Source organism: Budorcas taxicolor, chromosome 23 (genome assembly GCF_023091745.1).
Source record: "Budorcas taxicolor isolate Tak-1 chromosome 23, Takin1.1, whole genome shotgun sequence".
NCBI classification, from domain to species: domain Eukaryota; kingdom Metazoa; phylum Chordata; class Mammalia; order Artiodactyla; family Bovidae; genus Budorcas; species Budorcas taxicolor.
The window spans coordinates 45,565,890-46,705,971 of record NC_068932.1 but is presented as its reverse complement, the minus strand read 5'-3'; the positions used below and the strand labels follow the sequence as shown (position 1 = coordinate 46,705,971).

The window sequence follows — 1,140,082 nt, the reverse complement described above, 5'->3', positions numbered from 1 at the left end:
TCTGGACTGCCGCCGACGGTAACTTGCCGAACACGTAGGAGCAGTTCGCAGCCCGCCGGCACACGGCGGAGCGTTCCTGTGCTGCCTCATGGCAGCATCACTGCCCTCAGGAAGGATCGCGGGCTCAGGGAGGAGCGGGTTGATCAGCCTGTGGTCACAGGACCGGGGGGTCGGGGGATCGGCCACCTGCACAGGACCCACCTCTGCTGTCCCCGTGATCACGACCACAGCCACAGCCTGGCCTTATGCCCAGGTGCTGGCCTAGATTGCCTCCCACCCGAGCTACAGGAAAAGGTTCCCGAATACTTCCAGCCCCCGGTCATCCACTGGTCCTCACTCCAGAGCCTCACTAACTGTCATAAAGCCCAGCTCTGCCCCCTCACTGGTGAGGCGGGAGCGGTGACATGGGGAGGAGGTTCTGGCGTCCTGTCGCTGCTCCTCTCAGCCAAGCACTTGGCCTGCAGTGTTCATGCATCATCTCATCTAAGCTGCTCAACTCCTGGCTGACAGCCTTGTGTCTGGCTCTGCTCGGGTCTGAGCTCTCAGGGGAAGCAGAGGGAAGCCCCCGCCTGGGGCAGGGGGCGATCAGCTCATCTGGCAGAGCCACTTGGGCACTTTGGGGCAGAGGAAAGTATCTATTGGGTGGATGGATGGATGCACTGGGCAAGCCTGGACTGTGACGTGGCTCAACAGAGGAAAAGGCTCTTTCACCCATGAGACCTGCAGGATGTCACCTGTGACTCCCACTCGGCGCTGCAGTTTGCCAAGACACCACAGGCCCTTGGGCATCCTGACATGACTTCTGAGTGGTGGAGAAAGCCCTCCTAAACCCCGCCTGCGCCCTGCAGGTGAAGGCAGGCAGTGGCACCTGCCAAGCGGCGCATCCCCTCTCCTGGACAGCCTCCTCCGTTTCATCCATAAACCCACCCATGGTCAGCCTGGGTGCCCAGGCCCACCGGCAGCACTTTCCAGCAAGAAGCCTCTCTCAGAAATATGAATGGGCCGAAGCCAAGAAACATGGGTTCCTCGTAATCTGAGAGAGCCTCTGAGCGAGCACAAAAAAAAGCACCAATCATCTCTCAGCAATCACCGCTATTAGAACGAGACCATTCTGAGCGCATCTACGGCAATTATCCCCGAGCAACTACCATCGTCCCCATCAACACTTCCAGTCCCTTCCTCTTTTTTTTTTTTTTTCCAAAATTTCAGATTTAGAAAGGAAGCCATACGCACAAAATAGCTCTCATTCTGTGAGCGCCTACTGTGTGCTAGACCTTTTCTATGGGTACCGGACCCTCAATTATGCCTCCAGGACTGAGAAACTGAGGCCCCGTGGGGGAACCGGCCCAAACTCTGTTCAGAGGAAATGCAAGAGCCCCGAACAGAACCCAGAACAATTGGACGCAAAAGCTCTCGACCCCTGACAGGCAGCTCTGCATAGAGTGCATTAAATAAATTGTTACTGAGTACTGTCATGATACTCTTAATATATGGAAAAAGAAGTGGCACAGATGTACAATGAAACGGTACTCATCCCTTTTACAGTGAAATAAGGCCATTTACAGCAACATGGATGAGCCTAGAGATTATTATACTAAATGAAATAAGTCAGAGAGAGACAAATGTCATGATATCACTTATGTGGAATCTAAAAAATGATACAAATGAACTTATTTACCAAACAGAAATAGACTCACAGACACAGAAATCAAACCTATGGCTACCAAAAGGGAACAAGGGGCAAAAGAGAAGTAAATGAGATGTTTGGGATTAACATATACACACTATTATACCTAAAATAGTAGACAACAGGGGCCTACTATAGAGCACAGGCAACTACATTCAATATCTAGTAATAAACTATAATGGAAACGAATCTGAAAAAGAAGACCCTGATGCCGGGAAAGATTGAAGGCAGGAGGAGAAGGGGACGACAGAGGATGAGACGGTTGGATGGCATCACCGACTCCATGGACACGAGTTTGAGCAAGCTCTGGGAGCTGGTGATGGACAGGGAGGCCTGGTGGGCTGCAGTCCGTGGGGTTGCAAAGAGTCGGACACAACTGAGTGACTGAACTGAACTCAACTGAATCTTTTATATATATAAGAGTATATACAAAACTGAATCACTGTGCTGTGCACTTGAAACTAACAGTATTTTAAATTAATGATACTTCAATAAAGAAATAAAAAAAATGCAATCACTAAAAATACTTGAGCAAACTGTAGAGTAATTAATTAGAAAGTCTTAACTGGTGTAATATAACACAGAGAGGCAGAACTCCTAGGTAGAACATTCTTCTCACCAATAGGTCCGTTTAAAACCCCTCTCTTCCAAATGCTCAGCGGTCCACGGGGAGGCCAGACAAGACCATCCCATCGGGTATCAACCCCCGTGAGGTCTGCAGGTGTCTCCGGGAGCAGCAGGTGCTTTTCCCAGTAGGACCAGCAGAGGGCACTAAACACTCAGCTCAGCTCTTCATTTCAGTCACTCAGCGGTGTCCGACTCTGAGACTCCATGGACTGCAGCACGCCAGGCTTCCCTGTCCATCACCAACTCCCGGAGTTTACTCAGACTCATGTCCATCGCGTCGGTGATGCCATCCAACCATCTCATCCTCTGTCGTCCCCTTCTCCTCCCAATTTTAATCTTTCCCAGCATTAGGGTCTTTTCCAGTGAGTCAGCTCTTCGCATCAGGTGGCCAAAGTACTAGAGTTTCAGCTTCAGCATCAGTCCATCCAGAGTTCAAATCGACCCCACCACCTAGAGTCCGGGAACCGCAGCACTTACACCGTGTGGCCAATGACGCCCTGCCAGTGCCCGGCTGTTCACCCCAAACGGTTTACACAAGCTACCTGATAAACACGAATCAGTGCAAAAATAATGCTTCAAATAGTCATTAAACCCACACTGAACTTAAGCGATTTGCACTTAATCCGTACTTGTGTGCCCACCAAATGTTAAGTGCTGCGGGGCGTGGGGCACGCTGCTCTGTGGAACTGAGATCATCGAAACAGCTTATTTCCAACAAAGCAGACTTTGTTTCTACATCCATCAAAGTCAGCCAGGTATACCCTGGATTAAAATCGCCCCCTTTAACTCCATCTGATGCCTTTGTAATACTCTTGGGTGGGAAATGACTCTGGGGAAGGTAGATGCTGGTCCTGGAAGTGGGGAGATGAATACGGTCCATCCCTGCCCTAGAGCCGTTCCAGGGAAGGCTGAGCAGGAAACAAGGCCCCCCTCCCAGACCCCACCCCCAGCTCTGGATGTATGGCCGCAGCCCCAAGGAAGGGAGGTGAGGGCTGTGCTGTGCCTGGGAGGTAGCAGAGGCCAGGCGCAGAGGGGTCCAACCAGGACACAGCGGGGAGGGACAGAGGCTTGAGGGAGGCGGACGCTGACCTACAGTCCAGAGAGGGGACGGCTTGCTCTGCTGGAGCCCCAGTATGGGAAGGAAGCAGAGAAGAGCAAAGGCAGAAAGACGGGGCTGCATTGAGAAGGCCCTAGAGTGCCAGGTTAAAGGGGCTGGCTTGGTGCTTGTTTTCCGTCAGCAGCCTACATTACTAGAGTTCCCTGGTGGTGCAGTGACTAGGACTCAGCACTTTCACTGTCGGGGCCCAGGTTCAATCCCTGGTTGGGGAATTAAGATCCCCCGCCTTCAAGCAGTGTGGTGCAGCCGAAACAAAACAACTCCCCTCCCCAAACCTATATTAACAGAACCACTGGGGGCACTGAACAAAGATGCCAGCTCCTGGGGCCTAAGTCCAGGTTCCAGATGTTTGAAACCTAAATACATGCGGAGTGATGGGTCTCACACAGACTGAAGCGGATAGGCTTGACTCTGAGCAAGGAGCTACCAGGAAGGTTCCCAGAGTGAGCACTAGAAGCCTTCATGAGCCACCCAAGATGGGGCTAGGGGCTGTGGGGGTGTGGGGGGTAAGCCTCTGCTGCCCTAGCGTGGCCTGGGAGCCTGTTAGGAACTCGAGGCCTCTTACCCTTCAGGAGATCCCTGGGTGGTTTCTATGCCAGGTGGCGCTGGTGCAGTGCAGGAGGCCCAAGAGACCTGGGTTCCATCCCTGGGTCGGGAAGATCCCCTGGAGAAGGAAACGGCAACCCGCTCCAGTATTCCTGCCTGGGGAATCCTCATGGACAGAGGAGCCTGGCGGGCTACAGTCCACAGGGTGGCAAAGGGTCGGACACGATGGAAGTGACTTAGCACGGCACGCACATTACGACTAGAGATGTGCTGGTCTAGGAAGCACCGAGTAGGTCTGGATTAAACCAGGACGCGGGAAGGGAGGGGAGGCGAGCCGTGAGGTGGGATCCGGGGGGTGGCAATCAGAGCGGGTGTCAGAGGGACCGGGAGGTGGATGGGAGAGGACTTCGTTCATTAACTGAGACAGGGAGAGGGGGTCCCAGGCTGAGGACAGAGGTCATTTTAGCTTGGAGCATGAAACAGGAACACGGGCTACCAATTCCTGAGCTCCCGTGACGTGTGATGGGCTAGCTGAGGTTCTGAGATAAAGCACCCCACAGACGCTCACCGAAATCCCCCGGAGAGTGTCCTGCTTTCCTGCGGGGAGTGACAAGTTGGTTTGCAAGGGGCTGTGGGCCATTCCAGTGGAGACCACCAACAGGAGTGGGACCTGGGGCTTCGCTGGAAGGGAGGGGGCTTGCGTTCTTTCTGGGGGGCATGGAGGAGGGGCAGAGGTGAGGTTGGAGTACTCGGCTTAGGAATGGGGAGGGGAGCTGGGGGGAGACCAGGGCATTTAGGGCTGGAGTCCTTGATGAGCTGGTGTCTTTGGGGAGGCGCTGCCTGGCTGACCCCTCTTGCCCAGCGGGGCCTGGAAGGAAGTGTCCTTCCCAGCTGGCCCTTGGTGTCCTGACAGACTGAATCAGACTGCCCCCTGCAGTCCCAAGAGGGTAGTGCTTTCTTCCTTCTGCTCCAGCCTCTCACACATGGTGAAAACACCAGGTTCTACTGTTCTCAAGTATGAAAACAGATGAGGTTCCTTCAGAAAGGAGCAGATGAGGATTTAGGAGCTATCATGCTGGGGATTCAAAGGCACTGCACTCAGAGCCCTCAGGACACACGTCCTGTAATTTCTCATCTAAACCAGGACTCTTTGGAGAGTGAAGGAGGGGCTAAAGCAACCACAGCTATGTGCTTTCTATGCAAATTTGGGAAACTCAGCAGTGGCCACGGGACTGGAAAAGGTCAGTTTTCATTCCAATCCCAAAGAAGGGCAAGACCAAAAAAGGTTCAAACTACCACACAATTGCACTCATTTCACAAGCTAGCAAAGTAATGCTCAAAATTCTCCAAGCCAGGTTTCAACAGTACATGAATTGAGAACTTCCAGATGTTCAAGCTGGATTTAGAAAAGGCAGAGAAACCAGAGATCCAATTGCCAATATCCGCAGGATCATCGAAAAAAGCAAGAAAATTTAAAAAAAAAATCTACTTCTGCTTCATTGACTATGCCAAAGCCTTTGACTATGTGGATCACAACAAACTGTGGAAAATTCTTAAAGAAATGGAAATACCAGACCACTTGACCTGCCTCCTGAGAAACCTGTATGCAGGTCAGGAAGCAACAGTTAGAACGGGACATGAAACAATGGAGTGGTTCCAAATTGGGAAAGGAGTACATCAAGGCTGTATATTGTCACCCTGCTTATTTAACTTACATGTAGAGTACATCATATGACATGCCAGACTGGATGAAGTACAAGCTGAAATCAAGATTGCCAGGAGAAATATCAACAACCTCAGATATGCAGATGACATCACCCTTATGGTAAAAAGTGAAGAGAAACTAAAGAGCCTCTTGGTGAAGGTGAAAGAGGAGAGTGAAAGACCTGGTTTAAAGCTCAACATTCAGAAAGCTAAGATCATGGCATCCAGTTCCATTACTTCATGGTAAATAGATGAGAAAACAATGGAAACAGTGACAGACTTCATTTTCTTGGGCTCCAAAATCAATGCAGATGGTGACTGCAGCCACAAAATTAAAAGACACTTGCTTCTTGGAAGAAAAGCTATGACAAACCTAGACAGTATATTAAAAAGCATAGCCATTACTTTGCCAACAAAAGTCCATCCAGTCAAAGCTATGGTTTTTCCAGTAGTCATATATGGATGTGAGAGTTGGACTATAAAGAAAGCTGAGTGCCCAAGAATTGATGCTTTTAAGCTGAGGTGTTGGAGAAGACTCTTGAGAGTCCCTTGGGCTGCAAGGAGATCCAACCAGTCCATCCTAAAGGAAATCAGTCCTGAATATTCACTGGAAGCACTGATGCTGAAGCTGACGCTCCAATACTTTGGCCACCTGAAGTGAGAGATGACTCATTAGAAAAGACCCTGACGCTGGGAAAGAGTGAAGGAAGGAGGAGAATCAGATGACAGAGGACGAGATGGTTGATTGGCATCACTGACTCAGTGGACATGAGTTTGAGCAAGCTCCAGAGATGGTAAAGGACAGGGAAGCCTGGTGCGCTGCAGTCCGTGGGGTCACACAGAGTTGATCAGTCCTGACTGAGCGAGTGAACAACAACAATGTGGTTTCTAAAATATTTAATTATTGAAGAGCATTTTGGTCATTTTACAATGGAAATCTATTATTAATAGTTATGTTCAAAACTAATTTTTTCTTAAATTTTGAAAAATTCTAGAAAGCAAAATTAACATATCTAAACACAGGTTCAGACGGTAAAGAATCTGCCTTCAGTGCAGGAGACCTGGGTTTGATCCCTGGGTCAGGAAGATTCCCTGGAGAAGGGAATGGCTACGCACTCCGGTATTCTTGCTTGGAAAATTCAAAGGACAGAGGAGCCTGGTGAGCTGAAGTCTATGGGGGCGCAACGAGTTGGACATGACTGAGTGACTGACACGTTCACTTTCACACTTCTCACACATTACAGCAATATTTTTGGAGAAAAAATAACCTTTTTATACTGACTATGTGAAGATAAAATGAGAATATGAACGTTTATTCTCAGCACATATTCACCAGCTCTAGTCAATTTCTTAGCTTTGTCTGTTCTTAATATGTTTCACTTTGAATATGTTTTTTAATATCCTTAATGTGTACATTTCTTCATAAAATTGTAATTTTTTTCAAATTAGCATCTTGTGGGCTGTCATCCTTAAAGTGTTTTCTTCCTTCCTTGCTTTTGTAGGGATAGATTTTAATGCTTTCCTGTTCATAACCTATGTTTCCAATAACTGCAATTCTACAAAAGTTTCCAAAGCTGAGAGCTTCTGGTTTTGCTTTGTGGTTGTGTTTTTTGGTGTTCTATTTGTTGACTACGTCTATTAAATTCTAATAAACTACTTCTATTTCCAAATCATTTAGAACAGAATAAAACCAAGAGGGGCTTGTTTAGGAAAAAAGTTTACCATCTTTGGATACTTAGATTGATTAACAAATCATTCTTTGAATGAAATCTGATGATGAGTAGAGAAGAGAAAATGTATGTTACAAGCCGAAGTATTTTTTAAAAATTCAACATTAGCTTCAATTACTCTTGCAGCTATCAGCATTTATAAACTCTAACATCTACAGCTTCTATTTTAACTGATGGGACAGTTGGTTTGGACATAATTATAAATTTTTGTATACTGCAATCAGTTCCGTGGGTGATACATTTACCACAAACACTAAGATTCATCAATATTGATATGATCCCACAACGCAAATAGCTGTATGATAGAGGTTGAACTCTCATCGAATTTGCACCCATCACGTCAGGCGCTTCCCTTTGATGGAGTGAATTTTCAAGTTGTGGCTGGATTCCATGAAATGGAAAAACAGCAGAATCACCATTGAAATTAACTGACTTTCTGTTTGAAAATGATTCTGATCTCCAACTGGCCTCATCTGACGGTTTGTGAAGTTCGTCTTCTATGAGAGCATTAACACCTATCGCCTCACGTTTGGTGTGCACACAGTGAAACTTGCAGCTGAAAACAAGTGAAATTAACGGAGAAGAAGAGCTGTTTGATCTAAATGAAAAGGTCAGCGCTTCCTGCATCTCCCATCCATCGTCCTTGGGCACAGAGTTCCTAAGACAGCCAGTCACTGAATGCTAATACAGAAGTGCCCTGGGACTCAGCAAAATGGCAGTGACTAACGGTGGCGACCACACGGTCCTCCCAGCATCTCTCCCGAAGGAGAAGACACCCCGTGCTGAGGCCCGCCAGCCTCCGTTGACCTCCACTCAGGAGTATGGACGACAGAGAAGAAGGTAGCCAACTTCAAGGGCTGGGTGACCCCCGCTGGGTGAACCCTGGACCACACTGCATCCACCCCCCTGGGGTGGGCCATGGAGACGCCCGAAGATGAGGCGGGGTGGACTGGACCTCAGCGGCCAGGTTTACACACACGTTTGATTTCCCAGACCTGAGTTCACCGGCTGCCTAAGTGAGCGCTGCAGACCTGCAGCTCTCTGTTCGTTTGACTACTTGTTCATTCATTCTCTCCTCTTTCAGCGATGTCTACCAAGTTGACTGTTCGCCAAAGTCTGGAGAGACAGCTGGAGGAAACGACCACCTCCCTGCCTCCTTCAGAGCTTGTGTTTCAGTGGGAGAAATGAAATAATGGAACAATTACCATGCAGAGTGGCTCTGACATGCCCGGAGGGGTGGGCACATGAGCTGGCAGCACCCGGCGGGGATGCCTGCCCCCCACTCCAGGGAGGGCTGAAAGGCTGCCTGGGGAGAGGGGTGTCTTCTCAGTGAGGAGTCGACCGGTCCAGGCTGGGGGGTGGGACGAGGAGCCGAGGGTATCAAGAGGCAAGGGGGGCTGCGTGCAGAGAATGTGGTCACTGGGAAGCCTGGGGATCTGCCCGGGATAAGGAGAACCAAGGGTCTCCCCTGGTAAAAGTGTGGACGGTTCCCTTAAAGACATCCAGCAAAAGCTTCCCAGCAGGACTACGGTAAAGTTCGTTCTGCTGGACAGAATGACCCCTGCCCCGGGGGCTTCCTGAGCGGGGAGCAGCTCTCACGTGTATGCCCATCTGGCACACGGGGCGATGCTCAGTGAACGAGGTGGAAGGAAATAAAACCCTTAGACAATTCAGAGCAGCTTCCGTCTTCCCCGAGACTGAAAGCCTGACTGTGTTTAGAGTCTCTCTTTCTCTCTCTGTTTCTCTCATCCCTTCTCTTTCTCTCCAGGGATGAAGGCCTTTGCCAGAACACTTCGCCTTTCTGATCTTCCTTCCCAATTAGTAAATTAGGAGGATCCAACGAGATAACAAATGTGATTGAGTTTTGTCAACTGTAACCATCAGCCTGAGCCGGTTGTTAGAACTACTGACTGCCAGGGCACCACCACACGTGTGGCCTGGAACCTTAAACTCAGCCAAGTGACCACTGGTATTTTGCAAAGACCTGTTCCCCATCACCTGCCTTCCGCCCCTGCCCCCAGAAGCAGCCAGAACTGTGGACACAGCCCGTGGTGGGGGGAGGGGGAGAAGCTGCTACTGTTTCCGCAACTGAGCCCATGGCCTGCAGCCTGGACCCCCACTCCCTCTGTGGTCCTCGTGGAAAATGTCTACGCCTTGTCTGCTCTGTCTGTGTCCGTGTGGACGCTGTGCCCTCCTGGGATGGTCCTTGTCAGGGGACGATAAGCTCCCTGTTGCCCTACCAGAGAACAATTTCTCTGCACACAAGCTTGGGGAACAGCTTGGACCGGTCTGGCTGTTCCCATGCTGATGCCCTGGAGCCACTGATGGATCAGGTGGGGCCAGGATGCCAGCAGCCCCCAAGCCCCAGGTGTGTGCGCCCAGAGGGGTGGGGCAGGGAGCTTAGGCCAGCCCATAATCAGAGCCCCAGTCAGCTCAAACCTGACACATGTCTTCTCCCTTGTTCCCCTCTGCTTTAATGACGGGGCACTCAGCTGTGCTGGGAGCTGGTGTCCAGGAGCAGAACTAGGCTCAGCTTCCTCCAAGCTCTTGCCCTCTGACACCTCCCCCAAGGAGCCGAGCCAGGGTCAAGTGCACTGTGTCCCCTGCTCCCCAATCTTTCTGGAGGAACAGGGGTCACAGTGACCTTCAGAGGCAGCTGGAGGAAGAGAAGGTGGAAGAGCTTGGGGGTGGGAACTCAGCCTGGGCAGGCGGCGGGCTCAGGGCGCGGGGTGGCTGTGCAGGTGCCTCCCAGGGAGAGGCCTCGGGGCTCCGCAGAAACTTCTGGCCTGGAGGCACAGAGCCATGCAGAGCCCTGTTCAACTGCAGAGAAGGACAGCTCCTTGCTTCCTCTGAGCCTGAACACCAAGGCTTAGAACGTCCGCCCGCCCGCCCCTCCTTCTGGAAGGTTCTGGAATGAGGATGAGACAGGCTGGGGAAGCGCTGTGTTTTCTAGGATCCCAGTCCATCCTCCTCTGGTTTGAAGAGCTGAGGGAAGCTCCTGGGCCCCCAGCTGAAGTCGGAACCACCCCGAGGCCACCAGCCATCGCCCTTTCTCAGTGACCGTGGACAGCTTTAGGGACATTTCAAGGCCCACCTGTGCACAAGGCGTGGCGTGAGTGCACAGGTGGAGACCAACACCACTCCGAGAGCTGCGGCCCCATGTTCCTGGGCCAGGGAGCATAGTGAGGATCCCAAAAAGCAGCCTCCTGCCTGCTGACAGACCCCAAGGGCAGAAAGGCAGCTTCAATCCCAGAAAACCAGCACGCTCCACTGTTCACCTACAGTCGGGGACCCCCACGCCACCCCTGGGGATGAACCCGGGGTGCCGTCTTACCCCCATCCCACGGGCTGCCAAGAGAGGATGTTGCTGGGGAAAGCAACGGCCACCGGAGCACAGCCAGCCAGGGAGCGTCCTCAGCCACCTGCCCGGGAAACACCCTGGGCAGCGTAGCACTGACTTTCTGAAATCACCCCTTAGAAGACAAGTCAAGCCCTTCCTGCCTGCCGGGCACGGGGCTGCACCCCCGGCCTCCCCACTCACCCTCTGGGAAGCCAGGACAATGGCGAGCCTCGGGTCCTTGACTATCCAGCCTGATCCCAACCAGGCCTGTGTTCCAGAAAATCAAGAAAATAACCAGGGCCGAGATTATTATTATTATTTTATGCATTGAGGAATAACAAAATGAAAAAGAAAGAAATATTTTCACAGTAAAAGAGAAACAAACCCAGACCTTTCCCAAGCTTCAGGTGTGAGTATACTTACATGGATGAGAGGTTTCAGTAACAATCGTAAAAACCCCTTAGGCAGGATAATGTGCAGACTTAGCAAGTTCCTCCTGTATCCAGAGTGATCCTGCCTTTCGGAGGAGGTGTCGCTTGTCAAAAAGGAAAAGACGCAAAAGGGGGTGCTTTTTATCTGAGCTGGTGAAGGTTGGAACTTAATTGCTTTCATACAGAAGCGATAGGACGCGTCTAAGTGCAAAACCAGGGAAACACCATTAAAAGGAGCCCAGCAAAGCAATCCATGGACACTAACGTGAGCAAACTCCGGGAGATCGTGGAGGACAGGGGAGCCTGGCACGCGGCAGTCCATGCGGCTGCAAAAGTCAGACACAACTTAGTGGCTGAACAACAACAGCAAAGATGTCCACACGTCAGGAGGGGAAAGGGGAGAGATGAGGTGGGGGGAGAAGGAGCAGGCAAGGCTGAGCAGGGTGGCCGGTCTGAGTTCCCCCACCCGACAGCCACCCAGGGAGGCGGGGGCTGCTTCTGCCTGTTCAGACAAGGACAAAGAGGGTGGGGGTGAGCTGCTGGGCCCCACCCAGGCAGTCCCGGCAGAGAGAGCCAGGGGAATGAGGGTGCCCTGCAGCCGGAGGCCCGTCCTGGGCACTGGAGGTTCGGGCTTCATGCTGCCCATGGTGTGCACACACCCTCCACACACGCCGAGCCCAGTCGGGGTTCCTGGGAGACACGGAAGTCTGGGAGATCAGGAGGGTGAATTCTGAACACGCCCTGGGCAGGTGGAGGTACCAAGGCATGGGGAGGCCGTGGAAGGCAGCTAGGGGGGAATGGTGGTGGGTGCCTCCACCTCCAGACCCATGCCCACCTGCCCTCCAGCCCCTGGACACACAGGCCAGGTGTGTGCACAGACGTCTGGGGTCCCTGGGGGATGCACAGAACACCAGGGAGGGGCCGGCCTGCCCTCAGCTCTGCAGATGGAGATGCCCTTGGACTCAGCTGGGCAGAGCGGAGCTCGGTGGACCCGCCTGTAGGGTGGACCCTGCTGTGACTGGCATGTCAGCTTTGGCTGTGTGGCTCCTCAGGCAGCAGCCCGCCCGTAGCAAGGAAGGCATCTCGGCTTGGGTGGGAGGCGAGGGGCTCAGGAGAGCCATCCAGGACCCGTGGAGGTGAGAAGCAAGGGTGGCTCCTCGAGGCAGCTCCCACCTCCCGAGGCCTCAGTGGCCAGTCGGTAGCATGGCTTACGACATCCGCACAAGGCCAGTTCTAACACACCAACAGCGGAGTCGTGAAGATGCTCGGAGCGTGGCCAACAGCGGGGCCAGAGCTCAAAAGGATGTCCCCTCCCCCTGTGAACACCAAGAGGACAGGACTGAGCCAGCCGCCCAGCTCCTGGCAGCTGGCCCTCTGCACGGCCTCAGCTCCTCCCACCGGGCACACGTTAGGTGTACACCCGGGGTGCGTGGCTCAGCTTTCCAGTGCGCAGGCCTCCTCCTCCCCGTTCTCTGTCTCCTGAAGGGCCGTGTGAAGATGCCCCGCAAGGCTGAGGACAGCCGGGCAGGTGAGAGGCTTGGAGCAGGTGAAGGGAGGCAGCATCCAGGATGCTGATGGGCAAAAGGCGCGTGCAGAGCTGCAGGGCTCCCCCCTTGGGGTGGCAGGCGGGGTGCTCCCTGTCACTGCCGGCTCTGAAAGGGAGTCAGCCATCCTTTCCACCCTCGGGAGTTTTGCCGGGATCCCCCAATCCGCAGCCCTCTGTAAACACACAGCCACCTACAGCCCATTCACACACAGCCCAGGGTTCACCATGTGCCACCTCTTCTGACTTTCTATCCATCCTTCTATGCACAGTTTGCACAGAGCAGGTGTTAGGATGACTCCTCATTTTACAAATGGGGGCACGCTCAGAAAATTTAGGGACGCACAGCAGTTAAGAGGGGCCCCCTGCAGCCCACACACCCCAAATTCTTTGCTTCTTTCTGAAGACTGGCCTCCATGACCAGTTTGCCCAGGTGCACGGTGGGGTGACCAGCTTGTCCCAGGGTGTCCAGGGGTGTCCAGCTTTCAATCCAAAAACCCCTGGGGACCTCGAGCTCAGATGTCTCCCCAGCACAGAGTCCGCTGGGTGGGAGTTGCTGGAGGAGGGCGTGAGGCAGCTGCGACTCCTGCTTTTGGAGCAGGGCTGCTTCACCGAGCTCAATCGGGGCTGACTCACCCTCTCCCCAAAAAAGAGTCCAGGGCTGACAGGGTGGGGATTCCAAAGCGCCACACAGAGTGAGACTATCTCCGTGAATAAGACCCTCCCGCCGTGATCAAGACCTTCCTGCGTGATCGAGAGAGGCTTCTGCCATGATTGAGACCCTCCCACGGTGACTGAGACCCTCTCATGGTGACTGAGACCCTCCCGGCGTGATGGAGACCCTCCTGGCGTGATCGAGACCCTCCTGCTGTGAAGGAGACAGTCCATAGCAGAGGGGCAGCAGGCTGGCCGCAGCGCAGCTACTTACTGATAGGTATTTTATCAGCGAGGCACTCTGGCTAAATCCCGGCCAGTATGATGAGTCATTCAGGGCCACTGCAACAGGAAGTAATAGGGCCAGGCTGGGTGGTCTCCAGGTTTAAAAGCCAGACCAGGCAGGGGATAGAGTTCTGATGTCTCTCTGGAGCTCTGTGTATCTCCAAGAGCACGGCATCCAGGCAAGAAAGAGGAAGGGTGGGAAGGCACCTACAGACTGGAGACATGCTCGGGAAGCAGGAATCCATACAAAACACAGCACCCAAATATCAGTATGTCCCCAGTACTCACTGGGGTGCTTACACTAAGACTTACCTACTGTTTGCCGGGAACTCAAATGTCACCCGGCTTCCTTGGCCGGGTTTTAATTTGCTATATCTGGCTGTCTATGGGCTTCCCAGATGGCGCTAGTGGTAAAGAACCCACCCGCGAATGCAGGAGACACAGGTTCGATCCCTGGTTCGGGAAGATCCCCAGGAGTAGGAAATGGCAACCCACTCCAGTGTTCCGGTCTGGAAAATTCCAAGGACAGAGGAGCCTGGTGGGCTGCAGTCCATGGGGCTGCAAAGAGTCAGACTCGACTGAAGGCGACTGAGAACATGCACACGCTGTCCTGTTAGATGGTACCAGGGTCATGGTCTGTGACTCGCTGGAAGGAGGGGAGCACAGCCCAGAGGAAAGAGCAGGTGACCTTGGGGAGGAGCTGGTTTGGGGGAGAGGTGAAACCGTGCCTTCAAGGTCAAGTGTGCAGCCCTGTGGGCCGCCGAGCTGGTGATGTCCCTCATACACGTGTGGAACTCCAAGGGAGCTCTGGTTGGAGGCGGAGTTTGGGGGCTGCCAGCAGGCAAGCGACCTTGGCAATGGACGAAGGACCTGAGAGAAGCAAAAGGGAAAGCAGAAACGGGGCATGGAGTAAACGCTGGGACCATGGACGCCTGGAGGCTCCTGGAGAGAAGGGGGCCGAGGAAGGGTCAGGCAGGCGAGGAGAACCAGGGGCGAGCAGAAGAGGGGCCGGCCCCCGTGGGGCCTGGGGACCAGCAGGGCTGGACTCAGGACCCCCAGACCTGCAAGTCCTTCCTGCGCGGTGGCTGTGACCTGCAGGGCGGCGAAAGCCTTTCTCCTGCAGTGACCACAGCATTAGTGACCGCCGCAACCAGCCTGGAGTCAGCTCGCCATGACACTGACGTTCTCTCCCCTTCAGAAGACTACAGCATGAGCTCAGGTCATCCACCTGATGGGTCAGACTGTCCAGAATCTGGGCTCTCCTGACATTCCGACCCTTCCAAACGTGACGCCCTGTCTGCAAAGTGCAGGCAGGAAGCTCCGCTACACAAACACTAGGGATGACCACGGTCACTAGTAAGTGGACCTCGGCCGGTCCTTGGTCCCGATCTCCCACGGCCCAGCCCAGGCAGACGCAGACACAGGCCATCCTGACCCTCAGCTGAGATTCCCTGGGAAGCTGGGATTGCTCTTAGCAGATCTGGGAGTTTTATTCCAAACATCACAGACTTGGTTTGAGGGTTGCCTAAAGTCAAGTCTCATCGTAAAATTCTTTGTGTTTAATAAAGTCAATAGAGTTTGATATCATGATTGGACATACATCTTTAGCCACTCAACTTTTGTTCCCTGCAAAGTAGATAATTTATGGTCCATGACGGGCAGAGGGTACCTGACGATTCTCTCTTGCTGTATTCATGAGGCTAGGGGCTCAAAGGAAACCGGGTGTTTGGGAGCCACCTGTAAATGGGCACGGGTCGCTCAGGTACCCAGGGCGCGGCTGTGTGGAGGGGCTCGGGTCTGCAGAGCACATGTAGAAACAGGGCTTCCACACCCAGGGCAGCTCTTACAAACTGAGCTTTACATGATTCAAGAACAAGATTTGATCTGTTGGATGAATGGCTACATTCTGGGAGAAAGGGCATAAGATACAAGCCCTGGAAGTTCAACCTCTACCCATATTTGACTGGTCTCTTGGAGACGGCAGTTATTAGATTCAGGGAAAATGCAGGTGGCTGTGGACAGATGTCTCAGCTTACTCATCTACAGCGTGGGGCAAAGCCTTACTGTTACTCATTGCTCCGCTGGCCGTGTGCTGAGCTCACCTCTTAGTGCAAGGCTTAGAATCTGGAGAAGGTGTTTCCCTGAGCAAAGCAGGGACACCATCAAAGGAGAGGACATAGAATGCCAAGCAGAGCGTCCTTGCTGGGAGCTCCTGACCCTACTACCCCTGACGCTGACACAGCAATAGAGATCGGCAGGTGCTCTTCAAAGAACTCGGGAAATCCATTATGTCCGAGAGTAAAATGTCCTTTATGATCCATCTTGGTGCTTTGTTGCAGACTCACTGCTGAAGACCTATGTGCGCGCTTGTGGATGATACACAGAAGCTGATTTCATCAAAGAATTCTGAAACATCACAAGGGCAGTGCGAAGTTCCCGTGTATTGGAACATCTGATGTGCCGGTCCACACTGAGCCCCCTGCTGGCATGATACTGGGGGCAGGTCAGCCCCAGCAAGGGGCAGAGGGCATGGCAGCTTTCCGCCCAAACCACAAGGAAAGATCTGTAAGAACGCTAGCCTGACAGCAAGTCTCTTAGGGGATAATTTTACTTTTCTATGGACCGTGTACTAATTTGCATAATTCCAATTACTCATCTTACCCTCTTCAAGATGAAGAAAAAGGGAAGAGCTTATTCTTTAAGAATTAAGTTTTTCTCCATTGGAACAGAGACAACCGAACCACAGAGAATTAAAGATCCGAGGACCGTTTTCTCCAAAGCACATTTTTACTGACCCCCAAAGCCATACTTTAATGTGTTTAGATACCAATGAAGCCCCTGACCTATCACCTATTAGAGAACATGAAACTTACCATGTTTCCATGTTGCTGTTGATTAGTCAGTAAGTCATGTTTGACTCTTTTAAGACCCCCACGGACAACTTAGTAACTAAACCACAACAACATTTCCATAGCGAAGGCCAACAGAAATGAACTACAGCTGGACTGTTACTGGATAAATTTCTCCCTATTGAAAAGAAAATGATCCTTTTTATTATCATAAAAGAACAAAGGGGAAAACCCGTGAAAACCTGTAAGCGTGACTTTTCACTCCTGAGCGGGAGTTACATAAAACCAAAGATGACAGAGGAAGGCTCTGTTGCCTCCTCTCAAATACTGCAAACAATGTCTCACAATCAATTGTCTGTAAGCATCACAAATCACTAATAATTACTTTTCCTACACTGGCAGTAACTGTCATTTTACAGAAGATGTAACAATCCTTGAATCCTTTATTCATTAAAAATTACCACCTTGGCCGTGACAAGACAGTTCTGCTGGGCCCCTGCTTGTGTGTGCTCAGTTGCGTCTGGCTCCTTGCGACTCTATAGACTGTAGCCACCAGGCTCCTCAGCCCATGGGATTTTCCAGGAAAGAATACTGGAGTAGGTTGCCATTTCCTACTCCAAGGGAATCTTCCTGACCCAGGGATCGAACCTGAATCTCTTTCACCTCTTGCCTTTGCAGGTGGATTCTTTACCACAGTGCCACCTGAGAAGCCCCTGAACGGTCTTTAGATCTTACCAAAACCAAGTTATTATTGCAGAGTAATTATTTACGATCCAGGGGAAAATGCCCAGAAAGTTAATCTCTATTGATTGTTGTAAGTAAACTACAATTGGACACCAAGGCTCCTGTCCCAGAACTTTCTCAGCTCTCTGGCTTTTTCCATCAGAAGTCACCGTGGCCCTAGGGGAGGGCGCTGTCAATTTACATGTGGCAAATCTGAATGGTGATCCTCTCTCCCTGGGAAAGACACTCAGACTAGTTTTCCTTCCCATCATATTGTACGTGGATATTCATGGAGACGCGCCAGGGCTGCGGCCCAAAGCACTGCAATCTCACTGAAGGTGACGTGAGTGGCGGCGGATTCTTTCTGTCTGAGCCATCATCTCGGGCCCTGGACCACGCGGGCAGCTCACGCACCTCCAGGGCCCTGTCCCCACCCTGGGAAGCTCTGCTGTCTCCACCTCAGCCCCCCGCTCCGGGGGTGTCTCCGCCAGCACCTACAGCCGGTGGGCTTTGATCCATCTGCTCCTCCTTCTGAACTTGGACGTGCGCTCCTGGGAGTCAGGCTATCTCACGGTCTTGCACTTCTGCAGTGGGGGGCTGTTGGGGGGAGTCTGCAACAGCAGCCAGGAACACTGGAGGGGTGTTCTCAGGAGAGACGAGGGGAGCCTGGGCCTCTGCCTGGGGAGGCAGCCTGGGGGAAGGACAGGCCCCCTCCACTCTGAACCAGCTGTAACTTGGCCTCACTGAAAGCCCGGGGATCACCTATCAGGGCCACGGGGCTCCACCTGCTGGTGCGGGAAGGTTGTCAGAGGCACAGACGCAATTTTCAAAAACCCTGGGAGCCCTGCCCTGCCCTGCGGTCTCACTCGGGCCCCATCGGGGGCCCTGCTGGGAAGCACACCTGTTGCAGCAGGTGTACCGGGCGCCCCCAGGGAGCCAGGTGCTCCTGATGGAGGAGGGGCTTGTGCTTTAAGTGAGGCGTGTGGGCAGCGCTCCAGGGCTTCAGAACGCCATCAGGACATCTTCAGGGGGGCATCAGGTAGAGACCACTTCCTCCACCTTGTGACTTTCATCTGACTTTTATCCAGGCTGCATCAGTAAATCAATTTGTGACATCCTTCAAACAGCGTCCATAAATAAACCAACACTTCCCTCCCTCCCCGCCTCCAGGGACCATAAACCAACATCCTCCTTCTAATTGCTTACGTACCCCTGCTGCAGCCTTGGGTTAATTTAACTCAGCGAATATGCCAATCGCCTGGGCACAGAGCACTGCCCATGGTCAATAATAAATGCATATGCTAGAATCATTCCTGAAAATTGAGGTTGATTCCACTGGAAATCAAAGACCGTGGTGGGGGGGAATGTAGACTCGACAAAAAAGTCAGATCAAGGTGGGGAACCTTCACCTGAAACATCCCCAGAAGAGGCACAAGGGAAAGGACCCAGCGAGAAACTTGGAATTCCACCGTGTTTCCCTTTCTTTGTTTCTCCCCAAGAGTGTTTTTAAAGAGTCTTGGGAACTTTCTCTTCCTGCTACATAAACTGCAGCAGGCAATTCAGGTCCTGTAATGAGTGATGGGAATACTCCCGGGCACAGTGTGACCAGAGATCTCGGTGGGACCCTGGGTACTGACGGGAGCAGGCGATGGAGCCTCGAACGAGGGACGCTCGGCCTGGAGGACGCTGCATGCCTGCAGAGGGGGACAGCGGGAGTTGTACTTTCTTCCGAGGGCTTTGTTGTGTTACTTCTGGAAACTGTGTGCATTCTGGGGCATCTGCTCCCGGGGGAAGGGTGGAGAAGGCGCCCTGAGGCTGCACATGTCCACAGAACGAGGCGCCAGTCCCGCCCCAGGAGGCCACAGTCTCTTCCACGCCCGCGCAGCACGTGGGGATGGACCTGGGATGGACACTGTGTACACCGGAGCCTCGTGCAGCACGTGGGGATGGACCTGGGATGGACACTGTATATACCGGAGCCTCGTGCAGCACGTGGGGGTGGACACGGGATGGACACCGTGTATACTGGAGCCATGGGGTCCCAGCGCCGGCGTCAATGGCACTCGTGTGCACAACTGCTCTCCTTGAGTCGAGCAGGGCTGAGATACGGTTTAATCATGCCTCTTTAACCACATGACTCCCAACAAAGTCCATCCGTCTGGGTGGGCTCCAGGCTGGACAATGCCCACCACCCCTCCCGCCACCCCACGGCGCCTTGGGATGGCCCAGCAGCCTCAGCGCTGTGAGCTTGTCCAGGGCTGTGCTCTTGGTTATTCGACCCATGTGAAACTTGAGGGAAAAGCACTGCTGGGTGGTCCCAGGGGAGGACAGGTTGGGTGTGGGAGGGCAGGGAGACAGGGCTTTCCAGGGGTGGGCCAATGGTCTGTGTATCGGCAGAAGCAACTGACCATTTCATCACTCCAAAACCAAGAGTGTCGTTTTGCTGTTCCCATATAAACTGAAGCGAGGATAGATCCAGATTTACCTAGTTATCCCAGCTCTAAAACCCAAATAGCGGCCTACGGTCTGACTAAGGCAGTTTTCTTTTAGTCCATTTGAACTGACCTTAAGTAGGTTTCTGCTGTTGGCAACCAAATGGCAGAAATTGAGTGGAAAACAATTGCTTATACTTGTGGCCTGATTATATATCTGAACTTGGGGTCAAGAGATCCATCAGCAAAATCAAAGTCGAGTAAAATCTGTGCGTAAATCCTGACACTTTGAGAAGGTCCACCATCAACTACCAACCATCAGTCACCTTGACGGTGAGCATAAAGTCTCCACCTCTCAACCCCACAGTGGCCCCTGCAAAGCCCACATGTGTGCACATGTGTGTGAGTGTGCACGCGCACACACACACACACACACACACACACAGCCTCCACTTCCCACTAAAGCCTTTTGGGAGCCAGGGAGAGAATCCTGATCTCCCTTCAGAGACTCCTGACGCTTCCTTATAAGAAAAGTGTGTGCTCAGGGACCATCACTCCTAACTCTGGGCAAAGCCAGACAGTCCATCCTCACAGCTACATGCCGAGGGGCAGGGGTCCTCGGGGGGCACAGTGGGTGCTGTTACCCTGCACCTCCCAAAGGACGCTAGTCTGGCACCCCTTCCCACATCCTCTCCATTCACACCTGGCTTTGATCTGAGACCCCGACCCAAGGAGGACCTCGGGTACAACCCCAGGGCAGGATGCTCCGGGATGTTTGCCAAGCAACGGCTAGATAATGAGTGAATGAGTGGACAGGCTTAATCAGGACACACCATCAAAGAGCCACAGAGCGGCCGACCCGTGCTGCAGGCTGACATTCTGGCTATGGAAGGCAGACCCCACAGAGGCCCTAGACGTACGGCATTTATAGAAGCAAGAACAACCTGGAGTGGAGTCTTGCCTCACTGCTTGCTCCTGGAACTTTGGGACTACCAAAGGCCTGGGACAAGCCTGGGGGGACGGGGAAGCTGGAAACACATTTCCTGCACTGTTGTCAGGGGCTCAGCAACTCCGCCCTGCCCCACTCAGCTTCTGGGAACAGACGAAACGTGTGCATCGCCACGGCCACACAAGTATAGATGGGGCTGTGTGAATGAGACCCGTTTTGATTGGACCACGAGATGGGAGGTTTAAGAGGCAGGACACAGGGAGCTGGAAGATGAAGATTCTACGTCCAATGTGCGGCCGGGTGGATCTGTTTGCCTGGTCCGTCTCCCCGGCCTCTGAGTCCCCTCGGCACTGCAGTCTGATGGCGCACAGTAGGTGCTCAGTGCACGAGCCTGAACGTCTGCCTTCTGTTTTCTTGGCTGCGTGCCCTCCCTGCCCACACCCCCCGCACCCCAGCAGAGTCAGAGAGGAACAGGAGGGGCTCCACCACCTGTCTGGCTGCCTGGTCCGGGGTCGAGGTGGGCTTTGCACCCTCTGTCCCTGTGCCCCCAGACCCCGGCCAGCACAGGTCCCAGCAGCAGGACGACAGGGATGGGCCACCGTCACTACTCTGAACAAGGTGGACACGCTCCTCTAAAGTGCGTTCGAAGGAAAGTGAAAGTCACAGCGATGCATTCAAGATGAAATGGCAGCAGTTTGGTGAGAGGGCCCTCCTGCATGTCCTGCCACGCCCCACACCTGCTTGGGGGCGGGGGATGTGCTTCTCCTCCTGGAGGCCGACTGAGAGGCTAAAATTCACTGTAGCACAGAAGTCATAAACCCAAGCCTGTTGGTGCAAGGTGACCCACAGACAGTCCAGGTTTGATGTGTGTTGTGTTTCAAAAAAAAAAAAAGTTTTAAGCTATAATTCTGTGCAGTCAAGGGCATAGACTTTAGCCGATGGTTTGATGGGTCTCAATAGTTGCATACCCCCATGTGATCAACACGAAGAGCCTTTGCCATTTTTCTGGAAACTTCCCTCTTGCCCACTCTTTCCCCACCCCAAGAAGCACATGCTTTTTTGGTTTCTGTTTACGGAGATGATTAGCTCTGTTCTTGAACTTCCAATAAACGGAACCATAACACTCTTTTGTGTCCAGCTTCTTCAGCTCAACAGGTTTCTGAGACTCATCTGCATTGCTGTAGGCATCGGAAGGCCGCCCCGTTCCGCTGAAGAGCTTCCCGCTGCACCACTACCCATTCTCCTCTTGATACACATTTGGGTTGTTTCCCAGTCTTTTTGATATTATGAGCAGAGCTGCTACGGACTTCAGTACAAGTCTTTTTTGCAGATAAGTGTTTTTCAGTCATTTGAAGTGAATGCCTACAAGTGGAATTGCTGTGTTCAAGGACGAGGTGTACGCTGATGACTTAAAAGGATTTAAATTAGCTTGAAATATGTAAAAAGGGGGAAGAATCTACATAACGTCTGGGGACCTGGCTTCTCCTGGGAAAACCAGGTGTGGCCTGAATTCCTGTGAGGCTGTGTTGGTCCCTCCCCGGAATCTGGACGGGCCCCGACTCCTCCTTCCTCACACAGCCTGCGGCTGCCACTCCACAAAGGGACACTCGATCCCCGTGTCATGTCCGGATTTAAAGTGTGTCTCTGTCCCCAGCACTTTTGCTCAGAACACCAACGACTGATGCTGTAATCGGGGGCGGGGGAGGGGGCGGGGGTGAGCCTGAATTTCCTCCTGACTCAAAGCAAGAAGTTTTAGGAATTCCAAATGAAATGCTTCCTTTTTAGACCATGACTCTCCACCGCTGTGGGAGGATTTTCACTTGGTTCCATCTTCTTTAATATGCCGCAGTTGCACAGTTTTTTAATCTTCTTTTATTAAAAGTAAATCCACCCTCCTTGCCCAGGTCTCCTGTGTAACTGTCTAATTAGGGCAGAAGGCTGGCCCAGCCCAACAGGGTGGGTCGCTGTCCCTTAAGAGGGAAAGACTTCAAAGAAGTGCCGACATCTTCTGGAAAATGTTAATTGGGAAACAATGTGCATGAATTATTTATAACCGCACCTCTGGTTATTTGGAAGAAAAATTTGCCCGCAAATTGCAACTCAGGAAAGAACTCTCCATCTCTCATAACCCCAAAAACCTCTGTTTCGGAGCCTCCCTAGACACCCCACCCATGGTGGACACACAGCGCTGTTGTGCCCAGTGGGGCTGTGGGGACCAGGGTCCCTCCTGAAGGCCTGGCCCACTTCCTGCCTGAAGCAAGGTTGTTTGGGTCTCATCTCAGTAAGTCCACTGTTTATTTATGCATTCACCCCTTCATTCATTCAGTTACTTACTGGCACCTACTGTGCAACAATGAATGAAATTAACAAGACCTCCATCAGGGACCTCTCTTCAAACACCTCCTCTTTCTACTGCGGGGCTGTTTTGTTTATAGAATTGCTTTTCTCCACAGGCCCTACTCCTGAAAGTTGACTTCTACCAAGATATTTTCCACCACCAGCCCCAGGGGCACTCAGGAATAAGACTCTCCTTCCATTTCTAAATTATCCCAACAGTTTTCTAATAGATCCTACCTGGTATCTGTCTAGACCACACAGGCTTAGATCCACAGGACAACTCTATGTTTCCTCTCCCCATAGTTTTTGGGGGAGTCTATTCTCTCTGCCACCCTCCACTCCGCTAATTGATTCTTTTCCCTCTGCTAAGGCTAAACACTTTAAGGCTAAAATAGTTCCAGGGTTCCATTTTTCGTTATCGATGCTCTGTTGGTAAACTACAATCAACACCATATAATTATGGAAAATTATAACAGCAACACAGCAGTAAACCAAAAAAAGGTACCCTTCGGGAATATTAATAAATAGATACTCTTCTCTTTAATAGAAACTTCATGCCTATTTCATGAAATGGTTTGCTCCCACACTGGGGAACATCATGGCACTCATGAATTTTTAAAGGAACACCAATCTGAGTATGGCCAGCAGCCAGTAATAGAGATTTGTTTATGTGTTCATTCATTCAACAAATACTTACCGAGTGTCTCCTGGACACAGAGCATAGAAGGAGGCCTTATGTAATCAACAAGAGCAGATAGCGATGTTTCCTTCAGGGATTTCTACTCTGACCAGGGACCAGCCTTACTCTGAAAAGAACGTCTGTGGGTCAGGATGGGGTGTGGGGTGTGACGGTACCTGCCCTCTCGGAAGCCTGATCCCCTCTTGCATTCGACGTCCTGGGTGAGGCAGATGCCTTGGGGAGCAGCCGCGCATTCCTCCTTTTGGGAAGCTGCTATGGGTGGGGAACTCTGCCTCTCCCACACCCAACACAGAGTCTGTGCACCCTCACGACCCCGGAACTGAGCAGAAACCCAGGCGGTCAGCGGCAGGGCTGCTGGGAGAAGCTGACGTGCAGGCTCCCTTCTGAGGCTGGGGCCGCTTGCTGTTCCCACCTTGGCCAGGAGCTTCACCGGGGTCTTCAGCAAAGCCAGGGTAGAAGGTAGCAGTGGGTATTTCAGCCGTTGGGTCCTGGGGATACTGCGTCTGTTCTCATGGGCAGAGGGCAAGGGGAAGTTGGGAATCTGCTGGACTCCAGAGTGACTGGACAACAGCTATCCTCAGAGTCATCTTGCTGTCCCCAAATAGCCCTTGACGTTTGCTGGGAGGCTCCATCAGGCAGCCAGCCTGGGAGATGGGTTCACACCTGGGATCGTCTCCCCGGCACCCTGGCCTCCTCTCTCACCCCTGGAAACTTTCTTTGCTTCTGTGATCGGGGGCACAGTGCCTGCCTGTTAGGATCCGGGGGGTCCTGCTCTGAGCAGGGGGGCACAGCCACACCCCTCGTGTTCAGGGTGCCGCCTCTGTGCTAGCACATTCCGCGCACTCACAGTTGGGTGGTACCCTTCGCGGGTACAGAGCGCCCCTAAGATGCTCACAGCCTAATGGGAACAGACACCCAGTAATGAGCGTGGAGTTCGAAAGCGGAAGCCTAGAGGGATAGGAATGTCCAAGAACAAGCTTTCGAGCGATTCAGGTATTATAATTTTATATTTTTATTTTACGGACTCAGCTGTCACTGGAATTTGGAGGCATCAAGAACGCAGGCGGGGCGGGCCCCTGAGTCCACGCACACGCGGTCCCTGGAACCCGAAGGCAATGGCTGAGATGACCAGCAGATGGCGCAGGCGGGGAGGCCAAGGACGGTCCGCCTGCACCTGCTGGGCGTCGCGGACCTCGACTCAGAAGGTCCCCACCTCCTTAAGGTCAGCATCCTTCCAGGATCACCCCGGAAACGAGGTTTCCGGTCCCTGCGCTGTCCCGCAGGGCAACCCCAACGCCAGTGAGATTATTTGTTCTCTAATCAGCTCTCCCGCCATGCGTTACTGAGTAACTAGCGCTGTGGGATGCGTCTGAGTTCCCCGCAGCGGGTCCCTCACGCTTATTTCCCAGCCTGGAATTCTATTTTACAATCTGTGGATACTCTCTCTTCATGTCGGTGAAGAAATGTAACACTAGAACGGACTTTCCTCGCCTGGAGTGCGAGAAGCTATAAATCAGACAGCGTGCCACGCTCAGGAAATGGGCTTTGCGCCCGCCATAGTGATTCTTCCATACACGTTAAAACTAATTACCCTGGGAGCCACAACTCAAAGTACATGCAAGCAAAGTGGTGGACAGGGGCAGAAGCGGCCGCCAATTCAGACTTTCGGGACATGCTGGCCCCTCCCCTGCCTTCCACTGACTGGGATCAGTTATCAGTTATTTAAAAAACTGATTGAGGACAACTGCTATGACATTTGTATTTGAGGGAAAGAGAGACGGAGAGAGAAAGAGGCTGGGAGGGCAGGGAGGAGAGGAGAGGGGGTCTGTGTGAGGGGGGAAGGCTGGACAGGGTCGGGGCGGCCTGTCTGCCTGTCCCCAGTGGGGTGACATACCTGTGCCCCCCGGGGGGCAGCTTTTTATTCCTCAAAGGGAAACGTCGGTTCTGGAACCAAGCTGCTCTGCTCTCTCCCGCCTCCCGGGCTGGCTTCAGGGGCCCCCGGCCCTGCCACTTTCCAGAAGAGATCACCCGTCCAGTGTGGAGTCATCTCTGTGTGAGGCTCCGGCCAGGCCACGAGTGAAGAAAATGAGTGAACAAGGGCTCTGAAGCCACTGGGTCTCTAGGCTGGGACATGGACCCGGCTCACGACCATCACAGAACCTGGGCCCCGGGGGGCTGCCCAGGAGGCCTGGCCAAATGAATGCCCCTCCTCACCGTGAGCGGAGGGGCCACACGCCCTGCTTGCCCTGGACGATCTCAGTTATGCCTGTCTGCAGCCTAATTATCAAGTATCCTCTTTCTCTCCCAAAGCATCAGAGCTTGGACGATCCCCTGTGTGTCCACTTGACTAGGAGGGATGGATAGAGGTGAGGTCACCAGGGTGGCACAAGAGAGAAATTTGAGTCTTCGTTTGAGAATTGACTCAGCAGATACAGGCTAAATAAACCCCCCTGAATCTAATTAATGGCATTGCACAATTAGGGAGATGGAGAATCCCCAATTTTAAAATCCCCAATTATTTCATTTCTTCCAGCATCCTTTCAACCACAGCTGCTCTCCCAGCAGCATAGAAGTCAGTGGAAGCAGCCTGGACCACCAGTTGGCAACCTGAGCTCTGGGCCACTGGCTGTGTGCCCCTGGGCCAGCTTGTGCCTTCTCTGAGTTTGTAAAATGACAAATAATGACCTCAGGAGACCAGGGGGAGAGTCTGTAAGATAAGAGAGCCTTTCCACCCTTTCTGGAATGCGGATAAACACTTAAAAAATATGTTCCGCTCAAAGGCAGCCAAACAGAAGCAACAGAATCCATTTCATTTAGAGTCCTTCCATTTAGACTTAAGCTCTGAGTAGGGGAAGGAAACCTATGAGAGGCCTCAGTTTTCAGTCCCAGAGGCATAAAGCCCCAGGTGGGCCCTGCCGGTCTGGGACAGTGAGCCACCTGGGGTTCATCCACCCACCAGCAGGGTCTGGCAAGCATGGACCGACCCAGACAGCTCGCGTCCTGGACACCAGGGGTCTTCACGCATCCCTGTTGTGCCGTGTCCCAGGCAGGCGCACACGGCACAGAGCCGGCCGTGGTGTCCCCAGCGTGGGGGTGAGGGCAGCCTTCTTTCCCAGAGGGGAACTGTCTGCCGCACCCCACATTGCCAGCCCTGTGAACAGTGAGGAGTTCCCCGAGCTCTGAGTTCCACCCCAAGTCAGCACCAGGAGTAGGAACTTCAGCCATGCAGCGCGTGGGTACCCGAGAAAGAACATGAGCCCATATTTCAGAGACAGGCATTTCCGGAAGCAAAGTGCGCCATGCAGGTGAGGGTCAGGTAAGGATGCTGAGGCTGACCGTGGTGCTGACGTCACAGAACACCTTCTCTGGCTCAAGACATGGGTCCAAGCACTTTACACGTAAACACACACGATGCTCACGGCAGCTCTCTGAGATGGTACGGGCTCTCACATGCTAGTCCTGCAGCAGAGGACTTTGAGGACCAGAGAGGTTAAATAACCTGCCCAAGGCCACACAGCCATAGAATGGCAGAGCCTGAATTCAAGTCCAGTTACTCTCCAACAACCAGACTTTGGAAAACCACATCTCTGAGGTCAAAATGAGCTCACCAGATCTGGGAAGCATTCCGAAACACCGTAAGATTTTATCAGGACAGGCATAGGGAACAGACGACTCCATCTAAACTGACAAGCATTTCCTTTCAAGATAAATGGACACACATTCTGTAAATTTAAAAAATTCCCTGAAAATATTTACTTTAACTCTCCTACCTCCAATATGACCAAAAATAAAGAAAAAAAAAAAACCATGAATTGGTTTGGCACTAACAGATGTTAACATGTTGTGGGTTTGAGATCCCAAACAGATCAACTCAGATACTTCCTCTTATCTACTATACCTGGGAAATGATCCTGCATCATAAAATAAGTACTTAATAAATATTTGCTCATTGAGGGAATGAAACGGGCCAAAGGTTTACCCGAAAAAAGCCCGAGTTGAGTTTTCTTCAGTCGGTTATCTCTATAAACACCAGCTTGTTGTTGCTCAGCTGTTCAGTTGTGCCCGAATCTTTGTGACCCCACCGACTGCAGTACACCAGGCCTCCCAGATGCATCTCCTCAAATATTTATCTACTTAGAATCACAGGATTTTATGTCCTTTGAGAAAGATTCCTTCTTCTGTTACCCCCCAGAAAGGGAGAAAAGAAACCTCAAAGGAAATGAATGTCACAATCTGCTAGGCAGACAGGTAACAGGAAAATAGGAAACAGACCCTGAGAGTTGAGTTTACTCAACAGTGTTTAGAAACGCTGAGGTCAAGCAAAGGCTGACCGCCTCACGCATGATGACGCTGGTCGTGGCTGTCTCAGACTGAGTCTCGTTTAAGCAAGGAGCATGGAATTGATGCTTTTGAACTGCTGTGTTGGAGAAAACTCTTGAGAGTCCCTTGGACAGCAAGGAGATCCAACCAGTCCACCCTCAAGGAAATCAGTCCTGAATATTCATTGGAAGGACTGATGCTGAAGCTGAAACTCCAATCCTTTGGCCACCTGATGCAAAGAATTGACTCATTGGAAAAGACCCTGATGCTGGGAAAGATTGAGGGCATGAGGAGAAGGGGATGACAGAGAATGAGATGGTTGGATGACATCACTGACTCAATGGACATGAATTTGGGTGGACTCCGGGAGTTGGCGATGGACAGGGTGGCCTGGCGTGCTGCAGCCCATGGGGTTGCAAAGAGTTGGACACGACTAAGCGACTGAACTGAACTGAACTGATGAGGAGATGGAGGGAAGGAGCAGAGAGGAGAATGCTTTAAGGCAGAGCTATCACAGAAAGAAGAGTCTTTTCTGGTGAAAGAGCCTTTCATGGGACTTGGCACAGTCTTGGGGGGCTGGGGGCTTCATTTTCCTGGCGGAGGGTTCCTCCATTGTTCCATCCACTCAAAGGCCTGCTGATTGCTGTCCTGCTCTATCCCAGGTCTGGCAAAGTCACCCAAACAGAAAGAGAGGACAGGGGCCCTGATCAGGTGTCTCCCCACTCCATGCAGGGAAGCTTTCAATAAAGATGGCGGTCCTGTATCGACATAGCAACAATATTGCTCCATCGCATCTGTATCTAAAAGCTACATAAAATTTAGCAAGCTTGAAGGACTATGAAACTCCTGATTTCTTCTTGGCTCAGACAGGAGGAAGCAGACTTAAATTTAGTAGTGATTTTTCAAGTCAAAGTTAGTTAAGTACCTAAGGAGCACGTAGAAGTTGATTGTGTGTAAAATTCTTGTGCTTGGATTTACCCTTGCCTGTGAGTGTCTGCTTTTCCTCGGTCTGTGAAATTGTGCTCAGGGACTCCCAGGTGCCAATCCCCACTGAGGCCGGAGCTCCAGAGAGAAGGGTCAGGGACTCACTCTGGTCTTGCTGTTCAGTTGCTCAGTCGTGTCCAACTCTTTCTAACCCCAAGGACTGCAGCACTCCAGGCTCTTCTCTCCTCCACTGTCTCCCGGAGTCTGCTCAGATTCATGTCCATTGAGTCGGTGATGCCATCCAACCTTCTCATCCTCTGTCATCCCCTTATAATCTTACCCTCAGTCTTTCCCAGTATCAGAGTCTTTTCCAGGGAGTCAGTTCGCATCAGGTGGCCAAAGTATTGGAGCTTCAACTTCGGCATCAGTCCTTCCAATGAGTACTCAGGGTTGATTTCTTTTAAGATTGACTGGTTGGATCTCCTTGCAGTCCAGTGGACTCTCTAGAGTCTTCTGCAACACCACAATTCAAAAGCATCAATTCTTCGGCGCTCCGCTTTCTTTATGGTCCAAGTCTCACATCCGTACATGACTACTGGAAAAACATGAAGTGGCTTGGCACTAACAGATGTTAACATTAGTTTTGACTATAGGGACATTTGTCAGCAAAGTGATGTCTCTGCTTCTTAATACACTGTCAAGGTTTGCCATAGATTACTTTGGTCTTAGGAAACCCAGTAATTTCATTATTGTCCCCTAGATGCAGTGGAAAAGGACAGACAGCCCACCTGCAACAGATGCCATACTGGGCTGAACTGTGTTCCCCCCAAATTCCTGTCTGCCCGGAACCTCAGAATGTAGCCTCTTGGGAAATACAGTCTTTGCAGATGAAAACAGATCTTTTCATTTTAAGATGAGACCATAATGGACGAGGGTGGGCCCTAACCTAATGGGTGGTGGCCTTAGAAGCAGAGGAGAGGTGCACAGAGAGAAGAACATGTATGATTCATAACACATGATACATATTTGATCTTCATCCCGGCTCCTGGCATAAGTGTGTTAGTCAGTCAGTCGTGTCTGACTCTTTGTGACCCTCAAACTGTAGCCCTCCAGGCTTCTCTGTCAAGCAAGAATACTGGAGTGGGTTGCCATTCCCTTCTCCAGAGGATCTTCCTGACCTAGGGATTGAACCTGGGTCTCCTGCATTGCAAGCAGTCTTTAATGTTTGAGCTACAGGGAAGTCCTATAATTTCCCTTAAAGCCCTTGGAATGTCTTGAGTGATAAGAACACTAGAAGCATCTTTGATTCTATTATTTAATCTCTGACCCTGGTTTCTAACACAGGGCTCCTAAAACCCTTTCAAAGGCCTGGCTGATGGGCGTATCTTTTGCTCTAATGAGGCAACTCTGCGTGGGCTCCTGAATGGGACCAGTCACTAGAAAGACCAGCCTGTGATTAGAAGCTTGATGTTTTTACCCTCGCTCCCCCCATTCTCTTGAGAAGGGACAGAGTGCTGGGAACAGAGGTAAAGACCCTGATGCTGGGAAAGACTGAAGGCAAAAGAAGAAGAGGGAGGCAGAGGATGAGATGGTTGGATGGCATCAGTGACTCAGTGGACATGAATTCAAGCAAACTCCAGAAGATGGTGAAGGACAAGGAAGCCTCATGTGCTGAGTCCATGGGGTCACAAAGAGTCGAACACGACTGTGATCGAACCGGTCAATAAGAAAGGAAACAAACCCTGAATATTCATTGGAAGGACTGATGCTGAAGCTCCAATACTTTGGCTACCTGATGCAAAGAGCTGGAAAAGACCCTGAAGCTGGGAAAGATTGAAGGCAGAAGGAGGAGACGACAGAGGATCAGATGGTTGGATGGCATTACTGACTCAATCGATATGAGTTTGAACAAGCTCTGGAAGATAGTGGAGGACAGGGAGGACTGGTGTGCTGCAGTCCATGGGGTCGTAAGAGTCGGACATGACTTGGCAACTGAACAACAACAATGCCTGGTGATGAAGCCTCCATAAAAAAATCCCAACAGTGTAGGCTTTGGAGAGCTCCCAGGTGGGGTGAACACATCGGTACATGAGTTGGGTGACACCCCCCAGCTCCCCGGGGACAGAAGCTCCTACCCTCGGAACTGGCCGTGCGCCTCTCCCCCAGGCCTGGCCCTGTGCCTCTGTCCATCTGGCCATTCATCTGTATCCTTTATCACATCCTCTAATAAGCTGGGAAATGTGCTGAGTTCTGTGAGCTGACCTGGCAAATTAATCAAGCCCAAGAGAGGCTTGCGGGAGCCTTTGCTTTCGAGCCGATCAGTCTGAAGCCCAGACGACAACCTGGACGTGCGACTGGCATCTGATGGGGGGGTGGGGGGCGGTCTCCGGGGACGGAGCCCTTCACCCGGGGAATGTGAAGCCACTTCTGGATGATGTCAGAATCCAGGTCCACTGCAGGAGGCCCAGCTGGTGTCACGGAGAACTGCTGGGGTGGGGAACCGCCAGCCGTCTGAGACCCTCCACACATTCTGGGGCCAGGAGTGTCAGGAGAGACGAGTCCTGTGCAGACATGAAGGAGACGTACCGGAGGAAAGAAAGGCGGGATTTTTCTTTTTCTAAAACACCTGTGAAGACGAAGGCAGAGACTGAGGCAACTCAGCCACAAGCCAAGAATTGCCAGGGGCCATACGAGCTGGAGGAGGCCAGAGGGACCCTCCTCTGGAGCTTTCAGAGGAAGCTGGGCCCTACTGACAGCTTGATTTCAGAGGTTCAGCCTCCAGATCCATGAGAGAAGCATTTCTGCCGTTAGTGACTGAGTCTGTGTTCATGTCCTACAGCAGCCCTGGGAAATGGATACAGACGCCGAGCTGAGATAGTTGTGACAGTGTTTCTAAAATGCCTCTAGCTCCCCGTCGGCTGGTCTCCCCCTTCACTGGCTGTGGGATCCTTCCCGGTCCTTCCAGACCTGCTCCTTCCTCCTCTCCCACGCCCATCGGTCATCAACCTTTCACACTCTCCTTGCAGTTAACTTCCCACCTTTCACTCGCTCCGTCTGCTCACCCTGAAGGTCAAGGCCTCCTTCACCTCGCGGGGCAATCATGAGAATTCGGTGAGGAGCCATGAGAAGCAGTGTTGGGTGTGGCCCCTGGGGCACATGGGGAGGCAGTGGGGGCAGCCAGGTTGCTCTCCCAGGGCTGGTGCCAGCCGTCCACCCTGCGCCCCTTCCCGAGGTGGGCCAGCCCACATGCCCCGCTCTCTGCCCAGGGGCCTTCAGCAGCAGTTCCCACGCGCCTGTGTCCTCCCAGCAGCATCACAAGATCCGCCTCGCCATCCACCCATTACTGTCAGTCGCTCAGTCGTGCCTGACTCTTTGCAAACCCATGGACTGCAGCCCACCAGGCTCCTATGTCCGTGAGGTTTTCCAGGCAAGGTTACTGGCGTGGGTTGCCATTTCCTTCTCCAGGGGAGAAGGGACCCAGGGATCCTGACCCCGGGATCGAACCCAGGGATTGAACCTTCCTGACCCAGGGGTCGGGGAGAAGGGACCCAGGGATCCCGACCCAGGGATCGATGCCAGGTCTCCTGCCCTGCAGGCAGATTCTTTATCGACTGAGCTACAAGGGAAGCCCAAAAGAAACCAAATACATGTATCGAAAAGGAAATCCTTTCATTAGCATAAATAAGAAAACCAGTCTTGTTAGCATATATAGAGATGATCTTAACAATCAGTTCAGTGGGGAAGGGGAAGACATTCACACTAAACACTGGCCCCGAGGAAGGCTCTTGGGCCAAAGCCTGTTCAACAGGCTTTGAAGACATAGTGACATCAAACCGGGCCTCTCCCTTTGAGCAAGAGGAAGCCTGGAAGGGAACAAAGAAGGAAAGGGCTTTCTCCCTTCCTCATTCAGAGTTGTTCGCTGCTGTGTTCTGTTGCTACCAAACACCATCTCAGGACTTGTATGCATCAAAGGGCCCCAGCAAGAATGTGAAAAGACACCTTGCAGAATGGGAAGATGTATTTCCAAATTACAGATCTGATAAGCAACTAGCATCCAGAATATACGCAGAGCTCTCAACACTCAACAACAGGAAAACAAATAACCCAGTTAAAAAATAGATAAAGGACTTGAACAGGCATTTCTCCAAAGAAGATACACAAATGACCACCAAGCACATGAAAAGATGCTCAGCATCACTAACTGTTAGGGAAATTTAAACCAAAAGTGTCAGTCTGTCAGTCACGGCTGACTCTTTGAAACCCTAGGGACTGTAGCCTGCCAGGCTCCTCTGTCCATGGGATTTCCCAGGCAGGAATACTGGAGTGGGTTGCTGTTTCCTTCTCCAGGGGATCTTCCTGATTTGGGGGTGGAACCTGTGTCCCCTGCCTTGTAAGCAGATTCTTGACTGTGTGAGCCACCAGGGAAGAGAAATGTAAACCAAAACAAAACCACGATAACATACCACTCACACCCACTAAAATGGCTGGACTTCAAAAATTATCAGAAAACAACAAGTGTTGGTGAGAATATGGAGGCACAGGAATCCTTATGCTGGTGGAAATGCAAAATGGTGCAGCTGCTGTGGAAACAGTCAGGAGGATTCCTCCAACAGTGAAACCGCTCTGTCCCCAGTAACTCCACTCTTAGGTATACATCCAAGAGAACTTAGAGCAGGAGCACAAGAGCCTGTACACCGATATCCACAGCAACGCTCTCTGCAACAGTCCAAAGGCAAAAGACCATCCAAACGTCCATCAGCCGATGAATGGATAAGCTAAATGGAACTGTGGCAAGTGTGTACAATGAGCTATTAGGCAGCCACGCAAAGGAATGAGGCACGAACACCTGCTACAGTGTGGGTGACCCCCCAAAACACAAAGGGAAGTGAAACAGACCAGACGAGAAGCTCACCTAATGTCTGATTTCATTCCTAGGAAATAGCAGAATCCACCAATCTACAGCAATCAAGAGAGACAGAAGTCGGATACACGATCGCCAGGGGCTTGGGCGAGGGGGAAATGGGATTACCTGCTTAATGAGTACAGAGGTTCCCTTGGGGTGATGAAAATGTGCTGAACTAGGCAGACACAACAGCTTTACAACATTACGAAGGTAATAAATGCCGTTGAACTGTACTCTTTAAAGTGGCTAGCTTTTGGTTATGTGAATTCTACCTCAATAAAGACAGAGCATCCCAGGAGTGCCACGTACTGTACTTCGGGATAACGGGCACCTTCGCCAGGCTGGCTTCCAAGACCCCCAAGAATAAAAACATTAGTAGAGACCCTGATGCTGGGAAAGCCTAAAGGCGGGAGGAGAAGGGGACGATGGAGGATGAGATGGCTGGATAGCATCACCGACTCAATGGACATGAGTTTGAGTAAACTCCAGGAGACAGTGCAGGACAGGGGAGCCTGGCGTGCTGCAGTCCATGGGGTCATAAAGAGATACGACTGAGTGACCGAACAGCAACGACGGAGAACATTGAGAGAAGGGAGTGTGCCTGACACTGGTTGAGTGCTGTGTACCCAGGGCTTTCCCTGCTCTCTCATTTGATCCTTACAGCAACAGTAAGGGGTCAGGAACCCCGCCGTCCCCACTTCACAGGTGAGGAAACTGAGGCACGAGAATACTGAGTAATACAGACCAGGAGCTGACACCGTGTCCTCTGGGTCGGGACGTGAGGGGTGTTGGAAATGGGGCTGTAGACGGAATATCCCAGTGGGCACGCGGGGCTTCTATACAGGATCCCAGTCTCCACACTCCACCCATTTCTGCATTAATCATTTCTCTTGATTAAATACTACTCCTACATTCTGCGGGTCCCATTGTGCTAAATTACATGGTGAGCATGCATTGCAAATTACACTCATGATTAGAAGTTACACGGCAACATTTATACTAATTAAGCTAGGCCTCATTCCTTTTGCTTTAATTTTCAAACCCGGCAGAACCCCAGCGCCTTATGTCCACGTGTGAACAGCCACAAACGGATTGAATAAAACACACTTTCAATTCTCGGCTCTGCAAGATGATTTTAGACTTAAAACTGCTTACAGTACTGTGCTGCCTCCTTTAAAAAAATTTTTTTAAACCCTATTAACAGGATGAATGTGACCGAGTACAGTTCTGAAATGGAAACCACACAGGCTGCTCTTAAAATCGACGGTGCTACTGTTTGTTTTTAATGCCTTAGAAAACATTTTTAAGAGTCTGTTTTCCCTGAGCACGACTGACTTTTTAAATGTATTTCCCCAAGAAATACAAATGACTGCTACCCAGTGCAATTAGGAGAACATGAAGAAAGAAAGAAAAATAGGGACGTTCTACGGAGTCCACTTAGGGCCAGGAGGCTTGCTGAGCACTTTGTAAGAATCTTCTCATCTTGCTCCCTTGGCCACTAAAGAGGGAACTACGCCCTTAGAGGGGTCAAGTCACCCCCGGAGTCTCAAAGCAAGGAAGTGATGGCTCAGGATTTGGACTCTGCATCTGATTCAAAGCCTGCAGCGCTTCCCCGTGCTTCAAACGAGGAGCTACGCATGCGTGTTTGAAAGAAGACAAAATGTGAGCCGTGATCGCCCCCAAACATCTCAGAGCCAACGGATGTTGCTTCGTTCTCCAGCTCGTGTTCATTTACGCGGAGATGGCTGCGTGAACACCTGCTGGGTGCTGGGCAGGGTGTCGGGAGCGGGGAAGACGAGGATGACCGAGGGCAGCCTCATCGCCGCCTTCCCGGGCTCTGAGACTGCAGGCTTTTCCGGCCAACCTGCCCGTAGTCACGTCTTCCCTCCCGGGACCCCGTTTCCAATCACTGGGACCTAGAGGGAGTGAGCCCACTGCCACGTGCCCCTGGAAATCACCGTCTCCCTGACCTGGTCGCCTCCGGGGCCCTCCTGCACCGCCACCTTTCCACACACTTCCGGCGACACCCTCCTCACTTGTCCGCGGCGTGGGCTCCAGCACAGGTAAGCAAGCGGGGGTGCGATCCGCTAAGCGGGGCGTTCATAGTCTGCTGCGGCTCAGCTCTCTGCTCTGCAGGCCCTGGGCCCTGGATCTGGGAGGGGAGGAGGGCTGGCGGGGGCGCTGCCCAGGGGCACAGCCTGGAAATGAAGTCCAAAGGCGGAGGCTGGCCCGGCAGCCTGCAGACGTCAGACAGGAGGGCCAAAGGGGTAAGGGAGTTTGTTACTGGGAAGCCAGGTGAGACCATAAGCTCTTCGGCCCCGACACCCCTTATTACAGGTGAACATCAAGCCGCCACAGGTCTGCCCTGCCCACCGGGGGCTGACTGGTACAGGTTCCCTGGTCCCTCGTGCTGAGGACATTCCCATTCACATCTCCGAAGAGCCCGGGAGCCCCCGGAGAGCCCAGGAGCCCCCAGGAGGTCCCCGGGGCAGGAAATGGAAGACACAGGTCTCTGCCTGTGTTGTGAAGACTGTTCCTCAGGGGGAGTGGGGGTCCCAAGCCGGCCCAGGATCTGGGGGACAGAACGGGAGCACCCCCGGGCCACCTTACTGGCTCCAAAACCACACTGAGGGAGGTGGGATTTAAATCGCATCCAAAGGAGTAAAATCGTATAAAATCTCACTGTGTGCCTGATTGGGACAAAGTACTGTGGGAAAGGGCTTCCCTGGTGGTATCCAGCGGTACGATCCTCCTCGCAACGCAAGGGACACAGGTTCAATCCCTGGGCCAGGAAAGACCCCACGTGCTGGAAGACAACTAACCCACCGGCCACAGCTACTGAGCCTGAGCTCTGGAGCCTGGGAGCCGCGACGACGGAGCCCGCGCACCCGAGAACCTGCGCGCACAGGAGCGGAGCCTCTGCCGCGAGAAGCCCGGGCTGGAACTAGAGAGCGGCCCCCTCGCCGCAACCGGAGAAAAAACCCGCGCAGCAAGAAGACCAGCACAGCCAAGAAAAACAAATCAGTGATTCTTTAAAAAGTACTATGCGAGAAACGAGGCAGGTCTTCCTTATTCAGAGCCTTTTTCCAGGACATCAACCACCACTTCGTGTGAAAGAACAGGAATTTATAACTGGATGCTCTTTGCTGCAACCTCCCCTAGAAGTGGTCCCTCACTCTTCTCTGTGTGCGGTCCCATACACAACACACACACACACACACACACACACACACACACACACTCCTCTGAAACAAAGCACAGCCCGGCAGCACCAACGTTGTTTGGAAGGTGACAGATGGCTTTTCGTATAAGAGGTAAAGGACTGTGAAGTTTCTCACTCTAGCCTTTCTGACGTGAACTAGCCCAATGTGCTGTCATAGTGCAAACAGCAATGAAAAGGCCAAATTTAAGGTGAGCTGTAGATCCCATTCATGACGTTGCTGGGGTGCCCTTCTAACAGGCGGGGAGGGGGTGCTCCCAGGGAGGAGGTCAGCCCTGACCCAGCAGCTTCCTGCCTCTGTGCGTGACCCCGAGTGAGCAGGTTGAGTCATTAACCGTAACACTGAGAGGACCTGAGGTCCCTAGAGGAGCGTGCAGGAGCCTGGAGGGGTTCCCTGTACTTTGCTGGGAAAGACTGACATCCCGGGAGAAACTGATTTAAATGAAACACTTCAGAGGATGCAGCCTCGTATTTGTCCCTCTCATCAGTAAGCCTGTCCTCACCATATGTACCCAAATCATTCAAGGGCACGTAGCACAAGCCGTTGAAAAGTAATCTGAATATCCATCAAAGATACAGTCTCTGTGAGAACAGATGCAATTAGAAAATGATGCAGTCTCAATAGAAGCCGCAGGAGAAAGAAAAGGAAAGAGAGAGAATAAAAGAAGCAAGGAAAGAAGGAAAGGAGGAAAAAAAGAACAGTGGGAATAGGGAGGAAGAGAAGGAAGGAAAAAAACAGAAAAGAAAAGCTTTCTCCCATTTTTTTAATTGGTTAGTCAGTTTTCATGTCAAATATTTCCTAAAATATCTTTACAGTTTCCACATTAGCTGAAAGATACATATCCAAAATTTTAAGCATGTTCTCTTTGCTTAAAGAACATTTAGATATTACATTTTAAGCGAGGAGAAAGGACTTTTATATTAAACAGCAATTTAACGCACAGGAAGACATAAAATCTGCACAAATCCTTTGGACAAAACTGTTCACTCACCACCTACACGGATGTTACATTTTACAAACTGGTAGCATAAGCTCACAGACAAACTTAACTGGGAATAGAATTGCTATGACATTCCTAAATTAACAGTGAGAGGCAACATTCGATATTACATTTTAAAAGCTGTTGGAAAATGCATTTTTCTCCCAACCTAAGCCAGAGACATAAAGAAGCTTCCGGAAATCCCTTTTCCCATCTGTGTGCCTCATCCCCTGATACTTACAGAGCAAGGCTTTCTGAACAGCCCCGAGGTGATCAACTCATTCAAACCCATGTCCTCGGCACTGGAGTCTCACTGGCTGACAATCGGAACGTTTCCAGGCAGGCTACTGATGTGAAAGGCGATACATAATTTACGTGGGTATTCCCTCTGTAGTTCTGTGAAGCTAGCAGCTGCCAGTGCCCAGACTATGTCATCAGAAATCAGAGCCCAAAATCCAGCAGGGGGAAAAAAGTGTCAGGAGAGATTGCTCATCTCTAGTGGAAATCAACACTCACAAATAAAATTATAATTTGCACTGGTGTCATTTCTTTTTCTTTTTTTGGTAAGTTTAAAATAAATCAGGAAGAAAGGTGGTAGAGAAGCAGTCCGGCTGAAAGAAAGGCATCTTGATTGCTGGCTGCTGCAGTCAGCGGTCCCAGCTGGGTCATCAAAGCCCGCCGGTGCACTGTGCTTGGAAGGGCAGGAGCAGAGAAGGCAGCGGGCGTCCAGAAGCAGCAGGGTTCACAGCCCGCAGAGAGCAAGAAAGGGCATGGCAAGACCCATCTAAGTCCCCCACGCTTCAGATTTCCTTTCCAAATAAAAGTTGCCACCAGCGTTCTCTTCCCCCCTGAATTCCTTCAAAGGGAAACAAAACTGAAATTCAACAGAAAGCAAAGAGAACCTGAAGGAAAACTATAGCACATGTGTGTTGCGTGCCTTTCCCCAGACAGGCTTCCAAGGTAGAAATCTTTTATTCTAGAGTTTCCCACTCAGCTTGGAGGAAATTCTATTTCAGGCACGATGCTGCTTTGAAGAGAGGATTTATAACAGAAAGATCTGCTTTCTCTCTACAGCACTTCTCAAAAGAAAAGGGGAAATGGACCCCCAGTTTTCACTCTCCAGTCTGTTATCTGAAATTCTGAAGCTCCTGAAGCAGCTGCCTGTTCTGACCAAGTTCTTCTTTTGCATTAAAGTGGAAGTGTTTTTTTTGTTTGTTTGTTTGTTTTAAACAGAGCTTCTTTCTTTCACATTCTATGGGTTGAGCTGTATGCCCGGAAATGTGGCCCCTTCATAAAGGAACTGCCTTCCCCATGGACGGGTTTATTAGAGGCAGGAGGCACGAAGCTGTGCAGACAGGTCTAACCAGTTACACACCTTTCAGAAGGAACCTGGACACAACCAAGGCGCCAAAGCAGCACACAGTGTCTAGAGGATGGCTCGATACAATGTCTGGCTCCGTCATCACTGTGGTCAATACTGTTACACTTCTACCGCCAGCCCCAAGCACTGACTTCCTTGTCCTGAGAATTTGATCTGAAGTTCTGTTCACTGAGTACTTCCTGTATGTCAAGGACTGTGGTAGGTAGTTATATACTCTTTCATTGAACCCCAGTTATTTCTGCCTCCAATAAAGCAAAAATCCAGAGGTGGGAAGGCCAGGAAAGACGGCAGCACAGGTTGACAACAGTCCTGTCCTGTGTGTCCAGGCTTCCAGCAGCTCCCGGAAGAACAGCGTGCACTGAACGCCCTTGGCACCTCCTCATCGGCTAGTCACAGCATCACCCTGCCTTCCCAGGCATCTTAGATGATCACGTTACTTGTCTGTAAATCCATTCATTTTCTGAAAACACCACTTCTCGTTCATTTTCTGTTGATAAGGAATGTCTGAAACAATCATCGGAAACCATCTCTACTGCAGACAACCAATGCTACTTGCCTGCAACAGGATTTGAGATCTCTTTTATTCCCGAAGGGGGCCATTATTTCCACCGGTTGCCATGGTGATGTGATGCTGCAGTGTCGCTGCCGCGGTTTTGCTGCTTCCCGATGCAATCACACCACACACTTAAGTCGAACCATTGGTCTCACCTCTCCCAGGCTTTTTGGAAAACACACACCTGACTGCAAAACTTAGACAAATGCTCGTCTCACGCGATGACGAACGGGGACAGCTGAGAGGTCCCTGCGTGCCCACACCCAGGTCGGCAACAAGATTTCAAACAAGGAGAGGGAGCGTCCAAAAATGCCTTAGTTTTTTTCCTTTGATAATTTAAGGAGAGGTTTCTTACTATGTCCAGTGACTTGAGAAATGTTTTTCAAAACCCCAAAGTAAGGAGTTTGGGATGAACAGATATATACTAGTTCATACAAAATAAACAACAAGGCCCCACTATATTGCACACGGGGTTGTGTTCAATATCTTGTAATAACCTATTATGGAAAAATATGTATATACATATATATATACATCTTAATCACCTTTCTGTATGCCTGAAACTAACACAACATTGTAAATAAACTTTACTTCAATTAAAAAAATGGGGAGCAATAAGTTGCCTGAATCTATTTGCTTTGTAATACAACAAACGTTTATTGAACGCCAGGGGAAAAAAAAATAAAAGGAAAAGCAACACAACTGGAAACGAGGAACTGTCCATTTTTATTTTGGGGAGTTCACGCTAGCTGAGCCTCCGCCATATTCTCTTTTAAAGCAGCAACTTCATACTCCTATTTGTACCTCTGCTCTCTTGCTTTTATTTGTAACTAGTGGACACGTGGGACTTCCCAGCTGGTGCAGCTGCTGCTGCTGCTAAGTCACTTCAGTCATGTCCGACTCTGTGTAACCCCATAGACGGCAGCCCACCAGGCTCCCCCGTCCCTGGGATTCTCCAGGCAAGAACACTGGAGTGGGTTGCCATTTCTTTCTCCAATGCATGAAAGTGAAAAGTGAAAGTGAAGTCACTCAGTCATGTCCGACCCTCAGCCACCCCATGGACTGCAGCCTTCCAGGCTCCTCCGTCCATGGGATTTTCCAGGCAAGAGTACTGGAGTGGGGTGCCATTGCCTTCTCTGCCCAGGTGGTGCTAGTGGAAAGAATCTGCTTAGGAGATTGGAGATCTCCAGTGCAGAAGATGAAGGAGATGAAGGTTCAGTCCCTGGATCAGGGAGATCCCCTGGAGAAGGAAATGGCAGCCCACTCCAGCATTCTTGCCTGGAGAATCCCAGGGACAGAGGAGCCCGGTGGGCTACAGTCCACAGGGCTACAGTCCATAGGGTCACAAAGAGTCGCACACGACTGAAGCGACTTAGCACACACGCAGTAGACACACACGTTCACACACAAATACATATTCATGTACTTATTTATGAATTCCTGAGGTCTCTAACCTGTGAAGTTTGGCTTAAATAAGAAAGGTGAATATGAGCTTCCCTGGTGGCACAGTGGTAAAGAATCCACCTGCCAATGCAGGAGACACAGGTTGGATCCCTGGTCTGGGAAGATTCCACATGCCTAGAAGCAACTAAGCCCGTGAGCCACAACTATTGAGTCTGTGGTCTAGAGTCGGGGAGTCACAACTGCTGCGCACACGTGCCCAGAGCCCATGCTCTGCACCAAGAGAAGCCCGTCCGTTGCAACTGGAGAGGAGCTTCCACTCCCTGCAACTAGAGAGAAGCCTGCGCAGCAACAAAGACCAGCACGGGCAAAATAAATGAATAAAATAACATAGATTTTTAAAGAAAGGTGAATATTACTGGTGGGACTTGCTCATCTGTAAGCCCTGATTTCCAAAAGGCTGAACCGTTCAAGCTGGGAACTCACTTTGAACTCAGGATGCTGGTTCTCGGCAGCTCTGGCCCTGAATCCAGGTTGTGGGAGGGTGTCTCCCCACCCTCCAGGACAAGGAGAGGAGAGGGGTGGGGGTTCGCCAGGAACATGGCAGGTGGCAGCCTTCCTCTGGAGCACACGGACTCCCCAGGCTTCTTTCTGAAAAGCAGGATGGGTCTGGATTCAGGGCAAGCAGTACTGTGAACAGTAGGACTGTTCTCCTGCTGTGAATGGTCTTGAGCGCCAGCTTGGACTCCTGACAAGACAGCGTTAATCGAAAGGGGCGACATCAAATCACCTGGATTAGGTTTCAGAGGCCATGTCTTAGAAAAGGCCGGTGATTTACTAAAGCCCAACTTCCAAGAAAATGCCAAATCTAAGTCTGGCCCCAATTCATTAAGTTAATCTGAGCTGAACTCAGGTTACCTGTGTACCCTGGTCTTTTTTTCTTCTGCCGCTAGATTTGCTTGTTTGGTATTTGCTTTGTTTTGCCTTTTTCAATTTTTTTTTTTTTTTTTTTTTTTTTGCCACGACACTAATATTGGCCAGGCTTGAAGCTGAGAAGCCTTGTTGTGTTGGGAACAGAAAGAAAACTCTCTCCACATAGGAAGGAATGCTGTGGGGGCCTCAGAAACCAGGCTTTGACAAAGAATAGACACACTTCTCACAACGCCCACTTTACCGAGCAACGAGGGGGCGTGGGAGGTTGGGGTTAGCAGATGTAAGCTATTATCTGTAAAAAGGATAAAAACAAGGTCCTACTGTGTAGCACAGGGAACTGTATTCAATATCCGTATCCTTAACCATAATGGGGAAGAGTATTATAAAAGATTGTGTGTGTCTGTGTATATATATATATATATATATATACACATGCATGTATACATATGTATGTATGCCTGAAACTGCATGGCAGAAATTAGTACACTGTAAATCAACTATAAAAAAATTAATAAAAAAATAGTAAATAACCCCACAGCAAGCTGAGACAGACCATGGAAGAAAGGGACACGTTGTTTATTTTGGGATCCTTAGCACTTTTTTCCTGCTTTGCGTGCCTTTTCACTGTGAACTATAGGTCCAAAACAAAAAAAGATGGGGGGGAGAAATGAGGATTGCAACACTTACAGGGACTCCCAGCAGCCAGGAGGGCTACCCAGGTGGCTCAGTGGTAAAGAAGCCGCCTGCCAACGCAGGAAACACAGGAGATGTGGGTTCAGTCTCTGGCTTGGAAGATCCCCTGGAGGAGGAAACGGCAACCCACTCCAGTGTTCTTGCCTAGAGAATCCCACGGACAGAGGAGCCTGGAGGCTACAGTCCACAGGGTCGCACACGACTGAGCAACGTCTGAGCACACGTGCCAACAGCCAGGATGCGTCAGCTGGGGTTGCATGAGTTCACGGCCTGAGTGTGTGTGGTCGGAGCCATCCCTGCCCCTCTCTGCCTCCTCTTTTCAGGGAAAGAAGAGTCTTCCTGAACTCAGCTCCGACAGGAAATGAGGCGGAGGGCAGCCGCTGAGTGCTGGGAGGTGCGCTGGATGGGTGAGGATCCATCCATCTGGCTTCCGGACTGAGGCAGCTCAGTTAGAAAACCCGGGGAATGACTTGAGAAGAAAGTGTATTTTTCTGCTTTCGGATGGAATGTCCAACAAATGTCAATCAAGTCTATCTGGTGTAATGTGTCATTTAAGGCCTGTGTTTTTGCATTGATTTTGTGTGGATGAGCTTCACTGGTATAAGCAGGGTATTGGAGACCCCAGTGTTACCCTGCTACTGTCGATTTCCCCTTTTATGGGGGCAGGAACAAGCAAGAGGGAGGTGATACTTGTTTACAAATAGCTGATTCATCTTGTCGTACGGCAGAAACTATCACAACATTGTAAAGCAATTCAGTTCAGTTCAGTTCAGCCGCTCAGTCATGTCCGACTCTTTGCAACCCCATGAATCACAGCATGCCAGGCCTCCCTGTCCATCACCAACTCCTGGAGTTCACTCAGACTCACGTCCATCGAGTCAGTGATGCCATCCAGCCATCTCATCCTCTGTTGTCCCCTTCTCCTCCTGCCCCCATTCCCTCCCAGCATCAGGGTCTTTTCCAATGAGTCAACTCTTTGCATGAGGTGGCCAAAGTATTGGAGTTTCAGCCTCAGCATCAGTCCTTCCAAAGAACACCCAGGGTTGATCTCCTTTAGGATGGACTGGTTGGATCTCCTTGCAGTCCAAGGGACTCTCAAGAGTCTTCTTCAGCACCACAGTTCAAAAGCATCAATTCTTCGGTGCTCAGCTTTCTTCACAGTCCTACTCTCACATCCATACATGACCACTGGAAAAACCATAGCCTTGACTAGACAGACCTTTGTTGGCAAAGTAATATCTCTGCTTTTTAATACGCTATCTAGGTTGGTCATAACTTTCCTTCTAAGGGGTAAGCGTCTTTTAATTTCATGGCTGCAATCACCATCTGCAGTGATTTTGGAGCCCCCCAAAAATAAAATCTGACACTGTTTCCACTGTTTCCCCATCTATTTCCCATGAAGTGAAGGGGCCAGATGCCATGATAGTAGTTGTCTGAATGTTGAGCTTTAAGCGAACTTTTTTACTCTCCTCTTTCACTTTCATTAAGAGGCTTTTAGTTCCTCTTCACTTTCTGCCATAAGGGTGGTGTCATCTGCATATCTGAGGTTATTGATATTTCTCCCGGCAATCTTCATTCCGGCTTGTGCTTTGTCTAGCTCAGCGTTTCTCTTGATGTGCTCTGCATATAACTTAAATAAGCAGGGTGACAATATACAGTCTTGACATACTCCTTTTCCTATTTAGAACCAGTGTGTTGTTCCATGTCCAGTTCTAACTGTTGCTTCCTGACCTGCATATAGGTTTCTCAAGAGGCAGGTCAAGTGGTCTGGTATTCCCATCTCTTTCAGAATTTTCCACAGTTTCTTGTGATCCACACAGTCAAAGGCTTTAGCATAGTCAATAAAGCAGAAATAGATGTTTTTCTGGAACTCTCTTGCTTTTTTGATGATCCAGCAGATGTTGGCAACTTGATCTCTGGTTCCTCTGCCTTTTCTAAAACCAGCTTGAACATCAGGGAGTTCACGGTTCACGTATTGCTGAAGCCTGGCTTGGAGAATTTTGAGCATTACTTTACTAGCATGTGAGATGAGTGCAATTGTGCGATAGTTTGAGCATTCTTTGGCATTGCCTTTCTTTGGGATTGGAATGAAAACTGACCTTTTCCAGTCCTGTGGCCACTGCTGAGTTTTCCAAACTTGCTGGCATATTGAGTGCAGCACTTTCACAGCATCATCTTTCAGGATTTGAAACAGCTCAACTGGAATTCCATCACCTCCACTAGCTTTGTTCATAGTGATGCTTTCTAAGGCCCACTTGACTTCACATTCCAAGATGTCTGGCTCTAGATTAGTGATCACATCATCATGATTATCTGGGTCGTGAAGTTTGTACAGTTCTTCCACGTATTCTTGCCACCTCTTCTTAATATCTTCTGCTTCTGTTAGGTCCATACCATTTCTGTCCTTTATCGAGCCCATCTTTGCATGAAATGTTCCCTTGGAATCTCTGATTTTCTTGAAGAGATCTCTAGTCTTTCCCATTCTGTTCTTTTCCTCTATTTCCTTGCATTGATCACTGAGGAAGGCTTTCTTATCTCTTCTTGCTATTCTTTGGAACTCTGCATTCAGATGCTTATATCTTTCCTTTTTTCCTTTGCTTTTCACTTCTCTTCTTTTCACAGCTATTTGTAAGGCCTCCCCAGACAGCCATTTTGCTTTTTTGCATTTCTTTTCCATGGGGATGATCTTGATCCCTGTCTCCTGTGCAATGTCACGAACCTCCATCCATAGTTCATCAGGCACTCTGTCTATCAGATCTGGTCCCTTAAGTCTATTTCCCACTTCCACTGTATAATCATAAGGGATTTGATTTAGGTCATACCTGAATGGTCCAGTGGTTTTCCCCACTTTCTTCATTTTAAGTCTGAATTTGGCAATAAGGAGCTCATGATCTGAGCCACAGTCAGCTCCCGGTCTTGTTTTTGCTGACTGTATATAGCTTCTCCATATTTGGCTACAAAGAATATAATCAATCTGATTTTGGTCCATGTGTAGAGTCTTCTCTTGTGTTGTTGGAAGAGGGTATTTGCTATGACCAGTGTGTTCTCTTGGGAAAACTCTATTAGCCTTTGCCCTGCTCCATTCTGTACTCCAAGGCCAAATTTGCCAGTTACTCCAGGTGTTTCTTGACTTCCTACTTTTGCATTCCATTCCCCCATAATGTAAAGGACATCTTTTTTGGGTGTTAGTGCTAAAAGGTCTTGTAGGTCTTCATAGAATTATACTTCAATAAAAACACTTCTCTGGTGGCTCAGATGGTAAAGAATCTGCCTGCAATGCAGGAGACCCAGGTCTGATCCCTGGGTCAGGAATATCCCCTGGAGAAAGGAGTGGCTATCCACTCCTGTATTCTTGCCTGTTGAATTCCATGTATGGAAGAGCCTGGTGGACTGCAGTCCATAGGATTGCAAAGAGTCAGACAGGACTGGGCGACTAACACTTTCACCTTTCAAAAATAAAGTACACAGATAAAATTGTAAAATTCAATACAAAACAAAAAACCTGGGGAAGCCTCCAGGGCTGATCTTCTGAAAAAAAAAAAAATCCTTTAAGGCAGTTTGTATGGTTAGAATCCTGAGCGATTTGAATAGACTTTGTCTGAAGTTAGCATCAGAAACGGGAGCACCGCTGTCTCTCTCCACACGGCCCCCTGATATGTGACATGCAGCCCCCGACCCCCCAGTCCTCTCCTCGGGGTTTATTTTCTACTGTGGAAGCAATGATTTTAGCAGAGCGGGCTGGAAACATCCTGCCTTCTCTAGTATCACACGCATGAGTGTCTTCAGCGCATTTAACCGCCTTTGGTAAAACAGAAGTGAAGGTGTCCGTTTCAGAGCGATGGAAGCATCGACAGTGCGGGTCCTTCTTGGAGGCGCGCTCTCCCTTCCAGATAATTAGACGTCATTTGCTCGCTGCTCCACATCCATCCTAGGAATAACACAGCTTTTTGAGGCTTCCCTTGTAGCTCAGTCAGTAAAGAATCTGCCTGCAATACAGGAGACTCAGGTTCGATCCCTGGGTCAGGAAGATCCCCTGGAGAAGGAAACGACAACCCACGACAGTATTTTTGCCTAGAGAATCCCATGGACAGAGGAGCCCTGGCAGGATATTGTCCATGGGGTCCGCAAGAATCGGACATTACTGAGCAACTAAACCACCACTTTCCATCATCTTGAAACAAGAGGTGAAGGGTGCCATGCCTGGCAACATGTCCCTGATGTGAATTTTCTGAGAAACCCGACTCTCTGACACCAAGGCTGGCGGCTTGCGGAACTCTCAGAGAAAGCTCCCTATTTCACGCTAATGCACATTTAAAAAATAGAGGTCAAAACCATTTCATTCAAGGTAGCCCAGGATTTTTTTTTTTCCAGTGCATGTGCAAGCGTAGCCTGAGTCTCCACATGGACAGAATGCCAAATGAGCCACGTTAAGAATGATCAGGTTCCTGACCTGACAATTTTCCTCTGACGCTCAGCAAATTCGCCACAATGCCAAGAGGGCTTGCTGTAGTCATTCTGTGATGCCATCCAGAAGCATTAATCAAACACTGCAGCATCACTGGAAAACAGCCTTTCCACGTAGGTGTTTGTAACAATCTATTGCATGGAGCTATTTCTGAAACCACAGAAGCCTTGGGTACCATCCAGTTCCAAACCCCGCCTTCGGGCTCTGGGCCATCAGCAAAGCACCAGCTGGTAATTCTGTGGTGCTACTCTGGATCCATAGGCCCCGAGAATTTAGGAGCCTCTGAGATCCAAGTCCCTTGCACGGAGGCCCCACGAAGCCTGGGACTCACTAGCTGTTGGGCAGACCCTTGAGGGCGGAGCTGGGGGCTGAACCTGGCCTCTTGGATGTGACAGTCATATTCTGGCAAAACGCTGGTCTCCACCCTCTCTTCCTGGAGGAGGGGAACACCATGGATTAACCTCTGCTTCAGAAGGCAAAACAATGGCTCCATCCAGCAGAGACGATCTCTGAGAGCTAAGGGATATGCCCACCAAGCAAAGCCACCTACCAACCTTAAATTTCTGTGTCTTGAAATGGGATTTGTTTGCAGTCTTTTATTTTTTCTTGTTTTTCTTTCTTTCTTCTTTTTTTTTACTGTACCATGCAGCATTTGAGATCTTAGTTCCCCAAGTAGGGCTCAAAACTGTTTCCCTCGAAGTGAAAGCTCAGAGCCCTAACTACTGGACCACCAGGGAAATCTGGAAAAGGCGTGTGTCTTCTATCAAGCAACTGAGGATGCATTCTAAGAGGACTTATTTTCAGCCACAGGCTTTACACACCAGGAAGAATGAACCTGTCCTCAGGACCAATCCCGTGCTGCCTGCCGTCTCCCATCAGAGCAGAGTGACACCGTCCCCCTCCCCAGGAGTCAGCATGGCCCCGGTATTCAGCCCCCAGCCACACAGATCTGAAGCCTTTCTTCTCAGGGAGGAGAATGCCAAGCATGGCTCCTGGCTGAAGGTGCTCTGAAGTTCTGAGCATAAGGAGATTGTGAGAGGCACCGAGTCCATTCATGAGATAGACCGACGCCCCGGCTACAGCCAGGCTCGCTGGTTTTCGTTTTCCGGGGTCTGCTCCATCCACCCCCTAGCAGAGACGGCGTGCTTGGCCTTTTACTCAATGTGTCTGAAACTCAGCCAGCGAGGAGGCGGCTTCTGCAGCCGGAGCTTCCAGGATGTGACAGAGCCGGGTCAGACGTCCGAGCTGCAGGGCTCACCAGGGCTGTGAGTCATGAGGCTATGCTGCTCTCTCGCTTGTGAAAATAACAGTGTAGTGGTGAGACCCAGCTTCCAAATGGAGCTCCTTCCACGAGAATAGGCTGCAAAAATGCCAACAGCTTGAAACTGGCTCACCTGCTTGAAATTCAGGGGGTTTGGACCAAACTGAGGGATAACACAACACCCCCTGTTAATTCTGAGATCCTATCCTCCACCACGCTGCAGGGTCAGTTTGGGCTGGTATGATTTATTTTGCACATTCAGGTCTTTGTCATCTCATTTCCTTGCGTTTTCTTCAGTCACCCAATCACCCATTCCATTTCCCCGGGACTGGGAGGGTAAGGCAGGGATACCAGCACTTGGTGCAGGAAGGTCATAATCAGGGCTCCTGGGCACTGAGAGCTCTTGGTGTTCAGGTGCCCAGCCCTGCCTGCCTCTCTTCCTGGGCCCTGGGGCTACCCTGAGAGCTGGTCTGGCCATCTCTCCCCACTCTCCATCCTGCACGGTGCCCGAGGGACCCAGCTCCTGGGGGGACTTGAACCCTGATCACTCTTCTCAGTGGGTAAACCCATGGTTGATAACAGGGCCTCATCTTGGCATGCCTGCTCAGTTGCTCGGTCATACCCAACTCTTCTGAGACCCCATGGCCTGTAGCCCACCAGGCTCCTCTGTCCATGGCAACAATACAGGAGTGGGTTGCCATGACCTCCTCCAGGGGATCTTCCCTGGCCCAGGAATCGAACCCTCATCTCCTGAGTCTCCTGCATTGTCAAGCAGATTCTTTACCGCTTGAGCCACTGGGGAAGCCCCTTCATCTATGACTACAGACCTCTAATTGACTGACCTAAAATGCACCCCTTTCAAGGCAGGGAACTTCAAGGCTTGTAGGTGGCTTTGACTGGACAGCCTACTCCTTCGTTCTTTGGAATCCACATGAAATGAATGGGAGGACTGGGAAGAAAATTGCCATTAAAAACCCAGATGGGGCTGAAATGTGTAGTTCTGGCCCAATTTGGGGACCATGGCAGACCCAAACACAGCTCTCCCCTGAGTTCAGGGAGAATGGGGCCAGAAGTACCAGCAGGCCCACCTGAGATCTGCCGCACAGCCACAAAATCAGACAAAGCCAGCTCGGCCTCATATGTGACAGAACCTTACTGGGACGCTTGGGGGTGTTGTGTGTGTGCTCAGTGGTGTCCGACTCTTTGCGACCCCGTGGACTGTAGCCCATCAGGCTCCTCTATCCATGAAATTTTCCAGGCAAGAGTACTGGAGTGGCTTGCCGTTTCCTCCTCCAGGGGGTCTTCCTGACCCAGGGATCGAGCCCGCATCTCCTGTGTCTCCTGCATCGGCAGGCGGGTTCTTGATCACTGAGCCACATTAGTTGCCTTCAATCATTTATTTATATGTCTCTTGCTCCAAAAAGGAGGCAAAGCAGCATAGGGAGTATTAAGTCACACTCACTCAGACACCAGCACTTGTGTGCGGGCCCAGAGAGACAGGGTCCCTGCTAGAAGGCCTCCACGCTAGAAGGGCAGGGAGTGGATGAATATGGCTTTTCCAAAGAGTAGTGAGCGGCAGAAAGTCCCCGAGGACGGGAAGTCTCATAGGGAGGACTGGCAGCCCTAGGGGTGATGGGGAGACCGTCCCAGAAACTGATGATGAAAGTGGGAGAATTATAAAGATCTAGCTGGAAGTATCAGAGAAGGCAATGGCACCCCACTTCAGTACTCTTGCCTGGAGAATCCCATGGGTGGAGGAGCCTGGCAGGCTGCAGTCCATGGGGTCACTGAGAGTCAGACACGACTGAGCGACTTCACTTTCACTTTTCACTTTCATGCATTGGAGAAGGAAGTGGCAACCCACTCCAGTGTTCTTGCTTGGAGAATCCCAGGGACGGGGAAGCCTGGTGGGCTGCCATCTATGGGGTCGCACAGAGTCGAACACGACTGAAATAACTTAGCAGCAGCAGCTGGAAGTATATCATGTTCCCAGAAGGAAAAAAAAGTCCTTTATTGCAAAACATCCCGGGGGAACATTCCAGTGCCCTGACCATCACTGCTCACACCAGAGCTGGCTTCAGAGATTGAGAAGAGACACTCAGAAGGGGCTCAGGGCTTGGGGCTTACCACCGCAGGCCCTGTCCTGAAATTTGAAAGAATTTTGGCTCTGAATCTGTGTTTGACAAAGAGAAGTCAGACGGGACAGCTCTGCACTGTGCCGGGGGCTTGGGGGTATCGACTCACACCTTCTGCTGCCTTCCCTGGGCGGGATCCTGCAGGTCCATTTCTGGCCCCCGATACACACACGCCTCCTGCTGAGTTCCAGAGCAGGCGCTGGGCATCCCTGAGGGTCTTTGCGCCCTGAAAGAATCACCCTGCCCCAGGGAGCGTGGCATTAAATGGGAGGTATGAACCACTCTGGCAGGTCTGCAGAGAGGCCACAGAAGAAAAAGCTCTTTTCCTGCTTTTTGAACAAGCAACCGGGCATCTTGTGTAGCAGACCCTGGTCTTGCTAAGTGCCGCCCCAGGCACTGCGGAGAACGCAGAATGCGGTTTTCTTTCTGCTACCTGGTTGTCTCCCCAGTCTCCCTCAGACAGTCATTCACTTGTGCGTTCATCCATGGTACACAGAGGCCCGCCAGGCTGCCACGGGAGATTCGGATTGGGACATTCTGGGTCCTCCAGAAGGTGACACGCCCCCACGTGGCCTGGTCAGCCCTGGGGCAGACCCACTGTTTTCTGTGCCTCTTCAAGGGCCCAGTCAAGCGTTAGCTTCCTGTTTTGTGTCCCGCATTACATAAATCACGGGGAAAAGTAGAAAACAGGCATCTTTAAAAAATGTGCATTTTCTCTAGATGAAGAGACAGCTCTATACCATCAGACCATTCTCTGAATTTGTTTTTCATTCCTCAAGGTTAGCATTTCACTCTCTTTAGACCCTGCCCCTGAAAGAAAAACCCTTTCCTATGGATTTTTGGAGGCACCGGCCAGGACTGCTGAGGCACCGCTGACACGGTTCTCCATCTGTCCCAGAATCTGGTGGAGAAATTTCAGGGAATCATTGTCTCAGTCGTCTGCTCGCCCTCGGTCAAGCCCACTGGGTTCTGTGATTCGACGCAATTTCAACTTTTTTTTTTCAAATTCCCCAGGGATACTGTGATATACACAACAGCCACATTTTTATGAGTTACAACCCAGCTGAAGTAAAAGTTATTATTGTTTCTTTAACCTTTAAAGCTCAGATGGTCAAGAATCTGCCCACAAGGCAGGAGAATTGGGTTCAATCCCTGGGTCAGGAAGATCCCCTGGAGAAAAGCATGGCAACCCACTCCAGTCTTCTTGCCTGGAGAACCCCATGGACAGAGGAGCCTGGTGGGCTGCAGTCCAAGGGGTCGCAAAGAGTCAGACACGACCGAGTGACTAACATGTTCACTTTGAAACTGAGTTTCAGAAAGGGTTCAACCACAGCCACAGTCTGATGAAGAATGAAGACTCCCACCTGTTTTCAAATGCCCAGATGTGGTGCTTGATATCCTGGCGAGGTTCTGGACTTCCGACATGATATCTGGGTTTCCAGCATGGAATGGGGATGTCTGGAGCACCACCTAGATATCTGACAGCGGTGCATCTGCTTATGGAGAGAGAGGGAGGCGCCCGCTCCAGGCCTGCAGTTTGGCCCTCAGGGCAGCTGGTTCTTCCTGAGCTTTACCAGGCCTGGGAGCAGCCACCCTGATGGAGATGTATCTCCTGTGCAGGGAAACAGCTGGGGGAAGCCCTGAACCTGGGCCTAGGATGCTGGTTAGAAGCAGATCGTCCCCATAGAAAAGCAACGGCCTCGTGCACTTTCCAGCATCCTCACTAGGAACACAGATGACTTTTTGGCTATTCATGTTGTACTAGAACTTTTCTAGGATATTCCCTGGTGGCTCAGTGGTAAAGAATCCGCCTGCCAATGCAGGAGCCGCGGGTTCGATCCCGGGGTTGGGAAGATCCCCTGGAGAAGGAAATGGCAACCAACTCCAGTATTCTTGCCTGGGAAATCCCATGGACAGAGGAGCCTGGCGGGCTGTAGTCTATGGGGCTCACAAAAGTCACGACTTAGCGACTAAACAACAGCAAGAGAACTATTCTATTGCTTCCACAGTCCCATCTCGGATGGACAGAATCCTGGAGCCTTGCAGAGGTGGGTGCTTAAGGAGGTGGGCCACTTGACTAAAGCCACCCAGCCAGTTGGGAGAAAATAGGGAGCCTCCTGACCCCCTAGGTGGGCCCCTCCTCTGCTCCTTTGCAGGTAGTGTTATTTGATCGGACCCACTTCACAGGGCTGCCCAGCTGCCCTCCCACGGCACACCATCTCCCTTTGTTGCTCTTCTCTGATTGGTACCATCTCCTGCTGCCTCCAGACCTCCCTGGTCCTGGCATGTGCCATCCCGGTGCTCACCCATCTTCTCAGGCAGTGCCATGGAAATTGATGCCGGGTGCCCTGGGTGCAGGGCAGGTGCCTGGACTGCTTCCCTGGAGGCTCCCTGCTCTCTGCTTGGCCCTGGCAGGAGTGCGTCAAGGTGAAGACAGATGGTCTTCACTCCCCATTCATCTCAAGGAGCCGGGCTGAGCTGCCTCTGAGCGGAAGCAGTCTGGCAGTGAGCCTGAGATGGGAACAGAACAGCTCTGTCCCCAAGTCGATCCTGGAGCTCCTGTCACTTAAGGTGATGGACACCAGGGGTCACCAGACCCCAGCTGGGCGGACGGAGGCCACTTGGGGAGGCCGTGTGAACCTGCACGGACACTGACTCTCTTACTGGGCTTTCTGTTAGGGAAACCTGAAGTGAAGTGAAAGTCGCTCAGTCATGTCTGACTCTTTGTGACCTCAAGGACTGTAGCCTGCCAGGCTCCTCTGTCCATGAGATTCTCCAGGCAAGAATACTGGAGCGGGTTGCCATTCCCTTCTCCAGGGGATCTTCCTGACCCAGGGTTCGAACCCAGGTATCTCGCATTGTAAGTGGATTCTTTACCGGCTGAGCCCAGGGGCGCCCTACCACGTGGCATTGCAGGAGTGGATTTGCTGCAACATGGGAAAGAAAAGCTTAAAAAATTACACAGCTTACAAAAGCACTGCGACAGAAAGAGATGCTTTTGGCTGTTTGACAAAGCAGCGCTGTCCCCTCCAGAGGAGAGCGTCACAGTCGCAGGTGACATCACTGCCATTTAACACGAGCCGCGGAGGCTGAGTGCTTCGTCTCAGTGATGCTCCTGTGTCCTCTAGCTCCAAACCCACATTACTCAGGTTCTATCAAAAATAATTTTTAAAAGGAAACATGACTTAATCCTCAGCTGCACAGGAGGAAAACACACAGCCACGGGTAGTGAATCACTCATGAAAAATTAAATAAATCCACCCACGGCGGGAAACAGCACCACAGAATGTCGGTGTTGGCTTCACGTTGGAAGGAAGCCAAAAGCAGGTTCTGGAAATCATGACGCCTCTGAATCTTATCTTGCTCACGTTGTGTGCACTTGAGATCTCCAACTTCATCTCAGCAGCACACGGTTCCAGCCTGGTTTTATTTATTTCTTTGGAGAGCCATCACAAGAGGGGAGCAGAGGGGCACTGGCGTTTCCATGGCATCCGAGGAGGCTGAGCAACTCGCCCTCCTTGCCCATCACTTCTCATGAAAGAGACCCCATCGCACACCCCCAGAACTCTTTGCTGGGATGGACTGCAAAGCAGTGGAAAAGGGACCCTTGTTTTATTAACTCATGCTTCTGCTTAAGTTTTGAAATCAAAACCCACAGTTTCCAACTTTTCTTTCCTGTATGTATGTGAGCAATATCACAGAAAGAAGATTGCTTTTCCAAAATTGTTTTCCGGGAGCCAAATGCTCTTTTATAGGTTCCCACTTCTTCTGGGGGACAGTGGGAGAGCTAATACAAATAAGAGGGCAGGGGCAAGAAAGCACCAAAATAGACGCTTGCTTTCCAAAGGGAAGATTATAAAACACTGACAAATTTCATCTTGGAATGGAAGGTGATGGGCCCCGGATACGAAGGACACACAGCAGTGGTTACCTGAGGGGCATTTCTGCTGTTAATGCAAAATCCAGAGAGAAACCACCCCTGAGCACAGACCTTTCTGTCATGAAGGGGCCTTTAAAAAAATCCTCACCAGGCTCTCTACTTTTTAGACAAAGAAGGTGTGACTCAGACATGAAGGGACACGTCTAATTCATTCAGCTTTCTCCAGCTAAACTCTATTTCTGTCCACTCCTTGTCTGGGCTACTGCGCAGAACACACACTCAGAATTGCTAAAGAAAGGACTCTAATAGAGACCTTACAGGCAGTATTTCCTGAAATCAGAATGAGGATCTACCACTGTGTTTTTCCAAGGTCTGGCACAGTCATGAGCCTGCAGGAGACACCTGATAAACGCCGGGCGGGTGAATGGACAGGCTATTGGCCACAGAGAAAGGAAGCCTGGCAAGAGTGTTGGAAGAGATTAGAAAACTGGATTCAGTCAGAAGATAACATGTGGAAACATTTTGGAACCCTGGCCAAGATCAACTTAGGCGATCATAAAACTGTTCCCAAATAGAATTATCTACCAGAAAACTGTTTGCAGAATCCACGGGATACGCTCCTAGTTACTAATGAACTCTATTACTTTCATAACAGTCAAGTCACATTTTCCATAAAAGCGTGATTTCCATTTTCGACAGGTCTGACTCTCACCTTTGGAGAAGATGTTGAGAGCTGATTGGTTTCCAGGTGTGAAAGGAGCCTGGGCTCCATGCAGGGGACACGGGAACCTGTGAGCCCCCTCCCCACCCACCTCTCCACAGCCCCCCAAGTGTGCTTCCTCATCTTTCTTGCAGAAGGGAGAATGCACCCCTAGCCTGACTCCAGGTGTCGCGAGTCTCAAGGAGCTTGCTTTGCAAGCTGTTCCCTGCCCCGTGTGTGCGTGAGCTGTCAGTGCCGCTCTGCTCTCAGGATAAGCCATTTACATTATCTGGCAAAACAGGAAAGAGATCAAGTCCTGTTTCAGGGAATGATAATTTCCACCAACACGACGTTTAACAAAAAATTCACTTCTCAACAGCAACACAGTAGCTTTAAAAATATGTATACATATCTAACACCTGAACACAAAATCAGCACCATTTCTGAGAGCAGATCTATGGGGAGAGTCATCTGAAATCAGTTAAATACCATCAACATGTATTTTAAAATGTTGTTAGAATGCCATTGGCCCCCATCACGAAATAACACAAATCCAAGTTCTGGCTTTGGTTTATGTTCATTGCAGTTCGAAACAAGGAGAAAAGCTACTCAGAGAATCTATTATGTGACGCATTTTGGTTCAGCAATTCCATGGGGATCTTTCCTTTTCCAACATTTTAAATAGTTGATAGCAAACTCTGCATCGTAAGAAGCAGTCTGTTAAAAAGTCACTTCCAATAGGCAATTTTGGAAAGAATGCACAGACTCTCACGGTGCCTGCATGACCCAGTTCACACAAGGCCACCCCCCGCCACACGCCGCCCCTGCCGCCCAGGATGGGGCTGTAGCTGGGGGTGAGGCCCTGCGTCCAGTGGGGACTCGTCCACGGTCCTTCCATGGGACCCCAGGTCTCCTTCCTGACTCTGCGGCTTAATGGGTCTGAGAACGTTCTCTGTAAGTCACGCCCCCCAATGGTTTTATAAATGTCTTATCTTCCTTCCCCACAGCATCAACGCTGCCTCTCGCCAGGCAGTGGGCACAGATCTGCAGCTGACTATGCCATCTGTCCCCGCAACGTCTGCCACACGGACAGGACAAGCTTGTCCCCAGACGGTCAGCCCAGCCTCGTGAGCCCACAACACCAGCTCCCAGGAGACCTGCTTGCTGCTCAACCACCCGGGCATGGCCCGCTTTCTCAGCATGCCGCTGGTAACTAAAATGCCACTTCACAAATCTAGTTGTTAAGGGAAATGAAAAGGGTGGTTTTGACTATAAAAATAGAAAATGTCTGACTTAAAACGGATAGGATTTTGATGTGTCATCCAGGCAGCCCAGGGCCCCAGTGATGGCTGGGGATTGTTTTCCTACAAACTGAGCCTCACGTGACTTCCTCCCAGCCCCCAAGCAGACCGCTCTCTGGACCATCCCCACGCACCACTTGGCCCGGCCGTGGCCAAGAATCCAACAGGGCGCCGTTAAAATGGTTTCCTGAAGCATCGGTTCCAGATTTCCTGCCCAGGGCGGCACAGAGTTAACCCAAGGGCTTGCTAATGTTTCATTTAATGGATGCTTCCTGATAAAATTCTTTAAGCCAGTTTTTAAATACCTTAGGAATGATTAGGGTGGCCAAAAACTTCACTTGGGTTTTTCCATCAGATGTTACAGAAAAATATCACATAAATATAAAATATCACATAAATATAAAACACAGCATGATTCCCCAAGGATAAGGCTGCCCTTTGGCTTCCCTTTACCTCGTGTCCCACGGGGACGATGCTGGGCACCCATCCTGGCCCGACAGAATCCATGTCTTCCTGCCAGCTGGAAAGGATTTCTAGAAGAATTCCAGCTCTGAGCTGGGTCTGCTGGAAGCTCAGAGATGAGAAGCGCATTTATATAGGAGGTCTGTGTTCCTATTGCCCCTAAGCGGAAACTCTGACAGCTCACTACCCCTGCCTTTGCTATATGACAAACGAATACCTAGCAGACGCTTTCAGGAGGCACTTCTCGGAAGAATGTTGAAACTTTCCTGGGGGTGGGAAATGGAAATGGAAATAAGCGAGGGATTAATGCGTTTGTCACTGTCAGATCCGAAGGCATTGTTCCAACTGGCTGTCAGCTTCTACTCTCGTCTGCGGGAAAGGAACAGCTTCGTTGTTGGGAGAAACACATTTTGCCTGGACAGGAGAGTCCACGCGTGTTAATAAAACCCCCAGGACATGGCAAATGAAGGAAATAGGAATTGGATCTCTTGGGAAGTTTTCAAATCTCCTGTGCCCTGCACATGATGCTTCACTCGTCTTCCTATAGACTCGGAAAGCGGCACAGGCCACACGGCACCCATTCTGCCAGTGGAACTGCAACCCGAGATGGGCAGAAGGCATGCTTCGGGTGGTCCCCCTGCCCCGGGAGAGCAAGCCCCTGCCCGTGATTTGAAAACCTTCAGACTCTTCATTCCTTCCCTTTCTACCATGGTGGCTATTTAAACCAACAGCCAGGGAGAAAAAATGACTTGGCAGAGGACAGTCGTGTGTATTGAAACTGATAAGAGTTGGAAGCACAGAGCCTTACGGAGGACAAGGCTAGTGAACGGATATTCTAAGTGAATTTTAAAATTAAATTCACCGTTACTTATAATTAACACTTCAAGTTTTCTTCTATTCCTGGGGTATTTCCATGAACCACAGTGAAATCACCAAGCTGCAGTGTCGTTAGTTTTACTTACTGGTGGACACCGTTTGGTATAATAATGTATTTTACAAGACCTCAAAGAGCTGGAGAAAATATTTAAACCTTGATTGTGTATCTTCTGTATGTTCTTAATTCTGAAATTCCACTACGTTTTTTTAAAACACTAAGCAACTGAGATCCTCAGAGTTGCAAGTATTCTCCAATTGAGGGAACTTTGGTCATTTTTGATCGATATGAACTACAGTTATTATTTCCCAAATCTATTTTTAAATATTGAAAAAAGAAGAAAATATGAGAATGGGTGGTTGTACTAGAAAGACTCCTCTTAATCCAGTTTAAAATTGACCTTTTTTTTAAAAAAAAAAAAAGTCAAACATTAAGCCGGTGTCTTTTTTTAAATGAAAAAATCATGTTATTGCTAGACAAGGAAATGATTTTCGATATCCATTATAGTACAGCAAATATATCACTATCTTGTTGCATGCCTTCATTATTTTTTTAAATAGTTTGATTTATTTATTGGTTTCTTTACCTCTGAGCCACCAGGAACAAAAACAGTTTTATTAAACGCTTATTCTTGGAGTCATTTCACTTAAAGTCACAAGAATCCTGGGAATTGCTTCCAGATAAAAATGAGGTTGGCAAGTTCACTCCTCTGGGGCCACTGGCCTGGGACGGCCTCCAACCTCAAGTGGCCTTGGCCTCCAACCAAGGTGACCTATTTATTTAGCTCTAAATGACTCAAAAAAGCAAGTGTCCAACCTCACGAATTAAAAATAAATTCCTTTCTATTAATTGAAACCCTGAAGCTCTGGAAGAGAAGCTCTCAATAGTTTAGCAATGAATTTGCCACAGGCTAAGAGACCTATGATCCTAAACAAAGGCAGCAATAAGGTAGCTGTGGTAGGCAGGCGAGTTCACGCTTCCAACAGACTTCCCTCACACCGAAGAGGAAGATTCTAGAAATCAGAAGCAGTCTTAGTCTAGGGACTCAGCGCCCTGAGCACAACTCTACCTTCCTGCTGAAAAGGAGGCTGGGACCAGGGGGAGGAGATGCTGCCCGAAGCTTTGGCTGCCAAGTGCCCCTGGCAGAGACCAAGATCAGAAGTCAGACTCCTACACAGACACTCAGCAGCTTTCGGGGGAGGAACTTCCAAATCTGCAACTGGTTTGAGACGGTGGGAACTAGGGGCTCCCAAGTCATGGGCTCACTCAACTGAGAGCCAGGCTGACCCAGGCCCGGCCCGGCAGCAGGTAGACCAGCTCGGGCGAGCGTCTGTGGCAACTAGCATAGAGGGGCTGATGCTGAGCCAAGAGCCGAGGGAGGCAAAGGTTGGCCACGTCTAATACATCACAATCCGCACCTAGTTTCAGAAGGAGATGAGTCTGGGGGCCCGTCCTCCCGCATTTCATCCCAGCATGGTCGGGACCCGCAGCTTTTCATCGGCAGCAGGTTTAACATCCTTGCCAGCCCATTTGAATGAACAGTACCTCTCACTTGGGATCCTAAGACAAGAAGGAATGGCAGACTTCCAATAATTAAGTCTCCATCCCACTAATATCGTTCCAGTAATGACCCTTCTCTTTGATTCCCCCATGGACATTTGCCCGAGGAAAGCGTGCCACTCAGAACCATCCACATCCAATAATTACAGGACAAAGAACATGGGAAACAGAATGAGTTGAGTAAGTAGGAAATTTATCTTTGTCTTGATAAATCATTGACTATATTTAGCATTTTTCGAGATAGGCAGAAACAGTCCACACGACCAGAATGTCCTTGATCTTACCAGGAATAACCACAAGCATGGATGCCCAGATGAAAGGCACAGCCTTGAAAAAAGGGGGCAAAGAATTGACCCATCGGCCTTAGAACAATTCTGAACAGAGTCAAGGGTTTTCAAACAAGGTGATACATTTGAGAAAGGCAACTGCCCCATCCCGGTTCACTCACGAAAGGCACGCACACAGGAGGGCCGAACAAATGTTACCTGCCCATAAGCTGCAGCCACTTCAAAAGCTCTTAGATGGTCTTCCCTCAATTTCCTTAGGAAACCTGACCGCAGTAAGTGGATGAAGTGAACACAGAAAAAGTGATGGTATTTCTTTTCCTAAGTACCAGGACCTGGAGGCTGTAGCATATTGCCTCAAAAGGCAAAAACTGACGGAATGCCAACACTGTTTTTTATTTTTTTTTTAATTTTTTACTAAAAGCGCAATCCAGAAAAGCTCCTTTTCAGCACTTTTCCCCACAGCAGATCAATTTAAGAAGCAATTAGCATCAAAGCCATTACGTACCCTGTGCTCCCAACAGTCCCCAAATGTGTGTCACTGAGATAAGATGAGGCCCTTTTCACTGAGGACAAGTCAGTGAGGGAAAGCATGTGGGCACTGTGTTCTCAACAATGCATCTCAGGGCTCTGAGCCGCTGAGCCAGATTCGAAAAACCAAAAAAAAAAAAAAAAGAGAAATTATATAACCAAAAGTGTGATATGGGCCTGCTCAAGCCAGTTAAGGCATAAAATTCAAATACAACATGCTGACCACATGGCCTTCTTTCTCTAGAAGATAATGCTTCTCCAACAATGAAAGCCAACACATTTTTTTTTCCCACTAGTTAACTACACACCAGAGAGAATCTTTGAAAAGTTTTGTACTCACCAAGGGAAAACGAGGGCTATAGTCTGAAAAAGAAAGAGAAAAAAAGAGAGGGTCAGTTTTCTGGTTAAAAACAGTGCTCTTTTTTGCCACTGCTTTCTCCACAGCACTCGTGGAATGTGCTCATGTTCCCCTCATGATCTGGGAGCTTCAGGAGACCCGGGTTCAATTCCTGGGTCAAGAAGGTCCTCTGGAGAAGAGGATGGCTACCCAGTCCAGTATTCTTGCCTGGAGAATCCCATGGACAGAGGAGCCTGGTGGGCTACAGTCCATGGGGTCGCAAAGAGTCGGACACGACTGAGTGATTAACACACACACACTGACTCGTTTTAATCTCAACAATAATAACACCTTTTCCCCACAAATATCAGCTTTCAAAAGCATCCTGCCCTGAGCGCTCCTGTAGTCTCTGCTTGTCCTCTGATGGCTGACCAGGGAGGGAGCACCCTGGATCTGAAGTGTTGGCCTCTGGCCCCTGAGGGCTCCATCTGTCAGGGGCTCCTTCTGTGATCAACAGTGTCCCTTCCTCCCAAGCCACCCCATCAGCCCATCTCTCCAGAGACAGCCTCTTCAAGCCTGCTGGGGACACCTCCCTGCACCCCACTTTTCCAGCTCAGTCAGTATCCAGCTCACTCACCATTCATCTAGCGCTCATGCTCTGTTGGTATTCAACAACTCTACTGAGCTATCATTTACATCCCATAAAGCCCACCCGATTAAAATATACAATTCAGCAGCATTTAGCACAATCACAGGCTTCCCAGGTGGCGCAGTGGTAAAGAATCCACCTGCCAATGCAGGGGACACAGAAGATGGGGGTTTGATCCCGGGAAGATCCCCTGGAGGAGAAAATGGCAACCCACTCCAGTGTTATTGCCTAGAGAATCCCATGGACAGAGGAGCCTGGCGAGCTACCGTCCATGGGGTTGCAAAGAGTCGGACACGACTGAGCAACTGAGCACGGACACAATCCCTGAATAGTCCTGGTGAATCCTCGCATGCACCCACGCAGCACAGCCACAGTTTCACCATCTTCCTCGCCACCTACCTGGAGCACACTTCATCATCCCAAAGGAAGTCCCCTACCCATTAGCTCCTAATACCCCCGCCCACCCTCTCCCCACCTATTGGCTCCAGGCAACCACTAAGCTATTTTCCGATATGGATCTGCCAATTCTGGAAAATTCATATAAACAGGGTCCAACAGCAACTGGCTGCTTTCACGGAGTACGCTTTTGAGGTCCATCCATGCCATGGCCTGTACTAGTTCTGACTCCGCTCTATGGAAGGCTACCATTCCATTATGTGGACGGACCACCTTCTGTTTATCCATTCTGCTCAGCCGAACCACATGACCGTGTTCTAGGATCTTGTGTGAGTGGCCAGTGAGGCAGCCTCGTGCCCGGGCTGGGAGCGGGCATCTCCCAATGGCTGGAGACCTCACCCTGTTGTCATCATCTTTCTGCCCTGATGGACGGTGGGATCATGCTTTGATGTCACTATTGTTTAACCAGCAAACGCAGTACATGGCATTTTCCACCAAAATAGACTACTTATCTTAGCCATGGCCAGGCTAGATGTGTTAAACCAATTACACTGATAACAAGTTGTTGCGCTAATTGAAAAGTTGACCTGGGAAGGAGGTTTGAAGCCAAAGCAGCAGAAGAAATAATTCTAATATTGAGGAATCTTGCGTCTGTGTCTGCAGATGTGTGTGTGTGCTTAGTTGCTCGGTTGAGTCCAACTCTTCTGTGACCCCAAGGACCGTGCCCCATCAGGCCCCTCTGTTCATGGAATTTTCCTGGCAAGAATACTGGAGCGGACTGGGACTGCCATTTCCTACTCCAGGGGATCTCTAACCCAAGGATCGAACCTGTGTCTCTTGCATCTCCTGCATTGGCAGGCAGATTCTTCACCACCGCGCCACCTGGGAAGCCCAATCTTGCATCTACTTATCGGTAATGATGGAAGACTGAACGCTCCCCCCTAAAACTGAGACAGAGGCAAGGGTGTCCACTCTTTCACTCACATTTAACATTGTCTCGGAAGTCCCAATCAGTGTGATAAGGCAAGGAAGAAAAATACATAGAAGTTGGAAAGGAATAATACGACTTCATGCTCAGATGACAAGATCATGTACATAGAAAATTCTACAAATCTACAAAGAAGCAATGGAAACCCAGTCTGTTAGTGTGTAACCCAACCTGTTTAAAGTCACAGAGTTCCCAGAGTGCAAAGGAGCCCAGAAGCACACAAAGTACACCGGGGGGAAGATAAGTGGGCATTAAGTGTTGGGTGAGAGGGAATCATCGGGGGCACAGAAACCACTTCTTTATGGAAATAACTCATTACAAGAGCCCACTTCTTCCAATCCCGCAAAAGATCTTGGAAAGATGCTAGAAAGAGTAACTTCTGGTCTTTGTCTGGGGCCAAGCATGGGGAGAGGCCAGGGGTCCCAGGTACCCTTAATATATCAGGAGGATTCGTAGAAATCCTCACAACTCTCTTCCAAAACAACGCCGAATCATCTTAATGTAAAAAAAAACCCCAAGATGTGCAGAAGCAGGCCTGCAGCCTTGAATCAAGCTGAAATAACAACCACAAGACCAAAAGGCCAGCTGGGTGTAGAACCCAGTGGGCAGGGTGTCAGCGGATGGTTAAGGAAATGAGAAAGTACGACGGACTACATCCTAAACGAGCCCACTTATTAATCATTTTAAATTAAACTTTGAAGCGAATCTTTTCTAAACAAAGCCAAAATACACGAAACAGTGGACACTACAAAGAGATCACACATTATGCTGGCTCGGGGCTCACACATGCTCGCTTGAAACCACAACTACCAGCTTCTCTGAAGGACAGAATTAGAGCAAAACCCCAGCAACCAGAATATCCTCTGAAGTCAGCTTTCATCACACAAACACTTCCTTTAGCCCAAGACCCTTCTGCAGATGCCCACTGTCACAGTGGCCCAAGATCTGAAAAGGTGAAATAAGCACATTATAAAGTGAGGGTAGGGGAAGATGGTCCCGTGGACAAACCCACTCCTCTTGGAAGGGGGTTGTCCCTGGGGAGCTTACAGGGCACAGTGCCACAGCTGGATGGCCTCCTGGTCCTCCTGGAACAGCACAATTCTCCAAAAGAGGAGAGGAGAGAAGCTGCCACTTCACTGAGCCTGTCGAGTGCTTCGGTGCCTGTTTGCAGCACCCACAGCCAACAGCCAATCGCAAGAGACAAGAGGAGTCCCATTTTAAGGATGAGAAGACTGAGGCTCGGTGAGCTCTCTGACCTGTGTCACCTAGAACAGGGAAGCAGGGGTGCTAACCCAGAGATGCTGGGACCACTCTTGGCTGGCCGCCCAGGGGAAGGCAGCCTACACTGTGGCTTCCCCTGGTTGGTTTGTGTTTTCCTTTCTCATCTCCATCCCCCCATCCCCACCAGAAGTCGTCACTTCTCCAGGGACCACCTTTCCTTTCTTTACATCCCTAGTGTCTGGGGTGCTGCCTGCCAGGAGAAGGACCCACAGAAGACTTTTTGTCCAGGGTGACAGGGATACTGGAGGATTCCTTAAAGCCTCTTCTAACTCTAGAAGGAGCTCCACTGCGGTCTATGGGCCGGAAAGATCTAGAAACGCCCAGGCTGGCCACACACTTCCTGTGGGGAAAAGCAGTTCTATGGGAGAGGCTGGGCTCACAGAAGCCTGGGCTTCTGACCACACATGTGTGGAAGTTTGTCCCCAGGATGGACAGGGCCAGCCGCTCAGCTTCAGAGAGCAGAGGCAGGGGGATGTGGCTAGCTAGAAGCCCAGGAAAGAGGCTGCACTGAGCAAGGCTGTGGAACAGGGGAAGTCCACCAAGGTGGGGGGGGGGGGGGGTAGGGAGGGCAGCCAAGGTCAGGCGGGCGGGCACTCCTCCAGGAAGTGACCCAGCCACAGGGCTGGTCCCGATTGCTCACAAGATATGGAAAGACCCAGTGATGTCACTGTGCATCCAGACCTCACTCAGAAGAAAGGAAAACAGCACCATCGGGGCTGCTCCATTCAAGGCAAACATGAAGATTATTCTGATTTGTCAAGCTCTGAGCTGGGCAGCCTTTCCAAGCTCAGACGGAAGTGAAAGGTCCTTTCCCTGGGCCTGAAGCATCGTACACATTCCAGTGGTTAGACTGTATGTTGCCGAGGGTGTATCGACAACTTTTCCTTTTAAATTGGCAGTATTGACATGCTTTTCTTTTAAATCAGTGGTGGCATTTTTAAAAATTGGATGTACATTTAAAAACTTGGATGTACATTCACATTTTATTTTTAAATTTGTATACATGTATTTCTACATGTATAGTGTATCTAAAATGTGAGCTTTTAGTGATGGGTTAAAATGTTATAAAACAAGGGCACACACATAAAAATCTAACACAGGCAATTTGATACTGTAAACTCTGGCCTTGAGGTCACCTTCCAGGAATGATCAGACCCTAGAGTGAAGGGCCTCCATCCTGGTGGTGTTCTCTTGGGCTCTGTGTCCCCCAAACCATCACCTGGTCCCGAAGTGTTGGTCACAGCCCTTGGAAGAGCACCAAGTGTCATTTTCTCTCAGTCACGGTGACACTCCAGCACCACGACCAGGATTGTTAATGTGGATAGGGTCCCCCGGGAAGATCCCTACACCTGGGAAAGCAACTGAGACCCCATGGCATCCACCAAAGGCAGTGGAAATGGAGAAACCCCCCCAAATGACCCATCGCTGCTTTAGCATCGTGTCCAGGGCAGAGCTCACCCTGCTTCCTGGTGCTGATTCGAAGGAGAGTAGGGAGACGCCTCTGAATCATCCGCCGCAGATCCTGGCTGATCTCATAACTCTGCCGAGTCTCACAGCTTCCTTGTTTACCTTCCTGGCATCAGCGAAGCTGTGAGTTTCTTTATTTTCTAAGGCATGAAAGGAAGGCCGGAAGTTGCTGCTGAACAGGGGAAGTAGCCTCCCTGAACGATGAGCAGTTTGGTAGACTCTTCTGCCCACCCTGCAGAAGGGGGAGGAAGGTCCCTAAACCGACGTTGCCAAGGCTGAAAAAAAATCCATTTTCTCAGGCTCCCGTCCTGTCACTCTATGACGGACAAGCTGGCCTTCTAAATATTTGGCAACTTCTAACAATTATCCATGGGCAGCTGCTCAGAAGAAGATCCATGCCTGCGTTCCAAGAGTGTTTTCTGAGGCACAATCCCCTGCCCCCCAAACACACATATCTCTAATTACCCCACAGTTGGGCGTTTCCTCTTTGGATGAGGAAACTATACACATTGGTAAGCCCAAGACTCCACTTTCGGAAGTACAAACAGCTTCCAGTTTCCGCTCTCCACGTCTATCTAGGCCATGATCAAACATGTTTTTCTTGGTCTAATGAACGTTCAGCAAAGCTCAGAGAAAATGATGTCTCTCTAATATTTAAATACTGAATCAGTGTTTGGAGGTGTTATTTCTTGGAGAGTCAGTTTGAAACGCCCTCACTTCTCACCAGGTGGCTCGAGGCCTGTGAGCAGGCCGCCGACTGTGTGTGATCACCCTAGCCTCCACCATAAAAGGCAGCAAGGCACAGATGCCCGGGGCAAAGCCGTGCTCTCCAAGGGGTGGGCCACCACATTAACTCATTCTTCAGGAGGATCATTCTTCCTGTGGACCCAGGATGAAAGGAAACTACCATGTGCTTCTTAATTTAAAAATATCAATTGTTGCTGTTATTTAAAATGTCAGTTACCAGCAATGATATACAATTGGCAAAGGGACGAGGAATATGTGCCACCTGGTTCGTATTAAGAGATGTGTTTGGGGGAGAAGGGATCCAGGTATGTGTGTGGCTGAGTCCCTTCACTGTTCACCTGAAACTATCACATCATTATTAACTGCCTCTATCCCAAAACAAAAGAAAAAGTTTTTTGGTTTTAAAAAAAGGAAAGAAATATATCAGCGGAACATAATGGACTCTGAAAATAGATCCCAATAAATATAGTGGTTTATAACAAAAAAAGAGATGCAATTTTATTATTACATAGTAGTAAGTATTGCTAATGATAAAGGCAACAGGCTTCTGCCCATCAGACTGGCATCAGTAAGAAGAGCCAAAGGTGTTGGGAATCACTGGCCCTGGATTGCTTCCCAGAGCCTGAAGTTCCCGGGGAAGAATCTCAGGACGTGGAGAGGCCACAGAAGTGGTACCCGGACGCTCTCCAACTTAGAGGTCTACATCCTACTTCTAAGGCCTTCTACTTCTAATGCCAAGCTCCCCTTTCGGCAACCCCCTCCAAAAGCCACAATGTACTTCTCTCAACATTGTCCAGGGTGGAAATTTCTAGAGGCCTTTTCCCCAGAGAAAGTGTGTTTTACTGCCCTCCAGACACACCAAGATCTCCCCACACCATCGCTTTCCTCACGCTGCTCCCCGACCCAAAAAGCTCCCATCTCCCCCAGACTTGCCAGGGGGTGCTCAAGCCCTGCCCTCTCATCAAAGGCCTCTCATCGAAGCCATTAGGCTACCTTGGTCTTCTTTCTCCTGCCCCAGGGACACACAGCTGTTCTCTGCTTCACCCTCTGTCTGCATCTTCTTCCTCCAGCCCCATCATTACATCAACATGATGCACGAGACAGTGGATGGAGATATGGCCACCCTGGCTGCCGTCTCGGCTGCCCTGTGATGTGGGCGGGTACAGTCTACAGTTCACAGCTGACAAAAGCAGGATGCAGACACTCACCCCAAATCCACAGTCTGTGGCGAGTTCACTACTTTCTGAACAGAAAACCTTTATCTCTAACTCGAACTTCTTTGTTACATACACAGTTCTGTGCACATACTAGAAATTCAGAAAATACTGGTTGGAAAAATGAATAAGTGCTATAAACCAGACGTGACTGTTCATTAAGCATTTACTTATATGCTAAGGTCATGCCAAGCACAGAGTATTTAGAGATTTTTAAAAAGTACGTGGATGGAAGCTCCAGGTGTTTACTCTAAAGGAGTCCAGAGACAGGTTGATCAACAGGTCACTGAAACACTGGGGCGAGCAGGGTCTGATCTGGTGGGTCCAGGGGCTTATGAGACATGACATAGCAGCCCTAAGTCACGTGGGCTGAAGTCAGGTATCTTTCTTTGAGGATCAGATTCCCAGGCAGACGACACAAACAGAGGCTAGGAAGCTGGGTAGCTTGTGGAGCATTCTAAAAGTAGCAAATAATGTGAATCCTGGCTTTGACCTCAGAACAAGTTGCTTCCCCTTTTGAAGCCTTAGTTTCCTCCCCTGCAAAATAAGGACACACATCCCTACCATGCTGGGCTGATAACTGAGAGACGGACCCCATCCAGGACCCCGGACTGAACTCCGTAGTACCGAGTCACTGAGAAGGATCTGGATCTGTGAGGCAGGCGGGCCATGGGAAGCCGCAGAGGCATTGGTTTGGATTTAGGCTGAAGCTACGGGTGGACTGCAGAAGTCTGCCAGCCTGGAGTCCCTTTCTGCTCTCTTCCAAGGTCACTGTGGTAGGTGCAGGGAGTTACAAAGGTGGGGTTGAGCTGAGTGTGGACGGCGGGTCCCTGATGGTCCAGGTGAGGGGTGGAGGGGTACTCCTGATGTCAGTGGCACTGGGGAGGAGCTGCGGGGAGGCGACTACTTAAAGACTCAGGGGGCAGAGCCCACCAGCCTTGGGGAATGTATGTGAAGAGGAAAGCAAGGGAGGAAGAAATCAAGGTGACCTTGGACTTGGGCGCCCGTGTAGACGTTCGCCACTCCTGGAGGTGGGGTGCTTGTCTCAGAGTCGCCAGGGAGTGGTGTGTGCAAATCCCACAGACACACAATGTCCCCAAGATTCTGAAAGCAGACATCCACGTCCAAAGAAAGAGAGAGCACCTTTTGGAAATGGTACAATCATTTTTCAGGAACATGGTAAAAAGAGCAGAGAAGTTTGTTAGATATTTCCAAAAAAGACTTTGAAAATCTGTAAACCAGACAACCAAAAGGTCTACGAATCAACCAGTTATTTTGCCCCAGACCCCTCAAACACTTCGTGGTTTCCCCTCTCTTTAACTGGCTGATCTGAACCATCTAAACTAACTATATTATTAAGAATTTGTGGACAATGCACAGAGAAGAGGCTGGCTTTAAAACAACATGGGGAAAGGGAAGATCCCCCATATTCACTGTGTTGCCTTAAAGAGAAAAAGCTCAATGTCTTCATCTGACAGCGAGCTCGTGATGAAAGGTGAGCTTTGGGGGAATTCACCCATTGCTGAGCTTCTAACAAAAACGTCTCCAGGCTTGACATGCGTTGTCGCTGAGGACAAGCCCCGATTTCCACCCCCCGGCCTGCACAGAAGAAGTCCTGTGAACTTGTGATGAATCCCTCCTCCACACGTTAAGAACACTGCGGCATTCATCTGCAAACAAAAATGGCATTATGACACAAATATGTAGCCTCGCATCCGGCAACAATATACTGCCACAGACGTGTCGTGTTTGACTGGCATTCTGTTTTGTCTACCTAGAAAGGTCAGCCCTCCTCTTCCTCGGGGAGGCAGCGCACCCATCATCCTCAAGGAAAATGGTTTTCTTTCTTTACGACTCAGGGAATCATCCTCCGATGAATGGATCTGAGCTGCTTCTACAGGCAAGCTGTCCGTTCCCGAGCACTGGGGCACTGGGGCAAACGTCGTGATGTCAGAAGCAGGAAGTGGAATGTGGACCCCAAGGCCCTCCCTGCCTCCCACGTGGCCGGTGGTCTGCCCTGAGGTCCAAGTCCGAGGGAGGGAGAGAGAAGCAGCGCCTTTGCGCCCCAAGTCAGGCCCTGCCCCCTGGCAACATGAGAGGCGGGGTGACCTTCCCAGCTAGGCAACCTCGGGCAGGCCTCTCACCCTCCCTGTACTTCCACAGTCTCCGGGCAGGAGATCCCGGACGACCTCAGAGGAAGACCTGACGTCTATAGCATTGTGAGAAGGACCTTGTATGTGCAAGTGAGGGGGGAGGTCCAGGTAAGGGGCAGCGCAGGACGGGGTCGGGGGGTTCCTGCTGCCCCCCTGGGGGTGGCGGTGGGCTGGGGCCATGTGCACAGGGGTCAGAGGGGCCCTGATATCCTGTCAGCCTCAAGGCTGTACATGCTCACTGCAGCGGCCCCTCTAATCTGCACAATGACCTGGAAGGCAGCTGCGTGGGGTTACAAGGTCAGAAAGAAGTCAAGCCTGAGACCAACCCAGCTGGATTCATGCTCCCCAGCCCGGGGCAGGAAGACCCCCGAATGTTCGGGAATCCTGGTGCTTCAATTTCCCAGGGCCAGGAATCACTTCCTGGGAGACGGGCTGCATGCAAGGAGCGGCCCCCTGGACCACAGCTGACAAAGGGATCCTGGCCCAGCCGGCCAGAGATGCCTCCTCAGCCATGGCCCCCTCACTTCCTTAAAAACCACCATCAACCTGATGCACTGCAGCCAAGGACACCACAGAGCCCTCTGCCCGCCTAACCTCAGGTTAGGAACTCAGGTCAGTGATTCGGGAGCAAATTCAGCTCCACTTGATCAACACAGAGCTGGTCTCTGCAAAGGTAAAGCTCTGGGAGTTGATTTGCAGAAGCTGTGCAGAGCCCAAGGCCAGGCCTGAACGTGGCAGGACCTCAGGGAGTCAAGCAAACCCTCTCTCCGTCCCCTGGCCACCCCAGGAGGGGCCCCTGACTGGCCTGAGCAAGTGCCCACCCTGCTGCCCACATCTTTGGCCAACAGAGAGCTGGGGGTCTCACTCCAGGGCTGCCAAGTTTGTCACAAACCTCCTTCCATTTTTAAACAGGAAACCACAGGTTCCCAGGAGCCTCTGAGAACCACCTCGTGAGACAGACGCACTCAGGGCAGGACTGGACAGGACCCTCCTTCCCAAGGGGTCTTTTCCATCCAAGAGAACTGAAATCACCGTGACCGTGAGCACAGTAAGGCTGGGGCCGCCACGCATGGGCCAGTGTACACGCGGCTCCGCTGTGTATCCAGCCCCAGGCAGGCAGCTTCTCCCTGAAGCCTCCCCCTAGAGTGAAGACCGAGGCCAACCCTCCCCGTGACCGAGGAGGAAACAGAAGCCCTGAGACTGGGTGACAGCCCTCCGTTTCAGAACAAACCTCACTCTCCACCCGAGTCTGTTACTGTAAGAGCCGTGTTCCCAAAGCTGCCTCACCCCTCGCCTGGGGCCTGATCCCACCTGAGCAGTGGACTCAGCAGCCTGTGCACATGTGGGCGACCCTCTGTGCAAACGTGCCAGCCTCTGCGACCGCCATGGGCATCGGGGTGCGGTGCTCATGAGGAACGAAGCCCCCATCACAGGTTATGTTAAGACCCTCCCTAACACTTCAGTTCCGTGTGACACAGAGGCGGGGCCTCTGCGTGCGGCACAGGACACGGGGGCTGTGCTGCTGTGGGTTAGGACAGGACATACGATTCAGGATAATGACCCCAGGTGACTTTGCTGTGTCACCTGCTTTTATTTTATGTACATTAAACAATTATTTATTTGGCTGCTCTGGGTCTTGGTTGCAGCATGTGGGATTTAGTTCCCTGACCAGGGATTGAACCCTCCACCCCCCTGCATTGGAAGTGTGGACTCTTAGCCCCTGGACTACCAGGGAAGTCCCCGTGTCAACTAACTTTAATGGCATAGAAACCAATCTATCCAACTACTGGCCCTAGGTAAATTTCACCTGGGGAATGGGCTACTTTTAAGTGACTAACCATTCATAACTAAAATGAAATGATCTTTTTCCCATGGGGCTTCCCAGGTTAGCTCAAATGGTAAAGAATCTGCCTGCAATGCCAGAGACATGGGTTTGATCCCTGGGTCAGGAAGATCCCCTGGAGGAGGGTATGGCAACCCACTGCAGTATTTCTGCCTGGAGAATCCCATGGACAGAGGAGCCGGGCTGGCTACAGTCCACGGGGTCACAAAGAGTCGGATACGACTGGCAAATGACTTGAGCAGGAATACTATCCACCTAAACTCTCTCAATCTTGATGTTGAGGGAAACATCAAGTTATTTCATTTGTGAATGCAGCTGTAATGGAAAATTTAGAATACGTTAGTGAACTTTGTATGCTGTTGGATTACTGAAAAAAATTGTCTACGTTTTCAAGCTTCAGAGTTTAGAATAATAATTAAAAAAAAAATAGGAGTCTGTAGGCTCTTTCCATCTGTGACTGCAACATGTAATCGGTTGACCAGCCGATTGTTTCTTGAATGCCTACTATGTTGTCCTGGAGCAGGAAATGGCAACCCACTCCAGTATTCTTGCCTAGAAAATCCTGCGGACAGAGGAGCCTGGCGGGCTATAGTCCACGGGGTCACAAAGAGTCAGACATGACTGAGCACGCACGCACGCAAGCACTCCACTCTGCTGAAGCGTTTGACGAGGTGCTTTGGGCTACATAGAACAGTGCCACTGATGAGCTGTCAACAGTGGTGAGGAAGGATCCTCCCATCCTTCCCCCCACCCCCGACTCCAGGCAGCAGCCAGGGAGAACAGGCAGCTGCCTCTCAGGACAGGAATCTGAACTCTGGTCCTGGGCGGGTGGAGGGCAGGAGGAGGGCAGTCCAGTCCCGTAGCTCTGATTCCAGCCAGTTCTGCGAATGCAGACCTTTCACCTGCAAAGCTGCAGTTACAGTGAGAGGACCCACCCGCCCCCTCCCACCGCTGCCTTTCCCTGGCTTGGCGGGCTTTGAGGGCTGCGGTGCTCTCTGATCCCTGAAGGCCCTGGGAGGACAGTCCCCAGGATCCGCACAGTGCAATGGCCTCTGCCTTTCCCAGCCCCTCACCTCTGATTCTCCAGGTCCAAAGTGTATGGCGGGCTCCACTGTGGGCCAGGGAAACCCCTTGGTTACCCACCATTCTGTGTGTGTACGTAAGTTCCTCTAGGGAAAAGAAAGAAAACAACTCAACTGCTATGATGCGGGCAAATGAATTCTCATGTTTCCAGGCAGGGGAGGGGAGACACCCATGCTTCCTTCTGCAAGGCTCCTGACCCTGGATCTGGGGCCCTTGAGCCTGGGCAGTGGAGCCCACTGTAGGCATCAGCAAGTCCATGAACGTTGAGGACCATGGCAGCCGCTCACTCTGGTCCTGACCAACCAGATTCTACAGATCCCAGTGCAATCGCTTCTCTACAGATGCCGAAGCCACGGGACCACTGGCTGTGGGTGTGCATGTCACCTCCTCACCCACACAGCGACCCTGGAAGGCTCAAGAGCACTGGGTGAACCCAGGGCTCCTCTTGTTCCTCCAGACTATATAACCTTTCATTTACGCTATCCTTAGAAGATTCCACTAGAAAGAGAAGGTGAAAGAAATGAAAAAAAACACCCAGAATTTACTGAATCCGATGCCAAGGTATTAGCTTTCCATCCTTAATTCAGTACAGCATCCTCAGGTCTGTAATTTTTTAAGTTAAGGGATTAATCCATGCTGCGGAGATAGGAAAGGGATTTCTCCACCTTCCGGGAGGGGGAGGGGTAGGCAGGGGAAATCACTGTTGCAAACGTTCAACTGAATGACTCAGGCTTTCAAAATAAAGTCCTCACAGAATCCAGCACCAGGAAAGTGTTGACGTTTCCTGAAAAACCAGGACGTTCTTTTAATCGTGCTGGAACAATCAATACAAGCCATTGTGTTGCCGTTTTCTGCCAGGTCAGCCAGGAAGCTTAGGACTGGATTTAAGGCACAATTACAATCACGTCTTATCTCCAGGGAAAGGGAGCTGGCATCTGTGGAATGCCTTACTTGTACAGGGCGCTTCCAACCAAATATTTTTAATTGAACGCTCGCAATCGCCCGGTTATTATTCCAGCTCACGGAGTAGAACAGCGGAGTTAACTCACCAGACCCAGACCCGCCCAAATCATGAACCACCCTGACACTGTGCAGCCTCTTGTCCCTCTGGCGTCCCGGAAACTTCTCGGCGGTAAAGAGCACAGGTTATCAAGACGTCACTATGATAACTCCATCCCCAGGATGGGAATGACGGGTGCTTCCGGCCCCGGGCTCTGACTCACAGTTCCCTGGTTCTGAGCTGGCCTTGAGGTGGCCGGGATGAGTGAGCACTTTATTGGGTAGACCCCAGGCTAGGCAGGGTCCGTCCAGATAGCTGTGCCATTGCGGGATGTCAGGCCGTGGGTGGCAGCCCCGTAAGACGATGCCCCTCCGCTTCCCCCTCCATCTCTCACTAGCGGCTGCCACTCTCCGCCATCCCCACTGGCCTTCTCCAGCCCAGAGCACAGATGACTTCAGCATCCTGGAGATCTCCCAGCAACACAGAACCCAAAGCACTCTGCTGCACTCGTAGTTATGCTGAACGGTAAAGGGTCGATTCCCATAGCAGTGACGCCTTCCCTGAACACACACAGTGTGTCACTGGTCATCTAGTGAGAACTGGCCACTAAGATGACGACTCTGTGACCTACACAGGGACACCAGCACCCGTAAGGACCAACTGGGATGCAGCTGAAGCCAAGCCGCAGAGATTCACTGAAAGTCTGCACAATGCCTTGCGCATCGTGGGTGCTCATAACACACGGGGTAAAAGGCGGCACACACTCTCTGACTCCGTTTATGTAAAGTTCAAAAGCAGGTTGAACGAAGGCAAGGAGCAGAAGAGGGGAGACGGGTTTCCCTGGAAGGTGAGGTGGGAAAAAGCAGCAGGAGGCTTGCGTGGGGGCAGGGCCTGTCCTGTCCCCTGGACAGGCTGGTTACCCAGGGGCTCACTCTATGAAAATCCAAGGTTCCTTGCGTTCCTCCCAACTTGTGTGTTCAGTTCGTAGGTATGATTTAATTTGATCTGCTATTTCAGATCACTGCTAGTATTACTTTTTGCCCTGTATAAACAAACAAATCCATTAACAAGTGTGGCTCAAAACATCAATTTGCAAATACAGTCAACTGAAAAACGTTCTCACTCTATCTGCTCCTCGCTCAACAGGGGGACAGATGACCCACAGCACTGACAGACTTAAAGCGTCGAAGGGCACAGGACCCCTGGCCTGACTGTGCCCCAGGCGTTTGTTTGTTTGACATCAGAAGCCTGATTTCTTAGACAGCAAGCTTATTTACCTTTAGTCATGAACTTTATTTGAAATGACTTTGGATTCTTACCGTATTTGTGTTTACTTTGTTTTTATCTCTTTCTAACTTTAACCTTTTTACTTTGCACTGGGGATGTTCAGTCTCCCAGTCGTGTCTGACTCTTTGCAGCTCCATGCACTGTGGCACACCAGGCCTCCCTGTCTCTCACCATCTCCCAGAGTTTGCCCAAGCTCACGTCCCTTGCATCAATGATGCCATCCAGCCATCTCATCCTCTGATGCCCTCTTCTCCTTGTGACCTCAATCTTTCCCAGCATCAGGGGCTTCTCCAGTGAGTCGCTCTTCGCATCAGATAACCAAAATACTGGAGCTTCAGCTTCAGCATCAGTCCCTCCAACAAATATTCAGGGTTGATTACCCTCACGATTGACTGGTTTGATCTCCTTGATGTCCAAGGGACTCTCGAGAGCCTTCTCCAGCACCACAGTGTGCAGGCATCAATTCTTTGGCTTTCTGCCTTCTTTACAGTCCAGCTCTCACAGTCTTACATGACCACTGGCAAGACCACAGCCTTGACTATACAGACCTTTGTTGGCAGAGTAATATCTCTGCTTTTCAACACACTGTCTAGGTTTGTCATAGCTTTCTTGCCAAGAAGCAAACGTCTTCTGATTTCACGGCTGCAGTCACCATCCGCAGTGAGCTTAGAGCCCAAGGAGAGGAACTCTGTCCCTACTTCCACCTTTCCCCCTTCTATTTGCCATGAAGTGATGGGACCAGATGCCATGATCTTAGTTTTTTAATATATAGTTTTAAGCCAGTCCTTTATTTGAAATGACTTTTTGACTTTTATTGCATCTGTTTTTATCTTGTTTTAATTTTTTTCTAACTTTAAACTTTTTATTTTGCATTGGGGTACAGCCCATTAACAATGTTGTAATAGCTACAGATGAACAGTGAAGGGACTACGCCATACATATACACGTATCTGTTCTCCTCCAAACTCCCTTCCCATCCCGGCTGCCACACACGACTGAGCAGAAGTCCATGTGCTCTACAGTAATTCCTTGTTGGTGATCCATTTTGAATATAGCCGTGTAGTGTGTACATGACCTTCCCAAACTCCCTGACTATGCCTTCTCCCCGGCAACCGTACATTTGTTTTCTTAGTCTGTGAGTTCCTTTCTGTTTGGTAAGTAAGTTCACTCGTAGGAATAGGAATCTCCAACTTGAATGCAAATCTTTATGATGTTGATCTTGACCTTGACCTTGACCCTTCAGTGGTGGGAGAGATTGCCTCTTAGGGGCTGCCTGGGTGCTCTGGTCAAAGCACCTGGATTCGGATGCCTCCTCCTGCCAGGGGAGGAGCCGGGACAGCTAGCCTCCACTTTCTGACCTGTGGGGTTTCCATTTACAAAATGAGGGGAGTTCCCTTTGTCCTGGGGAGGTGGGTGGGGGGACCGACTAGCCCAGCTTTGCCTGGCACTTTCTGGTTCTACATTCAAAATCCTGTGTGCTTAGTTGCTCAGTCGTGTCTGACTTTTTGCAACCCCAAGGACTGTAGCCCACCAGCTTCCTTTGTCCATGGGATTTCTCAGACAAGACTGCTGGAATGGGTTGCCATTTCCTTCTGTAGGGGATCTTCTTGCCCCAGGGATTGAACCCACGTCTCTTATGTCTCCTGCAACGCAGGCAGATTCTTTACCACCAGAGCCACCTGGGAAGTCCACACTGAAAATCCTAGGGGCCTGTAAACCCCTCAGTTCAGTTCAGTTCAGTTCATTCAGTCGTGTCTGACTCTTTTCAACCCCATGGACTGCAGCACACCAGGCCTCCCTGTCCATCACCAACTCCCAGAGTTTACTCAAACCCATGTCCATCGAGTCGGTGACGCCATCCAACCATCTCATCCTCTGTTGCTCCCTTCTCCTCCTGCCCTCAATCTTTCCCCGCATCAGGGTCTTTTCTGATGAGCCAGCTCTTTGCATCAGGTGGCCAAAGTATTGGAGTTTCAGCTTCAGCATCAGTCCTTCCAATGAATATTCAGGACTGATTTCCTTTAGCATTGACTGGTTGGATCTCCCTGCAGTCCAAGGGACTCTCAAGAATCTTCTCCAACACCACAGTTCAAAAGCATCAATTCTTTGGCACTCAGCTTTCTTTATAGACCAACTCTCGCATCTATACATGTCTACTGGAAAAACCCCTCACTCGCCGGCAAACTGAGTGGCTGGTCACCGGGTGGGAACGTGGGATGTGCCAGGGAACGTTTGTATTGGACCTTCTGTGTATGGGGTCTGGCATAGGCCGTGAGCTCAATAAACACAGACTCTTTATCATTACCAGGACCACAGCCTTTACCCGAAAGCCTCCCTCTCTGTGTGCTTCGACTGTCGCGTCTGTTGATGCATCATACCCAAGACGTCTCCCCTAGACTTCCCTCCCCTTCAGTTTCCTGACCCTCTTTAAAACAGAAACACACACACCCCTTCGCGAGAACTAGAAGGTTCATTATAGTGCGTTCACTTAGAACGTGCGTGTCCAGAGGGGAGCGGATGCTGGCCAGAGATAGTGAACCCCACTGACCAGGAGGCAGCGCCTGGCCCGCTGAGCTCCTCGTGTTAAAATGAGGATGAAAGCCCGTCCACATCCTCAAGCGGCTGGATGCCGTGTGAAGATCTGGCGTGCCTGCTTAGTGCCCCGTTCAGTGAGTGTGAGAGCTGGTACTGCACGCAGCGTGGAGACCGGCGACCATCAGAGGCAGCTGGGGGCTGGGGAACCTCGGCACTAAGTCAGGATCAGGGTCAGGAGGGCAGCGCAGGCAAAGGCACCGGTGAGACACAGAGCAGACCTCAGTGCTCAGGGCTGTGGTCCACGGCCCGTGAGCAAGGTCAGACACAGTCCTGACCCTGAGCTGGCCGAGGTCTGAACAGCAGGAACCAGACAGAGATAAGGTTTCTGGGCTCAGACCCTCACTGTATCCGATGAAGATTTCCCCTGCTCAGCTCAAATTATGCTAGTTTTTTCATCTAATGTCTGGCCACTAAAATACACGGATATTCGTGTTTTAATATGAACTGCAAGAGGAATACAAAAGGAAACTGGTTATGTGTTTACGTTTACAAAGAGCAAAAGAAAAGAAATCATGGCTTCTTCCTAATGTACGGAAATGGAGACATTTTTGATCAGGGTCTGTCTCTTACCTTCTACCGCAAATACCTGGGGAAGAAAGGAAAGGAGATGGTTTATAACAGAAAAACTCCTGGCGGAGTGGACGAACTCAATCTATGCTTTTTTTTTTTTTTTTTTTCACATTTCCACGGGGATGCAAATCAATTTAAGTACTTAAAATAGCCACAGAAAGGGGGGGGAAAGACCGACCTCTATTAGTTACCATGGGAATTACTAATAGAAGCACTTCGTTTGTCTTTTCAAGATCCTTGCCATTCCTGTGACATTTAGAATGATAAAATTAAGGGAACCAGCATCTATTTCCTGCCGTTTGATGATTATAAAAATATCATTATGGAAGTTCCAATTGAAGAAGCTTCTTCGGAAGTAAGACTCACTTATTGCAGTGACATACTTATTAAGGAAATCCACCTTGGACAGAATTTTGCAAGTAGAGTCTAGAATCTTCAGAGGGTTATGAGATTTGGGAAAAGAGTCATTTAGAGCCCAAATGCTTCCAGGGCATTTCAGTGGGAGAATACATGAAAGGCCGGCTGGCTGGACCCTGTCACTCACCCAGATCACAGCTTCCTGCCAGAGAACCCCTCCGAAAAATGCCAATATCTACAAGAATGCTGCTGAGCCTGGGGTTCTGAAAATCAGACATCTGACCACGAGTGCTTCTCGAAAATGAAACTCTTGATGGCATTCATTAGGACAGTGCCTTTGGGGTTTGTTTTTTAAATCATTACTTGCACAGGGTCTGCAGTCCCCAAAATAATACTCCCGAACGTTACCAACCTGCGTCTTCATGGGACGGACAGCCCTGTAACACCAACACCCTTGGAATATGAGATTGGTTGCTGAGGCACTTGGGTTTAGGAATAAAAATGTAAATCTGTCCCTTAAAATTGAGAACTGTTTACTATTAGACTCAGGCTGAAAAAATGGAATGAAAAACTTTGCTAATCCTTGTAGGTGGCTAGACTTACCATCTATGAAAATAGATTCTTAAAAGTTTAAATTTAATAAACAGAAAGGATATCCCGGCAGCCAGGAGTATGCAATGAACTGCAATTACCCTGGGTTCAACTTCAAATGCAATTAGCTTTGCAAGGAGTGGTCTGGACAGGAAAGAGGTTGGATACATAAGAAGGAAGGCTTAAAACCTGGGCCCGGTACTAACCCTGATCCTTGCTTTAAGAAAATAAGACTGATCCCCTGAAACAAAGGATGAGCAGTGAGAGAGATGGTTTCCAAGAGAGAGAAACCACCTTTCCATCTTGGCACAGAGGGCAAGGCAGCTTGGGCATGGGGGTCAGAGGCCCTCGGCTGGGAGCAGATGCCCCTTCCTTCCTCTTGCAGAGAAGCCAGGGCCCAGGATCCGGGCTTTCCCAGAAGGTGAGCATGCCCTGTGGTCTCAGACTGCTGGAGAGCACCCCAGCCCAGCAGCTTCTGCACACACTCACTCTCACATGCACACACAGAAAGACACACACACAGAAACACAGACACACACAGACACACAGTTACACACATACACAGACCCCTCCCCACACATACACACAGACACACACATACACACATATATAGACACGCAGACACAAACATACACAGACCCACATACACAGAGACACACACACATACACACAAATACATAGACATACACATACACACACACAGACATGCACATATACACACAGGCACATATACACAGATACACACAAACAGACAAACCCACAGACACACACACAAACACACAGACATACATATACACACAGACACACAGACCCACGGACACACACATACACACATACACACACAGACACACACAGAGACACACACAGACCCACAGACACACACATACACACCTGCACAGACACAGAGACACATACAGACAGATGCACACACAGATACACACATTCACACACACACACAGACACAAGCACACATACAAACACAGACACACACAGACACAGACACACACACAGTCACACACATACACACACACAGACACACACATACACAGACCTCGCCACACAGACACACACATGCACACATACACACACAGACAGACACACACAGAGACACACACATACACAAAGACACACAAATACACACCTGCACAGACACAGAGACACATACAGACAGACACACATACAGATACACACATTCACACACACAAACACACAGACACACAGACACACACATACACATATACAGACACACAGACACACCCACACAGACACAAGCACATGTACAAACACAAACACACACACAAACACACAGACACACACACACACACAGTCACACACATACACAGACCTCCCCACACACAGACACACACATATACAGACACACACAGGCAGATACACTGCGCTTCTAGGAGAGGCAGGAGGAGACCTCTCCAGGGTTGGAAATGCTTCCCTCGCCCACTTTGGACTTGTCAACTCCACTGTCACACAAGTGACGCAAAGAAGACCCTTCCTTAGTTATCAAACACTAAGTACACTCACGTATGGAACCTCTTCTACGTGCTGGGCCCTTTGCCAACAACAGTCCATATAGCCAAAGGTATGGCCTCTCCAGTAGTCATGCACACGCGTGAGAGCTGGACCGAAAAGAAGGCTGAATGCCGAGGAACTGATGCTTTCCAACTGTGGTGCTGGAGAAGACTCTTGAGAGTCCCTTGGATGGCAAGGAGATCCAACCAGTTAATCCTAAAGGAAATCAGTCCTGAATATTCATTGGAAGGGCTGAAGCTGAAGCTCCAATACTTTGCCACCTGATGCAAAGAGCCGACTCTTCTGAAAAGACCCCGATGCTGGGAAAGATTGAGGGCAGGAGGAGAAGGGAGCAACAGAGGATGAGGTGGTTGGATGGCATCACCGACTCGATGGCCATGAGTCTGAATAAACTCCGGGAGATAGTGAGGGACAGGGGAGCCTGGCCTGCTGCAGGCCATGGGGTCGCAAAGAGTCGGGCACGACTGAGCAACTGAGCAACAACTGAAGATGCCAGCCCAGTATCGCTGGGCCCACACAGAGGCACCCCTGGCTCTCAGGCAGCTCCCAGGGCGGGGAAGACAGGCAGCAATCATGAGTTCACACCAGCAAACAGCTCTTTGAGAGGATGCAACCTGACCCAGACTAGTAGTCAGCGAAGCCTCCTGTAGGAAGCGACTCTGGCTGAGAGCTGAAAGGAGGCATGGAGGTTAAGTAGATGGGAGCGTGGTGGGAGAGAGCACTCCAGACAGCTCACACAACCAGCGTGTGGGGAAAGGGCCCACACCTCCGGCCTCGGCTGCATCTGCTGGTCACAGCCCTCCTGGGGGAGGAGGCGGACCCGGGTATCTGGGTTATTTGCACTTCGACATGCCTGGGGCGGGGTGGGGCCTAACTGCCATCTCAGTGGCTGTCTGCCACGGACCCCTTTCCTCCAGTGCACGCCTCCTCCAGCCTCAGCCAAGCTTTCTCGGCCCACGCCTGCCCAGTCAAGGTCTCTGGACCCACACTTCTACTTCCACAGAGGAATCTGCAGGTGCCCTGGCTAGGCAGCACAAAGATCCCAGCCCTGGCTCCTGTGGAGGGCACATCCCTTCCTGTCCACCTGGCTGCTACCTTAGCCTGCAGGTTCTCCGCTTTGGCAAGATGACGTCTTGGACCAGACAACCCTGTGTCCTGGCGTCACCGGATGTTTGGTAGTGTCCCTGCCCCCTACCCACTAAACACCAGCAACGTCCCTCCCCTCACCTTCCCCGTCAGGACAATCAAACGCGTCTCCAGCCAATGATGGCAGGGGAGGGTGCAAAATCCCCCACAGTGAGAACCACCGCCATGGGCCACTCTCCTGACCCCACAGGGCATCCTCGGCCTCACGCCCCGCCCGTGAGGATGCTGAAAGCCACCTGATCTCCACCACCTCCGGTCTCAGTTCAGCTCTGGCTGCCCTGGTATGCATTTCACATTTAACACACGTCTGTCTGTGTGATGAATGGACTCCTGTAATAGAGTCCCAAACACTCTCACAAGTCTCATCTCCTCTTGCCCATCTGCTGTCTTCTAAAGTGCAGAGCTGACCACACCGTGACCTTGCTCTAAAACATTCTCAGCTCCCCACAGATGTTACGAGTTATCAGACTGGTTGATGACTTTTCCAAACCATCTCTGACTCATCTCCACATTGACCTTGTTGCTGCAACCCCATGGACTGCAGCACGGACTCCAGGCTTCCCTGTCCTTCACTGTCTCCTGGAGTTTGCTCAAACTCATGTCCATTGAGTTGGTGACGCCATCCAACCATCTCATTCTCTGCCACACCCTTCTCCTTTGGCCTTCAATCTTTCCTAGCATCAGGGTGTTTTTCAATGAGTCAGCTCTTTGCATCAGGTGGCCAACCTGGAGAAGAGAATGGCAAACCTCTCCAGGGTTCTTGCTATGAGAACCCCATGAACAGTATGTTTGCCTTGAAATGACCTTAAACCAAATGATTGCTTTTTCACAAATGCCCTTTGCGTCATTTTCAATGGTATATGCTTGAGATCCCAGAGAGCTTGGGCATTGCCCTGGAACACACCGATGGGAGAATGGGACAAGGTGTGGAGACTCTCCAGGGTAAAGCTTTGATGTCCTTTTGAGGCCAAGAAGATAAGCCTTCATCTGTGGCACTGATCACAGTGATGAAAGTGTCACCCATCCTAATCAGCCAGGGAAGGGAAACACTAGCCGAGAACTCTCTCTGTCTGGACCTATTTATTAAAGTGGTCTAGGATCCCAGAGGCTTGACCCAGAGAGCAGACTGCAGGCAAAAAAATCAACCTTCTTGACAGCAAGCATCATCAGCTCTCGGGGCCAGTGGGATGAGCCGTCAGAGGGCTTCTTGGGATGAGGTTCATTCCTCCTCCCCCCACCCCCCCCTTAGAGTGGGCGGGGTCCTAACCCCGAGCACATACCCTCCTGGGCGCTGCAGATGGGTGGGGATCCCAGAGACTGCCTGCTGCGTCTGCTTCAGGGCACCCAGTTTACCCCATAAACACTGAACTGGCATTTGACTGCGGCTGATTAAAGACGCAGGGGTCTCGTCCCGACAGTGAGCTGACTGGGCAGGGGACGTGGCGGTGCCCGGGAGAACCTGGAGGGGCGTCTGCAGGCCGGGCCGGTCCCCAGCCCTGCACGCGTTGAGCATCAGGGCACCGCCCCTGCCCTCCGCATCAGAGTAGCCTCTGTTCCCCGGGGCAGAGCAGCTGCGGAGGGGGGTGGGGACCCGCTCTGGCCTGGACTCACTGTCGGGTGAGCAGGGCTGAGCCAACTGACCCTTGGGCCCGGGCTCCCTGGCTGGCCTCTCGGCACCCTGAGAGTTCTGAGAAAGAAACCAGGACCAGGCTCCACCTTCCTGTGGGCACAGGGGTCGTACCCGGGGCATCCCTCCCCTGGTGGGGGCCAGAGCCTTGTGTCCCATGTGGCCAGACTTCCCTCGACCCCGGGGCTGGGCGAGGAGGATGGACAGCTTGTTTACTGCGCTTCCCTGTCGTTACCCTAAACTTACAGGAAAGGAAGATGGTGAAGGCTTATTGTCCAATGAGATTAAACAACCCAGGAGTACATGAAGGACAGTTCGGGTCCCTCTCCCAGCCCCCAGTGCAAGTGTCTCCTGGGTGGTCACTGTATGCTGGGCAGCGCGCAGGGCGTGTTTCCTGCTTTCTTTCACTCACCCATTCATTCATTCCGCAGTCACCTGCCAAGTACATGCACTCAACGATCGACCTGCCCTGCCCAGGGACAGCGTGGGAGCAAGAGGGTCCCGGTCCTGCTCAGTGTGGTTCACCATCACGTGTGTCTGTGTGTGGACAGGGACGAATGATGATGTTAACACACAATGGCATACGTGACAGTGATGAAGGGATGAAGCTGGTAGGGGCAGTCACACGGCTGTAAAGGGCAGCCTCCTGATGAAGGGGCTCCCGCCATAGTCAAGAGGCCTCCACCCTGGGCGCCCCCTCTGTGCACTCTCAGGTGCCAGGCCCCGTGCCCCGCAGCCTCCTGGGAGAGCCCCCATCTCTGTTGGGTCAGTGTCCTGTCGCACTGTCCCCAGTCCTGGGCAGAAAAAAAGGAGGCATCTTCCCGCAGGGAAGTGCCAAGGCTGCCATTGGCCTTTACCAAGACCTCCTTCCAAACACCGCCTCCTGGCACCCCGGCCCCGAAAAGAGGGCTCTAAGGAAGCATTTTCAATTCTCCACCACCGGGCGCCTTACGGACGGCTCCCCAACAAGCCCACACTGTTCTTGCTCCCCTCCTGCTAACCCAGCTCCCAAAAGAGGAGGCTGTCACCACTCATGGTATGAAATAATTAGGCTGCAGCTGGGATATCTTGCTGAATGTCTACTCGTTTTCATTTGTGGGAGCTTGAAAACGAGCACTTATATGCCCCGGAGAAGGCCATATGCATGTGGGACACGTGGGGAAGAGCAAAGGCTGCCTGAGACCCAGGGCTCAGCCTGGACTGGGGCGTCTCTGGCATCGTGTGAATGAACACTCACAGCCAACGGGAGGCGGTGGGGACCACCTGCTTCCGGGTAAGAAAAAGCCTCACATTTGGGGGTTCATAAATTCTACGAAGGCCTGGGTGATGGCAGATTCACACTGAGTCAGTTAGGGGTCCCAGCAGGACTCGGGTCCACTCTTGGCTCCAGGGACACAGCTATGTGGTGAAAAGGTGTGTGTGTGTGTGTATGTCTGTGTGTGTGTCTGTGTGTGTGTCTGTGTCTGTGTGTCTGTGTGTCCCCAGGAGATCAAGGTCAGAGGAGATCAGATGAGACCAGACCCCAGGGAGACTGGAACTGGATGCAAATGAGCAAGAAGGGATCCTGAGAGGCCTAAGTCACAGCAGAGATGTCATCCTAGGGCCCAAGACCAGCAGAAGGTAGTATCACTGACTCCATGCACATGAGTCTGAGCAAACTCCGGGAGACAGTGAAGGACAGGGAAGGCTGCAGGCCACGAGGTCGCGAAGAGTCAGACACGACTTAGTGGCTGAACAACAACAATGAAGAAGTCTTGGCTTAGGAAATAGAAGAGGCTTTCCTCTCTGTGGTCCTTCTTGAACTGTTCTGTCTCTCTGAAATCCAGCCCAGCACCCGTCTACTCCGTGTCTGCTCGACGCAGAGGCCAGTGTAGACGCTGCAGGTGGGGAAGGTCCACTCTCCCGTGGACATCCCACGTCGCCCTTCTGAGGTCACTTCAGATGCCACCACCCGACCACTGAGGACCAGGCACCCTGAGTCCACCAGGCACGGGGCAGGCCAGGAAGCCTGGCCGCACCGGGGAAGGGGGTCTCCATTCTGACCAGCTCTGCCATGCACTCACGCCCCTTGAACTCTGACCACTTCCCATCTTCTAGAGTAACACTCTGCACGCCATTCTAGCTTCCCAGGCGACTGCATTCTCCGTGAGGACAGGCGCGGTGCACCCGCTGCAGCTCTGAGGAGAACCCCAATACAGCTCCACTCACATGACTTCAGAAGTACAAGGGCTTCACCGGCGGTCTGCCAAGGCTTGTGCTAGGAGCTTTGTAACACCGTCCCATGTATCCTCACAAGCGGCCTGCACAGTTGGTATTGTTTGCATTTTGCAAGTGGGTAGGGCTTCCCAGGTGCCGCTGGTGGTAAAGAGCCCACCTATCTATGCAGGCAGACTTGAGAGACATGGGTTCAGTCCCTGGATTGGGAAGACCCCCTGGAGGAGGGCATGGCAGCCCACCTGGTATTCTTGCCTAGAGAATCCTACGCACAGAGGAGCCTGGTGGGCTACAGTCCATGGGGCCGCAGAGTCGGACACGACTGAAGCAACTTAGCATGCACACAGAAGTGAGATAAGGAGGACTAAGGGCTTCCCAAGAGCCGACTCATTGGAAAAGACCCTGATGCTGGGGAAGATTGAGGGCAGGAGGAGAAGGGGACAACAGAGGGTGAGATGGCTGGGTGGCATTGCCGACTCAGTGGACAGGAGTTTGAGCAAGCTCCAGGAGACAGTGAAGGACAGGGAGGCCTGGCGTGCTGCAGTCCATGGGGTCACAAAGAGTCAGATATGACTTAGTGACCTAACACCACCACCAACAAGGTGGCACTAGCGGTAAGGAATCCGCCTGCCGATGCAGGAGACATGAGACTTGGGTTTGCTCCCTGGGTCGGGAAGATCCCCTGGAGCAGGAAATTGCAATCCACTCCGATATTCTTGCCGGGAGAATCCCATGGACAGAGGAGCCTGGCAGGCTACAGTCCATGGGACTGCCAACAGTCAGACCCGACTGAGTGCCTGAGCAGGCAGGACATTAGGCTGACTGAGCAAGACAAGAGTGAGCAGACAGGACAAGACACTGGAGAGGCGAGGAGGCCACCCGAAGTCTCCCTGCCGGCAAGTGGCTGAGTCAGCGTCAGCCCCGGCGGGTCTGGCTCCAGCCATGTCCCGAGCACTTCAGAGTCCCAAGCACTTCAGAGTCCCAAGCACTATGAAGGATGTGCTTAAAGTGATTTGAATGGCCTGCTGTTTCCCAACAAAGGACTTACACTTCTGACTTGCCTGGTGATCCTTTCCTTTGCCTTCAGGAAGACTGCCTTCTATCAAGCTAATTTCAGTGGTTATTACAAAGTGTAGCCTAATTAAATCTAAATTATTGAAGATGTGCACTTACAATTTAGAAACACAAAAAGGTAAGGAATTCAAGAAAAAGCACAGGAGGACCCAAGAAATGCAGACGCTGGCATCTTGACGCCAGGTCATCGCTGTTAAAACCAGCTCAATGGGTGACTGTGGAGTGAATGAATGTGAACACGAGTGGTGAATGAGTGAGGAATGAGTGAGCCGGGTGCACATGCGTTGTACTTCTCCACTTCCCTCAAGCCCTACCCTGCAATTCACCTGGATTGTTCTTTTTTCAAAAAAATTAAGAAAAAAGACAAGTTGAATAGAACTGTACCTATTTAAAGAAATTTGAAGCAATAATTAATAACCTCCAAAATCAGAAAGCACCAGGCACAGACAGGTACATTCTATTAATACCAAACGTTTAAGGAATAAGTTATATTATACCACCTGTCTATAATCTCTTCTAGAAAGAAGCAAAGGAAGTACTTCCTAACCCATTCTATGAAGCCTGCATTACCCTAATATCAGAATCAGGCATAGACATTACAAGAAAAGAAACCACAGACAAATATCCCTCATGAACATAGACGCAAAACCTTCAACAGAATATCAGCAAGCAGAATCCAACAATGTGTAAAACAGACTGTGTGCCACAACTAGGTAGGATTTACCCTAGCTATGTAAGGCTGGTTTAGCATTTGAAAATCAATGAATGTAACCCATCACATTAATAGTCTAAAAAAGAAACATCCCATGACCTTATCAATACAAACGGAAAAACCATGGGACAAAACGTAGCATGCATAAATGATAAAAACTCTCAGCAAACTAAGAATAGAAGGGAACTTCCTTAACTTGATAGAGAACAGCTACTAAAAAAAAGCCCACAGCTTGCAATACTTGATGGTGAGAAACTTGGAGTTTTCCCATAAAATCAGGAACAAGGCAAGCATGTCCCCTCTCATCACTCCCTTTCAACACCATAGTGGAAGCCCCAGCTAACGCAATAGGACCAAAAAAAAAAAAAAGGAAATAAGAAGTATAGTTAATGGTAAGTAAGAAATAAAAATATTTTGTTCACAGATGACAGTAATACTTTATGGAAAAAGTCTGAAAGAAATGGCAGGGGGAAAAGCAACTCCTGGAACTGGCAAGCAATTACAGCAAAGTTGCAAGACACAAAGTTAAGAGCAAAAGTCACTGCTCTTCCATATACCGGCAATGAACAAATGAAATTTGAAATAAAAAACACAATACCATTTATACCAGCACGCCCCCAAGATGAAATACTTAGGTATAAATTGAACAAGATAAATTTCAAAATCTATGTGAGGAAAACTACAAAACTATAATGAGTGAACTAAAAGAATAACTAAATAAATATATATTTCATGTTCGTGGGTAGGAAAACATAATATTGTGAACAGGTTAGTTCTTCCCAACTTGAGCTGTTGATTCAGTGCAGTCCCAACCAAGATACCAGCAAATTATTTGTGGATATTGACAAACTGATACTACATTTATATAGAGAAGCAAAGGCCCCACAATACTAAAAGAGAAGAAAGCTGGAAGACTGACATTACCTGGATTTTATGATTTACCATAAAACTATGGCAATCAAGACAGTGTGATATTAGCAGAAGGACAGAAAAATGGAAGAGATCAGAGAGCCTACAAAGAAATCCCCATCACTGCCGTCAACTGATCTCTGACGGAGGAACAAAGCAATACAGTGGAGTAAAGACAGCCACATTCAACACATGGTGCTTGAAAAGCTGGACATCCACAGGCAAATAAATGAATGCAGACACAGAGCTTACTCCTTTCACAAGAAGTCCCTTCAAATGGATCAGTCTTGCAAAACTTAAAACTATAAAACTTCTAGAAGACAACACAGGAGAAAGTCTAGACGATCTTAGATACGATGGTGACTTTTCCGATGTAATACCAGAGGCATGACACATAAGAGGAAGAACTAATAATCTGGACTTCATTGAAATTAAAAACTTCTGCTTTGTGAAAGACAGTGTTAAGAGAAGAGGTGACAAGCCACACAGTGGGGAACAGTATTTGCAAAAGCCATATCTGATAAAGGACTTTTCAAGAATATACAAAGAATTCTCAAAACTCAACAATAAGAAAACAATGGGCAAAATGATTTTTTAAAAAATGGGCAAAATGCCAAACAGATGCCTCAGGGAAGAAACACACAGATGACGAGCATATGAAAAAATAACATGTTTCTACATACATGCCATCAAGGAAATACAAACGAAAGAAACAAGAGATTTACTATACACCTATTGGAATGGCCAAAATCCAAAACACTGACAGTACCAAAGGCTGGCAAGGACATGAAGAACAGAAACTCATTCACTGCTGGGAATGCAAAATGGCACAGCCACTCTGAAAGACAGTTTGGTGTTTTCTTACAAAACTATAAACATATTTTTATCATGTGATCCAGCAAGCATGCTTCTTGGTATTTACCCAAATGAGTGGAAAACTTATGTTCACACAAACACCTGCATACAGATGTTTACTCACAACTGCCAAAACTTAAAAGCAACTGAAATGTCCTTCCATAGGTGAATGGATAAATAAACTGCGATCCATTCAATGAAACACTGTTTGGTGTTAAAAAGAAGTGAGCTGTCAAGCCAGGAAAACACATGGAGGAATCTTAAATGCACATCATTAAGTGAAAGAGGCCAATATGAAATGGCTACATGTAGGTGTGATTCCAACCATGTGACATTCTAGAAAAGGCGAAATGATGGAGACAGTGAATAAAGATTAGTGGTTGCCAGGGGTTAGGAAGGAAGGAGGGATGAAGAGACAGAGCCAAGAGGGCTTTTAGGGCAAAGAAACAATTATATGGGATGCTGTAACTGTGGGCACATGTCATATGCATTTGTCAAAACCCATAGGGTATAACATCCAGAGGAAAGCCTAATGTAAACACGGACTTTGGATGACAACATGTCAACTCAAGTTCAATGACTGTAATACATGCACAGCCGTGAAAGTAAGAGACACTTGCTCCTTGGAAGGAAAGCTATGACCAACCGAGACAGCATATTACTACAGAGCCTCCTGATGAAAGGGAAGGAGGAGAGTGAAGAAGTTGGCTTAAAGCTCAACATTCAGAAAACTAAGATCATGGCATCCGGTCCCATCGCTTCATGACAAATAGACAGGAAAACAGTGGAAACAGTGTCAGACTTTATTTGCGGGGGGCTCCAAAATCACTGCAGATGGTGACTTCAGCCATGAAATTAAAAGACGCTTACTCCTTGGAAGGAAAGTTATGACCAACCTAGACAGCATATTAAAAAGCAGAGACATTACTTTGTCAACAAAGTCTGTCTAGTCAAGGCTATGGTTTTTCCAGTGGTCATGTATGGATGTGAGAGTTGGACTATAAAGAAAGCTGAGTGCTGAAGAATTGATGCTTTTGAACTGTGGTGTTGGAGAAGACTCTTGAAAGTCCCTTGGACTGCAAGGAGATCCAACCAGTCCATCCTAGAGGAGATTAGTCCTGGATGTTCACTGGAGGGACTGATGTTGCAGCTGAAACTCCAATCCTTTGGCCACCTGATGTGAAGATCTGACTCATTTGAAAAGACCCTGATGCTGGGAAAGATTGAGAGCAGGAGGAGATGGGGACGACAGAGGATGAGATGGTTGGATGGCATCACAAACTCGATGGACACTGGTTTGGGTGGACTCCGGGAGTTGGTGATGGACAGGGAGGCCTGGCGTGCTGCAGTCTGAGGTCTCAAAGAGTTGGACACGACTGAGTGACTGAACTGAACTGAACACATGTTCTACTCTGGTGGGGGACAACGTGTGGAGGCAAACGCCAAATAAGTCATCTCTTCACTTTCCACTCAGTTTTGCTGTGACCCTGAAATTGTTCTAAAAAATGAAGTTTAGGACGACCCAGAGGGATGGTACGGGAAGGGAGGAGGGAGGGGATGGGGAACACGTGTATACCTGTGGCAGATACATGTTGATGTATGGCAAAACCAATACAATATTAAAGTAATTAACCTCCAATTAAAATAAATAAATATTTTAAAAAATAAAATAATAAAAAAACAAAAACAAGAGGCCATGGGGTGGGCATGGCTCCAGCTCAGGCTCTGGGCTGGTCTCCGGAGCCCAGGCCTGCCATCCTCAACCTGCTTGCTCTTCCCCAGAGCTCTCCATGCCTTCCCAGCAGAAAGCCTAAACACTTGGCCTGAGAACCCCTTCACCATGAGGTCCCCACTCACCTGAGGACTCCACCTTCCCCCCGACATCATTCCCCTGAACTCCAAGAACACTGAGCTTCAGCGATCCACCGCCAACTGTGCTCTTCCCTCTCCTGGTTCCAGGGTAATGCCACTTTAGTTCCTATACTAAATTTTAAAGCACTTGCGATCCAGTACAGACACGTTATAACCCGCAGTGTGTGCCTGAATATCTTTGTCCTTGCCCACAAGTACAGAAGGACAAGTGCTCATGGGTGCAGGCTTTGAGATGACGATGCATTTGTGTATTTTGTTCTTCTCAGTTATGAAGCATTGCAGCCTCTAGAGATCTGACAGATGCCTCCAAAGGGCTGCATAGTGGTCCATGATGCTGCAGGGGAGACAGGCTTTTATCACCTTTCCCTATTGATGGACCTTCACATTTTTAAAATATTTTTTATCTTTCGCCACAGTAAACATCTTTGTGCACCTGTTCCCACTTGTTGTCACTGTTCAGTAGCTCAGTTGTGTCCTCTCTTTACAATCCCATGGACTGCAGCACACCAGCCTCCCCTGTCCACCACCATCTCCCAGAGTTTGTTCAAATTCATGTCCATTTCGTCAGTGATGCTATCTAACCATCTCATCCTCTGTCACCTGCTTCTCCTTCTGTCCTCAATCTTTGCCAACATGAGAGTCTTTCCCAATGAGTTAGTTCTTCGCATCAGGTGGCCAAAGTATTGGAGCTTCAGCTTCAGCACCAGTCCTTCCAATGAATATGCAGGGTTAATTTCTTTTAGGATTGGCTGGTTTGATCTCCTTGCCATTCAAGGGACTTAGCCCTGAAATGAAGGCAGAGAGTCTGACTTCTCATCTCTTTCTTCTATAGCCTTGAGCAGGACTGGCCACTGGGAAGGTGGTCAATACTCCTTTGTAATGGCACAAATGGCCATCACCCTCTCACTGGCCACATGTTTCAGTGTAGTTCTTGCTCTGTGTTTAGGCCCTGTGGCAGAATCTCCCACCAAATACCTAAGTTATTTAATTTGTTACTGAAGCTAAATTGGCACACATTTATTTCTAATCATTTGAGGCTTCCAAAACATTCTGTGTGTTTATCCTTCAACATAAACATGGAAACTTTTAGAACCATCATTTCATTCACACCACTACAATTTGTCCCAAGGACGCTTTTCCCAACATTAAGCACCAACAATGTTAGATAGCATCACTGACTCACTGCATATGAATCTGACAAACTCTGGGAGATAGTGAAGGACCGAGGAGCCTGGCATGCTATAGTCCAAGGAGTTGCAAAGAATCAGACACGACTTAGCAACTGAACAACATTACCACATTTCTGGGACAGTAAATAGAGAAAATTGAAATTCCTTTGAAGCAAGATAAGGGAAGTTCAAGAACTAAAGTTTGATGGTGGGGTTTTTCTCAGAACGCACTGAGCTTATGGGATCTTTCCTTTTTAACTTTTTATTTTATATTGGAGTATAACTGATTTATAACATTGTGTTAACTTCAGGTATATAGCAAAGTGATTCAGTTACAGGTATACATATATTGACACTTTTTCAGGTTCTTTTTCCATATAGGTTATTATAGAATATTGGGTACAGAGTTCTCTGTGCTATACATAAACAAGTCCTTGTTGCTTATCTGTCTTATGTATAGTAGTGTCTGTCTGCTGATCCCAAACTTCCAATTTATCCCTCCCCTAATCCTTTCCGCTTTGGAAACCGTACGTTTGTTTTCTGTATCTGTGATTTGTTTTACAAATACGTTCACTTGTGCTGTTTCTTTCCGATTGCACATATGAGAGGTGGCATCTTTATCTTCACCTTTCTCTGACTGACTTTACTCAGTTTGATAATTACCGGTCCATCCATGTTGCTGCAAACGGCACGATTTCACTCTTTTTCGTGACTCGGGAATATCCCACGGCATGTATGTACCACACCTTCTCCATCCATTCACCCACCCATGGACGTTTAGGTTGCTTTCCCATGTCCTGGCTAATCTTTCCGACTGGACCCTGACAAGAGGGGCCCACTGAGTGCAGCTCAACCGCTTTGTTGGGAGGATCGCGGGGACCCTGTGAGTCACCCCTGACGGTCTCAGAAGCGCTGAGGGCAGCAAGTGTATTTCTGGAATCGCCGTGAGAAACAAGGAGGCCCCTCTTTCTTCTGTCACAGCAGCGGATTATCAGCTTGACCCAGGCGGCTGGAGGAGCCCCACCGCCTCCTGACGCGCCTGGCCTGTCAGCCCTCACCTTCCCACGGGACCGACGGGGAGTCCTTCTCCTGACCCTGACCCTGACCCACGCCGTCCCTCTGGGGCTGCCCTCAAGCCGCAGAGCTCACGGGGTCGCTCAGATCCAAGGCCAGTGGCCCCCAGAGGTGACCCCCACCCTCTCCTCAGCTACCGCACAGGAGCAGAAGCAGGCCCAGGGTCAGGAGGGATGGGGACGGATAAACGGCTCACGCCTGGCGTCCGTCCACCTCAGAGCCAGCGGGCAGGGAGCGGGCGCCACGTCGGGGAAGGAAGCGTGTCACCAACAGGAAAACAGAACGGCTCCGGCCCCCACCGTCGGGACCCCAAGAGGGAGCCTCGCTCGGCCCCTCGTCGCCCGCCGGCCTGGCCCTGGGACGGGCCTGGGGACACCTGACCCACCTCCCCGAGGCCGTGGCACGGCGGTGGCTCGGCTCAGAGGCGGAAGGCTGCTGGGGGCCGGGGGAGACCCGTGAGTCCATCTTCAGACTCCCTGAGCTGAGCTCGGGGGACTCAGGGACATGAGCGAGGGCAGGGCGGGCCCTCAGGGCCCAGGAGAGGAGGCGCTGGCCGCACCGCGCTGCAGGTGCCGTGAGCCTCCCCACGACCCCTCCGTCTTCCCAACCTGACCCCCTCCCTCCCGCGGCCCCCGAGCAAGGTGGTGCTATCCCCGCCAGCTGTCTAGTCGACTGGGGGCTGTCCTGGTGCCTCCCGCTTTTACCCCAGTCATCTGACTAGTCATCTGACTAACTTAGTCATCTAACTAAGACACTGCGTCCTGAGAGCTCTGCTTCCTGAATTAATTCATGGACCTGGCCCACTGGCAGCATGCTCATGTCCCTCAACCTGACTGCAGGGCACCCACGTGGCCTCTCCCCACAGCTTCTCTTCCAACTGCTCTTGGCTTCCACCAGCCTTTGGCCCACACGGAGCCAGAAGGGCCGCTCAGACACAGAGATCTTCCGCTTAAACTCCGCACGTGGCTTTCCACACCGTCCCCAGGCTCCTCACCAGCCCTTCATGATCTGATCTTGGCTGCTTTTCTAGCTTCATCAACCTTCGCATCCAGGGGTAATTCACGCACCTACCTATCCACCCACCTCTCCACCCTCCTGCATCCAACCACCCATCCAATCAGCGTCTGCGTCCCAGAGCTGCTCACCTGGGCCTCACGGCACTCTCATGACGACAGCCGCTAAGGTCTTCCTCTTAGTCCTAAGTCCTGCTTTATCCCCAGGCTGCTTTTCTAGATCCCCAGGGCAACCTCTGCGCACGCGGATCTCAGCCCTGCCATCAGTGGGGCCCTGATCTGCGGCCTCCCTCTGCCCCATCCACTGGCTGATGTGTGTCCCTGATGGGGACCCCTTCGTCTTCTTTTGAGCTCCCCCAAACCCCAACTTCCTGGGACAGCCCCAGCGCTCCTCACCAGGCTACCCAGGCCCAGTACCCCACGAGCACCCTTCCTCCTCCTTCCCCAAAGTCTGCAGCCCGAGCGGCAGACTCCTCCACGTGCCTTCCCCACCCCGGCCCGCACTGCCCACCCCAGCAGGCAGGCCCAGCTCCGGGCAGGGCCACTGCCAGCCCAGTCTGCCTGTCCAGCTGCCCAAGAGCAGGGCCTCCCCAGCTCTGTTGGAGTCAAAGGAGGACAGAAAAACCCCCGTGGGAAGTGTCAGCCACAGCAAAGAGCCATCTGCCTCAGAAATGAGATCGGCGGCGCCTCTCCAGCTGGGAGACCTCCAGACCTCTCCAGGCAGCAAGACTCCCGGGGGGCTTGGTAGGGGTGGGGGTCCTCAGGTGTCTGCAGCCTGGCCTGGGTGGGGCAGGACCTGCACCGTGCTGCCTCCCAACAAGGACTCTGAGTGAGGTGCTCCCACCCCTCCTTCCCCGCCCTTCCTTCCAAGTGTGGGAGGACACAGGGCAGGGAACTCCAGGAGTCAACAGAACTGGAACCAGAACTGGAGGGACCCCGGGGCCCCTGTGGGAGGATCCCGGGTTGAGTGGGAGGCAGCAGCTAGGTGGGGACCAGCTGGGCGCTGTTCCTCCACACAGATGTCACAGATGCGCCAAGACTGGCCGGGAGAAGAATGAGAGCCTCTTGATACGGTCCTAATTTTTACAGATGAACATCCATTTATCCAAAGCTGATGCAGACAGGACCACATTCTGCTTGGAACCACAAACGCAGAGAGGGTTTCCTTAAAAGGCCTTTTATCAAGTTTAAAGAATCTTACTGCTTTCGTTAGGACAGGATGTGGTGGTACCTGGCTGAGCAACAAGAGACGGACAACAGAGAAAACAGATCACTGAGGTTTCTGCTAGACTGAAGAGGGAAGAGAATTCTCAAGAACCCTGGTCTGTGTGACAGAAAAGTTTGGAGTCTCCCAGATGTTGTCCTGAGATTCTGGCGCCAGTAGGAATTTTTAAAATGTGGTGGAGACTGCTTCCCTTGTGGCTCAGCTGGTAAAGAATCCACCTGTAATGCAGGAGACCTGGGTTCGATCCCTGTGTTGGGAAGATTCCCTAGAGAAAGGAAAGGCTACCCACTCTAGTATTCTGGCCTGGAGAATTCCATGGACTGTAGGGTCCATGGGGTCACAAAGAGTCAGACATGACTGAGCAACTTTCACTTTCAACCTAGACTGAACATAAAATTTACCATTTTAAGCCTTTCTGAGTGTACAGTTTAGTGGCATTAAGTCCCTTCACAGGGCAACCTTCACCACCGGCATCTCCAGAACTTTTTCATCTTCCCAAACGGGAAGCCCACACCCACTGAACATTTCCCATCCCCTCCTCCAGCCTCCAGGAACCTCTTCTCTGCTTTCTGTCTCTGTGACTTTGACGATCCTAGGGACCTCCCCTGAGTGGAATCACACAGAGTTCATCCTTTGTGTCCAGCTAATCTCACTGAGCCCTCAAGGTTCAGCCATTACTATAGCTGTGGCAGCATTCCCTTTTCAAGGCTGAATAATACTCCACTGCGTGGACGGACCCCGTGTCATCTATCCACTCTTTGTTGATGGACTCTGCATGGCTCGGCTTTCAGATCTAAAGACAAAGGGTCGAACTGAATTTGATCCAGTTGACCTTTCAAAGGCATGGGCCTGTTAGTCAATTCAATTTTCAAAATCAAGGCTATCATACAATTGAGTGAAAAAATTTTTATTTTATTGAATTTCACTATAGACAGGCCAATACCCAGCACTCACCCCCATGACTCCCTCATATCCTCAGTCCTCTTCCAGTCCTAATCATTTTCACAGCCTCTGATCACAAGCAGAGGGAGCAAGATTCCTGGACTCTCTTTCCTCAAAATGCCTTCCCAGAACGTGAGGGCCTCCGCTCATTACTTCCAGCCGGGCAGCCTCCAGCTCCCTGGCAGGCCAAGCAGGGCGCCTGCACACTGTTGACGGGGCGGCAGGAAACCCAGGCTGCGCCAGGCGATGCTGACCTGCTTTCCCCCTGTGAGACATCATAGGAAGATGCTCAGCTTGGCAGCTAAGTGTCAACATTTTGCTTGTCTCCTTTGCCTTTTTTTCCCTCCTCCTAGTGACACAGTCTCCAGCCTCGCAGCCGCTCTGCGCTTGGCCTGGGGGAGGGCGGGGCTGCCTTGCCACTTTACCTGGTTCCCGCTCTGCAAATCACCTGGCTGCAGGTAAGGGCGCCCAGGGCCTGAGTCCATGAGTCAAAGGAGCCTGGATATAAAGACAGGGCCTTCGAGGATGCCCGTGGGGACTCAGGGAGATGGAGGAGGCAGAGGTGCACTGTGGAAAGGACAGAGGCATGGATTTCCAGAGGTATAGAAATGAGCCAGGAATGCATCAGATATGGGAGAAGGTGACTGCCCAGAGACCACATGCAGCCAGGAGATGCAGCCTGTTTAGCTCACCTGATGTAAAGAATATCCTACTCAGTTGTCTGCATTTTTAAATTATACCATCTACATACACAAAGGAGATGGCCATTTATCTTGAAAAATCAGATGTTCCCCGCCCCCACCCCACCAGGCTTACCCTGAGCAGGACGCCCCCTGTGGTCGGGGCAGGTGCTGCTCTTCCCAGCCCTGCTTTCCTGGTGCCCAAACACACCTGCCTGCCATGCCTGTGCCCTGTGACCTCACCCAGGGCTAGGGGACAAGGCACGGGACAGAATGGGCATGCAGGAAATTGTTCCCATGAGTACTGGCTGTCTAGGAATCCCAGGGCGAGGAAGAAGGCGATTCTAGCTGGAAAGAAAGTTTAATCTGAAGTTCTCGACTTTAACATTTGGAGACATCCAGAATCAGTGCACTTTCTGCAGCCTGGCACAAATCCAGCCTTTTAAATGGTCTTGACCTTGACCTTGACGGCTGTGGATACTGCAGAGCCTCCTGCTTCCACCAGCCCTGCCCCTCCTTCCCATCTGGTCCAGCCCTGTTCCTGGAGCTCCTGCAGACGAATGCCTGCCTCTGCCAGCTCATTGCCTCCCCCCGGCTGATGTCCTGCCCTGCATGGGCCCCTGGGGAAGGCCCTTCATTGTTGGTTCCCAAGCTCATGCTGGGCCCCTTCTGAGTGCCAGGGGCCGCTCACGAGGAGGGTGTGAGCCAGAGTGCCTGCAGACGGTGGCGGGATTGGGGGGTGGTCAGAGGTCAGGAGGGGCCTGGTTGGGACTTGACCCTGGGGCTGAGAAGATAGCATCCTTGCATGAAGATGACAAGGGGCCTCTAGGGTGTTTAATCAAGGAAGAAACCAAGTCAGGGCAGAGTTTTCGGAAAGATGTTCCGGGAATGGACGTACGGAGTGGACCAGAAGTATGGGTTGGCTGCCCCCACCTTCCTCTCCTCTTGACAGGGACAGAGCAAAGGGACAAAGTAGGTGATTAAATAGGGAATCCCACTAGGGGACTATAGATAGAAAAACATGGGAGTGAGTGAGTGAGTGAAGTCGCTCAGTCGTGTCCGACTCTGCGACCCCATGGACTGTAGCCTAACCAGGTTCCTCCATCCATGGGATTTTCCAGGTAAGAATACTGGAGTGGGTTGCCACTTCCTTCTCCAGGAGATCTTCCCGACCCAGGGATTGAACCCAGGTCTCCTGCATTGTAGGCAGACGCTTTACCGTTTGAGCCACCAGGGAAGACCCCTGTAAATTAGTGATTACTCAAGAAAGCAGCTTTGCTTAGCCACAAAACCAAGCAGCCTTGCTCAGCAACAAAACCACGCAAGAGAAATATGAGACAAGCCCCCCAAACAATAAAACCACAGTAGCAAGAGACCCGCAAGCTGCCCAGTCAGCTCTGAAGGTTAATGATCCCTAGGACATGCTCTCTGCACACGTGAAAAACAGCAATCTGTGGACCTAGCTTGACCACACAGAGACAAGAAAATCCCCCTGCTCAGCCTGGAGGAGGAGGTGATGGCGGAAGCATGACCTCTACTCAAGAAAGACAAAGAAGCTCTTCTGCCTCTCCCCACTTCTCTTTTGATTATAAAACCATGGCCCACTAAGTTCTCGGGCGTGGCATTTCTTGCCTCCCCCCCTGTAGGCCTCACAAGTGTCCTATTCTAATAAATCACTTCTCACCTATCACTGCCTCCCCCTGAATCCTCCTCTGCACCGAGGCATAAAGGACTGTGGTACCAGAGCTCTTCAGAGCCCCTGAAATGACAACCAAATGGGCCCACTTTGCTGCCCATCTCTTCCCTCTGCTCCTCCAGGTACTGTCCCCACCCTGCCCATGTGGAAAAGTCTCCGAGGTTGCTTTCCACTTCTCACGTATCTGAACCACCTGCCCACCTGGACTAGAATCCCAGTGAGCGCTGGGCCATGCTTCCTGCCCCTCAAGTCCCCTGAAAGGAGACACAGTGACCTGGGCTGAATGGACCCTTCAAAACGTGTGCTGCACAGTGGAGACGCAGACTCAGAGAACAGATTGTGGACACAGAAGGAGAGGATGGGATGAACTGAGAGGCTAGTATGGAGACACATATATTACCATACGCAAAACAGATACCAGTGGGAATTTGCTGTAACAACCCAGAGGGGTGGGATGGGGTGGGAGATGGGAGACAGGGTCAGGAGGGAGGAAACATATGTATATCTATGTGTGATTCGTGTCAATGTAAGGCAGAAACCAACACAACATTGTAAAGCAATTATCTTCCAATTAAAAATAAATAATTTTTAAAAATGTGTACTGCATGGCTCATGATCACAAACAATCCTGTGCATAGGCCTCTTCTTCTTGGTTTTGGTTTTTCTGGAATAACTAGATCTAAAATGTGAGATTCCTTTTTGGAAAACTGCACACTGCAGTCATCTTCCACGGTTTATCATGTCTTGCCTGTTTTTGCTATAGGAGACTAGAATGTTCGAAAAATAAAGAAGGATGAAAGAATAAAAAAAAAATCCCCTAAGAATTCTACAGTTGAAGGATTGATTCCCTTTCATTTATAGGAGGGAAAAGTTCTAAGTCATTTTACTGAAAAAAGCTGTACTGTGAAGCACAAACAAGTGATTTCACTTGTCGAAATACCTGGAAAAGCATTTCACTGGAATGTTGTGCTATTTAAAAATAATGAACAGTGGGGATTAGTTCATAGCTTTTGTTCGGAAAGGCATTTACAATTTTGTTTGGAGAAGAAAGCAGCTGTCTGGGGTAGCAGGCCTTGCACGTCGGGTTCCTCGACTTTTTCACCAAAGGTCTGATATCAGGACATCCTAACTCACACCAACCTGGAGCACCCTGGGATTTCTAGGTCCGTGTCGGGTTGAAGTACACAGATTTCGGGCCTGAGGGTGGAGATATTACCTTAACAGAGGTGATGGGCTCTGTCTCTGTTTTTCCAATTTGAAATGCAGAAGCAAGGATACTAATTTCATCAATTTACACACTTCCCATCCATAGCAAAAAAAGAATACTAAGAGGTAATATCATGTGAAATGTACCATAATGCTGCTTTTAAAAAAAGTAAAGAGAAAAGTAATATTGATCCAGCAATCTCAGTTCTGGGTAAATATCCAAAGGAAATGAAATCATTATCTCAAAGAGGTATCTGTAGCCCCATGTTCATTGCATTTATATATAAATATATCGAGACAGAGATGATTGAATATTACTCAGCCTTGAAGAAAGAGAGAGATCTTGCTATTTGCAACAACATGGGTAAACCTAGAGGACTTCATTCTGCTGAGTGAAATAAGCCAGACACAGAAAAACAAATACTGTATGATCTCACTTATATGTGGAATCTAAAAAAGTTGAACTCAGAAGCAAAGTGTTGACTGCCAGGTGGTTGCCAGGGGCTGCAGAGGGGGGGATGGAGGGATGTCATTTCTAGACACTTTCAGTTACAAGATAAGTGAGTTCTAGGGATCTAACGCACAGCACGGTGACTATAGTTAATAACACAGTACTGTATACTTGAAATTTGCTAAGAGAGTAGAGCTCAAGTGTTCTCACCACACAAACACTAAAAGGTAATCACTTAAGGTGAAGCGTTAAAGTGTTAATCGCTCAGTCGTGTCCAACACTTTGTGACCCCATGGACTGTAGTCTGCTAGGCTCCTCTGTCCATGGGATTCTCCAGGCAAGAATACTGGAGTGGGTAGCCATGCCCTTCTCTAGGGCATCTTTCCGATTCAGGTGCATATTAATTAGCTGGATTGCGGCAATCCTTGAAGGAAATGGCAACCCACTCCAGTACTCTTGCCTGGAAAATTCCATGGACAGAGGAGCCTGGTAGGCTACAGTCCAAGGGGTCACAAAGAGTCGGACACGACTGAGCCACTTCAGTTTCACAGTGCCTACATATGAAATCATGTCCTACACCTTAAACATATACAAAAAAAAATAATGTCAATTCTAAAAATATTCTGGATCAAAGAAAACATAAGATTACTTTTAAAATGTCCCTTTAACCAACAATTAGTCACGACTGAGCTGTGCTCCGAGATTAGAGCTTAGAGGATCCCAGCTCCAAGCACACGCCCCCTAATTAAGGGGCTGCCAGGCTGGTTCTTTCACAACTATTATTTCATTGAGAAATTTTGTCAACTCCCTTCACAACGAAGAAACTGGGTCCCAACACGAAAGCAATTTTATGCACATCACGGCAAGATTCAACAAGTACACCAGGGCTCTTGATTTTTAACCAGCTTCAAACCTACTAGGCTGCTAGTCTGAGATATAGGAAAATGAAAGCTTTTCTTAAAAAAAATATGAGGACTTCTCTGGTGGTACAGTGGATAAGAACTGCCTGCCAAGACAGAGGGCATGGGTTTGATCCCTGGCCCGGGAAGATCCCACATGTCTCAGAGCAACTAAGCCTGTACACCATAACTACTGAGTCCTTAGTATAGAACCCAGGAACCTCAGCTGGGCCCACGCTCCCCAGAGCCCGTGCTCTGCAAAAGAGAAGGTGCCGGAAGGCGAAGAGCCTGCACCACCTCGCAGAAATCCCCCTGCTCAGCACAGCTAGATAAAGCCCATGTGTGGCAGCGAAGACCCAGCACAGCCAAGGATAAACAGATAAAGAAAAGTAAGCGTTTACAAATATGAGATGGTATTATCAAATTGAATATTAGCTAAACATCTTTATTAATACCTCTAGGTAAGAGCTATGGAGTCTACACACACACAGGCACACACACACACTTACAAGCACATTATTAAAGGCATACAGCAGACTAGTATATGTCGGATGGATAAGCAGCAGGCTCCACTGTCCAGCCTAGGGTATAGCATACTCACTATCCTGGGATAACGGAAAAGAACATGAAAAAGAATATATACATGCATAACCGAGACACCTTGCTGTACAGAAGAAATTAACACACTATAAATTGCCTATACCTCAGTTAAAAAAAAAAAAGATACACTCAAGAAATTCCCTTCCCCCACTGCCCCCCCCCCCCCCACCGCCCCGCCGCCCCGCAACCGCCAGCTGAGATATTGATTCTACTTGGGTGAGAACTAATCCTTGGGATTTCTGTCTCCTTCTGAGCAGTATGTCATCCCTGGTTGGGCAATTGCTAGAACTTCCATTCAGCTCAGAAAGTCTAGGTGTCTATCTACAAATTATGTTCATAGTTTTATCTGGGCAAGTGCAGATTTGCAAATCACCTGATTTTCACCAATTCCAACATGAGTGAACTGTATAGGATGCTGGAAAGGCATTTTAGCCAAATGATTCATGACAAAGTGCCCTTGATTTCTTCCTGAGGTGAGCTTCAGGTTATGCAGGTTTTTTAAAAGAGCATTGTTACCTGAAAAAAATTTAGTTTAAGAGACTTCCTTGGTGGCTCAGTGGGTAAAGAACCCTCCTGCAATGCAGGAGATACAGGAGACTTGGGTATGATCCTAGGTCAGGAAAATCCTCTGGAGAAAGGAATGGCGACCCACTCTGGTATTCTTGCCTAGGAAATCCCATGGACAGAGGAGCCTGGCAGGTTACAGTCCATAGGGTCGAAAGAGAGTCGGACATGAATTTAAATCACACGATGAAGACCTTAATCCCATTCAGAAAAATTCTGCAGCCAGAGCACGGGAATCAGGCCTCCCAGGTGGCGCTGGGGGTAAAGAACCTGCCTGCTAGCGCTGGAGACATAAGAGACACAGGCTCGAGTCCTGGGTCGGGAAGGTCCCTGGAGGAGGGCACAGCAGCCCACTGCAGTATTCAGCCCAGAGCATCCCATGGACAGAGCAGCCTGGTTGGCCTACAGTCCATGGGGTTGCAAAGAGCTGGACACAACTGAAGTGACTTGGCACGCACACCAGAATCAGCACTTTTCTTCTGTGTTGTGTTTGTTTTCCAAGCCTTCTCAGGCATAAAAACATCAGAGCTCTGTCTGCAGGAGGATGGAATTGCCTATGAAAGGAAAAGCATATAGACGTAGGGATTATGAGTCTCAGCTCTCAATACTCCTGTGGGTTCCTACACAGGCCACAGCCACTGTACCAAGAATCATTATTTCTGCTTTTTACTGGACAACAACAAACCCTTGACCATCTTTAAACTGAACTGGAGTTAGAAATTCCCAGCTAACAGCCACTAGAACATCAGAGAATGGTTCTGAACAGTCAGTGAGTCTGGTAAGCAGTTCTGAGAGTAACAACAGCCACCAGCCTTGGAGTCAGAATCAGCTCTCTTTTCAAAAGGGTTGATGATCCAGACAAACCCAGGTACTGTGTGTGATGTACATATAGACACACACACTGGCCACTCTTAATTAAACACCATGAATGTCGAATGAACAGCTCAAATAATGTCAAGTTTCAAATTACATTTTACTTAAAAGACAAACCCCCAATTCACAGGCATTTACAAAACAGTCTTGACATGAACTTCATGCCAGGATCACCTCTACCGTGCTGTGATGGCTCGTAAGACTGTCTTCGAGTATCACATAGTACAGTCACCATATAAAAGGTGACATCAGATCGCCTGGGATGTCGTACAGACAGAGAGTAATTTTCAAATGTATGTAAGAGATAAGAGGTGGGTTGTGTTCAGTGAAACATGATGGGCTGGGCTGCAGTCTGGGGGGCTGAGGAAAGAGCACCCCAACTCCCCCCACTTGCACAATGCTCTGTGGCACCAGGACACTGAGCCCCAGAAGCTGCGTGTCTGAGGCTCAGAGGCCACAGTCACCGGACCATCAGGAGTCTGTATTTACTGCCTCTAAGAAATCGCGTGGTTTCAGGGCTTAAATGACTGACACCAGAGCTCCTTTCAGGAGCTTCTGCCTTGGTGAGGACCCTGAGGGCGGTCCCTGGGGCGGCCCAGCCTCTCAGAAGACCCTGTTTTGGGCACCAGCGGGAGACACCCTTACCCTGATGCTGCCAGTGTGACCCTGCCAGGTGGCTGGACCCTCTCCAAGCCAAGGGCCCTGCAGAATGGGTCAAAGAAAGTACCCCTGGGTGGAGATGGGTTGGGTCCTGAGGGAGAAGGAGGTCCCCTGGGACAGAACTGGGAGCAAAGGATGGAGCTGCAGGGTCCAGACACCGGCTGGCAGGGGGAAGAGCCTGTGTCACAATCCTTTCTGGGGGCGGGTGTCGGGGGGAAAGGGGAGCCCCGCCCCCACAGCACCAGAGGGCTGCTCCGGGGGAGGACCGCATGGACACTCATGTGGCCCCACTGCCAGCCCCTCCAGGAAACCGGAGGAGAGAAGGGCAGACGCATGGGGGCACCCGCTAAGTAGTGGAGGCTGGGGTGGGATGGGGAGGGCAGCGTGGGGGCAGAGTGGGCAGGAAATCCCCTCTCAGGGAGGATGCTCACTGTGCGGGCCCCATCCGCCAGCCCCGCGTTCAGCGCCCCAGTGAAGGACAGAGCAGGAGAAAGAAGGAGGCTGCCCAGCGGGTGCTGTCCGCGGCCACAGCCTCACAGACACCCGGCCCCCTCCCAACCTTGTGTCCCTAGGGGACCAGTGTCCCCTTCCCCATGAAAGGGAACACGGGATAGAGGGAGTCTTATACAAGCTGCATGGAGTCAGCTTCGGAGTTTCCTAAATCAGAGGGCTTCCCTGAGAGCTCGTCAGTAAAGAATCCGTCTGCAATGCAGGAGACCCCGGTTCGATTCCTAGGTCGAGAAGATCCTCTGGAGAAGGGATAGGTTACCCACTCCAGTATTTTTGGGCTTCCCTTGTGGCTTGGCTGGTAAAGAATCTGCCTGGAATGCGGGAGACCTGGGTAAGATCCCCGGGTTGGGAAGATCCTCTGGAGAAGGGAAAGGCTACCCACTCCAGTATTCTGGCCTGGAGAATTCCATGGACTGTATAGGCCATGGGGTGGCAAAGAGTCGAAACCCTAACTTTCAATTTTTCTAAACCAGGGCTGAACTAGGGCGTGAGGAAGGGCCATCCTAAAGATGCTCTTATCCCTGGGAAGGAAGCAGAACTCGGGGAACCAGAGCCACGGAGCAGACGAGGGTTCCCAGTCTGGAGAGACAGCCAGTCTCAGTCTGCAGGCAGCATCGTATATTTCCCGAGGGTGGATTTCACAAAGTCCCAAAGTGCAAATGTGTGTGCCTCTCTCTCCACAGCAAAGAAACAGTCTAATACGGGAAAGGCCAGGAGCATCCTCTTAATATAAGAGCTTCACCCTCAGGCTCTTGACTGGGAAGCACTGACGCAGAGACTGGGGAGCCCACACCCCACCTCAAGGAAGCTGCTCCAGGGCTGAAGAAATGGGAAGGCTAACCCCACCTTTTTTGCTTTTGATTCCAAGATTAGCTCCTGCAGAGAACCTTCATGTGAGAAACCCCATCTCCTCTATACTGGTTCCAGAAGTTGTCAGAACAAGTGTGGATTCTCTCTCTATGGCTGCTTAACTTGTTCAGGTGCTAAGTCATGTCTGACTCTTTGCAACCCCCTGGACTGCAGCACACCAGGCTCTTCTGTCCTCCAGTATCTCCTGGAGTTTGCTCAAACTCATGTCCACTGAATCAAAGATGCCACCTAAACATCTCATCCTTAACTGCATGTGCGCTAAGTCATTTCAGTTGTGTCTGACTCTTTGCGACCCTATGGACTGTAGCCCACCAGGCTCCTCTGTCTGTGGGATTCTCTAGGCAAGAATACTGGAGTGGGCTGCCATTTCCTTCTCCAGGGGACCTTCCCCACCCAGGGATAGAACCCACCACCCTGGGGCTCCTGAATTGGCAGGCAGATTCTTTACCACTGAGCCACCTGGAAAGCCCTTAACTAGCAGGTGTCTACGGAGAAGGCAATGGCACCCTCCTTCAGTACTCTTGCCTGGAAAATCCCATGGACGGAGGAGCCTGGTGGCCTGCCGTCTATGGGATCGCACAGAGTCGGACACGACTGACGTGACTTAGCAGCAGCAGCAGCAGGTGTCTAACTCTTTCTGATTCACAAATTATCTTCTTAGATGCTACTTCATTAAAGCCTAGTCAGAATTATTCCCAGATAGTAAGACTGAGGCTTGAGAACACAGAACTTCCCCACATGGCCCAGCCAGGAGGGGAGGGGGACTGGAGGGAGAAAATAGGATCCATTCCCTCTGGGGACGTCCCTGGCAGTACAGAGGGTAAGAACCCTTGCCAGTGCAGGGGACACAGGTTTGATCTCTGGTCCGGGAAGATTCCACACGCCGCAGGGCAACTAGGCATGTGTGCCAACTCCTAAGCCCTGCACCCTAGAGCTGTGCCCTGCAACAAGAGAAGCCCCCACAATGAGAGGCCCATGCATCTCAACTAGAGAGGAGCCCCTGCTCTCCACAACTAGAGAAGGCTCAGGCACAGCAGTGAAGACCCGGCGCAGCCGAAGAAAAAAAAAGAATCCATAGCCTCTGACCCCAGTGCCAGACCTCCCCCACATGGGGGTGACCCATCTTCCCAGGTGACAGCGGTGGTCCTGGGCAAGCCCACCGAGGAAGGATTCCTTTCTCTGTTAAATGCCAGAGAACCTCAGACACACATTAGGATACTAGATGATCTCATAATTAACTAGTTTTGCAATATTAATTTGCGGTTATACTGACAAGGAAGTTCCTAGGGAACCTAAAATATGCTACACATTCGAGCACATTTCCATCTATCCTACTTCGGAATTCTCCCAGAGTTTGATTTGGTCCCTGATGTAAACAATCCTTCATTTCCATCCAGAATGTGTGGCATGTTGCTGTTTTCAGGAAAGAGACAAATCATCTTAATTTATGTAAAGAGTATTCCTAAAGATATGTATAATGGCGTCGGCAAGGCGTAAACACCAAATGTGTAAATATCACAGAATTATCTCTGCACATATTGTCTCAGAAATGGAAACAAATCCCTTTGCTGCGAACAGTCACTCAAGAGAAGCTTAAATTTTGTCATTTTGATGTTAACGTGGGTGTGGAGGGAGCTGGGAGGCAGAATTTTAAAAATATCCCCCAAGAGTCCCACCCAGGGTGCAGTGATCCCGGTGCTGCTGGGAAGGGGCTTAGCAGGGGAGTTGAGACTCCTAATTTGCCGACTTTAACGTAGGGCAGAGGATCCTGGATTCTCGGGGTGGCTCCAGGGTGGTCACAGGAGGCCTTAAAAGCAGGAAAGGAGCAGAAGAGAGACGTGACGATGGGGTGGGGTCAGGGATACAGATGGTGGAAACAGGAGAGGGACTGCTGACTCTGATGATGGAGGAAGCGGGCCTGGAGCCGGGGAAAGGGGCAGCCTCTAGAACCCGGAGACCACCCTCCACTTTCAGCCACCATGAACATGGACCTCACCTGCGTGACCTGAATGCAGGCTCCTTCCTCCCAGAGTCTGCAGCTCGGGGCACAGCCCTGCCGGCACACTGATCTCATCCTATGAGACACCAGGCAGAGCCCTCCCGAGAGAAGCCGTGGGGTCAGAACAGGCTGTTGCTTCAAGCTGCTAAGCTGGTGGGAACTTAACCACAGCAGCGAGAGGAAACTGATTAAGATGAGTGGGAAGCTGGCCACGGGCACACACGTGTGTGCAAATGAGCAAAAGAGCCTTTCCCTACCCTCCTTTCTCCAAGAAAACCAGAGACGGGACAGCAAGCCCACGATGCCGTGCCCACGCGAGGCCTGCCAGCCCGGCGCTGGGCTCCACGAGGCGCCGCCTCACAGCTGTCTCTGTCACTTCACCTGTGCGGCTTTTCTTCCCCAGAGGGACTGTGCACAGCTGGGAGGTACTTTTTACATCTCTGATTTCCCAAATTATAAGCACTCAACATATATTTGCATATGCTAATGTGCCAAATGTAAAATGTAGGGCATCTATTTATCACTAAAATTCACTCTAAAGCAATAACTAACACATGGAAGAATTCTTCATCATGGCATCATTTCGGGGGTGTGTGTGCCAAGCATTCATTTTCAGTACATACACTGAATGTACTTTTCCAATTTTTTTCTCTCCAGTGGGGAAGAGGAGAATCCTACGTAAGACACCTCATTGTAAAATAATAAAATAGTGTCGCACAAATATCTGTGCCTTATATCTTCTTTATATCCCTTAACAGAAGAACCACAAAACAAGACTAATCTGTTGATCATAAATAAGGATATGATTCCTAAAAACGTCAGCCGCTCAAGATTATATTGAAACTTGACTCATAGATTCAGATATGACTGAGTCAGTATTTAGCTACCCACTTAAAGAGTCTGCAGAGCCTTTAAAAAATAGCTCCAGTAGATTAAAAAAAAATTTGCTGGGAGATGAGTTCTGTTAGGGAGCTGGATGAAAAAGACAGATCAAGGCAGAAAAACGTGTCAGTCCTCCGTGTCCTGGAGAAAATCACAAACAGCGATCAAACACAGAGTCACACTTGTCTCCTGCCTGAAGAAAGAGCTCTTAATTTTGAAGGTGGAACTGGACTATTCTCTTGGAGTACGTTGGTTCACTTTTTCCTACAACTTAGGATTTCTTCCATTTGGGTTAAGAATCAAAGAGGGCCAAGGGATTTCACAAATAAAAACAGAAGAAATGCTTTATGGTTCACCAAAGAGGAGGGAGGCATAAGGGATCCTGCTCACAGCTGAGAGTGATGTTGTGAAATCCTATTTTATGTACACAGAACAGAAAAAAGAATGATGGTATGCTCTATCATGGACAAGCTACCTACCACTTGGGACTCCATGGACTGCAGCAAGCCAGGCTTCCCTGTCATTCACTATCTCCCTGAGTTTGCTCAAACTCATGTCCATTGAGTTGGTGATGCCATCCAATCATCTCATCCTCTGCTGCGCCTTTCTTGAAGGGAGCTAAAAATGTAAATACCAAAGATATTTCGAAGATTGTGTGTCTCCCAAGGGTTCTTAATCTTTTTGGTGATTTGGATCCTTTTGGCTGGTGAAATGTCCTTGGAATGATGTTTTTAATTGCATAAAATAAATTATATAGGACTAACAACTCAATATTTTTAATGGGCAAAATATTTAAACAGACACTATCAAAGAAGATGTACAGTTAGCAAATAAACCCAGGAAAAGATGCTCTAAGACACTGGTCATTATGCAAATTAAAACTGCAACTAGATATTATGACTCACCTAGAAGAATGGCAAAATTAGAAAAGTAAACAACTCTTGAAGAAAATTGGAGACATCAAGGGCACACCTCATCCAAGGACAGAAATGGTATGGGCCTAATAGAAGTGGAAAAGAGTAAGAAGAAGTGGCAAGAATACATAGAAGTATAAAAAAGGTCTTGACCCAGATAACCACAATGGTGGGGTCACTCACTCAGAGCCAGACGCCCTGCAGCGTGAAGTCAAGTGGGCCTTAGGAAGCATCACTACAAACAAAGCTAGTGGAGGTGACAGAACTACAGCTGAACCATTTAAAATCCTAAAAGATGATGCTGTTCAAGTGCTGACTCAATATGCCAGCAACTTTGGAAAACCCAGCAATAGTCACAGGACTAGAAAAGGTCAGTTTTCATTCCAATCCCAAAGAAAGTCAATGCCAAAGAATATTCAAACTACCGCACAACTGTGCTCATTTCACATGCTAGCAAGGTTACGCTCAAAATCCTTCAAGTTAGGCTTCAACAGTATGTAAACCAAGAACTCCCAGATATACAAACTGGGTTTAAAAAGGCAGAGGAACCAGAGATTAAATTGCCAGCATTCACTGGATCATCTAGAAAATGAGGGAATTCCAGAAAAACATCTCCTTCTGCCTTATTGGCTACTCAAAAGCCTAGACTGTGTGGAGCACAACAAACTGTGGAAAATTCTTAAAGAGATGGGAATACCAGACCACCCTACCGGCCTCCTGCGAAACCTGTATGCGGGTCAAGAAGCAACAGTTAGAACTGGACATGAACAACAGACTGGTTCAAAATTGGCAAAGAAGTAAGACAAGACTGTACATTGTCACCAGTTTATTTAACTTCTATGCAGAGTACATCACGTGAAATGTTGCGCTCGATGAATCACCAGTTGGGATCAAGATTGCCGGGAGAATTATCAATAACCTCAGATATGCAAATGACACCACTCTAGTGGCAGAAGTGAAGAACCTCTTGATAAGGGTGAAACAGGAGAGTGAAAAAGCTGGTTGAAACTCAACATTCAAAAAACTAAGATCATGGCATCTGATCCCATCACTTCATGGCAAATAGAAGGGGAAAAAGTGGAAACAGTGACATATTTTCTTTTCTTGGGCTCCAAAATCACTGCAGACGGTGACTGCAGCCATGAAATTAAAAGACGCTTGCTCCATGGAAGGAAAGCTATGACAAACCTAGACAGCATATGAAAAAGCTATGACAAACCTAGACAGTGTATTAAAAAGCAAAGCATCACGGTGCAGACAAAGGTCCATGTAGTCAAAGCCATAGTTTTTCCAGTAGCCATGTACAGATGTGAGAGTTGGACCATAAAGAAGGCTAAGTGCTGAAAAACTGATGCTTTCAAATTATGATGCTGGAGAAGACTCTTGAGAGTCCCTTGGACTGCAAGGAGATCAAACCAGTCAATCCTAAAGGAAATTAATCCTGAATAGTCACAAAGAAGGACTGATGCTGAAGCTGAAGCTCCAATACTGTGGCCACCTGGTGGGAAGAGCTGACTCACTGGAAAAGACTCTGATGCTGGGAAAGATTGAAGGCAAAAGAAGTGGGCGGTGGAGGATGAGATGGTTAGATAGCATCACTGACTCAATGGATATAAATCTGACCAAACTCCAGGACATAGTGAAGGACAGGGATCCTTGGAACACGACTTAGCAACTGAACAACAACAAAACAACAGACAATAGCAAATGTTGGCAAAGACGCAGAGCAACTGAAACCCTCCTCCTACTGCTGGTAGGAAAGCAAATAGTACATTGCTATGGAGAACAACGTGCTTTTTTTTTAAAAAATAATGTTACACACGTGATTCAGCAATCCCATCCTGCTTACTTATCCAAGTGAAACAAAACTAGATTCACAGAGAAACTTATATGCACATGTTATAGCCATATTATTAATGTGTGTGTTAGCCAGTCATGTCTGACTCTTTGCGACCCTATGGACTGTAGCCTGCCAGGCTCCTATGTCCATGGAATCCTCCAGGTAAGAATACTGGAGTGGGTTGCCATTCCTTCTCCAGGGATCTTCTGAACTCAGGGATGAAACCTGGGTCTCCTGCATTGCAGGCAGATTCTTTACTGTCTGAGCCACCAGGGAAGCCTTATTTTATTTATAAGTGCCCTCAACTGGAAACCACCCAAATGCAACCCCATGTGGAGAATGGTTAACCACAAGTGAGTATATCCATACATAGAACACTACCCAGCAATATTGATATACACAACAGCAAGAATGACTCCTAAACCCATATGCTTAGTGAAAGCAGCCAGACCCAAAAGGCTACATATTGTCTGATTCTATTTATAGAACATTCTAGGAAAAGCAAACACTAGGAATGGAGGACAGATCAATGGTTGCCAGGAGCCAGGGGTGGAGTTAGAGAATCTGTAAACATATAGCCCAGGAGAGTGTTTAGTTGGGGAGGCAAAGCTTGTTTCTTGATGGTGGTGGTGGTTACATATCTCTATGCATTTGTGAAAACTCATGCAGCTGTACACCAAAAAGAGTGCCTTTTAAAGTTTGAAAAATATTTTAATTGTTCCTAAGTGAAGTAAGCCAGGCAGAGAAAGACGAGTATCATATGATATCATTTTTGTGTGGAATCTAAAAAAATGATACAAAGGAACTTACATACAATACTGACATAGACTCACAGACGTAACAAATTGACGGTTAGCAAACAGGGAAGTTAGGAGTTTGGGATTAACGTTAACACACTACTATATATAAAATAGATAATCAATGAGGGCATGCTATACAGCACAGGGAACTCTTAGTATCTTGTAATAATCTCTAAGGGAAAAAAAATCCCCCCAAAATATATATGTGTAACTGAATCACTTTACTATACACCTGAAATGAACACAACATTGTAAATCAACTATACTTCAATAACAAATAGAAATTAACCATAAATTTAAAATATACATATACACACATATGTATTCTTCCTACCATGAGAAAAAGTGTTTAAAGATGTGAGGAATGACAAAGGAAGCCAATTATATGAAAATAAAGGTGTAAATTTCCCCCTAATCTAAACTTCCAGACCCTCTGAATTTTATCCATCGACTCCCAGGAGGCTCCAGGTTAAGAATCCCAGCGTGCAGACCAACACGCTCAGGGGTGTTACCAGAACAGTCCCTATGGCCAAAACTGTTTGGAAATGCATGCTGCATCGCTTCAGTCGTGTCCGACTGTTCGCGACCCCATGGCTGTAGTCTGTCCGGCTCCTCTGTCCATGGGAATCCTCGAGGCAAGAATACTGGAGTGGGTTGCCATGCCCTCCTCGAGGGGATCTTCCCGACCCAGGGGTCGAATCCACGTCACTTGTGTCTCCTGCATTGGCAGGCGGGCTCTTTACCGCTAGAGCCGCCTGGGAAACCGCTGGTGTCCCCACACCTCCTCAAGCAGCACCTGCTGCACCGACCGCTCTCAGCGCACCTGACCACACCCAGCAGTGACGCATGGGAAGGGGGCACAGTCACCAGAGGGCCCTTTGGAAACGCCATGCCGGATCCGCACTCTTGGGCGAGTGCCCATGGTTTCCTGCTCTTGCAGTCCCCAGCACCTGGCCCAGGTATAGACTTGATAAACACCTATATTTGTTAAATAAGTGAAATATCCATCTTTGTTGATTTCTTCACAAAAAATCAATTTTACCTGTTTACCATACAACTCATACTTCCAAGTAATTTACTTAAAATACCTTGTTTTAACACCAAGTATTTATATAATGATTTTAACATGAATCATGATTAATAACTGTATTATCTGGGCTTCCATAGCTCAGCTGGTAAAGAATCCATCTGCAATGCAGGAGACCCCAGTTCGATTCCTGGGTTGGGAAGATCCCTTGGAGAAGGGATAGGCTACCTACTCTGGTATTCTTGGGCTTCCCTGGTGACTCAGATGGTAAAGAATCTGAGGACCCAGGTTTGATCCCTGGGCTGGGAAGATACCTTGGAGAAGGAAATGACAACCCATTCCAGCATTGTTGCCTGGAGAATCCCCATGGATAGAGGTGCCTGGTGGGTTACAGTCCATGGGGTCGCAAAGAATCAGATGCAGTGAAGCACAGCACAGCATCTTATGGCTTTAATACTAAGGATTTATATAATTATTTTAACACAAATCAAGATTGGTAACTTTATTATTTACATGACCTATACCATGGAAGTAATTAACCTGAAAAATTACAGTTGACAGAATCTAATTACATAAACCACCATGAATGCAAAGCACCTTCTAATTTTTATTTTACAGTGCATATTCAACTCCTTCCCCACGAATACAATGGCTTACAGCTGTAACTTGAAATGTATACCAATCCAAGGTTTAATTTTGCTTTTAAGATTAAGTTGCGCATGTGTTTGAAATGGCAAACAATGCCATTGGGCTTACAATTAATGAGGTTTTGACAACTGCAAACAAACTGAATGCATAAAGCTATTCACAGCAATCCCTGTATTTAACAGACATGTCACTGTGTGTGACAATACAGTTAATTTTTGTTCTCCAGTGTGAAAGCTGATTTATGGTGACCTTGACCTCATGCGAAGAGTTGACTCACTGGAAAAGACCCTGATGCTGGGAGGGATTGGGGGCAGGAGGAGAAGGGGATGACAGAGGATGAGATGGCTGGATGGCATCACGGACTTGATGGACACAAGTCTGAGTGAATTCCAGTGGACAGGGAGGCCTGGCGTGCTGCAGTCCATGGGGTCGCAAAGAGTCGGACACGACTGAGCGACTGAACTGAGCTGAACTGACCTCTAATACTGCTCTCAGCATTTGGCTCAGTTATGAACGTCAGGCTGGACAAAGGGCATTATGCAATCAAATGCCACGATTTCTTTCTTTCTAACTTTTTTGGCCATGCCACATGGCATGTGGATCCTAATTCCCTGACCAGGAACGGAATCTGGCCCCCTGCTCTGGAAGCAGGAAGTCTTCACCACTGGACCACCAGGGAAGTCCCGTGATTTTCATTTTTTTTCCTGTGACTTCAGTACAGCCCGTATCTACCAAACACTGTGCCTTCCAAACTGTTATTTCAAAGATCGATACATGTTTCCAGTCCACACCTCTGAGTCTGTACTCAGAGTAGGATGTTTCCTATTTACTCAGACTTGTAGATAGACTCAGCATAAACACGTATGTTGAGCTAACCCAGCACACAAATCTGTCACACGCCCAGAACAATCAGTTCTAGGTACACAGAGAAAAACCAGTAAAGACATGAAACAGGGGAATGGATTGGCACTGGAACGCTTCCGAAAGAAGGTCGCGTAGAATCAATACGAACCGCTGATAATATGTGCATTTAAAAACGGTTAAAGAATGGCTGCATCTGCACTAAGGTGTCACCTATTTCCTTCCCACTCAGAAGTTCCAGGCTCTAAGGAAACAAAACGGGCTTGTCAATACCAAACACGATTTACTGAAAGGGAAAGAAGGCCAGGAAGTCGACACACAGATGAGAACTGGATAAACAAAACAGGAGCAGCTGAGAGGCCACTTTTTCTGTGAAATGAAAGGAATTTTAAAGTTTGTTCAGATGGTTGTGTGAGAATGGCTAGAAAATGAGTGAAGAACAGCGATAAAAGTTTTGAAATTTTGCTCTAAGTATAAATCTGCAGGCTACCACTAATGCAATTTGCAAATCTTGGGGGGGGGGGGGAAGCAATTCAGGATTATTGTATTAGGAAGTCAATATTCCCTCTAATAGTTTTTGCACAGTACATTAATTTTCTTGGCCAAAAAAAATGATGGTGCTTTTTCTGTTTTATACCGAAATATATACAAAAGGATGGGGAAATCCATTTAAATAACAATAGCAAAATAATAATCATAATAAATAACACACTAAAAGGCACCCAGATTAATGGAAATTGCTATTCGCTCTTAAAAGTAATCACTTCCCAGGTGGCACTAGTGGTAAAGAACCTGCCTACCAATGCAGGAAATGTAAGACACACAGGTTCGACCCCTGGGTTGGGAAGATCCCTGGAGAGGGAAATGGTAATCCACTCCAGTATTCTTGCCTGGCGGGCTACAGTCCATAGCCTTGCACAGAGTCGGGCACGACTGAAGCGACTTCGCACGCACTTAAACGTAAAATTAAATCAGGAAAGTAATTCACTCTAAGACCCACCACAGAATCAGAATCATTTGTATTCTGAAATACAGACTAAAATAACCCACTGAAAAATGTTATTTACTGTATGTTCTTTAGCCACATATTTTATCCAAAGGGGTGGCCGTCTCAGGATGTTCATCCGGAATTACAGGAGGCTCAACACAAGCGCCCTAGGTTCCCAGGCGCGTCTCCTCCAAGCTGTTCTGCTCATCACAACCCCTCCTGCCGGCATGTCGACAGGCCCTGCTCGGACAGCCGACAGACCTGGGATGGAAGCCCAGCTCTGGCACCTTCTAGGGGACAGGGCCCCGCACAACTCATGTCCCTTGTCCAAGGCTTAGTTTTGCTAACCACAAGATGGGCTGACATCTTACACACATTCAACTTAAGAGAATTCAGCGACACGAAGTGAATCCACTCCATCCTCCTGTCCCTTCTTAGAGGGGGTGTCTTGCCACAAGGAGTATGATTCCAGGGTCTAGTGTTTAGTTGTTGTTGTTGTTGTTGTTTTTTAAAAAACACATTATTTTAAAAGGGAATCTATGCCTTAATAGCAGTCTCTGAAAAGAGAAGTCAGTGCCTCCTCGAGTGTCCACCAATGACACTGATGGGTTCCAACGCTGGAGGAAAAAAGGGGCTGAATCAGCCTTACTGATGTAGTAACACACGTGTCACTTCCCTACAGGAATGAGAGACCCGCCCTGGGGTGGAGGGCGCCCCAGCTTTCCTGTTCCCCTTGCTCTGTGCGGATGAAGACAAGAGCAGATGGACACATGGGGCACGCGGGGGCGCCTGAATGGCAGCTGTCTATCTGCAGCGTCTCTCCCGTCTCCCTGTCTCCCTCGTCTCCCCGTCTCCAGCGTCTCTCCCTTCTCCAGCGTCTCCCCCCGTCTCCCCGTCTCCCCTGTCTCCCCGTCTCCAGCGTCTCTCCCTTCTCCAGCGTTTCCCCGTCTCCAGCGTCTCGCCTCGTCTCCAGCGTCTCCCCTCGTCTCCAGCGTCTCTCCCCTTCTCCAGCGTCTCTCCCTGTCTCTGCCTCTCTCGTCTCTCTGGAAGCTTCTGACACTAGCTGCCTGACTGCCTCCCACCCCGTTCCTTATCCGATGGCTCTCCTCGCTCCTGTTCCACCCGGATCCCTCTGCACACACAGAACCTGTTTGGTCCCCGCAGAGCTGTGCCCATGTCTCTGCCCTGCTCCCCACGCCCCTCCCATTCAGGCTCCTGTACCCAGTTAACCAGGAAACCTGAATACAGCTCTTGGAAATGGAATCACATTTTCCTGCTATGATGTGGAAGCCTCCCACAGAAGGAAGGGGGGAACCTAACATTAAAGGTGAATTTTCCAGATCTAATTTCCCAGGCAGAACAACTAAAAATGCTTGCTTCTTCCCTTGTTCACCACTAAACACGTTCATGTTAAAACAGCCTTGTGGGCAAGAACAAAATAAAAACAAGCTCTTTAAAAATTTTAATAGCCTCTGCTTCCTTCCAGAAAACAATCAATTACAGTCGAGAAGGAAACATGAAGAAAACAAACAAACAAACCCTCAGTGATTTTTTCTTCCGCACAGCATGAGACACTGCAAACAGTTATACATAAAGCTGTCATGGTCTCTCACCATGAGCAAAAGAGGAAACCTGAGAGTCAGATCCTCTGCCTTGAGAAAACACAATACGCAGAGTCTTGACCTTAAAAAAAATCATTACGAAGTGATTATTTGTTCCCTAAAAGGATTAGCTGCTTTACAAAAGGATTATCTACAGACTTCTAGAAGGTATTAAGCTTAGCCAGTGTATATAAACCATGATTCAAATTAACATAACTTTTCAGGAATATATTAATATGTAATACAGGGTGTACTTGGAGACAAAAATAACCCTTGGCTCAGTGCAAGCCTTGCAGCATGAGCGCCAGTGTTTGGGGATGCCCTCGGAGCCTCAACTCTCCTCCTGCTTCTCAGCATCCCGCTTAGGTGCACCATGGGTGGTTCAAAGTGCTCCACCTCCGAGGGCAGGATCCCACCTCCCCGCCCCGCCCTCCAAGCACCTACAGCCCAGTTTTGACAGGGAGGTGGCCCAGGCTGCAAGCATCAATCCTACCAGGACTGACGGACTCTTCAGGGTAAGCCATGGATCCAGGGATGTCCTGAAACGGCGGGCAGAGGGCGCAGCTGCGAGAGTCCAGTAGCAGCAACGCCCAGCAGCCCCACAGGCCACATCCTTGCTGAGAGCTTTCGGTGGCCCTGCCTTGACTGTCGGAGAAGGCAATGGCACCCCACTCCAGTACTCTTGCCTGGAAAATCCCATGGATGGAGGAGCCTGGTAGGCTGCAGTCCATGAGGTCGCTAAGAGTTGGACACAACTGAGCGACTTCACTTTCACTTTTCACTTTCCTGCATTGGAGAAGGAAATGGCAACCCACTCCAGTGTTCTTGCCTGGAGAATCCCAGGGATGGGTGAGCCTGGTAGGAGGCCGTCTATGGGGTCGCACAGAGTCGGACACGACTGAAGCGACTTAGCAGCAGCAGCAGCAGCCTTGACTGTGGTTCAGACTGTGAGCCTGGGCCCTGCCCCTTTTCTGAAAGTTTATCCAGCCTTCCCAGTGATTCCAAGGACCACTCTGTAACCTTCTGCCAGTTCCTTTTCTCAGTTCTGTGCTGTTACAACTAAAAGCCACAACTAACACACCCAGGATAGTAAAAGAATAAAGGTCCCTCACCAACACCTTCCTCGTTGGAAGGACTGATACTAAAGCTTAAGCTCCAATCCTTTGGCCACCTGAAGCAAACAGCCGACTCATTGGGAAAGACCCTGATGATGGGAAAGACTGAAGGCAGGAGGAGAAGGGGACGACAGAGGATGAGATGGTTGGATGGCATCACTGACTCAATGGACACGAGTTTGAGCAAACTCAGGTAGATAGTGAAGGGCAGGGAAGCCTGGTGTGCTTTGGTCCACGGGGGTCGCACACAGTTGGACACGACTTCATGACCGAACAACAAGAACCAATACCTACTCTTTGGAAAGGACTGGTCATTCTTCTCTGCATAAGTGGGGCTAACCTGTATGACCAATGGAATATGGCAGGAAAGACCTTGTGATTTCTGAGGCTAGGTCTTAAAAGATATTTCAACTTCTGCTTCGCTTTCTCTGGGACCACTGTCTTGGGGGAAACCAGCTGCCCCTCATGAGGACGCTCAAGTGGTCCTTTGTATGTCTCCACATGGGAAGGAACTGTGGCCTCCAACCCACAGCCAACACCAGCTTGCCAGCCATGGAAGTGGGTCTTCCAGCTCCAGCCAAGCCCCAGATACGCCAGCTTCAGATGGGTGTGTATGTTCAGTCGCTCAGTCGTGTCCGACTCTCTGTGACCCCATGAACTGTAGCCCACCAGGCTCCTCTGTCCACGGGATTTTCCCACCAAGAATACTGGAGTGATTTGCCATTTCCTCCTCCAGGGGATCTTCTTAACCCAGGGATCGAACCCATGTCTCCTGCATTGCAGGCAGATTCTTTACTGCTGAGCCACTGGAGAAGCCCCTCAGACAGGTGAGAGGAGACAAAATTGCCAACTCTGTTCTGGAGCTTGGAAAACTGAGGTCTATGCCAAAGGCTACATTTGGCACAGACCTTATTTCACAGAACCACCTCGTCAGTGCCGGGGAGTGTGCATTGCAAAGTAGCCCAGGGACTCCTCTGAAGGCCTCTGCTTAAAACAGCAAGGGTGCTGAGAGCGGAGGGTTTCTGGCTTTGCTCATTCATTAGCGCAGCTCCTTTCTAGCAAGCTCAGCTACAGTTGTACCAATGCTCCATTACTTCTGGATGTAAAAATGATACATTGTCAATAGTTTTTAGGGAAGATGAAAGCACCAAGATGACTGGGTCAGAGCCAATGTTTCCATGTTCTGTAACCAAATGGGACCCTACTGAACATCTCACCCAAGCTGTCCTGGTTAATCTTGCAGTTTTTATTACTTAGGTCATGAAATAGCCCCTGAACACAGAAGGGAAGTCGGACAGAGGGGAACAGGCCAGCTGTAGGCTGACAGTGAAATCCTACTGACAATAGCTGTTTAGCCACTCAGTCCTGTCCAACTGTTTGCAACACCATGGACTGTATCTGGCCAGGATCCTCTGCCCATGGGATTTCCCAGGCAAGAATACTGGAGTGGGTTGCCAAATTCTTCTCCAGGAGATCTTCCTGACCTAGGGATCAAACCCATGTCTCCTGCATTGGCAGACAGATTCTTTACCACTGAGCCACCAAACCTATGCTTGTGCCAAATCACACATCTCAAGAACACCTGGTCCCCCTGCCCTGTCCTTCCTGATGAAGAACCAGCTCTGTGACCCTATAAAAGTTAGCCGCACAGTCACGTCTAACTCTTTGCGATACCATGGACTGTAGCCCACCAGGCTCCTCTGTCCATGGAATTCTCCAGGCAAGAATACTGGAGTGGCTTGCCATTTCCTTCTCCAGTGACCCTATCACTCATCCCCATTTCCAGCCCAAACTCTTTCTTGATAAAAACGCTTAGGAGTTCGTTCCCACATGTTCCTTTGATTTGTTCAGACATGCAGTTTCCCAGAGACATGGCCCGCCTCACACCATGGTTAATTATATTTTTTATGCATCTTGACACAGTATTTAAACCTCCACCCAAAGGCTCCTTGTACTCGTCATGGACATTTTCCAGCTTAAGCCTCCTGCAGGGAAACGTTCCCCTCCAGTCAGACCAGACAGCGCCGCATTTACACAGACTTTATCTGGATCTGTGCTGCTCGATTAAGGGGCTGAGCTCCTACTGACCAGAAATCAGGCTGGGTGGGGTGAGGGCAAGGGAGCAGGTGCCCCACCTGAAGGTCAGCTCCAATCCCAGGTTCATCCAGACCCTGCCAGAGGCAACAGGAAGTGAAATGTGTGTTGTTTGAACTTTGCGTTAAAGAAAGACCACAACTCCAACACTAGGGTATCTCAATAGAATTTTTCCCGACGTGGAAACTCTCCATGGAGCTGTTAGGACTAATTCAAAATGATTCTCCAATCAGGAGCAATTGGGCAAATCGTTCTGGTATTCGGTTCTCCCGGGCTTGTACCCTTCAGCCCTGGGTATCTGCAGTCCTGTGGGCAGTGTCTCTCCCATGGCCACTGGTGGGCGGGTGGGGGGGGTGGGGTGGCCTGTTCCCGGAAGTCCCTCCCCCGGCCTCCTCACGTGATGAGGCAATCGGGTCTTTTTTATTTTTTGGAGACTGGACAACAGCAGGCCGGGGACAATGGGCATTTCTTGGATCAGCTTGGCTGTTACTCATTTCAAAGGAATGGCATGCCGGCGGTGAGGTGCCAGGTCCCAGGGCCGCTGGCCCAGGCAGGCGTGCAGCAGGCAGGAAAGCTGCCCAAGGCACGAGGCCACAGCCGCTGCCACCTGTGGGCCCTCATTCCACAGTGTGAGTGTCCCCAACGCAGGAGGGTGAGCTCAGGGGGGCTTGGGGTTCTGGAAAAAAGAAGCGCCTGGGGTGGAAGTGAGGATAGGGAACATGACAGCCCAGTGGGGAGGAGGGGACAAGGCCCCTGGGTGACCCTGCCACCCTCCCCGTCTGGCCTTAAGAGTCCAGCCTCCTTCAGACGTTAAGGTTGGGAACAGAGTCCTAGGAATCTGGGTTCACTGCCAGAGAGACGGGCTCTTGAAAGAGAGCCTGGCAGAACTGCAGTTCTGTGGGGTGAGGGGGGAGGGACAGCGACTCAGCCATTAACACCCAGTGGAAATGGGGACCCCATGAACACAGTGCTCTGGGTCAACGGGAAGGCAGGCAGGTGTGGGAGGCCCTCTTGGTCCCCCAGGGGTGACACCAGGACCCTGGGGGCAGCCCCCTGGCCACTCATGGTCCCCCAAGTGAGGCTGAGCTGTGTGCCACTGGCCTCTGAGGGGAATCCTGGGGGCAGACAGACAGACAGACAGACACGGAAGCCCAGGCCCCAGGTAAAGGCTGCAAGGGCAGGATCTGTACATTCTATTCAGCATTGGAGCCCCAGCACCCAGTAGGTCTCTCCCATTCATGTTTACTGAATGATGAGTGGATGTATGTATGTACATGACTATGAGTCTCCTGGGGCTTACAGATGCAGGGAGGAATGCCCACCCCAACCTCAACCATCACCACCACCATCACCATCATCACCACCACCATCACCATCATCACCATCATCACCACCACCATCACCATCATCACCACCACCATCACCACCACCATCACCATCATCACCATCATCACCACCACCATCACCGTCATCACCACCACCATCACCCTCATCACCACCACCACCACCCTCATCACCACCACCACCACCCTCACACTGCCAGGAACCAACCCTCCAATGTTTACTTGGTTTAGTTCTCCTTGTTCCAAAACTGTCATCTTTTAAAAAGCAACACTTGAAACTGGCCCCCAGGGAGTCCCCAACACCTTGTCATGGGTCAGTCTATCCAAGACCTCTCATTTAGGATGGAAGTGGCTGCAGCAGGACTGAAAGAGGAGCAGAACACAAACAAAGGAGATTCCCGAAGATTCCAGCCACCCTCAGGGCAGCACCCAGGACTGGTGCCCTCCCCATGATGGTTCCATTTTGGTCCTGTGAGCCATGGGGATCAGGTAACACCTCAACCCCACTGTCAGCCCTGCAAGACATTGGTGCTTCTTCTCCACCTGCCGGGGCAGCCACAGTGCCACCCACTGCCCTCTGCCATCACGGAAAGTCCTGACCTCATTCCTGGGCCCCTGAAAAAGCCCTGACTTTTTCCACCCAGCTACAGGTTGGGATTCCCTGGGGAGCTTTGTAAGAAATGCAGCTCCTGACCTCACAATATGCAGTGGGCTCTAGGAGCTGCCCTGTGACTCAGAGGCATGGCCTCACTGGAAAAGACCACCCAGAGACTCTCCTGCCCCCTGCCCACCACTCCCAGTACACATTCATCATCATCGCTCCCCTTCCTCAGAACTCTTTTTTGCCTCCCCCAGCCCAAGACGGAGCCCAAGTCCACCCACTAATTCTAAGACCATTCCTGGGTAGGCCCTAGGGATCCTCCTCTCCTCTCCCTGAATGGTCCACCCTCTTCCCTTCCCCTGAAGGCCCCAGCTGCTCCCCCCTGAAGGGTACAGTGGTTTGAGGGGAGCTCCTCCACCCCCGACCCCTGGCAGTACGCAGGGCCCCAGACTGGACAATCAGAATAGGGTGAACCCTGCCCCTCAAAGTCCAAGCTTTTAGTGCGGCGAGTGACCGAGGCCTGGTGCATCAGAGCCAAGGAGACTCACTCTGGAGTCCACGGCCTCACCTGCTCGGGCAGGGGGTGGGGCTCTCTCCTGCAGGGATGATGGATAGGAGGCTGCTGGAGACACAGGAGGAAGAGCCTGTCCCAAGAAGGAGGAAGTGGTGGGGCCTTGAGGGCGATGCTGAACCACTGGATCCCCAACCTTCAGTCACATAAGTCGGTGAGGCCCCTCGTGAGATGAACTGCGCTCCTGTCTCTGACACCCCAAGATCCCTGATCATACAGAGCCTGCCTCTCCCAGCCTGCGGGGCGACCTCACACCTTCCTCTGCACTGGGGCCCCCGGAAGTCCGGGCGGAGGGTGGGGCTGGGTGGAAGAATGGCAGAGCACCACCCTGAGGTCCAGACTCTCTAGCAGACCCTCCCACAGACGGGAGGCCCCAGCCGCATCAGCCACGGAAGTTGTTTCCTCTGCCCCACCACCAGGAGCCCCCTCCTGGAGAGGGTGGTGGCCGCAGGGCGGTGGCACGCCCACCCACATCCTGGGGACAGGCGCCCTGGCTGGGGGTGGGGGGCTCAGTGGACCCTTAACCAGACTCAGAGTGGAGGCTGCAAGGGGCTCATTGCGGAAGGCACAGCCCGCTCAGGCTGCGCCTTTCCAGGGAGACCCAGGGACTCATCTCACGGGAGCCTAACCAGTGTCCCATATCAGAGGCGACAGGGGCTGAGCCCCAAGTGACCGGACACCAGTCACCCCACAGGCCTCCCTGCACACTGCAGCCATCGATTAGGCAACAGTGACACCCACACAGCCAAGCCATCCCCACTCTGTCGTTCGGGCCATCAGCTCAGAAGTCACCCCGGGAAGCACGGCCACACTCCCCACCTAGGGGGCCTGGAAACAGCACATGGAACCTGGCTGCCCCAGTCTCCAGAATACCAGTCACGAAAGAAAGTGCCATCTCTGTCCAGCACTTACAGATCATCGCCATACTGAAACAAGCAAACAAACGAAAAACAAAAAAAGAAGAAGATCCTTAGTGCAGTAAAGTAACTAGGATTGATGTCATTGATTTCTGCCCAGCACTGCCCATTCATTCAGGATGTGCATTTTAATACGACATATAATAAGTCATTTGCTAAACAAAAGCATGCCAGGCACAAGAAGCACATGTGTGACTGACCGCCTTCTGAAATACCGCCTGGCTGCAGCTGGCCGGACCCAAACCACACCCAGAGGGCCAGGCCGGCGAGACTTAGGCCAGGCCGACAGAAGAGGCAGGCCTGGGAGTGAGGCAGGAGTCTCCCCCACGCCAGGCTCTGCTGGGAGCAGGAACATTCGACTCCTGGCGAAACAGACAGATAGGCTGGGCTTTCAGGTGATGGAAGTAGACGAGGGGCCTCCATTTCCTGAGACCCCAAAGCATGACCAGGGGGTCAGATACGGGAGGGAGGTGAAGGGGTCAGCCTACCCCTTCTCTCATGAGAACATGAGAAGGAGTCTCGGTCTGAGTCGGGACGTGATCCCGGGAATGGGCATCATGACCCCGGCAAGTCTTAGGATGTTCACTGGGGTGCAGGCATCGCCCTTTCGCTCTAAACGGGGAGATCACGTGGGTCCCCAACCTCCTCAAACAGATAAAGCCTAAAACAAAAAGGGCAGAATTGGCGTTGTCTTTTAGTCCTCTCTTTATGGAGTGTTTTTTTCCCATTATGATTTGTCACAGGTTATTGAATACGGTTCTCTGTGCTGTACGGCAGGACTTTGCTGATTATCCATTCTACAAAGAATACTTGGCATCTGCGAACCCCAAACTCCTACTCCGTCTCTCCCTTCACCCCCTTCTCCCTGAGAAAGTGCCAGGCTGTCCTCTCTGCGAGTCACTTTCTGTCTCACGGATCTGTGCACTTGGGGCATAGTTTAGAGTCCACATCAGACACAGCCTGGACGCCGGTAAGAGGCTGGGGAAGGCCAAGCTCTTCCGTCTGTTTGGTTCCAGCCTCCCCACCCCTGGACCCCAGGTCCCCTGAGTCACCCGCCGTTCCCCAGAGAGGTCATGCCACTTCTCACCGCTGGGCAAGCACAGGGAAGTCCCTCTGTCTGGAATGTTCTAGGCCTGTTGGCCGCCAAGAAAACATTCTTGAAAACGATGCCTGCTTGTTGGCGAAGCTCTTCCAGGCCCCACTTCACAAGCCGGTCGCAGCAACTCTGCTCCGCCTCTGCGGCCATGCTTACATTATACACGCCCTGGAAATGACCAAGTTTGCCCTTCTATGGGTGGAGAGCAGGGGACTCCGACCTCCAGGATCTAATGCCTGACGATGTGAGGTGGAGCTGATGCAATAATTACAGAAATAAAGTGCACAGTAAATGCAATGCCCTTGAATCATCCCCAAACCATTCCCCACTTCCCACTTACAGAAAAACTGTCTTCCAGGAAACCTGGTCCCAAAAAGGTTGGGGACCACTGGACTATAGGGTGCCCACAGGACAGGTGTCATGATTACTTTGTAATGCCAGTGTTAAGCCCAATTTGAGTATACCACAGATACTCAATAAATGTTTACATCCCCATTTGTCCCTTCCATACCACCTTACAGACTACTTCCCAATACTACCCACATTTGATGAAAACCAAGAAAGTTCCTTTGAAAGAATATTGTTGGCTGGCTAAGAATAGGCCTAGCTTGGCACAATTCTGTGCAATATTATTAAATTTCTGGCTCTTGCATCTTTATATTATGTTGAGCCAAAATCAGGACTTTGCTCCAAGGAATTTAAATGAGCAGACTGATACCATCTCCAATACATGACTGAGCTTCAGCTGATGTTCGCAACACGGCTGAAAAGTAATTTATTGAATTACTGATGCACTTAATAAAGTGCTGCCAAAAGCTCAGAAGGAGAGGGTGCTGAGCCAACTGCACTTGAACTTGAAGGGGTGACTCTTTCAAAGCATTTTTATGTCCAGGACTTAAATGTTCAGTTGTTTATAAAACTAAGGCCACTTTCAGAGCCAGAAAAACTGCCTACTGAAGAAAAGTGTCCATCACAAGGAATAATTTTACTAGTAACCAGGCAGGTTTTGAGAGGACTTGAAATAACATGGTTGCAAAGGAGAGTTTCTTTTGATTAGCCAACGTCTTAGCGAAACTAAGATGGGTTTATTTGTACATGGTTAAGAAGTTAAAATATTTTACTCTCTTTGGAAGAGCACTCAGGTGTCTAGTAGGCATTAAAGCAAGTGCCCTAAGGCAACAGTTTCAGGGCCCAAACTGAGTTACTGCAAACCCCTGAATGTCATAAAAGGACACACATATTCTGGCTTCTGGTTAATTCACACTGATTCCCCACCCCTGTCCCCCTGGAATTGTGAGAGAGTTTCTCCTTCTGAGATTCGGTGAGCTTGGTCTAACTGGTAGCCCCGTGCTTAAAGGCAGTGACAGGTCACCATTTTGCTCTCTGAAACCACCTGAGATTACACCCTGGAATTTAATTCCTGCCTACAGGTACCTAGATCCAGGCCTCCTATTCTGGATTGAAAGGGAGTTTGGAGGCCTCCTTAGATGACAACTGGAAGATAAAAGCTCAGTACCTGAGTCTCTCTGTCTCTCTGCTTTGTACCAAGTGCATTAGTATAAAATGGCTATGAGCAGGCCAGCCCTGGGAAAATTGTCAGAAAAACTGACCCTTGGTATCCTCAGAGCCCCTCCTGAGCCATATGTCAAACAACAAAAGAAAAGCTTTATTGCATGACAAGCATCCAGACAGACTGGTAAGTGAGGTGGGGCGGAGCGGGGGAGGATGGCCTATGACATCAAGTCACGGAAGTGGGTGCCCCACTTCAAGACCAGCCTTTGGAATGGGAGCAGAAAGCAAGGCTGGAGCTCCCACAGTTTAACAGGGAGCCTGCTGCGCCAGGAGCCTGCACCAACCTGACTCTGCATCCCCCAACTCCCAGGGCCCTCATGCATGTTGGCCAAACAGTCATGGCCAAGTCTGCTGGAAGCCAACTGAACTCAGCCGAGCTGACCCGTGGGAGCCCCAGCCCAGGGACACTGCCTGAAAACACCAAGTCCCTTTGGGGCGAGGGATAAAATAAAAAGGCTGAGTCCAAAGGTCACTCAGGACAACACATTGTAACCAAGTAGCTAGGCGACGGGAATGCTCACAATTCCCGGCCTAGGAGTAAAATGGAACTCGTTGGCTCTCGAGTGCAAATATCAGTGACTAAAGTTACGATCAACCTAGATAGCATATTCAAAAGCAGAGATATTACTTTGCCGACTAAGGTCCGTCTAGTCAAGGCTATGAGTGGTCATGTATGGATGTGAGAGTTGGACTGTGAAGAAGGCTGAGTGCCGAAGAATTGATGCTTTTGAACTGTGGTGTTGGAGAAGACTCTTGAGAGTCCCTTGGACTGCAAGGAGATTGAACCAGTCCATTCTAAAGGAGATCATCCCTGAGTGTTCTTTGGAAGGAATTATGCTAAAGCTGAAACTCCAATACTTTGGCCACCTCATGCGAAGAGTTGACTTATTGGAAAAGACTCTGATGCTGGGAGGGATTGGGGGCAGGAGGAGAAGGGGACGACAGAGGATGAGATGGATGGATGGCATCACCTACTTGATGGACGTGAGTTTGAGTGAACTCCGGGAGATGGTGATGGACAGGGAGGCCTGGCGTGCTGCGATTCATGGGGTTGCAAAGAGTCGGACACGACTGAGCGACTGAACTGAATGTTTGGTTGGAAATGACCAAATAGATCTCAGGACATTAATAACCAAAAATGACGCCTGCGTCTTAGACAGTGGACGTGGCGTGACTTGCTTTGAGGACACAGCAGATGCGTCCGAACAGAGATCAGAGCTCAGGTCATCTTGAGCCTGGCCATGAGGCGGTGCCGTGACCCTCTGGCAAGCTCGCGCAGGTGATGGCAATCCATCCACGACAGCCCTGTTGGGGACGTGTGATCTCGCCCATTGCAAACAGGGAGGATCGCCCTGGGAGGTGTGTTAAGTCACTCGCCCCTAACCGCAGCACCCGGAGCCCCAGCCTTGACCCCGTCCCTCTGGTCCAGTCTGTGCTCTGAGCCCTGGGCTGGGCGCCTCCCAGTGATGAGCAGAGCCCGGGGCTTAGATGCACTGCTGGTTCTCAGACGGAGTGAAATGACTGCGAGCAGGGGAGAGACCTCAGCATGAAGCCTCCTCCCCTGGCGCACTCTGGGGTCTGTCCACTTCCCTCAAAAGCCGGGCTATTCTGGGAGCTCTGGGCACCTGGCGAGCATCCTTCATCCCTGGGGAGGATGACGCAGCCATGCACCTGCCGGGGGAGGGTGGCTGATGCTCAACACTCACTCTGGCACATCACACTTGCTGCTGTTGGACCCCAGCCCCAGGGTCCAGACTAGCTTTCCTATCAATTCCTCATTCCCCACCCAATCAACATAACAGCAAACACTTGCCCAAAACGCTTCTGGTTTTTAACCACACGAAAAGTGAAAGTGAAAGCGTTAGTTGCTCAGTCATGTCCAACTCTTTGCATGACCCCAAGGACTGCAGCCTGCCAGGCTCCTCGGTCCATGGAATTCTTTAACCAAGGATAATTTTTCCCCTTCTGTCCCCAAATTGAGTTTATATTTGTTCCAGGGAGAAAGAAAACATTGGCCCCTTTTTTGGTTCTCTCATCCAGGTTACATCCACTGGCTACACTAACATCACTGACTGGGGGATTTTTGCAGAAGGTAAAGCCTACAGTCAATGATGTGTTAATTGGCATTCTTGATTATACTTGAAACATATTTTAAAACACACATTGAAAAAATAAATTTATTTGGTTCTTATTTTCTGGACATCAATATAAAAGGATATGCTGCTTTTTTGAAAGATAATGTTGAAAAAAAATTTTTTTTTCATAAGCTTCGACAACTCCTTTGAAGTGTCTGAGGAGTTGAAAGAAAGACATCAGGCTCACATTTCTGGCTCTGAGCTGGGAGTTGTGTGAGTTCAAAGAGGCTGCGAACCACATCAAAACTCCTGGGTTCGAACACCTGGGTGGGGCAGCCCTTGATGGACGAGGTTTGGGGAACAGCAGCCAGACCGAGAGAAGCAAAGGAAGCCAGCATGGTAATCCCCAAACGAGGGCTCTCTTAGCCCGAACCCAGCAGACGCTGCCCCCCACAACTGTGCGCCTGCATCTGTGAAATTCACCGAAACCCCTCCACCTCTGGTGCAGCGGATCTAAAACCCCATCCATCCAGAAGGTCATCCAGCACTCGGCTATCAGAGAAAAATGTAAGTGACATGAAAGAGTGAGAAGTTACCTCTCCAGAGAAGCCTTCTGGTGTGTCTGGGGTCAGCACGTAAAATTAACAGCACACTAAATGTGCCCATGAGCCTAATCGTCCTCTGGGTAGGCCTGGCACCCAGAGCGGACAGAGACGTGGCCCCTGTGATGACCCAGCAATGGGAGGCAGCCCAGCTGTGGATGGGGTCGGGGCCGGGGGGCTGCACCACCTGGACCAAGTGAGTAGCATGAAATCGGTCAGTACCCTGGCGTTAGGAGGGGCTCAGAGATGACCCAGTGCCCACACGTCTCTCTCTGGAGAAAAGAAGTGTGAAGTTCTGAGGGTTTGGGGGGCAGTCCGTGGCTTCACAGCCTTTATTTCCTAGAATAAAGAAGCCCTTCTCTTGACTTGGGGCCACCCTAGTTCTAGGCCACACTGCTTCTTGACCCCGGCTTTGGCTGGCTTGCGTCTTACACCGAGCCTGGTTTAATCCAGCCCGTGGACGCAGACTAATGTGCGTAAATGACTGCATCTCCGCCTCCCAGGCCACTCTAACACTCAAGAGTCAATGGTGTGTGTTAAAGAACGGATTGGTTCAAGGTGCACAGTTCATGTTATGAGATTAGAATACTAAATCACACAGATCTTACATCCTTGTTCAAATTATCACACAAAAAAAGTTAACTGGCATTATCTTGCTGCATTGACTTGAAAGAGCACTTTGGATGGCATACAAAAGGTATGCTATGTATCTGTTAGAGTGGATTCTGCAAACACTAATGACCTTAGGTAGAGGGGTTAGGAATGCTTTGTGGAGACCCAGGCATTTGAAGTGGGCCTTGAGGTACGGGTAGGAGTCCCAAAGATGGAGAGAAGGGGGAAGGAGATTCAGATGAGGAGGCTGAGCAGGCTCTACCTTCGAGGATCTGGAAAGCCTGGGGGTGCCTTCAGGGAGCATGGACCCATGGGTTCACTAGAAGGCAGCATGCCAAGGCAAGGAGTGAAGGTGAACTTGGAACACGCAGGTTTTTCCTAGTGATCATCAAATATTAAGAAGGCCAGTCTTTATCTTAATGGATATATTCATTCCTGTTTTGACAGCAGAACCTCTATAATGGCAACTCAAACATTATAAATGGAAAAGACGTGTCAAATAAAGGAATGGAAAGCGACTTCCATGGTGTCCCGACTGCTCTGCAACTTGCCTCCTGGGGAGGTCATCTGAGGTCGCTTTGGTGCAAGTCAGACAGTCAGTTTAGCAAGTACGTTCAGCATCTCTAGAAGCACTGGCTGTTTGGTCCCTAGGCAGGCGTCTCTTCTCTCTCCGTCAATGTTTAAAAAAAAGGGTGGCTGCCTATCAACCACAACAGACATCCCCTAAAAACACACAAACACCTCTACATCCTCAGACCAGTTCCTAAAATGTTTCCATTTGTCCACAGATGAGTTTCCAGAGCCTCCTGTCAGGTGCCTGGCTGGGTGCTGAGAACACAGCATTTTCCTTGGGGAAATAACAATCCAGCCCATCTTCCCACAGCAGGATAGAGGCTGGTGTGATTAGAAGAATAAAGGAAGCATTAGGCAGTGTTGGGCTGGGTGGGAGGTCCCAGGTGTGATTTGACACGTGTTGAGTTTGGGGGCATTTGCCATCCCAGAAGAAATGTCAAGTGGGTGCCTAAGCCTCGGACTCGCAGAGGACGGGCCTAGGATAGGACATGCTTCTGACCTGGAAGGAGGGAGTTTTGTTAAAAGCGGGCAGCTTGGCCTGGGGTGATGCCGCAGGAGAGACAAGCGCAGCGTAGAGGAGATCCATATCCATGTTTCAGCTCCACCACCAACCATCAACTGTGGTCAACTCCTCACACATCTGCCTTCAACACGCCCCCTCTAAGGGACCCTGGGCCCCCACTCCACGGCCACTGCAGCCCCTCTCCGGGTGGACAATTTGCGCGCACGCACACACACACACACAAACATACACGGATGGACGGGAGGGGTAAAGCATGAGGACACGGAGCTCTGGAAGGCATCCGCTGGCTTCCTTGGGGCACCGGCCAGGTCATCTCGGGGCCGGGGGAGGTCCCTCCATAAAGCTGAGAAGTGGCCCCCGCGCAGGGCTGTGGACCTGCCAGCAGCTTCACACCCTCTGAGCCTCCACAAGAGGCCTCCCAGTGACAGTCACAGGACCTCTTCATTCAGTGCCCACCACCCACGTGGCTGGGGGCACTGAGCGGCTACGGTTTTACATCTAAAACCGTCTGGATTCAGCCAAAGACCCAGCCTTCTACACGAGCAAATCTAGATCTTAGCTCTTGCTGACATGCGCAAAGTTTCCGGGATGGGGGTGAGGGGGCAGTGGTTGGTTCACAAGCATGGCTGACACCAGTGAACAAAGGCCAGAGGTCACGGTCAGAGGCAGTGCCACCTCTGGGAAGGGCCTGTCCCACGTCACCACCTGGCTTTTTGCTCCCCAAAGCCTCCGAGCCTATCCTCAGAAAGCCTGGACTCCCAACGCTCTTTGCACACAGAGCACTGCCCCAGGCCACGAAGGCTGAGTGACCGCGTGGTCAGGACACCCACGCCCACCCCTTTGCACCCTCCTTCGGCTGAGAGCTCTGGTTCTGCAAAGGCTCAGCGCTCCCTTCACCCCACCATCCCACCCCACTCACAGTTGAAATAGGCATAGTTCTTCATTTTGCAGAATCAGGATTTCACTGACCTTTGAGACACAAAGACCTCCAGGCACCCCAGGTCAAGGGACACCCAGGGTCAGGAGCTGGCTGGACAGTGGTACAGGGAACTTCTGAAACACCTGACCAGCCTCTGCTGGTTGTTATCCCACCCCATCACCTTTCTCTCTAGAGCACAATTGAGCCACAATCCTCTTTCCTGGAGTTTCCCAGGTAGAAACTCTGGTAGAGTGGTCCTCATCTGAGATCCATGGCAGAATTCTGCGAGTATAATTGTTTCACCTTTCTAGAAAGGCTTGCCGAGCCAGGAAGGAATTTAGGTCAAGTTCAGCGCGATCGCTCCAGGTTTGGCTCTGCCCCTCCATCCGAGGGGCTGTCCAGCCCTTCCCAGATGGTCCCGGGGAGCTGGCAGGCTTGGCTTTGTGCTGCGCTCCGGCCCAGGCGCTCTGACAGGTCACCCCGCGGACACCGTGGGCCAGCCTGGGCCACAGGGGAGGGCCCACTTGCCCCAGCGCTCCCTGCCGCATCTCTGAAGCCCCACAGCGGCATCCCACTCCCCTGCCCTCCCTGGGAAGGCCAGGGGCGCCCGGACAGCAGCCCACGCCGCTCGCGGAGTTGCTGCAACTCAGAGTCCCTTTCTCCGAAGGCTCGGGTCTGACTCCTGCGTGCTGCAGCCCCCAACACGCGCGCAGGCACCCCCTCTGGGTCTAGCCTGCCTTCACACACCTCGCCCTGTCGCCATCGCCACCCGCAGGCACACTCACTCTGCTGGTCCGTTTACCCAGAGGGAGCCCGAGAGAGCTGCCTACCTGCTCGCCAAGTTGGGCTGGGGAGGGACCACCCCGGGGGGGCCCGATGGCCGGGGTCGCGCTCTCCCCCAGACGCCGGCACCGGGCAAGCTCCCGGGCCGGCAGAGACGCGGCTCCGGGACCCGGCACCCGGGCGCGGCCCCTCCTTCCCGCGGCGTCGGCCGAGGCGGTGTGTCCCCGGCCCGCTCGGGCCGCCCCGGGCGCACGGCCACCCGCAGGGGCTCGCGGGGGGGCCCCCGGTCCGCGCACCCTCGCGCGCACTCACCTCCCGGGAGCCGGGGCGCTCGCGCCGCCGCCGCCGCCGCCGCCGCGGCGACTCCGCATCCCCCGGGGCGCCCGCCCGCCGCCCTCCGGGGCGCCCCGCCGTCCCCGCCGTCCCCGCCGGGCGCGCAGGAGGCTCGTGGGGACGCGCGGAGGCCGCGGGGTCCGGGCGCCGCCCGCGCCGCCGCCGCCGAGCAGGGAATTTGTGGGGCCGGGGCCCCGCCGCCGCCGCCGCCTCCGCGCCGCTGGCTCGGGCTCCGCGGCGGGGGCGGGGGCCGGCGCCGCGAGGAGCGGAGGCGACGCCTGGTGCCCGGCGCGGGGAGCGCACCCGGGCCGCCCCGCAGGGACCGACCGGCCGACCCGGACCTTGACCCACGCGGCCGCCGCACGCGCGGGGACCCTGGCCGCGCGGCCCCACTGCCTGGACCCGGGCGAACTGTCGGTATCAGGGTGTGACCCTCTTACAAGCGGGAAAGGCTCTTGCTTCTCAGCCTTGGTCTTGGGCACCAGGGACTGGAGTGCTTGGACACCCGCTCTGGGTCATGCCCTTGTTTCAGGAGGGCAGAGGGCAGGCGCCCAGAACCTAGGAGAGCCCAGAAATCTCTTGAGCTGCTGTCTCCCTCCCTGCAAAGAGGGAGGAAGGGTAGCGCTGGGTGGATGTTGTACTGGGCTCAATTTGCTCGCGATGCAGGAAACAAGGGTTCGATCCCTGGACGGGGACAGTCTCCTTAGAGGGGGCATGACAACCCACTCCAGTATTCTTGGCTGGACAAGAAGGGACAGAGGAGCCTGGCGGGCTACAGTCCATGGGGTCCCACAGAGTCGAACAGGACTTAGCAGGCAGGCATGTGCTTGCCATTAAGGCAGTAACCTGCAGGCACAGGAAGAGAAGGGACTACCAAGAAGGGTCTGAACCAGGCATTCTCAGGGACTGCTTTGCAGAAGACTTCCTGAAAGCTCCTTGGAGGAGTTTCAGAGTGAAGGAACTCCCACGGGGAAGGGCAGAAAGGGCGCCTGTGTCAGCCTGGTTCTGAGCCCTGGTGCTGTGCCCCCCAGGTGAGCCCCAGGCTCCCGCCCTCACGTGGGAAATGCATCCTCCTTGCAGGGACCTCACTCTGGAGGGCTTGTGAATGGCGGGACCAATGGTGAGAAGGTGACACTTAGGGCACGGTACCCTGCCTGCATCAGTAGCCAGCAGACCCCTCCTGGGACCCCTGGCACTTGTTCTGGACAGAGCTGTGGACTCCAAAGGCTGGGGACGGTGGCCACCTATTGGCTGGGACTGTTTGCAATGCTATATATCCCTTCCACATGGCGTAAAGAGAGGTGAAAGAGTGCAGAATTTGAACTCGGCGCTCTGCCCATGCTGTCCCTGGGGATCTTGTCTGGTGCCAGGGCTTTAAATACCATCTGCATGCAGGGAGCTCCAAAACAGCACAGTCTGTGTGGCCCTCTCCTCCACGCTCTGGCTTCCTGGCTGTCTGCCAGGCAGACCCAGCCCTTGCTCTGACTCTGTTTCTCCGCAGGCTTCCTGTCTCCACCTCACATTCCGCCTCTAACACAGCCCCACGTCCAGGTCCTGTCTCGCTCCGTGGTGCCTCTTGATTGTGTCCCCTCCTCTCCGCTCTGCCACCTTCATCTGATGACTGCAGGGTCCTCCAACTCCAGACTCATTCTTTTTTTAGGCAGTCCATTCTAAGCACACCGTCCAGGGAGACTCCCTACAAATGAAACCAGGCCCTGCCAGTTTTCTGCTTAAAAGCTTCCATTTGGAATAAAAGCCATACTGCTGGGCGGCTCTGCCTAACTTCTCAGCAGCTCCTGGGCCCTGGGTTCCAGCCCCCCAGCATCCTCTCTCAGAGTCAGAGTCCAGCTCTTCCCCGCCCGGGACTCCCCGCCTTGGTACCTGGCCTGCACCTTCCTCCTGACCGCCTCTGGGAAATGACCCTGCACCGCTCCCTTCTGCTCTGCATGTGAATACACACACAAGGTGTATCCCCTTGTTGGGAATACACTGATTCCCTTGTTGGGTGTCAGTCTTTCCTCCCTCCCGCCCCTCCCCCTCCTCGGGGCCGTGCCTGTCTCCATCACCTCTCCATCTCCAGCTCCTGACACAACACCATAGCTGGGAGGCTCCCAATAAAAGCCTGTGGACTGACAGATCAGAGGCAGAAGGGCCCCAGCTGCAGTGCCAGGCAGCCCGGTCACCCTGGAGCCCAGCAGGGCAAGTTGGCTGCCTCCAGAGCGTGCCCTGGGGGGAACAGCCCAGGTCAGGTAGGGCCAGGTAGGCCAGTGACTCCGCCCAGCAGTCAATTCCCAGCCTCCGTGGCCTCCGGAGCCAGACTTCCGCACAGGAGGCGATCGTTTCAAACCCAGATGAGCACAGTTTTGCTTGTTAACACTGCAGGGCTGCAGAGGCGGAGACTGTGATGCAAGATGAGAGGACAAGTTGCCTTTGTCAGACATCTGCTACTGGAAAGTCCACAGCCGGGGGAACACGGCGCAGGGCAGATGGCCCCGCTCTCCCAGTAATGTCCTCTCTGCGGGACCCCAAGGATGCTTCCTGGAATTAAGCAATCTCCCTCAACCTCTGAAGTCTAAAGACATTCATCGCTGTCACACGAGAGTGTGTTGTCAGAGGCATGGATCCAGGGTCATATTGATTTCCCTTTGGAAGCCCTTTGACCCTCCATATCCATCTTCCTTCCACCCCTCCTGGCATCAGAGTCAGCTCCCTTATTCCCGAGGCTCTGAGGGCCACCCCCAGCCTCTTGCCATCCTGAACACCTTTGCACTCTCATCTTTATGACTCCAGAACATGGCCCTTCTTACCAACCCAGCTTCCTCTTTAACCCCCAATGCACTTCCTGTTTAAACTGTCTTCCGCCCCACGCAGGCTCTCCTCCTGCCTGTCTCCCCTCCTCCTCCTCTTCCCCAAGCCCTGCAGCCCCTTTCCTTTAAAACACAGCTGGAGGCAGTCTTCTTGAGGCTGGTGATACGAACTGTGGTTGTGTGTCTCCCATTTTGCTGGAGGACAGGGCCTCTGGATTTCTCTGCAGCAACCCAGATAATGCTTGTCATGCTTTCAGGGCTCAACAGATGCCAATTAACGTTAAGATGTTGAGGCCAGAAATAGTCTCTAGAAGAAGCAAAAAAAAAGGCAAACTTGGGTCTGTAGAGAGAAATGAGCTTGCGCTTAAACATCGACCAGAAGCATGAATGTAAAATCACCCGGCGTTCAGAGATAAAAGCAGAAGGCCTTGGTGACTGTTGACTGCAGAGCAGGGGCAGGAAGGAGGGCTGGTTTCAGGACAGAAGCAGTTCAGGTTGGCTAGTCCAGTCTCTAGAATGTGCCAGAATGAGTAGCCCTAGGGGATCCAGAATCTTCCATTTTCACATTGCCCATCTATCCTATTCCTCTTCTTTTCCCAAATTATACCCAAGTGTTAACACTGACTAACCAGTGAACTCACAAGGCCAGGCCCTTTGCTGGAAGTTTCCTCTATTATCCCAGAAAAACCAATAATTCTCTTCTCTAGGTCCTTACAGCATTCTAACCCCATTTTCCCACCTTGGATTACTTTGTGTTGGTGAATAATATATCGTGTATTATAGAGATCACTCAACATTCAGAAAACTAAAATTATGGCATCTGGTCCCATTGTTGTCATTCAGTTGCTAATCCATATCTGACTGTGACCTCATGGACTGCAACACGCCAGGCTTCCCTGTCCTTCACTGTCTCCCGGAGTTTGCTCAAACTTGTGTCCATCAAGTCTGTGATGCCATCCAACCATCTCATCCTCTGTCGTTCCCTCTCTTCCTGCCTTCAATCCTTCCCAGCTTCAGGGTCTTTTCATCTTTGCATCAGGTGGCCAAAGTATCATAGCTTCAATTCAAGGCAAATAGATGGGCGAAAAGTGGAAACGGTGACAAATTTTATTTTTTTGAGTTCCAAAATCACTGTGGATGATGACTACAGCCACAAAATTAAAAGACATTTGCTCCTTGTAAGGAAAGCTATGACAGACCTAGACAGCATATTAAAAAGCATCACTTTTCCAACAAAGGTCTGTAAAGTAACAGCTATGGTTTTTCCAGTAGTCATCTACAGATGTGAGAGTTGGACCATAAAGAAGGCTGAGTGCTGAAGAACTGATGCCTTCAAATTGTGCTGGAGAAGACTCTTGAGAGTCCCTTGGACAGCAGGGAGATCAAACCAGTCAATCCTAAAGGAAATCAACATTTGAATAGTCATTGAAAGGACTGATGCTGAAGCTGAAGCTCCAGTACTTTGGCCACCTGATGCAAGGAGTCGATTCGTTGGAAAAACCCTGATGAACAACAACAACAAACGTACAATTTATTGAATGAAGACAAACTCATCTATCAAGATAATGAACATATCATTCTAGAAATTTCTCTCGTGCCTTTCCCCTGAAAATTCTCCACTTCTGCTAAAGGTAGCTCCTGTTCTGATGTCTGTTACCGTAAATAGCTTAATATGACCTAGATCTTCATATAAATGGAATCATAGAGTATATACGCTTCCATTTCTAGTTTCTTTCACCCAGTAAAATCTCTTCAAAGTTTCATGGTATATTACCTATATTGCCTATAATTCAGGCAATATATATTTTTTTCCTCTCTCTAACGATTTTCTCATTGTGATTTTTTTAGAAATTTTATTAAATTACATCTTAGTGCAGTTTTCTTTGTCTCTTTCACACTTAGGATTAGTCCTGCTTCTTGGTTCATAAAGTATATCTTACAGGTTATAATATCAGTTTACAGTTTTCATCAAATTTGGAAACTTTTCAACCATTATTTCTTCAAAAATGTTTTCTGCATGCCCCCTTTTGGGGGATTTCATTTATGTGTACATAATATCTCCTAACATTGTTCTATAGGTCCCTGAAGCTCTCTAAATTTTAAGACTTTTTTCTTCTGTCTGTTTCAATTTGTCCAGTTTTTACTGCTATGTATTTAAGCCTGACAATCATTTCTTTTACAGTGCTTAATCTTCTCTTAAATCCTTCCGGAGAAATTTTCATTTCAGATATTCTGTCTTTAGGTCTTAGAATTTTTATTTGATTATTTTTCAACTAATTTTTATTTCTTTGCTAAGGTTCTTCATATTGTTTTCAGCTTTTCCTTTAAACCCTTTAATATATTCATTATAGCACTTCTAAATTCTTGGCTAATTTTAGCATCTGTGTATTTGAGTGTGCATCTATTGAGTTTTTTGGTCCTTATTGATTTTCCTGCCTCTTTGCGGGTCTTTTTTTCTTTTTTTTTTTTTAATCATTTGCTGGATGCAACACTGGTTGAATCTTTTGTTAGAATAGGTCTGTAAAATCCTTACTGTAGGGCTAGAATACATGCGTGCATGGTAAGTCACCTAAGTCGTGTCTCTTTGCAACCCTAAGGACTGTAGCTCGCCAGGCTCCTCTGTCCATGGGATTCTCCAGGCAAGAATACTGGAGTGGGTCGCCATTCCCTTCTCCAGGGAATCTTCCTAACCCGGAGATCAAACCTGTATGTCTTACGTCTTTTGCATCGGCATGCAGGTTCTTTACCACTAGCATCACCTGGGAAGCCCAGGGCCCTGGGAAGCCTAGGAAGACTGGCCTTCTTTCCTTTATTTTAAAATTGTGTTGCATTGTTTCGTAATTATCTGTATGGATCCCTTCCCCCAAGGCTGAGTCTAAGTCATTTTTGCATCTTTAACACCCTATCCATCACCATAAATGGTCAGAGTGTCACAGTGAATGCTTTTTGAATGAATGAACAGATGCTGGTGACTAAGATGGTGAAGGATCTGCCTGCAGCAGGAGACTCGGCTCGATCCCTGGGTCAGGAAGAACCTCTGGAGAAGGAAATGGCAACCCACTCCAGTACTCTTGCCTGGGAAATCCCATGGACAGAGGAGCCTGGCAGGCTATAGGGTCCATGGGGTCACAGAAAAGTCAGACAAAGCTTAGCAACAAATGCACACAGATATATGGCAATTCAAATTTTATATTATATGCTGTTCAGAACTGCAGTTAGTTTAGTAAAGTTAAGTAGTTCTGTTATTTGAATAGCAATTGAAAGTGAAAGTGAAGTTGTTCAGTCAGGTCCAATTCTTTGCAACCCCATGGACTGCAGCATGCCAGGCTCCTCCATCCTTGGAATTTTCCAGGCAAGAGGACTGGAGTGGGTTGCCATTTCCTCCTCCAGGGGGTCTTTTTGACCCAGAGATGGAAACTTGGTCTCCTGAACTGCAGACAGACGCTTTACTGTCTGGGCCTCCAGGGAAGCCCTTAAATAGCAGTTAACTTCATACGTAAAACATCAGGAACACACACGCATGACTCAAAATGAAAAAGGGTCAACAAGCATAAAAATGAAGAAGCTAAGTCTCCTTGCTTCCGTATTCCCCAGACAACCAGTTCGCCTTTTTTGAGACAAACTTAGTTACCAGTTCCTCGTCTGTCCTTCCAGAGTAAACATATATGCATATGGATTTTCTGTTACCTAAGTCGCATGATATGGGTATGTTTCCACACGGGAACTTCTAGACTTGCTTTGTTCATTTAGCCACTGGAGCAAGATGTGGTGCCCCAGAATGTGATTAACTCTGCTTCTGTTGTAGACCACACAGGATATTCCCAGTCATTTTCTAATGCACTGTGGCGTATATGTGTTCATATGTCATTTCAGGGTATATGAGAGTAGGTATGAATATACAATTCTTGGTCACCATATAGGTTTTTTTTTTTTTTAATTGGAGTATAGTTGATTTACAATGTTGTGTTAGTTTCTGCTGAACAACCAAGTGACTCAGTTCCATGTAGACATAGACCCCCACCCTCCTGAACCTCCCTCCCACTTCCCCACCCCATCCATTTAGGTTATCACAGAGCGCTATGCAGAGCTTATCTCTCTTGTGCACTACACAGGTTGTTTTTTAAAAACAGATGAGCAGTGTCTCTCTCTCTCTCTCTCTGTGATTCTTTGGAGATAAGTTTTCACATATGTGAGTATGAGTGCAGTGGACAGTCCACCTGTAATGACGAATTGCTTAATTACTTCTTATATGATTTAAAAAAGTTGGAATTAATCCCTTAAGTAAATGGACATCTAGAAATTGGAGTAAATGCCACTGAAAAGCCAAACAATAAAACAATTCAACACCTTCCATGACCCACTTCAAGTGATGCGTGGAACTCCCACCTAGACCTCATTCAAAAAATCATAGAGCTTTATGCTTTGGAAAAAGTGTATTTCCCCCTCTACTTCTTAGAGAAACTTGAAGACCTTCATCAGATTTCTAGCAGAAAGAAATGAGTTAATTTTTTTTTCACCGTGAAGTAAATATCTGTAATCCACAGGAAGTTTTCACTCATGGAATGATTTAGTATTCACCTCAGTTCAGTCACTCAGTCATGTCCGACTCTTTGCGACCCCATGAATCGCAGCACGCCAGGCCTCCCTGTCCATCACCATCTCCTGGAGTTCACTCAGACTCACGTCCATCGAGTCAGTGATGCCATCCAGCCATCTCATCCCCTGTCATCCCCTTCTCCTCCTGCCCCCAATCCCTCCCAGCATCAGGGTCTTTTTCAGTGAGTCAACTCTTCACATGAGGTGGCCAAAGTACTAGAGTTTCAGCTTTAGCATCTTTCCTTCCAAAGAAATCCCAGGGCTGATCTCCTTCAGAATAGACTGGTTGGATCTCCTTGCAGTCCAAAGAACTCTCAACAATGTTCTCCAACACCACAGTTCAAAAGCATCAATTCTTTGGCTCTCAGCCTTCTTCACAGTCCAACTCTCACATCCATACATGACCACAGGAAAAACCATAGCCTTGGCTAGACCAACCTTTGTTGGCAAAGTAACGTCTCTGCTTTTGAATATGCTATCTAGGTTGGTCATAACTTTTCTTCCAAGGAGTAAGCGTCTTTTCATTTCATGGCTGCTGTCACCATCTGCAGTGACTTTGGAGCCCAGAAAAATAAAGTCTGACACTGTTTCCACTGTTTCCCCATCTATTTCCCATGAAGTGATGGGACCAGAGGCCATGATCTTCATTTTCTGAATGTTGAGCTTTAAGCCAACTTTTTCACTGTCCTCTTTCACTTTCATCAAGAGGCTTTTTAGTTTCTCTTCACTTTCTGCCATTAGGGTGGTGTCATCTGCATATCTGAGGTTATTGATATTTCTCCCAGCAATCTTGATTCCAGCTTGTGCTTCCTCCAGCCCAATGTTTCTCATGATGTACTCTGCATATAAGTTAAATAAGCAGGGTGACAATATACAGCCTTGACATACTCCTTTTCCTATTTGGAACCAGTCTGTTGTTCCATGTCCAGTTCTAACTGTTGCTTCCTGACGTGTATACAGGTTTCTCAAGAGGCAGGTCAGGTGGTCTGGTATTCCCATCTCTTTCAGAATTTTCCATAGTTTATTGTGATCCATACAGTCAAAGGCTTTGGCATAGTCAATAAAGAAGAAATCAATGTTTTTCTGGAACTCTCTTGCTTAGTTTTTGCCTTACTTTGGGTTTGCTTCAGGAACCAAGGAAAATGTTGGTAATGTAATATAATACAGAATTGAGATACCAAGTAAAGTTTCTCAAAAAACAGGAGATAGAGGACCATTTCTTATCAGCTATTAAAGCAAGATAGAAATTTGGTTTTTAAATATTTAGTTGTATGAAACATCACAATGTTAAGAAAGACTTTTATGTATTAAAAAATAACTCTTTGAAAAACCAATGGCGTATGATATCACTTACTTGTGGAATCTAAATATGACACAAGTGAACTTATCTAAGAAATAGAAACAGACAGACATGCAGATGAGACCTGCGGTTGCCAAAGGAGGAGGGGAGAGGGTGAAGTGGGAGTTTGGGGTGAGCAGACGCCAAGTATTACACACACACACACACACACACACACACACACACACACATATATATATATAGAGAGAGAGACTGGATAAACAAGGTCCTACTGCAAGACGGGTGAGTCCTGGTGGAGAGGTCTGACAGAATGTGGTCCATTGGAGAAGGGAATGGCAAACCACTTCAGTACTCTTGCCTTGAGAACCCCATGAAGAGTATAAAAAGGCAGAAAGAGAGGACACTGAAAGATGAACTCTGCAGGTCAGTAGGTGCCCAATATGCTACTGGAGATCAGTGGAGAAATAACTCCAGAAAGAATAAAAAGAAGGAGCCAAAGCAAAAACAACATCCAGTTGTGAATGAGACTGGTGATGGAAGCAAGATTCGATGCTATAAAGAGCAATATTGCAAAGGAACCTGGAATGTTAGGTCCATGAATCAAGGCAAATTGGAAGTGGTCAAACAGGAGATGGCAAGAGTGAACATCGACATTCTAGGAATCAGCGAACTAAGATGGACTGGAATGGGTGAATTTAACTCAGATGACCATTATATCTACTACTGTGGGCAGAAATCCCTTAGAAGAAATGGAGTAGCCATCATAGTCAACAAAAGAGTCCGAAATGCAGTACTTGGATGCAATCTCAAAAACGACAGAATGATCTCTGTTCATTTCCAAGGCAAACCATTCAATAATGGTAATCCAAGTCTATGCCCCGACCAGTAATGCTGAAGAAGCTGAAGTTTAACAGTTCTATGAAGACCTACAAGACCTGCTAGAACTAACACCCAAAAAAGATGTCCTTTTCATTATAGGGGACTGGAATGCAAAAGTAGGAAGTCAAGAAACACCCGGAGTAACAGGCAAATTTGGCCTTGGAGTATGGAATGAAGCAGGGCGAAGGCTAATAGAGTTTTGCCAAGAGAACACACTGGTCATAGCAAACATCCTCTTCCAACAACACAGACGAAGACTCTAAACATGGACATCACCAGATGGTCAACACTGAAATCAGATTGATTATATTCTTTGCAGCCAAAGATGGAGAAGCTCTATACAGTCAGCAAACACAAGACCGGGAGCTGACTGTGGCTCAGATCATGAGCTCCTTATTGCCAAATTCAGACTTAAATTGAAGAAAGTGGGGAAAACCACTAGACCATTCAGGTATGACCTAAATCAAATCCCTTATGATTATACAGTGGAAGTGAGAAATAGATTTAAGGCACTAGATCCGATAGACAGAGTGCCTGATGAACTATGGATGGAGGTTCATGACATTGTACAGGAGACAGGAAGCAAGACCATCCCCAAGAAAAAGAAATGCAAAAAAGCAAACTGGCTGTCTGAGGAGGCCTTACAAATAGCTGTGAAAAGAAGAGAAGTGAAAAACAAAGGAGAAAAGGAAAGATATATCCATTTGAATGCAGAGTTCCAAAGAATAGCAAGGAGAGATAAGAAAGCCTTCTTCAGTGATCAGTGCAAAGAAATAGAGGAAAACAATAGAATGGGAAAGACTAGAGATCTCTTCAAGAAAATTAGAGATATCAAGGGACCTTTTCATGCAAAGATGGGCTCAATAAAGGACAGAAATGCTAGGGACCTAACAGAAGCAGAAGATATTAAGAAGAGGTGGCAAGAATACACAGAACTGTACAAAAAAGATCTTCATGACACAGATAATCACGAAGGTGTGATCACTCCTACTCATCTAGAGCTGGACATCCTGGAATGTGAAGTCAAGTGGCCCTTAGGAAGCATCACTACAAACAAAACTAGTGGAGGTGATGGAATTCCAGTTGAGCTATTTCAAATTCTAAAAGATGATGCTGTGAAAGTGCTGCACTCAATATGCCAGCAAATTGGGAAAACTCAGCAGTGGCCACAGGACTGGAAAAGGTCAGTTTTCATTCCAATCCCAAAGAAAGGCAATGCCAAAGAATGCTCAAACTATCTCACAATTGCACTCATCTCACACGTTAGTAAAGTAATGCTCAAAATTCTCCAAGCCAGGCTTCAGTAATATGTCAACCGTGAACTTCCAGATGTTCAAGCTGGTTTTAGGAAAGGCAGAGGACCCAGAGATCAAATTGCCAACATCTGCTGGATCATGGAAAAAGCAAGAGAGTTCCAGAAAAACATCGATTTCTTCTTTATTGACTATGCCAAAGCATTTGACTGTGTGGATCACAAGAAACTGTGGAAAATTCTGAAAGAGATGGGAATACCAGACCACCTGACCTGCCTGTTGAAAAACCTGTATGCAGGTCAGGAAGCAACAGTTAGAACAGGACATGGAACAACAGACTGGTTCCAAATAGGAAAAGGAGTACATCAAGGCTGTATATTGTCACCCTGCTTATTTAACGTATATACAGAGTACATCATGAGAAACGCTGGGCTGAAGGAAGCACAAGCTGGAATCAGGACTGCCAGGAGAAATATCAATAACCTCAGATATGCAGATGACACCACTGTTATGGCAGAAAGTGAAGAACTAAAGAGCCTCTTGATGAAAGTGAAAGAAGAGAGTGAAAAAATTGACTTAAAGCTCAACATTCAGAAAACTAAGATCATGGCATCCAGTTCCATCACTTCATGACAAATAGATGGGGAAATAGTGGCTGACTTTATTTTTCTGGGCTCCAAAATCACTGCAGATGGAGATCGCAGCCATGAAATTAAAAGACGCTTACTCCTTGGAAGGAAAGTTATGACCAACCTAGACAGCATATTAAAAAGCAGAGACATTACTTTGCCAACAAAGTATGGTTTTTCCAGTAGTCATGTATGGATGTGAGAGCTGGATTATAAAGAAAGCTGAGCGCCGAAGAATTGATGCTTTTGAACTGCGGTGTTGGAGAAGATTCTTGAGAGTCCCTTGGACTGCAAGGAGATCCAACCAGTCCATCCTAAAGGAGATCAGTCCTGGGTGTTCACTGGAAAGACTGATGTTGAAGCTGAAACTCCAATACTTTGACCACCTGATGCAAAGATGTGACTCATTTGAAAAGACCCTGATGCTGGGAGGGATTGGGGACAGGAGGAGAAGGGGATGACAGAGGATGAGATGGCTGGATGTCATCACCGACTCAATGGACATGGGTTTGGGTGGACTCCAGGAGTTGGTGATGGACAGGGAGGCCTGGCGCTCTGCAGTCCATGGGGTCACAAAGAGCCGGACACAACTGAGTGACTGAACTGAACTGAACTGAAATTCACAATGAACCTAAAGCAATTCCCTCCCCCCAACTCTAGGATGTAGGTGTGCAACAAAATTAGAGCTAAGAAAATGCAAAGAGACTCCTGGGACAGAGGCATGTATTTTACTTCTGTTTTTGCCATAGTTTAAAGCTGAGAGGATGAAAGTTCTGGACAAGGAGGAAAGTTCATGAACTCAGGAGCAGAGCCAAAAGAAACCTAGCCAGGAAAGAGAACAAGACAGGTGCCCTGGTCTCTGGCCCTGCCACGGATTTGCATGGACTTATCCAAGGTGTGTGTGAACTTATGTCAACTTGATTTACGTATTTTGTGAAAGCTCTGTTCATTCTTTCTTCCTGGATGCATTTACTGAGAACAAAAATGCAAGAAAGTCAATCCAGCCAAAAGCTGAAGCTTTGGGAAGATGAGACAAAGTGACCCCAGATAAGGTAAGGAAAATATCAAGGGAATCATTTGCGACATACTAGAGCACAGCAATGGTTGGACAGAACTGCCCAGGTTAAAAATAAGCAAGATTAAAAAAAAAAAAGTGCCAAGGCAACTCTGCAGATATACAGCAAAAGGAAACAAAGACGAATGAACTGCCTGCTGCTGGAAAAGCACACAATTCACTGAACTGTTCTTTCTGCTTGTCTTATGCTAATATAGGGCTTCCCTGGTGGCTCAGATGGTAAAGAATTCTTTTTGTAGCTCGAACAGTAAGGAATCTGCCTGCAGTGCAGGAGACCCAGGTTCAATCCCTGGGTCTGGAAGATCCCCTGGAGGAGGGCATGGCTCCCCCCTCCAGTCCTCTTGCCTGGAGAATCCATGGACATAGGAGCCTGGTGGGCTACAGTCCATGGGGTCACAACGAGTTGGACACGACTGACTGACTAACAGTACTGGTACGCTATGTAAGGATTTATAATAAGAGTTTATTAAAGTAAGAAATGAATGATGAGGTGGCAAAAGAAGAAAACCCTAATGAAAGGAAACTTTAGAGCGAGGGAGACAAACTGAAACTCCAAACTGCATGATTTGGCATTAAATACATAAACTGGAATAAGACTTGACTGAAAGACGAGCTAGCCTCAGAGAAGAAAGGAACAGCGAGGCAGGGGAAGGAAGACAAAGAGACCAAAGCTATTAGGAGAGATGGTGGATGTGGAGGTCAAAGATAACCCAATGCGTGAGTGACTGGTGTGCCTCAAGGTAGGATTTCAATGAATACAGAAATAGGATACAAAAAAAAAAAACAACCCCACAAAACTGTATCTGCAATGAACCAAATAAGATATTGAAAAGACAATCCCAGAATAAGAAGCAAAAAGAGATACAGAGAAATCTATACAAAATACATTCAGGCCAAGCAACTGCATTTCATGAATAAAGACTTTTGCAACTATGCTATGAGAATAAGAAAGTCATAATCAGAGAGAAGAAACAAAGCTGACCCCAGACTCTTGCGTGGCATCATTCAATGTTAAAAGATAACAGAGTAATACGTACAAAATTTTGAGGGGAAGACAATGGGGCAACCATGCTGACATTCAAGAATAAATGCTGACTGCCTCTTCTGACCCTGATGGAAGAATGGGGAGCAGACTGGCCCTTGGCAATAAAGTGGAAAATTACACATAAAAGGATGGTTTCTAGACACTGGACATCTGGCCACATACAGGCTTTCATTCCTGAGAGAAGAAAGGAATGAGGTGCGGCTGACCCCTGCATCAGGAAGTTTCCAAGGAGGAATCCGCAGGGCATGGTGCAGGAAAGCAAGCCGTTGAGAACCAACAGTCAGCTCGAGGTGCAGAAATCAGAGACTGGGGAAGCAAAACTGGCTAAGATTGGTGTAAGACCCTGGAGAGAGAAAGAATCAAAAGCAAGCTCTCAAGATCTGCAGAGGGCATCCCTCGAATCTTTGGTTGAGGGTTGGTCCATACAGGTGGGAGGAAGGTATCTGGAGTCACAGATAAGAGCCTCTGGAAAGCAGCGTGACCAACAGTGCTTGGAGTTGACACAGAGCTGGGAAGATAGACTTTATAATGGAGAATCCAGAAAGAGACCCAAACAAATGTGGTCATCTGATTTCTAATAAGGACGCCAAGACAATCCACCAGGGAAAGGATACTTTTTGCAAGAAATCAATTGCATACCCACATGTATAAGAATGAATCTCAGCCCTTACTTCATACTATTTTGAAAAAAACTCAAAATAAGAAAATAATCTTAAGTGTAAGAACTGAATTCATGAATATTCTAGAACAAAACAGGGGGAAAACACCTTTGCGATCTTGGGTTAGGCAAAGCCCGCATTGCAGGCGGATTCTTTACCAGCTGAGCCACAGGGGAAGCCCAGACATTTAAAGCACAATCCATAAAATGAAAACAGTCGGTGCTTACTGTGTGTGTTTGTCTGTGTGCTCAGTCACCCAGTCGTGTTCAGCTTTTTGCAACCCCATGGTCTGTAGCCCAGCCGGCTCCTCTGTCCTACTGGTACTCAGACTTCATCCAGATTAGAAAATGTTTCTCTTTGAAAGATACTATAAAGAAAATAAAAATGCAAGCCAGAGATTGGGAGAAAATGTTTGCAAAACATAAACCTAGTAAAGGACTTATATGCAAAATATACATATAAAAAACTCTTAAAACTGAACAAAAAGGAGTCAAACCAATTTAAGAAAAGAGCAAAAGATTCAAACAGATACTTCTCCAAAAGAAGAATACGGGTAAAAAATAAGCTCATAAAAAGATGTCCAACACCATTAATATCTGTGAAACCATCAAAACCGTGGTGAGATACCACTAAGCACTCATTACAATGGCATTTTTTAGAAACACTGGTGATAGCAAATGTTGGTGAGGACACGAAACAGCTGGAAACACCATGCACTGCTTGTGGGAATGCATATGGGAACAGACACCTAGGAAAACACTTCGTCAGTTTCTTCAGCAGTTAAGTACGTTTACTGGATGTCTGGGTCAGGAAGATCCTCTGGAGAAGGAAATGGCACCCCACTCCAGTACTCTTGCCTGGAAAATCCCATGGACAGAGGAGCCTGGTGGGCTGCAGTCCATGGGGTCACAAAGAGTTGGACACGACTGAGCAACTTCACTTTCACTATATGTCCCAGCAATTTTTCTCCTGTACATTTAAGTAAAAGAAAGGAAAGCATATATTCACAGAAAGACTAGTACTTTAATGTTCAGAACAACTTTATTCAAAATAGCCAATAACTTTCAGTTCAGTTCAGTTTAGTAGCTCAGTCATGTCCAACTCTTCGCGACCCTGTGGACTGCAGCACACCAGGCCTCCCTGTCCATCACCAACTCCCAGAGTTTACTCAAACTCATGTCCATTGAGTTGGTGATGCCATCCAACCATCTCATCCTCTGTCATCCCCTTTTCCTCTTTCCTTCAATCTTTCCCAGCATTAGGGTCTTTCCAAATGAGTCAGTTCTTTGCATCAGGTGGCCAAAGTATTGGAGTTTTCAGCCAATAACTTGAGTCTACCCAAATATCCATCAATTGCTGAACAGATAAACAAATTTAGAGGTAATCGGGTGAATCTCAAACTGGGAAAGGAAGACTGCATACTGTAAGGAACCATTTCTATGAAATTCTAGAAAAGGCAAAACTGTAGGGACAGAAAATCATAGAATTCCAACAGAATGCAATAGTCCCTATAAAAATTGCCACAATTTATGAAATTAATAGCCAGCATTTTCTAGTCCTGTAGGAAAGAGCACTCTTTTCCATTGCTGGCGGGCTTATCAGTGAGAGGCCACTTTGGCTTTGGTATTGAAATGTCTGTTTGAACCAACAATTCTTAATCTGTTCTCAAGCAAGTTTATATAAACAAAAAAACTAAGAATACACAAAATAGCCAGAAGAGAACACTGTTAAATGAGTGGTGGCCTGGTTATTCTAGTGAGAGAAACAGAGAGTATCAACTCATTCCACAGACAAGTTAGGTGCTATCCAAGAAAAGCACAGGATGAAAATGTACATGTACAAATGACTCTAACTTTAGAGCCAGAGAAAGTGGTAGTCACTCAGTTGTGGCCGACTCCTTGTGACCTCGTGGACTGCAGCCCGCCAGGCTCTTCTGTCGAAGGGGATTCTCCAGGTAAGAATACTGGAGTGGATTGCCCTTCCCTTCTCCAGGGGATCGTCTGGCCCAGGGACTGAACCTGGGTCTCCTGCACTGCAGACAGATTCTTTAGTCCCTGAGCCACCAGGGAAGTCCAATATAGAGTATAATAAAAAGCAGTATATCTAATATGCTGTGAACATCTATTTATTAACTCAAGAAATGATCTTCTTGACCAATGGAGGACTTCCTCTAAGAAGAGCCAGAAATGATCGTTTACCAACTATTCATCACCCAACAGAGAGAACAGAGTTGCAAAGACAAAGCAGGATTGTTCAGAATCAGTTCCATCAGAGAACTAACGAGAGAGATGAAACCTCTCAAGTTACAATTTAAATAACAGATGAGTGTGATCCAGTTTGAAAGAGGAAATTTGAAAGGTGCACTTCTTTATCAAAGTCTAAAAATAAGGTGTCAGCTTTCCTCTTTCCAATCCCTAGGACTTGTAGCAAGAGCTTCATCTCTTTAGGATTTCCTTTGGAACCTTTGTTAGGGTCACATCATTAACCCTTGGCTGGTGGGACTCTGTGTTGTTGGCTGCTAGAATCAGTAACATTTGAGGAGTACAGGGCGTATTATTTAGGAATTCTAGTTCTGTCCTGATGTGGTAGGCTGATTTTGTTTTCAAGGCACTTGAAAAAAAAAAAGAGTTATAAGTTAGTTGTGTGATTGGTGATGTCTCAGGAAGACTGTGTTTATCCCTTGTTCCTCCCGGTTGGCTATAACCATAGCAACCTGTCACTCCAGACCAAAGTTCAGCTACCATAAATCTTTATGACCCTACTCACAGTCCAATGTTCATCAGTGTAACCCTTCCTCTTGAAGAATGAGGATTTATATTTCACAAGACAGTGTGAGACTTCATTTCTAAACACTGGACTCCGAAAGAGAAGGCCCAAAAATAGTATAAAAAGATCTCTGTTTTTTTACCCGAGGACCCTTCGCGTCCTGAGAAAATGCCCACGGCAAAGAAAACGCTGACGTTCTTACTCAGCTTCGTCACCAGCCTGGGGGCTTTCGTTGTCGTTTGCGTTGTTCTGGTGACCCAACAATGGATCCGCAGTGCGATCGCCATCAGTGACTCTTCTTCGAACGGTAGTGTGATCATCACCTATGGACTCCTTCGTGGGAAGAGTATTCAAGAATTGAATCATGGACTTGCAGAATCAGACAAAAATTTTGAAGGTAATTATAGCTCATTTGAATGTACACAATGAGGCTGAATTAACTGGGTAAAATTGATGTCATCCTGTGTTCTGGTCAAATAGCCTTTCAGAAATAATTTCCTGGTAAATTTTAATTGGGCTGTAGATACGATCTCGTATTTTTAATCTTGAAAATTCACCAAACTTTTTCAGCTTCCTCAGGTCTGGTTGGGCCTATTAGTAAAACAGTCGAAATCCCTCTGGTAGAGTTGCGTTTAAACAGTGTGTGTGTGTGTTAGTGGCTCAGTCATCTCCGACTCTTTGTGACCCCATGGATCTTAGCCCACCAGGCTCCTCCGTTTTTGGGATTTCCCAGACAAAAATACTGGAGTGGGTTGCTGTTCCCTTCTCCAGGAGCATCTTCCGGACTCAAGGATTGAACCTGAGTCTCCTGCATCTCAGGCAGATTCATTACCATCTGAGCCACTAGGGAAGCCTTAAACAGCACCAGAGTTTATTGACAAGAAAAAATGAAGTGGAAAATATGGGCAATTTATTACCCCTGTATCTCAGGCTCATTACTTTCACTGATTTGAATTTACATTCTTACTTCCAAACAATCTCATTGCTGTTGGAAATGATATTAAATTTCCATCACTTATATTAATTGAATATTTTACAGAAATTCCTATTTTTTTCTGATTTCGTACATACTACTGCTCTACTCTCAATGCGCAGAAAACAAAAATTCATTGAGAATAAGCACAATTTAGCTACTTACTTGGCATTCAAAGTTTAAATACATACCACTGCTTTATAAATTTAGAAACATAATTTATAAACTATTTAGCACCTTAAATAGATTTTGTTCTGAATGGTGTTTCATGCAGCTTACTATACAGGCTTTATCAGGTATTATGCAGTCATCACCTTTTTCTTTGTAAACATACGTCATTTTTTTTTAAACTAGTGTTTCCTGAGGCCATAAGATGGTAGGTTTATAACACAGAAAAAGCTCTCAGCTATCTTACAGAAGTCTAATTCTGTTCGAGTGCTGACTTGCCTTTTTTTGTGTTTATTTTCATTCCTTTGTTTATTTTCAGCACCAGATCTTAGCTGTGGGACTAAAGTTGTGGGACTCCCACTTGGTTGTGGGACCTTTTATTTACAGCATGCGGCTGTTTAGTTGCTGCATGTGGGATCCAGTTTCCTGACCAGGGACGGAACTTGGGCCCCCTGCACTGGGAGCTTGGAGTCTTAGCCCCTAGACCACCAGGGAAGCCCTGAACTTACATCAGTTTCTATCTTACACAAATGCAATATTTAGTCCTCATGCCATGCATAATGTTGGGAGTTTGAGCCTTTGACCGTAACTCCAAGTTCTAGCTCTAATTTGTGACTTTATTAATGAAATGACTTCCTGAATTCCAGAGCAGCATAATTATATTTCCAAATTATGAATCTGCCTTTTAGACCTTAGCAAAAGCAAAGTCTCTGCCAGTATTTTAGCAGCATTGCGCATCTTCTCTGGTACTGACCTCAGCTCCTCGGGAAAAGGAGGAGAATTCACTCCATGGGAACAAGAGACGAAGGCTTTCAGAGATTCAGTCCCACTTGCAGTTCTGTGAATACAATTTGCGAAACCAAAACTCCCTCTGGCTCCTGAATTTCCAGATACATGTTCAATTTTTAAAATATGAGTTAACAGTCTGGGAATTTTTACATTTTCATACAGTGTCTGTTTACAATCAATTGGTTCCCATTTGAGGTAAAGGGCTTCAGTGAGCTCCCTGCCTCCCTGCCTCCTGGGGAGCTCAGGAGAGATCTGGGCGGGCCAGCCTGTCTCTAGAGCCCTGAGGGGGTGACGTGAGCACGGTGACTGTCGGAGGGTGGGGACAGCCGTGGGCAAGGATAACCCTGAAGGCGGCGGGGCCCGGTGGACACTGCAGGGCAGTGTGTGCCCACAAAGGAGGCAGAGTATTTGCATTTGCTTTGCCTGGCTCTCTTTTTTTATTCTTGGTCCCCAGAGACCCACATTCCAGCTTCAGGTCCCTGCCTGCAGCCACACAGGTGTTTAGACGGCACTCTACTTCCCAGACACTGAGGTGCTGCACAATTTCAGGGGCTAACAATCTGCTAGGGACCACTCAGAACCGAGGGGGCCTTCAGTGCTGGCATCTTTAGCAGTCATTGAAGTGGGAGCACTTGCCAACTGTCCTTGCAGAGAGGGGAAAAGCCATGTAGCCACAAGGTAGATGGTGCCTTGGCAGGTGTAGGTATGTGGACGCAGTCCCCAGGGAGCAGGATTACAAGCTTGCAGTGAGATGGTTTCCTCAGGACCACACAGGCTCATTTCCAATCAGAAACTGGCCATTGGCAGCCCAGTAAAATCATCGATATGAATGCCACTTCTCTGCCCTGCAGTGACGGATTGCCTTTTCAAATAAGAAGTTAACCAGGTCAGTTTCTTAGCCAGGAAGAGGTCTGACTGAAACCTCCAAAGTGTGATAAATATTGCTAAAACCCTGTTCTGTTCCAGCCTAGGGTTTATCGCATGGTGCCAATCTGGGGCTGTCGATTTCTGAAATGAAAGAGCAGCGTGAAGCGACCGTGGCTGAGCTCAACGTGCAAAAATAATTCAGCCAACAGTGTGTCACCTGGGGAAAATGATCAGTCCAGCCTGGGGAGGAACCTCTCCATGGCATAACTAGGCTGTTTGGGCAGCTCAGGTTCACCGGGAGCTCCACCAGCCTCGTCCCGAGGATCCCAGCTCGTCCAGCACCCAGATGGAAAGGGCCATGTGTCCACGAGCGAGCACGTTGCCTGGCTACTCCAAAAGTCCTAGTTATTTAATTTCAGTTAAAAAAAATCCTCCCTGGACAGCTGTTACATAAGTGAGGGGCTTGGATCCTGAGTGGAACTGCACAGAGCCCCTGCCTGGGAGGATTCACCACTCAGTCTTTCTAGAGAAAGACACCCTTATCGGTTAAATCCAGGAGCCTGCCTCCTTGTAGGTTAAAGGTGTGTGCAGGGCACTATGAGAACACAGGGGTGTTTCACCCCAAATGTGCCTGTCCTCCTCCAAGTCTCTTTCCCATCCCTTTCTGTTCTCAGGGAAGTTAGAGCTGTACTAGTTGCTCACATTTAAAATCATGAAGGAAGTGAATCTGGTGCAAAAAAACCAAGTAACTGCAAGAACGAAGAAAGGAGGTCTGTATCTCCAGAATGTACCAAAAGCCCCTTCTTACCATTCCTACCCGCCCAGTCCTACCCCACATACATCCCACACTTTCCCTCGGGTAGGAGTGACTTCTTATTTGCCACTAGAGACGTGGCCCCGCTGGGAGGTGGAGCATAAAGGGGCAGAAGAGGCTTTCCCCTACTCTTCTCACAGAGATGTGTGTGCATGCCTGCTCTGTTGCTCAGTTCTGTGTGACTCTTTGTGACCCCATGGACTGTAGCCCACCAGGCTCCTCTGTCCATGGACTTTCCCAGGCAAGATAACTCCACTTCAGCCCACTGGACTGGGTTGCCATTTCCTCCTCCAAGGGATCTTCCCGACCCAGGGATCGAACCTTCGTCTCTTGCCTTGGCAGGTGGATTCTAAACCACTGTGTCGAGCCACCTTGGAAGCCACCTGCCGCCTCTCCCCCGACTGAGATAACCTAGGCCAGCAGCTGGGACGTGCCGGGAGAGCTCCCAGGCCACACTCCGGTGTGTGTGGAGTCCTTCCAGGGGTACACTGGGGCCCAGAGATTCAGGAGTTCCCTTGGGTCAGGCCCCCTGGTGCCCAGATGGTTGAGTGGGGCATGGAGGCTGTTTCTCCCCACATAAAAGCCAGCGGCTCTGCCTCAATTTCCCGGGACTTCCTGAAAAGCAGACGAGAAGGGCCAGGTGGCCAGTGAGGCTTGAATATAAATCTTTAGGCCCAGGAAGCCCAGATGTTCAGATGACCCCTCCTTTCTGCACTGCCCACCTCCCAGTGCATTCGGGCCTCTTTGCCGGAGCTGCTAGAATCAACAATTGGTTCCAACTGTGGGATGGCTTTCTCAATTCTGACGCTCAGGCCCCTCAAAACAAGAAAAAAAGAACTGAATGTATTTGCTAATTTTGTAGGCAGAGAGCAGCTGTCAGATGCTGTGGAGGTTGATTGTGATTTCATTCTTGCTCAACTTTCACTGAATTTCTAGCTTTCACTGTCTGAGTTCTAAGCGGGGTTGGGGGGAAGGTTGGGTGGCTGGAAGGTGCAGGAGATACAGCTGTCATACCTGTGGGGCAACTCAGAGGCTGAAATACAATTTTGAAATGTGGCAGTTAAACTTAACCTAAATTGTCACATGAATTCATAGAAAAGCATGAGTCAAATTGACTCCGCTTTGAGAACTGATGTCTGGGTGTCTGCTCAGTCGCTCGGTCATGTCTGACTCTCTGTGGCCCCATGGACTGTAGCTCACCAGGCTTCTCTGTCAGTAGGATTCTCCAGGCAAGAATAGTGGAGTGGGCTTCCTACTCCAGGGGATCCTCCCAACCCAGGGATCGAACCCAGGACTCCTGCGTCTCCTGCATCGGCAAGTGGATTCTTTACCACTGAGCTTCACCAGGTTGCTCCTTTCTAATTTACTCTAAAATGTGGAATATTAACCATTCGCAAATGACCCTCCATTTAAGATTTAATAAGGTTTCCCTAGGGGACTTCAGGCACTTGGACACGTGACATTTGACCCATGCTGAAATTTTTATTTTCTAGTGTGCTAGGTAGCTCAGTGGTATCCGACTCATTGCAACCCCTTGGACTGTTGCCCGCCAGGTGGCTCTGTCCATGGAATCTTCCAGGCAAGGATCCTGGAGTGGGTTGCCAGTTCCTCCTCCAGGGGACCTAGGGATTGGATCTGTGTCTTTTGTGTCTCCTGCGTTGACAGACGGGTTCTTTACCACCAGTGCCATCTGGGGAGCCCTATTTTCTAGTTAAGCATCCAAATTAGGTCTCGTTGGCTAAGGACAGAGTTCCCTTAGTCCCCAGGAAACTTCTGATCTGGTGCTGGAGCTTCCTCCTTGGTGCTCAGGCAGAGCCAGGGGGTCGTGGAACACAGGAGAAGCGGTTCTTCCCGGGGGTGACTAAGTTTGGAAGGATCCACAGCATTTGACCTTGTGCCTTGAAACAGGTGTGTCCTGCTTCTTGTTTTTCACTCTGGCGTCATCCTCCACAAGTCACTAAAGAGTAGTGTGCTGCCTCACAGCCTGGCAAAGCTCCCCACTCGTCTCCGGGGTGAGACAGACCAAGAAGCCAGAGCCTCGGGTTGAGGGTCGGACCTTGGAACAGTCTCAGTGCAGACGGTCCCTCCCCCGAGGAGGGCAGGGCTCCTCGCCTGGGCAACAGCAGGTGACAGAGAGGACCATGTCCTCAGCTAAGCCAAGGCCTGTCAGACTTCTCACTGAGTGCATCACCAAGAGGACATATCCAGAGTGCGTAAACCAGCGAGCTGTGCAGAGCACTTAGCCCCTCCCATGGGTCACCAACAGAAATCCCCGCCCATGGGTCACCAACAGAAATGGTGACAGGGCCAGACAGTACCCGGGAGGAGCGGACCGGCCGTGTGTGCGCTGGACTCTGCCCCTGGGGCCCGGCTCCCTGGGCAGTGAGCTCATGGCCTGCGTGTTGCTGAGCTGGTATTTCCCTCTCCTGTCCTCCCTGGTCTCCTGAGGGGTTGGCAGGGCTGTGGCTGCTCACCGGAGACCACACCTGTGTCTCCCTCCTGGCTGTTTCCTTTCCTGCCTCTGTCCTCTTCTGCAGGCTTTGGCTGCCACACTTGCCTGCCTTCTGCTCAGCCCTGCATGCCTGGCATTGCGTCCCTGCTCCGTCCAGCCAGGGATGGTTCCAGCCCAGGCCGGGCCACGTGACCTGGCCTTCAGGATGAACTCTCTCATGCACGAGGGTCTTTACGACTGTATCCCCACTGCCAGGATGTCTGAAGGCTGACTTGCTGGCTCAAATCTCTCATATCTACCCTCTGTCCGTTGATGACAAATTTAGCTCCTTCACAGAATACTGCTGGTTTAAAATAAAAATGTCTGAGCGACTAACACGTAGGTGTTAGAGATAGACAGAGATGGCACAGGGAGTGCCGCATCTTAACAGGAGTGCTGAGCCCATCTGGCCACCACGAATGGGGAGGACGGTCAGACTAGAGTGTGTGTGCAGTCAGGGCCAGGATGCCAGGAGCCGTGGAATCACGTCTTACGAATAACTCACTGAGTTTACATCCTCTTTTCAAATGTCGGGAGAAGCTCCAGGCAGGAGAGGATGGAGTGGATTCTGCATTGGTCCCAAAGGAGCATTAGGACCCAGGGTTAATATCATAGAAATGCAGGATGAAGAACCTTTGAACGGCTAAGGTACCACAGGGATGGAAAGGGCCACCTTGCAGATGGAGGGCTCCTTGTTCCCAGGACGCGGTCTGGCATGACACTCAGCAGCTCCCGCCTGCACGACATCCGGGGTCCCCTCTGGCTTCCAGGGCCCTGTTCCTTAAAACTCACCACCCACAGCAGAACAAGAAAGCGTCTGTGGCTATTTCGGTTTCTGTTCTTTTAAGCTGCTCTGGGTGAAGATGTGAGAAACTCCGGCTGTCTCCTAGGGGCCCTGAGAAACAGGAATGAAAAGAAGGAAGCTCTGACTCTTTCTCTCCCACCCCCACCCTGGTTCCTCAGTTCAGTTCAGTTACTCAATTGTGTCTGACTCTTTGGGACCCCATGGGCTGCAGGCCTCCCCGTCCATCACCAACTCCCAGAGTTTGCTCAAACTCATGTCCGTTGAGTCGGTGATGCCATCCAACCATCTCATCCTCTGTCGTCCCCTTTTCCTCCCGCCTTCAATCTTTCCCAGCATCAGGGTCTTTTCCAATGAGTCAGTCCTTCACATCAGGTGGCCAAAGTATTGGAGTTTCAGCTTCAGCATCAGTCCTTCCAATGAATATTCAAGGTTGATCTCCTTTAGGATGGACTGATTGGATTTCCTTGCAGTCCAAGGGACTCTCAAGAGTCTTCTCCAACACCACAGTTCAAAAGCATCAATTCTTCAGCTCTCAGCTTTCTTTATAGTCCAACTCTCACATCCATACATGACCACTGGAAAAACCATAGCTTTGACTAGACAGACCTTTGTTGACAAAGTAATGTCTCTGCTTTTTAATATGCTGTCTAAGTTGTCATAGCTTTTCTTCCAAGGAGCAAGCATCCTTTAATTTCATGGCTGCAGTCACCCTCTGCAGTGATTTTGGAGCCCCAGAAAATAAAGTCTCTCACTGTTTCCATTGTTCCCCTATTTGTCATGAAGTGATGGGACCGGATGCCATGATCTTAGTTTTTTGAACATTGAGTTTTAAGCCAGCTTTTTCACTGTCTTCTTTCACTTTCATCAAGAGACTCTTTAGTTCTTCACTTTCTGCCATAAGGGTGGTGTCATCTGCATATCTGAGGTTATTGATACTTCTCCTGGCAACCCTGACTCCAGCTTATGCTTCATCTTGCTTGATATTTCTCATGATATACTCAGCATGTAAGTTAAATAAGCAGGGTGACAGTATACAGCCTTGACGTACTCCTTTCCCAATTTGGAGCCAGTCTGTTGTTCCATGTCTGGTTCTAACTGTTGTTTCTTACCTGCATTCAGATTTCTCAGGAGGCAGGTCAGGTGATCTGGTATTCCCTTTTCTTTCAGAATTTTCCATAGTTTGTTGTGATCCACACCGTCAAAGGCTTTAGCATAGTCATTGATGCATAAGTAGATGTTTGTCTGGAACTCTCTTGTTTTTTCGATGATCCAACGGATGTTGGCAATTGTTTTCCAGTTCCTCTGCCTTTTCTAAATCCAGCATGAACATCTGGAAGTTCTCTGTTCACTTACAATTGAAGGGTTCTGAGCATTACTTTGCTGGCCTGTGAGATGATGATAGTTCTTCTGTATTCTTGCCACCTCTTCTTAATATCTTCCGCTTCTGTTAGATCCCTACCATTTCTGTCCTTTATTGAGCCCATCTTTGCAAGAAATGTTCCCTTGGTATCTCTAATTTTCTTGAAGAGATCTCTAGTCTTTCCCATTCTAGTGTTTTCCTCTATTTCTTTGCACTGATCTCTGAGGAAGGCTTTCCATGTGAACTCTGCATTCAGATGGATATATCTTTCCTTTTCTCCTTTGCCTTTTGCTTCTCTTTTTTTCTCAGCTATTTGTAAGGCCTCACAGACAACCATTTTGCCTTTTCCATTTCTTTTCCTTGGGGCTGGTTGATCACTGAGGAAGGCTTTCTTGTCTCTCCTACCATGGTTCCCACACCTTGCCATTCCAGTGATGTTGTTAGTGTATTCCTGAGGACTCTGAAATCTTACTCCCAGGTTAGTTTTGCCTTCTTTCACTGAACGCCCTGGTAAACACTTTACTGAATGTAGCGGCAGTCTCCTAAGGGGCTTAATGCACAGACAGCTCTTGGAGATGTTCTATAAACACGTGGCTGGGCTCCCAGATGAGTGGGGCCAATGCACCTCTGGTGTCTGACCATCTTGTATTGTAAACAGCGGAGGGAGCAGGGAAAGCAGACGCCAGGGGAGGCTGGCTGGTGGTCAGAGAGAGGAGGGTGACAAAAGCAGGAACTGATGGCAGAGGGCGCAGGGTGTCTGTGTTTCATTTCACACGTGTGGAGGTCCATGTCTGGCGCTCCCCTGCACTCCGGAAATATGGAACTGTTATGGAAAGGCTGAGGGTTTCTACCCCCAGCGCCTAAGCAGGTGGAATGGGAAGGGGCCCCAAGAGGGTGGACCAGCCCTTGGGCCCAAAGCTGGTCTTTGCGTCGGGGGCACCACGTACTTACCAGACCTTGTTTCAGTTTTAGGGACATTGACCAATTCTTCCCCGAAGACTCTGCACTCGGTGGTCATCGTGTTCCTGGCCCTTGGTTTGTTCAGTTCGCTGCTGAGTGCCGGGTTCACCTTCTACAACAGCGTCAGCAACCCCTACCAGACGTTCCTGGGGCCGACGGGCGTGTACACCTGGAGCGGGCTCAGCGGTCAGTATCGGCCAGCCCTGGCCTCTGTCCCCCTGGTTCCCTCTCACACGAGGACACACACGCTCACTGTCGGACCCTGGGCGTTCAGAATGTGCTGAGTCGAGTGTGGGGGGCTGAGGCTTATCTTCGCAAGCCTTCAGCTTTTATTCAGCATCTTCAGGTGTGCTTCGGGTGCCCTGGGGAGGGGCGGACTGTGGGTAAGGAGGGCGTGTTAGGTGTTAAAAATGTATGATATACCCAGTCTTTGCCTTCGAGTATCCAGGGTAAGGCGTTAAACAGGGACATGCACGTCAGTAAAGCATTCCCTGGGCTCCTGCTGCGTGCTTGACTGCAAAGTAGGCTCTATGTGAGGTGGAAAGGCACACACGTGCACACACACATGTGCACACACATACATGCACATTTACTTAGTCCCCTTCTTGCCCCCATAGAACAGCAGTCGACTTGGCCTAACATCTAAACACGAAGGTGGCACAGAGCCACCGAGAACGCCCTTGTGGAGCATCTGGGCCGACGCCCTCCTTGTGGGCGACCTGTGAATCCTGGGTGTCAGCTGGGTGGTGCTGCGAGGTTGTGTTGTCTGTGTGGGGGGAAAGCTGTTGGGGTGGGGAATGGGAAGTGGGTTTCAGTTGGGGTCACAGTGTTTTGAACTCTCTGAGGGTCTCACGGGTTCTGGGGCCACTGTGTTTGCCCAGGGGCTTGGTTCAGTGGGAGCCTTGTTGCCCCTGCCCAACAGTGGGGTTTCTCCTGCTCTGTCCCTCTCTCCACCACGAGAACCTGATCTTGAGAGTGGATCAAAAATAGCCCATCCTACTAATGGGATGCCAGCCTGGATGAGACACAGGCTGAAATCAAGATTGCCAAGAAAAATATCAATAACCTCAGATATGCAGATGACACCACCCTTATGGCAGAAAGCGAAGAGGAACTAAAGAGCCTCTTGATGAAAGTAAAAGAGGAGAGTGAAAAAACTGGCTTAAACCTCAATATTCACAAAACTAAGATCATGGCACCTGGTCCCATCACTTCATGGCAAATAGATGGGGAAACAGTGGAAACAGTGAGAGACTTCATTTTCTGAGGTTCCAAAATCACTGCAGATGGTGACTGCAGCCATGAAATTAAAAGACGCTTGTTCTTTGGAAGAAAAGTTATGTCCAACCTAGACAGCATATTAAAAAGCAGAGACGTTACTTTGCCAACAAAGGTCTGTCTAGTCAAGGCTATGGTTTTTCCAGTAGTCATGTACGGATGTGAGATTTGTACCATAAAGAAAGCTGAGTGCCGAAGAACTGATGCTTTTGAACTGTGGTGCTGGAGAAGACTCTTGAGAGTCCCTTGGACTGCAAGGAGATCCAACCAGTTAATCCTAAAGGAAATCAGTCCTGAATATTCATTGGAAAGACTGATGCTGAAGCTGAAACTCCAATACTTTGGCCACCTGATGTGAAGAACTGACTCATTGGAAAAGACCCTGATGCTGGGAAAGACTGAAGGCAGGAAGAGAAGGGGATGACAGAGGATGAGATGGTTGCATGGCGTCACTGACTCAATGGACATGAGTTTGAGTAAACTCTGGGTGTTGGTGATGGACAGGGAGGCCTGGCATGCAGCAGTCCATGGGGTTGCAAAGAGCTCGATACGCCTGAGTGACTGAACTGAACTGAACTAATGGGCTGGCCCTGGCAGTGGTCGTATGTGTGTTGCATGTGGTATATTTAAACACAGACCAGGAACTTTCAGGGAGAAGATAGGTGCTCTGGATCTAGGGGTATCAAGAAGTCTTGGATGGCGGGCTCTGGGCAGCTTCCTGCCCTTCTGTGAGGCCGTCGTCACACTGGCCAGTGCAGGTGGCTGGAGGCGCCGCTGTGCTGTGGATCCCAGCAGGGCTGTGCTGAGACCACGGACACCTGGCTTTCTGGGGAGGGAAGCCCTGAGCACAGCCCTGAGTGGTGTGAGTGCACACGCGCTTCCACTGTGGCCTCTTTCAAGCTCATATTTAAGAAGCCAGCCCCATTCTGGCATGGATACAAGGGAGAGCCTCTCAACACTCTGACCAAACAAGCTGGGATTCCTAAACATCATGCAGGACCACAGGTGGAAATCCGGTCTGCCGCGGGCAAGCCTGCACACCCACCTCTCAGCTCTGAGCATCTGGGATCAGGCTGGTGTAGCCACATCCACACATGACCAGCCCTTTCCTTTCTTTCTGTGCATTTGTGATCAAAACAAGCAGATGCCCAAACTTAAAGGGCATCAGCTGCCAGCCAGGAATGAGCGTTTGGGCTTCCCATCTCACGGTGGATCTGGAGGGGTTGGTTCAAAACTCAGAGGCCCTCATCCAGACACCAGGGTTCTGTGCCCCAAGCTGCTTCTATGACTGTAGTTCACGTCTGTCAACCAAACCAAAGGCAACACTCATTGGCACTCATTGCCAGGGTGAAAAAAATTGATTCTTTTAATTTTTGCTCATGCGATGAAGAAGCTAAGGGAAGCAGTGGCTTCAGGTACAGCTGGATCCAGGATCTCAGCCTGAGCCATCAGACCTCTCCTCCCTCCTGTGTTCCCTCTGTCAGTAAGTAGCTAGTCTGGTCCTCCTAAAGGCAAGACATCTGCCAGTTCTTTCTGGGCCATCACAGATGCAGCAACCGCAGGAGAAAAGATGATTTTTTTTTTTCCCCCAAAACCTGACTCTTGCCAGAGTTGGCCTCCTCCATTTCTGGAACCGTCTCCATAGCTGGCAGGGTTGAATTCACTGACTGACCCACTTTGGCTGAGGACACTGACCACCTGGAGCTGGGGCTGAGGGGGAGGGATCTGAGAGCAATGTTGATCACTAGGACCAGAGGGATGGGTTGGGTGGGGCCAGCCAGACAAAATTCACCCTCGTTGCTCTGTCTACACCCGCAGGGTCCAGAACCCATCCCCTTGTCTCTGCAGGAGGAAGCCCCTGGCTTCAGTGTCTTCCTCCACTGTTGAGTATGAGCTGGCTTTGCTCAGGGCAGAGGCCTGATGCATGTTTGTGGAGGAAGACATGGGAAGCAAGGCCAGCAGTCTCCCCACCCCCAGTCCACACCTGGTTCTAACAACAAAGAACTGTTTGATGGGCAGCAAGCTCCCGCCACATTCCTCCCCAGGCTCGGGGCAAGTTCTGACACACAGAGCGGCTGTGAGGTGGGCAGAAGCACAATCAGAGACTTTGATGTGTGAGGCAGAGGTGGGCAGCCTCCAACTCTCAAAGGGCAGACTTGGGCCCTGTTTGGTTGAAGAATTGCTGAAAACTCGGGGCCCCCCGAGGCTCAGCCTGCAGCGGGCTTTGTGCACAAATACACCATCTCCAGGTCCCTGCCTTGGGTCACTCTGGCACCGGGGGCGGGGTCAGGCTGCCTTGAGGTGCCCTGTGGCCAAGGGAAGGGCCGCACACGCCTCTCCAGGCTGGGCTTAGACACAGGCTCCTTGGCTACAGGAAGAAGGGGAGCAGTTTTCTGGCTTGTCTCTGAAGCAACAGGAGGAGATGCTGCTTTGAGGACAAAAGCAGGACTTGCAGCCTCCCTCCAGGGCCCATGTGCCCTCTGAGCCCAGCCTGGCATGGTGACCCTGGCCACAGGGGACAGAACTGTCATCTGAGAGGAGCTGGAGATGACAGGGGAGCCAGGGAGAGCACTGCAGATGGTCTGCCCCGACACACTCGGTCCTCAGCCCGGGGACCGAGAGCAGGGAGGAATTTGCGTGCCAAACTGTTTCCTCTGCTTCTTCCTCACACCTTCATCTCATGTCTGTCGGCTGCTCTGCAGGCTGGAGCCCTAGGTCTGGAGGAAGTTCGTAGCAGTACTGTTGAACTTTATGCAAAACTTTGTTTATGTCCTTGTTCCGTTGTTCAAGCTCTAAAACAAATCGTTGCACATCTCCGTTGAAATTCAGTGCCAATGGGCATGGAATATGATTTCACTTGAATGAGGAACTCTATTGGAAAACCACCTAACGTTTCAGTGTCAGAGCCAGGAATTTTAAGGGCTTCCCTGTGGCTCAGATGGTACGTCTGCCTGCAATGCGGGAGACCTGTGTTCGATTCCTGGGTTGGGAAAATCCCCTGGAGAAGGAATTGGCAACCCACTCCAGTACTGTTGCCTGGAAAATTCCATGGGCAGAGGAGCCTGGTAGGCTACAGTCCCTGGGGTTGCAAAGAGTCGGACATGACTGAGCGACTTCACTTTCACTTTCAAGGTGACTGCCCTAATAAGGGATCATTATCTGTAATCGGCAGGTCCCACGCCCACGGGGACAGGCCAGGGGGGTGGAAGACCAGCGCCCTGAGCCCTTGGGGGCTCCTCCGTCTGCCATGGGGCTCCCTCCAGGCCCCGTAAACCTTCTGTCCCAGGAACCACAGAAGCAGGCAGTGAGCGGTGTCCCCTTCTGCTGGGGGCTCAGCTCAGCATCCGTGTCCATTGGCGGGTGCCCTCGTGGTTTAAGTCAAAGTCGTGAGCATCCACTTCAGAGAACAGAGTGTAGCCCATTTCTGGGTTTTGCTCCTTTCTGACTAAAGCTTTTAGAAGAAACTTCCCAAGAGCAGAATGAGGGATAATTACGGGGTGTGAGACACACGGCGCAGAGGGGAGGGGCTTCGTGCACTCCCACTCCTGTTATTATTAAGAAATAAATGCATTAGGTTGAAGATGAAAGACTGTCCTCAAGGGGAATGAAAACGCCTCACCCAGAAGCCCTCTAATTAAGGCCTCTGGAGGGCTGGTCCTGGGTGTGGGTTAGGGGCAGGGCACGTTGGGTGCCGAATGTCCTCCTAGTTTTGGGTAAACGTCAGCAGAGGAAGAGTCAGAGAGTGTGTGTCGGTCTGGACCTCCGTCCTGGGGACTCCTGGATGGCCGCCCGGCACGGTCAGCCTGACTCCACTGGACGGCTCATCACAAATCCAGCACAGCCGCCTTCTGACCCTCCTTCCTCTGCCTTTTTGAACAATCTATTGAGATATGACTCCCATACCGTACAGTCTACCCATTTAAGGGTGCCATTCAGTGATTTCCAGTGTATTCACAGAATACACGGTTGATTTTAGGATATTCTCCTGACCACGAAAGGAAACTCCTCCCCCGGCACCCTCCATAGCCCCATGCAGCCTCGAAGCTCCTCGGGGTTTGCAGCTCCCCACCTTTGGAAGATGAAGATCGAGGTTCAGAGCAGCTGAGCGCATCTCCCAAGACCTGCGGCTGGAGGCCTTGACCCTGCTCTCTCTGACTCCAGAACCACGGTTGAAGCCAAGGGGGCTTTCCAAAGCCAAGACTGAGGAAGGTTCTCTAGTGCAGGACATTGTGAATAATAAAGGATGAGTCTACTAAAGAGGGATTCCTTCATAGCTCAGTTGGTAAAGAATCCGCCTGCAGTGTGGGAGACCCCGATTCCATTCCTGGGTTGGGAAGATCTGCTGGAGAAGGGATCGGCTACCCACTCCAGTATTCTTGGACTTCCCTTGTGGCCCGGCTGGTAAAGAATCCACCTGCAATGTGGGAGACCTGGGTTCGATCCCTGGGTTGGGAAGATCCACTGGAGAAGGGAAAGGCTGCCCACTCCAGGATTCTGGCCTGGAGAATTCCATGGACTGTATAGTCCACGGGGTCGTAAAGAGTCGGACACAACTGAATGACTTTCACTCACTTACTAAAGAGAGCCTTCCTGGTTAAATGCTGCCCCCCGTTACGGGTTGAATGAGACGCCAGTTGCCAGGCTAGTGGGTCCCCAGAGCTTCCCAGGTGGGCTTGGCCTCTGTATCTTGTGCTCAGGACCCTCCAGACCCCTTCACATCAGCTGGACTTGTGTCTCCCAGACCAGGATGCTCACCATGCATCACGATGGATAGATGTTTGGGCTGGCTGTTTTTCTCGTCTTGCCTTGGCCTCCCCACCACACTGGTCCTCTCTAGACCGTTGTCCCGTCGACCCCCGTGATCAATCACTTGTTCCGTCGCTCATGCAGCGTGCAGGCTCAGTTCATCACTCTGGGAAGTGGGCAGGGTTCAACTCGTTCTGAAAGGGCTTGAGCTGAATGTGTGCTCCTGGTCACAGCTGCCCTGTGTTATTGTTAGCTTTTGGGGTCTTGAGTCTAGCGTGCGTCTTTTATTTCTTTTACCTTCTCCCTAATGCGGAGAAGAGAGTAAATCCCAGTGTAGATGTTCAGTGAAAGCCCACAGTGTACATGTTTGATAAAGGGAAAAAAAGTGACCTTAAAAATGTACATTAACGCCTATATGTGGAATCCAGGAAAACAGATGAAAGTATTTCCAAGGCAGAAATAGAGACGCAAACATAGGCAACAGGCTTGGGGACGCAGCGGGGGAAGAGGGGGTTGGGAGGAATGGGGAGACTAGGACAGACACATACACGCCACCGTGTGCAAAACAGACAGCTTGGGGGGAGCCTGCTCTATAGCACAGGAAGTTGGCTCAAGGCCCTGTGGTGACCTAGAGGGTGGAGTTGGGGTAGGGGGGTGGGAGGTCCAAGAGGGAGGGGACATATGTACGCATGGGGTTGACTCACTTCATTGTATAGCAGAAACTAACGCAACGTTGTAAAGCAACTACCCTCCAATAAAAAAAATCTTAAAAATAAAAATATTCATTGAAATATACCACCATGTTATTTACAAACTCTTTCTTCCCTTCAGCATCCTTCACATTCATAACCATGGTGCTCTTTGTGGGGAACACGCAGTCCAATCGTCTCTCAGAAGAGCTGGCCCAGAGGCTGTACCCGCTCTATCCAGCTGCCACTCAACAAGGGACGTCCCACACTTACGGATACTCGTTCTGGCTCACCCTGCTGGTCATCCTCCTAAATGTGGTCACTGCAGTCATCATCATCTTCTACCAGAAGGCTAGATACCAGCGGAAGCAGGAGCAGAGAAAGCCCATGGAGTCTGCGCCGAGGGATGGAATTCTATTCTGAAGTCTGTGTCCTCGTTTGGTGGCTAGGTCTCCTGTTGAACGCCAGCTCTCAGAGCAGTAACTGGCTGGCGTGGCTGAGTCGTCAGCAGGGAAAAGTGTGGCCCTGTCTGACTGTCACTCGGGGACAGTTTTCACATCTCACGACACTATGTTCTTCATAAATGATGCACCCTTGACAAAGGACGCTTCCCGTGAGGGTGGGGAAGGTGAAGAAGAAAGCTCGGCGGTCCGCGTCGTGTTCAAAGCAGGGCCATGATTGTGAGCCTGTCGACCTTCCGACCTGGCCTCACTCTCTTAAGTAATAAAGGCTTGTGTTACACGCCTCGCCTTTGAGTTGCTCAAAGCACTTTGCTACCTGTGACCTCATTCCCCACAGGAGGGACCACGCATTTTGCTTCCACCCTGTGAATGGAGACTTGCAGACAGAGAGGGATCCAGAAATTGTTTTTCCTAGACCGGGTGTTAGAAGGGAAAGGAGAGACTTAGGGGTGTGTGGCCTGGACTTCTGGACCCTCCGCCTCTGATCTAACTTAAACCCAGTGCTGGGTAGAGAGGCTGACATTCAATTTTGAGTTTCCAAGGTGGACTTTTGGCAGGGAAAAGACGAGGAAGGAAGAAGATCAAGGAAAGATGGAAATTATAGCGCCATAGCCTCATGCTAAGGTTAAATATATTTTTGTTTAAAAGACTGTGGTTAGGTCAGACAAAATAGAAATGTCATATTTTGGCGAGTTCTGAAACCCCCGTCAGCCGACGCTCTGCTTGGCTGCTGCAGTGTCCCAGACACGGGTGAGGGAGCATCACCCATCGCAGGCTCCTGGTGGCTGGGGGCTCAGTAAGCAGTGGGGTCTGGCTCTGTGACTTGCAGGCATATCCTGAGTCAGGGCCAGGGCAGGGGCACAGTGCAGTGATGGATTGCCTTCCAAGCACAGGTGGATGGAACTAGTTCATGGCTCACGAGAGGACAGTGGGTGACCTGGAATGGTTTTTAAAAAACACCAGATGGATTTGGCCTACTTTACTTGTAGGATATTCTCTCAGAAAATCACTTTGAGAACCTTTTAGGCTTGAATATCCTACACTTTAGCCGGGTCAATGATGTCAGGATTCTGAAATAATCACCTTTCACATTGTGATAGAACCAGAGCCTAAGGGAACAGAATTCCCGTAGTGTAATTTACAAAGCAGCAGTTCTCTGGACAGAAGGTAAAATCCTTTAGGAAACTAGCAGAGATGAACAATCTGCCCTGGAAATAACATCGTTTTCCTTCGAGAAGCATTGCGTACCTGCAATGTGGTTAACACCTTGCTAAGCCAGGTACCCGCCCCCAGGGAGATCACTGTTGAACAGTCAAGACAGATATTCAAAAAGCAGTCAAAATTCCCTGTGAAATGTGTACTTAGTCACAAAATTATGTTCACTCTTTGAAAAGTCAGTTCTCCATAACCTCCCACCCCCAAGTTCTACAAAGTCAAAATTATAATTCTAATAACTTATTCTAATAATTCTAATAAGTTAACCTATTGTGAAACTGAATGTATTAAAAATATTAACCTCAGTGAAAATGTTCTAAGTTCTTTGAAGCTAAAACATCCATGTTCTTTGGTGGCGTGAACTTTATATCATTTTAATAATGGGGACAAGGAACAAGGAAGCTAAGGGTAATAATTGCTTCTCATTTCATGTATAACATTCGTGCAAAGGACACAGCAAGAGGTGAAGCCTGCATTTACTCATCTCAGCGTTTGAACAGAGTTTGGTGTCTTTAGAGGACAAACTATCTCACTCCTTAGATCATACATGGATTTGCAGAAATAATTTAAGACATAGGAAAATCAGCTAAGTGGACCCACAGCTCACGGTTAGGCAATGAAGAGACAGGCTCCCCTATCACCGCTGAAGGTAGAAGGTAAAGAAGCCGAGTGTGTTTTCCGTGAAAACCTTGGGCTTGCCCTGTGGCTCAGCTGGTACAGAATCCGCCTGCAATGCAGGAGACCTGGGTTCGATCCCTGGGTTGGGAAGATCCCCTGGAGAAGGGAAAGGCTTCCCACTGCAGTATTCTGGCCTGGAGGATTCCATGGGGGTCACAAAGAGTCAGACAGGACTGAGCGACTTTCACTTCACTCGCTTCTTAAGGAACAACCAGGCCAGCTGCGTCTTCACAGTCTCAGCCGCTCTTGTAAGGCCCAACCCTGGCCTCTTGCCCCGGCCTCCTGTCCGCGGAGCAGCGAGGGGCTTTATTTTCAGGGAGAACGTGCCTCTGAGTAATGCTCTGCTGCTCTCCTGTTGATCAGTTGCTCACTCGCGTCTGACTCTTTTGCGACCCCGTGGACTGCACCCCGCCAGGCCCCTCTGCTCAGGGAACTCCCCGCTCCATAAGGGGTGGGTTGCCTTTTCCTTCTCCATCTTCCCGACCTGGGGATCACACCGTCTCCTACACTGCAGGTGGATTCTTTACCCCTGAGCCACCTGGAAAGCCTTGCTGTTCTAAACCTGCTTAACAAACACGCATTCTCCTACTTTTGTGTTAACAGAACCAGCGGAAACATTATTTGGCAGGGGTCCAAGCAGTTCTATGAAACTTGAATGTTTCAGGGATTGTCGTAGGACCTCCAATCAACACACGCGGTCCTGTTATGATGAGCTAGGTTACTATATAGAATACGGTGCTCTTCCATTTTATGAGAACATAGAGGCTATGATAATAATACTAGAGAAAGTTGCTAATGAATGTCAAAGGGATGGGATTTCTCTAATGAGCTGATGCTTACAAAGCATGCTGGGAGAAAACCAGGTAATCCAGGTTAGCTTGACCATCAGCATCACAATTTCTTTTGATCATCTCACCAAAGCCTGTGGATTGGAGTTGTCTCCTTGGATCTGACACTTCTCTGGGTCTAAATAACCATCGTGCAGCCAGCCCCAGGTGCTGTATTGGTCCCCTGTGTGTGGTTCGTAGCCACACAGGTAGACGTCGGCAGCCTCCTGCTTTCTGGTTGGCCTCTTGGAAGCCCTGGAAACTGGCTATTCTGCAAAGTGTAGGCAGACACCTACCAATTTCCAGAACAGGCTCTCCTTCCTGCCCTCATCCACCCTGAGACCATCTTCTTCGTCCCAGAAAGCAGCCACTGAGTGCAGATCTGAAGCCAGGTTCTTAGTGATCTAATCGGATGGCTTTCTACAGCCTGGACCAGCATGCAGGTCTGGCGTGCGTGGGAGAGGACGTGTGGGGGAGGATGTCTAGAGTCAGTTCGGAATCGGAAACTCTAGCTTGGAGAGGAGCCAGGCTCCTTGGTCCCTGAGCCCCTCCAGGCTCTCCCAACCACAGCACGCAGGTCCCCCACCCCAGAGGGCACAGTATGCATAGGTCCCCCGGCCAAGGGTGCCACCTGGAAAGCCTTGCTGTTCTAAACCTGCTTAACAAATGTGCATTCTCTTACTTTCATGTTAACGGAACCAGCTGAAACATTATTTGGCAGGGGTCCAAACGGTTCTATGAAACTTGAATGTTTCAGGGATCGTCGTAGTACCTCCAATCAACACACGTAGTCCTGTTATGATGAGCTAGGTTACCATATAGAATACTGTGCTCTTCCACTTTATAAGAACATAGAGGCTATGATAACAATACTAGAGAAAGTTGCTAATGAATGTGCCGATGCCTCCCTAGCAGCTGGGGCTGCGGTCTGCGGTCTGGTCCTCAACCTCTGTCCTCACCCCAAACCCCTCCTCCCCCAGGACACGGGGACACAATTGGAGACTCCATTTGTAGACTGCTCTGACATCTCATCTTTCCTCTTCTCCTTTGCCTTTTGCTTCTCCTCTTTTCACAGCAATTTGTAAGGCCTCCTCAGACAGCCATTTTGCCTTTCCGTGTTTCTTTTTCTTGGGGATGATCTTGATCCTGGCCTCTTGTACAGTGTCACGAACCTCCGTCCATAGTTCATCAGGTACTCTGTCTATCAGACCTAGTCCCTTAAACCTATTTCTTACTTCCACTGTATAATCATAAGGGATTTGATTTAGGTCATGCCTGAATGTTCTAGTGGTTTTCCCTACTTTCTTCAATTTAAGTCTGCATTTGGCAATAAGGAGTTCATGATCTGAGCCACAGTCAGCTCCTGGTCTTGTTTTTGCTGACTGTATAGAGCTTCTTCATCTTTGGCTGCAAAGAATATAATCAATCTGATTTTGGTATTGACCATCTTGTGATATCCATGTGTAGAATCTTCTCTCGTGTTGTTGGAAGAGGGTGTTTGCTATGACCAGTGCGTTCTCTTGGCAAAACTGTGTTAGACAGGAGGGCCTTGTGTGCTGCAGTCCATGGGGTCACAAAGGGTTGAACACGACTGAACTGAACTGATATCTCATAGCTAGCCACGAGAAGCCAGCAAAGCCATCCACTTCTCTGAGCTTTTGTTTTCTCAGGATGAAAAAACAATAAGTGATTAATAATAGAAATGGCAACCAGTGTGGGATTGAGCACAGGAAGTCTGCAGTCAGGGTGCCTGGACTGGAGAAGTTAATCTCAGCAGGCCTCATTCTAATTATCTGTGAAATGGGATCACAGTAGTAGCAGCTTTGCTCTCAGAGACGTGAGAATGAACTGCGATGAGGGACGTAAAGAGGTCTGATAACTGACAGCCAGGCCCCTCCCCACGGAACCGGGAGCAGGCAGAGAGTGGTGGCGATTGCAAAAGCTAGAGCCTGTTCCCCTTTAGCAACCATGTTAATAATTCTTTCCTTCTGTCAACAAGCAACAAACAACTTAAACCCAGGGAGGTTAGTAAACTTGCCCAGGCATCCGAAGCTGGCAAGTGGCAAAGAGACAAGAAGCACAGGTCTCCAGGGCCTTGTTCTTTTTTTTTTTTCTTAACCAGTATTTGATTCTGTTCCACAAACATGTGTCTGCGTCTGAGTGAGGGTAGAGGCTGAGGGTGGAGGCTGGAGGTGGAGGCTGAGGGTGGAGGCTGGGGGTGGAGTTCAGGGACTAAGGAAGGGGTCCCTGCCCCTGAGCCCTGCCCAGCAGGACACAGGGCCTTTGTGGCGTTGCCCATGGGGCTCAGCCCCTCATTTCCACATCTGTGTGCCTCACAGGGGACCCGGATCTGGTTCATTCAGAACAAAAAGGTGAAACAGATTCAACTTGCTTCAAGTACATCCTCTGCCTGACCGGAGAGGGTGGGGTCCCCTCAACATGACCCTCCCAGGCACGCCCAGACCAAGCAGCAGCCAGCGACCTCAGGACTTTGTGCTTTCTTAAAATAGAAAGTAAGCCCCGGTTAGTCATGCTGACCTGGGTCACTGGATTATTAAAGCTGAACCCAAGGAGGAACCGAGACCTGGGAAGTCTGTGGAGCAGTCCATGCCGTGAAGGCAATTTTGCACGGAAGGAATGTCGGCCCAGCCCAGGCTGCTCCCTGCCCATCCTGCACCGCGGCCTCATGCCACCCACGGACTGATCATCCTTAGAGCATCACTGAGAATTCCAGACCGCGTCCTAGTTACCAAAAAGATAAATGAATTTTGTCCTTGTGACAGGCTTCAGAACATGGAAGTTTCATTTTCAAAGTGCTTAAATGTTTAGCAGAGACATTACTTTGCCAACAAAGGTCTGTATAGTCAAAGCTATGGCTTTTCCAGTAGTCATGTACAGATGTGAGAGTTGGACGTAAAGAAGGCTAAGTAAGTGTCAGTCACTCAGTCGTGTCCGACTCTCTGAGATCCTATGGACTGTAGCCCACCAGGCTTCTCTGTCCATGGGATTCTCCAGGCGAGAATACTGGAGTGGGTTGCCATTCCCTACTCCAGGGGATCTTTCCACCCAAGGAATCGAACCCAGGTCTCCCACATGATGGGAAGATTCTTTACCATCTGAGCTACAGGGAGGAACCAGAAGGTTGAGCACTAAAAAATCGATGCTTTCTAATTATGGTGCTGGAGAGGACTCTTGAGAGTCCCTTGGACAGTAAGGAGAGCAAACCAGTCCATCCTAAAGGAGATCAACCCTGAATATTCACTGGAAGGACTGATGCTGAAGCTGAAGCTCCAATACTTAGGCCACCTGATGTGAAGAACTGACTTCATTAGAAAAGACCCTGATGCTGGGGAGACTGAGGGCAGGAGGAAAGGGGGTGATAGACGATGAGACGGTGGGATGGCATCACCGACTCAATGGGCGTGAGTCTGAGCAAGGATAATGAAGGACAGAGGAGCCTGGCATGCTGCAGTCCCCGCGGTTGCAAAGAGTCAGGCACGATCTAGCAGCTGAACAACAACCACACAGATAAAGATGCAGCTCGGAATACTTGTCTTTCCTGACTGCTCACTTAGAGGAACTACTTTAAAAGCAGGCATCTCTCGCGCCTCCACCTCCCACTGCTCACCACGAGGGGTAGACAGAATTTTTCACCTTGACTCTTTCCTCTGCCCCTCTGGCTGGCCCGAAGCAGGGCACTTCCCCCAAAGGTCAGCTCGGGCATCTCTCTTCTGGAAGGGAGGGTTCTGCCTTTCTAATTCAGCGCACCGATGGTGGGGCTTCCAGAAAAGTGTGGCCCCGCAGACATCACTGCCTGTCCGTGTCTACTTCCCCTGAACACCCTGCAGGAGAGAGTTCCGTGGATCCTGCTGAAACCAGATACCTCAGATTGGGACACTAACCCACGTGGCTGGGACTCGAACCCAGACAAAAGCCAGGGTCTTCCGGGATCACAGACCTGGTTTCAGGATCTAATGAAGCGCAGGTTCTTGATGTCTCATTGCAGAAAGAATTCAGTGAGAAAATGTGACAGGTGAGAAGTGGATTTATTCAGAGGGAAACACACTCCAGAGCAGAGTGTGGGCCATCGCAGAGGGTGAGTGAGGCCTCAAAATGTGGCGTGGCTAGCTTTTACGAGCTGGGTAACTTCATAGGCTAATGAGCAGGAGGATTATTCCAACTATTTTGGAGGGGTGGAGATTTCCAGGAATTGGGCCACAGCCCACTTTTTGGAAACCCAGCAAAATTGGGTACTGGTTTAGAATTAACCCATTTCACAGATGAGGACTGAGGCTTACACTAGTGAAACGTTGTGTCCGCCATCCCAAAGCAAGGGAGAAACTGAGCAGAGACAGATTCCAGCGCAGACATGCAGCCTGGGGCTGATCACCTCCGGGTGGCCTCTTGTGTGTGTATCAAAGCATTGCACGAAGTCCTAGGTGTGCATTCAAGCACTGGGCCCTGGCCACCATCAGGCGTCCTCCTAGTATGTGACCCTTGGGGTCAGCTGAGTGGGCTGGATCCTTGACGTGCTTAATCATCTTCCTGCGACTTAAAAAGCTGACTGTTTTCACCGGTGTTATCTTTATGATCTTTATCTTAAGACAGACAAGCTTCCTGATGGCTCCACCACTGTGCTAAGCAGGGGTTACGTGTTCTGTTGACGGCAGGGGGTGAAGTGCAGAAAGCACACGCTTTTTGTGTTGAGACCTGGGTCTCAGTGAGGACTTGGTGAACAAACAGTTACTGAGCGCTTGGTCAGTTTAGAGCTTCCCAGGTGGCGCAGTGGTAAAGAACCCACCTGCCAGTGCAGAAGACACAAGAGACACAGGTTTGATCCCCAGGTCAGGAAGACCGCTTGAAAAAGGAAATGGCAATCCACTCCAGTGTTCTTGCCAAGGAGGGTCCCACGGACAGAGAAGCCCGGTGAGCTGCAGTCCATAGGGTTGTAAAGAGTCGGACATGACTGAGCGTGCACGCACTTAGTCCATTTAAGACCGGAGACAGAAGCTGGGAACCCAGCTGGATGGACATGGAGCCAGACCTGATGAGGCTTTCAAGCAGAAACTCTGGGAGCATCTTGAAGGAGAACCTGAACTAACTGGGAATGTTCCCCTGAGAAAGACCTGGCCTTCACTCCACCCCGAATTCTGGACCTTAGAGAAGATCTAATCTAATCCGCTGCTCACATCATGGAAAGCCAGGGAAGCTCAGATCTAGGAACTTGAGAGATTCATGTCTCTGTTTCCTCATTTGAAAACAAATAAAAGGGTAGAAGGAGATTTAAGATCCTTTAAGTTTTTTTCTTTTTTCTTAATTTCATTCAGCTCATTGTTTAAAGAAACATTTGCATAAGGAAATGTGAACAGGTCAAGGTTCCAAGTACAGGATGCACGGTAAGTGTTTCTGAGAGGACGTTTCTATCAGTATTTTTTGTGGATTCTGCTGCTGTTATATTCCATGAGGACATGATCAGCCTTTCATGCGGGGGTCTCACTTTGCTGTATGGAGGTGTTGAAACGTTCCCTTCAGCATTTGCCTGAGAAAAGTCAAATAATGCCATCTGTAGCAACATGGATGGGCCCAGAGATTATCCTACGAAGTAAGACAGGCGGAGACAGACAAATATCACATGACATCACTTATATGCGGAATCTAAAATGTGACACAAATCAACCTATCCACGAGACAGAAACAGACTCACAGACGTAGAGAACAGACTTGTGTTTGCCAAGGGGGAGGAGAGCGGGGGAGGGGTGATGAGCGATTGAGGTTAGTTGATGCAGATTAGCATAGACAGGATGGATACACTACAAGGTCCTACTGTAGAGCACAGGGAAATGTATTCAATATCCTGTGATAAACCCTAATGGAAAAGAACATGAAATATAATATAAATATATATAATATATATGAAATATAATATAAATATATAATATATAAATATATATATAGATATCTCTGAATCACTAGCAGCAAAAGTGATACACAGTGCACAGCAGAAATTGACACAGCATTGTAAATCAACTACACTTCAATAAAATACGTTTAAAAAAGGGAAAGCCTGCGCAAGAGCCTCAAAAAAGGGGCAATGAGTGAATGATGATGACAATCATGTATTAAGAGAATATGAAAAAGTTATTCTTTTGAAAAAAATGAGGGTTCTTTGAAACAGATTCCTAATTTCCAGGGTCCTCCATTTTTTACTGAGAAATAAGTGCCCTGGAGCTGGTGGTATACTGTTGCGGCAGTTCCAAGGTCATGTGTCCGGGAGCTCTGGCTTTTTACTGAGTGTCCCAACCCACGTGTGTCTCAGGCCCTGCTGTGAACGCAATGCCTATGGAAGGTTTCTTTGGCTATAATATGACCCAAGTCAGCTAACTGGTCAACTGCTACTCCCAACACTGCCCAATGAATGTAAACATCTAGCTTAATACCTTTAGGAAACTTTGGCTACCCTGGATGTCTTCCGTTAAATAAAATCTTGTAGAGAATTTTGGTAACCAGAGAGATGATGCTTCCCTTTTTCAGAGGACAGTAGAGACCAGTGGCATTCAAGATGCTCGTGGCTGAAGAGCAAACCGTCTGGGCTCAGGAGGACCCCTTTGAAAGTGTCCACAGATTGCTTGAGAACCCTAGAGAGCTTTTCTTCATGTGGGCCGGTGCTGTCGATAGCATATTAGAAATTAAGACTGCTAAGTGTTCGTCTTTTTTTTATTGAAAAATAAATCCATTACATGTTAATATAAACAACACGTTTGAAAGAAAAATAGCTATTTCTAAAAACAAAAAGTAATTTAGAGAGAAGAGTGGCGTTCTTTTGTATTTTTCTGGATCTCTACAACGTCTGACTTAACAGAAAACGGCTAGATCCTTCTGTCTGCTCTGTCTACCATCTGCCATCAGCTGTCATGGTTAAAGAAAATTTAGCCTCGCATGGAGATACGGACAGAGTGGGCTGTTTTATGGGCCTTTATGTGTCTTTGCTTTAAGGTCAGTTGCAATGTGGAATCTAAAACCATGGGAGTGAATTTTCCCTTCTCTGTTACGTTAACACGGTGTGTTCTTTGCACTGGTCTCTTGTCTACGGTGCCTGGATCATTTAACCATGCATGCTTTTCTAACATCACATATTGATGACTTAAAAAATACTGGTTCACTGACTTACACAGATCTTCCAAATGTTGACACGTTCATTATAAATACTGAAAACTCACATTTGTTAATTTTACCATCTATCTCATCAGAAAGGTCTGCAAAGATTGGGAAGCTGGTAAGCTCAGGATGGCAGAAGTTTTCCAGGATTCGAATCTTTGCTTGAAAGCTCAGATTGTATCATTGGCAACAAATACTGTCAGTCGTTTTCCCTAAAGTGACAGACTCACTTTATTCATTTTTGAGAAAATGTTGCCAAATACTCCACAGGTTGTCAGTCATTCTTTCGAATCGAATGGAGTTGCATGAAAAAGGCAATAAGTTTACTTCACAATTCAACTGAGTTCACAAGTGCCTTTCCTGGAGACAATCACCGTGCTTCCATACGTAGCAAACACACTGTGTGCAGATTTCCGTTTTGATCAAAGGTGTTCCTAACTAGAACTGACCCCCCTCAACCTCCCACCATCTGGCAGCTTGATGAGTATGTCTTGATTTGTGCCAAAGTGAAAGTGTTAGTCATTCAGTCATGCCCAGCTCTTTTCTACCCTGTGGACCACAGCCTGGCTCTTCTGTCCATGGAATTTTCCAGGCAGGAATACTGGAATGGGTAGCCATTAGCTTCTCCAGGAGATCTTCCCGACCCAGGGAACGAACCCCGGTCTCCCGCATTGCAGGCAGATTCTTTACCATCTGAGCCACCAGGGAAGCCCCTGATTTGTGACAAGGTGCAAGCAATTTTACCCACCAGTGCAAGTTATTAACCTAGTTCAAAAGGCAGATAACATTTTCCTTTGATGTTGTTCAGTCCCTCAGTCGTGTCTGACTCTTTGCAACCGCATGGACTGCAGCACTCCAGGCTTTCCTGTCGTTCACTATCTCGCAGAGTTTGCTCAAACCCATGTCCACTGAGTAGGTGATGCCATTCAACCATCTCATCCTCTGCCATCCCCTTCTCCTCCTGCCTTCAATCTTTCCTGGCATCAGGGTCTTTTCTAATGAGTCAGTTCTTTGCATCAGGTGGCCAAAGTATTGGGGCTTTAGCTCCAGCATCAGTCCTTCCAATGAATATTCGAAGTTGATTTCCTTTAGGATGGACTGGTTGGATCTCCGTGCTGGCCAAGGGACTCTCAAGAATCTTCTCCAACACCACAGTTCAAAAGCATCAGTTCTTCAGCACTCAGCTTTCTTTAGAGTCCAGCTCTCACATCCATACATGACTACTGGGAAAACCGTAGCTTTGACGAGATGGACCTTTGTCCGCAAAGTAATGTCTCTGTAACATCTTACTACTGTGATAAAAATAGTTTTGACCAGAACCCAGAACTCTATGGGAACAAAATTTGAAAAGGAAGGTTAGACAGTTTCCAAGATGTAAGAGGGAATCTGTCTTTAAAAAGCCTCAGAAATGGATGGCCATGTCTTTCTCTGTTTTTCCAGACACTGACAATTCTGGGGGTTGGAAACATGTAAAGTGTAATTATATCCACATCATGGGATACAATGAAGCCACTGAAAGTGATGATTGAGAAGAAAATATGTACAAATAATGTTGTGTGAAAGAGACAGGAGTTCTCCTATTGATCGGGGTATCTCTCCAGATGGGGGAAAGCACTGGGTTTTATTTTCTCTTACATTCTCCTGTGGTTCCCACAGTCGGCATGCGTTACTTTCATATTTGGAAATGATGACCAACATTCTTTCATTCTTTTTAAAAAGACAGAGGACTCCTCAGGTGATTCAGTGGTTTAGAATCCACCTGCCAAGGCAGGGGACACAGGTTTGAGCCCTGGTCCGGGGAAATTCCGCATGCCACAGGGCAGCTAAGTCTGTGCCCCACGACTTCTGAGCCTGTGTTCCAGAACCTGTGAGCCACAACTACTGACGCCTGAGGGCCTAAAGCCCATGCTCTGAACCAAGGGAAACCATCGCAATGAGAGGCTTGCTTGCTGCAGCGAGAGAAACGTGTGGACAGCAACAAAGATCCAGCGCAGCCAAAAATAAATAAATGTTAAAAAAATGAAATAAATGAATAAAATAAAAAAGGCAGAGAACAGGAAGTGAGGAAAATCAGGTCACTGATCACAGGGTCTATATGTCTAAGTGTCATAACCAGAATCATAGAATAAAAGTAAAATTTGAACTGTGCAGCTTGTTGAGTCTGAGTCCCATGGCAAAGCTGGAAGGACAAAAAGGTGAAGGTCACCCCCACTGTGGAGGGGGTTCACCAGGATGAGAGATAGTCTGGCCTCGTCACTGTTAGCTGGATGCTGGCAGTGGCTGCTCTGGATGTTTATCGGTAGTATTTGTATCTGTAAACAGCCTCCTGTGTTTATCTGCTACAGTCCCCAGTGGCAAGAGATATCTCCCAGGATGGCCTTGAAAGCTTCCCACATTCTTTTGGTAAAGTTCTGTTGGGGGCTAAATGCTTACATCTCTCCAAGTTCTTATGTTGAATTCCTAAACCCAAGAGGATGGTACTTGTGGGTGGGCTTTGAGGCGGAGCAGACTCAATGGATATAAATTTGAGCCAACTCCGGGAGATAGTAGAGGACAGAGGCGCCTGGAGCGCTGCGGTCCACAGGGACACAAAACAGGAGACAATAGCACATGTTGGCAAAGATGGAGGAGAGCAAGTGGAACGCTCCGCCACTGCTTGTGGGAAAGCCAACAGTACATCACTACGGAGAACAAAGTTGCTTTTTAAAAACATTACGCACGTGATTCAGCAATCTCATTCTGCTTACTTATCCTAGTGATTTAGATGAGGTCCCGAGGCCAGGCCCTCCTGATGGATCAGGATCCTTAAGGAAAATGATGAGGACCCAGCTCTGTCTGTCCCTCTGTGAGCATGCACTGAGGAAAGGCCAGGACGTCAGCAAGCTGCTGTCTGGAAACCAGGACGTGAGTCCCCACCAGGAGCTGAGTCTGCAGGGACCTTGACCTTGGACTCCAGCCTCCCGACCTGGGAGAACGACATGTCTGCTGTTTGAGCCCCCAGAATGTGGTACTTTGTTAGCAGCCTAAGCTGATGAACATGGGCTCTTCGGACCCATTCATTGGTGGAGGGCATGGCGAACTTGAGCAGACTGGAGACGCAAAGGTAGCTGTGTTTTCTGAAAAGCCCCGGAAATTGGGGCTTACTAAACAAAATGCCTACCTATGCAGCGGAATAGTATTCATCCATAGAAAGGACTGAAGTACTGACATCTGTTGCAACATGAACAGGCCTTGAAAGTATGATGTTCAGTGAAGACTGCAGACATAAGAATCCACGTGCTGTCGAATTCCATCCATATGTGATGTTCACGCCACAGAGAGATCAGGAAAAACAGAAAGAAGACCAGTGTCCCTTAGAGCTGGGAGTGGGGACAGGAGGATGGAGGAGTGCTCCATCAAGGGTGCAAGGTTTCTTTGTGAGATTGTGAAAATTTTCTAAAATTGCAGTGATAGTTTCACCTCTGTGTGAATATACCAAAAACCATTGAACTGTACATTTTCAGTGGGTGAGTTGTATGGTATGTTAATTATATCTCCATAAAGTACCTCTTCCAACAACACAAAAGAAGACTCTACACGTGGACATCACTAGATGGCCAATACCGAAATCAGATTGATTATATTCTTTGCAACCAAAGATGGAAAAGCTCTATACAGTCAGCAAACACAAGACTGGGAACTGACTGGCTGAGATCATGAACTCAGATCATGAACTTACTGCCAAGTTGACTTAAATTGAAGACAGTAGGGAAAACCACTAGATCATTCAGGTATGACCTAAATCAAATCCCTTATGACTATACAGTGGAAGTGACAAACAGATTCAAGGTTTTAGATCTGATAGAGAGAGTGCCTGAAGAACTATGGACAGAGGTTCGTGACATTGTACAGGAAGGAGGCAGGGATCAAGACCATCCCCAAGAAAAAGAAATGCAAAAAAGGCAAAATGGTTGTCTGAGGAGGTCTTACAAATAGCTGAGCAAAGAAGCAAAAGGCAAAGGAGAAAAGGAAAGATACAGCCATTTGAATGCAGAGTTCCAAAGAAGAGCAAGGAGAGATAAGAAAGCCTTCCTCAGTGATCAATGCAAAGAAATAGAGGAAAACAATAGAATGGGAAAGACTAGACATATCTTCAAGAAGATTAGAGATACCAAGGGAATGTTTCATGCAAAGATGGGCTCGATAAAGGACAGAAATGGTATGGACCTAACAGAAGCAGAAGATATTAAGAAAAGGTTGCAAGAATACACAGAAGAACTGTACAAAAAAGATCTTCACGACCCAGATAACCATGATGGTGTGATTTCTCACCTAGAGCCAGACATCCTGGAATGTGAAGTCAAGTGGGCCTTAGGAAGCATCACTACAGACAAAGCTAGTGGAGGTGATGGAATTCCAGATGAGCTGATTATATCAAATCCTTAAAAAGGATGCTGTGAAAGTGCTGCACTCAATATGCCAGCAAATTTGGAAAACTCAGTGGCCACGGGACTGGAAAAGGTCAGTTTTCATTCCAACCCCAAAGAAAGACAACACCAAAGAATGTTCAAACTACCGCACAATTGTACACATCTCATATGCTAGCAAAGTAATGCTCAAATTCTCCAAGCCAGGCTTCAACAGTACATGAACCATGAACTTTCAGATGTCCAAGCTGGATTTAGAAAATGTAGAGGAACCAGAGATCAAATTTCCATCTGCTGGATCATCGAAAATGCAAGAGAGTTCCAGAAAAACATCTACTTCTGCTTTATTGATTATGCCAAAGCCTTTGACCATGGGGATCACAACAAACTGTGGAAAATTCTTAAAAAGATGGGAATACCAGACCACCTGACCTGCCTTCTGAGAAAGCTGTATGCAGGTCAAGAAGCAGCATTTAGAAATGGACATGGAACAACAGACTGGTTCCAAATAGGGAAAGAAGTATGTCAAGACTGTATATTGTCACCCTGCTTATTTAACTTATATGCAGAGTACATCACGCGACACTCCAGGCTGGATGAAGCACAAGCTGGAGTCAAGATGGCCAGGAGAAATATCAATAACCCCAGATGTGCAGATGAATCCACCCTTATGGCAGAAAGTAAAGAACTAAAGAATCTCCTGATGAAAGTGAAAGAAGAGAGTGAAAAAGTTGGCTTAAAACTCAAAATTCAGAAAACGAAGATCATGGCATCTAGTCCCATCACTTCATGGGAAATAGGTGGGGAAACAATGGAAACAGTGAAAGACTTTATTTTGGGGGGGCTCAAAAATCACTGCAGATGATAACTACAGCCATGAAATTAAAAGACACTTGCTCCTTGGAAGAAAAGCTATGATCAGCCTAGACAGCACATTAAAAAGCAGGGACATTACTTTGCCAACAAAGGTCCGTCTAGTCAAATCTAAGGTTTTTCCAGTGGTCATGTATGGATGTGAGAGTTGGACTATAAAGAAAGCTGAGCACCAAAGAATTGGTGCTTTTGAACTGTGGTGTTGGAGACGACTCTTGAGAGTCCCTTGGACTGCAAGGAGACCCAATCAGTCCACCCTCAAGGAAATCACTCCTAAATATTCATTGGAAGGACTGATGCTAAAGCTGAAACTCCAATACTTTGGCCACCTGATGTGAAGAACTGACTCACTGGAAAAGCCCCTGATGCTGGGAAAGATTGAAGGTGGGAGGAGAAGGGGGCGACAGAGGATGAGATGGTTGGATGGCATCACCGACTGGATGGACATGAGTTTGAGCAAGCTCTGGGAGTTGGTGATGGACAGGGAGGCCTGGTGTGCTGCAGTCCATGGGATGGCGTGGAGCTGGACACGACTGAGCGACTGAACTGACCTGAACTGAAAGTTATTTTAAGTCTCTTACACTCTCTTCTAATATTTTTACATAAAGTGAACAAAAAATTGCCAAGAATGTGGGTAGAAGCCTCCTTTCTTCCCAGTTCCTGGATCTGTTCCCTTCCTTCTTCACCAAGGCAGCCATGGTCACAGATTCTGTCCTGTCTGGGGTTTAGGTCATTGTTCCATAGCTTCAAAGCATCTTGTGTTTCCACTACAAAAGTTCTGGGAGACACAATCATTATTTGCTCATTTCCATTTGACAGATGAGCAAACTGAGGTCCAAAAGGACAAAATTGAGCTGCCCCAGGTCAAAACTCCAAGTCAACTCCCACAAGCCACAATTGTGCTGTGTTACCGACCTGTTTTTTGTTCCCTATTTTTCCAAGCCTCTTTGGCAAAATCTCACAAGTGGTCCCGTTAATCTGTTTCCATGAGAAGAACGTCATGCATAACATTAGCAGTGAATATGTTACATGCAGAAATCTCAAAACATCTCCGGTATTTTTCAGGAAACATTTTTACAGTCTTAAGGTGATTTTACAAATCCTTCTCTAAAAGGTGAAAATTGCTATTCTGAATAGCTCGAGCAGACAATCCAGTTTTCTTAAGTAGAACTCGATTAATTCACACCTGCCGGACCTGCAAATGTCACAAATCTCCCAACAAGCCTTGAACATTTTACAGCTTTTGTCTGCAAAGGGCAAGAAACAGGAGGAGCTGAGAGCCTTTGCATTTCACATATTTCATCACAGAGGCAATGGACGTGCTCTGAGCCATGAAATATGTGCTCGGAAAGGGATGAATAAAATCCATAAATTCTGCTAGAATCCCAATTCGGGCAGCCCCTGACCACTTCCACCCCAGCACCCCTCTGTGACTCACCCTAAAACCAGCCACTGTGCCTTGGACAAGCCACTATGCCCGCTGACTTTCAGAGGGCCCCAAGGATCTGCAAGGCATCCTGGGTAGACACAGAGATGGACAAGACTTGGCCCTTGCCTTCAGCATAGTATTACTCGTTAACTGATGCTGATTTGCTTCTTATTAAACTGTGGCCCATAATAGTGAGAAATAGCATTTTTTAAAGGCGCCCTTTATATCCAGGAATAGAGACGCACACGTTGGCTGGGGCCTCAGTGCATGGTGCCTGGCAGATGAGCCAGAGGCCCCGGAACCCCAGCTCCACATGGACAATCCAGGTGCCTGTGACCTTATATGACCTCGTATGGAAACAAGATCCTTGCAGATGGAATTAGTGAAGAGGAGGTCCTCCTGGATTGGGCCCTTAATCCAGCTTCCCTGGTGGCTCAGTGGGTAAAGCGTCCACCTGCAGTGCGGCAGAGCTGTGTTTGATCCCTGGCTTGAGAAGATCCCCTGGAGAAGGAAACGGCACCCCACTCCAGTATTCTTGCCTGGAGAATCCCCTGGACAGAGGAGCCTGGCGGGCTACCGTCCATGGAGTCAGAAAGAATCGGACACGACTGAGCGACTAACACTTTTACTTTCACACTTAATTCAGCAGAGTGTCCTTATAAGACCTGGGGGATTTGGACAGAGAGGCACACACGGGGGAGACGGAGACGCTGGGATGAGACAGCTACGTGGGAACGAGGCAGAGATGGGAGAGATGCAGCCATAGCCGGGGGATGCCCGGGAAGATTCCACTGGGACCTGGAAGAGGCAGGAAGATGGCCCGGGTCCAGAGGGAACGTGGCCCTCAGTCACCTGGAGTTTGGATCCCTGGCGTGCAGGACTGTGAGGCTAGAGGCCCCGCAGCGTGCGGCACCATGCGTGGCAGCCCCGGCAAAGCAGCACTCATCCGTCTGAAATCGAGGTCCCCTCCCCCGGGCCCGTGCTCCTCACTCTGCTGAGCACAGCGTCCCAGACTTGGTTTTTTCCCTGCTCCCCGCTGTGCTAGGTGGTCACCCTCACTCCTGAACCCTGGACCCTAACCCGCCTGCCTGCCCTCGATGACCGGGGGGTCCTAGCCTGGCCTCCTCCATCCCAGGGCCCCCCAGGAGCCACGGAGCCATGCTTGTGGGTTTCAGGCCCACAGACCTTGCCGTCCCTCCCTGAGAGGCTGTGACAGAGACAGGACACAGAGCTGAACCGGCCGAGCCTCCTGACTAGGCAAAGGTCTCAATCGGGGGTCCAGACAAGCTCCCCCAGGGCTGGAGACGCTGGTCTGCTATTCCCAGGAACCCGGGGGCCCAGGCCTTGCAGGACCATCTCAGGTTTCCAGGCCCCTGCAGCTTCCGGCCTCCCTGCCCCTCCCAGAGGTGTGGCTCTCCTCCGCAACAGGCGCCCATCTGGTAGGAGGCCCCCTAGCCTGGACCTGGGTCTTTGCGCCCCCCAGTGGTGCATCTGCGGCTGTGCTGAGCGCTCCAGCTGGACAGGGGTCCCGGTGACCCAGGGCCACTCCCGAGGGGACATTCCTCACCGGTGTAGCAGCCACCAGTGACAGTGATCGCAGGGACAGGCACAGCCACAGCACTTCAATCAGAGCACCAGGCCCTGGGTTCCAAGGTGCCTCCTGAGAATGAAGATCCCCAGACCTCAGGAGCCCCACCCTGGCCATCCCCGGCAGACTCGGCTGCAGACAGCTTTGCAAAGGAGCCAGAGGGCCCTTTCCAGACTTGGGGCCACAGGCCTTTTGCTCTCTGCCCATCGGGAGGCAAGGAGAGGGACTGATAGCTTAGAAGGTTTAACAGACATGCAGCAAAATGAATTGATGCCCATTTAATTTAATTACACATCTGATAGGAGTTTTTAAAAAACATTTTCCAGCTTTCATATTTAATGATTTTTTTTCAGAAGTATCAGTCCAAGAGCAACTGAACAAAAGAAACAAAACCTATCTGGGATGCACTGGTCTACATCCTGGCCCAGAAGCAAGTAGATCCTGGGTGTGGGGGGAGCCCTGGTGGTGTGGCTGGGGGGGTTGGCCCCACCAGGCTGTATGGCCAGGTCACGATGCTGAGCACCTGCTTCTGGACCAGAAGCCCTGGGAGACGTGGAGGCAAACAGGAAAACCCCAGAGCTGCTGGGGGAGCCGGGGCTGTGGGGCGTCTCTAAGACAATGGCTGTGCCCTGAGGGGGCTGGCTGGCCAGGAGGGCAGGCCTGAAGCGGGAGTGAGCAGGTTCACCAAAGGCCTGAGTGAATGGATGAATGGCTGAGTGTTGGAGTGGGTCAGAGGACAACTGCAGGGACCCCCTGGGGTCGGAGCTGAGCCCACTCCTCATCACCCCTCACCCCCCCGATCCCCACCACACCCAGCTGAGTGACACTGGGGGCTCCAGGAACTTGGCTTTGCTCTCACTGGGTCAGAACCTCACTTCTCAGCCTTGGGCACTCTCTGCCTGCCCGCCCCAGCCTGTACCCAGGGACACCCCCCAACCCCAAGTTTTCCTTACCTGTAACTTGAAGCTCTAGACCAGGGGTCATGGGTCAAATCCAGCCAGGCCCCTGCTTTTGCAGACATTTTACTGGCATACAGCAAAGCTGGGTGGAGGCCCTGCAGGGTGAGGGCTCGTGATGACAACCCACAGACCCGCAAAGCCCTTGTCTACAAGTGAAAGGCGCTCATAGGCATGTCCGACCCTTTGTGACCCTATTGATTATACAGTCCATGGAATTCCCCAGGCCAGAATACTGGAATGGGTAGCTGTTCCCTTCTCCAGGGGAGCTTCCCAACCCAGGGATCGAACCCAGGTCTCCCACATTGCAGGCAGATTCTTTATCGGTTGAGCCACCAGGGAAGCCCAAAAATACTGGAGTGGGTAGCCTATTCTTTCTCCAGGGGATCTTCCTGACCCAGGAATTGAACCGGGGTCCCCTGCATTGCAGGCGGATTCTTAACTGAGCTGTCAGGGAAAGGGAAAGTGAAGTCGCTCAGTCGTCTCTGACTCTTTGCGACCCTGTTGACTGTAGCCCACCAGTCTCCTCCGTCCATGGGATTCTCCAGGCAGGAATACTGGAGTGGGTTGCCATTCCCTTCTCCAGGGGATCTTCCCGATCCAGGGATCGAACCCGGGTCTCGTGCAATGCAGGCAGACGCTTTAACCCCTGAGCCACCAGGGAAGCTCCTCTCAAAATAGTCTGAGGCAAAGTAGTTACGACAAAGCCCTTAACTATTAATATTTGCATATTTACTCAGAGTCTCCGGCGCTAGAGGCACCTTTCTCAGTCGGAGCAGCACTGTCTCCTAGCAGGCAAACTGGAAACTGTTTCTGGTGAGTCACGGAAATACTCTTTCTAGTATATTTAACTTATTTTCCGTTCTGTTCTTGTACCTCCGCTGCCTAGTGGATTCAATAAAATATTTTTATCTTTTTGAAATTCGGCGCATAAGCAGGTGAGAGTCTCTATGCGTTCACGGCGGAGGCCTCAGAGACGATTTTTCACAACAGCGGGACCACCCATTCCGCACAGCCCCTGGCATCCGCATCCCCCTGCCCTTCCGAGGCGCAGCCACGAGAGGGCGGTACAAGCCCGCGAGAGCGCGGCGGGAGCCCGGCCCGCGGCCCCGCGGATGTGCACGCGCCCGGGACTGGCAGGCGGTGCTGAGTTCTCAGAGGGAGTTGCTGAAAAGTCTGCGTCCGAACCACTGAAGGGACCGCTCTAGTATGTGAGACACACGCTGGAGCTCACGCCCCTCTGGATGCTCCCGCCCCCAGTGACTCGAGATGGCTTGTCCTCAGGGAGTCCCTTGGCCTGCAAGGAGGTCCAACCAGTCCATCCTAAAGGAAATCAGTCCTGGGTGTTCATTGGAAGGACTGATGCTGAAGCTGAAACTCCAGTCACTTTGGCCGCCTGATGTGAAGAACTGACTCCTTGGAAAAGACCCTGATGCTGGGAAAGATTGAAGGCAGGAGGAGAAGGGGGCAACAGAGGATGAGATAGTTGGATGCCATCACCGACTCGATGGACATGAGTCTGAGTGAACTCCGGGAGTTGGTGATGGACAGGGAGGCCTGGCGTGCTGCAGTCCATGGGATCGCAGAGTCGGACACAACTGAGCGACTGACCTGCCCTGCCCTATCCTCAGAGATCTCCTGGGAGAGTTCTGTCTGGCCCTCCCCTGTGGAGTCACGTTTACACTCTCACGCTCCCAGAGGTCAGGCAGCGAAGGCATCCACCCCTTCAGCTAAGCTGAGCCTTCCTCTGGTGTATGTGATGTAAGGGTCTTGAGTGTGTGTGTGTGTGTGTGTGTGTGTGTGTGTGTGTGTGTGTGTGAGACACCCACACCATGAAACATACATTGGCAAATGCTAACTGGCCATTTTGGAGACTGCTTGGCTTTGGGTTTTGCTTGTTTTAAGTTGGGTTTCTTGTTCATTTTCCAGCCATCTTTGCCAGTAACCCAGGGCTGGGGGGTGGGCAGTGGAGCCCGCTCATTGCTGGTTGGCAGGGCCTGTCCCAGCAGCACCGGAGGGAGCAGAGCCCAGCTTGCCGGGTGAAGGAGCACATGCCGACAGGGGGAACAGGGCTGGTGGAGTCCACGGGCTCTGGGACCACGTCCGTCACCACTGTGGGTCAGTCCGTCTCTCCGGATTTCTGTGTCTCCCTTCAGCCCCCTCTTGTCTGGGGAAGAGGGGGATGACTGGTAAAAGCAGTGGGTGACTAACAAGAGAAAGTTACGCAGGAAATGAGCAAGGACCGCCCCTCCTGGCATCGTGGTCCCGCTCTTCCCCTCGGCCTGAGGACCGTGAGCCCCTGGATCCCTTCCTCGGACCATGGCTCCTGGGATGGGCGATGGGAGGGCTGGGGGCCGTGTGGTCCTCCTCTCCACCTCCCCAGCCTGGGAACACAGACAGGGCCATGGATGAGGTCACTGGGTGATGCCCAGGGGACATGCAGACCTCTGCATCCCAAGGCTGATGGTCTCAGGCTGGCGGCAGCCCCTGAGCAGCTGGACTAACATCCCTCCTCCAGGAAGTGGAGGGTTGCCTGCCAGACAGCTGCCCGGGGATGTTGCCATCACCCTTAACGGGTGTCTCTGTGTGGCTAATTTTGGCTGAGATCCTTTTGAAATTCCATGCCAGTTACATCCTTGTAGATTGGGAGTGTTGGAAACCCCCCTTCTCCCCCTGACCTCAAGTGCTGACCTCATCACCCCACAGGGGGCCTTCTCAGCCCCACCTCACATGACCATGAGAACCTAAGCTTCTTCCTTCTTCCAGTGTGTTGTTCAAAGCCGTGAGAGTATGCCACTTCCTCCAAGAAGTCCTCCAGGACTTCCTTTGCATTGTGCACCCCCAGTGTTTCATTGGCCTCTCCTGGGCGCCCACTATGACAGACTGGGGTTGGGGGTCCTTCCTGCGTGGAGCATGCTACTTGGATTAAACAAGCAGCAATGAAATAATTTGCTTCTCCTGAAAGTGTCACTTCTGAACAGAGACGTGTTCCTCACAGATGCTCCAATGAGCAGGAATATTGGTCCTTAACAAGAGTGTTGTTAGATGGACCATGAGCAAGCAGGTCTGCAGCTCTATCAGGACTTAGCAGCGAGGCTGTGGGCTCTGTTTGGGGGATTTTGTCCCCTTCCCACTGACCAGCCCCCTGCCGGGCTGGTGTCCCCCCTACTGCATCCAGAGGGGCAGCTCCCTGGCCGCCCCCTCCCTTGGGCCCCCCTGCCCTCTCCTCGCGGCGGGTGCTGCCTTTTCCCAACTTGGGTCCGTCTTCTCCCAGCAGAAGAGAGGGGAGAGTGACCGGGGGGGCGGGGGGGGGGGGGCGGGGTCCTGCCTCCCTCTGGAGGCTCAGTCCTTCCACTGTGGCCTGTCCTGCTGGACGCCACTTCCTCCTGCTCCCAGGATGCTCTCAGACATCCCCACCAAGGTGGGGCCTCCTCACCTCCCGTCCCTCCGGGAAAGCTCTCAGCTTGGAGTGGAGACTACGGAAAGCTCTGCAGAAAGTCGGAGACGTCTTTGCACCCCGGACAGAGCCCTCTCTCTGACCTGCCGCCTCCTTCCTGAACCCCAGCCTCCCCATCTGCAGCTCCACACAGCCCCTGTGAGCATCCTCTGGGCCCTGTGTTCAAGGCAGGCCTCTCAGGGAGCCTCACGCCTGCCCTTGCCTCCCCATCCTTCTTGCAGGGCCCCTGCCACCGCCCAGCTTTCCCCTGCCTGCCCACTGCCCTGCCCCTGCCAGTGGCCCCAGGCAGCCTCATCACCCCATGCTGTGCTCTCCCAGCTCCACCTCCTGTGACCTCAGCCCCTGCTTCCTCCGCGAAATCTGTACTCCCCGGCACCACATCCCGGCCAGGACCCTGTACCCCCAGCCCTCTGCACCCCACTGCTGGCTGCGGCCCGCAGGGTGCTTCTGGGGTTGGGAGGCGCTCTGGAGGTGACGTCTGATCCCTGCTTGCCTTTGACATGGGCTGGTGGGACCTGCCCAGAACTCTGCGCCCCCCTAAAGCCCGGACCTTCACCCCTACACCCAGCCCAGCCGAGGCGCATCCTCTGCCTGACCAAGGCCCCTGGCGCCTGCGGACAGAAGGTGACAGGGGCCGCCCCAGAGCAGTGGTCAGGGGTTGATAGACCCTACTCAGAATTTACCTGAAATCCGCGTGCTCAGACCACTTGATGGCATACGTGTGCTCAGATTTGAGTGTTCACTTCGTCCTTCTCAGAGAGTGACTTTTATGAGAACCTCTTTCTTCTCTGCCTGCGAGATGGATGGTGGCCACCACTGGCCCCTGACCATCTGTCCTCCCGTGAAGAACAGTCACCACCAGCAAAGCCCCAGGAATCCCCGATGCAGAAAGCAAATCCCCACAGCCTGCACCCCTGGGCCCCTGACCACCACCTCCCCACCTCCACGCAGGCCTCCTTTCTTTCTCGCAGAGGGTTCCACTAGCCAGGGCGCTGCTTGGAGAGACCAGCTCTCCAGTGTGGAAATTGAGCTATAAAAGTTAACTGTTTTATTGGGCTTTAAAGAGCAGAAGAAGAACAACCACACAGCAGAAGTGCTTGGGAGTTGTTTTCTAATTTATTTTTGTAATAAATTTTCACTTGTTATTGATTTTCGTGGGCTCGGGGGTGGGGGGGGCGGGGGAACATGTGCCTTGGCCCCTCTGAAGGGCTCATGGAGTGAAAGGGCAACGTGGCTTCTGGTTTATAATTAATTCCTTTCTTTTTTAAGGAAAATAATCAGGAGAGCTCTCATGAAGTTGAGTATTATCCCTGAGTGAAATAGTCTCAGAGGCATCATCCCAGGCTTTCTGGAACAGATCAGAGCAACTCCTGGGGGCCAGCGGAGCAGAACAGCAGCTGGGGGGGGTCAGTGATCAGGAGTTTTGGGTTCCTGTGAGTCTTGCTAATCCTTCCTGGAGTGGAAACCTGCTTGCTTTTGGAGCAAAGGACTTCCTTCCCAGCCTGGGGTGGGGTGACCACACCAGCTCCCCCCCATCCTCTCTCTCCGCTTTGATGGGATTACGCGGCTGGGGAGATTCATTTCAGCTAACAGGCTCTGACTGACGGCCTCTGGCGGGGTCAGCTCCGAAACATCCCCCGGCCCCAGGGAGAAACTCACGTTTCCTCTTCTTGAAAAATTACTCCTCTCAGGCTCCATTTAAATTCTTTCTCAATAGAAATTTCCCATAAATTTACCGCTCTTAGAGAGTCTCATTTTCTCGAACGGAACCCGAGAAAGGAAAATAGATTCTCCTTTTTTGGGGCGGGGGGGAGGGTGCGGGGGAGATGTCTTTCCTTTCAGATGTTAAACGTCCATGTGTGATTTATTTGAATGAACACGGGTGGGTTAATTCTATAAGCATGGACCCCAGAGGGGCCAGCATTGCTGTAAACACAGCGGAACTGTTTTGAGAGACAGGTTGTGGAACCGCGTTGATGGGCTCAGAGGATGTGTAGCCATCGCCTCCACCAGCTGCCAGTCCAGAGGCTACTGAGCAGCACCTGGGAAGGCTGAGGACCCAGTGACCCTCAAGGGCGGCGGCTGGCTCTTCCCTGTGCTGGTCAGTCTTCCACCATCCGTGCTTCTCACCTGCCAGGCCTTTGAGCAGGGGCCACCCCCGCCAACCCCTCTCCTCACCCCCTCACCCCTGACTCACTCTCTGCCTGGTACCCCCTCATCCCATCGCCAGCACTTTATCTTCCACTTGGTTTGATGTTTCGTCTCCACCTTCCAGCTCTAAAACCCAAGTTCCTTGAGGGCAGGCTCAGGGCTGGCTGTGCCAGAAACGGCCCCAGACCACAGTCAAGCCCGGGACGGGGCTGATGGGTGAGCGGAGGACATGGACGACCTGGGTGGGGGGCGTCTGGTTAAGGCAGCCTTGTCTGGCTCTCGGGGTAGCCTTTGGAGTCCAGACATCAGAGCCCCACCTGCGCTCTGTAGCTGCTCGGAGAGGGCTGGAAGGGGGCTCCGGAGCCCACCTCCTGGCCCCGAGGACTGAAGGGAGAAGGGCGGACCTCTTCTCTCCAGGTCCTCATCGTAGGACGGGGCAGGGAGGAACAAGGTGAGCCGAGAAGCCTGAGCACGTTCCCTGATGCGAAGCGTAAGGGGGAGGAAGCGTCCGGGGCGATTGGGTGGAAGACGCAAAGCAGGGGCCAGGCTGGGGGCGGGGTCTCCCGAGGAGCGGCCTCGGGGGATGAGGCGTCGTCTCCTGGGAAGGCTCTCCGTGGATTCCCAGGGCGCCAGGCACCTCTGGGCGCTCTGTCACACAACAGCGGCCTTGTTCAGTTGCCTGTGGGCCCCGCCTCCCGCCCCGACCTGCCAGCTTGTGAGACGGATGCGTCCGGTTGATGTTGGCATCCTTGTGTCCCCCAGAGCGGGTGCCACGCAGGAGGACCCCCTCAGCCAGTGGCTATTCAGTACAGGTCTGAGATGGGCCCCGTGGCGGCAGGGGGGCCTGTGTGTCCCCATGCACCCGGCTTCTGCTGGGTAGGGCGACCGGTGAGGACCGAGCTGGAAAAGGGGCCAAAGGCCGGGGTGGAGCATCCTTTCAAAAACTGCTGAGCGGCCTGGGGCCACTTGCCGAGTTCCGTCTTCTCAGGATCTGCCCTGCCGGGCCGCTGGCTGCCCCAGACCGCCACCGGCTCCAGTTGACAGGCAGCCCGTCCTACACGATTCAGCTTGGACAGGACACCCTGGTTTTCCTCTTCCAGGTAGATTCTAACTGACAACTATTGGAGGAAAGAAAAACAGGCAAGAGTCCCCCTTGTGGAGTAATTCAATCCTACAACTGCTGAGGGATTGCTGTCCAAACACCCGGCACTTCGGGGTTTGAGGAGAGTGCGTGGAAATGTAAAAAGATGAATCCACACAGCATATCGCTGAAGACCACGGGGAGGAGATGCTCGGCAGAGGACACAGGTGTTAGGTTAAGCAAAACAAAGCCAGAGCTTCTGGACCCCTGTCTTACTATGGGCATTATATAACTTCATAGATGTAATATGAATATGAACATAACTTCATAGATCTAAAGTCTTATGTTCTATATGTGTGTGTACATGTAATAAAGATGGGCTATAAAATTTGTTATTTTGTATACATGTAAAGGCGAGAGCAGAAGGGGATGACAGAGGGTGAGATGGTTGGATGGCATCACCAACTCAATGGAGATGAGTTTGAATAAACTCTGGGAGTTGGCGATGGACAGGGAGGCCTGGAGTGCTGTAGTCCATGGGGTCGCAAAGAGTCAAACATGACTGAGCGACTGAACTGAACTGAATACATGTAAATATAATCAAATATATAACAAACATATACACATATACACTACACCAGTGCGCCTGCTGAGTCACGTCAGTCATGCCTGATGCTTTATGACCCTATGGACTGTAGCCTGCCAGGCTCCTCCGTCCATGGGATTCTCCGGGCAAGAATACTGGAGTGGGTTGCCATGCCCTCCTCCAGGGGATCTTCCTGACAAGGAGGCCCTCGTGGCTTCTGGGGGTGGGGCAGGGTGTAGGGGGTGGGCCTTCCCCTCAGGAAGGGTGGCTGAAGGAGGAGCAGGTCCCGGCTGATGGGGCAGACATCATTGTTGGAGATGCTGAATTCAGGTGCACGGGAGACGTGGGAGGGAGGCAGGTTGTCCAGGAGGCAGATAGATGGTCACGCCAGCCGGCAGCGCGAGGATGATCGGCGAATGCTTCTGGAGTCATTGTTCTGGGGACGGTGGTGGAGGAAGACACACGGGAAGACATTCCTCGGCCAGAACACGAGGCTGGGAGCTGAGCCCGGGAGGTGTGAGGTCCTTGCCCCAGAGCACGCTCTCCAAGGCCCCAGGAGGCGGTCCCCCTGATACTGAAGCCCTGAGTGGGGGGCTGAGAGGGGGAGGCCCCTGCCACCCCCCAGGACCCTCTTTCCAGTGCTGGGAGCTGCTCTCAGTCCAGAAGACTATGTCCAAGGAAAAGGTGAACCTGCAGAGGCTCTGATCAGTTTCAGAGCCGTGGGCCACTGCAGAAGGGGCGGCTGACAGCCCACCCTAGAGATCTCTCCCTGTTTACCTGAAAGCAGAAACCTGCTAATCTCTTCCTCTCCTGCCCTTTCATTAAGCAGAAGGTGACGGGGATGAAAAGGTCCCCAGAGAGGGGAGAAGTGTTGGGCTTTGTCCTTTTCTGAGGGAGATGGGGGCCTGGAACCACCCCCCCCCCCAACCCAGTCCAGGGACTTGTTTCCCTTTTCTGTCCACTCAGTCCCAGCCCAGGTTTCATGCCAAGCTGGTTGTGAACAAACTGAGCACATGGACTGGCGAATAATAAAGGGAATGGGAGTCAGGTTTCTGCAGGAAAACTTGCTTTTGAACTGTGTTGCTGGAGAAGCCTCTTGAGAGTCCCTTGGACAGCAAGGAGATCCAACCAGTCCATCCACAAGCAAATCAGTCCTGAATATTCATTGGAAGGACTGATGCTGAAGCTGAAACTCCAATCCTTTGGCCACCTGATGCAAAGAACTGGCTCATTGAAAAAGACCCTGATGCTTGGAGAGATTGAAGGCAGGAAGAGAAGGGGATGATAGAGGATGAGATGGTTGGATGGCATCATTGACACAATGGACATGAGTTTGAGCAAGCTTCAGGAGTTGGTGATGGACAGGGAGGCCTGGCGTGCTGCGGTCCATGGGGATGCAAAGAGTCAGACATGACTGAGCGACTGAACTGACCTGAACTGAGTAGGGTTTCTGCAGGAAAACTGATGAACTTGGAGATGCTACCACTGGGGGCGCTGAGGGGAGGGGGAGCTGATTGCCACAGAAGTTGTTGGCAGAATGCCTTGCAGGGTGTTCTCCGGGTGAAGGGGCTCCCTCTTCTCTGGCAGGGTCTCCCCAGGTTGACCTCTCAGCTCTACCACACAGGATGGCCCTGGAACCCCAGTTCCTTTCTTCGTCTACAGGGAAGAGAAAGCATCTTGTGCAGAGTTTGCAGGAGGGTCTCTGCTGGGCTTCTGCACTTTCTCATTTACCTCTCATTGCTATTGATTGCATTTATTCTTTGGCTAAGATTCTGAAGATGAGACGCAGGAGGAGGGCACGGGGCTGGGGTCTTTTATGGGAAGGCCCCAGAGGGTCCTGCTCAGGTCCAGCTGGAACGTCTCTCATCATCCTTTTTTGTTTGTGTTAATATTTGTTTAGGTACTGGCTGTGTTGGGTCTTCCTTGCTGCACAGGGCTCTTCTCTAGTTTTGGTGACTGGGGGCTCCTCTGCGGGCTTCTCATTGCGGTGGCTGCTCTGCTCGTGGAGCACGGGCTTTTAGGGTGCACATGGGTTCCTTAGCTGCTCTTCCAGGCTCTAGAGTGCAGGCTCAGTAGCTGTGCCCTGTGGGCTAAGTTGCTCCATGGCGTGTGGGGTCTTCCTGGACCAGGGATGGAACACACATCTCCTGCGTTGGCAGGTAGAGTCTTTACCACTGAGCCAGCAGGGAAGCCCCCTTTGCTCGTCTCGTGTTGTCTGGTCTGGCCAGATCGGCTGTGATGTCCGTCAGCGGGAAGCTTCACAGCGATTGCCCAGCACACGAACCTTCATTCACCATTTGTTTACACACCCTTTGCTGAGTGCTGTCTCCTGGGTAACACGGTACTAGGAAGGATGCAAACCAAAGACAGGACTCTGTCCTGCAACCCTGCCGGCGTCTCATAAGTCTGCCTTAAACCCCTGCACACTTGCCTGCTTTCCAGGTTTACGGAGGAAACAGCTGTAGGATAAACCCTTCCCTGAGAAGCACTCTTTCAAAACTAGGCACACACACACACACAGACATACACACACACATACACACATACACACACACACATACACACACACACATACAGGCATACTGTCTCTCTCTGTCACGCAGACACGCATTTTGTTTAGCAAGTCACTTCAGGGTGCCCTAGAAAACCTCAGTCATAAATTCTGCACTTATGTGATGGAAGATTTCCAAATACCACCTTTATTTTAATCTTGGGATATAGGTCTGTGGTTTTCTCCTTCTTTCAAAGCACATATTCATAAAACAGAACACACAAAAAAACCGTCTCTTTCAGAGACAGAAGCATCACTCGAGGGAACAGCTGAAGTCAGGTTCCCACTTCCGGGTGCACCACGCTGCACTAGGGGCTGACCCTGGGGACAACACTGAGCACGCACAGCGTCCTCAAGGGGGACCGCGGCCACCACAGCCCTGCTTCCGAGGCTGGCCTCCCCACATCAGGTCAGTTCTGTTCAGCTCAGTTCAGTCAGTTGTGTCTGACTCTTTGTGACCCCATGGACTGCAGCACGCCAGGCCTCCCTGTCCATCACCAACTCTCTGAGCTTGCTCAAACTCACGTCCATCGAGTTGGTGATGCCATCCAACCATCTCATCCTCTGTCGTTCCCTTCTCCTCGTGCCCTCAATCTTTCCCAGCATCAGGGTCTTTTCCGATGAGCCAGCTCTTTGCATCAGGTGGCCAAAGGATTGGAGTTTCAGCTTCAGCATCAGTCCTTCCAATGAATATTCAGGACTGATTTGCTTGTGGATGGACTGGTTGGATCTCCTTGCAGTCCAAGGGACTCTCAAGAGTCTCCTCCAACACCACAGTTCAAAGACATCAATTCTTCTGCTCTCAGCTTTCTTTATGGCCCAGCTCTCGCATCCATACATGACCACTGGATCAGGTCGCCCAGCTTTCAGAACAGTGACACCTGCTGGCAACCGTGGTGGAGGAGAAGGCCACGCTGGGGGGTCCAGGCCTGTGACTGGCTTGAGTCTGGCCTTGCTTTGCTGCTCATCAGCCCTGGAACCTTGACATGTCGCTCCTGTGGCTCCCGCCTGTTTCTCCCTGGATCTGAAGGGTCAGTTTCCCGCAGTTCAGAGACAAATGACTCCAGGATGCAGAGCCTGGGGACCCATCCTGTTTCCTTACTGACCTGTGCTTTTGGATTCACCTGGCCCCCTGGTGAAAGCCACATCGAGGTCCCGTAAATCACGCTGACAGGGCACCTGCCAAGCCTGTTCCATCTGTCTTCATTCATCTTTCACCAGCTCAGGAAGAGGGCTCAGCCAATGGGGCCTCCAGCCCACCCTGACCTAGTAGGAGGGGATTTTAGAAGCCCCCAAAACAAACAGAATGAGCCTGCTGATGGCGATTCCTCACGGAATCTCTGAGCTTGCCTTCTCTTGCTGGGAAGAAACGTATCTACCTGAACACATTTACCGGGCTTTGTTGACTGAGGGAGATGAACACTCTCCCTCTTGCCCCAGGAACTAAAGGAACAGCCGTTCCTATTACAAATTAAGTGACTAGAGAAATTTTAAAAGCACTGTAATTTATATTTAAGAATATCGTGGCTTATATGCCCCATGAGGAAGGGATGGGCAGCACACGGTGAAAATTCCATTGTCTCCAGGGTAAAGGCTTTGCTCGGATATTGTGTTTAATAAACCTGTTTAGTAAAATGCAGAGACAGCCTTCTCTGTTCAGAACAAGGTTGGGTTTTCAGCTTTATATGAGTGCATGCATGCTTAGCCGCTCCTTCATGTCTGATTCTTTGCGACCCCATGGATTGTAGCCCACAAGGCCCCTCTGTCCATGGGACTTTCCAGGCAAGAATACTGGAGTGGGTTGCCGTTTCCCACTCCAGGGCATCTTCCTGACCCAGGGATCAAACCCAGGTCTCCTGCACTGCAGGCGGGTTCTTTACCATCTGAGCCACCAGGGAAGCCCCTTCAGCATTATGGAAGGGTGATTTTTGGCCACACTTGGTCTTCATTGCAGCAAGTGGGCTTTCTCTAGTTTTGGCCCACTGACTTATTTGCCCTGTGGCATATGGGATCTTAGTTCCTTGACCAGGGAGCGTTCCCATGTCTCCTGCATTGGAAGGTGGATTCTTCATTGCTGGACCACCAGGGAAGTCCCAGCTTTATGAAACTGATGCAAATACCTGGGAGCTAAGGATCTGTGGGATGAGTGATGCTTTGAAACTGAAGCCAGAAGCCAGCATCTGCCAGGAAGGAGGCAGTCTGGGAAGCAGGTGTTGGGAGTGGTCCAGAGGGAGCCCCAGGAGGTGATGGTCTCCTGCAGACCCCCTCTAACTGGACTGAGGGCTTCTTTTCCTACTGAATGTCAACTTTTGGCAAGTCCAGTGGATTCCTTGAGTCCTTGTAGTTGTTCAGTCGCTCAGTCGTGTCTGACTCTTTGGGATCCCATGGACTGCAGCACACTGGGCTTCCCTGTCCCTCACCATCTCCCAGAGTTTGCCCAAGTTCATGTCCACTGAATCATGTCCATTGCACCCTTGAGTCCTATATTTCCCTAGACTGAGGTCTAGGCAGCTCTGTCCCATGGGGCTGCAGTTCTGGGACTGGAGTCTGGGTCTTCCCTAGAGCTGAATCCCTTCCTCTTCTCCCCAGATCCCACTTGTCCCAGTCTTGGCTGCTTCACCTCTTGCCATCACAGAAGGTACCAGAAGAAGCATTTCTGCAGAGCTTGCACCTGTTCTCCAAGAAGAGTATCTAGTGAAGGAGTGCGTTTCTTCCCTAAAGAAACTATTTCAGGCAAGTGTCCAAGGATCTATCTGTTGTATACTTTCAGTAGTAAAAATTCATCAGGATTTCTTAAACCGGTGTTCTGAGAATTTGGAAAGCTTATCAGCACACACACAGAAGAAAAAAGCAAAGAGAAGTGAGAATGTTTGGAGGTTCCTTTTTGCTGCACCCCTTTAAACAGAAAACCAGCTGAAACCTCCCCAGAGAAGTTCAAGGGTTCTGTCCTTTGTGCAGTCAGTTTCCTGCTGCTGCTAAGTCGCTTCAGTTGTGTCCGACTCTGTGCGACCCCATAGACGGCAGCCCACCAGGCTCCCCTGTCCCTGGGATTCTACTTTTAAAGATATGAGCGAGCCTTCTGGCGGCGTCAGGGGTGACTGAGCTGGCAGCTGGCCCTCCGCCTCCTGTTGCTGGCGATGCTTCAGCTCCACCATCTCCCACCTCCTTCCTCCAGTCACTGAGCCTTCCTGCCTGTTCACTCGATGCCAGTCCCTGCATGCCAGCTTTTGTCCTGCATCACTGTACTTTTCAAGGTACTCTACTGTAAGATCAGAAGTGTTTTCTGTATTCTCTGTGCTTGTTTTTATATATCATTTGTGTGAAAAGTATAATAAACCTATTAGAGTACGACACTACTATATAGCCGATTGTGTTAGTTGGGTACCTAGGCTAACTTTGTTGAACTTGAGAACAAACTGGACTTATAAACACGCTCAGGGATGGAATTTATTTGTATGTGGGGGACTGGCAGTGATTCACACCACCAACCAGGAGAAATGAAGGAGAACTGAATTTCTCCTCCAAACTCTTCCAAATTGAATGAAGAGTTTCTAAGATTTTTAAAGCATGAGGGTCACAGCCATGAGAAAACTGGACACTCCCTCCATCTGGCTTTTCCTCAGGCTTTCAGATGAAGATGAGGAAGCAAAGTCCCTGAGAGAAGAAGGCAGAGTGTTTTTCTCTGCATGAAATTTGCTTGGTGGCTTTCATTTGTACTGAAAGCGAGGCGACCCTGTTGAGAATCTCCATGGCAGTGGAGTGTAATTGCAGTGAAAAATGAGTCTAAATTAGTGAAAAGACAAATGCTGCCATCTGTCAAGTGACATTTCAATTGTCTTTATATCATCATCCATCTTTTAAAGTTTGAGCCTTTCAACCCGAAGAAGCTTTTGAACACCAAACAGAGAGAAGATGTACTCTCAATTTGTATTTCCGCTCTGCATATGAGGGGGCGAGGAATTATACCCTCACACGGATTACACCATCCTGAGAATTTTTTCTAACTTCCTTAGTGACTGGCAATTTTTAAGGGCTCTGAGTATGTCTCTGTGATCACTCTCAGCATTGCCAAAGGGACTGGACTCAGGGTTTCCACTAGGAGAAAGAAATAAGCTGTGTGTTCTCAAGGGAATGTGTTTGGTGTATGTGTGTATATGTGTGTGTGTGTGTGCACCTACAGAATCTTACAAAGTGGTTGAGAAAGAGGGCTGAGTTTATCAAAGGCAGACATCTACATAGACTGATGTCAACAGCACAGGTATGTGACTACATACACTGATGCCAACAGCGCATGTATGTGTGACTGGTAGAGCCTTGACATGGTCCCTTCAGGGAAACTGACCAGAAATCCCAAGGTCTTTTTAGCACAAACTCGTAGGCAGCTTCGTCATTTTAGAGCAGGGATTCTCACCCCCAGCACAACTGAAGTGTTGGGCCCGATGATTCTCGGTCTCAAGGACTGTCCGCTGCATAATAGGATGTTTAGCAGCACCCCTGACCGCTACTAACCAGGTGCCCATAGCATCCTTCCCCACCCTAAGCTGTGACAAGCAAAGATGCATCCAGACATGGCTGCGTGTCCCTGGGGGCACAACTACCTGAGTGAGGTCCACCAGTGTACAGACGGGTGTGTGTTGCAGTGGGGGTGGGGTGGGTGTGTGTGTTTCTGGTGATGGGATGTTAAAAGGCCCCACATACTCCAGAAAGCCCTCCACAGGGCTGTCTGTGTACAAGCCATCTGACACGTCTCTAAAGGACAGTGATCTCTTACGTCCTGTTTACCTTACTGGCAGGTGGCTGGCTGGGGTCTTTGGAAAGATCAATCAGATGCCTCTTGGAGAAGCTGCCCTGACTTTGCCTTCAGGCTCTGCCTTCTGCCCCACCAAGCCCCTCTCCTCCACCCCCACCTGGTCCTCGGGATTCTTTGGGACGATGGTGACAGGGAGTGTTGATTTCAGAAGATGCATGAGCTTAGGGAGTGCCTGGCGGTTCCCAGGAGCCGTGTCTCTGGCGTCAGCCCTGCCTTCACCTGCCCAGCCAGTCTCCATGGCCCCTGACACCACTCTCCTGATCGGTGAGGGACAGCTCGCCCCGGGACACGGCTCCTCCTTCACATTCTCGGAGGCCTGTGGACCGTCCTACGTCCCCGCGGACGTGACCGCCTGGCCTGTGCAGCCACGTTCTGCCATCCCGTGGCCCCGGGAACCGCCTGTGCTCTGGCTCCTGGCGGTGATGCTGTTGATTACAAAGCTGTAAAAGTTTAGCACCAAACAGACCATCCTGGAAGACGAGGGAAATCAAGTCAGCTATTGTGGACCGAGCTCCCACTCGGGCTGCCTGGTCTGAGTCTCTCTTGGCCTCCACGAAGCCAGAAAGGGGTGCCATCTACACGTAAGAAAGGCCACACAGAGCAGCTCCATCAGCTGTCCCTTTGGGACGCATCGCCACTCCGAGGACTAGACCCCAGGGATTCAGAGAGGAAGGACCCACCCGCCGGGCCTTGAGGATAGAACGTCATGGTGCACAGATGGGGGTGGGATGAGGGAGGGTGATGAGGGACCCAGATTGATCTCCAAAGACTTTTCTCAGAGATCTGCACCCCAGCCAGCCACCGATCACAGGCCACCTGCTCTGCCAAGCATTGTGTGTGCCCTAAGTCTCTTCAGTCGAGCCCGCCTCTTTGTGACCCCGTAGACTGTAGCCCACCAGCCTCCTCTGCCCACGGCTTCTGCAGGTAAGAATACTGGAGTAGGTTGCCATGCCCTTCTGCTGGAGCTCTTCCCCACCCAGGGCCTGAACCTGCATCTCTAATGTCCCCTGCATTGGTAGGCGGGTCTCTTTACCCGTGGCGCCACCTGGGAAGCACGCCAAGCTTTGTGCTAGGACTCAAAGATGCAAAAGAGATGGCTCCTTCTCTCCAGGGGCTCAAGGTCAAGTGGACCATCAATGCTGCTGTGGTCAGACATGGGGCCCGCAGACGTGGGCAGGCAGCTGGCACCCGCCTCCTCTCCCTAAGGAGGGCCCCCACCCAGTCCCTGGAAGGTGACTCGGGGCCATGACCCCTGAGAGGTCAGCCCCCTGTCCTTACCAGGATAGGCTTGGCAGAGATTTGAGCCTGGTGGGCAGAGACGCGGCCCGTTCTGCACCCCCGGGGGAGCTTCCTTCAGAGGACCTTGGGTGTTGCTGAGGAACCTAAGTGGTTGTTTAGAGAAAGAATTTAATGACCACCTTTGTGTAAGGGGGGCTTCCCTCATAGCTCAGTTGGTAAAGAATCTGCCTGCAATCCAGGAGACCCTGGTTCAATCCCTGGGTAGGGAAGATCCCCTGGAGAAGGGAAAGGCTACCCACCCCAGTATTCTTGGGCTTCCCTGGTGGCTCGGCTGGTAAAGAAGCTGCCTACAATGCAGGGAGACCTGGGTTCGATCCCTGGCTTGGGAAGATCCCCTGGAGAAGGGAACAGCTACCCACTCCAGTATTCTGGCCTGGAGAATTCCATGGACTGTCCATGGGGTTGCAGAGTTGGACACGACTGAGCGACTTTCACTTTTCAATTCTTTTGTTTAAAGACAAATATCATATGACATCACCTATGTGTAGAATTTGTTTTTAATGATATAAATGAACTTACTTACAAAGCAGAAACAGACTCACAGATGTGGAAAATGAACATATGGTTAACAAATGGGAAAGAGGAGGAGGGATACATTGGAAGTTTGGGATTAACATATATACATCGTTATATATAAAACAGATAACCAGTGAGGACCGGCAGCATAGCACAGAGAACTATACTCAATATTCTGCAAGAACCTGTGAGGGAACAGAACATAAAAAAGAACAGATGCATATAAATGTGAAACTGAGTCACTTTGCTGTATTCCTGAAACTAACACAACTTTGTAAATCGACTAAATTTCAGTAGATTTCTTTTTTTTTCTTTAGGAAAGAAAGAATTACTTGGCTGAGGACCAGAGGGAGCGGGCTTGAGGACAGAGGCTATGAATCTTCTTAAGCAGTGTCATGCAGATGCTTGTCCGTGTCTCTGCTCCCTGGGGCCCGATGTCTGGTTCTTGTCTGGCCTCATTCAGGGGACAGAGGATGGTGGAAAGCTGACAACGTAAGCAGCTCCCCTGGGGAGTCATTTGCCCCTGGAGGCCTCGGCTAGCCTGGGGCCCGGGCAGTAGAGTTGCCCCGCTGAGCAAATGAAAATACAGGAAAAACAAATCAAATTTGAATGTTGGATAAATAACAAATGGGACACATTTATACTAAATTATTTGCTGTTTCTCAAAAATTCAAACTTAACCTGGCATTCCCACCTGGTGCTCTGGGTCAGCAGACTCCTAGGAAACCCCCACCCCCCGGGTCTTACCCCAGGGGCGCCCGAGGTGAGTGTCCATCTCAGCTCCAGGCTAACTGCCATCAGGTGACCTGAAGTGAGTCATTCATGTCTCAGCTTCCCCTTTTGGACAAGATAAGCTTACCCAAGCCATCTCCAAATTATCAGTTCACAAATTCATCTCCCTTTGCTTTCAAAGGGTACCATCCGTTACACTGGGCTACCCCAGTGGCTCAGTTGGTAAATAATTTATCTGCAATTCAGGATATATAAGAGATGTGGGTTCAATCCCTGAGTCAGAAAGATCCTCTGGAGAAGGGAATGGTAACCACTCCAGTATTCACGCCTGGAGAATCCCATGGACAGAGGAGCCGAGCTGGCTGTATGGTCCATAGAGTCACAGAGAGTCAGACATGACTGAAGCAACTGAGCAAGGATGCACCCATTACATTAAGCCTATACAAGTTGGTAAAAAAAAAAAAAACAAACACACCCCACCTTCCTCGAAGCTGCCTGGTTTATAGATCCAATGCCAGTGTTTTCCAAACCGTATTCTTTAGGACAGCCACAGTTTAGACAAAAATGAAATATATTTTCTCTACCCAAAAGTACATTAAGAATGGCCAAAAGGAAACTGAAAATATTCTACAACTCTCTTTCCAAAGAAAAGCTACCTGTCAACATGAAGTAAGGCATGCAAATTGCCAAGCCCAGTATTCAATGAAGTTGAAAATACATTCTAAAATGAAATCAGAGTAATCTCTAGCAAGTACTTAATTTATGCAACTTACATGGGCTCAGTGAGAAGACATCCTAAGAGAGAAACAGCATGTGATTAACGTGAATTCCGTTCTTCCCAAGTGCATGCTCCAGAGTGGGTGTGGGCAGCGGCACACCCTGAAGGCCTGCAGGTCTCTGCTGGAGGCAGGGGAGTGGGATTCTAGCCTCTACGGCTGTGAATGCAAAGCTGGCCCACATGGCACCTTGAGATACAAGATGACTATTTCAACGGCCCTCAGAATGGACCAGGCCCCCACCCCCCACCTCTGCACATAGCAATCTCCAGTGAGACCTTGGTAATTCCAGCTGAGTTACCTAAGGGAATGTCATGTTAGTTTCCACTGAGGCATCCCCTTAAAGAATGTTCAAAGGAATGTTCTAGGCTAATTTTGATCAAACTCTCTCTCTCTTTCGAAAATATTTATTCATTAATTTGGCTGTGCCAGGTCTTACTTGAGGCATGCAGAATCTTTGGTGCAAGCACTAGAACTCTTAGTTATCATATGTGGGATCTAGTTCCCTGGCCAGGGATCAAACCTGGGTCCCCTGCAGTAAGAGTGAGGAGTCTTAGCCACTGGACCATCAGGCAAGTCCTGATGGTCTCTTTAAACTTAGCAGTCAATTACTGACCTCCAACTAAGCACCTCAAAACTTCAAAAAATCAGTTTTTACCTCATATTCTCTATTATTATTATGCTCTCATGTTGTCTCACGTTGCTGCTGTGGGTCAGGAATTTGGCCATTGCTTGCTGGATGATTCTATCTTGGGATGTCTTTTGAGGTGGCAGTCAGGATTTCAGGAGGCTGTGCAAGGATTCACAGGGATTTCAGGAACTGGCAGGGGGCTGAAATCAGCTATCTGCAGGCTGGACAGGGGCTGGAGGAACCATGTCCGAGATGATGCCTTCATGTAGCCACTGGCAGGAAGCCTCAGCTCCTGGCCATGTGGAACTCTCCAAAAGACTGCTTGAGCATCCTTACAACATGGCAGCTGGCCTTCCCCATAGCAAAGGAACCAAAACAGAAAACAAAGAATGTTCTAGCCAGGGACCACGCGAACCTTCTCTGTGTTTTTCCCATTCTAGTATATGTACTGCTCTACACCTGAAGCCCTGGTGGCTCAGACGGTGAAGAATCGGCCTGCAAGGCAGGAAACCTGGGTTCTATCCCTGGGTCAGGAAGATCTCCTGCAGAAGGAAATGGCAACCCACTCTAGTATTCTTGCCTGGAGATTTCCATGGACTGAGGAGCCTCGTGGGCTACAGTCCATGGGGTCACAGAGTCGGACACAACTGAGTGACTCATACTGAACTACTGGACACCTGAAATGAATACACTGTTAATCAACTATACTCCAATATAAAAAAAAAAGTTCCTGAAGCCTTTTATAACTTAGTCATACCCACCATGGTCTATTCATTGGCATTGAATGGCAAAATCCAGCCCATGACCACAGGGAAAGGAATTGGGCTCCACATGTTGAAGAGAACAGTGTTGGCAAATGTGTGTAAGTAGTTTAGAGCTACCGAAAGGATGACAAATTCTAAAGCTACATGCCTAAACCTCAGACAGGCGGGGTTTCAGGCTTTAGCTGGAGGGAAGGCAAGGGTTGGATCTGGGCTCCTGGGTCCTCAGCTCCCAGGTGGCTGCCTCTGCCTCTGCTTGGTGACTGAGAGGCTGCCTCTCAGAGTCCCTTGGGGGGCATCCCTGGAAGCCCTGGGCAGGGGGAGTCTCCCCTGTGGCCAGGGAATCTGGAATGTGAATGAATCTCCCCCAGGACAGTCCCCTCGGTACCCACAGGGCTGGGGAAGGACTGATGGGGAAGGACAGGCCACATGGGCTCAGGGGCTCCCCTCTCTTCTAGAATCTGAACAGACAGATTGAGTCTCTGAGTGGGAGCTCCCCAGAACCCTTGGTGAGTCTGGGAAAGGACATTTTGAGACCAGCTAGGGCTTGAGAGAAAGGAAAAAGAAGCAAGAAATGACAACACAGAGGCTGGGCCCGAGGGACCCGTTTCTGGAGAGGCTGTCGTGGGCAGGGACAGATGGAGGCAGGCTCAGCTCTCAGGTCTCAGCGATTCTGTCTCCGGGGGACAGGAGGTCATCTGGCCGATCTACTGTTCAAGACTAGGGCCCACTCTGGGAGCCCAAGAGCCTCTTCTGGGCCATGGAGCCTGGGCCTCTGTGATGCCCAGGGTTTGTATGTTGTACTGAGCAATTCTGGGAGGGTCCCATGAGAGTATGTGACAGCCGTCATAACTGTCCCCCTCAAGTAGCGTCTCAGGATGAGCCCTCGGGTCTGAGGAGCATCACAGCCCCCTGTGCCCCTGCCCCATCTTCTCAGACCCCTTCTTCCCCACCCCCCTGAGGCTGGTGAGCAGGGGTCTCTCTTGGTCCCTGTAGCCCTCAGCTCTCCTCATCACAGGCTGCATCTTCTCTGGGCTTGTTTCCCCCTCAAGCTGGTGTTCTCCGGTCCAGTGAATCACCCTCTTCCAGGTCTCCTGGGGGCTTTTGTTCGTGGGCAGTGCTCCTGAGGACTCCAAACAGTAGCAAAGCCGACAGTTGGTTACCGGTTCTTACTCACACTTGGCGCTAGTGGTTAAGAACGCACCTGCCAATACAGGAGATGTAAGAGCTGTGGGTTTGATCCCTGGGTTGAGAAGATCCCCTGGAGGAGGGCAGGGGAACCCACTCCAGTATTCTGGCCTGGAGAATCCTGTGGATACTTCCTCTGAAGCACAAGCCCTAAAGACCTCCCTCTATGCCTGGACCTTGCAACAACCCCATGAGGAGAAAGCAGGAGGCGGGCGGAGCTTCCAGACCCAGTGGGCGGAGGGCCAGCCCTGGGAGCTCAGGGCCTCTGATCCAGTGTTGCCTCACAAATCTCTCGGCGAGGGTGGAAACGCTCTGTCCAATATGCAGGCATCAGTCACAAGTGGCTGCTGAGCCCTTGAAACATGGCCGGTGCGACTGGAGAGCAGAGCTTTCACTCTTCTTTAATTCTAACTTCTTTAAACAGCCACAGTAACTGTGGTGTGGGAGACTCTTTTGAGAGTCCCTTGGGCTGGAAGGAGATCCTACCAGTCCATCCTAAAGGAAATCAGTCCTGAAGATTCATTGGAAGGACTGATGTTGAAGCTGAAACTCCAATACTTTGGCCACCTGATGGGAAGAGTTGACTCATTGGAAAAGACCCTGATGCTGGGAAAGATTGAGGGCAGGAGGAGAAGGGGACAACAGAGGATTGAGGTGGTTGGATGGCATCACCGACTCGATGGACATGAGCTTTGAGTGTTGATGATGGACAGGGAGGCCTGGCGTGCTGCAGTGCATGGGGTCGCGGAGTCGTACGCAACTGAGTGACCGAACTGAGCTGAACAGCCACATGTGGCTGGCAACCACCATGTTGGACCACACGGGTCTGGCGGTCCTGCACCTTCATTTCATGCCCATGGAGACTGAGATGCAGTGAGAGGAAGCGGATGGCATCAGACTCCTCGGGAGTCCCAGAGATGGGATTCCCTCCGGCTACAGGGTCCTTGTCACCCACAGCAACTTGCTGACAGACGTGGGCATCTGCGGGGCTGAGTGGCTGATGGAGACAGGGCCCAAGTGGGCAGGGAATCCCTGCTTTGTCCAGACAGATGCTCAGCCCTGCTGGGAGCACAGAATCAAGACCCTCGACCCCTAAAAAGCAGGGGAGGGTCAAGTGCTGGGGCCTCACAGCTTGGAGCCCCAGGTGGCCCCCATGAGGTCCGGCCTCCTTTGGGGTCTTCCCTTTTGGGCCTGAGCACTCTGATGACTCTTCCTCCCCAGCTGACTCCCTCAGACACACCGAAACCCTGAATGGATATGCAGCCTACACTCACCCCTCCAAGCAACATAAAGGCCTATGACAGACATGCCAAGCAGTGAGTCCCGGGGGGATTTATTCTTTCCACTTAAGCACACAGACGATGCTCTCTTATTATGCAACCATTTGTGGACCATACAGGCCAGGGGCGTAGGCAACAGGGTCGAGCCTGTTAGCCTCAAGCAGTCAGAAAAACCCAGAGTCACTACTCTTCTTAAATGAAAGGGGGATCAGGGTGAGGAAAAGACTAATTTGAACTAAATTGGTAAATGCTTATAATTTACAAAGTTATGCAAAATCAAAGACTTCAATTTCCTTTCCATCAAGGCATATTCTGTGGGAAAAATCAAATCGCCTCAGAGGTCTGCTTTTGTGTTGTTAGAGGCTAGGACTAATTTGAGGGAATTATTTTGTAGAACTCTGAGCAGTTCACCCCAGGAAGCCTATGAAAACTCTCAGGGGCTGCTCCGGGGTGCTGCAAACACAATGAACTTCTATCAGCAATAATTCGCCCTCATTTCCTGTGGGCTGTTGCCCTGGCAACCCTCCCGTGGTACCTCTCTGCTCCTCCCTAGGTGTTCTAGAATGAAGAGCTTCTCTTCAGAGTTGGGACAGGTCTCAGGTGCCAGATCCTCTGCAGGAAATTGCCTTAGTTTCCTGACAGTAAAATCCCATTCTTACACTGTCCTAACTTGACAAAGACAAAACTTGATTTTGTGGTCCGAGGACCCTAACAGAAGCCAGCAGTGAGCTCCACGGGATGGCTCTTCCCTGCTTGTCACCAGCCCCTCGCCCCAATCCATTTCCAGCCTGTCTGTCCTGCTCTGGGCCCAGGAGACCCACCTCCCCGCTGTGGGAACAGAGGACTGTCTGCCTGCCTCGAGTCCCAACGCTGCCCTGGAGGGGGTGCGTCCCTCGGTGACTCCGTTCCTTTGAAATGGGCCCTGTGCACACAAGGGAATGTCGACGGGCCCCTCATGTCAAACATGCAAACACATCAGTGTACTGTGGGACAAGTGGTCACCTCTGCCACTTGAGAAGGGGACTGGAACACCCACCCAAACTGGGCCTCTCTGTCATGCCAGTTATTTTGAGCTAAAGGCAACAGAGAAAAGGCAGATGTGGGGAAAAGCTCTTTACTTCCTTCACTGCCTAAAAATAGAGTTTAAATTTCTCTGCTATAAAGAGAATTTCCATTTATAAAGATTTCTCCCACCAGGAAGAGAGTGATTCCTGGAGATAAAGTCCGTCCCCTGAGAAAACGTATCTCTGCTGAAGAGGACCCGTATTTAACGCACACTTCCTCCCCTCCCAAGACTCCCCTCCCAACCCAGAGGCCTGATCCTGTTTTCTATTTTTTAAAATATAGTTTGAGCCATTAACGCGCACCTTGTTTATCTGCTTGTGTCTCTTTGGCTGTGCTGGGTCTTCGTAGCTGTGCGGGCTCTTCTCCAGTTGCCGTGAGCGGGCTTCCGGTTGCGGGGGCTGCTCTTCTTGCAGAGCATGGGTTCTAGATGCTCCGGCTGCATGGCTGCACCACGCAGGCTCAGCAGTTGCAGTCCTTGGACTCCAGACCCAGGCTCAATGGTTGTGTCCCCCAGGCTTAGTTGCTCCACAGCAGGCGGGGTCTTCCCGGACCAGGGATTGAACCCGTGTCTCCTGCGTTGGCAGGTGGATTCATTACCACTGAACCACAGGGAAACCTCTGACTGCTTTTTCTCTGTTTAGTCTAAGATGATATATAAGTCTCAATCTCCTGACTACCGCCAAGAGCCACATTTTTTCATTGCAATATCCTTTAGAACTGTGTTCTCTTTCTTGTCTGGATTTGGGGGCTGTACCACCTCCAAGAAAAGTCAGAGGAGAGTCAGATTAATTCCTTATCAAAACCTTTCTCTCAAGGGCAGCTGGGTGGACTCTTGCATGACGGAGCATCAGTCAGTCCTCAGTGGTGCCCGGGAACCACTTCCTGATTTCTCCTCCTGCTCCGATGTTCGGGTCTGGTGGGCCTCACGTGGCAGCCACCGACACATTTGTCACCAGGAGACATGACCTCAGCTTAGCCAAACCCACGCCATTCTTTGGCACCATTCTAAGGTCATATATGCTGTTTTCTGCATCTGGGCACAATGGGACATTTGGGTAAAACACATATCAAATTTGACTTTGCAACCACTTTAGACACACAATGGAATGTCAAAGAAATGCTGTTAAAGCACTTAGGTTCGAGTTAGATGAGATAAGAGACACACTGGAGGATTAGGGAATAAGAACAGAAGATTCTCAGATAAGGATTCTGGTCTGTTGTGAAAAATCAGGTTAATTTTGAATTTGTGATGCCCACAGTTATTTGTTATAAACTGTTGCTTGCTGTTACTCATATGAATAAAGTCAAGCCACCCTCCAAAGTCAAGTAGATTGTAATTGGGTTATTTTCACTTTTTAAAATGTTAAAAATGATTTAAAATGTTTAAACAATTTTTAGGAAAAAAAAGTAAATAGAAAGAAACTACTTGTGAAGTATAAACTAAAGTGACATTCCACAAAGCATATCAGAAAATTAGAACAAAAATGAAAATTTTTGCATGACTATGAAGGAGAAATTTCTACAAAATATTCCTGAAATTAGCACCTGTAAATAGAACTGTTATGTCAAATAAAAAGAGAATTGAGCATGTGTACTATACCATATTACTATTTCAGTTTTCTTTATAGAATTCCAGCACTGAAAAATTTGAAGGAGGAAAGGAAAACTTACACTGAGTACATCTATATGTTGTTTTAAGATACATGAAGTTGCTTAATAAGTAAGAATAATTTACACGATAATCTTAACATGTTGTGAGTGTTTTTCAGTAAGGATAATTTATCATGGGAGATCCCATTATAATGTACTAGTATGATACATAAAATCTGTGGTTTCTTTGTGAATTTAATCATTGCTTAAAATTTGATTGCCTGTTCCAATTGCTATTGCCTCAGCAAGGCAAACATCCCCCAAATTGAACTTAAGAAAATACATAACTAAAAACTACATTAACTCTAAAAATGTTGTCTAACTTAGCATTATTGTCTATATTAAAAAAAAAAAGAGTACAACTTTTGTTTTGTAAAACTTTTCTTTGTGAAACTCTTGAATATTAAACATAATTTGAGATTTTCCTAAAACAGAGCCAAGGAAAATAAATCTTGTGGGTTAAGTATATAAAAATGTATGGATTATATAGGCATTTTGCTGTTCATCTGTATATGGCTAGCCTATCAGAATCCTCAGAAAGGTGTAATAGTAATTAAATTTAGTTAAATTCATTGATATTTTGTTGGCTTCATAGCTTTACGTGTACATTTCTATTTTGTCATCTTGTAGATCCATTTATCACAGTAGGAAGATAAAACAAGCTTTATCTAGCAATTTGTTAGCTCAATACATCACATGAAGATGTTTAGATCTGTGGTGCGCGGGCCTCCATCTCTGTGCTTGCTGGGGCTTTGGGGCTCCCTTTTCCACCCCCAGGCTGTCCATGACCCAGTTCCATCCTCTCCCACCCCTTCAGGCCCAGAAGGTTCTGCCTGCCTCTTGTTACTAGTTGCTGGGACCTCCGCCTCCTTGGGGGGTCTCCAAAGCCAGCCCATACCTCCACAAGGGCCCTTTCCTCCAGCAGTTTTCAGATCATCTTCTTAACCCCTAGCCAGCCTCTCTCCAGAACCCTGACTGATACCCCGGTGTGTTAGAACATTTAACAACACACCCTATTGTCACGCATCTTGCGTCCTTCCAAACTGCTGCGTTTTCTTCACAACACTGATCTCCTCTTGACATTATAGGATGTCCTAGCGGATGCTGGTTGCTTGTCTCTGCCCTAGGCTGGGAGCTGCCCAAGGGCAGGGCTCTGGCTGGTCCTCTGCCAGAGACCCAGAGCTAGAAAGAGTGCCCATCACTTACGTGCTTGATAAAGATTTTCTAAGTGACTTTGATGGAAGAAGAGTGCATATAAGGAAGGTCTGTTAGAACATCCAACATTCTAAACAACGTCTAAAATTCTCCAAGAACTGGCCCAGGGTATGATTTTATATATAAGTCAGGGAAATGTGAGTGAAAGTGGGAAATGTCTCAAAAGGACCTAGACACCCACCAACCACGGAGTGTCTGACCACAGCCATGTCAACAGCAGAATATGGTTGGTGGGTGTCCAGGTCCTTTTGAGACATTTCCCACTTTCACTCACATCTCCCTGACTTATATATAAAATCATACCCTGGGCCAGTTCTGGCTTCTGGTGGGCATTCAGCCTGCAGTTTCCCAAATGTCCTTTCCTTAGTTAAGAAACGGGAAAGGGGACTTCCCTGATGGTCAGTGGTAAAGACCCTGCCTTCCAACACAGGGGTATGAGCTCCATCACTGGCTAAGACCAAAGTGCTTCTTGGCCAAAAAATAAAACAGAAGCAGTATTGTAACTAGTTCAATAAAGACTTTAAAAGTGGTTCACAATAAAACAAACAAAAAAAACTCTTAAAGAAACGGGAGGGATTTCTCAAGGTCGATTCCTACCTCAGTTACTTTCTTGAATCAACTACTTTAAAAGTGGGGTGAAAGTGAAAGTGAAGTCGCTCAGTCGTGTCCGACTCTTTGCGACCCCATGGACTGTAGCCCACCAGGCTCCTCCCTCCACGGGATTCTCCAGGCAAGAGTACTGGAGTGGGTTGCCATTTCCTTCTCCAGGGGATCTTCCCGACTCAGGGATCGAACCCAGGTCTCCTGCAGTCCAGGCAGATGCTTTAACCTCTGAGCCACAGGGAAGCCCTAAAAGTGGGGTACAGGATGCTAAATCAATGAGGCTAAAATTGGCTGAGCAGAAAATTATAATCTTAAGTTGAAACAAAGAGCATGTGGATCAGAAGTGCTCCATGCGTCCATTTAAATGGGACTTTTATTAAAATAAGAGTTGCCTGATGTTTGACTCACCTAGATCTTTTTTTTTTTCCTTTCTCCCATAATGAGCTGCCAAGAACTGTGATGTGTAATCACACAGCAATTATTTAGAACCCGTGACCTGATGAACAGTGTTTATGAGTTGCAGGGATTCCTGCAAAGGAGTGGATGGAACTGTGCCAGAGTTGAGCTGCCTGGTGAGGCCCACCCCGATCCCTGCCACTCACAGGAGAGCGGGTCAACAGCTCCAACTAGTGAAATTGCTACTTGGCAGCGCAGGGTGACAAGCAGGCACAGCAGGACTGTCAGAGCGGCATGGGAAATAAACGGGTGTCATGGCGAGGTGTCAGGAGGTAATTAGTAGCCCCTCCGCTGTCTGTAAACAAACATTTCTGATGCATGCCATGAAGAGCTGGAGCTATTTTGGTGATCAGTTTTGCACTCCCAGGAAGTGGAATTTAATTACTTCTCTGATCTCCAGGGCCCTTCATCAAGCCTGAACTAATGCAGGAAACAGACACCCCACCTGCAGAGGTGGCAGCTCTTTGGGTCTTTATTGCGTCGTTTTTTCACTCATTTACAACAGATCGTCTGTCTCCACCAGTTCTTACTTAAGAATAAATAAGATTTTTCAGTTTTTGTTTCTAAAGTCAATCAAGAAGGCTCAAAGCACCATCGAAAGGCAGCAGGAGATAAATATAAGTTGCACAAACTTTTACTGACCGTCTCCTACGAACTGCATTCCTGGCTCTATGTAGGGGCTGTGAAGACAAGGCAGAGTAAAGATCCAGTGTCCAGGCTCCAGGAGCTTATAGTGAAAGGGGAGAGGTGGCTGCAATAAACACGAAATGTCGAGACACGGTTTAGAATAGTTTCATTTCCCGTCTCGTGTGTCTTAGCCCCAACTAACTCCAATACTTTGGCCACCTGATGCAAAGAACTGATTTATCTGAAAACACCCTGATGCTGGGAAAGATTGAAGGCAGGAGGAGAAGGGGATGATAGAGGATGAGATGGTTGGATGGCATCACCGACTTGATGGACATGAGTTTGAGTAGGCTCTGGGTGTTGGCAGTGGACAGGGAGGCCTGGAGTGCTGCAGTCCATGGGGTTGCAGAGAGTCGGACACGGCTGAGTGACTGAACTGAACTGAACTGAAGTTTATTCATTTATTTTGTATTTTTCTATTTATTTTTGGCTGTGCTGCGTCCCCGTCGCCACGCTGGGTCCCTGTCGCCATGCTGGGTCCCCGTCGCTGGGCTGCGTCCCTGTCACTGGGCTGCATCCTCGTCGCTGCGCTGGGTCCCCGTCGCTGTGCGGGATTTTCGCTCGTGGCGGGTAGGGGCTGCTCTCATTCGTGTGGTGGCTTCTCTTGTTTCGAGAGGGTGAGAGGGTTTCAGGTGCAGCAGCTCCAGGGTTCTAGAGCACAAGCTCAGCAGCTGTGGCATGCACTGGCTTAGCTGCTCTGCAGTGCGTGGGACCTCCCTAGATTAGGGATGGAACCTGTGTCTCTTGAATCGGCACATGGATTCCTTACCACTGAGTCACCAGGGAATCCCAGCATGTTTTTTTGTTGTTGTTGTCTTTTTTAAATCTCTGCTTCTGTCTGGGCCTCTGCTGCACCATTTTGGGTCAAAGAGTGAAAAGTAACCAGGCTGCGCATCACCTTCCAGTTAAGAACTCTCCTCGGACTAAGTCGGTCTCGATATCTTTCAGTTGTCTAGAGTGAACGAATCAGAAAGGTTCAGACCAGCTACTGGCTTCTTTTCTCTGGAGTCAGCTGTGGCCTTTCATCCCATCATTCGGTACAAACAGAGCACCTGAGACAGTGGGAGACAGATTCTCCCAGAAGACTGTGGGCCAGAGAAGGCAACGGCAGGCCTCGTGAGGGCTGGGAGATCTGAAACAGGAAGGCTGGGAGTGCAGATCCGAGGAGAAGAGTCGCCGGGTGAAGGTTTGCATAAGTCCGGGGGATGTGGGCTTACAGGTGAACACCCTCTCATTTTCAAATCATCCTCTCCAACCTTTGAGACGTTTTACCAGGAGAGAGAGTATTTTTTCAGCCATATGGGTTCAACCTTTCTAGTTTAATACCTGTCTGAAAATTAGGGAGCATTAAATCTCTCAGTTAATGACCCTTTCCCCTCCTTTTATCTAAGCAATTAAGTATCTGCTAATAGTGTGTATCTCCCGAAACTAAGAGGACTTCACCTGTAAATGTATTTTTACTCAAGCAGCTGCCACGACTATGTGCCAGCCGCTATTCAAATTGTGCTTTCAATGAGCCACAGTGAGAACGTTCCTCTTTCTTCTTTGCCCACTTTGTCTGTCAAAATGAGGCAATAAGACAACCCCAAACTTGATGTGTGATTCAGAAAGCGAAGAGGGCAGCTGTGCAGACTCCAGAGATCCGGAAGCATGTGGAGTCCGTGGAGGGCCCACAGGGCTTTCTTTTTAAAAGATACACGTGGGCATCTTCCTGTACCTTTGTCTCTGCAGCCAGAGGTGGAGAAAGAACTGAACCTAAGATTCCACGGGCTCCTGACTGGTGAATGCCTGAGATACTCTGACATCTCACTGATCAAGGAAGTGAGATGTATGTCTAAGAATGCAGGTTTTCTGTAATGCATGTGGCCTTTTTATCAACTGGCCACTCTATTAAGTTGGAACACACTCAGGTTCAATCCCTGGTCACAGAACTAAGACTCCACATGCCATGCACCCCCCCACCCCCAAATGATTATATTATTTAAAGCAAAACAACCCCAACTTTCTCCCTGCCCACTACCCTCGGAGATTTGGTAACAAGGAACTTCAAGATGTTGGCACAATTTTTCAGAACAGAAGGGCTACCTGCCCCAACTACATGCCAAGCCTCCAACGTGCAGTAACAGAACACTTTTCTTCAAAATCTTATTTGGAAACAGGTTTGACATTGGTAAGTAGAGAATGGTTAAGATGACCTTACAGGAGCTCTGTGCCCTAGAGGAGATGGAGGGCTGGCTTCACCCTTGAGAGGCACGCACATCCGGGAGCAGCGTGAAAGGAACACAGCGGCAACAAAACCAAACAGCCAGTTAGACAGGCTTTGTCAGCCTGGCCTTCCACAGAAGGAATGGGCTCTGGGTGGGCACCAGGGGCTGGCCTGCCTTCATCTTCTTACAAACTGAGGTTCAGCTGCTCAACACTTGAAAGTCAATACTCAAAAGACAAGTGTCAATAGGAAAGGAAAGTTTGCTTTAGCAACCTGGGGAGAAGACAGACTCACGTCCAAAAGCCAACTCCCAACAACTGGTCAGGGAGCAGGAGCTTCTCATGGAGAATTTCAGGGGTGCTCAGGCGGAGGGGTCTACGTACATGAAAGCACAGTCAGCTCCAAAACCAACTTGAAATTGGTCCTGGTCAGCATCATCTCGGAGAAGGCAATGGAACCCCACTCCAGTACTCTTGCCTGGAAAATCCCATGGACGGAGGAGCCTGGAAGGCTGCAGTCCATGGGGTCGCTGAGGATCGCACACGACTGAGCGACTTCACTTTCACTTTTCACTTTCACGCATTGGAGAAGGAAATGGCAACCCACTCTAGTGTTCTTGCCTGGAGAATCCCAGGGATGGGGGAGCCTGGTGGGCTGCCGTCTATGGGGTCGCACAGAGTCGGACACGACTGAAGCGACTTATCAGCAGCAGCAGCAGCAGCATCTGGACTGTCTTAAGTACAATTAGTCTTCAGCTCCAGGGTTGGATTGTTCCTATTTCCTTAAAACCAGTTCTCAGAATTGTGCAAGATGGAGCAGCTTATGTTGTAGCTACAGTCTGGTCGTCGAGCAGCTAACTTCTTCCACCTGGTGGGAGTCTCAGTATCTGCAAAACATCTCAAAGGTTATGGCTCAGAATATCGTCTACAGCCCTGGAGGAGGAGCTGAAGGTACTTGGCTTTATTTAATGACTAAACCACGGGGTTACAAAGAGTCAGATGCAACTTAGTGACTAAGCACAAGCAAGAATCTGTTAGGATTTTGTCTTACTTGACTGTTTTCATTTGTTTCTGCATTTTATCACTTCTCTTATTAAACCTGTTCTTTGGCTAAAGCTTTTCTACAGACGAAAGGCAGGTGGAAGATCTTGGTGGCTGGGCGGGTGGTGGTGGGTGTGTCCTGAGAAGGCCCCCCAGGGTCCAGCCCTGTTACTTTCTCTCTCTTTCACTCTTTCTTTCCTTCCATCCATTCTTCCCTTTTCCTCCCTTTCTGCCTCATTCCTTTCCTCCTCTTCTTCAGTTCATTTCCTCTTTCCCTTCCTTCCCTCTTCCTTCCTAGTCTTGGTGAATCCTGAACATCTTCCAGCAGAGGTCACACTTTCCTTTGAAATGAAGCAAGACATTTTTCACTTTGAGAGAATAACCTAGCTGCTTACTCTGGGCTGGAAATTTCCACACTACTTGGAGAGACTCCACTGTGACCAGAGGCCACTGTGGAGAGGCAGGGGGCATAGTCTTAGAAATACAAGACCACCGACCAGCTGTGCATCATACATCATGATCAAGATGATAACACCCGTGCTGACCATGCCGGGTGCCCAGCACTGGCCGTTCACGAAAACTTCGTGTTTATCCCCTCTTGATGTGTTGGCTGAGATAGTGATGGAGACCCCTGGACATTAGTCTTTCCTTCAGGGGTGTAAGTATCACTGGGTCTTCCTTACCAAAACTACCTTATCCACAGATGGGAGGGGTCCCATGAATTCCTTAGGACGACTGCTGCGGAGTCTCAGCAGAGTCCTACGGAAGGGTCTGACCTTAGCAGTAGCTGTCCAGGTACTTCTGGTTTGGTGGGTTGTGAATTCATCATTCATGAGTTTAGAGAGGGCTTGATGGTGGAGGTGAGAACAAAGCACAGCTTTAGGAGATGTGTCAAAACTAGACTGGCAGAGGGAAAGAGGTAAGACATGACTCGGGAAAAGTCTGAGCAATTTCCTTGGGAAGTCACACGGGGCATGTTTCTGGGTGATAAGTCCATTTGGCTTCTAGCACTACACGCATTGGAGAAGGAAATGGCTACCCACTCCAGTGTTCTTGCCTGGAGAATTCCAGGGATGGGGAGCCTGATGGGCTGCCGTCTATGGGGTTGCACAGAGTCGGACATGACTGAAATGACTTAGCAGCAGCAGCAGCAAGATTTACTGAGCACTTCCTAAATCCCCTCCTCTGAGCTAAGTACCTTCCATTCATTAGCTCAATTGGGTTTTGGAATTAGGAAAAACAAGGTTAAGTAGCCAGCCTGAGATTGTGCAGCTTCTCAGCAGCAGAGTCTACAGTCAGATCCAGCAACCTAATTGAAGAGACTGAGCTTTTAACCTTTATTCTAAGCTGTCCTCTTATCACAGCTCAGCTCACAACATGATCACTCAGCATTGCTTGGACTGGGGAACTGGCATTTAATGCATTTAAAATATGACAATCTTTTGTCACGGTCAGCTTCCCAATACTACCCAACTCCCTTCAACTTCTTTACACTCAGTTTACAAACAATTCACACACACACACACATACACCTACCTATCAATTTTAATACTTTAAAATGAGCTGTGTATAAGTTTCCTAGAGTTTGGCCCTTGAGTACTTGACTGATGTAAATTTGATGTCATGTATCTACAAAAAGACCCTGATGCTGGGAAAGACGGAAGACAGGAGGAGAAGGGGACGACAGAGGATGAGATGGTTGGATGGCATCAGCGACTCAATGGCCATGACTTTGAGCAGACTCAGGGAGCTGGTGAAGGACAGGGAAGCCTGGCGTACTGTAGTCCATGGGGTTGCATCGAGTGGCAACCCCATGGTGGCGGAACAACAACAAATCTACACACTGAAGGTCCCAGGGCCCCAAAGAGAGATAAGGGCTGGTGATGCCCCGATGCTTCTTCCTCTAGGCTTGCTCGTTCCTTACAAGCTACAGTAGTTCCTGCCAGGATTTATGGCCTCCTTGCACTGCTGGTACATGGATTGCAAAGAAGAAATATTCTTCAGTGGCTGATTTTGGGGACAGGAGGAGAGTGTGATGGTATCACACAGGAGGTACCGTGACCTTACCCAACAGAGGCCCTGGTTTTCACTTGGACCACATACAGATTTCTAAGGGATTTCACCATCTCTGTCCTATCAGCACCACCCACAGAACCCTGCCCATGGCAGGAGATCTGGGACAAGGTTTGCGCTGGAGTGATCACAAGGCAGAGGCCAAGTCTGTCCTGGGAAGTGGTGAATAAAGCCTGGTGTTTCAAGGCTGGTCCCAGCAAGGTGTGAAAACGTTCATCGCTCAGTCGTGTCCGACTCTTTACACCCCCATGGACTGTAGCCCTCCACACTTCTCCACTCAGGGAATTCTCCAGGCAACAATACTGGACTGGGTGGCCATTCCCTTCTACAGGGTACCTTCCCAACCCAGGGACTGAACCGGAATCTCCTGCATGGCAGGCAGATTCTTTACTGTCTGAGCCACCAGGGACCCAAAGGCTAAGACGCACAGATAGAACTCACAGAAGAAACCCCACCCGAGCTGTGCCTGCAGGCCCTGGCAAGGGCCATCACCAGTCCCTCGGGGAGAAGAAACCAAGATTCAACCTCAGGGCCTGCTACGCGTACCCTTCACATGACCTTGCATAAAGACACGCAGAGGAAACACACATAACTGTCATTGAGAACCGCCTAGACCTCGTTGGCTACCAATGTTCCTGGCTCATCTTGGAGTCTTTAAATAAGAACCCCTTGAAATAGTTTTCTATTTTTACCTAAGGAGTCTCTGTGTAACCATAAAAGTATAGATTCTGGAATATTGACTGGGCAAAATGAAGCACCCCAAAAAAACCCTCTCTCCTACCATGAGTTTGTCCTAATCGCGGCCATGTGATCTCACTCCAGGTAGACTCTACGCACACAATCGAGCAGTTATTTCTTTTTTTTTTTTTTTGAAAAAATTATTTATTTATTTTTGGTTGCTCTGGGTCTTTGTTGCTGTGGGCAGGCTTCCTCTTGCAGTGGTGAGCAGGGCCTGCTCTCTAGTTGGGACACGAGGGCATCTCATTGCTACAGCTTCTCTTGTTGCCGAGTACAGGCTCTAGAGCCTGGGCTCAGGAGTTGTGGAGCATGGGCTAGTTGCCCCTGGGCATGTGTAATCCTCCCAGACCAGAAATGGAACCTGTGTCCCGTGCAGGCAGATGGATTCTTATCCACTGGACAGCCAGGGAAGTCCTTGAATGGGTATTTCTAACCTAGGATTTTTATGCCTTGCACACATTTGAAGGTTTCAATTCATTGTCTACCTCAAGGGAAGGAGCACAAATGGGGAAAGTTCTTGTACGGGGTGGGCAGGTAGGCATGCTGGAAAATCAGAATGCTAGCCCATCAAGATCAGAGATCAGATCAAGATCAGAGGGTGATCATCCTCACCCACAATGGCCACTCCACGTGAATGAATAAAAATTACACTTTAATCCCATCTCTGAGGATCCTGGAGTTAACATATACCCTACACTACAGAGCCCATGTGCACAGATCCTATATATATGAGTTCTATGCTTTGTACAGAAGCCCAGAGAAAGTCTGAAATGCTGAGCAGAAGAAAAGGCTGGAACATCAAACAGTCTGAATATAGAGACTCTGAAGGAGCTTCCCAGGTGGTGTTAGTGGTAAAGAATCCACGTGCCAATACAGGAGACTTTAGAGAGAGATGTGGGTTTGATCCCTGGGTCAGGAAGATCCGCTGGAGGAGAACGCGGCAACCCTTTCCAGTATTCCTGCCTGGAGAACCCCATGGACACGAGCAGGCTACAGTCCACGGATGCTACTGAAGCGCCTGAGCGCAAATGCAGAGACTCTAAAGCATTGCCTTGCGTGGACAGCATCCAGTGAACAGAGCATCAGATCCAAAGTGCTCAAACACTTTGGAATTATTCATTAAAATCTCTGTGACACAGAGCTTTCTTCTAGAACAACCCAGGACCCAGGTCCACTTGGAGGAGCCGGAGGAAGCTAAGCCTTCTCTGTCGTCAACTTGGGGACACCAGGTCACTTTTCAGAGAAGAGTTGCTTGCCCTGGGGTCCTGACCAAATCTGTGAATTTTCAGTGAAATCTCACAGAAGCCTCCAACCAACTCTTCTTTAGTTAGTTCGTGGGGACTGTCTTCTGACTTGATGGTTTGTCATCTCCTCTAATGTTTCCCCTTTTATGGGGATTAACGCCTCCAATATTTTCTGGTTAAGTGATGATTTGTTGATTTCCTGTCCTCCCATTCAGTCTCAGGAATGTTGACACGCGGTTAATTTCAGCTCCTGTTAAATCACCAAATCGCCCTTAGGGCTCAGATCCCATGGTCCTGGGGCCTTGCTAAGACATTTGAGAGCCAAGGTCTGGGGCAGGGGCGGTGAAACTGGAGAAGCCTGGGGTTTAAACTTACGTTATCTGTCACACTGCTAGCGGGAGGTCACGGCTGCACCGTTCCGAGATTTTTGGTCTCCACAGCGGGAAGCTTATCACAAGAAAATGTTAAAGGAATTATGCTTTGGGCTTCCAGAGTCACTACATGGATCTCGGGAGAACCAAGAACTGGACTTTTAATCTCCTTTGTTGGCCTTCTCTCATCTGCGCAAACCTGAGATTGACGTGTAGGCGGGTGGAACTCACCCCACAAAGAGCGGAAGCCCCAGGAAGCAGAGGTTCGGCTGTTCTCCAAAGGGTTTGAGTCAGCGTTATCTATCAACTCAAATTGACCACAGCAGCAAAAGATTCCTTTTTCAATTACTTATAATAGTTCAATCACACACTAGCTTGCTCTACACCTTTTTATTTCTCCCTTTCACAGACTCTCCCAGATTTTCCAGGCTATTTAGGAAATAATTGCCGTATAGCACCATTCACTCCATAAGTTAACAACTCCTGAAGCTTTTACCCAGTACCAGGTATCATTGAAGTAAAAAGTATGCTTTTCTTCATCATTTGCTCCTGAGATAATAGATGTTTTTTTCCAAAACAGAGCAGCATTCCTTCATTCAACAAGTTCTTATTAATAACCTACCATGTGCTGGAAACTCAGCTTGGTGCAGACAAGCCCTTTCCACCATCCATCCTATATGATATTATTAGTTAAGCAAACTGACATGATACGTGAGCAAAACACGGTGTGGTGGGAAGTGCTGTGGAGACAGCTAAGCAGAGAAGGGGGCTCGGAGAGCCAGGAGCCTCTCTCTGAGAAGGCGACATGTGAGTTTCAATGCTAGAAGCTCCATTAACAGGTCAAGTCTTCTCTTGGTGGAGTCTGGGCCGCTCAAAGCTTGGATTGTACCTAAAAACAGTAAAAGGCTATGACTGGAAGTGACCCTGCTATGTAGCCCTGTCCATTGCACTTGTAGAGACACCAGCCCCTGAGATGTTAACTGACCAACCATGGCCCCACTCAGCCACAGGCCCTGTACACTGTGCCTCATGTGTGGACACTTAGGTCTAATTACCTTTCCTCTCCCTGAGAATCTGGAGTCTGCTTGCCCTACCCCAACAATTTTGTAGACTGCTTATGGAGCAACCTCTAATCTTTGTCAGGAACCAAAAGGCAAGCAACACCCTGAAACCACGTCCCTTGTCTTGGACCCAGAATTGGCTGCAGCCCCCCATCAGGGTTCATCAGGCCATCTTCTCCCCGGAATGGAATTTTACCTTTACCACTTTACCTTTCAGAGCAGCTATAGCGCATGCTCCCTCATGCACCGGAAATATAAACTGCTACCTGCCTTGATCTCCAAGCAGGAGGTTAATTACACATAGAGGACCATGCACACCTCTGCTATTTTTACACACCAGCACATGTCTTTAGCTAATGTGTTATGATACTAAAAGCACTGGCTCTTCTCTCTATGGTTTTATAATGTATGTCAAGCATCCGTGCCTTCTTTCTACCTGCTTCGGAAAGAGCAGGTGCAGAATTTGACACGTGTAAGCAGTTGGGGCTCTTCTGCGGTCAGCGTGTGCTACAGGGTGGCAGGTCTGCAGTGTTCTATCAGGCAAGCCTATGCAGCCCAGGGGCTGTCATATCTTTGAGAAAAGTGAGAGTGAGGCTTCTGCTCAACCATCCAGACAAATCAGGGGACAAAAGAAGACACTCATACTTTGGATGACCTGCCTCCTGAGAAATCTGTATTCAGGTCAAGAAGCAACAGTTAGAACTGGACGTGGAACAACAGACCGGTTGCAAATAGGAAAAGGAGTACGTCAAGGCTGTATATTGTCACCCTGCTTATTTAACTTTTATGCGGAGTATATCATGTGAAGTGCTGGGCTGGATGAAGCCCAAGCTGGAATCAAGATTGCCGGGAGAAATATTAATAACCTCACATATGCAGATGACACCACACTTATGACAGAAAGTGAAGAACTAAAGAGCCTCTTGATGAAAGTGAAAGAGGAGAGTGAAAAAGTTGGCTTAAAACTCAACATTCAGAAAACTAAGATCATGGCATTTGGTCCCATAACTTCATAGCAAATAGATGGGGAAACAATAGAAACAGTGGCAGACTTTATTTTGGGGGCTCTAAAATCGCTGCAGATGGTGACTGCAGCCATGAAATTAAAAGACACTTGCTTCTTGAAAGAAAAGTTATGAGCAACCTAGACAGCATATTAAAAAGCAGAGATGTTACTTTGCCAACAAAGGTTTGTCTAATCAAAGCTATGGTTTGTCCAGTGGTCATGTATGGATGTGAGATTTTGACTAAGGAAAGCTGAGCACTGAAGAATTGATGCTTTTGAACTGTGGTGTTGGAGAAGACTCTTGAGAGTCCCTTGGACTGCAAGGAGATCGGACCAGTCCATCCTAAAGGAAATCAGTCCTGAATGTTCATCAGAAGGACTGATGTTGAAGCTGAAACTCCAATCCTTTGGCCACCTGATGCAAAGAGCTGACTCATTTGAAAAGGCCCTGATGCTGGGAAAGATTGAAGGCGGGAGGAGAAGGGAATGACAGAGGATGAGATGGTTGGATGGCATCACTGACTCAATGGACATGAATTTGAGTAAACTCCAGGAGTTGGTGATGGACAGGGAGGGCAGGCATGCTGCAGTCCATGGTGTCTCAAAGAATCGAACATGACTGAGCAACTAAGCTGATACCTTGGATGAAAAGCTTGTAAGATGCTAGTATTTGCTGGGATATTAAAGTTAACATATCATCCTGATTCCGTTATCCTTTAATTCCCCAAGTAGGGGGAAAGAAGTCCTGTGAATAAATAGTTCAGCTTGGTAAGTGTTATAAATGTGATAGGATACCAAATCCCATAGGGTTACAGAGAAGAGAAACATAAGCCCTGCTTGGTTGGAGTCAGGAAACGCTTTCTACAGGAGGTGAAATTCAAGCTGGGTCTTGACGGATGGGAACTCATTGTTGGAGGAAAGAAAAGGCACTGGGGGAAGCAGGCACACCACGCGTGAAGGCATGGAATTCTGCAAGAATAGACGTGGGTCTGGGAACAGGAGTCATTCCAGATGGTTGGAGTCTGAAGTGTGGATGGGACAGTGCAGGGAGCGTTGAGGCCACAAGCCAACAGGACCCCGGGAAAAGGGTCTATGTGTCCCCCTGTTCTTTGGTGAGTGGATCGTTACTTATACAAATCCCCATCTTCAAAGGTGAAGACTGTCTCAACCGCGTGCCCATCAGAGTCATGAACCTACACTTCGCACCAGGCTCCTATGGATGTGCAGATGCGCCCACTGATTCCGAGGGTCGTCAACTTTCATGGGTCCATGGCAGAGCAGCAGATTTTCAGCTGTTCTGGAGTTGGTGAGCTTTAGCTCTTTCCCAAAGACTGTCTTTGCATACCAGCTCTTCCCAGCCTCACTGGGCAGCCTGAGCTCTCTCAGTGGCTACGATCGCTATCACCCTAATAATGAGATGGGGCTCCATCATGGAACCAGACCCTGTTACGCAAAGGCTGCTCAGCTTAGCCTGGGGACTCCACATAACCGTCGGATGCGGCACTGGCAGACAGAGCTCACTGGGAGCTGGCAGCTTCGCCAGCCCTGAGACAGGACCGCATCACTGCAGTGATTTCACACGAGAGCGAAGGGCAGCTTTGGGTGGTCTCCATCTTTCTCTGTGAAGCAATAGAGCTGTTTGAATGTATCTCAGGGCAGGAGCAGAGGGTGGGCGAAGCTGCAGCAGATATGACAGACAGACCTCCACGTGGAATCCTTCACGTGCTCCTGATGGCTGCCTGGACTGAAGATGGAGACTGATGGAGGCACATTTTCTTTCTTCCTCTGCCTCTGCGTTCCTCCTTCCCAGCTGCACCTTTTGTGTGAGGAGACAATCAATTAGACCACAGCCAAGAAGCACCCACATGCTAATCCCTTCTTAAGGAAACCAAAGGCACATTTAGAATCCCTTAGAGTAAACCTCAGTGCAAGGAACAAACCTCATTTTTTAAAAAAATGCCTAGTCACAGTCTTCCTAGAGTATAGGTTTCATGGCTGTAATTAAAAAACAAGGATCTTATTAAAAAACTTAGATTCTGTTAAAAAGCACACACAGGATGAACAATCCCACACACACAGGCTCAAAAATAGAGGGCTGTGGATGGTGGAGTTTGCATTTCAAAAGTACAGATGGAGAGAACCAAATGGTCATCGTGGTAGAAGTGCCCCAATCTATCAATCAAGTCTAGAAGATTTACTGAGGGCAGAATAGGGCATTATTGCTTAGGATTAAAATAAACAGAGAAGACAGTATCCCTACCCAGTAGGAGAAAATGCTTTTTTAGAGCAATATTTGCACTAAGTCCCAACAATAGACGTGGTCCAAGTAATGGAGTACACTGTGGAGTGATGCAGTGGACAGCACCCAGAAGGGGGCTCTGACTGTGAACCTGTCCCACCAGACAGGTCAGTTCTGGAGACCCAGCACTCTGTGGTTGCTGGGAGACTGGCAGAGATTGGGAGGCAAAAAGACTCACAGGCTGAGCAGTAAGGTTCCAAGTCCCTGCTTAGGAGTTTGCAGAGGGAAAGGGGAGTCTGGTCAAGGAGGAGGTGGGCCACATGGCCAGTGCTGGGCAGGTAGAGAGGCAGGAAGTCTTCCCCTGAGCCTCAGATGAGCCCTCCTCAGTCCCCCGTGGAGGCCCAGGGCTCTGCCGAGGCTGTTTGCTTTGCACACCTTCCCATCCACTGGCATCCAGACTCAATGGATTCCCAACACCCTCCTCTCTCAGAGTGACCACAGAGCAGCCACAATTATGACCCCGTCTCAGCCACTGTTTCTCTCCCTCCCCCACTCCAGTCCACTTCCGGGTTTATTCCCCCAAATCTTCAGGAAGGAATGCCGTGGGAGTTTCGAGAATGAAAACAAACAAACAAAAAACCCTCTTTTGGACTTTTTCACTAGCCAAGTGGTCAGAGCACCGCCTTTGGAAGCTGCGGTCCTAATGATGCCCACTGGAGGTGACCTTGGGAGGCACCCCTGTGCTTTGCCACTGTATTGACAGTCAACAAGGAAGGAGTTGCTCAGCTGTTTAGAATGTCAGCGAAGGCAGGTGTGGTGGTGTTATTCTCACCAGCATAAAAATAATATTTACTGTAAATCCTTCAAGTTGCTTCCTATCTGCCAAACACAATCGAAAAGGAAATTAGGTTCTCTGCTCGATAACAAATATTATGTCCCAGGTAAGTGACTGGGCTGTCAATTCATTTTCATCCAGGATCTCTGGGCATTGGGGTGGAAAGAGAAAAACTATAGGAGGTTCAGCGTCAACTCCAACGTCATTGAAGGAAAGCTCCGGTGTTGGACAGACTAGTATTTCAGTCCCCAGAGAAACACTCTGATGCAGAAATTAAGCCAGACTGATCTGCCTCACATCAGAGTTCTGAACACAGATTTAGGAATGCTGTTTTGTTTTTTTCACTGGAAATGAGACAACATATCGGTGTTTACCAGGCTGTAGGCTGTGTCAGAAGCTCAATGCTGTTACCGTGGCAACCAGATGCGCTCACACATCTCTGCAGTACAGCCTTGGCTTTGCTAGGGCCATTCCCCAAAGTGTCCAGAGGGTCATTTCCAAGTGGTTATTCTGACATGACATTGCACTTACAAAATCCACCAAAGAACTCACGCAGAGTATTCATCTTCGATTCAGAAAAGCTCAGAAATTTCGCCAAAGGGGGGAAATAAAAAAGATGGTCACTCTAAAGTCCATGTAAAGTCTAGCTTAGCAGTCGGGGCAAGGTAAAATGTCAGCACATTCTGTACTGAAGGGCATGAATTTGGTCCAAGAAAAAACAAAGGAACCATTTGTCGTACATCGTAGATGATGTCAACCTTAAGAGAAAACCAAGACCCAACACAAGATCCCAAAGCCTCTGCCTGAGCTTACAGAAACCTCAGAGAAAAAAAAAGCCGGAGCAGCTAGAAGGAAGAAGAGAGAGATTTTAGGGAAGTAGATACACAGGTGTAATCTTGAGAGACTGCTTAGTTCTGCCTAAAGGCTGTGGTCTTTAGCATGACATGGGCTATGCTTGCTATAGGTTCTACCAAGTATCACTTCTGTAACTTTGAGAAGGTTACTTGACCCTTCTGAGCCTCAATTTCCTTATTGGAAAAGTGTGGTTTATAATTCCAACCTCTGCAGGCTTTTGGGAGACACCAATACCGTATCACAAGCACTGTGTTGTGGTGTCTAACACGCCGTAAGGGCTCAGTGACCCCCCGGCTTTCTCATTCACTGTCTCTTGGGCGTTGTCAGGTGAGGCAGACATGCACATAGACATGTTTCAATTCCTACCATCAAGGAGCTGAAGATTTAACTGGGGTGGGAGGAGGGGGATAGGTATTCATTGAACAGTCATGCACCGTGACCAGTCTGAGAGCAAAGCAAGAGTGGCTAACCATATCAGAGGAGTTGGGAAAGGCCCCAGAAGAAGTGGCCCTTGAACCCTGTCTTGCAAGAAGCACCAGAATTTACCAATAGAGGTGGAGCTGAAAGGGGGTTTGGGGCCAGAAGGGCACTGTTGCTGAGAATGGGACTTCCTGGTGCATGGAGGAGGTTCGAGTGCCCAGATGAGGCTGCCACACTGGGCGGTCACCCAGTGCCCTTCAGCACCAAGGCCTCTTGGACAGTTCCCTGATCCCTGTGTGTGTTTGGGGGTGGGAATGGCTGGGGTCCTGAGGGACCATAGCCCACCTTGTCTAAAAGTAATCAACATACACTAACCACCAACAGGAAGAAAGACTTCTCTTTGGGCCTGACAAGGAATCAGCCAATGAAAAGTCACAGCTTCCTTGTTCACTCCTGACATTGTTGTCCCCTCTATAAAAGTATCTCCTTTCTTTGCTGTTGAGCGACTTGCACGTGGCTCACGATGGTTGCAGACTCCAAATTGTAGTTCTCTGCTGACTCTGAATAAACCCATCTTTGCTGAAGAATATCTGGCAGTCTATTCACTTCAGGTCAACACATCCAAGGTCACACAGTAAATTGTGAAGTGTAATGGATTTGAACCCAGAAGGTACTGGCTCCAATACCTGTTCTTTTTCTACCAAGAATGTATCACACCATCGTCATGCATAAAAAGTCTTGTAGATATTTTTGTTAAAACTCTATTCTACAAAGTGCACTCACAGAGTGTCAAGTGGTTTGGTGGAAACTCAGAGTAAAGGAATCAATGATATTTCCTGAAAGTGTGAGGTTATGAGGTTTTCTTTCTGTTATTTGCAAGTTGAAACTTGACTGGATGCCATGTGGTTAATGACATAAAATTTCACTTACGAATTAAAATCCAGAAAAGAGCATTCTAGAGCAAGAGGGGAAGTCAGCCAAGGTGATGAAGAGGATGTAGGGAGGTTGATGTGAGAATTGTGTAATATCAGAGGTGAAAGCCACCCCACCTCGAGTAAATGACCCTTCCGGCACCTCGTTTTTCAGAAGACCTGGTCGGAGGGGTGGTGGCTTGGTGGAAGCTCCTTGTAGGGCTCCTTTGTCCTTGGCATCAACTTGGTAACGTGGCCTCAAGCAGTTCATCCTGAGAAGCCATTCAGTAGACCCTAGAATCAGAAATCGATTATCTTGATGTGGACCAGACGCCAAGAGCTGACTCACCCAATCTGACCCTGATGCCGGGAAAGATTGAAGGCGGGAGGAGAAGGGGAAAACAGAGGATGAGATGGCTGGATGGCATCACCAACACGATGGACATGAGTGTGAGTAAACTCAGGGAGTTAGTGATAGACAGGGAGGCCTGGCGTGCTGCGGTTAATGGGGTCACAGACTGACGGACTGAACTGAACTGATTTTTAAAGTGTTTACTGAATTTGTTACAATGTTGCTTCTTCTTCTTTTTCTTTTTTGTTTATGCTTTGGGTTTTCCTGGCCTGGAGGCATGTGGACTGTTAGCTCCCCATCCAGGGATTGAACCTGCACTCTCTACATTGGAAGGTGAAGTCTTAACCACTGGCTCACCAGGAAAGTCCCATGAAAGTAATTATTTTGAAGTGCTGGTTAAAACGCACTTTGGCAGGAGTGGAATGCTGCAGGATCGTGAGTTTAACTGATTACAAGAGGTGGTTTTTTCTTGAAATGACAAGCCGCCTCAGTGCATTCCTTTTCTGCTGACACATGTCAGGCAGGCAGGATCTGAGAGTGGGAAGTCTTTGCTCCCTGTGAGTGAGAAGTCTTTGCTCCCTGTGAGTAGGAAAAATATTCATTAAGGTGACCGATTCCCTTGCTGATCCTGGGGCACTTCCTGTCCTGAGTGATACGGAAGTATTTAAGGCCCCAACAGCCCCCTTGAAAAGGCTCTCAGCCAGGACTAAACCAGCGTCCCTCCCCCAGTGCCCTGGGTTCTGGCCTCCCTGCCCCATCACTGTGCAAACCCAGGGTGCCTGTTTGCCCTTCCCGAAGCCAGAGCAGGTACCAGAGTTGGCCCCGGGGCTGCCAGATCACGGGTCACCATCACCCCCTGCTGTTTCCATACCCTGAGGGTGGCGCTGTGCTGGGCTGGGCTCCCCCGTGGACTCAGGCGGAGTGATGCCTGGGGTAAAAGCCCTCGGTCTGAAATGCCTCTCCCCACGGCACCATCTACCTGGCAGGAGGGAACTGCAGAGTTTTGCTTTTCACGTTTAGTTTCCCGTCGAGTTCATAAATGTTTCTATGTTCCTGGGGAAACTGCCAATTCCTCTAGTGGAAAAAAACACCCTTTCAGCAATTTCAAGTGTGATTTGGCCTTTGGAAAAAATCCCTAAGAAGAAAAATTTCCCAAGACTGCCTTTTTTCCTTCTGATGAACAGCACCAGTTTCTGTGCAAAATGAACTTTGGGGAAAACAAAAGGAAACAAAAATAACAACAAAAATCCCCTAACTGTTGCTTTAGACTAAATGAATGCTTATCCCAAGCCTCCAGCTTTCCAAAGATCACATTCAAGGTATCTCTGAAGAACACCGGGTGATTCCCTGGCAGGCTTACACAGCCTTTGGCCTGGAGGGATGCTCATAGGAGGGTCTGGTCCACTGCCAGCTTGCAGGCAAGGAAGCCTCTGATCCTGAGCCCTCCTTCTATCGCAGGGAGGGACGGCAGCTGTGTGGCATCCTTGGACACAATTTCCATGGGAAGTTCTGCTCGGCTCCAGGGAGGTGAGGTTCCCTGGTCCCCAAAGGCTCCCCACCACTTCCCTCCTCCTTCATCTCTTCCCAGTTCTGTTTCTAAAGAAGACCCATCTGGTGCCATAATCCAGAGATGTTTCTTAATCATTGATAATTTATTTTATCCATCAGGTTGCTGCTGCTGCTGCTGCTGCTGCTACTACTAAGTCGCTTCAGTTGTGTCTGACTCTGTGCGACCCCATAGATGGCCTCCTATCAGGCTCCTCTGTCCCTGGATTCTCCAGGCAAGAACACTGGAGTGGGTTGCCGTTTCCTTCTCCAATGGATGAAAGTGAAAAGTGAAAGCGAAGTCGCTCAGTCGTGTCCAACTTTTAGCGACATCAAGGACTGCAGCCTACCAGGCTCCTCCATCCATGGGATTTTCCAGGCAAAAGTGACATCCTTCATAGATGAAGGGAATGTACAGATAACATTACTCAGGCCTCTTAGTTTTATAAATGAGACCCAGAGAAGTCAATTTTCGATTCCAGTCATGGATGGCAGACCTAGAAATAGGCCACGGTCTCCCGACCTCCATCCAGGGCCTGCTTGACGGAGTCTCCATCAGTTCAGTTCAATCGCTCAGTCGTGTCCGACTCTTCGCGACCCCATGAATCGCAGCACGCCAGGCCTCCCTGTCCATCACCAACTCCCGGAGTTCACTCAGACTTGCGTCCATTGAGTCCGTGATGCCATCCAGCCATCTCACCCTGGGTCGTCCCCTTCTCCTCCTGCCCCCAATCCCTCCCAGCATCAGAGTCTTTTCCAGTGAGTCAGCTCTTCGCATGAGGTGGCCAAAGTACTGGAGTTTCAGCTTTAGCATCATTCCTTCCAAAGAAACCCCAGGGTTGATCTCCTTCAGAATGGACTGGTTGGATCTCCTTGCAGTCCAAGGGACTCTCAAGAGTCTTCTCCAACACCACAGTTCAAAAGCATCAATTCTTCGGCACTCAGCTTTCTTCACAGTCCAACTCTCACATCCATACATGACTACTGGAAAAACCATAGCCTTGACTAGATGGACCTTAGTTGGCAAAGTAATGTCTCTGCTTTAAATGGTGGCCAGGATGGGGTTCAGGACTGAGGGGGTTGGAGAGTGGAGGAATAACATGGTTTTGACCAAGTGGAGTAACTGACAAAATGGTGGGAAGTTCAGATCAGCTGGGCCTCTAGTCTTCTCTCCCAGACCAAGAGGTATCTCCAGCTTCAGGCAGGTTTGAAGGGGAAGGCACACAGGAAGGGCTAGCTTATGTTGAAGAGTGGCTTAGCTGACTTTCTTCACGTATCTGATTCTCAAGATCACTAAAATGAGCAAAGCCTAGTGCTGGGCGGGATTTGCAAATTTTAAGTCGCAAAATGAACCTGTGTCTTTAAGATCCTCAAGGAAGTGGGTGCAATGTCATTGTTTCTGCCGTCTTTATCCTGTCTGGACCCAAGCTGTTGTTCGTGTCCAGTTTTCCTCCTGTTCTGGCATTCTCTAACGCAAGGACAGAGACTGGGAATGTCCAAACTTCTGTCACCTTTCACACTACTGACTTGATGTGAAATTTTAAGGAAGGGCAAGCGTCTGATACTAAGGATTGAAATGTGCTTTGAAATGTTCTCACGAACAAGAATGTCCAATATCATTGACTTCCAGACAGACTGGAGAACTGTTTTCATGAAAGAAATCTCTTTGACTTCTGGTGCCTAAAGGTGTCTGGGCCTGAGAAAAAAAGCCAATAAATGTATTTGCAAAATGAAAGCTGGAGCCCTTCAAAGACGAGCCTGCCCCAGCCTTGGCACGCGTTCCTACGGGCATTGGGTTTCAGGTGAAACGTATCAGTCAATAATATTTGCTTTGGAGGTAAATAGTGGGTTAGGAGGCTGAGGAGCAACAGCTAGCTTGCTCTGGTTGGAAGCAAATTGCTAGCTAAGGTGCAAGCCAAGGGCTCTGAGTGGTTAAACTCATACAGCACTGCTGGGCTGAGCCACCCCAGATGGTGTGTGAGCATGCATGCATGCATGTGTGTGTGTGTGTGTGTGTGTGTGTGAGTGAGTGTGTAGTTGGAGTGGGGTGGTGGTGGTAGTGGTTTAGTCGCTAAGTTGTGTCCGACTCTTGTGACCCCATAGACTGTAGCCCGCCAGGCTCCTCTGTCCATGGGATTCTCCAGGCAAGAATACTGGAGTGGACTGCCGTTTCCTTCTCCAGGGGACCTTCCTGACCCAGGAACTGAACCCAGGCCTCCTGCATTACAGGCAGATTCTTTACTGAGTGAGCTATGAGGGAAGCCAGAATTCAAAAGTTATTGTCTCCAGGCAGATGAGTAGAACCTCCCTCCCCAACCCACCCCCGTTGTATATCTCTCCTTTCTTCCTTCCCTCCTCAATGAATCAAGCCTATGAAGTATCTCTCCAACCCAGGCATAAAATGATGTTTTCAGTGTCTTCTCTTTGCCAACACAGGTTGGGCTCCAAGCCCGAGTGGCAGGACAGCAGGGCTGGCATGCCGCTGCTTGTCACTGAATCTCCAGACGCCAGGCACGGCGCTGCATAGGCTGGACACTTGGTGAACACTTGGGGCAGGGCTGGGAGAACTGGCAACCCCACCCTCATCTTCTTGGTGGCTCAATGCAGGTGTGAACTGGCAATTTCCCTTTGGTCCAGTCTGGCAGAGCGAGTGAGGCAGAGCTTGGGTGTGCCTTCATCAGCTGCTCCCACCCCCACAGGCCGCTTCCCAGGCTGCAAGAACTTTTCACATCTCATACATTTATTTTGAATTTTGACCAATTTTTCCTTGGAAAGTCATGTTGAGGATGAGCTGAGAGTTTGCACACTCTAGCCAGACTAAATAGAACTCTTGTTTTGCTTTGATGTAAAAATCATCTGCAAGAGGCCAGTCAGGCCTGGTAAGGTAGTGTTTCCACAAAATCATCCAGGCTTCAGACATCTTCCACCTTCCTTCTTTGCCATTCTCCAGGGATCCCGCTCATTCTTATGCTCTCAAAATGGCTTCTAGAGCTCCAGCCATCATGACTGTATTCCAGGCAGGGCAGAGAGGCAGCACACAACCTGAAAATGCCCCTCCCTCCCCAATTTTAAGATTTTTCCAGACCTTCACCAAACAACTTATTATCATATTTCATTTACCAGAACTTAGTCACAGGGCTACCGTATTTCCACAGGATAATGAGAAATGCAGATTTTTTTTTTTTTTAAACCAGGTATGTCTCCACCTTCCCCAATAGCAATGAGATCTTGTAGATAAAAAAGAGGAGATTAGCTATTAGGTATGATTATTTCTATTTTCAACTGAAGCACTTAATTGATGAACTTTGAGGATGAAGTCCTATCTCCCATATACCTAAAATATATATAAGCCACTAAATTAAAACACGCATTACAATAAAACTTTGGGGATTTTTGTCATGATTCAGTTATATATGCAGTTTAAAAACAATTGGGTGACATTGCTGGGTATTTTTAAAAAGAGACATTGGCTTAGAAAACAAAGTTAGAATTGCAAACGTTCCAACAATGCATTGTGATTCATGTCTAAGATTTATTACATTTCATATGACTCCTTCAGAAACTTTTTAAGGAATGTTGTTAGTTAAAGGGTCATTAAAATGTTAACCTCAGAATTTCTCCCAAAGGTGGAATGACAGGGCGAGGAGAGTTCACGTAACTATTTGAAGAAGGCGGGGAGGCTCTTCATGTTTGTGTGTCGACAGCTCCACTTTTATTTCAAGAGTTACACTTAGTGAAATTCATCCATATACAGCATTTTAAAAGCCCTGGGATATGTTCTCCATTTAGCCATCCTTTATTATTTAGACTTAAATGTACAAAATAGCATGAGGCTCTAGAATGCCGCACTGTGAAGAATTCATGCTTGCTCTTCTCTGTTGTGTATCGCTGTCCTTAGAGTAACCAATGAAAATCATGCCAAGAGCTATCTACAGGAACTTCCTGGTGGTCCAGTGGCTAAGACCCCATGCTCCCAGCGAGGGGGCCCTGGTCAGGCAACTAGATGCCACATGCCACAGGTAAAGACCCTGAGTGCTGCAGTGAAGACCCAGCGCAGCCAAATAAAAACATAGAAGAGAAACCTACAAAACCACCAGATAAATTAAAAATGAAATATAAAAATGTCTGATGAACACCTACGCATATGCATACAGGGGAATAAAGAAGAGATGAAAAGTACACTGACAACAAAGAGCAGAATGACAATCTTAAATCAAATGTCAATAATTAAATTAAAGGCAAATGGACTGAACGCCTGACTAAATGACAGGATAAAATTCAAGAACTAACTATATAATGTTACAAGATATTTACTGTGTATACAAAAACAAATAGACTGAAATAGACGATAAAGACATACTATGAAAATTTGAAACAGAAGTGTCTACATTAGCATCACACAAATACACTTAAATGTATTGGCCACCTGATGCAAAGAACTGACTCATTGGAAAAGACTCTGATGCTGGGAAAGATTGAAGGCAGGAGGAGAAGCGGACGGCAGAGGGTGAGATGGTTGGATGGCATCACCTACTGAATGGACATGAGTTTGAGTAAACTCCGGGAGTTGGCGATGGACAGGGAGGCCTGGTGTGCTGCGGTCCGTGGGGCTGCAGAGTCGGACATGACTGAGCAACAGACCTGAACTGACCTGAACACTTAAGTGAACCTGTTTGCAGGGCAGCAATGGAGACACAGACATAGAGAAGAGGCTCGTGGACACAGAGCGGGAGGAGAGGGAAGGATGAATTGAGGGAGTAGCCCTGAAACTCACACATCCCCACATATGAAAGACCACCAGCGGGAATTTGCTGTATGATGCAGGCAGCTCAAACCCCGTGCTCTGTGACCACCTAGAGGGGTGGGAAGGGGTGGGTGGGAGGCTCAGGAGGGAGGGACATATGTATCCCTATGGCTGATTCATGTGCATGGATGGCAGAAACTAACACAATATTATAAAGCAATTATCCTCCAATTAAAAATGTTAAAAAATTATTTTTAAAAAGCCAAGGAATATTGCTACAAAGGAGAACACTTTTTACATCAAGGCAGTACAAATTTGCTGTTTTTGCAATGCAAAACTCTTCTTGTGAAATCAAATTTATCTTTTTCCTTATGACTGTGGATTTTGAGTTTTCTGCACTTAACCTGTATCAACTTATATAGAGAAATTCATTTAGATTATCATCCAGTATTTAAAAGTTTTTATTCTTAAAATATTTACATCTCTGGTCCATTTTTATAGGGATTTAAACTGTAGAATTGTCACTAGAAATTCTTGCCTCAAAATAAACAGAAGGTCTTAATTCGGTGCAACTGAATTAAGCTGACATTTGTTAGTTAAGAATGATTGTATTTTTACAATTCCATTTTCCTGTGCATTTAATTGATGAATAACCAGCATTTTATTGCATATGAAAGCAAAGTTCTCCAAACACAGTCCCTTTTCACGATCAAAGGGTGGGAAATTTTACAAGCTTGAACTAGCTCAGGTTCCTTACTGCTTTCTGTTAGCTTACTTTAAAGTCAGCTGGAAGTTGCTCAGGTGTGGCTTGGGAAGGATCTTTTCTAGAAAAGACTGGGCTGTGACTTTGGTTTCTCAGCATGATGACAGTCTTTGAGTCCCTCTTTGGAATAAGTCACTTTCAGCATCTCCCATAACTGTCTAGCAGGTGATGCGTGGCTCCATGCTAAGCCCAGCCCTAAAGCATGAAGACGGGTCAGGTTATACAGTAGCAATGAGCCAGGCAGACACCCGTGGAGGAACGGATGAGGCGCTCTTGATTCCAAGGGGTTTCCATGTCTGGCTTTTCACAGCTATAATTTCTTAAAGGCATTAGTGAAGTCCTGGTTAAGTTTCTTGTTTTACAGAGGACTCAGGAAGAGCATATTTTTGTGTTTTTAGAACACTACTTTCAGGATTAGATTACACATATACATGTACACACAGACACAGTCTATCTTCTGTCTCATCTGTCCCTTAGATCAAGATTTAGTGCTCTACTGCTTCTTTTGAAAGCTAAGGAGATTTGGATATCTATAAATATTATCAGATAGCATGTGTAAGTAGTATATGCAATTTGGGTATAAATTATATATGATATTATATATATATATATATGGCTTCTCTGTTGGCTCATTTAGTAAAGAATCTGCCTGCAGTGCAGAAGACCCAGGTTGAATCCCGGGGTCAGGAGAAGGAAATGACAACCCACTTCAGTATTCTTGCCCAGGAAAGCCCATGGACAGAGGAGCCTGGTAGGGTACAATCCATGAGGTTGCAAAAACTCAAATATGACTTAGCAACTAAACCACCACCACCACCATACATATGTGTATATATATATATTGAGTTAGCTAAAAATTTTGTTCAGGTTTTTCAGTAAGATGGTACAGAAAAATGTGAACAAACTTTTTGGCCAACCCAATAAATCGTCAGTATAAATCACACATCCATGCAAATGTTGGAACATGTGAAGACCTCACAGTCAAAGGCACTAACTCAAACACTTTTAATGCCACACAGGCACCAAGACTGGGGTAGGAGAGAAAGTGATGTCCTTTGACTATCCCTCAGTTACTAGATATTTTAAGAGAGTCGAGAACAGATGTGTGTTCCTGCAGTGAAACCGGACTCTGCTTTCCCTTATCTCTGGGAGGTGGGCCTCCCCTAGAACACGGTAGAAAGGACCCAGAAATCAGTCCTCTGGCTGAGTGCTGATGTGGATTCCTCAAGGTTAACTGCTCAGGCAGAGACCAGCCATTTAGACTGTCAGTCTTGACTTCTGCGTGTGGAAGATCGTGATGGAAAGAGCCTCCTTAGGGCTTGTTTGGTAGGCTCATTTATACGTAACAGTCCAGCTGCTCTTGTGGTGGGCTCGAGCCACACCGTACAGGTCCACATCCCAGCCCTGCACTTAGTAGCTGTGTCATTTGGGCGAGTTACTCAGACATGAGCGACAAGTCCTACTTCACCGGGTGGGAGGGTTACACAAATTCATTGACAAAAACCAATTAGAATAAAGTCTGGCACATGGGATGTTGGCTATTATGATTACAAATAAAGACAATTTTAGAAAACTCCTAGAAGCGTAGAGCATTTTTTGGCTCTGCCTTTCTTTGGGATTGGAATGAAAACTGACCGTTTCCAGCCCTGTGGCCACTGCTGAGCTTTCCAAATTTGCTGGCATATTGAGTGCAGCACTTTCACAGCATCATCTTTCAGGATTTGAAATAGCTCAACTGGAATTCCATCACCTCCACTGACTTTGTTTGTAGTCATGCTTCCTAAGGCCCACTTGACTTCACATTCCAGGATGTCTGGCTCTAGGTGAGTGATCACACCATCATGCTTATCTGGGTCATGAAGATCTTTTTTGTACAGTTCTTCTGTGTATTCTTGCCACCTTTTATTAATATCTTCTGCTTCTGTTAGGTCCATACCATTTCTGTCCTTTATTGAGCCCATCTTTACATGAAATGTTCCCTTGGTATCTCTAATTTTCTTGAAGTGATCTCTAGTCTTTCCCATTCTATTGTTTTCCTCTATTTCTTTGCACTCATCACTGAGGCTCAGTTTGGCTTACAGCTCAACATCCAGAAAACAAAGATCATGGCATCCGGTCCCGTCACTTCATGGCAAATAGATGGAGAAACAGTGGAAACATAACATTTTGGGGGGCTCCAAAATCACTGCTGATGGTGATTGCACCGAAGAAATAAGATGCTTACTCCTTGGCAGAGGAGTTATGACCAACCTAGACAGCATATTAAAAAGCAGAGACATTACTTTGCCAACAAAAGTCCATCTAGTCAAGGCTATCGTTTTTCCAGTGGTCTTGTATGGATGTGAGAGTTGGACTATAAAGAAAACTGAGCACCGAAGAATTGATGCTTTTGAACTGTGATGGTGGAGAAGACTCTTGAGAGTCCGTTGTACTGCAGGGAGATCCAACCAGTCCATCCTAAAGGAAATCAGTCCTGGGTGTTCATTAAAAGGACTGATGCTGAAGCTGAAACTCCAATACTTTAGCCACCTTATGCAAAGAGCTGACTCGTTTGAAAAGACCCTCATGCTGGGAAAGACTGAAGCCAGGAGGAGAAGGGGATGACAGAGGTTGAAATGGTTGGATGACATCACCAACTCAACGGACATGAGTTTGAGTAAACTTTGGGAACTGGTGATGGACAGGGAGGCCTGGTGTGCTGCACTCCATGGGGTCGCAAAGAGTCGGACATGCCTGAGGGATTGAGCTGAACTAACCTGAGAAGCATAGAATAAGTAATTAAGAGGTATTGTGCCCCTACCAAGTACCAGGCATATTGCAAGTGCTTTATGTACATTCTCCATTCGATTCTCCCAGAATCGCTGTGAGATGTATTTCACCCTGGGGGAAAGAGAGACCCAGGGGCTTAGGAATTAAATGATTTCCTCCAAATAATCCTCACGGTAAACGTAGAGCCAGTGTGTGAAGCCGATGTCCAGGGACTATGCACTCAACCAAAACTGCTTCTAAAGAGACCCCTATGTCTAATCCCATCTTCGAGAGGCCAGTCCTTCTTGGCACTGTAAGGACCCACCCTTTTCCTCTGGGGGTCGAGTCCTAACTGCTCAGAGGACTCAGCCCATGTTTAGCCTTTCAGCCTCTTCTCTTGTCTACCTATCTATATCTACATTATTTCTCTTTATATGTATATATGTAGACGTGTGTGTGTGTGTGTGTGTGTGTGTGTGTTATTTACTCAGTCGTGTCTGACTCTTTGTAACCCCATGGACTGCAGCCCATCAGGCTCTTGTGTCCAAAGGATTTCCCAGGCAAGAATGCTAGAGTAGGTTGCTATCTCTTTCTCCAGGGGATTTTCCCAATCCAGGGGTCAAACCTGGGTCTCCTACTTTGCAGGCAAATTCTTTACCTTGTGAGCCACCAGAAAAGCCCATGTGTGTGTGTGTGTGTGCGTGCACACACACGCACACGGATTAAGTCACTTCAGAGAGCCCACCAGGCTCCTCTGTCCATGGGATTCTCCTGGCAAGGATAGTGGAGTGGGTTACCATGCCCTCTCCCAAGGGATCTTCCCAACCCAGAGATAGAAACCAAGTCACTTGTGTCTCCTGCTTTGGCAGGGGGATTCTTTACCACTAGCGTCACTGGGAAGCGTGTGTGTGTGCGTGCGTGTGTGTATGCATATATTTGGCCGTGCAGGATGTTTAGTTGCAGTGTGTGGGATCTAGTTCCCTGATTGAACTTGGGCCACTTGCACTGGGAGCTCCGAGTCTTAGCTGCTGCACCAGCAGGGACGTCCCCAGCCTCTTCTGTTGGTGCCCCCATGCTGGGCGCCACCGCACTGATCTTTCACATCCCTGGGACATGCTGGCTACTTTCTTGCTTCCAAGTCTTCATACTGTCCTGCTGTCAGGAATTTTTTTGCATTCTTGTTCAACATTTTATTTATACAAAAGTATAGGTCACCATGAAACACAGGCAAAGGCCTGGAAAGCAACCTCAAGGGCCTGACAAGCCTTCCCTTCGTGAGTGGGCTGTGCTGGAAGTTGTCTTGCTCTGGGAGAGAAAATAGACAAGGACACAGAATATTTATTACTCGCTGAGCTAAACACAGAAAGCTGTTTATCTGACTAATCAGGATGAAGCTGTGGACTTAAGGAAGAATCATCTTGACTGTCCTTTGTTCTCTGTCGTTAATTAGAGATTCTCTTCTGTGTTCCTTGACATTCAATGTACGGAAGGAATGACTCCCTGAAATGTCAACTTATTTTACTACAGAGCCTGTTTTAATTTCTTAGGAATATAACCTTTCAAGGAAAGGCTTATGTGAACTCTGAAGTTGGTAAAATATGTTTTGGAAAAGTAGCATGAAATCATTAAAATGTTGATTCCAGGATAACAGAATATACAGCAGTACTTCATAAAAGACATCCATGATTATTGGATTACACCGGGAGAAAACACACTCTGCTTTTATCTTTTCTTCTTTTGTTCCTCCAAAAATGGAGCTAAATCTTGGGAACTTAATGGTGAGGAAAAAAATACACCCACGTCCAGCTACTTGTGTTTAAAAGGCCTCTGGAAGTTTCTGATGCAAAAGATACCAGAAAGATGTCTTTCTTCCATCCCATAAATCCTGTGTCAGAGACAATTTTCCGATGCGTCCAACTGCCAGTCCCAGAAGGTGCAGCTCTGTCTACGCCGGTTTGCTCATGGGTCCTGAAGAGCACTTCTCCAAGACGGCACAGCCCATGTGCACACAACTATGAGCACTCGGAACACAATAAAATGTTTAGAGTTGTTGTTCAGTTGCTAAGTTGTATCCGACTCTTTGCGACCCTATGGACTGCAGCATGCCACGCCTCCCTGTCTTTCACTATTTCCTGGAGTTTGCTCAAACTCATGTCCATTGAGTTGGTGTGCCATCCAACCATCTCATCCTCTGTTGCTGGCTTCTCCTCCTGCACTCAATCTTTCCCAGCCTCAGGGTCTTTTCTAATGTGTTGGCTCTCGGCATCAGGTGGCCAAAGTGCTGGAGCTTGAGCTTCGGCATCAGGCCTTCCAGTGAATATTCAGGGTTGATTTCCTTTAGGATTGATTAATTTGATCTCCTTGCTGCCCAAGGGACTTTCAAGAGTCTTCTCCAACACCACAGTTCAAAAGCATCAATTCTTCAGCACTCAGCTTTCTTTGTAGTCCAAGTCTCACGTCTGTACATCACTACTGGAAAGACCATAGCTTTGGCTATATGAACATTTGTCAGCAAAGTGATGTCTCTACTTTTTAATATATTGTCTAGGTTCATCGTAGCTTTTCTTCCAAGAAGCAAGCATCTTTTAATTTCATGGCTGCGGTCACCATCCACAAGCATTTCAACAAGGACAAGGAAATGTCTACTGAGCACTTACTAGGGACCAGGCTACTTTCCTACCAGAGCTCCAGGCTTTGCAAGTCACACAGAGTCTTCATTAGATGTTCTTTGTTCTTTCTTTGTTTGACTTTGTTTCTGACCCTCTAGAAACTTAAAAGCCATTCTTAGCTCAAGGCTGTACAAAAACAGGCAGTGGAATGCATTCGGCTCCTGGTGATATTTCAAGGTGTTTTTGGTAATGATAAATCTAAACACAGCCCCACCCTCCAAAGGTGATGGACAGTGATGAGCCATCTGCGAGAGGAAGTAAGGGGTTATGAAAACAAAGACCCAAAGACCAAACCCAGAGAGGCTTTCTGGAGGAGGGACACTGCCTGTGGGGGGTTAACCGGGGTTGTGAGGATGACTGCAGTGGGCACCCTGGCCGGGGGTACTGGGGCGGAAAATGCTGTGTACAAAGTCAGTGAGGCAGGAGAGAAAAAGAGTAAGGCCCTGTATGGCTGCATGCGGTAGACTGGGAGTGTCGTCGTGGCCTGAGGAAAGATAGCCTTTCAATATGGATTTTAAAGGAAGAATGAGTGACTGCAAAGTGGGGAGCCAGGAGGCCAGGAGTCATCAGCCTGGGCTGCAGAGGTGGGCAGGCAGAGGGGGCCACAGGGCCAGATGGTGTCCACAGGGGGGCGGTGGGGGGAGCAGGGGTGAGATGATGGGGTGTGGACTGACCTTGAGGCCTGCCAGCCCCTCTTAGGTCAATAAGAGGCCAGAGAGAATGACTGAGGTGTCAGCCTAAGCCCTCTCCTTGTAGGAGAATTGCTTGGAGAAGGGGAGACGGGCTTTGAGATCAGCCTGGGATTTTTCCCACAGCCCTTTGGACCCTCCAGAGATGAATCAAGCCCCCACGCTTCCCCAGTTGCTTAGTGATGGGAAGCGAGATTCCGCTAACAGACAAAAGTGTGCCCCAATTTTTGTCCTGTGCTTACTGAGTGTGCGCCAAACCTGGGCCTGGGGATCTTGAAGAGTAACTAGCCTACTTTTCCTACACAAAGTTGACAGTCTGGTTAGGGTGACAGGTAGGCCACGTAGCCACAACACAAGAAAGAATGAAATGAGGTTAATCACTAGTTTTAGGAAGGAAGTGCTGTGGGAGGAGGTGGGATGACAGTCTGATGGGAAGACAGCTTTCCAAAGCCTGGTGCCCGAAGCTGGAAGAACTATTACTGCCTCTTCTAACGGAATGCGAATCCAGAAAAAGGTCACTGTTTTCTGGACACCCCGGATATTTCCAGAGGTGAATCAAGTGACCTCTGTTTTGATCTGAATCACTGTTTGGTTGCTAAGCTGTATCTGACTCTTGGTGACCTCATGGACTGTAGCCCACCAGGCTCCTCTGTCCATGAGATTTTCCAGGCAAGGATACTGAAGTGGGTTGCCATTTGCCTCTTCATTGGTGAGGCAGAGGACCTATCTAAATGCTGTTGGTATCTTAGCCACCTTGATGAACTTGGCTACCTGTCCATCAGTTTGGGCCTAAAAAGTAAGCAACAATGTAAATGAATCTTCCCTTTCTTGTGTTATTTCAAGCCAACAGCAGCCCCTGTCCCGAGTTCTGGAAGGAGTTGCTAACAATCTCAGGGCAGAAAGATGGGAGCTGCTTGACATCCATTTTTGAGTGTCAGTGATGATTCAGGGGAGACCAATGACAAATTTTGTTTCCCTCAAAAAAAGAACTTTGTGAAAACTGGTTTTTGATGAGGCTTGAAAGCTACTTTAAAGCTCTTTTCCCAGTTTTGTGTTTCTGGTGCATAAAACTTTTAAAGAATCAGGTAGATTTACAATGGATAAAAACCTGTAGAATTCTCGATCTGGTTTTTTTTTTTTTGGTTATGTATTTGTTGATGAAATGTACAGAAATATGCATGTGATTTAGCCAGACCTCTTATTATGGTTTTCACTAATATATTTTCTCCATAATTATGGGCTCTTCAGTATGATGCTGAACTGGGGCATAGAAGTACAAACTGGATGCCCTTTCATAGTCTACAATGGCTAGAGGACCATTTGTCACCCTCCTGGGAAAACAAAGACCCCAAATAGAGACACATTTTATGGCCCATAGAGACAACCAGATGAAAAGGGGCCCTCTTGTAATTTCACATAGTTCCTGTAGGTGGAGGACTTGGGTTCTTAGAGACTAACTCAAGTTTCATTGTTAGGATGAATTACCCCTATTAATAACCCACTCCAGTGTTCTTGCCTGGAGGATCCCAGGGATGAGGGAGCCTGGTGGGCTGCTGTCTATGGGGTCGCACAGAGGCGGACACGACTGAAGCAACTTAGCAGGAGCAGCAGCATAAACTTAGTGAAAGTGAAAGCATGGGTTTCCCTGGTGGCTCAGAGGATAAAGAATCAGCCTGCAGTGCAGGAGACCCCGGGATCAAACCTGGGTCAGGAAGATCCTCTGGAGAAAGAAATGGCTACCCACTCCAGTATTCTTGCCTGGAGAATTCCATGGACAGAGGAGCCTGGTGGGCTATAGTCCATGGTGTTGCAAAGAATCAGACATGACTGAGCAACTAACACTTCCACTTCCTTTTCATAAACTTGAGGTTGAAAAAATGAGCCTGTGACCAACAGAGCCTTCAGCTAGCAAGAGAAATGAAATACAGACATTCTTTTTTAAAAACTTTTTCTTTTATATTGGAGTACAGTCTATTAACTGACTCATTGGAAGAGATCCTGATGCTGGGAAAGATTGAAGGCAGGAGGAGAAGGGGATGACAGAGGATGAGACGGTTGGATGGCATCACCAACTGGATGGACAGGAGTTGGAGTAATCTTCAGGAGTTGGTGATGGGCAGGGAGACCTGGTGTGCTGCAGTCCATGGGGTCGCAAAGAGTCGGACACAACAGAGTGACTGAACTGAACTGAACTGATAATCTATTAACAAGGTTGTGATAATTTCAGGTGGAGAGCAGAGGGACTCTGCCATACATAAACATATATCCATTCTCCCCCAAGCTCCCCTCCCATCCGTGGTGCCCATGACATTGTGCAGAGTTCCCTGTACCCTGCAGTTGGGCCTTGTTGGTTATCCATTTTAAATACAGCAGCATGTACATGTCCACCCCCAACTCTCTAACTATCCCTCCCCCCTCATTTCTCCCTTGGTAATCCTAAATTCATGAAAGAGAGACATTCTGACACAAGCTTCTTGGAGGCTTGTCTGATGGAGAAAAGTTGGGTTGGAGGAAGGAGGGAAGCAAATGTCAACTGGACACACCCCCCGCCCCCACTCCAACTCATGCCCCGTCACTAGCATGTGACATTGCCATCGGCCTGGGCATCTGGGTGTCTGCACCACTGTTGAGACAAGCAACAAGCCTGGTTTGCAGCCAGTATAGCCAAATCAAGCTATCTTAAGTATTTCATATAAAAGTCATTTAAAAGAGGTTTTCCTAGTTATATTTTCTTAGTTTATTTCCATTTTTTATCGACTTCTCTGTAAGTCTAAGTGGAGAATATTGCTCACAGAAATGACATCAGGAGGAATAGTCTTAAAAGCTATTTTATTGCATTTTATCCCTTCTGATTTCAAGAGAACAATAAAACTTGATCATGTATGTAATCCATGCAGATTTTTCACTGTAAACTCATAGAAGCTGTAAGTTCACTATCGTGATTATTGTCAGTTAAATATCTGAAGTCAATAGGGAGGATTTAGGAAAGAATTTTGCCTATCAGATATCAGCTTCAGAATCTGTGCTGCACCATCAGCTCTGAATTACTTCTGCTGATATTCGATGCTTAAGCTTGACTAAGTCTGGGTCATGGTAATGCCCCCTACGGCCTGAGTGGTGAGATGTCTCACTTGCAAAAAAGAGACAGAGCAAGATTTACCCAGTGTCTGACTGCTGGCTCATCATTCATAAAGAATCTGAGTGTCAGTGTTGGGACAGAGTAAACACACCCGTGAAAATTGCCTAGACTGGCTGAAATTGGAGTAAAATAGAAATATGAATAATAGCAGTTGGAGACCCTCTTCACCTGAAAGATTATCATCTTGCTGGGAACAGTCTTCTTCAGTGGAAGCACCTAGTTCTGGGCCTGGAGTGAACAGATGCTCAATATTGAAGGAAGTCGGAAGAAGTACAGAAGATTCAGTGATGATTAAGTGAAAACAGTTGAACTGAGTTTCACTAAAAAAAAAAAAAATTCTAGTTCCATTAAGCCCCTTCCGTGGGAAGGTCTGAGAGGTTAATATGGATTCATCTCCCAGCCTCAGTGCCCTTGGACTTGATTTCTAGTTCTTCTTCGTATCAGGTCTGTGACCAGAGCCATCTCATGCTTTACTGCCTCAATCCCATATGCAACGATGGAACCTCAGGAATATGGGTCACATGTTCACTCCCACATTCCTTGCACATCTGACTGCTGTTTCAAGACTCTCAAGCCGTAGCTCACCTGGTTGCTGCCACGAGGGGTGCCTGCCCCTCAGCTCACGTGCTGAATCTCCACTTAACCTTCTAGGGCTCACGATGTGAAGTGAAAGTGGCTCAGTCATGTCAGACTCTTTGTGACCCCATGGCCTATACAGTCCATGGAATCCTCCAGGCCTAGAATACTGGAGTGGGTAGCCTTTCCCTTTTCTGGGGGATCTTCCCAACCCAGGCATTGAACCCAGAGCCAAGATTGCCTACATTGCAGGCAGATTCTTTACCAGCTGAGCCACCAGGGAAGCCCAAGAATACTGGAGTGGGTAGCCTATCCCTTCTCCAGCGGATCTTCCTGACCCAGGAATCAAACCAGGGTCTCCTGCATTGCAGGCGGACTCTACCAACTGAGCTATCGGGGAAGGGCTCACCACGAGGCTCCCTCATAACGAGGTCTTTGCTGGGCCAGATGTTGCCATGGAGATGACAACAGCCCCCTTTCCCAGTTTTATTGACCCTGTTGATTTAGTTACTCCCTTTTCTGAGGCTCCTTCAGGCTGTTTTCATAGAGTCCCAAATATATATCAAGCACTCAGTCAAGGATTTTTTTAGTGTTTTTAATTTATTTATTTTTAATTAAAGGGTAATTGCTTTACAGCATTGCATTGGTTTCTACCAAACATCAGCATGAATCAGCCTTAAATTTACCCATGTCCCCTCCCTCTTGGAAAAGGAAATGGCAACCCTCTCCAGTATTCTTGCCTCGAAAATTCCATGGATGGAAGGAGTCTGGTGGGCTACAGTCCATGGGGTCGCGAAGAGTCGGACACAACTGAGCAACTTCACTTCACTTCCTCCCTCTTGAACCTCCCTCCCACCTCCCTCCCCATCCCACCCCTCTAGGTTGCTACAGAGCCCCAGCTTGAGTTCCCTGAACCATACTGCAAATTCCCATTGGCTCTCCATTTTACATATGGTAATGTATGTTTCCATGTTACACTCTCCATACATCCCTCCCTCTCCTTTCTCCTCCCCCGCCAGCTGTGTCCATAAGAGTGTTCTCTAAATCTGAAGCACTCAGTCAAGCTTGCTGAGAAAATGATTACATAGATTTGTTCATAATTTTATCCAAGTCCCTCCAATAGAGCATCAATTCAGTCCCCAAGTAATTAATCTGCCTGGTATTTACCCCCCTCTCAACTATTTAAAATATAGCTTGACTCCTACTTAATTAACCAGAAGCTGCTGTCTATTGTTTTATGAGGCGAGTCTGACCAGATTTTAAAACACATTAATGGAGAGTTTGTTTATCTCTTCTCTTTCTCAGCGAGCACACAGCAGTCCTTCATGTTGGGCCTCCTACATTTATGTCTCGTAATGTCCCCAAGAAATTAAAAACATGCAAAATGAGACAAACAAATGTTTAAAGATGCATGGGATCCTGCTTATTTTTCCCAAGTTGTGATATTGGTTAATGCAAAGTTTGACTGTTTTCTCGGTGTCTTTCTCTGAGACCATGATAATAAGCATTCCGTGGGCAAAGGCAGACCTGGAAATCAGCCAGGTGACCTTCAGGCCAGGAATAAGATGAAGTCATTGGTAAGTGCAGACCCTTCCATTTTAAAATAGCAAGCGTGGTTTCTGTGCGATAAAATCCCATTTTCAATTAAACATTTTAATTTTCACATTGGAGCTTAGTGCGAGAGCTGTTTTTTTTGCTTGTGGTATACTGTCAGCTTCTCAGATAGCAAGAGGTAAATGGTGGATACTTTTTCTCAAAAAAAGTGATTTTTTTTTTTTTTAGCGGAAGAGAAAAATAGGACAAATCATGCCTTAGGTTGTGCTGCGGTCTGAATGTCTGTGTCCCCCATTATTCATATGCTGAAATCCTAATGTCCGAAGCAACGCTGGTAGAGGCAGGACCTTTGGGAGGGGCTTAGGTCACTGAGGGTAGAATCCTCAGTGAATGGGGTCAGCACTCTTGGAAGAGACCCTACAGAGCCCCCTTGCCCACGCCTGTGTAGGGGGTTAAAGAGAAAGACAGCCATCTATCAGGAAACAGGCCCTCCCGAGATACCAAATCTGCTGGCGCTGTGTTCTTGGACTGCAGGCTTCCAGAATGGTGAGAAAGAAATTTCTGTTGTCTATAAGTCACCTTGTGTGTGGTATTTTGGGATAGCAGCTGAAAGGGACTGAGACAGGGTGTCAGGTGTCACAGAAAGTGTGCGTGGGGGGGAGGGGGCGGGGAGACACGGCTAGGGAACTGATCCATCCCGTCTGGGAACTGAGGTAAGACCTTTAAGGATTATTCAGGATGCGGTGGAAGATGATGAAAGAGAACAGACACTCAGCAGAGGGGCTGGCCCTGGGGGGGTGGTGGGGGGAGGTACAGAGGATGGGGACCGAAGCGTGCAAGGTCAGGCGATGAAGGGCCTTGTGGCAAGGAATGATAGGAATTGGGGCTTTATCTGACGCTTGTGGTATTTTAAGGATAGCGGTCAAAAGACTGGAGGCCACTGAAGTCAGGACACCACTGGACACCCTAGTCAGAGATGGTAGAATCCTAAGCCAACCTTGGGGCAGTAAGGATGGAGAGAAAGTCTGCGAGTTAAGAGTTCTCTAAGAATTAGGCTTGTTCCTGTGGCTGATTCATGCTGATGTTCGGTAGAAACCAATGCACCATTGTAAAGCAATTATCCTTCACTTAAAAATAAATAAATATATACAGTTCAGCTGGAAATAAAATAAAAAGCAGACAGAAAAAAGTGGATACATGTATGTATAACTGATTCACTTTCCTGTACATCTGAAACTAACACAGTATTGTAAATCAGCTATCCTCCAATAAAAATGATTTAAAGTTAAAAAAAAATTAAGAATTAGGTTTGTTGACAAAATAGAGGGATGAGGAGGAGGGAGTGGTCCAGAGTGTCGGTGGACCATGGTGAATACAAGGCTAGCAGTCAGCTTGGTGTAGGGCACACCCAGGTCCAGGTGGCAACGCAGAATTTGAAAGGCTGATGTGACATCTCCTAGTAGCTGGAAGGAAGGAAAAGGTCAACCTTTCCCAGGGACTGTTGTCTCTTGTGTTCACTACCTCACGACCAGGCACATCATGGGCATCCGATAAACTCTGAAAAAGATAGGATGAAGGCTTCCAATGTCAGCTCTATATGTAGAGCTTATAGGTCATCACTCGCCTTCTCACCACAAGAAAAAATTGAGCCCACTGAGGACCAATGACCTTTCTGCGAGCCCCCAGAGAGCTGAGGTCACAGAGCAAACCACCACCCTAGGATTTAGAGAAAGGTCTGCTTCCCTGGAGTAGAAGCCCCAGGAGCTATGAACTGTTAGACACCCTTAAAGCGGGGATTTGATGAATTGCTCAAGGCTGAATGCACATGAGAATAAGAGTGAAAAGCCTCCGGGAGGTCACGGTTAAAGAGCTCCTCTAGACTTTCCAGGAACCCCTCCACATTAAAATGTCAAGGAGCCAAGACAATCCCTTGAAAGTCAAAAAGAAAAGGACAATTGCTGAGAAATACACGGAGTGTCCTCCCTAGTGAAGGCCTACTTTCCAGGGAAGATGGACACTGCCAGAGCCTTGCCTCCCTTGTGTGTGTGTGTTAGTCGCTCACCACCAGGCTCCTCTGTCCATGAAATTCTCCAGGCAAGAATACGGGAGGGGTGGTCATTTCCCTTCTCCAGGGGATCTTTCCGACCCATGGATCAGACTGCATGGCAGGCAGATTCTTTGCCTTGTGAGCCACCAGGGAAGCCCCATGGTGGAAAAGCACTTCCCTGACTCTAGCGCCCTCTGGTATCTGCGCCTAAGAAAAGTGAGGTGGGTTAGTAAGCAACACCTGTGAAGTTCACAACACAAGGACACAGACACACTCAGAGAATAAGACGGAAACACAAAGTGACAGAAACGTCTCCCCTCTCACACAGTGGATTAGAGCCTGAACAACCACAAAATGCAGGCTTCTAAGGAAGAGGGCTTCTAAAAACCCAAGGGCAACAGGGAGACAAAAACAGAGAAATTTGAAGCTTCAGGCCCCTCCAGCAAATATTAAATGCATCGCAGCCTCTAGCCAGATTTAACCATACAACCAACCTCACCATGAAGGCCAATTTACCCCATCTATTATGTTTGGCTTTCAGCAAAAAACGACCAGGCCTGCTAAAAGGCAAGAAAAAGCATAGTCCCAGGACACAGAGCAAACATTAGAACAAGTCTCAAATATGACATAGACGTTGGAATTATCAGATAGGTGATTTAAAATAATTATAATTAATATCATTACGTGAAAGACTTTAATCAAAATATAGACAACACGTAAAAACACATGGGCAATGGAAGCAAAGAGATGGAACCTAAGAAAAAATTCAAAGGAAGTGCTGGAAATCAAAGAAATGAAGAATGTCTTTGACTGGCTCGTTAGTAGACTGGCCAAGGAAAGACTCTGTCATCCTCGGAAAAATGTTGGCACTGTTTTTTCTGCAAAAGGTAGATGGTAGACATTTTAAGCTTAGCGGACCAAGGGGCAAAATCAAGGACATTTTGTGATACTTACACAGCAAGAGAGAAAAGAGATTTCCACAAAATTTTACTGATGACATTCGACTTCTAGTACCTAATTACAATAGAACAAAACTGAGGATGAAAGCTAATAGTCTTAAATAAGTTTATATTTTCTAGACATTTTCTGGGCACATTTCTGCAGTTGCTGCTCTCAAACCTGATTTAATGAACTCATCATGAGTAAAAGCAGCTTTTCTTGCCCAGAAACTTGCTTCAATCGCAGGTGCATTTTCATTTTTCGAGTTTTTGTGAAGAAATTCTGCTGTGGTGAGATGGGATACACTTTCTAATTTTTCTGACCATCACCGTGCTGAATGAGGAAATGCTTAGTCTGGTAATGCTGATGTAGAGAGTGTCCTTCCACACGTGTCTGATAAACCTGGTGCCTGACCATAGCAACATCATCCACCCTCTCTTGTGTCTTAACATTGCGACGCATGACGTCCACTTTTCACTTATTTTCCTGTCTTGATATGGGCTTCCCTGATGGCTCAGGGATAAAGAATCCGCCTGCAGTGCAGGAGCAACAGGACACACGGGCTCGATTCCTGGGTTGGGCAGATGCCCTGGAGTAGGAGATGGCAAGCCACTCCAGTTTTCTTACCTGGGAAATCCCATGGACTGAGGAGCCTGGCGGGCTATAGTCCACGGTATCACAAGAGTTGGACTTGACTGAGCTCACATGTGGCTGTTTTGATATAATGGGTATGCATTAGTATCAGGCTTCCCCGATAGCTCAGCTGGTAAAGAATCCGCCTGCAATGCAGGAGACGCCAGCTCGATTCCTGGGTTTGGGAAGATCCCCTGGAGGAGGGATAGGCTACCCACTCCAGTATTCTTGGGCTTCCCTTGTGGCTCATCCAGTAAAGAATCCGCCTGCAATCTGGGAGACCTGGGTTTGATCCCTGGGTTGGGAAGATCCCCTGGAGAAGGGAACGGCTTCCCACTCCAGTGTTCTGGCCTGGAAAATTCCATGGACTGTATAGTCCATGGGTTGCAAAGAGTCAGAAATGACTGGTAGTAAAAAAAAAAAAAAAAAAAGTCTTAGAACATGAACATACACAATCCTTAAGATGCGGGCTACAGCTATTGATTCTGTATCCACCTTTGGGATCTGCAGGGTGGGACCGGGAGAGCCACCAGGGTCTCAGGAGCAGCTCTGGTCTCTGATGCAAGACCAGCACAGCTGTGGACAGGCATGACTGAATGGGCAGGCTGTGTTCAGGAAATCTGTATTTACTGGTGCCAAAAAAAATGTGATTTCATGTAATTTTCACATCATGAAATATTTTTCTCTTATGTTCTTTATAAGTCATTAAACAATGTAAAAGAACTCTTAGTTCATGGGACATACAGAAACAGCTGGTGGGTCAAATGCAGTCATTTGGAATTCCCTGGCTATAATTTTCTGCTCCTTCTCTCCTGTTTGAAACTTACAGATTGTATTTCTACTCATTCAATGACATCCCTTAATTTTTAAAAATTATGCTACTAAGTTCTATTTTATAATAAGAAGAATCATGTTCCTAGTTTTTAAATCATGCCTAAAGAATTATGTTGTTTTATACAATGAAGTCCAAAGATAATGATGTTTCCTTCCTGTGCCTGAGCTTTCTTGGAAATGGGACACAATGGATCAACATCTCTGAAACTGAATTTGAGGACAGAGAAAGTGGCTTTTCTCTGCCGCTCCCTTCCCTGCTCTTTGTTACAAGAAAGGCAGTGTGGATGGTGGGAAAAGCAGTGAGTTTTGGAGTCTGGGTAGTTTAGCTTTAAACCTCGTTCTCCAGCACTCTGCCTCCCTCTGGTGAGTCACTTGACCTCTCTAAGCCTAGCTTTCACATTTGTAAAGCTGAGTTAATACCACCTTCCTTGCTTATCGGCTTTTAGTAGAAGCCATGTCTTTGAGGCCCTTGCTGGCAGTGGGCACTCAGTACCAGGGCACCATCCCTCATGACCCAGGCCTGCCCGGTGCATCTGAGAGGATTTCATTTCCACAGCAGGGGTCTGTGTTCCTACATTCAAAACCCCAGCTCTGCAGCTTTGCTCTCTCTTGAAGCTGGCACCTATTTTGCAGCACGTATGAATGAAGGCTCTAAAGTGAACATCTTGACTTCACAACGTCCGCAGCACCCTGTCTGGATTTACCAAAGCCTTCTCCAGTGGATGGTGCACAGGGCAGGGGTCTCAGCACCAGCTCTTGTCATTCTACACCCAGTTATGCTGAAAGTCTTTTTTTTTTTTTTCAAAGTGTAGATGGCCCAAAGGGAGCCATGGGGTTGCTCTATGAAAGAGCCCAGGTGAAATCTGAGCCAGAGTAGGGTCCCTCCTGAGAGGTCAGAAGAATTCAGAAACATCCATCTTACTAGATACTGGAAAATGTGTGACTTTTTCCTGTTATAAATCTCATTTTAATTTTGTGCCTGCAATGAATGCATAAATATGATATGTGTACCAGCAGACTGACACATTCAAGCCCTGAAAATGAAGAAACATTCCTTCCAGGAATGAAAAAAATTCTTGCTAATGAAGAAATATTCTTGCTGTAGATTCTTATATGTCTTACATTTCTTTACATATCATTCACGTATTATATATCCTAGCCAGACTGAATGAAAAAAAAGGTTAATGATAGTGTATTTCTTAAAATTTGCATTACAAATGATTCTTTAAAAGTTTTCTTCTTTCTTGCCCTTATAATTTCTTTCTTACATTGTATTTTTTAAGTAACATACCAAATTGTTTTTAATTTCACTCAGTTAAAATGCGTGATGAAAAATGTACAATGTGATTTATTCTTCCTGACAAAAATTTTAAAACAGTAAATCAAACAAACCAAAGTAAGTAAAACAACAAGGCCATTCTGTTGTACTCAGGATTCCAAAAAGAGCAGAAAGAATTAAGCTCCAGCTTTCCAAGAATCCTGAAACCGAAACCATTCATTAAAGTATTAATTCTGTTGCCTTGAGAAGTCTAGCTTCCCCTAAACCAACCTGCCCTTAGGCTGCAAGGACTGAAGTGTTCCCAGCCCAGCAGAGTGAGGTCCAGTCAAAGGGCACCCTTTGGTTCAGGTGGAGAAGTTAATGTTCGCCTTAGGCAGAGGCAAACTGCCCGTGCGTGCAGGGATGAGGGCTGGCTGCACCTGATGAGTCGCTGGGACAGATCAGGGCCCTGGGAGCCAGGCAGACACCTGAACATTTCTCGAAGATGCAGTCGAAATTATGAGTCATACACACACTCAGAAATGGTATGGACCTAACAGAAGCAGAAGATATTAAGAAGAGATGGCAAGAACACACAGAACAGAAAAAATCTTCACAATCCAGATAATCACGATGGTGTGATCACTCACCTAGAGCCAGACATCCTGGAATGCGAAGTCAAGTGGGCCTTAAGAAGCATTACCACAAACAAAGCTAGTGGAGGTGATGGAATTCCAGCTGAGCTGTTTCAAATCCTGAAAGATGATGCTATGAAAGTGCAGCACTCAATATGCCAGCAAATTTGGAAAACTCAGCAATGGCCACAGGACTGGAAAGGGTCAGTTTTCATTCCAATCCCAAAGAAAGGCAATGCCAAAGAATGCTCAAACTACTGCACAATTGCACTCATCTCACATGCTAGTAAAGTAATGCTCAAAATTCTCCAAGCCAGGCTTCAACAGTACCTGAACCATGAACTTCCAGATGCTCAAGCTGGATTTAGAAAAGGCAGAGGAACCAGAGATCAAATTGCCAACATCTATTGGATCATCAAAAAAGCAAGAGAGTTCCAGAAAAACATCTACTTCTGCTTTATCAGTTATGCCAAAGCCTTTGACTGTGTGGATCACAATAAACTGTGGAAAATTCTGAAAGAGATGGGAATACCAGACCACCTGACCTGCCTCTTGAGAAATCTGTATGCAGGTCAAGAAGCAACAGTTAGAACTGGACGCGGAACAACAGACTGGTTCCAAATAGGGAAAGGAGTACATCAAGGCGGTATATTTGTCACTCTGCTTATTTAACCTATATGCAGAGTACATAATAAGAAACGCTGGAATGGATGAAGCACAAGCTAGAATCAAGATTGCCGGGAAAAATATCAACAACCCCAGATATGCAGATGACACCACCCTTATGGCAGAAAGTGAAGAAGAACTAAAGAGCCTCTTGATTAAACTGAAAAAGGAGAGCGAAAAAAGTTGGCTTGAAACTCAACATTGAGAAAACTAAGATCATAACATCTGGTCCTATCACTTCATGGGAAATAGATGGGGGGAAACAAGGGAAACAGAGACCGACTTCATTTTTTATGCTCCAGAATCACTGCAGATGGTGACTGCAGCCATGAAATTAAAAGAAGCTTGCTCCTTGGAAGAGAAGTGATGACCAACCTAGACAGCATATTAAAAAGCAGAGACATTACTTTGCCAACAAAGGTCCATCTGGTAAAAGCTATTGTTTTTCCAGTGGTCATGTATGGATGTGAGAGTTGGACTATAAAGAAAGCTGAGCTCTGAAGAATTGATGCTTTTGAACTGTGGTGTTGGAGAAGACTCTTGAGAGTCCATTGAACTGCAAGGAGATCTAACCAGTCCATCCTAATGGAAATCAGTCCTGAATATTCATTGGAAAGACTGATGTTGAAGTTGAAATTCCAATACTTTGGCTACCTGATGCGAAGAACTGACTCATTGGAAAAGACCCTGATGCTGGGAAAGATTGAAGGTGGGAGAAGGGGATTACAGAGGATGAGATGGTTGGATGGCATCACCAACGCAGCGGACACGAGTTTGAGTAGCCTCCGAGAGTTGATGATGGACAGGGAGGCCTGGCGTGCCGCAGTCCATGGGGTCACAAAGAGTCGGACATGACGGAGCGACTGAACTAAACTGAACACACACTCTTTGCCTCTCTCCATCTTTAAGTCTCATTAAGCCCAGACCCTGTGTGAGGAACACAGAGCATGAACCCATTTGTGTCTTTAAATTCTTCCTGCCTTCTTGGAATCTCAGCCTTGTTCTAAGAATGGGATTAAGGTCTGGGAAGAGCAAAGGTGGTAGGAAAAGGTAGCCTGGCAAAGGCCCAGGCATCTTTGGCAAATAAGAACTTGTGTGGCCTTGGAGGTGTCAGCCTGGATTCTCTAGGACATAGTTTGTATTACTACAGTTGCTCTCATGTTCAAAGGGAGAGATTAATCAGCCATTATTGGCCTCAACATCTCCCATCACGTCTCTGGCTTTCCCTATCTGCAGCTCCACACCCCTTGGTGTGCAGCCTGTCTGCACAGGGCACTCTGCGCAACAGTGGTCTCCAGGGCCGTGTCTCCTCCTGTTCTGTATCTGCAGGATCCAGCTGAAGGTCTGGCTCTATGTAAGGAGGAATCAGGCCTGTTACAGGAGACTAGAGGGCCCACGAAGGGAGGGAGAGTGTGCGGAAAGCTTAGGGCACAACTGCCAACTCGCACACTTATTCATTCACTCAACTGCTACCCCCCAGGTATTTGATTAAATAGAGCATGTGACTCCCGCCCACATCGACCCAGGAGAGGACCTAGGCAAGACCAGGGCCTTCTGGAGGTGTGATACAGTCCATCCAGGGGCCACAGGTGCAGAGCAGAGAGACACTTAACTTTGATGCCAGGGAAGGATCCCTGAAAAGTGAGATAGCTCTCAGACCTGAAGGACAGAGTGGGAGGGGTGGGAATGAGGGCAGGTGGTAGGTACGTTCTTGCTGCCACAACTTGACGTAGCTGTGGCCTCTGGGACCACTTAATCTTCCTGAGCCTCAGTTTCTGCATCAGTGAAATGGGGATAATAACACTTGGCTCCCTGGGAAGTCATGAGGGCTTAATGAGATGATGACCAATAAGCAGATAACAGAGTCCTTGTCACCTCGATATTCAGCATTGGAGGGATGCACGGGTGATTCTTGGGAGTAGAGAAAGCCTCCAAGACTCATTAGTTCAATTAGCTCCATATTAAAGAACAGATACAACTCTGATTTTTGTAATGAAAATCTAATTTAATAGTCTATTCATTTACTCTCTGCAAACTGAATGAGATCATTTCACATTCTTGGTGTTCAGTCCCTGATGAGCTTACCAGAGACAGTAGTCAGCTTATGGCAGGTGTCAGGAAATTAGCCTTAAGGAACATTCTTTAGCAAATTTTACATTAGATTAAAAGAGAGAGAGTTCTCCAAGCTTCAACAAATGGATATAGGGATGCACCAAAAGAATCCATACCCAGGGGCCTTGGGGAAAAACCAGCTCTGGCCACATGAGTGGCTGTCTCCTGTGACCCTCAGTTGATTGATCTTCTTCTAAGAGCACAGGATTTGTGTTAAAGTTTCTGAATGACCCTATGGAGAAAGGAGCAGAGCACACTGGCTCCAGCCCAGGGAAGTGCTCAACTCCCAGCCTAAGTCATAAGTAAGTTGAGAACCCGAGAAGGCAAACCAACACTTTCAAGCTTTCAGGGTATAGGAAACACAGCAATGCGGTGATTTGGTATTTGCAGATGAGATGGCTTATGGACTTGATCACAAAGCCTTTGTTTTGGAGCCGAATAGCTGCCATCCAGCCTGTAACTGCTCCCTGTCTTTGCCTTTCCCACAGGGAGGAGGCCTTGGAAAGGGTGTTCACTGCAGGGCTGAATGCAAAGCCAGATGCATAGCTGACACTCAGAAGATTTACTGGACGCATCAAATTTTCCTAGGATGTGTGGCCAGGCCCCTACCGCATTCTGCGATCGTTGCACGTGCTCCTCTCCACCTAAAATCAAACCCAAGTGCAAATGAGATATTCTCACAGTGCTGTTTGAAAATACTGTGCCTCTGAGTATCATGGGTTGGTGCTGTCAAGGCTTTCCCCTTGAGGATCCTGGCCAAAGCCTGGCTCTATGATTTGCGTGGTGTATGTATGTATGTGTGTGTGTGTGTTTGTGTGTGTATGTGTGTGTGTGTGCATGGGCACACTCAGCTATGTACACATGAAGGTGCATTTCTGAGTATGGACCATAAAAAGTTGCGTGTCTATCAAGAGTCCTTTTTAGTTCTGATTAGATGAGTTTCTGAAGGTCATTTAACCTCCCCCCCCCCCTTTTTAAATTGTACAACATTGTGTTGGTTTCTGCCAAACAATAACACAAATCATATCCCCTCTGTCTTGAGCCTCCCTCCCTTCCCCACATCCCACACCTCTGCATCATCACAGAGCACCAGACTGGGCTCCCCGTGCTATACAGAAACTTCTCACCAGCTGCGCACTTTACACACGATGGTGTACCTATGTTGATGCTGCTCTCTCCATCCGTCTCATCCTCTCCTGCTCCCCCGGTGCCCACAAGTCCATCCTCTACGTCTGCCTCTCTGATCCCTTCCTGCAAATAGGCGCATCAGTACCATTTTTCTTGATTCCATATATATGCATTAATACACTGTATGTGTTTTCTCTTTCTGACTTCACTCTGTATGGGGCTTTCTGGGTAGCTTAAGTGGTAAAGAATCTGCCTGCAATGTGGGAAGCCTGTGTTCGATCCCTGGGACAGGACAATCCCCAGCAGAAGGCAGGAATGGCAACCCACTCCACTATTCTTGCCTGGAGAATCCCATGGACAGAGGAGCCTGGCCAGCTACAGTCCTTGGAGTTGCCAAGAGTCGGACACGATTAAGTGAATAACACTTTAACTTTTCTTTGATTCTGTATAACAGGCTCTGGGTTCATCCACCTCACTACCACTGCTTCAAATTCATTCTCTTTGTGGCTGAGTAATATTCCATTGCATATATGTACTACATCTTCTTTACCCACTCATATGTCTATGGACAGCTAGGTCGCCTCCATAATCTGGCTGTTGTAAAGAGTGCTGCAATGAACATTGGTGGTACATGTGTCTTTTTCAATTATGGTTTTCTCGGGGTATAAACCCAGTAGTGGGGTTGCTGGGTCATATGGTAGATTTATTCCTAGTGTTTTAAAGGAATCTCCATGTTGTTCTCCATAATGGCTGTTGGGCAGATGGAGGGACTGTGCCAGGAGAATCCTCTCTCTGGGCCTTGAAGCCCCATGGTGGTACCCAGACCCCATCTACACCTGCTTGTCTCCTTGGTCTTTGAAGTAGTAAAATACTGTGCTTTTGCATCTCGAGGGTAGGTGTTGTAAGCTATGGCTTTTTAAGTTTACATTCTTACAAGTCAGAATGGCCGTCATCAAAAAGCTTCACTTAATCCTTTGACTCAGCTTTTCTATGGACAGAATCACAAAGAACTTCAGACTCTTGTTTCAGTGAAGAGTTACAATAATTAGGTTATTTCATTGAATAAAACAAAGTCACTTGATAACACTGGATGTACTTAGGAAATTAAAGATTAGAAGTTGAAGATGAATATGCCAAGGCAGCATCACCAAAGTGCAAAATTGTATTCATCATAGATGGACACATTCAATATTTAATCCGTATGGGAATCCCTATCTTGAAATCCAGTGCCCACTTCTTAAAATTTCAGCTACTACATTAAAAAATAATACTTTTAACAAATATTTGAGTCTTCATCACATATGCTTCTTTTCTGCCTGAGGGCCTCTTGCCACCCCATTGAAAATTTCCATAGGAGGTAATACCACAATTTACATTATTACTATGCTTTTTGGTTTTCAACCACCTAAAGATTTCCACTACGGTTTGGCAAAATGAAAAGAATTCTTAATAACCCAGTATCTTCCCCCTCTGAAGTTGGAAACATGCCATTTCTTTATTTGAAACTATTCAATGCCACAGAAATGCTGATTCAAATGAAGAACTGAGTGTCTCAATGACACCTGTCGTGTGCCTATACCATCATACCAAGGCACTCTTTTTGGAAAGGTTTGCACTTAGTCTTAAAACAACTTGAAATTTCCTCAAGAGAAAAGCCATAGCTTACAGCGCCTACCCTCGAGATGCAAAAGCGCAATATTTTACTACTTCAAAGACCAAAGAGACAAGCAGGTGTAGATGGGGTCTGGGTACCACCACGGGGCTCCAAGGCCCAGGGAGAGGATTCTCCTGGCACAGTCCCTCCATCTGCCCAACAGCAGCTGGCCCTTTGGCTGTCTACATGCAGCTTGCTCGAGACCTAAAGTCAAATTCCCAAGACCTGGCCCAGAGAAGATATTTAGGTATAAACCGATGACACACTGCTTTGCTTATCTTATTTTGATTTCAGCAGTTTCTTTCCTCTGAGAAAATCTATCTTTGGGATCGTGTGAAGTGGGATCATTTGGGATCGTTCCAAAGTTGACTGCCCTAGGGCCCAGGAACTGCGTTTTGGCTCCCTCCTCCCCCTACGCTGACCCCCTTCATTGTGAAAATACCTCGAGACAAATAAACTGTCCTGGAAATGAGATGGTTTCTGATTCCCAAATACTTTGCATTGCTAGAATTAAACTATGTATTTCTCAGGAAGAATCATCTCTTTGGTTATACCATTACGAATTAATGTATAAAGCAGGAATGGAAGAACTATTTTTCAACATCAAAAATTGATTTTTAGTCAAACAAACTAAAAGTTGAAAGATCTTTGTGAAGTCCTTTTCCGTCTACTTTAACAGAAAAATCATTGTTGGAAGAACAAAAATGGCAGCTTCATACCAGTTTCGAACAGCCATGCAGCTTTGATATGTGATGTTTATATATACATTTATCAGCCAATTTGCTGAAAGCTCCATTAATTGTAACAGTGCGCATTGTACTTTCTCAGTGTTGTCAAGCTTATTTTTAAAAATTCCTTTACTCTGAGTTTCCTGCAAACGCAGAATCTAGACTGAAAATGCTGAAAACACTGGTGAATTCTTCAAATGTACAGAACAGCAGGTACATTCAAGTTTCAGTCTGTTGGTGTTTATTTTTAGCATTTTTGTTAATTAAATAGGCCTGAGAGAAGAAAATTCTTTCCTTTTGTAATGCGAGGATTTTCATTTTCCTTGCCGGGTTTTCTTAAATTGTATTACCTTGCGGGGACCACTTAGGGTTGATTGTCAGTTTGGCAACAAAGTATCACAATAGAGCTCCTACAGGGCTCTCCTTCCCCAGCCTGGCCGCAGAGACAAGATGTGAAGCAGCCACTCTATGTGTCCAGAGAGGCTCAAAGGAACACCACCTGGGGCTCCAAACTCACCTCAACACTTGGCTTGTTCTATTCACACCCAAGTTCCTTCCCTTCCTCTCTTGATCTTTCCTCTCTCTCTCCCCCTCACCCTGCCACCTCCCTTACACACACACACACACACACACACACACACACATCAGGATCACAACTGGCTCAGCCTTAAGAAACCATCAAACCATTGGCATCCTTTCCAGCGGCAGCGGCTGCGCTGGGCCCTGAGGTTAGTCAGTCTTCGGAAAACTGTTGCAGCTGCCTGGATGCAGTGGCGCCACTGGGCCTTGCCAAATCCTCTGCCCTCCCCCAAGTTCACTGGGTCCTCTCCCCGCTTGGCCTCCCCGGGAAGACACCTCTCCTGCTCCCTCAGCGCACAGAGGGTGAGTGTGCCCGCCAAGAGCCCTCTGCTCCAGGACAAACCAATGACCCTGGGGCCGGGGCAACAGAAACTCGAGGAGTTACCGAGGCAAACATGTCTTCTCCCAAAGACTGCTGGCTCCAGAGATGACCTTCTGAGCAAATACAAATGGGGGGAGAGGCTTACATTTGCACGGAAGGCTCAGGGGTGGGGGAGCTGGGGCCCAAACTGGGGGGTGAGGGGTGGGCACGGAGAGGAAAACAGGAGTGGCTTCTCCAGGTGTGAGCTTGGCTGGGGAGGTGTGAGCTTGGCTGGGGAGGCGGGAGGCAGGCAGAGAGGTGGGAGGGGGCAAACCTAAACCCAGCCTGCCACTCCAGGGTGCTAGGCACTGCCCCTGGCTGCCCCCCCACCCAGGTGATGACCTGGCCCTAGGACCCGGTGAGGGAGGTGGGCGCTGAGTGGCAGGGAAGGAGCTGGGGTTCAGGACCGCCTGCTGCCCGCCTCCCACCAGCGCAGCGTCAGCCATCAGGAAGTCCCACTTACTCGCCTTCAGTTCCAGACCACCCTCGATGGCTGATGGCACATGCCGCTGAGGGTGAGGGGACCCGCTTGGCCCCCCGGGGGTGCTCCTGAACCCCGCGGGCTTCCCTGGAGCTCCAAGGAAAGGGCCTGTGTGCCGGGTGGGCCAGGTTGGAAAGGTGGAAAAAAAATCCCACCCAGACGGGCTCGGGGGTCCCCAGGAGCACCTATCTAAGACACCAAAGTATCTTTGAGGGTGGGTCAGGCTTCCCTCGGAAAATCTGCGGTGAGCGCCAGCCTGTCGCCCCTTTCAGATGGAACCCTCTGGGAGCCTGGGAGCGTGGGTTCCAGGGCCAGGCCAACTGGAAGGACAGGGGAGCGCCCACTCGCCCCACCTGGATGGTCGCTGGGTGAGGGGTGCCAGGCAGCGGGGACCCTGGGCCCTGCACCCCCAGCCCCGCCGTGACTCCCGCCGGGGGCGCTCGCGGGGGGCCTTGAGCTCAGCGCCTGTGGTCCCCGCACTCGGGAACACTCCCCGGCCTCCCATCAAACTTCGGTCCCTTCCCGGGTGTAGACGAAGTGACCGACGTGGAAGCCGGTGGCCGCCATCTGCTGGCCAGCGGCGAAGCCGGGCGCGGGGCGGGGGACCTGGGGGCTGTGAGTGGCGATCGTAGTGGGTCTCCCGAAGGAAAAGTCTCCCGCCAGGCCCCCGGCAAAGGGGTTGAAGCCACCAGCCAGGGCGCCCACGGCCGAGGCCAAACTGGAGAAGCAGGTCGCGGCTTCGGGCGCGGGCGGGGACGCCGAGGCCCGCAGGTCCGCGGAGGCGGCGCCCAGGGGCTCCAGATCGGGCGCCCTGGCTCCGGCCTGGCTCCGGGGACCCGAGGGTGAGACTGCGCTCGCCTCCCCCCTCCGCTTCCTTTTCCTTCGGAAGTTCCCGTTGTCAAACATCTTCTCGCAGTTTGGATCCAGGGTCCAGTAATTGCCTTTACCTGCGGAAGAAGAAAGGGACCGGCTCAGAAAAACGGGGTCTGGCTGAGGTGATGGGTGAGAAGGTGAGAAATGGAGGTCAGCTCCAGAGGGATTCCCACCGGCCCCTCCATGAACCCTTACCCCCACCCCAAACCTTGAGGGGACGCTGTGTACCGGATCGGGCGTCCACAGCGAAGGACGATGCCCGAGAAATAGAGCCTCGCCCAGGGCAAGGCCAGAGAGGAGGCCTATGAACTGAGAAAGGAACTCGCTCTCTGGGCATCGCTTCGCCAGTGGGGCGGAGCACACCTCGCCAGGCCTCTCTGCAGCCTCCCAAAGAGGCATCGCTTTTGTCTTAACCTTCGTGGGGGGAGCCGCCGTCATCCCCACTTTAAGCAGAGGGCACGCGCCCCCGAGAGAGGCAATTCCGAAGGCCGCCCCGGCAGGCTAGCTCTCCCGGGCTTCTCCTTCTCGAGAGCGCCCCGAGAATGAGAGACTCAGTTGCCCTGGATGTGAAGTCAGGGCTGCGGTGGCCGGTCGGATTCCTGGAGCCCGTGGGCGGCCCAGGCCGTGTCTCCTCCCCACCCTCCTCCCGCCTCGGCTCCCCTAGCTGGGCAGCCTGGACGGTCCAGGGCCGCCAGGTCCCTCGAGTGCCCGCAGCCCGGAGTCCTGGCCTCGCGAGGGGGCGCGCCTCTGTTACCTGGGTCGTCCTCGTCGCGGGGCACCTTCTTGAAGCAGTCGTTGAGGGACAGGTTGTGGCGGATGGAGTTCTGCCAGCCCGCCTTGCTGCGCTTGTAGAAGGGGAAGTTGCCGGCCACGTACTGGTAGATCTGGCTGAGCGTCAGCTTGCGCCGCGGCGCGCTCTGGATGGCCATGGCGATGAGCGCCGAGTACGAGTAGGGCGGCCGCACCAGCCTCAGCAGCTCCTGCTGGCCGGGCAGGCTCAGCCACGCCAGGTCGGCGCCTGCCAGGGCGCTGGGGGCCGCGAGGAGCGGGCCGGGGGCCCCGTAGGGGGCCGCGGGCACTGGGCCCGGCGCATAAGACGCGGAGCTGAGAGCGGGCGCGTTCAGCCACAGGCGCTGGCCGGCGCCCACTGCGCCCAGATCTCCGCGCGCGTAGCCGGAGGGGCGCGCGGCCGCCCGGGCCTGGCCGTGCGGGGCCGCAGAGGGCCCCGAGGCGTCGCCGTACTCGGCCATGTCCTGCCGCTCCCGGGCCGGGGCGGGTGGCTCGGCGCCCAAGCTCACGGCTGCACCATCCAGTGCGGCCGCCCGCAGCAGCTCCCGGTGTGGCGGCCGGGCCTCGCCCTCCGCCCTTTAAATGCCATCGGGGGCCAGAGCCCCAGGTGAGTGTCGGCGCACCGAGCCCCCGCCCGCGACAGCTTTGGAGGAGTGCTGTCTGCATTCCCGCCCCGGGGTCAGCTTTCCGCCCCGCCCAGGTCCAGAAGCGCTCTGGCCGAGTTACTCTGGTAATTCCCAGACCCCGTGTCTCCTGCGCCGCCTGACCCTGGCACCCCGGGCCCCCGGCGTTACCAGCCCTGTCAGGCCTTTAGGGCCCCGCGGCCCTGGCTGTCCGCACCCTCCAGCAGCCACCGCGTGTCCTCCTTCAGGCCCCAAGGGTGCAGCGTGGGATTCCCCCTTGCTCGCCCGCCAGAGACTCCCTCCCGGCGTCTTGGGGGACACCCGGCAAGGAGCTAAGGCCCGCTTCGTGAGGCACAGAGTAGAGGGGTCGAGGCGGCGCGGCGGCGGAGGGAGGGCGGGAGAGCAGGCCTGGCTGGAAGCGACCGTGGCGCTGGAGTCGTCGGATGTCCCCCGGCGATCTGTTTCGAGGTGGATCAGAGCCCCTGTAAAGGGTGGAGACGCTGGAAGCTCAGGACACCTCGCTCATCTAGGGAGCCCGAGATGCGGCCCGGCTAGTCTGCGCGGTGGCCTTGGGCACAGGCTGCCGTGAGTGGCAAAACCCTCCGCTGGGTTTCCCAGGACGCAGGGAAAACAGGGACGTCCGGGTGGGGCGCCCGACGCCCTCCCGCGTTCCCTGGCTCCCGGCTTCGCTTCCCCTCGCGGAGGCTGATGCGAGGAAGACCAGGAGCCCCTGTACCCCACGTGCCCTCGCTCGGAGGATCGCCGATCAACGTTCAGAGATAATTAGAGGGGCCCCGAAATTCAGCTCCCGCGGTGGTAATACCCACGTTGGAGAAATCGGTCTCCCCTGGAACTTCCCCAGTGTCTCCGCACTTTGGGAGATGAGCAGGGAGCAGGAGGCGGCCCGCGGGTGGGGCTAAAGGTTAGAGTGAAAAGACGGGAGCTCTGCGGGAAAAGGGGGCCACGCTAGAGTTTCCTGTTTCTCTCCGTGTCGTCTTAGGCCGCTCAGGTTGTAATTTAGAATTTAACGTAAAACAACCAGCTTGTGGAACTGTTTCACAAGCAGTGAAAGGGAGGGTCCCTCCATGGGCACACGGGATTCTCCGCTAAGAAGTAACAGCCCGTTGGGAAGTGGTTGGCGAACTACACGCATTTCTGCCTTTGGAGAGAGTAGAGAACAGAAATCCTGGTCTTTTGGCCAAGGACAGGAAAGCAACAGACCCCAGCAGATCACTGAAGTCAGCGCCTCATCCCTCCCTGCGCCCCCTTCTGGAAGATTCCTAATTGATGGCAAAGGCTTAGGAGATGGGAAGGCCTTTCAGAGCACCACCCCCATCCCAGCAGGGATGGTTTAAGAGGGAGGAGGACAGCGGTACCTCCTTCGGGGAAGCGCGCCCCTGATTCTTCCTGTTTCTATGAAGAAACAGCAGCCAGAACCATCGGTCTGCCAGTTAAGAGATCTTCAGAATGTGCTCACAGTGTTACACACACCCTGTCTCGGCAGGCATGACAAGTTTTCTGGGGACTGCCCTGTCTAGGAGTCCTAAATAGGACTGGTCCTCCCCCTCGCGCCTTTAACCCGTCCCCTTTGCCTTTATTCTCAAACGTGGCCCCACCGCCTACTTTGCAGGCAGGTCTTCCCGTCCTTCCTCTGCCAGATTTCCAGGCGCACCTGTTTTCCTTCCTCTGGTCCCCACGGGAGAGGTGTCCCTGCTTCGTCATGCCCTTCTCTCCTTGCTTCTCTTCAGCAGCCCAGCCTCCCAAAGGGTTGTCTCTGTTGGCTGTTGATGTCCCTTCTGTCTGGAGAACACTCTAGTGCGGCCCAGACAGGTGCCCGCCCCCAAGACTCCACTGAAACTGCTCAGACACAGCCTCCAGTGGCCTCTGTCCCCCCGAGTCCAGTGATAGCTTTTCCTCATGTTGCTAAGCTCTCAGCAGCTCCTGACACTTTCTAGAATCAACACCCCCTTCCCACCAGCTTCTAAGCTCTGTCCTCTGGTTTACTTCCTCTTCTCCAGCTCCTTCTCGGACTCAGCTCTATTCCAGGCCCTTTCCTCACTCTTTCTGCTTGGATTACTGGCCCTTAACTCACGGTTTCTCAGCCTCATCACTATTGGCATATTGGGCTGGATAATGCTGTGCCGTCCTGTGCACTGTAGGATGTTTAGAAGCATCTCTGACCTCAACCCACTAGATGTTGGCAATACTGCTCTGCTGAAACAACCAAAGATGTCTTAAAACACTGCCAACTGTTGCTTATGGGGCCAAGTCACTCCTGATTGAAAACGTCTGCATTAACTAATGATTCTGTCATCTTTATCACCCATTTGGATGTCTTCCTCTCCAATACCTTGTGTCGCATGCTAATTTATTATCTTCTACATGAGAGCAGCCTCCAGCAGATGAGAGCTCCTCTCGTCCCCACAGCCACTGAGGAAGCAGGAACTTCGGTCCTACAGCCACAAGGAACTGAATTCTGTCAATAGCAGGAATGACCTCGGAAGAGGACTGAGATCCAGATGCAATAACCAACGCTTTATTTTAGCAGAGCAGAGAAGCTGCCATGCTTTGCTTGATGTTTGACCTAAAGAATGTGAGATAGTGAATGGGGATTGTTTTGAGCTGTTAAGTTTGTGGTAATTTGTCACAGAGCAAAAAATTAAAAATTTAAAAAGCCCTTAAAGATACAACTCCAAAATCAAAAGGGGCATGTCATCCCAGTTCAGTACCCTACCTTTGTGGTCAGAAGGAGGTTCTCACTTCTGATGGGGCTTGTGCCTCCCCTGAGAAAAGCCCTGCTCTGCCCTGACTTCTCACCATCTCCTGTGTAGAACTCCACCCAGCCACTGATGTCCAAGGCTGATTAGTGGGGTCTACATAACTTTTTTAAACATTCAAGATTGGAGAGAACTCGAGGATTTTCTGTCATTGAATAGATCATTTACAACATCAACAAAAGCCGTCCTTGATTTCTGCAATTCTGTCTGCAAAATAATGTCCCAAGCTCCGAAATTAGCTATGGGTTTCCAGTTCCTCCCTCTTGAAGGGGTCGGGTCAGGGGTAACTGTGGCCAAGAGCCTAGACCCAGGTCAAGCAGATTTTGGCTTGAGCCTTACCTCCATCAATGGAACTTAAGTCAATGATTCCATCTCTGAGTTCCATTTTTTTCTACCACCGATGAAGTGCTTTGAGGTATTAGGTTTCTCAATGAATATACATATCCTACTTCCTTACCACCCCATGGTAGTTCATAACCAGAATTTATCTCAAACTCTTATCACTTAGAGAAAAACTGAAGCAACATCCAGACTGTGCAGACTTTCAACCTTTTTCCAACTGACAAATGAAGAAGGTGAGAGCTTTAGCTGCAGATAGACCTGGATTCAAATCCTGGCTCTGGTCCCAAATACCTGAAGGTGTAGGCTGCTTGACTTTTCCAAGTCTTAAGTTTTTCTCTCTGCAGAGTGGGGCTAATACTGCCCAATTAATAGGTTATTAGAAAGACTAAATGAACCATGCGTGCCGAACACTTACACATAAGAAATAAGTGCTTACAGTATAGGGTCTACTGGTATTTTCTCTGTGTCATTCAATCATTTGTTGGTTTGGAGATCATATCCTGAGTTTACAGTTTGTCTCCCTACATGTTAAATACACTTTCATACCAAAAGTGTCATCCACATTCTTAACATGAAACTTCGGAAAGGTTTTATTATAATATCTTTTCTCCAATTTTCCCTAAATAACTTTTTAGCTTTTTTCCTTTCAAATCAGAATCCAATGTGCTCACAAGAGCTGACTTGTACTTGTCAGGTCCCTTCAGTTTCTTGTTCTAGAACAGCCCCTTGGGCGGTGACTGCAGCCATGAAATTAAACGACACTTGCTTCTTGGAAGGAAAGTTATGGCCAAACTAGGCAGTGTGTTAAAAACCAGAGACATTACTTTGTCAACAAAGGTCTGTTGAGTGAAAGCTATGGTTTTTCCAGTAGTCGTGTACAGATGCGAGATTTGGACCACAAAGAAGGCTGAGTGCTGAAGAATTGATGCTTTTGAGCTGTGGTGCTAGAGAAGACTCTTCAGAGTCCCTTGGACTGAAAAGAGATCAAAGCAGTCCATCCTGAAGGAAATTAATCCAGAGTATTCATTAGAAGGACTGATGCTTAAGCTGAAGCTCCAATACTTTGGCCACTTGATGTGAAGAGCCCCTGATTCTGGGAAAGACTGAGGGAATGAGGAGAAGGGGACAACAGAGGATGGGACAGTTGGATGGCATCATTGCCACAGTGGACATGAGTTTGAGCAAACTCCAGGAGATAGTGGAGGACAGGGAAGCCTGTTGTGCTGCAGTCCATGGGATCTCAAAGAATCAGACACGACTGAGCAACTCAACAACAGTAAGAACAGCCTCTACCTCACTGCTCTCAAATTGTTTACTTTTAAACGCCTTCAGGCTTTGACTCTTTGAAAAGATCAGCCCCACCATCTGGATGTGTCTGTTTTCTTATGCTGATATTTAACTTATTACCATATTCCCTCCATTTCCTTTATATAGAAGTTAGGTCTCAAAATCGGTGCAGATTCAGGTTGCATGGATTTTCCGCATCCCCTCAGGAAGCGCACGTGCCGGGTTGGTCCTCTCTCAGTGACTCTGAGCTTGTGTGCATGTTCAGTTGCTCAGTGGTGTCCGATTCTTTGCAGCCCCATGCACTGTAGCCCACCAGGGTCCTCTTGTCTGTGGAATTTTCCAGTCCAGAATACTGGAGAGCGTTACCATTTCCTACTCCAGGAGATCTTCTGGACCCAGCGATCGAATCCATGCCTGCTAAGTCTCCTGCATTGGCAGGTGGATTCTTTACCATTGAGCTAACTCTGAGTTTGATCACTGGGTTAAAGGAGTGACTCTGGAAAGGCAGTTAGGAACTAACCCATGGGGTGATGCTTGGAGATGATAAACGTTCCCTGGTGGTCCAGTGGTTAGCATTCTGTGCTTTCAGCGCTATAGCCTGAGATCAATCCCTGGTGGGAGAACTAAGATCCTACAAACCACGCAACATGCCTCCCCCCACACCAAAAAAACCAAAACACTCAACTCCTTGTGTAAAGTTATCCTTCCCAGGTGAGAATCGCTATTGATTTTATTTTCCATTAATGGCTGCTAGCTAAATCAACTCTGTTGGAAGTTGCAAAATATAAATTTTCTCATTACATCATTCTTTTACATTCACTGTATCATTTTTCTGTAAAACAGAGCTTTCTGTCATCAACTGAATTCATCTGGTTTCCCTGAACTGTATATTTAAAAGACCAGAAAATTGCATGATTTTTTCCGTTTATTGATCTATTTTAAGATTAAGGTGTTGCTAAAACAGTCATCTTAATTGGAAACAGTGTTTTCATTTTGCTTCATTGGATTTCCCTGTGAGTATCATTATGGACTCATAAATGTTTACATATTTAATATTTTAATAAATTTTCATTATTTTTGTGATATTTATATTGTCCACAAGTGAGGCATTGGAAGCCCCTTGGAGCCAGCCTCTGTATCCTTTTGACATGGCCCCAGCAGGCTTTGAACTTTTTTTGCTGTTTGATACAAGCAGGTCTGGGATTATTTTGTACTTTCCTGACCTAGATCTGTAATCAGCTATTTCTCCAGTGGGCCTTGGTTCCTTTTTAGAAGGAATAGTATTAAGAAACTAAAACATATGGCATAGGATGTTTAGGTGGAGAAGGGATAACAGTGCTTATAGAGTTTTCAATGGACAAATATAGGAAATGCATTTTTAAAAATCATGGTTGATATACTTCTTATGAAAGTTTAACCCTTACAAGATTTTTTCTTTTTTAAAATTTTTACTCTATACCTGTGTCTTCTTTCTCTTACAATGGAGATCTGATTCCTAGTAACTTTAGCACAATTAATTCTTGCTTGATCTCACAGCCTACCTCTGTAGTTTCCAATACCATATCTGTATCATTATTAATAGGGAAACTACTGAATGATTTCTCTGAGCTCTTTTTATCCTTAAAATGCATGCAGCCATGAAATTAAAAGATGCTTACTCCTTGGAAGGAAAGTTATAACCAACCTAGATAGCATATTCAAAAGCAGAGATATTACTTTGCCAACAAAGGTCCGTTTAGACAAGGCTATGGTTTTTCCAGTGGTCATGTATAGATGTGAGAGTTGGACTGTGAAGAAAGCTGAGCTCCGAAGAATTGATGCTTTTGAACTGTGGTGTTGGAGACGACTCTTAAGAGTCCCTTGGACTGCAAGGAGATACAACCAGTCCATTCTGAAGGAGATCAGTCCTGGGTGTTCTTTGGAAGGAATGATGCTAAAGCTGAAACTCCAGTACTTTGGCCACCTCATGTGAAGAGTTGACTCGTTGGAAAATACTCTGATGCTGGGAGGGATTGGGGGCAGGAGGAGAAGGGGACGACAGAGGATGAGATGGCTGGATGGCATCACTGACTCGATGGATGTGAGTCTGAGTGACCTCCGGGAGTTGGTGATGGACAGGGAGGCCTGGCATGCTGTGATTCATGGGGTCGCAAAGAGTTGGACACGACTGAGCGACTGAACTGAAGTGAATTGAAGGAAGTATAGTGAAAGGAATATTTTGTAAAGCCCTTTGAACATTTTCTTTTCTCTGTGAGGTCTGTTGCTGTTTTGGCAGATTGTTGAGTTCATTATATTTTATTCCATGTATGTTTAAAGCCTGGAATTTGCTAAGAAGTTGAGAAGCACCTTGGTCATTAAACTACACAATGATTATTTTCTTTCCTGTATGTATTTAGTAAATAGATGTGGTAGAATTCATATGGGGGTTTCTTGAATGTTAAAAGTTATGGAAATACAGTTAGTGGCAATGTGAACTGGTGCAGCCACTATGGAGAACAGTATGGAGGTTATGGACGTTCCTTAAGAAACTGAAAATAGAGCTTGCATATGACTGCAATCCCACTCCTGGCCACATATCTGGAGAAAACCATGGTCTGAAAGGATACAAGCACCCCAGTTTTCACTGAAGCACTGTTTAGCCAAGATGTGGGAGCAACCCGAATGTCCATTGTCAGGGGAATGGGCAAAGAGGATGTAGTACCCATTCACAACAGAATATTCCACAGTCAGGAAAAGAACGAGACGATGCCACTTGCGGCAACGTGAGTGGACCTAGAGAGCATCCTACTGAGTGAAGTAAGGTAGACGAAGAAGGAGAACTATTGCATGGCATCCCTTACATGTGGAATCCAAAAAGAAATGCTACAAATGAACTTAGGTACAAAACAGGAAGAGACTCACAGACTTAGAAAACAAATTTACAGTTGCTGGTGGGGAAGAGATAGTTAGGGAGTTCGGGATGGTCATGTACAATGCTGTATTTAAAACTGATAACCAACAAGGACCTATTGTTTAGCACATGGAACTCTACTTGACGTTATGCGGCAGCCTGGATGGGAAGGGGTTTTGGGGTAGAATGGATGCATGTAAATGTATGGCTGAGTCCCTTAGCTGTTCATCTGAAACTGTCACAACATGGTTAATTGACTATGTTGTTGTTTAGTCACTAAGTTATGTCCAGCTCTTTGCAACCCCATAATTGGCTACACCTCAATATCAAATTCGGAGAAGGCAATGGCTCCCCACTCCAGTACTCTTGCCTGGAAAATCCATGGATGGAGGAGCCTGGTGGGCTGCAGTCCATGGGGTCACTAAGAGTCTAACACGACTGAGCAACTTCACTTTGACTTTTCACTTTCATGCCTTGGAGAAGGAAATGGCAACCCACTCCAGTATTCTTGCCTGGAGAATCCCAGGGACAGGGGAGCCTGGTGGGCTGTCATCTATGGGGTCACACAGAATCGGACACGACTAAAGCGACTTAGCAATATCAAATTAAAAGGTCAAAAGAAAAAGAAAATAATGGCAACCTTTGGGATCACGTAAGGATGTTCTTTGGAAGGAATGATGCTAAAGCTGAAACTCCAGTAGTTTGGCCACCTTATGAGAAGAGTTGACTCACTGGAAAAGACTCTGATGCTGGGAGGGATTGGGGGCAGGAGGAGAAGGGGACGACCGAGGATGAGATGGCTGGATGGCATCACGGACTCGATGGACGTGAGTCTGGGTGAACTCCGGGAGATGGTGGTGAACAGGGAGGCCTGGCGTGCTGCGATTCATGGGGTTGCAAAGAGTCGGACACGACTGAGCGACCGAACTGAACTGAACTGAAGGATGTTCTAATTTTCGTAGTAATATTTATTATCTTGTATCTCTGCAGAGAGGCAGATACTGTCAGACTGAGTGGGACCATGCTAACAGTGGTTGATTTTGATAGCAAGGAACTGTCCGATGGATTCAGGTTTGAATCCTGGTCCCGTCAATTATTAGCTATTTGATTCTGGATGAGTTAACTGGCGCCTTTATTTTCTTCATCAGTAATAGAGTAATAGTAACCATCTCCCAGTCCCTTCCATCCCCACTGGGGCAGAATGATATCAAGCATATAAAGCACTGTGCACGTGTCCTGGCATAAAATCCATGGCAGGGACTGTTACTAGGATATCAAATAATAGTGCTTTTTCTCTCTTCACTAGTTTTTCAAAATTTAAAAAAAATGAATATTCCCTTCCTTCATTGTAGCAAACAAATAGCAAACTCCAATATGCTTGGTGGGACAATGATTTTATTCTCCTTAGAATCACGTAATGACTTTGTTTATTCACCTTCCCTCTTCCCTCTGTAATTATGTGACTGTACTGCCATCTAGTGAAAAGTTGTAGAGTCTATTTCCTCAAGTAGCCCCATTTCATAGAGAAAAATCCCATGTTTATGTTGCAAAATGGCTTCAGTTCCATTGCTTCCTTGTTACAAAGGTAGTGAAATAAACAAGAGAAAATAATATTAATAAGAATCAGAATGCACAGGCATCACTAAAGATGTTTTCAAATGAAAAAAGTAAGGAATAACCTACCCTTCTCAAGGTTTGTCAAACATATTTTTTATGTTTGTATTCATTTTAATGTCAATTTTCATGAGCATTCTCTTGAATATTTTTAACAGATACACATGACTTTTTAACAGGTGAAGACCTTTTATTGACGAGAGAGACCTATTTAAGTACCATGAATATTCCTTTGATTTTTTTTTTTTAATGAATGAGATACTTGGGATGAGTATAACGTCACACCAATCGTGAAGCTAAGCCCGTCCAGTGTAGTGACAGTGGAAGTGTCAGGGAGCCAGAGAAACAGAGCTCCCGTTTGGGTCGTGCATCTCCCATCTTGAGTGACCTTTGGTGGGCAGAGTCCCCCTCTGAGCTTCATCTGTAAATGGCCAGATTGGAAGAGAGTGTCTGTCAGTTTCCATCTGTTGCATCCTGTAATCCTTGGCTATGGGTTTGTGAAAGTGTGGGCTGCTCCTCATGGCTCTGACCAGTGGTGTGAATATCTAAGTCATACGTTTCCTATGAAATGTGTATGGCCACACACAGAGTGAATAGATCAGGTTGGAGACTAAGATGCTCCCAGCTAATGGATGGGACATTTCTGCTCCTTCTTTGCTTCCCACCCAGCTGTAACTCTGAGCTGCATCTCGTAATGACTGAAGGTCAGAAAATCATTTTCTTTTCAGTTTCTCATCTACTTTCTTTCTTCACCTTGATCGGCGTCCCCTGACCCCTGACCACGCTGGTTCAGGACTGAAGTTTCCACGCTAGTCTCCCAGTCGTGTCCAACTCTTGCGACTCCACAGCCCGCCAGGCTCCTCTGTCCCTGGGATTCTCCAGGCGAGAACACTGGAGTGGGTTGCCATGCTCTTCTACAGGGGATCTTCCCGACCTAGAGACTGAACCCTGGTCTCCCACATTGCAGGCAGATTCTTTACGGTCCGAGCTGAATCGGGCCAGCAAATGCAGAAGGACAAAGGGGCTGGGCTTCCAGCTTCTGCCCGAGATGCGGATGGAGATGATGTGAACGTTGAGAGGAAGAGTGCCGTTTGTCCATCACCAGCACTTGGTCTGTCTAGGGGCCACAAAGAGAAGGTCCAGCTCTCATTTCTGGAGACTGCTGCCCCTCGAAGAAGAGAGGTCTCCCAGACCTGGCTGATGCTCAGACTGCTTTTGACTTTTCTCCCATCCTAACCCGGAGTGTAAACCGAGGATGCTTGTGCCGGGAATCAGAAGGACACAAGAGCTCACACCTTGCCTAAGCAGCAGGGAAATCAGCATTTAGGAGCATGGACTCTGAAGCTAGGAAGTCCTGGCTTTGACTCTGGGGCCCTGCTCTGTGCTTAAGATGCTAAGCCTCTCTGAGTTTCATTATACTCGTGTGACACGCATATCACGATACTACCTGCTTCGCTGGGTCATGAGAAGACAAATCAAGTACAGCAAGCACCTGGTTAGTGCTTAACACATTGTGATTAAAGTCACAAATATACATATATATTATCAAATCAAATATATCAATAGGAATAATGCAGTAATCACATCTTTATATTTCATTGCATATTTTGTTATATGTTCTACAATATATACCTATTATATGAACATACTATTAATATATTAATTATTATATGTTATATAAACTTGGGCTTCCCAGGTGGCTCAGTGGGAAAGAATCTGCTTGCCGAGCAGATGACACAGGTTTGATCCCTGGGTTGGGAAGATTCCCCTGGAGGAGGAAATGACAACCCACTCCAGTATTCTTGCCTAGGAAATCCCATGGACAGAGGGGGCTGGTGGGATGCAGTCTGTAGGGTCGCGAAAGAATCGGATACAACTGGGCAACTGGGCACATTATATAAATTATTATACCCTATATTCGGAGAAGGCGATGGCACCCCACTCCAGTACTCTTGCCTGGAAAATCCCATGGATGGAGGAGCCTGGTAGGCTGCGGTCCATGGGGTCACGAACAGTCGGACACGACTGAGTGACTTTCCTTTCACTTTTCACTTTCATGCATTGGAGAAGGAAATGGCAACCCACTCCAGTGTTCTTGCCTGGAGAATCCCAGGGATGGGGGAGCCTGGTGGGCTGCCATCTATGAGGTCACACAGAGTCAGACACGACTGAAGTGACTTAGCAGCAGCAGCAGCATACCCTATATTATTAAGTAATATGTTAAATTACATTAAAATGTTGAATTAACTGTTTATGATAATATACAGTATAATACTAAGATGTGAGAATTTATTGATGATTTATTTATTGGGTCAGTTTCCAGGCATTCCTGGCCGAAGGAGACAATGTTCCTATTTCCACGTAATGATTCCTTGTACCTTAGTCCTAAACTTTTGCCATTTCCATGTGTATGTCAATCAGATCAGTCTGGTTCTGCTCTCTTCTGTTCCCTTTCCAAAACTGCAGCATTTCTCAGGGGTTACACCCATAAAGTTTGCTTGCTCAGTATTTTTTAAACCTTTGAATTTCTACACTTTGGTCAATTTTGCATTCAGACTCCAGAGACATGCTCTGGAATATACTGGTTTTCTCAGCTCATTCCTTCTGACCTCGTGGACTTCATCTGGAGGTACCCTGTGCCCACATCAGCTCAAGCAGCTTATCTGTAAGGATCTGGAATTGAACAAAAACGCTCTGAGTCCAGAGGGTTTCCAACCATAACCCTTTTCCGTGCCAGGCACTGCTTTCGCTCTAGTTAATGACCGAGCATTGCTCTGTGTTCATCAGATTCTCCCAGGGGCCGGTGGGAAAGAAATCATTTTCTTTGGCATTTTAGGAAGTCCCCTGGGTCTCTGGTTACCATTAGCTGCTTCTCACAGAATGGCAACTCTGCAGACATCTGTCCAGTGAGGCTGCACATCTGTACAGAATTGCATTAAAAAAAAAAAGGGAAACTGGTCTAATTACAAGACGATAATTAGCTGTGTGTCTCTCCAGGAGCAGTGTAGAGGGCAGGGCATGGTTTGAGGTTGGCCCATTTACCCTGAGGCATCACTGGATGGGAGGGACCCACCTATCCTACATAGGTTATGAGGAACCGGGCTGGTGGTCCAGCATCCTTTCGCACCCAGCCTGGCCTTTTCTGTTTTACTGGAACTTCTCTTACTTTAGAGATGTTCCTGAGGGACAGAGAGCCTGGTCAGGGAGGAGCATGGGCTGCCCTCAATGCCCAGTTAGGCCACCAACCTTCCCAGTGCCGTGGGCACATCCCTTCAACTTTTCCCAGCCTCGATTTCTCTATCTGTGAAACATGCCTTATTTCAGAGGGGTTTTGCAAAGGACAAAAAAAAAAAAAAAGAAAAAAAACAATTGTGAAAGCACTTGTAATGTGCTGCCCAAGTCTGTGTTTTTCCCCCACCACCAGAGAAAGAAGTCAGTGTTCATCGCTAAGTTGTGTCTGACTCTTTGTGACCCCATGAACTGTAGCCTGTCAGACTTCTGTTTACGAAATTCTCCAGGCAGGGATACTAGAGTGGGTTGCCACTCCCTTCTGCAAAGGATCTTACCAACCCAGGGATCAAACCTGGGTCTCCTGCATTGCAGGCAGATTCTTTACCATCCAAGCTGCCAGGGAAGCCCTGAAAAGTAAACATGCACACCTTTTAAAAAGAAATCATATTCAATGAAGCTTTCACAAAACCAACAGCATTTTAAAGGTCTGCACTTCTTACCACTTATTTATAAAAGAAGAAAATGTAAAACTAACTTCAGCATGATGAGTTTAATTTCTCCTTAGAAATCAATGTGGTTGCAGTGATCAGGGCTGGTTACTTTTAAAAATTAACAAATATTTGCTATTTAGAATGCACGTACTGTCTGTAGTACTCGTTTATACTTCTTCCCCTTTAGGTTTTATGTGTGTTCTTTCCTTCTTCCAGGAGACAAGCCTTCAGGAGCAGCTTTCCCTTTCAAGCAGAGTTTCAGTTGCTTTTCAGTCGCTCAGTCATGTCCGACTCTTTGCGACCCTGTGGACTGCAGCACGCCAGGCTTCCCTTTCCTTCACCATCTCCCAGAGTTTGCTCAAACTCATGTCCATTGAGTCGGTGATGCCATCTGACCATCTCATCCTCTGTCGCCCCCTTCTCCTCCTGCCCTCAATCTTCCCCAGCATCAGGGTCTTTTTCAGTGAGTCGGCTGTTCACATCAGGTGGCCAAAGTATCGGAGCTTCAGCTTCAGTATCAGTCCTTCCAATGAATATTCAGAGTTGATTCAGTGTTTTAGTGAGCTTCTTCTGCAAATGGGAGGTTGAACAGGCAGAGGAAGGTGAGAGCTGCTGTATTTCAGATGGTGCCTCCAGGCAAGACAGGGGGCTGGGGCAGCTGCAAGCCCTGCCAAGAGCGCCTGTGGCCACGGTGGGAGGGCTGAGCTCTTTCCATGGAGTTGGGGGCCAGTAGAACATGACTCTGGGAACCCTGCTCAAGAGAGCAGAGACACTGAACCGTGGGCTCAGAGGAGCACTGGCTCCAGCAGGGGTGTGACGGTTTCCTGCAGCTCCTGACGTATTGCAGCACCACCTTTATGCAATTAGTTTGTTACCTAATTCTCTGTTAATCCTCTCTGTTCATAATACCTGGAGTAGTCTCTGTCTCCTAATTAGACACTGATACTGAAAAAGTTCAGTTCAGTTCAGTCGCTCAGTCGTGTCCGACTCTTTGCGACCCCATGAATCTCAGCACGCCAGGCCTCCCTGTCCATCACCAACTCCCGGAGTTTACTCAAACTCACGTCCATTGCGTCAGTGATGCCATCCAGCCATCTCATCCTCTGTCATCCCCTTCCCCTCCCGCCCGCAATCTTTCCCAGCATCAGGGTCTTTTCCAATGAGTCAGCTCTTCACATCAGGTGGCCAAAGTATTGCAGTTTGAGCTTCAACATCGGTCCTTCCAATGAACACCTAGGACTGATCTCCTTTGGGATGGACTGGTTGGATCTCCTTGCAGTCCAAGGGATTCTCACGAGTCTTCTCCAACACCACAGTTTAATTTGGTGCTAATTGATTATTTTGCTATTGCTGTGTTACCTTTAATGGTATGATTCTGAATCAGTGTGTGTGTGTGCACGCGCATGCTCATTCACTCAATTGTGTCTGACTCTTTGCGACTGCAAGGACTGCAGCCCGCCAGGCTCCTCTGTCCATGGATTCTCCAGGCAAGAATACTGGAGAGGGTTGCCATGTCCTCCTCCAGGGGAATCTTCCCAACCCAGAAATCAAACCTGAGTCTCCTGTGTCTCCTGTACTAGCAGGCATATTCTGAATCAGTGCCACCAGCAAAAATGATCATTCTTCTCATCTGTATGTCCTTTGGAACATACAAAACAACCTTATAGATGTTGTCTCGTTTGAACTTCTCTGGTAGTCCATGAGACAGGAAAAGTGGGTGGTCTTCTCAGCTTTATACAAGTAAGGAAACAGAGACCAGGGGGTGGTTCAGTGAAGTCCCTGAACTGTAACTCTCCTGCTTTAGGGCTGGTTCACCTCTCTGCAGCTGAGGTATGGTACCCAGAGGCTGATGTGCTACTGTGCACGTACGCTCCTCGAGAAAGCAGTCCCAGAGGGAGAAGGTGATTCTCCACTTTAAACTCCACAGCCTCCTCCACCCTTGGTTGCACAATACCCTTGGGACCATTTCTTTTTCTGCAAGGTTTGGCCACGGTCACCACTGTAACGAGGTGGCAGCTGCATGAAATGTGCAAGACTGTGCCAGTTTCTGTGATTCTTTTTCCTTATCCACACGTCCTAGTTCTCATAAATTACCACGAGACCGTGTGTTAATTCTCAGTCACCAGGAGTTTACTCAATACCTACTGTAGGCCAAGATCTGCTAGGTTCTGGAAGGCATGACACTGTTGAGAAGCCTGCAAGCCCGTGAGGAAGATCTCAGGCAAGCGTCTAACTGCAGCGCAGGGCAGCAGAGGATTGGAGGGTGCAAGGGTGTCATAGTGACTCACTGTGGAGACATGGTGTTGGCAGGGTCAAGGGGGCTAGAGAGAGGAAGCAGGGACAGAGAGAGCGCAAATGCTAAGACAGAAAAACCTAGGACAAAAATTTGGGGCGGATGAGGACAGCTCAGCTCGTTATGATAAGATGTATATGCACTAGTGTTCTACTTTTGCCTCGAACCCAGGAATTTATAAGGTCCTCAAGTTGAGCTGGAGGTGGACGTGCCTAAGAAGATATCAAGACTTCTTCTCTGATTCAATTTGTCAGTTTTTTCTTCTTTTTTTGATAAAGATTATTGCTATTTGTACAGAAAAGTCCACAAATCGGGTGTACAGATTGACAAACTTTCAGAGCGAATTCATCTATGCCATCGGCACCCAGGATGTTACAGCATGATACAGAATTCCAGAAGGCCCTCCTGCCCCCAGTCAAGGCTGCCTCTTTTGGGGAGTAACCAAGACTTCTAATTTTGATAAGTGGTACCTGGTTCTGAACGTTACATAAATGCTAACATCAGCATGTGCTGTTTTGTCTAATTCCTTCATTCAACAATTATTTTTTATTGGTGAAATTCAGCTATATTGTTGCAAGGACTTATAGCTCATTCATTCTTCCTTTTTTCTGTAGTGTATTCCACTGTGTGACCATACCAAAATTCATTTACCCGTCTCTCCTCTTGGTGGATAGTCGCGTCGTTTCCAGTATTTTGGCTATTAGATATAGTGCTTCTGTGAACACCGTAGACAAATCTCTGGGTGAAAATGTGTATGAATTTCCAGAGTAAAATTACAGACTCAAGAGGTATGTATATGTTCAGGTTTATTATCTATTGACAGTTTTCCAAAGTGGTTGTGCAAATGTATACCAGCCCCATCTGAAATTTCTAATTGCCCTGGTCCTCACCAACCCTTGATACGTCCAACTTTTCATTGTATTGACTCAATACCCTTGGGTGGATGGTAGATGTAGGGTAGGGTTTGTCTTTAAGATTCATAATGGTTAGGTTCCATAAATGAAGTATCTTGCCCTGAACCCCAGCAATTTAGATTGGCAGTGGACTTTCTTTCTCTGGATTACATCACTGAATTTTGAAACCTCTGACATTTTCTTCCCTGATTGCTCATATTTCTAAAATCAGAGCTTCTTCTTATAGCCTGATGTAGCTAAATACCCTAACACAGACCCCCAAATCCAGGTTCTGGAGGAATATTTTTTTTCCACATACATGCTTTTATGTGAAGAAGTTTAGCAAAAGTGAAATGTAGCAAGTGAAAATCTAGTCAGAAATGTCTTCAGACCATTTTTCATTTCTGCTGCCATTTTGATAGAGAAAGACCATGAATCCTTTTTGTATCTGTCTACCTGTGGAGGAGTAACATGGTGATGATAAGTGGCATCACTTTCTGGCTAGGGATTCAGTTCAGTTCAGTCACTCAGTCGTGTCCAACTCTTTGTGACCCCACAGACTGCAGCATGCCAGGCCTCCCTGTCCATCACCAACTCCCAGAGTTTACTCAAACTCATGTGCATCGAGTTGGTGATGCCATCTAACCATCTCATGCTCTGTAATCCCCTTCTCCCACCTTCAATCTTTCCCAGCATCAGGGTCTTTTCAAATGAGTCAGTTCTTCACATCAGGCAGCCAAAGTATAGGGGTTTCAGCTTCAGCATCAGTCCTTGAAATGAATATTCAGGACTGACTTTCTTCAGGATGGACTGATTGGATCTCCTCGCAGTTCAAGGGACTCTCAAGAGTCTTCTCCAACACCGCAGTTCAAAAGCATCAATTCTTCAGAGCTCAGCTTTCTTTACAGTCCAACTCTCACATCCATACATGACTACTGGAAAAGCCATAGCTTTGACTAGACTGACCTTTGTTGACAAAGTAATGTTTCTGCTTTTTACTATGCTGTCTAGGTTGGTCATAACTTTTCTTCCAAGCAGCAAGTGTTTTTTAATTTCGTGGCTGCAGTCACCATCTGCTGTGATTTTGGATCCCAAAAAGACTGTCACTGTTTCCATCGTTTCCCCATCTATTTGCCATGAAGTGATGGGACCAGATGCCATGATCTTAGTTTTCTGAATGTTGAGTTTTAAGCCAATGTTTTCACTCTCACTTTCATCAAGAAGCTCTTTAGTTCTTCTTTACTTTCTTCCATAAGGGTGATATCATCTGTGTATCTGAGGTTATTGATATTTCTCCTGGCAATCTTGATTTCAGCTTGTGCTTCATCCAGCCCGGCATTTCACATGGTGTACTCTGCATAGAAGTTAAATAAGCAGGGTGACAATATACAGCCTTGACTCCTTTCCCAATTTGGAACCAGTCTGTTATGATTCCTCCTCCCGCATGACTTGTAACTAATCAAGTTGCCTAACCTAAACTTTAACTTCCTTATGAGTTAAATTGGGAATAAGTCAGCAGTGACCACCCGTGGCATTTCATTTAAAATCAAACATGGTAACTCACTTAAGAACATTTAGCATTTAGGACCAATTTCAGTAACTGGCCCTCAGTAAGCATTCAATATTTGTTAGTTTGTGTTCAAACTCACCTTTTGGTGGGTTGCTGGATATTTTGGTATCTATTTTTAAAATTACTACAATAAACTTAAATATATTAATTTTAACCCTGCAGTAATTTTGTTTTTATTTGTTATTAAAGTAATATGTGCATAATGCTAAAGATTTAAAGTGAAACTTTAAAATCTCCTCCCCCTCCAATTTTTTTAAAAGAAAAAAGAAAAAAATTAAAAATAAAAAACAAGAATACAAACAAAATCTCCTTACCTATCACCAATCTTATTCCCAGGGGTAATCACTTTTTTTTAATTAAATGTATCTTTTATTTTTTAAATAAGTTTTTATTTTATTTTATAGTTGATTAACAATGTTGTGTTAGTTTCAGATGAACAACAAAGTGACTCAGTCATACATATACATGTATCCATTCTTTTTCAAATTCTTTTCCCAGTTAGGTTGTTACAGGATATCGAGCAGAGTTCCCTGCGCTATACAGTAGGTCCCTGTTGGTTAGAGGTGAACACTTCTCATTCTCTCTGTGTTAGATGTTCTGAAGTTTCCTCTCTAACTCTGAGTTACGTGCTTGTACCAGTTAGGTCATTACAGGATGTTGAGCAGAGTTCCCTGTGCTCTACAGGAGGTCCTTGTTGGTTAGAGGTGAACACTTTTCATTCTCTCCGTGTTAGATATTCTGAAGTTTCCTCTCTAACTAAATTACATGCTTGTACCAGTTTCCTTTTTAAATTTTTTTAATCAAAGTTATATAATATTATAACAAAACCTTATCTCCTTTCCCACTCACATGCTACATCTGCTTCACAGAAATAATAGCTTTTAAGCACTCTTACCTGATTTTTAAAACACTGACCTCCACATTTCAAATAACATGCAGATATTGTTACTGCCCAGTTCATCAATTTTCAGCTTTACCCACTTTCTTTAAGAGAGATGAAATCCTCCAACTCATTGCCCCAGTGTGGTCTCTTAATTTTTATTTAAATCATTTGCAGTGTTTTAGCTATTTTAATTATGTAAATATTACTCACTCTGACCAAGCAGAATGGTGAGATTATATTTTATTTTATGTACATTTTTATTTTTCCAAGTTAATTATTGCCTCAGTTTTAAAAATTTACCTTGTTTTTCTTGAACAGCTGACTGAGTTTTCTAAACCTCCAGTACTTCCTCCAAGGCTTATTGGTACAATTCTTTACATAGTCTAACTCGTGAGATAATAAATTACCTAGCTTGTAGTCTTTCTGGAATCCTTGTAATTGATTTCTCTAAACCAGGCTGTCGGCTGTTTTCATGGGAAATTTTCTGTCATTATGCTGGGAATTTCTTTCTTCTTTCCTTTTTGAGTCTCCTACTTTCTGTATCTCATATCTTTTTCTTTCTTGGGTTATTCACTTCTTTTAATGTAGAACACTTCTTGTTGCTTCTCAAAAATGGTGGTTGGGATGTACTTGCTTTTCAGAATTTCACCCTTTGAAATTTCTACGTTCATTTTGATTAGTAGTCTATTGGAGTATGGATTTATATGTTGGAAATTATTTTTGCATAGAATTTTGAAGATATTTTCCCATTATAATCCAGCTTCCAAAGCTGCTGAGTTTCTTGATCCTTGGGATGTGGTGTATTTTTCCTCTTCGAAATATACAAGCTCTTCATTCTGTTCTTGGGATTCTGAAGATTCATGATTATGGGCTTCTGTTTCTCTGATTACCTTTCTATCCAGTAGCTCATGTCCTTTGATTATGACAATAATCAAATTGACATTGTTTTTGGATCATTTTTTTCCATTCTTCTCTCCTCACTCTTTCTTTAATGCCTACCAGTCAGATGTTGGACATCTTAGATTGCTCCAGTATTTTCTTGTCTTTTCTGTCCTATTAATTCTTTTTTCTTATCATTATTCTATTTCTTGGGAGAATTCCTTGACTTTATGTTTTAGTTCTTCTATTAATTAAAACATTTTTTTCATGGATATTTTCAATGACATTTTTAACCAGAGTACTTTCTTATTTTTTGACTGTTCCTTTTTCCAGCTTCTTGTTCTTGTTTCATGGATGCAAAATTCTCTCTTACCTCTTTTAGGATGTTAGCTGTAACTGTTCTGAAACTATCTTCTTCATCCTGAGTTGCTTCTACTTCCTTCAAATTCATTTAAACTTTTTAATGTTTTATTCATCTCCGTGTCCATCTTTCATACTGGAACCTGTCATTAAAGGTTTAGTTATCCTTGGCTGACCAATCATATTTGGGAGTAAGATAATAAAAACGTTGGTCGGTAGCTGCATGTGTGTGTATGTGTATGCAGAAATCAGGGCATCTTTTGGGTTGAACTCTGGATGTCAACTCAGAAAAAAATATGTTATGGAGCTGGGGAGGGAAGAGGACTTATGTCTCACTGTTCATTTTGTGGACTCCTACTTAATCTCCAAGGTGTGACATTTTTCTCCCGTCTTTCTGTGTGTCTGATGTCCTTAGTCTGAGACCCTCTGGTTTAGTGTTCTTTCTTTTTTCTCTTACATTACACTTATTTAATTGTCTTTAAAAGAAAATACTAGTGTTATTTCTTCTATGAGTAAATGTGCTCACAAACATTGGATGGTATACTCGGTCTCTCATATGGGCTTTTAAACAAACCCTCCTTTTGTCTGTAGCTGCTTAGCCATCCCTGCCTTTCTCTGTTGTATTTTCTGTTAATATGTGTTAACTTGTTGCCAACAACATGTTGAGTCTTAAGTTTTCTAAGGACTAATACTTGGGGACCGTACTCTCAGCATTTCCTGCATCCCAATCCCTGCCTTTATTAACCACCCTTCTATCCTTGCTTATCTAAATTTCAAAACCTGTGAGAAGTTACAGAATTCCTAAAGCAATGGTTGAAACCGGAGCTTCTGACCTCTTCCCTGTGAAACAGCTACTCTAGGCATTAGATCGAGACATCTCTGAGTCAAGACTCAAAGCTTATTTTACCATATTAAGTAACAGGTGAATAACTATGTGTGGGAACCAAAAGTGTACTGGCTGAGTGTCTGTGATCTTCGGTTAGGGCAAGGTGTAATTTCCCAGACACTTGAGTGTTGTGGAGGAGGAAATGACTGGAAAGACAATCCCCCTTGTGCTTTAGGGAAAGATTCTCCATCTGAGTCTCTGCAGGGCACTGCAGGGGTGCAGGTCAGAGGACACCCTCTGGTTCTAAAGAAGCGGCTGACACTGCCTCCCAATCACTAAACAGACCCGTTGGATACCTCTGGGGGTCACTACAGCGTTTGTCCCTAATGAGCAGCTCCCCTCCTCCCCAGCAGAGAGCCAGCCCCAGGTAACCTAATCCTCAGGACACCTTCACTGATGACACAGAAAACCTGAGAACGAGAGGCTTGAACAGGACACCGTTTAATCGTTCACAGTGAGCGCTGCTCTTGGCTGGTGAGCCGACACCCCAGATGGCAGGACTCCACCTGTCAGCAGCTAATCACTCAGAGGGCAAAAGAACCAGGGCTTCCCATCAAGTCAAAGCAGGATGAATGAACATGCTTTCAAGAAGTTAACCTGGGGCCTAGAATCTGCGTAGAAGGAATCACCGTTTTATTTTCCAAGTCCCTTCCTTTAAGTGCAGAGGTGATCAGGTTACTAATTACAAAGGATAGTTCCAGTTCGGAATGAACAGCCCAAACCACCTTTGTGGTATTAACTTCCTATAATGTGCTTGAGTGTAATTTTGCCAGAAGCTACAGCAGATTGAATCTCCAGGAAGGCTCTCCAGCCCTGTAACAAGCACTGATGATGCTTTAGTTGATACCTGTGTTGTTTCTAAAAGAGAAGGTCATGGGCTTAGTCTTTGCTGAAACAAGGTGGATGTGCATTGTTCGGCCCCTTACAAAGCTGCTGCTTTCAGAAAAAAAAAAAAAGAATGGCTGTATCATGTGTCCTTTACAGTAACTGATGAAACAGCTGTCAAAAAACCAGACTGGACCCTTCTGGTTCTGATTTTATCAGAGGCATAACTGGAAAGCACGCGCGCTCCCAGGTTTAGTGCAGCATCCCTGAAGCCCTGGGCGGTGACCCCAAATGTACGTGAAATTACTGTGAAGGATGATGTTGTCAGAATGCATTTTACAGGTTTAAAGGCAAGTGTTAAAACATGTGTTTTCACACATGAGTCATATCCTTAATGTAAGAGATTGCTGCTATTTTTTTCTTAGACTGAAGTCATTGGAGGGGGATTTGTGTTGGTAGAAATTTACCCTTCCCTTAAACTATGTTTTAAAATGTGTCTCGTACACCTGTGAAGAGCAGACTCTTTGGAAAAGACCCTGATGCTGGGAAAGATTGAGGGCAGAAAGAGAAGGGGGCAACAGAGGACGAGACGTTTGGATGGTATCATCGACTCAATGGACAAGAGTTTGAACAAGCTCCGGGAGATGGTGAAGGACAGGGAAGCCTAGCTTGTTGCAGTTCATGGAGTTGCAAAGAGTCAAACACAACTTAATGACTGAACAATATCACCACCTTATAAAGAGGAGTGGCTTTTCATTGTTGTTTGATTAAAGTGCTGTTAATGATTCTTTCTGAAAACATATTTTTTAAGAAACAAAATGTCCCAAAACGTCAATATACACTTTCATCTCTTCATTGAAATTTCAGAAAAAAAAAGGAAGCAGAGACATCTATATGAGAGTGTACATTCAATATGAACAGGCAAGCCTAATTTTAGGCCTATCAACCTTGACAGCTCCTTTTTAATCATTTGGTTTTGAACAGATATGCAAATAGAGGAGTCAGAAGTAAAGAATTCACAGCTTAGAAGTCACATCAGGGCTGAAATCGCTTGAGAGGTGCGTAGATTTGTAATTCGTTCATTACACTCTGATTCCAGAAATCTATGGTTCTATTAAAAATGGAAAGCAGAAACCATGTGTAATGGTCAAATCCATATGAATGACGTGCTTGTTTGTAAATGTCAAATGTGAGGAGCCACAGACGTGCTCTCCGCAGAAAAGCCTAGCCTTGCCTGTGCGTGGAGGGTCCACCCACCCCTTGGCACTGGGAAATTGAAGACTTAAATAAATGAAACCTTTAGCATCCTCCTACACAAGTCTTTAGGGGATAAGATGGCCTTTTAAAAAACACCATAACAGAGTTTTTCAAACTTGAACTTCTCCCAGTCTTCTTATTCCCAAGTCAGAATTGGTCATGTACTTTATACCGGTTGAGTAATGCTATGGTTTGACCTTAATACAAATGGAGGATGTAAGAATCCAAAAGGTATATCTTCTAGGGATTGAATGAACCTCACGATTCTACAGTTGTGTATAACATGAAAGTAGAAAGCACTTAGCCAGGTGAGCTCTGTGTTTTATCTTCTAGATGGAGCAGGACGCTGTGTGGCTGGCTGTTGTCCAGAGGCACTTTCATTAAATCATGGGTTCTCTGAGCCCTCAATGCTCAAGATATGGTGCCGTGCAAGCCATTCATCTTCCAGGCTAGTAAACCACCATATGATCGATTCCTCTGCAAAGGATGGTCATAAACATTTTTCAGAGGTAACTGCAGAATTCCCATTTCATGAAACATCATGAAGTGATGCATTATGATCAATGTTTAATCAAATACAGGGATTAAAATATACAGCCCAGGCATGTTATGGTCGAGGAGGTGTCTCTGAAATGCTGGTGATAAGCAGACACGAAGCAGGTCCAGTCGAGCTCCCAATGGGCCTGGCCGTCTCCATCATGCAGCTTCTGTGAAATGACTTCAGGCTTTGTCTGGCACGTCCTCCTCCTCACTCCTCCCACCCCACTCCACCCAGCTGGCCCTTGTCCTGTGAAAACTTCACACTCGCACTAACTCATATCTCTGCTGGAATTCTCTGGCCATCAGGCTTGAACTCACCAGGCAGGAGAGCTGAGCCACCCACACAGAAGCAGGATGAAAGGATGCTGGACGCCTCAGAGACAGCGGTCCAAGAGGATGCTCTGGGCTGGCTGCAAGCTCCAGGGCCAAGTAGTGGCATTTCTCTCTCTCTCTTCCTCTCTCTCAAGTCTCTCAGTCTCTCCCAACTCCTCGTGACTCCATGGACTATAGGCCACCAGGCTCTCTGTCCATAGAGTGCCCCTGGCAAGAATACTGGGAGCAGAGAGCCCCTTCTCCAGGGGATCTTCCCAACCCAGAGATGGAACCTGGGTCTCTCGCACTGCACGCTGATTCTTTAAGATCTGAGCCACCAGGAAGAAGCCCATTCCTTTCTCTATGACCTTTGGAAACAGGAGAGGTGTAGAAGTGGACGTTCTAGAAGCCTCTTCAAGTTCCAGAGTGTTGATGTCTCATTGCTACTCAGCTTCATCATAGAGAACCCTGGAGAGAATGTGCTCTCTTCATTCTTCACGTGGCCCCATGTCAGTGGCACTCATATCACTCCGTTGGGTGCCAGTCTCCCTTATGTTTTATGAATAACCCTATAATATGGAGGAAAAGGGCATCCCAGGTGGCTCAGTGGTAAAGAAGCTGCCTGCAATGCAGAAGACTCAGGTTCTATCCCTGGGTTGGGAAGATCCCCTGGAGGAGGGCACAGCAACCCACTCCAGTACTCTTGCCTGGAGAATCGCGTGGATAGAGGAGCCTGGTGGGCTGCAGTCCATGGGGTCACAAAGAGTAGGACACGACTGAGTGACTAAACAGTAACAACAAATGGGGAAAGAAGAAAACAATAGTGCATGGTAAAGCACTCTGATTTCAGAGGGGTTTCCGGGAGGAGGGAGACTCACCTTAACACACAGGACTCGGAGCTGATGAATGTTGCCAATTTCAGGATTCCCAGTTTCTGTGGATTGAACGGCTCTCTCTGCTCCCACTCTCCAAAGTCAGCCAGTGGATGCGATGGTCTTTTGATGGGATCATTTCTGGCAGCCAGGATGCCTTTAACTCACCTCTCACTGTCAGCCAACACTCGTTTTCTCTTTTCCTTTTCCTGTTCTTTCTTCTTCCCTCCAAGTGATACACACAGCTGCCTTTGCGGTGGGCATTTCCTTCTTGTGACATTCCCTTTATGACATGCAATACAAAGGCTTCCGCTAGCATTTCCTCCATGGATAATTCTCAGCATCTTTGGAAACGTATTTTATGCGGGTGAGTAGGTTGTCACTGCTACCTGGCACCCTTCAGGGACATTGATTTCCTTTTTGTGGACTTTTACAGACACTTGTCTAAATTACCATTTATAGGTGACTTGTGACCTATTGTATAAGAAAATGACTCAAACATTTTTCTGTGTTTCAAAGTCTATGACTCAGTAATTTGGCTTCCATTCTTGACATAAGCTTCTTCTTTTTTTTTTTTTTGAAAAACTAAAGAAAATCTAACCTAGCCATCATCTTGTTGTGGTTCAGCCACTAAGTCATGCCCAGCTCTGCAATCCCATGAACTTCAGCGTGCCAGGCTTCTCTGTCCTTCACTTAATCAAACTCATGTCCACTGAGCTGATGATGCCATTGAGTCTCTATTATTGTTAAATATTTTCTATGTTTTTAAGGTGTATTGTGGTAGCATCAGCAGGCTGATAAAATTATGGTAAATGGTATTTTAAGAAGGTAGATAATATACCTTTCAGTGAAAACATAAAGTGTCAAGTGCCATTTTAAAAAGCAGTAGTAGGTCAAACTAAAAATATATGCATAAACACATGTCTTTATAAACACACATGTATATATATAAAAACAGACATATGCATAGACACACATTTGCATATGTATAAATGCATGTGTGCACACATAGTTTCAAAAAATTATGTCTATTGCTTGGCATTTTGGTTCCTTAATTTCACAGAGTCTCAGTTGCATATCTCCTTTGCAAGAGTGGATTGGTTTCTTAATATTTTCCTATGGGTTTATTGCATTTTATTTGCTGCTATTGAAACCCTGCCTCATTTTCTCTTGGGGCTGGGATGGAATGTCAATGAAAAATATTGAATAGCAACAGGAAAAATAACTCACATCCTTCTCAGTTTTCAGTATGTACTTTTATTTATTTTGTTGGATCTCCAATTCCTTTTAACTTTCGTATTTTCACTCATCCTACCAAGATGTAGATTTCACTGAAAAGTAAAATATCTGTGGATTTTAAAACTAATTGAGCTGTGTGTTTCCCACCCTCTCACTCCAGTGCTCTTGCCTGGAAAGTCCCAGGGACGGGGGAGCCTGGTGGGCTGCCGTCTATGGGGTCGCACAGAGTCGGACACAACTGAAGTGACTTAGCAGCAGCAGCAGCAGCAGCAGCAACAGCAGCAGTTATCCTGTGTAGCAGGAATGCTTTTGCATCTGAATAAATAAATGTCAGCAAACAAACATCTTGCATTGGAATGAAATAAAGTTTCCTAAATACATATAAAACTCAGTATTGTTTTTAAGTTTGCAATCTTTAAAAGATATTTTTTCACTCTATGATTCTAATTTCCAGCATACTGTAGTTTGGTTTATAGGCTTGTAAGTCATCTGCGTATTCATTTACTCAGTGAATGAATTTATTATTATCATTTAAAATTATTTTCAATTGAACTTTGGTAAGTATCACTTGTTACAATGGAATAGATCTAATTTTTATAGTATATGAATTTACCTTGATACACTTTTAAAAATGGACTTGGTAAAGGTGATTGATATTATTTCGGTGCTTAGTTGCTCAGTTGTATCCTGCTCTTTGAGGCCCCGTGGACTGTAGCCCACCAGACTCCTCTGTCCGTGGCATTTCCCAGGCAAGAACCGTGGAGTGGGTTTCCATTTCCTCCTCCAGGGGATCTCCGCTGTTGCCATGTGAACACTGTCAGCAGGGACCTGGCACTTGCTGTAGCCAGATCACCGTAATGGCCATAATTAGTAAATAGGTGTAGAAAAATGTTCACAGAAGTGGACTGTTAGAGCAGAATGCATTTAAAGCAATTGCTTCTCAAGACGAGTCCTAATAGATATTAACATGTTAAATCAAGTCCCATTATTGAATCTAATCTGGCCCTGAAGAAAGATGGACAATACAGTGGAACAGAGCAGCAGATGAACAAGAGAAACAAACTCAGAAGGTAATTTATAATATAATATAGGTAAGCACGTCAACTAAATAGGGGAAGAAAAGATGATTCATTCAAAAGTATAACCAAACTATAGAAGGTGATTTATAATATAATATAGGTAAGCACGTCAACTAAGTAGGGGAAGAGAAGATGATTCATTCAAAAGTATAACCAAACTATAGGCTGGCCTGTAGAAAGACAGTAAGAGAGAGAGTTATATTTACTTCTTACATCATGCTGCTGCTGCTGCTGCTGCTGCTAAGTCACTTCAGTCGTGTCCGACTCTGTGCGACCCCATAGACGGCAGCCCACCAGGCTCCCCCATCCCTGGGACTCTCCAGGCAAGAACACTGGAGGGGGTTGCCATTTCCTTCTCCAATGCATGAAAGTGAAAAGTGAAAGTGAAGCCGTTCAGTCGTGTCCGACTCTTAGCAACCCCATGGACTGCAGCCCACCAGGCTCCACTGTCCATGGGATTTTCCAGGCAAGAGTACTGGAGTGGGGTGCCGTTGCCTTCTCCTTATATCATAATCAGGCCTAAATAGATTGGAGAGTAAAGCATAAATACGATAAAATGAAATAAAGTCATAAATGACAAAAACCCTCTACACATGAATTTTTACATAATCTTGCAGTGTGGAAACCCTTCTTAAGCAAGGCATGGAACTCAAAGGCATAAAAGAATATTGAAAAGTTCCATCAATTTCAAAATTAAAATTTCATTGTGATAAGATACGGCAAGTAATGTCAAAAGGCAAATGACAAACTGGGAAGAAATATTTGTGACACATACGGCCAATTTCCTTAATTTACAAAAAGCTCATAAAATAAACGCAAGAAAGATAACCCAATAGGAAAGAAAATACAGGTAGTAAACACAAAGTTTATGGCAAAGAAAGTCTCTGTCTAATTAATCTAAGAAAGTCTTATGCATAATTAAATAAATGTGACATAACATCTAAAAATCTACCTGGGACTTCCCTGGCGGTCTGGTGGTCTCCAGTGGTTAAGAATCTGCCTGCCAAAACGGAGGACGTGGGTTTGATTCCACATGCCGTGTGGTACATAAGCCTGTGCACCACTGGTGCTCAAGCCCAGGAGCCTGAAGCCCGTGTTCTGCAGCGAGAAGCCTCCACAGTGAGAGGCCCACACACAGCAGCTGGGGTAGCCCCACCTCCTGCAACTAGAGAAAGCCTGCACAGAGCAAGGAAGACCCAGCCAAAAATGAACACCTCATTCAGAAAATCTACCTGATGGTTGAAAACCCGACAGTACTCAGTGCTTATTTAAGGGTGAAACCTGGAACCCCAGTAACCACTGCTCAGAATATCTATTATGACAACAGTTTTTCGAGGGCTTTGTTCTAATATTTTGAGGTTTAAGAAAACATGAGCTAAGATTTCTGCTCACACTAATGATGGAGTAGCTTACTTTAGGGGCTTGCCCGGTGGCTCAGATGGTTAAGAATCCGCCTGCAAAGCAGATGTGGGTTCAATCCCTGGGTCAGGAAGATCCCCTGCAGGAGGAATGGCAACCCATTCCAGTATTCTGGCCTGGGAAATCCCATGGACAGAGCAGCCCGGCAGGAGACCGTCCATGGTGCTGCAACGAGTCAGACACGACTGAGCGCCTAGTGCTGCTGCTACTCCCACTAGCTTGGTTTAGACGGATCCACATAAAAGAACCATCAGATATTTTAAAAATAATTTTTCAAGTGTACTAGAAAGTGACCCCAAAGTGCATGAATGCTGAATGTTTACATGAGGGGCATGCATCGGGTGATATTTGCATCTCTGGAGCCTTTCGCTTGAAGGTGCTCACCAGTCTTTACTGGGTAAGGTCACTTAAAATGAAACAGAAACCTTTTACTGCACTGTGAGCAAATGAGACCTGAAACGAGGGAAGAAAGCCCTTTTTCTGCCAGGCACATCAGGGCTTGGTGGGCAGAGTTTGGGAGGGGACTTAGACTTCACTTGATCCCTTGGCTGGGCAAAATCGTCCCCTGTTCAAACTGCCCAACTGTACACACAGCCCTGGAGGAAGCCACCGTACCCTGGAAGATGGGTGTGACTCTAGTCAAGAGCTCCAGCTTTGACCTCGGACAGCTGTGATCTTTGTGTCCAACCGCGGCCCCCCTAACTCCATCACTTGGTGGATAGGAGATTTACAGCGAAATATTTAAAGGCTTCTTAACAAGAGAAGAGACAGTCTAAATATGACTTTTGCTCATTTATCATTTCTGAGTTTCCCATTGTTTTTCTTTTCAAATGAAAATGTCTGGAGGTATTTAGGCCTTAATGTTCTTTTTCAAAAAGTAGCAGCGTTATTGAGATATTATTCACATGGAATCTACTCATTTAAACAATTCGGTTGTTTACTAAAAAGGCAGTTCTGCAACCATTGCCACAATTTTAGAACAGTTTTATCATTCCAAAAAAAGAAAACCCCTACTGTTTGAAGAAAACCCAACTGCACGCCCTGACCTAGACACATATTCTGGACACAATAGAAGTGAAATCATAAGACATGTGAGCTTTTGTGACTGGCTTCTTACACTTAGCATATTATTTTCAAGGTTCACGCATCCTGTAGCCTGAGTCACTATTCTATTCCTTTTTATTGCCAGATAATACTTTCTTATTGGACTTCGCTAGTGGCTCAATGGTAAAGAATCTGCCAAGCTGGGAACACAGGTTTGATCCCTGGGACTGGAAGATCCCCTGGAGGAAAAAAGGCAACCCCTCTGGTATTCTTGCCAGGGAAATCGCATGGACAGAGGAGCCTGGCAGGCTATGGTCCATGGGGACGCAGAAGAGTTGGACACGACTTAGTGACTAAACGACAAGAGTAGCTTATTGTCTGAATATACTGCTTTTTAAATCCATTTGTCAGTTAATGAATCTTAGGTTTGTTTCCATCTTTCAGCTCTTCTGAATATTGTAGCTATCAACATTCATGGACAAGTTTTTGTGTAAACATATGTTTTCATTTCTATTTATACTTAAGATAAAACCACAAACCCATGTTTTTATTGTTTAGTTCACTAAGTCATGTCTGACTGTTTTGAGACCCCATGGACTATAGCCCACGAAACTCCTCTGTCCATGGGATTCCCCAGGCAAGAATACTGAAGTGGGTAGCCGTTCCCTTCTCCACGGGATCTTTCTTACCCAGGGATGGAACTTGAGTCTCCTGCATTGGCAGGCAGAGTCTTTACCACTGCTGCTGCTGCTGCTGCTAGGTCGCTTCAGTTGTGTTCGACTCTGTGCGACCCCATAGACGGCAGCCCACCAGGCTCCCTCGTCCCTGAGACTCTCCAGGCAAGAACACTGGAGTGGGTTGCCATTTCCTTCTCCAATGTGTGAAAGTGAAAAGTGAAAGTGAACTCGCTCAGTCATGCCTGACTCGTAGCGACCCCATGGACCTCAGCCCACCGGGCTGCTCCATCCATGGGATTTTCCAGGCAAAGCCCAAAGTCTCAAACCCATGTCCTGTTCTAAAGGCCCAACCTGGTTGTCTGCAAACATTCTTGCTCCTTTCCTAAGCCCCAGACATTTGACAACTTCCAGCTCCTTGAAGAAACCCAACCAGGTTCTCTGCCTGGGAAGTTTATCTGCCTAGAATGATCCTGCTGCAGGATTTTCCTGCCCAGACCTACTCTTTCTTCAGGTTTCAAGTTCAGAGTCACCCCTCAGAGCAGCCTTCCCTGACCCCCTTCAGAAGCCAGTCCCCTTGGAATCCTCACGGTCCTTGTGCTTTTTCTCGATAATCTTTACTGCAATCTCTAGCTCTGATTTTATCTATGTGATTTTTATTTGTAATGTCAGTCTTCTGAAGGGATAAGCTCTCCTGTAAGCCAGGGGTCAAGTATCCTCTGATTTTCATTGTTTTCCAAGCACTTAATATAAGCCCTGACGTGTGGTTAGAGGGTTGGTAAGTACTGAGGGAATGAGGGAACAAATGAGTGAATGCTGCACGGATGGAGGGATGAACATATGAGGCAGAGGGAGATCTCTTAGAAAAATCTAAAGCCCAGACATCAGGCCTTAGGGATGAACCAAGACTCAGTGTCACAAAAGGGCAGTCTGAGCGTAGACAGAAGTGGGTCTCTTGGCATCAATGTGGATTCCAAACATTCATGCCCATTCGCTTCATCCTCTAAGCAATTTAGTGGTTTCTGGTGCTTGATTCCAACCAAGTTAATGCAAATCACATCACAGCCTTGATGTGTCCTTTCTGAGAGCACTAGCAATCAGTTGCCTTCCTGATTACCTCTACCACCATGAATAATTATTAATGTTATTATTAGACTTAAAATGTGACTAACAAACAGCCCTCTCAAAAGGCCTCTTACATTATATATAAAGATCCTCAAGATGCTATTGACATTTGATCTGTAAGACTGGGAGCTCTCTCTGGACTTTCTTTTAAGGTCGGAGAGAAAAATGGGCTCTTTAAAGGAGGTTTCTAAGACCTTGCTGCTCCAAGGTTAGTTAGTGAAAGACTCTGAAACTCTGCTCACTGCATGCAGAGCACCAGCTCAAGGACTCTGCTTATGATTCCTCATTGAAGCTGCACACTAACCCAGCAGGAGGCGGGTGATATCATTATGGCCATCTGTGGGTGAAGGAACAAGCCAAGTGGTGTGAGATAGTTTGTTCCAGGACACCCAGGGAACCAGTGCCCGAGCTGGTGGGATCAATCATAGCCCACTCTCTCAAGAGCAATCTTACTTGTTGGACTTGAGAGAGAATTCTGCTCCTTGACACCATGAAAAATTCCAGCCATGATCTTAAAAATATTCAGCAAATTCATATCCATAGTCTTTCCTTAATCACTGTTCACAGTGTGGGTTATTGAAGAAGAGTCTGGACCACCCTGGTATTTCCCTCATAAGCACCCTTGTGTTTCCCATGAGATTCACACACAAGATCATTTTGGCCCAAGAGGGTAAACAATTATTGTATCTTTACTATTCTTCACAAGGCTTCCCTAGGGGCTCAGTGGTAAAGAATCTGCCTGCCAATGCAAGAGACGCAGGGGACATGGGTTTGATCCCTGGGTCAGGAAGATGCCCTGGAGTAGGAAATGGCAACCCTTCCAGTATTCTTGCCTGGGAAATCCCATGGACAGAGGAGCCTGGCAGGCCACGCCATGGGGTCAAAAAAGAGTTGGACACGACTTAGCCACTAAACACAAACAAAACCAAATTCTTCACAAAGTGGTTAAAATAAAAATTTAATATCCTATTAAAAATACAGTTCTTCTGGATTTATATAGTTTTATTATCTACTCCTATGAGAAACCATGAAACTTCACACAAAATAGGTCTTTGCCTAAAAGTGAAGAAATGTGAGGATTTCCGTGCTGGTCCAGTGTTACAACTTTGCCTTGCAAGGCAAGGAGTGCAAGGTCAATCCCTGGCTGGGGAGCTTGGATCCCACATGCCTCAAGGCCAAAAAATCAAAACGTAAAACAGAAGCAGTACGTAAAAAGTTCAATAAAGGCTTTAAATGTGGTCCGCATTAAAAAAAAAAAAAAAATTTCATAGAAAAATGAGAGAAATGGGAAAATTGGGGGTATTGAAGATAAGATTTCTTAATTTAGAGAAGCACAACTATTGTTGATGGGAAGATTAGTAAAATACTCAGGAAACTAATTTCAGTAGCAGGGAAGGCGGATTAATTCCTTTCAGATTGTGAGGACATTAGGGAAATAGCCAGAGTGAAGGAGCCTCCAGGCTTGAGGTGACATTAGAGATAATCTCACTTAATATGCTCGTTTCATTGATGAAGATCCGAGTGGGATCACTCCCCACCTGCACACCTGATTATCTCTTTAACGCAGAGCTCGTCTGCTGAGAGAGGACTCTAATTTCTACCGTGTAACAGTGGTATTAAATTGGCAAAACAGGAGAGAATTGTCTTGTCTTGAGTTCATTGTCAGTTGGCTCCTGGCTTGTGTTCAACTCGACTTTCTCTTAAAGCCAAAGGCCCCTGGGATAGTTATTCTTTTCTGATGTGACTCAAATGTCAAGCTAGATGTTTGTACTTTTCTTTTTTGTCCTCTCCAGAAGCAACCACGAAGCCTGACGATCCAGCGATTTGTTGAAGGAAAATGTGTAACAGAGATGCTCAAGCAAGCAGATCTGAAGGCGCAAGAGAAAGAAATCATTTTTAGCCCAAATGTTACTGATAGCTTCAGTAGATAGAATTTATACTGTAAGCATTTTTATTTGCAAGAGAGTCACAAAAGAGCTTATACATTTTTTCCCAAGAAAAAATAACTTGAGAAAAGAAAAAATTTGATCTAATATAGTCCATGAGTTGAAGTCAATATTTGGAAACTTTTTATTTTCTGTACTTGATAGCAATTGCCTCACCCACTCTTATTTAGAGTGATTCCTGGAGACAGAAAGCAAACTGTTTCTGTTTTGTTGTTTCTTTTTACTGTATATTGTAATCATCACTCTACATTACAACACTTAGTATATAGAAATTCAAAAGCTCGATTTCCAACCTTCTCATTAGACTTTATGTGTGTGTGTGTATGTGTTGAAAATCAGCAGGTTCTCATTTCATACCACATTTAATTGGAAGCATTTTGGCTTCATTTTTAATTCCTAGTCAGAACCATGTGTTACAGAGTCATTTAAAACAGACTTGAGCTGGGTGATGATCAAATAAATTCATTCCACAGAAAGGAGATCTATTCTGCTGTGTGTTTGGGAATTATACCTTTTAGCTCGCATTTACCACATTCAGCAAAACTAGCAGCAAGCTGCAGGCTGTGTTGTATCCTTGGGGATTTGGGGAAGGGAAAGAAGTCAAGGACATCTTGCCAGAAAAATGTTTCTACATGAGGCAAAACACACATGTGATATTCCACGGAAACTTCCTTCCCCCTCGCAGCCTCTCTAAAGGTACTGCAAGAAGGGTGACTCGACCTTCTTTCTTTCTTTTTTGTTACTTATTTATGTAACTGTTGGCTGGGCTGGGTCTTCGCTGCTTTCTGTGGGCTTTCTCAGCTGCAGCAAGCCAAGTGATGGCTACTTCTCTCCTTCCAGTGGCTTCCCTTGTGGCAGAACAGACTCCAGGGTGCTCAGGCTTCAGCAGTTGCAGCACACGGGCTCAGAAGCTGTGCACGAGTTTAGTTGCTCTGTGTTCTTATGAAATCTTCCCGGACCAGGAATCAAACCCATATCTCCTGCATGGACAGGGAGATCCTTATCTCCTGGGCCATGAGGGAAATCCAGACATCTTTCTGCCTCCCCCCAGTGCCTTGAATGAGAGCCAGGGCCCTGGGCTCCATGTCAGAGCTCTGGGTGGACTGACTGCCTTAGTGAAGGATGGAAGTTGTTGGAATTCATATGAAAGGGCTTTCAGACTCCATTTCTTCAGGTCAAGCTGCCTCTGACCTGAGCACAGAAAATGAATTTCAAGGAAGAAAAGAAAGCTCAATTTTCAGGCCCATTAGACCCCTGGCCTCTTCATAAGACCCATTGGTCCTGCAGGAGAGCTTCTTGGTAGGTTCAGTTCACTTCAGTTCAATTGCTCAGTCGTGTCCGACTCTTTAAAATCCTATGGACTGCATCATGCCAGGCCTCCCTGTCCATCACCAACTCCCAGAGTTTACCCAAACTCATGTCCATTGTGTCGGTGATGTCATCAGCCATCTCATCCTCTGTTGTCCCCTTCTCCTCCTGCCCTCAATCCCTCCCAGCATCGGGGTCTTTTCAAATGAGTCAGCTCTTTGCATCAGATGGCCAAATGATTGCAGTTTCAGCTTCAACATCAGTCCTTCCAATGAACACCCAGGACTGATCTCCTTTAGGATGGACTGGTTGGATCTCCTTGCAGTCCAAGGGACTCTCAAGAATCTTCTCCAACACTACAGTACAAAAGCATCAATTCTTCAGCGCTCAGCTTTCTTCATAGTCCAACTCTCACATCCATACATGACCACTGGAAAAGCCATAGCCTTGACTAGACAGACCTTAGTTGACAAATTAATGTGTCTGACAGAATGTGGTCCGCTGGAGAAGGGAATGGCAACCACTTCAATATTCTTGCCTTGAGAATCCCATGAACAGTATGAAAAGGCAAGAAGATAGGACACTGAAAGATGAACTCCCCAGGTCAGTAGGTGCCCGATATGCTACTAGAGATCAGTGGAGAAATAACTCCAGAAGGAATGAAGGGATGGAGCCAAAGCAAAAACAACACCCAGTTGGGAATGTGACTGGTGATAGAAGTAAGGTCCAATGCTGTAAAGAGCAATATTGCATAGGAACCTGGAATGTCAGGTCCATGAATCAATGCAAATTAGAAGTGGTCCAACAGGAGATGGTAAGAGTGAACGTCAACATTCCAGGAATCAGCGAACTAAAATCGACTGGATTGGGTGAATTTAACTCGGATGACCATTCTATCTACTACTGTGGGCAGGAATCCCTTAGAAGAAATGAAGTAACCATCATGGTCAACGAAAGAGTTCGAAATGCAGTACTCGGTAGGTTGGGAAATCTTTTTGTGCCTGTGGCAGCCTCCTGTCTGCTGGATGGTGAGAGGGTTCAAGAAGCCTCCTCATTCAAGACGTGTTGCTGGTTGTCTACAAGAGCAGTGTGCTGTCACTGACAATTTGGGCCTCCTTTAAAGTAATGAAAAGATTTCAACTAATGCTGAATACAGGAGAAAGGGGAGGAAATCCAATGTTAATGCTCTTGAATTTTATCAGAGTGGATGGGTAGGAACGGGAGAACTGTGAAGTGGGTAAGTCCATAGAATGCTGGAATGAGGAAGGGCTTCAGAAAATGGTGGTGCTAGTGGTAAAGACCCTGCCTGCCAGTGCAAGAGACACAAGGGACATGGGTTCAAACCCTGGGTGGGGAAGATCCCCTGGAGGAGGCCGTGCCAACCCACACCAGTATTCTTGCCTGGAGAATCCCATGGACAGAGGAGCCTGGTGGGCTACAGTCCTTAGGATTGCAAAGAGCTGGGCACAACTGAAGCGAAACATTCTCATTCCTTCTTCGGAAAATAAATATCTGGGACATCTACTCCATTTCATGGATGAGAAAATTGAGACTCTGGAGAAGAACTTCAAGTTTACGAAGCAAGTTTGCCCTTTCGATCATATACTTTGTTCAACACTGAATATAAAGAATGGACCTTTTCACAAGATGTGGGGACTAGATGCACAAGAAATTCTGGAGACAGAGGAATAGAGAGGTTGCAAACTCCAAGGCTTAATGGAATCTGGCACGTAAAGTAATAGAAAGGCTGTAAAGCCAGTGTTAACCTCAGTGGTGTGGAGGGCGACAGGGAATGGTGGGGTTTCCTATCCAAAGAGGACAGCTCCTATCCAGCTCCAGCTGTTGTTGTCTCTTAGGAGAGAGAACCAGGGTACCCCTTCTTTCTCCTTTCCACAAGAAGCCAGGAAATGAAATGTTACGTGGAATTCTCAATTTTAAAATGCCAATAATCAATCTGATTGTGAACCTTGGTTAAGTTGAACAAAGCACATCTGCATGGGACTTCCCTGGTGGTCCAGTGGCTTAGATTCCAGGCTCCCAATGCAGGGGACTCAGCCTTGATCCCTGGTCAGGGAACTAGATTCCACACGCTGTAATGAAAGATCCTGCATGCCATAACTGAGACCCAGTGCTGAGCTCTGCTGTGTCACTTCAGTCGTGTCTAACTCTTTGTGACCCCACGCACTCTAGTTCACCAGGCTTCTCTGTCCACGGGATTCTCCGGACAAGCATACTGGAGTGAACTGCCACGCCCTCCTCCAGGGGATCTTCCTGACCCAGGGATTGAACCCCGGTCTCTTATGTCTCTTGCACTGGCAGGTGGGGTCTCCACCACTAGTACTGCCTGAAAAGCCCAAGACCCCGTGTAGCCAAATGAACAAATATCGAAACAAACAAACAAAAATACCCACAGGCTATGTTCAGCTAGTGACCTAACGTTTGAGACGTCTGGTTTAGAGGGCGAAGAGAATTTGCAGTCTGGAAGCCCTGTCTCCTAGGGGCCTGCCAGCCTATGGACCAAGAACCTTCACAGGCACAGAGATCTTCGCCTTCTTGGTTCATGGGCAGCTGTGAGTCGAGGCTCAAGAGATGAGGTACAGCCTCGTGGCACAAAGAACTTTGTTCAGCTGTTCCTTTTTCAGTTCCAGCTACAGCACAGGCCTCTAAGGAAACTTCTTCATCTTTTGGCGTTGCTCAGCCCAGAGAGATTTCTATTCATTTATGCTGCTTTTAGGGGCTGTATTTGACACCCAGAGTTGGATACAGAGCATGGATGTAATAGGAGCTATTGTTTGACCAGATGTTGACCAGATGTTTCTTGTAACTCTGGAGTCCTTATAATTTTGCATTAAAATGTTTCTGTATTATGTCGAGGAAACATGTAGTATGTTAACCTACTTCCAAGGAGAGAAGAAATATTCTGTCATTTCCCTTGGACTCCCAAACAAGGACATGGTATAGGGATTTTTAAATAATAAAATATGTTTGCATATTTACAAATTTGCAATTATTTCCCTACCCTCCAGATAAAAAGAAACAAAACAATAAATGCTAAATTAATACATGTAGCTGTTATCAATGCATGAGACTCAATTTTTTTCATTCTTGCTTCTTCTCTTAAATTTTTTTCTTTCCCTTCATGTGTTTTTCCTTGTGAGCCATTTTATTTTCTAGTAATTCCACCCTGCATGACTTGAAATGTGTTCAATAGCCTTTGCCAACAGGAAGTTTCTTTATTTCTAAACTAAGAGCTCCCTGTAATGGGTTAAACCTTTATTTATTTTTCCTATAAGGCTTGAGAATGTGATGAGAACCCTGAGATTTAATTCCACATGTGCCGCTAATGAATTGCATGCCTTTAGGAAATTCCTTAGCATCCCTGGGATCTGCTTTCTTTGTATAAAATCTGGGTGGGTATATATCTGACTGTGCACTGCTAGTAGAATGTAAGCTGGTTAGTGCTGCTGTGAAGGCAAGGAAGAAATTTGCTTTACCCAGTAATACACACTTGCTGGATTAGTGTATGGAACATATATTTACTCATGAATAAATTGGAAAAGCAATTCAATAGGTGCATATGCTGATTGTTGAGAAGCAGTTTTATATATGAAAGGTATAATAGTATATCAAACATTTCATTAATATAACTCTAAAATTAAACTGCAGCCTGGCTCCTCTGCCTCATTGTCCAGTTCATTTAATCATCTTTATGACTTTCTTATGGAGCCTGCCACAAAATCCCTGTATTTCTTATATTTTTTACCAAATTAAGTTCCATCATCTTTAAATGAAACTTCCAGAGGATAAAAATATCACTTACATTTACACAATTCAAAACAAATTATTTTATTTTTCTGTTTACTAATAACAGTTATCCATGTATCAAACTTAGTATAGGTATATAATCATGATAAATACTTTATGTCTTGATGTATTGAATCATTATCTAGCAATCAAAATACATTTTGTGCTTCTTCTTCACTTTTATACATTTTAGTGGCATTAAACTACCTCATGGGGTTCCCAGGTGGCTCAGTGGTAAAGATTCCACCCGCCAAGCAGGAGACGTGGGTTCAGCCCCTTGGCTGGGAAAATGCTCTGGAGAAGTAAATGGCAACCCACTCCAGTGTTCTTGCCTGGGAAATCCCGTGGACAGAGGAGCCTGGAGGGCTGCAGCCCATGGGCTTGCAAAAGAATAGGACACAACTTAGGGACTAAACAGCAACAAACGGCCTCGTCAGTTATTTCAGCAGTGTTAATACACCTTCATCCCTAAAACACTGCTATTGGTGCATGCTTAGGTAGGTATAACCTCTTCTGCCTGACTACAGACTCTGAGATCCTGAAACCAAGTTTTGTTTACCATCTGTAATTGTCAATGTTCCATGCAAGAGACCGAGAGCAAGATATTTCAAGCAGATAGAGATTTAGTACAGGGGAGTAGCGGTTACACAACTCTGTTGTAAAGGCTAAAGGCTAACAAACGAGGAATTAGAGACTGTCGCAGGGACCACTCTTTTAAAGAAAACAACACCTCAAAAAGCCAAGAAGGCTGCTGCTGCTCCACCTCTCAAGATCCATGTCTCCACACCTGGTCTCACTACAGGACTGGCCAGGAAGCAGAATCAACAATGGCCTCCACTCACCTTCTTCCTTTGACTCATGAGTACATTGAACTTCTGGGCCATAACTTGCATCTGGGTTCCCAACTGGCAGAGCATCTATAAAATGTGAGTTCTCACCTTTCCAGCCTCTGCAGTGAAGGCTTTCTGTTTCTTCCCACACTGGAAAGAAATGGGCATGGATGTTGAAAAGCCACTTTCATATCACACACCACCCATCACCATCCACTACGAAGAATGATGCTGGGCATGAGGAGGTGCTCAGTTATTCTGTTCTGAGTGACTGTATTAGTAGCTAGGTCTCCTTTGTGAAGGTGTTTGTGGCCCCTCTGGCAGATGATATGATTCAACCTACAATACAAAGCCAGTCAAATGATTTCTCAAGGAAGGCAGTGACCATTCGCTGATTAGAAAGACAGAGACAAACCTTTATAAAGGATTATTATTAATTATATGTGATACTAAAAGATACTTAAAAGTGAGCTCAAACACCATTCTTGTGTGCGTGGATATCTGGTTTTTTCAGTGGCTTCCCTAGTGGCTCAGTAGTAAAGAACCTGCTTGCGATACATAAGACTCAGTAGGAGATGCGGGTTGGATGCCTGGGTCAGGGAAGATCCCCTGGAGAAGGAAATGGCTACCCACTCCAGTATTCTTGCCTAAAAAATCCCATAGACAGTCCATGGGGGTCACAAAAGAGTCAGACATGACTTAGCAACCAAACAACAATCTGGTTTTTTCAGCATCATATGTTGAGGATATTATCCTTTCCTCATTGTGTAGATTTGGTTCAACAGAATTTTAAAATAAAGATTGCTTGGGAAGGTGTTACTGGTTTCAGTTCAGTTCAGTCGCTCAGTCCCGTCCGACTCTTTGCGACCCCATGAATCGCAGCACGCCAGGCCTCCCTGTCCATCACCAACTCCCAGAGTTCACTCAAACTCACATCCATCGAGTTGGTGATGCCATCCAGCCATCTCATCCTCTGTCGTCCCCTTTTCCTCCTGCCCCCAATCCCTCCCAGCATCAGAGTCTTTTCCAATGAGTCAACTCTTTGTGTGAGGTGGTTTAAGCTCTGTTAATTTCTGTTGTTTAAACTCCCCAGTTGTGGTCTTTATTACAGCAGCCCTAATAAAGTAACACAAGAAAGATGTTGTGGGGAAAGTGGTTGAAAAACGCCATTAGGGGCCACATCAAGGAATTTGGATATTCCATTTACTATTTACTATTACATTTTAAAATCTATTTGTGGTCTGTGCTTTGAGCCATCATTGACTTCCTGGGGTAGCTATTGCTTCTTTAAGGTGAACTAGTCTCTGAATTCATGACTTGATTTCCTTTATTATTATTATTATTATTTGTATAGGAATTACATGAAGAGAGAAGTGAGAGTGTTAGTTTGGAGTAGAAAAGGGAAGCACATGCTTTGTGTATCAAGAAAACATCTAGTGGAGGGCTGGCTGCAGTGGCTGAGATGGGAGGCAGGGAGCTCCAGGACTTGCCTGTGGTCCAGGCAGGAGGAGGAGAGCCTGGTAGAGGCAGGGCTGTGGGACAGGAGGCCTTGTTGCTGACGGATTCAAAGGTACTGCAGGGGAGGTGGCCAACCGGGTGCTGAGGCTGCAGCCTGGTCAGAGCAAGGAGGAAGGGCTGTCAGGGACCCATTTTGGAAAAAATTGGTCTTGTGAAAAAAATCCATCCATATGGAAACTGCTCAGTCCGTCATCAGCTTGGAACTGGACCTGAGGGCAAAGGTAGAGATGTCTATTCCAGACCTGGCAGCTTTGGGGTGAAGCTGAAGCTGCCACCGTGGACAAAAGCAGAAAAAGCATCATAGGGAACAATGGGCAGAGGGAAGAGAGCACAATGTTTGCCTTTAAATGAGTCCCTTAGGTGAGATTCTCAGAAAGTCCATGCACATTTTTATGCCTCTTAAGATGTATTGCTAAACAGCTCTTGAAAAGGACTGTACCAATTTATGACGTCACAGACCAGCATCACACAAGTACACCATTTGCATTTTACAATCTATTTGTGGTCTGTGCTTTGAGCCATCATTGACTTCCTTGCTTCTTTAAGATGAACTGTTCTCTGCATTCATAACTTGATTTCCTTGATTAGAGTTGTACTGTGGTTCACATCCTTTGTTGCTGTTTTCCATGATCACCATCACCGTCGCCAGCAATACCACTACCATGCTGGCAGAAAAGCTTGGGCTCACCCAGTGTTCTAGGGATGGCTGCCCGAGTGGTCCTAAACCCATGGATGCAGTGGTTGCTGCTGTTTAGTTTCGATGTTGTGTCCCCATGAACTCTCTGCGACCCCATGGACTGAGCATGCCAGGCTTCCCTGTCCTTCACCATCTCCTGGAGTTTGCTCAAACTCATGTCCATTGAGTTGGTGATGCCATCCAACCATCTCATCCTCTGTTGCCCCCTTCTGCTCCCGCCCTCAATCTTTCCCAGCATCACTGGCTTTTCCAATGAGACAGCTCTTCACATCAGGTGGCTAAACTATCAGAACATCAGCTTCAACATCAGTCCTTCCAATGAATATTCAGGGTTGATTTCCTTTGTGATTTGGAAATTTTGGTTTGATCTCCTTGCTGTCCAAAGGACTGTCCAGAGTCTTTTCCAGCACCACAATTCAAAGGCATCAATTCTTTGATTCTCAGCCTTCTTAATCGTTCAGCTCTCACATCCATACATGACTACTTGAAAAACAATAGCTTTGACTGTATGGACCTTTGTCAGCAAAGTGAGGTCTCTGCTTTTAATATGCTATCTAGCTTTGTCATAACTTTCCCTCCAAGGAGCAAGCGTCTTTTAATTTCATGGCTGAAGTCACTGTCCACAGTGATTTTGGAGCCCAAGAAAATAAAATCTGTCACTGTTTCCACTTTTTCCCCTTCTATTTACCATGAAGTGATGGGACTGGATATCATGATCTTAGTTTTTTAAATGTTGAGTTCCAAGCCAGCTTTTTCACTCTCCTCTTTACCTTCATAAAGATGCTCTTTAGTTCCTCTTCTCTTTCTGCCATTAGAGTGGTGTCATCTGCATATCTGAGGTTGTTGATATTTCTCCTGGCAATCTTGGTTCCAGCTTGTGATTCATCTAGCCCAGCATTTCACACGGTGCCAAAGAATGTTCAAACTACCACAAAATTACACTGATTTCACACACATTTTCCCTGTGTACAAACTGGGTTTAGAAAAGTTAGAAAAGGCAGAGGAGCCAGAGATCATATTGCCGACATTCGTGGGATCGTAGACAAAGCAATGACCCAATATATGGGCTTGCGTACAGGCTTCCCTGACGGCTCAGATGGTAAAGAATCTGCCTGCAGTGCAGTAGAGCCTGAGTTCAATTACTGAGTTTGGAAGATTCCCTGGAGGAGGTAACAGCACCTCACTCCAGTATTCTTGCGTGGAAAATTCCATGGACAGAAGACCCTGGCGGGCTACAGTTCTTAGGGTTGCGAACAGTCAGACATGACTGACTGGCTAACACTTCCACTTCCACTCTGCATAAAAGTTTAATAACAGGGTGACAATATACAGCCTTGACATACTCTTTTCCCAGTTTTGAACCGTCCATTGTTCCATGTCTGCTTCTAACTGTTGCTTCTTGACCTGCATACAGGTTTCTCAGGAGCCAGGTAAGGTGATCTGGTATTCCCATCTCTTTAAGAATTTTCCACAATTCGTTGCAATACACACAGCCAAAGGCTTTCACGTAGTCACTAAAGCAGAAGTAAATGTTTTTCTGGAATTCCGTTGCTTTGTCTATGATCCAATGATGGTAATATGATCTCTGGCTCCTCTGCCTTTTCTAAACCCAGATTGTACATCTGGAAGTTTTTGGTTCACAAACATCTGAAGCCTAGCTTCAAAGACTTGGGGCATTACCTTGCTAGCATGTGGATGAGCACACTTTTTTGGTAGTTTGAACATTCTTTAGCCACCTGATGCGAAGAACTGACTCAGTGGAAAAGACCCTGATGCTGGGAAAAATTGAAGATGGGAGGAGAAGGGGATGACAGAGGATGAGATGGTTGGATGGCATCACCAACTCAATGGACATGAGTTTGAGTAAACTCCAAGAGTTAGTGATGGACAGGAAAGCCTGGCATGTTGCAGTCCATAGGGTCGCAAAGAGTCAGACACAACTGAGTGACTGAACTGAACTGAACATTCTTTGGCATTGCCCTTGTTTGGGTTTGCAATGAATACTGACCCTTATCAGTCTTGTGGCCACTGCTGAGTTTTCCAACTTTGCTGACATATTGAGTGCAACACTTTGACAGCAGTGGACCTTCGTGTATCTATTCCCTTCTTTTACAATCTCTGCCTTTTCAGACACTGAAAACAAGCAATCTGGCATGAGTCCAGCCATGCCCCGTGCTGGAGTGAGTTCAGTTGGGAACTGAGAAGAGAAGAAATGGAAGTTGAGGCAGCCAAGGAAAGGGAGGCTGGATAGGAAGGAGTATGTTTTACCGGTGATCCAGTAGCCTGATACCATCGTTCTGTTCAACTAGCGGACAAACTGAAGCATGGAAGGATAGATTCCCGCTTACCTAAGTAGACTCGTGTAGAGCATCCTTTGTGGTCACCAACATAAAGCACCATTCTGAAGGTCAGACATTCTGGCTGTTGTCCTTAGAACCTAGCCCACAGCTTCAGGATCCTCTGGGCTCAAGTGCAGTCAAGGGAGGTTGTTTCATGTGCACTTGGCAGCGGAGACTGAGGCTTGGAGAGAGACAGTGAGACAGCCCCTCCCGTGGGAGCATTCTGAGATCTACTGGACTGCCTCATTGCTCTCCTCTACCTCCCGACCTCCCGTGATGTGCTTCCTTTATGACAGTTATGTGCCTAATTCAATGCCCAGTGAACACCTCCACCATTGCAAATGCTGCCTAAAGAACTCATCTCTGCCACAAGACCAATTATGTCCATAGAGAACAATTTGTAGGGTGGACTTTTTCCACTTATGGTCTGTGATTCCTTTACCAAGTGCATTTGTTGTGATGTAAATGCTATGTTTTAATTAGTTTCTATACATCTGTTAATCCAGTTAGCAGTATGTTTTCCATGCCCATGATGAGTGGAGTTTGGCTAATGAAGTGCACATGCGCACAGAGGGTGGGAAGGGATGATCAATGGCCCCACACACGTGGCAAATAAAACATTTGACAAGCAATCTTCTGTTTTTAATAACATGAAACATTTTGAGGGAAGGGAAACCGGGAGGAAAATAAATCTATTTTTATAGAGCAGAAGAAGCAATGAAACACCATAGGAGAAGGCCAAGTATGTGTTCAATAAGATTATCATTATAGGTGATTTCAATTATTCCAGACTAATTGAAAAACCTCTTAAGATATTCTGCACCACAACCCCCCTGTAAGAAAGGGACATGCAGAAGAGAGCTTGGCTATCTTCTGATTCAGAAACTCCCCAGAGCAAAATTCCACATTCCTTGCCCCTGACCAAGATGGTGCCTGCAAATTAGAATTAGCCAAAGACACCAAGGTCAGATTGAGCTGCAGATTTATTACAAAGATGACAGGAGATTTAATTTAAAAACAGTATTTCTCTCCACTCCTTGGAAAGTGCCTTCCATCGTGTGGTGCTTGCTGGATGATTGTAGATGGGATGGAAGCCTTCCAGTCGCCTTCTAGGGTACCCAGGCTCTTCTCGAAGACTTACTTCAGTAAGTAGGGCCATCTTTCCCGTAATACATCATCGGTGTGTCCTGTGCGGATTATTGCACTAATATATCATTAGACCAACAACTTGCTTTGGTGATGGATGGTATAATAGACCCTGGGAGGTGCAATTTGCTCAGTGATGGAATGCCCCCTCATTCTAATATATACTCACAACACTGCCCTTTGGGTCCTCGGCAAAGGCGAGAGGACGGACTTCAGAGTGGGTTTTGTTTAAGGAAGCACAAATGAAGCTCTTTACAGTGGCGTGTTCCTGGTAGATCATCCCAGAACATGATTCATATTCTGATTGTCGGGCGATAAAAGGACAAATGCATATAAATCCAGGCTTCAGCTAGATTCTAAAAAATCCTTTCTTGGGTAAGCTCTAGGGAAAGTTTCAAAGGGAGTGACCTCTTTAGGACTTGTGTGCTGCAACGGTTGGGACAACACTGGATGCTCTTTAATGCTCAATGAATGTGTTACCCTGGGTGTCCTGCAGGTAAGCCTTGAGCGGAGTGCTACAGCAGTCCTATTTTCTGATAGATTAGGTCCACTCTTAGGTAAGGGAGACATTCTTAAAAGTCAAGCTCTATCAGTTATAAGAAGGGTTTGATTTCTGCCTTCTTCAGCTACGGATTATAGGTGGGCCCACCTGAGCACAGGAAGAGGGACACCACATCCACATACGGGTGTCATTCACCCCCAATCTTCTGCTATTCACAGTCCTCAGGGTTGTCATTCAGACAGTCAACTAATAAGATTCCCCAAATGTCTGAATGATTCTTTTAAAAGAAGCTCATAGCACAAGGGCCAACTTTGGGGGCATCGTTTAACCTTGAGGCTTGTTCCAGTTTAAGATTATTTCAGTGAATAGGTACAGTGAAAGATATTAATATAATATACTGACCTATATGTTTTTGGTTTTGTGGAAATGATTAAGAACAAACAGTAATCTCATATTGTGTGACTGCTCTGGTGGCTCAGATGGTAAAGAATCCACCTGCAATGCAAGAAAGCTGAGTTTGATCCCTGGGTTGGGAAGACCTCCTGGAGAAGGGAATGACAACCCACTCCAGCATTCCTGCCTGGAGAAATCCATAGACAGAGGAGACTCGCGAGCTATGGTCCATGAGGCTGGAAAGGGTAGGACACAACTGAGTGACTAACACTTTCTTCTTAGAGGGGCTGTATAAATGGGGATTTCTAAATGAAGACTTCTTGTGTTTCTAGCATTCATGAAAACAGTGCATTGGAATGATTCCAAGAGCATGCTCTTCTTGTGTATAATACAGTTTCTTCAATGGGTTACTTTTTTCTGAGGAGGTGTGCACACTTTGACTTTATTTTTATTTTATTCTGTCTTGCGGAACTTTAAATTTCCCCCTCTTTTTCTATTCATTACCAGTCTCCGAAGTCTCTTCTTTGTTGTTCTTTTTCCTTCAGAAACATAACTTTGCACACTCTCTGTAGGGGTCCCAGGTTCACCTTCACATTTCTCCCTGTCAGTGCTCTTGTCTACAAGGGCCCTTTTGCAGTATTTTTACACTCACAGTGAGACTTCTATTTCTGAGGGTAATGTATCTCAGATCCTTTTGTTCTTTCCTGTGCAGCTTTTCCAGAGTCTTTATCAGCTCTCCTAGCAAAGTTTTGTGGTAGATGCTTGAAAAGAAGTTCTGCTGGATCTTGACATATATGGGTAAGAATCCAGCTGCAGTGCAGGAGAGACAAGAGATGTGGGTTCGATCCCATGGCTGGGAAGATCCCCTGGAGGGGGAAAACGGAAACTCATTTGAGTATTTTTGCCTGAAAAATCTCGTGGACAGAAGAGCCTGTCTGGTTAGCATCCAAAGGGTCGCAAAGAGTCGGGCACAACTGAGCAACTAAGCGCACATCCATACAGGAAGTCCTGTTGCAAGCACAGTGTGCTTGGAGAGAGAGAGAAAAGCGTTTCGTGTTCTCTGGTTTTTATATTTTGCAGAAAGCAGAGGCTTGATGTCGTTTTATTTGTTCTTCTTGTTGATTGGTAAAGTTTGTGGCAGATGTGTGGAAATGATTTGTTAAGCATTCAGTCTCCATTGCTTTGGCTACCAGGAAATTCTTTTGATGCATTTTTAATTTATTCTTTACACAAGACCATTATAGAAGGGAATAAAAGATACCTACAGAATAAATGGAATTACTTCTCTTGAAAATTGATTTTTTGTAAAACAAATACTTAGGAGTAAGACACATTTGTTTAGTAAACCTTCATTAACATAAGATATAAATTTAATTGCTAATAAAGTTGGAATATCATTTAATATTGTGTATCCTATTGAAAACCTCATGATTTCTAGAGACAGGTATCAGTAATGGAACCAAGAAGAATTAAATAGGATTAAACTGTACAATCCACAGGATCTAACCTTGTTGAAAACTTTTCAGTGTTATGTGTTCATAAATAATTTCTTAACAGTGATTAGAAGTTTGTTTATACAGTATAATTGAGTTCTGTAACAAGTCTTTCTGTTACACAGATAATAAAGACAACTGGGATGTACTCTGGAGAAAATGCTGAAGTTTATTAAAGATATAAATTATGGATTCAACAAATACAAAATAATAAGTTCGAACCATATTGTTTACATACTCAAGTAATTATTCTATTTTCTTCTAATATCCTGTTGTTATTAAAAATGTTATACCCTATTAATCTTCCTTGACTTTTTCCCAGAGGTAACATTACTATTAAACACACACACATTTATATATACTCAGATGTTCACAGACAACTAGACACCTCGTGAGTGTAATTACTAACACTGGTAACGAGGAACAGCACCACTGAAATGCAAAAGAGATAACAGACATACCTTCCTAGACTATAACAGACTGCTTTCCAGTTTTATCCTAAAATGTGTGAATTAGGAGAATTTGAACTTGGAGAAAGATAGATGAATAGAAGTTGGAGGGATGTTTCCTGTATGCATCTTTGAGCTTGGCAGGAATTCAGGTTAAAGTGATTTCGAACAACATCTGGCAGCCCCAAGATTTCTGAGGTGTTTCTTTCACAGCCACGGAGAAATCTTGATTAAATGAATCTTCCTTATGGATCTTCGTGATTCCTCGTGAGAGGCATGATCCAAATTAATTTAATGTCACCTGAGGAAAAAGATTAAACTTATTGGCTGTGCATCCCTATCTGTGTGTAACATTTATTCTCTAAATATGAATAATCAAGTGTTGAGTACAGGATCAATTCAGCTTATTATAAATCAAACCTTTTTCGGAAATTTCTACATACTTTTCAGAGTATGTAGAAAAGGGGGGGATGAAAAGGAAATGATTAATTGCAAAAATGTTCTGTGATGCTTTATGTTTTCTAAAGTGTGCGTCTGTGAGCCCCCCTAAAACTTAACCCTGACCCTAACAGATGACAGGATAGGTACTGACAACCCATGTCTGATACCTGGGGAACCCACAGCCGCAGTAAGCTGCAAGAATCGCTTGGCTACACTAACGTAACTGGGGTTGGGGCAGAAGTCTTCTGTCTCCTCCTTCAGTAGTTTCTCAGCCATATTCTTCTGCCTAAGGAAATGGGAACCCACTCCAGGATTCTTGCCTGGAAAATCCCATGGATGTAGGAGCCTGGTGATTTACAGTCCATGGGGTCACAAAGAGTCGGACGTGACTGAGCGACTTGACTTTCACTTCAGTTCAGTTCAGTTCAGTTCAGTTGCTCAGTTGTGTCCGACTCTTTGCGACCCCATGAATTGCAGCACGCCAGGCCTCCCTGTCCATCACCAACTCCCATAGTTTACTCAAACTCATGTCCATCGAGTCGGTGATGCCATCCAGCCATCTCATCCTCTGTTGTCCCCTTTTCCTCCTGCCCCCAATCCCTCCCAGCATCAGAGTCTTTTCCAATGAGTCAACTCTTTGCATGAGGTGGCCAAAGTACTGGAGTTTCAGCTTTAGCATCATTCCTTCCAAAGAACACCCAGGACTGGTCTCCTTTAGAATGAACTAGTTGGATCTCCTTGCAGTCCAAGGGACTCTCAAGAGTCTTCTCCAACACCACACTTCAAAAGCATCAATTCTTCGGCACTCAGCTTTCTTCACAGTCCAACTCTCACATCCATACATGACCACTGGAAAAACCATAGCCTTGACTAGACAGACCTTTGTTGGCAAAGTAATGTCTTTGCTTTTTAATATGCTCTCTAGGTCAGTCATAACTTTTCTTCCAAGGAGTAAGTGTCTTTTAATTTCATGGTTGCAATCACCATCTGCAGTGATTTTAGAGCCCAGAAAAATAAAGTCTGACACTGTTTCCCCATCTATTTCCCATGAAGTAATGGGACCAGATGCCATGATCTTCATTTTCTGAATGTTGAGCTTTAAGCCAACCTCTTTCACTTTCATCCAGAGGCTTTTTAGTTCCTCTTCACTTTCTGCCATAAGGGTGGTGTCATCTGCATATCTGAGGTTATTGATATTTCTCCTGGCAATCTTGATTCCAGCTTGTGCTTCTTCCAGCCCAGCATTTCTCATGATGTATTCTGCATATAAGTTAAATAAGCAGGGTGACAATATACAGCCTTGACGTACTCCTTTTCCTATTTGGAACCAGTCTGTTGTTCCATGTCCAGTTCTCACTGTTGCTTCCTGACCTGCATATAGGTTTCTCAAGAGGCAGGTCAGGTGGTCTGGTATTCCCATTTCTTTTAGAATTTTCCTCAGTTTATTGTGATCCACACATTAAAAGGCTTTGGCATAGTCAATAAAGGAAAAGTAGATGTTTTTCTGGAACTCTCTTGCTTTTTCCATGATCCAGCAGATGTTCAACTGCTTGCAAATTGATCCAGCATTCTCTAGTTAGAGTGCATTTTGGAAGCGGGCACTAAAGCTTTACTCAACAACCAAGGCATCTTCATTGACTTAGCTCTTGAATTGTTTTTTACTTCACAGAGAAGTTTGGAGGATGGATGCAGAGGACACAGGGAGTGAAAGAGTGAAGACACTTATTGATCAGTCAATTATGGATGAGCCATTTGATCCTCACACACACTCAGAATGGCAGGTTAAACTGTCCTGTTTTCTGATGACCTGGATACTCAATCAACAAAACAGAAGTCCCTGATACACCAGGCCTCTAAAACCATGTGTGCCTAACCATTTTTCAGCTGATAGAGGGGACAGCAATTTCTGATGAAGCCTTCAGCTTCTCAAGTCATTGGGTGAACTTCCTTTTAAACTATTTTCTGGGCCAAATTTCACCTCTGCTCATAAGTCTTGATAAGATCAATATGAACCCAATGCCCACACTTTCTGACACATTCATCTAAATCATTTTTTTTTCTTTTCCCACTATGGAAAAATCCATCTTTAAGACAACGGCGAAACACAATTTTTCCATGTCAAACAGCGCACACAGAAAGTCATATTTTTTTTTATCATATGTAATAGACACATTATTTTTACCCAAGGAAGAGTCAGATTTCATTCTTGCAAAGGAAGGGTCAGTAATAAGAACCTGATGAGTTTTCCAAATTTCTAGTCAGACTTCTTTAAGAAAGGTTGGTGCTTAAATATCTGGTCCTGTGGTCGGAAACCCAGTGTGGAAAACACAGACACACATGCAAACACATATTACTAAGGATTCTCAGCACAAGAGAGAAAATTACTCATTGCATTTTTCTATTGGTTTGCACTGTAATTTGGGCTGTAAAGTCAGTATTTGAGGGCAAGTATTCAGGGAGATGAATTCCTTTTGCACTAGAAATTAAGACCCAGTTTTCAGATTCATAGCTTACCCATAGGAATATATCTCAGATAGATATTTGACACACAGTATAGCACTTGATTTATTGGAATTCACTTTGTGCATTTTGGAGGGATAGCAATTTGGTATCTGAAAATTCACAGCCAAACCTGTTATTATAATAACAGGTCATATTATTGCTTGCTATGTTATAATGGCAACTATAATTGCTATTGTAATTGAGCCTCCCCAAGGTGTTTTTAAACACTATTTTGCTCTAAGTCTGTAAGTGTAAAAATCCTGTTTTCCCCTAGTCTAAAAGTGAGGATAATTCAGGAAGGAATGCATCTTGCTTCTGCAGGCAGCACACTCGTCTCACAAAAGATAAACATACTTGAAATGCATTCAGTTTACTTTTCTGGAACAGGATAACTTTCAATTTATACATAGGTCATAAAATAGCTTTGCCAGCATTCTAAGTATTTAGTCAGGCTAAAACCGAAACTCTAAAGGTTTGGAATTCTGGCTGAAATTCTTCTAATCAAGAAAATTCATTTCCTGGGTGTTGAACCTTGGCATTCTGATGTATGTGATATACTGAAAATGGTTAAAAGAAAGTAAGTAGATAGAAATATACCTTTGTGTTTCAGCAGGTTGGAGAATTTAAACATTTTATGATGGCTTTTTCTACAACTTGATGAAGTGTTGTGTGTGTGTGTGTGATTAATTTAGATAAATATGCTACTTTGTTATTTTAATTCTCTTCTTAAATATAAGGTCTAGATATGACTTTCCTTCACCCTCCTTTAAGTACTATTCTAAATTCTGTTGGAATATTTCTAACTTTAAAATTTTATATTTGCTATAACTCAATTTATATCACTGCTCTCTAAGTTAGGAACTTCAAACTTTCATTTTTCTGAAATCATTTTTCATCTTTCCTGAATTCATCATCCAGCTGAATTTAGAGACCTGGACTCCAGGGTAAATCCATCTTCTCAGGACTGAAAGACTTGCCTCCAGGTCTCATGGGCACATTTCACATCTCCCACTTTTATTTCCCATACTCCATCCCTATGTACTCATAGTTATCCTAGCAATTTGAGTTCCACTGGCTGAAAATGCTTGATACGTGAAGGCAGTGGATCACCAGTTAATTTGGTTCGTTCACCCGAAGAGAACTTTGAGAAACAACTTATTCCCTAAAATATTTTAATATTTATATCCAACTGCTTTCATCATATGTGTGAAGTATACAAACAGGCATCATTTCCAGAATATTGTTAGTATTTACATTTAAGAATAAAATAGCCTGTCATTCTTTTTCATGGAACCTGATATCATAGTGATTTAATATCCATTATCACCCATTTGAGAAATACACAAGCTATTATTTAACAGTTAGAAATTATTTATAATGTATACACACATATGTATAAATGTATTTTTTTTCTCTTTGAACTTACATTTTCATGCCACTTTGGAACAGAATTTTCTGAGTCTAGTATATTTTATGATTTAATATCTTCTCTTGATCAGTCTTTGATACTTCTTTATAAAAAATAAATATGACAAATACTTAAATTTAAATTTAAAAAATTATTGTTATCATAAGCTGATGTTAAAAAATTTATTCCTGCTGTAGCTATTATTAAAAGTACTATTAATATTAACATACAATTGATCAACATAGTGCAAATTTTATAAGTAACTATTAAACATATCGGAGATATCAAATGTTTTTGAAAACACATTGTTGGGTAAAATGGAGATTTTTATAGTTGACTTAAAATGCATAATGAATATGGCTATATATGACATTGTTGGAGAGGTGGCAGAGTCTGCCTCTATTTTAAAAATAGATGTAAATGCTGAAGGGACTTGTCGACATCAATGAACAGGTAAATGCTTCATGATAGAAATTCCCTGAAATGCTTCTGAGTTATATGTCAAAAATCTTATTGACCTAAAATTTCAGGAAATTAATTAAGTCAACTGCCAGGTTCTATTAATTCCTCCTCTAGTTTTGCTGAAAGGAAAGACTTGGGAAATACCTGAACTGAAAAGGGGGTTGGTACCTATTTATTAGAGTGATTCCTGTTCTCAAAGTGACCTGGATATTTCCAGTTACCCTTTGTGCAGGGCTGGGCTTCATACCCCAGAGCAATATATCAAGTAAGATAGAGTCTTTTTTTCTTTTTGCTAAAGGGAGAAGGTGATTGTGATAGGAAAGAAAAGAAAGGACAACTTGCATTCTCCGGGCCATTTTTAAGAAAAACTAAATATGGATGGGGAATCCTATCAAACCATGATTGTTGCATGTCCTTGGGAAAGCCCAGGGACCTGCGTGCCCCACCTGAGGGTGGCTGAGCCAAGGCAACACGGTGGGGTATTGTGGTCCAAGAACTTTGGTGTGTGAGCAGAAGTCCTGGATTTGGGGTGAGGAGAGACTGACAAGTCTCATCAGGTCCCCTTTGCCTCTTATTTCTTGCTCCTCATTAAAATTTAGCATGCTTGGAAGGCAGCCCAGGAACATGATTTTAGACCAGACTCCTGAAGCTTTTGTTGCAAGAGTCACAGACAAGTCACCCTTTGAGAAACACTGAATCGCAGGAAAGTGGATGGACTATGACCTTAGCCAAGATTGTTCACTCTCCTGCTACTGCTGCTAAGTCACTTCAGTCGTGTCCGACTCTGTGTGACCTCATAGACAGCAGCCCACCAGGCTCCCCCGTCCCTGGGATTCTCCAGGCAAGAACACTGGAGCGGGTTGCCATTTCCTTCTGCAATGCATGAAAGTGAAAAGTGAAAGGGAAGTCGCTCAGTCATGTCTGACTCTTCGCGACCCCATGGACCGCAGCCCACCAGACTCCACTGTCCATGGGATTTTCCAGGCAAGAGTACTGGAGTGGGGTGCCATTGCCTTCTCCATCACTTTCCAACCTACTAGCTATGCAGATCTTGGGCCAACAGGTGAGCCTCTCAAAGCCTCAGTGGCTCCGGGCAGCTTTTTGAGGGAAGTGATTCCATGAGGCAGGAGTAAGAAGGGAGAGAGAGGGAATAAAGATGCTTCACTGGGTTGGCCACTGTGGATGGCCAGTGTTCCATGCTGCTGGGACTTTCTGAGGAGCCCTATGAAAGCTGTTTCACCACCATCCACCTGAGAAGATGGGTCAAACCAAAGAATCATTCTGTTCTCCTTGACTGCTAATTGTCAACACTTTCAGGGTGCACAGGTGAGAGTACCTGGCAGGTTCTCAGCCATGGGAAAGGATGGAGAAGAAGCCCCAGAGGCAAGAAGTAAGAAGTATAATTGCTCAATAACGGCTCTCCACCCAGCATACTAGTATGCAAATTGTCTGGGTAGGCGATTTGGCACTCTTTTAGAGTACTTTAGTGTTCTCTTTTAAAAAACAATCTCTATTCCCATCTTGACTTTCAGTTCCCCCTGACAGATTCTCATTCTACAATTTTTAACCAGAAGATCTGGCCTCACAAACAAGAGAAGAGTAACTTGGCACCTGAATGGTCCCCCATCACATCACTGGCGCCGATGTCTGGTTACTTCATGTCCTGCTTATCGCTTTGCTTTCTTTGCAACTCTCAAAGCTCTTAGTTGATCCTACTTTGGGATTCGTGTTTCCTTCAATTCTTGCTGCTCCTTCTAGTCTAAGAGATTAAGCATCACCTTCTCATTTTAAACAACACTGGCTGTCCATTTAAAATTACAACCCACAGCCCCCCGTCACTCCTGATCCTTTTTCTCTTCTACTTAAAACACAGCACTTACCACCTTATAACATGCTGAGATTTGCTTCTTATTTATGGTTATATTTAAGTTTCATAGGACAGGGTACTTTAATTTGGGGGTTCACGACGTATCCCCGGCAGTCAGAACACTGCTCACTGACAGTAAGTGCTCAATAAACATGTATTGATTGAATGAATAAATGATGAAGATTTTTGGCACATTACTTAGTAAATAATAGCAGGGTTTGACTTTCAACAAGCATGTAGGAACTTTGTATAGATTGAAGCTTAATGAATGCAGTCACTGTAATCAATGTCAAGGCCTTAGTCGAATTAATAACTTGCCTTGAGAAGTTTAGAGAGATGCACAGCAAATAATATTTTTGACTGTTTACCATCAGGAAGAGATGAAGAGCTAGCGTAGGTGGCTGGCTCCCTTCCCAGCCCAAACCTGAAGGTGCTAAATAGGGGAAAGGAAACTGTGTCTCTTTGGAGAAGAAGAATAAGGCCACAAGGACCCCTGGGGACTCAGATGGGGCTGGCTGGTTTTCGGGGGGAAATAGCAGTGAAGGAGCCAATGGCGGCTGGACTGGGGAAGGAACAGGTAGGGCAGGAGATGTTGTGGCCCTCTCAGCTTGGCTGCACTGCCCTGGGCTGGCCATTGCTCTGCTCATCACCCACGTGGCACGGAACGACAGCAGAAACACCCTGGCACCGTGGGGATGCGCTGGGCACTGACCGTGAACCAGCAGAGAGCCCAAGGGCCAGGCATGGGAATTCCAGCTCAGCCCTTCACCTTCTGCAGGCTGGGTGATTAACGTGCAAGTAGAGGGTGCTCCAAAGAGAGGACTCGTGGGACTTTGGTTTAGACATTGAATAACGGACAAAAGGACCACAGTGAATCGGGCTGAGATGAGATAAACCCAACTGTCCCTGTCTGGTGTGCTCTATGAACTCAGTTAACAATGACTGTCATTTATTGAGCACTTACTCTGTACCCGTATTTACTGTTCACCATTCAACTTCATGCCAACAGTAACTTTGCAAAACAGGAGGCACACTCCCATTTTTCAATGGGCAAGCCTGAGGTTTTGAATGTTTGAAGACATTGTGAGTGCACCCAGCAATACTTAACAAAGGCTAAGAGGATAAATTCTTGTTGTGTATTATTTTACCACAATTAAAAAAAAAATCATGCCTCAGATTAAATTAACCATTTAATTACATTTAAAAAAAATGGCAATATGTGTCAGAAAAAAGGACTTGGCCCCAGGCCAGTGAGAAAGACCCTACTTTTCCCCCTGTAGGTGGGTTGCATTTTTCCCTGCCTGACATAAATTGCCTTGTACTGTGTTTAAAAATATCCTCTCAAAATTCCGGGGCTTATTATCTTTCCATGGAGTTCTGGAGTGGGCCAGTGAATGCTTCTGGCCCAGGGGTCTCTGGTGCGACTCATGTGGGTGTTAGCCAGGGCTGTGGCCGTGACAAGGCTGGGCTGGACTGCAGGGTTTGCCTCCAGGATGGCACGGGCACAGGACCACCAGCGTGGTGTCGGCCATTGGCGGGGGCCTCAGTTCCTCTCCACAGGGACCCCTCACAGAGCTGCAGAGGACTTTTGACTGCGTAGCCTCTGTCCATCAGAACAAGAGGGTTAGGCAGAATTAGCAAGGCTGTCATTTATTGAACACCTCCTCTGTACCCATACTTGCTGTTCACCACTCATTTAGTGCCAACAACAACTTTGCAAAATAGGTGGCATGCTTCCATTTCTCAACGGGCAAGTCTGAAGTTTTGAGTGATTGATTACTCTGTGAGCGTACCCAGTGATACTTAAAGATGGCACTTAAAGATCATTTTCTCTTAATGGTCTACCCTTGGAAATGACATGGCATCACGTTTGCCACGTCACACGCCAGGCACTGAGTCTGGTCCACATTCAAAGGAATGAGCATTAGGCTCCACTGTTAGAAGGTAAGAATGTGAAAGAATTTGTGCATTTTTTTATTCAATGTAGTTTTCCATATTTTTAAAATTGTGGCAAAAAATAAAAGTAGATCCAGCTTCAGACATAAGATGTTATAGGTTATGACTTGAAGTAGAAGATTAGTACTTCATAATAATTTTTGCTGTGTTCTATATATTTGCCCCCAAACAAAATTTAGATTCAAGGCTGCAGTTTAAAACAATAGCTGCATTTTCAGTTGATCACTGCATGAAGCAGAGGTCAGTGCATATAACTAGCATAAAGTGGATATTCTCTCATGTGTGAATATTTCAAGTTAATATTTCATATACATTCTGACTTTGTGATTTGAATTCCTTTCCAGGGTATTATTTGATCATATTTGAGAATAATCCTTATATCTACTGTAAGGTAGATTTATGACTAAAGAATTATAGCATTTTTTTGTAAGGTTCACTTATTAGGCTATATATTGAAAAAGAAAGAGAGAAAAGAGAAAGAGAAAGAAAAAAATTAGAATTTTTTTCAGTTGTTTCCAAAGGATTTACCAAAATTATCTCTCTCTCTTTACATATATATAATATATAATAATATAATATATAATATATAACAATATAATATATTATATAATATATAGTAATACAATATATTATAATTATAATTATATTATATATAATTAATATAATACATATATAGGTATATGTATGCATATGTATATATTATATAATATATAATACATTATATATGTATATATTACATATATGTATATATGTCTATATATTATAATATAATTATGTAATACAGTACATATACATATATTACATATATAATTATATAATATATAATATAATTATAATATAATGTATTATATTATAATTATATTATAATATAATAATAGTATAAGAATTATATTATAATATTAAATATAATTAAATATTATTATATTATAAATTATAATATAATTACAATATAATTATAATATATAATATGTTATATAATTATATATGTAATATATGTATATGAATAATATAATTGTTGTATACATATATACATATTATGTATATGTATTATATATGTAAATATAAACCCAACATAGCTATATAAAATTTATTTAAATTATACTTGCAAATACATATATATATATAGTTAATATTATTTATTATGCCTATTTTGAGTTTATAATTTTAGCTTCATAATTTCATAATCTGCAATGCAGCCGATTCTAGTACTCTTACCTGGAAAATACTATGGACAGAAGAGCCTGGTAGGCTGCAGTCCATGGGGTCACAAAGAGTCAGACCTGACTGAGTGACTTCACTTTCACTTTTCACTTTCATGCATTGGAGAAGGAAATGGCAACCCACTCCAGTGTTCTTGCCTGGAGAATCCCAGGGACAGGGGAGCCTGGTGGGCTGCCGTCTATGGGGTCGCACAGAGTCGGACACGACTGAAGCGACTTAGCAGCAGCAGCAGCAGGTACTTTTTAATTCAATTGGATAGTACAGTTTGTCAAAGTTTAAATTTGCAGTTGAACATAAATTAAGTTTTATTTAGTAAAATTTCAGATCTGCTTAATTTCATATATTTTTAATGGACATAAAGTGTCAGTGAGAATAACTATTTATAACAAAAGTAAGCAGTCCAAACATTCTTTAGATGCACATTTGATTAAATTGTTGGAATCAACTCCAGCATATCCACACAGTCACATACACGGCCACTCACCTCATGAGGAATAAAGCACATTCTCCAGGCCTTAAAGCTTCCAATAAACTGAGCATTTTAGAGCATCTCACCCAGTAGCGCCCAGGAAGTTAACAATCCCAAGGAAACTGGTGGGATTTAGGTTTAATAGGAGCCTGCTGAAGGCTGCTTCTGCTTCTAGAATAAGAGTGACTAAGTGCTATTGTCATAATTTCTTAGGCACAGAGTCCCCGACCTCATATTTCAAACATATTCAAAAAAGGCATTCAAAAGGGAAAGTAAATAAACAAGGGGATTAAGCCTCTTTGAGTGGTACTAAAATATAATCCCTCAAGCATTTAGCACAGCAAGCAATTGGTTTGTAATGAATAGAACATCCTGAACAAGAAATGGGACATCTTTTGACAAGGTGAGCATTCTGAGGCCCCAAAGAGAGGTTAGGAAACAATAGCTTCTAAAAGTGTGAAGTGCAGGCAATTCACTGGGGCCATGCTTTCTCTTACTTGGCCTTGTCCTGTACGTTTCTTAAAAATTAGAGAAAGTGATCGATGTGGATTTGCTCTAGGTCAGCTTTCTCTCCTCTTTCCCTCTCTTGCTTTCTTTCCTCACTATTTTATGTAGATTTGTAATAAATGTATTCTGCATGTAGGTGTGCTAAGTCGCTTCAGTCGTGTCTGACTCTTTGTGACCCTAAGGACTGTAGCCGACCAGGCTCCTCTGTCCATGAGATTCTCCAGGCAAGAGTACTGGGATGGTTTCCATGCCCTCTTCCAACGGATCTTCCTAACACGGGGATTGAACCTGTATCCCTTGTGTCTCCTGCACTGGCAGGCAGTTTCTTTACCACTGCTGCCACCTGGATACCCCAAAATGTATTCTGATCACTCTGAATTAAAAAGTGAAAACACAGAAAACCATATAAAGTCCTGTCACTCTAACAGAATAATTTAATCCCACTTGGAATATTTGTCTCACTTGATTCGGTTGTTGCCTTGATTAAGACACACACAGAGACAATTAACTATAAATTTTTCAGATCACATAAGAGTTTCTTCAACTCTTCCTACATTGTTCAGCATTTCAATTATTTTTAGTTTTTCTAAATTATAAATAATGCTAAATTGTAATACATTCTTATGAATACATTCCTCCACCCATATTTAGAATTGCTACCTTCAAGAAGTAGCATTATTGGATCAAAGAGTATCAGCTTTTCAAAAATGTAATGCCCCTTACAGAATTGCACTCAAAGGAATTGTACCATTTTACACTGTCCACCTCACCTCACCCTTGCTGGCAGATTAAAATTAAGAGTTCGCCTTACTTTGCTGGAGTGAAATGAAGCCCATTCATTGAGCATACTCTAACTAATCACCTGGCGGGGATAGTGATGAAAGACCCACCATCTTGGTCCTTGACAGTCTCCCTGTCTGGTGGTGTGAAGGCTGCAGGTAACTCTTGTCCCCTTCATCCTTGCAAGGACAGCCTACCTGAGCCTCATGACCAGGCAGAAGGCTCTGGCTTGTTGTCTCCCTCAAGACTGCCCATTGCTGAAAATTTGGCTAGTTTGAGGGACGGTTACATTGTTTCCAAAGCTTTGGGGAAGGAACGGGCAAGGGTCACCAAGCCCTGCACTCAAAGGTGGACACGGATTCTCCTGCTTGGGTTGCTTTGCAATGTTTTCACCATAAGCTGCCCAGGTGCACTGAGGCCTTACCTGGAACCCACCTGCGGCCATGAGCAGCCCTCTCCAAACCAGCCGTTCAGGTTTGAGAATAACCCAGTTTGGATTCAAACTGGGAGGAGCTGGTTCCTTTCCACGGTCCCATTGTTCTGCAGAGCGATGCCTGTTTCCTTTCTGCTTCTCCTGGATCCTGTTGCTGCTGCTGTTGTTTGGTCACCGAGTTGTGTCTGCTGTGGACCCCGTGGACTGCAGCACGCCAGGCCTCCCTGTCCATCACCAACTCCTGGAGACTGCTCAAACTCCTGTGCATCGAGTTGGTGATGCCATCCAACCATCTCATCTTCTGTTGTCCCCTTCTCCTCCTGCCTTCAATCTTTCCCAGGATCAGGATCTTTTCCAGTGAGTCGGCTCTTTACATCAGGTGGCCAAAGTATTGCAGCTTCAGCTTCAGCATCAGTCCTTCCACTGAATATTCAGCATCGATCTCCTTTAGGATGGACTGGTTGGATCTCCTTGCAGTCCAAGGGCTCTCAAGAGTCTTCGCCAGCACAATTTAAAAACCGCAGTTCTCTGGTTCTCAGTTTCCTTTATGGTCCAACTCTCACATCCACACAGGACTACTGGAAAACCTGGATTCCACCTGATCGAAAAAGGTGAGGAGTGGGTCATGGGCTTCTCTGGGCCTCGGGTGTTGTATCTGTAAAGTGGGCATAGCCCTCATGGCTCATTCTACCTGGCTAGTGTAGTGTAAGAAATAAGTGAGGTAAGATATGGGTAGTCTGTAGCTCACCATTGTTTCAACTATATTTTTCAGGACTTCCTCTACAGGTTATTTTGAAACAAATCCTAACCATATCATTTTATCTATAAAAGCATCAGTATGTATCACTAAAAGCTGAAATATCTTTGTGAAAAAAATCTTTGTAGTACCATCCTAAAGGAAATCAGTCCTGAATATTCATTGGAAGGACTGATGTTGAAGCTGAAACTCCAATACTTTGGCCACCTGATGTGAAGAACTGACTCACTGCAAAAGGCCCTGATGCTGGGAAAGATTGAAGGCAGGAGGAGAAGGGGGCGACAGAGGATGAGATGGTTGGATGGCATCACTGACTCAAAGGACATGAGTCTGAGTAGTCTCCAGGAGTTGGTGATGGACAAGGAGGCCTGGAGTGCTGCAGTCCTTGGGGTCTCAAAGAGTTGGACACGACTGAGTGACTGAATTGAACTGAGTACCATCATCAGACTTTAAAAATGAGCAATGATTCCTTCATATCAAATATCCAGAGTTTGAATTCTGCATTTTCCCATCCTTGTTTTAAGGTATTTTTGTTTGAAGGTTCATATATGAAGTCAATACACAGCAGCTGATTTATCTCTTAAATCTTTAAAACTTCTGTCTCTCTTCATTGCTATTTATTTGTTGAAGAAATATATTTTGAACACAAGGCCTTTTGACATAAATATAGATGTGCATTATGTAATATAGAACATATTCTTCCATTGTGTGACTTGCCTCATTGTCTTCCGAGTAGTGCTTTCTTTTCTTAACTGGGGGTTTCTCTTTGTCCTTTTTTAATGTTTATTTATTTTTGGCCACATTCGTGCAGCATGTGGGATCTTAGTTCTCCAGACAAGGATCAAACCTGCACCCTCACTGTGGAAGCCTGGAGTCTTAACCGCTGGACCACCAGGGCAGTCCCAGCAGAGCTTTTCAAATAGTAAAAATTTTGAATTTTGATGAAGACCAGTTTATAATATCTGTCTTTATGGTTCATATTTTTTTTGTCATAAATATTTTCCTAAACCAAGGCCATGATATTTCCCCTATGTTTTCTTCTAGAAGTTTCATAGTTTTAAACTTTACATTTAAGTCTATCATTTATGTTAAGTTTTCTGTATGATATAAGTAGAGTGTCAATGCTTGCTGTTTTATATGTGAATATGCAGATGTTTCAGCACCACTTGTTGAAAAGAATGTTTCCCTCCAGAATCGCCTTTGACAAACATCTGCTGATTTTGTATATGAGGGTTTGCTTTTAGATCTAATTTTGTTTATGTCTGTTTTTCTTTCAGTGTTCAATATTATTCTTATCACTGTAGCTCTATAGTAAGTCTTCCATCATGTAACATAAGCTTATTATTTTAAGAATTACTTTCATTACTCTAGCTTACTTGCAATTCTATATAAATTTTATAAATAGCTTTTCAATTTCTATCAAAAAAAACCCTACTGGAATTTTGATTGAAATTAGAATGAATTTATATACTAGGTCCTAGAGAGGTGACATCTTAATAATATAAAATCTACCAATCCTAACTGGGTATATCTCTCCTTTTATTTGGCTCTTTTTAAACTTATTTCGGCAGTGTTCTGTAGTTTTCAGTGAAGAGGTCCTGTGTGTCTTGTGCTGAATTTATTCCTGAGTATGTTATGCGTTTGATTCTATCACAATTGGGAGGATGTCTTAGTTTTCTGTCTCCGGTTCTCTTTTGCATCCTTTTGGCATGCTCTCTCCCCCAAAGTGTGTGAGTCCAATCTTGCTTTCTAAACAGTGAGATGTACTTTCCTTGCCTCAGGCCTAGAATGCAGAAGTTTCTCAGATAATTCTAGTTTCCCCTTTAGTGGAGAATGAGATGTACAATCAATGCATTGAGTCAAAAGACCCTTGAAACACTGTCTTACATTACTTAGTTGGTATACTGCTGGGTTCATTTGATCCCATTTAATTTCAGCTTTAAGTCTGCCTTTTCCTATTGATTCATTTCAGTTTTTGAATATTTATGATACTAACTTGGTTCAAAATCCAGCCTGTATGATATCAAAGAAGTATTACATCTTCATCTCCTCCATTATTTCCCATACAATAACCATCCTTATTATCCTGGGCATTATCCTTCTGAAGGCTTTGCTTTTTGCTACTATGGGTTCTGATTTCCCCCTTTTCTTTTACAAATTTGCCATGATCCATAAACTTAGTTTTTTTCCTCTCTATTATGGTTTATTAAAGAATATTGAATATCGTTCCTTGTGCTGTATAGTAGGACATTGTTGTTTATCCACTTTATATATAATTGCATCTGCTAACCCCAAACTCACAACCCATCCCTCCCCCGGCCCCCTCCATCTTGGCAACCATTCTCTATGTTCGTGAGTCGGCCTCTGCCTACCATGATACTATACTGCTCTGCACCTTGTTTTCATCATTTTGCATATCCTGGAGATTACTTCTCATAGAAGAAGATGACCTGCTCATTCATTTACATTGCTCTATCACATTCCTTTGGGTAGATGTACCATGGTGTTGTCAACCAGCCTCCTGCTGAGGGAAATCTGGGTTGTTCCGCATCTGGAGCTGTTGTAAATAATGCCACTGTTATTAACCCAGGTATGTGCTGTTCATATTTGTGGAGGTGCGTTTTCCAGGCAGGCTTCCAAAGGGATTGCTGGGTCAAAGGTAAAAGCATATGTAATTTTGTTAGATATCGCCTAGGTTAGAGTTTCTACTATTTTGTACCCCATTAACAACAGTTAAGAATAGCCTCCCTAAAAAAATGTTGATTCTCTTAGTTATGACTAGAATAGATTCTGAAACTACCACACTTTCAAAGATGGTGGGATAAAACTCACAGATAAAACCTGTGATGGTAAGAATTTGAGTGTGTTACCCAATAAGGTAGTTAGTGTGTGTGTCAGTCATTCAGTCAAGTCTGACTCTTTGAGGCCCCAGGGATCCATCCAGGCCTCCTGCGTTGCCGTTGGACTCCTTACTGTCTGGGCCACCAGGGAAGCCCCTAAGGCAGTTAAGTTCTATTCAAATCATACAATCAGTATTTGTTATTTTTACGTAACTTCTCACTGCAACCCAAAATATGTCTCATAATTCTTGGCAATCAAAAATATACTAGATTGGCCACAAAGCTTGCTTGGGTTTTCTGAAAGATGGCCTGGAAAATCCAAATGAACTTTTTGGCCAACCCAATAATAATCTAGCTCCTGAACAGACTGAATTTTGGTGGTATAATAATTTTCTTTTTAATTAACCATGTAGGAAAAGCTTAGTTTTGATGTATATTGAAATTAATGACATTATTCTGACTTCATATCCATTTTATTTATTTTCAATAGCCAGACACCAGCGTTTGATACATGAATATACAAACACACTTACTGAAGATTGTCACATAACATTCATTCTTCACTTTAATTTTAGTTACACATTAGTTAACTATTATGTCTAATCACACATAATCTTAGCTCCACAGTAATGTATGAATACTAATTAAGTGATGAGACAAAACTTGTTGATTTATTTCATCTTCAAAATTAATACAGTTCCTTTGCCCATTTTTTAAATCAAGTTATTTGTGTTTTGCTACTGAACTGTGTGAGTTCCTTATATGTTTTGGATATTAACCCCTAATTGGATATATAGTTTGCAAATATTTTCTCCTATTCACAGGTTGCCTTTTCATTCTGTTGGTTGTTTTTCAGATCCATTGTTCATGATGCTGACTTTCCTTCTTACCGTGGGGGTCCCCTGTTGTGCACTGATATTGAGAATGACCGGCTGGAAGATGATGTGGGAACTGCAGGCTTCTTCTGCAGTGTTAGCCAGGAGCTGGGGTTGGGGAGCTTGAAAGCCTAATGAGCAGTTCTGTAAGCTCGGTGTTTCTACTAAAAACTTTGCACTATGTGAGCAGGAGTGGAGCGACCCTAAGACTTAGTGATGTATCTAATGAAGAAACCAAAATTCTTGGAAGACAATTATGATTAGATATAAGCATAATTAGAGAAGCATTTCCTCAGTTTTTTAAAAAAAAAAAGCCTGATTATATGCAGATTGAAAATGACCACCATGTTCCAGACAGAATTAATTAGAAAATAATTACATTTCTGAACAAGATAAGTAAAAGGCAGATCTAGAAACACCTGAGATAGTAGATGAGGTACGGTGTTCATAAGGACAGAAAACTCGGTGGATCTCAGACGTCTTTGAAAAACCAGAGTCCAGAAAACAGAGAATCGTGGCTGACATGCTCCTGGGAAAGAAGTGTTTCGAGGTCCGATTTTATACCCAGCCAAATTTAGATCATGTGCAAAAGTAACGCAATGATATCTCCAACCGTGCAAGGTCTCAGATACAGTCTTTTAAAGCTCATGTTGACATATAGACCCCAGCTAACAGAGAAACATGTTCTCATTAAATGCTCTAGGTTGGGGTACTTATTAAAGCACAGCTTGTGAGAGGTAAGCCAATTAAACAGACAGCTAAATGTGAATACTCACCGCTAAAGTTCTAGAAAGACTGTGAATATAAATAAAACTTTTTGAAACCAGAGAACCACACACCGTAAGAAATGCATACCATGAGGAACGCATGCTACATGACTGAAATGAGATTAAACAATGATAATAATAATTATAGCCTCAAACCAAGAATATGTGGAATTCTTCCTTTTACTTGGGGCAAGATGAAACAAGAAGAAATAAATTAATTCTTGACTTTGTAATTCAAAAAAGGCAGGTTTACCTATTTCTAAGAATGCTTAAAGTTATACTCCATTAGTATTTAAAGAAAAAAAAAAAAACAGAGAAAATAATCAAATATAGTTAAGCCCAAGGAGAAAAAATAAACAAAGAATACAAGCATAAAATGAAACTATATGTAAGATAGGATGAGAGAAATGAAGTGAAAATTACCCTTTGTGGCAAGAAATGAAATGCTTTAATGAAAATTATTAAACATGTTTTATGGCTTGGATGTTTCAGAAAACTGGTTTTCACCATTAAAATGCAGACTCCTGGGGTCTACAGGAGTCAATTTTCTGAAGTAAGTTTACCAGAAGTGAGAACTTGTAGTTAAATTAATTCCTCTGGAAGCTCTGTTTGAGAATCTTGACTTAAATATTTGTAAGAGTTTGGATTAGACTGAAGAATATCCAGCTGTACGTGGCCTAAAGATGCATAACCAAAAACACAACTACAGTTGAATGTCACAGTCAAAGGATAAATAAGCATTGACTAGGCCAATATAAAACTCAACATTAAAAAACTAAGATCATGGCCTCCGTCCCATTACTTCATGGCAAACAGATGGGAAAATAATGGGAATAGTGACAGATTTTATTTTCTTGGGCTCCAAAATCACTGCAGATGGTGACTGCAGCCATGAAATTAGAAAACACTTGCTCCTTGGAAGAAAAGTTATGACCAACCTAGACAGCATGTTGAAAAGCAGAGACATTACTTTGCCAACAAATGTCCATCTAATCAAAGCTATGATTCTTCCAGTAGTTATGTATGAATGTGAGAACTGGACCATAGAGAAGGCTGAGGGCTGAAGAATTGATGCTTTTGAGCTGTGGTGTTGGAAAAGACTCTTGAGGGTCCCTTTTACTGCAAGGAGATCCAACCAGTCCATCCTCAAGGAAATCAGTTCTGAATATTCATTGGAAGGACTGATGCTGAAGCTGAAACTCCAATACTCTGGCCACCATGCAAAGGGCCAACTCATTAGAAAAGACTCTGATGCTGGGAAAGATTGAAAGTGGGAGGAGCAGGGGACGACAGAAGATGAGATGGCTGGATGGCATCACCAACTCGATGGACATGAGTTTGTGCAAGCTCTGGAAGATGGTGAAGGACAGGGAAGTCTGGTGTGCTGCAGTTCACGGGGTTGCAAAGAGTTGGACATGACTGAGCAACTAAATGACAACAAGGCAAATATAATCGTAAAAAGAAATGGCCAAATTGATTTCAAACACAGCAAAATTTAATGTCAAAATCATCAAGTAAGAAACGAGTAATTTGATATTGATGAAAGATGTCATTCACAAGGAATATAATAAATAGCGGACAATGTTGAAATAAACAAACAAACAGTAAAAACCCCACAGTATAAAGAAGTTACAAGAGCACTTAACTTTTCTCTCTTTCTTTCCCTCCCCTCTCTTCGTATCCTGAAACAAGAAACATTCACAAAAATTAAGAGCATCTAATACATAACGTGCTGTGCTGTGCTTAGTCCCTCAGCCATGCCTGACTCTTACGACCCCATGGACTGCAGCCCCTCCTCTGTCCATGGGATTCTCCAGGCAAGAATACTGGAGTGGGTTGTGATGCCCACTCCAGGGGATCTTCCCAACCCAGGGATCAAACCCAGGTCTCCCGCATTGCAGGCGGATTCTTTACCATCTGAGCTACCAGGGAAGCCTGTGAATACTGCAGCAGGTAGCCTATCCCTTCTCCAGGGGATCTTCCTGACCCAGGAATCGAACCACAGTCTCCTGCATTGCAGGTGGATTCTTTACCAGCAGAGCTACCAGGGAAGCCCTATAATACATAATAAAAATGACCAAATGAACAATTCAATAAATTTTGAAAAGCAAAACTTACAGTCCAGATCATCAGACTATGCTGTTAAAAATATGTTTTTAGCTAGCATCTCTGGAAATTCTACGATGTAGCCACATGTTGGGCTATCTGTATTATAGTTATCATTTCCATCCTCACCTTACAGCTTTCAGGAAAGAGTATTATATTTACTCAATGGATTAAGAAACTGTGAATCAGAAATATTACAAAGTTTTCCCAAGGTCACTAAGAGTGAGAACTTAAAGCTGCGTTGGCCTGAACATTTTTTTCTGAGCACCTGTAAGGTGCCAGGCACAGTTCTAGACGCTGGAGTCCAGTGATAAACAAAACTCACATGACCTTACCTAATGCTCTTATAGGATGTAAAACAGATATAAAGACAGATATGCATAATTAAACTTGTGGCACAGGCTAAGGGCACAATCAACTAGAGGGAGGCATGTTTAGACCTGGAGAACAAGGAGACCTCTCTGCGGAGGTGACTTCAAAAAGGAAACTTGAAGGATGAGCAGAAGTCAGCCCTGTAGATAGCTGGGAAGACAACATGCCTCTCGGGGGAACGGTATGTGAAAGGGCTTCAGGGTGAGAGGAGCTCCTGTAGGAGCTAGAAGCCCAGAACAGCAGGTCCCAGTGACTGAGAGGAAGGGCAGTGACAGCTGAGCTGTGAGAGTGGACAGGCTCTTCATCTTGAAAGGACTAAGTTGTCAGGATTTCACTTCAAGCAGTTAGCAAGGTGGGAGGATCTTCAGGTGGGTTGGAAGTCATCCAGTTCGGGCTCTTGCTACTCCCTGGAGAATTGATTGCAAAGGAAGTGGGCAGAATGATTAGAAACCTACCAAAGTAGTCTCACTGAAGTATAATGATTAGATGGGGTTATAGGAGTAGAAATGGAGAAAGAAAAAAATCAATGCATTCGAGATATGTGTTAGGGATGGAATCCACAGGAACAGGTGATGGATGTGAGGAAGGATGAAGATGCTAGAATGGCTCCCAGTTTTCTGGTCTGAACAATTAGATGGATGGCAGTACCATATTTTAAGGTAAGAAGATATTATTTCTCATTTTCCAGAACATGCACATGTATCTGTCCAGAGAAACTAATAAATACTTGAGCTTTAAAAATAGCACAGAGCAATAAAGAGAAATGAGTTGATACACCATAAATAAGCAAGGATGAATCCTAAGTGTATCTTGCTTAGTGAAAGAAGTCAGTCCGAAAAGTCTACATAGTCTATGATGTCAACTATGTGACATTCAGGAAAAGGTAGAATCACTATTTTAAATAAACAAAATTTAGGGCTTCCTGGTGGTCCAGTGGTTAAGGTCCATGGCCTTGATCGGGTGCAGGGATCACCGGTTAGATCCCTGATTCGGGAAGATCCCATGTCTCAAAGCAACTAAGCTTGAGACCACTGAGACTGAGCTCTGGAGCCTGAGAGCTACAATTACAGAAGCCCATGTGCCTAGAGCTTCTGCTCCACAACGAGAAGGGCTGCCACGCACTGTAGCTGGACGTGGCCCCGCTTGCCACAGCTCGAGAGGAGCCCACCTGCAGAGTCAAAGACCCATCACAGCCAGTAAACAGTAAGTAAGCCTTTGAAAAAAGTAAATTTCATTTTTTTTCAAGTAAATTTATTTTATCAAGCTAGTAACTGGCACCCCACTCCAGTACTCTTGCCTGGAAAATCCCATGGACGGAGGAGCCTGGTAGGCTGCAGTCCATGGGGTCGCGAAGAGTCGGACACGACTGAGTGACTTCACTTTCACTTTTCACTTTCAAGCATTGGAGAAGTGTTCTTGCCTGGAGAATCCCAGGGACGGAGGATCCTGGTGGGCTGCCGTCTATGGGGTCACACACAGTCGGACACGACTGAAGCAACTTAGCAGCAGCAGTGTGCAATAGGTGAATTTGTTAATTAGAAGCTATTTTAATTAGTCTATCAATTTTGTATGCAAATGAATTCATGAAAACACTTTGTTCTCTTGAGTAGTTTAAGCATTCCCTCTCTGATCTTATTTACATTCTTAATTTGCTTTGCAAATTCTTCATTACAAAGGTAAAATTCAAGTGGTCACAAATGGAGACTAGAAATCTCTGAATTAATGAGGTTTTGTCATAACTCACTTTTAGACTGTGTTCTTCCCAATTTCTTAAAAGAGAGGAGTTTGGCTCCAATTCCAGTGTCCCCTTGGAGCCTGGCAGACCTCACTGGACTTCCTTCCAGCTCTGAGTGCTGATGTCTTTGCCAGATACATGTCAATGGCTTCACCTGCAGAAAACATCAATTTGACTGTTTTTCCCTTACAGATGAAATTGTACATTATGAAGAGTAAAGAAAAGCAGAAAGCAATATTTTGGAGAGCTTATCACGATTATTTTATGCAAATCAAGAGCTTGAAGATTAAATTGTGTTTAAATGTTTATTACTTTCATCAGAATGTTGACTTCTCTTCAAAAGTATCCATTTGGTTTGTAATCCTGGATTCCTTTCCAAAATCTCCAAGCCATCTGCAGCCCCTTGGCATGGTAGGGGTAGGATTGTCTCATTGGTTTAAAGCACTTCCATTCACTTCCCCTCTGCATCCCTGCCCTGGGTCTTCAGTGTGGACCGTCATGCCTGCCTGCCTTCAGTCTGCTACAATCCCCTCTCCTCCACTGCCAAGAGATTCCATTCCCCTGAGGCTAATTCTGTCTGCAATGCTTTTTAATGTGCTCACTCATCAGGGGCTCCTTGAGAGCAGAGTCTGGGCTTGATAGAAACTATGGACTGAAAAGAAATGCATGACCTAAAAGTGGGAGTTTAGTTTTATTTGGTGGACTTGCTGAGAACTTAAGCCCAGGAGGAAGCCTCCTAGCTCTGAGAGACTGTTCCAAAGAGGCAAGATGAGGGGCCAGGATATATAGAATTTTTGCAACAAAACCAGGTAGTTGGAGCATCAAAAGATCAGGGTTAAAGAAAACCAGGTGTCTCAAGTTAAGGAATTTAGCACTTTGGGGTGTACGGGAAGATGCGAGGATCCAGACTTACTGAAACCATCCCCTTCCTTTGCTCTGCACCTCAGCTCTCTGGGGCTGACATCCTGGGCTTTCTCATCCTGAGTCTCCCCAGGTGCCCCATCTGGGGTGGCTGCAGGGGGCTGACTGCTAGACAGTGGGCTTCCTGTTTCTGTCCTGAATTCCCTCAGGGCTTTCTGCTGGGTCGGCTGTAGTGTGATGGCTTGATGGCTGAAGCATCTCTGTCTACTGATGCAGCAAGTGGCCTTTTTTTTTTAATCGACCTGGGAAGTAGTGGTGAGGGTGGTTTGCCTTCGCAGTAACCTCGACTCACACCGTAGGTCCAAAGTCCTCATGTAAACCTGACATATCCAGCTCCTGCCAGCCATCCTGTATGGTTAGTTTTTCCCCGCAAGTGTGGTAAGCACCTGCTTTGGCTGTAAGAGGTATTCTGGGACCTCAGAGAGACAGTGAGGAGAGCATACTAATCTTCTGATTTCATGGAGCTCCTGCTCTAGGAGGGGGCAAAAAAAAAAGAGGGATGCAAATAATAAACAAAGTGATTTCAGAGGCAAGTGATGGAGGTCCAATTCGATCAGACTAAAACTAAAAGAGAATTGTTCGGGTCACGTTTTTGGAAAATCCAAGCGCTAAACCAGCTTTAGGCGTCTGGTCAACAATGTCATGGAGGTTTTGCCTTTTTCTACTTTCTGTGTCCTGTCCTGCTGGGTTCATTCCCAGTGGTCTCTCTGCTCACAGGGCAGAAGGCTTCTGGCTGGGCCTACCACCCACTTCAGCCTTTTCCTCCAGGAGGACTCTGACTGGCCTGGTTGAGTCTCAGGCCCACCTCCCAACAATCACTGTGGCTCAAAGGGTTTTGGTTTGCCAGCTTGGTTCATGTGCTCACTCTTGGGACCAAGGAGGTGAGTCCAGGCTCTCTCAAATCAAAGGGATTAAATGGGATTACAATGAGGTGGGGAACTTGGCTTCCCAGGGAGGTGTGCCGGCAGACACACATCTGCTCAGCCCATGGTTCTTTCTTTCGCAACACTTGGCATCTTAGCAATGATAATCTGTTATCACATGCCCCCTCAAAGCCCCGAAAGAGGAAAACCATCAGAAGAGGAGGGGGACAGACAGCCTGGCCACAGCTTGCTTGACAGATGAGTTTTTATCTTTGCTCTGGGGGAAGAATGATATCACAGGCTTGGAATTCATTCATTGCTAGATCTTGTAAATGTCCTGTTCACTTGCTAGGCAGGATGGGGGCTCCAGGGTCTCTGTCCCAGGGCAGTTTCACCCAATCAGAGGATGAATGCTAAGGACACATTGTAACTCAAAGAGAATCCTTCTTTCAGGTTGCAGATGTTATGGACTCCATTACTAAGCCCTGTTCAAAAGGGAACAGATTGTTTATATCTTTTTAAAAAACCCCACAGCTGCCCATGTACTGAATGGGGTCATCTCACAGGATTTTGCCAGGGAACGCCAGCAGGCTGGCATTCATTTCTCCGAGTAAGCCGAGAGGCTGTGTTTGCGTGCACGCTGACCCGAAATTCACACGAGGCAGCTGTTCATCAAACAGCTGTCATATCACCATGCTGGGAAAAATGTCCTTGATGCATTTGCTGCCAGCCTTGCCAGGTCTTAGGAGAGCAGATTAGACCCTTCAAAGGGGGCGGAATGCAAAGCTGTAATTTGAGCCAGGATCTTGTCACGCTTACGTGCAGCTGTTGCATTTAGAAATACAATATATATATATATTTTTTCGCCTTCTGAACAGGCTCTGTTCATTTCAACTGCTTCATTGACTACCTTTTCCTACTACTTTGGCAGTTGGGTATAATAACGTTAACTGTTGAACTATCTGCTGTTAACAACTGTTTTCATGGCAGTCTTTGAGTGTTTTAGGCACTTTTGTAGAGAGAAATGTTTCCCTTTCTGTAGTTTTGTCAATCTTGATTTTCTTTTTAGTAGTATTTCATTCTTCCCTGCATGGTTTAAAATCCCCGGCACAAGCAGAGTCAAACTCTCTGCTGATACAAAAAGCCCTAGCTGACTTTATAACATGGCCAGCTCGCTTTGCTATGATGGCATTTGAAAGAAATGAAGGTACTTCTGTCTTGAAGTGCTACTGTCTGAGACACTGAGCCCACTCTAGTGCTGTGGGAGTTTTTCGTATGTGTTTGCAAGTATGCATTGTTAAAAAAATTTTTTTTCTTATAATAAAAAAGGAGAAGATTTCCAGTCTCTGAACTCTGGAGTGATCATGATGTCCCATTTACCTTCAGCTAGCTGATCCATACAATGCAATGTGTTTATTAAGCACCTGCTATGGCTTAAGCCTTTATGTCTCATGCAAGGGGGGAGGGGATTCAGTGATGAATTGTTCACCCTGTGCCCTGGGGGAGCTTGTGTCCCAGTGAGAGGGTCAGACTGAGCAACAGCTCTTAGATAGCAAAGCAGAACCTGGATATATTGTACAATACGGAGAATATAGCCATTGCTTATGGTAAGTTTAAGTGGAGTATAGTCTATAAAAAGATCGTATCACTGTGGTGTTGCGCACATGAAACAAATAGAATATTATGAATCAATTATGCTTTAATATTTGTTGATTTATTTTATTTTTGGCTGTGCCAGGTCTTCATTGTGGCCTGCGGGGTCTTCCCTGCAGCAGCCAAGCTTAGTCACTCCTCAGCATGTGGGACCTGTGTTTCCCGACAAGGTATAAACTTGCGTCCCTTGCATTGGAAGTCTTTACCACTGGATCACCAGGGAACTCCCAATCAACTATACTTGAATAAAAAAATAAATACAGAACACAGAATACTTGGAGGGTTATTGAGCAGAGAGATGCCTACTGCCTCACAGACCATGACACTGGGGGAAGCATTCACTGGGCCTTAGACAGTGAGTGGAATAGATGTCAAGGCATGAAATGGGCAGTCAGAGGCTCAGCAGCATCAGGCTGTTGGTGCTGAGTGTCAGGAACATGCAGCTAGCAGTGGTGGTAAGGAGATGTGACTCCTGGGGTCAGACTTTGGGAGAATCATGCACTGGCTCAGGAAGATGACAAGATTTCCAAAAGAGAGGGATTCCAAAAGAGAGGGCTCATCTGAACTTCAATTTGCTTTTTGGAAGAAGGTAGTCCAGAATATCCTTCTCTTGATGTCCTCATTCTCAGGAGGTGCATGTCAAGGAATCTGAGAGTGCCTTTCACGGTGTTTGCAGTTTATTCTCAAATTTTCCAGCCGAAAAGGTCACACACACCTACACACAGAGAGAGAAAGAAGCAAGACACTCACAAATATCAAGCCTAGAAGAAGAAGGCATGAATGTTCACTGTACTGTGCTTTAAACTTTTCTGAAAATGTGTAAGTTCTCATGACAAAGCTTGTGAATAGAAAAGAAAGGCCCCTGGTAGACCAGTTGGTAACACCTGGGTCTTGGAACCCAGTGGTGCCAGCAACACTCCAATGAACAGTCCCAGCTTTGCCATCCGCAAGCCACGGGGCTATGAGGAAGACACTAAAACCTCTTGAACATTAGCTTTGGCATCCGTCCAAAGAGTGCAGGGACAAGACCTGCAGGCCTCCAGGGCTGTGGGAAGATTAAGGCAAAGAGCTGGTAGTGTGGGGCCTGTCACATCCAGCTGCTCAGGAAATGGAGCTGACCATTGTTATTATTACGACTACTGTTGCTAAGCTTTATGCTGAAATCGTCTAAGTCCTATTTCTGCTCAGCATCCATGATGGGTGTTATAGCTCAGAGCAGCATCCCAATGACTCTGCTGATGCCACATCCTCCAGTAAGTGCTGAGTTATAACATTCACAGCATCTTGCAGTGAAAAGCATGCTCTGTCTGTCCAGCCTGATACATGGAATGGGCCTCCCAAATGACACTGGTGAGCAGCTTGTGAATATTCAGATCAAAAGTCAGTGTCATTTGGTTTACATTTAAAAAATAATCAAATGAGGTGAGAAAATGGCACTGTTCTTTCAACTTCATCAGCAGCCCCACTATCCTTTTTACAATTTACTGTTTCTAAACAAATCAAACATTTTAGCATGACAGTAAATTGTCATAAACGGGACATGATGGATTTGAAGACGGCCAGAAACATCTCAAGGCTCATCTTTTCCCTGGTGCGTTCTGGCCTCTTCCTCATTCCCACTTGTCCCTATAAATGGCTTTACATTGAACCAGGAGGTATTAGGCACAAAGCACAAAAGATTTAAGAGCATTTGCTCAACAAATCAAAAGTAAGCTCAAAAAGTCTGCATTGAAGCCACGTGTGTTTTTGTTTTATGTTTGCAAGTGTGCCTAAACATACATGTGCACAGGTGCCTGAAGTACTAAGCAAGATAAAATGAGTGATTCAGCACAGGTATTAATACCTGCATAGCTGCAATTTCCCAGGCGGCGCTGTTGGTAAAGAACTCGCCTGCCAATGCAGAAGACATAAGAGACACGGGTTCAATCCGTGGGTCAGGAAGATGCCCTGCAGGAGGGCATGGCAACCCACTCCAGTATTCTTTTCTGGAGAATCCCATGGACAGAAGAGCCCGGTGGGCTACAGTCCATAGGGTTGCAAAGAGTCGGACACAACTGAAGAGACTTAGCATGCTCGTATGACTGTACTGCTCCAAGAAAATGGAACTCCAGCTATGAAGGTAGCTAAATACTATAACTAGCTAAGCAAAACCACTTCAGCAGCTCCACAGGAATTCTAGGCCACCGCAACTCCTTTCCCATCATCTCTCTACTTTTAAGCAGATTTATTTTTTAGAACAATTTTAGATTTACAGAAAAATTGGGGAGATGGGACTGACAGTTACCAGATACATCATACCAATTTCCCCTTTTATTGCATCTCACATTATTACGATTTATTTGTTACAAGTCACAAACTAATATTGACGTATTTTTAACTAGTCCATGTTTTACTCAGCTCTCCTTTGCTTTTGTTTTGTTTTAATCGAATGTCTTTTTCTGTTCCAGGATTCCATTCAGCGTTACATGTAGTTATCATGTTCCCTTAGTTTCCTCTTGGCTGTGGCAGTTTCTCAGATATCCCTTGTGTTTGGCGACCTTGACAGTTTTGAGGCCGGCTCATCTTTCTTTGGCTTTACTTCTCAGCCTTATTTCTAATCACTTTCTCTTGTAAGACGATTAGCCTTCAACATTGCTCACGTGCTTTCGATGGTCTCTCATCATCATGTCAGAGCAACCGTGACTGACTCATAGTTATACTTCAAAAGTGTGCTCATGTTTAATAATAGGTTAGGGCATTTGCATTCAAAACTGCTCTCTGGTAATTAGATGTTTTGAGATGCGTTGTAGACCCCCAATTTTCATTTTATTTAAAATTACAGTTTACTGTAATTATAAACATAATCTATTTACATCAGATCATTCTAGTAGCGGTTATGCATTATGGGTGTAATTACAACTATCCTGTACTCATGCTCCCCTCGTGCTGCAAAAATGTAACAATTGTCAGAAAACTAGAGTTGGAGGAAATTGTTAGAGGGAAGAGCTGATGGATGGCTTCCCATCCTTCTATCTCCTTGCTTCTGGGTCATAAACTCTTAAATCAGAAAAGCCTGTGTCAAGAGTGTTTTGCTCTAAACATAGCTGTGAGGCCCTTGACAGTCCACGGGCCTGCTTCCTCCACTTATTTGCAAAGATACCCAAGAGCTCTGTACCAAGCTCCTGGCATGAATAGACAGACACCTGGCCTGTGAGACCCTGGATAGTATTCACGGCAGATTAGACACTGCAGAAGAAAAGAGTGGTTGAAGACGTAGGAACCACAACTGCCCATAATAAAATACAGAGAGAGAAAGGCTGAAAACAATTAGTAGAGAATTAGTGAGCTGTAAGGAAAATTCCTTTGGCCACCTCATGCGAAGAGTTGACTCACTGGAAAAGACTCTGATGCTGGGAGGAATTGGGGGCAGGAGGAGAAGGGGACAACAGAGGATGAGATGGCTGGATGGCACCACTGACTCGACGGACGTGAGTCTGAGTGAACTCCGGGGGTTGGTGATGAACAGGGAGGCCTGGCGTGCTGTGATTCATGGGGTCGCAAAGAGTCGGACACGACTGAGCGACTGAACTGAACTGAACTGACTGAAGGAAAATTCCAGTGGACTACTGTATGTGTAACTGAAGTTTGCAAAGATGAACAGAAGGGGGAAAGACAGAAAAAACATTAAAAAAAAAAAATAGCCTATATTTTCTAAGCCTTCAAACGAAGTAGATTCTAGGGCAAAGAATATTACCAGAGATGAAGTCATTTCATCATGATATATGGGTCAATTCATCTAGAATACACAACAGTCCTAAACAGTTATGTACTTATTAAGAAAGTTTCCAAATATGTGAAGCAAAACCTAATATAATTGAAAAGAGAAATAGACAAGCTCAAAGCTGTCAGAGATTGCACTCTTCTGTTCCAATAACTGCCAGAACAAGTAGACAAAAAATGGAGTCAGGAAATCTGAAATTCACTTTGATATTAATATAGCCAATTCAGCTTTCTTTTGATCAGTGTAATCATGTCTTTTACTGTCTTGTTATTTTTAACCTATTTCTGGCTTTTTGTTTCAAGTGCACATCTCATATGCAGCATAGAGTTGAATAGAACCTCATCATAGTCTGAACAATCATGTTGCCATAATCAACAATTTTAGGGCAGTCCATCAAACATAGCAGAATACACATTGTTTTTCAAGTACACACAGATTGTTTACCCAAATTAACCAAATTCTGAGCTTTAAAATATATCTTAACACATTTAAAAGGATTTGATTTATGCAAAGTATATTATTTAGTCACAGTAGTATTAAATTAGAAATCTATAATAGAGAGAGAACAGGTAATTCCCAATTATTTGGAAGCAAAATAATATATTTAAAAATAATCTGGGGGTTAAAGAAGAAATCAAAAGGGAAACAGAAAGTATTTTAAAAGAGTAGTTTCAAGCAAAAACACAGCATTTTAAAAATATGTTAATATATCTGAAGAACAATATGCCAGAATTTGCATGATGCAATTAATGTAATACTTGAGGGAAATATATAGCACTAAAAATCACAATTTATGAGCTCAGGTTCCTCCTTAAGAAAATTTAAAAAGTAGAGAGTCACTCAAATCCAAAGTAAGCAGAAGAAAATAGATAATAAAGATCAGAGTAGAAAACAGTGAAATGCAAAATAGGAAGTCAGAAAAGAAAAATCAATGAAACCTAAAGCTGTTTATTCAAGAAAATAAAAAAGGTCAAAAAGCTTCTAGCCAGGCTGAAAGAAAAAAGAGGGCAGGCAATAATGATCCGTATCAGGACTGAAATACACAACAACGCAACAGATTTTATACGTATTAAAAATAGAGGAATATTATGAACCACTTTATGCCAATACATTCAATAACTTGGATAAAATGGACAAACACATAGAAAGACATAAAACTACTAAAGTTCACTTAAAAAAGAGATTAAATTTGTAGATTAAAACATGTTCCAGGGAGAAAACTCCAAATAACATCATTGATAATTTCAGGAAGAAATAATACTAATTTTACAAATCCCTCACTTTTCCCTCACCTCCTTTCACCCAGTATCTCATGCCTGCCTTTCAATAAAAGATTGAAAGCTGACTAAACAACAAATAAAAGCAAGAAGTACACGGGGAAAAAACAGACGCACACATCATCAGAACTGCCCATCTTACCGTTTCCACGGCTCTTACCCTGGTCCCTTAGAGAAGGAAATGGCAACCCACTGCAGTACTCTTGCCTGGAAAATCCCATGGTAAAGGAGCCTGGTAGGCTCCTGGTAGGTCCATGGGGTCGCAAAGAGTCGGACACGACTTGAGCGACTTCACTCACTACCCTGGTCCCTGGTCTCTGGGCCCAGCCACCATCAATTCTCTGATTTTGGGTCCTCTTCAATTCTGCTCCCAGCTCTCCTTTACAATTTGGTGTTTCCTCTTTCATCCCCTGGTCCTGGAAGTCAGGACATCCAAACACAACTTTATCTCCTGAACACTTATCCCTAAACCTGACTGTTCTGGTGAGCAACAAAGGCTTGGCTCATACAACTTCCTCTTTGGGGGGAGGCAGACCTGCTGCACCCACTGTTGAAGATTCAGCTTCCTCTCTGACCAGTACATCCTTTTCTGTCCCGCCCCCACCCCCATTCCTAGCCATTCTGGGGGAGGTCGTTTGGGGCACTTTCCCACTCCTCACAAGTGCAGTCCAGCACAAGGCACCCTGAGGGAGGGCATCCCAGCTCCTGTCTGGGATAAAACCCTGGGCAAAAGCTACCAGTGTCTGAGTCCCACTCACTTCAGAACAAAAGGACTATCTCCCCTGTATCATTACCTCCAGGATTGCTGGGTGAGATCTTCTGTGAAGGATTTATGAAATAATTTATTGTTTTCGTCACCAAGTCGTGTCCAGCTCCTTTGCAACACCATGAACTCTAGCTGGCCAGGCTCCTCTGTCCATGGGACTTCCCAGGCGGGAGTACTGGAGTGGGTTGCCATTCCCTTCTCCAGGGGATCTTCCCTACTCAAGCACTGAATCTGCGGCTCCTGCATTGGCAGGTGGATTCCTTACAGCTGAGCCCCAGGGAAGCCCTTATGAACTAATAGAATGGGGTTAGTAAGAAATTGTGCACAACTATATTGTTTTCCACGCATCTGTCTTTTCTCCGTATGAATCTGCAGGCTCTTTCTGGGCAGGATCTCTGCATCCTCCTTGGTATGCGCTGAGCGCTTTGTGCATGTAGCAGCCCCCAGTGAATGCTTTTCTGAACCAGTCACAGGTTTGGTGGTTCAGAGGTGATCTTTCTGCAGCCCGAGACCACTGGCGTGTTATCCCTTCCCTGTCTTTAGCAGCAATATTTGTCATTGCCTGTTTCAGATGGAAATCTCGGCAAACAAAATTCGCCTCTGTAATTGAGTTAACATTTCATTATTGCTTTCGATGGTGCTTTGTTTTACAAGCAAAACAACATGAAGTGGCTTCTCCAATTTTTCAAAGCAAAATATGAAATTAAGAGTCTTTTTGGACCAGTTGTTGCATCACATTTTCCTTATTTATCATTTTGTAGCAGGCGTATTTCTGGTAAAACGGTAGTGATCCTGTGGTCGCTTCTGAGAGCATGAATAAGGCAGATTTCACACAGACTTCTAGCTCTCAGTTAATCAGAATTTCAAAAGGTATGGATATCCACGGGCACCTAAAAGGCTTTTCCTAAAATTACTGTATTTGAGGAAGGTAAATGATACATTTCATACTAACCTGTTAACAAAATATATGAAATTGCTCTGATTGTTCTTTTCCGTCTTTACCTTCATATCCTATGCATCCATGGTCTTACCAGCCCAAATATTATCTCCAGTCCCTCAGCTTGTTGGCATCAAACTGCCCTTTAAGACCCACTTTTAAAAAGAATAAATTAACTGTGGTGTATTAACTGCTATTCAGTAAAAAGCAAGAGTTCTCAAAATAATATGGGTGAATCTCAAAAATATGATGCTGCAAAATAAAAGAAGCAAAGAACAAAATGAAACATATGACTTTTAAATAGGAATTTCAAAAATTGGCAAAACTAATCTGTGGTAGTAAAAGTCAGACTAGTGCTTATCTGAAAGATGATGAATTGGAAACGTTCGGTATCTTGGGTGGGGTGGTGGTCACTGTGGGTGCCTACAAGTATCAAACATTCATTAGCTGCTCATTGGAAATGTGGGGATTTTTCTGCATGTAAACTATATGTCAGTAAGTTGTATTTAAAAGGAATCAAGTGCAGACTTCCTTTTGCTTCTGGATGGATGAAGTAGATGTACTTCCCCTCCTTTTCCAACTAAGTACAACTAAATATCCCTGACATTATGGATGCAAAATAAACACGAGAGAACTCTGAGATACGGGAAGAGGAGGGCAAGCCAGTTCAGGCCCTCAGGACCCAAGGAACAGCAGAGTGAAGGAAAAAGATTTCTTTTTCCCTCATACATCCCAAGCCTGAAGCAAAAGAAGCCACAGCCTGGATCACACATTCATCACTGGTAAGAATACAAAATGGTCCAGTCAGCACGGAAGACAGCCTGGCAGTTAGACTGCAAATACCACTTGACTCAGCAAAATGCACAGAGAAACGAAGCCTACTAGTCACACAAAGATCTGTACACAAACGTGGACAGCAGCTCCACTTACAATAACCAAAACCAGGGAGCCACCCAGCTGCCCTCCAACAACCAAGTGATTAAACAGTTGGGTGCCTCCACACCATGAAAGACTACTCAGCAATAAAAAGGGAATGACTGGCTTATGCAGCAACCTGGATTAACCTCCAGAGGGTGGCAGAGGGTGGGGCTGGCTGGGGCTGGTAAAGAAAGCCAGTCCCAAAACCCTACATACTGCATGATAGTATTTGCAGACTTCTCTCGAGCTGAAAAAAGTTATAAAAATGGAGAACAGATAAATGGCTGCTGGAGGCTAAGAGGGTGTGAGGAGGGGAGAAGTGTGGCTGTAAAGGGGCGACTTGAAGGGTTGCTGTGGAGATGGAGATACCCTGTGTCTTGACTGTGTCAGTGTCAGTATCCGGCTGTGAAGCCATGCTTCAGCTTTAAAAGATGCTTCCCTTGGAGAAAACTGCGGGAAAGGCACACAGGGTCTTTCCATGTTATTTCTTACAGCTGCATGTGAATCTACAATGATCTCAAAATTAAAAGTTTAATGAAAACATTTTGAACGTCATAGCACAGCATGGTTTGACTGGGGAAGGGCAGGAGGGAAATTTATGGAGTTATGATGATGCTTCTTACCTTGTATGGACTCAGAAAAGGATTAGCAACCTAAAAGTTGAGAATTACGTTTTATTAGGTGGGAATTTTAGGACTTCAAGCCCAGGAGGTAGCATCTTAAGTAATCCTGAGAGAACTGCTCTGGGGAGGTGAGGGGGGAGCCAGATTATACAGAAGTTTTGCAACAAGAAGCAGGTAGTTAGAACATCAACAGATGCTTATCAAGGGAAGAAAACCAGATATCCTGAGTTAGGAAATTTAGTACTTTTCTATGTATGGGAAGATGCTGGAGTCTGGGCTCACTGAAATCATTGCTTTGATATGCACCTCAGCTCTCTGGGACCAGCACCCTGTGTTTTCACACCCTGAGTTTCCTCAAGGCTCACCATAGGGAGTGGCTGCAGTCTGATGGCTGATAGATGACACGTCTTCTTTTCCTTCCCGAGTTTCCTCAGGCTCACAGGCACACCATCCATGGTGGCTGCAATCACTGATGACTGTGACAGCCTTGCTTACTGATATGGCGGGAAAAATCCCGTTTCTCACTTGATAGGGATCAGAGTCATATAGATGTATGTGCTTGTCAAAACTTGGCAAATGTGTGAGTTAAGCTGTGTGCATATTATTGTATAGTCATTTTACAGTTTAAAAAAGAATTAAGCAAAAGTGTCTGGAGCACCAAGTCCCTGCTCTAGGAAAGCTGAGAAAGTCCCCAGCCCTTCAAGGATAAACTGGCCAAAACCGATTTGGAAACAGACACCCTGACAGAAAACTCAGCTGGTGGAGAAAGAATGTGCTTGGAGCATCTCACTGGGAGGTGGGGTTTGAGGAGACCACCATCTACAAGTTGGGAATTTATCTCAGGACTTCCATGGAGGTCCAGTGGTGAAGACTCTGTGCTTCCAAAGCAAGGGGCATGAGTTGGACCCCTAGTCAGGGAACTAAGATCTTACAAGCCACGTAGCATGGCCAAAACAATAAATAAAAATTTGAAAATGCATCAGTTCAGTTCAGTCCAGTCACTCAGTCATGTCCGACTCTTTGTGACCCCATGAATAACAGCACACCAGGCCTCCCTGTCCATCACCAACTCTTGGAGTTCACTCAGACTCATGTCCATTGAGTCAGTGATGCCATCCAGCCATCTCATCCTCTGTCATCCCCTTCTCCTCCTGCCCCCAATCCCTCCCAGCATCAGAGTCTTTTCCAATGAGTCAACTCTTCGCATAAGATCCAACCAGTCCATTCTGAAGGAGATCTGGGATTTCCTTGCAAGGAATGATGCTAAAGCTGAAACTCCAGTACTTAATAATGCATATCTCCTTTTAAAAAATGAATTAATCTCATGTGCAGGAGACCCATTCAGGCCATGTGTGTGTGTGTGTGTGTGTGCGCTCAGTCATGTCCAATCTTTGCGATCCCACGAACTGCAGTCTGCCAGGCTCCTCTGCCCATGGGAATTTCCAGGCAAGAATTCTGGAGTGGGTTGTCATTTCCTTCTCCAGGGAATCTTCCTGACCCAGATCGAATCTGTGTCTACCACACTGAAGGTGGATTCTTTAACACTAGTGCCACCTTGGAAGCCTCTCAGCCCAAAGGAAGGCTATCAGAAAGAATGTATTCACAGAGTTGTGAAATTTACCAATATGAAATATTTTAACTCCAGTTGGCTTTGACTACTGCGTGTTTCTACTGCAATTTCTGCTCATTTTGCATGGTGTAGAATGGTCACAAGCATTTGGGGGGTTGGTTCTAGGAATCTGATTGAGGATGCATTTTGTTTGGGTTTCACGGCAGACGTGATTTTCAGTTACCTTTATGTGTAAAGTTAGTACAGCCAGTTTCAAGCCTGCAAAACACAGAGTTGAAGCCATACTCAGGCTTTCAGTTCAGTTCAGTGCAGTTGCTCTGTTATTTTCAACTCTTGGGGACCCCACTGAAGGCAGCATGCCAGGCCTCCCTGTCCATCACCAACCCCCGGAGTTCACGCAAACGCATGACCATTGACTCGGTGATGCCATCCAGCCATCTCATCCTCTATCATCCCTTCTCCTCCAACCTTCAATCATTCCCAGCATCAGGGTCTTTTCCAATGAGTCAGTTCTTCACATCAGGTGGCCAAAATATATCTGGTATACCAAAAACAAAGCTTAGTACATGGAAGGGCTCATAAAAGGCTATAGAAAATGAAGTGACTCTTCTTTAAGGCAGTAAAGAGATTGATTAGCAATAAGTATTGGAGCTTCAGCTTCAGCATCAGTCCTTCCAATGAATATTCAGAACTGATTTCCTTTAGGATGGACTGGTTGGATCTCCTTACAGTCCAAGGGACTCTCAAGAGTCTTCTCCAACACCACACTTCAAAAGCATCAATTCTTCGGCACTCAGCTTTCTTTATAGCCCAACTCTCACATCCAAACATGACTACTGGAAAAAACATAGCCTTGACTAGACAGACCTTTGTTGGCAAAGTAATGTCTTTGCTTTTTAATATGCTATCTAGGTTGGACATAGCTTTTCTTCCAAGGAACAAGCTTTTTAATTTCATGGCCACTGTCACTTCTGCAGTGATTTTGGAGCCCACAAAATTAAGTCTGTCACTGTTTCCACCGTTTCCCGATCTATTTGCCATGAAGTGATGGGGATCAGATGCCATGATCTTAGTTTTCTGAATGTTGAGTTTTAAGCCAACTTTTTCCACTCTCCTCTTTCACTTTCATCAAGAGGCTCTTTAGTTCTTCTTTGCTTTCTGCCATAAGGGTGGTGTCACCTGCATAACTGAGGTTATTGAAATTTTTCTGGAAAATCTTGATTCCAGCTTGTGTTTCTTCCAGTCCAGCATTTCTCATGATGTACTCTGCATATAAGTTACATAAGCAGGGTGACAATATACAGCCTTGATGTACTCTTTTCCCAATTTGGAACCAGTCTGTTGCTCCTTGTCCAGTTCTAACTGTTGCTTCTTGATTTGTATACAGATTTCTCAAGAGGCAGGTCAGGTGGTCTGGTATTCCCATCTCTTTTAGAATTTTCCACAGTTTATTGTGATCCACACAGTCAAAGGCTTTGGCATAGTCAATAAAGGAAAAGTAGATGTTTTTCTGGAACTCTGTTGCTTTTTTGATGACACAGCAGATGTTGGCAATTTGATCTCTGGGTCCTCTGCCTTTTCTAAAACCAGCTTAAACATCTGGAAATTCACGGTTCACATACTGCTGAAGCCTGGCTTGGAGAATTTTGAGCATTACTTTACTAGCATGTGAGATGAGTGCAATTGTGCAGCAGTTTGCACATTCTTTAGCATTGCCTTTCTTTGCAATTAGAATGAAAACTGACCTTTTCCAGCCCTGTGGCCACTGCTGAGTTTTCCAAATTTGCTGGCATATTGAGTGCAACATTTTCACAGCATCATCCTTTAGGATTTGAAATTTCTCAACTGGAATTCCATCACCTCCACTAGCTTTGTTTGTAGTCATGCTTCCTAAGGCCCACTTGACTTCACATCCCAGAATGTCCGGCTCTAGGTGAGTGATCCCATCATAATGATTATCTGGGTCATGAAGATCTTTTTTGTACAGTTCTTCTGTGTATTCTTGCCACCTCTTCTTAATATCTTCTGCTTTTGTTAGGCTCATACCATTTCTGTCCTTTATAGAGCCCATCTTTGCATGAAATGTTCCCTTGGTATCTCTAATTTTCTTGAAGAGATCTCTAGTCTTTCCGATTCTGTTCTTTTCCTCTATTTCTTTGCACTGATCACTGAGGAAGGCTTTCTTATCTCTCCTTGCTATTCTTTGGAACCCTACATTCAAATGGGTATATATTTCCTTTTCTCCTTTGCCATTCACTTCTCTTCTTTTCATAGCTATTTGTAAGGCCTCCTCGGATAGCCATTTTGCCTTTTTGCATTTCTTTTTCTTGGAGATGGTCTTGATCACTGCCTTCTGTACAATGGCACCAACCTCTGTCCATAGTTCTTCAGGCACTCTGTCTATAAGATCTAATCCCTTGAATCTATTGTCACTTTCACGGTATAGTTGTAAGGGATTTGATTTTGGCCATACCTGAATGGTCTAGTGGTTTTCCCTACTTTCTTCAGTTTAAGTCTGAATTTGGCAATAAGGAGCTCATGACCTGAGCCACAGTCAGCTCCCGGTCTTGTTTTTGCTGACTGTATAGAGCTTCTCCATCTCTAGCTGCAAAGATTATGATCAGTTGGATTTTGGTATTGATCATCTGGTGATGTCCAAGTGTAGAGTCTTCTCTTGTGTTGTTGGGAGAGGGTGTTTGCTATGACCAGTGAGTTCTCTTGGCAAAACTCTATTAGCCTTTGCCCTGCTTCATTCTGTACTCCACGGCCAAATTTGCCTTTTACTCCGAGTGTTTCTTGACTTCCTACTTTTGCATTCCAGTCCCCTACAATGTATTTTTTGGCTGTTAGTTCAGAACCTTGTGCACATCAGGACCCAGGAGAATGGAGCAGTGATGCCACAAGAGACTGATCCATACCTGCCCGTGAGTGTCCAGGAGTCTCTGGCTGAGGAGTAGGTCGGCGGGGGCCTGCTGCAGGGTTGGGGGCACTGAGTGCAGCAGTGCATCTTGGGACCTTTGGAAGGAAGTCCCCATTACCTCCACCATAGTTTGGCTTCAGGTCAAATAACAGGGAGGGAACACAGCCCCACCCTTCAACAGAAAATTGGATTAAAGATTTACTGAGCATGGCCCCACCCATCAGAACAAGACCCAGTTTCCCCCTTGGTCAGTCTCTCCCAGGAGGAAGCTTCCATAAGCCTCTTATCCTTCTCCATCAGAGAGCAGACAGACTGAAAGCCACAATCACAGAAAACTAACCAATCTGATCACATGGGACCACAGCTTTGTCTAATGCAATGAAACTATGAGTCATACCATGTAGGGCCACCCAAGATGGACAGGTCATGCAGGAGAGTTCCGACAAAACGTGGTCCACTGGAGAAGGGAATGGCAAACCACTTCAGTATTCTTGCCTTGAAAATCCCATGAACAGTATGAAAAGGCAAGAAGATAGGACACTGAAAGATGAACTCCCCAGGTCGGTAGGTGCCCAATATGATACTGGAGATCAGTGGAGAAATAACAGAAAGAATGACAAGACAGAGCCAAAGCAAAACCAATAGCCAGTTGTGGATGTCATTGGTGATGGAAGTTCAGTCCAATGCTTTAAGGAGCAATATTGCATAGGAACCTGGTATGTTCAGTTCAGTCGCTCAGTCATGTCTGACTCTTTGCAACCCATGAATCGCAGTATGCCAGGCCTCCCTGTCCATCACCATCTCCCAGAGTTCACTCAGACTCATGTCCATCGAGTCCGTGATGCCATCCAGCCATCTCATCCTCGGTCGTCCCCTTCTCCTCCCGCCCCCAGTCCCTCCCAGCATCAGAGTCTTTTCCAATGAGTCAAATCTTCACATGAGGTGGCCAAAGTACTGGAGCTTCAGCTTTAGCATCATTCCTTCCAAAGAAATCCCAGGGTTGATCTCCTCCAGAATGGACTGGTTGGATCTCCTTGCAGTCCAAGGGACTCTCAAGAGTCTTCTCCAACACCACACTTCAAAAGCATCAATTTTTCAGCGCTCAGCCTTCTTCACAGTCCAACTCTCACATCCATACGTGACCACAGGAAAAACCATTGCCTTGACTAGACCGACCTTTGTTGGCAAAGTAATGTCTCTGCTTTTGAATATACTGTCTAGGTTGGTCAAAACTTTTCCTCCAAGGAGTAAGTGTCTTTTAATTTCATGGCTGCAGTCACCATCTGCAGTGATTTTGGAGCCCCCAAAAATAAAGTCTGACACTGTTTCCACTGTTTCCCCATCTATTTTCCATGAAGTGATGGGACCGGATGCCATGATCTTTGTTTTCTGAATGTTGAGCTTTAAGCCAACTTTTTTACTCTCCTCTTTTACTTTCATCAAGAGGCTTTTTAGCTCCTCTTTACTTTCTGCCATAAGGGTGGTGTCATCTGCATATCTGAGGTTATTGGTATTTCTCCCGGCAATCTTGATTCCAGCTTGTGCTTCTTCCAGCCCAGCGTTTCTCATGATGTACTCTGCATATAATTTAAATAAGCAGGGTGACAATATACAGCCTTGATGGACTCCTTTTCCTATTTGGAACCAGTCTGTTGTTCCATGTCCAGTTCTAACTGTTGCTTCCTGATCTGCATACAGATTTCTCAAGAGACAGGTTAGGTGGTCTGGTATTCCCATGTCTTGAAGAATTTTCCACTGTTTATTGTGATCCACACAGTCATAGTCAATAAAGCAGAAATAGATGCTTTTCTGGAACTCTCTTGCTTTTTCCATGATCCAGCAGATGTTGGCAATTCGATCTCTGGTTCCTCTGCCTTTTCTAAAACCAGTTTGAACATCAGGGAGTTCACGGTTCATGTATTGCTGAAGCCTGGCTTGGAGAATTTTGAGCATTACTTTACTAGCATGTGAGATGAGTGCAATTGTGCAGTAGTTTGAGCATTCTTTGGCATTGCCTTTCTTTGGAATTGGAATGAAAACTGACCTTTTCCAGTCCTGTGGCCACTGCTGAGTTTTCCAAATTTGCTGACATATTGAGTGCAGCACTTTCACAGCATCATCCTTTAGGATTTGAAACAGCTCAACTGGAATTCCATCACCTCCGCTAGCTTTGTTCGTAGTGATGCTTTCTAAGGCTCACTTGACTTCACATTCCAAGATGTCTGGCTTTAGATTAGTGATCACATCATCATGATTATCTGGATCGTGAAGATCTTTTTTGTACAGTTCTTCCATGTATTCTTCCCACCTCTTCTTAATATCTTCTGCTTCTGTTAGGTCCATACCATTTCTGTCCTTTATCGAGCCCATCTTTGCATGAAATGTTCCCTTGGTATCTCTAATTTTCTTGAAGAGATCTCTAGTCTTTCCCTTCTGTTGTTTTCCTCTATTTCTTTGCATTGATCACTGAAGAAGGCTTTCTTATCTCTTCTTACTATTCTTTGGAACTCTGCATTCAGATGCTTATATCTTTCCTTTTCTCCTTTGCTTTTCACCTCTCTTCTTTTCACAGCTATTTGTAAGGCCTCCTCAGACAGCCATTTTGCTTTTTTGCATTTCTTTTCCATGAGGATGGTCTTGATCCCTGTCTTCTGTACAATGTCACGAACCTCATTCCATAGTTCATCAGGCACTCTATCTATCAGATCTAGGCCCTTAAATCTATTTCTCACTTCCACTGTAGAATCATAAGGGATTTGATTTAGGTCATACCTGAATGGTCCAGTGGTTTTCCCTACTTTCTTCAATTTAAGTCTGAATTTGGCAATAAGGAGTTCATGATCTGAGCCACAGTCAGCTCCTGGTCTTGTTTTTGTTGACTGTATAGAGCTTCTCCATCTTTGGCTGCAAAGAATATAATCAATCTGATTTCGGTGTTGACCATCTGGTGATGTCCATGTGTAGAGTCTTCTCTTGTGTTGTTGGAAAAGAGTGTTTGCTATGACCAGTGCATTTTCTTGGCAAAACTCTGTTAGTCTTTGCCCTGCTTCATTCTGCATTCCAAGGCCAAATTTGCCTGTTACTCCATATGTTTCCTGACTTCCTACTTTTGCATTCCAGTCCCCTATAATGAAAAGGACATCTTTTTTGGGTGTTAATTCTAAAAGGTCTTGTAGGTTTCATAAAACCGTTCAACTTCAGTTTCTTCAGCGTTACTGGTTGGAGCATAGACTTGGATAACTGTGATATTGAATGGTTTGCCTTGGAGACGAAGAGAGATCATTCTGTCATTTTTGAGATTGCATCCAAGTACTGCATTTCAGACTCTTTTGTTGACCATGATGGCTACTCCATTTCTTCTGAGGGATTCCTGCCCACAGTAGTAGATATAATGGTCATCTGAGTTAAATTCACCCATTCCAGTCCATCTTAGTTTGCTGATTCCTAGAATGTCGACGCTCACCCTTACCATCTCTTGTTTGACCACTTCCAATTTGCCTTGATTCATGGACCTGACATTCCAGGTTCCTATGCAATATTGCTCTTTACAGCATCGGATCTTACTTCTATCACCAGTCACATCCACAGCTGGGTATTGTTTTTGCTTTGGCTCCGTCTCTTCATTCTTTCTGGAGTTATTTCTCCACTGATCTCCTGTAGCATATTGAGCACCTACTGACCTGGGGAGTTCCTCTTTCGGTATCCTATCATTTTGCCTTTTCATACTGTTCATGGGGTTCTCAAGGCAAGAATACTGAAGTGGCTTGCCATTCCCTTCTCCAGTGGACCACATTCTGACCACATCCTGGTATGTTAGGTCCATGAATCAAGGGAAATTGGAAGTGGTCAGACAGGATATGGCAAGAGTGAACATGGACATTTTAGGAATCAGTGAACTAAAATGGACTGGAATGGGTGAATTTAACTCAGATGACCATTATATTTACTACTGTGGGCAAGAATCCCTTAGAATAAATGTTGTAGCCATCATGGTGAACAAAAGGGTCTGAAAGGCAGTACTTAGATGCAGTCCTCCAAAATGACAGAATGATCTCTGTTCACTTCCAAGGCAAGTCATTCAGTATCACAGTAATCCAAGTCTATGCCCTGACCAATAATGTTGAAGAAGCTGAAGCTGAATGGTTCTGTGAAGACCTATAAGACTTTCTAGAACTAACACCCAGGCTTTAGAGGTCTTAAATTCTAATGATCTTAACCTTGCTCTTAAGCCTACAGCCTTTCATATGCTCCCAGTGTGTCAGGAATTACAGAGATCCTAAGATCCTAACCCCCTTGCACGCCAACAAATGAGCCTGCCACTGTTTCATGAGATGCTGGTGGAAGACACAAGAGCCCCAGGTTAGAAACGAGGAATATAGCCCACACATCAGAACTTCAGTTCCACAGGGAGACTTTATTATCCTGTCAGGAAACAAATTGGCCCTTTGCCACAAGGTACTCTCTCTGTTCTTCACATTCTTGGAAACATTCTTGGAAAGCTTGTCGTTCAGTTGCTTAAGTCATATCTGACTTTGTGACCCCATGGACTGCAACACACCAGACTCCCCTCTGCTTCGCTGTCTCCTGGAGTTTGTTCAGACTCACATCCATTGAGTCAATGATGCCATCTAACCACCTCATCCTCTGTTGCCCCTTTCTCCTCCTGCCTTCAATCTTTCCCAGCACCAGGGTCTTTTCTAATCAGTCATATCTTTTCATCAGGTGGCCAAAGTATTGGAGCTTCAGCTTCAACATCAGTCCTTCCAGTAAATATTCAGGGTTGATTTCCTTTAGGATTGACTGGTTAGATCTCCTTGCTGTCCAAGGGACTCTCAATTGTCTTCCCTAGCACCACAGTTCGAAAATATCAATTCTTCTGTGCTCAGCCTTGGAAAGCTAGCCCTGGGAAAAAGCCATCAGTCACTCTACTGAGAAGATGTACAGAAATACTAGTCACCTTGAGGAATTGTTTCTCCAACATAGAGGTTCACATACAGGCCTTGCACCTTGACCTTGAGGCTGAGGGTCTACTCCCAACCTCTCACAAGCAGTAGACAGCTTCTTCTTTCCCTCCTTGGATCTCACCCACTTTTCCCATCTTATCCCCTCATCCTCCATTTAAAGGGTCCTGCCCAGGCACATTTATACAGGTTCTTTTTCAAGTTCATGATTTGACATGAAATTCTGACATAAAAGGTAAAACAATAAGCCACTACGATGTGAGTACTGACAACAAACTGGTTAGTGAGGTGTCATCATTTCAAAGAATAGTCAAGATTAATTCCTACAGAAGAGCCAGGCTTCAGCAATATGTGAACCGTGAACTTCCAGATGTTCAAGCTGGTTTTAGAAAAGGCAGAGGAACCAGAGATCGAATTGCCAACATCTGCTGGATCATACTAAAAGCAAGAGAGTTCCAGAAAAACATCAATTTCTGGTTTATTGACTATGCCAAAGCCTTTGACTGTGTGGATCACAATAAACTGTGGAAAATTCTTCAAGACATGGGAATACCAGACCACCTGACCTGCCTCTTGAGAAATCTGTATGCAGGTCAGGAAGCAACAGTTAGAACTGGACATGGAACAAAAGACTGGTTCCAAATAGGAAAAAGAGTCCGTCAAGGCTGTATATTGTCACCCTGCTTATTTAACTTCTATGCAGAGTATATCATGAGAAACGCTGGGCTGGAAGAAACACAAGCTGGAATCAAGATTGCCAGGAGAAATATCAATAACCTCAGATATGCAGATAACACCACCCTTATGGCAGAAAGTGAAGAGGAGCTAAAAAGCCTCTTGATGAAAGTAAAAGAGGAGAGCGAAAAAGTTGGCTTAAAGCTCAACATTCAGAAAACAAAGATCATGGCATCTGGTCCCATCACTTCATGGAAAATAGATGGGGAAACAGTGGAAACAGTGTCAGACTTTATTTTTTGGGGCTCCAAAATCACTGCAGATGGTGACTGCAGCCATGAAATTAAAAGACACTTACGCCTTGGATGGAAAGTTATGACCAACCTAGATAGCACATTGAAAAGCAGAGACATTACTTTGCCAACAAAGGTCGGTCTAGTCAAGGCAATGGTTTTTCCTGTGGTCATGTATGGATGTGAGAGTTGGACTGTGAAGAAAGCTGAGGGCTGAAGAATTGATGCTTTTGAATTGTGGTGTTGGAGAAGACTCTTGAGAGTCCCTTGGACTGCAAGGAGATCCAACCAGTCCATCCCAAAGAAGATCAGTCCTGGGTGTTCTTTGGAAGGAATGATGCTAAAGCTGAAACTCCAGTATTTTGGCTACCTCATGTGAAGCAAGTTGACTCATTGGGAAAGACTCTGATGCTGGGAGGGATTGGGGGCAGGAGGAAAAGGGGGCGACAGAGGATAAGATGACTGGATGGCATCACGGACTCGATGGACGTGAGTCTGAGTGAACTCCGGGAGTTGGTGATGGACAGGGAGGCCTGGCATGCTGCAATTCATGGGGTTGCAAAGAGTCGGAGACGACTGAGTGACTGAACTGAACTACAGAAGGAAACTTGAAATGCCCTGAAACTTTGCATCTCATATTTCAGAAACCTGATAGAAGTTTTTCTACACATGACACTCACTCTAGTTAGTTCATTACACTACCAAAAATGAGCTTGGGAAAGTTAAAAATAAATGTTTTCAACTCTCAATAACAGAAAATCATGCTCCTTCATGACAGAATAAAGACTAGTTACCTTCCTAGTCTTGATAAAGCCATTCATTTCACACCACAGCCACTAGCCACATGCCTGCAAAGCACTTGAGACACGGCTGGTGTGATTGACAAGTGATGTATGTGTAAAACATGCATCAGATTTTGAAGACTTACTAAGGAAAAAAATGTAAAGTATATCATTAATATTTTATTAATAATATGCCCAAATATTCATTGGAAAGACTGATGCTGAAGCTCCAATACTTTGGCCACCTGATGTGAAGAGCTGAATCATTGGAAAAGACCTTGATGCTGGGAAAGATTGAAGGTAGGAGGAGAAGGGGACAACAGAGGATGAGACGGTTGGAAGGCATCACTGACTCAGTGGACATGGGTTTGGGTGGACTCCGAGAGTTGGTGATGGACAGGGAGGCCTGACATGCTGTAGTCCATGGGGTTGCAAAGAGCCAGACATGACTTAGCTACCGAAGAGCAACAGTGCTGATATCACAGTGTAATCAGAAGTGGGGTCCAGCTTCTTGCTGCTCAAAAGCCATTCAAGAGTCCAAGTTGGTGGAAAGGAAAGTTTGGTTTATTTTGGATGCCAGCAATTAGGGGTGAGGGAAGAGCAGACACCTGTCCAAAGGCTGACTCCCTCACCACCCCACTGACAAGTCAGGTGACAAGAGCTTTTACAGACAGAGGGAAGGGGCTACCTGTGGAAACAGCACAGTCAGCTCTGACAGTCATCTTGTAACTGGTTATCAGTGGTCTGACCAGCGTCACCCTGATTGTTTCAAGCACAGTTAATCTTCAGTTCCGGGGTCAGTTGGTTTCCATTTCTTTGAGGCAGTTCTCAGAGTCATGGCAACTTATGTCACGGCTACTGTCTGGTTATCATACAGTTAACCTCTCCACCCGGTGAGGGTTTCAATATCTGTAAGACAGCTCACAGGATGCGGCTCAGAATATTATCTACAGCCTTGAAAAGGAACTAAAGTTCCTTGACTATGATTAATGACTAACCTATTATTATTTGATCTCCTTTAACTGTTTCCCTTTGTATCTCCATTTTCTCACTTTTCTGATTAAACTTATTTCTTGGCTAAAGTTTTTGCACAGGCTAAAACGCAGGATGGCGACATCGCGGGGTGGGGTTGGGGCAAGGCAAGGGCTACAGAGTTCAGCTCCATTTCAGTAACACTTGGCTATATTGACATAAATGAAACATAGGATTAAAATACTCCCACCTCTTCCTTTCCCCCCGTTTTTCCCCTTTTAAATACGACTACCACAAAATTGAAAACCGTACATGTGACACATTGGAGATTTGCATGATATTTCTAATGGACAACACTGTTTCACAGAAAATGATGGCCAAATTGTTTTGGATGAAAAGATCATCAGAGTATGTGGCCAAATATACAGGAAAATATATTGCTTTTTTTTTTCTGGATTCTGTAATGTTTGTGGACTTTTCTGGCTCTTAAAATTTTTTAATTTGTTGTGCTTTGTCATTTTACATAAACATTGAGTTTCATATCTATTTATGTGTTTATGATTCTGCAGTCTTCTTCTTAAAGAAGTACCCCCAAATTGTATAAGCTTCGTGTCCCATGAAACCTGGGTCTTCCCTGGGATTCAGGCTCCATGCTGTGCAGAGGGGCTGGAGAGAACTAACCAGTCCAAAGGTGGGAGTCCTGTAAGTTGATTCAGAGACCTTTTGCTGTGTTATTTTCAGTTTGTCTCTCACGCGGTTCAAAGCAGCTGTAGGGTGAGAGAAGGGAGGTGGGGCAGACTGATGGATGGATGGAGAGGGGAGGGCAGGCAAGATGAGAGCAGAGAGAGGCGGCGCCCCACGGAGGGAAACACGCTCTCTACTCGCACACTGCAGAAAAGTCCTCCCTTTCCATCAGCACTGATGCCAAAGAACAGGAAGGAATGAGTTAATGGAATTCAGTTTATACAAATAGAGCAAGAACAGAGCACCTCTGGAAGGAAACGAAAATGTAACCATAAAAAACGCCAAACAAATTTGCAGGAGTAGTGATGGGGGAGGTCACCCACAGCTCACGGTAGGAGTCTGCACTTACACTGCAGAAGGACAGGCGTGGGAGTTTTCCAGGAACTGAATTTAAGGACAAAGCAGAAAGGCAGGAATTAAAAGAGCCAGTTTAACACTGAATCAGAAAGTGAAGTCGCTCAGTCGTGTCCGACTCTGCTACCCTGGGGAGTATAGCCCACCAGGCTCCTCTGTCCATGGGATGTTCTAGGCAAGAATACTGGAGTGGGTTGCCATTTCCTTCTCCAGGGGATCTTTCCAACCCAGGGATCGAACCCAGGTCTCCCGCATTGCAGGCAGGTGCTTTAACCTCTGAACCACCAGGGAAGCCCAACACTGAATCAGAGACTTCCTTAAACTCCAAGTTTGAGCCCCCTGGAGGCAGGGCTGTGCTTTAGCCCACTAGAATAATAGGAAGTGAGAAAAGAGCAAAAATAGGTGCAAAAAGGGAGGTCGGGCACAGCTGAGATATCAGTCAATGCAGAGATACAGTGTACAGTGCCCTCCTCTAGTGGTGGGTAGTGTGTTACACATAGCGTGTGTGTGTACACAGCGCAGTAGACAGTACACACATGTATCCAGTACACGCACGGTGTGTATATGCAGCACGTGCACGTACGGCACAGAGCATGCTATGCATACGCACGGTCCAGTGTGCAGTGTGGGCAGCCAGTGGGAGTGGGCACAGCTGCGGGACGAGCAATCATCAGCACTGCTGCTTTACCTTCTTTATACATATATATATTGAGCTCAAAATGGTACAGATGAACTTATTTGCAAGGCAGAAATAGAAGCACAGATGTAAAGAACAAATATGTGGACGCCAAGAGGGGAAAGGGAGGGCGGGGTGAACTGGGAGACTGGAACTGACATATGCATATACTGCTATGTACACAATAGGTGGCTGATGAGAGCCCACGGCACAGCACGGGAATTCCGCGTGATGCTCTGTGGTGGCCTAAATGGGAGGCAATTCAAAATGAGGGGATGTGTGTATCGGGATAGCTGACTCACTCTGCCATGCAGCAGAAACTAATGCAACACTGTAAAGCAACGATACCACAATAAAAATGAATTTTAAAAAATGTGCTCCTTGAATTGAAACTGTTAGCGCATTCGGTAGATTTGATGGTCATAAACAGAGACAAGCCAGCCGGAGCAACTGCTATGATGTGCTGAGTGAAGAACGCCGCTATGATGAAAGCGAAAGTAGCTCAGTGTCCGACTCTTTGTGGCCCCGTGGACTATGCAGTCCATGGAATTCTCTAGGCCAGAATACTGGAGTGAGTAGCCTTTCCCTTCTCCAGGGGGTCTTGCCAACCCAGGGATCCAACCCAGGTCTCCCGCCCTGCAGGTGATTCTTTACCAGCTGAGCCACAAGATGATGAGTCATTAAATCCTCTCAGATCTTCTTCAGAGGGTGCCTAGTATCACTTAATTTAACTTTGGTTTCTTGAGTTCTGATCTACAGAAATGTCTTCATTTTTTTTTTCTCTGGTTCATGCTATGCTATGCTATGCTAAGTGACCTCAGTCGTGTCCGACTCTGTGTGACCCCATAGATGGCAGCCACCAGGCTCCCCCGTCCCTGGGATTCTCCAGGCAAGAACCCTGGAGTGGGTTGCCCTTTCCTTCTCCAAGGCATGAAAGTGAAAAGTGAAAGTGAAGTCGCTCAGTCGTGTCCGACTCTTAGCGACCCCATGGACTGCAGCCCACCAGGCTCACCAAAGCCCTGATCTCGCATCCCTCTCTGCCCGCTCCAGCTCTCAGAATTGCTGCCGCTTTTCCTTTTCAGTAAAAGTGCTTTACTCCGCATCTTCATTGCTTCACGGTGATGCACCCTTCTCTGAGACTGTCTCTTTGAAACTTGAAAGACCTCGAATCCCACAGATTCCCCTCTTTTCAGCTCAAACACAGAAGCTGATGAAGGAATAGAGCAGGTGAGCCTAGATAAAGAAGGCCCTGGGGAGACCTCTGGTCATCCCTTCCAGCTGGAGCAGTTATTGGGTAAACCCTTTCCATGGTGAGATTCACAGAACTCTCTCTCAGTCCAGCTTCACGATGATGTCTTTGCAAAGCCCCACTCTAGGTTTACCAGCTAAGCTTCTTTAAGGAATGATGCTGGTATTTGAAAAATCTCCTTTCTTTGAGTTATTCGAAACTTACTTTGAACCTAAGGGTGGTTTCTCAACGCAGTGTTTTCACAATGAATATCATCACACAACTTAGCAACTGTTGCTGTTTAGTTGCTAAGATGTGTTCAACTCTGGTAACCCTGTGGACTGCCACCCACCAGGCTCCTCCGTCCATGAGATTTTCCAGGCAAGACTGTTGGAGTGGGTTATCATTTCCTTCTCCAGGGGATCTTTCCAACTCAGAGAGCGAACCCAGGACTCCTGGTTTGGCAGGCAGGTTCTTTACCACTGAGCCACCAGGGAAGCCCAACTTAACAATTAACCTCCAGTCTATTTCCCAGCTCCATTGAAATAGGACATGGTGATACAGCTAGATTCTCACTCCTTTGTTTTTTGCATTTTCCCTTGTATAAAAAAAAATGTATCTGAATCACAGAATTTTATCCTTTTGTAAAGAGAGAACTCTCTCACCAACAGGTTAGGGGATTACATGCATCCTTGGGATCACTTAAATTCACATTTAAGTGCATCTCAAGGTTATCCATGGAAAGCACAACAAATTGGCATCTTCAGAATCCATTTATGGTCTTGGCTTACAAGTGAGACGCAGGAAACCTGTTTACAACATTACTTTCTGTAATTTGAACATTCTCTGATTGCTTGAATATTTTTATCAATAGAACTATCATTTATTGAATGCCTGCTATGGGAACGTCTCCATGCTAAACAATTTCATTTAAATATTACTGCGGTGTAATATATCTGGAGAAAAGCATGACCTGCAAAATGCTCTCTCATGTTCATTGTAGCATTGTTTACAATAGCCAAGTTATGGAAGCAACCTAAATGTCCAAGAACAGAGGAATGGATAAAAAACAAAAGTTGTGGTATACATCTTCAGTGGAATATTAGTCATTAAAAAGAATGAAATAATGCCATTTGCAGCAATGTGAATAGACCCAGAAATCCTCATACTGAGAGAAATGTCAGAGAAGGAGGTACATGGTATGACATCCCTTATAATTGAAATCTAAAATGAAATGATACAAACAAACTTACTTGCAAAACAAAAAGAGACTCATTGACTTAGAGAATGAACCTATGGTTCCCGGAGGGGAAAAGATGGGGAGAAAGGACAGTTACGGGGTTTGGGATGAACACGTACACATTGCTATATTTAAAATGGGTAACCAATAAGGACCTATTTATACCGCAGGGAACCCCGCTCAAGGCTATGTGGCAGCCTAGATGGGAGGGGAGTTTGGGGGAGAATGGATACATATATATGTATGGCTAAGTCCCTTTGCTGTTCACCTGAAACCGTCTTAACGTTGTTAATCTGCTGTACCTCAATACAAAGTAAAACGTTTTTAAAAATAAATATTACTGCAGTCTGGGTATAAGCAGAGCCTTATTTAGAAAAGTTTTGTTTTTAATCCTCTTCTATTCATTTCAAAATTATCTTTCGGTCTCCAAAATGTCACTCAATCTTCACTTTACTGATAAATCAGGCTCTTCAACTAGAGGCAAAAAGAGGTCCTTAAAAAGAAAAAGGACCCATGTAAGCATTCTAATTCTGAACTGTAATTGGAACCAAAGCTTCATTTTCTGATACTATAATTCAGCATGATCTACAGGAATGGAAGTCAGCTTGCTTACCCATTGAGGACATGCAGATTTTGCACCGAGTGTGGTGAGAAAGTCCCATGGTTCCTTGAACCAAAGATTTCAGGAGTCTCCAGTCTTGTGGCTGCAAATCACAACCACAGACATATACACATAACAACAATAACTCCTTTTAACTGTTTATGTATGTGTATAAGCAGCTGTGTGACAAATTTTCATTTAGAAAATTCACTTTCAGCAGGGCAGTAAGAGAAAGGAAAACCTTTGATACTTTAAAAATTGTTAATGATGAGTAATAAACAGAATCACAAATGAGGTTATTTTGCAAGTTCTGTATAAACAGGGCTTTATTGCCTCTGAAACGACGCAAGAATAATAAATGGATATTGGACTCATTTGTCACCACTGAGGAGATCCTACACTTGAAGTAGTTTATTAATTTAAGACTGTTTCTCCTCACACAACTGGGAGTGTCACACGACAGGGGTGGGTCATTTTTGTGAACAACAGTCCTGAGGTGGCAGATACCATTATTTTATCAGTTCAGCTCAGCTGTGTCCAACTCTCGGTGACCCATGGATGGCAGCACGCCAGGCTGCCCTGTCCATCGCCAACTCCCAGAGCTTACTCAAACTCATGTCCATTGAGTCATCTGACCATCTGACCATCTGACTAACCATCTCATCCTCTGTCGTCCCCTTCTTCTCCTGCCTTCAATCTTTCCCAGAATCAGGGTCTTTTCAAATGAGTCAGTTCTTCGCATCAGGGGGCCCAAGTATATCTGGTATAATAAACACAAAATTCAGTACATGGGAGGGCTCATAAAAGACTACAGAAAGCGAAGTGACTCTTCTTTAAGTGAGTAAAGAGATTGATGAACAATATGTATTTTTTAACCTAAGGAAGTGAAACTTAGTCATTCAATCTTGTCTGACTCGGCAGCTCGGTAGACTGTAGCCCATCAGGCTCCTCTGTCCATGGAATTCTCCAGTTAAGAATACTGGAGTGGGTAGCCATTCCCTTCTCCAGGGCATCTTTCCAACCCAGGGCTCGAACCCAGGGCTCCCGCACTGCAGGCAGATTCTTCACCAGCTGAGCCACCAGGGAAGCCCCCCTTTTAACTTAGGTTAAAAGGTAAACATTTTATTTCCCCCAAAGTTTTGTTTCCAAAGAGCAGCTACTTTTAAAAATGTCCTGGGTTATAAAGTACCTGATATCTTTAATCACCTGTGGCACATCTGAGTTGAGAGGAGCAGATGGAGGGCAATGGTAGTGGGTGATACTGGAGAGTGGCATGAAGGCTTAGATGAGTCTGGACTGGAGACAGCCTCCATGTGACGTGATGCTCACCCTGGAGCAGCTGCATTCTCACCAGTTTTCACTCACTGATCTCATTCTCAAGAGCATATAATCTCTTGTAAGTTGGAGCAGCCACTACGGAGGGCATGGAGGTTCCTTATGAGAATTAGAGCTACTGTATGGTCCAGAAATCCCACTCCTGGGCCTATATCTGGAGAAAATCAGAGTTCAAAAGACACCTACACCCCAGTGTTCATTGCAGCACTATTGGCAATAGCTAGGACAGGAGAGCAAGCCAAGTGTCTATTGGTAGAGGAGCGGATAGACAAGAGGTGGTGCATAAATGCAAGGGGATATCACTCAGCGGTGAGAAGGGATGAGACTGAGCCACGTGTAGAGATGCGGATGGACCTAGATTCGGTCACACGGAGTGAAGTAAGTCAGAAAGAGAGAAACAACTATCATATGCTGATGAATACGTGTGGAGTCTTTAAAAAACGGTTCAGATGAGCCTGTTTGTAGGGCTGGAACAGAGGTGGAGACATAGAGAATGGGTGTGTGAACAGAGGGGAGGAAAGGGAGGAAGGAGGAAAGCTCAGCTCAGCGCTCTGTGACGACCCACGGGTGGGGCAAAGGGGCAGGGGAGAAGGAGGTCCAGGATGGAGGGGATATAGGTATGCACACAGCGGATTCACTCCGCCATAGAGCAGAAACTAATGTAACATTCTAAAGCGACTATGCTCCAATAAGGAGAGGGAGCAAAAAGAGTATATAATCTCTTGAAACCCCTTAGGGGCTGTGACTCTGCAATGGGCTCTTAGAAGCATATTACTTTCGAAAGGTATTTCATGTGTAGAACATTTCATTCTGATCAGTGTACTGATAATGGTTTTATTCAAATTAATTTTACTGTAATCTAGAATGTTATCTTATAAACACACCTGGCTTTTTCTTCCCATTAAAATGCATCCTTTCAATTAATTTTAAAAGCCAAGGCATAACTTGACAAAGATAAAAATTTAAATGGCATCTAGTATCACCTTTAGGTTAGAGACCAAAAATGTACATTGAAACATGGGCTGATGGTTAAATATACATGGCGGCTGTATTCCTTGGATATGACCAGCTGCTTTGACCTTCCCACCTGGAAGGGGGAGATTGGGAAAAGGAGTCCTCCCTTCATCTTTGGCTACATAAATTCTGCTTCCACCCCCAGCCTTCAGCCTCATGCCCCTACCGGAAAACCTTGACAGTAGATATTTCCAAACTCATCCTACCGACATTTTAGCTTGGATGATCTTCCATTGCGCGCAGCCATCCTGCACTTTACCGGATGTGCTATATTTGGGGGCACCTCTGGTCTGTGCCCCCTAGATGCCAGTATCCCTGCCCACAGCCATGCTGGGACAACCACAGGAGTCTGTAGGCATCGGCAGCTCCCCGTGGGGAACAAGCTCTCCCAGAACTGAAGACAGTGTTTTATACCATCATCTTGCCTGCTCTCCAGGAGGCCCCAAGCTATAGCCCATGTTCATCCCTAGAATGAGGAGAGGAAATTTCATTTTCTAAAGGCACAAACATGCTAAAATTTTGTTTGAAAATGCTTTGTTTAAAAGATCTCCTCCCAGATATGTTCAAATCTAAAAAAGCAAGTGTTTACTTCACGCTCATTTTTGCAAAGCATCGAGTTGGTCCATTCTTCTCTATAATTTGTTTCCCAAGTTCTTTCGTTGTTCAGTCACGAAGTTGCATTCAACTCTTTGTGACCCCATGGACTGCATCACGCCAGGCTTCCCTGTTCTTCACTATTTCCTGCAGAGTGCTCAGATTCATGTCCATTGAGCCAGTGATGCTATCCAAACATCTTATCTTCTGCTGTCCCCTTCTCCTCCTGCCCTCAATCTTTCTCAGCACCAAGGGCTTTTCCAATGAGTCACCTCTTCACATCCGGTGGCCAAAGTGTTGGAGCTTCAACTTCAGCATCAGTCTTTACAATGAATATTCAGGGTTGATTTCTTTTAAGATTGACTGTCCAAGCTCTTTTCATGTTTCTTCATCAAACAAATAATTTCCGAATACAGAAACAGCCTACGTGAAGAATACCTTATTTTGCCTTTAATACTTCAAATTTTCCCTTGCAAAAAATACTCTTTTTGTAAGAGGAGAGGAGGACCTGAAGCTGCCAGTTTATTTAAACTTGTTTCTTTGTATTCACATTAACATTATAAAGATTTGATTCTGCAAAATTTGGTGAGATTTTGCTCTACAATTTTTTTCTGCTGAAAGTGCAGCATTATTAATCTCAGAGAAGTGAGGTGTATACAGAGATCTCATTTTATTTGTTCCCTGCAGTGTCACTGTGGACTGTGAATAAAGGACAAGTGCCTTGTGATGCAGGAAGCATCTCTAAACAGCCCTTACATGGAATTTGCCACATGCAGATAGCACACTGGATACATCATCTAACTAATAAGACCAAGAAAGAAATGTCATTTATTTCTAAATAACCTACGCATTCACTTTGCTTTCCTTTATAAAATCCTAAGAATTAAAAGGCTTTGCTAACATTTTTCTGAAAATAAGTTACAAATCTGGGAGGTCAAAATGGAATCTTTTTGTTTCATCCAGCTATTTTAAAATAAGAAAGTATATCTTCATAATTAAATCTGCAGAGTCAGGAAACAACCAGTTCATAGAAATGCTGCCAATGCAAGGAAAGAAAAAAAATAGCTTGAGCTTTCCAAATAAACAAATGGCTCTGAGGATATCTTCTTTGAACTGGTTGCCTCTCTAGGTCTTTTCCACTAGGACTTGTCCTCTAAGACGTCTTTGTAGTCAGGTTTCTCTTTGGGTTGTTTACAGCCAACTTTGCTGTGTAGAGAAAACTCAGTTTTATTTTTGGTTGGTAAGTTTTTGTCCATCCACCCACCCATCTTATCCAATTATCCATCCCTCTATTCAATTATTTATCAGACATCAGTCCAATGGCTTCTCTTGGCCTCTGTGGGATTTCTTTATGCCAGGGGCCGTAGTAGGTGCAGAGACTGAGAGATCGGCTAGATGCTCTTGTTATCACAGACTGTACAGTCCTAGTTGGGGGCGGTGTCTACATACCGTGGGCTTTTTAAGACTGCCAGAGCCATGTCTCTGATAGAAGATTAGGTATGTATCTAGTAAATGTGGTTTATGTAGAACTGGGTAACTCAGCATCTTTTTGCATTTGGAAATGGGTGTCCGTATGTTACAGGTGTTAGCCAGCCCCCATTCTCTCGTTCAAGTCCACCTGCAATGCGGGAGACCTGTGATCGATCCCTGGGTCATGAAGATCCCTGGAGAAGGGAAAGGGTACCCACTCCAGTTGGAAATACCCACTGGAGAATTTCATGGACAGAGGAGCCTGGAGGGCTAGAGTCCATGGGGTCGCAAAGAGTTGGACGCGACTGAGCGACTTTCACTCACTCATCCTCTTGTTTTAAATGTGCAGCAGTGGCGGCAACAGGAAGCAATTTCTTCCCAACTTAACCTCTTACCTTCATTCGCTTCTGTGCCCAATTGCCAAGCCCTTTTGAACAATTGTGCAAAGTTCACGAATCTGTCACTTCAGGATACGCTAATAAACAATATCAACGCCAGCGCCTTTCTTACCACAGAATGTCTTAGACATTCCAGTGGCTTATTCAGTGGAATCAAATTTGGCAAAGGGAAGAAAATACTAGAGTTTATTTTAAAAATTCAATTCAATTTTCTAGTCTAGAAGTAGTCTTCATCTTACAGAACAATCAACTGAAAGAAAATCTTTTCTTCTCAAAATGTTAGCTCACCAGAATTCAGTAAAACCTGAAATGTCAGGTCAACAAGAAGACAATTTATGCCATGAAATCTTCTAATATTAAGCAGCTTCTAAAGCATTTTACCTGAATATCTACCAATTAAAATTTCCTTGACTATTCCATGAGATTGCCCAATTAACCACATCATCACTAGCACTCTCTCTGCTCATCACTGGCTCTCCCCACTCCTGGGGTCACCCCATAAATACACACACATCAAACACAATGGACTTTCAGTAAGAAACTTCACAAAAAATGCAACGCAAAGAACAGCAGCAACACAACCTTTTCTAGCAGTATCAGACTTATTCTTTGGGCTCTTTAGAAGCCTGCCAGCCCTCAGGATAGGTCCAAGGAGGATAAAAAGAAGGATAAGCCACAGGCCATCTTGAAACCAACATCAGTAGGCGAGGTTAAGTTGCAGAGTTATTAATTGGGAACTGGGCCAAGGGGGAAAGAGACAACCAAGGTTTTGTATCTGTCATAGCTTTAGAAATGGGAGTGTTATTGTCCCCTGGTGGCTCAGAGGTAAAGAACCCGCCTGCCAATGCAGGAGACGTGGGTTTGATCCCTGGGTTGGAAAGATTCCCTGGAAGAGGGCATGGCAATTCTCTCTAGTATTCTTGCCTGGAAAACTCCATGGACAGAAAAGCCTGGCAGGCTACAGTCCACGGGGTCGCAAAGAGTCAGACCCTACTTAGGGACATTTCAGCAACCACAACACATAAAAAGACATCTTCCTAAGAAGGCATAGCTTTCCTTTTAATCTGGATTTGCCCTGAGACACCCAAACTCCAGGTAGACTAGGGTTTGAGTCTCAGCAGCTGGGAAACACACTGACTGCCCCACTGAGCTCCGGGTGAGGACTCTGGGACAGAACCACAGTCTGGAGTGTGAGGAATTCCAAATGTGGAAAATGAAAGGGGATTCTAATGATGGAATTAACTTTAAGGTCCTGATTCATCATTATTCATGTCAAGGGAGTTTTAAGTCCCTGTAAAACAGATGGGTGAGCACAGACTTCTTTTTCAAGAGTCCTTCAGTTTGCTAAAGTGAGCTCTTCACTGACTGGCATGACCCAGTAGCCCTTGGCTGCATATAAATTTGGACAGAGAGCATCTTGGCATGTTGACTGTAGTTAAAAGAATACCTGGCAGATGGCCCAATTGGTTCAAGTCAGAAATAAACGGGGTTTGGAGAAGTTCTCACTGCGCCTGTGCATCTCACCCATCTGAACTCCAGGAGGGCGGAGGTGGCTCCTAGTTGCTAAATCTGCTCCACCAGCTCTGCAGGGCAGAGAAGGCAATGGCATCCCACTCCAATGCTCTTGCCTGGAAAATCCCATGGACGCAGGAGCCTGGTGGGCTGCAGTCCATGGGGTCGCTAAGAGTCGGGCACGACTTAGTGACTTCACTTTCACTCTTCACTTTCATGCATTGGAGAAGGAAATGGCAACCCACCCCAGTGTTCTTGTCTGGAGAATCCCAGGGACGGGGGAGCCTGGTGGGCTGCCGTCTATGGGGTCGGACAGAGTCAGACATGACTGAAGTGACGCAGCAGCAGCAGCAGCAGCAGCTCTGCAGGGAACCCCGGGGGAGGGGGTACCTGGCTGCCCACACAGGGTGAAGCAGGAACTGTCAGAACCAGCTTCTCCTGTCTGCTGGGGCTTGGTATGTGGTTGACACACAGTAGGTGCTCAATAAATGTTTAAAGCCCGACTTAGCCTCTGCTGGTGGCCCAGTCTCATTAAGGTGGAGAGTCTTCGTCTTGCACTCTGGGAGATATTTGCATGGCTCATAAGTGGGGTCAGTGTCATGCATGGAGGGGCTTCAACTAAGCCCCGCACATTTGTACCCCAACTCCTACTCATTCCAGTAATTTCCACCTTTGATCTAGATGCTATCCACTGGGAAATTGTGTAGCTGCTTGATTCCAGTTCCCTGGGTGAGTCTTCTAAGGTAGAAACCCCCCTGGCTTGGGTCATCTAGAGCAAGAGTCCCCAACCTCTGTGATGTAATGACTGATGATCTGAGGTGGAGCTGAGGTAACAACAGAAATAAAGTGCACAATAAATGTAGTGCACTCGAATCATCCCCAAACCTTACCCACTCCCAACCCATCCATGAAAAAACTGTCTTCCGTGAAACCCGTCCCTGATGCCAAGAAGTTTGAGGACTGCTGATCTAGAGTCTAGAGTCTAGGTGGGCGCCAGTCTTTGACCCACTGAATATTTCTGTTGAGTGTAACCCCCTGAAGTCCTTCCCTATGAGCTCAGTGTGTTTCCCACTGGAGGGGGTTTAATGTGTGGCTCAGGGCTCACCTTCAACTGAGGGATGAGATTTTGGGAGCAATGTGATTGTCACCCGATGAACTGGTGTTGAATTCAAAGACTGCCCTTGAATCTTGCCAATCAGTTGAAGAAGTTGTGCTCCATCAACACTTTGTTATAAAAAAAATATGACTTAGCTAAGGGTCAGGCACACAGAGTTCCCTGATAGCACAGACATGCTGAAGAGTAGAGGGTTTTATGAGTCCCTGTCATTCTTCATTTGCCATTTTAAGGTGTAATAATATTTTTTATGAATTGATTCCCTTTTGTGCTTTTTTAAAAGCTGTCATTGGAAGTTTATCTGGAGGAAGTAAAAACTCGTCCTCGGTGCAAAATCTTGAACTGGAAGCCATTTTTCAAGGGAATATGTCACTTCCTGGGCCAGTGTTTGATTACAGAAAATAAAATTGGCCCACACAAGTCAGTTTAACTTCCTGCCATTGTTGTGTTGGCTCAAATGTTCTGTTTATCAAAAAGCAACTTTTGCCTAGTTCCAGCTGCAATGAATTCTTATGACAGAAAGGACTACAAATTTAGCTCTTGCTGAGTTAGTGCCATTCTTCCTTTGACCTGTTAAAGCATTGTAATTTAAAAATTATATTTTAGATTGGGAACTTGAAATGGGTTGCTTTTAAAAGGGAAGTTAGAAGTCTAACCTTGAAACAAATGAAAATGTACCAGATAATGAAGACATTCAGGGCTTCCCTCATAGCTCAGCGGTAAAGAATCCGCCTGCAGTGCAGCAGACCCAGGTTCAATCCCTGGGTTGGGAAGATCCCCTGGAGAAGGAAATGGCAAGCCACTCCAATATCCTTGCTTGGAAAATCCCAAGGACCGAGGAGCCTGGTGGGCTACAGCCTATGGGGTCGCAAAGAGTCAGGCACGACTGAGCGACTATCACTACTGCTCAAGAGGAAAGGTCAAAATCTGACATCGCCTCCTGCTCCTCCTGCCTCTGTAACTCAGCTTGCCCCTCGCACAGTCTAGACCGTGTAGGTCTTGTAGTCTCAGAAAGTGGGGACTTGCAGTACTAGGAACTGGAGTTCAGCTCACTCACCCTTGTCCTGCTCTTTACAACCACCGGGCCCCTGCAAACCTGCCTGATCATGCCTGTCCAGGTCAGGCATCCCCCTCCCCATCCTGACTGCTGTTCCCGTGCGCGAGTGAAACCCCTTAGTTTAAACCAGCCAATTAACAGCTAGCATTGCCCACTACAGTCTGTCTGTAAAAACTCTGTAACTCCCTTGTTTGGGGCTCAGATCTTGGAGTGTTAACTCCTCTGGGCCCACTGGCATAATAAACCTGAGCTCTCCAGCTCTCCAAGTCTGGTGCTTGGTTTCTCGAGTACTGGTTTCTGCAACACTACTACTACTAATGAGGACATTCGGAGCCTTCCGAATGAGGATCAGAGCCTCATTGAGGACTGAGGCAGACTTCCCTTTGACTCCGAAGCTTCAGACGTTGAACTTGCTGTACAAGAACATGCTTTCAGCACAGTCAAGACACCAGAAGCCAGCAGCATCAGCCAATAAAGAAGGCATGGATGTTCTTAGAAAGTTATTTGAAAGATGAATTTTGTCATTGTGGCAAAGCAAATATGCTTAAATCTTTTTGTCTCCTGTTCAACAAAACTGAACAATAAATTATATCAAACCAAGATCATGATGGGATATGTGAAAACAGTCTGTGAGCTATAAAGAAATCTGAGAATATTTTTGTAGCTAGAAAGGGGAGTCTTTTAACTAGAAACAATGAATGGAAAGTACAAGCAGATACAACAAAATAAGTTGCTTGTCTCTTCCATCAAGTTTGGTTTCAGAAATCACTTGAACAGTGAAATTTACATTTTAGGAGAAAAACTGGTGAAGCTCTGCCCTGTCAGTATGATGGATTCTAGTTTGGGATCAAATACAAGCTGCCTTGCTGGAAACAGACCCTTCTCAAACCACATGAGAGGAATGAATTTTATCCTGATTAATACTCACCTGTGCTCAAATAAATGGCTAAAAGACAGAGTTTAACTCAATACTTTCCTTTGCAGTTGGTTGATCCCTTTACACCTATCTACGTTCGCAGCAGTGCTTATGATGATGATGCCTATAAACATTAATTTTGCTGCAAAACACCTGATGGTTAGATGTGGTGCAGGAAATTTCAACAATTGGGGAACATTTTTCTAGTAATTGCAGAACTGACTGAAGAGAAAATGATGTGCATTCAGTTGCACTGATCACCTGTGATAACGGCAGCTGATGTTTCGGTTTGGGTTCCTGAGAGATGCAGATGCCTGTGAAAGTAGTTTATGAAGAAGTGGTCCCAGGAGAACTGATACAGGAATGAGGAGGCAGGACCAGAAAGGCAAGGATGTCAAGTGAGATGAGCATAGGATGAGTCCCCAGAAGTATAACTTGGCTCAGTCCCTGGGGGAAACTGTGGAGATAAGTACAGTTAACCCTTGAAGACGCAGGGGTTAAGGGCGCCCACTCTTGGTGTAGTTGAAAATCTGAGCATAGTATATCTTCTATGCAAGTGATTTCTCTCTATGCCCGGTTTTGCATCCCCAGATTCAACCAACCTGCAGATCCCTTAGTCTTGTAGTATTCACTACTGAAAAAAGTCTGCGTGCAAGTGCAAAAAAAAAATAGCTCAAAATCCTGATGTTCAAGGTCAACTGTAGTTCACATCCCGAGTCATTCCTAGGAGTGTAAAGAGAGCTGAAGTCCTTATGCTGCTGTTTAAGGGCTGACCCTGGGGGATGTGAATTCTCAAGCACTTCCCTTCTTTTTCTGTACAAATAAAGTAGCCGCCACCACAGCCCTCCAACAAAAAAACAAAGACACTACCTAATAGGATAGACAGGGAGGGCTTCCTGATGGCTTAGTGGGTAAAGAATCCACTTGCAATGAAGGAGACACCGGAGTCACAGGTTCAATCCTCGGTCCAGGAAGATCCCCTGGAGAAGGAAATGGCAACCAACTCCAGTGTTCTTGCCTGGGAAATCCCATGGACAGAGGAGCCTGGTGGGCTACAGTCCCTGGGGTCACTAAGAGTCAGACAAGTCTGAGCGGCTAAGAGAGAGAGGTTAGGAGTGAAACAGGTGTGCATGAAAATGCTAAAGAATCAGAGGAAATGGGCATTATTGATCTAAGGCCCATTGCACTATCTAAATCGCACATCTCCCCTCAATTAACTTGTGCTTTGATTCCTGTGTGTTTATGGCAGAATCTCTCCTAGTTGCCTGGTCAGTATCCATTCCCGTCCCCCTCCCTTCCCTGCCCCCTGCTTTTCCTCATTAATGGGGCCTTGATTATGTTTCAGGCACCAGGTCTCCTGCTAAAACAGGCACATTTCCAGACTCCCTTGCAGTTAAAAGTGGCCGAGGTGATGCTTCTTCACCTCCCTTCCTTCTTGTCTTCCTCACTGAGGTCAGCCTGCAGGGACAGTTTGTAGAAGGAGAAGACAAGAGTTCTGATGAGGAGGAGCGCCCCAAAGGCAGTGCAGCGTAAAGACAGAAATAATTGCCTAGATCCTGGAGGCATCTGACCAGCCTTATTTGGTGGCCTCTAAATTTTTATGTTGGGGGTGAAATAAATCGCAAGCTAAGCTATTGCAGGCCATTATTTTCAGAGTGTTATATGAAACTGGAAGTATTCTTAACCAAGGCAGCCCTAAACACAGTGGTAAGAGCGATATATTGAATAAAATAAACAGTGCTTTATGGCTTATTTTTGGTCAAATTTTAATAAAATGGAAAGTGGCCTTGAATTTTTGTCCTGATCCATGAATATTAGCTGATTGTGATGGGGAAAGGCACTGGTCAGGGTTTTCCTCTTCATGGCCAAATTGTTTTTCTTCAAGGAGGAAAAAATAACAGACATCACTTGGATAATGGGAATGAATTCATTGTTCATCCAAATGCTAAAGAGTAGCTCACGGAGATGGTTTATTTTAGCAGATGTTTAACACTCTTAATAAACAATTTCAAGGGAAATTGGAATACATTTATTGCAGATGACAAGACTGTTGAAGATGAGCTTGGGAATTGGATGAAGACAATTGATCATGAAGGGGATTAATCATTGGAGACTGTCGGCTCATTTGCATGTGACGAGGCACTGCATTTGCAGCAAAAAAAGTACAGCATCAGCTGCCTCTCCTCACTCAGAAACAGTTGCAATCGTCTAGTGAAGGACTGACCGTGGTGCACTCCCTGTGCGCAGCCCCCAAGCCCCTCATCGTGTACCTTGCAACGGGTGAAATTGTCAGCTTTTGCCACCAGGCTCCAATCTCCAGAAAAGTGAAGATGTGTCCCTTGTTTTATTCCTTTGACCACACGACAAACTTGCAAATATGGAATGAATAATCACAGAGAGGATCGGAGACCCCTTCAGTCTGCCATTTGTACAAGCAATTGGCCTCCAATCAAAACAAGGTGTTTTTTGAAATCCTCACTGGAGGCAGCCTAGACATTGCACAGTACAATAACCTGGGCAGCTTTGAGGGTGTCTCTCATCAGAATTACTCTAGCTCTATGGGTAGAAAAGTGATTCAAAAAAAAAAAAAAAACCACAGCTGCCATTGATATTCAGGCATTTATGCTCGCCTGGATTCTTGAGATACTGAGCTAACAAGTCAGGAGGTGAAAGGACCTGGATATGGAACCTGATATGCAGAGACAGCTTTTCTGCAGTTCAGTCCAGTTTGGGGAAATTGGCAGAATCACTGCATTAACATTTCATCTGTTAAACAATGAAGCAAAAAGAAAATATTTTGTTCCTTTGTGATATATTTAAGCCATTATTTTTCATGGTAAAGCATGCATAAATCCTGAACTGGGATACAGAATTTACTTGTAATTGAGTGGCAGCAAGAAACTCCCAGGGGAAAAAACAACTGAAAAAATCAAAAGATGCTAAAATTTTTTTCCATCTAATTATTCTTTAGAGTAGAATGAATCACTGGTATGCCCAGGGTTATACAGTGAAAGGCAAAGAGGCCCCGTGGATATAAAATTTTCCTGAAAGTCTAATAGTTCTGAAAAACTAGCATTTTATATATTAAATTTCTTTTAATCTATAAAAACCAGACTAACAGCACAAATATTTTGAAGGAATAAGAGTTATATAAAGCGTTTTACGTTTTTGTTATGCAACACTAAATTCGAGTACTGAAGGATTGGCAGTTACATGCCTTTCATCCTTTTGTTTATAAAAGAGAGCAATTCAAGGGAAAAAGAAAACTATTCAAAAACCTTGCTGAACATCTATACTGGACATCTATACCCAAAGCAATAAACATTGACTTACATTATGCTACATACCAAAATTAATTCAGGTGGATGGTTCTAAATGTAAAACCTAAAATCTTAAAACCACTAGAAGAAAACGTATGAGGAAACCTTTATGATCTTGAGTCAGGGAAGATTTTGGATACAAGCAAAAACAAGAGCCATAAAAAAAAAAAAAGATATTTGAACTGCTCTTTGAAATACATCATTTAAAAAATGAGAAAACAAACCATGGACTGGAAACACATGTTTTCAAAACACAAAATTGATAGAGTACTTGTACCCAGACTATATGAAGAACTCGCAAAACTCAGAAGTATTAAGAAAAGAAACAACACCCGTGGCTGAAAGTTTGGCACTTTACAAGACAGATGGATAGAAAGAACATGAGAAAATGGCCAACATCATCATTCATTAGGAAAATGCCAATTAGCACTACAATAAGATCCACAGCATACCTTGCTTAACAACTTAAAAAATAGAAAACAAACAATATCGGAGCTGGCAGGGATACAGAGGAAGTGAAGCACTTACATACTACAGAGGGGAATTCAACACTCGAAGAGCAGCTTAATAGTCTTTTATAAAATTAAACAGATGCTTAGTTTTAGTTCCAGGAATCCCAAACCTATATATTTACCTAAAAGAAATTAAGTGCACAAAAATCTGCATGCATATGTTCACAGCAGCTTTATTAATCATCCCCTAAAACTGGAAAAAACTTACATGTCCATCCACTGGTAAGTGTATAAATGTACAAACAGATTGTATTCCATTCATGTGACGGAATGCTACTCAGTGATAAAAAGGAACCAACTGCTGATAAATACAAGGACATGGGTGATTTCCAAAAGCAATGCTAATTTTAAGACATTAACTTCAGCAGGCTACTTATTGTATTATTCTGTATTTATATGACATTCTGGAAAAGGCAAAATGTAGAAATACAAATTAGATCAGTAGCTTCCAGGGGTGAGAAGGGGCGAAGGACCAGTTATCCAAGGGCTACAGAGGATTTGCGGTATGATGGGAGCGCCCTGTTTCTTGAAACTGCCACCAACGTAGTTTTCTTATTACATAAGCTTGTCAAATTTATAGAGCCATACACCTAAACAGAGTGTATGTTTTACTCAAACTAAATCCTCCCACAATAAATCTGTGGGGTGAAGAAGGAAAAAGACTTAATAAACAAGGGCAACGTGTGACCTCAATTGGATCCTGAGCCAAAACGAGCAGCGCATAAACAACATTAAGAAAGGAAAAAAAAAAAAAACGGCTATAATGACATTATTGGGACAGTTGGGGGAAAAAATCAGTGAACTGTATGCTGGTTCATATTATTGCACAGCATAAACAGCGAATTTCCTGGACATGATAAAGCTAACATGGTTGTGTAAGAGGGTGTCTTTTTTTTTTTTTTTTTTTTTAAGAGTTGCAGACTGCAATTTGAGGAGTGAGCAAATATCATTGCGGGTGCAGGTTACTTTCCAAAGTTTTAAATTGTTCAGGAAAAAGACTCTGTGTGTGTGTGTATGTGTGTGTGTGTGTGTTTGGGAGGAGGGCAGGGGAGGAAAAGTATATGAGCAAAATATTTACAATTGGTTAAATTTTTTATTTTTTTATTTTTATTTTTTAATATAAATTTATTTATTTTAATTGGAGGCTAATTACTTTACAATATTGTATTGGTTTTGCCATACATCAACATGAATCCGCCACGGGTGTACATGTATTCCCCATCCTGAACCCCCCTCCCATCTCCCTCCCCATACCATCCCTCCGGGTCATCCCAGTGCACCAGTCCCGAGCATCCTGTCTCATGCATTGAACCTGGACTGGCGATTCATTTCACATATGATAATATACATGTTTCAATGCCATTCTCCCAAATCATCCCACCGTCGCCCTCTCCCACAGAGTCCATGCAATTGGTCAAATTAAGTGAAATGTTCATTATGCTATACTTTCTATTCTGGGGGAAGGTTTGATATTTTTTTGAATCAAGACTTGGCAAAAAAAAAATCTGTTAATCCTTTTCCATCCAACCAATACCCTTGAACAAATTTATCCTAAGAGATTAATTAAAGTTACACACAAAGATGTATGAAAAAATATACTTAACACTACAAGATTCATAAAGCTAAAATTTAAAATGTCTGAAATGTCTAACAACACATGGCCCTTGACACAAAGTGGTACTCGATACATTTTATTGAAAAACAAAATGAGCATTGCACTAAAAAAATAATGGATAAATAAATTACAGTATAACATAATGGAATAATATGCAAACATTAACTGTTTTGATAAATATTTAATGAAGTGGCAAATGCTTATGGTATGTTAAATGAAAAAAGAATATCAAAATGCAAAACCTGTATATGTTAAGCTATATTCTCAAAGCACTCTTAAAAAAAAAAAAATACATGGAGTGAAATTAAACTAAAAATTTAAAGAAAGTTGACTCTGGTGATAGGGTTTATCTTTCTTTTATAGTTCATTCTATTTCCAGTTTTCTACACTGAGTATATTCTTTTATTTTCTTAACCTCTGAAAATAAAGTGAATTTAGCAACAAATGTATCCGGAAGAATGTCTTAAAACAAGTGTTATAGGTAATGAGACAACAAGGATGAGCTGATAGCAAGTTTGTGTGAGTTCAATATACGCACGGGGAATTAGCTGATTCACAGTAATCTACCCCATTATAGCAAAACTTCTGGACTTAAACTGAGTTGCTACCTTCACTGAGAAAACATTTTCAAATAGGCTTTAATACAATGATAGCACTAATTGTGTATTACACTTATGATGTAAAAACAGCATGAAATAAAACCTTCCATCAGATGAATCCGGAAGCAATCCAGCTCTGTTTTCCTCGAGTTTTCTTGGGGACCCCCTTGACCCCAGCCACGCTCTGCTCTAACCTGGGTGGCAATGCAGAGGAAGAGCCTCCTTCCAATTTTCTTCCACCTCCAGACTGTTCCTGTGCCAGCTGAGTCACTTCAAAGAGGGGCAAAAAAAAAAATTTTTTTTTTTAAAGAAATATGGCTCAAAGGAGTATGTACAAATTTTCCAAGTGGAGAATGTGTAAAAGTGCAGAGTTGTTTGTCAAAATTTCCCAGCCAGGGACAGTCCTAGCACCTAAATCCTGTCCCCTCAAATCAAGTTCAGGTCACTGAGTGGAAGCCTGAGAGCCCTGGATTTCAGAAAAAAGGTCCTTTTGTGAAGCCAAGGTTGTTGTGTCTCCTGGAAGGGGAGGGCTGTGTCAGGGCCCCAGGTAGCATGGGGGAAGGAACTTGGCAGACCTGAAGCACAGTAAGATGTGCTCAAGATGTGTGTCTGGAAATCACGGTCCCAGGGTGATGAAGTGGAGGCAAGAGCATCTAATTTGGGAAAACTTGTCTTCAGGAAGGACTTTCCTGGTGGTTCAGACAGTAAAGCATCTGCCTACAGTGCGGGAGACCTGGGTTCTATCCCTGGGTCTGGAAGATCCCCTGGAGAAGGAAATGGCCATCCACTCTAGTATTCTTGCCTGGAAAATCCCGTGGACAGAGGAGCTGGTAGGCTACAGTCTTCAGGAAAGTGTTGGGGGTGTGTTTGGTTTGGAGATTTGATCACTACAGTGGAGGAGAAGCTCCAGCCGCCCAGACTCAGGACAAGCAGAGCCACGAGAACCAAGCGCATCCTTCTATGTCTTGGAGAATCTGTTGGGAGGACCAGACGGCGGGGCAGCGAGGACCTGGGATGCCTGAGAAAGAGCTGGAACCATTTAATAATTAATCACCATCTCTTGCTAAAACTAATACCATGAATTCCTTTAGGTCTTGGTATTATTAAAGCATCAGGCTGCTTGGGTGTTAGAGAAAAGGTTGGCAGTACCCCAGCAAAGTTTTCTAAGCAAATTATCCTTTTAAAAAGTTGCAAGACTTTTTTTTTGAGATTAAAATTTTTTGAATAAAAAATGTTTTTTAAATTTTTTCCGGGGGTCACTGTGAAAGTCTGAGAGAAACTCAAATTGTTTGCTTTGCACCTTATTTTAAAATTAATTCTACCATGAAACTCAAGTCCCATCAGTCATTTATAATACCTTGAAATGAACACTTGCCCTTAAATAATGTAATGGTGTTACAAAAGTACTTTTCAAGCCTGTGAGCTCAACTGAGTTAAGTATTAAGTGTAGAGAGTTCTACAAATCCATGCAGTTAATAAATGGTGTTACAGCTTAATGTGGGTGCTTTGGAATCTTTGAGAGTTTTTATCTTCATATTTTAAATTCTTAATGATTCCTCTCTCTTTCTTATTAAAGCCTTTTGCAAAAATGAATCCTTTTATTCCAGGAAATTCTTGATATTTTCCTCTTTAGTTGGAAAGAAAAGGATCTCAATGGATGCCATCTCTCTTCCTTTCTCTCTCTCTGGCTTCTATCTGAGTTCAATTGAAACAACTGAAATTAGGTTTTAAAGTGAAAATTTGGTTGATATGATCGTGGTGTAAGAGTGGGGAATCTACACACTTCTCCCACCCCACGTTACTCTACTGAGTGCCCTGTGGTTTTGGATGGACACACACAGACACACACACACACAATCATGGTTGTGGGAAACCTTGAAACATGAGGAGAGCTAAAGTCTTCAATTGATCATTGGGGTCCAACTCTTTAAGTTTAGACATCAGAAAACAGAGGTTCAGAGAGGCCAAGTAAAGTGTTCAAGCTCCCCAGCAGGTTCCAGAAGCTCCAAGGTCATAGCCCAGTCTCCTTGTCCTTCTGTCTGGCCATGTGGCATGGAAGGGACAGGAGCTTATGAGTCTGAATATCAGTCTTCCACTTGCCCACTAAGTGGGCTTCTCTGAGCCCACTTCCCACCCCTAAAGTGGGGCAGGCGTCATCAACCCCACAGGCTGGGAGGTGGGAAGCGTCATGCATCGCAAAGCTTTCTAATGTGCCTCATGGAAGCGGACTCCTAGAAACGTTGGCCACACTCTGGCCCCTGTTTTCAGTTCCCCTGTGCTGATGCACTCTTGCATGGATATGGAGGAGATGCAGCTGGCATGGCTGGTCTCCCAGTGGGCACTCCCTGGACACAGTCCTGCCCCACACTCTGTACAAAGGGACTTTGTGAAGGGATACATCTGGGGAAGACCATGCATTGTTCAGCTTTGGTTAATTCTGCATTTTCTTGAACGATCGGACCCCACCCACCAGCACCCTATTGAAGTAGCATGGTCAGGAACACTCCAGGCTTTGTGACTCCTGCTGAAGGGAGGCAAAATCAAACCAAACCTCGCAAAAACAAAGCAAAAGCCATTTCCAGGGCTGAGAGCCTCCAACATGGCCAACGCTGTCGTCCCTCCCCACTCTATGGTTGCCGTGACTAAAGAAAGGACCGCTGCCTCTTGTTCACACCTGCCCACCCTGGCCCCATGAATGATCCATAATTGACCCCTGGCCCTCCTTCACTGCTCACATGAATTTGGCTTCACTCCCTTCCCTAGAGCCCAGCATTTCCTACCTGCTGAGGAAGAGCTTAGAATGTGCCTGGTACACGGAGCATATTCAGGGTGTCCTTCATGAAACACGAGCTCCCTCGAAGGCTCTCCACCCTCCTAGTGGGGACATCCTCCTAAAGAAGGACGTTTCTGAACCAAGTGAGCGGCTCCTGCTCCTGGTGTCACGTGTGACCCGGATGAATGCACGCAAGTATTGAGTTGGTGGCTCCAATTTTATAAAGTTGTGTCAGGACATGAGTTCTACTTCATACTTGTCAGATGTAGCTATTTAGGGTTCTCCCCTCCTTTTCTGTTGTTCTGCATCTTAATACCTAAAGAAATCTTAGGTCATTTAAACATATTCTATAGCCGAAACAGCTTCTTTGGGGGTACACCATGCACCAATGCAGAGAGAAAGCCGGACCCCATTTCAGTGGAGGAGGAAGGACCATGCCCAGGACATAAGGCATTGAAAGCTGCCAGAGGACACTTGCTGTGCTGGTCAGGCCCCTAAACCAGGCACCCTTCCTTTTATGGGAGTGAAGATAACTGTCCCATGAACTGGAGGATGGGCCCTGTGTGATTCACAACTGAAATCAAGAAATTCAATGATTCTGGCTATAAGCACCGAAGTGCATCAGTGTCCCTGAACATGTTTATACTTTTGCCGAGGGGTGGCCAGCATAGGCCTTCTCCAGATCACTTTTTTCTCTTCAAAGGACTGAAGAGTAACAGGCATTATGAGATGCAAATAATTTTTATGAAAAGAAGGAAAATACCTAAAACTAGACATTGTGCTCCCTTTTTAAATGAAGGGAAAATGACTCATTCATCTCACCTAAAAAAAAAAGAAAAGTTGTCAAGATCATCTATTAACCAGCTGGTGGCAGTGTTTTCACGAAGAAAAGATAAAGTGAAATTATGCGCACTTTACTTTTGCTCAATTTTATCAAATGTTTAAGAGGAGTGATTTTTAGGTCCGTCTCGCTAAAATGCTCAAAATGCCAACTAAACGATGGAAATCAGAATTCTGGGTAGTTCTTGAATAAGCTTCTACAGCCAGGAAGTAACATAAATTGTATGGGGCAAGGTTATACTATTTGGCATCTTTTCCATTGTTGATCCCTTTGTTAAGTTTTATACAAATGGACAGTAGTACCGAATGACTGGGATTATACGGCCACTGACTGGTTTACCAGTTGACTACAGCTGTATGACTAAGATGCTTCTTTTAAAGTTGAAGTATAGATAATTTACAATGTTGCATTAGTTTCAAGCGTACACCGAAGAGATTCAGTTATACATACATATATATTTTCCTTTTCAGATTCTTTTCCATAACAGGTTATTACAAGATATTGAGTATTTACTTCTCCGTGCTATGCAGTAGCTGAAGATACCTTAAATATTTCTCTTTCCTGTCTTCTAACAAAAAGAAGAGTTGTATCCAGCTTTCTTCTCTAAAATTATCCAATGAATCCTTTTCTCACGCATTTCCTGCAGACAGCACCACTGAGTCATACGTTGCAGACAAGCAGAGCACCCTGTTTTATTTCTGTAAGGCAATCAGGTGACAAGCAAGCTAGCATCCTTGCCAACGTGTAAGTTCCATTATGCCAGAAAGGACTGCCAATCAGGTCTGGGAATAAGGCTGTCCTCCTACTGAAAGGCACCTAAAATATCCACAGTCTTGACCTCTCCATCTGGGAATAGGATTTCACTCCTTCTCCAAGGGGCTGAGTCCTCCCACCTGCATGTGCTACCAGCGCCATCTGCACTGTCTCCATCTGGGAACTGGATCCCAGACCCACACAGACACGCTCAGAGCCGGTGTCTCCACCCAGCAGACCCGCTGACCCCGGGGCTCAGCAGGAAGCACTGAGCGGTACAGAGCAACGTGCCCTTCCATATTATCCCTCCCCAACTGGAATCTGTGTCTTCCTACTCTCCCTGGGATCCGAGTGGGGCTATTTTGTGTTCAGAGTTTTATTTCCATAGGTATGCTGGTGCAATTGGCATTGCACTTAGGATCATCTTTACTAACCATCGTTGTAAAGCTCCCTTGCCCTCCTTGGCTGCCTGTAAGAAGCAAGGCCTCTGTGTGGATGGAAGATTGTGGTCACCTGCCCAGAGATGCACAGAAAATTGCAGAAGGGTGAAACCGGCAGCCTTGAAGTTGCAGTTTTCAGTCCATGAACATAGTGTGTGTGAGTGAAGGGCACTTTGTTGATTTAAATTTGCAGGAATACAAAACCTGCTCCAAGAACAGGAGCAACATAAGCAAGAACAAATGGGCCTTGAACACTTTTCTATCGAGTGGTTACTCCAATCTTCACACTGTTTAATCTCACATAAAGTTGCCTAGATGACTAAGTAAGCATAATACTTGGAACAAAAGCTGTCACAAAGAGCCTATAGCAAGGCCATGTGAGGACCTGGAGAACCCAATATCCCGCAGGATGCATGAAATGGCCATCAGAGAGGAGAAAGCTTCCAAACGCCCTTGAAATACACCTTGGCTGATGGTCCAGGACACTTGTGTGCTTATGGGAGCTGGGGCCTGGAGGACAGGTGGCACTGACCCAGAAATGGTGGTAATTGAGTCTGAGCTTCAGACGGTTGCCTGGGAGCTCAGGAAGGCATGGAGAGTACAGTAGTTACTCCTAAGGGTCATCAGATCAAGAAAGAGTTGACTTCATTAAGTGGCTGATTCCAGCTCAGTGTTCGAAAGGGCTTTCTAACAATACAAACCACCCTTTAGACTCTACACAAGCGAAACCATTCTTGCATGAGGTATTAGAATGATTTGAGAGCCTGGGTTCCACTCTTTACCAGCTGGATGACCAGTTGGATGTTATTTAATTCCTCTGACCCTGGTGGCTCATTGGTTAAGAGACACCTGCAACACAGGAGCCACAGAAGGCTCAGGTTCAGTCTCTGGGTCAGGAAGATCCCCTGGAGGAGGAAATGGCAACCCACTCCCATATTATTGCCAGGAGAGCCCCATGGACAGAGGATCCTCCTGGTGGGTTACAGTCCATGGGGTCGCAAAGAGTCAGATACGACGAAGTGACTTAGCAGGCACGCACGACCCTCTGTGTTACCTGCTCATCCGACTTTTTAGGACTGCTATGGCTCAGACACTAACGAAACTGCCTGCAATGCAGGAGACCCAGGTTCAACCCCAGGGTCAGGAAGATCCCCTGGAGAAAGGCATGGCAACCCACTCTAGTATTCTTGCCTGGAGAACTCCATGGACAGAGGCGCCTAGTGGGCTACAGTCCATGGAGTTGCAGTTAGACACAACTGAGCGACTGACACTTCCACTTTTACTTTCATACTGGCAACATAAAAAGGTGTGTCATGTATCCCAGTTTGAACTGTCAATGCCATTGCTTTGAAGTGGTCATCTTTTTTAAGGTTCTAGATGAGGCAATTCATCAGGTAATAATAGCTTCGTTCATTGAACGACGAGTATACTAGACACTGTGGTGTGCTTGTTTACGTGATCTCAGATAATCCTCTCAGGATCTTTGAAAGAATGCTGGAATCCTCGCCTCATAAGCAAGGAAATTGGGGCTTGGAGATATGACATCAGTTGCCCAAACGAACGTTGTGCTGTGCTTAGCCACTCAGTCGTGTCTGACCCTCTGCAACCCCATGGACTGGGGCCTGCCAGACTCCTCTGTCCATGGGGATTCTCCAGGCAAGAATACTGGAGTGGGTTGCCATGCCGTCCTCCAAGGGATCTTCCCAGCCCAGGGATGGAACCCAGGTCTCCCACACTGCAGGCGGATTCTTTACCATCTGAGCCGGCAGGGAAGCCTAAATGAACAGTGACGCCAAAAGTGAAAGTGTTAGTCACTCAGTTCTGTCTGACTTGGGCTTCCCTTGTAGCTCAGTCAGTAAAGAATCTGCCTGCGGTGCAGGAGACCTGGGTTTGATCCCTGGGTTGGGAGGATCCCATGGAGAAGGAAATGGCAACCCACTCCAGTATCCTTGCCTACAAAATCTCATGGACATAGGAGCCTGGCGGGCTGCAGTCCACAGGGTTGCAGAGTCGGGCACGACTGAGCGACTAAACTTACTTACTTGTGTCTGATTCTTTGCAACTCCATGGACTGTAGCCCGCCAGGGTCCTCTGTCCATGAAATTCTCCAGGCAAGAATAACGGACTGGGTTGCCATTCTCTTCTCCTGGGGATCTTCCTGACCCGGGTTTCCTGCATTGCAGGCAGATTCTTTATGGCCTGAGTCACCCAATAATGCTGAAATTTAAACCTGAATCCAGGGAACCACTTAGCTCCCCTCCCACTCATCTGTTCTCTGCCTCTCCCACGCCCCTTTTAGTGGAGGAAGAAGGTTGATAATCCAGTGATTCTGACAGCAAAGCAGAAAGAGGATGGTACATATATATGCGCACCTGATTACAAGCCTCCTTCCACTGAAGTCCAACAACATGCAGGAGGCCAGCATCCATCTGAAGACTGCTTGCCTCTTACTACGCCACAGAGCTGGACTGCTCCTCTCTCCACATGGCAGCCAAACCTGCAAGTGTACAAGGCTTGAGAAGATCAAAGGGTTGTCTTCAAAAATCTGTTCTAAAGAGCTGTAAAATACTCCTTTAATTTGAATTGTAAATTCTGCAAACACAGCCGTGGTCTCCCAAGTGTACCACAAATGTGTGAACAGCTGGGCAAAAGCAAGACTGGTGTTAATTGACTCACCTCAGACATGTCCGTCTGAGCCCAGCCTAAATTGGGAGAACTTGCCTGTGATACTCATTTGGTTTGTTAATGAATGATTATAGTCAGTTCAAGAGTGAGCTAAACCCGACAATTAGTGTCGTGAGGAAAGGAGGGAACGGTGCCAAGGCACACACAGCACCCAGTCGTGCAGCCTGAAGATTGCAGCCTGAGCTCCCGAGCCTGGCTCGCCATCAAGACCGAGGATCAGTCAACCCAAGGGTGGTCTGCCCGGGAAAGCCTGACCCCTAAGTTCTCAGTAGTGAGTGAAGTCGCACAGTTCTGTCCGACTCTTGGCGATCCCGTGGACTGTAGCCTACCAGGCTCCTCCATCCATGGGATTTTCCAGGCAGGAGTACTGGAGTGGGTTGCCATTTCTGTCTCCAGGAGATCTTCCTGACCCAGGGATTGAACCCAGGTCTCCCACATTGTAGGCAGACGCTTTACCGTCTGAGCCACCAGGGAAGTCCTCTCAGTAGAGGAGCCCTCTGTTTAATCATGCCTAATTCCTTTGATCCAAAGACTCCTTTTTATCCCTGCCAAAGAATAAACTTGCAGCTTTGGACCATGCCAGGCGGGCAAGGTGAGGGGTGCTCACAGAGAATGGGGATGGAATCTGGAGGCCTAACCATCTTTCCGACAGACTTCTAAAATTCTTCCTTGTTTTAGTCACCCCGCTTTAACCTTCTTCCAGAGGCATCCAGTGCCACTAATCAACCTAATTCCACAAGCTTCCCACTGCCAGTTTAGGATGAAGTTTTCAGGGTCCAGCAGGTCCTTTGTCCTTTTCTGTCCTCTTTCCAACTCCCTGTTATTTCCTCTCTCATTCTCTTAAGCCTTGTGGGTTTAAAAGTTACTTTGTGGTCTCCCCTGGGGGCTCAGTGGTAAAGAATCCGCCTGCCAGTGCAGGAGATGTGGGTTCAATCTCTGATCCAGGAAGGTCCCCGCAGGCAGCAAAGCAGCTGAGCCTGAGAGCCGCAACTACTAAGCGCGGGTAGGTAGGACTCCGTGTCCTGCAGCAAGAGAAGGCATCACAATGAGAAGCCCTCACGCTGCATCTAGAGAGTAGCCCTCACTCGCCACGACTAGAGAAAAGCCAGCGCAGTGATGAAGACCCAGCACAGCCAAAGTAAAAGCAACAAAGTGAAAAGAAAACAAAGAAACCGATTTTTTAAAAGTAACTTTGTTGTGACTTCAGTGCAATTGATGGAGTATGTTAACAGATGAGTGCTCTTCTTCCCTTTGTATTATCACTGGAAGGCCAATCAACAGTTCCCTGATAAACTTATTAAAAATCAACGTCATCAGCAATCATCTTCTTATGTCTACCTCAAATATAACATATTAATGTCTGACTCACTTTCTTTTGTCATATTTTCCATGAAGATGAAAGACAGCTAATCAATGTCTGCCAGGGTCCTGCCCCGGTGGATCCAGGGAATTCGAAGGGTGGATGGCACTGGTGAGGAAAGACTTATTTATTTATTAATATAAGATTAGATTAGGAAGAAATAGTGTAGTAGGAAAATTAAGTGGAAAAAGACGGCTGAACAACTTGGATTACGTGGAAGACCGATAAAAATCCAGACAAGGAATTTGCACCATCTACGTTGGGCCACTGGTGCTCGCTTGAATATCTAAGGATGCCTCGCCTTAGGGTCCCTTTTGTGCGGGTCTTAACAGCCAGGACAAGTAAGTAGACTTGGTGAGCCTCCGTGCCCCAGATGGGAATTCAACCTGAAATTAAAGTAAAGAGGAGAGGGAGGGAAAGGGAGTAAAGGAGAGAGAGAGAGACGCGGGGGAAACCAGTCCAGCAACTGGCTCCGTCCTCTATTGTTCAGGAGGCCTTTTATACTTTTGATAAAACGTGGACATCAATGGGTAACACAAAGTTATGCAGCGTTAGCAGTCCAGACTCTTATCAAAACCAGGCTTTCTTTCGAAGTTCCATATATATGTGTTAGAAAGGTGGCAATGATGACCCTGTATGCAAGACAGCAAAAAAGACACAGATGTGTATAGCAGACTTTTGGACTCAGAGGGAGAGGGAGAGGGTGGGATGATTTGGGAGAATGGCATTGAAACATGTATACTATCATGTAAGAATCGAATCACCAGTCTATGTCCGATGCAGGATACAGCATGCTTGGGGCTGGTGCACGGGGATGACCCAGAGGGATGTTGTGGGGAGGGAGGTGGGAGGGGGGTTCATGTTTGGGGTCACATGTACACCCGTGGTGGATTCATGTCAATGTATGGCAAAACCAATACAGTATTGTAAAGTAAAATAAAGTAAAAATAAAAATTAAAAAACAAAAACAGGCTTTTCTCTCTGCATACCTAGTTGTATACACAAATCTTCTTAGGTAATTTACATCATCTTCCAGCCAAAAGGGCCAATTAACATTTTACAGCCTTTTTTCTGATAAATGTTTGTCAACCAGAAAACTTATTTGTGTTGATCTTCCCAAAGTCTGGTGCCATTCTCAGAAAGCACTAAATAAAGTTACATTCTTACATAGCAAGGACACAAGAGGAGTGCAGTGATATATAACAAAGAGAAAAGTAATTAACTCAAAAGTCTAGTATTGCTAACATCAAAACTATTATATATCTTTTTCCATATCCCATTTACATTGATTAACATCCTCCCAGGTGCCTAAAAGATAAAGAATATGGAGACCTGGCGGCAATCATTGAGTCAACAGTGAAAACCCTCTACCAATATGATTTTTAGCTCTTTAGAAAAGGCTCGGTATCTTTAAGATGCTTTAAGCTTTGTGCCTCTCGCGGTTGGGGGGCTGTAAGCAATTCACAAGCTGTAAGAGGTCCGGGGACGGTTAGGCAAGCTAGAGAGCTATCAGAGGGGGTTTAACGGAAACATCCCTTTCAAATGCAGAAGACTAAAGCCCTGATTTAACTTTTTCCAGAGAATATCAGAAGAGTGGAAAAGCAGAGTACAAAGGCCGGCAGATTTTTGGTTTTGGGGGTACATGCTCAGGAAATGCCAGGGGGAACTCCTGAAGTCTGATCACGTCCTTGCGTATGTCAGCTTCCTCCCTCATGACCTTGTCGTGGGTGGGATTCCTCACGCTGGCTCCTGGCAAATGTCTTCCCTGTTCACGTTGTCAGGTGTGCTATGAAATCACCATCAAATGTAAATGACTCCTCTCTTTCACTAAGAATCATCTTAATTTTTAACTTGTGCTTAAGTGTAACTTATGATCCATTGTGTTTCCTTAGGTCTTTTTTCTTTTCTCTTTTTTTTAGCCCTACTTATTTCTAGCTGGTCAGTTCTTAAAAATAAAGCAAGGTATAAATAAATAATTTATTTATTTAGTCAGTAAGCATTTACTATTTTCGAGTCACTGTGTTAAGTACAGGAGTTGCAAGAGTAAATAAGAAAAATATATTCAGTCCACAAGGACTTTACAACCTATCCTAGCGGAGAATAGGTTCTACTGTTCACTTTCTGAACTGCTCACTGAGATTGAACACTAAAGTGGCCTGTGTTCTTCTGAAAGGCTATTTCTCAAAAGTGTCTGTGGTCCATTTGACTTCTCTTCTGAGGTTCTCTTTTGCAGCGTGATAATACCACTGATGTTTCAAAACTTTCACCGAAGAACTGAATAATTAATATAGATGCTATGGGAACAGAGAAGAACTTAGACGTCAGATTCCATCAGTTTGCAACAGGAACATCATTGTTCTTGGGACTTCCCTAGTGGTCCAGTGGTGAACAAACTGTCATCCAAGGCAGGGGGCATAGGTCTGATCCCTGGTCGGGAAACTGAGATCCACACACGCCTCTTCTGAGGCAACTACTGAGCCCGCACACCAAAACCAGAGAAGCAACAAAGACCCAGCAGAGCCAAAAAGAATTATTTTAGCGGATCATCTCTGTTCTTCTTGGAATCCCAGCTTATGTCTGCATATGGAAGTGCCACTGCATTGATTTTCTTTCCCAAGTTCTAATGGATATATAAAACAGAAAGTAACATGTTCTTCCGCGATTTGTTATTGTTGTTCAGTTGGACTCTTCTGTGATACATAATTATAATTTCTAATCTTAAACGTTTTACATAATGCATTTAGATTTGCTTGTCACTAAAAGCTGCTAAAATATTTCAGTGTCTATAATAACTATGTTTGGGACGTGGTTATTATTACAGACATGAAATAAAAGGAGCCAGACATCCTAGAGTGTGAAATCAAGTGGGTCTTAGGAAACTTTTCTATAAATAAAGCTAGAGGAGGTGATGGAATTCCCGCTGAAGTATTTAAAAATCCTAGAAGATGATGCTGTTAAAGTGCTGCATTCAATATGTCAGCAAATTTGGAAAACTCAGCAGTGGCCACAGGTTGGAAAAGGTCAGTTTTCATCCCATTCCCAACGAAGAGCAATGCCAAAGAATGCTCAACGACCATGCAATTGTCCTCATTTCACATACTAGAAAGATTATGCTCAGAATCCTTCAAGCCAGGCTTCAGCAGTAAATGAACTGAGAATTTCCAATGTACAAGTTGGGTTTTAAAGAGGCAGAGGAACGAGAGATCAAACTGCCAACATTCATTGGATCATAAAGAAAGCAACGGAGTTCCAGAAAAACATCTACTTCCGCTTCACTGACTACTCTAAAGCCTTTTATTCTGTGGCTTACGATAAACTGTGGAAATTTCTTAAAAAGATAGGAGTGCCAGACCACTTTACCTGTCTCCTGAGAAATCTGTGTGCAGGTCAAGAAGCAACAGTTAGAACAGAACATGAAACAACTGACTGGTTCAAAATTGGGAAAGAAGTGCGTCAAGGCTGTGTATTGTCACCCAGCTTATTTAACTTCAATGCGGCATACATCATGCGAAATGCCTGGCTGGAGGAATCACAAGCTGGAATAAAGATAGCTGAGAGAAATGTCAACAACCTCAGATGTGCAGATGATACCTAATGAGAGAAACTGAAGAGGAACTAAAGAGCCTCTTGATGAAGGTGAAAGAGGAAAGTGAAAAAGCTAGCTTGAAACTCAGCATTCAAAAAATTAAGATTGTGGCATCCCATCTCATCACTTCATGGCAAATGGAGAAACAGCGGAAGCAGTGACCAATTTTCTTGGGCTCCAAAATCACTGTAGACAGTGACTGTAGCCATGAAATTAAAAGACCCTTGCTCCTTGGAAGGAAAATTATGAAACACCTCAGTTCAGTTCAGTTCAGTCGCTCAGTTGTGTCCGACTCATTGCGACCCCATGAACTGCAGCGTGTCAGTCCTCCCTGTCCATCACCAACTCCTGGAGTTCACTCAAACTCATGTCCATTGAGTCTGTGATGCCATTCAGCCATCTCATCCTTTGTTGTCCCCTTCTCCTCCTGCCCCGAATCCCTCCCAGCATCAGGGTCTTTTCCAATGAGTCAACTCTTGGCATGAGGTGGCCAAAGTACTGGAGTTTCAGCTTCAGCACCAGTCCTTCCAATGAACACCCAGGACTGGTCTCCTTTAGAATGAACTAGTTGGATCTCCTTGCAGTCCAAGGGACTCTCAAGAGTCTTCTCCAACACCACAGTTCAAAAGCAGCAATTCTTCAGCACTCAGCTTTCTTCACAGTCCAACTCTCACATCCATACATGACCACTGGAAAAACCATAGCCTTGACTAGATGGACCTTTGTTGGCAAAGTAATATCTCTGCTTTTGAATATGCTATCTAGGTTGGTCATGACTTTCCTTCCAAGGAGTAAGTGTCTTTTAATTTCATGGCTGCAATCACCATCTGCAGTGATTTTGGAGCCCAAAAAATTTCCCATGAAGTGATGGGACCAGATGCCATGATCTTTGTTTTCTGAATGTTGAGCTTTAAGCCAACTTTTTCACTCTCCTCTTTCACTTTCATCAAGAGGCTTTTTAGTTCCTCTTCACTTTCTGCCATAAGGGTGGTGTCATCTGCATATCTGAGGTTATTGATATTTCTCCCGCCAATCTTGATTCCAGCTTGGACTTCTTCCAGCCCAGTGTTTCTCATGATGTACTCTGCATATAAGTTAAATAAGCAGGGTGACAATATACAGCCTTGACATACTCCTTTTCCTATTTGGAACCAGTCTTTTGTTCCATGTCCAGGTCTAACTGTTGCTTCCTGACCTGCCTATAGGTTTCTCAAGAGGCAAGTCAGGTGGTCTGGTATTCCCATCTCTTTCAGAATTTTCCACAGTTTATTGTGATTCACACAGTCAAAGGCTTTGGCATAGTCAATAAAGCAGAAATAGTTATTTTTCTGGAACTCTCTTGCGTTTTCGATGATTCAGCGGATGTTGGCACTTTGATCTCTGGTTCCTCTACCTTTTCTAAAATGAGCATGACACGCCCGATAGTATATTAAAAAGCAGAGACATCAGTTTGCCAACAAAAGTCGATATTGTCAAGGTTATGGCTTTTCCAGTAGTTATGGTCTGATGTGAGATTTGGACCATAAAGAAGGCTAAATGCTGAAGAATTGATGCTTTTGAATTGTGGTACAATAGAAGACTCTTGTGGAGAAGGCAATGGCACCCCAGTCCAGTACTCTTCCATGGAAAATCCCATGGGAGGAGGAGCCTGGTGGGCTCCAGTCCATGGGGTCGCTGAGAGTCAGACACGACTGAGCGACTTCACTTTATCTTTTCACCTTCATGCATTGGAGAAGGAAATGGAAACCCACTCCAATGTTCTTGCCTGGAGAATCCCAGGGACTGGGGAGCCTGGTGGGCTGCCATCTATGGGGTCACACAGAGTTGGACACGACTGAAGCGACTTAGCAGCAGCAGCAGCAGACTCTTGAGAGTCCCTTGGACTGCAGAGAGATCAAGCCAGTCAGTCCTAAAGGAAATCAACCCTGAATGTTCATTGGAAGGGCTGATCCTGAAGTTGAAGCACCAATATTTTGGCCACCTTATATGAAGAGACAAGTCATTGGAAAAGATTAAAGGCAAGAGGAGAAGAGGGCAGCAGAGGATGAGATGGCTAGACAGCATCACCAACTCAATGGACATGAATCTGAGCACGCTCAGGGAGATTCTGGAGCACAGAGGAGCCTGGCGTATTGCAGTCTATAGAACTGCAAAGGATTGGACACGACCTAGTGACTGAACAACACCACACGCTGCATAAAGCAGACAATTGCAGCTGCTGTACTTTCGTATCAGGCTGGAAAACTGGCGTTGAACTTGTACCTAATAAGAAATGAGAGAATCATATTGAACCTTGGACAGTAGTGTGCTCTGTGGATATACATAGTTGTGAAATTGCCTAAGGATTTCCTAATTACCCGGTGGAAGTGGCTACTCAGGCCAGATGTGCCCATAGCTGTACATGGCCTGGAATCCAGGGAAAGGTGTGTGCCCTGAGGCAAGCACTCTTGATGGCTTCTTCTTCCATGAGAAATTGGCTGCAGTGGTTGCAGAGGCTGGAAGACACAATTTGCTGTCTACATGCTGGAGATCCAGGAAAGCCAGTGGTATAATCCAACCTGAGTCAGGAAGCCTGAGAGCCAGGGGCTTGATGTCTGAGGGCAGGAAAGACGGACATCCCAACTCAAGAAGAGAGAAAGAATTTGCCTTTCCTTCACCCTGGGCCATAAATGGATGGAATGATACCCATCCATATTGGTGAGGAGAGAGCTTCATTCAGTTTACTGATGCAAATACTTATCTTTTCCAGCAACATCCTCATAGACACACCCAGAAATAAGGTTTTACCAGTTACCTGGGCATTGCTGAGCCCAGTTACATTGACACACATAATTAACCACCAGGCATCTTTTTCCGATGCTCAGGCCACTGTCCGATTCCAAAAACCTGAGGGGAGGTGTGTAGATATGAATGACCTGCCCTGATGACCAAGTCCAATACACAGGACAGCGAAGCACTGGCTGCTTAACTGTTCTTCCTGACTGACTTGCCCTGGCATCTGGATGTTTTGTAACTCTACAGGAGACTCAGTGAAATGAGAGATCAGGGCACAACCTGCCATATAGTGCCCCTCCACGGGACTGTCTCCATAAACGGCTCCCTTCTGAGAATGACTCTCCACATCACGTTTCACCCATAAGTGAGATTTGTTCATACATCAGTGTGGTTCATGGGGCTTCCCAGGGGCTCAGTGGTAAAGAATCCATCTGCTCTGCATGGATGGGAACTCCATGAGGGAAGCTCTTGTGTAGAATTTTAAGACTGAGGCCAACACAGAGGGAGAATGGAGGCAAGCTATCCAGACAGGGAGGGTCTGGTTGAGACCACGCCCTGGTTCCAGTGGCTTCAGAGGTTCAGCCAGTCCCTACTCCATATCTTCGTAACACATTTATTCTAAAACCTGTTTGAGTTGGGTTCTTGTTACCTGCTGCCAAAAGAGTCTTAACCAATGCCCTCCCTCCCCCAGCAAGCATCCTTCGGTTTCCTCAGGAGTAGCTGTTATGATTTCCTGTGGTTCTCCTCCAGGACATGAAGCCAAAACATCTTGGGAGGCCAGTGCGCCTCTTCCACTGGTGTTGTTCTTTTCCCAGGGCTCACCTGGAGCAGTGATTCAAGTGAGAGTGAGGAAGGGGAGGGACTTCCTTGGCAGTCCAGTGGTTAAAACTCCTGCGCCACTGCTGGGGGCGCAAGTTCAGTCCCTGCTCAGGGAACTAAGAACCCACAGGCTGTGGGGTGCAGCCAGAAAAACAATAATAGTGAAATAAAGTAATAAGGGTCTTAAAAAGAAGGGGAAAACAAAGGAAAGGAGAGTCTGTTTGCATTAAAGCTGTCTTGAAATACCCTGGACATACCTTGCTGAGCCAGAAGGATGAGGGAGACCGACCACCATGAGAGATCTTGCTGCCCTTAGAAAGGAAGCTTCTTCCTCTGCTTATGAAAAAGTTCTTTTGTGGGACGTGGAGCCAACCAAGGGCAACTCATCACATCGCTTTCTGCACTGGTTTACCTGCTCATGCAATGTCTCAACAAGCCTCCTACTTGGTGGCAACTGCTTGAGGACTGGGTTCATCTTCTCTTTCTCTTTCTCCATCTCTTCCTCCTTCTTCTTTGAATCCTGTCATATACAGCAGATCATGACAGATCCTAGTATATTAGTAGATAATCATGTGTCTTCTTTCTCCAAGTATCTGATTGTCACGCAATAAGCCAAATGTTTTCCTGGTCCCCAGTAATACGAAAATCTTGTTATGCGATTATGCCTATATCCCAAGAAACCAGAATTATTATGTTTCAGTGTTTGTATTAGTGGCTTCTCTTGCTCCAAATCCCAAAACCAATTACAGAACAACCAGAAACAAAACCACCGCCTCCCTCAGAGGGTTGTGTCTGCAGTTTCACAAGAGTTAGAATTTGGACTTTATACTCACAAAGAATTGTTGTGTCAATAGGATTTTGCATTAACTATTGTGTAATATACACTTCTTTTTCTAGCTGTAAATATTTTCTGCAAACTAGAGTACCATCCTACAACTAAATGTGGAAAAAGAATATTGTGCATATAACTTAAGCATAGAAAATTTGTAGCCCAAAGTAAATAGAAATCCCACACAGCCATACCACTATAAGAATTCTAAAAGCCTATGAGTCTTCAAAATATATAGTCCAACTTTTATAATTACTTTTCTTCTTTGGAGTGGCTTACTATGGAGAAGAGGAGGGAGAGAAGAACAAAATAGATTCTTAAAATCTATTATTCTTGATTTTTAACCTGTTTTGTTCCATCTGTCTCAGATCATTTCAACGTGAGGGGGAAGGCTTTCTTTTCTTTCACTAAGTCACATATCTGGGAGATTCGAAAGTTTTCAGTAGCACTTTGCACCGGTATTTTCTTAGTGAAAATACCCAGCTGGAGGGGATTTTCCTAATCCAAAAGGATTTTCTAAGCCATGGCTGTTTTTCTTTGAAAAATATAGTTGATCACAACACAGAGGCATGAGTCAGCAGATCCAGGGCAAAAGGAAGATTTCAGATTTGGCTCCAAGCAAAATAGAGTCCTGAAGTTTCCCCTGGGCTGTGCAGTGTGAGAGCCCTGGGAGGAGAAGAGTGAAAGAAAACAGTCGTCCCCACAGATCGCCATGGAGGCCGATTTCAAGCCACTTAGGATTACAGTTATACAATGGAAAACACCCACATGACCCACAAGTTTGTAAGTCGAGTGTTTGTAGAACAACTGAGTCATTTGGCTTGCAATGACATGAGACAAAACATTAGTGTAAAAATGTATATCTCTCATGAAGATGTGTGGAGAGAGTAACATGGAAACTTACATTACCTTATGTAAAATAGATAGCCAATTGGAATTTACTGTCTAGCTTACGAAACTCAAACAGGGGCTCTGCATCAACCGAGAGGGGCGGGATGGGAGGTTCAAAAGGGAGGGGATATATGTACACCGATGGCTGATTCATGTTGAGGTTGGATAGAAAACAACAAAAGTCTGTACAGCAGTTATCCTCCAATAGAAAATAAATAAGCTAGAAAATTTATTTCTCTTAGGATATTTTATTCTGACTCCTGTGTACAAGGCTTGAGGTATGTCCATCATGGGCAGACAAGCAAAGCCACAGATTCCTTGATCTTTCACGTTGTGGTAGACCACAGGAAGATAGCCAGCTAGATTTCCCAAAAGACAGACCCAACTAGCCCAATGACAAGGACCACAGTAATGATGCTGATGTCACTGGTGTTGGGCTAAGATGACCCCAAAAGTGACAGCAACATTTGTTGAGCACTGACTGGGTCTCGGGCCTCATACTGAGTGTTTATATGTCTTGCCTCCATGGGAGGTTGGGATGAGCAGATGTAAGGTTTTCATATAGAATGGATAAACAACAAAATTTCACTGTATAGCACAGAGAACTATATTCAACATCCTATGATAAACCATAATAGAAAACAATATTATAAAGTATGCATATAGGTATACCTGAATCACTTTGCTGTACAGCAGAAATTAACACAGCCATCTAAATCAACAATACTTCAGTAAATGCCCAAAGTGAAAGTGAAAGTCACTCAGTCATGTTCAACTCTTTGCGATTCCATGGACTGTACATGAATTCTCCAGCCCAGAATACTGGTGTGGGTAGCCTTTCCCTTCTCCAGGGGATCTTTCCAACCCAGGGATCAAACGCAGGTCTCCACATCTCAAGCAGATTCTTTACCAGCCCAATGCCCAAGAGGCACATGAAAAGATGCTCAGCATCACTAATTATTAAAGAAATCCAAATCAAAACTATAATAAGGCATCACCTCAAACCAGTCAGAAAGGCCATCATAAAAAAATCTGTGAACAATGAATGCTGGAGAGGGTGTGGAGAAAAGGGAACCCTCCTACATGGTTGGTGGGAATGCAATTGGTACAGCCACTATGGAGAACAGTATGGAAGTTCCTTAAAAAACAAAAATAAAACTACTATATGATCCAGAAATCCTACTCCTGGACATATATCTGGAGAAAAATATAATTCCAAAAGATACACACACCCAATATACATCGCAGCACTATTCCTAATAGCCACAACTCAGAAGCGACAGAAATGTCCATCAGCAGAGGAATGGGTAAAGAAGATGGGGCACACACACAATGGAATATTACTCAGCTGTAAAAAAGCCAAAAATAGTGCCAACTGCAACGACATGAGGGGACAAAGGGATCGTTAGACTGAGTAAATAAGTCCGATAGAGAAAGGCAAATATCATACGTTATCACTTACACATGGAATCTAAGAAAATAGCTTAAATGAACTTGTTCACATCACAGAAACAGAGTCACAGATGTAGACACCAAATTTATGGTTACCAAGGTAGAAAATGGTGACGGATGAATTGGGCAATTGGGATTGACTAGAACTAGTACATTACTGGGCTTCCTGGATGGGTCGGTGGTAAAGAATCCGCCTGCAACGCAGGAGAGGCAGGAGATGCAGGTCCGATCCCTGGGTTGGGAAGATCCCCTGGAGGAGGGCATGGCAACCCACTCCAGTATTCTTGCCTGGAGAATCCCATGGACAGAGGAGCCTTGTGGGCTACAGTCCATAGTGTCGCAAAGAATCACACACGACTGAAGGGACTTAGCAACTATAAGGCAGACAGATAACTAACAAGAACCTGCCGTATAGCATAGAGAACTCTCCTCAAATCTCTGTAATGACCTATACAGAAATAGAGTCTAGAAAAGGGTGGGTGATGACTCAGTGGAAAAGAATCCACCTGCCAATGCAGGAGACTCAGGTTCGATCGCTGGGTGGGGAAGATCCCCTGGAGAAAGAAATGGCAACCCACTCCAGTATTCTTGCCTGGGAAATCCCATGGACAGAGGAGCCTGGTGGGCAACAGTCCATGGAGTCGCAAAAGAGTTGAACACGACTTAGCTGCTAAACAGGAAAATAACGGATTAACTTTGCTGTACAGCAGAAACTAACACAACATTGTAAGTCAAGTATACTCCAAGGAGAATTAACTAAAAAGACTATAGCTCAATAAAATAAATATTGGAAAAAAAAAAAACCTGCAAAATAGTTTCTGTTGCTAAGGACGTTTTGCCAAATAGGAAACTAAAGGCTAGAGATAACGGCAGTGTGCCCAAGGCTGCAAGCGAGTCCTTGGTGAGCTGTGACTGCCCCTAGGTGCATGAGACAGAGCCCAGGATGCTGACAGAGAAGAGATGGAATCCAGGGCGCCTCCATCCCATTCACACATAAGCTTGCTCACTGATCTGAGGCCAGGAGCCCAGGGAGATCCGCCCACCTACACTCTATTTGCAAAGTCATAGCTGTTTCTATTTGTCAATTAAAGTACTGTTGTACTTCACCTGTCATCTTGCAAATATCTGTCCCTCCTACCTGATACAATGTGCTGCCTCTGAAATGATAACCTTAAAGAGGTATGGATAATGATTTAAACTTTCTGAAAGTTCTTCTAAAACATTGATGGTAGCCTTTGTAATCAGTTAATTTTAGGAGTTACCAATGAAAACGTAATCGTAGCTGTAAATCTGGCCCTTTGAAAGTCCTTCTACAAATTAGAAATTTCTGGGATCCTGAACAAGAGATTCCATGTTCTCGGTGGCAAGTTCGTGCATGCTCTGCTTGAAATATAAAAGGTTAATGTCATCCGCAAATTCGGAAACAGACAGTGCTTACTATGAGAACCCACAGAAATGACTACTCAAGAAGTACAGATTTCTTGACACAACTGATCTTACAAAACAGACTCACAGACTTAGTTAGAGAAGGAACTTGTGGTTGTGAGGGTGGGGGGAAGGGACAGTTAGGGAATTCAGGATGGACGTGTACACACTGCTCTGGGTATTAATGAAACCAACAAGGACCTACTGTATAGCACAGGGAACTCGGCTCAGTGTTATGTGACAGCCTGGATGGGAAGGTAGCTTCGAGGGGAATGGATACATGTATATGCATGGCTGAGTCCCTTTGCTATTTACCTGAAACTCTCACAGCACGGTTAATCAGCTATATCCCAACACAAACTAAAAAGTTTAAAGCATCGAGAGGGAGGGGACATAGGTATGCCTGTGACTGATTCATGTTGATGTAAGGCAGAAACCAACATAATATTTGTAAAGCAATTATCTTCCAATTAAAAATAAATTAATTTTAAAAAAATTACCCAGGCTAAGAGGGCTGAAGGGGAAGGGTCTTCAAGGAAAGAGTGAAAAGGGTCAATACTTAAAGGTCTATATCTTAATTTGGGTGGAGTTTACACAGATGTATATGTTTGTCAGATAACTATAGAGTTAATGAATCCAGTTTATCATACATAAATTATAACTCAATACGTTGATGACTAATGAAAAATAAACAACTTTTTGAAAGGTTAAAACAAACAAAGTACAGATTTCTAATTAGTTATATGTCCTTGGCTTATTTCTAAGGATCTCAGTTTCATCAACTGTAAAATGGAAATGGCAATATCCTTTCTACCCATGTCAATTCAGATATTGTAAGGGAACTCTCCTCAAGAAATAAAATGATAACAGCCTGATCCAAATGGAAGACATTACTTTTTTATGGTTCTACCCACAAAATAAAACAAAAAATTGTAAATGTCTCCTCCTCCTCCTTCTCCCGCTCCTCTGTTATGTCACCATTTTTCATGCTCTTTGGCAGGAGTTTATCACAGAAGATGCCACCGCCTTTATTATTCCTCACTGCTCCCAATTTATACCAGACAGAGGTTGAGTGCACATTTGAGATGAAGGGTAATTCAGAGCCTTCTTAGACCCATTCTCGCCCTTGGAGTTTATTAGCCTTCGCTTTGCAGCCAAGGGGCGGAAGTCACCAGCCTAAGAGGAGGATTTGTTGTTGTGTATTTGCTCAGTCGTGTCCGACTTTTGTGACCCCACGCGCTGTCGCCCGCCCGGCTCCTCTCTCCATGGGATTTTTCAGACAAGAACGCTGGAGTGGGTTGGCATTTCCTTCTCCAGGGGATCTTCCCGACCCAAGGATCGAACCCAAGTCTCTGCATCTCCTGCACTGCAGGCAGACTCTTTACCATGAGAAGCCCAAGAAGAGAATATCTTAATTTTGGTTGTTGAAAGCTTTATGTAATATTTGTAGTGAAACAGCACCCCAAGGCAGGTTCCTTGGGCAAATGAAATACTGTGGCCAAGTTGTTAGAGAACATCAAAGTTATTTAGTAGAAACCAAGACCTTGGAAGGAGGGCTGACATCTGACTTCAGCAGAAATAGAGAACAATGAAGTTCTCACTCGGGTCCAAGCTGCAGAGGTGCCCAGGGTACGGGAGAAAGTGTGCCAGCAGCAGGAAGCTAAGCTAAAGCTGTTGAAGTGAAAGGGAATTTTACTGGCTCGCATCAAGAAAAGTGTTGGGTGGATATGGCTTCAGGCATTACAAACTCAGGCTTCTCAGGTGGCGCTAGTAGTAAAGAACCCACCTGTCAGTGCAGGAGACGTAAGGGACATGGGTTTGACCCCTGGGTCGGGAAGTTCCCCTGGAGGAGGGTATGGTGATCCGCTTCAGTATTCTTGCCTGCAGAATCCCATGGAGGAGAGGAGCTTGGTGGGCTACAGTCCATGGGGTCACGAAGAGTCAGACACGACTGAGCGACTTAGCGCCCACATTAGAAACTCCGGGGTCTCCTCCTTTCCTCTGGGCTTTGTTCCCATGTCTCTGCATCATCCGCTACCATTTGAAGTCCCCTCCTGGGACTTTCCTGGTGGCCCAGTGATTAAGACACCATGCTTCCAATGCAGAGGGTGTGGGTGTGATCGCTGGGTTGGGAAGCTAAGATTCCGCATGTCTCCTAGTGTGTCCCCCCCCCCAAAACTTTTTTTTTAGTTTTAAAAATTTGTTAAAATGTCCACTCCCAACATGGAAAAGTGGCTGCCAACAGGACCTGTTCTCACAGCCCCAAGACCATGGAAGAAAGGGAATTTTCCTTCCAGGCAAGTTTAGTAAAAGTCTGGGCTTCAGGTACTCATCCTTGCACCCCATCCTGTGAAGGGGGACTTTATATGCTGACTGGTCCAAGAGGAAGAGGGGCAGAGCCCCAGGGGACCACAGTTGGTAAAGAGTGTGCGTCTCCAAAGTGAAGTCTTCCCGTTTGGTTCCCAGACAAAGAGGTGGGTGAGGAAGAGCTCAACAGTTCTCTGGGTCACTACCCAAACCCAGAGAAAGTATAAGAATATCATGACCAAGTCACTTCATAACATCTCCTTGCTTTTTGGAAACAAAATCCAGATACTGGGCTTGGTGGTTAAAAATCAGGCATCTTGCGGTCCCTAATGGAGAACCCATTTCACCGCTCTGTCCCTACCCACATGCCTAGCATCCTCAGATTTCATCTCTGGAAAACCCGAGGAAGCTGCCAATGAAAACAATTTTGCATTTTCTATTTTAATCTGCGGAGCTGTAAACAGACATTCCCCACCCATACCCCCTACAACAGGATAGCATTTTAGGTTATTGAGAGAGCCCGCCTCACCCTGGTCTCACCCAGGGTCTGCATTTTTGCCCGAGCTCAGAGCTATGCTGAGGACACAGAGTAAGTACTTGACCTACATGTGGTGGTCAAGAGGATTTCCTGAAGTGGCTCTTCCTAGAACAAAGAAACCATCTTCTCCCCAAAGCTGTGTCCACCCTTCAATCTCTGGAAGGCAAAATTCTAGTTGTTGTTGTTTTTTTCCTGCTTCTAGTAATTGGTGGTTCATTGCACTCCCCTGCCTAATTGAGAAAATGTTATGGGGACAATGCGGCATTTGAGCCCAGTTTTCAAGAGTTCTTTTTAGCAGAGAGGAGCTGAGAGTGCAGCCTCGCTATTTCAATCCTGGATGAGTAGCAGCCCAAATCATAGTCCAGATTAGGGACCGCAGCGCTGAGTATGGTGAAAGAGAGGCAGGTCGCTCTGAGCTGGAAAGAACACGACTCACGTGGTGTCACAGAGGAGGAGGCTGAGCACACGCAGTGCGATCACCCGGCTGAGGTTCCGCAGCTAATTTGATAAGCAGAACAAGGCTAAAAAAGGCAATACGTGGCCTATTTGGGAAGATGTAGCCAACATCATAAGTAGAAAACACTCAATAAATGAAAACAGGCTCTGGAGTCAGGCGCAGCTGGTTTAAGCCTTGGTTTCTCCGGGTTTTTGCTCTGTCACCTTGTGCCCAAGTGATTTAATTAATCTCACTATGCCTCTTTGAGATAATACTATGGATGTCACCTTTCAGTTGTGAGGATTACAAGGTAACTTATGCTAAGTGCTTAACAAAATATTTGCCATGGTAAGCACTCAAAATGTACAAATATTTTGTTTGAAATTATTATCTTAAATATTATTTGAATTTTTAAAATATTTAAATTTCAAATATTTTAAAAATATTATTTTGTTTGTTTATTGTAAAGTTTTTGTCTGTTTGTTTGTTTTAGTCTTCATTGAATTTGCTACAACTTTGCTTCCACTCCATGCCTTGGCTTTTTGGCCACAAGGTATGCGAGATCCCAGCTCTCTGACCAGGGAATGAACCAGCACCCCTTGCCTTGGAAGGTGAAGTCCCACCCACTAGACCACCAGGGAAGTCCAAAGTTTTATTTTTTTTAACAAGAGAAAGGAAAGAGAACGAGAGTAAATATCCCAAAGCAGTCATTTTTGGAAATCAAAAAAATTAGAAAATTTTCTTCACCTCCTTAGAGAGTAAAACAGGACAAAAGATGAAAAGTGAAAGGAGAGAAAAGAAAGAGGTTAACATGGGTCTGTTGGCCTGAAGATAAAGACAGTCTTATCGCAGAAATTAGAAATATTTTTGATGCTGCAGTTATCAGAATCAACACTACAGAAGCCAAGCTAATGACATTCAAGGTAGGAATGAAAAGCTGCAGGTAAATGTGGAAGCAAAGCAACAGAAGGGCAGAGACCATGGTCGTGCTGGGCCCAACAGCTGAGCGCCCCAGTGTCTGGGCTGCACACGTGGGGTCAGACTTCCTGGACCAGGGGCTGCAGGCGCACCAGTGCACAGCCAACGCAACCCCCGGTCCCAGGCCCACACTTGGCTGTGTCTCCACCTGTCACTGGCTGTCGGCATCTGCACCCAACGCCCCCAGGATCTGGAGTGGGGGGCTCCCACTCTCCCCACTTACAGGCTTAGATGAAGCGTTCATGCTGGGACAGGGCACCTGGTTTCCCTGGCAGCTGCCTTGGCAGGGTTGGGGAGAGGGGCTGAACACCACAGATCAGCAGTGCAGAAACGGGAGTATTCCTGGGGAAAAGCTTTGATGGCAAGGAGCAAGACCAGTGGGAACACAAACTCGGCAGACAAGGGCCTCGCACCCCACCCCTTCCCCAGTGACGTGTCCTGAGACCAGCGGGGCCTGGAGCCACAGCATGCCGCGGTGCTTTATGATGATGGCACAACCTTGAATTTGCTGTTCTGCTGGGGGCCAGTGTGAGGAACTCCACCCATGGCAAAAGTCATGAGGAAGGAGGCTTGGCATATGCAAAGGCGTGATCAAGCCTCAGGAAACCCCCTGTTCCCGAGCATCTACCCCCCAAACCAGAGTCTATCTACTTTACTGTGTCATGCTCTCGCCTACACCTCTGACTTTATGAGGGGCTGTTCCCTACTGGTTTTCTCGGAGAAGGAGTAAACGTGCAGCTCCAAGTCAATAAAAATTCCTGGGCGTGACAAGAGTGTTTCAACTTACGAACTTCTCTGAAGGTTATCTAGCCCACCTGTATAGGTTTGTCCAGCCACATGTGATTGTTTATAGCCTCCCAACCTGAGAGGCATGAGATGTTTTAGACTTACTAAAGGCAAATTCTTTTGGGAAGTTAGAAATTATTAGTATAGTGGGTTGGTTAGGAATTATATTGGTGAAGGGTTTTTCATTTGTTGTGCCAATAATTGCTGCTAATTCCCTGCCCTGGGTGTGACAAGGGTGTCTCAGGTCAAACCTCTCTGCAGACAGACTAGCTTGTGTGACAGGATTATCCATACTCCTGCCACTACGAACATGATTGTTTACTACCTTTCAACCATAAACAGCACAGAGAGTTTTGGAGTATTTTGAGAGTCTTAATTAGCATAGGGCTTTTCTCATTGTTGAGTCAATGATTGCAGCCAGGCCTCCATATCCTTAGGTACCTGGGAATATATTAATCAATGTATTTGGAATATAGAAAAGGAAATATAGTAGTTTTTAAGATTAGCAATACTAGACTTTTTGAGTTAATGAATTTTCTCTTTTGTAATAGATCACTGTACTTTGTTATAAATCACTGTGTCCTTGCTATGTAAAAATGTAACTTTATCACTATCTTAAGACTAAATGGATCTTAAGGGGAACATTGGTGAAAGGATTTTCATTTGTTGGGCTGATGTTTGCTGCTAAATCTCCATGTTCCCTGCCCTTATAATGAATATAACTAACATATAGGAGAAATAAGTATTAACCTTTAAGATTAATCATGTTAACCTTGGGTTAAATGAATTCCTTTCTTGATTGTAACTTGCTACACTCTCACCCTATAGGAATGCAACTTTATTTGGCGGGTGGTGCCTGGTTTAAGAAAAAACACCCTTGGAAAAAATAAGTTTTTTGGTTATCAGAAAGAAAGGATCGTAAAATGTCAGCAGGTCTCATGGCCAGAAGATAATGTAAAACCCCTAAAAACTTTTTTTTTATACATTTATGTGAAGCACCTGATTTTGATAAAGGTCAGGACTGCTGACCCCCGTGTGACTCTGTATTCATCCCTATGTGTAACAAAAGGTATATAAGCAAACCCCAAAATAAAGAAATCAGATCAGTTTCCAGAAAGACTGATTCCTCCATGTCATTCTTTCTTGCTCCCTGTTTTTCTGGCTAAATTCCCATCTGGAGCATGGATGCTCACCATGTATACTTACTTGTCCCGGCTTTCAAGCCCTCACAAGAAGGAGCCCAAGGAGGGGCACCTTCCGATATCCAAGTGGCACCGGTGGCCCAACGTAGATGGTGCAAATTCCTTGTCTTGGAATTTTATTGGTATCCCACGTAAACCAAGTTATTCAGCCTCTTTTTCTCTCCTACTATTTTCTGGCCAAATTCCCATCTGGTGCATGGGTACCCACCAAGCCTACTAATTTTGTCTGGGCTTCTAAGATCGGACCGGGGGGCCTCAGTGCCTCCTCTCCTTCGGGAGAATGGGAAGACACCTGTGGCCTACGTAGGTGGTGATTGGTATTCCATGTGAACCAAGTTATTCAGCCTCTTTTTATCTGCTAATTTTCTAATCCCTCTCTATCTGTAATTAAATAGGTTATTTCCAAGGACGCCGACTCCGTCCCCACCTTCTAATCACCCTGGGTCCACCGGGGCTGGACCCCGGCACTGTTCCTCCCTCTTTGCTCCGCTCACATTCCTCCGTCATCCTTGCTGTCCTGGGATTCCGCTCCAGAGGGCAGCTGTGAGGTTTTGCTCATGTTGTGTGTTCCAGGGAATTCAGAATAAGGTAGTGATCCAAATGTGATAGACACTGGATATTCGATATGGATATTGGGGTCTGTGAATTTGAAAATAAGCAAGTAGAATTAAATGATAATGAAAATTTAAGAGAAGAGAGCATTCAAGGAAGTACTGTGACCTAGACAATGAATAGAGAATGATAAATACTGAGATTTATCCTGGTAAGATTATGGAACTTTAAACTTTCAAACTGAACTGTTAAAGAAACTGAAAGAATTTTACAAATATGGCAATAAGAAGAAACAGGTGACTCACAAGCAAAAAAAAAAAAAAATTAAAGACAGATTTCTCAATAACATAAGATTCCAATAGAAAATGAAGCAATCGAATGTCTACAAAATTTTGACAGAAAAAGAAATGCTAACCTCAAAATGGTATACTCAATAAGCTGTTATTTACATTAGAAGTCAGCTGAAGGACATTCTAAATATGCAAAGAGGGCTGATGTACCTTTATGTAAATACACTTGAGGATATAATCTAACTCAGCAAGAGATGATGTCCTGGGTCAAAGACTTAAATAAAATCTTAAAACCTTTTATTATCTTGGAACGGAAACACTTTCTTTCCCATGACCTAATAGCCGGAAAAATTGAAGGAGAAAAACTAAAGATATTCGCAAGCTAATAAATACAAATAAAAGAAAAATAGAATTACAAAATATGACACAAATGCTTAATAGCCTGTTACATAAGTAAGTTTTAAAATCAATAAGAAACGGCATCGAATTGAAAAATAAGCCAAGTACATAAAAGGGCAATTCATTAAAAAAATTCCAAACATGTATATGTATGTAGGTAGGCAGGTAGATTGATAGATAGATGAAAGATAAATGTTTATTCTTACCCATAATGAAAAGTGAAAAAATGCAAATTTAAACAATATGATATTGCTTTTTATCTACCATATTTGCAAAATTGAAAAAGATAAGCAATACCCAGTGTTCCAAATGGGATGTGACTTTTTCAGAGGCCACTTTGGCAGCAGATGTTGACATTTTAAACGTGTCTACCTGTTTACCAGTTTTACCGCTTCTAGAGCTTCCTCATTACAAGCAATTGGCCCAATGTACAAAAGTATGTATTGCAGCATTTTTCCTACAACACAGTATTGAATGATCAAAATGCCCGTTAGTAGAGAACGATTCAAGTTGTGATGCACTTGCGCAGTTGTATGCAATGCAGACCTTAAACAAAATGGTATCTTTCAACACTGACAGACATAGAGAGCTATCCATGCCTGTTGTGAATTGATTAAACAGATTTCAGAATCTGAACTGTGTAACTACATTTATGGACCTCCCAGGTGGTGCGAGTGGTAAAGTATTCACCTACCAGTGCAGGGGACATAAGAAGACAGGGGTTCGATCCCTGGGGGAGGGCATAGCAACCCACCCCAGTTTTCTTGCCTGGAGAACCCCATGGACAGAGGCACCCTGAGGATTACAGTTCATAGGGTTGCAGAGAGATGGACACAACTGAAGCCACTCAGCATGCTCTTACCACATTTATATAAAAATATCCATGCGTGCATGTGTGTGTGCGCCTATCCGCATCACACAGATGTCTGAAAATGTTGAGAGATTACTGATGGGTGGTAAGTTTAGTGTTTTATATATATATATTGCTTTTAGGAGGGTTTTTTTGCAGACATTTTCTAAAGGTTTGATTTTTAAATTTATAGTAAGTGAATAATAGTGTCTTTAAAAAAAAAAAAAAAAGACATTGAAAAAATCTTAAGCCAGTGGATATTTACTTTCAACCAATATCATAGAGTTCCTGGGAAGCTTTAATATTAAGTATAGCTTTACTATTAAGTCAGCCACCTCAATCATACCTATTTATGGAGACAAATAGATGACACAAGTTGGAACAAGCCTGCCGCTCCTTCACAGCTCGCCGTAGCAAGAGGCTCGGCCCCCATCACTCACCTCTGGCAGAGGCTTAAAGACAGGGGAGCACAAAGCCCGTTTCGTTGGAAGGGGGAGGCTGCAGGTGAGCCCCTCTGGGGGCTGTTGGTCTGCAAAAGCTGGAGGGAGGCTGACTAGAACGGGGGCATCTTATCTGATTTCAGAGCATATTTGAATTTTTCTGTTGGCTACGAGATGGATGTGGGGGTTTAAAAAAAAAAAACAAAAACAGAAATTGGCAGTCATTGACCAAGTCCTGACCGTTCTGCACCAATTGCTGCAGAAATTGGCTTCCTGGGCTGGCTGCTGCAGAGGCATGGGTCTGCATTGTCCTATTTGGTCTGGTTCTTGCTGGTTTGTATCTTTCATCTCTCAATGGATTTCAATTAGTCTACGTTATTGACCACACTATTTTGAAAGGACATAGAAAATTTCCCTTGCAGTCAGCCTTACTAGCATCTACAATAGCTTAGTGATATACTTGGGATAACACCGAATCTATATACCTCTCCTCAACAGACGATCTCTCTTCATTGTTCAGTCATACCTGACCCTTTGCGACCCCACAGACTGTAGGCTCCTCTGTCCATGGGATTCTCCAGGCAAGAATACTAGAGGGGATTGCCATGCCCTTCTCCAGGGGATCTTCCTGACGCAGGGATCAAACTCATGTCTCCTGGGTCTCCTGCATTGCAAGCAGATTCTTTACTGTCTGAGTCACCAGGGAAGCCTCAATAAACAATATCTGCCTCCAAATCTTCCCCAGCTTAATCTGTAAGTGTGAGTCAGATACCCCATTTTCTATGCGACGTGAAACTGAGATGCTTGGTGCGTTCTGCAGCAGCTGGCCGCCATTTATAGAGCAGGCAGAGATGGAACACTGTGTTAGGTGCCTAATATATATTATCTCACATCCCTCTCACTACGACTTTACTGTCCTGTCACTGTGAGTTCCATTTGACAGATGAGGAAACTGAGGCTTGGAGAAGTCCAGGGCTGTGTCCACAGCCACAGAGCTTATCAAGTGGAATGCTGTCTGAGGGCATACAGGTCTAAGTCAAAGCCTGCGCTTCTAAATCTCGAGGAACAGGGGACCTCTCGGCATTGACTTGGCCATGCACAGCCTGGGTCACCAAAGTCCAGAGGAGCCTGGGCAGAGAACACAGTGCGCTGAGTCTGAGCTGCAGATTTGGTTTCTTAAAGGCTATAAAACCACCTTCATCCATAATTCTTTGATGTACCTGGAGGTTTTCCATCATGGTGGCAGGAAGCAGGATTCTAGCTAATGCCATCCTTTGGCAGTGACCATAATTCACTCTGGTAATCACTGACCTGCTTGCCCAAGGACGTGAGAAGGCCCATCATGGACAGAAGGCTAGAGTTACACACCTCCTGCAGGCTGTCTTCGCCAGTGAAACTTCTAGCAGTTTTACTGCTGTAGATGAAAATACTCTATCTCTTGCTTATTTACAGATAAGTTACTTTCTGATAACAGGTCGGTGTTAAATGTAAAGGCAGCTTCTTCATAATTTCTGAATTTTCTGATTGAACTGGAGACAGTCATTTTCTAACTGCTTCTTTGCTCTCTCCCATCAGAACACGTTTCATCACGGGAAACCTGTCTTGGAAATTTCAAATGCATCTTCATTTCCTTTCACTGTGCCCTCTTTGCCCAACTGTCTACCCCGTTTCTCCTCTACTGCAGCTGGAGCCAGCTTTTCTTCCCCAGCTTGTGCCTTTCAAAAAATGGCTGCACACTCCAGGGAGAAGGAGGCTTTCTTAAGGGCTTCAGCAGCTGAGTTGAGGAGGCTCCTCCACTGCTGGAGTCAGACCACCTGGGTCCCCATCTTGGCTCTCGTGCTCCTGAGTTGTGTGACCCTGGGCAGGTGACTTAACCTCTCTGTCCCTAATGCCTTATCTGTAAAATAAGCCAGTAAGAACCCCTACCTTAGAAGCATTTTACTGCATTTTTAAAGGAGTTATGGGAATTGAATGAGCTCATACATGTAAACTTTTCAACCAGTGCCTGGCATATAGTAGGACTCCAATAACTGAATTTTCACTCTACATTTACGCCTTAAAATCAGTCTGTCTTCCTCGCAGATTGCCAGTCACTTTGGTCTGTATCTTACTCCTTGTCCGAGCTCCAGCCTAGAGACAAGTGGCTATCTCCCACAGCAAAGGCAGTCACCCATAATTTCTGTATCGACTGTGGTCCCTGTTGTTCTCGCCTCCTGGTGTTCCCACCCTTCTGCAAACCTTCCTCTTGAGTGTAGACAGGACCTGCAACTTGCTTTTAATCAGTATAATAAGGCAAAGGTAAGGGATGTCACTTTCATGATGGTGAGACGTAAGACTGTCATGTCCATCTGCTGCAGAATTCTCCGCCTTGCTGGTCTGGATGAAGCTGGCAGCCATGACTGGCTCAGTGGTAAAGAACCCACCTGCCAATGCAGGAGGTGTGTGTGCACTTGGATTCCATCCCTCCGTCAGGAAGATCCCCTTGAGGAGGGCATGACAACCCACTTGTACTTGAGTATTCTTGACTGGAGAATCCCATGGACAGAGGAGCCTGGTGCGCTACAGGCCACGGGGTCACACAGAGATGGATATGACTCAAGAGATTTTGCATGCACACACACGCATGTAGCAAAGACTGGCAGGAGCCTCTAGAAGCCCAGAACAATCTCTTGCCAACAGCCAGAATGAAACCGAGGCACTGGGGTCCCCACACACAGAGATCTGAGTTTTGCCAACAATTACTGAGTTTGGAGGTGGGTCCTTCCCCTCTTGGACCTTAGGTGTGGCCACAGTGACACCTGTACCGCCATCTTCTGAAGCCCTCAGTTAGAGGACACAGCTCTGTCTGGCCTCCTGACCATCACAAGTTGGCAAGTATGTGTTGTTTGAACCACTAAGTTTCTGGTAATCTTTTCATGGAGCAACAGAAAACCAATGCACCGCGTTCGTCAGGGTTCCTCACAGAAACAGGAAGTACAGGATGTATATGGAGAGAGAGGGGAAGGTGTGGGAAGGGAGAGAAGTGAGAGAGGCTGCACGCAGCTGGCTCTTGCAGTGAAGAGGGTGAGAAGTTCCGACACAGGAAAGCTGGCAGTGCAGGTCCAGGCTGAGTGGTGAGTTCAGCTCAGTTCAGTCGCTCAGTCGTGTCCTACTCTTTGCGGCCCCATGTACCGCAGCACGCCAGGCCTCCGTGTCCATCACCAGCTCCCGGAGTCCACCCAAACCCATGTCCATTGAGTCGGTGACGCCATCCAACCATCTCATCCTCTGTCGTCCCCTTCTCCTCCTGCCCTCAATCTTTCCCAGCATCAGGGTCTTTTCAAATGAATCCGCTCTTCGCATCAGGTGGTCGAAGTATTGGAGTTTCAGCTTCAACTCCAGTCCTTCCAATGAACACCCAGGACTGATCTCCTTTAGGATGGATGGTTGGATCTCTTTGCAGCCAGGGATTCTCAAGAGTTCTCCAGCACCACAGTTCAAAAGCATCAATTCTTCAGCACTCAGCTTTCTTTATAGTCCAACTCTCACATACATACATGACCACTAGAAAAACCATAGCCTTGACTAGATGGACCTTTGTTGACAAAGTAATGTCTCTGCTTTTTAATATGCTGTCTAGGCTGGTCATAACTTTTCTTCCAAAGACTAAGCGTCTTTTAATTTCATAGCTGCAATCACCATCTGCAGTAATTTTGGAGCCCAGAAAAATAAATTCAGCCACGGTTTCCAGTGAATGTAGAAGACCAATGTCCCAGCTCAAAGCCAGTGAGGCAGAGAGAGACTTTCATGGTACTCGGGCCTTCAGTGGACTGGCTGACGCTCACCCACGCCTGGGAGGGAAACCTGCTTTACTCAGCCTGCAGATTCAAATGCTAATGTCAGCCAGAAACTTGGACACACCTAGAAAATGTTTAACCAAATATCGAGGCTCCCCAAGGGCTGGTCAAAGTGACACATAAAATTTGCTGTCACAAAAGTCAGAGAAAGACAAATATCCTATGATATCATTTACTTGTAGAATCTAAAAAGAATGATACAAATGAACTTATTTACAGAACAGATAGAGATTTATAGACTTAGAGAACGAACTAACGGTTACCAAGGAGGAGGGTCGGGGAGAGGGACAGATTGGGAGTTTAGGACTGACAAGTGCACACTTCTATACTTAAAACAGATAACCAACAAGGACTTACTGTATAGCACAGGACACTGCTCAGTATTCAGGAATAACCTAAATGGGAAAAGAATATGAAAAGAATAGATACACTTATATGTATAAGGGAATCGCTTTGCTGTAAACTTGAAACTAACGGAACACTATAGACGGACCATACTCCAGTGTAAAATAAATTTTTTTTTTCAAAATTAACCATCACGTATGCTTTCTCTGGTTTCCAATTTCCTTTTCTTCTATTCACGCCTGATACCTTTTGCTGTTGCTCAGTCACTACTTCATGTCCGACCCTTTGCGACCCCATGAACAAAAGCAAACTGGGCTTCCCTATCCTCCACTATCTCCCAGAGTTTGCTCAAACTGATCTCCATTGAATCAGTGTGGCCATCCAACCACCTCATCTTCTTTGCCCCCTTCTCCTGCCTTCAATCTCTCCCAGCATCAGGGTCTTTTCTAATGAGTCAGTTCTTCACCTCAGGTGGCCAAAGTATTGGAGTTTCAGCTTCAACATTAGTCCTTCCAGCGAATACTCAGGGTTGATTTCCTTTAGGATTGACTTGTTTGATCTCCTTGTAGCCCAAGGGACACTCAAGAGCCTTCTCCAGCACCACAGTTTGGAAGCATCAGCTCTCCAAGGCTCAGACTCCTTTATGGTCCAGCTGACCCCATAACTGCAGGCAATTGGACATCAGAGACCACAGGGCACCTTCTCTGGAGTCAGGCCAACCTGCCATTTGCCAGGTATTTGATCTTGATCCCAAGTGAAAAAACCACTGGGTCTCCCTGAGCTTCAGTTTCCTCACCTATCCATGGAGACAAGAGCAACCCCATGTCCTCTTCCAGGGCTGTGGGGAGTGTAGACGGGGCAGTTTATAGAAAGCGCTTAGAGTAGAGCCCCAAACCTGGTACACGGGGATTTGACTACATGGCAGAGAAGACTGTAACTGCAGGTTGAGTCCACTGACACCCACTTAGCAAAGATGGCTTCAGGTTTTCTTTTTGTTTGTTTGTTTGTTTTACAAATTTTCTCCATTGTGGGCATTAATGTAGATGGGCAGAGATTAGCCAAGAAGACATCAGCCAAAGGCCCAGCCTAGGCCTCAGCATCACACCATGGAAGGCAGAGGTCAGAGGCAGAAAGCCCAGCAGTGGCACAATGCCTGCAGGGCCTGGTCTGGGGCCCTCAAGGAGGTGCGCTTCCATTTCCATGACTGGATTCATTCATCACAGTTTGTGCCACAGGAAAGAGGTCCTGCCAACCTTCTCACTTTTTGTAGGGCAAGCAGGAGAATGGATTTATTAGCTGGGAAAAAATAGTCTGAGCTGAATTGTCAGCTGCTGCAGACAGTGTCTGCAGCCGTGAAATTAAAAGATGCTTGCTCCTTGGAAGGAAAGCTACGACAAATTTAGGTGTGGTTGCATGTTTAGTCGCTCAGTCATGCCCAGCTCTTCACGACCCCATGGACTGTATCCTGCCAGGCCTCTGTCCATGGGATTGCCCAGGCAACAATACTAGAGTGGGTAGCTATTCCCTTCTCCAGGGGATCTTTCCAATCCAGGGATCAAATCTGCCTCTCCTGCACTGCAGGTGGAATCTTTACCATCTGAGCCACCAGGAAAACCCATAACAAACCTAGACAACGTATTAAAAAGCAGAGCTGTCACTTTCTGACAAAGTTTCGTATAGTCAAAGCTACAGTTGCTCCAGTAGACATGTCCAGATGTGAGAATTGAACCATAAGGAAGCCGCTGAGTGCCGAAGAATCGATGTTTTGAATTGTGGTGCCAGAGAAGACTCTTGAGAGTCCCTTGGACAGCAAGCAGATCAAACCAGTCAATCCTAAAGGAAATCAGCCCTGAAAATATTCTTAGGAAGGGCTGTTTCTGAAGCTGAAGCTCCAATCCTTTGGCCACCTGATGTGAAGAGGCAACTCATTGGAAAAGACCCTGATGCTGGGAAAGATTGAAGGCAAAATGAGAAGGGGGGCTGCAGAGAATGAGATGGTTTGATAGGATCACCGACTCAAGGGAGATGAATTTGAGCAAACCCTGGGAGAGAGTAGAGGAGAGAGGCGTGTGGCATGCTCCATGGGGTCACAAAGAGCCAGGCATGACTGAGTGACTAAACAGCAACAAGCGACAGCAGGAAAGGTGTGGATCCTGGCTTGGGTGTGGGGACTGTTGAGAGGATGTTCAACTCTCATGAAGTGGAAGAAACATACGCTGCAGGGTCATCCCAGGCAGCCCAGGGGGAGCTGTCCAGCACCGAGGTGATGGTCTGTCCTCCATAGAGGAGAATTAAAGCATGAGTCTTCCCTCAACGGGGGAACCTGCCTCTGCACTTAGCATGTGAGTCTCTCTGAAATTAGCAGAGAGAAACGCACCTGGAGGAGGAGATGGAGAAAAGCCCCCAGATATTTCCTTTTCCTGTTATTGTCTGAGGACCAAAAGGAGATGAGAATATTGAGTGTAGAAATGGGACTTTGATGTCAAACCGCTCTATTCTGGGTCTTACTGCATGAGGGAAATGAAATTCAATTGTCTTCAGATTTTCCTTCCCTAAATTGTTGCTTCTTCTGTGACAGCTCAAAAATGAATGAGTCTGAGTGTTTGGAGTGGAAATTTTTAGCAGACATCCTTGTTTGTTTTTTAATGCTTCTGCATTAGAAATAAATCACTGCCAGGAGAAAAATGAGAAGAGCATCTCGAAAATTCAAGTGTGTGTGAGTCAAAAGCTTAATTCTGGTATTTTTTTTTTTTTTGCTTGAGTTTCTAACCAAAAATTTACACACCTTCCTCCCTCCCTCAAAATTTGGGATGTTTCCATGGAAATCTCAATAAACGTTTCACATTCCTACATGAGAGAGAATGCAGTGAAATAGAATTTCACCTTTAAGGTGAGTTTTAGTTATGGGACCCTTTCCCTGATCACTTGCTTCTCAGAGTTTGGGGGTTTTACTAATCATTCTGAATGATGCCTTTCCTGATGACAGTATCTGAAATCGTGCCCCTCCTCCTAGAAGAGAAGGGGACAACAGAGGATGAGATGGTTGGATGGCATCACTGACTCAATGGATGTGAGTTGGAGCAAATTCTGGGAGATGGTGAAGGACAGGGAAGCCTGACGTGCTGCAGTCCATGGCGTCGCAAAGGGTCAGACATGACTTATCAACTGAACAATGACGGCCTATGCCTCTGCCCTTCCTCTCTCACCTCCTCGCTGTTTAACTCACTTAAACCTCATCTTAACCCTCATCTTCATGTAATATACATACTCTTTTCTCTATCTCCCTTCCCACCCCTGTAAAAGGTCAACGAGAGCGAGACTTCGGTCAGTTTTCTTAGCTATTGCCTTCCCACTGCCTAGAACACTGTTCCTGGAATATAGAAGGTGCTAAATAAATATTTGTCAAATGAGTAAATTGGCAAATGAATGGACAATCTGGTAAGGTACGTAAAATTAGTCCTATTTCACAGGTGTTGAAACTTGGGCTCAAAAAGATTCTAGAAGCTTGGGCAAGGTCATGCAGCTGAGTAGTCAGTGATGCTGACTCCAGGCACTGTGTGTGTGTGGCCTGGGGGTCTTCAGGATCTTGCATCCCCAGGCTCTGCTCTACGCTTAGCTTCTCACCAGCATTCTCCCCCTCAGGTGCCCATGGCACTCAGTGTTGCAGGAAAGGGGACCCCTTCCAGGGCCAAAGAGAGGGCTCTTGTCTAATAGTCAGAAATGAATTGTCCGAGGAGACACACATACAGACAAAGCAAGAGACTATTGGGAAGGGGCGCCCGGGTGGAGAGCATCAGGGTAAGGGGCCCGGGAAGACTGCTCTGCCACGTGGCTCACAGTCTCAGGTTTTATGGTGGTGGAATTAGTTTCTGGGTTGTCTTTGGCCAATCAGGGCCCTTCCCAGTTGCAAACTCATTGCCCAGCCAAGATTGATGCCAGTGAAAATGATTCTGGGCAGTGGTAGGACACACGGCATCTCCTTTTGACCTTTCCCACTTTAGTTCTGTGTTTCTTACCAGGACCTCTTATAAAATAATTCATGCAAATAGTTACTATGGTGCCAGGTCAAGGTGGGGGGTTTCATTCAGTGTGTTTCCCCTAACATCAGGGCTCTTTTCCTCCCCCTTCAATAAACTCTTTCTAGGTAAGAAATGAAACTCAAGGGACTTACTGTCGAGTGGATCAAGATGAAGTTACAGTTACTCTTCTCTTGGAATGTTTGCATTCGGTGGGCCTTTAACACCTTGCCTGGGGAAGCTGGCTCTAAAGGTGCAATTCTGGTTTTCATCAGCACTTCAGTTCAGTTCAGTTCAGTCGCTCAGGGGTGTCTGACTCTGCGATCCCATGGACTGCTGCACGCCAGGCTTCCCTGTCCATCACCAACTCCTGGAGCTTACTCAAACTCATGTCCATTGAGTCAGTGATGCCATCCAACCATCTCATCCTCTGTCATCCCCTTCTTCTGCCACCTTCAATCTTTCCCAGCATCAGGGTCTTTTCAAATGAGTCAGTTCTTTGCATTAGGTAGCCAAATATTGGAGTTTCAGCTTCAACATCAGTCCTTCCAATGAACACCCAGGACTGATCTCCTCTGGGATGGACTGGTTGGATCTCACTGCAGTCCAAGGGACTCTCCAGAGTCTTCTCCAACACCACAGTTCAAAAGCATCAATTCTTTGGCACTCAGCTTTCTTTATAGTCCAACTGTCACATCCATACATGACTACTAGAAAAACCATAGCCTTGACTAGATGAACCTTTGCAGACAAAGTAATGCCTCTGCTTTTTAATATGCTATCTAGGTCTGCCATAACTTTTCCTCCAAGGAGTAAGCATCTATTAATTTCATGGCTGCAGTCACCATCTGCAGTGATTTTGGAGCCCCAGAAAATAAAGTCTGCCGGTGTTTCCATTGTTTCCCCACCTATTTGCCATGAAGTGATGGGACCAGATGCCTTGATCTTAGTTCTCTGAATGTTGAGCTTTAAACCAACTTTTTCACTCTCCTCCTTTACTTTCATCAAGAGACTCTTTAGTTCGTCACTTTCTGCCATAAGGGTGGTGTCATCTGCATATCTGAGGTTATTGATATTTCTCCTGGCAATCTTGATTCCAGCTTGTGCTTCATCCAGCCCAGTGTTTCTCATGATGTACTCCACATGTAAGTTAAATAAGCAGGGTGACAATATACAGCCTGATGTACTCCTTTTCCTATTTGGAACCAGCCTGTTGTTCCATGTCCAGTTCTAACTGTTGCTTCCTGACCTGCATACAAATTTCTCAGGAGGCAGGTCAGGTGGTCAGGTATATCCATCTCTTTCAGAAATTTCCACAGTTTATTGTGATACACACACACAGTCAAAGGCTTTGGCATAGTCAGTAAAGCAGAAATAGATGTTTTTCTAGAACTCTTTTGCTTTTTTGATGATCCAGTGGATGTTGGAAATTTGATCTCTGGTTCCTCTGCCTTTTCTAAAACTAGCTTGAACATCAGGAAGTTCACGGTTCACATACTGTTGAAGCCTGGCTTGGAGAAGTTTGAGCATTACTTTCCTAGCATGTGAGATGAGTGCAAATGTTCAGTAGTTTGAGCATTCTTTGGCATTGCCTGGTGACATCATCAGCACTGCCTGGTGACAAAGGGAAGGTCAGAGAGTCAAAAACCTTTGACCCCAGGCCACTCTGCTGGCAGCCCTTGGGAGCAGGCAGCTTTGCTCAGAACCCTGCATAAAGCTGGTTCCAATGACTGGATGTGACCTGGGGCCCCTCGGGTGCTACCCTCTTGGGGTTCACTTTCTCCAAAGGTTTCCATGGTCATCCTTCCTTCATCTCTCTAATGACACTATCTAAACATGACTTGGAAGTCTTTTTATCTTAAGCACTTTATTCCTAAAACCTTAGCATGAGACATACCTTTTCCTTGAAAAGCAAATTTCCCGCGTGCCAGGTCTCCTCTGCAGCAATGGTTAGAGTGCAAATACTTTCTCAATGGGCCTGTTGTCCTGTACTCCCCCTTCGAGGTTAGAAGGATATTTCAGATCCAGAAACGGGAAGGGAACTTTTCCAATTATGCTTTTGGTGTTTTATTATTCCAACCAATCCATATAAATGCAAGTAGGGAATTAGGAAGATTCCTCTGCAATAAAAGCTTCTCTCTTCCCTACACGATGGACCTCATGATGCCATGAGCTTCCTAATGCAGTCACTGTTCTTCAGCTCTGCAGAAGGAAGTGATGTCTATTGGCCTATCTAAGTAGCTTCCCCACCAACAATGCTAGGAAGATTTTTTTAAAGCCGCAAACCAAAAAACACCGTTTTCCTTGACAATCACATGTCAGATGTTCCACCATTTCTTGGGAGCACTTTACATCTCCTCCACAAAGCCTCCTGGGGCTGTGGAGCCTGTCTGTAGGCAGGCAGTGTATGGATTCCCTCCTGGCATTTCCAGATGCCCTGAGGAGAGTCCAGGCTTGCAGTGGAGGATAAGGAGAGTGGAGCTGCCAGTAGAAGTGCCAGGGAGGTTCTAAAACTGCCTTCATTGGGATATTGTGAACAGTAAACAGGATAATACATATCAGATGTCTGGCACATAGGGTGTGGGCTTCCCAGGCAGCACCAGCAGTAAAGAATCCACCTGCCAATGCAGGAGACACAAGGGACGGGTTCGATCCAGGGTCGGGAAGATCTCCTAGAGTAGGAAATGGTTCTTGCCTCGGAAATCTCACGGACAGAGGAGCCTGGCAGACTACAGTCGAGGGGGTTGCAAACAGTCAGACACGACTGGGCACACACACAGGCAGTGTGTACTCACCAAGTGCTGGCTGTTACTCTCATATGCACTTTAAATTAAATTTTAAATATATATACAAATGTATATCGAATGTGCCATCAAATTCATAACTGTCAGTTTTTATTTCCATTAAATATATTTTCCTTAAATCCATGTCTTTCTTTAGAAATTTGATATTTTCAAGAATAACAATAATAAAAAAGCAAAGTTGCCCCCATAGACACAGAGGCCAGGACCTTAGGGACAGAAAGTGAAAGGTCACATGGATCCTAAATCCTAAAATACATTAGGACTTGTTCATCTCATCTGTGTCTGTACTAATAGAGTGAAATGGAAAATATAACAGTTTTCTTGGTTAGTGTTTTTTACAGAATTAAACATGCACATACATATTTATTAAGGTTATGCATTTGAGGTAATAAATCATCAACCAATGTTGCATTATCCTTTTTTTAAAAAAAAAAAAAGTAATGTCGAGAGTTTCTATGGAAGGGATGCCTGGTCTTCTCTGGAGCAGGAGGGAGTGGGGCTTTAAGAAGCTCAGATTGGGAGAACTGATTCACAAGGGACTCGCCCCATCCCCATAGCTACGGTGGGTCATCAGTAGTTTTTTGGTTGTCTTGATCTTTACCAGCCATATTTCTGTGTTTTAAGATTTAAAAAGAAGACAAATTTCCGAGACAAAACAATGATCTATGTCTAAGTTTATTTGATGGAAAAGGGTAGCAAGATTTAGACCCGGAGGGCTCTGATCATATTTGTTTCTGGTGTCAATCGACTGAGGAAAACACACTTGTGTCATCAGCCTTAACTTTGCTCACTCTCACAAGACTTTTTTAGAAGCTGAAATAACACATCCCCAAAGCATTGGCCCAGCTAAGCCATTTCAGAAAACCATATTGAAAAGAAAAAAAAAAATCAGTATTATATTGCAGGCACGGGGAAAAAAATCATACCATTGTCATCATAGTAAAAATACTCCTACTTTTCGGTCAATTTAAGATCAAAGCAAATGTGTCTCTCCCTACTCAGGCAAGCTGCTAACTGATCACATAAATATTTTATTCTCTCACAGTGAAAGTTTGACATAGGCTTATATTTTTTAAAACTTAATTTACTCTGTACCAGTAAGGAGAGAGAAGATACTTAAGAACTGACCGTGTGCCAACACTTAATGATAAAGATATAACTGACTTTCAGTACATTAGTCACACTATACAAAATCTGAGATTAATTCCCAGAGTCCTTTGCACACTTATTCATGATTTTGCTCTTCGAAAGGAAGTTTTTTTCATCCCTGTGCCGACACCATTGCGAAAGGACCTTTTCATAAGTGTCTTCTCCAAAATTGGCTTTAGAAAATCTAGTCCCTCTCTCCTGTCCATCGTGGATGGGCAGCTGTTCAGCAGAATGACAAAATAATCAGATTTTCCAGACACCTGGCCATTAAGATGGGGAGAGAGGGAGAGAATACAGCTTTAGAGTTCCAAGCTTATCTCAATTGTAACAATCTTCAGAATCTTATGATGACAAATCCAATATAGCCAATATTCAAAGAGGGTTTTGCTAAAACACTTTTTTAAATATAGACTTTATCAAAATACAAAATACTGTTTGAAGCTGTCTACCCTCTTCTCTACGTTTTGTACTACTTATGTGATTGCAGCTATTCAGTATTTGCATCGTACACCCTACAGTTATCTTGTTGCTTTTACTTTATAAAGAACCTTTCAAGTGGCACTAATTAGTCTTGGGAATATTTTTTTTTTAATTCACTGAGAAAAACAACCCATGATAACCAAACTCCAGGTTTCAGTTGCAGCCACTTTCCTTCTGAGGCCTGTCCTGAGTCACTTTCCAAGTCTCTCCACAAGGATGTCTTTGAACTTGAGAGTTGACATCTTTGTCTCTTGACTTTGGCTCAGTTCCACCAGGGGCTCAAAGGCCTGAATGATCGAATATTGTATAGGGGGCACTTAGCTGTGAGAGAAACAAGTCTGACATCTTAGAGCTCAAGTTGGCCATCAAGAACACGCAATTCAATCCCATACTTTGTAGATGGAGAAGCTAAATAAAGACCTGAGGGGCATGATGGGTAGTCTTTGTGCTACGTGCTTATTTGTATCACCTGATTTTAACCCCTCAAAAAGCTTTATGAAGTTGATACTATTATTTCCTTGCTTATACTTTCCCATAAATAAGGAAATTAATTACATGGCTTATAGGTGAAGCAGGAATTGAACTGAGGAATCAGACTCCAAGCCCATGTTTTTCAGCTGTGTGAGAGCTACAAGAGGAAAGGGGGCTGAATGTTTTTATTACAGATAAAGAATATTCTACAGTGCCAAAAGCACATATTTCCTCTCCTGTTACAGGAAAACAAGTTTGATTTGGAGAGACTTTGAAAGTTGAGATGGGACCAGAGTGCATCCCAAGGTTCTCCACCCCCAACTGGGGTGGAGGCTCCCTGAGGGGTCCAGCAATCAGAGCCCCCCAAAAAACCATTCCTACTGGTCTCTGTGGGAATGCACGGGCATTTAGGAGTTTTAGATCTGGGAATAATCAGAGAATTTCAGAGGCATTGGTCATATTTGTCATGGGAAAACCAATCAAAAACTCTTACACTCTTATGTCTTACCCTGTATTAGTAGAGAAGACCTAAGCATGATATAATGCCATCTATTTTAAATTTCCAACAACAAGGGCCTATGAGTCATTTCAGAAAGGGGAACACTCCAGTTCTCTCCAGAAATTCTCATAATTCCACATTTATATTGTAAATATATATATATATATAATCCTAGTTACAACAACCCCAAAACATCAGTGTGTGAGTGAGCTCAGTCATTTGGCCGTGTCCAACGCTTCTCAACCCCATGGACTATAGCCCACCAGACTTCTCTGTCCATGAGACTTTCCAGGCAGGAATACTGGAGTGGGTAGCCACTCCCTACTCCAAGGGATCTTCCCGACCCAGGGATCAAAACTGTGTCTTCTGCATCGGCAGGTGGATTCTTTACCACTGAGCCACCTGGGAAACCCAAAACACCAGTAAACATCCCTAAAAAGATACTTTGCTGATCAATGAAGGGAGTCCTTGTCAGACAGACTCATTAGCTGCATAACATGGTATGTTTGCCTGCTTGATAAACTTTATGAAGTTTACAACAAATATTATAAAAGCCTCTATGTTCTTTGCATAATCACTCACCCTGAACAGTCAAATTGGCACCATTACTATGTGATGCAGTTATAATGAGAACAAAATTGTTACATGAAAAAATAGAAATATGGAAAATGCAGTGAAGGAAGAAACATTTCATTTATGGACAAGACGATCTCATAAGAACAATAGAGGAAAGAACATTCTTAATTTTTAAAAAAATGCACAAGTGCCTTTGTTCAACAGAAATGTCATGAACAAACCTTTAGGGAAAGAATAGAAAGTAATTAGGAAGGCATTTGAGAAAATATACCAATTTGTGGATTGTTACTCATCTATTTGATCAATGTGCTGTCTTATAGAATCAATGGCTAAATTAGTGTGGAATGCTCATAGGAGTAAACCAGGAAAAAAGAAACTAGATTAGGTAAACAAGGAATAGAAAAATGACGTGCATAGATCTGTGAGAAGACTCATAATGTAAATAGCTAGATCATGATGTTGGGACATATAGTTATTGTTCATAATTCACGTGGCATCTCATTATCTTAAAAGTGGCTTCATAAATTACACTGATTTCAGTAATTACTGTGTGCCATGTTAAGTTTTACTGAAGCAGAGTTAAAGCATAAAAATCTATCAATGACAAAATGTATTTTAAAATTTTAAATGAAGTATTGACATAACACAACTGAAATATCATGTAGAAACAGCATTAAAAATTCCAAAAAAAGAAAATGTCAATTTCTGAATGTCTTGCATTAAAAATTCCAAAAAAAGAAAATGTCAATTTCTGAATGTCTTGATTAGTTCAATGAATACAGTTAGGAATTTAATCAATATTCTTCAATAAACATATGAATTCGTATTTTATATTATGTTTCATTGAGAACTGACATCTTATCTATATCCTGTATCTGAAAAAAGTCACCATTTTTGTAAAATTAAGAAACTTGCTGCTTTTGAAAAATAATCCTTTGTATCTTTAATATAGCTTCGAGTGTTAAATGCTCACTTTGATTATGAGTTGATGCATGTGAAACAATTTATCATGAGCAAAGTAACTTACATTTTATGTTGAAATTATTTTCTTATGCAAAGCCAACTCTTAAATAATTCAAAGCAAAGTTTAATATAACCTGTATTACTATTGTAAAAATCTTCCCTTTTACCTAATTTTATGGTTACTTATATTTCTTTCATTGTAAGCTCTAATAATAAAGGAAATAACTTTTGTTACATATTTCTAGAGATTATTTTGAATTTACATAGTCTACAATATTAGTTATTTAGTCAAGCATCAAAAATAGAGGCAAAACTCTTACCTTAGAAGATGAAATTGGATGACACCAAAACATGTGCATTGTAGAAATCAACAGAAATAGAATAAGATTGAATTTTAATGAACTGCAGAGTAGGGGAAAAAAATCAGAAAAGTCTTATTCAGGCAAGTATAAATTAAAAAGCATATACAAATTCAACATTTTTCTTTTTGGAAAAATGCAATCTCTTACCTAATCATTCTGGACTTCCTGAGATCTCTGCAGATGGGTGATTTTATTCCCAGATTCCTCACTGTTACTCTCAGATCCTCCTTGAGTGATCCTTTTATACCAGAAAAGTTCAAGAGTGAAAATGTCATCATGTCCCATCATAGGTGACTAATTGATTCTGGCTGAGGCCTTCTGTTCCTCTTAAGTTGGAAAAGGACAATAACATATAAGCATTGTCATTGAGCTACCAACTATTGACTTTATTTAAAGTTTGCCATTAAAAATGTCCTTCAAAAGCCCTGTCTTCTAGACCAGAGGTCTCAAAAGGAACCAAAAGTTTGTTTAACTCAGAGTTTAAACACTTAAGAAGGAAGCCATTATTTCCTTGAATATCCAGATGTCTATTTTCAAAGAATAATGCACAAAGAGTCTTTACAGGAATGAAGAACATCAACCCAAACAATGTGCATACATTGAGTTTCCCACAGCAGATGGCCTTTCTCAGGACTTCCGAGATTAGAGGAGGGAAACAAATGTCTCCCACCTGCTATTTGCCACTCATCCTCCAGCTAAAGGGAAAGCACAATCGCTCCTCCATTTCCATTGTTGTTATTCAGTCACGAAGTCATGTCCAGCTCTTTGTGACCCCATGGACTGCAAAACACCAGACGCCCCTGTCCTTCACTGTCTCCCAGAGTTTCCTCAAATTCAAGTCCATTGAGTTGGTGATGCTATGTAACCATCTCATCCTCTGCCAGCCCCTACTCCTCTTGTCTTCAGTCTTTCCCAGCATCAAAGTCTTTTCCAATGAGTCAACTCTTCGCATCAGGTGGCCAAAGTACTGGAGCTGCATCTTCAGCATCAGTCCTTCCAATGAATATTCAGCATTGATATCCTTTAGAATTGACTGGTTTGATTCCCTTGCAGTCCAAGGGATTCTCAAGAGTCTTCTCCAGTACCTCAACTCCAGAGCATGAATTCTTCAAGAACACCCAGTCTTCTTTATGGTCTAACTCTTACATCCATCCATGACTACTGGAAACACCATAATTTTGCATCCCCAAAGTCCTGGGGCCAGAGTTCTGGAAGGGCCTGCCTGTCACGGCCACTGTTTTCTCTCCAGGGCATGAAATTCTTCAGGAAGCCTCTCCTGTCCTTGTGTACCACATTAATAAATGGCACCCACATTAATGATGGGTGTCTACATTAATAAATGGATTCAGGAGCACTAAGTGTGAGCAGATGTTACTGAGGCTTACAATGGAGGGAAACACCAAGCAAGGTGCTGCTTCCTGCTTGGGTAACTAGTACTTCTGAGACAGAGCCAATATTTTTGCAATACAAAGCAGTGGAGGAAAGTCCTTGCCTTCTCAAGATCAGCATCTTTTGGAGGATAAAGCTGTCCTACGTCTGGGATCTTCAATGACCATTGGTCAGTGCTTCATCCCTTTCTTTTGGGAACCGCCCTGCAATATGATTCTCACGTGATTTTCAATCACACAGTCACACTCCACCTTCCACAAAGAAAAGTAGTCGAACTGACTCTCAAGAGAATCCGGAAATTAGTGCCAAGTTGGGAGCTGGGACATGTCATCCAAAACTTTTGATAGCCCTTTTGGAGACATTCTACAGAGACTTAAGACACCAAGTGACTCAACACCCATGGTTACTTTTGGTCTCTCTTTAAACCCAGACAAAATTTTAAAAAGCAATGGAGAAAATCAATGAAACCAGAAGCCTATGCTTTGTAAAGATTTTTGTTAGCTAGATTGGCCAAAGAAAAGGAAAAAGAGAAAATACTTAAATTGTTAGCATCAGAGATGAAAGAAGCAGGATTGCTACCGACAGTTTAAAAAATTAGAACTACAAAGAGATACATGGGTACTCAGTATCTTGTAATAATTTATAATGGAAAAGAACTTGAAACTAGAAAGAAAGGGAGAGAAGACGATACAGATAGCATTTTGCTGAGTGAGGAGAAATCATTGAAGCAGGCTTGAGAAAGGTGTCTATTGAAATGCAGTTTGGTAACAGACTCACAACAGACTTGAGTATTCATGGAACGTGTTATTGCCGGATGGGTGAAGGTGGTACTAACGAAGGAGGATCCTCTGGAATGTTGAGAATCAATTCAATCTCACCTCCCCTCCCCAGCTCCCATGTACAGACACCTTCTGCTTTGTCAGAAGACCGTAGATTTATCCTGAAAAGAGGGTTAGGCAGAGGACCTCCTGATGGAGTGGCTCAGGTACAGTGGCATTACGGAGTCCTCTCCCACCAAAAGGAAGGTTAAACAAGCATTTTGCTCAAAGCCGACGCCCATGGATCAGTTCTCTAACTCAGGTCCGAGCGCACCATTAGCTCTTTACTCTGGAGACAAGTGAAAGGAGACTCATCTCTGCGGTCTACCCGATGCTGCGAGTGTCTGATGCAAGGTTTTTCTTTAAACTAGGATTCGGTGGTGGGGAGAAGACAGAAATTTGAGCACTGAGTGTCGCTCAGTTGTGTCCAATTCTTCGTGACCCCATGGACTATACAGTCCTTGGAATTTTCCAGACCAGAATACTGGAGTGGGTAGCCTTTGCCTTCTCCAGGGGATTTTCCCAACCCAGGGATCGAACCGAGGGATCGAACCCAGGACTCCTGCCTTGAAGCCGGCTTCTTTACCAGCTGGGCCCCCAGGGAAGCCTGGATGCCTGAAAATCTGGGGTGGAATCTGGGGGTATCATGGGACAGAGGGATGAGACTGGAGTCAGGGGTATCTAGAAAATTCTGCCAGACACTGGTTCACAGGGCTTTGCTTGGGACCACCACCTCCTTTGGTAACTGTGCCGGTCAAGTGACGTCCAATGAGAGACATTTCTGGCTCAACTGGAACCTGCAGAGACCCATTGTCAACACCGAAAGGGCAGGTTAGTGCTCCACTCAGCCTTGGAATTTAATAGACTTTTCATTGAAAGTTTATCCTCTTATTTGTCACGACGCAACCATCTTTGAGTCACCCAAGCCCTTTTCACATATTTCCTCATGGCATCAATGTGAACACCAGAGGGAGAAGGGACACGTACTTTTTGACTTTTTCTTCTCGTTGGTCAAACCTGAAGTCGAGACACGCATTCAGAACCATGTTTCAGAAGTTCAAGCACATTGTGTATTTTGGACAGAAAAGATCAACAGGAGCCCTTTCTTTTCTAATTTCCAGTGCTTCCTTCTGGTTATGACACCAAGAAATGTCCCCCAAGTACCACCTTGATCGTTACTGCATTTGGCTCCTTGCTGAAAGCAGGACTTGGAAATGTATTAAAATGATTTTAAAGGAATAAGTGACAAGCTGGAAAAGGTCATCAGCTCAGATAATTTAGGGTTTTGGCGTCTTAAAAATAATTCTACAATTGATTCCATTGTCCCTAATTATAACACATATTAAGCCCTGCATCCTTCAGCATCTATGGAAAAATCAATTTCATCTTAACAGCTTCTTAATTCATACAACTGCTCTATCCTCTGAAAGTATAATTAAAATGCAGAAAGTGGCTGAGTGCATTTTCTGGTTTTATACCAGAGTAGGGGAAATAAAGGCTTAGGCAGAGCTTAGGTTAATTTATTGAAATAAATCATCTCTCCGGTGCCTGGTTGCTCCTAAAATGCTCTGTTAGAGTTTTCACTTGGGTGTTCAGAACAGGCCCAGTGTTGGAGACCGAGGTTCTATGGAAATAAAAGGCAAAGACAATCCAGAAGGTGCTGGTGGGACATAAAAAGTGCAAGCAAGGCTCCTTGCTTCAGAGCATCATTTCTCGGTGTTGGCGCTGTTGATATTTGTAGCTGATGGTTTTTGGAGGTTGGTTGCTATGTGTTGGAGGAGGTGGGAACAGCCTCTGTTCAGTAGAGACTGGGAGAACTCCGCCCTGCCCCCCGAGCTGGGACAACGGAAAATGTCTCTAGACACTATCAAATGTCTCCTGGGTTGGGGAACCAAACCACCTCCATGGAGAACCACTGTTTAGAGATAAGTTCTCTGCTCTCTCTCTCTCCACGGACGTGGAGTCCGTGGGTGGACATACATTTCACAAGCATGGCATCACTGTCGGGGGACAGTATGTTTTTGGTGATGCATAAAATAGTGGTGTATCTTCTAATGGGTAAAATCTTAGGTTCAATGGAATAGTATTTACTTTTAGAAAGGAGCTATCAAAGGCAGTATTTGAGGCATGTTACTTAATATTACATGTTCATTTAAATAATAAGAAGAACTGTAAAAAAAGATCCTCATGACCCAGATAATCACGATGGTGTGATCACTCACCTACAGCCAGACACCCCGGAATGTGAAGTCAACTAGGCCTTAGGAAGCATCACTACAAACAAAGCTAGTGAAGGTGATGGAATTCCAGTTGAGCTATTTCAAATCCTAAATACTGTGAAAGTGCTGCACTCAATATGTCAGCAAATTTGGAAAACTCAGCAGTGGCCACAGGACTGGAAAAGGTCAGTTTTCACTCCAATCACAAAGAAAGGCAATGGTAAAGAATGCTCAAACTACCACACAATTGCACTCATCTCACACGCTAGTAAAGTAATGCTTAAAATTCTCTAAGCCAGGCTTCAGCAATACATGAAACGTGAACTTCCAGATGTTCAAGATGGATTTAGGAAAGGCAGAGGAACCAGAGATCAAATTTCCAACATCCACTGGATCATCAAAAAAGCAAGAGAGTTCCAGAAGAAACATCTACTTCTCCTTTATTGACTATGCCAAAGCCTTTGACTGTATGGATCACAATAAACTGTGGAAAATTCTTCAAGAGATGGGAATACCAGACCACTTGACCTGCCTCTTGAGAAACCTGTATGCAGGTCAGGAAGCAACCGTTAGAACTGGACATGGAACAACAGACTGGTTCCAAATAGGAAAAGGAGTACGTCAAGGCTGTATATTGTCGCCCTGCTTATTTAACTTATATGCAGAGTACATCATGAGAAACACTGGACTGGATGAAGCACAAGCTGGAATCAAGATTGCCAGGAGAAATATCAATAACCTCAGATATGCAGATGACACCACCCTTATGGCAGAAAGTGAAGAGGAACTAAACAGCCTCTTGATGAAAGTGAAAGAGGAGAGTGAAAAAGTTGGCTTAAAGCTTAATATTCAGAAAACTAAGATCAAGGCATCTGGTCCCATCACTTCATGGCAAATAGATGGGGAAACAGTGGTTGACTTTAATTTTGGGGGCTCCAAAATCACTGCAGGTGGTGATTGCAGCCATGAAATTAAAAGATGCTTATTCCTCGGAAGGAAAGTTATGACCAACCTAGACAACATATTAAAAAGCAGAGACTTACTTTGCCAACAAAGGTCAGTCTAGTCAAGGCTATGGTTTTTCCAGTGGTCATGTATGGATGTGAGAGTTGGACTATAAAGAAAGCTGAGTGCTGAAGAATTGATGCTTTTAAATTGTGGTGTTGGAGAAGACTCTTGAGAGTCCCTTGGACTGTAGGGAGATCCAACCAGTCCATCCCAAAGGAGATCAGTCCTGGGTGTTCATTGGAAGGACTGATGTTGAAGCTGAAACTCCAATACTTTGGCCACCTGATGCGAAGAGCTGACTCATTTGAAAAGACCCTGATGCTGGGAAAGATTGAAGGCAGGAGGAGAAGGGGACAACGGAGGATGAGATGGTTAGATGGCATCACTGACTCAATGGACATGAGTTTGGGTAAACTCCAGGAGTTGTTGATGGACAGGGAGGCCTAGCATGCTGCAGTTCATGGGGTCGCACAGAGTCAGACATGACTGAGAGACTGAACTGAACTGAAAAGTGAAATGAAGCTAAAGTGTTAGTTGCTCAGTCGTGTCTGATTCTTTGCAACTCCATCAACCAAGCCTGCCAGGCTCCTCTGTCCATGGAATTTTTCAGGCAAGTATACTGTAGCGGGTAAACATTCCCTTCGCCAGGGGATCTTCCTGACCTGGGAATCGAGCACGGGTCTTCCACACTGCAGGCAGATTCTTACTGTCTGAACCACAAGGGAAGCCTGATTAATAATGAAGTATGCTCTTAATTTTTTTCACTGACATACATTCTTACACACTTCTGCACCTTGTCCTATTTTTCTTACACTTTGATTTTATTTTAATAATACCCTGAAGTTGTTTTCAAGAAGGCAGACGTCATATTAGACATAGTGTCATCATATCATAAGTGGCGTTTTTATAAATAAATTCCATTAGTCACTGATGTGATATCTACAGTATTCTACTGAGGCACCTGGTGAACAGCAGCCAGCAGTGGCCTTTATAAGGAAGCCCCATGAGGAGAGGAAAACCTGCTATAAAGCACCTTGTTCTGCCAGAGACTGGACGCCTCCGGAAAGCATTTTCGAGAATGATCTCTGCAGCAGCCAACACTTCACTTATGAATTCATCCAAGAATCAATGAAGGCCCACTCTCTTCTGGGAATTGCGTGAGTTTCTGGGGACACAGCCATAAAGAAACTCCACAAAGGATAAACACAGGGGGGAAAAGGGCAATTCCAAGGTTAGGGTGGGGATGGGAGCAGCCCCTAGTAGGACTTGGCCTTGACTGTGAGGAGGGGCATAGCAGCACAAGCCCCGAGGGGACAGGGAAGAAGCACGTGGTCATCTGAGGACCCAAAGGAGGCTCAGTCTGGTGACCACAAGGATTCACTTGGGAGGGCCCAGGGGTTCCCCATGGGGCAGGGTATGCACATCCCGCCTTTGAATCTGAGGCTCACAAATGCTGTCAAGCTGGGGAGGAGACCTAATCGGATCTGTGCTTTAGAAGAATGCTCCGGCTGCCAGGAGCGGGTGGAATGGGAAGACTGGGCTTCGGGACCAAGAGGCCCCCCTGCAGGCTATGTGGTCACGGTATAGATGGGATGGTGGGGCTGTGCACCAGGGTGGTGGCCCTGAAGCTGGACAGAAGTAGATAAAACCGAGATGTTTGGGAGACAGAAATGAATGGACACCGTTACTGATGAGACATGTGGGGCAATGGGGTGATTCAGAGAGATCTTTTTCACCAGCTCATCATAGCCACTCAGAAATGCAGCACCTCCAAAGGTCAACAGTGACCAAGCCTGACCACATCCTCCCACCCTCCCCGTCCCTCCTCCACCCCACTCCTTCTTCTCCAGAGTCTCTAAGCCAGGCTCTGTTCCAGCTGCATCCCCACCATCCTTCACCCTCATCAGGACCTCTGCTCCGTCACCCAGCTCAGAGGCCACGGTCCATCATTACAACGACAGTCCCCCCAAAGCAACCCCCCCACAACAGACAAAACTCCAACCTTGAGTGAACCCATGTGACCCCGTCTCTGAGCCTCACTCAAGTTATAACCGTAGCAAAACCTTACAACAATGGTTCCCAGTCTCATGTAAAACTTCATGACCCTAGGTCTCCCACGAGCCCCAATCCTGCCCAACCAACATGATGCATCTGCTAAACAGGCCCCTCCTCTCAGTATGGAAAAAGAGATTTCATACCTTCTCTCCTCTAATGCTCCTACGGCCCACGGTCCTGTTTTACACTGACCACCCCCCCCCCACACACACACACATACACACAAATCTGTCTGTGGGAGTGTGCTCAGTCATGTCTGACTCTTTGCAGCCCCACGGACTGTACCTATGAAGCTCCTCTGTCCATGGAATTTTCCAGGCAAGAATACTAGAGGGGGTTGCCATTTCCTACTCCAGAGGGATCTTCACAACCCAGGGATCAAACCCAAGTCTCTTGTGTCTCCTGCATCGGCAGGTGGATTCTTTACCTCTAGCACCACCTGGGAAGCCCAAAGAGAATTTTTAGCTCAAGGTTTTTTGCTGAGAAAACAGAGGCAGAGGCAGGCTCTCTTTGCTCGTTCCACTATAAAAAGCAGCGGCTCTCTCATGTCAGCACCCATGTCCTGACTCTTGCCTGGCTGTGATGGAGTAAAGTCCTTGCTCCTGTCGGGGGCCAACCTCCCCTAACTTCTCAGGGATTTTGTGCCCATGGCTCTCTCTCCTTGCTCCACTGCATTCGCTCTGGCTCATACATTACTATCATTGAGCCCTAGGTCCCCTTCCTGCTTCCCTCCCGCACCTTTCAGAGGCCGTTTCCCAGATGATCTGAGTGTCGTAAAGAGGGAAGCAGATGGGAGGAAAAGGAACAGGCTTTGCCCGGCCACTGGTGCTGCACCCACCCCCACTGTGGTGCTCTGGGCCAGGGGTGGGGCACACATCCCCCACAGAACTTCGCTGGGATCCCCAGCTTAAAGGCTCAGAGTGGAAAAACCCTCAGCCCTTCAGGGATGCTGGGCAGAGAACCAAGGACTTGATTTGCTGAGTGAAGGCTCTTGTCTGTAGGCAGCCATCCAGGACTTGTAATTCCCGTAAATTCTAGCTCTCAGGATGACCCTACTGACTACATTCTAGCTCTTAACCTCTCTCCTCATCCTTTTCCCCCAAGGGTTAGACATCACATCCATAGATCCTACCATCCAGTTTTTACAAGCAGCGTAGTTATTTTCCAACTATGTACCCATTTAAACTTTACAGTCTTTTATTAGGGTTGTATTCATGGACAAATAAATACAAGACTCTTGAAACTTTATATACTGGAAGCTTCTGCCTCTGCCTACAAAACGATGCCGATCTCCCGGCTCAACGATTTTCATGTCATTACCTCTGACAGGGAGAGTTTTCTAAACTTCAGGTCCCTAAACAGGATGAGGATAAATGTCGATCTGACCCTCTTGTTATTTTGTGGATTTTGTTTTTACGTTTTTGAAGCTACCAATGAATATTAAGTACATGTAATTTCCTGCAAAAAGGAACATTAACTTGATTATAAGTATGAAATCTACACTACATATATTTTGGGTTTGGGATGGATGACTTACCGTCCATATGCCACAGCAGTTGCATTGCCTTATTGCACATTTAAGCTAGCTACTTGCATACAGTCACCTGTGAACATTTCAAAGGTGTTTAACTAATATCTTAGCCATATGATTAGGAACAGACGCTGTAATCCACTCTTGAACAAATGAGAGGTTTTGGAGTCCAATGAAAGCATCTCATTTGCTTTAAATATGTGTGTCATTTCTCTTGACTAATGTTTAGTTGAGAAAGATTTGTAATACAGGTCAGATCTGGCCAGCAGGAAAAGGTAAATACTTGAGAAGAGTGGGGAGGAAGGAAGAGAGACAGGAAATTTCAGGCTTGGAGTTGCTTCATCCAGCTGCTAATCCATCTGGGCAGGAAAGCCAGAGGGCACGATCTCTCCCCCCAGGACAGAAGTGGTCCCACCCCATGGGTGTGACGAGGAGACAGCACTTTTTCCACATCCTCGCCAACACCGGTTATTTGTGGTCTTTTTGCTGACAGTCACTTTGGATGGTGTGAGGTGACATTTCACCATGGCTTTGATTGGCATTTTCCTGGGGATTGGTGATCAGCATCTTTTCATGTGACCATCAGCCATCTCTATGTCTTCTTTGAAAAGTCTATTGAATTCTTCTGTCTATTTTTAAGTCTTTTCTCTTGCTCCCCCACCTTTTTTTTCTTAAGGAACAGAAATGGCTTCCTTTTGCCTACATTTTCTGAATTGCAAGGGATTCCCGGAATGATAGTGTAGTCCTTCTTAAGACGGCAGTCTCACTGCCCTTCCCCAGTGCAAGGGTGAAAGAGAAACATGAGTGATGGGTTATACAGGTTACAGTTTTGGTTTCCCTTATTTAACATTCTCAAACTATACCCCAGCTGTACAAGGCTGGAAGACCAGGGAATACCCCTCCAAGTGAGGACCTGACATCATTTCATGTGCTTGTGAAGAGACAATGATGATGGGAAAATGTACTGAAATGGACTAAACTGGCGAAATTTTTTACAACTGGCTTCCATCACTGAGACACCTAGTTTAGGTAGAGGAAAAAATGTATCAGGAAGTATCAGGACTCTTTGATTGGCAACAAAGAATTCTGGAATGTCCTCTTGATCAAGTTGACCTCAAAGATTTAATGATTGTGAGACAACTCCCAAGGGTCAGAGCTGATGTGGTTTAGGATTCTTGACTATGTCTGTCTGCCTCCACGCTCTGTCCCAGAGCCGCACCCTTCTGTTTCCACAGCCCCATTTCTCCTATTGCCCAATGGGACCCTGAGGGGCTTTGTTGCAAATCAATCGTTGAGCCTCCATTTGCTCTTTTTTCTTTTTCCATTTGCTCTTAAACTTCCCTTGGAAGGAACCAAGCCTCCTCCTGAGACAGGCTGGGACCTGGGACCGTTTGCTGCGAAACTTGCCCCTGGGCACACCTCTCCTTGCGCAACAAAACACAGAAGAACTATATGGGACTAAAAAATAACTGTGCGCATGCGCAGTTTGGGCAAGCTCTGGACTAAATGACATAAAGACCAAAAAACCCCAATGCCATGTCTGAAGAGCCAGGAGCAAAACGCTGGGTGTCCAGAGCAAAAAATAACGGTGCTGCACACGGCCCCTGCACTGGCCGCCACCAAGGAGTGGGCAAGCCAGCTAAGCCAGCCCTGGCACTGCGCACACCCCCTGCACTGGCCACCACAGCAGTGGGCAAGCCGGCTAAGCCAGTCCTCCAGCCTGGTCCCTGCACTGGCCACCACCAAGGAGTGGGCAAGCCGACTAAGCCAGCCCCCCAGCCCGGCGCCTGGACGCACTCCTACTCTCATAAGAGACAAGCTGGGCCCTCCTAGGGAGCAAGCAAGGAAAGCTGTTCTTTGCTCTTGCTCCCTCCGCTGCATCAGGGACCCCAGTAAAGCCTTGCCTGAGTTTCTTGCCTGGCCTGTGATCAGTTTCTGTTTACTGGGGAGACCAAGAACCCTAGTCTGCATCGCTCCTTCTTTTGAAACTACTCCTCGGGTCTTGTGCTGGACTCTGCTTTGTCAGGTCACTTTATCTCCCCGTGGCTGTCCCAGCAGCCTCCTGGAGCTCCCTCTGGGGTGGGAGGTGCCCCCCATAAAGGAGTCCACTGCTCCTCATAAAGCCCCACCAATCACCCCATTTCTTCAATGGAGAGAGCTCTGCTTGTCTACCTCAGAGTCTGCCTGCTCAAGAAATTGGCAATAAAACCCGCTGTGGAAAACATCACCGGTGAGAGGGGCAAGGCTCAAGCCTGCAGAAAGGAACCCGTTAGGGTCCCACTGTTCTGCTTCTCCCATTGCACCCCTCAGCCAGGAGGTACCCCAGGAGCCGGCTCTGCCTGCCTGGGCCCCACCATAGCCCTTCCTGCTGTGCCCATCCTTGTACCAACCCTCTAACAGTGTTGGAAGCTGTCCTGGCTTCTTGGTGCAGCCTCCACCGTCTCTAAATGTATGTGCTGCAATCAGATCTGATAAATCAGGGAGGTTTATCAGCCCTTCCCAGGCAGCAAAGTGTAAGAACCCACCTGCCAATGCAGGAGACACAGGTTCGATCTCTGGGTGGGGAAGATCCCCTGGAGGAGGAAATGGCAACCTACCCCAGTATTCTTGCCTGGGAAATCCCATGGACAGAGGAACTTGGTGGGGTACAGTCCAAGGGGTTGCAAAGGGTCAGACATAACTGAGCGCACACAGATGCGCGTGCACACACACACAGTCCTTTTAATAGTTGCACATTTTTCCTTCTTTTAAATACAGGTTTATGGGTGAATCCTCAGCATGGAGCAAGGGTGGCCTATGATTGGAGGATTTCCAACTACAGGATTGAGGTAATCCACAAGGGAAGGGCCCAGAGAGGAAGCGTCTCCAGCCCCCACTGGGCAGCGAGAGCTGGGAGGACCTTGGAGCAGCCAACTTCAACCCCAGATTCGAATAACAACCGCGAACAATGTGGTTTTGAAAGATCTGTGAGGACTATTGAATTCTACTCTTCTGGGGATTATTTTACTTATTTTCCATGAATGCCCATTGAAGACTTGCCCCTTTCAGCCCAAAGCATCCACACGTCTACGTGGCAGATCATTCATTTCCTTTACACTCATATGTGTGCTCCTGGAGGAGGGCAGGGGATACAGGCAGGAAACAGGACAACCTCCCAGTGTTCTGAATGTGACATCGGGTGCCCAGGCTGTACCACCTCTTCTTGGCAGCAAGTAGGGGATCTGAAGGTCTGTCCCTGTCTGCCAACACAGATGGTGATTTCACAGGCTGCTCTGAGAGATTCTAAAGGAAGTTGCTGCTTGAGAAAGATGTCAGCATTCCGAAAAAGACACCTGTCAAAGATGAAACCTCGTTACACTCTGGAATAAAGAGCTCCTTTGGAGTCTCAGCTGAGTGTATGATAAACATGTAATTTCTCAGTGCAGCCGCAAGAATGAATTTCCAGTAACGCTGTGAAAAAGCAAAGTTGCAGGAACGTGAAGAACATATTATCTAACTTTTAACTTAAATGGCTAACACGCCCTTTTTCTGAATCCCTGCTCTGTCAGGTCCGGGCCAGGCAGGTGCAAGCTTCGTTCTGTCACCATACCCCAGTGTGACAGTGCTTGTCACCTCAGGCTTCACAGGGGAGCACCCACGGCCCTGCATAATGAGGATTCTATGGTTATAAGAGATGGATGTGGGCCCTAGCTTCATCAAACCTGGAGAGATTTGCGAGGCTCAGAAATTAATGGAGGATTTGAACATCTATGCCTGGGACATGGCTGGGTTGACCCAGCATCTCGGTAGCAGGAATGCACGGATCAGCAAAGTAGAACTTAGCAATGCTGCCCTGGGGGAAAATGGCTGCAAGAGAAAGTCAGATTGGCCTGGCTGGGCCACAGGACCTTACTAGGTGGGTTCACAGAAAGCAAGAACAGCTGCCTCAGTTGTTCACCCCTATATCATATCCAACTCATATCCCCTGTCCCCCACTGCCTCCTGGAGTTTGCCCAAATTCATGTCCTTTGAGTCATTGACGCCATCCAACCATCTCATCCTCTGTCATCCCCTTCTCTTCCTGCCTTCAATCTTTCCCATCATCAGGGTCTTTTCCAGTGAGTCAGTTCTTTGCATCAGGTGGCCAAAGTATTGGAGCTTCAGCATCAGTCCTTCCAGTGACTATTCAGGATTGATTTCCTTTAGAAGGGACTGGTTGGATCTCCTTGCAGTCCAAGGGCCTCTCAAGAGTCTTCTCCAGCACCACAGTTCAAAAGCATCAATTCTTCAGCGCTCAGCCTTCTTCATGGTCCAACTCTCACTTCCATACGTGACTACTGGAAAAACCGTAGCTGTGACTAGACGGACGTTTGTCATCAAAATGCTGTCTCTGTTTTTCAGTACACTGTCTAGGTTTGTCATAGCTCTCCTTGCAAACTTAACATTGCATCAGAACCACCCAGAAAAGGGGCGGGGCCTCCCCAGAAGCCAAGCAGAGTGCCTGTTAGCACAGAAGCCCAGGGACTCACGGCTGCCAGCAGCACAGACAGACCCAGAGAGAGCAAGCTCCAGCCTGAGACGCAGCAGAACAAAGACCATGAGGACTGACCGGGGCTTGTGGCCCAGAAGGACCCCTGTCCTGCCTGTCCTAGCTCTGTGACCCTTGACAAGTGGCCTCACCTCTCTGTGCCCCGGCGTCCTCATCTCTAAAATGCAGCTGATACAAACTCCAGCAACCGTCGTGTAAGCTTGTGGTGGTGGGGGAAGCTTTAATACAAGTAGAATACTTAGAACAGGGCCTGGTGCCCCGTGACAGGTTGCTCTTATGCTCACAGTCTTGCCCAAGATGCAGGGATCGCTGCATCACTTGCAGAGTCCAGCGCAAAATGAAAATGTGGGGGTCCTTGTTCAAAAATAGTAAATGGGCACTTCCCAGGTGGCTCAGTGGGAAAGAATCTGCCTGCCAATGCGGGAGCCACAGGAGATGCGGGTGTGATTGCCAGCTGGGGAACATCCCCTGGAGGGGAAAAAAATGGGAATCCACGCCGGTATTCTTGCCTGGAGAATTCCGTGGACAGAGGAGCCTGGCAGACCCCAGTCCATGAGGTCGCAAAGAGTCGGACGCAACTGAGCGCCCATGTGTGCACACACTCACACTCGCACAAATATATATATGCACACAGTGGAATACTACTGAGTCATAGAAAGAATGAGGTTTTGCAGTTGCACCAAATAAATGGACCGGGGTGGTACTTGCTAAGTGATAAGTCAAACAGAGGGCAAATTCAGTATGATATCACTTACTCGAAACTAAAAATACAACTATTGAACATAACAAACAAGAAACACACTCAAACACAGAAAACAAGCTGGCAGACACCAGCTGGGTGGGGAGGACACTGTAGAGGTGGACAGAGGAGTCCATGGGGCTGAGCACGCACACAGCAATAGGTTACACCAGCCCTGGGGCCCCAGGTAGAAGCGGGCCCCATGGGACTCCGTGGACCACGCACATGTGAAAACAGCCCTGCCTGGGTCACACGGCGGGCAAAGCTGGAATTTCAGCCCTGGACCGTCTCCTACCACACCTGTGCGCCTCCTGCTTCCCGGCATCGACTCTGTGCGGTTTCTCCTTTTCTAAAGGACTGCCTCCGGAAAGCAGCTGGGTCCTCTCGGGAGCCCAGGAAACAGACAGCAGGGGCAGAGCACGATGTTGACAGCAGCCCCTGGCTCTTTGGAAGGAAGATGAGCAGCCTGAGCCTGAAAACTGTGAACAGACTGAGGGGCAGGCTTAGGGCCGAAAGCAGCCAGACCACCTCGAAATCTCTTATGCTTGCGGTTCTGTGGGGAAACCTGTGGGCAGAGTTAGCTATGATGTGATGGGAAGAATGCCAGGTGGAAAGAGAATGGCCAGCGGGAGTTCGGCCCCCACCATCTCAAGGTGACACTCTTTATGAAGAAGTGACAGGCAGGAGCAAGAAGCCGCCGAGACTGTGAATGTCAGTGGGAGTCCGAAGCTGATGCCGATCTTCATCTGCAAAAGGGTCCCTCTGAAAGAAAACAGAGGTGTCACAGCCGCACACTCCCAGCCAGCATGATGAGCCTTTTCTGAGTCTGAGCCCCCGGCCCAGTCTCTGCTCCCATGTGGACACCTGGCCAAGGCTCCCAGACTTTCTTGGGGAGGAGGCATTCCGTTCTTGCCCACTTTGCACCAAGTCCGAAGCTTCTGCCTCACAGGCATCATTTTCTGGATGCTTGATGGTCAGGCCACAAGTAGTGATCTGGGACAACTTGTTGGGAATCTGGGAAGAACCAACGCATTTCTTCCTTCTCCTAAGCCCCTAAGTTCTGAGTCTCAGCACTGGCTGTCACTGGCTAAACTCCCCGGTGACCACACGGTCCCTTTTCCGTGCCATCTTCCCTGCTCCCCATCTAACTTCAGGGCTTGTTTTTCTTTCAACTATGAATGAGGAGTCAGTCCTTTGCAAAAAAGTGAAGTATGTAGATACTTTTTTACCCCAAACACCATCACATGGAAAAAAAAATACTGAATCTTAATTCCAAGTTTGAGAAAATAAGGAAGACTATTCCTTTGCATTCCCTCACTGTTCAACCATTTAGCCTTGGACGATGTTGACTTTCAGGAAAAGGAAAAAGTCGTTCAGAACCAGGGCTGGGAATTCAGTTGGGGGGTGGGGGTGGGTGGCGTCAAATAGAGCACTACTATTAGGATAAAAAATGAGGCAGGGCTAGAAGCCACGAGAGTGATTCTCTGGAGTTTCAAACAATGTGGCTCTGAAGGACAGATCAGACAATTGCTTGAGCAATCCCAGAAATGCTGGAAAACAAGAGTCGACTCAAAAAGTGATGATTTCAAAAGGGTGTGGCACTCTCCTCTATGCATCGGGTCAGGGTTATCTTGAAAAGCACATCCTTACCCCATTGTAATCATATTTTATCCAATGTCTGAAATATGGCCTGTGGTGATGATCCGTTAGTTTTTTTAAAATGTGATGTACTTTTCAGAGTTTAAAAACCAACAAAATAGCAGCTTATTCAAGCACATTGGTAATCACCGATAACAACCTGGGGTGTCGCTAACTGCTTATTGCTGTGATAAAGTAAAAATTGGATCACACACACACACACACACACTTCATAATGCTTCATTATAACAGCACTGATACTGTTCGGAGGCTGGAACTTCTTCTGTTGATGTGGCATGCAGAGGATTTTTAATCCAGCAAAGACTAAATCTGTATTGAAATTGGCAACAACCAAGAATTTTCACTCTTTTCTCTATACTGTAGGTCTTTGACATTCTCAAGTCTGATTTTCACATTGGAGCGCTAATCTGTGATTTCAAATAACTGCCATATTATTGATATTTTCTTCCTTTAGTAACACTTCACAGCTCACAGTCAGGACCACGTTTTCAGAGTATCTTCATAGTGTAGGTGTGTTCGCCGGCCTTAAGCAGGGCTACTCTGTGACTCTGCCCACACCCGAGACTCTGCCCACAATGGGACTCCACCTGCAAAGAGGACCCATTCCAGATAGCCTGAGACCCCCTGACCCCTGCCCTGCAGCTACACCTAACTTCCTCTCAGGAACACAAGGACAGCTTGAGACAGGAAGTGGCTTTTCAAAATATGCCAAAAAGACGAAAAGGAAAAAAAAGACACCCTCTTCTACATTTTATTTGTCTCTTCTACTGATGAGGATTCTCTGACAGTTATTTCATCTGACACCTGTGACCAGGAGAAAATATTAAAGACGGTTTGTCCTCTCAGAGGGACCCTGTGCCTGACACAGAAACCTGCTGCCTGTCTGCCTCTGGGAGCTTCTTCTTCTTTTTTTTTTTTTCTTTCTGCCCAAGGAAGATGTGTTCTATTCCACCCTGAGGAAATTTGAGCATTGGAGTTCTATTGCTCATTTGATGGGACAGCGTCTCTCACTCCTAGATTCTGTGAATTCAGTTTCTTTCCTTTCCCTGAGGAATGTTTTGCCAACCAGAGCTTTTAGCTTTTCGCATCATGTTGCAGAATTGGAAAGAGGTGGGGTGTGTCCACTGAGCAGGTGTGGAGAGGCATCTAAGGAGAGAGAAGCTGGGAGACAAGGAGCACATGAGACAGGCAGATGGAAGAAGAGGGGAGACCCTCAGGCACCGTGTAAGCTATTCACACTAGTGAACACACAAGCGAAGACCTGAGTTGGTTTGAAATTAATTTCTGGTGACTGAGTGGGTACTTGATCTTCTGAGATCAGGCTCTGAGTGTTACAGGTTCAATAGTGATCCGTTCCCAACCCAGTCGCCCTTCCCTCCTTCAATCTTAACCAGCCTCAAGCTCTGTCTGAACTCAAGTTCTGTCTGCTGAATCTCTGTACCCACTTGATCTTGTCGTCTTCTTTGACACTGTCCTACTGGTGCTTCCCAGGGGGCTCAGTGGTGAAGAATCCACCTGCCAGCACAGGAGATGCAGGAGACATGGTTGATCCCTAGGTTTGAAAGATCCCTGGAGGAGGAAATGGCAACCCACTCCAGTATTCTTTCTTGGAAAATCCTATGGACAAAAGAGTCACAAAGAGCTGGATGTGACTGAGTAACTGAGCACGCATGCACGCAGGCACGCACACACACACACACACACAAACACACACACACACACACACACACTGCAAATGACCGGCATCTTCCATCTGGATGATGAGAGCAGCCTTCTAATTGTTGTCTCTGCTGCTGCTCTCTAGGCCCACAGGTACCACGGGTCAGATACAACAGAATTGCCCAGGCATCATCCATAGGCTGCTCCTGGTCAGCGGGTGGCTCTCCTCCCACTTTGGTGAGGAAGGGCCGACTTTCCTTCCGTGTCAGGACTCCAACTTCATCTGTGTCTTGTTGCTGCTCTGAAGCCTTGGTCCTGAGATGGCACCCACCATGCATTCACTAGATCTCAATCAGATGGCTGCAAGGGGGACCAGAAAGGAGCCCAGGAGAGGAAGTGGGTTTGGATGAAGAACAGCCATCTCTGCCTTGGTGAAAACAGTGACGTTCCCTGGTCGAGGAGAAGGGTTCACAAGCCAATCTCAGCTCAGTCACTAACCACCTGAAAGGCCCAGAGCACTTCACTTTGAGGGTTTAGTTTATCTGTCACATGGGAGAGTTTGATGAGGCAATGCCTAGGTTCTAAGAAATCATGGTCAATGTTCACTGTGCTTCAGAACCATCCAGAAATGTTGAGGCAGTGCTTTTTAAAGTGGGGCCTTTGTTTCTGCTGTCATGAGATTCCTCTCTCTGTCTGTCCTTTAAAAAAAAAATCCATGATGGAAATTGCTAATGAGTAGCATTTATTATGAAATTCTTAGAAAGTGAAAGTGAAGTCGCTCAGTCTTGTCCAACTCTTTGCGACCACATGGACTGTAGCCCACCACGCTCCACCGTCCACGGGATTTTCCAGGCAAGAGTACTGGAGTGGGTTGCCATTTCCTCCTCCAGAGGATCTTCCTGACCCAGGGATTGAACCCAGGTCTCCTGCATTGTAAGCAAGACGCTTTACCATCTGAACCACCAGGGAAGTCCAATGAAGTTCTTCTTTGCTCCTAAATCCTTAAGCTTTCACTTGTTGTCACTTCCCCTTATTTTTATACCCATATAACCATTCCTGGTTGGAATTTTAAACACAGGTAATTCAAAGTGTATCTTGTAGCTGGGTAATAAGTGGAGAGCTTGTCCATCTGTTGGCAGAGAAGGTAGGTAGTGCTTGCCTCTCCATTGAATCTGCCTTCTTCAATTTGGTTTGCAGATGGCACCATCTGTTTCCAAAACCCATTTATCTGCAGTTGAGCAAGAGGGTAATAACCTTCCTGGGCCGGATTCAATCGCCTCTCACTTCTGCCCAGCCACCATCCTCCTGTCTCATCTGCAAGAAAGATGGACAGCTGTATCCCATGGACAGCTGGCATCTCAGGCCAGCTCAGCCAGGAGAGCACGCTTTCCTCCAACAAAAGGAATTCGTCCGGCTCCCCACAAAACCCTCAATCCAAGGAGGAAACAGGCTGGAAGAGCACCCTGAACTGGCGAATCCCAATACATTTCTGTTGCCTGGGAAACGACTCTCTTGGGGAGCGTGTCCTGGGATCAGCACAGACACGTTTTGTACGTTTTCCTCTCAATGATATTCCCGTCTTGCTGACATGCAACATATTGAGAAAACCCTGACATTTGATAAAACTTGGATGGCAATCCACTAAATCTGATTAACCCTTTTTAGCATTAACTGTCACTTCCTGCCACCCACTGTGATGCTGAAAGCTTTAAGCATGAGTACAACTCATTTCAAGTGATAATACAACATCTCAGTTACAGGGCATGTCACTTTCCAGTGTATATGGAGAGTGGGGGAGGTGGCGGGAATAGGGTTGAAACCATCTGGTGTCTTAGCAAACTAGAAAGAAGTTTGTAAGATAAGACAGCTGGTTACAAATCAAGCCAAAGAAAGGTTTGGGGAGAATTAAACTCTTACCGATTCATTTAGCTGAGTCATCTGTGAACAATGGTTAAATATGGGAAGATCATTAAGAGGAGATTTACTTCATTGAAATCTGCATGATAGTCAATTCATTCTTCAACACAACTGGTTAAGATTTGGGATCATTACTGCTGCTAAGCAGGAGGAGAAGGGGATGACAGAAGACGAGATGGTTGGATGGCATCACTGACTCAAAGGACATGAGTTTGAGCAAGCTCTGGGAGATGGTGAAGGACAGGGAAGCCTGGCGTGCCGCAGTCCATGAGACTACAGAGTCGGACATGACTGAGTGAGTAAATAATAATGATAACAACCAGAGTCACAAATGCCACTTTATCAACAACATATGCTACAAGCTCATTTCAAAAATATATAATAAAAAAGACACTATTGGTGTGCACATAGATCTTCAGCTTTATGTACATAAATTTTCAGGTATTTTCCCCCAGATTGTTGACTAACAGTGTCTCTATCCCATTGGGCTTTCCAGGTAGCTCTAGCGGTAAAGAACCTGCCTACCAATGCAGGAGGCATAAGAGACGTGGCTCTGGAAGACCCCCTGGAAGAGGGCATGGTGATCTACTCCAGTATTCTTGCTTGGAGAATCGCGTGGCGGGCTACAGTTCATAGCGTTGCAAAGAGTTGGACACGACTGAAGCAACTTAGCACACACACACGCACGCATCCTACCTAAAGAATTAACCTGTACACTTTAATGCCAGAATTATTTGTACATCTGCAACCTTAATAGGAGAGGCTTCAAAATTTTGCAGACTAGAATAAAAAGAGCTCACGTGGAACTGGGAAAATCCAGCAGCAGGACATAAACAATGGTGAGGTTCGTTTGAGTGAACAGTAAACAAAGCAGGTTCACTGTTGACCCTGGGGCTCCCTGCTGTGAAAAGAGGAGAGAAACCAGACAAGACTGCTCTCCAAGGGGATTGACAACATGCATAAGAAATTCTGGTTCTACTTAAGCCTGTATTTCTATTGCCATACTCTGAGAACGATAAAACAAACCCATCTATAAAAGGCGTATGATGTGCCAAGCACTGCACCAGGTACTAGGGAATCAAACAATCTTCGTCTTGGTTTCTGTCTTCAAAAGATTTGTAATTTTTGAGGAGAGAGGTATGCAGAAAGAAGATGGATGGTCCAAAGCCCATGAAAATGCCAGCAGGAAGGGAACTTTGTGATGTCATTTCTACCCCTTGTGCCCAATCAGACAGCACTAACTGATCACGGCACTCATTTTGTCTGAAATGAGCTGTAGTTGCTATTTGGGGGCGGGGGGGGGGGTTGCAGCTATAATTTATTTAAAAATATATATGTGTGTCTCCTTGGAGGCAACCATGGTAAACCAACTAGTGTCCTGCTTTCATTGCTTCTTTGCTCTTCTTCTCCGGGAAAGGTAGAGAGCTGAGCATCGTTCATACTGCATCACTTACGCAACATCAGAGAAACTGACACTCCCTGTTCGCTCCCTCCTTCCCTGTGGCCTCGCCAGGGTGAAAGAAAGTGAAAGTTTTTAGTCGCTCAGTCAGGTCTGACTCTTTGCAACCCCGTGGACTCACCAGGCTCCTCTGTCCATGGAATTCTCCAGGCAAGAATACTGGAGTGGGTAGCCATGCCTTTCTCCAGGGGATCTTCCCAACCCAGGGATAAAACCTCGGTCTCCCACATGGTAGGCCAATTCTTTACCATCTGAGCCACAGGGGAAGCCCATTTTGCCTTCAACCCAGTGTCCTGCTCAGGTAAAACTGTTGCCCTTTCTTTACCCACATTCTGGGCCCCGATCTTCACAGTTAGCCTCATGATGCTGGTAGGAGAATGATCAATAGGCTTCCTAAATCTGGCTGGCAGTGCTCATGGTGTTTTCCACATGTGTTGTTTGCACTGATCATAACACAGTGGGGTAGGACTTTTCCCAGCATGGGCCCCCACCCAGGAAGCCACTGACCAGCTGCAGTTGTCACGTACAAGGACACTCATGTGCCATCCCTGGTGGGGACCGTCAGCTGGGAGGAGGAGTTCATGTCTCTGGGGGTTTGTGTTCACTGATATTTCAGAGGTCAGTCTGCCCACCTATTTAGAGCTGAAGCAGAGGTGACAGAAAGGTTAAAGCTCTTAGGAACAAAGTAGCTGAGTGTGGAAGAGTCACCATAACTCCTCCGGGCAAGTTCAGATTCCCTGATGTAGGGCTGCTGGGATGGATGTGGTTGCATTCTGGGTGACAAATGAGGCCACTTGTTCTTCTTTTTTTCCAGCAAAATTCATTATATATATTTTTAATAGAAATGTAGCTGATTTACAGTGTTTCAGGGGTACAGCAAAATGACTCAGTTACACATACATATATATGCTTTTTCATATTCCTTTCCCTTATATGTTATTACAAGATATCGAATCCCTGTGCTATATGCAGTAGGTCCTTGTTTATCTATTTTAGACATAGTAGTCTTCATCCTTTAAAACCAAGTTCCTGCTTTAATCCCTCCACCCCTACCTGCACCTTCTCCCTTTGGTAATCTTAAGTTTGTTTCCTGTGTCAGTGCATCTGTTTCTGTTTTGTAGATAAATGCATTTGAACCATTTTTTGAGATTCCATATATAACTGATACAGAGAAGGCAATGGCACCCAACTCCAGTACTCTTGCCTGGAAAATCCCATGGATGGAGGAGCCTGGCAGGCTGCAGTCCATGGGGTTGCTAGGAGTCAGACTCAACTGAGCAACTTCACCTTCACTTTTCACTTTCATGCATTGGAGAAGGAAATGGCAACCCACTCCAATATTCTTGCCTGGAGAATCCCAGGGACGGGGGAGCCTGGTGGGCTGCCGTCTATGGGGTCGCACAGAGTAGGACACGACTGAAGGGACTTAGCAGCAGCAGCATATAACTGATATGTGATATTTCTCTGTGTTTGACTTAGTATAATTATCTTTGCTGCTGCTGCTGCTGCTAAGCCGCTTCAGTTAGGTCCATCCATTTTTCTGCTAATGGCATCATTTTGCTCTTTTTAATGGCTGAATAATATTCCTCTGTGTGTGTGTGTGTGTGTGTGTGTGTACAACACATCTTCTTTATCCATTCATCACCTGTTCTAAGTCATTTGAGAGGGGATAGGATGAGGGAGTATGAACTGAGTCCCCATAAACAAATTCAAAGATGAGCAGAGAGTGTAGTCTTGTCTGAAAGGGGTAATGTCAATGTCTCATCAAGTATCCCAGTCTCTACCACTTGTCAAGGCTGAAGTATGATCCTTGGGACAGAAATGAGGGCTGAGATGGCTGTGTTTTGACCTTGAAAAACAGATATAGCAGGAAGTAAGACACTCACATTTTGCATAGACCAGAGGCCAGAAACCACCAGATTGGAAAGATAATGGGTCCTTGAGATTAGCAGACACTTATCTTAGGAACAGAAGCTATCTTTGAGAAATGTCCTGAAGAAATGCATTCATTCAACAAATATCTCTGCAGGCAGACCACAGTGGCAGCAAAACAGACCTGGATTCTGTACTTGGTGGAGTTCATATTCTGCTGCAAGAAATGGCATTCTTTACTCACCCACAAATGGTGACATGCCGCTGGGTAATATTTTGATATATTTCTGTACTACTTTTCTATGGCTGCTGTAATAAATTACCACAAATGTAGTGTCTTAAAAAGCAATTCAAATTAATTTTCTTAGAGGTCAGAAGTCCAGAATGAGTCATATGGGACTAAAACCGAGATGTTAGCAGAATAAGAAAGAAGAAAACCCTGCCATTTGCCACAACACGGATGGACCTAGAAATTATTATGCTGGGTGAGATAAGTCAGAAAGAGAATGACAAATACCTCATTTCACTTATATGTGAAATATGAAAAAGCTGGACCCATAAAAGCAGAGTATACTGGTCACTACCAGGGCTGGGGAAATGAGGGCATTGGGGAGATGGTATTTAAGGGGAAAAAATTTGCAGCCAGCTGATCAATAAGTTTCAGAGATCTACAACACAGCACAGCGATTCAGACAACAATACTCTAAGTGAACTTCAAAGCTGCTAAGAGACTGGATCTTAACTGTTTCTGCCGCAAAAGAGAAATGAGTTATGAGATGTGATGGGCGTGTTCGTTAACTCTACAGTAGCAGTCATACTGCAATATACAAAGTATTGAATCAGTGCCTTGTACACCTTAAACTAACACAATGCTGTATATCAGTGGGGCGTGCCTGTGTGCTAAGTCGCTTCAGTCTTGTCTGACTCTTTGCGACACTACGGACCATAGCCCACCACCAGGCTCCTCTGTCTATGGGCTTCTCCAGGCAAGATTCTCTGGGCAGTTCTCCAGGAGTGGGTTGCCATGCCCTCCTCCAGGGGATCTTCCCAACCTGGGGATTGAACCGAGCCTCATGCAGCTCCTGCGTTGGCAGGCAGGTTCTTTACCAATAGCACCACCTGGGAAGCCCCTGTATGTCAATTATTTTATTTTAAAAAGGTGTCGGCAGGGCTGTGTTCCTTCTGGAGGATCCTGGAGAAGATGTCTTTCCTTTGCCTCTTCCAGCTTCTAGAGGCTGCTCCAATTTCTTGGCCTGTGGCCACTCCCTCCATCCTCAAAGCTCACCCCTCCAAGCATCCTTTCTGTTGTCTTGTCTCTTTTTTCTGACTCTGACTCTCCTATCTCACTTTTGTAGGGACCTTTGTGACTACATTGGACCCACTTGGATAACCCAGGAAAATCTCCCATCTCAAAGTACACACAACATAGTCACCTCTGCAAAATCCCTTTTGCCCTTAGGGTAACGTCACTGGTTATAGAGATTAGATTACAGAGATGGTCATCTTTGGGCAGCTATTATTTACCTATAATAATAACTATCTGTTTTACCTTTTAATTCATTTTACTTCTTCCCTCTTCTCCATCACTCAAGGAGCAAGAAGGGCTTTCTCTATGGCAACCCCCAACAAAAGGAAAAAAAAGGAACAGTAAGAGGGTAAGAGGAAACTGAAGCCTATGAGGGTCTTGAAAGCTGCAGTGTTCAATTCCAAGAGCCAAGCCCTTGAGAGAGAAAAGCTGATTTGAATTCCAAAATGCTTCATTTGGAAAACCGAAAGCTTAGTTCTGAAGGATGAGGGTGCAATGTTAATCCATATATAATAGATGAGAAGGAGAACTCCCTTGTTTCTGTCCAAAAGTGGGTAAAGTCTTGCCCAGCTGGTCACAAGAGAGAGACCAGAGATGACTGTCATGAATTTAGGTCCCTGAGAAGGTCACAGCCCTGAGCCCTGCTAAGGTCAAAACCCCAGATGATGAGTGGGCGGGATGAGCCATCAGTCGCCAGGTCCCTGTGGAGTTGCCCTCAAGTCTGTCTGATGTTCGGAGCAGCCAGGGTCTTATCCTGTGCACCCCATACTTCTGTGCACCCCACGTGAGGCAGGAGGACACCTGAGACATTGTTTCCCTCCAAATGGGAGTGTAAGGACCTGGAAAGGAACTGATGGAAAGGCCCCATGGTTTAGGAAGAAGTGGGGTCAACCTTCAGAGGCTGCTGTTGACACACAAGGAAAGGACAGGAAGGATGAGCCTCAACCTAGGAGAAATCAGCAAGGAGCAAGGCTGCCCACACCCCGGGCCAGTTCTGGTTCCCGCTGACACTGGAGCAGCTCCTGCTGGATGGCATCTGGACCGCCACCAGAGAGTGGACGCAGGGGTGAAGGGAGGGGACCCCAAGTGCTTATGCTCAGATGCCGTTCTGACCATAGTTAAAGCAGAAGGCAGCTGGGTTACCTGTAGCGGGACTAAGGGGAAATGGGAAGATGATTTAGGTTAGAGAGAACCCCTAAAACTTAGACCTTAAAACCAAGGGTGACTCAGGTCTCGATGGCTTGAGAGAGGGTCACTCAAGAGGAAGAGGTGAGAGGGGTCTGCTCACAGGGAATGATGCTGAGAGGCCGAGATGGGCAGCTTTTGCGTTGTTTCATCATCACCAGCTCTCTGATCCCATTTAACACTTTTTGAGGCATCAACCCTGTGTCTCGTCGGTACCCAGGTGGGGAGCGATAGTAACCAAAAGTAACTGGTGGAGACCTGGCCGTGGGAGGCTTACTCGGCCCAGAGCTCCGTGTGTATCGTCTCATGGGCTCATCGCCTTAGGGCTAGGAAGCAGACTCCTTCCCGTGTCTGCTCTGCATATAAGGACACTGAGGCTCCAAGAAATTGTCGCTTGCTGAGGTTCCACAGGGACACATTCTCTATCTGGCCAGAGTTTGTGGCTGGAGTCCACAACAAAAGAGGTCTCTGTTCACACCGTTTGGAAGGGGGCAGCTGGGCAGGTCCACGCAGAAAGCCTACAGGGAGGAGGGTTCCATTCCCCCAGGCCTGGTGATGCAGAACCACACCTGGATCTCAGCATGTCGCCAACCATTCCCTGCTCCTGACATTGGTGTGCCTGCTTTGGGGTGGGGGGCAGTTCTTAGAGTTTCTGAATAAACAACGCACGATTTCCTATAGAGCCAATATTCCTACAGGATTCAAGAGAGACCAATGAAGTATTTAATTAGAAAACAATTTTAATGTTTTCTTAATATGATCAAGCATGCAAGAAGTTTTAGCATAATTAACATACAGACAAGCTGAAGGAAGAGTAGCAAGTCCAAATAAAAGTTGTCGTTGTTCAGTCCTAAGTCATGTCTGATTCTTTGTGACCCCACGGACTACACACGCCAAGCTTCCCTGCCCTTCACTATTTCCTGGAGTTTGCTTAAACTCATGTCCACTGAGTCACTGATTATTATTTGAGTCCAAATAAATACCCATCATCTAAATACACACTTGTCAATAATTCCTTACCTGTCCAGGTAAGTTGCTGAACCATTAAAGCGTGAGTCACACACATCCTGACACTTTAATACTGAATATTTCAACTTGTAGCTCTTGAAAATGTGAACTTTGAAAGGAGAGACCTTGGTCACAGCAGAGAGTATGAATGATAAGCTCCCAGTCTTCTCTAATGCTCAGTCGTGTTCATGGTTCATCTGCGGTCTCCAAATGTGTTTTATAGCTAGTCTGAGCTTTCTCGCCAGAAGCCTGTCACGTTTCATGTACTGCATTGACTTAGTTATGTTTCCACATTCTAACAAATTTAAGTCTGCCCCTTATTTTTATCAGCAGTGGCTCTTTGAAAAGATAAGCCCAGTTGCCTCGAATCAATGTCCCATATTCTATATTTGCTCAATTGTTTCCTTGAAGTGTGGCTTAATTTGTCCTTAATTCATAGACTGCCAAGTTTTCACAATTCATATTTTTAATGTCTATATATTTATCATTTATCTATAACCACAACAAGAGGATGAGAATTTGCTTTGATCCAGGTAACTGTGCCTTACATGCATTGTCTCATGGAATCTTCACAGCAACCTGTGAGAAAGACATCCTGACACTTTCATTATGTCCATTTGCAATGGCCTTTATTAGAGGTCAGAAGTCCTTGATGTCCTTCACCTCCACAAAATTTGTAATGACTGGTCTTTGAAGTGTTTGCTCACCAGTTCACTCACCCGTCTTTGAAATGTTCAATCACTTTCTCTTTTTTCCTTTAAAAGCATTTAAAAGGATTAAAATGCACCTGGAATTGAACCCTTCTCTGTCGCCAAAGCCCAAGCACACTCATCCTTATGCCTTTGACCCACGCTGAACACAGGTACTTTGAGGATGAGGCCACAATTATTTACAATTAGCTTTGATTGAAGTATATCTGCTTTACAATGTTGCGTTAGGTTCTGCCACAAAGTGAGTCAGTGATATGTATCCAGACATCTCCTCTTTTTAGGGTTTCCTTTCCATTTAGGTCACCACAGAGCCCTGAATAGAGTTGCCTGTGCTATATGATGAGTTTAATTAGTTTTATCTGTTTTATACACAGGATCAACAGTGTAAATATGTCCAGAGGCCACTTGATAAGCTCTCTAATCTCCTGACTTGTGGCATGAAGCCTCCAGCCTTAGCACAGACTCAGATCCAGGAACACTGGGTAAAGCTCATCCTCTGCAATAGCCCATGATAATGACTGATACATAGGACATGCATTTCCTCAATGAATGAATGATCATCTTCCAGGTTATTAATTCAGCCTGAGATATCTAAGAATCATTAAAATCCTCAATGGGGCACAGAGTAACAAACGGGACTGGGTTTAACACCTGGCTAGTCCAGGTTGTCCTTAAAGAGGGCTTGGCCACCTCAGGAAGGACATCACTGACCTTACTGTGATCATGTAAACCTCTTGCAAATAGCACAAGATTTCAAACAGTATATGACTAGGAACAAGTAACTTTGATGCTTCACACCTTGTCATAGATCCACATTTTACTAAAACATTTCTCTAAATTCAGATTTTCCTCGCACTGTCCTTTGAAATCATGGCACCCAAAAAGCTGACTTGGGAGAATGAAGAGGCGTCAGCTCTTTGTGGAGCTGGAGCATTTGCAAAATGAGCATTGATGAGTCGAAATTCACCCAAAATTCTCAGGAGGCCAGTGATAGATGGCAGCCGTGAGGGAACCATGAACTTCTTGCCTTCCCAATGGAATGACAAGTGCTCTGGGATCCCGCAGGGTGGATGCCCTAATCTCATCCTGGCTTGGGGCACTGACTCCACACTGCCCAGAATAAAAAGAACATGAAAAATGAAAGTGAAGTCGCTCAGTCGTGTCTGACTCTTTGAGACCCCATGGACTGTAGCCTACCAGGCTCCTCTGTCTATGGAATTTTCCAGGCAAGAATACTGGACTGGGTTGCCTATTTTTTCTCCAGGGGATCTTCCCAACCCAGGGATCGAACCCAGGTCTCCCACATTGCAGGCAGATATTTACCATCTGAGCCACCAGGGAAGACATCCATATATGTGCATCAAATAATGTGCATTTTCAGGAGGTATTACAATATTTTATGTGCTTACTTTCTCCTGAGAATACCGAAAAGGAAAGTATTGCAGAAATGTTCTCATTGTTCTTTGATCACTGTTTCCCCAGCAGGATGCCAGGAGGGAAAGGCCACGTCTGATTCATCAGTATTTTCACCAGCAAGAACCTGCAAGATGTCTGCCCAGCATAGGTCTCATTGCTTGATAAAGCCATGTTGAATACGTAAAGGTTCTTGGGAGGAATTGAGATATAAAAGAGTGATTTCTCGTGGACTCAGAGAGCACACTCCATTTCCTCTGCCTTGTTTGGTTTTTCAAAGGAGAACTCTAGACCCCGTGTTCATTGCTTCTCCTGATAGGCGATCCCTTCAAGAGTAACTAAAGAGGCCTGCTGGCATTCAGATAACCACTTAAAGCTGGGGAACTTATAAAAGACTCTGATTTCGGGTCTTTGCTCCTAAAGCGTCTGATTCAGCAGACCTGGGATTTTGCTCAGAAATCTCCACTTTTAAATACCTGTTGGGATGATTCTGAGCTGGCCTATTGTGGGAGCCACACATTTATTATTATTCAAAGCCAGCTGCAGGGTCAGCACACTTGGAGGGATTCATTCATTGCAAGATAAAAGTTCGATCATCTCAGGCTGTAGCTGAGCCGCTGAGGCATCTCAGTCCTGGCTGCACATCTGAGTTACTTGGAGGAGCTTTTTAAAAACAGGATGCTCTGCTCTCTTTCCAAACCACTGGGGTCAGATTTCTCGTGGCAGGGTTTGGGTGTTGTTTATGTATTAGAGCTTCTCCAGAAGATTCTAGACCAGCCAAGATTGAAGACAGTGGAATTAAACAAACATGTTTAAATACACATCAGATTGGACATCAATCTGATTGCCTTGCATTGACTTTCCAGGTCATTCAGATTAAAAAAAAAAAAAATCCTTGCTTGCCATTTACGTTAATAAAGTGAAAAAAAATGAAGAGAAAGTGAAAGTCGCTCAGTCGAGTCTGACTGACTGTGACTCCATGGACGGTAGCCCACCAGGCACCTCTGGCCATGGAATTCTTCAGGCAAGAACACTGGAGTGGGTAGCCATTCCCTTCCCCAGGAGATCTTCCTGACCCAAGGATCAAACCAGAGTCTCCTGCATTGCAGGGAAATTCTTTACCATCTAAGCCACCAGGGAAGCCCTTATATTAATAATAGTCTTTACAAAGTGCAGTCTGTACCATTCTGAACTAGGAAGGGCTGATTTTACCAGCTCCATTTTTTACAGATAAATGAAGTGATGGTAAGAAAGGTAAAATGAGCGCATAAGATAGCACAGCTCCAAGCGATGGAATCAGCGTGAAGGCGTTCAGCCCCTGCCCAGGGATTTTGCTCCTGCCCTACACAGCCTGCAAGTTATTGAAGATTTACTGCTGAGTTTGGTCTCCCTCCAGTTAGAGATTATTTGATAATTGCTTGTTAAAGGTCCATTTGATTCTTTAAGGTTGACTTTGAGTGGTAGGTAAATGTCCAGGGCAGAGGGGAGAATTCACGTGATCATGTACCCTCATAGAAGATAGCCAGCCAAGGAAGGACTGACTTTTCTGTGATGTCCATAACACACATCTGATTAAAATATGATTCAAAAAGAAAATATCTTCAAAGACAAGCAGCTAAGGAAATCAAAAGTTTGCAGGGAAAGGAATAAATCACTTAGGGAAAGAGAGCAAAAACAAGATAACATAATGTATATATTTAGGATCAAGTTTTCTAATTTACTGCAATCTGTAGTACTCTGAATCTGACTACATTGGGTATAATTATTTCTGTCTAAATAATTTTGCAGGCTTGCAGCATAATAACTCAGGATCACAAATAGGAATCAACTCTGCTGTGCTCACAACATAGCAGTAATTACCTTCTTGAGTTGGTACAGCTCCTCACAGCTCACTGCAAAGTAATTATGTTGTGTTTTTTTTCCCCTTGGTGCAAAGCATATTAACCTGTGGAAATTACAAACCATGAAGTATAAAAAGAAGTCTATTTCTAATAGGAAAATACTGAATTTGGCCCACTAAAAATTCCCATCTAAGTGAATTAGCTGGTTCTGTAAGAACTTGCTGAAAGAAACCAGAGGTCAGTTCATCAGCTTCCCACTTGGATGGAGAGCACTTTTCAGCGGACAAGATATGGAAACAGCTACCTCCATGGAAGATCCCCTGGAGGCGGAAATGGCAGCCCACTCCAGTATTCTCACCTGGGAAATCCCATGGGCAGAGAAGCCTGGTGGGCTACAGTCTATGGCATTGCAAAGAGTAGGATACGACTGAGTGACTGACTGTGCATACGTGTCCAACAAAGATAAAAAATGTGCATATTCCTGTGGAGTATTTCAGGCCTATCCAGGGTGATACCTATGGTCTTAGTCATTCGCTTTCATGGCTGTATTCTCCGTTCTGTGAATATACTACAAATCGTTTATCAACTAATAGTGGCCTCCAGGGAGTTTGCTAAGGTTTGGTGCAGAACTGAGTGAAATGTGATTGAGGAAAAGTACCCCAGTGAGTTTCTGCCTCAGCTGTGATGCTTACTTCTTAAGCTGGATGGTGGTCATGCAATACTTGTTGTGTTAGTTCCCATATCTTTGGTTCATCTGACATCATTTATAATTTCTATGATGGCTAACTTTATGTGTCAGTGTGGGCTAAAGGATACCCAGGTATCTGATGAAACACTGTCCCTGGGATGTTTCTGGAAGAGATCAGCATTTAATTGGTAAACTGAGTAAAGTAACCCGCCCTCCCCAAGATCATGACCGTCATCCAATCCACTGAGCGTTCAAACAGAACAAAAAGGAAGGGTGGGGCTGGCGCTCTCTGCTTGGGCTGAGACGCCCATCTTCTCCTGTCTCCTCTGAGCTCCTGGTTCTTGGCCTTTCAGTCTCAGACCAAGGCTTACACCACCAGCCCCTGCTTCTCAGGCCTTGGACTCTTCGGATGGACTTGTACTACCAGCTTTCCTGGTTCTTCAGCCTGTAGACGGCAGATGGCAGGACTTATTGGCCTCCATAAACACATGGGCCAATTCCTATAATAAATCTCCATTTTTTTCTGAAGAACCCCAATAGTTTTTCTTTTTACAAAATTAAAAATACAATTTAGGGAAGATGGCAGGGAGTATATTTTGGGAATTATCCAGAATCTGCATTAAAAAAGCAGCTGCATTGCAAATCAAAACCAATGGACAAAATTTACAACAAAATTAGGCAGTGAAATATTCCTGAAGACTCCAAAATGCAAGGTGAAGGAGCTCTATGAAGTTAGGAAAGCTATATTTGAACCAAAGTGAAAGTCACTCACTCTTGTCTGACTCTTTGCGACCCCATGAACTCCGTAGCCTGCCAGGCTCCTCTGTCCATGGAATTCTCCAGGCCAGAATACTGGAATGGGTAGCTATTCCCTTCTCCAGGGGATCTTCCCGACCCAGGAATCGAACCAGGGTCTCCTGCATTACAGGTGGTTCTTTACCAGCTGAGCTACCAAGGAAGCCCCATATTTGAGCCAAGCCTCCTGCCAAGCCTTCTTCTAAAAGTTAAGAAAAACCGTTTTTCATTTAAAAAAAAAACTATAATTCAATCAAGATCAAATCCAATACAAAGTTACATAGGAAAAAATAGATTATGAAACAGAATAACATCTTTACAGACAATGAAAGCACTCTAAACATTCATACGAAGAAAAAAGAAGCTTGTTTTAAAATGAGCTGAAAGACACAAAGCTAACAGCATAAGACACAAAAGAACAATGTAAATCAGAATTAGGAAAACTCAGGATGAGACACAGAGCTCAGAGAACACTTGCAAATAAAATTTCTTTTACATGTAATTGGAAATGAGGATTAAACTAGAAGCGATGCAAGCATCAATAAGCAACTAATTTCTTAGTAAAAACAGTAGGTTAAAATTGAAAAGAAATAAAATATTATTTAAACATTCATGATAATATGACAAATACTGAAGACAGGCAAAGAAGATCCAAAATAAAGACAGTAGTACCTAAAGAAAAATCCAAAGGAAGGATGCAGAATAAATTGTATACACTCTAATGTAAGGAAACATTCTTGAAATAAAGACAAAGATCTGAAACTACATACTGAAACAGCACACTGTTTATCTGAGAATACTGCCACAGAACCAATAAGAAGATATTTTCTAGTAAAATTACTAGATTCACTTTAAGAAAAAAAAAAAATCCTTCTGATAACTAAGCAAAAATAAAATGTGATTTATAAGGAAAATAAAATTATATTATTACCAGATTATTTCTCCAGTGCTTGTTTGCCTGCCAGAAAAAAATGAAGTAGCATATTTAAGATATTTAAGGAAATAAAATGTAAGCCAGGATTTTATATACAGCAAAACTGATATTCAAGTAGAAAGAGCTCAGACAAATGGTTACGAAGATAAAACAGCTCAGAGATGACTGTTTATGTGAGATCTTCCCAAAGACCTGACTAAGGAAAGAGCTTCAGACAACAAAATTATCAGGATCACACGTATAAGGACTGTCAGTGAGCATTAAACATATAGTTACTTAAAGAAATAGAAGAAAGATTAAATAAGAGCTAAAAGGGAAATATGTATGTAATGGCTCTATGATCTGAAATATAGCTAGAGGATCAGCACAGTGAAAAAATTAAAATTTTTTAAAAATACAGTCGGCAGTAGCATTAGAATTGTCATCATAAAACTCCAGTGTGTATAACTGGAAAGAGGTCATTCTACCTTTATCATCCCCTGTGTCCTTTATAATCAAGACTTGGTGTAAAGGAATAGAAACTTCCAGATGAAATTGTTTTTTAGTCGCTAAGTCATATTCAACTCTTTGCAACTGTATCCCACAAGGCTCCTCTGTCCATGGGATTTCCCAGGCAAGAATACTGGGGTGGGTTGCCATTGTCTCCTCCAGAGGATCTGACCAACTCAAGTATCCACCCCAAGTCTCTCGCAGTTCCTGCGTTGCCAGGTGGATTCTTCATCACTGAGCCACCAAGGAAGCATGTCATATAGTCGAGGTCAAGTTAAATCCCCTTGTAGCCTTGAAGATAATTTGGAAATACCAGTATGAATTCACAGATTATTATATCTTTATTTGGAGGTGAAATGCATATGTCTTGTAACTCTGTATGCTATAGCTGTGTACATCCGTTAGCACTGATCATTCCAAGAAACCAAACTGTGGTGCTGAAATATCATTTCCCAGGAAAGACAACTAGGACTTAGAGAATGTATTGATTCCAGGTCTCAAGCAGGAGATGTGTAAGATGAATTTGGAACATCTTGTAACAACCAGATAGCAAGGGAACTACTACAACTGCCTCCACTGATCAAATACGGGATAATTACAGTGAGCGCCAGCAAGAAAAAGACTTGCAGCGAATTGAACTCTAACAAATGTTAAATCCTGAAACAAATGACAGGGACCAACTCACCATCTTGGAAGCCGGGAAAATAGAGAAAAGAATCAAAATGTATCCCAACTTGACTATGTAAACTATGCCAGTGGATGACCAAATAGCAGGTGGAGGAAATATCTCCTTAGAAAATTATTCTGTGAATCCATTGAAATGAAATGGTAGAGTCACGTTTCTATAATACAACCTCCAGTGAATTAAAGGATCAAAGCGTTGAGCACCAAGACTGCTAACATTTAAAAGAGCATAAGCCAGCTCCTCTTTCCTCCTAATGAACAAACACAACTTGTGGTCTTTGCCAAAGGTGTTTAACCTGAGTCTGACTCATCTGTCAAGTTCCAGGACATGCAGAAAGCTGGGGCATATTGAACAGGCATTCAGCGAAGTCCAATCTATGGGAAACCATAGGTCAATGACTACACAGATCATAAGGAAAAGAAAAGGATGTTGATTACACAAAACTTCAGAAAATATATTGCTTCAATATATGGGTGGGACTTTCCTAGCCAATGCAGGAATCCAGGTTCGATTTCTGGTTGGGAAACAGATCTCACATGCCTCGAGGTGCAAGTAATACGTGTGTGTGTATATATACATATGCTGCTGCTGCTGCTAAGTCGCTTCAGTCGTGTCCGACTTTGTGCGACCCCATAGACAGCAGCCCACCAGGCTCCTCTGTTCCTGGAATTCTCCAGGCAAGAACACTGGAGTGGGTTGCCATTTCCTTCTCCAATGCATGAAAGTGAAAAGTGAAAGTGAAGTCACTCAGTCGTGTCCAACCCTTAGCGACCCCATGGACTGCAGCCTTCCAGGCTCCTCCGTCCCTGGGACTCTCCAGGCGAGAATACTGGAGTGGGTTTCTGTTTCCTTCTCCAAAGCATGCATGCATGCTAAGTCACTTCAGTCATGCCCAACTGTGCAACCCCATGGACAGCAGCCCACCAGGCTCCTTTGTCCACGGATTTCTCTAGGCAAGAGTACTGGAGTTGGTTGCCATTTCCTTCTCTCTCTCTCTCTCTCTCTCTCTATATATATATATATATATATATATAGGCAAGACTAAACTATATCAAAAGATGACTTGAGTGAACAAAAAAAACCCTCCCAAGTGGTGTTGTAACTCAAAGTCAGATAGTAGTAACTTTGGGGAAGAGGGAGGTCTATAATTGGAATGGGGCACTGGAGGAATTTTTAAGGTGGCTGGAAAGCTTCTATTTCTTGATTACTGACTGCAGGATTATTTACCTTCTAACAATTTGCTAAGCTACTTCATAAATAAATAAATGACTAGATGGTACAAAGAAGGAAAGATTACTAAATTTGGAATTAGAAACCCAGGGATTAAAAGCACAGCCCCTCTTTCACCAGCTATTTCACTTGGGCAAGTCCCTGAGCTTTGCTGAGACTTAGCTTTTCTCTTCATCAAAATGGAGTTGAACTTGCAGAGTAATGGTAAAAAAAAAAAAAAGTTCCTACCTCTATATTTTTGTCAAGATGGAATGAAATATGATAACGTCAGTAAATTTCTCTGAGCCTCGCTAGCACTGAAAAGATTTTGCGAAATGATCTTGGGACATGAATATGGATCCTAGAGGCAGCTTTGGTTTGAAAATAGGAGTTCTGGATTTGCCAGTCATGGCCTTAGTGACAAGGGAAAATCGTTCCTAAAATGAGGATAAAAGTCATACTTGCTTCCCTGGGGACTGACAGCAAAGCAGGAAGATGGGCAGGGACCCTGGTGAGCTGTCCACTCGCTGTCCACAGGGACATGGCTTGCCTCTAAGCCATGTTCCCAGCTGCCCAGGGAGGGCCCGTTTGTCATCTCTGCCATTGTTACTCTCCACCACGATGCTTCAACAAGGCTGCTTCTGTGTTCCAGCACAGATCGACTCTGCAAATGCTCTCATTGGAACACAGACACTCTCATCCTCCACTTCCTTCTTAAAGTGGGAGATAAATAGCCCACAGGGCAAGAGTGTAGGTTTGGGGCTTCCATTAACTGAGGTTCAAATCTTATCTCTATCTCACACCAGGCAGATGGCCTTGGGCCTGCTCCCTAACTTCTCCAGGAGGCTCAGTTACCTCCTTGGCAAAATGGGACTAATATGGACTGCTCCATGGAGCTGGTGCTTGGCACAGGCACGGGCTTGGAGTAAGTGTCCAGTGATCAAAGGCAGCTCCCATTCTTGCAACAAGGTCCACATGACAAGCAGTCTCTGAAGTATTGCAAAGGAAGGTGCGTCCCTTACTTAGCATTGACCGTAACAGAGAAAGCTATTTCAGTCTCACATTTTATGTTCAAAATTCATGTGATTACTTAATTTATTTTTTAGAAGACTTGATTTTTTAGAGCAACTGTTAGGTTGACAACCAACTTGAGGGGACATCCAGAGATTTCTCATATACCCCCAGGTCCCCCACGTGTACAGCCTCCCCCCATGGCCAGCACTCTCCACTGGAGCAGTTGATTTGTTACAACTGATAAACCTACGCCGATGCATCAGAATCACCCAGAGTCCATGGTTTATATTAGAGTTCACTCTGGGTGTTGCTTCCTCTGTGGGTTTGAACAAATGCGTAATAACACGTGTACATCACTGTGGTATCATAACAAGTAGTTTCACCACCCTAAAAATCCTCTGTGCTCCACCTATTCCTCCCTCCACCCCTTCCTGCCTATTCATATGCTTTTTACATTCTCCTGCTTTGTTTTCTGGGAGAAAATACTTACATACTAAATCTAAGACAAATAGTTAACCTCCTAAGACACAAAAAGTGATTTAAAAGAGAAACATAAAAGGGTCATAAACCAGATTTTAAAAATAAGCCCAAAACACAAAAAGTTTCAAATGAAATAAAGATAAACAGGACTTCCCAAGTGGTGCTGGTGGTAAAGAATCTGTCATACCAGGAGACATGAGAGATGCCTGTTCGATCCCTGGGTTGGGAAGATCCCCTGAAGCAGGAAATAGTAACCCGGTCCAGTATCCTGTCCTGGGAAATCCCATGGCCAGAGGAGGCTGGTGGGCTACAGTCCATGGGGCCACAGAGAGTGAGACATGACAGCACGCATGCGTGCAAAGATAAATGATTGTTCAACATATAAAGACACACTCAATCTCAATCATAAGCAGAAAGGCAAATTAAAGCTAACTGAAACATTATTTATCACCTATTTTCTGAAAACCATGCAGATATGGAAGAACACACTCTGTTCATATGACTGTGGAGAAGTAGAGTCTCTGGATGTTTCTGGCAGAAACACACAATTATATGAACTCCAGGAGAATGTGGAATTATCTAGCAAAACTGCTGTATCTGCCCTTGACCAAATTATTTCTTTTCTAAAAAGCTGCCTTGAAGACACACCTCCACAAATACAAGAACAGTTGTGGTCAAGTTTACTAATTGCGGCCTCTTTCTGTAATTGTAGATTGTTGGAACCAATCCAAATGTCATGAACAAGAAGCTAGTTGAACAAATGATGGCATGTCCATGCAATGGAATACTACGCAGTCATGGAAAAGGTAGGGCAGTCTCTGTATTGCTTTGGGGTGTTACATGAAGAAACGTAAAGTGCAGAACAGTACGCATAGAATGATGCTTTGGGGGTAAAAAGGAAGAGGAAATACAGAGAAACGTATTCTTTTCCTATTTTTGAAAAACAAAAAGAAACTCTGCAAAGATAGCTAGAAATGAATGAAATGATTGTCTAGAAGAATTAGGGGAGTGGGAACAAAGTGAGAGGAAACATTGACGAAAATGTGATTTCTCAGAGGATCCCTTTTTTGTACAATTTTGACTTTTGAATCCTGAAAGTCTTTTTATATATTCAAAAAGGAAATTTATATATGAAAGAACAAAACACAAAGAAAATCAAAGCTAAAAATCAAACGGAATCTATAAAACTAACCACATATCAGTTGGTAAAATAATTACACAGAAATGAGTTATTCTGAGCAACATTTGAACATAATATTCTGTGAGGTCTATCTCCTCAATAAATTGAACAGCAAATAAATTTAAACTTCCTTTATTTATTTCATTGATAGAAATTATATTGGTATAGTAATTTTGAAATATATTAATGTATGTTGTAGGGTAAAGAAAATAAGTTAATGTGTTATCAGGAACCAAGATATTTAGTGTAAGAGAAAAGAGGAGCTAGAATTATAAAATCTAAAACATTTGTATATGTTAAATTTAAGTATCAAGTAATATATTTTTTAAAAATCCTGGCTTTACTTAGTGAAAGGGTCTATAGGCAATGAACCTACCTAGCACCAAGATCTTGGTCTCTACATACCATTTTTCCCTATAAGGAAATAAGGTTTCTCAAGGCAGGAAATAATGATTCAAGATAAAAATAGATGGTGATTCTGGGGTAAAAATTTAAGCCAGAAGACACAGAAATACTCCAAGACTAAATGGATCTTGTCAAGACACCCTAGAAATCATCATGGAACCTCACTGGCTAAATGGGAGATGGATGGCAATCTGAACTTTAAAAAAAAATAAAAAAGACTAATTCATAGAATAATAAATATCATGGCTTCCCAGGTGGCGCTAGCGCTAAAGAATCTGCCTGCCAGTGCAGGAGACCTAAGAAACTTGGGTTCGATCCATGGGTCAGGAAGATCCCCTGGAGGAGGCATGGCAACCGATTCCAGTATTCTTGCCTGGAGAATCCCAGGGAGCCTGGTGGGCTACAGTCCATAGGGTCGCAAAGAGTCAGACACGACTGAAGCAACTTAGCAGGCACAAACTAGTCCATAGGGATACACTGGAGGTGGCAGGGTTGGGGGAATCACTCCCCAGTGTTGGAGGTGGCTTTACACCAGCTTCTTACTCTGAAAATTGGTAAATGAAGCGGCGGGGGTTGGGGGGGGGGAAGCATTAACTCTGTGTTTTTTGAGAAACTATAGTTTTACTTCCTGTTTATACTGGCAAGCTCTTCTTTCATAAGATTAATGCTACCAAATGTATATTATAATAAGAAAATCACAAGAATCACCATTCTGCAGTTCTGAAGGAAATAACTGATACAAGTAAGAAGAGTCAAATGATTCTAAAACCACTCTGAAATGTTTGGAGCAGAATATATCGCCTGGTGCCAGAATATCCCCTCACAGACTCCTGACTTCTCCCAAGGGGAAAGCCTACCTTTACAAGGTCACCCCTTAACAGTGTGGTCAGTCTGAGCATCACTAAGAGAGCCATGGGCCAACATCACAGTCCTCCAAGTGATGTGTTATGACCTGGACGTCACCTAGAAAACATTCTTTCCAAAATGTTTAACCTGAATATAACCAGGCCACTGAATGAACTGCCAGTTGACAGCAAATTTAGGGAACATATCAAATGGTGTCATAGGAGACAACCCTACAAAGCCAAACACTAGAATTTAGCAGGTTTTATTCACTCAGTGGGCCTCCCTGAGGGCTCAGTGGTAAAGAATCCGCCTGCAATGCAGGAGACATTAGAGATGCAGGTTTGATCCCTGGGTCAGGAAGATCTCCTGGAGGATGGCGTGGCAAGCCTGGAGAATCCCACAGACAGAGGAGCCTGACAGGCTATAGTCCAAGGGGTCACAAGGAGTCAGACATGACCACGGAAAAGACTTAGCACACACGCATTCACTCAGTATGCCCATTTCTGTCCTGGGGCCAAGGCAGAGGTTAAGTCACCAGCTCATCCCCAGAGGGCATGTGTTCTGGTGGGAGATGCAGGCCTGGTTCTTAGAGCTTTCACTGGCTTTGGAGACAAAAGAGGATAAAATTCTGGTGCAATCACTCCCGCTGTAGGACTGAGAAAGTAACTGAATACCTCAAGGACCATCTTCTCATTGTAAAGTAGACCTGATGAGAATGTCAGGATGACTTTTCCTTAAAGAGTCTGTGAAGAACCTGTGAAACAATGCATGAAAAGCTCTTAGCAAGCTTATTTGGCTCAAGGCAAATGTCCAATACATTTAGCTTCCTTTTTCCAAGGTCCATTCTTCTTTTCATAAAAGCTTGAAAGCCACAAAGTGTTGGAGAGCAGCCTTTATCCCCTGGTGATCACAGCTGGGGGGACAAGTCTCATCACAGTTGCCACCTCCAGTAACTGAGGGGAGAGTCCCACAGCACTGGGTGGGGGAAAGTTTTGAGAAAAACACTGGATCTTTCAAAAAAGGAATTACTTAATCTGAGTCTGGTGGACCAGAAAGATTGTTTCTCAGAGTTTCTTCAGAGACTTTCTGATCTCCATAGGAGATTTGGCACAGAAACAGGTGTCAACCTCTAGAAACTTCTGGCATCGAGGAGAAAATGCTGCTTCTTTTTTCCTCCCAATTGCAATTCTCCCTTCCTGGGTAATTGATCTGATGAAGATACGGTTGGGCAAACAGAACCAATAACAAGCTACATGTGTCGAGATCTCCCGTGTCTGAGGTGACGCGTGACTTCTGTTGCAGAGCTAGTGTAGGAACCATACGGCCCACAACTCCTGCCCCCCTCCATCCTCCAGAGGAGCCTGCCTTGCTTTGGCTGTGGGTGCAAGTGATGACAGCAATAGGGAAGTGAGTTCAGCCTTCCAAGGCCTGCCTGTGGTTCTCTCTCTTAATCAACTGGAAGCCCATGAAGGCAGGGGACTTGAGTACCAAGTACCTCCTCCTGGTACCCCCCCCCGCCCCGCCCCACTGTTCAGTTCAGTTGCTCAGTCGTGTCCTACCTACTCTTTGCGGCTCCATGGACTGTAGCACGCCAGGTTTCTCTGTCCATCACCAACTCCCGGCGCTTGCTCAAACTCATACCCATTGAGCTGGTGATGCCATCCAACCATCTCATCCTCCGTCATCTCCTTCTCCTCCTACCTTCAATCTTTCCCAGCATCGGGGTCTTTTCCAATGAGTCAGTTCTTTGCACCAGGTGGCCAGAGTATTGGAGTTTCAGCTTCAGCTTCAGCATCAGTCCTTCCAATGAATATTCAGGGCTGATATCCTCTAGGATGGACTGGTTGGATCTCCTTGCAGTCCAGGGGACTCTCAAGAGTCTTCTCCAACACCACAGTTTGAAAGCATCGATTCTTCAGCACTCAGCTTTCTTTATGGTCCAACTTTCACATCCATACATGACTACTAGAAAACTATACATACATGACTACTGGAAGACTACTGGGTCTGTGTGGGATCCCCTCCCCCCACCCACAGAATTAACCAAACACAGCCTACTCTATGACCAAAGTTCACAGATTTCAACTTATTCACTGTGTCAGTGATGCAAAAGCATTGCAAAGGCAGAGAATCCAAAGTTTCCCATTTTAAGGATACATTCAAAGGGTTCAATGGTGTGAAAAATGCACAATAACATAGCCTCTTCCTACCCCAGACTCCAGGGTTTATCCGATAGCTCAGTGAGTGAAGAAGCTGCCACGAGGCAGCAGACACCAGTTTGATCCCTGGGTCAAGAAGATCCCCTCGAGGAGGAAATGGCAGTCTGCTCTGATATTCTGGCCTGAACAATCCCAGGGACAGAGGAGCCTGGCAGGCTACAGTATATAGGGTTGCAAAGAGTCGGACACGACCGAGCAACTAAGCATGCGTAAATAAATGCCCCGGACTGCTAGTCCTAGAAGAAGCCACTGTTCCCACTTTCTTTGGTATTCTTTCAGATATTCTCTCTCTATATATATACATATATGTACTATATGTAATAAATACATATTTTATATACATAAAATAAACTTACACTGAGCTTCTTTACATATATTGGAAATATTTATAGTGTCTCACCCACTAGCTGTATGCTAGCTTTCGATCTTACATTGTGGAAAGACTTTTATCACTTTCTAGTTCATTAAGAAAAAGATTTTATATTTCAAGATTGGATGTTAAATTTTTTAATATATATATTTTGCCACATATGGAGAAGGCCATTTGATCATTGTTTTCTGTTCGATTGACATCTTGAATTATATTAACCAAATATCTATTTCCCTTATGTCAAATTAAGTATGCATTCCCAGGAGAAAATGTGGTAGTAGTAGATTTCGATTTTGTGATATATTGCTAGAATCCATCGGTAATATTTTATTTTAAATTACTACATCAATATATATTGCCTTAGCCTTTTCCATTGTTCCATGTTGTGTTTGTCAAGTTTTATTTTCTATGTGATTCTGGTTTCGGTATATAATTTAGATTATGTATATTTTGAGGTTTTGACAAAATTTACCTTTGAAACTGACAATTCTTTTTTCATAGAAATGTATATACGTCAGTGCTCTATAGCTTTGTATTAGTTTTCTATCACTGCTGTAACAAATAACCACAAACGTAGCAGCTTGAAACAGTATTCATTTATTATCTCACAGTTCTGTAGGTCAAAATTCCATGCAGGCTCAGCTACGTCTCCTGCTTAAGGGTGTGCAAAGCAGAAATCAAGGTGTCTTCTGGCCTGGGTTCTTAAGTGGACACTCTAGAGGAGAATCTTCTTCCAGTGGCAGTCGGGTTGTCAGAATAAGTCAGTTCCTTGTGGTTGTATGGGTGACGCTCACATTTCCTTGCTGGCTGTCAGTCCAGATCCTCCGCTTCTAAGGGCACCGGCATCCCTTGCCATGTGACCTTCCATCTCTGCTCCAGCAGGGGAGCCAGGAGTTCTGCTTACACTTTGAGTCTCTCCGACTTTCTCTTCTACTACCAGCTGGACAAACCGCTCTGCTTTAAGGGCTCATGTGACAAGAAGAAAGTGCACCTACATAATCTCTGTACCTTAAGGTCAACTGTGCCATATCAGAGAACAGTCATGGGAATGATAGCTCACCGTAGTCACAGAGTCCAGGGATCGGAGTGCAGTATCTTTGGGAGACCAGTTTAGATATTCTACTTCAGTATTGTAGGACCAAAGGTTGATTATTAATTTTTTCCAATAAAGCATTCTTTCCACCAATGGTATGGGATTCCCCATGGCTCAGATAGTAAAGATTCTGCCTGCAATGCAGGAGACCCAGGTTCAATCCCTGGGTCAGGAAGATACCCTGGAAAAGGAAATGGCAACCCACTCCAGTATTCTTGCCTGGAGGATTCCATGGACAGAAAAGCCTGGAAGGCTACAGTCCCTGGGGTCGCAAAGAGTCAGACACAACTAAGCGACTAACACTCTCACTTCCCCTTTCTTGCACTTTCCATCAGTGGTATTTATGCGCAGCATTAATGAAATATGCTCTCATTCTAGGGCGTCCCCCATGGCTCAGCAATAAAGAGCCCACCTACAATGCAGGAGATGCAAGTTGAGACCTTGAGTGGGGAAGATACCCCAGAGTGGGGCAAGGCAACCCACTCTAGTACTAATTTTTGCCTGGAGAATCCCATGGACAGAGGAGTCTGGCGGGCTATAGTCCACGGGGTTGCAGAGTCAGACATGGCTAAAGCATCAGAGCACAGATGCACACACTTTTATTATAACACTTCTTCTAATGCCATTATATCTACTCTAAACTTTCAATCTCTTTGGTGATTTTTTCTATGTATGTTTCTCTGGAGTGGGTTTGCCATGCACTCCTCTAGGGGATATTCCCAACCCAGGGATTGAACCCAGGTCTCCCTCACTGCAGGCAGCTTCTCTTAATTATTTTAGTTAGAATTTATCTTCCCCACTGCAAAGAACCATCTCTTGAAGTAATATATTGAGTTTACTGGATTTCTATGTTTTACACATTAATTTCTACTTTTATCTTTATTATTTCATTATGGTTTTGTTTGTCTTAAATATGGTTTGTTTTTACACTCATTATTTAAATGACAATTCACTTATTTTCAGCCTTTCTTGTTTCATAACATAGGTATTCAAAGTTATGGAAAAATTTTTAATCCTTTCTCTACTCAGAAGTGTTGACATATACAATTTCTACTTTTTAAAAATTTTAATTGTTTTCAATTTTTAATTTTTTAACTTTTTTATTATTTTAGGAGTTATTGTCTTTACTTCACTTACCATCTTTGAAAGCACTTATTAAAAATTGAAGAATCTGGAACTTCCCTAGGGGTTCAGTTGCTAAGACTTCATTCTCCTAATGCAGGGGATGCAGGTTTGATCCCTGGTCGGGGAGCTAGGTCCCACATGCTGCAATTAAGTGTTTGCATGCTTCAACTAAAGATCCCACGTGCTGCAACTAAGATCTGGAGCAGCCAAATAAATTTTTCTTTAAATCTTTTAAATGAAAAATCCACGCATTTGCAATTTTTTCTACCTCCTCAACACTCTCTATCTCCTGATATTTATACTTAGCTTATTCTAGATTTCAAGGTTTGCAATATATATTCTGTTGTGTAGACATAATTATCATGTTTAAATAAATTCAGTGCTCACGAGCAATCATTGCATCCTGATTTTTCCATTTTGCTGAATTATGTTGTCATGTAATTTATCAAAGAAGGGCTCAAATATTTCGTATGTACTTATATTACCAAATAACTTCTTTGAGTTTCTTTTGTTTGATACCCATACAATTTATTCTTTGTCTTTAAATTTCAGACCATCTCTCCAGTTTTTCTTCTGTACCAGCTTTTCTTCTTGTTCTTTCCAAGTTCATATTCCGTTATCACAGGAGTTTTCTTCTGTCATATCCTTGAAAATGCTTTCAGTTCCATTTCATCTTTTCTTTTTCCCGAGAACACCAGTTTTCTATACTGTGCATCTCTTTGGTCTGTATTCTATATATAACATTTTCCCTATAATCTTTTAAACTTTCCCTTTTTTTCCATTTTATTTCTTTAGATTTCTTCTTCATATCCCTAACCAGAATTTTAGCAACATCAGTCTCCTTTTGCATTGATTCCAATTTGGCATTTATTTCTGAACTTTTTCTGATTTTTCTCTTCCATTTATTTCTTAACCTCCCTCAGTTGACTTGTCTCTAGCTTCTGTGTCTTATCATCTGCTTTGGGGTTTTTATAGCTCATTAATGTGTGCTTATTTCAGGGTAACCATACCGTCTTTTGTTTGCTAACACAGAGAAAATGCTTGTCCATGAACATCAGCTATCTCAGGGCATAATTCTTCAGTTGTGTAGTTTGGATCTACATTTGGCTTCAGTTCAGTTGCACAAAACGAAGTAGATCAAAGGGTAACAATGCCAAGAGAACGCACTGGTCGTAGCAAACACCCTCTTCCAACAACACAAGAAAAGACTCTACACATGGGTATCACCAGATGGCCAATACTGAAATTAGATTGATTATATTCTTTGTAGCCAAAGATGGAGAAGCTCTATACAGTCAGCAAAAACAAGACCGGGAGCTGACTGTGGCTCAGATCATGAAGTTCTTATTGCCAAATTCAGACCTAAATTGAAGAAAGTAGGGGAAACCACTAGGCCATTCAGGCATGACCTAAATCCAGTCCCTTACGATTGCACAGTGGAAGTGGCATTTGGCTTAGTAAGTTCTTTTTATTTGGCAGTATCATTTTATTTTGCAATTTTACTTCTGAAATTCATGTAGTATTTTTTTTTTTTTTTTTTGGTTGCTACTCATCTTTAAATGAGTTCTTTGGAAGTCAGTCATTTGCTCAAGAATAGCATGGGAGATGGGCCAGGAGAGCAAATTGGAAGAGAACTGAACTGCTGTCCTATCCAGCAGAAGCTTTCCTTGGCTCACTGAGAAGCAAGTATTTACCAGGTCCTTCTGCTGGTGACAATGTTCACGTTTTTTCTGTTGACGGAGATCCGCGTCTACAGAGATGCTCACCTCCAACTGGCTTCCTTACAACATAACACTCATATGCTCATCTTGCAAACACACCGTGTCTGCATGAGTCCTGCTTCGACACTGCCTTCACCAGAATTCTGCAGTGTCACAGCCTGCTCAGGGATGCTCCACCAGAACCCAGGGTTCTGAGTGATTTTGTCACTCGGTCCTGCAGAGCTGGGTTTCCTGCCTAACATCTGCAGAGCTTGTCCCCTTGCCTGGCACCCACGCCGCATCCTCCTGCTGCTAAATTAGCAGGCTCACAGGTGTGAATTCTCCGTAACCAATGTTTGCATCCTGGCAAAAAAGAGACTTCTCACCGAAAACCCACTCATTTTACAATAAGCCAAGATAACACTTCCAAAAACGTTTCCTTGAAGCCCAGAATTAACAGGTGGGGCTCTGAATACAGCAACATAAAATGACATCTGAGTCTTTGCCGATGTTTATCGTTGATGATATATTGAGCAGGAGTATTAGCATTTTATATTCTTCCTGAGGTTTTCCGCTGCTTTTATTTTCTGTGAGTCAAGAAAATCAGGCCATACTTCGTAAAAAAAAAAAAAAAAAATCTGCCGTCTACACGTCTTCCTGGGCATTTACACCCTGGTCGGACAACTCAGCTGTGATGGCAATATGTCGGATTTCAACCTTCCGAGTGTTAATTGGGAAACTTTGCTGACACATAGCATAATAAGGGTGGAAGTGATGGATGCAGTAAATGATTACATGTCAGAGGCATTATCGGGAGTGCTTAATGTCTAGATCCATTTCCAGCTAATGACCACGATGGTATTAGGAAATCAGTGAGAGCTAGACACTAGGGTCAGGCCACTGTACACTGATGAAATTGATGTAGTGTGGAAATAAAAGTAATAGCTATTGGCAAAAATTAAACTGTGTGATTCCGATAGGCAGGAAGGAAGCTGGAGAGCACACACAAGTCAGGGGAGCTCAGATCCTGCGAACAACTTTCATCTACAGAAACAGAACAAACAGAGAAGCACTGGCTTCCTTGAGAGGCCGTGATTTGTTTACACAAGTAGCAATACAAACACAGTTGCATGAAAATGAAAGGCTGATTATAGAGGAGCTTCTGCAAGAAATCATATAAATATGGTGCAACATGAAGAAATGGTCATCTGCGCTCTGAAACAGAATTGGGCTTCTGGAGTAATAGGGACTCCGCTCTGATTAGGGACCGTGGTTGCTGCAGACTGGATTCCTGACCCCACTCCTTCACTCCTGTTGTACAGTTATATATTGATACAAACACAGGCATGGACGTGTTACTTTGCGGGCCCTCCCACTGCTGGAAGAATATTCTTCCCCTGCCCATTGTTTGGATCTTGGCCATATGACTGGTTTTGGTCAATGGAATGTTAGTGGATGTGATGTGAGCCCAGGACTTAACCCAGGCCTTAACTGCTAGCATAGTTGGCACCAGTTCCCTCCCCAGGCACCACCCCTGTGGCAGTGCAGGCATTTGCCCCTCCATTGTGCTACTTCCAGTCAGTCCTGCTCACTGCTGCCCAGGTGGAATGTCGTGAGCACCAAAACCCTGCTCTCAGTACCTGCTGGCCTTTGACCCTTAAAGCACCAACAGACTCCTGAGCTGTTGCCAGCCCTGATGCATCCTCCTCTTCTTTGCCTCCTCAGCCCCCGGCCAGCACTGGAGAGAGTAAGTCCTGGTTCCAGCGTCACTTAAACGTCACTGGGGAGAGAGCAGAGAAACACCCAAGGCATGGCCTCAGCTTTAAAACGTGTTGCTCTTTTCTGTTTTAGAGAGAGTGAGAGCTCAAATGTCCCATCTCTGCCCAGACTGGGGCCCTCGTCCTTCCCTCTGTTAGGTCCCGGGTAGGGTTCCTCTTGCCTCCCAAGCCTCCCTGAAAACCTGCTTCCGGCCTGGGTTTGGCTCACAGTTTCATCCCAGGAGGGATGAGATGGCAAGCTTCCCATCCTCCAACTCCTCTTTGTGCAGCCAATGTTTCCACCTGCACCTCAGGTGCAGACATGGGCCGGATCAGGGTCTTCATTTCGGACCCCTACTGTTGGACTAGCTGCTAAACACCATTCCACAGGCTGTTCACTCCCGCCCCCTCCTCGGGCATCACGGAGGGATCACAGGAAGAAACCAGTGCCCGGGGCCACCAGGATTAGCGCAAATGGACAGATGGTCTCCTGCCTGGAAACCCTGACAATGTGCTCGGGCTCAGCTGTGTGTGGGGGTGGAAGGGTGGAGTGGGGTGGAGTGTTCTGGACTCAGCTAAGTCCACTCTGGACCCCCAACCAGCAGCTGGGGTGCTACCAGCCGAGGCCTGCGAAGATGTCGGAAGCACAGCATGCCTTAAGCAGCTGTGATCACTGCGTCTGCGCAGGGAAATGGAGCAGCTCTCTGAACGCACCAATCATTGGGTGCTGCCGTTGGGGCTCACAAGCCTCTTCAATCATACAAGATTAATTTTCAAGAGGCAAAGACCACTAGGGAAGAGAGGACACATCCCAGGGCGGTGGATCTCAGAAGAGAGGATCCATTACAGACACAGATCCTTACCGGTGCCAGGACCGCTTCCAGAAGCCGCAGTCTACACTCTCAGGCCCAGGGCCAGAGAGGGGCGGATCTAAACTCCAACAGGCGGAGTTGGAGGGCTAAGGGAGAACAACACCCAGAGATGGTCCAGATGTGCGCTGCAAGAGTAAATTTAGGCCCAGCCCCTTCCTTCCTCTCATCATAAAAAAAAAAAAATTTAAAAATTAAATCCCCTCTGCTCTAAAGAACAGGAGATGGTGCACATCCTTCTCCTGGCCAGAAGGGCATGGTCGGCTTGGGAATGTCCTTGAATCTCTGAAGTGACCTTAAGACACTGTCAGCGACATGCGCATCGTATGACTGACACGTACTACATCAGCTATCTGGGTTCCTCAGAGGAGACGCTGATGGACTGCTGCCTGTGGAGGCTCCTGCCTAGGAAATGAGCCTGGAGGACACAGCCAGGAGGTGCGTATGGAGAAAGTGTCAGTTCATTACCTAAAGCAGACGCTTCTAACCCATTCAGGAGCCGAAGGGAGGCTTGGCAGCAACCCGGGACGGAAGCTCTGGGGAGGCATGAGCGAGGAATCCAACGAGGGCTTAAAGGCTGTCACACAAGTCATCTAGGGCAAGTCACCCAGAAGAGGCTGGTGGGGAGTGCGGGAGGGTGGGCAGAGGGCAAAGTCATCAGGGTCCTGCAGGACAGGGAAAGGGCCTCCATGAAGAATTTGGGGGCGGTGAACCACGGCGGGACAGACCAGAGGCCAAAGAGGGACTGGAATGAAGCCAGAGCCTTTAGGATCTTGAGAAAACAACGAATCTGAGATGGATAGTCCTTAGAAGACGAGGCAGAACATATACGGGCTCTTGCCACCTAAAAAGGCAGTCCACATGGGATTTTTCGGGCAGTGAAACTAACCTGTGTTAATTCACTAGAGTGGCTCACGAACTCAGGTAAACAGTTCACTGATAGATTACCTGTTTGTTACCAAAGGATGTAACTCAGGAATTGCCAGAGAGAGGAGATGCTCAGAGCAGGGGAGGGGTGTGGAGCTATGCTGCCCTCCTGAGAGGCAACTCTCTCCCAGGCCTTCCGCATGTTCACCAGCCTGGAGACCTACACTCCGGGGTGTTCGTGAAAGCTTCATCACGGGGCCATGACTGATCCTTTAGTCAGTATCCAGCCCCTTCCTCTTCTTGGAGACAGGAAGGGGAATGAGAGTCCCAAGCTTCTAACCACAGCTTGGTCTTTCTGGTGACCAACCTGCACTCTGAAACCATCCATCAAGTCACTGCATTAGAGCTAAGTCACTCCCACCACCCAGGAAACCCACCCACGAGACCTAGGAGCTCTACATTGGGAGCTGGAGTCAAAGACCAAATATTAGAGCCAAAGATGCTCCTAGTGCCCTGACTACTTAGGAAGTGACAAGGGTTTTAGGGGCTCTATGGCAGGAGCAGGGAGGAGAGACCAAGCATGCATTGGCTGTTATTTCACTGAGACAGAGAGGTGATCAGGGAAATCCTTTGTGACAGTCCCTTGGCCTGTTGCTGGCTTTGAAGAGTGAGGAAGGGGCCACACAGCAAGGAAAGCAGGTGCCACCAGAAGCTTAGAAAGACTAAAGAAACGGATTTTCCTCGAGAGCTTCCAGGAGGAGCCAGCCTTGCCCCTCCCTGAAGTTCATTTCGGTGAAACCTGTATCGCACGTCTAACCTACTGGACCATTAGCTAATACATTCATGTTGCTTTAAACCAATAAGGTTGCAGTAACTTGTTCCTTCCACCCTAGAAAACTAATCTGTAAAGAGATAACACTGACTCAACCAGTGCTGGCGGAGCACAGTCCATGCGCCAAGTACCATACTCAGGTGTTTTCCTGTTCCATCCTGATAACAACTGTAGGAGAGTACCTTATTCACTCCACTTTAGAGGTGAAGCGACTGGGTCGTAAGATTACTGCTTCGAATATAAAAGATGTTGGGACATGAGTTGGAAGGTGGGCGTGTGGAGTCCAGCTGCTCCCCAGCAAGGGTTTGCAGTTAGAAAAGGAAGGAGGTAGGAAGGCCTGCAGACCATCCCAGAGGCTCTGATGCCTCTAGACAAAGCACCTAAGGGGTGGGGGAAGAGCCGGAATGGGTCACACGTGCCCAGCCTCCCTCCAGCTCGAGGCCTTGGACCCTGGACCTTGGCTCTCAAGGCTCTCTCAGCATATTTCTTCTCTGATTATCTGACTCTCTAGAAGGCCCATGAGCAAACTGTCCTCCTCACTGACTTTCCATCTACACCTCCCAGCTCAGTGGAAGTTCACCAGAGTGCGGTGGTGATGTCAGCGTGTTGGCGTTCCAGTCCTCCTCTGCCTGCACAGGTGGCCATGACCAGCGTGCCTGCAGGACCTGTCTAAGTAGCCAGCAGAGGTGCATGAATCCCAGGCCACGCCCTTCCAGAAAGCTTTGCATCAGCCAATGCAGTGATGCACACTGATGGGACAACCTTCTGTCCTTCTGATGAAGTTACACCACTGATTAAACTGCCAGAGAGTGAGACAGCTTGAATTTTCTTGGTGTTTTATGACTTCTACTCAGTTCAGTTCAGTTCAGTCGCTCTTTGGGACCCCATGAACCGCAGTACGCCAGGCCTTCCTGTCCATCACCAACTCCCAGAGTCCACCCAAACTCATGTCCATTAAGTCGGTGATGCCATCCAACCATCTCATCCTTTGTCGTCCCCTTCTCCTGTGCCTTCAATCTTTCCCAGCATCAGGGTCTTTTCAAATGAGTCAGCTCTTTGCATTAGGTGTCCAAAGTACTGGAGTTTCAGCTTCAACATCAGTCCTTCCAATGAACACCCAGGACTGATCTCCTTTAGGATGGACTGGTTGGATCTCCTTGCAGTCCAAAGGATTCTCAAGAGTCTTCTCCAACACCACAGTTCAAAAGCATCAATTCTTCGGCGCTCAGCTTTCTTTATAGTCCAACTCTCACATCCATACATGATCACTGGAAAAACTATAGCCTTGACTAGACAGACCTTTGTTGGCAAAGTAATGTCTCTGCTTTTTAATATGCTGTCTAGGTTGATCATACCTTTCCTTCCAAGGAGTAAGTGTCTTTTAATTTCATGGCTGCAGTCACCATCTGCAGTGATTTTAGAGCCCAGAAAAATAAAATCAGCCAATGTTTCCACTGTTTCCCCATCTATTTTTGCCATGAAGTGATGGGACTGGATGCCATGATCTTCGTTTTCTGAATGTTGAGCTTTAAGCCAACTTTTTCACTCTCCTCTTTCACTTTCATCAAGAGGCTCTTTACTTCCTCTTCACTTTCTGGCATAAGGGTGGTGTCATCTGCACATCTGAGGTTATTGATATTTCTCCCAGCAATCTTGATTCCAGCTTGTGCTTCCTCCAGTCCAGCGTTTCAAACTCATGATGTACTCTGCATAGAAGTTAAATAAGCAGGGTGACAATATACAGCCTTGACATACTCCTTTTCCTATTTGGAACCAGTCTGTTGTTCCAAGTCCAGTTCTAACTGTTGCTTCCTGACCTGCATACAGATTTCTCAAGGGGCACGTCAGGTGGTCTGGTATTCCCATCTCTTTTGGAATTTTCCACAGTCTATTGTGATCCACACAGTCAAAGGCTTTGGCATAGTCAATAAAGCAGAAATAGATTTTTTTTTTTCTGGAACTCTCTTGCTTTTTCAATGATCCAGCGGATGTTGGCAATTGATCTCTGGTTCCTCTGCCTTTTCTAAAACCAGCTTGAACGTCTGGAAGTTCACGGTTCATGTATTGCTGAAGCCTGGCTTGGAGAATTTTAAGCATCACTTTACTAGCGTGTGAGATAAGTGCAATTGTGCTCAGTTGTGTCCAATTCTTTAGCTACCCCATGCACTGTAGCCCACCAGGCTCCTCTGTCCATGCAATTCTCCAGGCAATAATACTGGAGTGGGTTGCCATTTTCTTTCTCTGGGGGATCTTCCCCACCCAGGGATCAAACCCACGTCTCTTATGCCCCCTGCCTTGGCAGGCAGGTTCTTTACCACTGAGCCACCAGGGAAGCCCTGAAATTGAATTATTTTGACCCTCATTTATTTATTTTCCTGTGAAATTCTGAAAACAGTGAAATTGGAAAAATAGAACCCTGGTGATTAAAATTCCCAATAGAGCCCACCTAGATGTCCCTTCCTTGAGAATTACTGGTTACCTAAAACTAATAGCGGGAAGGCAGATTCACCTCTAGATGAGAATGACCATTAGAGATATATCAGCGCACTGCCTGTTGTTGGATAATGAGAAAGAGGAGCCACCATTCTGTCTTTGCAGGATGGTAAGTTACCACCTTGGGGAAGAGGAGCCAGGAGAGGGGGTGGGGACAGGAAGGGAGAGTGACAGCCACAGAGGAGATGCTCACGAGACGCCTGGGAATAAGCCGAGCGGAAACCTGGGAAAGGGCACCATCTGACTTAACTGAGAGAACACAGCGTTGGATTTAAACGACAATCTATACAGCCCATAGCAACAGATACTAATTGTGAGTCCACTGTGAGCCAGCACGGAGATACAGGGGCGTCCCCCCGTCAAGGAGCTCATGCGTTGCTGGAGACAGAAGGTGAGCCATCTACAAGCAGAAGCAGAGCATCAGTAACCCCACTGCCATAATTTCTTATATCAAGAGGTTAAAAGGGAAAACCATATGGCCATCTATATGGATGCCACAAAGGCCTTCACCAAGATTGCACATCAGCTTCTGAGAAACATGCTCAGTCCCTGGGGAGTAAAAATAAATTTTCGAAAATTAAGAGCATCTATTAGAAGCATCAGGCAGGCACCATCATTAATAATCAATCATGAGACATTCCCATTAGACTCAGAGAGGCAAGCTGCCAAAAATGGGCACACATCTGCCTGCCCATGTGTGTGCCCCGCCGTCGCAGTGTTGCTTTGCCGCTCGTCCCGTAAATGATGCTGTGTCTGCCGGGTCACTTGAATACGAGCTGCCCTTGTGACACACTTGAATCATGGGATATAGAAAGAGTGACATCGTGTGAGGCCAATCCTAGGACCGTGGAGGACTTGGGTTCCTATCCGTGCACCCGGGGAGTGTGCTCGGAGAACACCCTGTGGGGGAAGTCTAGCCTCACCCACAGGGGATGCAAGACCACGTGGACCTGACAAGGACGGTCCCACCTGACAGCCAGCACCAACTGCCAGACTTGTGAGCAAGGCCATCTTTGGCCACTCTGCCCTGGTCAAGCTGCAGATGAACTCAGCGGACCGAGGAATCCCGGGTGTCACGAGCAAAGGACGGACAAGCCCAGACCAAACTGCTAACCTACCATGTGACGAACAAATGAAACAGCGGCGATTCTTTTTTTCTTTTGTAGTGAATTTGTATTGTAGTATAGTTGCTTTGCAATGTTGCAGTTCCTAGTGTACAGCAAAGCGAATGACAGAAAGATAGATGCACATATATATGCATCCCCTCTTGTTGTGTGTTTTCTTCTCATTTAGGTGAGCAGAGCGCTGAGTAGAGTTCCCTGAGCTGTACCGTGGGTTCTCATTAGTTACCTATTTTGTACACAGCATCAGTGGTGTATATATGCCAACCCCAGTCTCCAGCTCATCCTGCCACCTCCCTTCACCCTTGGCGTCCATGTGTTGGTTCTTTATGTAACAGCGGCTATTCTAAGCCACTAACTGTGGGATAATTCATTGTATGTATTAGTTTGTTAGGGCTGCAGGAACTAAGTACCCAACCTGAGTGGCTTCACCATAAAGAGCAGAAAGTATTCTCTCACTGTTCGGGAGGCCAAATGTCTGGAATCAAGGCGTGGACAGTTCTGAAGACCGGGAGGGAAGGGTTTGTTCAGGCCTGTCTCCTTGGCTTGCTGCTGGCCATCTTCAGTGTCCATGTAGCACTTTCCCTGTGTGCCCAGTCTCCTCTCTTTATAAGGCCAGTAGTCATACTGGATTACCCTCCACCCTTATGACCTCATTCTGATTTGATTACTTCTGTAAGGACTCTGGGGTTCCCAGCTGGCGCTAATGGTACAGAACCCACCTGCCAATGCAGGTGATATAGGAGACACAGGTTCGATCCCTGGGTTGGGAAGATCCCCTGGAGGAGGGCATGGCAACCCACTCCAGTATTCTTGCCGGGAGAATCCCATGGACAGAGGAGCCTGGCGGGCTACAGTCCACGGGGTCACGAGAGTCAGACATGGCTTAGTGACTAAACCACGACTTAGCAACTAAACCATGTGTAAAATGAATAGTTAGTGGGAAGCTGTTATGGCACGGGGGCTCAGCTTGGTGCTCTGTAATGAAACAGAGGGTGGGCTGGGCAAGTGGAAGGGAGGCTTAAGAGGGAGGGCATATATCTATGCCTATAGCTGACTCACATTGTCATATAGCAGAAACTAACACAACGTCGTAAAGCAATTATCCTCCAATAAAAGAATAAAATGCTTTCTCTTCAAATAAGGTCAGATCCTGACATGCTGGTGGTTGTATCAACATATAAATTGGGATTGGGGGGGCAAATAATTCAAGCCCTAACATTACATGACAATTTGTGACTTATGTAGTAAGGAACAAGAATATTATTATTATTCAACTTTTGTTCTGAAAGTTTGACTAATATAATAAGGAAAGAGAAAGAAGCCACATGTTTAAATATTGAAAGGAAAAGACAAGATTATCATTTCTGGAAGATTATCTTACCATCTAACTGAAAACTATTGAAACTAAAAACAGCATTTCCTAAGATTCCTACATTTAACATTAAAATATGTTTCAAAACCCTTTCGTTTATATCAGTGATAACCAGTTTGAATATATAATTTTAAAGACTATATTTATACAGAGTTGTAAATAAATGTTCAGATCAGCTTTATTAATAATAGCCTCTGAATAGAAAAGAACTCAAACATCCATCAGTAGTCAAATGTCTAAATAGCAGCATATTCATGCAGAAATGATTATTCTATGAGGATTATTATTATTCATACTTTTGATGATTATACATATGTGCTATACGTATTTTTACATAAAAATGTATTGAAAGTGTAAAACTCATCAGCTTAATATGGATGCATTCATTTTATTGTATGTAAAGTATGCCTCAATGATATAACTTTCAAAAATTCTGATTTTATTAAAGGGATAAATCTAAAAATATTAGAAGACATTAAATGCCAAAGGAAAATTTAGAAGAATATTTTTATAACCATATGATAAAAAAATTAATTATCATGACAACAAAGCAAAAGCCACAAATTAAAAGATTAAAATTTTATGTTATATAAAACATTTCCAATGATTTGTATATCAAAAGGCATCATCAAAAAAGCTTGAAAATGAGCCACAAGCTTGGAAAACTTGCACCATAATTGGCAAAGAGTAGAGCCTCATGAAAAACCCTGGTCTAGGGTGTGAAGTAAAAAAGAAAAAACCATGGGAACTATTGGAAATTAGACCCTGGAACGGAGCAGATGGGGGTATTAGATCCAAGTGAGTCTTCCAGGAAGGAAAACAGGAAGGGCTGGCAGATAGGTCCTGCCTGGGGTGTCCACCCCGGGTTGTGGGGAGCAGTATGGACACCACCCCCCCCCGCCCGATGTGTTTAGCTCGATTCATGGTGACCTGGATCAGCAGCTAAGGTGATAAATCAATAACCTACCTCCTCCCCTCTTAGTGTAAGAGTGAGGACTAACGAGTCCGATCTTCTGACCAAGCTGTCTCAACCCTTGTGGTCTCAGAAACTCTTGACATGCTAAAAAACTGTTGAGGATCCCCAACAGGATATATATTGTATCTGTCTATATTGACTCTAGTGAAATTAGAACTAAGAATGCTCCTACATGTTGCGACATCCCTGGTTGTCCAAGTGGTTAAAAATTTGAGTTTCCAATGCCGGAACCTAGGGTTCAATCCTTTATCAGAGAACTAAGAGTCCACATGGTGCTTGAGCAGTGTGGTCAAATAAAACAAAAATAATAAAATAAAAAATAAAAGGCAATTATAAAATAAACTGCTTCTAAATGTTTATTAATGCATTTTAGAAGAAGAACAAACCCATTATGTGTTAACATAAATCATTTTATAAAAATTAGCTATGTTTTCCAAAACAAAATGTGTGATGAGAAGAGTCGCATTCTGCATATCTCTTTAATTCTGGCTTAATAGGAGACAGCTGAACTGTACCGTCTGCTTCTGTGTGCAATGTGTTGTGATATGGTGCCTTGCTTAAAGTATATGAAGGTAATCAGACCTCACACAGGTGCGTGGTTGGAAAAGAGGGCAATGTTCTAATAGCTTCTCAGATCACTGTGGATGTTCTTTTTGCATGCTACACCAAAACTCACCAAGTTATAGGTTCTAAATGTTTAGTTGCTGTGTGGAACCCAAAACCCCATCAATCAACAGTTCCTACTTCAATTTCTTACATGCCATTAGCCCATCATGTACGTGAAATGGATTTTTTTCTCTCACAAAACTTTGTCCCATCGTGCATTGGTCTTTCGGAAAAATTTTGGTTCACTGAGTTTGCAGGTCTTCCAAAGGCTGACACATTTCATTATACAATATTTAAAAAAAAATCATGCTTGTTAAAATCAGCACCCATCCCCTAAGTAAAGTTCTGAAGTACCAGGAAGCTGTCAAGCTCCTGGTGGCTGATACAAGAGTTCCAAAATTCCAATTTTCACTTGAAAGCTCGAATTTTATCACCAGCAAGAAAATCCTGTCAGTTGCTTTCCTTGAAGTGACAGGCTCACTTCATTTCTTTTTGAGAAAATGTCTAGCGAAGACCCCAGCCTAAGAGCCCCGTTGTGGCTGTCAGTCATTCTTTGAAGGCAAAATGCTGTGCCCAGGAAGAAGCGGCTTGTTCAGCTCTGAACAGAAATGATGGCACGAAGAAATGAAACGAAGTGTTTTCCTTGAGACGATGCTCATTCCGGGGGTGGACAGCGGAAATGGTTTATACACATGGCCCAAGGTAGAAAAGAGATGTGTGCATGAGGGTCAAGATTAATAAAACTAATAGCTTTTGCTGCTTCATTAAGAGCATTTTGAAGTGAACTTGTTCAGTCGCTAAGTCATGTCCAACTCTTGGCGACCCCATGGACTGCAGCACGCCAGCCTCCCCTGTCCTTCACTATTTCCCAGAGTCTGCTCAAATTCATGTCCAATGAGTCAGTGATGCTATTCAATGATCTCTTCCTCTGCTATCCCCTTCTCTTTTGCCTTCCATCTTTCCCCACATCTTTCCCAGTGGTCAGCTCTTCACACCAGGTGGCCAAAGTACTGGAGCTTCAGTTTAGCCTTTCTAAATTGTTAAGCACGTGAAACGGCCATGAGGGCAGTTTGGTGCTACTGCTTTGATTCCTGCTAAGTCACCGGCTACTTTACTTACCGCATTTGCACCCTAGCTACAAATGTCAACATGGAGAAATGGCATCTTAGTATAATCATGAAAAAAGTTTTGACTTCACAGACTCCCTGTAAGAGTCCCAGACAACTTTAGGGTCTACATTTTAAACACATTATACTATGACACTCCAAAGAAATAATGAGAAGTTTGTTCACAGATGTATAGTCAAGCAATTCCACTCCTGGATTCTCATCTGGAAAAAAAAAGAAAACACTAATTCAAAAAGACACCTGCACCCAGTGTTCGTAGCGGTATTATTTGCAGTTGTCAAGGTATGGAGGCAACCTAAGTGTCTATCAACCGATGAGCAGATATATATATTTAAGCTACTCAGCTTAAAAAAATGAAATTTGACAATTGCAACAACATGGATGAACTTGGAGGATATAATACTTGGTGAAATAAGTCAGACAGAAGAAAGACAAGTACCATATGGTATCATGAATGTATGTAATCTGCAAAACGAGGTATCACTAATGTGTATAATCTGAAAAACAAGCTAGGGAATATAACGAAAAGAAACAGCCTGACAGATATAGAAAGAAAACTAGTAGTTACCAGAGGGCAGAGGCAAGGGACGGGGAGCCTGGTGGGCTGCCGTCTTTGGGGTCGCACAGAGTCGGACACGACTGATGCGACTTAGCAGCAGCAGCGGCAGCAGAGGAAAGGGAGAGAGGCAAAATAGGGGTAGTAGAATAAGAGGTGCAAAAACTGCTATGTATAAAATACATAAGTTTCAGCGATATATTAAACAGCATAGGGAATATAGCCAATGTGTTACAGTAACTATAAATGGCCTATAACCTTCACAAATTGTGAGTTACTATGTTGCATGAGTGAGTGAAAGTCACTCAGTTGTGTCCGACTCTTTGCAGCCCCATGGACTATACAGTCCAAGGAATTCTCCAGGCCAGAATACTGGAGTGGGTAGCCTTTCCCTTCTCCAGGGGATCTTCCCAACCCAGGGATCAAACCCTGGTCTCCCTCATTGCAGGTGGATTCTTTACCAGCTGATCCACAAGAGAAGCCCAACTATGTTGTATACTTATATAATATTGTACATCTAACAATAATACTTTTTAAAAAGATGTATGGTCAGGGATGTCAGTTTCAACTTTGCTTGAAACAGTGAAGAATTGAAAGTAATCTGAATGCCCTTAGTGAACAGTGTTTAACTAAATGTTGATACATCTAAGCAACAAAAAAAAGCAGGTTGGATGTCAGGGGAATCAGATAAAAGTAGAGATCTGCACCCTGGAGTTTTGTTGGGAAGTGCACCTGGGAACATCTCTAAGGACAGACAGGAAGTGGGGTTGAGCTGATGCCGTTAAGAAAGAGACCTCAGCTCGTCACACCTTTCAGCAGTACCCAAAGGGCAAGAGCAGCAGGCCTCTGCACCCTCCCATCAACCAGATGTGTAAGTGGCTGGAACACAGATGCTCTCTCTGTGTCAGCATCTCTCAGGCTTGCTGTGAGCCATCAGCGGAGCCCGCTCTCTCTCTCTGCCTCCGGGGGAAAGAGCGCCCTCTTGCTGGAGTGATGAATCCACCGCAAGCTACTGAGATGAGGTAATCCTGTAACTTGATGTGAAAAGATGTTTTCAGTGGAATAGAAGTTTCTAGCATAAGTCCACATTCTGTACTGAAAAGCAAGATCTCAAGGGTTTGTAATAGAAACGCCTTGAAGGATAAACCACAAACCATTCACGTAATTACCTCTGGTGGTAGCATGTAAGAGGAATGTCTTCTTTAAAAACTCCTGGATTCTTCTAAAATTTTAATTACATCGACACTGCTTTTTAGATCCAGGTGGCACTAGCGGGAAAGAATCCACCTGCCAAAGCAGGAGACACAGGAGATGAAGGTTCACCTCCTGGGTCGGGAAGATCCCCTGGAGGAGGAAATGGCCACCCACTCCAGGACTCTTGTCTGGGAAACTCCATGGACAGAGGAGCCTGGGGGGCCACAGTCCATAGGATCGCAGAGTCGGACATAACTAAAACAACTTAACAACAAAAATATTACTTTCATAACCATAAAGATATTTCCAGTTAAAGTAAAAGTGTAATAAAAGAAGTGTCCTCTTAGCCACAGAAGCAGAATCACAGGTGAAACCCTGCACAGGGCCTGTCCAAGCCAGAGTCCTCATAGGTAAGCAGACCTCACCCAGAGAGGCAGAGAGGCTCATCCGTATCATGCGTAAAGCATAAAGGCCCCGGGATCTAGGCTCCTGCCCTCCTCAGTCCCCATTTGGTTCCCTACAGGGACAGAAGCAAGTTGCTGGGGGGGAAATGGCAGAAGTGCCTCGTGGAGCCCCAGTGCTCTCAGAACTGCAGGAGACGGTGGAAAGCGCCTTCTGAGCAAGAGGAGGCGCCCAAGCAGAGGCTCAGAGGCAGTGAACAGGGAGAGGATCCTGAGGATGAGAAGGACAGCCACTAGGCTCCCTGATGAATGAGAAGCCAGGCCGTCAGGCTGGCCCGGTGGCCTGGGCAAAACTGCGGCACCTCCAGGACCCACTGCAGCGGACTGGACAAGCAGCAAGGCTGAGGGGCTCTGGGAAGTGTTCCAGTGGGCCAGCCTCTGATTTTGGGGAAAGGATGCATGCTCCAGGAAAAGAAATCTGGCAGCTCAGCAGTGCAAAGAGAAAAGAAAAGCAGAAAACACCAGCACGGAAAACTGTGCTGTGAAATTGCCATTTCCTCCTCCAGGGGATCTTCCCAAGCCAGGGGTTCAACCCGCATCTCCTGTGTCTCCTGCACCGGCCAAGTGTCTTCATCTCTGCAAAGTGGAAACGTTAGCTACTGGACTTCGAGAAAAACAGAGCCCTTAGAAATGACACTCTTGGAACCGTTTAAGTGACTTTGTGGTGCCATTCTGGGTCTGATCACGGCTGTGGCACCGAGGGCCATCATCAGAAAGCATCGTCAGTCAGCGGCGGCCTCATTCTTCCCGCTCCGGTTTCATGAGGGTCTCCTCCGTGCTGGCAGGTGTTCGATTGTGTTCAAAATGCACTGAAGCTTCCCATTGCAAGCACGTCTAACCTGCCCACGGAGGTGATCCGAGAAATTTCCAGCCACGTTTGAGGAGATGGAAAAACACTGTCATGAACTTTGAGAAGCTGCTGTAATTGTGTTATTTAATCCTAGGAACACAGAGGAGTCACCTTTGTAAAATTACCTCTCCAAGAGATTCATGCCAGGAAGTTTAGGACTGAAGTTAACGATTCGGTGAGAACAAGCTCAGTGGTGGTGATGGGGCAGGGTGGGAGCCACGGCCTTGGGGGACACTCACGGCCTGGCTCAGTATGAGGACAGATCAGCAGGGCACCTGGGGGCCAAGCCAAGCCAGGGGCCCTGGACACGGAGGCAGAGGTTCTGCTGGAGACACGAGTCCTCCTGGAGTCTGCTGCTCCAGGAGGAGGCCCAGAGCCAGCTCCCAGGCCACGTTCTGCCGGGGGTGCCAACCATTGGCCATCGCATCTTCTGTCACTGGCTGGTGAGCCCCTTCACGTCCATGACTCTGCGTAGGACTGCACTCTGGACTGGGCCAGGCGGCAGCGACTGAGTGAGAACAACCTCCATCCTTGAGGAACTCAGAGGGATTGACCCAGAAGCCACACATGGAGTAAGCTCCAGCCCCGGCCAGGTGCTGGCGTGTGTATGATGGGGGAAGCGGAGAAGGACAAGGACGCCTGGTGGTGCAACTGGCCTGCTGGAAGCCTTGGCATTTCTGCTGATGAAGGTGGTTTTAAGGGAAGGGAAGTGTTGCCATGAGGCTTTCTGAAATATGAGATACTTTTCTTGTTTTTGAGCATGACATTGTTTGAACCCCACTCCCTAGGAATGTGTGAGCCTGCATTTAGACAGCCCCTCTGCCCTCGTTTATCCTGAAAATGATCCCTGCTGAGCTTCAGAGCTGGCTGAAAGAATGTTGCTATTTACAATGTCACCCCAACATCCTAGACCAAAGTCCTGCCATGACCCTGCATTTAAACGCTTTCGAGGTCAATGCAGTTGAGAAATACTCTAAGAAAAGCGTGAGCGAGCCCTGCTTTTGAAGCAGCTCTCCTAAGAGAGGGCGAGGGATCGCAGAGACTGACTCTATTAGAAGCCGGGAGGTGGCCCGTTAGCGTCCAGGCGAGGACGCTTGGAGCCCAGGAGAGGCGGAACTCCATGGGTGGGGTGGCACCCCATGAGTCTGGAGGGCTGGGTTTCCCTGTCTCCAGAGAGAGAGAGACAGAAGGACATTTAAAGGGGATGTTGGCAAATGGGGAGTCTGCAGAAGGGGCAGAGAGGATGAGGGAGTCTGATCACCACGGAGATGGGAAATGATGGGGAAGGTGAAGTCTCTCAGTCATGTCTGACTCTTTGCAACCCCATGCACTGTAGCCCACCAGGCTCCTCTGTCCATGGAATTTTCCAGGCAAGAATACTGGAGTGGGTAGCCATTTCCTTCTCCAGGGGATCTTCCCAACCCAGGGATTGAACCCAGGTCTCCCGCATTGCATTCAGATGCTTTACCATCTGAGCCACCAGGGAGCATAAACAATGGGGAAGGGGAGAGTTTTCACCTGGAGAGGGGCCAGTGGGAGCTGGAAGCCTAGAGGTTCCCCACCAGCAGGAGTGGCATCTCTGGCTGCACCTCCTGAGAGCAGACGGAGGACCAGTAGTGAAGAGCCACATGACATCGTGTGGACGTGGGCTCCGTGAGGGGGGCATTTCTGGGTGGATCACGGCAGACTGAGCAGAGAAGTCGTTTCTCAGCAATCACACGTGGCCCTGCTCTTCCTCGTCGTTTGTCCTTCCCCGCGGCTCCCCCGGAGACAGTGGTGCAACATCACCTGTCCTCAAGCAGGGGACACAGTGTGACCCGTGGAGACAGGTCCTGTCCTCATGAAGCGCATGGTCTAGAATAGAGCAGGGCTCAGCAAACGACAGCCCTCAGCAGGTCCAGTTCAGCCCACTACCTGCTTTGTGAAATGTTTTGTTGACACCCAGCCACACTCGTTGATTTCAGCAAGATCTGGGATGCTTTCAGGCTAATAGGAGAGTTGAGTCGTTGAAGCTACAACAGAGACCTTATGGTCCACAAAGCTGACAATACTGATATTTAGGAGAAGTTTGCCAATCCCAACTCCAGATGAGTAAATGGGCTGTTACAGTTTAGTGTGTAGGCTTGAGAAGACTCTTGAGAGTCCCTTGGACAGCAAGAAGATCAAACCAGACAGTCCTAAAGGAAATCAGACCTGAATATTCGCTGCAAGGACGGATGCTGAAGCTCCCATACTTTGGCCACCTCATGGAAATAGCTGACTCATTGGAAAAGACCCTGGGGCAGGAGGAGAAGGGGACAGAGGATGAGAGGGTAAGATATATCACCGACTTAGTGGACAAGAGCCTGAGCAAACTCTGGGAGAGAGTGAAGGATGGAGAAGCCTGGACTGCTGTTGCAGAGTCGGACACAACTTAGTGACTCAACAACAGCAACAACAGTAAGCATACCGCCTCTCAGGGACTCTGTGTGTATTACCGGGAATAATTTATGTTGAGTACTTAGCACAACTCTTGTTGCATAGTGAGTGCTCGAGAACTATTGAGGAGGAGGAGGAGGATAGCCGGGGCGCTATGGTAGCACAGCAATAGCAGCAGTAGAGGACGCCAGGGAAGGCTGCCTGGAAGCAGTGATGCCTGAGATGATATTTGAAGAATTCATCAGTATTACCAGGCGAATTCTAGTTCCCAGGCAGCGGAAGCACATGTAAGAGCCAGAAGTGGAAAGCATGACACGTTTTTAAGAAATTCAGCCTGGCTGGAGTGACTGTCATGAGACAGGATGCTGGCTGAGTCTGAGCTGGGAGAACCAACACACACGTGAAACTTACCTCGAGGCTATGGGAATCCAGTAAAGGCTTAATAGGGCTTGGTGTCACCAGGCTTGCATTTTAGAGAGAACTGCTCTGGCTGCAGCATTAAAGGGTCAGGCACAGAAGCTGGGAGGCCCCATGGCAGGCAGGCAGCGTGTCGGGCTGGAAGATGGAGGTGGTGGACACAAGGGCTGGGGCAGTGGGGATGGAAGGATACAGGGTCTGGAAGAGCTTGCATGGAATGAATATGGGGCTGAGGGAGAAGAAGATGCCAAGGAGTTATCCCGGTATCCCAGTGTCCCAGCCGGCAAACCTGGGCAGCGATACAACATTCTCTGAGCTAGGGGATGGGAATGTAGGTTGGTGCATAAGGGCCAAGGCGGGCAGGGAAAGATGCAGACCCAGCGGGCACATCATAGCAGGCTGGCAGGGAACGGAAGGCACACCCATCACGGTAAAGGGAGCATGGTGAACGCACCCATGATGATGGTGGGGGCAGGACGTCAGGGGCAGAAGGATGTGAAGCTGTCAGAAGATGGGGTGGGAAGGCCACCACCACCTCAAGGTCGGAAGGAGAGGGGGACTCAGTCAGAGAGGGGAGTAATGTGGAAGGGGAGGCGAGGGCAGTCTCCAGCTCCCTAGGGAGGGACCTGGGGAGAAAACCCCTGACCTCAGTCTCTCAATCCTGACAGTCTCCTGAAGAAGAGGGTGAGGGAGCCAGCCACCAGCTGGGCACCAAGCGGCAGGGAGGGGGTACCTGTGAAGGGCCCAGGCAGCATCCAAGTGGAGCTGTGCCCAGGTAGCTGAGTACAGACATGCGAAACCCAGGGGACCTGAGCTCAAGACACAGAGGAGCCATCAGCCTGGGCCAGCAGAGGAAGATCCCAGGGAGGGTCCCCGGAGGGGCTATCAGGGAGGTGGGAACCAGGAGGGTGTGGCTTCCTGAAGACCTAGGGAAGAGGGTGTTTCTCCAAGGGAAAGGTGTGCTGGGTGGAAGGCTGGTCAAAGGGTAGGACCCTGACTGTGTAAACACCCAAGACTTTCCAGGCAGTGCTGAAAGCCAACCGATGCTAGCCACCTTGAGAAAACCCCTGGGCCCCCAGGATCCCCCACTGACGTCATGCACTAACTGAAGGTCATGACATCCCCTCCATGGTGTTAGGGTGACAAACGGGGTAACGACCGTCAGGTGCTGGAGACGGACTGGCACATAGTAAGTGCACGACATGTTGCTTGTTTCCCCAGACTCTGCGCATTTCTGGAAATGCTCATCTTGCCTCTTCCATCAGCAAAGAAGACTTAAAACGTATAAAGTCAGAGGAAACAACTTGAGCACCGCAATAGGAGAACAAGACAGATAATAACTCACCCTGCTTCTAAAATAATAGCTCACCCTTCTTCCAAGACACCCAAGTGTCTCTATTAGAGGAACATTTTAATCTGCAGACATTCTGACAATGGAAATCTTTAATGACTTAGAGCAATGGAAGAAACATGCTCTATCAGATAGCATTTCACCTGGTATTTAAAATAAAAACAGAATAAACCTTTTTGTCAGGTTATTCAATCCTTATTTGATGTTGGTTTTAATTAGTTCAAGCTGTAGCTACCAAAATTATCAGAGGAAAAATTAAACCAAGCCTGCTTTCAAAAAAAAAAATTGTTTGGCTACTAGCAAACATTTGAAGAGGGCAGGGAGAGGGCATTCTATTTTTTTTTTTTTTTCAGCATCTCTTAACTGTTATTGTTGGACAGGAAATATTTTATTGTCAACAGATTTGTTACAAATTTACGAACCATTTTAACCTTTTTCTGTTGTACGGAGAACATTCTCTGGTAAAAGGATTTGAAGAAATTGTTCAGAGGCGATTCTTGGCTGGCTGTTCTCCCACCCTCCCTCCTGGGAGGGTGACGAACTCTGTAGAACAATCACTTGAGTCTGTCGAGGGGAGCGTAATATTTAGGACATTTAGAAGTCATCTTCGTAATACAATAAATAGAATGAAGCACCAAGAGATTATTCATGCCTATTGACCTATGAAAGTGAAAGAAATGTGACCATATTAAAAAAAAAAAGAAGAGGAAATAAAATCCCCTTTATGGAAACATTTTTAAAACACTTTACATTTCATCATTGGTCAAAATGCCCCCCAAACTATTGGTTAATCCACTTTTCCTAAGCAAAATTTTCCTCTGATAATCAGCAGAGGGCAGAGCCATGTCCAAGATTAGCTGCTAGAAGTAGAAACAGGAGTGTTCATTGAGCTGATCACATTGTCCTCTTTAGGCAGTAATCTTTGTCAGAGAGCTCTAAAATAAGAGAAGAGGATTACAAATCGCACCATCACTGTTTCTGCACAATGAGGTAAATGGAAACATTTTCTTTTGTGTAGAAATGTCATCATCTCACTAATGAGTTTTGAGGATGAACAGGAAGATATGATCATTTAGCCAGAGTTACCCCTTCTCGCCTGCAGAACGAAGGCTCTCGAGCCGTTTTCAAGCAGTGATTAGACTCTGGCTGTGTGCAGTGCCCTTGTTAAGCCGTTCAATCTATGACAGGGTTGATCCAACAAGTATTCGGGGAGTCAACAGGACGGCAGCAGCCTTCCCATGTTTGGACATGTTTGCGAATTAAAACAGTCTCCAAAAGGAAATTCTTCATTTAAAATTCTTGACGACTTCTCTGGTGGCACAGTGGATAGGAATCCACCAGCCAATGCAGGGGATAAGGTTCAATCCTTGATCCAGGAGGATGCCACTCGCTGCAGAGGAGCTAAGCCTGCGCACACAACTACTGAAGCCATGAGCCCGAACGACGGAAGCCCTGCACCCAGAGCCCGCGCTCCACGACCGGAGCAGCCCGCGATGAGAAGCCTGCGAACCACAGCAGGACAAAGACTGAGAGAGCAGTGAAGACCCAGCGCGGCCAAAAGTGAACAGACTTAACTAACTAATTAAAAAATAAAAAATCCTTGAAAGTGAGCATCATAAAGAAAGGGTTACGACCTAAGCTCTCGATCATGAAATACATAGAAAAGGAATTGTGCTTATGTAACATTCAAGGTAGTGGTAAATATTCTTTCTTAAAAATACCTTTATATAATACCATATGGTATCTTATGCGTGCCACATGGACCAGCAGTTAATGCAACTAGGTACTGTGGTTCAGTCGCTCAGTCGTGTCTGACTCTTTGAGACCCCATGAACTGCAGCACGCCAGGCCTCCCTGTCCATCACCAACTCCTGGAGTCCACCCAAACCCATGTCCATTGAGTCGGTGATGTCATCCAACCATCTCATCCTTTGTCGTTCTCTTCCCCTCCTGCCCTCAATCTTTCCCAGCATCAGGGTCTTTTCAAATGAGTCAGCTCTTCTCATCAGGTGGCCAAAGTATTGGAGTTTCAGCAATTAGGTAAGCATTGGGTAAAAAAGTTAGAAACAAAGTCCCAAGGATCTTAAAGCTACCAGGTACATTAGACCTTCACAATTCAGTTCAGATGCTCAGTCGTGTCCTACTCTTTGTGACCCCATGGACTGCAGCATGCCAGGCCTCCCTGTCCATAGCCAACTCCTGGACTTTACTCAAACTCATCTCCATTGAGTCAGTGATGCCATCCCACCAGCTCATCCTCTGTCGTCCCCTTCTCCTCTTGCCTTCAATCTTTCCCAGCATCAGGGTCTTTTCCAATGAGTCGGTTCTTCGCATCAGGTGGCCAAAGTATTGGAATTTCAGCTTCAGCATCAGTCCTTCCAATGAATATTCAGGACTGATTTCCTTTAGGATGAACTGGTTGGATCTTCTTGCAGTCCAAGGGACTCTCATGAGTCTTCTCCAACACCACAGTTCAAAAGCATCAAATCTTCAGTGCTCAGCTTTCTTTATAGTCCAACTCTCCCATACATACCCGACTACTGGAAAAACCACAGCCTTGACTAGACAGACCTTTGTTGGCCTTCACAGGCAGTAGCAATTCACCTAGTTGGCTACCTGTAGGAACCAGGTAATTTGAGCAAGGCAGTGGATGTCTTTTTAACCTCCAACTGTCAGACTGGATTGAGAATAATGAAGCTTGACAAGACTCAAGTTGAAAAAGGGTTCATCACGACAGATCGGCTATAAGATCTGAATTTTAACACAAAGGTAATACTGTGCTGTGATTGAAAAGCTGGCTAATCTGTGTGTTTTTCTATAAAACACAGCACTTCACGGAAAAAATGTGCACCCAACCGACACTAGAGTTATTGGCTTTGGAAATACATGATTTAATAAACATTTACAGGTGAATATATTTAAATAACATGTTATTTAAAAAAAAAAGAATTTGCTGCTCTGTGTCACGTACGATGCCTACCCCTGTGGATGCAAAGAGGAGGGATCCCCAGCCTGTCCTCAGAAAGGAAGGAAGGAAGACATTGACTCAAACTGGCTGGGACCACTCCAGTCAAAGTGCTGTGAGGAGCCAGGGGTGATTTGGGAAAACACTCTCCTGAGCCTGAGGGTCAGAGAAAGCTTATTGAAGAGAGGATGTCTGTTTTATCTCTTAAAGAAGACTGAGGGTATGACAGAGTGGGGAGGAAAAATATTTCAGGCAGATGGAACAAAGCGATCATATATATTTTTGGCACCCCACTCCAGTACTCTTGCCTGGAAAATCCCATGGATGGAGGAGCGTGGTAGGCTACAGTCAATGGGGTCACAAAGAGCCAGACATGACTGAGTGACTTCACTTTCACTTTTCATACACATCTAAATAAGCAAAATAATGTATAAATATAGGGAACTTTATACAGTTTAGGTAGTACACATTATTCCAAAATATACATGGGCCAGGTACAAAAAGTTTGAAATATTCTAAAAAGTAAAGAATGCTTAAGTCACTTTCTCAGAGCACAATGCAATCAAATTACAAATGTATGATTTAAAAGAAATCTTAAAATATTTTGGAAGTAAGAGTTTTCAGTCCTGTAGTTAACATTTGAGACAAGAGGAGATCAGAATTGCAATCAGAATATTTATTTAATAATTACAATGGAACTTCGAAGGTAAAATCCTCAGTTATACTCTCATATGGTCTTTATTATTAAATCGAAAAATTTTAAACATGCTTATCATTCAACTAAAGAAGTGAATGAGAAAAGTAACCTGAGAAAAACGTGATGAATAAATCAATCAAAAGAGAAAATAATGAAACTGGAATATATTTTTAAAACTCAAGACGCAGGCGCAGTATTGTAAGGTAAAATAAAGTAAAAATAAAAATAAAATAAAAAAAAGACACAGGCAGACCCAAGCACTGTTTCTATAAAAGAAAAAAACAAAAAACAGTGAAACAGACCAGCCTCTGGAAAATCTAATCAGGAAAAATGATTGACGACGGAAGCACACCTTTGTGAGTGCGAAGAGGATAAAAGCCAATGCGATCATTTCAAAGACGAAGAGTAAGCAACTCTAAACAGCAAGGCGTTTTAAAATTGAATGAAACAGGCGATTGTTTCAGGGAAGCACAACTAAGCCAAAGCCAATTTCAGAAGAAGGTGAAAACAAATAAGCCAAAAATAATGTCTAAACCTATCAAGAAGGTATCACAAAAATCAAAACCCCAAGCTCTGATGCGATTGACCACGTCTGTCCATCACATTTAATTCCGTCCCCCTTTGCCATGAATACTGGGGTCCCCCACTCACACAGCATCCCCATCTCTGTTTCCCTCTGCCTCTCCCTCCATCTCCGCCTCTCTCCCTCCATCTCCGCCTCTCTCCCTCCATCTCCGCCTCTCTCCCTCCATCTCCGCCTCTCTCCCTCCATCTCCGCCTCTCTCCCTCCATCTCCGCCTCTCCCTCCATCTCCGCCTCTCTCCCTCCATCTCCGCCTCTCTCCCTCCATCTCCGCCTCTCTCCCTCCATCTCCGCCTCTCTCCCTCCATCTCCGCCTCTCTCCCTCCATCTCCACCTCTTTCTCCATCTTTGCCTCTCTCCCTTCTCCATTCCTGCCTCTCTTCTCCATCTCCGCCTCTCTCCCTCCATCTCCGCCTCTCTCCCTCCATCTCCGCCTCTTTCTCCATCTTTGCCTCTCTCCCTTCTCCATTCCTGCCTCTCTTCTCCATCTCCGCCTCTCTCCCTCCATCTCCGCCTCTCCCTCCATCTATGCCTCTCTCCCTCCATCTCCGCCTCTCCCTCCATCTATGCCTCTCTCCCTCCATCTCCGCCTCTCTCCCTCCATCTCCGCCTCTCTCCCTCCATCTCCACCTCTTTCTCCATCTATGCCTCTCTCCCTCCATCTCTGCCTCTCCGTCCATCTCCGCCTCTCTCCCTCCATCTCTGCCTCTCCCTCCATCTCTGCCTCTCTCCGTCCATCTCCGCCTCTCTCCCTCCATCTCCGCCTCTCTCCCTCCATCTCCGCCTCTCTCCCTCCATCTCCGCCTCTCTCTCTCCATCTCCGCCTCTGTCCCTCTCATTCCCCTTCTCCCCTCATGACCCCTCTCTGCCATAGTCTCCCCTCAGCCCTACTGGCCCAGCCCCACATACTTATACAAATGAGTGACTTTGAGGATGTGCATCTTCATTTCTTACTTGATAGAAATTATCTTCATCCTTCTTTTTGGATTCTAACTCCTGGTTTATTTTGCCGTGGATGGATCATGGTATGGAAGCAAAAAGTAGGGAAATATATGCAGCCATGTGTGAGTCTGAGGGATGCCCTGAATGCTTCAGTTACTATTGATTCTTATGACAAGATTTGCTTCAATTCACCCAGAGTTGCTTTCTATGTGGATTTCCAAAAACACATTTGTGGCCAAAAGCTGCTCCTCTCTAAAGCCAGTTAGTTGTTCAATAAGGACTCACTACCCTTCAACCGGAGAAGGCAATGGCACCCCACTCCAGTACTCTTGCCTGGGAAATCAAAAGAATATTCTTTTGATTTTCAGTCCATGGGGTCACTAAGAGTCAGACAGGACTGAGTGACTTCACTTTCACTTTTCACTTTCATGCATTGGAGAAGGAAATGGCAACCCACTCCAGTGTTCTTGCCTAGAGAATCCCAGGGACATGGGGAGCCTGGTGGGCTGCCATCTATGGGGTCGCACAGAGTCGGACTGAAGTGACTTAGCAACAGAAGCAACAGCACCCTTCAACCAGGGGCTTTCCAGATGGTGCTCATGGTAAAGAATCCGCCTGTTAATGCAGGAGATGCAAGAGATGGGGGTTTGATCTCTGGGTCGGGAAGGTGCTCTGGAGGAGGAAATGGCAGCCCACTCCAGTGTTCCTACCAGGGAAACCCCATGGACAGAGGAGCCTGGAGGGCTACAGTCCACAGGGTCGCAAAGAGTCAGACATGGCTGAATGATTTACCTTGCATGTGTGAATCCTTCAATCACACTTGCTATGATTTGATGACTTCTTGGCATGTCAGGGGTGGGTGAGACATGGGACCCGGCACCGGTTGGGTATCCAGTGGCGCACAGGCCCAGGATGGAGTCCCTGAAGCAGGGAGTTGCCTGGGTTATTTGCCCTGTGGAGTTCTGAGTCCAGGTTGAATTAATTCCCAGGACCGAGAGGCAGCAGGAAGCTCTGCCAAAGTGGTCTTCCATGTGGTCCTGTAAGTCAAGCCTGCATTTCTGCCCTGCTTGTTATTTCTATTTCCCAGGGAAGGATTCCTTCTCTCTGACATATTCCACTTTGCAGGGGGAGGGATGTTGTTCAAGCCAGTCATCCATTCTGCCATCTCATCCATCATTCTGGCCAAGCACCCAGTATGGGCAGAGGTCCAGGTGCTGAGGGGCTGGGAAGTCCACCTGATGGGTGGACTGTGGCCCTGGAGGCTAAAACCAGGCAGTCTTCTGCACTCTCTCCTCTCATAACAGGCTGATATGCACCCGGGAGTAATGAAACCCTTTTCTCACTGATGAATACTATCCTTAGTATCGTGTTCAGCTCCTCTGGAGATGAGGTCTATAATACTGTCGAGGACACAGCTGGCAGACTTCCTGGGAGCGTTGCTTTCATGATGGGTGGACAGCACGCTTATCAATCAGGCAAGTCTCAGGGGCTGTGACGGAAGGGGCCGGGTTGAGAGCAGGGGATGCTGGGAAACTCCTCTGCCTGTTGTGTGGCCTAGCTGGGGAATCAGCGTCTACACATCCCGGTTGTGAAGTGAGCTCTTCCTCTCTGCTGGCCCCCAGGGACAGCTTTCCTCCACATGATCCCAGACCACCTTCTGAGGAGCTTCCTGACTCAGGGGCCACATCTCCTAAAAGCTCACCATGTGACCGGACAAGACTGGGCCTGCAGGGGTGCCTACAGAAGACCTTCAAAGGGAAAGCAGGGCTCAGGACTCAGAAGCTCAACAGTGGTGGAGTGAATGGACCCGGCTGGCACTGACCAGACAGCTGTCATCGTGAGAACCAGGGAGGCACCACTGTATTCAGCCTGCTCTGAGAGTCCAGCTGTCGTTTTGAAATAAGACCCCCTGCAGCAAGCAAGTTCTAGGGTGGACAGAGAGGAGGAACTAGAGGCTGGACCCTGACTTGGTTCATAAAGGTGAAAGGTTCTAGACCATGAAGTCGGGAGTGTTTCCCTGGACTCTTGGAGCTGACTGTGGATCTGTGCAAAATCTGAAACGGAAGACTCTCCGTGCAATAAAAAGGCCTTGGTAAGGCTCACATTGGCTATTGCGGCCAGGCAGGGCTCCATACAGACCTATCTTGGATTCTGGAATTCATTACTGAGGAGCTTAAAGTTTTATCATACAAAGGAGTTCAGCAAGATAGGCACTTGGATGTTTTCAAAGTCGAAATGCTCAGGAGAGAGTCATATATTAAAGATTATACGTTTTTAGTTTTTTTTTTCTTGTTATTATTACTCCTGACCTTGGTTTCTGCTGACTTCTTTTTTCATTCTCAAAAGTTTCTCATAACTTAGTGTGATGGTTTAACTCATGCAGCAATTATTAGTTGTGTGTTTAACGTTGAAAGAGCCTGGAGTGAGGGGCTAATGGGAGACCAAAAATGTTAAGGTTATTGAAAGCCAAGTCCACTTTCTTTGGGAGTGGAGTTGGGTGAGCTATGCAGCTGGTGGCAGCTTGGACCCGGGGACCAGGCTCAGTTCGAACTAGGTTTGGAAGGAAATGATGGGCGAGGCCCTAAGGATATGAGAAAGGAAGGCATGCCAGGTAAGACAGGACAGCGTGAGTCCAGGAGCAAACTAGGGATGTGAGAGCTGGACTATAAAGAGAGCTGAGTGCCAAAGAATTGATGCTTTTGAACTGTGGTGTTGGAGAAGACTCTTGAGAGTCCCTTGGACTGCAAGGAGATCCAACCAGTCCATCCTAAAGGAGATCAGTCCTGAGTGTTCATTGGAAGGACTGATGCTGAAGCTGAAACTCCAATACTTTGGCCACCTGATGCGAAGAACCGACTCATTGGAAAAGACTCTGATGCTGGGAGGGATTGAGGGCAGGAGGAGAAGGGGACGACAGAGGATGAGATGGTTGGATGGACATGAGTTCGAGTAAACTCCGGGAGTTGGTGATGGACGTGGAGGCCTGGCGTGCTGCAGTCCATGGGGTCACAAAGAGTCGGACACGACTGAGCAGAACTGAGAGAAGCAGGCAATAGAGGGACACGGGCGGGAGCCCTTGAGTCCTGAGTCTTCCCGTCCACTGGTGACCTCCAGTGCACTCTGCTGGCAGATTGTGTGCACTGCAGTTTGTCCTGTGCCGCTCTGGTTTCTGAAGGCAGGCTGTCTCTGCTCTTAGTAAAACCCCAAGGCCTTTCCCCGAGCCAGTCCAGCACACAGGTGGAGGGTGTCCACAGTGTTTCCTCTGGCTTGCTGTCCTGTCCTGGTCACTGACACCTCCTGCCCCTGCGTTGATGTGGCTGGCCTGAGTTTCCAATACTTAATCCCTCCTGTGGGGGCAGGGGCTTCTCCCCTGGGCCCTTCTTCCAGGGGAGGGAGGAGGCTCTGATTCACACTGTCCCACAGCCTCTGCTGCAGCCCAGGTTTTTCCAAAGTGTGGAACCTGAGGCAGGTGATTTGTGCGGGGAAGTGAAAGCTGCATACGGAGGAGATGGTGGAGCAGGACTCACCTGCCCACTTCAGCACCAAGGATCTGTAAGCCGGTCACAGACCACACTCTGCAGGGATGGGTGACTTGTCAGTGCGATTCCTGGGCTGTGTCATACGCCGTGAGGACGCTGTGCCTTTTCCACACTTGGAGCTGCTGCTGACAGAAGGCCTCCTCCCGTGACCCTGTATGTGGAGTGCAGTGCTTGGGAGGAGGGGGAAGGAGGCCGAAGCTCTCACTGGGCCCCAGGTGGATTAGCACATCCTTCTCACCTCCTGCAGACAGCTGGGAGCAGGGTGGCGTGCAGGGTCCTACTCGAAGCCAGTTAGATCCGGGCTGAAGTGCTGGGTGTCTGCTCAGCTTGCTCTCCTGTCAAGTGGATAGGATCCTGTCTAATAATGCAGAGAGGGTGTCTGGTGCGTTGAGAAAGAGAAAAACAGGTGCTCCACAAATGACCTTTCGGTTTCAACAGCTATTTGTTAGCAGCAGCTTCTACAGCATCTCGTGTGTGCTTGCACACCAACACACGTGCACACACACACACGCTCAGACACCCGAGGTCCCAGGAGACGGGCCTCTGCAGCACCTCCCAGGAGCTAAGCAGGGCTCTGCTGAGCCTTCGGCTGCTGCTCAAAGCAGCTGCCTGGCCCCATCGCCTTCACTTACACAGGTGGGGGAGAGGAGGTGGCCGAGCATTCTAGGGTCACTCGCCTACTCTGTGCAAGCCTCCACCTGGGGCAAAGGGGTCCCTCTGGAGCTCAGAAACATTAATTCATTTTGCCACATGTCTTGTGCCCTTTAAAAAAATATTTTGTTGAAGTATAGTTGATTTACAATGCTGTGCTAATTTCTTTCGTGCAGCAGAGATTCAGTTATATATATATATACTCTTTTTCTTATGATTTTTTCCATTATGGTTTATCAGAGGATGTTGAATATAATACCATGGGCTCCACAGTAGGATCTGGTTGTTCATCCTTTCTATACATAATTGGTTGCATCTGCTAATCCCAAACTCCCACTCCATTCCTCCCTCTGCCCGCTTCCCCCTCTGCTCTTCTGAGGCATCACGGGGAACACGCGTGCTGAGCGAAACACTACCTGGCCTGTTGGCGTGGAAATGGGGACCTTCCTTTGATGGGAAAGACTTGGCCACATCCTAAGTGAAAATTGTGATTAATTGAGAGAACCGCCCCCCTCCAGTGTCCCCACTCTTTCATTCATGTGCAAATACCAATGAGGTGGGGCTGGAGTTATCAAAGCAGTTTGGGAACCTCACTGATGTGAGAGTCAGTGCTTTCAGGGTGCGTGGGGCTGAACTCAAACAGCCCCAAGAGAATCCCTTCATTTACCAGCCCGGGTCAAGCTCAGGGTGACGGTGGTCCTGTAAGAGCCTCACGCCATCCCAGACAGCAGAAGACCTGCACAGCCTGGCCCCACCGAGTCCTGCAATGAGTGTTCTTTGGGTCTACACGTCTTCTTCCCCAAGAAAGAACACCGACCCGCGGCTGCGTGATGACGAGTCAGTTTCAGTCTTGCTGCCCCGTCGCTTCACGCTCCTTGTCTGGCAGAAAGGAGAGCAGTGGCGGCAGGGCAGTTCTAAGGGGAAAACTGTGTCTTTAGTGCAACTGTGACCTGAAGAACAAGCAGCGCTCGCAGGGAAGCGACTTAACGATGGGTGAGGAAGCACCCTCGCCGCGAGGAGCAGCGGAGCTTCCATCAGCTTCCTGTTCGCGCCCGTCGACAGGGGAAGCCGTCAGCAACAGCTCACAGACACGCCTCCCCCAACCAAGACATCGAGTCGTGGGAATGTGGTCTATGCCCGCATAGCCTAACTGAGGAATTCGATCCAGGCTGGAATCCCAGCTTCTCTCCAATGAGCTTGGGGACTTTGGCGAAGAGTCTCGACAGACATGCTGCCTCCACCGCAAATGGAGTCAATCACAGCACCCGCTCCCCTAGATGCAGATTTCCAAAGTCCAAGGACACACGCTGCCCCCATTGTGTCCGGCACTGACTGCACGTTCCGTCCCTTCATCTTCTCAGCCAGACCAGAGAGGAGACCACGGGCACGCTTGCAGCCATAAGAAGCTAATGCCTGAGAGGAGAACGAGCTAAACACACGCAAGAAGAAGCAGAGAAGGACTGAGGGTGAACGAAGAAACAAATGAAATAGAGAGCAGAAAACCAACTGGGAAAAATCACCAGAACTAAGGCTGGCTCTTTGAAAAGAGGCCAAAGTTTAAGACTTCTCTTTGATCCATATCCCCAGACTAAAGATGGCATTTCCTGTCCCATCAGAGAAATCTCTAGCAAGAGATGCAAAGGGTGAGATTTAGCCTTGCCATAGAGGCAGGAGAAGAAATGGAAAAGAAATGCAAAAAAGCAAAATGGCTGTCTGGGGAGGCCTTACAAATAGCTGTGAAAAGAAGAGAAGTGAAAAGCAAAGGAGAAAAGGAAAGATATAAGCATCTGAGTGCAGAGTTCCAAAGAAAAGCAAGGAGAGATAAGAAAGCCTTCCTCAGCTATCAATGCAAAGAAATAGAGGAAAAGAACAGAATGGGAAAGACTAGAGATCTCTTCAAGAAAATTAGAGATACCAAGGGAACATTTCATGCAAAGATGGGCTCGATAAAGGACAGAAATGGTATGGACCTAACAGAAGCAGAAGATATTAAGAAGAGGTGGCAAGAATACACAGAAGAACTATACAAAAAAGATCTTCATGACCAAGATAATCATGATGGTGTGATCACTCATCTAGAGCCAGATATCCTGGAATGTGAAGTCAAGCGGGCCTTAGAAAGCATCACTACGAACAAAGCTAGTGGAGGTGATGGAATTCCAGTTGAGCTATTTCAAATCCTAAAAGATGATGCTGTGAAAGTGCTGCACTCAATATGCCAGCAAATTTGGAAAACTCAGCAGTGGCCACAGGACTGGAAAAGGTCAGTTTTCATTCCAATCCCAAAGAAAGGCAATGCCAAAGAATGCTCAAACTACTGCACAATTGCACTCATCTCACAGGCTAGTAAAGTAATGCTCAAAATTCTCCAAGCCAGGCTTCAGCAATATGTGAACCGTGAACTTCCAGATGTTCAAGCTGGTTTTAGAAATGGCAGAGGAACCAGAGATAAAATTGCCAACATCCACTGGATCATGGAAAAAGCAAGAGAGTTCCAGAAAAACATCTATTTCTGCTTTATTGACTATGCCAAAGCCTTTGACTGTGTGGATCACAATAAACTGTGGAAAATTCTTCAAGAGATGGGAATCCCAGACCACCTGGCCTGCCTCTTGAGAAACCTGTATGCAGGTCAAGAAGGAACAGTTAGAACTGGACATGGAACAACAGACTGGTTCCAAATAGGAAAAGGAGTGCATCAAGGCTGTATATTGTCACCCTGCTTATTTAACTTCTATGCAGAGTACATCATGAGAAACGCTGGGCTGGAAGAAGCACAAGCTGGAATCAAGATTGCTGGGAGAAATATCAATAACCTCAGATATGCAGATGACACCACCCTTATGGCAGAAAGTGAAGAGGAGCTAAAAAACCTCTTGATGAAAGTGAAAGAGGAGAGTGAAAACATTGGCTTAAAGCTCAACATTCAGAAAACTAAGATCATGGCATCTGGTCCCATCACTTCATGGGAAAAGGATGGGGAAACAATGGAAACAATGTCAGACTATTTTGGGGGGCTCCAAAATCACTGCAGATGGTGATTGAAGCCATGAAATTAAAAGACGCTTACTCCTTGGAAGAAAAGTTATGACTAACCTAGCTAGATAGCATATCCAAAAGCAGAGACATTACTTTGCCGACTAAGGTCCCTCTAGTCAAGGCTATGGTTTTTCCAGTGGTCATGTATGGATGTGAGAGTTGGACTGTGAAGAAAGCTGAGTGCCAAAGAATTGATGCTTTTGAACTGTGGTGTTGGAGAAGACTCTTGAGAGTCCGTTGGACTGCAAGGAGATCCAACCAGTCCATTCTAAAGGAGATCAGTCCTGGGTGTTCATTGGAAGGACTGATGCTAAAGCTGAAAGTCCAATACTTTGGCCACCTCATGCGAAGAGTTGAGTCATTGGAAAAGACTCTGATGCTGGGAGGGATTGAGGGCAGGAGGAGAAAGGGACAACAGAGGATGAGATGGCTGGATGGCATCACCAACTCGATGGACATAAGTTTGAGTGAACTCCAGGAGTTGTTGATGGACAGGGAGGCCTGGTGTGCTGCGATTCATGGGGTCGCAAAGAGTCGACTGAGCGACTGAACTGAACTGATATAGAGAGGGAAGCCTGGGCATCTCATGAGCCTTGATTGAGACTCGCTGATTTGCCTTTTTTTTTTTTTTTTTTTTTTGGCTCTATGAATCTGTGAAATTAATGGCAGGTTTTTCAGTGAGTGCAAATTAGGCAGAGGTGCAGGGCAGTTGATCGCCTGGGTCACCCTAAACCAGTGGGAATCCAAGTCTAAATGCCCCAATCTCCACACTCACTGTCAGGTCAGGGAGACCTAAGGGCTGGTGACGAGAATAAGGCATATCATTGGCCACAAAGGGGTAAGGTGACTGTGTCTGCTGGTCTTACACAAGGTGTAAGGACAAGGTGGATTCACTAACATGGTGAACAGTTATAGTTGACCCAAGCTCCGGTTCCAGAGAAAATGGACGGCTTCTCTCTGCATCCAGCCTGCCCCTTCCCCAGTAGAAAGAGCAAATGGCATCTGAAGACACAAAACCAGGGACAAAGTGGACACTGGGCAGCCAGCAGCTCTCCGCCTGCAGCAGGAGCTGAGCGTGTGCGGAGGGTCTGGTGGGGGCTACCCATTGGGGAGGAGGGATGCCCAGGAGGAGAAGGGGTGGCGACTGGCACGAGGGAGGCAGGGGTCTTCGAAGCAGGAAGATGTCCATGTCCTTTCTCAGAGTCGACGCCGTTCTTTGAGTCACGTGTGCTGTAATCACAGAGCAGGAACCCGTGGCGGGCGCACAGCCCTTCCAGGCTCCTCCTTGCCCACCCAGGAAGTCTCCAGTTGCCAGATGGCTTCTGAGGTCTTCAGGGAGGCTGACAGGACCCTGGGAACAAAGAGCGCAGAACTGGAAGGAGGAGAGACTTCCAACAGAGGGGAGAATGACCCGTGGAAATGTGTAGACACACCAACATTTGGGGTAGGAAGCTGTGAGCTCTCCCAGAGGTTCTAGAGGGAACAGGGAAAGGGGAAGAGAGTGTAGGGACTCAGGTGCGTGTGGGTGGAGGCTGAACGGTGACAGGGATAGGGAGAGGGCATTTTTTTTTTTTGAGGGGGAGAGGGTATTTTTAAGTTGCTTTGCAGGACTTTCAAAAAACATGCCCGCTGCTCCTCCCCTTCTGTTAGACTCGTGGATTTCTGCAAGACAGTTGATTTCAATTCTCATGCTTCTTTGAATCAACTTTTCTCAAAGATGGAGTCACCCAAGGTCTTGGCTACAGTGTGAAGATGACTTGGTCCCTTCTGTCAGTGAAGGTATGCACTGGCCAGGCTGGGGGAAGACCTGGCCACCCCTGCCCTTAACCATCTTCTTACTCTTTCATCATAGATATCTGTGAGAGGTAATGTGAGATGGTCACTACCAAATTATTGGCACGATAATACCTTTGAGTAATTAATACACACATGATTTGGTAAGCATGAACAGCCATCTTCAAGAACTGCAGCTCTGGCTCATAATAGCATCACTGTCGGAAAACTAACTGTAACCCCGTGGGCTCCTTTGTCACACTTGTAGAGAAAAATAAAGTGGCCCAGTAAAGCAGCCCAATCTGTTGCTGGGTTTTAGTACTGAGTGATGCTTAGCACCAGTTGGGGAGGCTTGGAGCCTTAAGGAAAATGAGACTTGCCTACTAAACTGCCCATTTCTAATCTGAAGTGAGTTCTAAAATTGTCACCATTGGGACTTCCCTGGTAGTCCAGTGGCTAAGACTTCACGCTTCTAATGAAGGGATCCAGGTTTGATCCCAGATCAGGGAACAAGAACCCACATGCTGCAACTAAGATTCAGTGCAGCCAAATAAATACATAAACACTTAAAGATGTCACCATATAGAAAACCAGCTGCGGGAGGCTGGGCCAGTGCCGTGCGCCTGTCAGATTCACATTACACATCCTGATGAGGGAAGAATCTCATAACTGAGGATTTTGAGCCATGTGAGCTCTAAGAGTCTCTCCGGGACAAAGCTCTGGGTCTGTTTTCCACTTTTCTAAAGCAAGTATCTTTTACAATTGTGGACCCCACATTCTTTACTACTGGTGGCAAAGCAGTCAGAAGGATGACCGTGGTGAACGTGTGCTCTCCAGTACAGCAGGGTTTGAAAATTCAAGTTTGCCTTGCAGAGGACGTGGGCCTGCCATTTCCTCTCTGCTGGCACATCACCCACCCTGAAGTTCTGGGAGCTGGGCCTGGAATGACTCTCATATCATTGAACGTTCTCTGTAATTTATTTCATGTAAACTTTCTTTTCACTCAGCAAGAGGGACTGAGGTCCCTGTTCCATTCAGTTCAGTCGCTCAGTCATGTCCGACTCTTTGCAACCCCATGGACTGCAGCACGCCAGGCCTCCCTGTCCTTCAGCCTCTCCTGGGGCTTGCTCAAACTCATGTCCATCTAGTCGGTGATGCCATCCAACCATCTCATCCTCTGTTGTCCCATTCTCCTCCTGCCTTCAATCTTTCATAGTATCAGGGTCTTTTCCACTGAGTCAGATCTTTGTATCAGGTGGCCAAAGTATTGGTGTTTCAGCTTCAGCATCAGTTCTTTCAATGAATATTCAGGGTTGATTTCCTTTAGGATGGACTGGTTGGATCTCCTTGCATTCCAAGGGACTCTCAAGAGTCTTCTCCAACACCACAGTTTTTGGAGCATCAGCTTTCTTTATAGTCCAACTCTCACATCCACACATGACCGCTGGAAAAACCATAGCTTTGAATAAATGGACTTTTGTCAGAACAGTAATGTCTCTGCTCTGCTTTTTAATATGCTGTCCAGGTGGGTCACAGCTTTTTTTCCAAGGAGCAAGTGTCTTTTAATTTCATGGATACAGTCATCATCTGCAGTGATTTTGGAGCCCCCCAAGATAAAGTCTCTCACTGTTTCCATTGTTTCCCCATCTATTTGCCATGAAGTGATGGGATCAGATGCCATGATCTTAGTTTTCTGAATGTTGAGTTTTAAGCCAGCTTTTTTGCTCTCCTCTTTCACTTTCATCAAGAAGCTCTTTAGCTCCTCTTCACTTTCTGCCAAAAGGGTGGTGCCATCTGCATATCTGAGGTTATTGATATTTCTCCTGGCAATCTTGACTCTAGCTTGTGCTTCATCCAGCTCGGCATTTCACAGGATGTACTCTGCATAGAAGTTAAATAAACATGATGACAACATAGAGCCTTGATGTACTTCTTTACCAGTTTGGAACCAGTCTGTTGTTCCATGTCTGATTCTAACTGTTGCTTCTTGATCTGCATACAGATTTCTCAGGAGGCAGGTCATGTGGTCTGGTATTCCCATGTCTTGAAGAATTTTCCACAGTTTATTGTGATCCACACAGTCAAAGGCTTTGGCATAGTCAATAAAGCAGAAGTAGATGTATTTCTGGAACTCTCTTGCATTTTCAATGATCCAGTGAATGTTGGCAATTTGATCTCTGGTTCCTCTGCCTTTTCTAAATCCAGCTTGAACATCTGGAGGGTCATGGTTCATGTACTGTTGAATCGTGGCTTGAAGAATTTGAGCATTACTTTGCTAGTGTGTGCAACTGTGCAGTAGTTTGAATATTCTTTGGCATTGCCTTTCTTTGGGATTGGAATAAAAACTGACCTTTTCCAGTCCTGTGGCCACCGCTGAGTTTTCCAAATTTGCTGGCGTATTGAGTGCAGCACTTTCACAGCATCATCTTTTAGGATTTGAAATAGCTCAGCTGGAATTCCATCACCTCCACTAGCTTTGTTCGTAGTGATGCTTCCTAAGGGCCACTTGACTTCACATTCCTGGATGTCTGACTCTAAGTGAGTGATCACACCACTGTGGTTATCTGGGTCGTGAAGATCTTTTTTGTATAGCTCTTCTGTGTTTTCTTGCCACCTCTTCTTAATATCTTCAGCTTCTGTTAGGTCCATACCATTTCTGTCCTTTATCGAGCCCATCTTTGCATGAAATGTTCCCTTGGTATCTCTAATTTTCTTGAAGAGATCTCTAGACTTTCCCATTCTATTGTTTTCCTCTGTTTCTTTGCATTGATTGCTGTGGAAGGCATTCTTATCTCCCCTTGCTATTCTCTGGAACTCTACATCCAAATGGGTATATCTTTCCTTTTCTCTTTTGCCTTTAGTTTCTCTTTTCTCAGCTATTTGTAAGGCCTCCTCAGACAGCCATTTTGCCTTTTTGCCTTTCTTTTTCTCAGGGCAATTCCAACCTTCCATCTTCGCATTTAATTCCCAGTGGTCCTCCCTCAGGGAGGCATTGCTTTCCCCAAGGGGTGATCAAGGGAGGAGAAGCTGCCCCATCTCCACCCAGTCTGTCTCCAGGGCAGTGATTGAGCCTCCTTCGGAGTCTGTCAGACCAAAGGAAGCAGCGTCTCTTCACTCGAAGGCTGAACTAATATGAAGAACCCTCCCATCACTAGTATTTCTGAAACACTGAGAGATGAGTCTGATGTTCCCTCTCTATGACGATAGCTTTGCCTTCCAAAGTTTACTTTTCAGGGGAAAAAACTTCAGCAAGGCATTAAAAACCCACGGACATCGTCTGTGTTCCCTGCAGAGAAATCAAAAATATGTAGGAGCTTAAAAATAACCCTGCCTTTCCCAGGTAGCTCCTCATTCGATATTAAGTGCCCTCTTCTCCAATGCAAGTGTTCATGATGCTAAATTAACTGTTAACAAGCACTTTAAAATAGTATAATTTATGCTAATTCAGAAATATTCCCATTCCCAAACTGATTATTTTTAACCTCCCAAATTGCTGTGCTTTTGCATCAGCAGCTGAGGAGTCGGGCGCTGTGAGCAGGCATCTCTCTGAGTGACTTCTGAATTCCTGGTCCTTTCCACACATGGTTTCCAGGGACGCCCACAGCTTGTGTGCTGTGCCCTCTGGCTATGCTCCATTGTGATTCTGGGAGAAGGAAGGACACCTCCAGCCCTGACCTGTGCTGAGTGTCATCCCTTAAGGTCAGGGCCACGTGGGAAAGGTCATCTGCTCCTGCCAGAGCCGCCATCATGGGATGGAGGGCTCAGGTTGGCTTGCTGGCCCCTGCTGAGGGTGCACATTTCTCCCCACTCACGCCTCCCTACAAAAGGCATCACAAACTCTGATGGTGAGTGGCAGGGGAGTGTGTAATTTCCTCGGTTCTGTCTCATCACAACAAAAATTTGAAGCGACGGACCAGCTTTACAGCTCTCGGATGGACCAGTGTTACAGCTCCGTGTTACAGCTCAGTTTTATTTGGAAAGTAAAGGAAAATACCTCCTTGAGACTTGAGGGCATGACGACCTAAAAGACGCGAAGAGGAGAGGGAGACAGAGACCCCCGGCCCTTTGGGCCCTCTTTTTATGTGTTTTTCCCTCCCCTGGGCCTGCCCTGTGTAAATTGGGCTAGCCAGGAGACTGTTTGTTCTACCTGAGGTCCTCACTCTCGTCCTCAGACCTTCCTTTGTTCTATTTTCATGGGCTTTTCCCTTCCTTGTCTTTTAGCCACCGACATTCTGGACTCCTGTTTCCTATTCTAACCCCCTAACGGTGTGGACACCCCCAAAGTCTGTGTGAAAGGCCTCTCTGCTCATCCTTGCCTGGTCCTCACTACATGTCCTTCAACAAACTGAGCTGCTTGTTGGGTGTCCTTGAAACACGCAAGGCCCGCTGCTGCTGTGGGGCACGTTGAGGTGTAGCCATGACGAGGCTTCATCTAATGGAGCAAAGTTAAGCAGACCCCGTAGCCATACCTTCTTCCTTTGAGGGAGAGTCCCATGTGCCCCTCTCTTGCCCTCAGCTCCCCATCCTATGGCCCCCCACTCTCTTCCCCAGCATGGATGCCCATCTTGCTCTTGTCCCAGTCATGCCCTAAAGGCAGAATTGTTTAGGAAAGAAGGGAAGGAAAGAAAAGCAGCTTGATATTTCGGAGCATGACATCGCTGAGAAAGTCCTCACAGAGGAATCAAATGCACCCGGAGTCACCCACAAAGAGAAGCAAGTCCACTTGGGGAGACGTGGAGGGGACCCCACAACTGGACACTGCCCAGCTCCCCAGCCTCCCTGAGCCGCCTCCTCCCTGCTCTCTTCCGGCTGTCCCTTCACAGTGGGGCTCCCCCTCGTGTTGGGAGGTACCGATTACTGCTCCTCCCAACTCCTGACTCTCTTGCAAGTCTGTCCGTCTACTCATTCTCCGGGCGTCCCCCAGCGTCTGTGTGAAAGGCCCCTCTGCTCTGCCCTGCCCTGCCCAGTGCTGACCACTTGTCCTACTTGGCTGCGGTCTCATCCGTCCCCTAACCAGACTCTGAGATCCGTGAGGACGGGACTGGGTATCTCCTAGAGCATTGTGCAAAGAACCTGCCATGGAGCTGTAGACATGCTCAACATGCTTTATAAAATGGCACAGCCAGTTACAAGAAGGGATGAAGAACAGATGAAACTCAGCCCTCCCAGTACTAAAAATGTGCTGTGCTCAGGCGTTCTTCGTGTCTGACTCTTTGTGACATCATGGATTATAGCCCACCAGGCTCCTCTGTCCACGGAATTCTCCAGGCAAGAATACTGGAGTGGGTTGCCATTTCCTCCTCCAGGGAATCTTCCCCACCCAGGGATTGATCCAGCATCTCCTGCTTCAGCAGGCAGATTCTTTTTACCACTGAGCCACCTGGGAAGCCCTATATTGAAAACAACTGGTAAGTATTAGCAATGGCTAAACAGGTGGCCCTGGAGAAGGCAATGGTAACTCACTGCAGTACTCTTGCCTGGAAAACCCCATGGACGGAGGAGCCTGGAAGGCTGCAGTCCATGGGGTCGTGAAGAGTTGGACATGACTGAGAGACTTCACTTTCACTTTTCACTTTCATGCATTGAAGGAAATGGCAGTCCACTCCGGTGTTCTTGCCTGGAGAATCCCAGGGGCGGCAGAGGCTGGTGGGCTGCAGTCTATGGGGTCACACAGAGTCAGACATGACTGAAGCAACTTAGCAGCAGCAGCAGCAGCAAACAGGTGGCCCCAAGTGTTCAGGACCAAAGGAGACAGGGAGGTGAAGAAATGTTGCTATGGAGCCAGAAGGAATGAGATCACTTCCCATGATGGGAAGGCTCCATGACTGCTGGAGGGTGGCAGGATGAATTTTAGACTCTTCAAATCTTGCAAAGGAGTCAAGAGAAGAGAAGGGCAAGAGAGCAGGACTGCTACATGAGGCTGTCTCCAGGACTGGCCAGTGCCAGAGCCGGTCTTAGAGGAGAAATTGGGGCATCCTGCCACTTGGTTGAGAGGCTGCAACTCAACTGTGGGGGGCAGGGAGGAGCCCAGACCACAACGGGGTGGAATGAGGTGAAAGGCACCCTGAACCCCTGCTGGGTCACATGGGACGGTCACAGCAACAGACTCACAATAATTTAGCAGAGAAAACAGTTCTGACTATTTAAATTCTTGGTCATGCAAAGTAGCCTCCTATACATGAAACAGTAATGGAGGGTGAAAGACAGCCAAAGGGGAGAGGAGGGAGACAAATAGACAGAGACAGGGACGGGGACAGGGAGATTAAAAACAGAGAGTAAAAGGAATATATCACTGCATCAAGAGAGGCAAGCTGTGCCCTGGAAACTCCTTCTAGAAGGAATGCCTCCAGAAGACACTTGACACAGAGGTCAGTTTTTCCTTGACTAGTTCTATAGCCCAACCTTGATTTAAAAGGCAAAAATAAAAAATAAAAAATAAAAAACTGTGTCTGCTTAGCTTGAGAAGTTCATTTAAAAAAAAAATACACTTACATATTTATATTAGGAAATTTCTGTAACACGCGTAAAATGTGTCCACTTTTCCTGTTAGATTTGCCATGCACCCAGCCCTCTGGAGCCCAGGGTGGAATTCCTGGCGACTGCGGGGATGAGGACACGGGAGAGGGCCCTGGGTGGGGTGTGCAGTCCAGGGATGGTCCAGGGAGACTTTGTGGGGGGATTCGTGGTGCGGGGCAAGAATAGAACCCAGATGCTGTTCTAGAATAAAAACAACCATTTCCATAGGGCCAGGAACTGGTTCTATACATTTCAGCTATAGCTTCTGCTATGTGAAATGCTGACTATCCAAAAACTCCCTGAGGCCAGGGGCTGGCCCCTCCCAGGTGGGTGTGTCCTTGTAATCATTTTAGGATGGTGGTGAATAGCCAGTTTCTAACATACTCAGTGGAGGATGAATATTCATGTTGGTCAAAGTAAAAATTCAAGCAGAAAACTAATCCATGTTCACGTGTATCTAAAATGTCTTAGGGTGGACTGGATTTTGAAGACAAGTTCAAATAAACGGGGGTACCAGCCATTGAGCCAGAGGAGGCTCCTCTGAGTCGCCTAGGTTCTGTCGCAGCCTCCTGGGAGGCCTGGCTGGAAGGGACAGAGTCACACCCTGTGTTTAAGCCAGGACACATCTGGATGGCATACAGGACTCCAGTGCCTTCTTTGTTTCTTACCATCTAAGCTTCAGAGAAACCTGGGAAGTCTGATGCCTCTCAAGTGAAATGGCACATCCCAGGAAATGAAGCCCCTCTCACGTTAGACACTGAGAAGGTTAAAAGGAGAGGTTAACGAGGCTTAGCCAGGGGGCCCTGGGGTTGGGTTGAGGGAGTTGCAACCTAAGCTAGGCTCAGCTCTGCTCTGTCTGTCTGTAAGGACACACAGACAGAGGGTGCTGGGACGTGAGTGCTTTCTGGGCTCTGGGTCCCAGAGAATTAAACAGAGACGAAGAGCAGTGTTTGAGGAAGATGCATGCGCGTATAAACATGAGTCACAACGCTCTTTAAGAAGGCAGTGCTACAGATTGGCACTCACCGTCTCCCTCTACAAGGATTAAGTCAGGTAGATGCTGCTGCAGCTGCTGACCTTCAACACTTCCTGAAAAGAGTTCACGGTGGAGAGCAGAAATGAGGCACTCTGTGCTCTGGAACAAACTGGCAGAACAGGTCTTCAGATAGTTTTTCGGGAGCCGATTTTATGAGCCCAATTCTTGTATCTCCTCATCTAGAACAGCACTAAAATCCCTCATGGGGATCACTGCTCCTCGTGACTAGCAGAAGCGTCCTGCAAAAAACACGTGCTTGATTGCACGCACTCCATTGACGTCCCCCCGCCGTCTCTCTGGAGCAGTCTCTGAAGTGCTGTCTCCCGGGCTATAGTTCTCACTTTGCCCCAGATAAAACTTAACTTGCAACTCCAACTCTCATGAGGTGCATTTTCTTTTTTTAAGTCAGCAGCAGAATATAAGCAGTGGCTTTTCTATTCTACATCAGGGGATAATAACATAATATGTCGGACACTGAGACTTTAAACGACAGTTTATTTTTTGTTGTCAATGATTAACTCTTGAGCCTACTAGAAGAATACCATGATTATAGTCAATAAAAAAATATAGATGAGAGAATAAAATATTAGGTCATACAAAGTTAGTGTTTTTTTTTTTTTTTTGAATCATTGTCCAGGAACATTTTTAGGGCTTGCGCTTTGGAGAAAAAAAAAAAAAATCAGAAAATTTAATTTGTGTTTCTTTTTTACACTTCCCTCAGTTACAAGTTAAGAACACATATTGAGAATCATTCGCAGGTGCTTAGGACAATAAACAGAAGGACCACAAAAATTAAAACAAGTTCTAAAGACCCTCATATATACAAACTTCTGTACAGAATGAGCACGAGAAGAGTTCCCCCAATTAAAACCATCGCCTGTGGTCTACATATCCTTTTTTTAAAAAGAGAGAAAACGGATCTTCCTACACTCATACTTATTTTTTCCACCTGATCCAGTATTTTTAATGGTGCCTCCACTCCATAAATTAGTAAGTGTTCAGTAGCAGACAAGTATCCTATTTTAAATTATGCCGAGGGAAACCAGGAACCTCCCGGAAAGGGCTGACCACAGTTGCCTGACGGAGACTGAAGGAGCCCTCAGCCCACAGCAAGTCACAGCACCAGGTGCAGGCAGGAGCGTTCCGTGAGACATCCTGGGAGAGGCACCTGGGGTCTGGCGGGGAGCTGAGGACTTGTCCACTGTTAGTACACAGTTCTAACCTCTCCTTCCTGCGCTCTGCTCAGGTCAGCTGGGCTCTTTGCTGATGTGTCATCTGGCACAAACAGTAAGGGCTTTGGGGCAAGACTCAGGCTCTTTCAAGATGGACACACTCGGACGCTGATAAACACAGCCGCGTGTCCCGGGCCGGTACCCGCCTCCTTACTCCCTGATGCTAAAGCCCGCTCACCCTGTGGCTGGAGACGAGATCCTGCTAGGGAAAAGCAATTGCACCACCGGTCAGACATCACAGGCCCCATGAGGTAAACGCCGGATGTGGGAGGAGAGGCGAGGGACGCGAAGGATGCCAGCTCGCCCTCCGGGGGGGTGCCGCAGCTTCACTGCACAATCCCCGAGTCCACCGAGTTCTGCTTGCGCGTCGTCTTGGGAGGGGGTGGTGGTGGGGTCTTGCTGGGCAGAGGAGGAGGCAGATGCTGGAAGACAGAAAATGAGGGGACGGCTCACTGCTGATGCTCTGGCAGGAGAGACGTGGTCTCCGGGAGGTTCTGACCTGGTAGGGGGGTGGGCAAGGGAAGATTGACCTGCAGCCCTGGGTGGGAATGTCCTCTCCCCGCGACACGGGGCTGGCAGGTCACCACTCTCAGGACCGGGCTGCTGGTGGCCACAGGCCTTTCCAGGGTCTCTGATGAACCACTTTTCACAAAGCACATACGTCAGACATCTGAACAGCCTCTGAGAAGTGTAGCCACTGCCCTTTGGGTGGTGGTTTTAATCGCGATGCTTGCATGTTCTGTTGTGTCTGACTCTTTGCAACCCCATGGACTGTAGCCCGCCAGGCTCCCCTGTCCATGGGATTTCCCCGGCAAGAACACTGGAGTGGGTTGCCATTTCCTCCTCCAGGGGGTCTTCCCCAGCCAGGGATCGAACCCGTGTCTCTAGCACCTCCTGCTAGATCCTCAGCTGTGCATCTGAACTCTTCGTGGCAGGATGGGGGATCTAGTTGCTAAGACCATGGACAGAACCCAGGCCCCGAACTGCAGGTGGATTCTTTACCACTGAGCCACCCAGGGTGGTTCTAAATCCATGTGCTCTTGATCAAGGGGCGCCTGGAAATGGACTGGTTTCAGACCTGGGCAGTTGAAATGGTCAAGAACAAGGGAAAGGGGACAATGCAGGACCCAGGGCCACCCAGGCAGCCTGGCCACATCACAGCTGAGCCCCCCTGGGAAGAGGACCCACAGGCCCTTCCTCACGTCCCTTGAAGATGCTCAGAGGCAAACAAGTCCTTGGAGGTGCTCTCTGGGGCTGGGCCAGAGGCCTGCCATGCTCTTGGAAATGGAAAGGCCACACGAGAGAGGGTCGGCCGGGCCACACTGGCCCCTGCGGCCACCATCCCCCGACCTGTTGACAAACAGTCTCTCTCCCACAGTCTCTTCTGCATTGGTAAAGAATGGGGATGAGCAAGGCTGCTGCTGCTGCTGCTGCTAAGTCACTTCAGTCATGTCCGACTCTGTGCGACCCCATGGACGGCAGCCCACCAGGCACCCCCATCCCTGGGATTCTCCAGGCAAGAACACTGGAGTGGGTTGCCATTTTTTCTCCAGTGCATGAAAGTGAAAAGTGAAAGTGAAGCTGCTCAGTCGTGCCTGACTCTTAGTGACCCCATGGACTGAAGCCTACCAGGCTCCTCCGTCTCTGGGATTTTCCATGCAAGAGTACTGGAATGGGTTGCCATTGCCTTCTCCGTGAGCAAGGTTGAGGGGATATTTAAACTCTTCATGGAGGAGGCACCGTTCATCAAGAAGTGGCTGCAGCTGTCTTCCAACGCTACAGATGAACATTTGCAAAGCAGATCCAGAGACACAGACGCAGAGAAACAGTGTAGGGACCCCAGGAAGGGCAGAGGGGGTGGGATGGACTGGAGGACTGGGGGTGACACACAGACGTGCCTGCATATAAAATAGATCCCTAATGAGAAGGACAGGAAAGCCTGGCGCGCTGCAGTCCATGGGGCTGCAAAGAATCAGACACAGCTGAGTGGCTGAACAATACCGAGAACCTAATGAACAGCAAAGGGGGCTCTGTGATGACCTGAATGGGAGGGAAATCTAACAAAGAGAGGATATATGTACCTGTATAGCTGATTCACTTTGCTATATAATATAAACTAACACAACGTGAGAGTCCCTTGGACTGCAAGGAGATCCAGCCAGTCCATCCTAAAGGAGATCAGTCCTGAGTGTTCATTGGAAGGACTGATGCTGAAGCTGAAACTCCAATACTTTGGCCACCTGATGAGAAGAGCTGACTCATTTGAAAAGACATTGATGCTGGGAAAGATTGAGGGCAGGAGGAGAAGGGGATGACAGAGGAGGAAATGGTTGGATGGCATCACTGACTCAATGGACATGGGTTTGGGTAAACTCTGGGAGTTGGTGATGGACAGGGAGGCCTGGCGTGTTGCGGTTCATGGGGTCGTAAAGAGTCAGACATGACTGAGCGACTGAACTGAACACAACATCATAAAGTAACTATGCTCCAATAAAAAATTAAAAAGAAAATATTTTTTTACAGAAACAGGTGGCTGGCTGGATATAGCCCAGTTTGCCTTTCAGTCATAAGAATGAATTTATGACTGTAACGGTGAAAGGAGACACTGAATGGACCTGCCAGGGCGTGAATGACCGAGGGCAGCTCGTGCCCTGCTCTCGGCGGGCATGTCACATGCATGAGAGGCCACGTGCTGACCACCCAGGTAAAAGAATGAGTGAGTGAACAAATGAACGCATGAATGAGTGAGGAGAGGAAGAAACACACAGGCCAGGATAAGCGGGCACGAGCCACGGGCAGAGCAAAGCAGAGGGGCTCGCAGAGCACTGTCCTCTGCGGGTGAGAGCGCGCTGTCAGCAGCCTCTCAGGGCAGGCGCACGTTCAGCTCAACGTGAGCAAAGAAGTTTCAAGGGCAGGACGGTGACAAAGCAGTGTCTAACTCATCACCCAAGTTCCTCCTAATTCGCAGACAAATAAATACTAAAGTGACCCAGGGCTTAACAGAGAGAAGAGAGTCAAGGTGGAAAACAGAACTGATGTAACGATTTTTAGACACCGTAACAGGAGGAAAAAGAATAGCTTTGTAGTGCTCAGTTATTAGGTCCTGTCTGACTCTTCACGACCCCCTGGACTGTAGGCCACCAGGCTCCTCTGTCCAGAGGATTTCCCAGGCAAGAACACTGCAGTGGGTTGCCATCTCCTTCTCCAGGGGATCTTTCCAACCCAGACAGGGTAAGAATGGTCAAAAGAGGGACTTCCCTGGTGCCCAGTGGCTAAGACTTCTTGCTCTCCATGCAAGAGGCCCGGGTTCTATCCACGGTCTAGCAACTAGATCCCACATCCTGCAACTAAGAGTTCACACACCACCGCTGAAGATCCTGTGTGTTGTAACTAAGCACCGGCACAGCCAGATAAATAAATGACTATTAAAAAAAAATGACAAAGAGAAAAAGAATGGTCAGAAGAAACGCCGATTCCCAGGTTTGATGAGACGGTTGCTTGCTTACCTGTGGAAGTAGACGGAGCGGGCGAGTGTGAGCCATTTTTAAAGAAAGGATGATTTAAAGTGGCAACAGCTAGACAGCTGACTCCAAGCCTGATGGTGAGAGTGACAGGAAGCTGTGCACCAGCCCCCAGAGCGGGCAAATGACCGTGATCCTACAGCAGCCCTCAGGGCCTGCCGGGGAGGCAGCCCCGTAAACCGGGTGATGACCCCCTGGCCCACAGGCCTGCGTCCTGAAGGCGCACTCATGCTGCAGGTGAGTCAGATAGGAGACCAAGAGCAAGGAGACTCGGGTGATTAATATCGCGGCACTCACAGCGCCTTTACACATGGCGCCAAAGCGTGTGTGTTTGCCCTTCCACTAACAGCTGTGCTGGCTTCCCAGGATGTTTGCGTCAGTAGGCAGGCCCAGGGGCCCGAGCAGTGAGCACACATCAGACCAAATCAATGACAGATGCCATGGGGGGACTAGCCTCAGGACTGATGCTTAGGAGGGCCCGAGCTGGCCGATCATGCTGGTGACAGCTAGCATCCCGAGTCTAAGTGGGGTGGGGACAGGTCCCATGGCTAGAGGCGGGGCTAGGAACGGGCAGCCTCGAGGAGCTGGGGTGTGCTCCAGCTGGAGCCAAATCCCGCGCTCGGCCACAGTTTCTCCATGTGGTGAGCACCCGTCCCCACCCACACACGGCCAGTGGGAGAGCGAGGCTGCCTGGAACCAAGCTGGGACCAGGGCTTCTTCAGGGCAAGGGCAGTATCCGGGAGCACGACGTGTCCCCCGTGTGTGGCATCAGCCAGCTTCTTCAAATGAAAAATGTCTTCATACAGAAAGCTACTTTTCAAAACCAAACTTTCATAAGAACTGCACCTCAAGGCAATGACCTCCAAGGTCACGAGAGTGGCCTGTGGACCCACTGGCTGGAAGTTTGCCCCCTCTACATGTTCCCCCTGGGAGTGTATGTTCCTGTGGGGATGACACAGGACCCCCTGGGAGCATACATTCCCGTGGGGATGACAGAGGACCCCGGGCCGCACACATCCGCGTTCTAACCACTGCCACTTTTTCCTGGAAATCAAGCCTTGGCTGGCCCAAAGTAAACACGCCAACATCAGGAAGGAAAGAAGGAAGAATTCCTGTCTTGTGGAGGGAAAGAGAGGGTGGACCCACGTTCCTGAGCCCTGACTTACCCTCTGATGAGGCGGAGGGGGCGGGGGCGTTGGCGAGCCCGTCAAGTCCAGGTTCTCGGTCAAGGTCCCATAGTCCGTGCTGGTGCCTTTGAGGGGCAGAGGGGGCGGAACTTCAGCCACGCCCAACCCAGCCGCGGTCATGCCGTTCAGCTCCAAGCCTGGAAAAGGGGGAGGATGAGACCCACACCCCCATCCCCGCTGGGAGCGGTGTGTCCCCACGACTGCTTCGTGCCCTCTCAGGACTGGCAGGGTGGTGGGGATCCTTTACCCCCCTGAAATGCCTGTCAGTGGGCAGCAAAGAGGTCGGGAGGGAGCAGAGAAGGCCAGGGCTGTGTCCTCTGCAAGGGAATGTTTCACAAGGAGAATCATGGATGCTGAATCCCGAGCTTAAAGGGTGGATCAGACCGCTGGAAAAACAGCTACGTCCACCTGGGACCCCTCTGGTCCCTCCTCGACTGCCACGCCTGGGGGCGTCTATACAGCTCAGGGGTCACAAGGACCATCTCCGCCTGGAGTGTTCAGAGTCCGCCAGGTCGCTGCCTCAGCCTCCTACAGGGAGCTGCACTCAGCTGAGTCCAACAACACAGCTCACCACCAGCCCACCTGCCTGTCAAAACTCTCACAACAGGAAAAGCCACGATCCTATGAAAGGCAGGTATTAGCAGCAGCTGCCGCTGTGACTGCTGCTTTAAATAAGCCAAAGGGAAGCAGTACTGATTTTTTTAAAGTAAACTGAAAAGGAGTTGTTTGCAAAGGGAGGAGTGATCATTAGGACAATCTATTTTCTCAGCCTTTGTTGAGACTCTAAGAAATCATCTGCCTTTTATGTTAAAGAGAGAAGTGGGCATTTTTGTTGTTGGGTGTCCTACCCAATGATGCATCTGATGGAAAGTCGTTCATTAAGAGCGTGCTCCCTAGGACGAGGGGTGTCAGCTGATAAGGAGGCCTTGCAGTTGAATCGAGGCGCGAGAAGGTGGCCTCTGATGGAATGGTCGCTCTCCTAACTGGCTGGCTGGTTGCTTTTACTCTGGCCTTTATTTAAAATTTGCCACTTTAATCATTTTTAGGGGTACAAATCACACTCAAGTATCTGTTTGAGCCTGTGTGTCCAGGTCTCCAGGGTGAATGTCTAGGGGTGGGCTTGCTGGGGGTTATGGTGACTCTATGTTTAATTTTAAGGGACCACCAAAGTGTCCTCCACTGCAGCGGCAATGTGCCTATTTATTAACTATTTATGAAAAAATCAATAAAATATTTCTGATCTCTGGTTACAGCATAAGGATGTACGAAGTGAAGCTGCGACATCCGCCTGGAGACGGTCTCCCTTCCAGCACCCAGCAAGGCCTGGCTCCCTGAGGCTCATCCCCGGGGCAGCCCTGACTCCCGACCAGACAGACTGTCTCGGGAATGGCCGCTGCTCCCCTTGCAGCAAGAAGAAACCAGGAGCTGAGGACGATTGTTGGTGGCCGGCACAAACCACTGCCCAGGACCAGGCTCCCCGCCCTGTCTCCAGCCACGGGGAGGACAGTGGGTCCTCCTGGCTCTCTCGTCTGCTGCCATCCTCAGTCCCTGCCACCTCCTTCCTGCCAGGACGTCACCTCTCTGGCTGGCCTGACTTCAGGGGTGAAAACTAGGGTACCACTTGCATCCCTCCACAATTCACATCCACTCGGAACCTCAGAGGGCTTTCCAGGTGGGTCGGCAGTAAAGAACCCGCCTGCGATGCAGGAGACACAGGGGACTGCAGGTTCGATCCCTGGGTCGGGAAGACCCCCTGGAGAAGAAAAGGGCAACCCACTCCAGTATTCTTGCTCAGAAAATCCCAGGGACAGAGGAGCCTGGCGGGCTGCCATTCATGGGGTCGCAAAGAGTCGGACACGACTGAGCGACTAAGCACGCACTCAGAGCCTTAGACCTTCTTTGAAAAGAGGGTCTTGGTAGAAGGATCTGGAGATGAGATCATCCTGGATTTACGGGGAGCCCTGAAGCCCATCTGCAGTCTCCCATAAGAGGAGGAGAAACACAGAGCCGGGAGGAGAGGGGTGAGGGGGCTGGAGGAATGAGCATATAAGCCGAGGAACTCCGAGGGCTGTGGGAGCCCCCAGACCGCCAGTCCCCACCCTTTCTGTGGAAGACAGTTTTCTTCCATGGACCTGGGGGTGGGCAGGGATGCTTTGGGGATGATTCAAGGGCGTTACACTTACTGTGCACTTTATTTCTATTGCTACTACATCGGTTCCACCTCAGGTCATCAGGCATTAGATCCTGGAGGTTGGGGACCCCTGCACTAGATGGAAGCAGGACTGGAGAGACCTGGATTTCAGACTCCTGGCCTTCAGACTATGACAGAATAACTTTTTGATATTTGGGGCCACCAAGTCTGTAGGAATTATGCTGAGCACCCCTAGAAATCGGGCAGAGCTGGAAGGTAAGTTCTACCCTTAGCCCCTCAGCATGGCCTGGAAGGGCTCCTTCCTTCCCACTCCTCCTGCACACAAAAAGGCCCCTTCCCACCCTGTGGGCTGCATCATCTCATGACACAAAATGGGGGGTGCCCCACGTGCTCTCGAGTCACCCCCAGCACCCAGGAGGTCCGGAGCGCTGGCTGGGTCCTGCACCGTCCACCCAGGGAGCACAGGAACCCGGGACTCAGCTGTGGCCTGACCCACTCCAGTCCCGGGGGACACTTCTCAAAGTCAGAGGCTCACCAACACTCTCTCTGGCTGCTGGACTGAAAAGAAGCTGGTCTAAAGTGAGAGCCTTCAACAGAGGGGGGAGGTCACAGCGCAACGTCAGGAATTCACACGGGATGATGTCTCACTTACTGGACTGCAGGCTGAAGCTGAGCTTGGCCCTCGGCATGACTGGGGGCGGCGTGGACTGGGAGGACGGGGAGGACGGGGACACCGAGAAGCGCCGCTCGCCCCCCATGGCGTTGATCACCTGGCTCTTCGGTCTCTGGGGCCGCAGGGGGCTGATCTACGTGGGAGGGACAGAGAGAGCATAGTTAGGGTCCGTCTTAGGTGGCTCAGTGGGAAAGAACCACCTGCCAGCGCAGGAGATGCTGGAGATGTGGGTTCGATCACTGGGTCTGGAAGATCCCCGGGTGAAAGGCATGGCGACCCTCTCCAATATTCTTGGCCGGAGAATTCCACGGACAGAGGAGCCTGGTGGGCTACAGTCCATGAGGTCAGGAAGAGTCGGATACGACTGAGCCGCTGAGTGCTGAGCAGACACTGGGCTGACTTAATGCCACTTCAACACTTCCTCTGCGAAAGTCCTGACCTGCAGTGCCGGTGCAATGACCACATCTGGAAACACGCTCTTGCCGACGGTCAAGGTCGGGTGACGCTGTTACAGCAGACCCTGCTCTAGTGTGACTGGTGTCCTTATAAAGTGGGGAGATTCGGACCCAGACACAAGTGCACGGGACGGCACCATGTGAAGACGAAGGCAGAGATGCGGGGAGAAGGGAATGCTGGGCAAGGGGCTGGAGCAGAGCCCCCCACAGCCTCAGAGAAAGCCAGCCCTGCTGGCACCTTGGCCTTGGATGTCCAGCCTCCAGATTGTGAGACCATCGGCCTCTGCTGAAGCCACCCAGCCTGTGGGATGCCGTTCTTGCAGTCCCAGAAAACTAACCCCGGCCTCACCCAGTCTCCTTACACAGTCGGGGGGGATGTCACATCCGTGTCTCCTGAACAGGAATGTGACGCGGACACTTGGTGTGAGGGAGTGCCCCACCGGGTGGGGAGGGGACTCAATGACCTGCGCAGTGACCAGAATGCCCCAGGGGACTAATTTCTTGGTCTTTCTTGGCAGGCGTGTGAAAGTCTGGAAACTTGCTGAAGGACTTCCTTCACTTGCCTTCTCTTCCTCCACTCACGCGATGCTACGACCGATAGGAGTCCTTTCCACTGCTCACTGCACTTGTCTCCCCCACCTCTGACTTCCAGACGCACCTGACTTTAAGCAGCTAAGCCTTTTCCTGTGTCTGCAACGTTGGGAATTTTTATTTCCCTACGTCTTACAACTTGGTCTCAGATTGTCAGGTCTGGGGGAACATGAGCAGTCCAAAATACTCTCAGGTAGGAGTAACGAGGACAGTTATTAACCCAGCTGAGAAAGAAGAATCAAGATTTTGGCCCCAGGATGGGCAGGGCTTTGGGCTTGGCAATGGGGCTTGATTCCCCAGGGTAGGGGCAGGGCGCGGATGGGCCTGCTGGTGAGGGCCAGCTGCAGAGTGGGTGGGCGGCAGCATGTTCCACTGGGTGGTCTGCAAAGACAGGGCCTCCCTGGAGGTTGGAAGGAAGCAAGAAAGGCTTAAGTCCTTTTGTAAGTGGGGTGGTTGAGGGGACACTGGCCAACAGGCTGGCTTCTGGAACTGTCCTATGCCAACAAAGCAGATCCTGGAGTCCAGGCATCACCACTCATTTGCAGAAAACAGCCCACCTGCTGTGGAAGGCCTGGGACAGCCTGGCTGAGCTTGGGGCTCCCCTTGGGTGCATGTGTGTGGGGACTGAAGATGGATTCAGGGTGCTCTTCCCACCCTTCCCTTCCCATCAGGGGACATCCTGACAGTTCAAGGGGCAGGGCATGGTTTACTGGTGAGATGCAAATGGCATGTGGAGGGCCCCTCCCCTGCTCCAGGTCCTGAGAGGCTCAGCCGGAGGTCAAGACATTGCTGATGATGCGAATTCAGGTAGGAAGCTGAACTCAGCCCCAAAGAGGAAGCAGAGAAAAACCTCTGCAGAAGTGTGGAGAGGGGGTAGGTGGGTGCCAAGAGTACAGCAACCCCAGGGGCCCAGGGCACCACCCTGGGGACGGGCCTGCTGCTGCCACTCAGTCATCTTCGCTCCCTGAGACCCCCACCCCCTGCCAACCCACTCTGTCCTGCAGCACCTGGCCGGTCACGGGCACACGGAGGCTTGAATAGGAAACTCCAAGTGCCCAGCTGGACCCATAGACCTGGCCAGCACCTGTCACCCAGAGAATAGACTGGGACTTCGGCTGGACCAAGAGCAGCCAGCCTGCCTCCGGCAAGAAGCTGGGGTGCCTGGCCCTAGCACTGCAGCTGCGGCTATTCTGAGACTCCTCAGAGGCTGACAGCAGGGGTCAAGGTTCTGTGCTCTGACCTCGGTGGGTTATGGTGAGTTTTCGGAGAGTACTCGGGCCCGCTGGGGTTTGGGGGGTGGGGGTGGAGCTTTGGGCTAAACTCAGCCTGTCTGCAGGAAAGCAGGACCACAGTGGGGAGGGACAGAAGTTATATTGTGACGATGGCCGAAGCTGGCAAATCCTTTATCTTCTTGTCACGGAACTCAATTTGGATCAACTCTGCCACTTGGCTCAAATTCTCTGAGGCCGTCCGCTTTACCATCTCAAAGTAGAGCTTAAAGAAAAACGTACGACAGACTTCCACAAGGTCTGCACTGAGCAAATGTTCAGAAAATGTTGCTGTTAGTTTGCCTGTCCAGGTAGGGTGTCTGGACACTCGGGAGAAGGAAGGGGGTGCTGGGCAGCCCCAGCAGTGTCGCTGGCCACTCAGCTTTCCAGAAGAGTGGACAGAGCCCACCGGGAGGTGGGGGGAAGGGGCGTCATGAGAAACCTCTGGATCGCACCACGGGAGGTCACATCTGAGCGCTAGCCAGTGGCCAGTCCCTTCCTGAGCCCCGCACCCTGGGTCGCCAACTTCTGCCATGAAACACTGCAGCCCAGATGCAGTCAGAGCTCTGTCCAAAGGCCTCACAAGAGCATTCGCCTGCAGGAAGACCATGTGTGGTCTGGGGTCTCCCTTCTCCTCTAGACACCCAAGCAGCACGCGACTGCTGGTCTCCATGACAAAGGGTCTGGATGAAACATGCCTTACGGTGTTGAAGATATAAGAAAGCAGTGAAGTGTGTCTTATTAAACAGGGGTTCCACCTGAGCCCTTTGATAAGCAACCATTCAGTAACCGCCAGGGCTGGTGAGGGGTTGGGGGCTTCCGCCCAGGACAGGCACATTCTTGGGCACTGTAGAGGCAAACGGCCTTCCACTGCAAGGTGGTAGCTCCAGGCCCAACTTCACCTTTGAAGCTGATGGCCTGTGAGAGCCTCCTCTTTGCTTTGTCTCCAGTCCACAAATAGCATGTTCTGAATAAAGTTCACCCCAGAAGCCGCCCTCAGTTTGCCCCCAGACTCCAAACACTGCAACACACTGCTGGGAGCATCAGCTGGCACCCCTCCCAGCCCCCACCCCAGCCCAGGCCTGGGAGGAGAGTGTGCCACTTGGGTTTCCCTGTTGCCACACACCCTGGTCTCTGGAATGAATGAGAGTCCCTGGGATCCGTTTTTAATGTCAACTCACCAGCATCAGTTAAGTCCCCCCAAATCCTTGTGAAAGATGGCCAAGGGATTTAAGCATGGAACAGATGAGGTGAGGAGGATAACATGGAAATGAGTATGGTTGGCAGAACCTGTGGGAAGGGGCTCTGGGACTCTAGCTGAGCAGATTATAACACTCCTGCAGAACACCGGCTTAGCAATTTCTGGTCAGGAAGGGGTGGGGGAACGGCATTAGCCGGCCTGGAATTACTGTTTCCTGACAACACAAGCACCCTGTTCATCTCCTGAGATGTCTGGATGTCTAATGAATGAGTCCCACTTCGCTGCAGAGCCCAGAACCCTGTGGGTCCCGCTGACAGCTGCCCGCCCCGCCCCCCCCCCCCCCCCCCCCCCCCCCGCCCACCACCACCGCCACTACCCCGCCCAACACCGGGGGGCGGGGGGGATGGAGAGAAAAACCAGCATCCTCCAGAGAGACATGGGTCTGCTCTGAGCCTCTGATGTCCTGGAGCATCAGTTACACAAGGGCGGGATGCGAGAGACCCTGGATTCTCAAATGATTATTCCCAGCCCATTCAGTGAAATCTGATGGACAGGCCCCTCGGCAAAATGTGGAGCAAAGACAGGCCCCCTGCGGCAGCTACCAATCAGTGAGGGAGAGCTCCCTGTGAAATTACCGTTTCTGAAAGGATCACAGCCTCAGATTGCTGCAGGGGAATGTCGGTGGGTTTAAATTCTTTATCGAATATCTCTTGATGCTTGCTGTTCCTTTTTTCCTTCTTCTTGTCCTTCTTCTCTTTGTCAGGGTCATCCTTGTCCAGCTTGTCCTGGGACCGGGAGTGCATTTTCTTCGGCAGGAGGGGTTCCAGAGCGAACCTAAAGAAAACGTTGGTTTTTTTTTTTCAATCAATGATGTCTTTCTAGGAGAAACTGTTGCTTTTTGCCCTGCGGATCCCTGTAAAGTCACTCACAATGAATCAGGTGCTGCCTGGGGACTGCCCAACTTTACAAGGAAAGAAATAATTTTGAAAGGAAGCTCAAGGGCCACCTATGATACTTATTACCAATTGCCATGGTGACGGTCTTGCGTCACGATAGAAACAAACTGGGGGAAAAAAACCACACTGACAGGACAATATGGAAATGTAAAGCCTGAATGCATTATGGGATGATGATATTCAGGGATTATTGTTGATTTATGGCTGGAGGAAGGTATTTGAGGTCTATTTCCAAAAGGAAGTTCTCACTTTTTAGAGATTCACACTGAAATATTTATGAATGTGAACAGGAGAAATAGGCAGATGCTGACACAAAGAAATGTCTGTACTGGTACACAGGGAGCTTCCACTTGAAAGCCTTTGATGGCTCAGTGAGAAAGAAGTCAGCTCTAGCTCCTAAGGACGTGGAGCTGCCCTGAGATTTTCAGCCAAGAACTGAGCTTCAGGAGGAGGATTTGGGTCCCAGCTCTGCCACCTACTGGTGAGGGTCCACCGCCTCTGAGCACTGTGGACTGGGCGACCCATTTACAGAACGAAAAGAAAATGGTATTTAAAAAGAGATGTGACCTATTCAAAGAAGCGAGTCATACAGTCCTCTAGGAGAGACAGCACATACTGTGATTTCTGATTAGAGTGTTTTTAAAGTGTGGTCCACACCTCATTTCTATATGGTTAAAAAGAAGCAAAATGGTCAGCTGAGAGGGTTCATGGAAGCTCCCTGCCTTCAAGCTCCTCAGGCAGTCCCAGAGCCCCATGGGAGGGCAAACTCCATCCCCTGTAATGTGGGATAAGAAGCCAGGTTCCCAAGCCAGCCTCTGAGAGGCCCCCATCCTCACTGCGACCTTCCAAGACTGACTTCCTGAAACAGCCAGAGAGTAAATGGGTTTCCTCGAGGGGAGAATGCTTGTTAAGGGAAAGCTGGGCGCATTTCCATCCTAGCTGCGGTTTCTTTCAAAGTTACTTGTGAGCAGGAAACGGAGAACTAAGCCCTACTCTAATCAAAAGGCCATTCCAGCAGCTTGGTTCCCTAACATGAGAGGTACCACGGACATCCACACCGCGCTGGACCTTTCAGAGAAGCACATTTCAAACCCAGGGAAGATACTGACTGCCGAGAGCAAGAATCACATCTCCTTTGTTTTGTTAAAAAAAAAAAAAAAAAGAATAAAACTGGATGGGCAAAGGGATTTGAACAGGAATGGTATTGAATGCAGGCATTGATTATCAATAGCTGCTAACATCACTGCAAGAGAGATAGTCAGGCACAATGTCCTTCTGAATGGGAAGAACCTATGAAGTCATTCTGCCCTGAAATCAAGCCTGAATCTGTGTAAGTCTCTAGATGGGACCACCAACCTGAAGGAAATAGGAGGGACACGGAGATACAGTCAATAACCCTGTCGGAGATGCAGTCAAAACAATCTGGATTGCAGCAGCAGCAGCCTGCAGTTTTCAACAAATAAACTACAAGGAAGAGAAATGAAAAGAAGAGAGTGGAAGGAGGAAATCTATTGATTAAAAGAGAACTAAAGAGATAGAGCAGGGCTGCCCAGGCGGCACTGGTGGTAAAAAAAAAAAAAACCCGCCTGGCAATGCAGGAGATGTGAGAGACGCGGGTTCAGCCCCTGGGTCGGGAAGATCCCCTGGAGGAGGGCATGGCAACCCACTCCAGTATTCTTGCCCGGAGAATCCCATGGACGTAGGAGCCTGGTAAGCTATAGTCCAAAGGGTTGCAAAGAGTCAGACACGACTGAAGCGATCCAGCACGTATGCAAAGAGGTATGGCAGCCAACTCCAAAGTGGGAGTCTTAACTGGATCAGTTTCAAGCAAACTAAAAAAAAAAAACCAACCATTTATGACTCAGCTGGAAATAAAAACCAATATCTGATGATGATATGGAATGACTGTTCATTTTTCACCTGTGCTAAAGGTAGTTTTTTCCTAAGTTCCTACCATTTAGAAATTCACATTGAAATGTTTACAGATGAAGTCACACGATGTCTGAGACTTGCTTCATGTATAATATGGAGGAGGGAGAGGGTGGAGTACAGACTGAAAGATGGGCTGGGAGGTGATCACTGTTGAACCTGGCTCACAGGCAATGGGCACAGGGCCTCATTATGATATTATGTTTCCCATGAAACTTTTTCATAATAAAAACTTGAAGATGATTGATGAAATACACCAGTGTTGACTTTGATTATGAAGGCATTTCGGGACATCTGGATACGCAATTAGCAACAAATCAACATCCATTAGGTGTTACATCTCTTACAAAACACAATTTTAAAAACCTTTATGATTTTGTTCTCGGTTTTACGGAACTTGAGACAATTAATGTAGGGAAATAAAGGATTAATGGACATCTTCTAGCTCGGGGCAAAACCTGTGCTATGAAATCCAGACAAGTACACAAAGCATCCAAGAAGAGGCTGAGCTGTAAATGTTTCACAGGATGAGAGGCAACTGCCAGCATGATGAACTTTATTCTCCACATCACCAACGCCATCTGAGACCGCAGTCTCACTTCTTCCACATTAGTCAGGTAGCTAAGGGTGACAACCCTGTGAATGAACGAAAATCTGGACTCTAATAAAGAGGCCTTCTAGTTTAAGGTTAAACATATGGCTCCAGGGGAGGAGACAATGGTTTCCACTCATGTAGTCACATGTGCAGGATGGAACTCTTCCATCTAAAAATCTCTAGCTCACTCTTTGCTCTCACCCCTACATTCCTGGAAATATAAAACCCTTTTCATAACTAGCCTGGGGATTTACTTGGGGAGAAGTTGAATTAAGTTTCTTTAGCAATCTTGCTCTAAATGACAAGCGCACTTGATTTAAATACCTCTAAATTGAGAATTTCCATATAGACTTGGCCTTATAAGTAGCAGACACTGACAAAAATTACCGTTGGGGAAAAAGAAAAAAAACACATGGGAAGAGTTTTCTCTCCTCCATTGGGCACGCTAGCTGTTGGCTACAGAGGGCACTGGGGTTGGAGCTGTCTCTTGGGGTGCACCGGGAGTTTGTGTCTGCGGGTTGCAGGGGCCAAGAGCCTGCGGGTTTGATAAGATGATGGATTGTAAACCAGATGGGCTTGGACAAACACACAATTGTGCAGACTTGACGGTAAAACAATTAGAAGTTCTTGGATGTTTAAACTGCACGTGACATTTTTTTCTTTCTGTATAATCAGAATAAGCTTTACATGTAGGCTACTCACTAAATGCACAAAAATGTCAACATTGAGGCTGTCTTTGCAGAAGACACAGTGGGAGTGCAATGAAATGTTTACTCATCTATTCCATTCTTGTTCCCTTCTTAGTGACTTTGGCTTAAGAGCAGCACTCAAGAGCAACACTGGGTCTCAAAAAAGATCTTGCAGCAAGAAAGTGGCCCTGCCGGCCTTCGGGGAAGCCTGCCTGAGTATGACAGGCTTGCCCTGGTGTGATGCCTTGGAAGTGAGCAAGGGATGAAAGCACAGCACACCACTGGCAAGGAATGCACCTCACTGTTTTGGGGTGCGTTGACGAGGACTGGACACTCATTGAGGCTTTATAGTTTGATGGAAGTGTCACCCAAAGTGGAGCCCAAAGAGAGAGACTGTTCTCAAAAATTCCTAAGACCCTACAAGTCTTAGTGGCACTATGGTTGTAAAGGTCTTGGATGATCTCCATTTCAAAGGGAGTGTTGAGTTTCAGAAATCCTCTCAGCTGTGATGAAACAAATCCAGGACCCTGGAGAGCTCCTCGCAACCCCTCCAGCCCTTCTCTTCCCTCCGTACTGCTGAGCCAGACTCACCCATCGGAGCCAGGCCTGGAAGGGGTGCTGTCGGACGAGAGCGAGGAGACAGAAGCCACGGATAGAGGCCGGGATGAGGAAGGCATGGTGAAGGATCGGACCATGGACCGGGGACGGCTGCCTCTTCTGTCGTCCAGGCTTGAGGGCTGGGTTGGGGCAGAGGGGAGAGAAAGAGAGAGACTTGGTTGATGTCCATGCCAAAAGATGTCCAGTCTGGCATGGTCAGACACCTCAGACCGAGTGGTCTTAGCAGCCTGGAGTCTATACCAAAGTAATCCACACTTTTATAAACAGTTGATGTTCCTGTCCAAAGCTGAAGGTGAAAACCATGATCCGGAGAATTTTTTGAAATATGATTTGATACTGTGAAAAATACCAGAAAAAGCTTTCTTGTTGGTTCTCTCTTTTTTTTTAATTTAAAATGCAGTTTTCTTTACCAAGACCACAATGCCTTACCATGCTCCAAAGTCAGTACAATGCACTGATCGACCAGGAATTGTAACTTACAGAAAACATCTAGAATGTGACTTAAGGACTTTGCAAGATGTTTAGATGAACTGTGCACATCTCTGCATGCTGACAAACCAAGCAGATTGCCAAAATACGTGGAGGCACAGGGACCGAACTTCTCTAGACTAAGATGAGATGCTCCTGCTGCTTAACTAAAGGCGGGTTCCTTCCCTGCCAGTGACCGGCACAGCAGGTTAGCTGGATCCATGGCCGGAGTTGCCAAAGCTCCTCCTTCTTAGCAGGAAGTGGACCAGTGATGCATTCTAGAGAAAAACAGTCTCTGGATCGAGTTTTCCACCCTCTGTTTGTCATGCGACTGTATATTAACAAAATAAGTGTCACTGAAATACAGCATATGTCAACACCTAATTAGCTACAAAATGCTCGTGTACCTACCCCTCAAGCCAGATGTTGGCACAGCTGGGACAGCAGCTGGTGCAGAAACTTTTTTTTTTAACCCTCAGGATGTAGAAATCAAATGTCTGTAGAGCATGCCCTCTCTGTGTGGCTCAACCTCCCTCAACCCCAGCCCCATGCTACCAAAGCTGGCGTTCATTCAGCCCATCTCCAGTAGAAAAACTGCTTGGGACCAGGGCTGGTGACAGATTATATAACACCACTGATAAGAGGGCCTGTTTCTTAACTACGTTTTGCCCATGAAATACTATTGGACCTGTACCTTATCTCCTCAAGAGTAAAAGGCTCAACAGACTTGTGGGTGCCAAGGGGGACAGGGGTTCGGGGGGGACAGGATGGGGAGTTTAGGATTAGCAGATGCAGACTATTGCATAGAAAATGGATAAACTGAAAAGTACAGGGAACTGTATTCAATACCCTGTGATAAATCCTAATGGAAAAGAATATGAAAAACATATATATGTATAACTGAATCACTGTGCTGTCCAGCAGTATTTAACACGACACTGTAAATCAACTATACTTCAATGCAATAAGTTTGTAAAAAATAGTAAGAGGTTCAATGTCGCAAAAGAACCTTAATGCAGGAGCTGGTAAACGTTTTCCACAAAAGGGGAAAATGACAAGTACTTTAGACTGCGGGCCGTAAGGTCTCTGTCCCAAGCATGGAAACAGCTATACACAATACAGAAATAAATAAGTACGGCTGTGTTCCAATAAAGCTTTATTTACAAAACAGATGTCAGGCCGTAGTTTGCTGACCAGTGGCTCAATATGCAGCTGTAGTCTGCCAGTACCGAGGGCCTGGTCAGCCTTAACTTTAGCACCGATGACGGTGCATTGCCCAACTCCAGGGAGACAGCCTTTGCCATGAACTGGCTTTTACAAGGCAACTAAAAGGAAATGGCGACTTGCAGATTAGCCTGAATTGTAAAAATGTTTCTAAAGACTCAAAATCTACAGTATCTGCTTCTCAGCCTTTAAGGTTAGATTCCATTTCCAGTGATTATAAAATACTGACTGTATCCCTCCTGTTGTACAATGTGTCTTTGTAGCTTAGTTGTACAATGCATCCACTTCTCTGATGAAATGATCTTCACAGCAGCCAGGGTCAAGGGAGTGGGCACACAGGAGCCAGCCGGCCGTGGACCAGGAGGTGCATATGGCCACAGGCTGCCCTCATCCAGCTCTTGGGAAGACCCAAGCAGCTGCGAACGCCCCCAACCACACAGGGCTGGCGATGCGCCCCGAGAGGCAGCCTTGAGTCTTGGTCAGGATGCATGAGCATGGACGGGAAGACTGTGAAGAATGAAGCAAGGGGGATGCAGGTGGGGGCTCTGGCTGGGGAGGGCCAGAAGCCACTGGTGGTCTTGTGACAGCAGGGCACCCACTGGGAGTGGCCCTGGGCCCTCCTCCTGGGCCATTCACCTTGCAAGCCCTTCTTGACCCAGCAGAGCCTCTAGAAATCGAGCAGCCAGGACTTCTGCTTTTTCATCTGAAGCCATCAGGGCCTCCCACTCCTTACCAGGTAGCTCCAGTGCTAGGACATTGTGAGAGAGGGGACATCTGTGTCCCTGCAGCAGGACAGGCACTGAGTGGGGGCAGAGGGGCGGGGAGACCACCAGGTGGGAATGTTGGTCCCGGCACGGACTGCGTGACCTCGCATAAAACAAGGAACTGCTCGGACACCTAGCTGCCTCCTGAGCACACAGGGGATAGTCATGTCACTTTGAGAGGCTGGCAAGGACGACCTGCAATGACACAGGTGACAGGCAGGGCGGCTACACAAATGGCAGCCTCCAGTGCCCTGCTCGCGTTACAGACACGAAGCACAGACGTGCTCCAGCCCCTCACAGGAGCACGCCTGTGTGTCCCAGGACGCACGCGGTCACCATCCTCATCTCCAGGGTGGTCTGGAAGGCCCTACCTATGCCCACCATGGGTGCAAACAGCCCATGGCGTCCTGGGGATGGCTGGTTTCCCTGAGTTTAATCATGGTGATGGGGTTTCATGGGGGTATGGTGAGATGCAGGCCTGTTTCACAGTCTTCTAGAAACATCCCTTTCCAGATGCTGCACAAATGCCAGCTGTGGACTGGAAACCCAACGGGACAACAAGCTGGGCCCTAGGAGGGGGCGCATGCACAGGGGTGCATTAGGAGGGAGGGGTGGGGCCAGGTGGGAGGGGGAGAGATGGGGTGCTCTAGGACATGCAGCCTCAGGGTCACCACCCAGAGCCCGCACCTTGACTGCCCTCCAAGCCTTATCAGCCACTCTTCTCTTGGTTGGAATATTCTGGTGAACTCCAGCATATAGAAGAGGGCAAGGGGAACTTCTCCTTGGAGGTGGGGGTCATCAGCTTACCCTCCCAATGCACACCCCACTTAGTGGCCTCTGAGGAACCCCAGGGTTCCATGGATCCCAGTAAGAAAACCACTGGAACAAAGTCTCCCTGGCAATGGTGGAGGAGGACCTCTTGTTGTTGTTGCTTAGTCATTCAAATGTGTCCGGCTCTTTTTGACCCCACGGACTATTATAGCCCGCCAGGCTCCTCTGTCCATGGAATTTTCCAGGCAAGATGATTGGAGTGGATTGTCATTTCCTCCTCCAGGGGATCTTCCCAACCCAGGGATCGAACCCGTGTCTCCTCCATCTCCCGCACTGGCAGGCAGACTCCTTCCTGCTGAGCCACCTGGGGAAGCCCCAAGGGAGGGCTGGAGGGGAAAGTCCTGGGGGCAGGGGTGACGGGTGAACCACAGCACCGTCTGTGCACACCATGGCGAGGACTTGAGAAGGGTGAACAGCAGCTTCTGGGTGTCTTGTCTGCTGATGGTGGTGGAGGGGGACCAGCCAAGGGAGCCGGAGCGGGTGGACGGCGTGGGCTGTTCTGGGCACAGGGGTGGAGGGGCCCAGAGGCAGGTGGACGGGTGGGTCTGAGCTCAGGGCCGCAACGAGGTGATGCAGAAAGCAATAGAGGATGACGGTGGAGAAGGAGCAGGGCCACGGGAGGCTCCCTGTTCTTATCAGACTCGAATGAACCAGAGAAGGAAGGAGTGGAGGACAAACTTGGAACTCTTTCAGAAGCCTATGAGCAGACGCCTCCTGTACGGCCAAGGGCCAGCGAAGGCAAGGGGCTGGTGCTGAACGTGACTGAGGCTCATGGCCTCCACTCTGGGGGCCCCAGGCTCTGTACGCCTCCCTCCCCAAGTAGCAGGAGGAGCTGGGGTTCCTGTGCTTTCCTTTGGGAAGTGGCGGCTCTTCAGAGCCGAGGGCTGGCAGGATGAGGCCAAAGCTGAGCAGGCCGGACAGGTCTGATGGAGCCGCTCACGGATTAGGAGTCACAGGGCGTCCAAGTCTTCCCTTTCTACAGCTTAGGCTGGCTCAGAAAAATTGACAAAATGGTTTATGTCCTTTCTATGGGGTTTTTATTTTTAAATCCATCTTTTTTTTTAAACCGGATGACAGTATATTTCTTTTTAAAGTATTCTGAGATGCTTGAAAGTTCTCAAAGTAGATAAGAAGGGAAAGCCTCATTTCAGACTGCATTTTATCACCACATTTTTCAGAGAATGACAGGGTATCAGGCCTCCTGTTTGCTCAGGGGAAGCTGACTGCAGAACCTGCCTTGGGGATCCCAGGAAGAAGGGGGGACTCAGGAAGGCAGCTCCAGGGGATGAGGCACCACAGGTGAGAAATGCAGCCTTACTTAATTCTGTTCCTGACGGCATTCCCAAGATGCTCTGGCTGCCCCTACGAAGGGGTCGGACAGTGGTGGAGAAGATGCCTTCTCAGGGTGTGGTGCAAATGGCTTATCCCTAGCTAAGGATGGCAAACCACCCTCCACATGACAGCCTTGCCTTCCTGCCTACCCCTCTACCCGCACCCCCATGGTCAAGAGCAAGCCTGCACCAAAGTAATGAATCACAGCAGAAGACAGGGGTATGAAGGATGTTCTGATGAGCCAGACAGATTTCTGTCATTTTGAAATGTACAGGAAATGATTGATCAAAGAGGAAGCGTTTCACTTAGAAAGAGAACATGGAGCTTGCACAAGTGTTTATTTCTTAGAAAGAATTAAAAGTGGCATCAGACTTTGGAAGAGGTGCACCGTGATGCTCTCTGAAACTCTTCCGGCCACTCGACACTGATTGTAATGAGTTGCAGGCTCCAAAGTGATCAAGCACGGCTCGAGGACTCTGACTTACATGAAGGGTCCTCTGGGGCGGCTGGGCAGGAGGGTACCCTGATTCCTAAGCCTGTTCATCTGGAGCTGCTCCTGTGGGGCTGACAGTCTCGGATTCCCACCTGCTGGGTCTTCAGACCACAGCCTGGCAGCTGAGTTACTCTCAGCTCATGCTCTGCTCTGGCCAAGGCCACAGACACCTCATCTGATGAGCACTAGGTCCTGGGCTTGGAGGCACTGGGGCCTGAGCCTGGGCAGCAGGGCTTGGGGCGGTGGTGGGGGCGCACGGGGTGTAATCACAGCCAAGTCAACCCATCTGGGGAGGAGTCCTGCTCCTGACTTGTCTCCAACCACAAGGGCAAGAGAAGAAGAGCTTCGCTACTTAGGAGCGTGAGGCCTCAGGCTAGGGGCCCTTCTCAGGTTCCTCTGCCTCTGAAAGAGGTGGGTTCCCCCACCTTGAAATGTCCGCAGCACCTCCTTCCTCAGGCTGCACTTCCTACTTGCAAAATGAAAAACTCAGAAAGGTCCCAGGCTCATGGTAAGCCCTAAATTAGCGTTGGCTAAGTGAGACAGATGTGTGGAAAAAGACGAAGTCAGTTCAACACAGAGTAGCAGAGAACTTTTGAGAATGGCAGACAGATGGAGCTGGGCTAAAAATGAAGCCAGAATGGCGTGCCTGGTTGGACAGGTGGTTCTTTAGAGGGTAGAGGGCCTGGGTCCTGAGCGGTGGAGTAACTGCAGCAGCCTGCCTTCCCTTTGCAGGATAACCTGTTAGACCTGCTCGCAGACAGCCCGTTCATGCCAGCGGGCACGGGATTCCAGGAGACCAGAAGAGGTCTCACTGCCTCTTTTTGCCACACTGATGTTTACCTCTGAACAGTGGAGAAAGGGGACCATCTGTTCGGGTAGACACCTCCCGAGCCCACAGTCAAGGCTAGGACGCACCAAGATTCCCAGAGACCCTAAGTAAGGGAGGAAGTGATGCTCTGAACTGCACACCAGGGGGCGCTCTGAGGTGTGGTGCCTGGCCCTGCCCCCAGAGGTGCTAAGACCCAGCTCATGAAGACTGCCTCAAGCCCACCACAGGCCTTACACTGTCAGGTACTTTGCATCAGTAAGGACGGAAACTCTGCTCCATGTTACGTGGCAGGCTGCATGGGAGCAGAGTTTGGGGCAGAATGGATACGAGTATGTGTATGTCGGCTTCCCCAGTGGCTCAGCTGGTAAAGAACCCGCCTGCTAGTGCAGGAGGCGTAAGAGACGAGGGTTCGATCCTTGGGTTGGGAAGATCCCCTGGAGAAGGAATTGGCAACCTGTTTCAGTATTCTCATCTGGAAAATTCCACGGACAGAGGAGCCTGGAGGGCTACAGTCCAAGGGGTCACAAAGAGTCAGACACTAGAAACTATCACAACATTGATAATCAGCCATTCTCCAACATTAAAAAACAAAAACAAAAACCCAAAACCAAAAAAGACGCATACAATATATAAAAAAAATCACCAGCCATTCTTTTATGATGCTCTTGATGTTAGCCTTGGCTCAGAAACTACACAAACTCTTAGTAAAAGCCCAGGTCTGCCCTTTACCCGAGAACAGAGGCTCCCAGCAGTCCAGGCTCTGTGAGGCTGGGTATCTTTTCGAGTCTGCCCTACGAATTGTCTTCTGCCCAAGGCATGGCTGTGACTGCACCAGCCCCTGGCTTACCATTCAGGTTCCTGCCACCAGCCTTTGCTGAGTGAGTCCTCTCTCTGGGCGTCATCCTGCCCACCTCCTGCAGCTTATCCCTGACTTAGATCAATGGCCACTTCCTCCAGCAGGTAAGATTCAGACTTCAGTGAACTGTTCCTCCCCTCAATGACTCTGACCTTGGCCTGGGCACAGGCTCCATCTCAGCTCTGGGACATCGTGAGTGCTGTTATCCTGTGTGTGCTTTAACCCTCTGCCTGTGCTGTGTGATTGGAAGTAGGGTTTCCATGAACCAGCCTGAGTCCCGTGGGTTGATGAGATTTTTCTGTTGCTCCCTGACTCTAAGGGGAGATTGCGTTCACAGCTGTGGGCAGGGTACACGGTGATCAAGCACATTTACTCAAGCTTGCTCACCCAGACATTTCCAGTTACTGAAAGGAGGTGACTAGATTTGCTGGCAGAGGACCTGAGGAAGGGGCAGAGGGCCCTTGTCCTAAGTGGGCACCACGGGCAGGACTCAGGTACTCTGCCCTGTGGGCCTGTCATGGTCAGACAGTGTGATGAAGAGACGTGCCCCCCGACTGCTGCCACGCCAGCCACTCACCATGGTCCGGACGCCGTACTGCTTCTCCACTTTCTCCTTTAACTGTCTGAAACAGGCCTCCATTCTCTCATGAAATGGCCTCAGTGCTTCTGTGACTTTGTCTCCATGGATCCTGATCCCTTCGGCCAAAAACGGAATCTGAAAAATATACCGGTCGACATTCCTTATCTCCTGCTTAATGTCTTGAAAGAGCAATGTACACCCGGCAGAAAGTGGTGACCCATGTGCAAAATGCATCTGTTTTGGTTTTCCAATCAAACCAGCTGATTAAATTCATCAGCCAGGCATGCTACTCTCCCAAACCAAAATGTGTAAATGAAAAGCATTTGTCTTAAGTCGGACACGTCTAGCGCGGCATGCAGGGCACGGACGTGTCATTGCTTTGCCTGACTTGCATTTGACCATCAACCCCAGAAGAGACGGCTGTGTGTTCTCCACCTGAATTTGAGAACTGCATTTTGGATTTGTTTAGCTGTAACTTGATGTACTCACAAAGGGCCATGTCACAGTGCCAAGATTCCTTCGCTAAGAATATTGCCTCTATAACCCGCTTTAGTATTCTTGCCTGGAGAATCCCCGTGGACAGAGGAGCCTGGCAGGTTACACTCCCTGGGGTCACAAAGAATTGGACATGACTGAAGTGACTTAGCATACATGCACAGCTATAACTTGACCTACTTGCAAAGGGCCATGTCACAGTGCAAAGATTCTTTTGCTAAAAATATTGCCTCTACAGGCAATTGAGAACTCTATTCCAAAATGTAAAAACCGAATTATATGTGATCTATAGTCCTGAAGGGTATTCTTATTTGGAAAGGAAAACCAAATTTATCCTTTCTTAAAACTAAAAATAATCACCTCTCTGCCAACACTCCTGTCACAAATATCCACGCCGACGCTTCACATCGGATCATGGAGATGTAGCTGACCTTTAAACACGTTGTAGAGACATTTTTATTCCCCAGCCCCAGAGACCCTGCAGAGTCCCTGCCATTGGGGGTGGGTGTCAGGAAGGCTCTTTTCTTTCCCCAGCTTCTGCGTCCCCCGAGGCTCCGACTGGGAGGTACATGCTCTCCAGTGCAATCAAGCTAAGAGGCTTCTTCTTAATAATTTATAATTAAATCAAAATACTGACTAAAAACAGATTTCCTTAATATGCCAGAACACCAGTGTAGATGAGCAGATTTATTAGTAAGAAGGATAATAAGTCCACAATTGAATTTCATGTGAACAAATTCAAGGAATCTTATCAGGATGAATCAACACACAAAACGTATTTGGCTGCCATTTATAGCAAGCAGCTGGAGCCTCTTGTGGTGCTCCGGGAGAGGACAGGATAAGTGAGCACCCTCCCTGGGTTGACACCCCTCAGCCTCCTTTCGGGCTGCACTGGCACAAAGCGTGTTCAGCTGACAGCTGGGTCTACACCCAAGGTAAACTCCAGGCATCTCTTTCTGGCCGTTATCATCAGGAGGGCAGTGTACAGCTAAGATTTCAGACGAGATGGGACCTTTTACTTTCCCATGCATATTACTCTTGCAGATGGCAGCCTCCAGGGGCTAGCTGCAGTTTGTGCAGGTTCAGCAGGAGAAGATGCTCGCAGAAATTTTCTTGATTGCTGCGGGTTGGCAATGGCAGGCTGGGGATAACCTGCTGTGGGACGGGGAACGTGTCCTGTCTATCCTAGAATGAAGGCAAGAATAGGGGTGTGGTTTCAAGGTGACAGCCCAGCCACTCTAGACACTGAAAGCATTTTGCTCTAGAATGGACCTTTCTCAAATGTGCAAAATGAAGTCTAGTCATTTCTATAATTTTTTGTGTTGGTTTGACAAAACTCTTAATTGGCCAGATGCTTGACATCAAAGAAGCTACTTGCTGGACTAACGTGAAGACCTTTTGGTTCAGGTCTTGGGAATGAATGAAGGGCGATTTGGCAGGTAAAACTGATCCTTTCAACTGGTCCCTGACATTGGTTAGTTATAGCTTTCTACAAGAAGGGTGGGATGGGGCCCTTGTTCTATGTCTGCTTAGGGCTGAACTGAAGCTGTGAATAAAAAGATGCTCTGTGCAAACACTCCAACATACGAGGTGCTTAGCACATGAACGGAAGCCATGGACTGAGGCCTGGAATGGTCTTTGGATTCCAGCAGGCTGAGCATCAAAATCTCTCAGGCAGATTCCTGAACCCATAGTCCTGATCTGGTCTGGAGGAGGTCCCAGGAATCAGAACATCTAAAGAGTTTCCCAGAGCCCAGAGCGGGAGGAGGACATCCCCAAAAGCCACACGTGTCCTCAGGTACGTGCTTAGTCATGTCTGAATCTGTGTGACCCCACAGACTAGCCCACCAGGCTCCTTGGTCCAAAGCATTTCCCAGGTAAGACTACTGGAGTGGGTGGCCATTTCCTTCTCTAGAGGATCTTCCCCACCCAGGGATGGAACCTGTGTATTTTGAGTTGGCTGGTAGATTCTTTACCACAACATGTTGAGTTGTTCAAAGTGAGCACACGGCCGGCTCTCAAAATAGCGGTGCTATATGTGAAATCTGCTCCTGTGTGTCTCCTACACGGGTTCATGGCCTGCTGGTGGCACAGAGCACTTAGAAGCAGCGCGAAGCACTTCAGGAGCACTGCCCCCGGTGACCTCAGTCAGGCCTGTCATCAGCTGGGCATGGTGAGAGGGTCTAGGCTTTCATTTCTGTGCATTTCAGAAGACACATATGCGGGCACCTCAGTGGGCTTGTCAGTCTACACGGATTCATCCTCAGACCCACAGCAGGGAGGCTCCGTGAGATAGCTGCGTCTGTGGAAAGAGGGAGCTGTGCCTTTGAAGAAGGGGCTGGCGCTCCTGGCTGCAAACCTGGAAGAGCCCCACGCACACAACTGGCCCCTGATGGACCCTGGCTCCCACCCCCAAGGGGCTCAACACCCCCTGCTTCAGCAGAGGCAACAGCAGAGCCAGGAGCTGCCTGGAACTTAATAACCAGCCTTTGCAAGTGATTTTAGGCACCAAGATGTGCTGATTGTACATCAGGGATGGAAACTCTGCCCAGGAATCCTTGGGATTCCCAGCAGGAAAACCTTGCTTTGCCCTGATGGAGCTTCAGGGAAGAAAAACAAATCAAACAAATTAACAAACAAAACCAGAAGAAAGCACTCCAGTAACCCCGAACTTCTTTCTGTTACTGACCATATGACTCAATTACTGATATTAAAATATGGATTTTCAAAACATCAGCAAATGAGAGCAAGATCACAGGTAATGTTTTGAATATGTATTTTTCATCACTCTTTGATTTCATAAAGAGGCTAGAAAACAGATTTTTTTTTCAACTTTTCTGTGAACTGCTTTAAAATTCATCCTTTAATATAGTTATTAGGGGTGATGACATAGTGCTGATATAAAGTTCTCTCTGGGGAACAAACTGCTTTCCTCTGTAGGGCCTGAAACTCCTAAAATCCAATTTGCTGTAAAAGCTTACAGGGAAAAAAAAAAATCAATATAACTTTTTGCAGACCAAACTAGTTTTTGTGTAGCAATGGTTTTACAGCCTTCAGTAGAGTTTTGAATTTTGTGCCTTCTGGTTCCCACAGCATCTAAAATGGAATCATTCAGACCTGTAAATCCTCTCCCTCTTTTCCTTAGTTAGAGACGGAGACTGCCCTACACAAAGCTTATAACCTGTGCGAAGAGACCATTCTTACAAAGTCCCCTTAAATTCAGCTCCCAGGGCGTCTTACCAGAGAAGAATTCCAAGGCCAAATTGATATCAAATGCCTAAGTCACACCCATTAGGATGGTTGTTATAAAACAAAGAAAAAGAAAATCAGAACATGAATGTTGACGAGGATGTGGGGAAACTGGAACCATGGTGCCTGCCTGGCAGCGGGAACAGAGAGCAGTGCAGCTGCTGTGGAACAGTGCGGCGCCTGCTCAGAAAGCTAAAGATCGACGCATCACACAACCCAGCAATCCCCCTGCTGGGCACATACCCAGAGGAAGTCAAAGCAGGAGACAGCAGGTTTGTGTAAACCCGTGTTCATAAGAACATTGTTCACAACAGCAAAAGATGGAAGCAACCCAGGAGGCCATCAATGAAAGAACAGATAAGCAACACGCGGTCCATACAGACAGTGGAACATTCTTCAGCCTTGATACAGGACAACATGGAGGAACCTGGAAGACCTATGCCAACTGGAATGAGCCAGTCACAAAAGAACAAACAATATATGACTCTACTTATATGAGGTCCCTGTGGCTGCTGCTGCTGCTGCTAAGTCACTTCAGTCGTGTCCGACTCTGTGCGACCCCATAGACGGCAGCCCACCAGGCTCCCCCGTCCCTGGGATTCTCCAGGCAAGAACACTGGAGTGGGTTGCCATTTCCTTCTCTGATGCATGAAAGTGAAAAGCGAAAGTGAAGTCATTCAGTCATGTCTGACTCTTTGCGACCCCATGGACTGCAGCCCACCAGGCTCCTCCGTCCATGGGATTTTCCAGGCAAGAGTACTGGAGTGGGGTGCCATTGCCTTCTCCGATGAGGTCCCTAGAATAATCCAAATAAGAGATGAGGGTTTGATCCCTGGTTGGGAAGATCCCTTGGAGGACGAAATGGCAACCCACTCCAGTGATCTTGCCTGGAGAATCCCATGCACAGAGGAGCCTGATGGGCTACAGTCCCTGGGGTTGCAAAGGGTCGAAAACGACTGAAGTGACTTAGCAGGCACACACAGAATAATCAAATGCATAGAGACAGAGCGCAGGGTGGTGGTTTCCAGGGGTGGGGAGCGTGGGGAATTATTGTTTATTGGGTGTCGAGCAGTTCTGCAAGGTGAGAAAGTTCTGGAGGTGATGGTGGTAATGGTTGCACAACGATGTGAATGGATTTGACACTGAACTGTGCACTTAGAAAGGACTCAGGTCAACTGTATGCTACACGCATTCTATCACAACAACATACACACACACGTTATACATACAAAGGAAGTACTTGTAACTTGGCTTGAAACCGAACAGGCCCACTCTGCCCTAACAGGTCCCGTAACCCACGTGCTGATGGTGGACAAGCCAGGACAATGAGGCTCTGGGGAGGCCAGGAGCTGGTGCCCACAGAGCCCTCATCAGGAGGGGGAGCCAGGACTCCTGGGCTGTGGAGGGGTGCCACCCAGGCACAAGGTGACCCTGGTCTCTGCCTCCCTCAGCTCTCTGCCCTCAGCCTGGCACGCGGGGCACAGATCAGCAGTGCCCTCTCTGCCTCCCAAGAGAGAAAAGGAAGCCTAAAGAAGCCAGCTGATGCTGGCCAAGATTGAAGGTGGGAGGAGAAGGGGACAACAGAGGGTGAGATGGTGGGATGGCATCACCGACTTCAATGGGCATGAGTTTGAGGAAGCTCTGGGAATTGGTGCTGGACAGAGAGGCCTGGCATGCTGCAGTCCATGGGGTCGCAAAGAATTGAACACGACTGAGCAAGTGAACTGAACTGAACTGAAAGGAGTCAGCTGCCCAAAGTCCAGAGCAGGTCGGCAGAGTTCCCACAGGAGCTGGGTCTGGACATTCCCATTACACTGGGCTCACAAAGACTCCAAAAGCGCAGACACAGGAGCCAGGAACGTCCCACGGAGCCCAGGACACCCTCCAGAGATTCCCAGACCACATCCCTTGAAGGAAGTACTGAGAGCCCTCAGGAGCACAAGCAGAAAAGCCCAAGAATATGCAGAAGTATCTGGAACACTCCCCGCAACCCTGACCACCAGCAGAGGGGACAGGAGGGTGGGCACTTGGCAGTTCCCCACGCCCACCTGCCATACCACCCGCCTGAGACAGGCTGGGGCCATGACCTCTGGGAGTCATCCCCCGACCTCACCCCCAACATTCTGTTCTGTTGATACCAAAGATTTTCCAGCAGGCAATACACCGACTGAGGGGAGGAAACAGACCCAGCTCATTCGCAAGAGCAAACGTTCTAAGTGTTCATATTCATGACAACGCCCAGGAGTCCAGTTAATTGCAGTGGCGGTGGGTGGGTTTATCCAGTACAAACACGGTCGTGTGTACTCCGTGGCGGCTGGCAGATGTGCTAAGGAGGCCCATAGGGATCTGGTCCCAGGGTCCGCTTTCCCCACCCCGACCCTGCAGCTGCCGCGAGACGTTTACCTGCCAAGCAATCAGGTCCTTGAGCTTCTCGATCTTTTCGTGGGCCTCGGGGTGCTCCTGCAGGTACCGCTCGGTGAAGAAAGCCTGGTGGGGACAGAGAGAGTGGCTGAGCCCACCAACATGCCCCGGCCGCAGGCAGTTTGGCACATCTGGAGTTCCCCAGGCCCGGGGAGAGAGCTGTGTGGAATGCAGGACCACAGCCCTGCCGTCACCAGGCTCACGTCCCCCCAGGTGGGGCCCTCTCCACCAAAACATTCAGGAAGGTCAATACAACCTAAGGACTCTGTTCACTCACTGCGGAGGCCCTGTTCACAGAGCCCAGCAAGGCCGCTGCTGACTGGCCCCCCCCAACCCCCCGCTCAGGTCATGGGCAGCACTCCCCAGCTGCTCCCAGGCTGTGATCATCAGCCGGGCCTGCTCTGCACCTGAGGATGGCTGGGACGCAGCACCACCTCCCTGTCCCCTCCCCCTCATGGCCCACCTTCGGGCAGCGCCCTTCCTGCCTTGGTTTCCCCTTCATCTAGACCAGGGGGGCTAGTGAACTCCTCCTGTGAAGAGCCTCAACTCTGCTGCCGTTGTATCCAGAAGACGGCCTCAGACACTAAGAAGCAGATGGCCACGGCCACATTGCAAACTCCATGTACAAAATCAGGCGGACCCTGTGTCTAGATCACCAGCCCATGACCTTCAACTTGGGCTCCATCTTACTATTTTTCCAGAGAGATCAGCTGGCTGTCCCCACTGCACCAGTCCCCCAGCTGCTCTAAATATTCTAACGCTGTTGTCTTCCACTACAACTGTATATTGTGGTCTTTAATAACCCCAGCTCTCTGGACAGTCAGGCAGGTCACTCTCCATCAGCACAGCCTGGTAGGGGAGTGGGGACAATGTCCAGGCCAGCCATGCCCGGGGTGGGGTCTTGACTGCTGGCGGCCGGCAGAAGCTGCCCCCGGGGAGTGGGCCCGGTTTGGCCCACTTCAGCGAGCCCGGCGAGGTCTCCGGGCTTGGAGGTGGGGTTTGGAGCAAGCCTGTCACCGGGGGCGGGGCTGCAGCTAGGAAGCGGGCATGTCACGTGCCTTCTCGTAATTGGCAAAACCTCCCATCACCGCGGGGTCCACGATGCCGTTCAGGAGCATGGAGAGCGGGTTGATGGGAAGGCTGGGGTCATCTAGGTGCTGCTGTACCATGCTATTGATCTTGTCATTGGTCAGCTGCATGGTCTCGATGGCGTTCTCCAGGGGGCTGATCTCCACCTGCGGAAGCGGGAGGACAGGGATGACTCGGGCCAGCAGCCACGCCCCGCCCCGCCCCGCCCCGCCCCGCGGGGGCCCTTGCCCATGCCCCCGGCACCTCGCCAGAGGAAAGGCATCCCGACTGTGGCCCGGGCTTCCTACTCCCTGTCTACGTTTCCTTCCAGTGGATCTTCGGGGCAAGGTCTCTCATCACCCAACAAGAGGAGCGGGGCGTGTGAGCGTCTTTACACGTTTCCACTGACCCGGTCCCCACATGCAAAGTCCAAAGGCACGATGCAAGGTCAGCTTGTCCCGGGGTGTGTGTGTGTGTGCACATGCTCATCTGTATACATGTGTGTGCATGCATGCATGTGTGTACATGAATGGTCATCCCAGGAAAACAGCCCTGAGTGGTGTTTGAATACGGCTGCATCACAGATGAGGGCTTTTAGCCATGGTCTTGTCCGCTGCTTGTTTTAAGGAATCTGGGGCACTCTGTCCTGTCCCTGAGGCAGGAGGTCTGGGCGTTTTGTAAGCCCCCCTGGACCTGCTTGGTCCGAGAAGTTGGGGCAGGGGTAGAGAGGTCCCACCACGGTCTCCACCTGTGATCATGTGCCCTCCAGGGAATAAAAGAGCTCCCCCAGCGCCGGGGGCACCGCTTCAGTTGGATCTCACAGGCCTCCCTTGCAAACTTGATACCAGTCAGCAGGACCTTCAGGGCAGGAGGCAGGGCGGTCCACCTCAGGCCCACCTCTGCCCACACTGCCAAGGCCCTTTTTTCACTGGGGGCCCTGCAGGGCTCTGTGATGCTCAGCCCCGCCCTCCTCTCTGGCTCAGCTCTAACCGCCAGGAGAATGTGACTGGGTTTAAAACAGTAACACCACCTTCATGCTGGTTCTCCCTCCAACAGACCCAAGGCTGGGCCCCTGAGCCACGTCCAGGGGTGACCTCAATGCAAGATAACCTTGTCCTTGCCCTCCCCAAGGCCAGTGTGCTGGGGCCCCCTGCCTGTGCCAGGGACCCAAGGGTGTCTTTAGCAAATGGCAAAGAAGAGCAGCCTGTTTTCTTCTTGCTCCAGCCCCTGGAGGCTGTCTGAGAGGCAAAGGGAGGGATGGAGGTACAGAGACACTCAGAGAACAGTTCTGCTCATGGCTAGATCCCGGAATGACACCCTCAGCTGCTAGGCAGGAAGCCCCTGCTTGTCAAAGAACGGTGTCCTAGATTCATCAAACCAAGAGGGTCAGCTGCTGCCCACACCGTATCCCATGCTGGTCTGTCCTGGGGGGCAGACCCTCGGCAAGAGGGGCCCGTGGTATTGACAGCGGGATTATTTCAGTCATGCCATCCGGGGATTATCCAGCTTCCAGCCCTCTTAGTTCACTAAAAAAAGGGCCAACACAGCCCATGGCAGAACCACATCCTTACAGAAAATCAGGGATTGCCTCTCTCCACCTCGAGCTGTTAAGCGCCTTCCTTGCACACCCTGGCTGGCTCGCGGAATCCCCGATTACAAACGGCTTACAGGCAGAGGCTCATTAGGAAGATAGGATTGTGCCTGTTTATGGAAGGGCCTCCTGGTCCATCTCCCACCCATGTACATCACCAGCTCCAAACGGTGCCAGCAAAGGCTTGCGTTTCTGCCACCTGCCACGCGTCTCCTGAGCCTTTTGCAGCTCAGGGCCCGCCAGGCGGCTATAGGGGCACAGAGCCCTAGGGCAGGCTTCAGAGCAGGAGGAGAAGGCGCTGGGGTTTGGGGAAGGGGAAGTGGCTGACCACAGGCATACTCAGCCAGAGGCCCAGAGCTCAGGTGGCGAGGACAAAGGTCAAGAGTGGAACCAAGGCTGGGTGCAGCCATAAGGTCTTAGGATGAATCAGGAGCATCCAAGGGGCCTCATGGTAAACTGAACGGTGAGAACCACCCCTCTGGCTAAGATCCTGCCAGGTAAATATCCAAGGCACTGAGACACAGGGCAAAGTGTACATATTCTAATCAGATCTTTCTATACCGGCAGTTGTCAGTATGCTGCTGCTGCACAAGAATCTTTGGCCCAACTCTGGTTCCTGTCATTAAAACTGTCCAATAGTAAGGCTTAGCTGATGAGATGCGAGTCATTCTTTCTTTAAAAAGTGTGGGCGGCGGGGAGGGTATATTCTCAAGCTATTTTTATTTGAAATGAGCAAGTACTATTAATCAAGTTGTTTGTCATGTAAATGACAATAAGACCATCAGGAAGAAAGATCTTAAAAAGGGTATATGAATTGGAATTTGTCTTAAACTTTTCACTTTGTTAGCAGAAAGAACTGTCAAAACAGCACAGTGAGGGCTGTGTTTAAATATTTTGTAAGAAGAGATGAAATCTTAATTCTCTGGTTTTCGTCTACATTAGAGGTGGCTGTGATTGCAGCATGTCCACCGTGGTATTTGTGGGCAGGGAGAGAGATTCTGGGTTGCTAAGCCTGACGTGGGGTCTGCAGGGTGGGACAGGCCCCGGGAAGAGGCTGGGTCGGACCGCAGCAGAGGGTGACGGGCAGGCTTTCTGCAGGGTGTGCTTACCATGAAAACAGACTTGACCTCAAACCACCTCAGGATGCCAGGCAGCTTATACGCAGTGGTATAAATGGTCCTCTCGATCCACATATTCTGCAAAGGGAACACAGACCCACGGTGCTTAGAAGAAGGATGTTGCAGGCGGCTGACAGCTTCTGCCCTCGGGGGGATCTGCTAGGCTCTGGGAGGCAAGGTCACCAGCCACCCAGGGAACACCTCATGCTCTGCTGAAGCCAGACCATCACACACGACATGTGGCCCCCTGTCCCCTGGCCAACGGCGCCCACTTCCCTGGTATTTGGAAAAGAAAAATGTAACAGAGGAGTCAGGAAGAATTATCTGCACCCAGACAGGGGAGGCTCCCTCTGAGAGCAGATTTTTGGAAAGGCTCTGATGAGTTTAACGTTAGCCTTATTGAGTGTTCAAAAGAAACCCGAGGATGCAAATCCATTGAGGAAGATGGGGCTTCGTAAAAGTGACGTCTCACATGCTAATAAAATCAGTTAGCATTTTAATGATTTTTTTCTTTGTATAACATATATTTACATCAGAAAATAAAGATATGGAAATAGAAGGCAGAAAAAAGAAATGGCAACCCACTCCAGCATTCCTGCCTGGGGAATCCCATGGCAGAGGAGCCTGGAGGGTACAGTCCATGGGGTTGCAACAGTTGGACATGACTTAGCAACCAAACCACCCCCATCACCAACCACCCAGAGATGACAACCTAAACTTTTACTATCTATTGTTAAGCGTACTTATTAAGCATACATAAATGTGTATATGTGTATTTTCAGTGAAAATACCATTTAATAATCTGCATTCTTCCTAAAGAAGTTTCCTAGGTGACACAGTAGTAAAGACTCTGCCTGCCAATGCAGGAGATGCAGGTTTGATGCCTGGGTCAGAAAGATCCCTTGGAGCAGGAAATGACAGCCCATTCCAGCATTCTTGCCAGGAAAATCCCATGGACAGAGGAGCCTGGAGGGTTACAGTCCATGAGATCACAAAGAGTCGGCTACAATGGAGCGCACACACACACATACACACAAACACAAGCTTGCACACACTTCCTGAAATGGTACATCTCAGATTGAGGGAAATGTATATAAGCTGATACACATAATTCCACCTGTCCCGTGGCTGCCCTGAACTCCACTGCGGAGTAAACAGTGACCCTTCCATCCCGCCCCCTGCTGCAGGATGTTGAGCTGGTGGTGGCCTTTGCCAGCAAAAGCTCCCAGTAATAGAGAATCACTGAGTCTGTCCACAGTGGTCCAGATACCCAGAGACGGCATAATGCAATGGCAGCATTTCCAGAAAACTAGGCTAGAACTTGGAAAGCATTCTCCCCAGACCTCAGACTGCTGGGGAGGGGGAGGAGCAGGCCCTGGTGCCCCCAGACACAGGCTCCTGCTGCCCCCAGGGGCTGGCAGTCAGGCGCCGGTCTGGAGACAGCAGTCTGCACGTTCGGAGCTGCCTGCAGCCACAGCTCACTATTCTCCTCCCCAACACCTCAAGCCAGCACCCTCCTAGGGGCCTTCAGGCTCCACACTGACTCCTCTCAGCCTTCGGCCTCTTCTTCTCTGGCCATGGGTTCCAGAAAGTCATCCCCTGGCCAGGTGTGGAGGCGCTGAGCTGCTCTGAACTCCCCGGCTGGCCTGGTGGGGCAGTACGTAGACTCCCCACCTCGGGCCCCAGCCTGGCTTCCTGCGGCCACCAAACCTGCATGCTTATCTGGAAGCCAGGAGCTTTGTCAGGCCCATGAAGGACTAAACCCCGTGGCTTCTGAAAGCCTCATCTGCGTGTGAGAGGACCTAATGGGGCCATTACGGGATTTCAGGGCCATTTAGAAAAAGCCCAGCTCTGAGGCTTAGCGCAGCCCCAGTGTCAGGAGCCGAGGTTATTCTTAGCTCTGCTCCAACGGTTGCACGCTCGTCGGCAATTTGCCTGACCTCCTTGTGTCTCTTCCTTCACAGTATGAAAAACCTACATGGCTGTGAGATGTGAGAAGCGTGAGGGAAATTCAAGGAGGGCCCGTACATTCTGCCTGGAGGATGCTACATCACGGATCGAGTTACTGCTGAGATGATCAGAGCAGAGATTTCCGTAAAGCCCGGCCCTGGCCTGGGGGAATGGGAGCAGACCTGTCCCTCTCCCCATCACAGACGATGCCACAGTGAAACCCATCACCAAACAGGAGCAGGAAGCCACAGCAACCAAGAAAGAGGGGACTGACAGGGTTTGAAACAACCAGTGTTGACACGGGGGTGCTGCCTTAGAATTTCCCGATTCTGAGCTCCTGATTGACACACAGAGGAAGCTGGGCTGGGGGAGGAAAGGGGCTTTCAGGAGCTGTGGCTAGAGGCCCACAGGTGTGGCCCTGAGGATGGAAAGATCACAGGAAACAGGGAACGTGGTGGAAGCTTTGCTGACAGCGCTCTGAGCTGCCCTTTGAGTCAGCAGGCGCTGCTTCAGCTTTGTCCTCCTGCACCCCCAGATACCTGCAGGCAAGGCGCCTGCCAGGGGTCCTCAAAGCAAATGCTGCCTTGAAATGTGGGCCAATCTAGGGATTTCCAGAGGAGGTTTTCAGGGCAGGAAGAGAGAGAAATAATAACATTTTAAACAAACAAACAATGTTTGATTTCATGCCTTTTCAAAATGGAATCCATTAAACTGGTTGTGCATGTATTTTATTTCTATTTATTTTTTGTTTGTTGTTTGTTTTTTCGGCTGCACTGGGCAGCATGCAGGATCTTAGTTCCCCGATCAGGGATGGAACCCCGTGTCTCCTGCATCGGGGGTCCAGAGTTTTAACCACTGGACTTCCAGGCCAGTCCCTGTGCCTATATATTTTTTTAAAAGGCTGCAGGAACCTGTGTTAATATTTCCAGGTCTCTAATGCAGTGTTTTTAACAAGGCACAGACGTTTAGCAATGTGTGGAAACATTTGTGATTGACTGTCATACCTGGGAGATTGTACCTTGCATCCCGTGGGTGGAAGCTGAGGATGCAGTTAAACATCCCTCGAGGCTCAGGACGGTCCCGGGCCTTTGCTCAGCTGCCCAGGGGCACCCCACTCCAGCATGTGGTGCCAGAGTGAAGTTCAGGCTGGGCACTGCAGAGTGAGCACAGCTCTCCTCCAGGCTGCGTGCCCGAACAGCAGAAAGCCACGTAAGCACACGGTGCCTCCATGAACTTCTTTATAACAGAGATACCAGCACCTGCTCCAGGACTCAGAGCCCAGAGGGAGGCTCAGGTACACGCGGGAGGGAGGCGAGTGTGCTCTGAGAACAGGAAGACTCTAAAAGTGCCAGTCACCCTCTTACAGCATCACAGGGACCTTGGTGACAGCGTCTGTGTAATGGTCATCATTGCACTGAATTTGGAGGGGTCAAATGTCAGGATCTCTGTGCATAACACACACAGGCATCAAACCCTGCATTGTGGGATCTCTGAGGACATTTTTATTTTTTTGACGGGCAGTTTTGTGAATAGTGGTATGAGGTTGGGGGGAGGGAGGCCATTTTTGCTTTTTTACCGCAAATTCGTTGTCTGGGTTTTTCTCTCCCTTGCGGATCGGACGAGAATATTCAAATCGCTGGACTTCGTTGACTCTGTAGAAACTGCAGAGACAGGGACATCATTAGCTGCTTCACCAGAGAAGTGGCCGATTTGCTTTTAGCCCTGGGATCTCGTCTCCCTACACGTCACTGCATCTCTTAAACACCTCCAACCTTGACCTAGAGCGGTAGCTGGGCTGTTGCTCCCCACCAGCCTCACAGGAGAGATGTTGGCAGGTGGAAAAATTACCTTGGATTCTTTGCCTCATCTCTGTCCCTGCCAACGCTCAGGGGAGAAGAGATGCTGAGTAAGAGTGAAACGGGCAAAAACTGAGGAAAGGTGAGGCAAAGGAGAGAGGAAAAAAAACCAACAAACCTTTGTTCTTCATTCTTGTGTTTGTTATTTGAAAGTTTTAATTCATGCATCAATAATCAATGTATTAAATAATTTACTAAGCTTACTGAACTTCTAAGAATGCATCCTGATTATGTTTTAAAGGTTTTGTATATTTAAACTGCAGATCTACGGAAGGCAGATTCTACAACCACCAAGGGTGGCAGACGCGGATGGACAGTTGGCCTTTCTCCCGTGGGGAGGAGGTGGGTTTCACACACACCCCAGAGGCAGGCTGGGAGGCCTACTCATTTGCCTGCTCTGAAACACAGGTGGGCATTCCACACCGAAGGGAAATACAGGAGCGTGCCCATGGTTCACTATCACTTCATGCCTCTCTGTGAGAAAAACGTATGTTGCAAAACTTAAAAATCTAAGCTTCATTCCTCAATAAGTCGAGTCCTGGTTTATTCCCCATGTCTGCTGAAGAAAGGTTAAAGAAATGGTAGTGAATTTTGCGGAAGAACCCAACCTGCCAAACTGCAGGATGTAAAACAGCATATCCTGTGCATTAGTTGGCCATCAAAGAGGTTACTTTTTTTCAGCAGAACAAGGATCAAGTAGAAAAAGAAACCCTTCACATCAAAGAGACGTCTAGGGTATGTGTTTCTACACTGCTGCTAAGTTAGGGGCAGTTCAATGCAGACACATACAGTCGCACTCAGATTCGGACACCTGGCCTGTGAGTTTGAAAATCCACCTCTGAGTCCCATATTATGGAATCACCCTGCGGTAGAGGGGAAGGGTCTCTTCACCCGGCACCTGGTTCTCCATCAGGAGTGTATGTCTGAATCCCTTTGCCTGCCTTCTGGGATCCAAACACTCAGGCCACCATGCAGGCACACAGACTCGGATCTCAGGCTGTGGGGCAGGGCCCGTGCCCTGGAGAAAAAGTCTAAGGGGGGGTCTCTCACCTGGTGGGTCAGAAGGAGACTGGAGTACGCCCTCCTTCCCCTGACTTTCCTTGTCTCAGTCCCAGGTAAGGGATGGCTTCCCACCTTCCCAGCCACACTTGTTAACAACATCTCCCTTCCCTACTTTGATGCTGAAGAAAATTAGCTTCCCCTGCTTTTCAAAGTAAACAGAGCATCTGAAAAGTTCATCAGAGGCTGACATGCACCCTTCCACAGGTGGAGTTATGAAGAAGAGATCTGTGTATGCCTCTTACCACCCTCCTGTTGGGTCAGGGAAACGGGTTGATTACCTTACAATCTGCTCTGACACGGGCCTGTGAAATTTAGGAGGCAGGTCAAGTTTGGGCTTTACTGTGAAGCACTGAATATCTGAAGGTCAAATGTTAAGGTCATCAACCCCACATACATCCAACCATCTGAACCAACGGCTTGGCCATTATTTTCTATCCCACATGGTTGTCTGAAAGGATACATTGGCCGGGAGAGTTTTTAATGTCGTCGCCTGGTGGAGACGTTGTCTTCATCTTCTCAGCGTTTGGAAACTGAGTCAGTAGCCGAGCTTCAAAATCCTCTCGACGTTCATACTCTTTCCCTCGATAAATGAACACTTTCCCCTGCAAACAATGACAAGCATTAAACGACCCCCCAGGGATTGGGCCAGGAAAAGTGCACACATAATTGCATTGATCTCCACAATGGGCTGGACAGTGTTTTAAGTGTCACTGAATCAAAGAACAGCTTGTAATTGCAGTGGTCTTACTAATCAAGAACTCGGGAACAGAAGACAGGTTAAGTGGATACTGTTGAAGAAGCACTAAACACAACATTATTGAAGTCTAGTTACACACTTCAGCCTTAACAGCAGTAATCAATTGACAAAATCATGAAAAACCAAGTGAGTGATTAGCGACCAAATCCTAGCGGGCGGGAAACGGTCAGACGGGATAAAGGCACTACTGCAAATGGAGAATGGGGTCCATATCTTCTTCTTCTTGTTTCCAGGTGGTGGTGGTTGTTGCTGTTGTTCAGTCACTCAGTCATGTCCGACTCTTTGCGATCCCGTGGACTGCAGCGTACCAGGCTTCCGGTCCTTCACCATCTCCCGGAGCTTGCTCAAACTCTTGTCCACTGTGTTGATGATATGATCCAACCATCTCATCCTCTGTCGCCCCCTTCTCCTCCTGCTTTCAATCTTTCCCAGCATCAGAATCTCTTCCAATGAGTTGGTCTTGGCATCAGGTGCACAAAAGATTGGAGCTTCAGCTTCAGCATCAGTCCTTCCAATGAATATTTAGGAATGATTTCCTTTAGGACGGACTGGTTGGATCAGTTTGCAGTCCAAGGGACTCTTAAGAGTCTTCTCCGGCACTACAATTTGAAAGCATCGATTCTTTGGCGCTCAACCTTCTTTATGGTCCAACTCTCACATCCGTACATGACTACTGGAAAAACCATAGTTTTGACTATATGGACCTCTGTCGGCAAGGTGATGTCTCTGCTTCCATAAGCAGTTTTCATTTTGCCAGAGAATTAGGAGAGAGCATGAAGTTAAGGTAGGGCCTTGGAGCCTGAGCATGACTTTCCAAGCTGACTCCTATAGGTCACTGCCAGGAGATGAGCAGAACCCAAGGGACAGGGGTCCAGACAAAGCAGAGAAGCCCAAGGCTCCTGGTGCTGAGAGGCTCTCATATGAGCAGCTCTGAGGAGTTTTTCAGGTTTGGGGGCTCAAATGGCACCCAAGACCCTCCTGTGGCATCCCAAACGATAACAAACAAGGGGCAGAACCCTCTCCTGTCTGCTGACCGGAACCCGCCGTGCGAGGGCTTGTCTCAGTCTGACCCAGCAGCGGACCCTCCGTGAATTGTGGACGTGTTTCCTGTCCGAGGCTGCTCAGCGAAGCTGGTCGGTCCCGGGCCCGGGCACCCAGCACAGCACTGGAGCTGTGCCCGGCCTTGCTCTGCGGCTCTCTGCTGTTGTGAACAGTAAGGGGGTCACGTCGGTGTCACCCAGCTGGTCGGCAAGGTTCCTGGCTCTGCCCAGAGAGCCCGCAGCTGGGCCGAGTCTACTTCCTGTGTGGTGACCTCAGGAAATGAATGCCCTTCCTTGACTTAATAAAAGTCAAAGGGAAAAAAAAGTCCACCGGGTGGTGGCTGGACTCCCCTCACTGAAAGTCTGGAGCTGTCTTATGGACAATATTCTGTCAACGACAGAGCAGAGCATGTACCGTTCTCCTCCCAAAGACTGAGTTTGGTCCCTCTCCAAGGCCACGTCTGTCACCTCCGTAAATTCTGAAGAGTCCACCTAGGGGTTGTTTCAGGTGGAGACCTTGAGGTGGGTGACCGGGAAGCCCTCCTCTGCGCTCAGGCTGCCTCGTTGAGACCTGTCTGCTGACAGAGTCACTCTGTAAGTATGTCAGTAAGGAAAGTTCTGGTTCCAAGAAAAACAGGTCTCTATACCTTCATGGATTCAACAGGTCTCCATACCTTCACAGATTCAACACGGGTATTCCGAGCAGTAACTGAGTCATGAAAAAAGGTGTTAACGGGTAGCATGATGCTACAGCTCCAGAAGGTTCCTGAATTTTCCCCTCCCCACCCATCTGGCCCCATCTGAGGGTGGTCTGAACATCACCAACTGCAGCAAGGAAGGAACCATGAGCAAAAGCCACAGGGCTCGAGGAACCAGAGGCTGGGGGCTCTTGGTTCTCCTCCCTGGACTTGGTTGTTGCTTCCATCAGGGATTGTTGGGCAAGAGGCTCCAGGCCGGCTGGTCAGGAGTTAGGGGCAGCCTTGTCATCTGCCCTGACCCTGGAGGGATGCCAGTGTGGAGGAGGGTAGGAGGGAGGGGGTGGGGAGGGGAGGAAGGGGAGAGGGGGTGGGGGATGAGGGGAAGAGAAGACAGACAGACCAACAGTTGGATCCTGCGGACTCAGCTCAAAGTCAAAATAAAATCTGTCTTAAAAAAAAAAAAATAGAGCTCCTATGAGGCTCCATTTTTCCCCTTCCCTAGTCCAAAGTTATTCTGAGTCCTTTTAAATCACAAAAGAGGGAACAATTTAAAAAGTGAATGCTTTTTTTCCCACTTTGTGCTTAGGTATGTCTTAACACACCCATTACAAGAGAAAAATGTTCTCTTTTCTCTAAAAAAATAATTTCAAGTAGAAACCAAAGTAATACGTAGTCTTAATTAGAAATATAAATACACAGCATGAGCATCTTTTAAGGCTATAAAAAGGCAAACATTTCAAAAATTCAGGATGATTTAATGTATAACAGGCTAGGACAAAACTAGCACGCATTTATTAGGCTTTACACTCGAAGGGAGACGTAATAATAAAAGTGTATATAAAGGCTTTAATAGAAAAACACTAGTGAGTTATAGATGGAAACACTAACAACATTTTCTAGAAACATCAATTACTTTGCATTCTGAAGTGTTCCCTTCAAGCCTGAAAAGAGGAGGGCAGTGTAGAAATAGTCAAAGATATTTATTCCTTGTAAGAACCGTAAGTATTAATATAAATGCAAAAGCTCCACATGTGATCAGTTCTGAAAGAAACACAAAGAGGAGAGCCAGCGAGTCAGTCCTCCGAGGCTGCGCCCCCAGCGCCACCCGAAGCAGACAAATATCCTGCCCCCTTTCTTGGAACTGCCAATGGCATCGTCAGATCGACTCCGGACAGGTAGCCTGTAAAGTATAATAAATACGTTCCTGTAGCCCCACAAAACCAGCCGGGCGTGGCAGGAAAGTCAGTTCAACGTTAATCAAGCCCTTTAAGCTAGTTTTTCCTGCTTTGCACTGTCCTCTCGACAGGCAGGTGACCCAGTGTGGTCCCTGGAGCAGGGGTCTCACGCACCCTCCCAGGAAATCCCTGGCATCAGCTGGCTCGGGGACCGAGAGGTGCTCAGCCCACAGGGTTGCCAGGTCAGGACGCCGAGACAGAGTGTGGTGGCCTTAAATCCTAGCAGTGTCCACGGAGGGTGGCACGCACTCCACACCCAGCACCGCTCAGCTCAGTGGGATGCAGGGCTCTCCCTCTCGATCTTTCTTAGACACACACACAGAGGTGTATGTACAGATTCATACACCTTAATCAAAGCCTTATTAATTAAATTAATTAAAGATTGGCTTTTAACTTAATGCTGAAATCTTCCTTAATTCAGGGCTATAACCAAACATCTTTTATTCATTCTTTGGAAGGGAGGACTTTCTCCAGAATCTGAGTTTCTGATCAACCACTCTCTTCAGTGTTCATGGCCAGAGCTGCATGACCAAGACTTTGGGGTCAAGGAGAGAATGACAGGCAGCGACAGGGACAGCCCAGATGCCCCAGGCACCCAGCCAGGACCCTGTGTGTGTGGATCAACCAACAGGTCACCTCCTGGAGCAGGTCAGTCCTGCACGGGCCACCTGCTGATATTTCTATGAAGAATTGACATGTTTTCAGCAAGTAAGTCCCTTTTGCTGATGCCAGTGTGAAGGGATATCTTATACCCTCAGGGACACCTGGGGATTCGGAAACGCTGGGGCCAAAGAAACACACCTTTGAGGCTGGGAGAGTCTCCCAGCTGGATCTACCTGCCCCAGACATCTGGGAGATCTGCCCGCCCCAGACAGGTGTGCCCTGGGTACAGTGCCTGCTTCCCTAAAACCAGAAGGATCATGCATGGGCTCCAAGGAAGACAGAAAACCAGGTGCCATTAAAAAACAAAAAGAGGATAAGAAATGACAGGCAGACACGGTCAATGGCATCCAAGAAAGAGTTTTTGAGAAACTCTTAACTATTGTATTGGGCTCTTTTTTCTTCTTCATTTTTTTTCTATTTGAGAGACTGTTTCCATCCCTGGGTTGCAAAGATCCCTTGGAGATGGAAATGGCAACTCTCTCCGGTATTTTTGCCTGGGGAATCCCACGGACAGAGGCGTCTGGCGGGGCAGGGTGGGGGCGGGTCTACCATCCATGGGGGTCACAGAGAGTCATACACAACTCAGTGACTAAACCACCAGCACCAAACAACTGTATTACTAGGCTGCTGCTGCTGCTGCTACTGCTGCTAAGTCACTTCAGTCGTGTCCGACTCTGTGCAGCCCCACAGACGGCAGCCCACCAGGCTCCGCTGTCCCTGGGATTCTCCAGGCAAGAACACTGGAGTGGGTTGCCATTTCCTTCTCCAATGTATGAAAGTGAAAAGTGAAAGGGAAGTCATTCAGTCATGTCCGACTCTTCGCAACCCCATGGACTGCAGCCTACCAGGCTCCTCCACCCATGGGATTTTCCAGGCAAGAGTGCTAGAGTAGCACCTTCTCCTAGGCAGCATTTATTTACAAGATTTCTGGGCTAAAGATTATTGGGTGATTTGACTGATGATCACACTATTTCTTCAATCATGTCAAAGAGAACATGCTTGTCTCAGGGATGGAGTGTGATTCTGAGTTTCCAGCACTGGAAATTCATTGCCAGTTTCTCATATACTTTAAAATATACATGCTTGGAAATTCCCTGGCGATCCAAGGGTTAGGGCTCTGTACTCCCACTGCTAAGGACCCAGGTCCGATTCCTGGCCAAGGATCCAAGATCCCACAAGCCACACAGCCAAAAGAAGAAACAGAAACACGTACGTTCATAGCAGCATTATTCATATCAGCCCAGACAAAGTCTGCCAAGGACGAGTGGATAAACAAAATGTGGTGCGTCGACATGAGGGGATATTACTCTTCCATAAGAAGGAATGAAGTTTTGATACACACTACCTCGTGGATCAGCCTTGAAGACATTATGCTAAGAGAAGTAAGCCAAACACAAAGGACACATTTTATATGAATCCACTTAAATGAGGTCCGTAGAATCAAGTAAATTCTGAGACAGAAAGTAAGGTCTGGGATGGGTGGGGAGGAGAGACGGGGAAATTATTGTTTACTGGGATAGGAGTTTCAGGTTCAGAAGGTGAAAATAATCTGGAGATGGGTGGTGGGAACCGTTGTACAACAGGCTAAATATATTTAACGCCGCTGAACTGTACACTTACAGACAGTGAAGACGGTAACTTCTACGTTATGCATTGCTGTCCTTGAGTTGCTCAGTCATGTCTGACTCTTTGTGACCCCATGGACTATAGCCCATCAGGCTCCTCTGTCCATGGGATTCTCCAGACAAGAATACTGGAGAGTGGGTTGTCATTTCCTTCTCCACGGGATCTTCCCGACCCAGGGATTGAATCCGCGTCTCTTGCATTGGGAGGTAGATTCTTGACCACTGAGCCACCAGGGAAGCCCTATGTTATGCGTTTTTCACTATAATTTTTAAAATATACATAAATCTCTGACGAAGAGCTCTCTTTAGGAAAAGAGAGATGGAATGCTCATATGCAATCAAAAAAAAAAAACATTATCAGCCCCTCTCCAGCAACCTGAGCCAAGTACAGAGGTGTGAAAACAATACTGAGTCGCTTCCCTGGTAGCTCAGCCGGTAAAGAATCTGCCTGTAGTGCAGGAGACTCGGGTTCGATCCCTGGGTCAGGAAGATCCCCTGGAGGAGGAAATGACAAACCACTCCAGTACCCTTGCCTGGAAAATCCCATGGACAGAGGAGCCTGGTGGGCCGCAGTCCGTGGGTTACAAAGAGTCAGACATGACTGAGCGACTTCACTGAGAGTCACACTTGAGAGGCAAACCAAATCCTCAGAAAGAGGAGGCGCTGGCTGCCCAGGGAGCAATGGTGGCCCAATCCAAACAGAGCCCAGAGTTACCCGAAGGAAGGTGGGGAATCCTTGTCCGTAGTATCCGACGGCAAAGTAGTCAGGCTTGGGACGAATGACCTTGACGATGTTTTCATAAAACTGAGCCTGTTTCTTCTGAAAAGAAGAGAAGAAATGCATTTCAGATTTGAATGGAGTATCTGAGCACCCATGTGTCTGGATTCTTCCAGCTTTGGCAATTCTAGGGGGTGGGAGGGGGAGAAGGTGGGGGAGCGCGGATGCGGGCGTGGAATTTAATCTCACCACGAAGCTTTGACAGTACTTTCCATTCATCGCCCAGCATTCAGCAGGTGAATCTGACCAGAAAGCCAAATTCAGCAACTGGCTGTGATTTACAGGTGTTTTCATCACCAAAGAGGTGCCAGAGAGATGGCTTTTGTTCTGATTCAATGTCCGGTCTTTAGTATTTTTAAAACATGGTATCGGTCAGACAATGGGATACATTAGGAAAGGATTTAAAAGGGCAGAGTTCTGTTCCACAGTCATGATACACATTACAAGATCATTAAGTCGATCTGCTGGATACAAAAACCATTCAGCAGAGAAAGTAGTAATTAGAAACTGGTAGCTTCTAGGGAAGGACAAAGGGTTGGGCCACCCTCCATCAGTCCTTCATGGAGATGGGCTCAGAGCTGAAACCACTGGAGCCTCCTGGAGACCTCTGAGCTTCCAGACCACTAGACACCTGGGCTTAGCAGTTGTTCACACGCACACCCTTCAGAGGCATCTTTGAGTTTGATGACGAAAGCTCAGTGCGGAATGCTGCTGAGCCAGAATCAACCAGCAAAGAAATCAAAACTGTCCTCCTAGACAAAATGAAGGAGAATCCAGACGTTAAAAGGAAAAGAGGGACTTCCCTGGCTGTCCAGTGGTTAGGACATGTCCATGCTTCCACTGCAGAGGGCATGAGTTCCAACCCTGGTTGGGGAACTAAGATCTCGCATGCTGCTCAGGGAGGCCAAATAAATGAATATAAATTAAATGACTGTTGCATTTTAAAAAAAGAAGAAGGAGAAGGGAAGGAAAACATTCAGAAGAACAAGTTGGGATTGCTTGTTTTTTTTTTCAAAGATAAGGAAAGGAAGACTTACCAGCAATTCGCTGAGCTGTTCATAATCAAACATTTCGTTCTCATACTGTTCTGCCAGCTCCTTGCCCAGGGCGATGGCCTCCTCCCACATCTGTGAGGGAAGAGAGAAAAACAAGGGCAAGAGAAATGCAAACCCGAATCATACGGTCAGAGAGGGAAACAGCAACACTGCCATTCACTATGCAACAAGCTGGAAACACGCCTGCTTAACCTGAAGACGCTGGAAAAATACAGGTCTTTTCTACAGGCTCATGTCCTTTGGCTTGGGCCTCGGTTGACCAGACTGGTCAGCTACTGGCTCATCAATCACACTGGCTGTTGCCCCTGGTCAGAGCAGCCAGCCGGCTGGTCCTGCCCCTCTGGGGGCCGGCCTCTGAAGTCCATCTGCCAGGGCAGCCGTGGAGCCCAGCAGGGAAACCGCTGGGTGAGGCTGAGAGCAGCGTTTCTGCAGAAACCAAGGACCAGATTTTGGTACTTTCCCAAATCATCCCACTTAAAAGAGCTATGTGTCGGTGGTCAGAAAGACAAGGATCTATTTCAACTCTGATTTAAGGCTTGCAAGAAGTTCATGTTATATGGGCAGATACCATTCAGAAAACTAAGATCATGGCATCCAGTCCCATCACTTCATGGCAAATAGATGGGGAAACAGTGGCTGACTTTATTTTTATGGGCTCCAAAATCACTGCAGATGGTGACTGCAGCCATGAAATTAAGACACTTGCTCCTTGGAAGAAAAGCTATGACCAACCTAGATAGCATATTAAAAAGCAGAGACATTACTTTGCCAACAAATGTCCATCTACTCAAAGCTATTGTTTTTCCAGTAGTCGTGTGTGGATGTGAGAGTTGGACTATAAAGAAAGCTGAGCACCAAAGAATTGATGCTTTTGAACTGTGGTGTTGGAAAAGACTCTTGAGAGTCCCTTGAGGGGACTCCCTCTCTCCCTGCAAGGAGATCCAACCAGTCCATCCTAAAGGAAATCAGTCTTGAATATTCATTGGAAGGACTGATGTTGATGCTGAAACTCCAATACTTTGGCCACCTGATGAGAAGAACTGACCCATTTGCAAAGACCCTGATGCTGGGAAAGACTGAAGGTGGGAGGAGAAGGGGACAACAGAGGATGAGATGGTTGGATGGCATCACTGACTCGATGGACGTGAGTTGGAGTAAACTCCAGGAATTGGTGACAGACAGGGAAGCCTGGCGTGCTGCCGTCCATGGAGTCGCAAAGAGTTGGACACAACTGAGCGACTGAACTGAACTGAACCATGACAATGTAAAACCTGCCATCATTTTGAAAGGGAGAATTTTGAATGAAAATAGTTTAAAAGTGGGTTTCCTAATCAGGTAACATTTATTAAAATGCTGGTAAACTTTTGACACATGTGGACTAATTTATTGACACATGAGTTAGGCCTGAATTTCCCTTATTTGGGTGGGGGAAGGAAATAAAATACAGTGGTCTGCTTGAGAACATGGAAAACTTGGAGGGACTGTCTCCTCCAGGAAGCCTTCCTGGATGCCACCCACACTTCTCCGTACTATCACAAGGACCCAGAGTTCCCCTCTTTCAAACCTTTGAGTATTAAAAGTGACAACTACAGACTTAGAATTAGCAAAGTGTCAGACCACCTCACATACTGGGTCCCCAGAGATGAATTGCCTACTTCTCCACTGGAAGTATCCCCATAAGTTAGTAGCACCAGTCATGAAGACAAGTGATTTCCAGCTTACTCTTTGTCCAGCAAGATGCCATCTGCATTGTCTCATTAAAGTGTCATGTCAGGTGGGTGTTATTATTACACTTGTTTTGCAGATAAGGAAGCCTGGCGTCAGACAGGCAAGCTTCCTGCCCAAGGGAAGACAGTGGGGTAGACTCATTGTTTTCCAAAGTTCCTGCTCTTGATGACCGTCTTAGTTGGAGCTGCTGTAACAAAATCCCACAAAACAGACACTTCCCTCTCACAGTTCTGGAGGCTGGGAAGTTCAAGCTCAAGGTGCAGGCAGATTCGGGTCTTGGTGAGGGTTCTCATGACTCGCAGACAGTCGCCTTCCCACTGCATGTTTGTATGGCCTTAAGCGAGATCTCCTTCCTCTCCTCAAAAGGGTACTAATCCCATCATGGGGGTCCCACCCTCATTATGACCCAATCTAAACACAATGAACCCCCCAGAGCTCCATCTCCAAACACCATCACATGGGGCTGGGGGGTCAGGGTTGTTCAACATATGACTTTTGCAGGAATGCAAGCATTTAGCCCATAACAATGACCATCTGCCAGCCCTTCCAGCTGCCCTCCACCCCCTCCTCCTGAAATAGGTTTTCAAGGATGCTAAGCTAGTCCCTAACTCCAGGCTCTCACTCGGAACACAGGGAGCTGGTCCCACACCTGGCATACCCTTGGTGCTGAATCCTCACCTGCCTGCCAGTCTTTGCCTTTTCTTAGCAGAACCAACCGGTCGAAGGCCTTACTTATTACTGAATCACCCAATAGACTTAAAATACTCTTTACACAGCTGCTGCTTAAAGACACCATCTGCTATTTTTGATGAGAAAAAAAGCTATTCCAAAATTGTATTTTAATACTTTGAAAGACATCATAAAGATAAGCTCAGAGGAGAGAAAGATTTCAGAGATAGGACCAGCAGCTAAGAGAGAGAGAAAGTGGCTGAGATGCTCTTTGGAGGACCACATGCTTCTCTCCCCAGAAGCCCCTCCTGGCTCCTCCATCCTGCCGAAGCTCTCACCCTCCGAATGTCTGCACTCTCTGAATGTCTCCAGCTGCTGCTCCAGCGCGCTCAGGTCCTTTGCCAGAGTCCCAGCCTCCATCTCTCAGAAGAGGGAGCTTCTCCACTTTTTATGTTTCTTTCAAGCTCCAGTGACCAATTCCTCCCTCAGTACATTTCCATTTCAAAGGAATCATTACCTCTAGTTGCAGTTCTCACTCAGTGGCGAATACACCACTCCCTTAGCTGCCTACAATCTTAGGGCTTCTAATTCACTGCTTAATCTGTTTCTAGACAGAGGAGCTGCTTTAGATACCTAGCAAGAGTAATTGTTTTTTTTTAAAGAAATACAAGTGGAAAAAGAGAACGTTGCTCAGTCATGTCTGGCTCTTTGCGACCCCATGGACTGTAGCCCGCCACGCTCCTCTGTCCATGGAATTTTCCAGGCAAGAGTCCTGGAGTGGGTTGCCTTACCTTCTCCAGGATATCTTCCCAACCCAGGGGTCAAACCCACACCTCCTGCATTGCAGACGGATTCTTTCCCATCTGAGCCACGCAGCACAGACACATCTTGAGTAAATATCCAACTCACTCAGGGGTCACATGGTTGTGCTCTCTGTCAGATTTTCTATAAACGTATATTCCTCTCCCCAACCCCTGCATGTTTTAAAGGCTCCTGCATTAAGGAGATCTGCTTCTACTTTTACTTAGCTAGGGCTCTACAGAGTGTGGGTCACTCATATTTCCCATGTGAATACCTTGGAAAATATTTCTGTGCCAGAGAGAAAACAGATTCCATATAACAGAGATTTAGATTATCTTGGTAGAACAGTCGCTTTAACCTGTGTGATTGAACATCCTGCCCTGGCCCTGTTCTTAGACATGCCCCAGGGGGAGCTGATGGGGGTCACCATGGCCACAAATGAAAAAAGCACCCTATCAATGCTCAACTTCGTGTTCTGATTTGAAGTCCAGAATCCGTTTCATAGCATCCTTGGCCTTTCAATGTGGAGCACACCCTCCCCACTCTCCGTTTTCATCAGGTGATCTTCAGCTATATTCTCTTGAGATGATCGCCTTTTATTTCGGAACCTCTGCAAGTTTCATTTCTGCAAGTTTCATGAACAGAAAATCCCTTTTCCCCCTGATGAAATTTCTTCATTAGAAGTGGCCACAGAGAGCATATTGGCAGTTGCTCTCTTAGACAAACCTGTGGGATTGATGAGCAACCAGTCGGGCAGGGGGACAACACTGATCTCACCGGGTCAGGGAGTAGCAGCAGGTGCAAGGTGAGAGGGCAGCCTGGACAGCAGCCCCTTTAAGGAAAACGCAGCCCGGCCACGACCCACCAGGATACTGATGGGCAGCTCTGAGCGAAATCACTAACTAGCTGTGAGCTAGTCAAGATGTTTCATGGGATGCTTGAATTTCAGTCCCTCTAAAACTCACCTGGCTTTCTGGGTGGTTGTTGGGAAATGAGGCATATTCTAGCACCTTCTAATTTTCCAGGGTCCTGCACGCGTCTCTGACATGTCAAGAGATGGAGATTCAACACTGTGGAAGATTCCAGAGAACTGGTTTAGGGTCACCAGCAGCGAGGGGGCCAGGGTGGCCCAGAAGTAGCCTTCCATCCTGGTCAGTGAGGGCTTCACTGCAGGAGTGATGTGAGTGAGCATCTCTTCCTAGTCCCCCGAGGATGAGGGGCTGGAGTCCTCCGGAAAGATGTGTCTCCATGGCGACTCCGAGGGGTGTGGTCCAGCAGGGAGAGGGTCCAGCAAGTCCTCTCCTTTACAGAATGGAGACTCCTTGTGGGCTCCTCCCCGCTCTCTAAGCCTCTCCTTCTCCCCCTGAGCCACGCCCCATCCTGGGTCTTCCTGCTGGTCTCCCTTGGTTTCCACTGATCTGAGCAAACGCTGGACACTTTCTGAAGATGTTTCTGAGGTCCAGCATGGAGCCTTTTCACTGAGGTCTACTCCAAAGTTGCCTGGTTTTACTTAATGACACCACCCTCTCTGAGAGCACACACATCACCGCACCAGCCGCCTGAGAAAGGTGGCTGGGCTGCCTGCCCTCCAGTAGGACAGAAAACACAGCGGGATCTGGGACTCAGGCCAGACTTAAGAAGCCTTGATGGGAGGCTTCTCACACTGACTCGAAGATGAATCCTGCCTTCTGGGACTGTCACGTACCCAGGAATTATTGCCCCTCAAAAGCATGTTCCTCTTTGCCCCACAGCAAGTCTTTATTAGTCTAAATGGAAAATGATATGCTCAGTTTTAATGCCCTGGGAGGAAAATAGCAAACGAACATTTAAAACAAAACAAAACAAAGAGATTTTTTGCCTTTTTCTTTAATAAAGGACCTTTGTAGTTCTGCAAGCCCTTAGAAAGCCTAAACTAGGCACTGAAAGAGACAGTTGCGTTTTGCTTGGTGGTTTGATCAGAAGGAGAATGGACCCACTCTGCCACTCACCCCTCACTCTGCAGTAATTACTGGGCACCTGTGATGGGGTGGGTTCAGAGAGCATAAGGAGGGGTACACACAGTTCTTGGAGGAGGATTTGAAGAATAAAAGAAACAGGCAGTAGCTGGAGAGGGGAGTTAGAATGAAAGATAACTTTTTTAAAAGATGGGGGAAATAATAGCATGGTTGTGGGCGAGTATGTGCGCTTCCCAGGTGGCGCTAGTGGTAAAGAACCTGCCTGCCCATGCAGGAGACATGGGCTTGATCCCTGGGTCAGGAAGATCCCCTGGAGGAGGGCATGGCAAGCCACTCCAGTATTCTTGCCTGGAGAATCTCACGGGTGGAGGACTCCGGTGGGCTACCGTCCATAGAGTTGCAAAGAGTCAGACACAACTGAAGGAACTTAGCAGGCAAGTATGTATTAGCCAGTAGAGAGGAAGACAGTGCGGCCAGTAGGAAGAAGACAGATGGGCCAGAGTGATGTCCTGGATGGGCCCGGAGGTCCGGGGCCTAGGGGGTGGGAGCAGCCTTGGACAGAAGCACGGACAGATGTCCCTGGACCAGAGGGACTGATACAGACCCACGGCCGAGAGTGCGACTGGCCGAGTGAGGCCAGAGATGTCCCACAAAGCCTGGGGACCGCCAGCTAGAAAATCAATGACTGACCAAGAATTCCCACGTGCAGGAGAGGGGCCGAAACGCTCAGAGCTGCCGGAGCTGCCTGGAAGGGAGGCAAACCTCCCCAGACTGACTGGAAGTCGCTCTCCTGTCAGCTCTGCAGCCATGGGAGGGTTGTGCTCAGGCCTCTGAGCTGCGCTGGGTACCCAGCTCCCCCGGACGTGCACACATCTGACACTGACCCCATATGAGAGACTCTGTGCAATCAGCTCACTTCAAGCCTCTGGAGCTGTCCCCTGCCTCTCCTAGTCCCCACTGCCCCCACATCCCGGGCCTGGACCCCTGCCTCAGCCCCCCACCCACCGGGCTTCTGCCACCGTGAGCCCAAATCACTCCCTGAAAGGGGGACAGTAAAGGCAACCTTCTTATGTTCATAAAATCTCACTGGCTCCTTGGGTCTATGTGCGAGCATGCTCAGTCGCTTCAGTCACGTCCAGCTCTCTGCGACCCTATGGACTATATAGCCTGCCATGCTCCTCTGTCCGTGGAATTCTCCAGGCAAGAAAACTGGAGTGGTTGCCACACCCTCCTCCTGCGGATCTTCCCGGCCCAGTGATTGAACCCGTGTCTCTTACATCTCCTGCACTGGCAGGCAGGTTCTTTACCACTAGTGCCACCTCGGAAGCCCCCTTTGTGACTGTGGAGCAAGTCAAATCTTTAGGAGACATGCAAGGCCGTGGACAGACTGGCTCCCAAGTTCTCTGCATCTGTGTCTCCCAGGACCCCCTCCTCACCCCCTTGATAGACAGACTGGCTTCGGAAGCCCTGGCCTTGATCAAAATGGTTCCCACTCTTTGGAATCCCTGCCCATCCCCCACACTTCAGAATCCCAGCTCCTCCCAGCTATCACCTTGCAAGCTTCATCTCTTTCTTCAAGACCCAGCTTGTGCTGCGTGCTAAGTAGCTTCAGTCATGTCCGACTGCCGGGCTCCTCTGTCCATGGGGTTCTCCAGGCAAGAATACTGGAGTGAGCTGTCATACCTTCCTCCAGGAGGTCTTCCCAACCCAGGGATCGAGCCTGCGTCTCCTGTGACTCCTGCATCGCAGGTGGATTATTTACCCCTGGGCCACCAGGGAAGCCCAAGACACAGTTTACAAGTCACCTTCTGATGAAGTCTGCCCTTCCTCCTCAGGAGGGGGAATCATTCCCATACCTGTTAGGTCAGTAGACTCTGAACCCGCCAACGCAACAGTCAGGGGGCAGGCTTTGCTCTTTGCCTGCTCACCCATTAGCCCTAGTTCTAGACTTCTCAGCTCGAGGCAGGCCTTTGGCCTCCCCTACCCCCTGTAATTCATGCAGGCAGGTGGCACCTGGCACCCCGGAGACTGGGTTGCAGAAACACAAGTGAGGGGTCGTGCAGGGTGGGGAGATGGGGGGGCAGGGTTGATACCAACTCCAAACCTCGATTTTTTCTGCGCTGATCACAAATGGTTCTTTTCTGGGAGCCCAGTCATAATCCACACACAATCTCTATGCTCACTCCAGCCAGATTCTTGCTAATTGAACAGATTCTGGCAAATATCAGGATTTTCAAAAATTCTGGAAATGCTGAGACTATACCAAGAAAGAGGGTGATGGGATGCTCGTACCTGTAATTCCTCTGACTGACAACTGTGCTTTCAAGAAGGAAACTCAGAGGGTGAGAAAATGTCAGCCCCAATACTCAGAAAAGCACCCCAGCCATTTCACTAAAAGTGGAAACTTGCTTCCAAACCCCTATTTTTAGTTCACGGGATGATGCAGGATGCCTCCTTTTTTTTTTTTTTTTTTTTGACTTGGGCACAAGGCAAAGTGCAAACTTCGTCAAGGCGAGATTATTTTAAGGGAAGAGGAGACAGAGCTCCAGTCGAAAATAGTCCCAGAGCTTCAGACACCACGTGGGCTGTCAGCCATGAGCCCCTTTGCCAATGCCAGGCTGCCTCCTGGTTTTTGAGGCGGTGAACATCAGGTTCACCGCCTCCCTCACTCCGACTCCATTTCCCTGAGAGCAGGGCTTCTATTTTCAACTCGCCCTCCATAGAGAAGCCTGGTAATTTTCAGTGAAGTACTTGGATTAAGAGCTTTATTGAAAATTACTAGGCCTCAACCAAACACAATAAGACAGACAACTCAGAGCATCTTCGGAACAGAACGCTTGACTGCCGTGATAAGACCTGTCGGCGGGCTTTCCGGAGGGGCTCAAACGGGTGGTGAAACGAGAACAGAGAGGAGTGGGAGCTAATTATTAGTCCAGGAAGGAATAAGGCAGAAGAATGAAACGGAAAACAGATGGAAATGACATTTCTTTCTTTTTTTTTTTTGGAGAGAAAGAAAAAGATGAAAAGACCAAGAGCTGGGCTGAAAGACATTCAAAACTTTTAAACAGTGGAAAAGCAAAAATAAAAGAGTGATTTTTTTGGGCAGAAGAAATACAGAAAGATAACAGAGCCTAATTCAAAAGCTGGAGTGTCCAATATAATGGAGCTGAAAATCCATTCAGCGTTGCTGCTTTCTGAGCACAGAGGTGGAGAGACTTTGAATATAATCCGACCCCAGTCCCATGCTGGTGCCCTGGGCTATCCCCGCAGATGCTGGTATCTGATGTCTGAGAGATCTGATGGACACCGGCTCCTTTAAACGCCTGTGAGCACAGTTCCCAGGACACAAATCTGCACTGGATTCTGTAAGTTCTTACTTCCCCTAGAAAGCTGCACACACTTAAAACACTCACTGAAAATGAGCTCTTGGATGAGTAAGGTTCCCACCTATTAAGGATAGAGTGAAGGCTTCCTTAATCACCCAAGGGGACAGCCTGTATCACTGGAGCGATACCCCAGTCACACCTTTGCCAGGTTCAGATACCATTTATTTTACAATTGCATGCCCAGCCATTTCTAGGCTTCAAGCTCAACTGTAGTATGAAGGCCTCTCACCTGAATTATTGTTGTTGTGCAGCTGCTAAGTCATGTCCAACTTTTTTGCAACCCCATGGACTGCAGCCTGCCAGGCTCCTCTGTCCATGGGATTTTCCATGCAGGAATACTGGAATGGGTTGCCATTTCCTACTCCAGGGGATCTTCCTGTCCCAGGGATTGAACCTAGCTCTCCTGAATTGGCAGGTGGGTTCTTTAACCACTGAGCTGAATACATGGTTTTAAACCAGAATTTTTTCCCCTAATATAAAACAGGTGTAAAATCAAACCAAAGAAATTCTTGTGATTTCAATATAATGCAGGAGAAAATTCAAATGTGGGTCTTGAACGAGCAGTGAAGTCAGAGTCTATTTCTTTTAGATTTATTTCAGTTATTCAAATATTCATTTAGGGTGAGGAATATATCCCAACAGGCATGTACGCAATGCCGCTGCCAGTGAGGACCCCAAACGGAAGGGCAGGCAAGCATTAATTTCCCAACAGTCCGTGGAAGAAAGCACTAGCAGAAACCATCCTCAACGACAGCAAAGTCTGGCTCAGAGCAGCACCATCCAGCGGAACATCAGCCAAGACACACACGCAATTTTAAGATTTTCTAGTAGCCACTTTTTAAAAAGTGGCCTCATTTTAGTAATATTCACTATATCTGGACTATTGCCATTTCAACAGGTAATCAAAACCACAAAATTCATGAGATATTTGACAGGCTGCTGTCACAAAGTACTCAGGCGGCGTGTGTGGTAAAGAACCCGCCTACCAACGCAGGAGATGTCAGAGACGTGGATTCAATCCCTGGGTCGGAAAGATCCCCTGCAGAGAGGGATGGCAACCCACTCCAGTACTCCTGCCTGGAGAATTCCATGGACAGAGGAGCCTGGTGGGCTACAGTCCATAGATTTGCAGCAAAGAGTAGGACACGACTTAGCACACACTCATATACACACACATACACACACACAATAAAGATCAGGTACCTTAAACACATTATTTCCTTCCTGTTCTGGAGCCTAGAAACCAAAATCAAGTTGTCAGAAGGCTGGTTTCCTCTGAGGTCTCTCTCCTCAGTTTGTAAGGCAAATCCTCAGCCGTATCCTCACAGAGTCCTTGTTCAGTGTGTCTGTGTCCAGGTCCCCTCTTCTATAAGGAGATCAGCCATCCTGGATCAGAACCCATCTCCAACACAGTCATATTCTGAGGCAGGAAGGTCAGGGCTCCCACACATGAATTTCCAGGGGACACAATTCAGCTCATAACAGAATCCTTTTTCTCATGCTGAGCCTTAGGATCCAGTGCACGTTGTATATTTCAAGTGTTAATGGCTGCCTGGGGCCCGTGACTCTCATAGCTGACAGCTCAGGTCAGGGTCCCCCATCGTAGGAGAGCTGGCTCCCTGGGGCTCCTCGGCCAGGAGGGTCCCTACCTTCCAGTTTCTGTGGGTTGAATCACTTGCCACCTGTCACCCATTTTGAGATATTTTTCCCCCAAGAATCGGCAGATAAATGGGTAAGGAAGATGTGGTATGTAAACCCAACGGAATAGTGCTCAGCCATAAAAAGGGATGAAATAACGCCCTCTGCAGCAACATGGATGGTCCCAGAGATGATCATACTAAATGAAGTCAGATAAAGACAAATGTCATATGATATCACTTATATAGTGGGATCTAAAATATGTTACAAATGAACTTACTTACAAAACAGAAACAGACTCGCAGACATAGAAAACAAACATGTTTACCAAAGGGGATGGAGGGGGCTGAGAACAGATAAATTAGGAGTTTGGGACTGACATACACACTATTATATATCTAACAGATAACCAACAAAGACCTACTGTACAGCACAGGTATTTTGTAATAGCCTAAAGTATTTTGCAATAGCCTAAAATATAAAATAATCTAAAAAAGAATATATGTGTGCGTGTGTGTAACTGAATCGCTTTTCTGTACACCTGAAACTAACTCAACATTGCAAATTCTCTGTATTTCAATAAAAATGTTTAAAAAAAAGAATTTCAGTCTGGATGTGCAGAACAGAAATGTGGACATCCAGTCCTTCCCGATGTCAAGTTCTTCATCTTTATCAATGACTCAGCCACTGTCTTATTCCAGAAAAGTCAAGGAGAGTGTTATTTCTCAAATCACCATATATACCCACACCTGGCAGGTATAATAAGACCATGTCTTGCTCTTATTTCTTAAACAAATGTGTCTGGCACGAAATGCTGAACTTTATCTTCTGCTGCGACCTCCCGTTGCCCAGATTTCTTGCCTGCCGGGATTTCGGGCATCGTGGCCACTGTTTCTCTGGTGCTCCTTTTCCCACACTGCCTGGCTGCAACATGTCGTTCCCAACCCCTCCTTAACCCAAGAAAGAAACTCCATTATGGAGGAACCGGGCTCAAGGCCCATTGCCAAGTTCTGGAGATTGCTCTGTTTTCACATGTCCAGTTGCGGGAAGTGTGCAATTGAGGGATTAGAGTGAATGCTGCCTTTTTCAGAACATACATATACTCAGGTAATTTCCCTGTCCCTTGAGGGCCCTTGGTTAGAACCCCGGCTCACCTGTCTGATTAAATGCACAGGTGGTCTACCCGCTTTACCTGGTACATGCAGGTGCTGCTACATGGCCCAGTGGCCCAGAGGCTAAGACTCTGTGCTCCCAATCCAGGGGGCCCAGGCTGGATCCCTGTTCAGGGGAGTAGATCCCGCCCAGTGCAACTAAGTTCACATGCTGCAACTAGAGATCCCACCTGCTGCAGCTGAGACCTGGCACAGCCAAATAAACAGAAAACAAGAAACACAAGAGCACAGCGCGTGGGTCTCTTCTGAGCTAAGCGTGTAGGGGCCAGGCAGGAACTCACTGTCCCTTTGAGGCTGCTCTCACCTGGGTCCCCAGAAGCGAGGACAGGCAGGCAGGGTGAGTGAACCACCTGGGCTGTGTAGCATCAAGAGGTTGAGACCCCAGCCGATTCCAGCCCATCCCAGCTGATAGAGAAGACGGAGGATTACTACTTCCTCCTGTTCTTTTGTTCCCAGGAAATTGAATGCTTGTTGATGCTAAATTGATTTTATTTTTTTTGCGTCAGAGCTCATCATTCAGGTACTTCAGATTTTGTTAGATGAAATCTTCTCCCTCACCTGCATTCACCCTCATGTTAGCTTCACATGGATGAGTGAACATTTAAAAAAAAATATTCTCCCGGAGAAGTTATGGGTATTCAAAAGTGACTTTTCAATCTCTTTGGCCAACACAACCCTAACAGCTGCCATGAAGACAATTCTCCTAAACTTTGATGAACAAGTTGAATCAAGTTAACCTTCCAGACTCCAGGTGAGCCAAACGCTCACTTTTCCAGAACCATCTTTCTGTCTCCTCCAAAACACAGGAGTGTGTGAGGACATTCCTTCAGCCCCGGTCTTTGGGCCGAGAATGCTTTATCACTTGAACTGGCTTTTTCCAAAACCAGGATTTCTCAGCCTGGGTACTACGGACATTCTGGGCTGGACGATTCTGCACCCAGGGAGCTACCTGCCTTCCAGGGTGTCCAGCAGTGTCCCTGACCTTGACCCACTTGATGATGTCAGTCTCATCCATCCCCCACCCTCCCCCACCCCCCACCGGGAGTGTCAGCCTGAAAGGTCTCCTGAGGGTCTGGGTTCAGAGCCACTGTTCTCAACCGATTGTGTTCATTTTTTCCTCCACGTGAAGCTGGGCTGTGCTGTGCCTAGTCCCTCAGTCGTGTCTGACTCTTTATGATCCCATGGACTATAGCCCGCCAGGCTCCTCTGTCCATGGGGATTCTCCAGGCAAGAATACTGGAGTGGGTTGCCGTGCCCTCCTCCAGGGAATCTTCCCGACCCAGGAATCAAACCAGGGTCTGCATTGCAGGTGGATTCTTTACCAGTTGAGCTCCCAGAAAAGCCCCCAGTATGAGGCTACACTGGCTTAAAACAAAAGCAAACTCACTTGGCTCCTCCATGTATTATTTACTGAAGGCCGACTGTCTCACCATCCATGGCCATCCCGTACTTGCCAGAAATCATCCTTAAACGCTGAGTATTCACTCATTTGTTCGTTCATTCATTCTCTCATTGATTTCTCTGTCCATCTAACAAATGCCCCCAGCATTACGTGCCTAGCTCCATCTCAGAGTTAGATTAATATGCAGGATTAATAGGTGTGGTCTTGGTCTTCATAGAGCTCACAATCTATTGGGAGACTCGCTAAAGAAATCTATGTGCAAATTATTGTTGTTCAGCTGCTAGGTCCTATCAGACTCTTCATGACCCCAGGGGCTGTAGTATGCCAGGCTTCCCTGTTATTCACTGTCTCCTGTAGTTTGCTCAGATTCGTGTCCACTAAGTCAGTGACGCCATCCAATAATCTCATCCTTTGTCACCCCCTTCTTCTCCTGCCTTCAGTCTTCCCCAGCATCAGAGTCTTTTCCAATGAGTTGGCTCTTCACATCAGGTGGCCAAAGTATCAGAGCTTCAGCTTCAGCCACAGTCCTTCTAATGAATATTCAGGGTTGATTTCCCTTAGGATTGGCTGGTATCCTATCTATTATTGCAAATCGTGGTGAGTGCTGTACAGGAACAGAAGGGGGCATGATGGGCGTTGGAGCAGAGGTGACATTAAGCGGAGATGGGACGAGATGACCAAAGGCAGGGGCAGCAGAGGCCTGCTGGGCAGAGGCAGGAAAGGCTGCAACGGCTGAGGCCCTAGAAGCAGGGGTGCGGCTGGAAGATGCAGAGTGAGGGGAGGAGGAGAGCCGAGATGTGATCAGAGACATCAGTGCTGGCAGAGAACGTGAGCGCCCCGAGGGACCATCAGCAGAGTCGCACCTTCCTTCAGCCCCAGTGGCCTCTGGCCCTCAGGCTTCCTGGGCCTCTGCAGGGTCCCACCTCCTGTTCTACCTGCTCCATAGCACCTGACCACCCTCCTTCTCTAGGACACTATAAGCCAGAAAGCCACTGGGGAAATGAATGGATCCATACTTTCTTAGCAGTTTGTTGAAAAACTGAATTTCTCTGGCTAAGCTAATAAAATCTTAATAATTGGCTTTAACTGTGAAACCATCTCATTTCTACAAAGAAATATATTCTGCTCCTCTACAGGACCAAGTATAATTCCCCGACCGTTTCCAAGTGGCCTCTGGTCAATCCCCATGCTATTCTGAATGTTTTGATTTGCATCTCGTATCAAGGACAGAGGGGAACAAGTGAAATACATGTGATCGTTTTAAAAGGGTTTGGTTTATGTTGACAGCCACAGACAGAGCAGCTGCCATCCTTCCCTGATACAGGTGCTGCCGGGGGTTAGAGCTGTGTCCCCTCAAAGGGCATGTCTCAACCCCTGGGATCTTTGAACCTGACCTTACATGGAAAAAGGGTCTCTGGATGTAATCAAATTAAGATGCAGTCATACTGGATCACACGGGCCTTAAATCCAAACTGATGTTCTTAGAAGAACATACAGAGACATACAGAACATACAGAGGGAAAACTCCCCGTGAATAAGGAGCCAGCAATTGAGTGATACCCAGTGATGCCAAGGACTGCCGGCATCACCAGAAACCAATAGGGAGGCAGGGAGCAGATTCACCCTGGCACTGTCCTCTCTTGGAGAGCACGGCCCTGCCAACGCCCAGCTGCGGCTCTGTAGCTTCCAGAACAGCGAGAGCATAGTGTCCTGTAAGGTGCCCAGCGGGCAGGACTATGTTACTGTAGTCCTAAGAAATGAATATAAGTACCTTCATGGAATTCCCTGTTCACTTGTCTCAAAGTGTTTAAAAAAAAAAACAAACAGGTATCTAAGATGAGTTAAAGGGGTTTCTCTGGTGGCTCAGATGGTAAAGAATCTGTCTGCAATGCAGGAGACCTGGGTTCAATCCCTGGGTTGGGAAGATCCCCTGGAAAAGGAAATGGCAATCCATCCAGTATTCTTGCCTAGGACACCCCATGGATGGAGGAGCCTGGTGGGCTACAGTCCATGGGGTCACAAAGAATCAGACACGACTCAGCCACTAAGATGAGTTAAGAGTCCTGATGGCACAGAATCAACTTAGAAGTTGCTTTGGGGAAGATTTTATACCCTGAGGAAACAAAATTGAAAAAAGACACGTGTATCCCATTGTTCTGGAGAAGGCAATGGCACCCCGCTCCAGTACTCTTGCCTGGAAAACCCCATGGACGGAGGAGCCTGGTAGGCTGCAGGCCGTGGGGTCACGAACAGTTGGACACAATTGAGTGACTTCACTTTCACTTTTCACTTTCATGCCCTGGAAAAGGAAATGGCAACCCACTCCAGTGTTCTTGCCTGGAGAATCCCAGGGACGGGGGAGCCTGGTGGGCCGCCGTCTACTGGGTTGCACAGAGTCGGACACGACTGAAGCGACTTAGCAGCAGCAGCAAGAGCACCCTATTGTTCACTGCAGCACTATGTACAATAGCTAGAACATGGATGAAACCTAGATGTCCATCGACAGATGAATGGATAAAAAAGCTGTGGTACATATATACAGTGGGATATTACTCTGCCATAAAAAGGAATGCATTTGAGTCAGTTCTGATGAGGTGGATGAACCTAGAATCTATTATACAGAGTGAAGTGAGTCAGAAAGAGAAAGATAAATATTGTATTCTAATGCATATATATGGAATCTAGAAAAATGGGGCTGAAGAATTTGTTTACAGGGCAGCAGTGGAGAAACAGACATAGAGAACAGACCTGAACATGGGAAGACGGGAAGAGAGGGCGAGCTGTATGGAGAGAGTAACACGGAAACTTACATTACCATGTGTAAAATAGATAGCCAACAGGAATTTGCTGTATGGCTCAGAAAACTCAAACAGGAGCTCTGTATCAATCTAGAGGGGTGGGATGGGGTGGGAGATGGGAGGGAGCTTCAAAAGGGAGGGGACATATGTATACCTATGGCTGATTCATGTTGAGGTTTGACAGAAAACAGAAAACAATAAAATTCTGTAAAGCAATTATCCTTCAATTAAAAAAAAATTAAAAAAAAAAACAACAAACCAAACTTCTGAACTGAAGGCACCCACCACCCCCAGCTTTTTCCCCCCTTAAAGTGTCTGCTAATTAATTAATTTATTTATTGGCAGCAGCACAAGGGATCTTAGTTTCCCAACCAGGGCTTGAACCTGCACTCCCTGCATTCAAAGTGCCAGGAAGACCTAAGGAGCCTCCCACCTTTTTAAAAATAGTTACTAGTCATCTGAATTACATGAACTACAGTGATGAGATCTATTGCTGCCTGATTAAAAGGATGGCAGGTTTCCTTTTAGTAGAGGTCAACGGTTAAATAATTTTGTTTGAGCCAATTAACAGAGAGGCCATCAACAAGAGCAGCATTGGTCTTGACACGGGACTAATGTTTCAGTGACAACAGAAAAACTCAAACTGTCAAAGGAACACATTAGCTGTAACACAGCCAGTGCGCATGTGCTCAGTGGCTCCAGTCGCAGCCGACTCTTTGTGACCCTGTGTATCATCAGCCTGCCAGGCTCCTCTGTGCATGGGATTCGCCAGCCAAGAATACAGAAGTGAGTTGCCACTTGCCCTGGGTTCTTTACCCAGTAGCGCCCCCTGGGAAGCCCAAATTCCCCCAAATCCTTGGGCTCAGTCTTTGAGCAAAGCATCTACAAAAGGGTGATTATTATTATTTTTTTTTGGTAGGATTTCTACTTAGAAGCACCAGCTGGAGGGCCATGCACAAAGCTTTCAGATACACAATCTGCAACAAATTTCTGGTTCCACAAACACCATGTGTTAAAAAAAAATGTGTTTACAACATGGCAGGAAGGTGCACAGAAAAAAGAAAACAACAGAAAACCTGCATTTTTCTTTCCTTTTTTTTACCTTGCCTTTGTCGAAGTAGTGGATGGTCTCCTGGTAGAGCCGCTCCTTCAGCTGCCCCTGGGTGGTCGCCTGGTACCCGTCCCGCTGGGTGAGGTGGGCCGCGCACACGTCCTCCGACCACTGAGGCAAAAGCAAAGCGTGAGTGGTGCTTTGGGAGGCCCGGCCGTTGCAACCTATCCCTCCCCTGGACTCAGAAAGCACAGGAAGCCCGGAATTCAGGGCAGCGTTCCAGCCGTGATTCCGGGCACCACTGGAGCAGCTCTCGTCAGACTTTCAGGCCTGGAATTGCACACAGAACCTCTGTGCAGAGGCCTCAAGATGAGAAAACACCCGAGGAAGGCAAAACTGGTCAAGATTCACACAGAAGAGAAACCCAGCAGGTTCTGGAACTGTCAGCTTGCTGATGAAGCCTGGGAACCTTCCAGATGAATGAGGCCCTGGGTGATTTGTGGCTGCCTCAAGGGGGGGCTTCCCCAGGCGCTGGCCTGGCTCCTGTGCTGCTCAGTGTTTTAATCAACAGCAGAAGGCACATGGATCCCAACAACTCAGGGCTCAGCTGCTGTTTGCAGATGTGACGGAGGACTTAGGGTACCAAGGAAGGACACACAGAGGTCTCGGCAAGGAGCGGAGGTGAAGGTGAGGTCATTTAACACCTAAACTCCTGAACTTATGCTCAACAAATCCATGGCGCTGAATGTAAAGTTCAATAAACTTCACCATTTAGTGGGGACCTACTATGTGCAAGGCATGGGCTTCCCGGCTGGCTCAGCAGTAAAAAATCCTCCTGCCAACGCAGGGGACACAAGTTTGATCCCTGGGTTGGAAAGATCCCCTGGAGGAGGAAATGGCAACCCATTGCAGTATTCTTGCCTGGAGAATCCCACCATGGACAGAGGAGCCTGACAAGCTATAGTCCATAGGGAAGAGTCAGGCAGAACTGAGCAATTAAACAACAACACTGTGCAAGGCACCAGGTCAAGGGTGAGTGCCATTACACACTACAGCAGTGTGGTACACAATGGAAGTGCAAAAGAAAGTGTTAGTAGCTCAGTCATGTCCAGCTCTGTGCGACCCCATGGACTGTGGCCTGCCAGGCTCCTCTGTCCATGGGATTCTCCAGGCAAGAATGCTGGAGTGGGTTGCCTTTCCTTCTCCAGGAGATCTTCCCGACCCAGGGATTGAACCTGTGTCTCCTGCATCTCGTGCACTGCAGGCAGAGTCTTTACTATCTGAACCACCAGGAGTAAGTCTGCAGGAAACATGTCACAGTCATTATGGGCTTCCCTGATAGCCCAGTTGGTAAAGAATCCGCCTGCAACGCAGGAAACCCCAGTTTGATCCCTGGGTTGGGAAGATGCCCTGGAGAAGGGAAGGACTACCCACTCCAGTATTCGGGCCTACAGAATTCCATGGACTGTATAGTCCATGGGGTCACAAAGAGTCAGACACAACTGAGTGGCTTTCACTTTCACTTTCTAAGGGCAGGAGGCAGGACAAGAGGTCTGGGGAGGCTTCCTGGAGTAAAGAATCGGGATGGGCTTGCTCGTCGGTTGGACTCAAGAGGTGACGTCTGACCCGGTCTTATGAGAAGACAGGGGGGATTCTGCCAAGAAAGCAGCAGCTTGCAGGCTGCCTGGACCACAGTTGGGGTAGAGTACCCCACCAGGTGGGGGGACCAGACTCAGGGTTGGTAAGGCCACATATGGAGCAATGGGACGAGCCACCGGGCCACATTTTAGGGGGCATGACAAATGGACAGGAACCACTGGGGCAGGGGAAAAGCCTGAGGGACAGGCCTGCAAAAGTGGGGAGGAGAGGCCTGGAGAGCACGTTGGGCTCCCTAAGAGGCTGGTGCTCACAGCACATACTCCCTCCACCTTCCGGAAGGCAGAGGGGCTCCGGAGCACCCCAGGAGTGCCCCAGGCTGGACCCCAGGGCTCCAAGGCACAGGGTGCAGGGCACAGGGCCAGAAGGGCTCCCCAGGTCCCGGGCTGTCAAGTAAGTATGAGAAGCCTTAGGCTCCTGCATGTTTTCCACCTTCAAACGAGACATGTGTAGCCCAACCACAACCTAGAGTTCCAAACTCAACTGACTGTGGCATCTTGACCACGGGGCCAGATTTTGACTTTTCTGAGCCGTAGAACTGTGCATGATTCCTAACTGTAACTACAATAAGAGGACTAAGAAAGTTCAGAGGTCATATAACTTCCTTGGAGTTTAAAATCACCTAAAAAATTTTAAACACCAAAAGGAGTTATGCTTTTCACCTTCCCTTTAAACATTAAGATGAAATAACTTCACTGCTAAAGGCTAAAGGCTGATGTTTTTATTGCCTTTTTTTTTTTTTAATAGCCTTAACCAAAATAGAAGATCCTATTTGAGGATTTTTACTTCACGAACAAGACTATATCAATCATGGTGAATAATTTTCATAAAGATACAAGTAACGTACTTTAGTGTGCTGATTAACCAGCATGAATTCACATTTACTGCAATATCAAAACATATTTAGGAAAAATTGCAAAATGTAATGATGTAAAAGATATGGAGAGCAATTATGTGTATTTAACTGGAAAATTCAAAACCCCAGTGAAAAAGATAATGGAAATGGGCCGACTGATTTGGTTTGTGAAACATCCTTGAACCGTTTGTGAAAAACCCGACTGTGCTGAATAAATGTAATTATTAAATAAATGATACTTTACACACACATACACATTCACACACCACAGAAAAGTTTATGTACGATGAGAGAGAGCATGGGTGCCCGAGCAGCTTGTCAACCCCGTTTTAATTTCCCTGGTGTAAAAGAAATATTTCTGTAGTTTCAAAATGGCCTTGTTACTAAAATTTGGGTTTCTAACAAACGAAAGCCGTTAGAATTCAAAGTGGGACAGCTGGTGTGCAGTGACCCAGCTGGAATTCCTAGCTTCAGAAATGACGTTCCTTGGCAGAGTTTTATGTGGTGCAAACCAAAGGGCTACCACGGATGACTAGAGATGAGGTTCAGTCTGAACCGAGTCTTACTGCACTTGATTTGGAACGGACTCTCGTTTTCAGGCGGAGGTAAATCTCCACAATCCAGCTTCTTTTTATACGCGTCATGCAAGTAACTGGAGAGCTCAGGACTGGACCAGGGGCCGGGAGATTCTTGCTGGAGGTCCGCTGCCTGACGTGGCCTCTGCCTTGTTCCTCTTATCATCAACAGACACTGCGCATCTTTAGCGTAATCTCACCTGGTTTCCTTCCATTCAGGCTTGTCTGGTGGCTCAGACAGTAAGAGGGGGAACTGGCTTGAGTTTAGACACAGGATTTCTTGAATGAGTAGTCTTCACATGGAGATACAACTTAATTCTAATTCTCATACCTCTTCCTCTTTATCTAGTTTATAATTTTTCAATTTTTTATGAGAATATAATGGGAAAGATGATCTAGTGACTTGCTAAAGTTTTAAAATATAAAACTAGAAGTTGTAAAGAAATTTCCTCATTTATCCAACTACTCACCCAGAGAGCCATCCACCCACACACCCATCCATCCACCCACTCGTCCCACCATTCATCCACATATCCACCCGTCCACACAGCCATCCCTCCATCCATCCACACATACATCCATCCACCCATACTTCTGTCTTTCCATCCATCAATACAAACTTCCACCCAGCTATTTACTGTGAGTTCACTCTGTAAGACTAACTGGGCTGAAACTGGACATGGGGAAGAACATGAATATATTATGGCAACACACACACACACACACACACACACACACACACACACACACACACACACCAATGTCCACAGCTACCTACATAACAAAATGATCACTGAGAACTGAAAGCTGTCAAGCCAGACTCAAGCTCAGGAGCAACACCCCCAGGAGAGTCAGGGAGGAGGTCTAATAAGCACTGATAGACCAGCAGGAGACCTCCATGGATGCCCTTGGAGCACAGGGAGAGAGAAGTCAAGATCTGGTCCCTACACTGTTTTCTAAGGTTACAAGCAGTGGGCTCATCCTCCTAGCTGTTCTAACACAGAAATTCCTTCTTATTGATGTTGCTCTCCAGCATTACTGGGTCCTGTTGATAGGAACGAAGAAAAAGAGAGTCCCTAACTCACTGCAAGCTGACAGACTAATGATCGGTATTTAAGATGCTCGGTGATAACTCATTCTGACATCTTGTCAAATTTGCATTCAGTGGAGTCAAATCTATAATCAAAGTACTTTCTAACTCTCTTTGTTAATGTCACTACATTGAGTCAATATCCATAAACTCTTAAGTTACAGGTTTACTAAAAATTTGTCATGGGAAAAATCAAATATTAAACGATCTTATAATTTATAAGAACAGGATCATAAAAGTATATGTAAATTTTACTACCTTCAGAAGCTTTGCATGGAGGAGTAAGGTATAGGCGGCTTCAGTGTAGTTATCACATTCCTTGTGCAGGTCACAGAGCTTGTACAAATACCTGAGATGATAAAACACAGGGATATTCTGAAAGCGTCACAAAATAATTTGTGTTGAGAACTGCAACAGCAAAATTCTACTTCAACAGTAAATCATCGCTACGCTTTCTTTTTACAAAGTTCACAATACATAATGCCTTGGAAGCTTCTGGTACACAAAGCATTAAGAAAAATCAACCAGAGTAATAAACAACAGATATATTTTTTAAAATTTAAGTATTCTCTTTTCAGGACAAAACTGAAGATGGCCCAAGAAGGCGCAATTGTGCTTCAAGCTTTCTCATGCTTTCTCATCTTTTCCAGACTTTTCTCCATACATGTGAAATGAGCTGACACAATGTTTCATTGCGATTTCTCACATGTCTATTGAGTCCGAATACACACACAAAATCCATAAAAATACAGATCCATAAGAATAAAGAGCTCCAGTGATCACAGTGAATGTGATTAAAAGAATTCTTCTGCTATAAAAAAAAGGAGGCTTTTTAATACAAAGTAACCTACATTTGGATAAAAGAAACTGATTGTTTTCCCCAAAGTTTATTATGTTCACATGTATTGATTTTAACGGAGAAAGTTAAAAAGTCTCAGACACCAAAAGTTAGAAAATCATGCCTTTGTTTACTCTTTATACAAATAAATAGAGATTTAAAAAGAAAAGAGAGAAAGAAAACCATGTTGAATGTAACTAATCCATCATTAAACACTAATGCTGTGTGGATCATGTAATTATTCTGGTCTTCCAAGGGGTACTCTTGCTAAAATTTGACACGGCCACTAAAAGAGACCAATATGGAGAGGGTATCAATCATAGCCCAACATCCTAGAGAAAAAGGCAAGTGAAGCAGAAAAATCCAGCAGAAAATACAAAATTGAGAATTTGGTATCCAGGTTAGAATAGACTGAAAATGTATAATATTGTCCTATTTCTGATGGAAGTTAAAACTAGATTCTCATTTGATCATACAACTTTCTGTGAAATGCTAAAATCTGTAGTGGTGCCTTTTGCTATAAGGGTCAGTCAAGAGGAACAAAAACCCTTTGCAATAATTTGCTTCTGAGCTGACTAAGTATGACCCCCTTCACCCCCAAATCTCCACATCAGCCTGGACACACTGCCCTAGGCTTGACAATACTTCCAGGATCTCCACCAAATTCAAACTCCAGCCTTCACGATTTTCTACAAGATAAACTCCTATGGTTATAAAATACTTTTAGCATGGATTTGACAGACAGCAATTATCATCAACAGGTCAAGGGTGTAGAGAAGCCTGATGCTCACGTACCGTATATACATTTCTTCCCTTTCAATCTCTTTGTAGAAATTCTGAAAGAAATCAAACCACAACACTATCTTAAGAAACCAGTTCTATAAAAGGTATCACATGCACATTAAAAATTCTTCAACTTGTGTTAAAGACAAACAGACCCAACTCTTTGGATCTGAACCATAAATCCATATAAAATGCAGAAACCACTTACATTGCTCTCCATTTTTTGGGGGGTGGGGGAAAGAAATTCTAATGAATAAGTTTTCTGTACTTCAAATACTGTAGCATGTATATGCTAATTTCAAATCCCCATTTATCCTTCTCCCACTGTGTTTCCCCTTTGGTAACCTTAAGTTTGTTTTCTATGTCTGTGAATCTATTTCTGTTTTGGAAATAAGTTCATTTCTATCATTTTTTCCCCTGATTCCACATATAAATGGTATCATATGATATTTATCTTTCTCAATCTGATTTATTTAGTTTAGTATAATCTCTAGGTCCATCCATGTGGTTGCAAATTTTCATTTTTTATGGCTGAGTAATAGCCCATTGTGTATCTACACCACATCTAAATAGATAACCAATGAGGCCTATTGTATAGCATAGGGACCTGTACTCAAAATCTTATAACAACTTATAATGGGAAAGAATCTATGCTGTACATCTGAAGCTAACACAACACTGCACATCAACTATATTTTAATAAAATAAAAAGAAAAAAAATGCCTGGCAAAACATCTTTAAAAATTAAAAGATAAAAAAGCCATGATGGCTTAAATCTACTTCTGCCATTCGAAAGTTACCTGCTTTCAGTTACAACAAAGCATCACCCAAAGACGTGAACTCTTAACCATTCTTAACCACGTAATTTCATTAGAAGTGGGAGAAAATTCATGTGGGAATAAGCATCATCAACAGGATTTAAAGCACGCTGGGTCTGGCCTCAGACACCAAGAGCCGTAAGAAGGCAACATAGTGTGGTGACTTGACTGGACACAATAGCCACAGATCATATGTACTCAAAGAGAAAGTCAACTTACTTAAAGTTGAATGGAGTTACAAATTCACTTCCTCAATTGCACTTGCCACACACTCTGAGGGCTCAGTAGCCATATGGAGCCAGGGCCACTGTGTAGCATAGTGAGTGGACATAAGCGCATCTCCATCATCAGGAAATTTCTATTGGAAAGTGCTGTTCTAGACAGACCTCCCAAAACACAGTAAGAAAACCAGTCACTGCTTAATAAAACACCTTGTGTACAGCACTGATGGACAGGAAGGCTGGTTAGCCGATCAACAATGGGCTAATTCTACGTGTGCTCGGTCACGTCCAACTCTTTGCCACCGTATGGATGGTAGCCCGCCAGGCTCCTCTGTCCAGGGTATTTTCCAGGCAAGAATGCTGGAGTGGGTCATCATGTGCTCCTCCAGGGGATCGACCCCACCCAGGGACTGGACCTGCATCCCCTGAGATTCCTGCATTGGAGGCGGATTCTTTACCCACTGAGCCACCAGGAAAGCCCTAATTCTACATATTGTAGACTATTTTCAGATGAGCATAAACACGGCTATTACAGTTATATTTCTTTATTTCAAAATGTTTATTGTACATAAGGCACCAGAAAGGTACAGAACAGTCACCTAACAAGGTCTAAGGTATGGAAACACCACTGCCACTTTCAGTGTGAAACTCGGCGCCTGCAAACAAAGTGAGCACTCTCGAATGGGGGCCTGAGATAACTAGCGAATGTCACTATCATAAACGCATGCAATTATCCAGGAAGATGAAATAGCCTGTTTTATTTCATTAGCCAAAAAAAGACATGGCTTCCACAATCGATCTGTCTGAAAAGAAATGCTAAATACATGCAGAGAGTAAGAGGGGGCACATTTAGATAGACGCACCAAAACTTCCACGTTTTGCAGCCTCTCAGCTGTGAGTGTCCCCTGGTTCTGGGTAATGAGGATATTTTTGGCTGACAACTTGGAGCCACGTAACAAAGGCAAGCTACATCAAAGGCCAAGGATGAGCTGTTCACTTCCAGCTCTGACTCGCCAGTGTTTACAAGCTACGATTTCACACCACTCTCTTTTGCCCTCCTATTTTTAATCCTTTCCAAAGCTTTTGATCATTCTCCTCTACAATTTCACAACAGGGATATCATGCGACTTTCATTCCTCTCTGAGATATGGAAATGTCTTTATTTCCTGCCTGCGCTGAGTTCTGTTCCCTGCCTAGGACTTCAAAACCTCCCTAGACCTGACGGATGTTCATCTCAAATTCCAATTTCTATATAAAACTTTTGAGTTCCATGTATAAAAGTTCACACTGCTCAGCAGGGGCCCCACTTCTGGGCCCCCACCCCCACCCCCATGGTCCTCTCTCTACCCCAGCGCTGCCAGCTGTGTTTCTCCAAGCAACTCCACTGGGACCAGGCCCCCAGCTCCAATCTAGCGCTATGCATTAATCTTTCAGAGCACATGTATCTCACTGCATTTCAGTTTTGTACTCCTTCATAACTAAGACATCCTATTGATAAGATTTTCAGATTTCTAGTTGGAAACACCTTAATTAACCTTATAAAGGGGCCAGAAAGTACCTGACTTATGTTTGTAAATTAAGAATGATCCTACTACTCTCTGGTGCAGATATAATTGCGTAGATGAGCCAGGGGACATACAAGAAAATCATCTACCAGTAACTGAAAATTGCGTGACTATAACGTGACGATGAAATTCTACGTCATTACAAATACACATTTTGTCCAGTGGGAACTGTGATCCACTATCAATACAGACTTGCTTGCAGAAGTCTGTCCATTTATATTGTGCTCAGTCAGCCGTGTCCAACTCTTCTCGATCCCGTGGACTATAGCCCACCAGGTTCTTCTGTCCATGGATTTTTTTCCAGGCAAGAACGCTGGAGTGAGTTGCCACTTCCTTCTTCAGGGAATCTTCCCGACCCAGAGATCGAACCTATATTTCTTGCATCTCCTGCATTGATAGGTGGATTCTTTACCACTAGCACCACCTGGGAAGCCCCAAGAAACAGACTCAGACTTAGAGAATGAACCTACGGGTGCCAGTGGGGAGGGGAAGGGGAATGGATAGTAGGGAGTTTGGGATAAACATGTACCCATTACTATATTTAAAAGAGATAACCAACAAGGACCTACTGTATAGCACGGGGACTCTGCCCAATGTCATGAGGCAGCCTGGATGGGAGGGGAGTTTGGGGGAGAATGGATACATGTGTGTGTGTGGCTGAGTCCCTTTGCTATCCACCTGAAACTATCACAACGTTGTTAATCAGTTATACTCCAACACAAAATAAAAAGTTTAACTGAAAAAAATAAAGGACTTAGGCTACTGGCCAGAATAACAGCCTCTGTCTCTTATTTTTATTTTATCTTTTTAAGTGATAGAAAGAAAAGGATGTTAATAAGCCCACACAACTTAGAATGTTCCATCAACTCCATAAAAAAAGGACAATACCACTGGTTCTAATGGAAATTTGGCAATGGGCTTACATTTCTTTATTGATGAATATATTTTATGTTCTTTGGTTTTTAACCTTAGGATTTCACGGGAATTTTTGCTTAGTAATCAGTTGAGTACATTTTATATTTTTCTAAACATATACATATATATAAACATATATATAAACACCTCCATATTCATCTAAAGATAGAAAGACTCTTGAGAGTCCCTTGTACTGCAAGGAGATCAAACCATTTAATTCTAAAGGAAATCAGTCCTGAATAGTAATTGGAAGGACTGATGCTGAAGTTGAAGCTCTAATACTCTGGCCACATGATGTGAAGAATTGACTCACTGGAAAAGACCCTGATGCTGGGAAAGATTGAAAGTGGGAGGAGCAGGGGACGACAGAGGATGAGATGGCTGGATGGCATTACTGACTCAATGGACATGAGTTTCAGCAAGCTCCAGGAGTTGGTGATGGACAGGGAAGCCTGGTGTGCTGCAGTCCTTGGGGTCACAAAAAATAGGACATGCCTGAGTGACTGAACTGAACTGAACGGAGAAAGACATATTTGCTTCTATGAAACTCTATTTGTTTCATAAGAAAAGTACCAAGATAAAGGTAAAAATGGACCAGGAGGTTAAAAATATATTTATAAGATTAAATGTAATCTTAGCAGTGAATATTAGGAGACAGAGTGTCTACCTGTAAAAATCTAGTTATGTTTCTCTGAAATGCAGAGATCTATTATATATTTTAAATGAAAGAATCGTGATAGGTTGGAATCCATCTCATCCTCCCCAGGAAATGGTTAAGAACAGAACACTTGACTCTTCATGGGATGATTCAAGGATGTTTCAAGCTGAAGGAAGTGAACAATATCAGATAGTCTCAGAATGAGAGAAGAACACAGGATACAACATCAGGAACTCTGAGCTCAGGTGTCCTCACAAATCCTTACTGTTCTGACCCTGATTCTGATTCTGGTAAAAGGCCCCGTTCAGAGCTCATCACCGCATCTCCACTAGGTTTTGCATCCTGGTGCACTCAAAAAGATTGTGCTTGAAACAAAGATTAATAGTAGTGAATCATCAAGGCTGGAAACCTCATCAACATAATAATAATTCTTCCTTCAGGACACAAAAGGGCCTCTCGGATCCCCTCAAAGATCAGAGGGAGTACTAGAAAAGGATGTCCGTGGTAGGGAATGATTTTGAAAAGTTGTCTGTTTCTCTCCTGCAGAAAAATACTGATTTCTATTTTGTGTTAACCACATGGGCATCATCAAAGTAAATTCGTTTGGACAGAGGAAAGAAGGCAGGAAGATAAGAGCTGGGTTCATTTCTGAGCAAATGATTGAGGCCTTAATTGGGGGAGAGCTCACTGCCACCCCAGCGCACAGTCAGGCTACAGATGGGTGGAGAGGCAAACAGCCAGTGGGCCAGATCTCAAGGATGGAAGCCCGTACTTCCGACAGTGGTCCAAGACCCTTGCACATGCAAATGCAGTTAGATGTTTCAAGCTCACTGATCTTACCTCGACCATGTCCAGTCTATTGATGAGACCAAAGGCATTCTTCATGCTGCAAGTGTTCTGGAATTTCTAGCATTTTTCTCTTTGATTCTTTCTGAGAGCTCCCATCTTTCTGCTTATATTACCTATTCTTCCCCCGTTGCTGTTGTTCAGGTGCTCAGTCATGTCCTACTCTTGGTGACCCCATGGACTGCAGCCCGCCAGACTTCCCTGTCCTTCACCACCTCCCGGAGTTTATTCAAACTCATGTCCATTGAGTCGGTGATGCCATCCAACCATCTCGTCCTCTGTCCACTCGGCCATCCTGACATACTGGTCTTCCATAACGTCTATTCTTTCTATTAGTGCCCTTAACATGTTAATCATGACATACTAATGCCCATTAGTATCATTCTAAAATTTTACGTCCAAGTCCAGATCTGATGTTCTGATTCTTCGAACTGTGTCTTTTGCCTCTGAGACACCTTGTAATTTTCTGTTGAAAGTGCTAGTTAAAAGGAGTCAGGTAGTGGTTCCAGTGGTAGTTTCTGCTCCAGGGAAGTGTGATTCTCTGTATCCTCCTGTCTCTCCCATTTGGGGAGCAGGCATTTTCCCAGTGGATCTGAGACGACGACTCTAAGAAGAGTTGTTGATTTTCAGTCTGCCAGCTTTTCTTCTTGTAGTGAGGATGGGGGTAACCACTTCCAAGCTCCCTTACATACTGGACCAGAAACCTTAAATCGCCTGCATTTAGATTTTCAAGGGAAAGAAAACTTGCTCTCGAAATGTGTATCACAGGCCAAAACAGATTGGCCTGCCCCAGAATGGAGGGCTGAGACTGCACAAGCTTTCAGCGGCCAGATTCAAATCTGAGCAGCAAAGCTCAGATTCAATGTTGATACTCAAGTAGAAGGAAGATAAAAAGTATTCCCTTTTGCTTAACTTTTAGTCCAAACCCCTCTGGTGATTTTCAAGAATGAATGATGTGTCCTGCTCCTCCTGGCACAAAAGTCCACTCCCATGAGCTCAAAGGGCCCACAAGTCCATACAAATGGGGAAAGTCAGGGCAGGGCTTCTACCCTCTGTCCAACGATCAGGCGGTGATGAAAACAATCCAGGGAAGTAAAGAGAAGAAACCAGGAGCAGTGTTTCCTGGCCTTCCTGTGTCGGGACAGGCAGGGGAAATTGATGAAAAGGCTACCAGGGCCAGCAGTCTGTTTGTCTGGCTCCTCAAGGGGGAAACAAAGAAGGAAGATGCAGAGAGAAGCAGAGAACTCTGGAGCCAGACATGGGGTCACACGGCTCCATAGGGCCATGAGGTTTGTCAACCACTCCCAGCAGCTGAGTTTGATGTAAAGCTTCCTAAAAGCTCCTCACCCTGTAGCCTTGCCTGATGCACCATGACTGTGTCAGGAACGGGGTGTCCTCAGAAGCCGGCCAAGTCCAGCGACTGCAGCTGTGCCAGAGGCCAATGGATGGGGGTGGCTGAGTTCACCCGAGGCTTTATGTGGCCACGCACGGGTTTCTTGTGGCTGTGCCACAAATCGCCACTATCTTGGTGGCTTGACACAACAGCTCTGCGTTCTCTCACTGTTTTGGCGGCTCAAGTGTGAAATCCACGTGTCAGCAGGGCCATGTGGCCTCCAAGAGACGCATCCTTCCTGCCCCTTTCAGCCGTGGTGGCTCCAGGAGCTCCTTGGCTGTGGCAGCGTCCTTGGCATCTCTGCTCCCGCTTCACCTGGTCTTCTCCTTGGGGTCCCTGTCATCTCCTTTGCTCTCTCTTAAAGAATACCTGTCACTGGACTTACCCCCACCTGGGTAACCCCAGCTGGTCTCATCTCAAGATCTTGAGCCACAACTGCTAGAAGCCTTTTTTTCCAAATAGGGTCACGTTCACATTTCTGAGGATCAGGACGTGGACATCTCTCCTGGAGGCCACCATTCCCCCCCATCAGAGTTTACAAGGCTCCTAGTAACGAACACACTTAGAGGGACTTCCCTGGTGGTCCAGGGGTTCAGAATCCACCTTGCCATGCAGGGGACACAGGTTGGATGCCTTGTCTGGGAACTAAGATCCCACATGCCGCTGGGGCAACTAAACCCTCGGGCCATAACAACTGAAGACCTCCCACCCTGGGGCCCATGCTCCGCAATAATAGAGGCCCTCACGCTGGAACTAAGCAAGCCCACGCCCAGCCCATGCACAGCAGCAAAGACCCAGTGCAGCCATCAGTAAGTGTTCGAAACAAAGCACACCCAACTCCTCACTTAGGACCTGGAATCAGTGAGGGCGCTCCCTGGTTACAAGATGAGACAGACCTTCTTATCTTCTGAACGAGGGAACAACTGTGCAGACATCCAGAGCAAAGATGGTTGCACAGACATGCCTATTGTGCAGACATGCTTAAAGAGCAGATCTGCAAATGGTCCTCCCTTCCTCCTTCCCTGCAACAGACGAGAAAACGAGCGAAGGAAGCCACACACTGCCCTGCAAAGCTCTGTGGCCAGCTGTCCCGAAGCTCTGAAATTCTTGGTTCATCTCCCAGCTTCCTGGACAGATGGGATATGCAAGCTCACTCACCAGCACGTTGACCGTGCAGCTCATGCGGTTTTCTTTGTTCTCATCGTGCATGATGGTTCTGTAGTCCAGAAGTCTCTCCATTAGGCGCACGACAAGCTTTACGAAAGTCTCTCCCGTTTTGGCAAGGTATTTGTGTTTCCTGCAGTGCTCCAGGAGGCTGAAAAATAGTTACACACACCTTGCTAATCACACTCAGAAAAAGAAACCGGACTGAGGTTCAGTTTAAAATATTTTCCATCATTAACACTTTTTAATTATTTCTGGGCTACAAAGTTCACTGTCGTCTAATTACAGTCTCTCTCTCTCTCCATTCTGACATAAATCCCACTGTTAATCAACACTTACATTTTATCAAATAACACTTTGTACTGCTCATCGCCTCTGCCTCCTTCCACTTCATGATCCAGCTTGGTGATGATCTCATTTTCAAACTATAATTAAACAGAGGAAGCGTAAATAATCAGCACAGTGGCTATTTCATTTCATGACTTGAGTGTCAATAATACATAAATCGCCGACAGATCGTTGTTGGAGAGTGGCCCTGCACCTTTGAAGCTTGATTCTGTCTAAGAGGTGCCCTTCTTGAATGCCTGGGGGTTTCTGCTGAACCCCTGTCACAGGGGAAATCTTTCATTTCCCTCCCTGGTTGATGAAGCTTCAGTGCATCTTCTGATCCCAGGAGCAAGCGCCAGAAAGAGAAAGACAAGGAAATCGTAAGGGGAAAAAAAAATCAAGGAGCAACATAGAAAACAGTCCCAAACTTCATCTCTATGAACAAGTAACAACTAAAATAGCTCCTCGGTTCCTGGAAAAGAACAGACGTGGTGTCGGTTGGCAGCAGAGTTCTCTGCAATCTGAAAGCAGGCAAAGGGCCACTTCCCTGCCACGCCTGGATGGATCCCAGTGACACAGCTCATCCTGGATGACGCGATGCCTTTAAGTCAGACCAGCAGACAGCTGAAAAAGGCCCCTCCCAGGCCTCGCTTTGAATCCCTCAAAGCTTCTGATTGGACTTCCAGCATATTATGGTGGGAAAGGACCCTTAGGATGGATGGTTTGTCTGTGTCTTGTTTTCAGGACAAATTCTGGGGAGGAGGGAAATCTCCAAAATGTTTTCACAGAGGTCACGGACTCTGTGGCTGATCAGGCTGGAAATAACTCCTGTACTAATGATGGATGTGCTCCCCCCGCTCAATCCTTGTGGCTCTGTCCCCACCCCTGCCACAATTCAGAGCCACCTGCGTGTGGGGATTCCGGCCAGGTGAGGGTCCCTGCGGTTACTCATGGATGTGGGACAGGTAGGAATGAGAGGCTGCGAGAGCTTTCGATCCTGAGAGATGTAGCACCCACACTGAACCCGAAGGAAACAAGGGCTGGATTCAGGGCTCACAAAGCAAGCAGACAGGGCATGCGTGTGAGGCTCTCTGGGACCCTCCTTTTACAAAACTGTGTTGAAGTAGAGCTGATTTTCAATGCTGTGTGGATTTCTGCTGTGCAAGGGGACTCAGCTATACAAGTATATCTTCTTTTTCACCTCTTCCGCTATGGTTTATTAGAGAAGACGGAACACAGTCCCCCATGCTTGTTGTGTATCCATTCTACATATACCAGTTGGCATCTGCTAACCCCAGACTCCCATCCATCTCTCCCCATCCCCCTCCCGCTTGGCAACCACAAGCCTGTTCTCTTGGTTTGTGAGCCTGTTTCTGTTTTGTAGGTAAGCTCATTCGTGTCATATTTTAGCTTCCACATATCAGTGATGTCTTATGATATTTACCTCTCTCTCTCTCTGACTTACTCCACTTAGTACGATCATCTCTAGTGGAATCCCCTGAAAATATATACACTCAGACATTGCTTCTCCAGGCAACTAGTCCCCCACTGTTATTGGGATCCCATAAGAATTTAAGCTGCATGAGAAGACTTTTCTTCTCTATTGGTCTCTGCTGTATTCCCAACCCCTAGGATGGCACCTGGCATGGATGCTCTAATGGGATGAACATGCTGTGTAAATATAAATGATTGCATAGAGTTGGTGTTAAATTGGAGCTGAGGAGGACTTAATAGGGCCCCCAAGGAGTGGGCCAGTAGGTTGCTAAGATACAACCTTGGCCACACAAGCCAAGTGGTGAACACACTCATTGCGGTGCTTGCAACTGGTCCATCCAACACCGTCCACCGCACTGCGGACCTGGGGCCCCACCGGTGCAGTGACACCTGCAGGGATATCCCTGTGAAGCAGGAGGCAAGGGGGCTGGTGAGACCCAAGGAGCCGCCTCAAAGCACGACCTCGAACATGCTGCCTGAAGTCACAATCTTATCATGCTATGGATGAAACAAAGGCTTAAAACAGGACTGGAGAGAAGTATTGATTCTTGCTTGACATCAAGGACTTAGCAACATCACAAAAACTGGGACTTCAGTAAATCCCTGCAATTCTCTTCTTGATCTGCTCCACTGTCTCCTTCCCCCCAGTAAACACTCTCTTTGATTCTGCTGGGCTTAAGAAGTTCAGAGATTTTAGGAACAGAGAAAAAAAGATGGTTCTTTCTACTGAAGGAGAAAGAATGAGTTGCATTTTTTTGGTTTACGTGAGGTCTCAGGAGAATGACTTTCACTATATAATAACAAACGTTGGGATACTAACCCACTATTACTCGTCTCTTTACAGGAAAAAAAAAACAAAAACAAAAAACAAAAAAAAAACTCTGCAAAAGGTGGTTCTTTCTGGAGACTAGCACAAGAGAAGTGTCTTACTACTGGACCAAAGTTGGCATTTCAAGGCAGCCCCATCTTCCATGATGGTACCATGTTGGGGATGCCAACGATTAAGTGATGAGTGCTGATTCTTCAGAAGAAGCCATCGTGAGGTAAAATAAGTCTAAATTTAATTAAAACACACAATTCAATTCCATACATGTTTAAGGAGCATACAACAAAGAAGGCTTAGAGAGTGAAGGAAAACATACCTCATCCTAACACAGGCAAACACATATCGGCATTTCAAATTGCTCATCACTAAGTTAATCAGAAGGTATCTGAATTTAGAGTCTACTTTCTGGAAATGGCATGTTTTCTCTGCTTCTCCACAAACCTCGCTGTCACAAAACAAGGGCAATAAAGGAAGCCAGCTCCCTAAGTAGGCTGCTTATCAAATTTTGACTGATGAATTTAATGTTTTCTAAAAAGAGTGGATGAATGATAAGTAAATCAGAAGAACACAGCTGATTCTAATTTCACTAACCTCAAGTCTAAACTCTGTAATTTGCACAAACACCTGGCGACCCTGTTCCGTTTATCAGCGAGGATTCAATTCCACAGATATGCAGCTTAGCCTCAAATTCCAGGGCCTTCATCAATTTTCACCGAATATACTAGCATCAGTTCGCTCCTGTGCTGTGAACTGTTATCATAATCAGGATTAAATGATCCTGTCCAAATAAACTGGAGAAAGTACATTTGCTGAAAGAGCAGGGCTGGTTTTCTAAAAATCATGTTTATTATCTTATTTGTAAACACATGCTGTCTGGTAATTTGAAACAGGATTCTCTATGCTTGGGATAAAATTAGCAAGGGTTTACTGTGTTGCTCAGAAGGTAACAGAGGCTCACTCATGTGATAAGTAAAATCATTATATTATCCCCTCTTTTCTGAAACACTAATATCACCACAGAAATATCCACAGGGTGTCCAACTTAAAATATTGAACAGAGCATCTCTAAGCACCCGATACCAGTGGCCCTATGAGAATATGAAACATAAGAGGCCACATAGAAACACAGGCTTTTCAGAAGGTTGCTGTTAAGTTGAACACAGGGGAGGCTGACGGGAGCTATGCTCGGAGGAGTAATGTATGATATTGACATCAACTCAATTAACTTAGAAAGAACCATTGCTTTCACCACTCAGTGCCAACATGAACCATGAGTTATTGGCTCTAACTTAAGAGATCATGGACTGAAAGGTCTCAGTACAGGATAATCTAAAAGCCAGTTCTCCTTGGTTTGGAATGCATCATTGCTGTTGGGGGTTAGACTTACCATTCTTGTTATACTGCATTTATAAATGTATAAAACCAGGCTTGCATTCTCCAGGTATCCAGGGACACGTTTATAGAAGAGATCTGGGGTTACGTCAGAGCAAAGCAGGAAGCAGGACCAGGATGGAAGGTTGGAATCGGTAACTCAACACATGGGTCAATAGCCGAGAGAAGGTGAGCTCTAGGACTGCGGGAAGCGAAGCACATTAGCAAAATGTTCTTCGACCCTTCAAGAAAACCTGAGTGCAGGCAAGCGGCTTCTCACTGCATGCTGCTTTACTGCACTTCGCAGATACTGCATTTTCACTGACTGAAGATTTGTGCCTTGAGCGTGTCTCTCCGTGCCATGGATTGAACAGCATTTGCTCACTTCTCTGTGTCACATTTTGGTAATTCTTGCAATATTCCAAACCCTCCACCAGCTTTTAAGGCTCACAGAAGGCTCAGATGATGGTTAGCAATTTTTAGCAATAAAATATTTTTTTACTTTTTTAGCAATAAATTGTTTTTAATTAAGGTATGATCATTGCTTTTGTAGATATAATGCCACTCCACATTTAAGAGACTGCTGTATAGTGCAAACACAACTTTTATACAAACTAGGAAACCAGAAAATTCATGCGATTCACTTTGTTGAGATTTCCCTTCATCGTGGTGGTCTGGAACCAAACCCACAATATCTCCTGGGCCTGCCTGGCTGGCTGCACTTTGTCCTAATTTGTGTTTCTTAGAGCAAAGCATCTCATAAGATCCTGTGCCGGGAGCCACCACGGGAGATCCCACCCATGACAAGGTCATGTGGAAGAGAACTGTTAAGCAAGGCTTCAGGACTCAACGGGCTCCCTATGCTTTCTCGATCACCTACACCAAAACCAGAATCTGTCTGTATTACTATTTCATGACTTTCACCAACTCCTCTGACATTAACAGGGGGCTATTCCTGACCACATTTCTCTGGAGAAAATTAACTTAGGGCTATAGCTAATAAGTCTCCTGGACATGAGAGGAATCATTTCCAATCAAAATCCCTCTGTTAGCATTCTAGCTTGCTTGGCAGGTATATCCAGACTGTTGCAGCTACGCATGATTATTTACAGCCTCCCAACTGTGACAGGCATGGAAAGCCTAAAACATAGAGCCTTTCAGAGAGTTAAAAGTTATTAGAGTAGTGCTAATGTAGGATTTCATTATTGGGCCAATGCTTGTTGCTAAGTTCCCATATCTCATCCACTGTGCACCTGGGAGTGCATTAGTTAACATAGGTGGAAAGTGAAAAAAATAAGTGTAGCCTTGAAATTAACCACATCAGACTTTTGAGCTAATTGGTTCTTTCTTGTAACTCACTGCACCTTTGCTCCTTGAGAAATGTAACTTGTTTAATACTTTTTGAGGCTGACACAGATTAGAAATATAAGAAAAAACATTTCAAGGGAAAATAAGTTTTCTGGTTGAGAAGCCTTTATCAAAAGAGGGTCATAAAATGTTCACAGGCCTCCAAGGCCATAAGATAATGTACACAATATTGTTTATGGGAAAAGTTTGCAGAAAAATCCTGGTTTCGATAAAGACAAAACAGATGTAATGTTTGGGCTGACTCTGTATGACTTTGCATCTTTCATTTCCCTCTATGTATAAGATAAGGTATAAAAGTACCTTTTAAAAATCAAGCTATTGGGCCTCGCTTGAAGAAGCTTGGTCACCCCGTGTTTTTCTTTTTTCTCTTTTTTTCTCTCTTACTTTTTTCTTCAGGCTGATCCCTTGGAGCATAGCGGCTCCCTGCGTTCACTTATCTGCCCGGGTTTCTAAGCCCTGAACGGGAAGATGTTCTGCGTCTTCACTCCCTCGGGAGACCGGGAAGGCACCTGTGGCCTCTGTGAGCAGGGCGAACTTCTTGTCTCGAAGTTTTATCGGCTTTCTATGTAAACCAAGGAATATCAGCCTCTTCCTCTCCTCTATTTTCTTATCTACAATATTCTCTCCTTATCTCGCTCTAAATCATCCGCCGACGCCGTTTTTCCTTCAGGTTCCCCTGGATCCTGCGGGGACTGGACCCCAGCAATCCTGGAGGTATGACCAAGGTTTCAGACCATCCCCTGGCATTAGAGAGCTCCAGAAATTAGATTCTCTTTCGTTCTGTGACCCCAGATGGAACTGTCTAAGCCAACAGCATTGCAGAACCACACCCTTCTCTTTAGCATCACTAGCAGGCTGGGGTAGGGTGGGTGAAAGTCAGTTAACTGTCTGTGGATCACACGGCCAGGAGGAAGGCACAGGCTTAGCAGAGAGCGCCCTGGTCTCCCACACCCTTGGGGCTCCGTGCTTATAGGTTGACACCTGAAAAGTAACTGACGCTCCCCAAATCTGTCACTCAGCCTTCAATCCTCGTGCTCAGACACACCACTGTTTTGAGGGTTATTGCATTCCCCTGGCCTAACCGCTCTGTAAACTTAATTACACACTTCATTAGTCTCTGGCACTCCATAGCCCACGTCCTGTCAATAAAGTCCCCACATCCCTCTAGGTTTAACAAGCAGGCAGCTCAGTGACCTTGAAGCTTCTGTGAAATACCCAGGAATCTATAGTCAAGCCTCAGACCTGCAGCAGCCTGGTAGGGGACTGTCTGCGGCGTGGCCACACCTGGCGACACCTCGGACAGGGGCAGCTGCGCCCCTCTGCTCCACAGAACAGACCAGGGACTGCCTTCGGGGCTGTCTCCATTGACAGTGAACCCCAGGAGCAAGCCTGCAGTTAAGTCTTGTGGGTTAAAGGGGATTGTGGGCGTCTAGGCAGATATTTCGGAGAAGGCAATGGCACCCCACTCCAGTACTCTTGCCTGGAAAATCCCATGGGTGGAGGAGCCTGGTGGGCTGCAGTCCAAGGGGTCGCAAAGAGTTGGACACGACTGAGCGACTCCACTTTAACTTTTCACTTTCCTGCATTGGAGAAGGAAATGGCAACCCACTCCAGTGTACTTGCCTGGAGAATCCCAGGGACGGGGGAGCCTGGTGGGCTGTCGTCTATGGGGTTACACAGAGTCGGACACGACTGAAGCGACTTAGCAGCAGCAGCAGCAGGCAGATCTTTGGGCTTCCCAGGTGGTGCTAGTGGTAAAGAACCTGCCTGCCAATGCAGGAGATGTAAGAGATGTGGGTTCGATCCCTGGGTCGGGAAGATCCCCTGGAGTAGGAATAGTAACCCCCTCCAGTATTCTTGCCTGGAGAATCCCAGGGACAGAGGAGCCTGGTGGGCTGCCGTCTATGGGGTTGCACAGGGTCAGACACAACTGACGCGACTTATCAGCAGTACCAGCCAGCATTCTCACCTGGGGAATCCAATGGAGAGAAAAGCCTGGTGGGCTACAGTCCAGGGGTCACAAAGAGTCAGATATGACCAAAGCGACTTAGTATGCACACACTCAGGCATCTCTTTGCTGGACAGCTTTTACAATATTAACACAATTCAGTGTCGTCAGAACTCTCAGGGTCCAGGGCGTCAGTGTCCATGACCTCTTGGACCACTTTTGAGTCTGGGGTTCAGTGAAATGAAAGCCTAATTTGGGGGCCATATTTCCCTTCTAAGCATCCAAAACAACAGAATCAAGTATTATTTTTTAAATGAAAGCAAGAACAAAGCAATCAACAAAATCCCAATGAACTGAAGAAGAAATACAAAATCACCACCGAACATATTCATATTCATATTACAGTGCAAACTACATTGGCTTTGCCACCAAGAGGCAGAAGCTGCCAACACCCACTTGGGTTATTCAATTATTTGCTTAAGGTAACCAGCCTGGGCAGCAAGAAGAGATTATTCAAACAGGAATTTGCAACATTTAGGACACAAAGATTACTCATGTTATAATTTTTTACAACTAAACAGGAATTTCTGAAAGTCTTGGAGCATTTTTCTGACCCTCAGGAAGAGAACAGAAAATAGTTGTGACCGAAAACACTATTTTTCTGTGGAGTCTTTTCCATCTCATTTTTATTAAAGGTTGAGAGCCCACATGGCCATTTGCTACGATTCTTAGCTGTTAGTTCTGTATTTTCCAAAGATAGAAGGAATGGAATTCTTCAAAAAAAAAAGGTGCCAAGGGAGAATTTAAAAGGTATGCTTTTCTTCTGAATCAAAATCTCGTGAGGCTGAGGCTCAGGATGTACTCATGTGGGGGGCAGGGTCTGGTGGCTCAGACAGTAAAGAATCCGCCTGCAATGTGAGAGACCCGGGTTCAGTCCCTGGGTTGGGAAGGTCCCCTGGAGAAAGGAATGGCAACCCACTCCTGAATTTTTGCCTGGAGAATCCCATGGACAGAGGAGTCTGGTGGGCTACAGTCCATGGGGTCCCAAAGAGTTGGACACAATTGAGCAACTAACACTTTCACTTTCCCACTTTCTCAGCGAGATAGGGGAGAGGTTAGTTAAGGCTCATCTTTGCAACCCCACAGACTGCAGCCTGCCAGGCTCCTCTGTCCATGGGATTCTTCAGGCATGAATACTGGAGTGGGCTGCCATTTCCTCCTTCAGGGTATCTTCCTAGCCCAGGGACTGAACCTGTGTCTCTCACGTCTCCTGCGTTGGCAGGCGGGTTCTTTACCACTAGCGCCACCTGGGAAGTCGGCTGCCATGCCCTCCTCCAGGGGATCTTCCTGACCCAGGATCAAACCCATGTCTCCCGCATGTCCTGCATTGCGGGCAGATTCCTTACCCCTGAGCCATCAGGAAAGCCTGCCTGCCGACATGAAGCAGACTATTTTCTAGGTGGGAAGGGTTTCTAGAATGCAAGGCCACTTGGTACATATGTGAGCCTCCTAGTTCACATGCTCCTGTCTTGGCCAAGCTCTTCCATGATGGATCAGATCACGTGTACCTGTTAGGACCTGCCCAGAGCCAATAGTATTGAGGTCAGGAATTGCCTGCAGCCATCGAAATAGGGTCCCCGGCTACCAGGAGGCCATGTGAAGCCATAACTCCAGGCCACCCTATCCCACCCCCATGCCATCCTTTCCCAACTCCACGCCAGACCCCCCAGTGCATGAACATTGGGGATAAGCAACACCCAGGACACAGAAAAGGGACACTTATTTTGAAAGAAGATTCATGCTCCTTCTTGCAGAAATGGAGACAAGGAAGAAGCAGACTCTTGGAGAATTGTATGTATCAGAACATTCTAATGAAATACCCTCCACTGCCACTGGAGACCCTAGGAGCAACAGCGCTGGGCAACTTTTTTAAAAAACCAATGTGTAAGACATGCTTTTGAAATTCCAGTGATGGTGTGAGGCAGCTTAAACTTGAGTGAAACGGCAGGTATGTCTTCTGAATGTAGCAGGTCACTTCTCCACCGCAACTGTAAGAGTGTGAAACAACTGCTCACGGGGCATAGTTCACAGGAGGGTCTGAACAGCCCCATCCTGAAAGCTACAGCAACCTCTCAAAAAAGAGGCTCTGTCAAATGTTCAAAACAGTGAAGTTTTGTAAAAATGAAAAACCTTCATGCCTTCCCCTCTCTCCATTCGGTTTGCACATCTGCTATGAACGCAGAGCCAATTTAAGCCTTGTTGATGTGACTAATAAGGTTAGATAATTGAATTGGTGGCAGATTAGACAGCAGTCAGCCAGGCCTGTCCTAGAAACTCCCTGGATGGGGAGGGGGAGGGGAGCAGGGGAGCAGGGGCAAGGCGTGCCCCTGTGTGCACGCGTCGTCAGCTACACATATTCCCCAACGTCACCGACAAGGAAAGAGGGCACGCCCCGTGCTTCAGGAGAGGGGCTGCTGGAGGACAAGAGCTGAACCGAGGGCAGAGAGGAGTCTGAAAAGATACGGTGAGTGGAGAGACAGATGCTGTGGTCCAGGAGAGGCTGGAATGGGGGGCGAAGGGAGCAGATGGACCCTGCAGCTGAGACAGAGGAAGAAGCACAAACCACGGCAACCCACCAGCGAGGCCAAGAGAGCAAGCCAAGGCCGGGCCGGTGGAACGGGACCCGTGAACCAGATGACAAGGAGCCCGGCAGGAATGAGGGCCCTGGGGAAGCAGCAGATTTGGGAAGGATGACATGCCCGGGGTCATCCACACGCCGTCCCCCGCAGGGAGGCTGAGATAGGTCAGTAGAAAATCTGAGCTGTCCCAATGGAAAAGGAAAGTGATCATTTCCCAATTCACAAGACCAGATTACTTTAGCAAAGAGATTTTTTTTTTCACTAGTCTTTTTTCCCCCTGATTTTACTTTCAGGGTGTCTTATCACCTGTCTGTGAAGGTACAAACAGAAGATAATATAAGTGAACGAATGGTCAAGGATCCTTGACCGAAAATTCATGGCCTTGGGCATGCGGCTCTGAGTTTGACAGGGATGGAGCCTGCCGCTGCTGCAGGGGAGGCAGGAAGTCTGGACCACTAGGAAAGCCCCTACATATACCTTCATGAATTTCGTCTGTCTCATTGCACAGGCAAAAACATCAAGGCACACACTTAGAAGAAGAAAGGCAAAGACTTTAGACTTAAAAATAAGGTAACTCAGCATGAAGCAGCCAGTCAGAAATTAACAGTCAGGTCTGATCAAACCTTCTACTGCACCTTTGCAGGAGAGTGAAAGAATTTTACCCAGTTTTAATGTGTAAGTAAATCCAGAAAAAAGTAACTGAAAGCTAAAAACAAAGAGCAATGCTCCATAAAGCTGAGAGCAGTCCTCCTTAAGAACGACAGGCTTCCTCCACAAGGAAAACCTAGGACTCTTCTCTCTTAGGATGTAGGGAAGTGTTTTCCATATTCCCCACATGTAACTACAGAACTATCTATGAGTCCTCAAGAGGACACACCAGAGCACCTTGAGAAAGTGGCTTGTGTCCAGGCCACTTACCGCACCCCCACGTCCTTACCATCTGGAAGCTTCGGGTAGAGTGGAATTCACACTGCATCATGTCGAAGAAGATGGGGATGGTGGCTTTGCGAAGCTCTGTCTCTGGAATCAGCGTCATTTCCAATATGGGACCGACCATCTCTGGAATGAACTTGATCTTGTGTTGACCTTGAATAAAGAAATGCATTATTCAACAATTTTTTTTTTTTAATTAGGACTCTGAAATGGGCTTCAATGGACAAAACAAAACTACACAGATCACTATAATTTTGAAGGCTAGGATCTGGAGAATATATATCCATTTCTCATCCACAGGCAACAATTTTGAATGTGTTCAGCCTGTAGTATAAGGAGTGGACAGTACTGCAAATTTAAGTAAAGCCATTAAAAAAATCCATCAAGTACAAGGCCTGTAGTCATGGTTTGTCTGTTATAGACAATAAAAGCCATTTTACAAATAGACAGTTACATCACACACATAAGAGGCGTGAGCTGCCAGTGGGTACCCAGATTGGAAAGAGCAGGGCTGGGAGACGGGACACTGGGCATCTCACTTTGTAGACAATGAACAAGAGTTGCTGAAGTGAAGGCAGATAGGGTTGACGGTCTCTTGGGCCCTCTGTGGCTGCAGCATCATTTGAAACCAGTTTACTACTTGGAACCTCTGTAAATAATGTTGAGTGATTTCTGTAACCTTCTGAACGACTGCAATCAAAAAAAGCAATGCCAGACCTCAGAATATGAAGCTGTGAACACAGAAAGGACTTTGGTTTTTTTTGACTAACAATGTGATTGAAAAATGCTTGTTTATTTAATATTTATTTATTTGGCTCTGTCGGGTCTTAGCGGAGGCAGGTGGGGTCTTCATCACGTCATGAGGGATCTTTCGTTGCCGCTGCGGCGCCCAGGTTCAGTAGTTGAGCATGCAGGCTTACTTGCCCCATGGCATGTGGGATCTTGGTTTCCTGATCAAGGATCAAACTTGTGTCCCCTGCATTTGAAGGTGGATTCTTAACCACTGGACTGCAAGGGAAGTCCCCCAAAATGCTTATTTAAATAACTCCTTTATCTTATAAATCACCTATCTTGTCCAGATATAATTTTTTTCAGTATCAGATTATAATATTCATTATGATTCACAGGGCAATAGTATTTGCTTAAAAAGAACTTTTGAGAAACCTTCTCAAATACAATTGCCCCATCACTAATAATGAATATTACAGTATTAGCTGACATTTACCAAGTACAACTACAAGACAAGCCTCATGGAAAGGGCCCCTCTGATTCTCAACATCATTTTGTGAGATGACGACCACGCCTCCCTCAATGTTAAAAACTGAGCCTTAAAAAAATTTTAATAAACTTTATATTTGATAGCAAAACTGAGCAGAAGGTACAAAGATTTCTCCTATATTCCCACCTGATTAGCACCACCCTCTCCCAGGGTGGCGGCCATTCTGAACTCTGTTTCACAGACAAAGAGTCTGCAGACTTCCCTAAACCAGCATGCTGTCCACTGGAAATAGCAGGGCAGGATGGGAACCCGGGTCTGGGATTCTGAAGCCTCGGCCGTGTCCCCATTCCCTGCCTGCTTGTCATGGCATCTTTCCAGGGAAGTGGCACTCGCCGACCCTCCGTAAAAGAAAGGGTGCTGGCTGCCCACAGCGCTCCCTCATCTGTCTGCTCTAACAATTACCCAGGGGCTGGGAGCTCCCTAGCGGTCCAGTGGTTACAATGGCTTGCACTGCTGTGGTCCTGGGTTCAATCCCTGGTCTGGGAACTAAGACTTGGCTGCACAGCCAAACAAAACAGACAAACAAACACAGATGAAGCGGACAAGGGCCTGTCATTTTCTCTAGCATTACTGCAGTAACACGCTTCTAAAATGTGTCCCTCAGAAAGTAGAAACTGGCTTCTTTCAGGTTCCAAACCTGTTTATTTTTCTTTTCTATTTCAACTACTTTCTTGGAAATGCTGGTATTATACCTTTTGAGGCCTCTGCTTTCGACTGCTAACTCAAAAATCTCAGTTTTTTTTTTTTTTCATTTTTTGCTGCCAATTTTCCTTCCCCCGGGCAGTGGCTCCTAAACCTTGCTAGACCTAAACTCCTGAGGGCTGGGAGTGACAAGGGTGAGCTTCCAGAGAACCTGCAGTGATAAGAGGCCAACAGAGGGAATGAGCTGGGAGACCCCCCTTCCTCCCTACCCATGTCTGGAAAGAATATACTGGAAACCTCATTTCCAAAAAACGGAAGTGTTCGCCTCATGTGAGATGACATAATTAAATTTAGAGGCAGGGTTATCCAGTAAGAGGTCTTTTAAATTCCTGCCTTCTTATCTTTAATTTCAGAATTTCTGATTTATTTTTATTTCACTCCATTAGAATTTATATCATTTCTTTCCAACATATAATAGAAGAATGCATAAGAGTTAAATTCTTGAATGAATTATTTGCAACATTATGTTATTAAGACTTGTAATTTACCCAGTTAATCAATATTACTAATATTTTACATAATCTGGAAATGGAATGGATACAATAAATAATTTAGCTTTCCTTAGAACTCAGCTACTGCAGATTTCAGAAAAGAGAACTGTTAAACGAATTTGGCTATTATAAATGAAGACCCTTAACAAAACATATAATCCTCATCAGTTCAGTTCAGTTCAGTCGCTCAGTCGAGTTCAGTCGCTCAGTCGTGTCCAACTCTTTGCAACCGACCCCATGAATCGCAGCACGTCAGGCCTCCCTGTCCATCACCAACTCCCGGAGTTAACTCAAACTCAAGTCCATCGAGTCAGTGATGCCATCCAGCCATCTCATCCTCTGTCGTCCCCTTCTCCTCCTGCCCTCAATCCCTCCCAGCATCAAAGTCTTTTCCAATGAGTCAGCTCTTTGCATGAGGTGGCCAAAGTACTGGAATTTCAGCTTTAGCATCATTCCTTCCAAAGAAATCCCAGGGCTGATCTCCTTCAGAATGGACTGGTTGGATCTCCTTGCAGTCCAAGGGACTCTCAAGAGTCTTCTCCAACACCACACTTCAAAAGCATCAATTTTTCAGCGCTCAGCCTTCTTCACAGTCCAACTCTCACATCCATACATGACTACTGGAAAAATCATAACCTTGACTAGACGGACCTTAGTTGGCAAAGTAATGTCTCTGCTTTTGAATATGCTATCTAGGTTGGTCATAACTTTCCTTCCAAGGAGTAAGCATCTTTTAATTTCATGGCTGCAGTCACCATCTGCAGTGATTTTGGAGCCCAAAATAATAAAGTCTGACACTGTTTCCACTGTTTCCTCATCTATTTCCCATGAAGTGATGGGACTGGATGCCATGATCTTCGTCTTCTGAATGTTGAGCTTTAAGCCAACTTTTTCACTCCCCTCTTTCACTTTCATCAAGAGGCTTTTTAGTTCCTCTTCACTTTCTGCCATAAGGGTGGTGTCATCTGCATATCTGAGGTTATTGATATTTCTCCCAGCACTCTTGATTCCAGCTTGTGCTTCCTCCAGCCCAATGTTTCTTATGATGTACTCTGCATAGAAGTTAAATAAGCAGGGTGACAATATACAGCCTTGACGTACTCCTTTTCCTATTTGGAACCAGCCTGTTGTTCCATGTCCGTTCTAACGGTTGCTTCCTGACCTGCATACAGATTTCTCAAGAGGCAGGTCAGGTGGTCTGGTATTCCCATCTCTTTCAGAATTTTCCACAGTTTATTGTGATCCACACAGTCAAAGACTTTGGCATAGTCAATAAAGCAGAAGTTAGTGGCCTAAATGAAACGAATTCTGAAATTTGTACTGCATGGACATATACACAAAATGTGACATTCAACAAGGAATCTGAATACTACTAAAATCTTATTTTAAAAATCTTATTAACCTCTACTAAATAAATAATACTTTGACTAAAGCTCTAATATAATGTGATTTTCATCACTTCCCCCAAAGCTTATTGTTTCTGAAAGGCATGTAACTGAGGCAAAGCATTCTCTCAAAAATGCTATTATATTCTGTCTCTCGGGTGTCATTTCTCTTGTATTGTGTCTAAAAAAATGCCAGAGCCAGTGTTTCAGAAGACAGATGCTGCTGACAGAGAGGTGCTCATCACACACAACTGCAGTTTCACAGCGGACTCTAGCACCGACAGTCTTTACTGCTCCAGGTTGGGAGGAGACGATATGATAGTAACAAGTGGTCGTGAACGCAGGGATTGGAAAAGTATGTTCCAAGAACAACGGCGTCTCCAATTTCACTGTAATTGTTACAGTAATAATCTCCTGTTAGGACCAAACTGAAGCCAGGACAGGCTCTAAGGGGCAGGCTAGGCCTGAGGTTTAGTCTCTAGAAAAGCTGAGGCACTGGGAACTCCCGCAGGCAGTGTAGCTAGGCCAATCGGAAAAAATCCCCATAGCCCCCCGCCCGCGCCAGACCTGAGCCAATACGGATAGGGATGCGAGGTTAAAAGTCCCATGCGCGCATACGGTTTAACCAATCAGCTATGCTGTTACAGGAACAAAGAACCGTCTGTATAAAAGTAGCTGTGATTCGGAGCACGGGGCTCTCATCAAGACTCCACTGCGCTGAATGAGACTTGAGCCCTAGCTAGCAATAAACCCCTTCATGCTTTTGCATTGCTGTGGACGTCTTATTCTCTCAGTTTTGGGGACTCGGACTCTGGGCACAACATTTGGGGGCTCATCCGGGATCCCTTTAACTGGGAAAAAGGGGTTTCCTCACTAGGAGGAGAGATATCTGAACACCGGTGTTAGTTCTGGTTAAGACCAGCGTAAGGCCGAGGCCCGGCATCGTGCTGGGGAGGTGGCGGGGTCTGTTCTCTGGTTAAGACCAGCGTAAGGCCGAGGCCTGGCATTGTGCTGGGGAGGCGGCTGGCTCTGTGGACGCCTTGTTGGTAAGATTACCTCGAGGGAAAGAAAGTTTCAGGGGGGCCCAGGAAGACCTAGTGCTGTGTTCTCGGCCGACGCGTATTTGTTATCTGTTTGTCGTGTCTGTGTGAGTGCCGGCATTGTCTCTGCTCTTTGTGTGTTGATTTTGTCTCCTGTGTTCTTCTCTGTAATCATGGGGCAAGCGACTTCTACTCCTTTGTCCCTTATGACTGACCATTTTTCTGATTTCAAATCTAGGGCACAAAATCTATCGTTATTGGTGAAAAAGCCGAGACTGACACCCTGACCACTCAGGGTACTCAGGGGCCAGCTTGCCTGCCAATGGACCAGACCCAGCGGCCGCAACCGGGGCCCTTTTGTCCCTGGTCTCCTCCTGATGCGGACAACTGGCCAGAGTGCCCCGACTGGTAAGGAACAAGAGACTTTATTGACCTCTATCCCCTTCCCTCTCTCTTTCCTCTCCTGAACCCTTCCTATCTATACTTCCCTGTTTTTCTAGTCCCTCCCCCGGTCCTGGACGCAGGAATCTGGTCGAAGGGCCCTCAGCCTGAGCTGAGGATTGGAGACTGACCACCTCCTCTTGGCGGAGAACTCGAATTCTGGCTCTGATTTCTGGTAGGGCCGAGTTCCAGTCCTCCCTTCTCTGGAGGCCCAGGGAAAAGTCCCGTAACGCCTGGGTATCTGTAGGTGGCAGGAGACGTTTGTAAGGCCACCCTTTTTGCCCCCCTCTCCCGCCTCCTCCCCCTTCTTTTAACCTGGCTTCCTTTCCTACTTAGATCTGAAGTTCTGTGTCTCTATAGGAGGTTTCCTGAGAGACTATACAATATGGGAGATCTGGGTTCGATCCCTGGGTTGAGAAGATCCCCTGGAGAAGGAAATTTTGCTTTGTCTGGCCACCATGTGGTTTAGACTGCCGCCATTTTGTTAGAACTTGATTTTCTTTCCCTGCGCCTGGGACCAGGGCTCTCAGGAACACTTACCTAGACCATCTCCAACTCCTGACACCGAGGAAACAGGGGAAAAAAAGAAAGACTTAAAGCTAGATCTTGCACTGTGTCTGTCTAAATATGTCTTGGTAATATTTTTGTGGTTAATATGTATATGAGCTCTATTTATTTGGCTTAAAAAAAAGGGGGGGGGTAAGCGCTTACAAATAAAGTAATTCTAAATTAAACAATAAGTTCCAGGTTCATGTGAACTGGGAAATATTCAATGTTAAATACCTGATATTAATGTTTGTTTGTTGACCTATCTAATATAGACATGTCTTAAAATAATTAACATTAAGTAGAATATTTTCATTGTACCTAGGATTAATATAAGTTAAATATTATATCTGTTACAAGTTTGTCAACAAGGAAATTACCTCAAGTGAAGAAACTTCTAAAAATGTAAATGAGATATGAGCTTTTATATCTCTAGCTAACTTTGGGGTGCTTCAGAGGGCCCCTGGAACATCCCAAGGAGAGATATTAAACTGTGTTTATTTGGTTGGTTAAATTACATGGAAGATTATCAAATGAGTAATAAATCTGCTCATGTTATAATATATGGTAAATTAACTAATACAGATATCCTAGAAATTATATGGAGTTTTTAACATTCTGATATGTCCTGGTATTTTAATGAAAAACCTGATGACTTCACAAAAGTTAGCAAAAGGACTGAATGAACCAGTAAATATGCTTATAACTTTTATGGTTTCTATCTGAAAAATTATGGGTTTGAATCTTATGTTTTCAGGAAGTAGGAAAAATCTTCCTCTCAAACTAATTATGACAATACTTTGGTAAAATTAGACGTTATAAACAAAACAATTATATTTTCTGACTCCTCTAAAAGTGGGAGTTCTTAGGTTTCCAGTAAGTTCATCAAATGAGTTAAGAAGATTATCTCACGGATACAAAAATCTCAAGAAATTTTTGAGACCTTAAAAAGGGAAAAATTCACCTAGATTTGTTAGGCAAAACAAATAAGCCTTTGGTGTGAGTTTCCCAGCCCTGTTTTATTTTAAAAGTTCAGTCTGAGACTCTATAAATGTTTCAGCAAAATAAAAAGCCTATAATCAATTATGGTTATAAAAATCATCAGACCAAAATCAGTGAGAACAGACCTATTTTGCAAATAAACTAGCCTTAATTTGGTTATATTTAATAAAAATAAGGGTAACTATAAGGAGAAAAAGATATTTCAAACCGTTAAATCCCAGTTTGTTAATGGAGGTCTGCATCTGGTAAGACTCATCTCTTAGATAGTTCTTTGCTATTATGTGATATTGATTGTAAAATTTAATTAAACTCTTCAAAAACACCCTAAGTTTGTTTCTGAAGCTTATCTCAATAATCTCTCTTTGGATGAAGATCAGATGCCTCATGACCTGCAACCAGGACTGGAAAAAGACATAATTTAAGGGACTGTCTCCAACCTGGACGGAAGGACTTTATCAGGAGAAACTACACTACACCAGGATGAAAAGACGACATCAGAGGGAGACAGCTTCCCCAAGATGCTGGACCTGATTCGTATGATCATTTATGTTTTCTTGACTTCTTAGACCTTTACATATAAGTCAAATGCTTTTCTATCATAGGCCTGATCCTATACTAGTTTTAAAAATCAATCCAATTGTTGGGTTTGCGGCCAATTAACTGTGTCTAGTTCTGGGTTACCTTGGTAAATTTCTCTACTACCAGACTCTAACTGGTTGGCCCTGAAAAAATTTACTTAAAAATTATAGTCATATTCAGGTCACTATGGGTATGACTAGATAGGATCCCCTCACCGGGCCAATTAATAATGCCTGCTCTGACTCTGGCTATAAATTTGAGCTTTTTTCTACTACCCAAGCTCAATCAAAACAAGAAAAGTTTCCACAAAAAAGGAAAAAAATCTCCCACAATTATGGGATAGATTTATATAGATAATACCAGGCTACAATAATTTAGGTTTAAAGTCTCCTCTGTTGAAAAAAATAAATAAATAAATCATACTAAAGATAATCAGTCAGGTAACACTAAAAAACTGGGCTATGTGCCTTATAGATGGTGCCAGTATATAATTTCCCTAAAAGATAAAGATTCTACAGGACAGACTAAGTCAGATGACCTGAAGATATACTGGGCTACATCTAACGGAAGTTCTTAACATAAGTCTTACTTATGACTTTACTAATACTGCTGGCTATGTTATTTGTATTTCCCCTGTCTTACAAAATTGCTGTTTCTTACACTGTCAAATGTGTGTATGAGGCCTCTAATAAAATAATATATAGTCCCATATGAGATCGATGATGATAACAGTGTAACTCTAGATATGGCAAGAAGCAACAAGAGGGAATATTTTCCTGGACCAAGAAGCTAATAAGACAGGTGGTCCAGAGAATTTTAGATACTGTTTTATGGCCTAATCCAGTAACAGCACATTGAGTGGCCTGTCAACAGAATCTTTGCCAAACCTGAGAATGGACACTCTCAGCACCATGGGATAAAATGGTCATGAACTGCCCCCCTCATAATCATGATCAAGTTTATGAGCAAAAAGGGGCTCTGCCAACTGAAGACTGACACTCACTATCTGCATCTACAAAGATTAAATCATGGCCGCTGCAACTGCTGACTTTCAACGCCCCTGAAAAGAATTCAGGGTAAAAATCAGAAATAAGGCACTCTGTGCTCTGGGAAAAACTGGCAGAACAGGCCATCAGATAGCTAGATCTTTTCAGAAGATTTTATGAGTCCCAATTCTTACATCTTCTCATATCTAGAAAAACACTGACATCATTAACGGTAAAATCTGCTTTGGCTATTAAAAAATAGTTTACGATTAAAAGTCAAAATAGAGTAGCTACGGTTCAGATATCCTGGAAAATAACTAGGTGATGCTATGGGTGTACTTTCAGATTAGAGCTTGTATTGCTCCAAGCTGGGGCAGTCCTATGCCCCATTTTGACAGAAAGTTATCATAGTCATTGTTGCCTAGTTCCCTAAAATTAAAACTGAGCGGGACTCTGTGGGGCTCTGGAGTACAGATCTGCTCTGTGTTCTCCATTTCTTATCTGTAGGATATAGACTTTGTTCAGCCTCCTTGGCCTTCCCTGAATTCCAAAGCATGGATTCAAACAATTGCTAATCAGGGAAGGGAGGGGATACAAAAACAAAAACAATCAAAGGTTGGTACAGCTTCCAGACAGACTCCTGGTTCCTACTCAAAGAAATATGCATAGCAATGTCTTTGAGCCCCCACCCAGGTAGAAGATAACTTCAGACTAAACACAAGATTCTTGGAGCACTGCTCTGTTGCCTCACCACCAACCCATCAGAAGGGGTCACAAACCCTGTAACCCTCACCCCAAATGTTGCCTTCTGTTTCCGGGGACCAGAGATGACCTTCCTGTTAGGTCTCTTGTTTGGCCCTTGTCTATTTCATCTCTGAGAAGGGCCAACTAAATTGCTGTTACTACGAGGGTGGAAGCTGGTTTCAGATGTGAAAAACCCCAACTTAGATCAGGTAGAGAGACTTCTGCTCTGCTAGGCAGGCCTACGCCCATGCACAGCAGGAAGAAGTTACAGAAGAAAGAGACCTCCACCCCAATTCCCAAAAAGTATCTTGAGTATGAAGTCTCTCAGGGGGCCTATGTGCTGTGTTAGGGAAAAAACGTTGTTTTTATGTAAACCACTCAGGGATAATCAGGGAGTCCCTGGCCAAGATAAAAAAGGGGCTAAATCAAAAAAAAAGAAAAATGTCTCAAAATTAATTTAAGTCCTGTTCCAACAGTCCCTGTGGTTAACAAAGCTAATTTCCACCCTGGTGGGCCCTCTAATAGTGCTACTATTAATACTTACTTTTGGTCCATGCATAATAACTAAGCTTGTTGCCTTTGTAAAAGACCGCGTCAATACCGTCCAACTGATGGTACTGAGGCAACAGTATCAGGCCCTGCTCCAAAATAAAGAGGAAGATTCCTCTATGTAGCTGAAGACAGGGGGGAATGTTAGGACCAAACTGAAGCCAGGACAGGCTCTAAGGGGCAGGCTAGGTCTCAGGTTTAGTCTCTAGAAAAGCTGAGGCACTGGGAACTCCCGCAGGCAGTGTAGCTCGACCAATCAGAAAAAATCCCCGTAGCCTCCCGCCCACGCCAGACCTGAGCCAATACGGATAGGGATGCGAGGTTAAAAGTCCCGTGCACGCGTACGGTTTAACCAATCAGCTATGCTGTTACAGGAACAAAGAACGGTCTGTATAAAAGTAGCTGTGATTCAGAGCTCCGGGCTCTCTTCAAGACTCCACTGCGCTGGATGAGACTTAAGCCCTAGCTAGCAATAAACCCCCTCATGCTTTTGCATTGCTGTGGACGTCTTATTCTCTCAGTTTTGGGGACTCGGACTCTGGGCACAACACTCCTACTCCTCCTATTAACGCAGGACCCACTGGCTGGGTACCAGTGATGAGCCTCAGCCACAATGAGGTCCTAGAGTTGAGCCTTGGAGAACCAGTGGTCCTCAAGATGAGAGAGGGCTGGATGCAATGCTCCAGTATTCATCTTTTTTTTTTTTTTCTTGTTCTGGCATTTGCATTATGGATTTCCCCTGGAGCATCTCTTGTTCAAATTTAATGATGAAATCAGGCTTGGAATCAATGGGGATCAAGGTGACTCTTGAACTGGAGATTTTAAGAAAAAGAGGATTTATTTTTCTGTTTGAATCCTTTTGAGACAAAGGAAGAACATGGTAATTATTGGATCACAATGGGACTCTTTCACCTCTGGTCACCTCTGCCAAACTCCTGGTTTGTTGTCGTTGTTCGATCAATAAGTCACGTCTAACTCTTTGCGACCCCCAAGGGCTGTAGCCCTCCAGGCTCTTTTGTCCTTCACTATCTTCCGGAGTTTGCTCAAATTTGGGTCCAAAATTCCTGGTTACCACTCCCCAATTCTTAAAACCCCACTGGGAGTCTTTCTTCTCCTGACAAAACATGGAGCTTATTCTTTGGGAACCAGACTGCTCTGTCTCAGGGAGGGGCTGGCTTCTGCCTCCTCCCCCCGGGGTGTCTGGAGGATCTCTGGATGATCACAAGTGTTCAGAAATCTGGGAGGTTACATGTTAAACATCGTTTAATTCTGGGAAAATCTTCATACACACAAGGGTAGACAAGAGCCAAAATTTCCATCACCCCATCAAACAGGTTCCTCCCCACTGATTATGGGTTTTAAGGGGAAACACACAATTTTTCCAAGTCTCCAAAAATATCCTGAAGGGAATCTCTGCATGACAAATACCCCAGGCCCAGCCTGGCAGATAAAGATCCCTGGGCTAGCACATTTGTTCCTGCCAGATCCCAGTGACTGTGGCTCCAGGGTGCTGTACGTAATAAACAAAATGTAAATCGAGGTGAGAAAGGGGTGCTCCGTGGGCTGCTGCACGGAGCGCGCTTTGATAAATAACTGAAGAGCTGGGTAAATAAGCACATTTCTCCCCCCTTTTTGGGGAGAGAGTCTGCCTTTGATTTCTCCTTTTGCACTCAAAATATGACAGGTATGGGAGGAAAAAAAAAAGAACCAGGACATGCTGCTTAGTCCCATGGGGCAGCGCTGTCTGTACTTGCATGAAATTCAGGAACAGAGACGCCGGATCCTTTCTCTGAAGCTTGCTCTGTACTGAGGCGGGTTCTGAGTCATGCACACGGCACACAAGATTCAAGGGAAAAGTCTTCTCAGGGTGTATTTGGCTCTGGGTGATAGATAAGTAATTTTAAGAGGATGAATATATCTGACTTGTATTTTTTTTAATTTTCTCGGTGGAGCTGGCTAGATCAGGATGCCAACGTGGTCCCAAACCTGAATCCATTTGAAAAAAAAAATTCTATAAAAAAACTGTGTAGAAAATAGGTTGTGTACATCTTGGGAAACTGAAACGTGCTGTCGTAAATATCTAGAGTGGTGGCCTCAGCAATGACACTTGGCAGGCAGGCTCCAATCCAACACGTGAGATTCACAACAGCAAAGAAAGAGCTAGGTGGCCGGAGGTGACTCCATGGAGTGACCTCACTGTGGCGACCCCCAGAGCTGGCCTTAGTCATTTTGAGGGGCTGCTTGGGCCCGATCTTGTGAGCAGCTGATATGTTTATTATTCTTTAAACGTTCAAAAATAATTATTATTTTATAAACAAGGAACCCAATCACGTGGGTTGATGATTATTTCTTTCTGGTACCATATTCCTGCCCCTCATGGATCACAGGCATGGTTTAGGTTTACACTTGACCTCCTGGCTGCTTCTTTTGCAGAGTCAAAGGTCCCAGGTGAAAAGTTGCCAAACACGGCTCAGATGTGTGAATCACCGTATTCCAATCAGCAATGGACAGGGAAGAATTGGACACATTCTCTCTTAATGACATCATTTACACTGCAAATCGAAAGTCTTCCTTCCTCGCTCAACTCTGCCTATTTGGAGCAAAAGGACAGGTGATGTTAAGAGAGCCCACCGTGCTGACCAGTGGAGCCTTCATGAAGACCTGGAGATGGCTTCACAGACGAGCTCAGACTTCCCCGGGGCCATCTCACCTTGCTTCACTGAGATCACACAGAGCACGTGAGCAGTCAGTTTCAAACAGTGATCAACCTCAGGGATTCCAGAGATGACTTCGAAAACATTTTGAGTTAAAAAAAAAAAAAGAAAGACCACCCAAGTGTCAGGAGTGCCCATTGGTCTGCTCAGCCGGGGCTTGAGCTGGCTTTTGGAGGCTCCCTCTGTGCCAGGAAGGGGTCCTTCAGTTGAAGGCCAGAGAGAAGGAGACAGTCCTGGGTGAGCTGAGCTGAGACAGCAACTACTAATCAAACAAGAAGGATGCATTTTAGAGTGTTAATAACCTGAGTATCTACCAGGATGGCCGTCTCTTCTTATCCTAAATGATAAAAAGACTACCAAGGCATTTTGGAAGGAAGCATTTGAAAACACACCTGGAACTGTCTTTTTGGGGAAAACAGACTAGCTCCCAGTTTGGACTTTAGAGTTGACATTGGATAATTCAGAAGGTGCTGCTACTCTCTCAGGAAGGGCTGGGGTGAAAGGTGAGTTCAGAGAGGGCCCTGGTGCAGAAGTATGTTGGGTGCCCACTGTCGGCCCAGCCACAGAAAGCAGAACCCACAGCATACTTGGACCCTGGCATCTGGAAAAGCCCCCGGCTCCCACTTGTCCAGCCAGGAACAACTCCCTCCATCCCTGCCTGCCCTCCCCTGCCCTTCCCTCGGATGCGGGAGGCCTGAAGTCTCTGACCGGCCAGGAAGCATGACAGATGCGCTCGTCAGAGCCAGATCAGTTAAAATGAATCATGAGAAGGCCTCCTCCCTATCCAAGCAGCCTGAGCTTTTCCCTACTGAGATCATCATATATATACATGTAGCAAGAATTATTGAACTTCAGGCTTGGAAGGCTCTTGGAAGCTTCCATCCAACCTCTTTATCTTACAGCCTAGAAAGCTAAGTGAGGAAAGCCCTGTGAGTCACGTGACAGAGGCCAGGCAGCCAGACAGGGTCAAGGCAGGATGGGGGCTGGGGAGGGACTCACTTGGTCTCTTCCCTGGGAACTCGGGGTGCCTGCGTTCTCCCCAGGGATGGCAGGAAGATCGAGGACAGGACAGAGCCTGGAGGGCTGTGTGTTGGGGATGTAGCCAAGATCTTTCACACCGAGAGCCAGTACTTTGATTCTAGATGTTTAAGCTGCTTACGGGGTCCCCTAGCAACTCCAGGACTCACACCCATACATGCACCATACTGGCTAACATTTTAATAGAGAATTTCTTTGTTATATTAATTCTCTTATTAATAAAATTGCTTTCATTGTGCTAACATCATTTTACTTCTCTTTTTTATTGTAGAGTACAACAAGATGAGGTCTACCTTCTTCAATTTTTACATGTACAACACAGCGTCGTTAATTGTACGTTAATATGTACAACAGCGGATCTCCAGAACGCATGCATCATGCAAAAATGAAACATTTCAGCTTCTGATCAGCACCTCCATGGCTCCCCCGGCTGACCCCTGCCCCTAGCAACCACCCCTCTGCTCTCTGCTCTAAGGAGTCTGACTCCTTTAGAGACCGCATATAAGAAGAGTCATGCGGTGTTTGTCCATCTATGACTAGCTTCAGTTCAGTTCAGTTCAGTCGCTCAGTCGTGTCCGACTGTTTGCGACCCCATGAATTGCAGCTTATTTCACATCTAACAACGGTCTTCAGGGTCTTTCTTCCCTTTGCATATGACAGGACTTCTCTCTCTTTTAAGACTGAACAGTATCTCACTGTACACACATACACACCACGTTTCCTTTACCGGTTCTTCCATCGGTGGATGTACAGGTCTCTTCTGCACCTGACTGCTGTGAACAGGGTTGCAGCTACATGGGACTGCATGCCTTATCCAGATTCTGATTCCAGTTTATCAGGATAAGCAACCTGGACTAAGATTGCTGGGGCATGGGACCCTTCTGTTTTTAATTTATTGGGGAACCTCCATGCTGTTTTCCATAGCAGATACACCATTTTACAATCCCACCAGGTGTGTACAATAGTCCCAAATTCTCTACCTCCTTGCAAACATGTGTTTATCTTTTTTTTGTTTTGTTTTGTTTTTAAATAACAGCCATCCAACTGGTGTAAGGCGATGGCCCACTGTGGTTTTGATTTGCATTTCCTCGATGACTCGTGATGTTGAGCATCTTTTCATATACCTACTGGCCATCTGTCTGTCTTCTTGGGAGAAATGTCTATTTATGTCATTGGTTCATTTTTTAATTGGTTTATTTGCATTTGTTTGTATTTTTGCCATACAATTGTAGGAGTTTCTCAAATATTGTTGACATTCATCCCTTATCAGACCTGGGGTTGAAAACTTTATTCCCCCACTTCATAGGCTATCTTCTTCTTCTACTGTTCCCTTCCTCTGTTGTGTAAATGCTTTTTAGTTTGACGTAGACTACTTGACTTTTTGGTGTCATTTCCAAGAAATCCTTGCCAAGGCCAATGTTAAAAAGTTCTTCTCCTATGGTTTCCTTTAGGAGTTTTGTGGTTTCAGGCCTTATGTTTAAGACTTTAGTGCATTATGAGTTGATTTTGGTGTATTTTACTCCTAAATATTTATTTTTCTGCTATTATAAATGGGATTGTTTTCTTAATTTCTTTTACAGAGAGTACGTATAGAAATGCAACTTTTTTTTCCTATGTTGTATCCTGCAACTTTCCTGCATTTATCAGTTCTACTCCTTTTTGGTGGAGTGTTTAGAGTTTTCGACATACATGATCATATCATCCGCAAGCAGATAATTCCACTTCTTCCTTTCTGATCTGGGTCCTTCTTGATGCTTTTTCTTACCTAACTGGTCTGGCCAGGACTTCCAATATTAGATTAAACAGAAGGGGTGAGAGTAAGCATCTTGTCTTATTTCCAACCTTAGAGAAAAGTTTTCAATGAGTATGATATTAGTTGACAATATATTTCCTTTATTAAGTTACATTCCTTCTATACCAAGTTTGTTGAGTTTTTAGCACAAAAGAGTTTTGAATTTTGTCAAATGCTTTTTCTGCATCTATTGAGATAATCTTACTTATTATCCTTCATTCAATCAATGTAGTATATCACTTTAACTAATTTTCATGTGTTGAATCATTTCTGCATCCCAGAGATAAACCCCACTGATCCCGGGGTGTGACTCTTCCAGTGTGCTGTTGAATTTGGCTTACTAGCATTTAGTTTCAGATTTCTGCATCTGTGTTCATCAGAGATGGCAACCTCTAGCTTGCGTTCTTTGTAGTGTGTTTGACTCTGGCATCATGGTAATGCTCATGTCATGAAATGAGTTCGGAAGTATTCTCTCCTCTTCAAGGTTTGGAAAAAGTTTGAAAAGGACTGGCATTCATTCTTTTTAAAATGTTGGCTAGTATTTATCAGTGAAGGTATCTGGTCCTGGACTTGTTTCTGTTATAAGATGATTCTCTTTACTCATTATTCGTCTGTTCAGACTTTCTATTTCTTCATAATTCAGTCTTGGTAGGTTGTATGTTTCTAGGAATTTATCCATTTCCACTAGATTATTCAATTTGTTGGCATATAATTGTTCATATTGTCTCATATGATCCTTTTCATTTCTGTGGCATCAGTTTTAATGTTTTCTTTTTCACTTATGATTTTATTTATTTGTGTCTCCTTTCCTTTTTTTCTTAGTAATACAGCTAAAGGTTTATCAATTTTGTTTATCTGTTCAAAACCCCAACTCTTAATTTTATTGAATTTTTCTATCCTCTATTTTGTTTATTTGTGCCCTAATCCTTATTATTTCCTTCCTTCTGCAGACTCTAAGTTTTTGTTTGTTTTTGAAGGTCCTTGAAGTGTAACGTTGGGTTGTTTAGTGGAGATTTTTCTTGCCAGCACCACGGATCATGGACCTAAGTGACACCAACAGAACATTTCACCCAGCAGACGCAGCGGAATGCACAGTTCTCTCAAGTGCACAAGCAGCACATGTCAGGTCACAAAACCACTAACAAGTTCAAGAATACTGAAGTCATACCAAGTATCTTTTCCTACCACAATAGAGTAAAGCTAGAAGTCAGAAACAGAAGGAAAGCTGGAAAGCTCACAAACACATGGAAGTTTAAAACCACATTCCCGAACAACCAATGGGTCAAAGAAGAAATCAAAGAAGAAATAAGAAATTATCTTGAGACAAATGAAAAATGAAAGCACAACATACCAACACTTGGCGAGGCAGCAAAAGCAACACTGAGAGGGAATTTACAGTGAGAAAGGCCTATGCTCATTTCTTATCTCAAACACACATAGCCCTGGTTGTTCTGACTGCACAAGTACTCATCCTACCACCACGGAAAGACAGAGCCCCTCTGTCTTTATTGAGCTGGCAAATAAACTCCTCTGAAGGTAGATTATGTGAAACTGAAGTCAGTAAGTGATGGTGTGCATACCAGTAGGATGAGCTACATGGTTTGATTCATGGAAAAAGAGGAAACGGTAGTGACACCCAGGAGCAAGCGTTCCGAGGCAGAGCTGCACTCGCCTGACACGAGAGGGCGCGCTGCTGACTTTTCTGTCTCCTCCACAATCAGATTTGCTTCCCTTTACTGTGGTCTCCCATCTCCTACTCCCTGAAAGCACTGACTGCAAAGGTAGCCAGGAGTTGTGCGGATTTTTAAGATACCGCAAAGCTGACAGGCGGGGCCAGCGTCACTGCCCACCACGGACCCACGAGGTTCACCGCGATGCCCTGAAATCCCAGCTACTCACCGAGATTGTACCACATGTCCCTGATCTCGAAGCCAATCTGCCGCCGCATATCGCCGTACCTGAAAACCAGCGACAGGAAAAGCAGAGTCACTCGCGCAGCACTGGAACATCAGGCGTGGACTATCTTTATTCATTTTTATCTCTGGCTGCACCATGCGGCACGAGGGATCTTAGGTCCCCGGTCAGGTTTTGGAACCTGTGACCCCTGCCCTGGAAGCGTAGAGCCCTAACCTACTGGGCCGCCAGGCAAGTCCAGACTTGGATTATTTTTACGAGCAACGAGAGTCTCCCATCCCTGAGGCCGATAAAAAGGGTGTCGAAGCATCAACTTCTTCTGCCCCCGAAAGGAATTGCAAGAGGAGGAATTCAGCTGAAAACCTCACTTTCCCATCACCACGGATCACATAAGGGCCTTTCCTCTGTGGGAACGTGTGGGAGATGGTGCAGAGAAATTCCTTTCCTTTCTCCCACCTCTCACAGCAGGAGAAAGAGAACCTGGTCCCTGGGCCCGAGGGGGAGTTTGCTTTGCATGCATATCATTAGCATCTAGGCACCAGACACCAGATGAAACTGCATAGCCTGGCACACAATAAACAGGCCTCACATGTTAAATGAAGCCCTGGAGTCCTAGGCAATCAGACCCGGGAAGGCCTCTTCCATGGAGCTCCCAGTCCCCATCCTTCTTCATCATTTTCAATGTAAGGAAGGACTTAACACCAAGAGATGTCAACAAACATTCCCCCCGCCCCAGCCCATTTTTGTTTATCCCGGGAAAATAAATGCTAATTTTCTTCCCAGTGGGTCAGCAGAGGGGGTGTGTGTTTCATGAATAAACAGAATTTGATGCTTCAGAAGATAAACCTTTATTAGGTTGTGAGCAATTTAACGTTTCCCTTTATTGCCTAAGGAAAAGGCTGATTATATTAAAAATAATAATTTGCAAAATTATCCCACAGTGTTGCAGCGTCACAGCTGTGGATCGGCGCCTGCCCCGTGTGTCCCCATGTCAGCCGACATGGGAAGAAAGCTCTGATTACGGATGACCGAGTTGTGACTCTGGAGGCAGAGATCGCGCTGGTACCTCAACAGCCCCAGCTGGTGCCACCTTTCATCAGAGTCTTGTGTGCCCAAAGCACCTGTCTGTCACTTCCAGCAGGAAAGGACTACAGACCCTGTGATCATCGCAACCAAGAAAGATAAACAAACCCGGCAGCTCCCCTTGGAGAAGTCAACCTTGGGAACATCCCAGTCGGACAGGTGCCAGGAGGCTGTACACGTGGAGAAACTGATCAGAGCGGGCAGTGTTACCGCCCTTCCTCTGTGGACAAGCCGGTCCTCCAAGGTGAATGCAGCGCTGCCCAGTGACTGGGATGGGTAAATTCCGTGAGTGAGAGAGAGAGGGCTCTCCGCCCGGGTCTGCACCCACGACCAAGATACAGTGAGCAGGGACCCGGCCACCCTTCGGTATCTAGCTGGCACCCCAAAACACCCCAGGGGCACACGATCTGAGCACCAGTAAGGTGTGCTTCCTTTTGAGGCTCAGAGAGCTATTTTTCATCCCCATTTTGCTCCCCTAGGAATGACAGAGGGGTCCCAGCAGCCCAGGCCAGGCAAGGAGGCGGTTGGCCGCGTGATGACTGGGAAGACCATCCTCCCAGGATGTGCCAGGAGAGGAGGATCGGGGAGGGAATACTGCACTCCATCCAGTGCAGATGCTTCCTCCCCAGGCTGGGCGGATGCTCGCTGTCCAGGGGTACGAGCTGCCTCCCAGTGGAGCACATGTCTGGGGTAGCAGGGAGTACAGCTTTGCAGGGAGGACCCTGAGGACACCAACACCCCAGCCCCTGCCTCCAGGTGTTCAGACTGCAGCACAGCAAGGTGGGAGGCCAGAGGCCCAAAGGAGGTGACAGCCGGGTCCCAGGCAGGTGCTGTCAGTTACTAACACACACTCTAAAGACCCTTGCGACTGCCAAGCAATTGCTTCCCAGTCTGGAATGGTATCTCTTGAACAGTACGAGTGGTGAAAGCCAGGCTGATCTCCATCAGTGTCCGAGCCTCTCTTGCCCTGACCAAACTCCCTCTCTCAGGTCTTACACTGATTCAAATTAAACCCCGAGGTTCAGAAAGGTAACAGGCAGGGGAGCCCCAGCTGTAGCACGTTCGCCATTTCGGTCTGGATCACCAGGAGGGACCTGATGGATGTCTCAAGCTCTACGGCGACCGGCCCCTCGTCCAGAGATGAGGTTGATGCAGGGACCGCAGGAGAAGGGAGCCAGCTCCGTCCCCTGCTTCTCCACACAGCATCCCTGCTCCCAGTGCTGGCTGAGTGCTGGGCGGGGCTCAAGGATGCTTGCCTTACACTGCTCAGTTACGCTTCACCATCTTCTCTGTGGAAAGTGATGCGTCTTCACAAGTATTTGAGAACAGGGAGGATGAGCAAAGATCTGAGCATATATCCCTCATGAGAGTTAGGCCTCCTGGATAAAGATGATAAAAATGCCGTTTTAATAATCAAGTAAGACACAGGAGTGCGAGGCTGGTATAGGAGGCATAAAGAGCTCAAAGGTGAAGGACAGGACCGCATCTCCCTGGCAGCAAGATTGATCTTTTCTCCAGCTTTAATAAAGCAGGCAGCTTTGACGAATCCATACACATCTGAGCGTAATCCACAAATGGAGTCACAGCTGTCACCAGAACTTAGGAGGGATTCCTGAACCATTCAGATACTGTCTCCCAAGGAGGAGAGACAAGCAGCAATGTAGAGGACCTGGGATCCAGAGCTGGCGGCCTTAGGGTTCATGAGAGTCCATCCTGAAGACTGATGGTTGAGAGATAGTCCTCGGGGGCGGGGGGGCAAGATGACTTGGCCAAGGTCACAGGGCAAGAGGAGAAGAGACTGCAAGTCCGCAGACTCCCACAAATCCCTGTCCCTCCCCCCGGCCTGCACCTTGAGGACCAGAGAGGCAGGCGCCCATGAGTCACAGCACAGCACTGTTCCATCCCTCAAGGTGCGCGTGTTTCATTTCATTCTTGCGGTAAAGCCCATGCGGTGAGGAAAGAGACGTTCCCACAGCCACTTTCCCACTGAGGAAGCAGAGATTCCGGCTGGTGAAACGACACATCTGTCTCCGCAAAGCTGGGGTCAGCAGGCACTCCGACCACACCCAGCTGCCCTGTGCCCACCCACACGGTGAGCGGACACCTCGAAAGGGCCAGCCCGAGGGGCCCCGAGGAGGCATCCTTCAGATGTGAGCCTGGATAGATCTCAGATCCCACATCCAGGCCTATAGCTCTAACCCAAAACAGCATGACTCTGGTCTCCCCGGCCTCATCTCAGCACCTGCTATCCTGAATCTTCACCCCAAGAAGCAGAAACAGCATGTCCACCAGAGACAGTCGTCCAAGTTGAGGGGTCAGCAAACCGAGCCCCAGTCCCAGCACACGGGGCAAGTCACCTGACCACCCTGACCCACGGTCTCTTCATCTATAGTGTTGGGGTATTGATGGTATGACGCATGTCTCCCAGGCTTTGGGGAGAACGAGATGCTGCCCTTGTTTGTTTGAGCAAACAGTGAAGTCAGGCTGGTCCTTCCTTTAGAAGCTTAGGCCGGGCCTCCTCACAGCATCCCCCCATGGTTTCCATGGTCATTGAGACTAGTTTGTTGAGCAAGCATCACTCGTTGCTTCATGATTTACTGAATATGTCCTGGAGGCCCGCACAGAGCTAATATGGGAACAGTAATATCATGTGCAGAAGAGACACAGTGCACAGCCGTGAGGGGCCTGTTCGCATAGTAGCAGAGATGGACCCAGGACATGCATGTACATGTATGTACTTTTTCTCAAAGGGCCATGATCATGGTTCGTTAGGAAAAAGAGGAGTGGGTCCTGGTTGGCTGTGGGTGAAGTTTGCTCTGAGAGTAACGTTGACTCTCAGATTTGAAGAAGGAAAGCTGTAATTCAGACAGATATGGGACGTAACCAGCAGGTGCAAAGGCCCTGTGGCCGGGGCAAGGGGGCAGGGTGGGGATAGGTAGGTATATGGACCACAGAAGGCAAGGAGGCTGGAGGACAGGGAGCTTGCCTTACTGCTTCCCCTTAAGAGGAGGGCTGTGTTGTGAACCAAGGCTTCAGAGGCAGATTGGTAAGTTTCAAAAATTTTCTTGAAATGAGAAATATACTAAGTGGCACACACATAAATATACGTGCACAAAAGTTTCATGAGATAACGCTTAACTTTACTACCTGCCATGAACTCGAATGCTTTCTTATATTCTATTTGAGTGGGGGATAAAAAGGAAAGAAAGAGGTATGTTGGTCTTGGCTGGTGTGGGTTGAATCGTGTCCTCCATAAAAATCTGTTAAGACCCTACCCACTGCTGTCCATGAATGAGAGTGTGTCTGGAAGAGCGTCTTTGCAGAAGTAATCCTGTTAGCATGAAGTCATGCTGGACGGGGCAGGCCTTAAATCCAATGACTGGCACACTTATCAGGAAAAGGAGACGTTTAAGGACACAGACACAGGGAGGAGGGCCATGTGAGGATGAAGGTGCAGCTGAGGAGCATGAAGGATGGGAGCCCCAACCATTGCAAAGGACGGGGCCATCCTGGAAGGCAGGAGAGAGGCAAGGACGAAGTGCTCTCTCTGAGCTTCCAGGAGGAACCAACTCTGTCGATGCCTTGATTTCAACCTCTGGTGTCTGCAACTGGAAGACAATACATTGCCGTTGCTTCAAGCCACTTAGTTTGTGTTCATTGTTACCTTATGGCAGATGGCTCTAAAAAAATTAATACAACGGCCTGTTAGGTTGCTATCCTGGCCCAACAAAGGGCTGAGATGCACAAGGGCTGATACTGAAAAATGCTGTCTTAAGGAGAGACCACAGAATCATTGAGACTTGCGGAGCTCCATCACTGAATGGTAGGGTGGAGGAGGCTGACAACAGTGCAGAGAGGCTAAGACAGGAGAAGGAAAACCTCGACAGGGTTCTGGGAACCCAGACAGGAGCCGGCTGGCAGCCAGAGCCAGCAGTGGGGGGAGGACGGGGAGAGCCAGGAGGCATGCGGGGAGCTGGGGGAGATGATCGGTGGGCTGAGACAATTCCGTTTTTATGGGAAAGACTGGTAACTTCTGGGGAGGTAGGAGGAGGGACCCCAGACTGATGGGAATAAGCCTAACTAGACACAGGGTCAGATGTGTCCTCCACTGCATAAAGGTTTATCACGGTCAGTAAAAACCACATCACTAAAAGAAGTACGGTATATACTGACAATTCAATATTACTCAGCCATAAAAATGATGGAATGATGCCACTTGCAGTTTGGATGAACCCAGAGATGATCACACTAAGTGAAGGAAGCCAGGCTGAGGAAGACAAGGATCATAGGATATTGCTTACATGTGGAATCTAAAATGTGATACAAAGGAATTTATTTACAAAACAGGAGGAGACAAAGAAAATAAACTTGGGGCTACCAAAGGGGAAAAGGACAGGGTGGGGTCATAAATGAGGAGCATGGGATTAACAGATGCACAGTGCTTTGTATAAAATAGATAAGCACAGTGATTTACTGTACAGTACAGGGAAATATATTCACTATCTTACAATAACCTATAATGGAAAAAAAGTCTGAAAAAAAAAATACTGAGTCACTTTGCTATATCAGTTCAGTTCAGTCACTCAGTCAAGTCTGACTCTTTGCGACCCCATGGACTGCAGCACGCTGGCCTGCCTGTCCAAAAACAACTCCCGGAGCTTGCTCAAACTCATGTCCATTGAGTTGGTGATGCCATCCAACCATCTCATTCTGTCCCGTCCCATTCTCCTCCCACCTTCAATCTTTCCCAGCATCAGGGTCTTTGCAAATATGAGTCACTTCTTCGCATCAGATGGGCAAAGTATTGGTGTTTCAGTTTTAACATCAGTCCTTCCAATGACTATTCAGGACTGATTTCCTTTAGGATGGACTGGTTGGATCTCCTTGCAGTCCAAGGGACTCTCAAGAGTCTTCTCCAACAGCACAGTTCAGAAGCATCAGTTCTTCAGCGCTCAGCTTTCTTTATAGTCCAACTCTCACATCCACACATGCCTACTGAAAAAACCATAGCTTTGACTAGATGGACCTTTGCTGGCAAAGTAATGTCTCTGCTTTTTAATATGCTATCTAGGTTGGTCATAGCTTTTCTTCCAAGAAGCAAGTGTCTTTTAATTTTATGGCTGCAGTCTCCATCTGCAGTGATTTGGGAGCCCCCGAAAATAAAATCTCTCACTGTTTCCCCATCTATTTGCTATGAAGTGATGGGATGAGATGCTATAATCTTAGTTTTCTGAATGTTGAGCTTTAAACCAACTTTTTCACTCTCCTCTTTCACTTTCATCAAAAGGCTCTTTAGTTCTTCTTTGCTTTCTGCTATAAGAGTGGTGTCATCTGCATATCTGAGGTTATTGATATTTCTCCCAGCAATCTTGATTCTAGCTTGTGATTCATCTAGCTCAGCATTTCGCATGATGTACTCTGCATATATGTTAAATAAGCAGGGTGACAATATACAGCCTTGACGGACTCTTTTCCTGATTTGGAACCAGTCTGTTGTTCCATGTCCAGTTCTAACTGTTGCTTCCTGACCTGCATACAGGTTTCTCATGAGGCAGGTCAGGGGGTCTTGTATTCCCATCTCTTTAAGAATTTTCCACAGTTTGTTGTGATCCACATGGTCAAAGGCTTTGGTGTAGTCAATAAAGCAGAAGTAGATGTTTTGTTGGAACTCTTGCTTTTTCCATGATCCAACAGATGTTGGCAATTTGATCTCTGGTTCCTCTGCCTTTTCTAAATCCAGCTTGAACATCTGGAAGTTCATGGTTCATGTGCTGTTGAAGCCTGACTTGGAGAATTTTACACATTATTTTGCTAGCTGGGGAGATGAATGTAATTGTGCAGTAGTTCGAATATTCTGTGGCATTGCCCTTCTTTGGGACTGGAATGAAAACTGACCTTGCCATTCCTGTGGCCACTGCTGAGTTTTCCAAATTTGCTGGCGTGTTGAGTGAAGCACTTTCACAGCATCATCTTTCAGGATTTGAAATAGCTCAGCTGGAATTCCATCACCTCCACTAGCTTTGTTCATACTGATGCTTCCTGAGGCCCATTTGACTTCACATTCCAGGATGTCTGGCTCTAGGTGAGTGATCACACCATTGTGATTATCTGGGTCATGAAGAACTTTTTTGTACAGTTCTTCTGTGTATTCTTGCCACCTCTTCTTAATATCTTCTGATTCTGTTAAGTCCAAACCACATCTGTCCTTTGTTGTGCCCATCTTTGCATGAAATGTTCCCTTGGTATCTCTAATTTTCTTGAAGAGATCTCTAGTCTTTCCCATTCTATTGTTTTCCTCTATTTCTTTGCATTGATCACTGAGGAAGCTTTCTTATCTCTCCTTAATATTCTTTGGAACTTTGCATTCAAATGGGTATATCTTTCCTTTTCTCCTTTGCCTTCAGTTTCTCTTCTTTTCTCAGCGATTTGTAAGGCCTCCTCAAACAAACATTCTGCCTTTTTGCATTTCTTTTTCTTGGGGATGGTCTTGATCTCTGCGTCCTGTACAATGTCATGAACCTCATTCCATAGTTCTTCAGGCACTCGGTCTATCCAATCTAGTCCCTTGAATCTATTTCTCACTTCCACTGTATAATCATAAGGGATTTGATTTAGGTCATACCTGAATGGTCTAGTGGTCTTCCCTACTGTCTTCAATTTAAGTCTGAATTTGGCAATAAGGAGTTCATGATCTGAGCCACAGTCAGCTCCTGGTGTTGTTTTTGCTGACTGTATAGAGCTTTCCCATCTTTCGCTTAGAGCATTCATCTTCTCCTGCGAGAACTCCAAAATTATAACTCACTGCTGAATAAGCGTCTACCGGAGAATGTTGGATTCCACCAAGAAAAGATACCCCATATCCAAAGGCAAAGGAGAAGTCCCAGCAAGACTTTGTTATACACCAGAAACTTACTATCGTAAATTAACTATACTTCAAATAAAAGGAATGTAGTATCACTGATGTACGCAAGCCAAAAGCAGTTCACTTAACTCTCTCAGAAGGACCTTGGCACAGGTTACAGCTTGTTGAGTCTATCTCCTCTGGTTCCCTTCTAATTCTTATTATATAGTGAATTTATTTGCAATAATTTGAGCCTCTTGGGGAAAAAAATGGCATCAACACAAATTAAACATCGTATTTTCTTTTATCATTTGGAAGGCTCTACCACAGCTTCTGATTAGATCACATGCAAAGCAAGGCTTGTCACTATGCACTTCTTCCTTTCAGCTTCCCTAAAAAGCAGCATGTACAGCAGTGTGCATAAACTCAATTCCTCACTACTGGTTTAGAGCCCAGCGTTTGGAAAGATGGTGATTTTTTTTTTTTTTTTACATATGGTATTTGGTCCAGTAGTGAAACCTGTCCTCTAAGAACAGGCAGGTATCTGAGGATAGACTTCTTTAGTTCAAACAAAACGAACTAAAAAAGAATGAGAAACACCCCGGGACCAAGTGAGGAAGAGGGTAACGGGAATAACACATGTTAGTCACACAAGTTCACATGCACCAACCCGGGGTAGGCCAGCAAGCATTACCCTCTCAGCAGACAGTTGTAAACGAGCATTTTATGCTTAGATCTGCTGGAGGTCCATTCATGAACCGCTTCCTCTCTCAGAAAGAAGTCTGGTTCTGAACACAGAAGCCCATTTGCAGCCACAGCACCCCACGGTCCCCACCAGGACACATGATGTCTTAGAGATGAAAATGTCCACACTGGCTGCTAATTCTAAGCCAGCTCTTTCACACTGGACTCAAAATATCCTGAGCCCCCGGAATGTGCAAAATGCATGGGAGGATGGAGGTGGGGGAATTAATGATGGTCAGGTTTAGCATTCTGTCGACTTCTCTGTCCTTTGTTAGGAGTCACTAGCGCCAAGGATGTCTGAAGGTGAGTCAGTTAAATGTTATTATGGACTTTGATTCCTAAGGGTTATTTATTTCGTGGTTCATTGCCAAATCTTGTACTCAATTTTGGTTGGACATAATCAGTGCTCTGCAAGGTATGGCCCATTCTTTACTGTTACTCCCGTGCGCTTTGGGGAACGCCTCTGGAATAAATATCCTAATTATCTCCCCAACCTAGGTCATCAGGAGGACACGCAGCTGAACAGGAGGGAATGATCAGGCAGATCTTCCGATCCTGGCATTTTCTGTTGTTCTGGGCCACAGCGCTGTCGACCGGGAAGATACGAGAAGCTGAGGGGCCTGCAGAGAGGAAGAGGAGCCGGGGGCATGTGGGTTCCACAGTGAATCCTTGGCTGGATTCACAAACCCGGCAGCAGCAGACAGGCTGATGGGGAGACAGTCAGAGGTGACAGAACGAGTGGGCACGACTCCACTTTTGGACCTCCTGGCCTTCCCTTCTAGAAAAAAGTAGCCACCCGCATTACAATGTCCACTGTGCTAGACATCAGCACCCAGCCATTTGCCCTGACCACTGGGGTTAATCCCTGTGCCCTGCGCCAAGTCCCAAGTGCCCCAATCCTGGCCACTCACTCATGCTGCAACAACGCAGAGCATCTCTGCTTAGAGAGGGGGCCACACCCCTTTGGACCCCACAGACAGCCCCTTTTGGGATGGCTGTTCGCTGGCATGATGCTCTCAGGTAAACAACTCAGCCTCCTTCACCACTGAAGCTAAGTACCACCACATGCCAACTCCAGGTTGCAAAGGCACCTAGGCGGCACTTGTGATCCACTTCAGTCATGCATTAAAAAAAAAACAAAACAAAAAAACCCTTTTTGTCTTGTATTGGAGCATAACCACTTAACAAGGTGGAAGCCCTCCTAATATTTCTTATGCAAGTTTTGCTATTTAGAAATTAAAATTGAACACAGATGGTAAAGTGTTTAAGGTGCAGCCAGAGGCAGACGAACCTGCCTCGCGTCTCAGCCACGCGGCCTCGTAGGCCAAGAGCACTCTTCACAGACACTGGAAATGGGGTCTCCTCGGGGGCCCGTCACAGCTACACACTGAGCCAGCAGCCCCAGAAGAGGAACCCTGAGGCTGCCCCCGAGCTGAGACACTCCTGCAAAGACACCTTCTGGAGCGCTTGGGGCTTTTTCCCTCGGGGCATCCATGGGACAATTTCAAAGGGGCAATCCGGCATTTCTCCTCCAATGGTTGTGAGAGAGAGAATTCTAAAAGCCCGATCAGAGGTCCTGCCAGGTCAGGGAGGGCAGACACCAACCGGCCATGTTTAAATTTCCGTGGCTCTGAAGCTCAGAAGGTACAGCGTGATGGGGAAGCAAACGTCTCCTTGGGCGGCCAAGGCCCATTTCCTGGCGTTGCTTTAGCTTGAATGTTAAGGCTCTTGCAGCAGCAAGTAAAGGGCCCAGGGAATGAGGGGCTGCACCCTCATCTGGAGAATGCTCAGAAGCAAGCATTTTTATTCTCCAAAGTGGGAAGGAGACGTCAGCTCTTTTCAGGCAGATTTCTGGTTTAAACATAGGTTTTCTCCGCAGGCGTCTCTAAGGGTGGACTGTGCTGGGAACTTGGTAAAGACTGGGCCCCACTGTTGGCTCGAGCTGTCTGGATCTCAACCTCACCTCCATGAGGGAGACACACGCTCCCAGGATACAGGGACGGCTGAGCAGCTTTCCCCTTTGGAGACACCTTGGAATCTCTAACCCCCAGACGCTGGGCTGGCAACGCCTTGGAACAGCATGGCACAGAAGGATCAGGAAATGCTGAACAGGGACGGCTGACTCAGCACCATGATGTGCTGGCAAAATACTGCTGTTATCGATGAACAGATCCCCCAGGAGGGTTCACTGTCTTCCCTCTGAGCACCCATAGAACTGAGATGCTGGTGAAACGGAGACAGAAAGAAGATACAGGTCCTCAGACCGCCCAAGGGTTGCAAAGAGCCCCACGCAAGGGTTCTTTTCCTGACCCTGGACCCGGAGCTGCTCAGGATGCACTGCTGAAAGAGCCAGGTAGGAATCTTGTCTTTCCTGGGGTTCTGAGAGGTTCTTAGGATGATAACAGGGCGAGTTAAGCCCTTCAGATCTCCTGCTGGGAAGAGGCCCAGGGTCATCTCTGGCAAAGAAGGAACCTCAGACCATTCACCACTGCACAATGGGCTGTCCCCATCAGTAGCCTCCTTGCTCGAAACTAACATTGGAGAATTAAGCCACACACAAACCACACATGGCATGACACCAGCACAGCACACAGCAAAAGCAATTACGTCCCCAAACTCCCATTCTGGGCGGCGCTAATAGTCTTCAATGGCAGGGACCGCAACCCACCAGAATGAATCCAGCAATCTTCGACCTGGACTCACGGGTTAGAAAAGGCAATACCCAGTTCATGATCTGAAACCACCCTCTCATTACACCATGACTACATCTCAGCTGGTACCGAGTTGGCTTAGAGGCCATGAGAAGAATAGACTCGCAGGCTCCTGCCCATGAATCTGGAGCTGCGTGGACTTACTTGTTAAGGATTTTCGCTCTCTTAGCACTTGAAAAATTCTCCAGCTGCAAGGACTCTTGAGTGAGGAAGGCGACGGCCAGGTGAAAATAGTTGTTCCACAGCTGAAAACCAAAAAGGGGAGATGCTAAGGCGTAGAACTGATTCATACAGGATCTCAAAAACGCTTTGAGACATTTAGTGTTTGCCCAGCACATGCCTGTGAGATGTTAAAAAGCTGTGTCCTCTACGTGCACATGGCTGACCAGCCACCCACAGTGCGGTTCAGGGCTGACTGTGGGCTCTGACTGCACGTGCTCAAATCCCAGCAGCTTGGCCACTTACTGAGGCAAATAACCCAATCTTTCTGTGCCTTGGTTTTCACAGATAAAGCGGGAACTTCAACAGTACCTATCTGATAGGGCTGCTGAAGGAAGGATCGAAGGAATAAAGATACCTAAGGCCCCCCAGCGGTGCCGAGCGGGTGGTGATGATCATGTAATATGTTTTAGCTCTTATTAACACATTACTGACCGGGGGACTTTTGCAGAAACTAATGCCTGTGGCTATAATACATCTCAGGTCAATAATGTATTAATATTGTATCACGGAGCCCCTTACCTAACAGTATATAGATTTCTATAATTTATCATTTTTATGATACTAAAAATATATATAAACACTAGACGATTGAGAACAACATAAAAACACCCAATAGTTCATATTTCAAGAACAGCTGTTGTTCAGTCGCTAATTTACAAACAGAGGTGAAAGTGAAATTGTTAGTCACTCAGCTGTGTCCAGACTCTTTGAGACCCCATGGGCTGTAGCCTGCCAGGCTCCTCTGTCCACGGGATTCTCCAGACAAGAATACTGGAGTGGATTGCCATTTCCTTCTCCAGGGGATCTTCCTGGCCCAGGAATCAAACCTGGGTCTCCTGCATCGTAGGCAGATTCTTTACCATCTGAGCCACCAGGGAATCATAAACAAAGGTAATAATTATTGCATCAAGTGAGATGATTATAAAGAGTTAGATAAAAATAAGGTGTTAACAATAACTGACTCTCTTCAGTTACCAGATGAACAGTGGCAAGTTTCAAGCACGGATGCAGCTAAAGGTTTCATGTATCTGCTACTCTTCGTAAGTGGCATTTCTTCAGGACTAGAGCATCTCATTTGGTTGCCAGGGAACCAGGTAAGTGCTGGTCCCCTTAGCTCACAGATGAGGTTCAGAGACTTGCCCCAAAACACAGAAAACAGAGAACAGAACAAGGTGAAGCAGAACAAGGGTCCCCAGTGGCCCACCCCAGACCTCACAAGCCAGTCTTTCCTGCCTACCAAGGCACTTTCTCTTTTATTTAGGCCCTTTTATTGGGTTGCCAAAATGTTCACTGAAGTTTTTCCATAGGGTGTCACAGAAGAAACCTGAACAAACTTTTTGGCCATCGCAATGTAAAGAAACAGGGTGGCTCAAATCAGTAACGTACAAGTTTCTTCTTGTTTTCGGAACTAACACCTGCCCTGATGCCCACCCATCCCCTCGCAATGCCCTTCTCTCAGAGCTCTAGCAGGGATGTCTGGGCCATGTTGGAGTCAGAGTCATCATAAGAGCAGGACCCAGACGTATTTTAATGCATACCTACTGCTCTTAAAAACAGCATCAACGGAAATACGAATGTGTCTTTTTAAATGCCAGCTTCACTAACTCTCTCTTCCTTCCCTTCATTCACACAGGGCCAGGACGACAGCTGAGCTACAGGTAACCTAAAACTCCACCTTAGGAGATGTTTAGGGGAACAGAGTAGTTGAACACCCTGAAGGAGGTTCCCTTGTGGACCGCGTGCCTGGAGACTCAGCATGTCCACCTATAAAGCAAGACTGGAACCCACAGGAGACTTCTGTACCCTGAGGAACTAGGAGGCTGACTGCTGCTCACCTCAAAACTCCCCTGGCCACTGTAGAGCCAGAGCAGGGCTGGGGGCCCCCAGGAGCTGGGAGCATCTGGCCTGGGGAAGGTGGGGTGATAACTTCTGTGCTGTCTCTCTCCCAGGGTGCAGCCTGCATCTATGCCTGGGGGATGTGAGGTGGCCCAAGTGTGGGGTGGTCTGCAAACCCAGGCCTGTGCTCTGCTGATGTGTGGGGGACAGGACAGCCTGGAAAGAGGGAGGAGCTGTTCAAGGCTGGAGCGGACTAAAGTCACACGGAAACTGAACGCACAGGGCAGGGCGGGTACGTAGGAGGAGCACAGGGGGTGTTCAGGGCAATGAAACTGGATGCACGTCATTATACATCTGTCCAAACCCACAGAATGGACAACACATCTCCAGGGAGCCCTGATGCAAAGTAAGCACTCAGGGATTATGATGGGTAAGCGTGGGTGCAGCAGTTGTGTCAAACGCACCATCTGGTGGGGGATGTTGATGGGCGAGGCTCTGGGTGCTAGAGGCAGGGCGTTTCTGGGAACCTCTGTACCTTCCTCTTAATTTTGCTGTGAACTTAGAGCTACCCACTCATAAAATACAAAAAAATTTTAAAATCACATAAAAATACAAACATTAAAAAAACCTGTCGGGGTTTCCCTTGCAATCCAGTGGTTAAGAATCTGGGCTTCCACTGCAGGGGGTGTGGGTTTGATCCCTGGTGGGGGAAGTAAGATTCCACATGTTGTGCACTGCAGCCAAAAACAAAACAAAACAAAAAACCAACCAAACAAACAAACAAAATCCCTGTAAGCTATGCATGATTTGAGCAGTGACAACTAACAGCATTCACGATGCTGACCTGAGAAGCAACAAGTTCCGTGATTGGGTTAATGGAACTTGAATGTGGCCTGGGGGCTGGTGAGCGCTGATAATGGTGTGAGTGTGGTGGTCTTACTCTAGTTATGTAGGGGAAGGCCTCTGTTTGTATGAAATATATACTACAGATTGGGGGAGGTGACAGGATGCAAGCTGGGAGCTCACTTGGAGAATGCCGAGAATAAGAGCTCTTCGTGCTGTACTCACTGGAAATGAGAAGCAGGATAGGGAGGGGCAGAGGGAAGCAGAGGGCAGAGTAACAGCCCATAGGGAGGAGTGGTTTCAAGGAGAAAGAAGTGTCTGGGCACACCAGGACATCAAAACATGGAAATGTGCCTTGTGGGAGGACCTGCTGCCTGGAGCACATGGGCCGTGCAGCACCCAGGCCTCCCCCTGGGTATGGGAGGATGAGAACCTCCTAGAGTGGAGCAATCAAACCACACCTGTCCAGGAATAAGGGCCCAAAGAGCTCATTGCAGCCAAGACGCTGGGCATGAGGGGGAACTTCCAGAGGACCACATGCATGAAGACATTGCACAGGGTCAGCAACAACCCATAACACACAGTCAGCAGCCACACCTGAAACACACAGCCATCGGTGTATGTGGCTCAGCACCTGACGGGCATGGCCTACCTGGATAAAAGGAGAAAACCTAATGAAGGACAAGAGAAAAGGCACAAATATCCCTGTGTGGGATGGGAAAAAATAAATGCTGCCAAGTATTCTCCCAAATGCTGTTACAATTCTACTACGATCTTTTATGAACTCAACCCAATTAAAATGTAAACAGCATGCTTAGAAAGTTTTAACAAGGTGATTTGGAATTTCACATCGAAGAGGAAATGCACAAAAAGTCAAAATAATTTTGCAATAACATCCTGACCAGGAAGACATGGCTCTACTAGCTGGGTATACAACCCATAGTTAATAAAACAAAAAACAGAACTGATACACACGTGCATCTGTAATTGTGGGTTTTCTTGGTGGCATTTCAAATCATTGGGAGGGAATAATTTATTCATAAAACCATGTAGGGAAAAGAAAACTCAAACTCCAGCCTCCAGCAGATGGAGATAAACAACAAGGACGGGGAACTACATTCCATGGCTTGTAATAACCTATAATGGAAACGTGTGAAAAGGAATCTATATACGTAGATATATGAAGAGAGAAATCTATATAGAGATATATAAAATTGAATCACTTTGCTGTACACCTGAAGCTAATGCAACACTGTAAAATAACTATACGTTGATTTAAAAAAATGATTAAGGAAAAGAAATCACAGATAGATTCAATGTTAGAAAGTTTTTTTTTTTTAAAAAAGCAGAAATACAAAGCTTTATCAGATACCAACTATAAACAAAACAGTTAAATTTATAATCAAAGAAGGATTTGCCAAGCAAAAAAATAAAACCCAAAAAGCCCTTTAAAAGAACTGACAAATTTGACTACAGAAAAATTAAATATTTCTATATGATAAACCTAAACCCATGACTAGACTATATCAAGAATTTTAACTTACAAAAAAATATGACATATAGCACAATAGAAAAATGAGCCGAGAAAATGGACAGTTCGTACTAGAAATCCTCACAGCCAGTGAGCACTCTCAACCCAACTAGCAATCAGAGAAATATCAACAAAAATAAGAATCAACAATTTTAAAGAAATTGGTATTGGAGAAGATCTAGACAATGATACTTCGCAGAGAAGGCTGGTGAGACCGCAAATTTCTAGAGCATTTGCGGATGGTAATTTATCAGTGTCCATCAAACTTAAAATTTCTTACCATCCAGTCTGGCAATTATGCTTCCAGCAACCAGCAACGTTGCCCTGGATGGCTGTGTCACACTGTTCACAGAAGCAGTGCCTGGAAAGGGGAAACACTGGAAACAGCCTGCAGGTCATCAGCGCAGGAAAGCCTGCACCAATGTTGATGCGTTTACACTGTGGAATAGGACAGAACTGAAAACCAGAGGCGCATGACCCCACTCACGCGAAAAGCCGAAAGAATCCTGGTCTTGGCCCAGATACAGCTGACTCTTGGGTGTGAACTACTCGAGTCCACTTACAGGCAGATATTCTTCAGCAGCAAATACTACAGTACTGAACCATCGGTTGTTGGTTGAATTATACTCAGATAAACCACCTTCCCCAACCTTCCCACACTGTTCAAGGGCGAACTGTACATGCTTAAAGAAGCCTCAGAGATAACACACAGCAATTATTCTAAAAGTTAACCAGCAATTGGAAGGAACTCTAAAAAAGAGGGGATATATGTATACGCATGGCTTCCTTGGTGGCCAGACTGTAAAGAAACTGCCTGCAGTGTAAGAGACCTGGGTTTGATCCCTGGGTCGGTAAGAGCCCCTGGAGAAGGGAATAACTACTGATGCCAGGATTCTTGCCTGGAGAATCCCTTGGACAGATGAGTCTGGCAGGCTACAGTCCCATGGGGTCACAAAAACTTGGACACAACTGAGCAACAAACACTCTCACTTTCTTTTCACATGTGTGTGTATATATATATATATATATGTATGTATATATATATGAAGTGAAGTGAAGTTGTTCAGTCATGTCCAACTCTTTGCGACCCCACGGACTGTAGCCTACCAGGCTCCTCCGTCCATGGGATTTTCCAGGCAAGAGTACTGGAGTGGGTTGCCATTTCCCTCTCCAGGAGATCTTCCCTGATCGAACCCGGGTCTCCTGCATTGTAGGCAGACTCTTTACCGTCTGAGCCACCAGGGAAGGAAGGGCTCATGCTGATGTTGAAGCTCCAATACTTCAGCCAACTGATGCAAAGAGACGACTCACTGGAAAAGATCCTGATGCCTAGAAAGACTGAAGGCAGGAGGAGAAGGACACAACAAAAGATAAGATGGTTGGAAGGCATCGTGGACACAATGGACATGACTTTGAGCAAACTCATTCAGGAGATGGTGATGAACAGGGAAGCCTGGCAAGCTGCAGTCCATGGGTCATAAAGAGTTGGACAAGACCTAGTGGCTGAACAACAACATCATACAGCTGGACTTCCCAGGTGGGACTAGTGGAAAAGAACCCACCTGCCAATGCAGGAGACATAAGAGACACGGGTGCGAGTCCTGGGTCAGGAAGATCCCTGGAGGAGGGCATGGCAACCCACTCCAGTATTTTGGCCTGGAGAATCCCATGAAGAGAGGAACCTGCTGGGCTATAGTCCATGGGGTCATAACGTGTTGGACATAACCGAAGTGACTTAGCACACAGCACACAGCTGATGCACTTCATTGTACGGCAGAAACTAATGTAACATTGCAAAGCAACTATACAAAGTGAAGTTGCTCAGTCGTGTCCAACTCTTTGCGATCCCATGGACTGTAGCCTACCAGGTTCCTCCATCCATGGAATTTTCCAGGCAAGGGTACTGGAGTGGATTGCCACTTCCTTCTCCAGGGGATCTTACCTACCCAGGGATCGAACTCAGGTCTCCTGCATGGCAGGCAGATGCTTTACTGTACTCTAAGTCTAAAAAAATACTACTTGGTAAATACTAAGCAATGAATAAATATTTGTTGACATTAAAAAAAAAAAAAGCTACCCAGCAGAGGGAGAAAAAGGTGAAAAAATGGGAAGGGAGCTTTTCTATTTTATTCAATGGATTGACTTACACTGCACACATATTTCACAAGAATGTATCTGTGTATTAGGACGTGATAACAAACATTAAGCAGAGAAAAAGATAAAAAGTTTTAAACTGAAAAATAGTAACATTTTTAGGTACACAGTACCTGATATATTACTACATACTTATATACTATAATGCTGATGAAACATTTTTAATTTAATAAAATGATACAAATGAATTTACTTAAAAAACAGAAACAGATTCAAGCTTTTGAGAATGAGCTTATGGTTGCTGAGGAGAGGATGGGGGAAAGGGAGAGTTTGGGATAAATAGGTACACACTGCTGTATTTAAAATGGATAACCAACAAGGACCTACTGTATGCCGCACAGGGAACTCTACTCAGTGTCACGGGGCAGCCAGGATGGGAGGGGGGTTTGGGGGAGAACGGACACGTTAATCTGTACAGCTGAGTCCCTTTGCTGTTTACCTGAAATTATCACAATATTGTTTGTTAATTGGCTACACTCCAGTACAAAATAAAAAGTTAAAAAAAATTGAAATTAAAAAAATGATATAAGAAATAAGGGCACAGGCACATAAGAACATAATCTAATAACTGAGTATCACATTTAGCTCTAAGTTTTCAGAAGACAAGGCGAACGGGAGAGTAGATGGGTGTCTAATTTTTGTTATCTGTTATTTTTTGTTATCTGTTAACCCAGGAACTCATTATTGCCAAATTCAGACTTAAATTGAAGAAAGTAGGGAAAACCGCTAGACCATTTAGGTATGACCTAAATCAAATCACTTATGATTAAACAGTGGAAGTGAGAAATAGATTTAAGGGCCTTGATCTGATAGATAGAGTGCCTGATGAACTATAGAATGAGGTTCGTGACATTGTACAGGAGACAAGGATCAAGACCATCGCCATGGAAAAGAAATGCAAAAAAGTAAAATGGCTGTCTGGGGAGGACTTACAAATAGCTGTGAAAAGAAGAGAAGAGAAAAGCAAAGGAGCAAAGGAAAGATATAAGCATCTGAATGCAGAGTTCCAGAGAATAGCAAGAAGAGATAAGAAAGCCTTCTTCAGTGATCAATGCAAAGAAATAGAGGAAAACAACAGAATGGGAAAGACTAGAGATCTCTTCAAGAAAATTAGAGATACCAAGGGAACATTTCATGCAAAGATGGGCTCGATAAAGGACAGAAATGGTATGGACCTAACAGAAGCAGAAGATATTAAGAAGAGGTGGCAAGAATACACAGAAGAACTGTACAAAAAAGATCTTCACGACCTGGATAATCACGATGGTGTGATCACTCATCTAGAGCCAGACATCTTGGAAAGTGAAGTCAAGTGGGCCTTAGGAAGCATCACTACGAACAAAGCTAGCAGAGGTGATGGAATTCCAGTTGAGCTATTTCAAATCCTAAAAGATGATGCTGTGAAAGTGCTGCACTCAATATGCCAGCAAATTTGGAAAATTCAGCAGTGGCCACAGGACTGGAAAAGGTCAGTTTTCATTCCAATTCCAAAGAAAGGCAATGCCAAAGAATGCTCAAACTACTGCACAATTGCACTTATCTCGCATGCTAGTAAAGTAATGCTCAAAACTCTCCAAGCCAGGCTTCAGCAATATGTGAACCGTGAACTTCCTGATGTTCAAGCTGGTTTTAGAAAAGGCAGAGGAACCAGAGATCAAATTGCCAACATCCGCTGGATCATCAAAAAAGCAAGAGAGTTCCAGAAAAATAACTATTTCTGCTTTATTGACTATGCCAAAGCCTTTGACTGTGTGGATCACAATAAACTGTGGAAAATTCTTCAAGAGATGGGAATACCAGACCACCTGACCTGCCTCTTGAGAAATCTGTATCAAGTCAGGAAGCAACAGTTAGAAGTAGACATGGAACAACAGACTGGTTCCAAATAGGAAAAGGAGTGCGTCAAGGCTGTATATTGTCACCCTGCTTATTTAACTTCTATGCAGAGTACATCATGAGAAACGCTGGGCTGGAAGAAAGACAATCTAGAATCAAGATTGCTGGGAGAAATATCAATAACCTCAGATAGGCAGATGACACCACCCTTATGGCAGAAAGCAAAGAGGAACTAAAAAGCCTCTTGATGAAAGTGAAAGAGGAGAGTGGAAAAGTTGGCTTAAAGTTCAACATTTAGAAAACGAAAATCATGGCATCCAGTCCCATCACTTCATGGGAAATAGATGGGGAAACAGTGTCAGACTTTATTATTTTGGGCTCCAAAATCACTGCAGATGGTGACTGCAGCCATGAAATTAAAAGACGCTTACTCCTTGGAAGAAAAGTTATGACTAACCTACATAGCATATTCAAAAGCAGAGACATTACTTTGCAGACTAATGTCCGTCTAGTCAAGGCTATGGTTTTTCCAGTGGTCATGTATGGATGTGAGAGTTGGACTGTGAAGAAGGCTGAGCGCCGAAGAATTGATGCTTTTGAACTGTGGTGTTGGAGAAGACTCTTGAGAGTCCCTTGGACTGCAAGGAGATCCAACCAGTCCATTCTGAAGGAGATCAGCCCTGGGATTTCTTTGGAAGGAATGATGCTAAAGCTGAAACTCCAGTACTTTGGCCACCTCATGCGAAGAGTTGACTCATTGGAAAAAGACTCTGATGCTGGGAGGGATTGAGGGCAGGAGGAGAAGGGGACGACAGAGGATGACATGGCTGGATGGTATCACTGACTTGATGGACGTGAGTCTGAGTGAACTTTGGGAGTTGGTGATGGACAGGGAGGCCTGGTGTGCTGCGATTCATGGGGTCGCAAGGAGTTGGACACGACTGAGCGACTGAATGGAACTGAACCCAGGTTTGAGTAGGACCACCCTCTGGGTGTACCTAAAGTAGTTCAGGTTCTTTCTCCATGAACAGTCCTACCCAGGAAACTAAAAACCTGTTTGCACCTGGATGCTTTGATTTGCAAACTTTAGTAAATGAAACTAAATAATAACAAAACCATGATTAGCAGAAACATACCTGAAGTTCAGTGGAAATGAGAGTCCCAAATAATAGATGCATAGTAAGAAATCATGCCAGGCAAAAATCAATTGATCAGTTAAATCACACACACATGCCCACGCATACACACGCAATCCAAATGCACTGGAGGAGGAGGGCCTGGACGGGAGGATCAGCTCACCACAGCCAAGGGCTGTTGAGGGGCTGGGATCTTTTGCTGCGAAGGGCCCCTTCAGGCAGCACAAAGCCGGCAGGGAATATATCAGGGGAAAATCAAGTTCTACGTGCAAGCTGGGCTCAGTGATGCAGACACACGGTGCCTCCCAGGCTGATTCTCATCACATTAGGATGGCCTGAGACAATCTTGGCAGCCAGGTCGACTGAGACGCAGCCGCCTCCCTGCTCAGAGAGTCCCTAACTTGTCACTCTGATTCAAGACTTTCTCTCTGAAACAGCTCCATCTCCTTCCTCGCTAAATTGAGCAAATACCCCAAAGGCATCATTTTCAATCCTCACGTTCCAGTAGCACGTATTGTAAATTCCATTTCCACACGTTAAATGGGAAACCGATTAAGTTCTAGGATTAGAAATATAAGATATGGGCTCAGACCAGCAATTTGTTTTAACATGATTTCCCAACAAAGGTTGTGTCTACCCCTTCTCTCACCTGCAGCTCAAAGTTGGCTTGATCCAGAAATTTTTTGTTCAGCATATCTGCATACTGATTAATTGCTCGCAGGAAGACTCTGAAAGATCAAGAGAAAATTACATAATTACACACTTCTGCTCTGGCACCTTTGGAGGTTTGGCATTTCAATTAGCTACAATCTGAGACTGTCTGGCAAGTGAACTCTCTAAGTCCTGTGAAAAGCTGCGAAGTTTTGCCAATGCAAAGCCCAGAGAATTATATGCAGATGTTCTTCAAATTAATCAAGGAAACTAGCACACGCAGAAGAAAAGAAACAGACCAAAATAACAGAGTCTGAAAGTAACATATGAAAAATATCACTAAAAAAAAAAACAAACCTATTTTTTTTTAAAAGAAGAGGTGCAAATTAAATCTTATTCTCGAGTCACAATATATTAGTGTTATATTATAAAATTGGTCTTTGCTTAGCTGGCTTTTTAAAGTTAAGCATTCAAAAGTGCTGTTACACACGATCTGGCCTGGATTGACTTGGTATGTAGATTGGAAAAAAATGCAGAACAATCTGAAAAAGGTGAGAATCATGTTTCATTTGGCAGAAAAAAATGAGGACTTAAGCCTGGAACGTAGCATCTCACATTGCTCTGAGAGACTGCTCAGAAGATGTAAAGGAGGAGCTGGGATACACAGTAGTTTTGCAATAAAGATCAAGTAGTCAGAACTTCAGAAGATTACTGTTACTTAAAGGAAACTTGATTATCCCAACTTAAGGAATTTATCGGTTTTTCCATAGATAGGAAGATGTGAGTCTGGGATCAAGGAAACCGTTGCTTTGATCTACACCTCAGCTCTCTGGGGCCAGAGTCCCGTGCTTTCTCATCCTGGGTGCCCTCAGGGCTCACTGCCTTGGACAGCTGTAAGGTGATGACTCGACGGGTGCAACATTTCCTTTATTTACTGATGCAGCAGCAACGTGTCTTTTCTATCAACATGTGAAAAATCACGGAAGCTCGTAAGTATGGCTGACCTCAGTATCACGTGTCTGCCAAATGCTAGCTTTAGTCACTGTTTACTAATTTAAATAATTTTTTTAAAAAAGCTTTAGTAGATACGACAGTCATTTGACAAGAGTTTCAGCAGGAATTTGAATTCATCCATTCACCAATGCGGTACCACTGTGAGCACGCAGAACAAAATATCACATCCTTCCATACCCTGACTTTTACTTTTCTGTGATGAAATATGCAACTCAAGGATGTAAGTGACTCAGTGCTCAGCCTTTCACAAGCTTGTTCAGTAGATTTGTCTCACTGCTCTGGAGAGTGTTTACAACAAAGCTTCGTCCACATCCTTCTTTTTAAATGACCCTTCTCCCTCTGCACCAAGGCAGGATGCAAGAGCAGCGAGCATCAGGTCACAGATAATGAACTTCATTATCCTCCCTCTATTTAGACAGCAGGAAGCAGCCACAGAGTGTAAGGGAAATCCAGGTTCCTTACTAGGAACTGACGCTGATAATAGGATCTCCTTAGCTATGCATGCCTGGAGAAGGTCCCCAGCCTGGACAGTCCCAGAGCCACTAAAGGCCAGTTAACCCGGCAGGACAGGGAGAGGACAGGGCCACCTGGGGCTTGAAGGAGGTCCCCATCACCACCTCCCACCACCACCTCCTGCCCAACACTCGCTGTCATGCAGGTTTCTCTGGCACAAGCTCCAAGAAAGAGGATGTGCAGACATCATTTCATTAAGAGACCCATCGGTGGGATCCACGACCAAACAAGTGTGACAAGTGGCCTGTGCTGGTGCTTGCTATCTTCGTGGCTGAAGAAAAACGTAGCCAGAGTTACTAGGATCCTTCCCTGAGGATGTTAAGACAAAATCAAGAAAGTCGGATCTGGTATTGTAAGTGCCTACTCACAGAGGGGCATGGAGATGCTGGCTTGTCTGGGACCAGGAGCATGGCCTGGGCAGCGGTATTCATCAGCCACAGGGTGGCCAGACTCTGCCATTACAGAATGCCCAGGGAAACTGGAAAAATAGCTCTCCTTGATGAATGCTGTAATTTATTGAGTGGGGGTGGCCGTAGGGGGAGCTGAATACAGGGTATTGAAGGATCCTGATAAATTAATCGAGGAGCAGGACAAAACCACTATATTCAAGATTGAAAAAAAAAAAGTGAAACTGTTAATTGCTCAGTAATGTCCAACTCTTTGCAACCACATGGACTACAGCCTGCTAGGCTCCTCTGTCTACGGAATCCTCCAGGCAAGAACACCGGAGTGGGTTACCATTCCCTTCTCCAGGGGATCCTCCCCACCCAGGGATGGAACCCTGGTCTCCCGCTTTGCAGGCAGACTTTGCCATCTGAGCCACGAAGGAAGTACACATGTATAGACAGGTCGCCTAGCAACCCTAACCAGCCCCCAGTCTTGGGCCTCAGTCTATGTCATGTTCAGCCCTCAGAAGTACAACGCTCCCTGGCCCAGGTGACCCCTGGCAACTGTGCTCAGATAGCATCTGTGGGTGTGCCCTGCACTGACCCCAGCAACCTGAAGACTGCCTCCAGTGCCAGTGGGGTAAAATGACTTCCTGTCACAGGGGGAGGGGGGGTCACACAATACAAAAACACTAGGCTTATGGCCTTGAACGTTTTGTTTTTCTGCTCAACTTTTCCTTCGGCTTCAGAACTTGGCTGTTCACTGGAGTACCCCAGGGCCTTTACGAGGCTTCAGAAAGCCCCTCTCTCCAGCCCTCCATGACAATAACAAGTTCACTTAGACGTGCATTATTATTACAGGGCTAATTATTGTGCCTCAAGATAGCACCCAAAGAGTTGCAATATGCTACTTCTAATTAAGCCCTGGAACAATTTCAGCTAGTTAAATAAAGATATTGCTCAAAATGACTGGGGGAAAAAAAAAAAAAAGATGCCACGCTGAAATAATATGAAAGCTGAACAAAAATTTTTTAATGAACTGACAGCTGAGAAAGAGCGGTGCTGAGAGAGATTCTATAATTTAGACTCTCCATAAATTTTTTAAAAAGCCAGGACAAAGAAACAAATAACATGGCATATCAGGGCAAAACTGAAGGGATGATCAAACAAAAGCATCATCAATGCTGTCAACAAAGGCGAGCCACTCGGGCTACAGGTATCAAAGGCCACATCACCTTTATAGAACCATGATTATTTCCTACGTTTCACACTTGATGGAATTAAAATCTTAGCGATGCCCCAAGTCCACTTGAAGATAAGTCAACTAACCAGGCAAAAAGAAACATACACAGAGGCTTTTAGGTAAGAATATTTTCTATCTGTTGTAATTCATGAGTTATTTCTGATACATATCAAGCTAAGGGAGATAAATACGAAAATCACATTAGAAGCTTCTGCAGAACAATCTGCTTTCAGTCAATGATTATGAAAGATATCTCAGCTAAGCCAGGCGATCACACAGCAGGGTGCCTACTAGTCTGGAGTGAGGGGCTTCAGCCTGGCTCAAGGGAACTGACAAGCAAGTCCTGTCTGTCAGGAGGGGGGTCATGAGGTGGGGAAGGGGTTGTAAGTGGGCTCCGCTCTGCATCCCTGGTGACCCTGTCCACACTGGGCACCGCTGGCATTGCACTCAAGGACAGAAAAGCCCTCCAGTCTGTTCCCGAATGGACCTGTTTATTCACCACTGGCTGCAATGCCTAATTGACATCTGGCACGTCACAGATGTTCACTAGGTATAAGCCACAGGAAAAGAAGGAAATGATGGATATGGGTGGGCGGACAGACGGATGGGTGGACAGATGGGTGGATGATGGATGGATAAGCTGGCTGACCCACGTCAGAGTGAAACTGTTTACTTCAGACTGGAACGCAAACATAGCCAAAACCCACGGGCTTCCAACTGAGATCACAGATCTGGTTTCAGGACCTAATAAAGCTCAGGTTCCTGATGTCTCATCACAGAAAGAATTCAGTGAGAGAAAAAGTGATAGGTAAGAAGTAGATTTGTTCAGAGAGAAACACTCCAGAGACAAGAGTGTGGGCCACCGCAGAGAGTGAGTGCAGTGGCCTTGAACGTGGCGGGCTTAGTTCTTATGGATTGGGTAATTTCATAGGCAATTAAGTGGGAGGATTATGCCAACTATTTTGGGGGAGGGGTGAAAATTTTCAGGAACTGGGCCACTGCCTAATTTTTGGACTTTTGACAGTGCCTTGGAAGTGTCAAGGCACCCCTAGGTGTGTTGCTCAGCTTGCTGATTGAGGAACCAGGTCCAGCTGAAGTTTAACTTGTCTGCCATCTTGGACCCATTTGATTCTAATTAATTTACATTCTGCCCTTGGGCTATGTCATTCTTTTAAAAATTGTGCCCTGCCCTCTTCCTTCCTATTTCAAGAAGGCTCAGGGAGACCAAAATATCTGGTAGTTCCTGACTCTCCCTGCATTCTGAGATTTTCCTCTGCGGGTTCAGCTCTTAGAGGTTCTTGAAAACCAAATTTTGCAGTAGGCACTGGCATTTAATGGCTGGGCATTGTTCCCTCATGCTTCTCTCCACTTCCGGAGTAAGTTCCTGGGCAGAGGGAATCTTGCCTTGTAAAAGGCAAACATCAGGATGCCCCAAAGCTTCTGAGAGGACCGCTGGCTTCTGTGTGTATTCAGAAATGTTCTGGTCTAAGGATGCATTCATTTATGACTGCACTGAGACACGTCTCAGAGTCAGCGATACATCCAGGAACTTCTCGCAGGCAGACACACACGCACACACAGCCTGCTCTCCTGGGGAGAGAAAAGCCACGTTGTGGCAACCTGTTGCTGTTATTTATTCACTCCGTCGTGTCCAGCTCTTTGCGACCCTGCGGACCATAGCCCACCAGGCTCCTCTGTCCATGGGATTTCTAGGCAAGAAGGAGGAAAGGATGGCTATTTCCTTTGCCCGGGGATCTTCCCAACCCAGGGATGGAAACTGAGTCTCCTGGATTGGCAGGTGGATTCTTCACCACTGAGCCACAGGGAAGCCCAGGAAGAGAACACCAGCCCTGAATCACAACAAGCACAACGTGGGGTCGTCTAGGTTGGTGTTGATGCCCCCCATCCATCATTACTATACATGAGCAGCAGGACCCGGGGAACGGAGCTCATGTCTGCTCTTTATAATGTTCCCAGCTTTCAGGAACAGAAGAGTGAGACACTTGCAGGAGACAGAGAACTTGGCGAGAGGAGGGCAGGGTGCAGGGCAGATGCGTGTTGCTGCTCCCCTGCCAGAAAAGAGAGACGGGGTGGGGGAATGTGAGCCAAGCAAGTCCTGTCTCATGCCAAGCCATGAGCGCAAAGTCATTTCTAAAAAATGAAGTTAATGGCGTGAGAACTAAATGCTTTCATGGATATTGTCCCACAGGATCAAAATGATTAAGAAAAAGGGCAAGCCCATCTTTCACAGAGCTCTTTCCAATCATTTTGAACCTACGAAAGGTTTTATTTAAAATCTAAAAAATTTAAAGGTAAAAAACCAAACACAAGAAATAAATAAAGTAGGGAGAGCCAGGGGCAAATCTTACAAAGATTCAGAAGCCCTAAGTTCTAGGTGTACAGTCTCTAGATATTCAAATTATTCAAGGCAATGACTGCAAATTGTCTTGTTAATGGCCCCAAGGAAAGAACTTTATCTCACTCTGCTTGGTAAGTGATTCCTGTCCCCAGAAAGTCAGAGTCACAACCTTCACCAGCCTCCCCACAACATCACTCCTTTTAAACAATCTAGAAACCCTGAGAGACCAAGAACGTTCATTCCCAAAGCTCATACAATTAAAAACGAACAAAGAAACAAAAAGGCCCAGGAAGTTTTCCTTGACTTCCTTTCCCTCCACCTGGACATTTAACTACAGTGAGCATTCATTTGCTGGAAACAAAATGCTGTGCCGTAATTCCTAGTGGTGTCAAATGTCATCCACACACACACATCCAATTACAGTTTTAATCTCATTCTGTTAACTATCATATACCTATCTCTCCACCCATCCATCCATCCACCTGTACATCCATCTGTCTACCCACCTCTCTCTCTCTTTTACATCCATGTAAACATTTGGTTACCAGGCCTTCAAAAGTTGCTCAGGTTTTTAAGATTCTCCTATTTTCAACCAACACATAAAAGTACTAAACTATAAGCCTTTAAGTTTCCTAGAACTTTGAATCTAAGTGCTTAGGTTTGTTTGTTTGTTGTTTTTATAACTTTGAGATTAAAGGTAAGGATGATGTATGTCACATGATTCAAAGTCATTTGAGCACTGTGACCTCCCCTGACACTTTACAAAACATTAAGTAGCATTTGCTAAAAAGAGGAGGCAAGCCCTGTGACTTGACTTTGGTATGTGTTGGGGAGAAGGCTGGGCGAGGTGGGGAGAGGCTCTGAGAAGGAGGCAGCTGCTGAGGTTCAAGCATTCCAACCACAGGCATTTCCCAGAGGATGCCCCAATGGCCCTGCCTCTCCCCCACGTCCCCTCTGCATCCCAACACAAAAGAGTCCTGATCCCTCCTGAGCTCCATGGGAGACCATCCCCCAAAACCACCTATTGGAAAGCAGTGTGTCCAGAGCCATCACAGTCGCACAGTCCTAAACAACTGTGTGTTAATTGAGAAGAAGGCAACTCAGAAAACAGAACATAATCAGACACCAATTTAACTCCTGGAAGCTCTTGGCACAGTTACAGCCCCTAAAATGACTTTATTATGACAGGGCTGCAGGCATTTCTGTGTTTCTGTTACCCAGGGTTTGCTGCCAATAAAACAGGAAGAAGAGGGACCTCATTACTGCAGAGGGGGACGCATCTATGGCGAGACGCCCCAAGCATCCTGGGCACAAGGCAAAGCCCATGCCTCAACGGCTGAAGCTGTGGGGCTTCTCCTGTTCCTCCTCTGAACTGACTGTAAGTTATATAATGAGATTGTACAGTTCAATCCGAGGGCACTTAAATACCTCTGGCACCCACCCAACAGTCACTCTAGGGAGAAAAAACTGCATCTTTTAACAAAATGTTTCGCCCGAAGTGGTTGGGAAAAAAGGCAGCAAATGCAAAGTGACAGCGTCTCTCCCTGCAGAACACCGAGGCAAGGAGTCGCAGCTGGAAAACTGCCTGAGCGCGGCTTCCGCGTTGCTCAGGAACGCTGGGAAGGAGAGGTGACTTAGGGGGAAGCGAGGGAAGGGATACAGACTGCGGCTTCAGTCCCGCGCGACGGGTGCCTGCCCCCAGCCGACAAGTCTCCTGGCATCTCCCACAAACATCTGGGTGCCAGGTCAGTGGCGAAACAGCATCAGTTGCTGCCTCTGGTGGGATCTTGGGCAAAGAACGAAGACCACGTGAGCACAGAGAACTGAGTTCCAGGAAAGACCCTGGAGCGTCCTGATGGGTAGCGATGCGCAGGAAGTGGAAGGCTTGGGTGAGGAGCGCCTGCAGTCTTTGTGGCTTGGGAAACAGTGTGGAGACTGGTGTCAGGAGAACTTTCTGGGAAGGAGGCTGGAAGTGTCGATGGGGGCTGTGAGAGGTTGTAGACGCCAGGGTACAGAGTTTGCACCTTGGGCGGCGGGTGATGGGGCTCCTGAAGACTTTACAGCGGGGACCGGGCCAGAAAAGCCGAAGGGTTAACCACCCTTGAATGCCTGAGATTTGCTTCGTTTCTTTTCCTAATCAATAAGCCTACAGTATCCATTAGACTCTTAACTGCAACTCGCTCTGCACCTTTTTGCTTGGCCAGCCCTGGGAGACGCGGGCTCAGTCTACGAGGCCGGGCATCATAGAATCCCCAGGGAGCATTCCCTAACATCTCATCCCTGCTGAGGGAGAGGGGTTGTCCTGGAGCAGGAATCAGTGGGCCAGGGTCAGCTTGTCCGACACGCTCAACGCACTGGTGCTCCGGATATGTGTTCTCTAAGTCCCCAGCAAAACAGTGCCTGTTGCCCATAAACCACTGCGGGCTGAGGGCTAGACGTCCTGAAAGTGGCCACACCCAGCACAGCCCTCCACTTCCTCTCCCACTGGACCACCCCCCTCACTTTCTGCTGCTTGAGCATCTTCTCAACACCTCGCATGTTCCACATAGTGTTGCTACTTCACAGACATCATGGTGTTTGATGCCATAAGTCTTGTGAGGTACGAATTACCTGATATTTTATAAACCAGGAAATAAAAGCTCAGAGATGCAGAAAGCATGCTCCCAGTGGGCTTAGAACAAGGTCACAATCGGTCACAATCATGTACTGTCTTCCTTAGGAAGGTTAACCACCATGGTCAGCATGATACAAGTACAACCCTGCAACTAACTGTGTTCCTCTTACACTGCATGGAGGGAAATTTCCAGCAGATACAAAAGTAGACAGCCAAGGACTTCTCTGATGGTCCAGTGGCTAAGAATCCAAACTCCTAATGCAGGTGGCCAGGGTTTGATCCCCGGTCAGAGAACTAGATCCCACGTGCTGAAACGAAGAGTTTTGCACGCCATGACTAAATATCCCACGTGCTGAAACTAAAAAGATACCTACTGCACGCTGCAGTGAAGATCAAAGATCCTGTGTGGTAATTCGTACCTCCCAAGACTTGCGGCATCAAACACCATGATGTCTGTGAAGTAGCAACACTATGTGGAACATGCGAGGTGTTGAGAAGATGCTCAAGCAGCAGAAAGTGAGGGGGGTGGTCCCGCGGGAGAGGAAGCGGAGGGCTGTGGTGGGTGTGGCCACTTTCAGGACGTCTGGCCCCTGTGAAAGTTGCTCAGTCGTGTCCAACTCTTTGCGACCCCATGGACTGTATAGTCCATGGAATTCTCCAGGCCAGAATACTGGAGTGGGTAGCCTTTCTCTTCTCCAATTAGGACAAATACATAAACAAATAAATATCCTTTAAAATGTAGACAGCAAAAGAGACCCATGTACTCTTCACTCAGCTTCATCGATTATTACTGTCTGCGCATGGTTGACTCATTTCTCCCCAACTTCGTACCCCCTCCCACATTATTATTATTGTTGTTGTTATTTTTAGACAGACTATTTCTAAGGGCAGCTTTAGGCTCATAGCAAAACTGAATGAAATCTACAGAGAGTTCCCCACTCCACTGGGTCCCCCATGACCGACATCCCGCACCAGGGCGGTGCCCACGTTATAAACTGTTGGACTCACAGTAATTCATCATCGTCACCTAAAGTGCAGAGTCTCGTTAGGGCTCACTCTTGGGGTTGTACGTTCTACGGCTTTGGACAAACATGCAGTGACACCCGGCCCCACGACAGAATCATACGGAACAGAGTCACTGCCCTAAAGCCCCTCCATGCTTGGCCAGCTCACCTCTCCCTCCCGTTGAGCCCCTGGGAGCCACTGATCTTTACTGCTCCATCCTGGCTTTTCCAGGATGGCATACTGTTGACTCCTAGAGGATGTAGCCTTTTCATATTGGCCCCTATTATTTCTAGAATGTTTTCTAAGTTAATTTTCCCCAGGTTTAAAAGCCTTAACATTTAAGGCAGTTTATAGCAAGGGCTTGAAACACATTCTCTTGTCAAATTCTTTTTCTAACTCGTCTGAGCAACATAAGTGCCTGCCTGAGAGAGTTCAGGGGTCATCACGGCCTCAGAGCTCACCCTGCTCCAAAGCGCCCATTAACACTCAGGAAGCACCCCCTTCCTGATGGTCTGGATGCTTGGGGTGGGTCGCTCCGTGGAAGACGGAGTATTAACAGAGATCTCATGGGCTTTTCGGAGAAGGCAATGGCACCCCACTCCAGTATTCCTGCCTGGAAAATCCCATGGATGAAGGAGCCTAGTGGGCTGCAGTTCATGGGGTAACTAAGAGTCAGACATGACTGAGCAAATTCTCTTTTACTTTTCACTTTCATGCACTGGAGAAGGAAGTGGCAACCCACTCCAGTGTTCTTGCCTGGAGAATCCCAGGGACAGGGGAGCCTGGTGGGCTGCCGTCTATGGGGTCGCACAGACTCGGACACCACTGAAGCGACTTAGCAGCAACAGCACGGGCTCTTTTATAAATAAATTTATAAATAAATTTATTTATTTTCTACATTTAGAAACTGTTAACCTCTGATATTTATTTATTTGGGCTTCCCCGATGACTCCCTTCAAAATTCTCCAGGCCAGGCTTCAGCAATACATGAACCAGTGAACTCCCTGATGTTCAAGCTGGTTTTACAAAAGGCAGAGGAACCAGAGATCAAATTGCCAACATCTGCTGGATCATCAAAAAAGCAAGAGAGTTCCAGAAAAACATCTATTTCTGCTTTATTGACTATGCCAAAGCCTTTGACTGTGTGGATCACAATAAACTGTGGAAAATTCTGAAAGAGATGGGAATACCAGACCACGTGACCTGCCTCTTGAGAAATCTGTATGCAGGTCAGGAAGCAACAGTTAGAACTGGACATGGAACAACAGACTGGTTCCAAATAGGAAGAGGAGTACATCAAGGCTGTATATTGTCATCCAGCTTATTTAACTTATATGCAAAGTATTTCATGAGAAACGCTGGGCTGGAAGAAGCACAAGCTGGAATCTAGCTTGCCGGGAGAAATATCAATAACCTCAGATATGCAGATGACACCACCCTTATGGCAGAAAGCAAAGAGGAACTAAAAAGCCTCTTGATGAAAGTGAAAGAGGAGAGTGAAAAAGTTGGCTTACAGCTCAACATTCAGAAAACGAAGATCATGGCATCTGGTCCCATCACTTCATGGGAAATAGACGGGGAAATAATGGAAACAGCATCAGACTTTATTTTTCTGGGCTTCAGAATCACTGCAGATGGTGACTGCAGCCATGAAATTAAAAGACGCTTACTCCTTGGAAGAAAAGTTATGACCAACCTAGATAGCATGTTAAAAAGCAAAGACTACTTTGCCAACAAAGGTCCGTCTAGTCAAGGCTATGGTTTTTCCTGTGGTCATGTATGGATGTGAGAGTTGGACTGTGAAGAAGGCTGAGTGCCAAAGAATTGATGCTTTTGAACTGTGGTGTTGGAGAAGACTCTTCAGAGTCCCTTGGACTGCAAAGAGATCCAACCAGTCCATTCTGAAGGAGATCAGCCCTGGGATTTCTTTGGAAGGAATGATGCTAAAGCTGAAATTCCAGTACTTTGGCCACCTCATGTGAAGAGTTGACTCATTGGAAAAGACTTTGATGCTGGGTGGGATTGGGGGCAGGAGGAGAAGGGGACGGCAGAGGATGAGATGACTGGATGGCATCACTGAATCGATGGACGTTGAGTCTGAGTGAACTCCGGGAGTTGGTGATGGACAGGGAGGCCTGGTGTGCTGCGATTCATGGGGTCGCAAAGAGTCGGACACGACTGAACAACCGAACTGAACTGAACTGAACTGATGACTCTGTGGTAAAGAATCGACTTGCTAATGCAGGTAATGTGGTTTCAATCCCTGAATCGGGAAGATCCCCTGGAGAAGCGAATGGCAGCCCACTGCAGTATTCTTGCCTGCAGAATACCATGAAGAGAGGAGTCTGGCGGGCTGCAGTCCATGGGGTCGCAAAGAGTCGGTATGACTTAGTGACTAAACAACAACAATAATTTATTTTTTGTTTATTTATTTTTGGCCACAACACGAGGCATGTGGGATCTTAGTTCCCCAGTTACGGATTGAACCCTCGACCCCTGCGTCAGAAGGGCAGAGTCTTAACCACTGGACTGCCGGGAAAGTCCATCACAAGTTTCTTCTGAGGGCTCCGGGTCTGTGATGTAGCAGCTGCCTTGTGAATGGCAACGATTACTGTTCTGACTAATATACATACACACGTCTCTCCATGGACGGAGTAACTGGGACAGGCAGCCTCCTCTAGCTGCTTCTCACCAAGCTCACCTGGTTTCTCCCCACACTGTCTACAACCAGCTCTCCATCCTTCACAGCACAGTCCCCAAACCACAACCCCTGGCTTAATTTTGAAAAGTTTTTTGATTTTTTATTTTAATAAAGCCTTCTGAAAAAAACGTGTGGTGAAGATCACATAACACAGAATTTACTGTCTTACCCATTTCTAAGTGTATGTATAGCTCAGGGGCACTTACTGCATTCACACGGTGGGACAACCATCACGGCCACCCACCCGCAGGACTCTTCACGAAACGGGAACTCTGTCCCCATCAAACAGCCACTCTACTCCCTCCAGCGCCCGGCCGTTGGCAGCCACCCTTCTCCTCTCTGTCTCTATGAATGGGATTGCTCCAAGGACCTCATACAAGCGGAATCATACAGTGTGTGTCATTTCACGTCTGGCTTACTTCCCTCAGCATCGTGTCCTGAAGGTCCATCCATGTTGCAGCATGTGTCGGAATGCCCTTCCTATTAAAGGCTGGACGGTATTCACTTGCATGGATAATGACACATTGTATTTATTGCATTCATCCATCGTCCATGGATGGACACGTGGGTGGCTTCCCCCTTCTGGCCACCTGGAATAGTGCTGCTATAAACATGGTTGAACAAATATCTCTTCAAGTCCCTGCTTTCAATTCTTTGGGGTCTATACCCATAAATGGAATTGCTGGGTCACATGCCAATTCTATTTTTACCTTTTTGAGCAACTGCCAAACTGTTTTTCACAGCAGTTGTGCCATCTTACATGCCGGCCAACAATGCAAGGTTCCAATTTCTACACACCTTTGCCAACACTTGAGGGCTTTTTTTTTGTTGTTTGTTTGCTTGCTTGTTTTGGATAGCAGCCATTCTAATGGGTGTGAGGTGGTATAAATAAAGTTTTATTAGAACACAACCATGTCCATTCATCGAGAAACTGCCCATGGCTGTCTTCCCATGACGAACACAGTGTTGCGCAGTGGTGCCTGCAGAGGTACCTAGCCCTTAATGGAAAGTTTTGCCAAGTCCTGAAAAGCTGGGCTTCAGTTCTGACCTGTTCTTCATGCAGGGTTTTGGAGAGTTCTTCACCTATTTCAGGAGGGAGCCAGGGCTCATGTCTGTTTCTTGACATCAGAAAATAAAAGTTGTTGTTAAAAAGGTGTTAAAAAGCCCCCTTCCAAAGCTTAAAGAAAACAGCTTCCCTCTTTACACCAGGAAGTGGTGTTACCAAGAGTTGGGAGAAAAGTGATTTGGAAACCAAAGTCAGCAGGTTCCCTCCATTTGTGCCTCTGGGAAACCGAGCATGTCAGCTAACAAACTCATTTCAGGGTCAAGTTTTCAGAATGTACAGGCTCCCTCTCCCTCTACTCTCCAGCATCGCCTTCATCGTACTGTCCTCTTCATCGCCAATCCTGCCCGCCTCACCTATTAATCTCATACAAACTCACACAATAAGTGGTGAGTGATTTATGGGCATCCTGGATAAAAGAGGGAAAATCCCCAACACAGACACATCAGGAAAGCCTACTAGCGCACACGAGGAAAGAAACATCTCTACAGGTGGAGGGGCCAGGCAAGGGACAGTCACATCCTCACTCTAGAATCAGCCATGGCGAATAAGCAAGGATCTCAGTTGACCCCAGAAACCCCCACCATGAGCACCCCAGCAAACATCCGAGAGGCCTCCTGCCTCCCCTCCCAGGATTCTCCCGTTGTTCCTGGGATTACTAGCTCCAGCATCAGGACAGCCCCAGTAGGGAGGCTGGGGCAGAGGAAGCAGGAGGGAAAGGTGACCGCTGACCTGTCCCTTGGGCATGGGTGCCGACTGCCCCGGAAGATCGGCTTTCTAGGGTGTAAAAGTGTGCAACTGTCACAGAAGTATTTTCTGAGTTCCTCGTGTGTGGGAGTAGGGAGTGAGGGGTAGAAATGAGGACTCAAGAGGCTCTCCTTACTGAGGAAACACTTTGGGAATAAAGAGTGGTGATGGCTGCAAAACACGGTGAATAGAATTAATGAAAACTGTACACGTCTGCATGATTAAAATGGCAAATTAGAACTGGACATGGAATAACAGACTGGTTCCAAATAGGAAAAGGAGGACATCAAGGCTGTATATTGTCATCCAGCTTATTTAACTTCTATGCAGAATACATCATGAGAAATGCTGGGCTCGAGGAAGCACAAGCTGGAATCAAGATTGCTGGGAGAAATATCAATAACCTCAGATAGGCAGATGACACCACCCTTATGGCAGAAAGTGAAGAAGAATTAAAGAGCCTCTTGATGAAAGTGGAAGAGCAGAGTGAAAAAGCTGGCTTAAAACTCAACATTCAAAAAACTAAGATCATGGCATCCGGTCCCATCGCTTCATGGCAAATAGAGGGAGAAGCAGTAGAAACAGTGTCAGACTTTATTTTTCTGGGCTCCAAAATCACTGAAGATGGTGCCTGCAGCCATGAAATTAAAAGACATTTACTCCTTGGAAGGAAAGTTATGACCAACCTAGACAGCATATTCAAAAGCAGAGACATTACTTTGCCGACAAAGGTCCGTCTAGTCAAGACTATGGTTTTTCCAGTGGTCATGTATGGATGTGAGAGTTGGACTATAAAGAAAGCTGAGCACCGAAGAATTGATGCTTTTGAGCCGTGGTGTTGGAGAAAACTCTTGAGAGTCCCTTGGACTGAAGGATATCCAACCAGTCCATCCCAAAGGAGATCAGTCCTGGGTGTTCATTGGTAGGACTGATGTTAAAGCTGAAACTCCAATACTTTGGCCACCTGATGCAAAGAGCTGATTCATTTGAAAAGACCCTGATGCTGGGAAAGATTGAGGGCAGGTGGAGAAGGGGACGACAGAGGATGAGATGGCTGGATGGCATCACTGACTCAATGGACATGGGTTTGGGTAAATTCCAGGAGTTGGTGATGGACAGGGAGGCCTGGCGTGCTGCAGTCCATGGGGTCATAAACAGTCAGACACGACTGAGTGACTGAACTGAACTGAACTGATGCGATATAGATTTTAAAGTGGAAGTCGCTCAGTTGTGTCCGACTCTTTGTGACACAATTCTCCAGGCCAGAAAACTGGAGTGGATAGCCGTTCCCTTCTCCAGGGGATCTTCCCAACCCAGGGATTGAACCCAGGTCTCCCACATTGCAGGTGGATTCTTGAGCCACCAGGGAAGCCCAATATATATTTTACCTCAATTTAAAAACTAAACAAAACAAAAAACACTGGGAGAGGAAAGAGAACAGGGTATTTCTAGAAACTCCAGCAGCAGGAATCATGACTTCTGTGTCCATAACCCCAACATCTGTATGACTCAGGATCACGATTTAAAAACAAAACAAACAAACACAAATAAACAAACGAAAGAACAGAAACAACTTGGGAATAAAAACTTCTGACCTTTACTCCCCAAAGAACCAGGTGGGGCATTTAGGAAAAGCATGAATAGAAACGAATAGAAACAACCACAATGGCCTGATAACGACCACACCATCCACCAGAGCCATTTAAGACCTGCAAGTCCTTTCTCACTTAACAGGATAACCACTCCAGTCCCCTGAGAGCCCCCTGAAGCGTTGCTCCCTATGGCAGTTGGAAAAGCACCGCATATAAAACACAGTGTAACTGAATCCATGTAGGAAGCCCAGGAAAACAGGAAGCGGTCAGAGGCTGTGAGCCAGCTGCAGGGTTCAGGGCTGAAATTCTTAAGAGAAACTAAGATAGTTAACCCAAAGAGGGTGATTCTTTCCAGCTATTTCATGCTCAGAATGTACTAGCTATGCCTAGAGTTTATTCCGATTCATTTTCAAGACTTGCTAACAGACACTGTCGTCATTTAGCAAACGAATATAATTTGTTTTAGGCTCATTTGCCAAAGGCTAAACACTGGGGCGAGGTTTTCTGTCCATTCAAGGGGCTAGGTGCTTACATGAGTGCCAGGAAGAGCCGCCTGGCAGCTGCTGACGCGGCTGCATTTCCACATCCTCGCTGGCGCTCAGCTACTTCTACTCCTGGCTTGTTTAGTCTCCCTCTCACTGGGGTGGTGGGCCTCGTATGTGGGGTACCCCTGGGAGCACTCTGTGCTGAATCACGCCCCATCCCTCAGGCTGTGCAACTTTGGGCACGTGAACGAACATCTCTGAATTTATTTTCTTTGAGGTCTGTGGATGGGGGACTTAGAGGGCTCAGTGTTTGCAAATGACCTGGGTCTTACTGTGTGCATGCCTGCTCAGGCACATAGTCAGGTCCGACTCTTTGCAACCCTATGAACTGTAGCCTGCCAGACTCCTCTGTCCAGGGGATTTTTCCAGGCAAGTATACTGGAATGGTTGCCATCTCCTTCTCCGGGGATCTTTCCAACCCATGGATGGAACCCACGTCTCCTGCACTGGCAGGTGGATTCTTTACCACGGCACCACCTGGGAAGCCCCTGGGTCCTACCACCTACTCAATAACTGGCATGTGTTATCTAGAGGATGATAAAGATACAAAAGATGGGGCTTCCCTGGTGGTCCAGTGATTAAGAATCTGCCTGCCAGTGCAAGAGACACGGGTCCTATCCCTGGTCTGGGAACTGAGCTCACACCGGCTGCGGAATAACTAAGCCCTTGCATCACAACTACTGAGCCCACATGCCACAGCTACTTGCCTGCCTAGAGACTTCCCTCCACATCCAGAGAGGCCATCGTGCCGAGAAGCCCATGTATGGCGAGTAGAGTGTAGCCCCTGCAACTAGAGAACACCCACGTGCAGCGATGAAGAACCAGCACAGCCAAGATTAGTTAATTAATATAAACAGAAAAGATGACGGCCTCTGCCCTCTTCTCTGCTATTTATGTCCAAGGAGATTCTGAAGGATCTCCTTAGCATGCAGTGAGCAGAGGAGAGTTCAGAAGACCAGAGTTTGTGAAAGCTCAGCTGGTGTTGAAGCTCAGAGAAAAGCAGAATATCCTGTAGTTTCGCTCTTTGATTTTACTGGGGCTCAGAATCCCCATCACTGACGCTGAGTGGAGGGAACTTCCTAGCTTCCCAAGGTGGAAACAGTGGCCTGGTGAGGTCTCCCCTCTGGTTTTGAGGCTAACAGTGCCGCAGGGCAGTGCACCAGCCCAGGGCCGCAGCTCGCCCCTGCTCCCACCCGGGCGGGCATCACATGAAGGTCACGTGCCCTGGGGAGGGCTGCCCTCTTCGAAGGGTATGTGCTGGTGTGGAACAAATCACTGCAGATGCAGCGGCTTCGACAGCCATTATCTCACAGTGCCAGGGGTCAGAACTCCCTGTGGGCTAAGTCGGGTCTTCTGTTTGAGGTCTCAGCAGGCCTTGGTCCAGGAGTTGGCCAAGGTGAGTTCTGATATGGAGGTTCTGGACTTCCAGGCTCATCTGGGCAGAAGCCAGTTCTCTGCAGTTGTAGGTCTGAGGTCTCCCCCTCCTGCTGGCAGTCGGGGTCCCCTCTCTGATCCTATGGGCCTCCTGCATTCCTTCTCACCAAATCCATCATCAAGTTCTTCTGGTGCTTCACACCCTCCCCCGCTTCTGCCATGAGCCAGAGAAAATCCTCTCCTTTTCCCAGGCTCCGGGGATGACATGAGGCCTGCCTGGATAATCTCCCGAACTTAAGATCAATTAATTATTCTATTTGCAAAAATCCCCCCTTTCCAGGTGGTGCAACACAATCACATGATGACTGTGTATCAGTTCAGACGCCCATCCGCACTCCAGCGGGAGCTTCCCAAGGACCCTCACTGACGACCACAGACCTCGACCCCAGACTGATTTTTCTGGATCCCATTTCCACATTTATTCTTCTGTAAGCCCCAGAGAGAGAGAAAGGGGGTGGGGGAGACAGTCATCTTAAAACTCTTTCCTTTGTTGGCCCTCCTGCTGTTCTGAGTATTAGTGACAAGAAGAAAGACTCAGCTTAGAGAAGGGGCGGTTGGAAGCTCGAAAGCACGAAAAACCAACCTGAACCAGGTCTTGAAAGAATGAAGTGGCTCTTTCAGGATTCCTTTCTCTGCAATCCACCGAGTGACACTTTCATTAACAGGCGTGACCTTATTCTAAGCCTAGGATGTTGTCTGATTCCAAGCTCATTTGTTCCCTGGATTCGTGTAGCAACCCAGAACGTAAGAGCTCAAGAACTGAATGATGACTTTCCTCCCCAAACAGTCCATAAAATCACCTAAACAGCTGTTCATATTAACATAATTCCTCTGGCTTATCCTAAAAAGATGAGGCTTTCTTTCTGGCGAGAATAGCATGGCCCTGAGCGTCAAGTATGGGACTGGAATTTCCCACACCCGTGTCATAACCCTAAGCAAGGAAATATGAAATCATTCAATATCCAATCTCAGAGGGCAGCAAGCTACAGCTCAGGGGTCAAGTCCATCCCTCTGCCCGTGTATGTAAATAAAGTTCTACTGGCCAAGAGCCAGGCCCGTTCAATTACAAGTTACAAACAAGGAAGACAGAGCTCACAAAGCTGAAAATATGGCCTGTTATGTAAACAAATGATATTCAAGGAGAAAAGATATAATTACCTTCTCTGATCTCTAACAACAGTTTCCACTCCATTCCCTCTGTAAACTAATTAATCCTTCCCTACTTTCTAGTTAAAATCTGTTTACCTTTTACCACCAAGACCATTTGATCTGTTTATTCTTTTTATTCTTTCCTGGACAGAACAGTGAGCACCTCCACACCCTCAACTACAGTCATCAAGCAATCTTGAGCATCCTTCTCATCGAAAGTCTTGACATGAGATAGGAAGACTGGGAGTTGAGCCTCAGTTGGTGCTAGGAGGTAGGTGAGCACAGGGGTTAGAGCAGAGACTCCAGGGATAAATGGACTGAGATGAAATCCAGCCTGTGCAAACCTTGAGCTGATTCCTTGTTCATGAAATGGATACAAGAGAGTATCAACCTGCTACGTGGTAAAGGTGAAAAGATCCAAAACATGGACAGTGCCTAGAACAGTGGCTGGACCTCAGTAAGCTCATGGTGAATGTTAGGAGGTCTGAAAATTACTCTCAAGGACTTCAACAGAGAGCGCTGGTTGAAGTGATATATTCAAGTGTTACTGTAGACGGTTGGTTACCAGCCTTTAACCAGAAAACCCGTTCCAGACAGCAGCATGGGCTAAGCCTCACCTTGATCAAAAGCAGAAATTCTAGCATCGTGTGCATGCTAGTCACTCAGTCGTGCCCGACTCTCTGCAGCCCCATGCACTGTAGCCCCCCAGGCTCCTCTGTCCATAGGATTCTCCAGGCAAGCATGCTAGAGCAGGTTGCCATTGCCTCCTCCAGGGGATCTTCCCGACCCAGGGATCAAACCCATGTATCTTGTGTCTCCTGTGTCTCCTGCACTGGCAGGCAGATTATGTTACCACTGAGCCACTTGGGAAACCCCATCAGCATAATAATTATTCATAATAGTTTTCTTTTGTGAAATGTGTGCCTGCTTAATGAATAGGAAACAGAAATGCCCTATCCTGATGGAACTCGAGGCTATGCAAGGTAAGTGGATGAGCTACAATACTGTAAGGACTCTGCCCGCTCCTGTGTGAATACGGTGCCTGGTTCCAAGGTGCCCGGTACTGAGACATGAGACCCAAACCTTGAGCTTCTGCTCTGGTCTCAGGGCACTGGTTTGGAGGACTCTGGTTCCTGATGGTGACTATAAGCTTGTATCAATCTTGCCTCCAGGTGGTTCTCTCAGCCCCTGAAATGACAGACAAGTGGTGCTTCCTGAAGTTTCAGAGCAGACTGTATGCCCTGATTGTTGGTAAAAGTGTTTCATGAATATCTGTGTGTGGAAGGCTTGGACCTGAAGCTTTCTTTCACTAAAACTTGGTAGTGAAGTGCTGAGCAGCTACCTTTTATCCAGTTTTAATGATGAAAAATTGATGGTATCTATTAAAAAAAATAAAAAAAGAACCTAGAACTTGCCTTTGGTCAGTTCCCAATTGTACAGCTCTGTCCCGTTCTTACAGGATGCTTGCTTGTAAGGCATAATTATCTGCTTGGGCTTCCCTGGTGGTTCAGACAGTAGAGAATGTGCCTGCAATACAGGAGACCCAGGTTCGATCCCTGGGTTGGGAAGATCACCTGGAGAAGGGAACGTCAACCCACTCCAGTATTCCTGCCTGGAGAATTCCATGGACGACTGAGTGACTAATGCTTGCTTGCCCCCTTACAGAGTTCGGGACTGGACTTCAGCTTCCGTATCTGTAAAATGGGCTTAGAGAGATGACACATAGGGGTCCCCAGTCCTGCCCTGGAACCTCAGTGCGGGCCACACAGAGCTGTCTTCTCCAGCCGCCCCCTAGGAAATCAACTTTCTAGTTGCTTCTGAATTCTAATATTGACACACTATGTTAACAAATGCCCAATTAATGCCCTGCCTGAGATGACAAAGAATGACAGCAACGGCTGCTTCCTGTCTCCCAGGAGATGCACCGGGTGCTAGGTTGTCAACTGAATCTGGATGGGTTATTTCTGCTCAGCCCACCTCTGTCATTTCAGATCCAGGGGTTGAAGGCGTCAGAAGCAAACTCTTCTTCCCACACCACACTCTGAGTCAATACCTACAACACGCTTCTTCCCGAGGGCCTGGGAAACGTCTCTGTCTCCTGACCCAGTGACAGCACATAGTGAAGCTAGGGAGAGCTGAAGGACCCGGGCACCTCCCCTGGGCACCTCCTCGACAACCAACAACCAGCATCAGGGACTTGCCTGGGGACCCAGTGGCTAAGACTCCGCACTTGCAATGCAGGGGGCCCATGTTCGATCCCAGGTCGGGGAACTAGATCCCACGTGGCCCAACTAAAGATCCTGTGTGCTACAGCTAAGATCCAGTACAGCCAAATAAGTAAATAAAAACAAATAAATATATATATATATGTATATTTTAACAAAGAAGAACCAGCACGCTCCCTGCAGCAGTTCTTTGTTAACCTCTGCTGTGGCCCCTCACCCTGGGGCGACGGCCCAAGACTCAGATGCACAGGGGATTACTCCATGTTGACTTGACACCAGCCAGCAGTGAGAGAAAGCCCAGACTCCGGGGAAGACACCGAGACGCACAGTTGGAGAAAAGCGGGAGCTTGCTCATCCCACGCAGGGACAAGGGAGCTGACACTGACAAGCAGCTCTTACCTGCGCCTGGTGGGCCAGGACGCATCTGTACACTCAGATGCCCTCTAGAGGGCATAGTGGGAACCATGAGATCAGCCCAGGTCCCCGGACAGGAGGTGCGGAGCCGAGAAGCCAAGTGACAGCCCATCCTTCTCCCCGCCCCTGGATGGAGGCACCCCCACGCAGGAGGCACCCCCACAGGTGGGCGGAGCTGCCCGGCCTTACCACGGAGGCCCCCTCTATACAGAACTTACCATTGACTTTTAGGAGACACATAGGGAAACTGTAGTTTCTACAGCCTGCCTTCCTTCTCTCACGCCATGTCATGTGTTAGTCACTCAGTCGGGTCCGACTCTTAGCGACCCCCTGGCCTGTAGCCCGCCAGGCTCCTCTGTCCACGGGATTCTCCAGGCAAGAACACTGGAGTGGGTTGCCATTTCCTTCTCCAGGGGATCTTCCCAACCCAGGGATCGAACCTGGGTCTTAAAGAGCACAAAGTCTTTCTCAAAACTTGTCTACAACTGACTAAAAGGAAATCCATGCACTTGGCTCAAGCTCCAGAAGCATCCAAGGGTGAGGCAGCCCTGATGGAAGCAGATGTCCTGAGAGGCATGGAGCAAGAATGCACGCTGGGGCAGAGTCTTGAGAACAGCGTCAAACCCGCCTAGAGGTGGGGAAGGTCACGTCTCCAGCTTTCCTAGGAAACGTTAGTTTGCACGCATTGTGAAGCAGCCACGCAGTCTGGTGCTGGGTGCAGCTGGGGGCGCCATGCTTGGTGGGGGCTGGGGTAAACTGGAGGGAGCCAGAGAACTCCAGGTTACGGTGCAGCGGGTGCAGATGCCATCATTCTCCACTTCACAGGAGAGCATGGACAAGTCGAGAGAGGAGGGACGGGGAGAGGAGGTGGGATGCTGTACCGCGGGGGTGACTGAAAGCACCCTCTATACGTGCCAGTATCGGGCTAGATTATCCTTAAGATTCCTGGGGCTCTGAAGGGGGTGATGACATCTGGGCACCCAGAACTTGTGACACAGGTTGTGAAGGACCCAAGGGGAAGCCCTCATCCAGGGCCCCATCTCCAACGAGCCTTCTGCTCCCCACGCCCCTGCCCCAGAGGATGGGCAGGTTACTCTAAAAGGCAGCCGAGGGTGGGAGGGAACTGGGGAAGGTCCTCAGAGAAGGAGGTGGAGCCTTTTGAAGAGTCCAGGGCATGAGCGAGGAGAAACACTGTGTCTCTCCTCCAGGCTGAGCCATCCCACTTGCCCGCTGTGTGAAGCAGCATCGCAAATTCACGACTGCGACACATCTAATTGCTTTTCTGCACTGAGACGAAAAACATCTTTACGATGTTCAGAACAAGATCTACGAACATCAAATGGAAACAGGAGGAGGGGGCAGCTGATCTGCTAGGTGCTGACTTATTCTCAGACACAAGCGGACCTCACTTTCCATACCAGACAGTTTATTCCAGAGAGTGGCAAACGTTTTCTATAAAAGGCCAGATAGTAAAGAAGTTAGGCTTTGCCGGCCATCTGGTCTCTGTTGTAACTGATCGACTCTACTGTTGGGGCAAAAACCAAATGATTGTGGCTATGTGCGGATAAAACTTGATTTATGAACACTGGGACACTCAGGATTCATATAATATCTGTGTTGTGCTATTCTGACTTTTTGTTTTCAGCCCTTTTAAAATGTGAAGTCCGGGGCTTACGTGGTGGTCCGGTGGTAAGAATCCACCACGCATTGCCGGCGACACAGGTTCAATCCCTGGTCAGGGAACTAAAATCCGAGGGACAACTAAAGCCACACGCCACAACTAAGATCCCAAGCAGCCAAATAAATAACAAAATAAAGCTTAAAAAGTTGCTGTGTAACACAGGGAGCTCAACCCAGGGCTCTGTGACAACCTAGAGCGGTGGGATGGAGGTGGGGGGGTAGGGGGGAGGTTCAACAGGGAGGGGACATGTGTATACTTAGTCCTGATTCATGTTGTTGTATGGCAGAAGCCAACACAATATTGTAAAACAATTATCCTCCAATTAAAGATACATTTAAAAAAGAAGAGAAAATTATAAAGTGCTTAGAATCTTGCCCAGTTCAGCTCCAGGCCAGCATAGACTAAACACAAGAGAAGTGTTAGCTTAAAAAAATAAAGGTAAAAACTATTTTATAGCTTGTAGGTCATCAGTTCAGTCGCTCAGTCATGTCCGACTCTTTGCGACCCCACAGACTGCAGCAAGCCAGGCCTCCCTGTCCATCACCAACTCCCAGAGTTTACCCAAACTCATGTCCATCGAGTCTGTGATGCCATCCAATCATCTCATCCTCTGTCGTCCCCTTCTCCTCCCGCCTTCAATCCTTCCCTTTCTTTGTAGGCCATAAAAGCAAACAAAATTGACCCCTGTCCCCAAAAAGGTGGCGAGCAGATCTCGCCCATGGGTTGTGATTTGCCATCTTCTGGTTTAAACACTGTGTGGATCTTCCAATTACCCCCATTCTCTGAGCACTACCATGGGACGGGACTGTGATGATCAGGGAGCAGTGATGGACGGAGCTGGGTGTGGGTGGAGCAGGAGGTTTCTAAGGTGACCAGCCTGTGCGTGCCCAGTGCACCAGGAGGGCACAGGCACCATGTTCCACGGCAACGACAGCAAGGGGGCAGAGTGCCAAGACGGCGCCTCTAAAGGTGCTGAGATGTTGGCTCCTGGCTCTGGGTCGCTGCTGTCAGTGAGGTCACAGGTGGGACTTACCTTTGAAACCAGATCCGAGTCCAGGTACAAACAGATTCTTGGGAATGGATGGAAAACATGAAAAAGAGATTTCAGAATGAAGAGGAGAGAGGAGGGCATGCGGGGGAGCAAGCAGAGAGTCTAGGGAACTGCAGCCTTTCTGGGCAGAGGAAGATGAACCCTGGAGGGGAGAGAGGAGCGGAGGGGAGAGAGGAGCGGAGGGGAGGGGAAACGATGGGTGGGCAGAGGCGGGTCCAGCCCCTGTGGGTTGGGCCGACTCTCCTTGCAGCCCCAGCTCCATGAATATTTCTGAAGCAGACCAACGCCCAGAGGAGCAACAGGAGGCCTCATTTTAAATTGGTCTCTGCCGCCAGTCACCACTGCTGCTCCAGCTCCTCCATCGCTGCCCCTCCAGCCTTCGGGCCCATCGCCCTCCCCTGGCCTGCTGCTTAGCCCATCTGCCTTGGGCCCACTTCTCAGCTTGCTCTCCAGGGGGCAGCCCCATTGCCCAGCCCTGACCTCATTCTGGGCCTCCATCGGGTCCACGGTGTTGGATTTGATGCTATCACCCCTGACACACTCCCCGCCATACGGCCACACGCAAGGGAGGGAGCCCTGGACGTCCTGTTCTTACCCAGCCACTCGCTGGCTACACAGGCCCCTGTGTGTCCACAGCCCCAGCCTGCCTAGCCAGCCTTCTGGAAAGGCTAGAAATAGATTAAAAAAAAAAAAAAAAAAAAAGACTCCACATCTGTCTCTGCTTTCCCTGCCAGGTTCCTTCTGTTTCTGTTTTTTTTTTTCAAATGACCTCTTTATCTTTTCCAGGCTCTCACCCTAATCATCTCTGTCTGTGCTAAAGAGGGAGGGGAGCAAGGCAGAGTTTGAGAGTCTGCAAGCTTAGGCCCCAGAATCTTGTCCTCCGCAGACAGCCACTGGGACGAAGAGAGGGGAAGGAATCGTGAGCAGAGAGTAGGGGCAGAAGTGCTCCGGGCCCTACCGAAACCCAACAGGCAGAGTCCACTGCCTGTGAAATAAAAAAGATCAGGGCTCCATCACACAGGTTGATTTAAGATTAACGAGAACCGGGACTTCCCTAGCAGTCCAGGTGTTAAGACTTCACTTTCCAATGCAGACCGTGCAGGTTCAATGCAGGTTCAATCCCTGGTAGGGCAGCTAAGATCCTACATGCCTCGGGGCCAAAGAGGCCAACCATAAAACAGAAAACAATTGTAACAAATACAATAAAGACTTTAAAAATGGTCCACATCAAAAGAAAATCTTTAAAAAAGAAAAGATGAAGATGAGTGGATAAGGGCAAGCATCTTTTTTTTTCTTTCCTTAAATTGTTTTAAAATTGAAATATAGTTGATTTACAATGTTGCATTAGGGCCAGCGTCTGCCTTCCCCTTTACCTAGGCGTCCATGAGGCTTCCATGCAGGAAGCAAGCTGTGGAGTGAAGACTGAATTCTGCCTGCTTCAAAGCCCACGCTCCTTAGACACAGTTCACCAAACAACACAGTCATGCTGAGCTCTGCTTCCAAAAGGCCTGGCAGGTCATATGAGAGGCCCCCTTCTCACATGACCAGGACGGACGGGAGGAGGTAGAATTCAGGATTTTCTTGTTCTATCTGAGTCTGTGTATGCTCACTCAGTCGTGTCAGACTCTTTGGAATCCCATGAATCGTGGCCCACCAGGCTCCTCTGTCCATGGAATTTTCCAGGCAAGAATACTGGAGCAGACTGCCATTTCCTCCTCCAGGGGATCTTCCTGACCCAGGGACTGAACTCGTGTCTCCTGTGTCTCCTGCACTGGCAGGGAGATTCTCTACCACTGAGCCACTCTGGGTGCCTCGACACATGGCATCTGGTCAATGGCACTCACCAACACAACGGCTCCATTTTCTGCATCTCTCCACTTTCCACCACCTGAACTTGGCCACAGCCGTGGCCATAGCAGGCATTTACTTTGATGTTAACGGGAGGCCACTGGGTAATCGCAGGCTAATGATCATCCACCTTCCTAATGCTAAGTGACTTATTACTCATAAACACATGCGGAAAGGGCCCCGGGAAGCCCCCGCCGGCTGAACACTCACAAGTTAAGCTTCTTAATTGAAAATATAATCTGTATTGCAGAGATTAAAATATATTGGATTCATTTTGGCTCAATTCTTCCCCATTGTCCCACATACATTTTCTTTATGCTACACAATCAAATTAGTTCCCCTGCTACGGAAATTATTTCCACACAATAAATCAATTTTACGGTGAAGCTGCGTCTGAATGTCCTATTTAAAGGGAAAGCAAATCAGGGCTGGAAACAATTCTCTTACTGATGCGATCACTGTTTGCACCCTGTGATTTTGGTGATCTCTGCTGGTTTTATCTCTTTTTGAATTCTTAGCTCTCTTGTCTTCCCCTTCATCGTCCTTGGGAAGGTTTGGTTCAGTGTGATGGGAAGAAGCAGGTAGGAGCAAGTGGAGAGGGAAAACCTTGGTATTCTGGCTCTGATCCAGGGGTGGCCCATTTCCACCCTCCCTAGAAGTTTTCCCAGACCCCCTGCCAGGAGTAACACAGCCCTCTAGGCGCCCCCTAGTCCCTCATCATATTCATTTATTTTTTTCACAGCACTTATTAGTTGCTGATGTTATATAATCTAGTTGCATATTTGCTGGATTAACGGCTCAGCCCCCATCAAAGGGAAGGCAAACCCGACGAAGGCAGGGGCTTGATCTCTCCTATTAGGTTTTAGATCCCTCATGTCTACAGCAGAGCCTGGCACAAACCTAGACCAACAGTCATGACCTTATAGAATGAGGCCAACATCGAGGCCAACATGCAATGAGCTTCATTCCTGCTGGAAGCGGGTGAGGGAGGGCAAGTGCAAGTGCTTATCAAAGGTGTCCTCGGGGGCCGAGCACACTGTGAGACGTGTGAACTTGCAGGATGAGCCTGGGCCCCACGGACCTTTCAGTGCCTCCCATGCACAGGGCCTTTGCACATGCTGTTCCCATCCCCTAGAGGGTGCCTCTTCCTGCCTGGACCCACCTGGTCAATTCCTTCCAGTTACTCAGCTCCCAGCCTTCCCAGGCCCACTGAATGGTCATAACCTGCTCTTATAGAACCATGAGCTTCTCCATCAGAGTGCCCGATCCTGTCTATAATCAGACGATCACTTGTTTGGTGGTCTAAGCCAAGCCCACCATTTTCCTGTGGACTCTCAGCTCCCTGACAGCAAGCTCCACACCTGCCTTTGCTCACATGTACCCCTAGCATCAAGCAGTCTATGCAACCCAAGTAGGCACTCAGTAAACACTTGAATGGAGAAACAATGAACCAAGGCTGCCACAAAAATGATCCCCAAGCTTATTTTTCATTTTAAATTCAAATGAGGCTGAATTTGCCAAATTGCAAATTTAGCAAATTGCAAATCAAGATCCATTTGATTTCCCATGTACATCTCCACATTAAGATGAGACAAGAAAAGGTTACTAATTGCTGGGCACAGACTGTACCCCCGATAGGCTGTGAGCTTCACAACAGACACCCTACCTGCCTTTAGAATAGGGGCTGATCATGACCCAAAGGCCACCAACCTCCTGGTCCTTTAGCGTTGCTAAGGGAGAGCCCACAGCTGCTAGAGCAGCAGCAAGTTGCCCTCGTAGGGACCACACTGTATCTCACAGCACAACAGCTGCTAGGGGCTCAAACACCCTGAGGTGTCCAAGTAAGAACTCAGGTGACCACCAGCAACACATGGCACGGGAAGGGCACAAGCCTTAGTGGTACGCACAGAATACACAGGCGTGTTCAGAAGTTTGAAAGAGTGAATGTTGTAAGGTGTTCACTATCTCAACTACCCGATCCCCATGAGATGGCTCCAGGACTTGTCACTGTCTTGAACTGCCAATCCAGGATGCTGTAGCCCAAGCTAAGCTTTGAGAGAATGACCTTCTCTATGCTGCATGTGTGTGTGCTAAGTCATTTCAGTCGTGTCCAACTCTTTGTGACCCTATGGACTACAGCCCACCAGGCTCTCCTGTCTAAGAGATTCTCCAGGGAAGAATACTGGAGTGGGTTGCCATGTCCTCCTCCAGGGGATCTTCCCAACCCAAGGATCGAATCCGTGTCGCTTACATCTCCTGCACTGGCAGGCACGTTCCTTACCACTATCACCTGCCAGGAAGCCCCTTCCCAGTGTTACCACTGAATAAACCGGAAGTAGAATCCAGAGTGCCTAACTCTGGACATTGGACATGGTGTGTGTTCTCACCAGCTGACTGCCACTTTTGTGATTAGAAATTAATTTAGGTGATCAGAGCTGCAGTGGTCTACATGAGCAGTAAGACCCCTGGACTCTGAGTTAGACGTTTGATAATTACCTGTATGAACAGGGCAGGCAAAAGAAGATAGAAAAATCTGTACCATTTCAACAAAGCAAATGATTCTGTATTATAAATCAAGTTTGAGGAAAACAACAACAGCAACACTGTTTTAATGCTGTTTTGTAAAAGCTGTAGTGGATTCAGTCTTTCTCTAGGTCTAATCAAACTCTGATGCACAGGATGAGCTGAAAGAGCAGGGCAACTCGGGAGCCTGGAATCAGAACGGAGCGCGTGTCATTGCACCCGGGCCCACAGGCTTATACAAAAATACACCCCTAATGAGGTCACAGAGTTAAGATGGAAATGGCTGAAATGCATAGTGTGGGCCCAGAAAAACTGTCAGCAAAGTGTAAAAATAGCTTTACTAAGGTCTGTCAAATTGGGGGCAATAATTCAGGAAAACGATGCAAGTGCACATATGGACGCAGCAGCTCGTTTGAGCACAAGGCGGCTGGGGAACCAGGCTTGGGGTGAAATGTTTGACCATTTAGGGGGAGTTTCTTTATTCCATGCTGACGTTTTTTATGGCCTCAGGATTTGGGGGGTGGGGGGGTCTCTGTTCTCTATGTGGCTGGCTATTTCCAAGTTCACCTGCACAGATGCCTGCACATGCCTTGGGGGTGGGCTGGGGTCGGGAAGGGAGGCAGCTTCCCCTGGCAGCTGCCTGGGGAAGGCGAGGGATCCCAGTCTTGGGCCCTAGTCTGTGGTTGCCCCATCCTTGGCGTCTGTTTTTTCTGCAGGAAAACACTGTTTTTCATAGACTCACACTCAGCTGTTGTCTTGTTGACACTGTCCTTTTGGGTTAAAGTCATATGTCTTTGCTAAAATAACCCATGGTCTGAAAAAACACACCCAAGAAATCACAAAAATAACAGTCCCAACACAGCACTTTAAGATGTGGAAAAGAGGGAAGCAGCAGCGCTTTTTGTTTTTAATGCTCTGTTCAAAATGAATCCAGATAAAAGCAAGACAGAATCTGCATGGCTTTTTATACTCTCTTCTAAACATGACTTCTGACTTCCAAAAAAAATTAATTTTCCCTTCTATTTTTTCGCCAACGTTGTGGAATTTTCGTAGTGAATAAATAAGAATCCATCCAGCTCTTTCCTCTGAAATTCTAAATAAAAGTAAGTATTCAAATGCTTGTTGGCTGAGAGGATGCATGAAACCTTGAAATTCAGCTGATGTGACTTCAGGGGCTGCCCTTATAAGGGATAAACAAAACCAGGAAAATAGGGTTCGGTATTCACTTGCTAGGCTTGCCGTAACAAAGTACAACATCACAGACTGGGAGGCTTACAATGGAAATGTACTTCCTCACAGTTCTGGAGGCCGGGAATCCGAGGTCACAGTGGCGGCAGGGCTAGTTTCTGGTGAGGCCTCTGCCCGTGGCTGGCAGATGGCCGCCTTCGCCCTATGCCCACACGAGGCCCTCGCGCTGTGAGTGTCTGTGTTCTGATCCTCTGTTCTTACAAGGACACTAGTCACATTGGATTAGTGAAGTGAAGTCGCTCAGTTGTGTCCGACTCTTTGTGATCCCATGGACTGGTAGCCTACCCGGCTCCTCCGTCCACAGGATTTTCCAGGCAAGGGTACTGGAGTGGGTTGCCATTTCCTTCTCCCTTAATGATCTGATTTTAACCTTAATTCTCTCTTTAAAGGCTGTGTCTCCAATACAGTCACATCCTGAGATCCTTGAGGACTTCAACACGTGAATTCTGGCAGAGACACAATTCAGCCCATAACAGGTTCATTCCTGTGGGATCTTTGCATATCTTTTTAACAGTCCACAGAACATGGTTACTATGATGCCCGTACGGGTTTGGTGGTGCTCTTCCCTCTTGCCAACACTGGATGCCACCAAACCCCATCCTTCATCCTGGGAGAGGGGGACAGTTCTGAACTGTGACTGCTGGACAGCACCCTTGGCATAAGGAAGAAAGAGCTGCCTGGTCCAACCCCAAGACCAGGAAGCACCCCGGGCTTAGCACCAGCTCCCGGGTTCTCTGCTTTGCTGGCACTGCCCGTGGGCTACAGTCACCACCTCACTGCCAACTGTGTATTCACCCGTATATCTGCCCGTCTCCTTGAAACCAGAGCCTAACTTCATCTCCGAATCCCTAGCACGGAGTGGAGGCCCAGCACACCTTCTGGACATCAAGCACCCCACCATGTGCAGCACCTGTGCTGGTCCTCGGCGGGGCGAGCCAGGCCAGGGCTCCCCGTCAGGGAACATCCAGGTGAGCCAGACAAGGCTCCTTCCCCCACAGCCACGTTCTAGAAGAATCTGGGGAGACTCAGACCCCAGCTTCCCTTGGAGCCACTTCCTGAGCCCGTGGGGCCCTTCCTAATTTGCTCACATCGTGATTCCTAGTTTTTCAACAGAAACCTAACACCGGAGACAAGAGGCTTGTGGCTTTGCCTGTCTATACACACAGATTCAAAACCACTCAGAGAAGCAGCAGGCCTAGCGCCAGAGAGCATGCAAATAACTTACAGCATAAAGAAACCCACTTACGATGGAAACTGCTAGACTTGTTCAGACTCTCCCCAACTCCAGCGTGATGCTCATCTCAGAAATCAGCAGGTGCAGTTTTTTGTGGTTCATCCAGAACACACCCCAGTAGAATCATCGTTCATTTCCAAGTGACCTTGGCCTTTCTTATTCCTTTTCCCTTCCCTCAGCTTAAAGTTGAGGAAAAAAAAAAAAAGATCTCCCAATTCATACTTAAACACACACAAACACACAATGCCAACTGACTCTAAATACCACCCCCTCCCAAGAAAAGCATTTCTATGGCCTGCCCTTCCTTGTTTGCAAGATGCACTAAAAATAGACATCATTAGGATAACCCAGGTCCCAGGAGGAATTTCATGTCATGAGCAGGCTCATCAGCCAAAGTGTAAAAACAGGTGTGAGCGAGATGCTCCGAGTCAAGAGGAATATTTCCAGTTTCAATATTCCTGGGCATGAAAAGTCATTTTCTCTGAAGGGGTACAAAGCTCTAAAAAACACCACATAAAATCTGTTCCACACAAAACCTCTTAAGAGAACAAATCAATTCTGTACATCAGAAAGCGGCTATACAAAAATAACACACACACAGAGACCCAGCTCAAATGCAAACATGCACACGCTCAGAGCTGAGCCAGGTGGGAGGCCCTGTGAGAGGCGAGCCTTTATGATCACACAGTGGGGTTCTAGTTCTAGATCGGGTCCCTCTGCCCTCAGGCAAATCCATCCCAAGAAAATGCACTTGGCAATACCTCCAAAGGGAGGTTCCAAGCAAACCCGTGACAATATCAGAAAATTAGAAATGAACTCGAGGAGGAAATATTCCCCCCGACAAAGTCTCTGATAATGTACGGGGATTTTGGAAACATCATTGACTATTTTGTTGACTTCAAAAAACCCAAACTTGCACTGTCAGTAGCCTACCGCCTTTCTAGTCCCCTTTGAAGTCTCCAAGTCCACGTGTTAGAGGACTTCGGAGAGTGTGGCTGCCAGCAGGTTACAGAGAAAGCAGGAAGGGCGAGAGGCTGGGGGTCACCCTCTCTGCCAGCGTCCTGACAAGCACCTCAGCTCCTCGTTGAGAACTCCTGTCTATAGAATGAGGATAAATGGAGGAGTTGTGTGAGAATCAGAAGCGGAAACCAATGTATATCAGTGAAAATGAAGCAAAACACACCTCGTATTCATTAGGATGGCTGTTATCAGGAAGGAAGGAAGGGAGAGAGAGAGAGAGAGAAAGGAAGAAAGAAAAAAAAGAATGAAGAAAGAAAAAGAATTGTTGCTGAGAATCTGGAGAAATTAGTCTTTGTCTGCCATAGTGGGAATATAAAATGGGACACCTACTGCAGAAAGGAGATCCAACCAGTCCATTCTGAAGGAGATCAGCCCTGGATTTCTTTGGAAGGAATGATGCTAAAGCTGAACTCCAGCACTTTGGCCACCTCATGCGAAGAGTTGACTCATTGGAAAAGACTCTGATGCTGGGAGGGATTGGGGGCAGGAGGAGAAGGGGACAACAGAGGATGAGATGGCTGGATGGCATCACCGACTCGACGGACGTGAGTCTGGGTGAACTCCGGGAGTTGGTGATGGACAGGGAGGCCTGGCGTGCTCTGATTCATGGGGTCGCAAACAGTCGGACCCGACTGAGTGATTGAACTGAACTGAACTGCAGAAAATCATATGGAAGTTCCTCAAAAAAAAAAAAAAAATACAGAATTATCCTCTGATCCAGCAGTCATGCTCCTGGGCATATACGTAAAAGAACTAAAGACAATCACGCTCTCACACTCAGAGCAGCATTATCCACAAGGGCCAAAAATGGAACACAAGACCGTCGACAGCTGAGGGGGTAAGCAAAACGCGGTCCATCCATACAGTGGGATGTTTCTCAGTCTCAAAAAGGAAGCAATCCTCATCTGCTTTAACATGAGTGATCCTTGAGGACAGTGTGCTCAGTGAAACAAGCCAATCACAAAAGGACAAACCCTGTATCATTTTATTCATATGAAGTATCAAGAGAACTCAAACTCATAGGCAATAGGAAGGTGGGTGTCAGGGGCTGGGGGTGGATAAAATGGAGAGTTAGTGTTTAATGAGTGCAGATGAAAGTCTTGCAAGATGAAAAAAAATTTCTCACAGTCATATGAATCTACTTGATACTAGTGAATTCTGTATTTTAAATAGTTTAAGATGGTAAATTTTATATTATGGATATTTTTGCCACAATTAAATCTTTTAAAGTTTTAATTGAGGGGAAAAAAAAACCCCACACCACCACTGTCAGCATGCCTATGACACAGGAAGGGCTCCAAACACTGTCCTGTTAATATCAGCCCTTTTGGTGCTGTATCAAGAATCCATTACCACTGATCAGCACTGGATATTCTTTTAAGGGAACAAACCTCCAGTTAAGTGTTCTCTTTTCATGCTGCAAGGTGAGGAAAACCTTATCTCTCTGGGTGCCAGAAGCCCTGGGCAAAGATTAAAGAAGATTCCCAGAGGATTGCTAGGCTGCAGAATTGGAGGCCAACTCGGATACCCAGAGAGAACGTCAGGGGCCAGTATCAAGACAACGGTTCACAGACTGATCACAACAAGCTCCAGGACTCCTGAGGAAGGGAGCAAGGCTGACTCAGGCCTGAGAAAAGATGGAAAGAAAACAAGAACTGAAGGAGTTTAACCAAATCCTGGACCCCTCACCTGAAAGGTAGGGACACCTGCCTTCTCTTCTCTGGGGTTGAAGCGAGAAGGGAATGAGCCTCAGGGGAGAGACAGGGGGAAACCTCTCCTCCAGGGAGGAACAGGGGAACAGGTGGTGGCTCATTCCCCATCAGCCGTGGGCAGAACACTCTCCCTAAAGCATGAGTTGTTGGTGGTTTGCCTGCAGTCAACAAGGATGATGAGAACCTTGCTCCTCAATGTGTATGCCTCCTGGAAGGGCTGCCTCAGAAGTACCTGGGAACTAACTAGAAAATGCAGAGCTCCAGGCTCCTTCCCAGATCTTCTGGATTTGAAGGTGTATTTTGATAACCTCTCCAGGAGATCTGTGTGCACAAAAAAGCTTGGGAAAGACTGGGGTAGAAGGCCCCCTGGTCCACTCTTCCTCACATCTCATCATATCCAAATATATGTGTGTGAAAAAAGTAAAATCCACTGGAGGAATATAAGGTCCAAACTCAACTGGAACTTAAGAACCTCCCTGGCGGTCCAGTAGTCCAGTACTTAGGACTCAGCTCCTCCACTGCAGGGGGCGTGGGGTCAACCCCTGGTCAGGAAACTAAGATCCTACAAGCTACACAGCCAGAAAAGAAAAAGAACAACACGTGTCTGCCTGCACCACACTCATTTCAGATTAATTTTCTGCCATCAGCTTTGGTCGGCCTTTTTCTTTTCTCCTGATTGTCATCTAATAAGACAAAACAGGAGATAAATCAGTGTCCTAGTTTGGGGCATTAAGAGATTGTAGTAACGTGTTCCAGCAGCCCACTGGAGTTTATTTCCTTCTATTTCATGACAGCCGAGGCATTAAATAGTCTTACATCATCGGGCTGTCCCCTGCCTTCTCTGTGACCACTCCTCTGGCTTTGAAAATCCAATATGAGACATCATTCTTTATGGCAACCTCCATAGCTGCAAGCAAAGCAATTTTAGAGAACACTTTTCCGAGAACAGTTTCTACATACTCGGCTTCTGTTACAAATTACTCTCTGGTTTTGACAACACTTATAAAATACAGAGTTTAAGTAATACAAATGAGTTGTCAAATTTCCATGATGTAAACAGTCAGAAAAGTTGTTTCCTATCAACAAATCCATAATAAGCAACCACAAAGCTAAACGATCAGACTTCCCTGGCGATCCAGTGGTTAAGACTCCACGATTCCAATGCAGGGGCTGTGGGTTTGATCCTTGGTCTGGGAACAAAGATCCCACGTGTCTCACAGCATGGCCAAAAAGAGAAAAAAAATTCTTTAAAAATTATATATTTAAGAAAGACTGAACTACTTATTTGCTACCCAGCCATTCCTGCTAACTGGGCACTCAGTGGTTGGCAGAGACCTTGAGACCATTTCCTTCATTTCCCAGAGTAAATTCCCAGGGGCAGTGGTTTCTGGGCTACAACATACCCCATCCACAGGAAATCCCAGGTCCTAGCTCTCAGAGTTGATTATCACCAGAACTCTAATAAAAAAAAAAAAAAAAGAAGAATACAGAATTCCCTTGACCTTGAATGTAAGATGTGCAGGGAATTTTTTAATGTTGTGAGTCATCTCATTGATTCCAAACATTAACCTTGAAAATGAAGAAGGTCCTCCATAGAGGAACCCCAGTAAGTCCTGGAAACAGTTAAGGAAACAGAGAAACATGCTTGGAGCTGTGTCATTTCCTAGTTACACGGTGTAGACAATCCCAAACTGAGATCAGAGAGCGGGTCTCATACCTCAGGTCCCCTCCATCGTGAATGAAGAGTAGGATGCAGGGTCACATATCAGAGAGGCAGCTGGCCAGACGCCCAGGATGCAGACCGTGTCCCAGCCAAGTGCGCTCGAGATTAGCAAGAGAAAGAGTGAGCTCAGGGGCAGCCACTGCGCCAGGGATGGGCTCGTGGCAAATCAAGTGGTTCCTGAATTTCCACAAGTCGTGAAACCAGCAGGATGGAATTCAGAAATACAGTCTGAGACTCTCTCTATGAAACTGAGCAAGCCCGCCCACCACCAAGCAGAAAGAACAATGCCAGCCAGGTCCCCACCGACCTTCTCCTGGTTCCAAATGCAGCCTTAAATAGAGCCAGTCCACCAGGGGGCCGTCCCATTACCAAGCCAGACGGAGGGCTACCTGCCCACCCTGTGCACACAGAGCCTCTAGGGAAAGCTGAGATGAGGGGCTCCCAGGAGAAGGCTGCACCTACAAGGCAGGGGGAAGAAGAGACCTGGACAGGGCACTGTCCCAGAGATGGCGGCCTTGTCTGGAGATATGCTCAGACGCTCAGAGGGAGGTCGCAGAAGCAGGGGGTTAAATGCAAGGCCCAGGAAGCGAGCCGGGAGCTCTGCAGCAGAAGGCGCACTCGGTTCAGAGCAGAGCCGCCCTGGGGGAGAAGCCAGGGCCGCAGAGGTAGCTGGCTGCCACTTCTGTACAGGCCACACTGCTGAAGGGTCAACCCCTCAACCCCCCATCTCCCTTCCAGGATCAGGCAAGGATGCAGACAAACTGCTCACTAGGACAGACAGTGCCTCGGATGGGGGGATTTCTTTTAAGGATTTGGTGTCCAGTTTAGAGACCAGTTGAGATCGAAAACATTTCAGAGGAGATGGGGGTGGACAGGAAAGAGTCACAGCTCCCAGAGAAAGCACAGATCCTGAAAAGGGAAAGTGCCAGAACATGACAGTGTGACACTGTGTTTCCACACCACGTGGTGCAAAGGACCTCTCTGCCCAAGTGTGCGGAGAAGGAAGGATTCTCAGCGGTCTCTCATAAAGTGACAAAGCTGTCAATCAAAGTGATGAAAGGCCAGAAAAATAAGAAGGGCCTTCAATCTCATGTGGATGGTTCCAGTGAGCTGTTTCCACCTCTTTCCACCCACTTTATATTTTGTTATCAAATTAACATTAAAAACTAAAATGAAAACACTTTCTTACAAATGGATCTTACTTTTAATCCTAAAATGCTTCCCAAATTATTGTCAGTATATTGCATCTTTTCAATTATGGCTAACTTAACGGTTACACTTTGCACATAATACATGTAAATATTTTTCTTAATTCTTATCCAGAGAGACATTACTGTAAAATTCTTTTTAGGAAATCAAGACGTTCTGACTCTCACACTTCAATTTTAATGTCCCCCCACGGCTTTACTTTTGGTTTAATTTCATAATAGCTAAAAACCTAACACACAGAGATAAATTTAAAAGCCCCCCAAACAGTGATTCAAGCTTCTCGTAATGTAGTCATTATAAACAAAACGTATTTCCCTGATAAATTCCTAAGACCATAAAATGTCAAAGTCAGAAAAGTAGGCCAGTGCTGAACTCAGGACAAACTTCTAGGTGAAAGAGAATACACTCTCACTCGTGACAACACAGATACATTTTCAGGTAGTCAACCTCCTGAATGCTGCAAAGCTCTCCCATGATACCTCAATTCTGGCTTGTACATGTGACTATGAACCAGGTATTAAGATGACTGCTCACATTCACTGCTCTTGATCATGTGGGCCCGAGGCACTGCAACAGCACATAATACCAAGAGTTCATTGTGATCAAAAAAATAAACATAGAGACCTGTCCCTAAGAAGAGCAGAGTTTTCTAACAATCCACGTTTGAGGTTTTCAAATTTCAATCCAACTCAAAATCAGGTATATATCTAAAATATACTGGAGCTAACCACATAAAACATTCAATCTTGGATTACCTTATTTAGATACAAAGATCCTGCAATCCTGGGTTCAAGCCATCTAGTCAACCCAGTAAAGGCCAGGGGCCTGGTCTATGAAACGAGCATATGAAAAGAACCTGGTCCTGAAAAACACTACCTCTGAAACCAACCAGAAGAAGCAAATCAATAAACTCCTACCTCAGTTTAGACATGGCTCAGACAATGGACATCTGATTCTACAGCCGAAACACAGTCCCTCTGGATTCTTTTCTGAATGCAAACAGATGGCCAACCTAACATAAGATTCTGTTCTAGAGGATACATTTTTGATGTTGGAGAGCATGTTCAGCTACTTTTTGCCTCAGCTCCCTGAGGACACATCAGGGTTTTACCGACTTGATGGACATGAGTTTGAGTGAACTCTGTGAGTTGGTGATGGACAGGGAGGCCTGGCTTGCTGTGATTCATGGGGTCGCAAAGTTGGACATGACTCAGCAACTGAACTGAACTGAACCGAACCAGATTACCATCCTCTGTCCTAAACTGCATGACCTTAGGGCGGGGCCAGGTCATGCACACCACGGGTATTCCCCCGGAGACCTACCCAGGGCTAGGCATGTTTAGGCACTCATGCACCTGAGAAAGCCCCTGAAATCATTTTCAGGGAAACCAAGCTCTCCAGGTCACCTACACCCTCTGCAGAGCCTTGGTATAAAGCATGTGGGCCAGCGTCCAGGTCATGAAGACCACTGCAGCCACAGGCTTCTTTCTAGACTCCTGGGCTCTGCTGACCATCCTCAGGGCACACAGTCCCCTGGTCAGCTGGGCAATAAATAAGATATGAAGCGACAAACTATGACTGCCCAAAAGGGAGAACTGTCTTTTGAAGACTAAACTGAATGCTTTGGAGGCGGTGGTGGTTTAGTCGCTAAGTCCGACTCCCGCGACCTCAGGGACAGCAGCCTGCCAGGCTCCCCTGTCCATGGGATTCTCCAGGCAAGAATACTGGAAATTGCCATTTCCTTCTCCAAAGTGAATGCTTTAGAAATATTATAAAGGTAAATAGCATAGAAAAGTCTGCAAAACTAGGCATGGGTGAGACAACCGGAAAAACTAGAAAATGTGAAACTTGCCTGCTGCTGCTGCTAAGTCGCTTCAGTCGTGTCCGACTCTGCACGACCCCATAGACGGCAGCCCACGAGGCTTCCCGATCCTTGGGATTCTCCAGACAAGAACACTGGAGTGGGGTGCCACTGCCTTCTCCAATGCGAGAAAGTGAAAAGTGAAAGTGAAGTCGCTCAGTCGTGTCCGACTCGTAGCGATCCCATGGACTGCAGCCCACCAGGCTCCTCCGTCCATGGGATTTTGCAGGCAGGAGTACTGGAGTGGGGTGCCATTGCCCTCTCCAAAACTCGCCTACCTCCACTTTAAGAAATCTGAGACAGAACTGATGGGCTCTGCATCACAAAAGTGGATCAGAGGACCCTCATTCGCTGACTCTACATTTTGTTGTTGTTCAGTCACTTCGTCTCGTCTGACTCTTTGCAACCCCCTGGCCTGTAGCCTGCCAGGCTCCCCTGTCCTTCACCTTCTCCCTGAGTTTGCTCCAGTTCATGTCCATTGAGTTGGTGATGTCATCTAACCATCTCATTCTCTGCCGCCCCTTCTCCTTTTGCTCTATATAAAAAGATCAAGGGGAAAAAAGGTGAAAAAGTAAATCTCTGTGTTCAACGTAAAAACAAAATAATTAAGAAGTGTGATAATCAAAAGAATAGCTTCCACTTTTTCAATTAATCACCTCATTTCTGGTTTAACCACACTGCAGAAGACACCTTCTACTCTGGAAGACCTTAACATTTAACTGGAAGTCACAAGTGCATAAAAGAAACTTGAGAAAAAGAGCTGACATTTTCCTCTTTGGTATGACTCCTGAAAAGGCAAAAATACACTTGAATGTTGCGCATCATAAAAGAGAAAATTATTTTCTGAAGCACATGAAGGTCCCCGAAGATAATCTCACATCCCAGAGAGCAGAATAACAAGTTACTAGTGTACTTTGTCGGAGAAGGCAATGGCGACCCAACTCGAGCGTTCTTGTCTGGAGAATCCCAGGGACGGAGGAGCCTGGTGGGCTGCCGTCCTTGGGGTCGCACAGAGTCGGACACGACTGAGGCGACTTAGCAGCAGCAGCAGTGTACTTTGTTGCTGTTTACTCACTAAGTTGTGTCTGACTCTTTGCGACTCCATAGACTGTAGCCCTCCAGGCTCCTCTGGCCATGGGATTTCCCAGGCAAGGATGCTGGAGTGTGTTGCCATTTCCTTCTCCAGGGGATCTTCCTGACCCAGTGATTGGACCCAAATCTCCTGCGTTGGCACACAGATTCTTTACCATTGAGCTGGGTAAAGGCACAGGGAAGCCCTCTGAGGGTACTACCTCATAGAAGAGCATTTTTAAAAAAAAATCACTTGATAACAGTTTTAACTCCTGTCCCTCTGTGCCCCTTGAGCCACGTGGAACTCCACATCCTGAGAGGCAAGAATGCTCTTGTGTTATTTGCACTGCTTTGCACATGCAGTTCCTTCACTCCCAGGTCCCTTCCACTCTCAAACACTCTTATCCTGTTAAAACTCTTATAAGAACAACCCCCAAATAGCTTCTCCCCTGAACTCCCCCAGTGCCAGGCTGGCCCAGATCAGTCCTTCAGTCCTTCCAGTTGATAAACAGACACTGTGTTTTGTACCTGCTCCATCCATAAGCATCTCATGCGCTGTGATTGCATAACACTCTCTCATCCTCCACTTTAAAAAAAAAATGAAATCCCAGTACCTAACCCAGAAGAGGTCAGTAACTGTTGGGTAACAAGACGAAGTGAAGTGTTAACGAAGACTCTCTCTTTGACAAACTTGACTCAGGTTCCTCTAAGCCCTCTTCTTGATCAGGCTTTGACTTTAGTCCCTGTTGTTGCAGCCTTAAACAACCTGGTTGTAGCAAGTCAGATCAGACAGAATCCCTCCTCCTCAATATTTAATCAAAGCCTTCATCCCTGACTTTCCATGCACAATCAGTCCTCTATATCCACAAGTTCCTCATCCATGGATTCAAACAAGCATGGATCAAAACATCATTTTATATAAAGTACATGAGTATCCTTGGGTTTTAGTATCCACAGGGGATCCTAGATTCAATTACCTGTCTGTATCAAGGGACAGACACAAGACACTGGCCTGCCTTCAGCAGGAATCCTGGTAAGTTGCTCTAGCAAGACTTTCCCATAAGCTTCCATCAGAATAACACAAGACCACATGCTTCTCTGGTGACTGGGCAAAAACTGCTACAGCTTAGATGGGAAGTTCTGATTCATCCACCATATTCACCAGACATTGCAATGTCAGATGTCCATTTATTTCAGTCTTTACAAAATTCTCTTTATAGGAAAAATTTCAATTCCCTGGAAGACTGTAAAAGGCACTTAGAACAGTTCTTTGTTCAAAATGATAGAAAGTTTTGGGAGGATGAAATCATGAAGTTGCCTGAAAAATGGCAAAAGGTATTGGAACAAACCAATGAATCTACTGCTCAATAAAATTCTTGGTGAGAAAAAAAAAAAAGGAATTCCCCAACCGTTTTATCCTCTTAGTAATCCTCCATGCATTCACTCTACCAAACCGCTCCTTGGCTTAAATCCCCACCTGTTCTTTTTGTGTTTGGAGTGGAGCCTGGTCTTTCCCTCCTACTACAAGCCTGTCTCTCCTATTACAAGACACCTACCACAGCAGCTCTGAACGGAGGCTTCCTCACCATTTCAACAAGTGTCACCATGATTATCTTAACAATGCCAAGTGTTTTTGTATTTTATTGCAAACTTAAACACAATATTTCATCGAGCAACTTTATGATAAAAAAAAATGTTAATATCACACTAGTATTTAAAGAAATTCCCCAATGGCTCAGCAGTAAAGAATTCGCCTGCAGGAGACGTCGATCCCTGGGTTGGGAAGATCTGCTGAAGAAGGAAATGACAACTCACGCCATTATTCTTGCCTGGGAAATCCCCTGGACACAGGAGCCTGGTGGGTCACAGTCTATGGTGTCACATAAGACAACTTAGCGACTAAACAACAACATTTAAAGAAAAAGGCAGCTTTTCTAATGACCTCACACCTGCGTTTTCATTGCACGCAGAGCTGATATCCCACCTGGAAGCTGTCATGATGAGACTTATTTGGAAATGTTTCTTTTCCGTCTGTTTGAAGGCCCACACCCCTACCTCCTTCAGGTACGAGCTGCACTGAGGTATAAGACGGTACACTTACAGATTATCCAATTAAGCACCAAGGCTTTAATGGAGCAGTAAAGTTAACAAGCCAGTCTGGATTGTGGTCCTGGGCATTCCACTTCTTAAACATAATGGCTTAGACTTTTGACACGGCAGCAGGTGAGAATGGATGCTGGGCGAGGTATCCCTGTCATCCTCAAAAGGCCTCTAACTATGGAAACAGCTGCAGCTTTGATTCAGAGACAGGCAGATAATTATTTTCTTTTTAAAAAGCCCCAGGATTCCCTGGGAGAGGAGCGCCAGCGCCACAGGAAACGCCCTCTGGCGCCCGCCTCCAGCTCTGGGCCCACCATGTCTGTTCAGTGATGCCTGAACACAGGGGTCAGCTCAGCACCTCCCTCACCCACCTGCCTGCCTGCCTCACAGGTGGAAGGCAGGCACTTGGGGTTTCAGGTGGGCCAAGGTTGGCTTGAATTCCTCCAGGGCAGACAGGCTGAGAAACACAGGCTGCGGAAAGAGTTGGGCCAGCAAGGGACTTGGACAAGCATTCACGATTCTCACCGTAGGCAGAAGGTTCCCTGGGTTCCAAGACCTGCCGTACTACCCTGCAGAGTCACCAGAAGGAAGCAGGTGTCTGAGACCATCCTCAAAGGAAAACTCAGAGGCCTGGTGGTGGCAGCATGCCTTCATGAACCCTTAAGTAGCTGACTTGATAGAAACCCTGGCCCACAACATTCAATTTTTTTTTTCAAATACTGAAACCTGGATGTTACATGTTCACAGGGGAGCACAGTGTTGAGAAATTATTAGTCCACACAATGAAAGGGAAGCTGTTTGGCAAACACTCATCATTCCTCCTACTCATCCCTCGACAAAAAGAAAAAAAAAAAAAAGCCCCTAGTACAGTATTCACATCAAAGTTAGTTTGACAAACTCATGTTCGCTAAATTAACGAAATATTTGGGTCATTTTGTTAGGGTCAATACACATGGTAGATGCTTTAAAAAGGAAGCAAATTCTACTTTTCAAAGCCCTTGTTGAATCACATTGGTGTAAAACGGACTCAGAGAAACTCAACCATTAACCCGCATATCTAGATAAAACCTTCACTTCAATCCCTGCATCCAAGTGCTTTACAAGCTGGGCCCGGCGTGCGCTGAGAAATGGATGTCAGCCTCTCAACTGGAAAAAGCTTCCAAAACACTCCTCTGTGTTGATCCTGGAGACTCAGTCACACAGATGCGTGTTGAAGACAGAAACCTTGGCTGCTCTTCCCAAGGGAGGTGTGATCCTAACCTCTCAGCTCCAGTGTTTGAATGACGCTAGAAGGTTAGGAAAAGCTGGGGTCCATTCTGGGGACTGCAAGGAGGGGTGCGACTGGCTCTCACATCAACTTGGCTGCATGGCATATCTGAAGGGTCTGCCATCAGCTTCAAAATGGCCAGGAAGAAGCTCTGATAGAACAACCTCTGCTGCTGCTGTTAAGTCGCTGCAGTCGTGTCCAACTCCGTGTGACCCATAGATGGCAGCCCACCAGGTTCCTCTGTCCCTAGGATTCTCCAGGCAAGAATACTGGAGTGGGTTGCCATTTCCTTCTCCAATGCATACATGCATGCTAAGGCGCTTCAGTTGTGTCTGACTCTGTGCGACCCTATGGACAGCAGCCCACCAGGCTCCTCTGTCCACGGGATTCTCCAGGCAAGAACACTGGAGTGGGTTGCCATCTCCTTCTCCAAGAACCACCTCTACCAAAAACATAAAGCAAAGAATGTCAGGTGGTGCGGGGGGAGCACGGGGTTAGGGGCGGGGGTTGGAGCTGGAGAGGAGGAAGGAAAAGGCCTGGCACAGCCATCTCAGGTGACCAGGGTACAGTCCAGAGGTTTCCCCAAGTGAAAAACCAGAAAGAATGCAAAGGCAGATATACAAGGAGTCCCAGAGCCCATGTAAGAAAAGGAAAACACACTGGACCATAATCCCCGATACCAGCACGACTGTGCGCTTCATGCCCTAACGTGGAGGGGCAGCCCTTTTCTTTTTTCTTTTTTCCCCAAAGTATCGCCCCCAAGATACTCATGAATTACAAAGGGGAACCTTATAACTTCACAGCAGAGAAACCCAACAGGCACAGCCTTGACCAAGTGACCAAGGTTAACCAGTAATGAGACGTGTGGACATCATGTAGGCCCTGATAAGACACCATGAGGATGCACCATCGCTTCTGCACTGTTCTTGCCAAAGATGCACAACCTCAAAGTAATTCGGAGAAAATCCCAGGCTAACCCAAAGGAAAAGATAGGACTGACCGCTACTCATCAACTGAAGGCCATGAAAAACAAGGAAGGTGGAGAAATTGCCACAGATTCAGTTCAGTTCAGTCGCTCAGTCATGTCCAACTCTTTGCAACCCTGTGGACTGCAGCACGTCAGGCCTCCCTGTCCATCACCAACTCCCGGAGCTGTGTCAAACTCATGTCCATCGAGTGGGTGATGCCATCCAACCATCTCATCCTCTGTCGTCCCCTTCTCCTCCTGCCTTCAATCTCTCCCAGCATCAGGATCTTTTCCAATCAAGATCACAGATTGGAGGAGACTAAGAAACAAACTCCAAAACACTGGACTGCCTGCTTCTGTTTTGTGACCTGACAAAATTTTCCTAGAGGGGAGTCCCAGGTGGATGTGGTCTACCTATTTGCTTAAGACCCTCCTATGGCCCCTGGGTCCTTCATTCTAGAATACACTGACCTTTGCTACTCTGGCTGTCTCTATCTATACCCAGCCTCTCGGGGGCTCTTTTCCTGTTTGATTTTTTCTGAGGAGCTCAGGAAAGAATCAGAATGATCAGAAAAAGCCCCAGGAAGGAGGGGTAGGTGGTGGGGAGGAGGGCAGAGCGGGGCAGACAAGGGAGGGAGGTCTTCCAGTTCAATGTCTCCCTCCACATCGTGATCTCCACCTGGCAACTCCCAGGAGCCCAGGTGGGGACCCACACTCCTTGACTGCTGCCCACCCCATCTGCCACTGGGCACTGCTGCCAGCTCAAGCCCGACGCTGCCACCAGCCTGTGGAATGTACCCGAGAGAAAAGACCAGAACTTGCTGAGCCCACTGGGGACATTGCTTACCTTCCCTTCTGTGGTCCCGCTGGCTGCTCTGCTTAAATCACACTTAATGTGTGTGCGTGGGGGGTTGGGGAGAGCTGGCTTTGCAGAAACCAAGTCCGCTTCCAAAGGCAAGGACGCGCCAAGGAAAGACATGAAAACTGGGAGAAGTAACACTGCCCAGATACTGTTCTACTTTAAAACCACATCACTGGAAAGGCAGGAGGACATGGGGTGGGGCGCAAGGTTTGTGCTCACCAGTGGAGACTTGTACGTGCTACAAGAACTCAGTGGAACTGAGCAAGTCCCGTCCACCCTTGACCACAGCATGGTGACCTTCCAAAGTGGCCACAGTGGAACCAGGAGGTCACACTGAAACTCAACCTAGAATGGCTAAGGTGGCGGCCTAGGTGTCCTGGGACTGTGGTAACAAACGACCACAAAGGGCTGGCCTGAAACAGCAGAAGTTTAATCTGTCACACCCCTGGAGGCCAGAAATCCAAAGATAGGGTGTCAGAGGGCCACGCTCCCTAAGAAGCCAGCCTGGGAGACTCTACTGCACGCCTGTGTCTTAACGTGTGGTGACCTGGCCTCCCCGGGAGACACTCCACCCCAACCGCTATCTTCACTGCCACATCCTCGCCCTGTGAGCTGGCGTCTGGGCCTGTTTTCGCTTCTCAGAAGGACACCAGTCAAAGGATGAGGGCCTCCCCCACTCCAGTGTGACGTCTGAACTCGATCACGTCTTCAAAGATGCTATTTCCAATAATTCACAGATCCTACTCCAGTATGACGTGTTATCTTGATTGCATCTTCAAAGATACTATTTCCAAATGATGTTATATTCACAGGTCCCAAGGGATAGGAAGTCAAGGTCCCGTCTCAGGGCATAAATCACCCCGAGAGGTGCCAAGGCAGGCTGCACACTACCTCCCCCAAGCTCCTCTGCATCGTGTGATGCTTCATGAGTGAAACTTCACGAAACTTTACGAGTGAAGCAATCATCAGACTTTTGTCACCGTCTGGTCCATTTTCTCACCTCTCAAGAGTAGGGCTTTGTGTTCCTTCCCCAGGCCACAAAAGGCAGGAAATTGCTGACAAATGTGCCCAAATGAGTTCCAAAGTAATGCTCTGTTCGCTGCAGGCTCTGGATCTTGCACTATCAACCCAGAGAAGTCTGTGAGGTGTTTCTCTTAAAATCAACCAATAGCGGCTTTTACGCATCTTCATCAGATTGAACGGAGCCGGCTCTGAGCAGATCATCAGCTTCCATGCTCCCCGGGGCAGGAGGCAATTTCGGGTGTGAGACAATTGATGGCCCAGTTGGGGAGGAGAGGAACGCTGAGGGGAAATGCTTTCGGGTTGACAATGGTCAAAGCAATTGCTTGGCTCACTCAAGGAGAGCTGAAGGATATGCCAGGAAATTTAAAAAGAAAGGAAAACTCCCGATTAACTCAACCATGAGAGATAATTTAATGAACAGATTTCATTTTAGTTAATGAATGATTTATTGAAGATGCAAGCAAATTTACCCTCAGCTACAATTAACACTAGATAATTTCAAAAGAGGGAATGCACTGTCTAATTAGTCACAGTCTTAAACTAACCTTAAACAAAGGGATTTCATCTCTGAAACATTTTATTAGCTGATCTGTGCTTTTTGATACTAATTATCATGCAGGTATTATTTGTATGGCTATTAGGTTTTAAGGTCACAGAACATGGTGTCATTAAGTATACATAAGCAAAGACTAAAATGATGGTGTTCATAACTAGGCATAAATGTGATCTGAATAACAGTTTTTAAATTCACACTGATTCACACTTAATGGAGTATTTCCCTTACAGATAGGTTATCAGACAAGGTGGGAATAATTACTTTTCCAATATGATGTTTGGTGAGATAATTAAGTAGTTTTTGTCTCCCCTCAAGATAAAATAAACAAAACCTTGAAATTAATAATCTTCAGATCAGGAAGCAGAGAAGGCATCTCAACAGGTCATGATGGTGGAATTGGAATCTTGCTGGAAAAGGATGCTCAGAACTGTCATCACTTTCTTCTAAAAATGCTTTCTGCCTCCTCCTGTCTCACAGAACTGACCTTCACTGCAAGGGTTTCTTAAGCTAATTGTAGAAGAGTTTGGTTTTCAGTATTCCAAGATGCTTACTACAGAGTCACTAATGTTTATTACTATAAAAGTGATATAACATGATGGAGAGGTGCTTCCTTTCTCCGAGAAACATCATTCTGTTGTTTAATGAGAAGAACTCGATGAGAACACACCCTATCTGAGGCTTCCTTCTTCAGCATCAGTTACACAGGCTGGTGCTTCTCTTTCTTCTCCTTCCCTGCTCAGTGGCCCCTTCCTCTCTCCTCAAGACAGTGTGCCCCACATCTAACCACGCCCCTGGTCCTGAATCAGGGTTCATTATTCCCATGACCTACTGCCTCGCTGTCTTCCGCCAGGATAACCTACAACTTACTTCTCGGCTCCAGGGCTTTACTTGCATGACCCTACTGGTCAGTGCATCCTACCTGTAGGCGTCTCAAACCATGCGTGCATACATGCATGCTCAGTCCCTTCAGTCATGTCGGACTCTTTGCGACTGCATGGACGATAGCCCTCCAGGCTCCTCTTTCCATGGGATTCTCCAGGCAAGAATACTGGAGTGGGTTGCCACGCCCTCCTCCAGAGGATCTTCCCGACCCAGGGATCGAACCCACATCTCTTATGCCTCCTGCACTGACAGGCAGCGCCACCTGAAAAGCATTTCCCAAGTTAAACTTACAACGACCTTCTTCCCCGACAAGCCAACATCTAGAATGATAGTGCCCTGCCTTGCCGTACACATGCTCCTTCCTCATAAGGACGTCACCCAAAGGCCACCACTGCCAGCTTCGCTCTCTTCATCCTCATCACCTGGTCCTGAAGTTGGCTGTGCACAGGCCAGCCTTTCCTTGGAACCAAGGTTTGCAGAAGCTCAGCAGTGAGGGAGATGAGCAGAGAACATGGTATGCAGCAGCCACATTCTAGCTGCGGCGAGCGTGGGCTGAGATCAAGGTCACGCAGGGGCAGGGAAGACTCCACCTCCCCTTGGTGGGACGAGGGGGGCACGTTAAGAGGTGATGGCAGGTTTCTGGTGTGCTTGCTTGGCAGATGGGCAAAGAGAGAAAGGCAAACTCAACTGCTGGATAATCCTGTGTTGCCAATTATACCACAACTAGTCAAATGTTGGGCACTGACATGGGATGGATAGGGGGCCTTGCTGGGGCCCCAAGAGGAAGATGAGACTTCCCAGGAGGGGCAGCTGCCACCTGCTCTGCACAGAGGAGGGGCTTGCTCCAGGTCCCTCACCCTTTTCTTCTGCCATCTCTCAGGAGGAACTGTGACATTTCGGTGTTTTGTAAGAATCTTTGTGAAAACCAACTGGAACCTCTTTTTCGTTAATGGAATCCAGTGCCACCCAGCAGGTGTAGGGAGGATGAGATGGCTAAATAGCATCACCGACTTAATGGACAGAAGTTTGAACAAACTCTGGGAGACAGTGAATGACAGGGAAGCCCGGAGTGCTGCAATCCATGGCGTCACCAAGAGTCAGACATGACTCAGTGACCGAACAAGAGAGGAAAACCCACATCGATTAAGCACAAAGGCAGACTTTTTGAGTGAGAAGAGACCTCAAAAATCATACATCAACAATAACACTCATTCATTTCATAGATAAGAAGACAAATTCCAGAGATGTTAAGAAACTTGCCCCAAACAACACAGCATGGTCTAAGAAAGCAAGAGTTTGTCTACCCAAGATAGAACCTTCCTGTATTTAACTTTACCTAAAAGCACAGAGTCGGACACGACTGAGCGACTGAACTGAACTGAAAAAGCACAATTATCAGTGTCCCATGGGGAGATTTAAATACCAAAATCTGACTTTAAGTTTTTTACATTGTCAAGACCTTAATTACACCTCTAAAACCGTTTTTAAAAATGAAGACAATGTAATATATTCTGTTACCCGAATGGGTGATCTAGAGGTGAGGTAGGAATCCGGAGCCTCAGCAGCAGCCCTGTGACATGTTTACTAAAGGGGCTCCTCTCTGGCCCCAAAGACTTCCCATCGCGGTTCTGCCATCATGATTTAAAAATAAGAAAACTCACATTAAAGGAGGCCTTCATTTCATCAAATGGGACAAATACAGGTCTCTGAAGAAAAGGTTCAACTTGTACATAAGATATGTTCTAAATCCAAGTCTACTTGTGAGAGGCCTTAAAATAAGCAGGCAAGGTCCACCCAAAGGATCATGAGAATGGGGGCAGGAGAGGTGACATAATTTGAGTTGGGGGACAGGTGGGCTGCGGGGGCAGGCACCCACACCTGCCATGGAGGCCGAGGGAAGGTGAGCAAGCACTTCACATCCATCATGCGGTCCCCAGAGCTTTCCTGAGAAGCTGAGACACTCCATGAACAGGAATGCGGCGGGTAGACCAGATGGTCGGAAAGCGTGTGTCACCACACTGGAGGTGGAGTCTAGGAACTCATCGAAACTGAAGAGACCTGTCATCTCTGCTGCTTTCTTTCCTCTTGCGATGCTGCTCCACAAGCATCCACTGGGTGCCACCCACATGCTAGGTCCTCTGCGGCATCTAAGCGTGATCTGGTCACAGAGGCCACTGAACAGGTTCAGAGGGGCTGACCATGTGGCTCATGGGCAGACAAGTGCCCCCGTCCCCACCACACCACAGCCCCGCACCCACCCCTCCCAGACCCGCCCAGCAGGTGGAAGGGTCTGACCTGCCCTTGAGGGGAACGGGGACAGGAGGGGAGCGGAGGGGTGTGCCTTGGTCAAGGACACGCGTCACGTCCACCTCGGCTGTCCCCGAGAACAGACCGTGAAGGCAGTCTGGGCGGGATGCCGGTGACCTGGTCCTGGCCCTGCAGAGCCCAGACAAAGGGGAGGCGTTCCTGCAGGACCTGAGCCTCAGGGACGGGAGAGACACGGCTGCCTGAAGGCTGCCACGGAGGGCTTGCTCTGCAGAGTGGGGCCTTTGCTTCTCTTCCCACCTAGATCACTGTCTCCTCGGAGACAACATGAAATGCCAGCCAGCAGGACTCCACGTCCCCAGGAAGACCACTCCGCTAAGTCTAGGGTTTTTCTGAAGATCCAGAGCAGGGGGAGCCCCATGTCTGTGAAGCTTCCAGACCCCAGTACCACCCGGCAGTACCACATGGAAGGCACCCCAGTGGGATGTCGGGACACCCCGGCCTCTAACACCCTGCCACCTCCTCTCCGTACCACCCGGCAGTGCCACAAGGAAGGCACCCCAGTGGGATGTCGGGACACCCCCGCCTCTAACACCCTGCCACCTCCTCTCCACATCCTGCTGAGTTCCTGGCCATCTGGTCAGGCAGGGCCCTGCTGGGCATTTGGACGGTCTTTAACTCTCAGAGCCTTTCATGTTACAAATTGAACCTGTCAAGTGGGGACCCTCCTGGCCCTGTTTCTAATGTCCCTAACAACTGCGGGGCAGCAAACGGGTGGCCAGAAGACAGGGCATGAAATCTGTCTCCCAATATCAGCTCCCAGGGGGTCCAGAGTCACTTCACATCATCGGCAGGTTTCCTCAGCCAGAGCAACACATAAAGCGCATCACTGCCACTGAGTCATGAGAACTGCTTTTATTTCTTCCTGAATTAATGTGGTCGACGGCCTGACAAGTGGGCAGGCTGCAGCTTTCAGCAGTCAACAGGAAGGAAAGAGCATCCAAAGAACTTATTTACAAAACAGAAACACACACAGAAACAGAAAGCAACCATGGTTACCAAAGCGGGAGGTTTGGGATTAATAGATACACATCAGTATACTGTATACGGACCTACTGGATAGACCAGGGAACCATATTCAATATCTTGTAATAACCTCTAATGGAAAAGAATCTGAAAAAGAATATATATGTAAATATATATCCTAAAGGAAACCAACGCTGAATATTCACTGGAAGGACTGATGCTGAAGCTGAAGCTCCAATACTCTCGCCACCTGATGGGAAGAGCTGACTCATCAGAAAAGACCCTGATGCTGGAAAAGATTGACGGTGGGAGGAGAAGGGGATGACAAAGGATAAGATGGTTGGATAGCATCACCGACTCAATGGACACGAGTTTGAGCAAACTCCGGGAGATAGTGGGAGTCGGCGTAGCCTGGTGTGCTATAGTCCATGGGGTCGCAAAGAGTCAGACACAATTTACTGACTGAACAACAAATATATGCAAAACCAACCGAATCACTTTGCTGGACACATGAAATTAACACAACATTGTAAACAAACTATACTTCAATTAAAGAAAAGAAAAAGGTATTCAAAGATGCATGCAATGATGCATGTGAAAAGAACAGGCAGGAACACCACCTCTGTGATTTGTCAGTTAAGAAGGTCCTTTTCTCCACAGTGTTGGGAATGGGACTGTGCCCACTGGTCCCTGGTCACCTTCGGGGCAAGTGACCCCAAGGCCCTGTGACAAACATCGGGGGCCCATCTCTCCTGTAAAGACACACACAAGCCCGGAAGCACTATTTCACACTCCAGAATCTAAGAGAGAGAGTAAGGGAACTCTGCAGCCAGGAGGTCAGTGGACATCAACCCCAGTGGGTGTCCCAACCCGTGGAGAGTGGCCAAGTCCCTCTGTGTCCAGGGAGGACCTGCAACTTCCTTCCCCGGAGCTGGCACACAGGGTTGACAGAACCCACAGGGTCTGGAAAGGTCCCATTTTGGACAGACGTGGAGGCCCTAGCAAACATTTACAAAGGGTTTAAAATGAGAAGGAAAAAAAAAAATTTGGAGAGCCCAGGAATGGTCTTATTGGGAATGCACATAATGAGAACTGTCCAGAGTTAGTGTGGTCGGCTAGAAAGGTTGCCGGAGGCCAACAGTGACTCAGCTCCAGCCAGTGGATGAAACAGACCCACAGGCGCTTGGACACACAGACCCTCCAAGGATCGGCGGCCACTCCGTCCTTGTCAAGACACAGAGCCTCGCTCCGGAGTGGCACCGGGCCCAGGGCCTGCCGCAGCCAAGGGTTGGTGAGAACACCATGCAGGAACAGAGGCGGCCCGGGGGTGGCCCAGAGAAATCCTTGTCCTCACCGCCCCCCGACCTCCAGCCCTCTTGTTAACACCGTGAACATGTGCTGTTTATTACAAGCCTTAGAAGATAGCGCACAGAGGAACAGGCGGCATCTCGAGGTGCAAGCCAAGTGGCGTGGAATGCAGGCCGGAAATCATGTGTTAAAACTGGACATGGAACAACAGACTGGCTCCAAATCAGGAAAGGAGCACATCAAGGCTGTATATGGTCACCCTGCTTATTTAACTTCTATGCAGAGTATATCATGCAAACTGCTGGGCTGGATGAAGCACAAGCTTGAATCAAGATTGCCGGGAGAAATATCAATAACCTCAGATAGGCAGATGACACCACCCTTCTGGTAGAAAGTGAAGAACTAAAGAACCTCTTGATGAAAGTGAAAGAGGAGAGTGAAAAAGTTGGCTTAAAACTCAATATTCAGAAAACTAAGATCATGGCATCTGGTCCCATCATTTCATGGGAAATAGATGGGGAAACAGTGAAAACAGTGACAGACTTTATTTTGGGGGGGCTACAAAATCACTGCAGATGGTGAATGCAGCTATGAAATTAAAAGATGCTTGCTCCTTGGAAGAAAAGCTATGACTATATATACCTAGTTAGCATATTCAAAAGCATAGACGTTACTTTGCCACTAAAGGTCCATCTAGCCAAAGCTATGATTTTTCCAGTAGTCACATATGGATGTGACAGTTGGACTATATAGAAAGCTGAGCACCAAAGAATTGATACTTTTGAACTGAGGTGTTAGAGAAGACTCTTGAAAGTCCCTTGGACTTCAAGGAGATCCAACCAGTCAATCCTAAAGGAAATCAGTCCTGAATATTCAATGGAAGGACTGATGCTGAAGCTGAAACACCAATACTTTGGCCACCTGATGCACAGAGCTGACTCACTGGAAAAGACCCTGATCCTGGAAAAGACTGAAGGCAGGAGGAGAAGGGGACGACAGAGGATAAAATGGTTGGATGGCGTCACTGACTCGATGGACATGAGTTTGAACAAGCTTCGGGAGTTGGTGATGGACATGGAGACCTGGCATGCTGCAGTCCTTGGGGTCACAAGGAGTCGGACATGACTGAGAGATGGAACTGAACTGAACTGATATAATAAAATGGTGGTATTTAAAAACTCTTACTTTAAGAGGGAAAACTAAAATATTTATGTATGAACTGATATAATGCCTGGAATTTGCTCCAAATAATGGTAAGAGTGAAAAAGTTCAGGTGATACCTAGGACCAGCTTAGCGATGGTTTATAACAGTTAATGCTGAATGGTGGTTATAACAGGGACACTATACTTCTCTAATTTTCCATATATGTATAAAAAGCTTCCATAATAAAAAATTAAAAAAGCAAAATACATTGGCATTGAAATCTCATTGGAGAAGAAGACATATCACCTTCAGACAAATAATAGGACTCTGTAGAATAAATAAAAGCCTAAAGATAGAGGAATAATTATCTTCATGAAAACATTTTTTTCGAACAGAAAGAAGTCACTACCAGCCTAAATTTCTTTTCCTAAAATACGTTTCAAAAACGAAGTAAAAACAAAGACATTGCATGGTAAAGAGAGAATTCAAAAACAGCAGACCCAGGTATTCCTCAAGCAGGAAAAAAAAAAGAAAGAGAGAATCCCAGATGGAAAGTAAGGGATATATGAAGCTCATGATTTAATCATTACTGAAAGGAAAGAAGGTGGAGGCCTGCACCGAAAGCGACCGGGAGGGAAGGCAGGGAAAGTGGAAAGGCAGAGAAAAGGTCAGCAGCTGGCATGCTGGGGGCCGAGTCAGTTGGAAAGTCCACCAGCGAAGGGCACCGGGAACATGTGCGTGGACCACAGGAGGATGGCCACTCTGGCTTCCTCAGGATGCTGTGGGAGGGAGGCGCCGCCCCAGGCTCACGGGAGCCCGGGTCTATCACATCAGCTCCTTGAATCATCAGTCCGCTTAGACAGCTCCGCTAAGTTCAGAGTGAGGTCTTTCAGGTAATTCCTTACTCTAAAGCTGCATCGGCACAGAGAGCATACTGTCAGGCACTGTGGCAGGGATGCGAAGAGTGTTCTCCAGTCTGAAGGGCATCCGCAGATCCCCCAAGTCACCGCCACCCCGCCTAGCAGCAGCTGATGGAGACCTCCGCTATCAGAGGACAGCATGACCTCAGAGGTCCGACTATAACTTCAGCTGACCGCACCTGCACTCCTGCTTGCCTGGGCTGGTCCCCTGCACCAGGACAGATGGCACCTCAAGTCCACAGCATGGAGTCCGTCTCTGACCTCCAAGCTGGAGGCTGAGCTGTGAGGCCACCCCCCACCCACTGGCCACGCCAGGAAAGTGGGAGATGTGTGCTCATCAAAGACAGCGGGGTCTGCTGAGCCCTCCCCACCGTCCTCTACCCAGCTTTTGTCTCTGGAAAACTTTAGCCAAAGAACAAGCTTCATCAGAGAAGTCAGAGAGTAAGTTTAAGCAGAAACAAAGGAAAACGGTCAAAGGAGACCATAATAGAGCCATTAAGCCCAGTCGAGGGCCTTCAATTCCTCGTCAAGGCTAGAGATAATACTCTGAGCCACATCCTCTGAGCTGTCTTACAGATTCTGAAACCCACAGCAGGTAGAGAGGTTAACTGCACGATGACCAGACTGTAGCCGTGACGTAAGCTGCCACAACCCTGAGAACTGGCTCAAAGAAATGGAAATACACCACCCCTGGAACTGAAGATCAGCTGTTATCTGTGATGCTGGTCAGACCACCGACGGCCAGCTTGAAGATGACGGTCAGAGCTGACTGTGCTGTTTCTGTATGTAGCCCCTCCCTCAGTCTATAAAAGCGCTCACCCCCCGCTTGTCAGAAGGGGGTCGGCCTTTGGACAGATGTTTGCCCCCCCCACCCTCCGCACAGTTGCCAGCATCTGAAATAAAGCAAACTCTCCTTTCCACCAACCCAGACTGTTTATTGGCTTCTGGGTGGTGAGCAGCCAGACTCTACCTTTCAGTGACACATACCCCAGAGGGTCTCTGTTGCATCAAGGTCAGCAAGGTCATTTGCGGGTCATGAGCCACTTCACTTTTTATCTTCCAATATCCTCCATAATAAACACGTATTTCTTTCATGAAATTAAGAAACAAATATATTATGCTTAAAATTCAGCACCATAAAATGTGCCTGCTTCACACTCAGATCTAATGCAAGTCCAATCAGAACTTGAAAAATATTATTTTTATAGGAGATTTAACAAAATGATTTGAAACTTCACTTGGTAGAATAATAAATTAGAATACTAAAGAAGAATCAGAGGAAGAGTGGTAAGAGAGAACTGGATGATATTAAAACATACCACAAGCAGTAACAATTGCGACAATGTGGTCCTGACCCAAGAATAAAAGATTATGTCATAGAAGCAACAGATTGCCTAGAAATGACCATTAATATTACCTAAAACATTTGATTGAAAGATGCACTTTTAAATTAAACAGGTTTATTTAACAAATGATGTAATAACTAGCTGTAATTTAAAAATCAATTCAGAAACTTTCACCTCAAAAAGTCAAATTCAGACAAAACTAAAATCTTAAGTATAAAATAATAAAATAAAAATAAAACCTAGGATTTCTCTGATGGTGTAGTGGATAAGAATCCACCTGTCAATGCAGGGGACACAGGTTCGATCCCTGGTCTGGGAAGATTCCATGTGTTGGGGAGCAACTAAGTCCATGTGTCACAACTCCTGAAGCCTGAGAGCCTAGAGCCTGGGCTCCGCAATAAGAGAAGTTTGACAGTGAGGAGCCCACTCTCTGCAACAAAGAGCAGGCGCCACTCGCGGCAACTAGAGGAAGCCCTTGTGCAGAAATGAGACCCAGGGCAACCAAAAACAAGTAAATAAATAAAGCCTAGAACTGAGTATCAAATCTGAAAATAGAGAATGCCATAAAGAAAAAGATGGAGAGACTTGATAAGCTAAAAAATTTGAATATAAAATAACAAAAGCAAATTAAAAAAAAATCAAATGAGGTAGCAAACAACAACATAGGAAAACCAGCTGTAGAAATATCAAGTAGGTTAACATAATAATCGTCCAAAAACGCTAATAAAACTTTAACAAAAAACATGAAACCTCAATAGATAACTAGGCAAAGGATATGAACAGTTTGCAGACCAAAAACTGCAGTTAGAAAATGAATGCAAACTATTTTCTCTTGCAGAAAACTGAAAGAATGGAGATGTAAACAAAATACGGCCACTTTTTGCCAATTAACAAAACTTTTTGCTTTTTTAAGATAATACTAAACGCTGGCAAGCATGCAATAAAATTGGTAAAAACCCTTTTGGAAAGTAATTCAATAATATGTATCAAATTCCAGTAATCCCATTTCTGGGAATGTGTCCTAGGAAGTAATCCAAAATGCAGAAGCCATATGCCTGAAGACACTCATCACAATGTTATCTACAACAGAAAAAACTCAAGAGCAACCTAAGTACGAGAAACCAGAGAACCTCCTGGCAAGACACCAGGTAGATTAACTCAGCCAATGAGAACGCTGGTGATGACAATTCTGTAGTGACATGGAAAACTGTCTGTGATAGACCAGCAAGTAAAAACTGTAGTACCCAGATGATGCTTATGCCAGGGATGCGCTTCCCAGGTGGCACCAGTGGTAAAGAACCCTCCCACCAATGCAGGAGACATAAGAGATGTGGGTTCGATGGGCTGGGATGATGCCTGGAGGAGGGCATGGCAACCCACTCTAGTATTCTCGCCTGGAGAGTCCCCGTGGACAGAGGAGCCTGGTGGGCTCCAGTCCACGGAGTCACAAAGAGTTGGATACGACTGAAGTGACTTCGCACGCACACATAAGAAAGTAAAACATACACGTAAAATGATCTGCCTGAACCCAATGAGACAAGAGAATTACGTGTACTTTTCTTACTCCTCTCAGGCTAGATATAGGATGGCCTCATTCCTTGAATAATTACTGAATATAACATATTGAAAGCAAACACTGCAATTCTCCTGTGCCCTGGGAGGTTGGGAGCAGGCAGCTTGCCTTCTGGAGACTTCTATAACCTCCACGGTGAGAAATCAGGTCAAGACCACAGAATGGGGCTTGGCCCCTGTGCTGGGCTTTGCTCGGATCTCACTGGTTTGCTTGACTGCATGTCTTCTCCTTCCATCCACACTCTGACCTGCTCCTTCCAATAGTGACTGCCCGTGGCAGACAAGGAACCCAGCAGCTCCAACCAAGAGCAGGGCCGCGAAAGCACAGCGGGGCAAAGAAAACCAATGATTCATCATTCTGTGCAGCAGAGCAAAACCCCAGTGCAGGGCTCCATGAGCGGAACTCGCAACTGGCGTTCAGGGCATTTTGCAGAGCTAGGCCAAGGGCACCCTAGCCCAGCACAGCCCCAGCAAGGCTCCAGTCTTAGCCAGACAAGACCCACAGAAGCACTGCGCTTCCAGCACGTTTTCAACTCACAGGACACGTGGCCCTTGGGTGGAGAACTTTTCATATTTATCTGTTCTCACCTGGTAGGGGGAAAAAGGGTGGGGAAGTAGTTGGTAAACCTGAGTTACCCGGGCCCCCTCTGGCAGACACCCACCTGCAGAACACTTTTTTTTTTTCTTTTCCTTCTTCTGAAGTCTGCCACTGAAAAATGACAAATGACTGTGGCCCGAACAGAGCCTGCTCTCAGGACACTGGGTGATGCTGGAACAAGCTGAGAGGAGAAGGATATATAGCCAAGGGAATGTTGTTGCTGCTGAAGAAGCAAAGAAAGGAATGACGGGGACAGAGTGGAGAGACAGTGACGCACGGGGAAGCCTGGCGTGCTGCAGTGCATGGGGCCGCAGAGAGTCACATAGGACTCAGCGATGGAACAGCAACAGGACTCGAGAGAGGGGTGGCGGGAAGGAGAGCTGGCTGGAGACACGGAGCGGAACAGAGAGGGGAGGGCTGCTGTCGTCCCCTCAGGTGGCCTCCCTAGGCCTACACGTTTGGTTTTTTTTTTTCCCTCCCGGTTATGTTGCCCTCTGAGATTCCAAAACTGCCCACAGACCCGCCGGTGAGAGGCTTTCCTGGTGTGGAAACTTCCCCTCCTTCTTGACTCCCTTCCCCGGATGGCTCTCCATCCCTAACTCTTGTCTCTCTTTTTCTCTTTTATATTTTGTCCTGCCTCCTTTCGAAGAGATGGGCTGCCCTTCTGGGTGCCTGGCGTCCTCTGCCAGCGTTCAGAAGCTGTTTTGTGGAAGCTGCTCGGCATTCAAATGATCTTTGGATGAAATCGTGGGGGAGAAAGTGGTCTCCCCGTCCTATTCCTCTGCCATCTTAGGACTTTCCCATTTTCTGTTTCAATCTCTGCAGCAGAATTCCGACCACTGTTCCTGGGCAGACCACTATCTGGTGGTGGCTGAAGCCTCAAGGATTCTGAGCCCAAGTCCACCAGAACCCAGCTGACGCGTGCTTCCTCGCCCAGCCCCATGAGGGGGAAGACGGCCTGCGTGCCTCAGGTTCACGGGAGCCCATCGCCACGTCCAGGGGCCACAGAGCCCCGTGCCAGTCACACCCGCCTGTGCCTTTGTCCTGTCTTCCAGAAAAAGGAGAAAAAAACAACCAGCGGAGGGAAAAGGCCCCGAGGTCATCTGTACTAAACTCGAAGGCCCAGAAGCTTGGAGCCGTTCAGAAGACCTCTGTCTCTATGTGTCTGGCATCCCGAGGAACACGACATCGCCACTGAAAGATGAAGTAACAGCAGTCTTTGCAGGCATGTGGGATTTTGCCATGCAAAGGAATCCAGATCACAGCTAACAAGGATGTTTCTCCGGATTGCAAACACCAAACATCTCCACTTATTCTTCCAACAGGATCTTAGACGCAAGTAGGCTTTGAAGACCATTTACCCACTTAAAATGGGTGAATTTTATCGAATAGGCATTAAACCACAATAATGTTGGTCAAATTAAAAAGTCACTTAAAGAGGGACTGACTCTAACTCCTAAGACAATGCCATTGCTGTACAGCAGCAATTGACTATTTCCTCCTCACACGAGGCGTTAAGTTTTTGGTTCCTCAAAGAAACCTGTAAACCTCCCCTGCCCCCTAAAATAAAATAAAAAGAAGGTTTAACCACATCAAAACATGAATCATGCTTATTTATCCACGTAAAACTTCACGTACTCTAACTAGCTCTCAAGATAACATTGTCTTTGCTGAGTAAAAATCTTGTAACCACCAAAACAAATGAGTCTTTCCTGACGTTTTGGGAGGCTGGGGTGAATGACATGATAGACTGAGTTCACAGGTGCAGAAAACGGTTAAGCTGATTAAGAAGTTAGCTGACTGGAGACTAACTCAGCTGAGCCAAAGAGTCAGCTCACCTTGCCCCAAGCAGGAGACTCAGAGGAAGGGAAAACATCTCCACGGAGGATGCAACTGGCATGTAATTTGTATGAAAGGAATCTTTTTGCCCAGTGCCCCCATAAACCTTGTACCAGAACCTCCTAGAATAGAATAGGTGTATAACTACATCGACATATCTCCCAGGGGCAGGAAGGAAAACAAAAAAGAGAAGAAAAGCGGACATTCATGCTATCCCTACTATGTGCTGCAGGATAATCTGTGAGCACCTACTGAGGACCAGGCCCATTATAGACCTTCGTACATTGGGACCAACAAGACAAGCCTTGCCTGTTTCGCTAGGCACAGCGAGAACCTTCTCCTGCCGCAGTCAAAAGTGTCTCTTTTCTCTGCAGGAGCTGGGAATGTGTGTTTGGTGGGGTGGCAAGGGAAGAACGAGAGTGCAGAGGAAATTCAGGGTGCTAATCCGCTGACCTCAGGACCCGAGCTTGTCAGCCAGGACTCCTGCGATGTGGCCTGAGCACATCTCTCCAAGGCCCCGTCCTGCTGAACCCTGCAGGCCCCTTGCTGGGCCATCCAGGGTCACCCACAGATCCCCTGACCCAGGCCCTGCAGGGCTGCACTCCCTCAAGCCACAGGAATCCTCCCCTGCTTCCTGGCGGAATCCTGCTCTCCCCATATATCCCAGTTCCCAGATCCCTCTGCTCAGGGATTTTCCTGAGCCCCTGTGAGAGGAACCTGGATGAACCCCACAGTACACGGTATGCACCTCCATCCTGAGACCATTTCTTCCCCGTCCCAACAGTTTAGCCTTGGTAGTTTACACATTCGCCCTAGAGTTCCCAGACAGAAGGAGGTAAGTGTGGGGAAGGGTGAGGGCCAGCTGAGCTGGGAGCTGTAACGTCTTCCCCAGCCTCTTCTTGGACACGGCACACCGCCTCTGCCTATTGGGCAGTCAGGGTCTTCATCCCTGTTGCTCTAGCATCAGGGATGGGGCCAGGGCCCCTTGAGGGTAAGGCAACATCTGCTCATCTGAATCAACTTGGTCCATTTGGATGTCAAAGCATCCTGTTCAAAGAGGTATCCGATTCTTGAGATGAGGCTGCATGAGCCAGGGCTGGCCCCGGGAGTCTTCTGCAGGCCCCGGACTCCCTCAGGCCCTCTGGGTCTCCTCCCCAGCAATGCCAGTGGGGCCTAGAGTAAGGAGGAACCCCGTCCCAGCTGGGCACCTGTCAAGGATGTCATACATCCGAGTAGCATCTGCCACCTGTTCCCAGGGACAGCACTGATCCCCGGCGTGCAATGAGACACGTGCTCCCTAAGCCCTACTGGAATATCTGTCCTTTTAGGTGGCTCCCGCAGGGTCCAGAGCTGTCCAGTAGCAAGTTCTCCTAGCAAAGGCAGTCTTTGTCACTACCCAGGGGCTCGTGCACTCTAAATTCTGTATTATTCTCTCAAACAAGCCACAAAACTACCTGAGACCATGATGGTTTGTTGTGCCACGGCTCAACAAGCTAATCCCCCTTTCTTGGTAACTTTCTACCAATTATGACTTTGGCAACGCCTCTCAGGAAAGCTGCAGCTCTATGAATCTGCTCCTTGAAGGACATTAAACAAATCCACTTTTCAATTTAAAAATAAAACTATCTGTGCAGCAGAGCCCAGGGGGGCTCCACACTGGGAACACAGAGACAGAATCTCCAGCACAAACCAAACAAGGAAGCCAGGAAAGTTATTTAAAACAAACACTCCCTCGATGGAATTACATTAAAGTAAGGCCTTACTGTAAATTCCAGCAGAGCGACTGGCTAAACTAACCAGTGCCAGCGCCTCACCGACCCAAGGAATAAAATAACGGACCGTGGGGCGGACCTGATCTTCATTTCCTCTGGACTACTTTATAAATGGAAAAGCTGAAAATATTCCTGAATTTCCCTAGTGTGGAGTGAACAAAAGGGAGGGGAAAAAAGACAAACTAATCTTTCATTTCAAACCAATACAGATTATCAATGGCCATATTGATAATTAAGCCTCTCAGTAGACGCTGAAAACCCAGGGCATTCTGCATTGGTACTGTAAGCTACTCACTCACTTACCTGCAGATGAATTTGCCTCTGCAGCCAGCAATCTATGCCCTGAATTCTCTGATGTCGAAGCGCCTGGCAAGAGGCTAAGTGTCTGCAAGAACGGCGAACAAATCGCCAACTTTGTCCCCAGGAGTTGTTAAGGCTGAGTGAATCCCCAGTATTTGAGCCTTCAGTTTTTACAAGCGCCTGAAAGCTGTCTGACTGCAAGGTGATGGGAAAGGGTGGCGATGATGCTGTGTGAAATGTGTGGTATTTTTCTCTGTGTTTTCAGAAGAAAAAAAAATCCTCTTAAAAAACAACAACAACAACAAAAAAAAACAGAGCTTCACTGCCAGAGCAGAGCATTTTACTCAAAGCACAAAAGCTTCTCACTTTTATAAAAGTACAACATAAAAAATAAATGCTTTAAACCACAAACATAACGTGCTCTCAGAGTATGACGTCTGAACTCAGTATTCAGGTCATGGTTCTCCACAACTCCACTGTTACGGAGACACTATGGAAAAGCCCCCACTGTGATGAATGAGAGAGGATGGAGTGAAATACACAACTTTGCGTGTGATGGTCCTTCCGGGGCGGCCATGCTCTCAAGTATAAGCATGTGAGCCGCTCTCCTAACACAGCTGCAGTCTGGAGAAAGGGCATCAGGCTGACAGGACCTTCCTTCTTTCTGGGCTGGCTTTCAAAGCGTGTTGCAAAAAGGCTCTGCAGTGAGCCCTGGCATATTTCTTGACTTGAATTCCAGCCACAGTTCTGCCCCCGACAAAGATCTCCTTGACCAGACTCAGGCTCTTCTGAACTCTCTTCTCGACTAAGCCCTGACCTGTGAGCTTCCGTATGCATCTCAGCATTTTCCAGTTTCAGCAAGAACTGCCCCCATACCCTCCACAGCAGATCGCCCCGGTCTGCCTTCAACAAGAAACCTGTGCAGTCAGTTCAGGCAGGGTCTCCCCTTTGTTGTTTAGTTGTTCAGTCGTGTCCGACTCTTTTGCAATCCCATGAACAGTACCCCACAGGCTTCTCTGTCCATGGGATTTCCCAGGCAAGGATACTAGAGTGGGTAGCCAGCCCCTTCTCAGGGGCTCTTTCTGACCCCAGGGATTGAACTCATCTCTCCTGCAGTGACAGGCAGTTCCTTACCACTGAGCCACCAGGGTAGTCCAGAATCACCCCTTACAGCTGATGTTTCTTTCCAGTGATTTTACGTCCACTGATTCCACTTTACACCTCTGCTAAAAGGGCCCACTTTTTCTTGTTGTGTTTAGAGCAAGTTGAACCCAATTTCTCTCCACCACTGAAAAAGCCCACTGTGGTGGTCCCTACACCCATTAGCATGGGCCTGAATAAAGTCTGCCATACAATCTCTAACAAGTGAGAGTGAGTGTCTCTCAGTCAATGTCCGACTCTTTGCGACCCCACGGACTATACATAAAGTCCATGGAATTCTCCGGGCCAGAATACTGGAGTGGGTAGCCATTCCCTTCCCCAGGGGATCTTCCCAACCCAGGGATCCAACCCAGGTCTCCTGAGCCACAAGGGAAGTCTAATGTCTAACGAGGGTCAGGGGAAATTTTTTAACACCCCAAACATTTATTTCATTGACAATGGGGCTGGAAGTTCTCTATCAAAACAATAAGGGGAAAAAAATGTTTATGTAAGCAATTACATTACTGGATAATCTCACGCCTTTCTCTCACTCACACCCCAAAGGGTAAAGAAGGTACAAAAGATGTGAACAATATAACAGGAAATTAAACACTTAGAAAGTGAACTGTGGTGTCGGGCAAACCTCGGCCTGAATCTGGTCCCCTCTGACTTGTTAGCCATATAACCTGGTGTGAACTGCTAAAATCAGTATCAACTTCAGCTCTCTCACCTGCAAAATAAGGACCATATGATGGCCTTCTGTGGCTACTGAGAGGAATGCCAAGGATGAGAGGAAAGTGAGGCCCCGACTAAAGGCTTGATAAATAAAATGCTTTTGCTATGACCTTTATTATCCTGGATGGTTAATTCCTGTCCAATACACTTACAAGTCTAAGATTACAGTTGGGGCTTTTGAAGTTATTTCAAAGCATCATGAGTGGTATTTTATTGTGGAAAAAGTCAACTATATTGATTTATACCCCTTTGTAGCAGACACTACATTGGAAAAGCACTAGCTAACTATAAGGCAGGAACAGGAGGCTCATCAAATGCTTTTTGGGGACCCAGGTGTCCAGGGCGCCTAGCAGATGCGCTGGGGACATTGAGAGGTGGCTCTCATGTTGGCGTCAGTTGGTTCACACCTTAAGCATCCCTTATTTTTGCTCCCATCGTCTTGTAAGCAGCAGATCTAACCACTTGATCTGATCTCCTGCTTGTCATACAGAGGGAAACTTTTTATTTGGTAAACAATGCTCAGAGCATCTCAGCAGTTTGCTGACACCAGTGATTACATTTTGGCAAGAAACACATCCTTTGAAAGGGAAACAAAGGACCATTTTCTCCTCTCCCCCCTTTGCCCCTCCCTGACCTGCCCGCTCCCCTGCTAGCCACGCAGTCTGGGTGATGCTTTGCCACGCGATTGGTTTGCACGTGACCAGGTACCACGAGAACCCCTTTGTTACCACATGATCAGCGGTGCTTTACCATGTGAGCAGTTTCAGTACTCAGGGTTAGGAAAGAACATACACTTTTTAAGTTAAATCAACCTTTTTTTTACAATTTTTTGAACTTACCTTCCTGGTACTCCCCAAACCTCACGCGATCTTCCCTGAGACTGGATGAGATATTTAGGAGAAAAGTGAGAACACAAAACCCTCGGGTCCGTTGAACCCAGTCCTGCTTCATTTACTATTTTCCTCTCAGAATGTAATAAAATTTAGCCTCATTTTCTAAAGATCTGAGCGCTTACCTGCCCCCTTTGAGAGGCTGGAAAAGAGGTAATCAGAAATGGTAAAGGCCAGTGATCGCATAATTGCCAACACTGTGCTCAAAGTTCGACGATGTCTCTTTTGGGGAAGCACCATCACTATCTCGTTAGGGCTCTTTCTCCTAATGTACTCAGGCTTAGGAAACATCTATACACACAATCCTCTACACCCTATACCAACTGAGGAGGGCGTGATTTTCACTTTTTTGAAGATTTTTCTTTTTTTACGTGGACTGTTTTTAAAGTCCTTCTTGAATTTTATTACAATATTGCTTCTGTTTTACATTCTGCTGTTTTGGCCATGAGGCATCTGGGATTGGAATTCCCTCACCAGGGACTGAACCTGCAGCCCCTGCATCAGAAAGCAAAGTCTTAATCACTGAACCACCAGGCAAGCCTCTTAGTTTTCACTTTAATAGAGATTTGCCCCTCTATAACCTACACAGCAGTGACGCTAGAGGTCACAGTGAACAGCTCTCCTGCACTGTGACCATGCACACTGCTACAGCTAAGGACAAAGCACACACACACGTCCGCTTTGTACACCCAGGTGCGTGTGTTCCCTGCCTGGTTTATATTCACAAAACCTGCTATCACAACTGCTTGAATTACTTAAAATTTATATGAAATGAGAAAACTGTGACTGTGAAAAGAAAGCTGACTTCTATGTGACAATGAAGTCAAAGCTTTGAAAGGACTAGACGGCTGACTCGCTTTAAAAACGGCTGTCAAATCAGATGGGCGTGAGAGAGCCTTGGAAATCCAGGAGAATTCAAATCACTGTGCCTCTGGTCTTGGATTTTTCACTTTTAAGGGCATGAAAACTCACTTATTGAAGATGCTTCATGCCAGAGAGACAATGTGAAGTGTTAATCAGTAGACCCATCTTAAAGTAGGCTTCCCTGGTGGCTCAGACAGTAAAGAATCCACCTGCAATGCAGAAGACCTGGGTTTGATCCCTGGGTTGGGAAGATTCCCTGGAAAAGGGCATGGCAACTCACACCAGTACTCTTGCCTGGAGAATCCCCATGGACAGAGGAGCCTGGCGGGCTGCGGTCCGTGGGGTCGCCAAGAGTTGGACACGACTGAGCAACTAAGCACAGCATCTTAATGTCAACAAAGGTAAAAACATGGCAAACACTTCTAGATATTTCCAGATTAACCTTCTTTTCTAAAAGGGAACGGGATTATGTTCCAACTGAGGTCCACTCCTGACTCTCATCATCAGGGCAGCTGAGATGGGAGCCCTTTCATCAGAGCTGCCCCAGCCAGCATTGGCATTTCCAGCTGAACCAGAAGGAGGAAACACGTCTATACAGACACCATCAGTGAGAAGCATCGAGGCCATTAGCTCTCTGGACTCCATGCACCCTGACCTGCTGCTCGCCAGCAGCCGAAACACACATCTCACATGACTGAGGAGCTAGGAAGGGGAAGTCGGCAACAGGAAAAGGCCCATTACACTCAGCATGTGATTTCTAAAATGCCTCCATGCATTCTGCAACTGAGCAGTGGAAAAATGCAATGGCATCACGGAGACTCAAGAGCAACTGGGATGATGCAGGAACAATGTGCTTCTCAAAATTCTTGCTGCCCCTGGGACTGATCAGGAAGCGCTAAGCAGGGCTGTATACTCTGTGCCTCTAAACAAAACAGAGAAAGGATGACAAGCCTCCAGCCTGGGGAGCATCACCATTGGGACCTGAAATGTCCACTGCACCAGAGTGCATCCTGGGTCCGTTTTTTCATCCTTAGCGCCTGGGGGGGTGGGGGGCGGGGGGAGGTGGGGAGAGGGATAACACAAGATCACAGTCTTCAAAGAGAGAAGACGAAACATACAGATGCTCAAACCCAGACATCAGAAAGCCCTTGAGTGCTGAACAGTTGCCAAAGGGAAGGGGGCCCTGGAAACAAGTTCTCTCCAGGGGGCTCTGGTCCCTACTGGTACAGCCAACACCCTGTCCCAGCCTCTCCAGGGACCATGCAGCCATGATGCAAAGACACGGGAGGAAGCTGGGAGAGGACTATTTTGAGAAACTAGAGGGTTTTGATGGCTAATAGGGTTTGCTGAAGCTTAAAAGACAAGATCCATCTAGAAATGTTCACAGAAGGGTGATTTTACATGAGTTATTTAAAGCAGTGTATCGTGTTAGGCTCATCTGCTTGGGAGGCCTCTCCTGGGCTTTATGTAAGAGGGCGGCGTGGACCACAAGGAGTCATCCGTCTGCACCCGTGAGTGTGGATTAGCAGGATAAAGGGCTAGAGGGGAAAGCTTCACATAGACAGCACATAGATACAGGTGCACTGTGACCACTCTTCTGAAAATCCCTTCTGATAATCTTGTTTTATTTTTTAGTGAAAAAAAAACCATGCTGAAATTTTCTCATCATCCAACTGTCACATCTATGCCTCTTGACATTTGAACTCGATCTGTCCTCCCTCTTGTTACATCGCATCTGTGTCTGGCTCCTATTAAAGGCCAGCCCCTGCCCTCCCAACAACCCCTGTACCCTGGACCCCACAGTTCTTACGGACTTCCTGGACCAAGCCCAGAGCCACCCCTCACCTGTTTCTCTCTCCACCGGATGATTCCTGTGTCAACAACAAACACTACATCCAAGCCAGCTGGCATCACCATTTCCCCCAGACGGCAGTGTCTCACTGCATCCTGACAGAGGTGCCTGGTCAGCAGGTCCATGCTCTCCATGACCCCTCCCCCTGCCCCCTGCCCCCTGCAGGTTGGTGTCCTCCTTGGCAATTACGGAGATACTGCTCCGGTCAGCAGCAACAGTGGCCCCTGTGTGGCCGATGGCTCCGGTTACACATCCTCTCATCAGAATTCAACCTCGCTTTCCCGCTCCTGGGTTCTCTCCTTTAATGATATCCCTTCCACTGCTAATCCCCTACATGGACGAGTGTCCTGCGGCTGCAGCCTGGTCTGTGTCTTTTCTCCAGCCACACTCGCTGCCCTGGTGGCCTTGATTTTATATGAACGCCTGGGGCCACCTCACTGTATCTCAGAACCAACCCTTCCTTGGGAATTCCAGCCTGCATTTTGACCCCTAATTGCAACTTCTCTCTCTGGCCATTCTCATTACTAACCAGGCCGTGCATTCTCCACAGGGCACTGTCTCTCCTTGGGGGTGAAAACTGGTTCTCGGGGTGGATGTAGAACATTTTAGACATTACACTGGCCCTTGGCCCTCCATGCAGGTCCCATCCTCCTTCTTAGCACTTAATGTCTCTTCTTAATTAAACTTAAATCTAATTTAATCCTTCTCCTTAGAGGGTGATAACGGGGGGAAAAGGCTGAGGAACACTGAAGGAGCCAAAACAGAGCTCTGCCCAAACCTGATTTTCCATCTCGTTATGATTTCCACCTATCCATTTTGGTTCACACCAAACATCTAAGACTTTCCTTGATTCTCCACTCTCCTTCCCTCCCTACACACAGTTCACCACAGGCCCACTGGACCCCGCCTCCAAATCACGACCAAAACCCCCATCCCTCTTTCTCTCCCCAGAGACCATCTGAGCCTGGGTCACAGCATCTCTTGCCCAGATTTTCCCAGAGGCACCTAATGGGCCCTCCAAGTGGCCCAGCTCCCTCTTTCTCTAGACTTTCAGCAAAGCAACCCAAACAGCCTCGTAAAAACAAACGTCAGTGATGCCATTTGTCTGATTTAACGTTTCCAGCATCTTCCCATCTCAAAATAAATCTCTGACAGGACAGCATGACCAGCCTTGTTCCTGCTTCTCCTCGCCTGCATCCATACTCACCCCAGAGGAGGGTGGGAGAGCTGAGTTGCTCCGCAGCACACGGGATCTTCCTGGACCAGGGATGGAACCCACGACTCCTCCATTGGCAGGCGGATTCTTTACCACTGAGCCACCAGGGAAGGCCTGGGTCACTGTTTTTAACTAGACTTCATGTGATTCAGATTTCACTACCCTTCTCCCCATGTCCGTTTACTGCCTCCAGGTTCCCAGCCAGGGTACGACATTATTTATAGTCTCTTCCTATCTCTCTGGGTCCCTCTTGGCTGTGACAGTTTCCCAGACTTTTCTTGATTCTTGATGACCTTGACAGGAGCACTTGTCAAATATTTTGTAGAACGTCTCTCAATTGGAGACGGTCTGAAGCTTTTCTCATGGGAAGATTCAGCTGTATTCATGTGCTTGACCCTTTGCTTCCTGCCTATCTCTCCCCAAAGCTCTGGACCCCAGATGCCCTTGAACTGCGATGCCTGACACGCGTTCAGCTCTTGGAGACTGAATCAACTCTGCCTCGCTCATCGTGTGTCCCCAGAGCCAGAACAAGGCCCATCCCACGGCAAACGATCAATGCCTCTGCACTGACACGTGGGCAAGCAGACACACACCCCATAATCAAAGCCACGTGAAACGTTCTCATGCTTTCACAGGATTGAGCAAAATCCTGCATTTCATGCTGGGTTAAAGATGTCCACATGTAGTTAGGATAAAACTCCATCTTCCATCTATTTGTGGCACCTTTCTCCTTATCTCAGTGGGAACAGTGCACTTTTTAGAAAAGTCTTCCTTCCTAGAGGCACTCAGTTCTTCCCCTATTTCCTGGCTTTGCTTCTTGTTTTTCCTTATATGGAAAGATGGGCTTCCCAGGTGGTGCTAGTGGTAAAGAACCCGCCTCCCAATGCAGGAGACATAAGAGACCTGGATTCGATCCCTGGGTCAGGAGGATCCTTTGGAGGAGAGCATGGCAACCCGCTCCAGTTTTCTTGCCTGGAGAATCCCAAGCACAGAGGAGCCTGGCGGACTACAATCCATAGGATCAGAAAGAGTCAGACAAGACTGAAGTGACTTAGCATTCTGCATGTGTATTAAAAGATCGTGTGTTTCTATTGCAGGCCTGTTCTTGGCTTTACAGTATTTTCTGGAATGCTCCTGGCAAGTCAATACTGTGTCCAGTTCCAGAATGAGGAAGCTGCAACTCCACGAATTAATGAAGTCATCCAAGGCTGTTTTTTTGTTTGGCTTTTGAATTAATTTTTATTTTGGCTGTGCTGGTCTTCATTGCGGCACACAGGCTTTCTCCCGCTGCAGCGTGTGGGGCTTCTCTTGCTGCAGCTCATGGGTTCTAAAGCGCATAGGCTCAGGAGCTGTGGTGCCCGGGCTCACTGGCCCCGCAGCACGTGGGATGTCAGGTCCCTACCAGAGACTGAACCCGTGTCCTGAGCGCTGAAAGCTGGATTCTTAACCACTAGACGGTGCAGTTTCTACGTGAAGGAACTCAGGCTTGAAGCTGTAGCCTGAGCCTTGGGTCAGGCCCTACACAGCCTTGGGGATCATCCATGCCTCCCGGCTTCACCTCCTGGAGCAGGCCCATCACGGGGAGGAGCCGCAGCGTTCACTAGGACACACATCCATCCATGCCTCCGATGGAGGAGACTGCCAAAACTCAAAGGAAAACACCACGTGGGCAGCCAGGGGAGGGATGACGGCAATGAGAGCTGGGACCTCAGCAAGTACTGGTGTAAGACTGCGAGGGATGTCAAGAATATGCAGGCAGAACTGGGGTGAGAGAGGCGAGCAATAGCGAGGAAGAAGGGACACAGGTCAGGAGGAGGGCGACCCAATGCCCGTCGTTCATGGGATGAAATATAGAGACGGCTCAGGTCGCTTACAGAAGGTGTCCTTTTTGCAAATACAGATTGCCAAACTGTAAAGTCTGGGAAACAGCAAACTTGAAAGCTCTGTTCTATTTTCATCCCTTTGTTGAGGATTTCCAGAAGACCAGAGGCATCCTTAGACATTCGCCCCTTCATCTCCACGTCCATCAAATCACATTTCTTTAAATCCCAAATGTGTGTGCAGCTCTGAGCTAGGGGGTTGGGCTGAAGGTGGGAGAGGACCTGTCCTTGAATAGCTCGGCTTTGAAGCTGAGATGGGTATTTCAAGATGATGAACCTGGAAATTCAAAGGCAATCACTTGAAAGAAATAAGGACTGGAATAGAGTGCCATGCAGCAGTGAGGCAGAATAGGATCCCCTTTGTCTAAACCAGGCACAGTCATGTGCACGTTGTCCCATAAAAGGATGTGAAGGTGGTCTCTACTGCCCATGGGGGTGCAGTAAGCCGCCATGCGCTCCCCAAAGCATCCATTCACAATGAAGAGTGGAAATAAACTATTCCCTCCTGGGAGCAGCAGATTCACAAAGGAATGAAAGGACAGCGTGGTGCTTGCTCCCGCTCCTTTCATCTCAGGGATGCCTCGTGAGCGTGGATGCAGAACCTGTCCTTGGTTCCCAAGCCTCATTCCCGCCTCGGGCGGTCCCTAGCCCTGGGAGTATGTGATCTTGAACTGTCTCTCAGAGAACAAATCTGAAATTCCGTCAAATAAAAATAGTTCCCCTTGAATCTGAACTCAAGAATTTTCACTAACCTCAAGGCAATCGCTAGGAAATCAGCCTCTAACCTGGTCGTCGCAATCACAGCCAGTGATCCTTCATGGTCAGTCCAGCACATAGCTGACCGTAGGCTGCTATGAGGCTACCAGATTCCTCTTCCTCAAGCCCAGAGCTCTGAGAGCCACCCTGGCCACCAGCCCTGGCGGGCTCACCAGGCTGCAACCCTGGGCACACTCGCTCAAAGCGTGGGTGTCCACTGGACCTCAGCACTTTGATGTGGATGATCACAGCTCCTCTGCTAAGGAGCCCTTGTGTGGCCCCAGGAGACCCTGTCACTTTCCTCCAAGAGAGGTTTGTGGATCCAACACCTCACAGATCTGTAAAGGGTAAACAGGAGTCAACCCCGAGGGCGATTTTCTTTTCAAAGCTGCACAGATTGAGCAGCAAGACAAAGAGTGTTGCCCAGTGACAAGCCCCAGGCTTGCAACACAGACTGCAAACTCTCTTCAGAGGGCAAGAGCTTAGCATCTTTGCAACTTCCGTTGTCTGAGGTGGCAGAGAACTCAGGTTTAAGGGCACTGACACTGCCAGGCCAAAAGAGCTTTGGGCTTCATTCCACAGGAAGCCCACACACCTCAAGGAATCAGAGAACTGAGGAACTGATTCCTCAAGGAATCAGCTTCCTGGAACCTTAAGGGGACACAGAGCAGGGATGGATGACCCCCTTGCCCTGGATGCCAGGAGCAGCGTCTAGACCATAGGAAGGCTGATTCCCCTCTGAGGTCAGGGAAGTGGGTGGGTGTGCACTGAACTTCACGTGTGAGGTTATCCTAGCCACCCAGCAGGGTAGGGTCAGGGCTCTCTCAGGACAGGACACACGGAATCACAAAACGCTGCCTCCTGCAGTCCCCACTGAGATTCATCTCCATCCACTGAGCGGGATGCGTGGCAGAGAGCCCGATGCAGACAGCTTGCCTGCTGCCCCACCCAACAGGGGAGAGAGAGGGGGCCTGAGCCATCGTAGCTGCTGGATCTCCAAACTCCCAAAGCCCCACCCTCGCATCTCGCTAATTTAGTGATGACCATCCAATCATACTCATCACGTGGACACACCCTCTGGCACTGGGCGATTCTTTGCTGGGCACTGGCACAACCATCATGAACCCTTCCCGGAGACTGTTAGTCTACAGAGGGTGAGGGGAAGCAAACCACCAGCCCCAGGCTCCATCAGACAGGCAGGGGTGTGTTTGAACCAGGGTCTGTCTAACTCTACAGTCATTATACTTCGTCTGCAAAGGGATCTCTTACCTGACACGACCCTAGTGACCCTGACAACAACATTACAGAACTGGAATTCACTTTTCTACTTTTTTGAAATCCCTGGTGGCTCAGATGGTAAAGCGTCTGCTCACAATGCAGGAAACCTGGGTTCAATCCCTGGGTCGGGAAGATCCCCTGGAGAAGGAAATGGCAACCCACACCAGTACTCTTGCCTGGAGAATCCCATGGACGGTTGAGCCTGGCAGGCTGCAGTCCATGGGGTCACAAAGAGTCGGACACAACCGAGCGACTTCACTTTGACTTTCCTTTCTATCCTTTCACCGGTGATGGAGAGTGACACAGACAGAAGGCTTGGGCCAGCTTTAGCAGGTGACATGGAGAACATGTTCGGTGATGGGAAACAAAAGCAACCGCAGCCTCATTGCTAAGGACAGCGATAAGAAACCTCCTTAGAAATTAACATCAGGGAAACATGGGCTTCCCCTGGAGAAAGCAGGAGTTCCCCTTCAGATCAGAGCCCAAGGAGGGTGACATCCATACTGCCCCTCAGTTGACTGGGTACCTGGTGGCTCAGACAGTAAAGAATCTGCCTTCAATGCAGGAGACCTGGGTTTGATCCCCGTGTCGGGAAGATTCCTGAAGAAGGAAATGGCTACCCACTCCAATAATCTTGCCTAGAGAATTCCATGGGCTACAATACATGGGTTGAAAAGAGTTGGACACAACTAAGTGACTAACACACACACACACACATATATTTGTGAGCACACATATATTTGTTTATGTATATAACACATATATTCATACATATTTGTTTTCGAGTGTTGTATTATATATATGGTTTCTTAAACTGAGAAACCATTCAAATTCACCATATAGGCAGACTATCCATAATAAGCAGGACGTTTGCCTTCTCTCCCCTTTTTCTCGGTATGAGACTCACTTCATAAAGCATTGGATATTGGGGAGCTTAGTTCCAGGAAAGAACACCCAACCACTTGACAAACACTGCTTAGAAATGCCAGGCCCCCGTAAATCACAACAGGCAAACCATGGTTACCTCCAAAAGTGTCTCGTGTCTCACAAAAGGGGATTACTCTATTTCCTCTGAATCAAGCTTAATTTGTGGGTCTAATATCAAAAATAAAGAAACCTCTCCAGCATGCGGCTGGCTTCACATATTCCATTTCCAAATCGTCTGCAGGTTAATGGCTAATTAGAAAACGCCTTGCACACAGTACATTGCAGGATCAGATGGGAATGAGGTGGCCATTTGCTTTAGTGGAGCAATAACATTCAGCCTGAATAAGCCAATCAGACTCCTGACCCTCAATCCTGGGGATGTTGGGGAAATCAGAAAGGCAGCCAGCCCCTGCGTGGCAGGGAAGGGGGAGCTTCTGAGGGAGGGCGAAGCTGTCCCCTGCCTCCGCGCTGCCTAGCCCTGCACAGCCAGGACAGAGGAGGAATCATGAAAAAGGTGTGCAGGACAAAGGGCTAGAAAGGCCCCTGCGGTGAAGGCACCATGGGAGGTAGCGACGGTTCCCGCCTGCGCGCTCAGTCGCTCAGTCGTGTCTGACTCTTGGACACTCCATGTACTGCAGCCCACTAGGCTCCTCTGTCCACGGAATTTTCCAGGCAAGAATACTGGAGTGGGTCGCCCTTTCCTCCTCCAGGGGACCTTCCTGACGCAGGGATCGAGCCCACGCCTTCTGAGCCTCCTGCCCTGGCAGCTTTGACCAGCTGAGCAGTCAGGGAGGCCCACGGAGGGTCCAGCTTTCATCAAAGGAGCCAAGCCCTACAAACCTTCCCCCACCAATGCTTTCAACACATACAACCTACCCACCACATTGCAGGTGAGGAATTCAACCAGAGAACTTCAGATTTTCTGGCTCTTGCACGAAACCTCACTACGTGTTTTCCCCTGAACACAATGAATCAAGAGAGAGTACAGGCTGCTGTGTATCACCACAGGAAAAGAGAGGAGGGGGCCTCCTAACCACGTCCAAACCTCTGCATCCCAAGCAGCCCCACGTCAGGGTTGCGGTGGCCACAGGTCAGAAAAAAACGGGGGAAAGATAATTTCTGCCTATGAAAAATGGATTGAATACTGAGAAAGTGCCAAGTGCTAAAAAGCTACCCGTTGATCAGATGGCTGGAGTCCTCCGGGGATGGTAAATAATATTTATATTCACAAATTTTAACATGTAGTGTTTTCTATTCCTTCTAAGATCCTCTGTACCCAAGACACGGAGTCAGCGGCCACTGGTTCTTGAGCAGGGAGCAGGGCGTCTCTGATACAGCAATGGGGAAAGATGCTGTGGGGTGCGGGGGCTTTTGTTTTGGAACCATTAGAATCCACTGAACTGAAAAGAGCAGGGCTGTCAGAGTTCATTCTCTTCCCAAATCAACCACGCTGTAGAATCACACAAAATATTTCACTTTACAATATAATTTGTATTTTCAATTTTCTTGCAGCTCTGGGAATTTGACAGGTACAGTATTAAGTAAAAACCCTCCTCTGAAGTCTCGCTGGAAAGGTTAAGAAGAAACAGCAAGCTCCAGCAGACAGCAAGCAACCCCCTGCAGCTGCCTGACCTGCAGTCAGCGGCTGGCTCAGTACAGACACAGGTCTCCCGTGCAGTGTTATGATACACTGAGAACAAATTTCAATTAAGGAAATTCACTAGCCAATAGAGCCTCGAAAGAATAAGAGGCTTCATTTGTTTAATGCATACCTGCATCTGGAGTTATTTACTTATTTATTTGTGGACCTAAAAATAACAAGGGTAACTGCGTTTCATTCCTGGTAAAGAACCACTATGACGCACGTCCTGTGTTTTATCAGCTGACCTTGTAATAACATTTCCTATCGACATTCATTCTTTTCAGTCAGGCGGTTAGCCACTGTTCGTTCAGCACCTACTGTGTGTTGGACAGCGACACTGAACTCAGCATCTCTGAGATAAGTGATTTCCCCAACATAGCATCCAAGAGTCCTGCACAAATGCACACGATTCCATGAAAACATATCACATGACACATGAAAGCATCTTCTACAAACAAAAATGGAGAGAAGCTGTCACAGTCCTAACATTTCGAGTCTATGGGGAAATTATATTAACTATATCATCATTTCTTTATAGACCTACAAATGTACCACATATGTGATTTTTTTTAAAGTATTCCACTGTCAAGCTGAAGATGGAGACAAAATATTACTCAACTTTATTTCCGATCTTGTGTCTAGAAAAGAAGAGAAGCTTGACACATAATGATGTCATTCTATGTTCAATCTTCAAGATGATTTCATGTCAAAAACTGTATTTCCTGGAGCTTCCATATAGGAAAAACACGAAGCCTCACTATCTGTACGGTCACCATGCTTGTTACGACAAATTGACCAGCAGGAAGGCCACTGAGTTTCTTTCTGCAAGAATCCTCAGAGATTTTAAAATTTTACTTATTCATTCACTTTGGTGGCTGTGCTGACTCTTTGGCAGCAGTGGCCAGGCTTTTCTAGTTGTGGCCCTGCGGCAGGTGGGATCTTAGTTCCCCGACCAGGGACTGAACCTGTGTCCCCTGCATTGGAAGGAGAATGCTTAACCACTGGACCACCAGTGAAGTCACGTCGAAGAATTTTTAAGAAATTTTATCAGACAAAAAATTGTAATGTCAACCAACAGAAGCTACTATTCAGTTGGGTGGGGGGAGAAGTCACTAAGAAAAAAATGACTGCAACACACATCCCTGAAACAAGGTTCAAGGACGCGAGGATAAAGAAGGTGTGGGGCATATTACAAAAGAATGCTGCTCAGCCATGAGACAGAAGGAGATCCTGCCATTTGTGACAACATGGATGGAGCTTGAGGGCATTATGCTAAGTGGAGTAAGTCAGATAGAGAAAGACAAACACTGGATGATCTGATATGTATGTAGAATCTAAAACAGAAACGGCAACTCCCCCATAAGAGACGCTCACTAATATTTTACACCTATGTGCCAGGCACCAGGGAGGACAGCCCTGGGGTCTGCGTTCTTATCAGTGTGATTCCCAAACCCGCCTTACTCTCCTCATCACGTGGGCCACGCCCACAGGGATCTGCTGGAGCATCTCGCAGGGCATCTCTGGGAAAACTGCCCTCAACCTTCACCCCGTTCAGGAAAGCTCAGCCCTGGCAACATTAGCAGACAGCTGCTATTATTTATGTTAACGACTCCTGTCTTCACTGGGGTCATGACACAGAGAAATGGCTGAGAGAAGTAGAAATAAGAAGAGGGTCACTGAAATGGATCACATATTTCTATTAATTATTTAACATTGCTGAGACTCAGTTTGTTCATCCATAAAATGAGGATTAAACTGACTTTTGCTGGGGACGATTCTTTGCAGTAGGTACATGGAAGTACGTTTAGCAGCATCACTGGATTCTACCCACAAGGTGTCAACAGTCCCCACGGTGATAACAAAATTGTTGTCAAATATCCTCTAGGGGGCAAAATCGCCCCTGGCTGAGAACCACAAACAGATATCTAACATAATGTTTTTGGCCATAGACAAGCATTCAGTTACCATGGGTTTCCTCCTGCACACATCCCAGACTTAAAAGGATGACCCTAGAGGGTCTCGCATTGCATGCAGGCTTTCTTCTAAGTCCCAGGAGCATCGGATGTAAAAACTGAGGATGGAAAGATTTGGGATGCGACTTAATAAAATGTATTTCCTCCATGAGAGCTGGACCATAAAGAAGGCTGAGCACTGGAGAATGGATGCTTTCAAATTGTGGTGCTGATGAAGACTCTTGAGAGTCCCTTGGACTGCAAGAAGATCAAACCAGTCAATCTTAAAGGAAATCAGTTCTGAATATTTATTGGAAGGACTGATGCTGAAGCTGAAGCTCCAGTAGTTTGGCCACCTGATGGGAAGAGCCGACTCACTGGAAAAGATCCTGATACTGGGAAAGATTGAAGGCAGGAGGAGAAGTAGGCGGCAGAGGATGAGATGGTTGGATGGCATCAACGACTCAGTGGACATGGATTTGAGCAAATTCCAGGAGATGGTGGAGGACAGAAGCCTGGCGTGCTGCAGACCATGGGGTCACAGAGAGCTGGACACAACTCAGGGACTGAACAACAGCATTTCCTGCTTTATGCTTTGCACGGAGAGCAGTCTCAGGCATCAGATAAAGAGGGTGTTTGGCTTCATTCCTGCTAAAGTGAAGTGCATCCTCCAGCATTAAGCGTCTGCAGGGCGGCCTTGTCGACACCAGCCAAGAGCTCACGGCAAGGTGTGCGCTGTCTCAGAGAATCCTCACACCGATTTTGCCCTTTAAAAACTTTCCTCTAACGCAAGCTTCCCTAAATAACAGTCCTGGCTAAGAGTGCTTCATCACTGCCATTCCTTGGAGAGTACTCTGATTTTTCATCTCAGGATTAAATAAAGAGGCAGTTTGAAAAGCTGGTATAAAATATCTATGCTGTGTGCAATAAATTGGTTATCAACAACCAGGTAAAAGCTGGAATTATCTGTTTTAATTTTAGGCCAAGTTTAATTAGTAAGCAAAAGCAGGCATGCCAGGGAATAACTATATGGAAAATAATAAAATAATTTATGAAAATGTCATGAAGGATAAACAGAACTCCAAAGCACCCTGCACATGGGCACCTCTTCCTGCTGGGGGACGCAGAGCACCATTCCCAGACCCAAGTCAAGAGTTGTCCTTGAAGCCTGGTGCATCACCACGGCCACCTCTGCCCCAGAAAAAGAGCTTATGTGCTTCTCAGTGAGATCAGCCAGAAAGGTGCTCAGCCACAGTCCAGGTGAGCCCAGCTCCAGATGCAGGCCTGGGTCTCAGCTCCTGCAAACTGGGATCTGAGCTGCAAAACATCTCTGCTTTAGGCCAATTTTCTGGGAGAGGACCAGGCATCCCAAGAGGCACCAGTGGAAAAGAACCCACCTGCCAATGCAGGAGATGTCAGAGATGTGCGTTCAACCCCGGGGTCGGGAAGCTCCCCTGGAGTCGGGCATGGCAACCCACTCCAGGACTTTTGCCTGGAGAATCCCATGGACAGAGCAGTCTGGCGGGCTACAGTCCATGGGGTCACAAAGAGTCGGACATGTCTGAAATGACTTAGCACGTCTGCACACGTTGGGAGAGGATTAAGGTTGCCAGAGTGATATTATGAAGTGTGTGAGCTAAATAAAATGCCGGCATGCTGAGCTCTTGGGAAATTTTCATTGCAGAATGCTTTCATTATACTGACTTTAAACTCCCGTTTCTTCACTCAAAAACAATACATATACTCTTCCTTTTGGTCCTTAGCTAATGGTATCGTGACAGAGTTTCTGTCAGCTACTGTATACCGTTTCCAAGGGGGAAATGATACTTAGGTGCGCTTAAAATCTTCAAGGCACCAGATACACTAAACCTCAAAAGGAATAATTTCAAATAATAAGTTAGAAACATCAACTAAAAGCTTCCAGCAAAGAAAGGAAAAAAGATATTGAGAAGAAATGATTCAAGAATCTCTTGAGCCCCAATGTTTGATACCCTCACTTTGAATTTGCACAAAGATTTCATCTCCGTGCCTTTTCCTGGGAGGAGCGTTTCCTGGAAGAAGGCTGAGCTGGAAACATAACATGCTGCATTCCCGGACCAGCCCGTCTTCTGGCTGGCACTAGCGCTATGCCCCCCGAGGCAGGCCCCTAGAAAGTGGGGACCCCACCTCCCTGCCTCCCTCCCTGAGGCCAACGGTCTCCGATCCAAGGCCAAGATACAGAGCTGGCCAGGACCAAAAATCTTCCACAGCAATGAAACCAAATAATACAATACCTGCAACCAATCTACCCTGAGAATTTGCCTGCCGAGCATTTTCACAGCTTACCCCTAAGAAACCTGGCATCTCAGAGGTGCAATCCCGAAGTCTTACTGCTCTTTCCTGCTCCAACCATACGTCAGATTAATTTTGGCAGATGCGTCCATGAGCTTGCCTTCCCGGAGGTAGACACACCTGATGGAGACCACTTATCAGTGGGGAAAAATCCATGTTTTCGAGGAGGGAAATAGCTAGATTGCATGAACATGTATGGAGGGCTTCTTTGGTGGCTCAGTGGTAAAGAGTCCGTCTGCCAGTGCAGCAGAGATGAGTTCAGTCCTGATCGGGAACGATCCTGCAGGCCCCGGAGCAACTAAGCCTGTGCGCCACAGCTGCTGAGCCTGTGCGCTAGAACGCAGGAGTTGCGACGACTGAGCCCGGGCCCCCAGAGCCTGTGCACCACAAGGAGAGAAGCCACCACAGTGAGCAGCCCACTTACCGGATCAAAGGGAAGCCCCCCCTCACTGCAGCCAGAGAAACGCCCGCACAGCAACGAAGACCACGCACAGCCATAAATAAATAAGATTATATAAAAAAGCATACATGGAAAATTGACCCAATGAAAGAAGCCATACGCGATTTTAAGTGTATAAACATGTACTGCATACATTAGGTTAGTGGAAACATACTGCAGTGTGCTGACGGGTTGAGCAAAACACTCCCTGGTCCAAAAATGCTGGACTCACAGGTGAGGGAAGGAGGAGTAGAAATGCACCAACACAATCAAACAGAGGAAATCTAGAACCCAACCCTGCGCCCATTATGCTAGACTGTTCTGCCTCCATGCCGCCACGACCCAAAAACAAGTAAAACCCAGACACATGAAATCAATAGCAACGTGATGTCATGAATTCCAAGTTGGGAAGAAATTACAGTGTTTTGTTTTTAAAGTCTTCATTGAATTTGTTACAATATCGTTTCTGTTTTATGCTTTGGCTTTTTGACCCCAAGGCACGTGGACTCAGTTCCCCAACCAGGGATTGAACTGGCACCCCTTGCGCTAGAAAGGCGAACCCCTGGACCACCAGACATGCTTCGACATTTCAGTGTTTGAAAGCACACATTTAAGATGAAGACCTGACTTCAGATAAAGTCAAACTAGACAGTAATTTTGATTGGTTAGTCTCCAGTATTTGCATGGTCAACAACTTGCCGAGACTAAATTGGGTAGCTCAGAAAATCCACTACATTCAAGAAGCTTTAGGACAGGTCCAATGATGACCGACTGCTCTTAAGGATCAGCGTGCTGACCCATAACATCTCAGGCATATCAAAACTGAAATACCAATGCTCTCCATTTCCTGTGGGCACAATTTTGAGTTCTCAACTGATTCCTTTATGGTGATATTCTCTTGCTCAATATGTTATACATAAGGATCTTCACCATAAATTGCCAGTCTTCCCTGACAAACTGCAAGGATCTTTTTTATCACCCAGTGAGAATTTTGCAACCCATTATATTTTCCTTCGTGCTTCATCTCCCAGGCAGCATTTTGGCTTCTAAAAAGTTTCCAGTTTTCTCTATCATTTTACCTGGTCTATTTTATATCCACAGTCTATGAATCCTTACTTGCAAAATATACCAAGTTCTTTATGAATGTACAAAGGATAATAAATCACAAATTATAAACATAAGCTCCTTTAGACCCCAGCTGAACATGGACAAAATCAAGAAGAATGAGACACAAAACCTACACCAACAGAGAAGGACCCCGGAAAACACTGATAATCACAGCTGCAAACAATGAGACTTCTGAGGAAGTAAAAGTGATCGTTTAATTTATTTTTCATCCTAAGAGAAGAGGACCTGGGGAGAAGCTGAATCAAGGTAGCTGAATTTTAAAAAGTCTGCTGCAAGTTTGAATGGTGGACAGATGTAAGAAAGGTTTTATTTCCACATAAATAAGAAAGTCTAATTCTAAAAATCTGAAAATTACACCCAATCCTGCCCCTGTTTTCACCTCATGGTACACAGTAGAGATGCCTATCACAGGTAAATAAAAGCAGTTGATAACAAATGCTCCTTCAAGGTGAAAAGGGAATTCAGTCAAACCAACAGACTCATTTCCTACCAGGTCACTCCTCTGCCTTAGAAACCTAGTCTGGGGACTTTCCTGGCAGGTACAGAGGCTAAAATCTGTGCTTCCATTGCAAGGGGCATGGGGTTCGATCCCTGGTCGGGGAACTAAGACCCTGCAGTTCAGCCAGAAGGAAAAAAAAAAAATGCAAACAATCTACTCAGGATTATTAGTCCACAAACACCACTGGGATGATGTCAAGCTCTGAGACCAAAAGAAACCCACAGAAATGCAACCAAGAGGCTGCATTCATGTTAACAACCAGAGAGAACTCTAACAAAGCCACAGCATAATTCTTCACCATGAGACCAGGCTACACACTCCGCAAAGCGTAAACCTGAGAATTCCAGCTGATCCAAGTTCAAAAGTAGCGGATAGCACTTACACGCCAACAGTGAAGAGCTAGGCTTCCAACACCACCTGAGATCTTAAACGGAAACTTAGCGTCTGCTTCCCTCTGGGCAGATTAACCAGCACTGCTGCATGCTAACACACAAGCACACATCTCCTGTATCTGAACTGTGCTCATCTTCAATGTCATCCCACCATCCGGCTCCCGTATATCCTAGAGCAGAGTTATAATGCCAGGCTATCACCAACCACTTGCTATCTTGAATACAGCAGTTGAGTGACTACTGTCCTTTGGGATATTCATGATAAACTATAAACTTGATGCTTGATTTACAAGCTGTGGCCCCAAAACTAATGGACGCTGTTTTTAATTACATTTTACAAGCCCCATGGACTGAAGAACAGTCCTATTTGCAGAGGCGAAGCTGAACAAGCACACATTTAAGGGACCACAGCGGCTGGTTCTGTCAGTTTCTGAGCCGTAGGTGGTAAAGCTGCATGTCCAGCTGTGCTGTTAAAACTTAAATACAGACTCCGGAAGCTGCTGGGAATCACTGTTTATCCCAAGGAGGCAAGGAAGTCTGTGATGCCTGCTAGGAAGAGAGGAGCAGGCGAGTCTGGCAACATGTAAGATAACAAGCTCTTACGTTAAAGGAATTTGTTGTTCAGTCACGAAGTCGTGTCCGACTCTGCAGCATGCCAGGCTTCCCTGTCCTTCACTGTCTCTCGGAGTTTGCTCAAATGCATGTCCACTGAGTCAGTGATGCTATCTAATCATTTCATCCTCTGCCGCCCCCTTTTCCTCTTGCCCTCAACCTTTCCCAGCATCAGTGTCTTTTCCAAAGAGCAGGCTTTTCTCATCAGGTGGCCAAAGTATTGCAGCTTCAGCATCAGTCCTTCCAATAAATCTTCAGATCATGAACTCCTTATTACAGGAATAAACAGGGGCAAATAGATAGTGACATATAAACAATGCTCTATGGTATCTATGTAATTTCTACAGGAAATTATTTTATGATGATATTCTGTCCTAAAAGTCCACAGGAGGACTCCACAGAGCTCAGGAATGGATGTGATCCTCTGGAACACATACAGACGTTTAATGGCACCAAAAGGCTTAGTAGGAACTCCTTGACTTCTATGCTTAAAAGTCATTCAGGTTAAGTAGTAAAGCTTACAGAAAAGTTGTGTTTCAGAGTCTATAGGATTAAAAGCAAAGGCATATTTAAGGGGTGTGTGTGCTAAGTCACTTTGGTCATGTCCGACTACTTGTGACCCTATGGGTGTCGGGACACGGCCGCTCTGCAGGGGACATAGGGCAAGCCAAGCCCACGTGCAGCTGGTGCACACACACTGCCTCCTGATGGAGCCAGAGCTGCCTTTAGTTCTGTGGCTTCACTACTGATGTGGCAGGCACGTCTCCCAGGCCTGGTTAAATGCAGAGTGTGTACCGTGTGTGCTAAGTCGCTTCAGTTGTGTCCGAGTCTGTGCGATTCTATGGACTGTAGGCCACTGGGCTTCTCTGTCCATGGGATTCTCCAGACAAGAACACTGGAGTGGGTTGCCATGCCCTCCTCCAGGGGATCTTCCCCACCCAGGGATCGAACTCGAGTCTCTTATGTCTCCTGGGTTGGCAGGTGGGTTCTTTACCACTAGCGCCACCTGGGAAGCCCCTAAACACAGAGGCCCCTACTTATTTCACTGCTAGATGGGAAAGACAGGACGGTCGTTTTCATCCAGCAGAGTAAGGAGAACCCAGGCTTTCATGTGCATCCAAGACAGTGGGTTCTGTTTGTCAGTGTGTTTGTTTTATGTGGAAGATAGACCACGGAAGACGTGAAAACTGCAGCTCTCCAGCCTCATGCTAAGCCGTCACTCAAAAAAGTTAATCCCAACAGAGAAAAAGGAAGAGAAGCCTCGTGCTTTAAGTTCCTCACGTTCTGGGTAACAATGCAGATCCCAAAAGGCAGCAGGTGGAAACCCAGGAAGCCGAGGCCAGGACCTGTGCTCTGAGCCGCAGGCCGCCCTTATCTCTGTAGCTGCGGGATGCAGCTCCTGCGCCTCCCCACTTCTCTGGTGTCTTCAGACGCACCGAAGGAGGTTTCAGCCACAGCAACAGATGACTTCAGAGGGACGACACTCAGTGAGGCTCAGCCCTAGCAGAGGCCTGCTTAAAACAGCCGCTGCTGGTTCCCAGGGCCTATTTCATCCCTGTTGTCCCAGAAAGTGGGACTTCCCTGGTGGTTCAGCAGGTAAAGAATCTGCCTGCCAATGCAGGAGACACAAGTTCAGTCCCTGGGTCGGGAAGATCCCTTGGAGGAGGAAACAGAAACCCACTCCTGCATTCTTGCCTGAAAAATCCTAAGGACAGAGGAGCCTGGTGGGCTACAGTCCATGAGGTTGCAAAGAGCTGGACAAGACTGAACTAAGCATGCTCATTCTAGAAAGTATTGTAGCATCACCCAGAAAAGACAAAGAGAAAGATCCTTGCCGCTACAAATCTGCTCGTGGGGTGGACAAAATCATCAAAAAGAGGCAAAGTGATCAGGGAAAATGCAAATGAAAACCACAGTGAGACATGGTACACATCTGCCAGAAGGGCCAGAATAAAAACGTCAATGACAGCAAATGCAGGTAAGGAGGCAGAAAGACGGACATCTCTTCCAGGGCTAATGGGGACGGAGAACAATGCAACCAGAGTCTGGCAGTTCCTGATAAAACTAGACAGGCAATTACCATGCAATCAGCATTTATAGGCCACACTAGCGTAAAGAGCCCGCCTGCCAAGGCAGGAGATGCAAGAGGCGCAGGTTCGAGCCGGGGTCGTGAAGATCCCCTGGAGAAGGGAACGGCTACTCACTCCAGTATTCCTGCCTGGAGAGGCCCATGGACAGAGGAACCCGGTGAGCTACAGCCCATGGGGTTGCACAGAGTCTGACACGGCTGAAGTAAATTCGCACAAGCACGGCATTTACACCCCTGGGACATTTGTGCCAGGGAAATGAAGACTCAAGTCCACGCAAAAACCTGAATGTCCATAACAGATTTAATTGTAATAGATCTATCTGTAGTAGCCCCAGACTGAGAAAAGACTAGACGTCCTTCAGTGGTTAAAAAAAAAAAATGGTTAAACCATCTGTGGCACATCCACACTGTGGACCACCATGCAGCAACGGAAAGGAACAAACCACTGATACAACAACTTAAAAGAGTTCCAGAAGGATCCTTACAGTGAAAGAAATGTGTCCTTACCATGGGGGTGGATTTGAGAAGACACAGGACATGAAAAAAATCTGTAAGAAAGGAAACACAAGCACTAAAGCATATAAGTCAAGCCGGGAAAACCTGAATAAGATGGCTACATTGTATCAATGTCTGTTCCCTGGTTGCAGTTCAGTGTTGCAGTTTTGCAAAATGTTATTGTCAACACTTTACCTGGGTCAAGGGTACACAAGCTCTCCTGTCTTACGTCTTACCACTGCACTGACTATAAACCGACAGTCATCTCCATAACACTCTCAGTAACAAGGAAGGGGCAAAAAGAAATCAACAGACATTCCTTCTAGAAACCACATGTGATGGAGAACCCCATGGTCTTTGATGGCACTTACAGAAATTATAAAACCCACGTGCTAGAAATTTAACCAACAGCCCTCACAGGGAGATGATGAACACGGCACACGCTTAATATTTAATAAATATAATGAAAATGCTCATGATTTTTTTTAAGCTGAAATATGTGAAATGCAAACACTCTTCAAAAGCCTCCCATAGAACTGAGAATCGCTTTGGTTAATAAACACATATGTTTAAAATTGGACGGCAAACAGAAGCCCCGGACAAAGGCAGAGCGAAGGATGGCTCACAGTCATGTTCGCTTTCTCGGGGGTGCAGAGCCCAAGTTCTCAACCCCAAAGCCCTGCGCTGACATAAGAAAGGCACTCAATCTCCAAGCCCATTTTTCCAAAGAACCACTTGCATCGCAGAAGCGGGGCCACCCTGTGGTACCCAGGCAACACCTCCGTTGCCACCAGCCGTGAGCCGGGCACCTCCTCCAGGAGAGCCCCCCCGTACTCACTTATTCTGCATCATGTTCATAATCACCCAGTCGAACGGGTAGACATTCTTCCCAATGAGGTTCTTAAACATGATGAATGTCTCCATCAGGAAATCCTGAAATAAAAGCAGAACGTTCAAACAGCCCACTGAGAAAAAGGTGAAAGCCGATGCCCACCTCCACCCCCAGAGTAACTGCATTATAAATTTATAAATGACCTTATTATTATTACTCTTTTTTTTAGCTGAATGAAAACATAGCACAAAGTAATGAAGATGTATTTCACAGAGCTGCATATGACACCTTCTGCTTTTCTATGTACCTGAGCACCTCATGTCCTGCAGAACTTTTTCAAGGATATACTAAAAGAGAGTCTCTCGTCATGTCCCTCTAAGAGATACAAGGAATAAACCCCTGAAAGTTACATATATTCACACTCTTTCTGCTTAAGGAAACACTTTCAATCAAATATAATATGCAGGTTGTAACTACGTCTTATATCAAATATAATATACAGGCTGTAACTACGTCTTATATTTATCTGAGTGAGTGGAAGTTACTCGGTCGTGTCCGACTCTTTCCGACCCCATGGACTATACAGTCCATGGAATTCTCCAGGCCAGAATACTGGAGTGGGTAGCCTTTGCCTTCTCCAGGGGATCGCTCCAACCCAGGGGACGAGCCAAGGTCTTCCGCATTGCAGGCGGATTCTTTACCAACTGAGCTAATCAGGGAAGGCCATATTTACCTACATTTCAATTATAAACAGGGCCCATCAAATTCAACCTGCAGTATTATTATCCTTCCCTTTTTCTTACATAATTTAACAAATGAAAGGTGCAGACAGGAACTCCTGACAGTCTGCACCTAGTCAGCACTCTGTAAAGCAATCAAACACATGGTCAAGTTGCCAAAGTCTCTTAACGCGGCATCATCAACTCCATCAACTCCATAAGCTACTCAGTGATGGCTCTCTTGTCTCCTAGATGGTCCCCTGCAGTTCAGAGCGGCGGCCTGCAACCCGACCTTGCTTCCACACTGATTAGACTGCTCCTGGCATTGGGAGAGGGTTCCCTACTCCTAGTGGGTCCACTCTGTGCTGTCAGAATTAGGAGATTTTCTTGAATCTGACAGTTCAGAGCTTATTCTGAGCTCACCTGAACAAAACAAGCAGGTGTCCCAAAAGTGCACACCCCAGTAATAGAGGGCACTTGCTCCCTCAAGATCTCGGTGGAAAGGGGACAAGCAGCTGAGAAGTCATGTTAGGAAAATGAGGCCGTGGTCATAGATGAGCAAATGAATGGATGTTTCCCATTTATTTCATCTACTGATTCATAATTAAGTGCAATGGCTGTGAAGACCGAGGAGGTGAGCAGAATTTAAGCATCCCAGAAAGCAATTCCCAGCACAGAGTTCTACACAAGACCTTCTTGCAAAAAGACACAAGTTCCATTTGATGGTAGGAATAAGCCAAGGATCAAAGACATCTTCTCTGCCACCTTACCAACAATAGCCAGCTTACAGAGTTACAGCGAGTCATTTCTGCTGCGGGAGGGCCTTGTGGAGCCCCTCGCATGAATAAAAACTCCAGGAGCCACCGTGATCACGCTTGTTACAACAGAGGCCTCCAGTGCCGAGAGGTTAGGATAGAAGGCAGAGTCAAGAGGGAAAAGTGAGTCCCGTGTCCTCCCAACGTTGCTGCCCCCAGCAGCCCCAACCAGCAGGGCTTGCGAGCAAGAGGTGTTCTCGATGACCCCTGACACAAGGAACACTTTTCTATTCCCAATTTAATTCCTGAAATTCATATTTCACTAGTTAAGGTTCCCCACTTTGTCAAGAGTTTCCCGTTTTAATGACCAGGTTGCCCCCTTTGCAGGCTGAGTGCTATAATTTAGTCACATCTCTATTTGCATGAAATTGCTGGCTTTCTTGCTGATTACTCCTCAAAGCCTAATAATTGAGATACAGGGTCTGGTTTTTATTATTCTGGAAGAGAAGCATATTTTCCCATACCAACTCCTTTTTTTTTTTTCCTCTAGGAAACACAGTCCCATACTTCATTAGTATGGCTCAGCTATTAAATGTTGGTACTCTGCTGATCAAACAAAATGCTGCAGATTGTGGGAGATGAGGTTTTTCAAGGCTTTCCCTGTTGGTCTGCATAAATTAGCAGCCATGGTGGTGGTCCCCACCACCGCCTTTACCGGAATGGCTGATGAGGCTGAACAGGCTGTTACAACTGCCATCTCCAAGTTGACAAGACGAGTTGGAGGATTTAATACACATTTTGTGAAATTTTCATCATTTTATATCAATCCATTCCTGCTGCATTTTTAGCTAGATTGTACACAGGATGTTCCATATAATAAGGGAACAACTCTAATAAGAGCCATCAATGCATTCCATAGGCAAAGTCTTCTTGTTATAAAACCATCTGCTTCTGTCCATCTCTGGCCCCATCCACTTGGATAATTGGTCATCATTTTTCACCGGGACCCCCGGAGGGAAAGGCTAGCCCATCTACCTATGACCATTCTAGTCCGTCTTGATCCCCACACTTCACTCAGAGTGGCCTCTTCAAATCTGATCAAGGCATCAACACTTCCTCAATCTTCCACTGAACCTATGTCCTCAGTGGCTTCCAAATGTTCTTAGGTAAAAGCCAAAGAGTCTTAACTCTCAGAAGAAGGAAGACACCCTTCTCTTAAGTCAAAGAAATAACTGTTTCAGACAAGGACCATCAATAGATGTTAACTCAACTGATGAAACGGCTAGAGGATAAGACTCCTGCCAATTTGCTGTGGACACCAGTGTATTACCCAAAGTGTCCATGATGACCCCAAGGGCCATGTATCTTCACAACAGAGAGATCCAGAAGTTATTCCCTTTTAACCAAGTGATCAAACCCACTACCATCAGTAGTGGTCAGCCTGGAATTCCTAGCCTCCCGACAGACATAACAGGGCATGCTCAACCACAACTTCTCTTCCGCTTGCCAAAAGGTGACCTTGGATTTTAGATAAAGCTTCCAGTTTGTGGAGGGCTTCCTTGTCGGCTCAGATGGTAAAGAGCTCACCTGCAATGTGGGAGACTTGGCTTTAATCCCTAGGTTGGGACAATCCCCTGGAGAAGGGAAGGGCTACCCAATTCAGTATTCTTGCCTAGAGAATTCCATGGACAGAGGAGCCTGGTGGGCTACAGTCCACGGGCTCAAGAAGAGTAGGACATGACTGAGTGACCAACACTTTCACTTTCCAGATTGTCAGTCAGTTCAGTTCAGTTCAGTCGCTCAGTAGTGTCCGACTCTCTGCAAGCCCATGAATCACAGCACGCCAGGCCTCCTTGTCCATCACCAACTCCCGGAGTCCACTCAGACTCATGTCCATCGAGTCGGTGATGCTCAGTTTGCAGGACATATGAATTTGAAGAAACAAATCTGCACACAAAGCAGCAACCAAAAATTACAGAATGGGGGCGGGCGGAAGTGGGGGGATGGTGCGGGCGAAGTCTGCAAAGCTAATGGCTCTATCTGTTCAAAAGCAGAAAATAAATAAAAATGAAATCGAACTTTAAAAAGCGATGCCATGAAAGGGAAAGAAAAACAAGGCGATCAACTTATTTTAGAAAAAAAAAGAGATGAATGAGAAATAAGCAAACACAATGAGTGAATCTGGACGAGATGCAGCTTTGAGAGAGCCTGTAATGAAAGACAGCAGAGACTGGGGAGAACCGCGGGAGAATGCGAATGTCGATGGTGTGAAGAGATGACAGCAATGTTCCGGAAGAACAACGAAGCCACTGGACATTGTCTTCACCCTTGAGAGCTACCTGCTGAGCCACTCGCTTGCTTCTCACATTCTGCCAGGATTTGGCTACATGTTCATAGAAAAAGATACCTAGAGATACATAAGTAAGTGTTAGTTGCTCAGTCCTGTCTGACTCATCGCAACCCCATGGATTGTAGCCCACCTGACTCCTCTGTCCATGGAATTCTCCAAGCAAGAATACTGAAGTGGGTTGCCCTTCCCTTCTCCAGGTAATCTTCCTGACCCAGGGATCGAACCTGGGACTTCCCACATTGCAGGTGGGTTCTTTACCATCTGAGCAACCAGGGAAGCCCACTAGAGATAGATAGTAGAGGCCAATATGGCAGAATACTTGCAACTGATGAATTCAAATGATAGGAATAATGGTTTTCACTGTACTATCCTTTCAGCTTTTCTGTATGCTTGACATTTTTAATGATGAAAGGAAGAAAGCTTGCAAGCTAAATGGGGGCACTCAATATGAGATTAGTGGACTGTACACCATCAACATTCTGATTTTGATACTCTTCCATAGATCTGCTGGACGCTACCATGGGGAGAAACTGAGCGAAGCATACGAAGATGCTCTGTATTATTTTTTACAGCTATGACTGACCCTACAATCCTCTCAAAATGAAAGTTTACTCAAAAAAATATATGCTTTAAAATAATTAGTGGAAAAATAGTAAACCAATGACATAGACGGAGGTTTGTAACCCTGCACAGGAGGCCGTGATCAAAACCATCCCCAAGAAAAAGAAATGCAAAAAGGCAAAGTGTTATCTGAAGAGGCTTTACAAAGATCTGAGAAAAGAAGAGAAGCAAAAGGCAAAGGAGAAAAGGAAAGATATGCCCATCTGAATGCAGAGTGCCAAAGAATAGCAAGGAGAGATAAGAAAGTCTTCCTAAGTGATCAATGCAAAGAAATAGAGGAAAAGAACAGAATGGGAAAGACTAGAGATCTCTTCAAGAAAATTAGGGATACCAAGGGAACATTTCATGCAAAGATGGGCTCAATAAAGGACAGAGATTGTATGGATCTAACAGAAGCAGATGATATTAAGAAGAGGTGGCAAGAATACACAGAACAACTATACAAAAAGATCTGAATGACCCAGATCACAACGAAGGTATGATCACTCATCTAGAGCCAGATGTCCTGGAGTGCTGAGTAAAATGAGTCTTAGGAAGTGTCACTACGAAAAAGCTAGTGGAGGTGATAGAATTCCAGCTGAGTTATTTCAAATCCTAAAAGATGATGCTATGAAAGTGCTGCCTTCAACATGCCAGCAAATTTGGAAAACTCAGCAGTGGCGACAGGAACGGAAAGGTCAGTTTTCATTCCAATCCCAAAGAAAGGCAATGCCAAAAAAATGTACCAACTCCTGCACAATAGCACTCATCTCACATGCCAGCAAAGTAATGCTCAAAATTCTCCAAGCTAGGTTTCAACAGTACCTGAACAGAGAACTTCCAGATGTTCAAGCTAGAAAAGGCAGAGGAACCAGAGATTAAGTTGCCAACATCTGGTGGATCATAGAAAAAGCGAGAGAATTCCAGGAAAATATCTACTTCTGCTTCATTGACTATTCTAAAGCCTTTGACTGTGTGGAACACAACAAACTGTGGAAAATTCTTAAGGAGATGGGAATACTGGACCACCTGACCTGCCTCCTGAGAAACCTGTACGCAGGTCAAGAAGAAACAATTAGAGACAGATATGGAACAATAGACTGGTTCCAAATTGGGAAAGGAGTATGTCAAGGCTGTATACTGTCACCCTGCTATTTAATGATATGCAGGGTACATCATGTGAAATGCTTGGCTGGATGAAGCACAAGCTGAAATCAATACTAGAAGGAGAAATATCAATAACCTCAGATACGCAGATGACACCACCCTTATGGCAGAAAGTGAAGAGGAACTAAAGAGCCTCTTGATGAAAGTGAAGAGAAGAGTGAAAAAGCTTAAAACTCAACATTCAAAAAATGAAGATCATGGCATCTGATTCCATTACTTCATGGCAAATAGATGGGGAAGCAATGGAAACAGTGATAGACTTTACTTTCTTGGGCTCCAAAATCACTGCAGATAGTGACTGCAGCCATGAAATTAAAAGATGCTTGCTCCTTGGAAGAAAAGCTATGGGCAACCTAGACAATATATTAAAAAGCAGAGACATTACTTTGCTGACAAAGTTCCATCTAGTCAAAGCTATGGTTTTTCCTGTAGTCATGTATGGATGTGAGAGTTGGACCATAAAGAAAGCTGGGCACCAAAGAATACTTTTGAACTATGGTGTTGGAGAAGACTCTTGAGAATCCCTTGGACTGCAAGGAGATCAAACCAGTCAATCCTAAAGGAAATCAGCCCTGAATACTCATTGGAAGAACTGATGCTGAAGCTGAAACTCCAATACTCTGGGCACTTGGTACGAAGAGCTGACTCATTGGAAAAGACCTTGATGCTGGGAAAGATTGAGAGCAGGAGGAGAAGGGGATGACAGAGGATGAGATGGTTGGACGGCATCACTGACTCGACAGACGTGAGTTTGAGCAAAATCCAGGAGTTGGTGATGGACAAGGAAGCCTGGCAAGCTGCAGTCCATGGAGTTACAGAGTTGAACATGGCTGAGCAACTGAACTGAACTGAACTGAACTGAATGGCATAGAAAAAGAGATGAGAGAAACATAAAGACACAAAACCGCTTAACATGACCTCTGGGGCCTTGTGCAGTTTGAAACCCCAGTGCCTCTCCAGGCCCATCACCTTCTTTCTCTCCCACCTACAGGACTCCTTCTTCCCTTCCTACACATTCCACAATCCTCTCTTTTGCAAAACAACCCTTCCTGAGGGCTTCCCTAGTGGTCCAGTAGGAAGGGGACTGGACCGTGCAATGCAGGGCACATGGATTCAATCTGTCCAGGGAACTACGATCCAATGTGCTGGGGAGGAATTAAGCCCACGAGCATCAGCTACTGAGCCTGGGCAGCATAACTAGAGAGTCCTTGGGCTACAAGGGAAAACCCTGGTAGCTAAGACCCGACACAGACACATAAATAAATAAAATTTTTTTAAAGCCTTCCTTAGGACTTCCTTGGTGGTCCAGCGGTTAAGAATCTGCCTTCCAATGCAAGGGATAAGGGTTCGATCCCTGGTTGAGGAGCAAAGACACCACACACTGAGGGGCAAATAAGTCCATGCATTGCCATTACTAAGCTTGCAACCACTGAGCTCATGTGCCACAGTGAAGCACCAACACAGCCAAATATAAAGACAAAAATCTTTCTTAATTTTGATTTTTAAAAAGACTTCCTGTCCACCTGACTCAGTCCAGTGTGGCTGATTTACAACGACCATTCTTTTGGAGCATGGATAACCTGGGGTGCCTGACGGACTCCCGGGTAAACTGTGATGCCCTCCCCTACACTGGGGGCTCAGAGCAGACGCGGGCGCCCTGCTGCTCTCATTACCGCCACCTTCTTCACACAGTTGCTCTGCACTAAGCAGCTTGTGAGTGAACTCACTGCAAAAGGATTCTGCACCCTTGGACTCAGGATCCAGGGTAGAAAGTCTTCAATAGATTTCTTCTCTGAGGAGTGGTCACAGGGATAAAGAAACAGATGCCCAGCGCCAGGCTCCTCTGCCCACTCATATGACAGTCTCTACACAGGCTTGCAAATCACCCTTTGGTGGCTGTTTTCACATGGAACTCAGGGCCTTTAAGGCCAGGCCTGGCCAAGAGCAGAAGGCTTCCTAGGCAATGACACTCACACAGCAAACATTCTCGCTTTCATAATCCCTGTGAGCATCATCACCACTTTCCATCATTTGAGAAGTCACCCCGGACCACACCGACACAGGCTGGTGGTTGATGGGGCTAGACAAGAAACAAGACAAAGAGAAGGGGCAACAGGTGATACCTGCCAGGTGAGACAAAGACAGGCATCAGGAGGGGTTCTCAGAAGAGGCTGGACAGATGGAGACAGGAGGCATTTCAGGAAGAGGGCCCTGAGGTTTCAGAGGGCTGCTTGGCTGGGCTTCCCCAGGTCACCCACGAGCAGACAGGACTGGGAGAGGCCACAGGAAGGAGGAGGAGCGCGTGGCAGACTGTGGCTCCCCCTGGGTCCTCCTCGGAGATGAGAAGGGCCGGGTAGCCTGGTTCTCTGAACCTTCCCTGTCGTGTCTCCTGGATTCACTCAGCCTGTAACCGACAAACATCACTTCTACCTGCAGCGTTCATGGATAAGTCCTTACTCACTCAGTCACTCCATAGACATTCCCTTAGGGCCACTTAGTGGGAATTTGGGACACATGTCATGAGAACAGGCCACCCTGGAAGGTCCAGAGTACTCCTCATCACCTTGATCTTACAGTGGACGCTAAGCAAGTTCGCCACTTGTGGTCCTGACTCTGTGACTTGGACCCAGGACGGCTAGCAGCCACATCTTCAGACCAGCATCTCCAATGCAGAAGAAGAACTTCAAGACCATTCATGGCTGCCCATCCTAAAGGGATGATCTCTATTATGACAATTTTGAGTTGAAATGTCCATCCTCTTTCTTTCCTGGCTTGGTCTTTCCATTTCATGCTGTGTTCCATCCTCTCACGGTCTGGGGATCCAAGGGGTCATCTGAGAGGCCGTAAAAGTAACAGTTCTGAGGCTGGTGACTTTGGTGTTGATCATAACTGCAATTCTGTTTGAGAATGACTCATTCATCCAAAAAAAGGGCTAAATTTGAAAACCTAAGGTAGCGCTTTTAACAAGGAAGTGGTCTTGAGAAAAGAGTTGAGTCTCTTTGCACATGGCATTACTGATTAACTTCCAATTTTTTAACACAAAATATCTTCCGTTTTTGTGAGCAGTTGTCCAGGTAGAAAAATAGTCAAATCCTCTCTACGGATAGTTAACAGATAGGAACCCATTGTACGAAGGTTCTGACAGATTAACAACAGTAAAAAAGGTTTAAAATCTTTGCAGTATGAATTCGTGATATCCAAACCACAAATGCCATTTCATAATGGAAATCAAATTGTTCGCAAATAATTGATGCTCTGAACCACTGTGTCTACAGAAATAAACCCCCTTGGGAAATCAGGGCCACAACACATAACAAGTATCTGATGATCTGTTTCCTGCAAGGAGAGAGGGTACATGCTTGGAATTCAGGACGTTACAGTCATTTTTAAACACCATTTTGTAAAATCACTTTTTCATGATATTCTGAAGCTTCCCTATCCACAGCACACTTGAATGATCCGGATTAAATATTTTTAACAGTTTGCATGAATCATATGATTTTGATCACGTGACTAATCTGTAAAGGACAAATGATTTAAGTTTTCAGCATGGGTAACGCTTCTCATTCTAAAAATGTCTATTCTTCAGCCTGAACCATTGTCTAGGAAATTGCTCATATAGATTTTGCTACAACTGGCTTAGAGCTAAACATTCAGAAAACTAAGATCATGGCATCCAGTCCCATTACTTCATGGCAAATAGAAGGGGAAACAGTGGAAACAGTAGCTGACTTTATTTTGGGGGGGCTCCAAAATCACTGCAGATGGTGACTTCAGCCAAGAAATTAAATGGAAGGAAAGTTATGACCAAACTAGACAGCATATTAAAAACCAGAGACATTACTTTGCCAACAAAGGTCTGTCTAGTCAAGGCTATAGTTTTTCCAGTAGTCATGTATGGATGTGAGAGTTGGACTATAAAGAAATCTGAGCACTGAAGAACTGATGCTTTTGAACTGTGGTGTTGCAGAAGACTCTTGAGAATCCCTTGGACTGCAAGGAGATCCAACCAGTCCATCCTAAAGGAGATCAGTCCTGGGTGTTCATTGGAAGGACTGATGTTGAAGCTGAAACTCCAATACTTTGGCGACATGATGCGAAGAACTGAGTCATTTGAAAAGACCCTGATGCTGGTTAAAGATTGAAGGCGGGAAGAGAAGGGGACGACAGAGGATGAGATGGTTGGATGGCATCACCAACTTGATGGACATGAGTTTGAGTAAACTCTGGGAGTTGGTGATGGACAAGGAGGTCTGGAGTGCTGCAGTCCATGGGGTTGCAATAGTCGGATACAACTGAGCGACTGAACTGAACTGAATTGATCCTTCCGATGATCAAACAGGAGGCATGAAATGTTTCACAAGGCAAATTGGACTTCACTATGACATACCTGCTGAAGAATCCCAGGATAACATCACATGTGATATGTTACATGCGTGAGAAGAGTCCTATATGACACTGCTCCTTAATATTACACAAAAACTAACCATAAAACGCCTGAGAATAGTCCTACATTGAACTGCTGGTTAATATCACACAAAAGCTAAACATATAGACACACCATCACATACACATTCTTGCTCCTTGACTCCTTTGTAAGATTTCTTTTTCTGATGTGGATCATTTTTAAAGTCTTTTTTGAATTTGTAACAATATTGCTTCTGTTTCGTGTTTTGGTTTTATTGGCCATGAGGCATGTGGGAACTTAGCTTCCCGACTAGGGATCAAACCCACAGCCCCTGCACTGGAAGGTGAACACTTAACCACCAGACCACAGGCAAGTCCCCCTTGACTTTGACTGAAGGAAAATTGCTATGATTTTAAGGTATAAATTCATTTGTGTATCTTTAGAAATTTAAATCTATGTATTTATTATTCTCTATTATATTATTAAATATTACATCAGTTCAGTCCAGTCGCTCAGTCGTGTCCGACTCTTTGCGACCTCATGAATCACAGCACACTAGGCCTCCCTGTCCATCATCAACCCCTGAAGTCTACCCAAACTCACGCCCATCGAGTCGGTCATGCCATCCAGCCATCTCATCCTCTGTCCCCTTCTCCTCCCACCCTCAATCCTTCCCAGCATCAGGGTCTTTTCCAATACGTCAACTCTCCGCATGAGGTGGCCAAAGTACTGGATAAATACAAACTTAAATATACATGTGCATACACATAAGCATATGTAATGGCAGTGATGAGTGAGGTAGCTTTTTTTAATTTAAAAATCATCCTTTGAAAAAAGTCTTAAATGCCTTATCTTCTGACCATCCCTTAATAAGACTGACGTCAAGTGTAATAAACGTTGTTTTGGAAACACTAGTAGAGCTTCCTGTGGTTTGTAGGAATCTGGGGGCCTCAGAAATGGAATCGGTGCTCCGAAACACGGGAGTGGAGGGTGTACATCTACTTGGCAACTCTGCAGACACACTGGCGGTGGCTTCGCAGAGGACATCTGCCATATGGCCCTGCGATGTCAGCTTGTCAGGGACGGTGCCTCTACGGATATGTTCCTCTCTATTGTACTTCTCCTAATTAAGTTGTATCACAGTGTCACTGAAGATGACTAGAGAATTATTTCCAGAAATGCTAATGAGCCTCCATGATGAAAGTTAATTAATAACAGAGCACAATTTAAGGCTGAAAATCCTCCTTGGCTTCTGCTATCGAGTGTCAATCGATAAATAAACAGGAGCTTATGGTAGCTCTCCGTGGTAACGACTTCAAATTTACCATGACCCCAAAGCATGGGAGAGGGAAGAACAGAAAAAGGATTTTTTCTGGGCTGACATCCTGGATCACTCTCCAGGTCAGTACAAGGAGTGAGCCTATCTCAGGAAGCTTATCTTCTCTCTCTCTCTCTTTTTAATTTTAAATCTTGTGTGTTGTATTGGGGTACTGCTGATCAACAATGTTGCGATAGTTTCAGAAGAGATTCAGCCATATATATACACACGTGTTATGCAGATGACACCACCCTTATGGCAGAAAGTGAAGAGGAACTAAAGAGCCTCTTGATGAAAGGGAAAGAGGAGAGTGAAAAAGTTGGCCTAAAGCTCAACATTCAGAAAACGAAGATCATGGCATCTGGTCCCGTCACTTCATGGAAAATAGATGGGGAAACAGTGGAAACAGTGTCAGACTTTATATTTTAGGGCTCCAAAATCACTGCAGATGGTGACTGCAGCCATGAAATTAAACGACACTTACTCCTTGGAAGGAAAGTTATGACCAACCTAGACAGCATATTCAAAAGCAGAGACATTACTTTGCCAAAAAAGTATGGTTTTTCCCGTAGTCATGTATGGATGTGAGAGTTGGACTGTGAAGAAAGCTGAGTACCGAAGAATTGATGCTTTTGAACTGTGGTGTTGGAGAAGACTCTTAAGAGTCCCTTGGACTGCAAGGAGACCCAACCAGTCCATTCTAAAGGAGATCAGTCCTGGGTGTTCTTTGGAAGGAATGATGCTGAAGCTGAAACTCCAGTACTTTGGCTACCTCATGCGAAGAGTTGACTCATTGGAAAAGACCCTGATGCTGGGACGGATTGGGGGCAGGAGGAGAAAGGGACGACAGAGGATGAGATGGCTGGATGGCATTACTGACTCGATGGACATGAGTTTGAGTTAACTCCGGGAGTTGGTGATGGACAGGGAGGCCTGACGTGCTGCAATTCATGGGATTGCAAAGAGTCGGACACGACTGAGTGACTGAACTGAACTGAACTGATACACGTGTTATCCATTCTCCAAACTCCCCTCCCATCCAGGCTGCCACACTGTTAATAATGAGCAGAGTTCCATGTGTTATACAGTAGGTCCCTGTTAGTTATCCATTTTAAATAGGACCCTTATCTTCTTACAAACACACTTTTACCTAGACCATCTCTAGGCTTCTGAAGTCAAGTGGAGGCAAGTCTAAAATCAAACTGAAAATGCAAATATTGATATCAGCATTATGTCTTAAAGGCTGAGCTCAAAACAAGGTTATATGAAAAGTCAGAGTCACACTCACCACCACATCGGTCCTCATCTTCCCAAAAGTCTTGATCAAATGGGCATAATGATAGTCTTCCATTTGTCGTAGAATAGCTGTCATACAGGCCACGAAATTCCCCTGCGAACAAATCAAAAGATATAGTTGGATGATGAGACAACAACACTCAAATGTTGATGTAAACTGACAGTACCTTCTCTTGTTTCTCCTCTGCTATAACAGTAGGTTTTCATTAGCTATGTATTTTATACACGTGAAAGTGAAAGTTACTCAGTGGTGTCTGACTCTTTGTGACCCCATGGGCTATACAGTCCATGGAATTCTCCAGGCCAGAATACTGGTGAGGGTAGCCTTTCCCTTCTTCCACACTGCAGGTGGATACTTTACCAGCCAAGCCATCAGAGAAGCCCAAGAATACCAATACAGTATTGTAAAGTAAAATAAAGTAAAAATAAAAATTAAAAAAAAAAAAAAAAAAAGAATAGTGGAGTGGGTAGCCTATCCCTTCTCCAGAGGATCTTCCCGACCCAGAAATCAAACCGGGGTCTCCCGATTGCAGGCAGATTCTTTTCCAACTGAGCTATCAGGGAAGCCAGTTTATACATAGCGGTGTATGTATGTCAATCCTAATCCTTAAAAATGCATTCAAATATACATTAGGTGCAGAAAAATACTGTTTGATTCCACTTATATGAGGTATCTAGAATAGCCTGATTCTTAGTCAGAAAGCACATTGGTAGATATACCAGGGGCTGGGGGTTTTGAGGGTGCAGAGTGGGGAGGGGGCGTTAGTGTTCAGTGGGGATAGTTTCGGTTTAGGAAGGTGAAAAATTCGAGAAGTAGAGCAGGAGGGTGAGAGCTGCTTAGTGCCACTGAACTGTACAGTTAAATAGAGTTAAAACAGTATGTGACTTCTACCTGGATAAAAAAAATAAAAACTCTGGTTGGCAGAGGGGAGGAGAATTGGTGTGGACTAAGAGTCTGGGATCACAGCCCATCAAGGAGACACCACAAGCAAGGCTGGCCAGGTAGGTGACCAGTCACGTCAGCCTCAGCATCTTCTCATTTGCTACATTTCTGTCTCTCTGACTCCATTAAATGCTTGCTCATACATGACTGTCCAGTCTGGAAAAAACAAACTTGAAAGGCTTTTTGCATTAAATATGTGCAGATGGGTGACAGGATTGAAATCACTGCCACTTGTATTTTGTGTTCTCTGGAAAGTCGCTGCCCTTATTATCAGGCCAAGTATATGTGCAGCACCTCCTCTTGGGCTGTGGCAAAGAAAGGCCTTTTATTTCTCAAATCTGCCTGTTTCCCCCTTGGCCAATTTGGAGGCAATCACCAGTGACTCCACAATGAGTTATGGTCCAATTCTCCTCCAGGAGAAGCATGTGGGGAGGAATGCAGCCTCATCAGAATGTAAAGTGGGAGAGACAGGAATTTCTCATAACAGACAGAGCTGGCAGGAAAGGGAAAGAATGGGGGAAAAAAAAAACCACCAAAAGAAATCAAGACACGGAGAAGGATGGGACCAGAGCACTGAGCAAAGGAAGTGTAGACATGTTTGCATGTGTAGGACTGTGCACCTGTGTGTGTGTGCAGACACACCAAGGCAAATTTGGTCTAGTGACTAGGCGGGGGGGGAGGGGGGGGTGGTGGTAAACTGTCCGTTGCCATTTATTGGACTATATCACTTCTGAGGTTCATGGCTAACAGCATCCTAACAGCCTTCCTTGCTTTTAAATATTTTCCCCTAAAGTAATGACATTGCAAGAAACATAGGATGTATATTTTCTCCCATTAAAGCAGTACAAGTCTGGTAAAATTATAGGATGAGACGTACTCTGAGACATGCCCCTAATTTTGCCTCGCTAAATGAGTTCACAGATTGTATTCTTTTACTAACTCTGCTTTTACAAGCAATTTATTTGAATGCCTGAATATCTCTTGCATGAATTTGGAATGCATGCTCTGTAGTGAAATATCAAAGTCCACTATTTTTTTCTGAGCCATTTTATATCTGTAATATACACATGAGTCCTCAGGGAATGCATTACGTAAGTTGGCCAAATCAAATAATGATAATATGGTATCTTCCATTTGCCCAGAAGTGTAAATTATTTGTGAATGATGATAATTGCTGAAATCTAGATTCCAAGTTGGTGTTCAGGGAAAGAGCTTAAATAATGCTTGTTTTCCACTGGAGGAATGATCTGTAAAATGGCAAGATATCCATTTATGAAGATGAACTTTTGAAATATGTAGGTGTTTAGCATCTCGTTGAGCACAAGAGAAGCCGCCTTTGTATCTTCTTTACTCTTAATGAAAGCCATCTTTCGGATAACAGTCTTCATCATATTACATGTTGATTGATTGCCATGTGTCAAGCGCTATGCCCGGGCCACTAGAAACATGGCCTCATTCAATCACACCACAGATTTTCTTCTTGTTCCCAGATTATGAACAAAAGTGTTCCCCTCTCAATGAAAATAAGGAAACCCGGCTGTGAACCCAGAACACCGCCTATGAGGTAGGTGCTGAGGAGCGGGGCTAATTTTCCAGTTATCTAGATATGCATTTTAATTAGTTTTCTGAGAAATTTGAGGTCACTGCTAATGGCCAACCTGAAACAGAGATGCACTTTCTCATACTTCTGCAGTCATTAGAGAAAGTTGGGAGGAGCATGAGGAAACGGAAAAGGTGGCCGTCGACAGTGTCCCCAGTTCTCCCCTGACCCAGCTGGCTACGACCTGGACGCCTCCCTCCCAGACAAGGAGCTTTTCTAGAACAAGAAGATTCACCTGCCAGGGGTTCAAATTAATTTTCTGCAGGTTAAAGGGGTTAAAGAATCGGGACTCCCATAGTACAGCCACTGAAATCACAAAGCCAGCTGTGTATAATTCAGAGCAATGGACTCACGTACTGTACTTTAAATATGAAGTTCAAAGTAGAAAGAAGACCCCAGAGCAGTCTTGAAAATGCAAAAAACATGAGCAGGGAGTAATATCCATGAAAAAACAACAAAAACACAGAACATCCAGAATCTGGCCAGATACTCAAACGGGTGATGTGGACATGCTCAATTTAGGGAGCAGACTGCCACATAATGCTGAAAGATTCATGCAAGGCAAAGGCTGGGGGAACTGACATGATGCAGAAAATGAAAACCTGAAGAGAACATAGCAATTTCCATAAAGCAAATCCTGGGAAGGCTTCAATGGCTGGTCGGGAAGCTTTGCCTTTGCATGAGAACGTCACAGAGAGGGCAGCCAAACGGCCTCTTGTCTAACTGCCATGGGGACTAATTGGAGGACGGGGCAGGTCATCACCCTCCGAGTTAGAGGTCAAAAGGCCACAGGTACAATGCGCTCCCTACTTAATCTAAGGAAACGTTATGGAGAGCAATTTGTACCGTTCAGTCTTGCTTAGAGGAAGCAAATCTTTCTATTTCAGTCCTTTTCTAAGCAGAAATTCTGGACCCCACCGAGAAAGAGGTAATATACCTGTCAAATTTCACAGAAAGGCCCCCTCTTTCCTTCGGAACGGAGTCCCATGCGAGGGGCCAGCATCTTTAGGGAAGATACAGGGCGGACACCGTGGGGCGTGACTGCCTACGTGAACCCAATGGAGCCCTCTGGGGCAGAGCGGTGGGTTTCTAAGGGTAGATGGAAAGCAGCTATCTAAGGAATCACACACCAGAAACAGACATGGGGGTGAGCTGTGACACAAAACTTATTCTGCAGGCTCAGAAGAAAATTGCTATTCAATGCCTGGCCATTGATTTATTGGAAACGCATTTAGAAGTCATAGGACGCTTTTAGTTTAGACAGTGGGTGGGTGGCAGGTCGGCTGGGGGTGACTGTACAGAACTCCTCCTAGAAACTGAGCCTGGGGGTCGAGTTCTAGTCCCAGTGGCTGAGGAAAAATGAGCAAATAAATAAAAGTAAGACATATTCCTTATGACTTCAAAGCAATGCAAAATAGGGAGAGAGAAGTCAGGAGGCGGTGGGAGAACTTTTAAAAGCCAAGACATGGAAGCCTCATAAACAAAAAGATGTGAGCTTCATTAGCAATCAGAGATGAAAATGGTATATCATTATTTGCCTGCCAAAATAGCAGAGGAGTATTTAAGTGACGATAATGTTCGCAAGGGCACAGGGGATGAGCACTCTTAGACGCCACTGGTGGGAGCATAAATTGCTATAACCTTTTTAAAAAGCGATTTGGCAATAGGTTTAAAAAGTCTTGGGAAAAAATACTCATCTCCTCAGGGTAATTCTACTTCCCACAAGCCACCTAAGGAAGTAATTCAGAATCAGAAATTTTATGCCCAAAGATGTCCATTGCATCTCTGAAAACATCTCAGTGTTCAACAGCTAGGAACTGTATAAGTAATACAATATTTTGTAAGATTGCAAGGTAAAATATAGGATGCCCAGCTCAATTTGAATCTCAGAAAAATATGTCCCAAAGATTGCATTGGAAATTTTGCACGTGACATTCATATACTACGGAAATGATTTGTTGTTTACCTGAAGTTCATTTTTTATTTGCTAATTCACATAAACATACCAATAGTTTTTTGATGAAACATTATGTAACCATCAAACAATAATCATGAAAATATGAACTGTTTTAAATAGCATAAGAAAATGCTCATAGACGAAAATCAGACATAATCATGGTACTGACAGTTTTCAGCAAAACAAAAAATATAACAGGAAAAAAATCAAAAGAAGAAACAATTCAAAGAAAAGACATCACATATGATAAGGGTGGGAGGATAAGTCCAGATTACTTTTAACACTGGAAAATATATTAGCATTTTAAAAGGTGGGACAGGAACTGAGAGAGTTGCACTGACATACATACCCCACCAAATGTAAAACAGATAGCGGACGGGAATTTGCTGTGTAGCAAAGGGAGCTCTCTGCAGCCTCCCGTGGTGAGATGGGGCAGAAATTCTGGGGAGGGTGGGAGGGGGGTTCAATAGGGAGGGGACATAGGTATACTTATGGCTGATTCACATTTTGTATGGCAGAAACCAACACAACATGGGAAAGCAATTTTCCTCCAATTAAAAAATAAATTCTAAGAAAAGGTAGTCATTAGATAAGACAGCTGAGATCTCTACCTTCTCCTCCTGACCCTTAGTGTCCTTAGGGGTCCCCTTATTCTCAAAAAGTTCTTTCATCGGGCTTCCTCTGCCCACGTGAACTAGGTCACTGCTCCTCAAGCCCTGGACTGAACTTGCGTCTGTGCCCTCTTGGAATTTTCTTTCTGACCCTCCTCCAGCCCATTTTAAATCTGGAACACCAGGGCTCTAAGCAGGTGGACAGGCAGACTGGAGGACAGGCAGAACGCAGCGTTGCTGGTGGAGCAGGGGACGCTGTGTGGCAGGCAAGTGAGTGCAAAGTCCCAACAGGATACAGAGACAAAAGGTTTCTAACAAAGGGCAGATTTTGCAGAATGATGACTTAGGGCGAGTTCTTGTCAATGGTATCTTGCCATCTTTGCCTAGTCTAGAGTCCAAGGCCGTGTACATGAATTGGAAGGAAAAATCCCAAGAATTTGTATTCACAGTCCTGAGCTGTGAAGGGGAGCCTCTTTTATGTAAAGACATCAGGACGGAGTCACGAGGCTCAGAGAATAACGTTTGACATTGCTCTTGGTAATCCCATCCACGGTCCAGAACGCTTCATACACCCCTGGATCTCACACGTGCATGGGGCCCGCAACACAGGCAGAAATTATAAGTCTCCTCCAAGTGCTCTCAACGCCAAGGGATTTGGGGGAGCTCCAAACCGCAGAAGCTGTCAGAGCTGCAGACAGAGCTCCAGGGACACGTGGTCTGGAGGGCAGGCTTGAATAGGAGAATCTACTATTTATATCGGGGATTACACTTCTTGGTGCCCAGTGATGACGTGTCAAAAATTTTAAATGTGTTTTCAAGAAAGCAAGTGCTTTGAAGAGGAATTCTCATTTATATATTTCATTTTAAATATATCGATAAAAACAAACCTACTTCATAATCACCATCAAAAGTTGAAGAAAAAGTAATCCTCCAATGATACTGCTATAGGACACTGGGCAAGAATTGTAGCAAAGGTGGGAAGATGTATCACTTGGTGGATTCTAGATGACTTCCATACTGGGGAGCATTTCAGCCAAAGAATCAATACTGTACGGCAACATTATGAGGACTAGGATCTGGAAAAGGGAATGTAGGTGAGAGCTGAGTGCTCTGTTTCAAAGGCAATTGTTGCTGCTGTTCGCTCACTAAGTCATATCTGACTCTCTGTGACCCCATGGACTGCAGTACGCCAGGCTCCTCAGTCCACTCTCTCCCGGAGTTGGCTCAAATTCATGTCCATTGAGTCGGTGATGCTATTGAACCATCTCATCTTCTGCCACCCACTTCTTTTGCCTTCAATCTTTCCCAGGTCTTTTCCAAAGAGATGGCTCTTCACATCAGGGGGCCAAAGTATTGCAGCTTCAGCTTCAGCATCAGTCCTTCCAGTGAATATACAGGTTGATTTCCTTTCAAAGGCAGGGGTGATATGAAATCAATCCCCATACAGATAAGTTCTTGGACAGATAAGAAGCCCTAGAGAGTGCAAGGCTTTCTGTTTTCAAGAGGGAAAGCCAATGGTGAAATGTTTAAAGGTTCTATTTGTTATAAGGAAACTTAAGAGAGAAACATAGGGAGTCCAGACAGATAACACAAAGAATATCTCAACATATCGTTCAGTGGCCCAAAGCATCCTCCAAAACCTCTGTAGAGATGATGTTTGTGAAAAATATACATAGGGGGTGTCCACATAACAAATTATAAACAACCATAAACACAAACTCATCTGTTTCCTCACATTAAACTGACAATCTTTCTAAAATTCACAAATGCACAAAGACCAAGAGAAGAAGAGAGACAGAACCACAGAAGAGAGAATTCTGGAAGCTGACAAGCGGATGCAGAAATGATTACTGGCTGTGCTGGAAGCAGGAAGGGAGTGGATATCTATCAGGAATCCTGTTGACTCTGGGCAGAGAGTCTTGGAAAGTCTCGGAAACTGGAGCTGCCAGTTACTCAGAGAGCAAGGCTATGTGTCAACTGAAAATCCAAAGCCCTGATGTCTTTAAAACCTGGCCAATATGTCCACCCCAGCAGGTCCTCTAAGGGGAATGGCTCGCTCCCAGCAGGGAACCACGTGTTTACCCTCCTGACAAAACAGAAGAGACAGCGGGGCAGGACCACTTGGCTGAGACTGTCCACTGATAGGAAGCTGATTATTTTAAGTCCCCACACTGCTCCATTCAGCTGGGCTCCCAGCAAAGCACCAAGTATAAGCGGTCCTCACTTAAGCCCCATAGCAAACTGGAACAGGCAATTGGCAGAATCCTCGCTGGAGAAACTGACCAGCCTAAGGGAATACCCAATAAGTTCCCATCAAGGTTCTGACAGCATGAGGACCCCGTCCCCATGGACTCCTCCTGCAGTGAAGCCCAGAGCCTTCAAGGTCTGTGCATCCAGGGGGAACAGAGGGTCTTAAAGTGACTGCAGTCCTCAGGAGAAAAATCAACCAGATATTAATAAAGGAGGCCAGAACAAGGAAAAACAAAAGCCAGAGGAATGAAAGAAAATTGAGAAAACGTAAGAAAATTCAATCACTATTATCTTCAGCTAGGTAAGAGACGATATCCATAAAACAAGAACATAATGTTTTAAAAAGAAAAACAAAAGGAACAGATACAATGAAATGATTATGGAATGTTTCAGCTGTATTAGCAGAAATAAACATCTTAATAGAAGTTTGGGGATATACAATTAATGAAATCCTCCAAAAGTAGAACAACAAGACACACAGAGAATAAAAACATCAGACAATCCATTCAGGAGTCAATACTGAATAAATAGAAATTCCAGAAAGCACACAGAAAATGGGGAGACAAAAGTATTTTTACAAAATAATAGAAGACTCATTAAAGGATTATTAGAACTAATAAATGACTTCACAGATTATGGGATACAGGATCAAATTACAAAACTCAATTGTTTTTCTAACACTAGCAATGAATAATCTCAAAACAAAATTCAAGGGAAAAACTCCTTTTACTAAAGCATCAAAACAAACTTAAGAGTAAATTTAACAAGATTATATAATACTTGGACCCCCAAAACTAGAAGGTACTGTTAAAGGAAATTAAAGAGGACCTAAATAAATAGAAAAATACCCCATGTTCATGGAATAGAAGACTTAATATTGTTAAAAGGGCTATAGTCCCCAAATTGAGGTACAGATTCAACCCAATTCCTATCAAAATTCCAGCTGGCTGCTTTGCAGAAATTGACAAGTTAGTCACAGATGACTGTATTTTGCCTGATTTCATTCTAAAAAGTGTCCAGGAGAGGCAAACCCATAAAAACATGAAGTTAGACTTGGGATTGCCAAGAGCTGGAAGTTTAAGGAGAGAATGGAGAGCAACTGCCTTTGGGTATGGGTTTCCTTTGTGAATGAGGACAATATTCTAAAGTGGATTATGTGCCTATAGTTAAAACCTTATATTCTTATGTTAAATAGATGAATTTTATGGCATAAAAATTAGATCCTACCAAAGCTGTCAAAAATTCTTAAATATAAATTAATTAACTAAACAATGTGAGATAATCATTCTAAAATGACAAGCATATCCAAAATGAAAGGGCCCACTGAGGGTCAAACACAATCAAGACTCACATGTGTGAGATTTTGAAATATTACAGATAGAACAATAATTCTCAAACATTCAAGAACAAAAGAAGAGGTCCAGTGGTTAAGACTCCAAGCTCCCAATACTGGGAACCTGGGTCCATTCCTGAGTCAGGGAACTAGATCCCACATGTTGTAACTAAAGGTCCTGCATGCCGATATTAAGACCTGGCACAGCAAAATAAATAAAAATTATTTAAAAAGAAAAAAAGAAATACACAAATAGTTGCAAGCATGGACTAGGAATTGATCATGGAGAGGACAGTGAAGGAGACATTTAATTCTCAGGACAAGTCAAGCCCTTGTAAACCCTCAGATTTAAAATGGTAATAACCCATTTGGAAAACTCCTTCCAAATTCTATGATCCGTGTGAAATTATTCTTTCTCTTTAGATTTGTGAAATAGACACAAGGAAGTTTTTCTCACCTTTGCTTTGGTTTCTTCATTCAAGTATTTTGACATCATGGGAAATCACTTAACCCTTTTAGGATGGGGTTGGGGGTTATAAGGAAGAAATGATAATGCAGATACAGCAATGGCGTAAGATGAAGAGAAGACGGTGCCCATGTGAGATGCGGCAGAAGACACAAGTCACTGCTGTGCTTCGCAGAGTATTCAGCATCTTGTTAATTAAATATGTGCTTAAGCATAACACATAATAAAAAGGCTGAATCAGGTACTATTGTTAACACTGAGGTTATTGGAAAAATAAACATTCACTCATACCATTTGAACTTACTACATCTTTCCACAAAATACAGTCCACGGTGAAACTGAGGGCAGTCCTGTTTCTTTCCTCATTTCAAGAAAAAGTCAGTCCCATGAATCATCTATCCAAAGTACGGTTAATTTTTACTCATATAGTTTCCAAACTATTGTGATCTCTTGTTTTATAAAGGACCATAGAGTGAGGAATGTTTGTACAAAGACGCTATACCAAATTAAAAATAGTATGGTTGAGAAATGAAACTAATGTCATCTATTAGCTCCTTTCAACTACTAGCAACAAATTAAACCTGCATCTTAAATTTAAATTGAATGCTATAGCTCATATCATTGCAGACACGATAAAGAAAAAAATTTAATTTTTAAAACAAAATCAATTTCAACTTTACAGTGGTAGTAATTGTAGGAAGATGTTTATAGGAAAAATACACCAAAAGGAACCCTCTGGATCTTGTATTACCCATAACAATTATTTGCTGCTTATTCCACATAATAAATTAAACATGTATTCACATTTGTTAAGAAGAGTAAAAATAAATTACAATCAAATTTTATATATACACAATTACACTTTGTGGTATAAAGAGCAATATACATATATTGTATAGAACTTGTTGATATAATTCATTTGTTGCTAACATAAGTCAGACTACCACAGAAAATTTTATATTTATTTTCATAAACAATAAATCAGATAATACTAGAACCTTAGAGAGCTTTCAGATCTTCTCCCACAATATATAGTAACTGTAAATACACTGTAGTAAAAACAAGAGTAATTCAGTCTTAATAAAATTTTGCCTTTGAAGGGGGATCAATTTACTACACATTTTTAAACTCTCTTTTGTCCATAAAGGGCACTCTTGTCATCATAGTTATAGATTAAAATTGAAACTCTTTATTGGATGAAATGAAATTCCTCTCTATGAATCAAAAAATGATGCTGTGCTCAATATATCTATATTGGTTAGAGGAGCTGATGTGAAGAAAACTGTCACATACAGAATGCTAAAAAAAAGAAAACACTAATGAATCATAAGGAGAACAACATCCATTTTGGAATATAAGATTATTTTAAAATAGAGGCAATGACAATCTGATTTATAAGATGGTATTTCTTAGGAAACAGTTATTTATACATAAACATATACATCTACAGTGTGCAGATAAAGGCTCAAATGCTGCCTATCACAGTGCATCACTAACAGCTTGTCTGCTCATGACTCCAGAAGCCCTCAAAGTTCTTTGAGCGCTAAGTGCCTTGAGGTTTATTTCCAAAATCTCCTACTGTGGGGAAGTGGGACTCAGTCTAGCGGGGTGGTACCCAAGAGAAGTTCTGCAGAGCAATGCGCCAGCTGAGCAGGCGTGCAAGAAAACACATGTGGCATGAAAGCCCCCCGTGGGGGCTGCATGCCCGTCCCATCTCCCCTTCCTCACAGCGCTGAGGAGATCAAAGGGTCCTCAGATTCTGAGGTGATGGGGCCACTTGGAACTTACCAGAAGAAATTGGGGAGCTAAGGCAGAAATGATGAGGAGGTTCAAAATGTTGCCGAGTATTAGTAAGTGCAACACTCAACAGACACTCAAAGAGTGGGCGCTGTGTTGATAACACAGAGTTTGGGGGCTTGGCCAGGTGGATACACATGGTGCCCCCAGGATGAGCACACACGGGGGGCTGGGGACAAAGGACTAAGTCAGGAGGACCCAGAAGGATGCTGGAGGAGACTGTCCTGGCAGGAGGGAGGACAGGAGCGATGGGTCACGACACAGTGGCAAGTCCGTGAGTCTACACTGGTACTCAGACAAGGGGTGTTGGCAAGGCAGGCAGTGTTGGAAAGAGAGACAAAGGGAAGACCCTTACCCTACAGGTCACAATGTGTAGACGAAACCAGAAAATAAGGAAACCACTCGTTCCAACCCCTAAAGCAATGGTTGATTCCAGAAAGGATTCTCAATGGGGACTGAAAAGATTCAGATAAATGTACCTGGGGATAATCTGAAACTATCACCCCCACGTTCTTCCTCATTACAGACTGTGGCCCCGGGTGTGACAGAACGCAGAGGACGCATCATCCGGGAGATGGTATTCTGTGCCAAAAATGTGAGATAATAAGGAATAATTCTTTGAGGAAAACATCCTCACCCTAGATGGGGGAAGGAAGTATGGAAGATAACTAACTCCTTTTTTATGTGAGAGTATAGACAGTTGGCCAACACACACTTAGGAGATGAGAAGAGGAAGAGGCAGGGCTCAGACCCCAAGTTACAGGAGGAGGCGGAGGAGAGGGAGCAGGGGTGAAGAGGGGCAAAGGGACGCGGAGGCGGCAGACAAATCCAGGTTATGCGACACCGGATAAGACCATTGGCCTGCACCCTTAAACAAGGCCAATGAGGAAACCTCAGTAGGACTGCTAATTTTTGTAGATGCCATATTATTGCTGACTATGCAGCAGAATTACTTTCTTAGCAGATGCAAGAAACAATGAGGGACGAACGTGCCATCACGTCCGTGACAGACTTTTCCTCTGGTGAAAAAATAAATTTACATTTGATATTTACAAATACACAATGGAGAGGGGGCGGGTTTAACGCATACCTGACGGACTGTTAATAAAGAATGGATCCAGCTGACAGGTATTCACGTTTTACTGTAATATTTTTCCAACATGTCCGTACCTATGCAAACTCCAAAATAAAAAGCTAAGGGGAAACAACTTCTACTCACAGACTACTGGAGAAGGCAGACATGGCAACAGTTCATTAAGACACAAGGCCACAAAGGTTATAAAAGGCAGCTATTGCACACTGGCAAGGGAGTCTAAGAGCAAGCAGTTCTTTTCCAATCATAGGAATTATTACTGAGTATAATAACAGGAAAACAAGCAACAACTTAGCTATTTAAGACATTTAGGGAAGGGAGAGAGGAGGAGTCAAGCTTCCCAACTCAGAAATATTCACTTGGGAAACTGAGGAGCAAAAATGTAAGTGAATGGAGAGTTCTCATGCTTTTGTATATAAAGCTCTGACACATGCATTCTTCTTCAGTGCAAGAAAGATTAATTTATTTGGACCGCTCACTGCAGAATTGCTTGCTGGCCTTGACAAAATACTTCTCAGTGACAGAAGGAAGAGTAACGATATCCCGTCTCCATACGAAACACAGATCTTAATATCACGCACATTCCTTTCATTGTGTTACAATACTTTTCTTTCTATGGTAAAGGTTTACAGGTAGGTGATAGAAAATTAGCTTACGAGGCAAGACTAAAAGGCTTGAGGCAGACAGTTAATAATAATCACTTGACCCAGATCAAGGATGCTATGTAAAGTAGAACAGGCTTTGTAAGCTCTTTGAGCCTCAGTTTCCTCATCTGTAAAGTGGGGACGCTAACTTTAAAATCCAGAATTGTTGGAAGATTTAAATTGCTTATTGATGTAAGGATATTAGCCCAGTGTCTGGCTACATACGCAAACGCTGGTTATGATGGTGGTGATCATGATGACGGAGAATACAAGAATACTTTAAAGTCACAAATTTGTATATAAAGTCAGGAGACATTCATAACAGAGTCCAAGCGTGCTTAAAAAAACCTGGAGATATATTTATATTCAGGGTCTGGAAGAATCAATATAGTTAAGATGCCAAGTGATCTACAGTCAGCAGGAAGGTATTGTACAAATTAACAATCTAATTCTAAACTTTATATGGAAAAGCCAATAATGCGAAACAGCCAAAGAAACTTTGAACGACGTTAAAGGACGCACCACTCCCTGATTTTAATATTTATTACAAAACTACAGATAGTAAGACTATGGTACTGGTGAAAGAACAGACCGATAGATGAAAAAAGCTGACCACACACACACGGTTAATGGATTTTCAACAAAAGTGCCAAGAAAATTTAATGAAAAGTATAATGCCTTTAACAAATGGTATTTTCAAATGATACAATTAGACACATATGAAAAGTCAGAAAGAAAAAGGAGGGAGACATGGAGGAAACTACGGTTGACCTATACCCTACACCATATACCAAAGTCAGCATAAAATGCATCATAAATGCAAAACCTCCAAAACAGCAGAAATTCTAGAAGAAAACACAAGAAAAAACCTTTCCAGCCTTGGTTTAGGTATATATTTCTTGGGATACAAAACGCATGAAACATACAAGAACAACTGACATCCTCCTATATTGCTGGTCTGAAAGGCAAAAGGGTACAGATATTTTGGGCAAAGTCTGGCAGTTTCTTGTACATTCCATCATATACTGACCATAGGGCCCAATCATCCTGCTTCTAAGTATTCACGCAAGAGAAAGGAAAACATACATCCACACAAAGACTTCTACAGAAATGGTTACAGACAGTCTTAGCGTTAAATGCCAAACATCACCTTATATGTCTATTACCTGAAAAATGGATTAACAAACATGGGACATCCATACGGTGGAACAGGGCTCAGCAATAAAATGAACATTTTGCTTATCTACTGATAAACAGATGTAGATCATTCTCAGACACCAAGTCTTTCTTTTGTTAAAAACAAAACAAACAACAACAAAAACCTGTGCTAACTGAGAGATGTCAACACAAGAGGTGATACAACGTATAAATCCATGTATGTGACGTTCTAGAAACACAGAACCATAGTGACAAAATGGAGAAGGTCGACTCCAGAGGGGCATCTGAAAACATTCTAAACCCTGGATCTGGTGGGGCTAATACAACTGTACGGAGAAGGCAATGGTGACCCAATCCAGTACTCCTGCCTGGAAAGGAGGAGGAGCCTGGTGAGCTGCGGTCCATGGCGTCGCGAAGAGTCAGACACGACTGAGCAACTTCCCTTTCACTTTTCACTTTCATGCATTGGAGAAGGAAATGGCAACCCACTCCAGTGTTCTTGCCTGGAGAATCCCAGGGACGGGGGAGCCTGGTGGGCTGCCGTCTATGGGGCCGCAGAGAGCCGGACACAACTGAAGCAACTTAGCAGCAGCAGCATACAACTGTACATATCAATCAAAATTCAGAACTAAAGGGGTGAATTTTACTGGATGATCTTATGTACATGTGTATATATATATATATATACACACACACACAAAGAATACAAATTGAAAACCATAAAATACCCTATAGGCGATATGTAGCTAATATTGACATTTAGTGGATTCCTTCTTGCTCTCACATATAGAAACAAACTAGTTGATGAACATAGGATCATAGTTCAGTTACTGCAACTTTCATGGTTCATTATTCAAAGTACAGGCCCTCCATCACTACCCTTGGTTTTCACAGCTTCCATGGGTATCCATGACAATTCATACTTTCACATGAACTTTAGAACCACATTGTTGAGTTGGAAACAAGTCCCACTGGAACTGACACTGAGATTGCAATGAACTTTTAAATTAATGAAGAAGCCTTATAGACATCAGCCTTCTCATTTATATACACATGGTGTCTTTCCATTGGTTACTCTATTTTGATGTCATTCAGGATGTTTTGTGGTTTTCATCACATGGATCTTAAATAGCTCATGTATTGCTGATTCCTATAGGAAAGAGAAAAACAATTTCCCCCCCAAAAAACCTTTAAAATGTTCAAGACATTTTTATTCATATATTTGGGAAAACCATTGAATTTGATAACTAAATTCTATTATTGAACTTTTCATTACTCCCTGTAGTTTGAGTGGGGAAGGATGTTGAAACAAACTGAACTAACATCTATCAGTAATTTTGTGTTGTCCTTTCCAAATCATGCAGGCTATGTTTCTATTTCTGGAAGTACTACACAGGTTCTCACAACCAACTCAATGTTAAATTGTAATAATGAGAATGAATGTCATTGTTTCCTTAGAGATTTTAATGGGCAGGCATGCCTTTAAGGTCTAATATTTTATATTTGTTTTTAATACTTGAAATTTCGACAAATATTTATTGAACACCTGTGCTAAGTTCAAACTAGCACACAGTTGTACTCATCTCACACACTAGTAAAGCAATGCTTAAAATTTTCCAGGCCAGGCTTCAGCAATACATGAACTGTGAACTTCCAAATGTTCAAGCTAGTTTTAGAAAAGGCAGAGGAACCAGAGATCAAATTGCCAACATATGCTGGATCATCAAAAAAGCAAAAGAGTTCCAGAAAAACATCTACTTCTGCCTTATTGACTCTGCCAAAGCCTTTGACTGTGTGGATCACAATAAACTGTGGAAAATTCTGAAAGAGATGGGAATACCAGACCACCTGATCTGCCTCTTGAGAAACCTGTATGCAGGTCAGGAAGTAACAGTTAGAACTGGACATGGAACAAAAGACTGGTTCCAAATAGGAAAAGGAGGACATCAAGGCTGTATATTGTCATCCTGCTTATTTAACTTATATGCAGAGTACATCATGAGAAACGTTGGGCTGGAGGAAGCACAAGCTGGAATCAAGATTGCTGGGAGAAATATCAATAACCTCAGATAGGCAGATGACACCACTCTTATGGCAGAAAGTGAAGAAGAACTAAAAAGCCTCTTGATGAAAGTGAAAGTGGAGAGTGAAAACAGTTGGCTTAAAGCTCAACATTCAGAAAACTAAGATCATGGCATCTGGTCCCATCACTTCATAGCAAATAGATGGGGAAACAGTGGGAACAGTCTGACTTTATTTTTCTGGGCTCCAAAATCACTGAAGATGGTGACTGCAACCATGAAATTAAAAGACGCTTACTCCTTGGAAGGAAAGTTATGACCAACCTAGACAGCATATTAAAAAGCAGAGACATTACTTTGCCAACAAAGGTCTGTCTAGTCAAGGCTATGGTTTTTCCAGTGGTCATGTATGGATGTGAGAGTTGGACTATAAAGAAAGCTGAGCACTGAAGAACTGATGCTTTTGAACTGTGGTATTGGAGAAGACTCTTGAGAGTCCCTGGACTGCAAGGAGATCCAACCAGTCCATTCTAAAGGAGATCAGCCCTGGGTGTTCACTGGAAGGACTGATGTTGTAGCTGAAACTCCAATACTCTGGCCACCTGATGTGAAGAGCTGACTCATTAGAAAAGACCCTGATGCTGGGAAAGATTGAGGGCAGGAGGAGAAGGGGATGACAGAGGATGATATGGTTGGATGGCATCACTGACTCAATGGACATGAGTTTGGGTGAACTCCGGGAGTTGGTGATAGACAGGGAGGCCTGGCGTGCTGTGGTTCATGGAGTTGCAAAGAGTCGGACACGACTGAGCGACTGAACTGAACTGAACTGTGCTAAGTTCTGAGGATAAGCTGATGGACAAGACAGATATAGTCCCTACTTGTCCTACAGAAGAGTAAAGTGAAGTGAAGTCGCTCAGTCGTTTCTGACTCTTTGCGACCCCATGGACTGTAGCCTGCCAGGCTCCTCCATCCATGGGATTTTCCAGGCAAGAATACTGGAGTGGGGTGCCATTTCCTCCTCCAATATTTGTTTTTAAGTTGAGATTTAACTGACACAGGTTAAGAGGAGAGTGGAATTCTCTGGTGGCTCAGAAGCTAATGAATGTGTCTGCAGTGTGGGAGACCCACACTATCCCTGGGTCAGTTAGAAACATTGGAAAAGGGAATAGCAACCCACTCCAGTATTCTTGCCTGGAGAATTTCATGGGCAGAGGATCCATGAGAGCTGGACCATAAGGAAGGCTGAATGATGAAGAATTGATGCTTTCAAACTTGGGTGCTGGAGAAGGCTCTCGAGAGTCCCTCAGACAGCAAGGAGATCAAACAGGTCAATCCTAGAGGAAACCAACCCTGAATATTCATTAGAAGCACTGATGCTGAAGCTGACGTTCCAATACTTTGGCCACCTGATGCAAACAGCAGACAGTGGAAAAGGCCCTGATGCTGGGAAAGACCAGTGTCAAAAACAGAAGAGGGCGGCAGAGGACGAGATGGTTAGACAGCATCACGGACTCAAGAGACCTGAGTGTGAGCAATGCTGGGAGGTAGGGAGGGACAGGGAGGCCTGGCGTGCTGCAGTCTCGGGGGGGTCACAAAGCGTCGGACACACTGAGTGACGGAACAGCAATAAGGTCTACAGCGTGTTGACCTGACACATTTATATACTGCGACGCGACCGCCATCGTAAGGTTAGCCAACGCCTCTATCAAGTCCCATAACTGCCATTGCTTTTTGGTTGTGAGAACATTTGACATCTAGTCTCCTGGATATTGGTTTAAGATAGAATTTATGTATGATGTTAAGGAAAACTCCAAAACTAGAGATCACCTCTCAGAAATATGTGAAGCTAAACAAATAGAATTATGGATATTATTAAAATATATGAGTTTTATCATTGAAGAACAGAAAGACAGGCAATAAAACTACGCATCAAAAGAGCACATAGAGATGCTGTTAAATTTCTACTAAGGGAGCAAGAAAGGCACCACTCCCCTCCAAGCTGCAATAAAACCAAGCTTAGAAGAGGGACAAGTCATTACAATTCCTGCTTCCTAATAGGAGTATCATGCTACAAACATTTACAGAGGCCTACTGTGTGTCAGGTGTTATTCTTCAAACCCTCATGAAGCTCTCATTCCACTGGCCAGAGTGTGTTGACAGGGAGCCTAGTGTCAGCTATATTTAAACCTGAGTTTCCCTTGTTAGGGCGGAGGTCAATTAGTATCTTAAGGAGACGCTCTGGGCCATGGGTGAGGCACCATCACACACGTGGCAAGTCCACACTGTAGATACTGTCATAACACATTTTGCCAAAATAAGACAAAACCTTCCAAGATGTTGGAAAAACATTTAAGGGGTATTTCAATCAAAATACACAGCAAGTACCCAGAGTTACATATGCATTATTCACACCCATCTATTTCTACACAGACGTAATTGAAACAGTAGAAGAAGCCAAAAATGTAGAGCTGTATTTCATAATTACCAGTTAGAACAGGGACCATAATACTCTTAATTAGGAAATACAAGACATTGGTTTTTTGAGATTGATCTTCTTGAACCAAATTCATATATGTTGAAGATTGATTTTTAACATGGCAATCGTCGACATTTTGGTTATCTGACTCAGGCATGAAAATAAAAAGGAGGCTTCACTAATCACATTGGTTTCCCTTCAGGTGAACCCCAAGCTCTAATCACAAGTCATATTGAGCAGATGCAAATTGGAGGCCACTTTTCAACAGATGTTCAGCCTAGATTAAAAAAAAAAAATTTATTAATCTTCCCTAGATGAGATCTTAACAGCATGCTGCTGCTAAGTCACTTCAGTCGTGTCTGACTCTGTGCAACCCCATAGATGGCAGCCCACCAGGCTCCCCCGTCCCTGGGATTCTCCAGGGAAGAACACTATAATGACTAATTTTAATTACTTTGCAGAATTACCACTTATTTGCAAAATTGAGTATGTTTTTCACAAGCTAATTATCTGGCTACACAGTTAAAAGCTTGCAAGCTGTAATGCTCCTAGTTCCTATCTCAACAAAAATTGTTATACACGGCATAATGAAGCCCACTAGTTTTGAATATAAGTTGGCAGTTTTGGTGTCATGAAGGGGCAAAAAGCTGAACTCTAGGCTGATCAGTTAAAGGGAAGCATGATCAATAGGAGGTATTCCATGGGAATTTTGGAAGGGAAATCACCATTATTTGGGTAACACAATCATCACAAATAAAAATGGCTAACATGGAGCAATGACCGGGTCCACAAGGCCGCCGTAAGCCGCCCCGCCCCTCCCCAGTACCTCTCTGACCCCATCTCTGGTATGATATGAATCTTACCCCCACTCCAGATCCGTATGGTGAGGTCCTAAGGCCCCGGAACCTCAGAATGTAAATGTATTTGAAGACAGGGTCTTGAAAGTGACAATTAAGGTTAAGTAAGGTCATTCAGTAAGGTCATTAAGATGTGCCCTCATTCACTATGACCCTTACAGAAGAAGAGATTGGGACACAGACACACAGAGTGGGAGGACCACGCGAAGATGGAGTAAGAAGGTGGCCGTCCACAGCCAAAGGGAGAGATGTCAGGAGAAGCAAAGTCAGCAGGACACCTGATCTTGGACTTCTGGCCTGCAGAACCATAAGGGATGAATTTTGGCTGTTTAAGCCACCCATTCTGCGGCTTTTGATATGGCAGCCCTAGAACCTAATATAACCTCATGGCCTCCATCACACTCTCCATGGGGGTCCTAGAACTCACCCAGCTTCTCCCCTTAGAAGGCCTCTTGTGTCCTCTGACGAAGGGCCCTCCCCATGAAGACTGCCTGACTCCCTCTCTTCTCCTGCAGAGCCTGGCTCCGAGACTACCCCCCACAGTGCTGAGCCTGCTCTATCCCATTTAAAGTTGGAACCTTTCCCAGGCCCCAACACACCCCATCATCTTAACCCCGCACTCCTGCACAAGCCGCCTCCATACACATTCCCATAATCTCCTACTTATTAGAAACATTGCTCATCAACTCTCCCCACTGGAATATAAACCCCACAAGGGCAGGGGTCACTGTTTCACTCACCAACTGAGCTCTAATGACTAGAAAAGAGCAATAAACACTTTGACAAGGTGGACTGAATGCCCTTTCTGCTCTCATTTTTAAAATATATAATAAAGTAAAAGAAAAGAAAGTGAAAGTGAAGTCACTCAGTGGTGTCTGACTCTCTGTGACCCCATGGACTGTAGCCTGCCAGGCTTCTCCGTCCATGGGATTTTCCAGGCAAGAGTACTGGAGTGGGTTGCCATTTCCTTCTCCAGGGGAATCTTCCGGTTCAACCCAGGGATCGAACCCGGGTCTCCTGCATTGTAGGCAGATGCTTTTACCGTCTGAGCCACCAGGGAAGTCCAAAAGAAAAGAAGGACAAATGTAAACAAGTAAAAGGGAAATTAGTTCAGCAAAGACTGTAATGTGAAATAAGGAAAGATTGATTCTATCAATTAAAAAGAGAATGTACTTCTGATGAAGTTATCGATTTCTTTCTAGTCTTCTCAAAGATCCCTAAAGTGAAGTGAAGTCGCTCACTCGTGTCTGACTCTTTGGGACCCAGTGGACTGCAGCCTGCCAGGCTCCTCTGTCCATGGGATTTTCTAGGCAAGAGTACTGGAGTGGGTTGCCATTTTCTTCTCCAGAATATCTTCCCAACCCAGGGATTAAACCCAGGGCTCCCGCATTGTAAGCAAGACGCTTTACTGTCTGAGCCACCAGCGAAGTCTCAAAGATCCCTAAACCTACTGCTAAATGATACTTCTCTAAAGGAATTCATGAACCAAAGTATTTTTGACAATCCACTTGAAATGCATGTCTTAATTCATTGACAATACTACCAGAGTTTTTTTGGTACTTAGCAGAAAGAACTGTGGTGTTGGAGAAGACTCTTGAGAGTCCCTTGGACTGCAAGGAGATCAAACCAGTCAATCCTAATGGAAATCAATACTGAATATTCATTGAAAGGACTGATGCTGAAGCTGAAGCTCCAATACTTTATTCACCTGATTCAAATTGCTGACTGACTGGAAAAATACCATGATGCTGGGAAAGATTGCAGGCAAAAGGAGAAGGGGGCACTAGAGGATGAGATGGTTGGATGCCATCACCAATTCAATGGACATGAGTTTGACCAAACTCTAGGAGATAGTGAAGGACAGGGAAGCCTGGCTTGCTGCAGTCGATGGGATGGCAAAGAATTGGACTCGACTTAGGGACAGAACAGCAACAGCAGCAAAGTACCACATCCCTGTCTGCAAAATGTGTCTGCAGCGACCTTTGCTGTGAGAGCCTCTGAATGTGAGAAACTACCTTGGGGATTCATTGTCTACCCGTTCCCTAAAGAGAGCTCTGTCTCCAAGTTAGCATATTCAGTGCAGATTTAAACACTGACCTGGAGAAAACAAACAAACAAAGAAAAACCAGATGAGTCTTAAAGCAAAGCTGCTTGGTCATCTGAACGGACACTGCATCAATAGTGACAGCCTGATATGCTGGAAAACTTGTGCACTTTTGCACACGTAGCAGAAGCCCAGGGCCCTGCTGTAAGACATGGCGTGGGGTCTATTCTGTTGTTGTTATTGCTGTTCAGTCACTAAGTCATATCCCACTCTTTGCTCATGGACTGCAGCACGCCAGGCTTCCCTGCTTTCACTACCACCCGCAGTTTGTGAAACTCATGGGCACTGAGTTGGTGATGCCACCCAACCACCTCATCCTCTGTTGCCCTCTTCTCCTGCCCACTGGCAGTAACAAGTGCATACAGGTGCAGCCCATGGCTTCCACCCTGCATGAGCCATGTCAGATTGTTATAAGCTTCTATCAAAACACAGGGCTAAGACCGAAACCAAACATGAGTGCCCTGATAGCCACCAGCAATCACAATGCAGCCACACCATCCAGCACAAATGGGGAAGCAGACAACCTCATTTCGCTAAGAGACTTTGTAGAGTGTTGGAGCAGAGAAGGCAATGGCACCCCACTCCAGTCCTCTTGCCTGGAAAATCCCATGGATGGAGGAGCCTGGTGGGCTGCAGTCCATGGGGTCGCTAAAATTTGGACACGACTTCACTTTCCCTTTTCACTTTCATGCATTGGAGAAGGAAATGGCAACCCACTCCAGTGTTCTCGCCTGGAGAACCCCAGGGACGGGGAGCCTGGTGGGCTGCCATCTATGGGGTTGCAGAGAGTCAGACACGACTGAAGCGACTCAGCAGCAGCAGCAGAGTGTTGGAGAGACCATTCTGCAGCATGGACTGTGCTGCGCCCTGCCCCGCAGACAAGAGAAGGCCTTTCCGTCACCTTGGGACCTGTGACTCAGACAGACCTCTCTGCAGGGTTCCCTGGACACCCTTCATCAGGACACGGGGGTGTCCTGCAGTCAAATGTTTCATGTCCCCTCCCCCTATAACCTGCGAGCATAATCCATTTGTATGAAAAATGGGCCAGAGAAACTGCGGCTTTTATTGAAACATTAAAATTATCTTCATGAAAACAGAATACAGAGAAGAATGTGTTGAAGCCCTGAGGACATGCAAGCAGGCTGTGTACATCACTGCTGTTAAAAAAAAAAGTTTGCTTTGAAAGAACAGAGAAATTCAATAACATACGAAGAAATACATGTGATAAAAGAGATCTCTAAAATCGGACAGAGAAAAGAACATATTTATTTATTATTTTGAGATGCTAATGGCTTCAGTAAAATTCTGAGAAAATTTTGCTAGGTATTTATATGGTTAACATTTCTTGTGTATTTAATAAGCCCTTGCTGCTGCTGCTGCTGAGCGGCAGGGGAGGCAGTCGGGGGCTTGGGCATCACTGTGGATCCACCCCTTTCTACACACCACCTGCCCTTTATAACTGCTAGGGAGGAAGCCTTTTCTAACCAGCAGGCGGCATTTCCGGTCCAGGAAGAGTAGGGTCATTTCTGTGAGGACCAGAGTCAGGGTAAAGTGTCGAGACCATCCACTGCAGTCAAGCATTTCAGATCAGGGGTTGCAGGCGGATGGCTCAGAATGCAGCCAGCAGAGGACAAGCAAGCCCATCTCCCACCTATCTTGTGTCTGCTTCCTGCCCGTCAGATGGGTGCTTGGAGCAAGTTTGAGGATACAAAACAGAGGCCTTAGGAACACTACTTGCAAAATGTGTTGGTTAGGGCCTTCTCTGGCGGTCCAGTGGTTACGAATCTGCCTTACAAAGCAGGGGAGTTGGGTTCGATCCCTGGTCTGGGACCTAGGTTCCCACACATCACAGAGCACCTAAGCCCATGCAACTAGAGAATCCGTGGGCCATAATGTAAAATCTGGCATGTCTAAGACCTGGCGCCACCAAATAAATAACTAAATACTTCTCAACACGTGTTGATTAGTCTCAATCACCTTCCCCCTGTGCTCAGGGGTCCTTGCAATGGCCAGGAGTCTTCACTTAGCATTTGTGCTACCCTGACCCTGAAGAGACGGTATCCAGGACAGAAGCTCTGGAGCAATGGGGTCAAAGATTAAGCCAAGTGCAACAGATAAAGGAGAGGCTGGACAGGGCCATCTCTACAACTGTGTTGTTCCGAGAGCGCTGGAGAGCTGACTGGTGAGGAAGGAGTCAAGAAGAGCTGCCCAGGGCTAGCTGGCTGTATCCATTCACTCATCAACAGGGGCACGCATCATCATTTGCTACAGGCCAGGTCCTTCGCTGGGGTTCGGAATATGAATGGGAATAAGCCACGGGTGCCTGCCCCTGTGTCTGGGGAGAAAAGCCCCATTAGAGAGAGCTGTGTATGAGCGTGGCAGGGTCAGGATGGGGTGACACTGGTGTTGGCGGGGAATGGAACAGGGTCCCCCTGCCCAGCAGACGTGGGGAGAGAAGCAGAGGAAACTCAGTCCAGGCAGATTTGTGCTCCCTAATCACCGTGGGGAAGGTCCCAGGAATCTGGGAGCTGGGAGCCCACAAGCCCCTTTAAGGGAGCTGATCAAAGGGGGCAGAAAGTAAGACAGAAGCAAAGACAGATGGGGACCTCAATGCTCAACTTTATTTGCCTCCAAGTTTCCTGTGTCTGATGATCCAGTCGCCAAGTTGTATCTGACTCTTGCAAGCCCCTGACTGTAGCCCGGCAGGCTCCTCTGTGCATGGGATTCTCCGGGCAAGAACACTGGCGCGGGTTCCCATTTCCTTCTCCATTCCTGTGTCTAAGACATAGTTATTCAAATCAGATCCTACCTCAGTCCACAAGTACCATCAATATGATGGGGAAAGCTAGCTTCCTATTAGGAAAACTCCAAAACACTGAATAGTTTTGGAGCTCACGTGGGAAGGAGCATATTGTGCTAACTACTTCTTACGGATGACAGGCTTTAGCTGGCTTTCTCTTTGCACACTTGTGTGCAGGAATGGCATTCCTTCTGCGGCAATTACAGAGAGAAATAGTGAAAAAAGTACTTCTGCAGCAGCTTATTATTGTCTAAGCTATATATCGAACAGCTAGAGCTCGAAAGGGTAACGTCTCCTAATTCTTCCAAGTCCCCGCTCCTTGGAGAGAAATCCTTCAGTCTAATTGTAGCTAATTAGACAAAGCTGATTAAGCCCTACACTTGGTTGCTGGCGGTCTGGATCAACATAAGATGGTGAGCAGAATAAACAGAGAAAAGGGCAGGCTTGGCTGCACCCTGTGTTGGGTCTCTGGGATCTAAAAGCAAAGAATGGTGGTCAGAGAAACTGTTGCGATTCCTAGCAGAGGGCTCACCACGTGCTCACCTGTCCTCTTCGTCTCTGATACAGCCCTCTCTTGCCTGTTCCACTGATGGAGTAAGAAGGAGCAACTCTTTACTTGACTGACTACAACTCACTCCTTTCCTGTCTTTACCAATAAAATATTCTATTATTAAAAAAAACTCAGTTTAGTACCTAGAAAATTCAATTATGAGGAGTCTGCTAACAAATTACAATTCTTGTTCCCATCAATTACTTTGTATATTTTTGACACAACATGTGACTCCCAAACCTCTCTAATTCAGATTTACTGGCAGAGAGAGAACAGAGTTAATTGGTGGAAAATGTGAATTTCAGGAAATATTTTGTAAACATAGATTTTATGTCTATAAAGCACATGGGTGCTAAGTTGCTTCAGTTCTGTCCAACTCTTTGCAACATTATGGACTGTAGCCCACAAGGCTCCTCTGTCCATGGGATTCTCCAGGCAAGAGTACTGGACTGAGTTGCCATGCCCCGCTCCACGGAGTCTTCCTGACCCAGGGATCGAACCCACGTCTCCTGCAATTCTTGCACTGCAGGCAGATTTTTTATTTAACTGAGCCACCAAGGAAGCCCCTTATGTAAAGTAACTTACTCATAAATAGATTACAAAAGTATGTATAGTAATCTTTCTGACACTTCCAGCCTAATGGCTACATATAACTTTTTTCTTATTCCAACAGACCAGCTAACATATTCAGGTTCAATAAAATATATCTGAACTTTCTATTTTGAGTTTTAGTGATTTTTTTTTTTATATCTTATACACTTCTTCTTGCCCTTCTCCCAAAATCCTGCATCAAATTCTCATCTATTTTTCCTTGAAATTCTTCATTACAAATAATTTAAGCCATAGTTTAAAAAAAATTACATGCATTTTAAAACATAGTGTTTTTTAATAGCCATTCTCTATTTTAAAAAACATGGTAAAAAGTTGTCTTTGGATAGAATTAAAATAGGATATTTTTTATTAAATAATTGATGGCTTATCAAAAAATCTGATTTTTCAGGGACAGAAAGAAAACACATAAATTTTTAGGAAGGCACATGTGAGCCCAAAGCATAGCTATGAACACATAACCAAGAAAATGTCAGTATCTTATTTTGAGTCTCCCAGTCATTTTGATAAGATAAGTAGCAGAAAGCAAACTTCAGGCGGTGGAATTCTCAGAAGACTATGGGAGCTCGTTTACCACTCAACAGCACTTCTTGGCATCACTGAACTTCATCCTTTCACCCTGGGGTGAACCAAGAAACATGGGTGCTACCTTGACTTCCACTGTCAGTTAATATTTCCTGGTTTCTCTGGGTACAAAACAAGAAGGGTGGGCTAAGGAAAATGGACCAGTGTCCTTAAAAACCCAGTGCTCTACAGAGACACACGTCACTCTCCCACAAGCTCAGAGCTCCCTAGGACCTTGTATACGATGCTTGGTCCTTTCTACCAGTTCCTTGCTGAAGAATAATAGGAATTAAACAAGAAGAGAAGAATAATCGGTATTAAATACGTAGGAATTAAAGTACCTTAGCAAACTGTAATTATCAGGCTCAAAAAACTGTGGGTTAAAAATAGCAAGGGCATTAAAAGGTGATTTTGATAAGGCTAACTGATTTTTAGTTTCTATACAATAAGCATCCAGAATCTAATGGTTAGCTTTTGCAAGTAGTCCTAAGCCACTTTCTTTCAAAATATCCTCACAAGATGCAGGTTTCCATAGTTTATATTTTTTGTTCTGATCATTAAAATGAAACAGTCAAACAACTTCATGATTTCACAGTGGTTTTCAGGTCTGATTGCTTAGTTGTGACACGTACCACAGTGCATGAGATGCTAGCACTGGGGGAGATCGGGTGGCAGCTACAGGTGGACACACTGTGCGGCCTTCACAACTTTTCTGTAAGTCATCTACTTTAAACTACCAAGGTAACTTTTTAAAATAGGAGAAAAGGCAATAGCAAAAAGGGTGGATCTCTACCTAGAGAAACTATAAAACTTATCTGCAAAGAAAACATGTTTATTATGTGAAGATTTATAATCAAAAAGGTTAACAAAATGAACCTTGCATGAGTTGCCAATCACATCCAATGAAGTTTATTCTGAGGTCAATTTGACACACTCTCACTTAAACAATCTTTAAAACTTGGGTACAGAAAAGGAAGAAATGCTTAAAAAGAGCTCCGGAATAACTAAAAAGAAGCAGGTTCCCAGATACAGAGAACAAACTAGCTGTTTCCAGAGGGGAGAGGGAAGGGGGGAGGGCAAGACAGAGGCTGAGGGCTAAGATGCACAAGCTATTAGCTAAAATCAGCAACAAAGAATGCACTGCACAACACAGGGAACATATTAATACCCAGGGTTTTATAATAACTATAAATGTAGTATAATTTTTAAAACTGTGAATCACTATAGCATACATCTGTAACTTAGATAATATTGTATATCAACTATCATTCAATTAAAAAAAAAAAGGAAAAAAGATATTTAAATTTCACAACCCCAGAATTTGTGGGTATGCAGAATACATCGGTAGTTCCTAAAAGCTTATGGTGAAAAAAAGGCAAACTGTGCTGATTCAGGGACTGTGTGTCTTTTTCAGGGATATAGGGAGACCAGTGACAGAAAGATGATTTATTAAGCTAATTACACAAGTACTTTTCAACAGGCTGTTTGTAAGCACAAACCTTGATTAAAAATAAAGGCTGGAAACATCAGCATGTATAAAATTCGACATCTGTAGCTCCCTGTGCTGCTCCTGGAAGCTCAGAGACAGCGACTTCCCTCCCTACACTCATGGCTCAAGATGGCAAAGACAAAAACCCCGCCTAATGCTATTCGAATAGCGTCTCCCTGGCAGAACGTCACTGAAATCAAGAGTGTGTCAGATATTCTCCCCATAACGGTTGCCCAGAGCGCAGGCGCCACACGGCTCAGTTTTCCACTCTCCTCTGATGGAGGCTTTGCAACAGAAAAGCCGAACATCCCAAGACGTAGACTGTCCTCACAAAGGTTTATTTACTTCAAGAGCTTTTAATTGAAAAAGCACCAAGTTCTGCATCAAATTAAGGAAATAACTGAAGGAAACCCAGGGAAGGAAAGATAAGCCATGAGGCTCACACAAGAGGCCATCATTCTGAGACACTGTGACTCCGAGCACCGCCCACTTCCTGCGGACAGCTTCCCTTCCCCTCACTCACTATGGACAGACTTTAAACTACTGTACCTTTAAATGTCATGTGAGCAGAGAAAGGCAGCCTCTCATTACTCAGGGAGATAGCACAAGGATCAATCCAGGAGAGGGGAGCGGAAGGAACTTGAACCAGACGGCATCTTTGAACACTTGTGTTTGCTTCTGTCATTTATCCTGAAAGCTCTTAGCCTTTATTCTGACCCTGTACTCTGTGCCAGGGGCTGGGGGAGAGGTTGAGGATACAGAAACATGAAGAGACTGTCTCAAGACTTGAGATGCTCCATCCACAAGGGAGGGGACAGTGTGAGCATGAGCAGGGCTGCAGGACAGACAGTCACAGGGGTAAGAGCTGTCTTCACAGGTGTAGGCCGGGGGCCTGGTTACTATCACAGAGCGGGCTGGGCTTGGGGCAGAGATGGGACAGAATGTAAGAAAGATAGGGCCTCACTCGGCACCAGAATCAAGTGGGCTACACCTGTACAGAGAAGAAGACCAGCGGATTCCACACCAAGAGGTGCTTTCACAGCCAGCCCTCATCATTAGAGTAACCAAATTCACAGACCCAGAAAGTAGAAGGGTGCCGGGCTGTCATGGGTATAAGAGACTCAGTTTGGAAGGATGAAAAGAGTTCTGCTGATGCTTGGTGGTGACAGCTGCATAACAGTGTGAATGTACTTAGAGCCATTGAACTGTACACTTAAAAAGGGGAGGTGGTCACTTTTGTGTTTGTATATTTCATCATAATTAAATTTTAAAAATTAATCATCTCTAGAGTACCTGGTACTCCATCCCTTCTATAGACAAAATGGCCAAGATGTGAGTGAGTGGAAGGAAATGGGAAATTAGAGAAAAGCTAAGTAAGTAACCCCAAAACAGTAGTTAGGTGAACAAAACCCTTTACTTCTTTGGGGCTGCAATGAACAGATAATGAATCCACAAGTTCACACTTTTTAGGACTTGAAGAAATGTATTTCAGCAAGTCTAGTTCAACCACAATGAAATGACAGTTTCTTCTTTGACTCCCAGTATATTTTCACCTAAAAGGAAAACCTGAGGGCAAGTCCACGGACCCAGCTCAATTTGGAGAACTAAATAAACAAGATCCAGAAATTCAGCCCTAATAACACTGATGACCCTTTGATTTGCAAATAAAAGCACAAAACAGGAGGGGAAAAGTGGGGAAACAATGCTGAATTTCAATGCGGCAGAGACAGTAAGCAGCCACTGTGCAGAGTAGAGAGAACTGGCTTTGTCTTGGTTAAGTGCAAACTGGACGGGGCCCTTGCCAAGAGCTTCCTTAGCCAGTGGAGTGAGAAAAGTCTGATAAAAGTCCAGTCTCCTGCCCCGACCTGCGGCAGGTAGGGAGAGTATGCAGGTCAGAAGCCACCTGTCCTAGTCTTTGACCGCAAGCTACATGTTACCAATTTTTCCCATGTAAAGACAACTCCCCCACCGCCACGCCCAGCTGAAAACTAAAAAGTAAAGCTCCCTCCAGCTCAAAACTTTATGACTTGATGATCCCGTTTGCATCGAAGTCATCTGGCTCTACTGCTCGTGATATAAAAAAAATAGCAGATTCTATGCTGACACGATATTTTCAATCGTGCAACCTCCCATATACTACTGCATATTAACTCAAATTATGCTCATAATGCTATAAAGGAAATCCTTATTCAAATATTATGATATTCTCTTAGATTAATGACAGTAATTATATTGTAACATTTTTACATTTTCCCTGTGACTTTTCCCTCTGATAGATGGTACCAACATATTTAAAAAACCTTATTCTTCAATATGCAAAAGCATATATGATCATGCTCACTTTGGCAGTATGCTGGCATTACCTGTCCGACTTTACCACGGTTTCCATGAGGGTCTCCAAACAGGTAAGAAAATGTAAGTGAACTTCACATTTATTGACTGTAAATCTTTTCAACATACATCTTGGCTGTTTTTTGTTTGTTTGCTTGTTTTTAAGAATAGGATGAGAGATCCCTAGGAGCTCAGAACCTCCTGTCAAAGCACAGTAGGCTCAACACACACACAGTAGGGTTCTCATCCTTTTGGCTTGCAGAAAATTAACATATTATCAGTTTATGAGAATTATAATCCAAACACAGTATCACTAATGAAATAAAACCCAGTGTGAAACTGCTTAAACCACTTACACTAGGCAGTTCCAAGGAAGTAATGTGCAGAATCCAATTAAAAAACCAGTTTTCATCTCAAAGCCAGAAATCAGGGACAAAGTCAAGTTACAAGAAAAGGAGAGGGTTGTAGCAGTTGTCCCGTGAGCGGGTTCTGGGTACAATGGCACCAGGTGCCTGACAGTGGTGAGTTTCTTGCTTTGCCCTGCCCATGCCTTTTCTCTCCTCCCCACTTCCTCTCTGTTATAAAAGAACTTCAGTGAGGACAGGGAACAAGGCTGCTGGGTGAAGCACCAAACCCCCGCCACTTAGAACATGGGCATGCGGCAATCACCTAATAAATATGGCGACAAGGGAATGAATGAGGATCTCCTCCAACCATCCCCTTCTCTACCCTCCTGGCCAGACAACAGCTGGAGGGAAGGGCAGAAATAAAGGTCTGTGCACAGGCTCTTTGGACTTGCCCGGATCAGAGCTGTAAGATAAACCATGCAAGAACACCAGACCCTGCCCCGACACAGACCCAAGGACGGAGGCTATGACCAGGAGATCACTTCCCCAGCCAACGATTCCTCCCCTTAAGACTGTGCTCAAATCCTCACCTGACTCCATCCATTCCTAGCAGGTCTCACCCATCTGATAACTGAAGGCTTCTATGAATTCCTCTAACTGGTCACAGTTGTGAACACTTTTTGTTCTGAAGGCAAAAGAATTTCCCAACAGACAAGAGCATCTAGGAAATTAATGAACCAGATTTCAATTACCAGTGAAATCTTGCTTTAGTATAAGGACCAACCTGGGTCCCCACTGTTGGGTTGGGTATCTCAATGGTTGACAAAGTGAAATATGGAATGTTAACAAGGAGGAAAGTGATGGAATTCAAGCATACTTGTAGAAATGCGAGCTCCTGACCGTGCACTGAGATCCATGATTGGCTTAGAATCAAGGCAACTTGTTGCTTACATGTTGAACAATAATACATAAATAGGCATTTAAACCTTTTCTGATTTGTAGGTAGTATTTCATTTTTAGCTTTTAAGCTTGCACTTTAAATACGATTTTCTATTTTGTTCATCCAATCTCCAAATTGACACCTCCAAATTAAATTCTCTTTTAAAATCCCTTGGATTCAGCAACACTGCTTGTGGGAGTGGATCCCAAGGAAATAAATCTAAATAGAGAGATGTTTTGGCAGAAAGAAGGTTCATGAAACATTCCTTATCCCTAAAAATAACTTAAATATTTCAAAGTTATAAAATAATAAAGAAAAAGAAAACTCATCTGGTTGATAAAGTTTATAATTAAAAGTGGATGTTAGGAAGACAAAGCAACAACATGGGGAAAATGCCCGCTATAGATTAGCGATGAACCACTAGTGAGGGAAAAAGCAAGGGAAGGCTTCTAGCAAACGGTGGGACACACAGGTGCAGGACATACAAGCTTTCAGAGAAGTCAAGATTTGTTCAGGGAGATAAGAAGCAGAAACAAAGGAAGCTGAAAGAAAAATATTAAAAGGACAACATTATAAGGATAGTTATGCAAAATGATGCCATAAAAGGACAGTGATAAAAAGTGCTGAAAGACGTCAAATAAATAAAAGTTAGGGTCATAAATAAGGGATTACAGTGTATTTAAAAAAAACAACCATGTCGTGAAAGAATGTCAATTCTTTTCAGATATAATGTAAACCAGGGAGATTACTTAATCTTTCTGAGGATCAATTTATTCATGTATAAATTTTGGGTGATTATTTCTACCCTCAAATGTTTTCTATCCAAAAATAATGGCTAGGTAATTAGGCAATGAGTGCTAGCAACAAGAAAGAAGCAATCTGATGCCCGGGAAACATCCAGAAGGATGATGGGCTATCTGATGTAGTTACCGGAGGATGCTTGGGATGGCAGGACAGAACAGTTCTGGAATGGAGGGGTGAGGAAGCAGTGAGGGGAGTGGTAATTAAAAGTGGCAGCAGCAGCTGGGTATTCACCCGAAATTACCAAATGGTGAACAGAACAAGCTGGAATCAAGATTGCTGGGAGAAATATCATTAACCTCAGATATGCAGATGACACCACCCTTATGGCAGAAAGTGAAGAACTAAAGAGCCTCTTGATGAAAGTGAAAGTGGAGAGTGACAAAGTTGGCTTAAAACTCAACATTCAGAAAACGAAGATCAAGACATCCGGTCCCATCACTTCATGGGAAATAGATGGGGAAACAACGGAAACAGTGGCAGACTTTATTTTGGGGTGCTCCAAAATCACTGCAGATGGAGACTGCAGCCATGAAATTAAAAGACACTTGCTCCTTGGAAGAAAACTTATGACCAACCTAGATAGCATATTCAAAAGCAGAGACGTTACTTTGCCAACAAAGGTCCGTCTAGTCAAGGCTATGGTTTTTCCAGAAGTCATGTATGGATGTAAGAGTTGGACTATAAAGAAACCTGAGCACCGAAGAATTGATGCTTTTGAAGTGTGGTGTTGGAGAAGACTCTTGAGAGTCCCTTGGTCTACAAGGAGATCCAACCAGTCCATCCTAAAGGAGATCAGTCCTGATATTCATTGGAAGGACTGATGCTGAAGCTGAAACTCCAACACTGGGGCCACCTGATGTGAAGAACTGACTCACTGGAAAAGACCCTGATGCTGACAAAGACTGAAGGCGCCGTAGAGATGAGAGATCCAAGAAGACACGGAAGAGCAACTGCAGCAAGTGCGAAAAAGGCGAGCGGGAGAAATCAGGCGCACCTAGGACCGGCTTAGAAAAGGAGACGGCATGCCAGCCTCCGATTCAGGAGAGAGCTGGACGCAGGACAGACCACAACAGGGAGCTTGAAACGAGTGCAGGCAAAGGACACGGAGACCACTCGCATCCGCCAGCTCGGACAGACACGAGCTCTGCACAGGCAGATCACAGTGGGCAGCCATGTCACCTGCAAGGGAGCACCAGGGGACACAAGCAGATGCTGAGAACAGCAAGAGGAAAAAAAATATTCTGTCCTGCAAATATCTACAACCTGCAGTGCCACCTAGCAGAGCTGAGCTGTCAGAGTAACCGACACATGCCAGCTTCTGAAAGGCAAAGGGCATGGGCAGGTCCCAGGGAAGGACCGCAAGGCTGCGATTTCAGTCCCGATGGAAATGGTGCCAGTCCCTGCAGGACACCTTCTCCTCTCGGGAGGGAGAGCGGGCCCCATAGGCATGGTGCGACTACTTTCCACTCAGATCTGAATCTTCCGTTCAGTTAGGAAGGTGGCAAACTTCATCCGCACTGAAAAGTAAGGCGGAAAAGCAACACCTCTGAAACAAGAGGATGGAGACTTCAGTGTGTTTCCTGCATAGTAAAACCGGGAGCATGTGAGGGCGTCGTACATTTTTATTAATGCACTGGAGAAGTTCTGAGGTTACGGACAGCAGCCTTTCCCTCAAGCATGACAGTGGGTTTGAGCCTCTTCATTTTCCAGCAGACGGAACAGTGAGGTGGTCCAGTCCAGAGGCCAAAAGGCAAAGTCGCCAAGAACATGTATACGGTGACTGAATCACTACTCTGTACAGCAGAAATTAACACAACAAACTACACTTCAACTAAAAAGAAAAACTTCTTTGAAGACAACCTGCCAAGCTCTAAATAAAGGGAATATTTTTAGTGACTAGACGAGGAAATAACTTTTATGTCACAAACATTAATATATGCAGGCATTTGATACTTTTCAAAATCATACAGTTGCTGAAATTTAAGAAAGCATTAAAGTAAAATGGTTTCTCTTATTAAATATTTACTTTAATCCCCATGGAAATAGTCGTTTGTCGCAGGCAGATTCTCTTCTTTAAAAAAAGAAAAGATTAAAGAAGAAATGCCAACATTATGCACCAAGATATTTTAAAAATAGATACATTTGCGGACAGCCTCTAACTAATTACCAGTACCACCTAAATACTTCAGTACAATTTATCCTATTTTAGGTCAGTTCAGTTCAGTCGTTCAGTCGTGTCTGACTCTTTGCAACCCCATGAATCGCAGCACACCAGGCCTCCCTGTCCATCACCAACTCCTGGAATTCACTCAAACTCACGTCCATCGAGTTGGTGATAACATCCAGCCATCTCATCCTCTGTTGTCCCCTTTTCCTCCTGTTCCCAATTCCTCCCAGCATCAGAGTCCTTTCCAATGAGTCAACTCTTTGCATGAGGTGGCCAAAGTACTGGAGTTTCAGCTTTAGCATCATTCCTTCCAAAGAACACCCAGGGCTGATCTCCCTTAGAATGGACTGGTTGGATCTCCTTGTAGTCCAAAGGACTCTCAAGAGTCTTCTTCAACACCACACTTCAAAAGCATCAATTCTTTGGCGCTCAGCTTTCTTCACAGTCCAACTCTCACATCCATACATGACCACTGGAAAAACCATAGCCTTAACTAGACGGACCTTTGTTGGCAAAGTAATGTCTCTGCTTTTGAATATGCTGTCTAGGTTGGTCATAACTTTCCTTCCAAGGAGTAAGCGTCTTTTAATTTCATGGCTGCAGTCACCATCTGCAGTGATTTTGGAGCCCCAGAAAATAAAGTCTGACACTGTTTCCGTTGTTTCCCCATCTATTTCCCATGAAGTGATGGGACCGGATGCCATGATCTTCGTTTTCTGAATGTTGAGCTTTAGGCCAACTTTTTCACTCTCCTCTTTCACTTTCATCAAGAGGCTTTTTAGTTCCTCTTCACTTTCTGCCATAAGGGTGGTATCAGTCAAGGAACCTAAAAAAACAAAAATGTTCGGAAAATGTAATCCGAACCTTTTGACTTGATAACATGTGAAAAGTCTCAGTCCAGGACTCCCTTTATTCTTGACGTAATCTTTGAAAGCATAAACACTCAAGGAATCCAAATATACATTTTAAGAATGTAGACAACGTAAGCTTTGTTTGGATTTGCAACGCCTTGTCCTCCATACATTCTACAATCAGGAAATATTTTCTTCTTAAAAGTTTGGTTTATGTATCTGTATCTGGTTGTGCTTGCTCTTTGCCGCCGCATGCAGACTTCCTGCAGTTGCAGCGAGCAGGGGTCCTCTCTGGCTGCGGGGAGCAGGCTTCTCATTGTGGTGGCTTGTCTGGTGGCTTCTCTAGGTGGGCTTCAGTAACTGAAGCATCTGAGCTCAGCAGTTGTGGCACGCAGGCCTAGCTGCCCATGGCGTGTGGGATCTTCCCAGACCAGGGACTGAACTCATGTCTCCTGTGTTGGCAGGTGGATTCTTCACCACTGAACCACCAGGGAAGGCTCAATAAATATTATCATGAACAGATGAAAAAGGTGGCACCTCCTAGGGACCATGCTCTCTCTGAATGATAAACACTGCTCTGCCGAGTTTCCACTAAGTAGCAAGAGGTCTTCCCTTAAAAGCTGGGGGTGCTTCTAAAGCCAGGTGCTAAGCTCCCTTCTGCTTGCCCTTGCTATCGTGTCTGTATCATTCACTTTCAGATTGGATCCAAGAACTTTTTAAATGTTTTGACCAAATATTTACTTCTGTGTGGAGTTTGGTAGAAGAGCTTACAGAAGCTCCTTTCAAACTTGGTCCTTAAAGAGTCAATGCAATAAATGAAACCTTGACAAACAGGTTCCAGTAGCTCAGGACTCCAAAGGGGGATTCCTGGGCTCTGTGTCCCCCTGATGCAGCCCGAGGATCTGGCCTACCACACACCTTCTAGATAACAACATCATTCATGAATTCTGCAGCTGGCTCCCAGGTACCTGGGGTTCCATCGGGCCATCCCTGGGAACTTGTCTTATTTTCACAGCTAAGATTCAGTTAACCAGAAGCTGAGTCTCCATGAGTTTACCTTTCAGATGCAAAGGGGCAGGCAGATAACTCAGCAGCAGAAACACAAATGAATATTCAGAGCCACATTTGAATAGAAGAGGTGCAGTTCCTGGAGGCTGAAGGTACAGGGTAATAAAAGGGAAATCTTGTGCTACTGCTCAGGTTATTCAGATGTTTTTGCAATTGTCTTCTTGGGGAGTTTGTTTGTTTGTGTTTGCCAAGAAAAAAAAAATCAAACTGGATTTTGACTACTTTGAAAATGTCTGTAAATCATCTTATGTGTAAGGTTTTTCTGCCTTTATTTTCTTTAGCTCGGTATAATTTATCTTGAAATCAACCTTGTGGAAGCATATTTTAAGCCTCTGAATGAGATCTGGATACGAAAAATGCCCATCAGTCAAAGAGGATTATCAAAGCCATCCTGTCTATTTCAGGGTCTAAAAAAACAAGGCAGAGCTATTTGTTCACAATCCATCATTATTCGTACCTGCTAGCAGGAACTTAAGATAAACAGGGTACAGAATGGAGTTGAAAATTCTGTTCTAAACTGCCTTTGTTTGATGCTCTGGGCACCCAGGAGAGCTGGAAGCTCAAAAGGGACAGAGGAGAGTGCCAAGGTTCAGGTCCCAGGATGTCTCCATCATATTGAAGGCGTGATTGTACATTTAAATGACCCTATAGATTTAAGTCTGGATTAGGAAAAGAGAAGGAAGATGAGTCAGAGGAGGGATCACAGGGGCTGTGTCTATGTTTCATGATTACTTTGCAGACTTTTAGAGCTTAAGAAGAATGGGGACGTCTCCATGCCTAAGGATGAATATGCCTAAAAGAGATGTTGACCCAACATGCTAACCCCAAATGCATAACCTGGAGAATCTTTCAAACAGGTGTGCCTGGAGATGGTGAGATGGACAATCTTTTTTTTTTTTTTTTTTGAGATTTATTTGCTTGTTTGACTGTGCTGGGTCTTCGTTGCAGCACACAGGATCTCAGTTGTGTTATGTGGGATCTAGTTCCCTAACCAGGGATCAAACCTGAGACCCTGCATTGGGAGTTCAGAGTCTTAACCATATGTATCCAAGCGTGAAAAAGGGACAGCTCAGTCATAGCTATTCCCACAACGGGAATAGTACGCAGTGAAGAAAGTGAATGAACCAGAGATGCAACCATCAACATGGATAGATTACAAAACCATAACGTGGAAAGTAAAAAGTTTGTCATAGAAAAATATGTACTGAATGATTCAAAGACTAAAGCAGGCCAAACATAAGAAAATACTTTTAAGGGATACATAACTGTGTGATGAAATTATACAGAAGAGCAAAAGGATAACCCAGAAGTCTGGCTAAAGATTACACCAGAAAATGGTAGAGGGACATACTTAAGGGCCAAGGGAACATCTAAGTACCCTGAGCTGAAAGTAGCATCAACGCTCACGTTACTATTTCTTAAGCTCTGCACATTACTCCATTGACTCACTTGAAAGCATGCACCTGTCATGTCCGTTATCTAGAATCCGACAAGTTGTTTACAATGCTTTCCCAAGCACCTAACTTCCAAGCGTTGTCTTAAAATAATTCTTCCAGGACTTCCCTGGTAGCACAGAAGGTAGGAATTCGCCTGCCATTGCCGGGGACACGGGATCAATCCTTGGTCCAGGAGGATTCCACATGCCGCGGAGCAACTCAAGCCCAGGCACCACACCCACTGACCAGCGCTCTAGGGCCCTCAAGCAGCAACCACCAGAGCCTGTGTGCTGCAGGGCCTGCGAGCCACACCACTGAGCCAGCCTGCTGCAGGTCCTGAGGCCCACGCTCCTAGAGCCTGTGCTCCGCAATAAGAGGTGCCACCACGATGAGAATCCCATGCACCACTATGGAGAGCAGCCCTGTCACTGCAAGCCCTCACGCAGCTACAAAGACCCAGCACAACCAAAGATAAACAATAATAAGATAACTAATTAGAGAAACTCTTCCACTAGGAAGAGCAAACACAAATGTATTTGAAGCAAAGATAATTAGTATTAATAAATTTGTTCTAAAAGAGCTAGGGGAGACATTATATAGCCTTCAGTTTAAAGCAGACGAGGAATACTTAAAGACTATTCTGATAAAATAAAAGAAAACACTTAGATCTGCATCTGTGAGCTGAAGGAACGCCCATGTTATATTGTCAGAAGGAAAAAGGCAATTTGACAAAACAACATAGTAAAATTCTGGGGAAATTTTGCTCCTTGGTTTTTACCCAAAGAAGTTGGAAATCTGGCTTCCCAGGTGGTGCTAGAGGTAAAGAATCTGCCTGCCAATGCTGGAGATGCAAGAGACGTGTGTTCGATCCCTGGATCAGAAAGATCCCCCTGGAGTAGGAAGTGGCACCCCACTCCAGTATTCTTGCCTGGAAAATTCCATGGGCAGAGGAACCCAGCAGGCTTCAGTGCATGAGGTCACAAAGAGTTGGATGCGACTAAGCACACACACAGTCGCAAACAGGTCCACATAAAGACCAGCACACAGATGTTGATAGGAGCTTCACTCACAAACGCCAACATGCTGAAGCAACAAAAACGCTGTTCAGCAGGTGAATGCCTTAGAAAACAGTGGTGCCTCCAGACAATAGATGTAATTCAGCAGTTTGGGGAAAAAAAAAAAAAAGAGCTATCACACCATGAAAAGACATCAAGGAACCTTGAATGCATATCACTAAGTGAAAGAAGCCTCATAATTATGGTTCCAACTATCTGACCCTCGTGCTTCCCTGGTGGCTCAGCTGGTAAAGAATCCACCTGCAATGCGGCAGACCTGGGTTCAATTCCTGGGTTGGCAAGATCCCCTAGAGAAGGGAAAGGCCACCCACTCCAGTATCCTGGGCTGGAGAATTCATGGCCTGTGCAGTCCACGGGGTCACAAAGAGTCAGACGCAATCGAGCGACTTTCACTTTCCTCTGACCCTCTGGAAAAGGCAAAATTACAGGGCCAGTAAGAAGATCGGTAGTTGTCAGGGGTTCAAATCTCAGGCAGGGATGCATAGCCAACACACACAAGACTTCCAGGGCAGCTAAATAATTCTATATGATGCTATAATGGTGCATATGTGTCCTTACACATTTGTCCAAAGTCACAGAATGTAAAATACGAGAGTATGTTGACAGTGGAGGCACTGTGCATGAGTAAGACCTGGGAGTATTCTGGAAACCTCTGTATTTTCCCCTCAATGTTAATGCGAACCTAAACCTGTTCTTAAAAAATCAATGAAGGGTGCAAATATGATAACTCTACTCTGTAAAAACACACACAAACAAATAAAACATCCCCCCATACTCCTCCCAATAATAACCTGAGCTTACATGTGTAAAGAAAATATGTACGTATATTTAAAAATTGCCCAGGTACTTATGAACAAGAAGAAACCTGCGCCAAGATACACACCAGGCTGTCAACATTTCGAGTGACAGCGGAGGACGGGAAGGGGGACCTGGGAGAGAAGAGATCAGATTTGACTTTGTACATGCTTTTGTTGTATTCTTCACTCATTACCAAAAAAACACTACTTATTGCTAAAAATGAAGAAGAAAAATAATAAGGAGTTTTGGATTTCTTCCCCAAGCAGAAACCCTTTTCCAAAGGTAAACTTCGGAAGCAGGAAGTCATCATGGAAGTGAGGCATGGGAGGTCAGCCTCAAAGTGCATGCGACATATGTTCTCCATCCCTTGGTGCGCAGGGTGGGGCGTGGGGGATTAAAGTGCTGACAGAGGAGATCACCTAGCTAGCAGGGACTCTCAAGGTCCTTCACAGAGAAGTCTCCATCACAGAGGGCACACAATAGGGGAAAAAAAAAAATGTAAAGTCATCCTACATTGAGAGAAAAAAAGTCCACACAAATACTGCAAACACATATGAACAGAACAAGAGCTTCTGAATTACCGGGCAACAAGGTAGGCCCAGAGGGAAAAGCTTAACTTACCTGGGGGACTCTGAGAGCACAGAGAGAAAATGAAGTAAGGACTCTGGAAGGAAGAACCCCAGTCCTCAACAGCCAGCAAGTGCCTGGCTTAGAACCTTCAAGCCTTTCCACCTTTTCCTGGAAACCCATTTTCAAATTCTGTATGGATTATATCACAGGCTCACATATTGCTTCAAGCCCTCCTGTGTACAAAATAACTTATAAAAATGAAGTCTCTCTTTTCTTGAAATACAGCCAGTGTTGTCACATAGTGGCCACGTGTATGTTTGCTTCAGAAAACATTTCTTATGAGTGATAAGAACAAAAGAGATTTTGAAATAATCTCACACTCAATCTTAAGCAGATACATTTTTGGAAGCCAGGAAATAGACAACTGAGAAATCGGTGGGCTGGAGTTAAATAATCCTTCTATGAGGATATTATCTTCCACGTCCTTGAAAAAATGCACACACACAAAAATGAGCCACTCACTAGAGGTGAGTATTTTTAAAAATATAAAACAGATAAAATAGAGCTTTACAGATCGCCAAGATGAAACCAGTTTTGAACAGTTTTGCAATATGTGCTCATTCTCCAAATAGATGACTCCTTTAAGAAAAAATATTCTCAAGAGTAACTTATGGACTTCCCTGGTGGTCCAGCGGCTAAGACTCTGCGCTCCCAGTGCAGAGGGCCTGGGTTTGATCCCTAGGCAGGGAACTAGATTCCACATGGAGCAACCAGGAGCTTACATGCTCCAACTAAAGATCCCGAATGCCACAGCAAAGATCTAAGTTCCCCAGGTGCCCCAACAAAGACCCAGTGCAGTCTAAGAAAACAGATCTTTTTTAGAAGTAAATTTACTATGGTTTGCAGCTTCAAATCTCTTTACTTTTTCTTTCTTTTATTTTAAATTATGGAAATATGATAAATTTATAGGAAGCTTAGAAAATACAGAACAAAGTTACATATAGTGCCAATATATATTACAATTATTTGTTTTAAGAAGAGAAATTAAGATTTTTAGTTGCCATTTCAGATGCGTTTCTAATGAGCAGCCATGTTTAAAAACAACTGGACTCTATGTGATCTTTTACTTTTATATCTACTTTGTTTCACATTTTCTCTTTCATATTCAAAGCTCCCATTTTATTTAGTTTATGTTTTCCAATTTCTCTGCCTCTTTTTTTTTTAATGTTCCCTCTCAATACTTTATCAAGCATACTAGAAAAGCTTTTGTATACATATAAATATATAAATAGCATGTGCAATATTATATATACACACATACACACACACTAGAAAACCTAAGTCTTTTTAAACGATGCTATTTTCAAACTTTAGAATCACGGCACACCTACAGTGCTTTGGAATGCACAGCAGACTTGGTAACAAGGACAGGAAATGACCTGCAAGATTCATATCCACATAAAAAAGGCGAAGTTACGGAGTCAGGGAAGGACGAGTGTTCATAAGAACAGCCCGTACCTGGAGGCACATCCCCATTAAGGATCCTGGCCTTACTCGGGGGATGGGTGCAGGTGGACCCCCTGAGATGCCATCTTCCTTTTTACCAACTACATGTATTATTTCTGAATCTCTTTTTATAAAAATGATAGTGCCTGAATTTTTCTTATTTGACTAATCATCTAACCTGTCATTTCAACCATAAAAAAAATAAAAATCATATTAAATCACATCAAATCACATCAAATCAATTAATTAAATCAAAATTAATAAATCAAATTTAATTAATTAAATCAAATTAAATAAAAAACTCATTAAGAAAAGCTGTTAAATGTCAGAAGCAAATATGACAAGAATAAAAAGCACAGAGGATTTCTAGGGCAGTAAAAGTATTCGGTAGGACCCTATCATGATGGCTATGTGTCATTACAAACGTGTCCAAACCCACAGAACATACAATGCGGAGCTCTGATTGAGGTGATCTACGGACTCTGGGTGATTGTGGTGTGCCAGATAAGTGATCAGCTGTAACAGATGCCCCCTCCAGTGGGGGTGTTGATAGTGGGAGGGAAGAGGGTTCTGTATGCGAAAGGGCAGGAGGTGAATGAGAAATCTCTGTATTCCCCTTGATTGTAATGAACCAAAACTGCTCTTTAAAAAAAAAAAAAAAAAAAAATCTGGGAAAAAAAATATTCAGTACTGAAAGCTATTATGTGTCAGAAACAAATTCGCCGATAATAAAAAGCACACAGACAACAATGCTTCTAAGGAGCACCTGATGCTGGTCAGATCATATCTAAGAACCCAAATTCACAAACACGGTCAGACCAGCCTCCTTCATAAAGGCAGAGGCTGGCTTGCTGTTCAGTTGCTCAGTTGTGTGCAACTCTTTACCACCCCATGGACTGCAGCACACCAGGCTTCCCTGTCCTTCACCATCTCCCAGAGTTTGCTCGAACTCATGACCACTGAGTCAATGATGCCATCCAACCATCTCACCCTCTGTCATCCCCTTCTGCCTTCAATCTTTCCCAGCATCAGGGTCTGGCTTGCCGAAGGTCAATAAATAAGTTTTGGGGGTCACCTGAGCAGAAGCGTTTCTCCCCCAGAGGTGTCTGACAGTATCAGCCTGGCAACCGAGACTATTAACCCGCTGAGTCAATTAAGAGAAATGCCCTTTCTCACAGAGGAGACAGACAAACCCCATCTGCCCAGTGCCTGCGCTTGGCGTTCCCTGGCTACGCTGCCTGCAACGGGCGTGCAGGACTGAACAGTCCAGCTGGAGCTCGGAGAAGGATGCCAAGAGCTGCTGCTTGTAATGCATTAAGTCATTAAGCCCTTGTCACGTTTAGCAACCAGCCCCAAGAATATCCTGAGCTTTTATTTCCCTCTTTGAAAGACATGCCGTCCTGCCTACAAGAATGCAGCAGAGGAGAGCATTAGCCTTGTGCTTTCAACTGCATGTGCTGAGGAATCCTTTGGGAAGAGAAACAAAAAGAGAGAGACCAGCAGAGGTCATCCTGCTCCCAACCTGGACCAGCAGCTGACTCCTGCAAGGGAGGAGCAGGGCAGAGAGCGTGGCCGGGTACCCACGTCTGACAGCCTGTGCCAATCACATCGAGAGGGGCAAGGTGGGCCAGACCAAGGCTAAGAAAGCCAAGGAGGAGGGCCGGAGAAACAGCCTGACTTAGCTCCTGGTGGACTGGCATTTCTGGATCCTGGGCTCAACCTGGGAGACCTTCTCCAGGAATCCCAGGAAGTTCCCTTCTGACCTGAGCATCTGATGGGTGCCCCATCCTTCAGAATCAATTCTCCGGGAGCGGCTCCCTTTACGGCGGCTCTAATGCCTCACTCGGCCTCCTTGGCGCGCCACGGCTTGCGTGGGAGTCGTTTGCAGAGGGGAGGAGTGGCCCTTTTTCCCGGGATGAGAACTGGGACCACGTTACGGGCGCCCAGAGCACGTGTTGATGGGAGCGAAATGCAGTCTTTACGGCAGTTTCTATAGGTAATGGGACAATAACCACCAAATTTAAGGCTTCATAAAAATTTTCATTCTCACTGTGAGGGAACCAAGGAACTGAGATAGAAATCTTCTCTCTCTTCTTTTTTTCCCTGGATTGGGAAAAAAAGAAAAAACCCTGGCAGAGCCTTGTAATGTGTCTGAGTGACTATAAAGCGGGAACGATGACTTACACCAGCTGCACAGAAGCCAAGCTGAGGATTTCCTTAAGCCAAGTCTCCACGTCCTTGGGAAACAGCGCAGAGGACAACGAAACCCGGGCGGCCCCGCTGGGGTGAGGGGACACGAAAGCGGGGAGTCAGAGGCAACGGAGCCCAGCTGGGTTCGAGGGGCAGGGGCTCTGCATATCTGGGTGCCCTGCTCAGAGGACGCTTCCCAGGCGGCCTTAGTCGGAAAGAATCCACCTGCAGTGCAGGACACACAGGAGGCCTGGGTTCGATCCCCGGGTCGGGAAGATCCCCTGGAGGAGGAAATGGCAACCCACTCCAGTACTCTTGCCTGGAGAATCCCAGGGGCAGAGGAGCCTGGCGGGCTACAGCCCATGGGGTCGCAGAGAGTCGGGCACAACTGAGCACACCTTGGACTGGAACCACACCAGTACTGAAGGCAGCTTCAGGCGCAAGTGCGAGCGTAAGGGGGCACATCCGTGTTTACCTTCAGCCACGGTCCCTAGGGCTCTCTAAAGTTCTTTCAGTAAATTCTGCTCGTAACACTTACTTGCCGTGGTCATGGGATGTATTTATTTTCACAACTTATTGGGTGAAGCGCTTCCTGGTGTGAATCATCTTCTTGTACCTTGACTATTTTTCTGTTTTCCAAATCCATCATTTTATTTTTTTTAATATTTATTTATATATTTTTATTATTTATTTGGCTGCATCGGGTCTTAGTTGCCACATGTAGGGAGCTTTCATTGCAGCATGTGGGCTCTTTGTTGCTACAGCCCAGGGTCGGCTCTCTAGCCGTGGCACGCGAGCTTAGTTGTCCCGGGACATGTGGGATCCCAATTCCCCGACCAGGTATCAAACCCAGATCCCCTGCATTGGAAGGGGGATTCTTAACCACTGGATCACCAGGAAAGTCCCTCAAATCCATCATTTTAAAAGGCAGCTTCAACCAAGGGAAAGGAAAGAATGGGTTGAAAGGAAAGGAAAGAATGACTCCTTGTAAGCATCCTCTCTCCGGTGATGTATGCAAGAGGTGCTGGATTCTCAGTTCTGGTAACGAGGATGCGAGTCACCCTCCCCTCAGGTCCTGGCAAGTCATGGACAGCACCCAGTCACCAAAGCCTCCACGGGCTCAAAGCCGTCCCAAGCCTCTGCTGTCCCCAGAGCTCCAACTCATCCCTGCTCCTTTCTTCAACCTTCAAGAAACTCTTGAACGTGATTTTCCCACAAAGAATGACCTCAGATTTTGCCTTCTTTTACGAACACCCAGATCAGGCCCTGGGACACGCACACAACACACGCTTGCTTGAGCTTTTTCTTCACCAATTCCAAAGGCAAGGTCGACCTTCTCCTGACCTCTATGTGTTAAACATCCTGATTCATCAAGTGAAACCTCAGAATAAAAATGAAAAAGCTGGCTCTCAAAGCTGCCACTCTTTGTCGGCTGAAGCAGGGCACGAAACCAAAGAACTGCCTCTGGATGCGCACAGGAATCGCAGCGCCCCCACGAGTTCTGCAGTTAGGAAATACATTCAAACTTGCTTCCTTCGGTTAAACACACTTGAGAGAAATGCCATGTACACAGGTTAGGGTCTCCACTGCTAGGAAAACACACGGCTGTCGCCAAAGAGAGATCATGTTACCTTCAACTTGCTAATGACACCACAATGATCTAATTTTAATTAATAAAGGAGCACCACAGTTCTACACCAAACACAGTTGCTATACAAAATTAAATTTTAGAAGCTTACTGAATGTCTTTAGAGATTATCACAAAGTACTAACAGATGATATAATACCGACAAATCTCAAAGTGAGGTGAAAATACACAATGAAGGTTACTGAACTCAGTGATAACTATGTCACATTTTTGGCATGTTAAAAAAATTATCAGAGGACAGGAAATCTCTGTTCCCTGGAATATTCAAATCTAAAGAATTAAGGATAACATTAGTAAGGATATTTGATGGATTATTAATCCTTACTTTTATTAAAAAATTCATGTGAAGCTAATAATCATTTTTCATATGGTTACAAAGACCAATTACAGAAGCTTAATAACTATTTATCTCAACCCTAAAGGAAATCAACCCTGAATATTGGTTGGAAGGACTGATGCTGAAGCTGAAGCTCCAATACCAAGGCCACCTTATGCAAAAAGCCAACTCACTGGAAAAGACCCTGATGCTGGGAAAGACTGAAAGGAGAATGGAGTGGCAGAGGAGGAGATGGTTAGGTAGCATCAGCAACTCAATGGGCCTGAATTTGAGCAAACTCTGGGAGATAAGAGGAGAGAGGAGCCTGGCACACTACAGTCCATGGGTCACAAAGAGTCAGACATGACTTGGTGACTGAACAACCACATCTACTACTTATCTCAACTGTTCAGAAACCACTGAAACAAAAGGTATCTCACAGCAGTCACCACAGCAGCTCCAATATTAAAAGCCTACAACAAACATATTCCATCTGTTCCTGAAGCACCTAGATAAATCAGCCATAGATGAAAATCCGATAGTATCTGTCCAGGATCGTCTTGCCTTGAGTTATACAGTGTTCCCTCCAGGGGTGTGGAAACTCAAAGGCACCAGACACACACACACGCTTTCCCATGGAAGAGATTATTGCATTTTCATTCCAATAACTACAGTATTCTCAGAGACGACAAAGCAAAATCCTTCTGGAACACAAAGACAAAACTGTTGCCATTCCCAGTTTTGTGTGTTTAGTCTGTTTTTTTCCCCAAGAATGTGAATACTGAGGCATGCAATTATTGTCTGTTACTCAAACGCTAACAGATAAATGGCTCCATCATCCTATTCCTACCCTGTCAAGGATAGGACGCACTGATTTAATTCTGCACAAATCTCAGAGCAAGCAGTATTACCTAGAATCTAGCACATGAGAGAAGCAAAAGGGAAAAAAACACTGTCATGTGATGAGTCTAATGCTTTATTAACTTATCTTTAAAATGTGGGCCTAAATAAGGCATCAAAATTCTCCAGAACAACTTTTGCTATGTATCAGAGATGAGAAAACTATAGCCTGTGGACCAGATCTGGCCCACTTCCTGGTTTTATAAATAAAGTTTTATTGGAACTCAGTCACGCCTATTTGTCTACGTATTGTCTGCATCTGCCTTTCTGCTTCACCAGCAGAGATGAATTTTACAACACAGATTGAATGACCCGCAAAGTCAAAATTATGTATTATGTAACTCTAAGAAAAACTCTAGCCCCTTCTGCTCTAAACTATTCTTTCCATTAACAATTAGGTAATAAAGTCACTTGCCTGCTAAGGGAACCCCCAAATGTGATAATCATCCATATTCTCAGCATGTACAAGAACAAATGATGTTCTGCTTTCCTGGGGGAAAAGGGATAGTACTTCCAAGTCTACACAAAGTTTATTGGTTATTCAGGTACAAGTCAAAAACAAATACTAATACCTATATTTTGTCTCACTGGAAGTTGTTCCCTGATAGTTCTGGAGAAGATTCCTGATCACCCACAATTTCTTGACTGTGGTTTTCATGGAAGATTCCACAGCTAGCCAGGCACATGTGTTGACCTCTCTGTGCTTCCCCCTTCACCTGACATGGTGTGATAACCATGACCTATGTTCATGGAGCCTTTAGGAAGCTTAAAGTTCTAATTCATGAAAGAGCTAGAACTAGGAGCCAGTGGGCTTACAGTGAGTTAACTCAACGAAGATGAGAGAATGAGAGTGGTGGTATTTTCTATCCTCCCAGGAAGGTCCAGAAGGCAGTAACAGTTAATGAAGGAAAGATGTCACCTGAAACTGACTACCCTTTACAGAGAACAGAACCGAATATGCCAAGACCTGTCTTTCATCCAGAATAAATTAGAATATATTTAAATGAAACATTAATAAGCCAATTCATCTGTTTATATTAAGGAGAGGAGAGTGTTGGTTATCTTAAAAACAGGAATAAACTCAACAGGTCAAGGCCGGTGAAGAATTAAGAACACACCTTGCTGTACTGTGCTAAGTCGCTTCAGTCGTGTCCAACTCTGTGTGACCCCGTGGACTGCAGGCCGCCAGGCTCCTCCGTCCATGGGATTCGCCAGGCAAGAATACCGGAGTGGATTGCCATTTCCTCCTCCAGGGGATCTTCCTGACCCAGGGATCGAAACCACGTCTCTTGCATCCCCTGCATTGCAGGTGGATTCTGTACTGTTGAGCCATTGGGAAAGCCCCTAAGAACCCCTTAGTGCATGCCAATTTACTGAAACTCTGAAAAGTGGTGTAGGCAAAAAGAAAAATCTTCCAAGGTGCTACACAAGTAGCTCTTCAATTTACATTTCACACACCAGTACTTCGTAACACTGTGGAGAAGATGAAACAAGAGAACAAACGTGAAGCGCCCAGCAGAACACAGGGTCCTTTGGGAGCAAGTCTCTTGTTCCAGCTCTGGTTTCTACTGAGGAAATGGCATCTCTCACTCTGGTAAAGAGAGGGTAAAGGGGAATTTTATCAAATGAAGAACACTGATGTTTTGCTCTGACAACCCCAATCTGCCCACTATCCTACTCTGGGAACATGTACAGAATCCCACCACAAGCAATTTCAGAAGTTTCCAGGGTATATACAGGCATTCTTATGTATATAAGAATGTATATAAACAAGAATGTATGGTAGATGATACTTGAGACAAAAAGTGGAGTCCTGCAAAGTCACATATTAAGAAGTTTTTGACAACCTGAATCCCTCTAAGTGCATAAGAGACGGTGGTTATCTGAAGGCAGGCTTCATCAAAATGAGCCTTTGATAAAGTGAAAGCTATCAGTTCACCTGTTGCCAAGACAGCCTTTCATATAAGGAGTTTGTTTAAAGTGGGCTACACCCACGGATGAAAAACTCTTTTAAAATATTGATTCTGTTCTGTATTCAAAGATGGAGATTATGCATGCTTGTCAAGAAATAAAGAGTAAAGAAGTCTATGGGAGATCTTTGCATTCCACATGGTATACAGATATTATACTGTGCTTTACTGGAGCTTATTTGAATTTCATGGCAAACATCAGCCACGTTGCAACACTTGCCATACGTATGCACCATACCTTAAGCTGATTTCAGGACAGCGACGTTTTTATAATGTCCTTTGAAGACTAACAAAGTATCCTTGGCCATCAGAAGAGCCAAGAATTCAACAAAGAACTCTAAACATGCCTAATGTACAAAAGGAACACATTCTTTGTGAATCCACATGCTCTGGGCCGTGGGCATCTGTCTCAGTCCACTTATACGACCCAGGAGGAGGTAGTAACCACACTGTGCCATGGCTTTAATCTGCTTACTTTCTTATGAGAGATTGTCTAAAATATCAAATCAAATTCACACAATTCACCCACAACCGCAGAGCCCGAACACAGAATTCCCAAGGCCAAGACCCAAAGCTTGACATCAGAACCCTCATTCCTAGTCCACAATGGAGCTGGGAGCAGAGAAAGCTCCAGAAGTGAAAATGCTCATTAACACCCAGGGACCAAAAAGGAAAGAGCCAATAGCTGATGAACCTGAAGGTGAAGATGTTGACTCTACTATTTTCATGGTGTGAATGAATCACAACGCTTATTTTAAGGGACTCAGAAGTATCATCAGCATTTTCATGTGACAATATTTACTCCACTGGAGAGAGGAGGCAGAAGATACCATTAAAACAAATTTCTTCATTTTCATGTTTGGATTCAGTAAACAAAATAAATCATCAATGGATTTCATCTTCCACTAGAAATTTAGGGCACAACGCTCAGAGCCTAGGAAATCCTCATAAAAGGGTAATTTTACATTTGTTCCTGCTGATCAAATGGAGCAAGGTGAGCCACATTCAAATGGGGAGAGATCTTGAGCATGAGATGAGCCAGGAGGGGCCAAATCACGATTGATGAGGACACGCTGAACTGAGGCCAAGAGAGGGCATTCGCGGTCTCAGCTATCAGTGTCCAGAAGCCTCACTTCGACTGCTGAAACGCCAAGCCTCAGTGGACATTTCCAACATTTAACAAACTCTGAAACATTAGATGTTTGTGGGAGGGGGTCTGGGATGGGAACACACATAAAAATGAGTTAAGATTTCCTTAAAACTTGACACTGAGTAACAGAACTCTCTACTAATGGTCTTTCATCTTTTTGGTGAATCTTCGGTGAACTGCCAAATTCACGTCTCAGTTTTATTTTTTTAATAAAACAAGCTGATTTTCAAGTTGTATCCTTTAAGCCTCTGAAAGAGCCAAACAATGAACGCCAGTAAGAAAGAGCTTTGTACAATTTGCCTCCCTGCCTTTCCAGATGGTTCAGTGGTAAAGAATCTTTCTGGCAAGCAGGAGACATGGGTTCAATCCCTGGGTCAGGAAGATTCCCTGAAGAAGGAAATAGCGACCCACTCCAGTGTTCTTACCTGAGAAATCCCGTGGACAAAGGAGCCTGGCGGGCTACAGTCCATGGGGTCGCAAAGAGTCAGACAACTGAGCGACTGAACAGCAATAGCAGCAGCCGGAATAAAACACACATTCTGGCAAATTTACAGTTACCAGTGGGATGGAAGGGGTAAGGGACAGCTAGAGATTTGGGGATGGACATGTACACACTGCTGTATTTTGAATGGGTAACCAACAAGGACCCACTGTCTAGCACAGGGAACTCTGCTCAATGCTATACGGCAGCTTGGACGGGAGGGGACTTTGGGGGAGAATGGAGACATGTATGCACATGTATGGCTGAATCCCTTTGCAGTCCACCTGAAACTAACACAGCCCTGTTAAGCAGCTATGTTGTTTAGCTGATAAAGTCGTGTCTGACTCTCTTTTTCATCCCATGGACTATAGCCCGTGAGGCTCCTCTGTCTGTGGTGGGATTTCCCAGGCAAGAATACTGGAGTAGGTTACCACTTCCTTATTCTAGGAGTCTTCCAGACCCACATGCCAATCTCCTGCATTGGCAGGTGGATTCTTTACTACTGAACCACTCTGGAAGCCTAATAATCAGCTACACTCCAATATAAAATAAAAAGTTTAAAAAAAAAAAGAAGAAATGCATGATCTAGGATATGAGATCCCTCCCCTCTTCTGAGCTCAGAAGCCTGGGGGCAGGAAGAGAACCCACCAGGGAGCCCTGGTCAGTGGTGCAAGGACTGCTGTTACCCTTAATCCATTCTCACCATATGCTCTTTAACCTACCACAGTAGGTTCTGTATCAATATTAAAAAAAAAAAAAATTAGAAAAAAAGAGAACCCTAAACAGCATGTATAAATAAAATGTCTTTCTTTTGTTTAAATCCTGCAGGAAGTTTAATTTGTATAAGAAATACGTTCAGGTATGTTTTCAGTTATTGCTTTAACGTTAGTTAAAGGCGCACTAGTTATTAACAGATGTGAACCCAGAAGAGCGTCCAAGGCAAGCACATGTCTAGAGTCTTACCGCCGCTCCAGAATGCGCCAAAACCCAAATTAGGCAAATTGGAAACAGGGAGCTCTGCAATCCGACAGTGCAGTGGAATTAAAGTAATGGCCTATTTAATTCTCCAAGGATTCGGCAAAATGAAACAGAGAAATGTTTTTGAAAAACACGGGACTGAAAGTCTGTGTGTGACCTTAGAGGTCACCCAACAGAAACAGATAGGCTTTTAAAAATTCTGTCCTCTTCCCACTTGGAGCTTGGCATGAAGGAACAAAATGCTTGCTTACTGATGGATGGCAGCTGGCTACCACATCACCCGTGATCCATCTTACTAAGCAAATAAATCCAGAAGATTATCATAACACAGCGTCAGGACACTTAGCCTTGGAAGAATCTGAGACGGTCTTTAGTGATATATACAGAACATGCTGTGATGGATCCTTCTAATAACCGATATCCAATGAAGAAAACATGGGTTAAGATCACTGAAGTTACATTGGACAATCACAATGCACCATCCAGATTTGAGATGGTTATGGTGTATTGCTGTTTCAGAGACTGTTTTTACTCCGAAGTATAACTGATACGGTGATCAGATGAGTTTAGAAGGAAAGGGGAAACGATGCCAGGTCCAAAGCATGCCTCAGTCAGCCTACACGAGGGACATGCTGTATGACAGTGTGCCGTTACAGGTGACATTTCTGGTCAGAATGTTCCATGATGGAGCCAAGCCAACCCCACGAGAGCCTGGAAGGGTACAGCCTGCTCTGGACATGGGTAGCTGGGGTGGCCAGGAATGGATTCCGCTGATCAAGGGCACTCCTCAAGTAGGACCATGATGTCTGACCAGCGCATGGTATAAACAAGATAACACTCAATGTGACCCCGCGTGCTAGTGCTAAGCTCCTTTAGTCGGGTCACTGTTTGCAATCCTAAGGACTATTGCCCCTCCAGGCTCCTCTGTCCATGGGATTCTCCAGGCAAGAATACTGGAGTGGGTTGCCACCCAGGGACTGAACCCGAGTCTCTCTAGTCTCCTATACTGACAGGTGGGTTCTTTATTACCAGCACCAGCTGGGAAGCCCCTGACCAAAGCTCAAATTGACCTAAAAAGAATAAACCTGAGTGGGGCAGGTAGCGCTGTGGCAGCCCGCAGTCCTGGGTTTGAATCTAGACTCTATCACTTCCTAGCTGGTGACCTTGGAGAAATGACCTGTCTTGTTCTTCCTCTGGGAGAAGACTGAAAGAGGATCTATTTCCTGGCTGTCTTATGAGGATAACGGGGGATGCTGTGCAGCGCATCAGGCGTGTGGCCTTATGTAGGCACGTGACTAAGGAGAACCACCTTCACTGTCAAACAGGGTTTTGTGGAAGGAAGAGAGTGACAGAGAATTCTGTTCTCCTTGCCCTCTTCCTTCCTCCATCTCTGTGAATCCTCAGGTGGGCACAGAAGGCAATCAAGGAAATACCTGTACTGGATACCCCAGGGCAAGTGCTCCCAGGGCACTGACCACAGGCCTCACGTCGGCCAGGGCAGACAGCTCAAGGAAGGGTCATCCCCAGTCTTGACACCAGTGAAGTGGATTAGCAGAGCAGACACTGAAACGGGAAAGCCATTTTTATCCCTTCTTGACCTAATTCTGGTCAGAGGTATCATTCCTCAGTCTGGGCATATTACCTGGTTTATGAGGGGCTGCCTTCAGCGGCTCAAAGAGCAGCCAGCATTACCAGCAAGGATTAAGAAAAGCCCTTTAGCTTCTCCCTCATCCGGAAGAGATCTGCTCCCAGCAGATTAGATGTGGATAATGAGAAATCCCCACAGACCCCACCACCTAGACCACCCAGTGAAGGTCAGCTACATGAGGTCCAGGGTATTTATTTCTCAGCACATCCACCTAAGGAGAGGGAGTGAGTAGTGATGGAATTGGGAGAGGGGAAAGCCTCTGAGTTTGCAAGAGGGGTCCTGAGCAGCGAAAGGGGAGTCAGAAGCCCGTGCCCACCCTTCCTCTCTTCTCACTGGCATGGTGCGTTCAAGAAAACCTCCAACCACTTTTGTTCTCTTTACAAATAAATCCATTCCATCTCCAACAGATAAATGAGATACACAATGATGCATCAGAGAAAACCAGGAATTGCAACTCGTCTGCTTGATGTTCAGTTTCTTGGAACCAAATTGTGATCCTGGCCAATACACCATCCCCAGCTGCTCATCGTGGAAGGAAAAGGAACCAGGAGTGGGGAGAGCCATCGGGCATGGACAGAACTCGAGACACACAGCCTGATTCCCACCAGAAGGAAACGCGGCTGTGCCACCAGGACAATGGAAGAGTCATGGGCTGGGGGGCTCACACAGAGGGATACACTTATGAGCAGGAGGTCAGTCCTGAAAGCGGGTGGTATATGCTTGAGCAGATTGTGGAAAGGGGTTCATTCAGAGGGCTTCTCACTAGTCTCTGAGGCAAAAGATGAGGTCCAGCTGGAGCCCCTTTGAGCACTAGGTCTTGTTCTTAAAAGAGAAAAGAAAAACGCCCTGAGGTGACTGATCTCTTCGCTACAGGTTTAGGTCAAGCTCAGTTACCACCCCTCTGTGGGAGCTGAGCAAGGCTGAACTGTCCCCACATCTTCAGAACTGAAGGGTAGAACCTGCCATCACAGACTCAGGCTCACCTGGTGGTCATGGTACAACAACAAAGGACCAGATAGGGAAGTCATCTCCAACGTGAACTCTGCTGCCGATGCATGTTGAGAGTCAAGCAGACGTCCAGGAGCATGCTAGAAAAAGATGCTCCCAAAGGAAGCTCCAACATGTGTCTAATCAGAGCCTTACCTACAGCACCTGACTTTTCTCTTGGCTTCGGTTTTGGAGAGAAGGAGGCTTCAGAAGATACACGTTAATTTTGCTGACAGATAGGCTGGTTCAATGAAAGGGACAGATTGTTGGGGAACTTGTGTGCAGACACTGTAGCAACATGGGGATAATGCCCAGACAGAAAGGAGGCATTCCGAGAAAAAAGAGCATCTTGGTGAATTTTTCCGTAAGTATGCAACTATACTTGAACTGGGTTCAAGATGCACAGAAGGCACTGTGGCTCTGTGTGACTAGCGTGCTCAAAGATAACCATCCCTCTGACATCTACCACCACGGGGAAATTTTTCACCCTCTTGGACTTGGTTTCAAAGGAAACATGTGACATTGACTGTTGTGTCTGGCTTCGGCTGCACAAGGTTTGTGAAGGTCATTCATGCTGCGTGCATGAGCTGTCAGCTCCTTTTCCCTGCTGTATAGTATTCCACTGTATGAATAAAGCCCCCAAATTTTATACATTTGGGTTATTTCCAGTTCAGAATGCAGATGGGCAAAACTAAAGAACATTCTTTTATGCCATTGACTCCTATATTCTTGTCTTTTTTTAATGCAGAAATTGAGATCTCAGAATTTACTAAGCTGTAGAGCTGAAAAGCCAGCATTTCTCTGCATAGCACCTACACACATCTAAGAAGGAAGCAAAAGAAAAGAGATGCAAATATTTTCTTATCATCTGTCTTGTACTTTCTTATATTTTTATTCTTAGGTGCTTCTGCTTTTGGAAAATCCCACTTTAAATGTTTAGCTATTTGCGGGACTTCCTTGGTGGTCCAGTGGTTAAGACTCTGGTGTTTCCACCAGCGGGGCTTCAGCTTCAATCTCTGATCAAGGAACTAAGATCCAAAATGCTGTGCAGCACAGCCAAAAAAAAAGTAGCTATTTTTCCCTTTGCCAGGGAAAGGGTTAGTTCCTTGACCAGGGATCAAACCCATGTCCCCTGCAATGGAAGCATGGATTCTCAACCACTAGATTGCCAAGGAAGAAAAACAACTGAATGTCTACTACAGCCATGAACAACTAAAAGCAGTCTTGATGATACGAAAAACCTCAATTACATCCTCTGTTCATATTAAGTGGGTTTTCTCACCTGCCAATCACAGCTTTCCGTCTTCTTCCTCGAATGCCACATCGTGCGGGTCTCAGCACCACTGCCCCCAGAGCTGCATCCTGGCCAGCTCATGCTGCCACCTGTAGCTCTGTTCTGTCCTGCATTTAAGCATTTATGCATTTGTGTTTATCTGTTTTGCTCGTGGTCCCTAAAACTTCAGTTTTCCATTACCAACAGCACAATTTCAGGATTTCCTGGCAGCTTTATTTACGGTGACATGTTTAAAAGATGGAAGACAGATTTCGATTTTCTGGATTAGCAATGAAGTAAAATTTACAGAAATGTGCCCAAAATTCTTGGAGAGATTATTGCATTCACAGTGGCAACAGCCCACCCCCAAGGGATTATGTTGAAGGCATCCATGGAGACCCTCCCTCCCACCTGGCATTACATGTCCCCAAGTCCCACACATCCCCAGTATCACTTCCCTTCCAGGAAGAACAGCGGGCTACAGGTTTCCCCGCTGCACACACATCACCTGGCGAATCTCTCCAGCCAGCACCACCAGCACGACTACCAGCCCGAGAAGTAAACAAGCTGAAAATTAGACTGGAGGACTCTAGGTTAAGAGAGGATAGTAAAGAGCCCGGTGACAGAGTTCGGATCCACAGGTTCAGGATTCCCTTCTCGGGCATATCTGGATGCCAAGAATGATACAGTTATGTGCTAATGTATGAGGGAAAGGGGGCTTTCAGGATGTTTTCCGTGTGTGCGGTATCTGGATGCATCACCCGAGGCATTTCCTATAAAGCGGTTTCTAAAGACCAGTCACTACATAAAGCACCGACCTAGGCTCAACTCAACTCAGCAAACCAGGACCCAGCAAAGGCTGAATCGCAGCACAGAGCTGGTGCTCAGGAAGGAACAGGCAGCGGTGTGTGCACACAGCTGAGACTGAAGGGCTGAGTGAGTGAAAAGACGTCACCGATTGTCCTCCCATTTCATCGCCCCCCCCCTCCCCCCCGCCTGGCACTGCCCTCCAGTTTACCATTTCTCTAACCTTTCTTGGGAAATATCAAATCTAATGAACGTGGCTACTTTCAGGTATGCTCAAAGAGGCTGAACTTCAAGCTCCAAGCCTGAGAAAATATAGGGAGCCAGGTGATCCGAGGCTAGCTGCCTGCCTAATCCCAGGCCTGGGCACCAGGTCCCACAGGGATCCGCGAGGCCCCTGGGCCAGCGGCTCTGAGCTCCAAGGACCTCCTTGTTCGTGGATCTGGGGAGAACGGGGTAGCTCCTTTTACCTCCCCAAGTGAGCTCAACTCTGGCCTGAAACAAACGCAGCAAGTGTCCTGGCCTGGCAGGTGGGCGGTGAGCGCCACTTGGGGGGCGGGGCGGGGGGGCCAGTCTTGGCGCGGAGGCGCACGGTTCCTGAATGTCAGCGGGTAGCAGACCCCGAGGGCGGACTGCCTTTGGCACTCCGGCCAGTTACAACCAGCTTGCCGGGCAGTCCCCGCTTAGAGGGGGTGACCCCGGGTTGGACCCAAGGCAGGCAGCAAAGCCGCAGGTGAAGGGGGCAGCCGCCTAAGCCCCCCACGCGCTCCTAATTTCAAAACCGCGCTCGGCTGGGTCGGCTGCCACCGCCGGCAGCCTGGGCACGGGGTCCCCAGCGACCCCCTCCCTGGAAAAACCGCTGGGTCCCCGCCCTCCAGCTGCTGCTCGGAGGCGGCTCCAACTCCAGGGCAGGCTCAACAAGTTCCCGGGCCGCGCAGCGCCGCCTGCAGCCCAGAAACCCCGAGGACGCGCCGCGGTGGAGCCCCGCGAGCAGGCGGCTGCCGCCGGCGGCTCCTTCCACCTCCTCCTCGGTTGGGGCTGGGGCTGGGGCTGGCGATCGGGTGTCGGCGGGCGGGGGGGCCCCTGCACTCCCGCCCGCTCTGCTCCCTCTGGGGCCCCCCCCTCCCCACGCCCGCGGCCCCGGCCCGGCCCCGCGCCGCCCCCGCTCCCGCCCCGCTGGGCCCGGGGCTCCGCCCGCCTCGCTGCCAGGCGGGCGCACAGGCGGCAGGCGAGCGGCTCCGGCGCCCCGTCCTCCGGCCGCCCGGCTCGGCGGAGTGGCTGGGACCCGGGCGGCGGCGGCGGCGGCGGCGGCGGCAAGGACTTCCCTCCCGCTCCCTCCGCCTCTCCGCCCCCGCCTCGCGGCCCCGGAGCCCAGATCTCGCCGAAGGCGATCGCAGTCAATGAGGACATCGGAGGAGCGCGGCGCCGGGTGGCTGTGGCTGGCTCCGCCACGCCGCGAGCGAGCGAGCGCGCGGGCGTCCCCGGAGCCGGCCGAGCCGCTGCCTCGCCGCGCGCGTCGCTGAGCCGGGCAGGAGGGACGCGAGCTGCGGCGAGGGGGGCCGGCCGGGCCGGGCCCCGGCGGCGGCGGCGGTGGTGGAGGGGGGGCGCGGGCGGCGGGCCAAGCCCCCGAAGCCGAGCCTTCCTCCGCGCGAGCCCGGCGAACCTCGCCGCGGATGCCCTGCCCGGAGTGCTTCGTGCCGCGCCAGGCTTGCCGGGGTCCGCGGCGAGACATGCCCGAGCCAGGCGCTGCACCGACCTCGACTTATCTGTAAGCCGCCGAAGGTAAGCGGAGCCCCGCACGCCCTGCTCCCGCGCCCCGGCGCCCGCTGCGCTTGGCCGCGGCCAGAGCACTGCCCGGACGTGCGCCGACCCCAGGGTTCTCGCCCTGCGCCCCCGACCGGGCTGCGCGGAGGACTCGGCAGGCTGCCGGGGGCCGGGGCCGCCGGGAGCCGACCCGGCGGCGGGCGGGGGCGAGGGGCGAGGTTACGCAACTGCCTCTGGCCCGGGCCGGGTGGCCGAGGGGCGTCCGGCAACTTTGGCGACGGCCGGCGAGGAGCGGGTCCGTGTGTCTGCGATGTCGGTTCTAGACAAACGCCACAGCCTCCTATAGCACCCGACAGCCCGCACCAGGCAGAACCGGGGGTGGTGGAGGGGGGCGGGGGGGCGCTGGGGGCGGCCGTGGCCCCCGCCGATCTCGAGGTGTTGAAGTCTTTCCTAAACTAAAGCGAGCTGGCAAGTACGGCTGATTAACTTTGGGGGGATGAGTCCGGGCGCAGGGGCCCTGCACCGGCTGCGGAGGAGAGGCGTGAGCACCGCGAAGGCACGATGCCCACGTGAAATGCCCGTCTCCTCCCGAGGCGCCCGGGCTCGCCCGGGGTTGGCACCTTCCAGGGGCTGCGGGCCGGGGTCGGCGCCCGCGGGTCTTCCGGGGGCGCAGCATCCGAGTCAGACCCAGGACGGGCATGGGAAACCAACCCAGGCTGCAGACGGAGCGAGCGGGCCGCCGGCTGGCGAGCCAGGACAGGAGGGAGGAGGAAGCCCCGCGGGCCGGCCCACGGCCCGGGGCAGCGCCGGGAGCCCCAAGTCAAAAGCGAGAGTCTGCGTCTTGCTGGTTCATGCTCAGGATTCCCAGCTGGCATCTCCACTGCCAGGATAAAGAGCCTGTCCCTGTGACCTCAGCACAAGGCAAGCCACAGGGGGATGGAGCTCGCCGTAAGGGGATGCCAGGAGTGGGGGTGACTCTGGAGTACACCGGGGCCAGAAGCAGGGCGTTTGGCTCATGTACATAGAAGGGCCCTGACCCCTCTCCCGCTGCGGGTCTGTGCCTGACGGCTGGACCCTGAACCAGAATCAGCAGTGAAGCTGTTTTAATTTGACCTTGTCTGCTTAGGCGCTTAAATTCTGCGGAGGCATCCCAGGGTGAACTGGCCAAATGGGGATGGAACTTTGGGCCAGCCCTGCCTTGCCTGGGAACGCAGGAGCTATTTTCACAAGACTATAGCTCAGAAGAGGAGGGTCCAGCCAGCACGCAGGCAGGTTTTCCTTGGATAAGCACTAACAAGGGGAGGAGGGGTTCCCTTTCCATCTGCCAGAGAGAGGGGGGAATGTCAAGGTTACCTGACTGAAGACTTGATTGAAGACTACCACCCACATCACCTGACCCCGGCCATTCTCAGTGAGGAGTACACGTATGAAATTGCTTTAACCTCATTAAGCTCATGCTACAGACCCAGCAAAAAGTATAACCATCATTTCACTTTGCGGAGGCGGAAAGTGCCTGGGTTTTACTATTCACATTTTGTGCTATTTATTACATTCATATTCCTGTTGAATGTTTCTTTTCAAAGAGAAGTTCATATTTATCTTTGCCTTTTTTTTTTTTTGCTTTAGCGAACGTGTTGTTAGTTCAAAGGAAAAATGGAAGTCCTGCCATTTGCATGCCTCACCAGATATTAATAATTCACTATCCATGTTTACTACTTACATTAGATGGCACTGCTCCTCATGATGGTTTTATTACAGACGCATTTGCAGAAAAAAAAGGTCTAGCACAGCCATCACTAATTGCATGATTTTGCATAAATTATGTTAGCTACAGAGAGTTTGAGCTTTACTTCACTAAATTCATCATTTCCTTAAAGATAAGGTGATTACGTTTAATTTATTTAAAGGCAAGGCCTCTCCTGAAAGATAGGTGCCCCTGAAAAGCAGAGGTTACCTTTCGATTTACTGGAGTTTATTAGTGTGATTAAGACATTAGCTTTTACTTAAAGCAGCCCCACTGTCCTACTAAGACACAGCCACTGCTGGCCACACACGTTAGTCAGGCCTCAGCTGGAAAGTTGGTACTTTTACTCTTGACTTTGGGGGCTTCTCTGTTCTGCTATAGTTGCTTTCCCCACGTGCAGGGTAGGGAATTTCTGTTTTTTATTTCTCCCTCTGTAGGGGGGGAACAACTTTGTAAGTAAATAAGTCAATTAATGGAAGACTTGAGTATGAAAGGCATCAGAGTACCAGGAAGATGCCTGCACAATGAAATAAGCAGTCAGAAAATAAAAATGAGTCTCAGACGTAGAGCTGAACCCAGCAGAGCAGTTGGGCAGATGTGTTCGCTGAGCTCCACATTTGTATTCTCCTGTCTGTTCCCACCCATGGCTGTCTCATTTAGAGCTACAACTACTGAACTCTCTTGTATGAGACGCAGATTACTTATGTGGGGACAGGCTGCTTCTCGGGGAATAATAATAAAGAACTCACAGCTACACTGCAAAGCGGCAGTGCTGTGGCCCGGCGTCAGTGTAGGGAGGCAGGGATCGGGTCGTCGGAACGGCGAACTGTGGCGCTCTGGACCAGCCCACCAGGCACCTGAGTGGGAGCACTGCAAGGCTGCTGCTGAAGCAATCAGGCACTCAGGAAACCACGCCAGCCGTGCCTGTGTAAGGCAAACCACAGTCATCTGGGGACGGTGGTCATGCTGGTGACTCCCCCAGGCCAAACTGGCACGGTCACGTTAAACAGTTCCTTTCTCAACAATTCCCTGACCAGTTCCTCCAAGCCCTTCATTCCCCCACCACCAAAATGAGCTGACATAATTTATGAAGCCGTTTCTTTTTAGTCTCCCCACATATTTGATTTTAATATTTCATAACATGACTTCAATATTTTAAAGCAAAATTTAGTATGATTGATATGGCATGACAACACTTTTATTACCAGGGAATTTGCATACAAACATTTGGATAAGTCTTTATCTAATATTTGGGCTAACCTATGACATAAATATCATAAAGACATTACACATTTTCATCAGTGTATTTTTAAAGTATATTTTTCTTATATATTAAGGACATAACACAGAGATATGGTGCCACGTTGTGGGGATCCTGCTGGGATTCATATAAAGACACTGCTTAGATGTTGATTCATATTAAACAGTGAGCCATAGGAATTACAGGTTTGAACCTTTGGGCTGTGTACAACAGATTATGTGTCTGTTTCAAGTTCAGGGGCCCTGAAGTGTCTCCAAGCACCCAAGAATCTTACCTGTCAGCTTTACAAAAAACATACCTAGGGAGACATTTCTGGATTCCAAATTCAATTCTTGATATAAACTCTCTCAGACACCCCCTCTACCATAAGCCACTGTGATATTCAGTATGGGTCTGAATCAAACATACTGTAGACACCATTCACACCACAATGAATGAATAAGTTGAGGGACTTAAAGATGTTATCAAGTGACAAACCAATAATGCAAATAAAAACAGAACACTCTAGCCTGATAGCTCTGTGGCTTTCCGCTGGACGCATATTCTCAGCTCTAATTGGGAGAGAAAGAAAAAAAACCCGATTACAGAAAAGCAGATAATAGGGACAAGGACTTCTGTTTCTATATTATAAACTTTTTGGCCAACACTATGTTTCCAAGGGATTTGGGAAGAACAGTCTTCAAATTCACAATTTGCAAATATTGCTTCTCTAGAGTACTGAGCTGATTATTCCAAGTACTGTACATTCACAGACAAGCTCTCTTCACCGTGTTATCTTGCTGTTAGGAACTGACACCAAAGACGAGCAGAGAGAGGTTCACGGCTACAGACTGACCCTTCACCCGAGTCATGCTGTTACGGCCGTGACACGGGGAAAGAAGAAACTTTTTGAAAAATCACAACAGTACGGCAAGAAGCCGGTCAAAGTTTACATTGCAGTTACTACGGAAAATTCCAATTCAGCCCTTAATAATCTAGCCTTAGGCATAAAATGAGATGCAGTAAGCTACAGCATATGAGAGACATAAAGAAAGAGGTTTTGTGATGCCAGAAATACTACGGGCAGGCAGTCCTGCAAATACGATACTCGCCTCATCAAGCCTGCAGAGAAAAAGGCAGGAAGGGGAAGCTGATGGCCTCAGAGCTTCGTTTCAGCTGCTCAGTTAAGAAACCGCCAAGGAGGGGTAGCATTATCCACTTTCAACAGACATGAAACTGACCAATCTTTGTTTGTGTTTCCAGGTCAGCATTCCACTGGTGATGTGGGCCCCTCCATACTGGTTGTTCCCTGGGAAGTATCCTGTGTTTGTCAACTGTCCAATTCTTTATCTTTTTCATGTGTATTAATACTTTAGTAGTCAGACTCAGAACACCCCGTGTTATCTGCATTTTGTTCCCTGGAAGCTGCTTGCTTTTGTCGTAAGCGATTTTAGCATCCTTGGAAATGTAATGGAACTATAAAACCTGGGCTCCGGTACTGGGCAAGCACTGGGAAGTAGACTGATATGCAGATGGCTTGGTCCAGAGAGGAAGGCTGGTCTGAGGAAATGTACCCAATCGTAGCGGCAGGGGCCACAGCAGGGTGTGAGATATTGCAAGATGAGGGAGCGGTTCTCAATAAGTTCAAGGCCAGGAGGGCCAGAGGAGGTGGGAGATAGGATCAGGAGAGGACCAGCAGTGTGCTTTGGGGGTTCCCAGGCAGACAGGGTGATGACCACACTGAGGAAAGGGGATGAGATGCACACACAAATCCTGCAGCTGAGCACAACTGCTGGGTGCTCAGAGCAAGAGACCTGTATGGGGAGGTAAGAAGTGACACTGGGCACAGGTTTCAGAGTGGAGATCAGAGAGTGAAGAAGCAGTTTAAAGCCAGTTTATGGAGGAACCAGCAGGGCAGAAAGGTACTGTGTTCATTGGTGATAGGTAACCACTGAATGTTTTGAACAATTGCATACATTTCTAAAACACGAAGTCTTGACAGCTAGAGACAACCAGAGAAGAGGAATTGGAGATCGGTTGAGAGGGTGTGACGGGTGAGAATTAACTGGTAGCAAAGGTGACTGGTGACCATCGAGATATATACAAGGGGGCATTTGAGAGAGAGACATCCTGAGGGCTAAGTCTGTAACATGGCAACCTGGAGAAGGGACTAAAGATGCTACTAACCCAGGCTGACACGGGGCTTGGGGATCAAGAGAAGCAGAGAAGCCAGGGAGCCAGCAGGTCTGGAGGAAACAAGATAGGATTACTATCAGAAATCGGAATTTGAGTTTCCAACTGGAAACATTATTTTAAAAGATAAGTGCTTCATCATTTCTTGCTTCTTAGAACTTCCATGAGAAATACTCTGAAAGAGGAAAAATCTAAACCAAAAGATTCACACCACAAAGAAATTTTTAAAGGACTAAGAATAGTCCTATGAAATAACAGGTGCTTAATGAATATTTAATGAAGCTATTAACAATAAACCTAGTCAATGATTTTGCTAGAAATTCACAGACTCCAGATTGGACAATAATTTTTTTTCCTTCCATTTCAAGTTGTACTTGTTTTGAAGTAGGAATTAAAAGGAAGAATCATGAGATGTTGCTAACAAGGAAGACACCTTCTAGAGATGCACTATCTTCAAATCTGAGCCACACGGTGATTAAGGAAGAAAAAAGTATCAAAGGTTTGGAGTTTTCCTCCCCCAAACTCAACCTTATATAGAGCTTCCTTTGGTGAAAACTCACATGGGTAGAAGTTGAGTTTTTAAAGACAGAATGTAAGTTTAATGACCTAGTAATAGAATTAGAGTGAAAGAAACAGGGGAGGCAAAGTAAGCCTCAATCCAATAGATTAAATGCTCTGTTATCCCAAATGCTGATAGTTTTGGCTGAAAGGAATTTTCCCCTTACCAAAATACGAGTCCACAGAATCAGTTCAAGACAACTAGAAAACATCCATCTCTTAGCCTTGACCCCACCTCTCAACTTTATATCATGACATATCAATTTCATTGGTTTTATGCCAGACCCACCAATGTATCTCTTCTTTTTTCAAGCAATACCAGAGTGGTTCATAAAGATGTGGCTTTTTGCTTTTCTCTTTTTTCGTGTTGAAATCGCATGGCACAAACAGCTAGACAACTAGTCTCCCATTAACCTTGCACTTAAAACTCGCATACCCTGAAGAAGTGTGGCAGGGAATCACTCTCCAGAAAAGTTCATACACATGCAAGTGTAGAGAGTTTGAAAATCTAAAAATGCTAGGGACTTCCCTGGTGGTCCAGGGGCTAAGACTCCGAGCTCCAAAACAGAGGGCCTGGGTTCAGTTCCCGGTCGGGGCACCAGATCCTACACAGCACAACTAAAGATCACACGTACTGCAACTAAGACCAGCTGCAGCCAAGCACAGGAGTATTAAAAACATTTATTCAAATATTTTAATAAAATGCTAAGAAAGATAAGTTTCTCACTTTTAAACCATACTTTTCATCTGACTTCTCAGGACATTGAAAAATCCCATGATAACTGCCTTTCTTAAGTATTTATTGTCTCTTTGTTTTGAAAGTAGTTGTTAGTTCAGGGGCTTCACAGAAGGACTCTCCCTCCTGGTTTAATTGTTGTTGTTGTCTTTGCTATATCTAGTCATCTCCATGTACACTACCACTCTCTTCTCAGGATGTCTCTGCTTTATGTATTGTTTCTATCAGATCTACTAGTGGGGCGAAAACCCCCAGGGTTAGGCTACAGGATGGAACTGATCACAGGGTTGCAGAAACCGGCTCTGTGAACACACCAGCCGGTCTTGGGCAGGGCAAGCCAAGGGAGGCATCCTTTCTCCAGGAGATGAGGTCAGCCGCTGAGTGGTGGAGGATGGACTGGAATCCAGGGCCCCTGGCTCTCATTTCATTCCTTGTGACCATTAAGTACCACATCAAAGACTTAGTCCCAACTCTGGATCTAAAGCACCTGTGAGAATGACCACTGGCATGCCCAGTTTTCAAATAAAAACCTACAACTGCTTACTTTATATAATCAGCCATTCAAAGTGCCTTACCAACCTTACAGGTTGTTCTCAAACCTGTTTCTCTCAAATAAGGTAGCCAGTGTAGTCCACAGATGCAACCTATTCTTCAGGCACTGTCCTCATGAACATCACTTCATCATCGGCAGCAGCATCACCAAGACCACATACTGGGGGCTTCACAGATCCTAGCCACCTGGGCCCGCATCACAGATCAGAGTGCTTACAGGTGCATTCAGGGGACGCTGTCCACACCTGCACCCCCAGTTCTGCCGATTTCTATCAGGGTGATGTGTACACAGGTTTCCCTTGCAGTGCCTCAGTTTCTCCACCTTTTAAGAAACAATAATTGGTCCATCAGAGATATTTGGTAGAACTTCCCTGGTGGTCCAGTGATTGACTCCAAGCTTTCACTGTAGGAGGTTCAGGTTAGATCCTTGATTTGGGAACTACAATCCCCCATGCCATGTGGCATGGCCAAAAAACAGAAGAAAGGAAAAAAAACAGCATTAGGAGAATGCAGTATTAGAACATGGACAAAGTGGGGCCTCCCTGGTGGCTCCGCGGTAAAGGATCCCAGGTTCGACCCCTGGGTCGGGAAGATCCCCTCGAGGAGGGAACAGCTACCCACTCCAGTATTCTAGCTGGAGAAGCCCATGGACAGAGGTGCCGCCAAAGAGCTGGAGACTGAGCAACTTCCACTTTCACTCTGTTACTCGCCCCGGTTATATAATCCGAGCAGTATAATCTGCCCGGTATATAATCTGAGCAGTATAATCTGCCCAGTATATAATCTGAGCAGCATTCTGAGCTAATCTGTGGAAGGAGCAGAACTCAAAAGCAGAGAGGCAGTCTCTGCACCCCAGTGCCGAAGCACCCTGTGATATGACAGAGCCAGGAAGGGTCCTAACAAGAAAAGACCAGAATGACAGAATGCCAAGGGGATGGCCTTGCGTACTCCCTCGCCAACCTATAAAGTCCTACACGTAACTCATTCACTAGTAATCAACCTCCAACCCCAGATCCCTGCTGAGAAGAGCTGCCTCCACCCCCGGAATTTCTAGGAATGGGCCGAATTCTAGATCAAGAAAAAAAAAAGGTGTGCATGACCGTATTCTGGCTATGGACCTGCCAGGTGACAGTTTACTTGGCATTCACCATGTGAGAATTAATCCACATTGCAGAAGACCTGTGTTTTGAATGGTGACAGTCACAGGTCACTCATTGTCCTCCTCTGGGAGGAGAATCCATGTCCACTGTTGATCCAAAGTGGGGCCATGGGAAGCTCACCGTGCTGGCCTCAACCTGGGCTCTGTTTGGTGACCAGCACCCCGTGGCTAAGTTCATCCTAGAAAAAGTATTATAGAAGGGGATGGCTCTCCTTGCTCCCCTGGGACATCACTCATTCATCCTTTCATTCAGTAAACATTTACGGGTACTTTTTAGGTGTCACGTGCTGCTCTACGCTTTAGGAATGCCGCAGGAAATACAAGAGAATGCGGGGAATAAAACAAAACACGGAGACCGGTGGGTCTTCATCTTTCCTGAGTTACCCCAGTGATCTTGACTCCCCCGTTACCCCTTTCCCTGGACTAGGGTAGGGACCAGTATATTTCTTCTACAGAGTCAGGTTCAAGGATGGAGACTCTGAGGAAGATGCATGTCTTCCTACTTGAGAGAAGAACAGCCTCCCTCAGGATTCTTTTAAAGGCTGTCTTTAAAAACAACAAACCTTGTAAAAGCTTCCGCTTCTTCAACGCTTACACTCTCCTCCAAAGTTTCAAGAAGGCCAAGTGTAGAGGGGTCATTTAAGGTTTTGGAAAGACATATGTTTTCCTTTTAAAAAATTATTTTTAGGATTTTGAGGGGCACAGAATCATTTCAAGATCAGCAGTACTGCTTACATATGGCAATGCCAACTTCCCTTCTTGAACCTACACGACCTTTCCCCTCTGTTCTCTCTCCTTTTCCCACAATCCCCACAAAGGAAGAGGTGCCTGAGAGATCAAAGGCAGAAGCCGAGCACAGAGCATCACCTTAAAATGGGATCATCCGTCCAGTCCGACACGCACTCATTGCATGCTTGGTGCTCATAAAATGTGAAACTGTGACAGTCCGGCCTCAGTTTCCTAAGAGGAACCGTCCAGCTCAGTTCTGAACGGGAGAAGGGTCGCTGCAACCGCCTGATGAGGGGCAGTGCAAAGCCGACGGCAGTGGCTCTCGCCGGCAGGAACACTGTGCCTCTGCCCCGCAGAATAGCACCTGGGATGTAATTCCCCGAGCACCCCCGTCCTCTCTGTGCCTGCCTGCCTGCCTGCCTGTCTGGGCAGTTCCAGGCCTCACTGTTCCCCTCACATTCTCTGGCTTGTTTCATTTCTCCATCTCCCTTTTCCTTCCTCCCCATGTTCATCACAGAGTGTAGTGTAGATTTATTATTTCTGAGTATTGATTTATTGAGTGCAGTTTACTGAGTGCAATTTTATTTAGACTCCAAGTTTAAAAAAAAATTAAAAACTACTTCACGCAACACCATTGGGTGAAAGCACACACACTCGGAAGTAACCCAGTGCAGAGGGGTGATCCCGAACCCTACTGATTTCCCCCCAAAATGTCAGGGGTTCCTCCTCTACAGCAAAATCCAGGATTTGGTTAGAAGGGTAGGTTACAATGATTCCACCCTAACATGTCTATGCTATCCCACGTGATTGAGACTTCCTAATTAAATCCTTATTTTGCCACAGCCACATCCCACTCCCAAGAGGAAAGCCAGGCAATATAAGAACAAGCCTACTGGTCACATTGACTGTAGCAAGTCTGTTGTAAGGGCCCTGACATACTTTAGGAGTAAATAGAAAATACACATCACTGCTGAACCATCTACTCATTTTTGTTCGAGTGTGGGTCATCTCTTGTCCCTGCATCAGCACAGAAAAAAAAAAATTAAAGTAATACTTTGTAACAGCCAAATTCAAGAGAGTTACACCAAGGTTCAGAAGATAAAAATCTGGGGAACATGGTTTTTCTTAAAATAATGGAGCCTGTCCCTTTACCCTTCCATTCATCTGATCCCTACCCAGGATCCAAGCTCCATCTGATTGAGGATCCAGGTTATACAAAAAGAATCCATGGAAACCAATAATACTGAGTACCCATTCTCAGTTCAGTTCAGTCGCTCAGTCGTGTCCGACTCTTTGCGACCTCATGAATTGCAGTACCCACCCTAAACCTTCTTAAAATGTCCTGGGTAAGGCCCCTCCTGTGAGGATACTGGGATGCATATCATTATATTCTTTAATTAGCAAGGATCAAAGGCTGATTGAGTTCGAGAGAAAGAGGAGATGCTTAGCAGAATCTAGTCTGCAAACACTTACATAAGCGTAAGCAGAGAGAAGGGACACATCAAAGCAAAGCAACTGAGGCTTGAGGCCCATCTTTCTGTGTCTCCCAGGGGATGCCTGCCCTGACTCCCCAGGGAACACTCTGGGTCCTTTCTTCTTCCTGCTCCCAGGATGGTCCTCAGCACAGTGGGCTGGTGCTATCCACGGAAGAATGTCTTTTCCATGCTGAGCTACACACCGCTAAGGACTGGGCCTCATTTTCCTGGGTGCCCAGCACACGGTATGGTGCCTGCATCACCCTTCACATGCAGCCACCATTCACTGTGTCCGTGAAAGGGCCATGAAGTCAGGCGTAGCTGGGGGGAAGGAGGGGGCAGGCAAGACTAGACTTGAATCATTAAAGAGGAGGCTGGGGCCAAGCCTAGAACATGAACCACTGGGAGCAAAGACATGAAGGAGGGAGTGACCAAGGTATACTCCAGAGACACTATAAGAACTGGCTGAACTTGAGCAGACAGAGAGCTTGTGAGTAGGTATGAGATATCTAGGCGGATGAGCAGGATGGGAAAGGTTCTGGAGGACCCTTACAAAAACTGCTTTTTGGAAGTGCTACCCAACTAAGACTAGGCAGGTACTCAGAGAAGAGAGATGTTTGTGGTTGAAGGTGGGACTGCGAGGATGTGCAGGATGGAGGGATGGAGAGCTGAGAGCAAGGGACGTGAAAACACCAAGGTCGAGCTTGGGACGGTGAGGATAAAGGGAAGAAATCAATAGTGAAGCAATAGGAAGGTGAAGCAGATTGGTGGGACCTACTGACAGCCTGGTTAAGGGGGATTAAACTAGGGAGTCTGGCAGGTAAAGCACTGTCAGCAGCTGTTTAGGAGCCCTCAGAATAAAAGGACTCAGAGACATCCAGCACCCTACGATGGCTGGGCTGGGGTCTCTTGGCCGCCGGGCAGGCCACGTTCAGTCCTGCATTTAACACTGGGTGCCTTTGCTCCACGCTCGGCTGGGGCGAGTGCGGTAGCTTTGTTACTGGGTTGAGCACAGACCAGCAGGGTCGCAGGCCATTCGCCCTGTGTCAGCCCTCCTCCCAGCAGGGCACAGAGCCCTCCAGGCTGCCAGAGACACTGCCGAGCTGCTCCTGCACAAGGAGGCAGACTTCTAAAGACATCAGAGCAGAGCGCGGTGGCTGCGGAGGGGGAAGCGAGGGTTCGTATTATTTATGAGGCTACATAACGTTATGTACAGAAAAGAAGAGACGTTCACAATAGCTGTTGGTCAAGGAAAAAAGTTAAAGAACCGACTGACCCAGCAGAGTAAAAAAAAAAAAAAAAACAAAAAAAACCCATGAGGACTAATGAGAAGTCAAATTTATAAGAAATAAAAAGTGAAAGCCATTTGGACACCAAAGGATGTTACACACAGACATTTGTAATTTTTTGTTCACCTCCCACCCCTGAGAATATTTTGGGCACTAAATGCAGAAAGTGCACCCTACGTGCCCCTGCAGTTGCAACTATTAGCTGCTACTAGGAATATGCCCTCTGTTTCTACACCCCCAGTGACTGTACACTGTCTCCCAGACAAGCCTAAGTCTGGTCTACACTGACAGCATCTCTCTTCAGGGTGATGAGTTATTTCTGAGCTCCCTCTCATTGTTCACCAGCTGCAGTGGAAGGAAAGGGGTCTTAATTCATTTCCTTAATTCATGTCCTTGGTCCACTCAGATTAAATAATTCCTGCATCATTTTGTGTGATAGCACAGGTATCACAGAAAAGGAGAGACAGTTCAGACCAGGCAACCATCCCACACGGCTGACAAAACGTGAGCCGTATATGGGAAGACCATACATGCTGACTCTTGACTATGGCTTTTTGTTATGATTCTGACCTGGGCAGTCATCTCTCTACTGATAAATAGAAGCTGGTTAAAAGAAATTTCTCCCTTTCTTTCATGGCTTGCTACCTCAGCAGTAGAACAAGACCTTGCCAAGTCTACAGTTTGACCAGGCCAAGGTACCAGGGGAGACACACTGCAATGAAAAACGCACGGGGGACCCGTTTTGATGGTAATAGATGGACACTCCGATGGCCGTGCCAGAGAGATGGATAGCATCTTTAGCTCTAATTGATTTCAGTTGTGGTGGATGGTCACCTCCAAGCAGAAACCCTGCCCGGGTGTTCCAATGTGATCTGAGATTGAGCCGGTAGAAGAAGCAGGGAAAATACACTCTCTTGACAGTTATTTTTTAGGGAAATTACTGTTCTAATTTTAGCATCAGATATATCATGAGTCAAAACATGTCATTTAGTGAAAAAAAAAAAAAATATATATATATGGATGGATTCATCATAGTTCATCAGTAAGGCAAAACAAGCACAAAACGCATTCCAGTGTGCACATGTTCTCAAAAGAGTGAGATTTTCATAAATAATCTAAGGAAGGGAACCCACCTCTGTTGCATCCTACTAATGCCAGCTCTTACGGTCAGGTCCCACACCATCAACTGATTGTTGCTTAATGACTTGGGAGCCTTTGGGGAATAGAGTAGGTGGGCTATTTTCTCCATTCATCTAAATGCACTCGAGAACGATGCTCAAAACGAAAGCCCTCATTTCTACCATTTTCTGTAACTGTCATACTGAAGGGGGAGCAAAGAGGAACAGGGCAATCAGTTCCTTTTCTAGTCTGACAGATGACTTTGATGAGTGGCTGTTACCAGTTTTACTGAATTCTTCCTGGACATAGTTAATTAGCAAAGCTAACTGCTTCACATAAAGTTTCCTACGTTGATATAACATCTCAATTGGAGGAGGTATTTTTTTCCAGTTGATTTTCGCCACCATCATAGAAGGTTGCTAATCCATTTCTACAAATTTAGATTCCATCTGGACAGAGGATAAAGAAAGGTTAATGTCAGGATAAGCTGAACATAGAAAAACTAAGTAAACAGACAAAAAATGAAGAGGAAAAGTCTGGTTCAATGAAGACAGCATCTTCGGGTCCTTCTAAAACCTCAACACAAAACCCAAACATCCACGTAGAAAATGGGTGCTTTACTTCCTCTGTTCCCACTAATTAGAAACAGGCCAGTGAGAGTCAGTTTATGCTTTGTGGCTGAAGTAATAAAGGTTTTTCTGTAGGTAAAAATGAAGTTTTTTTTTTTTTAAGTCAAGAACTTGCCTTAATTACATTAGAAGGGGAAAGAAGCTCATGTATTTGAGGATCAATCATGATTTTGACATTGCTGAGAGTAAAAAATAACACAGAACCTCCTCATAACAACTGATGCTAAAGCTTGAAACTGTAATACATGGGTCACCTGATTCGACTCATTGGGAAAGACCCTGATGCTGGGAAAGATTAAAGGCAAAAGGAGAAGGAGGCAGCAGAGGATGAGATGGTTAGATAGCATCACTGACTTAATGGACATGAATCTGAGCAACTCCAGCAGATAGTGGAGGACAGAGGAGCCTGGAGTGTTGCGGTCCATGGGGTTGCGAAGAGCCAGACACAACTTAGTGACTAAGCTACAGCAACACAACAACTGAAAAATGTTATTAAATGAGCACAGACTGCGACTCAGCAGATGCACTGCACAAGACAGCAGGTATTAAAAGTTCTCATTTAAATATTTGCTACTGCCGAAGAAGAAATGTAGACTAGAGACAATGAATACCGTCAGCAGTTGGAAGGACATAAAACTAACTTGGTCCAAGAGCCCAGGGGCTCCATTTCACTCTTTGCTCATTCTAGCAAACCTTTTAAAAACGTCTGCCCATTGTCATCAAGGCAAGTCCGGCTTCTTCATGCCAAAATCAAAGTGTATTCAGAATTAGATCCATAAAATGGGTTTTCTGAAATCAGAGATATGCATGAGCTGGGCGTCTCCACTGAGCAGCTATTTCTTCTGCCCAGGACCCTCTGTCCTGCTTCCCAATGGATGATCTTCAGGTCTTAATGATGGAGACCTTATGGCAATCATCCACCAACCCAGGGGATGGGGCATGGCTTGGGCATTTCTCACAAAGGGCCACAGCTTTGGGGACTGAGACAGGAGCGGCCCCCCTGCCTACAGCTCAGTCTCAGAGGGGTGTCAGCATTCTTTTTTTTACCCCATTTCAGCCTTCATAGGCAATGACCTCTGAAGATGGGAACACGTGTCTGGAAAAATATCATTTCAGTGTATTAAACAAAATTAAACTGGATAATGAATCTCACTAAGACACAGTCCAAAATCTATAGCAGCTAGCTTTGCCCTGAGGAGAGGACTTTTGCTTTGGAAGAATCAATCAGTGCGATAAGGTAGGTCTTAATGTTAACTATTTCAGAAGGCGGATGAATTCATGAACAGGTGTGGGGGTCTCTGCCTCACTTCCCTTTCTGCCCAGGAAGCAGCGTGTTAAAACATGGGATATTCTTTTTCATCACTCCCCCGCTCCCAGTTCAGGCATTCCCTCTGCATATAATAAAATGCTGACCCAATTAATCCTGAATCCCGGCCAGCATCTTCAGCGCCAAGGTGTCTCAACAGCAGGAAAGCCACAAGGAAAACCAATAATATCATGCAGTCCCTTTCCAAACTCATCGAGTTGCTGGCCTTAGCTTTTCTGCCGTATCCACCGACTGAGGGGACCCTGGAGGTGTCCTGGCAAGGCCGGCCTGCTCCTCGGCCCCCACTGTCAGTTGCCTGCATTATGCCATTGATATCACAGCTCGAGCCCAGACTGGAAAGCTCCGGGTCCCTGCAGACAGTAAGAACTGAGCTCACCCAGCGGAGATTCTCTCTCATCAGCTGCTGAAACCAACCAAGTTTGCCTCAGATGCTAGCTGTAGATTATAGGGCAAAACCGTTTGATTTCTAATTAAAACAGATGGCAAATTCCACCCAACCGTGAGTCTTCTCACATATTGATATATTTTCAACTAAACACTCCCTGGCTCTCCCGGCCGATCCACATACATACAGAGAGATGCGTGTGGATGTCTACACCTTGGCAGACATGAGGCAGGTGGTAGATGCACCCCAACCCCAGGGTGAAGCGATTACAGATTCATTCCCTACGGACTGAAACTCCAAGAAGAGAATGCCATGCCAAGCCGCTTCAGTCAAGTCTGACTCTTTGCAACCCCATGGACTGTAGCCTGCCAGGCTCCTCTGTCCATGGGATTCTCCAGGCAAGAATACTGGAGTGGGTTGCCATTTCCTCCCCCAATGCAAGGGGGTTCTTCCCAATGCAAGGATCGAACCTGAGTCTCCCACACTGCAGGCAGATTCTTTACCATCTAAGCCACCAGGGAACCAAGAAGAGATTAGCAGGAAAATTAAGGGAGGAGGAGAAAAGCAGGACAATTAACCTCCAGACGACATATTTCTCATTCCCGAAGTCAGGAGACCTCCCCAACCACATGTGTGCAGAAAGGCTCCTTGGAAGTCAATGGGGAGTGATGCTAAGGGATGCTCTACCCAGAGGCCTTTGCAGTAGAATCCATCTTGGCTAAGAAATGCATGCTCACACATGGGAAGATCCTGAGATATACCTCATGTGGACTGTGAACCAGGCAAATCAGAATGACTGGCCAAGAGAAACCTGGAAGAAATGCCCCATAATAGTAATTCAAACTGCCATGAGGGTGCGACTCAGCAATTCAGGGACTTTCTTTCTGAGCGAGTCTATCTATACATACTGCATTCTTTTTCCTCTTAAGAAATACTTTACCTGCTTCACTCCTTCCCAGCTCTGTGGGAATTCTTTTCCGCAAAGCCAAAGGACCAGGGTCCTTGCCACTGACCGCTGGTCTAGTGGTTAGGATCTGGCCTAAATCTCTGCCTGGGAGCCCAAGTCAGGGCAGGCCGAGCCCACCCGAGATCAGATACACATACACACACATGAATACCATCAGGATTTTGAAATTCATTTTCTTTCTTTATCCAAGGCTTCTTCCAAACAATAAAAGATGACCTTTGGGAGACTGCTTGTACCCAAATCTAATCATTTCTGGGTTTTCCTTATTCGATCCAAGTGTTTCTAGTTTGCAGAGGCCTGATCCCCTCATGCTGCCTAAGGTGTGGACCGAGTTTGCTCTTTTTTTTTTTTTTAACTGGCAAACAACATAAGGACACTGCAGGTCCTGCACCCAAACCAGAAGAAAGAAGGGGAAAAAAAAAACCTCCCCAAATGCACCATCTCAGTGCCACGGCGACAACCAATTTTGGTTACTTTCTTCCAGTACAATTTGGTAGATGGCTTTCTTTCACTTGACATTATTTCACAAGTGTTTTCCTCCAATACTAAATAATCTTTATAATTATCATTTTAATGGCCGCACTGAGTGAATGTATACCATAATTTACTTAACCATTTACCTATTGTTAGGCATTTAGTTGCTTCCATCTTTCACTCCTTTAAGCTGGAATGAACATTTTTATATAAGCTATTAATTTAAAGCGGCAGGCAGAGATGACTCTCCATCACTAATCTAAAAATACAGGGTTTATATATTTACAACTCACATTTGATTATGAAATTTAATTTGAGGGTAATTATGACATTTATATTCCAAGCAGCTCCTCGACATCGCGCACTCCCCGAGCCAGCCAGGCACAGCCATGACTTGCCGTTTTTACCTCAAGACAGCACAGTCTAGTGAATTCTAAAACACAATTTTCTTACGAAAAATAAACTTTCCGAACTCCTTCAGCTTTAGAGCCAGTAGTTTAACTCTGACAATCCATGGTTCTCCGAGACGACCTGGACGAGGCAAGCCACTGTTGAAAACGGCATTTTGGCATCACAATCAATCCAGAACTCAAGGCAGCCCTGGCTGAGTCTGCTGCAGGACTGCCTATGCTGCTGGGGCCTACGTGGTGGTGCCCCAAGCAACCTGTACCCAGATCCTTTGTGGCAGACAGGCCAAGGAAAGGGCCTGCCCTGAGTTCCAGCTGTCTGATGCTTCCTGTGGTTTCCCATGGGTCATTTCGGGTTACAGATTTCCCCAGGCAGGGGACTTAAAGGGATGTACTGGCAGTGTGATTCTGAGCAAGGTCCGGAGAAAAAAAAAAATCAAGTGCCTCAGTTTCTCTATTTCCAGCTTGAGGATAACAATAGTGCCATCGCTGTGAGGATGTCATGAGATCAGGGAGAAGATCAAAGTGAACTGCGTGGGGTAGGGCGGGCCTTGGTTTAGGACCCAGACACCGGGGACGTACAGACTGAATGTTGAGGCCACACTGTAAGGCGTACATGAACAGATGCATGACGGAACAATGAAAAATAAGCATGCCAGGAAGTCCCACTCGTCTCCTGGACTCTCATCGAGAGAACAACCAGTTTTCTTGCATGACACAATCGTTTTCTTTTTCTTTAAATTTTATCGAAATATAGTTGATTTAGAATGCTGTGTTAATTTCAGTTGTACAACAAAGTGACTCAGTTATACATTTGTATTTTTTCATATGATTTTTCAGTTCAGTTCACTCACTCAGTCGTGTCCGACTCTTTGTGACTCCATGGACTGCCGCACAACAGGCCTCTCTGTCCATCACCAACTCCCAGAGTTTACCCAGACTCATGTCCATTGAGTTGGTGAGGCCCTCCAAGCATCTCATCCTTTGTCGTCCCCTTCTCCTCCTGCCCTCAATCCCTCCCAGCATCAGGGTCTTTTCTAATGAGTCAGCTCGTTGCATGAGGTGGCCAAAGTATTGGAGTTTCAGCTTCAACATCAGCTTTCCAATGAACACCCAGGACTGATCTCCTTGCAGTCCAAGGGACTCTCAAGAGTCTTCTCCAACACCACAGTTCAAGAGCATCAATTCTTCGGCGCTCAGCTTTCTTCACAGTCCAAGTCTCACATCCATACATGGCTACTGGAAAACCCATAGCCTTGACTATGTTTTTTAATTATGCTTTATCACAGGATATTGAAGATACTGGGCTTCCTAGGTGGCACAGTGGTGAAGAATCTGCCTGCCAATGCAGGAGCACAAGAGATGCATTTGATCCCTAGGTTGGGAAGATCCCCAGGAGTAGGAAATGGCAACTCACTCCGGTATTCTTACCTGGAAAGTTCCACGGACAGAGGAGCCTGGTGGGCTGCAGTCCATGGGTCACAAAGAGTGGGACACGCCTGAGTGACTGAGCATACTCACTGTGCCACACAGTGTGACCTTGTTGTTTATCCATCCTATCATGATAGTTGCCTCTATTATTCCCAAACAGGAAACTTCCTTTGTAAAGCTTTAGAAAACACCATCAATAGAACTTATAAACTCATCTGAAGGCAAAATAAGTCACCTACAAAACTCCTTGGTATCTTTACTACTAGCAAGATTAGGAGAACTCTCTTAATATTACCTAAAAAAAAAAAGAAAGAAAGAAAGAAAAACCAACAACAAACTAAACTGATGAAAAAAATCTTATTTATCCCCATCATTTATACTAATAAGGAAATTATTTTCATATATTTTGCAACTCCCTGTAAAACAGAAAGGAGCTTAAGAATTTATTATTATTTTGCCACTGGCAATTAATTCTTCTGATTTGTTTTATTAGTTTGATGGTTGGGTCCAAGACCAGAATATCTTTCCACACCAGCAGACTGATGTAAAAAAATTATTTCAGTGCAGTTCTTGGCAAATCGTGATGATGAATAGCATGGTAGGACAAACTTATTCAGACACACATTTTTCAGTCGTGGCAGGGAAAAGGCTGAAAAATTCCTAGTAAATTGCTTTTTGTAAAAATGCTCTCTCTTTCAAATATTCCCTAGTATGAAGGTCTTCTGCAGGATGATGGTACAATACATTCTGACACACCTGGACAACTGAGGCTTTGGAGAACAAATCCAAGCTAAGAGCGAGGGTTAAGGCCTCACTTCCGTATTATCCCCACTGCCCGCATCCTCTCCCTCACACAAGGCCCCTTGTGCGTATCTTTTTAACCTTATGGAATACGTATCTCTCAACTACACACACACACACACACACACACACACTCTCCCCCCTTATCAGGCATGCTCTCTCCCCATCACCCAGGATCTTGTTCAGTCTGTATCTCTGCCTTTTCCGTCTTTCCAAACTGCCTCATTTTTCAAGTTTCAAATGACTGACATCTCCAAATACCCCCAGTGCCCAGTAGGGCGCCAAAGACGAAAGAAGGCTTGTTCTCTGTCTTGCTCCTGACTCCCCCCGGATATGACTGTTTCAGATCAATTCTTTTGTCAGAGGACAGACAGCGGCCGTGGGATGAGGACTCACCTCCGTGTTGGCTGAGCTCCGAGCTACATCTTTTGCGGACTAGAGCCTCAGAGCTGGCACTGTGCATGCCTCCTGGGGAGGGGGGACACTGTGATGCCTTCCTGGTCTCTCACGTGGCTTTCCACCCCTGCCTTAGCTTCAGGACACACTCTAGCCACCCAAGGTTAAAGGTCTGATGCAGTGGTTCTCGAGAGGAGTCAGTTAGGCACGCCCAGGGCTACTCGTCTGGATACCATTCTGGCTATCACTTCAGAGTAGGAGCGCTGCTAATATTGAGAGAAGCCAAGATGCCGATGCATATTTTACGCGGCACAGGAGACCCCCCGACAAAGCCTCACCTGGCCCGTAACACCGAGAATGCCAGGGCTGGGAAACCTGATGTGACTGGAACCAAGCTCTGCAGGGATTACTTCTGATGTCCTCTAACATGATTACTGGCTCACTGTTCAAGGCATAATTGATGAAGTACTTGCATTTCTTCTCTAAGCCTTTCATTCAGTAACACTAGTGAAGTTTTGGACCACACCAGTGCCATGCCGGCCTGCAATGTCAACTTAACGGAGTCCCAGACTCTGAGTCGCGGGTTGGGGGAGGCCGATCTTTAACTCCCTCTTGGCCGAGGGCTCCGGGCTCCTCCCTGAAACACCAGCCCTGCTGTCCTACAGTTGTGACTCATGGACGTAGGGAAGTGGCCTCTCTGTTCACTGGACTCCTGAGGTATGAGAAACAACACAGACTCAAGGGGGCAGGTAGACCAGCATCCTGCCTACGTGTCTTGCTTGCTGGGTGACTATAAACAAGTGGCCTAACCTCTCTGAACTAGTTTCCTCCTTGCAACAGGATGAGTGGCACTGAAGGTATTAGGCATGACTCTCCTCTACCAGCAAGGCACGTGAAGACTGCACACCCCTGACTCCCAGAGCGGCGGTCACGTGATCACAGGGCCTATGGCATTTCACAGGAAGTGCCGTGGGAGGGTCCGTGAGGGTCCCTGGGTGGTGGGTGGGACGTGGCAGCCTGAGCCTGTCCTTGCATCGCTCTCACCGGCTCCTGTCTATAACCCCGCCTCTCTGGGCACCTCGCTTGGACACCAGGGCCCTCCACACCCCAGATTCCTCCCATCTGCTTTCTTCTTGAACACAGGGAGGGGAAAGAAGCAAACGCTAACTCACAAATGGCATACTTAACTGTATTTTCTTGCTTTCACTTCAGCCCGCAAGAAAGTCCTTCCATGTGTGATAAACAGCTGTGAATCTGCCTAATAAAGTGAAGGCATTTTACCCACTGGTATTCCCCCAGAGCAATCACTGGCCACCTGCATCTTTTTAGTTGCATTTAATAATTCAGCCCAAGATGAATCTGCATGATTAACATAAAGCCTTGTGATTTTATTTTCTTTCAGAATTTAAATCCTGAAACCACCACCATTGTGTTCATTTGCAGAGGTTGTGATCAAAACACAAAACTTGATTCTAGAAAGAATAATTTCTTTTTTTTTTTTAAGTATTTTCAAATACCCCTCTCCACAGAATCGAAGAAAAGAGTTGCTAACACAGACTTTGTAGAAACCAGGAAACCCATGCCCTCGCTATGGCTGATGTTAACCCATGAGGAGCAAGCCATACTGCCGAGACTGTTCGCTTAGCAGCCTCCCATAGACCAGCCCGGCCCCCATCACACGGCATCCAGAATGGCCGACATAAATAGATGTAGGTCAGTTCCTCATCGGAGGACCCTCCGCATTTATCTGATCAGGAGCTAGAATCGCCAAGACATCTTCAAGAGAAAATAGCAATCCTCTCGGATTCCAATAATAGATTAATCGGTAGCCCTCAAAAAAGTAGTAAAAGCCTAAACCAAGTAAGTTGCATTTTGAAAAACCATCTACCTGTGAAGTGGAGATGTGCGTGCAAAACAGCAATCTGCAAAAAAAAAAAGGCAGAAGAGGCCGAGTCATTGGGCTTCTTGATGAATATAGTAAAACAGGTTTGTCTAATGGGGAAACACGCCTTACTGTCAAAGGAAAAACGAGTGTATCCCACATGGAGAGGGAGGCAAGCTTTAATATCTGAGAAGCATTTCAAACTGTGCCTGCCAGGGATTCTCTGCCTGTCTGATTTTCCTTAACATAAAGGCCGACCTCACCTGTTTAAAAATAATTAGGGAGCAGGCATCCGTCATTCTGGCCCAAACCCTGCGCTGCCTGTGGTTTCCTGTGGGTTTCTGTTCCACTGACAAGGTCTGTTGTTGTATCCGCCTGCAGGAACCATGGTCAGTAAGGAACCCAGCAAATGCGTACTCACGACCTCCGCGAGTGAAGTGGAGCCTGCCGCCTGTCTGGCCCTGGAGATGAAATATGCCCTGGATCCCAACCGGCAGATTAAGAAGCGAAATAAAGCCCTGCAGGTGCGCTTTAAGGACATCTGCGAGGCTCAAAACGAGCAGAGGGACACTCAGCTCGCCTCGGGCCTGCAGGGTGACAAGCGGGAGGCCAGGCCCGCGTCCTGCCGGGCTGCCTACCGCAAGTACATGACCGTGCCGGCCCGGCGGTCCATCCCCAACGTCACCAAGAGCACGGGTGTACAGACCTCACCCGACCTCAAGAAGTGTTACCAGACTTTCCCTCTGGACCGCAAAAAGGGGACTCTCAAAAGCATCCCAGGCACCGAGGCCTTTAAAAGTCAGAACAACGGGTTGGTAATTGACGCGAAAGAGAAGAGCCAGGAAGGGCCGGGCGAGGAGGCCCAGCCGTGGGGCGCGGGCCGGGTGCAGAAGACCACCGCCTTGGTTTTCCACTCAGACGAACACGTGAATGCGCTGGGGCCGCCCACCGGGGTCAACTGCACGGAGCCGTGTAAAACCCCCGACCGGCACAGCTACCGCGATGCTCCGGTGCAGAACTCCATTCGGTCGTCCTCCCAGGAGCTGGAGTATCAGCTGCCCGGGAAAGCCAGGCAGGGCAGGGCGACCCGGGACACCGAGGAGCCGGCTCCATCGGCCCACCGGAGGGTGTTTAAGACCGAAGTGGCCACCGTGTACGCACCCGCCCCAGGCGCCAGGGCCCCCGCGCCGGCCTTGTCGAACTCCGCCCCCTCCAGCGAGTGGTCCCTCTGCCCCGCGGCCGACCTGGAGCGGAGAACAGCCGCGCAGGCCAGCGGGCTCCAGGCCCGGCCGGGCGCCGCCCCGGCCTGCTCGCCCCCGACGCAGTGCCTGTCCCCGGAATGTAGCGAAGAAGACGCCTCCCTGCAGACTCAGGCCCCCTCGGGGCAGGAGCGCCAGCCTTGTCCCCCGGCGCTCGCTGCAGATGAAGAATGCCAACAAATCGTGCCTCACACGGAAGTGGTCGACCTGAAAGCACAGCTTCAGATGATGGAGAACTTGATCAGTTCAAGCCAGGAAACCATCAAAGTGCTCTTGGGGGTCATTCAGGAGCTGGAGAAAGGAGAAGCCCACCGGGAAGGGTATGTATGTTCCCGCCGGTCTTACAACGCCCACTGCAGGCTCGCCACCCTCTGGGGGGTGGGGGTGGGGCCCACTGCCAGCCCCCAAAGCCCAGATCCCTAAATGAGACCAGAGCCAGCATTTCTGAGAACAGATTCAGGTCTGAGGACAGGTGGGAGGGGGCAAGTTCAAAGGGGCCCCAGGTTATTCTGTGATCCTAAAACTCATTCATCCTCACCTGCAAGGTTGACTTGTTGGCTAGCATTCATGGGCCTGGTCTGGACTTCAGTACATTTTGAATGAATGGATGGATCGTCCCTTTTTAGCTCTGGGGGCTAAAGGTTTATGATACTGATGAAGTACAATAGGTATGCCAGTCCAGAATATCTAATCTAACTAAGAAGTGACTTGCCTCTTAGTAATGGAAAAGAAATTCGGATGGCATTTTGAAAAGTAAATGCTGCCTCGCTTATGCTAAATAATTGGAAAAACACTGATATTCAGGACTATACCAGGTTTTATATTTTATACAACAGACAATATGGTTCCCCCCCCTTCTTACTTGGAGCTTACAGAAGCGATGTCCATTCATAGACAGATGCTATCTGTATATGATTAGGAGAGAGACGCCTTTCTCCTCGAGATGCCCTGTGTATCCAGATGGGCAGGAGAGAGAATGTTAACAGCCAGGACTGTCTGCCGCTGATAACAGATTGCTGAACTTTGTTTCCCATCTTTTGAACTTGAAATTGTGCAGCAGCGAATTTAACAACAAATGACCTAAAGATAGGACGTTAGTCTTGAGCCTCTTAGCTAGGAAGGCCAGGCCGTGTGCTAGGCTGATGGGAAACAGCCAGCACTGCTCTGCTCCTGTGCTTCTTGAAATAACGTTGTGGTTCATTGGCTTTGTCGAGATGGCCGATCAGCTCTTTCCCATTCCCCTGTGATGCTGTCTGGATTCTTCCAGCCTGTGTTTTGGAGGTGGCAACTGAGACGGTGCCCTCTGGCCTCATGTGATTAGCGGCCTTCACCCTGTGGGCCCCAGTCCCTGGTTAAGTGAGCTGGCAGCCAGGCCAGAATGATGCTAAGCCCAGAAATGCACTGTCAGGACAGCAAGCCACCCGGTGCACAGGATGGCTGTGACTGAGGTACATCGTGTTTGCATCTTGCAAACTAAGGGGAGGGAACAACCTCTATGTTCCAAGGTAGCAGAGGAGGCTTAAGGCCTGGCCCCAGAGCCAAGCTGCCTGATGTAGATAGCGCCCTTGGCATCTGACTTCATGCAGGTGGTCGACCTACAAAAGGAGTTGACGGTCAGTAATCTACCAGCCCCCACCACCCCCTGCCTGGTACGTCCTATGACCTAGCATTGTTTGCAGCTGACAGTATGAAGCAAAATGAGTTGCTAGCCAATTGTAAACTAATCTAACAGGAGATTAGTAGTAACCTACCATGACAGAAGGCTTTCAAAAGTCTTTGTTGAATTTTGGGTTTACATCTCCATTTTCATCCCATTTCAATCATTTGGACTTGAATAAATACACAGCCAAAAGCAACACAGTGCGGTGGGTCTATAAGGGATTTGTTGATCAGCAGAGCACATTCCCATAGAAACATTAAAAGCCCAGACAGGACCGATCACAGTCCTCGATACAGCTGCTAGTGATTTAAACCAGACAGCAAAACAGAAAGACACCAGCATCACCAAACGGGAAATAAAATTCAGCAAATGGTGTAAAACCAAATGTGCATCTAAATAGCATGCTTCTCACGGGTGTACATGCCAAAATAAAGCCCTGCACGGGTTGATCATCCACAAACACCTGTGCAGGGACAACTGTGTTCTAGATCGAGGCTCCTTCTATTAGAACAAGGGCGGAGAGTTGCTTGAAATCTGAGTTTTCTGAGGCTACATCAGTCTACCAAGTGGTGTTGAGTTTATTAAGACATGTCTAGATGGGAATTCTGGCTCTGAGGACTTGGGGCAAGGGCTTCGCCTCTGTGTCCCTCTTCTTCACCTGTCCTTGGAGCTCATCGCCTGTCCTGCAGATGGGAAGGGGAGCAGGTCAAGGGGTGCACGGAACCCAGGGCCAGGGGCCTCTGCATGGGTTCGCTTCTCATGGAGGCACGAGGGCTGCCTTGCTGGTTAGCAGGGCTGGGTTCTGAAAGCTGAGAAGGGAGCTACAGTCCACGTTTCTCCGATACCTATGCGCTCACTGTGATGAGCGCTCCTCTACAAGCTCCACACACAGGCCGGCCCCCAGCCAGGTAACTGCAAGCCCCGGGCTGCTCTGTGCCACACAGGTGCCATGGGTGGCTACTGAAATTCACCCTCAAATTAATTACAGTCGAAAATGCTTTAGTCACATCAGCAACCTCACAGGTGCCCAAGAGCCGCAGGTGGTAACCGACTCCTACATGAGACAGAATATTTTCATTATCATGAAAAGGCCTTGGCCCCAGTATCCCCAAAACAAGGTCCAGTGCCCAGCTCCTAACCTTTTGAGGAGTGGGCACCTTAGATCAAGGCAAAGGATGATCTGACTTAGAAATTAACCTCTAGTTCAGTTGTTTGCATGGGTCAAGTTACTGGTAGAAAGGCTGGACCGTATCGGGGTGAACTCCCACCTCCGTTCCTAATGCAGTAAGTCCCTACATAGGAAACCTACACGCTGCAAGCTTTCAGAGAAGTGAAGGTGCCCCTGTATGCCAGCTGTGGTTCTGTACTACTGGACAAGGTACTGTACTATAAGATTAATGTTTTATATTTTGTGTTTGCTTTTTATGTCTTATTTGTTGGGAAAGTATGATAAACCCATTACAGTCCAGTACTCTATAGCTGATTGTGTTAGTTGGGTACCTAGGCTAACTTTGTTGTACTTACGAACAAACTGGACTTATGAACACGCTCTCAGAACAGACCTGATTCACATGTAGGGGACTTACTCTAATCTTCATTTCCACCTCCCTCTCGAGCTCTCTGGATAACGGTGAGACAAGTGGTTTCACATTCCAAGGCCCATGTTGAAGGTGACCCCTCTAGTTCAATGCCCAGGGTCATTCATTCGCCCAAAATTTGAATTTCCGCCACTGTTTTCCATGTCAGAATATTGTAGGAGACAGCAGCCTCAAAGGCGGGCACACGAGAGCCACACTCCTCCATCTCCTTCTCAGGGGTCTGGGTGCAGGACAGAGGTGCTAGGGGATACTGATACATTTTTAACCACTGACTCTTGAGGGATGGGGGAGTAAGCTGCATTTGCTGATTTCCACGGTGTGAATGCTATGGTGGCCAGAATCAACCAGCTCACAAAATTCTGAAAATTTAACCTTCTGTTGCCCTGAGCCCTAGACCAATTCTCTGAAGGGTGTGCTCTGGACAGTCGCTTTAAAGGCGGAATTCACAGGACTCATTTCATGTACTCAATCTGAGCTGGAGAATAGGCATTTTGGTAGAATGAGGAATTCACGGGACTTACTTTATATACTCAACCTAAGCCAAGAAATGGTATCTTCTCGTTATACCTCATGATGGAAGACAGGACAACTTACTCTACTGTGTGTAGATGATTGCGCACTCATTATGCAACCTGACAAGGAGTCTTATGACCAAGTCAAAATACTGGGAAACACTCCAAGTCATCACCTGTAGAGGGTGATCAGAATCCGGGTTCAGTCCACTACACCCCCTCCCCCAAAATCAATGAGAAAGGACCTGCTCTGTAGAAAGCTGTATCTGCAGCTGGAGGAGTCTCAGTGAGGGCAGGAACGCTGCGTGCACTGCCAAGCTCACTGCTTTAAAACCAAGTGACACATTTTGCCCCCAAGTTGCCACAATATCATAGGCTTGACCCAGGCCCAGCGAGGCCTCAGGCTTGCTCTTGTGGGTGAAGTTAGGACCCAGCGAAGGAAGACAGCGTACGTTGAACTTGGCTTAGTGTGGCTGTGTGCAAATTATACTGAATGTCTAACCTGGATAGAACTTCTTTGCACTGTTGAGCTTGTTTATGCAAACTCACTATAGAGTTTAAACTGCATTACCAAGTTTGCCAGGCAAGCCGTTTATAACAGTTCTTCCTCTGTGCATAGAAATTTCTGTATCATGAACCAAGACCATTTTCAGTAGCTTCCAAATTACTTTTCAGAAGGGACTCTTTCATGACTCGTTTGATTATACAGATTTCTGAAAGGCCTCAGCAGAGAAAGTTTTCAATGTAGGCAAGTTAATCTCAGCGAGCTTCAATTCCATCTTCTATTAAACAGGGATGCTGGAAGCTTAAAGATGCTGTCCACAAAGGTCTCAGCAATAACCAACACACAGAGGTCACTAAGAAAGGGATCTATCCTAAGACACGCATTTCCGTGGGATGCATTCTGTAAGTGGGTAGATGTGCAAAAAGTGTTTGAAACCCTGCCTTTTTAGCCCCTTGTAGAACGTCTGGGCAATTCACGAAAACGGCTCCCTTTATGCAGTGCAGGCAGCCTTTGATCCCTCTATTTGCATGAATGCCAAGAATGATCCTGCTTATTTCAAAGCTCTCAGCATTACTCTTGTCTCTTCCTGGGAAGTTCAGGGTCACACAGATGATTTAAATGAGCCACAGATGTAGTCGCTGGAAGCTGAGAAGCAGGCAGAGGGGACACTGAGTTCAAACACCAGCAGATTCTTGTAACAGTCCTAATTCCCCAGGGCAGCTCCGGGCTGCTGGGCAGGTGACCCCAACCCAGGACTGTGGGGCCTTTGCCCTTGGCTCAGGTGCTGCACCCTCCCCAGGCACCTGGGTAGAGATGGCTGCTCACTGCTAACACGCTGGCACCCCACACACTTCATGTCTTGAGGGACTCATTGGCTGGTGACAACCTCATGGCATTCTGGTCTTTGGAGAAGACCTGCAAACAAGATGGGACCCTTGATCCCAGACAACCAGCGAGAAGGAAGGATCTGCTGTTGCCCAGAGTGTAACAGGCCCTTTCGTTGGTCGGGTCTCTCCTAGCATCCTGGTGGTTCAGCGGCAAAGAATCCACCTGCAGGACAGGAGATCCAGGTTCGATCCCTGGGTGGGAAAGGTCCCCTGGAGGAGGGCATGACAACCCACTCCAGCATTCTTACCTGGAGAATCCCATGGACAGAGGAGCCTGGCGAGCTACAGTCCATAGGGTTGCAAAGAGTCAGACACGACTGAATGAGCATTCCAGCATCAGCCAGGCGTCACCTGCCGGCTTAGGTGTGTGTGGAAGAGGGAGGAACAGCCGAACCAGGTCACACGGGCCCCTGAGATGTGACCAACAGGCAGACAGGAAACCCTGAAGCTCCAGGGGCTCTGTACTGACTCAGAGCAAATGTGGGGCCATCGTGTAAGAGGAGGAAATCTTAAATAAACAGGAAGCCCCAGGAGCCTGGTAGCCTGCATTGGTGGTGGTTTAGCTGCTCATCTGTGTCTGACTATTGCAACTCCACGGACTGGAGCCCGCCAGGCTCCTCTGTCCATGGGATTCTCCAGGCCACAATACTGGAGTGGGTTTCCACTTCCTTTTCCAGGGGATCTTCACAACCCAGGGATTGAACCTGGGTCTCCTGCTTTGGCAGGCAGATTCTTCATGGACTGAGGCACTCACCAGGGAAGCTGCAGCAAGGGTTCTAAATCCAGTGCTTCAGTCTCCCCCCGCTGGGAAGGGGGGGGGAGGTTTCTCCACGGCAGGGGTCCAGGGCACGCAGCGATAGGAAAACACGAGCCAAGGGAATCGCCCTGAGATCAGGGGCCTTTGAGAACACAGCTCTCGGTGGGTTTGCAGGCATAAGAGACAGGAATAAAGATCTGAGGGACGGTAGACCCGGCGTGGAACTCTGCAGTCACGTTTGTTGAACTTTGTTTTTCGTTTTAATCACTGAAAAGGTAGCACAGAATGGGTGCGGGTGCCTGCGCGATGTGTGCATGTAGAGCTCAGGCCCTGAGCCTACAGGATCTGTGCTTTTTAAGAGATTTCAGGGTCAGTTTCCAATGTAACAGACATCAGCAAAATTCTTCTGCAAAGGGGCAGATAGTATCTATTTAGGCTTTGAGGGCCATGTGGCCTCTGTTCAAATGATTCAGATCCACCACAACATCATGAGCACAGCCAGACACGGTACATACATGAACGAATACAGCCGTGGTTGCATGAAACGTCACAAAAGCAGGCGCAAGCTGGACATGGGGCATGGGCCAGTTTGCCAGCTCCTGCGACATGGTCTTGTAAATGTAGGGACCACAGTTCCTCGGCTAGAAACCAGGTTACCATAACGGGCGCAGGGCAAACTCAGAGGTGAGTGTCCTACAGACGGTGTACCATTCATTCACAGGTTCACAAGGCTTCTGTTAATAGCAAGAGTCCCCAAGTGTTGTTACTGTGCCAGCCGGGGGCCAGGGGTGTGGGGAGGTACACGTCAAAGAATGCAGGCCCTCCTCTGAAGAGTCCACAGGTCACTGACACCCGTCTGTACTAGCCTACACTTAACTGTTCACCAGCCCGTAAAACCGTCAGGATTCTGCTGGGGAACTCTGTGTGTGTGAGTGCACACACGTGTCTTATACACATACCTGTAATTTCTATGTATATACATACAAGACATAAAAAAGGCCTCCCTCTCCCACCAGCAGCAATAAGAGGTCATCTCAACACCCAGTCATATGATGTGAACTGCTTTCACCTAGATATCCATGCTAGATGGAGGGAAATTACATCCTGGCTTCACCTGTGTCCTTCTATTGACAAATCCCTCAGCATCAGGCAGTCTTCAGAGAGCCCTGTCGGGGGATGAGAAATCTCTCCGGATTTCCTCTCATTATCCATGCCAAAACAGAATAAATACTGCATCGCAATTACACAGGAAGCATAAGGGGGCAATTTAATTTCAGTCACAGCACAGAAAGAACCCACAGGAAAACCCAGCATCACCGCCGTAGCTAGGGAGCTGCCGGGGGTCACCGAGGTCCTGGTGGGAGGCGTGGGGGGCCCCATCTCAGAGCACAGGGGAAGTTGAGCACCTTAGGTGACCCTGTCTCAGGTTGGTTGTGCACCCTTCTAGGAGGAGACTGGGCTGCCTTTGCCCAGATGCACCCACGTAGCTGAGATGGAGGTCTTCCACCTGGTTAGCTGGAATGGCCACGGTTTCCAACAGGGGTGGGGGCGGGTGCCCTTGCGGTCCTGCCGAGGATCCTGGCAGACAGATGTCTCTGGACTGTCGAGAACTGTCCGGGCAGTGCGTCACAGAACAGAGTGCTGTGAGCTGCGGAGTGAGGCGGTGCTCAGCTCCGAGCTCAGAAGCAGAAAGGTCCTCCTCCAGCCGCCGTACTCCCGTCCCTTCCTGCTTCAACGGGATGGGCATGTCAGAGTTTCATTTGCTAATGTTCTCGATACATCAGTTTTGGTGTCTCTGCCCATTTCTTGCAACCCCCAGCATTTTAAAACACACCAGCCAGCAGACAGAGGTTCCCTCCTCCTGTGTTTTTGGCCAAGGTTACGCAGCCAGCCAGTCCTAAGCCGGAGACTTTGCACCCGTCCTCCCTGTGGTACCTGTGCTCAGGGATGGTTATTACTTTCTCTAGCCTCAGCTTCTGACTCTGAAAGAAGGCTAAGAACACCAGCCTCCTGAGCTTCCTGGAGACATTAAGTACCATACGGAGGACCAGGCCCTGAGCCTAGGGCTGTGTGTGCAAAGCCACGTCCTTCCAAGTTGTTCTGTTGCTGAGACACAGCCTTCCAGGTGCGAAAACGCAGGCGAGTGATCCAAGGGTGCAGGCGGGACACTTTCGAGAGATTCTTGCTTTCCTCTATGGGTGGGTTTCTTTCCAAGGATTAGTGGCAGGGCTGAGGATTACAGAAGGAAGAGATCAGTCTTTGTACTTGCTTTCAGAGAACTGTGCAGGCCAGGGTTACTTGGTTTCACGGACGAGACAGCTGACGTGGACTCAGGAACGTGGGCTTGTTCCCAGCTCAGCCCCGCCCCTGTGAGCCCCTCCGGACGAAGGCAGGATGGTCCACACGAGACGAGGGAGCCTAAGGGTCCTTTCTGATCTAAGAACGGATTCTCCAGAGATGCCCAAGAACTTCATGATTTCACAGGCAGTGCCGCAAAAGACACATACAAGTTGAGAGAGAGAGAGAGAAAGCAATACAACCCTCTGTGGCCGCTGGTTAACAAATGCATGTATGGTGGTCCCTCTGTTAGGGTCTTTCTTCCTGTCACTTCATCCATGCCGTGTCTCTCCCACTGCTACACATGCTGCAACCGGCCTCTGTTCTTCTAGCTCACAAGCCTTTGCATAGCTTTCAGGGAAACCTCCCTTTTTTTTCTAACTAACGGTTTTTATATACTTGTGATAAAATATTCAAGTTCCAGAGTCCAAGTATAAGTTATCATGCTTTATGATTCTGAAATAGAAGCACACATCGTATTCTCTTCTACCATTCTCTTTATTTGATCCACAGGGCTGTGCCGAGTCTTTTCTGTGGCTTAAATTTATATAACATTGGAAATACTATTTTTAAGTTCTTGAACAATAATAATCCTTTCCATCCTTAATATGAAAAGTGAAGCATATATATTTGTGAGGCTATAAAACAGTTTCCAAACTCTTGCTTTGCACTCATGTAGGTATCACACATACTTGAAAATACAATTTAAATAATCTTCCTGTGCAGAATCCCAAAAGAGATTTCAAATACCTCCCTAGCCTTTTAAGTTGGTAGGTGAATAAAAGCCTTGCCACTGAGGCACTAGGTAATTCAGACACCCCATTTGTAGGTAAAATGAGCAATTCAAGGAGTGACATGAACGTTTATGGAATTTATGGATTTGTGTCCCAGAATTTGGATTAAAAAAGAGAGAGAGAAATGAAATGCAAGTTCTACTTTTCAAATACTTTCTTTTTTTTTTTAATCCCATGCAATTTCTGCTAAGCTATGTAAAAATGGTTTGAGCTCTATTTCCCACTGTGCTCTGGGGGCCAGTTCCGCTGAAATGAGTGTCTCTGGGCAGAGCACCAACAAAGCTCATCCACTTTGACCACCTACAATATAGTGGCCATTCTGCATTGTCTCATTCAGCCTCCAAAATAGAACTGTAAGGTAGAAGTTGTTTTGACCAGGAAACTAAAGTCTGGATATGTCAGTAACATCCCCAAGGTCAAAAGACTGGAGGGAAGCAGTACAGACAGAACTCACCTCTAGAGCCCTCACACCCCAGTAGCGTCCTCCCCCTCCTCTGAAAATGGGAAACATGCGCGTGTGCACAGACTTGAAGGCGCTTTTGCGGTCCTGCAATTCTGAGTTCTTCCTTATACTTGAAAGGGTCAAGAGAGTCCCGAACTCAGACCCGGTAAGGTCCCTGAGAATGTATGTCCTGGAGAAAGCATACTTCTAACCCTGGAGGCAGCAGAGAGCACCTTGGAAACGATCCCGGTAATAAAGTATGGTTTTCAGGATTCCTAATCAGTAAGAGGAATCCCCTCCATGAGGTAGTTTCAGAAAAATCAAAGCCGTTGATCTAGCCGTCCAGGTACTGATCCATCCATGAGCAGTCTTCCCTGGGGAAGCCACTTCAAAGCTTTCCCATACCGCCTGTCACGTGAGTGGCTTGGTGAGTGACCACCTCGTGCCACCCAGGCTCTACTTTAACCAAATTTATGTCCAAATACATGTGAACAAACACTGAAAAAAAGTCCTCAATAAACCATAACAGCAAGCAAACATATTTTGAAAGCCATATTTGAGCAGACAATTATGAAAAATGAGTTCCTCTAGGTAAAGAAAGTCTAAACACGGGCATATTTTGACCAAACATGGAGTCAGATTCTTTTGCCAGTATCTCACTGGTTATAAGCACTAGACTATCTCCCCAGATAAAAGTCTCATAATTGGATATCAAGAATTTTATAAATGATGACACCAAAATTTAAAGATTTTAATCTCCAGCTGCAAGAGCTCTGAACCATTTGTTCAAAAAACAAGCACAATGTCAAGCCTCTGAAACAAAGCACAAAAGCTTCACGAAGAGGAAGTTCTGATTTAAGATTGTTAACTAATGTGCTCTAAAAAATACATCAAAAGAAATTACAGATCAAAGATAAAAGTTCTGCAGTTATTTACCGTCAGAGCCACTGTCCCATGCACATCATTAATGCTTTCAGACTAAAACCTCTGAAAGCGAGGTCAGTGACAGTACTAGAGCTGGAGGAAGACGGCATTCCAGGAGGAAAACCTGTTTTCATACGGTATACTCACATTCCTATTCTCATTCATGTTTGGTAGCCAGTGCCACCAAGATTCATTTTCATTAATTTTCAATAAATTATAGCTTTAGCTTTATCTCTCCTCCAGGAAATAAGTTAATCAACTCAGCTTCAACCTCAAAAAGTTTTTTTCTTTATTAATAGTTACTCCTGATGCCCTGCAGGGCCAGTGACATTTCTGTCGTTATTGTCATCATTTTGCAACTAGCGTCTCCTTGATTTCAGAAATATGTGAAAGAAACTGTAAGCTTTGCCCTGTTTGTAATATAACCAGGCAGTTCTACATGCAAAATAATAATTACCAGCTGCCCCAGTTTTTACATATTATGCTTTTATTGCATGGAAACAGGGTTAGAAAACACTAAAGAAAAAAGACCTGCCCTAATGAGAGTGTTCAGCTCTGAGTCTGTCTCTGTCCAAACCGGCACACGCTTCTGATAGGAGTAATGATGACTATGCAATAATAAGGCTATATCCCCTGTCTTCGTCGTGAGGAAGTGGAGAGCTGGGGCAGGGCCTGGGGAGAAGCAAGGCCCACGAGAAGCAACACTGGAGGAGAGGCTGGCGGCTGAGGGGGAAAGCAGCAGGGACCGCCTGGCTCCCGCCGACCCCCAGGGGAGGAGGGACCGCATGGCCGGGACCTCCTCACGCCTGCAGCCACGCTGCACCACTCACCGCCACTCCCGTTTCCCTTTCATTCTTTGTAATGAACACAAGCATTAAAAGCTTCCCAAACAGTCAGAGCCTCCCAGAATTATAGTGTCACCACATCTGGGGAGCTGCTGGGCCAATAAAAGTTAATTTGACAACAGCGTCTAAAGAAAAGCCACTGAGTTCATTATGAATAGAGTGTTTCTCACCGAAACTCGTTCGCCTGGATTGCTTCTGGGATAAAGAAATGACGTCTCCCCGGGGTCAGCAGGGGAGCTAGTTTAGGTGCAGGCTAAGCCATTTATTTTAATGACTGAGTGTGGGAAGCAGGAGATGACGGACCTCTTCCACTCGTTTGGGGGATATTTACGATGGGACTGTGGTAATACGTTAAGACAGATGCTTAAAGCTGATCCAGCCAGGAACATCGCAGAACTGACCCTACTGTGGGTGGGTATCAGTTAATCCCAGAGAACACTCAGGCAGATTCTTCATTCATTCATTCACTCATCCATTATTCAGAGTATTTCTTGAGCACTCGCTACACTTCAGACCCCAGTGTGAGCACTAAATATCCGTCAGGGAAACGACAGACAAAGCTCCCTGCCCTCGGAGTGCTGATGTCATGGAAGGCGAGACAGATTAGAAAGCAAAGCCATAATTTTCTGGCATGTTCCATGGTGAGAGGTTTAAAGCAGAGAAGGGAGTAAGGTACTCACTTTCTATTAGTCAGGAAAGAAGCTGCATTTTTGAAGCACACCTCCAGCCCTGCTCTCTGGAAGGCACCAAACCACACGTTGGGTGGGACTGGGGAGATAGGAAGCCATGTCTGCGGCCACCAAGATGCTCTCAGTCACATGGGAGCAAGACATCTCTGCTGGACAAGGTCAGCATCCCTGCGGAATGCTCTGGAAGACAGTCACAAAAGGGTGCTGGAAATTGGCCAGAAGCCATCCAAGCTGCTGACGAGTGACCAGAGACGCTGGTCCAGCCCATGGATGCTGGCATGAACGGGCACAGAAACTGCCCCGTGGAAGGAGGGCTTCTTCTGGAGGCCATACAGCTTACTCTCTAACATAGAAGCAAAGCCTTTACCTTGGAAACATATGTGCTCTCAATTTGAAGTGTCTTGTGGGCAAGGTCTGTGTTTTATTCATCCAAGCAAATGCTCCTTAGCAAAGGGCGGTGCACAAAGTTGAGAACAGGAAGCTTCCCGTGAACTGAACACGCAAACACAGTGAAAGCCATTTAGTTATTTTGGCTAGTTTATAGTACGTGCTTGGAAGTCTGTAATCAGAACACTGCCTGAGTGCTCAATCACATCCAACTCTTTGTGATCCCATGGACTATAGAGCCCGCCAGGCTCCCCTGTCCATGGAATTATCCAGGCAAGAATACTACAGTGGGTTGCCATTTCCTCCTCCAGGGGATCTTCCTGACCCAGGGATCGAACCTGCATCTCCTGCCTTGGCAGGCGGATTCTTTACCCCTGTACCACCTGTGAAAGCCCAAGCAGGACACTACATAGAAATAACCATGATTACTGAAAATTACCCAGATGTGTTTAATAAGCTCACATGGGGTTTACATAAAGAGCTAGTTCATCAAGAGTCCACATCTCAGTTCCTGACTGGGAGAATGGTGCACGTGTAATTCTGAAAACTTCACCATCCGGTGGAAAAAAAGTAAGTAAGAGTAAGATGATGAGGGATTAGAAGGGGAAGTGGAAGGCAGAAGATCCAGCTCAAGCTGTGATTGGACTATGTCCCAAAAACATCATTTCTAAGTCACTTGTTTGGACCACAGAGCAATTTGCAAAAAATGAAAATCATACATGCTGTTGGGGTTCCCAGGCAAGCCCTGAAATTTTTTCTGGCTGTATTGAGACTCGACCCAGAATGCTGTAAAATCTAAGAATCTAGTTTGTACAGTGATTATTCCTTCTAACATGGGTTTCCAAAAATAGATCTCCCTTAATGGTTTCGACCAGAGCAACTCTTATTTTATACAAATGACCTCTGGAACATACATATTCAAACTCAGGGGGATCACATGAGTGTGTCTGGAAAGAAGTATTTGATATCCTTAAATCTCAATGAGAACCCTTTTCTACAAAAAAGAAGTCCAGAGCAGAAAAAAAGAGGAAGCCGGTAGTTAATGGTGCTGGCCTTACTCCCTGACCTCATGCCTACAGGCAGTAGAGAAGGGGAAGAGAGAAACCAGGGTCCTAGAATAAGTGATGCTGGCTGAAACTCTCTAAATACAGACAGTGCAGCCATCATAATCAGGAAACGCTAACGCACTCACTGCTCTACCGTATTCATCGCACTGAGTCTGGAAACACGGAAGTGAGTCTTTTAAAATTTTCTGTAAATGTCAAGGAAGAGCTGCCAAACTCCACTGAAAGAGATCAACCCTCATAGACAGACTGAGACAAAGTTACCTTCCCAAATCATTTCATTTTCCATTTGCTCTGTCATCCATCATTCCGTGTATCCTAAACCTCCACTGCCACCTCTACTGCGACCGGCAAGCCAGGTTGTGGCTGGGCAAACAGAGAAAAAGACAAAGCGTGCCATGACGGTACCAAATGCTAGGAGTTCTGGTGGAAGGAAGTCATTGGGAGCTGGCTGAAGGGGGCCTGAAGAGCAGGTGATGGCAAAGACTGATGCACTGCCTACTGCGCTGAGAAGGCAGACGTAAATTCTCAGAAGGGTTCAAAACAACTGACCCCCTTAGACACGGCTAAAGGCAGGGGACAGCAGAGGGGGGCACGAAGATTGGGGGGTGGGGGCGGGTCTCTGTTAGTCTGTGTTTCTCAGAACGCAACCTCAGTCTTTAAAACACACTGCTTTGTCAGCTTGGGGATTCTAGGCCACTAATGAACAAAGAACTGCTCAGCCTAACATAGCCAACCTGCCACTGGCTAGAAAAAGGCTCCTCTCAGCTAAAGGGGACCTAGTCAGACCATCACAAGTGAAGGCTGGCACTGCCTTCTATTGACCAGTGGGTATTCTCAGTGTTTGTTAGGAAAATCGACTTCATATTTTTTCCAGAAATTTACATTGGATGTTCCTGGCACTTAGTAGCTCAAGTGAATAAAACAGATATAATTGAGCTTCCATAGATAAATGAGGAAATTCCAAACTCACTTGAACCACTCAACAGCTGATACAGGAACTAACTACAATTTCAGGGCATAATCTGGCAAATTCCTAGTGAGAACTCAGACTTTAAAAAACAGCCAAAACTACTGGCAGAGGTGGGCTTAAAACATAGGAGAGGGTCTCTGAAAACAGCTGAGCCTGACTCTGAAATTTCATTTTCCCCAACAAAAACAGAGGCATCACTTAATGCCTCTAAATTAATGTCACTTTGAGACTATTAAGCAGAAAAGCCCTTTAAGATGCTGATATAAATGATGGCTCAGTTATCAAGAAACCACAGCTGGAGCACAAACCTGGCCTAGAATAAGGGAAGGGGAAAAAAAAAGGTTTTGGCACACAGTGAGAAAGAACAAGAAAGATCAAAATTAGGAGAATAAATTAAACAGGGGCATAAAATGATCGCTGAGAGCAGGAACCACTGTCTAAGCAGAGAGCCTGGCACACAGCTTTGAGTTAATTCAAAGTGACAGCTCCAATACCCTGTGTAGCAGTGTTTTGAAGACCCCAATTAAAGGATCACATCCTGACCTTAGCATCACCTGACATGCCTTTTGCTTACATGCTAGGAGATCTGAACTTACTGAAAACCACCACGTCATTTAAAAGACGAACAACTCGGCCATGGGGTCACCTGCGCCTGTGTCCTGTGCCCCAGAGCCGAGGTGGAGGAGGGCCCCCTCTGGGTGATGCTTACACAGCAGTGATGCTTGTTGAGAGGAGGATGCTTTCCTGAAACCTAAAACCAAACACTCCATCCACAAGTCCCCGGGGAATCACGAGAAGGGAATTTTCCTTGGGGAATTTAAGATCTAGAGAAAACAGGGCTGTGGGACGTGGCAGGAGAAGCCCTGCACGAAAATCAGTCCAGTACCAGTGATCACAATTCACTACCACAGAATTATCTCCACTTGCCAACCATGCTTCTCCCGAGACACTTTTAACTTTGTTGGAACTTTGCTTCTGATAGCAGGCACAGTCAGAGACATCTTTTTTTTTTTTTTTTCCCTTTTCCTGACCTTTCCACCAAACAGCTTTCTTGGGGGGGCGGGGGATGGTAGAGACACGGAGTTGTCAGTCTTGTCTCAAGCCCCATCTTCAAGGTCTCAGAGACACTGAGCCACTTGGATATGGGGCCAGGAAGAAAGCTTTCCATGACCTTTCTCTGACATTTCGCAGCACCCTCTCCTACCCCCCAGGGCTCTGGTATCTTAGATCTCCCTGTGAGGCCTTCATGAAAAGGCAGATGCTGCCTGTCACTCCAATCTCAGGCTCCTCATCCCTACCTCCCAGGACACAGCCGTGGTCCAGCTCAGGCGGAAGCTGGCTGACATCTTTCTGCCTTGATCATTCCTATGGCTTTGTTATAAAACTTGCCACACCAGCTCTGCCCTCTGCCACCCTTTCTTCATTTTTGTTTTTTTTCAAATCCCAGTCCTCATTGTCTCTTTTGTTGTTGATCTGCAACAAGAATAACCAAAGACTTACAGACGCTAAATTGTTACCAGTGCTTTCTATTTTATATAAATGGGCAAAAGTATATTTTTACATTCAGGAATTTTTTTACAATGACAACTAATGAATTGGAGGGGGGAAAAAAAGAATTGGGGCAGATGTCTGCAGAAGCCAAAGGTACCTAGAGAAACTGGTGAGATGCATTCTGAATTAAACCTAAATATTCTAGACCATTAAAGAAAGGGAGACCCTGTTTCCTTCAAAAGGGGGTGCCCCAACTGGAGCTCCGTGCTGTCTTCTGTAAAGGACACTCATTATCCTTTCTTTAAAGTACAACAAGGTCTTCTGGAGAAATCTGTTTCACTACAAAACAAAAGTGGAAATGACTCTCAAACTGGACTCCACCAAGACTGTTTTGTAAAATTAGCTTGAGTAAAGCCTTCCGCTTTAAGAAATCAAGAAAAACAATCCTTCTTCTGTGAACTATCAACCAAGTCCATACTTTTACATCCCTATTCCTAACTTGGGTCTAGTGTCCTTTACCTTTCAATAAAGCCCACCCTGACCAGTGAGTGTCCAAAGGGCATCAGGCAAGGAGAGGGTCAGGGTTCCAGAAATGTCCCTGGGACAGAACTGTGATCTGCAAGAATGGGAGTCAGGAGGTCAGAGGAACAGAAAATAAAGCATCTTGGACTCTTGGCGCTGTCCTTGGTGCTGAATGTCATACTTTCTGCACCCTCCTCTCTCTGTACCTCCCCAGGTAGTATACATTGTTGAGTACAGGAAATACTAACAAATGGCAACTAACTGTAAAGGGACAATAAACAGCAAGTGTTGTAAAGATCAGTTCAGTTCAGTTGCTCAGTCGTGTCCGACTTTTTGCGACCCCATGGACCGTAGCACACCAGGCCTTCCTGTCCATCACCAACTCCCGGAGTTCACTCAGACTCACGTCCATCGAGCTGGTGATCCCATCCAGCCATCTCATCCTCTGCCATCCCCCTTTCCTCCTGCCCCCAATCCCTCCCAGCATCAGAGTCTTTTCCAATGAGTCAACTCTTCGCATGAGGTGGCCAAAGTACTGGAGCTTCAGCTTTAGCATCATTCCCTCCAAAGAACACCCAGGGCTGATCAGTGCATTTAAAAAAAAAAAAAACAACAACTCCATGTTTACAATGAATGTGCTTATCATTGGGATCCAAAGAGGCTCACACTAGGAAGTAAGTGAGGACCAGACGTGTTCATAATTTATACACTTCACTTGCTTATTGCACTCAGTTGGATTTTTTCCCATAGATTTTTTTTGTTACTGGACTTCAATTTGGGAACACAGAGACTGACAGTCTTATTTGGTTAATAAAATAATACTGGCCAAACACCCAGAGTGTACCAGGCATCATGGCAGATGTGGGTTATAATCCTACCAAAGGTATAAGTTCTTCAAAATAAAAGAGGAGAGAGCTTTATAAAGGTAGCAATTAATGTTCAAGACAGAAGGTCATTCTTGATCAAGGTGTTCTTCCTCTGCAGCTGTGATACCAATGATCCAAGCTCTCTCTTCTCCAAACTTGTAACCACAAAAGACCTCTAGCCATACCATCTCTGGAGAAGTATCTGCCCCAGCAGCTCAGTCTCTGGACTGCTTCTCTTCACGGCAATGGCCATCCACAAAGACAATCATTCCAAGTATTGCTTTTATGACTTGTTTCCAAGTGAGAAGGAAAACAGGAGCATTCCATAATGGCACTCTGTGTTCCCTGTCCTGTAGAAAGAACTTACCTGTTTGGTCTGCATTTGGAGAACACATTCATTCAGATGTTGCAACACAATCATTATTGTGACCATAAAATTATCAGCGAAGTCAAACCCTACATCTTGGAAGCCCCAAGGACAACTAGATGGATTATCAAAGCAATAAGCACACTAGATTACACACGTTCAGTCCTCTGTAAAGAACACGCTCGGGTTTCATAAAACTGCAGTGGACATACCTTGACTGACAACAGCTACTGAAGGCAGCCTGTGACTTAACCACAGGATACAAGGGCAACACTTTAACTTTTATCCACAAATTAATCTCTCATTGATAGCCATTTTTATGAACGACCTTTTTGGACTCCAAACATCTGAACCCCTTCAAAACAAAAGTTCCCAAACAAACATCTTGAAGGGTCTTCGCAAGGAAAGTTCATGGCAATGAGATCCTGAAAATACTTCTCCTGTACGGTGGAAATCTGATGGACCACCAATTTTTCATTTAAATTAGCTTTTAAAAAAAAAGTGACCACAGACATGCTTCCCTATAAAGTAGATATTATGACTCATTTGCTTCTAATCAACAAACATCAGCAAACCATGTTGTATTTCAGGAATGAGTGAGTTAGGATGGGTTGTAAAGAAAAGAAGGAAGAAAAAGGAAATTGAATGAAAACGATATTTTAGAAGGAGAAGAGTAAGAGTTAAAGTTAAGAGGAAGTAGGTTCTGTGTATCCTGGGCTCTACGTATAAGAATACAGTGGCTTCCCATTACATGTAAAACAGATGTCCAAAGAGTTTCCTGTTTTACATGATCTGATCTCACCTCCCTCCTCTCTCATGTGCTCCTGATTTTCCAGCCACACTGGCTCTTTTTCTGTTCTGCAGACATGCCGGCATCGTTCTCATTATGATGTTCACAAGTGATGGTCCTTTTGTTCGCAAAACTCACCTCTAGATCTGGAGATGACTACCTGCTCTTTTATTATCATCCAGTTCTCTTTCCAGATGCAAGGTCCTCGGTGTGTTAGCCAAAGCCACCCCCCTCCCCAACAACATGTCCTTAACAGAGCAGCATCCAGACTCTTCATTCATTCATTCATCTGTTCCTGCATCGCCCATCTGGTTCTCGCATTCTGTTTTAAGCTTCACGAGGACAAGGACTCGATCTTATTCCAAAATGTCTCCTTGGTAGACAGAGTAAGGTCTGACACCTAAAAGGCACTTGGTAATTATTTGCCTACTGACTATAACAGCGCGAAAGTGTGTGCTTTTTACAAAGTGATAAGAACAGTCTGTTCAGAAAGGTCTTTAAAAAGAGCAATTTATCACTAAGAGCCCCAAGGTCCAGGAAGACAGTTCTCTTGTGCATTCCAGGTGCCTGAAGCCTTTGTCCTGTCCCTGTTGGATTCATTGACTACCCCAAGCTGCCAGTTATACATAGTGCAGGACACAGGCCCCAAGGCTGGAGCAGGGCATCACAGCGCATCAGAAGCCTGGTGTCTAAGAATAATGAGATCCCAGACCTGAAGTGTTGCTGTATTCTCCTCTGTAAAATGAGCTAGTGTAATTAACTGCAGGACTCAAGGCTCTAATGTAAGTGAGACACTTGGGAATGCCACGATCCTGGGCAAGGAAGGGGTGTGGTGCTGATGAGAATTGATGGAGATTTGAGATCTGTCCTGAGGTCTTGAGCAGGAAGGTTCTGCAAGCATGGAAGTCGGTCTTTCTGCAGAGCCAAGTAAGAGTGCCCCTCTAATAATGGTTAGGAAATGCCCCTGATGTCCTCTGTTTTCTTTTAAAAGCCTAACCTCTAGAATGTGACTGGCACACACAGACAACTATTATGCATCCGCTTCCCCGGTTGGTAGTTAGTTTGCACTAGTGCAGTACACAGAGGTGCAGTCCCTCGCCGGCAGCCCAGCCTCACAGCAGGACCACGTGTCCTGCAGCAGAGACATCATTGCTAGGACGCATGCTCAAGTCCTGTGCTTATTACACTGCACACAGCCACCGTGGTGAGACATGAGCTTAGGACTGAGCTCTGAAAAAACCAGTGGGATGGAGAAAGGCCGTTTACATATTATAAGGCATGGGAGAATGGAGGTCAGTGTCAGACGGGGAGGAACCTGGTGTGAGCGTGACAATCTAGAGTCAGGGAGGAAAGCTCAGGAAGAATGTACCCTTGGGGTTTGTTGTCAGGAGGAAAGGGCGAAGGAAAGGGGGGAAAGTATGAGACACAAGCCCTTTCCTGCTCCCCTCCTGACAAAGCCCAGGGGGTAGGAAAAGACCCCAGGGGGGCATTCAAAGGTGCCCACTATGGGGAAGGGAGGTCCACACAAACGCAGCCACCGGGCGACTCCAGTTCTGGCTCAAATATCATGGATCGCAGAGACTGGCGACCCTATAGGACAGAATGTGGTCACTTGGTTAATAAACACAATGCACAGAACTCAAAGGTCAAGTTCAAGTTAGCAAAGCTCACTGTGAAAACACAGCATGGAGGGGAAAAATCCTTTTGTCAAATGTTTATGTAACACCGAACATAATGAGGAAAACAAAAGTGAGTTTCAATTCAAAGTCCATGACTCGTGGAAAGAGAGGTTTACACAGGAAAGGTGATAAAAATATCCACTCTCCCTGTTGACAGCAAACCTTCTGGGCACTATTATTATGTTGAGTTGCTCTCCAAATGTAAATGTGCCCCCAAAGTGTGTGTCTAAGCCAATTCAGATGGAAGCCCTGCTTCTGCTACTAATTTAACAGGTTCTGGTCATCACATCTGTCCTCTGTCCCTTGGTACAAAGCAATATTCAGAATAAAATAGGCCTGCACATGAAGAGTATGAGAGAGGAAAGGTCAGTCAAAGTGGCAGGAAAAACATTATGAAAGCTCGCCCAAACCAGCTTTGCTGGGGTGACTGGGCTGAGGAAGACTCAAGAAAATCCTCTCACTGAATCTTTAGGGCTACGGATGGCAGGGAACTTGGAGCAAGAATGGATACATGTATATGTGCGGCTGAGCCCCTTCGCTGTCAACTATCACAACACGGGTCATTGGCTATGCCTCAAAACAAACTAAAAAGTTTGCCAAAGAAAATCTTAAAGGCTGTACACCCTTCCAGAATATACTCCAAAAAAAAATAAAAAAATAAGGTTCCATTGTTTTAATGAGAGGACGGGGGACACTGCCCTACTGCGCCTCCTACAATCTAGTCTCAGCTCTGACAGGCTCAGCAGAGAACACAGGGTGTCAGAAGGCTTGACAAGGCAGTCCGATACGCTGCCACACAGGTCAGCACATTTTTTACTCTAAAGAGCTAGAGAGGGAGTATTCCGGAATTTGCAGACCAAAGATATTGTAGCTACTTACGTAAGAATTTTCACCATTTTTTACTATCAAAATTTAAAACTTTATGGACACTGAAGTTTTAATTTCACGAGTTTTCACATGTTCCAAATATTCTTCATTTTTTTTAAACCATCTACGAACGTAAAATCCAATCTTAGCATGCTGGATAAAATCAGGCCGAAAGCTGGATTCACCTGAGGGCCGCAGTCTGCAGACCCCTCCTCTCGAGGGCGAAGAAGACTGTGGGGCAGAAACAAGCCATCAGGTCAAGAAGATCTGAGGCTGGTTCCCCTTCCAAGTTTCTTTAAAATGCCATGAATATCACTGCCCTGAAACATCCCCAATTCCCCTTGCTTATAACAAAATCAGATTCTTTGCCTCATCCACTAGGTTATGTTCACATCCTAGATTTTAATTTAAATAGCAGCCTCAGTGGTTGCCCTGGTTGTATACAACGCACGCAGAGACCAGAGCACAGCGGGAAACGCCTGGCTCAGCCTCCATTCCCATGAGGAGCGATGGCAGTGGGAAAGCACCTGATGGGAGCTGCGCGCTCTAGAGAGGCCAGGGGCCAGCAGCCGCCACGTGTAATGCTCTCCTGTTCTTATCTTGTAGGCTTTCATATCGGACTGGGCAAGACACAGCTAACTGTGACACATGCAGGAACAGTGCATGTATTATCTATAGGTATGTCAACGTTCTCCTCTTCCCGCTTTGTTATTATGAGTGACAAATGATGTTTACCCACGGATGCGAGAATCGTCTGGGGCCCCGCTGGGATGATGGCATCAGACAAAAAAAAGTCAAGAGCCTTTCCTGAACTTAATTCTAGGCAGCTTCTAAATAAGCAACCTCAGGCAGAGAGCCATGGAGTGAGGGAGAGTGGGAACCCATGTATCTTGCAAATGCATCTTAGCGGCATTTCCAAAATTGGTCTAAGTTTGATGGCTTGTTCCCTCAGAATCGATAGTCGTGAACACTATTCTGTGTGTTTCGGCATGGCTGTGAAATATAAGCCCTTCAGACGGTATAGATCAAAGGCTGCAAACCACACTGTATGTGCTAGAACCACAGAAAACCCAGTGTGCAGTCTCTTCCCTGCGAACTCAGCAGGATTGTGGCACTTGGGTTCCTTGGGAAATAATCCCCTGTCTAGGGCTTCCCTGCAGCTCAGCTGGTAAAGAATCCGCCTGCAAGGAGGGAGACCCCAGTTTGATTCCTGGGTTGGGAAGTTCCCCTGGAGGAGGGCGTGGCAACCCACTCCAGTCTTCTTGCCTGGAGAATCCCCATGGACAGAGGAGCCTGGTGGGCTACAGTCCACGGGGCTGCAAAGAGTCGGACATGACTGAGCAACAAAGCACAGGGCTCTATGTCTGCTCTTATCATGTTTCAATTCTAAGTATATTTAGATTATTCACATTGACAAGAATTCAGCAGGAACTTTCAACAAGCAAAAACCATGTTAGGCTTTTGGCAATAATTTGGGATTTTAAGACACAATCACGACCTTCAGAGAGCTTACTACTTTTTTTTTCTTTTTGGAAATGTAATTTTCATAAGCAAAATATGAGAGTAATAAGAGATGTTATGATTTTGTTTATTTTAAAAAAATTAACCCTGAAGAACAATTTTAGTTGATTGCCAAATTATCAAGAATAAAAAGAAGCTGTACAGTTATATCTCTAAGAATGTGTAAAGGAATCCCAATCTCAACCGAAAAAGCAAAAACAAAAGCCCTTCTGAAGAGGGCTTCACAGTTACCACCCTCTTGTCAAGAAAGCGGAGACAGGGAAAGGGCATACATGTCTTAATAATGGCAGGAAGCTCACGTCGACAGTCGTGGTCCCACCGAGTCTCCAGGCCAGACAGCGCACCCAGACAGGGCCCCAGGCTCTTTACAAGTTGAGCTGGATCACCTCGTGACCGCTGTGGTTGCGGCAGATGAAAGCACAGGACAGACAGGAGCTCCAGTCCCATCGTAGAAGTTCTCAACCCAGAGAGGTTTTGCCTCTCAGAGGACTTTTGGCAAGGACGGAGGGAGACACTTTCAGCTGTCACAACTGGGAAATGCTACCACATCGACTAGCTAGAGGTTAGAGCTTGCTGACATCCTATAACACATGGGCAGCCCCCAAGACACAGAGTCAGCCCACCCAGAATGTCAACTGTGCCACTCCTGAGAAAGCCTGCCTTGCAGGAACCAAGGCCTGGTTCTGGGCTAGCAAAAGGCACACCCTAACTGCTAAGGCCTCGGGGCCGCCTGCAGGGAGCTGGGCCCGCTACAGCAGCCCTGGCCCAGCCTCTCAGATGCCTGGTGGCTCGTCACCATTAACAAGGTGAAAATGAAGCCCCCATGCAAGAGAAGTCAAGCACTCTGAATATAAACCTATGGAGATGTCGTTTCACTACATTCATGTTATGGGAGAGAACTTAAAGTCCAACAGTGAAGGGATGTAAGTGACATAAAATGAAATGCCTTCACTCAACCAGTCAATTAGGCAAAGAAACGAAGAATCAAGAGCTCCTGGCAGAAATATCTTCACCAGTTAGCTTTTGCCACTCGGGAGCTGAAACGCCTCCAGTCTCCACGCAAGAGAGCAGAAGTGGTCACAGATTTGGAAAGTGAGCTTGATGACATAAACCCATTGAACATGCCGTGGGTGACTGAAAGAAGAACGTATCTGGACACTCTTCAATGGAACTGAGGTAATTTACATAAATTTAGCTGTATATACAGAAGTAACTTACATTAAAAAAAAAAGTGATATTCAAAATGATTCAACAATCAAGTGCAGGTATTAGCCTTGAGGGGTTACTGTTTAGATGTGGCTCACCCAGCAAGCGGTATGAACCCCAGGATACAGGCCAATGGCAAATTTTTCATAAGAACTGGGAGTTCCAGCACCACAAGAATTTAACAAAATTTAGTAAGACTAACTTGGAGAAGGAAATGGCACCCACTCCAGTATTCTTGCCTAGAGAATCTTGTGTCCAGAGGAGCCTGGTCGGCTGCTGTCCATAGGGTCGCACAGAGTCGGGCACGACTGAAGTGACTTAGCATGGATGCATGCGTTAGAGAAGGAAATGGCAACCCACTCCAGCGTTCTTGCCTGGAGAATCCCAGCGACAGAGGAGCCTGGTGGGCTGCCGTCTATGGGGTTGCACAGAGTCGGACACAATTGCAGCGACTTAGCAGCAGCAGCAGCAATAAGACTCACTCACCCGGTAGAGGGGTTGCAATCACTCGGCTCATCCCCTGCACACTGGGGAAACACGTGCCTACTCACAGAGGCCTCGTCATCAAAGATGTGATGGTAGAACGTGGCCTGCAGCCTCAGGAACTGGGCAGAGTGGGCACCCTCGCCAGCCACGCCACCCAACCGGCAGCTCCCTAAGCACACTGAGCGTCCCAGGAGAGGCAGGACTAGAGAAAAACTGGAGTTTTAGATCTCTCTTTTGGGAAAGTATTTTAAAATGCTCCATTAGCATGTGTGCATGCATGCTCAGTTGCTCAGTTATGTCCGTGTCCGACTCTTTGTGACCCCATGGACTGTAGCCCACCTGGCTCCTCTGTCCATGGGATTCTCCAGGCAAGAATACTGGAGTGGGTTGTTGTTACCGACTCCAGGGGATCTCCCCAACCCAGAGACTGAAGCCGTGTCTCTTGTGTCTCCAGTACTGGCAGGCAGATTCTTTACCACTGAGCCAGCAGGGAGGCCCAACAGAGTGATCAACAAAAGCAAAATTTTCTGACACCCAAACTTCTGCTGCAAAGGGTAGTTACTCTGAAGGCTTAATAGTAACATTTCAGCTGGACTCCCACTGCCCCACAAAAGCAGTCTTCCTGCTACAAATTCAAACAGAAATCTCCATATTATTACAAAGCTGAACACAGATACTCATCAAACTGTTTCCCAATTTTCCTATTACTTTATAGAAGATATAACTTAAAATTATAACCCTAAAATTGAACAGTTACTCTCGACATGGGTTATTGACATCACCAAGAGTCTTCTGAGCACTAGAGATGATAAGAGGAGAAAGCCCACTTCTGGTCCACTAACTGGAACATCCTTCAAAAATGAAATCATAAGCATGTTGTTTGAATTTGAATCATAAAATTTGGGGTCTCACATTTAAGGTTATGCCAGTCTTTTGAGGTGAGGACCAGATGTCTTCTGTGCCTGTGGTCACCCTGGCTAGACTTCCGAGGTATCTGCCACGAACCACACCCGCTTCCCTGAAGTGGAACATGGTCTTGAGACAGCATCTGAGTTCACGAGCCTTCTGGGTGTCGATCCGCCCCTCCGTTTGTCACACTCAGTACTTTGTAGCAGCCTCCTCTTTCCGGAGCATTTCACCCACAGAAATAATTCCCTCTTGCCTCCAGTGTATTTCAGTGGTTTATGTAACACTCGGATAAATCACATCATTTCGATGGTGAGAACACACAGCATACACAGATCCAAACCCAGCATCCTCTTGGTGAGCACACAGCTGGAGAAGTGAGGACAGAGGGTCCGGGATCAAAGACAGAGAAGTCTCTCTGCCAGGAGCATCCAGCCCCAGGTGGGCAGCAACACTGTCCCGGGGGGCACAGTGGTGGGGGCTACTCCAGTTCTTATACTGCCATCAGAGCACCAAAGACGGGGGCAAGAGTGGCAACCGGCAGCTGCTGACACACCCAGATAGGAACCTTCCCTCGAGGTTCTCTTTTGCCAAAAAAAAGTATGGCGATTGGGGAAGAAGGGAGGATGCAGTCAGATGATGTCTTCATGTTCATCAGCCCTTTCAGTCCTCAAATGTCAAACGCCTCCTGAAGAACAGAGGTTTCTTTGACACAAAAGCATCCAGAACTCAATAGGGCAGAAGGATTCACCTGTCCAGGTGACCCTGCTACACTGCAGTTGAGCAGGCAGACATCTTGGAGGTGAGCCAGAGGAACTGTCCAAATTGCAAAGGCTTTAAGAAAGAAGTGCTCTTTTCTCGTGGAAGAAAGACACTGCAATGGCCCCTCCATCAATTCCAAAGGCCATCGGGAGGAGACAGGTTCCAGCTCAGAGTCTCTGCAGTTGGCTCCATGCCTGGCTCTGGCAGCCTGGTCCTCAGCTACCAGGGCCTGCACCCTAGACTTCAGGAACACTCTAGGAGCCCTTGGACCACTATCTCTGCTGCTCTTCCGGGTCCTTCCCATAGGATGCCTGCGGCATCTCAGGACTGAAGAAGTGAAAGGAGTTTCAAAATGAAGACCTCCTCAAACGCCAGAGCCTGTGGCTGTCCCAGAGCCCGGGTGAACTCGAGGGGCCCTAAGAGCTGCCAGTCTCTCCATGTTGCAATTTGTCATACCTACATGCTGGCAGGCCCAGAGCCCTGGAGGTCAATGAATTTGACCCCGCCTGTCTTGCATTTACACATTGCTTTTCACCCGAAAACCAATTACTCTCTCCGAGCCGTGTAAGAATACACCGTGTTGCCAGTAACAGTTGGCCAAGGGACACACAAAGGGGGTCATGTCCAAGATGCGGCTGCCTGCCTGCATATTCAGCAACACAGCCCTTGAATAAATGCGTGCCTCTGCCAGGGATACATATTTCTCTATAAAACAACAAGTCAGCCATGGAAATATACAGGGCACGGAGGAAAAAAAAAAAATCAAAGGGACAAAAGATCTTGAGGCAATTTCAGGGGAAAGGGGGCTGCCAAGACCACAAGCAAAAGGTTGGAGACATCAACCTGCCTGGGACGGAAGCTTAGATAGGGGGCCGCCAAGAGGTTAGGGCTCAGCTGCCATCCTCGGTCTTTGGAGGGGTGTCCATTAGATCTCTAAGTCCTGTAGGATTGCAGGAAGGGGTCAGGTAGGTCCTTTCTAGCTCTGAAATGCTGTGACTCGGCGGTCTACAGTAGTGAAATGGATGGATCTGAGAGCCTCAACAGAAAATACGCTGGTGCTTAGTCTCTCAGTCGTGTCTGGCGCTTTGACACCCCATGGAATGTAGGCCACCAGGCTCCTCTGTCCATGGGATTTCCCAGGCAAGAATACTGGAGTGGGGTTCCATTTCCTTCTCCAGGGGATCAAACCAGCATCTCCTACATTGCAGGCAGATTCTTTACCACTGAGCCACCTGGGAAACCCAACAGAAAGTCCACTTGGAGATAAAAGTTGGGGCATTCACAGGCATTTCTCAACTGAAAACATCCATTCCTATATTGGCAAATCAACTTACATAGAACCAAACCTCCATCCTTGGGCAATGGGCTTGTTCTACTTCCTAGATATTGAAACCCCAAGCCTCCAAAATGACATCTTCCATCCCTGGGAATTTGGAGGTGGTTAGCAAGACAACATTTTTTTTTTCCCCTAAAATGACATTCCTTCCATTGTGATCTGGACCAACTGGGAAATTCTAATTGAAGACCATCTCAGCATGAAACAAGATAACAAGAGATACAAGTTTTAGTTTTCTGTAGTAAAACTTTTTCTGACTTATCATCCCTATTCCCTGTCAAAATAGGCTGTAATTATTTCAGAAAATGTTTGAAGGATAAATTACTAATATAATCTTTGCTCATAAGCAGTTGAAACGCTTTGTACCCACCCTAGCTCAGTAAGTCTCCCGTCAGACTAATCTGATGAGTCATGCTAACTGATGACTCATCCTTTGTTCAGATTTTGTTTCAAAAAGGAACAATGCAACATGCCATCTCCCCTGCTTAACTGAAGTGGCAAGTTCGTAAAATAATACCACAACAAAATGGCCTGAATTCAAACATGTGCCCTGTGATGAGGAGGGCCTCTGCTAGCCTCAATTCAAAGGCTTTGGGGGAATAAAGGCGGGATTTAAAAGATAATGATGATGATGATTCAGATTAATTAAGTAGAAGCTTTACCAGAATCTCAAATCTTCCTGTAAAGTGTTAGAATTCCTACCATCAGTACCTTCCGGAGGCGGCTGCCCACACCTGCTTCCCCTCTGTATCCTCAGGGCCACAGCACAGCTGACCTCGAGTGACACTGTTAATTACGCAGTGAATTCCTGGGCGTACTCTGCCCCCAAAGGGAAGGGAATGCTGCTGGTCTGTCTGCAGGTCACTTTGTTTTCAGCACCCCAGAGGGAGGCAGCTTGCAGGATACCCTGTTGTCCATATCATATTTTCATCTTTTGATATGAGCCATTGATGGTCAAGCATAGACAAAATTTCAAACAACCATTTTGATAAACTACTCCAGTCCCTTCCATTCAATGTTTGTATGCATTTCTTCAGCAAGCATTTTTCATGGAACTCCCAGGAGATGACAGGCTTGGCCCCGGACAACAGGAGACTGGAGGAATTGGTGAGCTGGCTGAAGACAGCCCCACAGGACCCCTGCCATAGGGTCCCTGTAACAGTAGAGAGGGACAACAGGGAACCTCCTGTCCCAAAGGTAAGGGCCACGGACACAGTGAAGAAAGGCCGAGGACGGGGAGCCGAAGGAAACCAGGACGCTCCAGCGGGGGGTGGCGGACTCACAGGAGACAGCACCATCCTGTAGCGGGTCTAGATGCTAGAACACTCTCCCGTCTCCCAAGCTAGAGGGCTAGAAACAACCAGAAGGATCCAGGGGGATAAACAGCCAGAGCATGTCCAAGGATGGAAGGGGAGGGCTTGCGGCCAGCACCCAGCATCCATCCTCACAGCAGCTGGGAAACTTTCCGGTACACTGCAGTCTTTAATTGCTTATCAAAGAGGCTCCCAGATTCCTCAAGGTCTTTTCCAAAGAGATTGGAGGATTTCAGGAAAGACAAGAAAAATACTCTCATTTTATGAGATTGAAACAAGGATTTCACAGAATTAACGGTGTGCATTTTCTCAAATCATCGATGGAAATTCATTGCATCATCTATAAGAACATAAAACTGAAGGCTGCAAAGATTCCACATCAAACGTGCCTGGAAGTGTCACAGATCCCAGAGTGTTGCAAAAAGGGAGCTGGTGAGGGTGGCCCGCCATCAGGGCAGTCAGCAGGACTGGACGTCTGGAGACTAATGAAGTCTTATTGTTAAGAGAGGTAATTGCACTTGTATGCAGAACTGGGGCCAGTGCTGGCCGGTCCAGAGCCCACTTGGAGTGGAATCTTTGCCGTCTTTGTCATTTAGTGATTATCTCTTAGTGGAAGTGGCTTCCCAGGCCTGCTTCAATTACCACCACTTGTGCATATTAAGTTCTTAAACAACATGAACTGATGTGGAGGAAATTAGCCTTTTGTCTAATACTTAGTGCTCCTGCCTAGAATTTACAGTGAGTGATGGGGCGGAAAGAGAAAAAAGAAAAGATTTCCCTGGAGAATGTAACACCTTAGGTAATGTTGCTCTGATGTAAGGAAATATGTTTTAATAAAGTAAATTAAAAGTGAGAGAGAGAGGAAAAAAAAAGAATGATTTAACAGACCTCAAAATTCTCCCTGAAAATTCCCCAAACCAGTAATCCAAGCTTTGTGTGTTCTCTCAGAATCCTATTTCTTTTTCCCCAGTATGTAAGGATTAGGTTTGACTATCTTTAGTGACATTTTACTAACCTTTCGTATCGAAAATTCTAATGTGTAACTGATTACAGCTGTAAAATTGAAAACTGATTACTCATCTCAACATATTATTTGTAAAGCAATTAGTTAAAATGTATTCAGCAGAGAAAGGCTAATTATACTGACAGCCTTCCTCTTAAGACCCTCAAAAGTCAAAATTAATGAGGTAGTCATCTATGTCCAAAACAGTGTGAAGGGGTTACATGACATGTTAGTGTCATGAGCCAAGCAGTGTAATTCATTTTTTAGATGACCGTGGAAATTTCCCTTTGGGGTAGATACAGCATCCAGTCCTTAAAGCAATGAACGTGTAAAGTTCCTGGGTGACTCAATGACAAGAGAAACCACCTAGAGTTTGCAGGCGTCGCTCAGCTGAAACTTCTCTCAGCAGCCTCCCTGAAGGCACTGGTCCCATAGACATCACATCTCTGGAGAGGCAGTGGGGAGCTCGGGGCTTCAGGCTGGTCACTGGTGACACCATAGGACATGTACCAGAAGCTAATGCTCTTCTGGTCTGTCTGCTGAGAGCTGTCACTGGTCCATATCTTGGCTCTCTCTGCTCATGTCAGAATATGGGGAGCTCCTGAGAGCATCTTCACTCGGGAGGCTTAGAGGAGCTGGGTTACTGTGCATGTTAGCTCAAGTGCTGGGACCCCAAGAAGGCATTCTTCTCTGGGCAGCAGACTGTCCGTCCTCGGGGTCAGAACAGAAGACATGGAGACGGCCAAGACCTCGGCCGACCCGACTCGGGTCACCTGGCTGGGCACTCCAACCCTGGCACCTGCAGGACTCACTGCAAATGATTTTGGAGAGTCCTGTGTTCTCGCCTTTTAACTGCCCTTACAATCCATGTCCTGCCTAAAGATGTTTGTTCTTTTTTTTTTTTTTTAATTAAAAATGTGCGCTCTTTGTTGAAGCCAGGAACAGCAGCAGATTGGCAGTCCACATTTAATAATTACCCACCCCTTCTAAATATAATCTCTGATCTTGATGACTTGCTAGGAGTGTGGCCTCAGTTACGCTTGATACCACTCTTGTTAGTGATCTGGTCCCTTTCTTACCCAAGAAATTATTATGGGTGGAGGTTACAAACAGGATTTGGTCTTTCTGCTTTGACCTCTCTGTGGCTCGAAATTATGGGAGGCTCAAACACAGCCCCCTCACCCCGTGCACCTGGCCAGCCCTCAGATTTGAGCTCTGAGAGGTAGCATGGGTGGTGAATCAGTCTCTGCTCCAGAAGAAGTCACAGATGAGAGAGACACCAATGGCGGGGCTTCAGCCGAGCCTAAAAGGAATGACTGTTCTCCTGTGTGGGCAGGACACGTAACAAGATGTATTCAGAAAGGTCACTGTCCAGCTATAATTTTAGCTATTTCAGAGTATAATTTATAGCTAGAATAGCTGACTAATGTTTTGCTTTTTATACCCATAATTTCTTTGCCATAGGATATCATGAAAAGGGGATAGATCTTTTATAGTTCGGGTATTAATATTACTGAATACCCATTTATCTCTGGTATTTTAAATCTTACAGTGATTCTGTAAACTTATATCATGCACCTACTGTGTGCGAGAGAGATGGCAGAAGAGGTTCGTTATAATGAATCATTGTTCTGATGAATCTATGTTCATAGTCTTAATATTGGAAACGATCAGAATGAGATCCATATCCATATAACAGGTATATAACATGGGCACGTTCTGTGTACATGTGTTCATTTTTTAAAGATTTTTTTGATGTAGACCATTTTAAAGTATTGAATTTGTTACCATATTGCTTCCATTTTACGTTTCGGTGTTTTTGACCCAAGAGGAACGTGGGATGGATCCTAGCTCCCCAACCAGGGATCAAACCCTCATCACCTGCATTGGAAGGTGAAATATTAACCACTGAACTGGCAGGGAAGTCCCTGTATGTCCATTTTAATGAATATTATAACTAGGAAAGAAAGCAGCATTCTGCCGAGAATGGAATTGATGGGATACGGGTTTAGGTCATCAGTTTATTTCAGTAAACCAAGATTCTGTGCTGAGCCTGCCACAGTATTGAAGGCACCACAGAGGACGCTGACGTCAACACGGCCTAACCCTCGATGAGTTCACAGAACTGAGAAAAGGCGCTACGATCCAACATGAGCCAGAAGTGCTCTGGTGAACATGTGTGGAGACCCTCAGAACTTGGTCCAGAGGGGGTTGGACAGGACAGGGAGGGGACAGGTGTATGTGATGAGTCTAGAACATCCATGGAAGGAAGAGGCAACAGTGACCTGGTGGACAGGATGAGGAGTCGGAATTTCAGGTGTCCCTGAGGTGGCTCAGGTACTTGGAAATCAGGTTAGGATGGGGGCGAGGTGGAGAGAAGACACACCGGACAGCTGTTTCCGCGGCCAAAACAGCTGAAGGTCTGCGGGGGCAGAGGAAGTCCCCGGCGCTTGCTGAGAGGCGGCTGCCCCGGACCCAGCAGATGGGAGCGGGCGGGAAGGGCACGTCTAGCCAGACCCCAAGGTGCCGAGCTCGCCGGCTGAGTCTGGGGAAACAATGTGATTCTGGACATGCTGGCTGGATGGGACTCGCCAGGAGTCACGTGGAGATGTGTCCTGGGAGGAGATGGCTGTCTCGGGTCCTGGTTCTTCTACTCCCTGAAGGCACAGCCAGGGTCGTGTATGTAAACCAGTGCCCAGAAGTGAAAAGTGACCTGCCTGCTCCATCTGGCCTGCAAGGGGGCGTGCCTGACCTTCAGTTTCCTCTGAACAACACTGTGTCCTCCATGGTGCTATCAGACTTGATGTATCGTTCTGGGGACGCTGTCTGTCCCACCCAGACGCATGGATTACAGCCTTCCCACATCCCAGCGAGCTGGCTGCCCTGGGCTTGCCCCAATTTCCATGCACATTTGGTGGCTCCAAGGAGCCCCCTGGCAATGGGGGCATCTCCACCGTCACTTCCCAGCCCAGGAAGCTCCAGTCCCCGAGGGTGGCACGATGTATCCACAGTGGCAGAGCGTGAGACAGACAGAGCCGCACGGAGCCCCGGTGACTCTGTGACCTGATGCAAAGAGATTGAAAAACGGAGGCCTCTGCTCCGCAGCCCACTGAGCCCTGCTGACACTTATCAAGATTGGAGAAGTCAGAGATATCAGGTTTTCTTCCAGTCCAGGACACATACAAGTGCCTGGGAGCCAAACTCGCCCGCTCTTGACTCTTCACGGCTACCCCCAGGGGGGCTGGAGAAAGGGACGCTCTGTGTCCATTTCCCCTTAAATTAATGCGAGGAGCAGGCAGCAGCTTGCTGAGGCAACTGTGGCAGGGCTCGGGTATTTATAGGAGCAGCAGACACCAGGGCATCTGCAGAGATGCCGGGACCACACTCCTCTGCAGGATCGCGCGACGTTGTGGGGAGAAGCGTTACTACAAGCCCAGCAGAGACGCCGGGAGGACAACAAAGCCCGGGCCGGTGGCCAGAGCGGCCGGAAGTCCAGAGCAGATTTTTATTTCCTTGGAAATGGACAGAGTGATAATTCTGTAAGTGAAGTCCCTATTCCAAGAGAAAAGGACTAACCAAAGACGGGAGGTGTGTGTCCCATGGCTTTAATCATACATCACAGGGAGTCCTGTACATGTGGCCATAGGTTTTAGTGGGCACGTCGGCCAGCGCGGCTTCACTGCCCACTCAGCTCTCAGAATGTGCGTTTGGCTGGATGGACACAGGCAAGGAAAAGAGAGATATAAAAAGTAAATACTAACAGGTCCCAGGGGTTCATATCTTGTAAACAGTCCAGGGACTGCTCCTGGATCACCCAGCACAATCTGCAGGCTGCCTTTGCACTCAGGACCAAAGGAGAGAGCACGCAGGTTAGGTGAGGCTGGCTTGGCTCCAGCCTCTTCGCACTGTGGCTTGGAGCATCCCGAGTCAGGACTTCTTCCAGAATGCTTATCCTCCAGAGGCGTCAGGGTTCAGCCTGCTGTGCGTGTCCACTCGCCAGCCCATCACAGACACCAGATCTCACCTGCAGGAGTCGGGCGGCATGACCAGCCGCCTCCTGCCTCGTGTGTGGCTGGACCCTGAGACCCTGGAGATGGCAGGAAGCTGTGTAACCGCCCCCCAGAGTCCTAAGAGATGAGGCGGGCCCGAGAGGTCAGACTTGGAACTCCGGGGGACGCATCTCCGAGCTGGAGCTGGGGCGGCACGTCCCGCCACATGGTGGATAAACATCCCCCTTGATGGAGCTTAGACGCGACATCCTGCAGGAAGCCACAACAGGGCCTGTAGCCCACAGGGCAAGTGGAAAGGGACTCAAAAGATGCTCCTAGGATCTCCTTCGCAGAGCACACGTGGCCACTGGCCAGCACAGCCTCGGACCCCACCCATCCTAAGATCTTACTGCAGACCCTCCCAGAAAAGAGGACGTCAGTAGTGGAAGTGGAGGCAGCAGGCTCTGTGCGATTTGCAACACAAGTTTCAAAATCTTCTTCAGTTAGGTTCTGACAGAAAGGAGCCTGGCCTCAGATTCCACTGGGAGTGGACTCCAGCACCACTGCCTGGGGGAGAAGCCCTGGTTATCTTTACGAGGAGGGGGCTCGCCGGGGGGACAGCCAGGGGGCACCTCCAATATCATCGACCAAGACAGAGCAGCCCAGGGCAACTGGGACGAAAGCTGCTATGGGATTTGTCTTTTAAGGCTCATGTGTTGATTCAGTAAACATCACACAGGCGGCTGCCACGGCTCAGGCCCTGCTGTAGGTGCTGGGGGCAAAGACGGGTGGCATTCACCTGGACACAGTGGCTCCATTCAGGGGATGGAGACAAAACGATACGGAGCCAAATTCATAATCATGAGTCATCGGTAGTGGGTGCAGAGGAAGAAGAAAGGACAGTTGTGGGGGACCTTGCAGAAGGTGCTAGAAGGTCAGAAGGCCCTGTGTGTCTGGGGACGGAGGGGTGAGGCGTGGCAGCCACCCCCGAGCCAGGACACGCGCTCCAGGCCGGGGAGAAAGCAACACGGTGACGGCGGCCCCACACCCTGGCTCTGGGACACTCACAGCCTCCACCACCACCACTCACACAGGCAGCGTCCCTCTGATCAGGGTCCAGACCCAAAGCGAGGGCCGTTGCCCCTCCAGAGGCGGTGCCCCCATACCACCCCCAGGATCCATCTGAACCGCTCACTATGTTAGACAGGGAGGCATGGCACAGAGTCCAAGTGCCCTAGAATGCGCACCGCTGGCTCCTGTCCAAGTCCTCTGGGCGAGCCGGAGCAGCAAGTGCAGCTTGATCCTGGCCATTTGGCTGCTGAGACTGAAGGGATCTTTCGCTCTGTGTCAGCTAGAGTCAGCTAGAGTCAGCCAGATGATTAACCTTCGGCCACCGCCCTGTGCAGCCAGCTGTCTGCCCCTGACTCGCCCCGGTGACTCGGTGAGCTCCCTCCTAAACGAGAAAAGGCCCCCTGGACTGAGCCCTTCATATCACTCCAACCTGGCCGCAGGGCACGGCGCTCCACAGTTTGCCTGGCGGGTGCCCACGTGCCACCTGATAGGCAGCTGTGCCGTCACCTGGGGCGACAGAAGGGGAGGGAGGTGCCGGGCTCAAGGTCACCTCACTCCAGGGCACTCCAGGTCACTCCCTGCACAAAGAAACCTGTTCTGGACGGCAGCTTCTCGGTTCACGGGGGACTCCAAATAGGAATCAGCTGACAGATGAAGTCGAGTCATCTTGTTAACAAGAACTCAGATTAGATTATGCTGTGATTACATGGTTCTGCGGTGTGATAAATTGGTTAATAACAGGATTCCCACTGTAGATGCTTAATGGGAATTCAATAATTACAGGTACCAGAATTGTACCATTGGCACAGGAAATGCTAGCGCCGCCCCCCCCCACCCCGATCTAATAACACAAAACCTATCTGGGCCTATTGAGATGGTTATGATCTGGAGAACACGCTTTCAGTACTAAACCTTGACAGATACTAGCCTTGACAAAACAACTCTTTTGTGCCTATGCTACCATATTGGATACCATAACATTTCACAGACTCAACGGCAAGGTTCTTGTTTTCTTTGTTAAATGTCCAAGTCGAAGAATACTTTCATAGGTTGTTGCCATTATACAATTCGTGACCAACAGATGATAAGGAGAAAATAATATTTGAATCACATCTTATAGTTTAGGAAGTTTTTATTTTTCAAGGGAGAGGGTATGGGGGGATCCTTATCCTTTTTCAGTGAGGTATCAGGGCAGCCATTCTTATACCCCTTCAAGCAAAGGGGACTGAACCTTAAAGAGGTGAAGGGGTTTATCTAAGCTCGCCTGTCCCCCACCCCCACCACAGCATCAAAGGGGAAAGCCACAATGGAGATGCTTGTTCTTCCTACTGAAACGATAGCTGAGGCTCTTGTTTCACAAAGGCAGCGTGTCCTGAGGTTTGCACTTTTCACAACTGTCCCCCAGAGGAACCAAACCTCCGTCAGTCCCTGTTCTAGACTAGCAGGTCGTGAGTTCACGGGGTTTTATTCTATTTCCTATAAACTGCAGCATAATGCAAAGAGGCCATTTCAAATGAAGGGGGAAAAAAAATCATTGTTTTGGGAGCAGAGAGAGAACTAGTCATAAACTTCTCTGATGGTATTTTTAATTTTTCACTAATATAGCCTTTGATGATAAGAAAAATGGAACAGTGGATTTAAAGCATAAAACGGTCCATTAGATGGGTCTTGAACTTGTTTTTAAAGCTCCAGATAATACAGCTTTGCTGTTTTGCCTTTCCAAAATGTCAAAATGTGGCCAGGATTAATGATTCTCTAAATCAGTGGAATATCATGTTTATAAATGGTTTACAGTTCTACTGGATATAAAATGTTATGACCTCATGTATTATCATCACTGCTGAGCCTGTACTGAAATCTACTGACATTTCGATGGGCACCCAGAGCAGACAGGGAAAGGGTACAGAGCGGAGGTCTCCGGAGGCCTGGTGACACAGCACCCAGGTTTACGTTGTTAAGGGTTCGGGCGAGGAAAGCAGAAGGGAGCTGGGCCCAGCGCCCCTTGGCTGACCACGCCAGAGTGACACTGGAGCAGGGGGTCCTACCCGAAGTTAGGGGGTCCACGGTGGTCCTTTCCAAAGCCATGGAGAGCTGGGAGGACTCCAGGCAAGCTGCAGCATTATTAGGAGAAATTTCATAGCAAACAAGATACACTTAAAAATCCACTTTAATCCTGTCGTTCTAACACAAACACTGTCACTACTGGTGAACGTCCTTTCCTATGGCTACATGTTTGCACGTTATGGCTTCAGCCGTGTAATTACAATTCTACGTTATTTTCACTGAATACTATCTATGTTTTTGCAACAACAACAACAAAAAACTATCTCTGAGAACCACTGAGTGACGTTCAGTGGTGTTGACTTGATAAAACACACATTTTTGGATATTTGGGTTCTTGCCACTTTTTCAAGCAGATGAGATTTTTCAAAGGAGCCCAGAAGCCAAGGTCATGTCATTTAACAACAGTTTCAGGTGAGATGAATGGATTACTCTGACCTTGTGAAAAGCTGCACAGACCTTCCAAGCACCTGGTGCAAATGTACTAAGATGACCCCTAAACGCTCCATATCTTTGCTTAACTATTTATTCCACGAAGCACATGTATGTAGTGCATCAACAAGCAAAAAGGTTATTCACAGGTCACATTTATGGTTTCAACAAACAGTCTATGCTTTCACACCATGTACACTAATAAAGCTTCAGAGAATGCTAAGTTATTTTCAGAAGAAAGTGAACTTTTTGGAGACAGTTCATAATGATTAAGAGCTCGAACATATTCTCGCCAATTGCTTAACGTTGAGCCATAAAATGACATCATGAACAGCATCCAAATGATCGTTACGTGGGGAGGATGGCACCGAAGTCTGCTGTCACCGAGCCACTAAATCCGTCCCTCTCTTTGCTTTCTAGTGTGGAGCTAGATTTCAAGCAGCAGGAAGACAAACTCCAGCCAGTTCTGCGGAAACTTCATCCGTTCGAGGAAACTCAGGTCGCACCTTCGCCTTACACTCAGGAGACGTACTCCTCAACTCCCAAGCAAAAATCCAAAACTGAATCTAAAAAGCACGGACGGTGGAAACTCTGGTTCCTTTAACCCTCACGGTGTTTGGAGTCTGAAGGCCGTCTTGAAAACCCACTGGAGTTCAAAGTAAACCCTTTTCCAAAATGAACAGGATGGAGTGAAGGGTGGCTGGGCTGGGTATCACCCAGTTCTCCCCCTGCTTACCAAAAAGGCCTTTGTGACAGATCAGCTCACAGAGGCAAGGGAGTGCAGGTCATACCTTGCCAGCTGTCTCTGCAGTTCGGGGGTGTGGGATGTAAAATCGGAAACGAAACCTAACACAGTCAAAGGTGAAACCTAAAAATTCTATGCCCCCACCCCCAGATCGGCAAGGATTAGGTTATCAACCTGCAGAACAGCAGGCTGTCACTCTGTAACACAGCGAAAACTCATAATTATTTTCAAGCCTTTATTTTTTTTAAATACTGAGAAGAAAAAAGTAGCCCTTACGTTTGCAAAGGACTTCATTTTTACGTTTAATTTTGCAAATAAGCGGGGGGCGGGGGGAGGGGGGTGTGCGAGTGCAATTTTCAGCACATCAAATTCCAGAGAAAGCACAATTTTTTTCAAGTGGTCAGAGACCATGAATAATCTCTAAAATGTGACTCTATGTATATTTGCCTTCATGTGCTGTAGCGCTAAGCCAAGTGGCATCTCAGTGTCACGCTGACACCTCAAATTCAGCGTCTCCTTCATCTCCAGACCGGCGACACGCTTTCTGCTCCTGCTCCAAATGGCCAGCAGCAGCCAGGAGTCCCCCAGAGTCAGGACATGCTTTTAATCACTGCAAGTTGACAGGGTCAGCACTATCGGACACTAAACTTTCATAGATCTCATTTTTTAATCTTTTGGTACCCAAAGGCCAAATGATAAACCCTGGCAAGAATCTGAAAACACACATAGAGATACACAATGGATTATACAGTCACCGATAAATCACAGGCATTCTCTGCCACCGGAAAGTGTTTCTGTGGATCAATCTTTGAGACACTGTTCATCACGGAAGCCTAGCCAGATGTTTGATACCATTCGCTATGCTTTGTAACAGCTGGGGAAGATCTGACCACCTCGAAGCGAAACCCTGTGCTTAGTTTAGCTGCTACTGACAAACCACCTTAATGTCACCCACATTTAACCTGTTAGTGAGCTGTACTAAATGACAATACCTAGAGGAAAGCTGTGAATCAAATGTTTTTAGGTCTTTTTTAAATAAATCGTGATACTTCGAGTTCTCTTTTGATTACACATTGCAATATAAATCTCAGTTCCTTTATTTTTTCACTCGTTCCTTTGGCCCTTTGCAGGTACCTTTTTATAGAATTCAAAAGCCCCTACTCTATTAATGACTCTATCAAACTTTGGCTTTTCACAATAGGAAGTAGGCATCTTCCTTTGCCTTTTTTTTTGGGGGGGGCGGGTAGTAACAACGTCAATTTTGAGTTGTCTGTGAACGTACAAGGAAACCAAGTCTCCTAGTCTCTGTCCAACCGTTTCCGATCTAATCTCATGCTCACGCGCACACCTTATCGATCAGATGCCAACAGAGCGGTCAACCTTGGTGAAAGGATTCACCTGCATTTCTCAGATTGGAGCTATTTCTTGCCATGCATTTTCCTTCTGACTCAACAGCAAATCTATTTTTTTGTTCTCAGTGTTCTGATTCTACAAGGACCTTAGTGGGCTTGGAAAAAAAAAAAAAAAGAATGACAGGAGTATCTCATGTAAGCATTCTTTGGGGGTTACTCCAGCTATCTCGCAGAGGTACGCTTTAATTAAAAGAAAAAAAACATGCATCTTTTGTGGAATCGATATATGAGGATAAGAATCCTTGAATATCACTTAATAGAATTGAGAAATATTTTTGTGGAAGGAGAAGACTGAGTTAAGTTGATCAAAGACCATGAAGGAAGTGCAATTGTTTCGTGTAGAGATAAAATTTGAAAAAAAAATGTGTTTCATGTATTTTATACTGTTTTTAACTAAAGTTATAAAAACATGTTTGCAACAAGTTATCTCTCATGTCTTCAGAATCCCGACTGTCTCAGTGAATTGAAATAAGGATGTGAGCAGCTTTCTGCTTAGTACCATAATTCTGTCTAAACAAGAGGACATCCTCATAAACAAAGTAATATCACTGTCTGAAAGCAGTCTAGACCAAAAAAATAAAAAGAAAAAAAAAACATTTTCAGAATCTAAAAGGGAACTGAAGATAAATGAATTCCTATCTAAAAATGAAACTATCTTCAGAATAGGAAAAAAAATATTTTCAATCTCATTTCATGACTGCAGCGTGTCACTCACAGGTGATGACTCTTCTCTTAGAAAGATTTACGTAAAATCTTTGATACAAAACCAAGGTAAAAAGTACCGTGTTCCCGCATATGTAGATGTACACATGGCAGTACGTATAGAGATTAAATTATTATACTTGTCACTAAGTTCTTTATTAATTTTTAAATAAAAAAAAAATCAAAGGTCATGTTTTGTGCGGCTATTAAACTTATTTCATAGTCTCAATAGTTTGGGAAAAGAGAAGCCATCCGTCGAAGGAAATAACAATGAAGGAAGGGTGTTCGGGCTGAAAAGAACTTCACAGAGTCTTCATAAGAGGAGAAAATTCATAGAGTGTGCGCACTGCCTACAGCCTGGCCTGGTGGGGGCGGGGGCAGGGCTGGAATCCAGCTCAGACTCAGTTGACCAGGTCACATCTGCTGGCACAGGCTTCAGCTGCCAGGAGGATGTATAGCTTTTAAGATCAAAGGCCACCACACACAGGAGGATCTGGCTGAGATCTAATTTTTGAAGAACCTCAGGGACAACCAACCTCATTGGTATTTCCAGGGCAAGTCCTCTCATCCCCCTTCCCTCCCCCGAGGCAGATTCTAGACCATCCATCCATCCAGTGCCCAGCCCCAGGAAACTGGCCACCTCCTTCCTTCCTTCCTCCCTCCCCGGGATGGAAGACCAGTGCCTCCACTGGGCTGAGTACCCTGCCTCTCCCATGAAGACCAGCCCAAGCCAACCTCCTTTCCCAAGGGAAAAGGCCCCCCAGAAACCTAGGAGAGGAGAGTCACCACCCCCTTTCTCAGGCTCTGCAATAACAAAGTCCGCTCACAAGGATGGGGCTGAGACAGAAGGCCCCCGCTGCCCTCACAAGTCCCTCTGGGCAAAGAAGGGGTCAGGAGTCAGGATGGAGTCAAGATGGGGCGGAAGAATCCATGCCCAGAGTGCCCGGGGAAACTCCAAATCACACTCAACAATCATCTGTGAGCCGCACACTGCTCACACATGTGCTCACACTGTGCTGCCTCACAGGTCCTCTCTTATCGATAACCAGATTCAAGACATTCTGCACACAGGTGCCCACATATCACACTGCAAGTGTGTGACTAGCCTCCAAGGAGCGGTCCCAGGCCTCCACATATGGTCCTTCAGTCTCAGATGATCCCCTAAGCAGAGTTATGATCAAGGGGAAGTCAAGATGTGGGAAAATCTTGCTCTCTTGGAAAGGGCACAAGAAGTTGGCAGACGTTTCCCCCACCCCAGGAGGTTGCCGAGATGTCCGTTGCCATGGAGACCTGAGGTGTGGCAGTCATGGCGTCGTCATTCATGGACCCACACCAGGCTGACTCCAGTCTCAGACGGTAACAGTGAGCATACCTTGCAAAGCCCTTCTCCTTGGGGTACCACCACGGGCAAGGTGGATCTGAGATACACCACGCTCAGTTCCAACTCAGAAGACGCACCATGCAATACAAGTGTTTGCTTTGTGCTTCCCACTGAAGACAGCGAGAACAAAAAAGAAGAGACAAGCCATGAACCTCTGCATTCCATGCTGTCTGTGAGGATACTACGTGTTTACAAAGCCCACCACAGCTGGAATGCTTCTTCAGGAGCATTTTTATCACCGAGTAAAATTTGACATGATTACATGTCACCTAAAGGTCACAGCAGCTGCCTTCCACACTGGTATGTCTCCTTTTATCTAGAAAATCTCTATCATTGGCACACTTGGCATGGGATAAGCGCACAACCCATTTATCGAGCGGAAGAGAAGAGTTACACGATTCAGAAACATCGTCGCATTTTGTGAACTGGCGGTAACTCACCCTGCTATTACATATAACATACGTGCTGACAAGTGGGCAGCTCAGGCACAGGCAGTACATTGCCTTTCAAGCAACTCAATAACTAACTTAAGGTACAGTCTAGGATGAATATGCAAGAATCGCACAGCATACTTCACCCAGGGAATGACGTGGTCCTTATTTCCTAGTCAACAAATCCACGGTCAGTAACCAAGCTTGAAAAAATAGGAGGGCCACAGAAAATATGAGAAAGGCAGGGAACACTGCTGTACAAACACCAAATGGGAATGAGTGGATAAAGTCATCACAGCTCATATGTGTACCCACATCAGGATGACTTTCTGCCAGTCAGATGTGTTCTGAGTAGATTTATTAACAAACACACGTTAGAGACACTTTTTGTAATACTTATATAGAAAAAGCAGATACTGTCCACTTGAAACTTTTATATTGTTTTCTTCTGCAAAGCAAGGTTAAGATCAACACTTTGTTAAAAGCACATTCATACGTAAAGTCCATTAGAACAGGTATCGCAAAATGAATGCGCGTGCGTGGGCAAAGAACATCTCTGTGAAAAGTCCTGGTGATAATCTTGGTAAAGGGGCTGCATGCAGGGGGAGACCACATCTCTTACAGTATCTTTCAAATGCAGAAGCGTGTCAGGTCCTTGTAAATCACGCAGGCTCAAAGAAAGCAGTGGGCTTCCACTATCAGCATCTTCCCTGTCATTGGTGCTACTGCCCTAAGGAAACACCGCTCCCATCAACGACCCCTGCGGCTGGCTCTCAGAGCGGAAACAAAAGAACTTCTATCCCTTGAGTCTAGGGAATGAGGAGGTCTGGTGCTCACAAGAGCGAGTGGTGAACGCAGGCAGAACTTTTCCCACTGCTAAGCCTACTTCTGTCAGTTTTCCAGGGGAATCTCTCTTTGGAAGAGGCCCACATTCTCATGTGAATTAGTAATTTTCAGTCTTCTGGTGCATATCCAGGCCACAGAAAAAATCTTTAAAAGTCCTCACTCGATCACATTTTTAAGGGACCCATTAACGAATGTAAATCTGATCATTTGAAAGCAGCAGCAGTGGCTAACATCACAGAAGGAACAGCCATGTGTATTATCCTCTCTGCTCTCAACCCAGCTTTATTTACAGCACTTACAACAAAGACACAGGCTGTGTTTGTCCAGAAGTCCTGTGTGAGGGTCGGGGTACCCATGTCACTCACCAGATAAGTGGTCGGGCTCCTGCCCACCAGACAAGAGCACCTAAGCCCCCAGGGCCCCTGCTCGGAACCGAACACAATGACCAAGAAGGTGCCGAGCGCTGTCAGCCTAGAAACGTTTTCAAAGAGGAAGAGAAAAATCAAATCTGAAATCAGACAATGCAAAACTCGACATTTCAACCCACTATTCTACAGCATCAGACAATCCTGGAATAAAGATGAAATGGCATCTTAATTCTGTGGTCAGATACTGCAAGTCCTCTGTGTTAGGGCCCATGGTCAACATCCAAGCCATCCACAACCCTAAACTTGCCAAATGCAGTTTCCTTTGTCAAAAAGGCATCCACTCAGTTGGATCATGGCATATTTTTATCCTCTGCCTGAGATGCACTCCAACAGCCCATTTCAAATACGAAGTTGAAAGGTATAAAATGAACTAAAACAAGTGACATATAATCAACTGCATGGTGTTTATAAGATACCACAGATACAGATAAAAGAGAAGGCTTAGCCAATAATGTGTGAAGTCCCCCAGTTCTCAGTCCCATATATGAATGGATGGGGAACTGCCAGGCCACAACAGCATCCCCAGCTGATGAATAATTCTGTTGGAAACAGAGGTCACACGTCTACTCCTACTATTGACAATATCATGAAATAAATTATTAAGTGAAGCACAGCTATGTAAAACTTTTAAAATCACTTGGATTTTTTAGGTCCCTCTTCAGCAATCATGCAGAATTGGTGACCTGATTCGTGGTTATACCACTTCCATTCCACCGATGCAAAAAAGCAGAGCAGACGCATAAGTCCTGGAATCTCTGCGTCACACCGGGGACAGCACAGCTGGCCCCAGGCAGACCGATAAACCACGTGCTGCTCATTTCTCGCTCTAGAAGGGCCCCTGATGAAGGTTTTTTTTGTCCATCTTGTCAGGGATATCTTCCCCCTCTGGATCCTCCTCTCATCTAAATTACCAGAGCAACACCAGCGACATCAAGAAGCCACTGCACAAATCTGCACAGGAGCTGACGGGCAGAGCAAGGTCCAGCTTGGGGAGCAGGGCGGCCTCTCAGTCTCACCGCTCTGCGGCTGTCACCAAGCGGACTCGAGGCCCCCTGACTCCCAAAAGAGCTTCCTGAGCATCTCCAGTCGGAAATGGTGAATGTCCTTTCTGCAAACATCGTGACACTGTCACCACTCATGAAATAACTATAGGATATTCAGATTTTTTTTTCTGAGAGTCCTTCCCTGACAGCTTAATTCATTTTAAGGGAAGGAATTTCTGGGCTCCTTGTATACACATTAGAGATGTGGGAACTGGGAAGAGTCAGGTTAGGACCTAAGTCCTGTTTGTGCTTCTGGAGACTTCTGCTGCTGATGGGCTAGACTGGGGCAATGAGCCTCTGTGTGGGCAGCTTGCTATAGTCTATCCCCACTGACCCCCCACAGTGCCCTGGACCCCTATCACCTGTGCCGTAGGGGCAAGGCTGCAGCTTGGTCAGAGAGAGCCTGGGTCCTTGCTTCCTGGCCCCCTGGTTGACAGTGCAACAGTTCTTCCCAGGAACCTCCAAGGAGTCCGTAGGCCACAGGCGTCCCTCTAAGCCCTTCAGGAAAGCGGCTGCCGACCCGTGGTCTGGCCCCTTCTACCTCCAGGACATCCTGGCATTTGGTCCCTGGATGTGACTGAAGGCAGCAAACAGCAAAGTGTTTACTCCTGTGGGCAGCTCCCCGCCGAACAAGGATGCGGATCCAGGAGGAACTCAGAGTCCTCCTGGGGACCTTCTGGTCCACCGCTGAGACAAGGATCACCGAGCTCAGTCTTCCAGAAGAGACCAAAGAACGCCAGCTCTGGTGCCCAACCAGGGCTCCCCACGAGCCCCGCCGTGCCAGCTGTGGGTCTGGGGCCACTTCCCACCTCCCTGCAGGGCATTTCTGCAGGGACCTATGCACAGGGAAGGGGAGGATTAAGCGAGGCTCTTCCATGCATTAACCAGTACCCAGCAAAGAACTGACTCACTTGAAAAGACCCTGATGCTGGGAAAGATTGAAGGCGGGAGGAGAAGGGGACGACAGAGGATGAGGCAGCTGGATGGCATCACCAACTCGAAGGACGTGAGTCTGAGTAAACTCTGGGAGTTGGTGATGGACAGGGAGGCCTGGCATGCTGCAGTCCATTGGGCTGCAAAGAGCCGGACCTGAGTGAGTGACTGAACTGAGCTGAGCTGAGCACAGAGAGGAGGAGCAGCTACCGTACCATCACTGTCATCACTATGCCTGAGACATGGGGAATTTCCCAAAGGCCCCCTGGACCACACGGTCTGAGAAAAGTCACCATGCTCTGCCTGCAAGGTCCAGTCTAGATCCTCAGCTTGAGCTGTGAGCGCTTCTTACAATCTCACCACATCCCAAGGTCCTGTCCAAACTGCTCCGAGTGTCCTCCCCGCCCTCCTCTCTCCAGTGTAACTGCTGGCCAGTGGGCTTTGATCCGAGTGAACACGCTGCTACCCGGAGATGGGACCGTCTCACCCGCTCACTGGCCACCACCCGCTTCTGCCCAGCCACCTCCCGCTTCTGCCCACCAAGACTGTCCATCGCACACTCACTGTGACTCCGTGAGGGCCAGAATGTCACTCCCACAATGGTCTCAGCACAGTGACACCAAACTCAGGTCAGTTTCTAGCCACACATCCTTCCTTCTACTTAAAGCCCCCCTGAGTTCCACTATGACAGAGTATCCCGTGGCACCCAGGACACAACCCCAAGGAGACAGGAACACTGGGGCCCTGGGGTGCCTCTGCAGCACCCCAAGTCTTCCTCCATGGGGCTCCCTCTCCACTGACCTAGACGAAAGCATTTCCAGATTACAGAGAAGAAGAGTAACAATGAGGAGCATGAAGAAGCAAGTGAGGTTTACAGGATAATGGAAGAGTCCACGGTAAATAACATCAATTTACAAGGAAAAATCCTTAATTTAAACATGGTAAAGCATAAACCAAAAAGAGATGTACCTTAGAAAGGAAAACCGGCACACAACATGGGCTAAAATTCAGAAACATAAACTTGACAATCTTACCACATGGAAACATACAGAGGCAACGATTATTCTCTGTGGCACATCCAAAGCCACACGCCACATCCCTCACTGTGATGCAGCCACAGAAAGCAACACAAGCCCACTGCCCCATTCCTGCTTTATGTCCGAAGGAAGCTGATGGGTCACCAGACCTGATCCATGCCCAGGCTATGCAGACAGAGCTAAACTAACCCAAAGGAGACCAGTGTGCCTAGTCTGACTGCCAGTGAAAACTCTAACTGAATTTTTCTTGTTCCTTGATTAGGAAAGTGACTTTTTTGAAATAGGATCCACCCAACTTAGTTAAATGGTAATACATACCAGAAATGAAAGAAATTAAATGAGACCTACAAATGCATCTTTTGCCCATGAAACCAAATCTAACAATCATGACGGTGGCAAACTCTGGGAGAAAGCGCCACAACGTGAAACGTGAAAGACCGCCAACGCTATTGGTAAAAACCCGGAGGAAAAGAATAGATCCCACGCTTTGCATCCATGTAAGAGGAACATCTACAGTACATTAGAGAAGACAGAAAATAGCTAACTCGGAGTGCCTCAATTACTTTTTAAGGCCCTTCATAAAATTTTATTAATGGGATCTTAAGTGTAAATACATAGAAAGCAACTGCCTGGAGTGTGGGAACTTAGAAGAAAACAAACACCCTTTGCTAGAAGCTAGCAACGACAAAACTAGACCCAAATCCTCCGTCTACAAAACGAGGGTGTGCCTGCTTTTCACCTTTGACACTTGCTTCTAGAATCATGGAAAATGAGCCCACTTAACCTACTAGGCTGTAAATAAAGGCATCGCAACTGCTTGCTATAGTTTCAAAAGGCAACTGCAAGAGGACCGTGTGGGTTTTCAAGCTTGAGAGTAAACGACTTTCCTGAGAAAGATGCTCTCAGCCATGATGAGACCCCCATGCGTGTGTCACTGAACACTTACGATGAGTTCTGAATCCCGCCCCATGGAAATGACGGTTCGGTTCACTGTCCGGAGAAGCTTCTCCATGATGATCTGGACGTGCCTCTGCGTCGGCCCCTGCAGGAGACACGCATGTAAACCAACAGCTAAGACAGTCATTAACATGCCAGCCCCGCGGCTGTCACGGAACCCATTTACCCTGTAAAGAGTAAATCAATTACAATCCTTAACGAGATGAAAAATGGCCCTTGTCACAGGCAAAAGCCTTCACAAAGAAAACTCAAGGCATTTTATTAATTATAGCCCATTAATGGTAATGTTATATAATCACAGTAATTTAATTGAAGCAAACCTTAAAAATAAAAGCAAATCTGTTTAAACAATATGATGTTTATGATCCCTGATTAGCTCACCAATTAGCTTTGGAAAGACACTTGCCCATTTGTACACAGAGGACCAGCAGCTAACAACCAAATAACTCACGCTGCAAGTCAGATCCCAGTAATGTGTATGCTTGCATAGAATCGAATGTTTAAATATCACCTTAGCACAACCCCGAAAACGCAGCACGCCGGAGCATCTCCAATCAGTAAACGTGTGCTCCTTCGTCTCATGTGTGATGGGACTGTTGATTCTTCTTCATGAATTCTATACGTGTTTAAACAGGTTTTCCAGGCGCCCTGCACAGGCCAGACAGGCACTGCCTCCTCTATAAGGCTTGACCTTACAACTTTTCAAGTACAATTTTTTTTTCACTCTTCTGTTTTTACTTGGAGGCTAACTGCTTTACAATATTGTATTGGGTTTTGCCAAACAACAACATGAATCAGCCATGTATAAATATGTCACCTCCCATCCCATCCCACCCCTCTAGGCTGTCACACAGCCCGGTTTGAGCTCCCTGGGTCATACAGCCAATTTTCTCCATTTGTCCCACTCCTTCCTTCCCCCGCTGTGTCCACAAATCTGTGCTCTATGTCTGTGTCTCTATTCTTGCCCTGCAAGTAATTTCATTGCCCTGAAAGCAGTACCATTTTTTCTAGATTCCATGCTCATGCGTTAATATACGATATGTGTTTTTCCCATTTCTGACTAACTTCACTCTGTGTGACAGGTTCCAAGTCCATCCACCTCACTAGAACTAATTCAAATGTGTTCCTTTTCATGGCTGAACAATATTCCTATATATATATATATATATATATATATATATATATATATACACACACACATATACACCACAGCCTCTTTATCCATTCATCTGTCAGTGGACATCTAGGTTACTCCCACGGTCTAGCTATTGTAAACAGTGCTACAATGCACTTGGGAGTACATGTCTTTTTAAATTATGGTTTCCTCAGAGTATATGCCCAATAGTGGGGTTGCTGGGTCATATGGTAGTTTCATTCTTAGTTTTAAAGAACTCTCCATACTGTTCTCCCTAGTGGCTGTATCAATTTACATCCCCACCAACCCTGTAAGAGGGTTCCCCTTTCTCCAAATCCCCCCCAGCATTTGCTGTTTGTAGATTTCTCGATGATGGCCATTCTGATGACTGAAGTGAAGGAATAACTTCATTGTAGTTTTGATTTGCATTTCTTTCATAATGAGCGAGAAGAAGGCAATGGCACCCCACTCCAGTACTCTTGCCTGGAAAATCCCATGGACGGAGGAGGCTGGAAGGCTGCAGTCCATGGGGTCACTGAGGGTTGGGCACAACTGACCGACTTCACTTTCACTTTTCACTTTCCTGCATTGGAGAAGGAAATGGCAACCTACTCCAGTGTTCTTGCCTAGAGAATCCCAGGGACCGGGGAGCCTGGTGGGCTGCCGTCTATGGGGTCGAAAGAGTCGGACACGACTGAAGCGACGCAGCAGCAGCAGCAGCAGCAGCAGCAGCAGCAGCAGTGTAAGGAGCGATGTTGAGCATTTTTCAAAAGGCCTGGACTGGGATGATTGAAGGCTGGCCTTTGGGTTAAGGCTGGCAAGAGCTTTCAGAGACAAAGCCTGGGGAGGGTGGACATAGCCACAGTCGCAGTTAACTAACTTACTGTAATTCTCTTTTCAAGCACATCACCCAGACTCTGAGAAGATAAGCAGGTGCAGCAAAGAAGTGGGCGGGACAGGCACATGTGTGTGTGCGTGTGTGTGTGCATGTGTTTGGACTGGGGAGTTGTCCAGAGTCGCATGGGGGAAAGCTAAGAACAAGCCCTACTAACTGGAAAACCTTGATTCATCTAGCCACTGCTAGAGACAGAGACAGACGCGGCTCTGAACAGCTGTCCAGACACACCTGGAGAACCAGTGACCCTACATGTGCACACACATGTGCGTACACAAATGCGTATGGTAGGTACAATGGGGTCGGGAGGCAGAGAGTCAGCTGTTTCCACATGTGCTTCTGCCAGCTTTTTATTAAGACCAAAAGGGCAGAGGAATAAGCATACAATTGAGAAATGCAAAAGAAAATACCATGTAAAAAAGAAATAGCAAAGAAAGCACAGGAAAAAGCTGCCTGTACAGAAAGGAACCTGCAAAAAGGGGCAGAGAACTGCTCTCAAAATTGTCAGAAGCACCACTGACTTAAAGGAACAACAACTATGCTCATCATAAAATAATAATACTAAGTATGATTTATTAAAGACAATGATTGAAAGAAAGAAGGCAATTAGCCGCCCTGTTTATTTCTAATTTTTAACATCAAAGCCTCTGACCTTAAATATCAAATCTCAGTCTTGGGAGTCACTGAGCTGAGAAGTCACAGGAAACAAAACAGTATCTTTAATGTGGAAAGACACACATGATAATACAATCATCCTCCTCTGTGCGCTCAGTCGTGTCTGACTCTGTGCGCCCCTATGGACTGCAGCCCACCAGGCTCCTCTGTCCATTGGATTTCCCAGGCAAGAAGACTGGAGTGGGCTGCCATTTCCTCCTCCAGGCGATCCTCCCAACCAAGGGATCAAACCCATGTGCCTATACCTCCTGCATTGGCAGGAGGATTCTTTACCACTAGGGAAGCCCCATCAAGCTTTATACATTAATAAAAAAAATAATTTGAGCATGCAACTCTACAGAGAAAAAGAGAAAGGTGTTAGTCGCTCAGTCATGCCTGACTCTTTGCGACCTCTTGGACTACAGCCCGCCACACTCACTCCTCTGTCCATGGGATTCTCCAGGCAAGAATACTGGAGTGGGTTGCCCTTCCCTTCTCCAGGGGATCTTCCTGACCCAAAGGATTGAACCAGGGTCACCTGTATTGCAGGCAGACACTTTATCATTAGAGCCACCAGGGAAGGCCCAAAGAAAAAGAAAGGGCAACCCTTAAAATTCAGGCCGTTCTCTTTTAAATGAATCAAACGTGATTCGGTCCGTCGAGGCCAGGTCTCAGGAGGATCACAGGCCCACGCTTGCTGCGGGGTCCATGGAGGCAGCCCCACGGTTACTCACCACGTCCTTCCGGTACAGAACCTCAAGGATGTTGCTGAGCAGTTGGCAGCAGGCCTCCAGATCTTCCTGTCTCTCCAGATGGTACTTGAGCTGATCCGTCATCATGGGAAGCAGGATCTCTCTGCAGTCTGCAGAGGACACCAGGTTACCAGTCAGCAGGAGACCCACCGAGACGCAACTCTGTTTGCCAGAAGCTTGTTTTCCTAGCTTGAGACAGGGCATGTTGCACTAACACTCTCTGCAATGTGAAACTGACATCTGGAGGGCGTCAGACCAGCTGACCGGGCAGAAATCACTTGTTTTCTTATCAGACAATTCACACACACATACTCACATATGCACACATGTCTGTGTTGCCACCACATAAGATGACAGTTAACAAACACAAGCACACAGATACACAATCACATATATCCCATGGTGTGCACGTCGATACAAACACAAACAAGCCTGCAGCGAGTTTAACTAATTTTCTGTGCCAAACTATGAATTTACTGATTGGCCCATTTAAAAGGAATACGTGTTAAAACACAAATGATTTTAGTTGCAACTATTCTTGTTGTTTCCTAGGAGGACCAGAGCATGGTTCCTTTCTGCTTCCATATACCTCCCAGACGTTCCTGAGCTTGGCCAGTTCACAACTCACTAACTTCCACACTTAATGTTTACTTGGTCAGGGACAACTTTCTGCTGGGTTCACACCTGCAGAGGACAGTCTGCAGAGGGCGGAGCTCAGGCTCTGGAGTGAGGTTGTGTGGGTTTAAATTCTGCTGTTTTCCGTGCAGGGTAACCTTGGGCTAAGCTGGTTAACTCTACAAGCCTAGGTTTCCTCATCTCTAACACGGACACACTGGCACTAGTAACTCACAGGTTTTAGGCTCAATGTCCACCTGCAAGATTAGGCATGAGGGCCTGGGCCGGGAACAGGTGAGATGCTCTGGACAGGTACTTGCTCTTATGATGCGACATAAATACCGGTGAAGAGCAACCCCCGCTACCCTCCCTGGCCTCCTAGACCCCTGGGCTAATGAGGGAGGGAGCAGTCGGGAGCAAGTATTGACCTTGGAGGTGAAAGGAAGGCCTCCTTCAGGATGCAGTGCATTCACCTGCTGGGAAGAAGCATTAGAACCTCCCACATAGGGTGGGCAATCCTAGGCACAAATTCAGGGAGACGGGAGTAGATGACATATTCACAGAGCCACAGGCGAAGTTCAGGAGGGTGGGAAGAGGAGAAGGAGAATAAAATACCAGACAGGAAGTCAGGTTTCATTCTGAACGTGATGGGTGAGATTGAAACGGTTGGAGAATTGGAAGAAGCTGATGGGGAAGGGATATGATAATACAAAAGGCCAGAGAGAGCCTCTGTGATGGCATCCAGGTAGGGCAGTGCAGATGGGAGGCACAGAACTGGCTAGTTAGCTACTGCAATAGTCCAAGCAAAAACTAGGAAAAGCCTGACCTCCTGCTGACGACAGAAGATGAGATGGTTGGATGGCATCACCAACTTGATGGAAATCAGCAAGCTCCAGGAGTTGGCTATGGACACGGAAGCCTGGCGTGCTGTAGTCCACAGGGATCACAAAGAGTCGGACGTGACTGAGCAACTAAACTGAACTGACCTCCTGCTACAGTGGTAAGTTTGAAAGAAGAGGCCCTGAACAAAACCACACTGGAGGCAAGCTGAACAGTGGCTGATGATAAACGGAGAGGAGGCCAGGAGCTAAACGAGAGTCAAACATGACACCCAGTCCAACATGAGCCCTTGATGAGTCACCCATGGCAGGATGTGACACCTTCCAAGGAGAGGAACCTGGGAACAGAAGGGTATCTAAGGGAGGAGAAAAGGACCAGGGTTTGGTTTTGGATGAGTTGCGTTTGAGTTGCCTGTTGGATATGCAAGTAGCTCTACTTGGTAGGTGTCTAGACCTTAGAGATCTCCAGTCTCACGGACCCAAGAAGCAACAGCCCTTAGACGGTAATAAATGCCAGGTGTGTGAGTAAGACCATTAAAGAGAAGTATGGAGAATGAGAAGGGAGTACTATGAGCGGCAGTCAGGAGGTGGTATTAGAACAGGAGATGGAGCGAGCAGCAACGTGGGATGAGGCAGAGATGAGTGACATCACCCAAATCAAGGGAGGGCAGGTGGCCTGGGTGTGGCAAGACCAGATCCAAAGGAACAGCCCTGGGACGTGGCGACTGAGAGCACACAGAGTCCTGTTCAGGCCAGCTTCCTGGAGTGGGATGAGAAGACAAAACCAGGAGCGCAGACACAGCTCCGGGAGCACAGCTCGGAAAGGAAGGGATGCTGGTGTCTCAGGATCAAAGATAATTTGGGTTTTCATTTGTTTTTCAGATAGAACCATGGAAAGGATGCTCAGACAAAAAAAAAAAAAAAACAAATGAACTAGACACAAATAAGATTGGAGATGAAATGTTGATTACTAACTGTCTCTTTCTGCTGGGGAATTCCACTGAACTCCAGCACACCCACCCTCCAACGTGAGCGATCTGCTGACAACAGCAGTTCTGATGGTGAAACAAACTCAGCCACTGTCGTTCCCTTTAAAATGTGGAACACGAGAGAAGAGACAGCAGAGATTGGAAACATTAAATATCTTGGGCTTGTTTTTAGAATTTTACATTTTAGGACTTCCAGTGTTAACGATACACACATAAGCATGTCTTTGCATTAATGTTTTCTGAGTTATTTTTTAACATAAAGAAAACAAATGAGCCTGCAACACTGGAAACATTCCTGAAAGTATGCAGAGACCTGCTTAGGAGATTTTGCCAAGAAGTAGGGGCTTCCCTGGTGGCTCAGGTGGTAAAGAATCTGCCGGCAGCAGACTTGGGTTTGATCCCTGGGAGGGGAAGATGCCTGGGAGAAGGGAACGGCAACCCACTCTAGTATTCTTGCCTGGGAAATCCCATAGACAGAGGAGCCTGGAGGGCTACAGTCCACAGGGTCGCAAACAGTCAGACACGACTAAGTGACCAGCACACACGTGTGGTAAAGAAGACCACAGGATGGAGGAGAGAGGCAGGTCAGACAGGGAGATGGAGAAACAGCCCACATCCTTCTGCTCCTCCACTTTCCAGGGGGCTGCATGTAGGAAGCTCATGCTAAGGCTTTTTCAAGCTCCATTTTGATTTAATCCACAGAAAAGGAACTGATAACAACTCCGTTTTTCCAGACGCAGTTTCCCCCAAAGAACAGATGAATATATGCATTTGCTTGCAGATGTCACCATTACAGGAATCCATACTTGCGTGCATGCTCAGTCGCTAAGCTGTGTCCAACTCCTGGGAACCCTGTGGACTGTAGCCCACCAGGCTCCTATGTTCACGGGATCTCCCAGGCAAGAATACTGGAGTGGGCTGCCATTTCTTCCTCCAGGGCATCTTCCCAGGACAGGGATCAAACCTGCCTCTCCTGCACTGCCAGGTGGGTTCTTTACCACTGAGCCACCAGGGAACCCAACAAATACTTAGGCAGAGGTAAGCCAGAGATGCTAAAGAGCTGAGCATCTTCTGGGCAGCGGCCGGGCGGGCTTCGCTGACTATGATGTCAGGAATCGCAGGCGGGCAGGGCGTGAGAGCGCAGCACAAGGAGAAGGCGCTCTGGCATGGGGACCAGGACAGGCTCTCCTCGTCGTGGCTCCTGGACGTCAGGGGCCATCACACGATTCCTTCCCCTTGCTACCCAGCCCTTCCTACAACGTCTGTGGCGAATGCCCAGCCCCGCAGAGAGCATCTCCCCCAAATGCCACCACCCCTTGAACTCATGACAGAAGCGCTCCAAAGCTGAGATGGGCCTCCAGCGTAGGAGAGGGCACAGGCATCCCAGGACAAAGCCAGTCCAAGGGACAGGCCACAAGATGACCTCATGGCAGTGAATCCAGCCTGAAAGTGTAGCTGCCCAAAATCCTGACCCACTGCATACACAAACTCCACAGGCATCCCAAATCCAACACCTTACTACAAAATCCTGAAGTTCACAAGCTGCACCAGCCTGCAGTAGCTCTGCTGACCTTAACTGCAACCCGACGTCCAGTGTAGGGCTACACTCCAGCTCCCAGAAACCTAGGGGCAGGGCAGGGCCCTCGGCCAAGCCGTCTGAGTCCAGCTCTGCCTGTGTTCATCCTCAAGGTCCAAGCGGAGCATCTCCAGCTGGAGTCCCCCTTCCCTACCACCTGAGACACATCACCAGTGTGTCCACCCTCAGGAGATGATCCCTCAGCCACCCCGGCCACTCGGTTGTCCCCAGCATCACTGCTACCACTGTTCTGGAGGTAAATCTAATTTCCAAGCAGCTGGAGAAGGAAGAGCCACGAGAAGCTGAGCAGACAGAGACAGGTGCTGACCACACGACCACGGAAAACATGACCTCGGAGGCTGAGCAAAGCCAAGCGTGGGAGGGACCCCACAGCAGCAGCAGGCCGGTGGACGTGCCAGGCCAACGTGGCAGCAGGGCTGTGCCCACAATGATCCTAGAAACTCAGAGGAACATAGCTCTGGACTCGGAGACGGCAGAAATGGCTCCTTGGGATCTGGCGACCCAGAGGCCCTGGCCGCAGTCCATGCCGTACGGCCCCATGTATCTGTCACGCCGGACAGGCGGGGGTGGACTTCATCGTCCTCCAAATAATCGAGTGTGCTGGTGTCATCTGTCAGAATCACTCCAGGGTGAGGGAAGGGATGGCCGCCCTGTCCACCTTCTGCTGGGAGAGATGCCGTCAACCATTCCCGGCTCCAGCTGCGAACGCCCACCTGCCACCCCACCCAGAGCTCTGTGATAGCTTTGCTTGTTTATTACTCAGCCTCTTTTGAAGAAAAAGGACCAAATTTTGGACATTTTGCTGCCATTTTGTCATGTTTAAAGACTTTCATCCTGTTAAGTTTCTGAGAACATAAAAATCCATTTGTTATAACCCTTCATGGGCCCACAGTAACGAGAGATACTATGGAATATACACACGGGATGTTTTCAACATCCACAGGATAACTGTGGTTTTAACCTTACACTGCCGCCCACCTCTGGCTGGTCAAGATAAAGGGGGCCATGGGGATAAGCCCACCTCACCGAGAGGCTGGAACAAGAGCACATGAACAGGACTTTGGGAGGGTGCAACACTCCTGTCCAGAGGGCCAGCACAGGCCCCTGACCACACGCCCATCACAGGGCCAGCTCACCAGGAGGGAGCGGCCGCATGCCCAGGGCTTCTGTGCAGGCGCATGGACCACACCAGGCATCTCCTGCAGGTCTCCAAGGACAGAGGGTCACAGGGCGGCTGCACCTTCAAAAGCACGACCCAGGCCTCCCCACGAAGAAGAGCAACGTCCCAGGTCCCGCAGTGGCTGCGAGGACCACAGCTGGAAGCAGCCCAAGCTCAACTGACCCACCTTCCTGGTGACCCATGACTGGCAGGCCCCAGCCCAGGCCCCTGACAGACCTGGGACAGGTGGGCTTCCGGTGCCAGGTCTCAGACAGCTGGGATCTAAGAGTGGCTCTGGGACCTGCTTGTTCCTCTGGAACAGTCTGTTAGAGGAGGGGTCTGTGTGTAAGTGTGTGTGTGTGTAAGTATGTGTGTGCACACGTGCCTGTGACTTCCTACACATGTGTGGGCACGTGTGAGCAGGCATGCATGTGCTCAGGGGGAGAAGTGCTCTCTTCCCAACAAGACAGCTGCCCAGGACTTCAGTCCACAGTCTTCTGCATGGTTGAACCCAGTGCTCTGCTTGTTTGACACGGCGAGCGAGGACGTGAAACCAAGGGCCGCCCATCCCATCCTCAGAAGACATCGGGCAAAGCCGTCACTGCAAGCTCCCACTTGCCTCTCTGGGGTCTCAGCTGCACTGATCACTGTCCAAGCCGATCCCACCAGCAGTGCTCGGGCTCACGTGCACATGCACTTGCGTGTGCATGCATGTGTGTGTGTGTGTGTGTGCGCGTATGTGTGTGTGCAGGTGTATGTGCGTGCACGTGCATGTGTGTGCGTGCATGTGTGTGCATGTGTGTGCACGTGCGTGTGTGTGCATGGGTGTGCATACGTGTGTGGGTGTGAATCCGTGTGTGCACGTGTGTGTGCACGCACACGTGTGTGTGCGCATGTGTGTGCATGTGCGTGTGTGCGTGTGTGTGCCTGCAGATGCACGTGTGTGTGCACACGTGCACACATGTGCTCACACACAAGAGTGTTGATCTGCGTTCTCTGTAACTACAGGCGCAGAGGCTCACAGGAGAAGGTCTGCAGTGAGAAGCAGGTCTGCCTCCTGGTGCCGCCGCAGCCACCCAGCAGCCCTCCCCACCCAAAGCAAAATGAACCTTATTTTACAAAGGACACCACTGACTCTGCATTTACATTCCTTTCAGCTTTCTCAAGAAGTGGTGGGACTAAGTTTGCAATAACACTAAAGATCCTGAAAAATTTTCTAAGTCAAAACAAAACATTAAGAACATAGAGGAAGGTACCCCCACACACAACCACTCACGCACCCACCCACCCACACCCACACGTACAAACATACCCACCCATACAGTCACACCTGCAACTAAAGCATCAGACATGTATCTGGCAGTCAAGGAAGAGGAATCCCCTGTCATATCCTGAGTGTCTCAAATCGGTGACCCCAGTAACCTTCTCCATGAATAGAATACCATTTCTACAGCGAGATCAGTGCCTATAGTCTCACTTGGTTCAGAATGGATGTCCTGGGAAGCTGACAATCTCCCCACTCAAAGGAAAAAGAGAAAAACAACCAACCAAACAAACACTGAAATCAAGAAAACACATTTTAAGCCAACCACCCACAGATCAACACATGGAAAAAAGCTGTGACCAGCACATGACTGAAGCCTAGGAACCTGGGCCAGTCTATTTGATTTTGTTTGTTTTTCACTAAAGTAGAGTCAAGTCCCCTATGATTAAAAGGACATCTTTTTTGGTGTTAATTCTAGGAGGTATTGTAGGTAGGTCTTCATAGAACCATTCAACTTCAGCTTCTTCGGCATTAGTGGTTGGGCATAGACTTGGATTACTGTGATACCAAATAGCTTGCCTTGGAAATGAACAGAGATCATTCTGTCGTTTTTGAGATTGCACACAAGTACGGCATTTTGGACTCTTTTGTTGACTATGATGGCTACTCCATTTCTTCTAATGGATTCTTGCCCACAGTAGTAGATATAACAGTCATCTGAATTAAATTTGCCTGTTCCAGTTCATTTTAGTTCACTGATTCCTAAAGTGTCAATGCTCACTCTTGCTACTTCCTGTTGGACCACTTCCAATTTACCTTGATTCATGGACCTAATATTACAGGTTTCTACACAATATTGTTCTTTACAGCACCGGACTTTACTTCCATTACCAGTTTATTTATTTAATGTATAAGCAGAATACATCATGTGAAATGCCAGGCTGGATGAACCACACGCTGGAATAAAGATTGACAGGAGAAATATCAATAACTTCAGATATGCAGATGACACCAGCCTTCTGACAGAAAGCAAAGAGGAACTAAAGAGCCTCTTGCTGAAGGTGAAAGGGGAGAGTGAAAAAGCGGGCTTAAAGCTCAACATTCAAAAAACTAAGATCATGGCATCTGGTCCCATCAATTCGTGGCAAATAAATGGGGAAATAATGGAAACAGTGACAGATTTTATTTCCTTGGGCTCCAAAATCACTGCAGATGGTGACTGCAAACATGAAATCAAAAGACACTTTCTCCTTTGAAGAAAAGCTATGACAAACCTAGACAGCATATTAAAAAGCAGAGACATTACTTTTCCAACAAAGGTCTGTTTAGTCAAAGCTATGGTTTTTCCAGTATTCATGTATAGATGTGAGAGTTGGACCATAAAGAAAGCTGAGCACTGAAGAACTGATGCTTTTGAACTGTGGTGTTGGAGAAGATTCTTGAGAATATGCTGGACTACAAGGAGATAAAATGAGACAGTCCTAAAGGAAATCAACCCTGAATATTCATTAGAAGGACTGATGCTGAAGCTCTAATACTTTGGCCACTTGATGCAAAGAACTGACTCCTTAGAAAAGACCCTGATGCTGGAAAGCACTGAAGGCAGGAGGAGAAGGGGATGAGATGGTTGCCCAGCATCACCGACTCAATGGACGTGAGTTTGAGCAAGCTCCGGGAGGTGGTGATGGACAGGGAAGCCTGGTGTTCTGCAGCCCACGGGGTCAACAAAGAGTTGGACACAACTGAGCGACTGAACTGAACAAGAGTTGGTTTACAATAATGTGCTAGTTTCAGGTGTACAGCAAAGTGATTCAGTGTACATATATCTATAAACATTTTCAGATTCTTTTCCATTATAGGTTATTGTAAGATACTGACTGTAGCTCCTTGTGTCATACAGTAGGTTCTTGCTGTTCATCTATGTTATATACGAAAGTGTGCTTCTGTTAATCCCGAGAGTCACAGACATAGAAAACAAGTTTATAGTTGACAAAGGGAAGGAAGAGGGGAGGGATAAATTGAGAGTTTGGGACTAACAGTCTAATTGATTTTGAAAAAGCCTTTTGGTCTGATTAAAGTTCTGTTTACCCATGCACAGAACAAAATAATAATATCTACCTGTCTCACTCTTTGCCTTGAATCTTGGGCAAGTTACTTCAACTCTAGAAGGCTTAATTGTCCTTCTCTTTAAACGGGCATGCTACTGTTAACCCTTCAGGCTCACTGTGAGAATCAAATGATGTAATGTGTGTATCTGGCAAGTAGTCAGCACTCAGTCAAGGGTAGCTGTCAATAACTGTAACGGAAATAATATTATTCTGCAAAGTCAGCTTTTCCAACAAAGTACACAGCAAAAACTCCTGCCTTAGAGTTTGTCAGTCAATAGGGTAGCCAGTGAGCCCTTGAAATACAGCCTGTTCCACTGATGAGTAGAATTTTTAACTTAAGTTAATTTCATGTAATTTTTTACATTTAAGTTTTTAACTTAAATGTAAAAAAATGGACACCTGATTCAGTTCTTGCAAACAACTATTTGGAACGACGGAACAGCATGTATACATGAATCTCCTTTCCTGTGGTGAATTTTATTAAATGTGAAAAATACAGATCTAGAGTCTGTGATGAAAATTCAGCATTCAAACTGAGATATGATATACATGGAAAAACCCACAATGGGTTTTAGAGAGTTCCTATGGGGGAAAAAAAAAAAGCGTGTGAAACATGCCACTTGTAATATTTAGATCAAGGTCGTGTTGACATATTTCAGATGAAATATATTATTAAAATTAATTTCACCAACTGTCTTGTACTTTTTTTTTTTTTTACTGTGGACTGTATAAAATTATAAATTGTGTATGTAGCTGGCATTTTATCTCTGTTGGACAGCGCAGTCTGGGAGTGTGCTAGGAAGCAGATGTTGGAGGCCTCCTGTGCGATTTCTCATTTTAATGAACTAGTGCTCATCTCTGGAAGGAGAGTCAAGGCCACAGCTTTCTCCCGGCGGACGGTCTTCAGTCACAGGCGTGACTGTAGGCCTCATCAATGCCTGCTAGTCTGCGTCGAGGCACGGAGCTGACCTACAAGAGAGCCACAACCCGGCAGCACAGTTGTCCTGGCTTTTCCCTGCCATGCACAGAGTGACTGCTGACAGCCCCGCCCAGACAGCCAGGAAGGCGCAGGCAGCCCCGGGCCCAGATCCCTCGCAAATCAGCCATGGGGATCAGAGCCCTGCAACACACCAGCCAGCCTTCCACACCCGTTTCCCCAGTGCGATCCACTTTGATTACAGACAGCAATAATGTGACATCTGCTCATTCTCAGCTGTGCAGGCTGAGGCCATGATGATTAATGCTCTGGTAATGGGCACAGAGCAAAAAATATTAATCTTTGTAAAAGGTATTCAACAGGCATCATCAACTTATAAATGTCCAAGGAGAATATCCGTCTATAACTCCATTACAGCTCTACATCAAAGCAGGATGCAAACACGAGAATGAATCTGTCTGTTTAAAACATTCATTTTATGAACACTGAATAATGTGCTTCTTAATTTTTAGTTTGGTCACATTAAACAAATGATCCATAAAGTGCGTTTAATAACCTTGAGCCTGTTACACAGAACTAAGATCCAGACGAATACTTTTAATGAGAATTAAACAGCAAGAGTCATATAAACGGGGGATGCTTTGCTATCCATCTTTTTCAGACAATCATCCGATTTTTCAACAACCTAAGAACCCTGTACCCACATGATTCAATTTGTTCAAATAACTCTCTCCCTCTATACAAATCTTCCAGCACCAGAAATGCGGAACACAGAGCCAGCAATGGAAGGGATCACAGGAGCAATCTATTCATGTCCCAGCTGTACAGACGTGGGGACAAGCAGCCAGTGTAGGGACCAGGCAGCCGCTGAACTAGAATGAGATGTCTGATCCCAAAGCCAGATGACTATGCATGTAAACGTGTGTAAACATGTGTGATTCAGGTAACTTTACATGTCTAATGAAGATTAAATTTTTCCAAGAATCATTTTAATTCACTTTACCTAAGTGATCATTAGCGGTACCAGCAGGGTAAATTCACATCAAGTAAGCCTAAGCATATCAGTTTCCCTTTCTGAACTTTAGATCTTGGTCTGTGAAGTGGAGTAAATACAACTGCCCTGCTCTGTGTTTCTGTTCCTACCAACAGGCAGTCCCTTTGCAAGTATTCTGGTCAGAGGATTCTCAGCACCACTTGGCCAAGTGCTGAAATAATCGGAAATAAGATAATCTGCCTGTCAGCTCTGAGGTACCCAATGTCACAAAACTTTAATTGAGAGAGTGGCCGAGCAATTAAAAGTCTTGAAAACTGGAAGGGAGCAGGGCAAGACGCAGACTGTAGAGAGCAAGAGAAAAAGAAGTCGGGCAAAGATATGCCTTCTGGCTGAAGCCAAAGGGCCTCTTATAAATTGTGTCATGTTTTAAAGAAGGGAGAGGCGTAGCAGATATTTTGTATCCTTCAGTTTGGAGAAGTGTAATCATAGAGAGTAACCGTTCACTAATATTATGTTGTTGTCGTCAGTCACTAAGTCATGCGTGACCCTCTGCAGTCCCATGGACTGCAGCACACTAGGCTTCCCTGTCTTCCAACATCTCCCAGAGCTGCCCAAGTTCATGTCCATTGAGTTGGTGATACTATTTAACCATCTTATCCTCTGCTGTTCCCTTCTCCTTCTGCCTTAAATCTTCCCCAGCATCAGGGTCTTTTCCAATGAGTCAGCTCTTCATACCAGGTAGGCAACGTATCGGAGCTTCAGCAACAATCCTTCCAATGAGTACTCAGAGGTGATTTCATTTAGGATCGACTGGTTTGATCTCTCTGAAGTCCAAGAGTCTTCGCCAGTACCACAATTTAAAAGCATCAATTCTTCAGCAAATTCAGATTATAATAAGAAATACCTTGTCAAATGAAAGAAGAATCACTGGAGAAAAATCTCAAATGAGTCCCATTTAAAAGCAGACCAAAAAAAAAAAAAAAAGGCAGATGAAAATATTCGTAAGACTCAAGCAAAATGCCAGGGAAGATAGTGTGCAAAGTACTGGTCAGACCAGGAATTTGTTCTCTGGGTAGAAATGCATCAAGGAGGTGTCTCAGGACCTTTGAGAGGAATGCTATAGGCTTGCCAGTCCTTGGGCAGAACCGTACTGTGTGGAAGATGAGGAAACAAAGACTGAAAAATGGGGCTGGGGAGTTGTGTGCATTCATTTACCCAAGTGTGTGAAGGGAACCAAGAATATAGGTCTTGGCCTGTGCAGCCCAGAGCACATTCGTCTACTAGTTGTCCCAGTGATGAGCTATATGGTTAAAAAACAACGTCTAAACCTTATGCTCTGTCCCCTCCATCTTGAGGGAAGGACTATGCCCTCAGGGAGGAGTTTATGCAACAGAAATTAAAAAAACAGCATCTCAAAAGAGAACCCAGGAGACTGCAGGCTGAGCTGAGGACCCTCCACCTGTCCCAGGCAAGTTTCTGTAGGCAACAGGAGGGACCATGAACTGGGGAGACTCAGAGTCCTAGCGCCAGTGTGAGCATGACTCGATAAGGGACCATCAAGCCGGCCTCTTCTAAGACTGCTCCTTGTGCCAATAATATCAAGCAACAGGGACAGAAGTTCACTCAGAGGGGAGCGCAGAACAGAGAACCAATAGACTATCGATAAAGGTTCGACCAACTGCACCCTAAGGAACTTGACGCCACCAATTTAATCACACAGAGAGAGAGAGGCTAGGAAAACTCCATAAGCACATGAGCACAATGCGCTACACAGCTTATGTTTCATTTATGTATGTGCTTATTTATTCACATACTTGTATTTTATCTTGTTCCATATGGCATCTGAAGTGAATTCAGTTTTCAGAATGCACTACTCATACAGTGGATGCGAATCAGCTTAAGAGTAGGTAATGGATTTGTAACAAGGAAAGTCCTTAATCAGCACCATGGTGGTGGACAGCTCCCTGTCTGGGACTCTGCTTACCAAGTAAAACTTGCCAGTTAACTCCTGGGTGGTTATCTGTAAATTAAGAAAATTACTCTTTTCCAATTAAATATTTTTAAATGGCTCTGAAGCCTCTCAGAGGACTCAAATTTGCTCACCAACAGTCCTGAGCACATGCTAGGTGCTCAACAAATTATAATGGAATTTAAATGGATATAATTAAGAAACTGAAATTGAGTTCACCCTCCCAGATTCATTAAACCACTTCTAAAAGACTGCTCTGTTTTAATAAGTGATGTTTTCAAAAACACATACAATGAAAGCTGTAGACTGACATATTGATTTAGGGATGAAAAAAAGTACACTATGTTACAGATAAAGATTAAAATTTTCTCAGGGCATGAAAAAAATGGAGAAAATTATATTTATATTCCCTAATTATTTAAGAAATTAGTCTTTGGGTTTCACAGCTGGTAATGTTCATTAGAAGTCTTCAGCACAACTATCTAATTAAAGTATTCCAGAAAGCTACACAAGTGGTACATTAAGTAACTGCCACATACAACACTACAACCCCAATTTTTCTTTCTGTGTAACATCCGTCAAGTTAACAAAGCTACGACAGAGTACTTCTGGTTTTAGGATCCCTTTCAATGAAGAGAAATCTCTTTTGAGATTTGTTTATGGATCCAAAGCATCAAGAAGGTATATTTTACTACAGGTCTGTATTAAACACATAGTTTCCCTTTCTACACTTTAAAGCATGACAAACTGATTCACAGGGTAATTTTTTAGAGATATAAATTTTCTATTTTGGATGGAATGACGATGAAAACAGTCTAGAAGTCTGAACCAATAATTCCTACTAGGAGTCCCACTAGGCATCTGAGTCTTTGGCCTCAGATTTTCGAGGGTTGCTGTAACTAATGTTCTCACCTCTGCTTGATAACTGGAAGACTCAATCACCTGAAAATAAGAATGAGGGAAATAATTTTTAAGCTCTCTAGGCCTACATTTTAAAGAAGCTCTGTACTGTTCAAAAATGGAAGACAAATGAGGTTTGATGAGGCTGATGAACACTGTCTAAAAGGAGCCTATTCGTTATACTGAAGGACGGAGCCACAGGAATGGCCAGAGAATGAGGGAATGACACACTGTCCATTCCTCCTCACTGCTAGATGGCAAACATCAGGGGGAAAAATAGAAATAAACAAAGGGGTCCCAATGAATAGTAAAGCTAAAACCAAAGTAATTTACCAAGAGTACTAAACCAAACTACTATCAAGACTGGAAAGAGACAGTGTTGCCACTAAGTCTCCAAATCTTTATTCTCCAAACCTTACTACCCTGTAAAAACAACTTATGACACAAGGTAAGTATATTTAAGTTCCGAAGGAAATACTGTTCATGCGCTTCTCAAGGCAAGAATACTGAAGTGGTTTACCGTTCCCTTCTCCAGTGGACCGTGTTGTCTCAGCAGGCCTTACAAACAGCTAAGAAATGAAGAGAAGCAAAAGGCAAAGGAGAAAAGGAAAGATATTCCCATCTGAATGCAGAGTTTCAAAGGATGTCAAGGAGAGATAAGAAAGGCTTTCTAAGGACTCAATGCAAAGAGATAGAGGAAAACAATACAATGGAAAAGACTTGAGATCTCTTCAAGAAAATTAGATATACTAAGGTAACATTTCATGCAAAGCTGAAAGGGCACAATGAAGCACAGAAATGGTATAGACCTAACAGAAGCAGAAGATATTAAGAAGAGGTGGCAAGAATACATAAAAGAACTGTACAAAAAAGATCTTCATGATCCAGATAACCACAATGGTGTGATCACTCACCTAGAGCCAGACATCCTGGAATGTGAAGTCAAGTTGGTGTTACAAAGCACCACTATGAATAAAACTAGCAGAGGTGATGGAATTCCATCTGAGCTATCTCAAATCCTAAAAGATGATGCTGTGAAAGTGCTGCACTCAAAATGCCAATAAATTTGGAAAACTCAGCAGTGGCCACAGGACTAGAAAAGGTCACTTTCCATTCCAATCCCAAAGAAGGGCAATGCCAAAGAATGTTCAAACTACTGCACAACTGCACTCATCTCAAATGATAACAAACTAATGCTCAAAATTCTCCAAGCGAGGCTTCAACAGTATGTGAACCGAAAACTTCCAGATATTCAAGCTGGATTTAGAAAAGGCAAAGAGATCAAATTGCCAGCATCCGCTGGATCATAGAAAAAGCAAGAGAATTCGAAAAAAATATCCACTTCTGCTTTATTGATTACACCAAAGCCTTTGACTCTATGGACCACAACAAACTGTGGAAAATTTTTAGAGAGATAGGAATAACAGACTGCCTTACCTGCCTCCTGAGAAATATGTATGTAGGTCAACTATCAACAGTTAGAACCAAACATGGAACAACAGACTGATTCCAAATTGGGGAAGGAGTACGTCAAGGCTGTACACTGTCACCCTGCTTATTTAACTTATATGCAGAGTACATCATCAGAAATGCCAGACTGGATGAAGCATAAGCTAGAATCAAGATTGTTGGGAGAGATATCAATAATATCAGATATTCAGATGACACCACCCTTACAGCAGAAAGTGAAGAGGAACTAAAGAGCCTCTTGATGAAAGTGAAAGAGGAGAATGAAAAAACTGACTTAAAACTCAACATTCAAAAAAACTAAGATCATGGCATCTGGTCCCATCACTTCATGGCAAATAGATGGATGAACAATGAAAACACTGACAGACTTTACTTTCTTGGGCTCCAAAAGCACTGCAGATGGTAACTGCAGCCATGAAATTAAAAGACACTTGCTCCTTGGAAGAAAAGCTATGACAAACCTAAACAGTATATTTAAAAGCAGAGACATTACTTTGCTGACAAACTTCTGTCTAGTCAAAGCTATGGTTTTTCCTGTGGTCATGTATGAATGTGAGAGCTGGACCATAAAGAAAGCTGAGTGCCAAAGAATGGATGCTTTTGAACTGCGCTGTTGAAGAAGGCTCTTGAGAGTCCCTTAGACTGCAAGGAGATCCAACCAGTCAATCCTAAAGGAAATCGGTCCTGAATATTCATTGGGAGGACTGATGCTGAAGTTGAAGCTCTAATACTTTGGCCACCTGATGTGAAGAACTGACTTTTCAGAAAAGACCCTGATGCTGGGAAAGATTGAAGGTGGGAGGAGAAGGGGAAGACAGAGGATGAGATGGTTGGACGGCATCACTGACTCAAGGAATAAGAGTTGGAGCCAGCTTCAGGAGTTGGTGATGGACAGGGAAGCCTGGCGTGCTACAGATCATGGGGTCACAAAGAGCCGGACATGATTGAGCTACTGAACTGGACTGAACTGAAAGAAAATCTGTCAGTTACTTCTGTCACTTTCAATATGAGAATACAGAAAAACTAGATCCTGAAAGGCAAGGAAATTCAGTGTTACTGGAATGAGCTTTCCTCAGGTCTCAGGTACAGAAGCACAGCAGAAAGGAGCCCATGTGGGTAATAGAATGTCTCCACTTCAGCTGTTTGCAAGTATGCCCAATGTGCTTGACAAATTTAAGTCAATGCTATCTCAGCTTGATTTCTTTTATTCCAGTTTCTATAACATTAATGTGAAATATTTCTGTCAGCATAAATCCCAAACCATAGTGTCCTTGTGTTTATGTTAATTTAATTACACTGAAACCTTTCATTTCTATAATAGGATCGAAGCTTTAATCTTCATAGCTTTTGTCAGATAGGTGGGCAACTATGTAATCACATGGGAACAAAGCTACAAATATACAAAGGATGAAGCTTTGACCTTTCCTTCTATTTTAACTTGATTTAAAAGTCTGCTCACTCCATGCCACAGATTATTTGGAAGAGTTACCTTTTTGTGAAGCACAAAATCTATTTAACCAGCTTTCAAGTAGTCAGATCACATCTCTAGACAATGCTTGGAGCCATTCCTGTCCATTCCCCAGCTGTCCACACAGGGCAGGATACAGAGCCCAAGCCCTTCCCCTCAGCCACGGACCAGGAACGGGAACAGCCCAGGGCTCCTGACATCAGCATAGGGACCAGCCCCTCCGCACCTCCTTCCTCTTCTGAAACAACGCCATCTCCTCTGACTATAGGCTCACATTTAAAAAGCCACCCTCCCGAAACACTGTGAAGGCTAGGATTTGCTTCAGCCTATCTGGGGGAGCGTGAGGGGAGGAATGGATTGGGATTAGTTGGGATGAATTTGGGATGAGCAGATGCAAGCTATTAGACATAGAATGGATCAACTACCAAGTCCTACTGCACAGCACAGGGAACTATACGCAATATCCTGGGAATAAACCATAATGGAAAAGAACATGAAAAAGACAGTGAAGGACAGAGGACCCTGGCACGCTGCAGTCCGTGGGGTCACAAAGAGTCAGACACGACTGAGCGACTGAACAGCAGCAAATGTAGTGTGTGTGTGTGTGTGTGTGTGTGTGTGTGTGAGTGTGTGTGTGAGTGTGTGTGTGTGTGTGTGTGTGTGTGTGTGTGACGGAATCACTTGGCTGTACAGCAGTAATGAACAACGCCGTAAGTCAACTATATTTCAATAAAGTATATTTAAAAATAAAAACATCTAGGGGACAGGCACAGAGATAAAAAACAGGACTACGACTTACTAGCATCTGAAGCCCAGTGAGGGGAACATAGGCTTTCGTTATTACACTCTTCTCATTTTCCTGTATGTTCAAGTTTATCCGTAATTTTAACGAAGAGCCATCTTGAATTGTCCCTTGTTGAAATTCTTCTTTCCACAAAACAGGGAAATAATAAAATCGAAAGCAAAAAGACCACGACCTTAACTTTACACAACTGTTCACAGATGACCGTCTGTACCTCAAGTCTCTCACCATCTTCCTTCTCTCCTTCTGTTACTTCTCCTTAAAGATAGGTCCTCCCTACTCCATGATCACCCCACTCAGAGCCTAGACAGGGAGAGAAGGCCATCTTCCCCCACACAAACACAGGACGTCCCCTCCCTTAGAGCAAGTGAACCCGACACGCACGCCATGCTTTCTTCTCTGCACTGCTCCCCAGGGAAAGACGTGCTGGGCGTGAACATTCAATAAACATGCACCATGAGTCAAGCCCTGTTTTGTTGCTGTTGTTCACTCCTGAATCCTTGCCACTCCATGGACTGGCACACCAGGCACCTTGGTCCTGCACTGTCTCCCAGAGTTTGTTCACATTCACGTTCACTGAGCCGATGATGCCACCCGACCATTTCATCCGCTACCACGACCTTCTCCTTTTGCCTTCAACCTTTTCCCGCATCAGGGTCTTTCCCAAAAGAGTCAGCTCTTCTCATCAGATGGTCAAAGCACTGGAGCTTCAGCTTCAGCATTAGTCCTTCCAGTGACTATTCAGGATTGATTTCCTTTAGTATTGACTTCTTTGATATCCTTGCAGTCCAGGGATTCTCAAGAGTCGTCTCCAGCACCAGAATTGGAAAGCAACAGTTCTTCGGCTGTCAGCATTCTTTATGGATTAACTCTCAAATCTATGCATGACTACTGGAAAAACCACAGCTTTGACGATACAGAACTTTGTTGGCAAGTGTTATCTTTGTTTTTTAATCTGCTGTCTAGGTTAGTCATAGCTTTCCTTCCAAGGAGCGAAGGTCTTTTAATTTTATGGCTGCAGTCACCATTCGCAGTGATTTTGGAGCCCAAGGAAATAATTTGCCAGTGCTTCCACTTTTTGCCTTTCTATCTGCCATGAAGTGATGGGACCAGGTACCATGATCTTAGTTTTTTCAATGTTGAGTTTCTAGCCACCTTTTTCACTTTCCTCTCTCACCTTCATTAAGAGACTCTTTAGTTCCTCTTCACTTTCTGCCATTAGGGTGGTGTCATCTGCATATCTGAGGTTGTTAATATTTCTCTTAGTAATCTTGATTCCAGCCTGTGATTCCTGTGAAAGTTGCTCAGTCATGTCCAACTCTTTGTTGGACCCCATGAACTAAACAGTCCATGGAATTCTCCAGGCCAGAATACTGGAGTGGGTAGCCGTTCCCTTCTCCAGGGGATCTTCCAGACCCAGGGACTGAACCCAGATCTCCTGCATTGCAGGCTCTTTACCAGCTGAGCCACCAGAGAAGTTCAAGAATACCAGAGTGGATAGCCTATCCCTTCTCCAGGGGATCTTTCTGACCCAGGGATCAAATGGGGGTCTCCTGCAATGCAGGCGGATTCCTTACCAGATGAGCCACCAGAGAAGTGATTCATCCAACCTGGCATTTCGCATGGTGAACTCTGCATAGAATTTAAATAAGCAGGGTGACAATATACATACTCCTTTCCTGATTCTGAACCAGTCCGTTTTTCCATGTCTGTTTCTCATTGTTGCTTCTTGACCCGCATACTCAGGAGACAGCCAAAGTGGTCTGGTATTCCCATCTCTTTAAAAATTTTCCACAGTTTGTTGTGATCCACACAGTCAAAGGCTTTCCCGTAGTCAATGATATAGAAGTAGAGGTTTTTCTGGAATTCTCTTGTTTTCTCTACGGTTCAACAAATGTTGGCAATTTGCTCTTTGGTTCCTCTGTTTTTATTAAACCCAGCTTGAACATTTGGAAGTTCTCAGTTCATCTATGAACTGGCTTGAAGGCCTTGTTCTAGGTAGCAGCAATAGAAAAACAACAGGGCCATGATCAAAGCCCTCTCATCTCAAGGAAGGACCACAGAAAATAAGCAAGCCTAGAAGGAAAGCAGGCAATGAGCACACAGTGTGGAGAGTGGCCAGAGGAGCCGTGGGCAGCATGGCCGGGGTATTCCCTGCACAGTGATCTGAGTGCCTCTCGGGGGAAGCTCCCTATTTAATCCCTTTCAGTATTTGATCTGAATCTATCTTCTTTTCACCAATTTTCTTTCAGCATGTATTTGACATGATAATACCTTCCTCAAAGAGGACAAGGTCTCATCTGCTAGTTTTCTACGAAATCTTCAACAAAAATGAAGAGACAGGCCTAACATTTATTGAATGTGCATTAAATGCTGAGTGCAGATCTCAGTATCACACATGTATCAATCTGCAGGTAATGTAATCTTGGCAAGAAGAAAAGGGCAGCTGGAGAAACTGAAGCCTGGAGGGTAACTTAGCGGAGGTCACTGAGTTAGCAGGTCACAGAGGTAGGATGTGAACGCAGGCAATCTGATCACAAAGTCCACACACGCTTGCAATCCTCTTATAGGCTGCCTGCCCTCATTACAGAGAAGAGCTCAGAAACATGTAGTTCTTTAATAATGAGGAAGCAAAATAATGAGGAAGCCACTACCCTGGTGGCTCAGACAGTAAAGAATCTGCCTGCAATGAGTGAGACCCAGGTTCGATCCCCGGGTTGGGAATATCTGCTGGAAAAGGGAATGGCAGGTCACTCCAGTATTCTTGTCTGGATAATCCCATGGACAGAGGAGCCTGGTGGGCTACAGTCCATGGGGTCTCAAAAGAGTCAGATACGACTGAGTGACTAACACACACACAAAATCATTTATAGAAGAAATGATGCAAGCCAGTCATTCATTTTCTTTTGTAAACAAAGCAACGGAGGACAGGCAGAACACAGAGAAAAGGCTGATGTGGCCGACAGCCAGTCCTGAGCTCCGAGTTCTCTGGCGGTCTCCAGAGGGGCTGAGACACTGACGCCATCAGTCATCTACCACAGCCAGCACTCAGGATGGCCAGGTCCACGCTCCGGCTTCTGAATAGCCTTCTTATACCAGGGGGAGATCTCTACATTGCGAGCTCTGTTTCCCGAATACAAAAGCCAAAACTCAAAGCCACAGCCACACTTGCATCTACAATGCGGAATACATCCTCTGTTCTGCCAAGGAGGTATAGTCTTCTAGGGATGGCAACTGTTAATGAGCAGTGGGAAGGACAGCTCTGTAAAGGACTCCAGTTTCCTTCGGATCAGGCTAGAGGATACGGAGGTAACAGGAGCTGCGAGGACCTGACTCAGAAGGAGCATCGCAACTCGTACAGCTGTGAACACATGGCAGCGACAGTGCCCGTGATGTCCAGACCAGTTCGGGCCAAACACAACTGTCTTTGCCAAAAGACACTTCTCCTGCTGTAGCCTAACAAACTCAGCTGGATCCTCTGATTCCTGGTCCTTTAAGAGGACAGAAGAGGAGCAGGCTGAGCTAACCTGCACCCCGTAAGCCTTGGCCTGCTGGGACCCACACCTGGCAAGGGAAGGGTTTCCTGCAGAGGGGCAATGCCCATCTCAGAATTCACTCCCAGCCCCACTGCACCCAAATCAGCTTGCTAATCCCATCATAATGAGACTGGAATATCTTTGATATTGGAGGGAGATGGAAAGAAGCGTTTCGGAGCAAAGCAACAGAGTCTCTGCTATGAGAGGAGCAACACGCATGCTGATGAGCAAAGACTCACCCCCAGAGCCCAACAGGGGAGCCGGAGGAGCCAGACAGGGAGCCCCTCCACCCACACCCCCCGAGAACGCAGACCATCCGGCGCAGTCCGCAGCTGGCACTGCCGAATCTGGCCAGAACGCATTCTGAAGATCTAGACACCAAGGGAGCTAGTTTGAGCGATCCCACTTGGATCAGGAAAGAGGGCATGGGCAACTACATTTTTTACAAATTAACAAGGAATGGAACAAGCGAAGACACTCACAGCCATTGTATCTCATCAGAAAACAGTTTGCCTTTAAATATTTATACCAAATGTGGCACAAAATATTTTGCACAAGCAATGACATTGTAAGAACAAACCAGCTGGAAGATTTCCAGTGTTATATCTTTCCTGACAAGGGGGTAAGATGGCTCTTGGTAACTCTGAAGATGCAAGGAGTCTGAGGTGAGAAAAATCAAGGTTGTCTTTGCTGTCTTTACCCAAAAAGATTGTGAAAACTCAAAGCCTGTACACGGGGCCGTTTTTACATTGGACAGCACATTCTGAAATGCTTCCGGGCAGCCAGTAAGTGTCTGGAAGTACATTTGGGGAGCCAATTATGGCTCAGACATCATCTAATAATGGGACAGGTCTAGAGCTGCGTGTAAGACATGAAGCTTCAGGCTAATTTTGGCTCATTCATCACTGCCCATAATAATTCTGGATTCATTTATTTCCTACGATCTCATTGACTACCTTGGGCACATCTGGCTATTGAGATTCGATTCCAACCTTTGTAATATCTAGAAAGATACTAAGTTGATCATTCTAAAATATGATATATCCTGGTAATTCCCTGTCAAACAAAGCTAAATATTTATTTTTATGCTCCATGTTTCTAAACAAGGCTTAAGGCAGTCTAAGATTAAAAAAAAAAAAAAAAAGACATAAAACAAGAATGAGAACAGAAATTGAGGACAGTAAAGAGAGCAACTGCCAAACACACAGACTGCCATAATCCTCAAAAACAAATCCTAGGTTTGCCTTCATGCGATCTACTAGCTAAAAACATGTGTAAGCTTCCACAGAAGAAAACACCTCCCTGAAATACATTCTTAAAAGCAGATCTATTTTAGTATGTTTAACTGAACTGTTTATGCCTTAGGTCCTTACTCAGAAGGACCTCATTCATTTGGCATGTGGGACAGAGTGTTCAACAGAAATTTTGAAATAGCTGTCATTCGTCTGCAAAAAGATCTTCCCTATAAAAACACTCAGTAAAAGACAAGTACAAAAAGAAGTGAAGTTGCTCAGTCATATCTGACACTTTGCCACACCATGGACGGAGGAGCCTAACAGGATTTTCCAGGCAAGAGTACTGGAGTGGATGGCCATTTCCTTCTCCGAGAAATTTTCCCAACCCAGGGATCGAACCCAGGTCTCCCTCATTGCAGGCAGACGCTTTACCGTCTGAGCCACCAGGGAAGCCAAGTACAGTTAATCCTCAATAACTGTTACTTTCTGACAATTGTTAACTCAGAAAAGTTGATGGTAATAGTGGTGGACATGTGTGTGTGTGTGTGTCTTAGGGTTGGATGGCTGGAAGAAGAGGTATTAGTAATCTCCCTAATAAGATCCAGATATAAAATTTTCAGGGGATTTTACCTGCTGTGGCATCAAGTTTAGTTGATATGGAAAGAAACAATGAGGCCACGTCTTCACAAATCACCTCTACCACCATGCCCCGCCAAGGGCCCCAAAGAGTCCCCAAGCTTTAGTAACACCTGAAGAACAAGCAATTCAATATCCAGCCTTCCAAGGAGAGCTTGAAACACGGACCGTTGGAGTACCGGCTTAAGGAGATGTGTGAGCGCTAAGTCACAATCAACAGTGACAGAGTTGACTTTCTTTTACGCAAGTGACAAACAGAGAACGATGTTTGGAAGGGCTGCAGGAAGCCACTCACTTCTTGGCTTCATGTGCTTTCTCCAGAAAAACACTGCCACTTACACGAAGTCTTAACATTTCCTCTTAACCTAAGCCTTCGCTATAAGTATAGACTACAGGGAATTGTATAAAGTTAAATAAAGAAAAAAGATAAAAAACATACGGTCCAGTAGTCCAGATGGTACAAACGATTAACCAGACACACTGAGTTCTCCACAGGAAACTGAGCTGCTCCATTTCTGGAACACCACACATGAGGACAGAAGAAAATGAAAGGAAAGGCCAAACACCGGGACAGAAATGGAGCAGAAAAAATGTGTGCCGTTCCATCAGAATGCCACTCAACAGCCTTCCCGTCTCCCTCCAATAAATGAGGAAGGCCGTGGGATTATGCAAAGGTCTTAAGCTTTCAATAAAACTTCTTGACAAGTGTAAAATATTAATTCAATCTGTCCAAACAGAAAGAAAGTGATTAATAAAAAAGGGTAGGGAGATAACATGTGGAAACATAAAGTGTCCTCAGGATAAATGAGTTGAGGAATCATTCAAATTCTTTCTCCTTTGCGCAGGGTTTGAGGAAGCCCTGTCACAAAATGCTAAGTTCAGGCTAAGACAGAACCATTACTTCGAGGTTGAAAGAAAATTTGAAACTTTTCATTGCAATCATCTCAATGGAAGTCAGTGATTGCCTCCCCAGGATAGATAATCACACATCTTAAAGGCTACAATGTATGCTGATTATCCGAGGGCCTTGATATACACCTAAATTCTAAACTACGAGGATTGGCCTTCATTTCTCAATGATCTAGTACCTACAGTAGATGTCAATTACCATTCGCTGGCAAGGGCTAAATCTTCCTTTCTTGTGACGCAGCTGTTTTAATTGGGAGCAACCTCCCCACTCCTTTTGACAAAGAGAGAATTCAGAAGGGTCAAGGTCTCCAGACAATGATTAATGTGACAGTTCAGTGATTCTCAGGGTTTCACTCACCATGCTGTGTGAAGAGGTCACTGTGAATTATTTCAATCAAGCAATACAGCTTCTGAATGGTCAGCAAACCCACGGGGACATTTAGGATGAAATCAGTAAACATTTTGCTGTAAAAGGAAAAACCCAAGGGAGAGAGTTGAAGGATATACTACAAAATGACCCAACAGAATACAAGACGGTACTGAGACGTGAGCTCACTGAATGGTCATTAAGAGCCACCAGAATGTTGAATGAGGCCCATTATATAATATGGACCAAAATCTCACCCCAAAGAATAATGCTTTATGATGTTATTGTTCATTTCACACCCACTAAAATGGCCATAACTGAAAAGAGCACCAATACCAAGTGTTGGCTAGGATATGAAGGAGCCAGTACCCTCATGCCATGCTGGTGGGAAGGCAGCACGGGGCAGCCACTTGGGAATACTGTCTGGCAGTTTCTGAAAATGTTACCATAGTTATCATCAGACCCAGCACTTGCACCTCTAGGTGTATACGCAGAAATGAAAACATATTTCCACCCAGAGCCCTGTGCATGAATCAAAGAAACGCTATCCATTACACGTGAAAAAATGGAAAAACCCAGATGTCCATCAACTGATGAATGGATAAACACTTCACCCATTAAAAAAAAAATGAATTTCTGACATTCACAGACCTTGAACACATTACACTAAGTGAAAGAAGCCTGTCACAAAAGGCCACATATTGTGTGACTTTACTTATATGAAATGCCCAGAAAAGGCAAACCTATACAGACAGAAGGATTAGCGGTTGCTGAGCACTGGAGTGGGAGTGGGCAGTGACTCTTCACGGGCACAAGGAATCTTACTGGGGTGATGAAACTGTTCTGACGTTAGATTACGGTAATGGTGTAGAAGTCTCCTTCGGGATGTGGGAAACCAAGATGTCTTCAGTGCAGGAAGTCTATTGTAAACTACAGAATGCAATGTTGAATTCATTTAGAGGTGTATGGGGGTGTGTGTGTGTTTGTGTGCATGCACGTGCATGCACAGAAGATAACCGGAAGGATCCAGATCATCATGGAATCATTATAACTTTGAGCTATTCTCCTCTGTGATTTCTTCTGTATCATCACAACATGACTCAATCTTCCAAAGAGGGAAAAACACATCCATGATTTTCAAAGTCATTGAAGAAGAACCCACGCATGCAGAAAGAGTCAAGGGCCCAAGAGCAGATGGCACTGGTCCTGGGGAAGGGTTGCAGGGGGTGGTCTTCAGGCACAAGGCACACGCACCAGCTGTGAACATGGACGTCACCCCAATAATGAGCGAAGGCCTGGCCCTTGAGCCCCAGGAAGGCAGGCCCAGAGTGAGGCCATGACCCACCAAACCTCAGCTCCCCGTTCATTCCGCTTTCTCCATATCTGAGGTTCTCAAACAGGAGCATTCATTGGAAGCACCTGGAGGGATCTTTGAAGCCAAATGGCTGGACCCCACCGCAATTTCTAATTCAGGAGATCTGGGAAGGAGCCCGACATTCAGCAAGTCCCGGGACCCAGTGGGGCTGCTATTGCCTTGACCACTGTCTGAGAGCCAGGCGTGCAGAGACCTAAGCGGGCAGACACAGTGCCCAAGGGTCCGTTTGTTCCTCCTTTTCTCATCGAGTGCCTGTTAAGCTAGAACTGGCACTGTCGGTGCCCAGGGGCCACAAACAAATGTGTCCGCGTGGGACACTAAATCCTTGGGCACATCAGACACGAGATGATTCATGAGGCGAGCAGCTCCCCAGGAGCCCCTCGCCCCTCACTCCCAGAGCAGGAGTGACCTATGGTGAACATAAAGTGCAGGGAGGAAGACCGCTTTTCACTCCATTTAACCACCCAGGGGACACAGGGCCCTGTGCCAATATGTAGGGGGGCTTTTCTGGCTGGTCAAATGGTGCCATTACCTGGGGTTAAGTTTACTGTATCAACTGTTAAATCAAATCGCCAGTCTAGGTTCGATGCATGAGACGGGGCGCTCAGGGCCAGTGCATTGGGATGACCCTGAGGGATGGGATGGGGTGGGAGGGGGGTTCAGCATGGGGGACACATGTACACCCATGGCTGATTCATGTCAATGTATGGCAAAAACCACCATAATATTGTAAAGTAATTAGCCTCCAATTAACATAAATAAATTAATTTTAAGAAAATCCAATCAAGGATCAGATGAGGACTGTGCTGTGATGTCTGGGGTCACAAAGGCCATGTACCCACTCGCTCACGACACCTCTTTTCCAAATGCAGTGACGTCTGCATGGTATACACCTGAGACTGGGCTTAGACAGGGATGGTAGCAACACTGAAAGGTGAAAGGAAGGATTCCATCTCCAGCGTGACTCCGAGGTCTGACAGCCCATGTCCACCTTGCCTGGAGTTTGGTTTGGTTTGGTTTTGGTTTTAGTATAACCTGAACTGACAACCTCTGGCTGCTCTGTCTGAGGTTCACTGCTCTCGGTCAGGAAACCCCTGGAGAGAAGCTGTGTGGAGGAGGTGAGACACAAATATTAAAGTTCCTGTGTCAAAACGTTTAGGTGCAGAAAACAAAACCCAAACCCAAGAACCATGTATTGAATTTTCAACTCTAAAGGATGCAAAATGCCAAATCTGTATTATTTATGCGTGAAGCTAAAATTAATCCTCTAAAGAAACTATTGTGACTGTTGATAGAGGATTCCTTTTTCACATAAAGACATAATGAGCTAGAACATGTTCCAGAAGGATTCAGGGCACGGACCTACGTGGATATGAGCCAGAACCCTGGGCATCGCATGAACTAAAGGAGGCCAAGCACGGTACGTGGGAAGCCTTTGCCCTGGGTGCTTCCTTACCTGAGCTCTTTGGGATCAAATACCAATTTCACATCGTTGACAATAGTTGGCAAGTACTTCAGCGCTGCCCCCTGCAAACCAAGAACAGAGAAGAAGGTTGGGCATCATGCAGTTTGGCAAATGTGAATACGAAATCGCAATCACTATGAAGAACCAGACGCACATCAAGAAGGCAACACTTCCAGATGAGAAGCTGATAGCTAAACACAACAGAAATAGAGGGGGTGATAAAAAGCCTCTGATACACAAACAATGGAGATTTGTTACATGGTTATCCTGACACATAATAACAACAGCAGCATTCGCTAAAACCAATATTCTTTGCTTGCTCTCTGAATGCCTGAGAAGTGAAAGTTGAAAGTTAGAAGTGAAAGTTGAAAGTTCGTCGCTCAGTTGTGTCCAACTTTTTGCGACCCCCATGGACTGCAGTCGGTCAGGCTCCTCTGTCCACAGATTTCTCCAAGCAAGAGTACTGGAGTGGGTTGCCAATGAATGCCTACACTGCGCTAATAAGCTTTTATGTGATTTTCTCCTTAACTCTAAGGAAGTTACAGCAAAAGAATACCTGTGCCCCCAAGCTATCGGATCCACTGCAGCCGTCCCACTGCCAACAATTACAGTGATTGCCTTTGTTCCACTGCAACAATGACTGCCTGTATATCTAGGTCTCTTAACTTGGAATTGTTTTCTTCTTCAGTAACTTTATTTCCCATATTCATATTCCATATCTTCCAGGAAACCCATACTTTCAAAAACTAAACTGACGGTAATAACAATAGATTCTAATACATGCCCTGCACTATGCTGCTGCTGGTGTTTCAGTCACTAAGTTGTATCTGACTCTATGCAGCCACACGGACCGCAGCCCACCAGGTTCCTCTGTCCGTGGGATTTTCTAGGCAGATTGCCATTTCCTCCTCCAGGGGATCTTCTTGGCCTGGGGACTGAACCCATCTCTTCTGAGTTGGCAGGTGGATTCTTTACCACTGAGCCCCAACCTGGGAAGCCCCTGCACTGTGCTAAATCCTTATATATTTTATCTTTAATTTCAACATAAATCCTACAGGGAGTTCGCTGTGTTGGAAGGCAAGGTAACTGACAATGGGGATGTTAATGACTTTGCCCCTGATCTCACAGTTAGTACTGAGCTGAGATAGAATTAAAATTCAGTTTGGTGGGGGAAAAAAATATATATCGTTTGGTGGGAAGCCAGAGCCTCAGTGCCCATCATTTATAACTGGTTGGGGAAAAGTCCTGGAATTTTAGAGTCCTGACCCTGGCTGGGATTGACCCCCACCCCTGCCTGTCACTCTAAAGGACTCCTTCTATCAGGCTGGGCGCCCCTCCCCCACTTACCGAACAAAATGGAGGGAAACTATTTTCATCTAAATACCTCCAGGGGCTGCAATAAAGCTCAGAATCTAATTGAAAAGAGCACTGGATGAAGAGATAGTGCCACACCTATTACCAAAAACAGTTGTCAGCATTGTTTTCCAAAAGCAAGTAGGTAGAAACACATTTTAAAAAGAATACCCTGAGTATATACGGTCAACTGATTTGCAGCAAAGGGACAAAGGCGCAGCCTCCTCCAGCACCAAATGAAACTCCTTCCATACCTCACTCCCTATATAAAAATTCACTTTAAATGGAACTTAGATCCATAGATCTTCTATTCTAAAACCTATAAAATGGCAGAAGATACTTGTGAATTTGGGCTAAGCAAAGATTTCTTTCACATGACAACAAAAGCATAGTCCCTAAAAGAAAGGAAAAGTAATCAATTATGTCATCAAAAAAAAGAATTTCTGCTCTTCAAAAGAACTTCTGCTGAGATAACAACAGATTAACCACACACTAGGAGAAAATAACTGCAAATCACACATCTGATAAAGATTTATATCCACCATATACAAAGAATTTTTAAAACTCAATAATAAGAAAGCAATCTTCCTCCCAAAATAGGCCAATGATTTTTTGAAGAGGCACTGTTTACAAAGAAGACCCATGGGTGACAGATAGGTATGTGACAAGCTGCTCAGCATCACTAGCCACCAAGGAAATGCAAATTAAAACCACAAAGAGATACCACTAACGTCTACTAGAATCACTAAGCCAAAATAAAATAAAACAAACAAACAAAAAAATCTGACCATACCATGTGCTTTCTGGAGATGCTACAGATCTGAAAGCAAACTGGATCGGCAAGTTTGAGAAAGCACTCCCCATGCAGCCCAGCAATCACACTCCTGAGAGGGGCCCCATGGAAACGCAAACTCAGGTTCACATAAAACCTTGTGTCTGAAAGTTTACAACTACTTGAAATTGTCAAAACCTAGAAACAACCTAAATGTTTTCAAGAGGTAAGTCCCTACAATGAAGCATGCCTCAGCCATGAAAAACACCAAGACTTGAGTCCCTGCAATGGAGCACGACACAGTCATGAAAAATACCAGGACGTGAGTCCCTGCAATGGAGCACGACACAGTCATGAAAAACACCAGGACGTGAGTCCCTGCAATGGGGCACGACACAGTCATGAAAAATACCAGGACGTGAGTCCCTGCAATGGGCCACGACACAGTCCTGAAAAATACCCAGACGCTGTTATATATGACGTGGATGAACCTCAAGTGCATTCTGAGATGTAAGACAAGCTCAAAGCTTCAAATTGACTCCATTTTTAGATCATTCAAGAAAAGGCACAACTAGAAGGAGGGAGCACACCTCAGGGGCTTCCCCGGGGATGGAGTCTGGGGAGAGCTTATCCCTAGTGAAGGACTGAAGAAGGCAGGTGGTGGTCAGAACTCTCCTGTATGACTATGTACAAACTATACCTTGCATTTTTAAATGAATAAAAATATATTAACTAGAGGGACAGCCATGAAAAACGCCTGAGAGACTCTTGGACCTTTTAACACTGGTGTCCAAGAGTTAAGCAGTCAGATTCAAGTAACTTCAAAGATGAGTTCCGGTTTCCTCTGGTGTCACCTGTGAATTTTCTGTAACTGCCAGACACTTCTCTAGGAGCTTGCCTCTCCTGACAATAAGCCCTCAGCACAGCCAAACGAGAGAGGCCTACCACCAATGCCTTTCACAGATAAGAAAGTGAAGCCGTTTGCCAGGTTGTGGAGCCAGTCTATCCACCTCCAGGGTAAGAGTGAAACCACCCCACAAAAGCTTCCACGCTCCACAGTCAAGATGCTCAAGGACAGGGAAACAAGGTTACCTGTCAGTCTGCACTACAGGGCTTCCCTGGTGGCGCAGCGGACAAGAATCCACCTGCCAGTGCAGGAGACACGGGCTCAGTCCTTGGTCTGGGAAGATCCCACACGTCTCAGAGCCACTAGGCCTGTGCACCACAACTGCTGAGCCTATGTTTTAGAGCCTGGGAGTTGCAACTACCGGAGAAGGCGATGGCACCCAACTCCAGGACTCTTGCCTGGAAAATCCCATGGATGGAGGAGCCTGGTGGGCTGCAGTCCATGGGGTCACTAAGAGTCGGACAGGACTGAGCGACTTCACTTTCACTTTTCACTTTCATGCATTGGAGAAGGAAATGGCAACCCACTCCAGTGTTCTTGCCTGGAGAATCCCAGGGACGGCGGAGCCTGCTGGGCTGCCATCTCTGGGGTCGCACAGAGTCAGACACGACTGAAGCGACGTAGCAGCAGCAGCAGCAGCAGCAGTTGTAACTACTGAGCCCATGAGCTGAAACTACTGCAGTCCGAGTGCCCCAGAGCCTGTGCTCTCTAACAAGAGAAGCCACTGCAATGAGAAGCCTGCGCACCGCAGTTAAAGAGAAGCCCCCATGAGCAGCAATTAGAGAAAGCCCACGTGCAGCAACAGACACCCAGCACAGCCAAAAATAAAATGCAAATACAATAATAATTTGTAAAAAAAAGTCTGCACAACAGACTTATCGGTGCCTTTTCCCCCAACGGTAATCCCGTCCTTCCATGCCGGCCAGGTCAAGGAATCCCAACTCCCCACTTCGAGAGGCAACTTCTGAAAAGAACCTTAAATGGAAACAATTTCGTTCCTGTTTCCGAAGTTCTGCTTCAACTACCTCGGAGTTGCTTTGAAAAACTGAAAGATATTTATTGTGACATTTAATAATAAACGTTTGCACAGCTGAGCGCTCAGGCCTGAAACTGTCTTGTCTTGTTTGTGAGGGTCCCCGGTGGGTGAGGACTCATCAGCACCACGATTTTCATCCTGAACCCCACGCAGCATCTGCCTGCAGCAGGTGATAAATACCAGCTCACAAGGACCAACAGGGCTGCCCAGGGCTCCCGGGGAACCACGTTAACCAGGCTCCCGAGGGCTCCGCCACCTGACGTCACAGCGACACCCACAGAGGGCGGGCCAGACCCACTGTGACCCCCAAATGCTGGTTAACAGGGCATCCTGCCGGGTGACCTAGATCCCAGGGACGTCACGTCTCACAGTTCGTGAGGATGACAGAGATCAGAGAAGAACATAAACCCACATCAGTCCTGGATAACACAACAAGGACGGGCAGACAGAACGACGTGAAGGCAGGGGGTGTCTCCTCCGCACCCCATCTCCAGCTCCCCATCTCTGGTGGTCCCGGGCTCCACGCCATCCTTTACTTTGCCGTGGTGACCACTTCAGCCTCTCTCTCCTCCAGCCCAGGATCCCAGCCCCTCCCCACTCAGCTCACTGCCTTCAGAGGAAATCAAAACCCTCAGGAAAAATGGGACGCGTGGCCCTGCCCACCACTCAAGCCGAAACAAGTCTGCCCAGACACCTGGCCTCTGCCCATGCCTCCAGGCGAAGGGAGGCAGCACCTGGCCCCAAGGAGGGGACCCCCCCCCCCCCCGCCCCACTGTCTGCTCAAGGGCCTCCTGTGTTTCCCACCCTGCACTCTGCAGGGGGCCCAGTTCTCACCCCAGTGGCCCCTTCCCGTCACACGTGTGCACCCTGAAACCACCCAGAGCCCCACGCCCCACACCTCCCTGCCCTGCACAGATGGTTCCCAAGCTGAGGCTCAGTCCCGCCGCCCCGCAGGCTCCCTGCACCCGCCCTCAGCCGCCACCCCACCTCCATTCCTGCCCGGGCCCCGGGGATGCCAGGCCGGGCCCCAGGTGACTTCCGGTGACACTGCTGTGACCCCTCACCTCCCGGGGCAGCCACCTTCCTGTGTCCCCCGCCCCTCACTTAAAGGCAGGCGTCCTAGCTGTCCTGTTCTAGAGTTTTCGCCTCTGTCCACAGACCCCCCCCAGGAGGACCCCCTCCATCCAGCTTGACACCTAGTGTCTGTCTCTGGGGTCACCTCTCTCCTGAGCATCACATACACAGACACCCAGCAGCTGCTGGGTTCAGGGCAGTCTCACAGAAGCTGAAACCCCCTGCCTCAGATGAGACCCCACCCCACGCCCTGATGCTCCAGGCTCAGGGCACTGCGCCCTGAAACCCCCAGGTCACAGCCTCCTGCTCTGTCTTCCCTACAACCCACTTTGGGCCAATCACAGAGCCTGGTGGATCCTCCTGATCCCACACCCCTTGCCTTTACTGCTTTCTCCATTCTTAGAGCTCCCACCCTGGTCCAGGCTACTTCTGTCTCCCTCTGTCAGGAAGCACCCCCTCCCAAGGGAGCTCCCGCGGCACTCTGAGCCCCTCAAGGTCACAGCTCACTCGCAGCCAGAGCCACTTTCCTAAGAGGCAAGTCTAACTGACATCTGAGGGTAGTACTGCTCTGCTCCTGACCGCTCAGCAGCCTCCGAGGCTCTGGCCCCACCTCCTCCCCAGCTGTCCTGGTCGGCGGCCTCCAACTCCACCTGGTTGGCGACCCTCTCCAACCACGTGGAGCCTCTCCCAGTCTCCCCCCGCCCCAGGTCCCTCTGCTAACTCCGCGGCTGTGTCCCTGCTGCTCCCTCTTCCTGGGTCACTGTTCCCATCCCTCCTGTCCTTGCCCCAAACCTTGGTGACTGCTCAGTCCTTAGCTTAGCCATCGTTTTCTCCAAGGCACACAGATTCCAGGTTAGGCATCCAGAAATATTACTCAATGGGCCGCGTGTCTGTCTCCCCCAGACCAGGGCCCCACAGCTGTGGTCCACCCGAGGGCCCTGGACACAGTAGAATCCCCAGGACTCACGAACTGACAGCTGTTTACTTGCTTAGCCGTGTCCGACTCTTTGCGACCCCATGGACTGTAGCCCCCTGGATTCTCCAGGTGAGAAAACTGGAGTGGGTTGCCATTTCCTTCTCTAGGGCACCTTCCTGACCGAGGGGTCAACCCGCATCTCTTGGGTCTTCTGCTTTGGCAGGCAGATCCTTTATCGCTGAGCCACCAGGGAAGCTCCACTGACTGACAGACCTTTGCACAAAAGCTCCTTCATCTTCAAGACTCTCTGCCTCTCTGCTTTCCATGCACAGAAATGGGCCATGTCAGCTGATACACGAAATGTATCCCCTCCAGGCTGATCAGCTGCCAGAAAAGGCAGGGTGAACCCTGAGGTTCCCCTACACACCCTGGGCAGCCTAGCTCTCCTGAAAAAGCATGTGCCATCACCCACTCTTGCTAAGGGCCCAGCCAGCTTTGCTTTGCCCAGTTCTAATATTGGTTCTTTGACGAGATCTCTAAGTGTTTGGGTTTCTGCTTGCGCCTGCAGAAAAAGGCTCTGGGCTCCTTGGTGGAGTCCGGCTGCTCCACTGAATTCAGGTCTCTTTCAAGTGCACGGGGCTGCTGCTTCAAGAGCCCCTTGAGATATGTGAGCTCCGGGCAGACAAGGTGGGGCTCCTGCCTGTGATGGAGGCGGCTGGGAGGAATCTCACCTGCAGAAGATACCTCCAGAAACAGAAGTCCCCAGTGCAGACAGGACAGGGAGGCAAGCGGCCAACACCCAGGAGCCGGGGCCCCACCCTGGACAAGGACTCAGGCTCCGAGTCAGGCTGCTGCCTACGCCTCGTAGTGTGTGGACTCAGGAAGAGGGCTTTCCAGATACCTCCCGGTGGGAAAGGATGCAGGTTAATAATGGTTAACAGGGCAGCCTTCAAACACTGTCAGGAGAGTGGAGGGTCCCCACAGAGATGATGGGACACCCCCAATTCATCACAAGTGCTCACAGACGACAGCCAGGGCCACCCCTGGGTGTGGAGACCAGAGAGCATGCGGCTGTGTGCAAATGTGAACACACAAACCTTCACGGGGCCTTCCCTGGCCTTCCAAGGCAGGGAGTGTGGGTTCAATCACCAGTCGGGTGAGCTAAGACCCACACATGCCTCAGGACCTAAAGAACCAAAACATAATACAGAAGCAACAGTCTAACAAACTCAATAAAGACTTTCCAAAAATGGTCGGCATCAAAAAAAAAAAAAAAAGCTTCTTCAACGTGCAAAACTCCATTCAGTGAAAACCTTTATAAAGTCCTGATTAAAGAGGTAAATAATGTGTAGAATCATTTGCCAACTCTCAGAGACAGAAAGGATAATAGGAATACAGAGCACTGGGGAGGTCTGCTTTCTGCTGTTATTTTCTTTGCATTGCTTTTGGTGAATCGGTTTCTTTTTTAAACAAAGAATGTGCAAGGCTGTTTTGAAAGGGAGGGGAGAGACCGGGACCCCACCCAGGCCTTGGCGAGGTTCCCTGTGGGCCACTGGAGGGGCAGCCTCAGTTCCCTGAGGGTGAAGGGCAGGGAGGGGACGGGGCCGAGGGGACGGGGCCGAGGGGACGGGGCCGAGGGGACAAGCCCAAGACACAGGGCTGAGCTTGGAGGAGGGTCTCTTCCTCCATGCCCTCTGAGGGCGTGAGCCGGGAACCACATAACCTGGGCGAACACAGCCCTGGGATGGGGCCTAAGCAGGAACGGAGACCAGCACGAGAGAGGAAAGCAGACAAACTCACCGTCTTCAGCTTTGTGTATTGGTCTCCTGCTTTTTAAGTCGTCAGTGAACTTATCCATGTTTGCTTTCTAAGGAAGTTTATTCCTTCAGATTTGACTTTAAATGTACCTAAATTAAGGAAATGGCAGCTTAAGTCCTGGCTGGCATTTCTCTTTGAACTTGGTAAGGCTTTGATCTGCCCACGTGAGGAGGGACTCTAATTCTAACTGTATTTGGGCCTCAAACATAGATGAAAAAAAATGACCCACTGACACGCTGAGAGCACACACTTGAATCGCCTGCACACTTGGGCACATGAAGGCTTTAGGTAAAACAGTTAATTACCACCAAAACCTATAATAGGGCTCCCCACACCACTGAGCAGGGACTGAAAGGCTGCAAGACACAGACAGAGACAAGAAACAAAATTGAGGCCAGTGGCAAAACTATTTCTACTTATGCTAGGGGAAGCATGCTGACTGAAACTGCCCACCCTGGCCAGGCACCATAGTCACCATTTGCATGAGCTGTTTTATGACCGGAGGTCCTGGTAAGGAACATGGAACTAATAAGCCACCACCGACCGGAAGAGTTTGGGAAAGGTCAAAAGGAGACATCACGTGTCTGACCACCTCCCAGAATCCTTCTCTCTGGCATCCATCTTGGCTGGACAAGGCGGGTGCCACCAGGAAGGACTCTGAGTCAGAATGACTGGCTAAGGACAACCCCGAAATTAATCCCATCACCATAAAAGCAGAGACTGCGAGCCACATGGCAGAGCAGTTCTCCTGGGTTCCCTTACCTTGTTGCTCTCTGCCCAGGCGCCCTTTCCCAATAAAATCTCTTGCCTTGTCAGCACAAGTGTCTCCTCAGACATTTCATTTCCGAGTGTTAGACAAGAGGCCAGTTTCGGGCCCTGGAAGGGGTCCCTCTTCCTGCAACATGTGCATTTAAAAGACAAGCAAGTTGCTGAGTGTCCCTCTTAATATTAGCACCCTCACTTAACATCCAGGCAATCAAGAACTTATGGTATCCACAGACTTACCATATGATCCAGGAATCCCACTCCTGGGCATTCATACAGATAAAAACTCTAACCCAAACGGATACACGCACACTTCTATTCACAGCAACACTATTGACAACAGCCAAGACCCAAGCAACGTAGATGTCCGTCACCAGACAAATGCATAAAGAGGATGTGGTGCGTATATACAGTGGAACATTGGTCATCAATAAGAAGGTGAAATAACACCATCTGCAGCAACATGAACGGACCTGGAGATGGTCACATCAACTGAAGTCAGGCACAGAAGGTCAGGTATCCCATGCTATCATTTACGTGTGCAATCTAAAACAACATGATGCAAAAGGAAGTGGGAGCGTTAGTCACTCAGTTGCATCCAACTCTTTGTGACCCCACAGAGTGTAGCCCACCAGGCTCCTCTGACCGGGGGATTCTCTAGGCAAGAATACTGGAGAGGGTTGCCATTCCCTTCTCCAGGGGATCTTTCTGACCCAGGGATTGAAGCCGGGTCTCCTGCCTTGCAGGCAGATTCTTTACCACTTGAGCCACTAAGGAATCCTGATAAAAAAGAACTTACTACAAAACAAAAATAGACTCATAGAAAGCAACTGTGTAGTTATCAAAGAGGATTGCTGCTGCTGCTGCTAAGTCACTTCAGTCGTGTCCGACTCTATGCGACCCCATAGACGGCAGCCCACCAGTCTCCCCCGTCCCTGGGATTCTCCAGGCAAGAACACTGGAGTGGGTTGCCATTTCCTTCTCCAACCAAAGAGAATTAGGGAGGAGTAATTTAGGAGTTTGGGACTAGCACACTACTCTGTATAAAACAGATCAACAATAAGGGCTTTAAAGCACAAGGAACTATACTCAGTATCTTATAATAACCTACATGGAAAAGAATCTGAAAAAGAATATACATGCATATATAGACGTGTGTGTGAAACTGAATCCCTATGCTGTACACTTGAAACTAACATAATATTCTAAATTAATTATACAATTTAAAAGAGAAAGAGAGAATCATCTCTGAGAAGGGTAACAATAAAGTATAATTTAAAGTTAAAAAAAAAACTCATGGTGTCGTAACTCTGAGGAAGCAAAGTGTGGTCCGAACTGAAGCAAATGGACAGAAAACACACTGCAACTGAAGTCCTAGGGAGAAAGAAATGAAACACATAAAAGAACTATGAAATGGCAGAAAACGCTTAAAGTTTTCTAATTGCTGAAGTATTTCAGGTTAAAGAAATTACATTTTATACTCTTCTCTAAGCAAATTTAATTGTCATGCATCTCATGAGAATGCCAACTTAATCCAAACTGTAAAACAAAACAAAAAAAATGTATTTTCCATCTAGTATTGGTTTAACGTTGTAAGTGTCTCTCTGTCTAAAAATATTACTACTGATGAAGATTAACAGACACTATTCTAGGGTAAAGTTCAGGCTACATTATTCAGTATAATTATTTTAATTAAACCCATTAGCATATCTTTATATAAGATTACAAGAGCTATCGGTGATACAAAATAAGTTTTTCTTGAATAATGTATGAAGCAATTATTAATTTACATATTTCTCCAGAATAAGCATAAAAATGATTCCATTTAGAGGTTTGAAGTTAAAATATCTACGGTCCACAAATTCTCCTTTCAGACTTCAACATTCCATCTTTGGAAGATGTGGGACATGACCAAAGAGGCTCAGAAGAACCAGGCTCAGAAGCAATGAGCAAACTTTGAGCATTTCCGGCCGTTTCATAGTTCTTTCGGTCGTTTCATCTCTTTCTCTCTAGGACTTTGGTTTCAGTGTGTTTTCTGTGCATTTGATTCAGTTCTGACCACATTTTCCTTCCTCAGGGTTGTTTTTTTTAACTTTCCTGATACAGATAAGCGTAGTAACACCAGTTCAGCCAAGAGGTTCCCCTGGACCAGAGCTTGCATCTTTCATAGGGAATAAATTAAACACAGCAGATGACTGGACATGATGGCTTCATGCAGTTAAATGATGGAAGCACATTGGAGAGATTCAAGAATGTGACAGTCTAAGCCACAGTTAGACACAGAAGAATCCGGAACAAAAAGAAAGACAATGGCAGTGACTGCTTCTGTTCCTTACACTGCATTCAATCAAGACTACCTACATCTTCTGTGTCTTAACTCTAAAAATACCTCTTCTCTTTGTAACCAAGCTTCCTTGAAGCAGACTCTGGTCTTTCAAATAGCATTCCCCGTCTCAAACGCCAACGTGATGGTTCATGCAATCCTGAATGACAAGTGAGCAGTCAGAGGAAATCACTAGAGGAGTGATTCATGGAGCGGTTTCAGGTTTAACTATCACAGAGTCCAAACCAAAAAGGTAACGAGGAAAGCATTCTTCAGTGAACCCAATGCAAGCCCCTACTCTTAAAAATCTGTTTGTTACGGCCAACAGTCATGAAATGGTGGTCGACATCACTAACCATTAGTGCAAATTAGCCTCAATGAGATGTTACTTCACATCCATAAAGATGGCTACTATCGAAAAACCAAAAATAGCAGGTGTGGGCAAACACGCTGAAGCCCTTGTGCACTGTTGATGGGAAGGGGAATGGCAAGCCATAAGGGAAAACAGTACGGAGGCTCTCAACAAATTAAAACTAGAGCTACCATATTGTTGTTATTCAGATGCTAAGTCATGTCCAAGTCTTTGAGAGCCCATGGACTGCAGCATACCAAGCTTCCCTGTCCTTCACTATCTCCCAGAGCTTGCTCAAACTCATGTCCATTGAGTCGGTGATGCCATCCAACCATCTCATGCTCTGTTGCCCACTTCTCCTCCTGCCCTCAATATTTCCCAGCATCAAGGTTTTTTCCAATGAGTCAGCTCTTCCTATCAGGTGGCCAAAGTACTGGAGCTTCAGCTTCAGCATCAGCCCTTCCCAGTGAATATTCAGGGTTGATTTCCTTTAGAATTGACTGGTTTGATCTCCTTGCACATCTTTAGAGACCTCACTTTACCAACAAAGGTCCATACAGTCAAAGCTATGGTTTCTCCAGTAATCATGTACAGATGTGAAAGTTGGACCATAAAGACTGAGCACTTAAGAACTGATGCTTTAGAATTGTGGTGCTGGAGAGGACTCTTGAGAACTACCATATAATCCCATCTTGGGTATTTATTCAAAAGAAATGGAAGCAGAGTATTGAAGATACATAGACACATCTCTACTCACTGCAGCCTTATACACAACTGCCAAGAGGTGGAAGCAATGCAAACATCCATCAACAGATGAATGAATAACGAAAATGTGTTGATACATACCACGAAAAATAAATCAGCCTCAGAAACAAAGGCGATTCTGATGCAGCTACTAGACAGATGAATTTGAGGGACATTATGCTAAGTAAAATAAACCAGTACAAAAGGTCAAGGGCTGAATGATTCCATTTATATCTAAAGCAAACTCACAGGAACCAAAAGCAGGATTGTGGTGGCCAGGGGCGGGGGCTGGGGAGTGGTTTCTAATGGAGACATAGTTTTAAGTATTGCAAGATGAAAACCTTCTAGAGATCTAATGAATATAACTACACCATTGAACTGTACACTTAAAAACTGTTTCAATGGTAAACTGCATGTTACCTTGCTTTTATTAGAATTAAAATGAAACAGATAAAGAACTTGTTATGCCTCCCCTGGAGAATATCCACAGTGAGGAAAGGTCTCACCATGCTTCTCACAGGTCATTTTCACTGGGCAGGTCCACTTTTACGACCCCCGGATCCAGCCCATCAAATGTCAGGTAATCTTACACAGCACACGCACACACATACACGGAGAGACTCACTGTCACAATCGAACGATGTCCCTGACTTTCCCAAACAGCCCCTGGTTAAGCACCACCAGGTTAGACAGAAGTCTCCCTCCTGTGTGACTGCATCACAAATGGTCCCCAGCGGGCAGAAGCCCTCAGTCCTTCGGTCAGTCTGGCCAGGCTCAGACTGACCCTTTGGGCCTCTGGAGGGAGGAGCTAGCCCCCTCTGCGCTACACAAGGATGCGCCCGTGGATGGAGACCGTGGGGAAGCAGGGGTCACATGCTCCGTCCTATCTCCCTCCTGTCAGTGGTTAAGACTCACTCCTGGAAAGAGCTCCTACACCTGGTTCATCCTGGTTCCCCCATTCTGGGCACTCCAGGTCCCAGGAGAGTTTGGTCAAGGACAGAAGGAACTAGAAGACAACAAAGGGCCAGGGAGCCATCCTGACTCAGGGAGTGCAGCCAGGCTGAGAGCTCAGCAGAGCACAGGGGTCCCCGGAGCAGGGACCCAGTGGCAGGACCATGCAGCACTAAGTACAGGGCAAGAGAAAGAGAAGGGGACCCATTAGCACCTTCCAGAACAAAGCCTGCTTCTTTGGAGCCACTGTGGTCTCCTCAGCCTCCTAAAACCCATTTGCTAGGAATTGACTCATGCAAAACAGAGGAGACTTTCCGGAATCTCAGCAGGAACAAATCTGAATTAAATTATGAACTCTTTTTTTTCCACTTTTTACCAGCACAGCCATATAGTGAGGAGGCCCAGCAGGAAGGAGGCAATTCTTTGAACAGGCCTCTGCCGCCTCCAAATTGGTGAAAATTGGTTACCTGTCTAGACAGTTTCCAGGAAGCAAAGCATGCCTTTCAAATGATGGCGATTCCCTGAAACACACTTGAAATTCAGAGACGAAAATGGTCCATTCAGAGCATCTTAAGGGCTGGCACCACAGTGAGGCAGTTTGGAAAACAGCGACTGAAGGGCCCGACACACCACCTCGTGTTCTACTCAGACACTGAAGACTCTCACGGCGGACACTTGGAGGAACATCAGCTGGCGGGCCAAGGGGCCCGGCAGAGAAGGCAGGATGCAGGAGGGAGCCTGACTCTCTCTGCCCTCCCAGCACCTCCCACTGCTGCCGAGCCCCAGCCTACCCCAACTACTCCCAGAAAAACCATTAGAGGTGATGGTCAAGGCTGTGGAGACACTCAGCATCGGACACAGCTTAACAAGTGAAGAAAGTCCTCTCGTAGAGAGGAAACCGTGGAACAGACAAGGGCCCAACATGAAGAGCCAGGCCCTCCCTTCCACTCCCGCCCTAAGCCCACGCCCTGCACACACTGGCTGCCCTGTACCCAGGGCACAAACCAGCCCACAGTGGGTGGAGCTTTGTCCCCTCCTTAACAAAGCATGTCCCACTGCGAACCTCAGGGACCACAGAAGCAAGCTTACTTAGAAATAGGGACTCGGCAGCTGAAACCAAATTAAGATGGGAGCACACTAGATCAGGGTTGTTTATTTATTCATTGGGCTTCCCAGGTGGCTCAGCAGTTAAGAACACTCTTGCCAATGTAGGAGACATGGCTTCTTCAATCGCTGGGTGAGGAAGATCCCCTGAAGAAGGAAATGGCAACCCAGTCCAGTATTCTTGCCTGCAGAATCCCACAGAGGAGCCTGGCGGGCTATAGTCCACGGGGCCACAGAGAGTCAGACAGACTTAGCAACTACACCACCACAAGCTGGAGGAGAAGAGAGAAGACCCTCAGAGTCTTCAGAGAGAACGTGGCCCTGCAGACACCTCCAGAAGCACGAGAGGACACATTTCTGAAGCTTTAAGCCATCCAGACTGCGCTCATTTCCTAAGGCAGTCCTGGGAAATGAACGCACCTCCCATCCCAGGACCAAAGGGAAAGACTTCTCCTGCTCCCTGTAGTGAAAGACGGAAGTGGACTTTTATTTTCCATCTGTCTCCAACCAACAGTTTTGCAAAACAAAATGAAGATGATTTCCCACTAAACCAAAATGCCGCTTGGATGACACAGCAGTGCCCGTTACCGCAGACGTCTGTCAGCATTTACTGTCAACGCTCCTGCTGATCACGCTCAGAGGAATAAACCAGGCACAGGCAAGGGTCTGAGACCACCTGCTTTGAGTGACACAAAGAGCAGCAGACCCTCCCTGCAGGGGGAGGGACAGGCCTTGATCAGGGATGACACCCCTGAGCGGGGGGAGGGACAGGCCTTGACCAGGAATGACAGAGCCAGGATTCCACCTTTCCAGGCTTGAAAACTGACACGTCCTTCCCCACCTGCCTCCCCAGCACATCAGTATCACCGCTGTGGTCACTCCAGTATTTATGGTCTCGCCAGCCCTGTCCAAGAGAACCTCCTGCAATGATGGACACAACCTAAGGTGCTCTGTTCAATGTAACAGCCACTCGGTACACGTGTCTAGAGTACCTGAAATATGCCTAGTGTGAACAAGAAGGGGAAACTCTGGCTTTATTTATGTTGAAAGGATTTACACTTAAACACGGCAATCCAGAGCCGAGAGACACACCATAGCTGCATCCCACAATCTGCTTCTTTTATCCCAAAGTTGGCCCCTGAACCCCGGGGTAGGGCAGTACTGATTTCTCTTGGTTTCTCCCAGAGGATGAATCTTGTAAGAATGAAACGGGAATCTGCAGGAAGAGGCCTGATGCATGGCCAGTGCTCAATCATGTCCTAGAAGACAGGGTTCAAGTCTTCTTGGCCCAGGGGCCCGCCCATGTCACAGGTTCCACAATTTAGGAGGCTGTAAATAATACTGATGTTGCCATCTTTGATTAGGAATCCTGGGTTTTGACAGGAAGCCCTCCTGGAAAAATATATCTGTTGTAATTTCTAACTTCTCCAGATTGATTTGCTGTCCCGTGACTCTGACCTCACGTGTTCTCCTTCTCTTCGTTCCAGATACCCCCTCTCCTGCTCAGGGAAAAACGCTGCGTGAACTTGAACCCCTTGGGCCTCAAATCTCAATGAAGATCCTAGATGTCCAAAAACATCAAAGACGGCCCTGTATTTGCCCTAGAGAGAAAGGTTTCACATAAAGAAGGAGGGGGCACCTTTCCACATCAACTTGCATGTGTAATTCAGGAGTTCATACAAGAAAAAGAAACGCCCATTCCTCAAGGAATTAAAGGGAATGACCGTTTGACCCAGCAGTCCACTCTCAACTCTCTCTCTCTGAAGAACAAAAACAGGTGTTCCAAGAAAACCTTGTAGCAGAACGTTCGTAGTAGAAGGATTCACAATAGTCAAGAAGTGAGAACTAATGTCCATCAACTGATGAATGGATACAGTCTAGTCATAACACAGAAATACGATTCTGCCATAAAACTGAAGGAAGTACTGGCACAGGCTACAACACAGATGACCCCTGAAAATATACCAAGAAGCCAAGAGACAAACAGATGTGGAAAACAAACACATGGACACCAAGGCAGGGGAGAGAGGGCTGGGCTGAACTGGGAGACTGTGACTGACATGTATACACTATTGATATTAATACTATGGATAAAACAGGTCCATATAGTAAAGGCTATGGTCTTTCCAATAGTCATATACAGTTATGAGAGTTGGATCATAAAGAAGGCAGAACACCGAAGAACTGATGCTTTCAAACTGTGGTGCTGGAGAAGACTCTTGAGAGTCCCTTGGACTACAGGGAGATCAAACCAGTCAATCTTAAAGGACATCAACCCTGAATACTCTTTGGAAGGACTGATGCTGAAGCTATGGCTTCAATAGTTTGGCCACCTCATGCAAACAGTCAACTCATTGGAAAAGACCCTGATGCTGGGAAAGACTGAAGGCAGAAGGAGAAGGCAACAAAGGATGAGATGATTGGATGGCATCACCAATGCAATGGCATGAACTTGGGCAAAACTCCAGGAGATGCTGAGGGACAGGGAGGCCTGGCGTGCTGCCAGGGGTAGCGAAGAGTTGGACATGACTTGGTGACTGAACAACCATAACAATAACATAGATAACTAATGAAAGGCCACTGCAGAGCACAGGGAACCCTACTCAGTGCTTTGTGGTGACCTACGTTGGAAGGAAATCCAAAAAAAGGAGCATATATGTATATGCATAGATGATTCACTTTGCTGTACAGCAGAAACTAACACATTACTACAGTAAAAATTATACCCCAATACTAACTAAAATCCAATAAAAAATTTTAAAAAAGGAGCCAGACCTAAGAGGCCACACACTTCAAAGTGTCACCTACACGAATACCCAAAATAGGCACATTCTTAAGAGACAGAAAACAGATGAGAGATGGCCAGGGGCCGAGGGAGGAGGGTAACAGGGAGTGACCCTAACGGGTTTCCTTCTGGGTGGTGAAAATGCACGGAAACCAGATAGTGGTGACGGGTTCACAGTATCATAAATGTACTAAGTGATCGCCTTTAAGTGGCTAAGATGGTAAATTTTACCTATATACATTTCACCACCAGAAAACTAATTGAAAATATTAAAAAAAAAAAAAAAAAAAAAAAAAACCAGAATGTGCTGTTCCCTACCCCACCCCCACCGACTATAAATGGCACACAGGACTGCTCTTTACTTAGTGATTCAGAGGCACTGTCTGTCCCTCGAGCTGTAACATGGGGGACTGACCCTCATGATGGTTTCCAGCCAAGACAGACCAGCACCCTGGAACAGCAGGGTGCCTCAAACTTCCTCTAAAATGAGGCATGAAATTAGTCAACGCAATGATGATTTCAATGTCACTGCCTGGTTCACCGGGAAAGCCATGTCTCGCCTGAAGCAAGCCACCATCAGCACTTTAATTAAAGCAAAATGTGAGACAATCCGCCAAAGCAGAAGTGCATGGAAACCAGAAAGGAGAGGCACGCAGATATCCCAACACCGACCATTGTCCTGAAATGTCACCCCGGAAACCCCTTCTATAGACTCTTCCATAGCAGCGTCTCGGCAAACAGTGACGATGCAGGTCAGAGAATTTAAACCACGCGCAACCAAATTAAGAATTCTGCAAAAATGTACTCAGAGGCAGAGAAAGGGGGATTTTTATCAATGCTGCCCCAAATAAAGAAAAGCTCGGGGTTCGGTAATTAATATTTCTGCAGGTCAGTCTCTTCTCCAAAGGAAAAGTTGGTCAGGAAGACTAATTATGGCTATACCAGACCAGCTCGGGGCGACGTCTCTCCTGGAGACCCGAGTGTCCGGTCCCCTGCTCGCCTGCCCGCCTCTTACCCCAACGGCCGCCCTGGCCTCTCAGCCAACCATCCCCATGGCCTGGAAAGGCAGGACCAGCCTGGAGCCGGGACACAAGCAGCGGCCTCCCCTGGCCAGGGTTTACTCTCCTAGAATCTTCGATGCAGGGCGCCTGACTCCTCAGTTATCCTGAGGCTCCCCAAAACCGGAAGAGGTTCCCCAAACCCGGAAGAGGTTCCCCAAACCCGGAAGAGGTTCCCCAAAACCGGAAGAGGTTCCCCCAAACTGGAAGCATGCTGCCATGGCAGGTAAACAGGGGAACGGAAGGAAATACGGTGGGTGCACCCAGGACGTGAAAGCAGAAAAGAAGGTTGGGGGCTGAGACCAGCCAGCAAGGAGGGGAATGGCTGAGGAAGTCGTAGGTCCATCTGTCCTGTCTGCATGGAAGAGGGGGATGGAGAGGAGCTCGTGGGCCTGCTCCAGAAACACAGGGGCTCAGAAGGAACGGGGCCCCAGCACAGGGCAGCATGGGCCCAGAGGAACAGGCACGGGAGGAGGAAGTCAAAGAGAGACCAAAGCAGGTGGAGCCCCAAGGACAAAGGAAACCTCAGCAGGGTTGTTTCCAGGAGAAGAGGGTCAAGGGCCTGGATCGAGCTCTGGCCACCTCAGCAAGATCCCTTCCCCTAGGCGGCGGGTGAATCGGGATGAGGAGGAGGGTAGGAGGTCAAAACCAAGCTCAGGAAACTCATCGGTACTTGCGGTTACAGGGGTGAGTCAACAAGGGATGTCATAGCACCCATGGACCAAGTGACTTCCAGAAACCCCAGACCAAGGTGTCAGCAGGTGGGCACCCCCTTGGCTGTAGACAACTTCCTTCTCCCCGTGGGTTTCCTACGTGTCCATGACTTTTTTTTTTAAGATTTTTTATTTTGATGTGAACCATTTCTAAAGTCTACTGAATTTCTTACAGTACTGCTTCTGCTTTACGTTTCATTTTCTGGCTCTGAGGCATGTGAGATCTTAACTTCCCAAGCCACACACACCAACATTGGAAGGCAAAGTCTCAACCACTGGACCACCAGGGAAGTCCCTGTCCATGTCGATTCCCTCCTCTCACAAGGACTTACGGGAACAGGGCCACCCTAACTACCTCACTTCCCCTTAATTGCCTCCCTAAAAGCTTTGTCTCCAAATACCGTCATACTTGGAAGGACTCAGAACAGAGCTTCCAGTATGGATTTGCTGGCTACACAATTCAGCCCAAACATACTGTTACTTCTTCTCCCTTCTTTGTGCAAATGTACTTGTTTATTCATAAAAAGATGTTTTTTCCTCTACTTAATGGCATTCTCATTGTTATAAGTTGTTCAGCATAGAGCATAGACAAAACCTCTTTTGAAAGAAAGTGGGGAAAGCTCAAAATCTGCCAACAAATGTGTTCTTTCAAAAGTACCTTCTCCAACCACCCCCACCCCAGCCGCAGAGCATACAAGCTCCCATCATGATCACACACAGACCCCTGGCGCCCTGGCCTCTGACAACAGTGCCTCGCAGGTCCCTGGAGAATCAGTCCTGGCGATTAGAGCCCACAGGTTATGAAACATTAGACTCGGCACCCTGAGGCCAGAGATGGTGCTCCTGTTCATGACTGAATTCACCACAAGGTACCCAGCACCTGGCACACAGCAGGTCACAGCACATTGGTGGAAGTAAGTGCAAAAGGTGATCATGGCAGTGTGGAGTGGGGTGGGTTGGGGGGGTTCTGTCTAGTTCCTGCTGGCTGCTGGACAAAACAGAGAACGAAATCCAGAGCAGGCTGATGTTCTGGAGAGCAACGCCATCCCCACCCAGGAGCAGACGTCATCTGGATGTCAGGACCTGAAGAGCTGGCCGGGGGGCTGTAACGGCACACAGAGCAGGCACACAAGGATGCTCTGAGGATGACGGAAGGGCAGACCATGAGAGATGGCCCCTCTGCACACAGGGCCCTTCCGCCCACTGGGTCTGCTCACCAGCCCTTCGCTGCCCTCCAAGCCGGCTCAGGAGCCCCCACGAACTGGGACTAGTGAAGTCGCTCAGCCGTGTCTGACTCTTTGCAACCCCATGAATTGTAGCCTACCAGGCTCCTCCGTCCATGGGATGGTCTAGGCAAGACTACTGGAGTGGACTGCCATTTTTCCTTCTCCAGGGGATCTTCCCAACCCAGGGATCAAACCCAGGTAGGCAGACGCTCTACCCTCTGAGCCACCTGCCTGTGTCCACTTCCACCTCCTGCTGTGCCCAGGCCACCTCCCAATAAGTTGGCTGGAAGGTTCTCCCTCCTGCCTGCTTTGCCATCTGCACCCGCTTTGCTCAGGGTCTCCTCCACCAGGTCGAGGCATCCACAGCCCTGCAGTGCTTCCCAAGAGATGCCGATTGGGGGCTTTTCCTGGGAGAGCAGGAAGATAGTGCCCTGCATCCTCTATAGTCCAGCAGAGCCTACAGAGCACTCCATAGATAAAGCTTCCACCATGGCAGAGACACTCCAGGTGGGCCAGCCTGGCTCAGTCCCTTCTCTGCTGAGCACCTTCAGGGATCTGGAACTCCAAGACGCCCAAGTCCCAGCTTCTTTCTCGAACACACAAGACAGCCACAGCCTGGCCACTCCTCGATGACTTCTCTATCCCCCAGCCATGTTCCAGCCACATTTCTCTCCTTCCAGATTCCAGACAAAGCCAGGTGGTCCCCTATCTGCCCCTTGGCATCTACCACCCTCTGCTCCCTGACTCACTCACTGAGCCCCTGACCACGCAGCTGAGATGGCCCAGCACTGGGCATCCAGTCTTTCTTCAGCTACACATACAGACGTGACCCAACACCAAGACCAAGGCGAGCGGGACCATGACCTGCTGTGAATGCCACCGATCTGTCCACCTGGCCATGCTATATAGCACTGGGCGGCCAATCAATCCAGGTGTCCCGTGAAGGAAATTGCTAGACGTGATGATTAACTCCAATCAGATGACTTTCTTTAAAGGAGACCATTCTAGGTAAGCTGGGTGAGCCGGATCCAATAAGCTGAAAGATGTGAAGGGCAGAACTCGGGCTTCCCAGAGGAAGGGAGATGTCTCCCTGAGGACCACATGTCAGCTCGTGTCCCAGAGTTTCCAGCCCACCCTACATACTTCAGATTTGCCTAGGCGACCCCACAGTCATGTAAGCCAATTCCTTGCAATTCACGAATATATTAATTAATATACCCTACTGGGACTTCCCTGTGGTCCACTGGTTAGGAGTCAGCTTGCCAACACAGGGGACACAGGTTGGATCCCTCGTCTGGGAAGATCCCACATACAGCAGGGCAACTAAGCCCGTGAGCCCCAGAGCCCATGCCCCCCAAGAGAAGCATTGCAATGAGATGCCCATGCACCACAACCAGAGAAGAGCCCCCACTCACTGCAACTAGAGAACAGCCCATGCAGCAACGAAGACCCAACACAGCCAAAACTAAATCTAAAAATTTTAGATATATATATATATATATATATACCTTACCAATTCTGCTTTTCAGTGGACACAGGACTGACACACCTCTGGCACATCTCCATCAGAGCCCTGCATGGACATGCCTGGACCCCTTGGACCAAGCTCAACAGGATGGGAAGGGTCTTGCCTAGTTCTGCTGGTCATCCCAGCCCCTGCCCCTCCCCTCACCCGCCAGGACACTCGGGAAAGGACAGTGGATCAGAAGAGACTGGTGCTCAGTAATCACACACTAAATTAATAAAAGGGGAAGCCAGGAAGTGCTCAGCCCATTTACAAAGGCAAGCACCCCTGCTCCAACTGAGTGAGTCACTCACTGACTCACTCACCCAACTAGAATGTGCTGAAGAGCAAAGATGAGTTAAAATTCCAAAGGGGATGCTCAGCGAAGCTCTCGAACCCTTGGGAAGAAACCTTTCAAGCACAGGGCTTTCCTTTTCGATAGCTTTGATTCTGGAGGAAGGTGCCGTCTTTGACCACTCAGTGGACAGTCTGTTTCAGGCCTGAAGACCTCCAAAGGGATGCAATTAAATGTGAGAGTCACGGGGAAAAGCAACACAAATTCACTTCAACTGACTACCCTCAAACCTTGCTTCAAATCCATTTTTCCAGGTAACGCTAAAGGAAATGAGATGTCCCTCTCTTGTTTTCTTTCCTAGGTACAGTTCAAATAAATTGTAAGCACCATAATCGTTACTTTCAGATGCAATAACAGGAATGATAGCTCCATTTGAACCAAAACAAGAGTTCATAGAAAGACATAAAGCCAGGGCAAAATCAAAAAGCAATGTTGAGACATTTACTATAAACATAAACAGTAGTCAAGTTAACAGCTTTTAATGATTTTTGAGGGGTATGTTTAACAGACGTGGGAGGGACATCCTCTGCAATCATGAAAAAAATGGTATATGGCTCCAGAAGAAGACCGTGCCGGCTTGCAAATTGGACTGAAGGGTAGAGAAAATAGCAGAGAAAACAGTGAACAGTGCAGTAATGAGTGAAAAGGACAAAAGCACCAACGTTCAATTTGTATACGGTTTGTTATTTGAAGACTCCACAGTGTGCCTGCACAGATGATAAATGAAATCTGAGGCACTTGATGGCAGCTAACTGGTTATCAAGTTAAATAAAATTTGGAATGAATTTTACAATTACACTTATAATTGCTGCCATCAAAACAGAAAACCTGCTAGCTTTCACTTGGCATTTGTAAAGGATGGTTTAGAGTGAACTAGAGAAAACTTTGGAATTAAATATGAAAGCAACTGCAAGAAAATAATGACATTTATTGGAAAATAAAATGACATGATCAACAGAGAAAATGAAATAATTTCGGCTCTGGATCTTCAAAGGTCTGGAATTTGACAAACACAAGAGTGTATAAAAATAAAGCTGTGAAAGAGAAAGCTCAAGATGAGACTCCCCGTTTTGTCCAACATTTGTATTGATAACCAAAAGTCATTTATCTCTTTTAATGACCAATGAATACTAAAATTATTTTGGATCTACTTAACACAGATGGCCCTAAATGATGCAAATTTTTAGCTCTCTAGTGCCACTTGATTTCATCAGATGAACCTCTTAACAGCTTGGCTGTGATCCCAAACCCCACAGAACCCTTGAGAAAGGGGGCGGCGGCAATGTTTCTTGGGAATGAAGTCTGCAAACTAATGCTCCTTCACTGTCTTCACATTCAAGAAGCGCCCCCACGCCCACCCCTGGTCAACCTTTGATGGTTTCTGGAAGAGTGAGCACCCATGAAAAATCTGAGGCACTTGATGGTGGCTAACTGGTTATCAAGGTAAACAAAATTTGGAATGAATTTTACAGTTACACTTATAATTACTACCATCAAAATATTAATAGAAAACCTGCTAGCTTCCACTTGCCATCTGTAAAGGATGCTTTAGAGCACACTAGAGAAAACTTGAAATTAAATACAAAAGCGTGTGTGTGCGCTTGTGTACTAAGGTGCTTCAGTTGTGTCCGACCGACTCTGTGCGACCCCATGGACTGCAGCCCACCAGGCTCCTCTGTCCATGGGATTTTCCAGGCAAGAATACTGGAATGGGTTGCCATGCATCCCAACCCAAGGATCAAACCCACATCTCTTATGTCTCCTGTGTTGGCAAGCAGGTTCTTTACCTCTAGCGCCACCGGGGAAGCCCAAATACAAAAGCAAGTGCACACGCCCCCCTCAACCACAATCCATCGTAACATCCAGAGAGACCAGCCCCACCTCTCCCCTTCCCTCCCCCATCCCCATGAGCACCATGAACTGAATCCCAGCATGAATTTCGGGGACTTGATCAACACCAAGATAAATGTGACAAAGCAATGATCCACTTTATTTGATGCTGTAAATACCACAGGGCTTCTCAGCATCCAATAGAGAAGGTGTTTCCGTGTGCTGCTGGGGAAATGACAAGCCCATCTTCTGAAAACTCTGACGACTTTGGCAAGCATCCTGTGAATCTAACATACATATCAGATGAAGTCCCTGCCCAATGGCCAGTGCTCTAAGGCTGGTTGTCCTTCCACCCAAACCATGTTCCTTCACTTTCTGGAGGCTTCTGGAGCCCACCATGAACATCTCATGCTGTACCCACTCCCACCTACCCGGCTGTGTGGAATTTCCTATGAGGCAGCTGACCCTGCATGTAAGACAGTCCTTCATTTTCAAATGAGAGAATTTCAAATTTTGGCCAGGACAAACTTATATACTTTTATAGACAGAGATAAAAGTCAAGTGTCTAATTATAATACTTCATTAATTTAACTATGCACGCCTATATGTAATAATATCATGATATACGAATATTACTTTACAAATATTTTTTGTCCACTCTCAGATTTCAAGAAATTATTCTATATTAACTTTTTACTTACCTCTTTGATATCAGTGTCTTAATCATCAACACTTTGGGTCATCATTTTACACCAATCTAAAACGCTTACAACATGGGACTCTTTATGAACCACAGTAAATTTGTTCCCAAGCAACATGTCCCCATTTATATAACATACAGTTAGAAGTTTCATGTTTTAAATGTACACGTTACATATTCGTGACCTTTCATAATCTCTGCAATGCAACCAATTACTCTCTTTTCTAAATGATCTCTAAAAGGCTTTATCGCAGTGACAACATTTGAGTTCACACTAGCAGAAAATGGAAATATGCTAACTCCTTCGCTTCTCTTCTACCCATTCTATCAGGTAACTCGTAAAAATATGGCAAACTAGCATCAAGGTTTCTGGCTAATGTAGTTTACTATTTTATTTAAAAATAAATAATGAGAAAGATGTTACAGGTTCTTAGAAAGAATATTACTTAACGTCAAGGATTGGGAGGCAATTATGGGGTACAGAGAGAGAGGCTGTGACATTGAAGAGAACAGGCTGGACTCCTCTTCCTGAATGTGGGGACCTCTCGAGATCCAGTTCACAGGACCGCACAGCAATTTCCTCCAATCTCCCCACGTGCCAGGACTGCAGGGGCCCTGGTCCTTCTCACTGGGGTCCCCTTACAACCCCTCAGTCACTCAGGACCTCTTGAGCCAACATCCTCTGATTTTTCTGCATCCTCAGCATCTTCATATTATCTGGCCTTGAGCTGGTGCTGACAAACACTTGTTGAATGAATGCATGCATGAATAATATCACTAAAATGCTTTTTTAAAATAAAAAACAAAAGAGGGACACAGTAGCTTGAGGTAAGATTTGGGGAATAAAAAGGAAGACTTTGGTAGAAAGAGATCTGAATTCAAAAATCCTGAAGACCTGTGAGCACCCTAAGGTGACCCACCACTGTGCCCCCACTTTCTTTCTTTCTGAAAGTCGCTCAGTCATGTCCAACTCTTTGCGACCCCATAGACTATACAGTCCATGGAATTCTCTAGGCCAGAATACTGGAGTGGGTAGCCTTTCCCTTCTCCAGGGGATCTTCCCAATCCAGAGATCAAACCCAGGTGTCCCGCATTGCAGGTGGATTCTTTACCAGCTGAGCCACAAGGGAAGCCCAAGAATACTGGAGTGGGTAGCCTTTCCCTTCTCCAGGGGATCTTCCCAACCCAGGGATCAAACCCAGGTCTCCTGCATTGTAGGAGGATTCTTTATCAGCTGATGCCACAAGTGAAGCCCCGACTAGACTGTGACAAAAGAAGGAAAATGGACATAAAGAAAGGGCTTTAGAATAGCCAAATATTTAAAAAATTTAGACCTGTTTCCTATTATAAGATTGGGGCCCTCCTTCTCTAGGAAAGTCAGGAGGTCCTGACTTAGGTAGAAGCAGGTACAGGACGTTTATTTTTATTGTTGTTTATCACTAAGCCAGTTCTATAAGCCAGTTTTATTGTTGTTGATCACTAACTCAGTTCTCTGCCCCTGATTAGAATGTAATGCAGCTTGTATACACCCCCTACTCCACGTCTTGACCACTGACACAGATCTCCATGCCTAGAATATGGCCTAGCAGATACAGGGGCTCAAAAGTCTGGTGAATGTAATTTTTTGATCAGTGGCAATTTTTTATAACTCGCCCATCAAATTCCGCTATTGTATAAAAAAATCCTGGAAGCCACACAGAAAAAAAGGTCGAAGGTAACAAGGGTTCTTAACCTACCTCTTTTCCACCAAACCTTCCCCAAATTTCAGGCTGCTCTAAGGCTACCCACTCCATCATTCTGGCCTGGAGAATGGGGTTGCAAAGAGTCAGACACAACTGAGCATCTTTCACTTCCACCTTTGCTTTCTACACACTTAAAGAGTCCAGGGGTTCGTGGGACGGGTTCAGAATCATATCTGATAAGAATTGACCGGGTAGACATCTCTGTTAATATGCAGAGATGGGTGCAGAGGATAATGAACAAGCCAGGAATCAAAAGGCAGAGACTTCCTAGTTTCCATCCCAACTTGGGCTAAAGAGGTCTCGGTGCCCTGGGAGCTGCCCCAGGCTCCCACCTCCCCACGCCTTCATGAGGTCAAATGCCTCTGGTCAACGTTCTTTTGCAGAAGCCACCTTTTCCTCACCTTTTCAAGATTGTGTGTTCCCCTGATGAGTATGGTAGGGGGCACCAGGAAGTAGCCCTGGGGGTAGGTGTACTTTGCATAGAATCTACTGTAGCATGTGAGGTCTATCCCTTGAACATGGAAATCCTCGCGGAAACCCACTGAAATCCAGGGCAAACTAACATCCTGGGAGACAGTAACTTGTGTCCTGATCTCTCTGACATATAATACAGTTAACAACAAGTGGTCTCTCTGCCCTCCCATCTCAGGAAGGCAGCTCTGCTGTGCTGAACAGAATGCCACCTACAGGACCACTAGCAGCTTGTCTAGTTTCCCATTTAGGTTCCCAAAGAGAAGCCGTTGGACATTGTGAGGATAATAGCCCCGACCCCATTATGGGGAGAGGGTCTTCTACACGATGACCAAATTTAACATTTCGACATGCTGCTCAGAGAGGGGCTTTGGATCAGATGTCTTTCCTTAACAAAAAGTGAAGACAGAATTAATGGGAAGAAGGTAACCAGAAGCCTCCCCAACCCTAGGGATGCAACAGAGAACATACACATTTAGCCGAAAGTGACTTTATACAGGACTTCCTGGGTGGTCCAGTGGTTACGAACTGGCCTGCCTGTGCAGGGCTCAGGGGTTCCGTCCCTGGTCCAGGAAGATTCCACCTGCGGAACAGCTGAGCCTGAGCACCACGACGGCTGAGCCAGCGTCTAGAGCCCCGGAGCCAGGATTTCTGGAGCCCAAGTGCCTCGAGCCTGTACTCAGCAGCACGGGAGGCCACCGCCCCAAGAAGCCTGCGTGCTGCGGCTGAAGAGGAGCCCCCACCCGCCGCAACTAGAGGAAGCCCGGGCACAGCTGGCATCCAGCACGGCCACCAGTAAACGCATTTCTTAATGATTTAAAAGGTGGCTTTATACATTATCTTCCTAGCTGCAACGTGTAACATTCACACGCCAAGGAAGAATTAGTCATCTATAAGTGATGAAACACCCACAACATGGCCAGGAGACAACTGGGTGAAGAAGTTAAGGACAAAGAGGATAAAGGAGGTTTAAAAGAACAGCATTATTTAATCATCAGACAACAGGACAAAAAGGAAGATCCCCGGAAGGAGCCCATGGCAACCTACTCCAGTATTCTTGCCTGGAGAATCCCTTGGATAGAAGAACTTGGCAGGCTACAGTCCATGGGGTCACAAAGAGTCCGACATGACTGAAGTGACTTAGCACACACACACAAATACAGAAAGCTCCAAAAAGCAAACCCTGAATGTGCTGCACCCCAACAAATATTGACAGAGCATTCACATTGTATTTACAACTATTTACATCTCATTTACATTGTATTTATAACTATTTACATAGCATTTACATTGTATTAGGCATTACAAGTAATCTAGAGATGATTTAAATTATACAGGAAGATCTGCTTAGGTTATATGCAAATACTACACCATTTTACACAAGGAAGGAACTTTCAGCAGCCACAGAATTTTAATATCTGAGGGGGTTTCTGGAGCTAATTCTCTGCAGATACCCAGGGATGGACTATGAATGGGATTTGGAAAGATTTAGATTCATTAAGAATACTGACATTTTTTGGTGGCAATATAGCAAAAGAGGGAAAATATTTGTTAAATCTAGAGTCACCATTCTGCTTATGACAAGTGCCAGTAACTGGATATTGTCATCAGTAAAACATCTAAAAACACTGTCACCAGGTTAACAAAGTACAGAAGAATGGATGTCTATACTTTATTTTCTCCTATGTCATAACATAATAAAGGGACAGAAAAATTACTCAGTTCTAAAGCTTTAAACAGCTTCATAAAAATGTTAAGTAACTTCTAATGGGCTTATTCCTTTTCTTCTCTGTATCATAGGGATCTGTTTGGAAGATTAAGAAATCACCTTAGGAAAAACGGAAAACAGGATTCACTAATCATCTTCCATTTAGCCTTTTATATGAGTAAATAGGGATATCATTTATAATCATATCCTTTATAAAGAATTCAAATTATTCCACTCTGCTTTATTGAGTATCAACAGGAAGCATACTTCCGCACTATGAAGTTCAGTTAGCGTGTTGATCGTGTCATTAATTCCTACTGTAAATAGCCAAAGGGTTTGTCAAGTGCCAGCAGTGAGGTCAGGAGTTAACACAAAGAAGGCAGTGAGAGGTGAAAGGCAGGCACAGGAAACGCTAGGGAAAGAGGGGCCGCAGAGGAGGCAGGGATGCTCAGCAGAAGGCGACAGCTCCAGGTGTTTCACGTCTCCGTGGACACCAGCGGCCGGTGCACTTCCTGAGAAATTCTCTAACCTCCAGCTGATGTTTGTAAGGTGCCAGGCCAAAGCTCAGCGGAAGTCTTGATCTGCAGGACAAGCAGGATATGCGACCAATGATCGCCAACACATCTGATGGCCGAGGTTTAATAAAAATGCCGAGTCTTGCAGAGGACCCTGGCGGGAAGCACAGGAGGCCAGGACAAACTGGTGCAAGCGGCTGCAGCACCAGCTTCCAGAGCCCGACTGTCGGGTACCCAGGGAGAGACAAGGGGTGCACGCATCCCAGGGAGAGAACTCTGCATGCAAGGACTCAGAGACAAGCAAAGGCACAGCAAGGCCAGGCAGCGCGAAGCCACAAGGTAGCGAGGGAGGAGGAGGAATGACAAGGGCTCAGGGCCGGTCGGGAGTGGACTGCGGGGGTGGAGGGGACCGATACCCCGGGCACGTTCCAGCTTCTTCCACTCCTGCCAGACAGACGCTGTCACTTCTTATTCTCCCACATAAGCCTCTATCTGTCCTGCTCGCTACACGCCAGACCTGGGCAGACACGGACACGGACATTCTGATCCAGCACACAGGCGTGTCCTCTGAGTCTCGGATTCAGGCCAGGAAGTTCAAAAGGCTATTGAAGCGGTTCTCCCTGACAAGGTAGCGACCACTGCGAGCTCCATGGACCAGCACAGAGAGCACCAGAAAAGAGATGGAAGCAGTCAAAAGACGAGTGAAGAGAGGAAAGACCCACGCTGACCCTTGGGTTTGGTCTATGGTGGGGAGAGCTCCCAGGGACACACTCTTTCTTAGCCCTGGGGCCCTGGAAGCGGTGTGCGAAGTCAGTAACTGCCTATCAAGGCAATAAGCCTCAAATGAACAAAAAAAGGGTCCAAGCAAGTGCAAATCAGCAGGCAGGGATTGTCATACATATAAACTGCAAATCTGCAGGCAGGCACTTCTTCACAGGTGAACAATGCTCATGGCTCACGCATCATCAGATCATCCTACTCACACCTCATCAGATCATTATATCTCCTAATAAAAGGAAATATAAACGGATGGATTGCAAATTCTCTGAAAACAGTATTTACTTTGCCAAAATATAGCACTGTGGGTTCAGGAACATTTCAAATAGAGATGACATGTTTAATTCATAGAGAGAGCAAAACCCCATTTAACTACCTTGGGGGGGTCACAGAGGGCCAAAAGTAAGATCACACCAGACTCAGAGGAGGTTATGAAAACAATTATGAGCTAATGAGTAGATGCTGGGAGGGTGAAGGGGAGAGCAGCAAATTGCAGGGTGGCTAACTCTATCCTCGCTCACAAATCAGAGACCAACGTGTCATTTTAAAAATATTAAATTATTGGGTAGGGAACTCCAAATTCAAACACAAAATAAATAAAACAGATTTGTAACAGCCTAGCGTGGAAGACAGGCCGGTAGAGACAGACTCTGCGTGAATGATGATGTGGAATAGTAAGGACCTACTCAGGGTTCCTTCCAGCAAGACTATGCATGCTCAACTCGGTGAGATGCAAGAGTCAGCTGGGCCAGATAACCCAAAGGGCCATGACTACCCAACCCTACACTCCAGATGATGCAACATTTTCTTATCTGTGGAACAGAGTTTCAGGGAAGAACTTCTCGGGATGGCTAGACATTAACTAGCAACTATAATACAAACCCAACTATCAATCAAACTCTGGAAGGAGGACAGGAAGCAGGGGGCTAAGAGACAGTCTGAGGGAAGAAGGGCAACTTTTCCAAAAATAAAATTGCTATCACTTTCAAGTTTTCAAAGAAAATTAATGTCCCAGTTTCTTGCCAGCATGATACTGGCAAGAACTCACAACTTCTGAGCTGGAGGAGGACCCAGAGTTTATCACTTCCTAAAGTCCTTGGAAGAAATCAGGTGGAAAGAAGAGCTGAGGACTGATGTACACTGCCATACTGAAAAAAATGCTATTCTCTGGGGAGGTATACACCCACCATCAGGGACCTGGTCCCATTCACACTACGGATTCATCTGGTAAAGCTTCATTTTCCTGCTAGAAGAGGTGAATGGCAGCCCAGCACTGCCTTCATTATCCCAAATTATGCATGAGTGGGGTGTGAATGAGACTTTGCTCCACTGAACTTACCACGGTGTCAAAAATCATGAGCTAGGCAAAAGATTTTAAATACTGCACAACTGGTATAGTAATTTTGGAGCTATGATTAGTTTAAAATACAAAAAACAAAGCACTTCTAAATGACTGACTATTGTATTACACACTCAACTGACTTCTTTTAAACATCCATGTCCGTATACACTTAAAAAAAATATGCCCCAATGCAAGCTGATGATGGTATTTGACCTTTCAGCCTGTGCAAAGTTTGCTTTGGTGTTCATGGTCCAATTTAAAGAGGTGGTCATTTCTGGAGAGAAGATCACAGGCTGGAAATGCAGACAGAACAAGAGAGTACCGGCTAAACACTTTCCCTTTATTTTACAGATGGAACAAGAAAACTCAGAGGAGTGAAGAGAAATAAATTTACATATAGAAAACTTACAGTTACCAAAGGGAATCAGAAGACTGGGATTTACATATCCGCACCTCTATACATAAAACAGATAAACAGGAAGGATTTACTGTACAGCACAGGGAACTATATTCAGAATCTTGTAACAACCTATAATGGAAAAGAATCTGTAAAAGAATATCTATGGGCTTCCCAGGTAGTGCTAGTGGTAAAGAACACACCTGCCAATGCAGGAGATTTAAGAGACATCGGTTGGGTCCCTGGGTTGGGAAGATCCCCTGGAGGAGGGCATGGAAACCCACTGCAGTATTCTTGCCTGGAGAATTCCATGGACAGAGGAGCCTGGCGAGCTACAGTCCAAAGGGTCGCAAAGAGTCAGACACGACTGAAGCACCTTAGCACGCATGCGTACATATGTAAGTGAGCCACTCTGCTGTATATCCGAAACATGCGGGACATCGCTAATTAACTACACTTTAATTTTTTTTAATGGTTTTTAAAAGTTTCTGTTTAAAGGAACCAGAGCTGCTGAGGCAAATGGGATTGAGAGGTTCAGACTGCAGAGAGAAATACAGAAATGCACCCAAGACCATCAGTCAACACCCCCAGTGTACAAAACTGGTGGCACGAAAGCTCTTCATTTTGATGGAGGTGTGGGTTACATGATGCAATCATTTCTCAAAATCGGAGTAAGCTGAACACATCACATTTGTGCATTTCAACATATATGAATTATAACCCAATTTAAAATTCAGCTTTTGATTAAAGGATTGTAAACAAAGCGAAAACAAATAAAGTAAGTAGATTGAATACTCCAAATAAAAGACAAAGGTTTCAGGCTGGGAAAAACTACATAAATAAAAGAAGAAAGAAAGGTTGAAAATAAAAGGATGAAGAAGCTCTGCTGCACAAATGGCTCATACACAGAAAGTGGGTGTAGTCTAAGAGATGAGAAACCGTCTAAATCTTCGTGCCCCAATAACACAACTTCCACCATTTGGGGGGTGAAATAGTGTCTCATCCTAATGCAGTGTTCTCTCCACTCCACCAAGATGGGAGAGGCTTGGCAGTGTGGAAGTTGTTGGCAGAAAAGGAGAGCAAAAAGCCTGCAGGGTAGGCTGACAGGCTGCAAAGGTCCTGGACAGGGAGAGGAGCCAAGAAGCAAAGAAGATGGAGCACAGAGACATCTTCATATCACATGATGAATCAGGACATGTCATGTTTTTCATTTGTATTGTCCTGACATGTTTTTGTGAAATTTAAAAAAAAAAAAACAAACAACAATCAGGGCATGACATGTCACATCCTCTAGCAAAGATGACACATTTGGGAAATGGTCGTGATTTTCTATAAATACATTTCACACTGATGTTGTTCAGTCGCTAAGTTATGCCTGGCTCATCACAACCCCATGGACTGCAGCATGCCAGGCTTCCCTGTCCTTCACCATCTCCTGGAGTTTGCTCATACTCATGTCCATTGAGTTGGTGATGCCATCCAACCATCTCAATCTCCATCACCACCTTCTCCTCCTGCTCTCAATCTTGTCCAGCATCAGAGTCTTTTCCAAGGAGTCAGCTCTTCACATCAAGTGGGCAAAGTATTGGAGCTTCAGCTTCAGGATCAGTCCTTGCAATGAATATTCAGGACTGATTTTCTAAAGAAAATCCCAAAGGAATGACTGGTTTGATCTCCTTGCAGTTCAAGGGCCTCTCAACAGTCTTCTCCAGCACCACAGTTCAAAAGATCAGCTCTTCAGTGCTCAGTCTTCTTTATGGTCCACCTCTCATATCCTGACTACTGGAAAAAATTATAGCTTTGACTAGATGCACCTTTGTTGGCAAAGTAATGTCTCTGCTTTTTAATACACTGTCTAGGTTGGTCACAGCTTTTCTTCCAAGGAGAAGCGTCGTAACTTCACGGCTGCAGTCACCATCTGCAGTGATTTTGGAGCCACTGTTGCCATTATTCCCCCATCTATTTGCCATGAAGTGATGGGACCAGATGCCATGGTCTTCATTTTTTGAATGTTGAGTTTTAAGGCAGCTTTTCCACTCTCCTCTTTCACCTTCATCAAGAAGCTCATGTCACAAACACAGGACATAACCTCTCCAAATGAAGGGAGCACCCTGGGTGAAAGACAGGAGTCTTGCCTACACACCCCAGTGGCTTCCCTGGACAGACGGTCATCAGTCCCTGGTAGGGCTCTCGATGAGAGTCACAAACTCTGAAAGGGGACTTACAAGATTCCAGGGAAACTTCTTTTTTTTTTCAATTAAAAACATATTACTTAAAAATACAAATGAAAAAAAAAACAAAGTACCCCATGACACACCAAAAGAACACACAAAGAATTCTCTGAGGTCAAATTTCTAAGAACTTGTGTAATTTTCATATTGAGAGACCCTTTCAGGGGAAAGTCCTTTTTCTTTTTTTTTTATTCACCTCTATTGCTTCCTTGGGAAATCCTGGCCTTTTTGAAAAGTGCAATTTTAGATTAAAAAATAAATCTATATGGCAGTGCTAAGGGAGTCAGGTCAGAATCTCAGAGATAACTGTCTGGTTATCAGAACAAGAATGCATTCATCTTCTAAGCTCTGAGGCCCTGGGATGGAACCACAGCTGCCTAACCCCCTGCTCCCAAGGCAGCTCAGCACTCGGCTCCTGGGATGCTGTATTCCCTAAACACCATCATTCCTGCCATCTCCACCTTCTCCTCCTTCTCGTTCTCCCTCCCATTGTCACCCTCTGCCCCCTCTCTGGAATGTTCACCCATCTCTACTCCTTCCAACCCTCAGAGCTCTGAGCCAGCCCTGCCTGCTCTGAGCATGCCTTATCTGGTGATCTCAGGCCACCTCCACATTCTCTGGGTCCTTGTCTGGCTGGCAGGCTCCTATCTGGATACCCAATGCTGCAATAACACACCCCTCACCTGTTACCTATCCTGGGGTACCAAAATACCTGCTTTCCTTGGGCTCCCCTGGTGACTCAGCTAGTAAAGAACCCATCTGCCAATGGAGGAGATGCGAGAGATGAAGGATTGATCCCTGGGACAGGAAGATCCCTTGGAGAGGGAAATGGCAACCCACTCTAGTATTCTTGTCTGGAGAATCTCACGGACAGAGTAGCCTGGAAGGCTATAGTCCATGGGGTTGCAAAGAGTCAGACATGACTGAGCTCACATGTACACATGAACTACTTTCTTAAACTGCAGATAGCAAGCTACACCCTTCTGTGTATATTCCTCATGGCCTTGGACCAGTACAAATCCACAGCTGGCACCAAATGAGCATTTAATAAACTACTAATATCAATAACCTCAGATATGCAGAGGACAACACCCTTATGGCAGAAAGCGAAGAGGAATAGAAGAACCTCTTGATGAAAGTGAAAGAGAAGACTGAAAAAGCTGACTTAAAACTCAACATTCAAAAAACTAAGATAGTGGCATCTGTTCTCATCACGTCATGGCAAATAGATGGGGAAACAATGGAAAGAGTGACAGAATTTATTTTCTTGGGCTCCAAAATCACTGTGGATGGTGAGTACAGTCATGAAATTAAAAGATCCTTGCTCTTTGGAAGAAAAACTATGACCAATCTAGACAGCATATTAAAAAGCAGAGACTATTACTTTGCTGACAAAGCTTTGTCTAGTCAAAGCTATGGTTTTTCCAGTAGTCAGCTATGGATGTGAGAGTTGGACCATAAAGAAGACTGAGCACCAAAGAATCAATGCTTTTGAACTGTGGTGTTGGAGAAGGCTCTTGAGAGTCCCGTGGACTGCAAGGAGATCCAACCAGTCAATCATAAAGGAAGTCAATCCTGAATAATAATTGAAAGGACTAATGCTGAAGCTGAAGCTCTGATACTTCAGCTACCTAATGCGAAGAGCCAATTCATTAGAAAAGACCCTGATGCTGTGAAAGATTGAAGGCAGGAAGAGAAAGGGATGACAGAGGATGAGATAGTTGGATGGCATCACTGACTCAATGGACATGAGTTTGAGCAAGCTCCAGGAGATACTGAAGGGAAGCCTGGCATGCTGCAGTCCATGGGGTCTCAAAGAGTCAGACAAGACTGAGGGAACTGAACAACGACAACAATATAAAGTCAAGCGATCAAATCCACACCATCTTTGCATTCATGTCAAAAGCACATGTATATTAAAATACTAAATCTGACAGTAACATCATGAAGATCACATCTGAAGAGAACCACTCACAGTTGTTTTCTCACTAAGAACTTAATAAACAGCAGGCAAACACCACACAGGTGTTTAAGTTACCGAAACACTTTCTTCCCCAAGATTAATCCTCCTGTCCACTCCTAACAGAGGCACCAGGTCCATCCATACTGTGGACACACAGGCTACAGGTACCTATCCAACTCCAAATGCGCTAAGACTCCAGGCAAGAAGGCAGAGAGGAAAGTACTGGAGTCTTTGAAGAAGTTCTGTGCCAACAGAGAAACAAGCAGGAGCAATCTCAACCTGGAATGCCCCCAAGAAGAACAAAGAAAGCACCTGGACCAGCAGGAACATGAAGAAGCCAGCTATGGGGCAGTGGGCAGGGTTGAGGGTCAGTGGATGGGGCTGGGAGCAGTGGGCGGGGTTGAGGGCAGGAGTGGGGCTGAGGAGCAGTGGGTGGGGCTGGGTTGCAGTGGCTGAGGAGCAGTGGGTGGGGCTGGGAGCAGTGGGCGGGGCCGGGGCCCATCTGGAGAGACAGGGACCAGGTGGAGCAGGCACCAGAGGCATCCCCAGGACCAAGAGGGCCAGGGGAAATGGAAGCGCCTCAGGGACCTGGAGGTCATTAGGGAAAACCAGGGCTGCTGCAGAGCGGAGAAACACACCTGCACACCCTCCCCACACCAGCAGCAGGGACACTGCCTTAGGCCTTAAATTCCAAGATCCCTGTTGAGGTTTACCCCAAGACCCCTGCTTTCCAGTTCTTTGCTTTTCCTTAATGATCATTGCTGATTATTTTGGTTGAGCTTTTTGGTGTCATGTAACATCAATTAATTCCTTTTTTTTTTAAGATTATTTTTTGACATGAACTACTTTTAAGGTCTTTATGGAATTGTTACAGAACCGCTTCTGTCATTTTATGCTTTGGTCTTTTCTGGTACCAAGGCATATGGGATCTTAGCTGCTCGACCAGGAATCGAACTTGCACCCCCTGCATTAGAAGGCAGAGTCTTAACCAATGGACAACCAGGGAAATCTCGGTAGTTCTAAATTTGTCAGCATCTTGTTGGATACTGGTTTGGTCCAACCAGCAAGTCTCTCTGTCAACAGGATGGTATCACCTACTCTGTGAAAAGAAGTTCAAACATACTGTGTGAGGAAACCAAGCAGGGAACGGCACTGGCCAGGTATTTATCAGAAATCACAGGCATAATCCTTATAGAAACAGAGAGAATTCAGACAAGATCATGACCAAGGGGCTCACAGTGAGTGATCTCACAGCAGTAGATTTATGCATATTATTTTAGAGGACTTTACTCTTTTATTGTTACCTGTCCTTGAGAAGCAATCAAAATAAAGAAATGAAATTTTCGTTTAAAAATAGTCTTATAGTTTCTGTTGATTCAAGATTGTGGGCTAGGCAAAGTTTTAACAATGATGTAAAAAAAACACTCAGCTCCCACCCCAGATCACTACAACACAGCTGCTACCCTGGGGGTACCTCTGATTGTAGAGGAAATTGTAGGGACATGGGAAACGAGAAGGGGTAAGTACCTGACACATATCCAAGACACACCCAAAGGGGAAACTGCAGTAAATAAATCTTGTAACGTGGAACTCTGCTGAACCAGTGATTTGTCTTCATGTCCCAAAAACATATGGCAGGAAAAAGAAGGGGCCAACTGGTAGACCACATAAATCAGCAAAGTGACTGTCAAGGGGGATGGAGCCACAATGCTGCTCCCCCAAAGGACGCATTGATGGGAACACATCACAAGAGTCATGACCCACCAGGAACCAACCAGATGATCCGCCTGACAAATAGCAGCAAGAACAGTTTTTTTCTTTTTTTACTTAAAATGAATCATTTAAAAGAAAAATAATGAAAGGACTTGGCGGTCACCTAATTTCTCAGTCATGGCACCTCTGTACTTAATCTTGAGTGGTGACCCTATAAAATGTGTAATGACACAATGTGTATTTCCCAGAATTCTATGAAAATCTCATTTTCAAAAATTAATTGCACTTTAGTTATATTTTATTTAATCAGATGATGAGAAGTGCTGCTCTTCCTTAATCACATTGGAGAGAAGACAATTTATGCTTCAAAAAAAATTAGCAAGTCTAACTAAGAATCAATCACTGTATCTAAAGGTTACACAGGCAAGAATGAAACCTGCTTTATTTTAATAAGATATGCCTTTTATAGCCTTTTCTTTCCTTTACCGCACCCCTAATTCTATGTACCATATTGGATGTGTAGGATTTCCCAAGGGAAAAATAATTCTCCTTGAATTATAAAACTGTCACATTCACAGTTCATAGAGAATAATACTGCTCAGCTTCTCATCAAAATTGTTCTGCCTGGCACAGGATTCTAAAGTTTACAGTGTAATTTATAAACTGATTTGGGGATATCGCAGAAAAGTCATGGGCTGAAGAAGGGGAAATCAAGGACCGACCCTTCCACCCAGGACAACTCTGGTTATGGTTTAGTCGCTAAGTCATGTCTGACTCTTGTGACCGACCCCATGAACTGTTGCCTGCCAGGCTCCACTGTCCATGGGATTCTTCAGGCAAGAATACTAGAGGGGGTTGCCATTCCCTTTTCCACAAGACAACTCTCAGTTCAATTCAGTTCAGTTCAGTCGCTCAGTCGTGTCCGGCTCTTTCAACCCCATGAATCGCAGCACGCCAGGCTTCCGTGTCTATAACCACCTCCCAGAGTTCACTCAGACTCACGTCCATCGAGTCAGTGATGCCATCCAGCCATCTCACCCTCTGTCGTCCCCTCCTCCTCCTGCCCCCAATCCCTCCCAGCATCAGAGTCTTTTACAATGAGTCAACTCTTTGCATGAGGTGGCCAAAGTACTGGAGTTTCAGCTTCAGCATCATTCCCTCCAAAGAAATCCCAGGGCTGATCCCCTGAAAAAATTCAGATGTGACTTTGCATGCATGCTAAGTTGCTTCAGTCGTTTCCGACTCTTTGTGACCCTATGGAGCATAGCCCACCAGGCTCCTCAGTCCACAGGATTCCCCAGCCACAGCTATGAACTTCCCACTCCCCAGCTCCCATATTAACTACATCCCAATGTTAACTACTTGAGCGCTTTTAAAATTCAACACCTAGTCCAAGATTTCATCCATACACACATGAAAGTAATTTATTCCATCATAAAGTTCTGAAAAATGGCTTTAATGAAACTTTGAAATTATTTGATATAATGGAGCTGATGATCTTTTAAGCTCAATTATGAATTTATTTTTTCATACTTTCTAATGCTCTAGCACTAGCCAACTCGTTTCTCAGTAAAATTCTTCCTGGGCATATTTAAGGGCTGGTCTCCTCTCAGGTCTCAGCTTGGGCTACTTGGCATGCAGGTTGGAACGCCAAACCTAAATGAAGGCTTTAAGTACCCTTTCCATCAGCCCGGTAGACAGGTCTGGAGAATAGCTACAGAAACCATTTCACCAAGTCACAAATTAGCATTGGCTTCAGCTACACTCACCAATGTCAGGTCAACCCCCCCTGCTGGCTGCTTTATCCCTCTCTCTCCACTCTTTGCAGCAGGAAGCCTCTACTTCTCTTTCAACCTCCTTGAGTGTTTTCCTTCCAGGGATGGTCCCTCTTTTACAGGAGGAAGGTTAAAGAGGGGGTCTTTCTGAAGATAATTTTAGCCTTGAAAAGCTAGACAATCTGGGTCCTCTAGGATTATAAATAGTAAGAAAAAATACAAGCCTCAGACTAGTGGTGGCCATTCTCCCCTCAAACAGAGAGAAGAGGGTACTGAGCCCGTGCACACGCGTGCTCAGTGGCTAAGCTGCGTCTGACTCTTTTGCGACCCCATGAACTATAGCCCGCCAGACTCCTCTGTCCATGGGATTTCCCAGGCAAGAATACTGGAGTGGGTTGCCATTTCTTACTCCAGGGGATCTTCCTGATGCAGGGATCAAACCTGTGTCTCCTTCACGGGCAGGTCGATTTTATACCACTGAACCACCTGGGAAGCCACTGAGCCAAGAGCAAGGATTTCTTTTCTTCTGAGTGGCGGGAGGCGGCACGGAGGCACTCTACACGGCATGTGGAATCTTAGTTCCCTGACCAGAGATGGAACTCACACCCTGTGCAGTGGAAGCATGGAGACAACCACTGAACCACCAAGGAAGTCTCCAAAAGCGAGGGTGTCTTTCAGCTCCTCCCTGGGCAGAGTCACAAGCAAAGCCTTGACCTCCCCAACGACATGAATCAGTTACTGTCCTTCTTTCTGAAGTGAGTATGAATTGAGTTTATGCATTTAGACTACTGTAGCTTTCCCGTAAGACCTGAAGTCACAGAGTGTCAGTCCTCTGATGTTCTCCTTCCGTACAAAGTGGAATGTTCTGGGTCTTCTGCTTCTGGTGTCCCTTTAGAATCAACTTGTCAACAGCGACACAGTAACTTGCTGAAATTTTTGACTTGGGATGACATGGAGTCTACACATCAAGCTGGAAAGACCCAACACCTTAACAATATTCAGTCTTCTTACCCAAGAACTGGAATATCTTGCCATTTATTTAGCTCTTGTTTGAGGTTTATGTTATTTGCAATTAAAAGGGGCTACCATCCACAGAAACTCAGTAAGAACCTACAAACACACTCAAGTGTAAAAAGCAGTCCACAAGCAAGGTACACAGCAGACCCTGTGTCTTCAGGTTAGTGGGAGACTTAGGTTTAGATGGGTCAGGCTGCTTTAGACTCTCTTTAAAACTCCCTCATTTTTCCTAGAACAAAAATCTCAGAAGAAGCCCCATGGGACAGCAGCAATGTGAAGATCCCAGAGAAGAGTCAGTGGACCTGGGCTCTTAATGTTTCCGTCAATGACTCTGCTTTTAAAATGCAGTGACTTCACATGATCATGTTTTCTCACCTCCGTTTCTGATGCCTTTTCGTTATCACTTTGATTGGGCACCATGGCGGCGCTGGGAGCATCATAAGCAATGACACACATGGAAAGGTTCTGATGAGGGAGAGTGCTCCCCAAATGGAAGGGATTAGGATTATCTCCTGGTCCCTAATCCACCTGAACAGAAGCATCAGATAAGCTCTCCCCAAAGCCTAAGGGAGTCTGGATTTGGTACTTTCCTTTTGGCCACCTGATGCAAAGAACGGACTCATTTGAAAAGACCTTGAAGCTGGGAAAGATTGAAGGCGGGAAGAGAAGGGGATGACAGAGGATGAGATGGTTGGATGGCATCACCACCCCAAAGGACATGAGTCTAGGTAAACTCCGGAAGTTGGTGATGGACAGGGAGGTCTGGCGTGCTGTGGTCCACGGGGTCACGAAGAGTCGGACACGACTGAGCGACTGAACTGAACGGAACCAAGCATCTACCAGCAACAGGCCCTCTATCTACATAAGCACCTCCAGCCACCCAGCCAGCAGCACCACTAAGGAGATAGGAGACAAGGGGTGGAAACTGGACGCTGCCTAAAAAGAACCAGAAAATGAGAGGCCCGTCCTAAACGATGGTCGTGCAGTTAGAAATGGCAGGGGGATACCCACACAAAAGCATGCAAATAAGTTACCAGCACACGAAAGCTGCCCAGGAACCCATTTCCCACGATGGAGTCAGGCAAAGTTACTAACACAGCGGCTCTCAGAAAGAGATGACTTTTAAGCAGGGTCTCAGGAGAAGCCCACCCTCAATGTCTACATATTGTAGAATCTTCCCCGTTTCTTAAGATGTCTCTCCATCATGCCTGCATGCTCAGTCGTGTCCAACTCTTCAAGACCTCACGGACTATAGTCCGCCAGGCTCCTCTGTCCATGGGATTCTCCAGGCAATAATACTGGAGTGGGTGGCCATTTCCTCCTACAGGGGATCTTCCCGACCTGGGTATCGAACCTGCATCTCCTGCATCAGCAGGCAGATTCTTGACCGCTGCACCACCAAGAAAGCCCTGTCCCTCCATCACACAGTAGCTTAAGCTAAAGATTCGGGAGGAGATGACACCTCCTCCACTTTTTCTCACCTCCCACATCAGAGCCACCACCACAGTCTGTAAATGACACCAGCAAGTCTCAACCTCCCTCTCAACACTCTTCACCAATCCAGGAACCCAATGTCTCAGCCACAGGCCATTTTGCCCCCACCCTCAACCCCAGGAGACACTTAGCAATGTCCGGACACATCTCTGGTTGTGGTTCGAGGAACTGCATATAGTGTGTAGAGGCCAGAGATTCTGCTAAACATCTCTGGTGTGCAAGACAGCCCCACAGCCAAGAAGGATGGGCCCTGGGTGTCAACAGTGCTGAGGACCTCACTGTAGTCCAGGCCCATGTAGGACAGATCACCCAGACCTGATGTCAGCCTCTCACCCTATCACTGCTACCCCCATCCCTTCTGTAGACAGCAGCCAAATGGCCCTTTGAGAAGCCAAATCAGGCCTGAGCATGACCTCTCCTGTGGTGTCCACGGATCCAGAGCGGGACCACAGGGCTCTGCCCTCACACGCTCACCCGCTGCTCTACGCTCTCCCAACATACCACCCAGCCTCACTACCCATCTGTCCACCCACAACTGCTAATCATATGGCCAGTCCTTAAAAGTGGAAAAGACCTTCCAGGCTGCTCTTCTACCCAGAACATGTTCCCCCCACCTAGTGCTTCTTTCACTCCTGAAAAGAAAGTGAAGTTGCTCAGTTGTGTCCAACGCTTTGCAACCCCATGGACTATAGTCGTACCAGGCTCCTCCATCCATGGGATTTTCCAGGCAAGAATACTGGAGGGGGTTGCCATTTCCTTCTCCAGGAGATCTTCCCAACCCAGGGATTGAACCCGGGTCTCCTGCATTGTAGGCAGACGCTTTACCACCTGAGCCACAGGGAAGTCAAACCTTCCTTGAAACAACCTCCCACCCCAACCAACTCTTCTCATCCCCTGATACACCTTGTCATCCTATCCCCTACTTCCCTCAAAAGGACTCATAACAATCTCAAATTAGAGATTCATGTCTATCCTGTGCTTAAAATCATACAACTACACACGTATGGGCAGGGTGATTTAACTTACATCTGTCTCACTGACATAAATGTAATCATCATGACACAGCCCACATCTGTGTCATATATGCTGTGTGTCCAGTGCTTGGCACATAGAACGAACACAGGAGTAAATGAATTTTTGAAACAAATGAGCAAATAAATGAAATGTACTACACATAAAGCCATCCATGAGACCCGCTGATTTTCACAGAGCACAGAATAAACCCTGAATGCAATGGTGGAAGGAGCAGGGTGGGGGTTGTGTCTGGTCCAATGGCAGGGGGACACACAGGAGGCAGACAGTGCGGACGAAGGGAGCTAGGGGAGAGACCCCTGAAAGCCAAGGTCAAGGGCAAGGAGAAGGCAATCACTTCAAGGGCCTGACCAGTGAAGCCAAGAACTAAAAAGGAGCACGTTTCCACCAGTGAGCATCATCCAGGGGACAGGCCAGGTGGCTGGGAAGGGCCTGGAATCCTGCAATCTCAAATCAAAGGCTTTTCCTCTGACAGAGGCAGGAACATGTGGTAATCAACATGGAGGAAATTCATCACAAAATTAAATGAAAGATCAATGCCACCAACTACTTCTCAATAAAATCATTCACTACAGGCTTAAACATGAACAGTTCCATGTTCACTACATGGAACAACAGACTGGTTCCAAATAGGAAAAGGAGTGTCAAGGCTGTATATTGTCACCCTGCATATTTAACTTATATGCAGAGTACATCATGAGAAATGCTGGGCTGGAGGAAGCACAAGCTGGAATCAAGATTGCTGGGAGAAATATCAATAACCTCACATAGGCAGATGACACCACCCTTAAGGCAGAAAGTGAAGACGAACTAAAGAGCCTCTTGAAGAAAGTGAAAAAGGAGAGTGAAAAAGTTGGCTTAGAGCTCAACATTCAGAAAACTAAGATCATGGCATCCAGTCCCATCACTTCATGGAAAATAGATGGGGAAACAGTGGAAACAGTATTAGACTTTATTTTGGGGGGCTTGAAAATCACTGCAGATGGTGATTGCAGCCATGAAATTAAAAGATGCTTACTCCTTGGAAGGAAAGTTATGACCACCCTAGATAGCATATTAAAAAGCAGAGACATTAGTTTGTCAACAAAGATCCATCTAGTCAAGGCTATGGTTTTTCCAGTGGTCATGTATGGATGTGAGAGTTGGACTATAAAGAAAGCTGAGCACCGAAGAATTGATGCTTTTGAACTGTGGTGTTGGAGAAGACTCTTGAGAGTCCCTTGGACTGCAAGGAGATCCAACCAGTCCATCCTAAAGGAGATCAGTCCTGGCTGTTCATTGGAAGGACTGATGCTGAAGCTGAAATTCCAATACTCTGGCCACCTGATGCGAAGAGCTAACTCATTTGAAAAGACCCTGATGCTGGGAAAGATTGGGCAAGAGGAGAAGGGGACGACAGAGGATGAGACGGTTGGATGGCATCACCGACTCAATGGACATGGGTTTGGGTGGACTCCAGGAGTTGGTGATGGACAGGGAGGCCTGGCGTGCTGCAGTTCATGGGGTTGCACAGAGTCGGACATGACTGAGCGACTGAACTGAACAGGCTTAAAATGCTAAAAGCAAAAATCGCAGTATTCAACAATGGAAAAATTAGGATGATGAAAAATCATTTGATTAAGCAAACAAATGCACATCAATTCAGGTATCTGTTCTGAACTGGTATAGAGCCATTATGATTATAACTACTCAATAATATGGAAAAATGCTCGTGATACAATGATAAAAATGGAGTAAAGCAAACTTTATCTAGGTTGTAACAACGGATACAAAAACTCTCACGCATGTGCACCATAACTTGGGTAGAAAGTCAACACTAAAAGGAGATCATGAAATGATGATAAAAGGGGGTAAAGTGAATCTTATCTGGGTTGTAAGTCTAAAAACTCTCTGTTGGTCTGCTGAAAGAGAGTGGAGAGCAGAAATCATCTTGCTTCCCTCTAAGGCTGCATTTCCACTACTGCTGCAGTCTTACCCACTTCAAATGGGGATGGGGAGGCAGACGGCTAGGAAAAACTGTCTCCATCCAGACAGCTCCAGACAAAGTCTGCCCACGTGGGTGGCCTCTCTAGTCTCCTAGGACAGTAGCCAAGAAGACTGTGGAACTCCCCACCAGGAACTCTGGCCAGGAAGGAGATTCCAGAAATCCAACACTGGACATGCTTTCCAAATTATAAACTGGAGGGAGCTGGAAGCCCCCGTGTCAGGTGAGTTTAGATCACTTAGCCAGACTCTGGAACTCTGAGGAGTCGAGAAACCACAGCCTGAAAAGCAGCATGGAAATGAACAGCTGGAAGCATTTTGAGCCACAGGTTTACCAAGCAAATGCCCTAGAATATTTTCTTCCCTTTATTTCTTCTTGCTGCTGCTGCTGCTTTTTGATGTGAGTCATGACTTCACTGTGTCTTACCATCTGTATACATGGAAAACTTGTGAAATCAGAACAGTCTAGAACATCGGGCAGCGGAGGGCTAGTACACAGGTGAAGACGGCCTGCAGGGGAGCATCAGCACCTGCCCAGACTCCCACTCCCCACCCTCCACTCCGGGGCAGCCAGGATGGTCCTAGCACATGAGTCCTGGCCACGCCCACCTCAAAGACTGGCCAGGAATCAAGACCAGCAGCCCCCCGGGAACGACTAAGAGGGAATCTGCACTTTCACAAGCCCTCCAGGTGATGTGTGTACAGACACTGGGAGCTGAGAAGCTCTAGCCCCACTGGGGCCCAGACAGCTATGGTCCAGGGTCAGCATGGCTCTGAAGCTCCTCATGTATTTAGAATACATCCTTATCTCTGATGGTTGCCCCTTGGAAGGAGAGCTATGACAAACCTAGACAGTGTATTAAAAAGCAGAGACATCACTTTGCCAACAAAGGCCCATATATTAAAAGCTATGGTCTTTCCAGTAGTCATGTACAGATGTGAGAGCTGGACCATACAGAAGGCTGAGCACCAAAGAACTGATGCTTTCGAGCTGTGGTGCTGGAGAAGACTCCTGACAGTCCCTTGGACTGCAAGGAGATCCAACCAGTCAATCCTAAAAGAAATCAACCCCGAATATTCATTGGAAGGACTGATGCTGAAGCTGAAGCTCCAATACTTTGGCCACCTGATGTGAAGAGCTGACTCATCAGAAAAGACTCTGATGCTGGGAAAGACTGAAGGCGGGAGGAGAAGGGGATGGAGAAGATAAGATGGTTAGACAGCATCACTGACTCAATGAACATGAATCTGAGCAAACTCTAGGAGCTAGTGAAGGACAGGGAAGCCTGGCATCCTGCAGTCCATGGGGTCACAAAGAGTTGGACACAACTTAGCGACTAAACAACAACAACTATGATGGTTCCCATGTCTCACTGGCTGGCTTCCTTGGGGTCCAGAATCATCTGAGCTAAAGGAACTGGACTCAGCAGAGCTCTCATCTCCTTACCTGATTCAGCCACCAATCCTGCACAGAGACACCAAGGTTATGTAAGCAGGTGACTCCCTAGGATCAAATAGCTCCCGGGGCACCCAACACTGCAGTCCAGTCCTCAGTCCCACGAAGCAGGGGACGAGTAGAATCCCAGACAGAACCTGGGTTCTAGCGTGAAGGGCAGGCAATCACATGGGAACACCACAGCCCAGGAGGGAAGGGCGCAGATTCACCAGGTGGGCAGCGAGTTCTGACACCTCTGCTCCCGACCTCACAGACCTTCAGAGCATTTGGAAACCTGGATGGAGCCAGCTAACCAGAAAGAACAAGCTCTTTGCCATAGAGAAAGGGCCTGCCAGGGAGGTTACCGAGGCACTGTTCATGGAGAGGGAAGCTAGAAGCAATCTAAGTGCCCAACTATAGCAGAAAACTAGTAAAATAATCTATGGCACAACCATGAAGCAATATAACCTTAAAAAAGATGTCCTTCATGGCGGGCACAGTGGGGGAAGGGGAAGATGGGACAAATTGAGAGAGTAGCAAATTGGCATATATACGTGACCACGTGTAAAACAGACAGCTAGTGGGTAGCTGCAGTATCGCACAGGAAGCTCAGCTCCACGCTCTAAGATGACCCAGAGCTGGAGGATGGGGCGGCTCCCAGAGGGAGGGGAGATGTGTATATTTACGGCTCCTTCATGTTGCTGTGCAACAGAAACTTACACAACATTGTAAAGCAATTATCCTCCAATTAAATCAATGAATGAATAGATGTTCTTCAAAAATACTAAAGGATATATGTAAATGTATGTGAATAAAAGGCAAGTTGTAAAAGTATGTATATATAAACATTCACATGTGTATGTAAACATCTGTACACATATAGCATATATGTAATCTCATACATCATCATAGACATATGACGATGCTAAGTAAGGCGGAAAAGCCCACAATTAGAAAGAAGCACATGCTAACACTGTAATTTATGGGCAGTGAGAAGACAAGTGAGTCTTATTTTTATTAATTGACTTTTTGGCATTTTCCACTTTTCTAACAAGATCACATTTTACATTTATACTGAGCTCAAGGACACAACAAATCCCTGATTTGTTTAGGGGAACTGGTAAGACTTCACATCCTTATAGAAATCTTGAATTCAGCACACGAAGTGGAAGACAGAGGGGTTCGGGAAATAGGGGCCAAGGGGGAGCTGCTATTACTAGAGCAGAGGCGCCGAACAGGTCAGCAGTTACCTGTGAAATGTGAGTTTCTCATCTGCAAGGAAATCGTATTGTTTGTCATCATTCCTGGACTTCCCAGATGGCTCTAGTGGTAAAGAGCCCGTCTGCCAACACAGGAGACTCAAGAAATGTGGGTTCAATCCCTGGGTCTGGAAGATCCCCTGGAGGAGGAAATGTCAACCCACTCCAGTATTCTTGCTTGGAGAATCCCATGGACAGAAGAGCCTGGCAGGCTACAGTCCATGGGGTCACAAAGAGTCAGACACAACCGAGCGAGCACAATCAAGATCTAAGACATTCAGAGAGTTTTTCAAGAGGGCAAACATATTTGAAGCTTACAAGTTTGCGAGAAGCAGTCATGAACCCCAGATGCTAGCTTAGAACTGGACATAAAGCAGCCAAAACTCTTCATAAGGAAAAAATTTTAGATAGAAGACAATTATGTGTACTTCAAGTCCAGATATTCATTTTCAAGGAAATGAAAACCATACTGACTGGAGGGCAAAGATCATCCCACAACTACATTTACTACTATGACAGTACAGCTTATTTCCAACACACTTCCTTCTAGAGAAGGCCAGGCAGACGTGGGACCACCAGTAGTGACAAAGGCAAGAGACGAGGAAGCTGGCGCCCCAGGAACAACCCCCTGGAAGGACTGCAAAGTCTCACGTGTCTTTGTGCCCAGTTCAGCTCAGGGGCCTCAAATTCAATCCATCCTCGCCCCAGTCCAGACTACATGCTGGGCAGGAAATTCACTGAGCACCAACCAGGAACCTGTGCCTTTTCTTGATGATGGAAGACACACAGAAAACTAATAACATTTCACACTAAACCAAACAGGAGAGACGGCAAAAGAAATAGAAAGGATGGTAAAGAACAGTGTTTTTCAAATGTGGGTTGAGATACACTTGCTCTTTAGGAAGTAAATTTAGCGCCTGTCAACCAGCAATTTTTTTTAGTGAAATACATTAGTTCAGAATAGACTAAAGAATACCAGAATAGAATAGAAAATGCCAGAATACATCACATGGGATAAGGGGTAAGCACTGCTTCATGAAAGACTTTCCAGCTTCACACACACACCACACACACAGCAATGCATTTTTTATTGTGGATGAGGGTCACTGTCACCCTCGATAGAAGGTTCTAGAATCCTCTGGGCACAGTGTGCCCAGTTTGCAGGGTAGTCTTTTCTAGGAAAATCCCACAGAGCTGTAAGATTTGTGGACTGGAGTTAAAATGTCAGTGCTTGTATTAATTCTGATGGCTACACCCCAAACGCCCCAAATCTAGCACTGAGATCCATGCGTGGTAAAGACACAGAAGCCCCTGGAGTAAACATGGGTCGGGGGGCCATCACTGAGACCCCAACCTCAGGAAGCCTCAGGACCAGCCCCACTGCACTGCCCTTATCCTCCTTCGGACAAACCCAACGTCTGGGGCACAGCGTCAAAGGTTTTTAGTTGATTTACACCTCCCCCCGCCAAAAAACCACAGGACACATCCATTTCAGTGAGACGCTCCATGGGGAGTGAAGCTGATGGCTTTACAGCCCTAGACGATCTGATCCAGACTTGCTATCTGTCGATGTGGATGATCGGTCATGGGTCCTGTTTCTGATCCATGGGATCACTGTTGCCCAGGGACACTCTCTAGGGGAACGGAATGTGGCTCTGGAACCAGGCAATCTGGGCCTCCGTCATCCCTACACCCAGTCCCATGACCTTGGGCAAGTTCATTAATAACTAGGTGTCTTCATCTAAAGTCCATGACTGTACCTGTGGAACAGGGTTACTCTTAAGGATCACACAAGATGCTAAAGATAAGAAAGCACTCAGAGTAGCAAGTGATCAGTGAACATCAGCTGCGGCTGTTCCGGTCGTTAAGAGTTCATGCTTCTTTCTAGCCACTATTGGAATCCATCCTTCCAGAGGCTTCTGGGCATCCAGAGGGATGCTCTACTTGTGTTTCTAAGAACCAAAGGCTAGGAGAGTTGACTGCATTGACTGTGAAGCAGAAACTGGAAGCTGACCCATTTCTCCAGGCAGCTGGAGAACATGACAACTTCCTGAGAAAACGGCCATCGCTGGATGTGAGTTTGGGGAAATGCTGAAATACAGTCAGGGAACAAGATGGTCAGGCACGGCACCGAGGGCAAAGAGAGAGAGAGGCTGCCATAACGTCATCCAGAGCACCTGGCTGAGCGTAGTCATGGTCGTGGTGAGCAAAGGAAGAGACAGCAATGGAAGGGGATGACCACGTCTGGCTTGGAGAGGCCGCAGGTGAAGGGTCACTGGGGCGTACCTGGAGGAGAGGCAGACAGTGACCACGTGGGGGTGGAGCAGAGAACAGAAGCGGAAGACACTGGCCACAGGTCCAAGGGTCGGCTCACGGGGAAGTGTGACGGCCAAGAGGGCTCCCCGAAGCGCCTGCTGAGAATGTCTGGGGACGGCTGTGGGCAGGTGAAAGGGGCCGTCTGATGTGCAGACAGAAGGTTCTAGACTAAATGTATGTTGAAACTTCCACGTGGATTCCATGTGTTTCCTGAAGTTAATTACTATCTGAATCTTCTCTCGCCTCTCCGTTTACTGAGATGTAAAATGCTAACCTGAATCCAGAAGGTGGGCGTCAGTGCTGGCTTCAGTGCTGAGCAGGTGGCAGCAGGGAGCTCAGAGCGGTCACATCAAGTCACCCTGAACGACACCAGGAAGGCATGGACCACGCTGACCGCCTGACTCACTCCTAACTGAAGTGGTGGCTTCAGTCCTGAGAAGGTAACAGCAAGGAGCTCAGAGCGGTCACATCAAGTCACCCTGAATGACACGAGGAAGGCATGGACCACGCTGACCTCCTGACTCACAAATAGGTGCCTGCTGATCACCTCCTAGATCAAAAGAGCCAACCAGGGCCACCCTGGGAAACCAAGTTTAACCCCCAAGACAGGCTTTTTTCATAATTCCTCTACATGAGATGACTCACAATTGTATTTCCATTTCCACAGAGCAAAACTTAGAAAGTTAAAAACTACAGAAAAACAGGATCCCATGACGGGAATTCTTAACTCTAAGAAGCTGAGAAAGCACCTATTGTGAAAGAACAAAATTCAAAATTAGCAGAAGGGCGGCAACAGTTCACACAGCACTCAGTCATCCGTCTTGCAGATGTGAGGTTTGCATCGACGCACAAACGTCACCGGATTCACCGTGTCTTATAATAAAACACCCACCAAAGGAAGGACTTCCAAGTCTACAGTTTCTAAATGTCTTGACATCCAGGGAGGTGGGCAGACACAAGTCAAGCCCAATCAAAGTTAATAATCTAACAGTATATTTAGAAATCTAAAAGAATTTCTGGGCTCAAAACTTCCTGTCATTTGTATCTATTCTTAGACTCCCAGCCTCTGTTTTTTCCGAAATGCCACAGGATTTAGGAGTAAATGTACCAAACACACTGTTAATTTTAACCTCAGAACAATAAGGCCGCTTTAGGCAATAAGCTGGACTTCCCTGGTGGCTCAGATGGTAAAGAATCGGTCCACAAGGTGGGTTTAATCCCTGGGTTAGGAAGATTCTGTGAAGAAGAGAATAGCAAACCACGCCAGTATTCCTGCCTGGAGAATTCCATGGACAGAGGAGCCTGGCAGGCTACTGTCCATGGGGTCGCCAAAAAGTCAGAGGCAACTGAGCGACTTTCACTTTCAGGCAGTAAGTTGCCAAAATCATTAAGCCACACCTTGAAAATAGGCACGACGCAGCTTTCTCTGCGGACCACCAGCTCTACATCATGACAGAAAGGATGCTAAGGGACCACAGCTTCTCCAGACAGCAGCATCACCTCTGAGATGAAAGGACTCTTCACACTGAGTGACACTGGTTCCCCTGGGCACAGCAACATGACACACACCTGAGCACACGGACATCTTTGCTCGAGACTTAAAAGCTGGGAAATCACTTTCCCACAACAGTTTTAAGACAATAGCCATAAAGATGCTTTCTGAAATGACACATTAAAAGAAACATTCAAAGAGGAACGTGAGAACACAGCAGGCTACAGGGGGCAGTGGAATGAAAGCTACGAGTTAATCATTTGGAAGAGTCTTGTCCTCAGAAGGAATCAGCGTGGGCGACACATGCAGACTACACGGCTTCTTCTGCAGTAAGTTAGCCACATGGAAATTTCCAGAAAGGGGGATGCTAGGGAGTGTGGGGGCTCTGGGTTGATCTGTGGGCTTCCCCCCATGCCCTGCCCCCTGGCACCTCCACACCTAGTGTATCCTGAAGACCACCCAGACCCCACCTTTGGGATAAAGATATCTTTATCCCAAGGGACCACAGGGCAAGAACAGATAATGAGGTGATGAGAAGAGCAGGGCAACAGGAAGGCTGGATCCCGACTTGCTGGAGGACGAAGATGTATCACTAGGGGCACAGCTTCGCCTGAGGGCTGGCAGATGCCTAGGGCACCTAGAGCTTTAGCCTCCCACTCCCGCTCAGATACTGAGCCGCCCTGACACCAGACAAAAGCATTGTTCCCATCCACCTCCCCACCCTTCCGTGAGGACACTGAGACCCTCTCCCCACAGAGAGACAAAGAGCATGGAAGGGACTTCCCTGGCCGGCCAGCAGTTAAGATTCCACACTTCACCTGCAGGAGGCATGCGTTCGATTCCTGGTTGGGGAACTAAGATCCCACATGCTGAGCGGCACAGCCAAATTTTAAATAATCTAATTTAATTAAAGAAAGAAAAAAAAAAAAAAGCAATGGTAGCAAAATTTAAGAGCAGCTACAGAGATATCAAACAGAATCCCACTACAGGCACCACGATTACGGTCATGGCAAAGCCACTCCTGGGAAGTCCAGCTCTCATAGGCGAGTAGTCCCTGCTTTCCTGGGTCCGCGGGGAGCCCCGCGTCTAAGAGCAGCCCGCACACGGTCGCCGCTGCAGCACCCGAGGGCCTACCTTCACCCGGACGGTCTGGTCCGACACGCTGCTCATCATCTCGCTGATGGACCGGAAGAGCTGCACCAGGGACTCCACGAAATCGGCCTCTCCTTTGTTCTCATAGAGCCTGCAAAGGAACACACGGATCTGTGGGGCAGGCACACGGCATACGGCACACGACCGCTTTCTGCTCCCGCGTCCACAGACGCTAAAGGTGCCGCTTGGCTGGCAAGTCAGACCATGACAGAACGTCCTCAGCGTCCACAGAACACGGGAGAGGACCTGGCAGTGAGGGTATGATCTGGACCACTCAGCTAGGAAGGTCTGCCTCCTGCTGAAGAAGCTGATCTTCAATCGCTCTATTTATTGTCTTTTGTCTACATTCTACAAGTCTGAAAACCAGAGAAATGTAATAAAAAGGGAGGGAAGGAGAGAAAGGGGAAGGAGAAGAGAGAGGAAGGAAGAAGGGAGAAATCCAGCTTTAATGTTGCCCCGCAGAGATCTCATTATTAACATTTCAGCGTATATCCTGCCCGTGTTTCTTAAACCCATAATGTCACATAACAGACTATCCCAAAGACAAGTTTACCATGATTTCAGAATCATTCAAAAATAACACTGTAAGAATAAATGCAAAAAATGACTTGATCTCAGAGTAATGATACTATATATTATCATTGAATGATATTCTTTCATCATAGAATTGGTGGCTCTGGGAAAACATTCAAAAGGTAGAACATATTCAATAAATGGAAAATAAAGAAGTTGTACATTGGTTCCATGCATGCAAATACATGTTGCTAATTGTAAATAAGTTTCATCTATAAATAATTTATTAGCAGATACTTCAAGCTGCCGTGTTACTAAAAACCAACACATTTGCATTTTAAAATGCTGCAACGCAGATGTTTTATTAATATAGACTAGCTTTCTGCCTAATTAAAAGTATACCATACCTGAAAACTTGTGTACAATGGAAAATTTTGTAAACTAAGTGATAATTAATTACCCTAGAGGTAATCTTATATTTAAATGAGTTCCATTGTAAGGAAACAAAGTCTGTCTAAAATGCAAAATTGCAACCTAGTGTATCTGTTTTGCAAAAGGCTTTCAAAGTAGAGCTTGTATAAACAGTACCCAACAATGACACTTATGAAGTCATGAATTTCTGCCTGCTGGTAAAATTAAGCACAGCTTGGCAGACTGGTGCAAATACTTGGGCAAGTTTCTAGAATATACTCAGCCATTCTCCTCCACCCGCTCTGCCCCAGCATATCTGCCAATTCCTGAGCCTCAATGGGGCAGGGGACTAAAAACCAAACTGAAAACATCTGTAAAGCAAAGTAGAGTTTTTATCAGTCTCCAGAGATAAAGAACTCAGTCTGAAAAATGCCAGGGAGAAGGGCCCAGATAACACAGCAGACTCTTAGTTGAAAGCCCAGGAAAACTGCAAAAGACTGAGGCTTACAAAGGCTACACACAGCCTCTGTAGCCTAAGAGTCCAGTCCCACTTTCTCTGCCTAGAAGAGAAAAGATCAGTCCTCTCTAGAAGAAGATCACATCACCTGGGGCTTTGACAGTTGTATATATTCACAGTCCCATATTCAAACAAGTTACTAAACACAGCAAAATACCTGAGCATGTGGCCAAATCAAAGAAGGAAAAGACAACAGAAACAGATCCACAGGTGGTCCAGATATTGTAGTTAGCAAGTAGTTACATCCTGTCACAAGAATGGCAAAATAAACATAAGCATTATAGCATTATACTGTAAAACAGAAAAGATGGAAAGCATAGAAAACTGAAAATATGGAAAATAGAGAGATGGAGAAAACAGAAGGTAAGATAAAAAAAAATTCTTGTAGAAAAATGAGTGTATAAAAAAAGATGAAAATTCTGAAACGAAAATACAATATCTAAAATAAAGAATTCATTATATGGGTAAAATTGAGATTAGACAGTGTTATAAACAGAATCGGTGAAACGGAAGACAATCAACAGGAAAATAGACAGAAGAGAAAGAAAACATAGAAATGTGGGCTAAGATATGCAGGACATACTGAAGAAAGCTAAGATACGTGTAACTGAAGTTAGAGAAGAGACTGACAGGTACAATGTGACAAGTGCAACATTAGAGAGATAACGGCCATGCATTTGTTGAAACTAATACAAGCGACCATCCAGAATTCAAGAAACTCTCAGAATCCAACGTAGGGTGGATAAAAAGCAAACCATTCCTACGCAATCCACAGTAAAACCGCGAATAACCACAGGAAAAAAAGAGAAAAATTGCAAACATAGCTCGAAAAAGGTTTTTAAAGACACCATTAGCTTCAAAGATGTAGCGGTAAGTCTGAAAGTTGACTTCTCACCAGAAAGGATGGAAACCAAAAAAGAAAATAACACCCTAGGAGGAGAAAATAGCTGTCACTCTAGAATTCTATATTAAATGAACACACCCCTCAAAAACAAAGATGAAACCAACAATTTTCATAAAACTTATACCATAACTCTGATGGCATAAACCTGCATCAGACTTACACCAAAAGAAATGCTATATGATTTCTCTGCACTGAAGGAAAATAATTCTATAGAGAAACATAAAATTAAAAGAAAAATGAGAAAACAACGATAAGTATGAAACATATCAAATGAATGCCAACTATACAAAACAATAATAGCAATGCTTTATGAAGTTTAAGATATTTGTAGACTTGAAGTGCATGACAATAATAACACAAGAGAGAGAAAATGGGACAATGAAAAGAAAATTTTGATTGGTACAAAAGAAGGCAGAAAAAAGCATAATATAGATGAGCAAAACAGAAAATTAATAGAAAGACAGTTGATATAAACTCAATATGTTACCTAAGTGTATTATATATAAATGAACTAAATAGTAAATTAAAAGGATTTTTACACTGGATAAAATTTAAAAAAACAGCTCTATGTTGTGTATAAGAGACACACCTTAAATATAAGAACACAGGAAGGTTGAAAGTAAAAGAATGGGAAATGGTATTCTGTGAAAATACTAACCAAAAGATAAAGGGAACCTTTTCACATTAAGCAGTAAGTTTACAACAAAGAGATCACAGTTCTAAATCTACATGCCCCCAATAATACAGCTTCAAAATCTACAAGGTACAATTAATGGGTCTTTCTTATATTTAATATTCCACTAGGAATCCTTCAAGAATGAAAATTTAATTATTAATTCCTCTGCTGCCAACCACCATTTAAAAGATATATATGGTAGTATTTTACAGCAAGCACTTTGGAGCCTCTTTCTGTAATGAAGGCGAGGTCTCTAGAGACGAATAAACCAAGAGTCACTTGTTCAACCCACACTGAGGTGGGTAAGAGGAAAGGACTCAGATGGCGATTGGTAAATAAACCGAGAAAACCTAGTCATCATACCTTGCTCCATTTAAATGCTGTGAAGTATCCATTAACAAGGAACAGCTTGACCTTTGTTGATTAACTACATCCTACAATTGTGGCCGAGGAAATGACAGCGAAATGACAGATATACAACTTATTCATGATCAGTGACTAACTACTCAGGAAGCTGACACCAGGTGAGGCCGACAAACACTCAAGAAGCAGCAGAAAGACAGAAGTCAGCAGTAACTAGCCTCTGTGACTGGATTCAGACAGTCCCGCTGCGTCTGTTTTCTGACTTTCCAGCTAATGTGATCCTCCCACACAGAGAATGCAGACAAGCAAAACCAGCGGAGAAGGGCCCCTGGCTGTCAGGAGTCTCTCCGTGGGTTCCCCAAGAACCAAATGTCTTTGGACCAGAATTAATTTAAAAATGCTGTTCTCATTTCTAAACAAACAAACAAGTATGGATTTGTATAGTGAGAAAGCAAGTGGGGCGACAAGGATTAGTTTCAATATCTTCATCTCCAACGTTTCAGCCCTTCCTTCTCCAGAAGAATAATTATTGTCAATTAACGTGGAATTTTACAAAGCTGCTACATTATGTGAAAACACAGCATACCTGTTTGAAAGGAGAAGAAAAACAAAAGACCTCCGAAGTTTATTTAAACTGCAAATAGAAAAACACACTTGATTCCAGCTGTGAGCACAGTTGTTTTTCTCTCAAGGTAATAGATGCTTTGCAGGTAAGAAAATGGGATCCTGACTTTTCTTTCTCCCTCCCCTCTGAAAACACCATGCGTCAGAGTTGCTCAGAACTTATTAGGAATCAAAATCCCGGAAAACTGGGCGGGACACAGGACGGCTTTTCCCCTAAACAGTATATACACAATAGGAATATTATTTCATGTCAATGTAATGCTTTGAGAAGACAATGAAGACTACCAAAATGGGTCTCAGGGTGGAGGGTATTTGAGGACAAGAAACAATTAAGAGACTTTAGCCCCATGTCTGTGATTTCAACATCCTGGGTTTTTTTTCCCCCTGTCATAGATTCTTCTCAGAAATCCCAGACTACAGATCGAAATTTAACCACTGTCATATTTATACAATGCAACTACAACTGTGTACTAGGTTCTGAGAGGAACGTACGTCCTTTTCTGCCCTCAAGAATCATAAAGGCAGCCAAGATACACATTTAAGAAACTAGAGAGAAACTAAGGTCAATATACTCTAAAAGTCTGGGACAGTCAGGGCTCCAAAGCCCATTAGGCTCTTGGAAAGGAAGGATTCTGGTGGGACAGTGTCTGGCGAGACGAGTTCAGGGATATTAGGACAAGGATCTTGGAAGGTTCATGAAGCCTTCTGGCAACTGCTCTACTGGCCTTCTCAACTCTTGGCACTTTTTGTCCTGAACGGCCTTAGCTCTTCACAAACACATGAACCCAGCAGAGAGACTCAGCTGGGGATCAAGTCTGGCTCCCCCCACTCCAGGAAAGAGGCTGGCACCAGGACCAAGGTCTCTGCCAACACCGTGCGGCCGAGGGCCAAAACGAAGGCATTCCTAAGGATGTCCACACATAAAACACTGCCGAGGTCACGGGCAAGATCTGTTCAGTATTCCACTCCATTTCCGTATGAAACAACAGGACTGAATCACCCTTGTGCAACACTTAGGGCTCAATGGCTTAAAGTCAAAGAGAGAGTGGAGACAGGAGTCTCACAGATGGACCCCAAAACTAATGAGGAAGAAAGACTGTCAGGGGCCTAATTACATGGGATTTACGAAGCTAGGACTTGGGCTTCCCAGGTGGCACAGTGGTAAAGAATCCCTGTGCCAATGCAGGAGATGCAGGTTTGATCCCTGGGTGAGAAGATCCTCTGGAACAGGAAATGCAACCCACTCTACTATTATTATCTGGAAAATTCCACAGACAGAGGACCCTGGCGGGCTACAGTTCAGGGGGTTGCAAAGAGTTGGACACTTCTGTACCCACTGCACTGCATTACTAACCTGAGATAATTTAGGGATATTACGCTGGCAGGTAACAGGAATTCCTGATTAAAGGTATGAGAAGGAGTGTCAATGCCATTCAATATATACTTCTCCTTCACTACTCTACTAAAGGAAATCTGATTTTGTTGAAAAGTGAAGTCGCTCAGTCATGTCCAACTCTTTGAGACCCCATGGACTGGAGCCTACCAGGCCCCTCTGTCCATGGGATTTTCCAGGCAAGACTACTGGAGTGGGTTGCCATTTCCTTCTCCAGGGGATCTTCTTGACCCAGGGATCGAACCCAGGTCTCCCGCATCGCAAGCAGACGCTTTATCATCTGAGCCATCAGCATCAATAAATTCTTTCCCATCTTCCTTGCATCTAGGATGGTCATGTGACGCATCTAGGATGGTCATGTGACGCATCTAGGATGGTCATGTGATACAGCCTGGCCAATGAGAGGGAAGCACATGACCCACTGTAGGCACTGGGGGCAATATTCCTTAAGGAAAGTAACTGAAAGAGCTGTTGACATCCGCCTTCCCTTCTCTGCTGTCTGTAGTGAGGTCTTGACACCAGGAGGAGCAGGAGCCACCCTGGGGCCATGAGACAGACAGAGATTCCTAAGGACGGTGAGGCAAGAGATAGAAGGAGCCAAGGATGAAATAAGTAACCGGGACCAAGTGCACAAGCCCCAGACTCTTCCTCTGGGTTCCACGCCATACGGGGGGAAAAAGTGAACCTCATCTGTTTCTGTAACACGTAGCCAGTCATACTGCTAACCCCGAGAAGATCAATCAAACTCAGTGCTATTTACAAGACCATGGTCCCAGATCTCATGCCATTTGTATTTTCAGGCTGAAAGAGATTAAGGAGAAACAGAGAGAAACAATTTGCCACTGGTCCACTTGGGTGACCCCAATCTTTTCTAAGCAGCATTATTTTGTAAAAGATTATAGCATTTACAACAATAGCGGGAACACACTGACCTTGAACATACCTTTCTTTTCATTATTAATCTCTGAATGAGAAGGAAAATCAGCAGTGTGTTTGAAAAGAAGATGCGGGCATCAATGAATCCCTGACCCGGGGCCATACTGATCACAAATTGTACATGATGAAAATTTTTTCACAGAAAACATGACATAATCCATACCACCTGATTGTTCCACTCTTTCAAGTTCATCCTCTCACCTTAGTGTCGATGTTATTTTAGAGTAATTAAAGACTTAAAATTAGTGGGACACACATAAAAGCAAGATTTTGCCTGACTCTTCTGCAACCCCATGGACTGTAGCCCACCAGGCTCCTCCGCTCATGGAATTCTCCAGGCAAGAACACCGGAGTGGGTAGCCATTCCCTTCTCCTGGGGATCTTCCCAACCCAGGGATCAAACCTGGGTCTCCTGCATTGCAGGCAAATTCTTTACCATCTGAGCCACCAGGGAAGCCCCTAAATAAAAGCAAGATAGAGGCTTCCAAAGAGTTCCTTTTTGTAGAAGCAATTTTACTGAAAAATATGATAAAATACAGGAAAAAAAACAAACCCTACTTTCTTAGTCATCTTTCACACCTTGACAGTGAGAAAATCATCAACAGGTTTCACCCTGAAAAAAAAACAGAAAGCTTCATGACCCTCATCAAGATTCACACCTATCCACGATAAGCAAAGTAAAAGAGTGTATTCTTCAGTCAAGGAGCAGAGCATGAGGGCCTCTAACCCTGGGTCTGGAATCACAGGAACCGTAGGGTGACCACAGCACAGGCCATCCTTGTCCAGTAACACAGGGGCTGTGGCCACTGATCCGTGGTGGACACCACCCCGTTTGTGACTCTTACAGCTCCACACACAGTCACCTGCTCCTCTGGTGCCCCACAGAGTACACAAGGCTGGTTTGTGAATACCTCCCCTCTCTCCCTGGCTGTTCTGGAAAGCCGACTTCAGGTCAACAAAATAAAGAGTAAATAAGGAGGTACCAACCTGGGTCCACGCTCCCTCAATTCCCCATATTCACTGATATGTTTCAAGAGGGCTGTGCTTTTAAAGGGGACATGTACTCTGTGAATAAGAGGGACACTGATTCTTAAACTCCATCTCTGTGTTTAGGACTCACACAAGAACATCGCCCTCCAATAACTGACAAGAACCAAGCATCACCCACTGTAGGGCACCCAAAACAGGTGCCTCCGCAAACAGAAGCAGCAGCGGGAGTCAGCTTCAACGCCCAACACCCCATCTACCCCTGCTCCTCCTCTCTTCATTCAGACCTAAATATCGTGGACCAACTGAAAGCTCATTTATTTCAGCCCCATTCTTTCATCTATAGACATCTAGGAAAACACACTAATGTTCTCTATAAAATGATGAAGTCTTTATTTTAAAGTAGATTGGAAATACCCCAATCCACTTTAAAGTTCGAAAACAACTCATAAATTTGCCCAGATAATCCGTAAAACACATGCCAAAGTTAAAACATTGAATGTCCATGCACAAGGCCATTTCGTGTAGAGGAACCTCTCTCTAGAAACAAAACATGATTCTAGTTGAAGGAAAGAGGGCGGAAGCCCCACCATCTTCCCAAGTGAGTTAATTTACCTTGCTGTTTATCATTGTTGATGTGGCTTCTTTTAATTTTGTGTGTTCTTCAAGGGGCTTTTTTCCTCTATAAAATAACACTGAAAAGAACTGCAGAACTGTACTGCCTCAGATAAAGTACCAACGCTTCCAGGAGACAATGTTTGACTCACAAGAACACAGTTCAGACTCAGGGCTCAAGACTCAAACTCAGAGAGCTTGCCTTTTACTCCACTGGGGAGCAGTTAGGGTGAGCGTGGACAGCTCCAGCCCAGAATTGCTGTCTGTTAACTGGCGTGTTCTGCTAGACCGCAGAGAAAGGAAGGGGAAGAGGAGAGAAAGGCAAAGAAGAACGAGGCAGGGGAAGGGAGAAGACGCAGGAAGCAAGGAAGGAAGGATGAAAAGGGTCTCCTCCCAGCCCTCTGGAGAGCCAGCGCAGGGACACGCACTGATTGAACAGGATCCGGGAGCGCACGATGAACTTGAAGATGTACTCTAAAGCCTTCATGGCTTTATACAGCTGGTCGCTTATTCCCGGCTTCTCGGCGTTGTCCACGTAGTTCCGCAAAACTTTCGTCAGCTTCCTGTTCGGAACGGAAACACACATCAACAAGTTCAGACGACTACAGTATCTCCTTTCTTAACTGGGGCAGAAATACACAAGTGGGTATTTGGGTTCTTTTTAGCTGGGTTCACAATTTATCAGTATGTGCATATTTGTGAAATGTATTCAAAACATATTAAAAGTGACCCATAAAACAACTCTCAGAGGAGCGAGATCTGAGTATTTAACAAGCACTTTATAAGTTTTAGATGTCTTCCTAAGCATTTAAGAGTATTATATAATTTATTCTCCACAGCAACACTGTATGACAAGTGTTCGGTTTTACCCCTAATTTGCAGATGGAGAAGTCCAGGACTCAGTGGGTGATCTAGCATTCCAATGCTCAACAACAAAATCAAAGGGGTTTTCTTTACAGACATATCTATTTTCATAATGCTCTTTTTTTTCAATTGAGTGCTATTTTCAAATGATAGAGGCAGTAAGAGTAATAATCAGTTTTTAATTCTGTCCAAATGTCTACATTTTCTACTGCTAGGCATGTATGTTCAGTCATGTCTGACTCTTTATGACCCTATGGACAGTAGTACGCCAGGCTCCTCTGTCCATGGGATTTTCTAGGCAAGAATACTGGAGTGGATTGCCATTTCCTCCTCCAGGGGATCTTCCCAACCCAGAGACTGAACTCACATCTCCTGGATTGGCAGACAGGTTCTCTACCACGGAGTCAACTACTGGCCCATAAACTAATAATCTTCAAGTTAAGCCTTTTAAATCATAAAGGCCCATAAACTAATAATCTTCAAGTCAAGCCTTTTAAATCATAAAGGAATAATTAAACAGCTTCAGTGTATTATCAGCTTTTGGTGCGTTCGGCTACACTGTAACTTCAAAAACTAGCAACCTATGTAAAACTTGTATGACAACAACCAACAAAACTACCCCCAAACCAACCTTCTCCACCCCCTAACTTTTCCAGTAATCAACAAGAATTCCTTCTGGCTCTTAAATATTCATTAAAAACAACAACAGCAGCAACCTGCCAGGGTACTGACAGCATTTCTCGTTAAGTTATGAGCCAGTGTGCACCAGCTTGTTATTTGAGATTATTGCAAGTCACTCATAAGAGCAACTGAAACTGGGCTCGTGGAGGACCTCGGAAGAACCTAAGAGAAACGATTTTACTAATAAATCACAATAAAAAGGCTTTGGGGCGACTGAGTGGATGTGAAATCATTTCTAACACTGATCAAGCTGAAGAACTCAAGAAACCTCACAGTGCTATCACAGGAGCCTTCCTGGCAGCGTGTCCTGAAGAAGCGAGGCCAGAAAGATCCGCTTCCCTTAGGTTCCCCTGGTCCCCATCCTGGGAAGGTATCTACCCTTACAAGTCTTGTGATGGTTCTCGAGGCCTGGCAGAGCCTCTCAAGTCCTAGCATAAAACCTGTTTCATCCAGTTTAACATACTTTCCCAAACTGACACGCCCATACACCCTGTTTTCTTAAACCCTATTGATAGCCCAAGAAATATACATTTCATCTGGAGAAGGGAATGACTACCCACTCCAGTATTCTCGCCTAGAGAATCCCATGGATAGAGGAGCCTGGTGGGCTACAGTCCATGGGGTCACAGAGAGTCAGATACAACTGACCAACCGACGCTTTCACTTTTCACATTCATTCCATAGAAATAGATTTTGGAAATCCTTCCAATAGTTCAGTCAAAGGAAAGAACAAGCACTGGGACGACCCAGAGGGATGGTACTGGGAGGGAGGAGGGACGGAGGTTCAGGATGGGGAACACGTGTATACCTGTGGCAGATTCATGCTGATGTATGGCAAAATCAACACAATATTGTAAAGTAATCAACCTCCAATTAAAATAAATAAATTTATATATATATAAAGGAAAGAACAAAAAGAAGGAATGAGTTGCAAAAAAGCATTACCCAGAATCAGAAAATAAATCAGGAAGTCATAGGACCCGAATCCACACCCGTCACACCACTTGTAACTATAGAAAGACCAAACTGCTCAGCCCCTGGTGAAAGGACCAGACCAGCAGAACATCGGTTCAGCGGGGAGGAGGCCCAAACCAGCTCCGGGAAAGGCAGGTCTGTGCACAGACGGAGCACGTCCTGCTAGTTTTGGGGAAGAACCGTCCCCAAAGCTGACGCCTCCCTCCCTCCTGGCTTGGACTAGCCCCGGTCACTGCCCCATGAACCACCCATGCAGCGAGCACCTGCTCTGTGACTTAGAAGGCTAAGAAGTAACACCCACTGCCTCTGCTGCTAAGTCACTTCAGTCGCGTCCGACTCTGTGCGACCCCATAGATGGCAGCCCACCAAGCTCCCCCATCCCTGGGATTCTCCAGACAAGAACACTGGAGTGGGTTGCCATTTCCTTCTCCAATGCATGAAAGTGAAGAGTGAAAGTGAAGTCACTCAGTCGTGTCCAACCCTCAGCGACCCCATGGACTGCAGCATACCAGGCTCCTCCATCCACGGGATTTTCCAGGCAAAAGTACTGGAGTAGGGTGCCATTGCCTTCTCCGACCCATTGCCTCTAGTCATCGTTGATTCTTCTTGGAGTTGTTTGCTAAGAAAGGCTCCAGATCTCAACATTTATCAAAGGAAAGAGGTAAAGAAACTGCCTGGATGGGAATCTAACCTAAGCCCCTGCAAGCCTCCCCCCCAAGTGGGGGAGGGGAGAGACTGTTTGTGATGATGCTTGGTACTAGAATGTCCCCTGGGCTGGAGAAGACTGCAAACACTTCATTAGGGCAGAGGCAGCCTTCCTGATTGCGTTAGAACTGCGTGAACCTCAATTATCTCCTCTGGCATTTCAAGGCGAAAATGCTCAGATTCCAACAGTTGAAGAACCACTTGGGGTTGCTGGTTTGTCAAAACAAGATAAGAACACTCATTTTCCAAAATTAAAATTTTTTCTGCAGATGACAGACTGGAAGAGTGGATACAGATTCTCGGCTCCATCCTGTCATAATTCAACAATCAGATGGTACTTTCTGTGTCTTCCATGGAGTAACCTGCCCAATGCTCCACAGGTTTGCTTCCTGCTTTGAGAATAAGGGCGAGGAGGCGCCAGAAAGAGGGCCTGGACTGCAGCACAGCAACCTTGCTGCCGTTCTGACTTTATAAAATGAAAGTAAAAACCTAATCTGAGAACAGCTGTTTGGCTGAGTTTCAGGAAAGGAGGATGGTGGAGGTGACACAGGAAGGGGTCACATGGGACCCAGAGCAGCGTACAGGCCACCCCCAGGAACCCCGCACAGGCTCCTTTTGGTTGCTATAGCAAGATGGTGCCACCCGACCAGCAGTCTGCAGGGAACCCTCAGAAGTGTGGGCCAACTGGGCTTCTCCACAGAGAGAACTGAATGTCTTAAACAAACGTTGATTAGCCAGCAAGCACCAAGCTTGTCACAGCTTGCCCTGTGTGCCTGAGGACACCCCTGCTTCCTGCCCACGTGGGGCTCTACCAGCAGCCCTGCAATAAACAAGCACTAGAGCAGATACAGAAGAATCCAAGATTCAGGAACAGGACCGCTGACCTTGAGTTCCCACAGCCAGGGACAACAGGTTCTGACCTAAGTAGGGGCAAGACACAGATGGGAACTTCGATTCAAGTCCCTGGCCCTAAATGGGAATCATTTCTAAGGAATCTAAGGGAAATGTTCTTTAAAATATTAAACCTTTCTTTTTCACTGCAGCTCACACAGAAAAAAAGTCTGAATCAGTGCCAATAAATCCCACTGTGAGAGAACGAGGAACTCACCCTAATAATTCTAATAATAACGAAATCTAACTACTGCTTGGTGCTAAGTGCCACGGATTATTCCAAACACTTGACATGTTAAGAACTTATTAAAATTCTCAAGAAAACCTACAACTGTGCTGTTGTGCAGATGAGAAGGCTGAAGCTCAGAGATGCTAAGCAATCTAAGCTTGCCAAGTAACAGTGGGAACACAGGCCGAGGCAGCAAGTCCCAGGGTCGTGGCCTTGACACCAGGCTCCACACGTTCCCCTAGGAGCCCTACGAGACCCGACAGGGGCCCAGGTAGGGAGCAGCTGGGTGAGTGGAGAACAGCTGGCTGGGGAGTGAGAATTCTAGTTACTTAGAGCTGAAGCTTCTGGAACAAAGGAGAGAAACTCTTTAAAGAGCAAAAAGAATCTGAAATGGAATATATGTATATATTACACACACAAACACACATAACTGAGTCACTCTGGTGTCAACCTGAAGCTAACACCACCTTGCAAATCAATGCCACTTCAATAAAAACAGCTATGTAAAGAAAAGACTTTTAAAAGAAAGAAATGCAGGAGTATTAAAAGCCAATATCCAGATGAAGTTTAAAAATAATTGCCAAGGCTGCAGCTGTTTTATCTGAGCAACATTAACATTCTGGCTCTTTAAACATCACTGAGTAACTAAACCACTTTAAAAGAAAAAAAAGTTAATTTTATCCAGCTTGATCCAGCAGAACAAAAATAAATCACCTACAACCTTAAAAAATAAAGAATGAAAAAATAGATTGAAAAGTATAAGACTGAATTTTATTAATATTCACGCTAAATAACCAATAATTTCAAGACAAGACCACATCCATTTATTCATTCATCAAATGGCTGTGAGGAAGCTGCAGTGTGGCAAACACTCCATATCCATATATCCATTTCATCAAACGTGGAGGGAACAAACAACTCAAAGACAAAAGAAAGGTGTAGAGAAGAACAAGAATTTATTCCAGAATCCTATAATGCATCCCCTATCTTTTCCAACAAGATTTTTAGGTCTGTTAAGAGGGAAACAGTAATAAAAATGATCCCAGTAAACTCACCATTGGGGAAGGGTAACGTAGAACCATAGGCAAAAGTATATGGAAAAGAGTCTTAACGAAGATAGAAAAAGAAGAACTGGTTTTAAAACAACAAAAAAGAACTTACGTGTAGGCTAAGGTTGCACTGAAGTGTTTCTTAATGTAGGTTTCCAAAACAGGATTAAAATGCTGAAATTTTCTATCAGCAATTAGTCCGATGATAAATACCTGTCAAATCAATATTTTCATTAGCAAAAGAGATGCAAACCATTTTGGAATCTTCAGCTGAATCACCTGCACCTCTGTGGGAGTCAACCGAGCGCTAACATTTTCAGACACAGGCTGGCCAGCCAGTTTACCTCTTCTGCTGCCAATTACATTCGCCTAACTGCAGCGCCACATTGCAAGAAACTTTCTCCCTCTCAATTCATCTGCTTTGATTGGGCGACAACTGAAAACGCTTTCAAGGTTACTGTGATGGCTCCCACCCCAGCTTCAAAGGTTGCAACATGAAAGCCCTGTAATTTCTGAGCAGATGCAAAGTCAAGGTCTCTTACCAGAGCATCAAACACTAATGTATCAAAGGTCTCGCTCTCCGAGTTCTCCATCATGATGTTGAAGAGGGCATCCAAGGTGTCCTGGAGGAACTGGAGGGACACAATAAGTCAACAGACGACATAAACTCACCAACTCTCCCCAGCCGATTACCTCTGGCAGAACTCCCAACACCCAGCTTTCCCGAACAGCACCTACTGATTCTTCGCAGCCACGACATGCACACGCCCAAAATCTGAGATGAGTGAATTCAGAACAAAGACATGCCACCCTAAGTTCAGCAGAGAATGTGCAGCAAGGAAATGCACAGAGCTCATCCCCCACCCCTCATGGGACCTCTCCAATCCTTCTTCTGGTTTTCACCAAGACCAGGAGTTCAACAGCAACCCTGGGAAGACTGAATCTGACTTATCCCGTTCACCCTGCATGGGACCTGAGCTAGCGAGTGGGTAAAGCCACAAAGGAACAAATTTCTAGTTTAATTAAGCATCTCCTGCAAATACAGGTGCAAGGACAGAAGAGCTATGTGATTCTGAAACTGGGGTACAGAGCAGAGGGCCAGGAAGTGCTTAATTTATTTAACAGTAATTTAGAAATTCTTTTATAGCCTACTATGTCACCAAATAAATACTACAGCATAGAATGACAAAATATTAGGAATATAATTTTGAAAAAATTAGGAGACTTCAAAGTTATGTCACACTAGAAATTATCTTTGAATCCTTCCCCTATTCTCTCTAGAAAGAAGTATAAGATGAACTAAAAAGACACATTGGAAGTAATGAGCTCCCTGTCGGTGGGGCAGGGTAAAATGCCATACAGAGGACTACTGACCATACAGAGGACTAGAGACCACACAAGGGAATCAAGTATGTGTCTATTCATCATGAAGTCTCTATGGATCTGCACACTGAAACCAGGGTGAGATATCACTTCATCCAGAGTGTGGTGACTATCATCAAACAGATGGACAAGAGTCAAGCATGAGAAAGGCAGAGGGAAACTGGAGCTCTGATACGTATGCTGGTAGAAACGCAGAATGAGGCAATGGCTTTGGAAAACCAACTGACAATCCGTCAAAGGGTTAAATGTAGATTTACCACGCAACTCAATAATCTCATTCCTGGGTATGAAACCAAAAGAATGGAAAACGTGTATCTGCACAAAAATGTGTACACGAATACTCAGAGGAGCTTTATTCACCATGGTCAAAACGTGGAAACAACCCAAGCGTCCGTCACCTAATGAATGGATAACCTGATGAATGGAATGCTTGCATGCTAAGTCACCTCAGTCGTGTCTGACTCTTTGCAACCCCATGAACTGCAGCCCACCAGGCTCGCTGTCCATGGGATTCTCCAGGCAAGAACACTGGAGTGGGTAGCCATTTCCTCCTCCAGGGGATCTTCCTGACCCAAGGATTGGACGCTTGTCTCTTATGTCACCTGCACTGGCAGGCAGGTTCTTTCCCACTAGCACCACCTGGGAAAGCCCATAAACTGTGGCATATCCATACAGCGCAGTATTTATTATTTAAACATAAAAAGGAGTGAAGTTCTGATACATGCCACCACCTGCCTTGAAAGCGCTGTACTCAGGAGAAGTCAATAAGAAGAAATGTTATGTATTGTCACTCGATTTACATAAAGAAGCTAGAATAGTCAAATCTATAAAGACAGCTGGTTACAGGCAGAGTGGAGTGATGGCCAACAGGTATAGGGTTTCTTTTTCTGGTGACGGAAATGTTCTGAAATGAGATTGTTCAGGTAGTTGCACAACTCTGTGGATATACTGAAAACCAGTGAACTGTATGAATTAAAAGGGTGTTTTCCCGTATGTGAACTACACCTCGATCGCGTGGTTATTAAGAACACAAGAGTAAGTGAGACCGTCCCACAGCTAGGACAGAGGCGTGGCTATGTGAGATCCCTGGACCAGGCCTTCCTTGGCTGCTCGGCCCACACACAGAACTCCAGGGCCTCCCATGTCCCCAGAGGATCTCGAGACTGAGAGACCAAACACAGAGACTTGCCCTCCCACCGAGCTCCCACCCTGGCCCCCGTAAGCTGTGGAAGCGTGCACATTCAGGGTCCACCGCTCTTCCCTGGAGGCTCAGATGGTAAAGAACCCGCCTGCAGTGCAGAAGACCCGGGATGGCTCCCTGGGTCCAGAAGATCCCTTGGAGAAAGGAATGGCTACCGACTCCAGTATCCTTGCCTGGAGAAGTCCATGGACAGAGGAGCCTAGCGGGCTGCAGTCCATGGGGTCACAAAGAGTCAGACATGACTGAGCAACTAACAAAGCTCTTCTTCCCAAGAGACGACAAGCTCCCAGACCTAGCAAGCAATCTCAGATCCGTCAGGCATAAAATCCTCGTTCTGTTCCACTGTGCCTCTGACCCCCCATTCCGTGCCAGTAAGTGTCACATAGAAATGGGCAGGGGAATGAAACCAGCTGGACCAGGAGGCATTCTGGTCTAGACACCAATGGTTCTGTCAACTCTGTAATTATTTAAGCCTGCACCACCTTCATTACTTTTATATCATTTCCCATCATTTTCAGATTGTAAAAGCTTTGCAAAGGTCAAAACTTGATGCCATCTGCTAAAAGCCCAATGTTCCTGCCAAGAGCCTCACCGAGTGCCAAGCCCTGGCTTGGCACAATCTGAGGAAATAGGTCCACCCGCCCCACCCAGATGAATGACACAGAAACGGGGGCAGGGCCTGGAACGCCGCAGCAGGGCAGGGACCGGAGTGTCCTGAGGGTGGGCGCTCACCCAAGGCCACGAAAGGGCTGCTTTTGACTCCCACCCTCTCTCCAAGACCATCCACTGAAAACCACGATCACCATTTTCATACGAGCAAATATTTTCTTCAAGCAAGGTCACTTTTTCCAAATGACCAAATACTTTCAACAGTCTGTCAGGCAATGTCATCTTTCCAGTAAAAGTTACGAATACACAGGGACTTCTCTGGTGGGCCAGCGGTTCAGACCTCAGCTTCCAATACAGGGGGTGCAGGTTCCATCCCTGATCACGGAGCTTAGATCACACACGCCTTGAGGCCAAAAAACCAAAGACAAAACAGAAGCACTAGTGTAATAAAATCGATAAAGACTCTAAAAAATGCTGCTGTTGTTCCATTGCTAAGCTGTGTCCAGCTCTGCGACCACATGGACTACAGCACACCAGTCTTCCCAGTCCTCCACTATCTCCCAGAGTTTGCACGAATTCATGGCCATTGAATCTGTGATGCCATCTAACCATCTCATCCTCTGCTGCCCCCTTCTCCTCCCGCCTTCAACCTTTCCCAGCATCAGAGTCTTGTCCAATGAGTTGCTTCTCTGCATCAGGTGGCCAAAGTACTGGAGCTTCAGCTTCAGCATCAGTCTTTCCAATGAATATTCAGAGTTGATTTCCTTTAGGATTGACTGCTTTGATCTCCATGCTGTCCAAGGGACTCTCAAGAGTCTCCTCCAGCACCCCAACTCAAAAAAATCAATTGTGTGGTGCTCAGTCTTCTTTTATGGCCCAACTCTCACATCTGTCCATGACTACTGGAAGAACCACAGCTTTGACTATATGGACCTTTGTCAGCAAAGTGATCTCTGCTTTCTAATACGCTGTCTATATTTGTCATAGCTTTTCTTCCAAGGAGCAAGTGCCTTTTAATTTCGTGGCTGCAGTCACTGTCCTCATCGATTTTGGAGCCCAAGAAAAGAAAATTTCCACTTTCTCCCATTCTACTTGCCATGAAGTGATGGGACTGAATGACATGGTCTTAGTTTTTCTAATGTTGAGTTTCAAGCCAGCTTTTTCACTCTCCTCTTTCACCCTCATCAAGAGGTTCTTTAATTCCTCTAAAGAGTTCCTTTAAAAAAATGGTACACATCCAAAGAAAAAAATGTTAAGAAAAAAGTTACAAATACACAAAAGAGGGGTCTTAAATAAGTGGGATAAGATGTACAGCCTATAAATGTTCTTCCATATAATGGAAAGCAGCCCCATGCAAGCTGGGTCACCATGTGGTCCTTAGATGAGTCCGTTCTCCACTCTAGGCCTAAGGGTATTAAGAAATGCTGGTGACTGGAAAGATTAAACTCAGGCAAAGCAAGTAAGGGCCAGACAGGTCCTCCAGGCCTGGGCAGTTCCAGTGAACACAGGAAGGGTCACGAGAGAGGTGAAAAATCACCTCCAGGGATGAACAATAGGAGATGATAATAGATCAGCTAAAAGGAACAGAGGAAGGCAATAAAACCAGATGGCTCTAGATTTTCCCTGGTCAGTGTAACAAAAGTTCAACAGAAATACAAGTAATCCCTGACGTGATACAGGGGCCGCAAAATGAAAGAGGACACAATTTCATTGACTGTGGGTCTTTTAAAGAAGTGCTGTGAAGTTATTCAGCCAGTTTTCACCTGAATTAGGGAATTCATAGAACCCTGGGAAATTTAAAATACAATTAACATTGTCCAAGCCAGGAGAAGAAGACAAGGGCCGGGAAAAGATGATTAAACTTTGAAGATTAGCAAGGATATGTTTGAATGGTTATACAATGAATTCAGGAGAGCCACGCCACCGAATTAATTTATACTGAAGCTAACCACACTGCTGTTTAATTGAGACCATTTGAAGTAATTAATTTCTAGAGAGATAAGGTTGTCTCCCTCCGCAAGCATCTCACGGAGGGTACGGACTAAGGCAGCAGCACAGACCTGGCAGCAGGGAGCCTGCTCAGGGGGCCAGGCTGCTGCCACCAGCCCGGGTGGAGCCCAGTGGCCACGGATGGGCACTGCCTTCCGTACAAGGAGGAGTCACCGAGCAGACAGCAGACAAGAAGAGGCTGAAGAAAATACCAAAAGCGCCAACAAGGACCAAACTGAGCATTCCAAGGGACCTCCGATCACACCAGTCTGACTGTCCAATCTCAGATGAAGATTCAGGAGGGCATCCAACATTGCTCCAGAGCTTGCTCTGTGCAAGGCTAAGAAATAAACCAAGACTGCAGTGGGGAAAGCAGCTAAGGCTGAAGACTGCGACTTCACGGATACACCACCAAGTTTTCCACATCGATGAAAGAGCTTCTGGGTAAGTCGAGAGCCAGGATGGCAGGACAGTGATAAGGATAAAGCATGACACTCCTGCACACCTCCCAGGGCCAGAACCTTATGCAGCCTCCACAATGATCATCTGAGCAAGGCACTCTGATCCTGTCCATTTTAAAGCAGGGAAAGTGTGTGTGTTAGTCGCTTAGTTGTGTCCGACTCTTTGCGACCCCACAGACTGTAGTCTGCCAGGCTCCTCCTCTATCCATAGAATTCTCCAGGCAAGAATACTAGAGTGGGTGGCCATTCCTTTCTCCAGGGGATCTTCCCAGCCCAGGGAAGATCTGGGTCTCCTGCATCACAGGCAGATTATTTACTGTCTGAGCCACCAGGGAAGCCCAGCAAAGACACAGGCCACGGCAGGGAAAGCAAGGCTTAAACGAGGTTATTCAAACTACGGTAACCCCACAGTGAGGACCCACTGGAAGAGAACCCAGAGTCCTAGACTCAGTTGATTCCAAAGACCATTTCCAGCACAGTGAAGCCAGGCCACCCTCCCCGACCAGGGTCCAAGGACTCTGTCCTCCTAGAGGCATGTGTCAACATCCTGAAGACGCTGGTGGTTTAAGGGGTCAGAGCCAGAGCCCCACACCGGCAGACCAGGTTTCATCGCACTTGGCAGGTATGCTGGTTTTTACCACTCCAAGGTTTGTGACAACCCTGGGATCCAGCAAGTTTATCGGCCCCATTTTTCCAAGAGCACTCCCTCACTCGGTATCTCTGGGTCACGTTTTGATAATTTTCACGTTATTTCCAGCTTCTTCATTGCTATATTTGTGGTGGTGATGTGATTGGCAATCTCTGATATGACTACTGCAAAAGGGTTATCAATCACTGAAGATTACGGTGACAGCATTTCTCTCAACAAGGTATTTTTTAATTAAGGTATGGACATGATTTTTTTTAATTTTGGAAGGTTTATTGGGGGGGGTGATTTTATTGAAGTATAGTTTATTTACAATGTGTTAGTTTCAGGTATACAGCACAGTGGTTCAGCCATACATATATATCCATGTACATATAAACACACGTGTATTACATATGTATTATATATTGTACATAATACATTATATAATATATTATATATTATAGTTGTTTATATTCTTTTTCCATTACAGGTTTTTACAAAATAATGAGCTTAGTCCCCTGTGCTGTACACGAGGTCCCAGTTGGTTTTTTATATCCGAGTAGCTTTTCTGACACGATGCTACCACACACTCGAAAGACTGCAGCAGGGTGTGGGCATCCCTTTGATTTGCATCGAGGAACCCAATCATTCCTGTGACCTGCTTTCCCACCACAATGTGAAACCGAACCCAGCGTATCCTGGAGGCGTGGCTCTACTGTCCTGGGAGGCCGCACCTACCCCTGTTCCTACACTTCAGGCCACGTTACCTTCACCACCTCTCCGCCGTCCACCTTCATCAGCTGCCTCAGGTTCTGCTGCAGCAGGCTGGTGTTGGATCGCCACTTCAGGAGCCCCAGCAGGTCCACTGGAAACAGGAAACGACCATCAGTTCCCCCCAGCAAGGACCCCGTCTCCCTCATGCACCCATCACATCAGGTCTCCAACATCACTTTCTGAACAGAAAAACCAAGTCTATTTGGAAATGTTCTCCAGCTAAATATTTCAATACATTTCTAGAGGCATCCATGATGCCCAGTGCAGCTGAATCCATTACTTTCAATTACATTTACCATGAAATGATTTACAAACAAAAGATTCAGAAAGGCAGCTAGGAGCCCATGAAAGGAAGACCAGCCTTTCCACCTACAAGAAGGCAAATCAGAGCAGTAGCAGGCCTGCAAGGCCGCTCCTGGCAGCTTCTCCCCAGCGGTTATTCCCTGCTTGAGAATAAGACTCTTACTTTTTAAGATAAAATAATATAAAATAAGGGCCTCCCTGTCGGCTCAGCAGTAAGAAACTGCCTGCAATGTGGGAGACACAGGAGACAGGGATTCAATCCCTAGGTTGGGAAGACTCCCCTGGAGGAGGAACTGGCAGCCCATTCCAGTATTCTTGCCTGGGAAATCCCGTGGACAGAGGAGCCTGGAGAGCCGCAGTCCAAGGGGTCACAAAGAGTCAGGCATGACTGAGCGTCTGGGCATGCGATGTAAAATAACCAACTCAAACGCAGTACTGAGAATGCACGGGGACAGTCCCTGAAGGAGACAGGAACACTGGCCACTGCTGTACTGAGCCTGCCTCCCTCACCACGGCTGGGCCGTTCTATGAGTCTTCACGTTTGTTTTCTAACAGAAAAACCACAAGTTGAATGCATTGATTTTTGCAGACTAAAGACATTGTGGAAGACAATGCTAAGAAATTACTTTGTTTAAGGCATGAAGACAGACTCCAAAACATCTCGAGGAAAAGACGTGGGCCTACACAACTCTCACTTGAAGTCATATTAATATTCCATTACGTGAAAAAAACACAACTAGCAGAACACAGCTAATGTACTGTTTGTGCTCATCAGGAATGAACTTATGCTACAGACACTGTCTCTATTAAAAAAAAAAAAAAAAAAAACCCTGCTGCTGCTTCTGCTAAGTCGCTTCAGTCATGTCCGACTCTGTGCGACCCCATAGACGGCAGCCCACCAGCCTCCACCATCCTTGGGATTCTCCAGGCAAGAACACTGAAAAGAAAAACATAATTTTGGCAATAAGGTAGAATTTCAGTGAACACAAGACAACAGTTATAATTTAAGGATGTGAAACTGTTAGTCGCTCAGTCATATCAGACTCTTTGCAACCCCATGAACTGTAGCCTGCCAACCTCCTCTGTCCCTGGAGTTTCCCAGGCAAGAATACTGGAGTGGGAAGCTATTCCCTCCTCCAGGGGATCTTCGCAACCTAGGGATTGAACCCAAGTCTCCTGCATCACTGTCAGGCAAGAATACTGGAGTGGGTAGCCATGCCCTCCTCCAGGGGATCTTCCTGATCCAGAGATCAAACCCAGGTCTTCTGCGTTACCATCTGAGTGATCAGGGAAAGCCCATAAAGATCAAACCACATAAAACACATACAGGTGATGAGCACCAGACACACAGTCTCATTTATAGGACCTCACCCAAGCACAAGTGTTGAAGGTAAGAGTTACGAACAGGAAAACACAGGGGGCCATCCTAGTGTATTTGGAATATGAACAGCATAGTTTCAGGCATCATTTGGGCCATGCTGAGAGTCAGACCATAAAGAGGGCTGAGTGCAAAAGAATTGATGCTTTTGAACTGTGGTATTGGAGAAGACTCTTGAGAATCCCTTGGACTGCAAGGAGATCAAACCAGTTATTCCTAAAGGAAATCAATCCTGAATATTCATTGGAGGGACCGATGCTGAAGTTGAAGATCCAATACTTTGGCCACCTGATGTGAAGAACTGACTCATTAGAAAAGACATTGATGGTGGGAAAGATTAAAGACACGAGCAGAAGGGGAAGACAGAGGATGAGATGGTTGGATGGCATCACCAACTCAATGGACATGAGTTTGAGCAAGTTCCAGGAGATGATGAAGGACAGGGAAGCCTGGCGTGCTGCAGTCCATGGGGTCACAGTCAGACATGACTGTGCAATTCAACAGCAGCAACAACCGCTTTATGACCTTGGACAAGTACGTTCACCTCAGTTTTCCTATCTGAACAATGGGTGCATGGTTCCCTGAGTCACAGGGTTGGTGCAAGAATTAAACAGTAAGACGTGGAAAAAGCACTCAGCATGATGCCCGGCAGGAAGACCTGCAGCAGCCATCCATCAAACAGATGAACATTTTAGTCATTCATTGAGAAAGCTGACATATTTTAATTTCTAATCAAAAGGTAAGTCATGAGAAAGGCTACATCCTGCTCAGTCATGCTCTCAGTCCTGGGGTTAAGGGAGCTTTCTGCTGCTGCTGCTGCTGCTGCTAAGTCACTTCAGTCGTGTCTGACTCTGTGCGACCGCATAGACGGCAGCCCACCAGGCTCCCCCATCCCTGGGATTCTCCAGGCAAGAACACTGGAGTGGGTTGCCATTTCCTTCTCCAATGCATGAAATTGAAAAGTGAAAGTGAAGTCGCTCAGTCGTATCCAACTCTTTGCAACCCCATGGACTGCAGTCCACCAGGCTCCTCCGCCCATGGGATTTTCCAGGCAAGAGTACTGGAGTGGGTTGCCATTGCCTTCTTGGAAGGGAGCTTTCTACCTCATAAGAATTACCAGCAATTTTTTTTTTTTTTAAACAGAGGCTAGTTAATAATCTGAATCCATTCAAGCAAAGTTAGTGGCACTTTGGCTTAGAGGGAGGCTGAGGTTCACCTCTACACTGTTCTTTTGAGAAAAGATCATCATGTTAGTCACTCAGTTGTGTCTGACTCTTGGCAACCTATGATCTGTAGCCACCCAAGCTCCTCTGTCCATGGGATTCTCCAGGCAAGAATACTGGAGTGGGTTGCCATTCCCTTCTCCAGGGGATCTCCCGGACCTAGCGTTGGAACTCGGGTCTCCTGAAGTGCAGGCAGATTCTTTACCATCTGAATCATAAGGGAAGCCCTTGAGATTTTGGGAAATGAGAGAGGTCAAAGAGGGCAGGGACCTAGGGGGCTGGCCGAGCTCCCCCTCCTCAAAGGTGTCTGTCCACTGCTAACTGGCCCAGCTGTATCTTTCTGAGAACACCTTTGAGGAGGGGGAGCGTGACCAGCTCCTAGGTACCCAGAGCTCTCTCAATCCCCAGTAGCCGCTGCAGTCTGGCCCGTAATAATGCTCCATGTTAGGATTTCTCCCCTTCTCACTCGGCAGTAAGCTAATTCAGGAGAGGAACCGCATCTCCAGCTTTGTCTCCTCTCCCCCATAGCATCCAGCATAGTGCTGAGAACAGAGACGTTTCACACAAATCTCGATGAGTAATGCAGCACTCCTTTTCCCTAAGTATCGGACCTTCGCAGGAACAAATCACGGTCTCGGAAAAATGACTCCCTCAAATGAGAATCTGGGACTCAACGCCAACTGGGGCAACTCCATCTCACACACCTGACAAGCCACCATCCCGAGAAGAGGCATCGCTGGCTGGTGTGAAATGAACAACAAAAGACGGGTCCCCCTGGCTCTCAGTAAGCTGCGTCACTGAGAGCTGCAATTTCCTGGTTGCCCAGCAACAGCCGCTGCGGAAGCCAGGGTGCCCTGCCCTCAGTCCCAGGCAGAGGACTACCCTGAGACTGGCGGAACTCGAAGAGTCAGGAAGTCAGAGACAGTGAGACGCATCTCCCTGGGAAATTACTGTGACTTAATACCTTGAGAATATCCTGGTTCGCAGTCCTCTTCTCCAGGGACATGCGGGTTAAGGAGGATTCTGTGGGTGGGCCCAACCTACCTGCTATTCAGAACACTGTTTAATGGGGAAACGTATTCAAATTGCAAATAACAGCTTCCAAACATGCTTCTGGAATATGACCCATAGGGAAGAGGGTGGCTTATGACACAGCGGAGATGGCACGACACAGCAGACGCTGAAGTACTCCATGAGAGAGGCTGCCCTGAGTTCAAAGAGGCCTAGAATAGGAGTCCTCAACCTCTGGAATCCAATGCGTGATGATCTGAGGTGGAGCTGATGTAGCAATCACAGAAATGAAGTGCACAATAAATGCGATGTGCTTGAATCACCCCAAAACCATCCCACCCAGCCCTCTATCCCCCAGTCCGTGGAAAAACTGTCTTTCATGAAACTGGTCCCTGCTGCCAATAAGGTTGGGGGCCGCTGTCTAGAAGGAGTAGCTGGTCGTCGGGCAAGTGGACTGTGAAGGCCATATCCAGGGTGACATCTGACCTACGGGGTCCTCCTCACTGTAACCCAGTCTCAAACCAGCGCCCAACCTGCCGGTGGCATCTTCCTCAGGGAATTAAGCTTGCAAAGTGCCTGCACATAACCTACCCTTTCCCAGGCATGCAGGGAACCCAATGCCCCCGGGCAGGGTTTTCACCTGCTCAGAGCACAACCCCAGGCTGGGAGAATTCAAAATGCACCAGGCAAACCATGATAAGAAGGTATTGTTAGAAAGAGGTATCCAAGTGGCCTTCAAGCATCTGAGTGACATGCTACTCTCTGCCGCACATCCTCCACCCACCCCCCACCCCCGCAGCCGGTCCCAATTTACTCATGAGACAAATGGTGAGAAACATAGCTTGCAGAGCCCAGTACAACCAGGTGGATACAGCAGGCAGGGAAAGACTGAACGGGGCCCACACACCCCACGCCAGCGCACCCTCCGCTACCAAGCAGGGGCTTCCAGAATATGGGGCTACTTTTGGCCCCTGCTACTGCTACTGCTGCTAAGTCGCTTCAGTCGTGTCCGACTCTGTGCGACCCCAGAGACAGCAGCCCACCAGGCTCCCCCGTCCCTGGGATTCTCCAGGCAAGAACACTAGAGTGGGTTGCCATTTCCTCCTCCAATGCATGAAAGTGAAAAGTGAAGTCGCTCAGTCATATCCAACTCTTTGCAACCCCATGGACTGCAGCCCACCAGGCTCCTCCGTCCATGGGATTTTCCAGGCAAGGGTACTGGAGTGGGGTGCCATTGCCTTCTCCCTGATTATCCTGTTGAAGTCCAAATGATGACTGTCCCTTGGGCCCCAGCTTTAAGGACAACTCCCAAGACACAATTCATGACAGCAACAGACATTAATAATCAAAACCCATATCAGGTGGCTAAGTGGGAAAAATTGGATTTTCAAGTTGACTTTCAAGAGAGCATGAAGCTACTCCGCACAGCTGTGAGACGGTCACATTCAGGAAGCTGGATTATTCAGTGTAGGGTCTGTGCAGAGGGGTCTCTGCCTCTGAATCAGAAGTGGCCCCTGGCAGGGCAGCCACACTGCAGCGAGGCTGCAAGCAGTGGGGACAAGGCCGAGGAGCCTCGCCGCCAGAGCGGGGACGCCGGGCACCATCTGATGCTGCCTAAGACCGTGCTTTGGTGTGAGTGCGTCAGCAAGGGGCGCCTTATCTCCCCATCCGGGGGACTAGAAATGTTATCAACAGCAGCTTTTAAAAGTAAAGGTAACTGGTAATTATTTCAACGAGCAAAGAGGAGGGGGAAGGCCCAAGACGGTGGAGTCTCACACCGTACACCTCCCATAGCCCTCAGAGAGCCCTAGGAGACAGGCACTATAAGCAGGACACAGATGAGGAACACAAGCTTGGGGACCCTAGTTCAAGGTCATTCCCAGGGTTCAAGCCTGGGGCACTGGTCTGACTCCCAATTATGCAGACTTTCCTTTATGCCATGAAATACCTTCCCTTGGCCAAAATTCTTTTTCAAAAGTATATTCAGGGACGTCCCCGGTGGTTCAGTGGCTGAGACTAGGCACTCCCAATGCAGGAGACCTGGGTTCAATTCCTGGTCAGGGAACTAGATCCCACATGCGGCAACTAAGCTCCGGGGCAGCCAAACAAATAGATACCTAGATACGTAGACAGATAATTTTTTAAGAAAAAGTAAATTCGTCACTTTGAGGTTCATCCTTAGAGTAAAAGCAGAATGTGAGTTTCAAAGCAGAAGGCCCGTCAGCCCCGCCCTCTTTCCCCGGTCATCAGCATTCCCACAGGCCATCACAGAGCGATGAAGGGCTCACCGGTCGGGCTCAGGAACCTGGGGAAGCCTCCTGCATCCAGCAGGGAGCACGAGAAAGAGCCGGCAGAAGGAGAAAAAGTGCGGAGAGGCGTGCAGCTTCCACGCCCCACAACCACCGTTCTGGGTCAGCTTGGTGGAACCATCACAGAGCGAGGGCGCGCGGGGCTCACGGGTCGGGTTCAGGCACCTGGGGAAGCCTTCTGCATCCAGCAGGGAGCACGAGAAAGAGGGGGCGGAAGGAGAAAAAGTGCGGCGAGGCGTGCGGCTTCCACGCCCCACACCCACCGTTCTGGGTCAGCTTGGTGGAGCACACGAGCGTGGAAATCTGGAAGGAATCCTTGCTGATGGTGCAGCTCCCGAGGCTCTGCATGCTCTTGCCTGTGGCCGAGTGGCCCTTCTCCTCCAGCTCGGCCTTGGTGGAGGGCAGGCTCAGGTACGTGCCCGCGTCCTCCAGCTTCTTCGCTTCCGCCTGCGGGTTTAACGCCACAACAGGTCACACGCAACTCATAGCACCCCGCAATTTTTTCTACCCCTTTGTGATCCTTAATCCTTTGAACCATCATGACATTTGCTTTTTTATTATTTCCTGAACAGTTTATCTTTTAATGTTTTATACTGGAGGATAGCTGACTGACAATGTTGTGCGTACTTACAGGTACACAACAAAAAGACCCAGTTATACATATCGTCGTTGTTTAATTGCTAAGCTGTGTCCGACTCGTTTGCGAACTCATGGACTGTACCTCACCAGGCTCCTCTGCCCGTGGGATTTTCCAAGCAAGAATACTGGAGTGGGATGCCATTTTCTTCTCTCGGGGATCTTCCCAACCCAGGGATTGAGCCCGCATCTCCTGCATTGCAACTAGGTTCTTTACCAACTGAGCCACCAGGGAAGCCTATAGTTATACACCTACATGTGTCTATTCTTGTATAAATTATTTTCCCAACTAATTTGCTATATAATATTGAGCAGGGGACTTCCCCAGTGACCCAGTGGTTAGGACACCTCGCTTCCACTGCAAGGGGCATGGGTTTGATCTCTGGTCAGGGAACTAAGATCCCACGTGCTGCACAGTCAAAAAAATAATAATAATAATAATAATAGGAAAAAACAGCCACAATATTGAACTGAGATCTTGTGCTAAATTGCTTATTTTTAATATTTCCCTTGTTCCTCTAGATGAATTCACACTCACACAGCATTTTTTAAACAGAATCTAATGTGTTATTATGGGTTTCCCAGGTGGCTCGAGTGGTAAAGAACACGCCTGCCAATGCAGGAGATTTAAGAGATGCACATTCAATCCCTGGGTCAGGAAGATCCACTGGAGAAGGGAATGGCAACGCACTGCAGTGTTTTTGCCTGGAGAATCTCATGGACAGAGGAACCTGGTATCCATGGTGTCACTAAGAGTCAGACACGACTTAGCGACTAAAACAAACAAACATCTCCCCTTAGGAACAGCTAAAAAGCTGAAATGTTCATCTGAAATGTTCATTTTCAGAATTAAGAGTTGCTAGAGAACATTGTTGCCACAAAGATGGGAGATGTCCACTCAGGCCAGGAAGCCCAAAAAGGCTTGAAGCAATCAACATCAACAGCATCACCCCGATAGAAAAAGAACGCACCTTGTAGACGATGAGATCGTGCTCCCCATCCCTCAGGGTGGTCCCATCGTAGCGCATGAGCTTTACAAAAGCGAGGGCAAATATTTTCTCAGATTTGTCCTTAGCTGCAACAGAGATCAATAATCATTTTCAACGGCCGTCACGACAAAAATAACATCAAAAACTGCCACGAGAGCCGCCTTTCTGAAAAATAACAAAACCGTTTTGACAGATATTGAAGTAAACATAAATACACGGAGATGGAGGCAACATTCACATATCACAGAGGGATCCTTGGGCTCAAGCTAATCTGTAAACTCAGAGCAATGTTAGAGTTTCCTCGTGGAAGTTCAAGACAGAATCTGGAGTAGAAGGATGCTTTTGAAGGGGAACGTGGAGGGAGGTCTGCAATACTGAAAGCTGAGAGTAACTAGAAAGAGCTAACAGTGCAGACGGTGTTTGCAGCCTAGGGATTCACAGATAAACAGGGCAGAACACACAGGCCATCGCAAGTGACCACTATAAGGAGCAAATCCTTCCCTGAGAAAACAGACGGTCAACACAGAAAACCAAGACAGAGAGATGCCCACCTTGGACCCTGCACTAACGTAAGCCGCAGGTGGACTAGACACTGAAACATGAAATTTCATTCACTTTGGCGAGGAAGTCCTTCCCCCAAAATCAGCATGGGAGACTCAGCTCTTCATTTCATTCAAGTTTCCACCAAGGAGTCACCAGCTTGGAAGTGACCAGCCTGCCCCGAAGAGCAAATGCAGACCCTCGTCCTACCTGGCACTCAACTGATCGGTCTTCACAACGGCCAGGAACTGAACTGTTAGGTTTTGTTTTGTTCCACAAAATTGTTAGGCTGAAGCCTAATCCCCACATGGCTGTACTGGAGAAAAGGCCTAAAAGGAGGGCCTTAAGGTTGAATAGTCATAAGGGTGAGGCTCTGACCCCATAGAATGGGGGCCCTTATAAGAAACAGAACTGACACCAGCTCTATCCTCCTCCATGTGAGCTCTCAGCAAGAAGGTGGCCGTCTGCAACCGGGAAGAGGGTTCTCACCAGACCTGACAACACAGGTGCCCTGAGCTCAGACTTGCAGACTGCAGAACTGTGAGAAATCGCCACTGTTAAATCACCCAGTCTATGGCATTTTGCTGTGACTGCCCAGCAGATTAAGACAAATCCCAATCACTACCAGATTACCAAGCCTGTACCGTGTGTGTGCACGTGTGTGCATGCGCCGAGTGTGTGTGTGCGAGTGTATGTGTGTGTGCGAGTGTGTGTGTGTGTGTGCATGAAAATTTATCATTAGCTTCATTCACTGGGTTTTCCCATGAAAGAAACGTTGTGTATTTTTTCACTATTTCCCCAGTGTGTAACGTACTGCCTGCTATATATCAGATACTCAATAAACATTTGTTCTAGTTGGGGAGACGCCAACAAATGAGTTCTTTCAGATAAGAAAGAAAACAAAAGTCCGGAGCTTATTAAAGCGCTATGATGGGAACAGGGACGACCCAGCTGGCTGGTCAGAAAGGTCTCTCTGAGAAGACAGACTACATATGACCCAAGATGTAAACCCTCCAGAAAAAGAGATGGCCAAATACAGAGGCCCTAAATAGGAGCGGCCTGGCTTGCTTGGGGGCTGACAGCCAGTGGGGCTGGTGAGCAGAGGGGAGTGCAGGCTCCAGGGTGGGCAGGTGCCCGATCAGGTAGATGTGAATGAGGACTCTGGGCTGAAGAAATGGATGTGTGATGAATTTTCAGAGAGGCAAGCTGAACACAGCATGGAACCATTGAGTTCAAGGCTAGAAAATACCTTTAACATTACAGATCCCAGGTTCTGTTTTTAGAGATGAAACAACAGAGGTCCGAGAGCAATGCATCTGCCCACCTTGAGTCAGAGGCTCAAAATACTTACTCTAGGACATCACTGCATGAGATACTATGTCTCATTGATCTTCGCATTCCTGGAATACAATAGGTGCTCAATAAATGCTAGCTAATGAGGTAGGTGAATGATTGACTAACCAAAGATGAAAGGACAGATAAAAGCAAAATATATGTACCCTAGGAATCAAGAAATAACTTTGTGAAAGGGTTCTTGAAAACATAAAACTTCTCAGTGTTCAAGAGAGAGGGAAGAGATCCTTCCAAGTTTGTGCTGTGCTGAGTCGCTCAGTCGTGTCTCTTTGCAGCCCCGTGGACTGTAGCCCACCAGGCTCCTCTGTCCATGGGATTCTCCAGGCAAGAATACTGGAGTGGGTTGCCATGCCCTCCTCCAGGGGATCTTCCCAACCCAGGAATCAAACCCAGGCCTCCCACACAGCAGGTGGACTCTTTTCCACCTGAGCCACCAGGTTCTAAGTTTGTGCAGACATGAAGAACATTAAAGCACGTCTCTGTGAAATCAGCCGTGGTTCAAGACGTGTGACCACACCTGCCAGCAGACAGCTTCCCCCAGCCCTACTATTAAGTAGGACAGAATTTAAAAGCGCACCTTTAAATTATTAATACTCTGCCTCTTCACATCAGGAATGGACTGCATTTCTCGCATGTTCATTAGCAGCCATGACGAGGCAGACAACACATTTACACGTCAGGAGTCACAGGAGAAGACCTCATGCCCCAGAGGGCAGCAGGCAGGGCTGCCCACCCAGCCAGCCCCCCTACAAAGAAGGGAAACTCCTGGGAGGTCGGCCTCAGAAGGCACACATCTGCCCACATCCAGAGGAAACATCAGCTGATGCATCTGGAATTGCTAACACGTTGCAGGATGGCATTAGACCGCTCACATACCAGCACCAAACTTTCCCAGCAACCCCAAGGACAGAGCCCAGCGTGAGAAACCCCATCACCTGCTTCCAGAAGGGGTAAAGCAACACGTTTTGCTGGGGACAGTAGGGAGCGGATGCAGTGTGGCCTCAGCTCGCCCCATTTCTCCCCCAGAGTATGCGCAGACAAGGCACCAGTCGAGGCCCCCCTGTAGCCCCCATCGCTAGGGTGGCCCACCAACTTCACCATCATCACACTTGCTATGCTCCACACGTTCCCCCAACCCCCATCAGCTGTGGCCGGGGGGAGTTCATTAATTATGCAAATGTATCATGATAGCATCATGTCTGTAATGAGTACTTAAAACTGACAGGGAAAACAAGGATTTGGAAAATTAAAATGCTACCGAAGAGATCCCTCTGCCATAATCTAATCTATTAATTAGGGGGAATGACGGTGTTCTTAAGGGGAAGCGTGCTTCTGCGAGAAGTCCTCTGTGCATTCAAGAACTCTGCCTGCCCTGCAGCAGGGCTCCTCACCCTCACCTCCCCAGCAGCCCCTGCCCCACGCCACCACGACTTCCTCTGTGCAGGCTGCAGAGCCCACCACAGCCTCCAGGACTTGGCTGAGGTCCATCTAGTCAAGGCTGTGGTGGCAGTCATGCATGGATGTGAGAGCTGGACTCTAAAGAAAACTGAGCTTTATAGCTGGACTATAAAGAAAGCTGAGAAAGTTGCTGGGAAAGTTTGGTGCTGGTATGTGAACGGTCTAATGCCATTCTGCAAAGTGTTAGCAATTCCAGATGCATCAGCTCATGTTTTCTGTGGATGTGGGCAGATGTGTGCCTTCTGAGGCCGACCTCCAAGTAGTCATGTATGGATGTGAAAGTTGGACTATAAAGAAAGCTGAGCGCCGAAGAATTAATGCTTTTGAACTGCGGTGCTGGAGAAGACTCTTGAGAGTCCCTTGGACTGCAAGGAGATCAAATCAGTCTATCCTAAAGGAAATCAGTCCTAAATGTTCACTGAAAGGACTGATGCTGAAGCTGAAGCTCCAATACTTTGGCCACCTGATGAGAAGAACTGACTCATTGGAAAAGACCCTGATGCTGGGAGATTGAAGGCAGGAGGAGAAGGGGGCAACAGAGGATGAAATGGTTGGATGGCATCACCAACTCAATGGACATGAGTTTGAGTAGACTCCTGGAGTTGGTGATGGACAGGGAAGCCTGGCGTGCTATAGTCCATAGGGTGGTAAAGAGTTGGACATGACTGAGCAAATGAACTAAACTGAACTGATTCTGTGCCAAGCACTGTGCCAAGGGGAGGGCAGCTTCCACTTCGCTTGGTCATCAACCCCCCCGGGCATTTCCCCCTGAGGCTGTGTATCTGGAAACACACAGAGAGTCAGGGCTGAGGACCCCCCACCCCTGTGGCTCTGGTCCCCACAGGGTCGTGGGTGATAAACACGCCCACCGAGGCTGCCCTTCCCGTGGGGCCGCTACATACACCACTGTAGCATCACTTGCATTCCCAACTCTTAGCCAACGGCCGGATGGATACAGCCCACAAGGGGCAGTAATGCGTCTTCCCCATGTGACTTGTACTTGGTGGCTAACAGAGGGCTACATCCTTAGCAGACAATGAATTCAACACAGGCTATGAGACAAACTTCATCTTCAATGCTAAATCCTTCTGGAATGTGAGTGATACGAATAGCCGTTCTTTCCTCCCAAAGTCTTGGCATCATGTCCAAGGCTATACCAACACCGGCAAGAAAAGGTCGGCCTGAGTTCCAGACACCAGTGGCTGCCAGCAAAGCCAGAGAGGGCTCAAGGTTTTCAGCACCAGCACAAACAGCATTAAAAGCAATTTGTGAAATCTGTCTGTTACAGCTCAGCGATTTTCTGACAGATGGGACAGGATCACAAAACAAATGGGAAAGACGAAACCCAAGGGTAGAGTAGGAAGGAAGGGCACCTCACTGGACAAATTCGAGAAGAAAATGAAGATCTCCAGGGAGCAGCTCAACCAGAGTGGACAGCACTTCACAGGACTGAGTTCACCTGGACATGGAGCTGGAGTGTCAAGACCTCCCTGTGTTACAGTAACCACCGTCTAGAACAATCCAGAATAAGTGCACAATAATAAATACACACAGGCTAACGAGGCGTGTGGCTACTCACAGTCCTGGGACGATCTGTGTCGGAAGGTAAACCGGAGGTGACTGCGGTTTACGTCCTCGATGGGGATGGCCACCTGCAGGATAAGCAGGGAAAGTCATCACCTTTACAGCACCTTCCCCTACAGTCAGCTTCATTCTGCTGAGACAGCCTGGAACACTCCACACACTTCTACCCCACAGGGTGTGATCTTCCCAAAGGCAAATGCCCTTTGAAAATTTACACCAGATAATGCTGTCCAGGATGCCACGTGGACTGGAAGAGGCAGCTGAATTTTTTTTTTTTTTAATGTGCTGATCCTCACAGTGAAGCGTCTATTTTTTAAAGTTGCCATTTATGTTTTCAGCCCCAATTTGGAGGTACCCATGTTCCCTTGTAACTGTGGAGACCTGCCCTTGGCTGCAGCAAGAAGGCTGTTCTTTCAGGACACAGAGTAAAAGGAAAAAGACTCAATACATGCTGCCTTTAAGCCATGAGTGTCCGTAATCTCATAGCTGATGTTTGGATTCCAGAGCCAACCACTGGCCTGGTGTCCCAATACCCAAGCCCACGGAGTGTGGGCTGGTTCATGGTGGGCGGGGTGTCGGGGGCTGCACTAGGAATCTTGGGGCGTCACAGCTGAGCCAACAGGATCCAGATCCCCAGTGATGTCCTCCATGTACTATCACCTCTGGTTTTTTTTCCATTTGCTGTAAAGACAGCACGCCTTACATAAAACAGACCCGAGAAGAGACAGACAATAGCGGCCTGTAAAGGACTCTGTCATTTGTCTCCAGGAAAGTCTTGCTTTTACGTCCAAAAGGAGATGAGAGTAAATGTAAATTCCAAGAAACCCCAGCGAGGTTCCTTAGCAACCTTCTTGAACGACTTTGTTGAAAGCGCTCCGGGGCTGGTGGAGGGTACCCACTGGCAGGCAGCCCTGGGGAGGTGCGAGGGGGCGACATCCTCGGGATACAAATGAGCCTCCCATAACCCACCCCATGGGAGAACAGGGCCATGGAGATGATACCTTAACCGTCTCAAACCAGCGCGGCTGTTTCACTTGGTAGTAAATCACCGACTTGTACTCTGAAATCGCTTCATCACCAGCGCCGGGGAAAATCACATGCTTTAAAGAAGCATAAACAGATCGCATCAGCCGTCGTCGAGCCTGACACTGCATCCATCTCCTCATCCCACCCCTGTTAGATGAGCCGGGAGAAGGAGCAAGGGTGCCCCAGGAATGCCAACAACCCCGGGGCCCACAGAACACGCCTCCCCCAGTGACAGAAGGACAGGTCAGGTTGGGCCCGGCGGGCAGCAGAAAACCTTGCCCGCAGACATCCAAGACCTTGATGGCCACGCGGCCTGGAGATGCTGCTGCCTTCCACCCTCCATACCCCTAGTAACACTCACCCCGACCGGCAGGAAACCCCCTGTCTCCTGGTGGCTGGAGAAAAGCACTACAGATCAACAAGGAGCTGACCATTCTCCATCCCCTTCCTCCAGCCACAGACACTGACCATTCGACTCTAAGGAAACACCAGTAAAGCCCAGGGGCAGCACGGCCTGTTTCCAGAGAGACGGCAGGGCAGGGCCACTGGAGGTCGGCCAGAGAGAAAGGATGCACCCACCTCCAGGCAGAGCCAAGCCTCAGAGGTACCCGCAAGTCACTGCTCTGGGCCACGTGGGCCCCGGGAAGCCCAGGATGCAGTCATGGTCCAGAGAGGCAGCTGGCAGGGACTCCTGCTTGGGCTCAGCCTCCAGTCCCCAGAGGAGGCCACGGTCCCCAAGTCCCTCCCTGGACAACTGCAGGGTGCTGCAACCACACAGGAGGAGGTCTCCGTGACCACCATCCAAGAAAGCACAAGGTCAGAGGCCCCAATTCCAGCCCGAATTCCACCTCTCACGGGCTCTCTAACCTCAGTCAAGTTGATTGATTTCTCTGGGCCTCAGTTTCTTCCAGTCTCAAAAGATGCTAATGACAGTATCTGAACATCTAGTGTGGCTGCTCGCCCTCCAAGCCTTGGGTTTACGCTGGCAAGTGGGGGCCCAGGAGGGATTTGGCAAAGGTGGTCAGGACCCCAGGGACATCCAGAGACCATCCAGTTGTGGGACCCACTGGAAACCAGCCCTTTTGGGTAAGGGAAAAGGAAGAAACAGCAAACGTTCTTCCCGAGAAACAAGACTGGCTTTTCACATTCCGAAGCAGAGGCAAGGCGCACACGAGGGAAGTAAGACTCCAACACCACAGGTTCAGCTTTGCAACAACAAATACCTCCAGCCGTTTTCCATCTTCATCGTAAACAGACACCGTAACTTCGACATTCTTAGCTGTCGTCTTGCTTCCTTTATCAAAATCTCCTTGAACTAATGTTACATAGATATCATTTCGAACATCACCTGGGGGGAAAAATTACACCTTTGAAACCAATCCATTATTCATCGTGTAACTGAATTTTGCCAAACTCACTGTCTCTCTGAGCAGAGTATCATAAATACTGTATTAGGTGATTATGAAGTATTTTCTACAAAACAGTCTCTGCATTTAATAGCATAACAAAGGCAATTTGCATCATCACTGGAAGACTTGCAAGAAAGATGAAAATGTCTCAGCCTCCAATTATCTGCTCGGGGCTCCTACACTCTGTGGGCAGCGAGCTCCTACACTCCGTGGGCAGCCTGTGCCCAGAGCAGCTCGGATGCAGTCAGTGGGTCTGCACTGACCCTACCGTCACCCCAACCCTCAGCATCCACGGCCCACTGCAACCCCCATCACCAGCCCTTGTCATCTGCGTCTCAGCAGTCAGCACCCCGAGGATCACCAGCAACACTGGCCTCCTTTCCAATCCACTAAGGAGTTAAACAAAAAGCAGCATTTGAGCCACAGGCCAATGTCCTGAGTTGACGCCCAGGATCGGGGACCAGGGATGGGTCAAGAAACTTTCTGCAAAGGATCGTCTCTCCTCCAGGCAGGCAGCTGTCCAGATCCTGAACGAAGCCACAGGGAGCAGAAGAAAAGACTTAGACATCTGAAAGTGAGATGGGCCCTAAACCATGCAAAAAAAAAATATATATATATATAAAAGACCACACACATGCAACAGATGAGCTCAAGACGCTTCCTCCAGCTGAGAACACACGAAGCCCCTAGTAAGGGTCCGATTGGGAAAACTCTGCAAGCTTCATTAGCAGCATGATTTAGAGGAAGCACCGCTACCCTCTGAATGCTGCTCTGCCGTCTGTCTGGCCGCCTCCCACGTCTGACACAACTTCCCTCCCCTGGGAGATACGAGCAAGGGTTGTGTCAAGAGTGGCAAACGACCTGCTCTGGGCAAAGAACAAGGATCCCAGAAGGAAAAAAAGAAAATCCCGCTGGTTTCTTGGTTTTCTTTTGCCATTTAGATGGCTCTATTCTGGCTTTTAATGTATGCGACTGTTATATTAAACTTTCATTTAAAAGTCATCATTGTAATAATCCCTGTGGGTGGCTACCACTGCCACAGCAGCTGCTGGAAGGAAGAAGGGCTGCGATCGCTGATACGGACCACGGAGAAGTTCAGAAGGACGGCGCGCACGGCCGGGGGAGGAGGCAAGGCTGCAGGTCCAGGTCGCTGTTGTTCAGTCGCCACGTTCTGTGCGACTCTTTGCGACCCCGTGGACTGCAGCACGCCCGGCCTCCCTGTCCACTGCCAACTCCCGGGGCCCAGCCAAACTCATGTCCATCGAGTCGGTGATGCCAACCAACCATCTCATCCTCTGTCACCCTCTTCTTCGGCCCTCAATCTTTCCCAGCCTCAGCGTCTTTTCCAGTGAATCTGCTTTTCATATCAGGTGGCCAAAATATTGACGCTTTAGCATCAGTCCCTCCAGTGAATATTCAGAGTTGATTTCCTTGCTGTGTGACCTTAGACAAGTCGCTTAACCTTCAGGGCCACTTACCACTAAAACCACCTTACCGACCAGGCAGGTGGTCTGCACAATCTCTCCGCCTGAAAATTCTATCAGACCACCAAGGCCGTCATCAAAAAGGGCTACAACAGCTTCACACGGGGCTTCAGCAGCCAGAGAAGGGGCATGTGCTGGGGAACAGGATGGCTGAACCTCAGGGTCTCCTCGTCCGACTGGCCTAGAGATTCTGGCTCCAGTCCAGAAGTAAGATCCCATACGGAGGTCAGCATCTCTAACGGGCACTCAGGAGAGGATCTTAGCAAATGCCTCCCAGGCTCTCATTCTGGGGAGGAAGGAGTTGGAAGCAGACGCGGGGGGCCCATCCACGCCTCCAGCCACCTTCTTAGCTCAGAGGACAACTGTGCTCCCCACCAGGATCCCTCAGAAGGACCCCGGGATTTCCAGGGGGCCACGAGAAGGTATGAGAAGCAGGGACAATGGTGGCACGGCCAGCTCTCCCACTGTGCAAAGGAGACACGTGTCTCCATAAACATGCGTGTGACTGGATGGAACGGGTTCTACCAGGCTAAACGTAGGGATCTGAATGACCACGCCCCCCAAGGGTAAGATGCTCCCAACCTCTCAGCATCCCTCAGCCACAGAGAACATGGCTGAGTCCCTCAAGCCGGGCTTGCTCACTGCAGGAACGCCAAGCGCCAACTCAGCACACCAAACAAGCCAGAACAATGGTCAGCTGTATAGGTTTCCCACAAACCTATTAGGAGATTATCTTAGAGGTTTAGACTTACTCTTTAAGTCTGTCAATCATAAGGGAGACACAACCAGTGTGAACTAGAAGTTTCCCAGGTTTCCCAGTCACTTGGAGAGAGAGAGGGAGGAGAAAGAACATGCCCCCGTAATGCCCTTAAAATAATCAAAGCGATAACTCTGAAGCACCCTTGTGCACACAGGGCTCCTGATGTCAGTGACGCTGTCCTCATGTCTAAATTTGCGTCTCAAATCCACATGTAAATGATACGTCCACTAGAAGTCCAAATTCGTTAGCTGTGTATAGAGCAGACGACTTCCACAAGCAATAGATGCCCCATCATTTCTAAACGTGCTGTGCATCACGCTTTCATCCTATACAGGTCAGACTGGCTAAAGCTCCATCTAGCCAATGTTAGATGTCTTTTCCCATCAGTTTAACAGCATTGACAATGAGCCACAATTGCCTGGAGGAACAGAGGTAACATGTCCCTGAATTGCCCTATAATAAACAAAGGGATAACTTTGAAGCACCTGAGTGACCGGCTCTTCCCTGTGAACCTACAGCAAAGCCCTGCACCAGGGGCCGCAGGCAAGCGCTGACCACAGGGTGGTTTGGCCTCATTTCCACTGTTCATTAGCCATGTGACTTGAGGCTGTGGCTTAATTGTGATGGGAACTAGTTCAACACCCATGTGGAGGCCTCCAGGATCCTTTTGAGGATCAAGCTAGGTAATTAATAGCAGCATTATCTGAAAACCAAAAAGTGTCCCACAGATATCAGGGATAAAGATTCACAGGCTTCCCAAGATCCCATGATATCAAATCTGATGATTAATATGAACATTATTTGGAAACAGAAGTCATATTGTAAATATCACAGATTAACCTTAATATGGGAGCTCATTATCAGTTTAATAAGCTTAACCACAGTTGGATGGGGGCGGTACTGACATGGTAACTCACACACCCTGAGTGGGAACCAAGGTAAACCAAGGGGCTCCTCATGGAACCTGTATATTCACGCATGCCAGCTGTCCCTTCCTGCTCCTCCTTCCTCCTTTTGATCAGATGTCCATCCAGACTGTGTCCCTGTCTCCCTCATCCAACCCTCATCTTCGAGAGGAGCTGCCCCCTTCCAGAAGTCCCAGTGGCCGACATGCACCTGTCCCCACCCCAGCCTGTCAGGTCCAGGGTGCCCAGGGGACCTGAGCAGGCCAGGTCAGATGACGATCAGTCTCCCTGTTTGGAAACACTGGGCAGAAAGCATGTCATCTGCTTCAGGACACTGGGATTTGGGAAGAAGTGGGGTGCCAGCATGACCCGTCCCCAGAGGATAAAGTCAAGTTGCAAAGGAGACGGTGCAGAGAAGCATAGCTGGTGGTCCAGGCTGGCCTGGCAGCAGGCGCTGTCTCTCTCTTTCAGCCACACAACTGACAAATATCCCCAGGGTGAGGCTGTCTGAGCTGGTTGTGTGCTTTCTGATACTTAAACCCTAAAGCATCCTAACTCCAGCCAGATCTCCAGGTAGGAATCATTATTGTTCTCATGCCTGGGAGGAGAAAACACAGCTCAGAGAGATGGGGTAACCTGCCCAGGGCCACGGAGGGGCAGAGTTCAGACACACAGCAAGGGGTGTGACCCCAGCCTGGACACTCACAGCTGAGGCCAGTGGGTGGGGTTTCAGGGTGGTGGACCACTTTGGGGGAGTCATTTAACCTGTAACCGACCCAGAGGGCTATTTTTAAAACGTGGAGCATACTAGGGTGTATTTACCCAAACTGTACTCCCTTCATTGTGAACATGTCCTGGACAATTCAAACGCTGTTAGAGATCCCAGGACAGACCTGGGGCCATCACTGTAAGCCTGCCCCACCGTCATCATCAGTCCATTCCTTAGAGCCAAAAAGTACATTCTGCACAGGCTCTCCGAAAGGTCCCCTGCCTGCTCACCCTCTACCACATCACTAAGCAACACCGGCCACACACTCTCCATGCTTTCAGCCAAGGTAAGTGGGATGTCACACACCCCTCCTTCCCTGCCAGACAAGGCGGGCAGAAGACAAATGGCAGGCATCTTGACTGGGGCGACAACAGGGCATGGAACAGCAGTGGGTTTGCTTGCAATCGCGGCAGCGTTTTCCCCAGCCAGCGACAGAGACCACCTGGACGTCTCAGGCTTGTTTCTTTGGCCAATGCTCATTCCGTCCTCTTGTCCCTGTTCCTGCGTCACCAGGAGTGCTCCCAGATTATGATTAATATACAAGAGAGACCTCCTCCCCGGGCCTGATCCCTAGTTAGCTGTCCCTCTGACCGCAGTCCTGTCTGCGGGAATGACCCACCACCACGCTGGGCTTTACACGCTCCACGCTCTGCTTGGCTGAGTTCCCACGTACACGTGTCTCTTTGTGGCAAGGTACACAGACACTCCCACCGCGGCTGCACCCAGCACCCGCGCAGGGCTAAAGGGTACCCGCACAGGGCTAAAGGGTACCCGCGCAGGGCTAAAGGGTACCCGCGCAGGCTAAAGGGTACCCGCGCAGGGCTAAAGGGTACCCGCGCAGGGCTAAAGGGTACACGCGCAGGGCTAAAGGATACCCGCGCAGGCTAAAGGGTACCCGCGCAGGGCTAAAGGGTACACGCGCAGGGCTAAAGGGTACCCGCGCAGGGCTAAAGGATACCCGCGCAGGGCTAAAGGGTACACGCGCAGGGCTAAAGGGTACCCGCGCAGGGCTAAAGGGTACACGCCCAGGCTAAAGGGTACACGCGCAGGGCTAAAGGGTTCATCCGTCCTTACCAGGCATGATGATCTCCGGGAAGCCTGTCTTCCGAGCCACTGCTGTGGTCCTATCCACCAAATGAGGAAACTCTTTTCTAATCTGATGGATATCTCCAGGAAGTAATTTCAATGTTACCCACAAACCTAGGAAAGCAACAGTTGCATGAGTCAGGTTATATCTTGTACGTCTTCATATCTTGTATGTTTGTAGAAGTCTTCACAAAATCCATCTCAATGAATGAGCAGTTTTTAATTCACCAGGCAATGTCTTAAGCGAAAGTAGAGGTGGATGAGAAAAAGGAGAGCAGCCAGGGAAAAGCAGCTTGGCATGGGGGAGGTACCAGCATCTGACCACCTGGGACACGAATCCCGCATCGGCACATCCTAAGGTCATGACAGCACTTACGTGCTACCCTCGCCCAGACCTGATGACTCTTCAGAGTTGATACTGTGTTGAAGATAAATCAGAAGGTAGCATTTTGCTGGGAGGGGATTGAGAAGGCTATCATTTCCCATTCTCCCAAGAAGGATGATAGCAGAGGAGGATTTGGGAGGTACACAGGCAGCTTCATGAACCCACGAAAATACCAGTCCTCTCGGGCTCTCAAGAAGGGAAATCACGGCCACTAGTGGACCACCCACACGACGGATGCCGGCAGTCAGGGCGGCCCCGTCCCTCTGCTTCACAATGTTGCGGCAAACAGCGACTCGTGCCACCCAACCCCCTTCTCCAAGGGGGAAACAGGGACTTCCCAGCCCTCGAAACAAGACGCGAGGATGCCCAGGAGAGAGCACAGTGACCCTGTGAGCCCCACCCACCCTCCCGCCCTCCTTCTGCAAAGCTGACGCGTTTTGTATAGAATATTCCTAGAGCAGCGATCAAACAATAAGAGGGGAGAAAGCTGACACTTAACAAAGTCAAAGACAGGAGGCAAACCAGCAGCTCTGTCAGCTGCTTTCAACGACATGCCATCCTGGCAGGGATGGAGGGGTCACTCTCAGGAGGCAGGTCAGGGTCTCCCCATCCTTGAGCCCTTGGGGGCCTGGCCTGCTTACTCAGCTCTGTGGGACACCGCTCCCCCCTACCCCGCCCACCGGAAGATAACATTAGTAGCAGCTTGCTCAACTCATTGATAAACCGGTAAGTAGCTAACATCACTTGTTATAATTTAAACACAGAGATTAATTTTTCCTGTTTATGCTAGGCTTGAAACACTTCCTCAGAGGAGGAAATGAGGCCAATTTTCAAAGGAAAAGTGCATTTTAGGTTGAGTTTTGCTTAATCAGAGTAACTAAACACAAAGGGGACTAGCACATGCTGTATTTCAAACAGGGGCCGATCCCTCGGTTGGGAAGACACCCTGCGCGAGAGCACAACAACCCAGTCCGGTGTCCCCGCCTGGAGAATCCCGTGGCCAGAGGAGCCTGGCGGGCTGCAGTCCGTGGGGTCACAGAGCTGGACACAACTGAAGCGACTTAGCAGGCACGCACACACGCGTTTCAAACAACAGGGGCAGATGGCTGGACGCACATGAGGATTCAACATCCAGGTAAAATCCCATGCCCTCTGGGTCCAGGCTTTAGAATAACTTGGGCTAAATTTAAGAGATGTTGTCTACTGTGAGAAGGAAAGATGTAGATGCGAAGCTGAACTAGGCCGAAGCCCGGAAGCCAGTACAGAAGAGGCGGGTCATGTTCCTCCAAGTCCCTTCCGTGGCTCCATGCACTTGCCTGTGACTTGATGGGTCACCACTGATGGGAATAGGAGCTCCGCTGGGCAAAACCCCGGAGACCCTGCAGCTCGCTCTGGGCTGCATTTACTGGGCCCCGCCCAGCTCTCCCTAGAAAGCACTGAAATAGGCCTGAGAGTGAGCCCCGGAAAAATGCCACTCCCTCACGTCCGTTTCAAGGCCAACATGAGCCAGTGACATGGCCCAAGGTCATTCTGGTTCTGGAAGCCACAAGGGTCCGCTTGAAAGCAGTCAATGCCTTTGTCACTTAGCTCTTCCCATGACCTGAAACCACCCCTCCTCCCTGAGAAGTTCAAGGAATCGGGGACCCTGGCCTCAGCCCATCTCCGTGACACAGATTTTGGCCACAGTAACAGGGACACTGACAGAGGCAGGGCTTGGGTCCTCTTTTTAAGCAAGTTCCGGCTGGCCTGCCCGCAGTCTCCACTTTTCCCAGGTGACCCTGTAATAAAAGTGGGTCAAAACTCGGATGACACTGCAGGAGGAGCCAGAGGCCTGGGGACCCCACCCCACAGCGGCTCCAATCAAACAGCTTTAATTGGGTCTCCCCGTGGTTTTCAATTAAAGTGCAAATTGGGAGGGCTGGTAATTGATGAGAAAGATGGGTCCTGGGTCAGCTGAAAATTGCTCTATCTACAGAAGCCATGGCTCATTAACGTTTGGGGCTGAGGTTTTGGTTTTGTTGTTTTCCGGGGGGAGGGGCGGTTCAAACCAAAAGAAAGTCCAGCCAAGGGACAGGAGCAGCTAATTCCTGCAGAACGTTCTTTAGACTCGATCCACACTCTCCCTCAGGCCAACGGGAAAAGAATCAGGATAATTGTTTCTTAAAAGTCTAGTGATGTAAGGCAACCAGACAATGAAACAGGTCCATTCACCTGAGCCCCACTGAGTCCATGGCAAGCCGGCATCTAATCAAGGACTAACAGTGGATTGTCCCACCAGTCTCAGGCCTGGGAGACTCTGAAGGTGACTTCCCCTCCGGCTGGAGGCGGGGCCTCAGCAAACACTTGTTTTCCAGCAGCCCTCCCGGCCAGGCGAGTGCCAGCTGTCACCAGCCCAAGGTGATTGATTCATAGCCTCTGCCAACAGAAGGTCAGCCCCTGGGAAACTTGTCAGCGTGGGATTAAAAACGATGACTGCACGCCAGGCGAGCGAGGGAGGAGAAATCCCCTCAATTACAAACCTGAAGGGGAACTGGCCTGCAAAACGGAACCGCTTTCTCAGGGGTGTGGAGTGGGGAAGCCCCGCAAGACAACGTGGCAGGCTTAGCTCACAACACGAGTGAGGAAAACGCAGCAAGAAGGACAGCACGCACGGGGAGGTGGGCTGTGCGGAATGTCTGTGTGTCTCTAAGCAGCAAGGTGAAATCACAGGCAGGGGATAGCTATTTCATTCTCTGCTGAAGTCACTCAAGTGTTCTAAATAGCAGACACAGCTGGAGAAGTCTGAGGAAGACAAACAAAGGAGTTGCTTCCAGGCCCATCAACTCTGGGCTCTTTGCAAGCATTTAATCCTAGTACCCTAGTATTCGTATCCCAGTCAGTGTTCTCTCATCCAGGAGCTTGGTTCTCAGTAGTGCTTACAAAGATGACCAGTGAGGAAAGCCTCACAGGCTGTATGTACATCAGGAACAATGAGTAATCACCATTACCCTACACCACCAGCATCAGCAGCATCGCCATCAGTATCTTTGTAATCATCATTCTCATCTTTATTATCATCACGATCATCAACATCATCACCATCATCAATATCACTGTTGTCACCATTACCATCATCAATATTATCATCAATATCATTGTTATCATCATGACCATTATCAGCATGATCATCACCGTTATCACCACCGTTACCATGATCATCGTTGTCATCATCACCATCACCGTTTTCATCACCACCATTATTATCACCATCATCACCAGCGTCACAATCATCATCGAACTAAAATTCACACCATGCAGTATACTCCCAGGCTCATGCACATGGACACTTAGAGGAACGAAACCATAGGATACGTACCCTGGCCCTTGTGGTTGACTTCTTTGGCAGCAATGACTTTGTTTATAACAGTCTGAAGGAAGTCATTCTCCCCTGCCACCCTGGGTGAAAAACGGGATGACATGTTCAGCGGCTTGTGTCGGATGGCGTCGTCCAACGCGAGCCTGGAGGGCACGGGACGAGCAAGACCACAGGACACAAAGGGGCACGGGGACCCAGAGGTGACGGTAACAAGGGAGCACGAGAGAGCATCATCACCGAGCGTGAGAGAGAGGCGTCACGAGTCAACGCACGACAAAGGACAGGATAGGTGACAAGAGAGACAGGGAAGAGCATTGATCAGGAAAATGCTGAACCACACCAGAGAAGTAAAGCAAACAAGCTCGACTCCACCCCCAGGAAGTGAAGGTGCACCAGAGCTACCCTCCATGCCTACCAGACAGTTTACAAAGAAGGGAACTGATCTGAAAGCAATACGACTGAACAGCATTTAATCCCAGGGGATGTTTATGACCATTTCTTCTATTTCAGTAACTCCTGGCCATAGAGCATAGGTCGAGCAGTGGGTGCTTAGAAGGGAAAAGCAAAATCAAGATGAAAAAAAAAAAAAAGATCCCTCGGACCCAATTGCTTGGGAAGCTTGAGTACACACTCTGCTCCATCAGACTATGTACTCAACATAGCCTAAAATAATTAAATGTGAAAACAATGGAATAATCTTCAGAGAACACAACAACCATGTCTGAGGAGTTAAAACTGTGACACAATTATGAATATAAATCATCAGTCTTCGGGGGACTCATGAATCAGGGGCTTTCTACAGAAGGTGTACCAGGACTGAGAAATTAAATACAAACAGGTGACATGTGCAAAGAGAAATACCAGGTAGCACAGCCAAGCACAACATGCAGTGAGCAAGAAGATAAGTGTATCATGTTTAAAATGATTTCCAGAAACAAGGACAAGTGTTATTTATCCCGTGAGCCCACATGACTCAAGGGAGCTGAGGGCTGTTTTCATTTGCTTCCCCAAGTTAAAAAAGACAGACAGAGAGAGAAATGTACACTATGATTCCTCCCCTAGAACTTACCCTGAGATACAATAAATCAGTTTTAATGGAGCAAAAAATGGGTTTCATTAGCATGGCATTTCCCGAAGAACTACTTTCCCTGCTTATTTTGCTATTAAAATCATGTTTCTGTTTTGTTTCTAACACTGAACATATGAATCTGGATATCAGTCTTCCTTTAATGGAGCAAGAAGTCACAAACTACAATGCGAGCCGAACATGTGATTTTTTTAAAGTGGACATTTCACTAAAGGACAGAAAAAGATGGCAGCAACCTGCTATCCCCAGGTCATAACATGTCTCAGTGAAATTTAGATTAGTGTGTCTAAAACTAATAACCCCCTCACTTTTCAAACCATAACTCAAAGGATTTTTTCTTTGACTTTTCCCAGAAGACAGTAGTAGGCAACAGGTAACTTTAACACAGTGGTTCATTTGGACATGAAGAAACTCTGAGGTCTAATATCTAAACGGCATTCTAAACAGCACTGGGCTGCACTTTCTTCCCCATGGGCAACTCATTATCATTTCATACTGGCATGCTTAATTGATTACCATGATATCGGCTCATATTCCAAGATGATGCTCCTCTTGTTTACTAAACAAACTTCCAGATTCTGTAGAACCGAGCTCCCTCGGTAACTCTCATCACTGGCTGTGATTTCAAAGTATTAATATCACCATGCAACAGAACATTCCATGATGAGAGGAACGTTCTCCATCAGCACTGACTGATCTGGCAGCCACTAGCCACTTATGGTCCTGAAGGCTTTAGATGGGACCATTGTGATGGAGGCAGGAAATATCCGATTTCAGTTAATTTTCAGGAACTCAAACCGTTTCATGTAACCAGCGGTTACAGTGTTGCCCAGAAGAATAGTTCTAAAGCAATGAAGCCACAACAAACCTTTGCCTCCAGTTGTGGAATGAAATAAACAAATGTGAACCCCAATTTACAGCGCATTCATAGTTTTCTGTTGTTCTAACTTCCTGCTGAGCCAGGCCTGGGGATGCTGTCTGAACAGATCACCTGCCTGCAAACGAACCACTCTGTTCACCTGGAACATGTGCTTTTCCCACCTGGGACTAAGAGCGCGGTCCATCGTGCAAGGACAGGATGCAAAGGGAAACCACCTCCTACCTCCTGCCCTCCCACTCCCCTCCCAGGACAGGATTCCTCCCACCACCCACCAGCATCACGGGCCTCCAAACTGCCTTGGTTAGCACCTGAAAACAACCAAAACAGCTTAAAATAAAATTTCTCTCAAGCCCAGAATCAAGTAGAAACCAGAAATGAGGAGAAAAGACGAGAACACAGGGCACTATGACAGGTCACTCTAACTCGATTTATCATTTGCTCCTCTAAGGTTTCACTCCGCCAGGAGGAAGCCGCCTCTTGCAATTAACCTAAACCGCTCTAATTCCTCCTCCTCTCTCCCCACCTCTGTGTGAGGCGGAGAAGTGCCCTTGAAGGGACTACAGACCATTATCTAAGTGCCCTCTCTGGCTTTAATCTCCAGGGAAATAACACCAATTCTTTCAACCTTTTCCACGGGAACTGCCTTCGAATCGGAGAGTCAATTTAATGAAGCTCCCCGGAGTGCTTTCCAAGCTCGCCACACCTCTTGACAGACTTCAAGTCAGAACTAGACAAACCCTAAACACGGCAAGCACAGGCAGCGTCCACTTGAAGCAACCCAGGGACAGAAAAATCACAAGGATTATTTCTCGCTTTACAAAAGAATGCAGTCTTATTTTGTTTTTTTTTTATTTGGAAGACAGCAACTTATCGTGTTGAATTTGAAGTACTGTAGTTTGAAAATGTAAATACTTTCAGTTCATCCGTGATGTAAGATGTTCAAGTCCAGAGAGGAACTGTAACTCTGCATGTCCTACGTGATAAGCCATGTCAGGGATCACACGTAAAACCTTGTACTTCAAGACTATAAACTTTGATCCAATTTTTTATAGCTTCAAAAAAGCCCTACACTAAGTGACTAAGATGTCTCATTGTTATAAACTAATCAATTCCTATTCATGCTGAATATATAAACTGAATTATAAAGATAACTATTACAAACACACATTTTCCATATTCTATGGGGTTAAGCACTTGGTTTGTCCCATACTTACGGCTGAAAGGGAATGAAATGCTGTTTGTCTTCATCATCTACTTTCCCATTTATTATATCCGTTACATCCATCACTGGAGACAAGAAAAAAAGAGAGACAGCTGTGCTTAAAGGCTGCCATTCAGAAAACAAACAAGCAAAGGAACTTCAGAATGTCTTCTGACCAACAAGAAGCATGAACTGACCAGTGGAATTTTTTTCTATATTCAAGTTTAAAGCATTTCCACGTTTGAAAGACCAATTAAGTTACCTGAAAAATACCTGCTCAAATAGGGTTGGGGCTTAAAGAGCAAAGCTCCATTTAACAAATTCCTCTATCAACCAACTGGCACCAGTTAAGCTTCTTATCTCCAACAGAACTTTGTGAGATGAGGAAATACTCTATTTTTATTTACTTATTGATTTCTTTATTTTCGGCTGTGCTGGGTCGCCACTGACGCCTGCAGGCTTTCGCGAGTTGCAGGGAGCAGAGGCTCCTCGCTAGCTGCGGTGCTCACGCTTATCCCTGCGTTGGCTTCCCTTATGGCAGAGCGTGGGCTCCAGAGGGGGGCCTCAGCACTTGCGGCTCATGGACTTAGTTGCTCCGCAGCCTGTGGGATCTTCCGAGACCAGGGGTCAACCCCTGCATTGGCAGGCCAATTCTTAACTACTGGACCCCCAGGGAAGTCCCAAAATGAAATGTTCCATCACAGGCAGCACGTGAAATATGGCAAGTGTGATGGAGGCACTGAACTTTCACTTTGATTTCATTCATTTATGCCAGAAGGGCCACCTGAGGCACAGTGGCCACACTGGGCTGCACTGATCTGCAGCCGCATGTCAGTCGCCCGGCCCCCGAATAAGGAAGCAGTAATAACATGACGACAGTTTAGCCGCCTCGTGCTGGCGTCTGTGGACAACGTTTCAAGAAACACTTGACATCAAATCCTCACACTTACCTCCTCTTCGGTTGAGGAGACTAGGCTCAAAGACCTAAACAAATTCGCCCAAAATCTAGTGGCTAGAATATCTCCCATGCCCCAGCTCAGACCAACACAGTGAGGAACCCCACAAACAGCCCAGGGTGCTGGACATAAGCTCTGTCTCTGCTCAGCCTCCTTACTTGACTGCAGGTAAGTGGGCAACAAGTCCCGGGTATTTCCTTTTGCATAATCCCTTCCCTAATGACATACAACCAAATACTAAATATGGACAATTTCCATCTCTAGCACCCCCCTTCCACCCCAAAACAGGAAAAGCGATCTGTAGGGGGAACAGAAACATCCCATCTAATGTTAAGATGCTCCTATGCCCATGACCACGTCTTGACCGCCAGTTCCGAACCATCACACACACAGATTGTTTTAGCCCAGGTCCCATCAGTCTTGGCATCTGCAGCAGCAGCTCAGAGAACCAGCTCTATATGGGTCATAACGAGTGATTCTGTACCCAAGAGACCATCTCCCACAGGCCAGTCCACAATAAGCCACCTTCCTGCATCCACAGACCTCTCTCTATCATGGGGCTCATGCCACCAGCTGACTATGAGGCCCCCTGATGGTCCAGCTTACTTGTCAAAGCTCCCTGGTCTCTAGCCTTGGACTCGTCTATGGGCCCAGCAACAACTACTGGCAAGAAGGCAGCATGTGAGCAAGAAACACACCCTTGGTCTGAGCACTGGTAAATTGAAAGCAGCCTTAGTTCTGCTACTTTCTAGGAGTGACAGTCCCTTTGGGGCTCCCCCAGCCCAGAACTCAGCAGAGAAAGCATTGAAATTGCCCATCACCATGTCCTGCCCTCACTGGTCTTGCTGTGGTGAGGACTTTGAGCATTCAAAGGTTCCTGCTGTCAAAGAAGTAAAGGACTTGGGGGTGTCACCCCCCAATCTGGGAGCCCATGTATTTCTATTTTCAGGTATGAGGGACCGTTGTAAGGAAGCCAGGTGTCCAGCCATATGTAGTCACCATGGGCGTGTGACGGAGGAAGACCTGAACACCCCAGAAATATGACATCACAGGATGCAGGGGCAGAAGGAAGGGGACGTCGGGATGCTGCTGATGGAGGAGGGACAGCAAAGGCAGGAAGCCAGGCAGGCACGATGAGAAGTGATGAGAAGCACGAGGCTGGGGCAAAGGGCCAGGTCGGCTCAGAGCGACGCCTCCCCACAGCCTGCTCATAGCAACCTGGCACTGAGCATCCAGGTGGCCGAGATGCACGGCAACTGTTTGCAGGGGCTCATCCTCTGCCAACAGTCAGAAGAGACACAAGATCCAAGTTCAAGGACAGGCACAGGGTACCTAGGTAAGAATATGTTTTAATAGCTCCCTGGACTGTGTATATGAGTGTCTAAGTGTATAAGAGAAATACACTTAAGGCTGAGAATCACTGTCTTAAAATATGTACCTCTTATGCCCAAAATGTACCATGACCACACTGCCCGATGACATTTACTCCCTCCCTCTCAGAGTGGAGATTCAAGTAGGAAGTTAGGAAATACAGAAGCAGAATGCTCAGATCCTTATGCAGCATCTACAGAAACACACCAGCCCACAGCTCAGGAGAGCCAACCCTCTGGGCTGAACGCGGAAAGTAAGAGATCACTTGCCCCCTCCCTACCTCATCCCCATTGGGCACTTTTGCTCTGAACCTAAAACGGCTCTAAAAATATTTGTTTAAAAGGGGCTGTGCATGCGTGCTCAGTTTTCAGTCCTGTCAGACTCTTTGCGACCCTACAGGCTCCTCAGTCAATGGAACTGTCCAGGCAAGAATGCTGGAGTAGGTTCCGGGCCCTTCTCCAGGGGATCTTCCCGACCCAGGGATTGAACCTGAGTCTCCCGGTCCCCTGCATTGCAGGTGGATTCTTTACTGCTGAGCCACTGGGGAAGCCCCTAAAAGAGGCCAAAACAAAGCATAATAATGAAAGCCCTGAGCTTCCCAGTAATGCAGGTAAAGAGCCCTCTGCTGCCACTGAAGCAAGAAATCCAGCGACCTATCAGAAAAGGAAGAGTTTTTCTCACGTATGTATATAAACCCCAAGAATCACAAAAAGGACGAGAAATAGAAGGGTGTGCAGTGAATGGCGGCCATCTGATCGTGAGGGAACATCGTTTCCCAAGTTGTGAAAAACGAGCGTGACACCAAAAGAGGTCAGCTAACAAGGACGTCCCAGGGACACTTCCCTGTCCTTCCACAGAGACAGCTCATTTCTCCCTTTTCCTGCACCGCCACCAAAAACAAAACAGAGCACATGTCCGCAGAGAAAAAGAGCCCCTATGTGGAGATAGCTCTGTGCTCTCTGAGCCTTCTTCTCCTGCCTCTTCATCACTTGGACCATTCTGTGCAGACTCATTCCTAAATCAGTCCATCACCAAGTCAGAAACACCGCGACCCTCCTTGACTGGCTTCCCTCCAGGACGAGGGTGTGGGATACGTGGGTCAGGGTCTCCACCAGGAAACGGGCTCCACTGTCATAGCAAAGACGGGATTTGCGCCTGAAGCTGGTGGACAAAGACCCCGAGCCACGTGTCGATGGGAACCCACACAGAGAAGAACAAACAGATGTTTCTTCTCTCCAACGGACAAGCTTAGACATCAAGCAGCCCACGATCCAGTATTCAACAGCAGCTCGTATTCACGGCGGAGGTGCTGATCTCGAAAGTCTTCAGGAAGAGGAAGGAAATGGATTACCGGCCACCCCGAAAGGCCGTCGCAGGCCCGACGTCAGCTTCCTCGTGTTGTTGTCCCTCAGCTCCATGCGACCCACACGGACGATCTGACACACAAAACTGATTTTCTCCCTTTTCAGGTCTTTGCTTCCCAGGTCCTGGAAATATTAATTTCCATCAATTATTGCGGAGAAGCACTACTCAAGGCAGGTTCAATTGCAACAGATAGTAGATAGATAGATTGCCACTCTTCACTCCAACCAGTTTCTCGTATTTTAATAAGCGATTCACAAGACAACGAGGAGCTGAATTACAAAAGTCAATTGGCATTAAATGACTTTAAGATCCATGTGTAAGAGACATACTCAACATCACGGAGTACATCTTTGTCATGGGGACTCGAAGGGTGACTAGAGACCCAGAAGGTTTCTGGGCAGCTACATTATTATAGGAAATTAACAAGTAGTCCCGGCATCCCAAGGACCCACGCTCCAGGGCGGTGGGAAGTCAGACAGAGTCATTAAAAACAGTCATGAGAACGGTGAGCAATTCAAATGAACATCTTTGGATGCACTTACCGTGAAAACAGCTCGCAAATTGTGTAACCTGTCTATGTCTTTGGGCAATCCTGAACTTGACCAGCGGACAAGGTAGTTTTCACTTGGAAAAAAAGGAAATAAAAGCAAATTAATTTTCCACACAGAACAGGGAACCAAATGTGCATCCTCAGTGACTTCTAATTAGTATCACGGAGGTCCATTATGCAAACATCCGCCACATCAGACGGAGCGGCTCTGCCATTGACACACGTGTGTCCAGTCTCCATACAGCATCGTACTCAAGGTCTGCCGGCACAAAATCCCTGAGGTTTCCAGTTTGGATGTCCAGGATTATGCAAAGGACCCATCTGCAAATGGCATTTCATAGTTTTTATTATATTTTTAACAATTTTTTAAAAATTAATTTATAGTGTTGTTAGTTTCAGGTGTAAAGCACAGCGATTCAGTTATACATAGATATATTCTTTTTCAGCTTCTCTTCCATTGTAGTCTATGATAAGACACTGAATAAAGCTTCCTGTGCTCTGCAGTAGGTCCCTGTTGACTTTATACAGAGTAGTATGTATATGTTAAAAGTTTTTTTATTAAAAGCATACTTGTTCATTTGGAATGACTACAGTCTCAAATTCACTATTTATTCATTTATAGTACAAAGTAAAACTTCATGATGATTTCCGAGTCTGCCATAAGCCAAACATGACCTGAAAATATATATTAAATCCTATGACAAGAAGAAATAGTCTTTATCGGAAGTGGCAATGAAATTTGTTTTGTTTTCTGCCATATACTAAGTTCTTAAATTTTCAATAATATGAGTGAAGATTCCGGAGCTTTATACAAAGACACACACACACACACATTTACTTCACACACAGTCCAAACCAATTTTTCCATCTGGACAAAGAGAAAGTTACACCAAGGAACAAAGACAAGAACTAGGAAAGACAGCACATCAGATGATGAGAAATGACAGAGACTGGATTTACAATATTTTATTCAACACAGAATAATATTCACTGACAGCCTTTATGCAGCAGGCACCAATCTAGACACTTGTTTCCCAGCCAATCACCTTGGAGAAAAAACAATAGGTCAAAGGTCCAGAAATGACATTCACAGAGAACCAAAGCTGGAAACGGCAACATTGAGATAAGAGCAATACTGGAGTGGGGGAGGGGCCCACAAGCAAAGCATCCCATAAAGACGACACAGGAAGCATGACGTCAGTCCTCAGTCATGCAGTTGCCAGGTTTTGAAAACATTACAAGACTCCAACTCTACAATCAAACATCCACGTCCTTGCCGGAAAGCTGATCCTGGCCCAGACTCCAGCTGCTTGGAGGGAGTCTGGCCAGCTGATTACCCCAAGGTCTCCCCGCGAGAGCGAGACTTTGGGGTGATTCTGAGGCCATGTTCCCAGCAGTGACCAAAGAGGAAAGACAAGGGGCTCGTCACTGACCTGATAAACTTGGACTCCACAGGGTCGTACAGAGACATGAGCACCTCGGCATCTTCTCCTATTTTACAGACCACGTTTTTGAGGTTGACAAACAAGGCCAGAGAAGGGGTGGCGGCAAACTTGGCTTGTCTGTTAATGTCTATGTTCTGCTTCTGAGACTGTCAGCGGAATAAAACAAGAGAACAGAAAGGTGACAGGAGCAACACTCAGGGCAAACGCTTGCTCTGTTCATCCCCAACAGAACGGAAAACCATGCAAAACCAGTCACAGTAACATAGCAAAGCCCTTCACGCAGCATCTTCCTTGATGATGTCAACACATGCATGAGCCGAGCTGAAAAGAATATGCCCAGGGCGAGGATCCCAGCACCACAAGAAGTTTTATTGAGTATTTACTTCCGATACAAAATGTTTAGGGGCCCAATCAATCAATCAATCAGAATGGAGATTACACGTGCAGTTGCTTATTCAGCTTTTGATTCTCCCATCAGATCAAACCCTCGGAGGACATCTCTATGTTATTCATCATTATGGCCTCAGGGCCTGGCACACCGTAGGCGTTCAGCAGTTGCTGAATGAATGGATGACTCAATCACCCAACTGAGTTCTAAGTACTGACTGCATACAAGTTACCATTAACAGCCATGGGAGATGAAAAAGATCAGTAAGACGCGTGTTCCCTGCCCTCATCAAACTTAGACACATCCCTCTCCTATCCCGTACTCCATCCCGTTTCCTATCAAAGAGGAAACGCAGGATGGAGTACGGTTGCCCATGAGTTAAGACCACAGAGTCAGTGTCATTAAAATGCTGTCCCCCCTCAAGGGATGAAAAGCCTTCAGGTCATCCACAGCATGTTTAGACACTGGGCTCCATTCCATCCATCACTGTCTGAAATACATGCTGAAGCTGAGCCTTTTCACGGTGTAGCTAATGCAATCCTGGTGTTTTACTGGTGATGTTTCACTAATGTTGTAAATTGTTACTGAGAAAATGTACCCAGGGTGTAAACGGCATATTACAGAGAACTGAACTTACTTTTTCTTCTTGCAATCTTTCCTCCACTTGTTTGGAAGCTACTTCATGAGCTCTGAAAAGACTGATTGTGCTAGTTAGTTCTGGATCCAGAATGTTCCCATCTTCATCTCTTACCACCAAGTCCAAATCGAGGATTCTAGAACAAGAGGAATTCAAAACTTCACCCACAAACTTCGGTCATCCATTCAAACTGAGCAAGATGAAATCAAACGTCAGAGTCACTCTCACAGTATCAGAAAACATAGTTCTGTGAGGTCACTGTCATTTGAACTTTCTTTGTATGCCCTTGGAATTGAAAAAAAAAAATCTTACTTCCATTGCTCTTGTGACTTTTACTCACAGATCTAGAAAGCCCAAATGAAAGGTATGTCGCTAACTACTACATGAACAGTACGGTCAGTTAAGCGCACACACGCTATGCACATACTGGGAGGGTGTGTGTAGATAAATTTGTGGGTATGTATACACGGCCCCATGCACACCCATATGCCCAACTATATACACAGCTGGAGGTCGGGGAGAGGTGGGAGGGAGGAAACGCTGGAACCGAGGCATACTCACCACTCTCTCTGGTAGGTTCCATGGCACTACTTTCCTTCTACCTAGAATCGCAATTCTAATCCCTTAATTAGCCTATCAGAAGATTTTCAATAAAGACGTTCTACTGTTTCAACATGGAACATATGGAAGTCATCCACAGCAACGTTAAGAAACTTTCTGGCCAGATGGCTAAATGTAGTAGCCAACTTAAAACACAGGCAGCATCTGGCTAATAAATCTGTCCATCCTATATCTGGAAATGTTTTTTGGCAACAGTCTCTCCGTTTCCTGTTAGGTGGTTTTTACCAGGATTTTATTTAAAGAATAAACAGAGGCGACTATATCAAGTAAGAAACCAAGAGTTTTACTACCGGTGGTGTGTTCTGGTTAGCTTTCAATAAGACACGAGGATCTTAACCACAGATGCCTGATGCCTGTTACTTTGCCTTTGGGACTTTTCTTTTTATTAAAAGTGTGTTGTTGTTCAGTTGCTAAGTCATGTCTGACTCTTTGTGACCACATGGACTACAGTGCACCAGGCTTCCCTGTCCTTCACTATCTCCCAGAGTTTGCTCAAACTCATGTCCATTGAGTTGGTGACGCCATCCAACCACCTCATCCTCTGTTGCTCCCTTCTCCTCCTGCCCTCAATCTTTCCCAGCATCAGGGTCTTTTCCAATGAGTCGGCTCTTCCCATCAGGTGGTCAGAGCACTGGAGCTTCAGCTTCAGCATCAGTCCTTCCAGTAAACATTTAGGGTTGAGTTCCTTTAGGATAGACTGGTTTGATCTCCTTGCTGTCCAGGGGACTCAGAGCCTTCTCCAGAGCCACAGTTCAAAGGCATCAACTCTTCAGTGTGCAGTCTTCTTTATGGTCCAACTCTCAGTAGCAATTTTTTTTTTTTTTAACCATAAGACAAAAGAAAACATCTTTTGAAATTAAGATAAATTCAAGTAGAGAATGTCTTTTAACAGTTACAAGTCGAAGAGTTCACAAACGGACGTCGCAAAAAAGCCTCCACTTAGACGAACTCATCTCCTACCTGTCTTCTGTGAAGGCCCCGCGCCTTAAAGCTCTGTGTGAAAGAGTCTGGTAACGCGTCAAGCAGGTTTAGTTCTGTGAGTTGTGCTGGACCACTGCACTGTATTTATGTACGGTGGATATGAGTTCCTTGGACAAAAGTCTGTCTTGTTAAGGACAGCATTTCCTACCCAAGTAGTAAATCACATTTGGAAATATTTCCTTTCCTAACGAGATTATTCCATGACATAATGTATTTTGGTAGCTTCCCACAGCCAAATTAAGCAGGTGGTTTCTGGACATAAGTTCAAAACATGATACTCCAACAGAAAATAAAATCAAAGCTCCAGGAGTTTAGTTTTCAAGCAGGTGGTCTTGAAATGAGTTTCACTGCAACAACATCTAATATCCTATACCCAGCAGCCTCTAGGTTTCTGCGGGGGCGAGGGGAGACCTTCTCCTGTAGTTAATCCAAACACTACATCTTACTAATAATGTAGCTTTTGGAAACTTTTCACACTTGAAAGTTTGAATTACCAGAAAGCAGAATTGTTATAATTCTGATTATACAAAATGCCTTCTTTAGTTTTTCCAGGGCTTCCTTGGGTTGAATGGCTCAGGGCAAAGCTGTCCTATTTTCTGAGCTTTATACTCTAACATGTAAAATGAGGGGGTTGGACTGAACCACTAGCTTCCCAATGTGCCAGCCATCACGGTCCAAGTCTATTTTTACAGACAGGGATTTCCAGTAAGCATTCCAGACGTGACAAATCAAGATCTTAAGGAGTGGATCCCAGTATTCTGTATTTTGAAACTTTTCCAAGTGACTGATATAGACCAGCATCTGGGAACCTTGTGACCACATACTTTTTAAGGCTTCTTGCAGCTCTGGCATTATACGAACAAATAGCTATCCAGTAGGAAAGGGCGTAGCCTCCTTCTGGTTACGGAACCTGGAAGGCCTGAGATGGTTGTGCTGCAGGAAAGAGTGCCAACACCAGAGCATGCACCTCGATGGGTGGGCGAGCGCACCACGGCTCACGGCATTCAAGCAGAGCTGGGTGCTGCCCTGCTGTAAGAGGGAGCTTTTGCATGAGACCTGCTCCTGTAGAACAATTATATGATCTTTATATCAGAAGTACAAATTTAGGGGGCTGGATTTTTTTTCCCCAGAAGCTCTCACAAAAGCCCTAATCCAAAGCACTGGTGCAGAAACCTTACACACAGAAAAATCACCTTCCTGATAAAACGTGCTCGACTGTTCAGACAGCAGTGGTGCTCTCAGAGTGACATGGTAAGATGCCAGTGACCCGGACACAGCAAAACGTGTGTGCCACCTCAAACGGGAGGCTCCTTATAAACTCAGCTTGCATCTCCTCCAAGGTCTTCTTTTAGAGTTCTACCTGATCTTACTACCAGTTTTCATTCGAATCCACTGGGGAGTGAGACCACTCTGCTTCTGTGTCTTGGCCAGGCATCACCGGATCCTGAAAGTCTTGTGAGAAGACATGGCGAGGAGCAAGTTCAACCAGACACAGGATAACAGAGAAAAGAAAAAGAGACTTGCTGGCTTTATTTCTATTTGCCGGATCCCTACACTGGTGACAAGTTTTCAGGTGCCCTATGAGGTCTCTTCCCACTTTCAGGACGTGGGATTCCACAGAAAGAGACCTGATGCCTATTACCGCACAAAGTACCCTCACGTCTGGACTCAGGGTCGAATGCTGTCAGCAGAAAGGAAAAGGCCCTGTCGGGGGAATTGCTGTGATGGGGACAGGTTACCCCATCTTCTGGAAGAGAGTATGTTTTAACAATGACTCAGAAAACTCTGGATCCAATAGAAAACACCTCATGCTTTTAAGAAAGAAAACTGTGCCATTACACTGATGTTGGAAATTTTGTTTGTCGTAAGATAGGATGTTAGTCTCCTAAAGGCTTACGGTGATGCCATTATATCGGTTAACGTAAGCATGAAATCATCTTTTGAACAAACAAACCTGTTTCCATAATCAATTTTGGCAGTGACCTTCTTCTTCAACTCCTTGAGCTCATCCTGCGGCAGAGTTCCAGAAAGAATCTGCGACCGCCACTCGATAAGGTCGTAGATCATGTGTCGGACACTCCGGAACATCTCCCTGTTATCTTGCTAGACAAGGGGGGAAAACCAACTGTTAAGTTCTTGATTTAAAAGACACTGTGGTGGTTGTTTATGTTGGATTAATGGTGTTTTCAGCTTGGAACTGAACACATTAGATGGAATTTGGTTCCCATCACACATGAAAAGATTGAAAGGATCCAAAACGATGGACCATCTTCCATATTCAGGCCAGTGTTCCAGAGTACGTAGCCCTGTACCCAAAGTGGACCCAGTGCAGGATCTGCACTTGGGGAGCCCCAAAACCAGCCCGTGAACTTCCAGTCTCTGGACCAGGAACGGGCAACCCTTGAAGCTCCCTGAGGAAGTGCCCAGTCTACAGGTCTTGCTTAAGGAATCTTCAGAATGCCCTTCACCCCGATGAGTCTCAGCACTGAGAAACTCAACCCAGAGCCCTGGCTGTCAGCTGACTACATGAGGACCTGGCCCTAGGCTATGGTGCATTCTGAATGTGCAGAAAGGCTTCTGCAAGAGGCACTATCTGGACCTACAAGCTCTTGGTGCATTTACACCAAAAGGGAAACACACATGAGATTCAGACTTCACACCTACTTCTCACTTTCTACGTATTTCGTATTTCGAGGGATTTGATGGTACAAAGAAAAGCAAGTTTTGCAACAGAATGAGAACAATTCATCAGGAAAATGAAGGATTAACCAAAGGAAAACAAACCCAGTGGTTCTTTCCCAGAACAGAAATCTAGGTGAAATCCGACTATAAATCTAAATTTATAAAACTAAATCTATAAATAGATTTAGGTTTATCTGAATCTGACATTTAGATAAAATTCTAAATGTCAGGGTACCAAAAAAAAAACGTACATGTGGTCATTGCTAACTTTTAAAATAATGTCTTCTCTGCATAGCTGAACTTCACACCTCCACTCTTTATAGCATTTGACCTTCTTTCTAGGAATTTCTAGGATCCCCTCCACTCAGTCAGCCTATCACGCCCTAACCGATTATTTTCTATCCTATAAGTTCTCCTTGTTAGTATCATCCTAATCTTAAATTCTTATTTATGTATTTATTTATTGGCCATGCCATGCGGCTTGTAATATCTTAATTCCCTGACCAGGGATTGAACCTTGGCCCTAGCAGTGAAAGCACCACATCCTAACCATTGAACCTTCTTAAATGAAAACTAAATAATCAAAATTAATGGTTCATTCTAAAATTATGTTTGTTTTCCTCTTTAATTCTCCTTGTCTATTTTCATAAAGCATTACCAAATAACTAAAATCCTTAATATTTTCCTAAACTTGTCTATTGCCACAGAGCAGAGGGAAACAGAACATATAAAAATATTATAAGCAACAAAAATACACGTGCATATATATAATAAGCACATTTCTTTAGCTTTGCACAAACCTAACAGTGTAAATCCCTAACAGGCAAAGGTAGATTTTTTTTTAAAAAGGTAACCAGGTGATGGTTAGGAGTGTCTGTTATGGAGCTGTATGGCCAAAACTGTGTCCACTAACATATTAGTCAGCATCAACTCCTGTTTGTTTTGCCATATTTTTGTCTAAAAATTGCTAACATGAAATATCGACTCCAAAATTGCTCAGATTTACACAAAATATTCATGGTTAACTTTACGCCTCTAGGTTTTTGAGAACATTTGATGAACAATTACTGCAACTGCTTATTACTGTGTATTTATAGGAAACCACTATATAATCAAAAGCAATGAGGCTACCCAGAGAGCAGCTGTGGGACTGAGAAGTCTTCTACGATCCCCAGAAACTGACGCACGGCCTTCCCTCCAACGTCCAAGCTTTGCACTGACAATATTAGCAGATGAGAAATCAACACCCTTAAGAGGAATACAGACCTAACAAAAGGTAATCTTCTGTAAATATGAATTTACGTGCAAAGAAAATGCCCCAGGGGGATACAAAATGGAAGGTGTCAGGGCCCCAACCCTGCCGCATTAATAAGGCTTCTTCCACAATCCGGAGAACTGAGTATCTCACACAAAGCCAGAATGGAAACCATCTCCCTCCCTCTAAACAGACACGCTGAGACCTCGAAGACTATGTCACTTTCCTCAAATGGTAAGAGGCATTATCTACAGGCCAACAGTGGCAGACAGCCATCACCGTCTACTGCATCCAGGAAGAGGCACCTGCAACGGTTTAAAAGCAGATTTTCATTTTCACGATTGACATATAAACTGAGAGGGAACTCCAGCTCCGGTGGCCTCAGTCGGTGTTCCAAAGTCTAAAAGCAGCCCAGTTCCCTTTTCAGTACAAGGAAAGGTGAAACCCACGGCCCCTTCCTCGACAGCCACTTCACTGCAATCAGCACAGCTGCCCCTGGCACAAAGCTGGTGGAAGGGCCGCGCTCCCTGAGGGTGGCCAGACTACAGGGCAAGGCTGCCGCGCGTGACTCACTCCTACAAGTTCTGCTTCTGAGGGTACCAGAAAAAGCAAAACTAATCCTTTGGCTCAGCAGGTTCAAAAAGACCTATTCTCTATTGCTAAGCTCTGATTCAAAATCCCATCTTCAAACCTAGAGTCTATTACACAGAGTGAAGTAAGTCAGAAAGACAAACATTGTACATTAACACATGCATATGGAATCTAGGGGCTTCCCAGGTGGCGCTAGTGGTTAAAGAACCCGCCTGCTGATTCTGGAGACTTAAGAGACGCGGGATCGATCCCTGGGTTGGGAAGATCCCCAGAAGGAGGGCATGCATGGCAACCCACTGCGGTATTCTTGCCTGGAGAATCCCATGGACAGAGGAGCCTGGCGGACTACAGTCCATAGGGTCACACAGACTCAGACACTGAAGCAACTTAGCATGCATGGACTCTAGAAAGATGGTGCTGATGATGCATCTATCTGCGGGGCAGCAACAGAGACACAGACACAGAAATCAGAAATGTGGAGACAGGAGAGGAGAAGGAAGGGGAAGGGGAGAGGGGGCGAACTGAGAGACCAGCACGGAAACATATACGCTGCCACATGCAAAATAGATCGCCAGTGGGAATGTGTTGCGGGATGCAAGCTAGCGCAGTGCTCTGTGACAACCCGGAAGGGAAGGATGGGGTGGGGGGTGGGAGGGGGCGCCTCAGGGGTGAGGCCACATATGTTACACCTGAGGCTGATTCATGCTGATCTATGGCAGAGGCCAACAAAATATTGTAACGCAATTATCCTCCCATTGAAAGAAAAACCCACAAAAGCCCCATCTTCTCACCACGTAGAGCTGTCTCCAGATGGTGGACCATTCTCGCAGGGTCGTGGTGACCTCCTGTATGAGCGGGAGGTCGCCTGGGATGACCGTTTCATGTTGCCTGGGAGGAAAGGAAAGGGCAGAGACGGTCACAGCTTCACTGAACAGAAGGGCACCTTGTCAATTTCACACGCAGGTCATAATGTGGAGAGAAAACATACAAATAAGACTGAGTCCACGTAGGTCTCCATATGTCTCTAAGAACGACAAGTAATTTCTGTACAGAGCCCGAGAACATTCATACATTACCCTCTGTGTAAGCCGTCTACCTCACATGTCAAGGCAAGATGAAGGAGGCAAATAATATCCCATCAGGACGTCGAGGTCTGAGAAGTGGAAAGTGTATTCATAATATGTGTACCCATCTATTTTATAGGTGCCATAAATTACCACCAATCTGTGTGGCATTAAAATGCAGGCTTGGGATAAGATGATTTTTGTTTTAGATTTTCATCCTGCCTAAAACTCACTCTGTGATAATACAGAGTTTTCCTTGGCGAAATACAGGTGAGGTTACAGCTTTCCAGTGTCCACAGGTGCCCTGATCACCAATTCTGATTACCCTCTTTCCCTTGCCTCTCCACCCCAGAAAGCTAACCCTTGCCTTATTCTTGACTCCTGATCTATCTGTGCATTGCTTTTTATTCAGCAAACCGCTGTTTTCCGGTTACTTGCTCTGGATCAGGCATTGCACCAAGCAGCACTCCTAATATTTGGGACTGAGTCAGAGACCAAATTTGGTGACTTGTGAAGTAAGACCACCTGGGCCCAGAGGCCCTGAACAGACAAAGCTCCCACCAACATGCAATGTCCAGGGGGCACTGAGATAGGTCCCCGAGGCCCGGACCTGTGGGCAGGACCCTGAATGTAGCTCGCAATGGGGATTTCGGGCTGCAAGGACTCAGTGATTGTAGCGGGGGTGGTCTCCAAGGAAGAAACACAGGAGTTCCTGAGAGAGGGCCAGTCCCTCTGGAGAGGTCTGACCACGTGTACCAGTGGGAGCAGCAGGGACCAGGAAGGGGTGCATGGGAGACCACCCCTCACAGGAGTGCTTTTCAGAATAAGCCTTTGATGGGACGTCTTCAGCGTCTCTCATAGGACATGACTGTTTCCCAGTAAGGGTGCTAATGAAGTGTGGTTCACTTCGCTCTGTGATGTCATCCTTACAAAGCCGCGCCACTCACTGTGCGAGGACGTTCGTCAGTGGCTGCGCCGCCTTCATCTCACAGAGCTTGAGTTCCATGCGTGGCCCACTGGGCTCTTCCCACTGGCCAGGAGGGACCCGGAGCTCAGTGAGACTTCAGTTTCCCACGTGGAGAGGACCTCCCTTTATCCACTGCGTCCTGATCTCCGCTCTAGAGCCTTCTTACCTTCCTTCCTTAATTGGTCTGATCCGTCTCTTGGACTAAATGCCAACTGGTTCCTAGTCTTAACCCAATGTCTGCCTGTCCACCTGTCCGGCGGAGTGTGACTCTACTTATCGAGAATCAACACAGTCTCTTGTGCCCTTTTCTATTACTCTTCCTAATTACATTTTACATACACTCATCTGTATACCTCAACGTGCATTTAAAAAAATGATTCCTATACAGCCCAGCATCCATACCGATCCTGATACAAACTGATGTAAAATACATGAAGAAAATATTTTATTCAACGGTGTTCACAGTAGGGTGAAAAGTTTCAAAATTTTCCTTGTTTTACTTCCCTCTGAAATTTCACCTACAAAACAATTTCTCACTAGAAAAAAGGACCCTCTTACAGGTCATCACATTGATGCCTCTAAATTATTTTCCTTGTTTTAATGATGCACCATGGAACCTCAGAGCCCAACCCAGTCCTTCTCATATGTTAAAAGTACACTGCTTAGAAAAGCAATTTTGCAATCAGCCGAAGAGATGTCATTATGCAGTAATCATATGATTAGTAATTTTATCATTTACATATTTAATGTAGTGCGAAGATGTAGCAGAGACAAAAAGGAAAACATTTTACTGTTCCTTTCTCCAAGTTCACACCTGGCTATTCATTTGCCATTCCTGTCTAATGGGTTCCTGTTCTACAAATGTCCTTTTAATGATCTTATACATCAGTTTTATGACCTCTAAGAAACATACATCACAATCAGGCAAAACGTAAATTCACACACACCCCAACCGAACAACTGTTGCTTCACTCCCCACTGAATTTGTATCACATCCTGCAAAGTCTTCCAGAAAAATGGATTCAGGGCTGGGGGGCTGTGCAGCCTTTGCTAGATGGGCTGGCTCACAGAGGAAGAAGCAGGAAGCTTTCCAAATCCACATGGCGTTCTAGGAGATGGACTGTGGTTCCAGTGCTGATTGAAGACTCCCTAAAGGCTCAAAGCCATGTTGTAGACAGCTCTAGATCAGAAGTCCCCCCCTTCTCCCTAAATTCCTGTCACCCTGGATCAAAGGCATCCACTGTCTAACCCCAGTGTCACCCTGTGAAAAGCAGCAAGGTCAAATGCAATCACTGCACGACTTCATTTAAATATCAAGACCAGACTCACCCTTTTCCTTCAACTATGGCTTCTTTAAGATGGATGTACGAAGCAGGAAATATACCCTTTGGGAGGAAAAGAGACAGAAGGTTGTAGCATTGATATGAATACTGACTGTCAATCAAACAGCTGTCCCCCCAAAAACGGTGGAGGTGGGGATGACTGGATCACTATTAAATCCGTAAGCCTTTATGCTAAGTCACAGCACGGCACAGAAAACAAAGTGTGAAAACGGCAACTGAATTCGCTTGTGTTTCAAAGAGGCTGCAGAAGTCTTAGAAGAAAACAGATGCACACTCTGCTTCCAAAGGAAAAATCCCACGGGACCTTCCAGTGTCTTCTCCATAGGTCACACCTTGTTTTGACTATGGACACAGGCAGATCAAAAGTCAACTGATGCCTAAAAACAATTTCTGATGATGGCCTCTGACAGCTCTTCCTTTCGAAATACTAAAATTGTCATCAGAAAGTGAGTTAACACGGTTGATCATCACATATGCGCTGACTACTTACCTGACCCACAGAGACTCTCATCAATCTCCAAACAGAGGAGCCATCCAATAAAATACAGAAATAAGGTACATTTCACCCAACCTGCCTGGCTCCAGCGGGGGGAACATCAGTTTACATGCAGATGGTGCTCAGCAACCCCCAAAGGAACAGCACAAAAGGCCCAACAGACAATTCTGAGGGGACGGCTCCTCAGGACTGTCAGTCCCGGGCACTGTATGTGAAGGGCCAGGAGCTTCCCCAAAGGTTCTGGACCTGCTTCCTGAGCAAGCACACGTCCCCTCCTGGAAGAAGTAGAGGTGAGCACCTGGAGGGCAAGAGCGGGGCACTGGGCACGCGGGTCTTGGTGGCGTGGGGGTCTCAGGCAGCACAATGCAGACAGGGAGCAGCTTCCTGAGATGCCATGCACGCAGCAGAAAGTCAATCAGCAGGAACAGCCACCTGCTGTGAAAACAGGAGCTTCTGACTGGGTTTCCCAGGCTTCCGACGCCAAAGAATCAACACAGGAGATCCAGAAACCATGCAACTCATCCTGCTTGGAGAGGAAGTGGGCACCACTGGTCCCCGCTCCTCCTGTCTACCAGGAAAGTGGCCACACTTCATGTAAGAAAGAATTATCACAGAGAGGGAAAGGAGTCAGACAGAAAGACGGAGGCTGGGCAACACAGAGGACCAGGCGGACCTGCTGCACGGACACCTCCAGCCACCAGGACAGGTCCCGGAGCACATTTAATGCCAGCAGGTGAGCACTGGTTGGGGGGTGGGGTGTGTAAAGCAACGAGTCTCGGCCATGCCCACGTCCACAGGTAGAGACATCCCTCAGTTTCAGTGAAGCTGCTCTCGACAACCGTGGGGTCACAGAAGGGACAGTGGGAAAATGAGGCTGGAGACACCTGGACGCTTGAAATGAGTAGCTTCTTCAGCTGGGGTGATCAGGACCGGCCAGATCTAGAGCTCACTGGTGAATACCGGTAAGAGGATGCTTCTATAACACAGGGTCGCGTGCCTGGGAGTCGAGTCCCTTCTCTGCCGCTGCCTGAACTGGGTGGGCCAATGCAAAATCACAGCGTCTCTAAGGTGTCAGTTTCAACTGCTAAAGAGGTTTTAGATGGAACAATAAACACACCCCTACCCAGCTCTGCAAGCTACAAAGTCAGGTCTCTCCCGTGCAGGGCAGGAAGGACAAGGGCTCACGGAGGCACTGGGGAACCAGGAGACACCCCCAGCTGGGGAACGTGGTGAAAGTGAAAGTGAAGTCGCTCAGTCGTGACCGACTCTTTGCAACCCCATGGACTGTAGCCTACCAGGCTCCTCCGTCCATGAAATTTTCCAGACAGGAATACTGGAGTGGGTCTCCATTTCCTTCTCCAGGGGATCTTCCCGACCCAGGGACTGAACTGGGGTCTCCCGCATTGTAGGCAAATGCTTTTACTACCTGAGCCACCAGGGAAGAGGTACCTGACACCAAATACCAAGCAAGCATCAAAAAGTGAACCACTTCCCTGGGACACACCTAACGTGCAAAGTTGCAGCTTTGTCATGGGTGGACGGGGGAGTCCATGAGCCTAAGGTCGTTAATAAAGTTCTCAATTGTGGCTTTCTCAGATGAAACTGAGGTTTTCATCTGCAGGAAAACGTTCTTCTTATTTTTTCTCAATTAAAGTATAGTTGATTTACAATGCTGTGCTTATTTCTGCTACACAGCAAAGTGACTCAGTTATATATTGTTCTTCATATTCTTTTCCATTATGATTTATTACAGGATATTGAATACAGTTCCCCATGCTATACAGTAGGACCTTGTAGTTTATCCACCCTATATGGACTAGTTTGCATCTGCTAATCCCAAATTATGGAAGAGACCATCAGAGTGAAAACAGAACTTTCTCTGGAGAGAGCTATTCCTCTAGCCACCAGGTTGGCATATCCCTCATTCAGATCTCAAGACTCCAGGTTATTGGGTATGAGAGGCTCACAGTCCAGTCTGAGCTCAGCAGCATCACGATGGAGGTCCTGGCTCCAATCTGCACAGCTGGCTCAGCAGGTTACCCTATTAGCATCTCTCACATCAGGACACACTGCCAGAGAGCTCAGCCTGGACACCTCTGAAGTGACTGCTACCACAGGATGGACACCTCTCACCTGTCCAGCAAGGGCTGATTGCAGAGAGTCTGGGGAAAAAACAGAGCAAGAAGGCCCTGCACTTGGACAGCTGGCCTTCAACAGCCTTAGTCACGGGCTCAGGACCACAGGAGGAGCCCAGCCCAATAAGGAGATAATGAGAGGCCAAGTTAAGAAACAAAAGCAAAAGGAACCATCTGTCAAGCATAATTAGATTTTATAAGGTAACGTGGACAGCCTAACCACAGCTTAGAGTGAAACCGAATAGCCATCATTAGGTTCTGTGAAACTAAGAATGGAAAAGCCGCAACAGAACCACGTACGGCATGGCAATGATAGCAGCGTAATTGCACGTCTTCGCCCCAGAAACTCAACCAACCACGCATGCAAACTGTCCAGGAGGCAGAACCGCTTTCTTCGGCCAGCTGACGTCAGTACTATAAAAATAATTACAAGCAAGAAGGGAAGAAGCCGGCATGAGCGCTACATTATCATTAAGGATAACGCAAGACTGAAAATCGTGAGCAGTAGTCAGTCTACCCAGATCATTCTCTTACACAACCTGTACTTCAACAGGATGCAGAATTCTACCAGGAAAAGAAGGTCCCAGCTCTCAGGACAACAGGTCAACATCACCCCACACAGCCCAGCCATTCACTCATAGACATGAAATGACAATTTCTACATATATGTGCTGTTCAGAAAACCATTCAAGGGAGAGAAGGATGAATTAGGAGTTTGAGATTAACATATATACACTACTTTATAAAACAGATAGCCAACAGCAATACTTGTTCCAACCAAGCACAGGATGGAATTCTATATTCTGTAATAACCTGTAATGGAAAAGAATCTATAAAAGAAGAGAAATACATATATGTGTATAACTGAATCACATTGCTGTATACCTGAAATGAACACAACATTGTAAATCAACTATACTTCAATTAAAAAATAAGTTTTTAAAAAAAATTTTTAAAAGAAAACAATTCAGGGTAGCCCACATTTCACAAATTTTCTTAATTCAGAGAAAGAGATATATAAGGACAACTCTTAGGCTCCATGAGACAGAACTGATTTCTTCTCCTAAGGTGATTTATGAAGGGATATGCACTGTGGTTAATAATAGGGACTTACCTTCTTAGACTTTTTTCTTAAGGTGTAACCTCTGTACCACCCTAAACAAACACAAAGGTAAGATAGTTAGTACAGGGACATTACAGGGTCCTAACCAGCACCTTCCCACTGCCTAGAACTCACTATCTGCAGAAGCACGGGAGTCAGCCTGTCATAGAATTCAGCCATCCTAAGGTCTGCAGAGATGCTTTGGGGATTTGTAGAGATCACCTCAAAACCAAGCGTGAAGCCTTGTCAGGGGGCTTCACACAAAGACCTCCAGCTCCTTCATCTCCATCAGCCACGTGGTCCTGAGGGTGGCAACCAGCTCCAGGAGAAGAAGCCGCCCTTTGACCACGGAGCCCGGGGCAGGATCCGGGGTGCACATTTTCCTGTCTGTCCCTTGGCCGGATGGAGTGGGGTCACTGCCAAGCACACATACCAACACCCTCAGATCATCAACAGCGGCAGCACAACAGAAATCCTATTGAGAGCCGACTTCCTCCCCCTTCGAGATGGAGCGGGGCCTGGGGGGGGTGGTGCCCTGGAGCAGTCACATCGCACAAAGTGCTTCTGTGGCGAAGACTCGGCCCCCAACAGGAAGCACCAGGCCCAGGAACACAGGCCCACCGACCCCCTCGGGGGCTGGCCTAGATTCCAGTTCCCATTCTCTCCACGTGGGAGGGCAAGCAAAGAGAGCAGAAGACAGAAGGAAATGCCCAGTGGAAGGGACATTCAATGCCGGGCAGGATCTGACCACACCCTCGGCCCCTCCGCTCAGGCTGAGGGCAGAAATCGTCCCTGCCAATGCTCAGGGGTCCACAGCTGGTCACTCACCTCCCAACGACTCTGCTACACACTGAATGTCTCCCGAAACACTTTGAGGGTGCTTCAGGCCACCTCGCTCCAGGAAAGGCAATCAAAAGCCTAGACAAGTTCCACTATGCTCCCCAGGACCAGAAGGACATCAGCCCCCAAGAGAATGACAAAAAGACTGGGAAAGTACCAGGTGGGTCAGCTCCCAGAGACTAACTAAATACTAGGGTTTTAAAGAAGGCCGAGCACTGAAGAATTGATGCTTTTGAACTGTGGTGCTGGAGAAGACTCTTGAGAGTCCCTTGGACTGCAAGGAGATCAAACCAGTCCATCCTAAAAGAAATCAGTCCTGAATATTCATTGAGAGGACTGATGCTGAAGCTGAAACTCCAATACTTTGGCTACCTGATGTGAGGAACTGACTCTGAAAAGACCCTGATGCTGGGAAAGACTGAAGGCAGGAGAAGAAGGATGAGATGGTGGGATGGCATGACCAACTCAATGCCCATGAGTCTGAGCAAACTCCAGGAGATGGTGGAGAACATCACATGCCAGAGGAGCCTGGCGCTACAGTGCATAGGGTTGCAAAGAGTCAGGCATAACTTAGCGACTTAACAAAGTCACCAGTAATGAAGTAACAAACAGTCAAATGCTGGAAATCAGGGATGCGTAAGTGAAGATGCCCAGAAACTGCAAACGGACTTGTATTCCACCAATGACCAGACACCTCTTACAGAGCAATGATTTAACAACCGGAGGAGGAGTGGAAGCAGGAAGTGATGGAGTTAAAATCCTCCAGGGATTATGAACAGATGCTTTCTGAGCATTCAGAAACAAAGCTGCAAATCGCCAGGAGCCTTGCGAAGGATTTGCTAAGACCAAGATTCGACCAGTGAACCCACTTCATTCTTGACAAGGCAACTACACGGTGATAAGGGAGCACGGTGGACACAATGGCGAGGTCTCACAGTGTATTTGGAGGATTATCTCCTGATAGCCCTCCACCGTTTCCTGGGTGGTTTCCATCTGCCCAGCCCATAATCAGTGGCCACCTGGGTCAGTGTTCACAGACAGAAATGGAAAAAGACAGAGGGTCGATGCAGCAAGCTGTTCACAAGGCCATATTTAATGTAGAGGACTGCCCACTTTCCTGTGATTTTATCCCTCCCATATTTTCAATATTACCATGCCCTTTCTTTCCTGAAATTGACATGGGATGAATGTCCCAGAACATCTAAGGAAATACTTCCAAGGGACGAGAGAAAGACAGAGCCCAAGACAAAAATAAGCAAAGTTTATAAACACTGTAGAGGAGAAACCCAAAAGACTTACATATGTATGAAGAGATGCTCAAACTTACTAATAATCAGATTGAAACACATATTAAGTTGACAGTTTAAAACACAATTCGCTAGAGTGAGGAAAATTCTAATGCTGCAGGATTCAGGCAGCCCCCGGCACAGAGGGTGGGCGTGTAGACAGCATAAGCAGTGTGGGCAGGACCCTTCTTCCCCAAAAGTATCTATCCTCGCACCCTGGAGCTGCCGCGTATCCAAAGACACTCGCACACCTACCGCGCTCCATGGGGTGGATGCAGGAGGCAGGATGGGTGCCCATCACTGGGAGGGTGGCTAGTGAAACGTGAGGGTCACTCAGAGCAGTGAGCGCCAGAGACTGCACCTGTACAAACAGGGCTGCGTCTCGGAACACAGCGCTGAGTGAAAACATGAAAACAGAATGAGCAATTGCGTGTGTTAGCTGCTCAGCCGCGTCCGACTTTTTGTCTCCCCATGAACTGCAGCCCTCCAGGCTCCTCTGTCCACGGCATTCTCCAGGCAAGAATATGGGAGTGGGTTGCTAGGCTCTTTTCCAGGGGATCTTCCTGATCCAGGGACTGAACCCAGGTCTCATGCACTGCAGGCAGGTTCTTTACCGTCTGAGCCAAACGAGCACTACAACCACATTAATATACACAGAAATATACGCACGCCAGCCAGTACAGGCGCCACAAAAATTCACTTCAAACACAGCAGAAGGGTTTCCCAGGAGGGATTAAAAAAAGATGAGGAGCCTTTTTCTTTTCCTTTATGATAATATATGGTGGTTTCTCTTTTAACACCTTTTCCAAGCAAAAGGAAAACTTAGGGTTTCCCTTCTCAAAAATTTTTGTATGCATTATTCCTTCCAGCAACTGAGCCCCCAGACTATGTGCCAGAGGTCTCACCAGAGAGAGCAAATGTTGAAACAGATTAGACCCAATTATTTCTAACCTCCAAGTGCAGATTCCCCTAAGACAAGCAAGGCTCAAACCACAAGCAAGGGCAGAGACTGGGGATCAAGGACAGAGGACAACCCCTCAAAAGGCTTCATGGAGGGCAGCAGGGGGACATGAGAGGATGATGACCTGGCTGCTGCTCTGGCGGGGACAGGCCAGGCAGAATGAAGCCAGGAGCAGGGAGGTGCATGGCTCGTTGAATTAACAAGCTGACTCCCTTCTTCCAAGCAGGCCTGGCTCCAAATAAGAGACACCCAGCTCCCCAAGAGACACCCACCCAATGGCAAGAAGAGGTCAGACGTGGTCCTCAAAGTCAGGGAGGGCCCCATCCAGCCCAGGAAGATGGAAGCCACGTCTGTGCACACAGCAGAGCGTTTCCAGCAGGAGGACCAGCGCACGCACACTCAAGCGCAGGGCGGGTACCTGTGGACACAGGACCAGGCAGAGCAGAGGAGGGGGGCGAGGGTCAGAGAGGAGCCCAGGGAGGAGCACTCAGAGTCTCCAAGGATGGCTCCAGGTTCTAGTCAGGAGGAGAAGGGGGGTGGCGGGTGGGCAGAGCAGCCTCTGCAGAGATCCACTCACACAGCATCTGAGAAGCCCCCAGCAGCAAGGCTAGGACACACCCAAGGAAAAGGCTGGAGCTCAGGTGAGACAGGGGCTTCCCAGGTGGCGCAGTGGTAAAGACTCCATCTTTCAATGCAAGAGACACAGGAGATGCCGGTTCGATCCCTGGGCTGAGAAGATCCCCTGGAGGAGGAAATGGCAACCCACTCCAGCATTCTCACCTGGGAAATCCCATGGACAGAAGAGCCTGGCGGGCTACAGTCCCTGGGGTCGCAAAGAGTTGGACATGACTCAGCGACTACACAGCAACAACCAGGGGTTGGGAATCCGCCTGCCAATCCCAGGGACACGGGTTCAATTCCTGGTCCCGGAAGACCCTGCATGCCACAGGGCAGCTAAGCCCAGGCACCACAAGTACTGAGCCCACACGCTCTAGAGTCTGGGAGTCACAAGAGAAGCCACCGCAACGAAGTGCAGCCGCCAGTCGCTGCAACAGAGACAAGTCCACGCAGCAATGAAGACCCAGCACAGCCAAAAGTGAACGAAAACAGAAGCATTTTAAGTAGTTTAGGAACTGCCCTTAAAAAAAAAAAAAAAAGGACCTAATGCTATACATTGTCCTTATTAAAAAGGAGAAATAGAGTCAAGCAGCGGGAGACCGCCGCATGATCCTGAAGACAGAAACCGGAGCGCAGCACCTGCAGGCAAGGAATGCCAATGAGGACAGCAAACGAGCAGACGGCTGGAGAGACCCGTGGGGCAGCCTCGCGTTCTCAACCCTGCCGACACCTTGACCTTGAACCCTTAGTCCCCAGAACTGTGTGAGAACACATTCCTGTTGTTTAAACGCCCCACCATGCAACCTCTTGTTGCCTCCACCCCAGGACACCCAGAGGCGGTCTTCACAAGACCTTCCGTTGACAGATGCTCGTGGAAGGCAAAGGGATGAAGGTGTGTTGTGGAAGAAAACAGATGATGATCGCTTTGAAAAATCCGAATCAAGTTCAAGCGCTGTGTTTTCATCACGAGAGCACTTTCCTAATCTGGATGCAACACTGCCGTCTCCCTCAGCACAGCATACACCCCTTGGAGATCCTTCTGGAAACAGCAGATGGCAGGACCCACACCTGCTTGGGCACTGGAGAGTCACTTTATCAACACCAGTGACCTGGGTTCACTTCTCCTGTCTGACTGACCCTGGACATACCCAAAAGGACCCCTCAAAGTCCCATCCACCTCCACGGTGACCTGGAAAGTTCTCTTTTTTGCTCTGTGCTCCAAGCCTCCATGAGTCTGAGATGGACAAATTAACCCTAACTTGCAGGTAAATGTGTCCTCTGAACCTGAATATGAGGAGTGATCATCTAGAAATCATATTCTCTGGGGCAATCCCAGCAGTATCCTACCCTGAACAGGATCACAAAGAAAAGGGAAATGAAATTTGACCAACAGAAATAAATTTTCTTAGGGGGAGAAAGTGGAAGGGGCTGAGAAGAAGAGAATGCCACAGGCTAACACAATCCACAAAATTTAAACAGAATGAGAGCAAAGAGCAGGAAAACAATTATTCCACTGTAATCCAATGACAATCAAGTCACCAAGTTTCCCAAAAGCAATGCGTTCCCCTCCTGCATTTCTCTGATCGGAGTCTAACTAAAACCAAAAAGGCTGTTGTCAAAGGGGAATTGGTTTTCCATTACAGGGTCTTTACAAACACTGGGATATTGTAACCAGCGCTTGGAAGATGGATGAGCCCAGAAACCAAAGGCTCACTGAAGACTCCTTTATCATGATGTTGGCCAAAACGTCAATGCCTGCCACCATTTTCGTTTAAGTTAAACGTACAAAAAGGATCACCGACTTGCCAAAGGATTCTCTTGTTTAAAGAGTGCATTCTTCCTACGAAGCAAAGAACCAGAAGTCACGGCCCCCACTACCCAGGGCTGCACAGGAAATTGCTATCTGTTCAGGAATGACGTCACTGTCCACTGTTTATTAACCAGGATTTCAAATGCAGCTGACCCGGGGCAGAAATGAAAAAAAAAAAGATGTAAGAGCATTCTTCCCTTGAGATCAGAAAAGTGTCTGAGATGAGAGGTTTGATCCTTAACCTCTAGCTAATTTCTCCGTTTCCTTCCAGCCACTGGCCATATAAACTGGGGGCAGAAAAGGCGATCCAACTGTCAGCTGTAAAAACTGAAAATAAGCAGAGGGTACCCACGGGCAGCTACTCGTTCACACAGTTAAGGAGCACGTCTATTTCTGCATCACATCCGCTTCCAAGCATACGCCGCGGAACCTGATTTCCACCCTCAGTGGGACATATTTTAGGGTAAACAGTGCAAATGGAATGGAATTCTAAGCCAGATGAGGAAGTAAGGGACATGGACATGGGTGTTTTAATGGGTTTTTGCTTCTCCACGAACATGAGAGCAAGCTGCAGCTTGCCTGATGCAGAAGCTGAACGAGGCATCACTCCTGTGCAGAGGATTCCGAAGACTGAGTGTGAAGTTCAATCTGTGATTACTACGGATGTCTGCAATTTTCTCTCCCCGCTCCTCCAGCCCACCTCCTCCCAGGAGGGGTCTGGCTAAATCCGATCTGAAAGCAATTTTGCTGTTGGAATTACCAATTTTAATCAGTTCTCTTTATTCCTTTGTTACATGGGAGTCACCCTTCCAACAGGAAATAGAGCCAGCCACCAGTGCTACAACACAATCACACAAAACAGCCAGATGTGAGGGATCTAAACTTCCAGCCCACCATCGCTTCTTTTCTGTGCAGCGATAAACCACAGCATAAAACAAAAGGGGTCCCATTTCAATGATTTGCAAAACACTAAGATGAAAACCAACTGCCTGAAAAACCAAGGACACTGGAAAACCACTGTCACGGACAAGGGCGTTTATCTGATAATTACAACAACTGCTTCACTGGACCACATCACACGTGGCGGTAACAATCTCTGTTCACCCCTCAGAAAATGGGGTCACAGATTTTTTTAAAAAGGATTTAAGACATGATAATTTTGGTTCCTCTCAGGAAGTTGTTAACAAGTCTAAGTGAGAACATAAAAAGTCTTAGCATTCACATCAAACACCGCAAAACACTAAGCCAGACACTAAACTACCTTAAATGTATTTTTTTAAAAAAAAACTTTTTTCAAGCAGTCAGTTATGAACAGTCAAGAATGTATATACATTCATTTGCAAAGAAAGGAAACAATGGAAAATAATGAAAATGACTATTTCAACGGAAAACTTTACAGGTTAAAAATATAGGACTTTAATTTTAAGTTCATCTTAATTTTTTTTTAATGACTACAATAACAGATAACCTCACCACTGCCCACTCCTGACGCAGCATCCAGTGTGCAAGAAAACCAGAAGTTAAGTGCTTTCCTAACAAGGTAATGATTGGCCCATTAGGTACTGAAAGTGTCCTAATCACACAAAACTGTAAAAGGAAACCCACCAAAACAAATACGCACCTTCGTATGTTTCCAGGATGTGCACGGCGTCTCCTATTTGTAAAGAAAGTTCATCCGCTCCCCGCGCATCATAGTTATAAAAAGCTGTTCAGAGAGAAAAGAGCAAAGAAGCTATTAGTAAAGGTGAGATTATACTGGCTTGTTTTTGCCTGTTTTTAAAACTAAAATACTCTGCCTTTGCCTGGATCATCCTCTCTGATATCCACAAAAGGAGCCTTTTCTTTCAAGGGTCCTCAGTTTAAGTAGAAGAAATTCATAACCACTTATAACACCAGACAACCACAAGTGGTTTACTGTGGTAAAAATGATGTGAAATTTGCCTTTTTAATCATTTTTAAGTGTACACTTCAGTGACGCTACATTCATAATGTTGAGCTCCATTACCACTATCAATTTCCAGAACTTTTTCATCACTCCAAACAGAAGCCCTCTAACCATGAAGCAATAGTTCTTCACCCCTCCCCCGTCGGCCCCTGACAAGCTGTAGCCTGCTTTCTGTCTCTATGAATCTGGTTACTCCAGCCACCCTTCCAGTGGAATCACAGAGTATTATCCCTTTGTGTCTGGCACCTTCCGTGCTGTGCTGTGCGTAGTCGCTCTGTCATGTCCAGCTCCTCGCGACCCCGTGGACCACAGCCCGCCAGGCTCCTCTGTCCACAGGGATTCAGGCAGGAATACTGGAGCGGGTTGCCATGCTCTCCCCAGATCTTCCCAACCCAGGGATCGAACCCAGGTCTCCCGCATTGCAGGCAGATTCTTTACCATAGGAGCCACCAGGCAAGCCCAAGAATACAGGATTGGGTAGCCTTTCCCTTCTCCAGGGGATCTTCCTGACCCAGGAGTCAAACCGGGGTCTCCTGCATTGCAGGTGGATTCTTTACCAGCTGAGCTACCAGGGAAGCCTGTGGCTTCTTCTACTTAGCACAATGTTTTCAAGGTGCACGCACATTATTCCATGGATGAAAACCTCATTTCTTTTCACAGAGGAATAACATTTATAATAGGAAGAAAACTGAAGCTATTGTCAACAATGTTTCAGTTATCACTTCATATACTATCATATATTTCCATTAAGAGACTTTTCTACTAGATGACTTTTTCCTGTCTATGAGTCAATGACACACGGACTGAGAATTCCTTGAAAATCAAATTGATTTTAAAAGTATCATATAGCAAAGTTGCTATTAAGTCAAAAAAAAATTATAATCAAAGAGGCAAAAATATGTCTTATGTTAAGAAGAAATCCTTCAAACTGACAATACACAACACATGTCTGAAATCCCAAACATTTATCTGACATAAAGCAGTTCTGTTCCTCCTAGCTGAGCAGGCAAAAGTCATTCCATTAAATTCAGGCCATGCTTTTGCTCAAGAATGGAGATAAAGCGAAATATCACAGTGAAAAAAGGATGTTTACGACTCCCAAATATTCAATTAGCCCACTCTCAATTTAAAAAATTACAGTGATGTTATTCCTTCCCAATGGACACTACCTTAAAAGATTTTTCAGACTTCAGGTAAATAAAACTCATCAAAACATTTCCTCGAGCAGGATCAAACTCTCACCCATCCATCCTGAACACCCTGCTGCATAGACTGCCCTTTACAGGACTGTTGAGGTCCATCGCTGGAATTCTCCCTGATCACATGACGTGCAAACTGCTCATGCAAGCATGGGGGGGCCCTCCTGCTGACCAACCACCTGACCTTCCTTCCAACCATACACTCCTGGTCCCTATCCCTGTTTCTCCCTGGAAGAAAGAATCTGCCCGGCCGTGTGTGTCCCTCCTTATTCTTCCCCCATGAACGGGGTCTTCCCAGCAATGCCCCCTCTTCCAGAGGGCCAACTCCAAGAATGTGTTGGCTCTTTCAACCCCTTTCTGCAAAAGCACCCGGCACCACAACACACTTCCTGTCGCAGCTCTATAACCAAGCTATTGAATGTGTTTGTGGTCTCTGGAAGCAGACAGACTAGGCAGGGTACCACCTCTAGCCCTGCAGATCTGAGTGGCCTCCAGCAAATGATCCCTCTCTCCCTCCTCAGCTTCCCCGGCTGTAAAATAAGGAGACGGATTTCTACCTCATTGGAAGGCATGAGTACTTTGTGTCTTAAAGAAAATAATGCTGCCAACGGCTCTGTTGATTTGATGCAATGGGTTGCCCCCAGTAAACAATCATGCTTAGTCGCTCAGTCGTGTCTGACTCTTTGCAACCTCACAGACTGTAGCCCATGAGGCTCCCCTGTCCATGGGATTCTCCAAGCAAAAATACTACATTGCAGTACGATTTCCTTTTCCAGGGAATCTTCCCAACCCAGGGATCAAACCTGTATCCCCTGCATTGCAGGCAGATTCTTCACCATCTGAGCCACTAGGGAAGCTGTAAACACTCAGCAAATTGTAAAACCTCTTACTGTGTTTGGGGGTATTTTGTTTTCACTGCTATGAAGACTTCTCTTACTATCAGAATCCTTTTTTAAAAAGCCAAAATGAGCAGATTATCACACGAACACAAAACATCAGTAACCATACATATGTAGAAAATTCTGTCTTCCCAGGTATTTTCCCATATTTCCACCCAAATTCATAAAATTTAAATGGCCTCAACTGACATTAATGGTTATTGGAAGTTATTAAGTTTATTTAGCATTTTATGGTGAATCTTTTAACAAGAAATAACTGCATTAGAGAAAGGAAGCTCAGAACATATGCCGGCCTCTCCCAGCCCCGAAAAACCACTTCCGAAGCCTTTAGAAACCATAAATGCATTTATCACCATTCTTAACAGCATCCCTGCCAGCACGCCTATTCTATTACCGATGCAAAAAAAATAAATAAACACATCAAAAACAATACAAATAAAAGAAAATGAACACGTCCACTGTAAATACATTCAGGTCCCTGTGAATTTGTAAGGCCCACACACAATAACCTTTACGTAGTGGCCTCTCCATCTCTGAAGCAGGCAGAAAGGCAGTTGTGAAAAGCTCATACAAGAATAGAAACAATTCTGAGACTCCCCTGGTGGTCTTGTGGCTAAGATTCTGAGTTCCCAATGCAGGGGTCCCGGGTTCAATCCCTGGTCAGGGAACTAAAGCCCACATGCCACAACTAAGACCTGGTGCACGCAAATAAAATATACTAAAAAATTAAATAAAATATTTATAAATAATATTTATAAAATACTCAGTATTCTTGCCTGGAAAATCCCATGGACGGAGGAGCCCGGTGGGCTACAGTCCATAGGGTCACAAAGAGTCGGACACGACTGAGCATGCACGCACAGTGGGGATTTAAAGAAATAAACTCAACTGATCAACAACCGTAAAAACAAAGGGCAGAGCCATGCCACATTTAACTCTGACAGTGTGAGTCACTCAGTCATGTCCAGCTCTTTGTGAGCCCATGAACTGCAGCCCACCAGGCTCCTCTGTCCATGGGATCTTCCAGGCAAGAATACTGGAGAGGGTTGCCATTTCCTCCTCCAGGGGATCTTCCTGACTATGAAATGAGCCTTAAAGACCCACGATTTCACAGATGAAGGGGAAGGGGGTCTCAAAGGGCTTATGCCATGTGGCCTCAAATGACACAGCAGAGCCTGGACCACAACACTGGCCGCCCCGCCCACAGCTTCAAGAATACCACGTTAAAGGCATTGATACGGTGTTGAACAAGGAAGCAGGAGGGTGGGGAAAGTGTGGTAGACAGAACGACGGCCCCAGAGATGTTCACATCTGAATCCAGAGCCCTGTAAGGCAAAGGGGCCCGGGGCCAGTGAGATGCGCTTACAGATCTAGAGAGGGGGCCCAGGGTAATCACAAGGCTCCACGAGAGGGAGACCAGCGCGTCACACCGAGACATGATCACGGAAGCACAGGTCCAAGAGGAGGCAGGCAGGGGCGCGAGGCAAGGAATGCCGGCGCCTCTAGACACGGGAGAAGGTGAGGAAAGGCCCCTCCCTGGAGCTGCTGGCAGGAACACAGGCTTGCCTGCCGAAACCCTGATCCTAGGACTTTTGACTGTCCAGAACTATAGGCTTACACATCTGTGATGTTTTAGACCCCTAAGGATGTAATCTGTTACAGCAGCAATAGGGAACCTATACAAGGAGATATGTGGAAAATGATTTAAAGGAGGTCTTTTGTGCTTGATTCATTCACTGCTGAGCAGGGGCCCCAAGAGCAAGCATCTGAAGCTGACAAGTCTGAGGGCTGAGGGTCCCCAATTCCTGGGTGATAGAAAAACGAGAACAATGCAGTGAATTTTTTCTTAAATAAACCCAAAGGTCTTCAGTGTAAAAGACTATGCCCTACTCTGATCACTTGACCTTTCAAACGTGCCCCTCTTTTGGGACGTGGCGGGTAGGAGCCGAGACAAGAAAGACCAGACCCAGAGGCATCTTCTCCTTTACGAAGGATACTGGTGATGGATGGCCTCTGGGTTTTCACATGTCTTTACGCAACACAAGCACAGGGACGGTGGCCTTTCTGCCGTTTGTCTTCTTTATCTCTCTTGTCTGTTAAGATGCGGGAACCCCCACAAGAGAGCAGGGTCATCGCGCCTCCATTCACAGCTTTGGAGAGAGCGGCCATCACCTCCCTCTGGCTGGTAGGTGGGCGCTTAATCGATTCCTCCTCCTCAAAGCCATTTAGCTTTTTTAATAGCCTGACTTGAGACAGGTGTTGCTGGGTATAAATGGACCTTCACGTGAATTTCTCAATCCTGGACCACAGAGTCCAGCACTGCAGCTTAACTTGTTATTTGTGTGAAAAGTAAAATGGGAAAAGGAGGAGGAGATGAACCCAAGTCGAAGCTCCTTTCTCAGGAGGACAGAGGTTTGTTTTCTTTGGGGGAAGGGGAGGGATTTTGTTTTTGTTTTTGCTTTTTTCTCTCTAAGAACCAGCAGCAGCCCAGAGTGAGGAAGCACATGGATCTTTTTTTCCAAAATAAAAACTGAGCATCCTGGTCCACGCTCCACACAGCTTAAATGCATCAGAGATGTTGAAAAGCCAAAGCCATCTCCTCTGCTCAGTCTCCTGATCAACTTGAAAAAAGGCTGCCTGGGAACAGAAGGAAAGAGCTATGGTTCATTAAGCAGAGAGGAGGGCTTCTAATCACATCGAGACTTTTAATGACACTGATGGTGACGACACGGCAGATGAAGATGGTGATGACGGTGATGGTGGTGATGACGAAGTCGATGGTGATGGTAGTGAGGGCGATGATGATGGTAATGACAGTGAGTACATTCTCTGGGCTAGCCAGTGGGCTCGGAGAAGGCAATGGCACCCCACTCCAGCACTCTTGCCTGGAAAATCCTATGAACAAAGGAGCCTGGTAGGCTGTAGTCCATGGGGTCGCTAAGAGTTGGATACGACTGAGTGACTTCCCTTTCACTTTTCACTTTCATGCATTGGAGAAGGAAATGGCAACCCACTCCAGTGTTCTTGCCTGGAGAATCCCAGGGACAGCGGAGCCTGGTAGGCTGCTGTCTATGGGGTCGCACAGAGTCGGACACGACTGAAGTGACTTAGCAGTAGCAGCAGTAGCAGCCAGTGGGCTAACAGCTTCCCTGAGCCACCTGGGAAGCCCAAGAGCATCACATGTTCAGCTAATTCAATTCTCCCAACAGTCCTAGGAGATGGAGCTAGAATTTTCCCCATTTCCCTCATCAGGGTTTATAGCAGCTCAGAATCGGCCCATACATGAGCAGCCAGAGGCCCACCTGGATGAGGGGCCAGAATGCCAAAGCTGCAGGGTCTCTTCCTCAACCCCAGCCCTCTCTGAGCCTTGCCCCCCTGATGGCTCCCTGAAAATTCCAACATCCAGCCTGGATCCATGACAGACAAACATGTCCAGGCATTCCTCAAGTCCACCAGAGTCTAAAACATCAGGCTAGTGGATTTCACATTCCTTACAGAGAATAACCCAAGCTGGGGTAATTTCAGAAATGCAAGACTGGTTTAACATCCAAAAACCAATCAATTAATTTACCATGTTAACAACAGTAAATAGTAAACAAACATATGATCAACTCATCTGATACAGAAAAAGAATTCAGTGAAATGTAAATCCTATTCAGGGAAAAACAACAACAAAAGAATTACTTGACTATTCTGACATTTGTTATTGTGGTTCAGCCATTTAGCCGTGTCCGACTCTAGGAGATCCCATGGACTGCAGCACGCGAGGCTTCCATCCTTCCTTATCTCCCAAAGTTTGCTCAAAATCACATGCATTGACTCGGTGACGCCATCCAACCATCTCATCCTCTGTCGTCCCCTTCTCTTCCTGCCTTCAATCTTTCCCAGCATCAGGGTCTTTTCCAATGAGTCGGCTCTTCGCATCAGGTAGCTCTAGGTATTGGAGCTTCAGCTTCAGCATCAGTCCTTCCAGTGAATATTCAGGGTTGATTCCCTTTAGGATTGACTGGTTTGATCTTGCTGTCCAAGGAACTCTCAAGAGTCTTCTCCAATACCACAACTAAAAAGCATCAATTCTTCGGCGTTCAGTTTTCTTTATGGTCCAACTCTCACATCCATATGTGACTCCTGGAAAAACCACAGCTTTGACTAGGTAGACTTTGACAGCATAGTTATGCCTCTGCTTTTTAATATGCTGTCTAGGTTTGTCATTGCTTTCCTTCCAAGGAGTAAGCATCTTTTAATTTCATGGCTGCAGTCACCATCCACAGTGATTTTGGAGAAATCACCCAAGAAAATAAATAAAATCTGCCACTGTTTCCACTTTTCCATCTATTTGTGATGAAGTGATGGGACCAGATGCCATGATCTTAGTTAGGGTGGGGGAAAAAAAAAAAAACCCACTACAGTCCATCCACCCATTTAACAGATGAGAACACAGAGCCCTCCAGAGGAGTCACGAGTTGCTCAAGGAGGCACAGCGATGGACAGCAGCCCTGAGACCCTGGGGTGTCCCTTCCAGACTGTCCCCACCACCCCATTCTTCCTGACCCAAGCCTACAACATCTCTCACTGAGATGAAAAATAACATTTCAGCGGGCTTCCTATATAAAATCTCTTCTTCTCTCCATCACCAAAGTTACCTTCCTTAAATCTTACTCCAAAACACTACACGATTTATCTTGGCTTTCTGAATCATGGCTAATCCTCCAGCACAGCATCCAAAGCCCAGTGGGACATGACTTCAGTCCATCTTTCCAATCCTCTTCTCACCCACTCACCCTCCTCCAGCTCCACCTCCTCCCACCCCAGGCCTGCTCCTCCCACTGGGAATGTCACATCCCGCTCCGCCTCTGAAGACCCCCCGCTTGTCTACAAGGGCCCTTGCTGGATTCTGACTTTTCCCCAAACCAAAAAAAAAGGAAAGTACCTGCACACCTGAATTAACTGCTTGCTTCCCAACCGTTCTATAAACTCTGTGACAGCCCACACGTTGGGAGGCTTACTTATCTATCTATCTGTCTTCTCTGTCAGACCGAACTCTGGGGGAAGTAAACATTTGCTCATCATTCGATTTCCCACAGTAGCTAACACCATGCCTTGCAGGCACTCAATAAAAATTCACTGAATTTAACCAGACCACAAAGTATTTTTTCTTGTGAGGTTTGCAACAAGAGAGAAAGCAAACATTGTATCATGTGTTCCTCTTCAAAATGATCTTGACCTCTACAGACAGATCCAGAAGTCCGAGCGGATTCAATCAATAAGAAAGAGAGGCACAATATTAGCTTTCTGGGTTCTGCTTTGGGTCTCTTCCATCTAATGAGATAATCAGCCATCAGTGCTCGGGTTCAAAGCCGCCTTAATGCACCAAAGACATGGGCTTGACCACACATCACTTTTCAAAATCTGCTCAGCTCCGAGCTTCTCTCTCTCTTCCACACACTGTCCCCTTGAAACATGACTTCAGCATTTCAAGGAGCAATTTAAAAGTTAATTAATTCTTTCAGAAAGTCAATTTGGGAAAATTAATTGCTCTGTTTGTGATCTCATTCCCTTTGTCCTGCCATCAGTGGTTAAAAAAAATTTTTTTTTCCAACAGCACGCATCTTTTCGGTTCTTAGGGCTGGGGAAAATGCAGACCGTGTCCTTAAGGGTACAGGGCACAGGTCCTGGCTGTGGCACCTGCAGGGCTTCCTTCTAAAAGGCTGGCTGCCTGCTGTTGTTTGGTTTCACAAGTCATCACATGGTCATCTAGTCCATGCCAACTAGAGACGTGCGGTGTTTCCCAGACTCTGTCCAGCTCCTGCTGTGGTCCAGCAGTGGGCTAGGGCTGATGCTGCAAAGATGGGCAGAACACGATGCTGCCCCAGGAAGTCCATGCAGCCTGGTCTCTAAGGAACATGCTGGACCCATTGCAGAAAAAATCAAATCATTTATGTATATCCACTGAACTTGACTCTGGGCAGAAAGCAGCTCCCCACCCCCACCCTATATCAGAGCTGGGATCTGGGTTGCCTAAATGTTGTCACAAAAGAGACTGGCGCCCACTCAGTTGCCACTTTCTATGACCCAGAGCCCAGTCCTTCCATCTCTCTGATTTGGGGGCAGACGATTCAGGCAGGGTTAGAGCCTCCCAGAGCCCTGATTCACCATGACTCACAGCAGTGCCTTCACCATCGACTTTCCTTGTGCCCAGCACCTAACAGTACTTGGCACCTAGAGAAACTCTAAAGTGGATGGAAGGAAAAGGAATCCGGACAGAAGAAAGCAAAGGAGGGAGGAAGAATATTAGAGCCTGTTCCGAAGGACGCTGCTACAAGTGTGGTCTCTTTAAAGATACAAAGTAAAATAAAATACTTAGGAACAAACTTAACAAAGAAGGCAAAACACTTGCACACTGAAAACTACAGAACAGTGCTGAAAGAAACTAAAAGACGTAAATACACGGAGACTCATCTCACGCTCACGGACTGGAAGACTTCATATTGTTAAGACAGCAGCTCAACCCAGAGATCTACCGATTCAGTGCAATTCTTATTAAAATTGCAATAACTTTTTTGCAGAAATAGAAAAATCCACCCCACAGCAGCCCAAACAGTCAAAACAATATTTACAAAGCATAAAGGTGGAAGCTTCACACTTCCTGATTTCAACACTTACTACAAAGCTCCGGTAATCAAAACAGTGTGGTTTACACAGAAATACAGACTGATGCAATAGAACAGAGAGCCCAGAAATAAACTCTCACATATGTGGGTAAATTGTGCCATGGGGATGGCTAAGCCGTTCAAGGGAGAAGACTATGTTTTCAACAAAGGTGTTGGGGAAACTAGGTACCTGTATGCAAAAAGATGAGGAATCAATCATAAAAAAGTAACTAAAAGTGGATAGAAAACCTAAACATGAAAGCTAGAACTACAAAGCTCCTAGAAGAAAACACAGGAGCAAAACTTCATGGCACTGGAGCAGGCAAGTATTTCTTGGATGTGACCCCAAAAGCACTGGCAACAACAGCGAAAGAGAAATAGATGGAGGCTTCATCAAAACCAAAACCTCTTGTGCACCCCCAGGAAACCACCGAAAGGGTGAAAAGGCAACCCACAGAATGGGAGGAAAAACACTTACAAATCCTGCATCTGACAAGGAATTGATAAGCAAAATATATAAGGAATTCCTATAATTCAATCATAAAAAGCAAACAATACAATCTAAGAGTGGTCAACGCACTCGAATAAACATTTCTCCAAAGATACACAAAGGGCCAAGGAGCACAGGGAAAGATGCTCAACATCGCTCATCAAATCAAAAACTACAATGAGATATCACTTCACATTCACCAGGATGGCTATTTTTTTTTAAAATAGAAAATAAAAAGTGTTGGCAAAGACATGGAAAAATTATAATATTGCTCATGGGAATGTAAAACAGTATAGCCACTGTGTCAAACAGTTAAATGCTTCTTTAAAACGTTGAACTTAGAAGTACCATGTGATCTAACAATTACACTTCTGGGAATAAATCCAAAAAAAAAAAAAACTGAAAGCAGGGACTTGAACAGCTATGTATGCAGCCATTATTCACAGTAGCTAAAATGCGGAAGCAACCGAAGTCTCCACCAACAGAAGAATGGATAAGCAAAACGTGGCCTCTACATCCAATGGAATATCACACAGCCCTAAAAAGGAGAGATGTGCTGATGCGTGATACCTTGAAGACATTGTGCTAAGGGAAGTAGGCCAGACACAAAAGACCAGGTATGCGATCATTCTTCTCCTGTGATGTCCCTAGAATTGTTAAAACTCAGAGAGACAGAAAGTAGAATGGTGGTTGCCAAGAGCTGAGGTGGAGGGGAAAGGAAGTGAGTGTTTAACGGATGGAAGAGTTTCAGCTGGGGAAGATGAAAGCGTTCTGGAGATGGACAGGCTGATGCCCGCACAACCGCGTGACTGGGCTTAATGCCACGTACTGTACAACTAAAGATGGTAAACTTATGTCTATTTTATAATAATAAAAAAAGATGAGGCAAAGAGAAACAAAGACTGACCAAGTGAACGAGGACCCAGCATCTCTCATTTCTGTGAGCTAGGAAGCAAACTCCCAGTGGGCGTAGCAGCTTCCCTGACCTGGTTCAAAAACACGAGGTTCAAACCAGAAAGAGGAATAAAGGAAAACGAGGGGTGATGAGCTCAAGGTCCAAAAATACCTCCAACTGCATTTGTGAGTATGGGTCTGATAGAACCCATGTTTCTAAAACAGATATCACTTTCAAAATCATGAACTTACTTCTTTGGGGTTAGTATCTTTCTTTTATAGGAATAGATCCTGTTTCCCTGCCAATAAAGTTCCCTGCAGCAAGACTTCATGCAGTGTTTGAATATCAGACTCAAGGAACTCATCTAAATAATTAAAGTGGTGGGCAAGGACCTAGTGAGATAAAGGGAATTGTCTTTGGGGATTCATTATTTCTTTCTGCCTTTTGGATGGAAACAGGTGTGCAGGACGGTCAAGATAAGATTGTGAAAAGAAATACATAAAAGAGTCTTCTATCACATTCTCACGGAAGTGACAGACACAATTCTAAGACATTTTAATATCTTTCTTTAGAATAAAGTATCCTTGTACGCCTTATCCACAACTAGGCAGCCACTATCTCATTTCCATCTCATTCAGAGGGTTGCAGTGCCCCAAACATGCAGGTTGTCTTAGGAAATAGGCTGGGCTGTGCATGGGTCTGGCTTTATTGCTTTTCTGTGACAGGAAAAATGAGTCCACTTTTCGACACTTTTGTCTTTCATAAAGTCAGTGCCAGGAGAGAAAACCACTGACTTCATTATGGACGGTCTTTGCAAATCCACCCACAAATCAGAAAAGACTGAGCTGACCTGAAAATTATCTATTTCTGCATTCAATTTTGCTCAGCGACAGAGAGATGCAGAGAAGAGATACGGGGCGAGATCTAATCTCTTTAACCATCCTTCTTCAGGCAGAAAGGTGATTGCAGTTTGGGGAAATATATGCCAGTGAAATGACCCGGCTCCTACCCCTTCCCCAGCCCCCACCCCAGCCATGGACACTTTACAGTGACCTCACCCCAGAGGACTGGGCAAACACCAGAACAGCCAGTCCCCGGAGGTCTCCCACAGATGGCACTGCACACCCACCTGCCATGCAGGACGTGCGTCCAGGGGACTGGACACCCAGGGGCGGCTGGTCCCAGTGAGAACCCTCAGGAGGAAGACCGGCAGCTGGGAACCCTCTAAGGCTCACCATCTCTGCCACGGACCTGGTCAGGACTCACAACTCCCCATCACTGGTCAGACTACTGCTGCTGCTGCTGCTGCTGGTAACTCGCTTCAGTCGTGTCCGACTCTGTGCGACCCCAGAGACAGCAGCCCACCAGGCTCCCCCATCCCTGGGATTCTCCAGCAAGAACACTGCAGTGGGTTGCCATTTCCTTCTCCAATGCATGAAAGTGAAAAGTGAAAGGGAAGTCACTCAGTCGTGTCCGACTCTTAGCGACCCCATGGACTGCAGCCCACCAGGCTCCTCCATCCATGGGACTTTCCAGACAAGAAGGCTGGAGTGGGGTACCATTGCCTTCTCCAACTGGTCAGACTGGTTCCACCTAAAGCACGCACTGAAAACACACACAGGACTGGGGACTTGAGGAGGCAGAAATAAGCCAGCTCCCCACCACTAAGGACACCTCTGAAGGAAAGGAGAGAGGTGAAAGAATTGGGCTTGGGCCTATCTATCTGTGATTCTCAACAATAAGGTCTCTTTGTCACAAGCCCCAGTTCCTCTTACTGGCCTTAAACCTTGAGTTGTTCTATAGAATGGGGTCATGCTTTCTATTCTCTTCTTTTCAAATCATCCAATCTAATATTAATGGTGATGAATAAAGGGAAAGACAATGGGAACACTGCAGAATGATGCTAATTTGTTTTTCTTCATGGCAAAAAACCAATACATATATATATATAGCTGTTGCTGTTGTTTAGTCACTAAGTCATGCCCGACTCTTTGCAACTCCATGAACTGCAGCAGCTAGGCTCCTCTGTCCTCCACCATCTCCCAGAGTTTGCTCAAACTCATGTCCACTGAGTCGGTGATGCTATCTAACCATCTCATCCTCTGCCGCCCCCTTCTCCTCCTGCGCTCAATCTTTCCCAGTATCAGGGTCTTTTCCAATGAGTCACCTCTTCGCATCAGGCTGCCAAATCTTGGAGCTTCAGCTTCAGCATCAGCCCTTCCAATGATTATTCAGGGTCAATTTCCTTCAGGATTTACTCTATATAGGGTAGGGTAGTCCCCACCCCACTCCAGGACTTTGTCCCAAAGCCTACTTCTGTCTGGGATGCTCTTTATTCCCCTTCTTCACCTGGAGGCTTGCTCCTCCAGGTCATCCAACACGTGTAAGGAAACCTTGCCCACCGCTTTCCACCCAAAGAAAGGGTAAGCAACCCTCACAGGAGCGCAACAGCGCCCTCTGCCCACACTGATGAAGCGTTGTCAGAAAACTGCCCATCTGCTACCCACTGGACGACATGCTCCTCATGAAACAGGTACCCAATAAATGGAACCCAATAAATGCTCATCACGTAGGGCCTGCAGAAGGGCCCCTCCAGCTCCCAGTCCACGAGCAGCTCTTCTACAAGGCCCTGCAGTAGCTTATCCTTTACCTCCCCGCTCCCAGGCTCCTGCCACACCTGCCCAGCATCTTTCCATCCACCTCCCTGCCTGCCTGGCACCCAGAGTGACACCAGGATTGGATGAATCACGTCACAGATCAATACAGTTTCAAGACAGCAAAACTATTACTTGAGTCCTAAATCTATTGGAAAACACTGCAATTTTATTTGCAACTATTTCCCATTAGAAAACTCAAGACCAGATCGGGGTCTTAAATAGCAGAGACAAATTCTAACATCTCAGTTCTGACAGTCTCACCAGGGAGGTATGTCCCGGACGGCTGACCGTACGCCCAGAATAAGCACAGTTTCACTTGGACAAATGGGGCCCGTGATCCTGCCCAGGGCACCTGCCACACTCAGCCCCATTAGCAAACCACCTGCCCTGGATGGGTTCTGAGAGGCGTCAAGACTGCACACATCTCACTTGGCTCTGGGTATGGAGAAGATGCTACCCAGGCAACCCAGCCCATCACTGGTCCACCTTTCCAGGACCCTTCAAGAAGAGTCTTGAGTGGAACGTGTCCGAGCCCTGCCTCAAAGGAGGGAGCCCAGGGTCCTGAGATGGCCAGACCCGGGCCACCAGCCTGTCGTGTCTGTTTTCTTGGGCATGTGGTAGAGTCTGATCCAAAGCCCTTCCTCCCACCAAAGCCATGAAGCGTGAGGTCAAAGTCCCCCAAGGACCCCAAGACAAATGTTTCCTTAGTTAATCGCTTGATAAATCTGCCTTCCACGGATAGTGTGCAGACAGGAAGCGGGCAGCCTGGTCACAGAGAGGGTGCCTGCAGCTGGGTTACCCTTCCCAAAGCAGACCCCAGGAAGCGATCACAGATCTCATGTGATGGGGACACACAGGCAGGAATGCAGATCCAAGATGAGGCAGTAAACAAACCCGCGCAAGCTGGGAGGGTGTCCCCTGCCCGCCTGTTCACGTCTCCAGGGGCTCCGCTCTGGCCGGCCAGGAGCTGCCTTTAGGCCCAGACAGTAACGAGCCTCCATCCCTCCCACCAGGCTGCTAAGCCCAGGCCTGATGAGACCCTCTCTCTCATGATCATGACTGCGGGTCCACAGTGAGGCAATGTGCCCTCCTAGCAGAACCGGCTACACACTTCTCAGGGCCCAGTGCAAATACAAGTATGAAATCCCTTGTTCAAAAATAACTAAAATTTTCAAGACAATTAGAATGGCTAGCATCTTTTTTTTTTTTTTTTTTTGGGCTCATCTCGTAACATGAGGAATCTTAGTTTCCCGACCAGGCATTGAACCTGTGCCCCCCTGCAGTAGAAGCTAAGATTCTTAACCACTGGACCACCAGGGAAGTCCTGGCTATCAGCTTTTTTAAAATAACAAGTGTTAGTGAGGATGTGGAGTAACTGGACCCCCTGAGCACTGCCGTTGGGAATGTAAAATGGTGCAGCTCCCATGGGAAGGTTTGGTGGTTCCTCAAAAAATCAAACGTGACTAATATCTGACCCATAAAGACCCTGATGCTGGGAAAGACAGAAGGTGGGAGGAGCAGGGGACAACAGAGGATGAGATGGTTGGATGGCATCACCGACTCAATGCACATGTGTTTGAGCAAACTCCAGGAGTTGGTGATGGACAGGGAGGCCTGGTGTGCTGCAGTCCATAGGGTCACAAAGAGTCAGACACGCCTGAGTGAACTGAACTGAATATCTGACCCAGCAACTCCACTTCTGAGTATACATCCAAAAGTACTGAAACAGGGACTTGAACAGGTGTTTGTATCGCTGTGTTCACAGCAGTGTTCTCCACAATAGACAGGAGGTCGAAGAAACTCAACTGTCCATCAATGGATGAACAGATAAGCAAAACGTGGTCCATCCATACAATGGAATATGATTCAGCCTTAAAAAGGAAGGGAATTCTGATACCGGAGACAACAAGAATGAACCCTGAGGACATCATGCTAAGTGAAATAAATGTGCATGCATGCTCAGTCATGTCCCAACTCTTTGCGACCCCATGGACTGTAGCCCGCCAGGCTCCTCCGTCCATGGGATTTTTCAGGCAAGAATACTGGAGTGGGTTGCCATGCCCTCCTCCAGGGGAATCTCCCCAACCAGGGATGGAACCTGGGTCTCCTGCATTGCAGGCAGATTCTTTGCTGTCTGAGCCACCAGGGAAGCCCAGGAAATAAGTCAGTCACAAAAGGACAGATATTCTATGATCCCATTTATATGCCATACCAGAGGAGACACACTCAGAGAGATGGCAGAATGCTGGTTTCCAGGCACTAGGGGTGGAGGGGAGCCACAGCTTCATGGGTACAAAGTTTCAGTTTGGGAAGACGGAGAAGTTCTGGAGATGGATAGAGGTGATGGTTGCATAACAATGTGAATGGACCTAAGGCCACTAAACTGGACAGCTAGAGATGGCTAAAAATCATCAGTTTTGTGGCATGCATCTTTTATCATAATTTTAAAACTAAGTAAGTAAAAGTTAAGTGCAGGATACACGTCTCAGGCCTGTGAGTCTGGCTCCTGCTCCCAAGCAGGGTTCCCTTTCCAGGACGAGGCTGAACCATTTTGCAAGGGCAGCGCTTCTCCAGTGAAGCGCCTGCAAGCCTGACTGCAGTGTTATATTTTAATAGTCATTTCAATTGACTATAAAAATACAGCCTCACATAATAAAATTGCTTTTGCACCGTGGTAGAAATACTTAGGAAGAGATGAGAAATACTTAGCAAAAGACTATAAAAACCTATTTGCTGCTTATAGAGCTGCTGCTGAACAGGACAAAAGCAGAAGGGAATAAAGGCAGAGGCTCCATCTCAGAATATGCACACAGCAGCGTGTCCACCACCAGGCTCAACACACAGGGTCCGCTCGGTGTTTTGCTTTAAAACACTGAACCGAAAATTGACCACCTTTCCATTATTTGTTTCATTTTTAACTTTTATAGCTCCATCACATTTGACATCGGGCAACACTCATTTCCCTGCAGTTCCCCATTGTTCCCTCTCACTCACCACAGCAGGCTCTAAATACCACCACAGCAGTTTCCTAGGAGAAATCCCAACCACATGTGAGGTACACGCTATTCAGTGTTCCCATGAGGCCTTTGCTTCAAAGGCATCCAGTGAGAAAGATGGGGGCTCACCAGCACCACCATGAACCATCATCATCGCCAACAATACCAACATCAACACCCCACCACCACCAGGACCACCATCAACAATCACCATCACCAACAACATCAACACAAACACACCAGCACCACCAGCACCAATCATCACCAACAATACCAACATCAACACACCAAAATCACCAGCACCACCATCAACAATCACCACCAACAATGTCAAGATCAACGCAAGGGAGGTTCTACTATTTCCATTTCACAGGTAAAGGAGCTGAGGCACAGAGATGTGAAACTGCCTGCTTAAAGGCACAGATGTGTTGGGTTGGCCAAAACGTTCATTCAAGTTTTCCATAACATCTTATGGAAAGACCCAAATGAACGTTCTGGCCAACCCAATAGAAGCACGGGAACACGGTGTTTTGGAGTCAGGCATCAGACGTCAGCATATGTTTTGTTACAAAACACCCTGGTGACATTCTAACAGAGTGCCACCCCCCTTCCCCTGGGGCAGCTGGACACTGCTCTTCCTCCCTGGTCACCCTCCCCCTGATGCTCCCTGAATAGCTCTCATAAAACCAGACAGAAAGATGTCAAAACAAAAGTCACACAAAACATCATCCAATATCACACAAGGACTGTCATAAGCAAACCTTGTCACCAGGTCCTTTTTAGGTGAAATATTCCCTAGTAATACTTTTCCCCTCCAGATCCTTCCCACATCCGTCAAACTGCTACACTCTGTCTACCATGGATTTATAGTTATTGCACAAAAAGGACATTCGATACCCCACACTCTCATCACACAGAGAGATCTATCCGTGTCCCAGCCCTGCCCTGCTCCTTTGGAACAAAACAGGGGTGCCCTGATGGCCTGGGGAGAGAGGGAGTTTGCAAGAACAGAGCCCATCATATGAGCATTCCTCACCCTCCTACACATTCAGGACCGTCATAGACGGTGGGGTAGGTTGCTGACTACACAAAGGCTCAGGGTGGACGGGCGTTTGTGGGAGGGAGGCCTGGGTGAGGGTCAGGGTTCTGGCGCGCACACCAGCTGGGCCTGCCGTCTCACCAGCTCCAGCCGTGCCATGGCCTCTCAGAGGACCAGGCGAGGTGACACAAGCCACACTGACCCTCCACTCCGGGAGAGCAGACAAGGGGGACGGTCCCTTGTGAGAGAGCGGATGGAAAGATCAAAGGACCAGAAGAGCTAACATACTTGCAGGGGCAGAAAGTTGGGGACTAACCGTAGCTGAATAGCTGGACTCGGGAATCACGGGTTTCTTAAGAAGTTGAGACCCTGGGGAATCTTAGTGGCTCAGCAGATAAAGAATCTGCCTGCCAATGCAGGAGATGAAAGAGACATGAGTTTGATCTCTGTTGGGAATATCCCCTGGAGAAGGGCATGGCAACCCACTCCAGCACTGTTGCTTGGAGAATCCCATGGACAGAGGAGCCTGGAGGGTTACAGTCCATGACGTCACAAAGAGACAGACATGACTGAGTGACTGACACACACAAGACTCCAGGGAGATACAGCCTCTGGTCCAGGGTGCTGGCCATCAGCTGGAATCTTCCTGCTGCATCCCGGGCACTGGAGGGCCCTCTCCTATGCTCCAGCATGCCATCCCTGATCCTGCAGCAAGGAGCAAAGTTTTAACATGTGTATATAGTTTATATATATATATGTGTGTATTAGTTTTTAGTATCATTGCAAGAGATATGAGAGACCTGGGTTCAATCCGTGGGTCAGGAGGATCCCAAGGAGGAAGGCATGGCAACCCACTCCGGTATTCCTTCCTGGAGAATCCCCATGGACAGAGAGGCCTAGTGGGCTACAATCCATAGGGTGGCGAAGAGTCGGACACGACTGAAGTGACTTAGCATACTAAATCAATAGGCTTCCCAACTGAACACCTTTCACACACTCACACATACTTAATCTATATGAGATATGTAATGCTTTTTCTTTTTTTTTTTTTTGGCTTTTAAGCTAGGGAAGGTTGGCAATCCTTTCATCTTTAATACGGAGCAGTGCTACCCTAGATAAATAGACTTAGATTTTTCATCTTTTTTAAAGAGTTTTAATTATGCTAAAGAAAAGCGCACAACTGCAGCAAACTGTTTTCCACTCGGATCCTGAGTGGATGCTGGCCGCTTTCATTTCTTCCTCCCTTCCAGTATTATGAGACTCTCAGAGTCAATGCTTGCAGCGTCTCTTTGGACCTGTGTACTCTTCAACAGACAGCATCACCACTGAGCAACAACGGAGAGCAGGACTGCAAACGAATGTCAGCTATGTTGCCCCGCTGTCGGCCCTTCTGCGCTTGTCACTCTTTTAAATCTAACTTTGCACATGAAAACCCAGCGAAAAATGCTATGTTCTTCAAGATTTGCAAATAAAAATACCTATGTGTGTAGGGACCTGACTCTGCCTCATCTCCCCCTGAAGCACAGGGGGTTCTCCCACCCGGTGCACAAGAGTAAAGGGTCTTCCCGTGGGCAGGTGGCCCCCACCCTGGAGCCTGGCGGGATGTGCAGTGGGCAGAGGTACAGTGTCAGAGAGGCGAGGTCACAGAGCCCTGCCCCTCAAGGTACCCCACCCCTGGCCAGGCAGGCGGGGGCTGCCAGCGCTCAGGATGTGGGCAGCCCTCCCAAAGGCTGCCTCCCGCACTGGGGGTCACCTTGCCAGAAAACGCCTATGAGGACCCCCAGCCAGCGACAGGCTGACGCCAGGACACAGAAGGCCAAGCCTGTGTCTCAGTGGGGGATCCGATCCTGGTGCTTTTCCTGGGAGCTTCTTTCCCCGTCCTGTCTGCTTCCCCATGGCCCTTCACGCCTCTCCCGAGAGCCAGCCCCGCCCCCGCAGCCAGCCCCTGTCAATCACTTGACCAGAATCCCATCCTCAGGCTCTGCTTCTAAGGTCCCAGCTTAGAAACGGGGCTACTCTTGACAAAGACGAAAGTACAACCTCACCACAGAAAATCTAAGTCCCACAGATTCCCAAAAGAAGAGAAAGTTCAAACCATGGGCCAAGAGGAAGTGAGAGAGAGGGAGGATAGGAGACGGGCTGTGGGGCGAGAGAACAGAGCTCGACTTTTGACACAAACACAGAGATGTTAAGCAACTGGCATGCAGTCCCACAGCTCAAAAACAGCTGTGTCAGGGAAGCACAGCCCTAATCACCTCTCCCCAGAGCCTCGCAAGCGGGTCCAGACAATCTCTGCCAACCCTGTGTGCGAATGTTAAGACAGATAAGACGCAGCCTAAAACTCTACATGTGTGTCGATGACCATCAGCCAAAAGCATCTGAGGCATTTTATTTCCTCATTCCATAGATCAGGAGTCAACAGCCACAGCCCCAAGGCCGGTCTGGCCTGCTGCCTGTTTGTGCAAAATAAAGTTTTATTATCCGCGGTAATAATGGGAGAGGTGGGTATTTGCCCCGAAGCACCCAAACCCCTGCTTTGGAGAATTGATCTGGGAAGACTCCAGGCTCAGGGAGCGTCTCACCCCGTCATCCTCGGGTGACGAGCAACCTGGGAGCACCTCCTTCCTCCCGCCACGCCCCACAGGTTCCTTCCCAGGACCGGACAGGCAACCTGCTCAGATCCACACACTGGACAAGGACAGACCCCACCCGCCCCCTCGGGAAGGAGAGCAGAACCCCTCCCCTCGCCCCAAAATGTGAGCACACTCAATGCAGGATATGTTATAACAAGATTTTTCTCCATGATGTAATCTCTGCCTCCAAGGGGCACCTCCCTGTCAGTCTCAGTGTCTGTAAATTCAGGTCCTTCCTACACGGACCCCGACTGGGAACCGCGCTTCCTATACAGTCATCAAGGTGTGTGCAGGGAGTATGCACCTCAGGGAGGAGACGTCACTGGGACCCCCCCCGCAAGGGGAGTCACAAAACTCAAGAGACTGGGACAGACAGACCTCCGAGACGTCCACCACGATCCCACCCACTGCAGGTCACCCACGTGATCCCCTCCCTGTCGGCATCAGCTGGACCTCGGGATGGGCTTCCAAGCCAATAAATCACAGCAGGTGACGGATGTCGTGCCTGTGATGAGGTTACTAAAGGACTCTGGCTTCTGTCTCTCTTTTGGTGTGTATGTATCTGTCTGTCTCTCTCTCATTCACTTTGATAAAGCCAACTGCCCCATTTGAGCCGCCCCACAGAGAGGCCCACACGGCAAGGTCTCCAGCTAAAAGCCACTGAGGGACCTGCCAACAGCCCCTGTGCACGCGTGGAAGCCGGTCCCCTCCCCACGGCTGAGCCAGGAGGTGCCTGAGCCTGGCCCGCAGCAGCCTCACCAGGGTGCCAGAGCTGGAGGACCTTGCAAAGCCACGTTCCTGACCCACAGGAACTGAGATAACAAGCAGTGTGTTAGGCCACCAGGCTGTGATGTGGTTCGTTTCGCAGATGCGGTAACTGACACGGATGAAGCAGGGCAGAGCTGGCTCGGTCCCTCAGCTTTCAGCAGCCTCCAGCCCCTAGACACCCCAGGCAGGCACACTCCTCTGCAGTCACGTCCTCAGCTCTCCTGCCCGCTCAGGCTCCGACCACCACGCCACTGGAGCGCGCTCCTCAAGCTCACAGACATCCCGGCCGGATAGCCTCCATCCGCTCTTCCAGATTACTTCCTCCCAGGCCCGCACTTTGCGGGTTTCCCCTCTTCAGTCCCGACCCCTGATGCTCTTCGGGGTCCAGCGGCCTGAATGGCTTCATCTGCCTCTATCCGCCACCATCTCATCATCCATGTGGCAATGTCCAACCCTATTAACGGTGCCCGGTGACTCCGCAGCCTATGAGTGGCCCAGGAATGCCTGGCACTCAGCCCTCCCACACAGAGCAGATGCCCGTCATCAGAGGCAGCGAAGACGTCTTGAACGTCCATCCCCGAGTCCCTGCTTCTCCAGGACCACCCACCCGGACACAAGCTGAACCGCCCACCCTGCCCCTCCCCCCAACAACAGCGCATCCCTTCTCCAACTCCTATTTCTCAAATGCAGCCCCTTTCCCCAACTCCTCCTGCACCGCCTCTGCCCAGGCCACAGTCCACTCTCACCTGGTCGGCCAACACAGCCTCATTCCCCTGCCCTTCAAACCACTGCTTACAGGATCCTCCAGAACCAAACCTGATGACGTTACTCTCAGGCTTTAAACCCCTCGATAACTACTCACCGACCTGAGGATAAAGTCAGATTCCTCAGTGAGGCTTCCAAAGACCCAACTTAGCTTGGACATCCGTCCACCTTCGCCCACCCTCAGAAGATCCAGGCTGAATGTCAACAGGCCACGCACTCCGTGCCTCTGGGCCATCGATATATTTATGCTACTTCTACCTGCCCATCTTCATCTCATTAATTCATACCTGTTCTTCAAATCTCCCCCTAAGATGTCACCTCCTCCAGAAAGCCTTCCCTGATAGCCCTTTCTCCCTCCCACCATTCCACCACTCTGTCCCGTAGTTGCCTCCTTACGAGCCATCCCTCCATATCTATCGAGGTCTACACTGTCTCCTCAGGCCCAGCCAACTGAGTGACATTTTATTAGCACTTGGTAATTATTTGCTGAATATATATATTTAGCTAACCTGTTACAGAGAAAGAAACCAAGGCATGCAGGACAGAGGTCATCTGGCCTGAGGACACCCAGTGGCAGAGCTGTGATTTGACCCCAGGCAATCTGGCTCCAGAGTCTGTGTTCCTGACCACAGAAATAGTAGTCCTTTAAAGAAAGTAAAACAGTCAGATTCAAAGAAGGTCTTAAACCTTTTGTTTGTTCACTTTTAATGACCATTTCTAGATGAAAAAGAAATCAATATTTTTTAGGATACTAATTAAAATCACAAGTGCTCATGAAAACCGAAAAAAAAAAAAAATCCATTACGAGGTTGTGAAACACATAATCTATTTTCTGGAAAGAAATGCCTTGTAAATAAATACCCAGCCAGAAGAATCATCATAGAAAACTATCCTCTGCTTTCTATTACAAGCTTCCCAAAAGGACAGATCATGGTTATCTTTTAATGAATTTTTGTAATGGTAAATGTCTTTACAGGAAAAATAAGCAGGATGATATGTCTCTGCTTCATCACAGGTCCCAGGTTCCCAGAGACGGTGGATCCCTCAAGGCCAGCTCATTCCATTAAAGCCAACTTCCCACAAATCAGAAATAAGGAGCAGATTCATCCATTACTTTCTGATTCCCATGCTTATAGGTCTTCCAATATTATTTCCACTGTAACAGCAGGCACCCCGCACACCGCTTCAACCGGATATGAAAAGTGAGTTTCACTCCCCTGGCAACAAACCAAAAGAGACGCTGGGCTCCCCAATCCTTGCGTCCGTAACTCAGACTCAGTACGTCCGGACGAGGAGCAGACATCCCAGAGCGCCTGCACCCTCCGGATCCTGGGCTCCTCACCACCGGAGCTCAGCACCCACATCGAAACACTCCAAACAAAGTACGTTCAAAGACACGCAGAGAACCACTGGCAGAATCTTCACATGGGATTTGAACTCTTAGCATCCCACCTGCAGAGCTGTTAAGAAAGGAAAGAGTTTTCCAGGAAAGGCAATTATACTGAGACAGGTAAAAATCCACACACTGTTTGACTCTGACTTTGCCAGATTTTTATTTACTTGTTTTCTGCTGTTGTTGGGTTGACTGATTTTGTTTTCTGTCTGTGTTTTAAAGGATGACTAGAGTCCATACTACTGGACTTCCCTGGTGACTCAGTGTAAAGAACTCGCCTGCCAGTGCAGGAGACACACGAGATCCCTGGGTCAGGAAGCTCCCCTGCAGAAGGAAATGGCAACCCACTCCAGTATTCTTGCCTGGGAAATCCCAGGGACAGAGGAGCCTGGCGGGCTACAGTCCATGGGGTCACGAAGAGTCAGACACAACTGAGCAGCTGAATGCCAACAGCGGAGTCCACACTAGCCCCACAAACCAAAAAATGTGAGCAGGACTTAGGAGCTTGCAATCTTGAGAAACCCATATGCAGGTCAGGAAGCAACAGTTAGAACTGGACACGGAACAACAGACTGGTTCCTAATTGGGAAAGGAGTACGTCAAGGCTGTATATTATCACCCTGCTTATTTAACTTATATGCAGAGTACATCATGAGAAATGCTGGGGTGGATGAATCACAAGTGGGAATCAAGATTGCTGGGAGAAATATCAATAACCTCAGATATGCAGATGACACCACCCTTAAGGAACAAAGTTAAGAACTAAAGAGCCTCCTGATGAAAGTGAAAGAGGAGAGTGGAAAAGTTGGCTTAAAACTCAACATTCAAATAACTAAGATCATGGCATCTGGTTCCCTCACTTCATGGCAAATAGATGGGGAAACAGTGAGAGACTTTATTTTTTTAGGCTCCAAAATCACTGCACATGGTGACTGCAACCATGAAATTAAAAGACGCTTGCTCCTTGGAAGAAAAGTTATGACCAACCTAGACAGCATATTAAAAGCAGGGACATTACTTTGCCAACAAAGGTCCATCTAGTCAAACCTATGGTTTTTCCAGTAGTCATGTATGGATGTGAGAGCTGGACCATAAAGAAAGCTGAGCACTGAAGAATTGATGCTTTTGAGCTGTGGTGTTGGAGAAGACTCTGTAGAGTCCCTTGGATTGCAAAGAGATCCAACTTGTGCATCCTGAAGGAAATCAGTCCTGAATATTCATTGGAAGGACCAATGCTGAAGCTGAAACTCCAGTACTTTGGCCACCTGATACGAAGAACTGATTCATTTCAAAAGACCCTGATGCTGGGAAAGATTGAAGGCAGGAGAAGGGGACAACAGAGGATGAGACGGTTGGAGGGCATCATTGACTCAATGGACATGAGTTTGAATAAACTCCAGGAGTTGGTGATAGACAGGGAGGCCTGGCATGCTGCAGTCCATGGGGTCACAAAGACTGGGACACGACTGAGCAACTGAACTGAACTTGCAATCTATCTACAAAATGCATTCTCTTTTGCTTCCGTGCAGGGCTTCGGTATACAGCGCAGCATGCATTTATAACCTCAGAACACATGCCATCACGCTTTCTCTTCCTCTCTGTCCACTAGATACCAATAAAAGTGTGAAGCTCCAGTTCTGGAAGGTTAAACTGTTCAAACGCCTTCTGGTTGGATCTCAGGGCAGATGAACCATCAAACAATATTACAAAGACTATCCTTCCAGACAAAGACCTAGCAGATTACTCTGGACCAGCAGGTCCTTGAAATATTGTGATGGAAAAATGTAAATGTACAGCTGATAATTACTTTGGTGGCTTATCCATCTGTTTGCTTTCTCATATATATGGTTTCATGATTACATTTAATCACCCTCAAAAGAATTATCTTGGTGAGTTCACAGAGCAACATAATAGAGTCACTATAATTCAATATACACTTTTGATTTCCCTGATAAGATAAAGAGTCAGCAATTACTGTTTGTTATCACAACTCCAGTTCTTGTCAATATGATTCAAATTTTACTTGATACACTAATTACATAAAACCTGGCCAACTACAGAAGTCCGCTCTCTGAATTATTTGCAGTGAAGAGCTTGTTTACTGAAACAGGTACTTTGAAAGATTACATTGAATATAAAATGCCCCAGATTCTCTCTGTTATCTAATTTGGAAAATCACCCTGGTTTGAAAGAATACACAGAATGGTGGCACGGATCTCCTCCTCCTCGGGCTGGTTTCTTCCAAATCATTTTCAATCATCTCCCAACAAATTAACCTAAATGACAAAGCAAAGCAAGCCCCTGAGTCCTCAAATGCCCCGTGGCCTGCCACCATTCCTAAAACCATGCTTAATTCACTGAATCAATTTCTTGTCAGTTACTGAAGCAACCAAAAATGTCCAAATCAGAAGTAAAATATCACAGATGGGAGGGCTTTCCAAGGTTAGAAAGGTATTTGCACGCACAGTGTCCAATTCTGAGCGACCCCATGGGCTGTAGCCCACCAGGCTCCTCTGTCCATGGAAATCTCCCAGGCAAGAATGCTGGAGTGGGTTGCCATTTCCTTCTCCAGAGGATCTTGCGTCTCCTGCATTGTCAGGTAGATTCTTGACCACTGTGCCACCTGGGAAGGCATTTGGGAGGAAGCAAAAACTTCCCACTTGCTTCTCTTTCTGGCCTCTCCTCCAAATCTGTCTTCCCCTGGACTCTCTGCCACTCGAGCCCTGACCCAGGGTGAGGGCCAGCCACCAGCTCATGGTCATGCCAACCTCCAGCACGACTCCCAGAGGACAAAGGGCCCAAATAAGGCAGTCCGCTTCATTCAGGAACATGAACCACTCTACAGCCACCGAGAAGGACCCAAATACAGAAAGGCCGCCTATGTGACTTGTAGGATTATCAGCACAATACCAAAGCACCCGGGATGAATGCCAACAGCCACACAAACTCAGGTCTCTGAACTCATCCGTCAGAGAACACTGAGCTGGTAACCAAGGGGAGGCTATTACTGAATCAAGCCTTTGCAGGTCATGGAAAGGGGATATATGTATATGTATCCTTCTGGCTGATTCATGTTGCTGTATGGCAGAAACCAACCCAACACTGTAAAGCAATTATGCTCCAATTAAAAATAAATACCTAAAAATAAAATAAATTTTTAAAAGACAAATATATTTTTTCAAAAAATTAATTATCTGTATTTTTAAATTTTTTATTTATTTTTTACTTTGGCTGCACTGGCTCTTTGTTGCAGAGTGCAGGCTTTCTCTAATAGCAGCATGTGGGATCTTAGTTTTCCAACCAGGTATCAAACCCTTGTCTGACGTAATTGCAAGGCAGATTCTTAACCACCGGACCAGCGAGGAAGTCCCAAGATAAACACATTTCAATTAAAATAAGCAAAAATATTGACACCCCTTAAACTTTCAGCCAAGAAATAAATCAAAAGTAACCAGGTACATGCAAGGATAGAAAAATCTATTCAAAAATGCATAAGGAATCCCAAAATAATCCTGAATATGAACAAAAGCTGAAAGACTCACACTTCCCGGTTTCAAAATTTACTGCAAAGCAACAGCCACCAAAACGGTGTGGTACCAGCATAAAGAGTCACTTCCAAGCCAATGGGATAGAATAGAAGGCCCAGCAGTAAACCCTCACATGCATTGTTGCTGTTCAGTCAATAAGTCATATCCGACTCTTTGTGACCCCAGGGCCTGCAGCACACCAACCTTCCCTGTCCTTCAGCATCTCCTGGAGCTTGCTGAAACTCATGTCTACTGAGTCAATGATGCCATCCAACCGTCTCATTCTCTGTCACCCGCTTCTTCTCCCACCTTCAATCTTGCCCAACATCAGGGTCTTTTCAAATGAGTCAGTTCTCTGCATCAGGTGGCCCAAGTACTGGAGCTTCAGCTTCAGTGTCAGTCCTGCCAATGAACATTCAGAGTTGATTTCCTTTAGGATGGACTGGTTTGGTCTCCTTGCTGTCCAAGGGGCTCTCTCAAGAGTCTTCTCCAGGTCCATAGTTCAAAGGCATCAGTTCCTCTGGGCTCATGCTTCTTTACAGTCCAACTCTCACACCCGTCCATGATGACTGGAAACCCATAGCTTTGACTGTACACACTTTGTCAGCAAAGTGATGTCTCTACATTTTAATACGCTGTCTAGCTAGGTTTGTCATAGCTTTTCTTCCAAGGAGTAAGTATCACAGGTATGGACAAATGATTTTCAGCAAGAGAGCCAAAACTAGTCAATGGGGAAAGGACAGTCTTCAACAATGGTGCAGGGAAGGCTGGTACCAACACACCAAGGAATGAAGTTGGACCTTTACCTAACACAGTACACGAAAATCCACTCAAAATGGACCAAAAAGCCATTTCTTCAAGTAAAATACATATACCATATTTAAAAAACAGAAAAGCTAACAGGTTCAACAGGAAAATTTGTGGGAATCCACTTCTCCTGACAGGTTCAATCATTTCTCTTTGATAATACACTAACATTTTCTATCCTTTTTAAGTGGGAATTCTGCCGTTTTGGGGAAAGATTTTGAATACAACCCTAAGCTTTAGCAACACTGAGATCAGAGGTCAGCAAACTGTAGTTCCGCCCAAATCAGGTCCGTCACTGGTTTGTTTATGGCCATGAGCTCAGGTTCTCACATTCTTAAATAGCTGGGGGGGAAAATCAAAATAAGAGTATGTCACGGCACAGTCCTCCAGTGAAGACATCCAGATGGCCACTAGGCACATGAAAAGATGTTCCACACTGCTAATTATGAGAAAAATGCAAACCACAGCTACAGAGAGGTATCGTCTCACACCAGGCAGAGCGGCCATCATCAAAAAGCGTATACAAATAGCAAATGCTGGAGAGGGTGTGGAGAAGAGCGAACTCCCCCTCCTCTTAAACTGCTGAAGGGAATGTGAATTGGTGCAGCCAGTATGGAAAACTGTATGGCCGTTCCTCAAAAAACTAAAACTAGAGTTACCATATGATCCAGCAATCCCACTCCTAGACATACACCCAGACAAGGTTCAAAAAGATACATGGGGGACTTCCCTAGTGATCCAGTGGCTAAGAATTTGCCTCAGGGAACACAGGTTTGATCCCTGGTCAGGAAACTAAAATCCCACACGCCAGAGAGCAACTAAAGCCCTCAGGCAGCAACTGCTGAGCCCAAGAGCACAGAGCCCATGGACCACAGCTAGAGTCCACAAACCACAATGAAAGAGCCCGCATGCTGCACCCAAATAAATAAAGATACTCAGTGCACCCAAATAAATAAAGATGCACGCATCCCTACGTTCACTGCAGCATTATCCACAACAGCCGAGACACGTAAGCATCCTAAATGTCCAGCGACAGATGGATGCACCAACAAGATATGGCATGTATGTGCAATGGAATACGACTCTGCCACAAAAAAGAATGAGACGCTGCCATGTGACACACCACCGATGGACCTAGAGACGATCATACGAAGTGACGTAAGCCAGAGAAAGACGAATGTCACATGCTGTCACGTACATGTGGAATCTTTAAAAATGATACAGACGAACTTATATACAAAACAGAAACTGACTCAGAGACACGGAAAACAAACTTAGGATTACCAAAGGGGAAAAAGCATGTGGTGGGTGGGGAATAAATTAGAAATTTGCGATGAATATGTACATACTACTGCTACTACATATATGAAATGGATAAACAAGGTCCTACCGTATAGCACAGGGAGCTACTAATTCAGTATCTTATAACAAACCACAATGGAAAAGAATATGAGAAAGAAAACTATATATGTGTCTATGTGTATATACATATATACACATAACTGAATCAATCAGTTTGCTGTACACCAGAAACTAACACAACATTGTAAATCAACTATATTTCAATTAAAAAAAATTTTTTTAAGGAATATGTCATGACATGCAAAATTCATAGAGAATTCAAATTCCAGTGTCCACAAATAAAGTTTTAGTGGATAAAAAACATAAACTCGGTCATCAGAAACCAATGAAATGTGTCAATATCACAACTACTCTTTAAACATCATGGCATTCTCAACAGAAAATTCTAGATGAAAATCGGCAACATCTCAACAAAGAGTTTTTGTGGAGCCACATAAGAGTGCACACCTTGAAAGAAAAGTTCTCTACATTTCATGATCCTTATCATCATTCCCTGCCTGTAAGGGCTCCACCAAGTAGACAAGACAAAAATAAAAACTAAAACCCCATAGCTACACCCACCCTGGTGGGTGATGGTGTACGTGGCACATTCAAGGGCATGACTAAGATCCTCATTTGTCACACAAAGGCATCCCTCTGGTTTCCAGCCTCAACGGTGGAAGGGCAAATAAATGACAAAGCACGTACCCTGCTATTTATTTGGCTTTAAGTTTGGGGGCAATGACAAAGTAAACATGGGGAGATCCCTGGAGGCCTAGTGGTTAGGATTCCAGGCTTTCACTGACATGGCCTGGTCCAATCCCTGGTCAGAGAACTGAGATCTCACAAGCTGTGCAGCATGGCCAAAAGAAAAAACAAAAACTAAACTAAATCGTATTTAGACAAAAAGATCATGGATCATGGTGCATATAAAATCTGAGCTTATATGTAACTGGCTTCCCTCGCAGCTCAGTTGGTAAAGAATCTGCCTGCAGTGCAGGAGACCCAGGTTCAATCCCTGGGTCGGGAAGATCCCCTGGAGAAGGAAATGGCAACCCACTCCAGTATTCTTGTCTGGAGAACCCCATGGACAGAGGAGCCTGGCAGGCTACAGTCCATGGGGTCACAAGAGTCGGACCCGACTTAGTGTCTAAACCTATATGTAATTAATGCCACCATGTTAACAGTAAATAGTGAAAGTGAAAGTCACGCAGTCGTGTCCAACTCTATGTGACCCCATGGACAATACTAGAGTCCATGCAATTCTCCAATGATCTCTCCACCTCCCTAGACTGTTTGAAGCTCCCTGGTCTCACTTTATCTTCAGTGAGACCCAAACAGTGTCCCCTCCACTGGCTCCCCAAACTTGGAGGAGCTGTAACTGTCAGCCCAGCAAGTCAAGAGTTAGGGAACTCAGCTTTAGAGGATGGAAGCTTCCAGCAGGTACCCAGAGAGAGAATCTCTAGGTAGCCTCCAGGTCTCCACAGGATCTCATCTGTCCCCACTCTGCCCTCTAAGCCTGTCTCCGTAACAACATCAGGAAAGCACAACAGGGGCGTGTCTTCCCAGGGTGTCACCATACACCCAGGTTTGTGGCCTGTGGTCTTCTATACCTAACTTTCCCGTAACCTTCTGGAAATGGGGTTTCTAATAACCTGGACTCAATGGACATGAGTTTGAGCAAACTCCGAGAGATGCTGAAGGACAGGGAAGCCTGGCGTGCTGCAGTCCACGGGGTTGAAAAAAGTCAGACACGACTGAGCGACTGAACTGAACTGAATAAGCTGGAAATAGATCTAATCAAGATCTAATCTGTTCGATCTGTTTATTTTGAAACAGTCATAATTAGTAGCAGTGCTGGGTTAAATTTTGTCCCTCCCTCCTAAAAGTTATATTCAAATATTTAATCCCCAGTCCCTGTGAAATGACCTGCTTTGGAAATTGGATTTTTGTAAATGTACTTAAACTGGGAAGGGGTCACATTGAATTTGCTCTTGTTGTTGTTCAGTTACTTAGTCGTATCTGACACTTCGCGACCCCATGGACTGCAGCACTCCAGGCTTCCCTGTCTTTCTCCATCTACAGGAGTTTGCTCAAACTCATGTCCACCGAGTCAGTGATGCCGTCCAACCATCTCGTCCTCTGTCATCCCCTTCTCCTCCTGCCTTCAATCGTTCACAGTAACAGGGACTTTTCCAATGAGTCAGTTCTTCACATCAGGTGGTCAAAGTATTGGAGTTTCAGCTTCAGCATCAGTCCTTCCAATGAATATTCAAGATTGATCTCCTTCAGAATGGACTGGTTGGATCTCCTTGCAGTCCAAGGGACTTTCATGAGTCTTCTCCTGCACCACAGTTCAAAAGCATCAATTCTTCGGCACTCAGCTTTCTTTATGGGCCAACTCTCACATCCATACCTGACTATTGGAAAAACCATAGGTTTGACTAGATGGATCTTTGTCAGCAAAGTAATGTCCCTGCTTTTTAACATGCAGTTTAGGTTTGTCATAGTTTTTCTTCCAAGGAGCAAGTGTCTTTTAATTTCGTGGCTGCAGTCCCCATCTGCATGGTGATTTTGGAGCCCTGGGCTTCCTACTGTCCTTCTAAGAAAAGGGAATTTTGGACACAGAGACTCGGAGAGACACAGACAAAGCACCATGGGAAGACAGAGGCAGAGTCAAGACAGTCACCACATCCTGCCCAGTGTCCACTGCACAAAAGGGGGTGTCACTCTGGGACCTGGCTTCAAGTGTATAAGCTCTCTCCTCTATTAAACTGCTGATGTCTCAAAAAATAAATAAATAAGCAAAAGACAGAGGCAGAGACTGAGGTAATATTGCCATAAGCCAAGGAGCGCCAAGGTCCACAAGGAGCCCCAAGAAGACACTAGAGCGAAAATCCACACCTCCAGAATGAACCCAGCAGCCAACACCTGATCTGAGACTTCTGGCTTCCAGAACCGTGAGAAAGCACATTTGGCTGTTCTAAGTCACCCAGTGTGTCAGAGCACGTTAGGACAGCAGCCCAAGGCCACCAGCAGGAGAGCTGCGGTCCATGGACCGCGCTCACCACCGGGAGGCACTGTCCGTGTACTATGCACCCTTTAGTTCATGCGGTAACGAGCCCAAGAGAACGCAGCTCACTGCGAAGTGGCCCCCCCACACCGGCCCCCTGTCCAGGATTCTGTGGTGCTGCCATCTTTGATGCTCAGCCAGCATTTGCTGAGGCTCAGATGGTAAAGAATCCTCCTGCAATGCGGGAGACCTGGGTTCAATCCCTGGGTCGGGAAGATCCCCTGGAGAAGGGAACAGCAACTCCCTCCAGTATTCTTGCCTTGATAATTCCATGGACAGAGGAGCCTGATGGGCTACAGTCCATGGGGTTGCAGAGTCGGATACAACTGAGCGCCTAACACACACACACACACACACACACACACACGCACACACACACACCAAAAATCTTGCCACTAACTTAAACACAGGATTTCCATATGGTCTGGCAATTCAACTCCGTGGTATGTACCCACAAGAACTAAAAACAAGAGTTCCAACAAACAGTTACCCCTGAATATTCACGGCAGTATTATTCACAACACCCAAAAGGTGGAAATAACCCAGATGTCCATCAACAGATACGTGAAGAATCAACCGTGGAACAGATACACATGGGGAGATACTGGGCTTCCCTGGTGGCTCAGAGGGTAAAGAATCTGCCCGAAATGCAGGAGACCTGGATGTGATCCCTGGGTCGGGAAGATCCCCTGGAGCAGGAAATGGCGACCCACTCCAGTATTCTTGCCTGGAGCATCCCCATGGACAGAGGAGCCTGGCAGGGCTAAAGTTCATGAGGTCACAAAGAGTCGGACACAACTGAGCAACTGAGTGTAGCCCACAGGGAGATATTACTCAGCCACAGAGAGGAATGAAGGAATGAAGCTTCGACACACGCGCCAATGTGGATGAACCTTGAAAGCAACATGCTGAGACAAAAAAAGCCAGACAAACATCACATATCATATGATCCATAGACGTAAGTCCACAGAGACCGAACAGAAATTAGTGGCTGCCAGGGCCTTGGAGGAGGAGAGAAAGGGGGGAGAAGCTGCTTAACGGGTGAGGGGTTTTGTTCTGGAACGATGTAAATGTCTAAAATGAGACAGAGGATATTAAACAAGGCTGAGTATAGTCATGCCACTGAACCGCTTACCCTATCATGCTTAAGAGCGTGCCGTGTGAATCTCGCCCCAATACCTCACTTTTCGTGTAAATCCTGCAACTGACTCATAAACCAACAACAATGTCAGAATGAACTCCCTTGTTGGCCTCCTCACTCCACTCGCCCCTGCAGCTTTTAGGCCCGAGTTTCCACTCACCAACCCGGCCTGCAAGCCCTTGGCCCACATGGCCCACGGCAGCCTGGGCAGAACCTCCCATGAACGCCTTCCCATCTGCTGCCCCTTCCCAACCTCAGCATCTGCAAGGCCCACCAGGAGTCCTCGGTGAAGCCTCCCAGAGACAGCCCACCAGCCACAACCAAGCCACAAATCCCTTCAAGACCAAGGGCCAACACCCTGAATCCCCATCACTGCAACTGACACCCTAGACTCTTCAGAGCAGCTCCAATAAAAAACCCGTATGACCTGGGTGTCGACATTTAATCCATGCCAACACTAGGGCAGCAACCAGTATTAATCCCCAGTTGAGTGGGTTGCCATTTCCTTCTCCAATGCATGAAAGTGAAAAGTGAAAGTGAAGTTGCTCAGTCGTGTCCGACTCTTAGCGACCCCACGGACTGCAGCCCACCAGGCTCCTCCGTCCATGGGATTTTCCAGGCAAGAGTACTAGAGTGGAGCACCACTGCCTTCTCCAAAAGGAAATGCACCGTCCACGGCATGTTCTAAAAATTACCCAACCAGCAAGGTGGCCAGAATTCACTCCCAGCTCAGTCCAATTGTAAACAGCCCCTTAACCCTCTGGGACTCAGCCCAACAACTACCCAGCCACAACAGGCCCTGACAATGAGCTGCTGAATCAGTCTTGACGCAAATAAACTTGCAGGGATTTTCATCTGTGCTCGACAGACCCACACACGGCTGCAAACCCCAGTTCCTTCCGCCTCCCCGGACAACGTCGCCTTTCAGGTTTAGCACATTTTCTTCCCTGCAGTCCTTCCGGACAGAGGCGCCACCCTCAAACAAGACGTATGAAAATGCTTCTAGAGATTAAATGCCCGCAGCCAGGCTTCTGAAAGTGACCTGATTAAATCCCTAGCTATAATACCAGTCTAGACTCAATAGATCAAACCTTTCTGGCTCAGGGCAACAGTGGCTGTGTGGCAATTGTGCAAAATAACGCTTATAAATGGAAGAAAGGAAGCCCATTTCTTCTGATTTTCTGGTAAATTGGGGGTTGGAGACTTAATAACGCCAGGCCAGTTTACAAGTCAGACAGCAGGCTCTGTGGAGGCCCCCCGGGGGCAGAGATCAGCCTTCAGCCCAGGACACAGCTCTGGGAATAAATGAAATGAGTCACCGCCAGGGGGATCAATGCCCCCACCCTCCAGCTTCCTTAAGTGCCTTCTTCCCAAGTGGGGCTTGGAGACCGTCACTTCATTCTGCTTTAGGTTTCTGAATCCAGGGAACGCCCTCATTCTGTTCATCTTTTATTCTTTCAGCTTCTCCAACAAGCCACTCAATCCAGCTCCAAACCTCATACACAGTCCCCTCTGCTGCGATCACTCGTCGTGACTGTTCTGCTGGGTACCCGCTGGAGGTCCCCCAGGTCTCTCTAAATGATACTTGCTCCTGCCAGTTCTCCTAGACTGTCCGGCCCCTGGGTAGGTGCCCAGGGACACAGCATATGCCGTCATTCTTAGAGAACGCTCACTTCTGGCATCAGTATCGACTTTACAGCTAGACAGCAGGCAACCCAAAGGCACACACTATGTCTGCCTGGATCTTTGGTGAGTCCCCAGCACCTCGAAGGGTGTCTGCCATGTAGACTCTGACTCAGTGTCGAATGAGTGATGAAGTGATGAAGGAATGAAGGAAGTAACTCAGAGACAGTCTCTCTGGAGGAAAAGAGATGACCCAGATTTCCCTGGAGGTCCAGCAGTTAAGACTCTTTCCTTCTAATACAGGGGGCATGGGTTTGATCCGTGGTCAGGGAATTAAGATCCCATGTGCCATGAGGCACTGTCAAAAAAAATCTAAAAAAAAAATTAAAGTAAAAGATCACTTACTAAGATGCCAACTGGAGAGCAGGCTGCATCAGACAAAGGTCCCACACACACCTCAGGGCCTTCACCCTTGGGAGGGATGGCCTTTCATTAGGCATTGCCTATTCGCCTCAAGAAACTGGCCAAGAAACTCCACGTCACATCCAAATTGAAGGAAAAAAGCAAATCAAAGAGAGAGTACAAACCTACCAGTGATATCACACACTTGCACGTGAGACACGAGTCTCCAGACAATTCTCTACAAATATGAAGCAAAACAGACCAGGACACACGGTCTCTGAGCATCACCTTCCTCCCTGAATGAAGACCAGAAATGCCTCTACACCTGTTTCTCAAATGCATCTGTGCCCGAATGTTCTGAATTGGGGCCACCATAACAAATGACTGCAAAGTGCTAGCTATGAATTCTCTCCCAGGTCTGGGAGTCCAAGGGTCCAAAATAAAGGGCGGGGGGAGGGGGCTCCCTCCTCGCAGCCTCTAGCTCCTGGCAGCCCCAGGCGCTCCGCGGGGTCCCTTGGCTCCTGCAGCTCAACTCTAATTTCTGCCTCTATCCTCACATGGTCTCTCGGGGGTCTGCCTCTTCTTACAAGGACCAGCCACCTTGAATTAAAGGCCAACTCTAATCTAGAATGACCTCATCTTCACTAATTGTGCGTGTATGCATGCTAAGCCACTTCAGTCGTGTGCGACTCTTCGACCCTATGGAGCCCGCCAGGCTCTTCCATCCATGGAATTCTTTAGGCAAGAATACTGCAGTGGAGCCCTCCTCCAGGGGATCTTGCCAACCCAGGGATCGAACGTGCGTCTCCTGCAGCTCCTGCATTGGAGGCAAGAGTAAAGAGTAAGAATCTCTTCACTGCTGAGCCACCGGGCAATCCCCTTAACTAACTAACTAACTAAGACAATTATATCTCCAGTGACCCTATTACAAATAAGATCACAGTCTAAGGTACTAGGAATTGGGACTCATTTTTGGGAGGGGGAAGAGGGGCCACAATTTAACCCGTAACATCCTACATCTTCATCCTAGAAATTGGATTAAATGATCCAGGCAAGGTCCTGCAAGCATTAGGAATTGTGTTCTCGAGTTAATATGCAAATATATGCAAATACATATGCGAACTGGTAGTTTTTTGAAGTTTAATTTTTTTTTTCTTTTGTCTGCTTTTCCTGGATATCTAAATTCATACTGAAGCCTACAAGTAGTTGAGAACTGAGAGTAAACATCAAGTAATTTATGTGGGAATCGAATGGTTCTACTTAACGGCTCTCTAACCTTTAACCTTTTCTTTCTTCTTTTTTTTTAAACCAGAAGACAGACGTACACTAAACAGAGGTGGCTTTGTCACCAGGGACCTATTTTCAGGCTTAATGTGGTGCCAATGATGGTCTTTCTAAGAACTAAGTGATTAGCAGGTGCTGAGCATTTTACACTTCTGTCACTCCTCCTCTCCACATTTATAGCAAGTGGGTACCATCATTATCCCCACTTTACAGACGTGCAAACTGAGGCTCAGAGAGGTGAAGTAACCAGCCCAAACTCAAACGGGAATCCAGGGGTCTGAATTCAAACCAAGTGGGACTTCAGGGCTGGAAGAATCTCACTGTTACCTAGTTCAATCCCCAGCCTCTACACACACGCATGCACACGTGCGTGTGCACACACACACACACACACACACACACACAGCAGGCACACCCTACATTATACACACACACACAGCAGGCACACCCCACATCACATCCCTGCCCCTCGGGGAAGTTTGCCATTTTTCCATTCCTGCCTGTAGGATTCTAACAGCTACAGGTGCACAGCCTCCTGAAGGCTCCTCAAGAGGGTGCCCACTCTGGCCAGTTACATGGTATTCACATCAGCGCTGGCCAGGCTCCCCTGTCCTCGGCAGTCACTCACACCCAGGGCTCCTGGTGGTCACCGATGACACTTTTACTTTCTAGGTGGGGGGAGGCGGGGTGGGAGGAATGTGGGAGGAAGACTGGATGAAGGCGGTCAACTTCCAGGTATAAGAGCATAACTGGAAATCCTACTGTGATCCTTAGTGTTGAACTAAGGATGTAATGTATAACCTGTCAAATATAATTAATACTTCTTCATGTTACATATGAAAATGGCTGAAAGTGAATCCTAAGAGCTTTCATCACAAGGAACACTTTTTTTCTGTTTTCTTTAATGTGGTATATCACATGATGTGTATCTGTTAGTTGCTCAGCCGTGTCCGACTCTTTGTGACCCCATGGGCAGTAGCCCACCAGGCTCCTCTGTCCATGGGATTCTCCAGGCAAGAAGACTGAAGTGGATAGCCATTCCCTCCTCCAGGGGATCTCCCGATCCAGGGATCGAACCCAGGTCTCCTGCTTTGCAGGAAGATTCTTCACTGTCTGGGCCACCAGGGAAGCCCAATATATAACATGATGGATGTTTAATAAATACAGTGATTATCATTTCATCACGTATGTAGTTTAAATCAATACGCTGTACCGCTGAAACTTATACAGTGCTCTATTTAAGCAAACCCCGGGAGACAGTAAAGGACGGGGAAGCCTAGAGTGCTGAGGTCCACGGGGTGGCAGAGTCAGACGCAACTTAGCAACTGAACGACAAAAACAATACCAATAATATCTCAGTAAAACTGGAAAAATAAAGGGAAGGATGGATGGACAGACAGATGGATGGATGGATAAACAGACAGATACAAAGCCACAGTGTTTCATTCCACTTGTGGAGCTCCCCGCTGATGTCATAGGACAGACTCCTCTGATCAGGTCTGTCCTCCAGGGCAAAGTCAGCCATCCCCTCCCTGCTCGTGAGTGTTTCCCCAGCTTCTGAGATGAACACGGTACTCATTCCATTCACCAAAAGCAACAGTTCAAGAAAACCTCATTCCACTGTTAAAGAGCCATCTGTACTAAGGGGAACTGGGATGAGGCGGTGGGGAGGGGTGGGTGGGGGTGGGGAGAGATAAATTTGGAATTAACAGATACACACTATTATATACAAAACAGGAAAACAATACGAACCTACTGTATAGCACAGGGAACCATATTTAATATCTTGTAATAACCTATAAAAGGAAAGACTCTGAAAAGGAATATGTATGCATATGTGTAACTGAATCACTTTGCTTTACGCCTGAAAACTACCAGGACGCTGCCAATCAACTTCCGTTTAGAACTGCTGTCTCCGCTTGACATCTTAGGTCTTCCTCCCACTTGTCATCTTCTCAGAAAAAGGAAAGACCCAGAAGCTCTCCTGCTCTGGAAGCATCCCACGAAGGTTTTCTAACATCGCTTCCTTTGGTCTCAGCTGCCCCTTGAGGTTTTGGGTCGTCCACATGGGTGTGACTATGACACAAACACCCTGCCACGTGTGTATTTTAGAAAGGGGTTCCTGACCTCCCTGCATGGTAAGGAAAGGTAACAGGAAGAGTGAAGTGCAGAAGCTGGACCAGGTAATGCAGGGATTTCACCCAGCTTTGTGCATGTATGTGCCTGGGGTGTGTGTGTGTGTACACAATCAAAAACATTTTAGAGCATAAGCAGAGGGTGAATTAGGCTCACTGCCCAGGCAGTCGGGCTGTAGGACACAAGATGTTGTTGCTGTTTAGTCGCTAAGTTTAGAGACCCTGCAGTCTGCTGTCTGCCAGGCTCCTCTGTTCATGGGATTTCCCAGGGAAGAACACTGGAGTGGGTTGCCATTTCTTCTTCCAGGGGATCTTCCCAACCCAGGGATCGAACCCGCGTCTCCTGCCTTTGGCAGGCAGATTCTTTACCATTGAGCCACCAGGGAAGCCCCTTATGACACAAGAAGCATTCATTTAAAAAAAAAAAAGGAAACGACTTAACACCACCATTCTATTTCTCCAGACTGTGATGCAACCACAACCATGAGATGAAACATCATTAACTCAGTGATAAAGGCAGGAAACCCTGTGAAAATTTTATAAGCTGGTCTAAAGTTTGTGTAAGCTGACACATTTAAAGCAAAGCTGCAAAGCTGCTGCCCATAGTTGCAGGTAAGCGGCGGACTTTGGCAGGTAAATAAAAGATCAATTTTAAGAATGAAAGAATAATGCCATACTGTTGATGCCAAGATTGCTGAAACCTCGTCCTTAGGAAACAGTTTCATCCATCCTTCATTCCCAGGGCCTTACATTCTTCACTCTGAAGGCTGAGTCCACGCTAATCCCACCTTTAAGCGCCTGCCTGTAAATCATAGGCATCGAAGAGGGAAATTGTACAGACAAATGCTTTTGAGCCCTTGACCACATGTGGTCCCCACTGGTAACTACTGGTCAGGTGAAAACTGGAGATTTTATTTTCTGTTCAACTGGAGGCAACACAGTTGAAGAGGCAGGAATTCTATGGAATCAGATTTCTGTTAAATCACTTTTTTAAAAAACTGTCACTCAAGGTTCGCTTCCCCTTCCCCACACCCAGCACTTCAGAAGCCTCTTGTGTTCATTAAAGCTCTAAACAGGGCCTGCCAGCGAGGGTCCCCGCCCAGCTCCACACTCACACCCCTGGCCCCTCAATCAGGAAACCAAGATGATATTGCCCCTTTGGCTTTAAGAGCCTGTGAATTACTACAGAGGTACCCAACTGCACCAGGGACCCGTTTTGTGGAAGACAGTTTTTCCATGGACTGCAGGTGGGGGAGGGGATGGTTTGGGGATGATTCAAGTGCATTACATTTATTGTGCACTTTATTTCCATTATTACTACATCAGCTCCACCTCAGATCACCAGGCATACAAGCCCAGAGGTTGTAGGTGCATGCTAAGTCACGTCCGTCGTGTCCAACTCTTTGCGACCCTACGGACTGTAGCCCACCAGGCTCCTCCGTCCATGGGATTCTCCAGGCATGAATGCTGGGGTGGGTAGCCACGCCCTCCTCTAAGGGATCTTCCCAACCCAGGGATCAAACTCCAGTCTCTTTCGTCTCCTGCATTAGCAGGGGGATTCTTCACCACTAACGCCACCTGGGAAGCAGCTGCGGACCTCTGAATTACTATATACAACATAGACAACAAACAAGGACCTACTCTACGGCACAGGGAACTAGAGTCAGTATTTCGTAATAGCCCACTGAAGGAAAAACAATTTGAAGAGAAGATACATGTGTACGCATGCATGGGTATATATTTCTATCCACGCATAGGTATAATGGACATATGTGTATGCATGCATGGGTATATATTTCTATCCACGCATAGGTATAATGGACCACTGTGCTGTACACCCGAAACAAACACATTGTGAAACAAGCTGGAAAGTGAAAGAAAGTGAAAGTGCTCGTCACTACTCTGCGTGACCCTATGGACAGTAGCCAGCTAGACTCCTCTGTCCATGGGATTCTCCAGGCAAGAAAACTGGAGTGGGTAGCCATTCCCTTCTCTAGAGGACTTTCTCCACCCAGGGATCAAACCCAGGTCTCCCACATTCCAGGCAGATTCTTTACCATCTGAGCCACCAGGGACGGAATCTAAAGTATGACTCAAAGGAACTTACTGACAAACAGAAACGGACTCACAAAGTCAGAGAACAGACTGTGGCTGCCGGGGACATGGGGGGTAGGGGAGCGGTGGGTGGCGAGTTTGGGTTACAGTCGCTAACTATTTTATGCAGAATGGATAAACAGCAAGGTCCTCCTGTTTAGCTCAAGGAAATACATTCAGTATCCTGCAACAAACCATACTGGAAAAGAATATGAAAAAAGAATGTACACCTGTATAACTGAGTCACTTCACTGTAGAGGGGAAATTAACACAACACTGTGAATCAACTCAACGTCAATAAAATAACAGAAAGATGTATAAGCTGAGCTAAGCCCGGAAAATCTTGGCAGGGGGGAGGTAAATGAAGGTTATTTCCGGGCAGACAAAAGATCATGTGCAAAGGCACTGCGGCATGACCAGAACACACAGGTGGACACGCCAGAACTTGGGTAAGGACGTACCACCAGGCACAGTGAGGTCAGCTGAACGAAGCCCCTTTCCCTTCTGTACCTGAGAGTCATCCCCAGTCCCGGTTCCCACACCCGTCTCTCCCTTCCCTGGCCTCTCCAGGCTGATCCTCAAAGCAATACCCACCCCCACCCCCAGGAACAATCTAAAGGAACTTGGCTGCCTGGTCACAGTGCCTGGGAGACCAAAACACATTCCTGCCTGTGAAAGATGGGCAGCACAACACACATGACATTAGAAGGACTTGAAAATAAATCTTGCGAAGTTAATAGAAGCACAGCAATTTGGAAGAAAAATAATCACATTTCCCTCCTGCTAAATCATTATTTGCCCCTGGTAAAGTCAATTATGCTAAAGAAAATAAGTTATTATTTTCGGGGAGCGGGGGCGGGGGGGAATGGAGTCTTGATAAGTGCCTTGACTCCAGCAAATAAAACTCCAAGAGCGAATGCTTGACTTCCTGTCTTGATGAAGGTCTGTAGGGAGCCTGAATGGTATTTCTTAGACAAGATGCTGGGGGTGGGCCATCACACCCCTGGTAATCTGTGCATCTCTGCCAGGACCCGACCTCAAGACTGCTGCTCATCTCTCAGAAAGGACAGGGCAGCCCAGCAGGCTGCAGTTCATGGGGTCACAAAGAGTCTGACCCAACTTAGAAACACAGCTGTCACCTGACCACCCGCAGACAGCCCAGGTGCCCGGCTGTGAGCCCCACCCCCACTCCCGCAGGCTCCCTTCTCTTAACACTCCTGCCCAAAGCACCGCCTTTGGAAACAAGTCCTGCAGGTTTCTAACTTTTCCTCCCAAACGTGTGGCAAAAACTTTGCTTCTAACAACACAGGCACTACAGCAAACAACCACACTACACCGCGCTCGCTACGCGATACTACACTGCGCTCGCTACGCTACACTACAGTAAATACACACAGAGTGCTGGTTAGCAGTTGGGGTGACTCCCAGCGCTCTGCTGACGCCAGTGGGAGCCATCCGGCCCCCACGGGGACACGTGGCAATGTCTGGACCTATCTTGGGTTGTCCCCACTGAAGGAAGGGAATTGCTAGTGGGATCAAGTGAGCCAAGGGTGCTGCTGACTACCCTACAATGCACAGGACCAAAATACAGGCAACCCAGAAAGTCACTAGTACACAGATCACAGAAACCCGCTTGGCACGGATTCGCCCATTTAAGCCTTGAGCAACTCTGTGAGGCAGAAACTACTGTTATCCACAGTCGAAAAGGAAGGACAAAGGCACAGAGGGGCTTCGGAGCCCCCAGTGCATCGCAAGCCAGCCCCACATCCTGGCTGGGATGGGGCCAACTCCCCTCGATGGACCTTCTTTGCAGTGATGTCACTGAACACTTGGGGCTTCCCTGATAACTCAGCTGGTAAAGAATCTGTCTGCAATGGAGGAAACTCCGTTTCGATTCCTGGGTTGGGAAGATCTGCTGGAGAAGGGATAGGCTACCCACTCCAGTATTCTTGGGCTTCCCTGACGGCTCAGATGGTAAAGAATCTGCCTGCAAGGCAGGAGACCTGGGTTCAATCCCTGGGTTGGGAAGATCCCCTGGAGAAGGGAAAGGCTACTCACTCCAGTATCCTGGCCTGGAGAATTCCATGGACTGTATAGTCCATGTGGTCGCAAAGAGTCAGACACCACGGAGCGCCTTTCACCATCACTGAATACTCCAGGGACAAGGCTGTGGGCTTCGGGCTAGTCCCCTCCCCCACATTCAGGGCAGCTGCTCCGAGTCCCTAACCAGGCAGCAAGGACCAGGACTCCTGGATCCATCAGCCCAGAATCTGCTGTATGGGGCTTAGGCTGCTGAAATTAAGAGGGAAACCAGTGTGCTGAGATGTGGCATCACCGACTCCAGGGACGTGAGTCTGAGTAAACTCCAGGAGTTGGCGATGGACAGGGAGGCCTGGCGTGCTGCAGTCCATGGGGTCGCAGAGAGTTGGACATGACTGTGCGACTGAACTGAACTGAGAGTGCTGTGAGCTTGGGGGAGGGAAGCCTCTGATCTCTTCCATCCTGACTCCCTGACCCCAGGGCCTTCTTGCCACCAGCCCAGGCTCTCCCCCTGCTGCCCCCCTCCTCATCCCTCAAGACTCCTGGGCCCTTGGGGCTGAGCACCATTCTCACTGGGGCCTCAGCCCTCACACATCCCTGTCCCCCCAGCCCCAGGTTGAGGACAGAGGAACAGAGGGACAAAAGGGATCAGGAGGCAATGCCAGGAGGGGGAGACCCATGGAACTAAGGCAGGAAATTGCAGATGGTGCCCCAGGGCCAGCCAGGCAGCCGGCAGGACAGAAGTGCGGCAGGAAATGAGGCCAAGAAGGCTGGGGAGGGCGTCTTAAAGGATGCCCTTTCCACACAGGCGGCAGCCACCACGGTCTCAGAAATCCGATCAGAGATCCCAAGAGCTGGGCTGGACAAAGCTCAGGGCTCAGAGGACACAGTCTAAGACAAACCGAACGAGTTAGTTTAGGCATGAAATAAAAAAATCAAACAGATCCACATCCTTGCAATCCCCAAAGCCCCAAAGACCGCAGAGTTTTGGGTAAGTCACTCAAAGGCAAGAATCTAGCGGAGATGAGACACAGGCTAACTCTGGATCCTCAATGTCTAAGAACAAAGCTGGCAAGTAAACAAGAAGGAAGGAAGAGAGGGAGGGAGGGAGGGAGGGAGGAGCCGTACCATTTTCTTCTCTGGCTTATCTCCCTGGGGCTGGCGACGGCCGCGTTCACCCCTGAAGCGGGGACACACTGACTCCATGACTACATCACTGCTCAGCCCTACACACGGATTTGGCTGCCCAGCTGAGCAGATCATTCAGAATGCTCAGCTGCCCGGAAGGCTAATCAATTATCAGACAACCTGTCGCACGTAAAATAAAAGTTACAAGACTCGATGAAAAGTAAAAGCTCACACGGTCCTCTTTCAGTTAAAGACAGATGAAAACCATCGCCAGATGCTGCCCATGTTCTCTATAATAAGTGAATGGAACACAGCAAGCAAGCCCAAGTGATGCTCCTTCCCGGGGCAGGCTCTTCTGTACACGCGATCTGGGCGGCTCCTCCAGGGCGGCTGAGAGGTGAGCACAGGCTCTGGGGCTCTCCCAGCACCCAGGTGCAGGGTCTGAGGTCGGGCAGGTGGGAAAGGCTGTATGAAGTGTTGGGCCCAGACCTGGATGCCAGACCTTCTGACTCCTGGTCCCGCGTTCTTTAATATCCCACACTACCCAGCCCCCTCATGCCACTTTAAGTTACTGCAGTTCTGACCAATCTGCCGTCTAGCCCTTTTCAGCACCCACTGAGTCATAAAGACAAGCACTACTTCAGAAAATGAAGATTCGTTCACTGTAGCAGTCTTTACAACAGCCAAGACAGGGAAACAACCTCAACGTCCATCAACAGATCAAAGGATAAAGAAAGGGTGGTGTGTATGTATATAAACACAATGAAATGCCACTCAGCCATTTAAGAAAGAAGGAATGAAATAATGCCACCTGAAGTAACATTTGAAAAAATGAAGATCATGGCATCCAGTGCCATCACTTCATGGCAAACAGATGGGGAAAAAATGGGAAGAGTGACAGATTTTATTTTCTTGGGCTCCAAAATCACTGCAGATGGCGACTGCAGCCATGAAATTAAAAGATGTTTGCTCCTTGGAAAAAAAAGCTATGACCAACCTAAGCAGCATATTAAAAAGCAGAGACATAAAAAAATAAATAAATAAAAATAAAAAGCAGAGACATTACTTTGCCAACAAAGGTCCATCCAGTCAAAGCTATGGTTTTTCCTGTAGTCATGTATGGATGTGAGAGTTGGACCATAAGGAAAGCTGAGCACTGGAGAATTGATGCTATTGGACTGTGATGTTGAAGAAGACTCTTGAGAGTCCTTTAAACTGCAAAGAGAGCCAACCAATCCATCCTAAAGGCAATTAGTCCTGAATATTCATTGGAAGGACTGATGCTAAAGCTGAAGCTCCAATACTTTGGCCACCTGATGAGAAGAACTGACTCGCTGGAAAAGTCCCTGATGCTGGGAAAGATTAACGGCAGGAGGAGAAGGGGACGACAGAGGATGAGATGGTTGGATGGCATCACTGACTCGATGGACATGAGTCTGAGCGAGCTCCGGGAGTTGGTGATGGACAGGGAAGCAGTCCATGGGGTCATGGAGAGTCGGCCACAACTGAGTGACGGGACTGAGCACTGAGCAGTAACACAGATGGACGTGGACACTGTCCTACTACGCGAATCAAGTCAGAAAGAGGAAGACAAGGACGTGTTACTACTTACCTGTGGAATCTTAAAAAATGGTACAAATGATCAGAAACAGAATCACAGACACAGAAAACAAATGTATGGTTACCAAAGGGGAAGGCTGTTGTTCAATTGCTAAGTCGTGCCCCACTGCTTGTGACCCCATGGACTGTAGTCTGCCAAGTTCCTCTGTCCACAGGATTTTCCAGGCAAGAATCCTGGAGTGGGTTGCCATTTCTTCCTCCAGGGGATCTTCCCGGACCAGGGATCGAACACTCAACTCCTGCACTGGTAGGTAGATTCTTTACCACTGAGCCACCAAAAAGGAAAGGAGGGGTGGGTAGATTAGCAGATGCAAACTACTCTATATAAAACAGACAAACAGCAAGGACCTACTACATAGCACAGAGAACTACACTCAACATCTGATGATAAACTATAATGGAAAAGAATCCAGAAAAGAACATATGTATACACATGTGCACACACATTATACATCTATGAAACCGAAGCTGTACTTTGCTGTACACCTGAAATTAACACAACACTGTAAATCAACAATACTGCAATTTACCAAAAAAAGAGAAATGATTCCATCCTTATAAAGAAACAAACGCCAACACTTTGAGGCAGATGCGGTTCTCAGCAGGCTTTAGTAAACATCTTCTGAAGCCGGAAGACTGCAACAGGCTTCAGGGGTGGGAATGGGGTCTGGAGGTGGTAAGTACATTTTAGGGTGGTGAGAATGGGAACCGCCAACAAATATGAAGATGACCATTTTAGAAGGCAGCCTTCTTTATGCTCCTGGGCCCACTCCCCTTGCCCCAGGACCCTTCTGGGTTAAGTACACAAAGAACATCCTGAAATCCTATAGGATGTAAGTCGTGGAACAAACATCAAAGAAAAAGGCAGCAACTGCCCCCATTCACATCCCTTCACATCTTTGCAGGGGTCTGGCCATCTGGTCTGCCACCAGACTGTCAGGGACTAAAAGGTGTGAGATCTTGCAATCCGGTGTTCAATGCCCGTATTTCTAACCAGTCCACTACAGTTCGTGCTGATCAATGGAAAATACGTATTTATAGGAATAGGTGGAGGAGATCCACCTCGTCCTCCTCCTTTGGGGCACACAGCAGGACTATATCTCTGAGTCCTACGTGCTGGCCAGGGACGGAGCTCTGAACACAAGAATGAGAGCAGAAGTGTGGGTACCAGTCCTGGCCAGGAAGAATCTCCTGTGAACTGTCCTGCATCTCTGTCTTCCCCCATCCACAAGCTAAAAAGGCAAGATGCTGCAGAGGGCAGAGCCACAGGATAGAAAAACCCTTAGTCCCTGTACGAGTAGACAGAACAGAGCCCCTGGGTCCCCTCCCTACCCCTACTTGGACTGTGACGTGAAGAAAAAACAAACTTTCATTGTATGAAGCCAGCAAAACGCTGGGGCTGTTTGTTACAGCAACTAGCCAACCCTAATTCAGAACAGAAATCACAATAGTTACACGTGTACCTAAAAGTGTACTTAACGTATCCACCTTAGGTTAAACAAAATCACTCCAGAAGGCATATAAACTTTGTATCACACTCCTGAGGACAGGCAGGAACAACTATGAACAGCAAATGGGCCAGGAAAAAAGACAGAGCAACATTTTTGATGAGAGATATATCCCTGGAAGCTTTAGGGATCTGCCCTGGGAATCCGTAGGAACTCAGGCCGCTGGTCTGACCTCAGTGTGAACATTAAACTTTTAGGGAAGCCATGAAACATCTCTCCCCATCCTCCACCTGCAGCTCCCAACCAGCAGGAGATGAGAAGCAACAGGGTCCACATTGCTTTGGTCCCCCAGTCAGAGTGGGGAGCCCGGCAGAGCGTGAGCTCACTACAGCAGCCTAAGGCTTCTCACAATCAATAACAAAAGGAACTAACCTTTGCCAAGCACAGCCCAGGGGCCAGGTTTGAGGTGGGCTATCTCTTTATCCCCAGAACTGCCCAAGGAGGTTGGCGTGATCACCAGTTTTTACAAAGGAGAAAGCTTAAGGCAAACAATTCAGCCAAGTCACTTGGCTAGGAGGAGGTGGAGCTGAGATTCAAAGAGGAATCTCTCCTACCCCAAACCTGTGATCTCTTGGCACACACCGCATGCCAAAAGAAAACATCTTTTTCTCCTTAAGGCACCCAGATGAAAATTTAACAAGCTGATAGGCATCTGTCTGGGGTGAAACCATCTGCCTTTTGAAGGCAGAGAGCGCCTCTGTGTATGTACACACAGCAGCCCACCAGCATGCAGGTAGGCGGATGCCTGCAGAGTCTTGAGCAAACACGGAGCTTACACTCAATCATCCAGACGACCTGCCACCAGCAACACCCTGCCCTGGCCCGTTGGCGACGGAGACCAAGCGCCGCACGAGCACCCCGGGGCCACTGTGGGCTGGGCCTGCGGTGACTGTTGGCAGAGCCAGCCTCCTGGTCCGCAAAGTGAAGAGTAGCCCCTGGGGTTGTCTGCTGGGCCAACGTGAATGAGCAACTTGGGTACCCAGGGCCTCCTCGCCATCACGGGAGAACTGGGATTCCAGATCCAGCAGGATCTGGCCACTCTATTCGAGCCACAGAAACACAGTTGGTAAGAGACTAGAAACAAACCTAAGGGGGATGTCTCAGTCTCCTGAGACTCAGCCAGGTGGGCACAGGTGGGTGACGCTTGATGAGTCATCTGTCTACACCCCCCCCAGGCTGTGACACCACATTTCAAACCTGCATAGCTTCTTTTCAGGTCCCAAATGACCTGACCTTAAAGTGCTGTCCATAACGTGATAGCAAGGAATTTCCACATTTAACACAGAAACTAACTAGAGTCCTGAAGTAGATTCTGTGAGCCTTGTGACCAAAGCAGAGGGGCTTCCACCACGAGCGCCCACCTCTCACCTCCCTGGGGTCCACCCAGCACTGGGGACCCACACCCTTACCGAAAAAGTCACCCAGATGGCGACCCCCCCGCCAAAGGCAGAGTGAAACGTAAGAGGAGAAGCCTTAATTTAAGTCGTGGCAGTCACACTGTCAGTGGCTGTGTCCTCCCAAACTCAAAGGTTGAAGCTCAAACCCCAATATCACAGAATGTGACAGGATATGGAGACAAGGTCTTTAAGTAAGTGATGAGGGCAAAATGAAGTCATCAGGGTGAATTCTCATCCATGAGGGGGGTCTTTACAAGAAGAGATTAGGACAGAGACACACGCAAGGGGGGCCCATGGGAGGGCACGGCAAGACCTGCAAACCGATGAGAAGTCCCAGCAGGAACCAGCCCCTCCGACACCCAGGCCCTGGCCCCTGGCCACCAGAACTGGGAGGTAAAAATTCCTGCTGTTTAGGCCACCTAAGTGTGTGCACGGGCAGGCAGCAACCCACAGTCACCCCCCTGCCCTGTGTCCACAGGGGACTGGTTCAAGCACACAGACACCAAACTCCGCGGATGCGCAAGTCCCTTGTGTGAAATGGCACCTCCTCTTCACCACGCTCCTCTCTGAGGACGACCCCAGGACACAGAGAGTCTGAAAAGCGAGCGTCTGGGTGAGCCCTGTGTACCTCCACACCGTCAGACTGCCTCCAGCCTACCCCTCCAGAATCTTCCCTGCAAACCGGACTGCTGGCCCTTCCCTGCGCAAACCCAACTATCTCACCAAATCCATCAGCAGCCCCCGCTCCACCCAGCACCCAGCCTGGCTCATCTCCCAGATTACACCCAGATCTCCTTCAAGGAGCACTGCAGTGAGGGAAACGCAAATTCCAACTCCAATGAGACGCCGCTCAGACTGGGGAAAACAGAGAACATGTGTCAGTAAGGATGCGGAGAGACTGGCTCTCACACACACATGCACGCACACACACATACACGCACACACACACGCACACACCTGCACACATTCACATATACATGTGCACATGCGTGCACACACATACCTTCAAGTACACACGCACGCACATGCACACCTTCACATACACACGCGTGCAGACACACATGTACACACACCTTCGCATACACACACAAGCACACACCCACACACATGCACAAACATGCACATATGCACACAGCTGGTGGGAATGTAAAACGGCTAAGCCACTGGGGAAAAGTCTGGTGTTAACAGTTTCTTAAAAAGCCAAACTACCAGACAATTCAATAATCGCGCTCCTGGGACTTCCCTGGCAGTCAGGTGCTTAAAGACTCTGCTCCCAATGCAGGGGGCACAGGTTCAATACCTGATCTGGGAACTAAGATCCCACATACTGCACAGTGTGGCCAAAAATTTTTTAAAAATTAAAAACAAACAAAACACAATTGCACTCCTAGGCATTTATCCCAGAAGATGGAGATTTCTGTTCACACACACACACACACACACACACACAAAACCTGTGCAAGAGTGTTCACAGCAGCTTTACTCATAATAGCCAAAACCAGACATCCTTCAACGAATGAATGGTTAAACCATGTGTGGCACGTCCAACACCACGGGACACTACTCAGCAAAGAAAAGGAACAAATCGTTGATACACACAGCAATCTGGTGACTCTCTGGAGAAGTATGCTGAGGGAAAAAGGCAATCCAGAAAGGTTACATACTCAAGATCCCACTCACGTAACATTCGTGAAATTACAAAATTGCAGACATAGAGGTCAGATTAATGGTTGCCAGGGATTATGGGGCAGGGAAGCGGGAGGGGCAGGGTGGCAAGAGAAGGAGGGGTCCTGGGGGGGTGGAGATGCTCCGTATCTTCAACGTCTACATCCAGGTTCTGACGCTGTGTTGGAGTTTTACAAGATAGAACCTTGGGGAAAACCGGCAATGTGTATGTACGTGGGGGTCTCTGTATTACTTCTTACAACTGCTGTGTGTAATTATACGGAAATCCAAAGCCTAACGAAAAGAGCGGAAGGAGGGGAGAAAGGAAAGAAGGAAGCAGGGGAAAAAAGAGAGGAGCGAGAGAGACAGAGAGAGGTCACAGGGGCCCTCGGGCACAGGCACTTGGCTTCTGGGCTGCACCCAGCTCAGGACTCACCATTTCCTCCTCTGAGATCACTACCTGTATCCTCAGAGGTCACAAGAACACAAGCAAAAGAACAATTCCCACAACCTCAGGCAATCCTGATAACACTCTGCTATTCTGGGCCAACCCTGGCACAACAACACATTTAAAATGTGTATAATGTTTCCAAAGTAAAATCAGATTTGCAGAAATATAATACGCTCTTAAGTTTTGTTTTTCTGCAACTCCAGTGAATGAAAATGTCTGCATTTCTATTTACTTACAATCAAATATAATTTTTCATCCCCCAAAGTAGCAGCTTGCTTGCTATTCCAAGCAATATGAAGGATCTCTCTGCAGCTCCACACTCCCAAATTATTGGAATACTACCATATTCCTAGCAATTACCATTGCTCAGAGCTAATCTGAATACACACATCATAATCTCTATTATCAAGCAAATGTCACACTCCCCGGTAGAAAATTAACTTTGGAAGAAGAGCCTTCCTTCAGCCACGGTGACTGTCGAATCCAAAGAGGAAATCGCTTGTCACCACATTTCTAAACTGCAATTCATTAAATTAAAAAAATTACTAAAAGCATGGCTCCATGGACTGCCTGGCTTATCTCAAATGCTGACCTCAGTGCTTTGTGCTATGAGGACACTATCTCAATGAATCCCCACCGGTCTCTGCGGAAGGCAGGCTTGAGTCTCCTTTCCAGATGAGGAAACCGAGGCTAAGGAAGCAGGAATCATTTGCTCAAGGGCCACATGATGACTAAGACCCAGGAGTTAAAGATGTCTCAGTGCCAATACCCACATTCCCTGTTTGAGTTCGGCCTGGAGTGAAGAGCGAAGGACACATGGAGGTCAACCTGCCTCCTGGCAAAGCTAAGGCTGGAAAGAGAACCCAGTCTCGCCCGGGCTGCTCGCCACACCACCTCCATTCACGCCCTACTGCTGCCATAACCCATCACCACGCCCTTGGCAGTTGAAAACCAGCCACGTTTATTATCTCACTGTGCTTCAAGTCAGACGCCCAGCGTTCCTGGGTCTCAGAGCCAAGGTGCTGGCCAGCTGGGCTCTCACGGGAGGCTCTGGGATGAATCTGTTTCCGGGCTTATCAGGGGCACTGGCAGAAGCCAGCTGTGGTTGCAGGTCCGAGGTCCCCGTTTCCTCGCTGGCTGTCAGCTGGGCTACCCTGAGCTCCCTGCAGTCCTAGCAAGTGGGCCCCTACATCTCTGGGCCAGCAAGGGGGCACACAGCCCTTCCAAGGCTCGGAACCTCTGAGTCCACTTGAACAACCACTGCTCCTGTGAGCAGACAGAGAAAGTTCTCTGCTCAGGGGACCCAGGGGTGCTGCTTCTGTTCAGTCGTGTCCCACTCTTTGTGACCCCACAGACTACAGCATACTAGGCCTCCCTGTCCATCACCAGCTCCTGGAACTTGCTCAAACCCATGTCCATCGAGTCGGTGATGCCATCCAACCATCTCATCCTCTGTCATCCCCTTCTCCTCCTGCCCCCCATCTTTCCCAGCATCAGGGTCTTTTCCAGCAAGTCGGCTCTTCACATCAGGTGGCCAAAGTATTGGGGCTTCAGCTCCAGGTGAGTAACTTAGGACTAATCAACCCATTTCAGGGTTCATAACCGTAACCACACCTGCCAAGTCCCTTCTGTCATGTCACACATCATCTTCATAAGTCTTGGGGATTAGGGAGTGGATATTTGGCGGGAGGTGGGGGGTGGTGGGGAATGTTCTGTCTCCCACACCATCAAGGAGATATGAGCCCACCATCCTCAGAAAACTTCCCAGATCAAACATATGGCTTAAGTGAATTCTTATAAGGCAAACACCATCAGGTTGAGAATTACAACCCTGCATCTTTTCACCTAATCTTAGCAACTGGATCCACATGAACACAGTTTTACAGGTGTTGGGACCTTATGACTCAACTTAGTTGGGGGGTGATGGAAAAGTTCATCTGGCCCAACCCCTGAGTGTGACTGAGTTAGGTCAAAGTTCATGCCTTGTGTTAATAAACCAGTCTGTAAACACTGACCCACCAAACTCACACCCAAGGGGAGACAGGAACAGGCTAGTCAATTGCACAGGTGGCCATCACCGTGCCGCCCCCACCCCCGGCCCAACCCCACGAATCCCGGGGGTGCCGGGATTTCCTGCCTTTGCTGAGGAAGCAAGAGATCAGCTGTTTACTCCTTTCCCGACTTTACAGAATAAATAAATAACTGAAGTGTCTCACTTACAAACAATGCTTCTAACAGAACCTAAGTACTTGCAGACAATGAGCTGTGATTCATGTTTGCAAATGAGATAAGAGTTTCACCATTTTCTCTCCCCTCGTGATCTATTCACAGGCCAAGTCGCTGGAAGCATGGCCCGCCCACAGACCCACCAGAGCCCATCTAGGGAGACACAGTCCCCTTACGAGGCTCCGGCCAAAAAAGTTTTGTGGTTGGTGAAAGGGCTCTCTAAGAGTGTTCCCTTAGGCAGAAAGAGCCAGTTAGCTTGGGGAAATGGATTCTTACTTACAGCACTTCCATCTTCCCAGCCAGCCCAGGCCCTGAGGACCAGGGGGACCCCTCCCCAGGCAACTCCCAGACAGGAGGGGCGCCTGGTGCAAGCACCCTTGGCTTCCCCCTGCCCCAATTCGGGAGTTCTAAGCCTGCCTGCCCTCCTTGACAGGACGTATTTAAAGCTCCTTTTGCTGCTCAAAGTTGGGTTGTCTTGTCATCTTCTCCTGGTGACACTGAGTAGAACAGCCCCCTCCGGGTCTCCTGACCACCTGACTGCCACTCACATCCTTCCCAGAACTGCCTCCGAAACCATCCAGAAAACTTCTCTTCTTTGAAACTCTTCAACTTGGGAGTTTTCTTCAAACCAAAGTATGAGCCAAGGTGTGACACCAGAAGGAACCGCCATGCATGCATGCTAAGTCACTTCAGTCGTGTCTGACCCTTTGCGACCCCATGGGCTGTAGCCCAGCAGGCTCTTCTGTCCATGGGACTTCTCAGGCAAGAATACTGGAGTGGAATGCCATGCCCTCCTCCAGGAGATCTTCCCAACCCAGAGACCAAACCCGAGTCTCTTGCGTCTCCTGCATTGGTAGGCGAGTTCTTTACCACTGAGCCACCAAAGCTTCCAGAAGGCATGTGCCTTACTGCAGAAAGGACACAGCCACGGTCATGCCCAGAGCCGCCTCCCCAGTGGGCAGACCCTGCTCCTGAATGTTCCCTTCGGTCTCGAGACACAAGCCACTATTCAGCCATCTATAGGGTGATCACTGGCACCATCCAGGTCACCCCAGGAACCAAGAGGATCAAGCTGTCTTCAAATACGGTGTCCCAGGATCAACATGTACACCTTACTATATTTAAAATGGATAACCAACATGGTCCTACTGGTTGACACAGGGAACTCTGCTCGACCTTATGTGGCAGCTTGGATGGGAGGAGAGTTTGGGGGAGAACGGATACATGTATCTGTACAGCTGAGTCACTTTGCTGCGGACCTAAAATATCACAGCACTGTTAATCAGCTAGACTCCAATATAAAATAAAAAGTGTAAAAAAAAAAAAACATGGTATCCTAAAGAGAAGCCCCTTCCCCATCACCTGGTTGGGGGCTAGGCCAGTCGACCATAAATGAGCTCTAGAGCCACCACCAGGGTTTCAGTGGCATTCATCTGTCCTCGGCCTCTGTGAAATGGCAGGGGGCGGGGGGGGACAGTGAGTAGATCCCAGCACACAGGACGAGGGGCCAAGTCCCGAGCAGGATGGTGGTCTCCTGCCCTCTGCCCCCCTCTCCCCAGAGCTCCAGCTCCTCCTTCATCTCTCAGCGCAAAGTTCCCCGAGGGTCAGCCCTCAGCCCTCAGCTTAAACACAGCATCCCAACAGGCTCCCCACAGCCCAGACCCCCCCACCCCCCACCAGGTTGCAGTTACCCCAGCAGGAAACTCCACCACCCCCAAATCTCCCTCATCCAATGCAGACGGATGGGGTTATTTCTATGGGTCTGAAACCATCTGAATGCACACAGGATGCCACTTAGAAGTTTAGAAACAGAGCTGCCATCAGAAAGCCCAGCTCTGTTGGGCTGTTGACATTTGTAAACAAGCCTGAGTCTCAGATGCCTGAGTCTCTAAAAGGTGGAGGGGAGGGAATTCAGCCACTGCAGTCCTGAAACAGGGCCGCTCCTGCACTAACACAGCGCGGGGCCAGAGGGGACCTAGGACTGTCCCTGTGCCCACTCTGCGTCTCTGGCATCTCGCAGATAAGCCACTGGCATCACAGAAAGAAAAGAGAGTGCCTTGGGGACAAGCGCCACCCAGGAGGCTTCGCAGTAGTGGGAGGCCTGAACCAGACCGGCAGCGGGAGTGGGAAGACACTCTGGGTGACCACATTGCAAAGGTTCAGAGCCGCAAGGGCAAGACAGGCGAGGGACCAGGAACCCCAGGGCGGCATCCCCTGCCTTCAGAGGGAGGCCCAGGTCAGGCAGAGTCCAGCCTGGCTGAGGAGATGGTCCAGGGTCCCCGCTTTGGACCCTGGAGCAGGAGGAAAGAGACTGAAAACCAACTGGGAAGCTATGGAGCTGGGGGACCAGCCGCCAACGCAGACAGAAGCCTTGGGTGGGTAAGTCAAGAGAAGGCAGGAACCCACAGGCCCCGGCAGGCCAGGCCCCGCCAGTGGGGCTGCAGGGCGTACGGGGCCCAAGGGGGCCGCTTGTTTGGCCCTTAAGGAAAGTGTCTGTCTCTGGAATGTATGTGTACTTGGCCAGAAATGTAAACTTGCAACCGGACTCCCTTCACTCCCCTCCGCAAACGACAAAGAGCCGTGGAGCCAAAACCCGTCAGCCCTTCCTAACCCCGCTCCCGGGCTCCGGGGACGCGCTCGGCTGCAGTCCCCAGGGTCCCGCGCCTTCCAGGGCAGGACCACCGAGCTGCCGGGTCGTGCGATGGACCGCCCCCGGTCCCACGGGCCACCTCCTCCCGCCCACCCCCACGGAGGAGAGCACAGTTCTCTCCGTGATCGCTGCAACTCGAAACGGTCCACCCGGGAGCCCCAGACGCTGAGCACAACTTCACCCGAAAAGCAGAAAAAAAAAAAAAAGGCGCGGCTGAACAATGCCCCCCGGGGGCCTCCCGGCCGGGCCCGGCCCAGCTGGGATCCGGGAGTCCGGGGGCAAGCCCCGGGAGGCTGGAGGGTTCGGCCGCCGCGGTGCCCGTCCCGAGAGCTGGGTGTCGGAGGGGACACCCTCGGGACGTGACACAACCCGCCGTGTCCCCCTCCCCCAAACACACACACACACCCGCGTGTCCCCGGCCCGGCTCGCGCGGGCTCCGGAGCGAGCGCGGGGACGGCGTGCGCCCCGGGCGCCGAGTGGGCAGTGCCCGCCGACGGGAGCGCGATCGGACCCCTCGGGCAGGGGGGTAGGGCTGGGGACGCGGGGCTCGGGGCGCCGCGGTCACCCCGCGTCCCCGCCCGGGCCGCCGGCAACAGGCTCCGGGGCGCGCCCCCGGCGGCCCAGAGCCCCGCGCGGCGCGCGGAGGTGCTCACCCACGCCGTATTTCTCCTCGCGCTTGGTGGGCACCCAGCGCGTCATGCTGCCGCCCGCGCCCCCCGCGCCCGGGCCGCCGCCGCGCCAGGAAACTCCGCGCCTAGGCCGCCATTTTCCAGCCCTCTCGGGCCGCGGCAGGAGGGGGTGGAAAAAGTTTGCGGCGGAGGCGGTGTCATGTGGGACGGGGCGGGCGGGGCGCCGCGGGCCGGATGGGAAAGGCCGGGAGCGCCAGCGGGAGGCGGGCCGGCGGCCGGAGGCGGCGGGCGGGCAGCCGCGCGCGCGCCCTCGGCCCCCGGCGGCCCTGCCCCGCGCTCCACGCCCACGACCCCCACCCTCAAAGGAGCGCCCCCCCCAGGGGTTGTCGTCTCCTCCTGATGTGCGGGACTTCTGCGAGTCGGGGGGCCCTCCCGAGGGCTGGATCTCATACACCCAGAAAGGAGGTGCCTCCTGGCCGGGAAGCGGGCAGGGGGAGTCGTCTTGGCAATTCGTGCAACTTCTACATCAGACCGACTCCCAGTGATGTGAGGTCCCCCCCCCCCCCCCCGCCGCCCCCGGCTTGGGGGAGAGGCCTGGGGCTGAGCGAACCAGCAGGACCCCTGGAAGGAGCCTTCCCCCGAGCGCGTGGTTCATTCATTCATTCCTTTGGCAAAAGTTAACTGAACACCTACCCAGCGCCCGGTGCGCTGATCACCAACTAGCCAAGCTAGTGTTGGGGAGGTGAGATAGGTTGGCTCCTAGTGCTTGCGTGGAGACACCCAAGGAGAGTGGGAAGAGCCGGCAGTGCTGGCCTGGGGGGGCGGCGGGGGGTTAGGGCGTTGCGGGAAGGTGACCTCTTGCTGGACTGTGGAGTGAGTGCATTGACCTAGAGACCTCAGCCTCCTTTGGTCCCAGAAGCCTCTGCAAACTTCACCTCCTGTGAGAGGTGAAGAGGGGGAAGTGGGGAACTGGAGAGAGGGTGCTAGCTTGGAAAGGAAACCCCAGTCCCGGCCTGGAGCAGACACATTAGCCTCTTAGGAACTTGGTGTCCATTCTGCTAAGCGTCCTCAGGCCCTTGTTTCCCACACCAGTAGAAGACTGGGGCTTCAGATTTTCTTCAAGTTAAAACAACACACACACATTTATTTTTACCATAATTTCGTTAAAGAATAGAAAGATCGAAACCAAGAAAAGGAGGAAGGAGACAGCCTTGGGATGGGATACACTTGGTGTCATGGAATATTAACTCACACCCCCAAGAACCACTGACAATGCAGTAGGCCAAGGAGTCTTCAAGAATTTTTTTTTTTTTCTGGCTGCCCCAGGTCCTAGGTGGGCCATATGGGATCTAGTCCCCTGACCAGGGATTGAATCCCAGCCCCCTGCATGGAGAGCTCAGAGTCTTAGCCACTAGACCCCCAGGGGAGTCCCAGCCTTCAAGGATTGGAGGAAGGATGGTAAAAAGATGGGAAGGCTCCATGGGGTAGGGACAGTGCTGGGTGGGGGAGCTCGGGGAACAGGCTGGGAGGGCCTGGGGAAGACTGGGAAGGCCACCATCCTGATGTAGAGAAGGCCTGTCACCTGCCTTCGGGGCTACTGTGATACAGGGATATCTCAGCATTCCACCCAGAATACTGATTTAATGCTTGAGGATGCCTTAAAAGCTTATCCGTTTGGGTGTCTGTCCTGTACGCAGAGGGTAAGATACGACTTGAGAGTTCACAGAAGCAACCACAGATTCAAAGAAAGTCACAGGCCCTGTTTTACTGATAAAGAACCCGAGTCCCACAGACGGAAGGGACTGGGCTCCAATCACACCCAGCCACATGCAGGCACTTAAGACCTCCTGTGGAAATTAGAAACCTCAGGAGCTCAGGCCCTGAACCCACGACCTGGTCACCCTGACCCCTGGAGGTGTGAAGGTGCTGTCCGGGAGAAGCAGGACACTCTGAGACCAGTGACGTGATGGCCTGACCTACTCTAAGTCAGAACAGGCTTCCTGGGAAAACAGAAGCTGCCCAGACTTGAAGGGAAAACAGAGACTAGCAGGGGCAACCGCATGTGCAAAGGCACTGGGTTGGGAAGGAGCACAGATGCTTCAAGGGACTTCACTCTTTCCTGAAGCTCAGGAAACCAGGGGAAAAGGCCAAGGAATGAGCCTGTAGTAGAAGGGCCATGTTGGTCTTATCAGGAATGTGGATTTCTGCAAAGAAAACCTGGGAAACATTTTAATGATACTGATCTCTCTTGTTTCCAGTGTTTTGGTTTTGCTTGTGTGGCTACACATGGAGGCATATGGCATATTGTAGTCAAAGATGAGGAGCTTGAGAGCCATATGCAACTCAGAGTCCTGGCCTTCCTTTGCCAGCTCTGTGACCTTCTCTCTCCGTTTCTAGCCTGTTCTGCTCCTAAACCTTAGGGTTCTGATAGTTCTGTGTATAAACTAGGGGCAATGAGGCCAGCCTCTTCTGAGGATCAAAGGAGAAGATACAGCTGCACAGGTGAGACATCCTCTAGTTATACTTGGTTTTCTCATCTGATGCTGCCCCCAGGAATTTTGCCTAATAACATCGTGGTTCACATTTTCTATAAGTTTCTACTTTCACTCTGATACAAGAGACCCACTGAAAAAAAATACATGTAATATGGCATGGGACTTGCATATTTTTGTAAGACTGTGATACAAGTAAATTTCTTGGAACTGCCCTGGTAGTTCAGTGGCTAAGCCTCCTCCTTCTCAATACAGAGGGCCCAGGTTCAATCCTTGGTCAGGGAACTCGATCCCACACGCCACGACTGAAGATCCTGAGTGCTGTAACTAAAGATTCTGCATGCTGCAACTAATAATAATTGGCACAGTCAAATAATTTTTAAAAATAAATAAATTTCTGAAACAGAATTTTAAAACTCCAGATGAACCACAGACCACGTGTTGGAGACAATGAGGTTTTGATCCCGTTAGTTCGATGTGTGCCCGAGTTTGGCCACCGTCCATGCGGCTCTGAGAGGTTTATCGGCGTTCCCTGGCTGACTCCAACAGTGGTCCCATCTAGAGGCTGGAAACTGAGTCCAGGCCTGGCTCCTTGCCCTGTGGTTGCATGAGCTCTAGGTTGGCATCGTCTCCAACTCCACGAGCCCTGGGGGGTTTAGTGAGTTAGAGTTTTTAACTCCTGAGTCGCCATGGGTGGGCCCCTGAGCTCAGCCATCCCTCCTGGGCTTCGCACAGGAATCAGGTCTCTGCTGGCTTGCAGGTGTGACCCGCCCAACAGCACCGAGGTTCCCGGCAGGCCAGGCCTGAAGATCAGTGGGGGTTCAGACGAGGGGCCCCTTCCAAGATAAGGCAAAATCCTAAGAGGGGGCCATGAAAAAGCATAATCGACATTGCATTACACGTTATTTAGATTTTGAAAATTAAAATTAATTTGTTTCGTTGGAAAAAGTTTTCCACATTCACAATGCAAGCCTGGGAGGTCGATTCAGCAAAATCTTGCCTGGCAGAAGGCACAGTGAATGGAGAAGAGGGGCAGGAACAGAGGAGAGTGAGACAGAGATGTGGGGAGTTCACACACTTCATCAAAGGGCTTCATCACAGGCTACCCGCCACCTGAAAAGGCAAGAATGCACTGTGCGGTGAGGCGTATACTTGCCGCCGCTTTGATCCAGTAGCAGATGTTAGCATTGTATTACATGACCCAGCATGTGGTCACAGCGCTTAATGTCACACAGAATGAAAAAGTATAATCCCCCTCTCCCCACCAAAAAATAAAAAGTATACTCAAGACTTCACATCTAAATTCCAGGTTACAGGAAAAAGAGAAGACCAAGGGAAAAGTTAAATGACACCCCAAGAACCCTTGAGAACCCGTTGTTTAGGATGGTTGCACTTAGGTCTTTCAACTTAAGAATGGTACAAAAGTGCTGTGCATTTGGTACAAACCTTAGCTTGAATTCTGAATTTTTAATCTTTTCCAATACTTTGGTCACCTCATGCAAAGAACTGACTCATTTGAAAAAACCCTGATTTGGGGAAAGATAGAAGGTGGGAAGAGAAGGGGATGACAGAGGATGAGATGGTTGGATGGCATCACCAACTCGATGGACTTGAGTTTGAGTAAGCTCTAGGAGTTGGTGATGGACAGGGAAACCTGGCGTGCTGCAGTCCATGGGGTTGCAAAGAGTCGGACACAATTGAGCGACTGAACTGAATTTAATCTTTTCCTGGGCTAATAATACAGTTCTATCTCCTGACGCTGGGCAGCAGGTGGGAGCCACAGCTCCCAGTCAGACCTCAGTCAGGAGGGGAAATGACCAGTAAACATACAATCACTCTGTACCCAGACAACCAACTATTTTGCTCTTTACTTCAGTACAGTGTAGCATCAATTACACAAAATGTTCAACACCTTCTTATAAAACAGGCTTCGTTTTGCCCCACTATAGGCTAACTGAAGTACTCTGTTAAAAAATGAAAGTCAGGGGACACTTCCCAGGTGGTCTGGTGGTTAAGAGTCCATGATTCCAATGCAGGGGACACACGTTCAACCCCTGGCCGCAGAACTAAGATCCCATATGCCTCCTGGTTGGGCCAAGGATTTTTCTTTTGTTAAAAAAATATTCTAAGTGTGTTTCACATGGACTTGGCTAAGTGATGATGTTTGGTAGATTAGTGTGTTGAATATATCTTCAACTTAATGATATTTTCAACTTACAGTGGATGTATTAGGGTGTAACCTTATTATAAGTTGAGGAAAACCTGTATAGTTACATTAAGATAGAAGGAAGGCTCTTTTATAGGACAGTGGTCTGGTGTCAATGAAAGTGAGAGTGCTAGTCACTCAGTCACGTCTGACTCTTGGTGACCTCATGGACTGTAGCCCGCTAGACTCCACTGTCCATCCATGGGATTCTCCAGGCAAGAATCCTGGAGTGGATTGCCATTCTTTTCTCCAGAGGATTTTCCCTACCCAGGGATTGAACCTGGGTTTCCTACAATTGTGGGCAGATTCTTTACTGTCTGAGCCACCAGGGAAGTCCAATAAGTCAGTATAATTAAAAAAAAAAAAAAGAGAAAGAACTATTCTAGATTTTTAAAAATTTAAGAACTATAAGAAATGCACTTCATAACTGGATACTGCTCTTAGCAAACCAACTCTGAGAGTTGTTGAAGACAAGAGACAATTTTAACTGTGAACCAATACTACATAATATTTTTAAATTATTTATTTTGCCAAGTGTAATAATAGTTATTATTATTAATATAACTATTAATAGTTATTATATTATTATACATTAATATATTATAGATAATATATCAAGAGAAATACTTAGGACTTCCCTAGTGGTTCAGTGGTTAAGAATCCACCTGTCAATGCAGGGGACGTGGGTTCAATACCTGGTCCAGGAAGATCACGGTTGCCTCAGGGCAACTAAGGCCACGTGCCACAGCTACAGAGCCTGAGCTCTAGAGCCTGTGAACTGAAGCTGCTGAGCCCGTGCACCCTGGACCCCGAGCTCCGCAATAAGAGACGCCACCACAATGCAATAAAGAGCAGCCCCCGCTCACCACAACTAGAGAAAGCCCAAGGGCAGCAGTGAAGACCCAGCCCAGCTAAAAATAAATACATTTTTTGGGAAAACTCCTTATGTTTTAGAGATGCATGCTGCAGTGTTTGGAAGTGCGTCATTTACTTTTAAATACTACAGCAAAAAAAAAAAAGATGAAGCAAAATTGTTCAGTCTAGGTGACAGGTTTATGTGTGTTTCATCTTTATGTTTGAGATTTCTTAATAAGTAAAGTTAAAGCAGGGGAAGGGAAGGGCTTGAGATGTGAATACCAGCTTATGAAACAGTTGCCTGGACCGGCCTCGCTGCCGTCACCTGGGCTCTGCTTTACATTCCAGGTGCCCTGCTCAGCATTCTCCGTGAAGATCATTGAGGCAGACCCTTGATGTTAAACTTCAACCAGCTCTGTAGAGGAAATAGGTTGTTAGGTAGAGGATGCTGCCTGCAGAGCCTGTGTGCCTGGTGGGCAGATGTGCCTGTGATTATGAATGCAGACCAAGCAGTCCCCCCCCACGCTGAGCACACACAGAAATGAGCTCTGGGACTGCAGGCCGGGACGCCTGCAGAAAAGGGTTGTCGTTGGGCAGTCGCTCGATCGCGTCCGACTCTTTGTGACCCAATGGACTGCAGCACGCCAGGCTTCTCTGTCCTTCACTGTCTCCTGGAGTTTGCTCAAATTCATGTCCATTGAGTCGATGATGCCATTCAATCATCTCATCCTCTGTCCCCACCTTCAATCTTTCCCAGCATCAGGGTCTTTTGAGTCAATTCTTTGCATCAGGTGGCCAAAGTATTGGAGCTTCAGCTTCATCATCAGTCCTTCCAGTGAATATTCAGGACTGATTTCCTTTAGGATGGATTGGTTGGATCTCCTTGCAGTCCAAGAGACTCTCAACGGTCTTCTCCAGCACCACAGTTTGAAAACATCAATTTTTCGGCACTCAGCTTTCTTTATGGTCCAACTCTCACTACAGTACATGACTACAGGAAAACCCATAGCTTTGACAAAGTGATGTCTCTACAGATATCTCTTCAGGAGGGGGAGCATCCTGAAACAGAGGGAGCCCTGGGTGCAGGTGGCAAGGCCCGAGACAGTCGAGTTCTTGCTCCTGGAGGCTGGACTCGCTCAGGGTCCAGTCGGCACAGGGTATCGTTCAGAGAGTCAGGCAGACACATGACCAACATCTTGGCAACTGTCTGACTCTGAAAGTTACCTGGGTGTTCCAAGTTTCTTCATTTTAAAAGTAGTCTGACTTCTAGAGCCTCTGGAAGATTTAATGAGATGATAACAGTGCAGAGCTTCCACTGGGAGGGGATCCAGATAAAGCGGTGGTTTTCAGTACCAGACACGAGGCACTGCAAGGCTGTGACCCTGAAGAAGAGAAACGAGTGAGGTGCATCCTATGGCAGCCCAGCTGGCTTCCTGGAGGCAGTTTCTGGGCTGCAGCAGAGGAAGGGGAACTAAAGTAAGCCTGAGGTCTCACTCACTGAAAATAGATGTTAGAGTTCAGAGATGCCAAGGCTGCTAGGACTTGCAGAACATGGGGCCCAAGAGAAGGGAGCTGTCCACACTGAGAGAGAATTCCAGAGATCTGCAGAAGGGCTCCACTGAGTCTCTGAGTACTATGCACGTGAAGATTGAAACTCTATGAATCTGGCTGTGGAAAGAACATCAGGAAGAAGCAGGCCCCAAATACCTCCCAGAGCTCACAGGGGAGTTGGTGTTACCTTCAGCCACATTGGACAGACCTCATAATATAGAGTGGAACACGGAGAGACCTCCTAAGGATCTCACCTTCATAGTGGGACTACATTAGACCTAGACCAAAGGCTGCTCTAGTAAATTATAAAGCCGAAGAACAAGCTTAGACAAATGAAGCTGAGCCCAAGTAATGTAACAGTATACCATACAAAATCCAGTGCTATTTAAAAGAATACAATAAAACCCAGCACCCAACAATATAAAGTTCACAATGTCTGGCATCCAACCAAAAATGACCAGACATGCAAAGATACAGGGAAACATGACCTGTAACCAGGGAAACAAAACCCATCAGTAGAAACAAACACAGAAATGACAGCAATGATGTCATTGTTAACAGCAGACAAAGAGCTTAAAACAGGGTTGTCAACATGCTCCAAGAGCTCAGAAATGCAGAGGAAAACATAAAAATGGTGAGGAAAGAGGTGGGACCGTAAAGTCGGAGTCAGTGCTTGTAAATGGGAGCAGCGTTATTGTCATGGTGGGATTAGCAGCAGAGGATGAGATAGTATCACCAACTCAATGGACGTGAACTTCAGCAAACTCTGGGAGACAGTGGAGGACAGGGAAGCCTGGCATCCTGCAGTCCACAGGGCTGCAAAGAGTCGAACACAACTTAGCAACTGAACAACGACCGTAACCTCTAAAGTACCTTATTCTCTTTGGGAAATTCTGGGATTCTCCCAGCTTCTTCCTTTTAAACTTATTTAGAGGAGCCACTTCCGGTCTCTGTTCTCAGAGTGCTCACAGCTTTCAGCCGGGGCCCTGGCTGAAGAGGCAGTCAGGAATTACGGTGAGTATCTGCCCCTCCCCCACCCCTCCATCTTTGGGCAAGGCCGTTCTGGCTGTCCTTTGGGGACCCACGGTTATGCACTGAAGTTTGTCCCCCCAAATTCTTGTGTTGAATCCCCAATACCCAGTACCTTGTAATGTGACTCTTATTGGAAATAGGGCCTTTCAAGAGATGATTAATTTAAATTGAGGCCATTAGGATGGACCCCGCTCAATCTCACTGGTGTCCTTATAAAAGGAAAAAATTTGAACGCACAAAATGACCTCAGGGGGTCTTCCCCAGTGGTCCAGTGACTAAGACTTCACACTCCCAATGCAAGGAGCCCAGGTTCCATCCCTGGTCAGGGAGCTAGATCCCACATGCCGTAAGTAAAAGTTTGCATGCTGCAACTAAAGATCCCACAGACCACAGTGAAGACCTGGCACCGCCAAATAAAGGGCTTTATATTAAAATGGAAAAGGGAGAGAAAGAGAGGCATCAGGGGCGCAGAATGGAAAGAAAGGCCATATGGGGACACCACCTGAAAATGGCCAGAGAGCCGCTTCGGGGAGGCGCCAGCCTGCAGACAGCTTGGTCTCAGACTCACAGCCTCCAGAGCAGCAAGCAACTCACCTCTGCTCCCCGGTTTCTCGCGGAGTCTCCTACACAGCAGCTGCCCGGGGCTCCCGCTGGCATCCTCACCCAGGCCACCTTGAGAGCCCGGGGCAGGATGTGGGCTGCAGGGTGGGAGTCTGGCCTGGCTCCAGAGCCTGGCTGTTGCCATCTGACAGTTCAGACCGCAGAGGCAGCACTTCCTCTCTGGAGCCTCGCGGCCTGACCCCTGATCAGAGGATCCTTCTCGGCCACCACGGAGGAGTCCAGGTGAGTGCCAACCTATGAAAGGCAGGCCGGGGCTGCCAGTCAGGGCGCTCTGGCAGCTCAGTTACTCAGTCATGTGACTCTCTGTGACCCCATGGACTGTAGCCCATCAGTCTCCTCTGTCCAGGGGGTTTCTCGGCAACAATACTGGAGTGGGTGGCCATTTCCCGCTCCAGGGGATCTTCCTGACCCAGGGATCAAATCCACGTCTTCTGCATTGCACCTGGGAAGCCCACACCCCTGCCTCCGGAGGCCTAAGGGTACCCAGTGGAAGGAGACATTCATACCACCTGGAGGAATCAGGGAAAGCAGGCCAAGAGGTGGCCATCGAGGCGAGAAGGTGAGACACAAGGCATCACTTCAGACAAGAGGAGCAGTGTGAGGAGTGGCCGAGGTCTGGAACGCCCTCTGGGCCTGGATGCCTGGGATGGAGCAGGGAGGTGAGATGAAGGGTAGGGGTGGACATGGGGCCAGAGGGCAAGGCCATGACCCCCAAGCCAAGGGGGCAGCAAGGCCCAAATCTGTGCTTTAGGACGCTCACCCCAGAGGCCCAAGAGAAAAAGAAACTTGATCTAGAAAGTGAGTTAAGGGAAAAGGGGGGTGAATTGGGGAAGTCTTTAGAGTTTTGAATTTCACAAATGAAACAGGTGCACGGTTACACTTAATTTACTGAGAACATGCCCACTGATGCACTAAGAGCTTGTCATCCTCATAATAATAACCCGGGAGTTAGGAGGTATGGTGAGCCCATTTTACAGATGAGGAAACTGAGGCTCCTAAAGGTTTCTCTGTAACTTTCCCAGAGCTCACAGATAGGAAAGCAGTGGAGGGGACTTTCCGGGTGAGTCAGTGTTTAAGAATCTGCCTTGTAATGAAGGGGACACAGGTTCTATCCCTGGTCAGGGGACTAAGATCCCACATGCCATGGGGGCAGCTAAGCCCACACGCCACAACTACTGAGCCCTTGCACTCTAGAGCCTGTGCACCACAGCAAGAGAAGCCTGTGCACCACAGCAAGAGAAGCCTGTGCGCCACAGCAAGAGAAGCCTGTGCGCCACACCAAGAGAAGCCTGTGCACCACGACGAAGAGCTCACACAGCCAAGAAATAAGAAGAGAAAGGCAGTAGCATTCAGATGGAGCCCAGTCATTGCAGGGTCAGACTGCAGACTCTGAGCCACCTGCATGGATTTGGTCTTATCAACGGCCCATCTATGGGGTGGGCAGGATGGGTGAAGCTCTTGCGCCCACTCACACATGTTGGCAGGGTCACTGGGCCTGCAGCCCAGGCTCCAGGGTTCTATTATCAGGGACCAGCGCTCCTTGGATCTCCCTGTCTCTGGGTCTTCGTGACACAAAGGCCCTCGTAGAAACTGTAAGTCTCATTGCCCAGTCAACACAATGGCCACCTTAAGCCCCAGTGCCCCAGCACCATGACTGGATGGAGATGCAGGCCGGCAGGGCAGCCAGGGCACTCCTCTGAGCCCAGGGCAGCCTGCTGGGAGTGGCCACCACACCCAGAATGCACCTCCCAGCTCACCATTCTCCCACAGGCATATGCCCAGTTGAGCAGGACAAACGTGGTGCTTCTGAACAGACAGGCCCTGCTAACCTCAAGGACCCACACCCCTCCAGCCTGCCTCCAGCCAGGCCCTGGACATACACAACTTTCCCAGGCCCTCAGCTCAGTGCAGTTCAGTTCATTTCAGTGGCTCAGTCATGTCCGACTCTTTGTGACCCCATGCACTACAGCACTTCAGGCCTTCCTGTCCATCACCAACTCCTGGAGCTTGTTCAAACTCATGTCCATTGAGTTGGTGATGCCATCCAACCATCTCATCTGTCGTCCCCTTCTCCTCCCGCCTGCAATCTTTCCCAGCATCAGGGTCTTTTCCAGTGAGTCAGTTTTTCGCATCAGGTGGCCAAAGTATTGGAGTTTCAGCTTCAGCATCAGTCCTTCCAGTTAACATTCAGGACTGATTTCCTTTAGGATGGACTGGTTGGATCTCCTTGCAGTCCAAGGGACTCTCAAGGCCAAGGATGCCCAGGCCCTAGAGGGCACCTAAATGGAAGACAACCTAGCCCAGTACCTGTGAGCCTCGCTCCCTCTGGGTCAAGGTTCGTGCCACCCCAGCCTGGGTCAAATTTCAGTCAGTGAGGTTTTTTTTTCATTCCCCAAGTAGTTGATCCCCCCCACCTCTGTAGCACTCACAGAAGCCCTCTCCCCTTAGAGGGCATCTACCTGGACTGACTTACCTGGTCCTCTAATTTAAATTATCTGGGACTGTTCCACAGGCTGGGAGAGAGGCTTTATGCATCTTATCTGCAGAGCCTGCACTCGGGGCTCATAAGAGCAAGATGAAAGCAACAATAATACAAAAAGGCAAGCTCTATTGAGCTTGTGTATTATCTCATTTAAGTGCAGCCTGTCGTTGCAGGTAGCCATGTGGGAGCATTTCACGTATGGCCTGGAGGAGGGTGAGGTGTAACAACTGTCAGCTGCTGTCATCAGTAGTGTCAGAGCTGGGTAGATGGCTGTTGAGTGTGAGGGACTGAGTGAGCACCTGGGGTGACTCGGTCTCAATTCTGGGTGCTGCAGGAGACACACGCAAGGCAGGCTCTCGGTGACTCAAGCTGGCATCCCTGTCTGGAGGATCCACTGATGCCCCGGGCAAGGGTACAGCTAAGTGGCAGTGGGGACAGAGTGCACCTCAGTTAACACGTCCTTGAACCTGCACAGAACTCCTGTGACTCAGCGTGATGGAAGGCCCACTCCCCAGCTCTGCTCAAGGAAGAGAGCAAGCCTGGGCTCGCAAACAAGTCCACCAAGACACTCTCTTAACTTTCAGGCCCAGAGGCAGGGCCATGCCCGGATGCGGGCACACACCCATGCCTCATGCCTGCCTGGCTGTCCCTAAGGACCTGTTGTTAAGTCACTAAGCCATATCTGACTCCTTGAGACTCCGAGAAGTGCAGAACATCAGGCTTCCCTGTCCTTCACCATCTCCCAGAGTTTGCTCAAACCCATGTGCATTGAGTTGGTGTTGCCATCCAACCATCTCATCCTCTGTCATCCCTGTCTCCTCCTGCCTTCAGTCTTTCCCAGCATCAGGGTCTTTTCCAATGAGTCGGCTCTTCGCATCAGGTGGCCAAAGTATTGGAGCTTCAGCTTCAGCACCAGGATACCGGGTGATGAGGAAGTGGTATCTGGCCTGAGTCAGACACACACCCGGGGCCCCGCAGAGGGTCCCAGAGCATCCCGGGCTCTGCTCAGGGCAGTAAGTGTGCACAGCACTCCCACTGTGTGCAGGTCCTGGATACACTGTAATGACCACCCCTCAGGAGCTCCTAGGCTGGAGGACCCCAGACCAAGAAGCAGCTGAGGAATCTTGTAAGCGCAGGTGAGCACAGAACAGCCCGGGCCGTGCTCCTGAACCCACACCTCTCCTACCACCCGGAGGACGTCTGCTTGCCCAGCATCATCTGTGCTACGACTTGCTTACCGTTTTTTCCTTAAAAGCCAAAAAAGCAAGTTGATTGTAAAAAGGAGAACTAGTCCTACTTGCCATAAATAGAAAGGAAGTGAAAAATAAAGGGCTGTCTGTGGAGAGGGAAGTCCATTCACAGGTCCGCGGAAGACCCTCTCCTGTCCCACTCTGTTCTCTGTAAGGCCCCTCCCCGCCGGGGGGAGACAGAGCTGAGGGGTGGGGGGCCTGGGAAGGGTTTCCAGGAGAGGGTGGTTCTGCAGCAGAGGCCTGGTCCTGCAGTGGTCGTGGGGCTGCGGGGGCAAGAGCAAGTGTGAGTGAGGAATGGCTCCACCAGCAGAGGGCGGAGCAGAGCCCTGGGGTGAGCGTGCGAGTGTGCGTGTGCGTGTGCATGTGCATGCGTGTGCGTGTGCACGTGTGTGTGTGCACACGTGCACGCGCACACGTGTCCCTGGAAACTGTCTTGATCTCTTTTGTGGCTGTGTAGAGCCAGTCACTCTGTTGTGTCTGACTCTCTGTGACCCCATGGACTGAAGCCCACCAGGCTCCTCTGTCCATGGGATTGTCCAGGCAAGAATACTGGGGTGGGTAGCCACTTCTCCAGGGGATTTCCCGACCGAGGGATGGAAGCCGGGTCTCCTGCATTGCAGGCAGACTCTTTACCACCTGAGCCACCAGGGCAGCCCCTACGGGCGGCTGTAACAGAATACCATAGACTAGATATAGACGCTTACCTCTCACAGTTCTGGAGGCTGGAAGTCCAAGACCCAGGCTCCCGCAGGCTTGTCTGGTGAGGACCCACGTCCTGGCTCATGGCACCATCAAGCCAGGTCCTCACAGGGCAGACGGGGTTCAGGAGCTCTGCAGGGTCCCTTTTATAAGAAGCCCCACTTAGACGCCCTCCACCCTCATGACCTAATCAACTCCTTAAGGTCACACCTAGTAATCTCATCACATTTGGGGTTAGGGTTTAATGTATGGATTTGGGGGGGGTGGACAGAGACATCAAACGTGGAGATTCTGTGTTACCAGCAGGCAAAGGCATGGAGAGCGGTCAACAGGGAGCAGAACCTGTGAAGAGATGTGAGTTAGCCTTTCAGCTGGGTTGGAAGTGGCACGACCCTGTAGCTGGAGAAACAGAATTCTCCCAAGGCAGAGGTCCAGCCTTCAGTGCAGTTTCGGGTCTCTGGATCTGGAGACATACATTCCTGAAGAAACAATTTCTGGGCCCTCCTAGTCCCAGCTTCCCCTCTGACCCAACTGCCGGTGAGAGACCAGGTAGAAGGATGCTCCGGAGGCATTTGGGAAGAATTCTTTCCGCGTCTACCATGCTCGACGTTAACTCTGAGATCCCCGGTGGCCCAGCCGTAAAGAATCCACTTGCAAGGCAGGAGATGCAGAGACGCGGATTCGATCTCTGGGTCGGGAAGATCCCCTGGAGGAGGAAATGGCAGCCCTCTCCAGTGTTCTTGCTTGGAGAACTCCGTGGTCAGAGGAGCCTGGGAGGCTACAGTTCATGGGGTCGCAAAGAGCTGGACACAACTGAGCCACTAAACAACACAGAGACCCCACCCCCACCCACCCCCAGGCAAACACATGAAGTAATTTCCAGGGTTGACCTGCAAAGTTTTCATCATGTTAAAAAAATTAAAACTTCTAACTATTTAAAGTGTATCGTAATTTCAGTATAGGGCTTCCCTGGTGGCTCAGATGGTAAAGCATCTGCCTTCAATGTGCAAGACCTGGGTTCGATCCCTGGATCGGGAAGATCCCCTGGAGAAGGAAATGGCAACCCACTCCAGCACTCTTGCCTGGAAAATTCCACAGAAGGAGGAGCCTGGTAGGCTACAGTCCATGGGGTCCCAAAGAGTCAGACATGACTGAGCAACTTCACTTTAATTTCAATATGCATGGAATTTTGCCAGACTGCCTGCAAGGCTTGTGAAATCTCAGTTCCCCAATCAGGGATTGAACCCAGTCCATGGTGGTGAAAGCACCAACTCCTAACCACTGGACCATCCGGGTTGGGACCTCGTGGGACCATCCCACCTCTTTTTAATCAGCAGAATGAAACAGTTTTAAGAATCAGGTGCTCTTGTTGTATTCTAGGCGTCCTTAATAATCTTCTTTTCTTTCCAGTAGAAATAGTAGTGGAGCAATTCTGCAAGAAACAACATCACTTGAATGGGATTTCCTAAGGCTATAAAATCTATAGCTTGAGGCTCTCCTGCTGCAGATGAAGGAAACAGTGAAGGAGAGGACCCGGGGTGATGGTGGGTGGGGGAGCTGTAGCGAAAGGGGGCCTCATCCCCCCGCTCTCCCTGCTGGTAGCAGACAAAGCCTCGGAGTCTGTGTAGCTGACCCTAAGGGCCACGGAGCTCCTAGGGAGTGGACGAGGGTGGCCTGGTCTCTTTTATTTACCCACGGCACCCAGCACACCTGTAGCTGAGAGCTAGCAAGACTGAGCGCTTGCTTCAATGATGGAACTTTTGAGATATTGATTTGGGTTCATCCCTGCCTATTTTTCCTTATTCTGCTTTTGGAGCAGAGCGGAGGTCTCCCAGACTGTGGTCCTTCCCTCCAGGAGCTCCTGCAGGTGGAACTCTGAGGCCGCTTGAAGTCAAGAGCCCTGCCTAGATGCTGACTTGGAGAGCCGACATGTGGACACGCCTTGGGAAGGAGAAAGTGTCAGCAGCTCAGCCATGTCCGACTCTGTGCGACCCCATGGACTGCAGCCAGGCTCCTCTGTCCACGGGCTTCTCCAGGCAAAAATACTGGAGTGGGTGGCCATTGCCTTCTCCAGGGGATCTTCCCAGGGATCGAACCCAGGTCGCCCGCATTGCAGGCAGATTCTTTACCATCTGAGCCACCAGGGAAGCCCCTCTGAGCTTCCTCCCCTCTAGGAAGGAGAGGGTGGGACTAACTGAGAGAGGACCACTGACATATACACACTGAAGTGAAGTGAAGTTGCTCAGTCGTGTCCGACCCTTTGCGACCCCATGGACTGTAGACTACCAGGCTTCTCTGTCCATGGGATTTTCCAGGCAAGGATACTGGAGTGGGTTGCCATTTCCTTCGCCAGGAGATCTTCCCAACCCAGGGACTGAACCTGGGTCTCCCACATTGTAGGCAGACGCTTTACCATCTGAGCCACCAGGGAAGTCCAACATATGCACACTACCACGTGAAAAACAGCCAGTGGGAAGCTATGTGACGCAGGGAGCTCAGCTCGGCACTCTGTGATGACTTAGAGGGGTGGGAGGCTCAGGAGGGCGGGCACATGTGTATACATAGAGCTGATTTATGCTGCTGTGCAGCAGAAACTAACATAACATTGTAAGGCAATGATTAAAAGATTAATTTAAAGAAAAGCCCCGCCCAGGTCCCTTGACCTGCAGCTGCTGTGAGTGTGGGTTCTTCCCTTGGCAGTATCGCTGTCCCCCCCCCAACCCCTGAGCTCGCTGAGAGTTCCCACGGTCCCCCAGACTGAGCCAGTGACTCACGGCAGATGGCATAGAACAGGACTTGATGCCTCCGAGTGGGACAGCCGCCCCGCCCCCGCCTCCAGCCTTGCGTTTGTCTGAAGCCAGTCTTCTGGCCGAGTTCCTTTCCCCCGCACTCCGTCTCGTTCCGATCCCAGAGCCATCACCTTAGCACGGCATCACTCAACAATAGAGTTTCCATTTCAGGCTACTTCCAGAGAAAGTGCCCTCGGGAGGTTTGTTACAGAGGGCAGTGTCCAGGGTAGGACAGAGAAAGGAAAGCATTTGTAGAGCCCCAGAGAAACGGGGGTGTCCCCCCCAGATTGAGAAGGGGACCTAGGAATTCACAACCCCTGGCACTGAGGCTGCCCGCTTAAGCACGCAGCGCAGGCCCAGGAGAGAGACCTTGAACTCCATGCCTGGTGGGCAGGGATCGTGCTGGTGACAGTGAAGGCTGGGGAGTTCCAGTCCCTAGAAGGGGACTAGGAGTGCCCTAGTGCTGGAGTGTCCTAGGGCTCAGGACTGGAGGGGACAAGAATTCCTGCTCTGATGGGGCTTTACAGCCCAGAGAGGGACAGGGGATAAAAGGGCAAATCAGCTAGATGATGGGAGAAGATGACATCTGAGCTGACCTGAATAATGAGAAGAAAGGGGTTTGCCAAAAGCTAGGGAGAGAAAGTTTTGATTGCGGGAACGGCAACTGCAATGGTCCAGAGGCAGGAATGCACCTGCTAGATGCGGGGGTCAGTCTGGGATGGAGGGGAGACAGCAGAAGGTGTGAGTGTGTGTTGCGGGGGGAAGGGTGGGAGGCAGAAACCATGCCTTGGAATTACTCAGCACCAGGTATGATCATTTATTTATATGCGTATATTGTGTGCTAAGTGGCTTCGGTAATGTCCACATCTGTAAGATTCCATGAACTGTAGCTCTCTAGGCTCCTCTGTCCATGGACTTTTCCAGGCAAAGATACTAGACTGGGTTGCCTTTCCTCCTCCAGGGGATCTTCCCGACCCAGGGGTCAAACCTGTCTGTCGTGTCTCCTGCATTGGCAGACGGGTTCTTTACCATTAGCACCACCTGGGAAGCCCATGAGTGGGCTTCTAATATAGTGAACATTTCTAATATACACATAATATAGAATACTGTTGTAAGTCACTCAGTCGTGTCCAACTCTTTGTGACCCCAGGGACTGTAGCCTGCCAGGTTCCTCTGTCCATGGGATTCTGCAGGCAAGAATACTGGAGTGGGTTGCCATTTCCTTCTCCATATAGTGTGTGTGTGTGTGTGTGTGTGTGTGTGTGTGTGTGTGTATATATATATATATATATATATATATAAAATTATGTATTATCATTCATGAGGACCTCTGCCATGCTGGGCTTGAGCTGCGGGCTGAGGGCTCTGGGACTGTGGGAAGCCTGGGTTCCTTCCTGTGTCAAGGAGCTCCTAAGACCAAGTGGCTCAGTGGTAAAGAATCTGCCTGCCAATGCCGAAGACAGAGGAGATGCGGGTTTGGTCCCTGAGTCTGGAAGATCTCCTGGAGAAGGACATGGTAACCTACTCCAGTGTTCTTGCCTGGGAAATCCCATGGACAGAGGAGCCTGGCGGGCTACAGTCCGTGAGGTCACAAAGAGTCAGACACGACTGAGTGACTGATTGAGCAGGCACGCATATGGATCTGGAACCCTAGCTTTTTTGAGGGTCATCATAATGGCATCGTTCCACTTTTCAGAAATGACAATGCGACAGTCTCATTATTCTTTAGGGTCACGTCCACATTCACGGGCTCTGGGGGACGGATGCTTCAGCAGGTAAAGCTACCTGGGCAGACGCCGTGCCACGGTTCAGTTCAGCTGCTCAGTCGTGTCTGACTCTTCGCCACCCCATGGACTGCAGCACGCCAGCCCTCCCTGTCTATCACCAACTCCCAGAGCCTACCCGAACTCACACGTCCATCGAGTCGATGATGCCATCCAGCCATCTCATCCTCTGTCATCCCCCTGTCCTCCCGCCTTCAATCTTTCCCAGCATCAGGGTCTTTTCCAATGAGTCAGTTCTTTTCAAATGAGTCAGTGTCCACGCTGATGCAGAAAACGGCCTGAACTTTAAGAAAGGCAGTGCTTCATCTTGCTTTGATGCTGGTTCCCCTTGCCTTGCTGGATGCCCGGGGATGTTTTTCACTTCAGCAGTGGGGTGAAGACGTCAAAAGGCAAGCCCAGCATCTCTGTAGGGTCCCAGTGACTGGGTTTGCAAGTCATTGGCTCTAGAAGCTCAGAAGCAAGGTGCCCATGGAAGGATGATGCCACAGGGCATGGGACGAAGGTGGGGGCAAAGCCAAGACAAGTCCACAGTGAAGTCTGCTCCTAGCTACTTGGATCTGCTCATTAGTTTGAGGCAGGGAGCCCTTGGCTCACGTCCAGATGGACATAGGTGACCTTAAGTGACCAAACTGGACTCTACTTTTCTAAGGAAATCACAGAATCTCAGACTGTCTCACTGGTTATCTCAAGCAGTTAATAGAGAAGTACGGTTTTGTTCTATTGAAGAAACATGACTTAATCCTGGACCTGAAAGCAGGAGCGGTGTGGGTGAATTTCTCTATTCTGCAGACTAGAAAAGCCATGCAGAGCCCAGCGAAACAAAGCTAGAGGACACGTTTTTTATGCATTCTGATTCCTAGAGAGGTTTGAAAAGCGTCTTTGTCTTATAGACCTCATTATTCCATAATGTAGAGAACAGGAGACAGATCAGGTCTGAGCTTTCAAAAGGCAGCTTGTCCTTATGGGGTAGAACTTTGTTTTTATGTTTTAAAATCTTTTTATTACAAAATGAATCAAATATTCAGAAAACTCCCCAAATTGAATAGATGACTGAGCAAGTTCTTTCAAAGCAAACTTCACTAGGTTGAGAAATAAAGCTCTGCCCACTATTCTGAAGCCCCTGCAGATAGATGCCTGCCCCAATCACAACCCCTTCTCTGCCCCAGGTGTGACTGCTATCCTGACTTTTAATTTCTTGTGCTTTTTGGTATTTTTTTTTCTTTTTTAAAAAATTTATTTTTAATTGGAGAATAATTTCTTTACAATATTGTGTCGGTTTCCGCCATAGATTGACATAAATCAGCCATCGGTGTGTCCCAGCCCTGCTGAACCTCCCTCCTACCTTCCACCCCATCCCACCCTCTCGTGCTTTTTGAAACAAATTCTTCAATCGCCCAAATCTGCATCACTATCCAGTCTTGAAGCAAAACTGTTTCTCCATTCATAATACTTCTGACAGTAACTATGGATTTTCCACATCATCCAGTGATTCTCCAGTTTTCCTACACCAGCTGGTGTCCTAGGGTTTAATTCAATCTTGACACTACCTGCCGGAGTTAACCCCACACCCCACAGGCTAAGGGCTGAGTCCCCCAAGACTGCACCCTTACTTCAGATGCCAGTCGCCAGGAGTGGCGGCCCAGGCTTCCTACATTTCTATATGACTTAGCTACAATTCAGAGGTTCTTGCCACTGGCTCCTCACAAGTAATAATTTGCTACATCGACTCAAGGGACTCAGGGACACTACTTATTATGGCTCATTTATTATAAAGGATGCAAATGAACAGCAGATGAAGAGGTGCAGAGGCGGGGTCCGGGGGGGTGCGGTCCCAAGGACAGGAACTTCTGTCTCCATGGAGTTTGGGACGCATCACCTTCCCAGCAGGAGGATGTGTTCATGAACCCAGAAGCTCTCCACACCCTTCCATTTGGGGTTTTTATGGGTGGTCCATTATGGAGGCACAACTGATTAAATCTGTGGCCATCAGTAATCACCAAAACTGGGGGATGGGGCTGAAATTTGCAACCCTCCAGTCTGGTTCCTCTGGCAATTTGCTCAGATTCTAACAACCTTCATCCTGTCCAGAGACCCCTCAGCTAAGAGTCATCTCATTAGCATGATGGAGAATAGGATGGAGGTGACTTAAAACTAAAAATAGACCTACTATGTGACCCTGCAAATCCACTCCTGGGCATATATCCAGAGGAAAACAGTGTCTGAAAGGATATATGCACCCCAGTGTTCATTGCAGCACTGTTTACAGTAGCCAATACATGGAAGCAACCTAAACGTCCATCAATAGAGGAATGGACAAAGAAGATGTGATGCGTACCTGCAATGGAACGTGACTCAGCCACAGAAGAGAATGAACTAACACCCTTTGCAGCAACACGGATGGACCTAGAGATGATCATACTACGTGAATTAGGTCAGACAGAGGAAGACAAACATCATGATATCGCTTATATGCAGAATCTAGAGAAAGGACACAAAGGAACTAATTAATATTCACGAAACAGAAATAGACTCAGACATAGAAAGCAAATTTATGGTTACAAAGCAGGAAGTGGAGGAGGGATAAAGTTGGGATTAAATATAAATCGGGATTAAAATATACACTATATGTAATATACTATATATACTGTATATAAAATAGATAATCAACAAGGACCTCCTGTATAGTGCAGGGAACTAAACTCAATATATTGTAATAATCTATAATAGAAAAGAATCCCAAAAAAGCACATTTATATATTATATATATAACCGGATCACATTGCTATACACCTGAAACTAACACAACATTGTAAATCAACTATATATCGATTAAAATTTTTAAAAAAGAGTCATTTCATTGGCCTGCCAAAGACACCTGGAGCACTTAGACATTTCTAGGCTCTTAGAAGCACTGTGCTAGGAATTGGTGGGGTGGGGCAGAGACAGAATATGTATTTCTTACTCTATCGCAACTATAGCCTGTCCAGGTGGTTCAGAAAGTAAAGAACCTGCCTGCAATGCGAGAGACCAGCATTCGAACCTTGGGTGAGGAAGGTGCCCTCAGGAAGGGCATGGCAACCTACTCCAGTGTTCTTACCTGGAGAATCCCATGGACAGAGGAGCCTGGTGGGCGGCAGTACACGGGGTCACCAAGAGTGGGACACGCCTGAGTGACTGACAGATGGCAGGTGAGAGTCTTACATTAAAGCACTTCTGATTTATTTTTCAAGCCCTTTTTAATCTCCAGGTTACTCTTTTTGCTCTTTAGTCTCCATAGTCTCTGTTGAGGGGCACTTGAGCTGTAAAATTTCTCACAGTCTGGGCTTTACTAATTGCGTGTTTATGATACAATTTAATATGTTTCTCTGTCCCTGTATGTCTGAGAAATTTGCAGCTGGATCCAGTGACTGGATCAGATTCAGGTTAGGTCCCTTTGGCCAAAATATAGGCTGTACTTCATAACTAGCTGTCTTTCCCTTTTTAATGTTTGCAGACTTGGATGCTTAATGCTTTCATCTGTTAAGTTATTGGAGACTGCTAAGTGGTGATGTTCTAATTCCATCATTTCTTTTTTTATTTATTAATTTTTTAAATTATTTCTTTTTATCTTTTGGCCAAGACACATGCATATGGGATCTTAGCTCCCCAGCCAGGGACTGAACCTGTGCACCCTGCTTTGGCAGTGCAGAGCCTTAACCACTGGACCACCAGGAAAGTCCCTGTTTTTATTTTTCAAATCTAGTCATTTTACTGGATCCTGTCTTGGTGTTGATTTTTCTGGGTCAGTAATCTCAGGTGCATACTCTGCTCTTTCAATATATAGTTTCATATCCCTCTTTTATTTGGGAGAATTTTGCTTGAATTATGTTTTTAATATTTGTTTTCTTGCCTTGCCTTGATTTTGTTCTTAAGGGACTCCTATTATCTGCATGTTTAATCTTCTTTGCCTACTTCAATATTTGCCACTTTTTCTCAAATATTTTTTAACATTTCTTTTTGATTGAAAATTCTTTTTTAAAAACCTGCTCTTTCTCTTCAGACATTATTTCTGTCCACTCACCACTGCGTTCCTTCTAACTTTTATATAAAGTTTTTTTTTCTTTGACCTCTAACTCTTCTGTAAGTTCTGTTATCTCTTTCCTGAATGTTCCTAAATGTTGTTTACTCATGTATTTTAGCTTATCTTGAAATAATAGGATAATTTTTATCTCTTCTCTTATCTGTCTCTCTGTTATGCTTTGATCATCTATCCGGATGTTTATTCTGCCCCTTTTGTTCTTTTACTTACATTCACTTTGTGTGAGATTTGACTTCATTCCTTGTCTGGTGTTCATTTTTAAGTGGAACTAGTCCTCCTGACCTGTGTAAGTAAGGCAGTGTCCAGGAAAACTTTTCTAACTCCAAAGAGCACCCTCCTCTGTTGTGTCTGTGTCTTGTTAAAAGATACGGCAACGGCACTGAGCACCGGTACATGTATTCTTTTAAATGACGGTGTTCCGGGGTATATGGCCAGTGGGCTTGCAGGGTCATATGGCAGCTCTATTTTTAGTTTTTTAAGGACTCTCCGTACTGTTCTCCATAGAGGCTGCATCAGTTTATGCAAGGAGCTCGGCTGGGTGCTCTGTGGTGACCTAGATGGGTGGGATGGGGGTAGGGGAGTGAGAGGGACGCCCAAGAGAGAGGTTTGCGTGCGTGTGTGTGTGTGTTATCACTCAGCAGTGTCCAACTCTATACGTATAAATATAGCTGATTCATTTCGTTGTACAGCAGAAACTAACCCAACTTTGTAAAGCAACTATATCCCAATTGAAAGAAAAAGATACGGCAGCTTACTTTCCGTGCAAAGTTTCTGGGATCCATTCCCCTTTCCCACTGAAGTCTGGATCTTCTCGTCTTGTCTCTATTGTCCTTGATCAAATACGCTCTGTTCCCTGAGGTTTCTCCTCCTCGTGTGCTCTGTTCTAGAAGGAACCCCCAGCAGGGTCAATGTGAGAGCTCACAGGCCTGACTGCCTGGCCCCTCCTGGCCGTCTTCCAGGAGGCCCTGGCAGCCACTTGCTATCGGAAGGGGCAGCGTCGCTCCTGGTTTTGACGGCTGTTCTCAGAATCTTTCTGTATCTTTGCTTTGGGGTTTATTTATGCCCCCCTTTTTTTTGGCCACTTCATGTGGCATGCAGGATCTTAGTTGCCCAAAGAAAAGAAAGTGTTAGTGGCTCAGTTGTGTCCGACTCTTTGAGATACCATGGACTGCAGCCCACCAGGCTCCTCTGTCCAAGGAAATTCCCAGGCAAGAATACTTGAGTGGGTTGTCATTTCCTTCTCCAGGGGATCTTCCTGACCCAGGGACAGAACCCAGGTCTCCTGCATTGTAGGCAGATTTCTTTACCATCTGAGCCACCAGGGAAGTCCATTTGATCCCTGGTTATTTCCCCAACTGCTTTCACTGCAGGGAATATTAAACCCCTGGACCACCAGGGAAGTCCCAGTCCCCTCTTTCCATAATTACTCTCCAGCTCAAGGTAGCAAGTATGAGAAAATTTGTCTCTGTCATTTGTAGGTAGAGGGCAAACAAAGACTACACTCTAGAAGCTTGAGCTTGGCAAATGAACTTTTCCTAAAAATTAATAGTTTATAATGTGGTTGAATGAATACTTTAAACAAATATTAGGTTGACTGACTTCATAATTATATCACAGCTGAAAGGAGTGATGCTTCAGTATCACATCTTAATTTGGAAATTTTTGACATAATTATAATTTAGTCCCAATTAATAATTTTTTCCCTCATTTTCCTTTTTTTAATATAAATTTATTTATTTTAATTGGAGGTTAATTACTTTACAATATTGTATTGGTTTTGCCACACGTCAACATGAATTCGCCACAGGTATACACGTGTTCCCCATCCTGAACCCCCTCTCCCACCTCCCTCCCCGTACCATCCCTCTGGGTCATTCCAGTGCACCAGCCCCAAGCATCCAGTATCATGCATCGAACCTGGACTGGTGATTCCTTTCATATATGATATTATACATGTTTCAATGCCATTCTCCCAAATCATCCCACCCTCGCCCTCTCCCACAGAGTCCAAAAGACTGTTCTATACATCTGTGTCTCTTTTGCTGTCTCGCATACAAGGTTATTGTTACTATCTTTCTAAATTCCATATATATGTGTTAGTATACTGTATTGGTGTTTTTCTTTCTGGCTTACTTCACTCTGTATAATCGGCTCCAGTTTCATCCACCTCATTAGAACTGATTCAAATGTATTCTTTTTAATGGCTGAGTAATACTCCATTGTGTATATGTACCACAGCTTTCTTATCCATTCATCTGCTGATGGACATCTAGGTTGCCTCCATGTCCTGGCTATTTTAAACAGTGCTGCGATGAACATTGGGGTACACATGTCTCTTTCAATTCTGGTTTCCTCGGTGTGTATGCCCAGAAGTGGAATTGCTGGGTCATAAGGCAGTTCTATTTCCAGTTTTTTAAGGAATCTCCACACTGTTCTCCATAGTGGCTGTACTAGTTTGCATTCCCACCAACAGTGTAGGAGGGTTCCCTTTTCTCCACACCCTCTCCAGCATTTATTGCTTGTAGACTTTTGGATCGCAGCCATTCTGACTGGCGTGAAATGGTACCTCATTGTGGTTTTGATTTGCATTTCTCTGATAATGAGTGATGTTTAGCATCTTTTCATGTGTTTGTTAGCCATGTGTATGTCTTCTTTGGAGAAATGTCTATTTAGTTCTTTGGCCCATTTTTTGATTGGGTTGTTTATTTTTCTGGAATTGAGCTGCAGAAGTTGCTTGTATATTTTTGAGATTAGTTGTTTGTCAGTTGCTTCATTTGCTATTATTTTCTCCCATTCAGAAGGCTGTCTTTTCACCTTGCTTATAGTTTCCTTTGTTGTGCAGAAGCTTTTAAGTTTAATTAGGTCCAATTTGTTTATTTTTGCTTTTATTTCCAATATTCTGGGAGGTGGGTCATAGAGGATCCTTCTGTGATGTATGTCAGAGAGTGTTTTGCCTATGTTCTCCTCCAATTAATAATTTTTAAAGCTTTCATTAAGGTCAATAATAAATATCTAATTCTAAGATGTTCTTTGGTTGAAAAAACATCTTAAATCTTGGGTAGGTCTGTTAATCTCTGTACTAAAATAGAAATGAATTGCAAGTTTATTTCAAATATCACTGCTTTTTTAGGGGCTGGTTTAAGTTTAAAAATTAATCTTTAAAGTGAACTGAAAATTCATATTTGTGACAGGTGGGGAGAATCAAGTTATGAATCATTTATAGCCCATGGTGAATAAAAATATTTTGAAGAAAAGACCTGCTATAAAGGAATATCACTGTTATTCTTGGAGTTGAATGGCTTGACTAAACGTGAGGAGACCAAGAAACTGGACTAGTGAATTAAACAGAGGTCGCTGGGAGATTATTCTTCAAGGGGAAGAAAAAAGAGTTGAGAAAAGCCTCTGATGCTGGGAAGGATTGAAGGCAGGAGGACAAGGGGACGACAGAGGATGAGATGGTTGGATGGCATCACCGACTCAATGGACATGAGTTTGAGTAAACTCCGGGAGTTGGTGATGGACAGGGAGGCCTGGAGTACTGCAGTCCATGGGGTCACAAAGAGCCGGACACAACTGAGCAACTGAACTGAAGTGATTAGCCAATTAGCCATTTATGGATCAATTTATCCGACTGTAAATGTGTGAGCCATGGGATCTGAGAATAACCAGCTGTAGCATCATCCATGGGCCCACATGCATTTTTCTGTACCTGCAGACAATTCCCAGCCCCTGACATTGCCCCACCTTGAACTCTGGATTCTGTCTCTTCCTGCCTGCTTGAAGGCTTACTTTGGCACTTGAAGCAGGCCTAGGAGCACACAGGTATAGCTTGGAAGGGAGAGGAGAGCAAGTGAAATTGCCTCCAGGGATAAACGTCAACCATTGAGCAGGAGGATTGGTAGGAAATGCTGTACTGACCATGTCCACCTGGTTACCTCAGGTGACCCCAGCGGTGACCCAGGGGCATCCCGACCATCAATGAACCTTCATCGACTTTTCTTTCTTGTTCACTCTCCTCACTTCCTCCCCTGTGCTTCCTGGGATGACCTTCCAAAAACCTATCTTCACTCCAGTCTGTGTCTCTGTGACTGCTTTTGGGAGCAACCAAACTATGACGCTGAGTAATTGGGGTTATTTCCAGAAGTCTTCAACCTCATCCCCTGTGTCCAGTCTGAGGCAGGGAGAAAGTGATAGTCATTCGTGTCCAACTCATTTTGACTCCATGAACTATACAGTCCATGGAATTCTCCAGGCCAGAATACTGGAGTAGGTAGCCTTTTCCTTATCCAGGGGATCTTCCCACCCAGGGATTGAACCCAGGTCTCCTGCATTGCAGGTGGTTTCTTTACCAGCTAAGCCACCAGAGAAACCCAAGAATACTGGAGTGGCTAGCCTATTCCTTCTCCAGGGGCTCTTCCCAACCCAGGAATCTAAGCGGGGTCTCCTGCATTGCAAGTGGATTCTTTACCAGCTGAGCTCTCAGGGAATACCACTGGGCTAGAGAAGGTGCAGGTAGAAAGCAAGGATTGGTCTGCTCAATCACAAGTCTCTGACGGTAGGTTTGGATGGGTGTTAGTCACTCAGTCATGTCCGACTCTTTGCGACCCCATGGATGTAGCCCGCTAGGCTCCTCTGTCTATGAGGAGGCAAGAATACTGGAGTGGGCTGCCATTTCCTCCTCCAGGGGTTCTTCCCGACCTAGGGATGGAACCCAGGTCTCCTACATTGCAAGCAGATTCTTTATCATCTGAGCCACCAGAGAAGCCCCTGGTTGGTTAGAGCCTGCCTTACAATGAAGGTGGGGCACTGGCTGGCAGAGTCTCTTGGCCTTCAGGTCCCCCAGGCAGCAGCCTTTCCTGGGCTCTACGCTCCTTCTGCCCCTCACGGGACGGTGTGACTTCCCTTGAGGTCTCCCTCTAGGGAGAACATGAGAGAGTCACAGACATGAGCCCTGCAGGGGGCGCAGCCTTTTATTTCTGGAAGCCGGTGCTAGTCTGCACATTGGCCTCTTGGGAATTGTGCTAATCTGAATTTGTCCCAAAGTCTGGTCAAGGCTAGATTCAGTTTCTGCTCCTGCAGTGTTGCTGTCCTGAACCTGGCACGTGGGGGCACCCCTGGGACACACCTTGAAAAGCCCAGCGCTCACCCTGAGCGGCCTCCTGGCATAGTCACTGCCTGTTCTTCTGTTGCCGCAGGACCTTGGAGGTGTCAGTTGCTGGTCAATCCCAGTACTGCCCTGAAGCAAGCTTGATGGCTCAGAATTCCTCCTGGAGCTCCTCCAGAAGGAAGCCCCACCTCCCAGCTCTCGCGGTTGTGGCTCAGGGCACAGACCCTGTGGCGTCTGTGGGTGTCTCCCCGTCGGTCTTGTGTTGAAAGAGTGGGTTGTTCATATACCTCAAGGCCTCTCCTTTAATTCAGTCATTATTTTTAAATACCATCGTTCTTCACATCTCTGCTTTCAGATTTCATTTTCTAATCCCTTTCTTCTTTCATTTTGGTTCATAGCCCCTTCGAGCAAATGTCAGTAGGTCAGGAAAATTGTCTTCCTCCTTGAAATGCAGGTTAGAGCCCCCGGTTTGGCACCATAAAGATGGCTTCTCCCTTGGACTCCTGTGTCCACCTGCATGGTGGTCCCAACGAGTGAGTCTTACGTCCCCTCTGCAGTTCTTCTCCAGACCAGACACTGGCTGCTTGTCTGGATCCTTTTGGTCCAGATGACAGGAGCTGGCATTTAAAAAAAAAGAAAAAAAAAATGTTGGCAGTCACTGTAATAACAGGCCCTGGCTTGTTCACCCATCTATCGAACCTTCATTCGGTTAACCTTTGTTGAGTGTATGTTCTGTGCCAGAAAGCACTCTGACCCTGCCCTCAACGAGATCTCCGTGTATCTGGGGCAAGTGGACCAGAAAATATTTTATTGGGAACACATTGTATTCACCGGGGATGATGGGCACCCAGAGGAGCAGCCTAGAGCCAGGTCTGAGGACCCAGGAGACTCACCAGCAGAGGTGATGCTATGCTCTGGGGGATGAGTAGATGTGAGCTGGGCAGGGAGGCGGGCAGGGGAGAAAACACCATTCTGTATAAAGACAATCATGGTATGAATAAAGTGAGGAAGACACGAAGCCGCCTGTGCTCTAGTGGAGCTGAAGTGAAGGTCTAGACAGAAGGTGAGGGGGGATGGAGGGAAACTGGAAAGGTGGGAAGGGGGAAGGTCAAGGTGGGAAGGGTGAAGGTCATCAGTTCAGTTCAGTGGCTCAGTCGTGTCCGACTTTTGCGACCCAATGGACTGCAACACGCCAGGCTTCCCTGTCTATCACCAACTCCTGGAGTTTACTCAGACTCATGTCCATCAAGTTGGTGATGCCATTCAACCATCCCATCCTCTGTCATAGGGAAGGTCATAGCCACTCCAGTTTAAAGACTCCTCTTCTAGGCATCTTCCCCTGTCGGGTGAGTCTTAACATGGTGATTGCATTTGTCCTGCATACCAGTCGCAGGGGCTGCAAGGGGAAGGCTGGGTTCCAGATGCCTGTCCAGCGGGTGAGCTGTCTGGGCAGTGGGACAGGTGAGTGTTGCCAAGGAGAAGCGATGCGGGCCCGGCCCTGGGCAGGGAGTTAGGGTGGAGTTGATAGAACAGGTGGAAGATAAGACAGCAGACCACAAAGAGCTCAGATCCTGCTCAACAGGACTCTGGTTGTTGGCACAATGAATGACCCCATCCCCAGTTATTCAGGAGTGACATGTCCTCAACCAAGATGTCACACAGGAGCAATGGGATGGTCACAGAACCCATATCTGGACGTTGAGAAGTTGATCATTAGTATTTAGTATAACATGAATTATATTATCCTCATCAGGCTTTAAGCTAACACACATCATAAACTGAATTAAGATTTTAAAATAGGAATTTTACGGAGAAAGTCTCTGGCTCTGGGTTGAGGGGGGTCTGAGAGTTGCAACTGATACCAAAGAGCAAAACCAATCTCTAAGGGGAAAGTCCTGCCTATTTTTCACTTCACAAGCCCAGACTTTCTTCCTTATTAACTGTGCTCATACACATCCAAAGAGATCGCCTCTTTGAACAATAATAGCAGTAAGTTTTGACTCTGCACAGCTATGGGCCACTCTGACCTCTGGATTATTATATGACAGAGGTTCATGGAACCTTGCTTGTCTCTGCATTTTTTTTAATGTCTAAATTTAAGACCTATACTTTTGACTTCAAATATGTTTTCCTACTGAAATACAATCCTGACACATAATTATAGAAAAATGACAGATCAAAACCGAAATCTTTATGAAAGAAAACCCAGGCAGTTGATCAATGCCACAATCATAAAGCTATCACTCACTGCACAGCACTGAGTGGCCAGCACAAGAGTGACCCCACGGACTGTACAGCCCATGGAATTCTCCAGGCCAGAATACTGGAGTGGGTAGCCTTTCTCTTCTCCAGGGGATCTTCCCACCCAGGGATTGAACTCAGGTCTCCTGCATTGTAGGTGGTTTCTTTACAAGCTGAGCCACAAGGGAAGCCCAAGAATACCGGAGTGGGTAGCTTATCCCTTCTCCAGCGGATCTTCCCGACCCAGGAATTGAACCAGGGTCTCCCGTGTTGCAGGCAGATTCTTTACCAACTGAGCTGTGAGGGAAGGCCAAGGGTTAAAGAGGAAACACACAATTCCTGGAAGTTTGAGCCCGAGGATTGTATGATGGGCCCACTTATTCTGTTTTTCCACGTGTCATTGATCTACCTCGGAGCTCAGGTTGTCTCTGTAATGTAAAAGGAGCTAATTGCAATGATGAGATTGATTTAGAGGAGGAATTAGAAGAAAATGTCCTTGACTGGTTGTCTGGATATGCCTTTCATTTATCATCTGTCTTTGGGGACAGAAGAATGGTAATCTCACTGTTCTTGCAGGCTGCTTAGTTCTCAGATAACTTTGGGGGCTGTTCGTTTTTTAAAAATTTATTTGACTGTGCTGTGTCTTAATTGCAGCATGTGGGATATCATTGCCTGACAAAGGATGGAACCAGGGCCTCCTCCATTGGGAGCATAGTCTCAACCACTGGACCACCAGGGAAGCCCCAGGATGTCTGTTTTTGATTCTCCTTGGTTTGGGTCAACACAAGCATTTGTCTATTCTGAGTTCACTCAAGCGCTTCTCGGTTACTACAAGGTTCAGTCACTCCTGCGAGCGCTGGTGAGACCACGGTGAGTGAGCGTGGGCAGATAGTGAACAAACAGCCGAATCTCCAAACAGGAAAACAAGGAAGGCAATGTCCAGGGTGCTGCACAGAATGAAAACAGGGGGAGACAACAGAGGGTGGGGATGGGGAGAGGACAGTTAGGAAGGGACTCCGAGGCCAAGATGAGGAGATCCGTTCCAAGGAGAGGAACTGGGACGACCAAGCCCAGTGAGAAGGATGACTTGGTGTATTCAGGGAGCAGACACACAGCGTGGTGGGCAAAACTTAAACCGGGGGAGGGTGCCATAGGGGCCTAGGTCAGGGCTGAGAGGTCGATGGCCTAGAGACCTGGCAGGCCATGATAAAATTTGGGTTTTATTGTAAATGTGGTTTTAAGCTTTGGATTTTAGGCTGAGAGAAGTATTAATAAAGCATTTAATGCTTTAATCTAATTTTTTTATTTTTAATATGTATTTTACCACAAAGCTCTGTTGTATTTTTCTGTGTACCTATGAAGGAACTTTTTGTCAAATTATTTTATTACATATATTTTCTTTTCTGTCCCCCATCCCACCCCCGCTGCTGTTTTTTTTTTTTTGCTACCATTCAGGTAGAACTTCCCCAACCAAGACTTGAACTCATGCCCCCTGCATTGGAAGCCTGGAGTCTCTTTTTTTTTTTTTTTTTAATTTTTTTATGTGGATGATTTTTAAAGTCTCTAGGGAACTTGTTACAATATAGTTGCTGTTTTATATTTTGGTTTTTGGGGGGCCACAAGGCATGTGGGATCTTAGCTACCCAACCAGGGATCAAACCCACACCCCTCACACTTGAAGGCTAAGTCTTAGCCATTGGACCACCAGGGAAGTCCCACCTCTAGTGTTTTTAAAATTCTGCCTCCAAGAACTGAAGCAGGATACCCACTGTGTTTAGTCGCTCAGCCGTGTCCGACTCTTGCGACCCCATGGACTGTAGCCCGCCAGGCTCCTCTGTTCATGGGGATTCTCCAGGCAAGAACACTGGAGTGGGTAGTCATGCCCTCCTCTGGATACCCGTTAGGAGGTGCTGAAGATTCCTGGAGAGTAGGGTGCTGAGATCCACCCCAAAGTGGGGGATAAGATAAGACTCAGATAGGATTCAAGTAGGGACTGAGGAAAAGAGGGGATGCCGCAAAGACTCCCGGATTTCTAGCCTGAAAATCTGGGTGATGGTTGGAGTGATGATTAGAGAGATGGAGGAGAGGCAGGAAGTATGCAGGCTGCAGGCAAAGGGTGGGGGCAAATGAAGAATTCTGCTTTCTTAAGTCTGAGATCACACTCACGCATCTGAGGAGCCCCGTCAATAAGATCTAGAAATCTGGAATTGCAGGAGATGAAAGCAGGAGCTATGACCCAGGAGTCAAATACAAGGCATTTAGAGCCTGGAGATAGGGAGGATGAGATGCCCGGAAAGAATGTGCGGAGAGAAAGGAGAGGCCACTCAGAGCAGCCCCTGGGGATGCCCTCAGAGAGGGTCAGAAAGAAGGGGAGGAGTCAGCCAAAGGGGCTGAGAAGGAGCACGGAGGAGCAGGAGGGAACGACAGGAAGTGCGGATCCTAGCAGGAAGAGGGAGGCGGTGTCTCAGGAGGAAGGAGCAGCCTTCTGTGAAGGCTGCTGAGAGGCTGGGATGAGGACAGAGGAGGGATCACTCAACTGCTACATGAAGCCCATGTGTGACCTTGACAGGAGCAGCCTTGTTGGAGTCATGAGGTCTCTTTGGAGTGGAATAGGAGACAGAGTTGTTCAGTTGGTTGAGGCCAACTCTTTGTGACCCCATGGACTGCAACATGCCAAACTCCCTGTCCTTCACTACCTCCCGGAGTTTACTCAAACTCATGTCCACTGAGTCAGTGATGCCATCCAGCCATCTCATCGTCTGTGCCCCCTTCTCCTCTTGCCTTCAATCTTTCCCAGCATCAGGGTCTTTTCCAGTGAGTTGCCTCTTTGAGTCAGGTGGCCAAAGCACTGGAGTTTCAGCTTCGTCCTCAGTCCTTCCAGTGAATATCCAGTTGATCTCCTTTAGGATGGACTGGTTTAGCTGAGCCACTTGTTTCCAGCTCACGTCTGCATGCTGATGGGGAAGAAGGTGTTGGAACAGGAGAGAAAGCCAGCCCTCGCCGTAAGCAGAGGAGGTGACCCAGAGCACCAGGGGTGCTCACTGGATTGGGAGGAAACTCCTGTGAACGTGGTGCTTTAGAACCGTGGGGGGTCGGGGGAGCAGGAGGGAGGACCAGGTGTGGCTCAGATGCCCAGGGACTAGGGAGTTCGAGAAATCCTTTTGGAAATCCTTTGAAGGGCATGAATGGTCAACACAGGAGGACAACACAGGCTGGGAGTGTGTCCTTGTCCAGGCCCGCTCTCAGAGCTCCTATGACTTGTCTCATATCACCTCCAGGTGACTCAGCTCCTTCCCAAGTTGCAGTGCTCCCAGTGGATGAGGGGTGGGAAGCAGATCATTTGGGCAGTTTACTTGTGGGTCGAAAGGAGGAGGAAATTGTGCCGGTCTGGGTGCCTCCCAAGGGGCCAGTGGCATTCATTTGGAAGATGTTCCCATAAGCATCGTGGTGTAGAGCTGACAGCCCTGAATCCTGAGGGTGTGTGTGGGAGGGAACAGTGGTGTTGCTGGGGTGTGGGGAAGACTTCTATAAGGACTGAGTAAGAGCCTGGGAGGGTTGCAGAAGACTCTTGAGAGTCCCTTGGACTGCAAGGAGATGAAACCAGTCAATCCTAAAGGAAATCAGTCCTAAATATTCATTGAAAGGACTGATGCTGAAACTGAAGCTCCTATACTTTGGCCACCTGATTCAAAGAGCTGACTCATTAGAAAAGACCTTGATCCTGGGAGAGATTGAGGGCAGGAGGAGAAGGGGATGACAGAGGATGAGATGGTGAGATGGCATCACTGACTCAGTGGACATGAGTTTGAGCAAGCTTCAGGAGATCGTGAAGGACAGGGAAGCCTGGTGTGCTGCAGTCCACGGGATTACAAAGAGCTGGACATGACTGAGAGACAGCTAGAAGGGGCACGGCATGGCCCTACATGAATCTTCATGAAACAAGATTCAGACCAAATGCAGCTGGGTCGCCAAAGCTCCAATTCCGAATGGCTGTCCCTGACAAGGGGCTGCTGGGGGTCAGAGGAGAGAGGTGAGGACACCAGATGACGTCCGAGGTGCATCTGCCCTTGGGGATGGTGGCCATGCGGCCAGGTGCCACTGGGCCAGCCCTCACTCACCTGCCTGTTGTGGCCCTCAGATCCTCAGCTGGATCAGGCTGAATTCTGCTTGAAGTTCTTGCCAGAGAGCTATTAGTGTGGGGTCTTGGCCAGGTCCCCAGACCACCCTGCACACCTCAGACCACAAGGCCTGAGCCAGACAGTGGTCCCAGGGCAGCCAAAGGTCTGAGTTGTTTGGAAATGGTGTCCAGCTCCATTGTCTAAATCTCCCTCATTTCTTCTGCTGCCCATTTGCCTCAGCAAACTGCTTCATTATCATCTTTCAAGGTCCTCTAATTTTCTGTTCACTCCTCCTCTCTGATTCTTGTTTCTTGCCTGTTGCCCCATCATGAATCATGCCACCCCCTGGCCTGGGCTGATGACTTGTGCAAATCCTTTAAGCTGAAGTTGGATGATTCAGCAGCAGCCCAAGGGACTGAAAGAGTTAAGATGGGTTTTGTTTATGAAGTGCCTTCCAGGGCTCTAGAAGGAAAGACGCAGGGATGGGAAGTCAGGGCTTTGGAGCAGATGGGTGCCCCACACTGCCACTTCCTAGTAGAGGGATGTTTTGCAAGGCATCACCCTTTCTCACGCAGGACTTGGTTGCCCAGGCTATGCACTGCACAAGGCTAGGGGGCTACACTTATGTAGAAGTCTGGATGAGTAGCTCCTGCTTGGGTGTGCTGTGTGTAACACCCACAGCTCACACACCCTAGCCCTGATCCTCTGAGTCTGCTTCCTTCTCTGTGAAACAGGCTTGATGGTCTCATAGCACAGAGTCCTTGGGGAGCATTATACATGGAACCCTCCAGGTCTGACACTGGGCCCAGGGTATTGGTAAAGCACGTGGTGATATGTGTGACCGGATGCCAGAGGTGTGCATGCATGCTAAGTTGCTTCAGTCATGTCCAGTGCTTTGCAACTCTATGGATTGTAGCCCTCCAGACTCCTCCTCACCATGGGATTCTCCAGGCAAGGATTCTGGAGTGGGTTGCCATGCCCTCCTTCGAGGGATCTTCCCAACCCAGGGATGGAACTCACGTCTCCTGCATTGCAGGAGGATTCTTTACCACTAGCGCCACCTGGGAAACCCTACTAGAGGTGTAGGAGGGGCCTTTGTTCTTGGTTGGGTTTATATTCCTGTTTGTGAGGCAAAGCAAACCCTTCAAAAATAATCACAGGGAGGAACCTCCCCAGTCAGTGGTCCAGTGGCAAACACTCCACACTCCCAACGCTGGGAGCCTGGGTTCAATCCTCGATCAGGGAACTAGATCCCTCAGGCTGCAGCTAAAGATCCTGCATGCCACAGTTAAGACCTGGAGCAGCCAAATAAATAGTAAATCAAAATTTAAAGAATTAAAAAATAACCACAGGAGGTACATGAGCCTTGAGGGGATACTAGGAGGGTCTCGGCCACATCCACTGGCCTTTACCATTCCTATTTAGAGCAGCTGGCATCCCAGTGCCAACATAGTCCCCACCCCAAGTGCTTCTGCTTGCCCATGGAGACGGCTGTTCCCTGTGTGGCAGGTCAGAATTAGAGGCTTTGGGAGCAGGCTTAACCCATGACTGGTGGGAGTGGGTACATAAATACCCCACTTCCTCATCCTCTGGGGGTAGCTCAGAGGCAGGTGTGTCTCACACTTGTTCCCAGGATGACACTCCTTTAATCCACAGGGATGCTGGCTGGATAGTGCATTCTTCATTAGCTGCTTTCCTCCCTGGTCTTATCCTCCACACTCTCCTAGCATCCCTGGCACCTGCTGAGTAGCTCTCTGTGTTCCAATTCTCACCTCGAGGTCTGGGTGCCCCCAAACCCGGGCAGCAACCCACACTGCGCTCCTGCAGAGTCCACGTGCATTCCTGATATGCCATCCCCAGAACTGTGAGCACCTCGAGGACGGAGCCCAGGTCTCATTTGACCTCATAGCCCCAGAACGCAGCATAGCTAGCTCCTGACCCACAGGGGACCCCACTAAATGTGTGTTGAGTGTGAGGTGTGGTGTGAACCTCACCCACACGGCACATCTCCAGGGCTGAGATGATCTGAGTGAGTGTATTTCCCCAGGATCTGCTAGGGAACACACTTCGTCATTTTCATTGCTGGTTCTGCTGAGTGATCATTAAAAATTAAGCCTGCGTTCTCAAGCAAATTTTGTTACAGATTCTGGAGAAGGTGCAGGTGGAATATTCTGGAAATATGGGGGGCAGAGTCCCCAGAGGATTCTTGCCGAGGGGCAGCCCTCTTCTTTCCCCCGAGGACGTGGATGTCTGTGAGCCATGAGCCGTGAGCTACCGGATCTGGACAGCTTGTGCCGGTGGCCAAGGTCTCGCTGGGGTGTGTGGGAGGGGACCCTGGCATGGCAGCGTGCCTTCCCTGTCCGCAGCAGCTGCTTTGGGTCCCCCGATTGCCAGTGCACTGCCCACACCTCGCCATCCCCAGGTGGGCACAGCCTGTGTGTCTTGTCCCCACTGCTTCCACAGCTCCCTTTACTGAAGCACCAGTCTGATTAACATGAATGCTTAATGTCTGGATGATGCTCCGTGTCCAGCTCTGGACCCTCTGCCTGTGGGTAATGACAATTGCTGGTATGTCTCTAGCATATGTTTCCATGGCTACCCAGCCCCAGGGTTGCAGCTCTTCATCTTGATTCACAGGGGATCCCTTCCAGCCTCTCCACGTCCGTGTGGATGTCACATGGGTCCTGGAGCAGGTCACTGGATTTCTCCATGCCTCACTTTCCTTGACAGAAAAATGGAGATAGTGGAAGATACTGTATAGAGTTCTTGGAGGATTAAATGAGATAGCCCACTTAAAAATGCTGGTCACAGTATGTGGCTTTAAGCAAGTGTTTGGTCAATGTAAGTTATCACGGTTATTATCAGCAAAGCCATTTAGTTGGGTCTAGGACTTGCTGTTTGCTCTAGGATCATATATATATATATATATATATAAATTTTCTGGCCATATTATACAGCATATGGGATCTTAGTTCCTCCACCAGGGATCACACCTGTGCCCCCTGCATTTGCAACACCAAGTCTTAACAACTGGACTGCCAAGGAAGTCCCTTGTATCCCTTTTAAAGGCTCGTTTGCCCTAGAGGTCCCATATGCATTGTGCTGACCCCCGGGTGACCTTGGTTCTGAGAGATTCATTTGCAGTCAATTGCAGCCGCTTCACCCGGCTCCCAGTGATGAATCCTCTCCTTTCGTATCTCGGGATTAACCGCTCACCCCTCTTTGGGGCACTTGCCCCATCTAGCTGTCTCCTCTTTACATCCCAAACCAAGATTAGAGGCTGGCCATGGGAGGATAGACAGGGAGGCTATGAGAACACACGGGGACTTAGTAACACCTCACGTTGGATCCAAAGCACAAACCCCGAGAGGAGGAGACAGCTCGGGAGGAGGAGGTGCCCAGGGACAGTTCCTGGCCTCAGGGGCTTTCCTGCCCCATCCTTCCTTCTGCCCTCCAAGACACCTTTGAGCCTGGATCCCAAAGCCCAGGCCGGTAATGAACCCTTGTGGGAGATGGCCTGTCTCCTGTCCACCTTCGCTGTGATGCACCCTCCAGCCTCTTCTACAGACACTTTTATCACCGCGGTTGACTTCCTGACTCCCCTGGTCACGTGCCACTGTGATATTTATGGGCTTGTGGATTGCAGATCCTGATAAGGGGAGGAAGGGTTTGGAGGTGAATTAGATGCCAACAATGCAAAGTTGAGCTGGGCAGGACTCAGCTCTTGTTAATGTCTCTGTAAATCATCCCATGGCTTCAGGATGCTCAATATTTTCTTATTCATCTCCATTTTTCAAGGGGAGAGTGTTCAATCTGTCAAGCCAATTCTTTACAAATGGCTTGTCAGTCGTAGAGGCATCATCGACCTATGATTATATCCAAAAGCTGGGGAAGGCTTGACGCCTCCCAGTAACATCCTACTTAGGGTCCTAATTGAGCAGCAATCATTGCCTAACCATGTGCTCGCATAGGGGCTACAGCTACAGAGACCCACAGCAATCAGGCAGGTCCTTCATTTGCTGAAGACAGCGCTTTGGTGCTAATAGTTCCATGGTGGTCAGCACACTTCAGAAGAAGTGTGTCCAGAAGGTCATAACCAGACCTGGCGGGGAGGAGTGAATTGCCTCAGTGAGGGCTCCCAGAAATCGTTACCAGAGGGTGGAGTTTTTGAAAAATATATACAAAAAGTTTAAAAATATTTTTTTTCCAAATTGTAGTAAAATGCACATCACATAAAATTGACCATTTTAACCATTTCTCCTTTTTAAAATTCTAAATGAACTCTTTATCTGCGGCTGCCCTGGCACACAGGCTGCCAGGTGCTGGCTGCTCCCAGGCTGCAGTCTGTGGGCTCTCCGTGGCGGCTTCTTTCACTGGGGAGCATGGGCTCTAGGCTCACAGGCTCAGCACTTGCCGTGCACGGGCTTAGCTGATCTCTGGCATGTGGGATCCTCCCGGACCAGGGATCGACCCCACGTCTCCTGCATTGGCAGGTGGATTCTTAACCATTGGGCCACCAGGAAGCCCACTGTAACCATTTCTAAGGGCATAGCTAAATAGTGCTAAGTGTATGTATTCATTTTGTCATGCAATCAATTTCCGGGATGTTTTTATCTTCCCAAACTGCAGCTCTGTATCCATTAAACAATAGCTCCCTCCCGCCAGTTTCTCTCCCCGCCCTGCAGCCTGGTGTTCTACCTTCTGTCTTTGTGAGTTTGGCTGCTCTAGGGACCTCATATTAGCGGAATTAGACAGCATATGTCTTTTTGGGTTTGGCTTATTTCACTTTGCATAGTACCTTCAAGGCTCATCCATGTCATAACGTGCATCAGAATTTCCTTTCTTTTCAAGGTTGAATAATATTCCACCGTGCGTATGTACCAGACGTTGTTTATCCATTCGTCCTTTGATGGGCATTTGGGTAGTGGCCATCGCTTGGCTATCGTGAAAACTGCAGCTGTAAATATAGATGTAGTGACTCTTTTTTTTTTTTTTGAGTCTTGAAGAAGTAGGACTTGCCTGGCAGAGCAGAGGAAGGCAGGAGCCAGGAAACACATGCAGCGTATGGAAAGGCACTGGGTCACGACAGCATCGTGGCCTGGGGGTGGCTCGTGGCTCTGTGTCGCTGGGGCCCACAAGGGTGGTACAGAACAGGGGAGGATGAGGCTGGGCAGCTGAGTGATAGAGAATCATGGCAGGCCTACATGCTATGAGATGGCCTCAAGACACAAGATGTCATGATATGAAGGTCGTCATTTGATGCCTGGGTTTAATTCCGGGTCAGTTCGGGAAGATCCTCTGGAGAAGGAAATGGCAACCCATGCCAATTAATCCCATGGACAGAGGAACCTGGCAGGCTACAGTCCACAGGGTCGCAAGAATCGGACATGACTTAGAGACTAAACCACTACCAATTTGCTGTCATATCACCCAGCAGTGGACCACATTAAAATTTTTCTGGATCTCAATGGAGCACACTGAAGTACACAATTTCTACAGTTCTTGATCATCAGTCATGGGGGACTGAGCTAAGTGTACTGTCTATAGGGCTGCATATAAAACTGGTCTAAAGCCTGAGGAGGATTGACATCCCCATTGCACTATGTTGCCCACAGAACTTTCCATAGCTGCCTAGTCCTGAGAATTCCTGAGCACTGGAACCCAGTCTGATTCTCATAGCTCTGTGATCTTGGGTGAGTTAGTCAACCCTTCTGAGTCTCAGAGTTTTAGGATGAGATTCCTTAAAGCTCTCTGACCAATAACGCTGAAGAAGCTGAAGTTGAACGGTTCTATGAAGACCTACAAGACCTTCTAGAACTAACACTCAAAAAACATGTCCTTTTCATTATAGGGGACTGGAATGCAAAAGTAGGAAGTCAAGAAACATCTGGAGTAACAGGCAAATTTGGCCTTGGAGTACGGAATGAAGCAGGGCAAAGGCTAATAGGGATCTGCCAGGAGAATGCACTGGTCATAGCAAACACCCTCCTCCAACAACACAGGAGAAGACTCTACACGTGGACATCACCAGATGGTCAACACCGAAATCAGATTGATTATATTCTTTGCAGCCAAAGATGGAGAAGCTCTATACAGTCAGCAAAAACAAGACTGGGAGCTGACTGTGGCTCAGATCATGAACTCCTTATTGCCAAATTCAGACTGAAATTGAAGAAAGTAGGGAAAACTACTAGACCATTCAGGTATGACCTAAATCAAATCCCTCATGATTATACAGTGGAAGTAAGAAATAGATTTAAGGGCCTAGATCTGACAGATAGAGTGCCTGATGAACTATGGATGGAGGTTCGTGACATTGTACAGGAGACAGGGATCAAGACCATCCCCATGGAAAAGAAATGCAAAAAAGCAAAATGGCTGTCTGGGGAGGCCTTACAAATAGCTGTGAAAAGAAGAGAAGTGAAAAGCAAAGGAAAAAAGGAAAGATATAAGCATCTGAATGCAGAGTTCCAAAGAATAGCAAGAAGAGAGAAGAAAGCCTTCCTCAGAGATCAATGCAAAGAAATAGAGGAAAACAATAGAATGGGAAAGACTAGAGATCTCTTCAAGCAAATTAGAGATACCAAGGGAACATTTCATGCAAAGATGAGCACAATAAAGGACATAATTGTAGGAACCTAATAGAAGCAGAAAATATTAAGAAGAGGTGGCAAGAATACACAGAAGAACTGTATAAAAAGGATTTTCATGAACCAGATAATCATGATGGTGTGATCACTCACCTAGAGCCAGACATCCTGAAATGTGAAGTCAAGTGGGCCTTAGGAAGCAACACTACAAACAAAGCTAGTGGAGGTGATGGAATTCCAGTTGAGCTGTTTCAAATCCTGAAAGATGAAGCTGTAAAAGTGCTGCACTCAATATGCCAGCAAATTTGGAAAACTCAGCAGTGGCCACAGGACTGGAAAAGGTCAGTTTTCATTCCAATCCCAAAGAAAGGCAATGCCAAAGAATGCTCAAACTATCGCACAATTGCACTCATCTCATATGCTAGTAAAGTAATGCTCAAAATTCTCCAACCCAGGCTTCAGTAATACGTGAACCGTGAACTTCCAGATATTCAAGCTGGTTTTAGAAAAGGCAGAGGAACGACAGATCAAATTGCCAACATCCGCTGGATCATGGAAAAAGCAAGAGAGTTCCAGAAAAACATCTATTTCTGCTTTATTGACTGTGCCAAAGCCTTTGACTGTGTGGATCACAATAAACTGTGGAAAATTCTGAAAGAGATGGGAATACCAGACCACCTGACCTGCCTCTTCAGAAACCTGTATGCAAGTCAGGAAGCACCAGTTAGAACTGGACATGGAACAACAGACTGGTTCCAAATAGGAAAAGGAGTACATCAAGGGTGTATATTGTCACCCTGCTTTGTAACTTCTATGCAGAGTACATCATGAGAAATGCTGGGCTGGAGGAAGCACAAGCTGGACTCAAGATTGCCAGGAGAAATATCAGTGACCTCAGATATGCAGATGACACCACACTTATGGCAGAAAGTGAAGAAGAACTAAAGAGTCTCTTGATGAAAGTGAAAGAAGAGAGTGAAAAAGTTGGCTTAAAGCTCAACATTCAGAAAACTAAGATCATGGCATCCCATCACTTCGTGGCAAATAGATGGGGAAACAGTGGAAACAGTGGCTGACTTTATTTTGGGGGGCTCCAAAATCACTGCAGATGGTGATTGCAGCCATGAAATTAAAAGACGCTTACTCCTTGGAAGGAAAGTTATGAGCAAACTAGACAGTGTATTAAAAAGCAGAGACATTGTTTTGCCCACAAAGGTCCATCTAGTCAAGGTTATGGTTTTTCCAGTAGTCATGTATAGATGTGAGAATTGGAGTATAAAGAAAGGTGAAGCCGAAGAATTGATGCTTTTGAACTGTGATGTTGGAGAAGACTCTTGAGAGTCCCTTGGACTGCAAGGAAATCCAACCAGTCCATTCTGAAGGAGATCAGTCCTGAGTGTTCATTGGAAGGACTGATGCTGAAGCTGAAACTCCAATACTTTGGCCACCTGATGCGAAGATCTGACTCATTTGAAAAGACCCTGACGCTGGGAAAGATTGAAGGCAGGAGGAGAAGGGGACGACAGAGGATGAGATGGTTGGATGGCATCACCGACTCGATGGACATGGGTTTGGGTGAACTCCGGGAGTTGGTGATGGACAGGGAGGCCTGGCGTGCTGCGGTTCATGGGGTCAGAAAGAGTCGGACATGACTGAGCAACTGAACTGAACTGAAATCTCCCAGAAGCCCAGGTACTTACGAATTCTATTGACGTGCCTATTGAATATGCTGCTCTACGCCCCTATGGCCCTGCAGGAATATACATCTACACATCGTTGACCTTAGACAAATTGCTTAACCTCACTCCATGTCTTTGAATAACCATCTGTGAAAAGGGATGTTGGAAACAGTGCCTTCCTGTTTTTTTCCTGCTGGTTTCTGTATGTATCCATATGTAACTTACAAAAGAGAGCATTTAGCTGGGTCTGTAGCAATTTATTTCATCACGTCATTTTCTCCACCTCTCAGACCTCCATACTGCATACACATAACCTTTCCCAGCTCCTTTTCCCAAAGTTCCTGATTTTCCTGAGGTCCTAACATCTTCCTTGACTTACAGGAGAATGTCCCCACGCAGGGTGACTCTCATCAGCAGGCTCCTCCCATCTTGGGGACGCAGCAGGCCCTCCCCTGCCTTCTCATCTATCAGGTTTGCCCCTTCTGGGGCAATGCCCTCCTAGCTGTGACCACTGGAAGTCCTTCTCATGCTATATGTTTCAGATAAAATCTGCCTGGCCCCCCAAAACCAAGACCACTTAGGAAGACGACTCTTCCCTCCTCCTGGTGGGAATCACTCAGAGTTGCCTTATCAGTGCTTTTGAACTTGTGTGGCTGTCCCTTTGTCTGAGGTTGGGTTACCGAGACACTGTGAAGGAGATTTGTGTGTGAGAAGGTACTGGGAAGAATCTTTCAGATCAACCCTATAGGGGAGCCGGCGGTGGGGAAACCAGGGTTGGGTGAAAAAGAGGAGTTGAACTGTGATAGAGGGTTTTTTTTAAAAAAAATATTTTTTTATTTAAAAACTCACATACTATAAAACATATTATTTACCATATTTAAATAGTACAGTTTAAATATTACAGTGGGACTAAGTACATTCACATTGCTGTGCAGCTTTCACCATCAGCCATCTCTGGAATTTTCCAGCTTCCTAAACTGAGACTCTGGCCCCGAAAAACACTAACTCTCCGTTCCCCCTCCCCACCCATCCCCGGCCCCTAGCATCTACCAATGTACGTTCTGATCCTATGAATTGGACTGTGGTCAGTACTGTGGCGAAGCGGAATCAAACAGTATTTGTTTGCACCTCCTGCATATGCCCAGTTGCTCAATCGTGTCCGACTCTGAGCAGCCCCGTAGACTGAGCCCGCCAGGCTCCTCTGTCCATGGCATTCTCCAGGCAAGACTACTGGTGGGTTGCCATTTCCTTCCCCAGTGGATCACTCAGACCCAGGGATTGAACCTGCATCTCCTGCTTTGGCAGGCGGCTTCTCTACCAGTGAGCCACAGGGAAGCACCTGCTGTATAGTGGAATGCACTTTTAAGGTCACCTTATTATATGTCTGTGAGCAGGCTGTTCCTTCCCCCTGCCCTCCCAGTGCTGCACTGTAAGCTCTCATCAGTTACCTGTTTTATACATATCAGTGCGTATGTGTCAGTCCCCATTTCTCAGTCCATCCCTCCACCCCTTTCCCTCCTTGGTGTCCATACGTTTGTTCTCTGTGTCTGTGTCTCAGCATGTTCCCTGGGGGCTCTGGAGATGGAGTGACTTCTCGGGGATCACCTCCTTGGCCAGGCCTTTACCATGGGCTGGTTGCTGGACGTGGGCTATCCCCAGGAGGGATGACGATCTTAGACTTCAGATGGTCTTTGTGATGCTTGGATGGAGACCCCGCTGGGCGACATCCTCTGCCAACACTCCCAGAGGTTGAGAGCAAGGGTGACTCAGTTCTAAGAGGGCCCAAGCGGCACACGTTGACATTCAGCTGAAGTTCAGGGATGAGAGGAAATTGGTCTTGTGCGTGTGTGTGTTCTGTCCATTGTGTTTTGCACAACTTCTGACACCCAGTTGCTGTTGTTCCGTCGCTCAGCTGTGTCCGGCTGTTTGAGACGCTATGGACTGTAGCCTGCCAGGTTCCTCTGTCCATGGGATTTCCCAAGCAAGAATACTGGAGTGGGTTGCCATTTCCTTCTCCAGGGAATCTTCCCAACCCAGAGATCAAACCCACGTCTCCTGGGTCTCCTGCTTTGGCAGGTGGAGTCTTTACCACTGAGCCACCTGGGAAACCTCTGACATCTGGTACAGTTCAGTTCAGTTCAGTCACTCAGTCATGTCCGACTCTTTGCAACTCCATGAATCGCAGCACGCCAGGCCTCCCTGTCCATCACCAACTCCCGGAGTTCACTCAGACTCGCGTCCATTGAATCAGTGATGCCACCCAGCCATCTCATCCTTGATTGTCCCCTTCTCCTCTTGCCCCCAATCCCTCCCAGCATCAGAGTCTTTTCCAATGAGTCAACTCTTCATATGAGGTGGCCAAAGTACTGGAGTTTCAGCTTTAGCATCATTCCTTCCAAAGAAATCCCAGGGTTGATCTCCTTCAGAATGGACTCGTTGGATCTCCTTGCAGTCCAAGGGACCCTCAAGAGTCTTCTCCAACACCATAGTTCAAAAGCATCAATTCTTTGATGCTCAGCCTTCTTCACAGTCCAACTCTCACATCCATACATGACCACAGGAAAAACCATAGACTTGACTAGACGGACCTTAGTCGGCAAAGTAATGTCTCTGCTTTTGAATATGCTATCTAGGTTGGTCAAAACTTTTTTTCCAAGGAGTAAGCGTCTTTTAATTTCATGGCTGCAGTCACCATCTGCAGTGATTTTGGAGCCCCCCAAAATAAAGTCTGACACTGTTTCCACTGTTTCCCCATCTATTTCCCATGAAGTGATGGGACCAGATGCCATGATCTTCGTTTTCTGAATGTTGAGCTTTAAGCCAATTTTTTCACTCTCCATTTTCACTTTCATCAAGAGGCTTTTTAGTTCCTCTTCACTTTCTGCCATAAGGGTGGTGTCATCTGCATATCTGAGGTTATTGATATTTCTCCCGGCAATCTTGATTCCAGCTTGTGTTTCTTCCAGTCCAGTGTTTCTCATGAGGTACTCTGCATAGAAGTTAAATAAGCAGGGTGACAATATACAGCCTTGACACACTCCTTTTCCTATTTGGAACCAGTCTGTTGTTCCATGTCCTTAGTAAACATATGTCAAATGAATGAACAAGTCAACAAAGGAGCAGCCCAGTGGCATCAACAGATTCGTTGCTGCAAGCAGGATCTTTAACTGTGGCATGTAGAATCTAGTTCCTGACCAGGGATCAAACTTAGGCCCCCTGCTTTTCAAGCATGGGGACCTGGGCCTTAGCCACTGGGCCATCAGGGAAGTCCCACTCAGTTCTCAATTCTACTTCCTGTCTCTATAAGTTTGCTTCTGTGAGGTATCTCATATAAGGATGATCATATAATATTTGTTCTTCTGTGTCTGGCTTATTTTACTCAGCATACTGTTTTTAGGATTCATATATGTTATAACACTTGTCAGAATTTCATTTAATCCTAAATAATATTGTATAGACCATATTTGTTTATCCATCAATCCATCCAGGGACATTTCAGATGTCCACACCTTTTGGCACTCATGAATGATGCTTCTGTGAACTTTGGTCTGCGTGCATCTGAGTCCCTCCTTTCCTGGTTGCCTCAGTTTATTTTTAAATGAGGTGTTCTTTTTGTTTGTTTTTTAACCTTTTTTTTTTCTAGAGGTGAACACCTTGGCCTGAGGGAATAAAAGCCTTCTGTTTGATATTTGAAACTTTTGTTTGTGGGACATGTAGTGGGACAAGAGAGCCATTTTGAAACAAGGCCTCTGCTTCAGGCTGTAAACCAAGAGAAACGGCAACAGGATTGGAAATGTTCTTAATTGTGGCAAAGTTTTGCATGTATATGTTTATGTTCTTTGGAGGTAGAGGCGTCAATAGCTTTCATCAGATTCCCAAAGTATCTACAAGAAATTGGTTAAAGGCTGTTGGATTATAAAATTAAATATAAAAACTGAAATCATGAAAATCTCTAAGGGACTGAAGGGTGTACGTGGGCTTCCCTGGTGGTGGTCTAGTGGTTTTAAGGGAACCTGGGTTTGAGCCCTGGTCCAGGAAGATCCCACAAGCCCTGGAGCAACCACACCTGCGTGCTGCGGCTGCTGCAGCGTGCGCGCCCTGGAGCCGTGCGACAGGAGGAGCCGTGGCGATTAAAAGCCCGTGCCCCGCAAGTAGAGTAGCCCCCGCGCCCCGCAATTAGAGTAGCCCCCGCGCCCCGCAATTAGAGAGTAGCCCCTGCGCCCCACAATTAGAGTAGCACCCGCGCCCCACAATTAGAGTAGTCCCCCGCGCCCCGCAATTAGTAGCCCCCATGCCCCGCAATTAGAGTAGCCCCCGCGCCCCACAATTAGAGAGTAGCCCCCGCGCCCCACAATTAGAGAGTAGCCCCCGCGCCCCACAATTAGAGTAGCCCCCGCCCCTCAATTAGAGAGTAGCCCCCACGCCCCACAATTAGAGTAGCCCCGGCGCCCCGCAATTAGAGTAGCCCCCGCCCCGCAATTAGAGAGTAGCCCCCGCGCCCCACAATTAGAGTAGCCCCCACGCCCCACAATTAGAGTAGCCCCCGCGCCCCGCAAGTAGAGTAGCCCCCGCGCCCGGCAATTAGAGAGTAGCCCCCGCGCCCGGCAATTAGAGAGTAGCCCCCGCGCCCCGCAATTAGAGAGTAGCCCCCGCGCCCCGCAATTAGAATAGCCCCCCGTGCCCCGCAATTAGTAGCCCCCGTGCCCTGCAATTAGAGAAGAGCCTGCACAGCAACGCAGCCCAAAGGTGAATGAATAAATGAATCTTTAAAAAAGGGGTGCACATGCCCCCTTCTATCGGGAGGAGCTCTAGGTCCTCCATGTGTCCCTCTGCCTTCACGCGGCCCCGTTCTCTCCTGTGTACCTATGTGTCCTTTCCTCCTTTAAGGACACTGGCCTTTGGATTTAGAGACCGCTCCAATCCAGTGTGGTCTCACCCCAGTGTAATTCCATCTCCAAAGACCCTATTTCCAAGTAAAATGCTCTGACTTTTGAGGGGGACATGGATTTGGGGGGACACCAATCAGTTCACTCCAGGGGGACGTTACTCTGCCTGCCGTGGATGCGAAAGTGGTTCCCTGAGCTCAGAGTGTTCCTACTGAGATCACCCACTCCTGGGCCTCAGCTGTGCTCTTGCAAGGACTTGAGAGAGATCCTCAGAGGCCCGCGTGGCCCCGGGAAGCCCACATTCCTGGCCCCCACCACAAACTGCCCATCTTCTTCCAACCAAGTGCCCAGGAAGTCAGTTCAAGAAAGAATCTCTAACCACAGTGGAATTTCTCTCCTCTGCAGCTGGTGGAGACTTCAGAGTCTGCATAAATGACCATTGGACACCTTGACCTCTCAGCTGCTTCATCTTCTCATTTTCCGCCTTCTCTTCAGTCGACTCTCCTTATTTCCACACTCTTATGTTCATACCCTTCACTGGCGGTTCCCAGTCCTCAAAGCAGACTTGTGTGGAGAGCTTTTAAAATGTGCTGATGCTGGGACCTCATGCCCAGAGGTTCTGACTGACGTCATCCAGGGAAGGCCCAGGCAGTGATGTGGTCCACATTCTTTTGAGCTGCTTCTAATGCACAGGCAGGCTTCTGAGCTTCTGCCTGGCTCAGTCGTTGGAGCTCTTGGAAGTTCTTTGTTTTTAAATCCCTGGTCAGTCATAGATTTGCAAAGGTCTCCCAGTCTGTCACATTTCTGCCAATTCTGCCAATAAGGGCACTGCTTATCAGGCGTCCCTGATTCTAACGCACATCTCTTCTAAGTCGCCATCCCCTCTTCTGTCTCCTGTTTTGTAGCTTATTTCCCACAACGCTACCAACAGGCCTAAGGCTGCCCTGAGTCTTCTCCCTGGCCACTTGTCATCAGCAAAGTCCTTAACTGGATGTGTCTGAGACACATGTCCCGTGGTTACCATCTTGATCTTGTACATGCTCTGACTGGAGGATCTGAGTACAAGAATGACAGAATTTGATGGACATTTTAAAGATCGTGCGGGCTTCTGCATGGGAAACAGACTATAGGCCAGGACAAGAAGCAGGGAGATTTTTGGAGGCCTGGGCAGTGACCCAGGAGAGAGGGGACCGTTCGAGGGGTGTTGCACAGGTCATCTTGGGATGCGTAGTACAGGTGGCACCTTCAGGACTTGCTGATGCCTGGGGTGCTGGTTTCAAGGGAAAGCTCAGATTCATGATGAACCCACGCTTTCTGCCGGAGCATCTGGGTGCCCAGTGTCTTTTGGTGAGATGGGAATGCACTGCTGGGCGAGTGGGCGTGGGGGGGCCTGGAGCTCGGCCTTGGGCACACCGAGCAGGAGAGGCACTGGGTCTTGGTTGCGATGCTCAAGATCTTCCCGTGTCACGTGGGCTCTTCCACTGCGGTGCGTGAATTCTTGGTTGTGGTGAATGGGCTTTGTTGCCCTGGAGATCTTAGTTCCCAGACCAGGGATGGAACCTGCGTCCCCTGCCTTGCAAGGTGGATTCTTAACCACTGGACTGCCAGGGAAGCCCTTGATTAAGGGTTTTGAGATGGGAATATTGTCCTGGGTTGTCTTTATGGCAAGGTAACCACAGTGGTCTTTATAAGAGGTTGGAAAAGGGAAGGCAATGGATTCTCTCCTGGAGCTCCAGAAGGAACACAACCCTGCTGACACTTGAGTTTAGTCCAGTAAAAACCTAGTTTTGACTTCTGACTTCCAGAACTGTAAGACAATATATTTGTGTTTGAAGCCACCAAGTTTGTGGTCTTTGGCGATAGCAGTCACAGAAGAAAAACGCAGGAGATAAATCTCTAGATGTTGGCATGGTGTTGGGGATGAGATGGTCCAGATCTGGTGAAGGTCTCTGAAGATGCAGGAGAGGAAGCAGAGAGGTTTTAGGAGCAGCGTCAGTGAGTCAGCAAGAGAGGCTGGGACTCAGAGCCTAAGTGGAGGGGCTGAACTTCACCTATGTGGCAGGGAGGCCAGACAGTGTGATGGTCCAGGTGAACATGGATGGACTTGGTCAAGGGGAGGTAAGAAAGTTCTCATCTGATGGTTCCTGTCTTCTCCTTGACATCAAGAGGGAAGGTTATCAGCTGAGATGAGGGGGAGGAAGGAGAGAAGGAAGCAAGAAGACATTATGAAATGGTCCTTTAGAGAGTGGATTTAAGTCATCCTATTCCTGATAACTTTTCTTGCCTTTTTTTTTTTTTTTTTTGCCATACCATGGAATTTTAGTTCCCTGACCAGAGATTGAACCCAGTTCACCACAATAAAGGCGTCTAGTCCTAACCACTGAGCTTCCAGGAATTCCCCCAGATAACTGAATCCTAAAAGGAATAATTGGAGACAGGCACAATATTTTATACATAAGAACATTTCTAACAACATTGTTTAAAAGAGTAAAATATTGGAAACAGCCAAAAGGGCTGACAAAATGTTATTTATTGAAGAAATATGTTATGTCCATAATGGATTACTCTGCAGCCATTCTAAACCGTGCTTTAGAGGACCATTTAATTAAATATGAAAATATACTTACTGTCTTGTTAAGTGAGAGTGGTTCCAAAACAAATATGTACAGAATGAAACCAATTTTGCAGAAATAGTGTATGTAAATATATGCATTGAAAAAGATAGCTAGGAAAGAACATAAAAATTTAAATAACGATTATCCCTGGGTGAGGGAATTACAAACATTTCCATTTACCTTTCATGTTTTTCTTCATTCTTATATTAAATAGAAATGATTTCTAATGAAAGGAAAATTGTCAAAAAAGGAAAGACTTGGAAAGCAACATTTATTGATTAGCTGCTAAGCACTCAATAGATCTATTATTTACTGATAGAAGCAACCCAAGATGTAGGAATTAGTCTCATGGGACTAGCGAGAAAATTAAGGCTCAAGAAGTGAAGTAACTGGGGCCTCCCTGGTGGTCCAGTGGTTAAGACTCCACACCTCCACCGCAGGTGGTGTCGGTCCTGGTCAGGGAACGAAGATTCAGCATGCTGTGTGGGGCATTAAAAAAAAAAAAGTGGAATAACTCCTTCTGCCACCCATGATAAAAAACTTTAGAATCAAATCCAGTTTGTTTTGTCTTTTAGCATCCTCTGTACCTCTGTACCCAGACTTCTGCTAACTAGCTCAGGGCCAACCGACCTGGGAGACGTCACATCTCTGCCTCAGGACCTGCTCTTCGACTAATGAAAGCAAGTTTTCCTGAATGTTAAGGGCTCAGTAAAAGTGGGCACTGCACGGACACTACTCCCTTTGCCACAGACAGGACATAAACCCTGAGATGGAAAACACACACACACACACGTATGCATGCACACCTATGAACACACAGAGAAAGAAACATGCACACAAATGAAGTTCAAGATAAATCCAAGGTGAAGCCATACCTGGTCTGGAATGTTCTATGCCAGGAAAGGGATTCTGTCCAACAATGATTGGGGTCTTCTATGGGTTGAATTATGTCCCCTGGAAAGATGCATTCAAGTCCTGGTACCTTGTGAATATGACCTTTTTGGGGAACTCAGATCTTTGCCGATGTGATTACATTAAGGTGAGGTCGTAGTGAGTGAGGGTAAAGAGAGAAGTCGCTCAGTCGTGTCCAACTCTTTGCAACCCCATGGACTGTAGCCTACCAGGCTTCTATGTCCATGGGATTTACCAGGCAAGAGTACTGGAGTGGGTTGCCATTTCCTTCTCCAGTTCAGTTCAGTTCAGTCGCTCAGTCATGTCCGACTCTTTGCAACCCCATGAATCGCAGCATGCCAAGCCTCCCTGTCCATCACCATCTCCCGGAGTTCACTCAGACTCATGTCCATCGAGTCTGTGATGCCATCCAGCCATCTCATCCTCGGTCGTCCCCTTCTCCTTCTGCCCCCAATCTCTCCCAGCATCAGAGTCTTTTCCAATGAGTCAGCTCTTTGCATGAGGTGTCCAAAGTACTGGAGCTTCAGCTTTAGCATCATTCCTTCCAAAGAAATCCCAGGGTTGATCTCCTTCAGAATGGACTGGTTGGATCTCCTTGCAGTCCAAGGGACTCTCAAGAGTCTTCTCCAACACCACAGTTCAAATGCATCAATTCTTCGGCACTCAGCCTTCTTCACAGTCCAACTCTCACATCCATACATGACCACAGGAAAAACCATAGCCTTGACTAGGTGGACCTTAGTCAGCAAAGTAATGTCTCTGCTCTTGAATATACTATCTAGGTTGGTCATAACTTTTCTTCCAAGGAGTAAGTGTCTTTTAATTTCATGGCTGCAGTCACCATCTGCAGTGGCCTGATCCAAATTCCAGTGTCTGTATAGAAGAGGGAAATCTGCATGCAGAGACTCAGAGAGACACAGACAGGAAGATGCTCTGTGGAGATGGAAGATGGAGGCAGAGATGCGAGTGTTGCTGCCGTAGGCCAAGAAGAGAGGGTGCGCTGAAGCCACCGAAGCCAGAAGGGAGACACAGACTAGGTTCTCCCTGCAGCAGCTGAGAAGATACCAATCTTGTCAACACCTGGATTTCAGACTTCTGGTCTCTGGGAGACAATCAGTTTCTATTGTTCTAAGCTACCAGTTGGCTGTATTTTGTCTGGGCAGCCCTAGGATACTGACAAATGGTCATAAGGGAAAAAATTGGATTGTGTTGAAAAGAGTTTCCATGAGCACGTGTTTGAGATTACTTCTGAGTAAGATGCCTGTTGGCAGTGTCGCTTACCAAGGCAAGCTATTACCAGTTGCAGCTCACTGTGCCTTTTCTGCTGCCTGGAGGAATCTCTGGATGGTGCTGAGACAGGAGGTCCATCCCAAGACTGGAGATTGGAGCTTGGGACAGGGTATTAAACTTGTGGCAAGGTTGCTCCTCAAAATTTGTGGTAGCCGAGGAGGGTTAGACCACTCAGCAGAGCTGGAGGGAACGGGACAGGGCATCAGCATCCTGTCCTTAGCATGCTGTCCTTGCCAGTGAGGCTGCAACGTGCTTAATTATTGCAATGGTTTGTAGAAACATTTCTAAGCTTAATGACTGTTGGTCAGGAAAATCCAGTCACATCGATGTTGAGGCAAACACAGGTAGATCTCTTAAAGTGATGATCTAAGGCTACACAACTAATATGGTAGCCACTAACCACATCTTTTAAATTACGTTACAATCACATCTTTTAAAAGTTTATTTTCAGTCTGTGTACAATAAATCACCTTTTTTTTTTTTTTTTTTTTTACTGCACTGCAAGGCTTGTGGGATCTTAGTTCCTTGACCAGGGGTTGAACCTATGATCCCTGCAGTAGAAACATGGCACCCTAACCACTGGACTGTCAGGGAAGCCCCAGTAAATCACTGTTTTTGATGGAGGTTTCCATGAGCTTTGACAAATGCGTAGAACCAAGTATCTGCCACTCCAGTCAAAATGCAGAAATGTTCCATTGATCCAAATTATTCCAGGCAGGCTGCTCAACCTTCTGCCAAGCTCTAGCCCCTGGTAACCACTGATATGTTTTTTAATCCCTATAATTTTGCTTTCACAAAATTTAAAATTAAATAAAGTTAAAAATACAGCTTGTTAGTTGCACTAGCCACATTTCATGTGCTCCATAGCCATGGTGGCTAATGGCTACCATTTTGGATGGTGCAGAGACAAAATAGCTCCATCATTCTAGAAGTTCTATTGGATGGCATCAGTCAAAGTACATGTATTCAGTGATTCTTAAATGTTTTGGGGCAGTATCTCCTCTGAATCCTCTTTCCTGAAAAAGGCATGTTAATACAAAAAAATCTGGTGCACGTTTTCAGAGCATCTATGGATGCTTCCAATCCCTTCCCTAGGGGTTAAAATTCCCAAATTTCATGTAAACTTGAAAGTTTGAAAGCATTTTCCTTAAGCCTAGTGTTCTGCTTTGTATCTTCAAGTTAAACAGCAGACCAAGACGCTGTCTTGTAATCTTGCTGTTTCTTTTTAGTATGCCACGCTGACAGGCAATTATTCATGGAGATTACTCCATGCACGGCATCTGCCTGCTGGGCCGCTTGCTCTGAGTTGCAGGAATGAGCTTTTGGAAATCATCATTATTAGTAAATATGAATCGGGGGTGTTCGAAGCAACTTAATGGAAGTTTAGCTTCTCTCCCATTAAATCTTCTTTGTTAAAATGTAATGGTAATGTCATTTCAGAATAAGCTTAGATAGTTTATTTTTTTTTAAGGTAGATTATTGCTTAAAGTAGTGTTCTTGGCAATTTTTGCCCAGATCAATTTCACTCGAAAAGCTGCCTTTTTCCATTCTGCAGTTTAGGTGCGATGATCGCCTTGGCTTACTGATGCTGTCCTGTCCAGTTTCTGTTTCACGCTGATTCCTGCTCAGCTCCATGGGAAACATGGAGAAAACTTCCTCTCTGGCTGCATGTCCTTTGGCTATGAAATGCGCCACGAAAAATGGGAAAGGGCCTGGCTTACCTGTTGTGAGGAGGTGCTCATGTGTGGGTCCGGGCTCACCATGTAATGTGATTTCATCAAAGGAAAACAATTTAGTGACTTGCGTACACACCCATCCCCACCCGCACACACTTCCTTAGTGCAGAATACACTATAACACTTGAAGAAGTTATCTGGTCCACATTTTAATGTCATCTCTGATAACAAGTCTTGTTCTTTGTTACCCCAGGCATCTTCTGGGATCGCCAGGCCCCACACCATCTAAGTAACAATGGTTCAACTACCCATTCTGGGCTGCGTGGAAATCAGAAAGTCAATCCGTCAGTTTCCGCAAACGGCTGAGCTTCCCACGGGGGGTCAGACCAGGATTCTTGATTCCCTCCTTGGAAGATTCTCCATCTGTGCCCTGCCTCTTGTGATGATTCCTCGTGTCTGCATGCTGGTGAGTCCACCTGTGAACCCAGGGTTCATCACCTTGTTCCAACTGCCTTGAATATAGCCTGTTTCCACGTGGAAGAACTTTCCCCGATATTTACAGTCACAGGGAGCAGTCCCTTTGCCCACAATGCAGCAAGCATTCGAAAACCCCACCTTCTGTACTGCTGTTCTTTTCTTTTTTTTTTTTTTTAAGAGTGATTTGAGATTTTTGTTTATTTCTTTCTTATTTTTTACTTACTTGACTGCTCGGGGTCTTAGCTGCCGCGTGTGGGCCAGTTCCCTGGCCACGGATTGAACCCAGGCGCTCTGCGTTGGGAGCGTGCAGTCTTGGTCACTGGACCACCAGGGAAGCCTTTGTACCGCTGCTCGTGAGGCACGTTTGGAGCCTCTGCAGAATCAGCCGGTGTGCTGGCTTCACTCTCCGGCCTTTCTTTGTCCCCTTTCTCTCTTATCTTCCCTGAGGTGTGAATAAATCTTACTATTAGATTTTACTAATGCAGAAGAGTTTCTGCCCCATCTTCTGGCTCTTGCAGTCCCATATCCTTGGGACTTCATTCCACCCCATAATCACTAGGGCTGGGGTTGCAAATGATAGAAATGGAACTCAGATGAGCTTAAGGGGAAAAAGTACTCTGTTGATTCATAAAACCCAAGGGAAAATATCAGGGTGGTGAGGACTGACTTCTGGGCTGACTTGTAGGCCTGGAGAGTTTTCTCTCTGTCCTTTAAGCCTCTCGCAGGGTTTTTGTTTTGCTTTGTTTTGTTTGTTTGTTTGTTTTTTAAAAAACAAAAACCAAAAAACAGCTTTCTCCAGATAGTGGAGACTTGGCATTAGGCAGTCAGGAACTTCCATTTAGCCTACTTGCTTCCAGTAAGGAAATCAAGGCCTTTCCCTGATACCTGTGGGTAACACACTCCAGGAAAGGTTCTGATGGACCCACCTTGGGTTACACACCCAGCCCAGGACCACTCACAGTGGACAGAAGACAGCCAACTGCCACCTTGGTTGGGGGCCCTTCCCCGCAACTAGGCAAGTAGATTTCGCATCCAGACACAGGGGCTGGGAAGCCAGCAGGATGGAAGCAACAGCTGATGCACATAGCAAGCTGCTCATCAACATATTTACCTCCACGAGGGCAGCTTCAGATGGGAAACTGGGGCTAGAGATCTCAGCACCTTGCAGAGGCGAGGCAAGAACCAGGTGACTCCCCTTTTCTGCCTCTAGGAAAGGTCTACGTAAACGAGATAGTCAAAGTATTTTGGAAGCCTAGAAATTGCATGCGCTTCTCTGCACCCGGTCACTCAGTCGTGCCCGACTCTTTGTGGCCCCATGGACTATAGCCCACCAGACTCTTCTGTCTGTGGGATTTCCCAGGCAAGAAAACTGGAATGCGTTGCCATTTCCTCCTCTAGGAGCTCTTCCCAACCCAGGGATGAACCACTGTCTCTTCTGTCTCCTCCATTAGCAGGCGGATTCTTTGTCACTAGTGCCACCTAGGAACCCCATGCTTCTGTAAGAGGCGCTTTTAGTACAACAAATAAGGCAGGAAGGCTTTTCAAAGCGATCATTTTACTCATCTTATTATGTCCTCCACTCAGGCTGCTCCTAAAAAGGCCTGGATGGACAGAATTTGTCATCCTCTGAACCATTTCCAAAAAGGTGATGCTGTGGCCCTCTCAGCACTCAGTATTCAATAACTCTAAGCATCTGGAAAGTCTTCCTTATTTTCCAGCCTTAACTCTTCCTGATGCAATTGAAAATCATTTCCCCTCTGTGCTCAGGAAAGGGAAACCAGATGGCCAGTATCCTATGTGAAATAACTTTCAATCAACTTGCTGGAATTAGTGACCCATCAAGCAGTCTTTTTTTCCTCTGGGTTAAACAGTCTTAATTCCATCAATTTTTTTCCCTCTCAGGTCTTGTTTTCCACGTCCTGAATTATCTGACTTTCTCTTCTCTAAAAGAGACTTCCATTTCTTGTAATTACTCAGTGTGTGTTGATGTGTGGGATGGTGTTAAATACTCATTAGGCAGGAAAGTATCAGCAAAGGGACTTCCAGGATGAAATGAACCCAGCTCCAGAGCAGGGATCCTTGAGGATGCTGTAAGTATGGCAAAGGTTGGTGGCCCTGCAATCTATCGTTGCCCAACTGGACATTTTCAAAAGTCATAGCAGGTGTTTCTCATGTCTGTTTTATTTATGAGGTATTTTTTGTCAGATCTAAATCATTTGTTGGCTTGGAATTGTTTTTGCTGGACCTAAAATGAGAGCATGTTTCATAGAGTAGTTCTAGGTCAATGACCTGGGCAACTCTTTTTGTTCTGCTTTATTTTTTTTGCCATATACCTACTGCTTAATTACTTAATTTTTGGCTGCACTGGGTCTTCTTTGCCGCACACAGGCTTTTTTCTAGTTGTGGACAGTGAGGGCTCCTCTCTCGTTGTGACGCATGAGCTTCTCATCATAGTGTGGCTTCCCTTGTTGTGGAGCACAGGCTTCAGCAGCTGCAGCCCAGGCAGTGACTCATTACCTGTGGCTCTCGCACCCTAGAACATGCAGGCTTCAGCAGCTCCAGTGCATGGGCTGAGTTGCTCCACGACATGTGGACTCTTTTCAGACCAGGGATCGAACCCGTGTCCCTTGCACTGGTGGCAGCTTCCTAGCCACCGTGCCACAAGAGAAGCCATTTAGCTTTCTGCTGGGTAGCCTTGGGAGCCCACCGTACAGGACAGAGGAGGACATGGCTGAAGCTTTTCTCAGATGCAAATCCTCAAATGGCCAAAGCAACCATCCCAGTTGCTAGTCAGAAGGATGCATGAGTTCTGACCCACAAACCCTAGGGTCTAAGAAAGATGCACCCAGGAGCAGGAATATGGGAGGAAGAGCATCCAGCTTGCTGGTGACATCACGGGTCTCAGGTGAGAGCAGACCCAGGAGTTCAGTTCTCTCCGTGATGCAGGCATCCACAGGCACCCCATGAGATGGTTCTAAGGGGAGAATTCACAACTTTCAAGTGAGTGAAAGTCACTCATTCGTGTCCAGCTCTTTGTAGCCCCATGGACTATACAGTCCATGGACTTCTCCAAGCCAGAATACTGGAGTTCCCTTCTCCAGGGAGTCTTCCCAAACCAGGGATCAAACCCAGGTCTCCCACATCGCAGGCAGATTCTTTACCGGCTGAGCCACTCACTTTAAAAGCTGAGTGAAAAACGAGTGAGTACATGAATGAGTCGGATAAGGCAATGGCACCCCACTCCAGTACTCTTGCGTGGAAAATCCCATGGATGGAGGAGCCTGGAAGGCTATAGTCCATGGGGTCACTGAGGGTCGGACACGACTGAGCAACTTCACTTTCACTTTTCACTTTCATGCATTGGAGAAGGAAATGGCAACCCACTCCAGTGTTCTTGCCTGGAAAATCCCAGGGTCGGGGGAACCTGCTGGGCTGCTGTCTATGGGGTCGCACAGAGTCGGACATGACTGAAGTGACTTAGCAGCAGCAACATGAATGAGTGAATGAATAAATGAATTGTAGGTAATTACAATTGCTAGGGAAGTTTATTTTTTCTTTTAATACCTGGAAGTATGTACCTTTTTATTCCCTTTACCCATTTTACCCCTAACCTCTTGGGCTTTCCTTACGGCTCAGGGAAGAACCCGCAGCTGGTAAAGAATCTGCCTGCAGTGCAGGAGACCTGGGTTCAATCCCTGGGTTGGGAAGATGCCCTGGAGAAGGGAAAGGCTATCCACTCCAGTATTCTGGCCTGGAGAATTCCACGGACTATATAGTCCATGGGGTCACAAAGAGTTGGAAACAACTGAGTGACTTTCACTTTCTGGCAACTACCATTCTGTTCTCTGAATCTATAATAAGTTTTTTTTTTTTTAAAGATTCCATGTATAAATGAGACATGCTATTTTTAATTCTTTGAGAGGCCTTCATACTGTTTTCCGTAATGGCTGCCCCAATCTGAATTCGCATCAACGGTACGTGAGGCTTGGGTTTTCCTTTTTGGTAGTGTTCTTTAAAGGATTACAGGTGGATTCTGCTTCTCCCTCGAGGTGATGGCTCAAGAAGAATGCCTTATGCTGCTCGGGTTGTGTGCTATGAACTCCAGGGGATGCCTTTCGCGTCATTCTCTATGGCAAAGGGATGTCCTGTAGCTGTTCGATGCACAGCCTGCACAACTGTACGTGGTTGCCCCATTAGTCTCAAACCGCACAGACCCTCTCATCAAATTACCGCATCCATCTGTGAATGGGCTCAGCACCATCCACTACAGGAACAGTGAGTGGATCCACGCAGGGAAGCATCTGAGTGTAATAGACAAAACACAAAATTTTATGCAGTTCTGTTAAATTTCTGTTGATATTGGTAGACATCTACCGCCTCATAAACTTTGTTTTCAATTACGTATGCTCACAAGCTGTTCCATTTTTGATATATTTAGGAAAAGTTCAGTCACATATTCAGAATTGTGATGATTTCCCATAAAACATCTGATTCCAAAATTTTGTATCTATACAGCAGAAATAACATAATGGCAAGCCAATCATGCTACGTATTACCTTCCTTTATGCTGTAGTTAAAGTTATTACAGCTTTCCAAACAGTTTTTTTTTTCTATATTATAAAGATCCTGGGGGTACAGGCTATTTAAAAAAATAGACATGACTTGAAGGCCCTGTATTTATATATCATTCTAATACACATCGTATTTCTTCACAGTCTAGTTTCTTCAATAATATTTGTATGGAAGTGGAACCTTTAAAATGCTCTCTTGCCCAGGGGTCCAGTACAACTGGAAAAGGTATAGTGGTCAGAACAAAATTCCTGGGTGCTGGATCTGGGGTAGATCACGATATACAGGTTTAGCTGGAAGAGAACCAGGTATCTTGGCAGATTCCAGTTTAATCACCTAAAGAAGGAGGGTTTCTATTTTTCTGAAGGAGAGGCTGAAGATGGGTGGTCAAGGAGGTTTGACATGACCAGGGAGTAACCTTTCTGTTCTGCTTTTTTTTTTTTTTTTAAATATTTGTTTATTTGTTTTAGTTGTGGGACTCAGGATCTTCCATCTTTATTGTGGCATGAGGGATCTTTAGTTGTGGCATGCAAATTCTTAGTTGTGGCATGTGGGATCCAGTTCCTTAACCAGGATCAAACCCAGAGACCCTGCATTGGGAGTGCAGGGTCTCAGCCACTGGACCACCAGGGAAATCCCAACCCTTCTGTTCTAAAGATCTTCACAAAAGCTAGCATAGTCTCTATCCTTTAGAAATGTGATTAAGGAGGATGAGGAGGGTTTCAGGGAACAGTGGGGACAGCTGGAACCCGGATGTGTGAGGTGGGCCTACGTGGCACTGAGTGACAGTGGATAGGAAGCAGTCTTCTCCTCATTCAGTCTTTGATGCCCAGAGGTTTCCAAGGGGCACAGCCAGCTCTGGGCCCTGTGGGCTGCAGCAGAAGCAGGGGCCTTTGAACCATGAAAGCTGGGATTCCCTCAAGTCCTCATTCATTCTTTCATTTATCCACACTTCCATCTAGTTTCTTTACCACAACCAACTTGCCCTGAATCTCTTTCGAAATACCACAGGTTTGAAATCAGGCAGTGAGGCAGGCGGCAAGGGTGGTACCAATGGCTGCCCCGTGTGCTGGTCAGGGAGGTACCTAAGGCATAAAGCTGCCTGCAAGATGCTGCCAGGCCAGCAGGAAGGCGAGACTCATGAGTACAGAGAAACCACAGTGGTGGGTAGAATGAATTCTTCATTAACAGTGAATGGAAAGAACAAGGAGGGGTGGCAAATGGGGCAGCTAGGCCTCTCCAGCTGGAGGGTGGGCGGGTTTTCTAGCCCTAATCATTTCCTGCGGGACCTTCCAAGACCAAATCTTTGATCACATCGCTCCTTTGTTTCTAAACCATCAATGGCTCCCTTGTATGTGCAGAATGAATGATAAGTGCCTTGGCATTGCATTCAAGGGTGTGCCAAAGGGTTCCGTTTCTATCTTTCTTGAAGGATCTCACAGTTTCGCCCTTCTACCTTTTATGCCCCGACCTGATGACCACACCTGTTTCCTGAACATGTGTTTTGCCCTTCCTCTCCTCTTCCCCGAAACTGGCGTGGGGATGCCTCCTCCCCCCACCCCATAGAGGGGCCAGGAGAGGGGTGATGACGTGGTGGATCTACCTGGAAGCCTGTGGAGAGGCAGACAACTGGAGAAGAAGAGAGAGAATCTGACTTTCAGGGGACGCAGCATTCATGGCACCATCTGGGGCATGAGAGCAGGCGCTATTGGTGTTTTGTGTGCAGGATGGCTGAGGGTTGAGGAGACCACAAAGGGAACCCAGGCTGTGAGCATCATTCACTTGGCCAATTTTTTTCTCTTCTTTATTTTTTTTTAAAATTTGTTTATTGGCGTATAATTGCTTTACAGTGTTGTGTTGTGTATGCATGCTAAGTCGATTCATTTGTGTCCGACTTGTTGCGACCCCACGGAGAGGAACCCCCCAGGCTCCTCTGTCCATGGGATCCTCCAGGCAGGAAGACTGCAGTGAGCTGCCATGCCCTCCTCCAGGGGATCTTCCTGACCCAGAGACCAAACCCGTGTCTCTTATGTCTCCTCCATTGGCAGTCATGTTCTTTACCACTAGCACCACCTGGGAAGCCCATATAATGAAGTGGATCAGCGATATGTACACGTCTATCCCCTTTCTCTTGGACCTCCCTCCCCACCCCACCTGACTTGTCCAGGTCATCACAAAGCACTGAGCTGAGCTCCCTGTGCCATACAGCAGGTTCCTACTAACTGTCTATTTTGCGCATATACAGTGGTGTATATACGTCAAACTTATGCTCCCAGTCCACCCCACCCTCACCTCCCCACCCGTGTCCATCCCCATGTCCTTTGTGCCTGCCCCCTTTCTAGCAAGTTTCATCACTGGATTTCAGAAATACTGACAAATCAAAAGAAATGTGCCCTGAGAGCTCTGGGGGAGATGAATTGCAAGTGCTTCTATAACTAAATGGTACTGTGATAAAAATATTTTATCCTATCTTTGTGAACTCAAATGACTAATGTTTCAATAAGCAATTTAAAAAGGGATTTTGGTCCCCATGACAGCAATGTGTTAGACATTGTTAAATAAAACCTTCAAAATTTTTCTTTAGAAATGAAACATTATAGAAAGTATTAATATATGAATATAGGCTGGTTTACCCTGAGCATACAATCCAGAGGTATGTCCACGTGAGGCAACATAAGCAGTAATGGCCACACTGATTGGGTCTCTCTGGCTATCACAGGACTTCCAAGGACCCTTGGGAAATCCTCCCTACACACACTGGTTACCAGAACCCCTAGAGTGAATATTCTCACCGTGTACGCTGTGAAATTTCCTTGCAGGAACTCAGAACGGCCCCTCCCCTCTGACCCCAGTAGCTTTGCTCTGGGGCAGCATTTAGGAGTTCCTGCCTGATTCCCTTCCTCTCTCTTCTCTACCAGGAGTACCCATAAACCCTCCTCATCCCCTTGCCCTGACCATTTCTTCCCAGGAGCCCCAACCAGAGCTGAAAACCAGTGTCAGTCACGGGTTTAGCTCAAGCTGCATTTCAACAAGATGAAAAATAGCATGTAACTATTTCTTGTACTGTGCTTAGTTGCTCAGTCGTGTCTGTTTCTTTGTGACCCCATGGACTGTAGCTCACCAGGCTCCTCTGTCCATGGGGATTCTCTAGGCAAGAATACTGGAGTGGGTTGCCATGCCCTCCTCCAGGGATCTTTCCAACCCAGGGATTGAACCCTGGTCTCCTGCATTGTAGGCAGATTCTTTACCATCTGAGCCACCAGGGAAGCCCAAGAATACTGGAGTGGGTAGCCTATCCCTTCTCCAGGGGAACTTTCTGACCCAAGAATTGAATCGGGGTCTCCTGCATTACACGTGGATTCTTTACCAGCTGAGCTACCAGGGAAGCCCCAAAAGTCGCTCAGTCATGTACAACTCTGTGACCCCATGGACTATACAGTCCATGGAATTCTCCAGGCCAGAATACTGGAGTGGGTAGCTTCCCTTCTCCAGGGGATCTTACCAACCCAGGGATTGAACCGAGGTCTCCCACATTGCAGGCAGATTCTTTACCAGCTGAGCCATCAGGGAAGCCCAAGAATACTGGAGTGGGTAGCCTATCCTTTCTTCAGCTGATCTTCCTGACCCAGGAATCGAACCGGGGTCTCCTGCCTTCTTTACCAGCTGAGCTCCCAGGGAAGCCCAATATTACTTTCCCCACCAGGGACTGAACCAGTGCCCCCTGAAGTGGAAGCGCAGAGTCCTAACCACTGGACCATCAGGAAAGTCTGATGGTAAATAAATTAGTTATTGATTGTGTTATACAATGCCTTGGAAATGTACCAGGAGAGGCAGCGCAGAGTAAAGGCATGAATAACTAATGGGAAAAGCAGGGCAGGGCTTCTGACCCCAGTCCTCCACTGATCCTCTTATCTGCAGACTAACTCAGCCCTCAATCACTAGACAGGGGCAGCTTCAGAGGGTGGGGGCCCGCACTTCTCTCAGCCCACACCCCACAGCCCTCCGGGTATGGAAAAGCCTCCAGAACATGAGGTGTCATGAGAACCCCCTCTTCAGGAAAACCCAAAATAGCAATCACAGCCAGCTGCAGGCAGAGAGGTGACTATAGATCACCTCCTCTCAGAAAAAAAGCGTTACAATTTCTTTATACAGTAACAGTGGCTACAGAAAACCTAGCAAGCACCAAGAAGCAGAAAGGAGAATTGAGTGTCACAAACTCATCACCCAAAGACAGTTAACAGTCTTGCTGTTTTCTTCCAGTCTTGTATTAGAATTCTTTTATTTTTTGTAAAAAATGCATGCACCGCAATAGTCTTAATATAACTTTATATGGCACAGACTAGTTTCCTGTTAATATTAGATCATAAGGAATTCTAATGTTATTGTAAGTCCTGGATAAACATCGTTTTAAATAGCAAGTGAATGCACTACAATTCTATTATTTCCTCAACCGTTTCTCAATCGTCAGGCATTTAAGCTCCAGATCATTTGTTTTCAGTGATAAGAAGCAAATGAACGAGCAAAACCGCCAGATGATGGGTTTAGAAATTAACACAAACCCCACAGCAGGAGGGGTCCTTCCCTTCTCAACCTCCAGGGGGAGCAGTCACTGGAGCCACAGGGGTTTCCGTGCAGCTGATTAACACTTGGCTTTGGGGATCAAATGTTAGCCTGCATGCCTCGTGATGAGGGAGGGCTTAAGAGCACCTTTTAAGTTGTCATTTGGTCATTCAATAAGTACTGTGCACATCTATACACCAAGCATCACACAGCTCTGAGGATTCACTGGCCAAGCACACTGATGGAGGGTGGTCACTCAGGGCTATGTGGGCTTTCAAGCTGGTGATGGGGAAGGGGTGGCTGGAGCTTCCTGGGGGGCCTTGGTGCCCTTCCAGCAACAAGTACTGTGTGAGGGGGGCAGGTGGTCAGGACATCCCCTCCCATCCTGCCTGAGTGGCTGATGCATGAGGCTGTCACAGCAGGTGTAATTAAAGAGATGTATGCTAATTGGTTAAGGGATATTAACTTAGACGAATGAACCTCTCCTTTCCTAATAATCAGGTACCCAAACAAACACATGCTTTTCTCCCCAATCAAATGAATGGAAACTTTTAACTCTGGAGCTTGATTTCAGTATGCCCTATTTGTTACTGGTTTCCACGTCAGTGCTTTCTTTAACTTCAGGAAAGCAAATGACACTATAAAGAAGCATAATAAAATCATAACAGTAAAAATATCCTTTTGATTTTTTGAAGGACATAAAACGCTCATTTACAACGGGGGAAAAAGACACCATGTTCAGCTCACATGTCATGACGTTTCCAAGAGAATATGGTTTAAAGGGCTCGGGGGATGGCGGCATCCAGGTGGCACATTTCAAAACTGTATTTAACATCAAGCAGTAATGTCTCTTCCTTTGGTATTTGACGGATGGATCATACCAAGCAACATTGTGTTTTATTAAATTACAAAATTCGTGGAAGTGGAAAGTATACTTGATGCAAGTATACACTCTGGTGTAGGCAGTGATTTCCTAACTATGGCACGTGTACTACACATACTGATGCTGAGAATGATGCTTTTAGAGCCATGAAGGCAGATGCCTATTATTTTCATGTCTGTGGCCGCGGCCTGTGCACACATGTAGCTTAGCTGGCCGTGGTGTAACAGGCTGTGAACAGGCTGAGGACGGGGCCCAGGAAACCATGCTCTTTCAGTGTCTCCTGTACCCACTGGTTGGAACTTAAGAGAAATTTCCAACAGTAGGGTCACTGGGCCTAGCATAGCCACCACTTTGATGTCTAGGACCTGGCATGGTATGGATGGGATTGTAGTACGCCATGCAGTACAGACCCATGGACCTACTTGGGTGAACATCAAGTCAGAAGATTAAAAAAATATGTGTGCTTACATAGAGATGGACATGGGGAGAAGGGAGGAGAGGGTGAGATGGACATGGGGAGAAGGGAGGAGAGGGTAAGATGTATGGAAAGAGTAACACAGAAACTTATATTACCATATGTAAAATAGATAGCTAATAGGAATTTGCTGTAGGGCTCAGGAAACTCAAACAGGGGCTCTGTATCAACCTAGAGGGGTGGGGTGGGGAGGGAGATGGGAGGGAGGTTCAAAAGAGAGGGGATACATGTATACCTATGGCTGATTCATGTTGAGGTTTGACAGAAAACTGCAAAATTCTATAAAACAATTATCCTTCATAAAAAATAAATTAGTTTAAAAATTAGGTGTGCTTACCATTAGCACAGGTGACATTGTCATGGTAAGAGTCTCTGTGTGTAGGTGGGACTCCTGCTCAAAGTCAGAATGGTAACAGCAGCCTCCCTGGCCTGAACCCAAAGCGTGATGGACCCTTCCCGCCTTCCTCCCTGGTGCCAGTCCTCTCCTGCCTGCAGCCATGCCTAGCCCACCAGACCGGCCGGTGCCCACAGCCCACCCATTGCACAAGTGGGCAGCAGGGAGCTCCGCTCCGGGACACCAGCTCCCTGGCCATCACAGCGGTCATAAACCGACAGGTGAAGCCCGAGGCGGGGTCACCCACTGCCTCAGACATGGATCCCGGTAATGGAGCGGTCGGAAGGACTGATGCTGAAGCTGAAACTTCAATACTTTGGTCACCTGATGTGAAGAACTGACTCATTTGAAAAGACCCTGATGCTGGGAAGGATTGAAGGCGGGAGAAGGGGACGACGAGGATGAGAGGGTTGGATGGCATCACTGACTCTACAGACATGAGTTTGAGTAAACTCCGGGAGTTGGTGATGGACAGGGAGGCCTGGCGTGCTGCAGTCCATGGCGTCGCAAAGAGTTGGACACGACTGAGCGACTGAACTGAACTGAACTGAAGTGAATGGGCGGGTCCACTGCCTCCTCGCCGCCATCGCGGTCTCTGCCGCCTGCGTGCCTCGCTCCACAGAGAGCTGGAGAATAAGGATGCTAGAGTGGCCAGTACTCCTTCAGACCCTCTGCTGCCCGGGGTCTCAGCTTTCTACTCAGGGTGTAATAGGCAGGTATGAGCTCTAAGTCCCGCTCAGCTATTGCTTGGCGCTGCGGTGGGCCCCTCCCCCGAGCAAGGGACTTTTAGCGGGAAACTGTCAGCCAGCGACCGTTAGTGGTCCCGCTCAGCCATTGGCTGATGCCGCAGTAGGCCCCGCCCCCTCCCCTCCTGTATCTAAAAGGAGCCCCACCGACTGAGGGAAGATGATTTTTCGGGGAAGCCGGTCGGCCATCTTCTTGGTCCGCTTGCTTTCCGATGAGAGTCATTATTCCTTGTTCCAACAAGGTGTCTCCTGAAGACATTTGGCTTGGCGAGCACCAAGCAGAGGAGCCTAAACTCAGTAACAGAATGAATCTGGCAAAAAAAATGGTCATGGGCCCAGCCCTACATATAAGCAGACTGTGAGCAGAGAACAAGCCCAGTGACCCTTTAGGCCTTCATGCGAAATTCCACCCATAGTGACTGGATTCAGACGCCAAGGGCCCCTGGCCTCCCATATAGTGGATGTGCCCCTGAGGTTGTTGTGATAAAGACAAGAGCCCTGTCTGGGCTCTAATAGGTCGTGATGCATTGGCACACTGGCCAGGAGGACCTGACGGAGAGGGTGCAGGTCATTGGTCAGGAGAGAGTGGAGGCCCACCTGGAGGAGAGCTGGATGAAGACAGTTTGCAGAGGCAGAAGCCCTGAGAGACCCAGTGGTGGGTGCCTGAACCCTTGATGGACTCCAGCTCTCCTGACCCCAAGACCCTGCCCCACGTTGGGGTCACCACAGCCCTAGTGACACGGGTGGATCTGAAGAGGAGTCCCTGAGGGAGGGACTGATGGTGTGAGATCACACCATAGACACAGAGTCCGGCTCCAGGAGATGTTTGATGACTGTGGTTGGGAGTCAGGGCTTCCTTCCTCGATGACTGAGGTGTGTGGGAAACCACACAGATCCCCATGGCAACAACGACAACAGCAAAACCCAACCCAACAGATGCCAGAGCGTCTTACATGGAGGCCTTTCATACTGTTAATCACACAGTTTTCCATGATGAAGCTCTCAAGGTAAGAAACTGCTATCATTATTCCCATTTCACAGATTAGGAAACTGACAGGCTAGAAGACAGAAACACAGCAGATGAAGGTGGGATGCTGGGCTTCAGCCTCATAGTCAGACTCCAGCTCCATCCTCCCCTGGGTCCTCAGCATCTCCTGGGCAAACAGTCCAATGAGAAGGATGGAACATGTGTGGGACCTGCTCTGTCCTGTGTAGCCCATGGACTTTCTCCACTCTTAGGTACACTGTGGGGAACCAGGCACAGTGTCTTCTTCTCCAGACTGAGCTGGGCTGTGGCAATAACATCAGACAGAACTGGGTAGATTCTGGGGGTCTCCTTCTGTGAGATTTTGGACACAGTATCACACTGTCTGTTCCTTGCTTTCTTTGTGGGTAGATGAGAATCATTCCCCCTTCCCCAGTGCTATGAGGGTGTGTGTGTCTGCAGCAGACCCCTTGAAGGTCAGGCTTTGTCCTCCTCTGTCTAAACAGTCATAGGCTGGGGGACCCTGGCCTTTCAGGTGGGCCCCATCCCCCTCTTTCATGTGTAAGCTGTTTCTGTGATCCTGAGGGGTTTTAGTTCTCATGGACAGTCAAGTGGCTTTGGGGGTCCTGCCCTTGCTGGTCACCACCCTGCCACTGGCATCCAGCTCCAGAGGTGGTCCTCAGTGCCCCCTGCCCTTAAGCACAAGCCTCTCTTCCTGTACCACTTGCTCCAGGCAGATCGCTCTAAGTCTGGCCAGGATGAGGGAGTTGGTGTCACAATAAGGCAGTGTTGAGATGAGACATTTTTGTCCTTCAGAGCCCACTGGGCACAATGCCCCGGACACACCCCATTAGCCTCCCTCCCCCGAGTCGCCCACAGTCTGCTCTGCATTCTGCTCCCTTCCTTCAGTGTGAGTTAGCAATTTCTTTGTTTTGCTCACTCTTTTTCTAAGTCAGAGGTCACAGATGGGTGGCCTATGGGCCAGACGTGTTCAGCTCACAGGTGTGCTTTATTTGGTAAACAGCCTTTGGGAGTTTTCCAGCTAGAGGGCAATATTTGCTATTGGGTGCACTGCCACAGTTTTGAGTTTCTTTGGAAAACTTGGACAGTCCGGCAAATACAGCACCCCTTCTTGTGTCAATCAATCTGTTGTCCATCTGCCCAGAGTCCTGTCACTCCTGACACCTGACAGCAGGCTGACCTGAGGCTTTTGGTCTCGCTGTGCACAACCCCAGAGGCTGATCAGGTTATTCTCCTGAGCTGAGACAGTGATGGTAGCTGTTAGTATTTATCTGTTTATCAACCCATCCACCCGTCATGTATCTATCCATCTATCATTTATCTAGCTATTGATCCATCATCAGGGTTTTTAAACTATATTACACATATGTCTGCAGCACTTAGCTCAGTGCCTAGCACACAGTAGGTATTCAGTAAATATTTGCCAAACCGATGAACAAATATATGATAGAGGATGAAGGCAAGGGCTCAAATAGGCTGAATTTCTGGCTTGTCCTCGGGCTCACAAACAGAAGAGCCAGACTCCCAGGTCCAGCCTTTTTAGGGACCCCTTGGCTCCCTCTCCTGTGGGTCAGGTTGACGGGGGCTTGTTCTGGTCGCCTGAGCACCCCTCTCTGCACTTACCTCACCCCTGCCTGTTCCTATGCTGTCTTTGACCATGTCAAATGTCAAATGCTTCATTGCATCCTCCTGGTGACTCCGTGTGGACACCTCAGTGTCCACAGAGCTCCTTCAGATTGAGGCTCCATAGAGAGACCGTCCCTTTCCTCCAAACAGTTCTTATTCCCTTAGGTGTTTATCAAACAAAGTCTGGTCCTGACTGAAGCATTTTGGTCTTTCCTGTATCCACTGACTTTTTCTAGAGCATGACAACGTTAGTGACGGTCACCATTTACTGCTCACTCACTGAAGGCCACAGTCTGTGTCATCTTCTGTCGCTGGGACAGTAGCCCTCGGTTCGCTAGGGCCACACAGCTAGTCAGATATGTAGCCAGGACTTGACCTTAACCTTGCACTTGATTTTTAGATGAGGTCAGACTGTGGTCCAGATCCAGTCACTGCCTACTTCCTGTTTTTTGTATGGTTCTTGAGATAAGAACTTTTGCATTTTTAAATGGTTAAAGTAAATGCAAAAGAGGAATCATATTTTGTAATACGTTAAAAATTATATGGAATTCAGATGTCAGTGTCCATAAATAAAGTTTTGTTGGATCTTGGCTTGCAGCTTAGGTATGGTCTCTGGCTGATGGCAAACAGCATCAGCTGAGTAGAGTGGCTGCACAACTGAGTCTGTGTGACCCACAGAGTCTGAGGTGTTAACCATCTGGCCCTTGGCAGGAAACGTTTGCCCATTGCTGCTCTAGGCTGGGACCCAGCAGACAGTTTTGGGGGGTGCTGAGGCTCAGAACCCAGGCATTTCTGCAGAGGAGCTGTGGCTTTGGAGAGCTGGGGTGGGAGCCCTGTGAATAGCACCGGCCCTGGGGGTTGAGGGGGTGTGGAGGCAGGGGTGTGTTGTAGCACAAGCAGGGGCTCTGTCTCCATGCATCCTTACCCGGCAGCCCTCGGTCAGCCCACACGCATCTATTGGCCCAGACCACACCGTGGCGAGAATGTGGGGTCAGAACGGTGCCACTCTGCTCTCAGACACAGGGCCAGGGTGGCCCTCAAGGATGGGCAGCAGGCATTATGCTGCTCTGATGGGCATGGCTGGCTCAGGGCTGATTTATGTGCTTTGCATTTATATCAGCTGGTTGTCCAGGAGGGTAAATGCAAAACCTTACTTTACTCAGTATGTTTTGGGGGCCAGAGGGTGTGGGAAAGAGGAATTCAGTCAAGGGTTAAAAGTGAATCACACCCTCCTTTCCATCCCCAATCATGAGCTCCTTCAGCCCTACTCCACCCCCAACACACATTCATGCTGGAACCATGTGGACACAGAATTAGCTGAATCCCGGAGGCAAAAGGGCCTTAAATAGCATGCACTACGGTGCTTTTCAAACTTAATGTGTGCGCAAACCACCTGGAGAATCTCATTAAGCTGTGGATTCTGAATCAATAGGTCCTGGGTGGGTCTGAAAGTCTGTTTCTAACAGGTGCCAGGTGCTGCTCTGGGTCCAGGCAAGGACCACTTGCCCCGAACAGAGCACAGGATCTCGCGCCGTGGATTTGTGCATGTGGTTTGCAGACCAGCTGCAGAAGCCAGAGACCTCTTAGAACTGCAGCTACCAGCCCGGCCCTCTCTGGTGACTGGGAAGTTTACTCAGGTATGAGATGTGCTGCTATTGCTCTTGCTAAGTCACTTCAGTCGTGTCCGACTCTGTGCAACCCCATAGACGGC

General features: G+C 47.0%; 4 protein-coding genes across 8 annotated transcripts; 2 read left to right on the top strand and 2 right to left on the bottom strand.

Moving 5' to 3' along the window:
* The first annotated feature begins 149,825 nt into the window (after window positions 1-149,825).
* On the top strand, window positions 149,826-166,020 carry CLRN3 (clarin 3). Its single transcript, XM_052661183.1, has 3 exons — window positions 149,826-150,054; window positions 158,891-159,070; window positions 165,740-166,020. The coding sequence occupies exons 1-3, from the start codon at window positions 149,826-149,828 to the stop codon at window positions 166,018-166,020; spliced, it is 690 nt and encodes a 229-aa protein (XP_052517143.1).
* A 94,997-nt stretch (window positions 166,021-261,017) lies between these two features.
* On the bottom strand, window positions 261,018-262,636 carry FOXI2 (forkhead box I2). The gene is made up of 2 exons (XM_052661234.1): window positions 262,141-262,636; window positions 261,018-261,460 (listed from the first exon to the last, which is right to left on the bottom strand). Exons 1-2 carry the CDS (start codon window positions 262,634-262,636, stop codon window positions 261,018-261,020), a joined length of 939 nt encoding a protein of 312 aa, XP_052517194.1.
* Window positions 262,637-507,673: 245,037 nt separating this feature from the next.
* On the bottom strand, window positions 507,674-1,070,810 carry DOCK1 (dedicator of cytokinesis 1). 5 transcript variants are annotated; one of them, XM_052661098.1, is made up of 52 exons: window positions 1,070,707-1,070,810; window positions 1,015,234-1,015,317; window positions 1,008,110-1,008,150; window positions 1,004,351-1,004,406; window positions 1,001,782-1,001,878; window positions 998,417-998,565; window positions 994,861-994,996; window positions 993,824-993,981; window positions 992,383-992,464; window positions 991,827-991,962; window positions 988,162-988,234; window positions 984,981-985,123; window positions 981,229-981,354; window positions 976,051-976,175; window positions 974,803-974,901; window positions 973,797-973,869; window positions 968,849-968,952; window positions 967,505-967,688; window positions 961,011-961,108; window positions 954,515-954,604; window positions 954,085-954,185; window positions 949,007-949,141; window positions 940,622-940,730; window positions 888,531-888,601; window positions 885,691-885,797; window positions 861,888-862,015; window positions 858,459-858,554; window positions 731,425-731,526; window positions 718,826-718,920; window positions 633,937-634,015; window positions 623,874-623,974; window positions 612,336-612,394; window positions 595,153-595,301; window positions 584,582-584,667; window positions 584,237-584,393; window positions 576,675-576,715; window positions 575,300-575,390; window positions 570,916-571,035; window positions 554,247-554,336; window positions 553,147-553,251; window positions 546,874-547,015; window positions 546,692-546,770; window positions 545,072-545,156; window positions 541,537-541,623; window positions 538,827-539,003; window positions 537,751-537,834; window positions 531,601-531,738; window positions 524,200-524,345; window positions 520,075-520,273; window positions 515,904-516,057; window positions 513,079-513,236; window positions 507,674-508,813 (listed from the first exon to the last, which is right to left on the bottom strand). In XM_052661098.1, exons 1-52 carry the CDS (start codon window positions 1,070,750-1,070,752, stop codon window positions 508,718-508,720), a joined length of 5,667 nt encoding a protein of 1,888 aa, XP_052517058.1. In that variant the 5' UTR covers window positions 1,070,753-1,070,810; the 3' UTR covers window positions 507,674-508,717. The 5 variants fall into 5 exon arrangements, with proteins under 5 accessions (XP_052517058.1, XP_052517062.1, XP_052517059.1 ...); XM_052661102.1 differs by having other exon boundaries at window positions 513,079-513,164; XM_052661099.1 differs by having other exon boundaries at window positions 974,809-974,901.
* On the top strand, window positions 810,640-849,158 carry INSYN2A (inhibitory synaptic factor 2A). The gene is made up of 3 exons (XM_052661104.1): window positions 810,640-811,832; window positions 833,075-833,146; window positions 848,975-849,158. Exons 1-3 carry the CDS (start codon window positions 810,640-810,642, stop codon window positions 849,156-849,158), a joined length of 1,449 nt encoding a protein of 482 aa, XP_052517064.1.
* Window positions 1,070,811-1,140,082: the final 69,272 nt, after the last annotated feature.

Coding starts and splice junctions, on each gene's coding strand:
- FOXI2 (XM_052661234.1), bottom strand. CDS start 262,636: ATGGCCGAGTACGGCGACGCCTCGGGGCCCTCTGCGGCCCCGCACGGC. Junction 261,461..262,140: donor CCGCGACGAGGACGACCCAG/GTAACAGAGGCG, acceptor CTTCTTCCGCAG/GTAAAGGCAATTACTGGACC.
- DOCK1 (XM_052661098.1), bottom strand. CDS start 1,070,752: ATGACGCGCTGGGTGCCCACCAAGCGCGAGGAGAAATACGGCGTGG. Junction 994,997..998,416: donor AAAATTGATTATGGAAACAG/GTTTGTTTGTTC, acceptor CTCTTGTTCTAG/AATCCTCGATTTGGACTTGG. Junction 949,142..954,084: donor AGTGCAACCTTAGCCTACAC/GTAAGTTCTTTT, acceptor CGTTCCGAACAG/GAAGCTGACGAAAGTTTTGC.
- CLRN3 (XM_052661183.1), top strand. CDS start 149,826: ATGCCCACGGCAAAGAAAACGCTGACGTTCTTACTCAGCTTCGTCACC. Junction 150,055..158,890: donor ATCAGACAAAAATTTTGAAG/GTAATTATAGCT, acceptor ACCTTGTTTCAG/TTTTAGGGACATTGACCAAT. Junction 159,071..165,739: donor CACCTGGAGCGGGCTCAGCG/GTCAGTATCGGC, acceptor TCTTCCCTTCAG/CATCCTTCACATTCATAACC.
- INSYN2A (XM_052661104.1), top strand. CDS start 810,640: ATGGTCAGTAAGGAACCCAGCAAATGCGTACTCACGACCTCCGCGAGT. Junction 811,833..833,074: donor GGAGAAGCCCACCGGGAAGG/GTATGTATGTTC, acceptor CTTATCTTGTAG/GCTTTCATATCGGACTGGGC. Junction 833,147..848,974: donor AGTGCATGTATTATCTATAG/GTATGTCAACGT, acceptor TTTGCTTTCTAG/TGTGGAGCTAGATTTCAAGC.